This window comes from Caretta caretta, chromosome 1 (assembly GCF_965140235.1).
Source record: "Caretta caretta isolate rCarCar2 chromosome 1, rCarCar1.hap1, whole genome shotgun sequence".
Classification (NCBI taxonomy): domain Eukaryota; kingdom Metazoa; phylum Chordata; order Testudines; family Cheloniidae; genus Caretta; species Caretta caretta.
In genome coordinates, this window is record NC_134206.1 from 338,435,551 (window position 1) to 339,574,652 (window position 1,139,102).

The following is a 1,139,102-nucleotide window of genomic DNA, read 5'->3' on the forward strand; positions in this document are numbered from 1 at the left end:
TTAGGATCTGGTCCTATGTGACTGGACCTGTCTTGTGCTAACAGTCCAACTGAAGCAAATGCAACATAAGTCTTTACAGGATCTGTCCCTATGTCTGCAGTTTGGATGGAATTCACACCTGTGTAGAAGAGCCAGCACAAGGTTTACGCACCACTTAAGTCCCACGTCTGCCACATTTTGAGAACAGCCCCAGGAGTTCGCTGGCTGTGATGGGGAGCAGACAAATGGACAGAGGATATTACAGGGGAATATAATTTTATTTAGGGAGGCAAAACCTCAATTAGAAGTAAATTAATTACATTCTAGTAATAGCTTTTTAATGGATAGAGCACCTTCCATTTGAGGCTATCAACATTTTTGACAAACATTCATGGACTAGAGAATTCGCGAAACTTTTTTTTTAAATTGCTTCACAAATCCTCTGAGAACCTTTTTCTATTTCTATGAATGCACTGATTATTCATTGGCATTTGGATGCATAATTTTCAGCCCATGATTTGTTCAAGTGCTTCTCTCTACAACTATTCAATATTCATGGTCTGTTACATTATTGATTTTGCTCTCTGAGTGGATGACTGACACTTCTGAAAAGGAAAAGAATGAATGTGGACTGATGAATAATGCACTGTGGCTACATGTTCACAAACCATTTAGGATTTATAAACATTTTGATGAGTATCAGGAGTCAGCTGAATATTAGCAAATAATGAATAGTATGAGTCCATGAATAGCAACAAATTGAATGAAAGCTGTCTTCCATGAATATATTCACAAATCATTTTTCAACTATCAGCCAGTTCTGTTGCATCACCTCAATGAAACAGATATTACACCCATTTCATAGATGTGAAAACTGAGACACCCAGGGTCAAATTCTGCTCTTAGTTGCACCAGTGTAGGTCTGGAGTAACTCCTTCAAAATGGATTTACCCCAGTTTAATGGAGAGCAGAATTTGGCCCAGAGATTAAGGACAACATTGTCAAACTTGAATGTCTAAAATTAAGCACCCAAATGAGTGGCCTGATTTTCAGAGATGCACAGTGCTAACCTCTCCCTTCAGTGGGATTTGTGGATGCTCGGCTCCTTGGAAAATTAGACTATTTATTTTGGTGTCTAAATATGGATTTAGATGCCTACCCTTCGGCACACAAGTTGGAAAATGTTGGCCTTCATGAGTTGCCCAAGGTCACAGAGGAAGCCTGTGACAGTCCAAGAATAGGACATACTTTTGATTCCTATTCCTGGTGCCTTAGCTACAAGATCATCCTTCCTCCCAAAACAAGCTATTGAAATATTTCTCCCATTCACCTCTCCCTCTTCATCTATATTATTCATCTGGCTGCTGCCTGGGAAGGTTGTGTGTGGGCTGGAGGTTCCTGACTCTGAACATAAACAAGACCTAAATGAAACCAGATTGTCTCATTGCTGCTTCATCTTTCCGTCAGACTCCCACATGTGTATGAAAGGAACTGCATGGATCTTTTCGCCCATGCCAACCCTCAACTCATTTATCTCCATCAACATTCTTGTTATTGTGAGCTGCACATAGTTGAAATAAGATGTATTCTACAAGCAGAGTAGCAAGCCCTGATCAGAAAGACTTGGGGTCAGATCCTCAGCTGGTATATGTCGGCATAGGACCAGTGACATAAATGGAGCAACACCAGTTTCCACCAGCTGAGGCTCTTGCTCTCGGTTTATAAACCACTAGGTAGCTTGAAGACAGCCATCCTCTTCTCGCTCGAGGATTCTTTGCCCAATCACCATTCTTCCTTCTCTTGCATCTTTCAAGGCAGATCTCCTTGGTAAATGCCCCTGAATGCCCCAATATGATCTTGATTCCTCGATCAAAATTGCACAGTTCCCTCTGTTTTGAACAGGAACAAGTTTTTGATAAACAAGCATATTTCTCAACTCCCACAGATTGTGAGATTTTTGAAAACAGGATCACATGGCTTGCAGCTAATATTCTCTGACAGCTTCCCCTTGAGGCAGTGATGAGAGAGCCTTTCCAATAAAGCCTAAGAGCTTTTTTCAAACCCTCAGTCACTAATACAATACTAAAATAATTCCTGGTGGTAATGAAACTCCTGCCTGCCAATAATGACTAATACCTTCAAAGAGTTCTTGGAAGTCTCACAATCCTCACTTTAAGTGGATTAGAGAGGAGAGTTTGTAAAAAGTTTTATGAAAGGTGCACGTGAAAGCATCTGAAAGCAAGGTATTGTAATCAGAACACTCTAAACCCCTCATTCAGAAACTAGAGACCACAGGAAACTTGCCTGGTTTTGGGTTTCATCACTAAGACAAAACTCAGGCCAGTTTTAATGACAAGTTCATCAAAATGTTAGTCACTCTGAGCATGTTCCTCCTTCTTTCTCAATGTGTGTAGGAGGGGACTGGGATGCTGCTATGTAATCAAACGCTGCATCCCATTATCGCTTAATTTAAGTCTTGTGGGCTCCCCGAAGAGAGAACTTGCAAAAGCTACAGGTTTAGCCTTTTCAGAGCACCAGACCCATCACTGGCCCAAATGTCCTTCTTGCACATTACATATCATTGCCCTGAGTACAGTATGGATTTGATGGTAATGTTATAATCTCTTCAGTTTCTCAATAGAGGCTGTTAGCTGCACTCAGGGGGAGATGGGACAAAATTCGAATCAATGGAGTAAATGCAGAAAAGAAAATGGTACTAATGGAACTGATCTGAATGCGTACCTAAGGAGGAATGCTATGGGTCCCTGCCCAGAAGGTGCACACTTTCCTCAGAAGGAGTTCTTTGTGACCTCACACATTGTGGCTCTGATGTTTTGCACTCTGTAACTTTTTTCATTGATAAAGTAAATGGTATCAATACTCCACATTCTTACTACAAAAAGAAAAGGAGGACTTGCACCTTAGAGACTAACCAATTTATTTGAGCATGAGCTTTTGTGAGCTACAGCTCACTTCATCGGAGCTGTAGCTCACGAAAGCTTATGCTCAAATAAATTGGTTAGTCTCTAAGGTGCCACAAGTACTCCTTTTCTTTTTGCGAATACAGACTAACACGGCTGTTACTCTGAAACCTATTCTTACTACAGTACGTCTGCCTGATGAGAAGCCCATTCATCTTATATAGCCCCCATTACTGTAGTATCTGAGCGACTCACAACCTTAATGTACTTCTTCTCCCTACACCCCAGCTGAGGTAAGGGAGTGTTATTTACAGAGGGGAAATTGAGGGCCAGATCCTCAAAGGTATATGGGTGCCTAACTTCCATTGAAATCACTGAATGCCAAGTGACTTGCCCAAGGTCAGGCAGGAATTCTGTGGCAGAGCAGGGAATTAGACCTGCATCTCTCAGGCTCCCTCTCTCTAGTGCTGTAGCTCTAATAATACTTGCTTTTCTCATACCAGTCAAGAAAAACAGAATCAAAATCCTTATTCTTTTTTTGCTTTCTGCAACCAGGGTTTTCTTCTGTACTACATTGCTTTAATCTTGAAGTGGGAGTTCGGAACCAGAGGAGTTGAGAGAGAAGAGTTCGGTCTATGGAGTGCCAGATTCACAAGGGGATGTTGCACTGTATAACAAGTGAAGAGACATGGGAATTACTCTCCATGTCCCCAGGAGCAGCGGGGTGTGGGGAAATCTACTCGGGGTATTCCAAGGAATCAAGACCTTTTGCTGTGTGCCATTTGGTTTATATCCAGAGGCACAGGAGGTGGGGATTCTGAGTCAGAATTCCTTTGTTTTGTTGGTCTTCAAACTAATAAACGAATCTTCTCTGAGAAAGAGCGGTTGTTTTTGCTTCAGAGAAGTCTCTAGTGATTTGTGGTGGGGGAGAGGAACACAGGACCTTGTCGTGCTCCCTGGAGTTCAAACAACTGGAGCTGGTTGCAAAATAGGGGGGAATTGAAGTGTGGGAGCAGTTGGATGGAAGTTTTCTGAACAGCTGCACAATTGCCTTTGTATAACTTGTCAACTATTAATCATACCGGTAGTGTCAGGGCCAATAGAGGGGCAGTCTGACCTAGATGTCTGAGCCAGGGGCGGAGTTGGGGGTCACAGTTGGAAGTCATGCCAAGGATCAAGCCAGAGTCAGAAACCACGCCCAGGATCAGTAGCAGACCAAGTATTAAGCCAGAATCAGAGTCAGAAGTCCCACCAAGGGTCAGGCTGGAGTCAGTCACTGGTATTAGGGTGAGGAAGCAGGATCAAGGTGTGGTAACAAGAGCAAGGAGTGGGAACAAGGCCAGGAGGCAGGAAGTTGGTCTCAGGGGTCTGATCAGCAGTAGCCTAGCAACTAGTTGCTCAGACAAGGCGTGGGACAGGAACTGGGAGCTTTATGCCCAGCCGAGACAGTGGGTGTCCCCTCTGCCAGTGGGGTGTTAGCTGAAGTTCCCTCAGCTGAGCTTGTAGTGCAGTGGCACAGAAGGTAAGGCTTTTGCTCAGCAACCCCTGGCTTCAAGACCTATAGCACCTGGCAGGTGGACACCATACCTAAAGTCACCAGGCAACACAACAGAAGACTTAACTGGTGGCTCAAAACAGATGTGTAAATGCAATCCACCAATTCATTTTGCAAATTAGTCCTCATACGATAACCACATTGGTACTACCAGCATGAGCTGCCGTTGAACCAGCAGGCTAGGTGAAAGGCTCTGTGGTCTGACCCTGCACCAGTGAAGTTAATGGAATCTCTGCCATTGACTTCAATGGCCATAGCATCAGGCTACTAAATGCTGTCACCTGGGTCTTACAGACCCCATGAAGCTTTGATACCCACAACAAGCATTAGACTGTGCACATGGTGGTTTATTTTGGGTAAAGTGCAGCAGAGGCTATGCCCCTCTTTCTGCAATTAGCAGCAGGGTCCTTTAACTTGGGTCTGATGGTTGATTTGAAAAGCAGCCTTCTGGTGTCAGCCACTTTATATAAACTATAGACTTAGAGGATGTGGGCCTCCACCCTGTCTGTTTAGATGTTTCCGTATTTGTAACTCTTTAATTACATAATGGATGTAATGCAAACTAAAGGGGAACAGTCGCTTAGCTTGCTGCCCTGAAGTAAACCAAACTGGTGGCCTCAGTCTAACTACATTGTGGCCTCCCATCATGACAGGATGGTTATTGTAGCTGTACAATACATTGCCACACCTGCATGTATTCTTGCATTCACACACAAACACACAAAAACACACACACAAACAAACACACAAGCTAAATAAAAGAGTGTTGCAGTAACACAAAACTATTTGTTACATAAGCCACTAAACATTATTCAGACCCAGAGGAAATAAAACAAATATTCCTTGGCTGCAATTTCAGATCAAAATATAAGCAATGGCCTAAAAAGGAAAACAGCCTCCCACCTTTTTTCTGATCTGAGGCAAGTTATTGAGACCAATGTTTTCAAACTTTGATGCCTAAAGGTAGGCACTTTAATCCACATTTAGGCACCTAAATAAACTTGGGCCTGCTTTTCAGGGTTGCTGAGCATCCATTGATCTCTGCTGGAGTTGTGAGTACTTAGCACTTATGAAAATTGGGCCCAATGTATCTAAAGTGTGGCACCTGAAAATAGACACACCAAAAATTAGAGGCCATTATTGTAAGTGTGGGCCTACATATTGTTCTATACAGATATATATAAAAGAATAATACCAGTTTTTCTGGTGGCTTTATGCTAAAAGGCAGATTAACTGATTTGCACCAGTTTTGGAAACCAAACAATAAGTGCAAAGTGACACCATGTGCCAGATTTCAGCTCAATGAGATTTCAAATGGCCACGATACAAAGTCCTGCAAATTGGTATGAATAATGGAAAGACGGAGTGCTCCAAATGAATCATAGAATTACAGAATCAGAGGCACTAGATCAGTAAACAGCTTATGAGGTCATCCCCTTCAACTCCCAGGCAGGACAAGATTGTTCCCTACAGTACATTTCTGAGTGCTTTCTCTAGGCTAGCTGCAAATGTAACACTGTATCTGGGGGTTGGAGTACTGTATCGTACCTTCCAGTAGATGAACTCTTTGAAAGAGGATTAGCCTCTCACAGTTTCTATGGCAACTTCCAACTTATCTGTATGTGTATATATATATATATATTTATATCTTCTTACTATATGTTCTATTCTATGCATCCGATGAAGTGGGCTGAAGCCCACGAAAGCTTATCCTCTAATAAATGTGTTAGTCTCTAAGGTGCCACAAGTACTCCTGTTCTTTTTGCGGATACAGACTAACACGGCTGCTACTCTGAAACTTGAAAGAGGAGTGGAATTCAATCTCTCTTCAAATGCCACCCTGCCTCCTTCTTGTCTTCCAGATCAAACTCAAGCTCCTCATCTTCATAGATTCTAGGATTCCAGTCTGATCTCCTGTGTAATACAGGCCATAGAACTGATTCTTCACCTTTAAGGCCCTGCACATCTTACCCCCTGCCTACCTTTTCCCATCTCTATTTGCTCTGGGTTGCCTCTTCTGCTCATGCTAACAGCAGCACCCCTTCCCCCCCTTTCTCCCACTCTCATTGCTGTGCTGTTCATCTATGTGTTTATAATACTGCATACATCACCATGGTATTTAAGTGCTGACCAAAGTAATCCTAGGTACAAATGGCTAGGTTTCAGGCATCTTCCTCGGTTACTCTCCATCCTCTCCTGGGCATGGGTTAGTTTGCGTGCGTGTTTTTTATTCTCCCTTATCTGCCTCATCATCAGTAGGCTGGAGTTATCGGAAGGGTGACTAATATTGTGAAGGTGGATCTTGCATTTATCCCTGACGCTGGTGATATTTTTGGGTGTTTGCATCTTTTCTGGGAAGGGGTTCTACAGCTGCAGACCTGCTGCCGAGACGGTCCCCATCTCCCCAAAGCCTCCCTCATTCAGTGGACAGTTCCACAGAATGTGTGTGTGTGTGTGTGTGTGTGTGACATTCTGGGGTAAAATCCAGACCAGTGAGGGGCTGCCTACCCTGCAACCTTGGGTGCATCACAATCAGAGGGACCGATGTTTTGATTCCCGGGGAGTGCTCGACCCCTGCTCTGCCCTGGGCCCCACCCCCTCTCCACACCTTCCCCCAAGCCCTCACCCTGCCTCTTCCCACCCCTGTGCCACCCCCTCTCCCACCTCTTCCCAGCCCCGCTCCTCCCCCTCCCTGCAGTGCCTCCTGCACACCGCGGAACAGCTGCTCATGGTGGGTGGGAGGCTCGGGGAGGGAGGGGTAGGTGCTGATTGGCAGGGCTGCTGGAGGGCAGGAGGCACTGGGTGGGAGGGGGAGGTGCTGATCGGGGGGGTTGCCAGTGGATGCTCTGCACCCACCATTTTTTTCCCGTGGGTGCTCCAGCCTTCGAATACCCAAGGAGTCAGCACCTATGCTCACAATGCTTTGCTGTTATAGCTCCCAATCTGGGCCACTCACAAACAGAAAACAGCCTGTACCTTGAGTGTCTGTGTATAGCTACAGTCCTGGTCTAGCAACTCTGACCCCCCAGCAGCCTGTCAGCAACCCACCAGCCACACTCTGGCTTCCAACAGCCTTGGTCACTACCTGCAGGTGACCCCAAAGCACTCCCAGTCCCTATTTCCCCCCCCACCCCCAAACATGTGTTCTGCACTGTCCAGCCCTCTCCTGGGCAGTTCAGATAGTAGAGGTCCATTGCCCCTGTAAGGGCTCAATATTCAACAGTTCCTTTGGCTTCTTAGTTGAAAGAGAGAGAGAGAGAGCGAGCATGGGGTGTCAAATAATGAAGTATTGATTTGTTCTGTTTGTTTTGTTATATTTTTCTCTGTCTTGCAAGTGTTTCACTATTTCATTTCGGAGAGTCATCTGTACTGCAAAAGGCAGACTCAGCATGTTGGCCTTCCTGAAGTTAGCAGCAAATCTACTCAGCTCCTAAACATGGAGCAAGAAGGCTGCATATTCTGAGATCTAAATACACATATGCAGGTTGGATCCCTTTATGGCTGTTTTCAAGAGAATTATTTTGGGTGCTAGACAAAGCAACAACCATATTGGTAGCAACACTGACATTATAAAGAGTTTTGTCTCTCAGTCACACCATATCTGCATACAACTGTAGAAACTGTGCTGTCCTTTCTCCATTTTGCAGGTGGATAAGCTGATATTTGTTGACCAATTCCTGAGTGGTCTTCAAAGGATTGTTTGAAGGTGTATGCTGCACAACGGGGGTGCATATCACTATGGTGGCACTGTTATCTAGTAATTAGAACTGGGAACTGAGAGTCAGAATTCTTAGTATCTATTCCTGTTTTGTCACTGACATACTGTGACTTAACTTCAGTGACTCAGTTTCCCTACCTGTAAAATGGGAATATTATCTAATCACAGGTATATTGTCAGACTTAATGTGAGGTGGATCCTTGGATGGAGGAATCTGTAAATAAGCACAAAGTATTATCTTGAATTTTATTGTCTTATATTAGGTTTTTGAAAATGAAGTCCTTCCATATTCCATGTTTGTGCAGCCACCTATTTATGTTTCAGCCTATGGATCAAAGGATTATTTTAATGGACTATCTTTGTGGCACATCTTCTATTGTGTAACATAGTAAGTGCTATTTATTAAAGAATGCTAGTCACTGAAGGTCAAGTATGCCAATATTTAACATACTGCAGGGAATTAAACATAGCTCATCAATGCCCTTAAATACTATTGTAAAATAAGAGACTTTATGTGGCTTATGCTTAACAGATGGGACCTGTTTATTGGATTTAAAAAAATCAATAAAGCAGGATACTTGCTTAAACAAATGAGGTAGCAAATACATAGGGTGTATGTGCAAAAGTTCCACTAGCACAGATCTCTGTGAGCAAAGAGAAGAGATGGATAACAAATGAATTTGCTTTTTATCTGTGATAATATCCCATGGATTCCTCTGAAGCTCAAGCCAACTCTACAGTAGAAAAGGTTTGGTGGTATAGCTATACAGGGAAACTCGCCTAGTGTTAGATGCAGCTTATACCAGGAAAAAATGGCTTTTGCATGTATAGATTGTACTAGTTTGGTGAATGAAATAAACTATACCAGCAAAATCGCTTTTATAACCATTTAACTGCATCTACACTGTGGCTAGGCCCAGTACAGAAGTGTTGTAAAAAAGAAAAAATCACACCCCTAACCACTGTTTGTTGGCACACAGATACATCAACATCTCAAGACAAGAATTAGTAGAAGACAGTTCGGTTCCTGCCCTGGAGACAGTTTTTGCTCGAAGGATCTTATGTGAGCGTGTGATAGGAATGTAGAGGGAAATTTATATGTGCTTTGTGGATTTTGAGAAGGCATTTGATAAAATCATACATTACAAGATGATACATATTCTTGAAGAAAGAAAAGGAGTACTTGTGGCACCTTAGAGACTAACCAATTTATTTGAGCATAAGCTTTCGTGAGCTACAGCTCACTTCATCGGATGCAAATAAATAAATTGGTTAGTCTTTAAGGTGCCACAAGTACTCCTTTTCTTTTTGCGAATACAGACTAACATGGCTGCTACTCTGAAACCATTCTTGAAGAAAGTAGTATTTGACTGCCAAGATCTACAATGATTTAAAAGTCTATAATTGGGACAGAAAGCCGCAATCTAAACAAACTATGAAATAGCTGCGTATTGCAGCATCAGGAAAGATATACGCCCAGGTTGCATCCTATCTCCACAACTATTAAATATTTATGTCGAAGGTAGAGAGAGGGAAAGTTTAGAAGACACAAACATCGTAAACAGGTCAATGGAATATATATATTGTGACAGGGTCGGACCAGATGGCTATAGGAGAGTAATAGAAAGCAGATATATTAGCCCCAGGCTAAGTAGGTCCCTTTTCCCTGGGTAAGGTAACAGGGAAGGTTCCAGAACAATCAGGAACCTTCTGGAGACAATTAAGACAGGCTGATTAGAACATAATCAAGAAGCTGATAGAATCAATTAAGGCAGGCTAATCAGGGCACCTGGGTTTTAAAAAGGAGCTCATTTCAGTTTGTGGTGTGTGTGTGAGGAGCTGGGAGCAAGAGGTACTAGGAGCTGAGAGTGAGAATGCGGACTGTTGGAGGACTGAGGTGTACAAGCATTATCAGACACCAGGAGGAAGATCCAATGGTGAGGATAAAGAAGGTGTTGGGAGGAGGCCATGGGGAAGTAGCCCAGGGAGTTGTAGCTGTCGTACAGCTATTCCAGGAGGCACTTTAGACAGCTGCATTCCACAGGGCCCTGGGCTGGAACCCGGAGTAGAGGGTTCCTCCCAACTCCTGGTCAGACACAGGAGGAGTCGACCTGGACCGTGAATTCAGAAAAACAGCCAAGCTGAGGGGCTGCCATGAAGCTCCAAGGCGAGCAAATCTGCCAATAAGCGCAAGACCCACCAAGGTAGAGCAGGAACTTTGTCACAATATATATCAACCGAATAAAATATGCCAACAACCTAGTTTGCATTGCTTTGACTAGGAAAGAATTTCAGAACATGGGTTATTGGTGTGAACAATATCGGCAAGAAATATGGAATGACGATCAACGTTAGGAAGACAAAGTATGATAATATGTAAACATAGTAATGTACAAGGTAGGCAACACCTATACCTTGATGGTCAAGTGGTGAAACAAATGATTAGTTTCTTTGTTTAGGGAGCCTAATACCATGAGATGGAAGATGCGATGAAGAAATGAAGAGAGGACACAGTTTGCAAAAAAATACATTCGACAACTTTCAAATACTCTTGTTTTGTGCAGTCCTAAGTTTTTCCCTCAGCACTAGATTGCTGTAGTGCAATATATGGTCAACCCTCCCATATGGACGCAAGAGCTGGATGCTTAAAAAGGACACAGAGAAAACTCAGTGTTTGAGTTTTGGTGTTACAGAAGAATGCTAAAAGTTCGCTAGCTAACCAAAGGTGTTGATGGTGATGAGAAGGATGAATTTATTACCTGAGAGCATAGGGAAAGAATAACATCTTTCTGCAGATGCATTGCTTGCTGATCACACAGCGACTTGCATCCAGCACTCATACTATCAGGCAATATTGAAGACAAACCAGGAAGTTGAAGAAAGAGAGCCAGCCACACTGGAAACATCACCAGCTAGACTGGTATCCAAAGGAGAGTGGAGGTCTTACAACTCTGACGTGACTGCAAAAGATGGAAAGCAGTTGTTGGGTTAAGTGCGTGGGTGCTGGGTGGTGTTGGTGGTTTGTGTCATTCAGGAGGTCAAGCTAGATGATCTGTCGGTCCCTTGTGGCCTTAAACTCTATAACAACGTCTCCATCAGAGATGTCACTTGAAGAAGAAAAGTCAACTTTCCTGTACTGGTAACAGTTTCTAGTGTAGACCTGACTTCAGAAATTACTGCAATAACTAAATGGCCAGACTTCTCAGAAATAACATTCTGGAGACATGCTTCTCCTGTCAGCCAGCAGGACTGCATTAAGACGAAACACATTATGTGGTGAGGAGTGTAAACATTACTATTCTTGGCTTTAACTAATAGTGGGCTGAAAATACACTGACATCTCCTGTAACCTGCATGACCTAAGTGTCCCTAACAATCCTGGCTGTAATACACTTTCACTTTTACTTCCTTCCTGTGGCATGCAGAATAGGCTAGACTGAAGGTTTATCATATTAAAGATAGAGTTGGTGTTACAGAGTAATGAGTCCTGCATAAACAGTTTCTACCTTAGCCAAACTATGGGTCTACTCTGATCAAAAACAAGCCACAAAACAACTTGGCAGATTGGCAGAAGGTGCAAGTAGTGCTGGTCCACAAACTGCAGTAACTGGAAGTGCTCCACTGATCTTAGAAGGGTGGCTCAGAGAGGAAGGATAGTCCTGTTGTTAGGAAACTAACCTAGTACTAGGAAAATGTGACTTCAAGTCCTTACTCTGCCACTGATTTGGGGCAAATTGCTAGATCTTTTTCTCCTTCTCTTCCCTATCCATAAAATGGGGACAGTAGCATTTCCCTACCTCATGGGGGTGTTGTAGGATAAATACATTATAATATCTACTAGAGCAATGGGAACAATCAAAGATGAGATGAGCCATTGTGTCAAAATGCAATTAGCCAAGATTTTAGAAGGAAGTGGTTGACGAAGCTATGTAATCTAGTGATTACAATGGGTTCCAATTCTAATCCAGGTTAGTTGATTTAATCTCAAATGTTACATTAGGGCCATCTGGTCACCATACCTTTTTCCACACAGCCCCATACGCCTGGACTTCTTCCCTTATCCAGTCTGCTTCATCTGCTTCAAGGAAAGCTTCATCCTTTTTTCACTCAAGTCTCTCCTTTAAACACATTTCTTCCAAAAGGCTTATATACCCTGACCTTCCCCTCCAAAAGTCTGAGCAATTAGATAAAATATATAAAGAAAAATGCTGAAAAATGTGGAGATAACCAGTTGCATACTAAACATAAGCAACAAAACCCAGGTACTTTGGCCAGTACTTGCAAAATTGGTCACATAAAGCTGGAAACATAATTCCATATATATGTGCCTAGATAGAAATAGCCTGACTTTCAGATACTGCTCAGCATCTCTGAAAATCAAGCCACTTCTATATAGGTGCCTATAGATCTAGTATCAAGGTCGGATTGTGGGCAACCAGACCTATTGGACAGAGCCAGAGTCCACAGTCAGGAGTCAAGAGGCAGCTAGGTCAGGATACCAAGAGCTCAGAAGCAGGAGACAATCTGGAAACCAGAATCACAACCAGAGTCAGCAGGCTGCCAAGTAGAGGGTTGAAATGTGGCTGCTCCTGTGGACCCACATTTGAGGCCGGAGGGTTATGACATCTAGGAGATTAATTTGGGGCACCCCAGTTTGAAAATATTGGCCTTTGCTGTCTCTTTCATCCCATTTCCTGTCCATTCTAACCCCTGCAGGGCAAACCACCCAGAGCTGCAATCCTGTAAAAACAAGAAACGAACATAGAATCTACAGACCCCACCTGGCCCATACTTTCCTTAGGTACCTGTGCAGTGTGCCCTGTGCAGCTGCAGCCAAGGTGCAGGAAATAAAAAGCCATGAAAGCAGATACAGAGAACAGATCTGCAATGACCCAAGGTGCAATAGACGTAACCACTCCAGGGAAGAGGCATCCTTTGAACTTGCCCTACTGTGTTCGTGCAGCCAATTGACAGGAAGGGAGGATGAAGCTGGAGGAGCCCTGCTTTCCCCAGCACTGCCATTTGTGGGTGGTACCTTGCCCGCCTGCCAAGCCTGATGTCCTCTGGAAAAATGGTTGGATTGACCAATAGCAACACGCCTAACAAAGAGGGCTGCCATTGGTCAGCGGCTGCTGCAGCCCAGCCATTAGGGTGACCTTGGACTTCTGGCCCTGCCCCCAATCCAGTACCAGCTATCATGGCCAGAGCCCTCTCCAGGTGAATGCTGAAGGTAGGTATGTAAAGAGGCAGGAGGCCCATGTGTTACTGAGTAAGGGACATGCTCTTTCCGCATTGAGTGTACATCCTGAGCAGGGCATAGCTTTCTACTACTATCTAGCAAATAGTTCCACATGATAGAATTCCTTTAATCATTTCCCATTAAAATAAATTGTTGTGTATGGTTGTTGCTGTATTTCATCCCAGAGATGGCTGCACTTCAGTGGTGACCAAAGTAATTCTTATCTAGAATAACTTGTACAATCAGTTAGTGAAGTTAGTAACGCACTTTGGGATCCATCTGGATGAAAGGTATCATATGAATATCAGAACTAGAGTTGATAAAAATACCAATTTTTCTTCATGGGGAATTTAAATTTCCATTAACTTTTTTAGTTTTTCAGTGAAAAAAATGTGAACTAAAACTCTAAAGTGTTTCCGTTTTCGGTTTACATTTTTTTTTGGTTTTTTAATAATAATAAAAAAATCTCAGAACTAGAAGACCACACTTGTATAATATGAACATTTGCTTAAAATACTGAGGTTCAATTCCAACATGAACGTTGCAGTTCTCTTTTTATACCTTTCCCGGTTGCATCTTAAAATGTCCAAAACCAGTATCACATCCACACACCTGCAAACTCGTTGAAATACTTAATGATTTATTCTGAAGGGATTCTGCTGAACTTCTGGAAATGATTGGTTCAGCTCTGGTTTTTAATGTATTTTGGACCTCAACCACCCCTGATTTATGGAGCTAGCAAAGAATAATAAGGTAATAAGGGGTGTATGTTTTCAATTGACATACTCGACTCAGAAGTGCATTGGTAGGCTGATCCATGTGGGAGGTACTGAAGGGAGAATGCATAGAATATACATGTTCCTCATATAAATACAGTGTGAAATATTGCACAGAAAGGAATAGCCTCACAATGTCTCTGCACTGGTACTGGAATTTGGCATCATACCATCTCTCTTCTTACCTAAGGGGAATGTGGTGAAAATGTACAATTAGTGTTCTGAGTCTTTTAGGGGATGAGTGTAATCTGATACAGGGAGGGAAAACTTATTCCAGGAGTAAATAAGAGGTGAATTGCTCCACTGAAATAAATCATCCCTCTTTCCCTTTCATCTTTTTTTTTTTTTTTGGTCTTCGTTCTCATTCTCTAGCTACCATGAAATTGAACTGGGTACATGTGGGAGGGGATCCATGAATATAAACAAAACCTATGAAAGCAAAACACATCAACTCATTACTGCTTCACCTTTTGCACCCCCACACGTGTGGCAATTCCAAAGTATAGAGCAAATCTCCTTTCCCTTAGTCTTGCAAACACTCCCCTTTTTTCACTGGCTGGGAGTCCTTTGGGGGAAGGGCTGTCTCCTAGGACCTTTTTACACACAAAATTGTACTTCTTTAACTATGCTGGTATTGTTATAGCTATACAACCCTGCTAGCATGGACACAGTTATACTAGTATAAAGCTGCTTATCACAGCATGGCTATTGACATAAGCAATATCCTTATAAGGCACCTGTGATAAATGAGAGGGGGGATAGCTCCCTTTTGTGGACACCCAGCCAGCCAGTTGGCTGTGGAATCCCTCTTGGTGGTTGTTCTCTACTTGCTTTACCTGTAAAGGGTTAACAAGCCCACAGGTAAAATGAAGGGAGTGGGCACCTGACCAAAAGAGCCAATGGGGAGGCTAGAACTTTTTAAAATTTGGAAAAAACTTCCCTTTGTCTGTGTGTTGTGGTCCCCTAGGAAAGAAGGGAACAGGGAGCAGTTATGCTGTGAGAAGCTTTAAGCCAGGTATGAAAAACCATCAGATCATACCTAAAGATTGCTTATCTGAAACCTCAGAAATGTAAGTAAATTAGGGAATGTATAGGAAGATGCGGTTAGGGTTATTTCTTTTATTTTTTATTGGCTTATGGACTCCTCTGTGCTAACCCCAAATGCTTTTTATTTTGCTTGTAACCTTTAAGCTGGACCTCAAGAAGGTTATTCTTGATGTTTAAATTTTGTAAGTGGGTTTTTTAAATCTGGCGAAAGCCTAAGTTCCAGATGTATTTTCTCTCTTTTTGTTTTTAATAAAATTTACCTTTTTTAAGAACAGGATTTAATAACATTTAAGAACATTTTAATGACCGAAATAGTTAAATAATTACAAAAACTGGGTAGACCATGTCTTACTATGTGTGCTTGGTGCCATGCAGCTCTGATTGCTATTGAGGTCTCTAGGTATTACTGTTAAAGTAACACTGGACCTGGATCTATACCCTGCGTCCAAATCCCTCTGAATCCCCAGGGAATTCAGGTCCAGAGGTGAATTTGACAACTTCAGGCCCATAACTCTTACATGTGTTTGGACATAGACATTTATTCTATTTTTGTTGACCTCTTGAGAAAAGTTCCCTGCTAGGACAGGCAACAGCTTTTGACTAAGGAAGGTCTGCATCCTAGTTTCCAAGACCCTAACAAAGATCTGCATGTATAAAATGCCACAGGGTGTTTGCACAGAGAATTGCCTGCATGTTCCCAGTTGTGTCACCATATCCCATGTCTATGATTCCATTGAGGTGTATTTCAGGGTCCTAGCATGAAATCCTGGCCTCACTGAAGTTAATGGCAAAATCTCCAGGAACTTCAGTGGGGTCAGCCTTTCACCTCTAAGTTCTGTAGGGTATCAAAACAAATTTACTCAAGGAATGCTCATAAGGGGCATCATGAAGTATCTTAAAATCTATTTTTCATCAGACCTTCTCACTTCCTGGCGGATCACTCACAAAGGGCCTGATCTGGCTTCTGTGTCATCTTGGCAATTGGTTTGCTCTGACTGCTACTTATTATCCGTTGCTGCTGTGTATGATCATTTCACTCTTACCTTGTCTTCCTCTGTTTGCTGTGTCTACCTGTTGTGTCTCACCATATTAAAACTGTAAGCTTTACGAGGCATTTTCTTTCTTATATGTATGGATAGTATTTATCCTAGTCACTGATTGGTTCCTCTAGGTGCTACTGCAATATAAATAAGAATATAACTAAATAGGGAACTTTTGCCATTGATATCAGTGGAAGCACTATTAGGTCTGAAGACAGAAATTAAAGGGCAACAAGAAACTAAAAAGAATCTGTTTTGCTGTTTGTGTGCTCACTTGGAGAAGAGTGTAAGGGCCACAAAGCAAAGCAAGAATATCTCTACGGTGATGAAGTACCATTGCTTCTCATTCTTTATTTTTGTAAAGTAAGTATTTTTCAAATACTTCATACTATCCTTTTCAAGGAAACGCCCCATCTATGTAGTTTTTCCACTGTGTGCCTATAACTCATTCTGAAGAGGAGTTTTACCTGCTGAAGAGACACTACTGGCTTGAACATGCTTGGTTGGGTGCCTTATGATATCCACAAACAAGAGATGGGCATGAACTGAAGTCAATGAAGTTATACGTGTGCAATCAGAATCAGGCACCATCTCTCCAAACTCCCACATTCAAACACCCCAGAATATAGGGGTTTGATGTTAAGAACCAAATCTGAACTTTGCTACAGTGTGGGATATTCAGATTCTGAGATACAGAAGGTTCTAGCTGCAAACTTGGATGCAGGGATCTGACGCATGTCCATCTCTACTGAACATAGTGTTGCATCGGTATTGTTATCAGTGAGAGTCTTCTGTGGCTCTAGTACCTTATCCATTTTTAGGGACTGCTCATGCACCCCTGGAGTTTTGCCACTGGTTATGGTGGCCGCCTGATTGAGACTTCAGTTAATAATTAATTGCAGGTCAGGCACGGGTTGCTGAGGGAAAAGTAGCTGATCTGCTGACTTGACTTAATTATATCTTGTGTTTGCTGTGAGTTTAGGTTGTGTAAGGTTACTTATGGAATCTGCTTTATGTGCATACCAAAAGCAGTAAAGCCCACTGTCAGCTCTTCGCTACTAAGAGAGGCTTATTACTGTAACTTCCTCCCTGGCCTCGAAGCATCTCACTTCACCCCCTATGTCTGAAAAGCTGCTGGCAAACATCTCTTTCTCTTCCACCACTCAGACCAAGTCAGTTCTCTCAGGTCTTTAACTGGGACTTCTTCCCCATGCCATCTGCATCAACTGCAAGCCGCTCTTCCTCCTCACACCCAAGGCTTCCTGCCATATTGCCCGACTGCCGTTGCCTGCATTTCAACCCTTATTTACACTGCTGGCCCCTTCTCTTGTGTCTATGCGCCCGTCTAACCACCCAGTTTCTACCCTCCTCTCACTACTATCTTCATACCTTGATCCACAGTATTCTCTATACTTGGAGATCCCGCCACACCTTTGTATCTGAGTTGACTACATTTTCTTCATTCAAATCCTTCCTTCAAATTCACTTCTTCTAGGAGGCCTGATCCTCCAGTTAAGGAGTGAATAACATCAGCACTTGCATCTTTCCTAAGATATTTGCCTCTTTGACAGTGGACCATCACCTGGTGTGTTAAGGGCCCTGTGCCTGAGTTTAGTCTATGACTCCATCACATTTTTCCCGAAGTGTAGTTCAATGCCATTATTTTCCAGTATCAAAAGACACTTACGATTATAGAAAATGAACCCAAGCAACCAAACTGGTGACCTCAGAGTGCTTTTTTATCTTGCAAGTTTGATCGTGACTTGTGCAGGCCGGATTCATGAATTTCCCCTTGCAACGATCAAATATTTTTGGTTCAGCAGGTTTGTGAGCAGCGCAAGAATTTGAATAGTGGGACTCTGAAACAGAAGCAATTTTGGGGAATTTTGACTGTTGGTTCTTTTTCTTTTAACTCTCCAAAAAAGCAGTGCCCCTGAACTTAAGGTTCATGTGATCCCACAAGAGATTGCTAGGTCCAACAGAGAAACAACAGGTGTTTATATGCTGTTATACATTCATGATATTGCCTATCATAGGTATTCTAATAAGACAAATTCCACTCTCAGTTATGCATATGTAGTTCCCTAGAAACTTTCCAGAAGCTGAAGATCTGGGGTTTGATCAAACTTGAAGCATGCAGTGAAGCTTGTGGGAAGGATAATATAGAGCCACATGAATCAAAATGAAATAAAAGGGTAACACGAACACCTGAGAAGTGAAACCACCAAGTTTCCCATGAGTAATAATTAATCAAGATAAGTGTAATGGTCTACATCATATATCGGGGTGTGTGTGTGTTAGGAAGTGTCTCCAGCTGTCTGTTAATCTAGGTTTTCATTAAGTCACCCGTCACCATGATATCTGAATTTGTTCCATCCTGTACATATCCTGCTGTGTCTGGGTCTTGTGGCTCGTGTTGCAAGTAAGTCACGCTGTTCGGAAGGGAATCCCATCTGTCTGTTTTTAACTCTGAATTTTTCTACTCTTGTGAATCTATGTGCACAGGCAATGGAATCTAAAGAGGAAAATATTCTGATCAATGACTCTGTTCTTGCGGGAGAACTGAGTTGCTAGCATTGGCAAGTATGTTAAGATTGCTGTCCGTATGACATGATTTGACATGTGCCCCTGTGAGGGAGATAGAAATCTACCCCAGAAGTGGCTTCAATTTCAGTGGTGGTACATGGATCCTGAAAGGGGATGTAGACATGTAAAAAAGCGAAGTGTTAGCATTTATTACCATACAGTTCATGATTATGCCAGGGAAGTGTCACAGGGTGCGAGGGCCTTTTAAGGGGAGTTTGGCTCTTTCCCACTTGTACCTGGTTACATGCCTTCCAAAATGATGGGGTTGGGTCAGGTGACTAGGCATTGTGTGATGCTATGCCAACTGCAGGGTTTTCTATAAGATGGAATCTGCGGCTGCAGAGGCTGAGGGAGGGAGACCTGGAGCGAGGGAAGGACTCTCTAGAGTGGCCTGACAGAGATCTGGGAAGCTAAAAAAGTTGGGGGCAGATGCCCCGATACAAAGGTAAAGAGGAGAGCCACCAGCAGAGAGGCAACTGTAGGAGATACAAAGGTGATACAGAGATGGAGAGGATGGGGAAAGAAGCTCCCCTTACTAGCTAAGGGGCAGGGCAGGAGCAAAATCCTTGAGAGAGAATGTGGAGACCAGGCGGTGCATAATGGACTGAAGGGGTGGGAGACTTTAATTTAGAGTGAAACTGTCATTATATGTCAATATACTGGAGCCCGAGCGGGGGTGTTATTTTTCTGACATAGGGGCCTGGTGCAGTTCTTGGGAAGCCCAAGTGGCAGCAGCAGTGAGGTCCTATACCAGATGAGATGACACTCCCCTACAGCAAGGAATGTTGGCTTTGTGATTTCCTGAGACTTTAAACAAGTCCCACAGGAAATCTTTGGCAGAGCTGGGTGTTGAGCCCATAACTTGTGAGTTGCCAGCCTGTGTTTTAACAAAGTCCATCCTTCCTCTCCTACAGTGGGTGCAGTCCCAATCTTGAGGCACTTACAACCCAATAGACAAAGATGAAGAATAAAAAAAACTGACCCTGGCAGACCCTGAGTATTCTCTGGTGTAAAAATCCTGGTCCTCTTGGTGAATGTGAGCAATGCATCTTCTGTGTTATGAAGTTAGAGTGAGACATCAGGACTCTCTTAAATGGAGCTCCATATCTGACCTCTCAGTCCTCATCCTCAAAGGAAACCTGCACAACACCTTCAAAAGACGAGCCGGGGAGCTTAAATTCATAACTCTGCTGGACACTAAAAACCATGGACTTCACAGAGACACTGGTTTTATCGGTCATTACAACAATTTGTAACGTGCTAACACTGCCTGCTATCCCTTAATTGCCTTCTTCATTTTAAGTGGTCCCCTACAGCTTGTGTGAACCCTGTATGTTTAATCTGACCCACCTGATATTTAGTTTGGACACACTGTTTACCTTCTCCTGACCAGCTCTGTGAAGCTCAACAGCTTGTCAGAAGTTGGTCCAATAAACGATATTATCTGACCCACCTTGTCCCTCAAAGGTGGTGTGTGTGGTTTTTAAAAAAAAAATTTTTCTAGTGTTTCCACTGAAACTGGAAAACAAAAAAGTTGTTCCCCCCATTTTTTCCTCCTTCTTTCAGTAACAGGGGGCATGTTTCCCAGAAGCTGGGAAAGGGAGACAGGGGATGGATCACTTGATGATTACCTGTACTGTTCATTCCCTCTGGGGCACCTGGCATTGGCCACTGTCAGAAGACAGGATACTGGGCTAGATGGACCTTTGGTCTGACCCAGTATGGCCATTCTTATATTCTTATGGAGGAAAAAAAATCTCAAAACCAAACATTTTCAATGCAAACTTTTATGAAAATTGTTTCTTTTCAAAAACCTGGAGAATGAACATGACTGGTTTTGTCACTTCCCCATCCTCCAATATTTCAACCACCTCTACTTGAAAGGATCTGTGTAAACCAACAAACAAAAACCCAACAAAATCCAGTATGCTGTATTCATTCTGTAAATCCTTTTGCACACGCAGGTTATGGTGGTTCACTGTCTGCTAAATGAGCCTTAATGTCTCGCCCTGTTCTCTTTCTGAAGCGGCTGTCTGTGTTGCTGATCCTCATGTGATTCCAGTCCGTGTGGGCTGGCAGGATGAGGTCATTCGCATTCAGTCATTTCTGGGACCATTGAAATGACAAGCACAGTCAGCAGCCATACAGTTATAACACAAACTGTATTTCTTTGTTCCAGGCTTTCACTGTCCCTCTAACTTACCTTCTTGTCCGGAATGCTGTTCAAAGGATGCAGTCTCCAGCTAGCTTACAGCCCAAGTGGAAACTGAGGGGCTGATCCATCAATGTGTAAAGGAGCCACAGACCAGGTATAAGCCATCCCTAGAGAATACCCGTGGAGCACGTGGCCTGTAGACCAGCTGCAGAGCAGGCTTCCCCAGCTCTGTGCTACCTCTGTTCTGCCCTCTGCACTAGGAAGGGCTACTGTAGAGGCTAGACAGGGGGAGGGTAAATCAGAAAAGGAGGTGGTAAGCTGGAGGCAGGAGTGGATGTGGCGGTGGGTAGCCCCTTTCCAGTGGGACACACGTTGTGGGGGTTGCTAGCCTGTGCTATCAGGCTGCACCGGCATAGTGGAGGTGGAAACCAGCCCTATTCTGACTCTGCCTATGCAGGGATGAATCTAGCCCTTAGTGTTCTTGCTGCAGGGCTCTCACAGTCCTGAAGCCTGGTCTTCACTACAAAGTTAGGTTGATGGATCGACCTAGTTGTGCATGTGTCTATACTCACATTTGTCTTTGGCCAACATAAGCGCTCCATGATGGTCCTGAAGTAACACCACCTCCCTGAATGGCGTTGAGCCATGGTCAACCAACTGAGGCCATCACAGTGCAAGTGTTGACACTGCGTGACCTGTGTTAACCCTAACAGTCCTCCAGCGACTGTCCCACAATGCTCTATAGTCACTGCTCTGGTCACAACTCTGAACGCCACTGCCCAGGGGTCACAGACTGGAAAACCCCTGACCCCCACTCAAAACCCTCATGTATTTTTTTAATTACCTCTTCCTAGGGAGGTGGTAGAATCTCCTTCCTTAGAGGTTTTTAAGGTCAGGCTTGACAAAGCCCTGGCTGGGATGATTTAACTGGGAATTGGTCCTGCTTCGAGCAGGGGGTTGGACTAGATGACCTTCTGGGGTCCCTTCCAACCCTTATATTCTATGATTCTATGATTCTATGATTGCCCAGCTTGGCAGGCACACCTAGCATCTCTCCCTTGTTGTGTGCAACTGCCCAGCTGACCATGGCAGCTCGATGCACTAGCCATGCTCCTGCCTGCAATAGACAGGAGGTATTGGATCTCCTGGGCCTGTAGGGAGAAGAATCTGTGCAGTCCCAGCTGGGGATCAGTCACAGAAATGCAGACATCTACAAAAAGATTGCACAGGGGATGCAGGTGGAGGGGTACATCAGGGATCAGCAGCAATGCCACGTGAAAGCAAAGGAACTGCAGCAGGCAAAAGACAAGGCCAGGCTGGCCGACAATTGATTAAGTGATGAGCTGCAGGCTTGCTGCTTTCACAGCTGAGCTGTCTGCCATACTAGGTTGAGACCCCCACCAGCACCCCACAGACCACTGTGGGTACTTCCAATGAGCCTGAGACACAGACCCCTGCCATGGACGAGGAGGGAGGCCAGGTGGTGGTGGGGGAGTCTAGGTATGCCACAAGCCAGGATCTTTGTGAGGCTTCACCACAGTCTAGCCAGTCCTGCCAGCAGCGCACGGATGAGCCCGATAAAGGGGAAGGAACCTCAGGACAGTGTGTATGTGTGCATTTTTTCCTTACAGTCTTTAAATGTAAAGATGGTGCCTGGCCCATCCCCAAATTAGCAGGACACAGGTGTCAACTTTTCATTGTTTCTCTTGTATGAGAAGAGGGAATGGTACAACAAAGGGAGAGTTATCTGCTTTTCATTCCCCTGCAGGGTTAGGTGGGTGAGGGGCATGCCGAGCAGTTTATTTATGTCCATAGGGCTGTACCTTGTATCCTTCTGAGCGATCTCAATGAAATGGTCCTAGAAATACTCTGCAATCTGCTCTGTAGGTTTCTAGGGGTGGCAGCCTTATCTTTTCCTCTGCAGGAGGGCACTTTCCCATACCACTCCAAGATAACTTTGGCAGGCACCATTGCAGTGAACAGGCTAGCAGCACGCAGGCCCAGGTGCCTTCGGGACTCCAGCAGCAGCTGTCCTCTCTGTGCCAAAGCCAAAGTGTCAACAAGTACGTCTTATATAAGACTTTTATGGGAATAAGGGAAGTGAGTCCTGAAACTTATCTTTCACTTTCTGCTGTGACTGTAAATAAAATGATACATCTGGCTATTATAGCTGTAGCTGCTGCTGCTGGAGCCTTGCAGGGTTCCCCCTCCACCCCCAGGAAATGCCTGACCCTGATGAGGAGGAGAAAGAGGACTAGGGAGGATATATTCAGTGAGATTCTGCAAGCCAGTGCTGTACTGGACCATGACCAAAGGGCCTGGAGGGTTATATGACAGACAGCATGGAGAAGGAAAGAGCAGATAGGAGAGTGGCCCAGGTGACCCAGCAGGACAAGGAGTGGGAAATGCAATAAGGGATAGTAGGGTTTCTCAAGAAGCAAACACAAATGCTGCAGACTCTTGTGGACCTACAGGCCAAATAATCACTGGCTTGTCTCGCTTTGCAGTCACTGGAGAACTCAATTTTATCACCTCCCCTCCCCCAACATTCCCTGTGGCATTTGGGGCCACATTCCTATCCCTACCACGCTATGCAGGGGGACAGTAAGGATAATCACAGCTCCACATGCACTGACCTCCGAGAGCAATGGTTGGTCTATGTGTATGCAAAATGGACAGGATATTTTCTACCTTTCTAATTAAAGTTCTGTTCCATTCATTTCTTGTAGGAGTTTGTATTGTATATGTTTTTCACTGTGCCTTATTTCCAAAAGACTGTGCAAAAAATAAATTCATTTGTATTATTTTACACCCTCTACTGCAGAATGCCTACAGCTGCTCCTAGCACCCATTACTTGTAATTGCACAGGAGCACGGAGCTCATAGGTTCAGTGAAAAACACCATCATAATTATAAATGTACAGCAAGCACTGCATAATTCCTAATGGCCCCCACAACTTCAGGACCAGGTAGAGAACAATCCACCCATGCTGGGGCTGAGCATTAAAGTGCTCTTTTAAGGCCTCTCTGAGCCTCATAGCTCTATGCTGAACTCTTCAAACGTAGCAGACAGCTGATCCACCTCCGCCCTCCACCCCATAAGCAACTTTTCCTCCTGTGCCTCACACTTGTTATGCAGGATGCAACAGGCAGATATGACTATTGGGATATTTTTCTCACTGAGATCCATTCTTGTGAGCACTGCCAGCATCCCTTCAATCTGCCAAAAGCACATTCAACTGTCATTCTGCACCTGATGAGCTAGTAGTTGAATCTTTCCTCAGTGCTGTCAAGGTAGCCAGTGAATGGCTTCATGAGCAGTTCCCCACAGAATTACTTCTGGCTTTTCAACGTCACCAGTGGTAATCTGCCAGTCAGGAAAGAATGTCCCTGTTTGCTGCAGTCCTGTGTTCTTAAAGATGTGAGCATCATGCATCTTCTGTAACCAGCCCGCACTGAAGTCGGTGATGCATCCCTGGTGATCCACCAGTGCTTGCATAACCATAGAAAAGTAGACCCTTCTGTGGCTGTCCTCTGGGGCAAGGAGGGCTGGTGCCAAAATAGGGAGGTTCATGCCATCTATCACCCCACCATAGCTTGGAAACCTCATTTCTGCAATCCATGCACTATGTCCTGGACACAGTTCTGCAGAGCAGGAGATGACTAATTACCCTATGCACTTGCATGACAATATCCTCCCATTGTGGATTTTCCAACTTCAAAATGATTGCCCACAGACCAGTAGCAATCTGGCATTGCAAGCTTCCAGAGTAAGATTGCCACTGGCTTCTCAACTCTCAGTGCAGCTCTCATTCTGGTGTTCATGCACTGGAGGGCGGGGGGTAGCTCGGCATACGGATCCAGAAATGTGGCCGTTTGCATCCGAAAGTTGAGCAGCCCATGCTTGTTGTCTCAAACCCGCATTACGAGGAGATCCCACCAGTCAGTGCTTGTTTTCTGGGCCCCGAAGTGGTGCTCTGCCGTCTGCAACTCACCATGCCCCTGTTGTTGTGGTTCTTCTTGCAGCTCTGCAGATACCAGAGGATTATTCGTCCTGAGTCTGCAACATTCAGGACAACAGTGTAGAGCTCCATGGGCTCCATGATTCTCTCAAAGAGGGTGGACACTGAAAAGGGCCATGCAGGTTTATAGGATTTTTTAGAAAGGTGTAGAAATTATGGGATGGAGAAAGCTGCATGATGGGAACTTGAACTCTTGCTCCCTGTGTGACTCATTTCTGTCCCACTAGGCATTGCCAAAATTTTCCGAAAGGCATTGTGCATAGACAAACACACGTTAGGATACCTATCTATGGTGCACTGCACTGCGCATAGACAAGCGCTCCTGGTAAGTGTGGAGTGTCGCTGTAAATAGCCAAGTATGCACACACACAAGTGAAATACTAATTGCGGTGGCTTTACACCAATGTAACTTGTGTCAACCAAAGTCTATAGTGTAGATGAGAATTTGGAGACTCCTGGTATCCCAGCCAAAAGTCTGCATTGCAAGGCAGAAGCCTCGGACTAGGCAGGTATGTCCATGGCATGGTCCCTCTTTCAGTCCTGTGTATTCAACCTTTTTACCTATGTGTAAAACCAAGCAGCTTCTGCTTTCCAAATCCTGGTTTTGAAGCTCTGAGCAAGATTATACAACTTGGCCATAGCTCTCTGTCATCTGTTCATGTTGCTGTAAAAAGTGTGATTCAATTTTATTTTCACTTTGCCCTACACTGAGTTGACATTTCAGAGCTGGAAAATCTGTTTTCATGACTTTGTTAACTTTCAAAATCCCTACACATGGGAAGTCCTGTTAGATGTACAGAGAGCCAGTAGGAATCTGCTCTCTTTATGTCTACGTGATTTTTTTGTTCGCTCAGAAGGAGGCTAAATTTCATTTTCTAATGATCTCGAATTAGGGCTTTTGGAAACTACTTAATTCCTGAAAGCTGCAAAGCTTTAGCTGTCTGTTAGCTTTCCTGACACGATCAGTTTCCAAATCTCTAATAAATCCCGTTCCACTATTAATATAAATGCTGGCACATAAATTAAGGCAACTTATGAGCTGGGCCTTCCACTAAAGATTACCTCAGTGCTACAAGTATTTGAAGAGTATAAACACCAAGGAGGGAGAGGAATTGTTTAGGGTGGTCTCAAGCATGTATATAACTAAGACAGTGATGTGCTGTGCATAAGTTACCAACAGGCTCCCAACAGAACATTTCCCCTTTAGCCTGTGATAAGCTCAATGTGGCCAAGGTGCATCTGCTTATAAACAAACAGGAGTGAGGGAATGGGGAAATGTATTCATTTAAACAAATATGCCCTTGTAAAATGTGTCATGTTCCTGTCTACTTGCTGGTCCACAGGGAGAGTAGTTGTCTGCTGTTGCCACCCACTAATGGGGGTATGCCTGTAGCTCACGTGATAATGGTTTGGTGATGAAGGTTCCATATTCGAACCCTACTGATGACCTATAGTAGGTCCCCTAACAAGAACCAAGGACCGTTCCTACTTGGCAAATTAGCACATTGAGTGTTCCATGCTGCAAGTGTTTAAACTATATTTCTTGGAGTATGGGAAGAACACAGCATGTAGACTCTAAGGTCAGAAAGGACCATCATGATAATCTAGTCTGACCTCCTGCACATTGCAGGCCACAGAACCTCACCCACCCACCCACTCCTGTAATAGACCCATCACTTCTGGCTGAGTTACTGAAGTACTCAAATCATGATTTAAAGACTTCAAATTACAGAGAATCCACCACTTACACTAGTCTAAACCTGTAAGTGACCCATGCCTCATGCTGCAGAGGAAGGCAACGCCACCCCCACCCAGGGTCTCTGCCAATCAGATCTGGGGGAAAATTCCTTTCTGACCCCGAATATGGTGAGAAGGTAGACCCTGAGCATGTCAGCGAGACCCACCAGCCAGACACCTGGGAAAGAATTCTCTGTAGTAACACAGAGCCCTCCTCATCTAGTGTCCCACAAAGCAATATAGCATCATATTCTGGTTCTGAAACTAGAAGGAGGTGGGCTGAGGATTTGTAGGGAAGTCTGGATGTATCGTGCTCTGGGAAGTTTCAGTGAGAGAGATGGTCCATGTTACATTGAGCCTGTCCCTCTCTTTTGGCTCCTTTCTATCTGTATACAAATGTACTCATGTCTCCACCATCATCAGGGCAGAGGTACCTCACTCATGTCCCTACCTGCCTCTCCAGTTACTGTCCCAACTTTCCTCTTCCCTTTGCCTTGAAACTCCTGCACATACTTCCCCACTGCCAGCTCATGGCTGGATCCATTCCAGTTTGGCTTCAGCCCACTCCTCTGCACTGAAATTGCTCTCTCCAGAGTCTCCCGTGACTATTTCCTGGCCAAAAGTCAAGGCCTCTACTCCATCCTCATTATGCTTGCTTGACCTATTTGCTGCACTTAACACTGTGGATCACTATCTCCTCCTTAGTAGCCCGCCCTTTCTTGGCTTTGATGGTGCTTTTTCCTCCTGAGTCTCTAATCACACAGTTGGGGGAAATGCCCCAGAGTGTTGTAGCTGTTTTACACTGGTGCAAAGTGGCTACAAAGTGTTCCCTGTGTTGCCCCTGGTGCAGGGCAGATGTAGAGAGCACCAGGAATCTCTCCCAAACTAGTGCCCCTGCCTTGATTTTATTGACTTCCCGGTCTACCAACTCCTATAAAAGCCCGCTTTCCCTCCTCTACCCGCCCCACCACTGTAGGTTGCTGTCATAGCCCCAACTTCTTCACAGAAATTGCCACAGGAAACTGAAGACAATGCCTGGTGACTTGCTGACTTCAGTGGGAGTTGGCTCAGTCCTTATCCAATAATTCTTGTGGGTCTTTCACACAAGAGCAGAGAGAAACATTAAAGGAAAATGTGATTGTTACAATCACCAACATTATCGTTACAATCACAAGAGGACTCGGAACAGGTGTAGTGTTTGCAACTACCTTATTTGTAAGCTCTCTTTGACAGAAAGAGAGGAAAGATGGTCTAGTGGTTAGGGACTAGCCTAGGATTTGGGAGAATGGCATTTGAGCCCCTGCTCTGGCAAAGATTTTCTGTGTGGCCTTAGGCACTTTGGGTGGAATGCTCAAAAGCAGTTTGGCTCCTAACTGCCATTGAAATCAATGGTTGTAGCCATGTTAGTCCCAGGATATGAGAAAGACAAGGTAGGTACATCGATGATATTTTCTTCCTCTGGACAGACAACCTAAACTCCCTCATAGATTTCCACCACAACTTCAACAACCACCAATCCATCAAACTCCCTCAAAAACACTCCCACACCAGCATCATAGAATCATAGAATCATAGAATATAAGGGTTGGAAGGGACCCCAGAAGGTCATCTAGTCCAACCCCCTGCTCGAAGCAGGACCAAATCCCAGTTAAATCATCCCAGCCAGGGCTTTGTCAAGCCTGACCTTAAAAACCTCTAAGGAAGGAGATTCTACCACCTCCCTAGGTAACGCATTCCAGTGTTTCACCACCCTCTTAGTGAAAAAGTTTTTCCTAATATCCAATCTAAACCTCCCCCACTGCAACTTGAGACCATTACTCCTCGTTCTGTCATCTGATACCATTGAGAACAGTCTAGAGCCATCCTCTTTGGAACCCCCTTTCAGGTAGTTGAAAGCAGCTATCAAATCCCCCCTCATTCTTCTCTTCTGCAGGCTAAACAATCTCAGCTCCCTCAGCCTCTCCTCATAACTCATGTGTTCCAGACCCCTAATCATTTTTGTTGCCCTTCGCTGGACTCTCTCCAATTTATCCACATCCTTCTTGAAGTGTGGGGCCCAAAACTGGACACAGTACTCCAGATGAGGCCTCACCAATGTCGAATAGAGGGGAACGATCACGTCCCTCGATCTGCTCGCTATGCCCCTACTTATACATCCCAAAATGCCATTGGCCTTCTTGGCAACAAGGGCACACTGCTGACTCATATCCAGCTTCTCGTCCACTGTCACCCCTAGGTCCTTTTCCGCAGAACTGCTGCCTAGCCATTCGGTCCCTAGTCTGTAGCTGTCAACTTCCTGGACAACTTCCTGGACACCACGATCAGCTTCAACAGTAGAAGCCTGCAGACAACTATATACAAGAAATCCATGGATCACCACACCGACCCTTCACCAATCCAATAACCACCCCAAACACACCAGGAAATCTGTTTTCTGCAATCAGGCCCCTCAGGTACCACAGAATTTGCTCTGAAGAGAAGTCCAGATACACATCTAAACAAACTTGAAACTGTTTTCACTAAACAAGGACACGCTACCAGAGAAGTAGATCACATCAGGGAACGGAACACACGGACACCCCAGGATAACCTGCTTCAGTACCAAAAAAGAAAAACACACTGACTGCAACCCCTAGCTGTCACCTACCACCTCACAGTAGAATCCATATTGGATATCATCAAACAGTTACAACCCATACTTGTTGGGGATCACATGCTGAAATAAATCTTTTCAGAACCCTCTCTTTTTGGCCTTCAAACAACCTCCCAACCTCTCCAAGCTCATCATCGGAAGAAAGCTCCCTGTAAATCAGGACACGCCAACTTCCAATGGCCTGTGATGGGATGTTAGATGGGGTGGGATCTGAGTTACTACAGAGAATTCTTTCCTGGGTATCTGGCTGGTGAATCTTGCCCATATGCTCAGGGTTCAGCTGATTGCCATATTTGGGGTTGGGAAGAAATTTTTCTCCAGGGCAGATTGGAAGAGGCCCTGGAGGTTTTTCGCCTTCCTCTGTAGCATGGGGCACAGGTCACTTGATGGAGGATTCTCTGCTCCTTGAAGTCTTTAAACCATGATTTGAGGACTTCAATAGCTCAGACATAGGTGAGAGGTTTAGCGCAGGAGTGGGTGGGTGAGATTCCGTGGCCTGCATTGTGCAGGAGGTCAGACTAGATGATCATAATGGTCCCTTCTGACCTTAATATCTATGAATCTATGAACTCAAAGTGGCACCAGTCCCTTCCAGAAGAACAGATCTAAAACCTGCAAACATATCTCCGCTGCTACAATGATCAAAACCCTCCACAACACCTTTCAAGAGCTAGGAGTCCCACCCGTGCCTATCACAACATATGTTGCATCATATGCCCCAACAACATCTATGTGGGTGAAATCAGACAATCACTATGATCTTGAATGAACTCACACAGAAAAATTATAAAAGACAGAAACACCCTATCAAATGTGGATGAACACTTTTCACAAAGTGATCACAATATAGCCGACCTCCCAGTCCTCGTTCTCAAAGGAAACCTGCACAGCACTTTCAAAAGACTAGTGTGGGAACTTAAATACACAACTCTGCTGGACACTAAAACCATAGACTTAACACAGACTCTGGTTTTATGGCTCATTACAACAACTCCCTACTGCCTGCTAACCCTTAATTGTCCACTTCATTTTAAAGTGGTCTGCTACAGAGTGTGTGAACCCTTTATATTTAACAATCTGTCCCACCTGGTATGTAGCTCGGACACTTGGGTTACCTTCTTCAGACCTAAGGGAGAGCTCTGTGAAGCACAAAAGTTTGTCCCTTCCACCAACAGAAGTTGATCCAATAAAAAATACGCCTATACATACCTTGTCATTGAAATTAATATAAGTTAGGAGCCTAAAGAGAAGTTAGGAGCCTGCCTTCTTTTGAGAATTCAGCCCTTGGTCGCTCTGTACCTCAGTACCCCATCTGTACAATGGGAATAATAGCACTTCCCTACCTCACAGGAGTATTGTGAGGTGCTCTGATACTACGACAATGGTTCCTAGCTATCTTGCTGTTTGCACAGTACATACCACAGTGGGCCCCTGATCTCACTTAGGGTATACGGGGAAGGTACTACTGAGAACGCTTGAAACTCGTTTTTTGAAAGGGACAAGTCTTCAAGTTAATTTGGCCTCTCAGTGCTTGTTTTGCTTGAGTAAGAACTGCAGGACTTGCTTCGCAGAGTTAAAGGCTGTTTGGTGATTCTAACAGTGGTGTTCAATCTGCTGCAGTTTTAATTTGATTTCAGTGTCACTATGTGATCAGAAAAAGCACAGTTCCCCCCCGCCTTGTTGATCCATTTAGTTTAGTTTGTATTTATACCCTCCTCTTCAGCCTAGAAATAAACAAACAATGTATAGACTATCAGACTTAAATGACTGCTTTTGCAACCTGGAAGGGGAAAAATTGCTAATTTTCCTTTATAAAAAGATCTGAGAATGGAATATGATCCTAAGACCAGACATTAGTAGTAAGTGTCTGAGAGGCCTCTCTTCTTGAGGTTGAATTAAAATTTGTTCGTGCATGTCAATATAATCAAAAGGTTTACAAATAGCCAGAGTGAGGCTGATATTTCAATCAGAAAGTGGTTTCTGCTCAAATAAATCATGGGAAAATGCAATACCATTTCTGTGAGGAGACAAGAAAGATGTTTTTCCAGGCAGGAAGTACAAAAACTATTTATATGACAATGCCTCCTCTATTTTAAAAGTTGAGGGGGAAAATATATCTGAAAATAGCTGAACATTATAAACCTATCAGGGCCAGAGGGAGATGAATAATGACAAATTTATCAGGTGAATTTTACCTTTTTCCTGTTCAAGAATTGCATGCAAACAGCTTATGGTAGCCAAATACTCTGAGCAAATGATTCTTGATTTGTGGAGGGTATGTACGCAGTTCATTGCAATTCAAGTTGTGTTGGTTAGTTTTGATTGGACATGTATGTTACATGGTATTGTTTCTGTTCCCTAACTGGAAGTGTGTATCTTTCCTCTCATTCTCTTAGTGTTGTCTACAGTGCCCATTGCCATGGCATCCGAGTGCTTTCTGGGTAAATTAGTCTGCATGGAAATGTCCCTGGTGTTCTTCATGAGTCTTCTGTTTTTCTCCCCTACCTGGTAGAAGAAGCTATGCTTGGGATAACCTTAGCTGTCCCATCAATTTGGTTATAGTGTGAAAACTTTGTCAGAGGAGAGCAATGGTTAGACTTCAGACTAGCCTGACAACTGCTTATCTCTGAACCACTGTGACAGCTGCACTCCTGTGGGACAATGCAGATCAAAAAGCCCAGGATGAAGCATTTGAGAGCCCGGGGATGAAGCATTCTTGGCTGAGAGGATCCAACTATGGAACAAACTTCCAGAAGAGATCCAGAATCTGACCACTTTTACAAAACACTGCAAAAACCTTCCTCTTTGAAAAAGACTTTCTATAATAAGAATGACACTCACAACACTTTTCAGAGTAACAGCCGTGTTAGTACTCCCTTTCTTTTTACTCACAACACTGAAACTCCCTTCTACCACTAAACACCTACCAACAAAAAAGTGGGAGCAAAATAAAACGAAAACTGTACCTCAAGTAGATTTTTCATCCTGAAAAGGGTAGAAATGCCAGACATTCCTCTAGGGACATTGCTGTTGCTATTGATTTTATGTTGAAGATGCTATGGGGATGGGCAACAGTATATAACCTTAGATCTGGAAGCTTGTTCTAGAGCTGAATCCCTTTGATCAAGGACAATTTTTCTCTGGCTACCACGTGATTTGTTTTGGGCTTTGTAAGATGCAATTTCAAAGAGAGATGTGGTCATCTTAGGGTCTTACCTCAAATCTATTGAAATAGATGGGAATCTTTCTATCAACTCCAGTGAGTGTTGGCCCTGGGTAGACAGCAGATGGAGATGCTATCATTGTTGTAGCTATGCTCTGACTTCTCAATGGCCTTGTAGATCAGGACAAAGGCCATGCAAGAGACTGGGAGTCAGATCAGGGTATGATATGTTCATGGCAGCCCATCCCACTGAGCAGGTGACCTGCCAGATTGTTCATGAGCTGGAGTCTCTGCATTGCTGCCAGTCTGGTGGTGTCAAATGTATGGATCAATATGGCCAGATACATGTCTGAGAGTAAAGGGCAAAGTTTCCTAGCAAGCTGGAGATGTACGAAGGCATTTTTCACCACTGATAGTACATGGTTTTCTAGGGTAGGTAAAGAATAAAACTTGACCCTGAAACTTTGCCCTACTTTGAACAGGATGCAGGTATCTTTGATGGAAGGAGATGGGTGAACCAGAGAGTTCTCAAAAGCATTTCCCCAGCATCAGTTTGGTCTTGCCTGAACTCAGTTTTAACTAACTGTTCTTCATTAAGGCACCGATTTCTAATAGGTGTGGTCACACTTTTGTGATGGTATCAGTTGACTCTGTGGAAAAGGAGATATAGAGTTGGTTGTCATCCCCATGCTATTGGTAGCAGTCTTTGGCTCAGCACGTTAGAAAACTGAGCCATTTTTATTTAGGAGCCTATCTCTGCATTTTGAAGACAAACTTTAGACAGTCAAATTTGAACATTTTGGCCTTAGTATTCAATTATCTTCTAGATGCACAAAACTACTTAACTGGAGTAACAGTCTGCTTTTGACAGCATCTATAATCATATTTCAAAACTAGTGCTCAAAGTGACATCTATGTTTAAGAGTCTTTTTTCTCATGGTTCCTACCAGTAGAAGTGTTTGGGTTTTCTCAAATTCCCTTTCAAGACTCAATCTTAGTCTTAACTTTTGATCAGAGTCCAAAGGGTAGTGTATTTGCTATAACTGTCACAGAAGTTAAGGAAAAGTTTTGTTGAGGAGGAGGGAAATTTCTCGACCAAGAACAGTTTACATCAAAAATAGATTAGTTTCCATAAAAGGAATAAATATGCTCAGCAATCATTCCATGTCCCAGAGAACTCGTGAAGGGTACCATGTGTCTTGTGTATGTCACACAATGTCCCTGTTTCTGGATGGACTCAGTTCTGACTCACTCTGTCAATCCAAGTGCTTCATTCAAAATTTGTATCCTCATCCGAGCTGTGATCTGCAAAAATGGTCTGTGGATATAAAGTGGATATCTGCGGATTTGCAGGGCTCTGCAGATCTGTCTGTTTTCTGGGCGCTTTGCACCAATCAGGCCGTGCAAGGAATAATATAACCCCTCAAAAGAGCTCCTGCAGTATAGCCTGTGTGGCTTGTTTGGAGTAGGGTTTCATGATATAATGGTGAACACACCAGCCGTTGGCCTACTCTAGTGCTCTCCCCACCATTGGTAGCACAGCTGTATCTGCACCAGTGCAGACAAACTAATAGTAATTTCCCCAAGCGCAGACATACCTCTGCAGGGAGATGTCACGAAGTACCGCAAGCTGTGCTCCAAACACTGATGGTCTCCTCTGTCCTGTTTAGGGTACCAGAGCTGTTACTGCAGGGTAACAAAGTTTTCAAGTGTAGAAATGGGTTCCAGCTGGAACAGCAGATGCAATTCCCCCAATCTGGTTTCACCAACAAATTCAGATCTGAACTCTGTGGTGGAACTCATAAAGATAAACTGGTAGTTCATTAGTGTGTTGGAACCTGATCTGGCTGGAATTGGCCAACACTCACCTGGGTCAACACTCACCCAAACGGAGTGGTTTTCGCCCAGCCCTCAGGCTCCAGCTCAGCTCTCTGAATCACTCAGCAGAAGCCATAGCCCGCTGGGCATTCTGTGAGTTCAAGTCTCCAGCTTGCTTAGAGGAGGTAAACTCCAGAAGGGAGTGAGCCAAGTGCCATTTTGAAAGAGGTGTGGTTGTGCTTTAAACTAGCGGGCGGCAACGTCAGGCACTGTGAAGAGAGTAGTCGTTGCTGCTGTCTAGCCGAGCCGGGTCTGCGTGCATCAGAGCTGCCGCGGCTGCATCGGGGTGTCTGAGCCCCCCACTGGGAGGGCAGTGCTGCATACGGGGGCCCAGGGTTGCAGCCTCCCTGCCTGGAGCGGGGAAGGAGGTACAGTGGGGATGGGCGGGCAGTGTTGCAGGAGGTCTCTGAGGAGAAGTTGGGGGCAATTGGGGGTCAGGGGCTTGTCACAGCTCTGCCTCACTGCTGCATGGAGACCCGTGGAGCTGTTAGCAGAGCCCTGCACATCTGTCGATATCTGCAGATATTCATGAAAAATGTTTGCGGATCCTGGATCCGATGCAACACAAATTTTTGTATCCATGCAGGGCTCTACAGCTAAGAATTCCACCAGTGTGGGGGAAATGCAGCTTATGCAGGGCTGGTATACATGGCCCCTGTACTGCCCCATCTGCTCAATCCTAAACTAGAGGCCATGTTGGGAGCATGGCTGCTCTGGCTATACCAGCTGTTGTATGGTCCTCTAGGGGTTGTAGCCAGGTGGCATAAGCTAGAGTAGCTCTCAGGCTGCTCCAAACTATGCTGGGACTCAGGGCAGGACAGATCCACAGTGCGAGTTAGGGATCCAAAACCAGCTCCCTGATGGCATCTTCCTGCTGCTGCAAGTGGAAGGTGAGTGAGGTGGATAATCGGTCCTCGGTGTCTGTGACAGGGTAGCCTTCAAGGCGCCTTTGGGGGAACTCTTGTGAGCTGGAAGAACCAGAGGCAGATTTCTTCACTGGAGGAAAAACAACAACTCTGTAAGTCTCTGCAGAGAGTATAGATATTTGGCTGGAGTATAGATATTTTCGAGCCGGCTGCTACTCCCTGGGCATTTTTGATAAAGGACAGTCTAAAGATGCTTGGTAGGATTTATGAGTGGCTGGGTGTGAGTTCCTCTCCAGATTGGCTGGGCCAAGAGAAAAAGCAGCTGTGGTTCCTTGACAAAGCTCGTCAGAGCGGATGGACACTGTTACCCTGATAAGCAGGTAAAAGATAGTAGAGACAGCATGTGTGTGGGTACCCATTGTTCAGGCTGCCAGCATGTTTCCATTCTCAAAGGTCATTTTTGGTAGCGCATAACTTTCTCCGTGCTTCATCTTTTTCAGCTTAGATTTTATCTACTTGTGCTGGGCTGGGGGGGAAACTTTCCCAAGAAGGGTAAATGAAAATGGTGGCGTCATTATCAAGCGCAGAGGGAGTGAATTTAATGCCGTTTTTCTGCTAAGAGAAAAAGATTGTGACCTGTCTTTGAACAGCTGTAGCACCCCAGAGGAAGGTGATGACAGAAACTGGAAATTTGCCCAGGGCCATAGTCTTTAGCTCTTGAATGTGCCTTTCCTTGGTCTGGTGAAAATTCAGTTTGATTGGGCTGAGTTATAAAGGGTTTAAAACTGCATTTGTGCAAGCTTCCTAGAATATGTTAACCAATAAAGCATACTGCCTCCTAGTGTTCCATTGGCAATATGCATAAACATAGTGGCAATTGCCCAAGATGGAGGATGTCTCGGATTCCACTGGACGTGCAGATACTTGCAGAACAAAGTGGAGACCTATTTCGGTTTTCATAGATATGTGACTGTGAAATACGAACTGCGAAGACACACAATAAACCAATGAATGTGTATGAACACAGTTATGAGTTGCCAAGGGCTCCCCGACCACTGGTTCTGCCCAGAATTCCCTTCATGGGATCCCACACTGCTGAGCAGTAAGCTGCTCCATGGGATTTAAGCGGGAGAGTCCTGTAGTGCATGCCTAGCTCGTGGCTTCCTTCCTGCTCACCCTTCTCAACCAGCAGAATGGGATCCTATGTAGTTACGGGGGGAAGGGCTTAAGAGGCAGGCTGTGGAAGCGGCATGGGAGGCATGCTCCCCTTCGTGACTCCTAGCCAGGAGCTACAGGTGAAGAAACTTGCTGATGGGATAGGGAGAATGACTGTGTGATGCAAATGCAGGCTGGTAAAACACAACAACAAAGGACCTGGCATGAGAATGAGAGGAGACCCCCAAAACAGAACAAAGCCCTGATCTGGCTGGATTGCACTAGTGGGGTCTATCTTTTTTGGTGCTTGCCATGCCAAAGTATTATAGAACTGAAAACGCTGTGGAGAAGAAGTGAGGTTTGAAAGAGGAAAAGGTAGCTGTTCCAACTGCAGAAAGGGTGGCGGGGGGAATACACTGAGGTGGGACTGGGAGAAGGAGACCTGGGGAACCATTGGGCAGAGCACAGCCCTATGGGGAGTGAATCTCCCTGGGTTTTCTATGTAAGTTCTGGAAGTCAGTAACACCTCACCTACTGGCAGGATCCTGATTTATAGAGCAATACATCAAACTTCTCCAATGAATTAAGTACAAAAAAATTGGTTGTGAGCGATGCACAGAATAGTTAGGATTCCTACAACTCATCAAGCAGTAAACTTCACCCTGACCGTTCAACTCTCTTGATAAAAGGCTATATATCTCAACTATCCCTGATATAGTCTGTCTGCAGCAACATTAACTCCCCTGTTGCCACCAAAAGGAGCAAAGAAGCCCTGTACAGATAAATTGCTTTCTTGGAAGGAAGTTCAACTGGAGAGTCAATCTAGGGGAGTTGTTTATCTGGATTCTGTAGTAGTGACACCTGCTAAAGTACTGTGAAATACATGCAAGTCAAGGGCTCTTTTCTTCTTTGGAGAGAAATTGTCAGCAGTGTAATTAAAAAAGGGAAACTGGTTGCCAGATAAGAGCATCCCGACCAGCCCTTATACAGGCTTCCCCCACCATTTTGCATTAATATAATTCATTAACAAATCATCAGCTAGTATCACTTTCCCCTGGTGAATAATCAAAGGGACATGCTGCATGCTGATTGGCTATCGAGCCACTTCCTGCTGGGGAGCTTCAATCAAGGAGAGTGAGTCAAAGCTAAAATTCCCCCAAACCTATTGTTTGCTATAATTCTTTAAATATTCTTTTCCCCCTTGCATGTGCTTATCATTTTTGTAGCCACAGGGGGTGGATTCGGCTCAAAGGGGGGTTGCCAAGTCTATACATGATTAAGCTGATGTGTGCACATACAGGCCCAAATCCACTGATCCAGTGCATGCCTCATGTACTAAACTATGCACGGGTTACCATTGCAGGGAGCTGGGGAAGAGCGTGTGTGAAGGATGCTCTGTCTCTGCCCCTCTAAGACTATGAATCAGCTGCAAGTTTTCTTGGCTACTACTCAGATACCACAATGATAGGTGCAGAACAAGAACCTTTACATCATAGAGGTGGGGAGGCAGGAGGCTCCAGGTGGCAGCAGATCCTCTGCCCTTTCTCAAATCTAGCTATGATTGTTTTGCACAATCAAAGTGTGCAGCTGTGGTTTTGCAAGACCCAGACCATCCTTCACGGAGCCAACCTCCTCCTATTAGTTTCATAACTTCCAACAGCTGGAAAGAAAACCTGGTACAATGTAGCTCTTCCCACCCCCCCACCCCCAGACTCTGCTACCTCCACTCTCCTCTCCTGTCTCAGTCACCCCTGAGTTGTTTGCCTGCCTGCACAGTTCGCTCCTTACTCTTGGGAGGCACCTTGCACGCATCATTCTGACACCAGCTTCAGTTTTCTCTCTGGGCTTTGCGTGTTCATTGTCTTCCTCCACCCTGTGGAGCCCAGAAATGGGTACCAGCTGACGCTGCAGTTGGATCTGGTCCCCAGTGTAAAATTCTGGTACTGAATCAGCCAAAGGAGTTCTGTTTGAGGGACATTATTCCTGTAGTTACAAACACATGCACGTACATTAACAACTGCCACATCTCTCCGCATGTTACCTCTGGGAGCTAGAAAGCTCCTTTAATAGAATGCACATACAGATTTACTGGATGAAAATGGAGACTTTTTACAACACCTTCCCAACCCCCAACACCCCACCCCCTCCCGCCTCTCCCAGAGAGAACACTTCAGCTGAGGTCCTCTGAGTGTTCTGCCCTATTAATTCTGCTGTCTCTGTTTGAATAGATGACAGCCAGAATGTATGACCTCTACTAGGAGCAAAATTTACCCTAATGTTGGGGTGTGCTGTATAAACATCACCATTCACAAGAAATAGAATTACAGCAGGTTGAACCAGAAGCCAACACTTTCAAATCCAGGTTCCTCAAAGTGAAACACTTAAATCCGTATTTAGGTGCTAACATAAAAGTTTGCTTGATTTTTCTGAGTAAAGACTTTTATGCATGCTTTGCATTTCTGAAACACAGCCACATTTATTTAGGTGCTTAAAGGTGTAAATTTAGGAGTGTATCTTCAGGTACCCATGTTTGCAGCTTTTGGGCAGTGACCCCTTATTTACACAGGTGTAATCCCATAGACTTTGGTGGGTTTGCACCAGCGTAGATGGGAGGAGAATTTGGTATCTCTGCCCCTTAAAGATCTATGCACTAAGGCAACACAATAAAAACCACTCTGATGTATAAGTGAGGGGTCATTCTGCTTGTGTCTTTTTTGTGCTTGTGTCCTTCACAACTTATCTAACATTTCAATTTTCAAAGGGCTTGGATAAGCTGCTGACAACCCTGGAGAATGAAGTCCTCTGTTTGGGCCTGATCCGCGGTTCACTGGAAAGTCTCCCATTGACTCCAGTGGGCTTTGGATCAGGTGCATTTGTAACACTGACAGACACCAGTTGTCAAAGGGCAGGATCGAACCTGGGACCTCTGGAACTAAATTCATGAGTCCCTACTGCATGAGCTAAAAGCCACCTGGCTGTTAGCTAAGGCTGTAGAGCAGACTCATTAATCTCTCTCTAAGTGGTGTCGGAGCCACTAGATGGGACAGAACACCACACCCAGGAGGTGTGTGGGTTACACTTTGTCCACAGGAGTTACAGGAGTCAGCAGCACAGTGCCTCCACTCAGTCTTGGAGGGACCACTTCTAGGCATGACAGCAGAATTTGTACTTGAGTTTCTCTTGCTTAGTGTCTCTGCTCAGACTTTAAATGAGTTGCAGCTGTGATGCAGACATTCAGAAATGGATTGAGATCACCAGTACATTTCAGATAGACTGCTAAGCAAATCTCATGGGAAGGTGCTACTGACCTGGGCTGACTTTTAAGGTGGCGATCTGAAGAGAGAAAGGCTCCATAACCCATTGCCAGACACTTGATTATTCCGAACTATATGCAATAAATAACACATCAAACAGAAATGACACATTAGGTGGTATAATAAAGATTTTGTTAATATGAGGAGTGCCCCTAAAGATCATTTGAAATGACTATTTCCCAGATAACAAAAACAGGACAATGCTATCATGTCTTTTACCTTTGAATCATATTTGTCATTGGGACCAAATACATACATTTCTAAAGATTATGGGCTAGAAACTTGGCTCATGTAAGTCTGCGTAGCTCCTGTCTGTCCCATAAGGCACATAAGAAGACCTTCTCTTTTATCCCAGAAGTGTTAAAATATGGATGAAGTTATGTTTGCCCAATGCACTGTAAATAACCTAATTGTATCTCATTGTGCTTTCCGTCAAGACATTATTTCATTTGTCTGGCACATCATTAAGCACATAGCCCCATGTCAGTCCACTTCTAAGAGGAGGAGTATTCATGATTCTGGGCCTCTTTAATTTCCGTAACCATTTTATCTGATTAAGTCTTGCACATTATGACAGATGCAAGCACAAAACCACATTGCCAGTGGGAGGAGTGTGGGACTTCAAGGGCTAACACGTACGCTCCTCTTTACATTTGGGAAGGATTGGTTGCCATGCTGTCACTGACAAGCTCTGAAAGATTCACTACATCTGCTTTTGAGCAGGATCAGTTAGCTTTATCTCTTGTGTATTTTCCACTTTCCACAAGAAACAGGGGCTAGAGACAGATGCGCCAGATGCAGATATGTGATGTAAAGAGAACCACCTTCTTCAAAGACAATGGAATGTAACAGAACAAGTGAAAACCGTACATCTCCACATGGAGATATAAACGGTGTCTAAGAAGTTTCCACCTCAAGACTGTCGCTAATAAATTAATAGCTTGAGGCTAGAACCTGAGAGGTGTTAAACATTCAATTTCTCCTGAGAGTTTGAGCACCACCAGCTGCTTCTGAAGACACACAGGAACAGATCTGTCTTTTTGAGGCTAAAGAGACATTTTGCAACACTGACTGGCAAGAGACTATACTAACATACAGCGTCTCTTCTTAGCTGCCTTGCTCATGTGGTGTAATTTGTTTTCATATACAAGCAAATGGAGGGAAAAGTAGTGGTTGAAATCCTTGGCTTCTCTGCTTTTGCCGAAAAAAAAATAATTAAAGACAAACTTCTCCTCTCAGACTCACCCAGTGGATCTTGACTTTGCTATTCTCCTATCCCACTTTGTACCTAATTCCCATTGGCATCACAATCCCAGAAGATGAATAACATATGAAGTAACCATGAAAAATACCAAGAGGAAAAGCATCTTCTATCTGAGCCACATGGCACATCACAACTCTGGGATTCTGTAATTCCCAGTGAACTGAATGGAAAAAAAAGTTACACTGAATCAGGCTGTTGGCTCCCAGAAAGGTTTCAAATGAAGTGGGTTGAATAATGGATTTTCCAGTTCTTTGGCAATTTCCAAATAGAACGATTTTATTTTCAGGCTGAAATATTTTGTTTTTTGAATTTTCACTAACTCCCCACCCTCTAATTTTCCTTGGGGGAAATTTTTTTTTCAACTAGTTCTAATTAAAATCACAACCAATCATGTTGTCATTAGGCAAGTGTTACACCCACATTCTCAGCTTTCAGATGGAAGCCAAATAACTGGTTTGGGACTTTAGTGAAGGTAAACAATGGTAGATAGGCATGAAGCCATTGGAGGGGGATTGGGAGGAGTGTGCAATTTGAGGTACATGGGCTAGCTGCAACACTACATTTGATTTGCAGCTACAGTGGCTACCATCACGACATTTCACATTGGGCCAGATCCTCAGCTGGTGTATGTCAACATCGTTCTATTGAAGTCAATGGCGCTAAGCCAAGTTACACCAGCTGAGGTTCATTCACCATTCAGAACTGCGGATCAAATCCAGAGGATGGGAACTCAGGCAAACAGAAACTCGAGAAAATGTTCCCACAAGCCAGAACTGTTCAGTTTTGCACAGCTGTAGTCATTTCCAAGAGCACATGTATCTCCCCAATGTGTCTCTGTCCTTTGCGCACTTCCTGTCTCTGTCCTCAGTTATCTCTGTCCCCTCGCTTCTTTCTTTTCTCAGTCTCAATACCTCCTCTCCCTACCTCACTCCCCTTCTCCATTGTGTGTCTCTCCCTACATTGTGCTTACAACACAAATTCAGGGCTTTATTCTCAGTTACACTATGGCCACTTGTCACCACTATGGCATCGTAAAGATGCCTTAAAATGCATGAACATGTAAAATGCAAGCCCAAAGTATTGGTTTGCAGAGTTTTTCTCCAAACAATTCTGAACCAACCACATACCTGTAATTGAGTAGTTAGTATTTTTACAGGTTTCCCCTGTAATTACCTCACCCATCCTCAGGGCTGGCCTTACCATGAGGCGAACGGAGGCGGCTGCCTCGGGTGCCAGACTTTGGGGTGGGGGGGCACCCCACTAGGACCCAGAGTGTAGAAAATTGTGTCTGCTGCTGGTGCGTGTGTATTCTCTCTGCTCTAGATGCACAGAGATGGTGGAGTGCTGTGCTGGAGGAGGGAGGGCACAAGAGACATAACAGGCAGGCAGGAGAAAAGGGGAGAGGGAATAACAAAAAGCAGCAGGAGCTGCAGGGAGAGAGAGGAGGAGAAGCCTCTTATGTATCTCTCTAGCACCCCCAGGAGCCTGGACTTCTCAGGGAGCTTCCTGTTTCCTTCTGCTTCCCTGAACCCACTTGAGGAGAACAGGCAGTCAACTGAAGTAGTAGGAGCCAGTTAGGCCCTTAAGACGCTGATATCTTCCTTCACTCAGGCCCTGCTACCAGCCTGCTTATTTGTCTCCTTCAACTGATTGTTGAGAGCCACTATAGCTGGCACAGAACAGCAGTCATGAGTGAAAGAAGAAAATGCCGCTCTGGGGAAGCATTCAGAAAAAGAAAGAAATCAAAGGAAGTTTTTCTATCTAAGCAGGAAGGAGCTCTCCTGAGATACATAGACACAAATGTTCATGGTGAGCCTTCTGGCCCCACTGAGGATGTGAGTGGTGAGGAGATGCCTGAGCTTCCAGTTTAGTCAGAGTGCAGGTGACCTGCAGCTACTGCAGCATCCATATCTCCATCTCAAATGGATGTAACCATGCACATTCCTGAAGAAAAGTGTAGATCAGAGAAGAGTGTGGTGGAGGTGCAAGAAACAGCTGCTGCTGAGTTTAGTTCCTTAAGTCTAGATGATCCAGGACTGTGGACCCACTTGAGCAGTAGCCTGAGGGACTTCCTTGTACTGCATGGGCCACAGCAAGTGAAAAACTTCATGTTTCCCAAAGACAGTGAAAATAAGTTTCCATCCAACACATTACTAGCGTGAAATCCCCAATGGTGACAAAGTGGAGAGGCCATGGCTTATGTACTCAAAAACCCAGAATGCTGCATACTGTTTTTGTTGAAAACTCTTCCAGTCTAATATTCCCGCCACATTGGGTTCTATGGGAACAAAGGACTGGAAAAATCTGGCTAGAAATCTGGCATGTCATGAGAAGGCAGCAAATCACCAGAGAGCATTCCATAGGTGAAAAGAGCTTGAGATGAGACTAAGGTTAAAGGCCACCATAGATGATCAGCATCAAGAGAAGATTGCATCAGTCTCTTTACTGGCAAAATGTTCTGAGAAGGCTCATTGCCATTGTGAGAATGCTTGCTACCCAAAACCTAGCACTGCATGGCACTTCAGATCAGTTGTATGTGCCAAACAATGGAAACTTCCTTAAAATTGTGGAGCTGATGGCTGAGTTTGATGCTGTACTCCAGGAGCATCTAAGAAGAGTCACCACCCAAGAAATGTACACACACCACTACCTTGGAAAAACAATTCAAAATGAGATCATACAGTTACCAGCAACAAGAGTCAAACAGAAGATTGTGGCAGATCTGAAGTCAGCAAGATATTACTCTGTTATTCCGGACTGCACACCTGACATCAGCCATGCGGAACAAATGACTTTAATGGTGCGTTTTGTAACAACATCAGAACCTCTTGAAAATGTCCCTGCAATGGTGACTGTCAGAGACCATTTTCTAGAATTTATTGACATTGATGATACTACAGGAGCTGGTATGACAAATGTGCTTCTTAAAAAGCTGGAAGATACGGGAATTGTGATAGCTGACATGAGAGATCAGGGTTACGATAATGGTGCCAACATGAGAGGAAAGAAAAGAGGCGTGCAGACATGGATCTGAGAGTTAAACCCTCAAGCTTTTTTTGTCCCATGCAGTTCTAATTCATTGAACTTGGTGGTCAGTGATGCAGCATCAGCTTCTAGTGAGGCTGCTGAATTTTTTAATGTAATTCAAAGCATCTATGTATTTTTCTCTGCATCAACTCATCAATGGCAAATTTTGAAGCAACATCTGGGAACATCCTCTCTGACACTGAAACCACATGATGGGAAAGTCAAGTGGGGTCAATAAAGCCTATCAAACACCAGATTGGGAAGACAGATGATGCCATAGTTGCCATTATGGAGGATAATGCTATGACAGGAACTGTTCGTGGGAGAACGGTGGCAGAGGGAAATGGAATCACCGGAAACATACATTACTTCAAATTTCTGTGTGGCTTAGTGTTGTGGCATGACATACTGTTTGAAATAAATGTTGTAAGCAAGAGACTGCAACGTGTTGACCTTGATATATCTGGAGCAATGGAACAACTGGACAAAGCAAAGTCACACCTACAGTCTTACAGGTCAGATGAGGGACTTCAAAATGTTCTGAAGAGTGCACAGAAGTTGGCAGAGGAATTTCACACTGAAGCTATTTTCCCACGCATTCTCGAATACAAGAGTCACCGAAGAAGAAGACATTTTGATTACAAGGTACGGGATAATCCCATAAGAGACCCCAAACAACAATTCAAAGTTGAATTCTTTAACCAGGTGCTAGATCGTGCAATATAGTCAGTTGAAGAACGTTTCATATAGCTCAAGGAACACAGCAGTATATTTGGGATGTTGTATGATATTTCAAAACTCCTCACTATACCTGAAGACCTACAGCAGCAATGCAGGGCACTAGAGACAGTGTTGACACATGATGACATGCGCAATATTGATGCAAGTGATTTAGGTGATGAACTGAAAGCCCTTTCAAGATACATTTCAGCAGGATCAACTCCAAAGGCCGTTCTGGAATATATGTGCACAAATAAGATGACTACCCTCTTTCCAAATGCTTTTGTTGCTCTGCGCGTACTTCTAACACTTCCTGTAACAGTTGCCAGTGGAGAATGCAGCTTCTCCAAGCTGAAGTTAATAAAAACACATCTATGCTCCACAATGACACAGGAGAGGCTGGTCGGCCTTGCAACCATCTCAACAAAGCATGAGCTAGCCCAGACTGTGGACCTTCAGGAAGCAGTTCAAATCTTTGCAACCAAGAAGGCACGGAAAGCACCACTTTGATTATTCAAACAGATACAAATGCCAGTGTTTACTATGCAGACAAGAAAAGTTACATTTGCTGTTCAGGCGTCCGAAAGTTAAGTGTTACTTAAAATTTTTGAACAAGGCATTTTAAGTTTTTAGTTCTCCTTTACTGGGGTAGGTAGCAGAGCAGTACCATGAGAGGAGTAGAACAGGAAGAAGGCAGAATTGAGACCTTTCAAAGTTTTGGCCCAAGTGAGGGAGCATGGGGGCGTCATTTGAGCTCAGGTGCCAAAATGTTGTGGGCCGGCCCTGCCCATCCTCCTCCTCTTTATGGCTATTAGTTTGTAGAAGCACTGTATTTGCTACCTGCAGAACATTTCCTTAATACATTTCATCTTTCTCAGCTTTTTATGGTGAACGGGTCATTCTGAAGGTGAATCTTAAGTGTGTGCCCTCTCCGAATTTTCCTTTTTTTGTTTGAAAACACCAATTTAAAAATTAAATGTGATTTTTCTGGCTTCCAAGCATTCAAGAAAGCTTTGCACTCCGAGAATGGATTATTTCCTTGTTGGGAGAGGAGTGAGTTGGAACAGGTTTACAGTCTACATTTTACAGACAGGGAACCAAGGCACAGAGAGACTAACTGACTTAATCAAAGTCACATAGGAGGTATATAGCAGAGCAGGAAACTGAAGCCAGGTTTCCCCAGGCTAGGTTCCCTAACCACTGGACCATCCTGTGGTTAGCAGAATACTTTGACATAAATATATGAGTGCACTGTGAGAGTCTGTTTGTAGATTCCAAGACCAGAAGGGACGATTGTGATCATCTAGTCTGACCTCCTGTATAACACAGGCCAGACAATTTCCCCCAAATAATTCCTGTTGAACTAGAGCATATCTTTAAAAAGAAATCCAAACTTGATTGAAAAATTGTCAGGGATGAAGAATCCACCACAATCCTTGTTAAATTGTTCCAAGTGGTTAATTATGCTCGCTATTAAAAATTTATGCCTTATGTCCAGGCTGAATTTGTCTAGCTTCAACTTCCAGCCATTATATCACGTTATGCCTTTGTCTGCTAGAACAAAAAGAGCCAGTTATCAAATATTTGTTCCCCATGTAGGTACTTATAGACTGTCATTAGACCTTCTGCTTGTTAAGATAAATAGATTGAGCTCCTTGAGTCTATCACTATAAGGCAGTGGTCCCCAAACTTTTTCAATCATGCCCCCCTTACCTGGTCCGTGCTCCCTGGGATCCAGGTGGGGGGGGGGAGGGGGTTGAGAAGGGCCATGCTCGGGGGGGGAGGATGACTGGGGCAGGGTGGGGGAGGGGGCGCTGTGCTCGGGGCAGGATGGGGGAGCTGCCGGTACCTCTCTCGCCTGAGATGTTTCTGAGTGCTCCATTGCTTCTCCAGACTCCAGCAGCAACTGCTGCTTTTCCCGTCCCCACTCGGTAGCGGAGGCCAGTTGCTGCGGGTAACTGGACATGTAGTGTCTGGTCAGCAGTGCAGACTGGACACTGCCAGGTTCTCTTTCAGACTGAACTTTCTGATTGAAAATCAGGCACCTTGGCAACCCTAAGCCAGGGCTAGGGGCAGGGGGCCGTGGCTGGGGGCTGGAGCTGGGAGAAGAGCCACAGCTGGGGCTGGAACTGGGGGCAGAGCAGGGCTCCCTCCCTACCTCCCAGGGGGCTGGCCTGGGCCCACAGCGCCCCTCTGGACATTCCTCTGTGCCCCCTTAGGTGGGCGTGCCCCACAGTTTGGGGGCCACTGTTTTCTAATCCTTTAATCATTCTTCTGGCTCTTCTCTGAACCCTCTCCAGTGTATCAGCGTGTTTTTTGATGCTGCTTGCTGACAATCTTGCCCGTCGCAGCAGGTTACAGGAAACCACACATGCTCCCCTTCCTGCTTCAGACATCCATTTGCCAGCATTTGGTGGAGCCCAGCGGCATGTACCTAGCACAGAAACCTCACTGCCCTTCCCTTCGGTGAGGGGAAACATGAGTAATGCAGTGGTGCGGCTGCTGGATGTGGTTGTGCGTGTTGTGAGCCCTTTAGAATAACATTTGTTCTTCCAAACTTCCGTTACACAACCCGAAGCTCTCCCGGGTCCACTGCCAACTCGAGGGTCCAGGTTTGTCAGAAATGTCACTCTTTTAAATAGGCAGTGTGGCTGTAGCCGTGATGGTCCCAGGGTATTAGAGAAACTTTTGCTGGTTGGCTTACAGAGATAGGCCTGAAGAAGAGCTCTGTGTTAGCTCGAAAGCGTGTCTCTCTCACCAACAGAAATTGGTCTAATATAAGATATTACCTCACCCACCTTGTCACTCTTTTAAATTAAATTTTTCAAGTTTTTTGTAAGTTTTAAATGACTCGGATGATGGCACTTCCACAGGACACGATCCCAAAGATTAGTAGATTTTGCTGAGAGGATTTTTCTTGTTGTTGCTCACCTGCTTAAATTTTACCTTGCTAATTTCATTACATCTAGTCTTGTCTTCAGTGGTTGGGCCTAAGTACCAAAGCATTCTCTGCCTTTAGTATTTATATGGCACCTCATGGGACAAGTGCCGTCTTTACGAGTTGCCAGCGGGTGGTCAACTCCTGCTCCGCCCCAGGCCTTGCCCCCACTCCACCCCTTCCCCCAAGCCGCCACCTCTGCCCCACCTCTTCCTGCCCCCACTCTGCCCTGCCCTGCCTCTTCCTGCCCCTGCTCTGCCCTGCCCCATTCTGCCCCTTCGCCCAAGCACGCCCTGTCCTCGCTCCTCCCCCTTCCCCTCAATGCCTTCTGCAGACTGCTGAACAGCTGATCCGTGGGAGGGAGGAGGCGCTGGGAGAGAGGGGGAGGGGCTGATCAGCAGGGCCCCCAGCTGGTGGGAGGCGCTGGGGGGAGGAGGAGGAGATGATGGGGGTGCTGAGGACCAACTACTTTTTTTCGTGGGTGCTCTGGCCCCAGAGCACCCATGGAGTTGGCACCGATGCCTCCCGGTCTCTAATGTAGTCCTCCTGTTCAGTAGGGAAATGCTATTAGCCTCTTTTTACAGGGAACGAGGCACAGAGACACTGAGTGAATTCCCCCAAGTTACAAAGGAAGTCTGTGGTAGAGCAGGGACTTGAATCCACATCTGGACTAGGAGTTGGCTAGTGTCTTAACCACTGGACCATCCTTCCTCTCTGCTGCAAAGAGTTTTAATAATACGACTTCCATCCTGTTGAATGTAGCTATGTGTTTATGGATTCCATCTCTCCATCTGTCATTAAGTAAATACCATTTAGTTTATCTAATTACACCTCTTATGAATCCGCTCATAGCCCATATTGAAAGAATGTTAGGAGTCTTTTTCTCAACTAAATGTTGGAAGATGACCACTGTGATCTGGGTCTTGAAAGATTTTGGCCAAATTGAGAAGCCACACAATTGCAAAAGAAAGAGTCTGAGTGTACATTACTTTACTTGCAGAGAAAAATATTGCATTTTATATAAATATTGCATTTTATATTTGATGTTGCTGTCATGTTTAGGTTAACTGAGTTCGTATTTTAATAACTAAAGCTTGAATTAGTTTAGTAATATTGTATTTTTGGTTTTTGACATGAATAAATATACAGAGGCAGTGTATCGAGTGGTTAGCTCATGGGACAGGCAGCCAGGAATCCTGGGTTTTGTTCTTAACTCTGCCATTGACTTACTGTCTGGCTTTTGGCAAGTCATGTAAACGCTATGTTTTTCAATTTCCTGATATGCCATTTGGGGATACTAATGTACTTACCTTTCTGACAGGGAAGTTATGAGGCTTGATTTTAATGTTAGTAATGTATTTTGAGATCCTTTGATGGAAGATGCTTTAGAAGTGCCTTTATTATCATTATTATTAACTATTCCACATCTTTCTAATTAACAGTTTATTTGCATTTTCTCTCTCTTTTCTGCTCTCTTTTGCGGGACGCAACTTAACAGGAACAGCAAGAAGTAGCGGAGTCACAGAAGGATATAGATTTGCCAGTGTTGGACAGCGAGCCGTTATCAGGTAGAATGCATTAGGTGGCACTTGTAGTTTTTTTCCTGACTGCCATGCACTGTACAAAGCATGGCCTGGCTTTTCTAAATCTGCTTTAGACCATCCCCTAAGAAGTGCTGATTTTCAGATCAGCACACATGACAAGTATACCTAAAATAGCAAGTCTAAAAATCTGGTTTCAGAGTAACAGCCGTGTTAGTCTGTATTCGCAAAAAGAAAAGGAGGACTTGTGGCACCTTAGAGACTAACCAATTTATTTGAGCATGAGCTTTCGTGAGCTACAGCTCACTTCATCGGATGCACACCGTGGAAACTGCAGAAGACATTATATACACAGAGACCATGAAACAATACCTCCTCCCACCCCACTCTCCTGCTGGTAATAGCTTATCTAAAGTGATCATCAAGTTGGGCCATTTCCAGCACAAATCCAAGTTTTCTCACCCTCCCCCCCCCCCCCCCCCCCCCACAAACTCACTCTCCTGCTGGTAATAGCGCATCCAAAGTGACCACTCTCTTTAAAATGTGTATGATAATCAAGGTGGGCCATTTCCAGCACAAATCCAGGTTTTCTCACCCCCCCCCCATCCCCCTCCAAAAACCACACATACAAACTCACTCTCCTGCTGGTAATAGCTTATCCAAAGTGAGTTTGTGTGTGTGTGGGGGGGGGGGGGTGAGAAAACCTGGATTTGTGCTGGAAATGGCCCACCTTGATTATCATGCACATTGTAGGGAGAGTGGTCACTTTGGATGAGCTATTACCAGCAGGAGAGTGAGTTTGTGTGTGTATGGGGGTGGGGGTGGGGTGATAAAACCTGTATTTGTGCTGGAAATGGCCCACCTTGATTATCATGCACATTGTAGGGAGAGTGTTCGCTTTGGATAAGCTATTACCAGCAGGAGAGTGAGTTTGTGTGTGTGGTTTTTGGAGGGGAGTGGGGGGTGAGAAAACCTGGATTTGTGCTGGAAATGGCCCACCTTGATTATCATACACATTTTAAAGAGAGTGGTCACTTTGGATGGGCTATTACCAGCAGGAGAGTGAGTTTGTGTGTGGGGGGGCGGAGGGTGAGAAAACCTGGATTTGTGCTGGAAATGGCCCAACTTGATGATCACTTTAGATAAGCTATTACCAGCAGGAGAGTGGGGTGGGAGGAGGTATTGTTTCATGGTCTCTGTGTATATAATGTCTTCTGCAGTTTCCACGGTATGCATCCGATGAAATGAGCTGTAGCTCACGAAAGCTCATGCTCAAATAAATTGGTTAGTCTCCAAGGTGCCATAAGTACGCCTTTTCTTTTTTCTAAAAATCTGAGAACAGGTCTAACTCACCTGTCAGTTCCACCCCAAGTAACTGCATTGGAATTACTCCAGATTTACTCTGATATGAGCAAAAATTGCCCCAAAATTTCCAGGGGGTTTTCCCTGGCTGGTCAAAAAAATCCCATTCACCAAACTTTTTTCATGACGACAACTAGTTTTCATATTGGTTACATTTCAGTCATGTTTAACATATGGGCTAAAGATTTTCTTAACTCCCGTGGTTTACTAGATATGCCACATGAATAACAGACCATTTTATTGCTGTTCAGCTGCCATTGGTAAGAAAGGTCCTCTTTTATACAATCTGACCTCTCTGAGGCTCATTACTGAACCTTTAGGGCTTGTCCAGGGCCCTGGCATCTCTTCAACAGCGTTAACATGGTGGTAGTGTGAGTGCCACAAGAATATATAGTTCCCTTACCCCGTGTATGCAATAAAAAGTATTTTGGATGAATCCATTTTGAAATACAGTAGCCCTGGATATGTCCCAGTGATGTGGGGTAAACATTCTCCTCCCACCAACCTGTAAAGAACCTTGGATACCAGGAACATATGCTTATAGAGGAAGTGAATGGGGAATCTATTCATCTTCCATGTAACCCAAAACTCCTTCTTATAGCTATAGCCAAGGAGAGAGGCAACACTGTGGGGTAGACAAGTTTCTATTAAGGACCCTTCACTGGAAATATTAAACCTTTTGTTTTTGAATTCTATATCTGCAGTGTTGGTGTAGATGTGTGTGTGTGTTTATATTACACCCCCCCATACCCACACCCACACACCCCTTTACCCTGCACTGAAGTAGGAGCCATCATTGTGCATTCCCTACCTATGTTATTATAAGTTAAATTCTATGGCCAATGATATACAGGAGGTCAGATGAGATGATCTAATGATCCTTTCTGGCCTTGGAATCTATGAATCTATAAATACATTCCAGTGTTAAATTGACTAATGATTGAACTTATCTTACGACAACTTGGAAGTCCCCTATCTTTAACATGCATTGAGGTAGGATCTCTCATCATGTATTCCCTATATATAATAACATATGTAGGGAGTACGTATTTTATAAAATACTATATATATATATATATAATATAAAATATGTAGCAAATACACGAGGGGTATGTGTATTTTTTTAAACTTTCCCTTTATTTTTGTAGTAGATTACATTTAACACATTGCTCTGTATTTGCTTTTTTTTTTTGTCTGCTGCTTTTTGTTGTTGTTGTCTCTGCTTTTGTCTCATTTGCATACTTCCAGTTCCAAATGAGGTGTGTGGTTGACTGATCAATTCATAACTCTGGTGTTCGTAACACTGAGGTTCTACTGTAGCAGTTTTCTTTCTAAGACGAAACAAACACGTTTCAATAGTATGCTCTCTCTCCCGCTCCCGCCTCCTATTGTGGTTTGCTGTAAGTGTAGTTAAAATGTACGTATTCTTAGCGGGTCTGTGGTTATGTGTGCAATCAGGGCTGGATTTTGACACAGGCCCACCCAGTGATCCAAGACAAAAACAAAGTGATCCAAGACAAAAAAAAAAAGGCCCCTTGAAAGCCTGTCCATGTATCCATTTTGAATCAATCCAATTTTCTGGGCAACTGTATTACTTGCCTCATAACAACCAGTAATGAAACCTTAGTGAGCTCTAAATTTAACCACAGAGGCTTAGTAAGGGCCACAAAAAGGGGCAATGTCATATTAATAAACCTAAGATTGTTTGACAGAGAGGAGAAATTACTGTGGTACTCATAGGCGCCGACTTCTGCTGGCGCCGGTGGGTGCTCGACCCCCGCTCCGCCCACGGCTCCACCCGACACCATCCCTGTCCTGCCCCCTCCCACCTCTGCCCCGCCCCCATTTCAACCCCTTCCCCAAAGTCCCCACCCCAACTTCGCCCCCTCCCTGCCCCTATTCCAACCCCTTCCCCAAATCCCCGCCCCAGCCCCACTTCCTCCCCTGAGCACGCCACATTCCTGCTCCTCCCCCTTCCCTCCCGAAGCTTGTTATGCCACAAAACAGCTGTTTTGCGGCGGCAAGCACTGGGAAGTAGGCGGAGAAGTGGGGTGTGGCACGCTCAGGGGCAGAGGTGGAGGTGAGATGGGGCGGGTAGGGGAGCTTGGCTGCCGGTGGGTGCAGAACACCCACTAATTTTTCCCCATGGGTGCTCCAGCCCCTGGAGCACCCACTGAGTTGGCGCCTATGTTACTGGTTGGGGCATCATGTAAAACTTCAAGGTATTTTATATTTAGGGGCAGTGGTAGTGGCCCCTGTATTAAGGTTGCCTATCACTTCAGTATAGGACAGACAGGCAAAAGCTGTTGTAAGCAGTGATTTGCCCTGGTGGAGCAGTGGGAAAAATAGTATGTGACCTGTAATTAAAGACTATCATAAATGCCCATACACAAGGGGGTCAAATTAAGGTTGCCCATGCAACCTTAAATTTGGCATTTCCTGTCTTCCAAATGGCTGACATTACAGCCTTAGTAACACCCCTTTAACATAGTTAATACCATATCTATGCCATGTGTCAGAAGAAGCTATGTAGTGAAATGGCAACAGAATTAAGCACTTGGTCCACACGATCAGTTTTACAAACAAGTCTGATTGCACCAATTTGTCTGTCAGTGTCAGTTTCATGAACCCTCTTCACTGTGTAAGACAGACAAACAAGGGGCTTGACTCTTCTTTTCATTTTCCAATAGTCAAATCAATAAGCAGTCGTTCTCAGGGTAATACAGAGTGTCTGCTTCAGTGTGTTGGGATTGCCATAAGGTTTCACAGGCATTTGGCGTTAATGCCCCTTCCAAGAGTTATCCCTTGGTTTGCAATTTATCAGTGTTCCGTTGAAGAAAGAATCTGAACAAGGATTGTGAATAAAGGAGGTGGTTTGGAAAATGGTGGGTACCTTCCATGTACAACTTTGAATGAAACAGAAAAAATGTCATTATTTTTTTCAAAATTGTTCACAGAAATGTGATTTTTTTTATGGAAAACCCACACTTTTTATTTTGGTTTTCAAAACTGATTTTTTTTTCTTTCAGTTTTTGATTTAAAACTTGGAAACTTTCAAAATAAAAGCAAATTTTCCATGATTTTTTTGGTTTTGTTTTGAAAAAAGGCCATTTTTCATCAAAATCTTTTGAACAAGACTTTTTGACCATCTCTGGTTAAGACTGTTTAGATGCAGGCTGGGATGGGAGACAGAGTGTAAAATCCAGAACCTATTGATGTCAATGGGAATTTTGCTTCAATGGGGCTAGGACAGATTTGTCTTTTCCTTTTCTTCCCCTGTTGTTTAACAATGTGGACACTATTTAGATCAGTGGTTCCCAGACTATTTAGACCAGTTGTACCACTCCTAATACCTAACACTTTTGTGACTGGTATTCCAGGCTTGTCTTCCTTATCTTAACGGTAAGCCTCTGTACCAGGACTCTGACATGCTGAAGCTGTGTACCTCTTAGCATGAGTTATGGAGTATTGCAAGCATAGTGCATCAGAGTGCTCACAGCTGACTGGGAGGGGATGGGCACTGGCTGCTGTGACCAAGGGCTTGTCTACCCAAACATTTAGTTCGCAGCAAGCTGGGATGTGAATCTACCCCACACTAGCCTGCTGCCCCTTCTAACTGTCCATGTGGACCCTGCTCACTCACACTACCAGTTCATTAATGCACTTTGATCTAGTTCCATTTTAGAGTGTCCTCACAGGGAATTAGTGTGGCATAGCTAGTGCACTTTAAATTCACACCCTACTGCACCCTAACTTCCCTGTATAGACAAGTCATCTGGTGGTTAGTATACTAGACAAGGAGACCTTGATTCTATTCCTGTCTCTACTGCTGACTCACTGTATGGCCTTGGGCAAGACTTAGCCTCTCTTTATCTCAGTATCTTTCAAATGGGATACCTATGGGAAAAGTGTGAGGCTTTATTAATTGATCTTGGTAACATAGAATCATAGAATATCAGGGTTGGAAGGGACCTCAGGAGGTCATCTAGTCCAACCCCCTGCTCAAAGCAGGACTAATCCCCAATTCTTGCCCCAGATCCCTAAATGGCCCCCTCAAGGATTGAACTCACAACTCTGGGTTTAGCAGGCCAATGCTCAAACCACTGAGCTATCCCTCCCTCCGTGTGATGTGAGCTCTTCAGAAAAATGCAAAGCAGGGTTATTCTGACCACCTGACGGAAGGGCGTTTCCAGGCTTATAAAAGGGAAATGCCTGGATGTATTCTTCAGATTGCATCCATTATTTGAAAATGCTTTTAAGAGGAATGAAGCACACAGTCAGACCTGCTAATGCTTCCTGGAACCCAGTCTAATCTACAGCCCCACCCATGCTGTAGTTCTGGAATATCTGTTTTAGACACTTCAAAGACTGAACGCTTTTACCACAGTTTTAGCCACTTCAAGCCACTCAGGTATATTTTGGTTTCTTTAGACCCTCTCCAGCTTATGTTGTTGAGATGTTTCTGCCATACCCAGCTGTGAAGAAATCAGACTACTCAAGGAAATGGACTCTTGAGCGTAATTTGACTATTCTGGTGCAGTAACGTGCAGTACACATAAGAAAAGTGCAGTTTGTTGTCTGAAGGCCCAGGTTCTGAGCAGCATCTCTCAGGAGGCTCAAGGGGGAGGGATAGCTCAGTGGTTTGAGCATTGGCCTGCTAAACCCAGGGTTGTGAGTTCAATCCTTGAGGGGGCCATTTGGGACAAAAATTGGGGATTGGTCCTGCTTTGAGCAGGGAGTTGGACTGGATGACCTCCTGAGGTCCCTTCCAACCCTGATATTCTGTGATTCTATAAACACATAATGAAACAAAACATATATAAGATACAACCCTGGGAGCAGGAAGGAAGGTAGAGGTGGCTTTGTATTGCCCTTCCATTCCCAAATTCTGGGACGGTATGGAGGCTGGTGTGGCCTATAGCATAAGCAAGAGCAGCTCCAGAGGCTGTTCTAATTTACAGCTACTGCCCCGAGCTGCCCATGGACTATTCCACAGCTCAGAATAGCTGGAATATTGAGGAGTCTGACCGCTTTCCCTCCCAGCCTCCCTGTCCCCAGCTCACCCCTGCATTGGGGGCTATGACGAGGGGACCCCTTTGTGCTGGAAGAATTCCCACCTGGGAGATCTAGCTGCTTTCCAGCCCTTGGTGCCACACAAGTGGCATAAAGGGCTGGAGTGAAGCTGAGAATCTGGACCAAAGCATTCAAGATGGTCTGTGCTGCAACACCAGTTCAGGGTTAAATCCTCCAAAGCGCCAGTGGGATGAGAGCATTAAGCACAAAGGGCCTGATCCAACTCCCACAGAAGTCAGTGGATTTCTTTCAACCAGGGAGAGTTGGACTGAGCCCTGTGTTTGGGCCAGGATGGGGTATAGACGCTATCCTGAGGTTGGCAGAGTATGGCTCATGCAGGTGTGGGCCCTCATTGCAGAGACTGCCAGGGCCTCAGCAAGTTGTGGTGAGGACGGGGGGGAATAGTGCTGGGCTTCCAGCAAGGGTGGTTTAGGTTGTACATTAGGAAAAACTTCTTAACTGTCTGAGTGGTTAAGCACTGGAATAAATTGCCTTGGGAGGTTGTGAAATCTCCATCATTGTAGATTTTTAAGAGCAGGTTGGACAAACACCTGTCAGGGATGGTCTAGATAATACTTAGTCCTGCCATGAGTGCAGGGGACTGGACTAGATGATCTCTCAAGGTCCCTTCCAGTCCTATGATTCTATGACTCAGCTGGGACTAATTGTTCTGTTAGTGAGATCATAAGTGCAGGGAGAGAGGTGGTGTGTTGCTTGCTACTTTGAGTGGGGTTGTAGCTAAAAATCGGATTGACACTGTGAGGAACGCTGTGACTGGGAGAAGTTCATTGTCTTCATATGCTATACTCAGGCTGTAGGAAACTCATTTGTCTTAAATTGTTGAGATAGACTCAGACCTTTAGGATTGTTTCTCCTTCCCCTGATCTTGTGTCACTTGACTTGTCAATGCTACAGTCTCTCTCTGTCTTTCTCTGTATTCTTAAATTCTTATGGAACACCTGAGGCACGGAATAGTGCTAATAGCTCTGGTATAAGCCCAGTGCAGTGCAGACAACACAGTCTGCAACTACATAAGAACATAAGAATGACCATACTGGGTGAGACCAAAGGTCCATCTAGCCCAGTATCCTGTCTTCTGACAGTGGCCAATGCCAGGTGCCCCAGAGGAAATGAACAGAGCAGATAATCATCAAGTGATCCATCCCCTGTCGCCCACTCCCAGCCTCTGGCAAACAGAGGCTAGGGACACCATCCCTGCCCATCTTGGCTAATAGCCATTGATGAACCTATCCTCCATGAATATTTATCTAGTTGTTTTTTTAATCCTGTTATAGTCTTGGCCTTCACCACTTTGCCATCTTTACCCTGACTTGAGCAGTCCAGCATTTCTCTTCCTTATGTAGAGGTCAGCAGTGATGCCAAGCTGCATGGGGTGCATGGTGCCAGAAGAACAAATAATTCCAAGGACAAAGCTAAAATCATCCAACCCACCTGTACGAAACTTGAAAGCAGATCACAAGAACTGAAAAACCAATGGAGTAAGCCAATGTTATTTTCTCTGTGCTAAAGAAAATTCATCGGATGGTTGCCTTGCTGAGATGGTGTGGTTATGCATTACATCAAGAGCAAACCATTCATTACCTGCATAAACCACTCACTGGCTCAGATTGCAGAACACACAAATTTGAAAAAAAGACAGTCCTCAGACTTATTGCAGGTAATTTGCAAAGAGAAAATGGGTCCAAATTCATTGAATAAATTGATCACTGAGAATAGCTTGCTGAGTTCTAGTACCTACCTATTTTGCAGCATGAATTTATTACTTATCACAGTAGCATCAACCAAGATTTGGGCCCATGGTGCTATACAAACTCACAGTACGGGACAGTCCCTGCCCTGAGGAGCTTACAGTCTAAGCAGACAAACAGTGGACGGGAAACAGAAGCATGGAGAGGTGTAGTGACTTAACCAAGGTCACACAGCACATCAATAGTAGAGCCAAGACTAGAATTCAGTCCTCATGATTCCCATTCCAGTGGCCTAGCCACCAAGCTGCTTCTAATGTTAAAGTAAATGTTTACATACCACTTTGTGAAGTATAAAGTTCTACATACCATATGTGCAAAATATTATTATTATTGAAAAAAGAAAAGGAGGACTTGTGGCACCTTAGAGACTAACAAATTTATTTGAGCATAAGCTTTCGTGAGCTACAGCTCACTTCATCAGATGCATTCAGTGGAAAATACAGTGGAGAGATTTATATACATAGAGAACATGAAACAATGGGTGTTACCATACACACTGTAACAAGAGTGATCACTTAAGGTGAGCTATTACCAGCAGGAGACCGAGGGGGAAAAAACCTTTTGTAGTGATAATCAAGATGGGCCATTTCCAGCAGTTTCCAGCTAGCATGGGTATAATCTAATAGCTGCAATTACTCCTTACGTTGCATTGTAGATGTACCCAAATTTGTCTGTTGCAAGAATGGATGAGGATCCAGCTGAAGAACAACGGTTGGAATTGGGGAAAAATTCATCCCTGAGGAGGTCCTCTACAAAGCGCAACATGTATAAAACTGCTTCTTCCTTTCTGCTTTTCACGAAGCCTTGGTTATAGACTATTGTACGCTCCTTGTGAATGCCCAGGGGTGAAGGGATTATATGCCTTAAAGACTGACCAGTGTAGTGTTATTGTTGTAAGATCCATCCTTTGGGAAAAGGGAAAAAGGATGGAAAGCTAGACTTGTGGTAAAAGCATGAGACTGTGACCCTACATCTATCTTTGCTACGAAATATATGTGTAACTTAGGGTAAGGGCTCATGTCTATTTTTAATGTCATGTAAAAATGGAAATACAGAAAATCAGAGGAAGTATGTATTGCCAATGTAAAAAGAGCCAGCTAGGGTCATGTGTTTTCTTTTTAAAGGGAACTTGACAAGGTTTATATTCCCATTAACAAAATGGGTTTTTCTTTTTGTTGACACTGAACTTTAACCTGCTGCTGTGCTTTGCGTAAGAGAGCACAAGGAGCCTTGAGGAAATTCCTCCATCCATTTGTTTGTGATGAAAACAAAACTATTTTAGAAAACATTTTTTTACAGAAGCATCTACCACACTCCTTGCACACTGAGTGCTATTAAAACATTATATGGAACTTATCTGACATACAATTGCTATATAACATTTTTATTTCAAGGTTCTGAGAACATTTTCTTTTCTTTTGCCTGCAGTAGGGCTATCCCAGTGTCTGACCATCCCAAGAGCTAGGGCTCTTACAATAGCTCTTCCAAACGTGAACAGACAGAGAAAGTGGTTTCCCTAGCAACGGAACTATGTAGAAGCACTCACAACCTAACAGCTCCTCCTCACTTGGGGTCTCTTTCCATTGTAGTTATTTGCTGTCCTGGAGAAAGTGGCAAGCATGAATCTATTGGCTTGGCCAGAAGCAAACTGCGTTGTGATGATGTCTGTTTTTGGATAGTGAGTCGGGGGCAAAGCTCCAAAGCTTTAGCATTTCCCTTCAGTTTGAAGGCTAAGCATCAAGAAGTTGGGGACTCTTATTGGTGCCTCATAGAGCTGCCAACCTGGGCTGCAAACCTTGAGAGATTTGTTATTTCCTACTTCTGGTCAGGCTAAAAATCGCACAGGGATGACCTCTATCACGGCATCTTGTCCCTTTTGCTCCCAGTGCTGGCATGCAAACTGAAGGGAAGAGCCACGTGAAAAACAAAGGGTCAAAATGTGCTAACCAACACTTTTCTCATCTCTGTAAAGGGAACAGGATCATTCTGACAGTACAGCCTGGTTATTATTTTATCCATAGGGGTATCTAATTTTAGTCCATGAATCTTTCCCCGCCTCTGACTCCCATTTTGTAAAATGGCCTCGCTGTCATTCTTTCCTTTTAGGGACAAATTCTCTACTGGCATTAACTCCACTGGCTTTAGCGGTGCTATGCCAACAAAGACCATGGCCCAATAAATGGAAATACTAATACCCATGAGACTGATCAGCAAAACTTCTGATACATTTAAACTTCTTTTAAACCTGCAAAGTTGCTTACGAAAAGGCAAATTCAAATACAGTAATCAGATTTAAGCATGAACTTCAGGTAGCTTCCGAACTTTAGCAAAGACCTTTGTTCATCGGACCAACCATACAGAAAGCTTCTCCTGGAAGATGGCCATATTCACTAGCAGTGATGCTCACTAGAGGTGACTGGGAATTTTTTTGACAAAACTTTTTTTGTTGGAAAATGCTGATTTGATAAAACTGAAACTTTTGTGGAAATGTATCAGTTTCGACAAAACTTGTGCCACAAAAGGTGTCTCAGATCTGGGATGGAATTTCTAGTCAGAGAGAGAAAAACCATGAAAGATCTTGATTTGTCCTAATGCAGAACAGGAACATTTTTCTAAATATCAAAAATGTTCACAGGAAGGGAAAACTATTTCCCACTCAGCTCTAATGCTCATTGCCACGGATCATAGAGCATGCCATGCTTTGGACCTCTGCAGCCTCTCCAGTGATAGTCCCTGGGTCTCTACATCACTCACGGGACAGTCCCATGATGCTGCCACTCTTAGACTGGGTCCCTCAGCTTCAGCACCCCTATTTCTTAATGTGACTACTTTAGCCGGGCCAATTTGGCTTGGCTACCTGCAGGAGCTTTGTAACCAGAGATTGTCTGTAGCGACACCATACAGAATTTTCAAAACAAAGTATTATTTATTAGTCAACCATACCACAGTACTCAGAGAAATGGTTAAAATAACAAAGAATTAAATAACCCATTAATCTTACCTAAACCTCATTCTTTTCTTCCAAATTTTGGGTCAGTTCCACTCAGCCCAGATGCCCTGCTCCTGGTCTGGCCTTGCAGCATTCTCTGTGTCTCTGTGTCAGAGATTCTCCTCTAGTTTCTGTCACGTGCTCTTTCCCCTCCCTCTCTAGCTGGGGTCTTTAACAGTTTAGTATGCTTTTGAGCCTGTGCTGAGGCCTGGGAAAAATAAACTCACTATTTTATCTGGAATGAGGCAGGGTGGGTATTTTCCAGTTAATAGCTCCCCCACTGTTCCCTTGAGGACTGTAGGTGTTCTTTCTGGAGGTACCTCACATCTGTCATTGTTTCATGATCTCCTAACAGTCTTCTTTGATTTAACTCCATGTGACCAGACAGAATATCAAGGAGGTAAACTGAGGCACACTCCTACATCCCCTGTTTCATTTGGAGGTGTCAGTTTCCTAGAATGGACAGTGAAGTCTACAACCACCTGGAAAAGTCTCGTTTGAGGATTTTAAAAGATTAAATAAGGGTTGTGGAAGGGATATAAATGATCACGCTTCAGGGCACAAGCCAACATCTAACTACATGGGTGTAGGAAGAAACTTTCCTTGTGGGTAGAGTATTCGAGAACTGGCTACTACATAGGGTTTTGCACCATCTTCTGAAGAATCCAGTACTGGCCAAAGTTGAAGATGGGATACTGAATTATAATTTGGGTCTGGCAATTCCTCACCATAGTGTGTATGTATGTGGACTATATGACCTCTTGACATTCTCTCCAGCCCAAGGTTTCTGTAATTCCTTTGATACTTTCATGGTCCATATACCACAAGCCCTCCAGCTGAACTTTTCATTAAGAGCCCAGTTCACAGCTGGTGCAAATCAACATAGCTCTATCGACTGTAATGGTGATACATTAATTTATAGCTGTTGAGGATCTGGCCTTATCAGCCTCTAAACATATGCTCAGGAAGCAGGATAGCTATGTCCTACAAGACTAAAATGTGTAGCTAGTCACTAAGAGAGGAAAGGTGGTTTATTGGATAGGGCACTGCACTAGAAGTTAGAAGAAAGAGGCTCTGTTCCCAGCTGCATTGCTGTGTTACCTTGTGCAAGTCACTTCATCTCTCTTGTTGTGTTTCCCTTTCTGCTAAGGCTATTTGGACTTTAAGCTCTTCAAGGCAGGGAGTGGTTCTCATGATGTGCGTGTACAGTGCCTAGCACAATGAGGCTTCAGTCTTGGTTGGCGCTTTCAGGTGCTACTGTAATACAAATAAAATAATAATAATAATGAGCTCTGTGCAGGTAGGCAGAGGACAGTACAGTGTATGTTACTGATGTCAGCATAAAGGGCACTGTCTCCAAGAGTTTCAAATACTGCTTTCCAAGAGCAAAGTTGTCACTGTTTATATTATTCAGTGTTTGCTTTATTTCTGAAACTTGAACTGTAAACAGAACAACAGATGTCTTCTCCGAGGGAGGGAGAAGGGAGGAAGACTGAATTTCCTGCAAATGGGAAAGGCAGACAGGTGGTGGCATCTTTGTAGAGAGATTTGTTTTGCCAACTGTAATGAAGCAAGATACTCCTCAACCACCCACCGCTAAGTAAGTCTGCTATTTGTCATTTCAGACAGGAGATTAAAACCCAAAGCTCTTCCGGAGCCATAAGCCCTGTACAGTGGCTCCTTTACTGCCAAAAAAATTAGCAGTAGAGTAGCTCATCCTTCCATTTATCTTCTTATATTCTTCACAAAGGGCATCTTCGTAGGAGGGGATACGCTTTCTCATATTAAGTCTCTGAGGTAAGAGGAGCCAGTAGGAAACGATGAGGGGTTTAAAAGGAATATGGAAAACTAGTAAGAAGCAGAGACCAATGAAACAGAAATGATAGGATTGGATAAGACATGAGGAGTGCTGAGACAGCTAAATGTACATACTATCTGAGTTGTTGCTATACAAACTATCTACATCAGATCTAAGTGCTAAGGACTCCATTGTGCATGGTACATATTCGCTGCAGTCTAGTGCAACAGAAGGGTGTACAGGCCAAATGTGAGTGAATGGTGTAGTGACCTGGCACAGGGGGTTACAGTGCTATTCACATTTGGCCCAAGTGTCTCTCTGCCATGAATGTTTTTGGACCAGGGCAGGGAGAGACTCAGTTTCAGATTTTGTCCTGGGTCCCAAAAAAACTTCTGTGCGGCCCTGATTAAATCCAGTCCCAGTCTAGTGCCATAACCATTGGACCAACTTTCCTCTCATTGAGTTAAGTTCAATCTAGCAGAGAAAGGTATAACATGATCCAGTGGCTGGAAGTTGAAGCTAGATACATTCAGCCTGGATATAAGGTGTACATTTTAACAGTGAGAATAATTAACCATTGGAACAATGTACCAAGAGTTGTGGTGGATTCTCCATAACTAACCATTTTAAAATCTAGATTGGATGTTTTTCTAAAAGATCTGCCCTGGGAATTATTTTGGGGAAGTTCTCTGGCCCGTGCAATACAGGAGGTCAGACTAGATGATCACAATGGTCCCTTCTGGCCTGGGAATCTATGAATCCAATAATCTATAAGTGTGTGGTTACCCTCTCCCATGGGGAGGTCCAGGATGGATTCTGCTTCAGGCAACCAGAAGTCCTTTTGGAGTTCTGAAGTTGGAAGAAGCAAGTTTTACATCCTGCAGAGGCAAACTCCAAACACAAACTGATGGTGTAGGATTTTGCCTGGCAAACTCAAACAGGGCTGGAGCAGGTGGGTGCTTGCTTATTTTTTCCAAACCCCCTACCCAGTCATAGTGAGGATTGTGGAACAGAACAAAAGGTGATGCTGGGAGAAGGCAGCTGTGAGCTGGTGCCTGGGGTAGTTAGAAAAAGGACTCCACTCAGTGCCTGATGGGATTGCCTGAAGCTAACCATAGCACATCCAGGAGTCCTAGAAATCCTAGGCCTTGTCTAGAGTAGGATAAAAGGTCTGTAGACAAGGCAGTGTAATACTTCAACATGGTCAAGTTAAAATCTAGACTCCCTTTTAGGCTTTAAACCAGCTCAGGACTTGTTAGAGGTTGTGGGGCTTTTGCTATGTTGACTTTTCACATATGTTAGTTAGAAAGTGTTAGCAAGTGCATTCTAACAATATGTATTTTATCCTGCTCTAGTTAAGATCTGTGTCCACCCAATAAATTTGGCTAGACTGCCAATCTTGTGAGAGCTATCTAATCCCTTGTGGACTTGAAGTAAGTCCCACACCCGACTCACCCTTACACCCAGAGATAATCAGAAAACACCATTCCACAGAGAGGATACCAGGGTATAAAAACCTAGATAGAGAGGTGGAGGCTATGCAAGGGATCCAAATTCTATTCTGTGGGTGATGTGAGAGATTATCCCTAGAGAGGTAGCTGAGGCTTTGCTGAGACAAATAGGATGAGGCGCTGCTGGGGTATTTACAAAAGGAAGTGGGTTAGTACCTTAGTAAAGTCCTTCAGTGAGAAGCTACAAGTTACAAAGCAAGCGCAAATTGGATCAAGAAGGCCTGCAGAGGCAAAGCACAGAGAAGAAATCCACAGCAATGGGATAACCAGAAGAGTTCTCAATGGGGAATTCAAGGGTGCATTGTGCAGAACCAGCATAATGTGGCCATAAAGAAGCCAGAAGTCACCCCATTGGAGAATTAACCTGCATGGGGAGCCTTTCTAAACAGGGCATGTCAGGAGCTGACTGGGAGCTGGAGGGGATGTGGCCTCATCTCTTCTGCAGTAGAACAATGTTCACGGGGATCTTTGTGGCTAAGATGCAAATCTGAATCATACTCAGGGCTGCTGTGATCTGCATGGGGGGGCAGCCCCAGAATAAGGAGGGCTCCCTTGGTCCATGTACTGGACTCAGCATGAGTGCAGGCCTTGGTGTCTAGGATGAGTCTCTGGAGAAACAAAGTGTGTCTAGAATCCCTTGTCTTCTGCAGAAGAGAAGAATGAGGGGGGATTTGATAGCTGCTTTCAACTACCTGAAAGGGGGTTCCAAAGAGGATGGATTTAGACTGTTCTCAGTGGTACCAGATGACAGAACAAGGAGTAATGGTCTCAAATTGCAGTGGGGGAGGTCTAGGTTGGATATTAGGAAATCACTAGGCTAAGTTAAGGAGGGTGGTGAAGCTCTGGAATGGGTTACCTAGGGAGGTGGTGGAATCTCCTTCCTTAGAGGCTTTTAAGGTCAGGATTGACAAAGCCGTGGCTGGGATGTTTTAGCTGGGGATTGGTCCTGCTTTGAGCAGGGGGTTGGACTAGATGACCTCCTGAGGTCCCTTCCACCCGTGGTATTCTCTGATTCTATGATCCCCAGTCTCTAATTAAAGTGAGATTTCCCAGCTCTATCAGGGTAGGTTTGATTATATTTGGCATCTTTTTTTCCTTAAAGCAAATTACATGCTGGAGCTGTAGAGAGAAAGGATGGTCTGGTGGCTAGGGCACTAGCTGGAGATGTGGGTTCAAGCCCTGGCTCTGCCACAGACTTCCGGTGTGATCTTGGGCGAGTCACTTAATCTCTCTATCCCCCCGTTTCCCATCTGTAAAAACAGGGGTACTAGCACTGCTCCAATGCCTGGAATGTCCACCATTTGGTATCAGGCACAGAGATATAACCCAGGAGATTCCACCAAACAGATTGCAGGGTCCTTGGAGAGCAATCTGTACATACTACAGCTGCCTGTGCACCTCTGAGTCTTGGGTGTCTTACAGGCCCAATCCACTACACTGCCACCTTATATCTTTGCTTCAGGAGCTTTAAATCTTTTAAAAATCATATCTGAAAACCTCGTTGCCTCCTTGGAGCAGATCCTCAAGTGGTGTAAATCGACATTGCTCCATGGAAGCCGATGGAACCATGCTGACTGACAAACGGGGGCTCTGACCTGCTAATGATCCTCCCCTCTGCTCTTAATATTGGGACATAAGGCTGTGGTGTGGAATTTTGTGGAGACAGAACAGGCTGTTGCATTTTGCATAATGAAAAGCTTGCTGATGTTTATGCTTGAAGATGTCTAGTCTTAAGCGGGCTGCAGAACAGGACAGCACACACGTTTTTGTTTCATAAAGAGTGAAAATGAGTTGAATGGAGTCAGGAAGACAACTTATCTGGGCTTCAGGATAAAAGACAAAGGCCAGTGGCCTAAAGGTTGCTGGGGAAAGAGCTTTTGAATGACAAATGTTTATCTTCCTTTGCTCACCGGCACTCTTTTCCATTAGCGGATGGGTAGGGAAGAACAATATGTTTTTACATCCAAAGCTTTAGAAAAAGCAATAAATCCTTGTGTATGAAAACAACCCACAAGCCTTTGACTTTGCACATCCGCATCCAGCAAGGAACATATTACAGAGGAAAGTGCTGGAAAAGAGAATAGACCTATTGGGACAGATCCTCACCTAGTGTAAATTGGCACAGGTACACTGACTTCAGTGATGATTCATGCCAGCTGAGCATCTGGCTCTGAAAGTCCCAAGAGAGCAAACACTCAGCCAGATGCTCAGCTGGTGTAAATCAGTGTACCTCTGCTGAAGTCAAAGGAGCTAGGCTGATTTATACCAGCTAAGGATCTGGCCCCCTTTCTTTATGTCGTTGGGAGTCTAACGGAGAACACATTTCTGAAAGTCATTCTTAACTTAGCCAGGTGACAAACCTTCAGAGACCCTTAAATAGCAAGAACGACTAAAGCATCCTTTTCCTGTAGAGATGATGTCCCGTAGCAGATTTATGAAGTGGAGAGTGCAAGGCAGGCAATAAAGGAACTCTTTGTAGCTGCAATCATGATTTGCAACCTGGGGCGAAAGGACAGTGAGGTCATACCCTTGAAAGAATTGAAGTCTCCATATGATGTGCACAGTAATTGAAATATTCATGTTAAGGAATGGTTTCCATTGACCATAGCTTTCTTTTTTCCCCTTCACGGGATTTTTTTATATATATACCTGATGTGAACATACTCTCAGTTCAGACAACCACTGACATAGCAAGTTTAGTTTGGTTTAATAACGATCCATGTTTCTAAGGCTCAATAGAACTATGAAGAACTCCTTGTCTTATTTTCAGCACCTCTCCCAGGAGGGTCAGTGACTGGTGCATGGAGCAATGCATTTCCTGTTATGTGTGGCTGTAAATAAGGGGAGGAGTTCTTGTGGCACCTTAGAGACTAACAAATTTATTTGAGCATAAACTTTTGTGAGCTTGAAGTGAGCTGTAGCTCATGAAAGCTTATGCTCAAATAAATTGGTTAGTCTCTAAGGTGCCACAAGTCCTCCTTTTCTTTTTGCGAATACAGACTAACACGGCTGCTACTCTGAAACCTGTAAATAAGAGATGAATGAAGGAAACAGATAGGGAAATTTCTCCCTAGCTTGTCACTCAAAAGCAGACTTGGTTTCTTTGTCTTGTGAGTGATCTGTGTCAGCTTCATTTATATTATCTATTTCTTCCAAGGGACAAAGGCTGCTATCCTGATTGTAGCATTATCATGTTGCCATTTGAGCAGGAGTGAATCAGGGGACCGAAGGACAGAGAAAGCAGAGATTTTGATTATTTCGGTTCCAGAACTGCCATCATTCAGGTAAAACCTGAATGTGGTGCCTGACTTGGGGCTCTTAGTCCTGATCAATGGACGTACTGTACCGTTGTGCCATTGATGAAAGTGTCTCTGCTGAATGTGACTACTGTGCATTATTTCCTGGCTTCTTATGATGACTGCTAAAAGGCTACCAGCTAGGCCTAGGCATCTGAAATTAGTGGAAGCAAGTTTTCTATCCGACAGAGGTGAACATTCATTGCAGTCAGTTTCCATTGTCACCGGCTTAGTTCCCTGGAAGGAAATATATTAATAAAGAAACCATTTACAAATGCAGTAACCATGGAAAACCCAAGACTGTAAATCCTTAATCAGTCATTGAAATCAATGGGATTTCCCATGCGTGTAAGGTTTTGCAAGACTGGGCCCATAGAAAGCAGGTTCCCTGAAGAAAGGACTTTGTCTGTGCAACTCTGAGCACAACTCTGCTCAATACATAGCTAATAATTGCTACATCTTATATGTATGCAGCTCCTTTCACCACAATGTGTAGCAAAAGGTAGGGAAAGTAATTCTGTAAAAGCCTGGAATTATTAGAGATACAAGTGCTGTAATATTTGTTTATTGAGCCATTTTGTATTAGGAAGAGAAATCTTATGAGTGTTCTTTTACTGCATTAGCATGTGTCAAACTATACAAAATAAACACTAAGAAAAAACGTAGTGTTTCTATGACTCAGTCATGCTATCTGTGCTAGTAGAATACAATAATAATAATAAATTATTAATTATTATTATTATTATTTTATGGTAATGCAGAGAAGGCCCATCAAGATCAGGGCTTCATTGTAAAAGTACATAATTAAGAGACTAACCTGAAGAGCTAACAGTCTAACCAGATGTAAGAAAGGACGTAGCATTGATCCCATTTTACAGATTAGGAACTCAGACATTAAGGCCAGAAGGGACCATCATGATCATATAGTCTGACCTCCAGCACATTGCAGACCACAGAATCTCACCCACCCACTCCTGTAATAGGCCCATAACCTCTGGCTGAGTTACTGAAGCCCTCAAATCTTGATTTAAAGACTTCAAGTTACAGAGGCAGCGAGAGATTGTGACTTGTCCAAGGTCACAGAAGACCTTGGGGCGCCCAGGGAGTCTGAATGGAACCCTGATCTCTTGAGTCTGAAGCCAATGCTTTGACCACAAGGGCATCTCTCCTCTCCTTGATGTATCCTTTCAGTGGGTAGAACTAGTATCACCAACCAAAACGTCAACTCCAGGGCCAGATGGAGTTAGAATCCACAGGCGTTGCTGTCTGGAATAGGCTGTTGAATCTGATAAATAATTAGAACTGGATGTAAGCTCTGATCTGACTGTTGAAGCCAGTGGGAGTTTTGTCACTGATTCCACAGGAAGCAAGATAGAGCCCTTAATCGGTGTTTCTTTCCTTTTTTTAAAAAAGACCCCAAAGTGCAGCCTTTGTGTAAGGAAAAAATTGTGCTCATAATATATAGTGGTTTTATCAGGCTCATAATTGTTGTTGCCAAGAAAATGTATCCTCTTGGGTCAGGGCTAGTCCAATGAACAAAATACAAACAGCTTGGTTTGTGTCTAAAGACAGACTGAGCCAAATGCATCCCTGGTGTAACTCAGTTGAAATCTGTAGATGAATTTGGTTCATTATCTAGCTAAAATCCTACATTAAAAAAAACCTCTCTCCTTAGCTGTGTTGCTAACAACAACTTAGCTTTTTAAGAGGAAAAGTTTAGAAAATCAAATGTACTTGTCATCCTTTATTGCTGATTGACTGGCCTTTGCTTGGACAAGGATTCAACCGATCTCTTCATGGTCAATTTCTGTTCTCAGATCCTATGTGCTAAGACAATGCTGCAATGCTTGGGTTGCAAACCCTGCAGAGGAAATGTTCTAAATAAATAATACTCCTGATTTTCACTGAATTTTTTAAGGTTTCATGTAATCATTTCTATAAATAAACTGCAGTGGGGATATACAAACCCCACCCTGGGCAACACAGGGTTAATAATCTATTGTGGGCTCAGTCTGCTGGACTCTGCCACAACTGTGAGAGATGTCAGACCTGAAGGGAGGAACTTAAAAGGGGAAAATACTGCTCAGTTCATGGCAGACCAAACCACCAGTCTTCAGCTCCAGGGCTGGATGAAGGCAAGAGCTCCTTGGATGACCACTGCCTGATGACTTCTATTAAGGAGATGAGAATGTAACCCCTTAGGGTTTAGAAAGCATGGCCCCTTTAAATCTTCGTCCAAGTGGAGAGGGGGAGCAGTGAAAGAAAGGAGGGAAACTTGGGGGTGTGGCTCTGGAGCCCCGGGGGAGAGAAGGGCTGCAGCCGGGAGGCCCTGGACAAAAAGGTGAAGGAGAGAGAACCTGCCTGAAGCCTGGGAAGGACAGGGCGGCTGACTGGGGACACCCCAGGACAGGAGCCAGGAGGAGCATTGTGCCAGGGAGGCATTGCTTGAGAAGGACAGGCTGGAGCTGGACTCTGTATCACTGCCGCCCAGAGCTGCATGGGACTGTGAGTACTGGGGCTTGTGACTCTGCACTGGGAATAAGGAGGGAGGCTGCTAGTTAGTTAAGTGGGAAGCTTGTTGCTCTGTGTGGCTTTGCGGAGAGCAGCAGAAGAGGGCACCACGGGGGGTTTGTTGGGGAAAGTTCACTGGCGCCGAAGACCAGGAGCACCCTAGACTCACCACTGAACTGGAACTTTGCTCCAGACTCCTGAACTCTGTGTGCAAACACATTGCTCAGTGTCTGCCCTTTCAGCCTGTGCTACCACTGGGCCCGTGGGGCATTGGTTTGGATGCAGCCCTGTTCTACTGCTCCCCCTATACTTCCCCTTGTTGTTTTTCTCCTCTCGTCCCTCTGTAAATAAATATCTCCCTTTATTATATCCATTGTACTTTTCCTGTGGGTGGGTGTGTTCACTCTGGGGGGTTTGGAACAGGTGCCCCTGGGGTGGAGGGAATTTTTCCTGCTGCATTCCTGTTTTGCGTGCGCCATCTCTTGGCCAGAGCTGCCTGCAGAGCAGACTCCATCTTGGTCACGAAGGCGCTAAAGTTACATGAGGGATCACAGGTCTCAGGCCCCAGGGTCCCCAAGTGGTGTCCAGACCACAGCTGCCTCCTGACAGCTCTTCAGAACCACCAGGGGAGGGGACTAGCAGAACTCTGGACCACCAGAGGCTGCGCCCATGAAGCTCCTGATTGGAGCAGCTGTCTGGCCTCTCTGATTTGGCCCAGATACACTACTTAAGCCAGAAGGAGGCACAGGAAGTTGTCTGAGCAACTGAGTGAACTCCCGATCTGCTGCTGCATTGGACCCTAACTCCTGACTCTGGTTTGACCTGTGTTACTGCTATCCGACTCTGACTTCAGCTTGGCCCTTTGTACGTCTGTCTGACTCCAGTCCTGACCCTTGGCGAGACTCCTGACACTGCTTCTGGCTCAGCCTTTTAGGTGACTCCGAACCCTGACTCCAGCCCTGACCCTTGGCGTGATCCTGACTCCAACTCCAGCTCTGACTCTGGCTTTGGTTCCTGGCTCCCAACCCCAGATCTGACCAACAAACATGACCACCCTTGCTCTGGTCCCTTGCTTGGATCACTATTCTTACAACTGGGCCCAGCTGAGTACAGATCCAGCAAAGTTCCCCTTCCCCCAAAGAATATTGGCGTCGCATGAGAAGGCAGCTTGGCTCCAGGTAGATAACTGAACAACGGAGGTACAGATTGCACAGCTGGCTGCCGAAAATCAGGTCTTTTGGGAGCAAGCCCATCAACTCCATGCAGAGAATACTGCACTCTGTGCCCGACCAGCCGCACTACCACCTGGGCTGGGACTTACTATCCCCCTTCTGGAGTGCTTGAATGGACATTGTTCAAAATTTCAGGGCTTCGTCAACCAGTGCCACCTCTTGTTCCTGCTTCGACCACAGATGCACTCTTCCATCCGGCCAAGATAGACCTGGTAATACGCCTACTTGATTGGGGAGGCATTGGATTGTGCCTTCTCACTGTTGTACACCAGCAGTCCAGTGCTGTCTAACTGGGACTCCTTCCAGAGGGTGATACCAGTCATCTTGGATGACCCCAACCATACCTGCTTTGTTGGGGCTGCCTCCTCCTATGCAGCACACTCTGCTGGCTCATATCAGACACAGAATGGAGTCCTGCTTTTACCGTTCTGATGGGGCTTGTGGGATGAGATCAAGGGTGAACTGACCTGAGCTGAGATCCCAATGGCTGTGGACACCTTCGTTGATTTGGTAATTAGGATCAACAATTGGCTATGTGAGCGACGGGAAGAAAGAAAAGAAATATCACAACTGCACTCCATTCTTTCGGATCCTTAGATTCTGTTCAGCCAGATGAGCTGATGCAGGCAGTCCTGACTCACCGGCAGCTCTCCCCTGAGGAAAGAGCATGCTGATGACGCCTTCACCTGTGATTCAACTGTGGTGAGCTGGGTCACACTATGTCCAGTTGTCCCATGAGGAACCCATCCTGAAGGGATTTGGTAAATGAGCTAGCCAGGCCCAGTGAAGGGGGCTGGCCTGAGTGCTCTGACAAAGTGTTCCCCTGAGTCCCAAGCTGAGGTCCTAAAAGGAACATGAGCTGATTTCCATCAACCAGTACGCCATCTACTAGCACTATTTGAGTTCCCAACCATCCCCTCAGCAGTAGCACTCATTGACTTGGGCACAGTGGATAACTTTATCAGCATGGAGGCAGCCTGATCTCTGCAAATTCCCCTGCAGTCCAAGCCTGTTCTGGACCTAGTAGAGACAATTGATGAGTCCCTCCTGCCCTGTGGGCTGGTGCCCATGGAGACTGTTCCCCTGGAGGTTACCATTCATTCAAGGGCATCAAGACACACTACAGTTCAGTGCCGTCAGTTCCCCACATTTTCCCCTGATGCTAGGTATCTCTTGGCTGGTCCTCCACAATCCTCTTATCCATTGGCACAAACTAACAGTCAGCTTTTCCTCAGAGTTTTGCCAGCAGCACTGCTTGACCCTAGGAAATGGGAAGCATGAAGTCGTTTCTCAGTGGTCACAGGTCAGGATGGCAAGGCCACCAGAGGTGACCACTGACCTCAATTCTCAACTCCCATCCAAATATAGTGACTAAACTGACATCTTGAAAAGAAAAACACAGGTGCCTTGCCCCCATACAGCAGTTACAATTGCCCAACTGAGTTACAAATGGGGTGGACTTTCCATTCTGTTACATTGACATCATGGCTGAGCCTGAACTAACTACTCTGTGCACCTACATGCAGGGCTTTATTTGCAAGTCCACCTCGCCCACTGGGTGCCAGTGCTCTTTGTAAAAAAAAAAAAAAGATGATGTCAGTTTCTGACTTTGCATGGGCTATTGGGCCCTAAAATCAGGTCACCATTAGGTATCAATAACCACTATGCCCAATCCCCAAAATATTGGACCAGGTGAGGACCTCTCAGATCTACACAAAGTTCGATCTCTGAAGGGCATACAACCTAGTCTGTATTAGACTTGGGGAGGGGTGGAAGACTGCTTTCCAAACCCCATTTTTAGTACCCCATGATGCCCTTTGGTTTGATGAAAGCACCTGCCATGTTTCAACATGTTTTATTAATGATATGCTCTGGGACATTCTGGACCAACATAGGGTAGTATACCTGGATGACACACTTATTTTTTCAGAGAATGCTAAGCAGCACATCATGCATGTCCATTTGATCCTGAAGAGGCTATGTCAACATGACCTCTACGCTAAAATGGAAAAATGTGTCTTTGTCCAGTCCTCCACAGAATTCCTAGGGTTCATCTTATCAACTGGTGGTATTGAGATAGATCCTTAGAAGGTGAAGGTGGTTCTCGAGTGGGCAGCATCCCTCAATGTTCACAAATGATAGCACTTCCTGGGGTTTGGAAATTTTTACTGATGGTTTGTCCCGGGGTTCTTGGAGTGTATCACTCTCCCTCAGTGCCCTGCCTCACAGAAACACCACGTGTCTCTGGTCCCTTGAGGCCCAACAGGCCTTTGAGCAATGAAAACTCGCATTCACTACTCCCATACTGGTTCATCCGACACTATGCACGCTTCCAATGTGGCAATCGGAGCTGTGCTTTCTCAGGGTATGTCTACACTACGGAATAAGGTCGAATTTATAGAAGTCGTTTTTTTAGAAATCGGTTTTATAAATTCGAGTGTGTGTGTCCCCACAGAAAATGCTCTAAGTGCATTAAGTGCATTAACTCGGCGGAGTGCTTCCACAGTACCGAGGCAAGCGTTGACTTCCGGAGCGTTGCACTGTGGGTAGCTATCCCACAGTTCCCGCAGTCTCCGCTGCCCATTGGAATTCTGGGTTGAGATCCCAATGCCTGATGGGGCTAAAACATTGTCGCGGGTGGTTCTGGGTACATATCGTCAGCCCCCCGTTCCCTCCCTCCCCCCGTGAAAGCAAGGGCAGACAATCATTTCGCGCCTTTTTTCCTGAGTTACCTGTGCAGACGCCATACCATGGCAAGCATGGAGCCCGCTCAGGTAACCGTCACCCTATGTCTCCTGGGTGCTGGCAGACGCGGTACGGCATTGCTACACAGTAGCAGCAACCCCTTGCCTTGTGGCAGCAGACGGTACAGTACGACTGGTAGCCGTCATCGTCATGTCTGAGGTGCTCCTGGTCGCCTCTGTGAGGTCGATCAGGAGCGCCTGGGCAGACATGGGCACAGGGACTAAATTTGGAGTGACTTGACCAGGTCATTCTCTTTAGTCCTGCAGTCAGTCCTATTGAACCGTCTTATGGTGAGCGGGCAGGCGATACGGACTGCTAGCAGTCGTACTGTACCATCTTCTGCCGAGCAGCCATGAGATGTGGATGGCATGCAGTCCTTCTGCACCGTCTGCTGCCAGCCAAAGATGTAAAAGATAGATGGAGTGGATCAAAACAAGAAATAGACCAGATTTGTTTTGTACTCATTTGCTTCCCCCCCTCCCCTGTCTAGGGGACTCATTCTTCTAGATCACACTGCAGTCACTTACAGAGAAGGTGCAGCGAGGTAAATCTAGCCATGTATCAATCAGAGGCCAGGCTAACCTTCTTGCTCCAATAAGGACAATAACTTAGGTGCGCCATTTCTTATTGGAACCCTCCGTGAAGTCCTGCCTGAAATACTCCTTCATGTAAAGCCACCCCCTTTGTTGATTTTAGCTCCCTGAAGCCAACCCTGTAAGCGCCCCTCCCAGCGTCAGAGCAATGGCAAACAATCGGGCATCTGAGAGTGCTGTCCAGAGCAGTCACAATGGAGCACTCTGATGGGGCTAAAACATTGTCGCGGGTGGTTCTGGGTACGTGTCGTCAGGCCCCCGTTCCCTCCCTCCCTCCGTGAAAGCAAGGGCAGACAATCATTTCGCGCCTTTTTTCCTGAGTTACCTGTGCGGACGCCATACCACGGCAAGCATGGAGCCCGCTCAGGTAACCGTCACCCTATGTCTCCTGGGTGCTGGCAGACGCGGTACGGCTTTGCTGCACAGTAGCAGCAACCCCTTGCCTTCTGGCAGCAGACGGTGCAATACGATTGGTAGTCGTCCTCATCGTGTCCGAGGTTCTCCTGGCCACGTCGGCTGGGAGCGCCTGGGCAGACCTGGGCGCAGGGACTAAATTTGGAGTGACTTGACCAGGTCATTCTCTTTAGTCCTGCAGTCAGTCCTATTGAACCGTCTTATGGTGAGCGGGCAGGTGATACGGACTGCTAGCAGTCGTACTGTACCATCTTCTGCCAGGCAGGCAAGAGATGAGGATTGCTAGCAGTCGTATTGCACCATCTTCTGCCAGGCAGGCAAGAGATGGGGATGGCTAGCAGTCGTACTGTACCATCTTCTGCCGAGCAGCCATGAGATGTGGATGGCATGCAGTCCTTCTGCACCGTCTGCTGCCAGCCAAAGATGTAAAAGATAGATGGAGTGGGTCAAAACAAGAAATAGACCAGATTTGTTTTGTACTCATTTGCCTCCTCCCCTGTCTAGGGGACTCATTCCTCTAGGTCACACTGCAGTCACTCACAGAGAAGGTGCAGCGAGGTAAATCTAGCCATGTATCAATCAGAGGCCAGGCTAACCTCCTTGTTCCAATAACAACGATAACTTAGGTGCACCATTTCTTATTGGAACCCTCCGTGCAGTCCTGCCTGAAATACTCCTTGATGTACAGGCACCCCCTTTGTTGATTTTAGCTCCCTGAAGCCAACCCTGTAAGCCGTGTCGTCAGTTGCCCCTCCCTCCATCAGAGCAACGGCAGACAATCGTTCCGCGCCTTTTTTCTGTGCGGACGCCATACCACGGCAAGCATGGAGCCCGCTCAGCTCACTTTGGCAATTAGGAGCACATTAACCACCACACGCATTATTCAGCAGTATATGCAGCACCAGAACATGGCAACGCGATACCGGGCGAGGAGGCGACGTCAGCGCGGTCCCGTGAGTGATCAGGACATGGACACAGATTTCTCTGAAAGCATGGGCCCTGACAATGCATGCATCATGGTGCTAATGGGGCAGGTTCATGCTGTGGAACGCCGATTCTGGGCTTGGGAAACAAGCACAGACTGGTGGGACCGCATAGTGTTGCAGGTCTGGGACGATTCCCAGTGGCTACGAAACTTTCGCATGCGTAAGGGCACTTTCATGGAACTTTGTGACTTGCTTTCCCCTGCCCTGAAGCGCATGAATACCAAGATGAGAGCAGCCCTCACAGTTGAGAAGCGAGTGGCGATAGCCCTGTGGAAGCTTGCAATGCCAGACAGCTACCGGTCAGTTGGGAATCAATTTGGAGTGGGCAAATCTACTGTGGGGGCTGCTGTGATGCAAGTAGCCCACGCAATCAAAGATCTGCTGATATCAAGGGTAGTGACCCTGGGAAATGTGCAGGTCATAGTGGATGGCTTTGCTGCAATGGGATTCCCTAACTGTGGTGGGGCTATAGACGGAACCCATATCCCTATTTTGGCACCGGAGCACCAAGCCGCTGAGTACATAAACCGCAAGGGGTACTTTTCGATAGTGCTGCAAGCTCTGGTGGATCACAAGGGACGTTTCACCAACATCAACGTGGGATGGCCGGGAAAGGTGCATGATGCTCGCATCTTCAGGAACTCTGGTCTGTTTCAAAAGCTGCAGGAAGGGACTTTATTCCCAGACCAGAAAATAACTGTTGGGGATGTTGAAATGCCTATAGTTATCCTTGGGGACCCAGCCTACCCCTTAATGCCATGGCTCATGAAGCCATACACAGGCAGCCTGGACAGTGGTCAGGAGCTGTTCAACTACAGGCTGAGCAAGTGCAGAATGGTGGTAGAATGTGCATTTGGACGTTTAAAGGCGCGCTGGCGCAGTTTACTGACTCGCTTAGACCTCAGCGAAACCAATATTCCCACTGTTATTACTGCTTGCTGTGTGCTCCACAATATCTGTGAGAGTAAGGGGGAGACGTTTATGGCGGGGTGGGAGGTTGAGGCAAATCGCCTGGCTGCTGGTTACGCGCAGCCAGACACCAGGGCGGTTAGAAGAGCACAGGAGGGCGCGGTACGCATCAGAGAAGCTTTGAAAAACAGTTTCATGACTGGCCAGGCTACGGTGTGAAAGTTCTGTTTGTTTCTCCTTGATGAACCCCCCGCCCCTTGGTTCACTCTACTTCCCTGTAAGCTAACCACCCGCCCCTCCTCCCTTCAATCACCGCTTGCAGAGGCAATAAAGTCATTGTTGCTTCACATTCATGCATTCGTTATTCATTCATCACACAAATAGGGGGATGACTACCAAGGTATCCCAGGAGGGGTGGTGGAGGAGGGAAGGAAAATGCCACACAGCACTTTAAGCACAGCACTTTAAAAGTTTACAACTTTAAAATTTATTGAATGACAGCCTTCTTTTTTTTGGGCAATCCTCTGTGGTGGAGTGGCTGGTTGGCCGGAGGCCCCCCCACCGCGTTCTTGGGCGTCTGGGTGTGGAGGCTATGGAACTTGGGGAGGAGGGCGGTTGGTTACAGAGGGGCTGCAGTGGCAGTCTGTGCTCCAGCTGCCTTTGCTGCAGCTCAACCATACACTGGAGCATACTGGTTTGGTCCTGCAGCAGCCTCAGCATTGAATCCTGCCTCCTCTCATCACGCTGCCGCCACCTTTGAGCTTCAGCCCTGTCTTCAGCCCGCCACTTACTCTCTTCAGCCCGCCACTTACTCTCTTCAGCCCTCCACCTCTCCTCCCGGTCATTTTGTGCTTTCCTGCACTCTGACATTATTTGCCTCCACGCATTCGTCTGTGCTCTGTCAGTGTGGGAGGACAGCATGAGCTCGGAGAACATTTCATCGCGAGTGCGTTTTTTTTTCTTTCTAAGCTTCACTAGCCTCTGGGAAGGAGAAGATCCTGTGATCATTGAAACACATGCAGCTGGTGGAGAAAAAAAAAGGGACAGCGGTATTTAAAAAGACACATTTTATAAAACAGTCGCTACACTCTTTCAGGGTAAACCTTGCTGTTAACATTACATACATAGCACATGTGCTTTCGTTACAAGGTCGCATTTTGCCTCCTCCCACCGCGTGAACGGATTTTGGTTGAATGCCAGCAAACATACACTGCAATGCTTTGTTCTACAGTGATTCCCCAGTACGTGTTGCTGGCCTGGAGTGGTAAAGTGTCCTACCATGAAGGACGAAATAAGGCTGCCCTCCCCAGAAACCTTTTGCAAAGGCAGAACCGCAAATGCCAGGGCAAAGTAATCCTTTCACATGCTTGCTTTTAAACCATGTATAGCATTTTAAAAGGTACACTCACCAGAGGTCCCTTCTCCGCCTGCTGAGTCCAGGAGGCAGCCTTGGGTGGGTTCGGGGGGTACTGGCTCCAGGTCTAGGGTGAGAAACAGTTCCTGGCTGTCGGGAAAACCGGTTTCTCCGCTTGCTTGCTGTGAGCTATCTACAACCTCCTCATCATCATCTTCTTCGTCCCCAAAACCTACTTCCGTATTGCCTCCATCTCCATTGAAGGAGTCAAACAACACGGCTGGGGTAGTGGTGGCTGAACCCCCTAAAATGGCATGCAGCTCATCATAGAAGCGGCATGTTTGGGGCTCTGACCCAGAGCGGCTGTTCGCCTCTCTGGTTTTCTGGTAGGCTTGCCTCAGCTCCTTTAGTTTCACGCGGCACTGCTTCGGGTCCCTGTTATGGCCTCTGTCCTTCATGCCCTGGGAGATTTTCAGAAAGGTTTTGGCATTTTGAAAACTGGAACGGAGTTCTGATAGCACGGATTCCTCTCCCCAAACAGCGATCAGATCCCGTACCTCCCGTTCGGTCCATGCTGGAGCTCTTTTGCGATTCTGGGACTCCATCATGGTCACCTGTGCTGATGAGCTCTGCATGGTCACCTGCAGCTTGCCACGCTGGCCAAACAGGAAATGAGATTCAAAAGTTTGCGGTTCTTTTCCTGTCTACCTGGCCAGTGCATCTGAGTTGAGAGCGCTGTCCAGAGCGGTCAGAATGGAGCACTCTGGGATAGCTCCCGGAGGCTAATACCATCGAATTGTGTCCACAGTACCCCAAATTCGAGCCGGCAACGTCGATTTAAGCGCTAATCCACTTGTCAGGGGTGGAGTAAGGAAATCGATTTTAAGAGCCCTTTAAGTCGAAATAAAGGGCTTCATTGTGTGGACGGGTGCAGGTTTAAATCGATTTAACGCTGCTAAATTCGACCTAAAGTCCTAGTGTAGACCAGGGCTCAGAGACACAGTCTCCGACAGATGTTACATCTGTACACCTTTTATTCCAGGAAATTCACACCCCTGGATCAGAACTGAGAGATTTTGGACAGGAACTCTTGGTGATTAAAATGCCACTATCTAGAAGGGGCCTGGTACCCTGTCCAGATGTATATAGATCATAAGAACTTAGAATATTTGTGTAGGGCCAACCTCAGTGGGCCCTGCTCTTTTCACTTTTCAGTTTCATAATCTCCTATTGCCCAGGAGCCAAAAATAACAATGCCAATGCACTGATCTAGAGGATTCAGACCCTGAAATCTCCTCCACCCTAATGCCTCATAACTTCCTGGATGCAATGTCTCATCAAGACTGGCTTACCTTAATATAAGCAGCCTCAGCCCATGAGGTCCCTCCTGATGAAAAGGAGTCCATAGGAACCACATGATGTCCGAGAAAGGGTAATCTATGTGAAAGCGTGTATATATGTTTCCCCTGGACTTTTGAGAACTATGCAAATATGTCACAACTCTTTGTGGGGTGACATTTAGGCCAGATAAAGACTCAGTGCCTTCTGGTGGCTTCTCTTGTGATCCATGGTACGGGCCTATGTTGACGTGGATGTGTGCACCTTCTCCAAGATGTCACACAAGAAACCCCTCAGATTGCTGCAATCCCTCAAGACCCCTTCGAGCCCCTGGTCAGTCATTGTCCTAAATTTTACAGTAGAATTACCCGCATCCAATTCTTTCACAACCATTTTGATGGTGGTGGATAACCTCACAAAAGTGGCGTACTTCATCCCCTTTACTGGCCTCCCTTCTCCAGGGAGACCACCCAGCTTTGGCTGGATTAAGTCATCCATCTCCATGGCCTCCCAGAGCACATCATCTGTGAGTGTGGAGTGCAATTCTGGCATGAAGTCCTTTGTATGTTGGGCATTTGCTCTTGTCTCTCTTCTGCATATCACCCTCAGACAAATGATCAAGTGGAAAGAACTAACCTGATTCTGAAGCAGTATCTTCACTGTTATATAAACTACCTTCAGAATGATTGATCTTCTCTGCTATCTCATGCAAAGTTCACGTACTGCAACAGGGAATATGCCTCTGTAGGGCAAAGCCCCTTCTTTTTGAACTATGGATTCCACCCTTCGTTCCACTCAGAGCTACCTGCAACTCCCCCTACCCAGCATACCTGGACTGGGCACAACAACTCTGTCAAATCCAAGATGACCTAAAGATTCACTTGGAAGATGCCAAAAGGAGCTACAATATGCAGTATGCAGACCGCCGTCGACAGGACAGGCCCGCCATTTCAGAAGGCCAGATGGTATGGCTCTTGATAAAACACCTACACATGGACAGGCCATCTCATAAACTGGATGACTAGTTCCTCAGTCCCTACCGCGTTTGCTGCCAAATCAGTCCAGTCATCTTTAAACTCCACCTACCTTAATCCCTCTGGATACACCCTTTTTTTCATATATCACTCCTGAAACCCCACGTACAGGATCCATTCCCTCACCACTTCCAACTATCTCCCCCGCCCCTCTAAGCATGTGTTCAAGATCATGATGAGCATATTGTCCATGAGATCCTCAACTCCACAGTAAGATGGGGTAGACTTTGGTATCTCGTAGATTGGGAAAGTTATGGTCCTGAAGAGCACCCTGGGATCCAGCAGAGAATGTCCAGACCCCTGGTCTGGTAAAACCCTTTCAGGAGAGCCACCCTGGAAAAACCTAGCCCACTGATGCACAGAGGGCGCCCTGCGGGGTGATGTGAGGGATCATATGTCTTGAACCTGAGCCCAAGGGCCCCCAAGTGATCCCCAGACAGTTACCGCCACTCAACAGTTCTCCAGAACCACCAGGGGAGGGGCTTTCACAACTCTGGCCCACCAGAAGCTCCACCCATGAAGTCCCTGGTTGGAGCAGACATCCAGACCCACCGATTGGCCCAGACACACTACTTATGCCAGAAGGAGGCACAGAAAGTTGTCTGAGCGACTGAGTGAACTCCCAATCTGCTGCTGCACTGGACACTAACTACTGACTCTGGTTTGACCTTTGCATTGTTCCCTGACTCCAGTTTGATCCTTGGTACCGCTGTCTGACTCTGACTTGACCTCTGGCACTGTTCCTTGATTCCTGGCTTGACCCTTGGAATGGCTGTCTGACTCTGACTCTAGTCCTGACTCTTGGCGTGACTTCTGACACTGGTTCTGGCTCAGCCTTTGGCATGACTCCTGACCTCAGCTCTGTCCCCAGTGCTTGGTGTGATCCGGACTCCAGCTTTGGTTCCTGCTTCTGATCCTAGCTCTGAGCACTAGGCTTGACTCCCCATGCCCGGTCCTTACAGCAGGACCTCAAGCTGACCCATCTTTGTTGTGAGTATTTTTCTGTACTAGCCTGTGAACCTAGTTGGGGCTGCAGCTCAGCAGAAGCCCTGTGAAGAGAGCCTTGTCCCACCCATGGGACACTTTGTTTGTGTTAATTTCTTTTTGTGTTTGCTGGCAATCCTAGAAGGAGCTGATTGTCTGGGACTCACCTGGAGGGCTGAGCCTCTTCCAGCTGGGCATCACAAAGCAGAGGCCTGGATGCGTGCAAGGGCATGGACCAGGCTATACGGGGCACCCTGGACAAGAAACCCAGTGACAAAACTCATGGGCAAACTTCCCTTCATAATAATATTCTAGTAATGACTCCAAGTGTGGTGTTATTATGATATGCTTGTAGTGTTCCTTGTCATCCCTGTAAAATATGGTCGTGTTTTTTTAAAACAAGAATTTAGGTTTAAACAATTTCACAGCATACCCTGTGCATGGAAATCTCAATTTCTGCTCGTCAAGCCCCTATTCTTGCGTGATTAAAACCACTGAGAGCTTGGCCATGGATTTCAGCAAGCATGATTATGCCTGCATAGAACCCGACTGACTTCAGAACTGATTCTCATTGCCATCATATTCAAATACCCGACTACCAAGTACTTGATTTCTACTCCTAATGTTGCCTTCATGTTCGGTTTCTTTGCATTTCATTTCTCACGTTTTTAAAAAAGTGGGAAAATAAATATATCTGCTGCTGCTCACCTTGCAGAGCTCATGGTCTCTGCTAGTTTTGCTAGCAAAGCTTGTAACGTCTTGTTCCTGAGCTATTCAGGCCTTACCAGCTCCTCCTGCTTTGCTAGCAGAGTTTAAAAGTAAAGCTGGGGGGAAATTTTCCTTCCCAATGTTTTTCAGTGGAAAATATCTTTTGCCAAAATGCAAATGTTTACGAAAAGTGTCCACATTCACCATAAAATACAAACGTTTCAGTGTCTGCAAACAAAAACTAAAACTGATTGTTTTAAAACTGAATGGTTTTGGTTTTTGTTGAAAACCCCAAAAATTTTCTGCAAAGAAAACAATCATTTCCGCAGTTAATGGAGCAAGCCCCCGCTACGTTAAATATGAAATTTTGTTTTATGAACCACCGAGACACCTATGGGACAATGCAGATCACAAAGCCCAGCCTGCAGCATGATAGCTGGGGACAAAACATTCTTGGTCGAAGGGATCTGGCTCTGGATGAACTTCCAGAGCAGAGTAGGTGAATCCAGGAATCTGACCAGCTTTAAGAGACACCATGAAATCTTCATCTTCAAAAAGGCCTTTCCACCACAGTAAGTGTGACACTCACAACATTGACACTGTATTTGCCCAAACTCACCTCAGAATATATACTACTATCACGAAAACTAATTTAAAAAAATTTAAAATAAAAATTAGGGCTGTCAATTGCAGTTAACTCAACTCAAAAAAATTAATCACGATTAATCACAGTTCTAATCGCACTGTTAAAAAATAAAATACTAACTGCAGTTTTTAAAATATTTTTGGATGTTTTTCTATTTGGATTATTTCAGTTACAATACAGAATACAAAATTTAAATGCTCACTTTATATTTTTATTACAAATATTTGCATTGTAAAAATGATAAACAAAAGAAATAGTATTTTCCATTCACCTCATATAATACTGTATTGCAATCTCTTTATTGTGAAAGTGCAACTTACAAATGTAGATTTTTTTTGTTACATAACTGCACTCAAAAACAAAACAATGTAAAACTTTAGAGCCTACAAGTCCACTCAGTCCTACTTCTTGTTCAGCCAATCAATAAGACAGAGAAGTTTGTTTACATTTATGGGAGATAATGCTGCCGGCTTTTTATTTACAATGTCACCTGAAAGTGAGAACAGGCGTTCACATGGCGCTTTTGTAGCTGGCACTGCAAGGTGTTCACGTGCCGGATATGCTAAACATTCATATGCCCCTTCCTGCTTCGGCCACCACACCAGAGGACATGCTTCCATGCTGATGATGCTTGTTAAAAAAATGTGTTAATTAAATTTGTGAGTGAACTCTTTGTGGGAGAATAGTAGGTCTCCTGCTCTGTTTTACCCGCATTCTGCTATATATTTCATGTTATAGCAGTCTCGGATGATGACCCAGCATGTTGTTCGTTTTAAGAACACTTTCACTGCAGATTTGACAAAATGCAAAGAAGGTACCAACGTGAGATTTGTAAAGATAGTTAATGCATTCGACCCAAAGTTTAAGAATCTGAAGTGCCTTCAAAAATCTGAGAGGGACGAGGTGTGGAGCATGCTTTCAGAAGTCTGAAAAGAGCAACACTCAGATGTGGAAACTACAGAACCCAAATCACCAAAAAAGAAAATCAACCTTCTACTGGTGGCATCTGACTCTGATGATGAAAGTGAACATGCAGCGGTCTGCACTGCTTTGGATTGTTATTGAGCAGAACCCCTTATTAGCATGGATGCATGTCTTTTGGAATGGTGGTTGAAGCATAAAGGGACATATGAATCTTTAGCGTATCTGGCACATAAATATCTTGTGACACCAGCTACAACAGTGCCATGTGAACACCTGTTCTCACTTTCAGGTGACATTGTAAAGAAGAAGCGGGCATCATTATCTCCTGCAAATATAAACAAACTTGTTTGTCTGAGCGATTGGCTGAACAAGAAGTAGGACTGAGTGGACTTGTAGGCTCTAAAGTTTTACATTGTTTTATTTTTGGATGCAGTTATTTTTTTGTACATCATTCTATATTTGTAAGTTAAACTTTCATGATAAAAAGATTGCACTCCTTGTATTAGGTGAATTGAAAAATACTATTTATTTTGTTTTTTATAGCATAAATATTTGTAATCAAAAATAAATATAAAGTGAGCACTGTACACTTTGTATTCTGTGCTGTAATTGAAATCAATATATTTGAAAATGTAGAAAGCATCCAAAACATTTAAATAAATAGTATTCTATTACTGTTTAACAGTGATTAATCACGTGATTAATTGCAATTATTTTTTTAATTGCTTGACAGCTCTAATAAATGTAACAAGTAAACAAATCAACCAACACAAAAACAAAACAGAGTTGAAACAGAGTTTTGGGATTTTGTTTTGTTTTTTTTACCCTCAAAAGTGAGAATTGAAAAAAACTCCATGAGATCCACTGTGGACTTTGCGATTGCTATTGATTTTATGTGGAAGGTGCTCAGATACTCGTAGATGGGTCCCGCACAGTGTAGGAGCCTGAGCATTGCTAGAATCAATTTTTTTTTTTAGTCTAAAAGCCCCATCTCAGGACACTGACAGAATTCAGATATAACTGAAGGGGGAGAGTGCTACTGAAATCACCTTCAAGGCTGCCTATCACTGAGCTGCATTTTTGCTGGAATGCCTTGTAATCAGTGTTTTTAAGCTACTGTTTAACTATTCCAGTGGTACAAGAACACTGGAAACGTCAGTATTCAAAAGACTTTGCAGTTTGGATCCCAATGAGATATCTTATTTCAGCAATTTTGGTTTTGGTTTCAAGATCCTCTTAAGTTTCACAGATACTGTCATAAAACATTTTAACAAAAACCACAATCAAATTAGATTAGTTATGGGTATATTTAACAAAAGTTCTTGTATTTCTTGTCAGACAAACAGACTCCTTTGCTTATGAATTTGTGTCCTACAGTCCATGTTTAATTTAATTTGCTGCCTGATTTCTATTTATGATGCACAGAATGATATTATTTACCATTAATGTTTTAAACAATGCCAGAAATATGCTGCAATGTGGGCAGTACAGGAAAGAGGAGATGATATTCTGAAAACGAGTTAGCTGACTTAATTTTTGTCTTGTCTGGATACTAACGGAACCACAGCAATGAATTAACAGGGTTCAGTGTTTGCGCTGGAGCCTGATAATTCAAGGTTAATAAGGGGTTGTGGAATAAGGGTTCCATTAATCATCCAGTGAAAGGGAGTGGTCTCCATTCAGAAGGGGACTTGTTTAGCTCTCAACATTCTCAAGGTCCATTCATTGTCCTCAATTCACTGTGTCATGGGGGTACATTCACCGTTAGTAGTGCCTCCTGCTGGCCATCCTGGGAATTAGCTCCACCCAGCTTGCACCCTCCCTCCAGTGGTATCTTCCCCTGTCCTGTCTTGCTCTGCAGCCCCGCTCACTCTCAGATCTGCAGTCTCCTGTTCGTGGCTTGGCCTTCCAGCTAGGTCACTAAGGTCCTCCCCTTCCGGGGAATTCAAAGTCCTTCCAGACCCACTGGCTGGCATCTCTAACAACCAGTGTCACTTCCCAGTGACTGGTAGGGGAACCCAGACCTGCCCTTTACACTGTGTTCCAGCCCAGGGACCCTATCACAAGAAGCCAATGGCTCTGCAGGGTCTGGCCCCTTGCTGCTTTTTCCTTGGGCTTCTCCCCTATCTGGGCTTGTCAGATTCCTGATTCCTAACACTCTTCAGTCAGGGAGTAATTGCAACCTGCCTTCCTGCAGCCCCTTTTGCTGCTGACTGTTCCTGGGTTTTATACTGATCCCACCTGTTCCTACCCAGCTGATCCTACTTCTAATTAGTGGTGTGCTCGCTGGCTCCTCCTCCAGGTGTACTGGGTGGAGTTGATTGGCCTGCCCAGCTGCCTTAATCCCTTTTAACCCTGTGTGGGGCGGACACCTCATCACATAGTGTTTGGTTCAAACAAATCCAGATCACTGTGCATACAACAAGGCCTGCTGGGAGGAGGGAAACAGGATATAAAAAACAGGTCTTGCTTCTGAAGCGTGGAGAGCATAGGGAGTTTCACCCTTGGGAGCCCTGAAGGGGAGCACCAGGAGATGTAAATTCTCTCTAGGCTAGGGTAGAGACTGCCTGGTGCCCCACCACTAGGGATGAACCCCTGCAACACAGTGCAAGGACTGAGGAACCCCCAGGATAAGGGAAATTGGTCACCCTTGTCCTCATGAGTGGGCTGTGGAGGCCTAAGAGACAGTGCATAGAGGCTGGTGAATTAAGCCTGAAGAGAAAGTGTGTATGGGAGCAATTTCCAGATATGTGCTGTGTGCTGAGACTTTATTAAACCAGAGCTCAGGAGGGGAGACTTGTTTTGGAACCTTGGATGTTTGTGTGTGATTACAGCAGGCCAGGAAGGAAAGAGAGTCATGGCTACACCTGAGTGCTTGAAGGGGAAGTAGCCTCCTCACACTAGGCTTTCATAAGTTGTTATTAAAAGATAACCTTGAAAAAAAGAACAGAGTGTAACCAGTTTAGAATGGTCTTCCTGAGTCTGCACAAAGCCTGAAAGAATAACACTAAGAGGTGTGAAGTGCCCCGTTCCTGTCAATGTGCTGTTAATTCTGAAACCTAAGGGTAGCAGTATAAATGTCAACATTAACTATTTCTCTGTTTATCAGGTTAGGAGGAACGTCCAGTGAATGGTTGAAATGTTCAAAGCCAATCAGGGGCTTTAGCCATGCATATCCCCTTGAAACCAGTCCCAAACAGCTTCCCAGGAGATGAAAGTCTCAGCTATTCCCTGCCTAACTGCCAAACCCTCCAGTTTTCCCCTAATAACTTCTGTGATGAAGATATAATGAGTCACAAAAACATGGGACATATTAAAATGTGTCAGAGCACTAAATGAATGGAATTTAGTAGTGTATTGAGTGCATCATTCATTTTCATATTTAAGCACCTCAGTTTTTAAAAAAATTAAATGAAACTGCCATAGAATTTGCATTAGGCTGCACCGGGGCTATGCAGAAAAGCCGTTGGTATAATTTTGGATCAGCCATCTAAGTGACACAAATTATGCTCACATATAATTGAAGTCAAAAAATGCACATGAACAATTATTTGCAGGTACAAAAAAGGAGCTCAGTTTGAAGCGCCGGTAAGAATCAGGATCCAGATTTTCTCTTCATGAGTGGCTGGATCCCGCTCTGCCTTCCACACTGCACAATCCTGTTGGGAGTCAGTTGCATTTTACGGGGTGCAAGTCAGTGCAGAGTTTGGCTGTCTGTCTATACCATTAGATCTGAACTGTAAGACACTACACTGCAATTCAGGCATGAATAGACTTGAAAGGATTTTTATCAGTAAATATTGGTCCATGTCAATTTCACTATATACACAGACACAAACTGATGAAAAAATATTTCCATCAATGATGATGGAAATGTACAGAGAGGCAAAGTAAGCAAAACGCTGCTTGAGAACTTACTAGTATTTGATCTAAGGTTATTTACTTTGTATATTTTGATATATGATGTTGGCCCCCCACGTGATTTCACAGAACTGTGAGTTTAAGTTGATTAAAAACTAAAAAAAAAAAAATGCTTAAAATAAACATCAATATTATCTGTCAAAATTATAAAAAAATAAAAATTGAGTTCGGCCAAGCCTAAGCATGAAACACTTCTCTTCCCCGCACTGCCGCCGCTATTTTTTATTCTGGCACATTGTGTTACAGTTGCATAGCAGGTTTAGTCCCTCATGTCTTCCTGCAGTGTTTGCTCCCAGCAGAGTTTGCCAGAACAGAGCCCTAATTGATACAAGACCTGGGCTGGAGCAGTTAAAGACCTTGTCACAGAGCAGAGGCCAATGGCTGCTGGGCCTGCACGTGTAGTCAGAGTGTAAAAGGACACTCTGGAATGAAATGAGAAGAGGGTGGGGGAAAAGAAGCGCTTTGGTGGTGGTTGGGGAATTGAGGGCGGGGGCATCATTTCCAGGCAGGAAGCGGGAGGAGGAAGGCAAGCGGAGAGAATAAGACGTGTGGGAGCAGCATGCTGACTAATAAACCCATTGTCGTGATCTCTGCTGTTGAAGGGATAGGAGACCACAAGCAGTTCCTACAGCTGATCTTTGATACATACAGTAAATGTATGGCATTTTACAGTCTATATTTTATACTGTATCTGTTGTGTTCATTCAAAATTTCCAGTCCTTTCACACATTAAATTGTTAACCCGTCAAAGGCCAACACCTGTCTGGCTTGCAAAAAAGAGCCAGTATTCTAGTCAACAGGACTACCTGTGTGTGAGGAAGGCATGCAGGATCTGACCCAAAGTGTCTGGATCAAATTCAAAGGTGAGTCTGAGGACAGGTCTACACTACCGCTTAAGTTGACCTAACTTAAGTTGGTCAGAGGTGTAAAAAAGACACCTCCCCAAACAATTCTAGTTACAGCGACCTAAGCACTGTCCACATGGTGCTATATTGGCAGGAGACGCTTTCCTGACAGCATAGCTTCTGCCTCTCATGGAGGTGGAGTAATTATGCCGACGGGAGAGTGCTCTCCCATTGGCATAGAGCGTTTTCACCAGATGTGCTACAGCCAGGAAACCACATCAGTGCAGCTGCTGTGCGCTGCTTCTAGTGTAGACCTGCCCTAAGATAGTGTCATTATACATTCTTCCCTTAACGTTGGCTGCAGCCTCTGGGTGAAATTCACCCCCAGGTACAGGACAAGCACAAGGGCCTATGTACCATTCAATCCCCCTGAAGCCTTGAGGCTCTCAATTCACAATGTGTTGGTTAGATACATAGCTCCTCCAATCACAGATCAGAAACCATACCACACAACTTCTGTATCCAGCCAGCAGCTTGAGAAATTAAGATAATCCCCCTGAAATGTGATGAATGATTTATGGACCAAGAATTATTCTTAGAAGAAATTCAAATAATGAATAAATGTGTACATTTTGCAAACAGGAAAAATGCAAAATTCACAGATTAAATTAATCATTTCAAGTTCTTTACTCAGCTCTGTCTGTAGTGTATTTCCTATTCTTCTTTTAGTTTATTTCTTGGTTCGTTGTGATTTCTTCAGTGTTTCTTGTTATTAGGCACAGCTTTGCCAGAGTCCTGTGAAACGCAGTGGCTAGCCCTAGCCCTAACAAACAGGTCAACTTGCAACTTCATTTTAAAACACTTTTTGAGAAAAGCATTTCTTTGTTTTACGTCGCCTTTCTTCCTCTCCCTCCAACCCCAGTTTGCTAACAAGAGGAGCCTATTTCTGATAGCAAAGGAGGTAGCCATGAAGCCCTTTTGTAACCCTCCAGATCTGCTTGGATTGCTGCTGCAGATGTATGGAATACTTCCGGCTCCACCCTTTCCTTCTTTTCCCCTCTCTTTTCCTCCACTTCAGCACGTTCCCATGATCCCAGGGACCCAAATGAATTCGAAAACCTAAGTGCTGTATCCTGTTTCCTGCAATAGAACAACATCAGTGTGCTTATATTTTCAGTTCTATTTTAGGTGCAGGTTATGATGCTTTAGTCGTGGGACATATGAATGTGCATGCTATGCCATTAGAACCTCTGCCATGTTGTAAAATTCTGTTAAGGAAATTAGCTGGGTATAACTATTGCATCATCCATGGAATATACCGAAAAATATAAAGAAGAAAATATAGGGGGGAAATATGATGAGGTAGAGAAACTGCCTGCCAGCACGGAAGGGGTTAAAGAGAGCCTTTGGGCCTAGCTACCCCTCCCCGTCATACCTGCAGCCAGTGCCAGGCCTGGAGAGGAGAGAAAAGGAGGGAACCTGGTTCAGTTTGGGGCTGACTGGCGAAGAGGCAGGAGCTAGCTGCCTCCCTACCTGGGAGAAGGAGCACTAGCCTGCAAGCCAAGGGAGCCACCAGGAGACAAGCACCATCTCCCGGGCTAAAGGAGAGTGTGTGGAAGAGGCCTAGGAGCACCTGGCCTTAGAGAAACCTGGGTGACCAAAGCATAGAGACCCTGGGGGGTTGTGACCCTGCCAAACCTATGGCTGCCCCACCCAGAGGAAACTGGGGCCTCAACAGGATGCTGTCCAAGGTCCACGAGAGAGCGCAGCTAGAGACAAGCCACCACAGTGACTTGGACTATATGGGCCAGGCCCCAAACTGAAGGGACAGTGGGAGGAAGTAGCCCAGGGCAGTGGATGTAGACTCCCAGCTGGGAGGTCCCATACTCAGAGATTGACTTACACATAACCCTGGACTGGGACCTGGTGGAGAGGGAAGGCCTGGGCCTCAATTCCTTGCCTCCCCCGCAGGGGCGGCTCTACCAATTTTGCCGCCCCAAGCAGTCGCCGCTGAATTGCCACTGCCGCCAGAAGAGCGGGGGAGCTGCCTCCGAATTGCTGCCGCGGGACACGGACTGCTGCCCCTTTCTCAATGCCGCCCCAAGCAGCTGCTTGGAAAGCTGGTCCCTGCTCCCCCACATCTTAAAGGCTGAGGAACCTTGACCAAGCCGGGGGCTGGAAATCAAGCACTCCAACCACTAGGCTACCAGGCCCTCCAAGCCCCCTGTTAGACTGACTGATGTTCTGAAGTTGTGAATCACTTACAAGTCAGGAGCACTAGAATTTAATCTAGAATAGCTCGAATAGCTCAGGATCATTTTAATTGGGTGATGTATTTAGTCTGAATGATCACAAGATGACTCTGAGCTGTGATTAAATAATGGGATTAACGCTGGAGATGGGTTGAAACCAGAACCATTTCTCTAAACTCCCTACAATCCAGGAAAGTAGACAAAATGAGAACTGCAGCCGCACCATCCTCAGTTTGGGTAGTGTGGAACAAAACCCCACCCGATAAGGTTTTTGCAAAACCCAAACACACACACTCACCCGGCTCCCTGTTTTGTGCATTCATGCAGCACGGGGTCAGGATTTGGGTTTGCCTGTCTGTAGGTCTCTCCGTCATGCTGAATTTCTGGCACTTACTCCCAGTTCTCCTCTCAACGTTCTGTCTTACCAAACAGGCACACAGATTTACTGTCCCTTGCCAGCATCCCAGAGGAGCTCCAGGACAAGGCTCAAGCATATCTACCAGCTGGGCCTCTTCCCATTCAATGCTAAGCATACTGTTAGCGTATAGCCTAGTTCCCTTCCCAGATGGAGCTTTCAACTGGCAACTGAAAACAATCTACATCATCTGCCTTGCCATCACTGCTCAAGGCTGTCCTGACGTATTTTCAGGATCCAGTACATCTTTGTCCCCACCTGTAATGGCTCTCACCCAGATTTGCTCACACCACTCCACCCAGGCATCTCTGGCTTGCCTGAAACCTTGCCTCATGCTTTGCCAGTTCATGAAGGTCCATGGCCTCTGGCGACCTCCTTCCCCAAATATGAATTGATAGGCTGAGCCAAAGCACAATTTATAGAGTGAGGGAGGAGGTCAGAGTGGGGATTCACTTCCTTCTGTCTGGCAGGTCACAGACAGGGCTACAGCTGGGGAGCTGAAGATGACACATTGACTGGTGAATCAGGCATGTGTGAGATGTGGGGGATTCCTAGAAGAGCAAGACCGCACATGACTGTATGGCTCACCCACTGTAAACCTTAGGCTGCCCACCTGCCTTCTTGTTGTCACTGTCAGTGACATGAAATCAGTGTTCAGTGTGCAAAGTCTTTGCCAAATGTGCTCCATCTACTTTATTGCTAATACAACATATGACTTTGCTCGGCATGCCACTGGTCAGGCCGATGACATCAATGGAAGTAAGCAATGTTATTTGACTAGATATTATCAAACTTACTTCCTCACCAGCACCAAAATCCCCACCTGCAACTGATATATGTTTATTTTCCATAGTCTCCCTTGCACTAAGGAATAAGGAGGGAAACCCTATAGTTATCTGTTCAGAATTTAGGAAAGGAAATATCCCCTCCTTGCCCCAAACACCAGGACTTCAGATGGTGGTGTAGTCACTGGAGCTGTCCCGGGAGTAGAGTTGCCAGTTTTGGTTGGATGTATTCCTGGAGGTTTTCTCACATGACATAATCTTTAATTAAAGATTAATCTTTAATTCCTGGAGACTCCAAGATAATCCTGGAGGCCTGGCAACCCTACACATGAGTGACAGAATCAGAAGAGCTGGTGGAAAATGGCTTTTTCAACCAAACGGAAATTTTTGTATAAAATGTCCATCTTCGTTGAGAGATTTTGTTGATAAAAGAGAAAAAACAGAAATGTTTGGTTTTAAACTGGAAAAAAATATATCGGATTTTCAGGTTTTCAATGACACTTTTTTGACAGGAAAAAATATCATGTCCCAACCAGCTCTTATAGTAAGACTAGAATTTGGCTTGAGAGTAAATGAAAGAAGAATTTTGTTCCTCTGTAAAGAAGAGCAGAGCAGTTTATAAGAGATACTGACAGAAAATCATCCCATAACCTCATGTATCCAGCCACTTCACCCCTGTTGTTTTCATATGGAAGTCAAGGGGAGTTTTGTCTTAGCAGGTAAGCATTCCCTTCTTCTGCAGGTTGTGGAGGGGAGCAAAGATGTGGAAATGCATTAAGAAGACTATTATTCTGCAAAACTGAGGAGCTAAATATTTCAACCATACCATTGTATTCGTGCTAGGATAATTTTTTGGTGTTTTATAACTGTGTTGTATTTCCTTAGGACACTCCAGGAATTAATTATTTCACTGCTATTCCTCCAGGAAAAGCTAGCAGGAAGCTTTTGTTTCCTTTTTCTCTCTGTGATTACAGGAATTTATTTATTACAATTGAGAGGCAGAGCTCCCTGGTGAGAGTAGAAATGAGGGCCCCCGGGGCTCAATTTCTAGCTCTGCAACTGATTCAACATAATAAAAGAATACAAATGTAAAGATAACTGAATATATATGGTGGGCATGGTGGTGGTGTATGTAACCTAGGAAAAGACTTAGGGTTATATCCAAAAATAATACACATACAATACAATACCTTACTTTTCAGTCTACCTCTGTACTTGTTGTTAGCACAATAAAGAATAGCTGATTTAAAAGATGATATATATGTGAAGTAACTACAGTGAGACCGTCTGGCTTTACATCCAACATTGTAAAGGCCCAGAATTTAGCTAGATGGGAGGTGCACTCATGTCAATGAGGACAAAGCATTTTATTGAAGCTATTTGTTTCTGTAATTGCTCATAGCCAGGGCTGTCCTGATTCACTATTCATTAGCATTTGTCATTCCTTGAGATATCTGTATGAATAAGGTCCAGTTTCCAGGTGAAATGAATATCATGGTGCTTTCTTTTAGACTGAGAAAATATTACAAATCCAAAACAAAGGGGAGAGTAAACCTTGCTTTGAGTAGTCACATTAAGTTTTAGAGTCTCTCTATATATTCAGGATAATCTTATATGGCAGTGAAGAATATGGGCTTGATCCAAAGCCCATTGAAGTCAATGGAAAGGCTCCAGTTAACTTGGATGGGCTTTGTATTAAGCGTTATGGTTTAGCTCCTTCATCATTGAAGTCAACGAGGTTTTTCTTCCATGGCTGTAGGATCAAGATTTCCATGAGGAAATTTGTACTAAGTATTAGTATTTATTTATAAAAGCTCATTTCCTATCAGTAGTTGAAGATCATCTCCTCCTGTGGGAAAACCTGTAGAAGGAGATTATGAGGGAGGAAATCTCGAGGAGGATTTCCTTGTGATCCTGACCTCCCACAGTATCTCATTGGGAGGAAATGCGGGGCAGACAGGATTATGCACAGGAATAAAAAATTGGCCGCTTTCTGTGGCCCTCACAGTCGGAGGAGCTGTCTTCCCCACTGGCCTGTGGCTGGAGGAGCTACCTTTCCCCGCTGTGGCCCTGGGGCCAGTGTAGCTGGCTCTCCCTCCATCCCCCAGTGGCCCCAGCAGCTGGAGGAGCTGGATCTCCCCTCACCACCCCAGGGCCGGAGTTGTCATCTCCCGCCCGGGCTGGGTCAGAGGAGCTCACTCTCACAGCCCTGGCCGCAGAGGAGCTCTGTGCCCCTGCTGATTTGGAGGCGGGGGGGGGGGAGAGCTGTGGTCCTGCTTGTCCCCCATTGCGCATGCCCCTGGGGGCAGGTTTACTTCTTTGCAGTATAGGTGGTGGGGCTGAAGATGAAGTATCCATGGAGACCACAGCCATTGGGCACAGCGGGTCCTACACTATTTCTTTGTCCCCAGTACACTGGTCCACTCCCTAGTGGGGTGGGTCCATTACAACCATGCTATCAGGGTGTCTCTGGCCACAGCTTCCCCTAAGTGATCTGTGGGAAAGAAAATACTGCCTTAGGCTGTGTTTATTTTTTTCTCAGAATCTATGCAGGGTAGGTGGAATTTGGAAGGATGTCCCCTCCAAATCTCAGTCCTCTGATTTCTGTCCCCAGCCTGTCCCGTCTCTGTCCCCTTCCTCAGTGCCAATCCGGACCTACTGAATACCCTGCACAAGGGATGGTGTCATGGAAGCAACTGTGTCTCTACTTCCCTGGGAGATGAAAGAGACCACTCCATATGTGCATCTGGGGGTAGGGGGGTATAATTCGATAGAAGAAGTTCTATGAAAATACATATGTATTTAGGATTGTAATTTATGGGTGGAGTAATTTATATCAATCACACATTGCATTAAACTCCTGTGGAACCCTGATTTGGAAGAGTTCAGTCATGATCTTCATTAATTTGATTGCCAGAAACAACTATCTCTAGTGTAGGATGCAAAAACAAAAAACACACCACCCACCCACCCACACAACCAGGCAAACCCAAAAGCCCTCCTTATATTCTACAATTCTAACTGTACAGATAAAAAAGTTTAATCATGCATAAAAAATACACCATGTACTAGTGCCAAAATATCCATGATTGGTTTGCAATAAAAGACAGCATAAAACTCCACACAGTCATAATTTTAAGGCTGTCTGAAAAAAGAGGTGAGTCTTAATAAAAGCTACAATACAAATGAAGAATCAGGGTTTTACAGTGCTGCTAATGAGTGTGGAAGGCAACGGAAATGAAAATGTTCCATCATATTGTTAGATTTTTTTCAGGGAGTTATAAACTGGACCAATGGATTCTCCTCAGTATTGATACAGTTTGATCTCTTCTTGGATCGGAATGTTCCCTATACATTGCAACGCCTGGGGTGCTATAATGTCAAAGACGCACTTTCTCTTTCCAGTTCCCTTCTGACATTCATTTGTCTCATAAATTAAATGCATTACTTGTAATTTGGACTGAACGTCAGGCTTCTCCCAAGGCTTTATCCTGCCTGTAGTAAAGCAAAGAAGAAACAGACTGACCTTTGGAAGAGAGCAGCCTATCTAGTATTTTTCCCTTGGGTTGCCACTAGGATATTGATTTGTCATACACATAATTCCTAGAAGTGGAAGTATTTGTTTGTGGGCAGCCCTATTGCTAGGCAGAAAGGCATCGAGTTTTTCACTCGCTTTTGTGGTGACGTAGCAGTCAACATGAATGGGACTGGTGATGTGTTATTTAACTGAAAGCTGCACATGACTGTTTGTGACGGAAGCTGGGTTGGAAGTGTTAAACCATACTCCTGAGCATTTGTGTTTACCATACTTAGTAATTTATCTTACTTGTGCTCATTGGGAATGCCACTTCTGAAATTGCACAAAACATGCAGGATTTGATTAGGTTTTATTATGAGGGGAGAACAGCCATGGGGCAGATGCTTGTAGGCAGAGGATATATAATTTACCAGCAACCTCAGCTGTGATATGGTCAGTCAACAGTAAAGCCTCAAAGGACCTAAGAATGGCCACAATGTTGCTCAGCCTGCTGATTTCTTTATAGGGAATGTCAGCTGGTTACTAAAATGGTTGGGGGAGAGATAGAAACATGGCAAACTGGGTATAATGATGATTAATTCCAAGGGAAACCAGGAATACATATTTAAAAACTGTTTAAAAATTTAGAATTTCTCATAGCTTCTACTATTATGGTGGTGCAGAGATCAACTGAGATCAGGGCCCCGTTTTGCTAGGTACTGTGCAAACATAGGGTATGTCTACACTACGAAATTAGGTCGAATTTATAGAAGTCGGTTTTGTAGAAAGCGTTTTTATACAGTTGATTGTGTGTCCCCCCACACAAGTGCTCTAAGTGCATGTATCGGTGGAGTGTGTCCACAGTACCGAGGCAACCGTCGACTTCCGGAGCTTTTCACTGTGGGTGGTTATCCCACAGTTCCCGCAGTCTCCACCGCCCATTTGAATTCTGGGTAGAAATCCCACTACCTGATGGGGCTAAAACATTGTCATGGGTGGTTCTGGGTACATATCGTCAGGCCCCTGTTCCCTCCCTCCCTCCGTGAAAGCAAGGGCAGACAATCGTTTTGCGCCTTTTTTCTTGAGTTAACTATGCAGACGCCATACCACGGCAAGCATGGAGCCTGCTCAGCTAACCGTCATCGTATGTCTCCTGGGTGCTGGCAGACGTGGTACTGCATTGCTACACAGCAGCAGTTAATTGCCTTTTGGCAGCAGACAGTGCAGTATGACTGGTAGCCATCATCGACGTAGTCCTGGGTGCTCTTTTAATCGGGCGCCTGGGCAAACATGGGAGTGACTCAGCCAGGTCATTTCCCTTGTTTCGTCTCATGGCGATTCACTCCTACCGGCAGTGTGCTGTCTTTTAACCTCCAGCCAGCAGAAGATGATGGCTAGTCATCATGCTGCACCGTCTTCTGCCGAGCACCCAGAAGATGATGACGGCTAGCGGTCGTATTGCACAGTCTGCTGCCAGCAAGATGTATAAAGATAGATGAAGTGGCTCAAAACAAGAAATAGACCAGATTTGTTTTGTATTCATTTTCTCCTCCCTCCCTCCTTCCCTCTGTGAAATCAACGGCCTGCTAAACCCAGTTTTGAGTTCTATCCTTGAGGTTTCGAGTTCTATCCTTGAGGGAGCCATTCAGTTTCTCGCAAAGCCACCCCCTTTGTTGATTTTAATTCCCTGTAAGCCAACCCTGTAAGCCATGTCTTCAGTCGCCCCTCCCTCCGTCAGGGCAACAGCAGACAATCGTTCCGCGCCTTTTTTCTGTGCAGACGCCATACCATGGCAAGCATGGAGCCCGCTCAGATCACTTTGGCAATTAGGAGCACATTAAACACCACGCACATTATCCAGCAGTATATGCAGCACCAGAACCTGGCAAAGTGATACCGGGCGAGTAGGCGACATCAGCGAGGTGACGTGAGTGATGAGGACATGGACACAGACTTCTCTCAAAGCAGGGGCCCTGGCAATGTGGGCATCATGGGCCTAATGGGGCAGGTTCATGCGGTGGAAGGCCGATTCTGGGCTTGGGAAACAAGCACAGACTGGTGGGACCGCATAGTGTGGCAGGTCTGGGACGATTCGCAGTGGTTGCGAAACTTTCGCGTGCGTAAGGGCACTTTCATGGAACTTTGTGACTTGCTTTCCCCTGCCATGAGGCACAAGAATACCAAGATGAGAGCAGCCCTCACAGTTGAGAAGCGAGTGGCAATAGCCCTGTGGAAGCTTTCAATGCCAGACAGCTACTGGTGAGTCAGGAATCAATTTGGAGTGGGCAAATCTACTGTGGGGGCTGCTGTGATGCAAGTAGCCCACGCAATCAAAGATCTGCTGATATCAAGGGTAGTGACCCTGGGAAATGTGCAGGTCATAGTGGATGGCTTTGCTGCAATGGGATTCCCTAACTGTGGTGGGGCCATAGACGGAACCCATATTCCTATCTTGGCACTGGGCACCAAGCCGGCAAGTACATAAACCACAAGGGGTACTTTTCAATAGTGCTGCAAGCTCTGGTGGATCACAAGGGACATTTCACCAACATCAACGTGGGATGGCAGGGAAAGGTACATGACGCTCGCATCTTAAGGAACTCTGGTCTGTTTCAAAAGCTGCAGGAAGGGACTTTATTCTCACACCAGAAAATAACCATTGGGGACGTTGAAATGCCTATATGTATCCTTGGGGACCCAGCCTACCCCTTAATGCCATGGCTCATGAAGCCATACACAGGCAGCCTGGACAGTAGTCAGGAGCTGTTCAACTACAGGCTGAGCAAGTGCAGAATGGTGGTAGAATGTGCATTTGGACATTTAAAAGCGCGCTGGCGCAGTTTACTGACTCGGTTAGACCTCAGCGAAACCAATATTCCCACTGTTATTACTGCTTGCTGTGCGCTCCACAATATCTGTGAGAGCAAGAGGGAGACGTTTATGGCAGGGTGGGAGGTTGAGGCAAATCGCCTGGCTGCTGGTTTCACACAGCCAGACACCAGGGCGGTTAGAAGAGCACAGGAAGGCGCGGTGCGCATCAGAGAAGCTTTGAAAACCAGTTTCATGACTGGACAGGCTACGGTGTGAAAGTTCTGTTTGTTTCTCCATGATGAAACCCACCGCCCCTTGGTTCACTCTACTTCCCTGTAAGCTAACCACCTCCTCCCTTCGATCACTGCTTGCAGAGGCAATAAAGTCATTGTTGCTTCACATTCATGCATTCTTTATTCATTCATCACACAAATAGGGGGATAACTACCAAGATAGCCCAGGAGGGGTGGTGGAGGAGAGAAGCACCAGGAGGGCTGGTGGAGGAGGGAAGGACAAGGCTACACAGCACTTTAAAAGTTTAAAACTTTAAAACTTATTGAATGCCAGCCTTCTGTTGCTTGGGCAATCCTCTGGGGTGGAGTGGCCGGGTGGCCGGAGGCCCCCCCACCGCATTCTTGGGCGTCTGGGTGAGGAGGCTATAGAACTTGGGGAGGAGGGCGGTTGGTTACACAGGGGCTGTAGCGGCGGTCTGTGCTCCTGCAGCCTTTCCTGCAGCTCAACCATACGCTGGAGCATATTGGTTTGATCCTCCAGCAGCCTCAGCATTGAATCCTACCTCTTCTCATCACGCTGCCGCCACATTTGAGCTTCAGCCCTCTCTTCAGCCTGCCACTTACTCTCTTCAGCCCGCCACTTACTCTCTTCAGCCCGCCACCTCTCCTCCCGATCATACTGTGCTTTCCTGCTCTCTGACATTGTCTGCCTCCACGCATTCGTCTGTGCTATGTCAGTGTGGGAGGACAGCATGAGCTCAGAGAACATTTCATCACGAGTGCATTTTTTTTGCCTTCTAATCTTCACTAGCCTCTGGGAAGGAGAAGATCCTGTGATTTTGAAACACATGCAGCTGGTGGAAAAAAAAAAGGGACAGTGGTATTTAAAAAGACACATTTTCTAGAACAATGGCTATACTCTTTCACAGTAAACCTTGCTGTTAACATTACATAGACAGCACATGTGCTTTCATTCCAAGGTTGCATTTTGCCTCCCCCCACCACGTGGCTAGCTCCTCCCCCCCCCTTCCCCCCCCATGGCTAACAGCGGGGAACATTTCTGTTCAGCCACAGGCAAACAGCCCAGCAGGAACGGGCACCTCTGCATGTCCCCTTAAGAAAAGCACCCTATTTCAACCAGGTGACCATGAATGGCATCACTCTCCTGAGGATAACACAGAGAGATAAAGAACAGATGTTGTTTGAATGCCAGCAAACATACACTGCAATGAACTTTGTTCTACAGTGATTCCCAAGTACATGCTACTGGCCTGGTGTGGTAAAGTGTCCTACCATGGTGGGTGGAATAAGGTTGCCCTCCCCAGAAACCTTTTGCAAAGGCTTTGGGAGTACATCCAGGAGAGCAGCAAATGCCAGGGCAAATTAATCATTAAACATGCTTGCTTTTAAACCATGTATAGTATTTTAAAAGGTATACTCACCAGAGGTCCCTTCTCCGCCTGGCAGGTCCGGGAGGCAGCCTTGGGTGGGTTCGGGGGGACTGCCTCCAGGTCCTGGGTGAGAAACAGTTCCTGGCTGTCGGGAAAACCGGTTTCTCTGCTTGCTTCCTGTGAGCTATCTACAACTTCATCATCATCATCTTCCTCGTCCCCAAAACCTGCTTCTGTGTTGCCTCCATCTCCATTGAAGGAGTCAAACAACATGGCTGGGGTAGTGGTGGCTGAACCCCCTAAAATGGCATGCAGCTCATCATAGAAGCGGCATGTTTGGGGCTCTGACCCGGAGCGGCCGTTTGCCTCTCTGGTTTTCTGGTAGGCTTGCCCCAGCTCCTTAAGTTTCATGCGGCATTGCTTCAGGTCCCTGTTATGGCCTCTGTCCTTCATGCCCTGGGAGATTTTGACAAAGGTTTTGGCATTTTGAAAACTGGAACGGAGTTCTGATAGCACGGATTCCTCTCCCCATACAGCGATCAGATCCCGTACCTCCCATTCGGTCCATGCTGGAGCTCTTTTGCGATTCTGGGATTCCATCATGGTCACCTCTGCTGATGAGCTCTGGCCAGCGTGGCAAGCTGCAGGTGACCATGCAAACAGGAAATTGAAATTCAAAAGTTTGCGGGCCTTTTCCTGTCTACCTGGCCAGTGCATCTGAGTTGAGAGTGCTGTCCAGAGCTGTTACAATAGAGCACTCTGGGATAGCTCCCGGAGGCCAATACCGTCTAATTGCGTCCACAGTACCCCAAATTCAACCCGGCAAGGCCGATTTAAGCGCTAATCCACTTGTCAGAGGTGTATTAAGGAAATCAATTTTAAGAGCCCTTTAAGTTGAAAAAAAGGGCTTCATCATGTGGACGGGAGCAGGTTTACATCGATTTAACGCTGCTAAATTCGACCTAAACTCCTAGTGTAGACCAGGGCATAGAGTATGAGACAGTCCATGCCAGAAGTATAGTTCATGGATGAAATTCCCACAGAGTTCAGTGGGGCCAGGATTTCATCCCACATGTTCAAGTATATTTCATAGAATCATAGAATCATAGAATCATAGAATATAAGGGTTGGAAGGGACCCCAGAAGGTCATCTAGTCCAACCCCCTGCTCAAAGCAGGACCAATTCCCAGTTAAATCATCCCAGCCAGGGCTTTGTCAAGCCTGACCTTAAAAACCTCTAAGGAAGGAGATTCTACCACCTCCCTAGGTAATGCATTCCAGTGTTTCACCACCCTCATAGTGAAAAAGTTTTTCCTAATATCCAATCTAAACCTCCCCCACTGCAGCTTGAGACCATTACTCCTCGTTCTGTCATCTGCTACCATTGAGAACAGTCTAGAGCCATCCTCTTTGGAACCCCCTTTCAGGTAGTTGAAAACAGCTATCAAATCCCCCCTCATTCTTCTCTTCTGCAGGCTAAACAATCCCAGCTCCCTCAGCCTCTCCTCATAACTCATGTGTTCCAGACCCCTAATCATTTTTGTTGCCCTTCGCTGGACTCTCTCCAATTTATCCACATCCTTCTTGAAGTGTGGGGCCCAAAACTGGACACAGTACTCCAGATGAGGCCTCACCAATGTCGAATAGAGGGGAACGATCACGTCCCTCGATCTGCTCGCTATGCCCCTACTTATACATCCCAAAATGCCATTGGCCTTCTTGGCAACAAGGGCACACTGCTGACTCATATCCAGCTTCTCGTCCACTGTCACCCCTAGGTCCTTTTCCGCAGAACTGCTGCCTAGCCATTCGGTCCCTAGTCTGTAGCTGTGCATTGGGTTCTTCCGTCCTAAGTGCAGGACCCTGCACTTATCCTTATTGAACCTCATCAGATTTCTTTTGGCCCAATCCTCCAATTTGTCTAGGTCCTTCTGTATCCTATCCCTCCCCTCCAGCGTATCTACCACTCCTCCCAGTTTAGTATCATCCGCAAATTTGCTGAGAGTGCAATCCACACCATCCTCCAGATCATTTATGAAGATATTGAACAAAACCGGCCCCAGGACCGACCCTTGGGGCACTCCACTTGATACCGGCTGCCAACTAGACATGGAGCCATTGATCACTACCCGTTGAGCCCGACAATCTAGCCAGCTTTCTACCCACCTTGTAGTGCATTCATCCAGCCCATACTTCCTTAACTTGCTGACAAGAATACTGTGGGAGACCGTGTCAAAAGCTTTGCTAAAGTCAAGAAACAATACATCCACTGCTTTCCCTTCATCCACAGAACCAGTAATCTCATCATAGAAGGCGATTAGATTAGTCAGGCATGACCTTCCCTTGGTGAATCCATGCTGGCTGTTCCTGATCACTTTCCTCTCATGCAAGTGCTTCAGGATTGATTCTTTGAGGACCTGCTCCATGATTTTTCCAGGGACTGAAGTGAGGCTGACTGGCCTGTAGTTCCCAGGATCCTCCTTCTTCCCTTTTTTAAAGATTGGCACTACATTAGCCTTTTTCCAGTCATCCGGGACTTCCCCGGTTCGCCACGAGTTTTCAAAGATAATGGCCAATGGCTCTGCAATCACAGCCGCCAGTTCCTTCAGCACTCTCGGATGCAACTCGTCCGGCCCCATGGACTTGTGCACGTCCAGCTTTTCTAAAAAGTCCCTAACCACCTCTATCTCCACAGAGGGCTGGCCATCTCTTCCCCATTTTGTGATGCCCAGCGTAGCAGTCTGGGAGCTGACCTTATTAGTGAAGACAGAGGCAAAAAAAGCATTGAGTACATTAGCTTTTTCCACATCCTCTGTCACTAGTTTGCCTCCCTCATTCAGTAAGGGGCCCACACATTCCTTGGCTTTCTTCTTGTTGCCAACATACCTGAAGAAACCCTTCTTGTTACTCTTGACATCTCTGGCTAGCTGCAGCTCCAGGTGCGATTTGGCCCTCCTGATAACATTCCTACATGCCCTAGCAATATTTTTATACTCTTCCCTGGTCATATGTCCAACCTTCCACTTCTTGTAAGCTTCTTTTTTATGTTTAAGATCCGCTAAGATTTCACCATTAAGCCAAGCTGGTCGCCTGCCATATTTACTATTCTTTCGACTCATCGGGATGGTTTGTCCCTGTAACCTCAACAGGGATTCCTTGAAATACAGCCAGCTCTCCTGGACTCCTTTCCCCTTCAAGTTAGTCCCCCAGGGGATCCTGGCCATCCGTTCCCTGAGGGAGTCGAAGTCTGCTTTCCTGAAGTCCAGGGTCCGTATCGTGCTGCTTACCTTTCTTCCCTGTGTCAGGATCCTGAACTCAACCAACTCATGGTCACTGCCTCCCAGATTCCCATCCACTTTTGCTTCCCCCACTAATTCTACCCGGTTTGTGAGCAGCAGGTCAAGAAAAGCGCCCCCCCTAGTTGGCTCCTCGAGCACTTGCGCCAGGAAATTGTCCCCTACGCTTTCCAAAAACTTCCTGGATTGTCTATGCACCGCTGTATTGCTCTCCCAGCAGATATCAGGAAAATTAAAGTCACCCATGAGAATCAGGGCATGCGATCCAGTAGCTTCCGTGAGCTGCCGGAAGAAAGCCTCATCTACCTCATCCCCCTGGTCCGGTGGTCTATAGCAGACTCCCACCACTACATCACTCTTGTTGCACACACTTCTAAACTTAATCCAGAGACACTCAGGTTTTTCTGCAGTTTCGTACCGGAGCTCTGAGCAGTCATACTTTCATATTTCATACATACATATTTCACTGAGAACTATGAGGAAAGAAAAATGAAAACACACTGTGAAATATTTGTACATATTATATGTGAGCATAAAGTGAGCGGGGTGTGTGTCTTGTAGTTAGACTATGGAAGGGGTTCTCGAACTGTGGGTCCGGACCCCAAAGTGGGTCGCGACCCCATTTTAATGGGGTTGCCAGGGCTGGTGTTAGACTTGCTGGGGTCTGGGGCTGAAACCCGAGCCCCACTGCCCAGGGCAGAAGCCGAAGCCTGAGCCCCACCATCGAAGGCCGAAGCTGAAGCCAGAGGGCTAAAGCCCTGGGCAGTGGGGGTTCAGGCTTCGGCTTTAACCCTGGGTATCGGGGCTCAGGTTACAGGCCCCCTGTCTAGGGCTGAAGCCCTTGGGCTTCCCCCCCGGAGCGGTGGGGCTTGGGCGGGTTCAGGCTTCAGTCCCCCCTCCTGGGGTCATGTAATAGTTTTAGTTGTCAGAAGGGGGTCATAGTGCAATGAAGTCTGAGAACTGCTGGACTATGGGACTGGGAGTCAGGAGTTCTGCGTTTTATTCTGAGCACTGTCACCAATTTACTGTAGGTAAACCACTTAGGGCCTAATTTCCACATGGACTGAGCTGTACAGCTCCCACTGATTTCAAGTGGCGTTGAGTGTTCAGCCCTTCAAAAATCAGGCCCTTAACCTCAGTTTCCCCATCTGTTAAACTGTTGTTCAGATGCTGTGATGATGGGCACACTGGAAAGAAGTTAGATAGACGTTATATACCTGCTTTGTATGAGTGCTGAGGTTTCACCAAGGTTTGTAAAGTATTTTGAGAGTGTTAGATGAAAGATGCTAAAGAGCCCTAATCCACCAAAGCACTGAAGTGAATGTTTAACTTTAAGCATGTGAATAATCCCATTGAAGTCATGGTAGTGTAATGGTTACACTGAGGAAAGGTGGGGGAAGAGGACTCAAACTGTTTGACAGATGTTACATTTTTTAAAACCGTGTTTTTAGGAGCGTTGTGGAGGGGGATGTTTGATTATTTTCCCCTCCCTGATGGACTGAGCTGTTGATTGTTTTAGTGGGAAATTATGTGAAATTGTCAATTTTAATTGCTGTAAAGGCACCCACAGCACAGACAGTTAATGAAGTAACATTTTTAATAAATAAAATAACCAAGAAAACTAACAAAACCCACACCCACCCACCCACCCACTCCGGCCTGCATTACAGCCCAGATGTGTAATGACTAGATGTACAGATTGGAACTTCTCAGAGGCTATAGTGGAATATTAACATTTATTATTTAACATTTTATATTTTGATAGTACATAAAGGCCAATCAAATGAAAGCCCTATTGTGCTAGGCATTGTACAAACATTTAGTAAATTACAGCCTCAAATTGCAATGCATTGCAATTTACATATTACAGTTCTGGTTATAATGGGCACTCCCTTACCACATATTACAGTTGTTCTGTTGAAGAACTTGATTTCATGATTTTATGAGTGTTCCACAGGACCATATGCTGTACATTTATGGGATGTGCATTGTGTCTAGAGAGAGATCACTCATACATTCAGTACCAAACCCATATATAGTCTCAGAAATATAGACTTTCTTTATAGGAGTGTATCTCCCTCTGTTTGTCATGCACAGTGTTACAATTTATGGTGCTATAACAATTTTGAATAATGACAACAAGAGAAGGCAAACATTAAAATGATTGTGTTAACGGGCAGTAACTAGATATGTACAAGTAACAAATACAAGATAAGAAGGAAGGTGCAGAAAAAAATTCACAGCATAGATGGCATACAGGACCTAATCCTATGAATAATAATACCCATCTCTTATATTGCACTCTTCAGTATTAGATCTCAAACTGCTTTACTCAAGAGGTCAGTATCATTATCCCCATTTTATCCCCCATCTAGTGGGGTCCTGCAGGTGTCTGTCCTGGGTCTATTATTCGTCAATATTTTCATTAATTACTTGGATAGTGGAGTGGAGAGTAAGCTTATAAAATTTACAAACCACACCAAGCTGGGAGGAGTGGCTAGCACTTTGGAGGACAGGATTATGGTTCAAAATGGCCTTGACAAATAGAGGAATTCGTCCAAAATCAACAAGATGAAATTCAATAAAGACAAGTGCAAAGTACTACATTTAGGAAGGAAAAATCAAATGCACAGATACAAAATGGGGAATAACTGTCTAGGCAGTGGTACTGCTGAAAAGGATCCGAGGGTTATAGTAGATCACAAACTGAATAAGTCAACAATGTGATGCAGTTGCCAAAAAGGCTAATCTTATTCTGGGGTGTATTAAGAGGAGTGTTACTTTTAAGATACAAGAGGTAATTATCTCACTCTACTTGGCACTTGTGAGGCCTCATATGAAGTGCTGTGTCCAGCTTTGAGGGCCACATTTTAAGAAAGATGTGAACAAATTGTAGAGAGTCCAAAATAGGGCAACAAAAATGATAATTTTTTTTAGAAAACTTGACTATGAGGAAAGGCAAAAGGTCTGGGCGTGTTTAAATCTTGAGAAAGGAAGACTGAGGGGGGAGTCTGAGGAAGACTGATAACAGTCTTCAAGTATGCTAAGGGCTGTTATAAAGATGATGGTGATCAAGTGTTCTCCACGTCCACTGAAGGTAGGACAAGAAGTAATTTGCTTAATCTGCAGCAAGAGAGCTTGAGGTTAGATATGAGGAAAAACTTTCTAACTATAAGGATAGTTATGAACTGGACTAGGCTTGCAAGGGAGGTTGTGGAATCCCCATTATTAGAGGTTTTTAATAACAGGTTAGACAAACAGGGATGATCTAGGTATAGTTGGTCCTGCCTCTGCATGGGGGATGACTAAATGACCTCTCGAGGTCCCTTCCAGTCCTACATTTCTATGATTCTGTGATTTTACAGATGGGGAAACTGAAGCACAGAAAGTGACTTGCCCAACATCACCCACCAGGCTAATAGCAGTGACAGGAACAGACCCCACGTCTTCTAAGTCCCAGTCGAAGGAGTACCGACCGAGTATCTGTTAAGGTTTTCAGCATAATAGAGCCCAACATGTAGGTAGTGGTCAGAATGATTTCTAAAGCAGTTATCAAATAAAATTCTGCTGTAAATAGAATCCCTCTTTGTCCTGCAGCCTGTGGAACAAACATATTTTGTATCCAGCTGTGTAGCATTAATCACAATATGGATTATTTGAGCTGTAGGTCAACCACAGGGTCCAACTATTAACATCTGGGATGTATCTATTATCCCTCCTACATAAAGATACAGTATAATAGATAATTAAGCTTCTGAATGACTGCATGTGCAGTATTCTGGTTTGTCCAGTTCTCTTTGTGATTTGATCCAGAATCATTTCCTTTCACTGAATGCTTAGAAAAAGAGGAAACCAAGGTGGCATCCCGATCTTAATTTCAAATACACAGGAAAACTCTGAGGAAATCCCTTTTATGCCTCAGGCTTTATGTAAAGAAAAAAACAGAAAACTAAAATTTCATGTTGTTCATATCCTGTATATATGTGTATAGCAGATGTTTGTTCAGATACAAAACTGATGTCTCTGCTAAGTTGTAGCACAGAAAAATGACCATAGAAACCTACAGTCATATTGTTTTAGTTTATGAAAAGTCTAGACAACCATTTTAAAAATAAACAAATTCGAACACAGAGGACTAGATCCTCATCTGATGTAAATCAGTGTTGCTCCTTTGAACTCAATGGAATGACACTGGTTGACACAAGCAGCGTCTGTTGCAAAAACATGGGGAAGATAAAATACATTATGATTATTTAATATCTTATTGCAGTAGCATGTAGACACCCCAACTGAAACCAGGACCCCATTTTTCTGGGCACTATGCAGACATCCATTAAGAAACAGTTCCCGCCCCAAAGAGCTTACAGACTAAATAATGTAATATTGTTTTTTATTGTTTCTTTTTAACAAAATATAAACACAAACAGATAAGAAAAATCAAGATATGTAATAGAAACCATTTGATTTATATGGTAACAAGCATGCCAAGTGATCATGTCACATCATGTTTATAAAATGAAATGACCGTGTACTTTTGGCCATAAATGTTAATAAAAAAGAAGGCATATCTTGTTAAATATTTCCAGTGTATCTTTCAGTCTGAGAGATGCTCTGAAGTGCAGCCAGCTCATTCATGGCTGGGATTCCAATAAACTATTTTTGGTAAAAAATGATATCTTACGTTTGTATAGTGCCTTTTACCCAGAAGGGTCCCTAAGAATTTTGCCAGTGCTGTGTAGAGTTCACTACACCCATTACTTCAAGAGGCAGTGTAATTTACTGGAAAAGGCACCAGACGAGGAGTTAGGACAGTAGGGTTTCATTCCTGACTGCTGCTGATGTGCAACCTTGGGAAGTCATTTCACGCCCCGCGCCTCTCTCACCCTTTGTCTGTCTTGTCTATAGAGACAGTGAGAGCTTCATGGAAGGAACTGGCTCTCACTATGTGTTTGTGCAGGGCGTAGCACAATGCAGACTCAATCTTGGGCCTCTAAGTGCTACTGAATTACTAATAATTATATACGAAAATTATGTGAAAAGGATATTAAGGTTGCAAGTCAAGCACTCAAACGTTAGGAAATGCCACAGTTAGGGTTGCTTGTGCAGCCTTAATTTATTACCCTTGTGCATATGCATAACAAGAGTCTTTAATTACATGATCACATACTATTTTTCCACAGACATCTGCTTCATTCAGTGTGTGGTCCTACGCCAAGTTTACTGCATACTATCTAAACCCTGCACTCAATACAGAATTGTTCATTTCCTCCTAGACATTTCTATGGTGCTCTCTCTGTAGTGTATGAGTGCTCCAGAAACATTAATAAATTTATCTTCACAATGCATTGGTATTATCAGCCCCCTTTTACAGATGGGGAGCTGAGGCATTGAATGACTGAGGCTGAAATTGTCAGAATTGTCCATTAATTTTGGGTACCCAACCTGAGATGCCTGTGGGCAGATTTTTCAGAGGACATAGTATTTTATAGTACTTTGTTCACAGCACAGCTCCAGTGGACTTCAGTTGTAGTTGTGAGCATTCAGCAGATCTGCAAATCTGATCTTTGGTGTCCTAAGTTCAGGGCACCCAGAAAATAAGGAACACACAATTTCATGGCCACCCACAAAAACTGTTGTTTTTGGTGGCTTGCCCAGCATCACAGCCTTTTCTCTGAGTGAAGACATGGCCTCACAGAAAGTGCCAAGCAATCCTTAATAACCACAAGTGGTCATGGCTTCAGCTTTACATCTTACCCTTGAAAAAACAGTACTGAGGTGGCATGGCTGAGTGCCATAAAGATATCCATAAGAACATAAGAATGGCCACACTGGGTCAGACCAAAGGTCCATCCAGCCCAGTATCCTGTCTACTGACAGTGGCCTATGCCAGGTGCCCCAGAGGGAGTGAACCTAACAGGTAACGATCAATCATCATTTGTATGATTCAAAATTCTGCTGTCATTGCAATCATCCTTCACTGCAATCCAAGTCATTTGCTAAAGAAAAGTTTCCTTGTAATAAATATACAGAGTGACTGGGTGAATCCAAATATGTAAAACATGCATTCCAATTAACACTTCATCCAAGAAGGCTCATTTATGATTTGTGCATTCTCAAAGTATCCGTACCATTGTTCCAAATTGTCTTTCACTTCTCCTGCATGTCTTACTTGTACTGAAACAGATTTCCATCCGATCTTTTGCAGTTTCAGATACACTATAATGATCAGTTACACCCTCATGCTTCAGTTGGATCCACATGGACGTATAGGTCTGTCCGCAGGGATCCAATGGCAGGACTGGGGCCTCAACTCGCATGTAGTGATTGGCAGAAATATAAATGGGGGATGGGATGGAGTTGTTATGTTTTTGGATAAAGAAAAGAGAAGAAATAAATGGGTGGGGGAAGGGAAATTAAACCAAAAATACAGTTTGAGATTACCCTCTGACAGAGAAAGGAATGAGTCACTTTCTTGGACGAATGAGGTCACCCAAAGGATTTAATGCCTTGATAACTTTAGAAAATATCTACAATTAAAGCAAGCCATGTTTTCCCCCTGCTCTAAGGTTCAATCCACTACAGTTTGATCTGTTTCCTCTTTTAAGAGAGAAACAACCACAAAATTAAGGAGCCCTAAATCACAGCTCTTAACCGGTGAGTAAAACTGGAAAGCCTGGGAATTATACAATTGACATGAAACCCTTTCTTCCATAGCCGCCTCTTTTCCCACTCTCCTTCCTTACCCTTTTTGTTATGCATTATTTGTATTATGGTACTGCCTAAAGCAGTGGTCCCCAAAATTTTTACCTCATGCCCCCCCTTATCCCTGTCCATGCCCCCTCCCTGAGCTGAGGCCAGGAGTGGGGCTGTGGCTCCTGGAGGGCTGGGGTGGGGGGGGGAGAAGACATGGGCAGGGGTAAGGGATCTGGGAGCCATGGCCAGCAGCCGTAGCCAGGAGCAGAGCTGGGTGATGCTCCCTCTCCGCCCCCCGAGGGGCTGGCCTGGGCCCAGCTGCGCCTCCCCAAACATTCATCCACGCCCCCCGTAGAAGGGCACGCCTCACAATTTGGGGACCTAGAGACTTGGGCTCTATTGTGCTAGGGGACCATAAAAATACATATTAAGAAACAGCCCCTGCCCTGTCTAAATAGACAAGATAGACAAAGGATGGGAGGGAAAAAAATTAATCCCCATGTTACAGATAGAGAAACTGAAGCACAAAGAGATGAAGGGCATGTCTACACTGCCATGGCAGAGCTACAGCTTCAGCAGCATTGCTGTAGCATTGTAGTGGAGATGCTTCTTACGTTGATGGAAGGAGTTTTTCTGTCGCTGTAGTATGCTACGCCTGGCTCATGAGACAGCTCATGGAACACATCACAGGACATTGACAGTACCACGTCGAGTAACCGAGAACGCTGACCAGGGAAATAACCCACTTCCTTCCCTGACGAACCGAGGGACGCACCCCACCCATGTACTTATTCTCTACACCAATACTGACTCAGACTCTTAATACATTCCATGGGTGGCATACCCGAGCCCATTTATCCACTGATGCACTAAAAACTCCCACACCCCAATCTGGATCTATGCTGGCATTGTGATATGTATGTACCTCGTGAACCTTGTAACCGATACTTGCAATCCCCCATAACCCAAGCCAAACCCCAGATGTACAGTACCTTCCCTCTTAACTTGTGTAAATTTGATTTTAAACATTAACTTTCAGAACATTTTTAAATCTGCCTCTCTTAGGGTGGGAGGTAGGTCGGCGGAAGAATTCTTCCGTCAAGCTAGCTAGCTGAGCCTGCAGGGGGGATAGGTAGGTCGACCTAACCATGTTGCACAAGGGTGTGACATTTTTCTAGGTCGATCTAATGCTGAGGCATGGCCCGGGCCTAAGTGATTTCCCCAAGGTCACCAGAGGGTCTGTGGCAGAACCATGCCACGATCCCATATCACCTGAGTCCCAGTCCAAAACTTTAACCATGCACAACAAAGCCCTCTCCTGGCCTACCACCAACACAACACCTCTCCCACCCAGAGGGGCACTGTGGTGTGGGACAGAGGGGCACATAGGGTTTTTCTCTCTCAGAATCATAGAATATCAGGGTTGGAAGGGACCTCAGGAGGTCATCTAGTCCAACCCCCTGCTCAAAGCAGGATCAATCCCCAATTTTTGTCCCAAATGGCCCCCTCCAGGATTGAACTCACTCACAACCCTGGGTTTAGCAAGCCAATGCTCAAACCACTGAGCTATCCCTGTGGGGCTCGGGCTCTTTGTCACAACTCCCTCTCATTCGCCCTTCCTCCCAAACACAACCCTCTCTCACCCCCCACTAGCCCCCTTCTTCGGAAACTCACAGCAGCGAGTGAGCCGCCCCCCGACCCACCCCTCTCTGCAGACCCCTTCCCCCCTCCCCCCGGGGACCGTGACAACAAAGGAGGCGCTGGCTGGCTGGCTAGGTGCAGAGCCACGGCACAGCCAGCGGGGCGGGGAGCCGAGGAGGAGGAGGAGGAGGAGCAGCTGTGACTCAGCAGCCAGCCCCGTGCAGCTCCCCCCGCCCCCGTGCAGGCAGCAGCCAGGGCTTGCCTGTGTGTGCGGGCAGCGCAGCAGCGGCAGCGCGAGCCGGCGGGGCTGCGCGAGCGCGTGGGGCGGGAGCCGCGGCCGGCGCCGCGCGTGGAAGCCCCTCTCCCGGAGCGGCAGGGCGCAGCGCGGGAGGAAGGTGCCTTGTGTGGCAGCTCAGGGGCAGAGCCGCCCAGAGGGGCGAGGTAGGTGTCTGGGGCTGGGGCTCGCGCTCTCCTTTGCATTGCACACAAAGACGCGCTGCTGGGGGCTGGTTGGGGGTGTGTGTGTGCGCATTGGATTGGGGGGGAAATAAAACCCAGGGGTTTTGTTTTCTAAAGGGAGGCTCAGGGCCGGGGGGGAGGGAAGCCCCCTCCCTTCTCCCAAATTGTCCTAACTTAATGAATAGCAAAGACAGATATTTAAACCGCCCCCCCCCCCCGCCGCCGCCGCCTTGTGCTGGAAATCTGCTCGTGTGAGTCAGGGAAGCGGCAGCTCCAGGGCTTTCACTGAGGAAAAGTTCCCTCTGGCAGCCCCATGTGGGGTGCAAATGCCGTAGGGTGCGATCAAGGGAGCTGAGCTGGGGGTGGGGGGCAGAGTGAGTGCCCCTTCTCTGCTCCCAGAGAGAAAACGAAGAGGGTCTCTGTGCCTCGGTTGTAGGGTTTTTCGTAAGTGCGATAAAAAGGGAATTAAAAAACAAAAACCTCACGGAGAGTTAATTGTTCCTGTAAAAGGAAGGATGCATCGTGCTCAGTGAATCATGTGGTTCCCTGGACAGATACTGAGCTAAGTCTGGGTCTGAAATCAGGGTTCTTGGCCATGAGGCATTTTTAATCTGGAGCAGAACAGTTGTGTGTGTTTCCAGATAATGGTAGGTTTCCCCTGCATTTGGCTACCGCGCTTTTTTTGAGCTTGTGGGGTATCTTTGTTCGCCAGCATGTGTCTCCGAAGTAACTTCTTCTGGTGACTATTTCCTGAGTCTCTTTCCAGCGTCTCTTCTCTGTGTTAACAGTTCATTGCTGTGCCATACAGCTCCTGTCTGCTAAAGGAAGGTGTGTGCTGCTTGCATCCTCTTTCCATTATTCACAGACGTCTAACATGTCTAGGAATGTATGTATGTGTCCTTGGATAGACAATCAGAGATACTGTAGGGTGGCAAGACCGATTAGATCATCCTAGCATTGCAGAATTATTCCCTATATTGTCTACCTTTTAAAATGTGAAAATAGTGTTCAGCCTTGAGATTCTGATGGGTAGGAGGATGGGCTGTGAATGTCCTGGGCCAGTCATACCAAACCTATGGTAAAAAATTGTGTAGCAAACCACAGAGATTTGTTCTTTCTTTTTCTCTCTCCTTGGTTCCAACTCTTACAGTTTATGATTTTGTCAAAATTCCCCCTAGTTGCCTTGAGGCTGTAATCTACTAGATTTTCATAGTGCTTTGGGTTAAAACCCTGTACAAAAAGTTAACAGCCCAGATATATTTTTGCTAATAAAATCTGTGTGTTCATTTGATTGAGAGTGTAGGGGGAAGGAGATATATATATATATATATATATATATATATATATATATATATATATATATATATATATATATATATATATATAACTTTACATATAAAGTTTTTACTCCTGTTACATCATTTGATATTGGGTCATCAGATATATGTAGTCTGACTAGTATACAATACATGTGTGCTTGACTGGATTGTTAGGGTTTGTGGGACAAGGCACAGGATCTCAGTTCTGTGTAATGAATCTCATGCCTGAAAGTTTTAGTATACGTGCATGTATGTTTGTAGCAAACTCTCAGGAATGGGACAGGAACACATGAACATTTGGTTTCACTGAGACTTTGTATAGTAAAATTAAAACACAGTAAAGAGAGAGGTATTTCTGAATGACATAGCTAGGGCCCTACCAAATTTGTGGCCATGAAAAACACGTCATGGACCATGAAACCTAGTCTTTTGTGTGCTTTTACCCTATACTATACAGATTTCACGGGGGAGACCAGCGTTTCTCAAATTGGGAGTCCTGACCAAAAGGGAGTTGCAGGAGGGTTGCAAGGTTATTTTGGGGAAGGGGGGGGGTGGGTGTTTCATGGTATTGCCACCCTTACTTCTGCACTGCCTTCAGAGCTGAGCGGTCGGAGAGCGGCAGATACTGGGTGGGCACCCAGCTCTGAAGGCAGTGTCCTGCCCGCAGCAGCGCAGAAGTAAGAGTGGCAATACCGTACCATGCCGCCCTTACTTCTGCACTGCTGCCTTCAGAACTGGGCGGCCGGAGAGTGGCGGCTGCTGACTGAAGGCCCAGCTCTGCAGGCAGCAGCGCAGAAGTAAGGATGAGAATACCATATTATCCTTACTTCTGTGCTGCTGCTGGCAGTGGCTCTGCCTTCAGATCTGGGCTCCTGGCCAGCAGCCACCGCTCTCCAGCCTCCCAGCTCTAAAGGCAGCACTGCCGCCAGCAGAAGTAAGGGTAGCAGTACCGCAACCCCCCCTACAATAACCTTGTGTTCTGCCCCCCCCCCCCACTCAGGTCATTTTGGGGGGCGGTCATTTTTGGGTCATGACTCCTACAATTACAACACCATGAAATTTCAGATTTAAATAGTTGAAATAGCAAAATTTGCTATTTTAAAAACCCCGTGACTGTGAAATTGACCAAAATGGACTGTGATTTTGGTAGGGCACTAGATATAGCTGCTGTATATAGTCAAGGATTGTTCTTTGAGTCACTTTTGGCAGTAGTGCTATTATACTTTTGGGAGGGGGCGGGTATTTTTACAAGCTGATACATGTGATAGCAAAGTCTGTGTACATTTGCTAAGGTGGCAGATTTTTAAAATAAAATTGCCTAATGTAACAGCCAGGCTTAGAACAGTTTGGGTGAGTAAGTCAAAGGTGCAATTCAATGTATTTTTGTATAGCATGATGCATATAAGGTATCGATGCTTCTCAGCGAGGTCAAGGAGCAGTATTGGTTTACAGAGTTGGGTACAGTGTTCTTCAGAAGAACAGAGGCAGAAAAGCGATATACAAAGATGGAGCAGAGGAAGAAACAGTCAACAGATATTTTTGTATGTTAGCTACAAGAAGGGGAAGATGGAAGGATGTAACAGTGTGGCTGAGAATCAGTCCTAAGCTAAATGAAAAAGGGCGGTGTAAAACTGAGTTCAAGCAAGCGTCTCTTCTTTAAGGAAGGCCATTCTAGATAGATGGGACGATTTAAGGGAAAGGGGGACTCTATCTTAGGTACTTTTTTGGCCTCCCCTTAGTAAAGTATGTGAGCAGCTCACAATCTTTTAATTTATTGATCCTCACAACATCCCCGTGGAATAGGAAAGTGCTATTTTTTCCCATGGGGAACTGAAAGGCAAAGAAACTAAATGACTTACCCAATGTCACAGAGGAAATTGGTGGCGGAGCAGGTCTCCCAATTCTTAGGCTGATGTCCTAACCACTGGGCCATCCTTTTCTCTCTCTGCAAACCATGAGGAGTGAAGCAAAGAGACATGGACCAGACTGACTGAGTAGGGGGGCATGAAAACCACTTTTTCACTGGGATTTGGTGCCAGTTAATTGTAGTGTATGTAGTTGTTATCTAAGGTACAAATTTATGTGGGCCTTTGGTAGAGAGGCCATAAAACCAGGAGAGACCTGTAGAGTATGAAATGGGTGTATAGATGGGACTCTTACCCTAGTCTCAACACAGAAACCCAATTCTGTTCAAAATCTTAGGAAAAGAGCCGCTCCACTGCCTGGCACTGTGTGTAGTCACTACATGGGTATAAAACAGGACCATTCTCATTGGGTTTTGCACCTGCTTTGTGTCAGTGTTAACGTGGTAGTGAAGAGCTGAGTCAGTGACTTCCTACATGAGGGAAATAGCTTGAAGATTAACTCAGCTTGACAGCAGAAAGTCCTGACATCTGTGAGAGGGGAAGGACGTGGGTTAACCAGACCAAAACTTCCTCTCTAACTGTAATCTTAAAACCCCTCAGAATCTCCCATCTGGGCTCTTTGCTTGCTTAATGACTAGACATTTTATTAAAGCTAATGTTAAAAAATTATATAATACACAGGTTAAGAAAAGGGTATCTGTACATCTGGGTATAGTGCTTAGATTATCCACAAATTACTAACGTCCAAAACAACATTTTCTTACGACATTGAGATTGGTAGTTGGCAGTTCTGTGGGCAAAATTAATGTAATCCTGGATGTATTGTTTTGCACAACCCTACAATAACAAATCTGTGTGTAAATGCAATGCAGAAAAGACTTTTTGATGAGGGAACAGATTTTTAGTTTCAGGCTTCCAGCTGGTGATTATAAATGAATAATCCAAAAGGGTTTGAGCTGCTGTGTGTGTAGAACCCCCATTGGGCCATATATAAGAACATCTCAAATAGGCTATCAAAAATCCAGAGTAGGGTAAAGAAAGTAGTAAGCATGCCAGTGTTTCTAATGGCCTAGTGGAGTTTACATTCTAATACAGAGCCGAATCTGGCTTGCTTTACATTCAGAATGAGGCCTGTAGTCCATCATAAGCCTAGGCAGATGTGTCCAGAATTGTAGTTTCACAACCAGAGCAAGGACTATAAACAGTTTCCTGTATGTCTCGTTTCTTGGTTTTTCATATATTATTTTCTAACACTTCTGGTTTCATGTTGTTAGAGAATGCATAGGTGTATGCTCTCAATGAAAGGGAGAAACAAGGCAGTCAGGAATTGAGGGTGAAATTCGTTTTACCCACATAGTCCAAGAAACCAGGGTTCGTGCCGTTGAGGAAGAGAAATCCCCCCCCCCCCCCCCCCGCCATGTCTTTATTCCAACCTATAGGAAGCACCTTTGCTTCCATGATGTATTGCAGATTCTGTATTTCCCTTCCCTGGGATATCCTAGCTAGCTACCATTGTTGGCCTTTGGCACAATCCACGTGGGAAACCTCTCTGTGGCATGAAAGGGTGTGGAAGAGGTTCTAACTGTTGGGAGGGTTCAATGGTTTCACCAGTGACTTCTCCCCTATCCCACACTCAGCCTCAAAGTGGGGAGATGGGAATTGTTTTTGTCCTCTGTGCCTGCGTGAATTTTACCCGCAGACAATACAACAAGTTAAGAATCTGAAATCTACAGGACAATTCTGCGGGAGTATCCTCAATGGGTGAGTGTGAAGTGATTGGTCCCTCAGCTTCACGGTCAAAGTATATTTGTTTCAGTGATGTATATTTGATCCTTGAAACAGCTTAATATAATCGTGGGTTTCCCTTTGTGCCCATAACTTTGTTTGTTTGAATATTAAGGGGTTTCCCCATCTGGTGAAGGACACTGACTTCACCACCCCTGTGCCAGCTGGGGCTAGCTAATACATGGAGTCCAGTTTCATCTGCTCCAGAAGGAGGCTGTGCCAGTCAGAGGTAGCTTATAGTGATAACATCCACTAAAGTCTTTTTTGATGAGAGGGAGGGTTCTGGGGAGAGTGTGCTTCTATGAGGGGGAGATAATGGAATGATTCTTTCAGTGCCTTGTGTGTACAATGAATAGGCATTCATGTGACCTCATGTTTATACACTGTCCTTTGTTCTACTGAAAATAATAAATACCCAGGGATGTTAATTCTATTTTAAGAGGACGTGACAAGAAGTGGGTCAAGAATGTTCTGCTGTACATAAATACAACCTAGATCTAGGCTGGCATGTATGTATGATATTTCTATACAAACTTAAATGATTTCTAAGGCGTTAATTTACACTTTTTGATGTGCTGTTTGGACCCCTGCTGAGCAAAGCACTTATGTATGGGGATCAAAATTGTTTAGTTACCTTTTGAATTCAGATTCAAAGTAAAGTGGAAATCTTATTGTCAGGTAGCTTAGGAAGGCAAGGAACCTGTTTTGGACCAAGTGAAATTTTATTACTTACTGGCAGGCCAAGTGGCATGGATCAGCGTTCATGTTGCTCTCCCCATCAGTACCCGGCCTGGGTTGGGGAAGTTAATGATCCAACCAGCAGACCAAATTCGGTGATGAATCCTGGTCACGTGCCACCTTAGGCACGTTCCGCATATGCTAAGAAGATGACTGGTAGGTTAGGTTATGAGCAGCACTTAAAAATAAATCCTGTATACGTTGACTTGCTATTTAATTTGAAAATGGGCGACAGGGGATGGATGACTTAATGATGACCTGTTCTGTTCATTCCCTCTGGGGCACCTGGCATTGGCCACTGTCGGAAGACAGGATACTGGGCTACATGGACCTGTGGTCTGACCCAGTATGGCCGTTCTTATGTAAAAATGTCTTTGCTACCTCAGTTTCCTTGTAAGTGTAAGCGCCAGGGAAATGGACGGTTTACTGAACAGTCCTGTTAACTTGCTAAAGTCCTCTTCTAGGTTTTCTCCCTTAGTTGTGCCCCATAAGGTACTTCAAGAAAGAGTGTATGTGGTTAATCATTTCTGTGCTTTCCCTGAGATGCAGGATGGGATACAGTTGTCTCTTGGAGGTCAGTTCATGAGGTAACTGAGGCAGGAGGCCAATGTTCACTTGCAGCATCAGGATTTTATTTTTTATTTTTTTATTTTGGGTCAGTTTGGATTATGATAATTTTGCATTATATGGTGCCTTTCATTCAGAAGGTTTCCAGTGCAACTTGTCCTTGAAGGAGAGCTGTATTGAATAAAGTACTGAAAACAACTTATATTTTAAAAAAACCCTGCTTGCTACCCTCTCACCCCAACACACACAATTGCCCAGAAAGAACTGCCAGAAATTTGGAATTCAGGTTTTCTTCTGACAGTTTCAAATACAGGAATACAAAAGATGGAGAAAATTGGTTTTGTTTGCACCTTTTGATTTGCTTCTTTATAATGTATAACAGGGATTGGCAACCATTGGCACAGAGCCCACCACGGTAACTTGTTTACCTGCCGCTTCCGCAGGTTCGGCCAATCGCAGCTCCCACTGGCCACGGTTTGCCGCTCCAGGCCAATGGGGGCTGTGGGAAGCTGGGGCCAGCACATCCCTTGGCTCGCGCCACTTCCCGCAGCGCCCACTGGCCTGGAACAGCGAACCGTGGCCAGTGGGAGCTTTGATCAGCCGAACCGGCGGACACGGCAGGTAAACAAACCGGCCCGGCCTGCCAGGGGGCTTATCCTGGCGGGCTGTGTGCCAAAGCTTGCTGATCCCTGATGTATAAGAAGGCCTGAAAGGTATTTTCAAGGGTGTTTTAAAAATGTTCACTTTTAGAAATATCAGTAACATCAAATCTGGTCATCTCCCATCATGCTGGAAGTGTCTGGAGAATCCAGAGATACCCCTTGCAAGCAATTCTTAGGGTCCGATCCTGCATGGTCGTGCATGAGTATCTTTACTAAAATGAGTACTAAATCCAGTGGGACTACATGCATATGAAAAGTTACTTGTTTTTGTGTTTACAAGATTGGGCCCTATGGCCTTAACTGAAGGGGTGAGAGTGACCTTTAACAAAAGTGCTTTTCTTCTAACGGTTTCTCGGGCTGTTGAGTCAAATGGACGTTAACAGGAATGCAAAAATCTCAATAAAAATTACTTCCCTTCTCAATTAACCAGGTTTCACCTTCCTTTGGTGCCTGTGATGTCATAGCCTTACTAGTTCTCCAGTTGTCCCTATATTCTTTCAAGAAAAACAGGCTAGACAAGAGCTAGATTTCTAATGTAAAAGATGACCAATTCTCTCCCCTTCCCCCCCCCCCCACCCAACCCCCAGAATTTCAGGCTGCCTTAATAGTAGCAAAAAAACTACAAATCCATTGTTCCCATTTGAATGTCACTTTTGTAAAGGTTGATTGTTTAAAAAAAAACAAAAAACAAACCAATAGCTTACCTAAAATAGTAGAGTGGTAGTAGTCACTTCACAGATAAAGCTGCAAGTGAAGTTGTCCCGCTGAACACACATGCTTCTTTAAGACCGTTCAGAGAATACTACTCTGTTGCAACTGAGTTGGGGTTGTGGTTTACTTGGGTGTGACTGGCTTTTTGTGGAAGTGCAACCTTAACTCTGAATTTCCTAGGATTCTGTTTTTCTTTCTTAAACTAATATCCTTTAAAAAGTAACATACACCTCAAAAACGGAGGTGCCTGGAGCTGTAGCACCAGATTTTGTGAAGTAAATTATAGTCATTTAATCATTTCTCTGTTGCATGTTACTTATTTATGGCTGTAAACGTATATGGTGCTTTACAAACACAAAGCAAGACATCATGCCTGATCTACCAAGGAGCCTGCAATCTACTGTTAGAGAAGACTAGTAATAATAAGATGATTGTGGCCCTACAAAAGCACTTATTTTCTTACAGTTTAGTTGTGTGTTATTCATGTATAATTTGCCTTTGTTTTCTTCAGTTGAAAATACAGTTAACTCATCTCTAGTAGCTTTGAATTCCTTGATATATGTAGAGCTCAGGGGTCAGATAATCTCAGATTGATATTTGCTCATTTGTAGCTCTGAATGAATGGCGTCCAAGGATAACAAGAATAGGAACATAAGAACTACCATAACAGATCCGACTATCTAGTTCAGTATCCTGTATAATGTTGGTGCAGTACAGTATCATAAAATGTATGCTGGCTGCATAGAATTCCCTAATTCCTATTTAACTGACAGAATAATTTTAATTCTCAGTATTTTTTTCCAGTCTGTTCTTGAGCAATTATACAAGTTGAAACTATACGGTAGGACATACAGTTAGCTTCCCACTATTGTTATAGAGATGAAAATGAAGAAGCCTAGCATATGTTTATTTTGGTTCACCCATTCCATACATGCTTTCCTCTCATTTCCTTGTGGGGATCATTGCCGGTGCACCCTTTCTTTCATTGTAATTATATTTTTCAGCAAATACCTTTTTTTAAAAAAAGTGATTGCTGGAACTAAAGAATCCCCGCTCTCTGAAAAGCAGCAACTTGGTGCCCTATAGATAGGGGAATGTTTCCTTACGCATAGTTGAATTGAAAGGATGTGCAAAGATACTTCTGTAAATTTCCAGCAACTAAAAGCAACACTGTTATTGCTTGTAAAATGAAAGAACTAGCTAGATACCACTAAGCTTCGATTCTGGAGGGAATGTCACTTAAGATTTCATACCAACTTCGTGTGTGTGAGGTTTTTTGAAAAACAGCATAGTTTCCTATCATTCATAATACTTCTGCAGATCTTCATAACAAGGTTTTAGGGATGCCACTAGCTGCATTGTGTTATGAGGAACATCCAGCTGAGAAGTGTTCTGGTAAGGTGTGTGCTTCCTCTCTCTGCAATGCACTTGGTGTGTGTGATCAGTCCCTCCTTGTGAGTGATTGAATGAATGAATGAATGCATGTACAGAATGCCAGTAATCCCCCAATTAAATGTGGGGATTGGTGAGCTGCTGGAACCCTGTAATGATTCTGAAAATGTAATGTTGTAGCTTAGTAACATGCCAAGTATAGAGTACACTTGTATTACACATAATACTTTGGTAAGCTATTTTAATATATTGTCTCGTCTATCTTAAATCTTGCAGTCTATTTTGAAAAACTTGGTAAATGTCCCTGTAAATCATTTTGTGTGGAAGGTTTTGTGAAAGGGCTATTATGCAACAAATCACACATTTGAGATGAGCCTGATCCAACCCCCCCTTCAATTTTGGGAAAGTTAGACCCAAGTCTGCACTCTTCAGCTTGAGTGCATTTCTACTGTCTTACTACATGTGTGGAATTGTGGTTTATCAACAAAAGAGACTTTTGCTGAAAGAAAAGGCAGCCTGTAAGTTCAGGCTGGATGTGTTTTATACTTTCTGTGATACCTTTTTCACTATGGCTGCATAATCCAAAGATTCATACCTCATAAATCCAGGAATTTACTGAGCATTCACTAGACTGTGCTTGCATACTAGAATTGTCAGTATGTCAGAATACGTAATAAAACAGATCTCTCTTGCTTTGAGGAAGGTAAAATCAACGAATGCCTTTAACAAAAAAATTTACACGCCAACTGTTAATAATTATTTGCCTTACAGTAGCGCCTAGAGACTTTACCAGCCATCAGGGCCCGATAGTGTTAGACGCTCTTCAAACACCGATAAGAAACAGTCCCTGTCCCAAAGACTTTACAGTGTAACTACACAAGAGGGACAATGTGTGGAGGGGAATCAGAGGCCCTGAGAGGTGAAGTGACATGCCCATGGTAAAAAAGCAGATAAGTGGCAGAGTCAGACATTGAACCCATGTCTCTTGTATCCTAGGCCAGGTCTATACAGTCTTTGTACTGATTTAACTGTTTTGGCGAGGGCTGTGATCCACCCCACACCCCACCAAAATAGTTAAAGTAGTGCAGCCTCTACTGGGGATGTAGTTACATTGGAATAAAGGTGCCTTGTATCGGTTTAGCTCATTCACTATTCCTCACAGGAATAAGCTATACTTATAGTAAAGCGCCTTTATACCAGTGTTACTATGTTCACACTAGGGAGTTGCATTGTTTGAACTATGCTGGTACCATTTTTTGTGTGCAGACAAGCCCATATTCTAGCACCCGCTCCTCTGAACCATGCTTATCACCTCCTCCCCGTCACATGCAACAGTCTCGTTGTCAACTTTGAAAATCTGGTATGAGATTTTTAATAGAGCCCAGCACCCAGCAACTGCTGTTCCTTTCTTTGGGCACTTCTGGGAGCTGAACTTCTGTGAAAATCTAGCCCCTGTTGTGGATTCTATCCACTTGTGCCAAAGCTTAATGAGTAACGCTGTACAGTCCTCATCAGAACTTTGAGAGTAGTTCAGAGATGCTGGGTCTTCTAGATGAAGTATAATGAAGGTGCTGTTCACTGGTTGTCTTTAAAGAGACAATTGCACTGTATGCAATACTACAGGTATTGGAATCCATATCCTGTGATAGAAGAAGGGTTATGTTCAGTGGTTAGGGCATTGTCCTGGGACTCAGGAGACCTGGGTTCAATTTTACTGCTTCACCACAGACTCCTTGCATGACCTGGGACATGGCACTTAATCTCTCCGTGTCACAGTTCTTCATCTGTGAAATGGAACTAGCAGTATTTCCCTACTCCCAAGGGAAGTTGTGAGGATAACATAGGCCTGGTCTACACTGGGGGGAGGGGGCGGATTGATCTAAGATACGCAACTTCAGCTACGAGAATAGCGTAGCTGAAGTCGACGTATCTTAGATCAACTTAGAATCACTTTCTGCATGTCCTCGCGGTGCGGGATCGACAGTGGCCCCTCCCCCGTCAACTCCGCTTCCGCCTCTCGCCGTGGTGGAGTTCCGGAGTCGGCAGCAGAGCAATTGGGGATCGATTTATCGCGTCTACACTAGACGCGATAAATCGATCCCCGATAGATCACTACCCACCGATCCGGCGGGTAGTGTAGACGTTGGCCATACATTAAAGGATGGTGAGATACCCAGATACTATGGTGAGGGGCCATATAAGTATGTCACAGAGAGAGTCAGAGGGATCCTGGCCAAATTGTAATTCAGGTATTTACATTGTGCCTCTCCAAAATCTGCTGCTTATGATTTCCTATTGCTAAGTTGTTATTCCTTTCCTGAAAGCTGTCCTGGGTGTTGCTGGCATGGAATTGCTTCTGCATTCTACTGCAGAGGTCTTTCATTTTCTGTGGTGTACACATAAAGACCACTTCAGACATTATGCTTCTGGATGGAAAGTGCTAAATAAGTAAGAAAATGCCAAGCTAATGAAGTGCTTCATGTCAGCAATCTGAGAATCCCAATCAGATACGTATTTTACTATTCAGTTGTGGTGGGTGAGGTTTTCTAAGCCGTTTCTCTTGTTGTGCGGAAAACTCTACAATTAAAACTCTTTTGCTGCTGAAGAACAGTTTAACTTATCATGTGTGAATGTCTTTTTTCAGTTCATCCTCCAGGAGTGGAAAGCTTTGTTATGACTTTCCAACAAATTAAGTGTCAAAACTGAATAACACCCACTTGAATGAAGTAGATGCAGATTTAAAGTACTATTCTGTGCATTGAAACAGATTATTGTTAAATCCTTTAAAGAAATATATACTTAAAATAAGTTTATTTTTCCAAATGCTTAGAGAAATTGAACTGATAAGAGTGCTATCAAACAGAACACATAATCTGTGTAACAAACCATGTTTTGTGAAATGATAGTTTTTAAAGGGATGATCCAACTCTCACTGAAATGTAAGTACAGGTCCATCTGTATGCTGGTGCCCCTTTAGATGTACTATTCATGTTTGAAAACACTATAGATTTCAGAGTTCTTCTTGTTTTATTTACAGAATCAGTCATTGATATAGGATTTTTTCTTTTTTAAAGAAAACTGGCTAGCTTTCTGTCAAAATGACAACAAATATGCAACATTTACTTTCTAAACCCAGACACTGAAAAACAACGTTGTTATATCAGGCAAAGATTGCATTTGGGAAGTACCACACTACCAATACTCGTCAAATTCTGTCATGTATGGATAATTAGGCATCACTATAAGAGGAATGAAATAAAGAATTCCCATTCCTATTGCCACAAAAGGGGGACAAAAGTTACATGCTGTCAGGTACAGTGGTTCAGAATATTTTTAAGATTAAACTTCTTTGTAATCAATGCACAGATTTTCTAATGCACCCTCTTTAAGATGTGCAAACCCAATTTAGAACAACATGGTTATTTCAAATGAGAGACTCAGAAATGTAGTGTTGGAAACCACATATACAGAAAGAAAACAAAAAATATTCAAGGTTTACAAACACCAAATAAATTAATTGACAGAAAAGAATGTAGATCAGAGTATTCATTACTTCGTACTTACATAGAGCTTTCCATATGTTGAAAGCTGCACAAATACAAATTAATCCTCTCAACATCCCTCTGAAGTAGAGAAGTATTTGTTTTTATTTTTCAGATGCGGAAAAGAAGGCAGAGAGCTTGTCCAAGGCCATATATAATTGGAGGCAGAGCTAGCTAGAATTTGAACCCTGGACTTCGTGAATTCAGTAGGATTTTTAAAAGGATTAGACTTTTATATGGGAACAGAATGAGATAATATACAAGTAAGATACAGTCTTATGTTTCAGGGCATAAACTAACTGCTAACTGGCAAAAGTGAGGTAGAAACTTACCTAATGGGTAGTTTAGGCAGTTATGTGTTTAGAGATCTATCAGTTAGTGAGTTTTTAATGCATTTAATGTATGCTATTTTGATTTTATGTAGTACTAATTTTTAAAATCAGAATGTCAGGTTAGTAGAACATAACAACCATACTGGGTCAGACCAGTGATCTATCTTGCACCTTATTTTGAAACATCTGATACCGACCAGAGGGTGCTGGACTAGATGGATAACTGGTCTGACACAATTTAGTGATTTCTCTGTCAACTCTCTGCATGTTACTCTAGATCATGTCACCTCTACACTGCTTATTGCTGAGTTGAATGCCCAGAAGGGGAAGTTAGTTTGTGCCATTCCTAAATTGCCTCATTTGCTCCAATCTCAAGATTATGCAGACACAGAAAAACAACCTGGGGGTAATTCCACTTTGTCTTGAAAAATTGTAACAATTGCCTGGTGGCAGCAACAAAAATAAAGTAAAGGAAACCGTCCCGAGTTTCTCCTAGACAGATCCAGTATTTGCGAAAGTTGTCCACGGTGGCTTTACTGAACACTGAAATGCAGCCAACTCAGGGGTGTGATGTGGCATTTTTTCATTAGATGTCACACAAGAGTTTTAGGACAGAAGGTGAAGTGAATTCATTAAGTTAAAATTTTCGCTGTTCATTCAAGTACACAGAGTGTAACTACCTATATTAGAATTTGGAGTGGGTGTAGAGGATAAACATGCCTTACTCTTGTGAAAAGTGCCTTGGGGTCAGTAAAGAACACAAGTATTCAGGATGTTGGTTTTTATGACTCATCCCCATAAGTAACACACTTAACACATAAGTAACACATAATGTCCCTACACTATGCTGGGGGCTCAGAAAATTCGAACTGGAGTCTGCCACCTGCAGAATTACCAACACCACTTTTTATTTGACCCTGTTTAAGCTTGAGAGATCAGATGTGATCACAGCACCAGAGGCCAGTCCTGAGATGTTACTAAGATTGAGGATTGGTGGTTTTAATCACAGAATGTTTTAGTTACATTTTTAACTCTTCTTTGTTCTTGAGCTCCAAAACCTTTTATACAAGCAGTTCTCAAACTTGAGAACCTGGATTTGTGCAGGAAATGGCCCACCTTGATTATCATACACATTGTGAAGAGAGTTGTCACTTTGGATGGGCTATTACTAGCAGGAGAGTGAGTTTGTGTGTGGGGGGGGCGGAGGGTGAGAAAACCTGGATTTGTGCTGGAAATGGCCCAACTTGATGATCACTTTAGATAAGCTATTACCAGCAGGACAGTGGGGTGGGAGGAGGTATTGTTTCATGATCTCTGTGTGTATATAATGTCTGCTGCAGTTTCAACGATATGCATCCGATGAAGTGAGCTGTAGCTCACGAAAGCTCATGCTCAAATAAATTGGTTAGTCTCTAAGGTGCCACAAGTCCTCCTTTTCTTTTTGCGAATACAGACTAACACGGCTGTTACTCTGAAACCTCTCAAACTTCAGCAACCCTGAGGACCTACATTTTGATTTAAAAATATTCATGGACCTCCAAACCCCCTGCTCAGCCCCAAGACCCACCACTGTCCCTCCTCTTCCCGCGCCTGCTCCACCCTGCCCCTCCTCTTCCCCACCTCTTTCCGCCCCCTCCCTCCAGCACGCCCCGTCCCTGCTTCGCCTCCTGATTGCCAGGGAACAGCTTTTCACCGGCGTGCAGGAGGCACAAGGGAGGGGGAGGAGTTGATCAGTGGGGCCCACGGACCCCTTGGAGGAGGTCCATGGACTCCAGTTTGAGAAATACTGCCTTATACAAACGAAGGGTACTTTCTCTTGCTCTAAATCTTAGTGCAAGTTGAGATCTGGCTCTTAGAAATATGCAAACTTCAAAGTGTAACTTACTTGTTACGTGTCAAATAATATAAATAGGAGGGTGAAATCCCAGCCCCTTTGAAGTCAATGGGAACTGCTTGTATTGATTTAAATAGGGTCTGGATTTCACAGTAAGTCACCAGTGCAACTATTCCATTCAAATAATTTGGAGTTCCAAAGTGGTGTGATTGTAACAATCCATTCTGTATTAATTTTGATTAAATCATGAGTCTTGTGGCTTTTGGTACTTAAGAATTTAGCTATAATGTTGTAGTCCTATAATAGGGTTTAGGTTTTTTTCTTTTTTGAAGAAGAAGTTGAAAGGCTTATTCCAGTGGTCTTTTCAGACAGCTTGCTTGAGTAAGATACTAAAATGAATGGAAAGGGAGTTCCATTTCAACATAATTTTTAGAAATTTCAGCACTGCATAATAAAAGCTGCAGATAACGGTAGGGTTCATTGATACTTTTGCATGAATGGTATGGGAAAGTGTTGGGTGACCCTTGAAAGAAAATGACTGTTGGTGCTTATACCTAGATTTATTGATCTGGTGGAAATTCCTCCTCTTATTTTTCTCAATTAATATATTTCTTTTACACTATACACTGCTTAAATAATATTCATAACAAAATAATTTAGATTCCTTTGGCCTGACTCTGCTGGACTCTCTCTGTTGCTTGGGCTTCAGCTTAGTAGATGCTAGTCAACACTTCACTAATGGAAAATCTAAGGTAAAAAGTGGATATATGTTGCATCATGAACTGTAGAGCAGTGGTTTTCAAACCGGCACCGCTGACCAGGCCATTAAGAATCCTGTTGGTGGTGCTGCAGAGCCAAGGTAGGCTGGTCCCTACCTGTTCCAACACCGCGCTGCACCCCGGAAGTGGCCAACAGGTCTGGCTCCTAAACGGACGGGGGAGGGGCAGCATGTGCTGCCCCCACCCTGAGCACTGGCTCCGAACTCCCATTGGCCAGTTTGTGGCCAATGGTAGCTGTGGGGGGCGGCGCCTGAGGGTGAGAGCTGTGCAGAGCTGCTTGCATGTCTCCGCCTAGGAGCCAGACCTGCTGCTGGTCGCTTCTGGGGTGCAGCGCAGTCCATGGTACCAGGACAGGCGGGAAGCCTGCCTCTGCACCCCGGCTGTGCCGCTGACTGGGAGCCATTGGAGATAACCCCACGCCACCATCCCCTGCCCCAGCCATGAGCCCATTCCTGCACCCCTCACCCTAACCCTCTGCCCTAGCCCTGAGCCCCTGCCACACTCCAGACCCCTCATCCGCAGCTCTGTTGGTTTGCGAGCATCAATAATTTTCTTCAACTGGGTTGCCAGAAAAAGTTTGAAAATCACTGCTGTAGAGGACTAAAAGATCCTGCAGTGAAAGTGCGAAACTTTTAAAACATTGCATTAAACCCCTTTGAAGAAATTGTTTTTGTTAGTAGGAAATTGGATAGTTGGAATTTCTTGGCAATAGCACCCAAAAGTTGGAATCATTAAAACTTTGGACATTTATAATTCAACTAGTTTTGAATGTAAGGACTTTGAAGCTTATAATGGAGGGGGCAGAGAGTGGAAGGCAAGTATTTTTGTAAAGTGTATTATTGATCTCAATTTAGTTTTTTATGATGGATTGGTTGATCATGCTTATGAAGGGTTAGAGGATGATCTTGGCATCTAGAGCATTAATACATAGGCCAAGTGTAGTGCAGACAGCTTAACTGATAGGATTTTTGTGCTGTCTACCTTTTGTGCTGGGGTTCGGGTGTTTTTTGTGTGTGTGTGTGTGTGTGTGACACCCATGTGTTTTCAAGTTCTGCTGTGTGGAGGTTTTCGCTTAACTGGGTACTCCGCCTCCCCCCTCCCCCCCCGGAGTAATTTTTTGAAAGCATATCTTTCTTTTTATACTGGGGCAACACTTTCGAAGTTTAAACACAAGTTTAGAAAGTTAAAGGCTCTGGGCCAAAATCTTGGTAGACGTATATATGTTGACACCCACCATAAAAACAAACAAAAATTTGTCTTGCAGCTGTTGCCCCACCCCATTCTGGACTCCATATGTTGATTTGATAGGCAAAGCATAAAGCAAAGTAGCCAAGGGCTGCATGTTATGATGCAAACATGTATGCATCTTCCAGGACCAAGCAATGGTTCATACAAACAGACTCTTCTGCATTCTGATCCTACTGTCGGCATCAAAAGACTAAACAAGGGGGCTAGGAGTAGTGGAAATTGTAAGGTCTTTTGCAATATAGATATGCAGGCTTTTAGGCTTGATTTAAATAGTTCTCTTTTCAGCAATCAGAATTTGATCTCGTACGGTCCAGTGGAAAGTGATTTTTTTTAGATTTATTCACGCACAAATAAAATGTAGAATATATTTCACAGTAATGGTATTGTGTAGCTATGGGTCAAGGTTCAGAAATGTAGAATGATCAAAACCATTCTGGCAAAATCTGAATTAAGTTAATTGATGTAGCATTTAATCAAGGCAGGTAAATATTAACAGATTTTAAACCAAAGTCTCCATAATGGCAATATCTCTCTTCTTTTAAACCGGACTTTTATATTTGAAGCTGGGACACTGAAAATGCTCCAAGAAGCCATAAAAATCACATATAGGAAAAATGTTTTAGGTAGATACAGGAAAGGATATGTTTAAGTAGATACAGGAAAGGATATATTACTACTACTTAGTAAAGAAATGTCAGTTGCTTAAGACTCCCTCTTGTGAGTTCGGAAGGAGCGGGGCATGGTTATAACAGTATGACTGAAATGTGCAAACTTAAAAAAAAAAAAAAAAAAGCTATCTTTGTGGTGTGTCTGTATATAGTGCATTTCCTTTTCCAGCTGATACTTGTACAGGCACGATCTGATAGCCCTGTGAGATGGGTGTGCATGCACGCCCTTCCCACATCAGTTTAATCCCTTTCAAAAGTACACAACTAAAAACGTAGATCCTGTTTACACACTCGCCCATGTGCCACTGGGTGAAATGCTTCTCCAGTCCTGCTCCCCCAAAATAGCAATGAGCTCCTAGGAGTTTTGGCTAACATTTAGCCTCCAAATTGACCATAGTGCAGGGGATGATTTACCTACTTCTGAAGAATCTTGCCCCTGCTTTCTTGTTACACTAGATCATTCCCTCTCAGAGATCGTTTATTGCTGGGTGAAGCTCATAAAAATCTCTAGGTAGAGCAAACCTTTTGCATTTGGAATGCACCAAATCACCAAGTGTCAAATTTCTCAGGCGAGTTTATATTTGGAATCCCCTATGAAGTGTGCACAGGCCCTCCAGCATACTCAACCCTAGCTACTCAAGTTGAATGTGGAGCTATCCTATTAATGTGGTCAGTATATTTCACCAGAAAAAAGTAAAAACAGTTCCAAGGAAGCACACTTAATATATGGTAAATTTGTCTGCCAAGTGGTGTTGCCTTCTCCCATTGGTGCCTACTCCTGCAAGGTGATGAATGCCCTCAGCTCCCATTGGTGTCAGGAGGGCTTTAGAATGCTCAGCACCTTGTAGAGTGGGCAGAATAGGAGAATGTGTCTTGTTTAACTAGAAAAATGAATTCATACATTCTCAGTACCTCCTCTTTCTCTTCTGCAAGCAAATACACTCCCCATATGTGGGGTTTATCCCAGACTAAGGGGAGCAATGTAGGAATCCTTGATTAAAATATTAGCAGCCCATTGTTTAGAAAATGTCCCTTTGTTTAAATGCATGATTATATCAAACCTTGCTTCTTGGTTATGAAATCCTTCTTGTTTGCTCCTTCTCAGTGTTTGCGTGATGCTATATGTTTTATATAGCCTATATTCAGCCACCCAAAGGACTGTCTAATGTGGTTCCGCAATGAACCCTTTAAAGCCCAGTCTGTACTACAACTAGGCAGGTTTAACGAAAATGTGTGCAACTGAACAGTACTCCAGATTCCTTCTCCTCAGTCCCTAAACGCTTTTCAACATGGTTGCTAACTTTAAAAAAAAAAACCAAAAAACAACCTGATTGTGAAAGAAAACCACAATAATTTCCTTAAGACAGTTTAACTGCCACATGGTGGGTATCTGAGATGGGGAAATAACAGCTACACTTTCATTTTAGTTAACTTTCTAACCTGTAAACCACACATAGAGTTCATGAGGCTCAAAGGAAAAAAATGTGTGTACCTCCACTCTCCTCTCACTCATTACTTACCAAGGTACATTGCTCGTTTAACATTGTCCTTTATAAACTTTGTGTTTATCTGCATGTCTTATTCCTGTACTTCATTAACCTCAGATATCAAAGTCCTGAAACTTAGATGTTAGAAAACTTAGAGGGAATGCACATCGTTACACTCTCACACACAGCAGTTTGAAAGTGCACCTCATTTTGGTTCTTTGGCTTTTAAAAACTAACTACTAAACTAATTAGATAGCCAGAGGCTAGCATGATGAAAGTACAGCAGTTTTAGCATAGGGTCTGTCATGGTGTGTGGAATTGGAGTCCTTTTTTAAACTGGAGATATTGATTAAAGAAAACTGCTACAACTTCAGACACAAACAAACGGTTTTCCCCATAGCTTGAGTTCCAGCTTGGGCATCTCTGCTTACCAGGAACAATACCAGAAAGATACCTGGTAGCTGAATAATATATTGCAAGTAAAGATATCATCACAGGATCTGGGTACACTTGGCCGAGATGGAGACAATTGGCATATTCCTATAAAATAGAGGAATCTAACTTTCCCACCCTCCTCATCCCTTTGAGTCTTATATTTTAAGTTGACCCATTTCTTCCCCGCCCCACCCCCCAGTCACCAACTTTAGTCTTTTGGTGACCAGCTCTGAGGTTCTAAGCACCCTCGACTTGTGTTGGTTTCAGTGTAAGCATAAGATGCTTCCCAATTTTCAGGCATAGTCTACACAGGTTTTCTCCTGGTATAACTATGTCGGTTAGCTGTATGACATTTTTATCAGTACAGTACAACTCCTAGTGTGGATGAGGTTATACTTGTAAAAAGATGCGTTATACTGGCATAAGGAAATAAGCTGTAAAAATATTACCATAGTTATACCAGTGTAACGGTGCCCACACTAGGGGTTGTACTGCTTTAACTCTATCAGTCTAGTTAAAATGGCACAATTCTTGTGGGTAGATGAGGTCTCAGAAGGTCCTCATATGCCTGGGCCTTAATCTGACTGATGCTCACGTGTATCTTGCAGGGGTGAAAGTTACATGGATTTATTTATTTATTTATAGTACATCTATAGAGGTCTTAGGGCAATGTTCTCCCAGGAAGAATGGAGCAGTCACGCCACTTAAGACTGTTTCTGATATTGCTTTCAATAAAACTTGATTTAACTAAATGCACTGTCTGGCTCCCTGCCCGTGTGGTAAATAAAAATAGATGTATTTTATTAAGCTGTTATGGCCCATTTTTTTTAAAATAGTGGAATGATAGCTGCTTTCTGAGAGTTAAACACTGGGGTGGGGGACATTATACAACAAGGCAAAGATTGTTAGCGAATATTCTCCATTCAGACAAATCGTGGCAATTCATGTCACATTGGTCCTTATTTTGTTGCTTTTTAAAAAGGGTTCCTCTCTTTCCAAACCCAATGAACATTAAACTTCCCTGTGCCTACAAATGAGAAAACATGCTAGGGTACTTGCATGGAATTCATTTCAGAGGACTTCGGCACTGTGTATTGTATGTGATGCTATCGTCAGAGTCTGAAAGTAACTTTTTTCTCTCCTGGTTTTGGCCTTTTTTACATTTGGCAAACCTTCCTCCTCCTAGTCCTGTGTAGTTAACGTGGCTATTGTTGATGCAAAGTCCTCCTCAACGTTACTGGGGCCCTACTGGATTTAAAATATCTGAGCTGGTATTGGACAGCTGGAATCCCTCTAGCCAGAACAGGCAGACCTCTGTTTACTCCAGACAGAAACATCTCCTTATTCAACATTTCCTGAAGCTCTTCTGTGGGTGTGAGCCGCCTGTTATACACTGAAGTGGTCCGAGGAAACTGCTTCCGCAGGTCAGGCTCAGCCTTCTGTTGTTTGGAGAATCAACTCTAATGCCGTCTGTCAGGTTATTTTTTCTAGAGCACAGAGTGAACATGATGAATTAACAAAAGGGGAAAGTAATAACTCTCACTTCCTTCCCTGATCCCCTTCCACTGCATCTTTGTTCTATCTTATCTTCAAGCTTATCTTCAGGATAATGGTGTAGTCACAGATCCAAGTACTGAACATCTTCCTCGTGACTGTTGCAGAGATCTTGGAGAGATGAAATGGATAGAAGTCCTCAAAGGAAGCGGGTGAGGCTTGTGCCTGGTCTCCGCTTGAAATGGAGCAGCATTTGTTTCGCCCCTGAGTGGTTTCTTTTTTTAGGGAGATTTAAGAATTTTATTAAGATGATAAAATAAAAAGAAAATGGTACAGAATTTAAGCATAGAAGTTTCTGGTTATCAGGGAATAATGTACAGATTATCAAGGGGTACAAAGTTTGGTTTAGGATTGGATGGCATAAGGAGTACATAATCTGCAATATCCCCAATTGGGGGTAAAAGATTAACGGATCAAAGTATAGATATTGAGATATGAGGGTTTGTTGTTCATATAATGGCTATGTTCAGGTGTGGAATATAATGAGTGGATACGATGATGAGGATGGATTTACCTCATTTGGTGAGATTTAATGTTCAGTGAGTTTATTTACTACACTACAATGATGTTGCTGCCTTAGGCCCCCCGACAGCAATTATGGGCCCCAGGGCCATGGCCATCCCTGGGGGGGTGGGGCTCAGATCAGAAGTGATGAATCCACCGCTTCTGGGACCAATTGCAATGCCCCGCGGGGACCCCCAAAGCGCGGGGCCCAGAGCGGTCACATGTGCCTAGGAGCCCTGTGGCTCGCCTGTGCGATTTAAAAGGGCCTGGGGCTGCCGCTGCCATGCCCTTTTAAATTGCCTGGGCCCCAGGGCAATTGCCCCCTTTGCCCCCCCCCCAATCGGTGGGCCTGTGCTGCCTTGATTCAGAATGAACGGTACCAAATCACTCCAGGGGATACTTCAGAATGGCAAAGATGAAGAAAAGATGGCCAAGAATTAGAAGCACGTGAGGTATTTCCCATGTATGTGTAAGGGGCCCCGTTGCCACACAGGTGCACAAGGCTATGGCACAGTGTCCCCCTCTTCTGCCCTAATCTAGATTCTCCCACACAACTCCCTCCATCGCCCCACCCCACCCTTCTGATATTGGATTGGGGCAGGCAGAGCTCCACTCCTGGTTGGGTGCCTGCAGTCACCTATGCCTGGGAACCTGGGGCCGTCTTCTTTTCCTACCATATTTCCCACCTGTAATCCATGAAGGACGGCAGAGTGAACCGAAATGGCTATGGGCCATCGCCTGGGCTCTGCAGAAGTGGGTGTTAGTGCACAGAGTGTCTGTCTTGCAACTCCATCCCCGGAACACACCTGCAAGTGCTGCTGATGATTGCTGGCCTGCAGTTGGAGCCACGGGTTCCTGCTGTGCAAAGTCCAGAGTTCTAGGAACTGCTCAGGTAGTACATGAAGAATGCTACGCTCCCACGAGCATCTAGCTCCCTTCTCTCTGTAGTAACTCACTCCCATCAGCGTGCAGTCATCCTCAGCCTTCGAAGAGGAGCATAATAGGATACAGAATCCCTGCTGGCTTGTCTTCAAAGGAAAAGTCGTGCCTCTAATTCACTAGACTTCTTTGAGCGTGTCAGCAAAGCCATGCATAAAGGAGATCTAGATTATAATTTAATTGGACTTTCAGAGAACCTTTGTCAGAGACCACGTGGCATTTGTGATCTGCAAAATGGCTGTTGTGCAGTGAAATCTATGATGGTTAGACTTAAGAGGCAGGGACAGAAGAAAGGAAACATCACATGGAAGTCCCACTGTACAGTATAGCAATCCTCCACCCAGACCCTGGCAACTGAAATTTAATTGGGACTCTACTTTTAACTTTATCACACTATAGAAAGTGGGAACTTCAGCTGAGCGGTCAGCCCAGGGACAGAGGAAATATCCCTTTTTTTGCTCAAGCTCACTTTTTAATTTCCTGGCTTGCCTCTGAGTTAATTTTTATTTAAATATTGTTTTGATTTGTAGGCTTTAAAATGAGGAAATGTTTTTTTCAAGAGAGGCTGTTTTGAAAAAAAAAAAGTCTGAGATTATTTAAGGAGTGGCCACTATGTCTCCTTTTGTTTTCTCATCCCCTTGACCCACCCTGGTATGAGTAAATTATTGTCTAGTTACAAATTGCCATTCCTTTGCTGCAGTCATTTGCTAATTGTGGCATGGCGAGCAGTGAGCTCATACAGAGTTACTGTGCTCAAATTACTGTTGAACCAGTTTAGACCTCTTTAATGAAAACCTTCCTCCTTCAATCCCTTTTGCAGTTGTCCTACACAAGCAATAAAACTTCTTGCATCTGAGACTTTTTAAAATAAAATCTTCAATGTTAATTTCATTGCAAAATGCTTTTGATCCCTTACCTATTTTATTTAATATTGTTACCTTAGTTCCGGAGGGATAGTTTCTGAGGAGGAAAAAACTTCTACTTTATGAAAAATTAAAATGGTTTAGCTAAGGGAGACTTTATTTATAACTTAACTCATTTTACAATGAGTTAAATGTCCATTTCAGCTTAAGATTTAATGTGGAAGCGTGGATCATTCCAAAAGCCAGCAAAGTTTTCTGGATATAATAGCATATGGATGGGATAATATTTTATAGTGGCTGTGCAATAAAGGGACACATCAGACTGGTTATGGCAAAACTTGCATAATTTATCTAGGGGTGCATAGACTTGATCTCATGACACAGAGCAAACTCCCACAACCACATTTAGCAATGAGTGGTGTGTGAGAACTTTGAGATAAGATGTCAACCAGTTCTCACAAAATCACATGATCAGTGTCACTTCACCACCATCTTTTCAAATGTGACTTTTTTTTCTCCTGAGATTGAGATGTCAGGATCTACTGTAGACTTTGCTAAAGTAAATTGAATCTTTGTTTGGCTTTGCATGATATTGAAAGGTCTATAAACTGTATTTTATTTAGGGAGTGCCTTTGTTGCGTAAGTACTCATATGGGCATTTTTCTGTGCCTCTGTTCATATTGGTTGCCCATTTCTTGGTGACCTTACATTTCTGCTATCTTTTGAGTTGGGGTGACGTCATTCTAGGGCATTGCTGTCAAAAAGAGAGATTTTTTCCCCCTCCTCCCCGCCCACCCTAGGATGACAACACCCAAAACAGTACATTTTGGTGTCATCTGATGTCTCTTCTCTTCAGAACTTCAGTGCAAATCCCAGTGTCATGATAGAAGTAAACATTCTTTCTGGCCGTTTTGGTTGACTTTTCTCATAAGCAACCTTACTGCCTTTATAATAATTTCAGTTCTAAAAAAATCCATTACTCTCTGCACTGCTTAGTAAATTACACTTTAAAAAAAAAAATCAAATACCTGCTTGTTGTCTTGTTGCTTTTTCCACTCTCCCTTTTCAGGTGACTTTATATTCTTGCATTTCCTTGCATTCCTTAGGACAGGTCTGGGAGATGTAGCTATTTAATAAGGGACAGGGCCCAAAGAAACCAGTTTAAGTTTCTCTTAATGTAATAAAGCTGGCAGACTTGTTTAGGCTTTTGTTTGTTGTGCTTATGTAAACTGCTCACTTATGAATTTGCACCTCAAGACGCAGCCAGGCTCCTGTACCTGGCTTATTTGTTTGTTTGTTATGTAAGTGCTCTCTTTGATTACTTCTGCCTTAATTTATTCTAATACACACACATCATCTGTGTGTATGTGGAGAGCCTAGGAAATTGGAATCTTTGAAAAATCCATCCCATAGTTTTGACGACATTGTTGTACTGACAGTTTTGGGGTGAATCTTCCCTGGGAGGCAGCCACAAGAGGGTGTACTTCATATCCCTGTGTCTGTGACAACTTTGATTTTGTCCTTCTAGGTGTGAAATACCCATCCTTAGGTTGGATTGCTCAGTAAGTCAGTCAGTCTCTTCACACTGCCCTACCTACCTCCTGCTTCTAAAGCCCTTCGTAAGGCATTTTATTGAATGTACTCAATGGGTTCGTCTCTAGAATGTAAATTTAATGCCAGCTACAACTCCTGCGGTGTATCAACTTGCTTCCTTTTTAATTGAGATTGAATAATGAGGGTGGGAGGGAATTAAATACCGCCAAATCATTTGCTTGTAAATTTGTAAATTTGATGTAAAACATTGAAACTCACAGAGCTTGGGGAACCTCGATTTACAGAAGTTCCTTCTAGGTCTGTATCTGGATATATGTACACCCAAACGCTGAACTGCTTCTCCTTTCTCCCAAGGAAGAATCACTCAGCCTAAAGTGCAATATGAAAGCTCATTGTGACTCCTTCAGAGGAGCTGAGTGCTTTTGGTCTAATAGATGCTTAGATAAAGGACATCAATTAAGGTTTAAGGTTTAAAACTGTGCTCTGGGTCAAATTTCAGAGGTGACTAAAGAATATTTTAATGCTTTAAAACCTTAGCTCTACTGATGGAGACAAATCCAGCAAGTTATACTGTAATTTATGATTCTGATAGATTTCCTTTCGTTCATGACTTGATTTACAAGTTACAGCATCTGTATTGTTGAAGTATTTTAGGTGCATATGTGGAAGCTTTTTAATAGGTGTACCAATGGCAGGTGAAGGAATAACAGAAGTCAGAGATAGAAATGACCTGACAGGTCATTTCTATCTAGTCTGTCCCTAGTACCAATGCAGGATTGTTTTTGTACCACGCTATATCCTTCAGTTCATTTTTAAGTGACTGTCCAAGATCTATATATGCAATGGTTCTAATGCCTCCTGATCTTGGCCTGTTAGCCTTCTTTCTCCAGTCCCTCTGCGACACAGCTTGGTTACTGTCAGATTGCCATTAACTGAACTCCAAGCCCTCTCGCCTATATCTTTAGTTTGAAAGAGTCCCTCTGAGCTCTCCTACCACTTTATAAGTCTGTCAGCCACGGGTTCCCTGGCTGCTTCTGGGCATTGCAGACCTTTAATCCTCTTTGTCGTTTGTTAGCTCAAGACAGCAGTGCAAAAATTATCATAAACTATGGCTGCCCTGAGAGGAGAGCATGCGGTGTAGAACAGCTGTTTCCTTGACTCCACTGTAGTCCTTGCCACTGCAGCCATGGATGGACGAGAGGTGGATAAACGGGGGAGGAAGCTCTTCTGCTCACATTAGCACAGTGGAGATGAATTTACGCCCTTTGGTGTTTGTTTATTCTCTGGTATAGAACTGTTGGAAATATGTTTCTAGTAGATTCCCCCCCCCTTTGAAATAGTTGAAGGATTTCTCGCCCGCCCGCCCCCCCCCCTTTATATCTATCTAAATATCAGTTTTGAAGTAAAAGTGCGGGGGTTAGGGAAGGGGTTGACAGTGGTTGTATTTAGTGCATTGTACTATTCTTTGTAAATTTGCTTCTCTAGTCACTGCCGGGCAGGGTTCTGAATCCGAGGCGTTTCTACTTCAATAGAAAATCTAACCAGTGAGAGAGAGTGAATGTTGATGAGATAATGGAAAATATTAACAAATGGAAAGGTCTGGCATTGAATGGGGAGGAAGAGGCAGATATGCAAAAACAACAAAAGAAAGGCCTTAGTTTGCATGTTAATTATGGATTAAAAATTTACAATTTAAATTATGAGATTTAATCTGGTAGCTAAATAACAGTTTTATAACCAAAGTGTAGGAAATAGACTTTGGGTGATAATCTATTAAAAACGGAGCCAAGATGATGCAAGGGGGCCTGATTCTAAAAGGCCTCAAGCCTCCAACTCCCATTGCAGAATCAGGCCCATGTTGTTGGATTTCTAGGATAATTCTCCCCCCCCCCCCCCCCCCAAGTATGTAGTCAGAAAGATGATCTGAGAAGGCTGTAATGCAGGTATTGAAAAGTGCTTGATTCAAAAATTGAGGCCTAGATTCCATTGAAATGCCAGTGGAGTGTAAAAATCAGAGGAGGTTGAGGAGAAATGTCCTATTTGTCCATAAGACCTGTTGAATCTGTGTACAGGTAATGAATATGGATTATTGCTTAAAGTTATTCGTAAGAATGTACATTTACTGTCCATTCAAAAAAAAAAATGTACAGCACCAGAAAGAAATAGAGGGCCAGAACCTCAGCTGTTTAGAATTGACATAAACCTATGGAAATTAATGGGAATTAAACATGTACTTAAAGAAAAGTGATATCTTTTGATTATCTTCCTGTTTTTCATGCCTTCTTTATACTGAAAAGCTAAGAGAAATATGAATTAAAACGAGAGGGGGAGTTATGACACAAAGTACTATATATATTGAATTAATTGTCTGGGACAAACCAAGAGGAAAACTGTAAATACTGTATTATGAATCTGCATTTACACTTCAGAAGCACTCGGCTTGTGATAAATGCAGTGAAGGCCTGTGGTCTTGTCTACATGTTATCTGATGAAACTAAGGTGTATGTACTATATTAAATCTACAAGCCAAAATAAATATTGCTATTAGGAAGTCTAAAAGTAACGTACATGGAAATGTACTTTCTTTATTATTCAAATAATAATAAAAATACATATATTTTTGGATACAGAAATAAAAAATGAATATACAAAAGATAAACCTCACATTTTCAGATGCATGTTCTAGAGATAGCAAGTCTCTGGAAATACGTGAGCAGATCAAATATGCTGGTGGCTCTTTTGTAACAAGAGTGGTAAAGTCAGAATGAGAACCTTGGGTTCATATGGACATCTAAAACAAAAACAAGCTTGGACCAAAGATAGTAGTGGGGAATGCATCAGCCAGAGACCTACATTTAATGGAGCCCTCTCAGGCCACGGCACTGAGAATGCTCTCTGGAAACATCGCTTGCGTGATTTGAGAGTCGGCTATCTAAACTAGTGGTTTTTCAACCTGAGGTCCGCAGACTATGTCTAAGGGTCTGCAAAAGGCAGCTATTAAAATAAAGTTTCAGATCCCAGCAAAGGCATTACGTTTTTCTGATCAATCATAAGTATGTGAATACCCCCACTTCCATGTCAAAGCCTGAAAGTGTAGTCATTACTATAAAAGCCCAGTTTAGCACTCTTTCTCATGATGCGTCAGATGTCGTGCTGAACATGTGCAACGTTAATAGTTGAATTCTGTTCAGTCAGTTTTCAGTCTGACTTCTATGGTAGGGGTCGACGGACCACAGGTTGAATTTTCAAAGGGGTCCGCAGATGAAAAACCACTGGCCTAAACTAAGCCACATATAATGCACTCTAATAGAATAATGATATGCTCTATATGGACACAATATAATAAACAAACCTTGCCAACCGCAGACATAACTCATAAGGGAACGGTGCAAACTTGTTACTACTAGTTTTTATTAGATAGAGCACCTAATGTAGTTCCTAAGCACCAGAAGTGTGAGGAGGGGATCTTTCATAGATTCATAGATTCATAGAAGGTTAGGGTTGGAAGGGACCTCAGGAGGTCATCTAGTCCAACCCCCTGCTGCCAATGTTGAATGTGAAATGGCTTGACCAATAAGTCTTCTAGATGGGTATTGAATCAACAGACATGCAAGATGCATGGCTTTCTAATCTCCATAGCCTAGAACCTCCATCAATATCTAGATTTGCACTAGCTTTTCTGCACCTGGTATCCAGAGACCTTCCCTTTAGACTGGCTGTCTCCTCAAGGATCTGTATGACAGCCAGGGGGGTCATTAGAGCAGCCCTACAGAACAACTGTTCGTGGTTATGCTGGATGTTGGAGTTTCTGTTAGTTTCTTCAGTCAGTATAAAGGATTAAATTTGGTTGCCAAGTCTGATTTTTAGACCTGGAATCTTGCAAAAATACATGATCTTTTTAACTTGGAAATATGAATTTATTTCTAGCATGGGATTGCTTCAATACAGCCAGCATTTGGTGTTTGTCTTTACAGTGAGTTAATACAGAAGATAAAGGGTCTGATCCAAAGCCCAAAGAAGTCGGTGGAAAGATGCCTGTTGATTTCAGTGGACTGTAGATTGGACCCATAGGTACACTTGGTGAACAACTCATCCAGGAAATGCTTTTGTTGTCTTTAGAAGTTCCTGGAAGGATGATTAATAATGGGCATGCTTACTCCTTTGAATTATAGGCTCATTGATGCAAAAATAACAATGCTTATCAACTGAGAAACTGCTCTAATCTTGTTTGCAATTAAATTAGCATACTACTCCAGCATCTGTAGTACCCAGCTCCCATTAATGGTCTTTGAAAATAAAAGGACTTTCTGTGGATTAGCTCCTTTTGTTACATGTGATCATAGTTTTTCTGTAGTTTTGGATCTTGTATTCTACATTTAGCTGTAGCCTGTGATGAGTCTCTATCACAAAGGACCTATGCATGCTTCTGTTGTTTCTTGTCCATATATTTATAATCATGCTAGTGTCTCTGTGACTCCAAGTAGTTTTAAGAATCTCTCTTCCTGCCAGGGTTCGTGTGTGAGAAGAGGTGTTTTGGTTTTTTCCATCCTTAAGAGGCTCCTAAGCAGCCAATAGCCTTGGAAATGTTTTTTGCATTTATACACAATTCTCATTTCTTCCATGTATTTCTGATAACTAATCTTGAATAGATTATTGTCTTCTTTTGGAACGCTATATGGATGAGATATGCAGGTGCTCCTCCTGTCACATATGAAGAAGCTCATTCAGTAAAAAAATATTCTTTCCATCTATAGGCAGGTAAAAATTTGAACAGTGAAATAAAATTCTATTAACAATACCAGCTTGACTGTTCACTTTCACCATAAGCACCTTATTGTTTTTTTCCGTCACCTCTTTTACATGGAGTGGAGGGCAAAACTCCCAGTCAAAATCTATAAAGTCGCCATATTATAGTCCTTCCAAGTTCATCTATAAAATTCATCTCTTCTGTAATGACTATAGTAAATGTCATCCGATGAAGGCCACATGAGTTGTGAATTGTGGTTATAGCTACTAACTGTGCAAGAACTGTGCACCCAGCTAGCCTGTGCTAAAACATCCTTTTTTTGTTACCCCGTCCTCTCTTCCAGTCCACCCATCCCACCTGCTTGATTGTTTTATCCTCTTGCAGTTTTATCCTCTTGCAGACTGTCATGTACTGTATGTTTGCATAATGTAGCCCTGACTTGTTGAAGCCTTCTGCTACTACAGGATAAACATTAAATATCTATGTAATAGATTAAGCTTTCCATGCAGTCTTTAAAGTACAGTTTTAATAATAAATTCCATCTTGCATGAACGAAGTAATTTGGAAACCTGGAGACGTATCTCTGTAATAGCATACCTAGTAACAGGACAAATCTTGCTCGTGCAAGTAGCCTCATTAACTGTAAGCCTATGTCTACACTACAGACCTTACAGCGGCACAGCTGTACCGATGCAGCTATGTTGCTCTAAGGTCTCCTGTGTAGCGCTCTGTGCCAATGGGAGAGAGCTCTCCCGTCGGCATAACTAAACCACCCCCAACGAGCAGCAGTAGCTATGTCCGCGGGAGAGCATCTCCCGCTGACATAGCACTGTCCACACCAGCGGTTCTGTCGGTGAAACTTATGTTAGTCGGGGGGGTGTTTTTTTCACACCCCTGACTGACAAAAGTTTTACCGACCAAAGAACTAGTGCAGACATAGCCTAAGGTTTACTAAGGTGAACAAGATTTCGTCTGTCTACAATAATTCCTTGATTTTTGCATGGAATATATAAATCATATTTTTACACTGCTTTTAAACCTGTGTGTACAGATATGGTTGCAGTTGGATTTTTTAAGCTGAAAAGCAACTCTTGCAAACTTACTGTACTCTATGTTCATTCAAAAACAACTACATTGTTTGCAAAAAGCTGCTGCTGGTGTTCATTAAATGCTGTGGGGCCTGCTTCGGAGCCCACTGAAGTCAAGGCAAAGCCTTTCATTGACTGCAATCTCTAAATCTAGAACAGGATCCATATGTTGTCTGTAAAATGTTTCTATGGCCCAGTCCAAACCAACAGAAACCTACGGTGCTCAGCAGCTTGCATGCTGAACCGTTAGTTACTACAATATGATGGAGTACTTGTGGCACCTTAGAGACTAACCAATTTATTTGAGCATAAGCTTTTTCATCGATGAAGTGAGCTGTAGCTCACAAAAGCTTATGCTCAAATAAATTGGTTAGTCTCTAAGGTGCCACAAGTACTCCTTTTCTTTTTGCGAATACAGACTAACACGGCTGTTACTCTGAAACCTACAATATGATGGTCTTTCCACAACATGTGTGGCTAGAATTTTCAGGAAATGGCCATGAAGAAAGAATCACTGATAGCATGACAAAGACAAAAGGGGGTGGGGGATGAGAAAGCGCTGGTTGTCAGAGGAAGGGTAGGTTGCAAAAGTAAGCAATGTGTAACTGTGTGTGAAATAGACGGAGGCAGGAAACACTCAACTCCGTCTGAACTGGTAGCACAAGTAACATTAAAGAATGTTTCTATTGCTATGGATTCTGCTGTCCTAATATGTTCAATGGGAAAAATCAAGGCTAATTTAGAGCAGATTCTTTTATTTTCCCACCATGCCAGCTCACATCTCACTTTGTTATTATCTTGGTGACGGACACAGCTGCAGATGATAATGGGACCACATACTGTACTGGTGTCTTTTGAGACTGTAGTTCACTGACACCATAAAAAGTCACACTTAAGGAAGATCTTCCTAAGAGTACATACGTAGTGCATGTTTTTTTTTATTATTATTTTGTAAAGACTAATCAGTCTGAAACCCATTTCTCTTCCATTAGAATGACAGCAAAGTGTTTTGTTGAAGCTGTATGCTGTAGTTAAGGTTACATCAACATTTCCATTATAAACCCCTCATTTCCTATAACTCTGCTATATAATACTGATACATTACAAAGTTCTTAGTGTAAAATGGTTTTATCGAGACTAAAGATGTCTGCTTTTTTTTTTCTTTTTTTCCAAACCACCCCCTGTCCCTCTGCATCTGATTAACATGGGCTTAAATGTAGCTTAAGGCCCCTTTATGCTGCCAGAGCAGTGTAAAGGGGACATGGTGTAAATGAGAAGCAGGTGCCTTGTGTTACAGTTGGAATGTAGGGATGGCTGAATGTAAACAGAACAATGTTTTCCAGTAATTGGGAGCTGTTGAAGGTTAAGAGTATTAACCTACAGTAGTAGATATTAACATTCACAAGGTTTGCACACTGAGGAGGGAAGCTTCTGGGAGTGAGTGCAGAAGAAACACAGGGGGCTGTTTTCTTGGAGGGTGTAAATTGGCACAGTGCCATGTCTTCGCTGGCACTGCGCCAGTTTATACTAGTGGAGAATTCTGACCCACATCATGGAAGAATCAACGGATAGGATTTGCATGATGAAAATAATAGAACCCAAGTGATATATGACTTGAAATAGACTAGCTGTTCTGCTTTCCAAACCCACAGTGGTAGGTATTGTACGTTTAGGGGAGCTGGGAGGATGGATGGAAAACCATTTACTTCCTTTAGGGCAGAGAAGCAAATAGCTGCTGCTTATTATCCTTAAGTTTGATGGTTTGGAATGTAGACCGTGAGGAAATGTGCAAGCTGCCATTTTTAAAACTGGTGCTGACGCAGATGCATGTTGTTCTGGGTTTTGTTTTATTAACTGCTCCATGGGTCAGTCATCTCTAGCATCCTCTTGTTCGGCAGTTGAACTCTGAGTTTGTACCACCTGCATGTGATCTGTGATAGATTTTCTGTGACCTTGGACCACCTAATTTAGACAGCATCAGAAGAAATTAACAGAATCGATGAACCTGTTCTTTAAAGGTCAAACTTGTATTTTTAAACATAAAGTTTTCAGGACCTCCGAGTATTAATCCCAGTGGCCGTGACTCTTGCATGAAAGTGAAATGTTAACTTTCTTTTTCCAATTTTAAAATATTTGCTTTCCCTGATACACATGTAATTCATTGATGCTGTGGAGTATAGTCTGTGGTTCCTCATTTATTCAGATTTGCATTTATAAAAGTTGTGAACAGCTTTCTATGTGGAGTTTATTGGTTGAGGAAGCCTTTAGGAATCGGGTATGTTATCTTTAGTAAACAGAAACTTAATAGTGTTACATAAAATCTTATAGGGCTGGGCATATGGACTGTGCCATTGAGAACTGCTGAACCGCTAAAAGACCACGCATAGCTGAAAGTGTAGTTAAAAGTTAATTGCTGTCGCGTAAGTTCAGTTCTATGTGTTTTATTACTTTCCAGCTTCATACTTTTTTAACATGAGTGAAATGAATAATTGGGTGAGGACTTATACAAAAATGGAATATTAGACTTCACAGCACATGAGGGAGGAAAAGGTGATCTCATGATGTAAATGTTGAGTTAGGAGTCTCATGGTATTGTAGCAGGTCAACTAATTTTATTCTTAAGTTCTGATCTGAAAAGAATAAATTCACATCTGATATTATTAGGAGGGGTATAATTCTTTTTACAGTAGAGTACTGAAAATCCTAATGAAAGGCAGTCATTGCAGACTGAAGAGAAATGAACTCTTTCAGTTAATAGTCTTAAAAAGTAGTCTTCTGTTCTTCAGGATTTAAGTAGATGCACAATTTACTCACACAGGTTGTCCCAATGACTAGTTGTCATGAGTACAACTGTACTGAATGTGGAAGGAGAGGAAAAATACAGTGATCTAAAATAGTTTTATTGTACATGAAACTGAAAACATAATTAGGGCCTACCAAATTCATGGCCATGAAAAACGTGTCATGGACCGTGAAATCTGATGTCCCCCGGAAATCATAGAATCATAGAATATAAGGGTTGGAAGGGACCCCAGAAGGTCATCTAGTCCAACCCCCTGCTCGAAGCAGGACCAATTCCCAGTTAAATCATCCCAGCCAGGGCTTTGTCAAGCCTGACCTTAAAAACCTCTAAGGAAGAAGATTCTACCACCTCCCTAGGTAACGCATTCCAGTGTTTCACCACCCTCTTAGTGAAAAAGTTTTTCCTAATATCCAATCTAAACCTCCCCCACTGCAACTTGAGACCATTACTCCTCGTTCTGTCATCTGCTACCATTGAGAACAGTCTAGAGCCATCCTCTTTGGAACCCCCTTTCAGGTAGTTGAAAGCAGCTATCAAATCCCCCCTCATTCTTCTCTTCTGCAGGCTAAACAATCCCAGCTCCCTCAGCCTCTCCTCATAAGTCATGTGTTCTAGACCCCTAATCATTTTTGTTGCCCTTCGCTGGACTCTCTCCAATTTATCCACATCCTTCTTGTAGTGTGGGGCCCAAAACTGGACACAGTACTCCAGATGAGGCCTCACCAATGTCGAATAGAGGGGAACGATCACGTCCCTCGATCTGCTCGCTATGCCCCTACTTATACATCCCAAAATGCCATTGGCCTTCTTGGCAACAAGGGCACACTGCTGACTCATATCCAGCTTCTCGTCCACTGTCACCCCTAGGTCCTTTTCCGCAGAACTGCTGCCTAGCCATTCGGTCCCTAGTCTGTAGCTGTGCATTGGATTCTTCCATCCTAAGTGCAGGACCCTGCACTTATCCTTATTGAACCTCATCAGATTTCTTTTGGCCCAATCCTCCAATTTGTCTAGGTCCTTCTGTATCCTATCCCTCCCCTCCAGCGTATCTACCACTCCTCCCAGTTTAGTATCATCCGCAAATTTGCTGAGAGTGCAATCCACACCATCCTCCAGATCATTTATGAAGATATTGAACAAAACCGGCCCCAGGACCGACCCTTGGGGCACTCCACTTGATACCGGCTGCCAACTAGACATGGAGCCATTGATCACTACCCGTTGAGCCCGACAATCTAGCCAGCTTTCTACCCACCTTATAATGCATTCATCCAGCCCATACTTCCTTAACTTGCTGACAAGAATACTGTGGGAGACCGTGTCAAAAGCTTTGCTAAAGTCAAGATACAATACATCCACTGCTTTCCCTTCATCCACAGAACCAGTAATCTCATCATAGAAGGCGATTAGATTAGTGAGGCATGACCTTCCCTTGGTGAATCCATGCTGGCTGTTCCTGATCACTTTCCTCTCATGCAAGTGCTTCAGGATTGATTCTTTGAGGACCTGCTCCATGATTTTTCCGGGGACTGAAGTGAGGCTGACTGGCCTGTAGTTCCCAGGATCCTCCTTCTTCCCTTTTTTAAAGATGGGCACTACATTAGCCTTTTTCCAGTTATCCGGGACTTCCCCCGTTCGCCACGAGTTTTCAAAGATAATGGCCAATGGCTCTGCAATCACAGCCGCCAATTCCTTCAGCACTCTCGGATGCAACTCGTCCGGCCCCATGGACTTGTGCACGTCCAGCTTTTCTAAATAGTCCCTAACCACCTCTATCTCCACAGAGGGCTGGCCATCTCTTCCCCATTTTGTGATGCCCAGCGCAGCAGTCTGGGAGCTGACCTTGTTCGTGAAGACAGAGGGAAAAAAAGCATTGAGTACATTAGCTTTTTCCACATCCTCTGTCACTGGGTTGCCTCCCTCATTCAGTAAGGGGCCCACACTTTCCTTGGCTTTCTTCTTGTTGCCAACATACCTGAAGAAACCCTTCTTGTTACTCTTGACATCTCTTGCTAGCTGCAGCTCCAGATGCGATTTGGCCCTCCTGATATCATTCCTACATTCCCGAGCAATATTTTTATACTCTTCCCTGGTCATATGTCCAACCTTCCACTTCTTGTAAGCTTCTTTTTTATGTTTAAGATCCGCTAGGATTTCACCATTAAGCCAAGCTGGTCGCCTGCCATATTTACTATTCTTTTCGACTCATCGGGATGGTTTGTCCCTGTAACCTCAACAGGGATTCCTTGAAATACAGCCAGCTCTCCTGGACTCCTTTCCCCTTCAAGTTAGTCCGCCAGGGGATCCTGGCCATCCGTTTCCTGAGGGAGTCGAAGTCTGCTTTCCTGAAGTCCAGGGTCCGTATCCTGCTGCTTACCTTTCTTCCCTGCGTCAGGATCCTGAACTCAACCAACTCATGGTCACTGCCTCCCAGATTCCCATCCACTTTTGCTTCCCCCACTAATTCTACCCGGTTTGTGAGCAGCAGGTCAAGAAAAGCACCCCCCCTAGTTGGCTCCTCTAGCACTTGCGCCAGGAAATTGTCCCCTACACTTTCCAAAAACTTCCTGGATTGTCTATGCACCGCTGTATTGCTCTCCCAGCAGATATCAGGAAAATTAAAGTCACCCATGAGAATCAGGGCATGCGATCTAGTAGCTTCCGTGAGCTGCCGGAAGAAAGCCTCATCTACCTCATCCCCCTGGTCCGGTGGTCTATAGCAGACTCCCACCACTACATCACTCTTGTTGCACACACTTCTAAACTTAATCCAGAGACACTCAGGTTTTTCTGCAGTATTGTACCGGAGCTCTGAGCAGTCATACTGCTCCCTTACATACAGTGCTACTCCCCCACCTTTTCTGCCCTGCCTGTCCTTCCTGAACAGTTTATAACCATCCATGACAGTACTCCAGTCATGTGAGTTATCCCACCAAGTCTCTGTTATTCCAATCACGTCATAGTTCTTTAACATCACCAGGACCTCCAGTTCTCCCTGCTTGTTACCAAGGCTTTGTGCATTTGTATATAAGCACTTGAGATAACCTGTTGATCGCCCCTCATTCCCAGTATGAGGCAGGAGCCCTCCCCTCACAGACATTCCTGCCTGTGCTTCCTCCCGGTATCCCACTTTCCCACTTACCTCAGGGCTTTGGTCTCCTTCCCCCGGTGAACCTAATTTAAAGCCCTCCTCACTAGGTTAGCCAGCCTGCTGGCAAAGATGCTCTTCCCTCTCTTCGTAAGATGGAGCCCGTCTCTGCCCAGCACTCCTCCTTCATGGAACACCATCCCATGGTCAAAGAATCCAAAGCCTTCTCTCCGACACCACCTGCGTAGCCATTCATTGACTTCCACGATTCGACGGTCCCTACCCAGGCCTTTTCCTTCCACGGGGAGGATGGACGAGAACACCACTTGCGCCTCCAACTCCTTTATCCTTCTTCCCAGAGCCACGTAGTCCGCAGTGATCAGCTCAAGGTCATTCTTGGCAGTATCATTGGTGCCCACGTGGAGAAGCAGGAAGGGGTAGCGATCCGAGGGCTTGATGAGTCTCGGCAGTCTCTCCGTCACATCGCGAATCTTAGCCCCTGGCAAGCAGCAGACTTCTCGGTTTTCCCGGTCAGGGCGGCAGATAGATGACTCAGTCCCCCGGAGGAGAGAGTCCCCGACCACCACCACCCGCCTTCTCCTCTTGGGAGAGGACTCACCCGTGAAATCTGGCTAGTGTAGGGGAGGGACAGGGCTGGGGCCTCTTACTGCGCGTCAGTCTCCAGATGCTAGTCCCGGCTGGACTAGGGAGGGACGGGACTTCCTCTTCCCTACAGGGGCTGCTCCCAGGGCCGAGTCAGACCCATCTCTGGGAACCTCCCCCAGCTGCAGGTAGCTCCGTGGCTGCTGGCTGGGAGCCCAGCTCTGAAGGCAGCGCCGCTGCCAGCAGCGGCACAGAAATAAGGGGGACAATACTGCAATCCCCCTACCATAGCCTTGTGATCCCCTTACTGCTCCCTTTTGGGTCAGGATCCCCATGGTTACAACGCTGTGAAATTTCAGATTTAAATACCTGAAATTGTGAAATGTATGATTTAAAAAATCCTATGCTCGTGAAATTGACCGAAATGGACCATGAATTTGGTAGGGCCCTAAACATAATTGTCCAAAATATCTAGGCGCTTCAGGACTACAAGCAAATATTGTACATGCCAATTCAAAGCTAGTAATTTTCCTTTTTTCCCCAATAGCCTAAAATACTTGGAAAAAATGCAAGATATTGGACTTAAATCTGTGACAGGTCCAGGATTGGATGTTGCCCACCCTGGGCCTTAGGCCAGTATAATTATTTTAGGCCAGTATAAATTCCATGTTTGGTGGAAAAGAAGGAAATATTTCCCTGGCAGGTTGATTAAAAATTTAACCAAAAGATGGCATGTGTAGCTTTCTCTCAGGCTTGGAATGTTATAAGTCAACTCTGTGGAGATGTGTTGGTGGTCAGGGTGTAGGTGATGTGGTTAAATGCAAGAAGGACGACATTATGGTAGTGGACTCGGGCTTGGGAGATCTGGCTGCAGTTCCTGGCTATGCCACAAATTCTTATGTATCTTTGGGCAAGTAGCTTAATTTCTCTGGCTCTCTCAGTTTCCCAGTCTGTGAAATGGGGATCATACGTCTCAACTTCACAGGAGTGCTATCAAGATAAACTGAGTGTTAATTAAACACTCAGATACTATGGCAATGGGAGTCACACAAGTAACTAGACAGGTGCTGCATTTTTCCTGTGTGATGGTAATATCTATGTGATCTGTCTAATGTAGAATATTTCTACTAAAGTTTTCTGTATTGATAGCAGGTATCATACACATTTTTATTTGAGGAATTTTCCTTTCTAATGTCTTGGCATTTAGATACTGTACTTTAACATTTAAAATTAAATTTGTCATTGTTCCAGTCTTTTGGAAGTGACACATGTCTAAGTCTAGGCAGAACCGTCTAAAGAAGTAAGGGCAATCAAGTTTTATCTGTACTGCAACCTTCAGGTAGGATGTTGTGGGACACTTTATCCTGTAATATGCGGAAGAATGTTGAGCAGCAACTTGGTACTACCAGGAAAAGGTCAAATGCTGACCAGTTGGACAGGTTTTTTTCCTTTCTTTATGGCTACGTGATGGAGTGAATCGATTAATGTAGGCCTGAGAGTCCAGGTATGTTATCTGGCTGCACCTGGAGGGAGTGCCAGGCTTAACTGATCTTGTAGGCCAGTGGGGCAGGAGCAGGCTGGCTAGCATAAAGAGAGGAAGTTTGTCACAAAAGGAGGTTGCAGAGTGTAAGTCTGAATGAAAAATAGCGTACACAATAACTCCTGCCAGAGCAGTGTATAAGAGAGATGTCATCCTTCTAGTGTACAAGACAAGAAAGGTAACTGAGCTTCAACAAAACAGTGAAATTGACTCTGTTCTGAGTTATCAGTGCGCAAAGTAAACAGAAACAATCTATATGTAAATATATAGTCTCTCTAATCTTTCAAAAAGAAAAGGAGTACTTGTGGCACCTTAGAGACTAACCAATTTATTTGAGCATAAGCTTTCGTGAGCTACAGCTCACTTCATTGGATGCCACAAGTCCTCCTTTTCTTTTTGCGAATACAGACTAACATGGCTGCTACTCTGAAATCTAATCTTTCAGTCAGTCATATGGGGGGTTACTTGGAGTAATAGTAGATACAAAATTTTCAGTTGGAATTGTGATTTTCTTTTTTTTCTTCAGGCTAATTGTGCCATTTTCATAGAATCATAGAATCATAGAATATAAGGGTTGGAAGGGACCCCAGAAGGTCATCTAGTCCAACCCCCTGCTCGAAGCAGGACCAATTCCCAGTTAAATCATCCCAGCCAGGGCTTTGTCAAGCCTGACCTTAAAAACCTCTAAGGAAGGAGATTCTACCACCTCCCTAGGTAACGCATTCCAGTGTTTCACCACCCTCTTAGTGAAAAAGTTTTTCCTAATATCCAATCTAAACCTCCCCCACTGCATCTTGAGACCATTACTCCTCGTTCTGTCATCTGATACCATTGAGAACAGTCTAGAGCCATCCTCTTTGGAACCCCCTTTCAGGTAGTTGAAAGCAGCTATCAAATCCCCCCTCATTCTTCTCTTCTGCAGGCTAAACAATCCCAGCTCCCTCAGCCTCTCCTCATAACTCATGTGTTCCAGACCCCTAATCATTTTTGTTGCCCTTCGCTGGACTCTCTCCAATTTATCCACATCCTTCTTGAAGTGTGGGGCCCAAAACTGGACACAGTACTCCAGATGAGGCCTCACCAATGTCGAATAGAGGGGAACGATCACGTCCCTCGATCTGCTCGCTATGCCCCTACTTATACATCCCAAAATGCCATTGGCCTTCTTGGCAACAAGGGCACACTGCTGACTCATATCCAGCTTCTCGTCCACTGTCACCCCTAGGTCCTTTTCCGCAGAACTGCTGCCTAGCCATTCGGTCCCTAGTCTGTAGCTGTGCATTGGGTTCTTCCGTCCTAAGTGCAGGACCCTGCACTTATCCTTATTGAACCTCATCAGATTTCTTTTGGCCCAATCCTCCAATTTGTCTAGGTCCTTCTGTATCCTATCCCTCCCCTCCAGCGTATCTACCATTCCTCCCAGTTTAGTATCATCCGCAAGTTTGCTGAGAGTGCAATCCACACCATCCTCCAGATCATTTATGAAGATATTGAACAAAACCGGCCCCAGGACCGACCCTTGGGGCACTCCACTTGATACCGGCTGCCAACTAGACATGGAGCCATTGATAACTACCCGTTGAGCCCGACAATCTAGCCAGCTTTCTACCCACCTTATAATGCATTCATCCAGCCCATACTTCCTTAACTTGCTGACAAGAATACTGTGGGAGACCGTGTCAAAAGCTTTGCTAAAGTCAAGAAACAATACATCCACTGCTTTCCCTTCATCCACAGAACCAGTAATCTCATCATAGAAGGCGATTAGATTAGTGAGGCATGACCTTCCCTTGGTGAATCCATGCTGGCTGTTCCTGATCACTTTCCTCTCATGCAAGTGCTTCAGGATTGATTCTTTGAGGACCTGCTCCATGATTTTTCCGGGGACTGAAGTGAGGCTGACTGGCCTGTAGTTCCCAGGATCCTCCTTCTTCCCTTTTTTAAAGATGGGCACTACATTAGCCTTTTTCCAGTCATCCGGGACTTCCCCGGTTCGCCACGAGTTTTCAAAGATAATGGCCAATGGCTCTGCAATCACAGCCGCCAGTTCCTTCAGCACTCTCGGATGCAACTCGTCCGGCCCCATGGACTTGTGCACGTCCAGCTTTTCTAAATAGTCCCTAACCACCTCTATCTCCACAGAGGGCTGTCCATCTCTTCCCCATTTTGTGATGCCCAGCGTAGCAGTCTGGGAGCTAACCTTGTTAGTGAAAACAGAGGCAAAAAAAGCATTGAGTACATTAGCTTTTTCCACATCCTCTGTCACTAGTTTGCCTCCCTCATTCAGTAAGGGGCCCACATTTTATCTCCTTTAATTGCACTGTTGGGGCACAGCAGTGATCCAGGTTGACCACAGCTTTTCTGATTGTATCTACTTGGCCTCTCTATAGAGGCCATATATTTTTTAGGTATCTTATCACTTGATTCATGCTAATTTAAAGTGTTCAGTTTTCTGAAGCCGCATGGTGATAGAACATTTTTCATGTTAACACTAGATTCTCTACAATAGTTTCATGACAAAGTATTATGTATGGAAACTATAGAATTTCTTGCACCATCCTCTAAAGCACCTGGTGTTTGAGATAAGATACGGAACAAGATAGAACTCGGGTCTTCTACAGTATGGTAATTTCTGTCTGTCTTCCTATTTTCCTTATTGGATGTTTTGTTCCTATGATGGATTCTGCGAGGAAAAGCTGAGCTTGTCTTTTGTTCTACATAGCATTGATTTCATTTGTGCATTACCTGTAAAAGCACAGATCTGACAAATCATTGTTTTTGAAATAATTTGTAGTTCGTATGTGGTTTTTTTCCCCTTCAAATAAATTGAATTTATCAATTTTTTTGCTCAACTATTTCAGTTGAAATGGGGCATTGTATTGGGACTTTTTCTTTTACATTTCATGGACCAAATGAAATGGTTTAACATAATGTTGAAATATGAGGGGAAATGTCACTATTTGGGGATTAGAGATCTGCTGTTCAATAGTATCCAGCAAGACAACTGGCAGATGTGTGTGCAGCAAACCTGGTATCAGTATAATGCAGGTCATTTGAATTATTAGATATTGTAGTCTGACAGCATGGGCAAGCTTTGCAGAGCGTATCTCCACTATAACATTAACTTGCTGCTATTCTGAAGGCACAGCCTTCTTCATTTGATTGACAGCTGTATTTTGTGCTTCTTTCTAACGAAAATGAAACGTTAGTGGTTAGTCATAAAACATCCTTAAAGTAATAATGCTTTGCTAAATGTAACCTTCATTAAGTCTTGTGCCATTTTGTGCACTCATTTTATATTCCTACAAAACGATAGTTTAAAAATGCGCCTCCACTGAAAATTAGAACAGTAGCTCTTCCTAGTTAAACTACCGACACTGTGGTGCTAGTAATAATACCAAGCAATTACTTTAGAGCCAGCTTTCCTGCTAATTCCCAGTATATTGCGTATGGCAGCTGTTATTGCATTAGAATTTCCTCCTACCTTGCTTTGGATAGCATAATTGTTTGAAATAGTGTTGGTCACTAGTAGACTCTGATGCCTTACTGCTCTATTTTTAAGCCAATGGCACACTATGACCATGTGTTTTTAAGTGTATTCTGTCATTTTTCATTATGCACCTTAGCCTCATTTCTGGAGAAGAACTTAATTATCAAACAGATATTTCATAAACATATGCTGACTTTTTCCTGATGATTTTCATCAGATATTTGGCGACATAAATGCATAACACCAGTGAAAGCAGCTACGCTGACTTAATGCCAGCTGAAGATCTGGCCCACAATTTTCATCTCTCTCTGGATTTTGATTTACTCAGAACGTGGACAATAAGTATCTAAACCAATATGGAAAATTATTTTCACCATGTTAAAAATTTGTATTCACTTCCCTTCATTTTTAACCTTAAGGGGTATATCTAGTTAAATGATTTTTTAACTTTTTCTTTGCAGGGAGGCAATCTGTGCATGATCATTCATTTATTGGGTGGAGGAATTAGAGAAGTGTGGAAAAATAATCACACCCAAGGTGAAACTGGGGGAATTTAAGTAACTTTTGTGGTTGAATACTTTGCTTTCTGGCCTGGAATACCTTGAGGGCCTCAGTCCTGAAGCAAATAACCCAAAGAAAGGCAAGCCCTTTCTTGTTATTTTGCTCACTAGGAAATCTAGGAACTAATAAGATGTCCACAGGCACTTTTTTTCAGCCTGTGGTTCCAACATCAATAGCTGACGAGACTTGGATTTTACAACTCTGTCAGTAAAAGCTTCTGGCTGGAAGGACATGATGTCCGGGTCTGTGATGCTGAGCAATGTGAATGAAGGATGTGTACAATAATTGTACCTGGGTGTACACAGTACAATGTCCCAAATCCCTAGTTTTTCCCCCCAATTACTGTTAGATGTTTTTGTAAATAACTGGTAAAGAAATATAGTTAAAACTAGAAAAGTTGTATACGTGGAACATATCTCAGTCTCTGTTCAGTGATGTACATCCATGGCTGTCCAGGCTACTCCCACTTGAAGAACTTGGCCATATCCATCAGGAATGTGTGTCTGTGGAAATCCATTCTGAAGTAAACACTAACATATGATCTGCTGGCTGAGAGGTGAACTCCAGCAACTGAATTTTCTTACGACTCTGGCCTTATTAGGTTGAATTTATGCTGCCCGTCTTCTCTTGTGATTATAACACTGAAGCTCTGGGTGGGCTGTTGGCACCAAGGATTGAATCTGGGATCTCCTATCTCTAAAAGTGTGGCCTTCTGCCTAAGTTAAAGGGCCCACCCCTCTGAGCTAGGGCTGTGGCAGGCTTATCCTCTGCCCAGCCACCACTTGAGGGGGACGTGTATCACACTGCGTGAGTGTGGGTTACATGCAAGGGTGCCACAACAGGTGGGGTGGAGAGGGTCGAAGCCCCCTATCCCCACCCCCAATTTATTTGGTAAAATTTTGTCCCCTGGCTGGTAGTTCTGCTGCTGTGGCCTCAGAAGCAACGCGATACTGAGCTGGCGGATCTCCTTCCCCTGCCCATGGGGAACGGCAGTGACGGAGGAACTCGGGCTGCTGCTGGCTGGCAGGGTCGGCGCCGCCTATGGGAAGGGAGGATGCCGAGGAGCTGGAGGTGCTGATTCTGGGGAGGGGGCGCTGGTTGCCTGGTGAATGGCGGTGCTGCTGTGAGGTCTCTTATTGTGCAGCCTGTTGTGGCTCCACCCCGCAGCTTGAACTTCCCTGCTGTCTCCTAGTAATGCTTGGGTCAGGGCTGGACTGGCTCAGTCCCAGGCATCGGCCAGAGTGAAGGGCCCAGCCCAACTTCTGGGGGGGGACGCTAGCACAGAAAAGCACCAACCCTACTCAGCAATTCAGCTCCATGGTGAAGGATCACATCTGCTAAGGTCCATCCTCCCTCACCCACCCAATTCTACCCCAATATCCTCCCTCTGCCGCTGTTACTATGGGGTAAATTTTTGTGAAATGTTCAGTAAATTGTTTTTTTTAGGTTTCACCCTCCTCCTGCTTGAGACCTCAGCAAACTAGTAGTTACTCCAGCTCTAAGCCTCAGCTTTCCCATCAGGTCTCACAAAGACAGAGGAACAAGGCGGACACACCTACCTAGCTAACCAGTGATGCATGGAAGAGCTCACCAGTGAAATAACAGCCATGACCCCTTTTTAAGACTTCTCTGACTAACATAAGGACATGCCACCATCACACTCTTTCATCAGTTGGGGAAGAACTGGTTGTCATAGCAGCACTCTTGGGCGCTCTCATTCTGAAAGTGGAAAACTCCCAGTTCACCTCGATTTCATGATCTCAGCTGCCCTGTTAGGCTGGTTGGAGTCAGTGATTCCTTTCTAAAGAGGGGAGGTGATGGCACAGAATGCTCAGCATGCTGCACTAAGGTCAGTGATAAGTGGCGGTGCTCCTCTATCTTGCACAGAATGCCAATGGAGACCAAAAAGCTCATTGACTCATGGGCTAGCAGACGTGAGAACAAATTCTCAGTGAACTTTAACCCTAAACTATCAAGCTGGAAAACTGCCAGTCTATAAACTCTCTCATCATAATCATTTCTGCATCTCTAATATGGTTCACAGAAAGGAACCCCCGTTTATCATGGGAAATATTTTACGTGTCTGTGGTTCATAAAGGAATAGAGTAATTAGGCTACACCACACATTAAGGAGTATTTCTCTCTTACTGGTTACTGGGACATGGTTACTGAGGATTTTTAATACGGAGAACGAAGAGGTTCCCAGAAAACTTTACTTTTTTTTTTTCAAAACAGATATTTTGCATCTCAGAAGTAAACTGTTTTAACTTCCTTAATTAAAAGTAATGATCAGCGCATGCAGACTAATAATAGAAATTAATTCTATTACACTTAATGTGAGAGTTACAATAATGGATTTATATCTTATTAAAATGGTTATTTCTTAGTGTGGTCATTTGCTGTAGCTCAAAATTTTCTTAACAAATGAAATTAATTTTCATACAGTGTTTGGAAAAAGGGCGAGAAACCAGATATGTATTTATAATTGCTACCAGTCAGGAATAAGGCATGTCTGTAATCCAGGATAGATTTATTATGAGATGAAATGGAAATGTCAAAGCACAAAAATAAGCAATAAAGTTGTTGGGGGGAAGAGAAGTTTTTCCATAACTGAAAAAGGGAAAATCCCCCAAAATAACTTTGCCTCAAAAACAGTAAAATCCGATGAAAGCTTCAGTTATCAGAATAAACTGGGACCAATACATGTTGAGTTGTATGATTTGTTTGCATAATTGCATGCAAAGACATATATGGAAAAGTACAAGAAATATGTTATATACCATTTAGAATCTAGAGGATAAGCGTGAATATGTGTTTCACACACTTAATGTGGCCCAGATTGTCTGTTCCACTTATGCAGAGGTGACGAAAACCTATAGGACTGTGAGCTGGTTGATTCACTGGCCTGGGGCTGTGGGAGAGTGCTGCCTTTGCAGCATCATGCCGTGCATCACTAGACCCCATGAGTGCTCCCCCTTCTGGATCTGTGCTTCCTGGAATTTTGGAGGTAGAGCTGGAGGCAGGAAATGATGGAGCAGGGGAACTAGCCACTGTCTGTGGTGTCTTCGTCTTCCGTACCCATGGATTTCTGGTGTGAAATCTGAGTGGGAGTTACTGCGTCTTGAAGTCACATTAATTCCTGCCTGTCTCATCAGTGACTGTGACCGTGCAGTTGCAAGAGGACTCTGGTAAGATCATTTAAAGGCCAGGAAAGAGCCCTACTCTCTGCTGGGAGTCGATTTGACTGGAGTAACAGTGTGGAGGGAATAACCCTGCATGGGAACTGGGTGTCCCCCGATCTCTGCATTCTGGGATGTGGATTTGGAAGAATGCAAATCCTGCTTCCTCTATCAGCTCCCTAACACCTTCCCTTAAAGAGGACGATTTGAGAGGAACTCTGTGAAGAGAAACTTGCAAACTTTCCTGTGGCCTTTGTATTCTCATCTGGGTATACCATAAAAATTTTAAACTTTAAACAGTGTCCACTGAAAATACATATGTCAGGGTTTTTTGGTATCCTGTTTAATTCTAGTTCTCTAAAGAAGAAAGTCCCTTCCCCTCATCTCCTGCAAATTTAGCAATGGCACAGTTCTGGGTTAAGCACTGTTCATGTGCAAGTGTAACCCACACACACTTCTTGGGTGTGGTGCTCTGTCTCATCTAGTGGCATTGAGACCACTCAGAGATTAATGAGTCTGCTCTTTAGCTCATGCAGTAGAGGCTCATGAACTAAGCTCCAGGGGTCTTAGGTTCAATCCTGCCCACTGACGACCGTGGTCTGTTGGTGTTACACAAGGATTCAACATTCAGTAGCTTTTAGTTGTCGTCATTAAAAGCACAATACCTGGCAGTTAGGACAAGGTGGGGTTTTACCACACAGTCTCCTAACCCTGAAAAGGCTGAATAACAATTTTGGGGTTTTCATGTTCATTTTTTTTTTTTTCCTTTTGGATTGAGACCAAGCATGAAACATTTCTACCCTAAACCTTCTGGGGATTGCAGTAGACATTAGTGGTGCAAATTTATCTATAGCAGTCACCATAGGCAATTGCTACAACAGAAATGTTTTTATGACTTTTAAAAAATTCAATAGATGGGTTCATACGGGCAAAGGGGTGGGGGGCTGTGGGTGCATTTCTTTTTTTTTTTAAATAAAGATACACCTGTGCGACATTGTGCTACTCCAGCACCTGCTAACTAGAGTCCCCAGTCCTCCAAGCACTTATGGATGTGCTTATCTTTACATATGTGAGTCCATGGGGAATTACAGTATTAAAAAGTAGAGGTCAGATCTTCAGCTGGGGTAAATTGAGGAAGAGCCTTTAATTTTAATGGTCCTGTGCCAATTTACACTAGCTGAGGATCCCATCCTGTAGTATTTTAAAGTGTGTGCCAGAAATCTTGATCATGTAATCAGTCTGAATTTCACGCTTCTTGAACTTAAGAATATATGTCCAAAAGATCAATGCAACTAGTGATTTTTTATTTTTGAGTGCCTTGCCCAATTGAGCCACATTAAAGGGGCCTGATTTTAAGAAGGCAGTTGCTTGGCACATTCTAAAAGTCAGACTTTTAAAGGGTTTCAGGCTAGGCAACCAGAAATTGAGGTGTCCAAAATCATTAGTTTCTCTTGAAAATCTTTACTATAATGTGATTAAGTGGAATGTTCAAATTTCGCGTCAACAGCTACAATTGGACCTCTGGAAGTATCAGTGAAGACACTGCTATCATTTTTCAGACAGCCACATCTGTGTCAAATTTAGCATGGTAGAAACTAAACATATAGAGAACATTTTTGAGCCAGATTTATCCCTAATGTAACTCCACTGAAGTCAATGGAATTACATCAGTGATGAATTTGGCTCATTGTATTTTATTTATTATCCAGGATGTGTATGTAGCTACAGCACATCCTCGCCCCGGGTCTGGTACACGAGAGGAAAACATGCATGATTCCATCAGTACTTTGTTAATTTAATTATAACAACAGATGCAGCATTTAATCTATTTGACTTCTGTTATTGGGTTACTAAATCGTACTCCGAGAACACTTTCATTTAATTATCCCCATCTATCGCACTGAGTAATAATAAGCCTTACAGCTTTTCAAAATGTTAAGCAGCTTTGTATCTTCCTCTATACTGTACTACATCAATAAGATAATATTTTTGCTGATAGTACTTTGTTTTGAAATAGGAGATGTAAATCTTTCTTCCGCTTAGCAATACCTATTTCCTGCTACAGTGGTTTAAAAAATAGATGTATTTTTCTCTGTGACATTTTTCCCCCCAGGGCCAATGAGCTCAAAGTTTTTAATGAAAAAGTAAGCCCCCTTCAGGACAGCACTTAAGCACTTGCTTAAAGTTAACGTGCTATTTGAGGCAGTGGCCTGAAAATAACAGCAGGGTTTCCACTTGTATTTCCAGTGGTGCAATTTTTATAGCCTTTTTAAAAAGAAATGTGTGCATTCCACTGATCATGATGTGATTAAGTGGGGGTTTCCTACTGAGTGGTTAAGCCCAACTGTTAATGGGGACAGTAATTCCACTCTAGGAATGTCTGCAGTTGATTTAGCGGTTCTTAGGTCTCTGTGTGTCTCAGTTCCATGTGGGTTTTGTCTCCTTTTCTTCTTAGAGCTGTGATATGTGCAATGAGCGTCTTGCCTTCTTGTGATTGCTGACTTGCTCTTTCCATTCCAGTGATACACTTTTGACCACTGTGTCAGATACCTCACAGCTGCACTGGTTACTGGTGCCTCCTAAGTCCATGGACCTGACTGGTAACTGTGTGGGCAGTCAGCTGCAAAGCAGTGTTACTACGGAAAGAGGAATTCTGCATTATTGGAATGAAAAGCACCCCAATTAAGTGGATTTCACTGTATAACATTTACAGCGTACTAATTTAACATAAATAATGCTTTGTCTCGTCATTTGGTTTCAGGTGAACAGTCTTTGCTTTTAAACTTCATGTCCTTTTGCTCTGTTCCTGTTAATTTTGAATACTTCTTCCCTCCAAATATGTAGGCATATTTCTCCCTTCTCCCCGTCCTACACATTGGAACTTCTTCTAATTGTATGAGTGCTTATTTCACCTATTTACATAATGTTTCTGCAATATGTTTCTGCAATATCAGGAAAGGGGCTTTGCAACATATGCCATATTTGGTAGGAAATTCTGGTGCAAGAAAATTGAACTGAGAGGGAACCCCATCTATTTTGACAGTGTTCATAACAGATAACAAGAACATGTAGCTTCTGATTCTTTAGCTGATTACTACAGACCGATGATATGAATGCTACTTACATTCATTTTATTATCTTGTGATTAGTGTAAAACAGGGGCTCTCAATCTTTTCAGACTGCTGTACCCCTTTCGGGAGTCTAATATGTCTTGCGTAGTCCCAGGTTTCATCTCACTTAAAAACTACTTGCTTACAAAATCAGACCTAAAAATACAAAAGTGTCACAGCACACAGTTATTGAACAATTTCTGACTCTAATTATATGCTAAAAATGATAAAATAAATCAATTGGAATATAAATGTTGTACTTACATTTCAGTGTATCATTTATAAAGCAGGATAAACAAGTCATTGTCTGTATGAAATTTTAGTTCGTACTGACTTCGCTAGTGCTTTTTATGTAACCTGTTGTAAAACTAGGCAATATCTAGATGAGTTGATGTACTCCCTGGAAGACCTCTGCATACCCCCAGAGGTATGTGTACCCTTGGTTAAGAGTCACTGATGTAAAAAGTATGGTAGACAGTGTGACGAGTAATACAGGAAATGATTCAAAGGATACTTTCCATGATTTCCTGTTCCCTGGTGTATGACACTGGAAGCAACTGGCACACTGGAAATATTGTTGAAAACATGGGCAGGTTAGACTTATCAGGTGCAAGTAATTTAAGAAACTTGGGGTGAAATCCTGACACTGCTGAAGTGTAGACCCTATTGAAATCCCACAAGGTGCCTATTTCCATCTTTAGGCACCTAAATACCTTTAAACCTTTGGCCCCCTAAGTGCCTACCTCACTTTTGAACTGGGGACCTAGGAACTTCTGAAAATTTTAACCCAAGTCCATGAGTTATTTTTAGTTAGTCAAATGGCAGGTAAATGTATCAAAAAATATACACCCTTATCTAAATTCTGATGATTCTTGAAGGTTTTAACAAGATAATGTAAAGTTATGTGGTGCCTGATACGATTCTTAGCCCTACCTTCTGTAAGTTCATTTTACCTTTTCTCTGCCATCATGAGAACATGTTCCACGTTAAAAGGGCACCCACTGTGTCGCTACAGATGCTCGCAGTCACATAGAGTTCTGAATGGCTGTCAGACAGTGGCTGATTGACTACAGCAGTGGTCTCCATTGAGCCAGTGACCTAGCAGCCCAAAGCTCCGTATCCCATGAGTTCTTTTTTTCTTTTTTTTAAGCAATAATTTAATGTTTAAGACCTAATAATCAAGAGGTGGGATATATCATGAAGAATAACAAAGTGTTCAGAGGAGCCGATTGTCATTAGCTTGGCTTCAGGCTGTTGGTCCCAGCTGCTCTTCGATGCCCAAAGAATCCCTGCCATGCTGTCGTCATTGCTAATATCATGGAAACTTTTTTTTAAAGGTTCTGTGAGAGCTGTTGCATTGTGCACAGTCTAGGATATTACTATTCAGCCCCCCAACCAGTCAGGTCTTTGGGATAATTTTCAATCTTTCAGTGGAAATTATACTGACTAGATAGTGGATTTTTTTTTTAATGAATCAAGAAATCTGGCAAGTGGGGGAAGATATTGAGCATTTCTATTATCTCAACAATTCTCTTTGGCAGAGAGGGGACGGTGGTCAGGAATCTCTTTCTCTCACACACACATACGCACATGTATGGGTGTTATACATTTGTATTTTTCAGTATCCTCAGAAAAATGCTAGTTTTAGTAGTAGAAGTTGTTTCTCCATTAAAACTAATAGGCATGATCCCTCTATTTTCCTATATGCAAAACACTTGCTGGAGTCGCTGGAAATACTGTGTCCACCTTTACTTCCTTATATAGCACCCAAAGTGCACTAAGCAGGATTGCAGAAATAGTAGGTTGTGGTGGTCTACAGCAGTAACTTAGTTCCTTGAAAGGAAACTTCAGATTCAGCAAGTCCAGGTTCACTTCCTAGCTTTGCTACAGACTTGTGTAATGTAGGGCATCACTTAATCTCTGTGTGTTTTGTGTATTTAGATTTAGTTTTTGGGGCAGGGACACTATGCTGACTGTGTGTGTATGCATAGCGCCTAACACAATAGAATCACTATCTCAGCTGGGACACTAGGCACTTTTGTAATACAAAATAATATATCTTACATGGCTTTCATTTGAGTTTTTTGTCTTGTGTATTTCAATCAGCCTGCTATAATTCTTTACTCACAAGTTGTCATAAAAGACAAGCAAAGCAGCAGTTTCCTTCCTAAAGTTTCTTTAGAAGAAATCTTCTCGATTTTTTTCCTTCTGGCACACTCCAATTTTATCCTGAAGTGTTGCCATACATAATTTACTGCAATCTTGTCTGCACTAAAAAGTTGTACCACCTTACACCAGTATGGTTAAAGCGGTACAATCCACACAGTGTGGACACAGTTATACTGGTATAAAGGTACTCTATGCTAGTAAAGCTATTCCCATACAGGAAGGGGAATAAGCTATAATAGTATATGGCACCTTTATACTGGCATAACAATGTCCACATGAGGATTTTTACTGGTCTATCTGTAAAAAATCACAACTCTAACTGACATAGTTTTACTGGTACAAGTTTCAAGTGTAGAACAGGACTTAGTCCGATACCACTAATGCCACCAATGGCACTACCATTGGTGCGGCTGTAATGCTGTAGGTGAAGAGAAGACACAAGGAGTAATAAACACTGAAGGGCTGTCAATGCTGGGAAAATTTTCTGTGTTGCTTCTGGTGGCCTGATCCCTTTTTACTGAATGGTTTTCAAAACCTCAGGTCAGGCTGCCTTAAACCACGTAACACCACATCTTTGCTGTGGTTATATCCAGTTTTTAAATTGCTTTAGCTGGACCACTTTTTAAGAGGGTTAGTAAATGTCCCTTGTGTAGATAGGGTCTTAGATGTAAGAATGGTGCCTAGTGGAATGGCAGGGAGGGCTTAGTCAAGTTGGTATTTGAAATGGTCTCCAGAAAATATACAGTACAAAAAAAACACGAAGGAGAAACTTGTTAATATTTCATATCAAAATTATAGGATTACTGCACATTTTCTTGATGGAATGGTAAATTAGCTGTTCCTAGTAATCCATGCAGTCTGAAAAATCTAATGTGTAAAAACCAAAAGTCACACTGAAACACTGTCTGAAACTGGCGTATTTTCTCCCTTTTGTGCTTTGAGACATTTGAAGGGCCCATGCTGTTTTAGGGGAGGACCGTTTTTGATAAATGATTGTTATTGCTAAGACACTCTTGAGGACAGTGCTATATGCACTAGGAAGGGCTTAAACCCTCAGGCTTTTGGCCTTTTATTGATGGTTTTTTCAATGTGGACCTTAAGCTCTAAGAAGCTGAGTTTTCTTTAAATTTATATATTTATTAGTGCAGCTTGATGGATATCTTTTTTTTATTATGTGTTTGTATTTCTGCGTGAAAAATTGAGGACAAAAATAAAAATCAGAAAAGAATAAGAGTGCTATAATGACTGAAATAAAGAAAATGCATAAAAGTACATGAAAAGCAAAATATCGGCATCCCCAGGCTTTCAAGCCGTAAAACTAAGGTATTTTATTCCTCCAACACTGAAAAGAGGTTTCACAGCCATTATGATGATTCCAATCCATTTTCTTAAATTTCCACTGTTATTTTATTAACCCCTATTTTTTAGCTTGCTTTTCAGTACTACCAATACGATTTCTCTCCAACGTAATATACAAGTGAAAATTATTTACTGGTTTAGTAGAATTTGGGTTTTGCCTTTTGAACAGAACATTTGTTTTTAGAAGCAATAATATTCCTTGTTTAAAAAAACAGATATTCATAATGAAATTGTTCTGTATCTCTTCCAGAAGTTTAGTCAAGGTGCTGCTTATCCTAAAATAAAGTGTAAGATCGTTCTAATGAATTTGTATGCCTTCTGTAGAGGCTTTCATCCTAAGATCTCAAAGCACTTTAATAAAGTAGGCTTCACTGCTCCTATAAGGAAGGGAGTGGTGGTCCCATTTTATAAATAGGGCAATTGAGCTCAAAGAGTTTGAGGCCTGTATTTTCAAAAGTGACCACTATTTTTTGCTATCTCAATTTTAAGGTGCCCAACTTAGTGTCTCATGTTGGGCACCCAAAAATTGAAGCACGCAAAATTAATGGACGCTTTTTGAAAACAGAGCTCAGTGACTTGCCTAGAGTCACAAAGCAAGTCTGTGGTATCGTAGAGTAGAATCTCTCTCTCTCGACTCTTGGCCCTACACTCTAATTACTAGGCCACACGCTAGCCACATGATAGAATTTGTGTGGTTGTATCTACTGGAATGTACAGATCCAATTTTATAAAAGTTACTTAATTCATGGAAAGTGTGCCCTTTCCTCGGCGCTGCAGGCCGTTTACTCTGCAAGTAAATTTTAAAACCTGGTCAAATGAAGTGTCTGAGTCTGACCTAAAAGGGAAGTGTTAAGTTTCTGTTTGGCAATTCATTGTTGCTTGGTGCTGTTACAATACCTTTAAGTAAATGGGTTGGGAAACTGTTGATACTGCGAGTAGAAAGATGACTGGAACTTGAGCAATTTTAGTGGGAATGTTTGCAGGGACTGGGGAGAACTAGTTCCTCTTATTTGGATTAATGGGATTGGTACTAGGCCAGGAATTTGACAAAGAGTAAAGAACTACCCCCGCATACACTCTTTAAAATTACTCTGCTTGCATTTCAGGATCATGGAGCAACTTCAATAGCTGAAGAATGTTTTAGGTCAGGGATTTCACAGGGTGAGCTACATCTGCAGAGAGAAAGGTGTGACTCAGTTCCCTCTTCCATTCACAATTTCATAGTCCACATCCACTCTGTCTTGATTGCAAGGACCAGTTCCCTCTCTTTCAAAATTGTGTAATATCCCTGTGGCATCTACAGCAATTGCTTATGTGAAAAATTAGTAGCCAGGAAGTATTTAGAGTGGGATTTCTAAATCTCTGAGCAATGGCCAATCTCTGATCCCAGTGAAGTCGATGAAAGTTTTACCATTGATTTCAAGGGAAGCAGAGTTGGGCCATCTCTGAAAATCCCTGCCTTAATGTATATGGTTAGTTCTTTTAATGCAGTTTAGCATCTGGAAGGGAGGGGCCGGTATCTTGTGACTATCCACCTAAACAGGGGCTGTCAGCTTAGGCTCCGCAGATCACCAGTGGTCCATGAACAATAGTATGAATACAGTTGTTTTAGGCTCTGAGAGGAAGTCCATAGTGCCTCTGTTTGGTAAAGAAAGAGAGGGCTCCATAAGAAGAGCTTCAGAGGATGAGGAATTTAGATGAGGATTCATTTCAGATGAGATTCATTTCAGGGGGTGAAATGAATTTGTTACAGGATCTTAATTAAATGCGTCAACCCATTCTTTCTGCATTATCATCCCCTTGCTTTTTTAAAAAACAAATGGGCTGTTTTACCATTAAAAGAGTGCAGGCATCAGGTCACAGGCTCTTCCTCTCCCTTTCTTCCTACCTCCTACAAGTAACTGGAAGGTAACACTGCGGTCTCATTCCAGGTGGCCTCAATATGGTAACTCTCCCCATACCTCCTTAGCAGCTGCTTGCTGCCAGGCTGGGGAGCAGGGATATCTGTTGGCTTGCAGGTTTCTCCTTGAGGGTAGCAGAAGCTGGGCCTAACAGACAGCCCACTGAGTTGCCTATTCATCTGGTGAGTAAAGATCAGAGATGACTTCAGAAATGAAGTGGTACAGCTGGCAACTGGCCGTTACTGTTACAAATGAATAGGTATTTATCCTATTAATTAGGCAGCTATTGTCAAAATCTGAGATAGGGACATCTTTTCAGCCTGTCTGCCTTAAAGATAATCTGGGGCACAGAGACAGTGTTTGTAAGGGGACTCTAATGTAAGGTGAATGGAAGTGAAGAAGGGTTTCTTCAGATTCCCCTTCTCTTTTCCTCTGTCCTGAGTGTAGGCTGTAGAAGAGCCGGCTGTAACCTCTTTCAGAGCCATTTGTTGTGTTGGCTGGCCATATTTGAGTGCTTTAGGGCAGTGGTTCTCAACCAGGAATACACAGAAGTTTTCCAGGGGGTACATCAACTCATCTAGATATTTGCCTAGTTTTACAACAGGTTACATAAAAAAATCACTAGTGAAGTCAGTCCAAACTGAAATTTCCTCCAGACAATGACTTGTTTATACTGCTTTATCTATGGTACACTGAAATGTAAGTACAATATTTATATTCCGATTGATTTATTTTATAGTGTTCAGTAATAGTGGGCTGTGACCCTTTTTTTGTGTGTATTTTTATGTCTGATTTTGTAAGCAAGTAGTTTTTAAGTGAGGTGAAACTTGGGGTACTCAAGACAAATCAGACTCCTAAAAGGGGTATGGTAGTCTGGAAAGGTTGAGAACCACTGCTTTAGGGTACCTCCGCACAGCAGCTGGGAGGTGTCATTCCCAGTTTGAGTAGACGTACGCATGCTAGCTGCGTTCAAGCTAGCTCCTAAAACAGCAAAGTATGGCTAGCCACCCCTGTATGTGCCCAGGGGGTCAGGCAGAATGCTCTTGGGCAGCTAGCCTGAGTTGCTGCCTGTGCCCCTGCAGTCACACTGCTATTTTTAGGTGCTAGCTCAAGCAGAGCTAGCATGTGTATGTCTACCCCCACTGGGAATTATACCTCCCAGCTGCTGTGTGACAAACGGCACGCCCTTCTTTGGTAGCTGCGTGTGCTGCTTCCTCCCAGTCTGACGAGCAAAGAACCAGACACTGACCTGGGTGCTGATTTCCTTGCTGCTGCTGCAGTCTGGCTAGTCAGCAGGAGGCTAGGAGCCCAAGACCTCCCACATCCCATTCCTGTCTTTGCCCAGGGCTCGGTGTATGGCCTTGAAGTCACCTAACCTCTCCGTGCCTCAGTATCTTTTTCTATAAGATTGAGAGGACTGTGATGCCTTTTTCCTTGGAGGAAGAGCGTGAAGATTGATTAGGTCATGTTTGTAATGTGCTGAAAGCCCCCCAAGTGCACTGGGGGGGAACTTAAAATCCCAGAATTGGCTGGCCCAGTTGGAGCAGAGGTAGACAAAGAGTAGCTTTTAAGTTCACCTCTTCAGAGCAGAGCTCAAGTGAGCCATCGCTTGAGGGCTCCAGGAAAGGAGGATGGGGGGGGGGGGAGGGTCCTGCCACTTCCAAGGGGGCTGCTGGACACCCCCTGAATGTTTGAGGGTGGACAGTCTCTGGATTACTGCCCTGATCCCTTGGTCTCCAGGGGCTTGACAGCAGAAAAACGGTGTAGGGGAATGATAACTCTAATATTCCCTTACATGCCTTCTCACCCCCAAGCTATCTCAGCTGTCCTCTGGTACACAGATTATAACTAGTCTATAGCAGTGGCCCCTTCATTTTCCCTCCAACTATCTCTAATGAAAAGCAGCTTCCAGTTTTTCACACTACATCCTGAAAGGAGACCAACATTCATGTAGCTTCTAATCTGTGCTCCTGGAGGATACATTTTATCTGTGTGTGCAAAGCTTTCTGCATATGTTTGGTTTTTATTTTAAAATCATGCCATTCTGACTCCTCTGTGAAAGGGAGATGAAAGGTCCAAAGGATGCTCAACTTTGTGAGGAAAAGATCTACAGGTTGTTTGGTCAGAGATGCATTTCTTTAGAAAACGATGCCCCTCTGTCTGGGGGAAGGTGCAGTCTCCGTTGCCTGTATCTCCTGTAGGCTGGCTGCTGCTTAGTCTTGCTCTGGTGTCTTTGCTTCCTGATTTGTGAGGCTGTGATGGGATCTGCTCATTGTAACTATACATAGAGCAGAAAAAGGGCCATATCTGTCAAGGCTGGTAGCTTGGAAACTGATCTATCTTGAGGATACTGTTCTCTGTTAATTTCTGGTTTTGGAGCCATTCCTGCTGCTAGACAAAATTTTAAAAATGTATCTTTTGACTCTCAGGGCTGGTCTACACTACAGGGGGGATCAATCTAAGTTACGCAACTTCAGCTACGTGAATAACGTAGCTGAAGTCGACGTACTTAAATCTACTTACCATGGTGTCTTCACTGCGGTGTGTCGACGGGACATGCTCTCCCATCGATTCCCCTTGCACTTCTCGTTGAGGTGGAGTACCAGAGTCTACGCTAGAGCGATGGGCAGTTGATTTATCGTGTATATACTAGACACGTTAAATCGACCCCTGCTGGATTGATCGCTGCCCATCGATCTGGCCGGTAGTGTAGACAAGCCCTCAGTAAATGCACTAGTGCACGCAGGCATCTCTACTGTATCTTGCCACCTCATATAACTACTGTTTACAAGCTTTGCAGACTTATTCATCTTGACTGTCCTTATTCCCCTAATGGCATAGGCCCTAGCTTTATTAAGATATTTCCCTGAGCCTTGCTGTGACTAGTATCTGTGCTCACCCCACCTGTCAGGGATCCCACTGTTGCAGTTTAAATCTACAGGGCACTGTGCCTTTGCTGTGGTGAGCCCTAGGATCTGCTTGACCCCCTTCTTTCTGTCTCTCGCTCCACTTATAAGACCATGCTGTCACATGATGTCTTATTAGTATAACTATTATTGGTCCCTTATATACTGCCATCTCCCGCAAACCCTCCTCCTCCTCTTTGTATTCAATTCTCTTTTGCTTTATGTACTTAATTTTTTAAAAAGAAAAGGAGTATTTGTGGCACCTTAGAGACTAACAAATTTATTTGAGCATAAGCTTTCGTGAGCTACAGCTCACTTCATCGGATGCATTGAATTCCACTGAATGCATCTGATGAAGTGAGCTGTAGCTCACGAAAGCTTATGCTCAAATAAATTTGTTAGTCTCTAAGGTGCCACAAGTACTCCTGTTCTTTTTGCTAACGCTAACACTGCTGCTACTCTGAAACCTTAATTTTTTAAGAGTGCCATGCCTAACAATATCTCAGAAAACAAAGACTTAATAAAACAGGTTGGGGCAGGAGAGCGAGTCTCTCTGTCTTTGAACACAGCATGGGGATGGATCTTTGATAATGAGGCCAGAGCCAAGACTTGCAGTTTGGGAATGTAAAATTTTAGTTTCTTTTCTGTCTCTAAGGACGAGTGTGTGTCTGGCTGATGGCAGGACTAAACCTTGGTATGTTAAGCCACCATTTCTTTTATTCCATTCCCCCTCCCCCCCTCCAGTTTTGAATAAATCTAGTTTTATGGAATTCTTCTAGTGCAGTGGTGGACAAACTTTTTGGCCTGAGGGCCACATCTGGGTATGGAAATCGTATGGTGGGCCATGAATGCTCACAAAATTGGGGTTGTGGTGTGTGAGGGGGTGAGGGCTCCAGCTGGAGGTGTGGGCTCTGAGGTGGTGCTGAGGGTGAGGGGTTTGGGGTGCAGGAGGGTGCTCTGGGCTGGGACTGAGGGGTTCAGAAGGCAGGAGGGGGATCAGGGCTGGGGCAGGGGGTTGGGGCGCCGGAGGAGAGGACTCTGGGGTGGTGCTGAGGATGAGGGGTTTGGGGTGCAGGAGGAGGATCAGGGCTGGGGTCGAGGGGTTTGGAAGGTGGGAGCGGGATCAGGGCAGGGGCAGGGGGTCAGGGCCCGGGAGGGGGTCAGGGGTGCAGGCTCCAGGCGGTGCTTACCTCAAACAGCTCCTGGAAGCAGCAGCATGTCCCCGCTCCAGCTCCTATGCGGAGGTGCAGCCAGGCAGCTCTGCATGCTTCCCCGTCCGCAGGTGCTGCCGCTGCAGCTCCTATTACCTGCAGTTCCCGGCCAATGGGAGCTGCAGAAGCGGTGCTTATGGTGGGGCAGCGTGCAGAGCTCCCTGGCTGCCCCTACACCTAGGAGCCGGAGAGGGGACATGCCGCTGCTTCCAGGAGCCGGGCGGAGCCACAGCACACGCGGAGCAGGGCAAGCCCCCAACCCCACTTCTGTTTAGGCACCTAAATGAAGTGGTCACGTTTTTAAAAGCTCTCAGTACTTCCCAACTCCATTTGTTCTTAATAAGAACTGCCGAGTGCTAAGCACTCTTACAAAATCTGGTCCTAGTTGTGCATGCTTTTAGCAATGTTGAAAATCTTGCCCTGTATTATAAAATAAAATAATATGGGCCCTATTTAAATAAAGTAGACATTATGAAGTATGTTAAACTGAAGAACCGCTGGGACATGGGTTTTTTTAGTAAAAAAAAAAACCAAACCCCAAACAAACCAGATTTGGGATCATGAGTAAGATTTCCAATGCCATAATTTTTTTAGTTGTAACTATTTTGCATAAAATCCTCTTTGTCAAGGTTTTTTTTCTTCTGCTCCTTTCCAAGGTAATTTCTGCTACTGTCTGTAGGAAGTCCTTTACCACTGGGTGACACTGTTTGACAGTATTCTTGATGTTCACTACAGTAAAGCCTGAAGAAGCTGTCCTTGGATTTTCATACTGAAACGCCTAGAATTTATATTAGGTATGCTGTCTTCATATGTAGTCCCAAAATGTGATTTATCTGGCCCTGCCATAATCTGTCCAGTGTTTGAATTCATTCCTGATGAAACACTGTTGATGTCAATGGAGTTACATGAGGGACAAATCAGGTCTGTTTCTGACCTTTCTTCCCCCCCGGCCTGCCCCGTAATCATATTTTAAAGTAATTTAAGGTTTGAAGAAAATTTACAGTTGCTTTGGGTTGTGTATGGATTAATGATGAACTGCATATTAATGAATTGCTAATTCCTTTTTGGGGGAACAATATTAATGCAAATTATGCTGTCACGTTTATTTCCCAGGAGGCAATAATTTGAATGATCTGATTCTACTAAAAGTCAAATTTGATGCAGTAGGCACAGATTAACATTATAACTCTTCAGTGAGAACCAGATTTCATATACTTGGTTACATATTTTTAGTAAATCTTGCTTAATCCCTGTAAAATGAATTGTGTGTGTATACCCCTAAACAATATTTCTTTTATTACTGCAGAAGCAAATGTGGTTCATCCGTATGCATGCGTTCTTTGGAACAAGCCCAGGGTAGGATCAGATTGTTCCCTTGTCCCCAGCATGTTCTCTTCCCCCCCCCCCCCCCCCCGCCCCCACAAGGCTGTCCCATATATAGGTTTGAACACCGACAAGACCATGGTGTTACCCTTAATATAAAGGACGTAGAGAAATTGATAAACGTATTTCTAAAGAGGCAGAAAATCGAAGCCAAAAGGTGTACCTGAGCCTTTATAGCCTGATTTGATTCTTGTCAGTCTCTATTGAGAGTCAGCATTGGTTAGTGGATTGGGCACTGGACAGGGAATTAGGAGAGCTGGGTTCTGTTCCCAGCTGTGCCATGTATGCGGGGAGACCTTGGGCAAGTCACATACCTTCCCTGTGCCTCAGTTTTCCCATATGTAAAATGGAGCTAATGATACTTATCTTTTCTCAAGTGTTTTGAGGGCTACTGATGAAAAGCTCTATATAATAGGTAGGTGGTATTATCATTGACCGGCTGAGAGGTCATGGGCAAGTCTCTTCACTTTTCTGCGCCTTCCCGCCCCGCCCCCCCCACCTTTTTATCTATTTTGTCAATTTGGACTATTTGCTCTGTGGAGCAGGGCCTGTCTCTTACTATGTGTATGTACCGTGCCTGGCATGCACAATATGACCCCCAGGAGTCTCCAAGTGCTGCTGTAATAAGTATTAATTAATGGTGCTAGTCTCTCTTCTGCACCTTTGATTCCACCTCAGTCTACACTACGGTTTGAACAACTCCTCTAGTATGGAAATCTGGCTCATTACATCCTAGAAGGGATATTCTTCCTTCTTCCCTTCCCTGCCCCCAATTCAACAATGGTATTTGTGACTGCAGCTTTTCACCATTTTAATCTAGCAGCTTCCTTTAACTATAATTCTAAGCAGGAATGTAACTATGTATATCTTATAATTCACCTCTTCACCCTCTGAAGCAGCAATTCTGAGTTTTCCATAGGATCTTGCAGCCACAGTGTGAAACCTTTAGGAGAACTAAATACAGTGTCTGTCCACCAACCCTTCCCAGTGTCTTTGGAAAGTGTAAAAATTCTCAGAGCCATGTGTCTGTTGCTGCCCATTGTTATTCCATGCAGATTACAGAACTGTGGTTCACTCCTCAATGTAACTGCTCTGTTGGGAATTGTTCAGACCCAAGGAGGTTCATTTATCCAGCATATCCCTCAATATATCTGATTGTTTTTCTCTTGGAAGCACTGGGATATAGAATGAGTCTGGTGGTGTTCGAAAAAGAGATGCTAGCTTATAAATATGAAGCGAGAAGCACTAATGTGGTGGCAATTGAAGAAGCAAACACTGCCACGTTTAGTCTGTTCTTCTTCCTTTGGGTGTCCGTAAACCTTCCACTGCAAACATCTTTAAGCAGATATTGCCTATTCTGGCTGCTCCATCTGTGTTCAGTTGATGTTACAGTCACTGTAGTATTTTGAGCGGTTTGGCGAAACAAACTTTAAATATTTAATTGGATTTCCTGGAGGTTTTGAGTGGTTTAACTAGTTTAATACCCACTCAAGTCACAACAGAAGTAGTTGCAGCTAGCAATGCCTGCTGCTTTCTGGATTCCAAATCCCCAACATTATTGCAGTATCTTAGGCTATGTCTACACTACAGCAGGGATTGACCCTCTGAGATCGATCCACCGGTGGTCAATTTAGTGGGTCTAGTGAATCTAGTAGATCTAGCAGATCGCTCTCTAGTTAACCCCTGTACTCTACCCCCAACGAGAAGAGTAAGGTAAGTCGATGGGACCCCCTGTGGTGTAGACCCCGCAGTAACTTGACCTAAGGTACATCAACTCCAGCTACGTTATTCACATAGCTGGAGTTGCGTAGTGTATCTCGACTTACCGCGGTAGTGTAGACATAGCCTTAGGACTGGATCCTGCACCACTTAAATCACTGGTAGCCTTGCTGTTGTCACCAATGGGAAGAGGATCAGGTTTGTAGTCTCTTGGCAGGTAGGTGATTAATGAATCCATTAAATGCTGGTAATAGTACCTTATTTCTTAGGTTTAACACTGGTCTCCAGCTAACCCCATTCAGTACCATTCTAATCAACAAAACATTCCAAGATAATGTTATGGAGTTTGTCTCAGGCATGGCTGGCCTAATTTCACATCACTTACCAGGCTCACAACTTTCAAGTTCATACTTCCTATCTCCCATTATCACATAGCTTGCGATTCCAGGGGGAAAGACTGCAGCTGTCTTAGAGACGAGATTAACAATAATTAACCATAACTATTTGCATTTAAACACAATGTTAAAACAATGGGCTCTTTATTACTGCCTTCTCTCAACACAGTAACCAGGGCTTTCAAATCTATATGCCATGGACGAGGAGTTAGGTGGTTACTCCTAGTCTAAGGGAAGTTTTATGTCGGGCTGTTCTGGGTATGGTAGAGATCCAGATATTCCAGATTTGCTACCTTTGCTGTCCCCTGGCATTGAAAACCACTTACTTTCTGACACTAAATAGTCTTTGGTCTTAATATAGGGGAATCTGGGTGAAAATTAATGGTTTGTGATATACAGGAAGTCAGACGAGATGATGTAACTGTCTCCTTCTGGCTTTAAACTCTATATACCACCCTGCTGGGCTCACCTTGTACCAGTTCCCTCCTTTCCCTGATGTTAGATTCACCATAAACTATCTCTTATTCTAGATCAGAGGTTCTCAAACCGTGGCCCGTGAGCTCCATTCAGGTGCTTCACACACAGTTCCCTCTAAGGTGCGTGCCTGGGTGGCCCCACACGAGAGAATGAAGGGCCACCCACCTAATTAGTGAAGCCGTGAACTAATTAGGTGCCTGGACCCTGGAGAAGACGTTCATGTAAGGTGAGGTGGTGACCTTGGGGAAATAGGGGGTACGTGGGAGGGGGCAGTGGGGGGATTTTGGGATGTGCAGGGCTGCGGCGGCCAGAAAAAGAGACAACTTGCTCCAGCTCCAGGGCTGCAGCTTCCAGGGGGGAGACCCCCCCCTTCCCCCCAAGCCCCAGCTCGGGGGCTGCCATGGAGGGGGAGAGAGGGCACATCCATTGCATTAGAAAGGAAAGACTATTGATATTAAAATATGAGTTGTGTGCTTTTATTTGTAGAATAAAAAAAGTTTTTTATTATGTTTTTCTTTATATAGTGCTTTTATCCAAAGCGCTTTACAATAGTTAGCTAATGGTGCAAACAACATTTGGAAAGATCATTAAGTGGTCTGCCGAGACCCTCAGCAATTTTCAAGTGGTCTGTGGAAAAAAAAGTTTGAGAACCACTGCCCTAGATTATAAACTGGCCACAAATAGAATCATGAATACGCTGAAAGCTGATTATCTTGCCAACTTACGCTTGGTGTGTAAGCGCAAATCTTGGGTGGAATGACTGGGAAGGTAGAACTCCTCCTACCAAGGGCTGTCCACTGCTTGCCAGCTGTTAAATAACCTATGAAGGAGGAGTGTCTGACTCCAACCAAGACTGGGTAAAAAGTTTTCCACAAATTGCTCTGGAGTACAAGCATATAGGGTGATATTGCATTCTGGAAGGAGGACGTTAACAGTCTTAATGACTCAGTGGACTATATAGGTACTGCATGTTCTTTCCCACTCGCTACAAGCGGATTTAGCTTTCCAGAAAAAAATATCCATCCGTATGAAAACTGTTTTTCATTCATGTGTTATAGCATCTTTGACCAGTCTAGTGCTTTACACGGAAACACTCACACACAACCTTGTATAATACATTATACTTGGATTGCTCCTTCCATCAGAGTGTTTTGAAATGCTTTGCAAACAATAGTGAAGTTGAGCTTCCAATGCTCCTGGGAGATAGCTAAATTATCCCCATTTTGCAGATGGAAAAATGGAGACACGCAGAGGTTCTGTGATTTGCTCAAGGTCACCTAGGAAGTCTGTGCTGGAGCCAGGAACAGAAGCCAGGTCTCCAGATTCCTAGACCTGTGCCAAAAGTGTGCCCTTTACCTGGTGTAAATAGCATATGTGGTAGTGTATTACTATGAGAATATTAAAACAATCACTACAATATGTTTATCATTTATGTACTGCCTTAGGTGTATCCCTATGTATGCCTTATGTATTCCTTGTGTATGCCATAGGGACAGGTAATGGCCATAAGGTCCCTGACCCTTGCCTTTTATAATCTAGAGCCAAAATTCTTGCCATCTTTAAATGGCACATGCCTAGAACAAGAGCACGATCGGGCACTGACACATCATTTACCTCTCTCTACCACAGCTCCCAGCCAGCAGCACCAGAACCCGCCTCTTGCCAGCACCACCCGCCCTCCCCTCCCCCAAAACAAATGTCTGATTCTTGCCTTGACCTAAATCCCATAATCCCATGGGACCCCCAAAGGATTCTTGGATTAAGAGTCAGGCTAATAAATCACGGCTGGTTTTGGGATCCCAGGTGGGTAAAGTATGAGAACTCTTTCCCTAGATTAGAAAGAGAACGAACAGTAACTGGAGAGTTAGTTCTTAAAGGGGAGTTAATATGAACATTCCTTATCTGGGATCTCTTGCGTTCCTCATGAACAGATATTTTAAAAAAAAATTATAGTGGTGCTTAGTTGATACACGCGAACAATGTGCACAGTTCGGAAGGGAAGTGGGAAAACTTGTGCAGCATGGATTTAAGCGGCCTTTTCCACCCAAGCATGGCTGTGCAAGGGTGCGCTAGTTATGTAACTTCTGATCAGAGGCATGCTGAAGTATTTTCATTCTAATGCCCCTGGAAAGCAGAAAGTGAGAGTGGAATCATATTTCTCCTAAAAGACTGCTTTAGGGTTACTTGTTACAAACCACAAGTCTATGCAGTAGTTTTAAAGATCTAAAAATGTAAGCCTTTCAAAAATAGTGTTTGATGGGTTATAGTATGCTCAGAACAGATGTTCAAGCTCTTTAAAGAATAAAATTTCACATCCGGAGACATTAAGCGATTGAGTGAACGCTTCTGGGCAAGATTAATTTCAAAGTTTATCTAGGCAAAAACTAAAAATTAAGTGAATAGTCCTAGTTGCTTGCTTCAGTGTAACCCTCTGAGGCCTGGATAAGTTTATTATTTATTGATATATATGTATAGGCCTTGATTTTTTTTTTTTTAAAGGGGCCTCAACTCTGCCTCTGCTTTCACAGCTGGAGATAATTGTGTGCACAATTTGAAATGTGTAAATGCTCCATATGCATACATTTATGGTGTTTTTGTTCTCTCAAGAAAATTTTGAAATTCAAATTCTATATTAGTTCTGTTAGGAAAACACCACATTTAAGGTGTTTTCCACTGTAAAGCAATTAAAGCAAAATATTGAGACTTCCCAAGGGGCTTGTGACCACTAGGGTGTTTTGGCATACATTTCCCATTGTTGCAAGAACCAGTAGGAACACTAGTGTAGTGAAGACTCCTGCAGCTGCCATGTTATAAAGACCTGCCTTGGAGAAGGGTCAGATGACGCTGTTAAAAATGCTAGTGGCGACCTGTAGCCCTTTTTATGCTAATGCTCGCACTGTTGCTAACATCGGTAGACCTAGCCAAAAAATCCTAGTGTAAACACAATAAAATGTGTAATATGAAGAACATTTAAAACCAAAAATGTACACTGGAGTGTATTTATGGATAGACTCTCCACAATTCAGTTTGTAAGTTCTCAGACCATAGTGTTCTATCTGCATGTATAAAATAATAAAGATCAATGGATCACTTCTGATTCTGCTCAATTTATTGGCAAAACTCCCATTGAGTTCAATGGAAACAGGCAGGATCTGGTCCTGACTTCTAATTTACTGAAGTGCTGATAGGATAGCTTTGAATGACTCTGAAAATAGCTTTCATACCTCTGAAAATATAAAATTTGTAGCTGATTGGATCATTTTAGCATATGGCTTTAGTATGAGGTAGACATTTTCCTTGGCTATTTGGATACCCAAATATCCACGCTGCTATGTTTGAAAAGTCAAAACTTTTTGTTTCTGTTTAATATGGCATATTAAATTGATCTAGAGTACACCCATGGTAAATAAGGGGTGCATACAAAATTCATGTGAATCTACTTGTATACATAGACTTGGAAGAATTAGATTTTTATCAGTAAATATCAATAAACATCAATTTCACTGCACACACATACACACACACCAATGAAAAAATATTTCCATTGATGATGATAGAAATTTAGAGATAGGAAAAGTAAGAAAAATGCTGTTTGAGAATTTATTAGAGTTTGATTTAAGGATATTTACTTTGTATATTTTGACATGTCATTGACAATTTGTGCTTTAATGGTTATAAAACTTTAACTTTTTGAATCTCAACATCTGCTGTTATTAAATAACCATTGTCTAATTCCCCCATTGTCTGATGCCCCCATAATTTCCCACTATTGTGAAAACGTCAATAAACATCTAAAAAAAAACCTTAAAAATAAACATTGATATATTTATCTGTCGGAATTATAAAAAAAAAATAAAATTGAATTCTGCCAAACCCCCGTCTGCAGTACTAGACGCAGCAGATAAGTGCTTTTATGTTGCTGCTGGGGCAACTTGTTACAAAATACACTGAGAAAACTAATATGCTACTGCTTTGGCCCAGAGTTTCAAACTCAGCCAAACATGTCCAACATCTGTATAAAAGGTTTCTTAGCCTTGAATTAAGGTACCAATAGTATAGTGAAGTGAACTATGCACCAGCAGTAGATTTAAATACTGCTAACAGAAATTTAGTGGAGCCTCTCAAATGCTTGCAAAACAAAATATTTGTGTTTAATTCTTTGTACCAAAACCCACACAGTACTGCTACAGAACTGAAGCCATGACACCTATCTGGGATATCCAAATACTAGCTTTGTACAAGGACTCTCTTTGCTTCAGAGACTTTTGTATAAAAGACAAAAGGTCTTTAGGACCTAAGCTGCTTTTCTATATCCCTCAAGAACAGGGCTTGGGAAATTTTTAACGTTAGGCCCTAGCTTCTCTATATCCAAACCATCCCTCAAGAAAATACCAACCTAAAATGTTTAACATGATTCTTCGTAAGTTTCACTGCTGCCCATTAGGGTTCTGAATAGCATCAGTGAAAACTGACAGGGCGCTATTCGGTTTTCATTTTGCTGCAGCTTGACAAAGCTATTTGTAGCAGCAGAGGCACCTGTGTGTAGACTCAGGAAGATAATGCTGCATCCTTTTACATTCACTTCACTTATGGAAGGTTTTTTCGCAATCCTGAGGACTAGAAACTGCAATTTATTTTCTTCTTAAATAGGGAATTTTACATATTTTAAAGAAACTGTTGGCACTCACTTGGGAAATAATTGCAACAATATGAAAACTGATCAGTGTCTTGGCAGTTTTTATTGCTGCTGTTTAGAATTCCATGGACAGCTGGGAAACTAACAAGAACAGAGCACTTTCCTCCCTTCACCACATACTGGTGGTAGGCTATGCTTTGTTACCAGGGTATTAATTTTTGGCTAATAAGTTTAGTCCTCTGGCTGTTGTCTGGTAAAATACTCAAGCCCTCTATATGTCTAGGAATTTGCCTTTAGTAATCTGCATATTAGCAAGATTCCATATTCAGTTCTGCTTTTCCACTACTGGTAAATGGCATGTGCAGTCAGTGAGAATTGTATGGCCCCAGACAATGGCTCAGTCTTTTACAAGCTAATGCAGACAAAGACAGTTATGTGTACTTAAACTTTTTAAGGACAAAATGGGGAAGAAACCTAGTGAGAGGAAAAAAACGAAACAAAAAAACCCCTTTCATTGCTTCCAGTGAGATCTAAAGTGTTATATATTGGTGTCATCGAGAAGACCCGCCTGCCCTACAACTAAGAATATTCAAGTAAAACGAACAATATGGGAAAAGTAATTGAAATCTGTTTTTGCTACTTGTTCAGGGGAGAGAGAGTGTATTAGGTTGAAAAGCAGTAGGAAAAGGAAATGATTACTGTATGTAGTACTGGTACATTTCTAAACTGAGCAAGTGTATTTACTGACTAGTTTACATGCTGTAGATAAGCGTTTGGTGAACATTTAAACTAATGTTGTGCAATGGAGGCATTTTTGTTGGGACATTAATTGTGTGCATGTTGTGACTTGAGAAAGGATTTTATCAATGTGGGAGTAGTCTGAATTCATCTGAGCCAGAGTTTGGTTCTACTCCCAGTTCTGCCACTGTGTCGCTGTGTGACATTGGGCAAATTGCTTCTGTGCCTCAGTTTTTCCATCTGTGAAATGGGGATAATACATTGTGAATGTATGAATGGAAATCATGTTAGTTCTGCTCAAATATTGTCACTGATTATTTATTTACTTAGATTGTAACCTCTTTGGCGTAGGGACTGACTTTTTGTTCCATGTTCATACAGCACCTCGCACAACGGGTTCCTAGTCCATGGCTGTGGCTCCTAGGCGCTGTGATAGTACAAATAATTAATATTAATAATCATTGTGTAGGGAAATGCAGGATTGGGCCCACAGTTTGTGATTAAGGCTGGGATTTTGCAAAGGCACCAAAGGGAATGACTTGAATGGGAGTTGGGTGTCTCGCTTCCTTATGTCCAGTTGGAAATCCCAGCTGGAGCTAAGGTCCTTTGTTTTTGGTATTTACTAGTTCTTCTCCAAAAAATGTGTGTGTTTTGAAAAAGTCAGTATTTGGGCTTTACTAGTGTCAGGGTTCCTTCCCCACTCTGAACTCTAGGGTACAGATGTGGGGACGAGGCTTTCTTCCGGCAACTAACGGAAGTTACTAGATCGCAGGCCCTGGTTCTCATGGGAGACTTCAATCACTCTAATATCTGCTGGGAGAGTAATACAGCGGTGCACAGACAATCCAGGAAGTCTTTGGAAAGGGTAGGGACAATTTCCTGGTGCAAGTGCTGGAGGAACCAACTAGGGGCAGAGCTCTTCTTGATCTGCTGCTCACAAACCGGGAAGAATTAGTAGGGGAAGCTAAAGTGGATGGGAACCTGGGAGGCAGTGACCATGAGATGGTCGAGGTCAGGATCCTGACACAGGGAAGAAAGGAGATCAGCAGAATGTGGACCCTGGACTTCAGAAAAGCAGACTTTGACTCCCTCCGGGAACTGATGGGCAGGATCCCCTGGGAGAATAACATGAGGGGGAAAGGAGTCCAGGAGAGCTGGCTGTATTTTAAAGAATCCTCATTGAGGTTACAGGGACAAACCATCCCAACGTGTAGAAAGAATAGCAAATATGGCAGGCGACTAGCTTGGCTTAACAGTGAAATCCTTGCTGATCTTGAACACAAAAAAGCTTACAAGAAGTGGAAGATTGGACAAATGACAAGGGAAGAGTACAAAAATATTGCTCGGGGATGCAGGAGTGAAATCAGGAAGGCCAAATCACACCTGGAGTTGCAGCTAGCAAGAGATGTTAAGAGTAACAAGAAGGGTTTCTTCAGGTATGTTAGCAACAAGAAGAAAGTCAAGGAAAGTGTGGGCCCCTTACTGAATGAGGGAGGCAACCTAGTGACAAAGGATGTGGAAAAAGCTAATGTACTCAATACTTTTTTTGCCTCTCTCTTCACGAACAAGGTCAGCTCCCAGACTACTGCACTGGGCAGCACAGCATGGGGAGGAGGTGACCAGCCCTCTGTGGAGAAAGAAGTGGTTTGGGACTATTTAGAAAAGCTGGACGAGCACAAGTCCATGGGGCCGGATGCGCTGCTATGGAGAGTGCTATAGGAGTTGGCGGCTGTGATTGCAGAGCCATTGGCCATTATCTTTGAAAACTCATGGCGATCCAGGGAAGTCCCGGACGACTGGAAAAAGGCTAATCTAGTGCCCATCTTTAAAAAAGGGAAGGAGGAGGATCCTGGGAACTACAGGCCAGTCAGCCTCACCTCAGCCCCTGGAAAAATCATGGAGCCGGTCCTCCAGGAATCAATTCTGAAGCACTTAGAGGAGAGGAAAGTGATCAGGAACAGTCAGCATGCATTCACCAAGGGCAAGTCATGCCTGACTAATCTAATTGCCTTCTTTGACGAGATAACTGGCTCTGTGGATGAGGGGAAAGCGGTGGATGTGTTCCTTGACTTTAGCAAAGCTTTTGACACGGTCTCCCACAGTATTCTTGCCAGCAAGTTGAAGTATGGGCTGGATGAATGGACTATAAGGTGGATAGAAAGCTGGCTAGATTTCGGGCTCAACGGGTAGTGATCAATGGCTCCATGTCTAGTTGGCAGCTGGTATCAAGTGGAGTGCCCCAGGGGTCGGTCCTGGGGCTGGTTTGTTCAATATCTTCATAAATGATCCGGAGGATGGTGTGGATTGCACCCTCAGCAAGTTTGCAGGTGACACTAAACTGGGAGGAGAGGTAGATACACTGGAGGGTAGGGATAGGATACAGAGGGACCTAGACAAATTGGAGGATTGGGCCAAAAGAAATCTGATGAGGTTCAACAAGGACAAGTGCAGAGTCCTGCACTTAGGACGGAAGAATCCCATGCACCGCTACAGACTAGGGACAGAATGGCTCGGCAGCAGTTTTGCAGAAAAGGACCTAGGGGTTACAGTGGACGAGAAGCTGGATATGAGTCAACAGTGTGCCCTTGTTGCCAAGAAGGCCAATGGCATTTTGGGATGTATAGGTAGGGGCATTGCCAGCAGATCGAGGGACGTAATCGTTCCCCTCTATTCGACATTGGTGAGGCCTCATCTGGAGTACTGTGTCCAGTTCTGGGCCCCACACTACAAGAAGGATGTGGGAAAATTGGAAAGAGTCCAGCGGAGGGCAACAAAAATGATTTGGGGACTGGAACACATGACTTACGAGGAGAAGCTGAAGGAACTGGGATTGTTTAGTCTGCGGAAGAGAAGAATGAGGGGGGATTTGATAGCTGCTTTCAACTACCTGAAAGGGGGTTCCAAAGAGGAGGGATCTAGACTGTTCTCAGTGGTAGCTGATGACAGAAGGAGTAATGGTCTCAAGTTGCAGTGGGGGAGGTTTAGGTTGGATATTAGGAAAAACTTTTTCACTAGGAGGGTGGTAAAACACTGGAATCTGTTACCTAGGGAGGTGGTGGAATCTCCTTCCTTAGATATTTTTAAGGTCAGGCTTGACAAAGCCCTGGCTGGGATGATTTAGTTGGGGATTGATCCTGCTTTGAGCAGGGGGTTGGACTAGATGACCTCCTGAGGTCCCTTCCAACCCTGATATTCTATGATTCTATGAAAGATCCCCCTAAGCTTATTTTTATTAGCTTAAGTTAAAAACTTTCCCAAGGCACAAACTTCGCCTTGTCTTTGAACAGTATGCTGCCACCACCTAGTGATTTAGACAAAGAACAGGGAAAGGACCACTTGGAGTTCCAGTTTCCCCAAAATATCCCCCCAAGCCCTTACACCCCCTTTCCTGGGGAGGCTTGAGAATAAACAAGATGAGCACAGACCAGCCTTGGATTTTTAACACCCAAAAACCCCAATCAGATTCTTAAAAAACAGAACTTTATTAGAAGAACAAAAAAAGATAAGAGAACAACTCTGTAAGATCAGAATGGAAGATAATCTTACAGGCAGTCAGATTCAAAACATAGAGAATCCCTCTAGGCAAAACCTTAAGTTACAAAAAGACACAAAAACGGGAATACACATTTCCTCCAGCACAGCAAATTTCACAAGCCAAAACAAAGAAAACCTAATGTATTTTCTAGCTAGATTACTTACTAACTTTACAGGAGTTGAAGGCCTTGCATCCTTGATCTGTTCCCGGCAAAGGTATCACACAGACAGACAAAAGCCTTTCCCCCCCCCCCCTCCAGATTTGAAAGTATCTTGTCCCCTCACTGGTCATTTTGGGTCAGGTGCCAGCCAGGTTATCTGAGGTTCTTAACCCTTTACAGGTAAAAGGATTTTGCCTCTGGCCAGGAGGGATTTTATAGCACTGTATACAGAAAAGTGGTTACCCTTCCCTTTATATTTATGACAACTGATTTTGTTGTTTTTCTTCTACATGAATATTGGTGAGCTAGGACCTCTATTCCTTCCCCGCCCCCCACCCGCAACAGCAGGGAGCGAAACAGGCAGGGAGCCAGGTCTGGCAGCTGAGACCACCCGACCACCGACAGAGAGCAGGTGGTTTCCTAAGGGCTATGTCGTGTGTACCGGGCACCTCCCCCCTTCTGCTGCCCTTTGTTTGTGATTTTTGTTACATTTTCACTCCTTTGAAAAAAATTTGGAATAAACACTGGTAAGTTCCTGGCAAATTTTAGACAAAACTAAAAACCAAAAGGGCCTTGTGGCCAGATTTTCAGCTCCTGAGCAAGCTGTTATCAACTCAAGTCTGTCACCAGTCGTCCTTTTTACAAAGGGAGACCTCAATTCCTGACACAAATGATCAAGATTACAATGGTGGATAAATCTTTTTTATATGTTTTTAAAAAAGAAATGGAGAACAGTATTTGAGCAATATTTAAAATAAACCGTATGAAATTTCAGACGGATCCTTTCTGATGCCTTCCAAAGTAGACTTATGTTCTGCAAAATGCTTTATCAAACATTCCCAGACAAAGAGACTGATTCATATTCTATTTCCCGGGGCTCTTGTGTTAGAAAAATGATCCCACAGTTGTGGTGTACCTGCTGTAGGTAATTCTGCATTGGCTATCTCTGTGTGAAAGCGGCAATAAGTGTGTTGCTGGTTTATTTTTGTGATCATAAATGCTTTTAAAAATACAATATGTTTACCCTCCACCTATAATAAGCCTGCATTGTACATATTTGATTCTGTTTGAGCTGACAGACCTTGTGTTAACGCTGAGAGAATCTGAATTGTCCTGTCCCTTAAAAACAAACAGGTATAAAGCTGTGTAGCAGAGCCTGTTCAAAGGCTGCAATAAAGAGAATGGACCCTGGCATAAACCAATGGTGGGGTGCACAGTATGGTCCTTCCAGTCAGAAATGTACCTTTTTATTTTGTATGTGGCAACTTGATAATATACTGAGAGACATGCGATAAATTGTTAGTCGCAGCATATGAGAAAATGTTGATAACCCTGTGATGATAAAGATGCATTAAAAAATGGGGAGAAGTGGTGGGTTTTGTTTTGTTTTTTTTTAAACATCTCTGTATTTTTGATGTCGATAAAAGATTTTCATGACATGTCTTGAACCCTGTAATAGCCAAGTCTTGAGCCAAGTCTGATTTTACATTAGCACCCAAAGGTCCTAACCAGGATTGGGGGGCTATTGAGTTCGTCACAGGGCACGTGCCTACAAAAACAAAGTCCCTGCCTTGAAGGGTTAACAGGCTAAGGCCTAGAGTGAACCTCTTACTGTGGAGAACAGGTACTCCCAGGAGTAGTTCCAGTGAAGTCCACAGCTGATGTGTGATGGGTAAGGGAAGAAATTGTATGATTCAGATAAATTATTAAAATGGAGAAGCCAAAGGGCCTGATTTATTTCAGAGGTAGAAATGCAGAGTAATTCCATTGACTCCATTGAAAAAAATATGGCAGTACTCTGGATCTGTGGTCTCCCTCTATACCACACTCACCTCTATGCTTTGGGAATGTTACCGGCATAACAAAAAAACCTGACCTAAAGGTCATTAAAGCCAATGGATTTGGGATTCTTTCCATTGACTCCAGAGGGCTTTGGATTGGGCCTGTAGAACAGATGTGGGACCGAAGCTCTGAGCTCTTTTATATGGGAGTAAGTAAACAGTCCCTGTCTAATGATTAACTGGAGTGAAACTGCTGGGTTTGTACTCCACTGAGTAACAAAGTAAGGGAGATCACAATTCAGATTTGGTTAAAGCGTGGATTCAGTTTTCGCTCTGGAAAAAAACGAAGAGGTCTTTGAGTTTCTCTCAGTAGCTCTATATTAAAAGGTCTGCAATGTTCAGCTGTTCCATCAACCATGAGGATCGAGGTCTGTATTTTTTTATGCAACGTCATATCAGTTTATCTCTGAAACACAGCATGCTGTGAGGCATTTTTTGTCTTTGAAATGAGTTGTTGGTTGTCTCCTGTGAGTGTTTAGTTGCAGTGTGCCACCTTCTACTGGTGGGGCTCCGTGATAGTAAATGAAGGCAGAATTTGGCTCAAAATGTTTAATTTCAGGTGCAGGAGTTCTGTGTGGTATGACTGCTAATAAACGTAATTAATAAATGTAACTAGATATTAAATGCTGCAAACAGATAATTTCAAAACTTATTTGTGGATTAGCTGCTAATAGAAATCTCTCTTTTATTGTGATTTATGTATGATAAGAATACGCTTTTTACAGCTTGACGTAAATGTGAATCCAATGTAGTTTCATTGACTCAAATCACTGGAGCTGTGCCGATTTACACAAGCTAAAAATATGGCCCTTAATTGTTAAAGTTCCCAGGTCAAAGTTTGGATGTTTTATTCAAAATCTAACTGTGATCAAGATGTGAATTCTCATTGTGCATTTTGGGAAATATTTTCCAAATTAAATTATTCTTTTTTCTAAGTAACAACAAACAAAAAAAGAGGGTAAAATGATTTGTTAAAACACATGATTCCGTTGGTTAGTAGTGCTGCATTACAATACTGGACGTACTTAAGAGAGATCGTATTTTCCACTGTCGTTATTAAATGGGGTTACTGGTAGTGGGAAATGAAATCCTAATGGACTCAATGTATTAATTTTCTTTTTTTTCAGAACTACAAGATACTGAGGTTATGCTCTTAGGTCCCAATGAAGCAAAACAGACTTAAACATATGAGAAGTCTCATTAAAGTCAATGGGACAATTCACATGCTTGAGTTTAGGCATGTGCTTAGTTATTTTGCTGAACTTAGTCCTCAGTGTTAAGATTTGATAACTAAGAAGGTCTAGTTTATTGAAGTCCATAGCCTGAAGAATTTTGAGGAGGAAATTGTTCCTCAGTCTCCCATCCACCCAAGAATACTGTGATTTTTAGTAAAAATTAAGAAGCTAAAGTAAACTGCTCTAGAGCCTTATCTGTACTTACTGTCAAATGTATCTATATCTATCTATATATAAAAAGGTAAATGTTACCAACATAACATATTTTAGCTCTGTGGACACAGCCACCAATTCTGTATTCCTTTATGAAAAAAGGTCTTTAAATGTTGTTTTAACGTGATTGTTCCTTGTGTTTTACAGAGAACTTGAGTGAGGACACTGAACTCAAAGATCCATATCTTATTCCAAGAAATATCATGGCTGAACCAGACTACATAGATGAAGAGAACCCTGAACTAATTAGACCTCAGAAACTAATCAATCCTGTGAAATCATCCCGGAATCATCAGGACCTTCACAGAGAGCTCCTTATGAACCAGAAAAGGTGAATTCGACTGAACTTTTACTCCGTAATCAAAGGGCTCGTCTTTATGTACAGCGATACAGCAGCACGGCTGCACCGATGTTGCTGTGCTGCTGTCGTGCTTTGGTGAAGACGCTATTATGCAGATGGGAGAGCTTACCGAGAGGCGGTAGCTTCTCCCATCAACAGCGCTGTCTACAGCAGGGGTGAGCTTGGTATAACTACGTCGTTTGAGGGGGTGGATTTTTCACACCCCATACCAATGTAGTTGTACGGATTTAGGTCTGTAGTGTAGACCTGGCCAAAGTGTCTCACTACCCAAAAACTGACTAATATTTTATGTAGCTTTAAAGATTCAGTGTTGGGAAGACTTAGGGCTTGTCTTCACAGACATTAAATTTGCAGAAAGCTGGGGTGTGAATTGACTCCACACTCGCTTGCTTCCTTGTGTGGACCCTGCTGCTGCACATTAACAGGTCATTAGTTCAGTTTGATGTAGTCACCTTTGAAATGAGACTAGATCAAAGTGAACTAATGACCTGTTAATGCACAGCGGCAGGGTCCACAGGGAACAATGAGTCTGCAGCGGGCTAGTGCAGGGTTCATTCACACCCCAGTTTGCTTCAAACTAAAAGTTTGTGTAGACAAACCCTAAATTACAATTGCTACCCATAGCATTTAATTCTATTTCAGGAGTGTGCTGGATTGAGTTGACTAGTCCTTTTTCCTTGGTAGCTGTATCTTGTGTTCCAGAACCTAATCTTGTGTTTCTTTTTTAAAATATTTATTATTATTATTATTTATTTAATTAATAAATAAATATTGCAGTAGCACCTAAAAACCTCAACCAGGTTGCGTCTTGTTGTGCTAGGTGGTGTGCAAATATGTAGGACAGACTCTGTCCAAAAATATTTCTTAGTCTATGTCTATGCTAGGTACCTTTTTAGTTTGTGCTTACTGCATTCACACTGGGGAGTTACAATGCAGCACACTGGTGTGCGTTGCAATTCACACCCCTGTAGTCTGAACTGTGGGGCCATGTATACAAGCCCTTAGATAATCTTCAGAATCTGAACTGTATATACATTGGGCGGGTCTAGTATAGACCCGCCAAATCGACTGCAGATCGCTCTCCAGTTGACCCCTTTACTCTACCCCCAACAGGAAGAGTAAGGTAAGTTGACAGGAGATTTTCTCCCATCGACCCCCTGCGGTAACTCGACCTAAGGTACCTCGACTCCAGCTACATTATTCACGTAGCTGGAGTTGCGTAGCGTAGGTCGACTTACCATGGTAGACATAGCCATAAACTGATTCACTCTACAAACAGCCTAGAACAATATATTTCTGAGAAAAGTGCAAGCTTGCCCCATTTATCTCAATGGGATGATGACTTGGAACCTAGTGATGGTAATTCATTAGCTGTCTCACGGCTGATCAGAGATCACAGTAAAGAAGAAGCTTGATCATATCATGAAGTGCTGCAAAATCTGCTGTAAATGGCATTTCATTTGGCCTCACAAGTAGGCAGAGTTTGAGTTGTGGGCACGGTTGGAAAAACACTACTGCTGGTTTTTGCCACTTCCAGCCTGACTCTTTATTTATAAAGATACCTTTAGGTCACATTTATTATTGAAGATAAAATTTCTCATCAGTTCTATAGTCTTCTTTACAACTAAGTTAGGTGTATATTTGGCATCTGCTTTCCTGATACATATGTATTACTATACATTATGCAAGTGTTACTTCCTTCATGCTGGTAGATGATACAAAGCATGCTGCTTTGTTTATGTACTGCTTAAGAGCTAAGGACTCAGATCCTGATTCTATTGACATCTGTAGGCCCAGGACTCAGCTCAAAGTTAGCTGGGATTCTGTTTTAAATTAGTCAGCAATGGAGGGGAATAATTTTGAAAAAATTAAAAATAATGCACACAACCAGACTGTAAAATGAGCCAGATTACTTGAAAGAATTGTCAATTTAAATGGTATTAAAGATTTGGCCAATTGGAGATGATATCCCTTTGCCAATACTTTGCTGAGAAACTTGGTATCCTCTTGTGCTGTTCAGTCCATGCTGTGTCAGATTAACTAATGTTTCCAACTTGACTCCCTTCTTTTTCATTGATGTATTAGTAAAATCCCTGGTCTGAGCTTTAACACAGAGATCTGGCAACTGGTATGTTCTTAACGAGGACACTTATTAGCTCTGCAGCCTTGGGCAAATCGCCTTTTATGATGAGATTACTGGTTCTGTGGATGAAGGGAAAGCAGTGGATGTATTGTTTCTTGACTTTAGCAAAGCTTTTGACACGGTCTCCCACAGTATTCTTGTCAGCAAGTTAAGGAAGTATGGGCTGGATGAATGCACTACAAGGTGGGTAGAAAGCTGGCTAGATTGTCGGGCTCAACGGGTAGTTATCAATGGCTCCATGTCTAGTTGGCAGCCGGTATCAAGTGGAGTGCCCCAAGGGTCGGTCCTGGGGCTGGTTTTGTTCAATATCTTCATAAATGATCTGGAGGATGGTGTGGATTGCACTCTCAGCAAATTTGCGGATGATACTAAACTGGGAGGAGTGGTAGATACGCTGGAGGGGAGGGATAGGATACAGAAAGACCTAGACAAATTGGAGGATTGGGCCAAAAGAAATCTGATGAGGTTCAATAAGGATAAGTGCAGGGTCCTGCACTTAGGACGGAAGAACCCAATGCACAGCTACAGACTAGGGACCGAATGGCTAGGCAGCAGTTCTGCGGAAAAGGACCTAGGGGTGACAGTGGACGAGAAGCTGGATATGAGTCAGCAGTGTGCCCTTGTTGCCAAGAAGGCCAATGGCATTTTGGGATGTATAAGTCGGGGCATAGCGAGCAGATCGAGGGACGTGATCGTTCCCCTCTATTCGACATTGGTGAGGCCTCATCTGGAGTACTGTGTCCAGTTTTGGGCCCCACACTTCAAGAAGGATGTGGATAAATTGGAGAGAGTCCAGCGAAGGGCAACAAAAATGATTAGGGGACTGGAACACATGAGTTATGAGGAGAGGCTGAGGGAGCTGGGATTGTTTAGCCTGCAGAAGAGAAGAATGAGGGGGGATTTGATAGCTGCTTTCAACTACCTGAAAGGGGGTTCCAAAGAGGATGGCTCTAGACTGTTCTCAATGGTATCAGATGACAGAACGAGGAGTAATGGTCTCAAGCTGCAGTGGGGGAGGTTTAGATTGGATATTAGGAAAAACTTTTTCACTAAGAGGGTGGTGAAACACTGGAATGCGTTACCTAGGGAGGTGGTAGAATCTCCTTCCTTAGAGGTTTTTAAGGTCAGGCTTGACAAAGCCCTGGCTGGGATGATTTAACTGGGAATTGGTCCTGCTTTGAGCAGGGGGTTGGACTAGATGACCTTCAGGGGTCCCTTCCAACCCTGATATTCTATGATTCTATGAAACCATTTAACCTCAGTTTTCACGTCTGTTAATTGGAAATTATACCTACCGACCTTGCAGGAGTGTTTGTGAAAGTTTCAGTATATTACTCCTGGGGAATTCTTCACCAAAAAATTAAAAATTCTGTGCACAATATTTAAAATTCTACATATTTTATTTGTCAATAAATAAATGTGGATGTTCCAGCATGGCAGTGGGGAGCACAGGCCACTGGCTGCACGGAGGTGGGAGATCACCCTGCAATCTTGCCCCCTTTTCCCCCAACCTCCTCCACCCCGCAACATGGACTTGGCAGTGAGGCTGCATCCGACCCTGATTCAGGGCAAGGGCTGGGCCTGCCCCAGAAATACTCTGAGGCCCTGTCCCTCCATGCCAGACACGCTAAAATAGCAAGCAAGAGGGACAGAGTCTTGGACATATACCCAGCCCGGGCCCCTGATCCAGGTGTGGGGCAGTCAGGCTCAGCCCAGCAAGATCCAAGTGTCGGGTGAGAAGGTTCTGTGTGAGGCAATCTGGATGCGGGCAGCTCAGTGAGGGATCTGGGTATGGAGAGGATCTGTATGCACAGGGGCTCATTGGGGAGTTCCCAGTGCAGGGGGAATGGGACTTTGCAGGGGGGTTCAACTGAAGGTGGTTGGGGCTTGAGAGGGGGTTTGGCGGAGAGGCGTGGGTGTGAGAGGTTCATCATGGGGGTCCAGTTGCTGGGGAAGTGGGGCTTGGTGGGGTCGGGGTCTGAGTGCAGCTGGTTGGGGCTCAGTAGTGTGGGGATCTGTGTGTGGGCGGCTTGTTGGAGTGGTCCAGGTGCAGCGGGGATGGGGGTAGCGAGCTCAACGGGGATGGGTGTCTGGATGCAGGGGTGGGGGCCCAGATGCAAGGGAGGGGGTCCAGGTGCGGGGAGGATGTGGCTCGGCGGGAGTGTCTGGGTGCAGGGGGGCTTTGGTGTGGGGGTTCTCAGTGCAGGGTGAATGAGGCTTGGTTGGGAAGATCTGGGTATGGTGGGATCCGGATGCACAGGAGTTGGACAGTCTGGGACGCAGCTCCCCGTACAGTGACCCCTCCCCCCCTGCAGCTGAGGAGCAATGGGGGCAGAAAGCGGTGGAGGGGATGCGGAGCTTCCTGCAGCTGAGGAAGTTTCTGGGGATAGGTCTGACCCACCACCAGACCCCACCCCAGTCCCAACCACTCCTTCCAGAGAAAAGAAAGTTCTGTTACCCCCTGCTCTGCTTCCCCCGCCCCAGTGATGAATTACCTCTCCGGCAACTTCTCCAGGTGCCTGAAATGACGTGCCTGCATTGCTGGGGAGAAGTGCATGACGGCTTTTGCGGCTTCCCTATGCTTCCATGTCAGAAGTCATTTTTCTGTGGGGAAGCAAAGAAATCTGCAGGGGCCGTGAATTCTGTGCATGCGCAGTTGTGTAGAATTCCCCCAGGAGTAAGTATGTACAAGCAGTTGAAAGGTCATTGCTACTTGGGTCAATAAGAACTACTCGCATGAGTAAAGGTTTGTAGACTTGGACCCCAACTCCTTGAGAGATGAAAAAAGGATTGTTTTTAGTTGTTGTGTCCGAATATACCCCTGCTGTTTCCACAAGCTGTTGTAATAATCTTTGTACATGGTATGCCTTGTGTGGTATCATTTATCATAATTTGCTGATCAAAATTGTCATGGCAAAATGCAGGTAGCAGCGATAGATGTGAAGTTATAAACGTAAGCTGAAATCGTGACTAAAAGAATGTTTTCCAGATCAGTCTGGGGAGTGGCCAAACCACTTCCTTAGAGACCAAGGGTGAGCTGATGCCTCAGCAAGGTGTCGTCAAGGCTAGTGCATCATTACCTGCTAAGTGGCAGTTCACTGGCGGGAAAGGGGACAGGGGCAAAAAAAAAAAAAAAAAAAAAAAGAAGGCTACATCTTAGCAAGAAACAGCATGGAGTTTTTTCTCCACATCTTGCTCCCAGCTGGAAATGTTTTTTCAAGAGGGGAACTGAAACTATAAAAACAGGGGCAAATGCACCAAGACACACACACACCCCGGCCCATTCTCCCTCATTCTCTGCACCTGAAAAGACACAGGAAGCAGCTGTTGGATTCTAGGGGGAGAGGTTCTGAATGCTGAAAGCATGTGGTGAGAAAACTTTGCTTTGAACCTAATATAGTTTGTTAAATTAGGCATCAGTAAGCATTTTATCTTTATTTTTCTTGCAACCATTTTTGACTTTGATGCCTCATTACTTGTACTCACTCAAAAGCTATCTCTTTGTAGTTAATAAACTTGGTTTACTGTTTTATATAATCCAGTGTGTTTAAATTGGAGTGTCTGGGTACTCTATTTAAAATAATAAACAGGTACATTCTTCCCTTTTGGAATAACAGACTTATTATATTTGTACTGTCCAGGAAAGGGCTGGGGAGTACAGGATATTAATTACGGGGAGAAGATCTGGGATGGGGATGGGGTTGGGGTGCGGGGAATCACCCTGCAGCATAACCAAGGCTGGTAAGAGCCACTATGTGGCTGGTTGGCTGCAGTACACATAGACACAGCTGCGAGTGACTTGCATGCAGGAGGCTTTTTGTGAGCAGTCCAGGTTGGAGGCTTCAGGAAACCCCGGTTACAGGGCAGGGCTGACACAGCTACTCATTAGTCAGGATTGTGCCCCAGTATGTCACAGTTATAGATAATCCATGGTCAGGTAAATTGATATGGTTACAGACAGCTAGGATTTTTGTCTGATAATTTGTTCTTCATTCCTGTCTTTGTCAATGACATTCATGGATATGTCAACTCCAGAGGATCTGGAATGGGTTCAAGTAGATTGTTTTAGATTATAGGACTGCTGTGGGTACCATTGCTTGGGGTCTTTGGCCAGTGTTGGCATGACTCTCTGATTATAAAGCTCTTCTACGTTAGAGTATTGTCCAAGTCCCAGCCAAGTTTTGGATTCATATCCTTAGTTTGAGAGTTTTTGAATTCTTTTCTGGGACTGGGAGGAAAGGGGGTAAACACCAAAATCCTTTGGCAGGTTTTAAGCATTCCAATCCCTATATATTTTCCTTTTTGTTTGTAATGAGTAAATATCTCAGTTGGCTTTGCCTGGGAGCATGGATTTTTCTAAAATCAGAAATGTATTCTCACAATTGCAGAAGACTACATGCTTTGGAGTATGGTTTTAAAGTGTGTGTGTGTGTGTATAATATGTATATATACACACACATGCGTGTGTGTGTGTATATAAACACACATACACACACACTTTAAATAATTTTAATGTTAATTACAAAATGTTACATATATACCCACTATATCAATATAAAATTAGTATGACAAAATGACAGTTTTTTTAATGAGCCCACTCTCTTTTATTGTCCTTGCTCCTTTCTGTCTATATCTGTTTATCAAACTTTCTACGTACAATGTTTATGGCACCCATGTCATATTGACTGAGCACATAATAGTATCTCCCTCACCCTGCAGTGTGTTTGCAAATACAAGGCACAGCTGTTGGATGAATGTCTCAGATGTAGCTATTCCTAAGGTAAGAGATGGGCGGGTGACACAGGAAATTGAAGGGGAACAGGGTAGCTCAGAATTAACTTGTGGTTTCAAATACCATGAACAGCCAAACAGTCTTTATTAGACTGACTGAGACATTTCTCCATGTAGGAGAGACAGGAGTGTCATCGCTTTATGACATCCAAACTGCCTAGATTTCCACGTATTAATCTTCCTGCCTAGTTCTGATTGTTCCTCCTTTTGTATTTAGTGTGATAAGATATTGAGGGGGGACATGAAGAGGGAAGGGTCCTTTTGCGTATCTAATGCTGAAATTCTCCCAAATGCCAGGGGTCAGCTATCTAAAGCTAAATGAATCCTGTACACAGTATAATAGCTCTCCAATGAAATGGATACATTGCACAGAGGCCAAGCGGATTAGAGAAAGTTGGCAGTTTGGTGTGTGTGCGTCCTATTTTGTGTTAATGGGATTAAACATCAAAGACTAACTTCTAGCACCAAAACATTTAAAGGCATTGAGAGACACTTGGAGTTTCCTTTCTTACGCTTTTAATCTAAAGCATGTTTAGGCTGCCCTGAATTAAATCTGCTTTTTCCCTTTAAGGTTTATAAAAGCATAAAGCACCTTAATGTAGTCTGGAATTTTTCTTTTCTTGTGTAGAGGAATATCCTATTACACGAAGAGCTGTGCTGCCCGCAATATCCACACTGCTATAATTGTCATTTTGATTAGCAGCAGTATTTAATTTTAGAACCTCATTTGTTTCTAGTGAAGTGAAGTATGCCTGTGGTGCAGAGTTTTACTAAGAGAGAGAGAGATAGGGGCTGCTACATTTTTAATTCTTTTCTGGGATTGGGAGGAAGGGAGTAAACACCAAAATCCTTTGGCAGGTTTTAAGCAATCAGATCCCTATATCTTTTCCAGGAAGTACTGAAGCTTCTTGTTGGGAATTGGCTACTCTGGTCTCTGGCGCGATCGCAATGTTGTTGCGGAGGTCTGCTCTCTTTTAGCTTCCCATGGAGCTCTGGGTTTCACGTGGGAGCTCTCAATGTTTTCAGTGAAAATGGTTCAACTGTTGACCGTCCCAGCCACCCACATGTAAAACTCCCAAATGTTGAGAAAATGGCAGAAACCGCAATTCCCAAGAGTAATGTGACAAAAAGTCCAGATGGGGAAAAACGTTCAGCTCCACTGTCACAGACGCCTCTGGACAGACCGTTCTATGCAGAGCTGACTGGATAAAATCTGTGTGGTCTGTTGGTTAAAACAGGGAGGCAGGAGTCCCAAGTTCCTTTCCTAGCTCTGTCCCTGACTTGACATGTGACCATTGTTACATGATTTCCTCTGGAATGGAGAGAGCTCCGTGAAGATTACCGCTGAGAGTGTGAATTAGTCAAGAGGAAAACTGATATGTATATTAAAAGGAGATGTTTTTAGTGGTAATGCGGCGCTCCTCTCTAACTTTTGTTCATTTGTTAGGTTAATACTGTTGCATATTAATACAGAGATATTCATCTTAACCTGAGGGAGACGTGCATACGTTTCTGTGCGAATATACAATTTATTAAAAGCTCTATCTCTGTTTTTTTCCCCAAAGGGGTCTTGCACCTCAGAATAAACCAGAGTTGCAAAAGGTGATGGAGAAAAGGAAACGAGATCAAGTTATTAAACAACAAAAGGAAGAGGAAGCGCAAAAGAAGAAATCAGACCTGGAAATAGAGTTAATGAAACGACAGCAGAAGCTGGAGCAGGTGAGAAAGGCAATGGCGTTAAGAATAGGCGGAGAAGATCACTGGGCTAGAGATTAGAATGGACTGGGATTGATGGGGGAATTACAGGAGCCTTCTGTCTATGTAAGTATTTGTGTGTTCTCTGTGTGCAACTAAACAATCCTTAATGGATTTTATCCTCGCAACATTCCTGTGAGGTAGGGAAGTATTATCCCCATTGTACAGATAGAGAACTGAGACTCAGGATAGGTTAAGGCCTGCCTACCGTAGGAGGATTCATAGCTGTAGTACAGTATATAGACGCAGAACAGAAGTGATTTTGCTGGTATAGTATATATCAGTAAAACAAGTAAAGTAGGCTATACCAGCATATACACTTTTATGCCAGTTTAACTTCATCTACGCTGCGGGTTTTGCTGGCATAGCTATGCTGCAAAAAAAAAATCCCATCCCAAGCCAATATAGCTATGCCAGCAAAACTTTTAAGTGTACACCAAGCCTAAGCAGCTCGCTTAGGGAAGTGCATGACTGAGCCTGGAACTGAACCCAGAGTCCTGACTCTCAGCCCAGTGTTCTATCCACTAGACCATCCTTCCTACCCCTCCCTTAACAAACGTTTGTTTTAAAGGCATGGAATGTTATCGTGTATTCGCTTTTAACACAGCCAAATGCAAGGTCACACATCTAGGAACAAAGAATGTAGGTCACATTTATAAAATGGAGGAATGTCTCCTGGAAAGCCGTGACTCTGAAAAGGACTTAGGGGTCATGGTAGAAAACTAGTTGAACATGAGCTCCTAATGCAGTGATGTAACTAATGGGATTCTTGGATGTATAAACAAGAGTATCTCAAGTAGGAGTAGGAGTGTGGCATTGCTTGTGTATACATTGTAACATGACCATTACTGGAATCCTGTGTCCAGTTCTGGTGCCCACACTTCAAAATGGAATGTTGAAAAATTGGAAAGGTTTAGAAAATAGCTACAAGCGTGATTTGATATCTGGAAAATACGCCTTAAAGTGAGCTGCTCTCATTCTATTTACAGGTTTCAGAGTAGCAGCCGTTTTAGTCTATATCCACAAAAAGAAAAGGAGACTTGTGGCACTTTAGGGACTAACAAATTTATTTGAGCATAAGCTTTCGTGAGCTACAGCTCACTTCATCGGATGTAGCTCGTGAAAGCTTATGCTCAGATAAATTTGTTAGTCTCTAAGGTGCCACAAGTCATTCTATTTAGTTGATCCAAGAAAAGGTTAAGAGGTGATTTAATCATGGTTTACAAGTACCTATATGAGGAAGAGATTTCTGATAGTAGACGGCTCTTTAACCCAGCAAAAAAAGTCATAATGGATGCCGAAGCTAGACAAATTCAGACTAGCAATAAGGTGCCAGTTTTTAACAATGAGTGTGATTAACCTTTGGAACAACATATCTAGGGATGTAGTGGATTCATCATCCATTGCAGTTTTTAAATCAGGTTTGACTCTCTCTTGGGGTGAAATTTCACTCTGATGCAAAGGGCCAGCCAAAGGTCTGTGTGTTCCTTAACGAGGTTTGTTGTTTGCATTAAGACAATCCAACACACACCAACGTGTCTTCAAACAACGAAATAACTTACTCAAAAGCATTATTTTTTTAATTTAAAAAATCCATTTAAATAAAAAAATCAGTTAAAAATTATCATAATTAAAATACAATTAATCCTGCTAATTGTCTAGCTAAATATTAATTAATTATATTCCAAGCCCCATACAAAAAATTTAGAAATTAGAAATTTTGGGGGGTGAGAGATTCTGTTTTTTAAAATCCTCGCCCCCATGAAGAGCCCAGTCTCAAAACAATCACTACTTGGAAGCTCCCTAAAATGTCCTTGATTGGCTCAAGTTAAATCTGGAAAAATAAATCCTGTTGCAACAGGGAAAACCTGCCCATAGCAAATAGTGTTGCGACTCTGCATGTGTGGCAGGAGTGAAGTGACATCAATTGACAAAATAATTCATTGTGGAATGGAGCCATTCTTTATTATAATCAGATGAGTCCCTTGTCACAGAGCCAGAAAAAGGAGAGCTTGTTTGAGTGGTATGTGGTCCCCATTAATCATCAGGAAGACCCTAATATATTCAAATGAACAATTCCTCTCAGGACTGTATTTACTGTTCGCTTTCCGGAGAGTTGCTTCTTCCTGCCTACTGGCTCATAGGTTTGCACTCAGGACTTCCAGAGTAATTGTTGTTCAAAGCAATTCATAAACAGAGCTTCTTTACTAGCACTATATGACCACACCTCAGGGTGCACAGTAAGCAACTACATGCCCTAATGTTTTTTGACGGCTGCCATGTATGGGCAGGAACGCCACGTGCTTTAAAAATGTTCGTAATTGGACACTCAAAATGTCTGCAACAGATGGGGTTGGGGGAACTGTTGTTTTACTCTTCTTCCGCTCAAGATAAGCAAAGCAATTGGAGATGTCTCCATTAGATACCTAAATCCATATTGAGATCCTACAACCATGCATGTTAATAATTCTGATCTCCTGTATTCTTTCTTTGGGCATGATTGTTCTCCTCCTGCACTGAAAGCCAGAGGAGAGGACTTTATTTTTTTTTAAATTGCAAGGAAATTCTCATGGATATCTCCAAAGACTTAATCCCATTGTCCCATCATGTGAGTATGGTTTGCCCCACATGGCAAAGCTATTTCCAAGCTGGGTGGATCTTCCAGGAGAGACTGCTTAGAGGATATTGTGTCTCGTCTAAATGCCACTTCACCTCTTTTTGTTAAAGTACGTTCTGGTACTTCTAAGTCTTTGAGGCTAAATTTCCTTTTGTATGAAATCATAGCTTTAATTTTGGCCTGTGACTTTTCATTCGCTGATGCAGGTATTTTATCTTTTTATAAACGTGACTCTCATTTCAGCTGGAACTTGAAAAACAGAAGGTCCAGGAGGAGCAGGAAAATGCACCTGAATTTGTTAAAGTCAAAGGCAACTTGAGGAGGACAGCCCAAGAATCGGCAGAAGCTCCAGACTCATAGAGGAAATACCTGCTAAGACTGTCAACATTCCAGCAGTGGCTGCAGAGAAAGGCTTCTGCAAATTGTCTGACCCCTTTGCCCTTGGGAGGGTAGATATATGGCATCCAGGTGGTGTTTACCGAAGATGGGTTTTGAATTCCTGGAACCTGTGTGGATTAAAAGTCTGCAACATAAACAGATCAAACTCGCCAAACACAGTACTGAGACCTGTTTTCAGGTCAGGATTATTGACATGTCTGAAGTGCTTAATGAGAGTCTTATCAGGGACAGTAGAGAAACCCTTTGAGTGCTGCACTGCTTGGTTTCTTCTGATCCCAGTTTAGTGGAGACATCAAGCTTATATTCTGCTTTTAAATAAAATAAAATCTGTGGTCATATTTTATGGAACTTTGCTGTGTGGGGAAGTTCTCACTTTCTGTCCCTTCAGTCTGTGTAAACTCCATTTTGAAAACGTGGATTCCTCAATTTAATTTTCATGGGGGTCAAATGAGTGGTGTGTCCTGGTCATTGCTGGGCATCTGCACTGGCTGTTACCACTGGGCAAATTGGTGCACAGATATAGGAAAGTTTAAAATTCCAGGGCACTGAAAAAGCTAAAAAAGTTTTTAGGACCAAATTCTGTCTTTGGCAGTGCATGTAGAATTTGGCTCTTGGGAGCGCAAAAATTGGAATATTTCCTCTGCTGGGCAAAAATCAAAGGCTGGTTTCCCCTCTCTCCTCAAATGCTTCCCTTGCTCCTCCCCCGCCCCCCCAATAGGGCAATTACACCGTACAGGCCCATGTAGCTCCACTGGTGTACCTTTTTCCTGTCAGCTGTTAGTGGGAAATGATGCATCCTCTAGTTTTTATGTTCTGCTTGGTTTGCTGGCATGGTCTTTCTCCTCTGAGACCTACAGATCTAAACTAAGTGTTAACAGATCAGTAGCATTAAACTCACAGGACTGACTGTGAGCATTTGAACTAGGGGCCTTGCTCAGAGCACCGTGAAGACAATGGGAATGCTGTGCATGGATCAGCTACAGAATCGGGTTTAAATGAGACCAAACTAGTTCTCCAAGGCTACTGATATGAGAAACTTTCCCTAATGTTAGGTAAGCTCTGACTTCTCCCATCTTTTGTCGTCTCATAAGTTGATTCCCTTATTTCATCACTGAGTCTTAGGGCGATATTCTGTCCCCTACACGTAGCCCTGTTGACTTGCCACCGAGTAAGATGGAACTCGGTCTGAGTAAGGGTGACAGAATCTGACCCTTAGTGCTTGTGACTACTACTTTCCCCCTGTCAGGAAAGCCTGGAGTTGGAGAGGAGACTGCTCATGAAGGGTGAGAGCCCCCGCTCGGTTAGGTGTGCACGCTACCAATGCCTTCATGGGAGGGATGTTTATCCACACCCGCTCATCGTTTTTGCCCTAGAGCGCTAAAGAGAAATAAATGCTCCTTTGTAATTACATCTGAGCTAACTGCTTGAGAATATTTTCTCTTAACATCAGGGGTGTGGGGGTGTGTGTGTAACATGCTGTTTTTCTCTCTTGCTTTTCCCAGGGTACTAGAAGTTTCAATACAATTTCAGTATTGGATTTAGGACATAGCGTTCACAATTAACAGGGTTTCTTAGGCATATCCTTCAAGTTGTCGAGATCAAACTTTTTTTTTTTTTTTTTAAATGAGGACACAATTAGATTAGAAGTAAATTAAATATTGGGAAACTTATTACCATTAACTTAGATTGACAGTGCAGTTCACATTTAGAAGATTAAATGTTAGAAGTGGTTTACAGAGCCGTTCAGTCTGTGGTCATACAAAACGCAAAGGCAAAATGTAAGACACCACATTTTGTCAACTCTACCATATTGTATTTTTGGGAAACAGGACTGTAACTGCTGCAGTTTTTTTCCCCCTGTGCCTTTCTTGCTTTGGAAGAAGGTCTTCCTTTCTAGCAGCCAGTCATTCAAACACACGCTCTGACTGGATTTGCCTCCTGTCTTCTGTTCAGACAGCCCTATGCTCCAATTTTCTGTGCTGCATCCCCCAGAACAAGGGCAGTTGAAAATACTCCTTTAGAAATCATACCTTGATGCTTAGCCACTGCTGTTTATCTTTCTCACCCACTCCCTGCCTTGTGAACTCCTTCAGGTCTGCTGGATTCCACTTCCACAGGCAGTCTGAAGTCTTCAGAAATTGAAGAGACAACCTCATTTTGCTTGACCAGTACATTGCTTCAGACAAAGCTCAGCCTCTGCCATTTCACCTCAACGTACGTGGCAACCCTACTACTCAAACTCAAATATAAAAGAAATAGGGCCTAATCCAAAGCGTGCTGAAGTCAGTGGAGAAGGCTTCCCATTGACTTCAGTGGACTTTGGCTCAGGCCTTACTGGGAATACTGGATGGACATTTTCCACTTCCCATTCGTGTTGGTGTAACCAGTTGACTTGTGGTTAAAGGTAGAGTTTCTCTTTCTAAAAGATGGAAGGCCTGAATACTTCTTGCATGTACAGTGTGAAGTAGTTTTAAAAAAAAAAATCCAATTCTGCATTACTAGACTAAATATCAGTAGAATGACGATGTTTTTTGTTTTTTTTTAAATATCTTAGAATTCTGCTGCACTTTTGTCTAGGAACCCAAAAGTCAATTTCATGTGGATTTGGCAGGCAAAACTCTGTTTTATTTAAATCAGGTCCAACATTGGTTGAGATGATGCAGCCCTTAGATAGGTGACCAATTTGTCACACCAGAAATCCTATTAAGTCCAGAGGCTACTTGTGTGAATATCTGCTCACCAATGTGAGGAAAGGGATTTATGATCTGGCCCTTAGTTATGTGAAATTTTAAGCAATCCTCTGTGTTTTCATTGAGCTATCTTCTTGAATTAAAAGTGGCTTGCTTTTACCACTTTCTGACTGTAATAGGGCAAAACTGTTTGTTTGTTTGTTTGTTTTAAAAAAAAAAAACCCTTGCTTTTTGTTAGTAAATTTAGGATTTCTTTCTAGCTCTGAAAGCTGACTTTAACCTTCTGTTAATATCTGTACTTGTTTGAGTGTACATATATAAATATATATAAATATAAAATGGGAGCCTTAATAGGTGTGTTTTCATAATTTAATATTTTTTGTATTTGCTCTTGTATAATTGTTTTTAACTAAAGGTATTACAAAAATGATGGTGGAATACTTAGAACCAAAGTTATGCTTAATAAAATCTACTACATGCTTGGAATATGCAACTGTCTCTGTCCTGACCTACTGAAAACGGAGCTTTGAAGCTCTGCTGAAAGTTATCCAGGTCATTTTAAAATTATATTCTGTCTTTCTTTTTGCAAGCAACGATTTCAAGGCCACACTGACTTGATTCCTGTAACTTGCCTCCATATTTATATGCATGTAACATAATGGGCTAATTAGTTTGGCAGAGGCCGCTAAATCTTGCTGTTTTTTGCATCTTATTTTCACTGAGAATTTTTTAAAGACACTTAAAATCCAGGCAGCATGGAGAAGTGATTTAAGAAAGGAAAGGACTGCTAAGCTATTCAGCTAGTACAAGTGAACAAGGGGGTGGAAAGTATTAGGAAAGTTTTTGATGGGATTAAATAATTCCTGGAAGCTATTGTGTATATAATTTTGCTGACCTTATTAAAGCACATGGGGCAAAATTCATTGCAGAAATCAGCTGATTAACAACCAGGCTACATTTGGCCCATTTAAAAAAAAGTATCGAGGAAAAAGCACTGAGCCTGGCCCTGGGCTCAGTTCTGCAATGTGCTCCTGGTCCAGCAAAGCATTTAAGCATATTGATTCCCATGGGGACTACTTGGGTTTAAAGTAAAGCACATGCTTAAATAATCTGCTGGGTTGGGGGTCAGTGTGCTCAGCACCTTCAAGGATTGAGGCCTCTAAGAGCAAGATAACGATCTGTAAAGGCAGACTGGAAAAATACAGAGGGAAGAAGATAGGCCAGGGGAAAATGTGGGTGTACAATTCACTCCTCCCTGCCTAAGTCCTTAAAGAGAATGAAAATGTCAGCCTGGGTGCTAATGGCAGCGTAGTACAGATGGTGATAGGAGATTCAAAGGCCAATAATGGGGTGGAGGTAGGGGAGGAGAAGAGCCGTGAATTCAGACCAGATGTCAGGAAATGCTTTTTTCCTTCAGAAAATACTCAGCATGTGGAATGGATCCTGGCAATGCTGCTGAAGCAGAAACTGGAGCCACTCCAGGAGCCGTCAGATGTGGGGGAGGTAGGAGGGAATGGAGTTCTTTAAAAAGGGATAAGTTTCTATGGCCCGTTAGAAGCATTGCCACTTCCCATCCCCCCCAACCCCAAACATATAGAAATGTGTTTCAAATTATCTTCTAGATATTTCATTCCATTTTCAGAAAGAAATAAAACAAAGAGCGCGGGATGTTTGATCTGCTTTTGTATCGAGTCCAGCAAAAACAAAAACAAAATTGTCCTCCTTTGTATGTATGTAGATTGCACCATGTTAAATGGCTTTACACTTACATATCGGTTGTAAGCTCACTACAGGGTGAAAGCCCCTTCAGCTTTGCTCCTGCTGTCGTGTGCAAACTGGTGATGGCATGACATACTGTGTGGGGAGACAGCGTGGTCACTGCAAAGGTTGAGCAGACCATAGATTTTCATCCCTGATTAAAAATTACTTCATTAGACTTGATGCCATAAATCCAACTGATGTAATGATTGCTGACCTGGAGTGGGGAGGAAGCAGACTAGGCAGTGCAACTTTCGATGGGTCAAAACCAGTATAATCAAGGTTGGTAATGGGAGGGCGTCAGATTAGGTGCGATTCCCAAGCAGTCTTACTACTGAGGATCCTCAAAGGCAAGATGTGTCCTATTAGTAGAAAGTCAATATGCCCAGATAATGGACAAGATCTGGAAACCTGAAGATTGTTTGCTTTAAGTTCTTTTCACTTTAACAGCCTTTCATCTGAGGAGATCAAGACTTGCCAGCCCCCCCGTGATGCAGGTAGGGGGAATGTGGGGGAACTGTGGCACAGAGAAGGGGAGAGAATTGTCTGAGGTCATGCAAAAGTATGTAGGAGCAATGCTAACAAAACAGGGAACTCATGATCTCCATTACCATGGTCCAGCCACTGGACCATGCTCCCTTCCCCAAATTTTTGCCATTGCTTTAGGCTAAGTTAAAAGCCAGGGGTGTCTTACAGGGATGGGAATGCAAAGAGTAGACAATAAACCACTGGTGAGGTTTGTGATGGGTTCCCCCAGGGGTGCCACTGAGCCCTCTGACCCACCAGCCTGAGCTCACACAGTGCTGCTGTGACAAGCTGCAAAGCCCTCCAGCGTGCACTTTCACCAGCGTTAACACAGGGACACACCCAGCTAAAGTTACACACAGGCTCTTTAACTAGCAGCTTCCCAGCCTAGGACCCCAGAGCAGTACTGTCCTGCCCTGGTCAAATCTGGCCAGTATATGGGTTTAATACCCAGTCTGCCTCTCCTTCAAAGTGAAGAGAACAATGCACACTTGTAACCAAGCAGAGATTTTCCCCAAGCACTCCAGTCAAAGCTCACTGGTTTAGATTAAAACAAAACAAGCTTATTAACTATAAAAAATAGATTAAGTGATAGCAAACAGATCAAAGCAGATTACCTAGCAAATAAACAACAAATGCAAACTAAGCTTAATAAACTAAATAGATTAGATCTGAATAGGCAGATTCTCACCCTGAGAAATGATACAAGCAGATTCTTAAGGGGAAAGCTACACTTGCTTTACAGCTTGGAATCTCCAGGTCTTCCATACACAGGCTAGAAATCCCTTTAGCCTGGGCTCAGCACTTCCCCCCTTTCAGTCTTTGTTCCTCAGGTGTTTCCAGGAGTCTTCTTGTGTGGGGAGTGAAGAATCCCGTATGATGGCACTCCGTGCCCCATAGAGCTTTAGCATATGGTGGAAACCCTTTGTTTCAAAGCTTGGTTCTCAGACCAGTTTGTGGAGAAATACTGGCATCTCAAGGTGGAGTCCAGCGTCATGTGGCCTGGTCACATGTCCTTGTAGTGTCATAGCAGCCATTATTTACAGGCTGTCTGTAGCGTTCTCAGGAAGGCTCACTTCTATGGCCTACTATTTTTCCTAATGGCCCATTACCCTGAATAGGCCCTTCCACACCCACTATCTAGATGGAAAGCATCTTGTCTAGTGGGCATTACCCTGGTGCGACTACATTTAAAGTACAGATACAAAGTCAGCATTTATAACTTTAGATACAAAAATAATACACGCATACCAATAGGATAATCCTATTCAGCAAATCATAATCTTTCCAATGACCCCTTACACAACCCATCTTGCATAAAATGCAACATAATTATTCCATAATCATATCATCATATCACTGCGAAGAATATGGTGTGCAGTGTCACAGGGCTGGCCATGCTTTAGAAACCGTCAGGGATTGAACTCGCATACATTAGTGATGGGTCATTCTAAGAACCTGGGCGTAGGTAGATAGGAAACTATGCTGCCTGTGACACTTGTATGTGAGTGACATGGAGGAGGACTCCCCAAGCCTATAGATGGGCTTCATCTGCTCCATTAAAATCAATAGCAGCAAGATCAAGCCCTTAAAAGCCTTTCAGTATGACATTGCCTCACAGACTGACTAGTTTACAAGCAGCTTTCGGAGCCAGCCTGAGGGGCAGACTATATAGGCCATCTTGGGGGCTGATGTGGTAGGAGAAGCTCCAGCCAGACTAACCCACCACCAGGTGGGACAGCATTAGAGTGGGGAGCCTCTCCACTGCACCGGCTGGCAGCAGCAGCCTGGCACCTCAAACTGTCCAGCACCAGCCTTGCTTTGGCCTTATTAGAGTTGGTTCTGGGAGCGCCAGTCGGGAGCAGTTCTAACCAGAAGCCATGTCAAGTAGATGTGTCACTTTGACATGTGAGTTTAGGGACAGTGGCTTTGTCATAGGGCAGGCATGCCTGGAGCACACTTCTATGGCTGGCAGGGGCACAGCAAGTGGGCCTATCTCTGGTTCCCTCCTTCAGAGTCCTCAGGAATAGTCCGAACAGTCTGAGTACAAATATAGTCCTTGTGGGGTTCATTATAAACATCCCCTGCACATAAACCATAAGAAAACAAGTCCCAGTACCAAGCCCCACAGCCATAACCTATACAGTACATCAAATAAAGCCCTTGCAGGCCTGCCCTGTCTCTCCCAGCTCCCAAGAACCAGCAGGCAGCTCCCCCTGCTCCTCTCTCAGCCTTCAGCCCTCTCTAGCCTTCTCTGGCCCTGGCTTTCTGTCTTAGGAAGGATAGCTAGCTGTCTCCTCCACTGGTTTCCTAGCCGTAAGCCCTTCTTTAGCTTCCTGGTGTTGGCTTTGGCTCTTTCATAGATTCCTAGGCCAGAAGGGACCATTGTGATCAGCTGGTCTGACCTCCTGTATAGAGGGGCCATAGAACTGCCACAGAATAACTCCTAGGGCAGATCTTTCAGAAAAAACATCCGCTTTTGATTTAAAAATAGTCAGTGATAAAGAACCCACCATGACCCCTTGGTAAATTGTTCCAATGGTTAACTGCTCTCACTGTTAAAAATGTACACCCTCTGGAAGCTCAGCAGGCTAGCACCTCCGCTGGCTTCCTGCAAAGTCCCCCTTTCCTTTCCTTTCCTTTCCTTTGCAGATTGTTTTCTGCAGCTTGTCCAAGATGCCTCCCTGTGACAGTCAGCCCTAACTCACTGGGCCTCTCTTCCTCTCAAATTCTCCCTGGACTTTTATAACCCTCCACACCAGGCTGGCCCAACCAAACTGGGAGCTCCTGTTCTGGCACCAGAGGCTGAACCTGCTTCATTGACAGAGGCCAACCACCCAGTGAGAAGCTTCCTTTCAGCCATGAGTCTGCACTCGAGAGAGGTGCTCTGACTACAACCGTAGGAAAAGCAGGGACCCGAACAGAGGTGGCCTAGCATGCAGAAGCTTTGAGCAGGAGTACGTATAGTCCTTTGCTGACATGTTCATTAGTGCTGCTGTTTGGGGGCTGGTTCCTTAGTGTAGGTGAGTGATTGTGAATGTGTTGCCCAGTGTCTCCATGTCGCCTCACAGTTTGTTTGGTCAGAGGGGGTCACTATCTAGGGAGGTTGTGGAATCCCTGTCATTGAAGGTTTTTAAGAACAGGTTGGACAAACACTTGTCAGGGATGGTCTAGGTTTATTTTCTGTGACTCTAATAAAGTAAGTATTGGCAGAACTGGTGGGATTTTTAAATCCTCACTTTTTCATTTAATACAGTGTTCTGAGTGATCAGCTTCTTTATTAATATTAATTTCCTTGCCTTCGAATGGTAAGCTCAAGCACTTTGATAAATACACACAGACACACACAATAATATTAAGTCTTTACCTAGTGCCGTACATCAATGCACATCAAAGCATGAATATTAATGATCACAGAACTGCTCTCAGACACTGTACCATGTATGTATTATGCACATTTCACAGATGGGAGTAGCTAGGCAGAGCAGCTTGCCCCAGGCCACAGAATAGTTTGGTGTCAGAGCCAGGATTAGACTTGCGGTCCTGGCCCCCAGTCCTATGCTTGGATCATTAGGTGTCTAGGTACCTATACAGTGATTGGCACTGTAATCTTTAGAGGAGCCTAAGGGAGTCAGGTGCCTAACTGACTGAAATTCAACTCCTTTGAAAATCCCAGCCTAAATACCTAAGGCAGAAAAGCCTTCATCTGCCTTCCAACCACCATGACTTGGAGTGCAGCGGAGAAGGCCTAGGAAGTGTGTAAACTTTGCTGCTGCAGGCTTCTCTGGTACCATTCCCTTTCAGGAATTCCCTAGAACACTCTGCTGTCTTTGGTGTCCCAGCTGGTACTGCTCGCTCTATCAACAAGGAGGCAGCATGCATGCAAGATTAATTAAAGATGCACCTGACTGGAGAACAAAGGCATGACCGCTACAAGATTCAGGTGCATAGGAAATCTGCAGTTTCCTATTTGCTTACAGGACAAGAGTGTCTACTTGTCATTGAAAAGTCACTCTAGCAGAGCTGTGTTCAGAGCATAGCAGAACATCTCCGTGCTCGGGGTCTGCACATTCACCATTTGAAGGCTTACACACTTTGACAACAAACGGAACATCTGGGTTTTATTTCCCGGCTCTGCTGCTTATTATATGTAATCTTGGGCAAGTCACATAGGCCTAGATCTACAAAGATATTTAGGCTCCTAATATCCATTGATTTAAGTAAGTTAGGAGCCTAAAAGCCTTTGACAATCTAGGCCTTAATCTCTCTCTGTGCTTCAGTTAAACAGGGTTAATAATGCTTCCTGTGTCCCACCTTTGTCTGTCTTGGTCAGGGACTGTCTTGTAGTGGGTGCAGTACTTACTGCAGTGGTGACCTACTCTAAGCTGAGGTCTCTGGATGCTACAATAATACAAATAGTAGTAACTTTTCCTTCTGGGTGCTATTTACTATATAAGCAGAGTGTAATATCCCCAGCTGATGGTCCAAGCACCATAGCTCAAAGATTGAGTGTGGTGTGGAGGAACCCCCAGCATCTGACTCTACAACAACAAGAAATGTATCTCCTGCCAGTTTTCTCTTCTTCACATGTAGAGAGGTGAACGCTTCCTACAACAACTGGAGTTCTGAGCACTTTTCATGGTGCTGGAATATCAAGGAGCGTCCAACAAACCCAAGCCCCTTATGTGGTACAACTGTGACAGCTTAGATCACCTTGTGTAAAGATAAAGATGTTCCAGGTGAATCACAAACCGTAAGTGGGGGTATGTTAGCAAATCAGCCTGCCTGCTCTTGCCCATTTGGAAAAAGGAGGAAGGGCTGGGCAGGGGTGGGTTTGGTACGGTGTGTAACGGTGGTGTCTGTCACAGGGGCCTTGTGTTGAACGGGGCCGCCCCCTTGGCTCAGTGCAGGGTTGGTACGCCCAGTCACACAGCTGCTGGGACTCCCTGTTGGATCAAGCAATTTCAATTAGGAGGACTCAGGGCTCCTGATGGGGCCCAGTAAACACTCCATCCATGCCTCCCAGCTGGGGCAAACAATCATAGCTGGGCTTTGACACTCTGGGCAGGGTAAAACCAATAGTCTTCAGACCCTGGGCAGGGCAAAGCAAATACCCAGTCTCTAGTCTCCTGTGCCTCCTGGCTGGGACACACAATAGCAGTTGGGGGGACTCTGGCCCTCTGGGCAGGGCAGAGCAAACAGTCTGTAGCTGGAGTCCTCAGTAGCCACCCCTAGTGGCAAGTGGGGGGGGGGGGGTTAGGGAACCTGGGCCCAACCCTACTCCACCAAGTTCCTACCCAGGGCCCTCTGAAGCCAAGAAATTCCCCTTTAAGGGTTCAAGAATTGGCTTCTAATACATTCCCTTGGTCACTTCCTACTGCAAAGCTCATCTCGAGTATCTCCTTGGCTGGCAGCGGCTCGGCATCCCGGTCAGTCTCCACAGCCAGCTGGTCATCTGCAGCATAGTCCGGGTCCACGGTTCGCATCACTTGGAGAGTTGCAGGCAGCTCTCTGCAGAAGCCTGCAACATACGTCCTTCTGCCTCCTCAGCCAGCCCAGACTGAGCTGATCTGCCTCCTTTTATCTCTCCCTTCCACCTGGAGCATGCACAGCAGGGACAAGGTAGCGTGGTCTCCTGGGCTCACAGTGTTTGGTCCGGGCCTGTTGGCCCCATGCAGAATTGGTTCACCGTGTTACAGAGTCCACAGAGAGACGTCCTTTGGCGAATGGTATCGGGACAAAAAGATCATTTACTGATGGAAAGTTGAACAGGAATTAGCTTTCTCATTAGTAACAGAGGAGGCAAGAGACTTTCTTTAAACTGCCAGACCCTGAAGTCCTTATTCAGGCTTTCATTGGGGAAAATTTTAATTAAAGTCCATCTCTGTTTTTCCTGATCAGTTACTTCAGGATTTGGTCTGTGATCAACAGGATTTCATTGTTTAAAATCTGTTAATAGATCAGTTTCCCTACATCTGCAGCAGTGGGATTTAGGGTCAAATTTTCAGGACCACCTCAGGCCTGGTCTACATTAAAAAAATATAGGTCAACCCAGCGACATCATTCAGTGACATGAAAAATCCACATCCCTGAGTGGCTTAGCTAAGTGGACCTAATTCCCAGTGTGGATAGTGCTAGGTCAACAGGAGAATTCTTCCTTTACATTGCTGATTTCTCAGGACCAGTTTGTAATGAAGGACACTTACTAGACATGAGCCCTATGGCTCATTTGTAAAATGAGTATTTTGGATTGCAAACTGCCTTGCTATTCATCCTAAAAAGAAACCCCATCTCACTACTTATAGGGAGAGAGGAAAAAGAAAGAAAGAGACTTATACACAGGGAAAAATGTCAATTATAACTGCAAAGAGCCCTACTAGGGACAGAATGGATAGGCAAAGCACCGCACTCAGGAATTCGGAATTCTTTTCCATGCTCTGCTGCAGATATTCTATGTGATCATGCACAAGTCACTCAATCTCTAAGAGCTAGACGAGTTCAGACTGGAAATAAGGTGTACGTTTTTGACATGGAGGTTAATTAACCATTGGAACAAATTACCAAGGTCATGGTGAATTCTTCGTCACTGGAAATTGTTAAAGCAAAATTGGATGTTTTTCTAAAAGATCTGCCCTAGGAATTATTTTGGGGAAGTTCTATGGCCTGTGTTATATACAGGAGATCAGACTAGATGATCCCTTTGAGCAGGGGGTTGGACTAGATGATCTCCTGAGGTCCCTTCCAACCCTGATATTCTATGATTCTATGATCCCAATTTCTGGCCTTAGACTGTACAAATCTATGTGCAAGTCACTCCGTCTCTCTGTGCTGCTGATCCCAAGCTGTACAATGGGAGCAATAATACTTCCTGGCCTGACGGGTGGCATGAGAGTAAATGCATTAAAGACTGTGAGGTGGCCAGAGACTATGAGCACTAAAATACACAAAGAAAATTGATCATATGACAAATTCATGCCTTGCTATTATGTTTCCCTGTTTAAGCTATAAAAGGTGTATTTTCTCCTTTTTATTATCGACATAATATACTTGTAATAGAATCCAGAATAAATGTTTTTGATTAGTAGTGTTTGAAATTAAAAAAAAAATAACATTAATACCTTCCCCTGAGGCTTTGAGTGTCTATGGAGGCTTCTAGCTGGCCTACCCTCAGCTATGCTTGTGGCTGGGTTTTCGTCTTTAAAAATGATAATTCATTTCAACTTGTACATAATGCTGCCATCTAGTGGTTAAAAGCGATACCAAAACAGGCATTTTCCAGCGCGGGTACTTATTTTATTAATACAAGGCCAGGAGCAGAATTTTGGAACAAGGATTTTCATGGGCAATATGTTTTTCCTTAGTATAGAATTTAGGGGCCGATCCTGCCAAGAGCTGGGTGCTCAGCTCCTATTAAATTTAATGGGAATTGAAGGTACTCAGCACCTGTTTGGAAGTGCAGGATTGGGCCCTGGGTACAGTTCTTGTTTATTTAATGTTTACACCTAAAGACCACAACAAGGGTGGGCCCCATTGTGCAAGGCACTGTGCAAACCTATGGAGGCAAGACTAGGATTCAGGAGTTCTTGGCTCTGAGACTCTTGCTCAATCTACTAGACAAGGCTGCTCCTCTCACAATTTCACGTAGCAGTAAATAAAGTGGGGAGAAAATGTTGAAAAATGAGACTTTTGGAGATTTGTTGCTGCTGTGTAATGTAATGTGACTTTTCAGTGCTTGGGGATGTTTCAGTGATGGGCATTAAAGCAAAACCTGTGATAGGACCCCTGCATCCGCTGCTATTCTAACCCAGAGCTTTCCAGGACCAGAAGGTCAATCTCTTCTCTCCCAGCTCGACTGACCAGGGAAACTACCACTTCTGCTATAGATCCGTATCCATTTGTCAACAATTCAGCCTTGATGAATGTTAGGAAAATCACACCTAAGCATCAGAGATCAGCCACTTCCTTATAGGCTGTGGATGTGCTTTCCCCTTTGAGCCTTTGCAATACAAGATTGTGTTTTCCTTTCACACCCCCTTGCGCCTAGGCTGTTTTTGTCTTCCTCTGTTAGAGTTAAAATAGTCAAATTGAGCCTGTCAAGTAGTTTAAACCACAAAATGTAGGGGACATTGTTTTTTATTAATTACAAAAAAAATCTAATAATAGAATCATAGAATATCAGGGTTGGAAGAGCCCTCAGGAGGTCATCTAGTCCAATCCCCCGCTCAAAGCAGGACCAACCCCAACTAAATCATCCCAGCCAGGGCTTTGTCAAGCCTGACCGTAAAAACCTCTAAGGAAGGAACTTCCACCGCTTCCCTAGGTAACCCATTCCAGTGAACAGGAATATTTTCATGTAATAAAAATGAGGGAAAATCTCCATAGAAAACATTTTCTACCTGCAGCATTGGGAACCCAAACTCAACAGCATGGTGCTAAGGCACTGACTGGTGTAGTTTTAGTGTCCAAGCTAACTGAAATTCAGGGAATTAAACAGCATAAAGAGTGGAAAAAGAGATTTAAACCTTGCACTGCAAGCATGGGTTGAGATTTTTAAAAGCCAGATGGGAGCTTTAGCCAGGCAGCTCTGTATTAACATCGTTCAGTGTGCACTACCAGCATGGATATTCCTGTGTTTATACAGCGTGTTATACAATGGACCCCCCAATACTGATTGGGGCTTGTAGCCACTGCTTTAAACAAATAATAAAGGATAATAAGAATTGCACTGTCATTACTCAGGATTCTTGAGTCCCAAGTTAGGAAGATGCAAGCTGCCCCGAATCCTGTCAGATGGGGAGGGAAGGCTTGGAATTGCTGCTTTAGGACCGGCTGCATGGAGGTAATCCTATTTCACCTCTTTACAAAAACCAAAAAAAACCCCTCCCTCTGGACTTTCAACTGAATACAGTAGTCCACGCTTCCTGTCCTAAGCTGCTGTGTGCTGCTGCTGTCCCAAAACAAGTGCTCCCTGAATTGTCTGTTTTTAGGTGGGGGAAGAAGTGATGACTGCAGACACTAGTGTAGTTGGTTTGTGGAACATTTTGAGATGACGGACACTGGGCCAGATTTTCAAAATGGCTCACTGCCCTCCATGCTGAGTTCTTTCAAAAGTCTGTCCCTATTTAGAGTGTATTTTTGGTACACACACACACACACACACACACACACAGTCTGACTGATTGTGGTTTGTGTAACGTTCGTAACTGCCGTATCAATGCTGATTTTCAGCCAGTCATAGGTGGATATTTTTATAAGTAATTAGAAACAAGATCTTTGTTATTCCAATGAAAGCTAATTTATTGGACTGACTAAAATTTCCTATTTTTGACCAGCTTACTGACATTGTTTATTTAAATTAAGACAATATTTCATTAGTGACGAAAAACTGTAAATTTAAAGCTAGAGTAGGTATTCCACTACTGAGTCTGAATATTCTAGGGGGATTTTGTTGGTGTATGTCAGATGTATTTTATTTAGGTTTCATGTTTTGTTGTTGTGATAGCCTGTCCCTTTAAATGGTTGGGCGTTCTGTACGCAGTGCAGAGCCTCACTTCCATTGGTTCCAGTTTGTTGCTGGAACAATAAAGTCACCACAGCAGACAGACACATAGGGGGCTGATTTAAACACAGTTTGTCCAAATATAACCGCTATGCTCTCAGTTAGGCACATTGCTTCAGTGTATTTCAGTTCCATTGTTTAAAACAAAGCCCTGCACCGTCAGTACTAAAATCTATCTAACCTAGCTATCTGATCAATCTGGTGTATTGCAGTATCACTGAGAGGCCCCAGTTGGGGATTACAGCCGCCCCAAAGAGCTTACAATCTACGTATAAGGCAAAATACAGCAGGTGTGGGGGTTTGGGCTGGGGAAAAGGTACACAAAGGAATAGTGAGACAATTATGATAAGTTTTATGTGCTGAGACCACTGCTAACAAACTAACTATTGTTTTGTAGGCATCTATCTACTACCTATGTGATGGACAAATCTTTAAATACAGGCCACCAAACAGCCATCAGGCTGTAAAAGCTTTCATAACCTGAAGGAGAACATTTCAATAATGCTGAGGTGGAAATAATGAAGCCCCTATAGGCAATTTGTTCGCCCCAGCGGTCCTGCTGCAGAAAAAAATCCTGTTCAGTCAGGATTCTATGTGGACTACAGAAGATTGAATGTGATCACAGAAGACAATTCTTAGATGATGTATCAGACTTTCCGGTACAGACAAAAAGAATTAGGACCTTAATCTTGCAGCAACAGCTATCATTTTTCAATTAACAAATATTCTAAACCCACAGGTTTAAAACAAACAAACAAAAAAACCCTCCTAAGATTGTTTTAGCAACTGCAGCCTCTGGGCTTTTTGTTCTCATACCAGCAACCTTCCAAAAGTTGCTAAACTCTTTGCCGACAAGCCAGAACTTCAAATACTGGTTGTTTCATGGACCATGTGCAGGGTGGGAACATGGAGGCCACTTGTGTTATTAAAACTAAACTGGCTTTTTAGTAAAAGAGGTGCTGCAACAACAGCTAACATTCTAGACATGTGCACACAGACTGACTTCCTAGTGCTACCTCCAAACTCTTCCTACCTGCAACCTATGGTCCTCCCTCCAAGTTCCATGCAGGTTGCTGCACTGGTGATATTTCATGGTAATTAAAATATTCCACTTTGAGCTCTATCTTGCTGACCATAAAGAGATTGTGCTGTTATATTTAGGGTGGAGTGGTCGTATTCTCATGCAACACTAGTATTAAAGACCCAACAGAATGGAGATAGAGTCAGATTTTTGCAGCAGATCGAGTGAAATAATCCATAAAGCCAGATCCTCCACTGGTGTAAATGAATCAGTGTAGTACCATCTAAGTCAGTGGAACAAGGCTTATTTGCACCAGCAGAGAATCTGGCCCACAATGTCTTCCCTTAACTCAGCTTGGCTACTGACCACCATGCATTAAGTTTATTCTTCCTACAACTGTGGCACCTAGAACCCAGCGCTCACAAGCAAAGCTGGGTAAAACAGGGTTAGCCCTAGAATGGGAGCCCTCCATAGAACATCTGCTTAAGGCTAATGAGGCAAATTCAATCAGGGTGGCTGTGGCCCATTCCCAACATTTGACAAGAAGGTGGGAGTATCAACAGAGGGAAAATTACTTTTTGTAGTGAGCCATCCACTCCCAGTCTTCATTCAGGCCTAATTTGATGGTGTCCAGTTTGCAAATTAATTCCAGTTCTGCAGTTTCTCACTGAAGTCTGTTTTGAAGATTTTTGTTGAAGAATTGCCACGTTTAAGTCTGTTATTGAGTTGTCTAGGGAGATTGAAGTGTTCTCCTACTGATTTTTGAATGTTACAATTCTTGATGACAGATTTGTGTCCATTTATTCGTTTGCATAGAGACTGTCCAGTTTGGCCAAAGTAATTTTTCCTCTGTTGATATTCACCCCTTCTTGTCAACTGTTAAGAATAGGCCACTTCCACCTTAATTGAATTGGCCTTGTTAGCACTGACCACCCACTTGGTAAGGCAACTCCCATCTTTTCATGTGCTGTAATATATATACACTACTTACTGTATTTTTCACTCCATGCATCTGATGAAGTGGGTTTTAGCCCACGAAAGCTTATGCCCAAATAAATGTGTTAGTCTGTAAGGTGCCATAAGGACTCCTCGTTGTTTTTGCTGATACAGACTAACATGGCTACCACTCTGAAGCTTGGATATTTTTGTTATTTGTTATAGAGATGCCTCATCCACTTTCTCTTCCTGATTAGTGATCTAAAGTAGACCCTGCCATGATGTTACCTCTATTTTTTACCCATCTTATCTTTGTCCACAGACTCTCAACTGGTCTGCTTCCCACCTTGTTCTGGACCTCAGAACAAAAATACATATTATGGATGTAAAATTCAACCCCTCCTCCCAAGCTATCCCACCTGTATTGATATTCCAGTCATGCAACTTAACTCACCAAGTCTCTGTGATTCCAGTTAATGGCATGCTGCCCCCCTCACCCTTCCAAACTGTATTGCAATTATATATTTTGCAATTTTTAGAGCTTAATTTTTGATCTGGGCTTCTGTTCATAAAGCACAAATTTTTGCTTGGAATGAATTGCATTCACAGTTTAGTGCCCAAGAGAAATATTTGCATGTACAGCTTGTAGGAGACAAAATTTATTGTGAGTGCAAAAATGTGCCTACAAAAATGGTAGCCTAGCTGAACCCCCACCCCATATTTCCCCCTAGTTTTATTTACTGCTCTTATGTGCAATCATGGGTGAGGGAGAGAGAGACAGCCTGGCCTTGTGGACTGAATGAGTTTCTAGGAACCCAAAACTCCTGCGTTTTAATTGTGGCTCTAATTCTAACATATTGGCCTAGGCATTTAAGTTTAGTACTATACTCAATATTGGCTTAAAGTCAGATCTGCCTGCAATGAAAAGCCTGAGATTTTCCTGTTCTTCTTCACCTTTTGCAACAGAAAATTGGTTCAAAGGGATTAATGCGGCTAAATCCAGTAAATACAATAACCCCCACTGCAAAAGAACTTGAACAATGTTGAGGTCAAGAATGATCATCTTTGTTGTCTGCAGAAACCGAACCCATCACTCTATTTCTCCTCCTATTGTCAATGTCCCCCCCAAAAAAGAGTAAGTGTCACTGGGTGATTATTGCCCTTTAAGAGGGAGCAGGGACAGCACCTGTGCCTCATCAGTTCAGTCCAATTTGAGATTAAAAGGGGGCACCTGAGTCCTGGAGAGGGCAGAGATGCAGTGAGCGAGGGTTGCTTTAGAGCAGTGGTTCCTGGGAGAAGGCTGAAGAGGAAGTTGACTGCTGTCTGTAAGCCAGAGAGCTGGAGCCAAGGGTTAGAGAGGGCTGAAGGCAGGGAAGTAGAGGAGGGGCTTACCTGCTGACATCTCCACACTGGGCCCAGGGGAACAGTGAGGAGCCAGGGGGAGTGGAGGATACTGCCATGGTAACGATGATCTCCCAGCAGAGAGGGAAGAATGGGGTTGAATTCTAGATGTGCTGGCAGAGAGATGGAAGAGGACCGACAAAGAGCCCACGTGTGGTATGGAAGGGAGTATGGTATGGAAGGGCCCCTAGCAGAGAGGCTGGTAGGGATGCCTGCTGGGAAGAGCGGGGTTTTAAGGACTATGCACACTGGGTGTGGGAAATGGACAATGTTTGGGAATTTTGTACGGGATTCAATGAACTGTGATTTGGGAATAACCATTCCCAAGGAGGGGAATTGTTTAACCAAGAGAGCCTGATGTGGAGTGTCTGGGGACTCTGAAAGGGGAAACTGAGGCAGTGGGGCCTTTTATGTCATGGCCTGCTGCAGGAGGGCACTCCAGGGGTGGTCGCCTTCTTACAGTAAGTGTCAGGGCAAAAGCCTGATGTGAAGCATCACGCATCTCCCTAATGGGACATAGAATTTCCCGCTCTTTAGAATGGGTTTAAGAATTTACCTACCTTTCATGAGTGCTGTGGGGCTTATTTCATTATTTTTCACAGTGCTTTGAAAAGGTTGGATTCAATTCAGCCCTGTGCAGAGGCTCAGGACAAGGCCTGGGCATGAGTTAAGCTGCCATCTTGTTTTGAAAACTTAGATGGTGCATGGTTTCGGAGTAGCAGCTGTGTTAGTCTGTATCCGCAAAAAGAACAGGAGAACTTGTGGCACCTTAGAGACTAACACATTTATTAGAGCATAAGCTTTTGTGGGCTACAGCCCACTTCATCAGATGCAGAGAATGGAACACATAGTAAGAAGATATATGTACACGTACAGATAAGTTGGAAGTTGCCATACAAACTGTGAAAGGCTAATTAATTAAATGAGCTATTATCAGCAGGAGAAAAACACTTTTGTAGTGATAATCAGGATGGCCCATTTAGACAGTTGACAAGAAGGTGTGAGGATACTTAACATGGGGAAATAGATTCAATGTGGTGCGTGTGACTCATGGGGACCTGCAGAGTTAAAAGCAGGAGCTGCTACAGCTTGAGTTAAAGACCGTGTAGCTGCGACAACTCATGCTCTTTGGATTGGCACCGTGGGGAAACTTGTAACACATACTCACCGGTGGGTTACACACAGACCTTGTGCTGGCCCTGCGGGCACAGGTGAACATCCTTCATGAAGCACTGAGCATGACAGAGGAGACTGTGTGACCTCATGGACAGTGCACCAGATTAGGACCTGGAGATCTGGCTTCTATTCCCAGCTGCACCATCGGCCTGCTGGGAGGCCTTGCGCAAGTCACCACATGTCTCTGTGCCTTAGTTTCCCCATCTGTATAATAGGGATAACAATACTGACCTTCTTTTGTAAAGTGCTTTGAGATCTACTGATGAAAAGTGCTAATTAAGAACATTAGAACATAAAAATGGCCCTACTGGGTCAGACCAAAGGTCCATCTAGTCCAGTATCCTGTCTTCTGACAGTGGCCAGTGCCAGGTGCCCCAGAGGGAATGAACAGAACAGGTGATCCATCCCCTGTTGTTCATTCCCAGCTTCTGGCTAGGATAGGTATTATTATTAAGTCCTCTTATATCTTCAAAAGTCTATGATATTTCCTAAACACATGCAAAGAAAGTTGGTTCCCTAAGTAGAAAACTGCAGACTAGCTCCTTCTCTCATGGACCTACTCTCTCAGGATTGTACCTTGCTTAGTATCTTGGATTTAGGCCTAGGCAGAAAACTGAGGCCTCTCAAGGCAACAATTCAAAGTTGTGCATAGGGATTTAGAGACAGAAATCCTATTAAAATTCAACAGGATTTGTGTGCATCTAAACTCTGAGTGCTACTTTGAAAATGTAACTCCTCATGATTACAGTTGACTAGATAAGCTGGTATAAAGCAAATGGTGCTCAATGTTTCTGAGCTCTTATATTTGGGAGGTTGCCTTGATATATTTCCAAGTTTCAGAGAATGCTTTCAGAGAAATATAATTCACACTTTAAAAGGAAGAAGACTGTATAGGTGATGTGGATTATTTATATGCCCTAACCAAGGAAAATCCAATAAATATTCATGTTCTTAATTTTCAGAGTGTAACTGCATTTTATCTATAAAAATGGCACTATAGGGTTCCATGTTCCAGATTCAGTTTGCTTGGTTGATGGATCATTTTTCTAACTTCAAGCCCAGCCAATTTACCCTGGAATCTGAAAGTTGAGCTCAGGTTTTTTTGGCTTATGCATTACCCCAAGTATTACAATCCAGATTCTGCCATTGGAACTCAGTTAATAATTCTGGCCAAGGTTTTCAAAAGTGACTAGCAACTTTGGGAACCTCAGTGTTTGAGTGCCCACCCTGAAATATCATAAAAGGGTCTAATTTTCAGAGTGGATCTACACTCAGAAAAAGAGGCTGTTGAAAGGTGTCCTGGCTCGAGCACCTAAAATCACTAGTCACTTTTTGATACTTTATTATAGAGCTGGCTGGGATAAAAAATTCCCATGGAAAATGTAGATGAAACAATATAGTTTTGTAGAAATTGAGTGGAAAATTTCAACTTTTCATTAAAAAAACTAAAAGCCTAAAGTGGAAATGTTTATGGCTGAAAACAGAAAAGTTTGGGTTTTCTTAGTTTTTTCTATGAAAAATTTAAATTTTGGAGGACAGCAGTCACTTTCCGTGGAAATTTTCATTCAGCTGAAAACCCAATTTACTATTTTAAAAAAAAGGTGGTGGAACATTTTTGACCAGCCCTAGTTTATTACATGTGAGACTGAAGAGAGAGTAACTCTCACTTCCATGCTCTTTACTGTGCCTTCTGATGAGCACACAGCTTAGTGCCCTCAGTAGTTTAGAAGAGGATGTGCCAAAGACTCTGCCCAGTCCTCAAGTGGCATAAATTGGCATGGCTCCATTAATGGAGCTATGCTGATTGTTACCAGTGCAAGGTCTGGCCCACTGTATGGAACTGAAATTGTGAGGCATTTAACTAGACAGAATGTAATTGACCAGGTCAGGAATAACTAACTTACTCTTACAAACAGTGCTAGGAATTTTATATGCCCACTATTTTCTACGACAGGGTATTGGATTTACAGATCATCTGAAAGGTGGCATCTCCAGCCACACCCTGTGGAATGATAAGATGAAGGCGGTGGTCTGTTTCCTATGTGCTTTAAATGAAGAAAGGATTTTGATAATACTAAAGATTCAGCTCCATAGAGACACCAACATATTAGTGCAATAGCGAGTTGACAGAACTGAGGATTCAGCAGGCTCAAACATTTTTATGCTTCTTAAGGCAGCAGCTGGGTAGGGAATCTTTCACCCTGTAGTGTGCAAATGAAAAGGTGTAACAGACACACTGATTGAATGGGTTGTATCAATAATCAAAGACACCATGCTGCACCTGGGTCTTCAAAGGGGCTCTAGTATATTGAAGATTTTCTAAATATGCTCATTAGAGTTTTCATTTTTAAGCTTCCAAAGTTCTGAAGCCCCAGAGGCACTAAAGAAAAGAAATATACAAACAGAATTTTAAATATAGTTCTCTCCAGAAAGAAAAGACTGAAAAATAATGACTTAATTCCAATATGAGAGCAAACTAGCTGAACACAAGAAGTCCTTTGTTCCATTAGAGTCCCTCTCCATATCTACAAGGTCCTACCATTTGCAGTGTCTTTGGCCTTATAACAAAGATATTCGACAACAAAACATCACAAAAAGCAACATGCATCTCTATTAGTCAACTTTATTTCTTGGCTGCATTTACACAATTGGGCTGTATAGATAAGCAGCAATAAGTTTTTCAGGCAATAAAAAGTCCAACAAGTTATTTAAATATTTCTTTTTATGTTTTCCTTAAGAAACATTGTAACTAGAGTTGCATGAAAAATCCATAACCAATAATTAATTGAATGGAATCACTTATGTACTTCTCAGTTTGTAAAGAGTCTACAAACACATCCTGGTTTTCTTGAACTATGTGAAATTATTTGCTAAGGAGCTTTTGGAAACAATTCTTTGCCAGCAGCCTGATTGCAAGCAGTTCCTATGCAAAATTTGCGCTGTTTTGCTTGATCGTATGGAAAGTCGATTCTTGATCGGACGCCTACAATTCTTAGCTTCCAGGCGCGAATACTAATACTTGTCATTACAAACCTGAAATTCACTGTCGGTGAATATTCTGCAATATTTGCTCAATTTTTTTTTTTTTTTTTTACTTCAGTGAACATTCTGGTCTGTAGACTCATTTGCTACAAAAGCTATAGAAAGCAAGACAAAAGAACTGTGAACCTAGGTGAAGTGAAAATTGTTTTAACTATTAAGATAGGGAGTCAACGTCTCTCAGTCTAGCTGGGCAGCACGTTTTTTTAAAAAGCTCTGATAACTTTTCCTCATTCCTCAGGTGCAATTTCTTGACCTGCAATGTGGTGTCTGTGGTGAAAACAGGGATACCTGAAACTAGTTTTTACTCTCCTTCTCTATGGCAGAGAGAACCAGCAGGAATCACTCCGAGTGGGATTTTTGTAAGTGCTCAGTATTGGTGTAACTCATGGTCCCACTGAAATCAAACTCCTGTTTGTACTCCTGACATGCTGAGTGCTTTCAAAAATCCCACCCTATATTTCTCTGCGGTAATGGAGTCAATGGAGTTGCCAGTGACCACCAATGAGTCTCTGTGAGTAGTTGGATAGAGTGAGGTGATGGCTGTCCCACGAGCAACTGGTTGGCAGCCCTATGCCAGATTAGTCAACTTTGACTTCTACTGTACTTTGACAATACTGGACTTAACTGGATAGAATGGTACTTAGGACCTGTCTTTAGTATCCAAGTCTCCTGCCCACACTCTTTGCTCATTGGCAACGTAAGATGGCAACGGCATTTTGTTTAGCTTGCTTCCTACAGACAGATCCTTGAAGGTCCAGTTTTAGGAGACCCAGTCAATGAAAACTTCCTCCAAAAATATACAGTGCGTGATCAATGCTGCTATGTGGACACAGAACTTTGAGAAATTTGGGGTTCACTCCTGCAAACCCCTATGCTCATGAGTAGTCTGCTCCGTTCATGTCAGTGGGATGGCTTACATAAGCAATTGCAGGATTGAGCTCCCAGTTGCTAGAGTGATTTGGGATCTTCAGTATAGGAGGATGCCGAATATACATGTACAAAAGGCTGATCTTTTCTAAAGTCACTTAAAACTTCTGACCTATTTTCTGGTTACTTCTGATGTAAATAAGAAGAGAAGGGAGGACAATACCAGATGAGCCAAGAAAGCCCAGAATGCTTAGCTCTGCTAAATCCTACAGCACCGTAAGCACTAAGACAGGATGTGTTTAGACTCAACATAAACTCCTTGTTGTCATCTTATTACATTTGAAAGAGCTATAGGAAGGCACATGCCCTTGACAGTTAGTGAGCTCCATGGAAAGATGTGTAGCAGATGTAGGTTGTGACCAGCTGTGATGTGTTTGCAGCTCAAGGATTCTAACTGAAGCCTGGTTTAAAACCAAACCAAAGCCCAGAGTCAAAATGGTGTCACAATAAATAAGGCATGTTGCTGTAGAGTACAATTTAAAAAGGACAAGATTCAAACTGCTGTCTGTGGATAATGTTCTGCATCATTGTATGTACATGCAGAAGAAATGCATAGATATGATGGTTACTCCTGGGGCAATTCTATGCCAAAAAAATTAAAAATTCTGTGCACCATATTTTAAAATTCTGCCAAATTTTGCACATTTTATTTGTCAAAATAACACAATATAATCACACCAGTTTCAATTATTTTGGTAATTTATTTCAGAATAGCGGTTAGCAAGTCTATCTGTAACAATACAGACCAAAAAAATCAGGAATTTTTTTTTTAACAAATCGGTTCCTTATGTGACAGGATCCCCAGGGTGCAGTCTGGTTTGATGAACTTTTGCCAAATCATCGGCAAGATTCTGATGGAACCCTGTCTGCCAGGAAACCTGCCTGTCTTCCTGCTAGCTTGCCTGGGAGCCACTCTGGACCCTCAATTTCCATTGTCTGCAGCACCAGGGCAGCCCTGTAATGTGGACTTCCCCGGGAACCAGGGGCTGGTAGGGTCTGTGGCTCTGGGGCATTCAGTGTTTCCTGGATCCCTGCTAGGGAGCTGGGAGACTGGCAGCCCTGGTTCTAGTCAGGTCTTTCAGAGTCTAGGCTCCTGACTTGGTAGCATGGAACCTTGACATCTGGAGAATCCTGGCTTGGAGTGGGCACTGTTGTATGAAATTGACAAGAATGTCAGTTTCAAATTAAAATTTCTGGTTCCTGAGAAATTTCAAAACATTTGGTTTTGGTCCAAACTGGAATGAACCCAAATTCTGAAACATCAAAACTTCTCATCAACTGGAAATCCTGAGTTTCAGTGAGCTCTACTCCAGTTATAATGGCTCCAGCTGCGGAGAGCAAGGAACGCATGGGCCTAAGAATATTCCCCTTGGAAAAGCCTAGTGCTATGATGATCAAGAGGTCATCTGCACCACGAAAGTGACCCATCATTGACATTGACCGTGGCTGTGGACTATCCCCCTCAACAGTCTTCTCAGCTGACTGCTAGTGTAAATGGGATCAGATCACATTCAGCATAATCGCTGAACCTGTGTCTATGCTTGGAAATTGAATTGTGGCTGAAAATGGTTTCCTCCTGACCTGGTCTTGAATATGGCTTCATCCTTAGCCTAGACCAAATGGAAATGTCCTGCAAATTCGCTGCTGGTGATTCTCCTGGAATGGGAGGGAAGTCTCCCGTGGTGATAAAACAGGTTTTTATGCCTCCTTCCCTCATTCCCTGGCACAGGGACCAGGGAAGGGAAGTAGCTGCAGTGCAGTGCACTCCAGATATCCACAGCTGGTCTTTGGTGCCTAGAAAATACTGCCAGATACCGAAAGTTAGAGCAGGCCCAGGAGCCATCCTTTGCTAATTGCTCTACCAGAAATAGGATAGTCAAGTGTCTACCCTTTTCTCAGCACCACCAACTCCAAGTATTCAAAAATCATGATTCAGGCCCCTAGAATAATGAAATTTTTTTAAAATTACTATTGGACTTCTTTTCTTTTCTCTCTGGTGGTTGAGCCTTTAGGGCTCACATTTTTTAAGCTTTTCTTCACAGCCATCTGGGCTAGAAACTTTCTTTTTGCTTTAAAATGAAGGCTGATATTCCCACATAATCATTTGACTCCAGGAGTAGGGGCTTTAAACAAGTCTTACCAAATATTCCAAGATCCATGAGCTGGCAACATTGAACTCTCCCTGAGACTCCCCTAAGCTAGCAGGGGAGAAGGCAATGGAACAACTAATGTTATTCTCTTCTCTCCCCAGCAATTAATTGAGCAGCCAGCAGGGGAGCAGCTGATCAGGGAAAGGACAGCAGTAGTTCAGAGCACTCCGTTGGCTTAAGGCTCATTTGTGTCAGATGCTGTACAGAGAGAGATCTTCCCAAAGAGCATACAGTATTCTATTCTATTCCGTTCCCCACACTGCATCCACTTCAGGGGTATCTGAGCACCTTCCAAGGGGACCTTAAGCAACCTGGCTAGCATCTGTCACATGTGATTATTGCGATGTCACTTCCCTTTTACTGTATTTTGTCGATAGTTCCACTATGAACTTATCTTCAGAGCTTGCTGTGATTGAATAAAATGCTCTTGAAGACTATTTAAAAATCATTCTCCCATTTAAATTCTGTTAGCTGCAGAAATAACACATTGCTTACAAGTAGAGCAGGCATCCCTTCTCTCTCAGCACTTGTATTCCCTCTTCTTTTTGATGGCTCACAAGCTACTGCAGAGCATCAACCAGAGGGACACTGGATCTTGGGGGAGGATAAATTTGGTGCCTAATCCAAAACTCATTGAAGTCAAAAGAAAGACTCCCATTAACTTCAGTGAGCTTTGGATCAGGCCCTTGAAGATCTAATTTACATCTCCAATAACTGTGATCCTTTTCTGTCTTTTTTTTTTTTTTAAATTCCTCCTTGTGGCCCCCGATCTTCAGGAGAGTCCCAATCAGAATAGATCTAAATGCCAAGCTAAACAGCGAATAATGGATTGCTCAGCACAGATACATGGCCCGAGAAGTAAATGTAACCGCTCAGACCCTTCTTTATTACAAATGATGGTTCATTGAGTGACTAACAGTGTAAGGCACTCTGTGCAAATGTGAAATGTTGTTATGAACTGCCTCGTTTGCTGTGTCGCTTGCCGTATCAACCCCAACAAGGCAAATCTTCCCATGTTGTGGTGAACCCTTTCCCAGCTCCTCCTCATTTATTTATGCAATCATTTAAAAAAAAAAGCAAAACTAGGAATAACAAGAACCAGAAGGAGAAATAGAAGGAAAAATCCAAGGTAGCTAAACTTCAAAACTATTTCTTCCTGGCTGGCTGCTATTAAAAGCATTTCATAGTTATGAAATGCCAATGCTTTATTAACTTTATGCCCACTAGCAAAGCATGACCTTCAAGCAATTATTCTGGATGGTAAAAATGCACCTGTATCTCAAAGAAGGGATGATGGGAGATCAAGTCTTACACTGATATCACCACAGGGATCAAATACCAGAAAGGGGATTCTGAGTTAAATCTTGGATGTGTTTTGCATAGTGTTTGTATTCTCTATTTTCCCTGTTGTGCATCATGATACCTGTTAGCAGTGGTTTCATGACATAATCACTGTTTATATAACTGAGCAAGTCTGGTAAAATGCTCTCACTGTGTGCACATTGCTGTGACTAATTTCATTACTTATTCTGAGCGCTCATCCAGTTAGCATGATGCTGAGATTACTCGGCTCCTGTCAGGATCAGGTCTGTGGCTTATGTATTTATGGCGGAAGTGACAAAGTAGACATTGCATTGGTTTGATAATGGTTTTACTAAAGCCCATTGATCTTATTAAAATGGAAGTACTGAGTTACTTCAATGAACATTGCGATCAGTAGCTAAACCGTTTCTTATTGCAAGGTTATGATGGAACACTGATTCATGGAAGAGAATTCCTAAGAAAAACGTAGGGCCAAATTCTCTCTATAGACTTCAAGAGAGGATCCAGTGATTAGGTAGTAGCCAGGGACTTGGGAGCCTGTTAGTTTGGTTTTCAACAGTGGTTTTCAAACTGTGGGTCGTGACCCAGTATTGGGTCGCAGGATGTAAGACACTGGATTGTGGCGACTGCTCAGTACCACTGACAGGCTGTTAAAAGTCCCATCGGCAATGCTGCCCGGCTAAGGCAGGCTTGTCCCTATCTATTCTGACACCGCACTGTGCTCTGGAAGTTGCCAGCAGCAGGTTTGGCTCCTAGGCGGGGGGACCACAGGGCTCCATGTGCTGCCCCTGCCCTGAGCACTGGCTCTACACTCCCATTGGCCAGTTCCTAGACAATGGGAGTTGGGGGGTAGGTGCCTGTGGGCGAGAGCCGCTGAGCTGTGGAGAGGACACACACTAGACTTTATAAACTGAGCTGAGATTTCCTAAGCACTTCAACCAAAACTCACTGTTTTAGGTAAAATATAAAATAGATTTATTCACTAAAGAAAGATAGATTTTAAGTGATTGTAAGTTGCAAGCATAGAGGTCAAAGTTGGTTACCTAAGGAATAAAAGTAAAGTCTCAGTCTGAGTTCTGCAAACTAAATCGGATTTGAATCAAGCAGTCTCTCACCCTGACAGATGGTATAGTTCCTCAGTACACAGGCTGGGACTCTTTTCCAGCCTTGGACTACCCTTCTCAGTTAAAAGTCTTTGTCCTCCCAATGCGTTTGTAGGTGTTGAGTTGTGGGGGTGTAACCCGGGGTTCTTTCAACCCAAAGCTCTTGGTAACTTTTACTCTGTGCAAGGTGGTGTCAGGAAATAAATCAGGGGAGACACGGCCATCCGACCGATAGATGGCTGGCACAAACAGGACAACACGAGTGTTTTCACTTAAAGCTAAACTTTACTTAGTCTCAAGCACTAACACATGTCCGCAAAAGGTTAGTAAAACACCCCTAACCCTTGATAATTACCAAAGCTGAGTGTGGCTCTTGAGTGGCACAGCGGCAGGCTTCCGGTGGCCAAATCTTCCGTCTGCCGGTGGGGACTGCAAGAGGTATCCAGAGGGAGAGTCCAAAAAGAGTCCAACTACCTCAAACTTTTCCCCCTTATTAATACATGAGTAATAGAATGACATGTCCCTTAAAGAAAACTTAAGTAAGCAGTTTCAATAGTCAAGCAAGAGGTTCCTTCTGATTATCGATTAACCAGGTGTGGGTTTTTCCAGAGTTTGCAGCCTTGAGACCCCAATAGACATTCCTGGGGCACATTCTGCTCTTTGAAAATGTATGTATCAGCCACTTCAACACGATTCTAATCAGGAAGGATGGGGGTCAAGCTGCCCTTTCTGTGGCACCCAAAACTCCCCCCCCATGCCTTGGTCAAACTGAGAGTGCTGACTTGGCTAATTTACAGCTTGCTGACTTGGCTGCTTTTAGCAATAAGCCATAGTGGTTTCAGACACTTTACTGGTTTGCCAAAGTCTCCCCGTACAGGGGGAGTGAGACCACATCACTTTTTTATAGTTTCTTTCAGCTTGTTGGAAAGATCTTTTGATATGGGGATCAGGCAGTCCCCATTGGTCAAGCAATCTCCATTGTCCACATGTTCTCTCTGAGAAGACTTCTGGGATGGCTGTTGGGAGTGGACTCCCTTTAATGGGCCATCAGTGCATCTGGCTGGTCCTTTAAAGACTTTTAAAATGATGCCTCACAAGGCATATTTCATACAAAACATATAATAATTATATGACAATGGGGAATATAGGGGTTCCAGGGTGCTACTTTGAGGTACAGAGTGTCACAGAATTACACTGACAAAAAGTTTATTTTAGGTCGGTCCCTCTGGATACAGAAGGCTCATGGGATCTGACTTCAGGGAGCTCCTATTTACATTGTTTTGAAGTGAGATGTTTTCATAGGGGATGCAGGCATTAAGGTCAGTTCTGGGTTGGAGTGACTACTGTTGTAGCTTGCTATGTGGGGGTCCTTATTTGCAGTTGCATCCCTTTAGCATGGCCGCACATTCTCTGAGGTACTGGAGATGATGGAGGATCTTTGTAGTCTGGAGCCACATTCTTCCTGGCTAGTGAATTGTCATTGCCTCCCTGAAGGAAAAGACAAGTAACTAGCAAGTGACACTAACAAACTGGCCAACTATTATCCTGTGTCTGCTATCCCCGGTTTGTTGAGGAGAGACAACACTCACCATATTGAGATGTTCTGGAGTTCCTTGGTCTTTCTCAATCTGGATACCAATCTGTCTATGCAGGAGCTACTGCAGCAGTCATAGCAACTGATGATTTCTTAATAGTGGTGGAAGAAAACCAAGAGTGAAATTCCGGACTCACTGAAGTCAATGGCAAAACCCCCATTGACTTCAGTGGGGTCAGGATTTCACCTAAATATCTGTGCTGATAGGATTAAATCTGCTAGATGCCCTTTATGTTGGTGTGCATGAAGACAAAGAGGGGTTTGATGTGAATGGGGTGCTACTGAGCTTAGTTTTTATCCTGATCCCAGAGGATGGTTTTTATCCTGATCCCAGAGGATGATGTCTCTATGCCAGGACACTTATGTGGAGTTCTACAGAGTTCCGTCTAGTTCACCCCTTTGTTCAATCTGCATGTGAGACTACTGGCTGGATTAGTATGGAAACCTGGATTATGTGTCTTCATTAGTAGAATGACCCCCAGAATTATGTCTTTGTCTCTCCTGATTCAGCTGGCAAAGGTGAGTGCCTTCCCCAGTGCTGGGTGGAGATTGGGGTATGGGTGAAAGCTGGTTGAATGAGCTGGCTGGTGAGCCTCAATTCAGGTGAGACAGATGTTAGTGACTAGGGACAGCAAGTGACTGAAAATTACAGCTGGGATTTTAGCACCCAACTCTCTTAGGCGGCTTTGAAAATCGCATCTGACGTGTTCCTTTAAATGTTCCTAAAGCAAGTACAGTTGCCATTTCCCTGCAGTCTATCTGCATGTGGGAGTGAGGCTACCCTTAATAAATGTGGCTGTCACCTCCCACTGTCTTCAGCTCACAAGCAACATGGCTGCCACTCTATGGTTCAGGGGGCCGGACAGGACACTCGGACTGTGAGGAGCAGCAGACACATTATGAAAAGTGGAGGGGAAGGGGGAGCAAGGCACTGGTGGGAGCTGGAGGCTAGGGGGCTAAGGGGGACCTGAGGGCTGTAGGGGGATGTGGGGACAGGCGAGGTTGATGACGGGGCAGGAGATGGAAGGGATAAAATGGCAGCTCCTCAATCTTGAAGGTGGTGGTGGTGGGTCGGGGTGCTCCATTCTAGCAGCCAAGGGAAGGCAGTGTTGCAGTAATGTCAACTCTCTCAAATCATGGGATTTTGCACCTGCAGGAGGAGCTGTCATGATTCTGCAAGAAGCTCCTCCGATCCCATGATTTTCAGGGCTGGGCACAGCTCTGTGTGAGAGCCTTGGGGCTGAGGACACAGACCAGGGCCCTGAGCCCAGAGAAACAATTCCCTCCTCTTGATGCCTTGGGATCTCTCCAGTTGGGATCTGAGCAAAGGAGAAGCTGCAGGAGGAGTCAGGGAGTTGGTACTGAAAGGTCCAAAGAAAGGGGGAGAATTGCAGGGGGTAGTAAGGCAGTGCACGGGCAGGAATGGCAACCCTCTCCTCACCCCTAAAATAGGGGAAGTGGAATCTTCATCTGAGCAGCCAGGGAGAGGTATGCATTTTTGTGCACTGAAGGTTGATTTTTCAACCTGAAAGGATCACACTTACATAGACAGAGGAATAGAGGGGAGTTAAAAAGTCAAAAGTCAGTCTAAAAAAACATCGATTTTAAAATCTCATGATTTGTGGGGACAATCTCATGACTTCGGGGGATCTGAATCATGATTTTTGAGCTCTTGAGGTTGGCAATGCTGGATATAAGGCCAGATCCTTAGCTGGTCTATGCTGACATAACTTCATTGACGTCAGTGGAACAACATTGATTTACACTAGCTGAGGATCTGACCCACCATATCAAAGTCTAATCTCATTCTGATGGGTGCAAGGGCCTGTTCCTGGGAGATGATGAGAGCCTCCTGGGAGTTGAGGATTCAGAACCTCACAAGCAGTGCTCAGCATGCTGAAGTACAGTATTGGGTTTCTGATCTGGAGTAACTCCACTGAAGTCAATGGAGTTATACTGGGTTACATTCAGAATACCTAAGAGAGGAATTGGGCAAATATTCTTTATAATACAAAATCTGTGTGGATCTGTTATGCTATCTGCCATGACTAAATAAATACATATCAGAGCTTCTCCCGTACCAATCCCCAAATCCTCAGAGTTTATTCTTCAAAACCCTTGATTAGAACAGTGGGGGATTCCACAAAGCACCTTTTTCATCACCTACAAATTATACCTTCTATTCACAATTCCCATGAAAGCAAATGATTAAGTGAGAATTGGCTTCCGGAAAATGTTTAATGAACTCCTGAAAAAATCAGCAAGAAGAGTCCCACAGTTTTCAGAAAAGCACGTTCAGTACTAAGATCCTTGGAATATAATTATGTTGCTCTGCTGACTTATAACCCCTGCTGCTTGTGAAAATTAGAAGCTTTTGGAAAAAGTCATTTATGTAGACAGGAAGTGAACCATGCAGGTTCAGATTTCTTGTTTTCCATGTTAAGTCCTTATGATACTTGAAGATGAAACAAGAGTTTGCTTGGTGTCAAAGGTCTGTTAAATAATTTTTGGGTCCTGATCCCAGCTGAGTTTTACAGTTCAGTTGGTCTACAGCTATCTCTAGTGGGCTGTCAGATCTCTGGAATGCTGCTGGTTACTTAGGAAACCTATTTTCTGGTACAAATATCAGCAATGTGTAAAAGACAATATTACTAGCTCCGTTATTTAAGTGTTTTGCCTCATTAAGAACTGATACAGTATAAGTCTATGTGCCTATCTACCTCTCCTCACTCACACTTGTAGCTCATGTGTTTCATAAAGGCATAGGTGGCAAACTTTGTTATATATTATGCAAAGCACATCTGGCTCCTGCTCCATTGTCAGTGAGAGCTTTTCCATTGACTTAGCAAGCAAGGCTGGGTTCAATATCTAGGGGTCCTTTTCAACAATACAACACAGAACTAGCTCAAGCCCCAACCCCGTAACCTGGGAAAATTACACACCAGTCCCTGGGTGCCTCTGAAGGGGAATACTTCCCCTCTAGCAAGCACAGAGTCTGAGTGTAGAAAAGAAACTTTTAATGAAAGTTAATCACCCAACATTCATTAGAGAAAATGCCACAAGTAGGATTCATAATCATAAAACTGTGAGCAGGACACCCACCCCAGAATGCATGGGGCAGGGTCTTCTGCCTCATGTTCTTGAGTTCTACAACCAAAACTTCATTTTCTGTATTCCTCTCTGCTCCCTCACCATACCCCACTCAAAGTGGTTGTCCTTGGTTAGTGAGGACCCAGGGTTCAGAGATGCAGCTATAGGCGTTCACCTCCCACCCGGGGAAGAAGGCACCTTGCTTGTGCCACCATCTGAGCACGTGTGCTGGCTGGCTGACCCACCATAGAATCATAGAAGATTAGGGTTGAAAGAGACCTCAGGAGGTCATCTAGTCCAACCCCCTGCTCAAAGCAGGAGCAATCCCCAATTAAATCATCCCAGTCAGGGCTTTGTCAAGCCGGGCCTTAAAAACCTCTAAGGATGGAGATTCTACCACCTCCCTAGGTAACCCAGTCCAGTACTTCACCACCCTCCTAATGAAATATGTTTCCTAATATCCAACCTAGACCTCCCCCACTGCAACTTGAGACCATTGCTCCTTGTTCAGTCATCTGTCACCACTGAGAACAGCCGAGCTCCATCCTCTTTGGGACCCCCTTTCAGGTAGTTGAAGGCTGCTATCAAATCCCCCCACACTCTTCTCTTCTGCAGACTAAACAAGCCCAGTTCCTTCAGCCTCTCCTCATAAGTCATGTGCCCCAGCCCCCTAATCATTTTTGTTGCCCTCCGCTGGACTCTCTCCAATTTGTCTACATCCTTTCTGTAGTGGGGGGCCCAAAACTGGACGCAGTACTCCAGATGTGGCCTCACCAGTGCCGAATAGAGGGGAATAATCACTTCCCTCGATCTGCTGGCAATGCTCCTACTAATGCAGTCCAATATGCCATTAGCCTTCTTGGCAACAAGGGCACACTGCTGACTCCTATCCAGCCTCTCATCCACTGTAATCCCCAGGTCCTTTTCTGCAGAACTGCTGCTTAGCCAGTCAGTCCCCAGCCTGTAGCGGTGCATGGGATTCTTCCGTCCTAAGTGCAGGACTCTGCATTTGTCCTTGTTGAACCTCATCAGATTTCTTTTGGCCCAACCCTCCAATTTGTCTAGATCACTCTGGACCTTGTCCCTACCCTCCAGCATATCTATCTCTCCCCCCAGCTTAGTGTCATCTTCAAACTTGCTGAGGGTGCAATCCATCCCATCATCCTGATCATTAATAAAGATGTTGAACAAAACCAGCCCAGGACCGACCCCTGGGGCACTCCACTTGATACCTGCTGCCATCTAGACATGGAGCCATTGATCACTACCCTTTGAGCCCAACAATCTAGCCAGCTTTCTATCCACCTTATAGTTCATTCATCCAATCCATATTTTTTTAACTTGCTGGCAAGAATACTGTGGGAGACCGTATCAAAAGCTTTGCTAAAGTCAAGATATATCACGTCCACTGCTTTCCCTATATCTACAGAGCCAGTTATCTCATCATAGTAGGCAATCAGGTTGGTCAGGTTGTGGGGGGAGGGATAGCTCACTGGTTTGAGCATTGGCCTGCTAAACTCAGGGTTGTGAGTTCAATCCTTGAGGGGGCCATTTAGGGATCTGGGGCAAAAATTGGGGATTGGTCCTGCTTTGAGCAGGGGGTTGGACTAGATGACCTGCTGAGGTTCCTTCCAACCCTGATATTCTATTATTCTATGACTTGTCCTTGGTGAATCAATGTTGACTGTTCCTGATCACCTTGCTCTCCTACAAGTGTTTCAAAATGATTTCCTTCAGGAGCTGCTCCATGATTTTTCCAGGGACTGAGGTGAGGCTGACCAGTCTGTAGTTCCCCGCGTTCTCCTTCTTTCCTTTTTTAAAGATGGGAACTATATTTGCCTTTTTCCAGTCATCCAGGACCTCCCCTGATCGCCATGAGTTTTCAGAAATAATGGCCAATGGCTCTGCAATCACATCAGCCAATTCCCTCAGCACCCTCAGATGCATTAGATCTGGACCCATGGACTTGTGCATGTCCAGCTTTTCTAAATAGTCCTTAATCTGTTCTTTCACCACTGAGGGCTGCTCACCTCCTCCCCATACTGTGTTGCCCAGGACAGCAGTGTGGGAGCTGACCTTGTCTGTGAAGACTGAGGCAAAAAAAGCATTGAGTACTTCAGCTTTTTCCACATCATCTGTCACTAAGTTGCCTCCCAAATTCATTAAGGGTCTCACACTTTCCCTGACATTTTTCTTGATGCTAACATACCTGTAGAAACCGTTCTTGTTACCCTTTACATCCCTTGCTAGCTGTAACTCCAGTTGTGTTTTGGCCTTCCTGATTACACCCCTGCATGCTCAAACAATATTTTTATACTGCTCCCTAGTCATCTGTCCAAGTTTCCACTTCTTGTAAGCTTCCTTTTTGTGTTTAAATTCACCGAAGATTTCACTGTTAAGCCAAGCTGGTCGTCTGCCATATTTGCTATTCTTTCTGCACATCGGGATGGTTTGTTCCTGTGCCCACAATAAGGCTTCTTTAAAATACAGCCAGCTTTCCTGGACTCCTTTTCCCCCTCATATTCACCTCCCAGGGGATCCTGCCCATCAGTTCCCTAAGGGAGTCTAAGTCTGCTTCTCTGAAGTCCAGGGTCCGTATTTTGCTACTCTCCTTTCTTCCTTTTGTGGGGATCCTAAACTCAACCATCTCGTGGTCACTGCTGCCCAGGCTGCCACCCACTTCTACTTCCCCTACCAATTCTTCCCTGTTTGTAAGCAGCAGACCAAGAGGAGAATGGCCCCTGTTGTAACCCAACATCAGCCAAAGTTGATCACTTTGAGCAACACAGCTCCATCTGCTGGATATTTTGGCAGAGTAGGAGTGTTCATGTAAATACAGTTTGCTCCTGAAGTCTCTCCCCCTCCCAGCTAACTGTCAGGGGAGAACTCATAGATTCATAGATTCATAGATATTAAGGTCAGAAGGGACCATTATGATCATCTAGTCCGACCTCCTGCACAATGCAGGCCACAGAATCTCACCCACCCACTCCTGCAATAAACCTCTCACCTATGTCTGAGCTACTGAAGTCCTCAAATCGTGGTTTACTCATTGAGACCCTTCTTATATTTGTAACTTCCATCTATTACTGGACATTGATGGAGTCAGGATACAGGAGTTGATAGACAAACTGGCAGCTCAGGTGTGACAAAATCTGTTCTCCTTTGAACATGAATGAGAGAGGCACGTAGGGCATAAATGCAGAATATGGAGACCTGCACTGCAGGCTGGAGAGGATAATTTTGCTTATAACATAACATCTGCTCTCTGGAGGACCGGCATCCCTTATGTTATGTTGAGGGCAGGCTTGGAATTGTACAAATAGAAAAGACTTGGTCTCTGCTCCAGCAAGTTTACCATATAATTTAGACACCACCAGTTCAAATACAGAATGAAATAGGTATATGCAATGCATCCCTTATGCTACAGCTCAGTGAATAATAGAACTGATAAAGCAACACAGTTCTTTGTGCAAAAAGAAAGAAAGAAAGAGAGAAATTAAACCTCTCCAAGAACTGGTTGTCCATTGTTTGTTTGTTTTTTTAAAAAAAATTGTTTTAGATTTTAAGTGAAAACAACAAAATTAGGTGAAGACAGGAATTTTCTTGTTTCTTCTCTTTTTTGACAAAAAAATTTGCAAGTAACGTTTTATAAATAATTTTAAAATTATGTACAGATTTTCATTTAAAATGAAATTAGTTAAACAATTTAATTGATTTGACTAACTTTGGTGCTTTTTCTGTTTGCTATTTCTGCATGTCATTGAAGGGTTTGTTTTCAATTATTCTACAGAGTTGTTTATGAATTTACTCTACATTCTCCAGTTTGAAATGGATTGCTTGTTTGCCACTGGCCACATAAGTTGCATGGTATTATTCCTCTTCACTGACTGCATTAGTTACTCTAGTCAGCTTTCTTAATTTAAAATAGCTCTTGTGGATATTTGACCTTTGAGAGTAAAGATGAAAACTTGGGAGCATTTGGGTTAGTAAAAACTCAGTTGTGTGAATGTTCATGAAAAGGGGATACATGCAGGTACAGTTAATTTGTTTAAAAATTCTAGCATAGAGTAATATTTATAAAATGTGCCCAATTTATAGAGCAGCTATGAATGCATTATGCTTCACTTTCATTAGCCTAGGAAGCAGAGACTAGAAGTAGCGCAGGGTACCCCAGCCACACCACCAACTGCCCCCAGCACCACAGGTTGGGAACAGAGCCAGGATAAAGGCCTAAGCCAAATTGACATGAATTGGGAAGGTCTCCTGCTCAGGGCCATTCTCATAGATTTATTTCCGCTCACTTTAAGGCCTCTTTACACTGCTGGAATGGCATAAAGGGGCCTTAGTGTAACTAAAAGACTCCGGCCCATTCAGTATTTTGCTAGGGCCAGCCTGTGAAACTGGAAGTGGAAATAGAGGAAGGCCTTGTACTATGTGCAGGGGTATTTTCAAAGCTACCTAACACTAAGAGGAATCTGATGCATTCCTAAGGCAAAAAATAAAAATACAAGCTCCTATTTTCATAAGCCCCAGGGAAAAGTCATCTCTGGTGGGAATGACCAAGCAGCATCTGGGAAAAGGGTGGACTCCTTTAGCATCTGGGACATCACCCCAATCCTCCTACCAAATTAACAGTGGAGTTTTAACAAAGGGCTCCTGTAATCCCCTACAACCCCTCATCTGTACATTGTTGCACCTAAGCTACCTGGCAGCATCCCTTAAGATCCAGCCAAATTTGTCCATGCTGCACTCTCTGATAATAAAAATACTGAAGAGTGGTGGGGGCAGAAAAAAAAGCCCCAATTGATGGGAGTGAAAAAAGTCAATTACAGAGATAAAAGAGGTGTATGTTTCTGAGCTTGAGAGCTGGCAGGTCTGATGATCTAATTATTTTCTAGCAAGCCTCACTTTTCTCCTTTACAAGAGGCTCCAGCTGAATAAATCTCACACCTGCCTCGCTCACCTGAGCCAGTGTTAGCAAAAACAGGCTAGATGCCGTGTAGTGGAAGGTAGCAACATGCATGTGAAATTTTTAGAGGGAAGAAAGATAGCCAAAGAGTGAGAGGCGGGGGAAGGAAGCTTAAAAAAAGAGGCCTAGGTGAATCAGGTAATCGAAACCTCCGCGTTAAGTAAAAGGCCCCACTAATAACTGAGGAAGTGAGACAACACAGAATGCCATGGAGGGAGATCTCATTTGTCTGAGGATTGAAAGGGGCAAGGGTGAGTGAAGCGGGTACAAAGGTTGCAGTTTTCTTCATTCAACATCCACAAGCTTCTTACTCTCGAGAAGTGTTGTCAGATCTGTCTCAGTGTCTGACTGCACACCACTTCTCAGCTTTAGCTAATTCCCCCATGATCCGTCGCTGGGCACTGAGTGGCAGATTTCCCCAAAGGGAGGAGGGTAGGACTCTGTGTGCTGCATCTTTTTAATCTATAACTGATTTATGTGTGTGCCTTGTGCAGAGAACACACACATACTTGATAGATGTATGGAGTATGTGTATGTTTTATACAGCCATACACACAATACGTATGCATGCACCCAATATATCTTACATATAAAAAGCTAGATTAAAAAAACATTATTAAAGTTGCAAAGTCAGCTGTTAGGAAATGCCAGAATTAAGGTTGCCTGTGAAACCTTAATCCATCCCCCTTGTGCATATACATTATGATACAGTCTTTAATTGCATGACCACATACTTATTTTTTCCATATCTCATTCAGTGCACAGAAGAGACGTGCTCTGGAAATGAATCTGGGCTCTGTAGTGAAAGAGGCTGACGGCTCTAGGTCTCCTGCCTCAAGTGCTGCAGAAGTTGGAATGTGTGCAGTGAATGAGGGACGCTGGTGGCTGGAAGAGACTAGGATGACCTCAGGATTAAGGCAGTTGAGTGCTGCCCTAGGGAACTGGCTTCGATCCCTGCCCCTGCCACAGAGTTCTTACGTGATGCTGGGCAAATCACTTACGCCAAACGTGGTCCCCAATTATGGGTGCCTCATTTTCTGTGTGTCCAACCCGAAACCGTGGTCTGATTTGTGGAAGTGCTGAACACTCACAGCTGCAATTGAAGTCAACAGGAGCGGCACTTTGAACATACGAAGTGCTATATAATGTTAAGCACTCTGAAAAGTCAGACCAGAAGGGTTTCAAATTGGGCACCCAGAATTAGTAGACACTTTTGAGCCTAATCTCTCTGTGCTTCAGCTCCCCATCTGTAAAATGAGCATAATACCAGCCCCTTCTCTCATACATTTGTTGAGTATAAATTAAGGTTTGTAAAGCACTCAGGTAACTCTAATGATGAGCATCATAGAAAAGCCCAGGGGGGAATTAATAATTATGTCTTCATAACAGGATTTGACTGGCATGCAGTCAATATAGTCTAGGGACACTTTAAACAGTGAGCATAAAACAAAATATTGAATAGCTGCTCAGTCACTGAACACCAGCCATCATGTACACTGAACGAGACAGGGGTTCTGTGGAAAAAGTGGTTTGTAATCATATAATTAAAGACTATATCATAATTCATGCACACCAGAGAGCCAAATTAAGGTTACACAGGCGATCTTAATTCTGGCATTTCCTAAATTTTGAGTGCTTGACTTTGCAACCTTAGCAGTGTTCTTTTAACATAGCTTTCTGCATGTAATACAAACACTGTCATAAGTATATTAGACCAGGGTGAACTCTGGAAAAGCTTTCTGTGACTATGCCCTCACCATTTACACACAGGGATTGTCAGTGTCCATTTCACGATCGCTTTTTGTGAACAATCATTCAATTGCATGTAAGCTCAGTCCTTCCTGCCTCTGACTTGAGTTTCTTTAGCCAAATGAGCCAGGAAAAGTGAATTGAAATGTAGGGATATCTGTCATCCTCACCTTCTAGTTCTGTTGTACTTGATTTGGCACATGTCCAAATAGTGGCACCAGCAAGAAACAAGAAAATCCAAAGAGACATGAGTGAAATCTCAGAATGAAGATTGGATTTAGTGTCTGCCTTCAAAAAGAATAAACGTACGCTCATGGACGAGCAGCTTAGACCTTTCTCCCATGCTGTGGCCATACCACTGCTGGGTGCGGGTAGGGTTGGCAGAGTAGTTCCCGTTCCCAAGTCCTTGGTTACATGTGTCTAATTAAACCCCAATCCTTTCTGGTGTGGCAGGGGACTAACCCCTAGGCACAGACTGCACACAATCATAGGAGCAATACCGTTCGGTAAGTAGGGGCAAGCCTTTAGTCAGTACCAGGGGTGATCCCCGGCGGAGACTCCAAAGGGAGTTATATATATACTTTCACCAGCAAGAGGGCAGCCTGCCCAGTCCCCAGTGCCTAAATATACAGATTATTGCTCTCCGACCTGATCCAGTGTCCATACAGTCCAATAGCCAGCCTCTCAGTGCTGGAAAAAGGTATGGTTAGTTCCCTTTGTGGTGCTCTCTAGAGGGCACTGTGAGCTCAGAGGGATGAGACCTTGTTCCTGTGTCATAGGCTGACTCTGGCCTCCTTGCTGCTGGCTTGGTCTCTGCTTCTCAGCTGCAGCCTGCTGCTCCCAGCTGTGATGTTCTCTGCTCTCCTGGCTCAACACCTCCACCACTGTATAAGCGGGGAAATGGTCCCGCTATTGTGGGGAATTTTCCTGGCTTCTATACTACCCCGGTGGAATTGGCCAATTAAGGATTCGAGTCCCCGCCCCAATTCCTGTACCCGGATGCCTGCCTGACCTCGAGGGCTCCTATTCCACTTTCCTGTGCAGCAGAGTCCTCATAACCCCAATCAGGCTGGGCCCAGGATCCCCCGGAAGGCTTAATCCCCAGGCTCATCATGGGTCACTCAGGACAGGGGCTAGGGTGTCTCCACTCCAGGGTGCTCTGTCCTCACCCAGGGATTGCTACATTGAGTTTAAACCACATACAATTTATTAAACAGCCATTGTCAACAAATAAGGGAAAAATGGAAAAGATTAAAGGATCCGGGAACCCACACGATGGGCATGGGAACACCGTAACCAGTCGTCTCTGAGACTCAGGAAAATTCAGTCTATTCCTCACACGTCCCAGGGCCTTGCTGCGCTGCGGTGATATCCCAGGTGAGACACCTACTCTGGTGGCAGCAACCCACCCGCAGGCTCTCGGTGGTGGGACCCTTCTTCCCAGTATCAGCCCTCCCGTCAGATTTGCATCCCAACCTCGCGCCCAGTCTGCAAGGCCATCGTCTGGCGATGCCTCCCAGCCCATCTCTGCCCAGGGCCCCACCTTGCTTTCCCCAGCCTCTTGCCACACTCAGCTCCAGTGTTATGTGTGGCATTGCCAGCATCCGCTACCCTGGCTCTGGCTCCCACTGCAGCTCGGCCCTGGCTTCCTGTTGGTGGGGCTCATTTCCACTATTCCAGCTCAGCTCTGCTGCTTGGCTGCTGCTCCGGCAGGTCTGGCTCTGGCTGCTGCTCTCTCCTTGGCTCTCCCTTACTCTGCCCAGGCAGCTCCAGCTCACATGGAGGATGGGCCCTGGGCTCTTGACTCCCTCATTGGCCTGCCTGCCCTGTCTAGCCAGCTGACTTGGAGCTCTGGTCTCTCCCCATTCACCCTGGGGACTGTCAGTTTCAGGATCCTGATTCCTCTACTGCCCTCTCCCTTTCTCCTGCTATTGGGAGAGGGAAAACCAAAACCCCACTAAGTTTCAATATGGGATCAACAGCCCCATTACAGCTGCACTTCTCTCTACTCTCCTTCTCTCTACTCTCCCAGCACATAGTGAAAATGGAGGCAGCCACAGCAGCTTTTTTCCTGCCTCTGAGCCTTGGGCCAATGAGTGGCCCAGCATCAAGGAGGTGACCTATAGCCAACCACTCTTTGCCCTGGTCTACACTAGGACTTTAGGTCGAATTTAGCAGTGTTAAATCGATGTAAACCTGCACCCGTCCACACGAGGAAGCCCTTTATTTTGACTTAAAGGGCTCTTAAAATCGATTTCCTTAATCCACCCCTGACAAGTGGATTAGCGCTTAAATCGGCCTTGCCGGGTCGAATTTGGGGTACTGTGGACACAATTCGACGGTATTGGCCTCCGGGAGCTATCCCAGAGTGCTCCATTGTGACCGCTCTGGACAGCACTCTCAACTCAGATGCACTGGCCAGGTAGACAGGAAAAGAACCACGAACTTTTGAATCTCATTTCCTGTTTGGCCAGCGTGGCAAGCTGCAGGTGACCATGCAGAGCTCATCAGCAGAGGTGACCATGACGGAGTCCCAGAATCGCAAAAGAGCTCCAGCATGAACTGAACAGGAGGTACGGGATCTGATCGCTGTATGGGGAAAGGAATCCGTGCTATCAGAACTCCGTTCCAGTTTTCGAAATGCCAAAACCTTTGTCAAAATCTCCCAGGGCATGAAGGACAGAGGCCATAACAGGGACCCGAAGCAGTGCCGCGTGAAACTTAAGGAGCTGAGACAAACCTACCAGAAAACCAGAGAGGCGAACGGCCGCTCCGGGTCAGAGCCCCAAACATGCCGCTTCTATGATGAGCTGCATGCCATTTTAGGAGGTTGAGCCACCACTACCCCCGCCATGTTGTTTGACTCCTTCAATGGAGATGGAGGCAACACGGAAGCAGGGTTTGGGGACAAAGAACATGATGATGAGGAGGAGGAGGTTGTAGATAGCTCACAGCAAGCAAGCGGAGAAACCAGTTTTCCCGACAGCCAGGAACTGTTTCTCACCCTGGACATGGAGCCAGTACCCCCCAAACCCACCCAAGACTGCCTCCTGGACCCGGCAGGCGGAGAAGGGACCTCCGGTGAGTGTACCTTTTAAAATACTATACATGGTTTAAAAGCAAGCATATGAAAGGATTAATTTGCCCTGGCATTCGCAGCTCTCCTGGATGTACTCCCAAAGTCTTTGCAAAAGGTTTCTGGGGAGGGCAGCCTTATTGCGTCCTTCATGGTAGGACACTTTACCACTCCAGGCCAGTAACACATACTCAGGAATCATTGTACAACAAAGCATTGCAGTGTATGTTTGCTGGCATTCAAACAACATCCGTTCTTTATCTCTCTGTGTTATCCTCAGGAGAGTGAGATATCATTCATGGTCACCTGGTTGAAATAGGGTGCTTTTCTTCAGGGGACACTCAGAGGAGCCCGTTCCTGCTGGGCTGTTTGCCTGTGGCTGAACAGAAATGTTTCCCGCTGTTAGCCACGGGGAGGGGGGAGGGTTGAGGGGGTAGCCATGCGGTGGGGGGAGGCAAAATGCGACCTTGTAACGAAAGCACATGTACTATGTATGTAATGTTAACAGCAAGGTTTACCCTGAAAGAGTGTAGCCACTGTTTTATAAAATGTGTCTTTTTAAATACTGCTGTCCCTTTTTTTTTCTCCACCAGCTGCGTGTGTTTCAATGATCACAGGATCTTCTCCTTCCCAGAGGCTAGTGAAGATTAGAAAGAAAAAAAAATGCACTCATGATGAAATGTTCTCTGAGCTCATGCTGTCCTCCCACACTGACAGAGCACAGACGAATGCGTGGAGGCAAATAATGTCAGAGTGCAGGAAAGCACAAAATGACTGGGAGGAGAGGTGGCGGGCTGAAGACAGTAAGTGGCAGGCTGAAGAGAGTAAGTGGCGGGTTGAAGACAGGGCTGAAGCTCAAATGTGGCAGCAGCGTGATGAGAGGAGGCAGCATTCAATGCTGAGGCTGCTGGAGGACCAAACCAGTATGCTCCAGTGTATGGTTGAGCTGCAGCAAAGGCAGCTGGAGCACAGACTGCCACTACAGTCCCATGTAACCAACCGCCCTCCTCCCCAAGTTCCATAGCCTCCACACCCAGATGCCCAAGAACGCAGTGGGGGGGGGGCACCGGCCAACCAGCCACTCCGTCACAGAGGATTGCCCAAAAAAAAGAAGGCTGGCATTCAATAAATTTTAAAGTTGTAAACTTTTAAAGCACTGTGTGGCATTTTCCTTCCCTCCTCCACCACCCCTCCTGGGCTACCTTGGTAGTCATCCCCCTATTTGTGTGATGAATAAGTAAAGAATGCATGAATGTGAAGCAACAATGACTTTATTGCCTCTGCAAGCGGTGATCGAAGGGAGGAGGGGAGGATGGTTAGCTTACAGGGAAGTAGAGTGAACCAAGGGGCGGGGGGTTTCATCAAGGAGCAACAAAGAGAACTTTCACACCGTAGCCTGGCCAGTCATGAAACTGGTTTTCAAAGGTTCTCTGAAGCCTACCGCTCCCTCCTGTGCTCTTCTAACCGCCCTAGTGTCTGGCTGCGTGTAACCAGCAGCCAGGCTATTTGCCTCAACCTCCCACCCCGCCATAAACGTCTCCCCCTTACTCTCACGGATATTGTGGAGCACACAGCAAGCAGTAATAACAGTGGGAATATTGGTTTCGCTGAGGTCTAAGCGAGTCAGTAAACTGCGCCAGCGCGCCTTTAAATGTCCAAATGCACATTCCACCACCATTCTGCACTTGCTCAGCCTGTAGTTGAACAGCTCCTGACTACTGTCCAGGCTGCCTGTGTACGGCTTCATGAGCCATGGCATTAAGGGGTAGGCTGGGTCCCCAAGGATAACTATAGGCATGTCAACATCCCCAACAGTTATTTTCTGGTCTGGGAATAAAGTCCCTTCCTGCAGCTTTTGAAACAGACCAGAGTTCCTGAAGATGCGAGCGTCATGTACCTTTCCCAGCCATCCCACGTTGATGTTGGTGAAACGTCCCTTGTGATCCACCAGAGCTTGCAGCACTATTGAAAAGTACCCCTTGCGGTTTATGTACTCGCAGGCTTGGTACTCCGGTGCCAAGATAGGGATATGGGTTCCGTCTATGGCCCCACCACAGTTAGGGAATCCCATTGCAGCAAAGCCATCCACTATGACCTGCACATTTCCCAGGGTCACTACCCTTGATATCATCAGATCTTTGATTGTGTGGGCTACTTGCATCACAGCAGCCCCCACAGTAGATTTGCCCACTCCAAATTGATTCCCAACTGACCGGTAGCTGTCTGGCATTGCAAGCTTCCACAGGGCTATCGCCACTCGCTTCTCAACTGTGAGGGCTGCTCTCATCTTGGTATTCATGCGCTTCAGGGCAGGGGAAAGCAAGTCACAAAGTTCCGTGAAAGTGCCCTTACGCATGCGAAAGTTTCGCAGCCACTGGGAATCGTCCCAGACCTGCAACACTATGCGGTCCCACCAGTCTGTGCTTGTTTCCCGAGCCCAGAATCGGCATTCCACAGCATGAACCTGCCCCATTAGCACTATGATGCATGCATTGGCAGGGCCCATACTTTCAGAGAAATCTGTGTCCATGTCCTGATCACTCATGCGACCGCGCTGACGTCACCTACTCGCCCGGTATCACTCTGCCAGGTTCTGGTGCTGCATATACTGCTGGATAATGCGTGTGGTGTTTAATGTGCTCCAAATTGCCAAAGTGAGCTGAGCAGCCTCCATGCTTGCCTTGGTATGGCGTCTGCACAGAAAAAAGGCACGGAACGATTGTTTGCCGTTGCTCTGACGGAGGGAGGGGCGACTGACGACATGGCTTACAGGGATGGCTACAGGGAGCTAAAATCAACAAAGGGGGTGGCTTTACATCAAGGAGTATTTCAGGCAGGACTTCACGGAGGGTTCCAATAAGAAATGGTGCACCTAAGTTATTGTTCTTTTTGGAAGAAGGAGGTTAGTCTGGCCTCTGATTAATACATGGCTAGATTTACCTCACTGCATCTTCTCTGTGAAAGACTGCAGTGTAACCTAGAGGAATGAGTCCCCTAGACGGGGGAGGGGGGGAAGCAAATGAGTACAAAACAAATCTGGTCTATTTCTTGTTTTGATACACTCCATCTATCTTTTACATCTTTGGCTGGCAGCAGACGGTGCAGAAGGACTGCAAGCCATCCACATCTCATGGCTGCTCGGCAGAAGACGGTGCAGTAGGACTGCTAACCATCCTCATCTCTTGTCTGCCTGGTAGAAGATGGTACAGTACGACTGCTAGCAATCCGTATCGCCTGCCTGCTCACCATAAGATGGTTCAATAGGCCTGACTGCAGGACTAAAGAGAATGACCTGGTCAAGTCACTCCAAATTTAGTCCCTGCGCCCATGTCTGCCCAGGCGCTCCTGGCCGATATGGCCGGGAGCACCTCGGACATGACGATGACGGCTACCAGTCTATTGTACTGTCTGCTGCCACAAGGCAATGGGTTGCTGCTACTGTGTAGCAATGCAGTACCACGTCTGCCAGCACCCAAGAGACATACGGTGACGGTTACCTGAGCGGGCTCCATGCTTGCCGTGGTATGGCGTCTGCACAGGTAACTCAGGAAAAAAGGCGCGAAACGATTGTCTGCCCTTGCGTTCATGGAGGGAGGGAGGGAACGGGGGCCTGACGATATGTACCCAGAACCACCCGCGACAATGTTTTAGCCCCATCAGGCATTGGGATCTCAACCCAGAATTCCAATGGGTAGCAGAGACTGCTGGAACTGTGGGATAGCTACCCACAGTGCAACGCTCCAGAAGTTGACTCTAGCCTTGGTACTGTGGAAGCACTCCGCCAAGTTAATGCACTTAATGCACTTAGAGCATTTTCTGTGGGGACACACACACTCGAATATATAAAACCGATTTCTAAAAAACCGACTTCTATAAATTCGACCTAATTTCATAGTGTAGAAATACCCTTTGTTTTGCAAGGACATCCCTTCCCACCAGTGCAAACAATCAATTGCCTGTTTTCGTTATGGAGGGAAACTCCTCCCTCAAATTAAAGTCAGGGGCCTCTTGGCTGATCTCTTGTCCCCAGGTCACCTCCTGCCAGGAGGCAAGAACTGAGAAGGGTGGTGCCCTCCCTGCCCCAGGTCAACAATGGCTTTTGGGGGAAGGGCTCTACACAGCTCCACAACTACAAAACATCGTCACAGCTTGAAAACCCCTTTTGGATGACAACTTATTGTAGCATCCACCACCTCTCATAGGTTAGTGTGTCCTTTATCTGGCTAATTCTCCCTGCTTTCTCTGCATGCAGAATTAGAAAACCCAAAGCCTTGATCCTTCTTCATCTGTGCATCCATATTCCTCAAAAAATGCTTTGCTTCATCTGTAAATCCATTCTATCTGCCTATATTAACTGCATCTCTCTAGGTTTTGATGCTTCACTCATCGCTGAGTACCTAGCAAGCCATTTAAAACATTATATTAATATGATCTCTCTCTCTTTCCTCCACACCTAGGGGGATTTTTTTTAATAAGTACTCCAGTGGGAAAGGTAAGTCAAAGAAATGGGATTTGCATTTTGCCCTGGAGGTAGCAAGATTCATGATATGTCTAATCTTCCCTAGAAACAAGTTCCAGAGTTTTGGCGCAGTTGTTGGGAAAGCCTGGTCCCTAATGATGACATTTCTGTAGTTCCAGAGAAACACAGGGAGAGCCTGAGAGATCATGTCCTGAGAGATCATGGTAATGGCGATTGAGGTGGTCTAGAAAGTAACATGGGCCAGTCCCATGAATGACATTTTAAAAAAAGATGATGTGTTTTTTAGGTCAGGCTCTTGACTTTTGAACTCCTCCTGCCCACCCCCAGAGCATGTGCATGGGACAATTGGTGTTGCCCACTCTCCTGCATGTACTGAATAAGGGGATTTTTTTGGCCCCTGCTGCATGACCTTTTACCCCCTCATTGGCCTATCTCCTGCCCAGCAATTAATCCTGTCCCCCAGTGCCCCATCAGTTCTCTCCCCACCCAACTCCCCTCAATTCAAGTGTGCAGGATCATTAATCGCATCCTGCTATGAAGGACCGTGGCTCTTGGAAATGTGCATGAAATACTGGATGACTTTGAGGCAATGGAATTCCCTAATTGCGGCGGGGTGATAGATGGCACACATATTGCAATTTTGGCCCCGGAACACCTTGCGACAGAGTACCTCAGTAGAAAGGGCTACTTCTCTATGGTATTGCAGGTGCTGGTGGATCACTGGGGTCATTTCACTGATATCAACATGGGGTAGTCAGGGAAAGTGCACAATGCATGCATCTTCAGGACCACTGGTGTGTACAGAAAGCTGAGAACAGAGACTTTCTTTCCAGACCAAAAGATTCCAATGGCGGATGTTAAAATGCCCACAATGATCCAGCCTACCTCTTCCTCCTGTGGCTCATGAACCTTACACTGGAAACATGACAGCAGCAAGGAGCACTTCAACAACAGGCTCAGCAGGTGCAGAATGATTGTTGAATATGCATGTGGCAAAATAAAGGCTTGCTGGTGATGCCTTTTTGGCAGGTTAGACCTCAGTGAGAAAAATATTCCTATGGTCATAGCAGCCTGCTGTGCTCTGCATAACATTTGTGAAGCCAAGATGGAAAAGTTTCCCTGGGGGTGGAGGGTTGAAATAGATTGGCTAGTGGCTGATTTTGAGCAGCCAGATATCAGGGCTATTAAAAGGGCTCAATGGAGGGCTATTCAAATCAGGGAGGTTTTGAAGCACAATGAGCTCCAGTAATGTGTGTTTCTGTAATGCATTCAGCCTGGCTTTGTTTACTTGCTGCCTGAAAGGACCTTTGTAATGATTGCTTCCTGAGCGTAACTTGTAGTCTGAAACAGTGCCAATTGCTACTGTGTATGAATTCCAGCAGCAACTACCATGTCTAGGAGAAAAATAAAGATTTATATTATTTCTGACTACATTTTTATTAAACAGAAATAACCAATACACAGAATTTGATTTCTTTCAAGGGACATGACACTGAGGAGCACGTTCTTAATGGAGGCTCTCAGAGCTCTGTGTAAGTCCAGCTGTCATTAGGGGACCTGTCCAAAGGGATGGAGTGAAAGGGGTACTGCGACGGGCCAGGAATATGCAAGGAATGTGTAGGGAGAGTTTGGGGAGGGCATGGCATGCAGTTCTATATGGGCTGCAAGGGGAGCCAAGCACCCATGTGTTCTGACTGCAGCGCAATCAGGGACTTCAGAATCTCTGTTTGGTCCTCCATCAGTTTTATCATCTACTCCTGGCCCTGATATTTTCAATTTTTCATTATTGTCTCTCCCCATGCCCTGTCATCATGTTCTTTCGCATTAGACAATTGGAGCTCCTCCCTAAACATGTGCTCCTTACTCCTCCTGGTTTGCCTCCTTATCTGATGGAGGCACTCCACTGGTGTGCAGGGGGTTCCCTTCAAGGGCACAGCTGCAGAAGCACAAAAAACAATAAACAGAGGGAGCATTGTGAGTGCACTCACAGCATTGAATAATAGTTAAATACACCTCTTTCTCACTCTCCCTTGGCAAGCAGACAGCTTGGCGAGTTCCCTAAACATGGTGAGTTCAGCATGCGGTGGGGTGGGGGGAAATCCAAGATGGCACAAAGGGTCTAGGTGTTTTTTTAAGGGGATCACTGCAAGCACCTAGGTACACTATTGTAAATTCTGCCACCATTTTCCACCGGAGGGGGTGATTGAAGCGGAGAGCAACCGAAGATTCAAGGGTGCATCTCCTGCATGCATGAGCCTTCAGAGTGGGTCCATATGCTGCTCATCTGTGTGCTGCTTTGGTCTCTGCAGAAGTGATTGCCAATTAGCATGGCAAAGTTTCCTACAGTGGGGGAAGAAACAAAGCAGCTCTGCCAAGAAACTTTTGGCAGAGGATGCCGAGTACCTCCAGGAAAGTTTCCTAGAGATCTCTAGGATCTAGAGATCTCTGTGAAATCTCAGTGCGCATTAACAAACCTTTCCACAGAGCCCCCACTGCATAGCTGCACAGGGGAATGGAAAGCAGATGCAAACACTGCTAGTCTTGTACATTTCTATCCCTTAACCCACTTCTAACATATAATGAAACAAAGGACAGCACTACCTTATGTCACTGAGCTGTAGCAAATCAAAATGAGAGCTCCCCTCTCCTGCATCATGAGCGCCAGAGCTGGGCTGCTGGGACTTAGAATCATAGAATATCAGGGTTGGAAGGGACCTCAGTAGGTCATCTAGTCCAACCCCCTGCTCAAAAGCAGGACCCATCCCCAATTAAATCATCCCAGCCAGGGCTTTGTCAAGCCTGACCTTAAAAACTTCTAAGGAAGGAGATTCCACCACCTCCCTAGCTAACGCATTCCAGTGTTTCACCACCCTCCTAGTGAAAAAGTTTTTCCTAATATCCAACCTAAACCTCCCCCACTGCAACTTGAGACCTTTACTCCTTGTCCTGTCCTCTTCCACCACTGAGAATAGTCTAGAACCATCCTCTCTGGAACCACCTCTCAGGTAGTTGAAAGCAGCTATCAAATCCCCCCTCATTCTTCTCTTCCGCAGACTAAACAATCCCAGTTCCCTCAGCCTCTCCTCATAAGTCATATGTTCCAGTCTCCTAATCATTTTTGTTGCCCTTCACTGGACTCTTTCCAATTTATCCACATCTTTCTTGTAGTGTGGGGCCCAAAACTGGACACAGTACTCCAGATGAGGCCTCACCAATCTCGAATAGAGGGGGACGATCACGTCCCTCGATCTGCTCGCTATGCCCCTACTTATACATCCCAAAATGCCATTGGCCTTCTTGGCAACAAGGGCACACTGCTGACTCATATCCAGCTTCTCGTCCACTGTCACCCCTAGGTCCTTTTCCGCAGAACTGCTGCCTAGCCATTCGGTCCCTAGTCTGTAGCTGTGCATTGGGTTCTTCCGTCCTAAGTGCAGGACCCTGCACTTATCCTTATTGAACCTCATCAGATTTCTTTTGGCCCAATCCTCCAATTTGTCTAGGTCCCTCTGTATCCTATCCCTGCCCTCCAACGTATCTACCACTCCTCCCAGTTTAGTATCATCCGCAAATTTGCTGAGAGTGCAATCCACACCATCCTCCAGATCATTAATGAAGATATTGAACAAAACCGGCCCCAGGACCAACCCCTGGGGCACTCCACTTGACACCGGCTGCCAACTAGACATGGAGCCATTGATCACTACCCATTGAGCCCGACAATCTAGCCAACTTTCTACCCACCTTATAGTGCATTCATCCAGCCCATACTTCTTTAACTTGCTGACAAGAATACTGTGGGAGACCGTGTCAAACGCTTTGCTAAAGTCAAGAAACAATACATCCACTGCTTTCCCTTCATCCACAGAACCAGTAATCTCATCATAGAAGGCGATTAGATTAGTCAGGCATGACCTTCCCTTGGTGAATCCATGCTGACTGTTCCTGATCACTTTCCTCTCATGTAAGTGCTTCAGGATTGATTCTTTGAGGACCTGCTCCATGATTTTTCCGGGGACTTGCTTGAACCCTCCAGAGTTGAGAAGAGGTCCTGGCTTGCCACACTACCAGACCCTGTCGCCTGTCCCACCCCAACCTCCAACTCCACTTCATCATCTGTCACTTCATCCTCAGGGTTGAGTCCACTGGCCACTGTCTTCAGCGCCACCAAAGTATCCCCGAGGCTCTTGGTGGTGGAGATGGGGTCGCTGCTGAGGATGGCATCCAGCTCCTTGTAGAAGTGGCAGGTCTTTGGTGCAGCACCAGAGAGATGGTTGGCCTTCAGCTCCTTGATCTTCGCATGGCACTGAAGCATGTTGCGTTCATGGCCCTTCTCCAACATGCCAGGAGAAATCTGCCCATAGGTATTGAAGTTCCTACATCTGGCACAGAGCTGGGACTGCACAGCTTCCTCTCCCCACAGACCTAGCAGATCCAATAACTCCAGTGTACTCCAAGCAATAGTGTGTTTGCTGCATGGAGCCGGCATGGTCAACTGGGAAGATGTGATGGAGCTCTCCAGCTGAGCAAACAGGAAGTGGCATTTCAAAAATTCCTGGGCCTTTAAAGGGGGAATGAGTGGATGCCTGTACCTGGGTGCAGGGCAGAGGAGTTTGAATTGCTGACCAGAGCGGTCAGAATGAGCATTGTGAGACACCTCCTGGAGGCCATTTACAGCGACATAAGCAAACGCAGTGTCTACACTGACACTGCATCGATCTAACTTTGTCGCAAAAAGACAAGGAGAAATTGCGTCACTGGCGACGAATTGACGAGAGTTGGCATGTCTGCTGCAGGTCACAAATGTGTGGAGCAGTTTCACCAGATCCAAGTCTGAAGAGGCAAGGCACAGTCTCTAAAACAGGTGTGGATGGAAGAGGAAGATTTTCTCTATTGTACACCCTTATCTGCCTAGTACCTTAGGTAGAATCTTAGTGGAGATTATTAGGCCACCGTGACAATTATATTTTAACTGAGCTGCACTGTATGTAAGGGATATTTACAGTAGGCCTGATCCAAAGCCCACTGAAATCAATGGAAAGACTCCCATCAATTTCAATAAGTAAGACTCTGCGTTTCAAGAACTATTCTTACATGGATGTAGATCAGGAGGAACTCAACTGAAGTTAATGAATTTACACAGATTTAGAACAAATACAAGTGGGAGGGGAATCAGGCCCTTCTTCTAATCTACTGCTTTGCTTAATCTATTCCACTGTAATGCTCTGGAGGAATTTACCCTATTGTTTTTTATCATTTGTATTATGGTACCACCTAGAGGCGCCAAGCCAAGACTGGAGCTCTTTTGTGCCAAGCACTGGCTATAAACATCCATGTCTGCCTGAAGAGCTTAACTTCTAAACAGTCAAAGGATGGGAGAAATACAGTGACAGAGAGGTGAAACGACTTGCCCAAGGTTACCAAGTGGATCAACAGCAGAGCTGGGAAGAGAAGGGGTTCTCCTGACTCCTAGAGACAGGTTTCTGCAAGAATTACCCTCTTTTTTTTTCAATTTCTTTCTTTCAAAAACTATTTGATTAATGCAGCAATGAGAGCAGTACACTTTAAACAGCACAACTATTGCATTCTTGCCTTTCCTCTGCAGCTGTCCTGCTCTCACTCCTTCTTGTACAGGGCAACAGAAGAAAGTCCCTTTGTGAATAAAGAGAAAAAACAAAATAAGAAGATCCAGATGTTTGCACTGGAGAATATTAACAACACCCGGCACAAATGATTTCATTCTTCTTTGATAACCATCTCCGGGACAGCTGGTAAAAACAGACACAATTTAGCTTGGTAAAAACATAATGCTTCAGCCTTAGTAACGGACCGTACCTAACCCTGCTGCTTAGGGATGTTATGTCAGAGATTCCTTCTCTTCTGCCCCACAGTCATGACCTTTAGAGCTGTTCCTTCTTGCAGTTTGCTTTTGGGGGAATTGTGAAAAAGTCTCATTCAGAGATTAATTATGTCTTCCCAAGCCATAAAAGCAGCAGCAAAATCAATACACAGAGCAGCACAATAAGCCCACAATCCTGTACTGAGCTCCATACAGGCACAAGGTTGATGCTCACAAGAGCCCCATTGACCCAGAAAGCTCAGTGCAGGATTGAGGCTTAAGATTCCATTCCATTCATTTGTCAGATAGACTATTAAATACAAAAGCTGAAGTTCCCTGGAGAGTCAGGAACCCTTTCTCCAACACTTTCCCGTAGTAATATTATTACAGTAGTGCCTACAGATTGCAACATCAACACCCCACATTGTAAGAGACAGCCCTGTCTCATAACACCTGCAATCTAAATAAACAAAGGGAAGGAGAAAGGCTCCTATGGCCCAGATCCTCAAAGATATTTAGGCCCCTAACTCCCATAAGTGTCTAAGGCCATGGCTACACTTACGTGTTTACAGCGTCACAGCTGTACCAATACAGCTGTGCCACTGTAAGAGCGCTTGTGTAGCCACTGATGTCGCTCAGGGGTGTGTGTTTTTTTCACCGACATAAGTGCTAGTGGAGACATGGCTTAAATATCTTTGAGGAGCTGGACCATTTGGCCAGGTCTCCACTGCAAACTCACATAAATATAACTATGTCGCCCACTGGTGTGAAAAATCGACACCCCGCAAGCAGTGCCGTTATACTGACCTAACCCCCGGTGTGGACAGCGCTATGTTGATGGGAGGGTTTCTCCCACCGACACAGCGACCGCCTCTCGCAGAGGTGGATTAACTATGCTGACTGGAGAAGCTGTCCCATGGCATAGTAGCCTCTTCACTGAAGTGGTCCAGTGGTGCAGTTGCACCACTGCAGTGTTTTAAGTGTAGACCTGCCTCAAAGTGTAGAGCTGGCATGGTCAGCTGGGAAGATGCTGTGTGAATTGTGCATGCCAAGCAAACAGGAAGACGAATTTCAAAAATTCACAGGCTTTTAAATGGAGGTGGGGAACATATGTGTGTACTTGGGTGCAGGGCAGCGGAGTTAGAATCATAGAATCATAGAATATCAGGGTTGGAAGGGATCTCAGTAGGTCATCTAGTCCAATCCACTGCTCAAAGCAGGACCAATCCCCAACTAAATCATTCCAGCCAAGGCTTTGTCAAGCCTGTTCTTAAAAACCTCAAAGAAAGGAGATTCCACCACCTCCCTAGGTAACGCATTCCAGTGCTTCACCACCCTCCTAGTGAAAAAAATTTTCCTAACATCCAACCTACACCTCTCCGCGCTGCAACTTGAGAACATTACTCCTTGTTCTGTCATCTGCTACCACTGAGAACAGTCTAGATCCATATTCTTTGGAACCCCCTTTCAGGTAGTTGAAAGCAGCTATCAAATGCCCCTTCACTCTTCTCTTCCACAGACTAAACAATCCCAGTTCCCTCAGCCTCTCCTCATAACTCATGTGTTCCAGTCTCCTAATCATTTTTGTTGCCCTCCGCTGGATGCTTTCCAATTTTTTCACATCCTTCTTGTAGTGTGGGGCCCAAAACTGGACACAGTACTCCAGATGAGGCCTAACCAATGTTGAATAGAGGGGAACGATCACGTCCCTCGATATGCTGGCAATGCCCCTACATATACATCCCAAAATGCCATTGGCCTTCTTGGCAACAAAGGCACACTGTTTACTCATATCCAGCTTCTCATCCACTGTAACCCCTAGGTCCTTTTCTACAGAACTGCTGCCTAGCCATTTGGTCCCTAGTCTGTAACGGTGCATGGGATTCTAGCCTAAGAGCAGGACTCTGCACTTGTCCTTGTTGAACCTCATCAGATTTCTTTTGGCCCAATCCTCCAATTTGTCTAGGTCCCTCTATATCCTATCCCTACCCTCCAGCATATCTACCTCTCCTCCCAGTTTAGTGTCATCTGCAAACTTGCTGAGAGTGCAATCCACTCCATCCTCCAGATCATTAATGAAGATATTGAACAAAACCGGCCCCAGGACCGACCTTTGGGGCACTCCGCTTGATACTGGCTGCCAACTGGACATGGAGCAATTGATCACTACCCTTTGAGCCCGACAATCTAGCCAGCTTTCTATCCACCTTATAGTCCATTCATCCAGCCCATACTTCAACTTGCTGGCAAGAATACTGTGGGAGACCGTGTCAAAAGCTTTCCTAAGTCAAGGAACAACATGTCCACTGCTTTCCCCTCATCCACAGAGCCAGTTATCTCGTCATAGAAGGCAATTAGATTAGTCAGGCATGACTTGCCCTTGGTGAATCCATGCTGACTGTTCCTGATCACTTTCCTCTCCTCTAAGTGCTTCAGAATTGATTCCTTGAGGACCTGTCCCGACCCCCGAGCATGCTCAAATAAATTGGTTAGTCTCTAAGGTGCCACAAGTACTCCTTTTCTTTTTATGATTTTTCCAGGGACTGAGGTGAGGCTGACTGGCCTGTAGTTCCCCGGATCCTCCTCCTTCCCTTTTTTAAAGATAGCACTACATTAGCCTTTTTCCAGTTGTCTGGGACCTCCCCCGATTGCCATGAGTTTTCAAAGATAATGGCCAATGGCTCTCCAATCACATCCACCAACTCCTTTAGCACTCTCAGATGCAGTGCATCCGGCCCTATGGACTTATGAGGAGAGGCTGAGGGAACTGGGGATGTTTAGTCTACGGAAGAGAAGAATGAGGGGGGATTTGATAGCTGCTTTCAACTACCTGAAAGGGGGTTCCAAAGAGGATGGCTCTAGACTGTTCTCAGTGGTAGCAGATGACAGAACGAGGAGTAATGGTCTCAAGTTGCAGTGGGGGAGATTTAGGTTGGATAGTAGGAAAAACTTTTTACTAGGAGGGTGGTGAAGCACTGGAATGCGTTAGCTAGGAAGGTGGTGGAATCTCCTTCCTTAGAAGTTTTTAAGGTCAGGCTTGACAAAGCCCTAGCTTGGATGATTTAATTGGGGATCGGTCCTGCTTTGAGCAGGGGGTTGGACTAGATGACCTCCTGAGGTCCCTTCCAACCCTGATATTCTATGATTCTATGGACTTGTGCTCGTCCAGCTTTTCTAAATAGTCCCAAACCACTTCTTTTTCCACAGAGGGCTAGTCACCTCCCCCCCATGCTGTGCTGACCAGTGCAGTAGTCTGGGAGCTGAACTTGTTCGTGAAGACAGAGGCAAATAAAAGCATTGAGTACATTAGCTTTTTCCACATCCTCTGTCACTAGGTTGCCTCCCACATTCAGTAAGGGGCCCATGCTTTCCTTGACATTTTTCTTGATGCTAACATACCTGAAGAAACCCTTCTTGTTACTCTTAACATCTCTTGCTAGCTGCAACTCCAAGTGTGATTTGGCCTTCCTGATTTCACTCCTGCATGCCTGAGCAATATTTTTATACTCCTCCCTGGTCATTTGTCCAATCTTCCACTTCTTGTAAGCTTCTTTTTTGTGTTTAAGATCTGCAAGGATTTCACTGTTAAGCCAAGCTGGTCGCCTGTGTAGCCAGACAGCCAGCCCCCCTCCCCCCCCCCCTCAGACCAGCATTGCTGGAAACACAGGAGGAAGCAGGAACAGGGCACTTAACATATATTCCAGCACAGCCTTTGAAGCACAGGTGTGCTGCTACAATGTGCCTCTGGGAACAGATACGACGATTAAGCTCACAGCAGGCAGAGGCCCTGTGACAGACCTGGCTCTTAGCCCCTACTAAGTAGCGTGATGCACACACACCAACATCCTAGGTGGGAAAATATTTACCCTGATAAAAGAAATGTCCAGTAGTCGAAACTTATTGTTTCTCTCCCTTGCAAGTGTAAACTACTCTTGCAAAAGCTGGCGTCACCCCGACAGACCAGCCTCAATTTGGCATAAGAAAGGAGAAAGAGAATAAAGGAGTACAGAGGTATAAGTAGGGGACCTACAGCACCATGATTTTTGAGTGCTTTTCACTATCTATCTGCTGGTCAGATAAGTGACAGCCTCCCAAGGCTTCTGCAGCTAAGAGGGTCCCTACGCCTTGTCCCTTATTCGTCTTTCCGTGGAATTGAGTGACCGATCCTGGCTTGGCACCGCTGGAATCGAGAGATGCAAGGAGGGTAAGAAGCACCCACACCTGATCTCCTATCTTTAGTGTACACATATTTTGAAATAGAGCTCTATACTTTGTTTTCTTTCTTTGGGATTGTGGCTTCAGTTTTGTAACTTGTTTGTGTGTGTGTAACATCTCTACATTTAAATAAGTAGGCACTAGCAATTTTGTAACCACATGATTAGAATCTAGCTTAATAAATTTTGGTAACCATTTATGCATAAGCCTGACTTGTTTTCTCTGGTTTACTGTAAAGCAGCCATCACAATTAAAGAACCTCAGCCGTTTTGGCTCTAAAGCCTGGCCATTAGGTGAGAGTACTAAGAGCCTAGCGTTGAGTTGTGCCGCCTCCACGGGGCAAACTCTTGGGGCACCTGTCAGTCAATCCTGGCTGCCCGCTGCGAAGGAGCTCTGAGCTCTAGCAGTTAAAGTCACGGGTGTGGAGAGGCTCTTAGTGCTGCCATTGGGGCACCTGTCAGTCAGTATTGACTGCCCGCTGCGAAGGAGCTCTGAGCTCTAGCAGTCAAAGTCACAGGTGGTTAGGACCTTGGGGCATCCGTCAGCCTAGCCCGGGCTGCCCGCCGCGAAGGGACAGTGCGTCCTAGCGGTTAAAGTCACGGATGGTATAAACGGGCATAGCTGGCACCTCACCAAACATCCTTGGCCGTCGGCTAACAGCCTGCCATATTTGCTATTCTTTCTACACATTGGGATGGTTTGTCCCTGTAACCGCAATAAGGATTCTTTAAAATTCAGCCAGCTCTCCTGGACTCCTTTCCCCCTCATGTTATTCTCCCAGGGGATCCTGCCCATCAGTTCCCGGAGGGAGTCAAAGTCTGCTTTTCTGAAGTCCAGGGTCCGTATTCTGCTGCTCTCCTTTCTTCCTTGTGTCAGGATCCTGAACTCAACCATCCCACGGTCACTGCCTCCCAGGTTCCCATCCACTTTTGCTTCCCCTACTAATTCTTCCCGGTTTGTGAACAGCAGGTCAAGAAGACCTCTGCCTCTAGTTGGTTCCTCCAGCACTTGCACCAGGAAATTGTCCCCTACACTTTCCAAAATCTTCCTGGATTGTCTGTGCACCGCTGTATTGCTCTCCCAGCAGATATCAGGGTGATTGAAGTCTCCCATGAGAACCAGGGCCTGCAATCTAGTAACTTCCATTAGTTGCCGGAAGAAAGCCTTGTCCACGTCATCCCCCTGGTCCAGTGGTCTATAGCAGACTCCCACCACGACATCACCCTTGTTGCTCACACTTCTAAACTTAATCCAGAGACTCTCAGGTTTTTCTGCAGTTTCATTTTTGAGCTCTGAGCAGTCATACTGCTCTCTTACATACAATGCAACTCCCCCACCTTTTCTGCCCTGCCTGTCCTTCCTGAACAGTTTATATCCATCCATGACAGTACTCCAGTCATGTGAGTTATCCCACCAAGTCTCTGTTATTCCAATCACATCATAATTCCTTGACTGTGCCAGGACTTCCAGTTCTCCTTGCTTGTTTCCCAGACTTCTTTCATTTGTGTATAGGCACTTGAGATAACTCACTGATCGTCCCTCTTTCCCAGTATGAGGCAGGAGCCCTCGCCTCTCCTGCTCTCCTGCTCTCCTGCTCGTGCTTCCTCCCGGTATCACACTTCCCCACTTACCTCAGGGCTTTGGTCTCCTTCCCCCAGTGAACCTAGTTTAAAGCCCTCCTCACTAGGTTATCCAGCCTGCTTGCAAAGATGCTCTTCCCTCTCTTCATTAGGTGGAGCCCATCTCTGCCCAGCACTCCTCCTTCTTGGAACACCATCCCATTGTCAAAGAATCCAAAGCCTTCTCTCTGACACCACCTGTGTAGCCATTCGTTGACTTCCACGATATGACGGTCTCTACCCAGGCCTTTTCCTTCCACAGGGAGGATGGACGAGAACACCACTTGCGCCTCAAACTCCTTTTTCCTTCCCAGAGCCACGTAGTCTGCAGTGATCCGCTCAAGGTCATTCTTGGCAGTATCATTGGTGCCCATGTGGAGAAGCAGGAAGGGGTAGCGATCCGAGGGCTTGATGAGTCTCGGCAGTCTCTCTGTCACATTGTGAATCCTAGCTCCTGGCAAGCAGCAGACTTCTCCGTTTTCCCGGTCAGGGAGGCAGATAGACGACTCAGTCCCCCTGAGGAGAGAGTTGCCAACCACCACCACCCGCCTCCTTCTCTTGGGAGTGGTGGTCATGTAACCCCCATCCCTAGGACAGTGCATCTCATGCCTTCCAATCGGCTGAGTCTCCTTCTGCTCCCTTCCCTCAGATGTATCATCTAGTCCACTCTTCGCATTCGTACCTGTGGGGAGAACATGAAAATGGTTGCTTACCTGTATCTGCATTGCTGGTACATGGACACTCCCCTTTCTTCTTCTGGAGGTCACATGCTGCCAAATTTCTTCACCGTTCTTCTGTCCCCGCTGCACAGCGTGCTCTGAATCTTCAGAATGTTGTGTCCGTAGAAGCATATCCTGAAATCTGTCCAGGAAATCTTCAGTTTCTCTTATGCAATGCAGGGTCGATACTTGTTTCTTCAGATCTTGGACCTTCTCTTCCAATATGGAGACCAGCTTGCACTTTGTACAAGCAAAGTCGCTTCTGTCCTGTGGAAGAAAGACAAACATGGCACATCCTGTGCAGGTCACAACAGCTGAATGCTCACCATCTATATTACCTTCCTTCTATGAGCTTCCTCAGGAGTTGTAGTAACTACTCAGAGAAGCCTGCAAGATGTAAGCCTCAGTGGGCTCTCCCTCGGCAAACTCCCAGGCAAATTCCCTCTGTTAGCCGCTCTGCTGTTCGCCGCTCACTGGCTTTTTATAACAGTCAAGCCCACTCAAGGCTCACCTGGAACAAAGCACTCCCAATTCACACTTTTCAAACAAACGATCAAACACATGGTCAAACCGACAAACTGTCCCCGCAACAGACACTCAGCAATGAATGTAATAACTTCTGTGCGTGTTCCAGGAGAGGGCAGGACACTGCAGGGACACAGCTTTGGGGAAATTCAGGATGGGGGAGAGTGTTGAGGTCACTCTGCAAACATTCACTGGGCGGTGGAAGCGAGGGTTCAAACTGCTGATCAGAATGGTTAGGATGGGCATTATGGGACACCTCCTGGAGGCCAATTAGGGCACCATAAGCAATTGCAGTGATGCTGCATTGCTCTAACTATGTTGCAAAAAGCCCAATGCCGCTCGTTCAGGTGGTTTTATTATGTTGTCATAGCAGGGGAGTTTCATCGGCGGGAAGAGTATTGTAGTGTGTACACCTCCACTGTTTTGTCAACAAAACTATGTAGTGTAGTTAATTTCAAGTGCTGTGCCTTCTCTCCTGCCGACCTCCCTCCTGAGCACTTAGTAAACAGCACTTGGACTTGATGAGGACTAAAGCAAGGATGAGGCTGTACAAGATCTTTTTCCTGACCTGAGCTTAGGATACTGAGTACAGATATCCCCACAGGTAAATGCTGGGCAGTCTTGTAAGATATCAAACTGAAGAGTTCTCTGTTAGAACAGTGTGTGATTGCCAGCTCTATTCACAACAGCTCATGTTACAAAGAAAAAGTACTTTTAATGCAGTATGGGCATTATGAGAAAACCAAACATATTTTAGAGAGCTGGTCAGAAAATGGGAGGAGGGGCAGGGGAAGGTGTGGAGGAGAGAGAGAGTGAGAGTTCCAAGGAAAATTTAAAGTGTTTTCTGAAAAATCAAAAACCTGAAAACTTTCTGTTTTTCTGTTGAAAAGATTTTGGTTTGGGGCCAAAAAGTATTTGTTTTTCACTTTTTTGTCAAAATTCTCCACAAAAAGCAGACAATGTTTGTCTAGATGAAAACCCAATTTTCCACTGAAAAACATTTTTGATGGAAAGTTTTTGAACAGGACATCAAAACATCTAAAGGCCTGGTAAGAAGATTAAATATGTACTTTAGTTTAATAGTAATAAAAAGGCAACAAAGGAAAATACTGGATTTTTTTTTACCATCATTTCTAAAAAAAACAAGGCTGGGATTCCTCTGAGGATAAGAAATAAAACCCTTCAGTCTAAATAGCTAGTGTCAGAAGCTTCTTAGCTCTGATGTGTTTTGATTCCACAGCCAAGTATTTCTAATATGTCAGGCATGCTAAAAAGTTGTTGAAATATGTGTTGACAGAGGGAACAGAAGTTGAATTCAGTTAGAACTCTTCCAAAGTGCCAGTGGATAGAGCTGATCCATCAGAAATGTCCAAAACAGTTTGATGTATTAAAAGGAACAGGATGAAGTCTGTTGCTGCAAGTTGTGTTATTCACACGTCGGTCAGTTTCCTTGTCTTTAACACACACACTCTCTCTTCAAAAACTATAATTTAAAATTAGAGACATTCTCAGCTGTCCCCAGAAAAAGATAATCCAATAATATTATGCATTTCTAGCACCTAGCATCAGAAGCACTCAAGGTACTTTACAAATAGTCTTCCCAGCCTCTGGGTGAAACTGATAAAAATCATTCATCCTTTATTACTGAAGAGGAAAGCGAGGCACAATTTAAGGCCCAAAGACATCCAGGCTCAGATCCTCAAAGGGAGTTAGGTCCCTAACTGCCTTTGAGGATCTGGGCTCCAGTATATCAGTGACAGAACCAACAATAGAACCTAAACTGGGTGACTACTTGGCAGGTGTGGTGGGGCGGTGCCCCACCCCCAGGGCAGATTGGGCTACAGCAGGCCAGAGTGGCTGCGTGGACAGCCAGCCAATCAGAGAGGGCCTGCAGGGAGCCAATCAGGGCTGAGCAAGAGGCAGCAAATCAGGGCCAGGCTAGGCGCTATATAAAGGCTTCCCAGACCTTCAGAGGGTGAAGGTCTGTCTCCTGTGTGAGGAGACTAGCACCAGGGACAGCGCAGTACTGGGCAGGTGGCAGGAGCAGAAGGGAACTCCAGCCCGCTATCTGCCAGGCTGCGGGCCCTGAGAAAAGGACCTAGCCCGTGCAAAGGGGCCAAAGGGGTAACAGCCCAGGGAGAGAGATGGACAAGGGGAGGGAAGGAGGGCAGGAAGGCTGCCGCCAAAGGGTCCCTGGGTCGGGACCCAGAGTAGAGGGCAGGCCTGGGTCCCACCCCCCTTGCACTTACGCCCAGCCATTAGAAGCGGCCATAGCGGACTGCACCTGACCCCTGACAGAAGGGGTTAGACTCTGGGGGTGTGGTTGGCCACGGTGGCTGGGGCAAAGTGGAAGGACTGCTGTTAACCCCACCGCCCTGGAAGGTGGTGAGTGTGGACTAGGGGGCACTGCTGGAGGGCACTGTCCTGAAGAGGATGCTGCGAGAGAAGGGAGCAATGCGGGCCCAGATGCCAACAGAGGGTGAAAGATGGATGGGACACCACCAACGGAGGGTGCGCCACATGGACTGAGCTAATTCCCATATGTGCCAGCAGGAGGCGCTGCGGTGGTGAGTCCCAACCCCTACACAGCAGGGTCGGCTCTAGGTATTTTACCGCCTCAAGTGGAGTGCTGCCAAAGTGCTGAAAAAAAAAGGGGGGGGTGCGGAATGCTGCCCCTTGAAAAATGCCACCCCAAGCACATGCTTGGTTTTTCTGGTGCCTAGAGCTGGCTCTGCTATTGGGGACATCCTATTATCATGAGATGCTGCTTTTTTCTTCCTTGCTAAGAGATTACTACTAGGGAAGTCCTAGCATCAGCTTTGAGGACCATCAAAAGCTCTGAGGATCATCAAATAACAACAGAAAGAGCACCTTCAAGGCCCAGTAATTCTAATTCGCAATAGTTAAAAATGAGTTAAAATAAAAAATAATTGGGGTTCTGCCCTTTTTGCTTCTTTGCAATGTACAAAAGTTGTTGTATGTTTTTTTTTCTTTAAAATACCTGCTTTGTTTTGTTTTTTTATCTTAAGTATATCAGGAATGTATTCCTGGTCGTCTTTGGTTTTGGTGGAGGACTCAAAAGGTGTCGTATGTGGATTATAAACTTTTGCCAGCCTGTATTTGAAAACTTGGGGAGAGGCTGAATGCAAACAAGGACATATTTTCTCCCAAGCCTTTCACAGGTATTTGAGTTATGGACTTTGGATTAACAAGAAATCCTGGCCCCACTGAAGCCAATGACAAAGCTTCCATTGCTTTCAATGGGGTCAGGATTTCACACACAGAGTTTTAAAAAGCCTGAATAAAATCACTTTCCTGTTCATCCAAGCTTCGCTAGCATGGTGCCTCTGATTTCAAAACCCTGTTAACTTCCCACTCACTATAAATCTCTCTTTAAAAATGCAAGACTAATTTTTGGCATAAAAAGTCCCAAATCTTTATTACAAACTCCCTGAGCTTGTTTGCATGTATATATGGTTTGAAAGAGTTTGGTGAATGCCTTTTTAAAAACAAGAGTTAGGATTTCGGTGGTTTTCCCACATGGCAGATGTAATAGGGAGCACAGAAATACCACAATAGTGATTGTTTTTATGCAACCTCTGGCCTAACATGAAGCACGAGGAAGCTTTGTCTTGTAAGAAGCCCGTCCCAGTTTCCAGCCCAAGGAAGTTTCACCAAGCATCTGAACATTGTATTGCCAAACCAAAGCATTTAAAAAAAATCACGAGTCAGGCCCCTCCAAAATCATGAGATTAAAAAAAAAAACATCTTTGGGGGGGCTTTTCCTTTTTCTTCTGGTTTTTGACTCTTAAGTCACACTCAAGTTGCATTTTCAAGCTTTCCTCTGCAACCATGAGGGCTTGAAAATTACTCTTTTTAAAATGAAAACTGAGATTCTCGGCTAATCGCAGGCCTTCCCAGTGCAGTGGCTTTAAGAAAAACAGCAAACATCATAAGACTCGTGAAAGTTGGCACCACTGAACTTTTACAGTTGCTCACCTGCCCCAAACTTTTTGAGAAGCAGGATGCTATATGGTCCATCTTACCTACGTTACTAGTCAGTATTAGTTATGTTTGCTGAGCAAATGAATCTGTGCCTGAACAAAACCATCACATCAGGCTGAAACTGATGTAGCAACAAAGGTAGGTGCAATCCCCTCCCTCCTGACCTTCACTGGCTCCATGTTCACTAAAGAACAGAATTCCAAATCTTGGTCTTAAGTCATTTGTATGCATGAGTTCTTCTGTGGATGGATTATAGCCACAGAGCTTTGCAGGAGAAATGTGTTTTTTTTTAAGGAGGAATTCGAATTGGGAGGGGGAGAATATTCCAAGCCAGGCAAGGAAACAAGAGTGGGAGAGGCAGGGCATTTAGATGAGGCAGTAGGAGATGTTCCCTTGTTGCATCTGGTGCACTCGCTACCCGTGTCATAGTGCAAATTCTATTGTAAACTTTTCAGGGTAGGGATTATTTCTTCCTGGGTGATTGTCCCAGCACAAAGGGACCCCTGATCTTCACAATTGGGCTGTACTCCTGATGGGTACCTCTGGAGCTACTGCAAGGGGAAGCATGAGGGAATTGGAACAGAGTTGGGGGTTGGATGAGTGTGCAGAGCCTTGAAGGTGAGGACAGAAAGCTGCATGGGAACTGCACCTTGGTTATCACTACAAAAGGTTTTTTGTTTTGTTTTTTTTTCTCTCCTACTGGTAATAGCTCACCTTACCTGATCACTCTGGTTACAGTGTGTATGATAACACGCATTGTTTCACATTCTCTGTGTATATAAAATCTCCCCACTGTATTTTCCACTGCATGCATCCGATGAAGCGAGCTGTAGCTCACGAAAATTTATGCTCAAATAAATTGGTTAGTCTCTAAGGTGCCACAAGTCCTCCTTTTCTTTTTGCAGATACAGACTAACACGGCTGCTACTCTGAAACCTGTCATCGTTATGATTGTTATGATTCATTTATATGGAGCTGTAAGTGCAGGTTTCAAATCTGTAAAGAAAGAGTGGAAAGAATCAATATTTTCTTGTTACCTTTACATAGTTTGTCAAAATCCTGTAAATTATAGGCATTTTTGGAATCAGGATGTCACTCACCTGTATTCTGGGCTTCACGTGGAATCCAGCTACTGTGTATGTTCTAATGTATAGCATCAGCACAGTTTATTGTTAGACATAAAAAAAGAGAAACTAACCCTAAAAGGACATTGAGCTCTCTAACTCTGACCAACTCATCTCAGTGAAGGGTATTAGCTAGGGACACATAAATATTGGATGGGAAGCAGCTTGCTTTCTTTCAGCACATTCTACAGGATAATCCACTTGGCTTCGCAATGTCAAAAGCTTTTTTTGTGTATTAACAAGATTTGTTTCGTTGGTCCCCGCTTGCTCTCCCCGGGGCTCATGTTCCCTTTAAAATAGTTGTGCTTCAAGCTCAAGAACCACAGATTGAAAAGTGACATTAAATATACCAAACTGCTCCCGGCCTGTCAGTTATTTAAGGGAACTGTTAAGTGTAGTGTGGTAGGTCTGAAACTACTTCCCAAATTATTTCAGGGTTCGCATTATGCCGGTGCCCGGCAATTAGCCCTCAATGGGCAAACATGATCTTCCAACGCTCTATGCACCGAGATTGCAACGCACTGGAGTATATGTGGAGGCTGAATGGCAGGGACTGATGAGGAGATAAAAGAAAAGCACTAGCGCACAATACTTGGAAGAGCAGCGGGCGATATAAATATGAACCAAATTTTGATGCCTCCTACATAAGGAAAAAATTGCAGCGATAATTTGCAGTTTCATTAGAAGGACTGTCAGACCTTTTTGGGAGGTGGAAGGTTTTAATGGGACAGGGGGGAATATTGCACTACAAATAGCAGGCTTCTTGAAAATGCCACAGGAAAACCTGAATGATTTATCATTTATATAGGCTCACGGGAGAGCCACTGAAAGAGTCATTATTTGCACCCAGAGATTCTGCACATCCAGTCTACACTCCTTCCTGTACTCCTTGCTTTGTTTAACTTTGCTGCAGAATATATAACTGCTAAAGAGAGAAGCAGAAAAGTCTCCAGCAACTTTATGGGCTTTGGTGCTAATATTTGTTTGTTGAATCCTCAAGTCCCTTTCACCCTAACAAGGAAAAGCTCCATTTTGAGGGTCAGCAAATTTCCTTCTTTCAACATGTGGGACGAATCCAAAAGCAAATGTATGAAACAGGGATAGCATACCTCATACAGCATGATGATACAGCATAATGTATGGCCAGGCAATCAATATATGTGCAAACATATGTACAATAGTGGGAGAGAATATACAGCCATGAGATGTGGTATAAAGGTTTTATTGATATGAGTTTTTTCATGAGGCTAATGAAGTCTGAAGTCAGTTATACGGGGTTGCCCACAAAAAACCAAAAACATAATCTTTATACAACAGCGTGCAAGCTGACGTGGTTAGGAGGCAGTGTTATCCAGAGGATAGAGCACCAAACTAAAACTCAGAAGCTCTAAGTTTGGTTTGATTTTTGGCTTTTCTGTTGCTCTGTGGGGCAAATCACTTCTCTGTTTCTCCTCCTAACCTCTGTCTGTTGTATCCGTTTAGATTGTTGGTTCTTTGGATCAGGGATTGTTTCTTCCTGTGTATATGCACAGCACCTATCACAATAGGGCGTCAGTCTCATTGGGAACCTTAACTCAAATACCATAACACAAATAACAATAATCAGTCTCCACCAAAGTTTTATAGAAAAACTATTTGGCAAATGAATAAACCAATATATTGGGGCTATTTTTAGCTTTCATCCAACTGTTAAGCCAGGTGTTGTTAGTTAACATGAATTAAGGAGCTTGAAAGAGGAAAATACACAACGTGTACATTTTAGAACCTATAAAAATCACCTAAACAAGGTTTGCCATGTATAACCATCTGGAAGTGCTGAAGTCTGATTGCTTGAGCAGGGCTAGACACCTTGTATTTTGTGGTAAGTTTGAGATCTCGCCTTATCCGAGGTATAATGCTCCTGTTTCTAGTTCTGAAGGGTTGTAAGTGCTAAGGTACAGATATGACTCCCATTACCCTAGTATGTGAGTACCTCCCAATATTTCACACAGTTCCCAACACCCCTGTGAGGTAGGGAAGTTCTGTTATCCTCATTTCACGCATGGGGAATGGAAGCACTGAGAAATTGAAATTAAGATAATAGAATCATAGAATCTCGGAGTTGGAAGGGACCTCAGGAGGTTGTCTAGTCCAACCCCCTGCTCAAAGCAAAAAAAAAAAAATCCCCAATTTTCGCCCCAGATTCCTAAATGGCCGCCTCTAGGATTGAGCTCACAACCTGGGGTTTAGCAGGCCAATGCTCAAACCACTGAGCTATCCCTCACCACTTTCCTTGCATATGCTGATCTTCAAAGTTCTTGAGGCACCAAATTCCCATTAAAATCAATAGAAGTTAGGAGCCTAAATAGCTCTGAGGATCTGGGCCAAGGTCACACTGAAAGTCTGTATTAGAACAGGGACTTGAACACCGGTTTATCTACACCTAAGACTGGTGCCCCTAACTGCTAGACCAGCCTGCCCCACCCCATGATTGAGCTATTGATGAGTATTGCCTCTCCCTCACTTTTTCAACCCAGTGTTGGGAAATTCATATTTTTGGGGAAACTGACAACAAATAGAGCAATGGCTATTTGTAGCCGCTCAGAGGTTCAGAATGTTAAATGCAGTCACATGGATTTGTGGGCAAAGCGCAAGTGAAGAAGTCAAACTATACATAATTGATCACATGGCTCTGCAATTTATTAGCAGGATCACATATGGCTACTGAGGCCGGTGGTGTGATACCATGGTGATAGCAACCTCCTGACTCTAATTAACTCTGGTACAGAATTGCCCTATGATAGGAACATTTCCCAGCATGCCTTGTTGTGACAGGCACTTTAAATATAGCAAAACTGAAAAGCTGCAGCCCTCAAGAAGCTGTTTTGTAATTGGTAGCTGTGTGGCTTCATCCATTTCTATTCAAGCTGATAAATAACTGGTATGTTTTCCCTTTCTTGTTGCTGAGGAAATTGCATATGCCCAGAAGGGGGAATGTGTTAGTTCCCTCATATATATTTTGCTAATCTGCATTTATCCTATCTGGTATGAGACCTTTCTCAAGTAAAACTGTATTTTTGTCCTGTCGTTTCAAGTGACATTAAGAAAATTCTGTTGGAAACTAGCCTGGAACTTGAGGGCTGGGCACCGCGGTGGGGGATTGGCATTCAGGAGCTCTAGGTTCAAATCATAGCTCTGCCACACAATTTGCATGTGAGTCTAGGCAAGTTACATTGGTCTGGATTTTCAAAGGTATTTAGGCTCTGAAAGGTGCGGATAAGTAGGTGTGCCTGGTGGGTACCTAAATCCCATTGAAATCAATAGGAGTCAAGTATTTAAACTATCCAAAATCCTGATAGGCACCTGTCTGTCTGCACCTTTAAAAATCTGGCCCTTAATTTCTGCCATTCTGTATTTATAAAAATGGGGGAAAATAATCCTTCTGCCCTTTGCCTGGGTTTTTTGAGTCTTAAAAATATATGTCTAAGGAAATCAGACAGCTCAGTGATGTGGTCAAGTCAGTACCTAGATAGAGTGGAAACAAGGAAATAAGCAGGGTCAATGGTGGGCTACTTAGGCAAGCAGAGAACAACAGGTTCCTGCCCCCACCAACAAATAGCTCTGTCAGGGTTCCCTCCCCACTCTGAACTCTAGGGTAGAGATGTGGGGACCTGCATGAAAGACCCCCTAAGCTTATTTCTACCAGCATAGGTTAAAACTTCCTTAAGGCACAAATTCTTTGCCCTTGGAGGGTATGCTGCCACCACCAAGTGATTTAATAAAGTATCAGGAAAAGGACCACTTGGAGTTCCTATTCCCCCCCAAATATACCCCCAAGTCCTTACATCCCCTTTCCTGGGGAGGCTTGAGAATAATATCCTAACCAATTGGTTACAAAGTGATCACAGACCCAAACCCCTGGGTCTTAGGACAATAGAGAAATCAGTCAGGTTCTTAAAAGAAGGATTTTATTTAAAAAAAAGGTAAAAATCACCTCTGTAAAATCAGGATGGAAAATAACTTTACAGGGTAACAAAAGATTCAAAAACACAGCAGAACTTCCTCTAGGCTTAGTTTCAAAGTTACAAAAAAAAAAAAAGGAATAAACCTCTCTTCAGCAAAGGAAAAATTCACAAGCAAAACAAACATGCATTGCCTGGCTTTTATTTACAATTTTTGTAATATGAGAGACTTGTAGGATGGTTTATAGGAGAAGGAGTTTTCTGACTAGAAGCATCAGAAGAGAGCACACACAACAAAGCCTCCCCCACCCCATGATTTGAAAGTATCTTCTTTCCCCATTGGTCCTTTTGGTCAGGTGCCATATAAATTTAGGGCACCATATAAATTTATGTGGAGTGTAAATCCTGCTAGTTAGCCTCATTCAATATACTCTCTCATGCCTGGTAAATTAGTCATGTGTCCACACAATCACTATTCTTTCAGCCACAACAAACATTTCCTAATAATATTATCCCAGGGAATGTGACACACAGAGATTTATTAAACTGAGAAAGGTAACAATGGATAAAACTGATGTTTGCTAAATCATCGCTCAGTTAGAAATGCATATGGCAGGGAAAAGAGTGTGATGGGGGGAAAAAAAACCCATTTTAATCTAAACTAAAGCCTTTTAAAGTCCCAGAGTGTAGGCAGTTCATTTCACTCAATGTTTGTATGAACACAGCATGCAGGTACAAGTGTATTTCTATGCACACATCTGTGGCATAGGCAGCATAACCAAGACTTGCTGACTGAAGGCTGGTAGGCCATCAAAGTGCTCGGATATGTTACAGTGGTGGTGCCAATAGGACTCGGTGTAGATTGATGGAATGACTTTTGATGTGAGCAGTTCAAGTTATTCCTTAGCCCACTTCCTAACGACTTGGGGAAATTTTGCTTCTATGCTGTAAAATACTGTATTAGGATGCAACACTTAGGATTGTTAATTGCGCCAGTTGTTGCCCTGTGCTACACTTGTGCAGCTATGTTGAAATCAGTGGGGCTGGAGAAGGGTGGAATTGAGCCCACAGTGTTTAATCAGTGCGGGGCTGGGGAGACAGACAACATCAAGAGGGGGAAATATGTCTGTTCTTTTGATCAAATACTAGGCTGAACAATCTGAAAAGAGACAGGATATAGGGACAGACCCTTAGAGAGTGTAAATTGTCAGGGCTTCACTGCAGAGGAGCTGCCTGATTTACCCCAGCTAAGGATCTGGCACATTATAAGAAAAAAGAAAATCATGGAGGCCCCTCCTCTGTCCTAGTGCAGCTATAAAAATTAGCACTGACTTTATGCATGGCACTTGCTAAGAGTATAAAACCACACTATTGACCCTTATCACAAGCAATAATCATTTGATGGTTCGACGGCTAGAGTGTTGCCTGGCCACATGGATAGCTGGGTTCCATCACCTCCTGGCAGCATCAGGGAAGATAAGATGCTAACATCTTTTTGGGGGGGTGGGGCAGGGGTGGGAGAGAGGGAAGGTGGAGGGAGGATGAAATCTGCATTGCTCATTACTCTGAGTCAGGATTCAGCTTCCAGTTCAGAGCAGTGTTAAAGGTCTGGGGACAGCTTGCCTGGGGTGGAGAATTTGCCCTATTATTTCCCAAGTACAGTGGAATGTTTTTATAGTGAGTCACTTAATTCACAGAACAGCTTCACACTGGCAGCTTGAGTTGCAACTGCACATTACAATGCATTAGGTGGAGATGTTCATGCTGCATTGTTGCAATTAGAGTTTCGTTGTCTCTGTTTTCAGTGGATATTGATTCTACAATAACAGGCTCAGTGATACCAAAGAGAATCACTCTGTTCAAGGCGGAGCAAAGGATAAATCTGTGCTCAGACACCTTGCGCCAAATTTTCCATGTATTCAGCACCCAAAAGTCAGTGCTATATTTTGAAAGAAGAGCTCAAGTCCTATTTAGGCACCCTAAATAAGATTTTCAATAAAGGTCAGTACTCAATATGTTGAGTTCCTTTGAAAATCTGCCCTCTTGAGTGTATTTCCCCCCTCCCCTGCTATAACTATAACTAAAGTGTGTGTGTGTGTGTGTGTGTATATATATATATATATATATATATATACACACACACCTCCATATGTGGGTCAAGCATGATTATCGGACCATGAGATTTAACAGCTTGGGAATGTATTACAATTAATAATGAAACACTATTACTCTACTTTGTAATCTGTTACAGACAAACACTATCCAGCAGGGTCAGGGTGATTGTAAATACCTAACAGGCTCAAACGCCTCTTCAGCAGCATAGCCCTGAACTTCATTGTGCTTTCAGTTTTTGCTTACAAATGATATTTAGGGCTAAATTCAGACTTGGTGCAAGCACCTTCCAGCAGCTCTGTCTTCTGCCCTTATATTATAAGAATTATGGGCCCGATTCTCCACCTTTCTAGTCATTTGCACCTGTGTAAAGAGGGTGCAAACTGAGTGTAAAATTCCACAGGAATGACAGTGTTTTATACCCTGTTTGCACAGGTATAAATGGCTACCCAAGGGGCAAGGCAACGGAAAGTCAGGCCCTTTATAAGTTGTGTTTTTGTGAGGGTCACCATAATTTTGTATTTTGTGAGGGTCACCATAATTTTGTATTTATAGCATAGGACTAGGCGTTAGGGGACCTGCAATTCTTTCTAGACAAATACTTCATGGGTGACCTTAGCCAAGTCCTTTGGGTTAAAACTTTGGTTCCATGAGTAGGGTGGGTACTTTTATTTAGGTGCCTAAATATAAATTTAAGTGCTGAATTCTGCTTTTCCAAACTTAGCAATTTTGGTCTTAATCAGCTTCAGTGTTTGCATAGTGCTTTGAGATCCATCAGTGGAAGATGCTCACGTAGCCCAAAATGTTGTGTCATAGTGTGTAATGATCCCACGGCACTTAAGGTTAACAAACTGATAATCAGTCTATATAGGGACCATTTAATCCACCACTGAAATACTACCACTTGTGGGGTTAAACATGGCACGTGTTTCTCAGAGCAGACCGCCATTTCACACCAGGTTGGAACAGAAAATGAAATCTACCTTATTCATTTGAAACTGGACGGGGAAGAAGGAAAGAAAGCTATTTATTATCTTTGTAAGCATTTAACAGACATTGGAATTACACCCCTCTTCCACCCATGCCCTCCCAAGCCTCAACTTTCCAAAAAGAGCTACAGGATTTTGAATAACCCACTAGCGATCAGGACTTGGTTTTAGCTTTCCTCCAATGTTCTAGCACCATGCTGGGGTGCTGGTTCAATAGAGACTCAAAGGGGAGAGTGCTGTTTACTGAATCACCAGCACTCTGAGGTATTTGGATTTTCTTTGTGGGTTCCCTAGCCAAGTACTGATCAAGCCCAGCCCTGTTCAGTCCTATGTCATGTCACATTGCACTCTGTGATTTTATGAAAATATGCTAATGAGTGTGAATATAATGTAATTGGAATATGCTTCCTACAAAAGGTCTCTTGTAAGGTATCTTTACAAAGCTTATAATCTACTAAGTGTGGTCATCCTATTTGTATAAATGTATCACTCTTGTGTCTGAAACTAGAAATATGAAATATAACTCTGAGGGCCTATTGTAATTATACAAAGTGAGGGCCATTGATGGTGGTTTGGAATCTTGATGGCTCCCATTAATCAGGACAATTGATTGTAGATGGCTCTGTTTACTTGCAAGTCTTCCTGTATACCTGTGTACCGGCAAGTGGGTAATGAAGTGTTACAGTGATGTGTGATCATGTCACCTGAATTGGGATCCATCTTTAACCCGGTGCTTTTCCATTTAGAAGGAGGGGTGGGAACCCAGAGAGGGACAAAGGATTCCCGCCTTGTGCAAAAGATATATAAGGGGGTGGAACAGAACAAAGGGGGTTGCAGTCATGAGGAATCCCCTAGCTACCACCTGAGCTGGAACAAGGATTGTACCAGGGGAAAGGATTGTGCCCAGACTAGAAAGGTGTCCAGTCTGTGATAGAAGCTTATTGAAACATCTCTGAGGGTGAGACTTTATCTGTATTCCATTTTCTTATTGTACTATGTAGCACTCATGCAAGGTTCATGCACTTGGCAACATTCAGGGCACACCCGGAGTGTTGTGTAGGAGCAGTGCACACACGGCTCCTCTCAAGGGCATGAACCATGGAATCTCGCCAGATGACATGAACCGTGGGAAGCCTCCCAGGACTGGGCTCAAGGCCTGAGAGCAAGGAATGCGGTAGATAGATATTGGTAAATAAGAATATTGAACAAAGCCAGTGTATTCCTTTTATCTGTTGGAGTATGTAATGCGCAGGAGGAGGGAGAGAAATAAAAGAGAGGGTGGAAAGCTGACAGGGGACCAGCCCATCGGCAGACCAGCCTGCTTGCTTGCTTAAAGCCTTGTTCTGTCTTGTATTTGAATGGCAACAGTACTAGGCTTAGACTTGCATGTTTTATTTTATTTTGCTTGGTAATTTACTTTGTTCTGTCTGTTATTACTGGGAACCACTTAAATCCTACTTTTTGTATTTAATAAAATCTCTTTTTACATATTAATTAACCCAGAGTATGTATTAATACCTGGGGCGGCAAACAGCTGTGTATATCTCTCTATCAGTGTTATAGAGGGCAAACAATTTATGAGTTTACCCTGTATAAGCTTTATACAGGGTAAAACGGATTTATTTGGGGTTTGGAACCCATTGGGAACTGGGCATCTGGGTGTTGGAGACAGGAGCACTTCTTAAGCTGTTTTCAGTTAAGCCTGCAGCTTTTGGGGGATGTTGTTCAGACCTGGGTCTGTGTTTGTAGCAGGCTAGCGTGTCTGGCTCAAACCCAGGCAGGGCATTGAAGTCCCAAGCTGCCAGGGAAAATGGGCTCAGAGGTAGTCTCGGCACATCAGGTGGCAGTTCCAAAGGGGGTTTCTGTGATCCAACCCGTCACACCCTAATGCTCCAATTCCACAAAGCATTTAAGCACATGGCGATGTGCACTCAAGTCACAGCAAACAATTTTGGCATATTTCTCCAAAGTCTGGGAGGAAAAAAAAGACATGGAGAGTGAGAATCAACTTCTCAGAACTCACCTGAGGCTACGTCTACACTATAACTTATGCTGGCAAAATGTATGTTGCTCAGGGGTGTGAATATTACACAAACACACACACACACACACATCCAGAATGACATAAGTTACACCAACTTAAGCGTTCATATACACAGCGCTATGTCGGCAGGGAAGCTTCTCCCGCCGACATAGCTTATGCCGCTCGCAGAGGTGGCTTTTGTATGCAGACTGGAGAGCTTACTCCCATCAGCTTCAAGCATCTTCACCACACATGCTGCAGCTGTACATATAGACATGGCCTTAGAGATGGACTTGAGCATATGCTTAATGTTAAGCATACGTTTAATTGCTTTATCAGAGCCTAAATTCTAAGTTGCTCTTTTTGTTACCCCAGAATTTGACATTCCTGCATGTACTGCAGAATTTGATGGTACTGCAGTGAGCAATTTTGTATGTTCAGCCGCTGCCAGCTGAAGACCAAACAATCACATAGCTAGGAAAATCTTAGGCTCTGAGAGGCCAGGCTAAATAACTGCATGTTTGCTATCAGAATGGGAGGATAGGATAAGAAGTGAATGTATTGTGAGAATAAAAGGAATGTTTGGGTGGCTGACCTTGGTCTTGAGCACCTCTGGCACCATTAATATGTAAGTTTAATTATTGTTAAGACTAGAAATGTTTTGATAAGAGATAATGAGTAATTTTGCTGAAATTAGGAGAATTGGTGACTCATTGGGGTTATTATGGTGCCCCACTAAGAGTCACTATAGCTTCTGTGCTTTGTTTGAAGTTAGCTATAAAAGATGAGGTGAAAGAATTTGCTTTAGAGCAGTCCAAGGAAGCTTTCTTTGGGCAAGGAACTGACAGCTAAGGTCCCCAGCAGCTAGACGGAAGGCAGGGCCCCTCTGAAGCCTGCCACTGATCTCTTGAAACCATTTGTTGACTTTAGGTAAATATAAATGTTTTGAAATACTCTAACCCTATTGCGACAGCGTGTGTGTGTGTTTGTGTGTGTGCTTGATAATATAAAAGGAGATTTAGGTGAAAGCACTCTGGTTTGTATCAATTATTTATCAGACGGATGAGCTATGCCCCCACTGATTTATTCCTGACAGCGCCTGGGGAGAAACAGTTAAGTTAGCACTGCTGTGGGTTCTGAAAACCCTGGGTAACACTTGCACAACCCTTTTGTTCCTGACTTTGCAGAAAAAGCTTTGAAGTAACGTGGGCACGGCACATTTTCTTGTCATTGCTTCTGCTTTTGAGGTGAAGTCGTCTCCTATTGGAATTAGGTTAATTCATAGACTTGAGGGACTTGGTCTTCCCTCATTCTATCTGATTAACTGTGAATTTACAACCTGTCCCTAGATCAATAACTGGGTAAAACAGAGTCCCAAGTCTTCAGATCTAGGGGCTGTGGGGCTTGAAATGCTATGGGGCTAAAAATAGCACTGTAGACAATTCTGCTCAGGCTAAGCTTGGGCTCTGCGACCCTCCTCCCTTACCAAGTTTCAGAGCTTGGGCTCTTGCCTGTGCCCAAATGTCTACACGGCTCTTTTTAGCCCTGTAGCACAAGCCCATCCTGGCTAATCACCAGGGATGGCCCTATCCTCCATGATTAAATCTAGTTCTTTTTTAAATCCTGTTATAGTCTTGCCTTCACAACATCCTCTGGCAAAGTGTTCCACAGTTTGACTGTGCGTTGTGTGAAGAAATACTTCCTTTTGTTTGTTTTTAAACCTGCTGCCTATAACTTCATTTGGTGTTTACACTTCCTTGTTTACTTTCTCCACACCAGTCATGATTTTATGGATCTCTATCATATCCTCACTTAGTCATCTCATTTCCAAGCAGAAGAGTCCCAGTCTTATTAATCTCTCCTCAGATGGAAGCTGTTCCATACCCCTACTCATTTTTGTTGCCCTTTTCCAATTCCAATGTATCTTTTTTGAAACTGGCATCACATTAGCTATCCTCCAGTCATCTGGACAGAAATTGATTAAAATGATAGGTTACATACCACAGTTAATAGTTCTGCAGTTTCACATTTGAATTCCTTCAGAACTCTTGGGTGAATTTCATCTGGTCCTGGTGACTTATTACTGTTTAATTTATCAGTTTATTCCAAAACCTCTAATGACACCTCAATCTGGGACAGTTCCTCAGATTTGTCACCTAAAAAGAATGGCTCAGGTTTGGGAATCTCCCTCACATTCTCAGCTATGAAGACTGAGGCAAAGAATACATACCATACAATAGAATAGACCCATTTGTGACACAAGTCTGCTTTATTCTCTGGCCATGCTGCATACTGAATAAAGTAGGACTCCTAAGGAAGAAGCAGTTCTCGTATTGAGAGAGGATTATTATATGATTCAAGTCTGGACTAGGATTCATCAGAGCTGGGTTCAATTCTTACCTCTGTCCCACACTGCCAGTGTGATCTTGGGCCAGTCACTTGAGCTCTCTGTAAAGTGGGGTTATAACTTTATTTTCCCATAGTTTTGTCTTGTATAACTCTTCATGGCAGGAGCTGTCTCTTACTATGTACAGTGCTTCTCACACTGGGGCCCTGACCATGGCTGAGACCTCTGGGGCATTATCATAATAGAATAATATCATCCCGTGTCATACTGCATATGCACAAAGGGTTGGCATGAGTTCCGGCAGCCTCTCCTCCTTCCATATGCAGCCTCACTCACTGAATGAAAGAGACTCTTCCTTCCATACATAAACTCACATATCAGAAAAAGGTACTCGCTGCCAACAAACTTTCTTAAGCTCCATATGCATGGATGGGATCAGCAGAACACTGGCAGACCATTAACTGCAAGTATAACAAAATCCAATGTGCATGTGCAAAGTATATTATTTAAACCCTTATGACTTAAGCAAGTAACAACCAATTTTCACCAGACTCCCAAAAGAGCCAGCTGTGACTTTGGGACCATCTTTCTGCACAATTTCAAATTTGTACCACTGATCTGCCAGAACTGTTTTTTTTCTTAAAATAAACCCACCACCACATTTTTATAATGGGAAAAGTGTATTTTTTTATCTTAGTTCTTGAAAGTAAATGTACTATTTTGACTCAAGCTTTCCAGAAACATTCCTTCCTAAACTGGAAACAAACTTGCCAAATTTCAGCCAGAAAGAAAAAAGACTGCAAAAGTTACAAGCAACTTAAAAAGACCCCTTAGTACAAAAATTCTTGGGCACCCTTAATAACAGGCATTGGTAAATTGTGTCCTTATAATTAATAAATCACTAACGGGAATTAAAATTGTGGTTAGTATTCTGTCTCCACATGCACCCATGTAATCTTGCTGATGTATGTGAAGCAGGGACCGACAACCTTTGGTACACGACCTGTCAGGGAAATCCACTGGTGGGCCGGGAGAGTTTGTTTACCTGCAGCGTCCGCAAGTTCGGCCAATCGCAGCTCCCGCTGGCTGCAGTTTGCCATTCCAGGCCAATGGGGGCTGTGGGAAGCAGCGGCCAGCACATCCCTCAGCCCACACCACTTCCTACAGCCCCTCCATTGGCCTGGAACGGCGAACCACGGCCAGTAGGAGCTGCAATTGGCCAAACCTGCAGACGCTGCAGGTAAACAAACCATCCTGGCCCATCAGCGGATTTCCCTGACAGGCCGTGTACCAAAGGTTGCCGATCCCTGATGTGAAGGAAGAAATTCACTCTTCTGTTTACAATCAAAGACAATTGGGCGCATTCCCTTAGTTCTAAAACTAAGCCCTTTGTGAATATGGTTCATCGCTGCACTACCTTTTTTGGGTGGTGTTTATTTCAATGGAGTTAATTTACAGCCATGTAAAAGTGGATGAAGCAGTTGCGAATAAGGCCCTGTACCTTCAAAGCACTGTCTATACGTCATTAGCACAGTGTTCCGAGGAAGGTTAATTAAAGTGGATCAGATCCTCAGCTTGCTTACATCATCTGAGTTATGCTAATTTTCACCAGCTGAGGATCTCGATTAGTGCATGTATAATGCTACCACCAGTGCAAGCAAGAGGAGAAATCTGCTTTGGTAATGTTTTACACTCTTTGAACTGGTGTAAATGACTACCCCGTGCAATGGAGAATCAGGCCCTTTTTCTCTACAGTTTTCCCATATTATTACTGAAAATCCCCCCACCCAAAATCAAAATTTTGGTGCAGGGACAACAGGAATTTGTCCATTGACAATATTAAGGATCATCTTAAAAATAACAAATAATGTTTCTCTGTGAATAATGACTGCAATGTATACTCTAATAAACAAAAGCCTGCAATGTAGGATCTGTACTTCTTTTTCAGACTTGTAACAAATACATGTATGTCTTTTAAGGCCACTTAAATTAAAACATACCATAAAAGTCATGTGAAAGGCAAATTAGTCTCATGAGAAATTTAATCTAAGGTGAGATTCCACAGTGGGACGAAACATCATGTAGACCGCATAATGAAACGCATATATTTTATGGTGAAAATGCATTCTGTAGTGACACATGCTTTGTGTTACACAATATATTAAAGAAAATTTGATCATTTTATGAGCTACCATATAAATACCATTTAGGATGTACAGTTAAAAACTATGAAGTCAAAGGGTGTGAGTTAAAATTGCAGGGTCATCTGCCATGGAGCTAGTGGGTGGAAATAGTCTGAATGCATAGTACTACTTGATAGATCTCAGTACATCCACAGCTTCCTTGAGCAGAATCCCCTATTTTATAATGTGCAAAACTCCCAATTTCCCATCCCAAGGCAAATATCATCTGGAAAGCGTGAGACAAATTTCCAAGAATACCCCACTTCAGGAATGATCTGACCCAATATAATTTAGAGGCATTCCTGAGTTTTGAAAATATGGGTCCTATTCTGGATTTGCTTTTCAACATCAGAGCCCTATAGTTTGGGGTGTTAAGATTTGGGACTTTGTTTTACCCTGTTACTGATATAGGGACAGATTGTAAATTCAAATGTGTATCTGGGTTTGGTTTCTGAACACGTTCCCCACCTTGAAAATTTGGGATGCAGGCTTTGTGCCCATCTCTATTGCAGAACACTCAGTCTTGGATACCAGACAAAATCTCAGACACTCAATCTCAGAAACCAGAGCAGTCATGATTTCAGTAATGGGACTACTGGAATGCTTAGGGTTAAGAATGTGCATAAGCTCTTTACTGGATCAGGGCCTCAATACATTTCGAAATGGTAGATGGACTTGGAAGTGTTTCAGAGTTTCCTAATGCCAGACAGTGCTGGTGCCTAAGGACTGAGCCAAATGCAGAAACTTGTATACAACCAAAATAACAACCAAATAGAATGTTGGTCAAAAATCTCCAGTAAGTGTATAATGGTGGAGCAGCATGGGTTTTTTTAAATTTTTTTTTCTTAGAAAAAAATGCATTGTTTTGAGGCCCAAAACTTAGGCTGAATGCAACAAATAATTTTGGTTGGAGATAACTGTTTTACAAAAGAATCAAAATGTTTTGTTTAGACTTTCTTGTTTCGAAATATTTTTTTTAGAAACATTTCATTTCCATTTCAAATTTGGCTAATTGTTTTTTTTTTTTAAAAAAGCACACACAAAGGTGAAAAACACCTGGAACAGCTGAAAAAAGTTGTTTCAAGTCAACCAAAAAATTCTAGTTGATTTGAAATGATTTTTTGTTTTTGTTTTGAGTTTTGATTTGACAGAAAAAAAAATTTTTTTTTAAATGTGTTTTGGTTTGAATTGAATTGGATTTTTGGGGATTTTTCAGTTTGGCCCCCAAACAAACAAAAATTATTCACTTAGCTCCAGATAATGGCTGCAGTATGATTGGAACTGGAGAAGAAGGATCAGGTTTCAGGGGGGAACCTCTCCTGTAAGGAGGGGCCCAGCTGCGTGCTCTCACATGGTGGAGCCGCCGCATGTAACACTAGCCACTCAGTGTGCCTAAGGAAGCTCCGTGTTCTACAGTTCTGCTTGTCTGCTGCATCGCTTATTACTAATGAAAACTGGCCTTTAATTACATGGTATTTACTGTGTATGTTTGCTAGTAAAGGATGTGTCTCTGTGGCATGCTGTACGTGATATAATACATGCATTGCTCCCAAATGTGATTTCATCCAGAATACAATTGAAGCTAATGGGAGCTTTATGTTCTGAGACATCGGGATTTGAAAAACAAGGCACAGTCAGGCATCCACTATTCTCAAAGGAATGAATTGGTAGTTCACCGTCTAGCAAAGGTTTATAGGTAATCAAATCACTGGGCCTCATCCCCTCCTTGCTTACATCAGGAATAACCACACTGAATGAGATACACTGGCGTGTGAGGTGAATCAGGGCTGCTGTCTGCCTGACAACAGTAATTAGAAGTGGAATTAGGGCCTTGTCCATGATTCAGACATTCAGCTCTCACTGTCACCAGCCAACATTAGAGAAACAGGGACAGCCTATTAAGGTCATGCAGATGTGTCCTTCTGGAGCCATGAAAAGCTGTTCAGAAAATATTAAAGTTTGAAACAAATGATGTGACTAGGAATGACCAGCACAGAATGATTCAGGCCTTGATCCTTCACTTTGTAGAGTCTAGAGTCTAGAAATGCAAAAAAACCAAAAACTCAGAACTTCCTCCACAAGCCAAGCCAGCCACAACCTGAATCACAAGGCAACTCCGCAACTCTCCCCCTTCAACAGTCACATATAGTACCTAGAAAGAGAACACACATAGATAAGATTGATAACCTCATTTTCTTACCACGGTCGTGTTTCTCCAAGCTGCTTTGTTTGTGTCCGTCTTCACTGAGATTATTTTTTCCCAAACTGCATTGGGTCTACATTTTAACTATATGCTTGAATGTGAACGTTTTGGAATTTTATACCTTAATAACATCCATTGAGTCTGTTTCTTGAATTTGTGTTTGCCTTTTGATTGTGCCTTTTTCAGCAGTTTCTTATTTTTAATGGTAACGTCGTAGCATCTTTAGCTGGACGCAAACTTTTAACATTAGATATCGCAGTGTATTGTGATGATGCTAGTCTTTAGACCCACATGAAAAAAACCCCCAGTAGATTGAATTATTTTTCTGGCAACTGGCAAATCCATTAAAAAAACAGGCAGACCAGTCAAATACCCACTGGGGGTAACCCTAGTGTAATCCTCTGTAAAGTGAGTGTAAAATGCTTCCACCAGGTTCTCCCCATGGCAAGAAGGCGGTGGAGAGGAACTGGGATTGAGCAGATCCTTGGGTAGACATAAACTGCGCACTTTCAAGAGCTCTTTCTCTATACAGCAAAAGGGGAGCATGGAAGGAATTGTGCCTCTGAGTCAAAATTCCTTCCTTGTCGTACTTCTCCTTGGATGGTGCCCGACGTGCTCACCCTTGATTGGGTGTACCTACTACCAGCTCTGTCTAGCACATAGTATTTCACAGCTTTAAACCGTTGTTGGCCGTGTTGTAGCCATGTTGGTCCCAAGATATTAGAGAGACAAGGTGGGTGAGGTAATATCTTTGACTGGACAGCCTTCTGTTACTGGAAGAGAGAAGCTTTCAAGCTACACAGCACTCTTCTTCAGGTCCGGAAGCACCTATTGCAGTAGGTCCAAAAGATGAGAGCTGTGTCGCTTGAAAGCTTGTCTCTCTTACCAACAGATGTTGGTGCAATAGAAGATGTTGGACTCACCTTGTCTCTTTCACAACTTTAAATGCAAGTTCGCAAAAGTCAAGACACAACAAAACGTAAAAGTAGTACCGGTGCAAGAGCTGCTTTTTATTGCGTTTTTTCCACTATTATTTTTTGGGGTGTCTGATAGCATCCAGAAATGAAGGTATTGGAGACTAATATATTATAAAAAATTGTTTGCAGCTGGGTTATCAACCTAAAGTCCCAAAATTATGTGTAGAGCTTTTGGATTTTTCTGCCCAGTGGTATTCAAAGTGTCCTTCCCAGCTGTCATAAATATAAAGGGAAGGGTAACCACCTTTCTGTTTACAGAACTAAAAAATCCCTCCTGGCCAGAGGCAAAACCCTTTCACCTGTAAAGGGCTAAGAAGCTAGGACAAACTCGCTGCACCTGACCAAAATGACCAATGAGGAGACAAGTTACTTTCAAAGCTGGAAGGGGGGGGACAAACGGTCTGTCTGTGTGTGTGATGCTTTTGCTGGGACCAGAGCAGGAATGCAGGTCAGAACTCCTGTAAAGGGCTAATAAGCAATCTAGTTAGATATGCGTTAGATTCTGTTTTGTTTAAATGGCTGATAAAATAAGTTCTGCTGAATGGAATGTATATTCCTGTTTTTGTGTCTTTTTGTAACTTAAGGTTTTGCCTAGAGGGATTCTCTATGTTTTGAATCTGACTACTCTGTAAGGTAGTTACCATTCTGATTTTACAGAGGTTTTTCTTTTACTTTTTCTTTAATTAAAATTCTCTTTTAAGAACCTGATTGCTTTTTCATTGTTCTTAAGATCCAAGGGTTGGGGTCTGTGTTCACCTATGCAAATTGGTGAAGATTTTTATCAAGCCTTCCCCAGGAAAGGGGATGTAGGGCTTGGGGGAATTTTTGGGAGGGAAGACATCTCCAAGTGGGCTCTTTCCCTGTTCTTTGTTTAACATGCTTGGTGGTGGCAGCATAAGGTCCAAGGACAAAAGGTAAAAGTTTGTACCTTGGGGAAGTTTTAACCTAAGCTGGTAAGAATAAGCTTAGGGGGTCTTTTATGCAGGTCCCCACATCTGTACCCTAGAGTTCAGAGCGGGGAAGGAACCTTGACACCAGCTTAATACCTTATGAGGTTACTAAAGAAACTTGATGATAGTTCATGACTAAGGCTGCGAGTTTGTCATGTTAGTAATGGAGTCTGTGACTTCTGCAGTGGCTAGTGTAGCTGGCCCGGAGGCTACCAGAGCAGCTCAGGCAGCCCATGGGCCAGCCACACAGGCCACTACTGGGGCAGTCTCGGGCCACCGCACCCCCCTCCTCCAGCAGCAGCAGGAGTTTGGATGTGGGAGGGGGTTGGGGCGCGGAAAGGGGTGAGAGCTCTGGGCGGCGCTTACCTGGCAGGGGTTCCCTGGAAGCGGCAACATCCCATAGCTTCTAGGTGGAGGCATGGACGGGGGTTTGAGTGCTGCCTCCTCCTGCAGGCACCACCCCCAGAGCTCCCACTGGCCATGGTTCCCAGCCAATGGGAGCTGTGGAGCCAGTGCTCAGGGAGGAGACAGTGTGCAGAACTGCCTGGCCGCGCCTCTGCCTAGGAGCTGAGGGATGTCGCCGCTTCCAGGGAGACACGGAGGCAGGTGCAAGCCCCGCCAACCCTGCCCCCCCCCAACAATAGCAGAGGTCCCAGTCCACAGAACACCGCCTGCCCCCCCGCAAGCACTCGTGGCACCCTGGGGATGCCTCCCAGCACCTGCAGCGCCCCCTGGGCCGCCCCCATTGAACACCCACTGTGCCCCCTGGGATACCTCCCAAGCACCCGGGGCACCCCTGGGCTGCGCCCCACACCAATATTTAATTGGGGTATACAGTACAAGTCATAGACAGGACCCAGGCCTGTCCATGACTTTTACTAAAAATACCCATGAGTAAAATGTAGCCTTATTCATGACTAGATGGAGAGATGCAGAGGAGCAACAATATATACTCAGCAGGCCATCTGAATGTTTTTTAATGCTTTCATCCTGCCATGCAACTCCAAAGAAGCTGCTCCTCACTCACTTCTCAAATCAGTCTACAGATCTACCAGGACTGTAAAATTCATAATTCATTAATGCTCAGTGGTAAGGTTTTTGCAAAAAGCACCCTTAACTTGGTTGTTATGTAGGATCTTCCTTGACATGTCCAGTGCTGGATTATTGGAGAAGTATAATAATATATAAAAATTGCACAGTAACCTTATTATAATGTATATACTATTCATAATAGAAAATTGAAACTAACAAAATAGATCAGCCTTGTCAACATGTGCACACCTGAGTAACTTTGATTTCACTTGGACTGTTTATGGGAATAAAATTAATCATGCATGTAAATGTTTGCAGGATTGGCCGTCTGCTATAATCTACTAATTTAAACACCATGAATAATACAAACATGAAATTAACAAAATACAAATTCTTCTGGCTTAAGGCTAGGAATATAGAATCAAAACATGCACAGATTAATTTGCAAAACATAAAACAAAACCAAAAAATATATAGAGATTTTCAAGATATGGAGCTGAAACAAAATGTTTCTCTTTTACATCTGTCTAAATAGATTGTTCTCCAACTCAGACTCCCTGATGTGAATCAGGAGGTAGGCCTCAAGTGGGGAATTAGGAAACAACCACAGGGAGAGCATCATCTGAGAAGCCATCGATATAAGTGAGCCGGCTGTACTCCACACAGTGGAGTTCGGCCATTTTCCCAGATGGAACAACTTGAAAGTATCGCCCGTGATATTGGTGCTCTCCTGACAGTGCTGTATCATGATTGGCTGGCGCTGGCTACATCCATTCTTAAAGTAACTTGTTTCAGAGTGCAACTGTGAGTAATGCCATGGTGCTGTCCCCTTCCACAGATTTTAGTCAGAGGACTGCCTACGTAGGGGCTTCCCTGCAAGCAGCAAGGAATTGGACAGTAAACATCTCTGCGGGTATTCGGGCACTTTGGGGATTCTCATCGGCATTGCCTGAGCAAATAACCTGTATCTGCAGTATTTCTTGTAGTGCGAGCTATAATGCATGAATATTGCCATTTTGGGCAAAAGAATGAAGGATGTAACTTCTTGGATGCGTTGCTCACCCCCAAGTAACCATCAAAGCTCTGAAGTTTCTTGAAGCTCACCTCTGATTTTGTTATGTATCCTGACTTCAGACAGTTGCATTATATCTAAGCCAAAAAAAGAAAGAAAAAGAAGGCTGTCAGGTGATGGTGTACAGACATACCTATCATATTGCAAAAACAAGCTATCTCTGTATTAATGTCCTTTCCAGCTTGATCAATAGGTGCAAGGTTTATTGAGTTCACATGGCACTCAGCTTGACAATAAAGCAGACTCTACAAACTGTGCAGGAAGGTCATCAGATCCTTCCTTATCTTCTGGATCAGGTGGCCCCTATCCAAATCCCCAGTGTAATTTACCATTTAAGGGTTTACAAATTAAAGGACTGTGTTTTAAGGTTAGAAAAAAAATAAAGCCCATTTTTATTTAAGCTACAGGCAGTGAATGACTAGTCACATTTAAACGTCTTTAAAAAATAGGGTTTGAGAAAGGGACTCATTTGCACTCACACATGTCTGAAGTCCTCTTTTTATCTACAGAATAGGTACAGGATTGTCAGTGACCATGTAAGCTCACCCCAACATGGTGCTGCCAATGTATTTCAACCCTGAACTACTTTCACACCCTTTCACCTGAGAGGTTGTAAAAGTAGTTCAGATTCTCTAAGGTCCTGATTCAGCAAAGCACTTTAGCATGCGCTTAAAATTAAGCATGTGAAAGGTATCCTTTGCCTAGTATGTGATAAAACTATGTGATAAAACAATACTATACATGGTAAGTGTGACAGGATCCCTGGATGCAACCTGGAACTGGGGTACCACTTTGCCCCCTTAACTCTTCAGCCTGGGCTGTCTCTCATATTGCTTTGCTAGTGACAAGTAGCAACCCCCTCCAGGCACGGCTATCACTCAGCACAACCATTTCCAGCTAGATTGCATGAATGCTCCCAAAGCCACTCATGAATCACCCAGAGAAAGGTGTCACCCAATTCCCCCCAGCTCCCCAGCCTTATAACCCAGAGCTGTTCCATTTTGCCCTGGTCAGAAGCCTGACCAGTGTATGTTTATTACCCGGTCCACCCCTCCCTTGATGTGGAGAGGTCATGCACCAGCTTTTGTAAACTGAGCTGAGATTTCCCAAGCACTTCAACCAAAATGCACTGTTTAAGTAAAGTATAAAACAGATTTATTAACTACAGAAAGATAGATTTCAAGTGATTATAAGTGGTAGGCATAAAATATCAGGGATAGTTACCAAAGAAAATGAAAGAGAAACGCACAAATCTAAATCTTATTACACTCAGCAGTATTTAGATCAAGCAATTTTCTCATCCCGCTGGATGTTACAGTTCATAAGACACAGGCTTCCCTCTTAAACCTGGACCAGTCTCCTCAGCTGAAGTTTTTGTCTTCTCAGTGTTCTTACTGCTTCCCGTATAGGTGGGGGAGGAGAAAGGCAAAGGCATGTGGCCACTGTTCCCTATTTTGTATCCTTTGTCCATGTGCCTAGAAGACACTTGCCCAGACATGTCCTGATGGGCTTTGCTGAGTCACTGGGTAGAGCAACCCCTCTGGTGGGTCTTGTGCAACTGAGTCATAGAGTTGGGCAGCCCTTATTGAATTATAAATCCCTTGATTACAACTCCCCTTCTGATTAATGGTTGTTGAACACCTTCCTGGGCAGGGGTCTTTGTATGTCACTAGCAACCATATAGCAAAATCTCATAACTTCATACACACTATTGATATACATATTTGGATAGAACAATGGGTTTCAGCAGATCGTGATCTTTCATATGATATCTTAAATGACATGATTTGTAGGAAATATATCATAATTGTACAACAGGGATGGATATGGGGGTTCCAGGGTGCTGCTTTGAGGTACAGTGTGTCACAGTATGTGATATACCATGTGATAAAACAATACAAAACAACCTCATTACTCTTTCAAAGCTGCCAATCAGCTATAAGAAACTGTTATCAAACAAAACACACTGCTTGCATCAATCTATCAATTTTAGGGATGTGTAGGGAGCACATCATCAGAGCAGCCAAAAGGCTGTCTCATTTTGAACTGACATAAATAGGAGGGAAAAATTCCTATGTTCAGTCCACCACAAGACTTTTGGTGTGATAAGCCCATTGAAGGAACATTTTGATAGATACCAGAGCTCTATCTTGCAAGAGGCTGATCAGTCTGGCCCTGATCTAGAAAAGCACTTAAGCATGTGTTTAACATTAAGCATGTAAGTAGTCCTACTGACATCAATGAGTGTTTGGCAAAAATGGTCTGCTTTGACAGACACCCCTAATGTCCTTTCTTCATACGTTTCCAGAAAACACTTCCAGTGGCTCTGACTGTGGTAAAAATTACAATCACACCACAGCCTTAGTGAGGGACATGCATAGAGCTGACTGCTGGTTACAGGTGCTGGAACACGGCTACGTTGTGTCTCGTATGTTTGCCAAGTTTAAAGGACTCTGACGCTATTCCATTACATGAGAAATGCAGTTGGCCTTTAATATAATAATCTTGTCCTCTTCATTATTTCAGAGCCAAAATTATAGATGTAGAATTGCCACATGACCTTATATCATACTACAGGCTTAGTGAAGGAGGATAAACCCATTTAAAAGAGACTGAAACCTAGTTAACAGGACCTTATACAATAAATTTCCCATTCCATCCTGTCAAATGCCTTGTCTGCTCTCAGAGACATGGTAATAAGTAGGTGAGATGACCCATGAATACCCCATATTAATTTTAATTAAGTCCTCAGATGGTACATTGACTTTTCTCCTCACCAACCCAGATCCTCTGCTCAGCTGGTATAACTTGGTTTCAGTTGAGCTACACCAATCTGGCTCTATCTGTCCAATCCTGACACTAAGACTTTGACCTAGATCTTTACCTCTACATTTAGTTTTGATGTTTTAGTTGGTAGTTTTAGTACCTACACACTAGCACGTCCCTACTTTTCTTGAGCACTTTACTCAGCTTCTAGGAGCTACCACCACCACAATACCAAACCGTCACCATAAGATTTATGTAATGGGTCTGCCATGCTGTCCTCACCTGGAAATGTACCTACTTCTGAGTTTTTTATTACCATTTCTGATCTCTACAGAGGGAAGCAACTTTCCCTGTGGTCTGTTATAGGACCTTGTAATTTTGATAAATTAATCCTTTCATGAAGCAACCAACTTATAGTAAAGGCTGAATCATACTGATTATAGTATTTGTAAAATTTCTTTAGGTACTCTCATTGAGAGATGAATTTGAAAGCTCTATCAGGAAAATATACTTTATATTATTATTTGTGATTACTATCTCTTATTTGGACAGATAAGTTTACTTGCCCTTTTCACCCTGTTAAAACTCGTGAAATTTACAACAGAATATTAAAACTTGCATGAAAGATGTTTTGTTCAGTTACATTTTGCAAGGACTTGTGCGCCCAGAATGTATGTCTACAGTAATCTGCTGAACTTCTTGTACATACATGAGACCTTCTGAATAAGCTACTCATCATGCTTCCTAGAATAGGTCACAGCTGAGAGTGCCCATTTCAGGTCAGAGTGCCAGAATACAGGGCATATACCCCAGGCTGGTGGTGTATTCTATCAAAAGGCTTCACCAAACCAGTAACAGATATGTGCTTCTGAAATACGGTGCTAGTTATTATGGAGCCACAGACAATCCCCTTCAGGCCTTCTAGCCACTCAGGCACCACCCAGACAAACCAGACTTCTCTGATAAATGATTAAAACCAGAAATCATGTATATTAGGTTCTTCCAGCTCCAGAGAGCCAGCCATTTACCCCAGGTCAAAATATACTTCAGGATATCACCCAAAACTCATGCTGGTAGCCAATCCTTTAGTAATCTAAACCTAAGGGTTTATTAACATATAAATAAAGGAAGAGATTTAAATGGTTAAAGTGAATCAGATACATTACAGTTGACTTCAGAGTCTGTAGATCAGAATAATAGCAGTGATATTAAATCTGCTAGCTTCCAGTAAGTCTTTCTCGTTCACCCAAAAGATTGAAAGTCCTCTGTCCATTGTTCAAAGCTCCCCTTGTTAGAAATCACAGCCCAGAGACTTAGGGCAGGAATGAGGCAAGGAGGTGATGTCACAGTCTCCACTTTATACCCCCAGTCCACGTGCATGGAAAAATACTGGCTAAAACATTGAGCTATGCATCACATGTTCTACGTACCCTGCTGAATCATGGGCATCCATAGTCTGTATGCTCTCTGAGGCATCCTTGGGAGGAGCCTACTGGAAGAGTTGATTCTCCTTAAGGACCCATCACCAGATGGCTGGCTTGTCTTGACATAAATCGGTCTTTGGGAGTGTTACCCAAGAACACAGCATGTTTAGTAACAAGCATGCAGTAAAATTTCACAACTTCATACCCAATGGTGATATTGTATATACACATTTCAACAGGATAATAATAATTAGCAGATTATAACTTTTCCAATTATACCTTGCAAGGCATACTTTGTACAAGATTTATTGCAATTGTGCAACAGCGGTGATGATGATGATAATGTAAATATGGTTACCTTCCTTTTAATACAGTATCACACTTCTTCTCACCTGAATTACAAGGACACGCATGTCAAAACCAGAAAAGGTTTGTGTCACCATTTTCATTGGATTAGAAAAATAATCAAAAGAGAAGGCCATGACTCACCTGAAAAAAAAATCATTATTCCATTTTCCCAACTTGCTTTTCACTGGGTTTGGTTAATTCCTAATGGAAATTTCTGCAAACAATTAGTGATTCAAGTTACCAGGGAGAAGCATGTTTTCAAGCTACTTGCCTCCCACTCAGAACAAAGGGACCCTAATCGGATTCAAATACTGTACATTTGGAGCATCACTGCCCATTACACAGACATGACTCTATTATAGAATAATTCTAGAATAATTAAACAGCAATAGTGTTACCATGCAGTTACTATTGTTTTGAGTGAATCCACTGGATAATCATTACATAGTTAGCATAAAATGTATTGTGTATTGTGCTCCATGCTCCCACTGTAGGTTTAATCTATAAATATTTAAGAAAAATTTGCCTGTGCTAGGGCCAAATCTTCTAGTTTTTAGTCACTCTATACTCTTGCAAATTTTCTTGCAGGATTTGGCTCATTATGAATGTGCGTCTAAACCTTATGTATCTCTTATGGTGTAAATAATGGCTCACATTCTTGAATGCAAAGCCTTTTAGAGACTGAGCTAGCAGCTTGATTGTCCTGAGTGCCACGTGTGCTATTAGTATTAACTCAGATTAGTGTTCACATGTGTGATTCAGGGATCATGTCTATTCATAAGTCAGTCTTGTGGGTTCAATCACAGCTCAATTAAAAGTCATGGACATGAATGGAAAGGCTAAGAAAAAAGTTGTAATGGCCCAAGGACCAATTCCTGACCCACATACCCACAGTTCCTCTCCGTTGGAATGAAGAAATCTAGTAGCCTTTAGTTCTCTCCCATCCAGCTTCTTCATCTGTCATAAGATACAGCATGAATGCTCTGCCCGGTAACAGTTGGAAACCTTTTTAATGTTATCTTGTCATTTCAGCCATTAGCCTCAAACCATATCTCAAATCATCAGTCTCCTATCTCAGCATCTTCCTTGTATGCAGAGACCTAGCATTGACTAGGGTGAGAGATTTAAAGAGCTCATGGTTGAGAGAACTGGTAAATATGGGATGCGGCTTATGTTTAGGGGGAAGCACCCCTTAACATTCTATTTGTGGTACAATGTTGTACCCAGTACATAATGATACATACGTTATCACTGTGCATCGTCCTTTCTGGAGCTGATTAAGTAATATTAATTAATTAACAAAATTTACAAATTTTGCAGTTTTTTCAAATGACAATGGGATGGTGTTCCATGAAGGAGGAGTGCTGGGCAGAGACAGGCTCCACCTTATGAAGAGAGGGAAGAGCATCTTTGCGAGCAGGCTGGCTAACCTAGTGAGGAGGGCTTTAAACTAGGTTCACCGGGGGAAGGAGACCAAAGCCCTGAGGTAAGTGGGATACCGGGAGGAAGCACAGGCAGGAATGTCTGTGAGGGGAGGGCTCCTGCCTCATACTGAGAATGAGGGGCGATCAGCAGGTTATCTCAAGTGCTTATATACGAATGCACAAAGCCTTGGAAACAAGCAGGGTGAACTGGAGGTCCTGGTGATGTCAAGGAATTATGACATGATTGGAATAACAGAGACTTGGTGGGATAACTCACATGACTGGAGTACTGTCATGGATGGTTATAAACTGTTCAGGAAGGACAGGCAGGGCAGAAAAGGTGGGGGAGTACCACTGTATGTAAGGGAGCAGTATGACTGCTCAGAGCTCCGGTACGATACTGCAGAAAAACCTGAGTGTCTCTGGATTAAGTTTAGAAGTGTGAGCAACAGGAGTGATGTAGTGGTGGGAGTCTGCTCTAGACCACCGGACCAGGGGGATGAGGTGGATGAGGCTTTCTTCCGGCAGCTCGCAGAAGCTACTAGATCGCACACCCTGGTTTTCATGGGTGACTTTAATTTTCCTGATATCTGCTGGGAGAGCAATACAGTGGTGCATAGACAATCCAGGAAGTTTTTGGAAAGCGTAGGGGACAATTTTCTGGTGCAAGTGCTAGAGGAGCCAACTAGGGGGGGAGCTTTTCTTGACCTGCTGCTCACAAACCGGGAAGAATTAGTGGGGGAAGCAAAAGTGGATGGGAATCTGGGAGGCAGTGACCATGAGTTGGTGGAGTTCAGGATCCTGACACAGGGAAGAAAGGTAAGCAGCAGGATACGGACCCTGGACTTCAGGAAAGCAGACTTCGACTCCCTCAGGGAACAGATGGGTAGGATCTCCTGGGGGACTAACATGAAGGGGAAAGGAGTCCAGGAGATCTGGCTGTATTTCAAGGAATCCCTGTTGAGGTTACAGGGACAAACCATCCCGATGTGTCGAAAGAATAGTAAATATGGCAGGTGACCAGCTTGGCTTAACGGTGAAATCCTAGCGGATCTTAAACATAAAAAAGAAGCTTACAAGAAGTGGAAGGTTGGACATATGATCAGGGAAGAGTATAAAAATATTGCTCGGGCATGTAGGAATGAAATCAGGAGGGCCAAATAGCACCTGGAGCTGCAACCTAGCGAGTGATGTCAAGAGTAACAAGAAGGGTTTCTTCAGGTATGTTGGCAACAAGAAAAAGCCAAGGAAAGTGTGGGCCCCTTAATGAATGAGGGAGGCAACCTAGTGACAGAAGATGTGGAAAAAGCTAATGTACTCAATGCTTTTTTTGCCTCTGTCTTCACGAACAAGGACAGCTCCCAGACTGCTGCGCTGGGCATCACAACATGGGGAATAGATGGCCAGCCCTCTGTGGAGAAAGAGGTGGTTAGGGACTATTTAGAAAAGCTGGACGTGCACAAGTCCATGGGGCCGGACGAGTTGCATCCGAGAGTGCTAAAGGAATTGGCGGCTCTGATTGCAGAGCCATTGGCCATTATCTTTGAAAACTCGCGAACGGGGGAAGTCCCGGATGACTGGAAAAAGGCTAATGTAATGCCAATCTTTAAAAAAGGGAAGAAGGAGGATCCTGGGAACTACAGGCCAGTCAGCCTCACCTCAGTCCCCGGAAAAATCATGGAGCAGGTCCTCAAAGAATCAATCCTGAAGCACTTACATGTGAGGAAAGTGATCAGGAACAGTCAGCATGGATTCACCAAGGGAAGGTCATGCCTGACTAATCTAATCGCCTTCTATGATGAGATTACTGGTTCTGTGGATGAAGGGAAAGCAGTGGATGTATTGTTTCTTGTCTTTAGCAAAGCTTTTGACACGGTCTCCCACAGTATTCTTGTCAGCAAGTTAAAGAAGTGTGGGCTGGATGAATGCACTATAAGGTGGGTAGAAAGTTGGCTAGATTGTCGGGCTCAACGGGTAGTGATCAATGGCTCCATGTCTAGTTGGCAGCCGGTGTCAAGTGGAGTGCCCCAGGGGTCGGTCCTGGGGCCGGTTTTGTTCAATATCTTCATAAATGATCTGGAGGATGGTGTGGATTGCACTCTCAGCAAATTTGCAGATGATACCAAACTGGGAGGAGTGGTAGATACGTTGGAGGGCAGGGATAGGATACAGAGGGACCTAGACAAATTGGAGGATTGGGCCAAAAGAAATCTGATGAGGTTCAATAAGAATAAGTGCAGGGTCCTGCACTTAGGACGGAAGAACCCAATGCACAGCTACAGACTAGGGACCGAATGGCTAGGCAGCAGTTCTGCGGAAAAGGACCTAGGGGTGACAGTGGACGAGAAGCTGGATATGAGTCAGCAGTGTGCCCTTGTTGCCAAGAAGGCCAATGGCATTTTGGGATGTATAAGTAGGGACATAGCCAGCAGATCGAGGGACGTGATCGTCCCCCTCTATTCGACATTGGTGAGGCCTCATCTGGAGTACTGTGTCCAGTTTTGGGCCCCACACTACAAGAAGGATGTGGATAAATTGGAGAGAGTCCAGCGAAGGGCAACAAAAATGATCAGGGGTCTGGAACACATGAGTTATGAGGAGAGGCTGAGGGAACTGGGATTGTTTAGTCTGCAGAAGAGAAGAATGAGGGGGGATTTGATAGCTGCTTTCAACTACCTGAGAGGTGGTTCCAGAGAGGATGGTTCTAGACTATTCTCAGTGGTAGAAGAGGACAGGACAAGGAGTAATGGTCTCAAGTTGCAGTGGGGGAGGTTTAGGTTGGATATTAGGAAAAACTTTTTCACTAGGAGGGTGGTGAAACACTGGAGTGCGTTACCTAGGGAGGTGGTAGAATCTCCTTCCTTAGAAGTTTTTAAGGTGAGGCTTGACAAAGCCCTGGCTGGGATGATTTAATTGGGGATTGGTCCTGCTTTGAGCAGGGGGTTGAACTAGATGACCTCCTGAGGTCCCTTCCAACCCTGATATTCTATGATTCTATGACAGTTGATTTTCATGAACAAACAAACCATTAATGTTCAAGAATGTAAATTAATTTTACAACAATTTTCAAATAACATTTGCCAGTTTTTAAAAAAATTGCCCATCTCCAATCCTTGCAGGATGAATACTGAAACATGGCACGAAAACATTCTCGATGATGACTTGATAAAGAGACAGGTAGTTGCCTTAGTTGAAAGTCATAGTTCTGTTGATCTCATTGTTCTTTATTCAAATTCTTAACAGAACTGTGGTTTCTGCCTCCCACCTTCACTTCTCACTTGTCTTGTTCTAAGTCCGGTGACAATTCCTTCCATGTTTGCAATGTCCACCTCCCACCCCATCACCCACTTCCTCACTTATCAGAGTAGCAGCTCATCTGATGAATGTGATGATGCATCCGATGAAGTGAGCTGTAGCTCACGAAAGCTTATGCTCAAACAAATTGGTTAGTCTCTAAGGTGCCACAAGTCCTCCTTTTCTTTTTACTTCAGTTAGTGACTTTCTACATTTAAGCCACTAGGTGTCGTAATTACTCACAACTAGGTGAGAGGAGCTTTTAGATTTGTCTGTCTGTCTACTATATGTCTATAGAATATATATGTAGAGTTATATCCTTAACTGTAAGGCTGTTAATTTTTGCAGGTGTTAATGTTGTAAATGAATAGATTTTGAAGACTGGAAATAGATGTGTTAATCTGGTAATGAAGGCGATTGATTTTGATTCAGGTGGGGAATTATTACTTAAAAGAAAACCAGTAAGGGAGGAAATATTTTTCTATTTCTCCTTTTTGCCCCCTTTAATAATTAATGTTTGCACAGTGCTGCTAGGAATTTTGTGAGCTGATTCAGTTGTGATTCCTGTGCTCTTTTTCTCTTTATCTTGCAATACTGGCTCCTGGGCACGACTTTCTCAGAAGCACTCAGGTAAAGATCTTAAAGTAAGTTATGTAAAATAAGTTTATTCCTTTATAAAAAAACACAAAACCTCAATTCCCAAATGCCAAAAAAGGATTAATTAATGTGGACTGGGGTGCATGCTGATAAACCCTAATGAATATGAAGGATTCAAGAGAACTCCAGTAAAGGATTTCTGAGACTTTAGTTTCTACGTCAGGCATCGTTCTCGGGGAAGCCCAGCTTGGCAGCGGTAAACCAAGACATGCCACGCAGGAGTGCTTGGAAGAGTGATTTTTTTTTATTTCTTGGCCTCAGTCACATGACATTGGTTAGGGTTCAAAACATTTATTGCCCTGTCACGTGGTAGGGGTCAGTGTCCACTGACTTCAGTCTCTTCTGTTACAGTGCCCATTAAAAGACCTCAAAGGAGTGAAATAGACCCACCCTCCTTTTCAATTTGTCACCCCGGATTTTAGAGAAGCCATTTTAAGACCTCTGGTCCGGAAAGCATAACCCATTGGCGTGTGCTCCAGGTCGTCCCCCAGCCCACCCAGACCCTCAGAGGGTACGAGTCTGTTACAGCCCCAGCTACGGATCATTGGCTCAGTTTGTAGCGGCTCATGTGCTTAATTCTTCCTTGTGTTAGCCAAGATGGCAGCCAGCACTGAAACACATGTATAACATTACGCCAGTGAGTAGTTCAGTAGGACATTTGCACAAGTGTTTGCACGATTGGTCCCTAAACCACGCACATGGCAGATGTGCACTGTGAATATTTGGGAATCAGCCTAGTGAATTTGAAATCATCCAAACATTGATAGTGGGAGCCACCTGTTGGGCAAACATTCCTCTGTCTCTGAGTGAAAGGAATCATTGTTCAAAATGAACAGGGTCAATTAGGCATTTCTCTTACTCTTCCCCTCTCTCTCTTTACTGGTTTCATCCATTATTAGTAGGATTTGGATGAACCAGTTTGAATAAAACCAAGCCTGAACTGAACCTTCTTGGAGGTTTGAATATGGATGGTTAACTTTATTTTGTTGTTTTTTCCCTCCAAGTGTTCTCCTTTCAAGTGTTCCATCACTTTCTGGTCTTATGGGGGGTAGTCTCATTAAAGGTAATTCAGGCTCCAGTGTGTAGACCCCAAGAGATCTGGAGAAACAATCCCAACTTTTGACTGTTTGTCTGAACTGAATTTCCAAACCTTTTGAGCTTCATGCTAATTATAATGGCCAGAGGTTCAGATTTGGTTTGACAAGCTCTTTCTACTAATGCATAAGAGTGTCTTTGCTCTCCCTAGAGATGAATGCTGTGATCATTCTAGCACAGCTGTTTGGGATTAGGGATTTGATCATTAAACTCACTGAACTCAATGGGAGGCTTTCCATTAACTTCACTGGCCTTTGGATCAATGGCTACAAGATGGATCCGATGTCTCCTTGTGGCATCAATGAGATTATTATAGTTAACAGCTGCTTTTACTAAGGTGCCCTTTCTTCAGTGCAACCGTTATGGCAATGTCCGACAGAATTTAATGGGGATGAAACCAGTAGGTCTTGTCCTAAAACTGCCCGTATTTATCAGCGGATATCCTTTCCAGAGAATTTTTAAACCAATGTATGGAATTTAATAGGCAATTCCTATAGCGGTTTGAGTAAAAATGTGTAAAGAGTTTATCCTCCTTAGGACTTTCCCATAAGGGAAGAGAGTGCAGTTATGAAGCTAGCAGCAACTCCAAGAAGAGTGAACAGCTTGTACTGCGTTATTTTATTGCCATCTTTTCACAGACAGGCACAGACACAGCCACCCTCAACAGAACTGCCACCAAACTCAAATTGCTCTTCCTGCTCACAACCATCCTCAAATGCCTGCCACTGGAGGGGTCTTTTCACTCCAAGGAATAACTAAACAAATACCTAGCAATGGATTGTAGTTTAGCAATGGAAACTATTCTTCAGCATGACTGGCTGTCAAACCTAAATATCTCTTACATAGGCTGTGCCCATGTGGGTGGTGGTTATGCAGCTGCTGCTGTTGCAAAAACAAACCATCGATGGGAAGGGCAGAAAAGAAGACTGAAGTGAAGAAAACATGTACAACTACTGAGACCGCATGCTAGGTGGATATATTACATGGAGATCCTGGGTTATGATGGCAGAAGTTGGCATAACTCAGGGCTGTTTCTAACCCATAGTTTGTAAAGAAAATTGGGATCCTTCTGGATGAAAGACATAATAGTAAATATAAAGTGCATCTATATCATTATTATTGCATCTGCTATCATTTTGAAATGACTGGTTCCAGAGACACACTGCTCTTTTTCAGGCTGTGGTGCAGGAGTAGGGAGGGAAGGATGGTGTCCCAAATGGATCATGCAGCAATGCAAAATTGATAGGGCGTGTAGTTGATATCTGGCCTAAATTGTTTTTAGGAATGCATACATAGCTTGACTTCGCAAAAGTTTGTCCAACCTAACGCAGCGCTTGACAGATCTTTTAACTCAGGCAACAGCAAGCCCTTTTATGATGGAAAAATAAATAGAAATGTTTGTCCAAACGGATAGCACTCGTTTGGCCACTGGAAAGGCATCTAAATGCAAAGGGCTTTGTGAGTGTACTCAGTGTGATTCTGGGTAATGAGATTCACTGGTAATCCTCCACTAGACAGCCTTTTAAATATTTCCCTTGATTTGTGTGCTGTTTGGTCCATAATATACATATTTTCAAGTGTCATTTTTAATTTAATGCATGATTGAACATATTACCCCTGGCAGAGCTAACTAGTTAAACAAGAATCCATCAATTTGGCTGAACTGTTGACATGCAGAATAATATTACAGATACATTAATTTTAAATGGAGAATGGAGAGCTGGCTTGGTGGTTTGTCAGTCAGGTGGTACCCCTCTGCTCTGTACAAAGCAGAAGACATTGACTATAAACATGAGAGTCCCTTCTTTGTAATCTCCTAAAGCAGGAAGAGATATCATGTAATGAGAGATGGTCTAACGCCTCAGAATTCAGACCTTCCAAAGTATGGGGTTGTTTGACTCTTGGGTTTTGAATCCGCACATTTATAAAGATAGTATCTGCCACAGTTTCTGGGTAACTGCATGTGTAGTCCCCCTTGGCACTCCACCAATGGTACCCACTTAAAAGTTTCCAGCTCCCAGCCATCTCTCTCTCTGTCTCTCCTCTCCCTCTGCCAACTGGGGGTTTTTAAGAGTGCACAGTTCCCTGCCTTACACTGTAATATTCCCAGGAAACCATTCTGCCTAAACAGGCCAGCATTTGCACTTCACTTTCTCTCCACAGGCTCTGAACAGTGCAATTGCCAATAGTTACAAGTCACCACCCAGACCTTTTTAAGCAAGCACATTTATTCTTAAGGTGGAAGCATTACAGAGAAAATATATTAAAAACAACAAAAGATCCCACACACCTGTTAAAAAGCTTACCAGAGGTCACTCCCCACACCTCCAACCAGGCTGTAGCTTCAACAGGCAGGATTTCTGCATAACGAGAGGTGGGGAATTTGCATTAAACTCACCTTATGTATGCCCCAGGAAATTCACTTCACACTTATTGTCTCAAAATTCCATTCTTGCCTGGCACATTTTCAACATAGTTCTTTGAACTCCCAGGCCTCATATCACCCCCATAGAGAGGATTTGTACAATCCCAGTCCACAATAATACATACATTTAGCATTTAATACAATGGACCCCAAAGATACTTAAACTTAATTCAGTAAGGTATTTCAATGCTATTTCAGGAAACCTGTCACAGTGCCTTGTGCAAATTCCAACACTAGGCTGGGATTTGGCTTTTGAACACCCCAAAATCTGGTGGGTATTTGGAGCTCAGGTTTTGATTTAGTTTTATGTAACTAAGAAGAGCATTCACCTCTCTGGGGATTGATGTGATTTTGAATTATTTCTGATTTATACCTTTATTACCTGAACAGTGAAGATCTGTATTTTTTGCATGAAATTATATCCTGATGTCATGTCGATCATTGTTTGATTAGCATACAAGCAATGCATCTATTTTGGGGCACTGTACCTTTAAATTTCTAGGAGTCAACTGTTGTGTTGGAGGCAGCTGTTGTTTTGAATCCAGGACAGAAGCAGTATGTTATCAAAGATACACACTCTAAGCAGTCTTGTGCAGACTTCACTTTTGCTTCATTTTTATATTGTTGTTCTCTTAATATGAAATTAAAGGCTATTTTGATAGAAAGTACCTGGTAGCTCATGGCTGTATGTGGAAAAACATAGCCATTGCTACTATCATGAAGACCCCACAAACACTCAAAGAAGGAAATTAATGAGCAGGAAAACTGTTTGTTAAAAAGCCAGTGATGCTTCATAGCCAACTTTGATATCCTATCATGAAATGCTTTTCTATGCAATTATATTTGATTAAGATATTTTCTTTATTATGAAAGATAATTGAATGAAGGCAGGATCTGCATAGATTAGGACTTCAGAGGAGGAATTATAATAATACCTAACTGCTGTATAGTTTTTTTCATCAGAAGATGGCAAAGATATTTACAAAAGGAGACTCAGTATCATTGTCCCCATTTTACGGAGGTGAAACTGAGGCATGAAGAGGTGAAATGATGTGCCCAAGGTCACTCAGAATGTCAGTGGCAGATAGAAACCAGGTCTCTTGAGTCCCAGTCTAGTGCTCTATCCAACAGATGAACTTCTGAATAAGACTTTGTTTTCTTTTTAATTTTTTTATGTAAGCAGTGTTTGCCAGCCTGATAGTATGAACCCCTCTGGATATCCACGGAGCAGAAACTACCCCTGCCAATGTGCCGTACCTCTGATCTAGAGACACCACCATTAGGGGTGAAAAGGGTAATTTGTCTGTCTTTATCTGCTCAGACTTGGCATCTGTGCTGGGGCTGCCAATGTGCTCAATGCTTTTTTTGCCTCTGTTTTCACTAACAAGGTTAGCTCCCAGACTGCTACGCTGGGCATCACAAAATGGGGAAGAGATGGACAGCCCTCTGTGGAGATAGAGGTGGTTAGGGACTATTTAGAAAAGCTGGACGTGCACAAGTCCATGGGGCCGGACGAGTTGCATCCGAGAGTGCTGAAGGAACTGGCGGCTGTGATTGCAGAGCCATTGGCCATTATCTTTGAAAACTCGTGGCGAACCGGGGAAGTCCCGGATGACTGGAAAAAGGCTAATGTAGTGCCAATCTTTAAAAAAGGGAAGAAGGAGGATCCTGGGAACTACAGGCCAGTCAGCCTCACTTCAGTCCCTGGAAAAATCATGGAGCAGGTCCTCAAAGAATCAATCCTGAAGCACTTGCATGAGAGGAAAGTGATCAGGAACAGCCAGCATGGATTCACCAAGGGAAGGTCATGCCTGACTAATCTAATCGCCTTCTATGATGAGATTACTGGTTCTGTGGATGAAGGGAAAGCAGTGGATGTATTGTTTCTTGACTTTAGCAAAGCTTTTGACACGGTCTCCCACAGTATTCTTGTCAGCAAGTTAAGGAAGTATGGGCTGGATGAATGCACTACAAGGTGGGTAGAAAGCTGGCTAGATTGTCGGGCTCAACGGGTAGTTATCAATGGCTCCATGTCTAGTTGGCAGCCGGTATCAAGTGGAGTGCCCCAAGGGTCGGTCCTGGGGCCGGTTTTGTTCAATATCTTCATAAATGATCTGGAGGATGGTGTGGATTGCACTCTCAGCAAATTTGCGGATGATACTAAACTGGGAGGAGTGGTAGATACGCTGGAGGGGAGGGATAGGATACAGAAGAACCTAGACAAATTGGAGGATTGGGCCAAAAGAAATCTGATGAGGTTCAATAAGAATAAGTGCAGGGTCCTGCACTTAGGACGGAAGAACCCAATGCACAGCTACAGACTAGGGACCGAATGGCTAGGCAGCAGTTCTGCGGAAAAGGACCTAGGGGTGACAGTGGACGAGAAGCTGGATATGAGTCAGCAGTGTGCCCTTGTTGCCAAGAAGGCCAATGGCATTTTGGGATGCATAAGTAGGGGCATAGCGAGCAGATCGAGGGACGTGATCGTTCCCCTCTATTCGACATTGGTGAGGCCTCATCTGGAGTACTGTGTCCAGTTTTGGGCCCCACACTTCAAGAAGGATGTGGATAAATTGGAGAGAGTCCAGCGAAGGGCAACAAAAATGATTAGGGGTCTGGAACACATGAGTTATGAGGAGAGGCTGAGGGAGCTGGGATTGTTTAGCCTGCAGAAGAGAAGAATGAGGGGGGATTTGATAGCTGCTTTCAACTACCTGAAAGGGGGTTCCAAAGAGGATGGCTCTAGACTGTTCTCAATGGTATCAGATGACAGAACGAGGAGTAATGGTCTCAAGCTGCAGTGGGGGAGGTTTAGATTGGATATTAGGAAAAACTTTTTCACTAAGAGGGTGGTGAAACACTGGAATGCGTTACCTAGGGAGGTGGTAGAATCTCCTTCCTTAGAGGTTTTTAAGGTCAGGCTTGACAAAGCCCTGGCTGGGATGATTTAACTGGGAATTGGTCCTGCTTTGAGCAGGGGGTTGGACTAGATGACCTTCTGGGGTCCCTTCCAACCCTTATATTCTATGATTCTATGATTCTATGAGGTTAGTAGCCCCTGTGGTGGGTTTTTGTTATGTAGATGCTGGTCCACCAGGAGCTGGCAGTACATGGGAAATGGCAGATTCACTCTCCTATGTTCTGGGATTGGAGACAGCCAGTCCTTCTTTCTCCCTCTACTTCATGGAACACACTGCTCCTAGACTGGCCTCTCTTCTTTGCTCCGGGGATATGATTCTGGAATGCACGGCTTCCTGTGACTGGCTGCATGGCAAGTGGTTGGCCTTCTTTTTCAGGAAAACTCCGTCCACCTAAAGTGTGTGGGAAAACATTGTCCCTTTCCTGTTGTATGCAGAAGATGGGTTTTGCTAAGTGGGGAGATTAGGAAGGTGCAAGTCCTGTCATCCAGTGGTCTGAGGACAGGCTGCCTTCTGGGCAGGTGCATAGGATAGAACTGCCCCGTCGTCTTATATTCCAAGAATCAGGTCCTGAAACCCAAGGCTCTGTCTTGCTTGTACTCACAGGATGAGCTAGTTCTATTCTTCCCAAGCTTCAGGGGTAGTTTTTGGGAGTATTAAGATTCTGGCAGGTAACATGGGGAGCTGCTGGCCCTTCTCCCTCATGGTGGGGTGAATTTTTGCAATTCTCCAGGGCTTATTTTATATTCGCTGATATTTTTTGCTTCACCATCATCATTTTATAAAGGTTTTGTTTGTTTACTCCCCAGACTCTCTGAGAGAAAACAGTCCTAGAAGCCGAGCAAAGTTAGGCGGGAACACGAGGGGAAAAAATTACATGGCTTCCCGCATTCTGTTTCTGAGAAGAACCTTCCAATCACCTGCACACCAGATGCATGGGGAAGAATTCCAGTGTCAGTGAGCCTCTTGTTTATTTCATAATTGCATGATATATTTCCTCACCAAGAGCCTCAGAGACTGTGGAGTGGTTATGGAATTCCCGGTCCTCCACAGTCACCAGAGAGGACCAGAATGTGTTGCAGTAGGAAATTCCTGGTGAGGGAGTTCTCTAGTTGCTGCTTAAAACATGGTTGTTTGATTTTCCCCTCACACTACATGGTCTCAGTTTAGCTGGGCTGAGTACGTGCCCGCTGGTTTCAGGGGGGTTTGCACCTGGCACAGATAAACCATCAGGCCTCCTCTCCTGCGACCTATGCTACCACATCTACACCTCTATTTATACCTCCACTAGCTTGATGAGAGCTAGCGTGAGCATGTGTATATGAGCAGCGGGTTCACACCCTTCACTTGTAGTGTAGACACAGCCAAAGAAGGAGGAAAGGAAAGGAAAGAGACCCCCAAATTTCCAGAAGTGGTGAGCATGGAAAGTGGAAAATCGGAGAGCTCCTGTGGAAGCTGCAGCAGGAAGGAGGCACAGCCCTGTCTCTATACAGCAATGGAGCCCATAGCACAAATCCCTCTGTTGGAGAAGTTTGATTTTGGCACTCAGGCAGCAGCCCTTGCTGGATCAGGCACGGGCACCAACTTTCCAAAGTGCCGGGGAGTGCTCAACCCCCGGCTCTGCCCCAGGCCCTGCCCCCACTCCAGCCTTTCCCCCAAGGTCCCACTCACGCCTCACCTCTTCCCGCCCTGCCCCGCCCCGCCTCTTCCCATCCCCACTCCACCCCCACCTCTTCCCACCCAATTCTGCCCCCTCCCCAGAGCACACCGTGTCCTCGCTTCTCCCCCCTCCTTCCCATCCTCCTGCACACCACAGAATGGCTGATTGCGGTGGGTGGGCGGAAGAACTTTCTCCAGGATTTAGCCACAAACATCCAATGTGGTGTTACTAGTCCCACGTAGAATCTTATTTGGTCTTTGCAGATCTCCATCCCAGGATCGATTATATTGACTCTCTCTATATATATATAAATACAAGGACTATGCCTATCAAGTCTGCCTCCAATACAAGGATTGCACCTAATAGAGAAACTAGCAAAAACTAACTATCTAGCAGATGTATCCACATGTCTTCACAGGACTGGGAAAGGGGGAGTACAAAATAAAACTGGTGCCATCAGTAACTCCCTTTGCTTTCACAGCTTCACGCTGCATCCCTATACCCTTGCTAGGGAAAGGCAAAGAAGAATTAAAGAAAATGGAAGATATGGGGGTTATTTCCCAGATATAAAAAAAACCAACGACTGGTGTGTGGGGATAGTTATACCAAAGCCCAACAGCAAAATCCAGATTTATGTGGCCCTTACACAAATTAATAAAAGTGTGTGCAAAGAAAAACATGCTTCCTGCAGTTGACCAGACATTAGCTCAGTTATCAGAAGCCAAAGTCTTAAAATTAGATGCTACAGCAGGCTTCTGGAAAATCCCCCTTGCTAAATAATCTGTACCATTAACTACATTCATCATTCTGTTTGGAAGGTACTGTTTCTATCACCTTCCATTCAACATATCTTCAGCACCAGAACATGTCCCAAAGAGCATCTCTCAGATCATGTTGATTATGCCTAGTGACCTGTGCCATACGTTGGTGACATGTCAGAGATAAAAAATGAACACTATGAGTGAATATGTGCAGTCTTGAGACACTTCCAATGAGCTGACCTGACTCAGAGTAAGAAATGTGAATTTGGCAAGGAGCAGACAAAATGTGTAGGGCACATAATTAGCAAACAGGGAATTCAACTGGATTCAGACAAACTGAAGGCATTACTCGCCTTATCTGAACTCAAAGATGTTTCTGCTGTAAGAAGAGTCCTGAGCATGACACATCATGTTGGGAAATTCTTGCCAAATTTAACTCATCTAACAAACCCTTAAGAGATCTCCTGAATGGTCACAATATGTGGATTTAACAAAAATAAAAGAGCTACTGACATGATCCCACCTGTTTTGGCACAATACTCAATAAAACTACCCAACAACAGTAGCAATGGACACATCTTCATGGGGTTTAGGAGCAGTGCTCACCCAAAAGTCGCCAGAAGGAGACCAGAGAACTGTTACTTTCATATTAAGAAGCCTCACTGAAACTGAACAGCAATATTCTCAAATGGAAAAGAAAGCAATCACTTGAGCCTGTGACTGGCTCAGTGCACATCTGTTTGGCTTGAATTTTAACAGAGAAACAGAACACAAGCCCTTAGTGGCATTATCAGTTTCAAAACCTCTGGATGACCTTCCACTTAGAATTCAAAGATTTTAACTACAGCTGATACAGTTTCCTTTCAATACTGAACACATACCAGGAAAGCACTCATAGTGGCAGACACTCTTTATAGAGCCCCAACTGAGCAGCCACCAATGGAAGACGAAAAGGCCTTAGAGAAAGATATCATTGTCTTCATTGACCTTGTTCTGGCAGCAATTCCAGCATCTGCCAGATGACTTCAGCAAACTGGAGATGAGCCTACTAAAAGATGAGACTTGCCAGAAACTGACTCAGCTCTGTCAAAAAGGGTGGAATCAAAGGAGTCAACTTCCAATAGACCTATTACCATCGTGGCAGAACAAAAATGACCTTCACATGCCCACTGGGCTGATGGCCTGCTTCTGACAAGAAGGCACATTCTTATCCGACAGTACTTCAGAAAGAGATGCTTTTCAAAATCCATTAGGCACACCAAGGTATAAACAAATGTGGGGTATAAGCACAACAATCTGTATGGTCTGAGCAGAGCTTAGTAGAGAGCTACGGGACATGTAACAAGAAAAAAAAATCTCTGCAAAGCTACCTGATGGACCTCGGCAGCAGGAAGTCACAGATTTGTTTTTCTGGAAAGGACACACATACATTATTGTAGTCAGCTACTTCTCCAGATGTATTGACTTGGCTATTCTTACACCTACCTTATTGGCACAAGTTATCCAGAAACTGAAGTGAGTATTTGCAAGACCTGGTGTTCCTGAAGTCCTAATAACAACTGATAATGGACCTCAATTTACTTCTGAACATCCTAGCATTTGCACAGGACTTTGATTTTGAACATTGCCTTATCCCCAGAGCAACGGTGAGGTGGAGAGAGCAGGGCAAACTTTAAACAGACATCTGAAAATGAACCCATATAAAGCATTCCTGGCATATTGGTCAACAATGCTTATGCCTGGACTATCTCCATAAGAACTTCTGATGGGAAGATGAATAAAGGATGCCTTTACCAGAGGCACTAATACAACTTAAACTTAAGGTTTCAGAGTAGCAGCGTGTTAGTCAGTATCCATAAAAAGAAAAGGAGTACTTGTGGCACCTTAGAGACTAACAAATTTATTAGAGCATAAGCTTTCGTGAGCTACGGCTCACTTCATTTATTATGTTCTAATAAATTTGTTAGTCTCTAAGGTGTCACAAGTTCTCCTTTTCTTTTTAACTTAAACCTAAATAGCTCAACCTGAAGGAATTTTGAAAATGGGATGCCGAAATATAAATTTGGCAACAACAAAACTTCAGTGTTCAGCACAGAACTGGCATGGGGTCCACATACCCCATAGTAGCTGAGCAGCCAAAGGGTTAAACAAAGCAACTGCCTGCAGACCTAGCCAAGGCTGATTCTCAGCCTCCCAGCAGCTGAGAGGCAGGAGGGTGAGGTGACAACGAAACAGACTGAGGGATCTTAGCCAGAGCATCCCTCCAGCAGACTAGGGAAGAGTCACCAAAGATAGCAACTCAATGAAGAGGGAAAAGCAGTGTGAAAAGCTGAGGAAGACTCCCAGGTTAGGAAGTAGCTGAGCAAAGAGTGAACAACTCTGGAGGATTGATTTCTGGCTGTTCCCCAGCAAGGGTCCTGAGCTGGAACACAGCAGAGTGAGTGGGCCTCAGTTCCCCAGCCAGCGACTCTCAGAAAAGAAAGGAATTAGGGCCAATTAACCTCTGACAGGTCCAGATCTTTCATTTCCCCATTGCCTCAAAGGGAAACAGACTACTGAGGACTAACCCAGCAGGGCCCAATCCTCGACCAGGACTTAACAAAGCAGAGTCGGGTGTGACAAGACATGGGCAGATGACCTGAATCTGTGTATCTCCCTGCCTCACCACAAGGAGGAGCTGACTGCTAAAGACCCTCCCCTGCCCTCTCTCCATTACAAGAACAAAATCACTTCCTGGACTGAGACCAGGGAGCAAAGTTTGGCTCAAAAGCTCCCAGACATTTGGAACTGGTCAGAATTTGACAGAAACGCCCAGATCCCAACTGGAGGAGACTACAAGAAAGACGTCTCCAGAGGAATCGGGTTCATCTTCAATATTTCCAACACAATGAAGAGTGTATCTGGGACCTGCAGGTACTCTGTCAGGAAGTGAGCCACCTCTCCAGGGATCTCCATGCACAAACTCAACAGAAGTGAGAACATGGTCTGGAAGACTGATCAGGCCCATTGAAAGACTTGATCTTTAGAATACTGCTCAGGACTATTTAAATGCAATTGATAAAGGAACGCAGCAGTGTAAATCGTTTTAAGGAATCTGAAGGTTATTTTGAACTGTTTGTGTATATACATTTGTTTATAATTTAAGTTTTTTACTCTTTTTTTTATTATAAAGAAAGGGAGATATGGAGCAGTTATAGAGTTCCTGAGTTACCAGAGTGGACCAGGATGTGTTGTAGCAGGGTGATTAATAAACGTAGCAACTTCCTGGTTAGGGAGGTCTCTAATTGCTGCTTAAAGCATGGCTCTTTATGTTTATGACCTCACACTACACAGATTTGTCAATAAATTGGGACAACGTTGAGCTTCCTTGGTTTGGTTTGAGCCATGTCATCTAAGCTAGATTTCAAAGGGCTTCTGTTCCCTCTAATAGAAAGTGTGACACAGAAAGAGTTGCTGTACTGTGAAGGAGGTAATTGATGCTGGTTGAAATTGGCAGGTTTGCTAGCAGGCACTGATCATCTAGTTAAGAGAAGACAGATAAATCTGCTCACGGAAACCATCATGTCCTCTTGGTTGTGACTGGAGTGAGCAAGACAGAAGTTATATAGCCATAAAGTTTGTCACCTGGGACTGGAGCTACATTACAATGTGCTGGTGCTTGTATGGGTGTGCAAATGTTTTTGCATCATCACTTCAGTCTAAAAGAGCCCGTCCCCAGCGGGGGCAGGGAGGAAGTATGGAAGCCACATGGAGAAGCAGCATTCTTCCTTACTCCAGAGCTGGGCTCTCAGAACTGTTCTTGTCTAGCTGTTTACTCTGCTTGCACCATCTCCTGGCATCCATGCTCCAGGAATGGGTTTAGAGATCCTGGCTTCTTCTGGGCTTAAAATCTGATGTTTGCAACATGCTGTCTGATGACAGGACCTGCAACGTTTGGGTGGGTTAGTTGGACTCAGTCAAGGACAGCTCAGAATTCCACCTGGTCCTGTCAACCGGTCCCTAGTTTCAGTGTTCTAAACAAACTAAATGAAATTAATGAATGGGTCTCAGTTTAAAGGGTGCTTTAAAGGAACAGTATTTCAGACTGGAAGTGGAATAAGCACCATACAGTGCATCATACTCATTGCAAAGCTTTAGAAGAGAACGAAGTAGGTCCAGAAAAGAGAAGATTTGGAGGGAATGTGATTATAAAGTCTTTGGAGCAGGGACGGTCTTTTTCTTGTTTGTACATCACCTAGCGCAAAAGGGTCCTGGTCCATGACTTGGGCTCCTGGGAGTTAACACAATGCAAACAATACATAATATGATCAGCCCATAGGTAATTTATACCCAAGGTAGATATGTGACTTTTATTGTTGGGAATTATTTAATCTCCAATGATAAGATGTACTTTTTTTTTTATTTCTTAATAACTGGCTGACAAATGTCAACCAAAACTAAAGTTACTCGGGCCCACAGTCAAATAATAGGCAGTGAAAGCCACCATTTCTCACTGAGGCAAAAACGTTAGGGACCAAGAAGCAACTGCCTGAAATTTTAGAAGGGGATGTTTAGGCAACATATTAGAAAACTGTCCTTTATAGTGAGGTAGGGGACAAGGCTCCCAAATGAGGTGGTTGAGCTAACTCATGTGAATAAGCTTTTGCAGGGGAGTGCCTGTCTTTAACAGTTCTTCAGAACTAAGGGAGGTCTGACTTAATGATCACAGTGGTCCACATTTGTTCTGATGTCTAGGAGACTGATCCTGCAGACACTTCCTCACAATCCCATTAACCAAAGTAGGACTATTCACATGATTGAGCATTTGCAGGATTTGGCCGTATGAGTAAAATATTGAACAGGCTTCTGTGCTTCATAACATCCCAGAAAGCCGTTACTATACTTTATATCTTCATGTCTTCTGATTAGTCCTGTTCAGTGGATAAAGAGCCCTGACCTGCCTATAAAAATGTACTTTCCTTTTTCCCATTGCTTAAACAGCTGCACACTTGGTCTTCTCTACATGGTGCATTAATCTGCACCAGAGGGGTGTAAATTCTCGTGCACAGTAGCATGTTGCATGCTAACTGCCCCATGTGGACCTTGCTGGTGCACGCTAAAAATTCCCTAGTGCACATTAGTGTAATATTGTTTGACACAAACGACCTTAATGTGGACTAGGGAATTTTTAGCCTGTACTAGTCAGGATCCCATTGGCCAGTTAATGCATGACACACTATTATTTACACCCCTTTGGTGTGGACTAAAGCACTGCGTAGACAAGCCCTTAGAAAGAAGTTTAAGTGACTTCACTGACACATAAGAAAGGAATGAATCCATTGAACTGTGAAGTCTGTAGTTTTCAAAGCACTGTGTATGGGAGTCAGGTCCACAAATTCCACTGTTCGTTAATGGGATTTGAATGTGTGACTCCCACATGCAGCTTTGAAAATTTACTCCATCTGCTCCATTTTATTAACTTATTTTTTTTAGCACAGGAAATGGTGCCTTCTGTTTTCCTGAGGTAAGCTTTTAAAACTGTAACTTTCCAGTATAAATTATAATTCTATCAAAACAGGTTTTAATACCCATCAGGGTTTTTTCCTATAATGGCAGCATATGTAAATTCGGAAGTAGATCAAGCTGGGTTATAAATGGAACTTGATGCTTAGCCAGTGATGACACTTGCTCACAGACGCAGGCTATAACTGATTGCCACACGTGTGATGGAAAGGGAAGCTCAACAAAAGTATATGGACCAGGCTGAACTTGGTGATTTTTCAGCTTCCCCTGGGGATCACCTGTTAGGGTCATGTAGGTACATCACACATTGCTGATCTCCTACCATCTATTGTTTGCTAAGTGCCCGTATCACAGCATATATAGGTGCATAAACATAAATTATTATAATGCCACTCAAAAGTTGACTACTGTCCACTAAATCTAAAGCAGATTTGTGCCACAATCAATTATAAGTTGAACTGATTGGAAAATGGTGAGAAATTGAAACTTTTGAAGTTGCTTCCATTGTGCAGGGTTCAAAACAACATTTTTTCACTTTTTTCATTAAATTTTTTTAAACATTTCTCTTTTTTAATCCCGCCCCCCTTTTCTCCCACTATCAGCAATAAAATAAATGAAGTTTAGAATGGGGGAATTTTGGGAGAGGGGTTCCACTTCTTCACTTTACTTTTTTTTTCTCATTCTTCTGTTCTTTTATCAGTATTCTGTGCAAGATAAATGTCCAAACCCTGCCAAAGTTGCATACCTATGTCTTTGAATGTCACCCTGAAAAAGCTCTAGCTGGTACAAGATGCATCAGCCCATTGAGTTAGGAACATTGTCACTGTGAACATATCACTGTGGTGTTCTGCTATCTGCACTGGTTCCCCCTTGCATGCAGGCTCCAGTTCAAGTTCTTTGTCCTGATATTCAAAACTGTTCATGGGACTGGCCCTCTCAAGCTCAGAGATTACCTCTTCCTCTGTGACTCCCAATGAGAGCTGCGTCCTACCTGAACAATGAAATGGTTGCCCAATGAGGAGTGGTTTGGGAGTGCAGGAGATGTGAAAATTCACAGGTACTGGTTCTAGACTTTGGGACTGACTCCCAGAAGAGCTAAGAGTGACCATGATCCTCATCACCTTCAAACCAAATGCAAAACTCCTTTATTCAACTTGGCCTTTCCCTCATTAATTATAGCATGTACAGCCCTTCGCCTCCACCACACAAGCATAGCCCAAACTAAACAGCCTCCCCCATTATAAACTAATCAATCTCTGTCATCGGCAGGTGGTGGTTGTCATTTCTATTTTTAAATACTTGGGAGGTGCTTGGTTACTATGGATATGGAGGACATGTTAGTGCCTAGATAGATCTCAGAGGGAGCTCATCACCTCTCAAGATCAGGCAGACTCATTTTGTCCTCACTGTTCATCTTTCATGGGGAACATAAGAAATGCAACTTCAGTGGCTTGGTCAAGTTGGATTTTGATAGACTCATTCCCTGGGTGCAGAGCCCAAGGTGAAGAAGCCATATAGAAATACATAGGGATGAAAGCGTAGCATTTAATTGCAATTACTCTAAAAACCTACAGAATTTAATAGAGAATTGAGATAATTTCTACAGAATTTCTAAGCCAACCAATGAAGTTCTATAGCAGTGACATGATTATCCATTAAATTCTGTAGAAGAATTTCATAGAACTCTGTAGAATTAAATAGACAATTATATGTAATTCTGTAGAAAGGATCTCATTCTCTATTACGCTGGCTAGGATTTTTCTATAAGGGAAACCTATAGGGTCTTCTGCTGTGGAAATTCTTGACCCTCTTGTGAAATGTTAGATTCCTAAACCAAAATTCATGTTAATTAGTAAAGCAATAAAAACACACTGGTTCTGTTCTTTATCTATTCAAAAGTGCAATACATTTATATTTACAGTGTTGCTACCAGGATATTAAAGAGACACAGTGGGTTCGGTAATATCTTTCATTGCAACTTTTCGTTGGTGAGAGAAACAAGCTTCCAAGCTTAAACAGAGCTCTTCTTCAGGGAAAGGTACTCCAGAGTGTCACAGCCAAATACAAGGTGGAAGATATTGTTTAGCATAAGTAGTTAACACACATTCTAAGAGACCATTCAAGGTGAAGTCTTAGGACCATTTCGTCCTATGACTGCAGTGGTGTTAACGGCCCACTTCACTTGTATGGTTTAAGTTGCATGCCTTTACTGCTGATGCAAATCATTGTACTGTAAACCCAGGTGTGCAAAGAACTGTCATGCTGAAAAATGCCAATCTGTAATGGCTAGTTAAAAATCAGAAAAAAATAGGAAAAGAAGAATGACATCAGAACCACCATATTAAATGTCACTGAAGTGTAACTGTGTAGAGCTGTTCAGGTAATATTGTAGAGGAATTTGTATCCAATATCTTCAACTGCAGTGTATACAGATATCTCCTCTCTCTCTGAATCATGCATTTCACAGTCCAGTAATCCTTTTCAGGGGTGAAACAACTCTGTCTTCTGTATTCTGCTGCTATTTCAAAGTCATTCCTATAAACTCCATGGTGAGGTTTGCCATCTGGGACAGATGGGTGCAGACTACAACAGTTCCCAAGATAATATAGACACTGAGTCAGTTCCTCAGCCAGTGTAAATAAGCGTACTGTGATTTAAACCAGGTAAGGGTCTGGCCCACTTAATTTAAATATAATAATAATCACTAGCCGAATTAAAATATTATTGTTTGACCCTGATCCTGCAAACAATTCATCCAGTTGGACCTTATGGTTGGATGGAATCCCATCAGGAGGAAAGATGGTCCAGGGGTTTGGGTGCTAACTAGAGGGATACCAGGGTTTGATTCCCTGTTCTTCCCCAGATTTCCTGTGTGACTCTGAGGAAGTCATTTAATTTCTCTGTGCATCAGTTTCCCAACTATAAAATGAAGCATTGTGAGGATAAATATGTTAGATGAGGAGGTGCTCAGATGCTACAGTGAGACGACCATATGAGCATCTTTAGACATTGAAATTAGTGGGATTTCACATAGATGCCAGGATCAATGTACGTGGGTTGCTTTGCAAGATTGGGGCTTATGGTTTGTAACTTCAGTGGGAGCTGGATAGGGCTCTGACTGGATAACTGCTACTCAAATAACTTGATCTGTATCATCTATAAGCATATTTCAGAATAAATATTAATGAGAATTTAATGACTGGACTTCAGATTCATAAAGAATAATATTCACTATGAAAGTGCATTAGTGTGAAATCACTGTTAAATGTCTAGTACAATTAATATATAAATTATGGTAATTGTCTTGCAAATTACTTGCTGAGAATGCAAAGGCAATTAATCGTAGCATCAGTTTATATTCAGTGAGTTTTATAATGAAATTTGCAAATTACCAGCCACAATATTTAGGCCAATTACCAGTGCAAACCTACACTGAACTGCTGGCTCTCTCATCCTTTTGTGTGAGTTTTCCATAGAACATATTACTAAAATAAAATAGAGGAATTAAAATAGCACATTCATTTTTAAAGTATTTAATATTCACAAATGTTTCCATAACCGTAGATGATGCCTTGCTAACAATGATGTTTTATTACTACTACTTTAAACTATGAATTATTGTTATAAATAGCTATGTGAATTAAATTTTTCCATTTTTAAATAGATTTCTATGTTAAGTATGACACCACTATCCTAAGTATATTTTGAAACCACAATTAAGTGTGAATTTTTTAAAGCTTTGGTAACTTGCTTTGGCAAACCGCGCTATTATCAACATATTCATTGCTATATACATTCTGAATGATTTCACCAGAAATATCTGCACATCTTACCGTTATGGCTATTAATTTCAACAGTGGAACCGCTTTTCCTTTTACACCAGCATTCTCACATCCTTCGGCTTGGCTATGTAGATTTGAAGCTCTTCAAAGCAGGGACTGTCTGGTACAGTGTTTGGAAGTGCCCAGCACAATAGGGACTGTATATCAGTTGGGGTCTTTAGGCATTACTATAGTACAGTTAATAAGGTATTCTAAGGGGAGAGATGAACATAATAATGAACATTGTTCATCCTAACTCCCATGTGTCTTAGGGTATGGTATAGCACTAGTCACTTAAGTACTCCAGACACTTCCCATGTAAACTAAATCTGCATAGTGAGTTCCTTAGTGGATATAGCAGTCTGCTCTTCATTGAACATCTATATAAACATTTAAATATTATTTAAACCACTATTTATTGTTATTTTTTGAAGTTCTGTCTCTTGCTGTGGTGACATTCTTAAAGAGGGAGCTCCTGGTGTATGTAACTTCCTAAGGGACCAGTGGTTAGAGAGCTACTTCCAGAAACTGGAAATCAGTTCCTTGTCCCACCACAGACTTCCTGTGTGACCTCGGACAAGTCACTTTGTTGGATCATATTAAAGAAGTTCTGTAGTAAAATCACAAATTAGTTTGATTCCCCAGAGTTTAAATTCCAGGGTATTACTAATTAAGAGGTCTCTTGGTTTTTGGTACTGTTTCTCTCCCTCTATGTGTGAAACTTGCAAGCTGCTAATTGTGTTAGTACATTCTAAGACAGAGTCTATTCTCAAAGCAATTCACAGAGAGAGAGACTCAAAGCAATACTCTAACAACAGAAACAGCACCCAGAGACTCCCCACCCTTTTGTTGTATTAACAATTGTGATTAAAATAGAGATAGAGGATGTATGTGGATGGATGCTTGGTGTGGATAATAACTGAATGATCAGGGAGGTGCCAGCCTAAGAATCCAGTGTCCATCGGCTGAAGAAGGCGTCAAGTGGAAATAACCAGAGGACCCCCCGGAGGGCAGACTGGAATCCACCCAACAGCCTCAAGAATGGGAGAACCAAAGAACAAGATAACATCTTGGAGCCGTCAGGAATGTGCTATCTGCTGATTGATTCAGCAACAGCATGATGAAGCAATTCCCATAGACTGGCATAGGAAGAAATTCCTATAAAAATAGACTCTAAAAAGTGAGAACTTTGGGGTCTGATTCTGCAAACCAACTTCCAGGAGCATCAGATGAGCATCTGACAAGGCCCTGCTCCCTCCTCATGTCCAGGCCACCTGGCCAGTGGCTTGGCATGAGCAACTCTAAGGCTGGTAACTATGATAACAACCTTGCAGAACCTGTGTGTGTGTGTGTTTGTATGAATGAATGTGTGAATAAATATGAGATTGAATGGAATGTTATAGCTATAACTAACTGCTTACTATGATTCTTTCTGTATTCACAATAAATGTGGTATTTTGCCTTTTTCCCTTTAATAAGATCCTGCTGGTTTTTATTTTATTGGTACAACAACTTAGGACCACATCTTTAGAGGTATTTGGATGCCTAACTGTCATTGATTTCAGTGTCTCTCTGTCTCTTCAGTGCCTATCTGTAAAATGGGCATAACAGTAATTCCCTGCCTCACAGTGGTGTGGCGAGGGTACACTGACTTTTAGTTCTGTGGCTGTACAGTGCTTAGCACAATGGGGTTCAGTCCATGACTGAACAAATAATACATACTAATCAAGATTGTGAGGCACTTAGATAGTATCGTAATGTTAATATAGAGATGTCCCAGAAGTTCTTAAGCTCCATATTAGTTTGAGCAACTCTGGTGATTCATTCTGTAGCCAGAGCCCGTTGTCCATGTGCACTTTGTTCTGGGTGATGGTGGTTGAGGAAGGGGAAGCACTCTGAAGAATTCACCTCATCACTAATTTCACCCCCCACTGAGGGCATCTGCCCTCACATCATCAAGGCAGTCTTCAGCCTCAGTGGTCTCCCAGTCAAATAGTGACAGTAGCAAATAATGTCCTTTTCCCATCTCTGGCTGGTAGACAACTGCATCCCCTTTTACTGAATTCAGACTCAGCCAAGACATAGCTTCACAGGCACGTGAATCCCAGGTCTGATTACTGTAACCCTGAATGTAGGTATGAAATCGCCAACCGTCAGGCTACAGTTGGTTCAGAATACGGCTCAGAGAGTTTGCTCAGAAAGACGTGCTGTGAACACTGCTCCTCAGTGCCCTGCTCTACAGCCGTCTCACTGAATAGCAGGCCATGTGCAAGGTTCCATTCCTCATCTTCCCAGCTCTCCACCAGACTGGCCCAAGTTATCTGAGGGAAGTGCCTCGCCCTGTGTGAGTGTGACCCTGTCCACAACAGCTGTGTTCCACTGGAACAGTGGAACTGTCAGCCTCCAGGAGAAGGCTCCTTTGTAAGACAGACCAAACTCTTGTCCACGACGTGCAAATCTGATCAGCACCACCTCGAACCTCAGCCCTTCAGAGCAAAATGCAAAACCCATTTCCACCTCACCTTCCTAGAGACAGAGATCATCTTTACAATTTCACTTCATAATGATAGGAGGCACCATCCCCCTCCCATGGTGCTGGGTACAACAGAGAAACCCAGATCTCATGTTTAAACCAGTCAAGCTGGTAATTTTGCTCTGATTGACTCCTGCTAGGCCTCAGCTGGAGTGTTGCTTTTGCTTCTGAGCATTGTGTTACAAAGAGATAAAACTGGAAAGAGCTGGTTGGAGAGTAACAGAGATAGGGAAAAGCTTTGGAAATGTACATAAGAGGAAAGGTTAAAGTGACTGGAGAAATTAGGAGAAGGAGTTGAGATAAGTGAGCAGGTGACCTGACAGCTGCTATTTACAAATAGCCAATAGGAAATATTTTAAAAGGAGAGGGATCAAATATTGTGGCTGCTCAGTAAGGACAAAACAAAGGTGTAATGTACATAAACTGCAGCAGAGAAAAGGGCTAAGAAAACTTTGAGTATGATTTAGGTTTGCCATCACTGCAGATGTGCAAGACTAAGAACCAGTCTGAGCCCTTGTCTTACTCACTGAGGTAGGAATCTAAGGGTATGTCTACACTGGCAAGTTTCTGCGCCACCAGTTATACCATTTTTATTAAACAGCTGGAATTAAACCGCTGTTGCATGTCCACTCTGTGCTCCTTGTGACGCTGAAGTGCATCCACATTAGCAGCTCTTGCAATGGCAAAGACAGTGCATTGTGGTAGCTATCCCACTGTGCAACTGGCCGCAGGGTTTGCAATGCCTCATGGGGCAGGCACAGGGTCACATGATGCAGGTTTCCCAATCCCATTGTTCCATGGGCATCCTACTACATTGCCACCTGCTTTTCAACTGAAAGGGGTGGGGGAAGAGTGTGTGATGGGAGTGTGTGTGTGTGTGTACGGGCGGGGGAGAAGAGAGAGACTGTGTGTTTTGGGGAACAGAGAGCGTGTCAGCATGTTATCTTGTAAGTTCAGACAGTGGCAGGAAGCAACCAGTCCTGAGGCAGGGATAGGGGGATACCCCAACATCAGCCCCTGCCTCCCTCTCACACACGCACACACACACCCCTGCCTCTGTGTTCGCCAGCACAAACATTCCACATTAATGGTTTGCTTTATGTCCCGGAGCAGACCAGCACAGCACGCAAGGGCTGTCAGAAACGGTGCTTTGAAAGGGGAGGGGCCATGTCTCCAGGGTAGCCGAGTTCACAACAATGAGCAGAGCGGTCACTTCAGGCATTATTGGACAGCTCTGGAGGGCAATTACAGCGCAGAAAGCAATCAAGTATCTACACTGGCAATAGAGCGCCGGAGCCTCCATGCAAATAGACTCACAACTTTCGTCAAGGTGGTTTTTTTGCAGTGCTGCAACTGAGGAGTTTCTGCACACAAAGTGGCTTGGCAGTGTGTACACGGCTGCAGTTTGAGCGCAAAAAGCTGCTTTACGGCACAGAAACTTGCCAGCGTAGACAAGCCCGAAGACCTTTCGCCCAACCTCTTTGCTCACCATCCCCATATCTTTGGGTCTGGATCTGGTGTAGAGCACAGCCCCTCATCTCCAGATACTCCCCCTTGCTGCAAGATGGCGACAAGGGGCAGGGAGTGGGAGTGGCCTTGGTTCCATTCCCTTGTAAGGTGGCGTGGCCGCCCCGCCGAGTCCGCCTCTGCGGGAGGTCGTGCCTCTTTGCAGTCTGGTCTGCTAGAGTATGCTCACAACCAAGGATAGGGGGAATTAACGGTACTCAGTAGGCCCTGGCCTTCAAGTAGGGCGGGGCAGCAAAGTATCAGGATTCTGGCCTGCAGTCAGGCAGAGCTGCAGCAGTTTATATGCCCAGCCTTCTAGTAGGATGGAGCAGCAAACAGTCAGGGTTCTGGCCTGCAGTCAGGCAGACCTGTAGCACCAAGCACAGGTTGTCCTGTTGTCCTGGCTCTGGTGGGCGACAGACAAACGTAGGGGCTCTTGGCCTACAGAGGGGGAGTACTGCCACCCCAGGGACGAGGTGGCAGGGGGACACGGGCCTACCCAACTCTACTGTGTCCCAGCCCAGGGCCCTAACAGTGGCAGAGTGGTCTGCCACTGGGTCAGCGGGGAATCCCCCCGCAACACTGACTGTGTTTCCGGTGGTATCCCAGCCAGACGGTAGTCTGGTTCCCCTGGACTGCTTCCTACTCTCCCCCTCGGGTGTACCTGCATCCAGGGATCATCCTCAGTCTTCCTGGATACACCACCAAGGGTAGTGGTAGCAGCTCCTCAGGGTCAGGGCTCTCTGGAAGCTTGTGCCGGTCCTCAGGGCAGCAGTGGTTCACCTTGGCATCCTGCTCCAGCAGCGGGGAAGGAGCATTTGTCTCCCTTGGCAGCTCTTTCTCAACTAACCTGCTGGGCTGGCCTTTTATACTTCCTTTTCCTGTCCCACACCTCTGCTTCCAGTCTGTGGGGCACGGCCCTCCTAGTTCTGCCCACCAGGTGGCTTGCGGCATTCCCTTCTAGTCCGCCTCTGAGGGAGGCTATGCTTCCTTGCTACACCCCTCCACTAGCTGACCAGAATAGCCAACCAGTTGTGAGGTGGATGGAAGTAGATTGCACTAATTTCATGTTCACAGACTGAAGAACTTCCTTCCTGTTGCAAGGGTGAGATTTCTGAGACTCTGTCCTTCCTTAGGCTGCTAATGGGATGAAGCAGATATGCCCCTCACTCAGGGCTGGGAGTAAAGTCTCAATCTAGCACTAAAATAGACATCCGACTACTAAGAATGGATTAAAAATTGTGAAACTGATCCTTCCTTAATGCAGAGAGTTGGAAAACAAGGTCCCACTGGAACCAAATGATTCTATGGTGCAAAGTTCCTTGCCTCTACCTTTTACTTTTTCTTAGTAATGCTACTGGAAGTAAAATTCTTGCATGACCCAATATGCAAATCTAACTGTGGGGAAGGCTGGTGGGCATTTAACTTGTATGCAGTTGTGTCTGGAAGAGGAGCTGCTGTTGTTTTTAAAATATTTTTGAGAGCTCTTGGGGATTCCAGGTGCTCTTATGCCTCTGAAAAGTAGGTCAGTCCGCACACATGTAGCCTAACAGGTCACTTAAAATGTTAGTGATTAGGCTTTTCAGGACACTTACATTAAGTTTGTGTAGGTACTGTATTTTAAAGGCCCTCCAAGCCCTATGTGGGGCCTTAATAAATCCAGCCTTTTTTAATTAACACTGAATGAGCCTGTCTGGGTTATTATCTTATAAACCTCATATCAGTACAAACCAGCCATCATATAAAATCTGAGGCTTTTAATTGAGTGACACCGTTATAGACTGTTAATTAATTATCATGTCATCATTAAAACAGTCTTTGTGATTAACTGCTATATAGTATGTTTATTGCCCAGTCATTAACCTCAAATAATAATTAAAATATTTTAGTATTGCATCAACATGCAGTAATTATTCTATTTAATTTAACTGTGCTCTTGAGAACCTTAGCCTGATGACTATCAATAACAAAGGTGTGACACCCACAGGAGTACTAGCGAGAGGCTGGGCTTTATTTCTGACTTCATAGTAAAGGTTACAATAAGTTATTCCTCTGTAGCAACATTGGTGTCAATATCCACTGTGTTTACTGACCTTACATAGTGCCTGATGCAAAGCCTGTTGAAGTCAATGGAGAGACTCCCACTGACTTAACTGGACTTTGAATCAGGCCCTTACACCAGATTAAAACCTTGTCTTCACAGGTATAGGGTAGGCTGTGAATTTAAGCCACTACAGTTACACCAGTATAACTCTGTGTGGCCACTCTTATTCTGGTATAAGAATGAATGCCTTTTCCAGGTTTGCTTATGTCACTTTGGAAGTAGTATAAAATAAGCCCCCCAAAAAAGCCCTAAGAATATCCACATGGAGTATTTAGCCATATCAGTTTAATTATACGGGTACAACTGGAAAAATATCCTATGCAGACAAACCCTTAACCTGAAATAACTTCACTGAAATCAGTGAAGTTACACCAGGGTAAACTTGGTATAAGTGAGTTTAGAATAGGTTTCCTGTGATTTTAGTTACCCAGGGCCGTCTGTCTCTTGGTCCCTTAAGAAGAATTTTTCTCTGGGGACCCCACTCTCCTGGCCAGCCACAGACGTCTTGGTGGTTGTATCCACAGCTTTGGAGTTTGGTGACGAGACGAATGTCAACTGGCTAGATAGCACATGAAGCCGGGTACCCTCATTCAGTCTGGGGAGAACCTTACTTATCTAAAAGAAAAGGAGTACTTGTGGCACCTTAGAGACTAACCAATTTATTTGAGCATAAGCTTTTGTGAGCTACAGCTCACTTCATCGGATGAAAGCTTATGCTCAAATAAATTGGTTAGTCTCTAAGGTGCCACAAGTACTCCTTTTCTTTTTGCAAATACAGACTAACACGGCTGTTACTCTGAAACCTTACTTATCTAATTGTCCCACTGAAGTGAATGGGACTGTGACAGGATCCCCAGGGTGCAGCCTGGGACCATGGGACTGCTGTGCCCCCTTAACTCTCCAGCCTGGGCTGTCTCTCACAAAGCTTTGCTAGTGACAACCAGCAAACCCCTCCAGGAGCTATCATCACTCAGCACAACTGCATGTGGAGCCCCATACCCAGCTAGATTGCATGAATGCTTCCAGAGCCACTCATGAATCACACAGAGAAAGGCACCAGCCAAATGCCCCCTGCTTCCAGCCTTGTACCTCAAGAATATACCATCTTGCACTGCTCAAGATGAGCAGTGAAAATTTATTTTCCATTAATCGATGGAAAGTAGATATACACTAGCCTTTGTAAACCTGAGCAAACACCATTACCAAACACTTCAGGAAAACTCACCGGTAAAGATAAACAATTAAACAAATTTACTGACTACAAAAGATAGATTTTAAGTGATTATAAGTGATAGGCAAAAAGAGTGGTTACCAAAAGAAAATGAAATATAAGCACACAGTCTAAACTCTCAACCCTATTAGACTGGACAACATCTAGATTAAGCAGTTTTCTCACCCCACTGGAAATTGCAGTTCATAGTATGGGTTTCACCCTTGAAACCTGGGCCAGTGTCCTCTGTTGGAGTCTTCAGTCTTCTGAGTGTCCTTGTTGCTTGCAGCATAGGTGGGGGAAGTAGAAAGGCCTAGCATGTGACCACTGTGTTCTGTTTTATACCGTTAGTCCATGTGCTTGGAGAACACAAGTCCAGGCATGTGCGGTGGGTATTGCTGATTCACAAGATGAAGCAATACCCCTGGTGTATCTCCTTTGAGTGAGTCATTGAATTGTAATTCCTCTGCTGAACAATGGCTGGTGATGTCTGTTCAGTACCCACCTGGGCATTGGTTACCTCCCTTGTCATTGTCTCTGGAGAGCTAGTATCTGGGCGTTTCCCAAACTCTCAGCATATTTTAGCGACAGCCATATGAAACAATTCTCATAACTTCATATACCCTAATGATATACATATTTAGATAGAACAATGGCTTTCAGCGGATCATAACCTTTCCCGATACCTCACACGGCCTGCTTTATATGAAATATCACAATTGTATATCAATGATGAATATGGGGGTTACAGGTATAGAATGTCACAGGGACCATTCACCAGATAAGATGTAACTGAAAGTGAGCAAGGGAGAAAAAAAATGGCCCCATAGCAAGTACCCCGCTTCGAATTAGGACCAAGCCATTGGCTTTCTTCACAGCACCCCTTAAATGTGGTTGTCCCGTGTCTAAAATTGGCCCTATATTGAGTTTGGCTGATTTTCTAATGATATTTTTCCATGTTACGTCCTCACATGGGACAACAAATGCTGCCTCTTCAGCTGCCTCCAGTGTTCCAGGCCAACTAGCAGGAAAGAATGATGGAGTAACCACAGACTTCCCTTCTCCCTCAGGGCTCCAGTGTTGTCTCTTCTGTTGACAGCCTACTGGCCCCAGCACCATCCAATTCTCTCTAAATTTGGTAGGAGAATCCTCTGACCCATAACTATATTTGCCAGGGCTTCTGATAAGATTCTGGAAAGAAACAGTTAGGATCTAGTGGGATCTGTTCAGAGGCCATGATTAATGATTTTTGAGCAATTGGGTTTGTGGAGGGGAGTGTAGGAAGGAGAAGACATAATGGGATAAATCTCTTTCTATGGCTTTATTACAGCGGAATGAATAATTCACAAAGGATAAACTATTTGCTAGAGTCATCCTCTTTCCCTGCTTGAGGATATTCTATGAGTAAGTCAAGAAGTCCTCAGATTTGCCTGTTCAAGTTTATGTGATTTTAAATGTATTTCTCTGCAGCTTGGTTATGACTGTCAGAAATTCAAGCGGCATCACTTTGTTGCAATTTGTCAGATTGTCCCATGGAATGATTTCTGTACTCTGACTGGATGAATGCAGATGCACTTCTGGTATGTGTATTGGCACATGCAAATCATAGAATTTGGTTTTTGAGAATGAACGTCCAGTTGAACTCGATCACTTGAATATAGGTAGGAAGAAAACACATACAAGAGTGCAAACATTAGTGAACAGAACGTCATTCTAGCCTGTATCATTGACACTGGAGCTGAGTTTAAATGGCAACAGTCAGATCTGAATTCTGAACACCACAATGATTTGCAGATATTTGGATGTGGGGCTTGGGTTTGGGCCTGTCTTTCAATGCTAAACTAAAAATAATAAGATTATCATTGATTCATGGGGAGTTGGATCAGATCCCAATGGGTGCCTGATCCCATAATCCTTACTCACTTTGAGTAACACTTACTCATTCAATGTAAATAGTACTACACATGTGCATAAGTACTGCTCAACATGGGTAAGGGTTGGACAATACTGCCTTTTAAGAACAGAAGAGCGGCCATACTGGGTCAGACCAAAGGTCCATCTTGCCCAGTATCCTGTCTTCCGAAAGGGGCCAATGGCAGGTGCCCCAGAGGAATGAACAGAACAGGTAATCATAAGGTGATCCATCCCGTCGCCCATTCCCAGCTTCTGGCAAACAATAGCTAGGGACACCATCTCTGCCCATCCTGGCTAATAGCTATTGATGGCCTATCATCCATGGATTTATCTAGTTCTTTTTTGAACCCTGTTATAGTCTTGGCCTTCACAACATCCTCTGGCAAAGAGTTCCACAGGCTGACTGTGCATTTTGTGAAGCAGTACTTCCTTTTGTTTGTTTTAAACCTGCTGCCTATTAATTTCATTTGGTGACCCCTAGTTCTTGTGTTATGAGAAGGAGTAAATAACACTTCCTTATTTACTTTCTCCAAACCAGTCATGATTTTATAGACCTAAATCATATCCCCCCCCTTAGTCGTCTCTTTTCCAGGCTGAAAAGTCCCAATATTTATTAATCTCGTCTCATATGGAAGCCGTTCCATATGCCTAATCATTTTTATCAACCTTTTCTGAACCTTTTCTAATTCCAATATATCTTTTTTGAGATGGGGCAACCACATCTGCATGCAGTAATCAAGATGTGGGAGTTACCATGGATTTATATAGGGGCAAATGATATTTCTATCTTATTATCTATCCCTTTCTTTATGATTTCCAATATTCTGTTTGCATTTTTGACTCCCACTGCACATTGAGTGAATATTTTCAGAGAACTATCCAAAACAACTCTAAGATTTCTTTCTTGAATGGTAACAGCTAATTTAGATCCCATCATTCTATATGAATAGTTGGGATTATGTTTTCCAATGTGCATTATTTTGCATTTATCAACATTGAATTTAATCTACCATTTTGTTGCCCAGTAACCAAGTTTTGAGTGATCCCTTTGTAGCCCTTTGCAGTCTGCTCGGGATTTAACTATCTTGAGAAGCTTTTTATCATCTGCAAACTTTGCCACCTCACTGTTTACCCCCTTTTCCAGATCATTTATGAATCTATTGAATAGCACTGGTCCCAGTACCAACCCCTGGGGGACACCACTATTTACCCTCTCAATTCTGAAAACTGACCATTTATTCCTACCCTTTGTTTCCTACTGCTTTTTAATAATTAAAGTAATAATGATATTATTACTGACTAATATAGGGAATTATCTCCCTACTACCTGAATAATAGCCCCTTAACTACTATATTCATTCCCTGTTCTGCAGGCTCACACACTGCACTATTTCCTATTCAACACTGTTCATACCTCTAAAAGTCATTCTATGATAGACAGGAGAGAAGGTTTCTCACTGCTCTTCTTTGCCCATAAGGGATCATTGTAGCATAGATTTAGGGCTTATCTATACAGTGGGATAGGGTTGCCAGGCATCCAGTTTTTGACCGGAACGCCCGGTCGAACAGGATCCCTGGAGGCTCCAGTTGGTACCGCTGACTGGGCCGTTAAAAGTCCAGTTGGAGGCACAGCAGGGGCCTGGGGCTAAGGCAGGCTCCCTGCCTGCCCTAGCTCTGCATGTCTCCCAGAAGTGGCTGCCAGGTCCCTGCGGCCCCTAGGCACATGAGCAGCCAGGGAGGCTCTGTGCGCTTCCCCTCCCCCAAGTGCCCGCTCCACAGCTCCCATTGGCCAGGAACCACGACCAATGGAAGCTGAAGGGGTGGTGCCTGCAGATCCCGTACCCCACACCGATATCCCAACCCCTTGCCCCAGCCCTGAGCTCCATTCTACACCCCAAGACCCTCATCCACCGTGGCATAACAACCATGTAAAAGAAGCAGTGAGAGATAAAAAGGCATCTTTTAAAAAGTGGAAGTCAAATCCTAGTGAGGTAAATAGAAAGGAGCATAAACACTGCCAAATTAAATGTAAAAATGAAATAAGAAAAACCAAAAAGGAGTTTGAAGAACAGCTAGCCAAAAAGTCAAAAGGTAATAACAAAATGTTTTTAAGTACATCAGAAGGAGGAAGCCTGCTAAACAACCAGTGGGGCCCCTGGACAATCGAGATACAAAAGGAGCTCTTAAAGACGATAAAGTCATTGCGGAGAAACTAAATGAATTCTTTGCTTCAGTCTTCATGGCTGAGGATGTTAGGGAGATTCCCAAATATGAGCCGTCTTTTGTAAGTGACAAATCTGAGGAATTTTCACAGATTGAAGTGTCACTAGAGGAGGTTTTGGAATTAATTGAGAAACTTAACAGTAACAAGTCACCAGGACCAGATGGAATTCACTCAAGAGTTCTGAAAGAACTCAAATATGAAATTGTGGAACTATTAACTATGATTTGTAACCTGTCCTTTAAATCAGCTACTGTACCCTATGACTGGAAGATAGCTAATGTAACGCCAATATTTAAGAAGGGCTTTAGAGCTGATCCTGGCAATTACAGACCGGTAAGTCTAACGTCAGTACCGGGCAAATGAGTTGAGACAATAGTAAAGAATAAAATTGTCAGACACATAGAAGAACATAAATTGTTGCGCAAAAGTCAACATGGTTTCTGTAAAGGGAAAGCGTGTCTTATCAATCTATTAGAGTTCTTTGTGGGGGTCAGCACACATGTGGACAAATTCTATTCAACTTATTCATAAATGATCTGGAGAAAGGGGCAAACAGTGAGGTGGCAAAGTTTGCAGATGATACTAAACTGCTCAAGATAGTTAAGACCAAAGCAGGCTGTGAAGAACTTCAAAAAGATCTCACAAAACTAAGTGATTGGGCAACAAAATGGCAAATGAAATTTAATGTGGATAAATGTAAAGTAATGCACATTGGAAAAAATAACCCCAACTATACATACAATATGGTGGGGGCTAATTTAGGTACAACTAATCAGGAGAAAGATCTTGGAGTCATCGTGGATAGTTCTCTGAAGACATCCACGCAGTGTGCAGCGGCAGTCAAAAAAGCAAACAGGATGTTAGGAATCATTAAAAAAGGGATAGAGAATAAGATGGAGAATATTTTATTGCCCTTATATTAATCCATAGTATGCCCACATCTTGAATACTGTGTACAGATGTGGTCCCCTCATCTCAAAAAAGATCTACTGGCATTAGAAAAGATTCAGAAAAGGTCAACTAAAATGATTAGTAGTTTGGAACAGGTCCCATATGAGGAGAGATTAAAGAGGCTCGGACTTTTCAGCTTGGAAAAGAGGAGACTAAGGGGGGATATGATAGAGGTATATAAAAACATGAGTGGTGTGGAGAAAGTGAATAAGGAAAAGTTATTTACTTGTTCCCATAATATAAGAACTAGGGGCCACCAAATGAAATTAATGGGTAGCAGGTTTAAAACAAATAAAAGGAAGTTCTTCTTCACTCAGCGCACAGTCAACCTGTGGATCTCCTTGCCTGAGGAGATTGTGATGGCTAGGACTATAACGGGGTTTAAAAGAGAACTGGATAAATTCATGGAGATTAAGTCCATTAATGGCTATTAGCCAGGATGGGTAAGGAATGGTGTCCCTAGCCTCTGTTTGTCAGAATGTGGAGATGGATGGCAGAAGAGAGATCACTAGATCATTACCTGTTAGGTTAACTCCCTCTGGGGTACCTGGCATTGGCCACTGTTGGGAGACAGGATACTGGGCTAGATGGACCTTTGGTCTGACCCAGTATGGCCCTTCTTATGTTCTTATGGTCCGTTCCGGCCTTAAAAGCTATGATTTTCTGGCAGCATGGCTTGTGTCCTGCTGAGGTTTCCTTTGATAAAGTTGGATCTGAAATTTGTGTGTTTGTATGTATGGGGGGAAGGTAACTGTTATATTCTCTTTTGTTTTCAGTTCTTGTTAATGTCCTAGAGGATTAAAATTCTGACCATTAGGGGTAAGATTTTCCATATATCAAATACCAGTTAGGTACCTAAATAAGGATCAGGTTTCAAGAAGTGCTCAGTATTCAGCAGCAATAACTGCATGGGTACAAATCCTTCTAAACACAGCCTGGTTTGTGCTCAAGTCGAGGGTTAAACTGTTTGCCTAGTTTCCAGGTAGGAAAACATTTTCCCCTCAGCCCCACGACATACTACCAGTGACTTAGGGATGGTGAATAAAGCTGGGTAGGAAACTATTTCCTCATTCCATTAAAATTTAGGAGTTTTCCTGTTCCACACTGGGAAGAAAGCAAGACTTTTTTAAAAAATTGGGGTGTGGGGAGGGGAAGAGCAAGCCACCCTAGAAAGCCAATAGCCTGGTGGTTAGGGCACTCACATAGAATATGGTAGATGCAGGTTTAAGTCCCTGCTCTGGCTGAGTCTGAACTGGGTCTCCCATTTCCCGTGTATGTGGTTTATCTAGTGCAGGGGTTCTGAAACTGGAGGTTGTGACCCCTCAAGGGGTTGAAAGGTTATTAGGTGGGGGGTCGCGAGCTGTCAGCCTCCACCCCAAACCCTGCTTTGCCTCCAGCATTCATAATGGTGTTAAATATATTAAAAGGGGTTGCACTCAGAGGCTTGCAGTGTGAAAGGGGTCACCAGTACAAAAGTTTGAGAACCATTGATCTAGTGGACTATAGGCTATCCTGGGATCTCTCTCTTTCTCTGTGTAACCAGAAAGTCCATCCTGATCCTAAGAAATTTTTGTTGGAACATTTCCACAAAAAGTTTCAGTTTCGATGAATAGGCATTTTCCAACAAAAAATGTTTCATCAAAAAATGGCAACCAACTCTAGTGGTAGAATCTGTATCTGGAGCATTGCTAATGTATCTGGTTGTACTTTCCGACCATCCCCACAATGGGTCTCACCAGCCCTTCTCTGACATTTATTTATCGGGGGAAGACCACAGTCTCTTCCTTGCCTATGACTTTGTACCCAAGCCATATGTGCCGATGCCGTGGGTGCTCCGGGGCTCAAGCACCCACCAGCCTCAGCTGTTTGGTGGTGCTGCCGATCAGCTGTTTGGTGGCTGGTGGGAGGCACTTGGGGGAGGGAGGAGAGCAGCAAGCCACAGGCACCACAAACCAGAACTAGCTCCCAGTCTTTGGTTAGGAGTTCACCCTACAACTGTACTCTTTATAGAAGCTGGAGATTGAAGAGACCTCTGTGATCAATTTATTATCTTGCCATTGCAGGATTGTTGACTTTACATTGGTCCCACCCATCTCTGGAAAATTATAACGAGTGGCTCCAAAAACCAAACAACCCACCAACCCTAAAGGCACTTGCCTGGGAACTGTGAAAGTATCTCACATTTGTCAGGCAGACTCTAGAGTTGCAGAGCTGGCTGTTTACGCGGCTGTGTTATCCTTGTAATCACACAAATACAGAGCTGTACAGTTCCACATGTGGGTTAGTACAGGGAAAACTTGAACAGCAGTAGCCTGTGGGTATTTGCTGTTGATGTTTAAAATCTTCTGTTACATATTTTATATTTTGATGCCCTTAGACATTTTTTAAAAGGTTGCTTTCATCTCCCCCCCAAATTCCCCTGTCTCGAGTTATTTAAGGAATTTGTCTCTGTCTTCCTTGGAATATTGTCAACCTCCTGCTTCTCCTCAGAGAAGAGTGTTTTGTTTGCTTATTTTTGGTGCAGTCCGGGGGTATAACAACTTGTAACATCCCATGCCGGAAGGAGAGGGAGAATAACCCAGTGGAGAAAGAGACAGTAGCCTGATGGTTAGGGTGAGATCCTTGGGGTGGGGAGATTTTACTTCAATTTCCTGCTCCATCCATAGACTTTCTGTGTGACCATTCTGTGCCTCAGTTTCCCACCTTCTTTAAAAAAAGTGGGAATGATACCTTGAGGTAGGTTGTGAGGATAAAAACATTAAAGAGGAGCTCAGGTACGATGGACTTGGGTGCCTTACGAGTGCCTTAGATAGAGTATTCCATAGGGGAAGTTCTGATAATTACCTTGATATGCTGAAACTTTAAACTGGTGGCCTTCACAATAGAATGCTTTATTTTCTAAAGTTCTGTGAAAACCAATCTCTTTCACTTAAATCCAATATTTAAACAAGTGGCTTCTTCTCAGGCTAATTTGTCTTGTGTCTTAACAGTCTCCCATCCCCGCAATTAGCCTTCGACGTCTGTCTGAGCTATAGACGCTCCACAGGGGATCCTAACATGTAGCCTTATGGAGGGGAGTGCGGGGGGAGAAGATTCCTGGCTCTGCTGTTTGCATGTGGTACAGCCAGTGTGATCAGAGCGCTAACAGAGCAGGCTATGTAATTACATGTCTCTAGTAAGTGTGTTAGCTCCACAGGGAGCTGAGTCCATTTGGAGAGGAGGAGAAATAGATTTTATTTTTTTGGGTAAGGTGAAAAGGGTGAGTGCATAACCCAGTTCTCACTCGAATATGATAAAGGTAATTGTTGCTCTCAAGTGAATGCCTGGCGCTTCCTGGTTCTGCTCCTCTCGTTCATTGCTCATGTCTGTATTATGCAGACGTCTGCTTTCCAAAGAGAGGAGCAGGTTTTTATGAGAAGAGAGAAGAAAATTGCCCATTTTGGAAGCGGTATGTTGTGATATTTATTAGCATTGGTTCTGCATCAGTACTGTGGGGGGAAGGAGCAGAGAGTCTGGGATATTGCTGCTTTATCCACAATAAAGATAATGACAATTAAATCAATTAATCGTATTCAATATGGTGGGTGTGGGGGGGAGGGAGAGGGTTGTATCCTGTATTCTAACCTCTCATGTAGGTGTTTGATATGAGTCTTGTGTTCCTGCAGCTTACTGTAGCTTTGTACATCTAATCTTTAAATATCCTGCAGCTTCCGATATCTCATTCTTCCAGCAGGCTCTCCATTCCATTTCTCTCCTCCCCCTAGTGTAAAATTTGGCCTAGCTTCAGCTTTTTTTCTGGATTGAGAAGGGGTGGTTGTTGTTTGGTGTTTTTTTTCCTACTCCATCTCTAGGAAAATGCTATCTGACCCTGATTCTGGATTTCTATTTTTGTAGTTTGCTGTAGGTGCTGCTGGATGCTTTGCTGTGATACAAGGCCGAAGGCTGACCAAATCTGAGGGAGGATTTGTATGTAGGAAGAGAAGGTTATGGCTGTTCAGCGTGCTCCAGAATCTGCCCTTAGCTTGTTGATGGTAAGTGCTTGCTGAAATGTGGAGCTTATTGAGGGGCTGGTGGGGAGATTGCATGGATCCTGAGCAGAAAATCATTGAGAGACCATGTTGACTACATGCTTTTCTTTAATAGGTCCTGGAGAACTTTGAAAATGAGTTCATTTGGAACATACATAGAAACATTCCTCTGATGGTGGTTTTAAGCATATTGACCACTAATAATGTTCATATTTTGAAATGCCTTTAATATACAGGTATATTTGCATCTTGGTTTATCCCAACCTGTAGAGACTTCCACATAGTTCATCATATGAGAATGTAAAATCTGTCTTTTCTTCCTTCTGCTTTCTCTCATTTTTTCCTTGCTAATTGCAAGACAGCTAAATGCCAAGGAGTCTTTTCCCCCATCAATCCATGTACATATGTCTTTAACAATGAATGGATGCTTAGAGATGATGCTGTTATCATCATTTGGTAAACCAGTGAATAGTCACTTGACTAGCTAATGAGTATGCTGGATGTGATATTGACTACAACCTGTAGATAGAAATGGCTAGTGTTTATATGAGACATTTACTACATGTTGCGCTACTGACCTACTTTTCAAAGTTCTGCAGATTTATAATATTTCAAAGAAGATTATTTAGCATAAAACGTGGCGGCTGAGTCCAGGAAAATAATGGTATCTTGCTGCAATTAAAATAAACCTTTGGTGGCATCAGAGATGGATATTAAGCTTTATTTTTGTTTCAATCTCTCTCTCTCTTTTTTAAAAATCATTTGTGTTGCCATTTTCTATGCTGCAGCATAAGAAGGAATTTTAGTGTAAGATCTCTGCTGGATTTGTTTGTGTCCAAATGTCTCCGTAACATTTCCACAAGAGGCTTTTTACAAGCAAAGAGCAAGTGCAATATATATATATATATATATATTGATCTTTGCTTTCTGACTGAGAAAGGGAATGTCTCCTGGAACATAGCATTTGCAGACATGATGAGTTTATCAAGGGGATGCTGCAGGATAATAGGTCTGTAGCGTCTTGAGTTGTTAACAAAGGTCAAGCTGAGAAGGGCAAATCTTATGTCTGTTGCTTGAAACCCTAAATACGCTATTAAATGTACTGATGATTTGTTTTTATATTTGTTGGAAACTAATGTGCTATACAGGCTGCCCTTTCTTTCTTCCATCTCTCCCAGGCTTTTTAATGGTCTCTTCCTTTTCCCTGCCTCTGACCTTTCACAGGTATACTAAAAGGTCCCCAGCTTCTAAAGCAGTCAGTGCAAATAGTTGTAGGAGGAATTATTTATTTTGTTTTACTTCTGTCTTAATTCTCAGCCTGTATTTTTATCTTTCCAATTTACCCCCCACCTTGTTTTATTTCTTTTAGCCAGTTCTGTATGTTGGGTGAAATTCTGTCACTGTGCAAAGCTGCCTGAAAAATGTGCACCCAAAAATCTGAGTTTCTACAGCTCTGTGCACAACAAGGCATGCCCACATGTATATGTATCCTGTATTCTACCTTGCAGTACTATTTTCTGAAGTTTACTGTGCATCTAATCTCTAAATATCCTGCAGCTTCTGTTATCTCAATTCTCATGCACCTGTATGTAACATAGCGGCAAATTTTGTGGTGTAGATCCCTTTATTGGCTACTTCGCTAGTGCATAACTGCCCAATACTGCTACCAGTTATTGGAGCTACTCCTTTAGCTCAAGTGGTAGGGTTGTGTGCCATGGATCTGAAAGTCTTGGTTTCTAACCCTTCTGACAATCTCTTTAGAGGGTTGATATAGTGCTGGGACAGGGAAATATGCATTGAAACTCAGTAACACATGCCCCAAGCTTCTAGGTTCAAATGTCTCTCTGGGGCTTCTGTGCAAAGGGGTGTTGTTCTGGCGTATTCTGAATGGGATGAAGATTTGTAGCTAAAAAAATTCTACTGCCCTTTTGCCTCTGCTGTTTTGTTTTGTTTTGTTTTCTGGTGTATGACGAGATATAGCCACCAATCAGAATCCCCGCCTTTGCCTCTATTTAAAATGCATGCTTGAGCAGCCTGCCCTTGGGTCAGTAACAACTACTTACATCATCCTGCTGTAATGGAACCTTTTCTCCGAATTCCCCTACACGAAAAGGATTAAACCCTTCACCTTCAGGAAATAGCTCTTAATGCTGTGGTGGGCTATCCACATCAAGGGAACCTTTTCTAAACATTTTCAGTACCACACTTTCCCATCAGTAATGTGTGCTTCAAGGGTTCCATCATCCTTTTTTTTTTTTTCAGGCACAAAAGCAGTGCTGTTGGAGAGGGGTTACTTCTCTGTGCATGGTATAAGACTACTACTACTTAGCCTTTAAATGGTTCTTCCAAGTGGAGATCTCCAGGCATTTACCTAAGGTGGTGATGTTATCTCTATTTTACAGATAGGGAAATCAAGGCAGTTAATGGGCTTGCCCAAACTCATACACACAGTAAGTCAGTGGCAGATATGGGAATGTAGATGACCCAAACACTGGACCATACTGCTTTCCCAAATGCCACTGGCAATTGTCATGGAAAATTATCATTTGTGGTCATGCCGACGGCATGCTAGGCACTTCCCATATGTACCAGCTGAGTATGCCCCAAGGGGCTCACAGATTAAGGAAAGACAGGCAGGCAGGCCTGGTCTGCACAAGGTTTAACTAATGGTGTGATCTAATTAAATCAGTGCAAACCTTGTGTGGACAGTCTTATTTCAGTTTATTATTATTTTTATTTATTTATTTGTGTAGCACTAGTGCCTAGCAGCCCCAGTGATACACCCAGGACTCCCATTGTGCTAGGACCTGTACAAACACAGAACAAAAAGACTGTCCTTGCCCCACAGGGGCTGTCTTTTTGTCTGCTTTTACATCAAAATAATCATGTCCACACAGGCTAGAACTAGCTTAAATAAATTGGTTTAAAAACAGATTCAAGTTCAACTGGTGCAACTTTCCCCTATAGACAGAAGTCAGGGAAGAGGCCCAGTGAAAGGGCTTTTTTACACAAATCCAAATTGGGTTTTTCCTGCTGTAGAGTTGTTACATTTAATAAAATGGGAACGGACTGAAAAGTTTAAATGTGAATCCCTTATTTCTTGGCAATGATCCTTCATTATTAGAAATGACTTGAGCCTGGGCAGTGCCTTGCCTTGCAGAATTCATGTTACCAAGCTGCACAGATTGCAACAGACAAGCAGTGTCACTTCCTCTGGAACCGAGGAAGTAGCCTGCTACAGAGCATCAGCAGTTTTATCTGTAGGATCACCTGATCACTAGCGTCCAGGTTGCATCAGCCTCTGTGTTCCAGGAGGAGTGAGCATTATAAGGGTGTAAGAGCATGTGTATCTTCATCCCAGACAAGCCATTGCATTTTCTGTGTCAGGCTCTTTAGCACTGATGCAACAACAGTACAAATTTTATGTTCATCTGATCAGTCTGCTGCAATGTTTTAAAGCAGCAGACAAGTATTGATCATGGGGGGTTTAATGACATAGTAAGTTATGTTACCTGGTTTCTGTTGAGACAGCATCACAGCATTTCATCCAATTAGTTCTCAGGGATGTGACCTTTTAGAGTACCATAGGTTAAAACACCTTTTAATATGCACTGATTGACTGCAGAGGTTCAGAATGGGAAGGCATCAACCACAGTTGTCCTCAGCAGTTAAGCCAAAATGCTGCTGCACAAAATGATCTCCTCCTGTCATGTCATTCACCTTTCCATTGGCTCTGCTTCCCCTGTATCTCACGATGAAGCTTCTCTTTCTCCTCAGCAAGGGCGTGGTGGGCCCTACTTCCGTTCACATCTGAGCTTTTGTCTCCTGCTTCCCCTCGTGTTGTCTTCACTGCCTCCTATCTAGCTAATGTAGCATCCCTATCTGCCTGGATATCTCTTTTAGCGCCAATCTCCTTACAGGTTTTGATGGACAGACCTGGTTCTTCTGGATCCCACCTCCAGCCCAGCAGGGTGTAACTTCTTTAGTTTCTTCCCATATGAATTTAGTTGGTGGTGCCTCCAACCGCCTCCCTCCTTCCGGGCAGGGTCACCAGGGCAGCTTGGAAGGAAAATTACAATAACACAACCACATACAATATATGCAACACAGTCATTATACTAAACAGGAAGTAAATATAACATAACAGGGTAAACCACTACTCTCACGCTCACTGGTGGCCATGCCAATAATACCCGTGAATTTCCTCTGTCACATGACCTGATATTGCAAACCAAACAATTAGTCTCCTGTTTGTACATGTATTTTGTAGGGGCCCTTGATAACTCGTGACAACAATATCTTCCGTAACAGCAATAAACAACCTAGCTGACTTCATTCAGTACAGCCCAAAAGATTCTCATGTGGGATAAAATGGTAAGTCCTTCCATGGATTTAATAGGCTGCAGGTAATAAAATCCCCAAACCTTCAGCCCCTGGCTTGAGGACACAGATCAGGGAGTCTCCCAGACAATTTCCCTGACCATCTAAAAGATGGTCCATTCACAAGTCCATCAATGATTCTTCAGTTCAGAGATGGATCTTGACTCCTCAGCCACTGCCGACCACTGCTGAATAAGTGATGATCACAGCTGGCAGGGATCCTCTTCATGCAGGAATAAGGCTGCTTCTTGTCCCAAGATTTCCCCTCACCACAAAGGGATGCAGGGGTCAGGTGCAGATACAAAACTCCACTAAACATCCTCACTCCCCTAGAGCTCAGATAAACTCACAGTGGTCAGGCAGCCCTAAGCTAGCTGCCAGAGCAGGAGAGGCTGATTTCACCTAAGGCACAGAAGCACTAACTCAGGGACAGGGGCCCTGCCAGCTTGGGGGAGGATAGCAGGTGTGGCTGGATGGCCACCAGTGCACCTCATCAGGGGAGGGGTAGTGTCTGAAGGAAAGGAGGGGGTAGAGTCAAATGATTGACAAGTAAAAGCTTCAGAGCTAGCCTGACCAATAGGAAGTGAGATGTGCCCTCTGGGAGTCATAGGTGCCGAGTTTCTAATCTGCCAAGGGGTGCTCCCCCCCGGCGCCACCCCTTCCCTCAATGCCCCAACTCCGCCCTGCTTCTTCCCACCCCTGCTCCACCTCTGCCCCGTCTCTTCCTGTCCCACCCTCTCCCCTGAGCATGCTGCACACTCGCTCCTCCCCTCCGCCCTCCCAGTGCCTCCAGACATCGCGAAACAGCTGATCCGTGGCAGGTGATAGGCACTGGGGGCACTGATTGGCAGGGCACACCGGTGGGCAGGAGGCACTGGGGGGAGGCGGAGGTTCTGATGGGGGGCTGCCAGTGGGTGCTAAGCACCCACCATTTTTTCCCATGGGTGCTCCAGTCCTGGAGCACCCTTGGAGTTGGTGCCTATGCTAAGAGCATTGAGAGGGGAAAGCCCAGAAAGGGTAGGACTTACTGTGGGACAGCTCATGAGTCTCAGGGTGCATGCAGGGATCCCCCTGAGAACTGGCCTCTGGGTATCTGGAGGCAACGGCCCTCAGCTTGGTCCTTTCCCTCTTCAAGGTGGCTCCCGGTTTAAAGACCTTTGTTGGGAAAACTCCCCACGCAGGCAGGGCCCCTGTCCCTCGAAATAGTGTCTCACTTACTTGGGTGCCTAGCAGACTCTGAATCTGCCCTTGGCCCCCCTTTCCTCCCCAGGACAGTGCATCCCCCTGAGTTGTTAGCGCACAGAGACCCAGGAACCTAGGTAAGCCCCCTGATGGTTACACTGAGGTGCTTATTTGGCCCCCATTACCATAGTATCTGAGCCCCTCATGGTCACTGTTGGACTTAACCTTCCAAATACCTTCTAGGGCTACGTAAATGATCAATAATAAATGTCAGCCCTCCCTAAATAATGTTCCATTTAGAAATCATGTATATCTTAGTACAATAGTAACGACAATCGCTTGTGTTTATAGAGGCATCTTTGGTCCCAAAGAGCTTTGTAAAGTTTAAAACATCACTAACACTATGAAATAAAAATAACACTGACAACACCTATCTATAATATCCAGTTACATTATAAATGGAGGATGCTGAGGCACAAGGTGGGATTCAGGATACCTGGGTTCCACTCCAGTATCTTTGTGAATTTCCTACTTAAGGTAGGCTATTTCAAAGGAGCTGAATGCAGTCAGGTGCCTGAATTGCACTAAATCAATGGGCGCTCAGTTCCAACTCCTTTCGGTTCCTTTGAAAATCCCAGGGCCTGTTTCTCTGTGCCTCGACTTCTCCCTTTTTAAAAAGGGAATAATACTTCCCTCTCAGAAGTTAGACTTAACTCTTCAGAGTCTCTCAAACACTTCAGAATGTTTGGCCCTGATCTTACTTCTGTTGAAGTGAAAGGCACAAACCTCAAGGGCTGGCCCTTGTGCTGAAAGGCCTTTATACAGGAGTAGTAGTGCTTATTATTGCTACCAAACATATAAAATGCAATGCCTGCTTTTGCTGGCTTTAGAGGTATTGGTCTTGATAACAGCTTTGACTCTTCATAAACATAGGGCACAGAGGGACGGCTAAATTTACATCCACTAAACCCATCCTCGTGAGTGCAAATTGGGTAGTTAGCAGCCTACCCAGCTTCCATGTGCAATGCAAGTTTTGGGCAAGTAGATGCTGGACCACAGAGCCCAAATTTAGATCCCTGAACTGAAGGAAATGTGTTCTATACTATTCAGGCTGTGCCCGTTACATCTATGGCAAGACAGCTTGGTTTGGAGGATCATATTAATGCCTTTGGGAGAAGCAGTGTTACAAAAGAAGGGTGAGCTCATTCACTATCTAACTGTAAGTGTCACTTCTCAGGTTGAAATTATCTCACTGTTTACTACCCTCACTCAGTATATGTAACAAGCACATGACATTTTAACCTTGTGGCTCTGACCTCTACCTACCAATTAAGTGACCTCAGCCCCTCGGATGTAGATCTGAGCTGCCTCATTCCTTTCAAGCAAGCGAAAAGCACACAGCTGTTTCTACACAGGGCTTAATGCAGAAGCACCTGCAGTCCTCATTTGGCTTCAGGGGGTCTTCAGCACCTGTTGGAGGACAACACCGTGTCATCAGTTTGTAAGGAGAACATTCTGTTGCTTAGAAATGGATAGTGCAATATTGCCTAGAATCAGGCCCGCAGCTGCCTTTTCACCCTCTCATGCCACGGTTTCAAATTCAAATCTGAAAGGGTGAAATGAAATCACCAGACCAGGTGATCACATAGTGCTTATTATAATCATAGCACCTAAGAGTCCCAATCATGCACCAGGACCCCTCTTCTTGCAGGTCCTTTTACTAAATATACTAATTTGTGGTTTTACCACAAGCCTTGGGCATGAGCTGATGTGTAGCTGCACAGTTCCAAGATCACCCTCCCTACAGGCCAGCTCTGCTGGTTGATGTGTTGGAGGATGGGGGCGGAGGAGTCAAGTAGCTGCTCGGGGGGGAGAGGGGGAGTGGCCGACGCCCAGCATTTTATATAACACTTTGGTCTAATTTTGGTTGTTGGGTTTAGTGTGCAGGCGCTGGGTTGTGTGGATGGCCTGTGATAAACTGGAAGCCAGATGAGATGATCTGGTAGTCCGTTCTGGCCTTAAACTCTATAATGCTTGCTCCTAATTACCCCTCCAGGCCTGGACTCTGGCCCTCATTTATTTTTGTGTAATTCTGAAATGCTCACCACAATGATATCGAGGCTCCATTCGCAGTGTAAACTGGTGAGAGAAAGAGGCCAGGATGTTAATATTACAAATACAGAAGCCACTTAATTCAACTCAGTCAGGTTGAATCCTTGGATTGCAATTAACCTCTTTGTGATGGGATCTGTTATGTGATACCTGTGCTATTTTAGCTGGAGAATGATGAAATTATTACCATTGTAATTCTGTTACAGCACATGTGACTGATTTCCTTTTCTTTCTTTTTTGCACGCATGGTTTTTAAAGTGTGAATGAGCAGATGGCAATGTTTCCATGCCTGACTTTTCCCCTTTATTACCATGCTCAAATCCAGGCACAAAACAGAATGCTAATTTGATGATGTTTACTAAGGATAAGGTGGTAGTTTTCATTTCAGGAACATTTTTCAACCACTCATTCAGAATGACTGGGAAGATTTTTTTTTAATTATTATTTATTTTTTGTCCAAGACATAGTCATCAATTTTGTATGAGATTATAGAAATTGGATGTTTCTGGGAATGAGTTAGTGGGCATTTGAGTAGGCTTTCAGTATGATTAATGTGAGGTTCTATACAATTAAGAGACAAGTGGTCAATTAGCAGCATGGATGGATCACTTGGTGTATTGACAATGAAAGTTCTCAGAGTATATTTTTTTAAACAAAAATTGATTATTTGTTAATTTGACAGTGTTGATTTATCCCCAAGACATAATTAATAATAAATTATTCTGTAATTATATTATTTCACCCAAAATATTTCAGTTTCACGTGTGTAACAGTCCAGTCGTTACTTACTGTAGTTATTCAATTCCCTGAACTCTGGCTATGCAAGTCTTAGGGCTTGTCTACGCTAAAGGGAAAAGTCGATCTAAGCTACACAATTTGAGTTACGTGAATAGAGTAACTCAAATCGACGTAGCTTAGATCTACTTACCGCGGAGTCCGCACTATGCAACGTCAATGGGAGACGCTCTCCCATCGACTCCCCTTACTGTTCTCGACCAAATGGAGTACAGGAGTCAACAGGAGAGCGATTGGTGGTCGATCTGGCGGGTCTTCTCTAGATCCACTAAATCAACTGCCGATGCATCGATCACCACAGCGTCGATCCTCCGGTAAGTGTAGACAAGCCCTTATTTCCATAGTAACTCTATACTTATTTCTCAATACAATGAAAAGCGTTTATTCCAATTGGCTAATGATATGAACCAGTCACAGTATAGGGAGTTCCAAAATTTCTGTATGGTTACTTCTCAATAAATACAGTGAATGTGCAAGTCTCTGTAATCTGGCAACTATATTTCAGCCACTTATATTAGCTTTAGGGTCAATAAAAATGTATATTTTTTGAAAAAATAAACAGATTTTTAAAATTTAAATCAGATTATTTTGATTTTATTATGTAAATTACAGTATGTTTTTCTTTTTTAAAAATAAAACTAATTAAAATGAAATCTGAATTTAATACAAAATATGTTAAGGCCTAAATTTATTCTAATCTCTTAAAACACCTATATAAAAAAATAACAATGCTGAATCCATGATCCTCCATCAAAATCTTTGAGTTAAAGGCTGCTTTTCTATATAAAAAAAAAATCTAACTTTTGAGGTCAAGCTTTATAAATGTGGCACGATAGATCATGTATTGTATTAAAGACTTGTTTTGTTGAATAAAAATACATTTTATATTCTGTTTTTGTGTGTTTAATTAAATTCCAGTTACCATCCTAACAATCCTAAAGCAACTTGACATAAATTGTGAGCAAAACATTAATTATCTAGTAGATAAGCAATATACCATTCACCATTTTCTAACTTACTAAAATGTACAATTAATTCATTAGAATCTGAAAATATTAAGCTATATAATGGGTTAAATAAACATATATAATTATAGTTGCATCCTCCAGGGTAGAAAAAAATATACTAAATCTGATGTAAAAGGCTCTATTTGGTTGTAAATCAACATGTTGTAATGGTTATATCAACCAATGGGAAAACAGCTGAAGTACAAATGGACAAGTTGATTACAATCAATGAATTAAATTGACTCAGTTCACGAGGTGATTTAAATCACATTGATTTAAATCAATCCACCCCTGAGTTTCATTTTAGAGCAGTTAGCCAGCAACAAAAATGGCTGCCTCAGCTTCGAAGAAGCTTCAAAGTACAAGACAATAAAATAATACCAAAAAAGAAATCATAATAAAAGTTTAAACTTATTTATCTTTTTAAATGATCTTTTTTACTATCCCATAGCATGTTAACAGAGTGACTAAGCTGTATATATTTCCCAGAAGAAGAGTTTTGCACGTTGAAACCTCTTGCTCCATCAAGATTGTAGTGACCCTTGAAACAGACAAATGTGAATAAACAGATCTCAGTATATGGCACAGAACATGCTTTAAAGGGTCATTAAGAAGCACCGGATCAAAGTTATTTGGGGGTTTTTTTAAGAAAGAAGAATGAATTTAAAAATCAGTGCATGGTTTGTTCTTTCAGAATAAGTAAAATGAGATGTTCATACCATTCCCTTGTCACTTGACATTGAGCAGATGCTTCCTGCTCATATTGTGGTGTCAGCATGGCCTTTTGGGGCAAACCAACTGTTAAATAATAGCATGCACTTGTCCTGAGCAATATGGACGGGCATCTCATGCTCCAAGAGGCTCAGATATGAATGCACACAACTAATATTCCTTAAGCACTGCTGAAAGATGTTTGAAGTGTAAGGTATTAAGGTGGGGCATTCAGTAATGAAGCCCAAGAAGCTGATGAGGTTATGAGAACTGGCAATTTGGCTACAGTTCAAAGAAATAAAAGGCAGTGGTGAAAGGACTGTAGATCACTTCCAGTGCCAGTTCCAGTCCTTGGTCCTAATCTTTAAGGCCCTCGAAGAGCTGGGGACAAAGCTTCCTTGAATGATGCCAACAGCCAACCAGAGAAGATAAGATTGAGCCCAAGCTTAATTCTGTTCAGAGTGTGTTACAAAACCCACCTGTTTGCAAAAGCTTTCCTTTGATAACTGAAGACAAAGAATTGCAATGGCCAAGACGGTACAAAGCGGCCAAATGTAGGAAAGGCAAAGAGCGGAATCCACTAAGGACAATTGTACAATTCTTAATTACCTTATCTGGTGCTCAGCTAGAGCTACCAAAACTAAAATACTCTCTCTCTCTCTCTGTCAGTGCAGGATTGTTCCCAACAGTGAGTTCTCCCTTGCTCCCATCCCAACTCATCTAACCAGTTTTAAACCGTTAAATATCTAAAAAGTAACTCCTTTATGGGGTGCTCCAGTAATATAGATATCAAAATCCATTTTGAGCATATTTCTCATCTCTGGGCAGCCTGTGATCCTAAGACTTGAAGCCTCTCCGGTTTAGTTACCAGTAACTTGGGTAACATTAATGGAGAAATGTTGTATAACAAATGTTCAGACTAATATACGTTTGATTTTTGCAACTAATGTATTAAAGTAAAGCCAGAGACACAGCTTTGCAATAAATGTGGTTGAAATGTTTTTCATTCTGAATAATCTGAACATAATTGAAACTTAATGGTCAAAGGACAATGTATTTCCAGGTAATTAATTATTGGCCATGATAGTTGATAACCTAAAATTATACCTTGGGCCATTAACCGTAGGTCAGTAGTAGCCAGGGACATGCCTAGTCAAGGTCATTATTTCTACCATGGTATAGGCTACTGTAATAGGAAAGCATGAAAATTAGCTGTATTAAAACCTTTTTCCCCACTCTCTTCTCTCTTCAGCGATACAGGGCAAATAGTGCCCTCAATTACTCTGGATTTATAATGACTTTAATGGATTTACTCAGCATTTATACAGGTATCAATTTGAGCAGAATTTGGCATGTTGTCTTAAACATTTAAATTAAATAATTGCGTTATTCCATCTGATGCCACTGCCCATTGTAAATAGAAACAAATGTTCTTTGTGTCTGATCTCACTCCAATTCTTAGTGGATAAGTGTCCACAGCCCGAAAACAACTACAACAAGGCATACTCTTGTTAGGCGTTTCAGCAGTAGTCTGAGGAATGAGTGGCTCCTGGAGACTGAACTGTTATCTCATGTCTGTTTCATTAGCAGTAAACACTGCATCCAGCAGACAGTTTTGTAGGAAAGAATTCTTTATTAAGCATTCTGACTGGCCAGTCTTACATGCTGAAAATTTAGTGTGTGTTAGCAGCCTGGCCTCAGCTTGCATTCCTGAGACCCCTTGGTGTCACACAAAACAGGATCCCTCATGAAACCTGACCCTTTCTCCAGTTCCAACTATCATCCTACAATCACTACAAATTTTCCTGCCAGCTCAGAGCTGAGGCACATTAATGCTTTGGGGGATCGTGTCCTACTGTTTCTCATGTTCCACCTGTTTTGAGGATAAAACAGTACCCAGAATTGTCCAGCTGGTTCTCACCAAACCTAAACTCACCGAAAGAAGGATGATAAATAATATCTTGAAAAGAAACCTGAGAGTCACTGAAATAACTAAGACTTCTTTTTTTTAAATTGAAAAGAATTACAGTAAGAACTATCGAGTAAGGATAACATATTACAGTAACATCTTTCTTTTAAAAATGGTGATAGTCATGTTCACTGGTGGCCAAGGTTTTACATATTTGTTACATTAAACACAGCACAATAATGATGGTGTATCTTGTTTGGTTGTGTTCATCAAGTGTCCAGAAGTGTGCTAGGCAACTCCCATTGCATAAGATGGCTTCCTGCTCAAAAGAGCATAGCCCCATGGAAGTTAGGCACCTAAATACCTTTAAAAACCTAGCGCTGAGCTCTTCAGGGTAGAGAGTTGTCTTACTCTAAGGCCCCGCTCTTGCAATGGGACTGCACGGGGGCACTCGTGGATTACAATGATCCCTAAAAAGCCAAAATAGGGACCAGGATGGGGAAAGCAACAGAGCACACAAGCAATGATTGCACTGAAATGTGATGTACAACTTATTAGTGCTAAGATTTTTTCCCCTCTTAAGTTATTTTTTTTTGAGTCAGGTGCTGATCAAGAAAGGCAGCTTAATCAAACAGCATAAGTTGATTTCACGTTGGATGGAGCCAATATCACTTTTTGCATCCGTATCAAAGCAGACTTTGCAAACACCTGTATGCTCACTGATTCAGTGAAGGTAAAGGTCTCTCATCTTTATCTCTCATTTTCTTTGTATATCCAGTAGCTGATGCTTTCTGTTTGCTTTCCCATGCTTTGCGATGGGACATGCATGTAATTTCATTAATTGTGTCTCTGTTTTGGAAGGCCTATGCTTATAGCGTGAACACATTTTTAATAGCTTCTTGTCAGCCTAGATGGATGTACATTCAGCTGTTTCCTGGGAAATAGTTCTCGGTTAGAATAAGAGGCTTCTTGCCTTTGGATGCAGTATTTAAATTCCATTAGGGACCACTCATTATTTAGCACGTTGTGAATCAACGCGGTAGGGAAGATCAGCAAAAGAACGTTAATTAGAGATGGCCCAAAACCAAGCCCCAGATCCTGACATCTCTGAACACTGGGGAAGTTTGGATTTGGATCCACTTCCAAACACTCCAACTTTGGGTTGCCACTCATTACAGCATTTTTGACAGTGGTCCTGTGGTTAAGTTTGAAGAAGCCACTTTCAAATACAAGTTGCAGTTTTGAACTTTCTACACCTGTGTGCTCACATACCTGTGCCCGCACACATACTTTCACATGACATTTTTCATGTATAGCCTCAGGTTTATTTGTAAAAAATGTCTGTGTAGTTAAGCCCTGCCAAGCTGCACACCCATAATGTGCACCCTGGACACTTTTGAGACCTAGTTTGGACATGTGCCAAAGTGTGCCTGACTGAAAACGGGTTTTTTGGAATATAATATAATGGAACTGAAGAATACAATTCAGTCCTAGATGTGTTTGAATTATTGACTCATTGATGGGCAATAATAACTTTATTGCCAAAGTCAATATATGTAAAATACATACTTTCTGTCTTATTTAATGACTAACCTCTTGCTAAGAGGGCAGTCAGGTGGATATTTTCCAAGCAGTGCTCAAATTCTATTATTTGTGAGTAGAATGTATATGTACAGAATTTTGAGAATTTGTTTCTTAGAGACAGTGAGGGAGTCATCTTGCCATCAATGGCCCCATTCCTGCAGCCTTTAATCGACCTGAGCAGTATTTACTTACACAAGTAGTCCCATATCAATTGACCACTCTTTGATTGATGGTTGCAGTGCTAGGCCTGTTGATTTCAATGGAATTTTTGCCATATACTTCAATGGGAACATGCTTGGATCCTAATTCTCTTGGGGATAAATTCTGGTTTTGGCTACATGAGTGTAGATTCAGAGTAACTTCATTTTCCCCGGTAAGGTTAATTCTGATTTAAACTAATATAAAAAAGAGCAAACGTCAGCCCTTCTCTTAGTGCCTAATATAGTTGTCAGAAACTACAACACACAAAGCTCAGTCCAACCCTTCTTCACACTGTAGTCCTATGGTTTCAATCAGTAAAAATTTCTCATATGGATGAGGGTAACAGGACTGTGGGCATGTGCGTTGTTTGACTTTGGGGTTATTATTGGCTTATTGAATATTCCTGTTCAAAAAAGGGTGACTTCTTAGTAGTGATGTGTCATCAAATGTGTACTTTGCGTTGATATTTTTAGGTGCTAAAGCCACCATTTCAATGAAGCTGGGGTGGTGAAAATTGTCCATAACATTTTAGATATATAATTAAAGTACCATCTGCCTCTGAAATGCAGCAGATGTATAATTGATATTCACTGCTGATTTGCCACTTGATTTTTGAAGACATTCAATGCTATAATAGTTTATACAGTGGGATTCTAAATACCCATGTGAGAATTCTCCTCTGCACTTGTTCCCTACCAGAAGTATAACTATCTTTCCTAGCGCTCAGAAGGTAGAAGCAGTAAAAGATAATTTGCAATAAACCAAGCCAAAATGTTACAGCACGAGGATGTAAATAGATAAGAAGCTGCCTGACATTTTAAAAATTTCAAAGAGCGCCGTTCACTCCTGTAAAATCACAATTTTAGGCCGAAATGCTTGTTAGAAAAATTAAAATGTTACTCCCAGAAATAAACAAATCTTCTGCACTAATGAGGATCCATGCCTTATAACTCGGATTAGAAAGAGGGAGAGGTTTTTGCTTTTACGTGGAAATGTAGATCTCCCATTTGAAAATATGAACATTCCAGCAGCAGAAATGTTTAGGTTTTGGGAAATCAGAAGACCAACTGTAAAATGAAAGGCAAGCTTTCTTCAATGGAAGAACTGCACAGATGATAATCGGATTGAAACCCATAGCAGGTTGTTGGGGTATGTAAGGGTTAAGTAAAGACCTGAGTAACTGCTAGATTGGTACTGGGGAGGAAGGCATGGGTTTTTCAGCCTTTACATTCCACTCAAATCACATTTTCAAGCTTGTCTCCATAGCTATAAAGAAGCATATATTTTTTATGTTGTTGATTTGGTTTGTTTTATTTATCTATTTATTTAATTGAAAGCTGAGATTCTCTGGTAATTTCATAACTGGAACTTGGGCCTTAATAAAAGCATCAAATATCATGAGCCTTCAGATAAAACTGCGAGAGGGACTGGAAACATCTCTAATCTGTTTTAATTCTTCCTGAAAATAAAACCCACCTACTGTTTTGTTTTGTTTTGTTTTGTTTTTTAACCAAATTATTGACTGTTTTGCTTTAAAAAGACACCTCCCTCAACTTGAAATCTAGTCAATTTTAAAACAAAGAATTAAAATTTTCAGGTATAGCCTCGAGTTTCAGTACTCGAGTCCTCCTTCTAATTTTGTAGTTTTAAAATCACATTTCCTTATGTTTCTTGTAGATGTTTTTTCTCTTCCCTGTTCCTGCCTGAAAAGATCACTTCTATTTTTTGGGCAACGTTTTGGGGTTTTTTTGGAAAGGTCTCAGTTTTGTCCCAATAAGGAACAAAAACTAATTCTGAAACTTTGACATTTTTCATGAAATGGAAATCTTCTTTTCTGGCCAGTCCTACTGGCAGGACATGGGAAACTGGAGCTGACTAGCTACTAGTGCTGTCAAACATACAAAGTAAACAGAGAAAATGTTTTTTCTTTAATCTCTCTCTTACAGTCATGCTAGATGTTACACGTAACAACAGTAAGGGCTTGTCTAGATGGGCACTTTACAGCACTGCAATTTTCTTGCTCAGGGGGGTGAAAAAACGCCCCCCTGAGCACAGCAAGTTTCAGCGCTGTAAAGCGCCAGGGTAGACAGTGCACCAGCGCTGGGAGCTACGGAGGTGGGTTTTTTAGAGTGCTGGGAGAGCTCTCTCTTAGAGCTCCGGCGTGACTACACAAGCCACATTAAAGCACTGCTGTAGAGCGCTTTAACGTTGCCAGTGTAGACTATCTCTAAGGGTTTGTTTACACTGAATGTGGAGGTGTGGCTGCAGCATGTGTAGACATGTCCGAGCTAGTTTTGATCTATTTATCTAGATCAAAGCCAGCTTGAGTAACAATAGCAGTGAAGCCATGGCTGGATGGGTGGCAGCTGCTTAAGTATATAGCCAGGGTCCAGGTGGGGCTAGTCAGTGAAGACGCCCAAACTGCTGCAGTTGCTATTGTTACTCAAACTAACTTTGATCAAACTAACTACATCAGCTAGCTCGTGTATGTCTAAATATGCTGCAGTCACATATCCTGTTTTCAGTGTAGACACAAGTGTGATTTTTTTTTAAGCTAACCATATAATTTCTCTTTGGAGGGTCCTACTTGGTTTTATAACATTTTTTACAGTGCTTTGACATCTTTGAATGAAAGAGAATCTATACGTGCAAAGTATTCTGTATTTTTTTATTCCTGTCACCCTGGTCATGGACAAGGACCCCATTGTGCTAAGCACTGTACAAACACAGAACAGAAAAAACAGCACGTTCACAAAAGAGCTGGCAATCAAAGACGAGGAAAGGGGCAACAGATGGATACTGACAGATGGGGGAATACAAAGAAACAATGAGACAATATTGGTCATCAGAACAGCCTTTGTCAAATGGTTTGTAGGCTTTGTAGCAAAGGAGAGCTCTAATCTTCTTGGGCCTGTAGCGAGCTTTTGCTTCCCTTTCTAGGGTAAGGAATCATTCTGAAGTCAGCGTACACCAACTCTAACACGCTCAAGCTCCAGGGTGTGGTGTTTTAGCAGCAGAGCTAAGCCAGAAGTGTGTTGGGAGCGGAAGGCATGCGTGGATGAGGAGAGTGGGAGAGTGATGGGGTGCGGAGAGAAATGCAGAGGAGATGGAGACTCGAAATGGGTATGGAAAGAGGATATGGGGAGGGAGTAGACACCAGCACAGACATAGGGAAGGCATGGAGTTGCGATCCCAGGTCTTGGAACTGGGGGTGCTTCGTAGGAGGAAGGAGTAGACCAGATGCTGTCTGCCTATAGGGCACATCAGCTAACTGAATATCACCAGACTCTCTCTGACATTTTCCTTGCTCTTAAATTGGCTGTTAACATAACTTCCCTGTGCTCAGATTTTGAATGCTGCCTTGAGGATTGTGTGCGGCACTCACTTTTTCCATCAGTGTAAATGGATGTATTAGAACATGTAGCTCTTCAGTAATAAACAAATCTCAGCCTTTGAAAATATCAAGAGATTTAAAAAAAAAACTGAAAAAATAACACAGCACGCAGGAAGCAAATGACTTCTTGTGATCATTAGCTATCACTGTCCTTCTAATAACATGATAGTCTGTTAGATTGTGAGCTCTTCCGGGTAGGGGCTGGTCCTCTGTACAGGAGCCAGTACTGTGGGGGCCTGATCATGACTGAGGCCTGTAGGTGCTGCCAAGTTATTGACCAATATTAATTAATTAATTATTGTTAAGGTTCCTTCCCCACTCTGAACTCTAGGGTACAGATGTGGGGACCTGCATGAAAGACCCCCTAAGCTTATTCTTGCCAGCTTAGGTTAAAACTTCCCCAAGGTACAAACTTTTATCTTTTGTCCTTGGACCTTATACTGCCACCACCAAGCATGTTAAACAAAGAACAGGGAAACTGCCCACTTGGAAATGTCTTCCCCCTGAAATATCCCCCCAAGCCCTACACCCCCTTTCCTGGGGAAGGCTTGATAAAAATCCTCACCCATTTGCATAGGTGAACACAGACCCAAACCCTTGGATCTTAAGAACAATGAAAAAGCAATCAGGTTCTTAAAAGAGAATTTTAATTAAAGAAAAAGTAAAAGAAAAACCTCTGTAAAATCAGAATGGTAACTACCTTACAGAGTAGTCAGATTCAAAACATAGAGAATTCCTCTAGGCAAAACCTTAAGTTACAAAAAGACACAAAAATAGGAATATACATTTCATTCAGTACAACTTATTTTATCAGCCATTTAAACAAAACAGAATCTAATGCATATCTAACTAGATTGCTTATTAGCCCTTTACAGGAGTTCTGACCTGCATTCCTGCTCTGGTCCTAGCAAAAGCATCACACACACAGACAGTCCCTTTCTTTCCCTCCCCCCTCCAGCTTTGAAAGTAACTTGTCTCCTCATTGGTCATTTTGGTCAAGTGCCAACGAGGTTATCCTAGCTTCTTAACCCTTTACAGGTGAAAGGATTTTGCCTCTGGTCAGGAGGGATTTTATAGCACTGTATACAGTGCTTTATATTTATGACAATTATATTATCCTGGAGTATTGTTTATTCCAAAATTTTAAGAGCAAGAGATGCACTTTATAATCCCAGCATACACACAGAAAGTTAGAAACAAAACAAACATAAAAATACTTTATTTCCTGGAACCCAGAAATCTAGCACACAACAGCCAATTGCAGAGGAAGAGAGAGCAAACTGCCCCCTACAGCAGAGAGACATATTTCAACTCACGTCGCTCCAAAGTGATGCTCAAGACCTAAGGCTAGTCTACACTACAAAGTTGGGAGAGCTTAACTACATCGCTTAGGGCTGTGAAAAATGTCATGCCCTGTGTGATGTAATTAAGCCAACCTAAGCCCCAATGTAGACACCACTAGGTTGCTGGAAGAATTCTTCTGTGACCTAGTGTTGTAGCAACCAGGCAAGGTACTAACAAAGTTCAACAGCACTTTATTTTTAAAGTGGAAACCTCTTTACCAAGCTGCTGCTGCACCCTCGGTAGCTCTCACTCCGCGTCCTCAACTTCCCCCCCACACACACACTTTCTGTTTCCTGTCCTTTCAGACTCCCAACAGCCAGTGCTCCCAGTTCTAATAATTACAAGCGGCATCTAAACACCACATTCCCTCCTCTCTTAAGAAACGCTCCCACTTAAAATAAACACTGTTGTTCTAATCAAGGAACAAATATGAAACAAGATACTATACTGTTGGCAGAAATATTACAGTGAAAACACTGTGGATACTACATAACATAGTTTCTAGTCCAGACAGGTGGTCGTCTGGGTCTGACAAGCCGTCTCTCAAGCCCCGGTTCCAGTGCAATGTCTTGTTGTGTTGATACTACGGTGAAGTCGTCCAATGCAGACTGGGTGTTGGCATAATCTCCTCGTGGTGCATAGGCAGGTGCAAGATAAGAAGCATTCCATACCCACCCATCAGAAAGTCGATAGGTGTAAGGTCCCTTCTTCTCTATGATTGTAAGAGGAGCTGTGAATTTATGGTCCCCTTTGTGTAAAATTCCAGGTTTTCATATTCTAACGAAGGAACCACACTCAAACTTTGGTTCCTTAGCACCCTGCCACTTGTCTGTGAAAGCCTTAGACTTTGCTTGGTTCTGTTCAACGGTTTTTCTCACATCATCCTTGGTTGGGGCCTCAGGTCATGCCTTTAACAATCCAGCAATGTTCAGTTTAGTATTCATCTGTTTCCCATGCAGTAACTCTGTGGGTGATCTTTGCATTGTGGCATGTTGTGTAGCCTGGTATGTTTGCAAGAAATCAGTAGTGAAGGGTATCCACAATCGCCCTTCCAGTTTAGCCATTTGCAAACTCTCTTTCAAACTTCTGTTAAACCATTCCATTTCCCCATTGGCTTGAGGGTAATATAGGGATGACCTTCTGTGTAAACTGTTCCTCTCTGCTAGAAAAGTTTCAAACTCCAGGAAAGTAAATTGACTACCATTATCTGAAACCAGTTCTTTGGGGTTACCTTCCCTGCTAAAAACTGAAGAGAGGAACTTAATTACTGTAGCAGAAGAGATTTGCCATGTAAACGCTACCTCAGGCCATTTACTGAAATAGTCTATTAAAGTGATGACATAATGGCAGTCACTTGGAGCAGTATCAAAGGGTCCTACAATGTCAATTGCCACTTTTCCCCATGCAGATTCAGGAAGAGGAACAGGCTGTAATGGAGGGGTACATGTCACTGCTGTCTTATCATGCATTTGGCAAGTGACACAGGATTCTGAGTGCTTCAGTTGGAGAGTCCATCCCTGGCCACCAATACAGATCCCATAGTCATTGTTTGGTTCTGACAATTCCTTGATGAGTATCATGTGCCAGGTGTATGAGTTTTGACTGTAATTCTTCTGGAACAAAGTAGCCAGTGTGTACCTCGTAGCACACAGCCATCAAGCAAAGAAAGTTCATCCTGAACTCTAAAATAAGCAGCAAAACTGGGTCCAGGTTTTTAGGGTTACTGGTCCATCTGTCAGAAATTCCCTTAGTTTTTGTTGAATTGGACATGCTGAACAAGCAGCTTGAAATTGTTCTCTTGTAACTGCAGTGAGAGTGCTTGTAATAAGCGCAACTACTACATCCTCATCCTCCAGTGGACCATCTGGTGAAGGCAAAGGCAGGCGAGAAAGGCAATCAGCGACCACATTTTCATTTCCAGGCTTATATTCCAGTTCATAATTGAAAGAGAGTAGTCTTGCAGACCATCGAGCAATACAATGTCCTGCTCTTTCCAGTCCTTTCGTGATGAGCAACGTTGTCAAAGGGCTGTGGTCTGTGCGCAACTTGAACATATGGCCCCACAGGTAAGTTCTCCATTTTTCAGTAGCGCAGACACAAGCAAGTGCTTCTTTTTTGACTGAATATTTCCTCTCAACATTACTTAGTGTCCTTGAAGCAAATGCAACAGTCCTCTCTGTGTTGTTCTCATGCAGTTGTGTGAGGACAGCCCCAAGTCCATAATCAGAAGCATCAGTAGTTACAATTGTGGGCAATGCAGGAGTGAATAGTGCAAGTCCTGGACTATGTACAATCAAGTCTTTTACCGTTTCAAAACTAGCTTGTGCATCCATGGTCCACACTAAGGTTGAACTTCTCCATAGTAATTCTCGTAACGGTTCAATGACAGAAGCATAATTGGGAATGAATTTTGCATACTAGGAGGTAAGACCAAGAAAGAACGTAAGATTTGCAAATCTGTTGGAGGAGGAGCATTTGAAATTGCCAGGATATGATCTGGATCAGATTTTAGTCCAACCTGTGAAATTGTATGCCCCAGAAAAGAGAGTTCAGTTTGTACAAATTGGCATTTGGACCTATTGAACTTTGAAGCCTGCTTTGCTGATACAGTTTAGTACAGACTGCAGGTTATTGTCATGCTCCTCAGAAGTATTTCCAAACATGATAATATCAGCCAGATAGCTCTGAACTTCATGTTGATTCTTCAGAATCAATTGCATCATTTTTTGGAAGGCACTTGAGGCAGATGCGAGACCGTATGGAACACGTTTAAAACGAAATAGTCCCTCATGTAATAAATGCTGTGAGGTCTCTGCTATCTTCATGCAACATAACCTGGTAGTATGCACTCTGCAAAACAAGAGCAGAAAACATCTTTGCTCCACGGAATTCTGCAAATACTTCTTCTATGTGAGGAAGAGGGTGGCTGTCAATCACAATAGCTTTATTTGGCTCCCTTAAGTCCACACAAAGGTGAATGCCTCCACCCTTCTTCTGCATCACTACTATAGGTGAAACCCATTCCGAGGAGTCGATCTCTTCAATAATGTCCTTTTGAACAAGTTTTCTAAGCTTCCCTGACTGAAAATGGTAAGCGCCGTAACGTCTGTCGCACAGGCATCACTTTACTCTGAATTTTAACTTTATGCAGAAACCCATAAGCACAGCTGAGTTTCTCCTCAACCTGGTGTTGAGTCCCAGCTGAAACTGGTGTGTGTACCGAAAGAATGCTTTGCTGAGGAAGATCAAGTAGTCCATTAACTACCCTGCAATTTAAAGCAGCCAATAAATCTCTGCCAAAGATAGGAGTGCCTTTGTGGACAATGTAGAACTCTGCAGTTACACATCAATCACCAAAAATAACTATTGCTGCCTTGCAGTCATGTACTGGAATATGTTTTTTCAAATATCACACCAAGTGAAGTTTGGGTTCAGTAAGAGGTACATCTTTAAAGTAATGCAAATAGATGGAATCAGGTAGTACAGATACTACTGAGCCAGTGTCCAACATTAGCGGAATAGAGTGTGGTTTGCCTGAGGGTATGGTGGAAACGTTTACAGTGCACTTTATTTGTTCTGGAATATGTGCAGTAGTGATTTTGTCCACGCTCAGCACAGTAACCTCTGGTATTGTAACTGCATGCACCTATTGATTGAACTGTCTGCTGGGACATACTTTAGCAAAATGCCCAAACTTTTTGCAATGATTGCACCGAGCTACTTTTGCCGGACATCCTGTGTAGCTTGCAAGGTGTTGTGGGGAGCCACAGCAAAAGCATGCTTTTACTGTAGTTTGAATTTGCTGAGCCGGTGGTTTTCCATTAGTTTTCCTTTTGTAATGATTTGTCTGCAGCGATAGTGAACTTTTCTGCAAAGGAGTCACAGCCTGGACTGTGCCTCCTGTATCCATGCTCATTATTTTGGCTTCAGCTATAGCTGACTCAATCTGAGTAGCAATGGTTATTGCTTTTTCTAGTGTAAGTTGTGGTTCTAGAAGTAAGTGTTCTCTTACATGAAGCATGGTTGTTTTCTCAATGAGCTGGTCTCTAATCATCTCATCTGCCATATTTCCAAAGTCACAAGTTACAATCAGACTCCTCAGGGAAGCAATATACTGCATTATAGTCTCCCGTTTTCTGCTCACGCTGGCGAAATCTGTAGCGATTATCTACTATATTCACTTTTGGCACAAAAAAGTTTTTTAATGCAGCGAGTGCAGTCTCATAATTATCATCTGCAAGGGGAAAAGTGTAAAATATACTCCGCCCTTCTGCTCCAAGGCAGTGGATTAGCAGAGCACGCTTTCTAACTTCAGAAATCTCTGTAGCAGTGATTGCAAGCAGATAAGTCTGAAACCTGTGGATCCAGACAGTAATGGAGGCTCACCTGGGCTTTGCAGAAAGGGTACAGGTGGGTTCAGAGGCAGAAGATCCAACCCTCATTGCCAAAATGTTGTAGCAACCAGGCAAGGTACTAACAAACTTCAACAGGACTTTAGTTTTAAAGTGGAAATCTCTTTACTAAGCTGCTGCACGCTTGGTAGCTCTCACTCTGCCTCCTCAACTTCCCACCCCCTCCTTCATGTTTCCTGTCCTTTCAGACTCCCAACAGCCAGTGCTCCCAGTTCTAATAATTACAAGCAGCATCTAAACACCACACCTAGGTACCAACTCTCGGAGAGGTGCAGATTTCCTGCTGTGACAGAAAAACCCCTTCCATTGCTGTAGTAAGTGTTTTCAATACAGCACTGCAGCAGTAGCATTTCTAGTGAAGATATGCCCTTAGATTGCACACTTCTCTACTTCCCCCGCTAGCAGGCAAGCGGGACTAGGAATGCCCTTTTAATTTACAGTGATAGCTTGTAATTTTAACACAGTTTCCAATTTACCATATGCTTCTTAATTCAGGTTATTCTTATTTCAATTTAAGGAAAACAACAAAGAAAGAAAGAACAAATATAAAGTCTCACTGGAGAGAATGGTTTGCTCCGCAATTCTGTGCCTGTGAAATGAAACAAGAAATGGCAGTTGCCCTACAGCTGAACTTGCAGCAAGCAGGAAATGCCTCAATATTTAAAGGTGCAGTACACAGGTGGTTATATATAGAGCTATGCGAATAGCTGGGTTTTTTTTGGTTCTTTGGCTGTTTTGATAAGCAAAACAAAAAAATTGTCTTTGGTAAGACCAAAAATGATAGTTTTCACAAACGCAAGCCAAGTGAATTTAAAAAAAATTTCATTTCGGGTTGAATGACATATTTTGATTTCATCCATTTTTCAATATTTTTGAATTTTTTTAAAAAAAACAGAGTTAAAGGAAAATTTGAAACCAAAAAGTTGTTTCAAACCAAAAAATTGCAACCTTTAGTTTCAAAAAATTCTAAATGAAATGTTGATTATTAAATTTTTATTGTTTTCAACTTGAATAATTCAGTGCAAGTAGCATGAATCTGCGAAGCAGTTCAGTGTCGGTGAATCTGCATTTTTCACCGAACAACATTTCACCCAGTTCTAGTTATACACTCATCACATTCAGGGAACAGCCATCAAGTAGCTTCTTTTATCTATTTTCAGGCCATGTTAGTCCTCCTTTTCACTTCTCTGTTTGCAGGGCTGCTCACTTTATTTTGTACATTAATGAAGGACAACTTGTGATCCCCATTTGATCTCCAAGAAGATGTGTCCAGAAGAATCCTAATGGCCCAGCACCCTTTTTTTCTCCCTTTCCCCTTGACAGCAGATCAGACAGGCCTCTCTGTTGTAAAAGGTGATTTTTCCTCTCCCCTCTTCGCTTAACTCCGTCTCTCATTCTACTTGAGCTTTGCTAGTTTTAATTCTAGTTCTGCCAGTCTAAATAAGAATAAAATTCCCCCTAGGAAAAGCTTTCAAAGTTTCACATAAAGTGTCTTAATTTTTATTGTGTAGATCCATACGTGGCGGTTATGAGCTGCAGTATTTATGTAGGCACCAGAGTGCAAGAAACCACAGAGTGCACTCCAGAATGGAACATCTGGTACACAAGGCAACCTTGATTAGAAAATGTGTTATGCTATTGCCAGCATTAAAATATATAAAGGGGTCTTATTGGCACGTAAGTTATATCGACTTTTCTGTATCCCATATTGCTGATCTGAGGATTCTGTCATACAAGAGAAGTTAGCAAGAAGGAAAAGACATGTTAAAATTATGAAGTCCACACCCTTATCAAGGTGGGCTTGTTCTCTATGGTAACTTTTATAGTCTAGTCTATCATCTAATACTAAATGAACTGAGATCTGGGGTTCCATTACTTTCCGCTGGGAGATGTTCCACTTCCACAGCCCAATGCAGTGTTTCCCAATGTGCCTCCCCCTGGAAAGGATGAAGGACTTACAGAGGGGTGGAAGATAGTGGACATGTATAGATCTCTTCATTGTTCTCCAAGGTATCAGCTTTCTCTTTGTTTTTTAAGTATGTCTCTAGCTGCTATAAGAAAAGGAGTACTGTGGCACCTTAGAGACTAACAAATTTATTTGAGCATAAGCTTTCGTGAGCTACATCTCACGTCATCGGCTGCATCCTATGGATGTGGGAAGATTTGATTTGTGGGACTGATGTGGATAGGACCTGACCAGTTGACGGATTGCTGCTTTGTTGCCTGTAGAAATTTCTCACATGGCAATTTGATGTTGGGCATTGTTTGTGTATCTATTTCTAGCGCAGTGTGGTCAAGGAGAAGTTAGGCCAGGTCTACACTGTAGAAACTTTTGCTGGTCTAGTAATGTCGGTTAGGGGTGTGATTTTTGTTTTACGCCATTTCTGTACCAGCAAAAGCCCTAGTGTAGCCGCAGTCATACTGGCATAAAAGTGCTTTTGCTGGTATAGTTTATTTTGCTCAGGCAATTGGTATAAGCTTTACCAGCAAAACCATTTTTCTGCGGGCATAAGCCATGTCTCCAATAGGAGGGTTTGCTGGTATAACTATACTGTCTAGAAAAACCAGCAAGCAGTTAGCTTTATTTCACATTCTCATTTAGGCCCCTATTCAGCAAGGTACTTAGGCATATGCCTAATAAGTTTGAAGAACTATTCATGTGCTTAAAGTTAGGCATGTGTTTGTTACCTTGCTGAATCCCTTAAACCCCTCAATCAAATGGTTAAAGCAGAACTAAGCCAATGTCTTAAAGCAGCCAGACCTATCCTTCAAATAGATATAGCCAACACCCCTTGAAAGTTGTATCAGTACAATTATGTCAGTGAGGGGTGTGATTTTTTTGCCAATATAGGTATCCGTACAAACCCCGGTGCAGGCATGGTTATACCAGTATAAATGTGCCATGTACCTTTGTAGCTTTTTTCTCTTAGGCCTGGTCTCCACTATGAGTTTAGGTCGAATTTAGCAGCATTACCTCAATTTAACCCTGCACCTGTCCACACGACGAAGCCTTTTTTTTTTGACTTACAGGGCTCTTAAAATCAATTTCTTTACTCCACCCCCGACTAGGGGATTAGCGCTGAAATCGGCCTTGCCAGGTCAAATTTGGGGTAGTGTGGACACAATTTGACGATATTGGCCTCCGGGAGCTATCCCAGAGTGCTCAGTTGTGACTGCTCTGGACAGCGCTCTCAACTCAGATGCACTGGCCAGGTATACAGGAAAAGGCCCGTGAACTTTTGAATCTCAATTCCTGTTTGGCCAGCGTGACAAGCTCACCTGCACAGGTCACCATGCAGAGCCCATCAGCACAGGAAACCATACAGTCCCAGAATTGCAGAAGAGCTCCAGCATGGACCGAACAGGAGGTACAGGATCTGATCGCTTTATGGGGAGACGAATCCATGCTGGCAGAACTCTGTTCGAAAAAACGAAATGCCAAAACATTTGAAAAAATCTCCAATGGCATGAAGGACAGAGGCTATAACAGGGACCCACAGCAGTGCCATGTGAAAATTAAGGAGCTCAGGCAAGCCTACCAAAAAACCAGAGACGCAAACAGCCGCTCCGGTTCAGAGCCCCAGACATGCCATTTCTATGATGAGCTGCATGCCATTCTAGGGGGTGCAGCCACCACTACCCAACCCTGTGCTTTGACTCCATCCAAGGAGTGGGAGGCAACACGGAAGCGGGTTTTGGGGGCGAGGAAGATGATGAGGAGGAGGTTGTAGATAGCTCACAGCAAGGAAGTGGAGAAACCGGTTTCCCCAACAGCCAGGATCTGTTTATCACCCCGGACCTGGAGCCAGTACCCCTCTGAACCCACCCAAGGCGGGCTCCCGGACCCTTAAGGTGGAGAAGGGACCTCTGGTGAGTGTACCTTTGTAAATATTATACATGGTTTAAAAGCAAGCGTGTTTAATGATTAATTTGTCCTGGCATTCACAGCCAGTACAGCTGCTGGAAAAGTCTGTTCGTGTGTCTGGGGATGGAGCAGATATCATCCAGGGACATCTCCATAAAGCTCTCCTGGATGTACTCCCAAAGCCTTTGCAAAAGGTTTCTGGAGAGGGCAGCCTTATTCTGTTCTCCATGGTAGGACACTTTACCATGCCAGGCCAGTAGCACGTAGTCGGGAATCATTGCAGAACAAAGCATTGCAGCGTACGGTCCCGGTGTTTGCTGGCATTCAAACAACATCCGTTCTTTATTTCTCTGTGTTACCCGCAGGAGAGTGATATCATTCATGGTCACCTGGTTGAAATAGGGTGGTTTTAGTAACCAGACATTCAGAGGTGGCCGTTCCTGCTGGGATGTTTGCCTATGGCTGAACAGAAATCTAGCCACGCGGTGCGGGGAAGGGTGAAGCCATCATCCCAGAGAATTGGGTGGGGGGGGTAGTTGGGTTTCTGCTGCACGTTAATCCGGAAACCGCAGCCCCTCCTTTTAAATTGCCAACCCATTTTAAATGGCCAACCCAACAGCTACTTCGTATGCGAAATGAGGGCGCTTCTGTTTGAAACCATTCCCACATGTTATGAAGGTTAAAGAAGCCAAAAGACTGTGGCTTACCATGGCTGCCTGCAAGCCGAATTCTGCTGCCCGGCCCTGCATGAGTGATCTCTCACACCAAACTGACATACCCTCAATAAGAGGCAAAATGCGACCTTGTAATGAAAGCACATGTGCTACATAATGTTAACAGCAAGGTTTACCGTGAAAGAGTCTACCCATTGTTCTATAAAATGTGTCTTTTTAACTACCACTCTCCCTTTTTTTCCCCCCTCCACCAGCTGCATATGTTTCTCCTTCCCAGAGGCTAGCGAAGATTAGAAGGCGAAAAAAATGCGCTCGCGATGAAATGTTCTCTGACCTCATGCTGTCCTCCCACACTGACAGAGCACAGCAAAATACATGGAGGCAGACAATCTCAGAGTGCAGGAAAGCACAATATGAACGCGAGGAGAGGTGGCAGGCTGAAGATGGTAGGTGGCATCAGCTTGCTGACAGAAGGCAGGAGTCAATGCTCAGGCTGCTGGACGATCAAACTCATATGCTCCAGCATATGGTTGAGCTGCAGGAAAGGCAGCAGGAGCACAGACCGCCGCTACAGCCCCTGTGTAACCAACCGCCCTCCTCCCCAAGTTCCATAGCCTCCTCACCCAGACGCCCAAGAACACGGTGCAGGGCCTCTGGCCACCCAGCCACTCCACCCCAGAGGATTGCCCAAGCAACAGAAGGCTGGCATTCAATAAGTTTTAAAGTTTTAAAGTGCTGTGTGGCCTTGTCCTTCCCTCCTCCACCACCCCACCCAGTGCTTTCCTCCTCCATCACCCCTCCCAGGCTACCTTGGCAGTTATCTCCCTGTTTGTGTGATGAATAAATAAAGAATGCATGAATGTGAAGCAACAATGACTTTATTGCCTCTGCAAGCAGTGATCGAAGGGGGGAGGGGAAGGGAGGGTGCTTAGCTTACAGGAAAGTAGAGTGAACCCGTGGTGCGGGAGGGGGGGTTCCATCAAGGAGAAACAAACAGAACTTTCACACCGTAGCCTGGCCAGTCATGAAACTGGTTTTCAAAGCTTCTCTGATGCGCACTGCACCCTCCTGTGCTCTTCTAACCACCCTGGTGTCTGGCTGCGCGTAATCAGTGGCCAGGCGATTTGCCTCAACCTCCCACCCCGCCATAAACGTCTCCCCCTTACTCTCACAGATATTGTGGAGCGCACAGCAAGCAGTAATAACAGTGGGAATATTGGTTTCGCTGAGGTCTAACCGAGTCAGTAAATTGCACCAGTGCACTTTTAAATGCCCAAATGCACATTCTACCACCATTCTGCACTTGCTCAGCCTGATAGTTGAACAGCTCCTGATGACTGTCCAGGCTGCCTGTGTATGTCTTCATGAGCCATGGCATTAAGGGGTAGGCTGGGTCCCCAAGGATAACTATAGGCATTTCAACATCCCCAATGGTTATTTTCTGGTGTGGGAAGAAAGTCCCTTGCTGAAGCTGTTGAAACAAACCAGAGTTCCTGAAGATGCGAGCGTCAAGTACCTTTCCCGGCCATCCCATGTTGATGTTGGTGAAACGTCCCTTGTGATCCACCAGTGCTTGCAGCACCATTGAAAAGTACCCCTTGTGGTTTACCTATGCGGTTTAGGCTTGGTACTCCGGTGCCAAGATAGGGATATGGGTTCCGTCTATGGCCCCACCACAGTTAGGGAATCCCATTGCAGCAAAGCCATCCACTATGACCTGTACATTTCCCAGAGTCACTACCCTTGATATCAGCAGCTCAGTGATAGTGCTGGCTACTTGCATCACAGCAGCCCCCACAGTAGATTTGCCCACTCCAAATTAATTCCCGACTGACCGGTAGCTGTCTGGCATTGCAAGCTCCCACAGGGCTATCGCTACTCGCTTCTCAACTGTGAGGGCTGCGCTCATCTTGGTATTCTTGCGCCTCAGGGCAGGGGAAAGCAAGTCACAAAGTTCCATGAAAGTGCCCTTATGCATACAAAAGTTTCGCAGCCACTGGGAATCGTCCCAGACCTGCAACACTATGCGGTCCCACCAGTCTGTGCTTGTTTCCTGGGCCCAGAATCAGCCTTCCACCGCATGAACCTGCCCAACTGACACCATGATGTGCACATTGCAGGGGCCCATACTTTGAGAGAAGTCTGTGTCCGTGTCCTCATCACTCTCGTCACCGCGCTGCAGTCGCCTCCTCACCTGGTTTCACTTTTCTTGCAGGTTCTGGTTCTGCATATTCTGCTAGATAGTGCGTGTGGTGTTTATAGTGCTCATAATTGCCACGGTGATCTGAGCGGGCTCCGTGTTCCCAGCGCTGTGGCATCTGGGCTGAAAAAACGGTGCAAAGCGATTGTCTGCCTTTGCTCTGACAGAGGGAGGGGCGACTGACGACATGGCTTACAGGGTTGGCTTACAGGGAATTAAAATCAAGAAAAGGGGTGGCTTTGCATCAAGGAGAAACAGAATGGCCCCCTCAAGGATAGAACTCAAAACCTTGGGTTTAGCAGGCCATTGATTTCATGGAGGGAGGGGGGAGAAAATGAATACAAATGAATACAAAACAAATCTGGTCTATTTCTTGATTTGATCCACTTCATCTATCTTTATACATCTTAGGCTGGCAGCAGACGGTGCAGTACGACTGCTAGCCATCGTCATCTCCTGGGTGCTTGCCAGAAGACGGAGTAGTACGACTGCTGGCCATTGTCATCTCCTGGCTGCTCACCAGAAGACAGTGCAGTAGGACTGCCGGCAGGACTGAATCTCCATGAGACGAAACTTAAAAAGGGAAATGACCTGGCTGAGTCACTCCCATGTCTGCCCAGGCACCCCTGACCGTCTTCACCAAGGTCGGCTAAAAGAGCACCCAGAAGTACGACGACGACAGCTACCAGTCATACTGCACCGTCTGCTGCCAAAAGGCAATAAACTGCTGCTGTGTAGTAATGCAGTACCACGTCTGCCAGCACCCAGGAGACATATGGTGACGGTGAGCTGAGTGGGCTCCATGCTTGCCGTGGTATGGCGTCTGCACAGGTAACTCAGGAAAAAAGGCGCGAAACAATTGCCTGCCGTTGCTTTCATGGAGGAAGGGAGGGAACGGGGGCCTGACGATATGTACCCAGAACCACCCGCGACAATGTTTTTGCCCCATCAGGCATTGGGATTTCAACCAGAATTCAAATGGGCAGCGGAGACTGCGGGAACTGTGGGAAAGCTACCCACAGTGCAACGCTCCAGAAGTTGACGGTTGCCTCAGTACTGTGGACACACTCCGCCGACTACATGCACTTAGAGCACTTGTGTGGGGACACACACAATTGACTGTATAAAAACGCTTTCTAAAAAAACAACTTCTATAAATTCGACCTAATTTCGTAGTGTAGACATACCCTTATACTGGGAATAGCTATTCCAGTAGAAAGCATCTTTTAACGGATAGAACTGCGTCCACATCTGGGGTGGGGGCTGTATCACTTAACTATACCAGCATAGTATCAGAGGGGTAGCTGTGTTAGTCTGGATCTGTAAAAGCAGCAAAGTGTCCTGTGGCAACTTATCGACTAACAGAAGTATTGGAGCATAATGCCAGTCTATAAGGTGCCACAGGACTCTTTGCCGCCTATACCAATATAGTTAAGGAAACAAGGAGGGTGAGGTAATATCTTTTATTGGACAAACTTCTCTTGGTGAGAGACACAAGCTTTTGAGGTCGACAGAGCTCTTCCTCAGGTCAGTATAGTTAAAAGCTACTTTTTAGTGTAGACAAGGCCTAAGATATTAACTACATGTTTCTGAATGGACATTTCAGAGCTAGTGAATTAGGGAGGTGGCTACTCTGAGAGCTAGATAAGAACTAGGATTTAAGAATCAGCCTCGTGTATATTAAATTATGGGTGCGATTGCTCAATATCCTTGGCATGTGCATTTTTGCACCTAACCAGTCAGGGGTCTGTGAGACAGTAATGCAATATAGCCCCAGTATTTTCAAGATGACTTGCAGAGACAAATCATGTGAGAAGATTTAGGATACCCTGACCTTGCTATCCCCTAACAAAAGGTGTCAGCAGGTTAACGTGAGGCAGAATGCATTTACTCCTGTAAAAAAAAAAAAAGATTTTCACCTCTTTATTAGTTTTTCTGAGCTGGGCTAAGGGGTTCAGTTTCATTGCATTGCCTGTTTGAATCCCTCTGAATCAGGGGCAGAAGATTACTATACACAGGAGAGGAGCATGGTAATCATTATAGAGTCAGGGGTCAGCGAGCTATGGATTGCAATATTCGGCAGAGTTATTGCATTTACTTTGAAACCACAATCATGTCCTGATTATTCTATCTGCCTCCAGCCATGTGAGAGGAGAAAGATGACTATTCTGCTTTTGTTTATCTGGTCTTTTTCATTATTCCACGCTAAGCTGTCTATGCGTCTCACTTACTAGGTTCTGTCTGACTGTATTATTGATTGTTTTTAATCAAATGGTTCCAGGTTTTTTCCTCACTTGTCAGTTTTCTTCATGTCACCCTCTGGATTATTGCAACACATTGACATGAAGGGAATAATCATGCGCCTCGTGAAGTTTAGAGCTGAAAGAGAACTGGGGAAACCCGTGTAGGTTAGTAAGCTGGGTTTGTTTGATTTGGTGCCTGAAATTCTCAAAGATTGTGTCTACATAGCACTATTTTTCTTAAAATTTCCCACTGTTGCTACCACCATTTTAATCTGCCTGTAGCAGCAACAATGACTCTGCTAAGAGAGAAGAAGGGTTTTTTAGTAGTTAGGGTGCTAACCTTAGACTTCGGACACCTGGCTTTAAATCCTTGCTCTGCCACAGACTTTCTGTGTAATTTTGGGCAAGTCACTTAGCCTCTCTTTGCCAGATTTCCCTGTCTGTAAAATGGAGGTCATAGCACTGCCCTATCTCATCGGGTTTTTTTGAGAATAAGAATAAGTACATTAAAGATAGTGAGGCACTCAGGGACTACAGTAATGGGGGACCATATAGATACCATAAGTAGCTACACAGATAGTACAAATCAGTTGCTTGGCTTTTTAACCATGTCATCTAACCTTGCTCAGAGCAGGCCTCAGGCAACACAGTGACTAAAATCCCAGTGGCTGCTGGCACTTAGTGTACACTGATATTCCTACCATTGCTACAACCAGTGGAGCGGCAACCTGGTAGCGATGGTGCAAAAGTCTAAAAATAAAGGTCTCATGTAGACAAGGCCAAAATCTGCCAGGCTTATTGATGATGTGCAAATCTTCAAAATTCAGAGCTTTGGGTAGGATGCTTAAAGCTGCTTCTTACTGGAACCTCTTTGTTAGCTAATCTGGCTGGAAAATGAAAGGGCACAGAGAATATTTCATGAATCATATTAAATACCATTATGATGATAAAGGCCTGTGATTTTGGATGGTGCCCCCGTCTAAATGTGTTAGGGCTCAACAACTGGGATAGTTTAGAGAATGACTTTTTTCAGCTATTTGAGACTGTTTTGGTTTTGAAATGAGTTAAAAGTCTATGTAAACTCTCTCTCCTCCCTCTCACACACGGGCCTGTAGGCCTGGACTTCTGCCCCAGACTCCTCTTAAAGATTGTCCCAGACTCCCAATGCAATCAGGTTTGGGTTTTTAAGATTATTCATTGCACCTCTAATGGGAATATTCATGTTTGTAGCAAAAGAACCTCTGCAAAGGATTTGCCTGTGGACTCTTTTAGTGTGAAATACATTATAAGATGTATCCTGCCTGCTGTGACTTATCCTTGTAACATTGCCACTGATGGCCAGATTTTTAAAAGAGCTCAGTTTCCGGCTGCTCCTGTTCTCTGTGAGAATTGTTGGGTGCTCTCCGCTTTTGAAAACCATCCCATTTCATTGAGGTATCTAACTAGGAGCGGGGCTCTTTTGAAAATCTCGCCATTGGTACCAAGGTTCATAGGGAAGCAGGGAACAAAACTAGCTGGCTGACCAAAAATTTGTTGTAAATATCACCTTGGTTCCTTTTTGGTAGAGCATGTGTCCTAGATGCACCAGGGTACTTCTGGGTACGCTGCCTATCCTTTAATGGACAGAAGCACTAGAGAGTAATACTCTTGTATTGGCAAGGGGAATAATCTTATGTTAGCAGCAAGATTACATGACTATAAGACCCACCTCCAATATCTATTCCTAGATTTTAAGACCAGAAGACACCATTATGATCGTCTGACCTCCTGCATAACCCATGCAAAAGAACTTTACCCAATAATTCCTGCTTCATGCCTATTAACTTCTGCTTGAGCAACAGATATCTTCTAGAAATACATCCAATCTTGATTTGATCTATGGTCTTCTGGAAACCTGGCCTATCAAGGTACACATGCCCTTGGATCCAAAGATGATGGTGACCTTGAGTTGAGGGAAAGGGAAGACATTTGAGTAAGATCAATCATGTGAATGATAGAACATGGAGAAATAAAATAGCTTCTGAACGTGTAACACCAGAAGTGAAAGTAAACCGGTCCGGTCCGGTACGGCATGCCAGACCGGACCAGCTTCCCCAGACTGGCGATTTAAAGGGCCTGGGGCTCACTGCAGCGGTCGGAGCCTCCTGAGACCCACTGCTGGAGCCCTGGGGTAGTGGCGGCAGGGGTCCGGTGGCTGCAAGGAGCCCCGGGCCCTTTAAGTCACCGCTGGAGCCCTGCCGCTGCTACCCCGGGGCTCTGGCAGCCGGGTTCGGGTGGTGATTTAAAGGGCCTGGGGCTCCCTGCAGTGGCCATAGCCCTTGGCCCTTTAAATCACTGCCGGAGCCCTGCCGCTGCTACCCCGGGGCTCTAGCAGCGTGGCCACTGCCGGAGCCTCGGGGCCTTTAAATCTTGATGTAACACCTGTGTAACACCTAAGTCTTCTCTGAATGTGCTTGGCAGTGGAAATTCTGATGAGAAGGCAGACTTTAGTGGTTCATCTCAGAGCCTCTTACCCTATTTGTCAAAATTTACACTACCAGACAAAGCAAAAGCTTTGTCCTGTAGTTTCTACTAACCACTTGCTGCAGCTGAAATGAAATGATAGTACTTGAGGCTGTGAGTACTGAAGGTATTCCGTGTGAAATACAACTGTGTCAGTCCTTTGCTATTATATAGAACATTTGGCTGGTAGTTTTGAGCCATTTTGCCCGTCACTATGTAGCTTTTCTCTCTCATAACACTTTCAACCTCTCTTTAACACTTTTTTTTCCCCAAGCAGAGGCCTGAGAACCCCTGCAGTGAATATTAATAAATGCAATCTGGATCAGAGAAGTTGCTGTGGCAAACAGCCAACTAACGGAGGGATTGCTTGCTTTGAATCTTAGACAATGCCACTGAGAAATGTGCCTCTTAAACTTTCTTCTGACCAGAATTAAACAGCAATGTAGGTGACTGTTGAAAGAAAATACCAGAAGGAGAGATTTGATTTGATATTTTTAAACCTATTCTGCCAAATATAGAGAGAACAAATAAATAATACAGAAAATGTAAACAAGGCATTCATAATTGCATTTCTCAGTTGGCTGAAGCAAAATCCCTATTTTAAAAATGCTAAAAGTCTTGCTTCAAAGGCAGCTGTGTTAAGCTTCCAGATTAGTCTATGAGTCACCAAGCTGTCTGTTTAGGCCACAGGAAAGTTCTTGTTGTTGTCATGGCAAATTGCAAATTTCCTGGACCTGGAGAAACCAGTGGTTTAGCGCAATATCCAGACACAACACCTGCTCCAAAATACTGCGGTATGCTGCCATACACCCACACTGTGCATCTTAAATCTTTATTCCATCCTGCTGACTTGTTCAGAGGACCTACACTGGTTCAGAAGTGCCAAAGGGACCTGTGAGCCCGTGGAGCTCAGGATGGTAGCTGCATCTTAGGGCTATGTTGTGGGGTTAGATAAGGGCCAACAGGAACTGCAAGTGAGAATCTGAAATCACAGCATGGCCCCTGATTTGCACTCTTGAACCCTGGAGCACAAAAAGTTCACAGTTCCCTTGAAAGTCCTTTCCACAAGTATGATTTTCTATCTTGCATGCGTAGCTATTATACTAATAGATGCCTTAGAAGCAAATTACATTAGATTTAGTGGTGTTAGGGGAAGCTGTAAGTAACAACTGGAAATACCATGAGAAAAGTTATTCTTCTTGTATCACCGTCATGGCCTAAAAACAAAGGAAGTCTTTAAAAAAAAAAAATCTCACACGAGCCTCTTTTCTGCAGGCATCCAAATGGATTTCTAGACTCCAAAGGCATTTAGGTAAATTAAGATAAGCTTTGAATAAGACTAAAGTATTCACCTTTGGGATGAATAATGAAAAAATTATCCTATGAATCTGCAGCACAATCAAAAAGTCTTTTCTAATATTTCATATCAGGCGATCTTGTCTTTACATTGTCGGTAATTGTGTTCAGCGTCACTGAGCATGCAGAGTCAGTCGATTACAGGGAAAATAACCTAAGAGACATATTACCAAAAGTAGTTGACGAGTAAGAATTCTCTCTGCAATAGAGGCCTGATCCATAGCCTACTGAGGCAATGGCAGTCTTTCAATTGGCTTCAATGGGCTTTGGACCAGGCCTTTACTGAACTGCAGGTGAATTTTTGTTTGTTTATAAATACAAGTTGCATACATATGGTTAAAAAGCAGAAATCATGGCCACTTCAGGAAGGAGTTGAAACCTTATTTGTATTTTACAACAGGTGACATACTTAGTAGGAAAAGTCTAGTTTTGCCAGTGAAAAATCTCTGAAATTAACAAGCATTGTCATGTTGAATATTTGTTTGGAAAGGGAGGTTTGCAGTGGTCACATTAGATGAGTTCTTAACCTCCAGGAGCCCAGGGCAGAGAGAGAGACTGCATACAATGTGAAAAATATTTAATCAATAAGGCATAAAATTTGTCTAAAAATAGACTCCCAAAATCAAAATTAAAACAAACTCTGAAAAAACAGAAATGGTGTGTACTTTATCACTTCTAAATAGCCATATCACTGATCAGATAAGCATCGTGCACATCTGTGTAGAGCTGTACAAATAACAGATTTATTTATTTTATTTTTTTTGGTCTGCTGGGAATTCTGGAAAAAATGAACAATTTTTTGTTTTTAATTTGACCTGAAACACTTTTAGAATCTTTTGGTATATTGAAAAGTAAAAAAAAAAAATCTTTTGGGTTAAACAAAACATTTTGTTTGACCTGAAAGGAAATGTTTCATTTTGATTCTGAGCATTTTTAAACATTTATTTAAAAAAAAAAAGAAATTTTGAAAAAAAAATAGTTTCAAATAGAAACATTTTGTTTCAAAAATGTTGAAATAAAATGTTATGAGGGGGGGGTTAATTTGTTTTTTGTTTTTTGACAAACAATTCCATGAAATTGGCACAAATTTGTTGAATGTTTCACTGTCGCCAACTCTTCATTTTTCACTAAAAATGAGCTTTGGTTGCAAAATTTTGTCTAGCTCTACATCTATGGCTTTGTGTTAATCATAACAGAGGACAAGATTATGTCCTGATCCTATGCAGTCACACTGGATCTGCATCCCAGCTCAGGTGCAGAGGGAGGCAGGAGCTGTATGGTTGCCTGATGTGCCCTCCCATCCCATCACCTTCCTCCAGGGGCAAATGGGCAGGCAGGGATGGGCAGAACTGGCCAGATCTGGAGAAGTCAAGTGTTGTAACTTACATTCAAGAGGGGGAAGCAGTGTAGGTATGGTGACTCTGAGGGTATGTCTATATTGTAATCAGGCAACCATGGCTGGCCCATGCCAGCTGACTAGGGCTTGGGCTAAGGGGCTGTTCAATTGTATTGTAGACGCTTGGGCACAGGCTGGAGCCTGGGTTTTAGGAGCCTGGGTTTTAGGACCCTGTTTAGCGGGAAGTTCCCAGGGCTCAGGCTGCAGCTCAAGCCCGAATGTCTACACTGCACTTAAACAGTTCCTTAGCCTTAGCCCCACAAGCCTGAGTCAGCTGGCACAGGCCAGCTGCGGGTTTTTAATTGCAGTGTAGACATACACTGAGCCACAATTCCCTCTAGGGCTCCTCCTAGAGTAATGTGGCTACATGCCAGTCCACATGCAGAACTGGTCCTAACAGCTCATTCTGTCCCCTGCTAATGAATGCAAATGATCTCCACTGTCATCTCTTTGGCTTAATTAACATAAGATTTGCTTTTTATTAGCTTTGTAAACAAAAATGATTGGTTATTGGAAAAGCCATTAACATGATCTGTAACAACAGAATTTTATACCCTTAAAAAAAGGCGTGTGCTTGGAGTGGGGAAACAGTCATTTTATAGACATTATAATTCTCTCTAGTATATATCTCTATAGCTAGAGAGAGATCAAAGGGCACGAACTGCAAACAGCCCCCCACAACAGCCGGTCTAGCAGGGCACCACTTCACTACAGCTGCTCCAAGACCCGGAATGTATATTATGTTGGGTGTTAGCGATGGATTAAAGTGCTTTGTATCTGGAATCCTATTAGCAGCTACGAGTGACAGTGTAGTAATGTCACTGAAGGAAAGGACATGGCTAATGTGATCCTTCTGCTCTTCAAAGACTTACCAATTTTATAATCAGCAAATGGCTGTGTTCGGGTTTCTGGAAGTACTTTGTAACTGCCCACACATGCCTTTAAACATTGTCTGCAGTCCTAACAACACATCTCCTGCAAAATTCGGTCTATAATTAGTGATGCTTTCATCCTCTGAATCATCTTATAATGGTATCTTGTGTTAGAACGGTAACTGCTTTCTTTAATATTTCAGTAGGGTAATTGCTAATGCAATTTTAAGGCAGTAGAGCTGGCACCAACAGGTCATTAATTTTATGATCGCCACTTACTCAGCCAGGCTACTTCTCGCTCGCCTAGATATGGCTGCTAAGCAAATCAACTTGAATTCGACATCTGGTCAAGTATAGAGTATCAACCAGAAAGTATACTGTGCCTGATTTAGAGAGAATAGATACCTCCAGCAAACGGGACTCAATTTTCACCTCACAAATACCAGTCTGTGTGCACGGAGGGTGAAGTAATATGTTTTATTGGACCAACTTCTGTTGGTGAGAGAGAAGCTTTCAAGCCCCACGAAGCTTTTCTTTTCTTCATTTACAGAGCTTTTCTTCATTTACCAGCATTTACCAGCAAACTCTCTGCTAGGCATGTGAGTGCAAGTGAAATGATGGATTTTCCAAGATCCAAGGTATTGTGCTTCTGCATATGAGGCCTAGAGGCCTAATTTTCATCTCCCACTCATTTAATACCAACTCCATTGCTTTGTAACAGGGCTGCTGCTTCCTGAGCCGTTCCTTATGGCCAGATTTCCCTTTGAGTGGCCTCCCTCTGTTCTCCCTCTTCAGGGCCCCTTATGGCTCGCCATGGACCTATCATCCCTCTGTAAACCATTCCAAACAGTCCCACCAATGAAGTCCATGAGTGCAATCCAAAGGTTTACACTTATCTCTGGCTCTTCTGTCAGCTCTGCAGAGATCTTCTCCTGCCACAGCCTGCTTTTCCCAGTGTCACGTCTCTCTCCCTGGAATTTAGCCTTTTGGCTCTGGCTTCTTTCTCTGGTCAGTGTCTCCCCTGTTCTGAGGGTGAGGACAGTCTATGAGCTTGAGGGTGAGCTTCCAGAGAGCTCCTCACAACTGGCTAGAAGAGAAGGGAACTCTGCCCCACCTTAGTCTACGGGGCTCTGATCCCTGTCCCTTAAAGGAATGATGCCCTTGGGTTTTCCCCTATCCAACTCCTAATTTCCCAGGACCACTTCCTCTCTTCCACTACCAGGCCATTTCCTGCTCCTTTGTTCATTCCAACACCCTGGGAGTCGGTCTTCTGCCCCCTGCCCCTAATCTCAAAGGGCCAGTATACCCCATTACAGACTTAATTAGACTTATTCCTGATTTACACCAATACATCAGGCTCTAGATCTTTGAGATACTTGGTAAGACTGTATCTCTTGCCCATCCCATTTAAACATCTTCCATTTATGAAATACTGTGACAGGGTGTAGGGATCTTTCAATTGCCCTCCAGCTTTCCTGACAACAGCTAGACCTGTTTCTTTGGGTGGCTCAACTCCCAGCAAGGCTTTGGAGCCACCTCAGGGAGGCATTCCCAACTAGGAACTAATTAGATGCAGCTAAATCTAATTAAACTCAGCACCTTAAAGAAAACTCAGGTGACTCCAATTAGGGAGAGTCAGGGGCTTGTTGAATAGAGACCAGGATAGGGAAGTATGGGGAAACTGGAAGGCTGCTCTGTTTTGGTTATGTTGTTGCTTTGACTCTTTGTTGTCTTAGGCATTTACAGAGTGTTGTGCTGCGTGGAAGGCATGTGATCAGGGACCTACCCATTTGTATTATTTTGTTTTCGCCAGAATGGAAAACTCAAGGAAGGACTGGAGCGAGCAGGGGCGGGGGGGAAGGTTTCAAACTGAGCCACTTCTGAACTGTCTCGAGCTACTTAGACCATGGCCCTACCACAGGCAGAATTGCTTATTGGCATCTTTTCTTCCATATGTGGGATGAAGCATGGTAGCTGCTTAGCTGCAGAGCAGAGGTATCCAGCAGGTCAGGATAGGAGGTGAGCAGTAACCTAGCCCACTGAAACTACCAGGGAAGCATAGTGACCATAGGCAGAGCCTTATATGCTCATTGGAATTCTCCCACTCAACCACTGAGCCAGTTTGCCATGATTATGTGTCTGCATTCTTGCAGAGACCAGCCCCTTACCCATTCGGTACCTGGAATTAGAAGTTGGAATTAGGAGTAATCGGTTGGTGGTTGGGGCTGGATCTGCTGTGATGGACAACCAGTCTCCTAATCCTTATCCTGTTTGCAAAGGCCACTGCTAGGTCACAGAATGCATAAGTATGCAGACCATGCCCCCTGATTGCTCACTCGTGCCCTGTTGTACCACCTGCCAGATCTTGGAGTAGCCAGAACTTGGGCCACCAGCTTTTTGCCCCATTCTCCCTTTCAAAAGAATAACAAAAAAATAAAGGGAAAAAATTTCAGAAGTGCCTAAATCCCCTTTTCAAAAGTACTTTAGGCACTTAGGAGCCTAAATCCCATTGACTTTCAACGAGGCTTAAGTTTTTAACGACCTAGGTCACTTTTGACAATGGGACTCAAGTGCCTAAGCAACTCTGAAAGGAACCTTTGAAAATTTTACACCATGAAAAGACTTGAGGCCCGAATCTCCTTTTAATTACCCTGGTGTTAATCAGGAATAGCTCCACTGAAGTCAACAGAGTCACACTGATATATGACGGATGTCAGAGGATTGGGTCAATACAATACATTACTTTTCGTAGACTCATAGATTCCAAAGCCAGAAGGGACCATTGTGATTGTCTAATCTGACGTCCCGTGTAGCACAGGCCACAGAACTTTCCTAAATAATTCCTAAAGCAAATCTTGTAGAAAAACATCCAGTCGTGATTTTAAGATTGTCAGTAATAGAGAATCCACCGTGACCCTTGCTAAAATGTTCCAATGGTTAATTATTCTCACTGTCAAAAATGTATGCCTTATTTCCAGTTGGAATTTGTCTAGCTTCAACTTGCAGCCATGTTATACCTTTCTGTGCTAGACTGAAGAGCCCATTATTAAATATTTTGCTCCCCATGTAGAGTTAAGTCACCCCTTAACCGTCTCTTTGTTAAGCTAAGTAGATTGAGCTCCTTGCGTCTATCACTATAAGACAGGTTTTCTAGGCCTTTAATCATTCTCATGGCCATTCTCTGAAACCTCTCCAATTTTTTCCAACATCCTTCTTGAATTATGGGCACCAGAACTGGACACAGGACTCCAGAAGTGTTTGCACCAGTGGCAAATATAGAAAGAAAATGACCTCTCTATTCCTACTGTTTATGCATCCCAGAATTGCGTTAACCGTTTTGGCCACAGCATTCGCACTCATGAGAGAAAGATTGTAACCTTACCTCTGAGGACACTTGAAGAGGTGTCTGGATACTTTCTGATTTTTTTTCTTCTTTTTCCTCTAGTGGTTTCAAAATAGATTAAAATCAATAATGTTGACAGAAAAATGAGTGCTCTTTGGCTGAGGGATGGAATTAAAAGCACATCTGTAAAAATACCGTGCCCCCTTTCAAATAAGATCATGATCACTTTTACAAGATGTGCTTTATTCATGGCTTTTTATTAGCTTTCTACATCTCTTGTTGTCTTTCACAAAAACTGTATTTGTCAGGAGCGCAAACCAAACAAACCCCTCGGCCTGTCATATTGAGAGCGTGAAAGGCTTTGATGAACTGATCTTAAAGAGAGTGTTCAAGTAACACTTAATGCTGTGCCCTTATCTTTTGTGGGTTTCTATACAGATTTCAGGGTTTTTCCATAGACTGTGCATGTGCATATGAGTTTCCAGGTTACATGTCTTTACGTTGCATGCATCACTCTGATGGGGAGCGCTAATCATGTGGTTAAGGGCTTCTAACTTGAGTCACAGCTGCAAGACTGGGTCTGATCTAATTTCCAGGAATTTGTGGAAAGCAAGCTCGTGGTTATGGCACTAGCCTTTGGCTTGGGAAACCTGTATTCAGTTCCCTTCTCTGCTACAGATTTCTTGTGTGTCCTTTGGCAAGTCTCTTAGGCCCAGATTTGTAAATATATTTAGCTGTTCCTGAACTCAGCATTGCAATTCCTAACTGATTTAGGAGCCTTAAAGGGCTTAGGCACTCAAGCACCTAAATCCTATCGACTTTCAATGGTATTTTGACTCTTAGATAAGTCACATCTTTAAAGGTATTTAGGCACTGCTGCATTGTGTCACAATGCCTAACTGAATTAGGACTCTATTACTGCAGGGGGCTGGACTGGATGATCTCTCGAGGTTCCTTCCAGTCCTACAATTCTATGATTTTATGAGTTTCAAAAGGGGTTTAGGTACTTAGGAGTCTAAATCCCATCAGCAAGCTACATCAGGCATTGCAATGCTGAATGCAGCAATGCCTCAATACCTTTAAAATCTGAGCCTCTGGGCCTCAGTTCCCCATCTGTAATATGAAGATAATAGCATTTCCCTATGTCACAGGGGTTTTGTGATACGTTAAAGAGTATGAAGTGGTCAGATACTATGGTAATAGGGGACATAGGCTCAATGCACTGTTGGTAACTTAGCTAGCCTGAAGACACGAGATGATCCTTCTATAGATTTGCCATTTCTATAGGATGGCACACTGGGTTTTAAAAAGCCACTATTAAGTCCTTGATGGCAATGATGTAACCTATAAATGGTTGTCTCCACAGTGGTCAGGAAAAATTTCCCCCTCCAAGTTCAGTATTACACCATTGCCTAGCTGCATTAGGCGAGAAGTGGTTAGGTTCCTCTGAACAGTTAAAGGTAGTATGTGGGCATTTCTGCACTGATGCTTGGACTTGCATAGTCTTCACTTATGTAGAAGGGATGAATATTTCCCTTCAGTGCAGGAATCACTGGGTGGAATTCTAAGGCCTGTTATATAGATCAGACAAGATGATCATATTGATCCCTTCTGGTTTTAAAATCAGAGTGATGTGGCCCACTAACTCAAATCCATTGTCTAAGGGTTTGTCTACATAAGGACACACAGGAAAATTAATCTGAATTAACTAAAGGTGTGAATTTAAAGTGGATTAGTTCAACAGCATTAAACCTCCACAGAACACTCTTATTCAGAATTAAAGTACCCTTAATCCAGTTTAATTTTTTTAATCTTTAATCCAAATTAAGGCCACTTTAGCTCTGAATAAAAACATTCATACCAGGGTTAAATGTGGTTTAACTAAACCACTTTAAAAATTAATTTGGACTAACTTTCCCGAGCATCCCCATGTAGACAAACCCTCAGTTGTAAATGCAGAACTTTATCTGGCTCCAGTAATGGTGTGTTATAGTAACAGATGGTCCATGGGCATGCGCTGGTGTGAGAAACGGCAAAGCAGTGATATCTAGGCCAAGCAGACAAACAGCAATGTGTGCACAATCTATTTACAAGAAGGTGCAAAGGTCATACTCTAGTAGAGATATGGAGAGCCTACCCCGAGGAGTCTGAACTGGGGTAACAGAGCACATTCCCCTTTGTTTTTCTAAATTATTCAACACTGGAGGATTGATGTGCCACTTTAAAAATCTGTTTAGTGTCCAGTCTAATGGATTTAGCAAGTGTCTGTTGTAAAAAGCCATTAAATACAACTGAATAATTTTGGATGCAATCCTAGTTCCACTTAAGTCAATGGGAGTTTTGCCATTGACTTCAATGGAGCCAGGAATTTGCCTTTTATATAGGGATTTGGGCTAAACTCCCTTGTGGGGGAACTGTTCCTCTTCCACCCTTCACCCCAAGTATTATTTGGAGCAATCTGTTCAATTCTAAAGGCCGGGGGGGGGGGGGGGGAAATTGCTCTTCAGAAGTATCTGTGAGTTAGGGCTAAAAAAGAGATTCCTGGTTCAGCAGTGGCCTGATGCATCTACCTTCACACCTCTGGTGTTCTTCTCCCCCAATTGTTAACATTTGTTAAATGGTCAGTTCTGTTAGTGATTAATGGAAAAAATCACTGTGACCCACTGTGCTCTTATGTTCACCACTTTTACAAGACCGTGGTACATTTTGTACAAAGTATGCCTTGTGGGGCATCATTTGAAAACTCATCATCTACTGAATATTATTGTTCTGGTAAAATGTGTATAGCAACATTGTATGTAAGGTTATAAAGTTCTACTGTACGACATTGCTGGCACATGCTCCAAGTTTAGAAAAGCATCCAAACCAGCTCCTCAGAGACAAAAGGTTAGCCAGCACCTCAGTCGAGTGTTAACATAATCAAGTGGACGATTACCAGGTTAAGCAGCCATTCTTTAGCAGGAAAGAGCAGTGTAAGTGAGAAATATACATCTTGACAGACAGACTTACTGTTACCTGAACCCCAGCTGGAGATGAGCTTCAAAGGGAAAAGAGACCTATAAGAAATGAGAAGAGAAGCCCCAAAACACTTCTCCCCTTCTCTCTGCTCACGGTATCAATGGCACCTGAAGAAACACTGAACTGGAGAAGGGGTTCTGACTGAAGGAGTTCAGCCAGTAAAAGCATGTGGTGGGAAAAACCTTTGTTTTGAATACATTTAGCTAGTTAAGTGAGGTATTAGTTTGTAGTTTTATCTTTTATTTCTTTGCAACCAATTCTGACATTTATGCCTCATTAATTGTAATCACTTAAAATCTATCTTTTTTACTTAATAAACTTGTTTTATTGTTTTATCTAAACCAGTGTGTGTTTGGATTGAAGTATTTGGGAACCTCCATTTGGGATAACAGCATTTGTGCATATAATTTACTATTAATAAAATGACGGACTTTCCATGAGCTTGTACTGCACAGAAGGAAAGAGCTGGACAGTATAAGGTGCACATTTCTGGGAACAAATCTGGGACTGAGAATTTGCTGGTGTCACTCTGCAATGTAATTCAGGAGTGGCTGGCTAGAAGCACTCATATCATTCAGCTGAGAGTGATTTTGCCTGCTAGAGAGGCCAGGAGTAGCTGCTCTCATAGCAAAGCAGTGTAAAAGGCACCCCAGATTGAGAATTGAAGGGACACAGCTGTACAAGAGTCCAGATTGTACCCTGGGGAATGTCAAAATCATAATTTACTGGAGGTTTGAAAATGGTCTGTAGTAATTTAAAGTGAGGTTACCTTAAAGAATCTGAGCATGTTCTCAGAAGGAGTAAATCAACAAAAGTCCATTGACTTGTATGGAGCTATGCTGATTTACATTACCTGATGATCAGGCCCAGTGTGCATAAAATTTAGAGCTGATTAGAAAATATTTTTCCACTAAAATTTTTAATGAATTTTTTGTTTAAAAATCCTTTAAAAAACTAATCAAAATATAATTTGCAGTTTTTGGTTTAGGAGCGTTTAGTTTTTCAACAAAAAGTCAACCTTTTCCAAAGAAAGCATACATTTTGTGAAAAATTTAATTTCGAAAAAACACAATTTTGTATCAAAGTTCTAACAAAAACTGTTCAGCCAGCCCTAGTAAAATCGTTTCATTTGGCTATGATATCTGAACCTACTTATTTGGTTCTCATGTTTAGAGCTCAGTTCTTGTAAAACATACACATTTTGCTTGGGATAAAATATTGAAATTATTACCAATAAAGGATGTGGAAATTTAGAGAGAAATGTCATGGGTTCTTATGCAATTTAGATAAGGAACATAACAAAATTAATGTTCAATATGCTTGGACCACTGCAGAAGTTCCAGAAGCCTAGAAGAAAGCTAATGTGCCAATGTTTAAAAAGGGTAAACCAAATGACCAAAGTAATTATAGGCCTGTATGCAGCGTTATAGCTGTGTTGGTCCTAAGATATTAAAGAGACAAGGTGGGTGATGTAATGTCTTTTATTGAATCAGTCATGAGCCAGACAAGCTTTTCAGAGTACACAGAAGAAGAGCTCAGTGTAAGCTCAAAAGCTTGTCTCTCTCACCAACAGAAGTTGGTCCAATACAAGATATTACCTCACCCACCTTATCCCTCTAATTATAGACCTGTGAGCCTGATATTGTTCCCAAGCAAGATAATGGAGCAGCTGATACAGGACTCAATTAATAAAAACTAAAGGAGGGTAATGTAATTAATGAAATCAACATGGGTTTATGGAGACTAGAGCCTATCAGACTAACTTGGTTTCTTTTTTTATGGTTGATAAAGGTTACAGTGTTGACGTAATATTCGTAGACTTCTATAAGGCATTTAACTTGGGGACATAAGACAGTTTGATTAAAAAATTAGAATGATATAAAATCAACATGGCATACATTAAATGGATTAAAAACTGCCTAACTGATAGCCTCAAAATGTCATTGTAAATGCAGAATTGTCACTGAGGGGGTGTGTTTCCAGTGGGGTCATAAGAATGGCCATACTGGGTCAAACCAATAGTCCATTTTGCTCAGTGTCCTGTGTTCCAACAGTGGCCAGTGCCAGATGCTTCAGAGGGTATGAACAGAACAGGGCAGTTATCAAGTGATCCATCCCCTGTTGTCCAGTTCCAACTTCTGGCAGTCAGAGGTTTAGGGAAATCCAGAACATGGGTTTGCATCCTTGACCATCTTGGCTAATTGGCATTGATGGACCTATCCTCCAGGAACTTATCTAATTCCTTTTTGAACCCAGTTATACTTTGGCTTTCAAAACTGTCACTGCCAATGAGTTCCATAGGTTGACTGTGCATTATGTGAAGAAGTACTTCCTTATGTTTGCTTTAAACCTGCTGCCTATTAATTTCATTGTGTGAGCCCTGGTTCTTGAGTTATGTGTAGGAGTATATAACACTTCCCCATTCATTTTGTAATTCTTCTCAATCTGCTTTGGACTTAACTATCTTGAGTAGTTTTGTATCATGTGCAAACTTTGCCACCTCACTGTTTACCCCTTTTTCCAGATCATTTATAGATATGTTGAACAGTACTGATCCCAGTACCGACCCCTGGGGACACCACTATTTACCTCTCTCCATTCCGAGAATTGGGCATTTATTCCTACCCTTTGTTTCCTATCTTTTAAACAGTTACCAATCCATGAGAAGACCTTTTCTCTTATCCCATGATGGCTTACTTTGCTTAAGAGCCTTTGGTGAGGGATCTAGTCAAAGGCTTTCTGAAAGTCCAAGTACACTATATCCACTGGATCAGCCTTGTCCACATGTTTGTTGACCCCCTCAAAGAATTCTAGTAGATTGATGATGCATGAGTTCCCTTTACAAAAACCCTGTTGACTCTTCCCCAACAAATTGTGTTCATCTGTGTGTCTGATCATTCTTTTCTTTATTATAGTTTCAACCAATTTGCCTTGTACTGAAGTTAGTAGTTCTGCAGTTCCACATTTGAGTTTCTTCAGAACTCTTCGGTGAATACCATCTGGTCCTGGTGACTTATTACTATTTCATTTATCAGTTTGTTCCAAAACCTCCTGTAATAACACCTCAATCTGGAACAGTTCCTCAGATTTGTCACCTAAAAAGAATGACTCAAGTTTGGGAATCTCCCTCACATCCTCAGCTGTGAAGGCCAATGCAAAGAATTCATTTGGTTTCTCTGCAATGGCCTTATCTTCCTTAAGTGCTCCTTTAGCATCTTGATCATCCAGTGGCCCCACTGATTGTTTAGCAGGGTTCCTGCTTCCGATGGACTTAAAAATATTTTGCTGTTACTTTTTGAGTCTTTGACTAGTTGTTCTTCAAATTCTTTTTGGCCTTCCTAATTATATTTTTACACTTCACTTTCCAGAGTTTATGCTCCTTTCTATTTTCCTCATGAGGAATTAACTTCCACTTTTTAAAGGATGCCTTTTTGCCTCTGAATTCTTCTTTTACTCTGTTGTTTAGCCATGGTGGCACTTTTTTGGTCATCTTACTATGTTTTTTAATTTGGGATATACATTTAAATTGAGCCTCTATTATGATGTCTTTAAAAAGTTTCCATGCAGCTTGCAGAGATTTTACTTTTGGCACTGTACCTTTTAATTTCTGTTTAACTAACACCCTCATTTTTGTTTAGTTCCCCTTTCTGAAATTAAATGTTATTGTGGTGGGCTTCTTTGGTGCTCCCCTCCCCCACAGGGATGTTAACTTTTATTATCGGCAAAGAGTCCTATGGCACCTTATAGACTAACAGACATATTGGAGCATAAGCTTTCGTGGGTGAATACCCACTTCATCGGACTACGTGAATCTGACAAAGTGGGTATTCACCCACGAAAGCTTATGCTCCAATACGTCTGTTAGTCTATAAGGTACCACAGGACTCTTTGACGCTTTTACAGATCCAGACTAACATGGCTACCCCTCTGATACTTGAAATTTTATTATGTTATGGTCACTATTACCAAGTGGTTCAGCTATATTCACCTCTTTGACCAGATCCTGTGCTCCACTTAGGAGTAAATCCAGAATTGCCTCTCCTCTTGTGGGTTCCAGGACTAGCTGGAAACTTTATCTCTGCATCTCATTCTGAGGTGACATGTACGCTGTCAATATGGGAATAGTTGCAATCCCCCATTATTATTGAGTTTTTTATTTTTATAGCCTCTCCAATCTCCCTGGGCATTTCAGTGTCGCCATCACACTCCAGGTCAGGTGGTTGGTAGTATGTCCCTACTGCTATATTCTTATTATTCAAGCATGGAATTACTATCCATAGAGATTTCTGTGGTGCAGTTTGGTTCATTTAAGATTTTTAATTCATTTGACTCTACATTTTCTTTCACATAGAGTGCCATTTCCCCACCAGTATGACCTGTTCTGTCCTTCCGATATATTTTGTACCCTGGTATTACTGTGTTCCAGGTATCATCCAGGACATAATACATTATTTGGCTATTCCTGTTTTATACTTATTTCGGATCACCCAGACTGGAAAAGCATTTTCAAGTTACCATGATATTTTCGTTGTTTTGTTTTGTTTCGTTTTTTGAAGGGACATATATGGTGAAGATATATATACTGTTTCTTTAAATCTGGATGAAGATGTCAAACAGGGAGGAGATGTGGGAAGCTGAACAATGAAGGGGAAAAAAGAGAGAAAGCAGACTGAAGTTGATGCTGTTTTCGTAGTCTCACAAAGTTTGTTGGCCCACTGTCACATAGAATCATAGAATCATAGAATACCAGGGTTGGAAGGGACCTCAGGAGGTCATCTAGTCCAACCCCCTGCTCAAAGCAGGACCAATCCCCCCAATTTTTGCCCCAGATCCCAAATGGCCCCCTCAAGGATTGAACTCACAACCCTGGCCAATGCTCAAACCAATGCCCAGGCCAATGCTCAAACCACTGAGCTATCCCTCCCCCCCCCCCCAGCTTTGGACATGACATGACTAACACTTGATCTGCACCCCTGGCTGTTATGAAAGGCGGTTCCAGGTGTAGAAATCGACAACAGCATATAGCAGCTGGGAAGAATTTAAAAAAGCATTTTCATTAACAAAGGGAACTGCTGCACTGCAAATATAGGTTGAACGTGGCCACTGAGTAGGCCTGACATTAGAGGATGGGTTGTCAGGCACAATCAAAGCAGATTTTCACCCTCTGAGCCCTATCCCTTCCTCTCACACCATGGATGGGCATATCCTGCTTGTCTCTGACTATGTTTACACTGCATCTGGGGGTGTAATTTGCAGTTTGTGTAGACAGACACTCACTAGCTCTAATCTAGCCAGCTCACTAATAATAGCAGTGAAGACGAGGCAACATGGGCTTTAGTGTGGGCTAGCAACATGGCCTGTGTGCTCCAGCTGGCCAGTTGGGTTTGTGCAGCCTGCTCTGAAACCCGTGCTACTCTGTCTTCACTGCTCTTTCTAGCAAGCTGGCTAGATTAACACCAGCACAGGTATGCCTACACGAACTGCAGATGACACCCCTTGGTTGCCATGTCTGCAGAGTCTGAGACATTTTAAGTAATGAAGCATCAGTGGGCTGTTTCCCAAAGAGGTGCTTGGGCCCCACACTTTCGATTTTAACACTCCTGAGTCCTGAGGGTCAGGGGTATTTATAACCCAAATCTGGATCCAGATCTGAAATTTGCAGTTGGCCTTTATCCCTCATTGGCCCAGTCCTAAATCCAAGATCTGAAAACAGAGGTTGGGGAGGGGAGAGTGTGAAATCTTGAGCTGAATTTTTGCAGTGTAAATCCACCTCTAACTAAACGGCTGATCTGGGATGTGGAGCTAATGCAGAATGAGGCAGCATGATTATTGGGAAGAGGAAGTTCTACTCCTGCTGCTTCAGTCTACAGCTACTGTCTCGGGGAGTACGGATGAAATTAAAGGTTACTGACAAATGTCAAGTTCACCTTTGAGACAGGCCAATGCTTTCTCGTCTGTAGGAAAATGTATCAAACATTAGCTAGTTCAAACCCTTAAACAAAAAGAGGCTCAGATCCTCCTTCCACATGATCTGAAGCTCTGTCTCTTGGGGCTTCAGCTCCAAGTATTTCATTCTCACTGCTTCTCAGTAACAAGTATCTACGTAGCTATTGGATATCAGAGCAGCGCAAACCTACACGGACGGGGCTAATGGTTTTTGTTTATCAAAGACTTTGTTGCCCATGTAACAGATCACAGGGCACTTCGCACAAAGTGACATTGTTTTTGAAGAGGAAAAGTGATTATCTGGAGTACTATACTTTTGCAAAAACTCTGTAGCATGCTACTCACCATACAACACTGAAGACTCTTTAGGCCTATATTCAGCCCACCTAGCCTCTCTCTCTAATCCTGTCTTTGCTGTCTATTTATTGTGCTATGATCTGCAATATTTTTAAATGAGATCAATGCAAATATGTAGGGTCAAATCCTCAGCATGATGGAGAGATCTGGTCAAATAACATATTCGGACCTGGATAATACCTGGATTTAATCAGATGAGTTGAATCCAAACCTACCCATCCCATGGGCTGCCTAGTGCTTCTGGAAATTTCCTTAACCATTCTGGGAAACGAAGCTGAGTGCATGATGGTGAGGATGTAAGAAGCACTGGACTGCCTATGGGGTGTGGCTATCATTGGTCTCTGCCTCAAGGAGCATCGGCAGAGCTAGATATTCTTTTCCCTCCTCTCAGGAAAGTCTAGGGATGGGATGGTGTAGGGGAAAAACATGGAGGTTCTCCCCCAAAGAGGTGAAGGGCAGGGGATGCTGAAGGAGTGGTTCTTCCTTTCATTCTACTTATGTGGGTGAAGATATGGACAGGAATGCCTGGCTAGCTGATGCATTTCAAATGCAGCAACCAGGCAGAACTCTCATACCCCTCTTTGTGGACTTCTTGCTACTGGCAGCAGCACTGCAGGCTAAAGGGACAATCACTCAAATAGTCGGTCATCCAAATGCAGCCAGCATTACTCAGCTGACAAACATTGTTAATATTCATTCTACTGAGAAAATGTGGTTTTCCTCCCTCCCATCTCTAGCACGGAGATGCTGCATGGCAACCACATATGTGTTGTTTCAGTGAGGGGATGCTTATTTATGGACATTTGCTAACTAAATTTATTCAAACAAGCCTTGCGTCTCCTGAGGAAAGTGCCAAGCAACTCCATGTTGGAGCTGGGTGGGGGAAATAAAGTGGAAGATTGGTTGTTCCTGTCCTATCAAGCATAGAGTAACACAGGGGAAATTCTGCAGAAAGCTAGTAGGCAAAGCCCATATTTCAGCCTTGATCCTCCAAGACTCTGCACAGTGGACAGCACTTCTGGGCTCCTGGCTAGGTTATGCATAGGTACAAGTAAGGCTCAAGCCTATGCATAACCGTTCCCAAGTAGTGAGTTTCATACTTCTTGTGCACCTGCTGCCTTACTCACAAGTGTGGTGGACTTGAGGATGGAGAATGGGCACGCTGAACAGAGACAGATTTGACTGTGGTGATCCTCATGCTAATGAGGTGCTTAGCTATTCCCGCTCTCAGGCTTGAAGCTAGCCACAGGAACTTGGGGGCCATGATATAGCACTTGCTTTAATGCAGAATCCAATTGCCTGCACCCACTGTCTTTGAACCTTGCATTTCTACATGCAACTGTGCTGTGTAGGATCAGGCCCAAAATAGGTAACTACATATCTACAGAGGAAATTACTGGGCCTGCTCCTCATCTTGTGTCAACTGGCATAGCTCCATTGAAGCCAATGCAGCTACGTTGTATGACATGAGCTGAGGAGTGGACTCTTTACTCAGGGTGAGGAGTCTCTTACTCCACAAATAGTCACATTGTCTTCAATGGGACTCTTCATGGGGCAAGATATTACTTAACATGATTTAAGGCAGGTGTAGTCAATAGGCAGACTGTGGGCCAAATCCAGAACACCAGACTCTTTTGAACAGATCTTTTTATTTACTTCTCATTGTCATTATTGTTGGGTTTTTTATTATTTTCTCTGGGGTCTGGACCTTGACTATAGCTTGACCAAGAGAATTGGACCTTGTCAAAAAATAATTGACTGCCCCTGGGCTCATTGTGACATGCTTAGGCCACTAAATGTGAGCACTACCTACTGGGTCTTCAAGTCCTGACCTTGTAGCTTTCTGTGAATGTTCTGTTTGCATTAGTTGTGCTCTGTCTGCATTCATTAGTGACTCCTCCTGGATGTTTTGCCCTGTATTATATATGAGGAGGCTCTACATGATCTAATGGTTCATTCTGGCCTTAAAATCTATGGATGTAGCTAGCCCCTAAAGCATTTAGCTGCCCCCTCTGCATGTGCAAACGTGGGTGCACACAGATTTTGCAGGCAGAGTGGCCATTTCAAAAAATTTTCCCTTGCTATTTGAAAATTAATATGTTTGCTTTATTGTATGAACATGCTTTAAATAATTTTCACCTTCAGAAGAATTTCAGAAAAGGTATTAAATGTGACCATTGCCAAGAAAAATTAAAATTTCATTGCGGGGCCTAAGCTGACTGATCCATACCAGGAAGCACCAAGTTGCCTGCAACTTACTATATTGTTTTAACTCTTCTTAGAACAACAGTTCAGACTGCCTTATTGTGTGTGCACAGCATAACAAATTAATCTATACAAAGCTTTACATTTCCATAGGGAGCGGAAAATGTAAAAAAAAATAAAAAAATGTCCAGACTTACAGCTGTCTCTCCACATATTACTGTTCATTTATTCACTGGAGCCCACAGAGAAGCAGATAGTGCGGGGGGGGGGGGCTACAGCATTGCCATATTTCTTTATGAAGATTAATGAACAAAGAAATGGACAGGAGGGCCGAGCAATCTATTAAATTGGAGCGTTCAGACCTATTTGTGGAAAATAAATAGATCTAGGGCTCAAGTAGTCTAGATGAGGGGCGTTAAGATGTGTTCATTGATTCGACTTCAGAGATCTACAAACAGAAATCGCACCGTGTGATCTGTCATTCATTTTGATTATGGATTACCAGGCAGCAGTGGAAGGAGTCTTTGGAGGGTACTGCAAGGAATGGCCTTTTTTACTGATGATTTGTAGACTGAGCTAAGCTGCTTGTTTCTAAGCACAGAGGAAGTAGATGGGAGGAGTAATTTTCAATTTGAAGCAAACTTTTTGTTTTAAACAGCTTCAGGTTACATGATATCTCTAAACTTTCCTGTTTTATACTTCAAAGCCGACTGAGTACTATAATACCTGCAATAGATAAACCTTGCATTTCTAACTGAAAAGGGAACATACACTTTTAATTATAGCCATTCTAGAGGCTCTGATTGTTACGCTATGCCATTTGCAATACATTACACTATGTGATGCTCTGTCATGGCAACCTACATAACATGTATGGTCATCATTCAGCATTACTCAACATTCCATACTGAAATCCACAGGGGTCACATTGCCGATGAGAACAGATTCATTATTCTTGTGGTGGCATTTAGAGGTTCCAGCTGAGATCTATGCACATCTATGCTATGCACTGACGTATGCATAGTAAGAGACAACCTTTGCCCCAAAGTCCCAGGTCACACAGCAGGTCAGTGGCTGAACCAGGAAAGCGATTCACATCACCTGAACTTGTCCTGTCCCCTGGAGTGTGCTGCCTGTCAGACATGTTACATTTCTGGACCAGCACATGTGACACACAGCATCCATTTTAAGGAAGTGCTGTGGGCATGATCCATCAGAGCAGTTTACTCACCCATTTGTCTCACTGAAGCCTTCATGAGATGAGGGTCTGTATTTGCAGGAGGGGTTGGGTGAGAGGCTCGGGACACTTTATTCTCATGCTGACTTGGTATTATTTACGGCTGATCTGTTACTTTTATGATTGCAAAGACACACAGAGCCCAGGGTAGGTATGTTTATGTGTGTAAGTCTAAGGGCCTGATTCTGCCACACTGAATCACTTGAGTAGCACCTCACTTTGCAAGTAGTCCCATTAAAATCAATGACTCAGTGTGAGTAAAGGTGATGGAACTTGACCCTAAATAAAAATTTTGATCTATTTTAATCTGATCTGAAATTTGTCCTGTCCATGTAGTCCAGTGTTGTTGTTGTTATTTTATTATTTTTTGTGTTACCATAGCAACTAGGAGTCCTAATCATGGGCCAGCATCCTATTGTGGTAGGTGCTGTACAAACACAGAATAAAATCCTGTCTCTGACACAGCCCTGCACATTAGGTCTCATTTTGATCTCTAAATACACCTTTCTTTGCATCATGGTTTGATAGGGCGATTCACATTAACGACTGGTCAGGAATCTGAAGATTGAATGTCCATTTACATCATCTCTTAAATAAAAAATTTGAGGCACCCAACCCTGATATCTGTTTGCATTTGTATCTTCTTTGGCTGGTGAATGGATGTTCCTCATTGGGAGAGTTCCCCAGCAGATCAAACTCTGTCCTTATCCTCCAGTTATGGGGTCAGTGTGAACACAGGTGACATTTTGGGATTCTGTGGGCCAGACTTGGCCCATGTGCTGCTTTAAGGTTCCATGGTTCAGATGTAAATGAATCTTTTCCATTACAAACAAATACACAGGGTTATATTTAAACTAGATCATTTTCCTCCAAATGGCCAGAGGCAAACTCACAGATTTACACTGTTTAATATTTTAAAGGTTAGTTGCTTCTAAAAATCACCTCTGCCGAGACAATGGATTTATATGATAACAGGAAGCATTAATTTCATGATGTGGATGATTCAAATGTTTCTTTATTATATTTTAGTTCAGTGATGCAAATACGTGGACTAATGCATTTCTGTGTGCTCGTGTAGATACTTCTTTCAAAATGAAGCATTTTACTGCCTCCTGTATTAGAGTGATAAGTTAAAGTAATAAAATATGAAATTATTCCTATGTAATTAAATTTTGCGCATGTACGCTATTGTCTCTTCCTGTAGGCAGCAGAAAAAACAGTTAAACTGATGTGTATGTCCATACAATTAATGGGATTTTTCAGATATGAAAATGCGGGTACACCCTCACACATTCCCTTTCACAATCTGTGCAGGAATTGGTGTCTGGGTAAGTGAATATCAACAACTTTTAACCTGATGGCCACTATTTAGTTCAATATTCACTGAAACATGAAGCTTTGATACTGCTCTTGGCTACCCACATGTAACGCCGCTTCATTAAAATGAGGTTTTCTGGTAACTAAAACTGGCCCAGCGCATGTATAGTTACAGACATTGCATGAAATTCACCCCTGTGCGGCCGGCCAAATAGGCTATTCGCCCCTTCGTTCCCAATTAATCCCTGACGTTTTGGGTTGCTTTAGTCCAGCTTCCTGGTTCAGGCTCCTTTGTATTTTTCATTCCTTTGTATTTACTTTTAACAAACCATTTTTATTCTCTTTCCTATGGTAAATAAGAGAGGCTTGGAGGTGTGGGGGAGGAGATTGTGAATGCTGTAGTTATTTGTGGAAGAGATGGAGACACTGCTTACCAGGCCCATGCAGTACAGCAGTCACAGTAAGGTTACAACATAGATGGATGAACCTCATTATTAAACTTCTCATTACAGAGGACCCAGAGTTTTAGGCTGTGTTGAGACTTGCGCTTAAAGTGGGACTACAGTCTCTCTATTTAAGGCTTTAATTATTTGAATTTAGTCTCCAGTTTTAACACATTCTTCGGGAGATATGTAATTTTTCAACAATAATTTTGTGGTCATAGCTTTACTAAGGGCTTGTCCTCCCAGAGAGTTAGTGGGCCGCAAGCTAGGGGGTGAATGTACAGCACTATGGCCTGCTGCCACACGAAGTTCCCATGTGGACCTTGCTAACCAGGTGCTAAAAGTTCCATAGAGTGCTTTAACCTGCTACAGTTTGAAACCAGCTGTGGGAGAAGTTTGAAACAGCAATAGATCAAAGTGCACTATGGAACTTTTAGTGCGCAGTAGCAGGGTCCGCGCAGCCAGCTAGTGCAGGGCAAGCTAGTGTGCTGCAGATTTACACCTGGCTTGCCATGCACTAACTGTAGATAAGCCCTAAATTTTATAGAATATTAAAATATTAGCTTTTAAACACGCGCAGACTTGTTCCCCTTATTCATCATAACCTCTTTTAGATCTACAACAAGATTTGATGGAATTGCCTTATTCCACAAGCTACTTCAGTTCCTTGACTTACCAGCTTGGAAAATGGGCAGCAGGGGGTCACAGGCATGTTACAAAATTGTCCATACTTGGCACCTTTCTCTAAAGCATCTGGCGCTGACCACGTTTGAAGACATGAAACTGGACTAGGTGGATCATTGGGCTAAGCAGGTAGAGCTACAGCATGAATGATCCAGTAGTTTGGGCACTAGCCTGAGACTTGAGATATCTAGGTTCAGTTCCTTATTCTGCCCCAGACTTTCTCTGTGAGCCTACATCACAATGGTGAACTGATTTAGGAGCCTATCTCATTTTCAAAAGGGATTTAGGCATTTAAGGGCTTGCCTATATTACCCGCTGGATAGGCGGGCAGCGATCAATCCAGCTGGGGTCGATTTATCGCTTCTAGTCTAGACATGATAAATCAACCCCCCCCCCCGAGCGCTCTCCCATCGACTCCTGTACTCTACCGGCGCGAGAGGCGCAGGCAGAGTCGACAGGAGAGTGTCTGCCATCAACTCACCGCGGTGAAGACACAGCGGTGAGTAGATCTAAGTACGTCGACTTCAGCTACGTTATTCACGTAGCTGAAATTGCGTAACTTAGATCGATTTCCCCCCCCCCCCCGCCCCATGTAGACCAGGCCCATTTAAGAGTCTAAATCCTGTTGGCTGTCGATGGGACTTAGACTACCAAGTGCCATGATCCCTTATGAAAATGAGATCTAGGCTCCTAAATCAAGTTAGGCGTTGCAATGCCGAGTGCAGGAACATCTAAATACCTTTAAAAATCTAGGCCTTTGCCTCTCTGTGCCTCAGTTCCCCATCTGTAAAAATGGGGATAACAGCACTTTCTTACGCTACAAGGGTGTTGTGAGGATAAATATATTACAGACTATGTGAAGTCCTTTGCGATCTACTGATGAAAAACATTATATAAGAGTTAGGTATTCCTATTATTTCTGATGTGCCTATATTATACTCCTACTTTTGCTGTAGAAAGGACAGTAGTGATTCATATTATGGTACGATAACATACATGTTCATTTCAGTAGTAACTCCCTTGAGAAGTGCTATTAGTTATATGGTGTCTTTTGCTATTGCTACTGAGTCTTCTCCTCAGAGTTGTGTATCATTAACTCAGGAGAAACCTTTGAAATAAAGTTAGTGTTATTTTAGCAATTCTCTTCCTGAGGTTTCCAGTGCCTGCCTGAAGGCCCCCTATGCTGGTGTTGTATGTTCTACAGCTGCACTGGGCTGCTTCCAAATTCTAATCATGTTTGCATTTGCGCTTCTAAGACTCTTCCTCGACCTCTCTCTCTTTAGAAGACAACCCTTTGATACCTCTCTCTGAGTATGCCTAAAGGAGAGTTGGGAATGTTGATTCCACCAGAAAAGAAAAAGAGCTTTAGCTTAGCAGCTGATTTTGTGCCCTAAATAGATTACAGACCCTAATGTGCCATTGTCCATGCTGGGAGAACCTTTTCAGGAAAAATAAGAATACCAAGCATCTCATGATAATGACTCTTGAAGGTCTCCTAGCAATTGGGCACAATGAGCCAGATCCACAAAGGGATTTAGGTGTCTGAAGCCCAGTTTTAGGCATCTAAGTCCCCATTCGAGGCAACGCTCTGATCCATAAACCCCCCTGCTTGGCTACTGTATAAGTAGGGGCATAGCGAGCAGATCGAGGGACGTGATCGTTCCCCTCTATTCGACATTGGTGAGGCCTCATCTGGAGTACTGTGTCCAGTTTTGGGCCCCACACTTCAAGAAGGATGTGGATAAATTGGAGAGAGTCCAGCGAAGGGCAACAAAAATGATTAGGGGTCTGGAACACATGAGTTATGAGGAGAGGCTGAGGGAGCTGGGATTGTTTAGCCTGCAGAAGAGAAGAATGAGGGGGGATTTGATAGCTGCTTTCAACTACCTGAAAGGGGGTTCCAAAGAGGATGGCTCTAGACTGTTCTCAATGGTAGCAGATGACAGAACGAGGAGTAATGGTCTCAAGTTGCAGTGGGGGAGGTTTAGATTGGATATTAGGAAAAACTTTTTCACTAAGAGGGTGGTGAAACACTGGAATGCGTTACCTAGGGAGGTGGTAGAATCTCCTTCCTTAGAGGTTTTTAAGGTCAGGCTTGACAAAGCCCTGGCTGGGATGATTTAACTGGGATTTGGTCCTGCTTCGAGCAGGGGGTTGGACTAGATGACCTTCTGGGGTCCCTTCCAACCCTTATATTCTATGATTCTATGATTCTATCACCTAACCTTATAGGTGCCTAAACTCACTCAGCATCCAAATTTTCACCGTAAAAGCTCATTAGGTTCCTAAGTTTCTGCCTCAAAGCATCCACAATACTGCCTCAGGCAAGCGTCTGGATGCCTGACCTATGGCTGAGCCCCAGTGTGATTCTCACACCAGGTGAGGATAGGCATCCCTTCACCTATTTTCCTTGAGAGGCCAGATCTGGCAGGCATGCTCAAAGAACAGAACTTCACACAGAATGGCTGTAGGGAAGAAGCGGCAGCAGCTTCCCTTATCATCTTTAGCACAGTAGTTAAAGCAGTGGTTCTCAACCCACGGCTGCTTGCTGCCCAATCAGCACACAGTTGCAACCAATGTGACATCCTCAGGGCCATGCAGGTAGTATGTATATTGTGTGGGTGCGGCCCACATAACACACAGAGAGCCGCATATGCGGCCTACCATGGCAAACAGGTTGAGAGCCACTGCTTGAGCACTCTCACCTGAGTTGTGGGAGACCCTGGTTCAATTCCCCCTCCTGCCTGATGAAGAGCAGGGATTTGAAGAGGGGCCCCTCAGGCAAATGCCCCAGCCACTGGGCTAGCAGATATTCTGATGTGGGTCTCTCTGAGTCTCTCTTGTTGAAGCCATTCCATTTTACTTAAATATGAATTGGACCAGTGACCGAATGAGGATTTGGGTCTAAGTCTCTTTGTGGATCCAGGTTTATGCATTGAGCCATTAGTTGAAGCACTTTATTGGAATAACCTTTATTTGGCTGGTGACATTTAAATGGTCATCTTGTTCTTTCTGCTACAGTGCCGCACCAGAAAGGTATCTTAAATCAACAGACCAAGTACATTAGAGAGAGGGGGTGGAAATCCAGGCTCCTCCTAACAGGAGTGAAGTCTGCCTAGGAAACTAGGGCTGCAGGAGGAAGAGAGCTCCAATTTGATTTGCAAATACTAACCTCCATTGCCCTTTCCAGGAATAAAGCCCATATGTCTACCAAGCGATTGCTGTTCAAGGTAAAGCTCCACATCACAGAGGATTTGTTGGCAGAAAACGAAAGAAGCAATGCCACTTGGGTTACTTTTGCCAGCTCTAATAAATCTGCGGATTAATTTCCTGGCTTCCACAACTGAACCGACTCTCAACCATATGGTTCCCCATTTCTTGTGTTTGTTCTGGGGAGAGCTAAGCAATGATAAGAAGGAATCATAAATGTGGAAGAATCATGTGACTTTATTTTTCCCAGTTGCTAGTGCGGTTGGCGGCATGAGATCAGAATTGGGTTTCATTTACCTTTTTGCAATTTCCTTCTGTTTTTACAGTCTGTCCCCTGGTCCCCCTTCTGAATTGAAGTGTGGCATGACAAGATTGTCTGATTCATTTATGTGTAAAGAAGAGTCCCTGGGACTCTTCTGAGCCAGGCTTGGTATAATCTTATTGAGTGTCTTATGAAATTAGTGGTTCACGTAACAATTTGGTACAGAGATATGTTATTAATTCTGTGTCTTCAAGTCTCAAAGATCATTTGATGCATTAAGCACTAATCTCAACAGGTAAATGGCCAAAGGCCTGGTTCCGCAGACCTTACTCATGCAACTAGCTTTTACTGATTGGGACGGTTCTTGGGCACCTTGTTACCCCCTGCTTCCAGCAAGAGGGAGTCTGTCTTGTAGCTGGGTGTAGGCTCCCTAGCCCTCCTCGCCTTTCAGCCACTCACGCACTCTCCTCTAAGCTATGCTGGCCCTGTCTTCACCTTGCCAGTTAACAATAGGCACACCCACTCCCCGAATCCTTGTGAAGCGTTCCCCTATGATATCCAGCTTCTGATGCTGGGCTCACCACAGAAATTCCTGCTCCTCTGCCCCCAAAGATGCTGTGAACCCCAGTTTAACCTTAAGCCACCACGCAGCACCTGAGAGCACTTATACTAAGACACAAAAGAAAAAATTATTTAAGAAAAAATAAGGATTCAACTGGAAACAAATGGTTACAATACAAAACAGAATCATAAAAAGTGAGCATGGGTCCACTCTGATCAAGAGTTACCTTTCCTAGCCCATAAAGTAGATTTTCCCACCAAAGTTTAGACTGTTGCAGAGCTGGCTGGTTTCTCAAGAACTAGGTTCCATATGTTCAATAAAGCATCCCCGCTTCATAATGGGTTTTCCTCAGTGGTTCTCCCTCCTCTGCGTTACACTGAAAACAGCCTTTTGTTCCTATTTACAGACAGAGTGAACCCCTGCCTTGTTGTAAAGTTTCTCTCTCTTTTTTTTAAATCTTTAAATGGTTTTGATTGTTGTTGCCTCTGATGGTTTCCCATTGAAAGTCTTGGGACTGAGCAAGGCTGAACAACTGAGCCTGGCATTGCATTACCAGCCAAACAGGGCAGGGTGACAATTCCCTCTTGCCCGAATGGCTCATCACAGAGATGTATTGCCTCCTGGTGACTAATTTTTACTACAAATCCATAAGCCATGCTTTCAGTATAAATACATTATTCCCTAAATGTTACCCATAAATACGTCTCAAAGGGATTATGAATCTTGACAAGTTATGAGCTTTCTGTAGATGCCTTACATGTTACTCTTCATTATCCCATAACACGTATATGGTGTAGTGCAGTGGTTCTCAACCAGGGGTGCGCATACCCCTGGGGGTACACACAAGTCTTCCCAGGGGTATGTCAACTCATCTAGGTATGTTTCAGAGTAACAGCCGTGTTAGTCTGTCTTTGCAAAAAGAAAAGGAGTACTTGTGGCACCTTAAAGACATCTAGGTATGTATCTAGTTTTACAACAGGCTACATAAAAAGCACTAGGGAAGTCAGTACAAACTAAAATTTTCATACACACAATGACTTGTTTCTACTGCTTTATATCCTGTATTATATGCTAACATAACACACTGTATTAAACATGCATTTTATGTCATTTACTGATGCGTGCAGCACATTAATGAGATTGAAGTTGTCATGGTCTGCATGCGGATGTGATGCAAAAATGGATACATTTTTAAAATGAGGAGCTCGAAGCAGTGGTAGTGGTGACAGTGAAAATTGCAAGAAATTGAAAATGACTGAAAAAAAACCCCATCGTCAGTTCCGCGAGGAATATATTTCTTTTGTATTCACTTCTGCACACAGTGATCCACCTCAAGCTTTGTGTTTCCTTTGTGGAGAAACTATCAAATAACAGTATGAAGCTGGCACATATGCAACAACGTTTGAAGACAAAAAATCCCTGCACATGTGGGTAAGCCAGTAGAATTTTTTCAGAGAAAGCTTTCTGAGTTTCAGACTTGCCAGCTTAAAATGAAAAAAGCTTTTCTAAGCACTATACCATCTACAAGTAGTGCAAATAGTTTTAGAATGAGATGAAACTTTGGGGTACGCAGGACAAATCAGACTTCTGAAAGGGGTACAGTAGTCTGGAAAGGTTGAGAACCACTGATATAGTGAGTTTGTCATGGAGACAGAGTTTGTCAGAGAGATGTTTGCAAGGAAAGGAGACACTTTATCCTGGGGTCTCTGTCACACTTATGCAAGAAGTCACATTGCAGTTACATGAGAAAGGGTTGCAGGATAGGGCCATATGAATAAGATTTTTTAAAAGTGACAAATGATTTTGGATGTTCAACTTCATACACCTGAAAGGGACAGAGCATCCACCCTCTTAAAATCAAACTCTTGAAGGAGTCTGAAGCTGGGCATCTAGAAACTGAGACAGTCAATCACTAGAAACTTCTAAAAAATCATTGCCTTAGGCCTAGAACATAAGAATGGCCATACTGGGTCAGACCAAAGGTCCATCTAGCCCAGTATCCTGTGTTCTGACAGTGGCCAGGTGCATCAGAGGGAATAAACATAACAGGTAATCATCCAGTGATCCATCCCCTGTTGCCCGTTCCCAGCTTTTGGCAAACAGAGGCTAAGGACACCATCACTGCCCATCCTGGCTAATAATTTATTAATTTATCTAGTCCATTAATTTATCTAGTTCTTTTTTGAACTCTGTTATAGTCTTGGCCTTCACAACATCCTCTGGCAAAGAGTTCCACAGGTTGACTGTGCGTTGTGGGAAGAAATACTTCCTTTTGTTTGTTTTAAACCTGTTGCCTATTAATTTCATTTGGTGACCCCTATTTTGTATTAGGAGAGGCCTGGTCTATATAGAGCTTTTGTACCAATATAACGACTTCATTTTAGGAGTATGATACTTTCACCTAAATAGACCAATACAACCTCTAGCATGGACACAACTGTACTGGTGTAAAAGGTGCCTGATACCAGTATGGATTATTCCCCTTCCCATAGGGAAGAGCTGGTCTGGTACAAAGCAGCTGTATACCAATATAACCTCATCCAAACTAGGAGGATTGCACTGCTTGAATTATACTGGTGTAGTTAAAGAGGTACGACTTTTGTGTGTATAGAAAGTGTTCTTTAGAGTTGCAATGCTAGAGTCCATTCAAGCTGCTATATTTCCATCAGCTCATCCTGTGCTGTAGGAGTTGGCACCCTGTAGATTTCCAGCCCTTTTTCTCTCTAGCCCATGGCTTTGTGCTAAGTTCAAGGTCTGACATTCTTTTAAATGTGAGCATATTGTATCATAACAGGTCAAGTAAAATAAGACAAGCTGAGTTAGACGGTCGACCAGGCACTTAACTTTACTCTGCTTAGTTTCTACCCACACAAGGCCCTGCAGTCAACTTCTTAGTTTGGTGTGTAAGACTTCTCTTTGAAATGCAGTAGCTATGGATTTATCCACAGTGTCCAGGTTTAATAATAGCTTCCCCAGGAGGAAAGATGTGTCTACTGTCTGAGATCATCAGAGGAGATTTTTGAGAGTGGTGTAAAGCTTTTGTTATGAAACCAAAGCCATGCAACTCTTGCTTGGTTTGATCTACTGTTGTTAGATAGCAATTTAGGCCTAGGGTCATTGGAAGATTTTCTCAGAGCCAAACACCTGTTCAAACCCACTTGGTGTCAGGTCAAAACCCCAGTAATTGACAGGATTTCAGCTGTTAGCTAAAATCCCTTACATGTTGTCTGACAGTCCTTCCAGGGAGATAAAGGTCTTGTGGCTAAAGCACTAGGCTGGGACTTGGGAGAATTCATTCCCAGCTCTGCCACAGACTACCTGTGACCTTTGGCAACTCACATAATCGCGCTGTACCCCAGTTACTTCCTTTCTCTCTCCTCTTGTCTGTCATTGTCTATGCAGATTGTGAGCTCTTTGGAGAATGGTGTGTGCGTGCGTATGTGTACATACAGTGGAACCTCAAACTCCTCTGGGCATTACCAGAATACAATTAATAAAGTTAATTATTATTGGTTTCAGAGTAGCAGCCATGTTGGTCTGTATTCGCAAAAAGAAAAGGAGTACTTGTGGCACCTTAGAGACTAACCAATTTATTTGAGCATGAGCTTTCGTGAGAAAAGCTTACGCTCAGATAAATTGGTTAGTCTCTAAGGTGCCACAAGTCCTCCTTTTCTTTTTGTAAAATTATTATTGTTTCACTGTGAGTGTTTTGGTCATTTGCACCTGAAACTCCAAGCCCCCATGGATTGAAGCTGAAGTCAAAGTTCTCCTGAAACCCTGAGAAGCAAAACTGCTGAGCTTTGCATGGCTCTAGAAATTACCTTCCTGTCTAAACTGTTTCTGTAGTGGACGAAGACATAGATTCAGTTCCAGAATAGGCAGGATGGAGCCCTAGTTTGCACAGAGCCAGTAGAGAGAGGAAGGATGGACCAGTGGGTAGAATGCAAGCCTAGGACATGAGTCCTGGATTTGATTCTTTGCTACAGGTTTCCTTCGCGGCCTTGGGCAAATCACTTTGTGCATCACTTTGTGCACTCTCTGCATCTGTAAAATGTGGATAATAGTACTTGTCTACTTCCCAGGGGTGTTGTGGGGAAAAAGACATGAAAGACTGCGAAGTGCTGAGACACTGTGGAGATGGGGGCCATATAAGTATGTTAGATCGATAGGGTGAGACAGAAAAGGAGAACAGATGAACGGTGACAGAGACATGAACCAGAGAATGTAGCAATGCTCTGTCAGATTCCCCTCCCAATTTCAGGTGACCCCAACCTCTGCTGCGGCAGCTTTCCTCCCCCTGGCAGGTTTGCCACCTCTGCCAGCCCGTCTCGCAAGGGTCACTTCCTGACTCCACCATCTCTCCCCCGGGGCCTGTGCCTGCTTAATGTCCAAATTGTATACTATGTGGCCACAGCTAATTGCAAGTGCAAAACTGCTCTCACAAAATGGGAGGATGTTTCTGGAAATCAGGCCCATACAATGTATCTCTGTCCCGCTGCTGTAATATGCAGCTGTTTGCTAGTAATTGTATTTTTTTGTATTAAATTCAAACAGCAGAAGTCCCCTCCCTCCCCACCCCGGAAGAGCACTTGAATGATCATTTTTTCAGAGCAAGCCCATGGCTTTTGGGGCAGATAAAACCTTCAAAGCAAAAGCACTGGAATCAACTCCATCCCTGGTGTAATTCCACTGAAGTCAATAGGGGTCCCACGGAGCTTATTCAAATGGAACATCTTTCTTTTCTTTTTTGCTTTCATTTGTGTCGGTACGAATTTTAAACACGTTGCCCTGCTCATGACTTATTTATGCTGGGCCACATATTTAAACTCTCGAGTTTTGTGGGTGTTTTTTAACATTATGCCCCCAAACACTGTTGTTCCTGGAGCAGATGTCCAAATGATTTGCTAGCAGAGGGAAAATGCTGTGGGGCATTATCATATGAGAACTCCCAGCTACGGTTGCCATATTTCAGGTTCCCAAAAAGAGGACACTACTGGGGGGTGGGGCTGGGTACAGTTGGGGGTACTGAAGAGGGTATCTGAGGGGTGCAGGAGGCATGTGTGTGTACTAGGAGGGGAATTTGGAGGCACTGGAGGGGGTACCTGCAGCGGGGGTACTCCCTAAAGGTGGGGGGCAGTGTTGTTCCTTGTCACTGTGGCAAGGCAGCAGCCACAAGCCCAGGATGCAGCACCAGCCATCAGTCAGCGCCTTCCTGTGTGGGCTGGGAGCCGAGGCCTGGGTGGGCAAGATCCAGCAGCTGTGACTGCAGAGGAATGGACTAATCAGCTGTGGAGGGACCAATCGGGAAGCGGACCAGTCGATGCTTTCTGAGCTGCAATGATTGCTCTGCAAAAATCCTGGACATTGCCTGTTTTTGAAAAATCCGCCCAGACAGAAGGCAGAACATCAAAAAAGAGGCAGTGTCTGGGAAAACCCAGATGTAAGGTAACCTCAGCCCTGCCCCCAATCCTGTGGCATGTGATAAAGAGGCTATAGGGTTTGGGTTTCCTTTTTTCCTTACACTATCAAGGAAATATACATTCTTCGATAATAGCCAGGCTCTCGTACAGTAAAGGAAAACAGCATCCTGCAAAGCACTCCTTGGATGTCTCGGCAAATCAGTCCATCCCCACATCATCGAAAAGCTCTGAGCTGACGTTGGAATTTATTCATTGGTGCCAAGGTGGAGTTAGCAGTTAATACAAAAGAGGCAAATCTGGGTTCAAAAACAACCTGAGGACGCCTGTTCCCTCTCAACTGGTAACGGGGGAAACTCTCAGCCTCTGCTTTTGCTCACCCCCTTCCACCACCACTCCGCATGGGTCGTGATTTTGATATCAGTTTCAGGAAATAACGTGTCTGTACTGAGGCAGGCTTTGCTCAACTGACCCAACTGAAGTTGGAAAGGGGAAAAAGAAAGGAAGACATGAGAGTGGAAAGAGAAGCTATTAAGTATAAACAGGTGGTTTACATGTATGGAAGTGCTTTGATCCTTAGGCAAAATCAAAGTACGGGCTGGATCTCCCATAACTTGGCTTGAATGCAATGAATGCAAACCCATGATGTCTCTCCCCTCTGCCTTTCCATCCCAGAAACAAACTACGTCTATTCATTTTATATTACTTTTTTGTGCTGCATTTTATAATGATCAGGTTAGAGCAGTGGTTTCTCTTGAGAAATCCAAGAGAGAAAAAATAACTTTGTGCACTAATCAGCGGTGAATACTGCATGTCCCTGACAGCCATCACAAACACAGCAGCTTTGCTTCTCAGAGTTTCCCATGGACATTTGACTCGGTGAACACCCCAGAGCTAAGCCCCCAAACGAAAGCGAAACTAAACCATTGGGTCTCACATTGAAACTGTGAATTTCAAGTGGCTACGCCGTTCAAGCCCAGGATCTTGAACATTACAATAAACTTAGCCCTAGTTATTATTGGTGTGACGCATAGCACACCTGGGGTGAAAGTTGTCTTCCAGACATCCAATAAAGTCACAGTTTAAGGACAGACAAGTAGGCAAAGATCAAGAAAGAGGAACAAAGAAAAGTGATTTTCTATACAAATCAACAAGAAAAGTGGTGTTTTAAAAGAGGCCTAAGTGGAGAGGGTAAGTGTCTTTCAAATGAATTCAGGGAGGCCGTATCATGCACAGGAGACTACATGGGAGAAGTCACAGAAGCAATTGTTTCAGAAACTGACAGATGAATGGATGAGGGTACAAAATTTGACAGGGTGGAGGGTGACATGAAGTTTGACGAGAAGGATAAGTAAGGAGGAAGGGATTTATATAGACAAAGTCTTTATATTCATAATAAAACTCAGAGCCAAATGATTCTTCATGTCATTTTTATTTTTTTGCTATCGCTTTGCAAATCTTTAATTTGAAGGGTGTGTTCCCTTTGAGACGTCCCTGATCTGTCCTACTCTGATATTGCACAGAAGTTTTCCTTAGCCTATGTAATATTATACCTGGCAACTAAAGAAGAAAACCAAGCTGTGCTGTGTGTATTTACATTTCACTGGGGGTAGAAAAAGTTGGAGGCCAGGGTGGCAAGTATAAAGGCGCACATTGCAAATCTTAGGTACCCATTGTTCTACTCTGCGTGGGGCGTTAAAAATGACCTTAGTTCGTCTATTTGATGTCTTTCTATAAAAGAAGTGGCTTCCTTACTGGCAACAAGATACTTTAACGGGTGTTTAGTATAACTGGTTACCTACTGATTCAATCAATTATGTGAACACGGAGCCAAAGAGAACATTATGTGGCTTTACACTGTTACTGCAGCTGCTCTGCTGCTTGACCTCATGACACGTTCACTGTCTGCTGTAAATATTTGCATCTGTCAGCAAAACCTGGACAGTCTCCTCCTGCTGCCAAATTGCTCTGTTATACAGACTAAAACCCTTCCTTATTAGTTGACTCAGGGCCCCAAATACAACTCGGTTGAGAACTCAGGTTGATGTGACTGTCAGAAGGGAAAGTAGAAGAAATCATTGAAATGAAACTGCCTTACCATCCTGGAAATATTGATGAAATTGCGATCTAGTTGTCCACGTATGGGCCTTATCCAAAGCCTCCCATTGACTCAATTGGGCTTTCAGTAGGGCCCTTTACATGGTGTTCTTTTAAAGAAAAACAAGTGGGTTTTTTACCCACAAAAGCTTATGCCCAAATAAATCTGTTAGTCTTTAAGGTGCCACCGGACTCCTTGTTGTTTTTGTGGATACAGGCTAACACGGCTACCCCCTGATACTTTTAAAGAAAGGGTGTTTTCACTGTTTGACTTCCTATATGCAAAAATAATGGATAATGAAGTTGACAATGATAGCGTATGGAGTAAATTGCAGCTGCAGTTTTTATCGATCAGGAAAATGATTAGCAATTCTGCAATGGCAAGGCTTTGAAAATGAAAATACCTTGCTATGGCCAAGATTCTTTGTTGTAAAGAATAAGCTTAATAGAGCCGTGTGTGATGGCTCTTTATTCAACCAACTGTTATAATTACCCAAATCTCTTTGGCCCCTGAGCTTGTATGTGATAATGTATTTGGTGCACCAATAAAAGGGATCCCTGTATCCCTAAGGCAGGAAGAAAAGAGATATTAAAATCAACTCTTCAGATAGTCCACAATACAAAATACCCACCATGCTGGCGTGTGTTGACCCTCTTTTGGGTAGTCTTTCCACACAACTTAAAGAGCAAATGGGCCATGCAGTGAATGGGCCACGGAAACTGGACTATGCTCTGACAACTGGTGGCCCCTTAGCATAAGCCTGCACAGCAAAAGAAAAAAAAAGACCCAGCAGTGAGTCTTAGTGCCTCAGTAAACTGATTTGGGCTCACGTTATGGAGCTAAAAATAGCAGTGTGGACATTCCCACTGGACAGAAGCCTGGGCTCTGAGATCCACCCCCTCATGGGTCTCAGAGCCTGGGCTCCAGCCCTAGCCCAATCATCTACACTCCTATTTTGAGCCCTGTAGTACATGCTCCATGAGCCGGAGTCAGTTTACCCAGGCTCTGAGACTTGCTGCCATTATAGGGGCTTTTTGCAGAGTACACATGCCCTGAGGATATGTCTACACTGCAGTGTAAGCCTAGGGTTGGAACTCAGGCTCAGGCCTAACCCCCCTCTGTTTACACACAAATCATGCTAACCCAGGGCTCAGTCCCAGGATCCCACAGAGGTGGAAGGTCCAAGCCTGAGACAAGCCAGGACCCAGGGTTCAAGCACTATTGCTTTGCAATGTAGATGCCGTCCTACTGGACTTGTGCTCTGGGAGTCAGCCAAAAGTATCCCACAATCCCAGCGGCTCACTTTCTTTGTCCTCTGAACAGTCAAGTTTGGTGGTTGGTCAAGTTTTCCCACACTGCACCGCAGACAAAGGGCTAGAACATTTTGAGAGGGCGCTAGGAAGTTTGAGATATGGGTGCTTGGACTCATTATAATGCAGTGTAGACCCTGGAGCCCCAGGCTAGGACTCAGGGTTCAACAATTCGTAACCCAGAGTTACAAATGAGTGTAGACACTCAAGTTCTAGGTTAACAAATCCTGGGTCCGCTAACCACAAATTCTCCTAATCCTAGGCTCACACTGCAGTGTAAACATACCTTTAGGTGATGGGAGAAGGTCCCACAGCTCACAGCCCAAGCCTGAATGTCTACACCACAATTTTACATCCCTGCAGCCTGAGTCTTGCAAGCCTGAATCATCTGACACAGGTCAGCCTCAGGTGTTTAATTGCAGTGTAGACATACCCTGAGAGGTCAGGTTTGAAGCACAATGGCAGGGCAGCATGTATAATCTTGAACAACACCACTTCCTGTTCCGAACCTCTTGATTGGAGAAACTAAGGTCTTTAGGGCTATCAATCTGGCACATTTCATATGTTCTAATTTGTTGTGAAAAGTCATAGGTGTTTTTACATTATTTAGTAGTAAATGAATAATTAGGTCTGTTTGAAAGAGAATCAGTACACAGGCAATGCAGCTTTTCTATTGGCTTACCTTTTGCACCTTGAAACACTTACATCCTTAGGTTTCTTGCCCAAAAGTGCTGTCTTAAATGGAGAGTGTATCCTTCCTGCATGAGAAGGTTGCTGGCCGAATTCTACTTTAGGGTACACTGTTGTAAATATGGAGTATTTTGGTTTCATTGTTCCCCTGTGCTCCCCACTCTGTCTGCATCCACCTCTTGTCCTATACTTAGACTGTAAGCTCTTTGGGGTAGGGACTGTCTTTTTATTCTGTGTTTGTACGTAGCACAATGGGGTCATTGTGTCCTAGGCCACACCATAAGGCAAGTTAATAATAATAATAATAATTAATAAATGGAGTGACTGAAGTCTGGAATCATTGTGGATTTTAATGACTACAAATGAGAGCAAAAATGGTTTGTCTGTCTTAAGCAGGGGTGTGTGCAGAAATTTAAATGTGACACCTTTTGGAGGCGTACATTCTGTGCTCCCCCCTCCAGGAGCTCGCTCTGCCCCCTTCCCACTGGGCCCTGGGAGAAGCTCACTGCCCCCACTGCCCCTGCCCCAACAGGAGCTTGCTCTTCCCTACCCTCCCCCCGCCGCAAGAGCTCGCTCTTCTCTGCCTCCGTGGCCCCGGGGCTAGAGAAATGCTGTGCCCCTGATGATTACGGGGGGGCGGGGCTGTGCCCCTACTTGCCCCCAACGTGTGCACGCCCCTGGTCTTAAGCCTTGGTTGTCTTAAACCAAAACAATTATAAGAAGTAAAGGAGCACAAATAATGGGTCTTTTTTACTGTGAGGAGACAATACTGTAGTTGCAGGGATTGGCAACCTCTGGCACGCGGCCCATCAGGGAAATCCGCTGGTGGGCTGGGACGGTTTGTTTACCTGCAGTGTCTGCGGGTTCGACCAATCGCAGCTCCCACTGGCCGCAGTCCGCCATTGCAGGCCAATGGGGGCTGCGGGAAGTGGCGTGGACCATGGGATGTGCTGGCCACTGCTTCCTGCAGCCCCCATTGGCCTGGAATGGTGAACCACAGCTAGTGGGAGCTGCAATCAGCTGAACCTGCGGATGCTGCAGGTACACAAACCATCCCAGCCCGCCAGCGGATTTCCCTAACGGGCCGCGTGTCAAAGGTTGCCAATCCCTGTGTAACAGAGATCAGTATATTGTAGAATGAGTGACTCTAAGAAGGAAGGACGAATGGTGTGGTGTTGAAGGTTGAATAGGAGTGCGACTGACTCCTTGTGAGACCTTAGAGAAGTCACTTGGCATCGCATTTCAAAACGGTGATCTCCTCTTGGTGGGTGCAACTTCACCTACAAAACTTACACCTGAATTTTGCACCTGTAATGCAGCTATAGGAACAAAATGTGAGCACAAGCTGTTCCCCCCAGAAGGAAATCCTGGATTCAGCCCTTTGAAAATATACCCCTTAAATCTCCCTTTGTTTACGTATCTGTATATGTAAAAAATATATGGGGGATAATACTTCTGCCTTTAACAAGGATATTGTGAGGCTGTTTCTATTTTAAGGCATGTTGAGCTCCTGGAATGAAGGGAGCTCTGAAAGTGGATGGTATACTTGTATCACAGTCACTGATGGGCTGGAGAGACATTTAGGTTCTGATCCTTCAATGGCCTCCATAGGAAGTGCAAACTGTTATCAGGGAGGTTAGTTAATCATGGGAACAACTCACCTAGAGATGTGGTAGATGCTTTTTTTACCTGAAGACTTTAAGTCAAGACTGACTGTCTTTCTAAGGCCTGGTCTACACTTGGGGGGCGGGCGGAAATCGATCTAAGTTACGCAACTTCAGCTACATGAATAACGTACTGACACTCCCCCGTCGACTCCACCTGCACCTCTCGCTCCGGTGGAGTACCGGAGTCAACGGGAGAGCGCTCAGAGGTCGATTTATCGTGTCTAGACTAGATGAGATAAATCGACCCCCACTGGATCAATCGCTGCCCATCAATCCTGCAGGTAATGTAGACAAGCCCTAAGAGAGAGGCTCTAGCTCAACCAGCAGTCAGGGGCTTGATGCAGATATCACTGGGTGAAATTCTCTGACCTGTGGGATGCAGGAGGCCAGACTAGATGATCATAACAGTCCCTTCTGGCACTAAAATCCATTAACGTATGTGGACCCTCAGTGAAGTCAATGGTACTCTGTCCCCACAGAGCTCATTGCAGGGCCAGGGCCTCACTTCCTGGCATTTATTGATCTCCTGAGTAGTGGTTTAAAGTTTTTAGAATAAAACCAATTTTAAGATATTCATCTCAATTCTGCCATCAGCAATGGCTGTGCAACCCGGTGACTGCGATGTAATTTCAGTGACATAATATAGGGCAGAGTTTATCCCAGAATACTGGATCCAGATTTGAAACATTCTTTGTAAGTGTAATTACTAGATCTGACTCTTTTTAAACATCGTGGCCTGCTGTGGATATTTTTTCTGTTGCTTTTTAATTGACAGCAATATCCTAGAAAAAGATGAACATGCATTAATGACAGTCGAGTTAGTCTGTTTTTTTATTTCAGGTTTTGTTTTTCTTGATTTGCCAGTATCTAAAATTCTGAATGTAAAACAACCTTGTATTTTAAACAGAGATTTCTTCCAAAGGTCTTCTCAAAAGGAGCTTTGTTTTTTAATGTCCCTATAATAGCTTTATCATAGCCTTGCAGCCATTGTAGGAGGACTTGTGTTATAATAATGAAATAAACAAGTTACAACCTGCCCACAAACAAGGGAACCATTGGCATTTATTTGCCTGTAATACGCTATCTGCCTAATTACCTTGTATACTAGGGGTCCTACATGAGTTACAACAAAAGAACAAAGTGATGGAAGTATAAGCCACGCTCACATAGCTTATGTTTTCCTGCTAATACACATCTTCATCTTCTTCTTCAGTCAGTTTACACAGCTGTGAGTATCTTGCATGGTATCCATTCGTGGTATCCCTTTCATTTAAATCATGATAAAAGCAGCTTCGTTTGCAAAAACCAGGGGACTGGAATATGGGGTTTTGGAACTCAGACTATAAAAGCTAGGAATTGGAAGAGCTTGGGAGAAACACCACCTATGTTGAATAGATTCTTAGAGCAGAAGGGATCATTGTGATCTAGTCTGACCTCCTGCCTAGCACAAGCCATACATTTCACCCAGTGATTCCTACATCTAGTTCAACAATTTGAAGCTGACCTAGAGAATAACTTTTAGAAAGACATCCAGTCTTTATTTAAATACTCCAAGTGACACAATTTACCGCATCCTTTGGTAATCAGTTCCAGCAATTAGATACACTCACTTATTTGCATCTTATTTCCTATTTGAACTGTGGTGGACTTCCACTTCCAGCTATTAGATCTTGTTACAACTTTGTGTGCTGGATAAAAAAATCTTCTACTAGGGTGGCTTGCTTTTTGAAATCAGTTCTTCCAGCTGGTCAAACTGGTGAGCCACACACAACGGGTTTAATTAAAGTCCATCGTACAGAAAACACCACCTAACATATCTAAAAGGTTCTGCCCTCCCTTGAAAAGTCATGAACTAGTTGTGGTGGGTCTGTGTGAAGTAAGCTGGTGGTCTCTATACAGTTCCTAATGGACAATCATCCATGACATGCAAGCCACCACTTCAGTTGGCACTAAATGGAACCCTGGTTATAAGCCTCAACAGAAGGGACCCGTGGAGCCTTGTTGTAGTATGTCTGTGCTTTAATTAAATAACTTCAGGGCTAATTTCTGCACTTCCCCTTACAACCCTCGTCATTTAATCAGGGATGCAAATCACCTTGAATTGCAATAGTGGCTTTTAGTTCTTTTGACAGAAGACCTCAGATGCTTTGATAAGTAATGGACACGGAAAAGAGTTTACAATCTAAACAGACAAGACAGACACAGGATAGAGGACCAGGGTGTCACTGAAGCCACTTGGGGGCTTCTCCACAGCTTCACCATCTAAGAAGTCACTCCACTAAAGTATGATACCCAAGCACATCTCTCAGTGCAGGTGTGGAGATGCTGGATCACAGGCTGAAAGAAAAAAATCTGATCTTTTTGCTGTTTGTGGACAAAGCCTTAAGATCTGGTTGTTCTGGAGAAAGAAGCAAACAAACAAAGTGGTTGTCCCAGTTTTCAGTCTGTGGTTTAAGCCTCCCAAATAAATTAAACTGAAATATTGCTGATTCTCTCTGCTCGGTTTTTGACTATTATGCCAGGGTTTCTCTCTTTATTCTTCTGGTTTTAGTGACTCTCTCCCCCTCCACCTACCCCGCCCCCCTTTCCTTGGTCTTGTGTTTAGTTCTGTCTTTACATTTGGCCTAAGGCTATGAATCAAAAAATCAGACTATATAATCATTTTGTTTCTAATTTAAGTAAAAACTGTAATATCTGGATAAAACTCATCAGGTTTGAAATCCAGATCAGATCATACAAAACAGCACATGCCTGGCGCTGCCTCTGCTGTTGTTGACTTCTCATACTGTCACCGTGTCTAGGAATTAAAGCTAGGCAAATAACTGATTTTTTTGGTTTGCTGGCCGTTCCAAAAAAATAAAAAAATAATAATAATTCTCAGTTCAGGTCAAATCAAATAAAAAAAATTCCAAAAAACTTTTTGGCAATTCAAAAGAATCCATTTTAGGGTCGAACAAAACACATAGTTCAAACCAAAATGTTTTATTCCTGGGCCATTTTTAAAGGACCAGATTCACAAGATGGCTGGAGAATGAAGGATTCCCGCCGCCCCCCCCGCCTGGTTATGCCACAGCTGTGGAAAGAGCCTTTGAGCCTCTGGACCCAGCTTCGACATAATCAAGCTGGTCTTTTTAATGCAAGATCAGAGCAGATGGTGTCCCAGACTGAAATATATTGTGAAGCAGAAGGAAGCTGTGTGAAGATGTGTCCTTTGTGGTCTGGAAGGCTTGAGGTAATGTGGAAGAAGCGAGATCAAATGCATGGCTATTGACCATTTTTCTGTGTTAGCAGAGCATGGTTCTGTTAGTTAGGCTGCACTGCACTCCCAGAAATATGTGTGAATTTCATGTGAACCTGCATTGATTTTCTTACAGATTGCATTAGTTCCAGTCACAAAGAAACTGTATCTCCTATATGACTAATGCAAACCTACAGCAAACGTTTCCCTGCAGACTGGTGTTCCTGTAAAATGCAGACACTCAAATACTTCTGGGAGCACCCTGAGTATTTCACACATACTCCTCTTTTATAGATATCACAGACGCTGCACCAGTCAGCCCTGATGATATTAGTAAATGCCACTGTTACTTCTCTCCCCTCAAACTAACCCAGGAGCCGGCAATTTCAAATCGGGAAATGTAGCAAAACTACATCACTGAAGTCTAACAGAGCCTTCGTTTCATTAGGCAGATTTTTAGTTCCCCAGAAACCTGGAGCTCTGGTGTTTGCTTAAAAAGGCAACGGTCCCCTGTCTAGTCTATAGGTGCAAAGAACTGAGGGACAGATCTTCAGCTGGTGTAAATCAGCATCGCTCCACTGAGGTCGAGGATGCCAGCCGAGGATCTGGTCCTTAATGTCTTCACGGTCTGACCATGCTTTTCAGTGCAACTGTTTCTTTGCAATGTATGGTTTTTTTCAGGTTTTCTAAGTGAGTGAGGTGCTAGTGAAAGGTGCCAGCAGGGGCGTGCAGGGGCTGGGACAAATCAGCCTCTGCCAGCTTGGGGGCCCCACTCTGCATCGGCGGCTGGGCTGGCAGGACAGATCCAGCCTGGTGCTGGGCCATCTGCTACTGCTGGCAGTTGCCAGTGCCTACCGCAGGACTATTGTTGACCATAGCGCCACAGCGGCTCACGGTTCTGGCCAGGGCAGGGGACTCACTGCACCAAAACATGGGCAGCCGAGCTGGGCGCTGTCTCCACTGACTGCCCACATGATGGTGGGCCCTGTGGAAGTGATGGATTCGTCTTCCGGGACTGACTACGCTGGCCAATCACACCGGCCTGCGGGCCCCCCCAAAGTGCAGGGCCTGGAGCAGTTGCCCTGATTTTCCTTTCCCAAGGGATAGTTCTGGGTGCCAGGCTATTTCACCTCTGAAGTCCCACCATAGGAATGACAATGGCAATTCTTGATTTAGTCCTAAGTGGAGCACTGGATCTGGTCCTAGAGGTGAATATAGCTGAACTGCTCAATAATAGCAATGTAAATGTAAACATCCCCGTAGGGATGAAAATACCAAAGAAACCCACCACATTAGCACTTAACTTAAAAAAAGGGAACTACACAAAAAACAAGGAAGCCAGTTAAATGGCAAGTAAAGTAATAGTGGCAAAAGTGAAATGCCTGCAAGCTGCCTGAAAGCTATTTAAAAACACCACCATAGATGCTCAAACTAAATGTATACCCCAAAGCAAAAACAAAAACAAAAAACCAACAGTAAGAGGGCCAAAAAAATAACACCACGGCTAAACATCAAAGTAAAAAAGGTGGTTAGAAGCAAAAAGGTGTCCTTTAAAAACTGGAAGTCAAATCCTACTGAGGAAAATAGAAAGGAACATAAACTCTGGCAGGACAAGTGTAAAAATATAAGTAAGAAGGCCAAAAAAGAATTTGAAGAGCAACTAGCAAAAGACACACAAAGTAACAGAAATTTTTTTAAGTATATCAGAAGCAAAAATCCTGCCAAACAATTGGTGGGATCACTGGATGATCAAGATGTTAAAGGAGCATTCAAAGAAGACAAGGCCATTGTGGAAAAGCTAAATGTATTCTTTGCACTGGTATTCACAGCAAAGGATGTGAGGGAGATTCTCACATGTAAGCCATTCTTTTTCGGTGACACAGCTGAGGAACTGTCCTAGATTGAGGTGTCAATAGAGAAGGTTTTGAAATAAATTGATAAATTAAACAGTAATAAGTCATCAGGACCAGATGGCATTCATCCAAGAGTTCAGAAGGAACTCAAAATATGAAATTGCAGAAGTACTTACTGTTGTATGTAACCTATCACTAACATCAGCCTCTGTATCAAACAACAGGAGGATACTTAATGTAATGCCAATTTTTGAAAAGGCTCCAGAGGCGATCCTAGCAATTACAGGCCAGTAAGCCTAAATTCAGTACTAGGCAAATTGTTTGTTTGATACTATAGTAAGGAGCAGAATGATCAGACGCATAGAGGAAAACAATATGTTGGTGAAGAGTCAACATGGCTTTTGGAAAGGGAAATCTGGCCTGACCAATACATTAGAATTCTTTCAGGGAGTCAACAAGCATGTGGACAAGAGAGAGCCAGTAGATATGGTGTACTTGGACTTTCAGAAAGTCTTTGACAAGATCCCTCACCAAAGGTTCTTAAGCAAGTTGTGCAGTCATGGGATAAGAGGGAAGGTTCTCTCATGGATCAGTAACTGGTTAAAAAGATGGGAAACAAAGGGTGGGACCAAATGGTCAGTTTTCACAATGGAGAGAGGTAAATAGCAGGGTCCCCTAATAATCCATACTGGGACCTGTGCTGTTCAACATCTTCATAAATAATCGGGAAAAGGGGGTAAACAGGGGGATGGCAAAGTTTGCAGACAATACAAAATTACTCAAGATAGTTAAGTCCAAAGCTGACCACAAAGAGTTTCAAAAGGATCTCACTAAGATGCATGGCGGGGCAACAAAGTGGCAGATGAAATTCAATGTTGATAAATGTAATGTAATGCACATTGGAAAACATAATCCCAACTATACATGTAAATTATGGCGGTCTAAATTAGCTGTTACCATGCAGGAAAGAGGTTCTGGAGTCATTGTGGATAGTTCTCTGGAAACATCCACTCAGTGTGCAGCGGCAGTCAAAAAAACTAACAATGTTGGGAACCATTAAGAAAAGGATAGCTAATAAGACAGAAAATATCATAATGCCCCTATATAAACCCAAGGTATGCACACATCTTGAATACTGCGTGCAGTTCTGGTCATCCCATCTCAAAAAAGATATATTAGAATGGGAAAAGGTACAGAGAAGGGCAACACAAATGATTACGGGTATGGAATGGCTTCCGTATGAGTAAAGATTAAAAAGACTGGGACTGTTCAGTTTAGAAAATAGATGACTGAGGGGGATATGAGAGAGGTCTATAAAATCATGAATGGTGTGGAGAAAATGAATAGGAAAGTGTTATTTACCCCTTCACATAACACAAGAACCAGGGATCACCCAATAAAGCAAATAGGCAGCAGATTTAAAACTAACATAAGGAAGTACTTCTTCACACAACGCACAGTCAACCTGTGGAACTTGTTGCCAGGGGATGTTGTGAAGGCCAAAAGTATAAGTGTATTCAAAAAAAGAATTAGGATAATTTCCTGGAGGATAGGTCCATTAATAGCTATGAGCCAAGGTGGTCAGGGACCCTGCCTCTCGGTCTCCCTAAACCTCTGACTGTCATCGGACTGGATGACAGGCTGGATCATTCGATAATGGCTCTGTTCTGTTCATACACTCTCAAGTGTCTGGCATTGGCCACTGATGGAAGACAGGATACTGGGCTAGATGGATCATTGGTCTGACCCAGTATGACCATTCTTATGTTCTTAATGGCCACCCCTCAGGAGAGGGGAGGGGACAAAAAAGACACAGAGGTCAGCTAAGTACAGGGACAACCAAAAGAGAATCGAGGATAGGAGTGAAGTGAGAGGAACAGTGCAAAGGAAAATGAAGCAGAGAACCCACTGCTTCAAGAGCATTTTCAGGGAGTCAATGGATGGTGCCCCAAGGAAGCCTGCCCAGAGGTCTGCTCAAATGAGTGGCAGGAAGAAGACCCCACAATCACAGAGGTCCTCCTCACAGTCAACCTTCTTCATCTGGGACTGATTCACAGCCATTTTTGCCAGTGCCAGGATAAGGTTGATGAGGAGGAGGTCTTTGGACCTAGTGGGGTCTTGGACAGGCTAACCATAAATTAAAATATGAGGGGAAAAGTGCAGCCAGAACCTAAAGAGGTTCTGGAGGAGGTAGGAAAGGGGCTGCATCCCAGTGCACTGTGGACAAGAGTGTGCCAGGGTCTCCCTCTCACAGCAGAGGGGGTATGTGTCAGCCACGTTAGTGAACAATGCCAACACAACGTCCATGAAGAACCTACCAAGTGATGTCCCTGGCGGGTTGTGGAGTGAACGGTGTCAGACTGACACCTCTGGAGACTGAAGCTCTCTTTCCACAGAAGAGGTACAAGAAACCTTTCCCCATTCTCTCCTACCAACATGCCTCAACCAAGTCCCAGAGAGAACTCCTTCAGGTGGTGACAGGGAGGTCCATTCAGTCCTTGGCTCCTGTACCAAGATTGCCACTATGGATGCCAGTTGTGATGGGGTGATAGAGCTAAACTGTTTCATGAACCATACAGTCCAGCATCCATTTTCTCCTTTTATTCTATTTCTCTTCACCTTCCTGTTACAATTCCATTACATTCTTTCCACATTTCTTTGCCTGTTTTTAACTGTTCTGTAAATTGTTCACACTTGAGGACCATATAAATGAGAGCTCAATCCATCACCATTGAAATCAATAGGATTTTTGCCTTTTCCTGCTCCTGTAACATGTAGCAAAAAGTGGTATTTTGCACAGGTTCATATAGAATCTCTACCATAATGGCATCTGATCAGTCAGTGATTTTTGTGATTGGATTATAAAAATATGATATGGCAGAAACTCGATGTTAATTGTTCTTGGATGAGTCCTCTTCCCTTTCCCTGTACTAGACTCTATGGATGCTATGGCATCACTCAGTGGGGTCCAAATGGGTCACTTTTATGACATTAAAGAACTTCCCCACTTCAGTAATGTTGGTAGCAGGTAGCAGGTCCATGGGTATTTTGAGACAGTTGAGGTCATGGAGCAGTTCACAGACATTACATCAACCAATGTATAAAAATCCACAGTCGGCTGTGATGGGAAGCTGGAGAGTGGTGCCACACTGGAGAGTAATGGCGCAGAGCCGGTGATTGTTGACTTGGTGCCGGAGGTGCAGTGCTGGGGAATTGGTGATTGGGAGACCAATGACTGGTGCTGTGATGACAGGGAACATTGCTGGGGAGCCAGCAACCGGTGACACAACAGTGATCGCCGCCAGGTCAAAGACAAATGAGGCAGCCCCACAGAGGGCTTCCCTCTCAAGGGACCACCTTTGATGACTCCACAGGAGTCAAGCATGGGTCTCCAGCAAGGGCAGCAAAAATTTGGAGTTTTCCCAGGATTTCAGTCCCAATCTTATACTCACTCAGCCACGCATACTGAAGAACAGGTCTACTGGAGAGGGTACAGAAAAGAGCCACAAAAATGCCCCAGGGGTTGGAGAAAATGCCTGCCAGTGAGATACTTGAAGAGCACAGTCTGATTAGCTTATCAAGGAATAACAAAAACCAATGACTGGAAGCTGAAATCAGACAAATTTAAATTAGACATAAGGTTCAAACTTTTAACCATGAAGGTGATTAACCATTGGAACAAACTACCAAGAGAGGTGGTGGATTCTCCATCTCTTGATGTCTTCCCATCCAGACTGGATACCTTTCTAGAAAATATGCTTTAACTAAACACAAGTTGTTGGGCTCAATAGCTTGGTATTGTAATGTAATGTAATGGCCTGTGATATGCAAGAGGTCAGATTAGATAATATAGTGGTCCCTAGGGCCTTAAACCATAGAATCATAGAATCATAGAATATCAGGGTTGGAAGGGACCCCAGAAGGTCATCTAGTCCAACCCCCTGCTCGAAGCAGGACCAATTCCCAGTTAAATCATCCCAGCCAGGGCTTTGTCAAGCCTGACCTTAAAAACCTCTAAGGAAGGAGATTCTACCACCTCCCTAGGTAACGCATTCCAGTGTTTCACCACCCTCTTAGTGAAAAAGTTTTTCCTAATATCCAATCTAAACCTCCCCCACTGCAACTTGAGACCATTACTCCTCGTTCTGTCATCTGCTACCATCGAGAACAGTCTAGAGCCATCCTCTTTGGAACCCCCTTTCAGGTAGTTGAAAGCAGCTATCAAATCCCCCCTCATTCTTCTCTTCTGCAGGCTAAACAATCCCAGCTCCCTCAGCCTCTCCTCATAAGTCATGTGTTCTAGACCCCTAATCATTTTTGTTGCCCTTCGCTGGACTCTCTCCAATTTATCCACATCCTTCTTGTAGTGTGGGGCCCAAAACTGGACACAGTACTCCAGATGAGGCCTCACCAATGTCGAACAGAGGGGAACGATCACGTCCCTCGATCTGCTCGCTATGCCCCTACTTATACATCCCAAAATGCCATTGGCCTTCTTGGCAACAAGGGCACACTGCTGACTCATATCCAGCTTCTCATCCACTGTCACCCCTAGGTCCTTTTCCGCAGAACTGCTGCCTAGCCATTCGGTCCCTAGTCTGTAGCGGTGCATTGGATTCTTCCATCCTAAGTGCAGGACCCTGCACTTATCCTTATTGAACCTCATCAGATTTCTTTTGGCCCAATCCTCCAATTTGTCTAGGTCCTTCTGTATCCTATCCCTCCCCTCCAGTGTATCTACCACTCCTCCCAGTTTAGTATCATCTGCAAATTTGCTGAGAGTGCAATCCACACCATCCTCCAGATCATTTATGAAGATATTGAACAAAACCGGCCCCAGGACCGACCCTTGGGGCACTCCACTTGATACCGGCTGCCAACTAGACATGGAGCCCTTGATCACTACCTTATAGTGCATTCATCCAGCCCATACTTCCTTAACTTGCTGACAAGAATACTGTGGGAGACCGTGTCAAAAGCTTTGCTAAAGTCAAGAAACAATACATCCACTGTGTCAAGGTTCCTCCCCCACTCTGAACTCTAGGGTACAGATGTGGGGACCTGCATGAAAAAACCCCCTAAGCTTATCTTTACCAGCTTAGGTCAAAACTTCCCCAAGGTACAAAATATTACACCCGTTATCCTTGGAATGGCCGCTACCACCACCAAACTAATACTGGTTACTGGGGAAGAGCTGTTTGGACGCGTCTTTCCCCCCAAAATACTTCCCAAAACCTTGCACCCCACTTCCTGGACAAGGTTTGGTAAAAAGCCTCACCAATTTGCCTAGGTGACTACAGACCCAGACCCTTGGATCTTAAGAACAATGAACAATCCTCCCAACACTTGCACCCCCCCTTTCCTGGGAAATGTTGGATAAAAAGCCTCACCAATTTGCATAGGTGACCACAGACCCAAACCCTTGGATCTGAGAATAATGAAAAAGCATTCAGTTTTTACAAGAAGACTTTTAATAAAAAATAGAAGTAAATAGAAATAAAGAAATCCCCCCTGTAAAATCAGGATGGTAGATATCTTACAGGGTAATTAGATTCAAAAACATAGAGAACCCCTCTAGGCAAAACCTTAAGTTACAAAAAAGATGCACAGACAGAAATAGTTATTCTATTCAGCACAATGCTTTTCTCAGCCATTTAAAGGAATCATAATCTAACACATACCTAGCTAGATTACTTACTAAAAGTTCTAAGACTCCATTCCTGGTCTATCCCCGGCAAAGACCCAGCACACAGACAGACACAGACCCTTTGTTCCTCTCCCTCCTCCCAGCTTTTGAAAGTATCTTGTCTCCTCATTGGTCATTTTGGTCAGGTGCCAGCGAGGTTACCTTTAGCTTCTTAACCCTTTACAGGTGAGAGGAGCTTTCCCCTGGCCAGGAGGGATTTCAAAGGGGTTTACCCTTCCCTTTATATTTATGACACGCCCCCCAAATCTCAGCTAGGGTGAAACACTGGCTGGGATTTCTTCCTGGAGCTCTAGGAAAACAGAGTTAATAAGACACATGCATCTCTAAATATACTACCAAGTACATAAAGACTAACAATATTTTCCACATCTCAAGGACGATTTTAACCAGTTGATTCTGGGAAACTTTCACGGGAGAGTGCATCAGCCACTTTGTTAGAAGCTCCTGAGATGTGTTGGATGTCGAAATCAAAATCTTGGAGAGCTAAACTCCACCGAAGAAGTTTTTTGTTAGTTTCTTTGACGGTGTGAAGCCACTTTAGTGCAGCATGGTCGGTTTGCAGGTGGAAACGCCGTCCCCAAACATATGGGCGTAGCTTTTCCAGAGCGTAGACAATGGCATAACATTCTTTTTCAGTGACTGACCAGTTGCTTTCCCTCTCAGACAGTTTTTTGCTGAGAAACACTACAGGGTGGAATTCTTGATCAGGTCCTTTCTGCATTAAAACTGCTCCCACACCACGCTCAGATGCATCTGTGGTTACTAGGAACGGTTTGTCAAAGTCTGGGGCCCTTAGTACAGGGTCAGACATGAGTGTCGCTTTAAGCTTGTTAAAGGCCTTCTGACACTTTTCGGTCCACTGAACAGCATTTGGCTGTTTCTTTTTGGTTAGGTCTGTCAGTGGGGCAGCGATTTGGCTGTAGTGCGGTACAAATCGTCTGTAATAACCGGCCAAGCCTAAGAAGGATTGAACCTGTTTCTTTGACTTTGGGACAGGCCACTTTTGGATAGCATCCACTTTGGCCTGTAGGGGGCTGATAGTTCCTTGACCCACCTGGTGTCCAAGGTAAGTCACTCTGTTTAGGCCTATTTGACACTTCTTAGCCTTAACAGTTAGTCCTGCCTCCCTTATGCGCTCAAGGACTTTTTGTAGATGTTCCAGGTGGTCTGCCCAGGAATCCGAAAATATGGCCACATCGTCAAGGTAGGCGACTGCATATTCTCCTAATCCCGCTAGGAGACCATCTACAAGTCTTTGGAAAGTGGCGGGTGCATTTCGCAGCCCGAAAGGGAGTACATTAAATTCATACAGCCCGAGATGTGTGATGAAGGCTGACCTTTCCTTGGCAGATTCATCTAGCGGTACCTGCCAGTACCCCTTGGTTAAGTCCAAGGTAGAGATGAACTGGGCCCGTCCCAGTTTCTCTAATAGTTCATCTGTGCGTGGCATTGGATAGTTGTCTGGGCGAGTTACAGCATTTAGCTTACGGTAGTCCACGCAAAAACGTATTTCCCCATCTGGTTTGGGAACTAGAACCACTGGAGATGCCCATGCACTTTCAGAGGGGCGGATTACACTCATCTGTAACATATCCTGGATCTCCCGTTCTATAGCAGTTTTAGCTTGAGGAGACACCCGGTAAGGTTGAACCCTAATTGGGTGAGCATTACCTGTGTCAATGGAGTGGTATGCCCGTTCAGTCAGTCCTGGGGTGGCTGAGAACGTTGGCGCGTAGCTAGTGCACAGCTCCTGGATCTGCTGTCGCTGCATACGCCCAAGGGTCATGGAGAGGTTCACCTCTTCCACACCACCAGCACATTTCCCTTCATAGTAAACACCTTCAGGCCACTCAGTGTCGTCTCCTCCCTGGGCTGTAAACTGACAAACCTTTAATTCTCTGGAATAAAAGGGCTTTAGAGAATTAATATGGTACACCTTAGGCTTTCGGTTGGAGGTGGGGAATGCTATGAGATAATTAACAGCTCCCAGGCGCTCCTGGACCGTGAATGGCCCTTCCCACGATGCTTCCATTTTATGGGCCTGGAGCGCCTTTAAGACCATGACCTGGTCTCCTACTTTGAAGGAACGCTCTCTGGCATGTTTATCATACCAGGCTTTTTGCTCTTTTTGAGCATCCTGTAAGTTTTCTCTAGCAAGGGCTAAAGAGGTTCGGAGGGTGTTCTGTAGGTTGGTTACAAAGTCCAGAATGTTAGTTCCTGGAGAAGGTGTAAATCCCTCCCATTGCTGCTTCACCAACTGCAATGGCCCCTTAACCTCACGGCCATATACAAGTTCAAATGGGGAAAACCCTAAACTGGGATGTGGTACAGCTCTGTAGGCAAAGAGCAACTGCTGCAACACTAGGTCCCAATCATTGGAGTGCTCATTTACGAATTTACGTATCATGGCCCCCAAAGTTCCATTAAACTTCTCCACCATGCCATTTGTTTGATGATGGTAAGGAGTGGCAACCAAGTGATTTACCCCATGAGCTTCCCAAAGGTTTTTCATAGTTCCTGCCAGGAAATTAGTCCCTGCATCGGTGAGGATGTCGGAGGGCCAACCTACCCTGGCAAAAATGTCTGCTAGTGCCTGGCACACACTTTTAGCCCTGGTGTTGCTTAGAGCTACTGCTTCCGGCCATCGGGTGGCAAAATCCATGAAAGTCAGTATGTACTGCTTTCCTCTGGGTGTCTTTTTCGGAAAAGGACCCAGAATATCCACAGCTACTCGCTGAAATGGAACTTCAATGATGGGGAGTGGCTGGAGAGGGGCTTTGACCTGGTCTTGGGGTTTTCCCACTCTTTGGCACACCTCACAAGACTGGACATAGGTAGAAACATCCTTGCCCATTCCCTCCCAGTGGAATGACCCCCCCAAATGGTCTTTGGTCCTGTTCACCCCAGCATGGCCACTAGGGTGATCATGGGCTAAGCTCAAGAGCTTGGCCCAGTATTTAGTTGGAACTACCAACTGTCTCTGAGGATGCCAGTCTTCCTGGTGTCCACCAGAAAGAGTTTCCTTGTATAAAAGTCCTCTTTCTACAACAAACCTGGATCGATTAGAAGAGCTGAGAGGCGGTGGGTTGCTCCGTGCCGCCGTCCAAGCTCTCTGGAGGCTTTCATCTGCTTCCTGTTCGGTCTGGAACTGTTCCCTTGATGCTGGAGACATCAGTTCCTCATGGGATTGTGGACCTAGGCTTGGTCCCTCTGGAAGCGATATAGGGGATGGAGCTGTTTCTGTTGACTGTGAACCGCTCTCCGCTGGTGCACTATGTTGGGATTCAGGCTCCGGCTGAGCCTCTTGGGTCGGGTTATCGGCTGCTGCCAGTTCAGGTTCGGTGGGGCCCTCTGGTGTTGAGGTTGCAAGTACTGGATTCAGTGCTGACACGGGGTCTGGTGTTGGTTGTTCGGCTGGTTCCGGTTCTGGGACTGGTTCCGTCTGGGTCTCTGGGACTGGATCCACTACTGCTGTTGCAGACATTGGCCTGGGGTCCAGGTCCATCACCTCTGACCGGGTCCTGATAGAAGTTTCCGGAACAGAGCTAGGCCTCACGGCTTGTTTAGCCTGGCTGCGGGTGACCATTCCCACCCTCTTGGCCTGCTTCACATGATTGGCCAAGTCTTCCCCCAACAGCATGGGGATGGGATAATCATCATAGACTGCAAAAGTCCACACTCCTGACCAGCCCTTGTACTGGACAGGCAACTTGGCTGTAGGCAAATTGAAAGAGTTGGACTTGAAGGGTTGAATCGTCACTTGGATCTCTGGGTTGATTAAATTGGGGTCCACTAAGGAAGCATGGATAGCTGACACTTGTGCTCCGGTGTCCCTCCACGCGGTGACCTTCTTCCCGCCCACACTCACAGTTTCCCTCCGCTCCAAGGGTATCTGGGAGGTATCTGGGCCTGTGGACCTCTGGTGTGATTCCGGTGCAATGAACTGTAATCTGTTGGGGTTCTTGGGGCAGTTGGCCTTTACATGCCCCAGCTCGTTACACTTAAAACATCGTCCAGCTGACGGGTCACTGGGGCGAGGAGGGTTGCTGGAGAACGGGGTGGTGGGACGATAAGGGGTCTGGAGGGTTCTTTGGGAGGTAGGTGGGGCTTTGGGCGGCCCCCGGTAATAGGGTGTGGTCTGGGGTGGTCCCTTCTGGTCTCCGCTCCAACTGCGACCAGTTTTCTTCTTCTCTGCCACCTCCACCCATCTGGCTCCAATCTCTCCTGCCTCAATTACAGTTTTGGGTTTCCCATCTAGGATGTATCTTTCTATTCCCTCAGGAACACCCTCTAAGAATTGTTCCATTTGCATTAGGAAGGGCAAATTTACTGGAGATTCAACACTTGCTCCTGATATCCAGGCATCCCAATGTTTCACAATGTGGTAGGCATGTCGGGTAAATGACATGTCTGGTTTCCACCTTAGGGCTCTGAACCTCCGACGAGACTGCTCGGGTGTTATCCCCATTCTGACTCTCGCCTTGGATTTAAACAGTTCATACTTGTTCATGTGTTCTTTAGGCATTTCAGCTGCCACCTCAGCTAAGGGTCCACTGAGCTGCGGCCTCAGCTCTACCATGTATTGGTCAGTAGAGATGTTGTACCCAAGGCAGGCCCTTTCGAAGTTCTCTAAGAAGGCCTCAGTATCATCACCTGCCTTGTAGGTGGGGAACTTTCTGGGATGGGAAGTGGTACCTGGAGAAGGATTGCTAGGGTTTGTTGGTATATTCTGCTGGGCCTTTATCTTCTCCACCTCCTCCACATGCTTCCTCTCTTTTTCCTTCTCCTCCAGTTCTTTGGCCCTTGCTTCCATTTCTTTGTCCCTTGCTTCCATTTCCCTCTTGTGGGCAGCCTCTTGGTGTTGTTCTGCCTCCCTTTCTTGTTCCTTCTTCAGCTGCATGAGTTCTATCTGTCTTTCATGTTCCCTTTGTCTTTCCTCAGCCTGAAATTTGGCTAATTCGAGCTGTAGTCGAGCCGCGGATTTTGCCATTCTAACCTCTCTGTTTTTACTAACTTTACACCCGAGGTTTAGAAATAAACAAACAAAACTTGGCTGTAAAATTTTGCTGTGCTGGAATAGAATACCTATTCTCTGATAGTGATTGTCAGCCTACAGAAAAAGACAATTCCCTTGTCTCTGCTCTGGGCCCAAATTAAAGCAAAAAACCTCCAACTACTTGGAAACCTGCTTACCCAGCCCAAAGAAAAAGCAAATGGGTAGAACACACACCCCCTATTTACTTTTAGGAAGAAAAGAGAAAAAAAAAACCTCTGGGTTGGAAGACTGTGAATTTCCCTGCAGGAGTTAAGTACCCTGCCTCCAGGCAAAGAAAACCTGCAATTCACAAGATAATCCCCTTTTGTCTCTGCTTGGCCACAAAGCAGAGAGAAACCAAGCTGCTTTCAGTTTCAAAGCTGCTTTCTGGACTTTCTTTCCAAAGAAAAAAAAATTTCCTTTTTAAAATCTGTATTTCTAGTTCAAAAAATCTCAACTGGATCACAGATGATTTCAGGTTAATCCCACCACTGTGCCACCATGTCAAGGTTCCTCCCCCACTCTGAACTCTAGGGTACAGATGTGGGGACCTGCATGAAAAAACCCCCTAAGCTTATCTTTACCAGCTTAGGTCAAAACTTCCCCAAGGTACAAAATATTACACCCGTTATCCTTGGAATGGCCGCTACCACCACCAAACTAATACTGGTTACTGGGGAAGAGCTGTTTGGACGCGTCTTTCCCCCCAAAATACTTCCCAAAACCTTGCACCCCACTTCCTGGACAAGGTTTGGTAAAAAGCCTCACCAATTTGCCTAGGTGACTACAGACCCAGACCCTTGGATCTTAAGAACAATGAACAATCCTCCCAACACTTGCACCCCCCCTTTCCTGGGAAATGTTGGATAAAAAGCCTCACCAATTTGCATAGGTGACCACAGACCCAAACCCTTGGATCTGAGAATAATGAAAAAGCATTCAGTTTTTACAAGAAGACTTTTAATAAAAAATAGAAGTAAATAGAAATAAAGAAATCCCCCCTGTAAAATCAGGATGGTAGATATCTTACAGGGTAATTAGATTCAAAAACATAGAGAACCCCTCTAGGCAAAACCTTAAGTTACAAAAAAGATGCACAGACAGAAATAGTTATTCTATTCAGCACAATGCTTTTTTCAGCCATTTAAAGGAATCATAATCTAACACATACCTAGCTAGATTACTTACTAAAAGTTCTAAGACTCCATTCCTGTTCTGTCTCTGGCAAGAGCAGCATACAGACAGACACAGACCCCTTTGTTTCTCTCCCTCCTCCCAGCTTTTGAAAGTATCTTGTCTCCTCATTGGTCATTTTGGTCAGGTGCCAGCGAGGTTACCTTTAGCTTCTTAACCCTTTACAGGTGAGAGGAGCTTTCCCCTGGCCAGGAGGGATTTCAAAGGGGTTTACCCTTCCCTTTATATTTATGACACACTGCTTTCCCTTCATCTACAGAACCAGTAATCTCATCATAAAAGGCGATTAGATTAGTCAGGCATGACCTTCCCTTGGTGAATCCATGCTGGCTGTTCCTGATCACTTTCCTCTCATGCAAGTGCATCAGGATTGATTCTTTGAGGACCTGCTCCATGATTTTTCCAGGGACTGAGGTGAGGCTGACTGGCCTGTAGTTCCCAGGATCCTCCTTCTTCCCTTTTTTAAAGATTGGCACTACATTAGCCTTTTTCCAGTCATCCGGGACTTCCCCGGTTTGCCATGAGTTTTCAAAGATAATGGCCAATGGCTCTGCAATCACAGCCGCCAATTCCTTCAGCATTCTCGGATGCAACTCGTCCGGCCCCATGGACTTGTGCACGTCCAGCTTTTCTAAATAGTCCCTAACCACCTCTATCTCCACAGAGGGCTGGCCATCTCTTCCCCATTTTGTGATGCCCAGCGCAGCAGTCTGGGAGCTGACCTTGTTAGTGAAAACAGAGGCAAAAAAAGCATTGAGTACATTAGCTTTTTCCACATCCTCTGTCACTAGGTTGCCTCCCTCATTCAGTAAGGGGCCCACACTTTCCTTGGCTTTCTTCTTGTTGCCAACATACCTGAAGAAACCCTTCTTGTTACTCTTGACATCTCTTGCTAGCTGCAGCTCCAGGTGCGATTTGGCCCTCCTAATATCATTCCTACATGCCCGAGCAATATTTTTATACTCTTCCCTGGTCATATGTCCAACCTTCCACTTCTTGTAAGCTTCTTTTTTATGTTTAAGATCCGCTAGGATTTCACCATTAAGCCAAGCTGGTCGCCTGCCATATTTACTATTCTTTCGACTCATCGGGATGGTTTGTCCCTGTAACCTCAACAGGGATTCCTTGAAATACAGCCAGCTCTCCTGGACTCCTTTCCCCTTCAATTTAGTCCCCCAGGGGATCCTGGCCATCCGTTCCCCGAGGGAGTCGAAGTCTGCTTTCCTGAAGTCCAGGGTCCGTATCCTGCTGCTTACCTTTCTTCCCTGCGTCAGGATCCTGAACTCAACCAACTCATGGTCACTGCCTCCCAGATTCCCATCCACTTTTGCTTCCCCCACTAATTCTACCCAGTTTGTGAGCAGCAGGTCAAGAAAAGCGCCCCCCCTAGTTGGCTCCTCTAGCACTTGCGCCAGGAAATTGTCCCCTACGCTTTCCAAAAACTTCCTGGATTGTCTATGCACCGCTGTATTGCTCTCCCAGCAGATATCAGGAAAATTAAAGTCGCCCATGAGAATCAGGGCATGCGATCTAGTAGCTTCCGTGAGCTGCCGGAAGAAAGCCTATGAATCAAGGAGAGTATGGGGTTAAACATAGTGATATTATTATTATTTATATTACTATAACTCCTAGATGTCCCAACTGAAACTGAGACTCCATTGTGCTAGTCATTGTACAAATATATACATCAGTAAGAGAATAGTCCCTTCCCGGAAGAGTTTTCAATCTAAATGGACAAGTCAGAGAGAAATGAAGTATTGTCCCCATTTTTGAATGGGCAACATAGGACTATGTTGTGAACATAGACGGTGTTGTGAAGGCCAATACTATAACGGGGTTCAAAAGGGAGCTAGATAGATTCAGGGACGATAGGTCCATCAATGCTATTAGCCAGGAATGGTGTCCCTAGCCTCTGTTTGCCTGAAGCTGGGATTGGGTGACAGGGTATGGATCACTTGATGATAACCTGTCTGTTCATTTCCTTTGGGGCACCTGGCATTGGCCACTGTCAGAGAACAGGATACTGGGCTTGATGGACCTTTGGTCTGACCCAGTATGGCCGTTCTTATGTTGTAATATAAAGTCATTTGCTCAAGGTCACGGAAGAAGACTGTGGAAAAAATGGATCTGAATGCAGATTCTTTGAGGTCCAGTCAAGGGGCCTAACCAGAAGACTATACTTCCTCTCGACTGTAAAGAGCCCAAAGGTTTTGAAGAGGAACTGACGACATTAGGTTCATTGTTCCATTCTGAAAGTTTTACTTCAGAGAGAATAGGGTGGGACCCTCTTTGGCAAACAGTAGCTGTACTCAGAGTACCCTCTTAGCACTCGTGGAAGGGCTCAACCGTAGGATAAACAAGGAAATTCAAATCAAAGTCTGACACACAATCCATAAATCAACTAGCAGTACCAAGGTATTACGGCAAATAATACTTCATCTCATGTACTGTTCTGACAGCCTGGTAATTGCTTACAATGGACTGTCACCCATAACTTTGACATGTCTTGCTCTTGTTGGTTACAATCTTAATAATAACTCAAACACAGAGCTTGGGTTTAACTTTCAGTTTTCACTTCTTTAAAGAGGGGAGTCTTTCACAGGGGACAAATGGGATTCAGATAATATGCTATGCCAGCTAATGAGGTAATTTAAATGCAAATTATATAAAGGTATGTGAAAATTGCTGCTTAAAACATAGAAAGAAAACTTGCAATTTAGCTAAACATATTTTTTAAATGATTCCAGATTAAGCCCACTGATGCCAAGTTTCAGCTCCCACTATGGTGTTTTTTAAGGACAAGATGTCAACCCGCTCTGAACAAGGATTTTCTAGTGGGCAGGCTGATAGCCTTAAGGACAGCAGTGGGAATAGCAACCGTGTAATTGATTTGAGATAAAATATTCATATTCCCCTGTGATCAGGTAGCGTGATGCCTTTCTTAACCCATAGCACAGCTGTCATCATTAAAGCCAGCATTGCTTAATGTGCACTTAGGTTTTGAATGGCACAGGATCATCTGTCACTTTTCTGGTTGGATTTTTCCAGACTGAATTTTTTCTCTAGCTCGAAAGGTTCTTCAGATGGTTTACAGGATCTGGAGAGCTCTGGATCTTAGCACAAGACAGAGTTCTCATTGAAAAAAATGGCATCCGGAGTTAGTTCTCAGAGGATAAATGTGTAACAGCTCCTTCTATGTGAAACACTAAACAATTAGGAGAAGTAATCATTAGGTGATAGTCAGGACCCAGAAATAAAGGAGCATCAAGAGCATGCCTGTAATATACTGATGTGCACATTGTTTTAAAAGTCTGGAAGTGCATTAAAGCTAGGCATCTCAGCAGGAGGCTAGTAAAGGGGTTTCTTTATACCTCTCTACATAGGTCCCCAACTCATTTTAAAGATGATGTTGTGAATGTTAAGTAGCCTGGGGAGAGGGCAAGCTGTCACATTGTTGCAATATCAGTTAATGGCTCTTCAATGCAATAGAAAGAGGTACGTGCATCATCTCCAGGATGGCAGTTTTGATCTTACTAAATTGATAATTATTAATAATTCTAAGCCTTATACATTGTGCAAAGGGTGATTATAACTAATATGGATTTGTGGGGGGAAGGGGCTCTCTATTCTCTAAGGTATAAGCCTCAATTGTAAGCCTGTAGAAGCTTGGTTGCCACTGAATTCGGCGAAAGATGCTGGTGTTGCCCATAACAACCGTTGCTAAGCGACATTTGCTGGCATGCAGAAGGATTGAAATTGCTGCAGATTATGGCACTATTTATCATAGTTGTGTGAATAGTCTTGTTAAGGAAATGCATGACATATAAATTTAGTGTGCACATGATAGAAATGTCATGCATACATTGCGAGAGGAGATTGCATTATAGGAGGAATATTTGTGAATCATAAATAGTTGTCTCAATTTGTACTTAACTGTCACTGCTTTTGTGGTTTCTGGTTAAAACTTCCAGGAGAGTCTATGAATTCTAAGACAGCGATTAACTGCTTAACAAATCTACTTTTCATGGAAGTACCTTTTGGGGGTGGGAGAGAGAAATACTGACGTCAGTGTTACATATTATTATTAGGTAGTAACAAACTACATATGATCTGGGCCTAATTCTACTCTCAGTTACAGTGGTATAAAGAAGGAGTGATTCCTGTTAATTTCAGTGCATTTACTAAGGCTTTACCCTGGTGTAACTGAGAGCAGAATCTAACCTCCTCAAATCTGTCTCTAACTGGCCAAAGAATGAATGACTTCTTTTCATTAGATCACATTATTAGTAAATTACCACAGCCTTTCTGAATAATTCACTTCCTGGGGTGAAAAGAGTTTATGCCAATACTTGTTTTTTGTTTAATGGATTCATTATGCTTTTCATCATAAAATTCATCAATGTTAATTGAACGGATTAGCAAAATGTAATTAGAGAGGGAGGGGAAGTGTACATCTCCGCTTTCTCCTATTGCTCCTTTCCTTTAGCTACTGCTTGAACATTAAATTCTCTCTCCCCATTACCCTTTCCAATTTGGCTAATCAATATAATCTCAGCAGTCATATGGCATTTTAGATCGCAGGTTAATACAAGATCAGAAAAACATTATTGACCATTTGTTTAGTTTTTTATATTTTTTGGGTAAGGAGCCTTCTTGGTTAAAAATGCCTGCTCAATGGAAAAGACAGTGCAACCTAATTAATCTATTAATTCTCTTATGATTGTTGCTAGTGCAGCCATTAAGCACCTCCAACAGTCTTTGGGTTTCAGGGACTGAGTGCCAAGTGATGGGGTTTTTTTCTGGGTTTTTTTGTTTGTTTTTTTTTTTGGAGGGGTGGTGGTGTTCGTGGCCAGTTGTGAGTAAATTAAGTAGTGACTAGGTATCTCAGGGCAATTTTTCCTGTAGCTAAGATAATTAAAGCTACATTAGCTGCTTCAGGGTGAAATGGCATACCTGCCTCACCATTTTCTTCATGGCAAGGATGCATTTGTCACATTTTTGTAAGTTAGCAGGCAGCTATAAAGACGTTCAAGTTGTGTGTTAAATAAAATTAAATTAAAAAGAAAAACCCATAAAGAACTCAATTTCCCAGGATGGGCTCCTTTAAATGTCCGCTATGTTCAGATGAGGGAACTCTTTCAGGCCAAGAGACAGCACTCCTGGGGCTGTGAAACACTCTGATAAGCAGAGAGGAGGCTGAATTGGAGTCTTGCCTTACTGAGCACCAGATCCTTGCTGCGGCTGAAAGTGCTTCGTGGAGGACTTGGAGTAGCTGAGCGAGCTGGGGAAAAGTGGATCGAGTAGCTGTGGAGAGCAGGGACAGGGAAGTTGGTTCTAAACTACTTTTCTGCTCCCCTGATCCAGGAGCCAGTATAACTTAGGTTTGGCGCTCTGGGCCAATGGCTCTGGGTGGAACAGATGTTGTCGTGAAAGGATTTGGGGTGTGGCTGTAGAGGTCACTCCACATTGGAAGGTGCGGCCTTGAAATTTAGGGCAGACCAGGGATCAGCAGTTTCTGACTTCCCTGCTGTTTATAATGTTTGAATAAAAAGAATGCAATTTTTGCACAGAAGGGGTGAAATCCTTGCTCATTGAAGTAAATGGCAAAACTCCTAAGTCACTAGAACAGGAACTTGAGTCTACATCCCAGGGGAGGACCCTAACCACTATAAAGTCATTCTCACTCTCTAACCCAAGGACAATTTAGTTACTTATACGAAGTGGGACAGCTTCAATGGGAGGCAAAAAAAGACCCACCCAAGAACATCCCAAAGCCTCATGGTTAGGGCTCCCCTCCTGAGAAGGGACAGATGTGGCTCCAAATCAGGCAGAGCAGGGATGGAATCTGGGTCTACCACATACTGGGTGAGTACTTTAACTTCTGAGCTAAAGGTTATAAGGGAGGGTAGTCATGCCACCACCACTACTACCATTTTGTGCAGGGCCTGATCCAGTGGACCTGCTCTACGGCAGCCTCTGAGAATGCTACTGGATTGGGTCCCACAGGTGAGACAGGCAGGGAAATGCCTAATTTGGGAATCCCACTGGGGCTTAGCCTGGAGCTAGGGGCCTGAATGAAGGACTTAGGAGGCTACACTCATGCCCACTGGCAATTTTTAGGCACCAAGGGAACTTTATTGGCAGAAACATAGGCACCTAGGGATGGCAGGTGTCCACAGGGTTAGGCAACAGCCAAGCAGGTATTTGAGAAATCTAAATTTTGGAATTAGGCACCTAAAGTAGTTGTCAGGTGCCTAAATCCCTTTGTGGATCAAGCCCTTACCGTTTAAACAGGCAGAGGAAAGGGATATAATGTGCCAGTGGAATGACTGAGGGGAAGTCTGGGGTGCATCTCATTAGTTCCATTATTATTTTTCTCATGACCCCCCCCCCCCCCCCCCAAGGACCTGGTCCAAAGCCCAGTGAAGTCAGCAGGCAGCTTTCCATTGATTACAATGGCTTTTGCTTCTGGTCTACAAGAATGCCCTTTTTCTGTTCCTCTGTTCCCCTTTCCCCTCTCTTCACCGGAGTGTGAGAAGATAGCAATATAAGGGGATTCAGTCATACAGGAACTAGCCAATAAGGACGTGCCTCTCAGACTACATCTACACTTACCATGATGTGCAGAGTACAGACATGGTGCGCCCAGCTAGCAGGGTTATAAATCAGTGTAGATGGTGAGGCGCAGCTTCAGTGAGTAGAGTCCACTACATAAATGAACCACCAGGTGATATACCCCACATGCCTTTCTACACACCCAAGCAGTGCCTTCCACGTCTACCCTGCTGCTTTTAGCAGCATAGCGTCCCTCTGCCTGCCAGAGCCTCTCCCCACTGCTGGAGCCTTTCCCTGCAGCGTGTCACTACTCATGTAGTACCTTTCCTCTCCATGCCGCTGTAAGTGTAGACTTAGCCTAAGAGTTGCAAGAGTCTTGGAGCATAGTGGCTGTGGGGGATCGGCTCCTTATTGCTTCTCTCACCCCTCCTTGGAGTCTCTGGGTACCTCCAGCCTCTCGCTTGGGAGACTAGCGGTGGAAAGGCTCTGCAGGGCCCATTCATAGCCACAGTCTTGGGGAATGATTATGAGATTGGGGGGAGGGATAGCTCAGTGGTTTGCTAAACCCAGGGTTGTGAGTTCAATCCTTGAGGGGGCCATTTAGGGATCTGGGGCAAAAATTGGGGATTGGTCCTGCTTTGAGCAGGGGGTTGGACTAGATGATCTCCTGAGGTCCCTTCCAACCCTGATATTCTATGATTCTATGACATTGTGTCTGCATTTGCCAGAAGTGGGCTAACAAAGCAGAAATGTTTTATCCTCTTCCTTGGCCTCAACAGTCTTCCTGGTGTAATAAATGTTCTGTCTGGCTAGAATCCTATAACCATTTACCAAATAATTTCTCAGTATGTTTTTCTTGTACCATTCATGCTTGTAATGTGTGAATGATAGTTATTGGTTTCGGCAGCAGCACTGAGAAGCGCCCGATTCAGCGGCATCGTCAAGCTGATGATAATGATGTGAGAGCATGATCAGTCTCTATCACACTGGGGCTTTTCATGGGTGGAACGAGGGCACCAGCAATTCAGAACAATAGAGCTGGCTTACTTGGTGAGTCTCCAGTATCCACCTTAGTGTGTGGCACCAGTTAGTACCCAGAAAAGCAAAAGGAAAGCCGCAGCAGAAAGTAGGTGGAAGAAATAGGAGAACAATTTGTAAATCAGGAATGTAATACAAATCAACAGTGGTGCTTCAGCTGCTTAGCCCTGATCTTAGACTGAAATAGACAAGTGGACAGTCTATGCACTTTTAGCCATTGCCAGTAAATTTACTACATCTCCCTTGGGGTTTTTTAGTTACCCCAGCCTCAGATTTTAAAAGTGACTACTGATTTTGGGTGCCCAATCTGTGACATTTTAAAGGGCCCTGAGTTTCAGAGAGTGCTGAGCACTTAAATTGGGCACCCAAAAGTCACTTCTGAAATTTGAGTCCCCTGTGTTTTTTTCCACATCAGGAAACTTGTACAGTCCAGGTCTCCATAGTATACACACCCCTGAAAAGCTGGGAAGCATTATTATCCTTGTAGGGATGTGAGGCACAGAGTGACTTGCCCAGGGTCGCACAGGGAGTTTGTGGCAAAGCTGGCAATTGAACCCAGATCTCCTGAGTCCCATTCTAGTGCCTTACCTGTACTTGTACAGCACCTAACACAATGGGGTCTTCATCTGGAACTGGACCTCCCAGGTAGGGTGACCATACATTCTGTTTTGGCCAGACTGTCTCTGTTTTAAGCCCTGTCCCAGACTTCTTTTTTGTGGGTGTGCAAAACTGGGCATTTGTCCCATTTGCTCTTGCCAACTGATCATCAGTTGGCAAATGGCAAATGAAACAAATGCCCAGTGCTGCCAAAAAAAAAAAGGGAATGTTCAGGGGGGTGAGTGGCTATGAGGCAATGGGTGGTGGGGCTCGGGCTCTCAGCCCTGGGCAACATGGGGCTTGGGTGGTCAGCCCCAGCCCCAGGTGATGCCAGGCAGCTCTGGCGAGTGGCGACGCCAGGTGATTTGGGCGAGCAGTGTCCATTTTTACTTTGGGAAATATGGTCACGTTACTCCTAAGTGCTACGGTAATGTGAATAATGATAATAATTAACTACAAAGGGTAGTTAATTCCCTCCTTTTAATAGTAATTTTCTTTGTAAATTGGCTTTAAGCAGGAACACTGGGGGAAAATTAGAATAATGTAGAACATTTCACACACACACACACACACACACACACACACACACACACACACACACACACAAAATGTTGCTAATCATTTTCTGTCTTCTGCTGCTATTAGTTGAAAAATTGGAGAGGGTTCAGAGAAGATCCATGAGAATGATTAAAGGATTAGAAAACATGTCTGAAAGTGACAGACCCCGAGACCTCAATTTATTTAGCTTAACAAAGAGAAAGTTAAGGAGTGATTTGATTACAGTCTGTAAGTACCTACATGGGGAACAAATATTTGATAATGGGCTCTTCAATCTAGCAGAGAGAGGTATAATACAGTCCAATGGCTGGAAGTTGAAGCTAGACAAATTCAGACTGGAAATAAGGTGTAATTTTTAACAAGTGTAGTTACCCGTTGTAACAATTCACCAAGGATCCATGATGGATTCTCCATCACTGACTATTTTAAAATCAAGATTGGATGTTTTATAAAAGATGTTCTCTAAGAATTACTTTGGGGAAGTTCTATGGTCTTTGTTATACAGAAGATCTGACTGGATGATCACAAAAGTCCCTTCTGGCCTTGGAATCTATGAATCTGTTTAAATTGTTACCCATAAACTTTGTTCTCTTCCCAGAGTTGCCTCTGCTTGATCCTTCAGTGAAAATGAAACTCCAGTTTTAAATAATAATATCTTACACTTGGCTAGCACCTTCCTCAATGTGCTTTGCAAACATTCAGTTAACCTCATCCAGCAGGATGTGAGGTGAGCAAATGTAATTCCTCTCTTTATACTAAAGGGTAGAAGTGAGGCAGGAAGATATTAAGAATAGCATGTGGTCCAAGATCATATGGTGAGTCTACAATAGAGTTAAAATTAGAATCCAGATCTTGGGAAAAGATTTGTGAAAAATTATTAAAAAAATCAGTTTTTGTTTCATTCAAGATTTTCTGTGAACTGTTACTTTGATTAAAAAAACATTTTGGTGAAGGAAAAATGCTTTTTTAAAAAAACTTTTTTTAAAAAAAACCAATGAAATGTTCAGGAAGGGATTTTTAAAAAGTGTTTTGCCCTATTGAAATGAAACAAAGTTGTCCATTTCAAAAAATTTTGTTGAAAAATTTTACTGAAATGAAAACTTTTTGGTGAACGTTTTCATTGTGGTCAAACAGGCATTTTGTGTCAAAAAAGAGTTTTGATGGAGTTGGGTTGTTTTTTTAAAAAAACTAAAACAAATCTCCTCAGTCTGTTGTCATCGAGACATCAGAGTCTAAAAGTCTGTGCACAGGTCTGAGTTTACCTACCCTGAGCTCTAATCCTGACTCTGACAATGATTTGTTGTGTGAACCTGGGCAGATACTTACAGTTTCTGCATCTGTAAAAGGAGAATGACACTCTTTACTTATCTATCTACTCAGGGGTCTTGCAAGAATGAATTGGTGAACAAGGACTACATAAGTGCTAAACATTATTATTATGGGAAAGAAGGAGATGTAACAAATTTAGCTCTTTGAAAATGAACATAGAAGGAAAGAGACTTTGTCTAAACATCAGTGGGTACCATAACTGACCAATGCATCTAAGGAGATCATGATAAAATTTGGACTCTCTTAATACAGGTATTACTAAGCAGATCTAAAGATGATGGGCCATATTCTGCTCTTGTTGCTTACAGTAATACTGGAACACCGATCTGTGTTTGTACAACACCTAGCACGATGAGGTCCTGCCCCTTGACTAGGGTTCCTGGGCACTATGGTAATACAAATAATTTATAATAATAATAATAATTAATAATAAATGTTGATAGGAGATAGCTGGAAGAATTTGACCCCATCCATTTTGCAGTGTTCCTGAGTACATAAGGTTTACATACCTTTCTTTGGAGAGACTCTCAAAAGCAAGTTAAGAATGTATGATTTTTTCCCCTTTTAAAAGTCAAAATCACAATCCAGAAATAGATTGCGGGACACTAAAGTAATGTGTTGATAAAGTCATTACCAGGTCTTTTCCCTGAGGTCCTACAGAATAGAGAAACAAAACATTAGGCCCTTGTCTTCTGAGCCTTGGTCTCTAGAGTCCAAACAACAAAGATACTAATTTCATTCATCCACCTGCCTATTCCAGGACATGATATAATTCATAGCATTCTTCATAGCATGAGGCTTAGACACCTAGAACTGTTGAGCTATGCAGCGAGGCAGAGTGGATGTACTAGCTTAGAGTTTTGTCATGGTGCTTTAACTCTCTTGGACTGTTAGCAGATGGTTGCTGACATCCTCTTTTGCACAGCTGACCTCCTTTTGTATGTGCTTCTGGTACATTTCAATAAAATATTAGTTTTAAAAAATCCTGGGTTAAACACAATGGGCAAGTTGGGGAGGACCCGAGTGCTTTTTCTCCCTATGAATCTGGCCAAAAATATCATTTAACTACCCAGCTGTGTCTGACTTCTTCCAAGAGGAGCTAGCTATTTTAAAAGTGAATTTAACAATTTTTTGCAGTTAAGGCACTGGAATGGGACTCAAGAACTCCAAGTTCAAATCACATGGTCTGCCACAGACTTCCTATATGACCTTGGGCAAGTCACTTAGTCTCTGTGCCTCAATTTCCCCATCGATAAAAAGAGGGTATTATTCCCCTTTCTTTTCACATGGTAAACTCTTCAGCCTGGGACTGTCTTTTACCACATGTTCGCACAATATCTAGTTCAGTGTCGCCCCAATCTCATCCAGATGCTACTGCAAAACAAATAAGTAACTCGTCCTCTGGGGTTTAAAACCAGTTAATTATCCTTTACAAATGCTAAAAGAACATGGCTAATAAAGCATAGTTTCAGCCAAACCTACATGCATTTGTCACGACTTCTATTCTTCTTCCTCCTTTAGTGAAGTAATATTTTCTACAGCAATGGGAGTTTTGTGTAAGGACTGTTCTCTGTCTGGAAATTCCATGACAGTTGCATTGCCAGAAACTGAACTGCTCAGAAAGGTTCAGTTAAAAAAAACTCCAATTTGGATTCGAATGTTCACAGTCGAGCCACTCCTCCACAACTGCAATTTCCAACCAGTTCTAGTCAGGAACTGCCTTCACGGTGGCCATTTCCAACTGACCAGTAAGCAGTAGTAATGTTTATACTGTGCTCTAAGGTGTGCTAGGCACCTTACAGCACAAATACAAAAAGACCGTCTCTGTCCCCAAAGAGTTTACAATCCAAGGCCCAGATCTTGCTATTGACGGTGTGTCTGTGTGCTGTCAGTTGCAGGATTAGGGCCTAATTATAGACACACTGCAAGGAGTAAGGGTAAGAGATAATCAGAGAGAAAAGGAGGGAAGAATACGGTTACAACACAATGTGATTACTAAGCTCTGTGTTCCCTTTTGCTGTGGCATGCAGTAATGTCTGACAGATTCCTAAATATTGGCGCGGTTCCATATCTTTTTGATGGGGCTCCTTGCACTGGGACGTGAGTTTCATTAGGGCTTCCTGTGAGGGGGGCTTATGTGCCCCTGCATGTATAAACCAGAAAGGGGTTAAGCCTATTCACCTATCAGAAGGGAGGAGCTGATCCTTAGAGACTGCCTGAACTGCCAGGCCTGGTGGAAAATGCTGGCAGCTGCAGCCTGCAGCTCATTAAGCTGCTGGAGGTGGATTTGACTGCTCTGCCACCTCATTGAAGGGACACCAAAAAAAGGAAGTGGGGGGAGGCTGGGAAAGCTAGGAAACGAAAGGGAGCTCATAGGAGAGGAGCGGAGCTGCTGTCCTGTTTCCCCTAACCTCAAAAGCTCCTGATCCAAACTCAGGATAGGGGGAAGGAGTAACTGGAGGAATTAACTGCCTGCTCTGAACTAAGGAGGACGGTACTTCTGCCAGAGACTGCAACCAGTGAGACTCTATGCTTTTAATTGTTTGTTTTGGAGCAATTCACACCTGCCAAGTTCTGTGCTGCTCCATGTGTGGCATTTCATGCAGATTATTTAGTGATCTAATTTCAATATCTGCAATTAATTTGCATATACAGGTAAACTTTGAGAACTAGGGTGTGGATTTAGTGTTGGTGAAAGGCAGCCGTGCTGCATAAGGGCCAGAAGGGACCAGTATGGTCGTGTAATCTGACCCTGTGCAGAACACAAGACAATAACTTCTGAATCAATCCCATCACTTCTGTTTGAACTACAGCATTGCTTTTAAAGACTGAATGCTTTTTTTTTTTACCAGTTTCTTTTAAAAAATAAGATGAACTGAAGTAGGTAGGCCATTCATCTGGTTTTAAGCCAGGCAGTCCTCCTTTTCTAAGGTTTGTCCCCTGTCTGGTACTGAGACAAAACCATACGTGATTTTGTCTGGCACTGGATGTGGGGACGTCATTTTGAAGAGCACACTCCTCCACCGTGTCCCCACCAACATGACCTCACTTGCTCTGCCAATGGGGGCAGGGCAGTGCACTCTTCAAAATAGCATTTTCCATGCGATGTGACTTTGCATGCCTGGTGGGTAAGAGCTCACGCCAGTGGAGTTGGGGGGAGGGCTCATGCTATTCACACAGATGGGGGGAGGGCTCATGCTATTTCCAGAAGTGCTGGAATGTCTGATGTTCTGCGAATGCACAAGTGGCCACCCTAAGCTGAAGACTTAACTCTTCTGAATGCTCTGAGGACAGCTTCTTAAGCACTTTCCACATCAGATACAAAGCATACATGATGCTAGACTGCTGCTTTCTATCCTGCTGCTTTTCCCAATTGCTCTAGATCAGTGGTTCTCGAAATCTCATCTACAAAGCACTTGCTGATGGTCAGAGACAGCTGGCCAGGCACGTGATGATGGCCCCTCCTACACATCTGCCCATCTCTTCCTACAGGCATCCAGACCAGACTCTTCATTGCAAAGAAAGGGCTGGATGCCTGAAGAAACGGCTAGAAACAGTAGCAAAGGGGTCATCATGGGGTTAACTGAGTTACCCAGGGTATAAGGGGATGAAACTGTGCTCCACCCCTCCCTACTTCCTGTTTGTCAGTGGGAGTCCCCACTACCACGGGCCCATCAGTTTGTTGTGATGCAATTGAACAAAGCCGCTCTCGGCTGTCGCTAGCTCTCCACCATCCATTTCAGTAACTTTTCAGTATCCATCGCTTCTTTTGGGTTGGGTTGACTATTACACTTGCTGTCCTTTTAACTGCCTGCATTCTCCACCCTGTGTTGGGGGGTTGAAGCCCAAACCAGATAGTGTTACCTAGTGGCAGTGATCCGGGCATAGGGGAACCCAGGCCCTCCCTGCTCCACTGAGTTCCAACTCAGGAGCCTGTGAATAATAGCTTAAATGTGTGGCCCATGGACAGGCACCCTTTCGCCTGCTCCTTGGGCCACTTCCTACCCCGGCTTTGGTTCCTCCGTTGGTGCCACTGGACAGTTTCTGGATTCCCTCTAATCACACTCCGGAGGGTCTTCCTCTTTCCCCCGTGGCCCCTTGTTACTAGCCTCAGTGAGATGAAGGGCCTGTGGCAGCTTGACAGTGGAACCAGGTCTCAGCCACATGAAGCCCCAGGAGCTTCTCTGCAGCACACACCTGCTCTGCTTCTCTGTCCACCTTGACTGAGCTGAGCTGCACCCTTCTGAGCCCAGCCACCAATGTGAGCATCCCGAGCAGGTGCAGCTGGGCAGGGCCTTCTAGGCCCAGAGCTGCTATTTAACCCTTAGTCTACCAGCGAGGGGCTCGTTCACCTCATCATGCAGACTAATAAACCTCCATGTGATTTGTCCAGTGCAGAAGGACGAAGCCCCATTATTAGTGTGGGTTAGACAAGGAGATATGGCCACCATTTCCAAAAGGCAGTGTGATAAGGTGGTTGAGACTTGGGTTGTCACCTAGAGGCCTGGGTTCTATGCACAGCTCTGCCTGGAGCTACCTTGTGCAATCTCTGTTAAAACTGATGAATTTCACCCTAAAGTAGGGGTATGAGGCTTTGGCTAATCAAGGATTGTGAAATACACAGGAATATTAAGACATCTGGAGCAGAGCTGGAATTTAGAACTCATAGGTTCTTTGCTGATAATCCACTGCACCCTTTCCTAGTCTAGGGCACTGTCAGGTAGTCTGTCTTTCTCCCCTCCTCCCAGGAGGTAACACACACTCTCGTTACACTGCCTTAAAGAACAGAGCAGTGTGGGTTGACTCTACAGAACAATTTTACTGAATGCAGCAAACTATCTGGGAAGCAGTGTGACCTAGTGGCCAGACCACTAGCCTGGGACTCAGGCAACCTACTTTCTAGTCCTGGTTCTGCTGCTGGGTGACTTTGGGTAAGTCACATGACCACTCAGTGCCTCAGTTTCCACATTTATAAAATGATACTGACCTCCTCTGTAAAGCGCTTTGAGCTCTACTGATGAAACACTATGTCAAAACTGGGTGTTGTATATGTTTACATTGGGGGCTGTTTATAGGAACTTTTATTTTAATATTTTGTTACTCAGGTTAAATAACAAACTTCATTTTTGAGGCTGTCTTACAGAAATCTATTATTATCTTTAGTAGACCTGATCTGAGATTGAAACCGATGCTTTTTATAGCTTGGTCTGTACATGAATTGGTACTTTAGAATACAAAAATGCTCCGTGCTTATTAAGGTGCTCTCCATTACTGGAAATTGTATCAATGCTTGTCGTATGTGTATTAGCATGCATTTAGATTAGGAATTAGCATGCATTTAGATTGGTTATTCAGCACAGCAGCGTTACATTTGACCAAGCTTCACTTTGTTTCTAGGTCACAATAGGCGCCAGTAGCTGCCATAATAAAAGGATAAGGGAAGAAGAAGGGGGCGGATTCCTATTTTTAACATAAAAATAATTATAATTTAATTTTTTGAGATATGCACAATGGTGCATGGAAGCTTAGATATCTGCCTGGTCCATTGGGGAACAGCTTTGACTTTGAAGTGTAGAACTCTGTTCATATTCAATAATGAGATCTTTTTAAAGTGCGGCTTAACTGAGGTTTGTTGATGATTATTCTGCCTCATTGATAAAGATCCCAAACACACAAGAGTTTCAAATGATTTCACAGCTGATTTATATGCAGAAAGCATAATTAGCATCATGTAATTTTCCTTGCCAGATTGATTCTCATTTGAATATTGAAAAATGTCATTTTAAAAAAAACTTTGCTGGTTGACTGAAATACTGTATTTAAATTATATCCCAAAAAATATGTTAAAAGAATCTCTCACTATTTCTGTTCACTATTCAAACCCTCTTCTGAATACAGAATTATTTATTTCCTCATAGGTATTTTTATTATGCCCACTGCTATGGTAAGCACTAATTTATTTCACAACACCCTTGTGAGAGGGAAGGGTCAGATTTTCCCCATTTTACAGATGAGGAGCTGGAGGCACAAAGAGATTAAGGTCAGAAGTGTCCACTATTTTTGAGTGCTCTATTTGAAACACCAATGGCCTATTTTTTCAGAGTACTTAGCAATATATAGCACTTACGTTTAAAGCACAGATTCTATTGACTTCAATTGCAGATGTGGATGCTTGGCACTTCTGCATATCAGATTCCAGGATCTCAAGTTGGACATCCAGAAAATGAGGAACACTGCAATTAGTAAAAATAACGAGGAGTGCCACAAGGACTCCTCCTTATTTTTGTTGATACAGACTAACACTGCTACCACTCTGAAAACTGCAGTTAGTGACCTCCTGTGAAAAGTTTGGTTCAAATGACTTGTCCAGCATCACATAGGAACCATGAAGCTAAGGCAGCAATAGAAACCAATTCTCCAGGGTGGCATTTAACTAGAGCTGGTAGGGAATTTTCTGACTAAACTTTTTTTTTTTTTTTTTGGTCAGAAAAATTGAAACCAATTTTAGGAAATAGTTGTCTTTGTTTAATCTCCCAATTCGAACATTTTTGTGTTCAATTATCTCATTGTAACATTTTCAAAACAGTTCTGTTTTCTGGTTCAAAATGAATCTTCATTCTTAAATTGTAATTCATTTTTAAACTATACAAAATTGAAACAAAACATTTTGAAATAAAGGAAACATTTCAGCTGACCCGAAGAAGAGCTCTCTGCAGCTTGAAAACTTGTTTCTTTCATCCACAATTTTACCTCCCCACCTTGTCTCTTTAACCTTTTTGCATTATTAGTTTGTGAAGATTTTTGACTTTTCATGCTTGTTCAGGATGGGAATCATTTCAAAATCTCAACTCTCATGGGATAGAAACACCATTTCCCATGCATCTAAGTGCCCTAACTGTGAAACTGGACTTGCTCTTCCTACAGTCCCTTATCTCATGCACTTTAAACCTTCCAACTTGAGCAATAGATGAAGCTTGAGTCCTACGGACAACGGTCTCCTTCATCATGTAGCCCTCCTCCATCCTGTGCACTGAACGAGGCAGGGTTCCTGTGGGGAAAAATAGCATTTCTTCACGTAAGTAAAGACTACACTACACTGCAAACGCGCCAGGGGGGCCAATTTATGGCTGCACAGGCAACATTAATTCTGGCCTTTCCTGACATTTGACTTGGCTTTGCAACCTTACCATTCGTTCAATGTATTTTTGTGTATAACTTGCTTTGTTTAAAACAAACAAACCACTAAAGTTCATTATGTGTTGGGCGTCTGTTTTTCAAGGTTTATTTTTACCAATGTTTGCGGTCTGTGTAGATGTCCAAAAATATGGGGGTTTTAGGGCTTTCGCTTGGTCTATACTGCAATGAGTGTTCTCTTTGTAATGGTCCCTAGTATGCTATAATGTAGTGCTGTTTCAGCACTATGTTAAAGCACACTGGGGAACCTTTAGTGCACACCAGCAGGGTCTGCACGGACCAATTAATGGGCAGCACATTAGAGTGCTGTAGAATTTATACCCCTGTAATCCTCATTTCTTGCGCTGTGTAGATAAGCCCCTAAATACAAGTAAGCATTTATGAATGAACACTTTGTTTGTTTGTAACAGGGGTGTTTGTCTGTTAAAACCTAAAATCAGAAGCCCTAATTATGTGTTATCTTGTTGTTAACGGTTGTTACCTTTAGGTCCATTGCAGTGTCTGGCACTTTAGCTAATGGAGTAGCTGATAGCAGTAGTAGGTTGTCATCCTCTTTTGTGAGCAGCACTAGAGGGGAAGGGACACTTGGCCAGTGGTTTTCAGAGATATTTGCTGACAGCAGAGGAGTGGCAAGACTTGGGATTTTTGGGTCCATTCCAGGCTCTGGAAGGGAGTGTACTCTAGTCGGCACTTCTTTCTCTGTTCCCCTTCATCCTCAAGCCCTGATCACTTCTTCTTCCTCAGTCCCTTCCAGCCTGACCATGTGCTGTATAACTCCCCATCTCACGCCCTTTTGCCCCCCGCCCGGGGCTCTCTCTCTGAGTCCCGGACTTCCCCACCATGCCTCTTCATTCCAGTCTCCTTACCCAGCCAGCCCTAGTTTCCATGTCCAAACTCAGCTCTTCTCTCCCCCATCCCAGCTTCTAGTCTCAATCTCCTCTCTAGACTCTTTGCTCCAATCCAATCCTTTCACTCCCCCTCCACCCAGGTCCAGCTCTTGTCCCCTCTGCATTAGTTTCAGGCAACTTTCTCCTCCATGCTGCCTGGGGACCAATATGAGCACACGAAAGACAGTCTCCCTGCTCTCTGTTCCTGTGCCCAGTGGCCTCTGCACAGTCCAGGAGCTGTGAGTGAATGGAGCATGCCCATTACAGACAGAATCTTCAGCTGCCAGACTCCAGGAAGTCTCTACTGACCACGTTACAACTGAGACTTTTCACAGACTTAGCCAGATTTTCACAGGAACAGCAAAAGGTACAGCCCTGATTCCAGGGCACCCCAGGCTCTGCGAACTTTCAAGCCCTTGCTCCAAAGCATGGAGGTGCTACAGCTTCTCAGCTAAACAGTTATAAGATTTTTTTTAACATAGTAAGACAGCATTTTTTTTCTTAACCTTGTTCTGTGAAATGGCTGAATGTTTTTTGTTGAAGCTTTTTAAAAAAAATTAAACTGAAGCAGACGGCTAGCATTGACAATTTCATCCCAAAGCAAGGGCTTGAAATTTCGCAGAGGGCTTGGGCTGCCCTGGTGTCAGGGCTGTACCTTTCGCTGTTGCTGTGAAAATTTGGCCAAGTTATAAGTCTGTGAAAAGTCTCAGTTTGAACGTGGTCAATAGACTTCTTTGGAGTCTGGCAGCTATAACCAACTGAAAAGAGAGGCTTGTAATGGGAAGTGTTGGGCAACCTTAACGATAGGCCTATAATATATGCAAGGTGCTGTTAAAATTTTTATTCTATTTTTTTCCTTATGCAAAGGGATAATTGGGAAAGGTCTGGGGTGCTTTCATGTCTGAGCCGTGTCTTGTGCATTGGTCAGGCATTGTGTAAGCAGATTTCAATTCATGACCTCTTTTGTGTTTATGAAATGCTATTCTTAACCTGGTGACATCAGCCCCTTTTTAGAGGTGAAATGGAATTAATTTTCCAGTCTGTCTCTGCTGTGGGCTTCCCTCTGGCTAGAGAATTTCTCATGCACTGTAGTGGGTTTTTGTTATGTAGCCTGGTTTACACCTTGGGTCAGATTTCAACCACAGCCTACAAGTGAAATTGAATTTATTCTTTGAACTCCTCCTCTCTTGGCAGATCTTTATTGTGCATTAGTCTTGATGTTACTAAATGGAAGCAAGATTTAACATAGGATGCCCAATATATACACTTCTGTTTAGATATGGATGAAATACAATTTTAAAAAGGGCCTGTTTAATGTGTTACAGAATTGCCAACCCCACACATTCTGATGGGTCGCCCCCACCCCCAAATCATGAGATTGGCTTAAAAATCATGAGGTATTTACAAATGTTTTACTTTTTTATCTTTCTGTCTGGTTTCTCAGCCTTTAGGGTTCACCTTTTCAAACCTTTCTCTCTAACCAAGAAGGCTAGAAACTTTAGGGTTTTTTTTCAATGAAAACTGAGCTTCTCCTATAATCCCATGACTCCAGAAGCTGAGGCTCTAAGAAAAAAAGATAAGCAAGTGCTACAAAAGCTGAAAGTCCTGCTTGAAAAGGTGGTGAGCTCCCCCTGGGCAGGGGGAAGGGTGTGTAACACAACAGCACATGATATCATATTGCAGTACATACAGTGTGGCAGTGAAGGCACTTTGACCCATACACAGATTGAAATGCCACATTCTGTCCTTGCTTTCTGTGGTGTGCCATACAAGGGCATATGGAGCTGGAATATCTGTGTAGGGTGCTCTGATGCAAGCACTGCACTTCTCACCAGTGAGTCCCAGTTCAGTCCCTTAATCAGCAAGCCTGCTTTCCTCTGTGTAATACTAAGTGCTCCCTGGTTGCAAAGTTACTGAGGCCAGTGCTTTCAAAAGTGTCCAGTGCTTCAGTTTTGGGGTGACCAACCTGAGATGTTTAATTGTCTAAAGTTGGCCACCTAAAGCTTAAGGGCATCCAAAATTAGTGTGGAGTCCTTGAGAACTTTGATCTGAATGTTTAGAACCAGGAGTATGGCTCCCATATCTCTGCAGGAACTAAACTGCTGAATACATAGTGCAGTCCATTATATTAGCTCAAGACAGATTACTGGTTTCATAGTACGCAGCCAAAGGATTTGATGCCTTAATGCAGGGAACATAGTGGTTGGATATTGGCAGAGAAGGGTGGTTATATGTCTGTGCACTGAGGAAGATCTGCCTAAATGTGTTCATTTCATTTGGCAGTCCCTCCATTGTTGTGTCACCAAGTTGATTTTAGAGACTGAAATTTTTCTCTGAGCCAGCTGGGGTGTTCATGCATTTGTGTATCCAAGTTGTGTCTCTTCGCATACACACAGGGAGCCTTGTAAATTTCAGTTAGAATGCAATTGTTGAACTGAAGTTTGCAAGGACTATATTTGGAAGAATGTGTAATGGCAGAGAAACAAGAATAGCTGTATAGAGAAATGGGAAGATTGCAGAAGACACACCTGGATTGATTCCTCTGTGGCTCAGTATACTGGTTTCTGCAGGAGTGACAATCACTATGAGTATTTTTTTAGAGAGGGAGACATGTTGTGGGGCATGAGGTTTTCTTTATTTTTGCACTTGTGTCATATGCACCTGGTGGGGCTGGGGGAAGTAAGTGTGTTTATGAACTTGCCCACAAAAACAGTGGTCTGTTTCCAATGCTATTTCTCCTGACCACGCTATAACTGAACCATGAAAGTGCTTTGTCTGCATTCTATTTAAAAATACAAATTTCAAAGGCTGTTGTACAATAATCGTAGCTTGCAGACTAATTCAGACGTTGAATCATAGATCATAGATTTTAAGGTCAGAAGGGACCATTATGATCATCTAGTCTGACCTCCTGCACAACGCAGGCCATAGAATCTCACCCACCAACTCCTGTAACAAACCCTGTTACGAATTACACCTGAGAGGACACGCACACAACTGCTGCGAATTATACCTGGTAGGACACACACACAAATGCTATGAATTACACCTGGTAGGACATGTTATGTCTGAGCTATTGAAGTCCTCAACTCGTGGTTTAAAGACTTCAGGGGGCAGAGAATCCTCCAGCAAGTGACCCATGCTGCAGAGGAAGGCGAAAACCCCCCATGGCCTCTGCCAATCTTCCCTGGAGGAAAATTCCTTCCCGACCCCAAATATGGCGATCAGCTAAACCCTGAGCATGTGGGCAAGACTCACCAGCCAGACACCCAGGAAAGAATTCTCTGTAGTAACTCAGATCCCACCCCATCTAACATCCCATCACAGGCCATTGAGCATATCTACCGCTAGTAGTCGAAGATCAATTAAGTGCCAAAATTAGGCTATCCCATCATATCATCTCCTCCATAAACTTATCAGGCTTAGTCTTGAAGCCAGATATGTCTTTTGCCCCCACTGCTTCCCTTGGAAGGCTGTTCCAGAACTTCACTCCTCTGATGGTTAGAAACCTTTGTCTAATTTCAAGTCTAAACTTCCTGATGGCCAGTTTATATCCATTTGTTCTTGTGTCCACATTGGTACTGAGCTTAAAATAATTCTTCTCCCTCCATGGTATTTATCCCTCTGATATATTTATAGATAGCCTTCTTTTGGTTAGGCTAAACAAACCAAGCTCTTTGAGTCTCCTTTCATAAGACAGGTTTTCCATTACTCGGATCATCCTAGTAGCCCTTCTCTGTACCTGTTCCAGTATGGTGCAAGATAGCAAGCAAAGCTTAGGGTAATGTGAAATAAACATTGAAAAATTCTGCAGTAATTCTCCCTGAGGAAGGGGTCAAGGTCAATCAGAGCTGGATCCTCATCTATGAAAATCATGGCCAAATTCCCACTGAGGAATATGATTAGGGTGACCAGATTGAAAGTGTGAAAAATTGGGACAGGGGGTGGGGGTAATGGGCGCCCATATAAGAAAAAAATCCCAAATATTGGGACTGTCCCTATAAAATTGGGAAATTTGGTCACCCTAAATATGACGTCATTGTATGGGCCCAGTTTTCATGTGTGTAAGGCACTCAGGAGGTGAGAAGCCTAATATAATTGATAAGTATTTTATGAGTGAAGCTAGGCACCTGAGCAGCTAATGGGCACTTAATTTTAGGCCCTGAAATTTACAAACTGGGCCTTTAGACTTCAAGGCAGGTGCTCAACATATCTAGCTCCTAGGCTGTTTAAACTAAGACAGCCGCAAAGGTATAGTCCAGCTACAGTCTTGCCACCTCTGCAGCAAAATTGCTCCAAGCAACATAAATGAGAGCAAGCCAATATACTCCACTTTAGCCCAGTCATCGCTTCTGCAGGAAAAAAAAGACAAAAAAAGAAATGAAATATTGTTGGTCACAATATAAGCTTCAGCTTTGCATGAGCCCTGCCAGAGCGAAACAAAAGAAAAGCTCCATCTTGAGTTGATTTTCTTAAGTTTTACCCAATAGTTGTTTTGTTGTCTGAGGTTCCTGTTGGAGATATATATTTAATCACAAATGATGACTTTCACCACCCATCACAAGTGATCCATGCAGCCCCATAGATTCACAGACCTCACCAGCATGAAGGCTATGGATCATGACCTCCTTAGCCCATATTTACAAAACAATTCCATGGTAGTCTAAATATAATCCAGGGTCAGACTGAACTAGCTTTTGGGTCAGATTGAACTAGCTTTTGGTAACACTCTGTCAGCATTTCTCTGGTGACCTCATCAGTTTCTGAGGAACTTAACCTATTAAAAAAAATGATTTCTGTCCCTTGTGAAGAAAGCCTTCTGAGCATGACTTAATGTTGTGTTACTGCATCTGAAGAAAGAGAAAGGGGGGTGGGCTGAGCCCTTTCAACACAATGGGGTTTTAACTCTGAAGCCTAGTGACACTTTTAACTATAGTGCTGTCAGTCTTTTAGGGGGAAGAATCCAGCAGTTTTGAGGCTGTGGGTTTATTTGGGAGTCTGAGTGGAGCTAGAGACAAGTATTTTCAGCACCTCCTGAAAATCAGGTTCTGGGTGTCTGAAGTTCTGCATCCAAAATTAATGAACTACTCTGACTGCTGTTGGTGATGTGGTTGGTCCCAGTATATTAGAGCAATGAGGGGGAGAGCTCTGTGTCAGCTCATAAGCTCGTCTCTCTCACCAACAGAAGCTGGTCCAGTCAAAGATAGATATTATCTCACCCACCTTACGTGTCCAACATACTGATATGCAGCATTTTCAATAACATTTCAGCCTGAATCCTAGCATAGTGCTGAGTATCATGAAAATATTTCTGTCTGTGTTTATATGTAATGGTTTGGTTTTTTTTAATAAAAAATGGTTCGGTTTCTTTGTTTTGGCTGTTTTAGGGCTTGTCTCGTTTATGGCTGAAGAGCTGGACTTCAGTCAATTGGTTTTTCTTGTATTCTTTGGCATCTTAGCCAGGCTAACAAAACATTGTCTCAAACATTGTTCCTTCTGTATCATTAAAAGGCTTAAATTCTTTCGTTTGACAAAAATCCAAACTCTTTCCACAGAGTCCTAGGCAAGTATTCTAACTCACTGGTATATATTTTAACCTGCCAATTCCAAATGTTCGAAATCATGATACTTTTTAAAAAATAATAATACATTTGGGGGCTTTTTTTGTTTGCCTTCAGGTGTTTGAGTCTTTAGCTGCACATTTCAATGTTTTTTTTCCCCACAGCAATGCGGGCTAGAAACTTTTTTGTTTCACATGAGAATTTTGATTCACATTTAATCAGATGAGTCCAGGAGCTGCTGGATCTTTAAGACAACACCACATGCTACCAGACTCATGATAAAATCATGAGCGTTGGCGACACTGGAGGAACTGATTCTAGTTTCGTTCCGTTCCATCTTCCTTATAATTCATCCTAGTGCACTCTCCGTTTGAGCGAAGCCTGATCTGTGATGAGGATCTGAGCCTTTCCAGCTTTGCATTTGACTCTTTTTTGTTCTCAGTGTTGCAAATGCAAATCAAAACTTAGCTCTAAGTAGACTCTTAGTAGCTCTAAGTAAAAGTAAAAAAGTAAAAAAGTAGCTCTAAGTAAAATCAGTAAATTCAGATTTTTTTAACAGGATTTGTATAAGCAGCCAGATTTCTGGTTGTCTCGCCAAACCAAACCTTCTGAACAATTCGATGTTCATCCATCACTATTTACAACTAGTCACTAGAATATTATAGCAAGTCTGTGGTGTACAGGGGAGTGAGAATTGTCATATGTCATATCTGTTTGTGTTTTCTTTGAAATTTCCCACAAGAAATGGTCGTTAGGTGTTATATTACTGTGTGTTCTGCCTACCTACAGTCATACCTGGGGTTTCAACTGGAAAACCTGTTCTTTATGCCCCTTCTGCATGGTGTTCATTATACAGGTGGCTGCTACCTACTACCCCAGAGCTGGTTGCATTTAACGGGGGGATGAGTGATCCAGAGACAGAGAGAAGGCGAAGTTCTCCCCTCACTTAAAGTTTGGGTACTCCCATTGACGTCAAGCATATATCAGGAGAATCTGACCTGAAGGGCCAGGTCCTTCTGCGGCCTGTCCTGAGGAATAACATGGATCAGCCTCAGGGAGTTGCTGTCAATTCCACCAGCTGCCAATGATCCACAGGCACTATTCTGCCAGCTGGGATGACTGGAGTGCAGGGCCTTTCTGGTCACTCCCCTTTCCCCCAGTCACACCCTCTCTTTTGAGAAGTAGGGCTGGAAGGGCCTCCAGAGGTCTTAAAAACCTCCAATGATGAGGATTCCATAAACTCCCTTGGAAATCCATTTCAGATCTCAGCTACCCTTATAGTTAGGTTTTCCTAATATCTGATTTGAATCTCCCTTGCTGCAGATTAAACCAGTTACTATTTGTCCTGTCTTTTGTGTGTCTGGAGAACAATTGATCACCATCCTCTTCGACATAATTGAAGACTGTTATCAGGTCTCCTGCCAGCAGTCTTTCTCAAGAAAAAATATACCGAGTTCTTTTTAACCTCTCCTTATAGGTCAGGTTTCCTAAAACTTTTATCATTTTTGTTGCTGTCTTCTGAAGTGCCTCCAGTTTGTCCATATCTTTTCTAAAGTGTGGCTTCCAGAATTGGACACAGTACTCCAGCTGGAGGCCTCATCAGTGCCAAATAGAGTGGGGAAAATTGTGCCTTGTGTCTCACATACAACACTCCTAGTAATATGCCATGGAATGATATTAGTCTTTTTTTGCAGCTGCATCGCATTGTTGACTCACATTCAATTTGGGATCCACTATAACCCCGAGATCACCTAGCCAGTTATTTCCATTTTGTAGTTGTGTGTTTGATTTTTCCTTCCTAAGTGAAGTGCTTTGCACTTGTCTTTATGGAATTTCATCTTGTTAAATTCAGACCATTTCTCAAATTTGTCAAGGTCCTTTTGAAGTCTGACCCTGTCCTCCAAAGTACTTGCAACCCCTCCCACCTTGATGTCATCTGCAAATTTTATACGCATACTCTCCACTCCATTATCCAAGTCGTTAATGAAAATATTGAATAGTACCAGACACAGGACTGACCCCGGCGGAATCCCATTAGATACACCCTCCCAGTATGACAAAGAACCATTTATAACTACTCTTTGAGGATGGTCTTCCAACCAGTTGTGCACCCACCTTATAGTAATTTTATCTAGACAACATTTCCCTAATTTTCTTATGAGAATGTCAAGTGAGACTGTGGCAAAAGCCTTACTGAAATCAATTGTTATAGCTGTGTTGGTTCCAGGATATTAGAGAGACAAGGAGGGTGAGGTAATATCTTTTATGGGACCAACTTCTGTTGGTGAGAGAGACAAGCTTACAAGCTTATAGGATCTTACACAGAGATCTTCTTCAGGTCTGGGAAACATAATCGGAGTGTAAATACAAGTGTAATACAGCTAAATACAAGGTGAAACAGATTGTTTAGCATAAGTAGTTAATGGATATTTTAAGGGACCATTCAAAGTGAAGTGGTCTGTTAATACACCTCCAGTCATAGGGAGGAAAGGAAGAGAAGGAAGCATCTGGGAGGAGTTGTTAATGGGTGTCAGATTGTTGTAATAAGCCATAAATCTAGTGTCTCTCTTCAGTCCATGATTTTTAGTGACTAGCAGAGTTATGAATTTAAGCTCACAGGCTCGTCTTATGTTGTGCAGGTTTCTGATGAGGACTGATAGATCATATATAGAGTGATTGCTTTGTGAAAAGTGTTCACCCACAGATGATATGCCGTTTTTGTGTTTTATCATTTTCCTGTGTGAGTTCATTCGAGAGCATAGTGATTGTCTGCATCCATCCACAGAGTTGTTATTGGGGCATTTAGTGCACTAGATGAGGTATACCATGTGTTGTGATAGGCATGTGTAGGACCCATGGATCTTGAAAGATGTGTTGTGGGGGGCTGTTGGTCAGTGTAACAGTGGAAATATGTCTGCAGGTTTTGTATCTGTTCTGGCAGGGTCTGGTGCTGCTTTCATTGGTGTTGAGTTGCTTCTGATGATGAGCTTGGAGGGGTTGAGAGAGGGTTGTCTGAAGGTCAGAAGATGGGGTTCAAGAAAGATTTCTTTCAGGGTGAGGTCCTCATCAAGTATGGTGGGGACCCCACAATTGGACACAGTACTCCAAGTGGGGCCTCACAGTGCCAAGTAGAGCAGAACAATTACCCCCTGTGTCTTACATACAACACTCCTGTTAATACACCCTAGAATCATATTAACCTTTTTTGCAGATGCATCACATTGACGACTCATATTCAGTGTGTCATCCACTATAACCCCCAGATCCTTTTCAATAGTACTACCACCTGAGCAGTTATTGTCTGCTTGAGAAATTGCCAGCTCTCCTGAATAACTTTTTCCCTTAGATTTTCTTCTGACAGTAGGCTTTTGCTGTTCACATTTTTGGGCATGGTTGAATTTACTGACCATGACAGCTTAATGTCTGCAGTCAGCAAACAGGGTATCCTTTCCCTGTATTCTCCTGTTCTTGAAATAGAAGACTTACCAAGAAAAAGAGATCGCCACCCCCACAACCTACTTGAAGACTCCCTTTGATGTCTGCTTAATCAATGTAAAGCTCGCAGGGCACTGAATCTCGACACATCTGTATTTGCCAGTGCAGGCACCAAAGTAGTAGTAACTCATTTGTGATAAAAGTTTGCAGGCTCACTGTTAGGTCCTCTCTAATTACTAATCAGAAAACAATGAATTTCATTTATTACATTACTCACCTTGTTTTCTAAGCTGCCATGAAATGGTACTTTTCTCCCAACACTTGTTTCTTGTTGCCTTTATCCAGAGGGGGATTATTTTATGAAAGAATAATAATAATAATTTTAAAAAACCCAAACACTCCCTCCTCTGCCTGCAGAATTTGCATCATCTAAATGAAAATACTCCTCTGATGTTTCATGCTGAGTGTTGTGTTGCATGCAGTCATAATGATCAAAATCTTTTGAACTCAGTTGTTAAATTGTAATTATAACCATGCACAGTTCAACACAAATAGCATAAGGCAGATATAACTGAACTGTGCACACTGAGGACCAGATCCTTAGCTCTTCTCCGTCATCATAGCTCCATTGAATTCTGTGTGGCTATGCTGATTTACACCTTTTTAGGATCTGGCCATGTGGTCCTAATTTTGATCTCACATGCATGAAATTTACATTGAACCCAATGGTGTTGCCCTTGAGGAGAATCAAACCCTGTCTTTTTCCACAAGAGAGAAATAGTCTCTGGTTTTAAAGGGGTGCATATTGATGGTGTTAATTATTTCATCGCCCTGTTTCTGTCCTCCAGCACTCCTGTGCCAAGTACTATTATATGCATGGTGCCACTGGGATGCACTTACTTTCCTTAGACACATTAATGCCAAGAAGCGCTGATGGTATAAACTGCTATTCTCCACCTTGATTGATTGCCATTATGGGTCAATAAAACAGTCAAACTTAATCCCCTTTATTTACACATCTACTCGATCTCCAGTCTAACCGGCTTAAGTTAGACAGGGTGAGAGGGATAGCTCATGGTTTGAGCATTGGCCTGCTAAACCCAGGGTTGTGAGTTCAATCCTTGAGGGGGCCATTTAGGGATCTGGGGCAAAAATTGGGGATTGGTCCTGCTTTGAGCAGGGGGGTTGGACTAGATGGCCTCCTGAGGTCCCTTCCAATCCTGATAGTCTATGACCCAAACCCATCACATTTGCTATGATCTCGCTGAAATAATTAACTGGAAGTGATTAGGTGAACATGCCTCTCTGGGAACCCAAGTTGCTTTGACTCCAGATTCAGTCTGCGTGTCACAATGCTCAGCTGTACTCCACAAAAATGGGGTGCTTCAGGAATTCTTCATGATCTGGTTTAGATCCCAGAGAGAAATAAATTATAGGCAATGTCAAGGTGAGGGGGTCTCTTTATAATCAGCTGGAGTTAATTATGTCACTGTGCCTCCAAAAGGGTCTTGGTAAGGCAGCAAACCTGGGTGTCTTGTTAGCAACATTGCAGATAATGCTTTTGGGATCACAGGAGATGTCTGTGTGCTTCAGGTTATTGGAGATGTTTTGGGGGTGCAGAGAACCCTTGGCGATGTGCTAGAGTGGGGAGAGGGCTCAGGAACTCTTTTCCTTTTTGACACAGTTTGCACCCACAGGAAGCACAAGGAAGAGGTGGGTTGCTGCTGTTGCAATGCTAACAAGTCTAGAGGGAGATGAACAGAGGCGGGTCGAAGGCCCGCTTCTCACTGCAGACCCACAAGGGTCAGGCTGAGTGATGGCCTGCCAGCCCAGCAAGAGTCACCTCTCACTGCACCTCCCCACTTACCCCGGAGGCAGTGTGACTTTCATAATAAAGTCCTCTTTCCATTGTAGTTTGGACATTGGAGGTGCACCCCTTCGCTGGTGCCCCACTGCACCCAGAGAAATAATCTAGCCCTTCTTCTGCAGAGGTGGATGGCTTAATGTACTGATGGTTTTAGATTAGAGTAAATGATTTGCCATATCAGGACTGTAGATCAATTTCACTATTAATGAAAATGCAGTTTGCTAGGAGCCCTGGGCCATCATCTGAGGCAGTGTACTTCCTATCTGATAAGGAGAGATGACAATCTAGATTAGGCTGCAGCTGTAGCTGACTGCTGCTTCCAACAGAAGATGTGACTGTGGGTGAATAAATCCTAGAGAATTAATACACATTGCACACTATTAGTCATTTTGATATAGTAGACGAGGTAGGCATGGTGTTTCGTGGGCAAGCAAAATGACAAGATCAATGCCCCCAAGGAGAGTGCAATCCAAAAACCAGATTAGTTATATGAGCACATTAGTGGAGCAGGTGCATTCAGTCTGTGATGCCTCAGGAAGCAGTCAAGTCCCTAGCACTCCGTAGGATTTGTGTGGTGGAGAGAACCTCCAGCCCTTTTAGCTAGGTGACCCTAGGTTCTGTGCTGGAGACGGCATGGGTATGAGGGAAGAACAATCTTTTTGTACCTTGTCCTGCCGACCCCAGCCCTTGCGTGGTAGGAGCCACAGCTTTGCCTTAGTGTGTAAATCATTTTCTATGAACTGCAGAAAGTCTGAGTGAACATACTTGACCAAGGACTAGTAAGTTGGCAGAGTGGGAAGGGGGAAAAACAAGGCCACAGGGTGGGAAATTGTAAGGATTTTGAATGGGTTCTGAATGCTTTGCTTTAAAAGGTTGCAAGCAACCAGGAAAATGGCTAAACGTGCAGTTAGTGGCAATTGTGGCATTGTAAATCAAATGGGAAAGGCAGACTGGGTCAATAAAAATAAATAAGAGGCATGGTCTTCTGGGGGAAAGAAAAGGCCGAGCTTCTGTTAGTCTGAAAACAGTCTCTCCTGCCCCTTGGTAATCAAGAGCATTTCACTAATAGTAAAATTCAGACAGAAAGAATGTTGAAGTGATTTATCCCAGGGTTACTTATTGCCCAGTGTACCATAATAACCATGGTGAAGCCAAACTACTGCAACGTGATCAACAAATGGTTCCATAGCAGCTCGCCATGCTTGATGAGATCTCTGCTCATCATATATCTTCCTCTCGGTGTGTCTGAAAGCCAGAGAAGTGTATTTTCCCCACAAAACTCCTGTTAGTGCTAAGTTGGAGGTATGTGCCTTCCCAGGAAGGTTAAAAACTCATCGAACTATTAGCAAAGGCTAGCTCCAGGCACTCTAGTCGCAGCAGTTCTATGGTTAGTTTCCTTAATTACTTTCTTTTCAATCCCAACCTAACACCTCAATCCCATCCCTGGCCTCACCTCCACAAAAATTATGGATCTCTCCTGAGCAGAGACTCCACTGTACTGTACACTCGGTACTGGCTTGTGCATACCAAACTTGTTTCCACTTCTAATTGAAGCAGAATTTGACCTCGAGGTCAAAGGCTATGGTTTTCAACTACTACACCACCTAACCTCCACTTCATTTGAGGTTCCACATAATTGATAAGGTGTGTTGGATGTGGAATTTATCATGCATGTGACAAGTTATATACCATAAAGTGTATAAATAGCACCCTAGTTTTGAGAGCAATAGTGACGAGTAAAGGTTTACAAAGTGTATCGTATTGCACTTTACTGCAGTACAGTGCAACTCACTGCAAAGTCCAGCACATATTTATATATTCCCACAATAATTACAATCCCAATTTAAAATAACGGGAGCCACTAGCTATACATCAAGGGCCAGATCCTCAGCTGATGTAAATTAGTGTAACCCCACTGACATCAGAGTAGCTATATTTTACTTTTCCATCACAGGTGGTTTATACCTACATATTTTTGTGCTGTGCCATATATAATTGCACATCCATAGCACCTTACATTCAAGATTATCAATGCTCTTGTAGGAACCAGAGTCCTATGGCACATTTACCCAACATTTCAGGCAGTAACAGAGATGTACTCATGATTTGGTGTTTCATCCATTTGGTAAAATGTAATGACTGTGCACTGTAAAATATCCATAGGCTATGTATTTCACAGCTGATGATCTGGCTGACTGTTCAGACTCACGCACATAGTTGTAAGCATGGCTATGATGTTAAAGTAGCTGAAATTTTGAGAGGCCACTATATTCTCCACAAGCAGTGGCAGCAGTTAAAGAGTACTGTCCTTTTATTTCCCCAGACTCGTATAGAGGAGCCCTGTATTCCAATACACTTAGATGAAATAACAAAAGCTGGGCTAGGAATAGGAAGGCTGGAATAGCGTGTGAGCTGCAAATAGAACAAAATGGCTGTTGCATATTGCAGGTATTCAGCTGGGTTTTTAATGGCCTCTTTATAGTCAGTGCAAGTCTTGCCATCTGTTTCAATAGGGGCAGCATCAAGCCCTAAAAATATTAATATTATTTACTGTTTATATAGTGCTTTACCCAAACACCAGCTGATCCTCATGTTGACCTGGGAACTAGGTAAGTGTTATCACTCCCATTTGACAGGTGGGGAAACAGAAGTAGAGGGAGAAAGGGGCAGATCTGAAAGTTTCTGAACACCTGTCTTTCTGGCTCTATGTTCAGAGAGTCAGAGTTAGACTCAGGAATAGAGCTCTGGTGTTCCTGGCAAACAGTCTAACATGAAATCACCAGCAGCCAGTCTCAATTTCTGTCTGACTTCAAGAGCTCTCTTTTTCGGTCTTGAAAGTTGATCATTTCACAGTAAGATTCAGGATCTGTCTCTGAAGGGTATGAGCTAACTATGGCAGAAACATCCTTAGGTAAGAGACGATTGCAGAGGTTATGATGTACAGTATTGCATGTCTGGGTGAATGACCAGCAGTAGCTGGCCCAAAAGAGGGTAAGAGACTGTTATAAATATAAAGGGAAGGGTAACCACCTTTATGTATACAGTGCTATAAAATCCCTCCTGGCCAGAAGCAAAATCCTTTCACCTGTAAAGGGTTAAGAAGCTAAGGTAACCTTGCTGGCACCTGACCTAAAATGACCAATGAGGGGACAAGATACTTTAGAATCTGGAGGTGGGGGGAAAGGCTTTTGTCTGTCTGTGTGATACCTTTGCCGGGAACAGATCAAGGATGCAAGCCCTCCAACTCCTGGAAAGTTAGTAAGTAATCTAGCTAGAAAATGTGTTAGGTGTTCTTTGTTTGGCTTGTAAATTCGCTGTGCTGGAGGGATTCCTGTTTTTGTGTCTTTTTGTAACTTAAGGTTTTGCCTAGAGGGATTCTCTATGTTTTGAATCTGACTGCCTGTGAGATTAGCTTCCATTCTAATCTTACAGTGTTTCTTTTATCTTTGTTTTGTTCTTCTAATAAAGTTCTGTTTTTGAAGAATCTGATTAGTGTTTTTGGGTCTTAAAAAGCCAAGGCTGGTTTGTGCTCATCTTGTTTATTATCAAGCCTCCCCAGGAAAGGAGGTGTAAGGGCTTGGGGGAATATTCTGGGGGAAGATGTCTCCAAGTGGTCTCTTCCCAGATTCTTTGTTAAATCGCTTGGTGGTGGCAGTGTACCAGGTTTTAACCTAAACTGGTTCCCAAGGCAAGAAAGAAATCTGTGCGTTGGGGAAGTTTTAACCTAAGCTGGTAAGAATAAGCTCAAGGGGTCTTTCATGCGGGTCCCCACATCTGTACCCTAGAGTTCAGAGTGGGGAAGGAACCTTGACATGGTGGCAGAGAGGTGGGATCATTTTGAACCAGAAATCATTTTGAACAAAAAGCACAGACCTGAAGAGGTTGTTTTTTTTTAAATTGAAAGCAGTTAGAGTTTTTTCTGTCCCTTTGCCTGGAGGCAGAGGTGTTAGTGGTTTTAACAAAAGGATTGTTCTGTAGCCTAGGAACAGCTGTCAGAGACAAAGGTTTCAAGTTATAGCACAGCAAATTTTACAAGCCAGGTTTTTTTTTCTTTCTAACTCTCGGGAATAGCTAGGTTAAACACAGAGAGGCTAGGATGACAGAATGCAATGTCCAACAGAAACTGGAATTAGCCAGATTGGAAGCTGAGGAAAGATAGAAGGAACATGAAAGACGGGTAGAACTCAGACAGATGGAGATTGATGCACAAGCGGCCAAAGAAAAAGCCAGGGTGGAGGCAGAAGAAGCTGCCCACAAGAGAGCTATGGAGGCAAAAGAAAAAGAAATGGAGGAGAGGGAAAAAGAGAGGAAGCATGCACTGGAGATAGAGAAGGCAAGGGCTCAGCAGAATATACTGAATAACCCTAACAATCCTTTCCCAACAATCCACAAATGGGAGCGACTATGTCCACAGTATGATGAATCCAGTGATATTGCTGAATATTTTCTTACCTTTGAGAGCCTGTGCACACTCCATAAAATTCCTGATGCTCACAGGATGACCACATTTGTCGCAAAATTGACTGGAAGAGCTCTGGACATATTCAATAAGATGCCTACAGAGACCTTCTGCTAATGTCAGTTAAGGGAGACATCCTAATGTTCAAAGGGTAGTGTTGTGATATTTAGGCCTACAAATTTACCCTAATTGTAAGCTTAACAGTAAGAAGTGAGTGAAAGTTCATGGAATGTCCCAATAACCTTGGGAGAAAAATTGGCTACTTGAGCGAGCTTCACCATCATGGCTGCCACCCCCACCATCTCCTGGGACCCCAGATCTTCTTCACACTAATTCTGAGAGATGTCCTGACCAGATTGGACCAGAGAGATGAAGCCAGTTGATATCATCACCTCCGCCAGCTCCAACTGAATCCCAAGCACCATGTGGGATGTGAGATTGTCACACACCCCTCCTTAATGTGTCCTTTTCCTTCCCCACCTTATTTCTTCTCTCCCCAATCCCCCTCCTTTTGCCATCTGTCCAATAAGAGCCTGGCTTAGCTGGCCAAGACTGAATATTTTGCAACACTGCTGTGAGCCTGCCACCAGAGAGGCAATTAAAAGCAATGCCCTAAAAAAGCTCAACACCAATACAAGTTTGCAGGTCTCAGAATGACTGATCAGACCATGTGCCGTGCCTGGGTTTTTCCAGCAATAAGGTTGCATGTAAAAGTCAACACCAGAGACAAAAGCTGCATTTTCTGTCTTTGCTACTCTTACCTCCCTCTTGTGCATGTTTGTCTTGTCTTGTCTTCTAGGAAACTGGATCAGACTGAACAACAACAGCAACAATGACAGTTCCAGCCCCTTTATACTATCTTCTTCTCTTTTCCCAAAAAAGGACAATTGTCAAACAAGGTTTTGTCTCCCTAAAAACTCTCTTCAGCTGAAGGGAAGGGAACAAGGAATGCTGTTAAAATGAAAGCCCTATGTAATACTTTACATTTTAAATGCTTTAACTGCCTGCCCTTCTCTTCCTATATTTGTAATAAAAGGTTTAAAGGATTTTTAATGGTGTGTTTGCCATGGTTCTAAGCAGACTGAGGTCTCTGGCTATGTCTACACTGCAATTAAAAAAACCCCACGGTAAGCTCAAAAGCTTGTCACTCTCATCAACAGAAGTTGGTCCAGTAAAAAATATTAATTCACCCACCTTGTTTCTCTGATACCCTAGGACCAACATGGCTACAACAACACTGAAGAGGCAGGGGTGCTGGAACAGTCTTTATAGTGGGGTGCTGAAAGCCATTAAAGCAGACTGTAAACCCTGTATATGATGGAAACTGTTTCAAGCCTGGGTATGCGGCAGTACCCGCAGTGTTACCGGAAGATTTAATTCAATTATACTATACCGGTGATGTTGCCTAAGATGCTGCTTTTAATTTAAAACCTTTATTCTATAATTATCTAAACTGTTAACCAAGGTTGTGGCCCGCCCTAAAGGAATTGCCAGGGAAGCAAGCTAGCCTTGCTGGCCCTTGAAAGGACATGGAGACAGGAACAGGAATCAGGAACAGACAAGTAAGCAGTAAGTCTTCAAAAACAAAAATAATATTTGTTTAGAAATGAGTGGTTATAATACAAGAATAGAGAGAGCGAGATAATAGGGGTTACAGTTAAAAAGGGAATGAAGTGACCCGGCAAATGAAGACACAACGCTGTAATAACAATTTCAGTTGATAATAATATACATAAAGATATATCAATTAAATATTCACTACTCAATACTTAAAGCTGGACATCCAGTAAGCGCTGGCCAGGTGGTTACTAGATGGGTAGGGGAAGATCTCATTCACATCACAGACACCCAACTTTATTTCCAAGCAGAACCCATATGCTCTAGGATAATGAACAGAAGAAGGCTGAACTTACAAGGGTTTTTCTTATAGAATCCCTCTGATCCGTCTCAAAAGGTCCTTCTGCTTGGTCAGTATGTGAGCGATGGCTGTTTGCTGATGGTGGTCTCCAGCAGCTGCTGTGCTGAGCGGCAGGAGCGATGGAAGCCAGCTTGGTAGCTGCTGCTGTGGCCCCCTGCTGGCTGGGTAGCAGAAACGGCCGTCGGCCGGGGCAAGCTTGGAATGGCTGCGGCTGCTGCTGTAGTAACTGCTTTTCAGGCAGCTTCTGCTTTGCAGGGATCCGCCGATGCTATTGCCGCTCTTATTGCATGTCATCTTCTTTCTAGGTGTCCTGCAGCTTCTTCTGTCTTCAAGATCCCACTACAGGGTTTAGCCACCTGGCTGTCATCCTTATATACCATTTGGTCAGCTTATGAACATAATTCTCTCACCGATTCAGCCAATCAGCTTTCAGAGATTAGCATATGCTAATTTATGTCATGTGTACCAACACATGGCACTCAGGCTCAGCCAATCAGCTTCCTGGGATAAGCATATGCTAAGTTCAGATTGGTGTATGCTAATTAAGTCACATGTGCGAACATGTAACTATTAGCTCCTCCTCCTCACTGGAAGTCCCATGTATTCCTATGGGCTATAATGTATTCCTATGGGGGGTTTTCAGCTGACCTGTGGATGACCCCAGCTACTTCCTGTTTGGAAGCCCCATGTATTCCTGTGGGCTATAATATATCTCTACGGCACCTTCCTGAGTCATTCCCCACCAGAAGTGGAATTTGCCATTGCTTTACAGGAAGTGAAATAATTATGTCAGAGGTAATGGACCCTTATGTGCCTTAGAAATGGAATCTTCCACTATATCACCCTATAGCCGCCATTACTGGATTTTCTAATTTAAACTACTATTAATTTCTATCTAATTAATGATTTAGTCTTAAAACTAATTACTAGTCTAAGCACCCCAAAGGCTCCTGACACTATCACCACTCTTTTGATGTCTAATTAAGCAAGTTCTAATTTTCCCGATTTTAACCCCCCTTCAGAGGTTTTTCTGCAAACCTTCAATTTAAGGTAATTCGAACAACTGAGGCAAAATCTTCTGTCACACCAGCACCCCTAGTTCCAGCACTGATGTGTAGATGCCAACATAGGTCCAAATTATGACTTTAACGTCGACCCAAATGCTGCCTTTGGTTGCAGCAGAAATCAGTGGGATAGGTGTGTGCACGTTGGAAGGCAGAATTTAACCCTTCACATTTTCTTTGTGACTGAATCCCTAAAGAAAATAGGGCAAAGTCTCCAGTTAAGGGGTCTGATCCTGTGATTCTTACTTGATCCAACCACCTGTTGACTTTGGTGGGAATTGACAAGCTGATTTCAATGTGAATTGTGCCTAATAGGTCAACTATCACTGCTTCTATTAAAGTGAAGCTCTACTATGAAGGGAAAGGACTGGAAATCTTGCCCTTCTCAAAGGGAAAACTCCTGCTCCATGTCTGTCACGTATCATCTTGCACTAGGATGCATTCCCCAGGCTACCGTAGTGCCCACTGGAAAAGAAGATAACCAAGAGCACTAAACCCCATCAGCCTGTAGGAGGTGCAGTCACATCATCTTGGCTGAGATCTTGCTTGGCCGTATCTCAAGGTGCTTCATTCCCGTTCAGGACCAGCTCCAAAGTCTATTGACATCAATGGAAAGACTCCCGGGAATGTCAAGAGGTTTTGGATCAGACCCGTTATTCCTGAGCCATGGGTTTTGCATCTTACTCTGAAGCTCTAGAGTTAAATAGAATGATTCTCAGCTGAAAATTATAAGCTCAGGAATCTTTAAAATGAGAGAGCCTTGCCACCTCTCATTTCCTAAATGCCACAGTGAGCAGTGCACTAGAAAAACCTACAGTAGCAGAAATGGACCCCCTTGAACAAAAATAAATATTTAAGATTCCTTCCAGGAAATTATTCAGAAAAAAAAAAGTGGGGTGTGGGAAAACTTTCTCACAATCCACTGATTGCTTTCTCTCTGTGTTAGTAAGGATTTGCTTTATGCCTTAGGAGTCAGCCAAAAAGAGGGCAGTCTACCTCTCATGCATATTCAAGCGTTAAAAGGAAAGCTTTCACTTATTTCAGAGAAGGCTCAATTATGTGGATTTTATGTGACTGTTTACTCTCATTTTAATGGCAACACTTATATCATATCCTCTTGGGTTAGATGAGACTGAGGTAAAGTAATAAAGGGCTCAGTTCAGGGCATGCTAGCAAACGGTGGTGGAGCCGAGACTTTTCCTGTTGCATCCTCTGCAGAGGGACTCAAGCTGGCAAGGGTGTATTCCAATAGGGTGATTTGAGGGCCACATAATGCACACATTACTGCCTATCTAAACAGGAGCAGAGTGCACTTGATTGACTGCAGTTGTACACATCAGCTTTCTGTGAAGGTAAACTCCCCTTATTGCTCACCATTGGGAACACAGTACATAGACTTGTCAACTAGACAGCCCTCTCTGCTAGAGTATGATGCATTGAGGACCAACCAGCATGGTTCCTGTAGAGAAAAACCATGTCTCTCCAATCTACAAGAATCCTTTCTGCATCACCAGAAAGAGTGCAGGAGAATGGGTTAACACAGCTTATTTGAACCTTGCAAAAGCCTTGGACAAAATCCCTCGTATGAGGCTGTTAATAAGACCCTAGAGGCGTTTGGTGAGAAGTAAAGTACTGTGTCATGGATTAGAAAGCTGCAGAAATTCTACAAAAAGAAGTAGGAATTGCTGGTCAGTTATTCACATGGAAGGTTAACAGTGGGGTGTCAAAAGGAAATGGTACTAGGCCTCTTTTGCTTAATAGACTTATTCAGAGACAAAGGACTTTGTTAGAAAGAACTAAGATTGTTATTGTTTCTCTGGCATCCGGCTAATATCCAAAAAGTGTTACTTTGTTCTAAAATACTGCACTTTTCTAAAAAAGAGTCAGGTTACTTGGACCTTACTGGAAGTGGTTTTCTTAAACAGGCATGGGATTTTATAACCGGATTTTATCGTGGGATTTTTTTTTACCTATTTTGGGGAGAAAATTTAAGTTTGTATGAGCAGTGTAAGTTGGAGGGGAAGGGGGGCAGAATAGTGTTGGGATGGGATGAGGTGCTTAGATCTTGTAAACATTTACTAGTGTGATTATCATGGCCACAGTGTATAACAAAGGCGATGGAGAAATGGCTAAATCCCTAAGTTCTTCACTTCCCGGCAGCGGCAACCACAGCTGTTCACACACAAAGTGCACCGCATTTGGCAGGGGTGAGAAGGGACAGCATTGGCTACCCTACTGCTCACTCAGGTTTGGCCGTGCTGGCCCTCTGCCATGATAGGCGGGGGGGGAGTGCGCGTGCACCGGGGTTGCAACACCACTCACTCAATTTTGGCCCTCCGGCGGGGCTGTGGGGCCAAACCCGAGTGGACAGTGGGGTGGTCAGCCCTGCTCCTCCTCTCCACTGCCATGGGGCTGGCTCCTGCACTTGGGGAGCCTACCTGGCCTCACCCCACTTCCAGCCACCCATGTCCCTTCTCAGAGATCAGGAGTGACACTGCACCTGGGCAGGCAGGGCTGGAAGATGGGAGCTGAGTGTGGCACAGACTTGGTGGTCAAGGGACTGAGACCAGCAGCTGCAGCAGGGCTAGCTCCACAGGGATTGAACGTGCATACCGGGAGGGGGGGATTTCTGGAGGCTCCCTTGCTTCCAGGCATTTTAGTCTTTGGACCTTCCAGATATTTTTGTAAGGAAAATCTATTGTACTTGAGAGAGAGCTGGATTTCACTGAAACCTTACCTCATAATAAAGCAGTATACTGTGCTCAAGTGGTTGAAGCTTTTTCATGGAAGCTGTTTTTGGATGGAAAACTGGGTATTCAGCTGAACTAATTTATCCCTGGAAAGCATCTGCTTTCTTCAGAAAATGTTGCATTTTCATCGAAAACCACAAGCTTTCAGGCTGAAAACTTTGTTTTCAATTGAATCTTTTTTTTTTTTTAATAAAATACCAGTTTTCCATGAAAGGACCAGCTCTCTGTATTCTGTACAGGTCCTGAATGCTGAACTCTGGTTAGTCAGCAGTACAAAGATATTGGTAACTAATGCATAGTGCTTGAATGGTGCTTTTACATCTAGAGATGTCAAAGCACTTCACAAAGGTAGTGATGTCCCTAGAAATGGGGAAACTGAGACACAGCAGTGAAATGGCTTGTACAAAGTCAATAGCACAGCTGGGAATGGAACCTAGGTTTGCTAATTCTTAATGCAGTGCCCTGTCTGCTGAACCATGGGGTAAATTATTGGAGATTGAAAATCTTGGAGTTGATTGTTTAGAAATGGGGAAAGAGGCAATGAGTGTGCATAATTTGGAATAGCTCATGTATTTTCTAAAGAGAAAAAAATATATAGAGCTGCCCCTTTATTTTCCAATATAATTCAAGACTATATAGCCTGCATGTACATTGTTACTTTCCTTTATCAGCAAGACGGTTTTTGCTGCATGAAGTCTTTATGTTCAATAGATCTGATTTTTTTTTTCCTCCAAGCAGCTGGGTTTTCTTACCCTGTGAAAGCTCTGTACTAATCTCAATTTCTCTGCTTTTCTCAGTGCCATTCCCAGCTGCTCAGAAATGAGCAGAAAGCTTTCATCTTTCTTTTTCTTGTTCTTATTAGGTGTGACAGTTTCTACAATATCAGTATATTAAAAAATGCAGATTTTAATTTGTTAAAAAAAATCTAGTAGAGGAAAATCATGGGGGTGGGGAAGATACTGCCTCTAAATTACAAGGGAAAATAAAACCCTGCTGTGAACACACTAATGATGTATTTTCTTGGAAAGATGACTTTTTCAAACCATTATAAAATGTGATTGTGGTCAAACCTTATTTATTTAGATGAGATCGAAGAGCAGGGAAGAAGTTCAAATATAGAGCAATTCAGATGAGTGGGGGCATTTCAAAGTATTTGGCCCCGGGGGTGGGGGGATGACCTCATTTTGGGCTAATGAGTTTTTCTGATAATAGGGTTTAGCTAAATGAGTTTTGACAGATTAGACTTCTGATTATTCACTTAAGAAAAGTTTTTCTCGGAACATATGAACACTAGAAAATGAGAACATTGTATAAGATGTGTGGCACATCAACATCTGAGATGTGGGCAGACTATGAAACTGAAATCACTGCATTTTCTTCCTCTGAATGTTCCTAGAAAGGGAGCTATCTTTCTAGATATCTAGATACATATATTGCCCCCATTAGGGAAGCATCTGAGCAGCTATCAATCTTTAATGTATTTCAACATCTCTATGAGGTAGGGAAGTCCAACCAATATCTCCATCCACAGATGAGTACCCAAGGCAAAAAGAGTGGTATTTAGACTTCTACCTTTCATTGAAATCAGTGGGAGTTAGGTGCCTAATTGACAAGACCATGTTCGTACAGGAAGCTGCCTGTGGTGCAGCTGGGAATACACCCCCACTTTCCTGAGTACCAGGGACTTAACCACAAATGCCTTCTCTGCATTGCCCATCTAGATTGCAAGCTCTTCAGGACAGGGTTTGACTCTCACTATGGCAATTTTGGAGTCCAGGAGACTTTCAGACCTGGGAGCCTAAAGTCAGGCTCTTAAATCTATAATTAAGCACCTAAATGAAGCAGCCTGACTCTCAGAAGTGCTGAGCAGGCCCAGCTCCCGTTAAAGTAAACGACACCTCTGAAAAACAAGTTGCTTCTTTTTAAATATCTACAGTCTGGATGTAGGAGTCTAGGCACCCAGGTTTGTAAGCATTGATTGTAAAATCTTGTAGGCCTCTTTCTGTGGCAGCATCCATGTGTGTTTTACAAGGTGCAGAGCAAGATAGTGATGCTGTGAAATCTACTTTTACTGTCGCTCCCCAAATCTGTGTGAATCTTGGTACAGGGTTCATGCACCCGTCGTGGTGTGGCGGCAGCTGCTGCTGCTTATTTGTGGTTCCCCACCACCAAAGGAGAAAAGGCCACAGCTGCGCTGGTTCTTTATCTGAGATCTAATCCGGAAAGAGACTGGCTCAAGAGAGTTCATGGAGGCTTTTTCATTCTCCATCACAGCACTTACGGTTTTTGTTTGTTTAGCTCAAACAGTGTATTCCATACCGTACAGCTCACAGACAGCTCCTTTCCCAGATTGCTTATAGGTTGAGTGCTTACATCTACGCTTTTTTTTTTTTTAAAGTGTGTTCTTCACTGAGGCTAGCTAACTCCCATTAAAATAGCAGTGATGATGCTACTTTTAACTCTGGTTACCAGCTTCAGCTAAAGCCTGTGTGGGAGAACCTGGGGTTGAACATGTTCTGCTAAGCTGAGTTAAAAACAGAGTTGCCATGTCTTCACTGCTATTGTAACATGGGTTAGCTACTGTGAGGTAAAAAAAACCATTCTTTTCTTGCTGCGTAGACGTACCCTACAAGCAAATCGCATGAAAGATGAAGCACGCTGGAAAATCGAGGTGAAGAGCATTCTCTTGAACTGTAAATTCACTACTTGTGGGTCTGTCAGACAAAGTGGGGTTTTAAGAGGCACTGACCTAGAGCTGGCAGTGGCTTGGTAAGGGAGGGGGAGGGCACTGCGTGCATGGGGGCCCAGTGGAAAAGTGCACAGATACTGTGGAAGAAGGAAACATGTGGGGTTAACAATACTTTGGTGGAGGAGTCAAGCAAAGATGTGACGAGAGGAAGGCTGGTCTTGTGGCTAAGGCTACGGGCTTCCAGTGGGACCTTGGGCAAGTTACTTAACCTTTTTTGTGTCTTGGTGCCCCATCTGTTATATGTAGATGACGATGCTTGCTCTCTCTGCCCTGTCAATTTAGATTGCAAGCTATGCAGGACAGAGACTGCCTCTCACTATGGCTATGGCCTTGTCTTTACCCCAGAAAAAGAAAAAATGTGTTCACTCGAATAAGCTGACTAAAGATAAGAATGGACATATTTTTGGAGTGAAGCAAAGACCTGTGTCTTCACTGCAAAACAGGTGTGGTTTTTATGTTGTTGCTTCACTTGATGTAAATTCCTAGTGGAAATGAGGCCCAGGTAATTTTTTACTAGTCATGGTGGTATAGGATTGTGGTGGAAAATTAACCATGTGCTGTGTTTGGATCAGAACAAACCTGAGGCTCCTTTATTCAAGCATGCGCATACAGGGGGAGTCAGCCGAAGCTGCTCTGGCGTAAACAGAAATACAGGTGCTTATACTGCTGAAAACCACAATTTGTCAAACCCACTTCCTTCAACAGCATTTTTCTTATTTGGCATATAGTGCCAATAGGCTGAGTGCTTACATCTACACTTCAGCTTCAACAGTAGCTTTGCCTTACTTGGAGTTTAGCAAAACTCCAAGTTATTGACAGGTGTTTTCTTTGCGGTTAATGGTTTTTTCTAACTTCTACCGGTTATGGTTACATTTCTTAAGCTGTGCTGTTGCAATTGTCCCTCAATGGAATTTTCCTCACTCTCTTCTTATGCTTCATATACACAGTTAACTTGACCAAAGTTTTAGGCCTATTAGTTTAGGCCTACTAGATTTTTCCTGCACGGTCCCCCATTTGGTGCCTTTTTGGCACCGCTAATTGGGCCTAAACTTCTATAGCCAGGAGCCTGTTAATTTCCTCCTTTTCGTCCTCCTGTTCTTCTGCCCAAACTGTGACACACATTTCATTTACAATCATTAGTGCCACCTGCTTTCTTGCGCTGAGGTTGGTAGGTCTAGGGCTGGATAGGCAATGCTAAATACATTTCTTACAGCAACAATAACATAACCCTATGCTAAACAGCAGTAAAAGCAACAGCATTTCCATGGTGATAATAGGATGCGGTTGAGATTGTTGTGAATCGGTTGTGAGCTTTAGTCACAAAACACCGTACATTAATCTGGATACACAAAGTAGACATTCTATAGGCAGTATAAAAGGCATTCTTTTCAGCTTGATATATATTTTGGAGCATGTGAATTTGTCCTGAAATTCGGAAATTTTCTGAACCTCTGGCAGGATTGAAAGCAAATTTTGAAATCAGTCAGGTACTAAAGCAGTCCAGTTAAAGGGTATCTGGAACCTAAGGGATAATTGTAGAGTTTTATCTGCAGGCCAGCAAATTATAAGATTGCCTGCGGCTGTGGTGAGATTAAAATGTACGCCATTCAAGGTGGTGGTCTCAACATGCACACAGCTATTATTAGCTTGGAAAAGTAGGCGTCCTGTCAGGGTAGTCCCATGTCCCATACACTCCCAGCAAATGTTGTCATGGACAGTGACAACCTCTCCTGGTTTTAGTTTACGTATACACTGAAGTTGAGGGGGTTCTAATGGCCAGAGTGTCCATTGGCTTCCAATCCCTACCCAAATGTCGGGCTTTACTCCAGGAGCACTGACTACGAATCGGTTGGGCATACCAGGTAGTTTAAGTTTCCAGATGTCTCGGTGAATTATCCAATCCCACATGCATCCTCCCCACAGACCCGGCAGGATTCAGTAGGTGGGAGCCCACACCCCTCCGACCGGCCCATATGCTTGGAAGGAGCACTGTGAACGTCTGCATCTCCATTTAGAAAATCTCCAAGCATGTCGCCATGGCCACAGATTAGATGGAACTTCTAAGGTATTTGTAAGGGCAGTAGGCCATGCCTGATGTTCAAGATCCTTCTGAATGGCTGTAAGCTGGTCATTCAGAAAATCCTGAACCTCTGAACAAGCCTGATCCCATTGCAATACCTTTCCAGTGTTCGTGATACCTAGTACCATCTTTGTTAACAGTTTTTGGGTCATTGAACTAAGGGCGGATATAACATATAATTCACCAACACCAGCCTGAACCTGGGCTAACTGTGCTCCAGTAATAAGGCCCGTGGCTTTTTCCAACTGTCCCAATTTTTCCTCATGTTGCTGACCTTTATGGATATTCCAGATTGCAGCTATGCTATTTGTACCATTCCATAGGTGTCCAGCCAAGTTCCTCTTTTTTCTAGCAGAAACCCAGGTCTGTTGTGCCAACCAAATGGCAGCTCCTTTTGAACAATTAGGATATATAGAGGTAATCTGAAAACTAGATAAGGGTAGTGTAAATTTTACAGTCCCTAGTGTAGCATTAATTACAGTCCATTGAAACTTCAACCCATCTTTCTTTGATGAAGTATTGTACCACATCTGTTGGCTAAACACCTTCACAAAACGGCTGAGAGTCTTCAGCATCAATGGCATAAGAAGGGGTATATTACAATAGGGTACAGGTCAAATAATCAGTTACTGGGATAATTTCAGTACAGGCAAAATTTCCGGTAGCAGAACAAACTTTTTGGGTATACATTTGATTATTTACTAGTGAGGCTACTGATTGGTCAAGATCTAGAAAAATATTACTTTCCCATTCCCACCCTAAGTTTGTTAAGAAGGAGAGGCTGAGTAATATTAAAAGTTTTATCTTCAGGTAATTTCGGCTAGCTTTCGCAAGCTATCCTTCAAGATTTCGTAGTCTTAATTCACTTAGCTGTCCAGTAATGAGGCAGCAAGGTAGGGGTTACTAGCACAATCACCTTGCTTGGTTGGAGGCTTTATTATGTTCTCAGGTGGAGAGGTTGTTCCTTCAAAGGCACGGTGGGTCTGTCAGTGGACAAAGGAGAGGTTACCGACTTTTCACCTTGTTCTTCACTCCTGCTGTCCAGAAGGAGCAACAATACCAGAAGGAAAGATAGACCGATCATCAGTCAGAGAGCCATTACAGTGAGAAACATGGGCAGGTAGTCAATTCTCGGCACTTCACAGCAGTGTTGATAATTAACAGGACTTGATAAGGGTCTTTCAGCATGGGGCCAGGGCAGTTCCTTGCTGATGGACCTCTATGTAGATCCAGTCTCCTGGTTTCAGTGAGTGACAGGGCTGCGGTATATAAAAAGACCTAACGCATTTTGTTAGTGCCTGACAATAATTAAGCATTGTGTTAGCCATTAAAGGACTGTCCATTTGAGCCAGGCCAGTGGGGGCGCAGCCAGTAGTCGCATCAGGTGCCCTGTTAGAATTTCATGAGGGATGAGTCCAGTCTTTCAATTGGGAGTGGCCCTCGTATTCATTAATGCTAATGGGAGGGCATTTGGCCACTTTACATTTGTTTTAGCACAGATCTTGGCCAGTTTATTTTTCAAAATCCCATTTTGACGTTTTACTGTCCCGGCAGACTGCAGGTGGTGGGGGCAGTGGAGATTGTGTTGGATCTGTAAAGCTGCACATAACTTGTTATAATTTGTCCAATAACATTAGGTCCATTATCACTGTTCCTATTCACAGGTATGCCAAAGCATGGTACAAAATCCTTAAACAAAGTTTTACAACAGTTTTGGCATCTGCCTTTTTACAGGGAAAGGCCTTAACCCAGTTGGAAAATACATTAACTAAAACTAACACACTCATAATTACAACATTTAGACACTTAAATAAAATCCATCTGAATATTTACAAAAGGTCCCCAGGAAGGGGGATGTGCTGCCTGCCTAACCTCAACAGCTTTACCAACATTATGTTGCTGGCAACACTGTTGGCAGTATTGCTTAAAATACCTTTGCTGATTGCAGATTGCAGGCAAAACTGAGGAATTACTCCCCATATTTTCCTGTATTTGTTTTATAGGCAGGTCAGGTTTCAATGGCTTCTATCTTTATTATTTAGGTGATTTGCATTAACACAGACATTTTCGGCTTGCTTTTGGATTCAAAGTTATCAGCCGCTTAGAGACTTTGTCTCAAAAGGACACAATTAACTTCTAACTTTTAACTTCTGCTTTTAAACACACATTGATTTGAAAAGGAAAACACAACCCATTTTAGCTCCCCTTTGGCAAAGTGACCATTGATTACACAGAGCCACCTTAAGACTTAGTGTGGGGCATTGACTACAGCTTTTATCTGCTATTTGTTACCAAAACAGATTCAAAATCTTTTCCCATTTTCCTGGATTTGACTGCCCTGCTGCAGCCACAACTTTGGTCTTTATTCAAAAACATTTTAAATATTGTAAAGCATTAAGTCACCTTAAGGATTAAATGCTAAATACCAAAATTAAACAATACTAGTTTCTTTTGTCTGGCAAAAGTATTTTTTGGTTTTACAATTTTAAAACAACACCAATTCATCTTAAACTTATAAAACAAAGATTGTACACACCAGGAGTGTTGTTTTAGCAAATTTGACTAACTTGTTCATAGTTAAATGATTTCACTTAAATAACGTTTTGCCTGGATTATTTACAGAAATTCCTCCAGAGAAATGTGCCCTTTCTCCAAAGAAAACCAAGAAACCAAGAATTTTATTTTTATAACACCTTCTCTTAGCATTTGTACAAAGTTTCACTGCTTAATTTCCTCCAGTAACTACAGAGTTAACCTCTCATTTTATTTCTTTTAACTTCCTCTACTGTGGTTGCCTGCTTGTCTGGGCCCGATTTCCCCCCCCCCTTTTTTTTTTTTCTTTTTCCTTGTTGCATTATTTCTTTCCATAGACACAGGCATTGTTTCACTACCAATTTAGCAAGGAGGGTGGGCTTTTTGACTAACCCCCCTTTTATTTATTTATACACACATTCATTCCTCATCTCTAGATGCATCTTATTTAACAATAACTTTAAACCTTTATGAATGGACTTAGGACAACCTTTCCCTTATTTGCGGCAGTAACAACCCCTCAGCACCGGTGCTTTGCAGGAAAGGATAGTAGCAGGGCTAAGGACAGTGGGAAAGATAGGAAGAACAGCAGTATTAACAGCACGGTAAAATGGGGGAGTTATACTCACTGACCGTAAGAATAATGACTCCTTGCTGAATGTAGGAGGTAAGAACAGGTTGGATTTTCCCTTGGCCTGTTTTGATAGAGAGTACTGCTGCACCTTGGGAAGGGGTCTTGCTGGCATTAGGTGAATCTTAATGGGATGGGCAGACACAGTGCACCCAACCTGGTTGGCATGATCTGCTTACAAGGAAGGAAAGACCTTAGCCAGCAGTTCCTGTTGCAACGAGGAAGGGCTGGGGTCGGTCTTCTCCTGTAAACTGCCAGGACCTTATTGTGAGTGGGATCAGGCACGTCCAGATACACACCATTTGGGATACAGCAGATTATACAATTTAATTTACACAGCAAGACTTTTCCCAAAAGGTTAGCAGGTCAACAAGGGTTTAGGAGGAAAGCATGACGGTCAAACAAAGGACCGATAGAAACGGATTGAGGTGAAGAGACAGGGTGGGGAATAAGAGTATTGCCCACCCCTACTGCTTTTGGATAGACCAGGGCAGTAGGGGCATTTACTGTATCCAATGGCCCATTTGCTTGCAATAGTAATACGCGCCATCACTGGGTCCCTAGGGAAGTTGGACGGTAGGGACCTTGGTTTGGCCTTCCACTTCTCCCCCCACAATGGGCAGCTATTACGGGGTCCCTGTATCTTCTGGAGCTGGAAGGTCATTAACATAGTTTTAATGTGGCAGTGAGAGTAGTTGGGTTTTATTCAAATTCTTATTTTTACTTTGTTTACAGGTGCTAATTTTTGCTCCAGTCAGCTTTCTTTGGGCAGACTGTGAGAATTTTATCTAACAGCTTTTCCCTGATTTTATTTAACTTTTCCTGGTCATGGCCTGGATTTTCCTTGGGCCACTGAGCTTCTTCACAAAGGCGATTCAGTGTTTCCCTCGGCATGACCCCTCACAGAAGCTGGTTTATAACCCTACATGGGCAGATTTAACAGTATATAACAATTTGCAATTCATTTTTGAATTTAACTAGGTCCTCTCTTATTTCTGGAAAATTTTTAAGTAAATTATACAATTCCTTAGGAGACCAAGGTGCATGTGCAGACACTGAGGTCTCATGACCTGAAGCACCAATGCCCGGGAGTTGGCGCAAGGGGAACATTTCCTCAGTACGGGGAGACACTGTCTGAGGGGTGAACGTAAGGTGCTTCTGTTACTTAATATTTCTTGCCGGCTTAGTTGGATTTAAATTCTTCACCAATTTTCTCTTTATCTCTTTTAATTGTGTTGTACGTTTCTCCTTGGAGTCTTTGAGACTCCTTAATTGAGATTCACAGCGCCGTTTTTCTGTTTCCCGACACCAATCGAAATATGCATCAAACTGACTTTGCCCTACCGCCTTGGCCTGAAGTGCGCCTTTGAGGTGCACAATCTTGTCAAGGTTGAAGCTTCCCTCTAAGGGAAACTGTAATTTCAGATCATCCCTGGTATACCAATTCCATTTTTTAAAAAAACTTGCAAGTAAAAGGACTATAATTTGCATATGTGTAGTACGCCGGTGTGCCTTTTGGCAGGACGGTGATCCTTTTTGACTCACCGGCCCCCATTTTTTACCTGGCAAGGCGGGGATCCTCTTGGACCCTCCAGCCCGCAGTACCCTGGGCCTTTTCCTGGCAAGGTGGAGATCCTCTTGGACCCTCCGGCCCCCAGTGCCCGACTCAATTCACTCGTCACACTCACACAGGGAAGGTTTTGTTTAGGGCCTCCACGACTGTCTTACAGTCCCCTTTCAGCAAAGAGCGTCGGCTGGTGCCGCATACTCTGTCACTTCAGACGAGGTGATCAGACCAGTCAGTGGCTTATTAAACCGCATTCAGGGAGGAACCAGAGGTAGGGGAGGAAAGAGCATATGGAAACAGATCGTCCGAGGATGGAAGGGATGGGATCACACACTCCTAGACCCAGACAGGCCCCTCACTGGTCATGAGCCCACGGCTTTGCAGGGCGCTCTGGGCGTCTTCCTGTGACTCACACTCACACCAGTCTACCGACCTTCACTTTCACACTGGCACACAGAACCAGGTCTATCCACGACCTGCCCAGCCACACTCAGTGGCTCTTCCTGGGGAAACCAAACCTGGATGGGACTCTAACCCACCCCAAGGGTGTCAGGAATGTCTGGCAGCAAAAGTCCGGATAGAGTGTACAACTCACCCAAGCCCAGAGCCTACGGGCAGTCCTCCACCAGAAACCCAATTTAGAGATTTCAAAAGGTCTCTTACATTTTCGGATGGGCCCAGGGTCTGGTGGGGAACAGCTCGTGGTCCTCCAGCTCTCGGGGGTCGCTGTCTATCCGAGTCACGGCACCAAGATTGTGGTGGAAAATTAACCACACGTCGTGTTCAGAACAAACCTGAGGCTCCTTTATTCAAGCATGCGCATACAGGGGAAGTCAGCCGGAGCTGCTCTGGTGTAACTAGAAATACAGGAGCTTATATTGCTGAAAACCACAATTTGTCAAACCCACTTCCTTTTCAACAGCATTTTCCTTATTTGGCATATAGTGCAAGCTTCAACAGTAGCTTTGCCTTACTTGGAGTTTAGCAAAACAAGCTTTACCTGTTATTGACAGGTGTTTCCTTTGCGATTAACGGTCTTTTCTAACTTCTAGCGGTTATGGTTACATTTCTTAAGCTGTGCTGTTGCAATTGCCCCTCAATGGAATTTTCCTCACTATCTTCTTATGCTTCATATACACAGTTAGCTTGACCAAAGTTTTAGGCCTATTAGTTTAGGCCTACTAGATTTTTCCTTTACAGCGTTGACCTCGACTAGCTACACTGAGGTAAAAACTATCCGTATCTTGCCTCCACTAGGATTTTGCATTGAGATAGCTAAGCCAATGTAAAATCACACTTTTGGTGGAGACATAGCCTATGTGTATGTACAGTGCCTACCACCATGGGGCCCAGATCTTGGTGAGGACCTGTAAGTGCTGCTGTAGTACAAACAATAAGAAATGAGGTAGGGGCAGTGACATAAAGGGCTTAGAAGGTGTCGAATGTAAAGGGACTCTGATGGGGGGATAATATCTCAATGAAAGATTCTTTGTGCTTTGAAAACTCTCGAGGGGTGAGAACTGAAACTGCATTTTTTTTTAATACTCTGTATCCTAGAGGGATCAAATTGAAGGTACAATGAATTCATATCAAGAAAATATGCCTATTACCTGTGCTGCTCTTGAGGCTGGGGCTGTACCTTAAGGCTGTAAACTGGGTAGGGGGAAAGTCTCAATTACAGGAAACTGCTTAAAAAGGGAAACTAGAAATGCTTGAAAATAATGCTGGATCCACAACTATTCTACGGGGTTTGGGTCTGGAAAGGAACAGACAGCGCTGTGTGTTAGTCTTCAGCATGTTCTGAATGCAGCGAGTCTTGTGGTTTTGCTTGGACCCACGCTTCCAGTGAAGGAAGCATTTCATCCTGACCTTGCTAAAGAAGCTATGTTGAGTTGTTTTCTGAAGAGGGCCAAGCATTTTAAATTATGGTGGGTGAGGTCTATAAAGCTGTAGCTATATATCAATTTTGATCCATGGGCAGCCGGTGACCCGGCCGCAAGGGAAGCTAGCCCTCAGCCCCTCCTCTTGTGCCCAGGCCCCTCCCCTCTCTGTCTGCCCCCCCCAAGACCCTCCTCTTCTGCCCTTCTCCTCCTCAGGGGCCCAGAGCACCCCCACCGTGGCCTCAGCAGCATGGCTGCTGTGCCCCGGTGCACAGGGCGGCGCGGTCCGAGCGCCAGGCTGGCAGAGCGGCCCCAGCACCAGCTGCCCTGAGTCCCTGCAGGAGGCAGGCCGGCCAGCCCCAGCCAGCTTGGCCAGCCAGGGCAGAGTGCTGGAAACTGCAGGAGCCTGATCTGGGAGCGGAGCATGGGCTAGGCTAGGCACAGCCTCCCCCTGCCTATGATACCTGTCACCCATGCCCTGAGCCACAGGGAATCTTGTGCTGATAAAAGCTTGTGCTGTGGGAAGGTGTGCACCAAAATGGGGATATAAAATGGGGGTTTGGGAGAGGGAAGCCTCTGGCCTGTGTTACGCAGGAAGTCAGACTAGACCGTAATTGTCCCTTCTGGTCTTAACATTGATGAATCTGTAGTAGAATATGGTCCCTGTATAGCAACTAAGCTTTTAGTTTGTAAAGCTACTGATGTATTTGATGTAACTCAGTGAGAAAAATGACAGGGGGTGCTCTTGGGACCACCATGATTACTGCCTTCTGTTGAGCAGTTACGTAATTTTGACCACCCAGATGTGGTATTTATGCAAACCAGGTGCCCAGTTTACACCAAAATGAATTGAAAATCTGGATCTTATGATTTGTCTACACCGTGCTTTAGTTCACACCTGAGGGAAGTAAATGCTACCGCAAGCATGTTGTGCACTAACTGCTCCACGTGGACCCTGCTGGCATGCACTAGAAGTTCTTTAGTGCATGTTAATGTAGTGTTGTTTGAAACAGGACTACAGTATGAGCATGAGGGAACTTCTCGTGCATGCCCGCAGGGCTCGTGTGGACCAGTCAGTGCATGATACACTAGTGCACAGTAGCATTTACTCCCCTCTGGTGTGGACTAGAGCAATGTGTGGACAAGCCTTTACTTCCAGCCCGAGGAGCACACTTTATTGTCGCACTTTAGAAGTTGTGAACTGCTCCATTTTTTAGAGTTGTTGTTTTAGGCTGTCAATAAACTCAAGAAGACAAGTCAGCCTCAGGTTGCTCATCAGTTACATTCTGTTCACTTCAGGGAGACTTTTTTTGAAATTAAAAGGGCTAGAAATTCACAATGGTATTTCCCCCGCAACAAAAGTTGAAATCCTGCAGAGTCTTAAAGCTATTCTGGTGGCTGAGCATTCAGCCCCACTGTTTCAGAGGATAAGGTGATACTGAGACTAGCTGTTGTATGTTAAAATGTAGCTTTAAAATGAAGTTCCTCTTCCTATGTGACCTTTGGCAAGTCATTTAATCAGTCTGTGCCACAACTCCCCCTGTGGGAAATGGAGATAGTACTTACAGCACCTTCTTCAGCCGCTGGTTGTCACTGGTGGACAATAAATCCATTAATGTTTGTAAACTACCTTGTAAATGACTTGTAAATTAAGTCCACTTAATTATGAATCCACTGATGTAGAACAAATTCGTTAATGATAGCAAAGTGTTTCTGAGAGTCTCAGATGCAAGCAAAGCATGCGAAATGACACTTCCTTCAAATGTTTTTGGATCTCTTAGGAGAGACCTTGCAGGAGATAAAGAAACCTCCAAGATATAGCATAGTAAGTCACAACTGGTCAAACTCTGATAGACAAATACATCATGATCAAGAGGATGAATGACACTGTGTGATGCATCCAGGCGATGCCTTTGAGCCAAGCTTACGGTGGTTCCTTGTGACCAGATGTGGTGCTCTCTTGGTGCAGGGCAGAATGATTGCTTTGTAAGGATGTAGAAATAGTGAAGGGCATCTCCAGGGAAGCAGGGAGAGAGATTAATCACGCAGAAGAGTCAGGAAAGGGCAGGAATGCAAGCACAGTTCTGGCTCCAATAGTGCAGATCCATTTGAGAATGTGAATATTGAAGTGATTAGTAATAACGATGGGACAGAGCCAAATAGGGAGATGATACTTTAATATAGTAGGTGACCTTCACAGAGATCACCGGTACACAATGCAAAACAATCCCAAACATAATCACATAAGTTTAAATTTAAGCACGACACAAACATCATTCAGTGTGGCTAGTGTAGATTAGGAGGGCTGTTGATAAATTGTTAGCCAACCACAACTCTCTTAGAATTAGAACCAGTGCTAGTGCATTGCTAATTGATCACCATATAGCTTATTTCTGACAGGTTGTTTTTTTGTAATTTATCTGCTCCGGTGACTTTAATTCAAGTGCAGCATGTGGTTTCTCGTAAGACCCTGCTTGTATCCAGTTTTTACACTTGGGCACAAGATCATATATTCTGAGGGTTTTATATTCACACTACCTCTCGGCATCCTGGCTTCGAACTTCCTGGACTGCAATTTTCCTTTGTAGCTTCTTGACTCTCTGACCACAGTTGTATTTCCTTACCCATACAGAATGGAAGTGCTTGTTCTGGTCTCAAACCTGCAATACTTTGTCCATCGAGATCAACTCCGTACTACTTCAATATGACTCTTACTTGGATTGGGACTGCAAGATTGCATTTTAAGTGAGCTGTTCTGCTGTTGTGCCCAGCTCAGTCTTTGTATAATTGGCTACAGGAGCTGTTGGTATTTGTGCCAAACACTTTTTCTTTTTTAAAATGCAATGAGCTGTTTGCTTGACTGATTTTAGTGTGGAGAAAAAGTATCTTTTGGGTCTGGAATGATTTCTCTCTCTAAACAATACTTTATATTTCTGTAACACCTTCCATGTGAGGAGCTCTATTACTTAATCTAGCCTCACAATGTCCCTCTGAGGTATGTAACATCCCCTCTTTCAGAGAGATGGAACTCAGCATAGAAGGATTTGCCATGTGACTTATTCAGGATCACCCAGGAAGTATGTGGTAGATATGGGAATAGAACCTGCACCTTCTGATTGCTACTTCTCAACCACCAGACTGACCTTCCTTTCTTCATAATGCACCTTGATGCATTTAGGGATTGTGAAGAAAGCAAACCTCAACCAGTCCCTCCCTCAGGAAATCATGCCACTGAGCCAGCACGATGTTCAAACTATTCCATGCCCATAAATCAGTAGAGTTGATCAAAGAAAATATAAAGTTCGCTATGGGCTTGGTCACGGTGTGTCTTGATTCTCTATGACTCAAAGTACTGCTTTGAGTGGTATTTGGGTGAACCAGACTGGGATACCAGCGATAAAATGCTCACAAATAAATCCCCTAACCACCTGCATCTGGTTACCTCCTAGTTTTACTCATTGTAGTTTTGGTAACTGTATGGCAACACTGTTATATTAGACCCAGGCTCCTATGAATGCTTTAAAAAAATCCATGTGTGTAACAATCCTCTATCATGGCTCCTCAGTGGAAAGCAAAGCTAGGACTGCCAGTATCAAAGCAGAATCTCTAGTGCTTGTCCTACAGGAGTAGCCCCTCTATACAGCAGCTATTGCAGGCTCTTATTCTCTATGTAACATGCACTAAACTACGGAAAACAGTTGCATAACTCCTTTTAGCACTAGTGGAAGGCAAACCTATAAATCCTCCCTCAATCAATAGGAGAGAAAACTACTTACATGTGTTCTTACTTTGATTCTATTTAATCCCATTTTAGGCTCAGAATTGTGTGTTAGGGGGATGATGATCCACTGCTTTGAAATTGTTTTTAATAAGCTAAGTAAGGGAAAGAGGGATGGACAGTCAAGAAGTAATGAAGAACTTGTACATGTAACTGTAGATTAAAAGCAGGTATGGAAATGCTTCGGGAGATTGGATTCCACCAGTCCCCACATACAGGTGGTACATGGACTTAACACTGTAAAGTGAATTAGCTAATTAACTTATTGAACCACTAGCTATTATCTTTGCAAAATAAAGGACAGCTGAAAAGTTTTCAAAGGACTGAGAGGGGAGGAGAAAAACTGGCATGGTTCCAACTTTCAAAACAGGACAAATACATTTAACAATGATTTTCTTGTTAATTGAACCTTGTCCCAAGTAAAACAGGGAATGGATATTAAGTGAAAGTATCTCGATCAAATACATTTGGAATACACCCCTCTATTCATACCCTGCACACTATTGTCATGATCTTTGCAAAGTGTGCCTTGTAAGGCATAATTTGAAAACTCATCATTTGCTTGTCAGTATTGTCCTGGTAAAATATATATGGCAACACTGTAACTGAAGTTATAAGATTCCCTTGTATGATGATGATAACACATCTTTCAAACCACACAGCCCTGCCCAGGAAGAAGTCAGGTTTGTCCAAAACAAAAGAAGGAATGTGGGCTTGCCTAAATTTGCATTTAAACAGTAAACAGACTCACAAGCAGGGAATGAAAACAAAGGAAGCTGAAACAGGTGGGGAAAAAAGCAGGGAACACCCTTGGATATAGACTCCTTGTCTCCTGGGTCTCAGCTGGAAATGTTTTTCAAGAGGGGGAGTGAAACTATAAAACAGAGGGACAACCCCCCTCCCCCGCCCCTGTCTATTGCATTCATTGCACCTGAAGAGACAGGAAGCAGTTCTTGGACTATAGGGGATGGGTCCTGACTAAACACATTGGTCAGTAAAACTGCTGAAAGCATTGGGTGAGAAAACTGTGCTTTGCATCTAATATAGTTTGTTAGGCACTAGTAAGTATTTTACCTCTATTTTTCTTATGACCATTTCTGATTTTTATGCCTTGTTACTTGTACTCCCTTGAAATCTGTCTCTATGTAGTTAATAGATGTGTTTTATTGTTTTATCTAATCCAGTTGAAGTGTCTGGGTAACTCCATTTGGGGTAACAAGTTGTGTGCATGTTATTCCCTTAAAGAAATAACTGCCTTAATATATTTGTAGTGTCTGGGAGCAGTACAAGATGAAAGTTTCTAAGGGGAAATCCGAGAGTGTGCTGGGGTCACCCTGTGGTAGTCTTTAAGGCTTGTAAATGCCCAAGTATGGCTGGCTGGCTGCTGCACATATACAGATGTAGCTGGGAGTGATTTACATGCTGAAGGCTATTTGTGAGCAGTCCAGGTTGGAGGCTACACTAGGAAGGCATTGTAAAGGGTACCCAAGATTATAGGATAGGGGTGATACAGCTACTCGTTGGTCTGGATTGTACCCTGGTAAATCACAACATTCTCTTATCACCAAGAGGAACAATAACCAGTAATCAGCACACTTCTATGATAACGAATGAAAATCATGGTATACAGCCTTAATCCTTGTGTCCGATAGAATTACAGACTCAGTGAATGCAAGGAATGCAGTAGATGTAAGATAGTGTCTAATCCTGCTCTGTGAGCTTTGCCATTGACTTCAGTGGAAGGAGATCAGGCACTTAAATTTTAACAAAGCATTTGATAATAATTCCTCATGAAATCCTACTTAAAATATTCACTCAAATTCGCTTTGAAGAAAGTAAGGATAGTTGTGTAGACTGAAACCATCTGAGATAGACATGAAGTCTATGAATATAAACATCAATGCATCTAGTTGGGGTGGTGTCTTGTGGGGCATTGGAGGGATCAGTATTTTCCATCTTGATTAATATCCTGGAAGGAATGGGGAGGTTGGTAAACAACCCATTGCACCAATAAAGACAGAAGGGATCTAAGAAGGTCAGAAAGATGTGCAGAAATGCCTTTGTATTAGAGTAGCACAGAGAGGGCTCCTAATGAAATCGGGATGCCACCAGGCTAGGAACTGTACAAACCCATAGTCCCAGACGGTCCCTGTCCCAATAACTTCCGATTTGGATAGTGAAGGGGTGAGACCAGAAACACAGGCATGGAGAGTTGAAATATTCTGCTCGTGTTCATGAAGCAAGTCCGTGGGAGAGCCTGGGATAGAAGCTAGGTCTCTTGAGTCTCCGTCTATTGCCATAGCTGCACTCTCTCTCCCTAAATACAATGAAATTCAAACTACAAAAGTGCAAAAAAAAATCTGGAAAATAATAAACTGGGCTGCAGAGCATCCCTAAAAGGGAATTACTTGGAAAGGTTTGGAGCTCTTGGAGCACAGTAAAGTAGATCTGAATTTGCGGTGCAAGATGGCAATAAAGCAGCAGGAGTGTATAAATAGATGGATCACATCACAGAGTAAGGAATGAAACCATGCTTAGAATACCTTGTATTGTTCTGGGCTCTTTGTTATGAGAAGGAGATCACGAAGGTAGCAGAGGAAATTCAGAGAAGAGCTACAAATGACCAAGGGGCTGGAGAAAAAATTGGAAAAAAACAAAATGTTTTGTTTGACTAACCAGTGCCAGGGTGTGATGGTTCTCAGGGTGCCCAGGACCATGAGTCACCTTATTTATCCCATCTCGCCTCCAGCAACAGGAAGACTTGTTTGTGCTTTACTGCATGTTAGCTCCCTTAAACCTCTAGTCTGTTAGCCACGCAAACAATCTGCTCTGGGCTATGCCAGCTCTTACTTTGCCTTGCAGGTAAACAGTAGGTGCACCCCAGTCCGCAAGCTGCTTTGAGGCATCCCCATGTAGTATTCAGCCTCTTATCCATTGAACACTCACAGGTGAATAGACAACCTTTGTCTGGCAGAAACCTGTTTATCAGCCCTGCCTTGATTCAGACTTTAGGAACAGTGTCACTAGACATACATAACTTTTTTTACATAGCATCTGTATGTACATTTCACAACAATATTAATGAACAGTGTGATCCTGGCTTTCATTTAAGATCTTACATTACAGTCGTTGTTGAGCCAGAATGTATGTACCACGATCCGGCTATCCTTGTAACCCGCTTTCCTAGTTGGCATTGAGCAGTTCTTAGGGTCACACAGGGTGATGCCATGATTCTTCAAGTATTTGAAGGGTGTGGAGGCTGAAAGAGGTGCAGGACTTGTTAAGAGTGACCATCTGGCTGCACAGCAGGGCTCACAGTTGGAGCTGTGATGGAATAAATCCTGGGTTCTCTGTGGCATTGTTAGAGTCACTCTTCCAGGTACAGTCACACTTTAAAAGCTTAGTCTGCTGCTCAGTTCTGATTTGTATTGAGCAGCTGATTCTGTCAGGGCAAATGCGTGAGAGGGAAGTTTAAGAGAAGGGATCTGCTCATAGGTTTTAATCCATTCTACGTGCAGTGCCTCTCTAAAGAACCGTTGAAAGCACCGGAGGGGGGGGGGGCTTTCCTAACAAGCACAAAGTGGAGGTGTTTATGTTGTGTGGGAAGCTTCTTGGTCTTTCTAAAAATCAGGGTGAGGCAGCCAGTGAAAGAAGCTGTTTCCACTGACGACCATGGTGGAAAGGAGTCTACCTGTACAATTGAGCATTTCAGTGAGAGGTTCCTTTCATGCAAATACCTCATATAATACTGATGGTTTCCTCTTTGATGCCTTGCCTGCCTTATATAGAGCTAAGGTTTTCTCTCCTGTCTGAGCATTGTGCATGGGGCAGTGAGAGTATTTATTGTCACTTACAGGATAGGCGGGAAGTCACCTTACATCAGAGACTGTTCTTACAGAGAACATAATAGTCAGAGGTAGCGTTTTCACAGAGCGCATAATAGCTGTGGTTTGCCTGAGATGTAGCTTTAAAAACCGGCATTTAATTTGACCTAAATCTTGACAAGGATGTGGAGTCCTTGACATTGCTATCTGCAAAAACAGTTTCTTTTATCCCATTGTGTTGATTCATTCGCACAATGCAAACACACTTAGTGTCTGTTGCTATATACATAGCACTGAACACTGTGCCCTGTCTGGATGATTACAAAGTGCATGAATGAGTCCTCCATTTTACTGCTGAAAATATATATTCATACAATTTGTATGCTAATAAAAGGCTTCATACATGTCTTGATAACATCCAGGACCACAACTATACTCGTACTTAGAAAAAAGAAAAGGAGTACTTGTGGCACCTTAAAGACTGACAAATTTATTTGAGCATAAGCTTTCATGGGCTAAAACCCACTTCATCAGATGCCTCTGTCTGTAACTGTGTGAGTTTTTTCATGAAGCTGATGGATTTCCACTTCATAAGGCTAAATTCAGTGCCTTGCATGGTGACAGGTTTCAGAGTGGTATCCGTGTTAGTCTGTATCAGCAAAAACAATGAGGAGTCCTTGTGGTACCTTAGAGACTTACCATTTATGATCTACCTTTACTCATATTTACAATGCAACCTTTTCATCAGGAGACAAGGCAGGAAGGTAGCCTTGTGGTTATAGCACCTAGCTGGGAATTAGGGTAACCAGACAGCAATATGAAAAATCGGGATGGGGGGGGGGGAATAGGAGCCTATATAAGAAAGACCCAAAAATCAGGACTGTCCCTATAAAATCAGGACATCTGGTCACCCTACTGGGAATTAGGAGACCTGAGGCCCATCTCCTCTGCTATAGTGAAAATTGACTCTCTTATCTAGCACTTTTCAATTATAGATCTCAAAACACTGGTAAGTCTCATTAGCCCCATCTTACAAAAGAAGCAGCTGAGACAAAGGTTAGGAGACTCACCCAGATCGCAAAGCAGGCCAGTAGCAGAGCTGAAATAGAACCAAAGTGTCCTGATTCCCAGTCAGTGCCCTATCCACTGGGCAATGCTGCTTACCCCTGCTCTAGAATGTGGATGACTCCCACAGTTTATTCTCTGCTCCAGATTGCATGGCCATGGGACAATCTTTTCTGCGTCCGTTTCCCCATCTATTAAATGGGGATGATCATGCTTGCCTACCTCACTGGTGTGTTGGGAGACTAATTTTATCAAACTGCTTTGAGGGCAATAGATAGAAGAGCCAATATGAGAGCAAATAATTCTTATGCTGCCTTTGTGCCAAAAGTTTTAACTACTAAGATGACTTTGGTTTAAGCTACTTTATTTGTTGGCCTGGATCTTTACATCTAATCTAAGATTTTTCCAAAGTCCCTAGTGATTTTTAAGTGCCTAACTTATAGATCTCTTAAAATTAGGGTTACCAACTCTGACTGAAGCTATTCCAGGAGATCCCCCCCCCCCCCCCCCCCGCATGTAATGTCATTTTCTTAAGTATCCTATTAAAATCTCCTGGATTGCTTTCAATAGTCACCAGGAAGACGATGCCGAGTCCAGGAGACTCCGGGCCAATCCTGGAGGGTTGGCAACCCTACTTAAAAAGTCATGCTTGTCAGAAAGTGCTTGGCATCCCAACGTGGGCACCCAAAATGACCTGTCACTTTAAAAAAAAATCTTAGCAGTGACTTTAACAGTCGTAATATTGCTTTGTGGGTGGAGTGGAACAACTCTGAGGAATGGGTCATTTAGATCTTAAGGGTGCAATCAAAAAAAGAGAGTTGTGTTGGTTTTTTATTTTTTGACTGCCATAAAATCAGTGCCATGTGGGACAGGCTGTCCACCCCCACACAAGGCAGGTTAAATTAACCTGATAGGCAGCACCTGGGGAAGAACCAGGGATTCAAAGGCCAATTGGTGAGGAACCCAAGCTGGGGAGGGGCAGGTTGAGCCTGTGAAAGCAGCAAGCTGAGAAGAGACAGGAGCTCCAGAGGAAGTAGTCTACAGTCACTCCCTGGGAGAGGGATGGGGGAGTTTGGGGTGACAGTCTGCCAAGAAGTTACAGGGAAGTAGCCTATAGTTACTCCCTGAAAGGAGAGTGTTTGGACCAGTAAACCCCAAGGGGGCAGAGGATAGAATAAGGAAGTAAGGAGTCCAGGGAAATAGCCACGTGGTCTGGAGCAAGCCGACTGCAGTTCCTAGACATAGGGTCCCTGGACTGGAATCCAGAGTAGTGAGCGAGCCCAGGTGGGTTTTTCACACCCCTCGGCAATGTAGTTATGTCCGTGTAGGTCGGTAGGGTAGACCTGACTTTAGTTTTAAGGCACCCCAGGTTGCATTTGTAGTGCTGGCAGTCTCAAAACAACTAAAGCCACAACCCTGCAAATGACTTGTAAACAAAGCACATTTGACTATATGAAAGTGACAGGCTAGAATAAACACAGACCAAAACACAACATTGTTACAGACTTACCTTTCTGATCAAAAAATCCTTCTTTATGTGTATTAATAGAGGCGTTCAGAAAGGAATCAGCTAGCCACTTGGAGGGTCGGGGGAGGGATTTATAACTTCACCTTAAAATGAATCCTCTGCTGAGACTGGAACTCAAAATATCATCATCTTCTGTATGTCAGTCTAACCTATCTTCAGTAGTTTTGTGGGTAATGCACAGGACTAGAACTTTCTATCCCACCTATTGAAGATAGGGAAACTGAGGCACAGAGATTATGGGTTCGATTGTGACTTTAGGCCCAGTCCTCACCAAGAGGGTAGTACATGAGCTGCATCACCCTAGGAGTATCCCCAGTAGCACTGGACCTCAAAGACCTCTCTCTGCGTTGCAGTGTTCCCCACTGCCCCCCACTACTTCCTTGTTTGATGGGGAGATGGTAGTTTGCTGGCCTATATCAGTAGCACATTCTACCACCCCATGCACAAGGTTGGCTACACTGGCCAGTGAGTATTGGGGTGGAGCCAACATTATCTATGTCCATCTGCTGTCCCCATTATTCAAAAGTATCATGAAAATATAGGAAATTTTCAGGCTTTTGGTTTTGGGTTCTGTACTCTTTCCCGTTTGGCCATTGAAAAAGGGGGGCATGGGAGAAGGGAGTGGGGAGGAAAGAAAATCTGTACATTTTTCATTTTTGTGGTTTTTGTCTGAATTTGTTTCAAAATATTTTTTCATGGCCCTTTTTATAATGAAAAGATGTTGGCCAGCTCTAGTTAGGAGTAAGCAGGTGCACACAGCTCCCACTTACCCTTTCGCAGGCTACCTGGATGTTGGGCCTGTAGGAGTATCTGGGCTGTTCTTACTCTGTTACATGGACTTGTATTCAAAATCACAACTTGGCCCCAAGTAACTTGATTAATGTCATGCAGGAAGTCAGTAGCAGAGCCTGGAATATATTCCAGATCCATGTCTCCTGTTCTGTTAACGTATTCCCAGGACTACGTTGCTCCCTTCTAACGTGGGATTTGTTTTGCTGATACTATGGGTGTAGTGCTTTGGCCTCCATTTGTTAGCGTGTGCTATTTAATAAGAGTCTAACAAAATGCAGGAGAAGCTGAAGAAGCTGTGAAAGAAAAAGCATAATCGCAATGTAATTCATACTCTTTTAAAGGCAAACGTTGCATTTATAGCAAACAAGCCACGAAAAGAAAAGCAAGCAGGAAAGACGCTTACAGCGTTAAATATTCATTAGGGTTCTACAGGCTGCACATTCTAAAAATAAGGTATGTTTCAACATTGCTACAGTAGGTGATTGGGATTTTCCCCCCTCCTCTTACAATGCCATAGCAATTCAGACTGCTGGGAAGTCACCGTGGCAACACCTTGATACTACCTTTTGTTCAGCTGATGATCTGGCTGGTCACATGATCCCCAAGCAGCGCGCACACAAAATGTAACACAGCAGCTGATCTTATTGTCCTGTTTAGTGACATAGTGAATATACAGGTCACCATAAGGAAATTTTACAGGGATTTATTTCAGGCATGACAAGACAGGACAGGATCACTGGTTGCCACTTCTCTGAAACGTTACTGTATTGTGAATAGAAAAGGAGTACTTGTGGCACCTTAGAGACTAACCAATTAATTGGTTAGCCAAGTACTCCTTTTCTTTTTGCGAATACAGACTAACACGGCTGTTCCTCTGAAAACTGTATTGTGAATGACTCTCCTTTTATCACAGTGTACGGGTGTATAAAGACAGCTGGATCACCATACACTTCTTGATTAAACACCCCTAGCAAAGACTGGTGTACCAGAAAGGTATTCTTTGATCATATTAATTCTATGTAAGGGTATGATGGTGATTTAGGACTTTGTCCTGCAACATGCTAAGTATTCCTGTGTAGAGTGCATTTCTATCTTCCACTGACCTCAAAGGGGATTGAGAGCTTTCAGCATATTTCAAGACCAAGCTGTCCTTAAAGACCAAACAATACCACAGAGTTTGGATCCAGATGATCTAAACTTTCCCAGCCTTTGTGGGTGTTTGGAGTTTGAGGATTTGGTTCATCTATTGTCAGGGGTCAACTTCAAAGCTTGGGTCAGTATGTGGATTCACATCCTATCTTTCCCAAAGTTTACGGGTGTTCAGCTTCATTCGGGGGGGCTTCATTCAGGCCCAACTCTGGTAATGGTGAGTAAACCTAAAAAAATTACTGGATATTCAAAGAAGCATCAAAGTTGAGATGCTTCTATGATTGGAAAATAGATCCTGCCAAACTAACCTGATATCTTCTGTTGATGAGATTACAAGTTTGGTTGATAATGGTGGTAGTATTGGCATAATATACTTAGACTCTATAAGGTTTTTGACTGGTACCACATGACACTTTGAAAACTAGAAAAATATAAAATTAACATGGCACACATTAAGTGGATTAAAAACTGGCTAGCTGATAGGTCTCAAAAAGTTGTTGTAATTGGGGGGGGGGAATCATCGAGTGGGTGTGTTTCCAGCGAGTCCTGCAAGGAATGGCTCTTGGCCCTACACCATTTAACACTTTTATCAATAACCTGAAAGAAAACACAAAATCACTGATAAAATTTGCAGAAGATCCCAAAATTGGGGGTGTGATAAATAATGAAGAGGACAGGTCACTGACTCAGCGATCAGGATAGCTTGGTAAACTGGGCACAAGCAAACAATATGCATTTTAATGTGGCTAAATGTAAATGTATACATCTAGGAACAAAGAATGTAGGCCATATTGATGGAATGGGGAACTCTATCCTGGGAAGCAGTGACTCTGAAAAGATTTGAGGGTCGTAGTGTATAAGCAGTTGAACATAAGCTCCCAGTGTGACACTGTGGCCAAAAGAGGTTACTTTACCCTATATTTGGCACTAGTGTGACTGCTGCTGGAATACTGTGTCCCATTCTGGTGTCCACAATTCAGGAAGGATGTTGATATATTGGAGAGGGTTCAGAGAAGAGCCACAAGAATGACTAAAGGGTTAGAAAATATACATTATAGTGGTAGACTCATGGAGCCCAATCTATTTAGCTTAACAAAGAGGAGACTAATGGGTGACTTGATTACAGTCTATATGTACCTATGTGGGGAACAAATATTTAATAATGGGCTCTTCATTCTACCAAAGAGTGCTATAACATGATCCAATGGCTGGAAGTTGAAGCTAGACAAATTCAGACTGGAAATCAGCTGTAAATTTTTAACAATGGGAGTAATTAGTCATTGGAGCAATTTACCAAGGGTCATGGTGAATTCTCATCACTGACCATTTTAAAATCAGGATTGGGTTTTTTTCTCTAAAAGATCTGCTCTAAGAACTATTTTGGGGAAGTTCTATGGTCTGTGTTATACAGGAAGTCAGGTGATCATAATGGTCCCTTTTGGCCTTAGAATCTATAATAAATTTATAAACTGGATTATATGACTAAATTGCCTGTGATAGACACTGGACTTGATGCAGAGGTCCCTTCCCATCCTCTGTTCATAGGACCCTGAAGCATGATCTGGGGTGCTTTTGTCCTGTGACACTGTTGGTGGATTTCTAGTAGGGCTGTTCAGTGCATAGATTGTGTATTACCATGTGTTTGTAGGGGGCTCATTGCAATTAGACCTCCTAGTGCTTCTCTAATATTAGTAAATAGCATGGGTTATGTTTAGTGTCTGCTTTTTTTTTTTTTTTTGTAGTTGCTTCTAGAGGAACTAAGCACTGAAGATCCACACAGAGATTCACTGCCCCAAAGAGCTCATAGCTCGAATACACAAAGAAAATAAGGAGAGAGATGTTTTACAGACAGGGAACGCAGGTACAGAGAGAGAGAGTGATCTGACCGAGGTCGCACAGGAAGCGTGTGTGGCAGAGTCAGGGCTTTCACCCGCATCAGCTGGATCTCAATCCAGCGCCTTAGCCACGAAATCATCCTGCCTTTCCCTAATGAGGACATGATCCCATGGAGTGAGGACAGGGAAACGTCAAGTGCAGCTGGAACTGCTGCTCTCCAATCTTAGAGCACTGGGTTCCTTTCATCCCATCCTCCTTCCTCTGGGTCTTTCATTTACAAGCAGCACCCTGGAGTGAAACAGACAGGGGCGGGTGTATTCAGCATCCTCCGGAGCTGATACTGCACTCAGCTGTTGGGGAACTGCCTGCGGTGGTGAATAGGGTATTTGAGAAGAGCATGTTGCTTAAAGCTCTGGATCTGGAATATGGTGTTTAAATAATAACCCCAGAAAATCTTCTGTTTCGCCACACCTGTAATTGTGACATTTGTCCGTCTTTTTAGCGATTCCAGAGCGTGGTTACTTGTCAGCCACACAAAAGGGGGCGAGAAAATTCAGCTTATTAATAACCCTCCTCATGCTACCACAGGCAATGCAGAGTCCCGGACCCTCCAGGCTTGTCCCGTGTGACCTGATCCCTGGGCTTGGGCTAAGATCACTTGTCCCGTGCTGAACGCATTACGTAAGACCGGGAGCGTTTGTCAGCGACTCCGGTACAAATCTGGCTGCAGGCAGCTTATGCAGAGAGGAGGCTGGCGAGAGGAGAGCGCCACCAGGAACAGTGTCCACGGTGCTGCCGGTTTCAAGTTCGCCAGGTTGGCTGGGCGGCTCATCGGCTGGGAGGGACGCGTCCCTGTTGGTCATGGGGGAATGACCGAGGACGGGAAGAGGAACTAAACGGGAGGACGGATTGGCATGAGGATCCAGCCCCAATGGAAGGGCTCCTGTCTCCGATGAGAACCAAGGTAGGCGCGGGGAGAGGGGCGGAGGCTGGTTAATGCCTTGGGAAGCTGCTGTCACCCTGGCAGGCGCAGGGCTGTCTGGGCGAACAGGAGACTCGCTCCGCTTTTGTCTCCCGGCTCTTGCAAAACTGCCCTTGGGAAGGCGACTCGATGGAGACGCGAGCCGAGCCGCCGCAAAGGGAGATCAGCCCTGGCCCCGTCGCTCTTTCTCGCCGGAGAGGACCTTTGCCCACGAGTTTTCCTTTCGGGGGAGACAGTCCGCTCTTGACTGGAGTTTCCCACCTGAGCCTCTCGCGTACGGGGGGTGTGCGTGTACAGACACCCAGGGCGCTGGTCCATTGAATGACCACCCGCGGGGCGGGGGGGGGGGATGCTGTCGGAGGCCGGGGCGACACTTTCCAGGCGAGGAAAAGCGCCCACCTAGGCAGAGACCGGCGCGTGCTCTTGGCCCGGGTGCGGAACGGACCGGGGCATTTGCCTCCACGCTCTGAAAGAGAAAGTAAAAGTGTTGCGGGTTCCAGGCGCGGTTTGACCGGCGGGTCCCCCGGCTTCTCCGCTCTCCTTAGCGGGGCCGCCTTCCACTCGGGAACTTTGAGCTCCCAAAGGACATTCAGTCGGGGGCGGCAAAGCCCAGTGGGTGGGGTTGGTTCTGCAAAATCTGGTGCGCCAGAAAGGTGTTCTCTGGTCCCTGTTGTGGGATTAAAGGGTACGAGGGGGGACGGAGGACTCTCTCCTGCCACGTGCCAAGTATTCCTGTGGCGAGAGCACTTCTCGCTTCCACGGACCCCGAAGGAGATTGAGGGCTCGCGGCATATTTCAAGACGGGGGTGGTGGATCCCGATCCTACATTACCCAGTCGCTACCGACACAGACGGCTCCAGTCTGCCGTAGCTTAGCATTGAGAGAACTGGTACAGAATGAGAGTTCTCGGCAGCAGCCAGACTGTCTACCGTGCAAACCATTTAAGGGTTTGTGTGGAGCGGGGGAGAGAACGAACTATTCGATTGGGTAGAGATGTAAACCCGCTCCCCCATTTCTGCTACCCGGAGTTCTGCACGGATACTCTTACCTTCATTACTGGGTACTTTTAAACCTCTGTTTCCAAGCTTTTACTATTAAAAACACTGTACTGCCAACAAAGGGCTACATCATAACCCTGTATCCAAGTGATGATTTGTATCACTGTCTCGCTCCTTTTTTGTTTTGCATGGTAACTTGGGAATGGGGAAACCAATCGGGGCATCCCCATTCCTTGTTCGCGTTAGAGTGTATCCCCTCTGCTGGGTGTGATAAAACAATGTTGCTGACGGCATTTGAGAAAACGAAAGATTCACATGGTAATTTAGGGTCAGACATCTGCACTTACTATGATTAAAGGTGGATATGTCCATTTCACTTAGTTCTTCTAACGTGTTTTTTAATCAGACGTATTTGCAACAAGATTTCAAAGACTGACAACCGCATCTTCCTTTGCACAGAGGGAAAGTCGGTAACGTTTGGGGTGATGTTTCCATTGTGTGTTCCTGTATCCACCCTTTTGAAATTCTCGCCTTAGGCAAGGCAGCATGGTATTGGTGCGTTATCAGGCTAAGGTTGGAATTACATTTGGATGTGACTAATATCCACACCTGCAGTATCATTTATGGTAAATGCACACACAGCTATAAAAATGATAGAGTAAAAGAGCTGGAAATTTAATGCCAGTGGGCTGGCCCCATAGCCATATATTCGGCTTGTCAATCTAACTTGCATCATAAATGCAGCTGGAATTTAATAAAAAGAACGAGGAGGACTTGTGGCACCTTGGAGACTAACAAATTTTTAGAGCATGAGCTTTCCTGGGCTACAGCTCACTTCATCGGATGCATAGAATGGAACATAGAGTAGATATATATACTATTCTGAAACCTGGAATTTAATAGTAATACTGTTAATAAGACTTCATTGTGACAATTATGTCTTCAAGGTTATTTATTGCTCCTTCAGAGGAATCTGTGGGAATTTAGACCCAGACCTCTCGGTCCTGTTGTGTTCTGATAGAATACTAAGGGTCAGACTCAGATCTCAATTATCTTGGTGTAAATCCAGAGTAACCCCTTTAAAGACAGATCGCTGTTTTGTTTATATTGGTGCCAGAGTAACTGCACTGAAGGTATAAGGCCAGATTCTGAACTTGGTTAAATTGGAGTAAATTTGGAGTTTCTCCATGGAAGCTCCAAGATGCAATTACTCCAGAGTAACACCATGTAACAAAGGTCAGAGTCTATATTTAGGTTTGTGTGCAAAAGCAATGTAAAAATTACTTCAAGATATATTTTTAATTCACTTATGTTCTCTCCGAAGTCCTTGCCTAATGGAGAATTGAATATAAATACAATAACCTCACAAAATAAAATCTGACAGTAAATGCAGATAACTAGAATTTTTCCATTGCATTATGATGAGGTGCAAATGAACATTTGCTTTAAAAATGTAACTTTCCATTTCCTGAAGTCACGTGCAGATCTATTTCAAATGCTCAAATCTAGAGAGCGCATTTTAAAACAAACCCACACAGAACACTCATTTGTCCACATAGATAATTAAAAGCAATAGGCCTGCTTCTTATGTACACTAAGTCCCTTTTACAGTACTTTGGCAGGGTGAAGGGGCCAAAAAGTGATGTAAACTGCATTCACACCTTTCTTTATGCTGTTAGAAAAGAGTAAAGGGGCCTTACTGTGAATGAGATTCTGTTAATTTGAAGATTAGAAACACTCTTCCAGTGACAGGTTTCAGAGCAGCAGCCGTGTTAGTCTGTATCCGTAAAAGAACAGGAGGACTTGTGGCACCTTAGAGACTAACCAATTTATTTGAGCATAAGCTTTCATGAGCTACAGCTGTAGCTCACGAAAGGTCACGCTCAAATAAATTTGTTAGTCTCTAAGGTGCCACAAGTCCTCCTGTTCTCTTCTAATGCTATGCTCCTACGTGACACTTCAGTCTATTATTTTGCATGGAAGTTATATCTGAGTTTCAGATTCCATAAAATGTTGTTCCATTTGGTCACTGAAGCATGCTAGGTTTCTGTATAGCGTGGTTACTTAATAACTTAGCAACACTTAAAGATATTTGCGGTAATTTGGACATCAAACAGTAATTGCAGTATACCATGTAATAGACTTCACCAGGGTAAATCATGGATGCTTAATGCATTTATACCTTAAAATTTGCCTAAATGGCACATAAATATGAGTAAGGTTAAGGCAAAGTAGAGTAGTGTGATGGTAAATTAAAATTAAGGCAGCTAAGTGGAATGCACCTATGCACCTTGACTGCATTTTTGTGTTTGATGGTTATATTTCACATGACTTAAAATAAGGGAGTGATACACTACCACTCTAGGATAATCAGACTTACTTATGACTTTAAATATTACCAGCACATATCAATTGGATTCTTTGGTCTGCCTAGCATGGTTTGCGTTTCTTAACATATACAATACTATTAATAGAAATCTTAACAAATGAACACATACAATGGTGATGCAACATACCACCTTAAAAGATTAGGAAGTTGATGGAATAAAGCTGGTCTTTAAAAGAAGGAAGAAATGTATAAATATAACTAGACACTCCCTTTTGATTTGTTTTATAATCCTCAAGCACTCAACAGTTCTCCTTAATCCTCAATGCGCTGCCTTCAGTGAATTATACTGGCATAAGAATTTCAGTTTCTCTGCAACTAACACATGCCAATGTATGCTACTGAATTTGCAATGAGCACCTGGCTTGAACCATGCAAAATTGGCTAACTGTATTATTTTTCTCCTGGGGAAGCATGGGTTTGCAAAGGGGGAGGGGGAATTATCAAAACAATATGTTTTCTTTGGACTGACTGAAAGAACTTTTTGAGTGAACTTTTCATCTGTTCACAAATGTATGCAGAGGGTAAATGGAGATTAATTACCATTGAATTGACTAAGCATTGCATCTAGAGATAATGAATTTTTAGTGTTTTGTATACAGAGAATTCAGCTAGGGAACTCAATAAATACTGTGTGCAATGTTTAGATAGAGCTCTCAATGGGGCTGGTCTCTATTATTGAATCTTATTAACTTTATCTGTTTATTATAGGTTCTTGGGATTAGCAAATTCCCATGGTGTTACTGTTTTTTGTTGAACCTTTCTTGGGGCTACATTAAAGACTCTTTATTTTTCAACCACTAGATCACTCCTTCTGAGTGGTTGAATTACCCCTTGTGTATTCTATAGATAAGTTCATTCCTTATGAAGCAATGTTGATAAGCCCTGGAAGATATTGCGCCCATGTTCTGCCTTACTTTGACAGCCATTGGATGGTGGAGTCACTGGGCCATTGAGATTGATGGAGGGAAATGGGAGGGGAACTTCTGGAGTAGAAAATGCCCAACCAGCTCTACTCAGTAGTTAGAGGTCTTGGATGTCTGATTACTGTATTTTTTTTTGTCTCCTCTTGATGTGAGCTGAAAAATGAAGTTTTCAGAAACTATAGAGAAGCTCTGGTGTGCATTTTTTTTTTGTCCTAACAAAAATTTTCTATAAAGCTCCAATCCATCAAATCGCTTGAGTGTGTTCTTAACTTTAACCTCAGTGGGACTGCCCATGTGTTTAAAGTTAAGCATGTGCATAAGTGCCCTGGTGAATCGGGGTTAAGCATTTTTATTCTATCTGTAAGAATTACATGAATGTTGTAATGTTGTAATACAATATATGGGAATCCTTCACGTAACTTTTGCATGACGTATTAACATTGACGGGTCACCATGTGGGCCCAGTTTTCCGACAGAACATGCACATCGCTCCATTGGAAACTCAAATCACATAATAAAGGGACACTTGTACATCTAAATTTGGGTGACCTATTTAGCTATCTACCTATGAAAATTGGGCACTGCTAGTGTACAGAGGGTGGAATTTTCTCAGTCACCTAAGGGATTTGAGTATCTAGCTTCCACTAACTTCTAATGGGCATTGAGCATCCAAAGCTCTAAACTCCTCCCCCTGCCACCAGGTATGTTATCCATGTATAAGATATAGTAGGTGATCTGCAAAGTGTCAGTAATATCTGAGGGTAGTACAATATTCTGTATAACAACTTAGAAGGATGCCTCTGTCTCTCACTGTGGGGTTAATGATGCTGTGTGTGAGATGTGCTGACATGGTAGATAGTAAAGTATAATTCAAAAAAATAATGAAGAGCTAGGTCTGTCTTTATTAATCATAGTGTTACACATGTAGGTGTTGTATGGGTGTTACCAAAAGCAGAATTTAGCTTCATATTTGAATAGATCTTTCCTATAGAAAAGTTAGGGTGCATTTTAAAGTACGAGTAGAATATAAAAAGGGGAGGTGGTGTCTATTTCATAACATTTCTTCAGTCAATATAGTGTTACCTAATTGGCTTTGCTTCACGTTTTAAAAAATGGAAAAAAATCAAATTACAAGGTGGGTTTTTCTTTTCCTTCCCCAATCCTGCTTTGTATCAGAGCAGCATGGTATTGTATCTGAATGTCTGAACTGCGACTGCACTTGGGCACAATGTCAGCAAGCGTGCATTGTTTAGAATATATAGTAAACCATTGCTGCACATCTTGGGTGGGAACTGGGCCGCTGTACTGCTGGTAGAGATGGTTGTTTATATTGAAAAAGATCCCAGTCGTGTGGGGCGGGACAAACCCATGACAAACCAATCCCTTTCTCAAAGAGCTTTCTAGCTAAAAAACAGGGTGAAATCTTGGCCCCTGGAATTTTGACATTGGTTTCTATGGGAACAGATTTCCCCACCGAATCTGATACCGTACTGGCTTTGACTAGCACCTCACTCCACTAATAGTCCTATTGAAGTCACTAGGACTAGATTCAGGTACTGTGAAGCTAAAGCAAGAGTAATCTAATCTAGCCCTAAATAAGAACAAGATGTAATAAGAGGGTATGGAACACAAAAGAGGAAGAGCGACAAGGGTAGGACACATGGTTGCATATCCAGTTAGCTTACTGTACAATGTAGAGGCTTCAAGGCTTTTCAATAAGTGGTGAAGGATCTCGCTGAACGGCTACCTACCCTAGTCATTTCAGTAAGCAGTTTACCATGTTTGCCTGTCTGCGAATAAAGAATTAAACTTCTTTCCACTGTGAGACATGAATCATAAGGTTACATAGGTATCAGTTGTGAATGGTCTTAAAGTCAGTACTGCTGTAAAACGGAAAGCTAAGAGGAAGATTATGCCGGGAAAAATGATGGTCCATTCATGATGATCGTAAAGCACTGATCTATGGAGGAAAACTGACTGCACAGCTCTCTGGGCTGTAAGGTCATGCTGAAGGAAATTCTTGGCAGGTCACAGTGCTGTGTGCTTAAGCCAGTTGTTTGTGAATACTTGGCATGCACTAAAGTACTTGCATAATGCAGGTTTCACAAACACTGGGCCTGATCCTTTGCTAGTGCAAATCAGTTTAGCTCAGGGGTCTCAAACACACGGCCCAGGTACCTCCCCCGAAGCTCCCATTGGCCGCAGTGCCCCATTCCTGGCCAATGGGAGCTGCGGGAGGTGGTGCCTGGAGGCGCAGCCAGGGCAACACACAGACCCCTGTGCCCCCCCTCCTCGCAAGGTCCCAGCCGCTTCCCAGAGTGTTGTGGGGGCAGGGCAGGAAGGTGGGGAGTCTGCCCTGCCCCTCGTACGTGCCAGGCTGGAGCCTGCCCCCTGAACCCCTCCTGCACCTGGACCCCCTGCTGCACCCCTCCTGCACCCCAACCCCCTGCTCTGAGCCCCCTGCTGCACCCTGCACCCCTCCTCCACCCCCTGGGGGCAGAGTTGGGGTGCGGATTTCAGGGAAGGGGTTGGAATGGGGGCTGGGAAGAGGTGGGGCAGGGGCGGGGCCTCATGGAAGGGGTGGAGTGGGGGTGGGGCCAGGGCAGCAGTGGGGAGGAGGTCAGTGGTGCGGCCCTTGTGCCGATGTACTAGTCCTCATGTGGCTTTGTGGTCTTTTGAGTTTGAGACCCCTGGTTTAGCTCCAGGGATTTCAAGGGTACTCAACAGATTTATGCTATCTGAGCATGTGCCTCATAATAGTTTCACTGGCTTTTTGAGTATGTGCGCACACAGACAAACATTGGTCAAGGAAGGTGTAGGTATACTTAATCCTGCTTCAGCATGCAGGCCCGGGGACGGGGACGGGGACACTAGATGACCTCTTGAGGTCTCTAGCAGCCCAACATTTCTAGGATTTTGTGTAGGCTGACCAGATAGCAAGCGTCAAAAATCAGGACAGGAGGTGGGGCTAATAGGTGCCTATGTGAGAAAAAGACCCAAAAATTGGGACTGTCCCTATAAAATCAGGACATCTGGTCACCCTAATTTTGTGTGTTATATAGGCTTTAATCCCAAAGCATGTCTGTGTATATCAGTAAACTTGAACGTCCATTGCATTTATCACAATCTCTAAGCATGTTACAATTTTAAGGCCCACATTTTAACAAACTGCAATTAAAATATCTTCTTAAAAAACCAAACTTCCAAAAGTCTTGCCAGACCCAGCATAATCACCTTCATAGCCCAGGCATAATCACATCATCCAGCTGCCATGAAAGACTACTTCACTTCATAGCTTCCAGCATAATCACCCTCTATTTCTACTGAATCTCCTTCCCCTCAGTCTTCCTGTACAGGAAAAGCATGAGAAAACAGATTGCTTTTGCAGCAGGTCATAAACTAGCAAATCCCAGCTCCAATGAACCAAGGCAAGAAGCCAGATCTTTAGCCATGGTCTTCTCACTGAGAGTGTCCAGATCTCAGCCCCTCTTCTATACCAGGGGCTGTTAGCTCAAGTGTTTGGGAGGATTGCATCTGCCACAGCATTGCACAAAGGTAGAGGCAGTCTCTCAGGTAGATCTTCCCTAATTACATGCTCAATCAATCCCGGTGATTTAAAGCAGTGAGCTAATTAAAAGGGAAAACATTAATGTTTCATCTAAGGCTGGATCTCTGAATTGCTGGGTTTGGAGTAAGATTGTAGAAGTGAGTTTTTTAAAAAAGCAGACTTTATTAAGAAGAGATTAATTCAGGTTGGATAAGGGGAATCCTGTCTGATGCCATAGAAATTCCCTGCCAGTGGTTCCAGTGGGACTACTCAGGTGAGTAAGGGCTCTGCGATCTGATCCACTAGGAATATCTGAGGTATACTCTGCATAAGTAAGGATGGCGCAGTCTTGCCTGTAATGTTTTGTGGTCCTTGGAAATGGATTGGGTGAGATGGAAAGTTAACAAGCACTAGAAGTTCACTGAATTTTATCTATCTCCTTATTACATCACCCTGTGATGGAGCTATATAAACCCCACCTAGACTGAAAAGGTTAATGAATTGTGCTCACTGCAATCAGCCCTGCCTGCTACACCTGTGGGTGGCAGGCCTGTAGGAAGGGGGATGAAAAGGGGAGAGCTGGTGCAGTTGTAGCTGACCAGGAAGGAGAACAGATAAACTGCTCTCCGTTGAGAAGAGAAGCCTGGCTGGAAACCACACCTGAGAAACTGAGGCAGAGTAGCTATGGCAGGGCTCTGTGCTGCAAGGAGGTGCATGGGGCAGAGATGGACCCTAGCACCTTAGTAATAATATTAATCCTCACATGACTATCAAGTACAAAAGCAGTATCTTATCCCCATTTTACAGATGGGGAACTAAAGTATTTGGTTAAGTTTGTAACTGAGCCAGGAATTAAACCTAGGTCTCAAGTCCTAGTCCCATCTTCTATCCACTAGATAATCCTTCCTACACATGGACCTCAACTATAAGTATAAAATTAATACGTTGGGGGTGACCCTCTGTGAGGGGGTGGGGACTCAGCAGCACAGCACCTCCTGCTGTTCACTCTGGGAATTAGCTCAGTTCATGTGGAGTGCCCTCTGCCAGTGGTGTCCCATCCAGCTCTCACCCTAGATTGGCATCTGTACCTGCGTTGCTCCCAGCTTGTAGCATCCTCTTCAGGACACTGCCCTCTGGCAGTGCCCACTGCTCTGGTCTCACCCCCCGGGTTTGGTGTTATCAGTAGTCCTTCTCTTTGCCCCAGCTACAGTAGCCAACTACACCCCAAAGTCTAACCCCTTTTGGCAGGGGTCTGGTGCAGTCCATGATGGCCACTCCTAACAGCCAAGTGGAAGTACAAGGGGGGGAACCCAGGCCCGCCCTCTACTCTGGGTCCTGACCCAGGGACCTTTTGGCAGCAGCCTTCCTGCCTGCCCTCCTTCTCTCCCTTTGTCCATCTCTCTCCCTGGGCCATTTCCCCTTTAGCCCCTTTGCACCGGCTAGTCCTTTTTTCTCAGAGCCCCCAGCCCAGCAGGTACCCAACAAGAGTCCCCATCCCCTGTGCTGTCCCTGGTGCTAGTCTCCTCACACAGGAGACAGATCTTCACCCTCTGAAGGCCTGGGAGAGACTGCCTACTGCTTTCCTGGGCGGCCTTTATATAGGGCCTAGCCTAGCCCTGATTGGCTAGTTGTAATACTGGCCCTGATTGGCTCTCTAACAGACCCTCCCTGATTGGCTGCCGCCTTGCGCAGATGCTCTGGCTTGTTGTAGCCCAATCTGGCATGGGGGTGGGGCACTGCCCCACCACACCCTCCTTTGTGAATGTACAGGTGATTTAAGCACAATACTTTTTCCACTGCTGTTTTTCCTTCTCAGTGGTTGACATGTGTACATCTATTGGGGGGGGGGGGGGGGAAGAGTCTTGGACTATGTGGTTTCCCACAATACAACTGTTTCAAAGCAGAGTTGCACACAATTTATTATCTCTTAGGCCCGACCTTGCTCCCACAGAAGTCAGTGGGAGTTTTGCTATCAACCCCAGTGGCATCAGGATCAGGGCTTTAATTAAGACATCCCATCAGTACAAGAAAATCTGTTAGTACAATTTTGTCCCCTCATGCCTGGTAGGGGAAATAGACTCAAATGGGGAATCAACCTGGTGTTTAGGGTGGAGATTAGAAGTTCCAGAGGAGGCATGAGCTCCCCAAGAGATGTGATAAAGGGATATTTCTCCCCAATGCCCGAATCTCACTCCTTTTCCTGCCAGCTCTGTCCAGTTTTGCATCTTCTCCAGCCAGCTCCAGGCCCCTTAGCAAGTAGAAGTTGGTGGTGGATTGTGGTGATTAGAAAACAGGAAGTGTTCCCCTTGGAAAATTTTCAACCCAAAATGGGAAGCTAGTATGAGATTGTGATTGTAATGAAAGACTGCATCATAATATGTATGCACAAGGGCACCGAATTAAGATTGCACGTGAATGGCCAATGTGAATAACCATGAATAATCATTGGGCCAGGACAAGAGAGAGGACCACCAGGCCATAGAGACAAAGGGCATGCACCTAGGGTGACCAGATGTCCCAATTTTTATAGAGACAGCCCCGATTTTGGGGTCTTTTTCTCACATAGGCACCTCTTACCCCCACCTCCTGTCCCGATTTTTGACACTTGCTGTCTGGTCAGGCTACATGCACCTCAGATGTAGAAGTCCCAAGTTCAAGTTCCACTTTCTATATCTAAATAGCCAGTGGAGCAGGAACAGCTTCAGTAGGAGAGGTTGAATGATAGCCCAGTAGGTAGGGCACTCTCCTGCAACGTAGGAGACCCAGCTCTAAACACCTTCTCCACATCAGATAGAGGCAGGAAGTGAACCCCTGCTCTTGCCTGCCAAGAGAGTACCTTAACCTCTGGGCTACAGGCAAGCTACTCCTCTTCCTGCATTTCACAAATTGTGTCCACCTTCGCTTTTGCCAAAAATGCCCCAGATCAATACAAATGTAAAGTTACAAAATGATTCAAAAAGATTTTTTCAACTTCTTGATTTGCCAGAAATTTAGAAAATCATTCATTTTCTGTTTGACCTGAAATCAAACTTTTTTTTAATTTCGATTTGGAACTGCCAGTAAACCAAAACAGCCATTATTTGCCCAGCTGTATTTGGGAGTACCCCCTACCTGATAGTGATGTGTGAGCAGATGTTAATAGTTTTATCAAGGGAAAAAAATGTCCTAGTTCTTCCAAAGTATAAGTAAATAGTTGTTGTTTTGTTTTTCCTATGGCTGAAGTGATTATGGTGGAGTTTGCATATGTGGCCTTCCATCTTTGAAGTAACTTCTTTGTAAACTATAGTATTCCATACAAAAGCCTATATCTGACTAGTTTCAGAGTAGCAGCTGTGTTAGTCTGTATTCGCAAAAAGAAAAGGAGGACTTGTGGCACCTTAGAGACTAACCAATTTATTTGAGCATAAGCTTTCGTGAGCTACAGCTCACTTCATCGGATGCATTCAGTGGACTAGTTTGTTTACAGTAACTTGGTGGGACAGTAGACAAATCTTTCTAAAACTAACCCGACTTATTTTGTATATTAGTTTTTTAAAAAGACGTTTTAATCTTTGTACAATAGTGGTTATTCTGTCTTTATTGAATCACACACATTTTCTGGTGGTATTCACTACCTTGAGTGCTAGTTTTCTAAGTAGCATGCACAATTTTGCTACCAAGGTAAAATGTCAAGGAGATTAAGCAGAAAATGTGACCTTTATTCATTGTTCTATAATCTATGATGAGCTCTTCTGGCGTTCTAAATATATTTTTTTGCTTGGTCTACAGCTTTATCCCAGAGGAACAGGTTGGGTTTTTTTAAAAGGCATTCTTGACCGGATAGTAACTCTGTTCCGGTGCTTCAGAGACAACCAGCAGAAGCACCACTAATTAACTAAGAATTATTCAAGGTATGGCGGTGTTTCTCATGGATACAAAGGATAAAGGGAAGGAGGACGTGGAGGTAAAAACAACAGAACGTCTGAGATTACACCACATGGGCAGATACTCTGCTGGTTTAACTCCATTAAAGTCAGTGGAGTTATACTAGCAGAAACTTGGCCAGAGACTGGCTGAATCAAAGGAAGGATAGAATTGATTCTGTTGATCATTTGTGGCCTTAAAACACTGTGGTGGAAGCCACAGAAAAGTAGGTAGAATCATAAATGGCCCTTCATTGTCTCTATCTGATGACCAGGTTGCACAGAAAAGCAAATACACATTCATTTGTCTTAGGCAGACTGTGCTTATGTTCTTAATGTATTTGGCAAGCAATGCATAACTCTAGCCCATATCAATAACTTTGTACACATGGTACATACATCATACAAGAATATTAATGATCACTGAGTTTAGTTTGCCAGTGATGTATTACATGCCCCGTGTAGGGTATATACCACGATGACAGTGTTTTAGGTGTAGTGAGTACAACAGGCTGCTGAGTTCCTGACACAGTAGTGAATACCCCAAAGTGCCATGTCTGTGGGTGGGTGGGGGGGTAAAGATTATACATTAAAAACTATAAATCTTAAAAATGTTTGGGGAAAGACTGAGTTACCAGTTAAACCTCCCCAGAAGCAAATCTGAACTCTGGTCATTTACATATGTTGGATGGAATTTATCTGTTCTTCTGCTCCATAAAAGATAAGTTCAGTACTTATCCTCCAACTCCAGAAATGTCTGGCATGTGTGCTGCTTCCCAGAGACAGGCAATACTTAGAGACATATGCAGCTGGAAGGCAGAAGGAAGTGGAGTAGGTGTAGTGCTACCGGGAGGGGGAGCATTATTGTACAAATATCAGACCTCTCACATCTTGCCACTCACCTGAGGGTTCTCTGTCACCCTCACTTCACATTCACATAGGCCGGATTTTTGCCTAATTTGAACAAGATCGTAACTAGTTGTGGGCCTTTCATTTGATTCAGCATTCAACCTGTTATGATGATGGCAACCCTCCTAATGTAACCACTGGTACTGAAGCCCCTACAGCGATCACTGTCTCGCTTTGGCACAAACCCCTCCACTGTTCTAAATGGATGTAGTTCCATGACTCAATGGAGTGACCCTGATTTTTACACCAGTTGAGGATCTGGTCCTCGGGTGAAATTATGCCCCTATTTGGGTGTTTTGTATGGGGGGGAGTGAGAGAGAGCAGGAGGGAGCAAGCTTTCCTTCCGACACCCTGTAGTAAAGTCAGGCAGCGGCTGGAGGCATAACCTGCCTTCCACCTGCACAATGGAGGTGGAAGCCATTAGCATCGCTAGTGTGGGGAGCATCTGGGCAGGGTGTAGGTGGGACGATGTCTGTTTGTTTCTTGCGTGCCACAATGGTGCCTCAGATCTAATAAAGTACACCTTGCCCTGCATCCCCCAGAAGCACCATGGGGATGTAATGCCTCTTCCCACCAGCATTCCCCACCCTATGCCACCACCTCATTCCAGATGCACCTCAGCCTCAACCGAGGCATAGCTGAGCCCTCTGTCATACAGGGAATAATGGTTGACCTCCATGGGGCTACGCTGATTTGCACCAGCTGAGGATCTGCTCCAAAACATGTAGTTACATGGAGGGGAAGAGGAAGAAGAACTTCTGTGACTACTCAGAGCTTCAACCAAGGAACCCCGTACTCCTAGTAGTAGCTTCTAATCATTTAGAAATGCACAAATGCCTGCAGAATATTAAGCAGTAGATCCACAGCTGTTGAAAATTGCCATACTCCCTTTAAGCCCATGAGCAATGGTGACATGCATTAGCTCCTAAAAGTTGACCTTTTGGTCAACACTTGCTTTCATCAGGGTTAAGAAGTTGATGAAGCCCTGCTCTGAATCTTGTCCATGTGCGTAAGTGAGGAATGGTCTTCCTGGTTAAAATAATTCCTTGATGAAATGCTAATGGTCTTCTCACCCGCACACAGAGAACATAGGATTGCAAGGGAAATACTGTGGAAGTAATACACTCCAAAGGATAATGCACTATACACTTCTGCTGAAGTCTCCCACAGCATTTTCTATAAAATGAAAAATTAAAAGCGTTGAGGGCCTTCCCTTAATTATACGGCTCCTGTCCAATATAAGTGCACTGACAAATCAAATGCAATTGCTGGTATATGTGCCGAAAATATTAATCAGGAACTTAGTTGGTATTAGTGTGGATATAACATGTAATTCCATAGGAAAATCCACTGTGATTTGGAATTAACCCTCTGGTACCAGGATTTTCTGGCTTGACATGCTAATGCACAGTGCTAATGATGGGCTCTCCAGACCTGCCTGTTCCAAGGGATTAATTAATAGCACGATGTGAAAGTATTACACAATTTTTGCAGAAAGGAAAAAAGGGGCAAAGGATTGTTTTGCTGAATGGGGATATTGGGGCTTGTGAGAAAGCTGAGGTGGCAGTAGTATAATAAAAATGCTTCTTACCAAAGCACAAACAAATATCCAAGTGTCTAGGATATCTTTAAGAAAATGAATAAAAATCATATACATGAATAAAAGTGTGTGTGTGTGGGGGGGGGGAAATAAAAGTGTCCTTGTCTTTGTGCTCACTGTTTTCATATGGGAATGGTCTGCTTTGTAATAGGTTTGTTGAGGCTCTGGGAGAAACTGTCTGGGGGCCAGGGACATGCTTTCCATAGCTGAAAGCTGATCCTTTTAAAAACTCTGCTTACCATTCAGAATGCACCTGTATGAAAAGGGCACTGCGCTTTGAATTGCACTTGGAACGAGTCACACAGAAAACTCTCTCTAAGGGCTAGCCCAGACTTTATCCTAATGCTGGACAAGACTTGATTGAGTTCAGAAGGGATTTTTCTTTTCCTTTTTAAGCTGGAATTCTAAACTGGCTAAGAGGGTTTTAATGCATTTCTCCAAATATTCTTCTAAAAGGAACACATCTCTGGAAGAAGTATGCCTTAGTCGGGCAGTGCAAATGTCACTCCCTCAATCTCTCACGAGCATGATTCTACCCTGATCTGGAGGGACTCCACCTCTAAGATTGAGAAGGTAGTTCATGGCCAATTCAGTTATTGGCTTCTCTGAGCCTGCCAGTCCCTGCTGCTGTTGTACTGATAGTTTTGTGATGGAAATGCTTTATAGCAATGTGCCCATTAAGAACTGGAGAAAGTCATAAGTTCCAAGGCCAGAAGGGACCATTGTGATCATATAGGCTGACCTCCTGTGTAACACAGGCCATACAGCATCCCCAGAATAATTCCTAGAGCAGAGCTTTTACAAAACATCCACTCTTGGTTTTCAAAACTGTCAGTGGTGGAGACTACACCGTGACCCTTTAACTTGTTCCAATGGCTAATTATTCTCTACTAAAAATGTACGCCTTATTTCCAGTCTGAATTTGTCTACTTTAATATAATCCAGTGGCTGGAAGTTTTCTCACCTAGACTGAAAATCCCATTATTAACTTTTTGTTCCCCATGTAAATACTTATAGATTGTAATCAAATCACCCCTTAACCTTTTCTTTGTTAAGCTACATAGATAGACTTAAGGAACTGAGTCACTATAAGGCATATTTTTTAATTCTTTACTCATTCTCTTGGCTCTTCTCTGAACTCTCTCCAATATTTCACCACCCTTCTTAAATTGTGGGCACCAGAACTGGACACAGTATTCCAACAGAATTGCATCAGTGCCAAATTCAGAAGTAAAATAACCTCTTTACTCCTACTTGAGATTCCAGAGCTTATGCATTCAAGGATCGCATTAGCCCTTTTGGCCGCAACATTGCACTGGGAGCTCAGCTGATTATCCACCACAACCCACAAATCTGTTTCAGAGTCCCTGTTTCCCAAGATAAAAGCCCCCCATCCTGTAAGTATGACCTATGTTCTTTGTTCCCTAGATTATACGTTTACATTTAGCCATATTGAAATGCATATTCTTCGCTTATGGCCAGTTACCAAGCGATCTGGATCGCTGTCAGTGACATTTTAATGATGACCACTGGACATGTGTACAGTATGAGTGGCCAAAGTACAGCCCACAAGCCTACCCCTGGTCTGCAGCCTCCAAAATCCTTAATATGGCTCTGTAGCCCTTGGAGACTACAGGTCCAAACATGCACTGTTCTGCCTTGAACCAAGCAACCTGCATCTTGCTTCAAGATGAAACGTATGCTGGGACCTGTAGTCCCTGCAGGATACACATGGCTAGTAAAGAAGAAGGTGGCTGCAATCTGCTTAGTTACATGTGAATTAAGCGCAGCCCTTTGGCTTTTGTCATGCAGCCATTAGACAATGTTTGACCAAAACTAATGTACAATGTGAATTCAGAAAGTTTGACTATGTATTAACTAACTTGGAATCCTAGATGGAAAAGTTCATTCCTACATTAACCCTACAGACACGCACACGTTCCATTACAGACTACATTGCCACCAATTGTATTTTTAATTGTTGTGTTTAGACTATCTCATCGATCTAATCAAAGCTAAATAAGCCCTATGGTGTTTGGCACAATAACATTTACTGAGGATGTTTCTTCAGTCTGCTGGGCTGCCACCCGTCAAAAGCATAATGCTAGTGAGAGGAGAGAGAACATACCATACTTTAATACATTGGCTATTACTTTGGCCATTCCGAATATTATCACACAGGCAGCAGAGAAGCAGCTGGGTAACATTATCAGTAATTGCTCAATAGTGTCATCACATTTGCTTACAAGAAAAGTAAAGCAACAGACTATCAATCAGCTCACAGAGTATTCATAGTTTGATCCTAGTAAGTGCTTTTGAATGTCATGGCAACCGTCCCATGAGCGACAATTTCGTACTTGATTGCTTCATTCTACATTCCTGATTGTGGCTGTGTTGCTCTATTAATTTAACTGTTTAAAATCTCATTTTTTATAAGTTATGCAAAACATGCAACATCTATTTACTCGTGCATCCTTTCTGAAATTTGATATAAGCCAGCAGAACTGCAGTGTGTACAATACTGCACTGTATGCATAGCTGTTATGTAGCCTGTGAGGATCCTATGAAAGCATGTAGCATTCCTTCCTATATTTTTTGGAATGTGAATTTTGGAATTATGTATGGATGTTTACAATGAGACATTTCTGCTATAGATATTTTGAAGATCACCCACCCCATCAAAAGCAAAGGAATAATCTGTTGTCATGGCTTTCAGACAAGGAGAAGTAATTGATCTTGATGACAATCGTTTAGGCTCTAGTCTAGCAAAATACTAAGTATGTAAATAACTTTAACCACAAATGTCAATAGGATAGTATTGCCAGTTGCCATGAATCAGGCCCTGCAAAATCTGATTACTTTTTAAACCTGTTTCACTTTTTTGCCTCCTGCTTTTGAGGTTCACATTTTTCAAGCTTTCATCCAGAGCCATGAGGGTTAAAAAACTTATGAAACCTCAGATTGACGTGATTTGTAGGGCTCCAGCTGCCAGGACTTGAAAGGGAAACAAATAGATATCACAAGGCCTATGACAAAAAATCACAAAAGTTGGCAACACTCATGGGACCACTCACATGCTTAAAGTTAGGCAAGTGCTTTGTTGAATTAGGACCTACATAGCCCCTTATTATGAAGACGTATGCTGTTGTGGTGAATACCCAGGGCTAGGAATGAGGAAACCTGGGTTTTATTTGTGGCACTGTCAAATCTCAGACAAGTCACTTATGCCAAAATCTAGGCCTTATAGCTTTGACAAAATTGGTGTATCATCTTTCAGTCATGTTAGGTCAGTTGAGTTCATGGATTTTTAAGGTCAAATCACCATTGCGATTACCCAGTCTGTCCTTCTGCTTAACACAAGCCAAAAAATCTCACCCAATAACTTTTGCAGCAAGGCCATAACTTTGGTTTGAGCTATGGCATAGCTTTTGGAAAAAGATGTCGTCTAAGCCAAGGCTAGAAGTGATGGAGAATCTACCACATTCTTAGGTAAAAAGAAAAGGAGGACTTGTGGCACCTTAGAGACTAACCAATTTATCTGAGCATAAGCTTTCATGAGCTACATGAAAGCTTATGCTCAGATAAATTGGTTAGTCTCTAAGGTGCCACAAGTCCTCCTTTTCTTTTTGCGAATACAGACTAACACGGCTGTTACTCTGAAACCATTCTTAGGTAAAGTGTTCGTTTGGCTTTTTTCAATGGTTAATTACCGTTCCTGTTTAAAAATAAGTGCAACTTCTTATTTCTAGTCTGAATTTGTTTAGCTTCAGCTTCCAACCATTAGATCTTATTCTGCCTCTTTCTGCTAGATTACAGAGCTGCCTACTATCAAAAATCTCTTCCTCCATGTATGGGCTTGTGGACCATGATCAAGTCACTTCTTCTTTTTCCCTTCGATAAGCTAAATTAGCTTAGCACAATTGAAAAGACCCATTAAGATGCAAACAAATGTGTTGTGTTGTAGTGCTGGTTTCCACCAGGCTACAACACAGTTGTCTGGCTGCTTCTCCGAGTAAGATCCTAATTGTGGAATGATTGCATTTCACTCATCACTGTTTTCAAGGCCCAGTTCTAGTGTGAGATGGACTTCAGACCAATCCCCCAATCGGAACACCCTGAAATTACGAGTAGTGGGCTAAAGGGGGCGGAGGGGGAATCCAACCTCAGATTCAGATGTGAAATTTGCCAATGGTGCATGTCTTTGTAGCTGAATCAAAATCCCGGATCCACCGCCTTTCCCCAAATTTAGTCATTTTCAGATCCCAGTTTTTCAGTTCAGTCCTCTCTCAATGAAATTCAAACAATTTCTGTAAAATTACAGGGCAAAATGCTGTGTTAAAGCTTTTTTGCTTTCTTGTCTTCCATTTTAAAAAAAGAAAGGCAAGACAGTGCTTGTACTTGTTATGAAAGTGAGGAGCAGGCATTGTGGCCTGCCTCAGATATGCTAAAATGTTTCGTGGAGAAATGTACAAACTAATTCCAGCATGAAACTGGTGTGGTATATAGATGCAGGATGGTGTTGTACTCAAGGCAGAAGACTGGGAGCTGGGAGATCATGGGTGAAATCCTGGTGTGGTATATAGATGTAGGATGGTGTTGTATTCAAGGCAGAGGACTGGGAGCTGGGAGATCATGGGTGAAATCCTGGTTCCATTGAAATCTCTGGAGTTTTGCTATTGACTTCCAATGAAACCCAAATTTTACCCCTCAGTTCTATTCCCAACTCCGTTTAGATCCTTCCTGTATAATCTTACCAAGCCTTTCAATTGTAATTTCCTTGTGCCTCTGTTTCTCCATCTCTGTAATGGAACTAATACACGATAGTGCTTAATTCTAGATCTGGGGGAAAAAAAAATTTGGACACATTCTATTTGACCAAAAAAATGCAGCTTTGGTTGACCTTAAACGATTTGCAAATTTGACACAAATAACTTTAGCCATTTCCAAAACGGTCGGAGGAGGGGATGGTGTTGCTTCAACCCCTTTACCCACTTCCTCCATAATCTTTAGTCGAGTGGCGCGGGCACTCATTTGGGATACAGGGAACCCAGTTTGAATCCATGGTCTGGATCAGAACCAAAGTGGACTCTTTCAATTCACCAAAAATTCAGAAAAATTTCAGATTTCCTTTGACCTGAACAGAAATTTTGTTTTCAGTTTTTCAGCACTGCCATCAAAGTGAAAAATCAATGCTTTACCCAGCTCAGATTCATTCCTTAAAGAATGAAATTCACCCCTGTGCACAAAGCTGGCTGAAGGGCTATTAATCAATTAAGTGGTGCATAAATCTTGTGCTGGCCTTCTGTATAGGGGTGAATTTGGTTCTATCATTTGTAAAGTGCTTTGTTATGCTCTTTGGAAAGGAGAGAGTTAATGACAAGGCTCTTTTGGCTTGGATGGTTGTTGCCCATCACTGCATTAAGTCCACAAGTGGAAATCAAACTGCTTGGCTTCTAAAGGGGTTTTGGAGGTGTCAACCCATATTTTATAGTTATGGAGCAGATGTCCTATTTTGCCCTGGAGATCTCATTACTGCTCAAATATATATATGCAGATTTTTCTACATTAGCAAAGCAGCAGGTCCCTCCTCCCCCACATAGTAACATTATCTGCTGGTGTCTCTAGAAATGTTTGTCCAAAAAATCTTCTGAAAGGGGTGTGTGTGTGTGTGTGTGTGTGTGGTAAGAAAAAAAAAAAAAGGTAAAAAGTATCAGTCTTTAATTACCAGATGATTAATTATTTCATCTGCTCAGATATCTGTATGCACAACGTGGCTTCCTCTCTCATTTATCAGGCTTTCCGCACCATTAATCAATGGAAGTTTTAAATGTGAAGGCAGACAGGTTGATTTAAAGTATTGCATTGTGGTAACCTCTCCTGTATATGCTGACCTGCTCTGGATCCCGGACAATCTATCACTGAGCATATCACTGTCAAAGCGCAAGGTTTGATTTAGAGATGAAACTCCTGGAAGGGAACCACCAGAAATTGCCCATCTTCAAATGAACTATGTGTATTTTGGCCAACTTAGGACCCAATCCTTTGTTCTTTTGCTACACAAAACTCCCATAGTGTGTTACAGAAATGCAGGAATGGGCTACTTCCCTACACACTGTGATAAAGAGAGAAATTCATAAACTGACCATGTTTCAATGTTAAAGTTACTAAGGGCTAGATGGTGACTTGGATTATACCATTCAAGCAAAGGACGAAGAACATCCTTCATATCCCTGTGCAGGCTGCCATAGACCTTGGCTCAGGGGTACAGGCATAAGCAGGGCTATCTGCTTGCTCACTCCCTCCCTGGAGCTGTGGGGTGCAGAAAGGGTGCCACTTTGTCTCAATCCCTTTTTAAATCAGGCCCAAAATCATTTCCCTGCTGTATACTCTCAACTTCCTGCTTAAACTGAACTTGGAAAATCTCAGTATACCAAGCCACGATTGCTAACTTTCATGATTTTTATCACAAGCCCCCTGGTATTTGGTATTTTTACTCAAGCCCCAGCTCCTGGAGTCATGTGACTAATGCTGAATCTCATTTTTTTTAAAGGTAAACCCTAGCCCTTGTGGTTGCAGAGGGTGACCCAAGCATAATCTAAAGTCTCAAGAGCCAGATGGCAAATAAAAAGAACTCACATATTGTTTTGTAAAAACAAGGAGTACTTGTGGCACCTTAGAGATGTACAAATTTAGTTAGTCTCTAAGGTGCCACAAGGACTCCTCGTTTTTACTGATACAGACTAACATGGCTACCACTCCGAAACCATTTTATTTTGTAAATCGCATGGGTTTTTAAAGCCAATTTCATGCCTTTGGAAGGCCTGACTCATCCTAAGGCTTGACAGTGTTGTAAAACTTTAGTAGTCATTCTGCTACAGGCATTCAAAGGGTGGTGAGGCGGAGTGGCACATTTGTTTGGTTCCAGATTATAAAATGTGTAGCTGAATGGCTAGTAAGTTTGGAATAGATATTTTTATTTATTTTATTTTATTTTTAATTTTAGAAGGGGAGATTGTGGCTGATAAGGTTTCAACAAGTTTCCTCTGAGTAGCAATGTGCAGAAGCCTCTAAAGTGGAATTTTTCTTTTGCAAAGGGTTTTAGGATAGAAAAAGACAAAATTCCTCCTCTCCTGTGCCAAAGTAACAGCCTCTTACTGTATGTATACACATCTGTAAGACAAGCTTGACTCTGGTAGCTAAGAAGCTGCTCTCTGATTATCAGTAAAAGCAGAGACGACTTTCAGTTCTTACACAGGTTAGAAATCACACTTTTAATTAGTCCAGCTCCAGATTATTAGGTGTCCTCTGATCAGTAATGATCAAAGAATGGTTGGTTCGTGTCAGGAAATGACACTGATAAACCACAGACTCTTGTAAAATAAATTAGTTCTGTGGCACTTCTACCCTTATCTTTCTCCTCTCTCACAGATTTTTTTTTAAATCATATTTTGACATTTAAGAATGAATAGATGCTAGTCACAGCCTACCTTACTGATGTTTGATTTGTTTCTTCATTGCATCCACGGTGCACCGGGCCCCATCCAGAACATACAGACACATTTCCTACAAATAAGAACAAGAAGGTAAAAGGAAAGGAAACCTTGTAGCTAAGGCACTAGACTCGGATATGTGAGCTCAGTTCCTGGCTATATCTTTCCACAGGCTTCTTAATCTCTCTGTGCCTCGAGTTCCCTGATGAGCATGATGCTCTCACCTCTCTTGTCTGGCTTATCTATTGAAATTTTAAGCTCTTTGGAGCAGGTTCTCTCTCTGCTTGTGTGTGTACAATATCTGGCATAACGGCGCTAGTTCTCAGTTAGTCCCTCAACCTGCTGCAGTGCATCAGTGTATTTTTTGTGGTCCGTGGCTATTTGGTGCCATGCATCTTCCTTTTATGTTTATGCAACATACTTCTGGGTTAATGTTGGGTTTTTTTAAACAAGAAATCTTCTTTTCACAATAAAACTCTAATTACAAGTTGACATTTATTTGATTCCTTGTGACAATACTGGTGAATCTGTAGACCACATTATGGAAAGGGAGTATGACATATAAAAAAAATCATGTTTTGTTCATTTTCCTCTTGAATATATCCTCTCGTGTCTCTACCTACTACTTAAAATGTAGAATGGATTTAAAAAAAAAACCCATCCTTTTTGAATAACACAAGTGTGTAAGAGCCTTCCAGATTCTATAATCTCATGTAGTAATAAGGGGGTAGGAGGGGTGGGGAGACTCTGGCACCAATGAGAATTTTATCTTAATAATAGATGGAGAAAATATAGAGTGCACGCATGTGCAATGCAATGAGGAAGGCTGGATGATTTCACTTCTAAGGTAGATTCATATTTATATTTTGGCCTTAACTTTAAACCAAATTCTCTGCAGATGCAAATCATTCCCTTACAATTGTATCAATTTGCCTCTTCTAAAAGTGTTTCAACACAGGGAGTCAGATCTTGTAAATACCTTTGCATGCAGAATTCCCACTGGAATCAGTCAGGAGTTTTTGTGAATATAGGTGTGGCAGGATCAGGCCCAGAACATTAAGTATCTGATCCAAAGCCCACCGTAATAAATGGAAAGGCTCCCATTGATTTTGAGTTCTTGGATGAGACCTTTACTGAACAGCATTTATCTTGTATTGACATTCTTTGGCTTGAAAGGCCCAATGGAAACTGACAAGCTAATGAATGTGTCCGTTGTAATTGAAAGATCTTGATTTGGGAAAAAAGCTCTTACATGGTGGGGTAATGACATTTGCTCTTATTTATTTACATATATACACCCCTCTCTGTAGATTTGAATCAGAACTTTTGATTGAAGGAAAAAAATGGATGAGAGCAATCTTGGTTCCAGCGGAGAGCAGAGAAATGTACCAGCTTGGAGCTATCATTGTAATAAGCATTTTTCGGAACCTATAATGGGGTCTAGATCAATAGAACAATTGCTGGGAAGCAAGGGCGAAATATGGAATAGTATCACTTAACATTTATAGAATGCCTCTCTTGAAACGATTTCTAAATGCATTCGTTAAGCATTGCAACAATCCCATGAGCAGTATTATCCCATTTTACGTGTGGGGAGTCTAGAGCACAGAGGTCAAATCTGAGGCTACATAATGAGTCATTGGCAGAGCCAGTAATGACAGTCAGAATCTCTACTTCTCACAGATGTGTCCTAGCCATTAGATGAGGCTCCCTTCCGATAAGGTAATGAGTGTTTGTTTGTTTAGTGCCCAAACTTTCTCTTACGTTCTCTGCATGTGGAACTCCCAGTAAAATCAATGAGTGTTCTTTGCACAAAGCATTCACAGCATAACCTTAGACGGTAGTTTGTATTTCATTACATTAAAGAATGGGTGAATTAGGTTGGAAAGCATAAAGATCACCCACTTCCCCCATGTCAAACAAACTGGTTTGTAAGGTTTATTTTTTCTCTGTTACTTGCTGTTTTTGCCTGACTTGTCACTTTTAGGTTTTGTCAGGGTGTAGAAAAATAAAGCAATGGGATATTGGGCGGGGGGGGGAGAGAATTTCCCTTGCTGTGTTTTCAGCCCAGCAGGTAGCCAGAAGTACCACGTATCTGCAAGTGAGCTGTGTTCACGAAATTTCCAGCCCAGCGTTGTTTGTAAACCTGATAGTTCAGTCATTCTTTTGATAAACCCTTAAAACATCTGAATTTAACTCCAATCACTGATTATACACAACGAGATTCACTGTTAAATCAATATTGGAACTACATCAACAATAAGGCTATTCTGATTAAACAACCCTAATACTGACCACATAACCCTTCTGACTACAAACCATGCCTCTTAACAACTGAAATCCCTTTCTGACAGTTTCTATTCAAAGCCACCATATTTAGTCTGTACATTTAATAGGAAAAGATGGCTGGTGATTTAAGGTATAGGATTGCTTTAGAGGTGGGTTCAGTTCCTGGCCCTGCCACAAACCTCCTTTGTGTCCTTGAGGAGCAAGTCATTTCATCTCTGCCCTTCTGTTCCCTATCTGTAAAGTGAGAATATTAATAACGTTCCTTTTCCCCCACCCGTTTCTCTGTCTTGTTTATTTAGATTGTAGGATCTTTGAGGTAGGGACTCTCTTACTTTGTGTTCGTAGAGCGCCTACAACAATGGGGTATTGATCTCAGTAGGATTGCTGTCCTACAAATAGTACATAAGAAGGATTTAGTATGTATGTGATGTAATATGCCAAGCCCACTGAGGTTAGAAGATTTAATTATAGCTTTTTATTCTTATTATTTATTATTTCCTTTTGGCTCTTCTCTGTCTGGTTGGATCTAAAACTTCAGCCTGTTGACGTTAGTGGGCAATGAAAGCTGTGGGGAGAAGCTGCTTTGCATTGATTTTTGTGCATGCAAATGTAGTGCTGATTGAAGGCTCCTGGAATGAGAGCAGGAAATTCATCAAGCAGGGGCAGCATGGACAAAGAGTAGTTCAACATCAATGGCATATTCTATCTCCGGCATCTTTTGTGAGACTAGCAAAGTGATTGCCAACTAATTTGGGTTTATTCAGTCATACCCCCACCTGTGTCTTGGGAGCAGGACTGAGATCTCTTTCTGTCATGTGCTCATCACCCTGGCATCTGGAATGAGCATTCCTTATAACAATCAAGCAATTAGGAGCCAAATTCTGCTGTTGAATCCACATTTGTCTCCCTTTCTTTGTGGGAGACACTCAGAGCTCCAAGGACTGAACTTGGACTTTAGTGCATGAGACCTGAAAAGAGCAATGTCCAGCGTTGCACAGTTCCTACTGTCTATAGGAGGAGTCGGTCAATTTGGCTCAGTTAGTAAAGCTCCTGCCTTTATTGACCCTAAGGATCACTGGTTTGAGTCTAGACTGTGATGACACTCCAAGGCCATGTCTACAGAACCACTTTTGTGGGCAGAACTTGTCACTCAGGAGTGTGAAAAAACACAGCCTTGAGCGACATAAGTTACACCGACAGAAGTGCCGGTGTGGACAGTGTCATGTCAGTGGGAGAACTCCTACCGACATAGCTACCGCCTCTCGCGGAGGTGGGTTTTTTATGCCGATGGGAGAGCTCTCTCCTGGCAGCATAGAGCGTCTTCACCAGACATGCTACAGAGGTGCAGCTGCATCGGTGCAGCTGTGTTGATGATGTGCTTCTAGTGTAGACTAGCCCTTACACTTTTTGCATTTAGCTGTGACACTGGAAGTGAAGACCTGAAGAAGAGCTCTATGTAAGCTTGGAAGCTTGTTTCTCTTGCCAACAGAAAGTTGGTCCAATAAAGGATATTACCTCACCCACCTTGTGAGTGGCTAGGTATTAACCTAGAGAGGCAAGTGGCAGACACACAGCTCCTATTTAAAAGGAGAGGAGGAGGGATTTTTGTCTTGTTTAATATTTTTCATTCAAGCCCTGTTATATTTACAAATCTAATTCAAACTGTACAGAGTATTCCAACGTGCTTTTTGTAAAATGACTTTTTTTTCAAAGCATTTATAAACGTCTCTTAATACAGAGTGCATCTTTTATCTTCAAAAGCCATTTCTGTGGCAGAATTTCAAGCAGGCTTTTTTTTTTCCCCCCCGAGTCCATCTTTGGGTTGGAAAATGTTTTGACACAGAGGAAACTGTTAATGGGTAATGGGCTAATCATTTGTTGTGGTTGCTTCTGAAATTTGTATACATTTGAGACTGCTAATAAAAACAGCCATTTACACCTAATTTAGCTGATTTAGTTCTAACACTCTTGCAGCAGCCTCTAAAGTGCACAGTTACTTAAGGTTATCATTTTGAGAAGGTTTTTAATTTAGATAGAAGCCAGACATGCAGGCTATTCTTATTAGGAGTCATTCTGCACTGTCCTTGTACTGTCTATTATATAATTAGTGCACACTTAACCAGTGCAACTATTTAATAACCCCTTTGTGTGTTTCACATAATGATCATAATTATAGCCAGTGACTGAACACAGAAACAGAGTATATAACAGGATGTCCTTGCGTCTTAGAATGGGACCGATTTTAATAGTTTTGTACTGTAATCTGGGGCTGAAACTGCAAAGAATTCCAGGTATGGGGAGTCATGGTTCTAATTTCAGTCATTTTGTGTTTACACCCAGAGGGAAATCTAATTCTTTATAAAACCTTTCAAATAAAATAGGCCTGATTTTTGTCTCACTGACGCAGGTGTAAATCGGAAGCAACTCCAATAAAGTGAATGCTGCTCTGCCAGTGATAAATCACAATATGTGGGACACAATTAGACCCTAACAACTCAATACTAGAAGGTGCTGAGCAATCTTGTAATCTATTGAGAGCTTTCACCACCTCTGGAAATCAACCAGAGGGGAAATGGAGTCACAGGAGTGCTCAGCACCATGCGACATTGAGCACTGTCTTCACGATCACACCACAGTTTACATGTAAGGAATTAAACCTAGGCTCTGGTGATGGGAAGATTCACATTTACATCAATGGACTCTGCATCAGGCCTATAAGAATAGACTGTATACTGAATTTTCTTCTTTGTACTTGTAGAGGTCAAATTATAATGTCAGTGTTGTAAAAAGAATTTGTTTTAATATGTGGGTTTTTTCTGTTTTTATGAACTGCTCACATATCAGCATATTGTAAATATATTCCGGCACAGAGAACTCCTCAAACAATTATGGATAAGGGTAAAAGTCTAGAGTGCATATATCTCGTGCCTAGAGGCATAAAAAATTAGCCTTCTCTGCCTCCAATTCATTATGGACTTTTCTGCAAGTCTTGCTGCAGGAGATATCTCAGAGGCATTAAAAAAAAAGAGGGCAGCAGAAGTATATAAAAAGATGGTTTTCTCTCAAGAATAGTTTTGTATGTTTAAAAAAAAAACAACTTTGACAAATCAAGTTCACAACTTCCTAGAGCTAGGCAAAGTCCTCATTCCAGGAATGTGCTGGAAAATTTAGTTGCCTTCATTCCCTATTTACAAGCTGTGTGTGGGCTGATCCTGGCTTTCTATTAATGAAGAGTTCTCCAACATGGTGTTGGACAACTTCTTAAAAGAACATTTGTGTACCAGTCCTGTGGCAGCTACAGTAGTTGGTTCCATGGAAAAGTGACATCAAAAAGTATTTAGGATAGGTTTTCAAAAGGGTTGGCCCTAGCTGTGCTCCCGTTGAAGTCCATTGTCAAACTCCATTGACTTCAAGGAGCAGAATGAGGCCAACGCAGAGCACTTCTGAAAATCCCATCCTTATATTTTCAGTTTCTTTTAATGTATCTTAGCAGATGGAAATGAGGAGGAGGAGCCTATCCCATGTGACCAATCGTCTCTTTGTGGAGCACCAGCAAGTTCTCTGTGGATCACTAGTGATCCATGCACCACAGTTTGGGAATCACAATAGCAATGCATTACTTAATGCATAAGTATTCGCCAAATAGTTGAAGCCAACAAACTTTAGTCAAGGGATTCTTCCCAAGTTACACACCTCCGGCCAATTGGAGTTGGCTGGTGTAAACTGGAGTTGGCTACATTGTCACCAATGGAACTATATCAGTTTACACCATTGGAGGATCTGGTCCATTGACTGTACACAATTCATTCTATGTATGTAATTAGCCACCCGAGCCACATAATACTCTTTACTTCTTCCTTTTAAATGGGAGAATAATAAAGACCGATTAACAAATACTGTGGAGCCAGTCACGCTAAAATTCATGAAAATGCTCAAATTTCCTGGACATTCATGAATAGCTGTCAACTATTGAAATGCACTCAGACAATAAGTAATCTGACCCTAGCCAATAACCTGCAGCCTGAATGCCTTGCTTTTAGCCACAAAAACCTGTGCAATCACTTCTTTGTGTTATCCGCTCAGCTCTGCAGCTTACTTTAGGCATAAACATTTTCTCCTAGCCTCCGTCTCTTTCAAGTGCTTCACTGACAACCTTGGATCACCTAATTTCATTAACTTCCTGATGAAGAGAGAAGAGGCTGGTGTTAATATTTTCTCTGATCTTGTTGGAATGATAAATGGGGCTCGAGGTGTTTGTTTTTAATTGAGGGTCCTGAGCTGAAATAAAATAATACCTGTAGGCCTTTGAGTGAGCTGAGTTAGTGTGATACACTGACAAAATGTATCATTCTTTTTCATATGGAATTAGGGCCTCTTGCAATCAATGGGAAGACTCCCCTTGACTTCCCTGAGTATTAAATTGGTGCCCAAGGGCCAGATTTGTAAAGGTGCCTAAAGATGCCTAGGGAGGTGGTGGAATCTCCTTTCTTAGAAGTTTTTAAGGTCAGGCTTGACAAAGCCCTGGCTGGGATGATTTAGTTGGGGATTGGTCCTGCTTTGAGCAGGGGGTTGGACTAGATGACCTCCTGAGGTCCCTTCCAACCGTGAGATTCTATGATGCAGATAGGCACTGAGTGGGATTTTTTTTTCCTGCATCTTTTGGTGCTCTGGCCTTCGGTGCTTGTGAAAGGTGATAGCCACAGGAAATGAACAGTGCTGGCAGCAGCATTATGAGTTTGCCAGAGTGCGTCAGCCCTACACTGGAAGGATCTCCTCTATGGAAGGAAGGACCGATGATGCTCCCTGCCCATTATTATAAAAGTATTTATAGTGCTGTAAAATTATGAAGTGCTGTAGAGACCTAAATAAACCCCCATCCCTTGCCCCATTAGATTAAGTATGACTAGGCCCAGGACAATAAAGGGATATGAGAGGATGTTCTATGAAGAGAAGAAGGGTGGCTTGCATAGATGAGTTCTAGGATGTTTAACAGAGAAGTGCAAGAAGACTGGTCCGTGCATGATAGATGGTACAAATCCATGGGGGAGGATGACTGTCAAGGAGTAAAATATTGAAGACTTTCCCCCCTCGCAGTTGCTAGAAAGCTGAAGAAGGGGTAGGCTCAGAGAACCCTTCAGAGAAGGGAGGGGAGAGATTAGCAGAAACCCACACCCCCCTGTACCAGCCAGGATGCCCTGGAGTGGAGGAGAGACATTGAGAGAAACTGTTCCTTCTCCTTCCCAGCAGCTGGGTAGGATGGCCAACTTTCTACTTGCACAAAACTGAACACCCTTGCCCCACCTCTGCCCTGCCCCTCCTCCGAGGCCACACCCCCTCTGTCACTCGCTCCCCCCACCATCACTCACAGTCTCATTTTCACGGGGCTGGCTCAGGGGGCTGAGGTGTGGGAGGGGGTGAGGGCTCCAGCTGGGGGTGCAGGCTCTGGGGTGGAGCCAGACATGAGAAGTTTAGGGTGCAGGAGGGGGGTCCGGACAGAGGCAGTAGATTGAGATGCGAGAGGGTGTAAGGGCTCCGGCTGGGGGTATGGGCTCTGGGGTGGGGCCAGGGATGAGGGCTTTGGTGTGCAGGAGGGGGCTCCAGGCTGGGGCATGGAGCTGAGGGGATCAGAGTATGGGAGGGGGCTTTGGGCTGAGGCAGGGGGTTGGGGTGTGGGAGTGGATATGGGCTCTGGGCTGGGGGCGTGGGTTCCAGGGTGGGGTCAGAAATGAGGGATTTAGGGTGCAGGATGGGACTGCAGGCTGGGGCAGGGGGTTGAAGTGTGTGTGTTGGGGGGGGGTTCAGACTCTGGGGGGGGGATGAGGGGTTTGGGATGCAGGTGGGTGCTCTGGGCTGGGACTGAGAGGTTCGGAGGGCAGGAGAGGGATCAGGGTTGGGGCGGGGGAGGGGTGCAGGCTCTGGGCGGTGCTTACCTCACGCAGCTCCCAGAAGCAGCAGCATGACTCCTTTTCAGCTCCTATGCGGAGGTGCAGCCATGCAGCTCTGCACGCCGCCCCCTCCACAGGCGCTGGTCCCATTGGCCGTAGTTCCCAGCCAATGGGAGCTGCAGAGGTAGCGCTTGGGGTGGGGGCAGCATGCAAAGCCCCCTGGCTGCCCCTATGTGTAGGAGCTGGAGGGGGGACATGCCACGGCTTCCGGGAGCTGTGCAGAGCCACAGCAGGCAGGGAGCCTGCCTTAGCCCTGCTGCACTGCTTACTGGACTTTTTTCTGCATGCTGTTGGTTTGATCTTTTGTATTCTTTGGCAAGCAGGTTTAGTTCTCTGGCTGCTAGGTGTCTGGAATTGAGAGGATGTGGATGCACATGACTGCAAGGAGTTTGAAGAGAGAAAGGGAAAGATCAATAGGATAAGTTGGAAAAGTAATGGCAGGGGCGGGAAGTCTTCTGAGAAGAAAGGAGACAAAAATAATAGGGAAGAAGAGAACAATGGACCACATTCTCAGCTGGCGGAAATCGACATAGCTTCATTGATTTCAGTGTAGAAAAAGGAGAAGAGAGCTGGTGCAAATCTTTAGTGGCGCCACAATGACTTGCACCTGCTGAAGATTTGGCCCTACATCTTAAATGTATTCAATAGAAAGTTGACTGTCAATGTTACAATTGGTGGGATACACAGTCCATGGTGCACAACTATTTAATTCCATTAAGCTTCAAGGGCATGGTTTAGAGGGACATACCAATAGGCAGGAAGGGGAGGGGGGCAGGCATTTTTCACCCTGGTGATCAGGCTTAGTCCTTGTGTCAAGGTAAATTATTTCCAGTGTTGTCCAGTACCAGTCCCCAGACCCATTAAGCCCCACATAGCATGTCTAGTACTGTACCTAAATATGTTGAGATGATGTGTTTTTGGGCAGCTGAACTGCTGGCTGTCTTTTAACTAGTGTGAAACATCTAGAGGCTAAGGCATTGTGTGTCCTGTATAAATAGCTATGGTGAGATTGTTTTTTTTTTTTAAAGCCTGACTTAAGAGCACACGTTCCATTGCCTTGTGATGGAATTATGCTCCTAAATCAGGTAGGTGTTTTTGAGACTTCCACCATCAATGTTACAAAACACTTATGTCTGTATTTTTGCATCATATGTCTTTATGATATAATTGTGCACATGTATAATCACTAAATGGGATATATGCTTATTGTATCTAGTATAAATGAATCCAACTCATCTTAATATTGAGTTGCACTAAGTTAACATAGCTCAGTCTAACATGATGCAAAGGATAGGGGGCTCTTTTCAAATAGTTTTTGTGACATATTGGATATCCTGGGATGCAGATTTGTTTTGGGGCCTTGCTGTCTTTTAGAGTTTGTGGATCTTTCAATATCTTTAAACTGTGACCTCTCCAAGTCACTCAGAACTTAACTAGCTGAATTTTGCTTTAACAATGAAAATATTTTATGTAAGCACACAACAGAAGGGATCTGTTAAAATGTGTTTTCTGACGGAATAAGGCAAATGTGTTTCATGGTTTGGCATGTTGTCCATAACAAGATATGCATCCGATGAAGTGAGCTGTAGCTCACGAAAACTTATGCTCAAATAAATTTGTTAGTCTCTAAGGTGCCACAAGTCCTCCTGTTCTTTTTGCGGATACAGACTAACACGGCTGCTTCTCTGAAACCTGATAACAAGATATGACATCTCTAACTTCCATTGTTCTTTAGTTTCCTTTTTTATTCTGTTTTCATAAGCTGCATGCTCAGAAATCAGAGGGTAAAGCTACAGACAGAATGCCTAGAATACATTGTTATTGGACTAACGTCTAAGTGTGGATTTTAGGTACCCTTCGGTGTGGTACTTCAGGGCCTGAATTCTCAGTTACATTATTTTATTTACACCAACTTTCATGGCCCTTTGCACTCCCAGAGTGATGTAAATGGGCTCCGGTGTAAATGAGTATCAGACCCTGAATACTATAGTGCCTTCAATTTTCAGATTTTTTTACAAACCTAAAGTAACTTGGTTTCATAACACTGGTATAGGTGAGCCAGTATTATCATCTCCAGTTCATAGAGAAGAGAACAGAGACAGAGAGATTAAGTGATTTGCCAAAGGTCACACAGGAAGTTAGTGGAAGAGACCAGGATTGAATCCACATCCCTTGGCTCCAACTCCTGTGCCTTAACCATAAACACTCCTTCCCTTCATTTTTTATACAACTAGGACTGGATACAAATCAGCATAACTCCACTTAAGTCAAGACAGCTACCCTGATCTACACCTGTTCTAGAACTTAAAATCGTACTTGCTGGGTTAGTGTACTGAGAGTCACATCTCACAAGAGGGTCCCAGGGGAGAGCAGAGATACCGTCTCACTCGGTCATGCTTCAGTAGAATCCAGACAACATAATCCAGGGCACTCACTAGAATTTAGTGGATTATTTGTTTAGATTCCTATTCCATGCCCATCAAATCATCATAGTGTCTGAGCTTTTCACTTTCCACTAACAAGGCTGCTTAAAGAGCAGAATGCTAAAGCCTGTCCATCTATAGAATGATTAATAATTCTTAGGTTTCAGAGTAACAGCCGTGTTAGTCTGTCTTTGCAAAAAGAAAAGGAGTACTTGTGGCACCTTAGAGACTAACCAATTTATTTGAGCATAAGCTTTTGTGAGCTACAGCTCACTTCATCGATCAATAGGATACCGATGAAGTGAGCTGTAGCTCACGAAAGCTCATGCTCAAATAAATTGGTTAGTCTCTAAGGTGCCACAAGTACTCCTTTTCTTTTTAATAATTCTTAGCGTTTCTGTAAGGCTCTTCACATTAAAAGTCCTTTTAGTTTTACAAGCGTCAGTTCACCCAGTGAAGTAGGCAAGTGTGACTGTCCCCATTCTGCAGGTAGACAAGTTGAATGACTCTGCCACTGACTTGGTGTGTGACCTTGGGTAAGCCATAGAGGCCAGAATGTTCAAAACTTGGCACCTGGCCTAAGATTTTCAGAAGTTATTTTGAGAGAGATTAATGGAGCTTGATTTTCAGAGTGTGGATCCTTTTAAGCTGTCCTCCAGAATCACTAGCTGCTTTTGACAATGTTTTTCCATGTTTAGGCTGAATCATGGCTACTCAGAACCTCTGAAAATCAGGCCACTTTTTATTTAAGGGTTTAAACATGGATATAGGACTAATTTTGGCCACTTATGTCTTGAAAATGTTCGTTTTACCCTCTCTGTATCTATCTCCCTGCCTGTAAGAGGAGAGACTTACCTCAGTTTTACCTCAGAGACTTAAATAGATTTTTGAGGCCAGAAAGAACCATTATGATCATCTCATCTGATCTGCATAACACAGGTCCTTGAATTTCATCCCACAATTCCTGCATCAAGCCCTTAACTTCTGGTTGAGCAAGAGCATATTGCTTAGCCCAGGTCTACACTACGAATTTCGGTCGAATTTAGCAGCGTTAGATTGATTTAACCCTGCACCCGTCCACACAACGAAGCCATTTTTGTCTACTTAATGGGCTCTTAAAATCGATTTCTATACCCCTCCCCGATGAGAGGATTAGCGCTTAAATCAACATCGCTGGGTCGAATGTAGGGTAGTGTGGATGCAATTCAACAGTATTGGCCTCCAGGAACTATCCTACAGTGCTCCATTGTGACTGCTCTGGATAGCACTCTCAACTCAGATGCACTGGCCAGGTAGACAGGAAAAGCCCTGCGAACTTTTGAATTTCATTTCCTGTTTGGTCAGCGTGGCAAGCTGATCAGCACAGGTGACCATGCAGATCTCATCAGCAGAGGTGACCATGGAGTCCCAGAATAGCAAAAGAGCTCCAGCATGGACCAAACGGGAGGTACTGGAACTGATCGCTGTATGGGGAGAAGAATCCATGCTATCAGAACTCCATTCCAGAAGACAAAATGCAAAATATTTGAAAAAATCTCCAAGGGCATGAAGGATATAGGGTATAACAGGGACCCGCATTAGTGCTGTGTGAAACTTAAGGAGCTCAGGAAAGCCTACCAAAGAGGCAAACGCCCACTCGGGGTCAGACCCCCCAGACATGCCGCTTCTAGGATGAGCTGCATACAATTCTAGGGGGTGCCCCTACAACTACCCCACCCCGTTTGTGGACTCTTGCAAGGGAGTCTCATGCAACAGGGATGAGGATTTTGGGGACGAGGAAGATAGCGCACACCAGGCAAGCAGAGAAATTGTTCTCCCCACAGCCAGGAACTGTTGATCACCCTGGAGACAGTACCCGCCCAACCCAGGCTCCCGGACCTTGAAGGCAGAGAAAGCACCTCTGGTGAGTGTACCTTTGTAAATATAATACATGGTTTAATTTGCCCAGAAGACTTGGGATGCATATGAGGCCAGTACAGCTACTGGGAAAGTCTGTTAACGTGTCTGGGGTTGGATCAGAAATCCTCCAGGGACATCTCAAGGAAGCTCTCTTGGAGGTACTCCCAAGCCTTTGCAAAAGGTTTCTAGGGAGGACAGCCTTATTGCATCTTCCATGGTAGGACACTTTACCACGCCAGGCCAGTAGCACATAATATGGAATCATTGCATAAGAAACCATGGCAACATATGGTCCTGGTGTTTGCTGGCATTCAAGCAACATCCGTTCTTTATCTCTCTGTGTTATCCTCAGGAGAGTGATCTCATTCATGGTCACCTGGTTGAAATAGGGGAATTTTATTAAGGGGACATTTGGAGGTGGCCGTTCCTGCTGGGCTGTTTGCCTGTGGCTGAAAAGAAATCATTCCCGCTGGTAGCCACACGGTGGGGGGAGGTGTGAAGCGATCATCCCAGAGAATTGGGGGGGAGGGGGTTAGTTGGGTTTGTGCTTCACATTAACCTGAAAACATCAGCCCCTCCTTTTAAATGGCCAATGTTTTCTTTTTAAATAGTACTCTCCCTTTTTTCCTCCCGCAGCTGCAAATGTTTCAACGCTGCCACTATCATCTCTGTCCCAGAGGCTAGTGCAGATAAGAAGGTGAAAAAAACGCAGTCACGATGAAATGTTCTCTGAGCTTATGCAGTACTCCTGCACTGAAAGAGCCCAGCAGAATGCTTGAAGGCAGACAATGTCAGAGGCCAGGAAAGCACAAAATGAAGCAACAGGAGCGGTGGCGGCAGCTTGATGAGGAGGCAGGATGCAATGCTGAGGCTACTGGAGGATCAAACTGATATGCTCCGGCATGTGGTTGAGGTACAGGAAAGGCACAGACTGCCACTGCAGCCTTTGTGTAATCAACCGCCCTCCTCCCCAAGTTCCATAGCCTCCTCACCCAGATGCCCAAGAACACGGCACCCAACCACCCTACCCCAGAGGACTGCCCAAGCAACAGAAGGCTGGCATTCAATAAGTTTTGAAATGCAGTGTGGCCTTGTTCTTCCCTCCTCCCCCACCCCTCCCCGGCTACCTTGGCAGTTATCCACCTATTGTGTGATAGTAGTGATGAATTAATAAAGAATGCATGAATTTGAAACAACAATGACTTTATTGCCTCTGCAAGCAGTGATCGAAGGGTGGGAGGAGGGCGGTTGGCTTACAGGGAAGTAGAGTGAACCAAGGGGGCAAGTTTTCATCAAGGAGAAACAAACAGAACTGTCACACCGTAGCCTGGCCAGCCATGGTTTTAAAAGCTTCTCTGATGCGTACCGCGCCCTGCTGTGCTCTTCTAACCACCCTGGTGTCTGGCTGCACATAATCAGCAGCCAGGCAATTGGCCTCAACTTCCCACCCTGCCATAAACGTCTCCCCCTTACTCTCACAGATATTGTGGAGCACTCAGCAAGCAGTAATAACAGTGGAAATATTGGTTTTGCTGAGGTCTAACAGAGTCAGTAAATTGCACCAGCGCACTTTTAAACTTCCAAATGCACATCCTACCACCATTCTGCACTTGCTCAGCCTGTAGTTGAACAGCTCCTGACTACTGTCCAGGCTGCCTGTGTATGTCTTCATGAGCCATAGCATTAAGGGGTGAGCTGGGTCCCCAAGGATGATTATAGGCATTTCAACATCCCCAACGGTTATTTTCTGGTCTGAAAAGTAAGTCCCTTGCTGCAGCTCTTCAGACAGACCAGAGTTCCTGAAGATGCGAGCGTCATGTACCTTTCCCGGCCATCCCACGTTGATGTTGGTGAAACATCCTTTGTGATCCACCAGTGCTTGCCTCACTATTAAAAAGTACCCCTTTCGGTTTATGTACTGGCTGCCTTGGTGCTCCAGTCCCAAGATAGGGATATGCGTTCCGTCTATTGCCCCACCACAGTTAGGGAATCCCATTGCAGCAAAGCCATCCACTATGACCTGCACATTTCCCAGAGTCACTACCCTTGATAGCAGAAGCTCAGTGATTGCGTTGGCTACTTGGATCACAGCAGCCCCCACAGTAGATTTGCCCACTCCAAATTGATTCCTGACTGACTGGTAGCTGTCTCGTGTTGCAAGCTTCCAGAGGGCTATTGCCACTCGCTTCTGAACTGTGAGGGCTGCTCTCATCTTGGTATTCTTGCGCTTCGAGGCAGGGGAAAGCAAGTCACAAAGTTCCATGAAAGTGCCCTTATGCATCTGAAAGTTTCGCAGGCACTGGGAATCATCCCAAATCCACAACACTATGCGGTCCCACCAGTCTGTGCTTGTTTCCCGGGCCCAGAATCAGTGTTCCATGGCATGAACCTTCCCCATTAACACCATGATGTCCAAATTGCCAGGGCCTGTGCTTTGAGAGAAGTCTGTGTCCATGTCCTCATCACTCTTGTCACCATGCTGCTGTCACTCCTTGCCTGCTTTTGCAGGTTCTGGTTCTGCATTTCCTGCATGATAATGTGTGAGGTGTTTACAATGCTCATAACTGCCGTAGTGATCTGAGCGGGCTGCACGCTTGCCGTGGCATGGCGTCTGCAGGAGAGCAGAGTTGCAGGGGAAGCAGTGGTTGGATGACCAGTTTTGCAGACCTACTGCACCTTCTGCTGCCAGGACACAACAGCTGAGCGGGCTGCAGGCTTGTCGTGGTATGGCAAGAGAAAAGCAGGAGAGCAGAGTGGCAGTGGAAGCGGCGGATGACGATGGTCATATAGAGGACCTGTGAGACGACCAGGAGAGCAGAGCAGAGTGGCAGTGGAAGTGGTCATTCGATGACAATGGTTAGCAGCCCTACTGCACCGTCTGCTGAAAGCTGTATGGCGCCTACACAGAAAAAGGCACAAAACGATTGTCTACCGTTGCTTTCACGGAGGGAGGGGCGACTGACGACATGTACCCAAAACCACCTGTGACAATGTTTTTGCCCCATCAGGCATTGGGAGCTCAACCCAGAATTCCAATGGACAGCGGAGACTGTGGGAACTGTGGGATAGCTACCCACAATGCAACGCTCCAAAAGTCAACGCTAGCCTCGGTACTGTGGACGCACTCCGCCGACTTAATGCACTTCGTGGGGACACACACGATTGTATAAAATCGCTTTCTAAAAAATCGACTTTTATAAATTCAACCTAATTTCGTAGTGTAGACATACCCTTAGAAAGACGTCCTGTCTTGATTTAAAGACTTCAAGTGATGGAGAGTCCACCATATCTCCAGACAAGCTGTTCCAATGGTTAATTGCTCACTGTTAAAAATTAGTGCCTTATTTATAGTCAGAAATTTGCTTAAGTTCAACTTCCAACTGTTAGATCTTGTTATACCTTTATCTGCGAGTTGAAAAGTGCCCTCTACTGTGAAATCTTCTTTCCATATAGGTACTTATAGGCCCTCCTGTAGTCGCCTCTTATCTTAACCTCCAGGTGTTGCTTAACTCATTACTGTTTGTGCACAGCTTTGAAATCTTCAACTGCCAAATGCTGTGTGTGCGAAAAGTCTTGTTGCTGTGTGTTAAAGATTCCCGTTGGGTTTCTGGGGTTTTTAAACTTGCTAGTCATGCTTCATTTCCGAGAATCACTTCACTTTACAGATCACGAAGGAAGAATTTTAGAGTACTTCTAACTGGGAGTTAATCCATGAGTTCCCCAAAGTAACTAAGTGTGTCAAACTCTGGCTGTAGTATAGCATTTTTAATGCGTTCTCTAGGGATCTAATTTTTGTTACTTCAAATGTGAAATGACAGGAAAAAAAAACCCAAGCAGCTTGTTGTACCAGATGCAATTTTTAATTGCTATCGTAAGCCTGTTCATCTGCCGAGTTTGGGATGCAAACAAAAGCTTCAGTGGGACAGGGTGTGGGACCAATGGGAGAGCTGGTCTGCTAGTTCACGAAAGTCTGAACTCTAGTTTCCCAGCCAGAGATGGCAGTTAAGATCAGACAGTCAGCTTTGCAGAAAACAGAGCAGGGCAAGCCCTCCTGGTATAAGGCACAGACTTGGAATCTGTACTGATTATTTGGCATAGGTTATCATTCCTATTTTATTAGACCGTACTGAACACCATGAAGGCCTGAAGACACTTTATACCACTCTGACAGTGTTAATGTAACTCACATGTTGGTACGACAGCAATTTTTTAATATATAAATATGAGGGCTGTCATTCATTGCAGTTAACTCACACAATTAACTCAAAAAAATTAATCGCAATTAAAAAAATTAATCATGATTAATCGCAGTTTCTCACACCGTTAAACAATAGAATACCAATTGAAATTTATTAAATATTTTTGATGTTTTTCTATATTTTCATATATATTGTACTCTGTGTTGTAATTGAAATCAAAGTGTATATTTTTATTACAAATATCTGCACTGTAAAAATTATAAACAAAAAAAGTATTTTTTCAGTTCACCTCATACAAGTACTGTAATGCAATCTTTGTCGTGAAAGTGCAATTTACAAATGTAGATTTTTTTGTTACATGATTGCACTCAAGAACAAAACAATGTAAAACTTCAGCGCCTACAAGTCCACTCAGTTCTGCTTCTTGTTCAGCCAATTGCTAAGACAAACAAGTTTGTTTACATTTACAGAAGATAATGCTGCCCTTTTCTTATTTACAGTGTCACCAGAAAGAGAGAACAGGCATTTGCATGGCACTTACCAAGCAGAACCCATCATCAGCATGGATACATGTCCCTTGGAATGGCGGTTGAAGAATGAAGGGACATATAAATTTTTAGTGCATCTGGCACATAAATATCTTGTGATGCCGGCTACAACAGTGCCATGAAAATGCCTGTTCTCACTTTCAGGTGACACTGTAAACAAGAAGAGGGCAGCATTATCTCCTGCAAATGTAAACAAATGAGCGATTGGCTGAACAAGAAGTAGGACTGAGTGGACTTGCAGGCTGTAAAATTTTACATTGTTTTATTTTTGAATGCAGTTCTTTTTGTACACAATTCTACATTTGTAAGTTCAACTTTCATGATAAAGAGATTGCACTACTTGCAGTCCTTGTATTAGGTGAATTGAAAAATACTATTTCTTTTTTTTTACAGTGCAAATACTGGTAATCAAAAATAAATACAAAGGTAGCACAGTACACATTGTATTCTGGTATTGTAATTGAAATCAATATATTTGAAAATGTAGAAAACATCCAAAAAATATTTAAATAAATGGTATTGTGTTATTGTTTAACAGTGCGATTAATCGAGATTAAATTTTTTAATTGCTTGACAGCCCTAATAAATTATACACCTGCCTAAAAATGGGAAAGAGGCAATGTGTAGGAGACATGGATTTTTGTTGAACACTCTGTGTCTCTGCACATGTGCAGAGAGCAGGGCATGGCATTTAGGCCTGGTCTACACCTAAAAGTTAGGCTGACCTGGCAGTGTGTCTCGGGTGTGAAATGATTCATAGATATTTAGGTCAGAAGGGACCATTATGATCATCTAGTCTGACCTCCTGCACAACGCAGGCCACAGAATTTCACCACCACTCCTACAAAAAAACCTCACACCTATATCTGTGCTATTGAAGTCCTCAAATCGTACTTTAAAGACTTCAAGGAGCAGAGAATCCTCCAGCAAGTGACCCGTGCCCCATGCTACAGAGGAAGGCGAAAAACCTCCAGGGCCTCTTCCAATCTGCCCTGGAGGAAAATTCCTTCCCAACCCTGAAAATTCACACTCCTGAGAGATGTAGTTAAGCTGACCGCAGCCCTAGTATAGACATTATTAGGTTGATGGAAAAATTCTTCCGTCGACTTAGCTACCAGCTCTTGAAGAGGTGGATTAACTACAATGATGGAAAAACCTCCTCTGTCACTATAGCATGTGTCTGCTCTAAGTCGCTACAGAGGCAAAGCTGCAGTGCCATAGCTGTGTTGTTGTAGGGTCTGTAGTGTAGACAAGCCCTGAGTTAGAAGGACCCAGAGGTATCTAGAGGAGGGGAATGCTGTAGGTGCTGAGTATGCTCAGTAGCTGTCTTGGAAGCTGTTCAGGATTCCATTAAGGGCAAGCAGTATAGTACGTTCCACACACCCACCGAGAGCTGAACCATTTGAAGCTCAGCAAAGAGAGGTTATAAATAGGCGGAGTTGAAGACTGCCTTGTGGACTTAATGACTGAGCAATGCAGGACTAAGGTGTCTGCTGGGAGAGCTGCGTCCCAGAGCCTGTGCCACTTTGGCAGACTCCCTTTCACTCCTTATTCCTATCATAGGAGATGCCAGCTGTTGAATCTGGGGCTAGAATTACTACTGGCCATGAGGATCTTCAGATTGTTTTGCTGAGGAGATTGGAAGGGGACTGTGGGTCTCCTGCTCACCTCTGGCTCTGAGGAATGGAAAACCTGTCTTATGAAAGAAGACTCCAGGAGCTTGGCATGTTTAGCCTAACTAAAAGAAGGTTGAGGGGAGATATGATTCTCTCTCTAAATATATCAGAGGGATAAAAACTAGGGAGGGAGAGGAATTATTGAAGCTCAGCACTGTTAGAGGGCTTATTCCTTCACCCACTTACTTCCCTGGTCCTTCTCACATGAACAGAGAGCAACAATACCCGAAGTCCAAAGGTGCAAACAATTCGATGTTTATTGGGGTGAACTTCCAGCAAGCATGATTCCAGTTTCCTTCCTTAGTGTCCTCCTTCCCAGCTCTGACACCACAGAGCCTTAGACCTGTGTCCCTGTTCCCATTCCTACCCTTAGCCAAACATGATTCCAACTTCCTTACTCCCATTCCCTGTTCCCATTTCCCCCTTTAGCAAAACATGATTCCAGTTTTCTTACCCCCATTCCCTGTTCCCATCTCCTTCACCCACGTACCCATGCCCATGCCCACCCCCACCCCACTTCCTCATTGACTACAGATTATATAGTAAAACTTGAGTTCTGCTTAGCTATACCTTAACCAATCATTTTCCTGAAATTTAACTAACCAATCCTAACATATTGTAACATGATTATGTAACCAATTATATCCCACCACCTTAATTAGTTTACACCCAGCAAAATTAATTATACAGCAGACAGGAACAATCACAGAACCAGACAGAGATTATACAGACAAACAATAGCAAAGTGGGAACTATAATGACAAAACAATACAGAAGTGAGGATTTCACATCCCAGCTATTGATAAGTGAGTTCTTGCCAGACAGGATGCTATCAAACTAAGTTTCCTTTTACATTTTCTAGGCACTTCCCTTTCTCTGGAGGTGATAGGCATACAATCCTGTCCTGATAGTGCCTAACAGCCCAATAGCACCTTATTTCAATGTGACTAGTTTGGAATGTGAGGATGTGACTGTTCGCTTCCCAGTTTATGGCTGCCTCTGCTGCTTAGCCAAAGGCCTTAGCCTAAGAACAGGGCCTCAGACTGTCACAGTAAGAGAAGACCCTTACACCAGCAGATAGTGATTTTGATTCTTTCTTTTATACCTCTATCACTAGCCAAGTGATAAGAATACACCTAAATTCTTAGAGTACAGGCCTTTGCAGACAGGCCTGAATATCTATATCCTAACAAGCACCCATGTGGACACAAGAACAAATGGATTCAAACTGGTCATTGGGAAGTTTTAGACTTGAAATTAGATGAGGGTTTCTAACCATCAGAGGAGTGAAGTTTTGGAATAGCCTTCCAAGGGAAGCCGTGGGGGCAAAAGACCTATCTGGCTTTAAGATTAAACTCGATAAGTTTATGGAGGAGATGGTATGATGGGATAACATGATTTTGGCAATTAATTGATCTTCAACTATTCATGGTTAATAGGCCCAATGGTCTGTGATGGGATGCTAGATGGGGTGGGATCTGAGTTACTACAGAGAATTCTTTCCTGGGTATCTGGCTGGTGAATCTTGCCCATATGCTCAGGGTTCAGCTGATCACCATATTTGGGGTTGGGAAGGAATTTTCCTCCAGGGCAGATTGGAAGAGGCCCTGGAGGTTTTTCGCCTTCCTCTGTAGCATGGGGCACGGGCCACTTGCTGGATGATTCTCTGCTCCTTGAAGTCTTTAAACCACGATTTGAGGACTTCAATAGCTCAGACATAGGTGAGACGTTTTTCGCAGGAGTGGGTGGGTGAGATTCTGTGGCCTGCATTGTGCAGGAGGTCAGACTAGATGATCATAATGGTCCCTTCTGACCTTAATATCTGTGAATCTATGAAACACATGAACCTCTTTGAGGCCACACTGCAGAGAATGAGAAATCCTCTCCATGAAGAGTGTGTGTACATTAATGAACGCCTTGCGCCTACGTAACAGCAACAAAACAGGGAAGTGTCTGTGGGAAGATACCAATAGAGTTATTGCATGATAGTTGCTCAAGAAAAGCCAGAACTGACATAAGGGCTGTACACAAGCCTGCTCCCAAAACGTGGCAAAGAGAGAGGGTAGGCCAATGTGAAAGTGGGGTCATAGCCAGAGTGCACTGAGCTCTGGCTATTCTCTGCTCACCAGGGTCCATGGCAAGCAGAGGTGTAAGTTGAGGAGACCTGATGCTACTGTAGCTTACAATGGGGATAGGCAGGCACCCAGTGGAGTGGTAAATAATGAAGAGGACAGATACAGAGCAATCTGGATCACTTGGTAAGATGAGCACAAGGAAGCAGACTCTGTTTTTAATACAGCTAAATGTATTCATCCAGGAACAAAGAATGCAAGCCATACTTACAAGGTGGGGGACTCTATCCTGGGAAGCAGTGACTCTGAAAAGGATTTGGATAACCAGCTGAACACAAGCACTCAGTGTGGTGCTGAGGCCAACAGAGCTAACGTGATCCTTGGATGCATAAATGGGAATCTCAAGTAGGAGTACAGATGTTGTTTTACCTCTGTATTTGACACTGGTGCGACCACTGCTAGAATACTCTGTCCAGTTCTGGTATCACAATTCAGGATGGATGTAGATAAACTGGAGAGGAGAAGAGCCTAAGAATGATTAAAGGATTAGAAAATGAGTTTTACTAGTCATAGACTCAAAGAGCGCAATCTATTTAACCTTCTCTTTGCTAAGCTAAGGGGTGAGTTGATCAGTCTATAAGTACCCACATGGGGAACAAATATTTGATGATGAGATCTTCCAGTCTAGCAGACAAAAGTGTAAGATGATCCAATGGCTGGAAGATGCAGTTAGACAAGTTCAGATTAGAAATAAGGTGTACATTCTTAACAGTGAGGGTAGTTAACAAAGGGTTGTGGTGGATTCTCCATCACTGGCAATTTTAAAACAAGATTGGATTTTTTTTTAAAGATATGCTGTAGTTGAAAAGGAATTACTTTGGGGAAGTTCTGTTGTCTGTGTTACACAGGAGGTCAGATTAGATTATCAGAGTGGCCTTGGAATTTATGAATATAAGAAGTGCTTAAAGGCACTTTTATGTCACCTTTTGCTCCCACAAGCACGGGATCATCGGTACTGAGACTTGGGGCCTTGTTTTGCATGTCAAACCAGTGAAGCCAAGTGAGCTTCATAGTTTTATTACTGAAATTAATTTCTTCCCTCCAATCGCACAGCACTAAGACCCCAACCACACTGATCTAGCAAGACACTTGACACTTCTATGCTGCTCAACCAAGAACAGAATAGTATGGGAGTACTAAATTTTTACAGGCAACCAGAGTATAGAGTGTTGTTTCTGTAACAAGCTTATACAAGTATTGAGGCATACATGTAGAACCAGAAGTAAGGTCTGGAGAGAGACCGTGTAGTGGAACAGAACCAAAGTTCTGAAGGATAAGAACATAAGAATGGAAATACTGGGTCTGACTATTGGTCAGACCAGATACTAGCCCAGTATCCTGTCGTCTAACACTGGCTGATGCTTCAGAGGGAATGAACAGAACAGGGCAATTATCAAGTGATACATCCCCGGTTGTCTAGTTCCAGCTTGTGGCAGTCCGAGGCTTAGGGACACCCAGACTATGAGATTGCATCCCTGACCATCTTGGCTAATAGCCTTTGATGAACCTAACCTCCATGGACTTATCTAATTATTTTTTTGAACCCAATTATACTTTTGAGCTTCATAATATCCCCTGGCAATGAGTTCCACAGGATGACTGTGTGTTGTGTGAAGAAGTATTTCCTTACATTTATGTTAAACCTGATGTCTATTAATTTAATTGGGTGAAGCCTGGTTCTTGTGTTTATATGAAGGGGTAAATAACACTTTCTCCACGCCATTCATGATTTTCAGGATCTGAATGCTAGAGAGACTAGATGTGTGATGACAAGATCAAACAGAAATGCAGACAGATCATAGGACAAAGAAGAAATAGAGGTTTGAGCCATTCAGTACTATTGCTGAACCCACAGGTGAATGATCACAAAAACATTCCATGAAATAGAACAGAGTCACAGAGGATGGCAAGGATGACTGGGAGCAACTCAACCCATGGCCTGTACTGAAGAAGAAAGACTTGCCTGCTGAGATATGCTCCTAACTGCTAGGGATAACCAAGTCTTCAGGGAACTGTACGGTGGGTTGGTTTTTTTTTTCAAGTGATAGAGGAGGTGAGAAAGGGAGTAAAATGTCAGAACGATCCAGCTTTGGGAGGGGTGTGTAAGAGAGACTTCATTCTTCAGCTCCTGCTGTTGAATAATCAAAGTTAAAAAGGATTCTGATGGAGATAGTGTATGAATTTATGTCAAGTAATCTGTAATATATTTTTTGAAGTCTACCACTAGACATCTATGTGAGGGATAGGATTCCAGACAGAAGGTGGCTCCTGGTAAACAAAAGACAAAGCTGGAATGCAAGATGTGGAAACTTATTTATTTATATTTGTACTAATAGTTGTCTTTTTAATAAATGCCTCCTGATTCAAGATGGATTGTGATTCCATATATCACGGCAGCCTTCATGTCCTAGGAAAACATTGTCGTTATTTAAGAATGTGCCTCTTACATATGCATCAGTTAGCATAAAAATAAGTTTTGTGTATAAAGAAAGACACAGGAAATATTTGGTTTCATGACCATAATGTGCATAGATAAATGTTGAGACAGACTAAAGCTATCCACTGTACAGAGCTTGCCAATGATCAATACAAAGTCTTCTGTACAAAGCAGCAGAAAAGAATGTAACTCTTTACAGAGAGGAATCCAGAGGAATTGTTGGTTGCAAGATTCTCATTTAATGGGGTTTAGTTCCCGTGAAAATGTGAATCAATCTTCAAGATAGAGAAATTTAAGCATCTTTCTTCTATTTTGTGTTGCAAATTTGGTGCTACTGGGGTTGTGGGATCTAATCCTGTTACATGTTGGGTACCATCACTCCCATTGACATCAGGGTGAGTTGGTATCGGCAACTTGCAGCAAGTGTTCAGCCCTATATAGGGTCAGACTTAGGATGCATGAATATTGTTTAACAGAAATATTAGCTGTTAGGGAATATAGAGCTGTTCAGTTGTTTTTATGATTAAGTGGATCGTGTTACAGCAGCGGTTCTCAAGCTGTGGGTTGGGACCCCGTTTTAATGGGGTTGACAGGGCTGGGGTTACACCTGCTGGGTCCTGGGGCCCAGGGCCAAAGGCGAAGCCTGAGCTCCACGGCCTGGGGCCAAAGGCAAAGCACAAGGGATTCAGCCCTGGGTGGCAGGGCGTAGGTTACAGGCCCTCCGCCTGGGGCTGAAGCCCTTGGGCTTCGGCTTTGGCTCCCCTGCGCGGGGTGGTCAGGCTCAGTCTTTCCGCCCCAGCCCGGGGTGGCAGGGCTTGGGCAAGCTCAGGCTTCAGTCCTCCCTCCTGGGGTCATGCAGTCAATTTTGTAGTCAGAAGAGGCTCGCAGCGCAGTGAAGTTTGAAAAGCCCTGGGTTATAGCAAAAGGAGAGGGGATAGATTGTTTTAGGGTTGCTCACAAGGCACAAAAACAAGAGTCAATGCAAACTGATTTTTGTCTTTCTTTGGAATGTTCTTGATTGGAAGGCTGAGGGTTTGCTGGCCAAATTTTTTAACGTTAACATAGATGAGGAATCTCCACACAGAATATTGAGCAAGTAAGATGCTGTGGAGGCATGTGCCACAATGCGTGGTGCCATGATCCACCTCACCTTCAGCCCCCTCACCACCAATGGTAACTTCCCCCAGAGCGGTTTCCATTGGCTAAGGATAGAAAGGAAGAATGGCACTGATGACACCCTTCCACACCACCCTGTCCTTCCTCACGGCCAATGGCCAATCTACAAGAATTATGTGGGGTTAGTCCACTGTATCGAAAATGCTTTACTTTTCCAAAGACATGTTTGGAATAATGATGGATTTTCTTCAGGGCTAGACTTAATGCAAGAAGCAAGTGATGAATACAGTGACTGCTTCTTAGGCTTGTCTACATGGGGTGTTGCAAGCCCGGGTGTGAATCCACAGCACAGTACCTTGCTATGTAATGTCCTATGTGGACCCTGCTACAGAGTCTAAAAGTTCCGTAGTGCACTTCAAGGTACTCCCATTTCAAACAGTGGTATGTCAAAGCACATACAGAACATTTAGTGTGCCATGGCATGTCCATGCAGGACGTTACTGCTTGGCAAACTCCTATACTGTAGATTCATGCGCTGGCTTGCCATGCATGAACATCCCATGCAGACAAGCCTTTTGTAAAGTTCTTGAAACATTTATGTTACGTTCCTAGGTGGTGTTGGCTCCATTGGTGTCCTCATCCTTCAATTCATATAATTTTTAATTGATTATCAAGAGATAGTGTTAGGACATTAAAGCTTTATCTTTCATAGTTTTAGAAGGTAAGGCAGTATGGAAAGCTTCTGGAAGAGAGTGCCTGTAGGAAACTTGCAAATTGCTATCTGAGAATAGGAAAGGGAAAGTGATGGGCTCCCTCACTTGAATTCTAGGTGTAATCCTGGCCCCTTTGTAGTCCACAGGAGTCTTGCAATTGACTTCAGTAGGGTTAGGATCTTACCCTTTCTAAAAGTTATACTCCAGTTCAAACACAAGTGACTTGGCTTGATACAGGAATTACTGGGTAGAATTCTATGACCTGTGTTACGCAATAGGCCCAACTAGATGATCAGAATGGCCCATTTTGGACTTAAAAATCTGTGAAAAACATCCTTAAAAGCTAATAAAAAGGATGCAGCCATTCTCTACAATGATTTTCCTGCATTAGTTTTCCCCGGCTCTTTCTCATGATGAAATGCTCCAAATTCCCAATACATCATGATATTTCCATTGTCTTCAATTTAATCTGGTTATCCTTCCCCTCTCTATTGATTGGTGGGGGCATAAAGGCTACTGCAGCTCCCTTTGGTGCTCTTAGTGCTTGCCAAAGGGCAATATCTTAAACCACAGATAGACAGCCTGGTGTAATTAAGGTCTTGAAGCACTGGTTAACATGCTGAAGACTGCATTACATACACTTAATTGTATACCACATTCTGTATGCATGCACATTGAATGGTTTATCTTAATGCAGAATTGGATCATAAATGTTCAGATGGCTACCAAAACAAAGCTCCACAACTGGGAACTACTGCTTGTATCTCTCTTAGGGTTTCTAGTGGCACACAGGACTGTGGTGCCTTGGCAAATGAATAAATAGCACCTCACAGGATCTGAGCATTTCAACATCATGCTAAGCTAGTGCCTGTACTGAGAGCACCTTGCAGAGCAGACTGCCATTGCATACATCTTGTCATTACTGGAGCATGTTGCAAGCTCTTCTCTTGTTGTGTCGACATAAAGACAAATTGCAAAACAATTGGTACAGCAATAAAAATAATTCAAGGCAGTCTACCCTAGTTCTGTTTTTGACACAAGGTTTAGAGGTGTATTGACTTTCCTGTTTGCAGAAGCTCAGCAGCCGAATAAAAAGTTAGTCTGCAATGTCCTCCTTTATATATATGTATTGCCTACTTTGATTTATAAAGCTCCTTTCTTCTATTCGAAGGGCTTTTGGTGTTATTTAAGATAACAGTACAACCAAAACAAACCCAGCAGCAAATCTCCAGAACTCTAGCCCCACCCAAGCCACTAGGCAGGACTTCCCCCACCAAAACTGTCTTCCCCACCCTTTTCAGTTCCCCAGAGGAGCCTTGATATGTGCCTTGAAGCTCACTAATCCTGAACTATTTCAGAGCTGGGAGCTGGTTCTAATCTGAGGGCTTCTCCTGGAGAACCCTCAACCATTTTCCTTATCTCACGCCTCATATCTAGGTATTCCTGGGCTATCGGAATAGTTTGGGCTTGATCCTATGAAGTGCTAAGCGCCTCCTGAAAGATGTCAAATGCCTGGAACTCCTTTTGACCTTACAGAGACAGGCCATAGTGCAGTTGCTGCTATTCAGACTACATGAAGTTTACTTATCCCAGTATTTTCTAATCATGTGTGTACTAAGAGACATGCCAGGTGACCATATTGAGCTCAGTGGAGTTGCTTTGTGAGTCATAAGGGCAGCTTGTATAATATTTATTGAATAATTGGACATATTTCTATATATTTTTTCAGCTAAATTATGCAACAGATATATTTTCTCATCTCTAGAAAGGGTGGAATTTGTCCCTTTCTATGTATACTGCATACCCAAACCAGACAAAGCCAGAGTGCAACTCAAAGGGATTGAACAGCAGGGAGAACAGGACACTCTAGGATTGAATTTCAGAGCTTCATTGACTTCAACAAGAGCTGAAGGCATAATCCTCCGCCTGGAAATCGGATCATAAGTGCCTGCAAATCTCTTATAAGGAGCTAATTGTTCTAATTTGGTATCATGAATAAAACCCACCCAAATATACAATTTTTTTTTTTTAAAAATCTCACTTATAATTAGAACAGGCTGCCGATTAATTAATTTAGAGGAAGTCATCAGGTCCTTGATCCTGCAAATGTAGCTCACTGGTCAGGGTCAGTGTGTATGGTCCTTCTCTGGGCCAGCTCCACAGAGGATAGAGTTCTGTAGCTCTCAATTTGAGACCCTGTCTCTTTAGGTAGGCGGTAGGGACTTTTACTTTCAACTATGGAAATCCCTGGTTCAGTCTCTGATGTTAGCCAAGATAATGGCTGTTGCACAAACACTTGTGCAACCCACTGGTGAGAGTGTGTTTACAGGTTCCCCTTACTGTTGGTCTGCAGAGAATATGAGTTTCTTACAACTCCAGCTAGAGAGCCCTGGCTGTAGCAACTCATGCTTTCAGCTCTGGAGGTCCTGGGTTCAATCCCCAGTGTGCTAGCCAAAATGGTGGCCAACACACTCATGCACCTGCTTAACTTCAGGGATTAAAGCAAAGGGATGAGGAGAGCCCAACTCCCCCATCCTCCCTCTCTTTTGGGAGAATAGGGCTCCCTTCCTCACGTCTTCCCTTGGCTACTATAGTGAGAGCTCCCCCTTCTGGTTTGATTTATAATCATAGCTTTACTTATATGTGTAGTTCCATTGACTTCCATAGGACTAACTACATGAGTTGAGCATGTGCATAAGTGTTTGCAGGATTGGTACCTAGGTTTGCTTTTGGTCTGGAATCTTTGTCTGCTGAGTCATTAAACCCTTCAGAAATGAGATCAGCAAGTACATAACTGCTCCTTCCATAATATCAGTCTCCCCCTGCCTCCATATAAACATTTCCATGAACAGTCATTACTTTAAAATAAAACTCTCATCCTTTTTATCTTGTTTCTGCAATTGTCCTCCCGGGCACGTTCACTAGATGGCAGTGAACAGTAGCCAAATGACTTAAAATCTGAATTTTAAGAAGATGCCTTTAATTTTGGTAGCTTGAGTTGGGTATCTCAGAATGGAAGAGCCACCCAAAGAAAATGGCTACTTCTGAAAAGGCGGGGCTAAAAAGGAGGTTTGGAATTTTATATTCGTATTCAGCCTCAACTGAACTTTTATGAAATCCCTATCTATCATAAGGCGCACGCTCTGTTTTGAAATCTCATCTAAACACCTCTCTTCTGCCTTTCCTATATAGGGATGTAAATGGGAATTTGATGAGGCCATACTTCTTAACTTCTTCTCTATTCCACTGGTTCAAACCCTCAGGCCCTTACTCTCTCTTTTCATCCAGGGCCAGATTCTACCACTCTTGCCAACAATGAGTAGTTCCTTACTCCACAGGTAGCCTCACTGGCTTCAGTGGGAGTAAGGTGCTACTCAACACGTATAAGGGGCTCTGCATCTGCCTACTAGTTCTTAATCCCAAGCTCTCATTGACTTAATAAAAGTGAGTAAGGATGTGAGGGTTTGGCCCTTCACAATCACTTTTGTTTTAGGGTGGTGACTGTGAGCTAAATTCTGGCCTACCCGGCATTCACTTGCAACTCTGTTAACGCCAACAGGGTTCCATCCACGTAGTGGAAGTCTCGTCCCTGCATTATTTAGCTCTGTACATCATTTTGGACTTGTCTGAATACTACATTAAATTAAGTGCCCATGTATCTTAGATTAATAAAACCACTACAAATAGCGTAATGCATTATGACTGCCAGCAGGTGACTTATTGATCTGAAGACAATCAGGGGTTTGTGTACACAGGGTTTGCTGTGTAGACAATCAGGGTTTATCTACACAGCAAGTAGACACCCACTGACTCAAGGTCACGGGGCTCAGGATGTGGGGCTGATTTCACTGCTGTTCAGAATTTCAGGCTCAACTTGGAGCCTGAGCTCTGGGATCCTCCCACCTCATCGGGTCCCAGAGCCTGGGCTCCAAGTTGAGCCCAGAAGTCTACATAGCAATGAAATAGCCCTGCAGCCAGATCCCCATGACCTCAAGTCAGCTGGCATGGGCCAGCCACGGGTGTCTAGCTGCTGTGTTACTCTTAAAGACCTTGTTAATGCCCATGGGAGTGCCAAGCGCTCTCCGGGCTCCACAGAAGGAACAATGAACCCCATGAGGTAGTGAAAACAGCCAGGGGCTGTAGGGGAGCTCACACCCAAGATATTAAGCCACATGGCAGGTCAGGGCTAAGCCAAGTAGGCTGCAGAGTTTTCTTGGTTGCAAATGCAGGGGCTATGGTACACGTTTCAGGTTGTGTATGTTGGGTGCAACAAAAAAGCCGGGGGTGTTATGCACCTGAGAGAAAGCAGAGACCGAACTTCTTGGGCAGAGACTTCACTGATGTGGCAGATTTGAGGGTTTCAGAACAAGGAAACTGCCGGCTGTTTGTCTTTACGGTGTTTCTTTCTTTCTTCTATAAATAAACAAGAGTACGCCAAGATTACTCCTATTTAATATCATCGATCTCTCCTGCTAACAGAAAGTGCCCTGCAAGGCCCTGAACTTCAGGCCAAAGAGACAGTAATAGAACTCGTGTGTCTAGGGCGGTTGGAGGATAATGGATGGAGACATCCTGTTAACCAGGAGCAACCTATGAGATGCAGCCAAGTCTGATAGAGATAGAGACAGAGATCCTGATTCATCAAGTTATTATCACTGCAGAGCTCTCAGCCAGCATCAAGCACCTTGTACTCTACACCAAGCAGGGCTAGAGGATAGAGCACTATGCATTCTACCTGTATTTTAATCCAACCCTGATGGCATGAGGCTGTTGTGATCTGGAAATGCAGGTTTGGTCCCCTGGAGCTGCAAGTTTCACAGCGTTTGTACGCATTCTGCTGGCCAGGGCCTGATCCTATAACCCTCACTCACCCGAATAGACCCATTGGACCAAATTGCATACAGATGAATAGCACAATAAGATCTTCAGTCCTTGTCTAGGCAAACTCGGCCTTACTTCAATGGAACAGCTAACGTGAGGAAGCCTTGCAGGGCTGGGGGCCCTTTTAAAGTATAAATCTTGGTCCCATTGAAGTTGATGGTAAAACTCCTGTTGACTTTCACAGGACAAGCATTGAGAGGTGGAAATGAAAGATGTTTTTCCCCCCTTCACCCACTCAGTGTGAAGTTGCTATAATTCCCAGTAATTCTGTACACACAGCACTTGTTAGACCATGAGACATTGTCCCAAAAGTCCTCTAGCAATCTTTCAATCTCATTGCTGTTAAATCTCATAACATTACCGCAAATAAGCGATGCGAGGCCAGCACTGCAGTTTGTTTAACATAAGAGGTGAAATGAACTTTCAGCAATAACACCGACGCTGATAATATCAGGCTCTCCTGCACTGGGCACGAACAGCCATCTCATGACCACTGCCCAGTGGGGCTCCAGAAATCTGTATTGATTACTTTGAATGCGAAGCTTTTGAAAGCACCGGCTGTGCAATGTTAATTTGCTGCTACAGAGCTTAGCAGGACCAATGTGTTGAAATGCTCGCAACGCTCACGTTATTGATGTAGCTGATCTGGAGCTTTCCAGGCTGGTTTGGGGTGAAGTAATCTACGCTTCGCTAAGGAGATTAAATAAATTAAGGCTAGGTTACTGCAAGCGATGACTCTTGCGTTTTCCTGCAAGACATGCTGCTGTTAATTATCTTGAAGCCACTGGTCTTTGCTGTGAGTAATGTTTCAGCTCTTGATTGCAGTGGTTAGGGAAGCAGAGGTACATGCAGTACATTTTAATGCACCAGTTAAACAAACAAACACTAGCTTTGGTTGCTGGATTTTCTTCCCTGCTGTACTGTGAGCATGTAAAACGTAAAGGGAAATATCCATGCAAAATCAAAACACTACATAGACTTGGATTATCTCAGAAGTTCCATCCCATATGTTGGTGCAGCCCTTACAAGGAACTGTTTTCCAAAGGTTTACAGAGGTAAATGTTCACATTGCTGCGTGGGAGGAAGCATGCATCAGTCCTGTTATTTGTTAATGAGATTACTGGATCTAATGCTCACCAGAGAGACCAAAAATCCCTGCTCTGTGGAGCGTAAAGAATATACAAGGATGATCATTAAAAATCCGCTCTTACCCAGCGAAACCACACAGTGGTACGTGAACTAACGCAGGTCTATCCTATTCTGTGCATAGCGGAATATTGCTAGCTGACTTGTGAATGGTGAACACTCTAGAGTGTAGTATTATTCTGCCCTCGTCCCTTGCATTGACATCATTCTGCGGAATGATTTAGGGTAGCAGATGCCCAATGGGCATTCATCTGTTTTTATATAGTGCAAGCATGTTTTTTTAGATAAACAAGAAACCCCTGCTCCCAAGTCTCTTCAGATAAGTCCCTCTTAAAAAACATCTTCATCAAGGCCTCCGGTCTGACACCAGAATGCTGACTCCTGCAGCTGGAATGATAGCCTGCATGGGCAGCGCAGTGATGGGGGAAAGTTTATAACAGTGAGCAGGAGCGCAGTGAGGCGTGCAGCCCACATCATTTCAGAGCAGTTTCCCTTACGTCGAAAATCACAGTGTTTGTTAGAAAAATCGGAAGAAAAGTAAGGATTGCTTTTGTGATAAATGAAGGGGGGGTAGCTCCCTTTTATGGACCCAGCCAGCCAGTTACCTGTAAAATCCCTCTTGGAAGCTGTTCTCTGCTTGCTTTACCTGTAAAGGGTTAAAAAGCCTCCCTGCTTAGGTTAAGAAAAAGAAAAAAGGGAAGTGGGCACCTGACCAAAAGAGCCAATGGGAGGGCTAGAACTTTTTAAAATTGGGAAAAAACTTCCCTTTGTTGTCTGTTGTTCTCTCTGGACTGCAGGGACACAGAGCAGCAATGCTATAAGCAGGAATGCATCCGATGAAGTGAGCTGTAGCCCACGAAAGCTTATGCTCTAATAAATTTGTTAGTCTCTAAGGTGGCACAAATACTCCTTTTCTTTTTGCGGATACAGACTAACACGGCTGCTACTCTGAAACCTGTAAGGTTTGAACCAGGTATGAAAAATTGTCTTCCATACCTAGAAGGAATCATTTGCACAGGGAATGTTTAGGTAGATGCGATCAGGTTTATTTTTTTATTTTGGCTTGTGGATTCCTTTGTGCTAACCCCAGATGCTTTTGTTTGCTTGTAATCTTTAAGATGAACTCCCACGAAAGCTATTTTGGGTGCTTAATTTTTGGAATTGCTCTTTTAAAATCTAGCAAAAGCCTAAGTTCCAGATGTATTTTCTTCCTTTTTGTTTTTAATAAAATTTACCTTTTTTTAAGAACAGGATTTGGATTTTTGTGTCCTAAGAGGTTTGTGCCTATGCTGTTTGATTAGCTGGTGGCAACAGCTAATTTCCTTTTTCTTTCTCAGCTCTTCCCCAGGGGGAAGCGGGGTAAAAGGGCTTGAGGGTACCCCATAGGGAGGAATTCCCAAGTGCTCCTTCCTGGATCCAAGGGGTTTTTTTTGCATTTGAGTGGTGGCAGCATTTACCAAGCCAAGGTCAGAGAAAAGCTGTAACCTTGGAAGTTTATTACAAGCCTGGAGTGACAAGTATTAATGTTTTTAGAATCCTTGTGGGCCCCCACCTTCTGTACTCGAAGTGCCAGAGTGGGGATTCAGCCTTCACAGTTTTACATTAAAGTTCACTGGTTAAGTATAAGAAAAAAGAAAGGGCACCAATGTCAAGAGGAAGATGGGGTGTAACTTGAATTTAACATGGTGTTTCACTAACAGAATCATTTGTTCTGAGGCATCATAATCCAGTTCCGAAACCTCCGTGTCTGCAGAAATCATGCCATCCCTAAGGCTGACAGAACGTTGTGATTCTTTTGTGGGGGAGAAGGGGCTTCAAAAGTTGTGGCAACCGTTTTGTTAATGGTGTGGTTTTGGTGTGGTCAGTTCCAATACCATAAAACACCCGGCAAACAGAACAACAGAAACGGGTGGTGCACCCACACGTAAGCCCCAGCATATTCTGAGTGAGTGGCATTGCGACTTGGCACACAGGGTCTCAACGCCACTCAGATTTGGGCCAACTGTCAAAAGTTGTGGTGTGTGTTCCAGGTTGCAGGTTCTGAAACAAAATCACAGTCTGTGATCTTCTTACAGCCTTAGCCACTCCTTTTCCTGGCTCGCAAACCAGGAGCTCTTTCATGGTTCATGAAGCCTAGGATGTATTAGAAGTTGGAGCACAGGATGCATCAGTCAAGTCAGACTTCTTGAAGTCAGGTTAGATGATATAATGGTCCCGTCTGGCCTTAAAATCTATGAAAGCTGGAGGCATTGGGCCTCATTTACACTGTTGTAAAGCCACTGTAATTCCATTGGTTTTATGTCTATATGGGACATACTGGGCCAAATGTATCACTTGTGTAACTGTGAGAGGCAATGTGGCCTGATGGATAGTGGGACTCAGTAGAGCAAGGTTCTCTTCCTGGTTCTGCCACTGGCCTACTGGGTGACCTAGGCCAAGTCACTTCACCTCTCTGTGCCTCAGTTTCCCCATCTGTAAAATGCACATGATGATACTGGTCTCCTTTTGTAAAGTACTTTGAGATCACCTGCTGACAAGCTGTGTGTGAGAGCTAAGTATTATCATTTGTCTTTTGGGTCCAGTGAAATTACAACAAGGGTGAATTTGATGCAATGCCTCCAAAAAGGAGCGGAGAGTGGCATTCACTGTGCCATTGGGGATGCCTCCTCCACTGAAATCTTGGGGTCATAATTCAGACTCTACCTCTCCAGAAGCCATAAGTCTTGACTATCCTAGAAAAATAAGCCATGGCTGACGATGGTGTCTGCCAGAGATGCAGCTGAACTGGGGCTGGCCCAGAGCTTCACTGCAACTAGCCAGGGAGAAGACATGTTCAGTTCTATTTCCAAAATCATGGTTCAAAACTGCTCTGAGCAGAATTCTGTGCTTGCTCCACTCCCCTATAAAAAGTTTCCCTTTTTCATTTAGCATCCCTTTATTTTGCCAAAACCAATATGGCAGGCGTGGTTGGTTTTCATTTGACATTTATCCCCACTTTTCAGGTTTCATTAATGTTTGCCCTGTATAATTGTTAGCGTTAACGCGGTGGACATAGATCATTTGTGTCTAGAACTAGTGGAGCTATTGAAAGGTTCCTTGATGTAATTGGCTGCCCTGTTAAGACTAGCAATAATTTGAGCAATTCGTGATACCTCAACCTGGGCTTTAATTTAGGAGTACCTCTGTGGAGCAGCTGCAGACCTATTTATACTCCCCCGTCAAGTCCCAGACTGAAATAGTGCCTCAGGAGAGTAGTGAATAATCAGTCTCTTTGCAATGACTCAAGCAATGCTAAATAAGTCTGGTTTCAATTATATTAATGAAGCTGCAAGGGGCTGGCACATCCAGAAATCACCCACAACCCTCTGGGGAAAGCAACTTCATAGTCTGCATGCAGCAGCTCTTGGATCTTCCTCAGTGATCCCCCAGGAAATACTGTGACAGTCACCTTGCTGCACATGACTGGTTGATTTGGAAACATTCTTCCGTCTCTTTGATCTCAGAAGTGTCTTTTTTCAATTGATGAAGAATCCTTCCAACAAGCTGAGGTTTGGACCACGGGGGACCTCCACCAGCAGACAGAAAAGCAATCTCCTCCCACTTAATCTAACGAGGGATCTCCAATAGCTGTAATTTGTAATAGGCACCAATCATCTCTCCTTGCTCTTGTTCTTCACTAGTAGGTCATATCATATAAACACTTTTGAGGTCCTACGTAAGCAGGACTTTGAATTACGCAGGTAACAGCAGCCCTTCAAGATCTGAGAAATATCTCCTGATCATTATCATGATAGTTCCTGATATCGCCACGCTGTGGTACAGAGGCACTCAGATTCCATGCTGACAGTCCTAGTATAAGACCCTAGCTATTATTAATTATTTTTAATACAATAGTGTCTAGACACCCCAGATCAGGACCCAGTGGTGCCAGGGGCTGTAAGGACACATAGTGAGTCAGTCAGTGCATCAAAGAATTTACAGACTCAACAGATTAGACAAAAGCTGGGAGAAACGGGCATAACAATACAGCCTATTACAGTGGAGAACTGAGAACTGAGAAATTACATGACTTGCCCAGGGTCAGAAAGGGGAAGCCTCATAGAAATGAAGGAGTGGAAGGGACCTGAATAGACCATATAGTCCAGTCCCCTACACTGAGGCAGGACTAAGTATCTAGATCATCCCTGACAGGTGTTTGTCCAACCCATTCTCAAAAACCTCCAGTGACAGAGATTTCAGTGTGGCAGAGCTAGGAATTGATCCTACATATTCTGAGATCCAATCCAGCTCCTTAATCAAGATAACAGTAAGGGCCTGATTCAAATCAACCTTGCATGTCTGCATAACTCTTCTGACTTCACTGAAGATATTCCTGATTTACTAGTGCAAGAGGAGAATCAGGTCACAAGTATCTTCCAGGCAAGAATACTGTGGTACAAAAATTGGTCCATTAGGCTAAGTAATGTATAGCTACATTAAACTCTCCTGGACATTTCATAATAAAAAAGATTTTCAGTATAAAATGTCTGTGCAATGTCATTCTACTGGTTTAACTCTACCATTTCAGTGGCTATTTTTGGATCTCATTAGCACTGATACAATCTGCATATAAAATAAAGTGCCTGCTGTATTATTTTCAATTCAGTTAGAGCTTTGCCATTAATAACAGTAATTAACAAACTTGCTTTTTTCTTCAGTACTATGGCTCTCATGTAGCAAAGCTCTTGGGTAAGTGCTCCTTCATCAATTTTAAGGCCAGAGCAGACCACTATGATCACCTAGGCTGACCCTTCTGTGTAACACAAACCCCAGAACTTCACCCAGTAATTCTTGCATCAACAGATTAAAGAACTCTCTGCTCTCAGAAATCTCTTCCTCATGTAGGCAGCTCTAGAATGTGATCAAGTCTCCTCTTAATTTTCTCTTAGATTGAAGTCTGTCAGTGAAATTGAAGCATGTGCTTGAAGTTAAGCATGTTCTTGTACGGTTAGGTGAATAAGTACATAAGTTAGCATGAAATATTTATTGCACTGGGGCCGGGCCTCTAGGTTGCCTATTCAAAAAACCTTGCTGGAAATAAGGGATGGGCAGGCAAAGAAATACCATCTGCTTTAGTGAGTAATTGGCATCCTAAATTGGGAGTGATTTCATTCTTTTCCAGTGAGTTGCAGTGTAATAGGATCAAACAAGAATCAGCATCTGAAATTAGTGGGCACACAAAAAAGGCCATATATTAAATTGCTGATTTTTATACACTGTAACCTGAGATCAGATGAAGCTTCCCCAAGGAACTGGAGACTGGGAGAAAGTGTTAGAACATGGGCTGCCGGGTTTTCTGTTTTGCACATAATCCCCTGAAAATAGGAAGGCCCAAAGTCTGGGGGTGAAATAAGGAGGGAAAATATGCTGGGATCACATGAGCACTTAGTTGGTGCCCGAGCAAAGAAATAAAAAAAATATGGCACTGGGAGGTCAGCAGCCAGCTAGGGGACAACAGTGTTGGGCGTGGTCAGTTATGGGTTATGCCGACTCTGAACTGAGCATCTCTCTAGATTAAGCAGTGAAAATAATAGAGGTTGGGAGGGCAGGGAGAGAGGTTCCCAGATGATGTGGGCAACTGTAAAAGAATCAGCTTTTCATGGGTTGCCAGGGCATCCATCCATATGATTTAGTAGAAGACTAAGATCTCTCTTTCAACACATGGTGTGGGGGGCGAGGGAAGGGTGTGTGTGTGTGTGTGTGAGAGAGAGACTAGGAAGTGTTTACACTGCCATCATTTTCAGCATGGAGCAAGGGCTAGGCAAGATGTGGCACGCTTGCAGGGCTGGCTCATTGTAATGTTTGTGGGTTTTGTTTATATGCAGAGTTTGAGAAGAGAGAAGTTTTGCCAGTGGAAATGTTTGGTTGGTTAACGCCCTCTTCAGGAGGAAAAGCGGTTGGCTGGTGTAGGTGGGTTAACTCAGAAATGTCATACGTACATCTCAATCTCAGGCTACATCTACACTACAGCTGGGATCGATGCTCTGAGATCGATCCACCGGCGGTCGATTTAGCGGGTCTAGTGAAGACCAGCCAAATCGACAGCAGATCGCTCTCCAGTTGACCCCTGTATTCTACCCCCACGAGAAGAGTAAGGTAAGTCAACAGAAGAGTTTCTCCCATCGACCCTCCGCGGTGTAGACCCCGCAGTAACTCGACCTAAGGTACGTTGACTCCAGCTGTGTTATTCACATAGCTGGAGTTGCGTAGCATAGGTTGACTCACCATGGTAATGTAGACATAGCCTTAAATAAAGGGAAGCTTTAGCCATGTGCAACATTTGTGGCCATGAAGAAGGCTTGGGAGAACCCTGCTCTGTCTTTATTGTACACAGCTGTAACCCCACTTTTTCTCCCCTCCTTTGAATAATGAACATAGGAGTCAGCCCTCTGTGACCTCACAGTGACATACGCTTTCTTCCCCATGATGAGTACCTTGATTCTCTAGTCTACCCAGCTCCCAAACCCTTCCCCTGAATGCATTGAGGAAGTCATGAAGCCCAGATCTTCAAAGATACTTAGGAACCTACCAAGATTATCTTAAGGTACCACCCACATGTATTACTTTGTGCAAAAGCTGGTTCTGGCTCTGGTATATGGTCCAGTTGATGCCAGTCGTTGTCTAGGGAGCCTATAGGATGAGGAATTTCTGTTCCTACATTTATATGAATAACTGTAGTAGTGTCACAGTTCAGGGCAACCACACTTGTATTTCCCCTCAGTGGTCCAGCAAGGGCACCCACTCTCAGGCTTCCATCTCCCCAGCTGTTTCCCCTATGGGAGCAAACCCATGTCTCTCTCTCTTCTGACCAGGGCATTTCTAGGCAGCACTGTTCCCTGCCTTCAGTGTGTTATTCCCAGCATAAACAGGTTGCCCAAGGACACCTGCTTGCTTTCTCTTCAGAGAGAGATAATAGGTGTAAGTGCAAAAGATATAAGGTACCACGCAGCACGTCCTATGCAAGCCTACTTTATTCTTAAGGTAAAAAGCATTACACAGAAAACGTATTAAAAACAATAAAAGAACCTACACACATGCTAATAACCTCACCAGAGTTCATCCTAACATGGATTCTGGCAGTAGAAGTCCTTCAACTCCCCATCCAAGAAGCTTCCTTGTGGTTACAAGGTCAGTCCGTCCAATCCTACCCTAAGGTTTGAGGCTGTCCAGAGACCAGGGGTCCTATTCATTTTCTGGATCAGGAGGAAGGCCCTAAGCCTGTGTAAAGCCAGGCTATTAATCCAAAACCCCTTTCTTTATCTGTTGGTCCCTGGAGAATCCAGTTTGAACTAGTATATGTGCACCTTTCAAGGGAGCGGCTTCAAAGGGCTGACAACAGAGGAACTACGTTAATCCCCCTCCCTGCTAGAGAGGGTAGATGTGATACCACAATAACACATACATAATTACATTTTCATACATTGTACTTCAATAAATTACACTTAACTTTAATTCTATAAGGTTTAAATTTATTGAATTATCTTAATTCCATAAGGTTTGTTCAGGATATTGTAAGTCAGTCACTAGTGACATCCACGGTTACAATGGCTACAATAAAATTACCAGGGTTAACCTCGTACTTCAGGGCAAAAACTAATCACCAGCTGAGGTCAGGAAGAAATCTTATCCCACAGTACAGTCATAGTCATAGAATCATGGGAATGGAAGAGACCTCAAGAGGTCATCAAGTCTAGCCTCTTGTGCTGAGGCAGGATCAAGTAAACCTAGACCATCCCTGACAGATGTTTGTCCAACCTGTTCTTACAAACCTCCAATGATGGGGATTCCACAACCTCCTTGAATGCTTACTTCAGAGCTTAACTACCTTGATAGAAAGTTTTTCCTAATACATCCAACTTAAATTTATCTTTCTGCAGGTTAAGCCCATAATTTCTTGTCCTACCTTCAGTGGTCACGGAGAACAATTAATTATTATCCTCATTGTAACAGCCCTTAACATATTTGAAGACCATTATCAGGCTCACCTTAGTCTTCTTTTTGCAAGACTAAACATGCCCAGATTTTCAATCTTTCCTTGTAGGTCAGGTTTTCTAAGCCTTCTATTGTTGTTGTCCTCTGGACTCTCTCCAATTTATCCATGTCTTTCGTAAAGTGTAGCACCCAGAATTAGATACAGTATGTCAGCTGAGGCCTCAAGTGCCAAATAGAGTGGGACAGCTACCTTCAGTGTCTTACATAGGACACTCCTTTTAATACATCCCAGAATGACATTAGCCATTCTTGTAACTGCATCACATTGTTAGATACCAACTGTATCGCACAGTTCCATTCATATTGAGGTTTTTATGCCTTCCTTTAAGGTGTCCAGCATTGGCCTTCATCAGAATCAGGAAACTAGTCTGGATGGACTGTTGTGTTGGTTCAGCATGGCAAATATGTCTTTAAGGGGACTATGGTCCCCTTCGAATGCCAGACTAGATGATTAACAGTGCTGGGCAAATAGTATGTATGTATAATGAACTCCACTATAAAGCTGTCATCCGCGGTTAGTGTGTGAGCACATTCAGATGGTCCATCCCTGGTGACCAGACAGAAGAGCAGATATGAGTCCCAGAAGTTACATCATTATAGTAAAAAGAAAAGGAGTACTTGTGGCACCTTAGAGACTAACCAATTTATTTGAGCATAAGCTTTCGTGAGCTACAGCTCACTTCATTGGATGCATACTGTGGAAACTGCAGAAGACATTATATACACAGAGACCATGAAACAATACCTCCTCCCATCCCACTCTCCTGCTGGTAATAGCTTATCTAAAGTGATCACTCTCTTTACAATGTGTATGAAAATCAAGGTGGGCCATTTCCAGCACAAATCCGGGTTTTCTCACCCCCCCACCCCCATACACACACAAACTCACTCTCCTGCTGGTAACAGCCCATCCAAAGGGACCACTCTCCCCACAATGTGCACGATAATCAAGGTGGGCCATTTCCAGCACAAATCCAGGTCTTCTCACCGCCCCCCCCCCCCCACACAAACTCACTCTCCTGCTGGTAATAGCTCATCCAAACTGACCACTCTCCTTACAATGTGTATGATAATCAAGGTGGGCCATTTCCAGCATAAATCCAAGTTTAACCAGAACGTCTGAGGGGGCGGGGTAGGAAAAAACAAGGGGAAATAGGCTACCTTGCATAATGACTTAGCCACTCCCAGTCTCTATTTAAGCCTAAATTAATAGTATCCAATTTGCAAATGAATTCCAATTCTGCAGTTTCTCGCTGGAGTCTGGATTTGAAGTTTTTTTGTTGTAAGATAGCGACCTTCATGTCTGTAATTGCGTGACCAGAGAGATTGAAGTGTTCTCCGACTGGTTTATGAATGTTATAATTCTTGACATCTGATTTGTGTCCATTTATTCTTTTACGTAGAGACTGTCCAGTTTGACTAATGTACGTGGCAGAGGGGCATTGCTGGCACATGATGGCATATATCACATTGGTGGATGCGCAGGTGAGCGAGCCTCTGATAGTGTGGCTGATGTTATTAGGCCCTGTGATGGTGTCCCCTGAATAGATATGTGGGCACAGTTGGCAACGGGCTTTGTTGCAAGGATAGGTTCCTGGGTTAGTCAAACAGAGAGAGGACAGAACCAGGGTCCTTCAATGCCCCCAGCCTCCCTACAATCACAGGAGACTGATTACAGCAGACTCCCAGTTGACCTCTGCTCGTGCTTGGTGCTCCAGAGGAAAACGAAAATCTAGTGAAGTCCCTTCCAATGTGCCCTAGAGGGAGATGCTTTCCCAAATTCACATGCAGTGACTGGTTTGAAATCAAGCATGGAAGCCTGGATCACTGGAATTAAGCATCTAAGTGAGAGACTTTGCCTTCTGCAGAGCCTGTTGAATAAAATATTTCCTTCTGGGCACAAGATCCTACTTGTTGGAATACAAAAGCAAAGGAGGTGCAGGAAAGACACTGAAGCAGATCAAAATGCAAATCTACAGGGAGGTTAAAAATATCAGGAGTTTCAAATGCAGGAGGTGGTGCTGTAGATCAAACCTTTGCTTCTTAATGAGTGCTGTGATCAGAGCGTTTTGAATCAAGTGCCGGTTTTCTGTCTCTCTTCCTTAAGAGCTGGATGGAAGCAAAGGTAACACTAGGTTGTGCTGTTTCCTCTAGTTCTTGTGGATGTTGCAATTCAAGGACTGCTCACTCGCCTCTCTCAGACGGTCCGGTCTTACTGTCTGCTGTAGTTTGTGATGGAATGGTTCTGGTGTTCAGAGACACTTAGGGAACTGAATTGCATCTGCTAGTTGGAAAGCATCAAGTATCTGAGGCAGTTCCATGTGTTCCTAACAAGCCAGCCTTCCGATGATCTATTGAGAGATGACATTGTTTGTCATAATTTTATAGAGATGGAATTATGTATAGAGGTTTGTTTTTTTAACTAGACCCCTTGTTTTCCTATCAAGGGTTCAACAGGGAAAAATAATCAAGGACTTTGGAATCTGCCTATGAGATGAACTCAACTGCCTGCTGATGTTAAATATGACAGAATCCATTGGGGAGAGGGGAAGGGGGATTTTTTTTATGTATATTGTATGACCTGAACTGCCGAATACCTCAATCCATTTTACCTGGAGGCTAAGCATTTAGCAGACTGGGACAAAGTAATACAGTCTCTCAGTAGGGGGAAAAAGCTCAGATAAACGGTGTATTGACTTTGTTTCCCTCACACAGTAAAGAAAACTCCCCACTCCCAGAGAGAACGTTCTTTGTATTGCTGCTGCCAAACAGCCACTTTGTGTCTCTTTCGGCTTTCAGATGAACGTATGAAATCAGGTTAGGGGTTGTGAGCTCTGCAAGGCTCCTGGGTGAGTGTCACATCTCTGCATCCCAGAAGCTTTGAGTGTTTGCCTTTAATTTAACAGGACCTCGCTGCTGCTGCTGGGGTGCTTAAAGGACTATTCCCGTCACAAATCTTATGCCTGTTGAGCAAAAGGCACTGGGCTTTGTTAAACCGCTGGGTATGGAGGGCAGTGACTTTGGAAGCAGAGGTCAGAGCAAACTGCTTTTCAGTATAGTTTATAGTTAGATAGTTCAGTATATCACCTTCTGTGTCGCTGTTACCTTAACACTTCTATGTCGATTCATACACAAGGGACCATTCTGATCATCTAGTCTGATCCCCTGCATAACAAAGGTCAAAGAACCTCACCTAATATAGGTTCTTTCTTTCTATGGGGTTTCTGTAGCATGCATTACTGCATTCTCTAACAGCTTGATCCTGCATGGGGCTGAGCCCTCTGGCCTTGATGCTGCAAATGACATAATCGCATGCTGAGTACGCTGACTTAACTTTAATTATCCTGTAGGATTGAGCCCTAAGCCCTCCCCAGGTATCCCCATGGTCGTGATATGGTGCCTAGGTTCTCAGGTACACGTATGTTCTTATAGACATCCTGGGGGACATGATGACTTATGACATCAATAACGGAACAAGAGAGGTTTTCACTGTTTAGGTAGCCGATGTGAACCCTATCCCAGATGGTAGTAACCAAATTCGCCTTTACGATTAGTCCGTTTTTGCCCCACTCCAGCAACATAAAAGAAGCAGCAGACTCTGGTCAGCTAAATGGCTAGAGTGACGTAAAGCAAAGGGAATGCCTCAGTGAATCTGGTCCACGAATCCCTGTCTGTTCAGTGGCCTGCATTAAATGCATTGGTGGACCCAGTCCACCTCCTGTGAAACTGTTAGGCCAGTTCCATGCACAATTGTGTCTGCACCTCTAAAAGCACCAACACACTTGGGCCCCTTGTGGGTAGCCTCAAAAGAGAGAGAGCAAGGACTGAATGGGCCACAGAGACAGATCTTTCATCCTACCTCTACGAGGCTGGGTCAAGATGCATTGGCAAGGCAGCAGATGTGTGATGTGTCACTGCCTGAGTTGTACCTATTTTGTAGCCAAACAGAGGACTTCGCTCCAAATCTGGCAGTTAAGCTCCCTGCAAGAGCACAAAATGAATTAAAAATAGCAGTGTAATCTCAGTCCTTGTGCATTGGTTTTTTTCTTTTTTAGATGTAAAAAGAAAATTGTAGAAGGGATATAAACCCTCGAGCATCAGCCAACCTCTCACTAATGAGGGTTAGGAAGACACTGCCCTTGTGTACAAGCTATCCTATACTTGCTCACTTTAGGGCTTCTTGTACCAGTCTCTCAACCATCTGTTAAAAGCCACTGTCAGACAGGATACTGAACTAGATGAGCCATTGTCTGATCTGGCCATTCCGATGTTCCTGACCTGTGCTTCGGCTACTCCTATCTCAAGGTCAATGCAAATGGGTATATCTCTATGCAAAGTGTGTGAGTATCCTCTGAGAGTACAACATATTCCTGAACATGGCTCCACAAACAGTCATGCAGACTCAGAAATAAGAGTGGCTGAATTGCCTTGCTTTCCCAAGGAGATTAAAACCAGAGAAATGGAAGCAGGCAAGAATTAAGAATACCTGGATATTGTACAAAGAACACCCTGGCCTACACCTCTCCTCCCACCAGTACGTCACCCTTAAAAAAGACATTCAAAAAAGACCTTTCTAAAAGATTGGGGAGTGTTTGGGGGAAGAACAATTATTTCAGCAGAGGATTTTTTGGAATCTCTGTTCTTGTATTTCTGCACTGAGACCTTTTTCACAGGGTGTTTGGAGCGTGAGCATAACGTAGAGTCGTCGAACTTGTCTTTCCAGCTGATAAAGCAGAATTACACCAGGGCCACATTGAAGTGAACCCTGCCTACAGGTCAAGTACATAAAATACACTTGTCCTCTAGCAGGCTGAGGTTACAGATCTGATTTATATTTATAGAGGCATATGATTCTTTTCTGAGTCTGGCATGGTTACACAGGAGGTGTTCGGTCAAGCTTGGCATGCCCCTCTTCTTGACTTTTTCGTGTGGTGAGGTTTGAAAGGTTAGGATGGGGGCAATTTTAAAAATAAGAAATTGATGAAAGTGATGTGTGTGCCATGCAGTCCATTGTGTGTGTTACTGTAGATTCAATTTTCTCTGATCCAGGGAAAGGATATTCATTGCATTCCTTTTGCAAACTGGGACAAATCTATGTGTTCCATAGTCTGTGATACTTGACCCTAAAATCCTCAGTAGTAATAATGGTCACAAAGTGCTTAATAAATATTAGCTTTTGTCCATGAATCTCAAAGCATTTGATAAATGGTAACGAAGCCTCACAACGCTCCTATAAAAGATAAGCGATCACTAGCTGTATCATTAGGCACCTAAATACCTTTGAGAATCAGGCCCCTTGCCCACTATTGAAATGCAGCCACCTCTGAGGTGCAACATAAGATGTTTAAGAGTACATAGCATCAGGCCGTGGCAAATGTTAGGTGTGAAAGGGAAGAGAAGCACCATATACAGTTATCACTGCAGGGGAAATGTGGGCAGGCAGAATATAATTGGCCCAATTTAGAACTTGGCCAGGATGCCCAGGTTAACTCTCCGGCACTTTCAGAAAGTGTCATGAGATTTTTAATGACCACAGGTGGGCATAGCCTCAGTTTTATGTCTCATCTGAAAGTTGGCACCCCATGCAGCACAAAGCCTCTTGGTGTCCTGCGGGTGGACTGGTTCGCTGATGACTCAGAGGGAAGAGTGCCACCTACTAAATCTCCAGCACTATTATTATTATTATTATTATTTATTTGGCAGAGGACATTTAATTGAGGTCCTTTCCAGTTCTTCAGATGATTGTTCAGCTACAATCTCAGGCTCATGTGACATGATTCAAAAGGAGCAGGGGATGCCCCAGGAGTTGGTCCTATCCATCATTCCATTTCTCCTTGTCTCTTTCTCTCAATCACTTGCCCAGGTAATACCTTTGGTGCTTGGTATGTTCTCGTTCTGTCAGAGTTCTCCCACCATGCTGGGAAGATCTTAAGGACACCGTTCCTCTGGAGTCAGGGGCCCGCAGCTGGCTCGCTGGCCCCACCTTCTGCACCTGAGAAAGAGCTGGGACTTCATTAGCTGATCCTTATTAAAGAGGGCAGCTGGAAATGGAGGAGGGCACTTCAACACTTTCCAGAAATCTGGGGGCAGAGGCTGGGTTCCCAGTGGAGCTACTGCACAGAGGAATTGCTCCAGAAACCAAAGTGACAGAAGGGTGGCTGTGTGAAGTCCTCTATTGATGAGGCTCTGAGGTAAGAGCCAGGAAATTTTGGGTTACTGACGTTACTGGTGTGAGGGACAGATTTGGGGAAGGGTCTACTCAGTCTGCACAAATGTTTGAGAGAAGAATTTGCAAGGTGTGTTGAGAAGTCTTACAATAAAACAATTACCCCTGCTGGGAACTGCTTGCCTGGATTCCTTGAGCGTGCTCAGACAGAATTACCCCAGAAGCGAGCGGACTCAGCAAGAGCAAAACCTGCTCTGGAAGGAGGAGGGTGTGATAAGATAGGCCCCAGTCCTGTTACACACATAACTTTAGTGCCCTTGTGGCCAAGATGGAGCCTGCTCTGCAGGCAGCTCTGGCCAAGAGAAGGCACTCGCAGGAACAGCAGGGATAGCCCCTTCCTCCCCAGGGGCACCTGTTCCAACCTCCCCCCTCCCCCCGCCAGAGTGAACACACACAAACTGGAAAAGTACAATGAATATAGGAAAGGGAAACATTTATTTACAGAGGGGTGAAAGGAAAAAAACAGGTGGAAAGATAGGGGGAGTGGTTAAACAGGGTTGCATTCAGCTCAAGGCCCCACAGGCCCAGTGGTAGCACAGTCTGAAAGGGCAGACACCGAGCAATGTGTCTATACACAGAGACCAGGAGTCCTGGGCAAAGTTCCAGTCTGGTGGTGAGTTTTGGGTGCTCCTGGTCATCTTCGGCACCAGTAAACTTCCCCCAACAAACCCCTTCGGTGCCCTCTTCTGCCGCTCTCTGCAAAGCCACACAGAGCGACAACCTCCCCACTTAGCTAGCTAACAGCTTCCCTCCTTATTCCCAATGCAAAGTCATAATCCCCAGTACTCACAGCCCCATGCAGCACTGGGCAGCAGTGATACTGGGTCCAGCTCCAGTCTGTCCTTCTTGGGCAATGCCTCCCTGGCACAGTGCTCCTCCTGGCTCCTGTCCTGGGGTGTCCCCGATTGGCCACTCTAGCCCTTCCAGGCTTCAGGCAGGTTCTTGGCTGCTTCACTCTGTGCAGGCCCTCTTGTCTGGAGCTCCAGACACACACACCCTGTTGCTCTCTCCCCCTCCCACCAATAGCACTTCCGCCCTGAACAATCAGCACTTCCCCCCTCAGGAAAAATATTTAAAGGGGCCATGTTCTCTGAACCCCAAAGGGGCTACACTCTCCCCCCCCAAAAAAAGAAATAATCCTTGATGTCCTCAGTAGAGTGGGCAACTCTAGGCCATGGATCCCCGGCAAGAGACCCAGGGCCTCCAGTGGTCAAGAGTGTCCCCATCATCCAACCCACAGGAGTCCGAGGGGGGAAACAGGTTTCCCATGAGACAACTTGCCCACTGTGGCACCCCAGAGATCTGTAGGTCACTGGGTTCCCCCAAAGGATCATATATGAGCACACACCTGGGCTTCCCTTCCCTGGAGGAACATCTAGGCTGGCTGGCTGGCATCAGCTGGGGTGACACAACTGAACATGGAGGCAAGATGATGGGTCCTTGAGGCATGAAATCGAGGGCATCTGGGTTTAAAGTGGCTATTTGTGGTACAGGGTTCTCTGCCTGCACTGTACCTTCCTCATCAGGCTCTTGGGTGATCACCACAGCTTCGGACAATGGGGCCTCTGGGATGCTCACCGTGGGTTCTTCCCCTTCACCATCTGTTTGTGCAACGACAAGAGGATCATAGAATATCAGGGTTGGAAGGGTCCTCAGGAGGTCATCTAGTCCAACCCCCTGCTCAAAGCAGGACCAATCCCCAATTAAATCATCCCAGCCAGGGCTTTGTCAAGCCTGACCTTAAAAACTTCTAAGGAAGGAGATTCCACCACCTCCCTAGGTGACGCATTCCATGTTTCACCACCCTCATAGTGAAAAAGTTTTTCCTAATATCCAACCTAAACCTCTCCCACTGCAACTTGAGACCATTACTCCTCGTTCTGTCATCTGCTACCACTGAAAACAGTCCAGATCCATGCTCTTTGGAATCCCCTTTCAGGTAGTTGAAAGCAGCTATCAAATCTCCCCTCATTCTTCTCTTCTGCAGACTAAACAATCCCAGTTCCCTCAGCCTCTCCTCGTAAGTCATATGTTCCAGTCCCCTAATCATTTTTATTGCCCTCCTTTCCAATTTTTCCACATCCTTCTTGTAGCGTGGAGCCCAAAAGTGGACACAGTACTCCAGATGAGGCCTCGCCAATGTTGAATAGAGGGCAATGATCACGTCCCTCGATCTGCTGGCAATGCCCCTGCTTATACATCCCAAAATGCCATTTGGCCTTCTTGGCAACAAGGGCACACTGTTGACTCATATCCAGCTTCTCGTCCACTGTAACCCCTAGGTCCTTTTCTGCAGAACTGCTGCCTAGCAATTCAGTCCCTAGTCTGTAACAGTGCATGGGATTCTTCCGTCCTAAGTGCAGGACTCTGCACTTGTCCTTGCTGAACCTCATCAGATTTCTTTTGGCCCAATCCTCTAATTTGTCTAGGGCCCTCTGTATCCTATCCCTACCCTCTAGTGTATCTACCTCTCCTCCCCGTTTAGTGTCATCTGCAAACTTGTTGAGGGTGCAATCCATGTCATCCTCCAGATCATTTATGAAGATATTGAACAAAACCGGCCCGAGGACCGACCCTTGGGGCACTCCACTTGATACCGGCTGCCAACTAGACATGGAGCCATGAATCACTAGCCGTTGAGCCCGACAATCTAGCCAGCTTTCTATCCACCTTACAGTCCATTCATCCAGCCCATACTTCTTTAACTTGCTGGCAAGAATACTGAGGGAGACAGTGTCAAGAGCTTTGCTAAAGTCAAGGAACAACACGTCCACTGCTTTCCCCTCATCCACAGAGCCAGTTATCTCGTCATAGAAGGCAGTTAGATTAGTCAGGCATGACTTGCCCTTGGTGAATCCATGCTGACTGTTCCTGATCACTTTCCTCTCCTCTAAGTGCTTCAGAATTGATTCCTTGAGGACCTGCTCCATGATTTTTCCAGGGACTGAGGTGAGGCTGACTGGCCTGTAGTTCCCAGGATCCTCCTCCTTCCTTTTTTTAAAGACAGCACTACATTAGCCTTTTTCCAGCCGTCCGGGACCTCCCCCGATCGCCATGAGTTTTCAAAGGTAATAGCCAATGGCTCTGCAATCACATCCGCCAACTCCTTTAGCACTCTCAGATGCAGCGCATCAGGCCCCATGGACTTGTGCTTGTCCAGCTTTTCTAAATAGTCCCAAACCACTTCTTTCTCCACTGAGGGCTCATCACCTCCTCCCCATGCTGTGCTGCCCAGTGCAGTAGTCTGGGAGCTGACCTTGTTCGTGAAGACAGAGGCAAAAAAAGCATTGAGTACATTAGCTTTTTCCACATCCTCTGTCACTAGGTTGCCTCCCTCATTCAGTAAGGGGCCCACACTTTCCTTGACTTTCTTCTTGTTGCTAACGTACCTGAAGAAACCCTTCTTGTTATTCTTAACATCTCTTGCTCTTACTAATATAAACAGATCGACTGTGGTCAGAGCCTCCCAAACAGGATGTTTGCCAAACCCCACTTTATCCTCACTCTCCGAGGAGCTGGATGTTCACAGAGGCAGAGTATATCTCCGTTATTGGGACCCGCAGGGATGGGGGGTTCAGAATCTGTGGAAACAGCCTCATGGGGAAACAATACTTGTCCCACAGGTAACAGATGACTCTGGTGAAGAGTTTTGGTGCGGCCATGACTGCCCTCCGGATGTATGCGATATACTGGTAGATCCCCCAGTTTTTCCTTTATAATGTATGGGTCATAGAATATCAGGATTAGAAGGGACCTCAGGAGGTCATCTAGTCCAACCCCCTGCTCAAAGCAGGACCAATCCCCAATTTTTGCCCCAGATCCCTAAATGGCCCCCTCAAGGATTGAACTCACAACCCTGGGTTTAGCAGGCCAATGCTCAAACCACTGAGCTATTCCTCCCCCCTCTGACTCCAACAATCTGCAATTTTGTGCTTTCCCTGTAATCCGAGATTTCAGGCCAAAACTCGATCACCAATCTGAAGCTTCCATTGCCTCATTCATATCAGAATTTATTCTTTTGATTCTGGTGACCAGATGCTTGCGTTGCTACCCGATATGCCTCCTTCAGTTGATCCCTTAGGTGAGTCACATACCCCAAAAACGTTTCCAGTAGTGCCCCATCTGAAGACACTTTGAAACAGAGATCAACCGGCAAGTGGGCTTCTCTACTGAACATTAGCACATATGGTGTGTACCCAGTTGTATCGCGTCGAGTGCAGTTATAGGCATGTACCAAGTGCTCCACATGCTGGCTCCAGTATTTCTTCTGTTGAGGCTCCAGGGTTCCCATCATGTTGAGTAGAGTTGGGTTGAATTGTTCTGGCAGTGGATCCCCTTGTGGTTGATAAGGGGTGGAGTGTGATTTTTTTTTTTATCCCCATGATCTTGCAAAGCTTTTATTAATCAACTTTCAAAATCCCGTCCCTGGTCTCAGTGTAGTCTCGCAGGCAACCCATAGTGAATGAAGAGCTTTTCCCACTCGATCTTAGCAACCGTGGAAGCTTTTTGGTCTTTGGTGGGATAAGCCTGGGTGTAACAAGTAAAATGTTCAGTGACCACCAAGATATTTGCAGTATCCCGGCGGTCAGACTCTAATGACAGAAAGTCCATAAAGACAAGCTCCCTGGGTACTGAACTTGTGATGCTGACAAGAGGCACTGCCTGCTTAAGCAGAGTCTTTCGTCGGATACATCTGGTGCAGGTGTGAACATGGTGGGCGATGTCATTCCCCCCCCCAATCCGGTGCCAATAGAATCTTGCTTTAATGGGGGCCTCCAGTCGCTCTACTCCCAGATGCCCCATTCGATCATGGAAGCTATCCTGTTAGCTGGTGTTCACCTCGCTGGAAAGAGTTAAGTGGGTTGTGCTCGAAGCCCTGATACTTCTCGCTTTGGTGACTCGGTCAGAGTTTTGAGTTTGACTGTATGCAGCAGATGGAGTTTGTTTGTAGAGACGTTGGGAAAGATGTCTGATCACCAACTTCTACTGGACTTTCCCTTCCTTAAGAACATGTAGACCTTTCACTGGTATTTCATTGCTGAAGAAATTCAGGTTCTCTTGGCTTGCACCTGCTGCCTCAGCTGCAATATAAATTGCTGTGGGACTTGCATCTGAACATTGACTATAATACAGAATTATAACCAGTCTGATCTATAGAAAAAGATGTCATAGTGTTCAAGGCCTCTGCTTCCAACTCTTCCAGTAAATGCCTAAAACCTCTCCAAAGAGGCTCATTACCTTTTGCTCTTTGTTACTCCCAGCAACTAGATTTTTCAGAACAGCATAAATGTAGTAGTGAGACATGGGTTCACTTACAGAGGCTTGAAGGTTTTATAACGAAGTGCTTCTTGATGGATCTGTCAAGGCTACCTGGGAGCATAAAATGCCCTGTCACTCTGTACAGGGAACACTGTTTTTATTTCTAGAATCCCTGCAAGCACCTTCCTTTTTTCCTATTGAATTCATAGAGGGAGAGAGAGGAAAGGACAAAGGCTCTTCTTGCATGACTACTTTGCTCTCAAAGAGAACAAAGATGAGGCAAGAAGCAGGGATGCATGCACACAGCATTGGGACAGAAAGCCTGGGCAAATGTATCCGAGCACATGAATATACAGTACCAGATGGCTGAGTATTTTCACATGGGATGCAGGGTGGAAGGGGAGATAGAAAGTAGCTTACAGGCTTGTGACATCCAACCTGTTAAACTCTGAATGACCGGATGAAATGACAAGCCAGGAGGGAGGAATAAAAACTGGGATTTTGTTGTGGTTGCAATTAAGAGGAAACGCATTTATTTAGGGTTGTTATTATTATTTTATTATTATTTGCAAAGCCTAAAAATTGAATTTCATCCTATTACTACTAAGCTTTCTAGTACCGATTAGCCGTGTAGTAGAATCTTCACATAGCCGGCACCCACAAATGCTCTTTGCAATGGAAACTGACCAGTACTACCCACTTGGATTCTCTGCAACTTGCTAAAAAGGTGCTTCTAATTCTGGATTCAATCCTGCAAGGTGCTGAACTCCCTCCACTGCCGTAAATTTCTCATTAGGTACTCACACATCACAGGAATGGGCCCTTCTGTTGTATCAATCTACTTGGCTCAGTGTTTGCAGAAGGATCCTTAATAGGAATGATGGGGCCAAATCCTCTTTAGTCTTCTCAGGTGTGCATTCCCACTATAGTCAAGGGGACTGCTTCCATGTGTTCGGTGAGCAGGACTGGCCCCTCACTTTTTCCACATGTCTTCTAAGGCTTTGCATCTATGTAGGTGTAGCAGGGTGGTTACCCCGCTCTGGTCCTGAAGGGGTTAAAGCAGCCCTAGAGAGGGCTGCAGCGAGGAAGAGGAGTGAACTGGGGCTAGATGGTGACTGGCAGTATAATTGCCACTCATCACAGGCAAGAGGGGTTTGGACCTGCTGCCTTTGCCTACCCATGGGCTGCCCCTGGCAACCCCAGTACCTAGTTGGCCTTACTCTAGGCCTGCAGAGGTTTCCAGGCCGGAGCTCCCCAGCTCCTCTGGCCTTCCCCCAGCCCTGCTCCACCTTCAGTATTCCCTCAGCTTCCAGACAGCCAGGCCCTTTTCCCTCAACAGGGAGAGTCCTCCTCTGGCTTCTGGCCCACTGCCCTCTTATAAGGGCCAGCTGGGCCTTAATTAACCTGGCCACAGCTGAGGCTGCTTGGCCAATCAGCTTTTCCCCAGCAGCAGTCCTCTCCTGGGCTGCTTTTAACCCTTTTTTCCAGGAATGGGGCAATTGCCCCACTACAGTAGGGTTCAGATTGGAAAAGATCAAAATCAGGAACTCCGCAAAACCTTTGTTCTCCCTTTGATCTGTATGAGCTATTCCTAGGGGAAACACCTTCTCTTGCCTTCCTAATGCACAATGACTTTTTGAAAGACCTTACCTTTTTCTGCACAAGCTACTTGCAATTTTCAGAGAAGGATGGCCATTGGTGGTACTTAAAATGCTTTTAAAAAACAAAGTGAAAACCAGTTGTGGGCTGGTCTACCATATGGCTTGTAAAGGGAACGTTTCAAGAACATGTCTGGGGTAAAACCCAAGTCAGAGACAAGTCCTGTGCATCCATGTCCGTGCACCATTTCTTTACACTTTTGCCATATCTTTAAACTTTGAATATCAGTTTTGGTCAGTGAAAATAGTCTGGTCACTTTCATTTTTGTTTCTAGTCCATTTCTTGGTCAATTCATTTTCTGGCTCTGGGATGCTTCACTGTTGCCAACTATCATGAGTTTATCATGGGGCTCACACTACTTGTTGTTTTTCTTAAAACCCCAGTTCCTGGAGCCAGGTGAATATGTGAGACTCTCAGCTTTCATTAAAAGAAAGGGGGGGGGGGGTGGTAAGCATCTAGCTCTCCTGATTAGGGAGAAAACCTTGAAAACTTGACCCAAGAGTAACCTAAAGGTTCAGAGACCAAAAGGCAAAGAAAAACACCCACATTTATTATTTTTTAAAAATCCCATGTTTTTAAGTAAAATTACTGTTTTTTGAGACCTGATTTGTGATATTTTGAATGCTTAGGGTAGGCAATACTGCAATGTCTTTATTCTGGTTTGTTTCAGAGTGGTAGCCATGTTAGTCTGTATCAGCAAAAACAAGGAGGAGTCCTTGTGGCACCTTAGAGACTAACAAATGAATTTGGGCCTAAGCTTTCATGAGCTAGTAAAGTGGGTTCTAGCCCCAGAAAGCTTGTACCCAGATAAATTTGTTAGTCTCTAAGGTGCCACAAAGACTCCTTGTTGGTTGTTCTGGTTTGTGTTCATGCACAGAATGGGAATATATACATCCAAAAATACTGTGGGTTTCTTTTTGCTCTCCTCTTTCTTGTTATTCTTTGTCCTTTCTAACTGATCAGAAGTCCAGTAAAGAATGAATATAATGGAGGGAAGGAAATATAGGAATTGATATTGCAGCATCAGAGGGCAGTCTATTCCTGACTCCAGTCATAGCAGGATTGGGGCCATATATATGTAATGTTATTTCAAATTAAAATTTAAGTAGCTGAGACTAGTTTTTATGAGACTTTTCAAGACTGGCTGGGATGGAATTATACTTATCTAGCCAGGAATTAATAAATGAATATATCTGAATAGCTGCTGTCAACATCTGGTTCCAAATTATAAAAGGAGCTTTATCCTTAGCCAAAATTCTGGGGCATCTAAATAATCTTGGAGACAAAAGACCAGATTCTGCTCTCAGTACTCCAATGTAAACCCTAAGTGACTCCACTGAAATCAATGGAGCAGCTCAGGATTTACAGTGGCATAGGAGTGGAGCAGAATTTGGGCTGTGATTTTTCTAAGCATGCAAATAAAATCCTGTGTCAAAGCCAGACTTCTGAACTACAGTGTGTGAGGAGATTGTCATAAACAAAACCCTTTGAAGAATTTTGGGGGACAGTAAGAGCTCTGTTTTGTTTGGATAAAGCGGAAGTGTTCTGCAGTAGTTTCTCACAGAATTTCAGTGCACACAACCAAGTGAGAGGTTGGAAGAGAGAAGTTCGTCTCTTGAACCTTTATTCTGATCTTTCTTACTCCAGATTAAGCCGGGAATAACTCCACTAAATATAATAGAGCTGATCCAGTGTGAAACTAGAATAAGAGATAGAAAACTCGAGCTTGGTAACTGTTTTCCTCAAAAGTTATTTTATACATAGATTTAAAATCCAACCCATCATGGCAGCCCTTTTGGAAAAGCTAGTAAGCCCCATATGCTAAAAATCCATTGTGTCACTGAGAGAACCAACCAGTACAAACACACAGTCTTATGAGACCAATCGTGGGGGGAAATCTTCCTACCTCAAGAACAGCCTTCACATTAGGGTGATTAGCTTTCAAAGTAAACTAAAACAGAAGGGATAACAAGGGAGGAAGCATGGTCTGGGGGAGGAAGTGATGTCTAGTGGTTAAAGCTCAGAAGTTAGAGTCTGGAGATGAGGCTATGACATTGATTTGCTTTATGGTCTTGAGGAATTAAGCCCCTTCGTCACCTCAGTTTCTCTATCTGTAAATAGGGGTGGTAATTGTGACAGATACGGAAATTTCCTGGGAGATTTTACTGTATTAAGTGTAGGTATCACTGTGGGCCAGGGATTTTATGTCACTCCATAGGGGAGGGTGACCGCAGCTCCTCCAGGAACTAAGAACAGTGGGGGTGATTAGGCAATCTCCCTCAGGTTTCAACACCTCAAGAGAGATACCACCACCTGTAGAGGCTCACTTATACTGGTTCAAACAAACTGGATTCCCCAGAGACCAACAGACAGAGAAAAGACTTTTGGATAAACAGTCTTTAAGTTTAAACTGACTCAGGGCCTGCTTTGTGATCCAGAAAATGGACAGGACCTTCTGTCCAAGGAGGGCCTCCTTCCTGGGAAGGATTGGAAGGGCTTTGGGCTACTGAGGCCCCATAAGACTGACAGGTGCCCTCTGGTCAGCTTTAGCAGGTGTACAGGAACTTCTGTTGGTTTTTTATGTTTTTCTCTGTAATGTTTTCATTTAAGAATAAATGTGCTTGCTCGGAAATGTCTGTGTGGTAACTGAAAGCTGCAAGCAATCACACTGTTCATAGTCTTCAGCGAGAAAGCAAAGCACAGATGCTGGGCTAATTAGACAGTCTGGCTTCCTGGGAATACCACAGTCTAGGCAGAGAACTGTGCAGCCTGGAAAAGCCCCTGGTCAGGAGAGAAAGAGATGCAGGTCTCTACTCAAGAGAGGTGTGGCTGGGGACCTGGGATCCTAGAGTCTGTGTCCTTGGTGGATCGTGGAGAGGTAACACAGGTGCAGATACCCTGACCTGTGACAGTAATATCTCAGTGTTGTACTGGTACACAAATCTCCTCTATAAAATAGCTAGTTAATTAGAAATATTGTATTTTGTTGTTCTACAGAAGTAGGGTGACCAGATGTCCCAATTTTATAGGGACAGTCCCAATATTCATGGTTTTTGTCTTATATAGGCACCTATTAACCCCCACCCCTGTCCTGATTTTTCACACTTGCTATCTGGTCACCCTACACAGAGGAGACTTTGTGTACCACTACAACCCATAGAAACAAAGTTCAGACTGTCCTTCCTACAGAGCTCCAAATTTCCCCACCAAATTCCAGCCCACAAGCCTACTCTGTGCCTCCTATTGATGTTCTCCTCCTGAACAAATTAACATCCCATTAATTTGCACATTGCAGTGGCTTTGTCTTTGCATCACTGCACTGCAGCTTTTCAATGTTTAACTCGACATTATTACACCTGGGAATTTCGCTTGAGCAACACTCAGTTGAAATTATGGACATGATCCACCTGCCACTAATGTCAGTATACTACAGTGGGAGACTGGCATTGGCCACTGTCGGAAGACAGGATGCTGGGCCAGATGGACCTTTGGTCTGACCCAGTATGGTCATTCTTAGGTTCAAAATTGGCAACTCTATCTACACCAAGCCCACATTTGGTAGAGAGTAAAGCTGTGGTTGGTTTCTTGAAAGCCCTACCACCTTCTTTCACTGTTCCTGTGGTGGCTCTGAATTCAGAGTGCAACTGTAAAAGGCAAAAGACAACAGCCTTGTAATCCAGAAATCTGCTGCTCCTGCAACACTCAGTTTAGCCATGAAAGCATCAATGGCTTGATAACACAATCACCACTGCAGCCTCTTGCAATCTTCCATCCTGAACAGCATTTAGTCTTTTAAGGAATTAAGTTTTTAAACCATGATTTGAGGACTTCAGTAACTCAGTCAGAAGTCTACTACAGGAGTGGGTGGATGAGGTTCTGTGGCCTGCAATGTGGAGGAGATCAGACTACTAGACGATCATGATGGTCCCTTCTGGCCTTAAAATCTATGAGTCCATGAGAATATGAAGGGGAGCTTCCCCAGGGATAGGAAGCAAGAAAAAAAGCAAAAGGGAAGCAGAGAGAGAGGGAGGAAAAATAGGGTAGAGGAAAACAAGAAGAAAAAAGAACAGATACAGAAGAGAAGAGAGACAGTAGCACCTATGTTAGAGCATGAGGTGAGGGGACATATGAGTCCAGCCAAAATAAAGTAGAAATTATGGCCACCGCTTTCAAACTTGAGATTGGTACCATTAGGCACCTTAGACCTTACTTAGACACCTCAGGAGAAGTGACTTGGTTTTCAAAGGTTCTGAGCTCCCCCAGCGTCCATCAAAGTCAATCAGAGTTGCCTGTTCCCACAGATGGAGCCGCTGGTATAGTGTCACTAAATATTGCTAGTTACTGTGGGGCATTTTAGTCCTGAAAGGTTGAGCCAACCAAAAGTACCTTGGCAAAGGATGGTGTTGATGAAGTGGATGGGTCAAAATAGCAGATGGTGCCAGTGGAGTGGTGTTTTCATTACTGCTTTTAAAACAGGTTAACCTCTGAGGGCAGCCAGGCTCAGTGACGTACTATATGTGAAATGAACTGGTGGCCTCCCCATCTACACAGACAGCCAGGCCTCCGCCCAGACAGACAGATATCCAGATCTCAAAACAATTACCCTCACAATTAGCACACCCTTTGGCAGTCTTACCAAAGACATGGAGATGGAATGTTCCCCTCAGGCCTAAAGATGGCCTCTCCAAGTCAGTGATGAAACACGCTGGTGGGATGGAGTGCAGTGTCTATGAGAGAGCGGTTTTTTGGGTGTGCACAGGAGCTCAGATTCTCCAGCTCTAAACTCATAAGAGAGAGAAGAGAAATATATATTTCAAGGCTGTAAAAAGCTTGAGTGGCTAAACTTGACAGGGTAACTCCGCTTGGGTCATTGCTTTTCTTTGTTGTAATGCCTCAGGCCTGCCAGTGCTTCTCATTTGGAAAGATTCTTATAAAAACATTTATCTTGTCATGTGGAAGCTGCATTTTTCACTGTTGTGGATTTATGTCAATCCCACTGCTGGCGAGAGGTCAGAAGAGGGACTCCCGTGCTCATTCTTCAATTTACTGTACTGTGAATGGCCATCCCAATCGTGGTGAACCCAAGCAGCATGTGAAATAAGAGTTATGCCATTCTGCAGCAGGAGTGGTGACTGATAACTGTATGGCTTTTTCACTGGGTTTTCTACCGATACAATTCAAATGCAGCACAGACTTCAGGTCCTGTCCAGCACAACACATTGTATCTGCAGCCTTTTTTGTGCCATGTGGGAGGGAGGGTTTTGGCTTCTGCCTATGGGCAGAAGAGCTCATGTAACTAATTTTATCCCCTCCCAAACCTTATCATCACTGTTTCTGTCCCCCCTCTCACCTCTCAGGCCTGTGGTGATGCAGCCAATGGGAGCTAAGGTGACATGCTCCTAGGGTCAGAGCAACTTTCCCTCTGCATGGTCCATCAGGAGGTGTGGGAGACAAATGGGTCTTTCTTCATCTTCTTCTTCTTTCTTGCATTAATCCTATCAAATGGGGTCCATTCCACAAGTCCTCTCCCTCCAAAGCACTCTGTTCAGTGCCATATCCTCTATCACACCACACACTAACATGTCTTTCTTTATAACAGCCCACCACGTCTTGGGCTAGCCCTTCTGGGTATGTCTATACTGCAATGAAAAACCTTGGACTGGCTTATGCCTGCTGATCTGGGCTCGGGCTATGGGGCTGTTTTATCACAGTGTAGATTTCCGGGCTCGGGCTGGAGCCCGGGGCTCTAGGACTCTGCAAGGTGGGAGGGTCCCAGAGCTCAGGCTCCAGCCCAAGCCAGGAAGTCTACACAGCAATGAAACAGCCCTGCAGTCCAAGCCCCGTGAGCCCAAGTTGGCTGGCATGGCCAGCCATGGGTGCCTAGTGGCTGTGTAGACCTACCCTCTGTATTTCTCTTTCAGTCTTGATCCATTGGACTCTCTTACTAGCATAGTTGTTAGGACTACACTTTACATGGCCAATCCATCTGATTCTCCACTCCCTCATTTTTCATGTACGGGTGTTACTTTGAGCATGTCTTGAACATACACGTTTCTTCATGTGATCTTTCTTGTTTACACCAGTCATCCATCTCAACTATTCAGATTTCAGTTAGACCTATTTCTTCTTCATTGCCCAGCATTCAGCACCATACACTAAAACTGGACAGACCACTCTTTTATAGACTTTCCCTTTTAACCTTACTGTCACATACTGATCTCTCTCTATTTGAGTCAAGCATTTCTTATCCTCACTCTAATTTCATCCTGAATTTCCCTATTTTCCTGATTTCTGGAACCCAGATACCTGAAACTTTGCAGTTCTGGTTTTGTCGGCCCATCTAGTTTCAAGGATAATTCTTCGGTGTTCACATAATTAAAATTACATAGCATATGCTCTGCTTTTCCTCTACTTATTTTGAGCCCATGTGTCTCCAGCATCTCTCTCCATTCATCAAGATCCTCTTCTAGGCTATCTTTCTCCTCAACTGCAATCAGCATGCATCAAGGTGCCCCCTGCTATATGTTCCTTGGGAGGGTACACAGGACAAGGATAAACAAAGAGCTCAGTGCTGATCCCTGATGTGTCTTTATTTCTCACCTCCCTAACGCCCATTTTTTTTTTAAATAAACAAATACCCTTCCAGAAGGCCATCCTTTCCAACTCATGGTCTCTAGGCAAGAGTTCCCTATTGGGTTTCTGCTCTTGACTGGTTGACAAAGGTCTTGGAAACTCTATCACTATAGTGCCTAAGTGCCTTTTATGTAAAACTAATAGCAATAGTGTAGTACCTAGTGGACTTCATGGGGTCTCTGGCACTGCTCCCTTTGTCGGGGTCAAACTCTGGCGTGGGTTTTTGTCGTTTGGTGGGGAGGGGTTGAGTGTGGGAGGAGTCGGTAGAGGTTTGAGAATAAATTGGGTGTTTGAATTGTGAATGTCCACTTATGGTGGAAAGGCTTTCTCCGCAAGGAAGGTTTTCAACATAAAGATGGTCAGACAACACTGAATTGACCAGATCTCCTCTGGAAGACTCTTCTGTAGTCAGATCACCTTGCTAGAGAATGCTTTGTCCCCAGCTCTCCTACCCTTGTTCCTGGGCATTCTCACAGGGAATTGCTGCTGTTGTGATGGTTCAAAGATCAACGTTTAATCCATTAATTGCTTTGAAAATTAGGACCGAGGCCTTAGACAGGCATCAGAGGCTGATGGGAGCCAGTGGAGGGACTTGAGAATGGCTTGAGGTGTTCACAGCAGCCTGAGCCACGGATAAGGCAGACAGCTGCATTCCGCACAAGCTGGAACTTTTGTATTCTCTTCACGCTCAGTTTCAAATACAAGTTACAATAATCCAGCCTGGAAGTGATATGTTCAAGGATTACTGTGGCCAGGTCCTTGCCCTTGAGGGAGGTATGAAATTTCTTAGGAAGGTGAAAGAATGTAGTTTTGGAAACTGATACTACCCGTCATCCAAGATTAGTGGGAAGTCAAACAGGACCCAAAGCTTTGCACCACTTCACAGCACTGTGAACTACACCCCAGAGTTGTCATAGTAATATTATTATGATATGATTATGATATCATTGTGATACATCTTGTACAGGATATGTCTTGTGAGGTGTCATTGGAAAAGTTGTGATTTGCTGAACATGATTATCCTATTTGTGTGCATATATCATTTTTGTATCTGAAGTTATGAATATTGACTATGGGTCTGTATTTCAAATAAGCTTACTCCGGAAAACACCCACAGCCAGCCTTTCAGACACAACAATGAAGAAGCCAGACAGTTCTGATGGCTCATCAGCAAAGACAATGGGCTGTGGAATAGCTCAGCCTTCCTCTGGATGTTTTGGCCAGCCTGTAAGAAATGGCTGCTATGACTCTGCAAGGGCATGAGACCAGATCACATGACTCTGGACTCCATTTTGGATGCCTGTATTTTTCCACAAACTGGGCTGGGAACTGTTTTTGAAACAAAGGGTTCCTGCCACATGCTCAAGCTATATAAGTCAGGGAGTAACATCATCTGGTGTTCTTCACTCCCCCACAACTCAACATCGGAGAGAAGCTTCTGAGGAAAAAGAACTTGGAACAGTTGTGAGGATCCCAAGCTGCAAAGCAAATGCAGATTGTCCCTTAAGAATTGGCCAGTCGGAGTGAGAAATTGCTATTCATATCCAATCTTTCTAGTATCTTAGGCTTAGTTTGAGGTTTCATTTATTTACTAGGTAATCTGCTTTGATTTGTTTGCTATCACTTAAAATCTATCTTTTTATAGTTAATAAACTTTGTTTTATGTTTTATCTAAACCAGTGCATTTCGAATGAAGTATCTGGGGAAAAATCCCAACTTGGTCAACACAATCTGTGCATATCCTCTTCGCATTGAGGGAGAGGCGCACTGGGTATTAAACCCATATGCTGGCCAAATTTGACCAGGGCAGGACGGTACAGCTCTGGGGTCCTAGGCTGGGGAGCTGGTGGTTATTTTGGCTGTATCCTCTCTATTGTTGGTTCACATGCAATGGCTGGTCAGAGAGCCTGCATGTAACTGCAGCTGGGTGTGTCCCTACCTGTGTATATGCTGGTGAAAGCATAAGACCAGGAGCGGGGCTGCAGCTTGTCACAGCAGCACAGTATGAGAGGGAGCCCAGGCTGGTGGGTCAAAGGGCTTAGCCGTACCCCAGTTGCAAGCAGCACCCCGGGAGAAACCCGTCACAACCACCACTGTGTTGGAGCACTCCTTTCTCTCTCCGTGGGAAGGCTCCTTCATTTCACCCCACCACCCAAGTAAGCAGACATCTTCACACTGAGCTACAGCCCATTCAGTCAGCCAGGGAAGAACAAGTCACTCACACCATAGTCAAAGACCATAGTAGCCTGACTAACATGCATATCAAATGAGGTGGAGAGATGTTGAGACTCTACTCCTGGGAAGAGGTCACTCTTTGAAGACCAGGGCCAGCTCTTCAAATGTGCTAAGCACCTTCCTCTGAGAGTGACTGAAGACAAGGCTCCTCTCTCTTACCCTGTGGAGAACAGTGGGAGCTGATCTGTGTTCTGTCAGGCTCATAACATCTAAACAGGGATTCATAGACTCCAAGGCCATACAGGACCATTGTGATCACGTAGTTTGATCTCCTGTACAAGACAGGGCATGGAACTTCCCTGAAATAATTCCTATTTGAACTTCCAGTGATGGAAATTCCACAACCTCCCTTGGAAATCTATACCAGAACTCACTTGGTAGTTAGAAAGCTTTTTCTCTGCTATATAACCTAAATCTCCCTTACTGCAGATTAAGCCCATTACTTTCCAGAGCAATTGATCACAGCCTTAACATAGCTGAAGACTGTTACCAGGTCCCCGCTTAGTCTTCTTTTTTCAAGAGTAAACGTGCCCAGAATTTTAATCTTTCCTTCTAGGTCAGGTTTTCTGAACGATGTATAATTTTGTTGCTGTCTTCTGAACTGTCTCCAATTTGTCCACCTCTTTTCTAAAGCGTACCTCCCAGAACTGGACACAATACTCCAGCCGAAGCCTCCCCAGTTTTCTCTGTGTCTTAGATACAACACTCTTGTTAATACGTCCCAGAAGATTAGCCTTTTTCACAACTGCATCACATTGTTGACTCATACTCCGTTTGTGTTCCACTATAACCCCCAGACCCTTTTCAGCAGTACTATGATTAGTCCTCATATTGTAGCTGTGCGTTTGATTTTTTTTTCCTTCCTAAGTGAAGTACTTTGCGCTTGTCTTTACTTAATTTCATCGTGTTGAATTCAGACCATTTCTCCAATTTGTCAAGATCCTTTTGAATTCAAATCCTGTCCTCCAAAGTGCTTGGAACCCGTCCCAGCGTGGTATCATCTTCAAATGTTTATTAGTATACTCCCAACTCCATTATTCAAGTCATTAGTGGAAAATATTCAATAGTACTGAACCCAGGACAGATTCCTTTGAGACCCCATTAGATACACCCTCCCAGTTTGACAGAGACCCATTGATAACTTCTCTTCAGCAAGTTGCGCACTCACCTTATAGTAATTTCCTCTAGATAGCATTTCCCTAGTTTGTTTATGAGACTGTCATGTGAGACTGTGTTAAAAGCCTTACAAAAATCAAGATATATCCCATCTGCTGCTTCTCCCCTGACCCCGAGGCCAGTAATCCTGTCAAAGAAGGAAATTAGGGTGGTTTGGCATAATTTGTTCTTGAAAAAATCCATGCTGGCTATTCCTTTATAACCCTATTATCCTCTAGGTGCTTAAAAATTGATTATTTAATAATTTCTTCCAGTGTCTTTCCAGGAATTGAAGTTAGGCTGACTAGTCTATAATTCCCAGGTCCTATTTGTTCTCCTTTTTAAACATAGGTATGGTATTATGTTTGCTCTTCTCCAGTCTTCTGGGACCTCACCCATTCTTCGTGAGTTCTTAAAGATAATTGCTAACGGTTCTGAGATTGCCTCAGCTAGTTCCTTAAGTACCCTTGGATGAATTTCATCAGACCTTGCCAACTTGAATACATGTAATTTATCTAAATATTCTTTAACCTGTTCTTTCCCTATTTTGGCTTGCATTTCTTCCCCCTTAGTGTTAATATTAATTGTGTTGAGTCATCATTAACCTTTTTACTGAAGCAAAATAGGCATTAAATACCTCATCCTTCTTGATGTCATCAATTATTAGCTCTCCTTCCCCGCTAAGTAGAGGACTGGAATTTTCCTTTATCTTTTTCTTGCTCCTAGTGTATTTAAAAAAACCTTTTCTTATTCCCTTTTATGTCCCTTGTTAGGTGTAATTCACTTTGTGCCTTAGCCTTTCTGATTTTGTCCCTACATACTTGTATTACTCTTTTGTACTCCTTAGCAATTCATCCATTTTTTCCACTTTTGGTAGGACTCCTTTTTGAATTTCAGGTCATTAAAGAGCTGATCGCGCCATATTGGCCTCTTTCTATTCTTTCCATCTTTCCTATGCATCGGGATAATGTGCAGTTGTATCTTTAATATTGCCTCCTTGGGAAACTGCCCGTTGTCCTGAATGCCTGTTTCCCTTAGATTTTCTTCCCGTGGGACCTTACCTATCCCTTCTCTGAGTTTGTTAAAGTCTCCATAATTGTTCTTATTCTGCTGTCTCATTCCTTGCTTTCCTCAGAAGCATGGAATCTGTAATTTCATGATCACTTTGACTCAAATTGCCAAATTCAAGTCTAAAATGGCATTCCCCTTGTTTACTTCCTTCATTTTCTGAAATAAAAAGTTGTCCCCATCACATTCCAAGAACTTACTGAAAATCTTGTGTTTTGCCATATTACATTTCCAACAGATGTCTGGATAGTTAAAGTCCTTCATTATTACTGAGGTCAGTCCAAACCTTCCTAAACTATGGGAATGTTCAGAATCTGAACCTGAAATCAGACACAATTTTTTGCAGAGAAGTTGGCATATTTTTATTGTGGGTGAAACCAGAATGCCAGATCCAGTTATAATGAATATCTATGTATATTTCAGTGTTGTAGCCGTTTTGGTCCCAGGATATGAGAGAGACGGGGAGGGTGAGGAAATATCTTTTATTGGACCAACTTCTGTTGGGGAAAAGGACTAGCTTTGTGAGCTTCTGTATACAACCAGTATATCGGCTATACAACCAGTTACGGGTTAATGCATATTTTTAATTACAAAGGTTATATATAGTATCTCTGAATGTGATAATGGGGCACACAGGCCACAGAAATCAGTCAGCTCACCCTTAAATACCTCCTTGCTGCATAGATGCTGGAACTGGAGGTGCTGATGCACCCCCTGGCTTGAAGTGGGTTCCATTATATCCAGGGTTTACAGTTTGCTTCAATGGCTCTCGGCACCCCCACTATAAACATTGCTCCAGCACCCCTGCCTTGCTCTGACCAGTGGAGCACGTGGCCATGTTAGTGACAGGTGGCTACAGAGGGAGAATCAGAGAAGTCATTATGGGTTCCCATCATCCTTTTTTTCCCCTTATTTGTGCCTGACACTGTCTATCAGTTTTGAAATCTTGAAATTCATCTTTGTGAATAGAAAAAGGAGTCTGTGTTTGTCTTAGTGATTCATCAGATAGGAAATTCATTTTGAGCCCTGAAAGACATCTCTGGTTGTTTAATCTCTCTGGCTGATATTATAATACAGCTATAGGAAGAGTGAAAAGACACTGTTTACATGTTCTATCTAATTTTGCTCTGAACAAAATGCTGTACCAGTGCGTCAAGGCGTCCTATAGAAAAGAACCTATAAATTAGTACTTCTGTATTTAACAGATAGCTATTGTGTGCTAAATATAGAAGAAATCACTTGTTTTACTGCAATGAAAGTTCTTTTTAGCCAGTCTAGTCAGATACTCACATTAGTTTGAAGGTGAACAAACGTATAATTCATTCCTGGTGGCCACTGGTTTCCAGGGACATTACACCAAGGATGACTTTAACCCCACGTCAGTCTAACTGCCATTAATTGGTCAGTGTTTGCAGAAGAGCTTTGAGGGGGGGAAACTGATGAGTAAGACTATAAGGATTGCCGTATTGGACCAAATCAATGTTCATTTTCTGACTTGGTGCTGACTCAGTTCCTCTGTAGGTCCACTGCCCCACAATTATTAGCTCTTGAGTAGTGATGGGTGAGCTGCAAAAGGGTTGGCATTTGCCTTTGATTCAAATGACTATCCAACGAGTTTAGGGCCTGATCTTGCAAGGTGGCAAAGCTGTGAGATGCTGGGCACCTTCAGCTCCCATTGACCTCACCGGGAGTAGAGGGGTCCCAGCAGTTCACAAGATCAGGCCATTAGGACCCAATCCTACAAATACTTTCTACTGAGCATAGTGCTTTTGACTGTGGTCAGACTAACGTGAACATGACTCCTCATGGTAGCAAGCAGTATGCTCATTAGCATTTGTAAGATTGGGCTCTTTGCTTGCAAAATTCAGCTTTTATGAGATTGCTGGTTCTGGCCAGATCTGGGCTGAGTGAGCAGTCTGTACTTTGGATTGTGGTTCCTTGAGTTTTTGCAGTCTTCAGTGCATAACCCTCCAGAGTTTGTTCCTTGCAATTTTTTATTTTTTTTTAAATTGTGCTTATTAAGAAACCTACTCTGTCCAGTTCAGTGAAGTTACATACTTCATCTAAGTTTTAACAAAAGGGTGGCAGGTACATGATGAACAGGCTGTTGAAGGCAGCTGCTGTGCTAAAGATTCTCCCTCCAACACAGAGTCTATTTCTGGAGTGGCTAACCTATTATCTGATTATGGAAGCTTGTGTGTATCAGAGTTTGTCCATCAGGAAAATATATTACACACCCTTCTTTGCTATTGAAACCATCCATCACAGCATGCCCCAAATGGTCTATCATGCTGTTGTCTAGTAAAAGTCTCCCATCGGAGACAGGTCCTGTTCAGATGTCTGTCCCAGATGTCTGCAAATGTGATTTCAGCTATAACTCTGAGAACATTTAGATGGAATTTATGATTTAATGCCCCGCTGAGCTGCATTGACTGACTCCATCTCCCACCTTTATAAATAATATTGAGCCTCCTTTCCTGAATTCTTTGGTCAAGTCCCTTATTTTATTTTTTTATTCTGAAATACATCGTGTGCAAAACCACTCAAAAGATATTAGTGAGTCTGAGTAGATTTAATACAAAAAAGCATTTCGTAGAGTAATACATAGGCTGAGCGTGCTCCCATTGATGCCAATGGGAGACAACATAGTTCAGCAAATAGGACACCGGCTGGGAGTTGAGAGACCTGAGTTCTGTTCCTGGCTCTACCAGTGACCCTGGGCAGGTCATGTCATCTGTGTGTGCCTCAGTTTCCTCATCTGTAAAATAGGGGTAATGTGTCCAATCCGATGCCCCTTGAAATCCCTAGAACTACTCCCATTGGCTTGAATGCACATTGGATCAGGCCCACTGATACTTCCCTTCCTTTGAAGAGCAACGTGAGAGCTACAGGTGAAAAGTGCTACGTGAGACCAACTATGATTATTTCACCACTGACCGAAATGGGAGCAAGAGCAAACTCTCAGAGAAACAGGGAGGTAGCAAGTCATTCAGCTCATGCTCCAGGCTTGGTTCTGTTTTTTAAATAAAATAAAAAATGAGCCTCTGATCTTGGAAAGGGCTCAGTGCCCTGGAATCCTGTCAGGCCCAAGTATTGCAAGACCCTGAGCGCTCAGCTCCCCAATGAAGTCCATGGGACTTGAGGGATTTTGACCGCTACAGAAGGCCCTCAAAACCTGTCAGGATCCAAACTGGCTGCAGAAGGAGTTGAGGGTGGTCAGCATGTTGCAGGCTTGAACCCTGGGAGATCATTTTAGGTTATTCCTGGTCATCCCAACCCTGAACAAGGGCCACGGATTTGCCTCTATTTTGATTCTTTTAGGAGTGGGTAAGGGGATCTAATGATATTCCTAGGAAAAAACTAGTATCCAAAAACTTTCGTTTCCTTGTTTTTTACACATCTGTGCTCCCCTCTGTCCCCAGCTACAGTGAAGAGCTTGATATGCTCTGACAAAGAACTATTGATAGCGTGCTTGTGTGAATTGGCCCGGCGCTGGTCACAGCCAACTTCTGTGAGACCTACTGCCCCCGCTTTACAATACGCTCCAGTGTCCTAAGCCATTTGTGAAAGGTCAGAAATGAACAGAGAAATGGACTGGAGTCAAAACCATGTAGTCCTATAAATATCAGTCATAGTCAAAGGCAGTTTATTCCACTTGCTCCCTGTCTCTTGCTCTGTGGGTGTGGGTGTGTGCGTCTTGCTCGGTTGTGCTCTCCCAGATGCGACACTGTGCTTCTGACTGTGAAGTTCTAAAAGAACAGCGCGTATACTTCGGCTTGGACTTTAGCTTTCCACATATGGAATAACCCTTGGACCCTCTGTCAGCAGCGTGAGAGCCGGTTTTAGGTTTGGCAGCCCTGAGTCTGAGAATTACGCAGGCTCAGATGTTATGTTTTATTTCACTGGTTTTTCTTTACCTGTAAATAACACGTTTGTTACAGTTAAAGAAATAGCTTCAGTGACAGACAATTTGTACTGGGGCTCTTGAGGATTCTTCTGTTTGCTGGACCTGAACTAACATTTGCCTTCACAATGACTTTAGCAGCTAAACTAGAAGACATTGAAGTTACGCTGGAACACCTGCTAATGGATGTGTTTGTAAGTAAACCACAATTTCCTATTCAAAGTGAGATGCTAATAATCCGAAAAGAGACATCAAATTTAATAGTACATTAAAGTGTTTCATTGACCTCTTACCCCTTTAGGTTTCCTGATCAACGGTATGTCCAGCAATATCCCGAATGCTATGGAACAGCAATGTCTTTTGTTCCAAGTGATAATATATAAAACAAGAAAAGTCTGACCCGGAGGCAGGATATATTTTGCACTTGTTTTGTAAAATATGCACAATTGAGAGATGGCTTTGGACTTAATAGCTCTAGGAATATTTTGTACAGTGACAGAGCATTTAGACAATGTACCCCTCAGCATCAAGTGCCATTGTCTTTAGCATTTTGATAACTGTTAAATCATAGACCTTGATCTTGGGTTTTTGTTTTGCTTTTAAAATAGATGAACGAGCCAACAAAGTACGTTATGTTTTCAAGAAAATCATACCTGTGTCTGATCTCTGCTACTGTACACTGGTGTAAATCTGGAGTTTCTCCCTTGCAATCATCAAGGCTCCTATTCTAAAAGTAATGGAGCTACTTTGGATTTACTCTAGGGCAGTGGTTTTCAACCTGTGGTCCACGGACCCTGGGGGTCCGCAGGCTATAGCTAACATTTCCAAAGGGCTCCGTGCCTTCACTTGAAATTTATTAGGGGTCTGCAAATGACAAAAGGTTGAAAACCACTGCACTAGAGCAGCTGACATTAAAATCCCATAATCATTTTAAAGAATTTGTTTTTAAAAATAACAAAACATTTTAAACAAGATTTCTCACGACTTTTCTTGAATAGCAACATATTTTGAGTAATGTGCAAAGTATAACATTTCTGGTTGTTGTGTATTAAGATTGTAAAACACTGTTCAAAGGAGAGGATTCTGCTTTCATCTCTCACGCAAACAGCATTCGGAAGGAATCTCTGTGCACCAGAAGGGGTTGTGGACAAGTCAGTTTTCCTTGGAATGTTGCAGTCACTTTAAATATTTGGGGGCACGATACATTTCAGCATACTCATAATTCTGAATCATTTCATCAGGTTAGTTCTAGTGCTACTGAAAGGTTCTGGATTGACTGACCTAGAGACTGAAGTCCCTGATCAGCAGATTTAATTAAACAATGCAGGGGACTGGACGAGGTGACCTCTCGAGATCCCTTCAAGTCCTGTGATTCTATGGACATTTACTGTACCGAGGTACTTTACATTGTGGTACTTGCAGTATTTCCTGTCATTAGAATGGGAAATACTATGGTCAATTTAACAGTTGCCAAGAATGTCCAGTTTTTAATCCCATGTTTGTCCAGTCACACCTGAGCAACAGTGCAAGTTTCCTACGCCGCCCTGCAACCATGCTTCACCCCGAACTCAACCGATTGCCTCTGGCACTGAGAGCAATCCACTCTCTGTTCCCATTCAGTCCTAATCTTGTGGCTGGGTAGTGACAGCTTTTTCAGTTTGAACCAAGTCCGTTTTTATTTTCTACCCACTTGACCATTCAGTCTCTTTCTGCAGCATTATTATGACAACGTGTGGGGGAAAAGTTAAAATAGTCCAAATAAAATACAGGTCAGATTCTCAGTAAGTGTAAATTGGCATAGCCCCTTACATACACAAAACAAAATCCCCAACTACATTAACAGAATTGGGGATGGAGCTTTTTGGATTGTGCCTAAGTGCCAACTTTCCAAGTTAGGTGCTAAGTATCCTCAGTCCTCTTGAACTCAATGGGAGTCAAGAAAGCTCAGCAACATTTGGCACCTTGCAGGACTGGGCCCTAAGGGCATGCTGGGTCCAAGTCTTTTTATAGTCATTTTCCACTTGTCTTTCAGAATCACTGTAATAGTGGATGCTGCTCTGGGTAAAGATCCCTAGAATGGACAGATGGTCTTAGCCACAAAGTTCAGATCTGGATCTAAATGCCCTTGTGTTCTGATATGGGGGGTTGGTTGGGAACCATTTCCAAATTAGAAATCAAAAGGTTCCTCAGCACCAGTCAGTGCCAGATTATCATCTTTCTAGACATCAGTCTATCGACATTCTCATGTTGACCTCTACTGGCACCTGATAATGTCACTTGTCTTTTGCTGGTGACATCATCTGTCTATCATCTGCCCTGTCAGCAAAAGAGAGGCTCTGATTTGTTTGTTTTTCTTTTTATTGACTAGAAGGAGTAGGAATATTGATGCAAGTAAGGGTAGCACTGGGGGAGAGGTTGGGTGAATAAGTGGTTTTGTATTTAGCTCTGGGTGTGATGAGATTAGTGCTCATTCTTATTCCTTCTGGTGGTAAATTCTATAGTCTTAGTCTGGCCTCTCTGAAGAATCCATATTCCATACCCATGAATCCCCCTCCCCCGCACTGATCAACATTTTCATTCTCCCAGTAGAAGGTAGCTGTCAGATGGAGATGCAAAGAGCTGGTTTGTCAAGTAGATTTAGGACCAATCCTATGTATGTGTAACCCACAACAGCTCAGTATGGTGCTCTCTCTCCCTCTGGTGGTAGATTGGCCCCATATAGAAAATAATGAGCCCAGGCCTGGCTAAGAAAGGTGGATACCCTAACTCAGGCATAAAAGGCTTGTGCTTTAAAATGCTGAGGTCATATAATCATAGAAGATTAGGGTTGGAAGAGACCTCAGGAGGTCATCCAGTCCAACCCCCTACTCAAAGCGGGAGCAACCCCAACTAAATCATCCAGCCGGGCTTTGTCAAGCCAGACCTTAAAAACTCGAAGGATGGAGATTCCACCACCTCCCTAGGTAACTCATTCCATTGCTTCACCACCCTCCTAGTGAAATAGTTTTTCCTAATATCCAACCAAGACCTCCCCATCTGCAACTTGAGACTATTGCTCCTTGTTCTGTCATCTGCAGCCACTGAGAACAGCCTACCTCCATCCTCTTTGGAACCCCCCTTCAGGTAGTTGAAGGCTGCTATCAAATCCCCCCTCACTCTTCTTGTCTGCAGACTAAATAAGCCCAGTTCCCTCAGCCTCTCCTCGTAAGTCACATGCCCCAGCCCCCTAATCATTTTCGTTGTCCTCCGCTGGACTCTCTCTCCAATTTGTCCACATCCCTTCTGTAGTGGGGGGCCTAGGTTCAATCCTTGTGGCTGATGACCTACCCAGTGTAACACATTGCTTTGAAAGTCAGGATGGTGACCCTGACCTAGACTCTGTGCTCAGTGGAGAACCACTGCATAGAATGGCAAATCAGGACAGTGTCATCCCATTAAGCAGCAAAGCTGTTGTGTTCTGAACTAGTTGTAAGCTTCATCTCTAGACATAGCGACTTGCCATAATTAAGCCTAGATGTTACAAATGTGGAGTCATTTTGCCTGATAGGGTCAGGCACAATCTTCTAACCAAACTCCAGTGAAGTGCTACTTGCATCTTGTATGTTGGCTTGCCATGCACTGTGGCTGTGCTTGTCTTCGTTTGCTTTAAATTATCTTTTCATTAGGGCTGATGAAGAGCCTCTGAGACAGGAGACAGAAAAGCTGACGTGAAATTCAAAATGAAGCATGGACAGAACATGAAGCACATCCCGTTGTAATAGATCATTCTAGTGGCCAAGTTGATATAGAGTCATTTGCATATTACCTAGCACTGCCCATACCAGAGTAACTGAAGTGAGCTGTAGGCAGACAGTTCCACCATCAGGTAAAATAAACCACTTGGGAATGATCCGAAAGAACGTTCCAAACCATACATCTTTATTAACATCAGTTTTATAGCTTCAAGCGCGAGGTGTTTTATCCCTGCTGCTGTTTCAATCCTCTTGTGCCCTCCATTGCTCCAAACCAAGAGGTTGCTTACAAGACTGGGTAACTGTAGCGTATGATGCTGGAGTGTTAAAATTCCACCTTCCCTATGTCAAAGGATTGTCCTTGTTTCTTTTTCTTTCCTTTTCTGGAACTTAGTGTCATTTCAACAAAACGTACCTCGTAGGGCAGTAAAACCCCCTCCCAGGCAAGTGGAATTTGAAAGCTCCAGGAATGCATATCTCATCGCACAAATGAGCGCTCATTCCAATTTTATCATAGGGTGGAACAAGGAAACAGCAGACAGAAAATAAGAAGCAGTCTGTGGGGATCTAAACATGAGTCCAGTCCTTGCTCAGGCAAACTCCCCATTGACTGTGATTGACTTCAGCAAAGACTACAGGATTTGGCCCATTGTCACTTACTGGTCCTGGCGGTTCAGCTCAGCCTGAAGCATGTTCTTCTCACTTAAGTACTCTTTATGCTATTAATACTGGCCTATCAGTTAGAGGACACCAGAATAAAAGTCCTGAATAACAGGAATTGGGGTCTTTTGGGTCACCTCAGCGTAAATCTGGAGGAACTCCACATGAGTGGCTTAACGGAGTTTTGCAGGATAGAAGCTAGGGTGGGATTTGGCACAAGTTGTGTTTCGTACTTCCCCCATAAAGCTAATATTCCACTTGAATATGATTTTTGAGAGGCTAAAAATTTGCATCCGCCTCACATTTGCCACAGCTTCCTCCCAGCACATAATGTACTTGTTATGTTGTCATTCTACTATCTCAAAAGCAGCTGTTCCCATATTGACACTTCCTTTCCCTTCTTACTAAAGGGCACTGGAGAGCTTTGTTGGCTTCTGTGGCTTCTGTGAGAGGAGATGAAAGGGAAACATCAGACATGACATTTCCTAATTAGCTGTCAGCACTAGTGGGCTTCCTAGGAGCTACTTGTTGAGAGGAGACTCTGCTGTGTTTGCAAGCCCAAACCAACGATTCACAGACAGGAACGGGCCAAAACTAAGGACACACATCTGAGACTAGGTCATTGGCTATTTCAGAAGGCTTTAATAGATCCAGGAAGTCTGGGGACCAGGGGAGAAGTACTGGTGGTGTGACACAACTTATCCAGGACACACATGCATGTTAAGGGGGTCATCGCTAGGTATCTGGGGGGCTGTGCGTGTTTAAACCTGTTGGTCACCAGTACTGGAGCCATTGCCCCAGAATGTCATCTTCTCCAACAAAACCAGAAGCAAAAAAGGTAAAGAGGGAATAACCCAGATGAAAAAGGGAGTTCAAAAGAGTCAGCAATGCAATGGCCTGAGAAATAAGGCTTTGTACCGAGCCTGGAAGGCAGTGTAGCAGAATTCTGATGGGTATATTCTGAGCAAGGATCCTTGAGCTAAGAATGTTGAATTCCCATCCCAATCCAGATAGAACCTCAGAGTGGATCAAAAAAACACCTGACTGATTCCTGTTGCCTTGTGGGGGACTCAGTCATCAACCAAGCACAAAGCCGAATATCCAATCTATAGTGCATTTCCCTTCCTAACTGCCAACCTTTCCAAAATCACCAGCCCTAATGCTCCCTCCCTGTACACCAAGTATACCAGAAAGACCAGGGTTGAGGTGGGGAATAATGATGACCCCTGTGTCTAGATGCAAGCCAGCCTGTCCCAAGATAAAATGGGACCTTCTGCTGGAAGTGATGGGGCTGCTGGCACGTGCCTAATTCCAGAGTTCCATATACCCAGGTACCAACACAGTTAACATAATAACAAGGAAAAGAAATTTCATGTACTTTATTAATACCAGCATTTATGTAGGGGAAAACAAAGGCTTGGCTACCTGTTATGGCCGAATGGCTACGTTCCTTATTATTCACTCTTCTTCCAGGTAATGTGCAGCAAGTAGAAAAGGGTCTAAGCCAAACTCTCACACCCAATTAGGTCTCCAGTTGCTGTCTTTATAGTAGGCAGGACGCAACCCCCAAATCGGAAGACAGCCGAACATATTGGGGGTTCCATAAATCAACATCTGAAGCCCAAATCTTCAGGGAATGCCGATTTGCTGTTTGGAATCGGTCCATTGCAGAGATACAAACCAAGATCTAGAATTTGAGGTCAGGCCCATTTCGGACCAGTACCTCTGTGGTCCATCAGCAGCAACTGCACCAAGTGAGCCCAAAGGAAGCCTGACTCTGGTTACACTGACAGGAGCTGTGCTGAGCTTTTAGTGTATGTGTGGGGTGGGGGGGAAATCACTCTCTGCTGATTGTTTCTTACAGTCACTATTGCTGATCTGAAACACTTGGAAAATATCCCCCCAGTCCATGCAAGGGCTGCCCACAATTGCAATCCCCCATGAAGGACTGTGGGATCTCCCTCCATCTGCGCTGGGGGATACATACACCAAAGGGTTGTGGGCGGGGGGTAGGATTCCCTATTATACAGTCGCTTGGAGTGAGCTGGATAGTACTGGGGGGAGCAGGCTGCACTGCTCAGGAAAGGACTGTGCCACTCTGACACAATTGTAGACCATGCCTACATGCAGAGGTGCTGGGGGTGCGGCAGCACCTCCTGGCTTAAAGTGGTTTCCATACTATACAGGGTTTGCAGTTTTGTTCAATGGCTCCCAGCACCCTGAATATAAAAATTGTTCCAGCACCATGACCTACATGCTTTGGCCTTTGCAGTCTGAAGTACCAAGACAGAGACAGTGTCTCTTTTGTGTCTTGTACAGCAATGAGCAAGCTTAACGAATTCATATAATAGGCACTTCATTAATAAAATAGAGATGTCAACGCAAGGCAACCATAACACTGATACCTATCTCTTCTACAGTGCTTTTCACTGGCAGATCTCAAAGCGCTTTACAAAGGAGGTCAGTACCACTTTACAGATGGGGAAACTGAGGCACAAAGCGAGGAAGAAATATGCCCCAGGTCACCCAACAGGCCGGTGGCTGAGCCAGGCATAAAACACAAGTCTCCTGAGTCCTACGCCAGTGCTGTATTCGCTAGGCCACTATTCTTGGCCTGGGCATACCCAAAAGCATCCCCAACATGTCACATAGAGCCCGTGTTCCAGCAGCAAAGTGTATCAAGTAGATAGTGTTTGCAATCAATACTATAAATAAGAGTGTTTATTTTCTCATTGTTGGTGCAATTACATGGTTTATATTGTACTCTGCCACTTCATAAACACAGGCAATCAATACCCGTTATCAAAATCCGTACTCGGTGACAGCACACGAAGGGGAAGGCTGCCGGAAGAAGATTGTGATGGAAGTGCCTAGAAAACAAATCCACAAAGCAAACCCCAGGCGTGGTGGGCTCCTTCCCTGCTTTAGTCACGCAAACCTTCTCTTACCTGCTATTAAGCCTCTGTTACCTGGAGATTACATTGCTCTTAATAACAAATGCAATAATAAGGCATTATCAAAATGTAAAGTGATTAACCTAGGTAGCGGCAGTAAATCGCCTGGTTTAGCTGAGCTGCCGGGACTTGCTAATGGAAGAGTGAGCAGCTAGTTTGTACTTTGAGCAGTCACAAATCATGCATAATGTAAGAGAGCAACTGCTAACGTCACCCCCTATAGAATAGCTGATATTCTCATTTCTTTATTTATCAGCGGAATCAGATCTTTGAAGCAGCCCCTAATGAGATTCCCTTTGGCATTAACAGCATCCTCCAGTTCACCCTCAGCATCCACTGCCCGTTTTTTAAGCAACAGAATAAGGACTCATTTAAGGTCTGACCTAGCACCATTGAAGTCAATGGGAGTTTTATCATTGGACAGAATGGGAGCAGAAACAGGCCCTTAGTTGTTGAATTGCTGTGGGAGTTGAGATTGCTCAGCACTTCCGAGCAGCTTGCAGGATTGGGTTCTCAGGGATACTATTAAGTAGATTTGGGGGCGGGGGACAGAGGAGAAAGTATTATTTAAAGGAGCTTTTATAAAACCTGTTATGAATAAAAAATATATATATTTTAAGAGCCAAATAGAAAATGCCAGAAAAGAGCTGGGGAGAAAGGAGTGTGGATTTATTTTATAAATTTCCTACAGTGATGGAAACTCCAAAACAGGGGCCAGTTCTCCAGTGTATTCTTCTCCCCTTCAGCCAGTTTGGATCTGACCATTTAGGGAGTCCCATGTTTGACCAAGCTCAAACTGGGTGTCACTGGGAGAGGTTACGCTATGGGGGGCAGAATTTGACCTACCACTAGCCTTGTGCTACTGCAGGAAAACCAGAAAGTGAAACTGTGCAGTGTCGGATGACTTGTCTGAGCCGAGTGAAAGGCGCAAAGTAGAAAGTGTGACTGTAGCACTGTGAATTAGATTAAAGTATTTAATGATTTAAGGTGTTATTAGTAGCACAAGGAACAGTGAGAGTAATTAACCACTGGAACTTACGAGAGATGTGGTGGATTCTCCAGCACTTGACGTCTACCGGAATGAAGACTGGATCTCATTCCCAAAAGAGATTCTGTAGCTCAAACAGAAGTTATGGGCTTACAAAAATTACTAGGGGAGGTTCTTTGGGCTGTGATGCGGGAGATCAGACTAGATGAGTATGGTGGTCTCTTCTGGCCTTAAAAGCTATGAAGGTTAAAGCATAATTAAATACCCGTCTTCATTTTATTTTGACAGTGTTGACAATGCCCCTCCAAATTTGTACAAATGAAGTTTTTACTTTATTAGGAGAAAGGTACCCATCATCCTCTACTTACAGGCTCCCAACAGTAAAATGCTATCTCATTTAATAGCCTCATTTTTGTGGGGGTGGGAGGGCCCTTTTAAATTCTCCTAAAAACTCTCAGGATGCCTCTATTTCTCTGCTCTCTCAAATGACCTTCTGTCATGGCTGCCTTCCTTCTGACCACGTGGCTTCTCTTGAGCAACGTCACTCCCCTACTTTCCTGCAGTTTAAGATTTTTTTTTAACAAGTGTTACTTTAATTGAAGAAAGAAAGAAACTTACAAAGCATATGAAGGATGAAAGAAAATAAATATTCAGTGTTGTTTGACATAGTCCATATGTCACTTAGCTGTTATACAGTCCTATTTAGAGCCCAAACCTGATAAATTCTGAGTACCTCCTATGGATGCTCAGCATCTCATAGCTCATACTGAAGTCAATGAGAGTTGAGCATTCTCAGCACCATGCAGAATCAACCTCCTAATACCTTTGGACCCAATGCTGAGCACCTGCATCTCTCCTTGGAGTCATGGGTGCTCAGCATCTGGCCACTGACAAAAACTACACTCTGGTAATGTCCCAGGTAATGCATTACTACGCCTGTAAGTGTCGCATCCAGCTTCTGCAGCCTGGCCATGATGTGGGAACGTAGCATTGCTGCCAAATATCTCATCTTTAATCTATGTAAAGGCCAAAGGCCACTCCCTGTTCCCCTGATGCTGTGGCAATGGCATGTCTCCCGGGCACTTGTGTCAGACAACTTCCCTCCCTGATTCATTACTGGCTCTCTGACGTACGTGGGAAAGTTAATAAAACTAAATTATTCTTAACTTTTATTATACAAACCAGGGGTTAAGTATGTACAAGAAAGCTCTAGGGTATTGGGGAACCGAGATTGACCTACAGACTGTAAAACAGAAGGAAAACTACTATATATACACAAGAAAAATTCTTCAGCTAGAACACACACAACAACTAATTCCTATTGCTATCAAGAAGTTTGGCCCATGGCCTCTCACCAAAACACAGCCTCTGGCTAGCTTGTTAGGCACTCTGGGGAATTTCCCTTGCTCACTTCCGTAGGATCTATTCCTGTACCATTGTGAATGCCTCTTGTGGGCACTCACCTCCACTGAAGTCACACCTTGCAGGATTGGGCCAGCAGGAAGGAGAGGTTCAGTTTAGGGCTCCATTTTGGGATTATGCTTTTTTTTACCCTCCCCTTTCTCAGCAAATCAAAGCAACTGAAACCCTGTCAGCCCAGCTGCAAACTCTCAAGCACTCAACTAAAAGATCCTGAAAGTGTCCATCCTTAGTTTGCCTTGCACATGGCACAACAGACCTCTCCTGCTCTATACTGTTGAGCTATCTGACATACTCATACAGGCCCCATCCCCCTAGTACCTGAGCACTTTACAATCTTAAATACATTTATCACCACCACAACCCTGCGGGGGAGGGAGGTGCCGTTATCCCTCATGTTACCGGTGGGAAACTGGGGCACAAAGAGGCCAAGTGACTTGGCAAGGGTCACACAGGAAGCCTGTGACAGAGCAGGGACTTGAACCCAGGTCACCAGCTAGTCCCCTAACCACTGGACCATCCTTTCTCTCTTCCTGCATATGGCAGATAACAGCACAGTCCTGTGGTGTTTTGTGTAAAGAAGAACCTGCTTCCCCTTTCTTCTGTGTCCTAACATTGGTCCTTCCAGTCCTGTGTCCCATCTGGGCCTCTGCTTAATGCTTTAGAGTACAGATGAGCCTGGATGTTCGAGTGTGCAGCACTAGCCTTTGGTTCAATCCAGGGAGTTTCAGGTTTGGATCTGAACTTCCCCAGATTTCAGAGATCCTTGATTTCAGATGGTTGGATTGGGCCCATGTCTACCAGCCTTGCCTATGTGCCAGTGAACTTCAGCCAGTAAAAGTTAATGTTGTGTTGTGCAACATAATGCTTCCATTAGAAATGTAAATCATCAGTAACAGCAATCAGCATGGCCAGTGGATACACTACACAAGCTGTATGGTGAACAGAGTAAAAGCCTTCATTCATGTCCTGTACGGGGCTTCATGGTAACTCTGACCCGCAGCCACTTAACCAGGCTGTTACAGCTGGTGTGTTTGTACACCCTAACTTGCTGTTTAGTTTAATAGCAAAGGATATGGACTGCCCAGGTTAGCCGAGGGAGGGGTGGGGTAAATGGATGGTGAAGGGAGAATTTTCTCTGCATATTAGTACAGGTCAGGCAGGTACGTTGTATTGCACTGCTTTTCCTCTCTGCTTTTCAAGTTGGATGGAAAGGTAAATGGAAAGCGAGCCTTCAAAATTCTCCCGTGCTGAATTTCTTCCCTTAGCATGCAAATCAATGAAGGCTGGTTCCACAGTACTTGTTTGCCTATGGAAAGCTAAAACCAGGCTCCTGGAGCTGAGCCACATAGGCCAGCAGCATCGTGTTTACCCAGAGCAGGAGCAGGCATATCACTGAATGTGCTATGGGGAGTTTATATACCTCCTCACAACACATGCTACGTGCGACATGTTCTCACCAAGATGGGCGGGGCCAGGACACTGACTCCACCCAGCAGTGCCTCCTTCTGGTCATTCAGCACTGCTGGCACAGCCAGAGGCCCCTCCCCTACACTCATGCAATCCCGACAGTCAACTCATGGCTGCCTCCTGTGCAGGAGATTTAAATGGCAAAGGGGGCTCCCTCCCTCCTTTCCCCCCCATTCCCACATTACAGCAACCGTTGTACGTTCCCCTTATAAAAGACTGGCAAAGCTAAGTGCATGGGAGTTACTTTCTTTCCCCCTGCTAAGCCCAAGTTAGAAGTGTGATTTTCCATAAGATCCTTGCTGATTTTGCTCCTGGGCTAAGAGTCCTTGTGATGGGGTGTACTGGCCCCACACTGGAGCGGAAGGGGTTAAAGTGGCGCTCTTAGCAGCAGAAGCCACGCCCCTGGCCCAACCCTGCTGGGCACGCGCCAGCTGCTGCTGCAGTATAAAAGGGAGCAGCCCAGCTCAGTCAGTAGGAAGGGTGCATCTCACCAGCTCCAGCCAAGATTCCAGACTGCAGGAGATACTGAGGCTCAGGCAGGGGCCTATGTACTTGTGGATGCTCCTGGGAGATTGCACTCAACTTCCGAGGAGTCCAGAGACTCCGAAGGCACCCCAACTTCAACTGCAGAACTGAAGTCATGGTAGGAAGTAGCCCAGAGAGGGACTAGCCAGTGCCCCGGCAGCAGTCAGCATGATGCGGGCGGCTTGCCTGGCAACTTAGTGGTGAACCCATTTGCCACTACCAGGGCCCTGGGTTGGGACCTGGTGGAGCATGGAAGGTCTAGGTCCCCCTACCTGGCCGCCCCCTTTGTGGGGGTGGCCCACTGAACCACCTCTCGCTGGCTCTGGCCATTAGGATGCGCTTCCCAGAGCCAAGGGGAGCCCTACTGACTTTGGCCATTAGGTCATGTTTCCCTGCAGCCAGGGGGGCCCCTACTGACCCTGGCCATTGGCCTACATTTCCCGGCAGTTCAGGAGAGTCCTGTTGACTCTGGTGATTAGGCTGCGCTTCCCTGCAGCCAGGAGAGCCCCACTAACTCTGACCATTAGACCATGCTTCCCTGCAGCAAGGGAAGCCCTACTGACTTTGGCCATTGGGCTGCACTTCCCTGCGGTCCAGGGGAGTCCTATTGTCTTTAACCGTGGGCCTATCCCACCCTTTCCCCACCCCCAGGAGGACAGGGTGTACTGGCCCTGCGACAGTCCCCTTTATAATTTCAGGCCCGTATTAAGCCTTTCATAACCCACCTGAGGTAAACACCCCATCACGTGCGTAACACTTCTGAAAATCAGGCCTTTTAATTATTTTACTCGGGATAGTTTTACCAAATGGAGCTGTTACTGACAGTGCACCAACACAGCACATTATGTTTCAATTTATGCCAGTGCCTTTGCTACTGTCCATTTCCTCATCTCCACTGGGCATTTATTGACCTGAAATGTGACTCTCGTGTTTCAGATATAACACACACCCATGCATTTTGCATCAGTAAATTATTTTCTTTCCCCTTTTCATTAAGGACAAAAAGATGTCAAGTCTGATATAGTAATAGATAGGAATGTAATTCTCTGTGATGCGTCATTACCACAAACCACTGTTTCCTGGCAGCGTGCAATTAGCGCTGGAGAGCCTCTGTCTGATTAAACAGTTTCCCCTTTCAGCAGTTAGTAAATACCTCATGTCTCTGTTGTGGGTCTTGTGGTGAGCCAGGTCAAGATGCTCCGTTGGAGCAGAGTTTGGATTTGATTTGATTTGATTGTCCCACTCTGTTTTACCACTCTGTTTCTCTCTAAGTTTTAGGCTAGACATGAAGGAAAAGGTTCTTAACAGTTAGAACAACTTTACCCGTGTGGTAGACGAGGTATCTGACTGACCCGCGGATCTGGGATCAGAGGGAGCTTCTGAATGGGGATCTCCCCTTATGGGGATGTCAGCTGCTGCTAGTCAACCATCCCCCAACCAATGGGGAAGAAGGGGGTGGGTTGAGGAGACAGACATAGTTCCATCTCACCAACTCTACTGAGAGTGCCTTAGCTTGTCAACAGAGTCTCTTATGCAGCACATTACCCGCACACGCTCACAAAACCCCACTGCCAGGGAGGTGGATGGGATGGGACGGGACATGCTGAAGGCACTGCATCTAGGGCAAATTCCCCTAAATCCACAACGTTTAGGCAACAAACCCCCACCCCCTGTGTGGGGAAGGAGCCCATGGAGTTCTCCTCCCACCTGGCCATCTGCTCTGGGCTGTTCTATGGTGGGGGATCTGACCCATGGTAGGAGGGGAACCCATTTTTCCCAATTTCAAAGCCACTTTGCTGTTGTGGGTTCGACGGCGCAACATGAACATGGGGAAGGGAGGGGCGGTGGGGAAAGGAGGAGAGAGAAATTAAGAGAATTAAGGCAGATGGCCAGATTCTCCTCCCATTTAGCGTAACTCCATTGACACCAGTGGAACTACTCCTGATTTGCAGCATTGTAAGTGAGAGAAGAATCAGGCCCATTGTGGTCATTGGGCATACAGGGTGCCTGCTTGTGCCAGCCCTGCAGTAGCTTACAGGGTGGTGGGTGTCGTCTATCACTGCCCCTGACCCCCGCTACCTGCCCCTTGCCATTGTTCCAAGCTCCCTTCCATGGCCTCAGTTCCTGGCCCGCCCCACTCCTTGCCTCCTGACCATGGCGCCCTGGGCGGTTGCCCACCCATACTGCCAGCTCTGAGTGGGACTCTTTGACCCTAGTGGCTAGACCCTATTGAGAGTCTGAGTCTGCTGCTACTGAGTTAATGGAGCTGGTCCTCCAGCTCAGGTCATAAAGACTCTTGCTTGTAGAGTAGCTCTTGGGTCCAGTCACTTGCAATGACTCATCCAGGGATATCGTTACACCCTCGCTGCAGAAATGTGAGAAGAAATTGGGGAAGGCATAATGGAAATGATGTAGGCCGGAACCCTGAGAACCCAGGTCCTTAAATTAGATTACTGGAGAGATCTCTGCTAGCCCTGCTGTACATTTTATGGTCTAATGCCTGAGGTTCTGGCTCAGACATGACTCATCCCTAGTCAGACAAAATTTCCAGTGGGCCAGATTGCCAGTCTTATTACACTGGTGTAAATCCGAAGAAATACTATTGATGTCAGGGGAGTGACTCCCCAGTTTTTGGTGTCAACAAGAACAGCATCTGGCCTTTAATGTTTGGTTCAAACAGGGAGTGGTTAGCATTGGAGAGAGATTTTTAATTGTCATGAAAAAAATACTTAAAAAAAAAAAAATTGAGTCAAAACCTGTAACCCTATCCCTAGTCTCTAGAAAGAATCTTTATCAGTCAGCCATGCTTAAGACATTTCCATCTTTTCCTGTCTCTCTCTCTCTATTTGGCAACACACATATGGAACTAATTAGGAACAAAGGCTGATTGTTTTTAATATTTGGAATTTCCCACATTAAGCTGCTGCTTTTTCTTTTTTTACTGCCTTTTAATGCATGCACATATGCTGGACAGATACATTCTTTTCTCTGTTATAAATGGTGTGCTGAAGGCCACATTCCCAATACCTTCTTTTGGGCTTTTAGACGTGAACCAAAAACACAAACAAAAGAAGTAAGACATTCAATTGAGCACTATCCGTAGGAGAAGAGATTAATCTCCAAAGCTTATCAGAGATCTGGCCAAAACTGGACTGATCTTAAAGAAAGAACAGTGAGCCAAATTCTGCTGTAGTAGACCACGTGAAATAAAAAAACCAGCGTGGAGTTGGTGGAGTGACTCTCAATTTGCACAGGTTAACTCAGAAGCAGATCCATCCCAGTACCTGTAACAGAACGTGAAAATAACAGAATAGACCTTAAAAGCAATTGTTAAATCACATATATTTGCTTTGGGGCATTTCATGGTGTTTGCAGAAATTGAAAGAAATTTGCCAAAGCTCAAATCGCCTCTGTACCAGTAAAATGATGGATATTCTTTCAACATAAGAGTGGCCATACTGGGTCAGAACAAAGGTCCATCTAGCCCAGTATCCTGTCTTCTGACAGTGGCAAATGCCAGGTGCCTCAGAGGGAATGAAAAGAACAGGTAATCCTCAAACCTCTTTTATCTTCTGTAAAAGAAAATGTGATCCTCTTCTACTGTACAGTTGGATTCCAAGAGAAAGCAGAAGTACACACTAAGACTCTGCTTCTGTACAGAATGTGTTACAGTAAAGTCCAGTTAACTTATTGTTTTAGTACTGGTGAAAGTAGCAGACACTTCTAAAAATAGGCATATAACTTTATATGTTTCCACTGGTATATGTGTGCATGTATAGTTATAGAGTGTGTGTATATAAATGTGCACTGTATTCATACACATAATATATACGTGCTAGATATAATATACAGTCGGGAGGTGGGGTATTAACTGAGCAGATTGGAGAATCCTTTAAAGTCCAATTACTCTGTATGTGCTCCCCTATGTCTAGAAGAGAGTAATATCAGAATGTAGGATTTAACGTTAATCTCTGCACCAGATGGTGATACACCAGATATTCTTTTTAAGGTGAACATGTGATCTACTGTACAGCAAACCAGAGGGGTCTGCCATCATGTGATGAAATGTATAAGAAGTCTGATAGAGCTTTGATTAGACAACTGACCTGGTTACCATCTGTAGCTACAAGAAGCGAGGTTGACATTTTTAGAACATTCTCCCCAGAAGCTTAATTCTTCCACCTCTCTGGCACAGCAATCCAGCTGAGCAAACTACACTGAGTGAAACAGAAGAAAGCTAAAGATATGCTGCTTAAAACATGTTAAGGTTGCAGGGATTTTTTTTTCCTTCCTTCAAAACAAGCCACATCTTGACTCACATGGTCTAAAATAAAAACCCACTCAGCTATTTGATATTTGGGAAATCTGCAGGAGACTGTAAGTTATTTCAAAGGAAGCTTCTCTCTGCTCTGAACACACACACACACACTCACTCACTCACTCACTCTCTGAGCTCTGCACTATGGTAGTGCAGACAGCTGTGACTCCCGGTAGGACCCGAAGACTTTTGTTCAAAATACCATATGGATCACTGAGAAGACACGGTGTGGAAAGGGTAAGCTATGATTTCTTTGTACTAAGTAAATGCCCCAGAGAATGGAGATGGTCCCATTGTATTATCTTTTAACTATTAGTAATCAGTACCAGTGGGGGCTGTGTGATAATGTGTAGAAGTCAGTAGTAGTGAGACCTATTTGATGATGTATAGTAATTAGTACAAGTCAGAGACTATATGTTAATGTATGATAGTAATCAGTGCTAGTAGGAGCTATAGGATAATGTGTAGTAATCAATACTAGTCAGACTTCATGGTAATTCATGGTAGTAATCCATGCTAATGGCATCTATAGGATAATTCCTAGTACTCAGTACTGGTCAGAGACTGTGAGAATGCAGGATAGTAATCCGTACTAGTGAGGTCTATAGGATGTCTAGTAATCCATATTAGCTGAAGCTGTATGATGATGTATAGTAGGAATCAATACGAGTAGATGCTATATGATAATGCAGCATAATAACCAGCACTAGCAGTGATGTATAAAAGTTAATTAGCACTCATGGGGGTTATATGATGCACACTAGTAAACTGCATTAGTGTGCACTATACAATGATGGCATTGCAGTAATCGGTACTAGTGATGGCGATGTGATAACACACACATAAACATCCCTGGGTAAATCAGATGGCGAGGGTGGGAAGTTTCCTGTTTCCAATGTGTGGCGGTGAGGAACAGAGGGAGCAGGTCACTGCGAAAGTGTCAGATATGCAAGTGCTTGTTAAGGAAGGCATCCAAAGTTGTTTCTTGAAGCCTCCCTGTGCTCTTAGCTTCAGGAAAGAGGTTTCACTCTGTGACCGTGCACAACAAAGTGACAGAAGATGGAAAAGTGAAGGTGTTTTTAGTGGTTTTAACAGCATGCCTCAATGGTTCTGAAGACACTGGCTATCATTTGATTTTTTTATTACAATAGGGCTAGCATCATAATTGCATTGCTAATTTCCTGAAAGGACAGCTGTGGTGCTTTGAGCCAGGGGAATGAGATCCCCTTAGCTTTGAGGAATGACAGAGATGATAAAATGGCTGTAGTAAAAACAAGCCTCTTGGCTGACTGATAACATCGCACTTGTGGAGACCAAAGAGGACAGATATGTGTGTGAGCTAATGAAAGCTAACGGCTGCCTTTAAATCATGGATTAACCCCACTGTGAACTGTCCAAAACCCAGAAGACTTGGGAGTTCAGATGGAAGTGCTGTATTGCCTGAGGGAGATGGAGACTACTCTTGGTGTGTGCACAATACCTACCCAGGCCAGTACATCTTACAGCACTTAGATCTCCCTCAGTTAACGTACGCAAGCACACTTTGCATACTCGTGGCTTTTTTGTGGCTTGGCTCTTGCAAAGCATGATTAAGACTAGAGGAACATAATTCATAACTGATTAATGAATTGTGACACCTTTATAAGTCTGCCTTGTCTATATGATTGGAAGGTGAAAAGCTCCCCTGATAAGCTGGTCCTGTTTGCTTATAATGTATTCAAAGATGTCACCCTAGTTAAATTTGGGCTTTGACAAATTAAAGTCCTGATGCTGGGAATTGCTGAAAGACCCTCGATTCCTAATGGAGTCAATGGGCCTACGTGTGTGAGTAAGGACTACTCACTTAAGAATTACTGGGTCAGGTCGTCTCGGTCTTTGGGGCAGGGACTGTCTTTTTGTTCTGTGTTTGTACAGCACCTAGCACAGAGAGGTTCTGCACCAGGATTGGGGCTCCTACAAGCCATTGCTATCCTAATACTACTAATAATAGTAATAATTAATAAATACATAATAAAAACCAATAACCTCTTTATATATAGTAGTTACATAGGATAAAATGTAGAGTATTCCTGTCTACATGTGTACACTCATAGAAATAGGCCCTGATTCTGCAATGTGATCCTTGTGCATTCGTCAGCCCCCTTTGGTTTCATTAGGGCTCTGCAAGGTGGTAAGAGTCCACCTACATGGATCATCTTGCAGAAACAGCAGGGAAAGATTCCCAGGGATAAATACCATCTACACAGCAAAGAAACCCAACAACCACAGCAGCAAGTCTTAGAGCCTGGGTCGACAGACTCAGGCTTGTGCTATGAGGCTAAGAGTAGCAGGGTAGACATTCCTGCTTGGGCTCTGAGACCCACCCCCCTCGCTAGTCCCATGGATCGTCTTGACTGCTATTTTGAGCCATGCAAGCCCATGTCTGTAGACACCTGAGATTGCTGCCACAGAGGGTTTTTTTGCAGACCAGACCTATCCTCCAGCTCCTGAGATTTGTAATAAGGGGGGTGTGACTCACAGGAGCATGAACTTTATTTCCTGAACCCAGTCACATGACACATGAAGTGTCTAGTGACTTCATGGTCGGGATTACAAGAATGTGTGCATTGCCTGAAGCCAAAAACTCAGGCACTGCTTTAAAATTCTCTTCCACTTGAAATAATTGCTAATTCTCCCAGCACAGGTGAGCTCTCAGCTGACATACTCAGCCCTGCACCAACTGCCACACTCAGTCCTGGGGCAGGGAGGAGGTGTGGCCAGAGTGTGGTATGCTCCAGCTATGCTCAGGTGGCATATGGGCCCCGCAGCTGCCAAAATTTAGAGCAGCCCCTGGGCTGCTCTCGTGAGCACTGCAGTTCATAGCAGTGCAGGTCTGGGGCTGAGTGCAGGAGAGTATCTGAGCCTGTTTGTTTCATTATCCTTTGGGACTTTTTATTGTGCTGAAGTCTTTATGCTCATAGAGACTTCTGAGCCTAGAGATTTCTCAGCAGAAACCTCTTGCCAGATGGGAGAGTCGCCTGGCTCCTCTCTCCAGCACTATCATCAGCCAGGGCTTCTCCCACTCCACCTCCTCCTTACCTACTCACAGTAGGGAGCATTGAGCACTTACTCTAAAGCACAAGTAGAGTATTGGGCAAGTAGCCATTGCTCTTCTCACTATAGCCTGAGTCACGATCTAAGCAGCCCCAGTGTGGCAGAGAAAGGGCTATGACAGACAAGGCCTTAGGCAAGAAGGTGGAGGGGAGAGGAATACAATAGATATGGACCGTTTATCTACATGCCCGTGCCATTTAAATATATAAACATGGAACCCAGCCTCATTACTTGGCTAATGACTCCTAGGCTTTGTGGCCATGTTGTGTCTTGGGGAAGGATCTGAAGAAGGATATGGCCTTACAGATCAGTGCAGGGACTCTGGGTGGAAGGGCATTGTGGAAGAAGATGCAGAGATGTCTTCATGAGAAGCTGGCAAACAGGTGGACAAGGTCGGCATTGCTGGTCGAGCGGAAGGGTCTGGGAGCAACAAAAGCGGACAAGTAGAGGGGGGCAGAGAGGTGAGGAGCCTTGAAAGTAAGTGTAAGGAGCTTAATAATAGCTAATTACGTGGTAACAACTGGAACATACTATTCACCTTATAGGGTACAGTACACACATGTATGTGTCCATAGTATATCTCGCACATGGGTGTACATACATGACGAGAGAATATACATAATGGTCGGGAGTGAGACATTCTGTAGTGCATAAATCATAACTGTCCACAAGTGAGGCTGAGGGTCATAACTCATCTGCAGCACAGCTCAACGTGACTTATTTAAGCGCCTCTCCTAGCTCACTTTTCACTGTTCTCTGTAGCGACACTAATATGAATGTACGAGGCAACATCAATGCTAATACCGCTTCTTAGGTTGTCTGCTGGCTTCGAGGAGCTCTCTGAAACCACATCATGTATTTATATAAAGGAAGAGTGAGCACCGGTGGTAGTGTGGAATACGACTTCTGATGGCTCTCTTTACGTGTACAAGCTTAGGATCAGCCTCAGCTGTAGGTATTTTCAAATGAATGAAAACGGTTTATTTCGCTCATCCCCACTGTGTAATCCGAGATTGGTTGGTTTGTTTTTTTTTTCAATCAAAGGATGTAGCCGCACCCATAATACAGGTTAGTAATCAGGTAGAGCATAAATAAAATGAATATTCTGAGAAGGAACATGTTTGCAACAGCTCGTACCTCTTCTTTCATCTACTGTCTGCATCTCAAGTCAGCATTGTTGTCTGTGTTACAATAATTCTCAGAGGCCAACAACCAAAATTAAGGCACCATTCTGCTAGGTGTTGCACAGACACATAGGAAGAGATGGATCCTGCCTCAAAGAGTTTACACTCCAAATAGATTAAACAGATTAAGGTTGGGAGAAAGGTGCCCTATTTTACTAATGGGGAGCTGAGACAGAGAGACTAAGCACCTTGCCTAGGGTCATGCAGAAGTCTGTGTCTGAGCTGGGAGATGAGACCAGATCTCCTGAATCAAATCCAGTGCCTTACTCCTTCTCTCTTGGGCATTTTGTTTTCCCCACAAGCCTTATATCTAGTGGTTAACAACATAATATACATAGTTAATGGCAGAGGATACTATTCATATAAGATTATGTACATTGGGCGGGTGCTAGAGGAAGATCTGTGGAGTGTTGTTAATGTCTAAGCAGACATGCCTGTTGCAATGAAGTTTCTGTTTCCATCGTTGCAAGGAGCTGTTTAAGAGCACATGTTGATTCCTCATTTCAAGGCTTCATCAGCTGTTTTCCAGTTGCTGGAATCTTGCTCAACACATGCACAAGCCTTAAGACAGAAAGCCAGCGAAGAAAGCAATGCACGCAACCATAGCAAAGTCTGCCACCTCCTATTCGTTCAGACCTTGAAGGGGTGGCACTACAGAGGCTGTGGGGAAAAAAAGGAAAGGCAGACTCAAGGTTAAATGAAGGGTTTCATCTATGAAATACTTCAAGACTGTAAGAAATGAAGTCAATCAAACAGACATTGCTGGAAAAGTGATTTTAAATGAGATGCGACAGTTTGCATCCATGCTTCTTAACTCCTGGTCCTCAGCTGGTGTAAATCAATGTAGTTCCACAGATTTCAGTGGAAGTCAAGGGTGCTATGCTGAATTATGCCAGTTGAGGATCTAGCCCTATTGGCATTTTATTCTGGTCAGCCTATTATCAGCCTGATTTCTTGACCCTTTCCATTTTGCAGCTGCTGAGAAGGATAAGCTAAGAATTTAGAATGCAGCAAGGTGCCGCTGAGCCACAGGCCAGAACTCTGTTGTTGATAACACAGATGTAAATCAGCAGCAACTCCACTGATGTCCTTCCAGATTTACATCCCTGTAACCAACTGCAGGATTTGGTGCAATGTCTATGATGCTTCCATTCCAAATGTACATCCATGCGTAGTTGTTAAAACATAACCACACAAAGATAAATCCTTAAGTGGATATTTATTACTATTAAAAGCAGACAGCAATGAAAGTGCAGAGACAAGTCAGCATAAGCTCCCACGTTATCACAAACTTCAAATACATTAGAATGCTGGAGGAGGCCTCGTTCCTTCTATAAATAAATTTCTCTTGAGAAGAGAGAGCTCTGGGGGCAGATGAGATTCAGCCTTCGCGTCACAGGCTAACTCCATGACAGGTTTTCCCACGCTATTCCACTAGCTTATTGTGACCTTTGCTTTTGGAGAAAGAATATTGTATTTATTACTCATTTTCCTTTAAGTGATTGCAGCCATACACTCTTGTCCCCAATATATGCTGCTCTTGTACACTCTGCTGGAAATATTACTCTCCTGGTCCACCGACTGGTTCTTTCTTTTTTCTGCTAGACAAAACATAATTCACAACACTTGTTTTGTTATTTAAACGTCTTCCAGCATGGATTCTGGAGCAAAGCAGAAGGTAACCTAGGATGGGTTCTGCTCTACTAACCGCTCAGTGGTGCCTCCTTGTGGCTCATCTGGGGACTTAGCTCTGTTGCCTGGTCCGACACCCCTTCCTGCTGTTACCCAGCCTGTCATTTCCCTCAGTTATTCTGTGGTCTCTCATGCACCGGGAGCTGCAGCTCTTTCCTCTTCATGGCTTAGCCCTCCAGCTAAATAACATTAAAGTTCTCCCCCCTTCCAGGGTACCATCAAAGTCTGCTTCCAGACTGCTTCCAGCTGGCCCAAAATGGCCTATCCCTAGTGTTTCAGAGTAGCAGCCGTGTTAGTCTGTATTCGCAAAAAGAAAAGGAGTATTTGTGGCACAAGTACTCCTTTTCTTTTTCTCCCTAGTGTGTCACTCCAGCAGTGACTTGTAGGGGAACCCGGGCCCACCATCTACACTGGGTTCCGGTCCAGGGACCCTCAGCCCAGCAACTGTGGGCTTTTACTCTCCCAGACCTCAACTGCTCCTTCCCTGGACCGCTTCCTATTCTTCCCCCTTGTATCTGGGAGTATGACTGCAGGTTTCCCCCCTTGCAGCCTACTAACTTCCTCTCTTTATAGATCCCGCCCAGCTGAACTTCATTAGCAGTAAGTCCTAGCACTCCCTGGGTTTCCTCCAGGTGCAGCCTAAGGTTAATTGGCCTGATTTACCCCTTCAGGCCTTGTGTACGGTGGTTACCGCATCACACAAACTTTGGTACCAGGAGCTGCAGTAGGAGCCTACCCAAGTGTAAAAGATGGGATGGTTTTTGTGGAATTCTTGCGGGGCCGTGCTGCTCGGTTGTAAAACTCTTTCATACAGTATAGGTGAGTAATGGTGTCAGCAACTGAGCAGGACCCACCACAAAGCAAATTCCCCTAGAGAGAAGCTGATCCTTCCAGATCATAGCTGAAGTCACTTAAACGCAAATTTTCAAAACATCATGCATCAAGCCCTTTGCGTATTTAGAGGGCTTTGCCTGAGCGTCTCCTGTGAAATGTGTTGAAAATGTGCCTCTTGTGATTTTCACCAGTCCAATAGACTGCCTGGGTGACAGTGATACCTCTTTGCAATAGAGCTGTTCAAATAATGGGGAGAACTAATGATTTTTGGGGTAATTCAGTGGAGGAGCTGCCTGGAACAAGAGAGAGAATCTGGTGGCTATGAACTTCAGTAGTCTTTTCTTGCAAGGTGCTCGGATCTGAAGGTGAGGAGTATGGTGTATATATACCTGGGTAGATGAAAAAATGCAGTATTTTGTGACATGCATTATTTGCAATGAATTATTCACTAGCATTAGGTGACAAATAATTGTGTATCAAAGGAAACTGAGGGGGAGGATTAGCCGATTAAAACTGCCACCAGTATAGTGCTCTGATATGAACACCACTTACGGTTGCTGAAGCATCAGTTGTATCTGTTTAATCTGATGTTTATTTTTTCTGACTTGTGCATGAGAATTTTAGAGCAACTGGTTTAATTCGACCTATGCCTAGATATCCAAATGAGTGGATCACCAATGGTTAGTTGAAAAACATTCTATTTTGTGATACTTCCAAGAGCTGTAACAAATCAAAATAGGCTTCTCTGTGAAAGAGATCAGGAACTGTTCCTGATTTATTCCTCCTAAAAGGTAGGCAAGTTAATAACACAAGAGGTTAGAGAACAGCATCAGCTAAATAAATAGTGATGGGCGAACCGCATAGAGATCAGTTTTGGGGTTCTACTCAGATAGGCCTCCCCACAATGAAGTTTAACTGAATTATCCAAATCTTTCAAGGCTGGAGAACTCATGACAAGAAGCTTTTCTGTGCAATTTCTGGGACTTCAGCATCTCATATTGATCAGAAAATGAAAAGCCTTTCTCATTGCAATTTGGTACTTCTAGTCCAAACCTTGGCTGGAATCCAGAAGTACAAAGACATGTAGCAAAGTAGGGGTTGGGGTGAAAAATTATCTGAATACTTCATGTCCTGAAAAGAGATTTGGTAAAAATTCAATTCTAATAAAGGGCAAAGGCTTGGAGGAAGGAGCCAGGGGATGGCTCTTACTTTTTATGCACTTATTTGCTCATCCCTGCTAATAAGCCTAATTAAAAGGCTCATAGTGCTAGCTATCAATATGATACTACCATGCACGTTCCTTATACATCTCCAATCCCAGCACAAAGCTCTTGCATTACAGTTGGGTAGCATGTTACCTGGCTACCATCAAGTACCACCCTGAGTCCCAGAGACATAAACTAACATGTCAGGGAAGTCACCCAGAGGTCCTCTTTCATATGAAGACCGTACTTCCTGTAGGGATAGTGATTGATTGTGAAGATCAGTACAGAGGTGCTTTGGGTTGTGTATTTAAAAGATTGGACTTACTCACAAGCCTCCAGACTGCTCTATATTTTAGTCCAAATTCAGAACCAGGCCTGGTCCATCTGCGGTGCATGCATTACATAAACCCACAACTGGTTTTGAAAGCCCCCACCTGGATCACTCTAGTTCCCACTGACCTTTGAGTGTTATTAAGTGTGATTATGTATTTTTTCTACTTCTTATTTTCTTAGATACTCCTCCTTCCTTCATGCTGGGATACTGTACAGCCTGTCTTTTTTTAATGAGCATCCAAGGAGGGGCACACAGGTTTGGATAAAATAAGAACTGAATCCAAAACTTCACTCAGCCTTTTTTTTTTTTTGCGGGGGGGGGGGGTATAAAAACATATGACTAATTATTTCCCCCTCCATTATTTTTCATCTTTATGCATCGGTGGCCGAGTGGAGGCACTTCCATTATATTAGTGATGTTTGCACCAACTCCGGTTTTGGCCTCAGAAGCAGAAGCGATGCCTTGAGAGAGGCTATGCTGGCTAGATAGCTCATCAATTTCCATTGGTATCAGAGATTTGGCCTCTTCTTTCATCTGTTTTTTTTGGTTGGTTGGGGTTTTTTTTGTTGTTTTGCTTGTTGGTTTTAAGAAATTCGATGTCTGTGACTGAAATTTACCTTGAAATACATTTAAATAAGCCCCCAAGTGATAAATTTTGGATGTTCAAAAATATAATACCATGCAATCAATGCACCCATCCTGTCATGTGCTATTCTAAACTTCTGTAATGGGCACTGGATCTGACCCTACATGCCTGACCATATAGATAATCACTGAAATGGTGGTGGTCTTTACAGTGCACTGGCAGATGGAAATGTGCAACTTTTGTACCATATTTTGTCTTGCTTGTACCGCCTCTACATGTATCAAACTCTCTAATTTACACAAGGCAAAGAATGCAATTAGTCTCCGCATCCCAAAGATATTGGATGAAAAGCTTTTGAAAAGATAATGGGCTACAAACGATGTTGTTTAGTCACGCGAACGCACTCTGCAACCCAGCTGTACTTTTGGAGTATATTTAGAAGGTGTAATTAGGGTTGTGCACGATTTGAAATAAGTAAGCAAGTCTCTTAAATGAAGTTTAACCTTGTCTAAGTTTCCAACAGCCATTCTGTAAAAGCAAACTCGGGCTTCAGTGGGACCGGAAAAGCTGTATCTATTTTCTCAGCAGATTTTTGCATCGTCGAATATTAGGTAAACTCCTTGTGAAACAATAAATAAGGACAGGGACCCTGCAATTCATGCAGTTATGGTATGGAGGAAGGGTCTGACCTTTTGAGATTTCCATACAACACAAGTACCAGTTATGATCTTCTTTAGAACAGGTGGTTGCTAAGTAAGTACGTTCTTGTCTCTTGTCAGCTCAACCGCAGTGTTTGGGAATGCCCTCCCTGCCTCCAGCCCACTGATGGGGTAGAGAACAAGCTACACTTTTTTGCAAAGAGAAACTCTTCTAGGAAGGGTGTTGTAGTTTACATCCTTGCTAGGTCAGCATTTCCCAAAGCAGTACCTCATATTAACACCTTAGTAGAGGTCCTCCTTTCAGAACCACTCAATCCACATGGCTGCAAAAGGTGACCTTGTAGTGTCGTTTCTTGATTTAACAGCAACAGGGCTTTATTTATTCTCGGACTAAAAATCATTTTAACCAAGGGAGTGAATGCAGCAGTTGTTCAGCTCTCTGACCACCCCTGCTGGGGTCTGTACCCCATCCTGTATAGGTTATAGCTTATCAGGCTAGTAAAATGTAGCATGGCATTGAGAATGTGTGTCTAGTGGTGAGAGCAGGGCGCAAGGGGCCTAATTTTAGATTGCCTCGCACCTTGTCATGGCATTTACATTCAGGACCGGCTCTAGGCACCAGCAGAGCAAGCACATGCTTGGGGTGGCACATTTCCAGGGGCAGCACATTCATAGGCGCCAACTTTACCTGGCACCAGTGGGTGCTCACCCCCTCCCCCGCCGGCCCCAACTCTGCCCCTTCCCCAAATCCCCGGCCCCGCCTCCTCCCCTGGGCGTGCCGCATTTCCACTCCTCCCTCCCAGGCTTGTTTCGCACAGCAAGCCTGGAGGGGGGAGAAGCAGAGTGGCGCTGCGCTCAGGGGAGGAGGCAGAGCAGAGGTGAGCTGTGGGGGAGGGACACGGGAGGCCTGCAGGAAGTAACCCTCGGGGAGGGGGGGCCAGAGGAACCGCTCCCTGCCCCAGCTCACCTCCGTTCCGCCTCCTCCCCTGTGTGCGCTGCTGCTCCGCTTCTTCCCCCTCCCTCCCAGGCTTGTCATGCAAAACAGCTGTTTCGCGGCAAGCCTGGGAGGAAGGAGAAGCGGAGTTGCAGCAGTGTGCTGAGGAGAGGAGGCGGAGCGGAGGTGAGCTGGGGTGGGGGTGCGGGGCAGGGCGGGGAGCTGCCAGTGGGTGCAGAGCACCCACCAATTTTTCCCCAGGGGTGCTCCATCCCCGGAGCACCCACAGAGTGGGCGCCTATGGGCACATTTCCGGAGACGGCACATTTCCAGGGACAGCATTCTGGCCAAAAAGGGGCGCAGCCAAACATTTTTTTGCTTGGGGCAGCAAAAACCCTAGTGCCGGCCCTGTTTGCATTCATGCAAAGTGAATGTCGAAGGCTGCCAGATCAGTGTCGAGTGTATTGCCCTCCTTCTGTACTGATGACAAGAACTGTGCAAGGAATGGAGCAATAGAGAATCAGGCCCTGTGGGTAAGGAACCTGTGTCCTATTTTCCACTATGTGATCTTGGGCCAACGTTTTTATAAAGTGGCCACTACTTTGGGATGCCTGCAGTTTTGGGTGCCTGATTTTTAGAGGTGCTGAGAGCTTGCAGGTCCCATTGATGCCATTGGAGATCTGGGTGCTCAGCCCCTCTGAAAATCAGGACAAGACCAGTCCTGAATTGGGCTCCCCCAATTAGTGGCTGTTGGAGCCGCAACCTCTCTGCATATATTATAGACATAACAATTCCCTACCGCCTCCCACCTCAAATGGATGTTGTGGGATTTGATTCACTGTAAGTGTTTTGAGTGGCTCAGACAAACAACACAAGTTCAGAATGTTCCCTTTGGAGTGATCCCTGAGAAGCTGGCAGATTTGCTTCTCCTTTCTGAGCAAACTCCCCAACATCTTTCATTGGCTGGCCTTCCTTCTGCACATTTCTTAGCCGTGTTGTCTCGACTCTAACCGAGTGGTTGCATGTTGTCCCTGTGAGAGTTGCGGAGGCTCACAGTATTATACACACATGCATTGCGAAGACTTGGGAAGTTAGATGAGAAGAATCACAAGCTGCTTTCTCCCCAGTCTTCCATTAATGGATCTTGATGCATCCCAAGGTGGGGGGGTAAAACAACCCAGATTGATCAGGAGGGCCCATATCATTGTGCATTTGCACCACTTGAAAGTGTAATGCGTTTTTTTTCCATAAGGGAAATCAAGTTGCAAGCATTTCAAAAGCAGCCTCTTCTTACCAGACCTATTGAGCACCCTGGCTCAGAGCAACTCCTGGTGTTAGCAGGCAGGGACTGGAGTGAACAATTTTTGAAAGAAAATCTCTCTTGGCCTAATGATTGACAGGCCATTGCAGGAGGGAGGCTTTTCAATTCTAGGTCACAATTGAAAATGGTTCCTCATAATATATCAAGTTTCCTGCGTTTGAGGCGCTCTGCAGACACTAATCCTCACCGCACTCCTGGGAAGGACAGTCAGGAAATATCATCATTCCCATTTGGCAGGCCGGGGATAGTCCCGTGGAGAGCTGCCCATGGCCACACAGCCTAGGCATGTCAGAGCCAGGATTAAAATTCAGGGCTCCTACCCACAGTGCCTCCCTTTGAATACCTCCCCACCCGGCTCCTGATGGAAACCACACTCGGGATTGGGAGGGTCTCTGTTTTTCAGTATTTCCACCAGAATGGTTGGAAACCTCCCCTTTTCCCAGGGGGCTCTGCTGTAATCCTGTGTCCTCCTGTAAACTTTCCAATGTACCAATGACAGCAGCTTCCTGGGGAAATGATTCACCGCTGTTGCAAGTGGGGGGATCCTTGCCAAGAACAGCAATAAAGACAGAGGATGTTGATTTCTTTTTCACTTATTTCTTTTATTTTTAAAGACCTTAATTTGGATCCAAGGCCCGGTTCCCGTGGTTTCAGTCAATTGTGTTCGAGTGAGCTTTTTAAACTGTCTTGAGCTGGATCCTAAACTGGCGTCGCTCCGTTGAAGTCAATGGAAGGAGAAACTGATTGGCCCGCCAGCAGCAGATCTGACCCTGCCTCCTTAAAAGCATCACAGTGAGATCTGCTGGCCAGGCATTGTGTTGCAGCCAGCACTAACCTCTGAATCCTTTTCATTCCCAAGCATCTTGAACTTCTTTTTTATTATGCTAATAATAATCTAAGACATTTACTGTGGCCTATTTTCTGATGTTTAGTCTGAAGGGAAAGAGCAGAAAAATTAAAACCAGTGATGTAGACAGGCTGTATCCATTTTACCTGTAAAGAAAGAGAGGGGGAGAGAATCTAATGAGCCCTCTGAACTCTCCCTACAGTGCCTATTATTTCTATGCTATCTAAAAAGCGTCCGTTGCAACTGCTTTCCCTCCCCCCCAGAATTCTGTGAGCAAAGTCCAAATCCATAGACATAATTTTGGGTAGCCTGCCTGAGATGCCCCCAGCATACCTTGTTTTGAGAAGGGGGGTGCTCAGCCCTTTCTGAAAAAATCAGGACCTGTTCAGGTGACTCAAGGTGAGCACCCAGAAATAGAGGTATCCCAAATCACTAGTCATAAGAACATAAGGTCCTTACTGGATCAGACCAAAGGTCCAACTAGCCCAGTATCCTGTCTTCTGACAGTGGCCAATGCCAGGTACCCCAGACGAAATTAACGGAACAGGGAATCATCAAGTGATCCATTCCCTGTCACCCATTCCCAGCTTCTGGCAAACAGAGGCTAGGGACACCAACCCTGCCCATCCTGGCTAATAGCCATTGATGGACCTATCCTCCATGAATGTATCTAGTTCTTATTTGAACCTTGTTATAGTCTTGGTCTTCACAACATGTTCTGGAAAGGAGTTCCACAGACTGACTGTGAGTTGTGTGAAGAAATATTTCCTTTTGTTTTAAACCTGCTGCCTATTTATTTCATTTGGTGACCCCTAGTTCTTGTGTTATTAGAAGGAGTAAATAACACTTCCTTATTTACTTTCTCTGCACCAGTCATGATTTTATAGACCTCTATCATATCCCCCTTAGTCATCTCTTTTCCAAGCTGAAAAGCCCCAGTCTTATTAATCTCTCCTCCTATGGAAGTCTTCCATACCCCTAATCATTTTTGTTGCCCTCTTCTGAATCTTTTCCAATTCATCTTTTTTGAGATGGGGCAACCACATTAGGCCACAGGTCCTCAGCCTGCAATCTTTAGTTTGGGTATGTCTAACACTGGAGCTGGAAGATGTCGTTTCCAGTTGGAGAAGACATACCCACGCTAGCTTGCTAAAACGAGATGCACGGCTGTGGTCAGGCTAGGCACTCCAAGTGCAATTCTGCCCAAGACCATAAGTATGTACATAGGCAACTAGGCTGTCCCACCGCTCGCGTCACTGCAGCAAAATGTGTATTTTAAGCGCGCTAGCTCAATCAAAGCCAGCATGAATAAGTCTGTTTGAGCTGGAAATGACACCTTCCAACTCCCGTGTAGACATACGCTTAAACGCTGACCGAGGTCAGTGGGAGTTTTGCCCAATCCGGGACTGCAGGATTAGCCCCGAAGTCATGCTACGCTGGGAAGATCCTTTGTTGCTCTGGTTCCTTACTGACTGTTCATGTAGTGTCTGCTTTTCCTGATTGCTGGCAGGCGAGGCCAAGAAGCCCTAGCATAGAGAGGTCTCTTGTCCTTAACCTCTTGTCCTGGAATGAACTAATCGAGCCTGGTCAGATCAGGACGAAGAGCAAAATGTAATGTACTTGCATTTTTTTCCCATGACACTTTCCCAAGCAGAGCTCAAGTGAACATGAAGTCACTACCGATATATAATAATTTAAAATAATCTCTTCTCTAATCAGAATTTTTTTTGAGAATTCCAGTGTTTTTATTCTGTGTGCATTTTAACCACTGTGCTGACAACCCAAGCATGGAGCCAGTTGTGCAATCAACTGGGTTCCCGGGGGAACTTGCCCATCAGAACAATGTCCCTTGTCCAACTGGATGCCTGTCCTGGATGACATCAGGTTTTCCGTACTCTACATGTAGATCTACTCAACAATGGAAACCATAACGCTGGCTCGCGCCATGCAAAAAAGGGGCAAGATATCCTATAGCCACAGTTAGAAACCCTTTGCGCTGGATTTCAGTTGCCCTACAATCCCTTAGGCCACTTCAGCAGTGTGAAGGACCTGTAAAGTACTCCGTGGAGAGGAGATCTGCTAATCAGCCTAGTCTATGGGCTTTCCTAGATGGCACGGAGCTGGCATGGAGACCAAGCCTATGAGGTTAGGGGTGGCCAGAGTGCCATTGTGCTCCAGCTATTCTTGGCTGATGCAGTGGCCCTTAGGGGAACTGTTACTGCTGTAATTTATGCCCAGAGCCAGGCAAGCTCCCTCACATCCCAGAATACAAGGAGACACAAAGACAGCAGAAAGCCACCTTTGCTCCCATCCCTCCATTCCTGCCTTAAGTGGAACTGGGGCAGGACATTGAATCAGGGACAATGTGATAAATTGCAGCTGTGTCAAAATCTGTGTGGTTTTATTCACGGGGTTGGTACAAACTGATATTCGATTGTAAGCTATTTGGGGCAGAGGGATCACCATCTTGTTCTGTGATTGTACAACACCTAGCATAGTTGGGCCTTGTTCTGGGACTTGAGCTCTGGGCCACTGCCATCCTACAAATAACAAATGTAGTGATCTTGTTTTGGTTCACACCTCTTTGGGTTTCTGGTTTATGAACCCCAAAACATTAGGCAAATTTAACCAACATTACCAAGTTTGCCACCTGAAACCATAAGTCATCCCAGGTTCCCACAAAACAGAGCTCAGGCCAGCAGAGGGTTCATGGTCCCCAGAGAAACTCAGGTTGTGGTGCAGGTTTGTAGTGATTCCTAAAACGAGAGGACCTGCAGGTATGTCCTGCTTTTGTTACAGGAGTTTTACCACTGAGCCAGAATGCCGACAATAGGCATTGACAGCCCATGCAGCCTGTGCATCGCACCCAACCTGCCACACATAGATTATATCCTACCCCAGACACTTGAAATTCAGAGTGTTTTAAGTTCTGCAGATCATATTCTAGAACAGAGCTTATAACAAAGAAGTCTCTGGTAGAAAAGCACTATATCTTTTTGGTGTAGTCAGATGTACAGATAGGAGCCACCCTTGTGCTCAGAGCTCTGCACTAACCTGTGAGAGGCATGAGTTTGACCTACCAATGCAGGTTTTTATTTCCCATGCCAAGAATAGCATGCAGGCTGCATGCCCTCCTGATGGTAGGAGTTGGGAAGGGAGTGCTTTGTGTGGCTCTGCAGTTCACCATTCTGGACAATCTAACAAGAGTGTTGGTGGGTTCCCAGGGAATCCATCTAGCTCTTCTGTGCTTGAAGGTCACTCTGACACAAGGCATTTTGGGACAGAAGTGTTAACTAATGGGATAATGTGGGTAAATCTCTATAGCAGAAGAAAGTCAATTAGTCTTAGCTAATTGGGAGAGCTTGCTCTAGTAACTGAGCATAGGGCTGGGAACCAGGAGACTTCAGTGTAGCCTTAGTCAAGCCAATTAACCTCGGTGCTTCACTTTCCCTGATGGCAGCTTTCCACAGCTCACAAGGTTGTTGAATAGATTCATTTGCTGATGGCAGTGCACTGTTGAACCAGACCCAAACTCTGATCTCTTGAGGTTCTCCCATCACTAGTTAAAACCGCACTTGTTGGGCTGTTCAGCATGATGCCCTCAACCTGTGTGCATGTCCCTTGTTAAGATCAGGGGACCATGCACTGCCAAGATCTGTATGCTGATGTCCAGGGGAGTTCCCTGTGTGTATTGAAGACAGTTGTATGTAATCAAGAGCTGCCTATGGCCCATTGGGAAATGTTTTCATAGTAGAATAGTGACAACGTAAAACTGAGTTACAAGCATGGATCAATGACGTATGTGGCCCAGTGGGAGTTCCATGCTTAGAACGAGGCTGTGCTGTGACCTTACAGGAGTCAGGCATGTGAAGTCAGATAAAGATATGGTTCAATGGGATTTGTGCTCCTGGACTGAAGCAGTATGTGACCTACAGAAGAGGGTAGTGAGGGTAGTGCCATGTATGGCAGATGGGAATTGCATGGATGGAGGTGCAAGGGCAATACTCTTCATGGCGCAGTAGGAATTGCATGGATGGAGTATATGGCCCCGAAGCAACAAATGAGGAAGGTTTTTTATTTCAACTGATTTGTGTTATGCAAAGCTGTTCAATTGGCTAACGGTTAGCCAGCGCGTGATCACTCTTCTTTTCATATTACCCCTGTGTTTGGGCAGAATTGAAACTCTCCAATTTTCCAACATTTGTTTTTCTTCAACTCCTGCAGTACTTTTAAAACACTGCCATATCCTTCAGCTGCAAATGATTTGATCACTCTTGGCTTTGTGTGATCTGAATATTTTCTTGTTCTCTTGTTTCACAGCTGTGACCTACTTAATTGCATGCAGGAAGCGAACCCCAGAATCATTAGACATTCTGCTTGGTTTGAAAAAAGGAAAAGAAAAAAAAGTTGTGTGCTGCTAAATATGAGGATGTCCTTCTTAATAGCAGGAAGTCAGGTTCCAGATAGCAGCAGCAAACATTTGAATTCTTTGTGCATCAAGATAAAAGGAGAGTGAATGGTATGGATGGTGTTGGGGGAAGGGAAATGGCAGCCGTTTTGAGACAACGACCAAAATGGGAATGAGTCATAAATTTCTAAATCATGGGCATAAATCCTGTCTGTTGGCGATGGGTTTTAACCCTCTGAACAGCTTCCATCTGCTGTCTGTGAAGACAATGAAGCGACTGAATCATGGGTTCAGTCTGGCTGCTTTCAATTTGTTTTCCCCTCTTTTCAGAATTTATTAACAGCCAACCTAGAAAATGACTTTGAGTTTCACTGCAGAATCACATTGCAAATCAGCAGGTTCTAAGGCTGAGCACAAGGGAGTTTAGTAACTTCACTCCACCTCCACAATTGATTCTTTGCAGCTATTTATACTACTTCTCGAAACTCAATACATTGTGCAAATATTATGGGATGGAGGGGGAGTCAACAGCAGTGCAGAAGTAAGGGTGGCAATACCATGACCCCCTCTAAAATAGCATTGCAACCTCCCATGACTCGCTTTTGGGTTGGGACCCCCACAGTTACAACACTGTGAAATTTCAGATTTAAATATCCGAATCCATGAAATTTAAGATTTTTTTTTTTAATCCTATGACTGTGAAATTTACCAAAATGGAACATAAATTCTGTAGGGCCCTACGTATACAGTTTGTAAATCAGGCTATGTCTACGCTACCGCGGTAAGTCGACCTACGCTACGCAACTCCAGTGACATGAATAACATAGCTGGAGTCAACATACCTTAGGTCGAGTTACCACGGGGGGTCAACAGGAGAAAATCTCCCATCAATTTACCTTGCTCTTCTCGTCGGGGGTAGAGTACAGGGGTTGACTGGAGAGCAATCTGTTGATTTGGCAGGTCTTTACTAGACCCGCTAAATCGACGACGGTGGATCAAACTCAGAGCGTCAATCCCGGCTGTAGCGTAGACCTGCCCTTAGTTTGGGATCCTTCAATTTAAAGCAGTGTTTTTCAAACTAGGGCCGCCAATTGTTCAAGGAAAGCCCTTGGCGGGCCGGGCCGTTTTGTTTACCTGCCACGTCTGCGGACACGGCAGGTAAACAAACTGGCCCAGCCCGCCAGCGGCTGTCCCTGAACAAGCAGCAGCCCTAGTTTGAGAACCAATGGTTTAAAGAATCTGTGTCAATGTGAGCTATATTTAGTACTGCAGCTGTTTACTGTATAATTGTAGGAGAGCAATTAATGGATTTCAAGGCCAGAAGGGACCATAGTCTAGTCTGACCTGCTGTATAACACGAGCCAGAGAACTTCCCAAAAATAATTCCTAGAGCAGATCTTTAGAAAAGCATTCAATCTTTATTTAAAAATTGTCAGTGATGGAGAACCCACCATGACCCTTGGTAAATTGTTCCACTGGTTAGTTACTCTCACTATTAAAAATATATGCCTTGTGGTCAGTCTGAATTTGTCTAGCTGCAGCTTCCAGCCATTGGATTGTGTTATGCCTTTCTCTGCTAGATTGAAGAGCCTGTTATTAAATACTTTTTCCACATGTAGGTACTTAAAAGCTGTAATAAAGTCACCCCTTAACCTTCTCTTTGTTAAGCCAAATAGATTATGCTCCTTGAGTCTATCACTATAAGGTATGTTTTCTACCTTTCATCATTCTCATGGCTCTTCTCTGACCCGTCTCCAATTTATCAGCATCCTTATTGAATCCAAATGCAGGGGTAAAATAACCTCTCTTCTCCTACTTGAGATTCCTCTGTTTGTACATCTAAGGATCTTGTTAGCCCTTTTGGCCACAGCGTTGCACTGGGAGCTCATGTTCAGCTGATTGTCCACCACAACTCCCAAATCGCTTTCAGAGTTGCTGCTTCCCATGACAGAGTCCCCCATTCTGGAAGTATGGTTGACATTTTTTTTATTCCTAGAGATATGTTTATATTTATCTATATGTTAATATGCATATTGTTTGCTTGCGCCCAATTTACCAAGCAATCCAGATTGGTCTGTAGCAGGATCCTGTCCTCTTCATTATTTACCACTCCAAATTTTGTGTCACCTGCAAACTTTATCTGTGATGACTTTGTTTTCTTCAAAGCCATCAATAACAATGTTAAATAGCATAAGGCCAAGAACCGATCCCTATGGGACCCCTCTAGAAACACACCCATTTAATGCTAATTGCAATTACATTGTAGGCTTTTACCATGATGAGCACTTAATGTATCCTCCATTTAATATCCCCACCACTCTAAAGTCTTTGCATCAAGGATTTCATAGCACTCCACAAACAGTAATGAATTAATCCAGTCAGGTAGGTAAATATCATTATCTGTGTTTTCTAGATGGGAAAATTCAGGCACAGAAACTTTGTGACTTATCCCAAGGTCACTCCAGAAACCTGTGGTACAACTGGGAATAGAACTCGGATCCCATGACTTTCTATCCCATGTCATTACAATAAGTCCCTCCTTCCTTTCTATGACAAAGGGGAAATTTGAGCCACCCCTATCCTTCATTCTTTGCAGTGAAAATGTAAGTCCTGATCGGCACAATGAGGATATTTTTAATGATCGTTTATAAAGAACCTCATAAACATGAAATGTGTCAACTTTGCATAAGTAAGAATGGACTTTCCAACAGGGCTAACAAATGAACAAGATCAAACACATGAGAAATCTGATCAGTTGATTTTCTAAAATATCTTTTCATGTACTGCTCAACCCCCTTCTGGGAACAGAAGGAACTTTGTGTTGGTCCCTGAATGCAATGACTGTTATGAGTGGGTCACATTCTGTCAAAACACTTAAAATAGCTGTAGGATGAGTTACAAGAAATATCTGTACTGAAGCAGGCTCTTCAAGCTGTATGCAAGCTTGTGTTATCTAGACTTCTAGAAAGCTGTTCACTAAATTACCCATCCTGCCATGGGGCAAAAATGTAGACTTTTTTTTTATGAGCTAGCAAATTTGTTTTCCATACCATATGGTAGTGTCAGCTCAAAGATACCTGTATGTAGCGAGGCGGTGGGGTGCCCCACCACCCTGCCAAGGGAAGAACCTCCCCAGACCTGTGGCCTGTGATGGGATGTTAGATGGGGTGGGATCTGAGTTACCCAGGAAAGAATTTTCTGTAGTATCTGGCAGGTGAATCTTGCCCATCTGCTCAGGGTTTAGCTGATGGCCATATTTGGGGTTGGGAAGGAATTTTCCTCCAGGGCAGATTGGAAGAGGCCCTGGAGGTTTTTCGCCTTCCTCTGTAGCATGGGGCATGGGTCACTTGCTGGAGGATTCTCTGCACCTTGAAGTCTTTAAACTACGATTTGAGGACTTCAATAGCTCAGACATAGGTGAGAGGTTTATCGCAGGAGTGGGTGGGTGAAATTCTGTGGCCTGCGTTGTGCAGGAGGTCAGACTAGATGATCATAATGGTCCCTTCTGACCTTAGTATCTATGAAAAGTGGGTGGAGCCAGCAGATCCTGCACCCGCCCCACAGAGGTCAAGGCGCAGGACAGGAAGTATAAAAACCCAACCCCAGAGCTCACTTGGGCAGCAGCCGCCGGAGAGACCAGACGCCTGTGGCCTGGCTCCGGCTTGGGAGACCCCGGCAATCCGTGGCCGACCAGAGGACTGGCCGGACCGGCCAATGCCTGATGCCCACCGTGGCACGGAGGAGCTGCCAAGCCTACCCATTGCCACCTACCCAGAGAATTGCCAAGCCTACCCATCGCTGGTACTGATGGTACTGGAACCCTCCGAGGACACCACCCTGACCCAGGTACCCTACGAGGGGGAGTCCAGAAGTAGCCCGGGGGCAGCCGACCCTAGTCTGGCTGCAATGCTGCCAGAGCAAATGTCAGTGTGTTACGGCCAGGATCCCCACTGACACAGCAGCGGGTCTTCTGCTGCTGCTAGGGCCCCAGGCTGGGACGCAGTGGAGTGGGTGGGCCTGCGTCCCCCCTGCCACCCACCTTGCGGGTGGCAGTCTCCCCCTTTCCCTGGTCACTAAAGCCAGGAGCCTGGGCTTATATTGAATTAGTCGCTCAGCGCCTGCCTGAGGGCCTGAGCTTCACTGTTTGTTTGCTGCCCTGCCCTGACCCAGGGCCCAGGCTTATATTGAACTGCTTGCGGGGCCCTGCCTGAAGGTCTGGGCCATAGACTGGGTATTCCCCAACCCAGCAGAGAGGGTGTAGTGAGGCGGTGTGGTGCCCCACCACCCCACCGAGGGACGAGCCCTGGCGGAGTTCCCTTACACTGCAATATAAATGCAGAATCAATCCTACAACCCTTATTTACGTGAGTAGCTCCACTGATTTTTTTGATGGTTTATGTAAGACACTCTAGTATGGGGATGAGCACAGTATAAATACATAAGTGGGTAGATTTTAGTGGGACGACTTGTAAGCATAAGAACTACATGACTGCCTTCTAAGTCGATAAAGGACTAGGCAGTGACTTTCTATTCCATGTGGAAGCTTTTGCCAAAGTCCGATATGCTCAGCCATCAGGCAGAAGTGTGCCGTTTCAGCCCACCTGCCTGGTGAGGTCCAAACACAGGTTTGTAGCCTAGTGATAACAACGCTGAGTGTGGCCAGAGAGCAGCTACAGGAAGTGGGTGAATATTATGTAGGGAAGATTTTATTGCATTAAGTTTGCCTCTCTTTCTGTTCACAAATAACCTGCGAGCAGATCATGAATTTCTGTTTCATTTGTCATTCAAGATTATTTGCCAGATAATTTCGCAAATTTTTGTGTAGAATGTTCATCTGAGATATTTGAAAAAGTGTTTGTTCTTTGTGTTTGTTTTTTTGTTTGTTTTTTTACTGGACATCCTTGTCACATGACCTTGTTTCCATTCCCGGACTGGATAGGCGTAACTCAACATCAGGTTTCCAAAGTGAATACTTGCAATTAAGAACTCGCCATTCATTTTCCATTAATATTCTCCAATTGACACTTCAGATGTGCTGTTCCAAGCTAGATCCCTGACAGTAGCCACCTTCATTAAAATGTTCACAGGCAAGTAGAGTTTACTGGAAAGTCACCATCAAAACTTTCTTTTTTATACCAAACCTACATAGTGGAAGCACATTCACGTGAACAGTTAGAACAGTTGAACCAATACAGAAATATCTTTTCAGGATTCACCTCGCTTTGCATTCCACCCAGCTTTAAATCATACTAACTTACTAACACAGCTTAATTCAGCAAACAAAATACAGTTTAAGGATATGATGTATTGTCCCAAAGAACAAGACAAATGTCCCTGTAGAAGAGGAAGAGTTATGAGCATTTATAAACCTGCACACAAATAGCTGACGTTCACATAACTATGATAATACAGAGCACTTCTGTAGTATTTTGCATTTTTCAAGGTTGATCAATATAGAGGACACAAATAGTAATACATTTTCACTCAATATTATTGTAATGTGGTATGTCAGGCCATTATGGAATATATTGGGCCATGTTGTGCCATCCATTTTAAAGAACTCCTCCAAGAAATTGACCAGGAATTCTGAGTTAAAATCTATAGCATAATAGTTAAGCGATTATGGGTAGTTTGCATAATGCTGGCAGATCTTTGGGGAAATGTTTCTTGGAATGGTGGTTTTGCCTGTTATTCTGGAGAGATTAATCAGAAGGGTCAGTGCCTGCTTTGTACTTTTTCAGGGTCCCAAAATATTTTTATACACAGTAATACAAGAATATTTCCAAATATTCTGGCTCCACTAAGACAAAAGTAAGGGTTATGAGCCAGATCCTGTGGCCATTATGCCCAGCTAGATTTTGATCTTGCGCTAGTATAATTCTGGAGTAATTCCACTGATGTCAGCAGAGTTACTCTGGATTTACATTGGTGTAATGGAGATCAGAAACTGGCCCTCGGACCTTACTTGATAAAAACTCTCCATGGGCCAAATCCTGAAGAATTTATTTGGGCCTTACTCAGTTCTTGTACTCTGGCAAATTCCTATTAACCTCCATATTGTTCTCCCAAGATCTGCATACACATGGGACCATCCATGTATGTATTATCCCCCTCCAAAACTGAAGGGGAGGTCAGTCACCTTCACATCCGTATTTCTCCCTTCCCAAGACCCATTGGAGGGAGTAGGAGAAGAAGGCAGAATAGGCTGCATTTGGGGGACTGGGTTGTCCTACGCTGGGCAGGAACGGGTATATTCACATAGTCCTCTCCAATGGCCCTGTGCAGAGTCCCCAGGAAAGGTAACGCAGCCTGGAGCACTATTATCTTTCCCTGGGCTATCCCTCTATGATTGACACACACACCCCTTTATGGTGGTCACCTTGGGTAGCTGGGAGGAAGCAAGTCTTTGGTAACCTGGCTCCATTGGAGGTGCACTTCCAGGAGGGAAGAGGTGGTGGGGCAAAAAGCTCTAGCTTCCTGCTGATCCACTGGGGTAACACGTCAACCTTTTGGGGGCTCTATCAGGTTTTGAGACTGGGCCTGCTCACAGAGCAACCCCCTCCCCTGATGACAACTGGGGAGCAACCTATGAGAGGATCCTTCTGGAAACTTCCTCCCACTCTGCCTCATCCAGCAGTTTCTACCACAGGATGAAAGACCCAGCCCTGAGGAAGCTCCCCTCAGGATTTAACGCAATGTTTAAGTTCCAATTTATTTCAATGAACTGAGCAACAACTTTTCATGTTCTGGATCAGATCCAGGCTCCAGGGCACCTTCTGAGGTCTGAGACTGAGTGTGTGTAAAACAGAAAGACAGGTGGGCTGGCTCCTTCTCAAAGCATTTGGTCAGGACACACTTTGCTTGTCCAATATTGTTTCTGTACATTATGCCCCTGGACACTGAAATGGAAACCAGAGGGAGAGATCATCACATTCTGGTACCTGATACTTTCTGGGGGCATTGTGTAGAAAAGATGGTTCATAATGATATATTTTAGAGCCAGAAGGCTCCATTATGATCATCTCGTTTGAATTCCTGCATAAAAGTCTGTAGAACCTCCCATGGTAATTCATGCATCATGTCTGTAACTTCTGTTTGAGCAACTGCACACCTTTTAGAAGGCCAGCCAGTCGTGATTTAAAGATTCCACCACATCCCTGGCAAATGGTTCCAATGGTTAATTACATTCACTGGTCAAAATTTGCATCATACTTCTAGCCTTACGTCTTTTCTATCTATTGGATCCCACTGTGATTCCTTCTCCTAAATTGAAGAGCCATCTTCATAGAGAACCCTCTTCCCCATGTAGGTACATGTAGACTGAGTAAAGGAACTCAGGGCCAGATTCACAAAGGGACTTAGTCTCCTAAATCTGGGCTTTCAATTGCATATATCCCAGTTTTAGGCACCGCTGGGATCCACAAATCCCCCAGTCGGCTGTCACCTGACTTGGTGCCTGAATGTTCTCTGTAAAATTCCACAGGTGCTACACCTACGCTTATGCTTCCTGGCATGCACACTGCTGCCTCACACAGGCATCTGGACACCTGATCCGGAGATCAGTGTTCCTCCACCTATCTTGCCTGTGGACCCTGCTTAACGCTACACAAGATGGCAGAGGAGGCCTCCCTTATAACCGTTAGTCCAGGTTAGCATACTTACCCAGGATGTGGGAGACCCTTCTGCAGGATGAGAAGGGATTTGAACAGGGTTTCCCACTTTACAGGTGAATGCCCTAACCACGGGATGACGGGATATTCTGATGTGGGGCTCTTTCGCTGAAGCCATTCCCCTTTGTATTAAATATGAATTGGGTCGGAGTGTGAGAATCACTCTGTGGTCCAGTGGCGCAGGCATTCACTCGAGAGTTGGTGAGCCTCTGTTCAAATCCCCTCTCCTCAGGCAGAGGGAGGCACTCCCAGAGTCTCCTAGGTGAGTTCCCTGACCACAGAGCCAAAGGTTATAAGGGAGGTCCTCCTCCCCTACCACCCAAGCATTCTGTGTGGAGTTAGGCAGTTTCCTAAGCCAGCCTCCCAAGACATAAGAGAGGGATCCCCAGCTATGGGTTGCCAGCAGAGATAGGTGCCCAGTTCTGTGAGGAGGACACCTCTCTCATTGGCATCTCCCATTGGCTAGCTTGGATAGTTTCCCACCTAGCATGCTGGCTTTTGTGGATCTCATTCTCAGATGTCCATCTCTCCCCATGCATTGTTTAGGGAGCCTAGATGCCTAACCCAGGCTTTGTAGAGTCCTGTGACTTTTTTTCAGGTGGCTTAAAAGTTAGGCATTGCATTGTTGAGTGTTGCAATGCCTACATCTCTTTGTGAATCGAGGCTTCTGCTTTTTGGTGCCACGGATTCCATATTCCATATATGCACAAAAAATGCATCACTGGCCCTTATCAAGAGGGACAAAGAATATACAAATCTGTAGCAACTCCTTGGGAGCACGTTCTTCAAAATCTGTGTCCCCTTCGTAATGTGGTCAGCCTAAAAAAGGAAAGGCTGTTAAAGCAAGTGTGAGTGTTTGTGTGTGTGTGGGGGGGGGGGGGGGAAGATAAGAAAAGTGAATTATCTCGGGCAGTCCTTTCCAAAAGAGCAACGCATGAAGCTACAGCATGAAAGGAACCATTAGATATAAAGATCTAATAACATTCATTCTGTTGACATTATAGAAAAATGAAGATCAAGAAGAGTGAGAGATGTGCAATAAAGTGTAGGTTTTAAACAGATCAGTGGCTTTAAATTGAAAGACCATTGGGACCATATGGAGAGCAGACACAGGATGTCTGGTACATCACAGTAAACTCAAAGGAAATCTGCTACCTTTCACCCAAAATATCTCTCTCTCTCTCTCTCTCTCTCTCTCACACACACACACCCCCACACACACACACCCCCACACACACACACACCCCACCTGAAAACATGAAAAGATGCCCCATCACTTCTAGTTCCTGAATGCAGACAATATCTGCTTACCTTAGCGCAGTTCAGAGCATTGTCAATTCAGCTTTCCCAGCATCGTGCTGAACAGGACTGACTTTTATTGCTGTTTTAGCTCAGGTTTGAAAGCCTGCCCTTCACCTTCAGTGCTCGTTGACATTCAAATGAAGCAAGGGTAGTGGCACAATGGATGGGTTTGTTTTGGTTTCTTTTGTTTGTTTGTTTTTTTTGTGTAGAAAGTGACTGGCTATTTTTATATCCTAGTGACAACCTTTGGCCTGCCCGTAAAATGTGGGAGGCTTTATAGTAAATGTTTTGCCTGCCCTTTTTTCAGAGGTGGCAGGAAATAATCAGCACAATAATTAGAGAGGCTCTTTTGGACAGATCTGTGAATATCGATAGATTTATATACAGTGTGAATGGCCTTGTTTCGTATAGAATTTAATAGGGTTCTTTCAGGAAGAACTATTTTACATTTACTTGCGAAGGGAATCTGTCCTGCTCTACCACTGCAGTCTCCTCTCCTCCTCCAGCTCTCTGCCAGAGCTCAGTCTGCTGGCCTTTTCAGATCTGTAACAACACACTGGGAGGGGTCCTCTGATGGGACTGTCCCCGGTACCTCTGGATCTAAAAGCATGAGTGTCTGCTGCTTGAGCTAAAGGACCAGCTCCATTAGCTCAGAGGGAGTATAAACTTCCAGACAAAGTCTGTCCACTAGAGTGGGACAATGAGCAAATAATCTGTTGGTGTGAGTTATGGGGGTGTGACAATTTGGGAGGGGCGGGGTGTCTGTCCATGTACAACATATGAATTTCTGGTTGACGTTCTGGAATTATTATGAAAGAGTTGTTTCATGGATGGAATGCCACTATGTGGATGTGGAATCCACCACTGCTGACAGGGTTGTAGTATGTCTCTACCAGACCAGGGATAATAGTCCGTCATTAACATTAACAACTGCGCTCTGACCAAACAACGGTTACACTAAGGAGATTGCCTGAGCGAGGAGACTAAGTTCTCTGCAGAGGGCATGTGACTTTGGAGAGTGGGAAATCATCAGCAGCGGAACATAGAAACTCTATAGACACTCAAGAAGCTTTGGGCAGGCTTTCACAGCAAGGGGGTCCAGTTTAACGGTAGGGGAGACCAGCCAAGGTCCGAGAAAGCTCGCTGATCTAAAGCAGCTCCATGATTCTGAAGCGATGCCACATGCTGAAAGGGGAAGGATCCTGCGTACCACAGAGGGCTCTGCCCAACCCCAAAGAACTCTCCAGAGTGGTGAGGAAACTGAGGCAGGGAAATGTGGAGAGGTGCGTTCAGTATTTCATCTCAATCTGTATAGTTCTCACGCTGCCAAGCAAAGGTTTAGAACCCTGTGCCAAGTCTGTCTGCGTGTCTGTTGACTTTCACTATCATGTGGCCCTGAAAAGGCAGACAGTAAACCCAGAACACCTGCAGGGCGTTTATGCTACAGGGGTGGACCCCAAGCACAACAACCTGAGAAGTGGACATCCAGAGTGGGTGGGGTGTGACAGGAAGTTAATACAGCCGCAGGCGGCGCTAACTATTGTACAGGTCTCCTGCAGGACTTGTGTGCTCCCGCCCCATGTAAGGAGTCCGGTGTGAATCCATGAAAAGGGGGTGTGGTACCACAGAAGTGGCTGCCCATGCAGGAAGGGGAAGATCCATGCACAGAAGGACCAGACTCAGAGCTAGGAGAGCATGATCTACTCAAGGGTTCTCTGCCCGAGGCCTCCGGGAGGGCCGCAAGCAGGTTTCAGGGGGTCCGCCAAGCCGGGCCAGCATTAGACTCGCTGGGGCTCAGGGCAGAAAGCCGAAGCCCCCCGACATGGGGCTGAAGCATGGGACCCTGAGCTCTGTCACCCAGGGTGGAAGCCGAAGCCTGAGCAATGTAGCTTTGCGGGGGGCCCTGTGTCTTGGGGCCATGGGCAATTGTCCTGCTTGGTGCCCTCTAATGCTGGCCTGGCTTTTATATGTAGAAAAATATTTGTTGTGACACAGGTGGGCCGTGGGGTTTTTATAGCAAGTTGGGCGGGGCGGCGGGGGGACTCGGAAAGAAAAAGGTGGAGAACCCCTGATCTGCCTTATATTCGCCTGAGCAATGCACATGGTTTGAATTTCATTGTAAGCTGGTTTCCTCTGGTAAATCTGTATTCAGGAAATGTCCCACCCCGACCAAAAATAACATTCTGCGTCTAATTGGCCAGGAAGAGTCCATAGGAGATTGAACAGGTTGTTCTAATTGAGCAGATAAATCTACGAGTTAAAATGCTCGTTACATAGCCAGTAGATTCTAATGCCCACTGCAGAGTCTGTCCCCGTCTATCCGTTAAATAAATACAGAGCTAAACTGTTTTTGGAAAGTCGTATTATGTAATCAATACATGGAAGGGTTCCTTTAGCACCATTCCCATCTATTGTGTAATTATATACTTGGGATGGAACTGTTCAGAGCCATATGGACAGACTCAATGCCCATGTGTAGTAGCTAATTTTAAAAATGGCAGCATATCTGTTTTTCTCTCCCCCATTTTTCAGAATACCAAAGCAGTTAGCTCACGTTATGGAGCAATCGGTTTCTCCAATTCTTTCCTCCTCGTTTTTGTTTAATCAAACACATTTCTTTTTCTTTCTCTTTAGTGCTCCCAGACAGAGATCTTATATGCCAACTGTAGCCCGGAGCAAACGTTTTCTAGTCAAGTTATAAAAACCTCCTCCAAATGGGGCTTTCTAATGGAACTGCTGCTTGTGCTTTCTCTGTATTGCTGGACAGAACAAGGACAGTGTTACCAAGAGAGAGAGAGACCCCGAGACAGGTACATAAGTTGACGTAAGGAGGGATGGGAAGGTTCAGAAATGGGCAGACCGATTCAGAGACAGAGAGGAGGAAAAGACCCACAGAAAGAGAGAGAAAAAATGATGTGCTACTGAATGAACTGCATCTAATAAGTCAGAAGGAAATATTATGATTTTTATGATGCTGCTATAAAACCTGAAGAAGCAATTAGGCTGAGAACATAAATTTTGCAACTGTATTTTCCTAGCATTACACCGAACTAGTGAATGAGCTGATACAGAGCTGGTTGTGGTATTGTTATTATGTGCCAGTTGTATTAGTCTTTCCAGTCCTCAAAGATCAGAGTAACTGTTCTATAAACTGTGGAAGATCAGCGAACAATTAACATTCCCTCCCCACTTTCTCGCTTGCTCTCTTAATACCATCTGAGGTGTCAAGTCTTCTTCTAGAACCTCTGAATACTCAGGTTTCATCGTCTTGTGGGTCAGTCCTGCAAGGTCCCAGTGTCTGATTGTCTCCTATGGGCTCAACTGCCCCTGGGCCTATCAGGTGCTCACCTATCAACACCCTTTAGCTGCAAGATCAGGCCCTGTACATGTTAGTTTGCCTCTGACAGGTTTTCCTTACAGGAAGCAGTGTGGAATGGAAGGGTGAAAGCAGCATGGAGAGAGAGACAGGTGGGCTGAATTCTAATCCTAACTTTGCCCCTGGTTTGCTGTGTAGCCTTGGGCAAATGACTTTAATGCTGCCTTAACATCCCTATCTGTAAAATGTGGATATTAATACTTACCTATCTACCTCCCAGAGGTGTTAGGAGGTTTAGTTAGACAGGTTCTATATTAGGTGCACCAGTAGAATTAACTGGTTTTAGTTAAACCAGTGGAGACTGCTAATGTAAACGTACTTGTCAGTTTCACCCTCGCTTAATTATGTAATACACGGACCCAGGCTAATCCTCTCCCAAACTGGTTAAATGTGTCTACATTAAGGGTTTACACAAGTTTAACTAGACTGATTTTAAAACAATTTGGTTTAACCCATGCCACTTTTCTAATGGAGTCACAAGCCCTCAGCTAATGACAATGCCACTCTGAACGTGAGAAGTGTTATGTAAGTGCTAAGTACCATTATGTGTCCCAAAACCGTAAAGACTCCAGCACTGTAGTAAAAAGACCCTGATGTCAATATTCAGTGGTTATTCAGTGTGTTAAAATAAAGGATAAGATTTTGCATGTTACAAAGCCATCCTCTCGGCTGTTTTTTGTAGCATTTGAAAGAGTTAAGCCTAAAACCGGAATGTCTTGGGAATGTTGGCAGAGAGGAGCCAGAGCTGCTTTTATTTTTTTTCCCCTGGATGGAATCCCAGCACTTTGAAATCTAAGTGATGACTTTGGATCTAAGTATGTTTCTTGGTTCCACTGCAGAGAGCTGGGAAGTGAGATGCAAAGTAACCGAGAAGCCCTTTGCAAGGGATGTCTGATTCCCTGCCTGTCCCAGGACAGATATTTTTACCTTGTCCCTAGTGATTCCTGGGGGCAGCGGAATTTGATTTGAGAAGATACATATGGATCCATGGAAGAAATAATTTCCTTAAGGAGGGGAAAGAAACATCCCAACCGGCTTATTTTGGCTGCAGCTGTTTCTCCTTTGATGGAAATCGTTGTGACACTTGAACCTTGCATTTCATAAGGAGTCTAGGAATTAGCTAACTGCCTTTGATAGGGGGTGCTGGGTCTTTCATGAGACTAGCTGGCATGGCTGCTGTACTCTTTGGCTTGGAGGATCTGCTCTACAGTTGGGACAGCCTGGTGTGGAACTTGACTTCACGGGCTCTGAGGACTTGCCGGTTTGGAAATCTGCGGGTCCTGCAGCTGATGCTGAAGCCATGGTGCATTTCCAGAGCAGTTTACCAGGTAGGGAGCAATGGTTTTAAAACCCTCGGCCAAATCCCAAGGCCTTGACTCAGTCCCTGCTTGGAGTCAGGCAAGACCCAGTCCTGCAAAATGCTGACCACTGTGAGCTCCCCATTAAAGTCAAAGGGAATTGAGGCTACTCAGCACAAATAGGAAGAGATGTGGGGACAGACAAAAACAGTTTGCGATCCAGGGGAGTTGTGCCTGAGTCAAAACTAAGGGCCAGGTTCTGCAAGCTCGAAGATACCCTAGTGTATACATAAGGTAGGCAAATTCTGGCCTGGAGTAGGGATCACAGGACTGCATTCGACTGCATAAATTCTCCTCATGAAACTTTCTCTATTCACCAGGGGCTGGATTCTGCCACCCTTACTCATGCTGAGTAGCACCTTACTCCTTGAGTATTCCCACTGGCTCCACAAGGAGTAGGGTGCCACTCAGTATGAATAAAACTGCTGAATCTAGCCCTGAAGAACTATCATTTGCATGCAGAAAATGATTAAAAGTTGGCTTAAAATGTAACAAAATTAAACAGTGGAAGTCCTATGTACTAATCCAGCCTTGCAAAACTCTACTCACCTGCTGATCTGAAATAATATTGGTTTTAATTGGATTGGTGTGTAAAATACTGTGTGTGGTTTTTTTCTTATCGTTATGGTAAGAGTGGGCAAATAGATTTTTCCTGGCAATTTTGCAAGGTTTTACTCATTAATGAAGGGAAATGCTAACCAACTGAGTCGGGACATTTAGGGTGGTCACAGATTGGACTGTATAACTGAGATAACATCAGACCTTGTATTGATGGATCCACATCTGTGTTTGGAAAAGGCATTTTTCGCTACACTCGTTTGCTTAGTGTGTGCCTTCTCTGCTCATTGGGAGTCACCATGTTCAGCACAGTTGTGCATAATAGACCTACCTGATTCAAAGCCCATTGAAATCACTGGAATTCTTTCCATGGATTTCAGCAACCTTTGGTTCATTCCCACTATGACCAATCTTGAATGCTTTGGTCCCCCTAACTTTATCCACAGATTTGCAGTATTGTTTGGAATTCAGCAGGCACAGGCAGCTGGTTTTTTAAAATACCAGTTTGCCCTGGAAGGTATCAATGAATAGTCATAACAGAATGAATCCCCAGTCCCTCTTTTTTTGCCCCCTGGTAGATGCTGATTGTATTTGTGTCAGAGACTGCTTCTGAAAGCTGCATGGAAGTTAGTGCAATGAACTGATGCATGCTCCATGTGAATAAAGCCAAACACTCTGGCTGTGCTCTGGTCTCCCTTAAACCAGTGTAAATCCCCAGTTCCTGAATGGAGTCTGACACATGCTCTGTGTATGGGGTAGAATGTGGCTGCAGCACCCCAGAGGAACACAAGAAAGGAATTGTGCTTCTGAGAGGCATAGTTCCCTTCTTGCTTACCCCTGGCCCTGGAAGTGGGAGTTACTAGTAATTAGCTGCCGGCCTATACCAGCAGCAAATTATGTTCCCCCTTCATGCTGACTCAGCTATGATAGTTCCTTTATGCCCCTGCGTGGGTCCCTAATCCAAGCCACCAATCTAACCCCAGTGTAACTCCTTTGAAGTCAACGGTTTTACTGCAGGATTTGCCCTGCAGTCAGAGGTGAACCTGGCTCACCCTGTTTAACTAAATTGCTTCTTCTACAATGTGCACAAGCAGTAACTCTGCTGTACAATGATTGCAGGGACCCCATTCATTCATCAGAACAGCCAGAGAAATCACATGGCCAAACATCGGTGCATGCATTCTAAAAACTGACATCCATTAGGAATGACTGCCCAGGGCTGGATAGATTTAGAACCAACCTGGACCTTTGCCCATTCTTCAGATAGAACCTGTGAACCTTTCTGGAGCTTCGATACAATCCACACCTCCTTATTTTGTTGCTGTCGATCACGTCTTACTTTCAAGCTCTTCTGCGCTGCCTGGTTGGAGAAAGGAATGGAAGCATAAGTGCCAAAATGCTGACAGAGAGACTGCAGTGGGGGAAGCTGATTTGGTGAGGTGCTGAGCATCCTCAACTCCACTGACTTCAAGGGGAAGCTTGAGGGAGCTCAGCATTTCACAGAATTGGGCCCTCAAGATTTCTGGAGCTGGTAGTAGCAGAAATCTCGTGAAGTAGTCTGTTCTTGTGGGATTTCTAGCCTAGTTTCACAGCCAAGGGCTCAAGTCAGGTATGGATAAATGTGTGATTTTTAGGAGACAGGCCTCATGGCCAGTCCCAATCCTGGCAATGACACATTCTGTAGCCTTGGGAAAGTCGCTTCACTTTGGGAAAGTCACTGCGCTTTAGTGCCTCAATTTCCCCATCTATAAAATGGCCACAAAACCACTTGATCTTCCCTAAACCTGAGTGTGTAGATTCCAAGAACTTTGCAGAAGGAGTGGGGGGCAAATCTGGTGTGTTTTGGTTGGGGAGAATATTGGAATCTGAGGAAAAGAGGTGCTGAAAGGCACGCATCCATCCTTGGCCAGAGTTAAGGTTGTGGGGTGTTCTCTGTGGTTGTGATGGTGGTAGATAAGCTACCTGGGTGGAGGAGTAGTGGGTACGTAATACTGATTGTCTTGCTTCTTAGGTTTTCTGTTAAGCTATATTACAACAGACTGACCTTTACTGACACACAACACAGTGCTTTTATGTATTCTGTGAATAATTTTCCCCGATATCTGACCATCTCTAAACATTGACATGATATTTTAATAACATTGTGACTAGCCAGAGAGCTTGCCTGCATAATCATTTCCTACTTTGAAACTGAGACTTTTTCAGCTGCTTGTTATTGAGCTGATCTAAATAATGCCTCAATTACCCTAGTTTTGTCTGCCTGGAGCATATTGATTCCCTGATGCTAGTTCATCTTGAAAGCATTCTGCACATCAGCCACAGGACTAAACTGTCCTTAAAAAAGAATTATACAGCTCTGTGCAAATTAGGGACAACATTCTGCCCAGCACTCAAATCTCCCTTCCTTTTGTGCTGTTTCTTAGTGCTTCAGCTTTACTGTTACAAAACAGAGCTAATAACCCAGGGGCACAACTGCATTTGCTGTGGGAGACTTACTGGTTCACCTATCATGAGATTGGCTTGAGGGTGCCAGAGTTTGAAGCATTTCCTGCTTGAGTCATGTCATGTTTTGGAGAGTGGGTGGGAATAGAAGAGGAGAAGGAAAATATATGCGTGATTTCTGGGGGCTGGATTTCAATGTCTAGGGCAGTCGCAGATTGATAGCACCAGGCTAAGCTTAGGTAACTGTTGCGGTTTGGGAGGGTCCCAGAGCAAGCCTGGAATGAAACTACGCGGCAATGAAACTACCCCGCAGCCCAAGCCCCACAAACTCGAGACAGCTGAACCGGGCCAGCCGCAAGTGGTATTTTGTAGTGTAGACATACCCTACGTTTCCAGATATGGCTCTGTCAGTGCACCGTCGTCCCACACAGTCCTGATCTGCAGCTCAGTACATTCAAGTAGCAGCTGTCTGCTGAGTACAGCGTGCCAATGCTGCCGAATTACTGTATGTGGGTGGCTTTGAGATGTACTGGTGGGAAACCACCTAAACTATTTCACTGGTGAGCTGTGCTCTCCGGGCAACCTAGTGACAGAGGATGTGGAAAAAGCTAATGTACTCAATGCTTTTTTTGCCTCTGTCTTCACTAACAAGGTCAGCTCCCAGACTGCTGCGCTGGGCATCACAACATGGGGAATAGATGGCCAGCCCTCTGTGGAGAAAGAGGTGGTTAGGGACTATTTAGAAAAGCTGGATGTGCACAAGTCCATGGGGCCGGACGAGTTGCATCCGAGAGTGCTGAAGGAATTGGCGGCTGTGATTGCAGAGCCATTGGCCATTATCTTTGAAAACTCGTGGCGAACGGGGGAAGTCCCGGATGACTGGAAAAAGGCTAATGTAGTGCCTATCTTTAAAAAAGGGAAGAAGGAGGATCCTGGGAACTACAGGCCAGTCAGCCTCACCTCAGTCCCTGGAAAAATCATGGAGCAGGTCCTCAAAGAATCAATCCTGAAGCACTTACCTGAGAGGAAAGTGATCAGGAATAGTCAGCATGGATTCACCAAGGGAAGGTCATGCCTGACTAATCTAATCGCCTTCTATGATGAGATTACTGGTTCTGTGGATGAAGGGAAAGCAGTGGATGTATTGTTTCTTGACTTTAGCAAAGCTTTTGACATGGTCTCCCACAGTATTCTTGTCAGCAAGTTAAAGAAGTATGGGCTGGATGAATGCACTATAAGGTGGGTAGAAAGTTGGCTAGATTGTCGGGCTCAACGGGTAGTGATCAATGGCTCCATGTCTAGTTGGCAGCCGGTGTCAAGTGGAGTGCCCCAGTGGTCGGTCCTGGGGCCGGTTTTGTTCAATATCTTCATAAATGATCTGGAGGATGGTGTGGATTGCACTCTCAGCAAATTTGCGGATGATACGAAACTGGGAGGAGTGGTAGATACGCTGGAGGGCAGGGATAGGATACAGAGGGACCTAAACAAATTGGAGGATTGGGCCAAAAGAAATCTGATGAGGTTCAATAAGGATAAGTGCAGGGTCCTGCACTTAGGACAGAAGAACCCAATGCACAGCTACAGACTAGGGACTGAATGGCTAGGCAGCAGTTCTGCAGAAGAGGACCTAGGGGTGACAGTGGACAAGAAGCTGTATATGAGTCAGCAGTGTGCCCTTGTTGCCAAGAAGACCAATGGCATTTTGGGATGTATAAGTAGGGGCATAGCGAGCAGATCGAGGGATGTGATTGTCCCCCTCTATTCGAGATTGGTGAGGCCTCATCTGGAGTACTGTGTCCAGTTTTGGGCCCCACACTACAAGAAGGATGTGGATAAATTGGAGAGAGTCCAGCGAAGGGCAACAAAAATGATTAGGGAACTGGAACACATGAGCTATGAGGAGAGGCTGAGGGAACTGGGATTGTTTAGTCTGCGGAAGAGAAGAATGGGGAGGGATTTGATAGCTGCTTTCAACTACCTGAGAGGTGGTTCCAGAGAGGATGGTTCTAGACTATTCTCAGTGGTGGAAGAGGACAGGACAAGGAGTAATGGTCTCAAGTTGCAGTGGGGGAGGTTTAGGTTGGATATTAGGAAAAACTTTTTCACTAGGAGGGTGGTGAAACACTGGAATGCGTTACCTAGGGAAGTGGTGGAATCTCCTTCCTTAGAAGTTTTTAAGGTCAGGCTTGACAAAGCCCTGGCTGGGATGATTTAATTGGGGATTGGTCCTGCTTTGAGCAGGGGGTTGGACTAGATGACCTCCTGAGGTCCCTTCCAACCCTGATATTCTATGATTCTATGATTCTAAGGGCTACTGCCTGCAATCTCTGCACCCATCTAGCGCTTTATGATGGTGATTACAACTGATGTGGCATGTACAGATCATTTATAAAACCATAAAGGACTATCAGGGTGAAATAAGGTTACAGTGGGCTTGGTGTCTCCGGAGTGCTACCACCCAGCTTCGTGAAAGGAATCCGTCTTGTTCCTCCCAGCCACTGGCTGGGCCCAAATGGTGGTTCTCCCTCTGTCCTGACCCAGCAGCAAGAAGCAGCCATCTGTGCGGCATCCTGCTTGCTGCTCCGTGGTTCACAGCTACAGTAGGGCCCCTTCAAACTGCAGGCCCCAGTCCTCAGGTCTATCAGTCCTCATGCTGCAGGGCATAAGGTGAATACCAGCTGAGGTCAGGATGAAATGTATTATTTGAATTATAGCAGTGTGCAGAGTGATTGCACTGTCCAAGCACAGAAGAAAAAGACAGTAAGCTCTGTGGGACAGGGACTATCTATGTCTGAGACAGTGGACCAGGAAGCACAAGGAAACCATGAAGTGATTATGGTGAGCACAACCAGCTGCTACCCACTGTCCAGATTTTTAAAGATATTATGAGAAGGGGAGTTTTAAAGAGGGGTGTGAAAGAAATCGCCCCTCCATGATCTAATATGGCGCAATGAGTGCATTAGGCTGGAGTTCTTACATCTTCCTCCAAAGCATCCAGCATTAGCTGCTGCTGGAGTCAGGATACTGGATTTGAGGGACCGTTCTTCCCTGGCATGACATTCCTTGTGTTCATACGGGGTGCTCAGGAGTGAGGGGAGAGTCCTACATGGGGTTATGTAAGAACATTTCCAAATTGTTATGCCAGAGTGGGGGTAGGCTTAGAAATGCCCCATCTCTGCAGCACATCCAGGGGAATTTGGAAAAAAGCAGAGTTCTTTTCTCCTTATTTCCTTAGGAACATTGGTAGTGCATTATGGGGTTTCAGGCTGCCCCTGCCTCAGCAGAAGCAATGCAGCTCCACTGTGCAAGGTAAGGGGAGTGTAGGGTCTCTGAGAGCGGTGTGTGCAATGCAGACCCCTGCGTGAAATGGAGCTATGGGCTCTGGGCAGCTCTTGCATGGCCGCATGCAGGACTGGGGCAGGCTGTGCATGGAGCTGAAGGATCCATTGCTCTACGGATCTTCCTATCTAGTGTCAGAGCAACAACTCATCTGATGGGGAGGAAAACATTAGGGCAGGGATTTTCTGTTTGTTCAGAGGATGTAGTTCTGTGGGGACTGAATGGCTCAGGGGACTGGCAATAGAGTAGATCTTTCACCTCTAGATCACAGTTGAATCTAACCGTGAGTGAACTGTGTTACCATCTGATTCCTGACGCCAAGGATGAATAAAAATGTGTGTGTCGCAATGCAACAGTCCAACTGGTACTTCTCTGTCTAACTCTTTGCACTGTGCATGCAATAGCCAAATGTTTGGGCAGTCTTGCCTGCAAACACTAATGTGCATTTGCTCTGGTTTTGTTAGGTCAGGGCAAGTTTTTGATTTTTTTTTCTTAGAGGTTACTGTGCCGTTTCCAACACACAAACCCTGAAAACAATTTGTGGGGCTTGGCCAAATAATCTTCAGGTTTGGGTTTTTTTTCTTCTTAAGCCACATCTAAATATTGTCTGCACAGCCACGAAGTGCAACCCCTAGTTCTATTTTCTGCTAAGCCCGGATATGCTGAATTGCAGCTGACACTATGCTGAAGGGCATCGTTCCAAGATTGACGTAAGAACGCTAGCGAAGGCCAGCTTTATGGGTTTGCCCAAAGCAAAGGCACTGCAGGCCTCAATATAATCAATGCATCCTCCTTTTTATTTTCGACAATTGGTATTTTATTTGCTTTCTCAGATCTCACACCATCAGCCTCGTGTTTATAATAACATCAATGAATTAGCCAAGCCCAGATGGAATAGCAGCGTTTCTACAGAGTTATTCTGGGCCCTCTGGACTGAGCTAGGAATTGCATCCTTTCCGTTAGATATTGCAGTTTCTAGCTTTAAAGCTGGAACTAAACTAGCAAGCAAATGTGGCTGGAGTGGTTCAGGCTCTTTGTTACAAGTAATATTTGTTACAAATTTAGGCTGAAATTATTGAAAGTGCCCTCTGATTTTGAGTGTCGAAACTGAACCAGTCATTGGTGGTGCTGAGCACCTGCCGCACCAATTGACTTCAAGTAGCCCATGGGTGTTCATTGGGAAGATAGGCACCTCAAAATGAAATGCTCCCAGATTCAGAGGGCACCCTTGAAATCATAGACCTCAGTCCCTTTTTTCCTCAGGGAATCATTTTGGGAGCCAATTGCTGGAACGTAGTTTACTAAATAGGTTGGACAATAGTTTGCAGGGAACTGGGCTACTAGATGACCTCTCGAGGTCCCTTCCAGTTCTACGAGTCTATGAAATAACTTTTTTGCCCGTGAGTTGTTTGCAAACTGTTCACTTCTACTGTTTTCTATGCTGTGTTCATATCCTGTAGCTGGTCACCTAAATTACATGGTAAGCACCCAGACTGGATGGCAGAAACACATTTAAAAAGGAAAACAGCAAATAATATACTTCTGGAACTTTGAGACAAACATTTGCTTGTGCTAGAATTCATGGAACTGTCGGGATCTGGGGCATTTTCACCAGCGCCCAGAAGCTGTCTGAATACCATGAATAGCTAATGTGACCCCCATGAACCATACTGAAATAAACACAGTGCATTTATTTATGGAACTATTCACAAATCAAGGATCTGGGTGTGGGGGAGAGGGAGGTTGACCAGCAATTAAACGGGATTTTGGTAAATACAGTTCTAAACACTCTAGCATATACATTGACCTCTCAAAGTTCCTTCACTATTTATTCAAGCTCAGAGTCCATAGGCAAATTTTTTTAGTTTCCTCGCCATGTCTGTGCAGTGTCAGAATGTTCAGCAGACAGGGGGATAATGTTAGTAACAGTCGGTTTGGGTTACAGTCTGTTTAAAATCCTACCGACTGTTCTTAGCATGTCTGACGCTGGAGATTGGACAGAGAACACTTTTCTGTGGAGCTGTACTATCAAACCTTGCAGACATTTAATTGCTCACAGACCATATATAGCAGCCGTAGTTAGCATTTACACAGTGCTTTTTGTCCCTAGATCACAAAACACTTTACAAAGGAGATTACCATTGTCTCTATTTTACTGCTGGGGAAACTGAGGCACAAAAAGGTGACGTAACTTGTACAAAGCCACAGAGTGAGTCAGTGGCAGAGCCAGGAATAAAAACAAGGTCTCAGTATTCTGTCTAATACCCTATTTACTGGATCTCACTGTTCCTTAATCCAGCTCTGTCTACGTATGAACACATGGGGAAGGACCCAGGCTATAGCCTGTGAGACTCCAAGGGTCAGAGGCTAACCTTGTGTGAGTGAATTTCAGTTCCCTTTGAAAAGGAAGGAGTTGCCCAGGGCTGAATTTGGCCCTTTGACTCTGTCCAGTTGGCAGGCCAGGAAAGAGGAAACAGGGGGATGAAGGAAATCCAGAGGAGAGGAAGGAGAAGACGACGGGTTGTGAAAACAAAAATCGAGAAAGAGGGGTAAGATGAGGGGAATGGAGTTCAAGGAGGGGGATGAACAAGGAGGAAGAGTTCTCTTGGGAAACTGCAGGAGAAGGATAAAGGCAATGTGAGCTAGGAGGAAGAATTTCTGCAGGCAGGCTTCAATGATTTCTGTAGAGTTCTGTGGTTTTGGTGACTCCAGACCCCAGTTCGGGTCTGATCCTGCTCCCATTAAAGTCAAAGGCAAAACTCCCATTGACACGTGTGGGGCAGGATCGAGCCCTAAGTCTCAGCACACCCTTGTACTTGAAAATGCTTGACATAGCTTGTAAGAAGCTACATTGACTCCTGGATGGCCTTCCCTGATCCAGCCCATAGTCTTCTAGATCCATTTGAAAGGCTTCAAAAATAACATCAGGACTTTTCCTTTATTCCACAGAGCTCTCCGTTGATGAAACCAAGAGCTCAACTCATCACCTAACCATGTTTACTAGCAGAGAAAGTTTCACTCTGGAAACAGTGTTCCCTTTCTGCATGCAGGCTGAAATCTGTCTTGCTGTATGTAGTCTTAGAACAGACTACAGCTGGGTTGAGAGAAAGTGTAGTCCTGTGTTTTGACCACAAGACTGATTCATGGCTTCTGTCTTTCAAAGCTTCCATGAGCCAGGACTCCTGAACAAGTCACTTGACTTTTCTGTGCCTCCGTTAACCACTTGTGAAATGGGTGTAATACTTACGTACCTCATAGGCATGTCCTAACAAGCACGCTGCCTCTGCGTCACTACCGACACCATCTGAATGTGTTCCATTTTGACAAGAGAAAATAAAATCTGCAGCTTCCCTAGATGAATGTGCTCAACTGAGTAACCAAATAATATTCTCTCTGTAACCCTCGTCCTCCTTTACCCCTTTGTGCATGTTGTATCCTCGTTTGTCTGTCAAGTGCAACACTAAAATTGTACGGCCTTTAGGGCAGGAATCTGTCTTCAGTGTGTAGAAAGTAGTTGATTTTTGTTCATATAGGTTAATTCTTACAATGAGTGTCATGGCACTGGCAAAGAGCTTGGAGGCCCTTTCTTGCCACTCCACCTCTCCGTGACCCAGTTACCCCACCTGCAAAGGGAAGGCATGGTGCCCACATATCTGTGTGCTGTGAGAGTCAAGGATTTCTGGGCTTTGGGTGACATTTATCCAGATGTAGAAGCAGGGGTGCTGGAACAATTTGTACAGTGAGGGTGCTGCCGAGAGCCATTGAACCAAACTGTGAACCCTGTATATAATAGAAACAACTTCAAGCCAGGGCGTGTGGCAGCCCCCTCCCTACCCCCCCCCCAGCACCCTGAGTTCCAGCACCTTTGTGAAGAAGGCTCACACAGAGCTCTGCGAGCCACTTAAGCAGGCAAGAGCAAAGCAGCCAGACTCTGTTCACTGAACAATGAGGGGTGACCACTGGGGATGGCCCGTAGGAGGAGATGCTGGGCCCACAAGCCCATCGATCGCATTGGCCCTAACACCCTTCACACGTGGCAGTGGGACTGCAGCCACCGCTGCAGCTTTTGACTTGGAAACCAGCTATGGAAGGCTGTGTCTCCACCCAACTCCCTGTCCTCAGCCTGAGGGAGACAGGGACTTGGCATTCCTACACATGACAGCCAGGCATTCAGGCATTATATGTGGGTAACATGGATTTCACCCCCCAGGAGGCATATGGGAAAGATCCATCCTCATCTTTGTCATTTCTCATTCCAGTCTCTCTGAAAACATTTTATTATGTGTAACCACAACGAGGCGATCTGCCTTTCATGGGCCTACCATACGGCTCTACAAAGCCGAATGAGCCAGGGCGCATGCGGCAGGGAGGAAGGAGAGGGCTGAAATGTTAAACCTATCATTTCAAACTGGTAAAACTTTGGGCTCTTGATTTAAAGTTTCGTAGCTGACTAGATTAATGTGGAATTCAAGCAAGCCAGCTCTTTGCTTTCTTTTCTAGTCTGGCGTATTAGCATTTCACATTAATCTAGTCAGCTCTGAAGCTAGGCGGTCTGAGGAAACAAGGGATTAGGGGTGTGGGAGTGTGGGGTGGGCAAGAAAAGAGCCAGATAAGTTCATCATTTAACTAGCTGAAGAGAGAGCAGGGGCCTAATTTAGATCTCTCAGAGCAGTGTAAATCAGGAGTGACTCCTCTGAAGTCAATGAGCCTAATGCTGCTCTGATGCTCGGTTTTGTGCCTGTTTAACTGCATTGATACTCCTGATTTGCAATGGTGTGAGGGGGGAATCTGTCCACTAATGAGTTTCACTTGTGCAACATTTACTTACTATGTTTATTACAGTAGCGCACAGGGACCAACTGAGAATGGGGCCCCATTGTGTCAAGCACAGCAAAAACACGGAATGAGGGACAGTCCTGGCCCCAGAAGACTTACAGTCTAAACAGACACGCCAGATGCGGTGGGGGGAATGAACAATATGATGGCAGCCAGCATCATGACATTGCTACAGTATTTGTTCCTTTTGTTTTGTGATTTAAATGTTATCTGATTCCGGTGTCAGAGGGATCAGAGTCAGACCCCTAGACTTTGTGCAATGGCTCTATGAACAAACCTATCTTCAGCCAGGGCCCAGTCCTGTAAGGTGCTGACATCGGTGGGAATTGAAGGTGCCCAGGATCAGGCCCTAGAGGAGCTGTCTCCTGTGGTATTGTAAATGGGTCAGGCACTTCAGAGGGAGGCAGCTCATATAACTCCCAGCTTTGAGGCACTCGCGGTGCTTTTTCCCCAGCGCTTTCGCCCAGCAAATCAGCAGACTCTCTACCCGCCCCTGAGACCTTTATTGCTACATATTTAAGCATTTATGAGACTTGAACTGCTTTCCTTAAAACACTAGAATCCCAGAAAGGGATAATTATCCCCACATGTTTCATAAAGTATTCAAGACATTTCTGGTTTTTAAGCTTCACTCCCCCTTCTCGTTAGAGGTGGGAAAGGGAGGGGAGAAAAAGCAAACATGTTACAAATTCATCCTTGCCAGAAAACTAATCTGAGTGGGCAATAAAACCAGTCTGGGAAAGAGCAGTAACTGCACCTGGCTGCCTGTTCACAGCTCAGTTGGAGACAGTACATGAGGTGTTCAATAAGTTCCTGGCCTGAGGTATTTTCACTAGACATTTTAAAAAGAAAGTTCACTCTGTATGATATTCCCTCCTCACAGCCCAGTTTCCCTGATCACTTTCCCTGCCTTTCTAGAGCTGTCAAGGTCGTCAGCAGTTTGGCAAGTCCCCACCACCACCGCAGTCTGCTTCCTCCATAACGCGGCCGCGGAGTGGTACCAGCAGGAAAGAAGCTGAAACTTTAATAACATGAAATATTCAAATAAAGTCAAGTGCTAATCGTCCCGCACAGGATGCCAAATTGGCACGCGCAGTCCACTGTTCCCTCTAAGCTGTGCACATGTGCGTGCGCACACAGATCTTAAACCCCACGCACATGGCGAAACACCGTGCGCACTCCGGCTTCGGCTTTTTTTTTTTTTTTTGGCAGCGGCACAGAAGACATTTTTTGCGCACACGGCCTGTTAAAAATCAGAGGGAACATTGGCACAGACTGCGTCTTGTTGGCCTCCCTTGCCATGCAGCTGAGCCTCTCCATGGGGGAATAGTGACTCTTTCCAGTGAAAAGTAGCACAAGAGAGCTATGGGGAATATTAGGCCGCAACCCAGACCAGCTGGGACTGAACCCTGGGTTCGAGTTTCAATGTGACGAAGTGCCCACAGTTGTTGAAGTTCAGTGAATATGAGCAGAGGTTGTTTGCACAGCTGAGAGAGAAGGGAATCTCCCTACCATCAGATGGCTCCCTCACTGGCCCCAAAACACCATCAACCCCTCTTACCTTCAGGAGGCTTTGGGATGGGAGAAGAGGCTTAGGGGCTTGCCAGTAGTAGGGAGGGGGGAAGTGGAGGAGAATAGACTGCCTTGGGGGACTCCGTTTGGAGGCTCAAGTGAGCCAATAAAGAAACACGTAGGACTGCAGGGCTGCGTTCACTAACTCCTTGCAAACCCAGCCTTGCAGGACTCACACAGTCATGTCACAAATTGTCCAACTCTCATGGAAAACAAAAACAAAAACCACATCGTCCTACCTGTACCATTTTAAGTTCATTTTTAGTGCTGGTGGAAAGGGATCAGATGGCACAGTGTGGAGACTGAGTTCCTTTGCAGGGTTTATCTACAGAAGAAACAAAGCATGGTCTACAGCAGTGGAAGCTTCCCCCACACTGCCCTGTTACAACCTAGATTTGCAGGGACCTCCTCTGTGGGTAAAAGGATCCTTCAGGTCCATTCTTTCCTTGGGAGTAGAGATGGCCAGTACAGACTTTGTGTGAGGAGATAGTCTCTTACATTGTCAACTCCTGACCAGTAGGAAGTCAAGTGAGAACATCAGCTTGGGCCACCAACCAGACAGCAGATACTAATAACTTTCAGTTGACACTGGCCTGGAATGAATTTGGAATAATGACAAAATGTAAAGGTTCTGAATCCCATTGCCCCTCCCCTGGGCTGTCCAACGCCTGCTCTTTGCTTCTGCTCACATGGGACAATCCCAATGAGAAATAAAATCCACCTAAAAAATGACAAACACCCAGGGTTCTGGCCTGTGCATAATAGTCACTCAACCCCAAGGGGAATACTGTTAAACCCCATGATTGGTGGACACCAACGCCAAGCTCCCCCATAGCTAGACTACCTAGGACCAGATCCTGCAATCCATATTCAGACAAAACACCAACTCACTTCAACTGTTCAAATTCACATAACTTGGTCTGTAATAAAAAGATCAGTGGCTTTACCCAGCAGCCCATTCCTGGTAAAGAAACTGTCCCTTTCCCCAGTAGTGTTCTTGTATGAGGCACAGTATTCTGGAAGTTTTTGAACCCAGTGGGAAATTTTGCCTGAGTAAGTATTGTGTGATTTGGCCCTTGGTGGGTTTCCTCTTCACAAGAGAGAAGTGTACACTAATCTATAGGCTAATGCAATGGTTCGAGATGCCTCCAAACTGGGAGTGCACTCATCAGCTTCTTTTGCCTCGTAAAAGACAACGTCCATGGGAAAATGTGCTTTCCTCTCTGTGAAAGAAGCCATCCAATGCTGTACTGCAGCGAAGAGGCACTCCTTGGCGTGGAGCTGATTAGTGTCTTTAGTGAGATCCTTCCCTAATTTTATTTGTGGCTAGATCTGAAATGTTAGGATGAATCATCTGCACTTATGCAGAAGCACTCTTCACTTTCAAAAGATGGCACTCAACTGTTAGGAGAAAAATATCTTGCTCTGGGGTACTGGGCGTGTTTGGGGAAAACAAGCCTGAATTAGACACTTAAAAATCACTGTCTTCTGATAGAGGGAGTGAAAGGAGAGAGTGGGGACTTGGGTTGGGGTGGCAGTCCTGGTAGTTATAACAATAGCCACTACAGTTGAGGAATACTGACCCACTGTCATGTGACAAGGGAGTTAACCCTTTGTAACCCTGACCCATGCAATGTGACTGTGACCAGAAATACAGCTCAGTCCTTTACCGGCACTTCTGTGAGTCCTGCCTACATTTCATTAGTGATTAAAGTTATAGTTTTTGACCTTCGTCTCGTTTTTTAACACATCCACTGGACACTCTGAAATTTCTCATGATGAGATTCAAGGCAGAAAAGTTTATTTTTTCTGAGTTTGAAAATTCTTAGGCAAAAAAAAATTGTTTTTGTCGTAGGATTTTAACATTTGCTTTTGGGTTTTTCAGTGCGGGGGTTAGTTGTTTCTTCTGTTTTGGAGAAGTCTGTTAACTGCATTTTGTCCACTCGTAACTCCAAAACAGCTGGCTGTACATAGTGCAAGCTGGTCTTGGTAACCAGCCCTCAAGGAGAACTGATGCATCAGGCCAATTTCACAATGCTTCATTTCAAATTTGAAAAGTTCTCCAAGGTCAAATTATGTCATGCTGTAAACGCCCATCTGGTACCCCAGTGGGGGATTAACTTCTGGCAGACACCTGGCAAAAGTTACAAGATGTCTGTTTGGTTGCTTAACTTGTAAACTCTGTCACAAACAATAAACGTATAACCCCGCAAAGCTGAGTTTGCAAAGAGTTAGCAAATGCAACCCTGTGGTGGTTATTCCATCAGAGCTGATGACCACTGTGAGTTTCATAGGCCAGGTTGGCAGATCTTGTAAAAGCCTGGGTTGCGGCAAATATACCATCTATTGCAACTATAAGCCAACATTGCTTAACTTGCATGAGGTCTGCTCAGGCCTGTGGAAACGCCTAGTTCAAACCATGTACACCCAAAGGCTTAATATATTTGTATGGTCAGTCCCATGCTAGTACCATGATAGCTGTCTTGTTGGGGTAGGGATTGTTTGCTGGTACTTGGAATTTTTATAAGCGTGTTACTGTACTTGGATTGACGGACTTATTTTTGTAATAGTGATGTAAGTATTCTGAGAGGCTTTCAGGCATCCTTTATAAAACCACAGCTGACATAACAACATAGAGTATAGACAGGACTGGTGGTGAGGTTTGGTTCTGCAAAACCTTAGTCAAGCTGAGGTGTCACAAAACCAAACCAGGGATGCTTTGGGTCCAGGTGCCACTATATCAGATCAGCCATTGCAATTTGGAGATAATAAGGGATTTGGATAAATAGCGCGGCTTGGGCTGGCCTTGAATTCAAGTCAGAAAAGGGTCATTCTGGGAATCTATTCACACTGGAAGAGAGAGGTCTAGAGCAGTTCATCATATTGTCAAGCATTCCTCAGTTGAAAAGTTCCTTAATTGCCACCATTATCTCATTCATAAATATTTCAGTAATTCCTCAATCATATCCTCTTAAAAAGTGATTTTTTTTTTCATGTAAAACCCTTTTTGGAGAAATATTCTCCCTTTGGATTATAGCCCTGTAACTTGACTCAGATATGGAAACTTAAGGGGCTTTAAAAAAACACACAACACTCTGGATGTTGCTTTTCAGCAAATGTTTCAGTAAGTAAGTATGTGATATTTTCAGCATGTTCTGTTTGAGATGATCCGTTCTCAGCAACTGCTTTTCCTCTTATGGTAAAAGCTAAACTGTAAATAAGTGGGAGGTCTTAACTGTCAGAAAACATTTGAGCTCAGCAAGATTAACTGGAGGGTCCCTGACACTATGCCTTAAGCATTTGGCATAACACACAGAATATATTTATACTGTAAACTATCCTTGTCGGTTCTGAACTCCTGGTTCCAATTTTAGAACCATTAGAGTTTCTGGGAGTTGTATTTTCCCATCATTTATGAGAGAGCTGAAATTTTCTCCTCAGAGAAATATACTGGTGAGTCAAAGGGCAAATGACCTAAAAATATCTGCAGTTTATCAGGCTAAATATAGTGCCCAGCCAAAATCTTGAATTCCTGAAAGGGAGCTAATGTAAACAATATTCTATGGAACTGAAGAGGGGGATTTTGCCGCTTGAGATCTTTTATTAATTATTTCTGCTACAGAAGCTCATAGACCCTCAGCTGAGATTGGAGTCCCCCTTGTAATAGGTACTATGCAAACACACTGAGAGAGAAATGGTCCCTGACCCAATGAGCTTGCAATCTAAAGGCTACATTTTAAAATCCTCCCTCCCACTGCTGAGCCATTATTTGCGGGAGTCCTACTGACTGCTGTGTAACTGCTCACCAATGATGGGTTCACCAGCTGGCCCTAAATAGGTAAGGGGGAGGGAAAACAGAGATGAGGTGACTTGCCCAAACTCACACAAGTAAGTCAGTGGCAGAGTTGGGACTAGAGCACAGGTCTTCTGACTCCAGATGCAGCATCTTATTCAGTAGCGCACGCTGCCACCTGGCTGTGGGAAGTGATGTGCTATAGTCAGATCTATCTCCATCTGAATAGAAGAGGTGCCTCTGTTACCTCACCTCCTTGCTTAGAAAACACCACCATTGAATTCCCCCACTGAACTGATTTCCCACGTCACAAAGCCAAGGTCTAATGTGGTGGCAAGAAGAGAGAGTGGGAGAAGGAAGCAAAGTAAAGCTGTCTGTTGTAACAATTAAAGGGCCACCTAAGATGTGATGTTCTCAGTACTGTGCATACAATGGCCAATGGGACCATCCTGGTTCTAGCAATTCTCCTCCCACTTCAAAAGCTGCAAGGTCCCTACTACTTCAGCTAAAGGAGACCCTCCTTAGAGGTTACCAGTTTGGGGGCTAGGACACACTGGTGTAGTTCTGATTCTGTCCACTAGAGGGCAATAGTACACAAACACATTAGCCAGTCCACTATGTGTCCCTGTAAAAATACCTTTGTTAAAATAATTTAGAGCAAGAATCTCTCTCTCAATCAATTGTTAATAGAATCTTGAAGTTAAAATACCATAGGTGGTGATATTTTTGTTTGTTTTATTTAGATTCTTATACCATGCCTATCACCACTGTATGTGAATGCTTTCCTGGCATCTGTCATGTAGGGTGCTCTAATGAATCTTCTTGTCTTCCGAGCAGGAAAAATAGTATAGGGATTTGTTTTAATTGTTATGAAGTGATATGTGTTTCTGTAAGTGATGACTAGGGTGAAGCAATGGAACAGAAAGTGGTGAGATGCTCATGCAGATTATGAAATGTCCTATCCCATTGTAATCCCTTTGGCAAATGTGTTAAGCATTCTCTCTTTGTGGTTGCTCCATAGAGGACCACCAACCGCTCCTTCTTCCAGCTAATGGATCTTTGACCTCATCCAAAACCCAGTAAAGGCACTGCAAGCCTTTCCAGTGACTTCAGTGCACTTTTGGCTCAGTGCCTGGGTCTTTGAGCTCAAGTGGTAGCAGTCTGCACTTTGGTATAGAAGGTCATAGAAGCAAACCTTGCTGAGTGCTTTAATTGAACACTGCATCACCCAATAATGCAGCATAAGTAAATATAACTCACAAAACCTCTCACTAAAAGGAAGTAATAAACCTTGACTTGAAGGATGCCACAGATGAACTGTGCTATCCAAGGAGTAGCATTCTCATTATGGGCTCTACAGAGAAGGCCCTGGCTTCAAATTTTATAACAGTGACAGTAAAACTGATCACTTGTTAAACTCAAAGTACTTAACACAAGCTAACTAATTCATCCCCCCAACATCCAGTGAAGGGGTTTACGTAAGGGTAAAATGTGAAAGAGCTGTTGGGTGAAATCCTGACCCTACTGAAGTCAACGGCAAAACTCCCATTGACTTCAATGGAGCCAAGATTTCAGCCATTGTTTCTTGAGGCCTGATCCTGTTAACCCCTTCAAACACAAGTAGCCTCATTGTCTTCCCTGGGACCTCTCACATGGGTAAGGATTGCTTATATGCACTCAGGATTGCAGGAGCAGCCCATTGCTTGAGGTCCCAGTCTCTCTCCGCTGCCTTCTAAAAGTACTATTGTCTGCTTTCATGCAGCACTGTCTCTTGACCCAACCCAAATCCCACATCTGACCAACGCCAAACTTTGGAGGTTCAAAATTCACATGTGAATTTTGGTGGGTCCCTCTCTACTGCTCTAGGGGCCTGGTCGGAAGCCCACTGAAGTGGACTGAAAGACTCCCATTGACTTTAAAGGGCTTTGGATCGGACTCAGTTAAATCACTTAATGGTGCCATGCCTCCTGTGTTAGCACACCACCCCAATGAAAGTCTAGTGGGTAACTCCTAAAACTTGCTGTACCTCTTTAATCAGCTTGGAGAGACTGGGAGGTAGATGAAACCTGATCATCCAAATGCAGGAGGGAATATGTATGCCACGCTGTTGAAATGAGTTCAGTATTCCCAGAGGGGTATGGAAGCTAATTTTTACCCTACCTGTTAATTGCTGGTTTACGTTACTGCTTTTTATTTCTTAAACCATATTCTCAGTAGAACTAATTACATCAGAAGCAGTTCACGAGACCCCTCCTGTAATAACACTACAAACACCTTGTTGTTCCCTAGAAATTAATTGTCGTCAATATGCGATACACACAGTATTTCTCAATGGAGCATTTGCTTTGGTGTGCTCTGAAAGTTTCCTGCATTCTGTGGAATTTTGTACGTGTTTGTGTGGATGCTTTCTAGAGATTTTTCCCCAAAAGGTTTTCAAAGGAAAGGTTGCCTCAAAAACTGTCTGCTAACGTCAGACCTCTTTTCGCAGGGCATGTTCAACCTGTGTTGGTTTTATTGGGCGAGTGTTCTCCACACCACTGTCTGTCCAGCACTGCCTTTCCAATAGATCGAGTTCTAGCAACACCACAGAACAACTTAGGACAGGAAGTGAAGAATATGACCATATCCAAAGCAAACTGCAGGGGGAAATTGAGGTGGACAGAAAGTGATTAATCACATTGGAACTTGGCCAGGATACCCGTACGAACAACTCAACGCCTGTGCTAGGATACTCTTTTATGAATGGTGCTATTGAAAAAGTGAATAATATTGTACGATTAGGGTCTCTTTCTCTTGCAGATTCAGCATAGCATGTGCAGAAACATTCCTCCCCCACATTTGCTCTTTGTTCTCTTGATTTTCCTGCATTTTGCCTGGGATTCTTCTCTCTCCTTCACAGGCTGTGAATTGCACTCGGCTCCACGCTGTCTTCCGTTCAAAAGCAAATTTCATTTTTAAAGTGCTTGCAGATGATTCCGCTTCTAACTCATCTGAAGCAAAACCCAAACGCTGTTTAGAATTCGGAAGCACAGTGCATGTTCATGCACACAGGGAGTGAATGACTGAGGACTGATTGAGTATTATACTTTGGCAGCTGGGTAGTGGGAAGCCATTTATTTGGAGAAGCCTCCTATCTTAGTCACCACCACAGATTTAACTTTGATTGCCCACCAATCTGTGTCTTTCTCTTTGCATTAAACTGCCTGGGAGCTCTGCATTTAAAAAACCAGAAATGACTTGATTTGCTGTTTGTAAGTTTGAGCAATCCATGGGCCACTGATGGGCTTGACAGTTTTATAATTGTAAAGAAAACATAGTTTTAAAATACTAAGTTGAATAGCAATAGCATATGGTTTGGACATAGTGGGACAAAGATAGACCTCTGAATGGATCACCGATGTCAGCATATTCTATTCTGAAGTTGATGTTCATAGCCTGAACACTTCGTACTATAGCTCAGTGAGATGCTGGGCAAGATATTTCATATTGGTGCTTGTGGGGGGAAATCAACAATACTGGTTTTTGCATAAGAGGAGTAGTGTAGGCCAGAGGGTGGTGCACTGATTGGGGGTTCAGGAGATCCGAGGTCTGTTTCCAGCCTTGCCACTGACCTGCTATGTGACCTAGGGCAAGTCACTTCACCTTTCTCTGCCTCTGTTTCCCCTGCCATTTTTTGTCTATCTAGACTGAAAGCTCTTTTTGAGAGTATTGATTCTTGTCTATGCATTTGAAAAGTGCAACGTGCCTAGCACAATAGGGAGCTGATCTCAGTAAGAGTCTCTAGGTGCTTCTGTAATATATGTACTGAGTAGATTTCTGAATGGGACATTGTGCAGTCCACTAATTTATGCAGAATAATTGCACTGTCTATGTCATAGGCTTTTTATCTTGTGAAGAAAAGTGAAGTTGCTGCAGAGGGGTTAGTTTGTGTGTCTTTGTTAAGTGACTGTGATGCCCAGGTATCAGGCTGGATTATCAGGCTTGAAGACTGACATTTTTCATACATAAAACATGTACAACGTGAGCACTGACAGCAAAAGCTTTCCCCCTGGGTTGAGAGGGTAGCTTAATCTTCATGCTCATTCAATCCTTTGCCTCTGTGCTAAGATGAGGGGTCCATCTGTAATGGTTTTCAGTGGTGCAGACATCTGCATGGTTAGGGATCGATCCTGCAACCTTTGAACTCAATGGCAAAAGTGTCATTGAGCGGGATGGGTACAGGCCAGGCACTGTGACCTGACTAAGGACCTGATCTTGAACCAGAGAAATGGACAGAAGGTTTGGCACTGAGTTCAATGGACATAGCCTCAGGACCTACAATGACCAACGTAAGCCACCAAACAGATCTTGTCCGGTAATAAATTTGATGACAAATGAACTGATCGATTTCATACTAGCTGTCTAGTACAGCCGATCAAAATTACCCAGATGTTGACTTTTGATCAAATTTTGCATCCAACATTTGATTTCTATAACACACACAAACACACACCCCAGAAAACCCTGAAAAGCTTGGAATTTTTTGTAAAAATTTCACAACCCCCTATAGAACTGGTTGAAACTATTTGACGATCTAAAGTTTTTTTCTAAAAAAAAAAAAAAAGGAAAAAAAAATTCCTGTGAAAGTTTTAACCATTTTTTTCTTTACCATCTCTATTGTCTCGCGTCAAAAGACTGCAACCAATTCCCTCAGCTAACCACTATTTCATACTTTTTATATTTTAACATCAGGGATATAAATCAAGCACCAGTGCTCAGCCGCAGTTAGTTGAGAAGGATTTTATGGCCTTGGTTCCTCACATGCTTAAAGTTAGGCATGTGCTTAAGTACCTTGTTGAGCTGGGGGCTATATTCTTTATGTAGAAGTAAAATATCCCACAACAAACGAAATACAGAAATCATTGTGATCAACAAACTCACTTAAGAAGAAGTGAAGGATTAGAATAAAGCAGATTTCCAAGACATGAAGATGTAATACACAGTACCACCTAGTGACAGAGTGCAGCTACAGTAGGGTGGGCAATTCCACCTTAAGAAGTCATTAGTACTCATTAGTGGTGACTGCCTGTGTGATCTACAATGCTAGTTCCCAGCTGTATCGTGTGTAGTACTATATTTGACTAGCGTGTTCGGCAACAGTGTAATCTTACAAGTACTGGCTCTTTCTCTGGCTGTATTTTCTCTTCCGTGCTCAAGTCGAGATACGTAGTTTTATTGTTGAGTCGTGCCAAAGCAGAAGGAACATCTGATGATGGGTGTATTTCTGCAGCATTGTGTTTATTACACTCAGACTGCAGGTTGCTTCCTGCACAAACCACCCACTGAGTCATATGCCTGGAATTTCTCAGTGCATTGTGCAGAAAGGAAAAGGAAAAACACAAAGTCCAGTGAGTAATATACCCTCAGAGGGCATCTTAAGTGAAACGAAATACCATGGGCATGTTCCATTTGTGTGAATAATGCCAAGGAGCATTCTGATGGGGCTCTGTTCAAGTGAAAGCTTGTAACCTTTACCACTAATTCCTTTCCAAAGAACTGCCTGTTGAAAACTAAATTGTGCATTTATATGCGCTGGAAGCTGAGTGTGTGTCTTTGTCCTTTTTATTATTATTTTCACTGTGCCTTTCTTTTTGACTTTTTAAAGAGAGAATGGGTGCCATACAAAGGACACATTTTTGGTTTGGCCAAGTAGCAGTTCGCACTGATGTGGGGGATTCAGGCTGGATTCTAGTCAAACCTCTGGCTGAAGGTGAGGTTAAGTGAAGTGTCTTTAAGCTAAGGTCTGGTCTACACTAAAAAATTAGGTCAGTTTAACTATGTTGGTGAAGGGTACAAAAAATCCACCCCCCTGAGTGGCGTAGTTAAGCCAACCTAAGTCCCTGTATGGACAGCAGTAGGTGGATGGAAGAATTCTCCTGTTGACCTGGCTACTGCCTCTCGGGGAGGTGGATTGCCTACGCCGACAGGAGAACCCCTCCCGTTGGCATAGGCAATGTCAACACTGAAGCGCTAAAACAGCACAGCTGCAGCGGGGCCACGGTAGCGTTCTACGGATAGACAAGCCCTAAGAGTTCAAATGGAAGGAATCTGTATGTGATTTCCACCATATTCCAGCACAACCATTAGCACCCCCTCACACCACACTTCCCAATGTGGGCACTATCTGGGTTTGACTGTTCCTTGCAGTAAGGCTGCTTTATGCTACTCTGGCAAACTCTTGGGTTGGAGTTCAGACGACTCACCTTGTCTGGCTATGGGGGAGAGTGTGTAGAAATAATTCTGCTTCTCTCTGCCGGGCCTGGAACCTGACAACCTTCTAAAGAGACAAGCCAAGCTGAATGTAGTATTCTGCATGGAGTCTCACACAGCCTCATTAATGTTGTGGGGGAGGCAATATCGTTTATTGGGCCAACTTCTGCTAGGGAGAGAGACAAGCTTTCGAGCTACACAGAGCTCTTCGCCTTGTCTCTGTCATATCCTGGGACCAACATGGCGACAACAACACTGCGTACATTATTAATATTGTAGCCCTTAGAGGCCCCAACAGACCAGGGCCCAGTTGTGCTGCACACTGTACAAATGCATAGAAAGAGACAGTTCCTGCCACAGACAGCTTACACCCTAACTAGAGCAAACAGACAAAAGGGGCCAGGGAAACAGAGGCACAGAAAGGTGAAATGATTTGAGCAAGGCCGCACCGTAGGTCAATGGCAAAACCAGGCATAGAACCCAGGTCTCCTAAGACTGTGTCTTATCCAGATTGCCTCCCACAGTTTTCCCTCCCTTCCCACACTGTGTTATCTCAATAGATGCAGCAGAAATCTGCACTGGCCTTTTTTACTGTATCTTGTTATAAATGCCTACTTAACCTATACCTAGGGTGACCAGATGTCCTGATTTTATAGGAACGGTCCCGATTTTGGGGTCTTTTTCTTACATAGGCACCTATTACCCCCCACCCCAGTCCCGATTTTTCATATTTGCTGTCTGGTCACCCTACCTATACCCTATCCAGTGCCTGGTCTCCTTTGCTACAGGATATCTGTGCAATGCTTCCTGTGCGGCTTTAACATCTTTCAAACTGATACCTTGTCATTTATTATTACAAGGTCATATTGGATAGTTGTGGCAATGTTTGTATCCCAGCCACTCTGGAGAGTTTCCCTGCTATTATAAATTGGCTTAGTTCCCCAGACTTCAGTGAAGCTACTCCAATTTATGCCAGCTAGGATCAGGCCCAGATATGATCCATTTACTGCTTTCCCTTCATCCACTCAATTTACTACATCTCTCTCTATTTAAAAAAAAAATGTCGTACTCCTTTCATATTTCCCACAGTCCCTGGTGCTGCATCCTATCTACGCTGTGCACCTGTCCATGAGAAGTTCAGACAGCTGGGTAAACACAGCTTTACTGAATAGGACTCTTGCAATACAGTTACAAGAAAATCTAAACAAGATAAAGGCCAACTATTGAGAATGGACACAATAATATCTTTACCAGGCGTGTCCCTCTCTAGCACTAGAAAAGTACCGCTTGAATGTGGCATAACAAAGGGCCGTTTCATAAAAGGGCACTGAAGAATAGTGTTCCCAATAGACAGGCCTTCAGTCTCCTAGATGGAGCTCAGAAGAATCTCCTCTTACTTTTTTTCTATTATACTGCCACCCCAAAGCTCAAGACTTCACCATAGCAGCTGGTATCTTTCCTGGCAAAGAGGACTGAAGAGGACTCTCTTTGGGAACCATCCACTCTGTTGTTTAATCATCTTGGGAGAGCGCATAGTCTACTGAGAGACATTAAGCATTCCCTTCTCATGATCGTTCAGCATAGGCTGAATGTTCCAGGCTAGTCACTAGTTTGACACCGGTGTTACTCCAGTGACCCACATGTGGAATTGCTCCTGATTTACACTGGAGTGAGAGGACAATCAGGCCAGCCACCTGCACCTTTGTTAGGAGCTTGCAGGAGTTAGACATTGACTGGGGGTGATAAATAGGGATGAGAGAATCTAACTCTCCCTGTGCTTGTGTAACGTATACTCTCCTGACCACTCAACATGAATGTTTGAAGTAGAATGTGATTTACTTTAACTTACACTTTTATACACCCTCCTGCTAGTTGCTCTCCCTGCTACATTCCTCTCTTCTGGACCTTTGGCGTGTGAGTTACACCAGTTTAAACTCCCTTACCCATAGTGGCCCCAACTCATAGTTCCTCCACTTCTGCATTTTTCAGAGGAACAGAACGAACTTTGTGTGCCCTGGATTCTTCCACCCAAGCATTTGAGCGTCAGTCTCTCAGGCAGAGGAAACTCGGGTCAAAGACTGAGAGGTGCTGCAGGGAAAAACACTAGGAAGAGCCAACCTCAATAGAGGCCTGAGGTTTATTTTCTGTTTTTGTTGTTACATTAAAAATGAAAGGAAACCTTGGGAACGTGCTAAGTGTGGACCAGACCCAGTATGTGTATACAGAGCAGTGTGGGGTTGCCAACCTGCTTGCATCCATGCTAGCAGAAAGATAGAAGCAAAGTGAAGTCAGCTCAGAGGAGGGATGCAGGGACTAGCTTGAGGAAAGATCTGAAGACTAAATTCTGCTCTGAGTTATACCAATATGAATCCAGAATGACTCCACTGAGGTAGTAGAGTTAAATGAGAGCAGAATTTGGCCCTGGACATATGTTGCTGAACTGAGAGAGAGAACATTAACTGTCTCTAAATCTTTGAAGGAAGTAAACTCTAAGGAAGGAGGGAAATTATTGAGCATGGTACAAAGAGATATGAAGTCAGCAGCTTCAAAGTGAGAGCAATTAGACTATGGACACCTCAGTCTTTGAGACATTTAAAGTTAGAGCAGACAAATCCTTGGAAACTAGATTACAAATCAGCGGTTCTCAAGCTGTAGGTCGGGACCCCAAAGTGGGGCCGGCATTAGACTTGCTGGGGCCCAGGGCCAAAGTCAAAGCTCAAGCCCCATTGCCTGGGTGATGGGGTTCTGGTTTTGGCTTTGGCCCTTCCTGCCCAGGGCACTGGGGCTCAGATGGGTTCAGGCTTCGCGCCCCACTCCTAGGGTCGTGTAGTCATTTGTGTTGTCAGAAGGTAGTCGTGGTGCAATGAAGTTTGAGGACCCCTGTTATAAATAATAATCCTTCAAAGGTTGTAGGTAATCTGAAAGGTCTTTTCCATCTCTCAGGTCTATGTTTGTGTGAACATGGTGGCTGGACTTGGTCTAGATAGCATGGTCTGTGTCCATGCTTTGCAAAGAATCTGCAGGCTGCTTTCCAAAATAGCAGAGAGCAAGTTCTCTCCAAAACTTCAAGAGATGCATGTAACCCTCGTGACTTCTCCAGCAAATCCACCCCAATGATTGGATCTGAAAATTCTGTTCCCAAGAGGACTTGGATCGTTCACCCTTGGGTTTAGTTCTGATTCGGAATGAAAACCAATATTTTTCCAAACTCTGCGAGAAGGAATGGAGCCCCGGCTGTTAGAACCTGTAAACATGGTTGCCGGTCAATATACCAGTGTAACTAGCTGTAGGATTAGACCCTGTACATATTCAATACGGCTCTTAAGATGTGTGAGTACTCCGAGAAGTGAATCTACAATGAGGGCATATTGGGCTTCCTTCCTTACAGTCTAATGCAAAGCCCCGCTAAGATAGTGGGAGTCTGTCTTTACACTCTCGCTGGCTGTTCTGTGGATAATTATAAATCTGGCAGGCTGCCCCAGAGCTGTGGAGGCTGGCAGTCCTGGGATCACTGACTCTGAGGCAGCGAGCCATGGACTCTAGGAGCCCATGCTGAGGAGCCATGACCCTGACAGATTGGGAGCGGGGACTCCCCAGGGCTTGCCCAGTACGTCTACACTGCTGCTGGGAGCGAGCCTCCCAGCCAAGGTTGATAGACATGCCCTAGCTCCGCTTGACCTAGCACTCTAGCAGTAGCAGGTTTCAGAGTAGCCGCCGTGTTAGTCCGTATTCGCAGAAAGAAAAGGAGGACTAGTGGCACCTTAGAGACTAACCAGTTTATTTGAGCATAAGCTTTCCTTTTCTTTTAGCAGTAGCAGTGTGGACATTGCAGCATGAGTGGCCACAGAGGCTTCGCCACTTGAGCTCGAATGCAGGGGGCCAGGCAGGTATGGACCCAGGCAGCTAGCTTGAGCCACCTCCTGGGCCACAAGGTCCACGCTGCTCTTTTGAGCGGAGCGAGTGCCTGTCTGTGTACCCAGGGTGGGAGGCTGGCTCCCAGCTGCAGTGTAGACACCCCTCCCCCCCCCGACTCAGGCTCCCCGTCAGCACATGTGGGCTGCAAGGAGCCTTGAACTCTGGTCTCCCCAGCAGCGCCCCAGGCAAGCTGTCGAGGAGCTGAGCTGTCAGGAAACCAACCAGAACACTACCTGGAATCCATCGGAACTTTGTCAGGATCGAACTGTTGCTGGGAAATGTTTCTATTCTGAGGAATTGGTCAATTCCAAGGAGAAATGTTTCTTTGGGATTTTTCCAATCAGCTCCACCAGGGCAATTCAACACCAGTGGAACCTTGTTCCCTCCCCCCTCCCCCCCACTCCCCCAAACAAAATGTTCACAAAATCAACCCAGTTTCAGGACGTGTTTTGATTTCAAATGAAGGCATTTTCTGACGGAAAGCTGTTCATCTGGAGATTTTGCAGCTCCAATAATGGCTCCTCACAACAGCTGGCCATATTGACAACCTTAAATATAACTGTTGATCAGGGAGGGGAAAACTTGGGGGTGAATCTTTTACCCCAATGCCGGACGTATTAAATATCCCCATATAAAGAGATTAGATTAGATTTACACAAATGAGTTTCTTCATCTCTGTGTGGGAGCTTGCTCTTTGCGTGGCTGAACGTCTCGTTTTTTTAAAGCGAAAGGCCTGTGGTTTCAAAGCTGTGAGCTAAGGATGGTGTCTCAGTAATAAATCTGAATCCTTCACTCTAATGAGTTTGTGCAAAGAAGGGAAGTAGGCGGAGCCAGGATTCAGGAGACATGGGTTCAATCCTCAGCACTGCCACCCGCTTCCTTTGGAACTTTTGTGTCTCTGTGCTTCAGTTCCCCCACCTTAAAATATGGGCAATAAGGCTTCCCCTACCTCCCAGGATAAAAAAGATTGTGAGTACCACACACTGTGTTGAAGGGACCCTAGCTAGCGAGATGTCAGAGCCTTATTGTGTGACTTGCATGGGAATGCCTCTGCAAACAAGATTATGTAATGTTAATATGGGTGTGAGTATGCTGGCACCTTTGGATGCTCAGTGGGTATTCAGTGTTTCCAGGGGCCTGGATACTGGTGAGCTAACCATCAAAAAGTGCTGAGGGCCTCTCTCCTGGCACACTAGATTCCTGGATGCCTTGCTACTCGTTGCCCATCCCTTCAAAGGAAGGATCCCTTTCCTTGGGGAGCAGTCTTAACCCTGCTTCTGCCATTATTGTCTTCCTGCATTTACACATTGTGCACAGATGATCCACCTCCTCCAAAATAAGGGGGCTGGGAAACACGATCCTCTGCAGCCTACCTCTGAGTCATTAGGGTTACCCTTCCCCTTGCGAGGTTCCCACCGAGTGCAGACAGGATGCCTGTAATTGGTGTGCAGGGTAACCTTCGGGGGAGAGCACAGACAAGGCAGCCTAGTAGAAAGTTTTCCAGACGGCCTGCTAATTATTCCATATGGAAAGTGAACTGATGGAGCAAATTGTGAAACATGAGGTCTGTCAGTGCTGGAGGGGGATTTGCATTAGGCAGTACCTGGTTTTCCTGTAGTTATTTATTTATTTGGCTACAAGCTGTCACTCTGTGAATAATTTGTAGTTTTCCTCTCAGCCGCCTCTCTCCCTAGTCAAGTAAAACGCAGGGCCTGATGGACTGCTCCGGTCGACCTGTGTAATGTTGGTGGGACTCCATTGATTTCAGTAGTTACAGGAACGTAAGTGAATGGACAATGGGACCCAAAGAGTCAGGGGCTGGCATGTAGGACCTGATCCAAATCCTGCTGAGGATAGTATGATAAGGGGTTCGGGGAGGAGGGAGGGGATGGTCAATGAGTCTTGGATCAGGCCTTTAGAGAGAAACCTATAAGCTGGATTCTGGGCCTGATTCACTACTGTGTTACTTCAGTTTTACATCAGTGTGACGGCACTGAAATCAGTGAGGCTCCACTAGTGGAGAGCTGGAATAATGCAGTCCTGAATCGAAGCCTCTGAACTCTGTTACACTGGTGTGCATCTAGCATAACTGATTTAAACAGGGGTTTCTCTATATATACCCCAGCATATCCGAGACCAGAATGCAGTCCAGGGACAAGAATCCACTGGCACTTATTCTGGTGTCAATCAGGAATAACTCGGCTGAATCTAATGGAGTCACACTGGTATAAGAGAGATCAGAGTCTGGCCACCGTCTCTTCTCTCACTATTGTAATTCCATCAAAGCCAGTGGAGTAACTCCAGATTGAAACTGGTGTGAGAGTAGAATCAGGCTCTATGTGGCTTGCTAAATTCTCTTTGGAACTACATTCTGATACTTGGGCTGCTTCATTTCATTTTGATGTAAATGTCCTTAATTACAAATTCCACATGGTACTAGACAGGAACTATTTCTACCCTATTCATTCATGCTTTTCATTATTCTCTTACATATAACTCTGTGGGTGAGGCGAGGGTAGGAAAAACCATGACTTCAAATAAAGGGAAAACAATCTGTGTCAGCTGAATAACTCCAGTTGTTCCATAAGCATCAGCTCCAGTTAAATCGTAATGGAGCGTGATACATCGCAGCTTCAAGATTACCTAAAAAAAGGTACTTCAAAACAACCTCAGTGCACCAGTTCTTGTTGAAATCACATGCACCATTAGAGGAAAATATGTTCCCTAGCCATATGTGCTATTTAAAAAAACCCACAAAACAAAAAAACAAAAAGGTATCTATAAAACGAGGAACTAACTGCCAATCTTCTTGCAGTAGACTTTACTTTTATTTGATATGTCGGGGGGTGGGAGGGTTCAGGGGGGAGAAATGTTGTTATATAGGACATTTGGTTTTGTGCCAAGAAGCAAATTCCCTTTCCTAGTGGAAAAGGTGCCAATTCAAATATTTGAACTAAAGGGGTTGATTTCTCATTCACGGGGATTTATAGTTTGCTGGCACATTGCAACAGAGCCAGGCAAGCAAAGGTCACACAGCCAGTCATCATTAGATTCGGAATTATTACGGATTTTTATTTCATTCAGAAGGGATAGACACAAAATTCCAGGTTTTAAGAGTGAATCAAACAGTTAGAACCTGTAAACATGGTTGCTGGTCAATATACCAGTGTAACTGACTGTAGGATTAGACCCAGTACATATTCAATACGGCTATTAAGATGTGTGAGTACTCCGAGAAGTGAATCTACAATGAGGGCATATTGGGCTTCCTTCCTTACAGTCTGATGCAAAGCCCCGCTAAGATAGTGGGAGTCTGTCTTTACACTCTCGCTGGCTGTTCTGTGGATAATTATAAATCTCTAGTCTCTAGAGTCTGGTGCAGCGGTCAGTGTCAATGTTCCATTAACTGCCACTTCTGCAGTATTATTCTGACTGCATCCCTTATGCCAACCGTGTCCAACAGCAAAAGCTCTGAACACTGTAGTAACAATCCCTCCTATAAGCCGTAATGTTTGGACCATTACTGTTGGCCGCCGGCACATTATTTGATAACAGATGCTTTGAAATAGTTTGATTTAAACGTGACTAACGGGGTAAACAATGCGACGGTATTTTCCCCTCCCGTGAGGCCGATGCATTATGAAGGGAATTGGGTCAGCTCAGTGTATTCTTTGGGTGAGAAACGATGGAGCGTAGTAAACACACCGCAGATTTCAGAGGAGAGGGCTCTTATGCTGATTCTCGCTTTACTCTTCCCAGAGCAGCAGGCTGCTGCTATAAAAACTAGTGACAGAGAGACAGTGAGGTAGGCAGTGTTCTCATTCCCAGCCTGCTGTGGCTGGCTTAGCATGCAAACCCCCAACTGCTGGGCTTTTTTCTTATTTGTATATCCAAGTCAGACAATCCTTCAAGGGGAGGTGGCCTCTCAAAGCAAACTTTGTTAACGACCTTCGTGTGTAGCAAACTGCATGCTGCTCGCAGCTCTTTCAACACCTGACATGTGTTGCCTGATATTGGCCTATCAGATCCCATACTGTGAATTGCTCACAAAGGACACCTCCCCCCCACCAGCTCCACCTCTTGGTCTGTGTTTCATGTACCGCATGCTGGGTAATAGAATGAGGACTCCGTGTGGGTAAAACTAAACTGGCTCTTCATCAAGAGGACAACTTACAGAGATGCTGCAACTGCAGCTAGCATTCCAGCCATGTGCACACAGACCGCCTCCCCAAACGCTTCCATCCTGCAACCTGTGTTCCTTCCTTCCAAGCTCTGTGCAGGTTGAAAGAGTCTATGGGGCAGACAGAGCAGTGGACTGGATGTGTGGGGAGAGGTAAAAAAACAGGGGACACAAACTGAGGGACTCCTGCAGAAGTACTTCCTGTTCTGAGCTGGTTTTCGGCCCCTGCCTTCCATGCAGTGCCCCAGTAGCCTTTGGATGGCTGCCCCATGCTGTGCTCTGTGAGCAGAGAGCTAATGCTGCCTCTGTGGACATCGCCCCCTACGGAACATTCTGTAGTTTTTGGTAGGGAGCACCGCTTAGTGTGGTTTCTTTCCTCCTTCTGGCTCCGCCCACTTTTTCTGCATGGTCCAGGATCCACACAGATTTGCAAGGGAAGAAAGGTGGATAAGTAGAGAGGAGAAGGAGCATCTCAGTGAGCCACATCCCGCGTTCGACTGCAAGGGTTTGAGCCTTTTGTTTTAAAGCTCTGAATGAAGTGGCTGGGGGTTCCTTACAGAGTGCATGGTTTCGGCCCTGCATCTGAACGGTGCTCTGCTGCTGGCTGCTCGCTATAGAGCTCAAGTGGACTTGCCTTTAATATGTGTGTGTGTTGCCTCAGTATTACTCACAGAATCAGAGGCCCGGGGGTTATCCCTACTACCCCTTGCCAGTGCGGGATTCTCTTCAGCCGTTTGTGCTTTGTTAGATGACTCCAACGCTGGGCTATCATTCCACAGTCGAACACACCTCACCGCCAAGCCTTGGTCTGAAATTCTGCTCCAGGGTGAAAGTGTCCAAGGCCCTGCTGCCCAGTGCAAGATGCCCAGGGGTCTGTATTGTCTCAACAGCCACTGAAGCATGCTGGCACTGTGCAGGGCTCCACCAGCAGAGGCTCTCCACAGCGTCAGCAGTCCACTGCACGCCCCTCAGAGTTAGCCAAACGGAGGCAGAGCCCTATGTGGAGAACAGTCATGGGGCAGAGCCATGGGATCTACAATTATGTATGTCCAGGGGCCCTACTGCCTTGTTCAAGTGGAACAGAGCGGCTTGTGGCCACCGTTCCAGCCCACAGGCTGATGTCTTGAAATGCTACTGCTAGGATCAGGGTGCCTTGCTAAGTGTCTGAGCATCAGGGTAAGAGTAAATGAGCCTCAACTTGCAGCCTGAGCGGCTTGCAAGATGCCTTGTATCTCAGGCAAGAGGTAACTTGGAGAAACAGACCCATCTATGTGAATGGCTGCAGAGTGTTTCACGGGGGATGTTTTATATTTGTGGTATTTCGATTGCTTTGGGCTCTTCTGTCTTCAGTAGAGGACGGGAGTTTGCGTTTCCTTGCTTCCCAGCACTGATCTGTAATTAAATATAAATGCCACACTTCACTTGCAGGCAACCAAAGGCCTTTTCAGACTGTACTGCGGGTTAGCCGCGACCTTCAGAAAAACAGCGTGTGTGGAAAAATAGAGACATTCTCTATGCTTTGTCATCATGTTAAGTAATAGCCCTGCCAAGTATGGTAAATACTGTGTTTGAGGCCCAAAATACCATGGAGCGTGTGTTTTAATATTTGCTAGCACAAAATTTGCATCTGATGAGGGTTAGATTCCTTATGGGGACCTCTGGAGTGACTACTCTCGGTTATCATTGTAGTCTGAGTGCATTTTTCATCAGGCCTGCTCATATCTAGGCATGCCATGACCAGTGGAGGACCTGCTCAGCATTAGCCTTATTATTAAATAGCAAATCAATCCTGCTATGCAGAGTGCAATCCATTTATTGCTAGTCATTACTCTAGACTGATGAAGTCAAAAACAAATGAGTGTGCTGGAAGTATTTACATTTCACACCCACTGTACCAAACCAGACCCGTCCCCTCAAACCATGCACTGTTTGTGGATTGAGCCTACTCTCAATCATTGGGGCTTGGTGGTTTTTTAGCCCCAATGCTGCAGGTGTGCCTTTGCAGTCTCTGGGGCTCTGTGCAGGTGCAGACAATAGGGGTAAATGTAGGTTACTTGCTTTCATTTCCAGAGGGACGCAGCATGGGTTAGTGGTCAAAGAATGGCATTCAGGACTTCCCAGTTCTCTTTCTGCTTCTGTTGTTCACTTATTGAACTTACAGCCTGATTTTCAGAAGGGCTGAACACCCACAAATCCATCTGAAGACAGCCAGAGTTGCAGGCATCCAGCACATTTAGGGTTGCCAACTTCGTAATATTTAAAAACTGGACATTCCAGCAGGAGTGCTGGAACCTCCCCCGCCCCCCGTCTTCCCCTCCCCAGGACCTCACCCCCGTTCACTCCTCTCACCATCACTTACTTCTTTTCCCCTCTCCTACCCCCACCGGGAACTCACCTGTGGAGCGGGGACTGGGAGCTGCAGCTGCCTGACACAGGTAGAAGGTGGCCCCAGCTGAGTAGGGGCTGCCGTGGGTGATGACTCGGCACCTGCCCTCCTCCCCTTGCCCACAGTAACTGGACTTTGCCTGTCCAGTCAGTAGATCTGACCAGACACTGTCAGGTCCCCTTTTCAATCAGATTTCCCAGTTGAAAGCCAGACACCTGGCAACCCTAAATTGGAAAGTCAGGCCCTTGCCACGCTTTCTCTGTGTCTGTTCCTTTGTGGGCACAGCGATGCTGACCTCCTAACATAGGGGTGCTGGGAGGTTTAATCTAGCAAAGTTTGCAGCATCTTTCCTGGTGCCCAGCCTTATTCACCTACCGCTATTTCCACCCCAGCTCCTGTTTGTTGATGTTTATTTTTAGAACCTGCTTTTCAATTTGTTTGGATTGCATTGTCAGGAAATAAAGCAGGGCCTGCATCTTATAATATACAGGCACCCAGTTACTCATTACCTCATTAGCACAAGGATGTATGAACAGCCACAAGAGTAAAATGATACTCTGCTGTAATAGAAACAAAGTCACAAGTAAACCAACTCATTGAAAATGTATTCTCCTACAGCTGGCTGGCCGGCTCTCTTTCATTTCTACTTTAAAGAACATTTTGAAACAGGACTGCTCATTAAGATCATTTTTAAATGTCCAGCGGACATTATAATTGTTCTAGGAATAAGTTCTGCGTACACAAATGTATAACGTCTCCCTTAGCATTAGCATGCAAACAGCTGTCACTCTCGGCGTGCACTCCAGCAAGCTGGTTCTCCGGTCCCAACAAAAATAACATACACAGTCAGATCTGTATATGTGGCACTCTGAGCTAATATGATGCTCTTGTAGCAATCAATGGAGGGTTAAATGAATCTTTTGTTAAACACCCTTCTTATTTGCTGCTACTACTAGTAAGTGTGTAAAATGGATATTTAAAACATTTCACCACGATTTATATAACTTTGTGCTGAGTCACTTGGCAGCTCAGAAATGAGTTTTCTTCAGTAGCTTTCTAGAATAACCCATTTTGCACCACTCTCTGTGGAACAGTCACATTTCTGCTTTTTACAAAGTTGATCTTCATCCATCATTTTGTGTAGAAGTGAATAAAAAGTGTCTGGAAATTGGGCCCAACACACTGGGGGATGTTTCACAGGGTTTGAGGTAGAGGGGGGGGCAGAGGGGCGTTGTTGGTTGGTTAGTTTTGTTCATTTTCCTGAAAAATTAGCTACAAAAATGCATCAACCTGAATTCCTAGATGTTCAAATTTCACAGCACAGCCCTAACAAATAGTCTCTTGGAAGCCTGACATTGAAATCTGTTTCCTTGGTACATAGTTTACCCTCCATCATATGGATATAGCAGTTTATTATTTTAGGGCTGTTCATTGCATGCTGGTCAACACTGGATGCTCATCTGAGGCTCATCTGAAATATCTAGAGCTTTCAACCTCCAGCTCTGCAATCCTCTGTTCCTCTGCTCCCCTCTCAAAAACCTAGCTTCCCACCTTGTCTTTTATGGCCTCCAAAGGTGGATCCCAGCAGCCTTCTGTCCCTCTTCTGCATCTCTAGGAAATGAGCGAAAGATGTACTCCCCTTCCAGTGTGGGTTTCTGAGGAGCAGGGGCAGGTGCAGCCAATAGGCCGGGTCCTCTTCCCAAATCACCTGGCTGGCACTGAGTGTGGCCTGGCCTCCAGTGCTTCTGGAGCAGGATCCAGGAAGGCTGCATTGCTGCATGCTGGCCCACTGACGGGATGTACCACGGCACAGTGAATTCTTCGCTGATATCCATTCTACAGTCTATTTGATCCCCAAATAAAAACCCATTGCTGCTCTGCAGAAACTCTTAGGATCTGTCTTTCACTTCACCTGCTTCTGCATTACTAGTGGCATATGCCATATGGATGGCTTAGGGTTAAAGCAGGTGAATGGGGGTCAGGAGAGCTGGATTCTAGTCCAAGCAACCCCATTAACTTCTTGTATGATCTTGGGCAAGTCACTTATCTCTCAGTGCCTCACCTTTCCCCTTTATAAAATAGGGACTTTAATGCTTTACAGCCCCTCAGGGAGTGGGGTAAGGTTTAATTTATCAATGTACAAAGTAGTTTGAGATGGATGGAAACTACCATATACCGGTATGAGCAGTAAGTATGATTCTTAACTGTGCCTTGAGAGTTCAAGTCATAGAGGAAGAGCATCTCTGCCTGATGAATAAAAACAGAAAGGGTCAGATTCTCAGCTGGTGTAAATCAGCATAACTCCATTGACTTAAATGGAGCTCCACTGACTTCCTCCACCGATATACAACTGAGAATCTGGCCCCATTTGCTTTTAGTGGATGTTTTGTTTGTGACATAACTTCCACGGGACACAAACAGGAGTAAGATCTCAGAGGGAGGAAGCGGACAAAGCTTTACAGAACAGCTTGTTGTGCCTGGAATCCCGATGGCTGGGAATAAACATGCACAGACACCATGTACAGTGCTCGCCATTTAAAAAGTAGTCATTAGTCAATAGTTCTCATCCCCGGGCACTGGAGACACTGCAGCTATTCCCTGCTTTAAGTCTAGGGCAACTCTGCGTTTCCCTCATAATAACAATGTGGCATCTTTTGGAAGATGACTTTTTAATGGTGACCACTGTATGCCTGCATTAGATTTACAGTCATGTTAATTAACTCCACTGAATTGGAAATCAATTACCTAGAGCGACAACATGACCCAGAACTGTAGTGTAGACAAACACCGAGTGTGCAATAAGCTATGCTGCCATCTGATGATGAAACTGGGGAAAAACAGCAGTTGTGATTTACAGGAAGAATTGTATGTAAATAGGATGTCCCAAGTTATCGGGGCCTTTAAATTTTGCCTTGTGTTTAAAACACTTTTATTTTAATGCACAAAGTGTTTACTCAGTTCAGTTCACCTCAAAGCTATGTCGCTGTACAGCCAGGTACCCTTAATTCTCTAATCTGAATCATTGCTCTGGGGGAAGAGCTATTGCTGAAGTCCTTCAATCTGGAGCTCCCTGGCTGTGTTACTCTGGGAAATTACCTTTTTTTTATATCTCAGCTTGGGTTGTGTTTATTTTTATGGGTGGCTTGTTCTCTGGACTGGGAGCCTCGATGCTGGTGGGACACAACACATACTTTGTTATCCAGTTCTAATGGCCAGAGAGTGCCAGAATATGAACTGCAAACCGCCGCTGCTCTCATCTTATCCCCCGGCTGATCCCATTAATTTATTGGCGTTGTAATTATATTAGTTGGTGAAGTGCTTTGGGACGCTTGGCATGAATAGTGTAATATGTTGCTGCTGCTGTTCAAAACGCTGCAAAAAGGCACTTACGCTATAAATGTAATCAACAGACAACAGTGCTGTTACTGATCTCAGCCCCTGTGTTGGATCGTTAGCATCGGAGACACATACCTCTCCACTGTCCTTCATTAGGATTGCCCGTCACTTTAGATCCAAATTTGCCTCCATACCACGCGTACCTGCTGCCTTTCCACTTTTTCTCACTGTAATTAATTGACATTAGTACTGCTGATTTGTAAAGCAAAGCTATAGAGAATACACTTCATGTTTCTGCCTAGCCGCCCCTTTGTCTCCTACCACTGGTTTTCATACTTCATTCCATGCCACCCCTTATGTCTGGAACAATCCTCATCTCTTCCTCCTTCAAACCCCCTGCAAAAAACACATATCTTTCTTCTGCAGCATTGCTGCCCCACTTCGAAACTGGACCACCCAGGTCAGCTTCTCAATCTGGAAATAGTTTTTTCTGTGTTTACAAGGCAAAATCTGGAGAGAGAGCATTACTTAACAACTCTTTTCGCTGGCAGAGAAGCAACCACTGTCTCTTTCACCTCATTAACTGCTGACTTTGTCAACCTCCCTTTTGCTTGTTTCCCATTTCTTTCAGTCTCCACTTTAAATAAAGTCAGGCCTCTGAACTTTCTGAACCTACTAGTGCATCATGAAACTATGACTCGTGAAGATCACCTGACCACTGATTGCTATTAGTATAAAATGGTCTTTTGAAAATGCTGAACACTGGCATGGGGCTTTCTAAATTGGATTATTATACACTAGGCAATAAGGTGCTTAAAAAAACAATATGATAAACAACCTTAAAGTATCTGTGACAAAGGAAAACATGCTCCATTTTCATTACAGTGTACAGTAACACTGTTGCAAAAAACAAACATCATTCTGGGATGTATTAGCAGGAGTGTTGTCAGCAAGACACAAGAAGTAATTCTTCTGCTCCACTCTGCGCTGATTAGGCCTCAACTAGCATATTGTGTCCAGTTCTAGGTGCCCCATTACAGGAAAGATGTGGACAATTTGGAGAAAGTCCAGAGAAGAGCAACAAAAATGATTAAAAGTCTAGAAAACATATCCAGTGAGGAAAGATTGGAAAAATTGGGTTTGTTTAGTCTGGAAAAGAGAAGTCTGAGAGGGGACATGATAACAGTCTTCAAGTACATAAAAGGTTGTTACAAGAAGGAGGGAGAAAATTGTTCTCTGAGGACAGGATAAGAAGCAATGGGCTTATGTTGCAGCAAGGGTGGTTTAGGTTGGACATTAGGAAAAGCTTCCTAACTGTCAGGGTAATTAAGCACTGGAATAAATTGCCCAGGGAGGTTGTGGAATCTCCATCATTGGAGATGTTTAAGAGCAGGTTAGACAAACACCTATCAGAGATGGTCTAGATAATACTTAGTTCTGCCATGAGTGCAGGGGACTGGACTAGATGACTTCTCAAAGTCCCTTCCAGTCCTACGATTCTACAATTCCATAAGTCTGCGATTATTGAAAATTCCAGGTGTTCAAAATTATGCAATTGCTTTTAAAAAATAATAGATTTTAGGTTTCTTCTTATTTGCCAGCTGGTGTTTGAGTCTTTAGGTTTCACTTTTTTCAATTTTTTTATCCGCAACCAGGAATGCAAGAAACTTTCTTTTTTAAAATGAAAGTTGAGATTCTCACATTCTGGTATGATTCCAGGAGCTGTGACTTTAAGAAAAACCTAAAATATCCTAAGACTTGCAATAAAATTGTGAGAGTTAGCAACACTGCATTTTCAAAGCACAAGGTCACTGTCGTGGAAGGGAATAAGCGATTGGTATGTTGAGGAAGAGAGGATGTGACTGGCTGGGAATGACCTGCTGTTTTAAAAATTAGGAGCCCCATTTTCAAAAACAGAAGCCTAAACTGCACTCACAAAATAGTGTAATTTCCAGTTTGAATCTTATAGTGGAGCCAATCCAAAGCCCTTGAAATCCATGGGAGTGGCTCAAATGTGCATTCTATATATATATATATATATATATATAAAGGAGAGAGTTGTTGATCCAAATGGCACTGGTTTGTTCGGTTACAATCTGTGTGAGTACAAAAGATAATGTGTGCATGTAATTAGCTGTTTGCATGGGTGCATATGGATTCTGGAGGTGCACCCAGGCAGTTTACATGTTAAAAATTAGGGACCAATTTTTTTCCCACCCTCACTTACTCCCATGCAGCATTCCATTACAAGTTCAGTGAAAAAATCTGTTTTCTGGAAAATGTTCTTCTGACCAACAATATGTGCATTTAGGCCCAATTAATTGCTTTAATAACAAACACCCAAATTACACTTACTCTGAAAACATTTTAAATGTGCTCAGAATCTTATAAATAAACATTGCAACAGTCATAATACTGCTCTGCCAAAGGCCGAACATTACTTGATGTGTGTATAGCTTTAGTTTAATTGCTGTGTATCTTACATCTCCATTAGCATGGGCTGTTATTGCTTGTCTGAATTTAATTTCCATTTTTGTAAATTGATTAGTGGAAAGTGTCAGACTAGCAAGTGGTGATTTGTTTATTTATTGTAACTGAAGTATTTGCTCCCCACTCAAACTTTAATGAATGAAGCTTCACAACACACATGGGAGGTAGCGAAGTACTGTTCTGTCTGTCTCAGTTTCCCCATCTGTAGAACAATGCTCAATTGTATAACTTCCCAAGGCCATACAAGGCATAGTAGCAGAACTGGGGACAGAACTCAGATCTCCAACATCAACCACAGACCCTCTTTCCTCAGGCATGAAAGCTGAAGTCTTCCTATTAATCTGCTGAACGAACAATGCACATTTCCTCTGAAGTGACACGAGGGTGACTCAGGGCAGAATTTAATCCCTAATTTTTAAAATCTGGTGATGAATGTCTGCCCTGTTATCAGACTTTATGAATCCAACTGGGTCAACTTTCTAGTCAATCCACTCAGTGTCAAGAGTTTTATCATTGGTGGGACTGGATGGCTCAGGGACTGGTTATGGGATAATGGAGCATTTCACTCAACGATGACATCTGTGAACGAAGCTCAGGTTGGTAATGGTCACAAGCTATTATTATCGGATGGTGGCTTGGTGATCTGAAAAATGACCTAGTGTCTCAGCCTGCTCTGAGTGAACAACTGTCCGGATCAAAGAAACTACCCCTGTAAGAGCCACTAAGAGTATGTCTATGCTGCAGTTAGACCCATGCCAGCTGACTCAGGCTCACGGGGCTCAGGCTAAGGGGCTGATTAATTGTGGTGCAGATGTTCGGCCTTGGGCTGCAGCCCAAGCTCTGGGACCCTTCCACCTTGCAGTGGCCTACAGCCCAGGATCTAGCCCAAGCGTCTACGCCACAATTAAACACCCCCCAAGCCCAAGACAGCTGATATGGGCCAGACGGAGGTGTGTAATTGCAGTGCAAAGATACCTTAAGTGGCACCCTTGTTGGCAATCCAAGCAGGTTAGGTCTTAGAAAGTAAAATATCCCTTCATTCCTAAAAGGAGGGCTTACATTCAGCTGGAGACCTTCAGTAAATATTTTCAAACCTGCAGGAGCCCCAGCACCTGCCACGGGGCTGAAGCCCCAAGCCCAGGTGCCATGCCCTGCATGGCTAAAACCCCAGTTCACGTACACATCCGCCCATGGGACTAAAGCCCTGAGCCCCTCCCGCCCTGCAGCTGAAGACCTGAGCCCCAGCACACCCACAGGACTGAAGCCCTGAGCCCCGGCTCCTCCCCCATCCAATGGTTAATTATCCTCACTGTCAAAAACGTATGCCTTATGTCCAGTCTGAATTTGTCTAGCTTTAACTTCCAGCCATTAGATTGTGTTATACCTTTCTCTACTAGATTGAAGAGCCCATTATCAAATATTTATTCCCCATGTAGGTACTTATGCACTGTAATCAAGTCACCCCTTAACTTTCTCTTTGTTAAGCTCATAGGATTGAGCTCTTTGAGTTGGTCACTCTAAGGCATGTTTTCTAACCCTTTAATCATTCTCATGGCTCTTTTCTGAACTCTCTCTCCAATTTATCAACATCCTTCTTGAACTATGGACACCAGAACTGGACACACACTATTCCAACAGTGGTCGCACAAGTGCCAAATACAGAAGTAAAATAACCTCACTGCTGCTGTTGCTTGAGATTCCCCTGTTTATGCATCCCAGGATTGCATTAGCCCTTTACAGTGTTGCCCTGGGAGCACATGTTCAGCTGATCACCAACGACCATCACCCAAATCTTTTTTCAGTGTCACTGCTTTGCAGGATCATAGAATCATAGAATATCAGGGTTGGAAGGGACCCCAGAAGGTCATCTAGTCCAACCCCCTGCTCGAAGCAGGACCAATTCCCAGTTAAATCATCCCAGCCAGGGCTTTGTCAAGCCTGACCTTAAAAACCTCTAAGGAAGGAGATTCTACCACCTCCCTAGGTAACGCATTCCAGTGTTTCACCACCCTCTTAGTGAAAAAGTTTTTCCTAATATCCAATCTAAACCTCCCCCACTGCAACTTGAGACCATTACTCCTCGTTCTGTCATCTGCTACCATTGAGAACAGTCTAGAGCCATCCTCTTTGGAACCCCCTTTCAGGTAGTTGAAAGCAGCTATCAAATCCCCCCTCATTCTTCTCTTCTGCAGGCTAAACAATCCCAGCTCCCTCAGCCTCTCCTCATAAGTCATGTGTTCTAGACCCCTAATCATTTTTGTTGCCCTTTGCTGGACTCTCTCCAATTTATCCACATCCTTCTTGTAGTGTGGGGCCCAAAACTGGACACAGTACTCCAGATGAGGCCTCACCAATGTCGAATAGAGGGGAACGATCACGTCCCTCGATCTGCTCGCTATGCCCCTACTTATACATCCCAAAATGCCATTGGCCTTCTTGGCAACAAGGGCACACTGCTGACTCATATCCAGCTTCTCGTCCACTGTCACCCCTAGGTCCTTTTCCGCAGAACTGCTGCCTAGCCATTCGGTCCCTAGTCTGTAGCGGTGCATTGGATTCTTCCATCCTAAGTGCAGGACCCTGCACTTATCCTTATTGAACCTCATCAGATTTCTTTTGGCCCAATCCTCCAATTTGTCTAGGTCCTTCTGTATCCTATCCCTCCCCTCCAGCGTATCTACCACTCCTCCCAGTTTAGTATCATCCACAAATTTGCTGAGAGTGCAATCCACACCATCCTCCAGATCATTTATGAAGATATTGAATAAAACCGGCCCCAGGACCGACCCTTGGGGCACTCCACTTGATACCGGCTGCCAACTAGACATGGAGCCATTGATCACTACCCGTTGAGCCCGACAATCTAGCCAGCTTTCTACCCACCTTATAGTGCATTCATCCAGCCCATACTTCCTTAACTTGCTGATAAGAATACTGTGGGAGAAATACTGTGTCAAAAGCTTTGCTAAAGTCAAGAAACAATACATCCACTCCTTTCCGTTCATCCACAGAACCAGTAATCTCATCATAGAAGGCGATTAGATTAGTCAGGCATGACCTTCCCTTGGTGAATCCATGCTGGCTGTTCCTGATCACTTTCCTCTCATGCAAGTGCTTCAGGATTGATTCTTTGAGGACCTGCTCCATGATTTTTCCAGGGACTGAGGTGAGGCTGACTGGCCTGTAGTTCCCAGGATCCTCCTTCTTCCCTTTTTTAAAGATTGGCACTACATTAGCCTTTTTCCAGTCATCCGGGACTTCCCCGGTTCGCCACGAGTTTTCAAAGATAATGGCCAATGGCTCTGCAATCACAGCCGCCAATTCCTTCAGCACTCTCGGATGCAACTCGTCCGGCCCCATGGACTTGTGCACGTCTAGCTTTTCTAAATAGTCCCTAACCACCTCTATCTCCACAGAGGGCTGGCCATCTCTTCCCCATGTTGTGATGCCCAGCGCAGCAGTCTGGGAGCTGACCTTGTTAGTGAAAACAGAGGCAAAAAAAGCATTGAGTACATTAGCTTTTTCCACATCCTCTGTCACTAGGTTGCCTCCCTCATTCAGTAAGGGGCCCACACTTTCCTTGGCTTTCTTCTTGTTGCCAACATACCTGAAGAAACCCTTCTTGTTACTCTTGACATCTCTGGCTAGCTGCAGCTCCAGGTGCGATTTGGCCCTCCTGATATCATTCCTACATGCCCGAGCAATATTTTTATACTCTTCCCTGGTCATATGTCCAACCTTCCACTTCTTGTAAGCTTCTTTTTTATGTTTAAGATCCGCTAGGATTTCACCATTAAGCCAAGCTGGTCGCCTGCCATATTTACTATTCTTTCGACTCATCGGGATGGTTTGTCCCTGTAACCTCAACAGGGATTCCTTGAAATACAGCCAGCTCTCCTGGACTCCTTTCCCCTTCAAGTTAGTCCCCCAGGGGATCCTGGCCATCCGTTCCCTGAGGGAGTCGAAGTCTGCTTTCCTGAAGTCCAGGGTCCAGGATAGAGTCTCCCTTCCTGAAAATACAGCCTACATTCTTTATTCCTTAGTGTCTACATTTACATTTAGCTATATCAAAACACATAGTAATTGCTTGCAACCAATTTTCCAGGAGATCCAGATTGTGCTGTACTAGTGACCAGGCCTTTTAATTATTTCCCACTCCTCCAGTTTTTGTGTCATCTGCAGACTTCATCAGGGATGATTTTTGTGTTTTCTTCTAGGCCATTGATAAAAATGTTAAATAGCGTAGGGCCAACCACTGATCCCTGCAGGACCCCACTGGAAAAAGATCCACTTGATGATGGTGCCCTGCGTACAGTTACTTTTTAAGATCCATGTTAATGAGCGTTTAACCCATTTAATCTGTGCCATGTTAATTTTCTATCATTTTAGATTTTTAACCAAAATGTTGTGTGGTACCAAGTCAAAGTACATTACATCAACGCTATTATCTTTATCAACCAAACTTGTAATCTAATCAAAAAAAGATATCAAGTTAGTTTGACAGGATCTATTTTTCATAAACTCAGTTTGATTGCCATTAATTATGTTACCCTCTTTTAATTCTTTATTAAACAAATCCTGTATTAGCCGTTCCATTATCTTGCCTGTCAGACCGGCAGGCCTATAATTGCCCATGACATCCCATTCACCCTTTTTAAATATTAGCACAACATTAGCTTTCTATTCTGTCTTCTGGACCTTCCCCAGTGCTCCAAGACTTATTGAAAATTGACATGAACAGTCGAGCGAGCTGCTCAGCCAGCTCTTTTTTTAAACTCTTGGCTACAAGTTATCTGGACCTGCTGATTTTTAAAGACGGACTAACTTTACTAGCTGCTGTTTAACATCCCACAGAGATAGTAGAGGAATGGAAAGAGCATCATCATCGTTGTCATCTGTTTTTCCCCCCCCAAATACATGCTTTATTCATGAAAAGGAAATTGTATTCAGAGCAGCACATGCTCATGGAGATGTAAGACACACAACAATTAAATTCAAGTTATACAACAAATTGAGTAACATTCAGCCCTTGGCTTTGGCAGTGCGGTATTATGATGGTTGCAATGTTTGTTTATAAGATACCAAACCCACTTTAAATGCTTTTGGATTAAGTGTAATTTGGGTGTTTCTTATTAAAGCGATTGACTGGGCCTAAATGCAAACATGATCAGTCAGAAAAGTATCTTCTAGCAAAAGAGATCTTTCCCTTGAACTTTCCATTATGTGAAGGTTTATTTGCTGTTTACTTGCTTTGTGTGCAAGCATTGCCTGGTAAGACTCCAAAAAACAAACCAGATGTGAAATAGAAATTGGAGATTAAACTATCAGAAGTTAAATAGCCTTTGTTAAATACTGATTGATTAATTAGGAGGTAGAATGGTTTTGGAGTTAAAACAAAGGACTAGTAGTCATGAGATATGGGTTCTATTCCCCAATCTGCCTTTGATTTGGTACATGACCTTAGTCAGGTAAATTAATCTTTTTATGCCTCAGTTTTCCCCATCTGTTCAACCTGGATAATAATCTCACCTCACAGAGGTAGTCTGAGTCTTAATTAAAAGGACAACATCAATTTAAAAAACATAAATCTATTTGGCCTGTATCATTGCAGCCAGTTTCCCCTATTGTTTGTGTGTGTTTTTCACACTGCAACAGGGCAGAGAAAAAATATAACAATAGAAAAAACGTGATTGTAAAATAACAGAAATTTGTGAGATGGCTTAGAGAGTACCACAACAGTTGAGCCTGAATATAACTCATTTTTTAAACTGACCAGATTTTAAACTGATTGCACCCGTTTAGTGTTTGTAACCTGTTTTGAGTAGGGTTGGTTGAAAAATAACTTACTTTTGAAAAAATATATGAACTGCTGATGTTGTTTTCATTTCCAAGTGTTTCACACTCACCTGTTGTTTGCTTGCTTGGGGCCATAAAACTTTTTTTAATTTTAAAAGTTGCTTTAAACCTTTGTATTTTGAAACATTGTCTAAAACATTATCAAAATGGCTTTTGAGATATTTTTTTTATTTACCAGAAAAAGTTTCAATTACCATTTCAATATCATTTTATGTTTTCAAGATTTTTTTTAAAATATCAAAAGAAAGGCACAGAGCTGTTTGTGGAAAAAATATGTTTTTAAAATCACACCATTTTTGGCAGGAAAAGCTTTTTGATCAACATTAATTTTGAGATAGAAGGCACTGTTTAAACACAAAATACTGTTGTTCTGTCTGGTTTCTTATAAAATACATAGGGCACTTTGGAAGAAAGAAGCAAAGTAAACAAAAATGACTATTATTATAGTGACGCTAGTCACTGCTGACCTAAGTAATAATGTAGCGGCAAATCCTACAGATTACAGGTACCAGTTTGGTGCCATATGAGTGTCACTTAGGAGGAAGAATACTCTATACCCAAGAGCAGTCAACTAGTTAATTTTATTTCATTCACAACTGTCTTTCCTTAACAGAGAAGACTATTCAGTGGTCTATACTGGGACTGGTTAATTCTAATCCCTGACGTTCTTCATAAAGAGGTCAACAATCTCAGTTGCCTAAAGCTTGTCCTCAGGCCTTTGCTACCTACACAGTTTTTCTGTAGCAAAGGAGACAAGTGCCCAGCCTACCGATGAACTATCAAGAGTCATTTAAAGCCCCCTCCAAAGGCTTTATTCAGCCTTAAGGTGCCCCTCTGCCACGGAGGTAGCTGTATGCTGAATGGGAAGTTCTTCCTTTTGAGTTCTTCCTGGAGTATTGTGTTCTATTCTGGGTACCACACTTTTGGAGAGATGTGGACAAGCTGGAGCAAGCCCAGAGGAGAACAACAAAAACGAGAAAAGGTTTAGAAAAGCTGACCTATGAGGAAAGGCTTAAAAAACTGAGCACTTTAGCCTTGAGAAAAGAAGACCCAGGGGGGACCTGGTACCAGTCTTCAACTATATTAAAGGCTGTTATAAAGAGGATGGCGATTGATTGTTCTCTATGTCCACTGAAGGTAGATCAAGAAGTAATGGGATTAATTTGCAACCAGGGAGATTTAGGTTAGATATTAGGAAAAACTTTCAAACTCTAAGTATAGTTAAACTCTGGACTAGGCCTCCAGGGGGAAGTTGTGGAATCCCCATCAGTGGAGGCTTTGGAGACTAGGTTAGACAAATACATGTCAGGGATAGTCTATGGTTTACTTGGTCCTGCCTCAGCACAGGGGGCTGGAGTAGAAGACCTCTGGAGGTCCCTTCCAGCCCTACTTTACTATGATTCTGTGCCCTTCCCATCCCCCGCAGGGTGGAGTCAGTGATATTGCCCCACCCCTGCCATAGAGGCAATCCAATTCTAAGGGTGGAGGAAGTACACAGAATGCTCCTTGCTTCTCTCAGCATCCTGCCTGGGGGGTGGGTTGGGGGGGCGGGAGGAGAGCGGGGCTGGTGCTACCCTGGCTGACTGGCAAAGGTCTTTAATGGAGCTGTGAGGCCTATGAACAATTCTCCGTGAAGGAGTACTCCTGAGCTTTGCTCAGCATGAAGAAGGGACATTTAGAGGCCAACAAACTCCTTCCACCCCACAGCAATCATGGAGAGTGGAAGCCAGGGCCAAAGCTTGCCATCCGCTGCTCTTTCCCAATGAGATGGAGCAGGTCCAAGCCCTTCACATCAAGTTTCAAAATAAGCAAGCATCCATCCCTTCCCACAGGACTGCTGTGATTCCCACTGCCCTTGTGTCCCAACGGGAGGGTGGGAAGTTTTTTGGCGTGGGCTCCACATCCCCCATGCTGCTCTGTTAGTGCCCCTGTGCCGCAGGGCTGTTTGCTTTTATGTCCCCCTGGATGCCCAGGCACACCTGTAGTAGGTCCTGAGTAGGTCAATCTGGGTCACAGCCAGCCACCATGAGGTCTGGGCACCCCATAGGGCCGCAGCCCAGGGCTAGAGTCTTAAGCCCCAGTGCTGAGCAGCTGGTATTCCAGCTTGTGCCCATATTCCATCTCTTATTACCTCACAGAGAGCTAAGTTATGGACACTACCCCAGCTCGGCTTTATTTGCCTGGATAATCGCTCAGCATCCTGCTGGCATACACTTTTGTAGTCCAATGAACCAAGAGTTTATTACACTGACTCTCTGGAAACATCAAGGTCTGCTTTCTTCCTCCTCTAGCTTCCCAGGATCCGTTCTGTATAGTCTCTGTGAAAACTGATCTGATGCCCTGCAGGCATATTTGTCCAAAGCCAAACTCTCCCTCTTCCCCTCACTTACCTCCTTTGCACTCCCAGGACTTAAGGGATTGCCCTGGAAATTAGTGGAAGAATGGGATGGAAGTAAAGAGGCATAGTTTTCTCAGCAGTTTAACATTTCTGGGTAAGAGTTAACTGGAAACATCTTGTGGGCAATGCAGCCAATTTGGAGATAGTCCCAGCCTGAAATGCACTGCTCTGTGGCACTCAGTATTTTATAGCTTCTAACTCCTGAATCGTTTACAGGCCATCCAGTCCATATCCAGCTCCATGAATGAGGTGCCGTTTATGACGGATTCCATTTCACGTTTCTGAATGAGTCATCTGTGGTTTCTGCGTGGTTGTTTCGGGCTCTCGGTATCTAACAATGTCAGAAAGACAATTCATTCCAGGCTATTACTGAACACAAATGAGATAGGAGAGGACTGGCTTGGTTACAGGGTATGGAACTTTTCACCTCTTGGTCGCTGGCTGAAATCCAGGCCCACGAGAGTAACGGCTGACGGAAGTTCAGACCTGAGAACTCCTTGGTGGCATATGTGTAATGACTGGGTCATCTCAGTCCAGTTCCTAGTTTCCTAGTGTAGAGGTTTGTTTGTCACGTAGCGACAATGACACTTCTGTCATTACTGAACTGAGCGCTGAGGAGCACAGTGAGCCCGGCTGTAACCGTACACAATGTCCATTGACTTCAGTGGGAGCTGCTTCCACTTACAGCAGGGCTGAAAGTGGTCCTTGCTCACCAGGGCTGTCTGTCTGATTCCATTCATTAATGGAAAGCACCAGCATTGTCCAGTGGACACCTGGCAGTGCAGAAACCAGTTCCATTCCTACCTCTGTCACTGGCTCACTCTTGGCCTTGGACAAGTTGCTTAGTGTAACATTTTCAAAAAGCATCAAAATCCAATTTTCAAAAGTGACTTAGAGCCTCAAAGGTATTTAGGTGCCTAACTCATTGATTTCAATGGGAGTTAGGCACTTAAATAGCTGAGAGGATATGGGTCATGGGAGCATAAGTACCATTAACTTTCAATGAGATTTAGGCTCCTAAATGCCTACGTCACTTTTTAAAATGTGACAGACTCCTAAATCACTTAGTTACACTTCACCTCCTTGTGCCTCAGTGTCACCATCTGTCACACAGGGATAATGACATTCTCTTTAGCAAAGTCCTTTAAAGTCTATGGATGCAAAGCACTCTAAGTATTATTTCATTATGTGACATTTTGTCGAACCTCCTTCGTACTAATTAATGAAGTTCTGGCATATGCAATATCTATAAGGCTGGAATTACACTTCTGAAAACACTAGGAATGCTCATATAACGGCTCTCACATTTGGATAGCACCCACAGGCCTAGCACCACATTCCATGTAAAGCATGTTGATGCTTTAATCTTTGCTAACGAGAATGGAGATGATTGTCAACATTTTTTTCTTTCTCATGAGGCCATTGTGTGTTTTTGTAACATTATTATCGGAAAGCAATAACAAGCAACGGGTGTGTTGTTGTTTTTGAGTCTGGGAATCTGCTTCCTAGATGCTTCCCTCTGCATATTTTAAAGTTAAATATTTGGGTTGCTGTTCCCTTTTCAGGTCCTGCCATGATACAAACTGGCTGGAGCAAGAACAAGCTACGGCCTGCTTCTAATCATCCTGGTGACTGTAGCTTAGACGAGTCCAGACTAAACGGTTGTTACGTAGTTTCATTGTTTGGGTATTGACAGCCCCCAGAGACCTTGTGAAGCTATGGAAACTTCTTGAAGAAAAATATTGTGGCTGTTGCTTTTGAATTATACTAGGCCATTTAAAGAGGTTTGAGCATAAGGTGAATAGTCACACTTGGAAGAATTATTGTTGGGTAACTCTGCATTTGAATACATATGTCCATTAGAAGAGGTGGAGACTAGTGGTTTCAGCATTGGGATAAAGCGTCATGAATCCTGGCTTAATTCTTGGCTGTGCTGCTAACTCAGGGGATAATGTTGGGCAAGTTACTAGGCCTTTCTGTGTCTGCCCATAGGAATAACACTTCCCTGCCTCTCAGGGGTATTGCAAAGCACAGTTAATCGATATTGTGCTGATGTTTGGATTAAAGGGACTACATAAATGAAAACTCTTGTTTCTGTTTATGTGGGGGACTCTATATATTATTCTCTACTATCCCTTCTGATTGATTTGTCTGAGACTGGGAAATGGGAAAGAACACTGACCCTCAAAACAAATTATTTCCTTCTGCTTTACTGTTTTCTGTGTGCCCCACCTTTCCCACTTACTGTTGTCCCCGCAACATTGTTCTTCCAGAGAACTGAATCCTTGGTTTCTGGGTTCTATAACACCCCAATATCAAGGCACCCAAAATCAGTGGCCAACAGAATCAGTGAAAACGTTGGTCCTGGTTCTTCCTTGGGAACCTAACTTCTCTCCTGCAGTCTGTGAGGTTACATGTACTGTTTCTTTAAATCTGAAGCGGGAAGCCAGTTGGGACCAGGCTGGGGAAGGTTCTAGGCAGCAGCTCTGCAGTGAAGTAGGGCAAGTTTGGGGATAATGCCTCTCTCCTTAGGCTAAGAGAGTTCCATGTCCATTGTTAGCAGAAAAAGCAACTGGGTCTGTCCCCCTTCCTCTTTGCCACATGGCAGAGGCAATGAATGTTCTTCCTTTGCAGCCGTGCAAGAAGCAGCCTCCATTTCTAGGCCCGAAGTTTGCTCCTTTGTGCACAAGCCTGATGTTATCTCTGCTCTGACTATACAGTTATTTAAAGCACAGATGCTGAATCATGACAGTGAAGATGCAGAAAATGGCTCAGAACTGAGTCCCACATTGCTTAAAGTTTCCTGCATTTGTGTTTCCTATGTCCGTCTTTTTGGTGATTTTCGCGCATATTTGGGCTTCAGCAGATTGTGGGAAGGTGTTATGTCTACGTAAGGGGATGGTGGGCTGAGGCTGTAGCAGCAACATGGCCAGTAGATTCACGTCTACGTGGATGCACTAGCTAGCCGTTGCACTTGCATGGAATGATGCAGGAGTATTTCAGAGAAGAAGGATGGTCCAGTGGTTATGCTGTTAGCCTGGGTTTCAGAAGACCTGGGTTCAATTTCTTGCTCTGCTTCAGACTTCCTTGGACAAGTCACTTGGTCTCTCCATGCCTTAGTTCCGCATCTGTAGAATGGCAGTAATAGCACTGTCCTACCTCAGAGGGGCGGTGTGGGGATCGAGATGTTAATGTCTGGGAGGTGCTCAAGTACTGTGGTGATGGGGGCCATGTAAGTACCTAAGCTAGATAGATGGCCCTGCATTAGCGATAAGCGCTTCTGGTGTGGGCCAGGGGGAAAGCATCCCATCTTAATGCCTGGCCAGTGCCCAGCCCATTTACTTGGGGCCCTGTGCAGAGGGGAGAGGATTTGGGCCATTGTGAGTTGGCCTTTGTAGCCCAGGATAATGAAAATCCCCCATGCTGCACTGAAATGGGCAAATTGCACTTCTGAGAAGACTGAACCTCACCTTCCAGTGAAGCTTTGTTACTGTACATGAACTGAGTCATTTTTCAATTAGAGGCTTCCACTGTCTCTTGCCGTTTCTTTAACATAAAAGCCGTGCTTTCCCACTGTGAACAGAATAATGCACCGCCAGGGTGTGGTTCATTATGTACGTGGAGGGAGGCTATGTCAGGAGAGGATGGCTTTCAGTCAAAGGCTGGTCTGAGATGCAGGGAAATGGGTGAGCAATATTACTTTGGGGCTTTTCTAATTGAAGTAGCTGCCTAACTGAGGGTGAAGTCCATTGGACTGGCACATTCCTGTGCTGGAACAAGCCTGAGCAGACACTTGCATGGTGAGTGATGTCCTGAGACAAATTCATCTTTCTTACCAGTGATTTTTGAGGAGAGATGGACTGGGAATGCTTTGTTCCCATTCTGTGCTCAACTAGATTTAGCATGGCATTCAGATTCAAGGCCAGTGAGGGCTGCGGTTCAGGTCCTGAGCTATTCTGGCAAGATTTCTGGTCAGGGGTGCTGGAACAGTTTGTGTAGTGGGGGTGCTGAGAGCCATTGAACCAAACTGTAAACCCTGCATATGATTGAAACAACTTCAAGCCTGGGGGTGCAGCAGCACCCCTACTTCCAGCACCTGTGTTTCTGTTCCCCGCTGATCACCACAAATGCCAAAAATGTCTTGAGATCAGCTTTCTAGTGAGATTTCAGCCATCTTGGGCTGCAGCCAATGAGAATCCATAAAATAGGACCTTCCCTTTCATCCTACCTGGGTGAAAACTGTGGAAGGATGGGTATGAATCTGACCTGTCCCTGAAATGATGGGTTTAACGTTCTGGCCCAGCTTCAGCTAAATTTGGAGACAATACTATAAAACGGGGAAGATCCATTTCCAAAGCAATTGCACAAAGGACCAAATCAGCTGGCGTTTGTGCTGTTGCCACATAAACAGAAAGCAGGGTTATATGCTGTATCAGTGGTTCTCAAACTCTGGGTCGAGACCCCAAAGTGCATCGCGACCCCATTTTAATGAGGTTGCCAGGGCCGGTATTAGACTCACTGGGACCCACAGCTGAAGCCAAACCTTGAGTGCTTTCGCCTGGGGCAGCGGGGCTCGGGCTCTGCCCATTCTTCCCCCACCCAGGGTCATGTAGTAATTTTTGTTCTTAGAAGTGCAGTGAAGTTTGAGAACTGCTGCGGTGTATTAATCGGCATCACCATTTAGGTCCATCTCGTCTAGCAAGAAAGCATGCTGCCACCAGCAGGTCAGGTGCTGCACTGCTTATAAAACAGGCTGTGACCACTCCTGAAAATGCCGCTCCTCTTGCCCACACGTGGCCAGTGCTGCTGTGGGTGCTCCACCTCGGACTCTGCCTCGTTGGCTCTTTGCACACCAGCATGCATGGTTCCACAAGCACTGCAGCTGCTCCTCTCAGTCCGCTCAACAGCGTGATCGGAGCAGCCTCCTTCGGGACCGCTCCATCTCCCTGAGGAGCTCAGCAACAGCTTCTATTCCCATGGGTGGGCAGGTCCGACACACACGGGTGCACTTGGCTGAGAAGTGTTCAGATAGGACACGCTGAACTGGGAAAGAACTGGCCCCTGCGAGCCTGTCGTCTCCTGCCTCTTGTCGGGGGTGGCTTTCCGCTTTCTTGCAGTGTCCCCCTTTTCCTGTCTCCTGGCTTGGAAGTTTGTGGGGGAGGACGTGGAAAGGAAGAAATGGAAGCCACAGACTCTCTCTCGCACACTGCAGTGTTAAGGGGCCAGGCTGAGCGTGCCTGCCTGATCTGTCTCTGCTACTCTGGGCTCTGCCCTCTGGAGCCATGTCCAAAGCAGGAAGGTTTCAGAGTAACAGCCGTGTTAGTCTGTATTCGCAAAAAGAAAAGGAGTACTTGTGGCACCTTAGAGACTAATCAATTTATTTGAGCATGAGCTTTCGTGAGCTACAGCTCACTTCATCGGATGCATACCGTGGAAACTGCAGCAGACTTTATATATACACAGAGAATATGAAACAATGGAAATGAAAATGGCCCAACCTGATGATCACTTTAGATAAGCTATTACCAGCAGGACAGTGGGGTGGGAGGAGGTATTGTTTCATATTCTCTGTGTATATATAAAGTCTGCTGCAGTTTCCACGGTATGCATCCGATGAAGTGAGCTGTAGCTCACGAAAGCTCATGCTCAAATAAATTGGTTAGTCTCTAAGGTGCCACAAGTACTCCTTTTCTTTTTGCAAAGCAGGAAGGTCAGTCACACGCCCGGCTTTCGGCTCCGCACCCCCACCTCCTCCCCACGTTGGCCCTTAGCGCTCAGAGGGCATAATCATGTTTCTACTTATTTAAACAGTGCCAGCAGCAGCCTGGGGCGGAGAGATTGGGATTTGGAGACCCCAGGGCGAGCATGGTTGCGTCTAGATGTGCTATGCCATTTCACAAAGCCCAGACCACAAAGCCCTGGAAACAGGGACCATTCTGGTCATGCTGAGCTGCACCTTCTGAGCGTGAAAATGGGTTATCTCTGATAATACTAGTACGTAGCTTGTACTTGTAGCCATTGATCTATTGGTGCTTAACGAAGCCAGCACTCTTCTTGCCATTGGACAGATGGGGAAACTGAGGCACAGAGCGGTGAAATGACTTGACCATGGTCACTCAGTAGAGACGGGAATAAAACCGAGTTCTCCTGGCTAGTCCCACTATAGGAATCAAAATGATTCTATAGGAATCAATCTTTGTTCAAACCCAGTCACTATTCAAAGGACCAGGGCTGTCATTGCTGGGGAGGAGACACTATTTTCTCCTACAGAACAAAAATTGAATCTCTACTCTAACTGCAAAACTGAACTCAGCCTGAGCTGCAAGCAGCACCTCTGTAATATAAAATTAATACAGACAATTTCTGTAAAAGCCTGATTCTCATATTTTCCTCACATCAAACCAGTGCTATTTCTGGAAAGCATTTCCCACTAGAGTTTCTGTGAAATCCTCGTCAACAGCTAATGCTCAGCGGTTACCTTGCAGGAGAAACTCCAGTCCTCAAAGGGAAATGGTGAGAAGCAAATGTGGAAGCTCCCTTACTAAGAAAAGGAAAAACACCCTCCAGTGTTTTATAGCAGTCACCCCAAATGCTACAGGTAAACTGTAGTGGTTTGGACCACTTTTCACATGGGCTTAGATTAAGGTAATCAGACATCCCAATACTAGGGGCTTTGTCTTATATAGGACCCTATAGCCCGCTTCCTCCCCCCCCCCCATCCTGATTGTTCATACTTGCTACCTGGTCACCCTAGCTTAGATCTGGTTTGTACAGTGTTTGCACTGATTTAACTGTTTCACTTAGGGGTGTGATTTTATACTGGTATAGTTATACCGGTACAACCCCTAGTGTGGGCACAGTTATACTGGCATAAAGGTGCCTTTTCCCATGATAGTTTAGTCCCCTTCCCATACAAGAATAGCTAGACTGGTCTAAGCACTGTAGCCACACTAGGGGGCTTGTACCTTTTTATACCAGGATAGTTAAAGTGGTACAAAAACTGTGTGTATACAGGATACAGCCCCAGACTGCTGCATCTTTGAATCAGGCTCGTGCTGTTTTTCCAACAGACTCGGGACCTCCTGAGTGAAGGATTTCTTTGGGCTTGTGCTGATTTGTTCCCTCCTCTTCCTTTTCCTTAGGAATATTTTCACCGACTCAGCATAGCTCCTTCCTGCTGCTAGCATAATTCAAGACATAACTTTGCCCTGACTGCATATGCCGGAAAGGAAATTGAAAGATTAACAAGTCCAGGCTGCTTCCCCCACCCCCTCGCCCGCCACTTCTTCTCATGATTACTATTATTATTATTTAAAGGTGGGTGTGTGTGTATTAGGCATTGTAGGGAAATCCACATACACACAAACCCCACCATACTGCCTATCTTTCATCTCCCTTCCCAGGTTTGGCATTAGTCATAAACCCAGATGTTAGAAGGCAGAGCTCAGCAGATCACCAGATGAATATACTTGCACGCTGCTCCAAGGGTTCATATATTTCACATGACCCAGCGGCAGTGGCTGATGCTTGCCCCCACCTCTCTTCCCCCCCACACACACACACAGAGCCAGCCTCCTTTCATTTAAAGTGTGTTTTTGCCTGCACGTGAGCCACTAATAGGAAAAGCTCTCGAAGCAAAGCCTGCAGAAGAGCTATTGGTTTGAAGCTGCTCCCAGGCTTTTCTGGTGGCATGTTCTGCATGTGTGAAATCTTGCAGTGTGGCAAGCAGGTTTTGGTTTGTTGTTGTTTTTTCTCCCCCACTCTCTCTCTCTCTCTCTCTCTCTCTCTCTCGCGCTGAGGATGGAGATTGCTGTGGTTCACTCTGGATCGCCGCCAGTGTCTATCTAAGAGACCGTTAGCTGGGAGATGGGATGTGGTAGCATTGTGGAACTCCTTGCAGACACACACACAGAGGGAGGGGAGAGAAGAGGAGAAAAGGGCTGTGCCTGCCTCCTAGCGAACCACACAGAGGAGGAGGGACAGGGAAATGGATGCTGCTTGTTAGGCCAAAGGCCTGCTTAATCTGGATTTAATGGGATGCTTTTTTCTGTGGACAATCTGGTTGAAATCTGAAGTGCTGCGGCTGCCGCTGAGGTGAAAAAAAGAAAGGTAACGTGTGCCTTTGTTTTCAGATAGGGACTTCGGTGGGGCCATGGCTTGGGCTGCATATTTAAAATGCTGTTGGAAGAACAGCTCAAAATAGATCTTTTATCTCTTATCATGTGCAATTAAAAACAAATCTCTCTACAAAATGCAAGGGTTTCCCCTCCCCCACGGATTTTAAATGAGGAGACAGAAATGTGTGTGGGAGGGATTTTAAAAAATGAATACATGTTGTGTTCAAGAAGCAGAGGTGCTAGCAGTATGAATTCACTGGGAGTGGGGAGCGGGGATTTGGGAGGTGGAGATGTTTGAATTCAGACAAATCTGGATGCATGCTTCCATTGACTGCTAAGATGGACTGTTCTTTCTACATTCCAAATGGCTGCAGCAAGTTAAATGCAGAGCTGGGGATTGAAAAAGCAAAGCCCTGGAAATATTTTCACTTCAGGCGTGCTTCTCTTCCTAGATTGCAGCAGAAAAGTTGTTACATATAAAGTCTAGAAATGGCAAATAAATGGCCCTGTTTCTAACCTCTCTGTGCATATATATCTATACGCACTGCAAATGGGTACACGTAAGATTGTTTTCTCCACTGCATTGTTAGCCTGTTTGCTGCTGGGGGAGAATTAGAAAAGTAGATTTGAGCATCTAATGCAAAATTTCCAGGAGAGACAATTGTTTCTAATAATAGCTCTGGCACTGGTTTAGTAAGGCACATCCAGGCGCGTGAGTGATCCAGCAATACTTGCTCGGAGACAACCCAGGTTGTGGAGAAATGTGAACCACAGCCTTTAAAACATTGTCTTGAGCAAAGTAAAAATAGCTGCACTTAGATTTCTTTTAAATGGAATGGGGGGTACTCTGTGTGTGTGTGTGTGTGTGTTCTGTATGGCACTTAATAGCTCGCCATGGAGCTTACAGTTAAAGTGCACATGCCTTTTTCTAAAGCAACGGTGCCTTATTCAGCATCCCCTTGTGCCAGTTTTATACCAGAGTAACTCCACTGGCTTCAGCTCACTTCTTCTGGATTCACACGACTCGGATTTTGTGAACAGCCCCGAGGAAGTGTGTAGTGCAAGGAATTGGGAGCTCTGTTTGTGTGGCCGTGCCGTTTTCCCTGCTGAAAACTGAATCCCTGGCCCCAGAGAGATCTTGATGGTGCTAAACTAGAAGATTGAGTCTTTTTCACGTTCTGGGGATGGCAGAGGGCCCACAAGGAGGGCTGCTGCATGAATAGATGACTGCACACTGTTTGAACCCATTGCTTGCTGCTGACCCTGGCAATGTTGTTGTGCTTTGGCTCAGGATGGCTGCTCAGAGCTACTTGTTCTAACCTTTCTGGCACAAGTTACCAGAAGCTTAACCTCTGCTGAAAATGTACAGCAAGTAATATTTTAGAAGAGAGACACAATAGGGCCATGCTGATTTATACCAGCTGAGGATCTGGTCCCAATGTGTCAGAACTATTTAGGGTTTGTCCTTTCTCAATAACCTGGAGTCCATTCATAATTTTTTTTAATACCACTAAGGTTCGGTGGCAAATCAAATCTTTGAAGCAGCCTTTAATGGGAGCTTGGTTTGGGATTTAACCTTTAGGAACAGTACAATCAGCCCATCCACAGCAGCGTATGGGGGCCTGCTGCTGTTCCCGTTCAAATCTTCCATGGATTTCACTGGTGCAGGAATAAACCCAAATTGCCTTGTGCTGTAGGAGGAAAAGCCGCTGGTGGTGTAGAGTTTCAGCAGCAGACAAGTCTGATCATTTTCTGCCATGGAACATGGAGTTTATTTAAGCACAAAGCGTGCGGCGGGCACTGTGGCAGAAGTCCGTGGTAGCTAAATACCTGTTGCTTCCTTTAATTAGATACAATATTTTGAAATGCCTGGGAATCAACACCAACCTGAGCTGTGAATGGGAACTGTATTTTCTGCAAAGTGGGGGATCAATCAGGAGGGGAGGAAAATGGTAGAAATTGCTATTAGTAGTTCCGGGGGGCTTGTCTTCATGTACAGTGCTGCAGCAGCACCGCTGTCATGCCTTAGTGAAGACGCTACTGCACCGATGGGAGAACTTCTCCGTCCGCGTAGTTAATCCATCTCCCCACGAGGCGGTAGCTATGTTGACGGGAGAAGCTCTCCTGTCGACCTAGCACTGTTGACACCGGGATTTTTTTTCACACCCTGGAGTGACGTAGTTATACCGATTTATAAGTTTGTAGTGTAGACCTGACCTTAGTCTACAAGTGAGGAGTCAACTCAGCAGGAGTAAGGCTGGCTGGATCTAGCCCTGTGAGAAGGTAAAATAAACCCTTGTGCTCTAGATAAAGTTGTTTTTAAGACACATGCTAGGAATGTGGTACCTGTGCCATTATGAAAATGAAGCTAGGTACAAGAGTGATCACTGGTTTAGTGAGGAAGTATTACCCGCACTTTTGCATGACAGAACAAGGAGTAATGGTCTCAAGTTGCAGTGGGGGAGGTTTAGGTTGGATATTAGGAAAAACTTTTTCACTAGGAGGGTGGTGAAACACTGGAATGCATTACCTAGGGAGGTGGTGGAATCTCCTTCCTTAGAAGTTTTTAAGGTCAGGCTTGACAAAGCCCTGGCTGGGATGATTTAATTGGGGATGGTCCTGCTTTGAGCAGGGGGTTGGACTAGATGACCTCCTGAGGTCCCTTCCAACCCTGATATTCTATGATTCTATGATTCTACCCACTCTTGATCTGATAGCCATCTTCTAGTGCTCTCCTCCCCAGGCACTCTGAATTTATTAATGGAGAGTGAAAATTTTCAGCTACTGCATCCTGTGAGCTGACTGTCAAATCATATAGGGCCTCCACCAACATCCATTGAAATCAGTGAGAGCCTTGCCATTGATTTCAGTGACCATTGGATCAAGCCTTTACGGGTGATATGACACATGACAGCACAACTTTAGATGTACAGCATCTTCCATACAAACAGTACCCCAACATATTTTACAGACCTAAAGACTGCAGCGAGGAGGAGAAATAGGATGATGATTATTGCTGTTGGTTAGTATTTGTATAATACTAGGAGAGTCCTGGGGGCTTAAATAACAGCAGAGGAAGAGTAAAACCACAGGGTATAGACAGGAGAGAAAAGATGGTGAGTCACTGCAGTGGATGCTACAGCTGTGGCAGGAGCTGGAGTGGAGGAGGCTATCGCACCAAGCAAGGTGTGATGTGAAAAGAGGCCAGTGATAGACAGACAGCCATGGAGAGGACAGAGAACAAGGTTGATGAGGAGTGGGGTGATGAGGGAAGAGTCTTGGTTTATATGAAAGGAAAGTAAGAGTTAGACAGGTTCACTGTTCAACAGCGTCTCCTGAAGATGTTGCCTGGTGGCACAGTGATCTTTCACCAGGGCTAAGAAGGGCTGGACTGGATCAAATGTGGATTGCAGTCTACCAGGCAATGCCTTGGTGCTTCAGGAGGCGGTGGTGGGGACTGGGTACCTAACAACCTCTTGGCACATGCATTTTGCAAAGTATGAGCACTAGTTGCTTAGTCCTCCCAAGCCCCCTTCCAAGTGAGGTCCATGAGTATCAATATTACCCACTTTACAGAAGGGAAAAATGGAAGAAGAGAAATGATTCTCTGTGGCCTTATAGTGGAGTCTAGGTGTCCTGGCTTCCTGGTATTGAGATCTGTCCATTAGAGACCACAACTGACTGCCACAGTGCTCTTCTCTCTGATTCAATACTGAATAGAGGCTCCCGTGTGGTGGGTGGGGGGACGCTGTCATGTTGATGAAATACAAACTCAAGGGGTTTGAGTCTCTTTTCCTCTGTTCCAAGCCACCTCTGCGTTCCGGCTCCTTATGGGGCAGCTGGGGGACTGATGACCTACTTCTTTGGCTACAACAGCCCCCTCAGGGCCATCCACCAGACGAGTCACTGGAGCACGGTGTGCTCTGGTCATGATCACTTCCCTGCTACACCCCCTATTCCAGGGCTGGCAGCTCCATGAAGTATCCCTGTACAATGAGTGTATTCCCAGGGGGCTCCTCTTTAAATCCCTGGAGGAATTTAAAACACAAGATAGAACTGAACCCAGGGTCTTGGCCTCTTTCGGTACTTAAAGAGCCCATTGCACTTTCATAAGAGTAGGAATGTTCCAAATTCCATTTCAGGCAACTAGACACTTTCTGCTTTATATTCCCACTGCAGTTTTCAATTGGATATGGCTTGCTTCTTTGCGTCTTTGCTCTTGTGGAATGTTGCCTCATGCTGGTTGCTGCGTTCCATCCCAGAGGTGGCTACCTTTTACGTGCTAGGTGGCTAAGTGACCCTTTTGTCCTTTACCTGCTTCACCAGGGTGTTGTATGATTTAATCAAGCGAAGTTTGTAAAGTTCACTGAAATCACCAAACGAAGAACTTTATATAAAAACGAAGTATTACTATTACAATGCTTCACACCCAGTCTAGAAGGCGAGCTGCAGTATTTGTAAAAATAAAACACGCTGGAAATTATTCAAAGCAATTTCTAACCCATTTCGTCCCATATAAGTCCTTACGCGATGTGATTATTGTAGGAATGTGTGAGTGCTTTTAGACAATGAATGCTGTGCTGGCAAATGTGCAAGGCTTTGATCCTGTGTTTAGAGTTTTCCTTCTTAGAAGTTCAAAATCCCTCAATCAAAATAAATCCACTCTTGTTTTAGTTTCCTAGCCACATGGGTTCCAGTGTGGCTACAGCCATACCACACACACTGAACTATCATCGGTATCTTCTCCTTCTGTGCTGAAAGCACCAGTATAGTCAGGAACAACTCTGCCAATGGCAGAGCAGCAAAACATATGAACCTCATGCTGTTAGACAGCATTTGCATAGGACAAGTCTACTGTGAAAACTGCTGTATCAAGCAAATGACCTTCGGAATCAGCACAATATCCTGTAGTCAAAAATCTTCATAACAGCACTTTCAATTAAGCTTCCTAAATCCCCAAACCAAACAACCACTCCATCCCCTTTATTATCAGCATGTGCCTGCCCTATGCAATGTCACAGAGAATCTCTTCAGTTTTTACCATATTCATTTGTTACTGAAACTTTACTCCCGTCAGCGAGAGACTGTAGATCACACTGTTTTTAGAGGTCTATTTTGCCCTTGATATATACATGAATGGTAACTCTTATTAGCATCGCTGAAACTCTATGTTGGGTTTCTCTAGGGTGCCTGTCACCATGGTACCCAACTGCCACGTATGCTTTTGTATCAAGGGGGAGATTGGACCCCTTCATTTTCAAATGAAATATTTGCTGTAGAGGACGAGGGTGTCTTAGGGGATTTGTAATAAGATATGGTGCCTGGTTTATATACGCACATGCACAGCGCAATGATGAAGCAGGCTGGAGAAAAGCAAATTGCTAAGGCTCTTCCTATAGCCCCTTGTGATGTTAAACTTGTTGGGATTTTTAAAAAAAAACTCTGGAGAGGTTTGGGATGGGAAATTTGCCATGGGAAATTCTATAGCCATTTAGGAAACGGTAACATGGCAACAGAAGGCTTCCACTTGGACTCATGCAGCAAGATGAAATTGGATGGGGGGAGGGGAGATGTATACCTGAGTGAGACCGTGGAGATTTGGAGGCCATCCAGAAGCATCTGGGAAGCATTAGAAAGTTCGGCCTGCATCAAACATGCTGCATGAGAACAGGAGGAAACTCCTTGAAATGGTCTTTCTTTAGTTTTAGAGATTCTGGGGCAGCCCCTTGTGCTGCCTCTCTCCGCTTAGGCACGGAATGGATCAGTGTGGCAGAAGTTAGGCACGAGTCAGTTGCAAACCATGTTTAGTATTTTTCGATTCCTGTCCCAAACTCTGGTGTAGTGTTGCTGTGTGCTGTTATATAGCCGCTGTGGTTCACTCCAGAAGTGGGTGCATGTCACTGGTGGGTAAAGTGATTGCTGTTGCGAGTACAAGATCCTGTCATTGCTGGGGGCAGGAAGCAGGGACTGTAGCGGTACTGGCTGTGTGTCCAGCAAACTGTCTTCCCCTCCCCATCTCTGCTAAAGGGCTGGCCACACTTGCAGCTCCTACCGGGACATAGCCACAGGTGGCCCAGCCAAATCTGAGCAGGGATCTAGTGCTGCCACAGTGCCCTGGAGCGTCACTCAGGCACCTGAACTCCAGGATGGAGCTATGGGCCTGCCCTTCAGCTCTGCCTTGCCATTTTCTGAGCCAGCTCAAGCTCGTGCCCAGCTCGGCAGGTGAAGCCCCGTGTCTGGGAGCACCAGGGCCAGGAGGAGGGTGTGGCATCGGGGTAGAAGCTGGACTAGCAGGTGCTCGGGAGCTGCCCGTTGGCCCGTGGCTCTCTCCACACAACTCATCCCCTGCATGGCGGGAGGCAGCAGCGAGGCCAGTCTCTCTGCAGAGCTCCTAGGAGAGGATGCACTGTGCTGGGCAACTCAATACAGAGTCCGGGCCAAGTTGCGCCCCCTGTTCATGCCCCTGCAGCACAGCTGGAGCCGACCCCGCACAGGGGCCGTACAGCTCACAGAAGACGCGAGTCCCCAGCTGAAGGCGAGCAGCCCATACCCTGCAGTGGGGCAACGGCTCCCTCTCTTCCCCTGCTGCACAGCCGAGGGGACCAGCACTCCCTGCCCCCGCCAGGCTGCACAGCCAGCCGGCATGGCCGGTGGATAGCACAGTCTGTCATTGCCTGGCCACCCGAAAGTCAGAGCCCACCCAAACTTCCACTCCTAGCTTTGCCTGTGGCACCTACGCTTCCCTTAATGCAAAGGCTGCTCAGGACTAGCGCATCTGTGGGAGCTGGGCCTCACAAGGGAGGGTGGGGAGAAGGCAGGACCATACCTCACAGCCTGCACTCCCCAGCCAGGAGCGCTGTGTGTATGCAGAGGGGCAGCACATCCTGAACCGTCCCCTCGGGGAGGTATTGTGCCCATATAAGAGTCATAATGCCTCTCAGGAGCTCCCCCTGGGGCAGGGCAGCTCTGCCGCAATCCCAGCTCTGAGCTGAGCCTGAGCGGCACAGTCCAGCCCACAGGACGGAGACAGGCCCAGACCAAAACTGCATAAAATCATGTAATATAGGGCTGGAAGGGACCTCAGGAGGTCACCTAGTCCAGCCCCCTGTGCTGAGGCAGAATCAAGTGAACCTAGACCAGCCCTGACAGGCGTTTGTCCAACCTATTCTTAAAAACCTCCAGTGACGGGGATTCCACAGCCTCCTTCGGAAGCCTGTTCCAGAGCTTAACTACCTTTGTTGTTTGAAAGTTTTTCCTCATATCTAACCTAAATCTCTCTTGCTGAAGATTAAGTCCATTACTTCTTGTTCTACCTTCAGTGGACCTGGAGAACAATTGAGCACAGTCAGACCTCTATATAACAGCCCCTAACATATTTGAAGACTGTTATCAGGTCCTCCTCCCCGCTCCCCCAGTCTTCTTTTCACAAGACTAAATGTGCCCAGTTTTTTAAACCTTTCCTCATAGGTCAGGTTGTCTAAACATTTTCTCATTTTTGTTGCTCTCCCCTGGACTCTCCAATTTGTCCCCATCTTTCTTACGTAAGAATGGCCTTACAGGGTCAGATCAAAGGTCCATCTAGCCCAGAATCCTGTCTTTCGACAGTGACCAATGCCAGAGAGAATGAACAGAACAGGTAATCATCAAGTTCTTAAAGTGTGATGACCAGAATTGGTCACAGTACTCCAGCTGAGGCCTCAGCAGTGCCGAGTAGAGCGGGAAAATGACCTCCCTGGTCTTCCATAAGACATTCCTGTTAAAATACCCCACAATGATAGTTGCCTTTTTTTGCGACTACATCACATTGTTCACTCATATTCAATTTGTGATCTACTGTAATCTCCAGATCCTTTTCTGCAGTGCAACCACCTAGCCAGTTATTCTCCATTTTGTAGATGTGCATTTGATTTTTCCTTCCTAAGTGTAGTACCTTGCACTTGTCTTTATTGAATTTCAACTTGTTGAATGCAGACTAATTCTCTAGTTTCTCAAAGACATTTTAATTCTAATCCTGTCCTCCAAAATGCTTTCAACCCCTCCCAGTTTGGTGTCATCTGCAAATTTATAAGCATACTCTTCATTCCATTATCCAAGTCATTAATGAAAATATTGAATAGTACTGGACCCAGGATTGATCCCTGCATGACCCTACTAGTTAGACTCTCCCAGTTTGACAGTGAACCATGACTGCTAACTACTCTTTGAGGATGTTCTTTCAACCAGTTGTGCACGCACCTTATAGTAATTTAATCTAGACCACAGCTCCTTAGTTTGCTTATGAGAATGTCAAGTGGGGCTGTGACAAAAACCTTACTAAAATCGAGATAGATCACGTCTACTGCTTCCCCACTATCCACTAGGCCAGTAACCCTGTGTAAGAAGGAAATTAGTTTGGTTTGGCATGATTTATTCTTGATTTTCCTTATAATCCTGTTATCCTCCAAGTGCTTACAAATTGATTGTTTAATCATTTGTTCCAATATCCTTGCAGGTAGAAATTCTAATCTGTAGCCAAAGTTTGCAGGTTGGCCCTGCCTCTAATAAAGCATGCAGGACTTTGGCAGTAAGTCTCCCATCCTTAAGCCCAATACACTCTGTGTGCTTCCCCATCCTCCTTGTAATACAGTTTGACACACAGCTTCAGGGCTATGGTGCATACCATCATCTGGTGTCGATCCATTGACTTCCATGAAGCAGCATCCACTTATGCCAGCTGAAGATCTGGCCCTGTGAATTAAATATATGGTACAGTTACTGAAAGTCTGTGTTGTGCATAACCCCAAACAGCCTACTCAGCTAATAAAAGCAACTACACCCCCTAAATGTGTGAATGTGAAGCAGTACAATAAACACAACAGATGGCACTAAAATGGGTATTTTAAGAATTAAGTCCTGATTTGCCCTTCAAGAATATTTCACACATTCTGTTGCTTCCAGCATCTAGGTCAGTTTGGTCAGTCTCCTAGGAACCCACATTGATTTTTTTTTTCCAGCAGATCACATTAGTTTCAACCACAAAGAAATTGTCCTGTTTTCCTATATAGTTAAGCCAAACTTTCTGCAAATGTTTTCTCATGGCTGGTTTGTTTTCTTGTAAAAATTACCACCCAGTCCACATCCACAAAGGAATTAGACCAGGAGACATTTGTGGAAAACATGATGAGGTAAAAGGCTGGTGACATCAGAAAGATTTGATTTTTTTTTTGATGATTTGTTAAAAAGAATTAAAAGTCAGCCGTAGAAGAGTCAACAGCTACTCAAACACCTTGGGGGGAAATAATTTATTATTAATTATATTACATTAGTATCTAGATGTCCTAAGCAAGGTCAGGGCCCGCTGTCCCAAGCACTGTACAAACTCACAGAGCTTACAATGTAAGTAGACAAGTCAGAAAAAGGGTAGTAAAGGCCATAAAGAAGTGAAGTGACTTGACAACTGGTGTTGTGAGACTACTGCCTATCATGGTGACTCCTTGTGCTTCCCCATCTGTCTGTATCCAGCTGTTGTCTCTTGTCTTATACTTAAACTGTAGCTCTTTGGGGCAGGCACCGCATGTTCTGTTTGTACAGCCCCCAGCACAGTGAGGTCCTGGTCCATAACTAGGGCTTCTATGGTAATACAGATAACAAACTAATCATAACGTCCAAGATCATGCAGCAGATCAGTTGTGAAACAGAGGTTAGAACTCTGGCTCCCAGTCCTGTTCCCTAGACCACACTGTCTCTTGGTCAGTGGGGATTTCCATGCTAAAAATTGGGACTAATATGGGAGTGTGGGAGGGGAAGTGATGTCTGGCCCCAGGTATCAAAACACCGAGAGATATGCTCGAAACTTCCATCAGCCAACCACCCTAATGTTGGATGCTCTGCAAATCTATGCAAAAACATACTCCTTTCTCAGACTCTTCATCCTCCCTCCCAACCAACCCCTCACCTCTTTCTTCTTCCTATTTACTTGTACTGCTGAAGTGTCTAGGAACCCCATTGCTAGGTGCTGTACAAACACAGGAAACAAAGAAGCTTACAATATACGTAAGTGTGTGTTTCTTTCGTCCATCTGTTGTGTCTTGTCATTAACATAAATTGTAAGCTCTTCAGGTCTCTTTTACTACATGTTTGTCCGGTGCCTAGCACAATGGCACCTCACTCCCTCATTACAGTCTCTGGGCGCTACTGTCATACAAATAATAATTCATCATGAAGCCCATACATATGCAGTAAGGACAGTATATCACTGTCAAGTCCATTCATGTCATTTCCATTGGCTAGTAGCTGCTTCCCCCCCCACCTTTTGCAATGCTCGCAGAAAGCAGAGCATTGGTAGCATTTGCTCTTTACATTTCCGTGTTAAGCTGGCACATTGATCAAGTGTCTTCCAAGACACCTAAAGCCACTTCCCAGCGTTCGGTACGCACAGCATATCAACTTCGCAGTCAGGAGTCACAAGCAACTGAGCAGAACATTTCTGAGTGACTTCAGGGTTCCCTCTATTAGCAGCAGTTGCAGTCAGCTCTAGGCAGAAACTGATCTATTAGATCTATTAGCCTGTGCAATAGTCTCCCAAGGGAAGTGATGGAAGCCCCATCACTTGACTCATTTTAACCTAGTCTGGACAAAGCATGAGGAAAATGTAATGCTGGGAACAATCCTGAGCTGGCAGAGGGTGGAGCAGGTGTCCTGACAGGATAGATCATTCATTTATTTATTATTTATTCCATTTCTATAGCTCTTATCATCTTGAGGTGTTTGTAACAATTACATTAAAAGTACAGATGTCAGACAGGAGCAACGAACACTTCCCAGATCCAACCATAAGGAAAGGCTGGATGGCAGCATGGCCCAGATCCAGATAAACACTTAAGCACATGCTTAACTTTGCAAGATGGACTTGAACAGGTGCTTAAAGTTAAGCATGTGCTTAACTGCCTTGCTGAATGGAAGCCTATATGGTAAGGAGCCATGCACGTGGGAAGGAAGAAGCATTTTCAGGGTCCGCACCCAAATGCAGAGTATTTTGCAAACAGAGCAGCATTTGAGAGGTCTGACCCTGTGACCAATGAATCTTTGGCTGTGTCTCAGACTAAGAAAATAGGTCATGATGAAAAACATGCTAGCTGTTCGTGGTCCACCCTAGCCCTGGAACCTAGGCTGAATAACATGCCTTAAAGGGGTTAAACTCTCGCTATACTAGTGTTTGGAAATGGGTGTTGTTAAAATGCGTTAGCCCACACAACCTGTTTTCCTAGGCAGGGTCTGTTTGAACGGTGGGTGGGTGAAATAATTGAAACAGCAAAACATAAATATTGAAAATACCCCGATGCTTTGAAACAATGTCAGGTTTGTGAAAGGAAGAAAGGGGAGTGGAATGTCCAGGTTTCCTTTGTTTTTCAAAAGAATATAGACACATATTATTTTCAGAGAGGAAAGCGATCGGTGACATAAAACAACATAGCAATCATTCTGGTGAGGAAACCGGCATGTCCAGGAAAGAAATTCCTTATCTCAGGATACTGTTGAAAGTAGGCCCTTGAGGCCAGCGTTTCTCAAACATATACCACTGATGAGCCGATTCAGAAGTCTGTTGGGTAGAATGCTGATTGGCTTAAAGTACAGTGTCAGACTAAGAATCCATTCTAACTACAAGGTCAAATACTAAGTAGTTTCAGTTTTAGATGTGGCGTGCTAGGTCTTCACATTTGAGAATCTCGGCTTTGTACTGTAAACGGACATAAGGGTATAAGGAGACAGTCGGAGAATGTTCACTTGGACCTGATTCAGCAAGGCCTATCATAAACAAAAGGGTGTAAGCACATGCTTTGTTGAATCTGGGCCTTTACATCCCTTGGTGTTTGTGGAAGAAACAACCTGTGGAGAAAATGACTTGGGGAAGATTTTCAAAAGTGTGTAAGTGCCTTGGGAGCCGCTGGGTGTCTTTGATCCAACTAGTTGCTAAAAACAGCAGCGTAGCCGCAGCAGCGTGGAGTAACCTCCCGACTCCGTACCCACTGTGCCAGGCAGTATTGTATTTGGGCAGCTAGCTCATCCTGCCACTCGTGCTGCCACGGCTACGGTGCTATTGCCAATGAGCTAGCTCAGTCAAAGCTAGCTTGGGGGTGCCCAGTCACGCCTTGCAGTTGCTGTGGAGACATACCCTGAGTTACATAGGCATGAATGGTACCCTCCCCGCGTTAGGAAGAAAAGGATCCCTCTGTAGGCCAAGAGTTCTTTTGGCAGCTGTCAAGGTAAAATAGTGAACTCAGCAGCTCCTGGGGCAGTATTGCTCAAAACGTAAGGAGAGGCATAGAGCGGAAGTGCTGGGGACAGAGGACACTCGCACCCTCAGGCGAGGGAACATGTTACTCCAGGTATTCAATCTAAATTTGCTCTTTGTTTAATTTCATCCCGTTATTCCTATTTAACTCCACCGATAGCCCATAATAATTTCTCCCCTTGTTGCTGTTCCCATCCTGCAGATAGTTAAGTTATTCCCCTTAGGCTATACATATTTTGTGTTTAATCTTTCCTCCCAAGAAGTCAATCCTCCTAACCACCCACTTACTCATTTTTGTTATAGGTCTCTTAAATTCCATCTTATTTGTTGCTATCTTCTTGGCATTGACAGTCCCAGAAATGTCTGCACTATTCCGCATTCCCGGCCCTTTAAAATACTGTCTGTTGTGCCGAGGATGCCCTGCCCTGCCAGGTGAAGTCCATTGAATAACGCTGAAGGCCTGTTTATAGCCACACCACCGCCATGCCCTTCCTGCAGGAGAGGAGGAATTTTAAAGGGCCAGGACTGTAACTGGCACTGCACCAATGTCATGTCACTCCCCTTGTCTGGAATGTAATGGTCTCAGTGTATGAAACCCACAGTCTCACTGTGGGTTTTTTTCTTACCACTAAGAACTGCTGTAAAACGCAGGGCAAAGGAAGCCGTCTGCATTACACATAAGTTGCAGATAGCCTACAAAACCCAAGAACAATACTACGTATTTTTCAGTGCCACCTGCTGGCACCTTCCCAACTAACTGTTTACCTATATTCAGCTTTAGAGGACACGAGGAACGTTCAACACTGTCGTGTTTTATGAGCTCATATCTAATTTTACGTCTACTATCACCATTAAGGTTGTCATTAACTTTAAAAGGGATGCTGCCTGTTGCTGCCATTGCTTTAAAGGGGTGCCATAGATCCTAGTCAGTTCCACTACAGAAAGACTTTTAGTAGATGGCCAATGCTTGAGGACAGGGCTTAGAGAACAAAGATCAACATCCTTCCTAGGGAAGAACCACCAGGCTTACAATTAACCTCTTCTAGCACAGACTGCTGAATAGCATTCTTGGTAAAGAAGAACAGCATGAATAGCTGTGAATGAAAGAAGATTAATCCACAGAGTGCCCCTGGGTTTAGTGTGTTCTGACTCCAAAATGGCACCGGGACTTCGTAGGACTTGCTGCTAAAATATTATTTAGGTCACTGGTTCCTAAACATCATTAGCCTCTTCTACCAAAGATCCTAGGTATTTTATAATAATAGAACAAATATGAGAACATTTCTGTATTGCTTTCTGTGTTGCATTTCTGTATTGCTTTCTATCTGGGGATCTCAGAGCAGTTTACAAACATCAGAGACACTGTCAACTTGGACCGTAGTCCGTTAAGCCCTAAGTGATAGAAGTATTTCCAATTGTGCCAATTTTTGTAGTTCTACAATCACTTTTTCCTCTTTTGAAAACATTTCTTCTCTCCCCTGGTCCTTCATAAAAGACCCATACAGACAACAGGGGCAAATGCCTGACTAACAGACTGTGCAAAGGAAAGCAGTGAAAATTACTGTGCACAAAGGCCCTGATTCTCAAAAGCATGTAAACACGTGCCTCACTTTATACACATGCGTAAGTGTTTTCCCTAATAGGGATTGTGGGCCAGTGGGCCAACCTACTGGCTGGGGAAGATGAATGACTCTCAGTCCTTTTTCTCGGGGCTTCCTTTTAATAAGTCACAAAACAAAGGATTCCAAAAGTAAACAAGTCACTCAGAACAATAGATCTCAAAGGCCTGGGACTTTTCTGGCTTCTTAGCCAGCTGGGAGGGGAAGGTCGCACTGTTCGCCAAGGTAGTCACTTCCCTTCTACTTTTGTATCCTTACGCCAGTCAGCCAACAAGCGGGGGTCTGGGTTAACCCCTTGTAAGCTGGGGCTTGTGAAGCACCTGTCCATCTTGTCACAGAGGTGCTTTCTTGAATGAGGGCCAAAGTGCTGGTAAAAGCACAAAGTAAACCAAAATATTTTTTCTCTCTCATCTCTTCCAGATTGAGCAATTTAGGAGTTCCTGTACCACAAGTCAGTTAAAAGTTTTCAGACAGGAGCATGATTTTTAAGCCAATAGTATCCCTTTAATCAAGGAATCAATCTCTCCTTCCTCCTGTCCAAACAACAGGCTCCAGTGACACAGGTTTTGTGTATTCAGTACAATAATTACCTCCTGTACATGCAGCAAGCATTTAGGAAATATTCTGCTTCCAATTATAATATTTTATTTGAGTCATGGAAGAATACACTGTATCCTCTTTATTTCTGCAGTCAACTTCTAATGAAATGTGCCAGGGATATTTATAGAACTGCCACTGTAGATAGCATTTGCATTTTGTGCCTTTGAGTTATTTAGTGTGGCAGTTTTCACCTACAGGATTTTTTATTTTTTTTTTTGAAGAGCAGCTGAAAAGGAATCACGTTGCAACTGTTTCTTTTTTTTAAAGAACATTATTTGTGTTGAATCCAACCATTCTGTGAGCAGTGCACACTCATGGTAATTTACTGGCAGGCTGACCTGTGACCAGAATTTAACTGAGTGTTCTGGTGTGTTTCCAGGGTATGTTGGGGACAGTCTGTAGGACTCTCTGAGCCAGTGTTGGGCATTAGAGTCCAGATGAATGGAGAAGAGGTGAGCTGCTGAAATAGTTCACATAACAGTGCAAAACAACTGCCAGCCTCTCTACGTAATACTTTCCTCAGAAACGCACTACGTAAATATTTGGGCAGCCGTCGCCAAATGAGATTTAAAGCTTTATGTTGATGTCAAACAAAGGTAGCTAGAAAATCTTTCCTTAATGCAAAAGGCAAAGATCTAAGAGAGTCAGCAAGTAACTTTTAAGAGGAATTTACTTTCTGCTGTGGTGAAATACTCTGGGATGAACAAATGTGTACGTAGTTCTCACATAGCACTTTTCATCCCTAGATCTCAAAGCACTTGGCAAAGGAGGTCAGTATAGTTATCCGCATTTTACAAATGGAAAAACTGGGGCAGAGAGGTGAGGTAACTTGTCTGTGGTCACCTCGCATGCCAGCAGTAGAGCCAGGAATTGAACCTAGGTATCAGTCTAGTACTTTACCCACTAGACCACACTGCCTCAGAGATTTTTTATACATATATATATATACGCACACACACACATACACACGGAGAGGGAGAGAGAGAGAGAGAGAAAGAGAGACCATCCCTGACAGGTGTATGTCTAACCTTTTCTTAAAAACCTCCAATGATGGAAATTCCACAACCTCCTTAGGTAGTTTGTTCCAGTGCTTAACCACCCTGACAGGAAGATTTTCCTAATGCCCAACCTAAATCTCACTTGCTGCAATTTAAGCCCATTACTTCTCATCCTGTCCTCAGTGAGTAATGAGAATGATTTATCACCCTCCTTTTTCTAACAACCTTTTATGTACTCGAAGACTGTTATCATGTCTCCCCCTCAGTCTTCTCTTCTCCAGACTAAACAAACCCAAGTTTTTCAATTTTCCGTCATAGGTCGTGTTTTCTAGACCTTCAGTCATTTTTGTTGCTCTCCTCTGGTCTTTCTCCAATTTGTCCACATCTTTCCTGAAATGTGGTGCCCAGAATTGGACAATTTTTTAATGGGAGTGTATTGCGGCTGAGGTCTTATCAGTGCTGAGTAGAATGGAAGAATTATTTCTTAGATCTTGCTTACAACACTCCTGCTAATACATAGGCACTAAAAGCTCAGATCCTCAAAGTATTTAGGCTCCCAACACCCACTGGAAGCTAGAAGCCTAAATACCTCAGAGGATCTGAGCCTAAAGCCTTGCCACAAATTAATGAAACCCAGACGGATGCTCTCCCTGGCAAGCAGCAGGTATAACTCTTGAACTGAATGTGAAAGTAATAAACCCTGCAGTATTACAGCGGCACTCCGGTGCATAATTTCCTGCCCAGCTCAGAACAAAGTCCAGCTTTGAAGTATTCATGAACAGGGATCCTAGTTTTTCATTATAAAAAAAAAACCCCAACATTCTCTGATAAAAAAACAGAAGAATCCGTGTTTTTCTGTGATTAAAATGAAATGCTGAACTTTAGTTATCCTAGCCACAATATATATAGGTATCAGTTGGCCATAACATTTTATTGATGTATTTATAGTTTTTAAGCAAGTTCAAAGCCTATTGGTGCCATCAATCATTATAATAAAATAAAATTAATAGAATTGCAATTCAGCTGAAGCCCAAGCCCTGCTGCCCAGGGCTTGGGCTGTCAGCCCCGGTTCGGTTAATCCAGAGAGCTGGATAACGGAAGCTCGGATATATGGGGTTCTACTGTATATGTTTTTATTTTTTCACAAACTTTAAAACTAAAAATGCAAATTCTGTATTTTTCCATGGCAAACGGATTTCTAGGATCCCTGTTCATGAACAATCTCTTATGCTCAAACATGTTTCCCTTCACCATCAAGCATACTTGTCTTCTACCCATAATCCTCCCTTTCTTAATCTTCTCCCCCCCCCCCCCCCCCCCCAGAATACTCCAAATGCTTTTAGTAGCTAAGGGAAAGTAAGTCCCCAGCCTCCCTTTCTGCTTTGAGCTCCCCCTGTGCCCCTCTCATAGTAGCAAGATCTTATTGATGGAGTTTAAAGACCTTGTGCCACTCTTTGCAGGCTCCCCCATCAAACGCCTCTGCCACTGAGCAATTGTTAATGGTTAGTGACCTCCTGCTCCCTGGTTCCATCTGTTGAGCATTGGCATTGATTTCTCTTCTCTTGTTATGTGACAATCCAAAGCTGCTCCTTGGTTCATCTCCTGAGAGACCAATGGAGGTACCGGCCCAGAGGAGCAGACACTGGGGAATTGCAACTTTGCAGAGGGGCAGACGCAGCAGCCTCAGTGCAGCCAGAATGTGCTGGATCAGTTCTCTCTTTCAGCGCCATGAAACACTCCTGCTTCTCACTCCAACACACTAATAGAGCTTGTTTTACTTTGTTGCTGGACAATAGCTTTCAGTGTGAGCAGGTGCCCTTGTGGAATTGGAAACCAGCAGGAATATGGGCATTGCCATAATGTCTTAGCTCATAACTGGTCTGGTAGTCCTGCCTTTTTCACTGGTTAGTACCTGTTGCTTCAGAGGAAAGAAAAAACACATAATACACTTAGCCTGGGGTCCTGATCTTAGGGAAAAGTCTGTAAGAAATCTCTGGGCATGTAGCAGCTTCCCAGCTATCACAGTGCTGCACATCTCAGCCACACTGAATTTGAAGACAACAGCAGGACTAGAACTCAGCTCCTCCTGCTCCAAATTCTCCTTTCGTTATAAGCTCAAGGAAAATCTCCATTTGTGGTCACAGTAAAAGGCCTATGACAGTCAGCTAAAAAGTTCTGGTTCTGCCCAGTAGAGAACAACAGTACCCATGCCCATTAGCCAGTTCATTACATTGTGATTCCAATCTCAGAAACAATATGAAGCATAGGAATCTACTGATACTATAAAACTTGGGCATGAACTGTGAAGGAACCCGCCCTGCTCTTCACATGTATATCAGGGTGGATAAAAATTGAGAATTTTTTTGACAAAATCAAAATAAATCAAATTTTTTATTTAAATCAGATTTTTTTGGTTTTATTTAAATTATATTTTTTCTTTTAATTTTAAACAGGTTTATATTTAAAATCTGAATTTAATACAAAATATGTGAAGGCCTAAACTTATTACAATCCCTTTAAAACATTTCAATGAAATATAAAGATGCTGAATCCAGGAGCCCCTATCAAACATTTTGAGTTAAAATCTGCTTTTTGTATATAAAGAAAGAATCAAGGGGGAAATCATCTAACTTTTGAGGTCAAGCTTTATAAATAGTGCACAGTAGGTCAGCCTGAGTAACTTAGGAGACTGTCTCATTTTCAAGAGATTTCGGCAAATAGGAAGTTAAGCTCCAGCCACTTTCAGTTAGGCATATTTGAAAATTTTCCCAGGCTGACCTGAAATAATCAGTGTAATTCACTGACTACAGTTAATCCCTCTTTTTAATAAATCATTTAGTTGTAATGTGAAACATGTTTTCATAAGAAAAGTTTATATATCCAAAACACTTTAGGTTGTTTTCTTTAATAAAAATAAATTGTATATGCTGTTTTGTGTGTTCAATTAAATTCCAGTTACCACCTTAATGCAGTAGTTTGACACAAAGCAGGAGCAAAAAGTTGATTATCTAGTAAATAAGCAATATACCATTCATCATTTTCTAACATACTAAAAATGGACACTTAATAAGCATCTGAGAATATTAAGCTACATAATTGCTTATATAAATGTATATAGTTATAGTTCCTATGTAGCAAAATTATGTGCCAGATCTAGTGTAAAAGCTCTATTTTGTTGTAAATCAACAAGTTTTAATGATGATATCAACTAATGAGAATGCACCTTTCTTTAGAAAAGAATGGAAGTGCAAAGGGAAAACTTGATTAAAATCAATTCATTAAATCATGGCTTTTCATGAGGTAATTTAAATCATGATTAAAGTTGTGATTTGTATTGCCTTCATTTAAAATCAGTCCACCCTGATATATATACTATGTGATCATACTATATATAAACTATTACATATCCCTTCAAGTCTGCTAGGTAGTTTGCAATTGCCAGTCTAACATGAAAGCCACTCAGATGCTCTGGTGATAAGCAATATTGCAAAAACCAAAGATACATTAACTTTTCCGACAGTTTCTCATCTCTGCAGGTGATCAAAATCTGCACAACACTTCACACCTAATTGAGATTCTGTGTCATGCACGATATCTGTAACTTATTTTTGAATTCCAGGATACCATCTGTTTGCATTGGGAAGTCTTTTACTAACAAAACTTAACTAGGAGGTTACAAAATTAAGGAGCAGGAAGCTATAAAGTTCCAGTTGAAAACTGAGCCTTTTTTGAGCCATGATAGTGCAAAACCAAAAATATCTGCACATTTAAAAAACAAAAAAAACCTCTTATGAAGGCAAATACTATAACCGGATTCAAAAGGGAGCTAGATAGATTCATGGAAGATAGGTCCATCAATGGCTATTAGCCAGGATGGGCAGGAATAGTGTCCCTAGCCTCTGTTTGCCAGAAGCTGGGATTGGGTAACAGGGCATGGATCACTTTATGATAACCTGTCTGTTCATTCCGTTTGGGGCACCTGGCATTAGCCACTGTCAGAACACTGGGCTTGATGGACCTTTGGTCTGACCCAGTATGGCCACTCTTATGTTTATGTTGTTATTTTAAAAAGCGCTGCTGTGATCTAGTGGATTATGCACAGCACTGAGAGTCAGGGGCATTGGATTATATTTTTATCTCTGCCACTGCTTCAAGATGTGGCCCTGAGCAAGTCCCTTACCAGTTTTCTGCCACAATTAATTGAACAGGTAAAACTGGGATATACATGCTTCTCCACCTTTTTTAGGTGTGGTATAGCACCATCTTGTGGACCCTGCAGGTGTCGGACAGGAAATAGGCTAGAGAGAGACATGGAGACAGACTATTTTGAAGTTCTCCAAGTAAGACATTGAATCCAGTCTCCCCCATTCAGTTGCTGATGGAACAGTTAAATGAAAGCCTTTTAGTAAAACCTGAGAGTCCCTGCTTGCTCAGGAATACTACGTAAGGCACTCTGAGATCTATGGGGAAAAAGTGGGGAAACACACTTTTCCTTCTTTTCTGAGGCCTTAGATGGCAAGCCTAGAGCACATCTTTACAGCTGAGTTGAAAACCATTTAAATACCAACAAGGTTTATAGTGCACATCTCACTCACCAAGCAACATAACCAATGTAGAGCAATATTTTGCATGCCATTACTTACCAGAGATATATCTTGTAGCAAGACCGTTTGTAGCCATGGCGGTAACCAATTAACATTTATGAGAAGTCTTGTTTTACAAAGGATTTTCTTTGGGTTGGATGCCAGAGCTCCAATTGTGCCTAAGAAACCGGAATTAGTTAGCATTGTTGGTATTCAAAAGATGTTCTGGTATAACTAGCAACACAGACAAAGCCTGCAGGGTTTTGAGTGATGTTTGTACATGCCCGGGGTGATAAATCTCATGGGTTGGTGGTAACTGAAAAGAAAAGGTGCCTTTGATTAATATTGCCGATTATAAAGCTCACCTTTAGGAGTTTAATGTCGCAGAGTGCTCTGTGAAATTGGAGTAGGGTGTGGTTTTAAACCCATTGAATCCTGATAACTCAGATCTAAAGGCAAAGCTGTCCTTGCTTAACCCATTGGACTCAAGTATCCTGGTTGCTCTGGTTCTCTAAAAGAAGGCCTCTGAACTTAGAGTCAGCTCTGCTATCTCCCATACGTAGAGCTGAGCTAGTCCTGGAGGAAGTGTCTGCTTTCCAGGTATAAGACCCCAGATGCACTGTAAAGAATGCATCCTGGGGAGATTGTAGCTCACTCTGGCAGATATTTGAGGATTCTGTTTCAGCAACACCTACAGAGCTTGTCAGGGCACGAAATGTTATTGAATTGTGTATAGAATCCTCTCAATACACAGAAATCTGCCTTGGCCTTAAGATAAGAATATTCTTAATTCTGCATTACCCTTAAAAAGTCAACTTTGAAAGTGCTGCTATGGGGCTTTCCCTGTATGACTTGCATTGACTTTAAAGGGAGTAACGAAGCTACTGCCTTACTCCCTGAGAGTGTCTGTATAATACAGGACTGGAAGTTTCAAAAGCTCCTACATGACTTAGGCACAAATCCCCCTGACAGCCAATAGGATTATTCACATGTTTAAAGTTATGCATTTATTTCAGTGCTTTGCTGAATCAGATTCTGAATGCCTAACAGTGCATAGAAATCTCACACTTTTGGTCATAGTGACTTGTCCATAGGGGCACTCTGTAAAACTCCCGGCTGGCCATGGAGAAACTTCCCTGACTCCATGGAAGTGCTCTCATGCATTTCAATGCAACCACAGTCTACATGAGTTTGGAAGAGGCGTGGTCTACACTTACGTTTTAAATGGGTCACTACAAAAAGTAAATTTTCCCTCTGCTGATATGCACACCTTCTTGTCAACTGGTGGAAATGGGCGACATCCACCTTGATTGCATTGGCCTCGTTAGCACTACAATAGTAATTTTCCTCCTTTGATATTCACCCCTTCTTGTCAACTGTTGAGAATAGGCCACTTCCCCCTTAATTGAATTAGCCTCGTTAGCACTGACCCCCCCACTTCGTAAGGCAACTTCCATCTTTTCATGTGCTGTAAAATATATACCTGCTTCCTGTATTTTTCCCTCCATGCATCTGATGAAGTGGGTTATAGCCCATGAAAGCTTATGCCCAAATACATTTGTTCATCTCTAAGGTACCACAAGGACTCCTCGTTGTTTTTGCTGATACAGACTAATACGGCTACCACTCTGAAACTTAAATTTTAGTGGTATAATTATGTCTGGGAATAGCTGGAATAGCTGTACTTGTATAAAGCACCTTTAAATCAATATAGCTGTGTCCATGTTGGGCGTGTGGTACCAGTTTAATTATACACCGGTGTAGGTAAACTGGTGCAGCTTTCTAGTGTGGATGAGCGCAGGTGGGAAAGATCCAGGGCCAAATTTATCCCTGATGTAACGCCAGTGAATTCAGTAGAGTTACACCATGGAAGAACTTGACCTGCCAGCCTTTAAACTATTTCAGCTATGGTTGAATCTTTGCTATGATGCATCAACCACTTCCTTGTAACTTGTACAGAAGTTTCCCCTGGCACTGCCTATTGGCCAAGCAAAGCACCGAAGACGGGGGCAGACGTATGAAACGTCTGGGCTGTTTCTCGTAGTCAGTGCAGGACTAGCGGTCTCGTTCACTCCACACCTTGGCCTCATTTTCAACGCTGGAGCGATCCGCTCTCTGTAGCTGAGTCAAAGCCGCGCTGTGCAGTGAAAGTTGGAAGGGTGTTATTTCTTTGTCTCATGCAACCTTTTCTTTTCCTGGTGCCAGGGAAGGGAAAACAAGGAATGAAACCCTTTGCTGGGACAGGGCTTCAAGGGAGCATGCCTGCAGTGCTTTAGCGGCAGCTCTCGATGTTTGCCAAGCCTGTAAATGAAGCACCCTGAAACATAGTTTGCTTCTCTCTTGCAGATGACGGAGGGCCGCCGATGTCAAGTGCACCTCCTCGATGACAGGAAGCTGGAACTTCTTGTGCAGGTAATATCCACTGATGGCAGCATTTGCCACAACTCTGAATTCTGCGCCATATGAAGTAAATCGGGCTTGTAGCAAGCTCTCTGCTATTCAGGTACTTTGTGCTGGGATCCTCTTGGATCTTGCAAGCTAAGCAGCATCAACCTGGGTCAGGACTTTAGAGAATGGGAGACCTCCAGGGTGCTGCAGGAAGTGCTGGCAGTGATTCATTAGCTGGCACTCCTCACTCTGTGTCAGAGCAGGACCGGTGCTCCAAAATGGAGCTGGGGCCACACTGTCAGGGTTGCTTGTGGTCCTTAATAATCCCATGACACCTTCTGAGGCATTAACCATCATGTCCTGGCCAAATTTCAGCTCCAGGAACAACATTCTGCCTACCTAAAATTCTCTCTGCAGTGTCAGTTGCACACACGCTGTTCTTCGATTCTGAAATCATCGCTGGGTGATGTTAAACTGCTGTCGGAGACGGCGGTGCTTCAGTCATGGGTAAAGTGACCCTCACATATGTAGTTTGCATGTCAGTGTAGGTATATAGTACATGCTTCAGGATAAAAGGCAACATATGGAAATGTAAGAGGTGATTTATCTTTGGCGATATTTCAGAATGTACCTAGTAGGATTCATGAATATGCCTTGAACTTGTGTGCAGTCGAACTGTAGCTATTTCATTCTTCTGATTGCTGGGATTTGAACTTACGTCTCCTGGATATGTGTCTGTTTTAAATCTGTGGCTGCTTTTTCTCCTTCCTCTGTACTATTTGTACTGTGGTAGAGTAATCACTCTGAGGTCCCAATCAGGATCAGAGTTTTATTGTACACAGCACCATACGAAGCATCACCCCTGCCCCTCAAAATGTATAATCTGACCCACAAACTAACCCCTGCAGCTTGATGAGAGGTCACTCAGCAGTGGCTTGGAAATCTCTGGGATAGCTTGCCATAACTGCGTAAGACCTGTGAGGGCCCGTGGGAGGTACGTTCTTAGTACAGATACTTCACTCTGTATGCTTGGGGATTCTGAAGGTACATCGTCAGTCAGGATTGAGCTCCTCTTAGAAAAGCAGGAGCTGACGGTCCATGCCACATGTCCTAGGAAAGGGAGCGTTTCCTGCCAGTCACAGTAAGGTCCCAGGTTTGACCTGTCACAGGGTGGCTGGCCCTTCGGGTCAAGGGGAGACTGCTACTGAAGCAGGCTGGCTCCTGCAGGAGGCCCTGGAGCACGGCATGACTCTCAGGCAGACAGCCTGTGGAGTAGAATAGACAGACTGGAATAGACAGACGGACGCCTCTGTAAAAGACCCCAGGCTGGGGGAAGGGATGATTGATGCGCTGTGTTAGTTTGATGTGGAAGAAGTACAGCTGAAATCCTGGGAAAGGGGCCTGACCCAGACCCTGGGCATGGTGTCACTCCTTGCTGGGCTGAGGGGACAGGCCAGCAGCCTCTAGGGTCTAGATCCTAATGCTAATGAAGTGATGTGATGTTACTAACAGACCATGTGTGCACCCACTTGCTGCAGTGATTACTGCGCCTGCTAGGAACTCTCCGGGTCCTTCTCCTCACTGCTCACTGACTAAGGTCCTGGTTCCGCAAGTCCTTGAGCAGGTCACGGGAGGCTGGGTGAGGTGATCGGCCTATAGCAGTCGTGTGAGTGGAGGAGGTGACATGTGGGCACATGGCCTCCACACTGAATGGGAATAAGCTTCCGGCCCCACCCGCTCATACACCTGTCCTCTTACCCAGAGTAATGAAATTGGCCAGGGGTGGGCAGAGAGTGGCAGGAATGTCTGAGGAAATCTGTGCGTACCTTTGATCCTCCTCATGCAATGAATGGCTGAGGTACAGGCCATGCACTCGCTACTCAGCAGGAATAATTTGGTAGCCATTTAGCACAGCTCTCATTAATACAGGGCTGGGTTCCCCTGCTCTTCCTTTCGTGTTTAGCACTATTTTACCTTTCACTTACATGTGTAGTGCTCCCCACCTACACTGGGTAGGATCAGTGCCTAAACGCATCATCTCTTTAAGGTACAGTAGCACACATAACAAATTGATACCCGACAAGATGTTCTTCATCTCCACACTCTTAATATCCAGGCATACAGGTATATGATGTGTAGGCCCTGCTAGGATTTCCCTAATTTACATAGATCCACTAGCTCAGTTTGTAGAATTCATTCATTGACTAGAATGGATTCATTTTAAAATGTAACGTATTTCCACTAATATGCCCATTTCTTGGACACAAAGCTATACCACTCTATAGCTACAGAGAGACAGAAACTGAACCAGACTTTCAAAAATGTTCAACACCCACAGTTAGGGGTAGCTCTTTCAAAAGAATCAAACTGGTAGGAAAAGGCAAGTTATTTTCCACAGGAAATTTTTAAAAACATGATTTCTTTCATCAAAATTTCCCATGAAAATGTTAGTTTCCCATCGAAAAACCAGAAACCAAAAAAAAAGTTTGTTTTTTTTCAAAACCATTTTGGTGGTGGTGTTTTTTTAATAAATGTTTTCTGTTTTTTAATCCCCAAACTGGAAGAGTCTGACAAAAATGTTCCCAATGCAAGCTGCTGGGTGCTAAGTTCTTGTGAAAAATCTGGCTACTTATTTAGCTGCCTAAATCGGGACCTGAGCTTTCTTGAAAATCGGGACCTGATTGCAGCTTCTGAGCCCTCTGGAAATTCTGGCCTGTCCTTGAGCACTCCAGAGCATTAATGATAAGAATTAGAAAAATGACTTTCTTCTTACAAATGCTGCTAGCCTCGTTACAAGTGGCACTAGAAACAGGAAATGAAACTTCCCATAGCACTCAAATTAATGTCCGGCAGCTGACAAGCTTGGGGTGGGCAGGATGAGTGTTTGCTTCGCTATAGCAAACAGGGAGAAGATGAATGGGGACTTTTCAAACCAGTTTGAATCACAGGAAATGCATTTCAGCACTGATTTGTAAGTGACTCTGGACGGTTGTTCAAAAATTGTAGGGAACAAAAAATAAAGGGTAAAATTTTCAAACGCACCTAAGGAGCTTATATCCCATTGTCTTTCGGTGAGCATTAGGCTCCTAAGCAGCTAAGTCACTTGTGAAATTGGGTCTTGGGTTCCTAAATCACTTAGGGGTACATCTACACAGCCTGCGGCAGGCAGCCCATGACAGCAAGTCTCCGAGCCTGCATTGACAGGCGTGGATTTGTGGGCTTGTGCTAGTGGTCTAGAAAGAGCTTTGTAGGCAGCACTTTGACGTTGCAATTCAGGCTTCAGCTCGGGCTCTGAAGCCTAGGGAGGGGGCTGTGGGTGAAGCCCCCTGGGCAGGCTGTGTAGACGTACCCTCAGGTGCTTCTGGAAATTTTACCCTGGGGCCAGTGCCAGTCCTCAAATCCTCCCAGTGGGTCAATAATGTCACCCATGCCACCCAGAATCCACCCCCCAAAACTCCGCCCCCCCCCCAAAATAACTCCACCCCCCCACCTGCCTAAGGCTCTGGGAGGGAGTTTGGGTGGGGGAGGAGGTCTGGAGTAGGAGGTCTGGAGTAGGGGATTGGGGTGCAGGCTCTGGGAGGGAGTTTGGGTGAAGAAGGGGTGAGAGGTAGGGCTTTGGGAGGGCGTTTGGGTGGGGGAGAGGGTCTGGGGGTGCAAGCTTTGGGATGGAGTTTGGGTGCTGGGTGCAGACTCTGGGCTGGGGCAGGGGGTAGGGATGCAGGAGGAGGGGGTGGGGTTGCAGGCTCTGGGAGGGATTTTGTGGGCTGGGGTGTGTGGGAAGGGGGTGCAGGCTCTGTGAGGGAGTTTGGGGGTGGGAGGGGGTGTGGGGGGAGGGGCTGCAGGCTCTGGGAGGGAGTTTGGGAGCAGGAAGGGGGTGGGGGTGCAGGCTCTGGGAGGCGGTCGGGTGGTGGGGCGCTTACCTGGGGCTCCAAGGCGGGGCGGGCCAGGGGGCCTCCACACGCTGCTGCCCCCAGGCACCATCCCCGCAGATTCCCATTGACCGCAGGGGCGCTTGGGGCGGAGGCACAGCCCCGCCCTGCCCCGGGGCTGCAGGGAGGGGCTGGCAGCCACTGGAGCGAGCAGGCAGATGTCGCTCAGCTCTGCTGTGCTGCCGGGGCCCCGGGCCATTTTAAACCACCTGTTGGGGGAGTGCCTGGGGCTGCAGGTGGGGCCAAAGGAGAGACCCGGCCCCAAAACTGCTGGAGCCCTGTGGGCCACATTGGGGAGATTTGCAGGCTGCAGATAGAACAGGGTGAATGATTTGTTAAAAGGAATTTACTGGACAAATGTATCCTCTTTTTATGTCTGTGAATTAGTTGTGATCCGACTTGGAGTCTTATGAATTAGTTGTCCAAAGTCTGTCAACACATGGTTTATGGGCCTATACCTCAGCCCAAGGAGGGAGGGGAGAAATTTGCCACAACTGTTGCTTTGAGTATTTGACCTTGGCTGTGTGTGATAGCTCACCAAAGTCATGTGGTGATGTTTCAGAACCCTGATTGGATTGCCAAAGCCTCAGATAATTCTCAAGCTGGTCCCGCGATCATCTCCAATGGGAGAATGTATGCAGATACAGATTATTATTATTTATTATCTATGTTACCCAGAACACAAAGATCGTGCCTTCCCCAAAGAGAATGTTCGCAACATATTCTGCAAACATTCCTGTGAACTAAAATTGAATCCTGTCAATGTTGGCAGAAAATGAATCAAGAGGTTAAGAACATAAGAAGATAGGAATAGCCAAACTGGGTCAGACCAGTGGTCCATCTAGCCCAGTATTCTGTTTTTCGACAGTGGCCAGTACCAGATGCTTCAGAGGGAGTGAACACAACAGGGCAATTTATCGAGTGATCGATCCTCTGTCATCTAGTTCCAGGTTCTAGCAGTCAGAGGTTTAGGGACACCCAGTACATGGGGTTGCGTCCCTGACCATCTTGACTAATAGCCATTGATGCACCTATCCTCCATGAATTTATCCAATTCTTTTTTGAACCCAGTTATACTTTTGGCCTTCACAACATCCCCTGGCAATGAGTTCCACAGGTGGACTATGTGTTGTGTGAAGAAGGCTCTTCAGCAAAGTAAGGTTGTAAATACCACCATGCCAAATGTGCTGTTTTATTTAAACTAGTGACCCTGAGGTACTTTTGTGTGGTTTTTGCAGTTTTCTCCCAACTTTAATGGCCACAGAGCTTTATTTACAGCAGCACAAAGAAAAAGCAGAAACATGGGTTTTAGGAATAAAGAAACCAAAAAAGTGTTTTGACAGATAAGTAGCAAAATTGAGAAGCTCTAATCATAAACCAGGCAGAGTATCATCGCATGAAAATCTCTTCCTGGGGCTCTGAAATCCAAAGCCTGCTGGATTTGGGATTATGGAAAGGAGTTACATTTGGTATGTCTTTCATTTGATAAACGCCTGTTGATGTTCTGTTGCGTGCGGTGAGTTTACATAAGATTTTTTTTTACCGCGTTTTCTTTCTGAGAAGCAACAGCGCCTGGCTCCTTGCATCTTCCTTACATTTAAATTCTTTCACAGTTCCATTTCTGTTTGAAGTGTGTTGAGGTTTATAATGCAAGTTTTTTAGGAAAATGTTTGGCTTTATCCAGTTAATCCTTTCCAGTGAGTGAATCTTCTTTCTTACTTGTGGATAATGGGTTTATACAAATCATTCCCCTTTCTCGGCCTTGTTTTGCATTAGTTATTTACTATTTCCATTCTGCTGTGTACCCTTTGCCCATTGCACATGAAAAGTTTGCCTCACGAATTTTATTTGCATTCCTTTATTTAAGGTTTTACGTAATTGACATTTTGCTTCTTTTCATGTTGGGTTCATAAATACAGCTTTTTGTATGAGAGTTGAATCACAAGTACTGACTGCTGTTGTCTTCACTTCAGCCATGGATGTCTGTTCCCATTATCTGACTTCAGCTCAAAGAATTGTCATCTTAAAGTGTTAAGGCACTAATTCTTTCTCTTTGGAAGAATAGTTTCCAGATGCAGAGCTCAGCCAGTGTTTACAGCAGACGCAAACTACAGGGACTGGAAGGCTCATAGATTTGATAATGGGATATATGGTGCATTTCATTTCTAAACTCCACCCACAGAAGTGTTAACGACACAGACACACACATGCGCGCACTCTCAAAGTGAACAAAGTGTGTGCAAAACTTCCCACTCAGCACCTTTGCTCTTGTCCATCTGTGCACTGACTTTAGATTTGGAATCCTCTGGCCTGGTGGGCTTGTCTATGAAGTGCCCAGCGTGTTTTGGTGCTAGATAAACAACAGCTACTTTCTAGGTACCCATTCAAAGCCAGCCCAAGTTGTAAAAGGCTAAAAGTTGTGAGCCAATGGATGGGTGTTTGTGCCCTCTGATGTGAGAGGTGGTTAGAGCTTATTTCCATGGGATGAATGTTCACATCACCAAGCTACCTCCACAGTTGGTAGTTCTGGCAGAGAGGGGCCCACAGTCGAGAAGGCGAAACTGAGCTGACTTTTCACTTCACCAGACAGTTCCTCCAGAAGTAGACTCAGCCAGGCGTGTTGGCTGTGCAATACTTTTCTTGCTCTATGGATAAACAGAGGGCTTAAATATCCAGGGCTGTGGGTCTGGCATCTTCTGTGAGCACTAACTTCACTCACAGTGATAAAGAGAGAAAAAAATGTCCAGCAAATGAAACTTCTCCCAAAGGATGTTTGTGTTGCCTGTAATCCTTTCAGCATTGCCTCCTGGCCATGGAGTTCCAATTAAATGGGATTTGCCAGTGTGAGCTCATGATAGACTGTAGCATTGTGTTTAATTTCTCAACAGTTTTATCTGGGTCTGTAGGGGGGAAATTGGCACAGTCTTTAATCAGACTGGTATGAGTTCGGACTGCACAAACCCACTAAGTCCCTGACGATGACACCTGCCTTACTCAGCGCAGAATGTGCCTCACTGTGTATAGAGGCTTTCATGTGAGCACTAAGAGCTTTGCAAACATCAGTTTAGCCTCACAGAGGGGTCAGCTGAGTCACGGAATGGGTTAAGTGACTTGTCCAAAGTCTCACAGATAAAACAGAAGTGGTTCCTAGTCTCCTGGGCCACAGTTCCTCTCTTTAAATTGAGTTTCATGCGTTTGTCCATGCACACCCACTTATTTTCCCATTTTATGGTGTTATTCTACGTTCCGAGTCAAAGTTGTCAGTGGCCCTTTAAAGGAACCGGCTTCGAGGCTGCTACAGCTTCAGCACCCCACTGCCTTGACCGCAAATGGGAAGGATGAATCACAGTAACTGTCCTCACGCAGCGAAGCAGTCTCCACGATTCCCTACAGTGTTCCTAAGCCAGTGATTTAAACGTCCCAGAAGTCGGCTACCCGGGCCCAAGCACGGGGGTGTGAGCTGAGAAATCTGACAGCGCAAATGTGAGTATGGAATGCCCCTCCCCAGCCCATGGCGGCTACTGTCACTGCCCTGATGTTCGCACAGTGCTCTCCTGGAGCAATGATATATAGGGCTAAATTCTGACTCTGTGTTACAGCCAGGTCAGCTGGCTGGTGGGGGCTGAGAGGCAAGGCCTGAGTCTCCTCTCTCTCAAGCCGGTGTAAATCGGGAGTGGCTCCGCTGAAGTGATGAGGGGGTATGGGGAAGGAGAGCAAGGCACATAGTCCCCAAGACGTGGCGCTGTGAGTGGCCTCGCTGGCAAGGGCAGTGGCATGTGAATTGCCGCGGGGACGTGTATTGACAAACCCCCCGGACCAGTAGGGAATCAAGGGTGAACCTGGGTAAACAGCGCTTACCCACTTCTCATTTGGGGAATAGGGTATTTAGGTTACTTTAGTTTCGCCATCTCTTTTTTTTTTTTTTTTTTACCACGACATCACTGCTCTTCACTACTGCCGTAGTGTGTGCTTCTCCTGGGGCCGCTTTTAGGTGGTAGCAGTTGCACAGGGGATGCAACCCGGATTACAGCCCAAACCCTCTGGCCACATCCTCAGGTCCAGGGAGCTCTGCTAGGTCTGCCGCTCCCTCTCACACACATGGCCCAATAGCATCAACATCCTCCTGCACAGCTGCGTTGTGGTAGAAAGAGGCTCCCTGCAATCTGTCTTCCAACCCCCGCCCCAGGACACCTGCACAATGGTGACCAGAATGTGTCCCTAGCTGTTAACGCAGGCACCATGTGTGCAGAAGCTCTAGTTACTCTTTAGCAGTGGTTTATAGGTTATTTGTTTCTATCCCACCCATCTCACAGCAGCAGTGGGGTTGCTGTGCAGGATAAATCACAGTTAAAACAAATTGAGCTCAGTGTCCAGTGTGCAAACAAACTGGACCAAAAAATCTCCCACAAGAGGAAGAGCTGGTGGAAAAACAGAGGGCACGCTGGTCCAAGGTGGACTGACCTGCTTGGAAATCCTTGCACTCAGCAGAAATTACTCAAACTGCCGAATTTGAATTTGGTTCAGGATCTAGACCACCTGAACTTCTGGCCAGGCCCTGCATTGGTACAGTATTCAGCTCTGGAGAAGAAGCCAGAACATGAATGCCAGTTCCCTATGTTGGTTTAATGTGTAAAATCTTCTCAGAAAACCCAAAGGACAGAACAACAATCTGGGGTTTTGCTTTGGCCCATTTTAGAGCTAAAAGGAGCCTGATTCTATGCTCACCTACACCACTTGGATGTGTTGTAGCTCTGCTGATATCAGTAATGAGTCGAGATTCACACCATAAGAACGGCAGTATTGGATCAGACAAGTTGTCCATCTAGCCCAGTATCCTGTCTGCCAACAGTGGCCAATGCCAGATGCTTCAGAGAATGAACAGAACAGGGCAATTATTGGGTGATCCATCCCCTGTCATCCAGTCCCAGCTTCTGGCCGTCACATCAGTGAGACCAGAATCAGGCCCAGTGGACATTTGGAAAATTTGAGCTAGATTGCTGAACACGCACCACATTAAGGGTTGTTGGGGGTCCATCGCTTTGGTTCATTCCAGTCTACTATGAAACCATACATCAGTGTGGAGTCACAGATCTGTGCCGTCACCCTACACTGAGGCTCAGATCTGTAATGAAATGCAAACTGGACGAGTTTCATGTGATTTTGAGTTTCGTTGTGGAATATTTTGCATGACTCTGTTTTGAAACCAAACTGGGGGACAAGATTCTGCTCTGCATCCTTCAAGCTATCTGGAGAGGTGTTCAAAGGGGCTTCTTGGCCACTGGAGCCCTGCTCCCCACCAACTGAGTTATACACAATTCTTCCTGGGAGATCCCAGGGTCCTTGCATCAGAGCAGTATCTACTACCTTTGACGATCTTGCAGAATACTCCTGGCTTTGCACCTAGCCCCATGCCACTGCCCTGCCCCTTCTTTCCTTTCAGACACCTTCATGATGCGGGGGTGCTAGCAGGGACTAATCCCTTTAACGGCATTATTAGCACCAGGGAAGGGTGAGGAATCTTTGCACCCTCTTGCTTCCCTTTTGTACCAGTGCAGGGCCAGTATTCAGTTCAGGAGAAGCAGCAAGAACATCAGTGCTGGTTTCCTAAGATTGTTTAATGTGTAAAATATTTGGAGAAAACCCAAAAGGCAGAAGGACAGCCATGAAATGGCTGAACTTTAGGATCTTGCTGGTATTTTGAAGTCGAGCTTTGAAAATCTAAAGAGAAAGCTCTGGAGGATTTTGAAATGCAGCAGTATGAACAGAAAGAGGGTCAGAGTTATCTTAAAAGGAGAGAAATTAAGCCACATGACAGAATGTTAGAATACAAAAGCTATACAAAGACCGAGACTGCTGAGTGCTGAAATAGGGGCACAGACAGCAGGGGACCCTGCACTGGGTGGCTCGGCATAGAGGGGAGAAGAGTGACTGAAGGGCAAATGAAGTGGAATAATGTGAGGGCAGAATGAAGCTGCAGCTGGAATGGAAGGATTCAAAGGGAAACCAAAGCAATGAGGAAGGCGAAATAGGGCGCCAAGGACTGAAGCAAGGGCAGAAGTGAAAAATGGACCGAGCAATTCAGATGATAAGTGGCTGGGAGGATACAAAGGCAGCTTGAAGTGCGTGTGGCAAGGAGACAGGCAAGCGCAGCCATTCAGAGAGAAATGAAGCGGTTGCAAAGATAAAGCTGACAGGGTGGTCAGGGCGGGGAGGGACTAGAAAAGAGAACCTCTTGGGCGAAATCTCTGACAGGGCTCAGGGACTCTGGGCCACATCCTCAGCTGGTGTGAACTGGACTCATTCCAGTGAAGTCAGTGGAACTAGGCTGACTTTCCTCATCTGAGGATCAGGCCTGGAACTTCTGTAAGAAATTCATAGGGCAGCAAACCTGATCAGGCTTGATCTTCAGAGTGCCGCAGGCCGGACCGCCAGCAGTGGGGCTGCAGGTTGCTTCTCAGGCTCCCATGCTAGCATTTCTGTGGGTAGTGGCTGTTGCTTGTTTGTCTATAGTAGGGCCCTCTGTGGGCGAGGTCTTTTGCAGACACCCCAGAAGGGACCCTCCCTGCCTCAGAGAGCACACACTCTGAGTCCAGAAACAGACAAGTAAACCGAGGTTAGGGGAAGGTGAACAAGATGGGCCTTTTTGTGCCAGCTGTCCGCGTTTGCTGTAAGCAGCACGGCAGAAATGAATAAGAGGGACGTAAATGTGGACAGGCAGATTAGAAAAGGGTGTAAAATGTGAGGCACAGAGCCAGGGCAGTAGATGAGCTGGGGACATAAATGAGTGGCGAGCTATCAAAGAGCCATGCAAACTATCTGTGTGCTTACAAAGGTCATACCAGGCAGGCAGCTGTAGAAAAATGAAACCCACTACGACTAAGAAATGTTAGGCTAGTAATTAATGAAACCCAGCAGGGATAACTTGATTGCTCCAGACTTGTTGCTGAACTGCCGGGGGAGGACATGGGGAGGGGAGGAGAATTAGCAGAAGGAGGAATTACTGGTGGCAGGGGGCAATAACCCTTCGGGGGCCAATTGACCCTGATAAATGAGCCCACTAGTTTATGGCTGACCTTGCAGCAGAGAGAAATGGACAACAAAGACCAGTTTGTGGTCTTAGGACGTTAACTGGAGGGGGTCAGATGTATAGGGTCCAGACTTTCCCTGCATTTCAGTATTATACATTCCCAATTTTCCAAGCTGTAGGCTTTTTTTAACACAGCAGCTACTTAAACCGAGATGGAGAACAAGTCCCTGTGTGCGTCAGCCTTGTCCTGTTTTGACATATATCTGCTATAAGTGAGCACTGCATGCATTTCGGATGACATGATCATAATTCTATAAGGTTTAGGAGCTTTGGAGAGTGGTCCCATATAGATAACCGCTGAGTTTCATAACAATAAATATGTCAGGGGACAACAATCCTTCTGTTCCTTGGGAATAAAATGAAGATGCGGTTTCAAAGGTCCCTCATAATCAATATCCCCATTATTAATTGTCCACAATGAATTGCATTCTAAATAATATAGGCCTTGGAGCTATCTGTGAGCTGTTGGAAGGCAGATAAACTGGAGGCATATTTTTTTATTCATGCCAAATATGTGAGGGATGGGATATGATTTGGAGCTGGTCAAATAATGGAGAAAAAAATTCTGTGGATTTTGTTGTTTATTGTTAGGTTTCAGAGGAACAGCTGTGTTAGTCTGTATTCGCAAAAAGAAAAGGAGTACTTGTGGCACCTTAGAGACTAACCAATTTATTTGAGCATGAGCTTTCGTGAGCTACAGCTCACTTCATCGGATGCATACCGTGGAAACTGCAGCAGACTTTATATACACACAGAGAATATGAAACAATACCTCCTCCCACCCCACTGTCCTGCTGGTAATAGCTTATCTAAAGTGATCAACAGGTGGGCCATTTCCAGCGCAAATCCAGGTTTTCTCACCCTCCACCCCCCCACACAAATTCACTCTCCTGCTGGTGCTAGCCCATCCAAAGTGACAACTCTTTACATAATCAAGTCGGGCTATTTCCTGCATAGATCCAGGTTTTCTCACATCCCCCCCACCCCCATACACACACAAACTCACTCTCCTGCTGGTAATAGCTCATCTAAACTGACCACTCTCCAAGTTTAAATCCAAGTTAAACCAGAACATCTGGAGGGGGGGGGGGGTAGGAAAAAACAAGAGGAAACAGGCTACCTTGCATAATGACTTAGCCACTCCCAGTCTCTATTTAAGCCTAAATTAATAGTATCCAATTTGCAAATGAATTCCAATTCAGCAGTTTCTCGCTGGAGTCTGGATTTGAAGTTTTTTTGTTTTAAGATAGCGACCTTCATGTCTGTGATTGCGTGACCAGAGAGATTGAAGTGTTCTCCGACTGGTTTATGAATGTTATAATTCCTGACCGCTATTCCTACCTGCATGCCTCCAGCTTTCACCCTGACCACACCACACGATCCATCGTCTACAGCCAAGCTCTGCGATACAACCGCATTTGCTCCAACCCCTCAGACAGAGACAAACACCTACAAGATCTCTGTCAAGCTTTCTTACAACTACAGTACCCACCTGCAGAAGTAAAGAAACAGATTGATAGAGCCAGAAGAGTTCCCAGAAGTTACCTACTACAGGACAGGCCTAACAAAGAAAATAACAGAACGCCACTAGCGGTCACCTTCAGCCCCCAACTAAAACCCCTCCAACGCATTATTAAGGATCTACAACCTATCCTAAAGGATGACCCAACACTCTCACAAGTCTTGGGAGACAGGCCAGTCCTTGCCTACAGACAGCCCCCCAACCTGAAGCAAATACTCACCATCAACCACATACCACACAACAGAACCACTAACCCAGGAACTTATCCTTGCAACAAAGCCCGTTGCCAATTGTGCCCACATATCTATTCAGGGGACACCATCACAGGGCCTAATCACATCAGCCACACTATCAGAGGCTCGTTCACCTGCACATCCACCAATGTGATATATGCCATCATGTGCCAGCAATGCCCCTCTGCCATGTACATTGGTCAAACTGGACAGTCTCTACGTAAAAGAATAAATGGACACAAATCAGATGTCAAGAATTATAACATTCATAAACCAGTCGGAGAACACTTCAATCTCTCTGGTCACGCAATCACAGACATGAAGGTCGCTATCTTAAAACAAAAAAACTTCAAATCCAGACTCCAGCGAGAAACTGCTGAATTGGAATTCATTTGCAAATTGGATACTATTAATTTAGGCTTAAATAGAGACTGGGAGTGGCTAAGTCATTATGCAAGGTAGCCTGTTTCCTCTTGTTTTTTCCTACCCCCCCCTCCCAGATGTTCTGGTTTAACTTGGATTTAAACTTGGAGAGTGGTCAGTTTAGATGAGCTATTACCAGCAGGAGAGTGAGTTTGTGTGTGTATGGGGGTGGGGGAATGTGAGAAAACCTGGATCTATGCAGGAAATAGCCCGACTTGATTATGTAAAGAGTTGTCACTTTGGATGGGCTAGCACCAGCAGGAGAGTGAATTTGTGTGGGGGGGGTGGAGGGTGAGAAAACCTGGATTTGTGCTGGAAATGGCCCACCTGTTGATCACTTTAGATAAGCTATTACCAGCAGGACAGTGGGGTGGGAGGAGGTATTGTTTCATATTCTCTGTGTGTATATAAAGTCTGCTGCAGTTTCCACGGTATACATCTGATGAAGTGAGCTGTAGCTCACGAAAGCTCATGCTCAAATAAATTGGTTAGTCTCTAAGGTGCCACAAGTACTCCTTTTCTTTTTGTTTATTGTTGAAATTTTCCAACCAGCCTTACTATTGGGCAAAAATGGAGGGCTCTGGGATTTCCCTAACCTGGTTGTGTTTCTGATTTGCAAAACTAAAAGCATGGGGTGGTTTGGTAATAAGACACCATTTTATCCCAAAGTCACAGCGTTGGTGAGAGGGGAAAGCAGAGGATTTGCTATTCATCTGTTGATGAGTTTAGCTCTCAAAATCATGTTGTGTTTCAGCTAATTAACATACCATGGTCGAGGCACGCCCATATGCACATACAAAGTTGACTTTAATAATTACCTGCCCAACACCTAACGGATGCTGTTACATAGGAGAGAAAACAGCTTGGCTCATGATTGGTTGGAATCACTCATATGATGAGTCAGGAATTTTCTATTGTTGCTCTCCGGCTCAGCTGCAGATGAGCTCATTGAAACTGTTGTTCATGCCTGAGCTAACTTGATAGTATATGACAATGGCTCTTAAATATTTTATTGTTATGGGCTGAATGCTTTTGAAGATACAGGGCACCTGAGGGCCATCTCCACTCCTGACCACAATTCTGACCCTTTTCTGGAGCAACTACAGTGACTAACAGGACAGTACAAAGGGGACAAGATGAAAACAAACTCAGTAAAGTGTGAGGCTGTGGTTGGTTTGGTTATAACCCCTCATTTTGCTCTCTATCTATTTCTACTTCCTGGCTATAGGGCTTTACAGGTCTGAGTACTAGCTCTGCCTGCTTTGCCTTCAGGCCCCAGTACTTGTCTAACTCAGTCACTTTGCAGGTCAGCCTTCTGGAGTGTTTGCTGCCCCTCCAATTGAAAATGGTTTGTAGGTGGGATCACAGTTGAATTTACACAGAAGAAATTCCTGACACAGAAGACACAGTCTGCAGGGAGCAGAGAGATGAAGGATTGTTTCTACTTTAGTTATTCAAAAAAGCTGCTGAAACCCTAAAAGGCTCAAGGAAGATGGTACAATTAGCAGGACTTGTCACTGCCTGAAGACCCAAATGCTTCACAGTTGTGATAGCAGCCCCTTCACAGACTACAGTGTCTGAACTACTGACATGCCAATCCCTGTTCGATTGACTTACCAGAGCTGAATAATAGGTTTTCCTATTATTATTATTATTTGTACAGCCATAGTTCTTAGATTGGGGGTTTTCAACCTGTGGTCCCTGAACCCCTGAGGGTCTGTAGACTATGTCTAAGGTTTTTAAAGGGGTCCGTACCTCCATTTGAAATGTTTTAGGGGTCCGCAAATGAAAAAAGATTGAAAATCACTGGCTTAGAGGCACTACTCGCTAGGTGATAATTCTGCTAGGTGCTTTTATATATAGACTTTTAAAGTATAGACTTTTAATAAAAAGAAACACCAACATTTTCAAAAATGAGTGTCTAAAATTAGGCTCCAAAGTTTGTATTTAGGCCCCCAAATGACTGAAGTTCTAAGCACCCAGCATCTCCCATTGAAGTCAAAATATAAACTTAGGGTAAAATTCTCAAAAGTGACTTAGGAATCTAAAAGTCCCATTTAAACTCTCAAGTGCCTAAAGTCAAGATTTGAAAAGATATTTCAGTGGAGAAAGATGCAGGGAGGTGGATAGTGAGATTTTCAAAAGTTCATGTATACCTAACTTGCACAAATTTTACTTTAAAAAATCCCAGAAATACCTGTCTGTACCTTTAGACACCTAAATACCTTTCAAAATCTGGCTGTTATAGTCACTTTTGAAAATGGGGCTTGCATTCCTAAGTCACTTAGGTGGTTTTGAAAATATTAGCCTTATTGTCTAAGTATGGCCTTAGGAGCCTTAACATTAGGCACTTATTTTTAAAAATCTTTGCCCCCAAATAGCTTCCAATCAAAGTAAGTTTCTAACTTCATCTCCCTTTAGAATGTTGGTTATTACCCTTTAGAAATTTCTAGCTGTAATGGAGAGATTTCCAAGTATTCTGGATGGAGCCATTCAGAAGGTATGTACAATTAAAAACACACAGAGCATATTGACTGCATGTTTTCAGTGAACTTCAGGATTTATCATCTCTCAAGGTAAATACTGAGTGGTGCAATGTTCAATTGTCTGTTCAATAACTCTTCATATTCCCCTCAATAGAAGTCAGGATCTGCTTATTATTTTTAAATAACAATAATGCTTTGTACCTACTCAGTGCTTTTCATCTGAAGATCTTTCATCTTCATCTTGCTGTATTTTACAAAGGGCAAGTCATATCTCTTTTTAAGAAACAGAGAAGCTGAAGCACACAGAGATTAAGTGACTTATCCACAGCCACACAGTCCGTGGCAGACACAGGACTAGACACCGGGTTTCCTGACTCTGTTTCCTGTTGCAACCACTAGGCAATGCTTCCCTGAAGGAAAATCAGATAAAAATATATTTAAAAATAGTGAGGAAATGTAGCACAGGACAACAGCTTGGGAACCTGCCTGCTGGGAGTCAATGAAAGTGGAAATAGCAAATTTTCTGTGGCACGTTCTGTAGGACTGAGTTAAAAAATATTAGCTAGTGTTTTCAATAGATACAGGATAATATAGGAAAGGGCAGCTCTGTAGAAAGGCAGATGAAATTGACATCAACTAGCATGGTAGATTAGGTTTCAATCTAAAGTATAGAAATTGTGCTTCCAATCTGAGTCAGTCTTTCATGTTGGAGAATTTCCTATTACTACGTCCTTCTTTTTGCACAGGTGGAAATAGTAGGTTACGTGTGACTGACAGGTGCCAGACTGACTACATTACCCAGTGTAAAGAAAAAGGTTTTCTGTGCGCGCGCTTGCTCTCCCTCTCTTTTTTAATTCTAGGGAATATGGTTTAGACAAAAGGTGCCAGTTTGACAGCTCTGAGGACTGCAGCTTTCTGTTTGTCCACAGTGCAGAAACAGCACGGGCAGCACCAGCACAGAGAAATTCCCAGAGTAGTCCAACCCTGTCAGTGACGTGGGCAGCCTGCGTAGTTGTGCAGCACCTCCACGGGCAACATACAGAAACAAAATGGCATCCTCCCAGGAGGCGCAACCTCACACCTGTGCTACAAAATGGCATCCTCCACGCGGCATGACTTGGCACGTATAGTGCCTGCATAGACGGAGAATGGGGCAGGTTCTGGATTGCGCTGCATCTGGAATAGTCATTTACGCCCGTGCAATGTGAAAGCCAGATTGTAAACTCTGTGGGGCAGAGACTATCTCTTTGTTCTACCTTTGTACAGTGCCTAGTACAATGGGGACTTGGTCCATGACTAGGACTCCTACGTGCTACCACAATACAAATAATAAATAAAAAAGTGGTTGTCAAACACTGTCAAATAACTTTGTGCCCTTGCTTTATGCTGGTGGAAATGTTTCTACAAGGTTCAGGGCAGTGGAGAATTGGGGCTTATCTACATGTAATGTTGACTGATTTACCTAAAGGTGTGCATTTAAACCAGTTTAGTTAAACCAATGCATACCCCTCCCTGCATGGACATTTATTTCAGTTTAAAAGTGGCTTATCACTGCCTACTTATGGCAACGGGGAACAGGCTAAAGTTAAACTGAAATAAGTATCCTAACAGGAGTTTGCTCCAGTTTAACTAAACCAGGGCAAACAAGGCCCAAAATGTTTTAACCATGAAGTGAAGAGACTTAGGTCCAGAAGGGAAAGGTTATTTCAGTCTCTGGGTCTGCTTCTCCATTGCTTTTCACCTTGTATCATATCTACACCTATGCAGATTGGATGGAAAACGCTTCCAGTCTGAGTTGTTTAGTTTGCTCAGGTGTAAATGATGAGATGAGGGCAAGACAATGGAGAAATGAGGCCCTTTGTGTCTATTTAATGCTAGAACCACTCTTGCATTGAAAAACAAGGATGTCAGTTGTGTGGGGTGGTGGGTTTTTTTCTGGGGATGTGAGCACTAGTACACTATCAACTAACTAATTTTGCACAGACTTAAGAAGAGTAATCCAACTGCAGATCATCACTGAATGTAACTGCATTAGAACCAATAAAGGAAAGGTTCTGTATCTGATCAGCAACCCCTCTACTCCTTCATATTTCCTGCCTCTGAATGATCCCTGTTTTCAATTGGTGGAAAATTACCCTTTGAGTTTACCCAAGAGTGTGTATCAAAGGCTTCTCTCAAGATATGGTGTATTTTATTAGGAAGCGAAGCGAAACACAGTCTCTCTAACAACATAAATATCCATTCCCCGGACCCATGCAATATTTCTAGCCTGCTGCCTGTCCGTTCTTTTGTCTTCATTTTGGGGAATTGCCTGTTCATGACAGTTGACTAGGAGGACTTCAGAAGTTCTGTTGCCTAAATGAATTTGTCTTTCTCTTTTGTGATGTATTTTTCCAGATCTCCCCTTTCCTCCAAGGACATGTTAGCTTGCTGACTGCAGCCATCTCACTGCCTAGAGAACAAGCAGGGCAGACACAGTTTCCAGCCTCATGCTTTCCTGCTAGAAGTACAGAAAAAAACCCTATGGCATTTTTTTCTGTTTGCTATGATGTGGGATGTCATGATGCTTTTATGCCCAAAGATAGCTCTCCTAATTTTCAGGACAGAGGAGCTGACTGTTGGCTCAGAATTGGGTCATCTTTAAAAAAAAAAAGTCTTGCATGACCTCATTCTGAGAAACAGGACATGTGTTCATCCTGCTCTCAAATTCCTTTCCTGACCTCTCCTGTATAAGAGAGTTGTTCAGATGAAAGGCATGCTGGAACCCACGGATGGATCTAATCTCTTTCTCTAATATCTGTATTCAGACTCTGCTTGTCACTCTAATGTCTGTGCACCTGTCAATATCCCTCATGCAATCACCTCTGCCATTAAAGTGGCCATATTTACCCAGAGAGAGGCTCATGGATAAACCCTGAGATGTGCAAGCATTAGGAGGAAGTTTGGATCTTGAGCACAACTTTGCAGCTGGCCACTATCTCTGTAACGGATCAACCCAAGCACTTGTAGGTAGATGCTCCAAAACCATCATCTCCAAGCATCCTTCAATTTTGGGAAAGTTAGAGCCTCGCCCTCATCTAGATCTGAACTTTGCAGTTCAGCCCCATTCTCCTCTCCACTGCAGTCCTTATATACTGCTGTAACATTCTCTTAGCCAGTCAGAGATAGTTCCCCCATCACAGGCACTGTATAGAACAGCCATAGGCAGTGTGGCCTAGGAAACTGGGACTGACGAGATCTGTGTTTTAGTCCCAGCTCTGCTGCTGGCTGAGTTTGGGCAAGTTACTTCTTCTTTGTGCCTTAGTTTCCCCACCTGTAAAATGGGGTGACCACCTTTGTAAAGTGCTTTAGGTCTTTGGCTAGAACTTGCTAAATAAGAGCTAGGTATTATTATTATAGCCATTCTAGCATATTCTCTGTCTGACTCGTGATGCAGCCTAGGAGTGGGGTTGCAAATGATTCTCATGCCTATTTTACTCCTCAGGGAATTCTGTGCTACTGTGGCACAGTAGAAAAATGCTCCCCCCTTCGCAGATTCTCTTTACTTTCCACAGAAAATGGTTTCTGTGGGGAAGCAAAGAGAAGCTACACCAGTGCTCACTCACCCCTCCCCGGCAGCTCAGATGGGTCTGTTTGGGCAGCTGGGGAGAGGTAAATCACTGGTGGGAGGGGGGCACTCAGACCTCCCCGCCCCCAGAACCCCACATTGAGCCCCCCTTCACCCAAACTCCCCCCCCCGAGCTTCACCCTACATTGGGAGCCCCCGCATAGGAGCCCCCTGCACTCTGAACCCCCCACAAGCCTCTGAACCCACACCCCACTGAGCCCCAACCAGCTGCACCCTGACCCCCCACCAAGCCCCATTTCCCCAGCTCTCCCCCCCCCCAGCCCTAACCACCTTCACCTGGACTCCCCTGCAGAGTCTCATTCCCCCTGCATCCAGAACCCCGTACCGAGCCCCTGTGCATCCAGATTCACCCTCACACCCAGATTGCTCCACACAGAACCTGGTACTCTTGAGGGAATTCTGTGCCAAAAAATTACAAATTTTAAAATTCTGCAAATTTTATTTGTCAAAATAACACAGTAACACAATACCAATATAATTACACCATTTTCAATTATTTTGGTAATTTATTTCAAAATACTTGTCAGCAAATTATTGAAAATGGTGTGATTATTGACAAAAGATGCAGAATTTCAAAATATTGTACCCAGAATTTTTAATTTTTTGGCGCAGAATTCCCTCAGGAGTACTATTTGATCTTTGTTAAGGACAACTATTATTTCATCTTCTCTACTCGCTCTTCAGCCATGTGTAAAAGCCAGGCTGTTGTACAGGAATAGATTTTAAAAGGTAGGGCTGTAGAACAGCTGAAGGGACAAAAAATGGAATGCTCTGAAGGTGAGAATGTGGGTCCTCATGGTAACTAGAAAGAATGTTTTCCTCTGTGCTTAGCAAAACCATGTAGCTGTTTCTTGGGCTAATTTATGATGCTTACTTTCAGTGGCTGTTTTGCTACTATGCCTCATGTTAATATCTTTTTGCCTAAACTCTCTCCTTACTTTCTTAGCTGTGGATCCATCCTCATTATTATTCCTGTCCACAGAGCCTAGGGAGCTTATACAATTGAGTCAAATGTGTTCATTACCTTTAAAAATATTATAAGTGTAATTTAGGTCACCATGACGCCTTCCATCTCTCAGTGAGGCTGGGGCCTATATGCCTAGAACAGGGGTCGGCAACCTTTCAGAAGTGGTGTGCCGAGTCTTCATTTATTCACTTTAATTTAAGGTTTCGCGTGCCAGTAATACATTTTAACGTTTTTTAGAAGGTCTCTCTCTATAAGTCTATATATTATATAACTAAACTATTGTCGTATGTAAACTAAACAAGCTTTTCAAAATGTTTAAGAAGCTTCATTTAAAACTAAATTAAAATGCTGATCTTACGCCGCCGGCACACTCAGCCCCGGGGGAGGCTCCGCTTCTCCCCCTCCCGCACAAGGGCCATCAGCTGATCGGTGGCAGGGAGGGAGAGGAGGAGGGGCAGGAACCCCGCATGCTGGGGGAAGAGGCTGGGGAGGGGGGAACTTGTCTGCCCTGCAGCAGCAGCCGGCAGGACCAAGCTTCTTCACCCCGCCACAGGGGGGCGGGCAGGATTTTTAATGGCACTCTGCTGCCTGCCGGGGTCCTGGCCTGGGTTCAGCAGCGGGCTGTGCGGGGCCGGTGGCTGGGACTCGGCAGGCAGCAGCGCGCCATTAAAAATCGGCTCGCGTGCTGTCTTTGACATGTGTGCCATAGGTTGCCGACCCCTGGCCTAGAACCTGGTGTCCTTTTCAGAATTAAAATGTGCAAAGCATAGGTGCTGACTGACTTTCTAATGTGCCGGGGGTGGGGGGGTGCTCTCCCCAGGCCCCACCCCGACCCTGTCTCTTCCCACCCACCTTCCCACCCAGTTCTGCCCCCTCCCCTAAGCATGCTCTGCCCTCGCTCCTTCCCCCTCCCCCCAGGGCCTCCTGCATGCTGCAGAAGAGCTGATCCACAGTGGGGGGAGGCATTGGCGGGGGGAAGTGCGAATCGGTGAGGCCACTGGCCGGCGAGAGGTGCTGGGGGGAGGGGAATGCACTGATAGAGGGGCTGCCGGTGGATGCTCAGCACCTGGAGCACCCACGGAGTCAGCACTTATGGTGCAAAGATGAAGAAGGGGTGCACTTGTGGGGCGAAGGCCTGTGGAGAACCTGCCACTTCATGGGAATGTTGTGAATACAGTTATGGGTAACTCAGCAGTTTTGGTTCCCAGGTCATCATGAATTTGCACTCCCTGAGTGACACCAAAAGTACAAGCGACCAAAGTTCTATCAGAACCAGTGTGTTTCAATGGGTTTTTATGTAAACCACAGGAGTTTTTCCTGGTTTCAGCAGGAAATCATCTATCAGACGAGGTGGTTAATCCAGACCCAGGCTTTGCCAAAGTTCCAGGGTATTCAACTCCATCACTTGTAAGTTTCATGCATCTTTTTCACATTGTTCAGCAGACAAGTTTAAGTTTCAAGTTTGTAATGAAACTCAAAGTCAGGGGAGTTTTCCATTATTCTGATTTTGTTGCAAACATTTTGAACAGGTCCAGCTCTGCTGCTTAATTAATGTTTGTAAAGCAGGGTCAACGCATGAATTATTTATTTTCAGTGTGTGGAGAATTGAGTAGTGACAGATGCTTCAAATAGTATTAAGCAAATAGAAATAATGAAAATTAGGTAATAGATTCTCCAGGAATTTACATTTGGGTTGAGTTACATTTTGCTATTAAACAATATACTGAAAAGACACATTGTGTCTTCAGCAGAAATGGAAGCTGATGTATCAGTTTTAGTTTTTCATTTGATTACTTAAAAATTGAAATAACATACGGTCCTTAAAATGTTTGACTCAAGAGAATGATTTAATAAGTGTTTTTATGTGTCTTGAAAAGACAATATGTAACAGTGAAATTGATAATCAACAAACATTTCCCAAACCAAAAAAGAAAAAAAAAGTCAAAGAAAAAAACTTGACTCAGAATGTAGATAATGGTCCAATCTTGCAGTCATTGCTTAGGCAAAATTCCCATTGATACCCATCAGAGTTTTTACTGTGGACTGCCAGGTTGGGTCCAGTCTAAGTGTCTAAGGCCAACGAGGATTACAAGTAAGTTGCATTCATAGAAGAGAATGTGTGTACCCCTCTTAGGGCTATACCACATGGAGCTCTGTGGGAATTTCAGGTTGATTATCACAATGGCCATACATGTCATGTAACTGATGTGATTAATTCAAGGACAGCTGAGGGAAAGTAAATGTAGGTGCATGCCGTCTGTGCTGTCAGCTGGAAAAATAGTTGAAACAGGACTTGAGTATACATGAAGGAACAGCATATGCTGCCTCCAAATGACACATACATGACACTTATCTCCTGATTCATGCCAAGAGGAAATGAGCTGTGTTTTAAACCACCGGAGGTCTTCCTTTTGGGATTCCTCTTAAGGCATTTTTTTTTAATCTCCTAGTTTTCAAGTTCAACTTCAGCAACTCAGAAATGTGTGACTGCCTTGTCAGCAGAGAGAGGTTTAGGTTCAGCTGAGATTATTGTCTCTCTCTGTTTACTGTAGAATCCAAACCATTTCTTTTTTTTTTTTTTAATCTAACCAGCTGGCTCATTTTTATATTGTCTTAATAAGCCCATTGAAGTCAATGGAAGTCTTTCTGTTGGCTTCAATAAGCTTTAAATCAAGCCCTAAGTCACCTGTCCATTATAATTCACATTACTGGGGCTTCTTGTTCAAAGAATGGGTACGTTCAGTGTAAATAAATTAGGCTCCAATATTAAAGTGTCCATGTCTATTCTTCTATGTATAATAAAATTCTGGCAAATCTGCAAAAGTATTGTGGGCCAAAGCCTCAGCTGGAGTAAATGGGTGCACCCCCATTGATGTCAATGGACGCACAGCCATTTATACTGGTGAGGATCTGGCCCTAGTATACATTACTTTGTTTGTATAGTACTTGTCTATATGTTAACCTGCCTGGAGATAGTCATTCCCAGTCCATCTCAGGCCAGATCTACACTAGAAAGCTTTGCTGCGATAGCAATGTCAGTTATGGGTGCGATATTTAATAACATTTCTACACCAGCAAAAGCCCTACTGTAGATGCAGCTATACCAGTATAAATGTGCTTTTGCTGGTATAGTTTATTTTGCTTGGGGAACATGTGTAAATTATACTGGCAAAAGCCCCCCCCCCCCTTTTTTTTTGCCCGTATAAGCAGTGTCGACAGTGGGAGGGGTTGCTGGTATAGTTATCGCAGTGTAACCATACAGGCACACACCTTCTAGTGGAGACTAGGCCAGAGTCACTGCTACAAGTCCTTGCTGAAAGTCTAGCAGAAAATGTCTTTTCAAGATACTTCCATCAGCCCCTGGTAATCTAGGTCAAGTTCAAGTCTGACCATCCATCCATTCACAGGGGCCTAAATCTGTATCACATCTTAAACTGTTTTCATTTTGAGATATTGTTTTGTGGAGCAGAACATTGAATTTGAGGTTTTCCATTTCAGTTGGTAGCAAAAATCCCACTGACTTCGGTGGGTGCAGGATCGGGCCCTCCATCATGAGAGGACACCCACTGTGGCATGGTGTGCATTGGATCGGTTATACTTGCTTTGCTTGCACTGGGAGGCACAAAACCCAAGGCTGAATAACGCCAATAGCCCAAATGCTTCTTGCCTGAGCAGCAAGCAATGATTTTCTGGGCTCCTCTGAGCCCATCTTTTGGCTCCATTGTGCTGTCTGGGTCTTTTTTTTTTTTTTCTCCTGTAGCCTTAAATCAGAGCAGTAGGGCCTCTGACTTGCCCCCTTTCCGCTGGCTTCCAAAGAGACTGTGGGCATGTGCTAGAGACAGTCGTTTACCTGATTTTTAAAGCTTTCACTTAATCTGCAAGTATTTAAGTTATTTAGGAAAAAAAAGAATCAATAGAAATGCAGTTCCATCCGCTTAAATAATGAACATTTGTCAGGGGCAGATGTCCATTCAATCCAGGCTGTGCTTTAAATGTGAGGGAGGAAAGAAAGACACAGTCAGATTGTGTAGGCGATAAGGAGGCATGAGAGAATTTGAACTACTGGGGGTCACTAATCCTTCAATGGTTAGAATTAACTCCCTATTATAAAGCAATCGTCTATCCCCTGCTCCCTAACTTCACCAAAGGAAAAGGAAAACCCCCAAATCAATGCACCTCAAATTTCACATGCCACATTAATATCATTGTTTTGTTCACCCTGATGTATAAAGTGCAGCCATTTTAAAAATCATAATATTTCTTCATCTGAAAAGTTCTCAGGCAGGCAGTTTTCATTGCTTAGTGAACTTTTCTTGGTTTCCCAGTGTTAGGTAATGAAGCACCAGTTTGGTAGAATGCCAGGAGGTGAGTCCAACACTTGTACAATGTGATCGTCAGCTGGTCATTGGGGGGCATGGACAATGCCCTGAGGGTCCTTGTCAAGATCTCTTCTGGGTCCCTTGATTCTCCCAGATGCTCAGAGGGTTTCATCATCTGTAGGTAGCTCTACAGGGATTCTGATCTCCTACCTGGCTCAGCTTTTCAAATGTTTGCTCTATCAGTCTGGGAAGTGGAACAAGGAAGTTCCTCTCTGTAATTGTACTGCCTTCCATTGCTACCGTAGAGCTCAGTCCTGCTCCCATTAAGGCCAGTGAGAGCTTTCCCAATGAACTTAATTTGCCATGTAGGAGGCAATACAGCCCCTATCCTGTTTTTTTTTTAAGTGCATAACTGAGGCTACCTGGGAGTCAGCAAGGAGAGAGTTAATTCTGTCCCTGAATAGAGGAAAGACCACAACTTCCCTTGAGGGCAGGCAGCTGGGCTGCTTGGTCAGGAAACCTGTCCATGAAGGAACCATAGCAAGACCCAGCTGTGGTGAAGGAGCTCCTTCCCCCAGCTCCGTGTAAGATGGGCAGGCAGTCTCCTAATGCGAAGAGGTGCAGGCTGAAACAGCCTGCTTTTGCTGGGCTCAGCTTTAAGTTGCACAAAGCCATCTTCCCCATCAGTTCCATTTTCTCTCAGGGCTGAAGGAAGCCTTTTGAACGGTTGGAGCTAGGGCCAGTCCCTACACCAGAATGCAGTGCCCATTGATTTAACCTGTATCCGTGGCATGGTCAGCAGAATGTTTCTGTGTATTTGGACTTGGAGTGAACACAAAAAAGGGTACCTGTCCATATGCTCTGGGCACCCTGGACATTTTACAACCAAAAGTTACATCAGTATCAGGCAACTTAACCCAGGACCAGCAAACTGGGAATTCAAAAATGTCCTCCCCAGTTCCAGCTTTACAAGTCCCGCCCCCCCCACCCCCAATGTATTTATAAAACTCCTGGGGTGGAAGATGAGCTTTGCAGGATTTCCCCAAGGTCCCCTTAACTTAAAACCCTTACTGGTGGTGGTGGTACGTTGTCTCTTTTGGCCAGTTCCCAAATGCCTGGTTAGGTCAGCCATTTGCCTTCAGAACCCGCTCCTGTCCTATCACTAGGCTCACTTGACCTATTTCAGAGCTCCTCTGTCAGCATCCAGAATTCCATGTGCCCGTAGTCTTATGGTGGGCACATAATACCTCTTAAAAGAAGTGGCTGACCTTTAGCTGAGAAGCTTGATCAGCTTTGCAAGTCTGTTCCAGACTCAGTGGTTAGAAACACCCAGAGCCAGATACATGATCCCCAGCTCCACCCAACAAAGGAGACAGAAACTGCCCTAATGGGGCAGCCAGAGATTCCCTGGACCTAGAGCAAATGCCTGGGTGATGGAAAGCTGGCAGAACCAAGTAGGTCATCCACACCTGCCCCTGAGCCTAGAGGACATTCCTGGGTGGGTGGTGGGAGGGGGTGGAGCAAAGTGAACACAGCTACTGTGCTCTTTTCTTCAACTCCTGTTGTAATTTTGTCTCCCCAAACCCCAGTCAGGCTTCTCTGGTAGGATAAACCAAGCTGCTCCTGTGGATGTTTTCCTCTTTGTCTTTGAATATTTCTTCTCATATTTGGCTCTGGGCTGAAGTGCTACTTACAGGATGGTGCTTGCCAGGGTCATTCCTCCTCTCTTCTGCAGAAATTGCTCCCCATCCCCCATCCTCAATAAAGTCTTCAAATCTATCTCTCCGTGGCTCATTAAATTCATTGGCTGATTCCTCGATCGCCCTAGCATACAGCCCATCATCCAGATTGGTATGCATTTACGTTTTCCAATTATTTCCTGGCTGGCTGTTTATCACTAACAGTTTTGATGCTGCCTGGATTCCCTCCTAATCGACTAGACTTATTTTCTTCATTTTTCATATGGGAGATAGATTTTTTTTTAAGTCAGCATCTCAGCTGTTTTACAGACGTCATTCATTTCCTCCTCCTCCTCCTTTATTAACAGGCCTACTTTTTCACTGATAGTGCTTTCTCAAATACCAGTGGATATAGGTCTTTCTTATTCCCCTTCATCCGTTTGGGATGGAAGCATGAGTTGGAAGTATTTCTGCTGTTTTTTCTCTGTTTCCCTATGAGCCATGGCTGATTTTCAGTATCTTGTTAGCTTCCATCACGATTTATTGTAACTGTGGGTAACATGTGGGCTAGTAACAGCTAGAGTCTCCCCTCAGGGAGTAAAGCCCAATTGTGCCGTGCACTGGATGGACATGCACTAAAAAGATAGTGTCTGCCCCAAAGAGTTTATAGGCTTGGTTTGGACAAAACAGGTGAAGGCAATAAAGGGGGGAAGAGGAAGTGGTAACAGTGAAATGAACAAGTTTTGCACAGTAAGCCGCACTCACAGCTTGCCACACCATTGTAGTGGACTGTGTCTTGCAGAGAGTTGGTAACAGGGCACACTTGGGAATGGAACCAGCTGGATCCATTTGGGCTGCAGACAGTGGGATCTCTGAGATGCAGCAGTAAAGGAGGTCTATTTGGTTTGAACCCTCCTGGGTTGTGCCTCAGCATTGCCTACCACCATGAGTGGTACCAAACTGGAGACATTACTGCACTGATCAGCATGTAGGTGGCAGCAGGCATCACTGCAGTGGTGAGAATTAAGGATTTGAAGGCTAAGAAGGCAGCTTTGCAGATTTTTTCCCTCCCAAGGAAGTTTTCCCATGCACAAAGGGCAGTTTGGGTGAAAGCCCAAAGGTGCTTGGTGGAGAATCTGAGTGGTGGGGTGGTAAAGGCTGGGAATGTTGCTGCCTGTAGTGAGTCTTGTTGCTATGTACATTAAGTAAAAAGAAACAATATGTATATATCTCATTTCTCCTAAGTTCCATCCATTCATCTGTCTGTCTCTAGTTTGTGCAAGAGATGCTCAAGAGTAGAGACTGTTCCTTAGTGAATTTCTTGAAATTGTCTAGCACATAGTAGGCCCTACCATAAATTAATAACATTTGTATTACTGAAAGCAGTGGTCAACACCACGATGAGTTAACAGAGCATCTGGCTAGGACAGTACTAAGCCGTAAAAGGTCTTAGAGATGTAGACAAGGTACTTGTGTTTATCCATTTCCAGCGTGGAAAGGTTTTTGCTCTCCGATCTTCGAGCAGTTGCTCATAAAGTAACATTGGCCATCTCTGGGGCCTGATCCTGTCTAGGGCGGAGCACCTTCTGTGCGCTGGTGCATGTCCTCCTGTTGAAGGCATAGAGAGTCGAAGGAGTCAGCATGTTGCAGGATCCCAATCCAAAGCCTGCTGAAGACAAGAGAAGTCCTTCCATTGACTTCAGTGGGCTCTGGGCGCAACGCCAGGCTGAGGAAATTTGGGGCCAGATCTTCTGCTAGTGTTTGTGCAGCTGCAGTGATTGACACCCGCTGAGGATCTGGCTCTAAGTAGGTTGTTGGGTCATTATGGGGTTGAGGTTAAAAATCGCTTACTATTCTGTTCCCTATTTGTTGTTATTCCGCCCTCATTACCATAGTATCTAAGCACCTTCCAATAGCGCATAAGCGCTATGACTAACGTCTGTCACCTGTGGTTTTTCCTCATCCCCTCCCCAGAGTGAGAATTGCATGTACAGTGTGTAATGGTGGTTTTGGGTGGTTTTTTTTCCCCAATACCTGTTTGGGGCCAGTAGCTCGAGAATACTGTAGTATATCTTAGCAAATAATTCAACTAATAATTAGTACACATATGAAGCAGTGCATGTTTAGACTGCTTAGACTCTTTGGCACCGGGACTTGCTTTTTGTCCTGTGTTTGTACAGCGCCTAGCACAATGGAGGCCTGGTCCATGACTGGGGCTCCTAGGCACTACCACCATACAAATAATTAATCATAATAAGTAATACATATGGGGTTTTGTGTCTGTTAGGTTTCCGCCGTAGCTGCTGAATCTCAGCACATCAGTCTGTGACTCTAATTATTCAATTTAATTAGTCTCTCTGCACTCGCAAATCGTATCCAAATGGTGAGATATAATGGGAGGATGTAATTCTACACATTAGACTTGATGCTGCTATTGATTTTATTGACTTTTATATTTATTGCCATTAAATGTACTAAAATTTGAACAGGTTTATCTTTGCACATAAACTGGTCATGTAGATACGTTTTTGTAAATGATTTTAATGGGTTTAGGAAACCTACCAGTACATGCTACCAAAATGAATATACCGTTCCTATTTGAGCATATCCAGCAATGAAGAGGTGGCTTTGATTTGAGACAGAAATAAACATCTGTATGCAGGCTACATTGTTAAAAGTAAATATAATAATATAAAAATGGTGCCAGAGTAATATCTCCTGAAAAAATGATTTTTTTGTTTTCCCATCAGCGATAAGAGATCAAGAGCATTTCCAAGTAGTAATTTCTTTAGTCTGGGATGAAGGGAGATGGACATTTCTACAATTGATTTGAAACTGAATGAACTGGAGAGCTTCGGAGGTTCACAGATGAAGAGATAAATGGGTTGTGTGAGCTGTCCGATTCAATTATTTGCCCCAAGCAACCCATTCTTTAATGGCTGGTAGAATTATGATGGAATATTTCAAAATAAAAATGCTGACCTCTTACTGTTGGTGACCTTGTCGGCACAGATTTAATTAAAAAACAAAACAAAACAAAAATCTACTTATGCTGCAAAACTCCAACAGATGCAAGAGAAAGCAAAATTTTTGTGCGCGGCAGTTGGTTACTTGCATCCACCATGCCCTGTTCCGAGAATGTGTGTCAGAATGTATTCCTGCCAAGTGAAGTTGGCTCCGAAACTAACTTGATGCTCAAAGTTTGATTTGCCGTGCATGATTCAGTTGGATGGTTTTAAAAGACAATTGATTTTCTTGAAGCAGTTGACTAACCTGTTGGTAATTATACGTATCTTCAAAAAACCCTGAAGCAAGTAAATGGGAAGACTGTTCTACCCAGAATATTTTAAGCAATCCGTCTGGAATACAAATGACTTTTATAAATTTGTCATGTTTTAAAAGTGTTTTTTAACCTGGATCATTTTAACTACAGACCACAGTATGTTCCAAAGAACTATCGTGTGCTACTATGTTGTTTTTATTTGATTTAGAGAAGAGCCTGCCCCAAAAACTTGAATCCAAAAATTCTGAAATTTGGGACATTTGAAATCCAGATTTGAACTTTACTCCTTGTGCCATTTTTACTTATCTTATTTTACCACTAGGTCCTAGCTGAATAGGAACATTAGCTTTGCTGCACTGTGTAAGTCTATTCTTCCATCTAACCCAGTACCTTGTATCCATTGCTAGCTATGCCAGATGTTCAGAGGAAGGTGAAAAGTCCCATGTGACTCACTCTAGTAATCAGTTCCATGACCTGAAGAAATAGATCTGGTTATTCTCATCAAAATCTTAGTTCGCTTAAATTGATTACAAAATGTTATTAACTGTGTTAAAATTATGTTCCTTAAAAAAAAAATCCAGGCACTGTTTTCTTCTCAGTCTGTTGCAGCAGTGAATTCCACAGGTTGGATATCTTTGAATGTCAGCTCAGCCATAATTAGAGAATTTTACCTGTTTGGCTTTTTAAAGGCGTGGTTTTAAAAAATGGCTGGGGTACATACATAGCACCTGGCACCTAAAAATGTTAATGCATGGGAGCATGCAATCCAAGGGTCTGATCCTTCTTTCACTATGCTGGTGTAAATCAGGTGTAGCTTCATTAAAGTCAATAGAGTTATACCTGTGTGAGAAGTGAATCAAGGCCCTATTCCCCAATGGACTAAACCAGGGTTATATTCATTACTTTTGATACTAGATACACTAGAACCTCAGGGTTACAATACCAGAGTTACAAACTCACCAGTCAACCACACACCTCATTTGGAACCGGACGTACACAACCAGGCAGCAGCAGAGACAAAAAAAAAAAAAAGGCAAATACAGTACAGTACCATGTTAAACGTAAACTAGTCACAAAATAAAGGAAAAGCAGCATTTTTCTTCTGCATGGTAAAGTTTCAAAGGTGTATTAAGTTAATATTCAGTTGTACATTATTGAAAGAACAACCATAATGTTTTGTTCAAAGTTATGAACATTTCAGAGTTACGAACAACCTCCATTCCTGGGGTATTCGTAACTCTGAGGTTCTAGTGAAGTACTACTGCTGTTAGTAAAGGAATGAAGAATAGAAACAAACTAGGTGAAAGAGACAATGGGTCGTAAATAGTCTGTGTTTGTAATGACACCCTGTGACGGGTTGGATCACAGAAAACCCCTTGGGAACTGCCAACTGATGTGCTGAGACTATCCCTGAGCCTGTTTGCCCTGGCAGCTTGGGACTTCAGTGGCGTACCTGGTTTGAGCCAGACACACTTAGCCTGCTGCAGACCCAGACCCAGGTCTGAACCACGTCCCGCAAAAGCTGCAGGCTTAACTGAAAACAGCTTAAGAAGTGTGCCTGTCTTTAACACTCAATGCCCAACTCCCAGTGGGGTCCAAACCCCAAATAAATCCATTTTACCCTGTATAAAGCTTACACAGGGTAAACTCATAAATTGTTCGCCCTCTATAACACTGATAGAGAGATATGCACAGCTGTTTGCCTCCCCAGATATTAATAAGTAAAAAATGATTTTATTAAATACAAAAAGTAGGATTTCAGTGGTTCCAAGTAATAACAGACAGAACAAAGTGAATTACCAAGCAAAATAAAATAAAACATGCAAGTCTAAGCCTAACACAGTAGGAAAACTGAGTATAGATCAAATCTCACCCTTAGAGATGTTTCAATAAGTTTCGTTCACAGACTGGACACCTTCCTAGTCTGGGCACAATCCTTTCCCCTGGTACAGCCCTTGTTCCAGCTCAGGTGGTAGATAGGGGATTCCTCATGATTGCAGCCCCCTTTGTTCTGTTCCACCCCTTTATATATCTTTTGCATAAGGTGGAGATCCTTTGTCCCTCTCTGGGTTCCCACCTCTCCTTCTAAATGGAGAAGCACCAGGTTAAAAATGGATTCCAGGTCAGGCGACATGATAATATGTCACTGTAAGACTTCAAGCCTTCATTTCTCCCAGCCTGACTCACAGGGAGGCCTGCCTGCAAACAGAGCCATCCACGGTCAATTGTCCTGGTTGATGGGAGCCATCAAGATTCCAAGACACCATTAACGGCCCACACTTTGCATAATTACAATAGGCCCTCAGTTATATTTCATATTTCTAGTTTCAGATACAAGAGTGATACATTTATACAAATAGGATGACCACACTCAGTAGATTATAAACTTTGTAATGATACCTTACAAGAGACCTTTTGCATGAAGCATATCCCAGTTACATTATATTTACACTCATTAGCATATTTTCATCAAATCATATAGAGTGCAATGTCACAGACCCTTGGAAGAGTCATCTGTAGGGACTGAACCTCTGATTCTAGCCATGCCAGGCTCTACTGCTTGACCGAAGGGATCCAAGCCATTAGCCTCGAGGCAGAAGTAGACTTGTATACCTCTTTGTGTGGTCTAGCCGCTAGAGGAGAACAGAGACCCACACTCTGCCTGCCAATGTTACAGTCAAGAATGTGTTGTACTGAGGTCACTGCCTGTGGGTTACGCTGTATTTTTAGGGCATAGCCAGGAAGGGCTTCAGTCTCACTCAGGATCTAAACTGTATCATGTACCTGGAGCTGTGGGAAACTTTTGTTACAAAACATGAAACATCCATGATAGGTCACCTGGTTGGGGTTTTGTTTCAAGACTGAAATTCAAGCTATGTTTGTTGAAAACAGACACTGCAAGCTAATTTGGGCCCAGATTCTCTTTCTTTCTTTCTTTATGTATTTTCTGGTTATATAACCTATTATTCTCAAGCAGTCTCCTATCCAAGTACTAACCATGGCCAACTTTGTGTGGCTTCGAAGATCAAATGAGATGGGTAGCTTAAAGGGTAGAATGACTTTGGCTGTATATTATTGCTTTGTAACAAAGCTCCTCTCTCTAACTTACTTGAAGCTGTTATTCTCCAAACTAGGGCAATGTCTATCTGCCCTCCTGTGGATCTTTTCTCAGAACTGCCAGCAAGCTGTATATTCTGCTCTTATTGGCTTGTGCAAATTCTGTAGACGTCACGGAGAGCTCCCTGTGCAGAATGAGGTGGAGGGTATGCAATAGATCTTTAATGTGGCTAGGAGCTCCAGAGTACAGATCTGAAGGGAAAATGTAGCCCAGGACTTTGGAGTTGTTTTTTTTGTTTTGATGGGCCCATGTTCATATGAGACTCGATTGTTTCAGTTCACAAAGGTGGGTGTATCAGTCTTTCTGGGTTCATACCTTCAAGTTCTTTGGAAATTCAAAGCAAAACTCAGCCAAAACTGCCACATGTGGGCTGGTTTATTTTATCAAAGTCATCTGAATCTGCATTACGTGGTGTCTGTCAAAACCACTCATCCCGCCATGGAGGGGAGAGGAGATTTGATGAAAACGTGGCATGGGTTCACTTAAAAGCTTAGCAAAACCAATCAGCAAACCAGGGCTCGGTTTCAAGTCTGCAATGAAAAGAACAGGGTGAGTTTGAGGTGATGCTGGGTTTCACAATGCAAGTTTCTTGCTGTTCTAGATGAGACCTGCTTTTCAAAGGGGAGAGGCTGTGCAAAGAGAAACAATGGGAAGGTGCAAGTTCCCACGCTCCCACTTGCCAAACCTAGCAAGTCGAAATAAAGTCAAATAATAAAGTTGTATGCTCAGGTTGACTCAGGGCAACTTTTAAACCTGCTTCACTGGCATTTACACAGCTGATTAGCTGAGCTAACAGCGACCTTGGCCTCACTGCAAAAGCAATTTTTACATCAGTTGGCATTAGGACTTCCACACTTCCTTTATCAAGTCACCTAAAAAAGAAGGGAGCCATCCCTGTGCTCCTCATAGTCTGTGATAGAGTCTATGGCCAACCAGATCCTTTCTGCCTGCCTGTGCAAGAACAACCCATTATTTTGGAGGCTTTTGAGGATGTGCAGCTGATGCTGCTTGGCTCTGCTGAAGATCCAGATCCAGTGGAAAGGGCTGCAGAAAAGGAGGAAAGGTCTGCAGGAGAACAGAGGATCGGAGCAGGGAGATGTTAGCATGGGGTTCTTTAGAAATATTAGCAATCCAGTGAGTGGTATGAATTCGGAGAGCAGAGGTTGAAATGAGAGAGAGAGCGAGAGGGTGAGAGTGTGTGTGTGTGTGAATTAGAACTTCACTGTCTAAGCCATTACACAAAAAATACCCTGCCCTGAAGCAATGTAAGGGAAAGGGTAGCCCAGTGAATTATCCCAATCCACATAGAGCCTTCTCAGAAGTAGCATCACGCCTATGACTCATGGGGCCCCAAGCAGGAGTAGTAGCCCAGGCTCCTGCGATATGGGAAAGCAGTCTGTGTGTGCTTGGCAAAATGTCCTTTCCTCTTCAGATCTCACTGCCAGAGAGGTGGCCCAGGGTTTGCAGAGTCCCACACAGGATGTGGTGCTCTAAGTCGCCACGTAATTTGCTTCATGCTTAAGGCCTGAGAATAAACGCAGTGCGAAAATGCACCGGTCACAAGAAGCAGCTTCTCCTTCTATCCCAAGCCATCAGCAGTGCTGGGGAAGCCGAACTACTCCAAGAGGTATTTGCAATGCAGCAGCAAGTACCAAGAGGAGAAGTGGGGAGTAGGTGGGCCAGAGAGGAAAAGAGAGGAATTTGAAGGGGAAGTAAAGAGGGAAGGGGGAAAAGTTGTGGATCTGTGGCTTGTATTGCGGATCTGTGTCTTGCATGGAGGAAAGGTTTTTGCATTTCGGGACAGTTATCCCATCCCTGACTGCTGGCGATTAAGCAAACCACACTGGCTTTGCTCTTGTGCTTTATGCGTTACCTGAACCCCTTGCTGTCAACACAGAACTAAGGTGAGCTAGGAAAGCAAGCTCTGACGTGGGAATCAAGCAGTGCTGCGTCTTAATCTTGGCTCCGACACTGATTCGAGGCACAGACTTGATCCTCGGTTTCTCTAGCTAAAATAATACTTACCTCCCTGTCAGTGTTACTGCGAAGAAGAATTAGTTAATGCCTTTAAAGATTTCTGAAGATGTTAAATATTCAGTATTAACATAACTCCATAACTCAGTTACCTGGGGTTTATTTTAAGATGCCTTGTCAGTGTGGTATATCCAATCCTTTCTCCAAAGTTAGCTTTTCTAACTATTAAGCATTCTGTCCCTTTTTTTTCCTGGCATTAATAAATCTTAATGGTTACACACATCCTGCAAAAAGAAAAGGAGTACTTGTGGCACCTTAGAGACTAACCAATTTATTTGAGCATCCGATGAAGTGAGCTGTAGCTCACGAAAGCTCATGCTCAAATAAATTGGTTAGTCTCTAAGGTGCCACAAGTACTCCTTTTCTTTTTGCGAATACAGACTAACGTGGCTGTTACTCTGAAACACATCCTGCAGTTGCTCACTTTTCAAGAAAGAAGGCAATTACACTCCCCCCCTCCCCCCCCCCCCCCACACACCCTCTATTTTTGAGGAGGTTGCTGGAGGCAAATTGTTTCATTTTCCTATGTAAATTGGGGTCAGAGGTTTCAGAGTCAAACACTGACTCACTGAAAGAGGCGCTGAAAGTACCACTGTGAATAATACCCCCATCATTTGTCCACAACCGTGACATAGTTCGACCGTTCCGCGATAAAAAAAATAAGACCTTCCCTCTGCAGACATCTTGCATTTTGATGAATATTTTTTCACACAAATACATCTCAGCCTGTTTTGATTATGCACCCTCCGTATGTTAACACATTAATATGGAATTAAAGAATGGGAAATCTAGCCCATCGGAGGAATTTCGAAGCTCCAAACCCTGAGGCCTCAAATCTTCAGCATGAGTGGATTTGTACAATGTTATTACATTGCACTGAGATGCACAGATAGCTGAAAGGACTGTGATTTTGTATTTACAAAACATTTGTCCTGATCGACTTAATTTTTTTTTTCTTTTAAGTGCACAAAGTGGGTTAAACAATTGGGTGCCTGTGCCTTGGTAGCAGCAATATGACCAGGAAAGAATGGTGAATGACTGACAGCTAAATGGCCCCTCAGTGAAGGATTTCTGTGTTTCATGCACAAGGGCTATGGAAGCAAGAAAAATTATAGTACATAAGCAATCGGAGTGTAATGTACTGACTAATGCATGTGGGTATATGTGTGCACTGCTGATTTTAGTAGATAAAAGCCCTTTCTCTGAATAATGTGTTCCTTTAGCCTATGTGCTGGGAGCACAAAGGTCCTGTGTTCTATTTCCATTTCTATCTATCTAGGCATTTTTAATGCACTCATCACCACGCTACATGGGCATAGTGTTTATGGCTTTGCTGATGATCGCTATGCCTATAATGCCATACAAACAGCCACACCGTTTTTACAGTAGAGAGGCACAGCTCCACTTCGTTAGAGAAATGGAGAGAGGGAGGAGTGGAACTCCCATTTTTCTCATTTCCTTCTATTCTGTAACACTCTCTGTGAGCCTCCCTCCAGCCAAGGAGCCCTGGAAGTTGTTAGCTCATGAGTCTGTCAGTGTTGCTTTGGATACATTATGTATTTTGTATTAATGCAAATTGCTTCCTCTCTTCTGCCTCACCTCCCCAGTATATGAAGGATCAATTGCACAGCACTCCCAGACTGTAAATTTCTTGCATCTCAGATGAACAACTGGAGAGGTATTTTACAAGCAGTGACCCACCTAATACTTGGGAAGTTGAACCCACTCATAGAATAAGACGAGTTCAGCTTTGGGTTAACTTTGAAGTCCTTCCAGCAGTGGCTAAACTTGTTTAGGGAGTCAAAGGGTGATAGAGGGTCCATGCAGTGGTCACTAAGTCCATAATGGATGGGTGAGTCCGACTGTGATATCTGAGCCTTTGCTTTTTGGGAAATATGCACTCATGATGGGGACTTTCATTTAGGACAATCTAAAATCAGTCACCACTAGGATGGTTAGCAGGATTTTGGAGCCTGTTTTTTGGTCCATTTGATCCATCCATTTGGTGTTTTGTGTCTCTTTTGATCATTCTATCAATGTTTGAAACTTGTTTAGAGACAGGCACAGCCGCCGTCACATGGATCTGCTCAGACCCCAGCTTTTGGGAAATTTTAGTCCAGACTCAGAAGCAAACTTTGGACCTGATTCTCTACCCACATACCAATGGAAGAACACCAGCATAAAATTGGTGTAACAAAGTGGAGAATCCAGCCGCTTCTCTGTCATGGGACAAAACACAAATCAGATCTAAACCCCTTTTGTGAAGTCCGGGGAGAGTTCAGATCCTGATCTGAACTATTTGACTCAAGCCCATCTCTGATTTTACCCTACATACTTTTTACTTACAGAATGTGGCACTGTATCCTGGAAAGCAGTGATTCTGCAAAGGATCTAGGGGTCTCATCGTGGACAAACACCACAACATGAGCTTCTAGTGCAATGCTGTGGTAAAAATGGCTAATATGATCTTGGGTGTATAAACAGGAGTAGGAGGAGGGAGGTGATTTTACCTCTGTATATAGCATTCATGAAACCAATATTGGAATACTATGTACACTTCTGATGTCCACGTTTTATAAAGGTTGTTGAAAAACTAGAGAGGGCGCAGAAAAGAGCCACAAACATTATTCAAGGACTGGAGAAATTACACTGAGAAAGGTAAAGAGCTTAATCTCTTTCATTTATCAGAAAGAAGATTGAGAAATGACTTGATTACAGCGTGTAATTGCCAATGGAAAAGTGGTGGGTTCTCCATATCTTGACATCTTCAAGTCAAAAGTGGATGCCTTTCAAGAAGATATTCTTTAGTCAAACACAAGTTATTGGGCTCAATCCAGGAATAACTGGGTGAAACTGAATAGCTTGTAATATACTGGAGGCCAAGGTAGAAGATCTAGTAGTTCCTTCTGGCCTTAATCTCTATGAATCTGGTTTACTGAGTCAGATTCTGAGCTCTCACTCATGTAAATCTGGAGTGACTCCATTGAAGTCAATAGTCCAAATCCCTGGCCCTAGCTAAGGTCCCTTCGCAATGCTCCCATGGCACAAAGGATCCTTTAAACTAGCCTTGGCATGGCTGACTATTCACCACCTTCACACACCTTGAGGCTTGGAGAGGGCATCGAGAGACATGTCAGGAGTGGAAGTGGGCAGAGCCAGAGCGTGATGTAGTCTAGCCAAATGGCCCCTAAGGGACACTGTAGCAACAGTAAGTTAGAACAGCCCTTTGGCTGCTCTAAATTGCAATGAAATCCTGTTTGCCAGGTGGCTTAGAGGATTCATCCCAATGGCTTTACTCTGAAGTTACACTAGTGTACGTGAGATCTGATCTAATTACACGGAACTTAGCATAGCTCTAATATTAGGATGTCCACCTAACAACCAAATCTTTCTGAGCACCTTACAAAACCAGACCAGTGGTGCCAGGAGGAAATCATTTGTCTTAGCTGTCAAGCTGCTTGCAGTGGCTGAAGAGCATGAGTATCAACCTCAGGGTAGATGGCTAAGAACCAGGGCACAAACCCCAAATGGGTTGTGCGGTCTATACTTGGATTTCACCAATCAAGTGTAAAGTCCTCTGGAACTTTAATAGCCTAAACATAACAGACAGTCCCTGTGGGTATTCCAATCTATTTCACCATCCAGGTGAGCATGCCTTTGTAATAGATGGTCCCTTAGACCACAGTTTCTCCATGACCAGTCTGTGGACTGGGGCAGATCCTGGAGATCTCCCTGACACAATTTAGGAAGGCAGCAGGCTGGTCCCTGGTATCAAAAAGGTTGAGAAACATTGCCTTGGCCTACCAACCACAGCAATATTCATGTTACTCCCACTCCAGGACCAGTCACTTACCCCAGGTCAAGTGCACCTTAGACCTCACACCAAAAACAATGCTTGTAGCCAATCCTATAATAAATTATAGGTAGATTTGTTCAAAAGGAAACGAGTTATTTACAAGGCTAAAGCAGGTAAACGTATGTAGACAAATCAGTTACAGTCTTAAGTTTCAACAGGTAATAGAAGCATCTATAGTAAGCAAGCTCTATATATCCTTTAGGGCTAACTCAGGCTAAGCAGCTGGCGTTCTCTTACTTATGCCTAGAAAGCCTTGCCCTCCAGAGTCCAAACAGCCTAGAGATACAATTCCTTCTTGTTAACAGTTATTATTCCCTTTCCACCCACTCTCCCAGCTCCCTTGTGCTCTGAGCTGTGAACTCAGCTAATGGGAGTAATTCACTGGCGTGGCTCCTCATCATGGGGTGTGAGGCCAGGTAGAGCAGAACAACAAAATGTATTGTTCTCTTTAATGTTCCACAATAGTCTGTCTGGTGTGCATGGGCCTTCCTTGTTGGCCAGGACGTTATACTAGTTAATGTCTCTCTCCTGTCTGGTAATTTACAGAGTCCGATAGTCTTACAATACAAATGCTTTAATATTACCTGAGAATATGGGATACGGATGCTATAAGAGAGGTTAATGCAGGCAGCAACCCCCAAGCATTCAATAAAGTTTAAAACACTAAACACATTCTTATAATCCTAATGTTTGCTTTAACAAGACTAACACAGAGATGAGCCAGACCGATACCAGCAATGTATTTGTCAGTGTCCAGCTGAGACTTGGGGACCTTGGCATGAACTGGCACCTGGTCTGCCAGCATCACACCTACGAGTTGCCAACTGTCTAATCATACAAACCCAAACACCCCTGCCCTGCCCCTTCTCCAAGGCCCCGCCCACTCCCTCCCCCCTCCCTCCATTGCTCATTCTCCTCACCCTCACTCACTTTCCCAGGGAAGGGGGTTGGTTGCGGGAGGGGTGCGGACTATGGGCTGGGGTCGAGGGGTTCAGAGTGTGTGAGGGGCTCTGGGATGAGCCTGGGGCAGGGGGTTGGGGTACAGGAGGAGCTCCGGGGTGCAAGCTCTGGGAGGGAGTTTGGGTGCAGGAGGGGGCTCAGGGCTGGGGCATGGGATTGGGGTGTGGGAGGAGGTAAGGGGTGCGAGACTGAGCAGGTAATGATATTGCTCCCTTGCTGTTGGATGAGATTCCTCCAAGTCAGAAGTGAGGCATGTTGCTGGGGTACGGGTAGTTTGCACTGCTCCATTCCGAACAATATCTGTTCTGAGGACAGAGCACTTTGGTCTCCAGGCCTGTTGAACTGCTGCTATCTCTTGTGAGCACCACATTCACTCTTACACACGTGTTACCACTAGAACTGGCTGAAGTTTTATCAGGCAAAGCTCTTTTCTTCCATTCAAAAGTAGCCTTTTAACAAACTGGGAAACTTTCATGAAGGAATTTCCCCCCCACCCCCCAACAATGTCCACATTTCCTACAGAAGTGGAAGATGTAGCTTTTATCAAATATTTATCAAATATCCTCTCCCCCACCCCCTCGCCTTTCAGTGGCAACATGGAAAACGTGTAAAATGGTTCCCCTTTGAAACCTGTGGAACAAAAATGACTTCAGCCTTTGCAGTCCCCTCCCCTTTTTTTAATTGACCTCGAGTTCCCAGGGGTTCAAGTTAGGGCAAGCAGAGAGGGGTATAGATTCCCTTCATCTAGAAGGCATATCCCTTCTCTTCCTTTCCTGGGGAAGGTGTGTGTTCCCCCATCTCCCCTCCTCCTCAACGTGTGCCGGGAGAGCTGCTTCTCCTCTTTCAATCTGCTTTTACTATTTGTCATGTTCCTCCACAGCCAACGTTACATCAGTGAGTTGCCTGCAAGTCCAATTAAAAAGAGACACCTGTAAAATATTATCAGTCCACAGATAAGGGCAGCGCACAGAGGAATGAACAACCTGCTGATGTTAATTTGTCACTTTTGAATGCTCCTTAAAATGGACCTAAGAAAATGTAGATAGCATTTGCCATGCACGAAAGATCTATTCATGCAATTCTCCGGGGCTGTCACAAGCATGTGTCAGCTTCAGCCATGGCATCAGGGATATTATGATGGGTTCTCTGTCAGCCAAATTTGCATTCTTTTCATGTGCTGCAAAGGAAAGTGGTGTGGCCAAGCCAGCTCTGTGAATAGATCCAAGCCTGCACTGACAGTTCTGTGATCAATATACATTGTGTTCACTAGCCCTTCAAAGCACACAGAGGCCTTTCAGAGGTTGGTACAGGCCATCTCAAATTTTGGAGCAATCTGCTCCTGTTTTTAATTAAAAACGGCCTCCTTTGTAATCCTGGGGCCAAATCCTTAGGTCCCTGCTCAATTTTTACTCAGCCCTCAGGGTCTGGCCCAATGGGAATGTTGTCTGAGCAAAGACTTTAGGATTTGGCACACAGACATCAGGAGACTTGCTTTTCAGAAATGCTGAGCACCCATGACTCCAGTTGAGCATATGAAACCTCCGGTGGCTCATCAATCTGCTGCTACCCATCAGTACCAAACTGCTACCAATCAGTGCAAGGAGCTGAGAAAGGCCTGTTAGAAGCGTAGAATATCAGGGTTGGAAGAGACCTCAGGAGGTCATCTAGTCCGACCCCCTGCTCAAAGCAGGACCAACACCAACACTGTTGGATCATCCAGGCCCCCACCACTGCCAGTCTATTGCTTAGTCCTCTTGTAAGCCATGTGTTACGCTCTCTGCCTTCATTCACTAAGTTGGCTCCCAGCAGCTGTTCCACAGGACCCACGCTGGGTAGGGAGCTGATTGCTTCTAGGCTGCAGAAACCAAGCCCCAGCCCTGTGTTGATTTTGTTCCTCGCTATCAAGGCAGAAACGCCGAGCTGCTGCTGTGCATCGAACACCATGTCAGATAAATACCTCTCTGACACTGCCCAGAGCGTGCTGCAGTGTGTTTGGGTTGCTGTATTTGTAAGGAGGCAGCCTCTAACGAATACCCATCTGCTCACCTTCCTTCCCAAGGGGGCAGGAGGAATGCCTCAGTTGTTCAGAGCTGCCAGATCTGGTTTCAATATCCAGACTATTAGCCTATCAAAAGTCACCCACTCAGACAGTCACGTCAATCCATTCCTAACGAGCCCATCACCATTGTGTCTAGGCACCAAAGCTTTGCTTCTTGTATAATTCAGAGGTGATGCTGCCCTGACTGTCACAGGCACAGAGTGCCCGGCCTGCCATGCAGCCCTGGCAGTTCTGCTGTGCAATGTGACCAAGCAGGAATTGAGGAGGCCAGGTGGGAATCCAGCTCTTGAAGGGCTCTCCTCCACACGCTGCCATGCAGCAGGGGCGTGGGGACAGGGCACGTGCCAGCCGAGGAAAGGGCTCCACAACACCAGCACGTGGGTCCACCAACCTTTCCTCCAAGAGAGTGGGAGCCCAGTTGCCAGGGCAAGCTGTTCCATCCCTGAGGCTGCAGCTTAGAGAAAGGATTCCTTCTCCCTTCTCTTTTCCTCCAGCTTGTGCTGTGCAGTAGAACCAGGATCTGGGCTGCAGTGATTTCTGTGCTAGAAATAGAAAGACATTCCATTGCATTATTGTTTCTTAGTTTGCGGTTTTGTAGAGGTGGCCTTTGACGTAGGCTAAATAAGCAGCCAACTAGGGCACCCTGTGGAAGAAAATACTGGAAGAATAGCCCTGGTACCATATCCCTCACCAACAAACCGGCTTTCAGCCCTCACTACTCCAGCTGCGAGTTTCTGATCACCTGCCCTGTCCCAGTTTTGGCCCAGCAGCCTGCTGCTGCTGTGCGTTGGATATTTCTCATAACTCTTTCCTGCCCTTAGAAATGATGCCGCAGCCAGCACAAGAGATTCTGGGCGCTGTTGCGGTCAACTGAGCAGAAATGGAGATGACTGAGGACAGGGCAGAGTGTGGGTTGCAGAGTAGGCTGGATGGGAAGGAAACAGAGACTGGCTGAGGCAGAGGGGTGCCAGATACTGGCCTAGTAGGGCACTAATGCACTTCAGTCTGACCCTGCAATTTTGCACACTTGAGGACATGTTTTGATCGCGTTTACATGATTGTAAATCGGGAGTAACTCCAGTATTCCCCATTTACACCTACAGGAGTGACATCAGGATCCAACCTGCAGACCTTGTCTGGATGATATATTTTAATGCAGAGAAGTCCTAATGTCCCAATAATGCCCAGTCATACCGCAGACCCCTCTGCTCCATTGGGCTAACCTGCTTTTCTTCGTTGTGTCTAAGGTGGAGGTTTTATTAATGCAAAACAAGCATCCTCTGGAAGGTTAAGTCCAGAAATTAATAATGAATTAAAACATGCCATGGACATGGCTAATGAGCTCTTTGTCTATGTAGCTCACACGAAAGGAGGTCATGGCTCATCCGTTCTCATCCTGAACTGCAGTCAGCTTAACTGTTAACTTTCAGCACCCAGGTCTGTCTTGAGATGGGGATCCAGGCTGCGACTTCACTTGTCTCGGCCACAATTTTCCTGCCCTGGGTCCCAGCCAGGTGGGCCGTCCCCTTAGTATCAGTGAGTTCCTGCCACCAAGAATCAGAGTCACTGACACTCATCCCTTCCAGGGCTCTCTGCAGGGAAGGAAGGGGCTCATTCCATTGCACTAAAAAGGCCAATAACCTTGCACAGCTGTGACAAGGCTTAGGATGACTGAGGAAAGTAATCTTGGAGAGGACTAGCAGGGCTTAACTTCAGTCTTAAGCCTCTGCGGGGATGCTGAGCCAGTAACTAACCTGGCTCGGAGCCAAAGCCATCTCTGCATCTATTGTTCTTTCCCTTATCTGCCAAGACAAGGGTTATCCCATCTTATCTGATACAGCAGTTTTTTAAAGAGACTCACCCAATACCTGGAAGCAGTCTCCCCTCTACTTTCCTCTCCCCACCCCTCTATTCCCCCCCCTCCCCGCCTTGCCCCTCCAGACCCACTGCAGCAAAGGGCCAAGAAGGACATTTTGGTTTTGTCAAGGGTGTTGGGTCAGAAGAATACAAGAGCGAGCAACCTGGGAGCAAGCGAGGGAGGCGGAAACCCCAGTGTACCGCTCGCTGGACGACATCATGAGTTGTATCAGTCGGATGCTTCCACTCTGCGGAAATAATGAGCAAACACTTTGCATTTATTCAGATTAGTGGAGCTCCCTGAGGATGACGGGTGAATGGTTGTGCTGCCACACAAAGCAGGAGGCGCTTGGTGCCCCGCAGGACCAGGAATGCCTGTTTCAGGTCATTTATTTAGCACTCCTTTTATTTTCTCTGCCCAGAGAGAGAAATCTGATCTTCCCACTACTTCCCGCCCTAGGGCGTAGGGAGGTGTCATGTCACCACATCTCCAGCTTGGTTCCGCCCTGGCAGGTAGCAGGGCCGCTGAGGCTGACGTCTGGTTTCTCTGCTCGGCCGCATAATGGCTCCTTTATCGAATATCTGCGTGGTAGCAGAGCGGCAGCTGCCAGGCGGTGCCAGGGGCAGAACTCAGGGCTGCAATCTATGCCATTGTGGGGAGCCTGCTTCACCTGGCCTCCATCAATGGCCTTGGCTGCACAGACAGTGCCGTCACCACGCACGTGCTTTGTCAAGTCGTCATTGAATCGGAGGAAAACAGAAAAGCCTTTCTCCTCTTCCGCTGCCGCTGGCTGGCTGCATATGACTCTGAGGACTGCTGCGTGTGCCCCTGTGCAGGGAGGGGGATGGAAAAGGACCCAAGGGAGGTTCCATTTAGGTGAGGCAGGCATGGGGGGAGGGGTTATCGGCATTCAAATTTACATGGAATGACCATTTTTACTACTCTGTCCTGCCACTGATCCTCCTAATCTGAGGTGAGTGTGATGAAGTATTGAGCTGTCTCTGTGTATCTATCTAGGTACTCGTATAGCCCCCAGCACCATAGTGTCCAAGCATCAGACAATAATTAATGGATTTTGTCCTCACAACACCCCTCTGCATTAGGAAAATATCACCCCCATTTTATAGAGGTGGAGCAGAGAGATGAAGTGACTTGGCCAGGATCAGGCATAAGAAGTTCTGAGTCAAGAACTGAAGTCAGGTCCCTGGAGACCCATTCCACTTCCTTATCAACTAGGCCATCCTTCCTGTCCGGTAACTCAGGCCCTCTCTATTCGTGGGGAACAAACTGTTTTAGCTACAGCTGCGTCTGAACATGGCTGCTGCTGTTTCATTATTTCTGTTGTGGTGGGACCTAAAAACCACAGGCAAAGATCAGGGCCCCACTGTGCTAGTCGCTGTACAGATAAGTAATCCCTACTCTAGGTGCCAGGATGTCACGGGTGGACAAAACAGATGAACTGTTGTAGGATGAGGTAACAATTAAATAAACACACCAGCAGATGTCTTAGGCTGCCACTTGCCTCACCAATGCCAGTGAGCTATGGGCTTCGTGGCAGAGGTAAGTTTTAAGGAAGTATTTCAGAGGATAAGGAAATGGCTCTATGAGTGCAGCAATAACTGGACTCTGTTTAGTGTGGGCTGCAGGAGGGTATGGGAGAGGTTCTTGTGAGTAAGGCATAGGACTAGGCATTGGGACACCACGGTTCTCCCAGCTTTGCCACATATTTCCTATACAATCACGGTCAAATCACTCAGTCTCTCCAGGCTCGATTCATCCCTGGTGTAACTCTGTTGACTCCAACACTTAGCTGACTTGAGTTGTGTTAACGAAGCCTGCCAATTGCTGCACTGTAACTGGGTCCTCCAAGACAGTAGGATTTGCAGCGTAGACAGGGCCACAATCCGTATCAACAGTGGTCAGGGAAACTGTGCTAGTAGCCACTGGCCATAACCATGTTTTAATGCTGCTGTCACTAACAGAACTTTGGTCCCACAGGTCTTGTCTACAGTAGTCTTTTTTCCCTAAAATTTCCCAACTATTGTTAACATTGGCATAGCTCCCCCAGTGCTATCAACGGTAGGAGCTTTAGTCTAGGTAAGACCACAGTGACATGGTGGTAAACACTAGTGGCTTCCAGTGCCTTGTCTACACTAGAGCGCCTGCCACCACTGGAGCTGCCATTGTAGGAAATTTTAGGAGGAAAGGACTAATTGTAGACATAAACCGGGCAAATAAAGCATACAATGCAAAAGGGTCTCCTCACATTGCTTCAGGAGTGCTAGGTACACCTCCTTTGGTGAACCTCAGTGGTAAATTTGGATTTGATGCTCCTGTGAAAGATAGTTTGCAAACATGCCTTTGTTTCTGCTCTTTTCTCCCAAGACCCTAAATCCCATGACAATCTCACCTACAAACAATGAGAGGACCTAACAGGCAACCGTTTTGTTCTGTCATCACAACTGATGTGCTTTTCATTTGGTCCCACACATCCGATCTCCTGATGCTACATTTTTTATTAATGTCATAAGCCTAGATAATGTGACAGTGTCAGAAATAAGAGGGGTAGCCAAGTTAGTCTGTATCCACAAAAACAACAAGGAGTCTGGTGGCACCTTAAAGACTAACAGATTTATTTGAGCATACGCTTTCGTGGGTAAAAAACTACTTCTTCAGATGAAGTGTTTTTTTACCCATGAAAGCTTAAGCCCAAATAAATCAGATTGTCAGAAAAGTGCTTTTAAAGGTTACTCAATAAAAAAGCTCTGGAAACTAAGATAAGAAAGCTGAGCATGGTGAGTCTGAAGTAAAGACAACCAATTGAAGGCATGTTATCTGTCTACAAATAAATGAAGAGAAGGTTTAAAGAAGACAGGGACCAACTATTTTCATTAGTCCACAAGGAGAAAATTTTGCTTAAAAGAGCTGCTGCAATTAGAAGACTTCGCTTAAATAATGGGGTGGAACAATCCCATAGGGAGGCTATGGAATCGATATTCTGGTTTAAACTTCACACCTATATAACGGGATAGTTTGGCAGCAGTGATAGATACAGCATCCCTACAATGCTGCTGGATATAGTCAAAGACCCAGCAAGAGATCCTATCCACCCTTACTGATTCTGTAAATGTCTACAAAGAGTTCCTAAGCTTTGCTAGCTCCAGTGTAGAATCATGAGCAGAGGTTGTTAGCAGAGCAGTGCCCACTGAAAACTGGATGTGAGTCACCTGATTTAAGGTTTTGCTACTGACACTCAGACAGAGTTACTCAAAGGTTTGCAAAAGGGGCCCACTTTCAAGTAAACAGAGGATGTTAGTCTTCAGACCCGCCATTGCAGCACTGCATTTGTTCATTGTGTCGCCTTCTCATATACTTAACTTGTCATCTCTTTGGGAGATTTTTGTTATGCATGTGTACGTTGCTTAGTGCAATGAGACTCTGATCTCTGCTTGGGGCCTCTAGTCGCTACTGCAACACAAACAATAATTAATTATTTTTTCTTTAAATGACTACTTGATTTTGACTTCCAGTGCTACAGAGGCATGGTGTGGTGAGTGCTGGCCACTCACAACTCCCACTGACTCTCATTCACTTCATGAGGTCAGCAGAAGTTGAGGGTGCTCAGAATCTTTTGGGAGGTAAATTACCTCATAGAACCCTTTGCAGAAGGATTTTCATTACTGGCTCCAGATATGAGGATCTTGTGTCATGTCTGCCATCTTGGTAGACACACTGGGGATTGAAGCAGGAGCTTCCAGAGCTAAAAGCATGAATGGCTACAGCTAAAGAGCCAACGCTCCCTAGCTATCCCTAGACCAGATTCCTATTCTACGTGGATCAGACACAGAGGAAGACCCGTGACACACTCACCAATGGGTGACACTTGCATTCCATTCCAGCCCCTCTACAGGACTGTCCCTTAGTGAGTCCCTGTGTGAAGGTATAAGAGATTTCATTGCTTGTGCTAGGGAGCATCAAGGGAGTATATCAAACCTAACCTCATGGATCACTTTCTTTCCTTCCTTCCAGCCAAAGCTTTTGGCCAAGGAGCTGCTTGACCTGGTGGCGTCTCATTTCAACCTGAAGGAGAAAGAATACTTTGGAATTGCCTTCACGGATGAAACGTAAGTGCCACAATAGAAATGCCGGGAAGCAACTCTTAAATCATGAGAAAGTTAAATGTCGTCTCTCCACACCATACACAAGGGGCAGCATGAAGGTCTATTTACCACGTAAGCCCTTAGCACAAAGCCTATAGGGCATGGGCCTTAAGAGGTACATAAGCCTCGTACTGCACTGGGCCGGGGGGATAATGTCATTTATTGTGAATCAATCATTGTCTGCGATGCACGGAGACATTAACGATCCCATCCTAGTCAAATGTTAAATGAGCTCTTGTCATTTGGCATTGGCAAAAGGTCAGTTTAAGCAGTCTTGGATTTAAAATCCAGTTGCTTCTTCACAATCTTTATCAGTACAACGGAACTGTATAATTAACATGTTAACAGGATTATGCAGTCAGGCAGGTTCAACAGTAATGATAAATGATTTGAGGGACAGAGAAAAAATCCTTTTAAATCACACTGTCCCAGTCATTTTAGGGCCCACATCAATGTTTGTTAAAAAAGAAAGGGGGAGTAGGTGGAGGAGGAAATGAAGGGGTTGCAAACTTTAATATTAAATAGAGATGTTTTCATGAGTGTTTAAAGTAAAGAATTACAGTGAAAACAGGGCTTTGGAGATTTGAACTCCCTGAGCTATGATGAAACCCAAATACAAACACACCTGTGAACGTGCCAGAGAATCAGAAAACAAAGTTGAAGATCACAGTGTTGTCCTCTCTTGGTGCTTTTCATGAAGCTCAAGCTCCTGGAGGAATGTGATGATATCAGAACTGCAGCTTTCATTTTAAAAAAGGACATCTCTGGCCCTTACGGTTTTAGAAAAAAGCTTGAAAACATGAGCTCTAGCAGCTCAAAAGCAAGAAGGCAAATAAATACTCAGTGGGTAGACAGCTAGTGTGCTGTGGCCACTCTTTAGCATGCTGACTAGTACTGTCTTAGTGTGCTCCCTCTCTGTTTGGTAGCCACCTGTTGGTTCTTGTCTTATACTTAGATTGTAAGGTCCTCAGGGCAGGGTCTATCCTTTTGTTCTATGTTTGCACAGCACCTAGCACTGCAGGACTCTGGTCTATGATTGGGCCCCCTAAGTTTTGTCAGAGTACAAATAATAATTAATAAAAAGGATCCCATAGGTATTATTTTTAAAATGTTGTGATTTTTAAGTCAGTCTCATGGTTTTTGAGCATTTGGGGTTGGGAATGCTGCTATCACTAGTAAATGCAACTAGCCAATCCAATTTCACTTTCCTGGATGAATGGCAAACAGAATAGATGGTGTATGAAATGAGGTAGGGGTCCTGTGGAAAGATAATAATGCACATGCAGCAGGGAGCTATATTAAGGGGGTGTTGTACACTACAGATCTACCGTTGTTATCCTGTTCCCATGCCCAAGTGGCTTATGGAGACTCCATGGAGTACAGGTCTGTAGTCTGCAAAGGAGCCGTGATCCAGCAAAGCCCTAATTCACAGGTGTAGCTTCAGTCATGTGAGTGAGTAGCAATGGGATACTCATGCTCAAAGTTATACACATGCTGGATTGGAGCCTGAATAAGGATCACCTGTTTGTGGGTCCAGAATCCTGCCGCACTCAGGCACTGATTTCACAGCTGGTGAAGATCTTTTCAGCCTTGGGCAGGTTGACAGAGTTTGTGCTTAAAAGAAGAGAAGCAGGAGATGGTGTTCCCTTACTGTTTGCTCCGTGTGTTGTTCTGAGTGGGAATCAATCCCTTTACCAGAGCTGGTGAGCCACTCCATGTGAATTGCCCCAGAGGGAAATAGAGTCAGAGAGGACCAGCTGGTGCCGTTATTCTCAGGATAAAGGTAGAGGCACTATTTAAAAAGGGAAAACACATGGCAAGACAGACAGGGATTGAAAATGTTTAACCAGTCTCATAGGTACTAACTGGTGAAAGTGGGGTCACTGTCTACACCCACTGTGATGTGGGGGTGGGATTCCCCTGGGAGCATGGGCAGATACTAAAGAGGAGGTGGTGTATCAACTAGATATACAGGCAGACATCTCAGACTCACCTGGGAAAACTAGGCTTTAAAAAAGTCCAGTGGGAGTAAAGGTCTAGGTTACAGAAGGGGAAAGTGCAAGAGACTGACAAATGTTGTCAAGCAAAGCGCTCAGAGCTTTGGAGAGCATCTGAGATGGAAACGATGCTGTCTGGATGATCACTGTCTAGACTAGGATTTCAAGGTGGGATGCTAGATCCTGGTTGCTAGCTCAATGGTACTAACACCTTCTAAAAAGCTAGTCAAGATAAAGCAAGATGTACTGTAACAGGTGCTACACTGACCGAGTTAAGGCCTGGGGGCTTTCCTAGATCAAGCGAGCTAACACAATCTAGTGATACACCCTTAAATCCTAGCTTAGCCAAAGCCTGGTCTGCAGACCATCACTGCCCCTCAGTGAGTGCTAACCCATTTCAGCAAGGCTTCTTGCCTACTGGGGAAATAATTACTTTTCTTTTTAACTAGTGTATGCATTGTTTTCCCCCTCAATATTAGTAGACTTTTGCCGATCAGTCACACAGCCAGTGAAATGTAATAATGATTTTATTTGGCCAAACACACCCAAAAAGGTAGTCATGTCATTAAGGCACTGGGCTGAGACTTGGGAGATTTGGGTTTCATTCCTTGCTCTGCCACAGGCTTCCTGTGAGTGACTGTGGGCAAGTCACTTAATCTCCCTGTGCTTCAGTTCCTCCAGCTGTAAAATGGGGATAATTTTTTTAAGATCCCTTCACCCACCCTCTGTCTGTTTAGATTGTAAACGCTTAGGGGAAGAGACAGTCTCTCGCTACACGTTGGGGCAACACCTAGCACAACGGGGCCCTGGTATTGGTCGGGGCTCCTGTTCAGCTACTGTAATACAACCAGAAATCATTTAATTCTGAACATTTCTGCAACATCGATTCCAGGAGCTGTCCCTGGTTTTCCTCCCTGACATATAATTTCTCTGAATCTAGGAGTTCACTTCCTTGTATGAAGTGCACCATGCTTATGGTGGCTGAGGCAAAATAGGTTCTGGTTCATAAATATCCTCTGAGGTTGGCTTAGCTGCAGTTTTAGAAAGGGAAAAAAGCAATGAAATATTACAGCAATTCTTTAATTTAAGAGTATAAAGCTCTACAAGAGTAAGTTATTTAGAAATGATTTGGACTGGGAATATTATGACAACCTGAGAAGAAAATCAATAGGAACAACCTTTGTGCTCGTGACTTAATAGTTTCTTCTGATAATATAGGGTCATTACCGCATTCAGCATGACTGAAATTAGATTGTCAGGCTATTATGGGAGAAAGACGTACGCCTTGTATTTTAACGGTCATAGAAATGCTTTACAGTATTAACCATTAGCTGAAGATCAGCAAGGTCAAAACAATGGCATCTTTATGGCAGGTCAGACACCTGGGGCCAAATACCAACCCTGATATAAAGCCAGTGGAGTTATGATTTGGCTGATTGGATAGGAAGGATAGTCTTGTGCTGAAGGCACTGGACGTGGGGGAAAATGGCATTTTTTTGAACTCCTGAGATTGTGACTCTCCACTAACCCTCTTTCCTTTAACATCAACATTTCCAAAATTCATTAAAGTAAAATCATCTTTGCAATGACCAAAATTCAACTTCTCTCGAGGAACAGTCAAGCCTTAGAGCTGGGTGCAGGTCTGCCAAGCTGCCTGTTCCGCATCAGGGGTTGTTCAGCCCCTACAAAACCGCAGGTTATTCCCCACGGCATGCTGTTCCCTATTTCCTATTGCAGGGCCTGATCCCAAGCCCACTGAAGTCATTGGGTTTTGAAGCAGGCCCCTAACCTCTTACCAGAGTAGGTCCAGCTGAGCAAGGGGAGCAGTGATGAGCTGCCGAAATCTTAACAACCAGTTCCCTCCTCACCCCACGAGGGGGTCGTTGCTCAACCCCGCCCCCTGGGACTCCTGTCCCATCCAACCCCCCAAGTTCCTTGATGACCCCACCCCCGGATCCCTGCCCCATCCACCCCCATCCCCTGTCCCCTGACTGCCCCCAGAACTGGGCAGGAGGGTCTCGTGGGCCACCGTAGTGGGTGCCCACCCCATCCCTATGAGCCAGAAGGACCTGCCAGGGGGCGAGGTGGGGAGCCTGGCAGTGCTTACCTGGGGCAGCTCCCGGGAAGCATCCAGCAGGTCCCTCTGGCTCCTAGGGGCGGGGAAGCGTAGCTGGGGGAGAGCAGGGGAGCAGCCGCTCCCCACACTGATCACATCAAAAGTGGTGCCTTAGGCGCCAACTCCCTGGGTGCTCCGGGGCTGGAGCACCCATGGGGAAAATTTGGTGGGTGCAGAGCACCCACAGGCAGCTCAGCACCCACAGGCAGCTCCCCGCCCCACGTCCAGCCCCAGCTCACCTCATCTCCGCTCTGCCTCCGCCCCTGAATGCACCACCCCGCTCTGCTTCTCCACGCCTCCCACCTCCCCCCGGCTTCCCGCGAATCAGCTGTTCGGCAGGAAGCCGGGGAGGGCTGAGAAGCAGGTGGCAGCTTCCCGCTCAGGCCAAGGGTGGCAGAGGTGAGCTGGGAGGGGAGCGGTTCCCTTGCGCGCCCCCCGGGTTACCTGCTGCGGCGCGGGCAGCCCTCCTCGCTCCCCCCTCGCCCCAGCTTACCTCCACTCCCTGGGCAGGAGTGCAAAGCCGCCACCTGCTTCTCAGCCCGCCCTGGCTTCCCGCGTGAGCAGCTGAATCGTGGGAAGCCGGGGTGGGGGGGAGTGAGGGGGCGCGGCGGAGAAGCAGAGCGGGGCGGTGGCGGAGGTGGAGCGGAGGTGAGCTGAGGCCGGGGGTGGGGCAGGGAGCTGCCTGTGGGTGCTCGGCACCCACTAAATTTTCCCCTTGGGTGCTCCAGGGCTGGAGCACCCATGGAGTCGGCGCCTAAGGTGCCACTTTTGGCCGGTTAAATTTAAAACCGGTTAAATTTAAAGTTGTCCCGCGCGGAACAACCGGTTCTAAAAGGGCTTCTAAATTTAACAACCGGTTCTAGCAAACCGGTGCGAACCGGCTCCAGCCCACCATGCTCAGCCCCATGCTCAGCAGGGTCCAGGTCCTGGCTGCCCGTCCCCGGCGGGGTCCGGGTCCCAGCTTCCTGGCCCCGCTCTGTGGAGAGGTCTCCGGGTGGGGGACGCTGGGCATAGGGGTTTGTGGGGTAGTTTAGCGGGGGACACTGTGGTTCTCAACCTGCAGCCCACGTAACACATTGTGGGCCACATATACAGCCCACAGTGATGAATAGGTTGAGAACAACTGGCCTGGATGAAGAAGAAATTTCCTCTGAAGCATCTGGTACCGACCCCTGTCAGCGCTAGGATTATTATTTGTATTTCAGTAGTGTTGGAGGCTGTGCCAGGCACTGTACAAACACAGTACAAACTGTCCCTGCCTCAAAGAGCTTGAAGTCTAATTAGAGGAGACAGATCAAAGATGGGAGGGGAAACACAGGCACAGAGAGAAAGTGACTTGCTGAAGGTCACGTAGTGAATCAGCAGCTGAGCCCGGAAGAGGCCCCAGGTGTCTTGATACCTCATTCAGTGGCCCAGCCAATAGACCATGCAGCCTTTCTGAAATGGGCTACTAGTCTGAGTCATTATGGCAGTTTCTATGTTACGGACTCCACTGTTGTGCTGAATCTGCACCATGAATCCCGCGCAGTTTCCTAGACCCTCCTTTTCCTTCCCAAGAGTTTTCCATCAAAGACAAGGATATAGCCCTAACTCTGGGAAATCAGGGACTTAATTTTAATAGGGTTCTGCTGTACTAGTTGATGGCAATTGTAATAATAATAATAATAATAATCTGTAGGATTTCTATAGTGCAGTCAGGCCTTAATCCTGCCCCGCTGGAATGAATGGAAGTTTGACTTGAAAGGGAGGTAGGTCAAGCTATTAATCCACAGATCTCAAAGTGCTTTATGCACACTAATAGATGTAGATCCACTTGCTATAAAACTGGACACTAGCCAGTATAACTGAATCCACCTTGAGGCAAAGTGTTCATTAACATGCTGCTTTCCATGGAAAACCCTGATGGGAGAAAATGGAAACTACTCTATGCAATTGCAAGTGCCCAGCCCACATGCCAAAATCTATACTCAGTCCATAAAATAAATGTGCTCCATTTCTGTTTGCTAAATGCAATTACATATTTGTTATTGACACAGCAATTTAACTCCAGCACCTCTATTTGTTGTTGGATCAACAATTTAACTCCAGTGCTTCTGTCATAAATATAAAGGGAAGGGTAACCACCTTTCTGTATACAGTGCTATAAAATCCGTCCTGGCCAGAGACAACATACTGTTACCTGTAAAGGGTTAAGACACTCAGCTAACTTGGCTGGCACCTGAGCCAAAGGACCAATAAGGGAACAAGATACTTTCAAATCTTGGGAGGGGGGGGAAAGGCTTTTGTTTGTGCTCTTTGTTTACCTGGTTGTTCTCTCTTGGGCCTGAGAGAGGCCAGACAGAAATCCATCTTCTCCAACCCATCCTAATCCAAGTCTCCAATATTGCAACCAGTATAGGTAAACCAGGCAAGGCGGATTAGTTTATCTTTTGTTTTATGTGAATTTTCCCTGTGTTAAGAGGGAGGTTTATTCCTGTTTTCTGTAACTTTAAGGTTTTGCCCAGAGGGGGGATCCTCTGTGTTTTGAATCTGAATACCGTGTAAAGTATTTTCCATCCTGATTTTACAGAGGTGATTCTTTTACCTTTTCTTTAATTAAAATTCTTCTTTTAAGAACCTGATTGATTTTTCATTGTTCTTAAGATCCAAGGGTTTGGAGGTTCATCTGTACAAATTGGTGAGGATTATTATCAAGCCTTCCCCAGGAAAGGGGGTATAGGGCTTGGGGGGACATTTTGGGAGAAGATGTCTCCAAATGGGCTCTTTCCCTGTTGTTTGTTTAAAACGCTTGGTGGTAGCAGCATATTGTTCAAGGACAAGGCAAAGTTTGTACCTTGGGGAAGTTTTTAACCTAAGCTGGTAAGAATAAGTTCAAGGGGTCTTTCATGCAGGTCCCCACATCTGTACCCTAGAGTTCAGAGTGGGGAAGGAACCCTGACAGCTTCCATAGACAACAAAAAATGACCTAGGTTTCAGAAAGGATCAACTAAATAATAATATACAAGCCCCTCTGTGACAGGGTAGAGCCTGTGCAGTTTGGACAATTACTGGTGATTCCACTGATGTAAATTCTTAAGTGCAAAAACCAATGCAGATAATAAACAAAAGCTGTCATGTGCCTCTTATTAAATTGTACTGGAGAAGTGTCTCCATGCTGGAGCATATCAGGGGATTCTTTGTGCAAGCTTCCTAGTGGGTACCTAAAAAACATCAAAACTACTAGATATCTAGGCCAGATTCTGATGCCCTTAATTGTGTTGAATAGCATCTTTCTCCAGGAGTACGACAATGAGACCACTTGCGCAGTAAAGTGTTGTGTGGCATATCAGAATCTGGCCCCTTGGTAGCTGGCAGCAGATTCTGGCAGCTGTTTTATACTTGTCAGAGGGTGCATGTGTGTGCTTGAAAAGGCAGAGGGTAAGTGGTGATCTGCTATAAGGCAGTCCTTGCTAAACATTTTAAGTAGTAACCGTGGATATCATTTCCCTTGTGAAAGGAGCAACAGAGTTTTCTTTGCACTCAGGTACAAGGGAAATGAGCATGTTAAAAATAGCTCGATGCATTAGCTTTGTGGCTGGCTTTCCTGCCTCTTCTTCTTGCCACCTCTTTGCTACTTGTGCAATATAGGAAGCAAGACACAGGCAATATTATATACATATATTCTTTTGCACCGATTAACCGAGTTCCTTAGGCTAAAATGCAGATAGAATGATTCTTTCCAAAAGAAGCAACCACCTAAAGTGTATGGCTGTTCTCGGCCCTCAGTATTTTCGACTGTGGTTGGGGATCATTGCACATGTAAGGCAAACTTGGATCTTCCCCTTGAATAAACCCATAGGACTTACACAGCAAGTCCTTCATCAACATATTGACTTCAATGGGAGATTGGCTCCTGGTGTGTAATGCCATCAGCTACTATGACCAACCTAGTAACACAGAGGCAAAAGGAGAGGCTGCGGACAGAGTGGTGGCCTTAGGGTTGCTCTTCCTTGCTTTTGACAGTGTTTTGTACATGGCCCCTAGTTTATTGAATGCTTGCTTTTTAACAGTTGTTTAAGTAGTAATAGATACGCTTGTCCAATTTCAACCTCCTCATATAATGTGGCTTCTAAACTGGGTTCATGTTCCACTTAAGGATACTATAGATAAAAGGAACAGAATTGGGGCGGGGGGAGAAATGTGCATAAAAAAAAAAGGTCCAAAATGTTTAGAAGTGACTCATGATTTTGGGTGCCTCAGGCTTTCAGTACTTAACTTGAGACACCTTAAAGGGGCCTGATTTTTCAGAAGGTGCTGACCCCCCACCATCTGAAAAATCAGACCTCTTTAAGGGCTCTTGAGCTGAGCACACACAATTACTAGTCACTTTTGACAATCTTGGCCATAGTGTTTACACTGTATATAGGGCACCCACTTGTGCTAGGCAGGGGCTGGGTGAGTGTTTCAATCCCTAGCACCCCTCACAAGCTTCCATTAGCTGGAAAAAAAAACATTGAACAAACTTTGGAAAAAAAAAACCACACAGGCTGAAATCACAAGGAGAAAGCTTTGGGTACTCAAACTGGGTTTGTAGGTCAAACCAAAATATTTTGAGAGGGAAGGTTCAGAAAGGTGAACCTCACAGAATTTGGAGAGGTTTCAGAGGAACAGCCGTGTTAGTCTGTATTCGCAATAAGAAAAGGAGGACTTGTGGCACCTTAGAGGCTAACCAATTTATTTGAGCATAAGCTTTCGTGAGCTACAGCTCACTTCATCAGATGCATACCGTGGAAACTGCAGCAGACTTTATATATACACAGAGAATATGAAACAATACCTCCTCCCACCCCACTGTCTTGCTGGTAATAGCTTATCTAATTTGGAGACTGTCCCTAGTTGAGACAGGCAGAGAAAGCAATGGTAGAACTCTAAGGAAATTGGCACAAAAAGATTATAATTGCCTTAGTTCCTCATGGATTGTAACTACTGTGGCAAATTGCCAGCACTACTTTGATGGGTCTCGCACTTTCTCTTCTTGGGGAGGGTTCAGGGCAGTTTCTTGCCCCTGAACTGGGGTATTAACTGCCCCACTAGTGTCCTAGAGGAGGTGAGTGGAGAGGGAGGGACCCAGGCCTGCCCTCTACTCTGGGCCCCAGCCCAGGGGCCCTAGGGATAGCAGTAAACTGCTTAAACTAGCAGTTCCTTCTCCTGGACTACTACCCTCTCCTGCCCGTCAGCTTGCGGGGCTTTCTGCCCTCCCTCTGCACAAACCAGGTGTCCCTTTACCTAGGGTTTTGGTCTTCTTCACCCACCACAGCACTTCTCCAAACTGCTCTAACACCAGTCCACTCTGCCTCAACTCCTTCCCTTGTCTGATTGGAGCAGGGGGGTTTTATCAGGTGACTGGCTTCAGGTGCTCTACTTGGCTTCAGGTGCTTTAATTGGCTTCAGGTGCTTTAATTAATCTATAGCAAACTTTCTTCCCTCTACAGGGAAGAAGGCTCCCTTCTGGCACTCTGCTGCTGCCCTCTGGCCTGGGCTTTCCTTGCTTTTTGCCCCTGCTTTCGGCTTCCCCCACGACCAGGCCAGATGCTCTCCCTCCTTCTCCTTCCCCCCACTTTTTTTTTTTGTTTTTCTGCTGTTGCTTGGGAGCTGGTTGGCTGCCGGCTGGCTGTGGCACCCCCCTCCACCCGCCTGCCCTCGGACGCTGCTGGCCCGCTCCCCGGAGGGGGGCCGTGGAGAGACCCAGCCCCCGGACCCAGCCACTTGCTGTTTGTTTGTGGACCCGTATCTGGCCGAGAGAGACTCTTATCATCTGTTCCGGCATCCCTGGAATGCTACAGCTGCAAAGAAAGCCCGGAAAAGAAAGGGAAAAAGCCGTCTACCAGAGGAACACCGCCCGGGGAATCTACAAATCGCCGTGGAGGGGGCCTTAAGACTGAGTAACTTTCGAACTGTGCTCTCGTGTGGGGGGAGGCCTTGACTGTGTCTTGACTGTGTTTGTAGGGACACAGGGGGTGTGGCACGGAGCTGCCCCCCGATCCATCTGTGTCCTCCCAACCCCCACACTACGATCTTCACCACTGCCCCCCTCCACCGTCTTAGCTGGCTGTTTAACATCTGCCTCTGGACTCAGCTGCTTGCCCTGATTCCACCGTGTGGGCCAGAAGCACCAGCCAACCAAACAGGACTTTCTGTACAAGCATACGGTAGTTCATGTGCCCCCCGAATTATCCACCCCACAGCTTGTCCCTTTTTACCTGCCCCCAACTCCTGTTAACCACCTGCCACCACCCCCGCTGGGGCATCGGCAATGGAGGGCACCGGGGTGACCTCCACTGCTGCCATGCCCCATCGCCTCCCCAGACTCTAGGGGAGCCCCCCAGCCAGCGGGAAAGGCCAGGGCAAGAAGAAGGGGAAGGGCCCCGCTAAAACCACCAGGCCCTCCATGGCAGAGGCCACCCCCACTGCTGCGGCCCCACCACCGACCATGGCGTCCTTCCCCGCTGCCTCCTCCACCAGCTCTGCGGGTGTCCCTCCCTCAGCCCCCAGGATGTATGCCCGGGCAGCGGCGGCCCCCCCGCCTGCCACCTCGTCATCTCTCCCGCCCACCGGCTCTGCCACCATCAATAGCGGCCGGGGCCCCTTTCCCACCATGACAAGGAAGCATGGTGTCCGATGCCTCCTGGTGCCCACCTCGCCCCACGTGGAGACCTACGTGCGGGCATTGGTGAGGGTGGTGGGGCCCTTGGCCATTGTGGCGGCCTCCAAAATGTATGGGAAGGTCATCTTCTTCTTAGCATCGGAGGCTGCTGCCCAGGAAGCGGTGGAGAGGGGCCTGGCGGTGGGGGAGTGTTTGTCCCCCTAGAGCCGCTGGAGGACCTGGGCGTCCTCCTGGTCCTGACCTCTGTCCTTCCTTTTCTCCCCAATGCTGCCCTGTTACCCACCCTTTCCACCCTGGGGAAACCTGTTTCTGTTTTCATCCCTCTCCCGTTGGGCTGCAAGGACCCCACCCTCCGTCACATCTTTTCCTTCCGCCGGCAAGTGCAGCTTCTACTGCCGTCAGCGGCGCATGACAGAGAGGCGCTCGAGGGGTCCTTCCTAGTCTCCCACCAGAGGCCCTGTTACCGGGTGTACTTCTCCACGGGGGAAGCCCGGTGCTACCTCTGCTGGGCGTCGGGGCATGTCCGGAGGGACTGCCCCTTAGCCCGGCAAGGAGGGGCACCTGGGATCCCCGAGACCTGGCAGGACATCGGCTCCGTCATTGCCGACGCCCCTGGCCTCCCGGTACCCGAACCCGCCCCGCCTCCTCTTCGGACCACCACTACTCCCACTCAGACCCAAGGGGCACCTCTCCTACAATGCCCAGATGGGCGGGAGAGCCCTGCCCTCGCTGCTGATAATCTGGCGGGGCCTATGGAGGAGGGTGTGGCAGAGATACCACCAGGCATGGGAGAGAGCCTGCCCCAGGGAGAATCCTCCCTCCCTTATGCTGCCCCACCGTTCCCCCCCCCAAGTCCCTGAGCCATCGCCTCTACCCCCGACACGACCCCTGCTAACGAGCCCCCAGATGATGCCATGGAGGGCCGGACCCTAGTCTAGGGGAAGCGAGGCAAGCAGAAGGCTCGAGCTCTGCCTCATCCACCCGAAGCGGAGGCCCCCCGGAAGACCAGGAAGGGGGGCACCAATGCCGAGCCTTCCGTTTTGCCAATGAGTGCATCCCATCCACTGGTGTCAGCCGGGAAAGACATGGCAGCACCGGAAGGTAGTGTCTCCCCTCCAAGGGAGACCCTCCCCGCCGAGACCCTCGAGGAAGCCCCTTCTGTCCTGACACTACCCAATGCCACCGTGAACCTTGAGGCAACCGTCGTGGCGGGTGCCAGCGGGGAGAACCTCGGGGTGGCGGAAAGTGTCCTCTCCTCCATGTTCGAGGTGATCGAGGCCCTAGATCTGACCCGGTCGCCCAGGGGAAGGACGACTTTTTGCCAGCAAACCTCGATCTGGGCGACCTCACTACACCCCTCTTTTCCCCATGCTCCCTCCCCCTAACTGCTGCTTCTGCTCCCACCTCCGAGGAGCCCCTGGACTCCTCCATCAACCCGGCTGCTGATGGCACCCTGCTGACGACCACCGAGCCTGCTCAGGTGACAGCCAGCGCCACGCGGCCGGGACACAAGTCGCCAGGGGCACCCCCCGTTGGTGTGGAGCAATCAATTTCCTTCCCGGGCGGGGGCCCTACAGAAGATAATCCACCTCCTGATGCTGTGGCCGCTAAATCCACCATAGAGCCCACGCCCGGTATCACTGAGAGGTCCCTCCCCACCCCCTTAACCCTCTAGCCAGATCGGGAGGCGCCACCATCCAGCTGCTTGCCTCCCGAAACCCAGAACCTCACCTTTGCCCCTGCTCCTTCCCCTACCCCTATCCAGTTTACCTCATGCAATGTTATTGCCGCCCCCAGGGCTGTCTCCTTCCCTTTTCCAACTGATGACCCCCAGGGAGCGGCATTTGTGTTCTCCTGCCCCGACCCATTAGGGGCTGCTATTTTCCCTCCACTGCCCCCTATTGCCCCAGCGTTTGAGGCGGGCCTAGAAGCTCCAGCCCATCAGGCACCCCATTGGGGGTCTGCACCCTGCTTGCCCGTTTTAGTGGGCCACGGGGCTGCACCAAGGGCTCCGCCGGGGAACAATTGGGAAACCGTAACCCCATCCCTCCATGAGCTGCGAGGAGCACTGCGGAAGTTTTTAGAATATGTCCGTGGCTCCCGCAGCAAGGTACAGCTTGCTCTCCAGCGATGGGGGGACTTTTCTCAAATCCTCCGGGCCACAAGGGCCCTCATGGGGGAAGGTAAAGGGACGGGGAAGCAGGGTGCTGCGGCCTACTGGCGGATCCGCGTCTTCCGTGAACAATTACTCACCTACGGGATGGATCGAGGATTGTTGCGCGGCGCGCTGGGGGATGCGAGCGTCCCTGCCAGTGAGGATTCCCCCCGGCCCTCCCCATGACACCTCTCACCATCGCAACGTTGAATACCCAGGGTTGTAGGATGGCTCTCCGCAGGTCCCAGGTGCTCTCCTTCCTTTGGGAGGGAGGGTACTCTGTGGTTTTCCTGCAGGAGACCCATACGGATCCGACCGCTGAAGACAGTTGGCGACTGGAGTGGGGGATTTAGCCATTCCACGGTTCGACAGGCTGGAGTGGCGACCCTGTTCTCCCCCGACCTACGGCCCGAGGTGCTAGGGGTCGCCGAGGCCGTGCCGGGTGGCCTGCTGCATCTCTGGGTCCGTATGGAGGGGCTCGTGATTAACCTCGTTAACGTCAATGCCCCGACATTGGACCCAGAGCGGCTGCAATTCTATCAACAGGCGTCCGCCTTCCTTGGCACCTTAGATTCTCACGAGTGCCTGGTCCTGGGAGGGGATTTTAATATCACCCTCGAGGAGCGGGACCACTCGGGGACCGAGCAGAGCCCAGCCGCCACGAACACCCTTCGGGAGATAGTCAAACATCCCTCCCTAGTGGACATCTGGCGTGACCACCACCTGGATGACACTTCCACGTTCACCTTTGTCCGGGTGGAGGCCCATTGGTCGTGCCACTCCCGGTTGGACCGCATTTATTTATCACACTTCCATCTCCCACGAGCCCACTCCTCCAGCATTCAGCTGGCCCCATTTTCTGACTATCACCTAGCCACCGCGACAGCCTCCCTCTGTGCGGAGAGGCTGGGGCCGGGCTATTGGCATTTTAACAACAGCCTGTTGGAGGATGAGGGCTTCGTGACGTCCTTCCGGGAATTCTGGCTGGCCTGGCGAGGGCAGTGGCGTGCCTTTCCCTCGGCGCGGCGATGGTGGGACCTGGGGAAGGTGCACGCCTGGCTTTTCTGCCGCGACTACACCCTGGGCACCAGCCGATGGAGAAATGCGGCGATAGAGCAGTTGGAACAGGAGATCTTAGAGCTGGCGAGGCGTCTGGCCACCAGCCCCGAGGACCCGCTCCTCTGCAATGCGTGCCGGGAGAAGCAGGAGGAGCTCCGGGCCCTCGAGGACCATCTGGCCCGGGGCGTCTTTGTTCGATCCCGCATCCGCCTCCTTCAGGAGATGGATTGCGGCTCCCGCTTCTTCTATGCCCTGGAGAAAATGAGAGGGGCCAAGAAACACGTCACCTGCCTCCTGGGAGAAGACGGCACCCCCCTCAAGAAACCAGATGTGCGGGAGGGCCCGAGCCTTCTACGCAAGTCTTTTCTCCGCGGATCCGACCGACCCTAGCGCTTGCAGAGTTCTCTGGGAGGAGCTCCCTACGGTCAGCGCGAGAGACCGAGACCGGCTAGAGTTGCCTCTCGCTCTGGCCAAGTTCTCAGAAGCCCTCCGTCGTATGCCCACTAATAAGTCTCCAGGCATGGACGGGCTGACCGTGGAATTCTACTGCGTGTTTTGGGACGTCCTCGGCCCAGACCTAGTCATGGTCTGGGCCAAGTCTCTGCAGAGTGGGGTCCTCCCTCTTTCATGCAGGCGCCTTATTGCCGAAGAAGGGGGTCCTCCGCGATTTACGAAATTGGCATCCCGTCTCGCTCCTCAGAACGGACTGCAAAATCATAGCGAAAACAATCTCGCTGCGGCTAGGGTCTGTGCTGGCGGACGTGATCCACCCAGACCAGACCTACACTGTCCCGGACCGCAGTATCTTTGATAACCTATTTCTGGTTTGGGACCTTTTGGAACTCGGGTGTAGAGACGGCCTGTTGTTCACCCTCCTGTCCCTAGATCAGTAGAATGCATTCGATAGGGTGGACCACGGGTACCTCCTGAGCACTCTGCAGGAATTTGGCTTCAGACCCCAGTTTGTGGGTTTTCTTCGGGTGCTGTACGCTTCCGCAGAGTGTCTGGTTAAGCTCAACTGGACCCTGACCGAACCGGTCAGCTTCGGGCAAGGAGTGCGGCAGGGGTGCCCCCTCTCGGGCCAGCTATACGCTCTGGCGATCGAGCACTTCCTCTGTCTCCTCCACAGGAGGTTGACAGGGTTGGTGCTGTGGGAGCCGGAGCTGCGGCTGGTCCTGTCGGCGTACACCGATGACGTGCTCCTCGTGGTCCAGGACCCGGGCGACTTGGCGCGGGTGGAGGCCTGCCAGGCCATCTATTCGGCAGCCTCCTCCGCCCGTGTCAACTGGGTCAAGAGCTCTGGCTAGAGACTGGCGGCAGGCAAGCTCCCTCCCACCCGAGCTTCAGACCATCCGGTGGAGCGCGGGTCCGCTGCTCTACCTCGGCGTTTACCTTTCTGCCACGCATCCCTCTCCGCTGGAGAACTGGGAAAATTTAGAGGGCGGGGTGATAAATGGACGGGACTACTCCGATGTCTCTCCCTCCGAGGGAGAGCGCTGGTGTTTAATCAACTAGTCCTGTCCATGCTCTGGTACCGGCTCTACACCCTGGTCCCGGCCCCGGGTTTCCTGACCAACCTCCGGACATCGATTCTGGGATTCTTTTGATCAGGAATGCACTGGGCCCCTGTAGGGGTTCTTCATCGACCCCTGAAGGAAGGAGGACAGGGCCTAAAGTGTCTGCACACTCAGGTCCGCATCTTCCGCCTCCAGGCCCTGCAGAGGCTCCTCTATGGTGCAGGCAGTTCAGCATGGAGCACACTGGCGCATGTCATCCTGCGCCGTATCCGAGGGCTCCAATATGACCGGCAGCTCTTTTATCTCCGTCCAGGAGTTCTTCCGCGAGACCTCTCCGGGCTGCCGGTCTTCTATCAGGACCTCCTCCAGACTTGGAAACTGTTTTTAATGACCAGGTCCATGGTGGCCACCGAGGGGGTAGATCTCCTCTCGGAGCCCCTGCTACACAACCCCCAGCTCCATGTGCAGGTGGCGGAGTCCCGCTCGGTGCGCCAGAGCTTGATCCTGGCAGAAGTCACGAGAGTCGGAGACCTCCTGGACTACGACCGGGGAGACTGGCTGGATCCCCTGACGCTCGCTCGGCGCATGGGGCTCTCCAGACCTCGCACCCCTCGGCGCGTACTTCAGGAGGTGAAGGCCGCTTTACCGCCCGCTGCTTGAGCTTACCTCGACCGGGTCCTGCTCGAGGGCACGCCCCGCCCACCCTCTACCCCACGCCCGCCAAACCTTTTAATTGGACCCCTGCCCCGTAGTCCCAATCGACCCCCTCACCCCTTTACTGCGAGCCGGCTGCATGAACTGCAGCCGGTATGCTTCCAAACTACGCCAAGGAAACATCTATACACGCTCGTGCTCCACACCCTTCATGCCCTCACCCTTGTGTCCCGCCCCGACACAAAGTGGCGAGACCTTCTGCCACCTTTGGAGGGTGAGCAGCCTCGGTGGGCCAGCCTGTATTCCACCTTGGTTCTGAGGCCCATCGGGGACATCAGTTGGCGGCTCCTTCACGGAGCTGTGAGCACAGGCACGCACTTGGCGCGGCTCACCCTAATCCCAGATACTTGTCCCATTTGCGGTGTGAGGGAAACCCTGGCGCACATATATTTGGAGTGCGCCAGGCTGCAGCCCCTGTTCCTGCTCCTCACAAATCTTCTATTACGTTTTTGGTTGCATTTTTCCCCTCATCTTTTTATTTATGCACTCCCCATCCGTGGCCTCACAAAGTCGCGGGATCTCCTAGTTAACCTCTTCCTGGCCCTGGCTAAAACGGCCATCTATAAAACCAGAGAGAGGAGGTTGGCCGATGGAGTTTCCTGTGACTGTGGAGCCGTTTTCCGATCCTCAGTCCGTTCACGTATCCGGGCGGAGTTCCTCTGGGCGGTGTCCACCGACTCCCTTGATGCTTTTGAGGAGCGGTGGGCGCTGTCCGAGGTTCTCTGCTCGGTGTCCCCGTCTGGTTCCCTTTGTTTGACCCTTTGATTGGGGGAGAGAGTAAGGGGCCCCAGCCATTGCTGCTGCAGACACCACCACCTTAATGGGGTCCTTTCACACGTGGGTGCACGTGCCCCCCCCCGATTGTCCACCCCATAGCCTGCCCCTCTTGTTGGGTGCTTTCAAAGGAGGGAATTGTTGGTGACACTGGGCGTGGCACCAGGTAACTCGAGGGGGTGGCAGACCTTGAGAGTCGATGAAGCCCCCTCGCTCTGGGCCACCAGGTAACTCGGAAGGGTGGAAGACCACGAGAGTTGAGGAAGCCCCCCACCCTGGGCCCAGGCAAGCTTGAACACTTCCCTCCCCTGAAGTTAAAGAGGAAACAATTGTGATTGGTTGCTGTGTTACACATTGCATATGCTGTTGTTTTTGCTTTGTAAGTATGTTATGCAAATAAAAACACCTTTTTTGCTTCAAAAAAAAACCCCTCTCCTGCTGCCCTCTGGCCATGCTGTATCACCCTACCCATTTCTGGACTTTGAAGAGGTAAATCATTGACCTCCATGGATCCTCTTTCATTGCTATAGTCTACAGCAATGATTTTCTATATTTGATACCGAGGAAGGATAGTGCAGTGGACTTCACTAGGAGGTAAGTGCCTAACCTTCTTAGGTGCCTTGTAAATCCAACTGGGTGCTGATCTGTATCTTTAGGTGCCTAAATACTTTTATAAATCTGGCCCTCTGTGTCTGCCTTTCCCATCTGTAAAATGCAAATAGTTTTGTGAAGAATAATTAGCACCAAGAGACCCTGTGGTGCAGTGGCCTGGGATTCAAGAGACCTGGGCTCTATTCCTAGTTCTGTTGATGACTTGGTGTGTGATCTTGGACAAGTCACTGCATCTCTCTTTCTTCTTGTGTGTTTAGACTGTAAGTTCTTCAGGGCAGGGATGCTTTCTCACCACAAGTGAAATCCTATCCCCACTGAAATCAAAAGCAATATTCCTGTAGTTGAAATCAGGGCTCATTGACTTCATTGGGGCCAGCATTTCATCTTATGTGTTTGTGCAGTGCCTAACTTAGTGAGGCCTTGCTCTCATTTGGTGGTACTGTAATATAAATAGGTTTCAGAGTAGCAGCCGTGTTAGTCGGTATCTGCTAAGGTGCCACAAGTACTCCTGTTCTTTTTGTAATATAAATAATGATTTTTCTATAACACTGTACGTGTACATGGCACTTCACAAGGTGTAGAACATGACGAAGAACAGTACTCCAGCCTAGGAAAGCTTGTTACATAAAGGCACAAATGGATGAATTAGAGGTGAAAACAATAGAGGCAGGTACGATCCAGACACAAGCGAGCAGCATGTGGTAATTGGAGCTAGGAGGCTCCATGGAACAGCTGTGTTTTTCAGGAGCTCTTTGAAGGAGGAAAAAGAAGAGCTTGGCAGGCATTATTCAGAGGCTATTCCAAGCGAACGGGGTGGCAAATAAAATGTCTGAGACTTTGTACGGCTGGGTTTAGCCATGAGTGAAATATTACTGGCATTGTACAGACTCTTAGCAATAAGGATTTTTAATGGAAATCCTGACAGACTTTTAATTATGACGCCACACCAGGGGCACTGTAATAAAAGATGAAGTTCTTATCTTTTTGGTCATTTGTGCTTTTGTTCCGTGCTACCAGCTTTCACCCTGACAGATTGAACTTTATGTGTTAAATATTTAGACTGAAATGTTGCCAAGATGATATCACCTCTTTTCTCCGCACATTTTATGTGAGTTTCTCAAATATCGTACAATATAGCTTAAGGCAAATAGCATGCATTATAGTTCTTGTGTGTGTGTGTGTGTGTGTGTGTGTTTTAACACCTCAGCCCTCATTACAGTGAGTAGCAAGCAGTCTCTTGTTGCTAATATAAACTAAGTAAGTACCTCTTTTCTTCTCTTGTCAGGGGACATTTAAACTGGCTTCAGCTGGACCGTAGAGTGCTAGAACATGACTTCCCCAAAAAGTCAGGACCGGTTGTTTTGTACTTCTGTGTCAGGTAAGTGTGTGATTGCCAGCAGGCCCCATGGCACACAATTAAAATGACACATTTCCTAGAAGTCAACAAAGTGGGCCTTTCTGTTCTTGTTTTGCTTTTCATAAGGCTCCGCAAAGATGCATGTAAAAATAACAATAATCGTTTACTGAGGCGCTTTTTTATCTGGGTGTCATTCTTCTTTTGTTCACACCAGTGTCAATTAGGAGTAACCCCACTGTAGTCAGTGGAGTTACACAGAGAGAAATCCCCAGTGTGAGGGGAAATCAGGCCCTATATCTTTTGTAAGTTAAGGGCAAATCAGTCTACACTACAAAATTAAGTCAACCTAAGTTACACCACCATACAGCCACTGCAGTAATTAAATTGGTTTTATACGTCCACACTACACTCCTTGTGTCGGAGGTGCACATCCTCACCAGGAGCGTTTGCACCGATTTACCTGTGTGGGGCGTCGTGGGATGGTTTCTGAAAGGCAGCAGCAGTCGATGTAAGCAATGCAGTGTCTACACTGACACTGCATCAACCTAACTACATCAACTTACGCGCTACGCCTCTTGCTAAGGTGGTGGTGGAGTTATTAAGTTGGTGTAGTGGGCAAGTTACATTAGTGGGAGCTACATTTTAGCTTAGACGCTTACAGAGTTAGGTCAGCATAAGCTGCCTTACATTGACCTAACTCTGTAGCTCAGACCAGGCCTAAAGATTTCTCTGGGTGTTAATTGAGCACAAATGGAAGGTGCTGGATTGGCATCTCTGCAAAGTGAAATCCTCTTGTTATCCATAGATCAGGTACAACGCAAACATTAGCTTCTCCTGCAGTGGCCTAACAGGGCTCAGGCCTGAGTTAGAATGACCAGTGCATTCCTGTTCAGATTGTTGACAAGAGCATCAATTAGTGCCAATTGTCTTGGTCGTTTGTTTTTGTTGTTTGTTTTTCTTAATTTGGACACTTTTGTATTGAAAACTATATCAAGACCACCAGCTTGTCACACCTGAGCCACTAAACAGTCACAGCTTTTGGTCCTTATCCACCCTGGCTGGATTTGAACCAGCCACCTGGAGGAAAAATACCCATTTCCACTTCACTGAGCTATCCATTTGGTCTGTCTAATGGCACTAACTCTGTCAGTAACCAAGTTCATCCCTGATATAACTCCACTGAAGGTTCCCTATACCAGATATTCAATGGCACATCTTTGGTGGTAAATTCTCGGCATATTTTGGCAGCAGATGGGCCAATGAATGTATATAATATTCCAAATACCAAGCATCCCTCCTGTCAGCAGACCAGGGGAGGCACTCAGCTGCCACAGTAATGAGCGGGGTATAAGAACCTATATAGAATTAGGGCGCTCTTAAATTCCACCAGCTTGAACGACTGTACTGGTTCTGGAGAGATTTCCCCATTCTGGGGGATTCTGTGAGAATCGGTAGAGTTTTTCAAACCATTAGAACAGTTGAAGTGCGCCTGCTGTACAGAACTTTTCTGTCTCTGAGGAAGATATTTTTCCACTTACTTTTATAATGGATCCACTCATGTTTATAACTAATATGTGAAATTATAATGTGCTGTGTTCGATGGACTTTCCATTTCAGTATTGCATTAAATCCATCATCCCACTCAAAAATAAAAAATCATTCCACCATGCCCAAGAAAAATGTAACTCCTCCCCGTAAGTTCTCTTTTCAGTGCACTCACTGCCATTCATGAAACTTGGATTATAGGGAAAGAGGAGAGAAGGCAGACTTTGTTCTGTATCTTTGATGTCTGATGTTGTAGGTTCAATGTTAGAACTGTGCTAGGTCCGATAACGGCTACAACTGCCAGTGGTTCAGGGAGCTCTGATGTCTTTTATGTTTGTAGGTTACTTTACATGTGGCAGCTTTGGCTGTTTAGAACTAGAGATGGGCCCAGTTCCATAAACCCCAAGTATGAGCAGAGCCACCTCTGTTTAGAACTAAATCAGTCAGTTAGGCAGTTTCTATAAAGGTGCTCAGCGTAAATGCACAAATGAATTCCTGTAGAAAATCTAATAAAAATACATATGATAGATAGTAATAATGGTCCAACTACAACTTTCAAGAGTATTACTGTAGGCCCAAATTCAGAAGTTCTTACTTGGCAAAAATCCCACTGAAGAAATTGGGAATTTTGCCTCAGCAAACGCTGAATAAGGACGTCAGGATTTTGGACCCATGGTGTATTGGACCCATTACTACAAATAAATAATAATAAGCACCATAGAACTACTGTAGCATTAATTTTGTTGTGAGGGTTAGTTCAAAAAACAACTAGATAAATTCATGGAGGATAGGTCCATCAATGGCTATTAGCCAAGATGGGCAGGGATGTTGTCCCTAGCCTCTGTTTGCCAGAAGCTGGGATTGGGTGGCAGGGGATGGATCACTTGGTGATTGCCTGTTCTCTTCTTTCCCTCTGGGATATCTGGCATTGGCCGCTGTCAGAAGACAGGATACTGGGCTAGATGGACCTTTGATCTGACCAAGAATAGCCGTTCTGATATTAAAAAAACACAAGTGTTACCCTATAGATCTTGTGAAAACCCTCATCTGATGTCATAGGGCAGCATATTGTAACCAAGAGACCATTCCACTGTGGGTGAGGAAAGAAACATCCTTAGAGCTGTGGATCAGTACAGTAGTTCAGCATTAAATGAAGGACCCCAGGTATTTCTGTGACCCCTGGCGAAAAGTCCGTGTTCAGAAGCCAGAGATGTACGCTGAGCAGTGGGCTCCACTATCCCCTGTGGTAATAATGAGTACGTTGTGCTATAACACGAAAGGTAGTGGGATACCAGCAGGCTCAAGAGACAGCAATGGATTACTTACCTTCAGTTTACTATCTAGCTGCATCCCATCGGTGCATCAGAGGTCTATGGCAAGGTGTAAAGGCGCTCTAGCACGCAAAGGTTATCCCATGGCTGATCTCGGCCGAAAGAAAAGGGTGGCTGCTGCAAAGGAAGCAATAGACAGAAGGGTTTGTCCTCTCCCCTGCCAGCCGGTGGAAGCTGGAAAGGCCCCAGGCATTGGTTACCCAGTAATTTGGGTTGGTTTGTTCTCGTTTTGAGCCCTGAAGAAAGGGGTTTGGAGAGTCCTGTAGATGGGGACTTTATTTTTCCTTCCCCATCTAATGAATGCATGTTGGTTTACCTGGCCCTCTACTGCTAGTAGCTAAAGGAGATCCTTCCTTAATCAAGTGGTTGGGATCTGTGTTCTATCCCCTCTGTCACTGACACGTCCCAGTTGGTCATGGGATGCCATACAGAGACAACCATGACGTTTCCCCTAGGTCAGTGATTCTCAAACTTTTGTACTGGTGACCCCTTTCACATAGCAAGCCTCTGAGTGCGACTCTCCCTCCTTTATAAATTAAAAACACTTTTTAATATATTTAACACCATTATAAATGCTGGAGGCAAAGCGGGGTTTGGGGTGGAGGTTTCAGCTCGTGACACACACCCCCCCATGTAATAACCTCGTGACTCCCTGAAGGGTCCCAACCCTCAGGTTGAGAGCCCCTGCCCTAGGTGTCTGCAGCTTTGTTCTTCTTTAGTGTATACGGCACATCACCCACGGTGGTGTTAGTGACGCCGTCATTGAAGAAGGTTGAATGTGCTTGCAAATATGTCTCTTGTATTATCGCTGCTGTATACTTACAATGGACAGAGCCTGGCTTAACATGCGGACCCTAATCCGGGATATCAACGTGACTAATTCAGTGCACCAGATCTTCATTACAGAGAATTCTGTTTACTGGTATTTAAGGATCATGTGTTTATTCCTCTGATATTTTAAATGTGTCATTTGCACAGGTATCCAGTAAAGACCTGGATAAAGAGCGGTTAAATAGTAATTTGCAGGAAGGTGAAACTAAGATAGAACTCTTGTATTTCATGTGAAAATCGTCGGGTTTTTTTATCCTTAAAATGCCTGTAGCAGTTCTGACGGGTCAAGTGCCCACCTGAGACACGTCACTGTCTAAATTGCTCCAAATTTAGATTTTAAAAAAGAAAAGTTTTGGGCGAAGAAGAAAAGATACCCTGCAGACTGAGAGTATGAAAACAGTAACGTCTTTGTCAGGGAGAATTTCTCTACCTTTTAGTTAATCTGAACTCTCTGGAATAATGCCACAGCCCCCACCCTCACTACACAGCACAGCATTTCTCAGTAAAACCTGCCTTGTGTTCTTGCACTTTCATCTGATTACATTACCAATAATCTACTCTGATGTACCTCCCTATGGAAATCAGTGGGGCGGCACAGGAGTTAGTTGTGGTAGTATTTGTTCCCAAGGGCCCAATTTTGTCCTCAGACCCACTTAGGCGATTTCCACTGATGTCAGTGTCTCTCTCTGTCTTAGGTTTTTATACAGTACTTCTTGGTAAGGTTTCGAATGGGAGGTGCCCGGAGAGGGCAGAACTGGTTGGTCAGATGTGAACTGCCCCATGATATTATGTTATGGTGCTGTGTGTTAATATGCATCGTAAGCCCACATGCTTTTTTTGCAAACAGGTAAAACCGTTTCCCAGTCCCAAAGAGCTTACAATGCAAATAAGGCAGTGAAACCGAGATTTAGGACAAAGATCCAGGGAGTGTATGGAGAGGACTGATAAAGAGAGAGAGGCAGGAGGGACTGGTTGCAGAGGTAGATTTTAGGGAGGTATTTGAGAGCCATAGGTGGGCAGATGAGGACAGAGAAACTGTACCGCACACAGAGAGCAGCATGTCAGAAGCCATGAAGCTAAGATTAGGAAAGAGAGAGTGCAACATCAGATGGGAGAGGGCATTAAGAGGCAAGACACAGTGAATCAGCGGAGGGATTCGAAAAGTGTAGGGGGTGATGTTATCTATGCAAAGGGAAAGGAAGATGTAGCAGCACTGTGGTCTCTCTTCGAGATGCAGGAGGAAGAGTTCAGACCTCGGGCCCCCGGAGATGAGTAGGTCACCGTATTCTGGGTGAGAGAGGACCAGGGCCCAGATAAGTGGACCATTAGAAAGTGAATTTTGTCTTGATTTGCAATCTCCAGTCTGAAACAATGGTCTGGATGTCATGGGAGGTTAGTAATTCCTATTCAGGGAATATGTGAGCAGGGAATAGATAGTGTGTGAATGGTTTATCTTTTGGAGATTCATTTCCATTTTATTAATTGACATGAAGAAACAGTCAGTAGAACTCATTCCTTTCTCTAGTGCAATGTCCCTTTGGTGAGGATATCCATCCCAGGGGTCCCTCCACTCGTTGCACTGCAGCCATTAATCCTTCTCTGCAGAAGTAGCTATGCTAAATCAGAGTATTCATCCTGTGGCTGGGGGAGGACCTGGGGTGCTGTGAAGGAATCGGTAACACTCCAGCCCCATGGAAGCCAATAGCTTGTATCTATGGCAGAGCTTTGGTCCCCCAAAGGAATGTCCATTTCAGATTAAGCCTACAATGTAGGTTGGTTGTTACCAGCTGAGTTAATTCATCATGGGACGCGAGGTCAGAAACCCTAAACATAGCAAGTGAGGGTTGCACTCCTGGGCAACCAGAGCTGCTGTAGAACAAAATGGCTTCAAGTGTACTGTAAGATACCTCAATGAAATCAATAGCACAAGGTTCAGATGTGCTGCTGTCTGTAATTTAGCTTTACCTTGTATTCTGTCCGCACTGGAGATTTGCCCTGACTCCAGCCATTGGTGGCTCAGTGTAGCTGTCCCAGTGTGACCCCTAGTGAACGCAGGACAGACCACTACAAGCTGCTGTTTACACTTGTGCTGCTTTCAAGCACAGCTTAGCTCCACCAGTACTAACAGTGGCTTTGCCAGTCAACACTGGGGTCTTGCATGGATGGCTGGCCATGAATGTCTGGCACCAGGGTAAATGTCCAGACCAGACAAGGCCTTCAGCTGCTTTAGTTTTTCAATTTTTGCCAAATCCAGTGTTTAAAACAATATTCCACCATTAGAAAAGGGCTGATATCAAAAAAATCAAAACCATCGGGGCATGGCTGTCACTGTGGGAAGGTGAGAATGAACTGCTAATGAATGCAATGTCCGTGGGGCTAGATAGACCTTTCCTCTTGTTGCCCCATCACTCCCAGGGCCGGCTAGAGGACAAATATGGGACATTGTTCCCTGGAGCTCTGAGTCCTCAACCTTGCTTGAGTCACTTACGCAGCGATCACAACGCATCATTGTTATTTGTGTCATTCACTTCTGTTGGCTTTCTCTTGTCTTTGAGAAATTAGATTGGGGGTGGTGCTGACGGCAGCCTGCTGTGTTGTGAATACAGAGATGTGAATGTAACCGCACTAAATTAACCAAAGCAATGTATTCATCTCGCATGTAATGGGTTCCATTTGTCCATCTACAGTGTTCGCCACCGGAAAGAATTGAATGTAACATTCAGAGGTTTTTCCTTTTTTGAGTGAGGGGAGGGGGATTAGCGATGATGGCCACTGAATACATTTCTGGACCAGGCTGTAAGGCTGGAGAAAGGGAGGCAGGAAACTGATGCTTAGGTGAGAGCGGACGGTTTATAGGGTAATGCCTCATTCCATTGCATTGCCAGAAGTTCCTTCTCCCCTCAGGGCCTGTCTCTCTCTCTTATGCCCACTGAGGTAGGAATAGAAGCAGCATTCACAGAGATCGGAGCCAAAGGACTAATGATGAGATATTAAAACAGGGCAATCAAAATAAGTTTCACAATCCAGGGAGCAGTGCTTTCCCATTGTATTTTAATGGAAACGCAGCAGATACTCTTCACCTGCCGTTGCACCTATGACAGTAGAACCCAGAGGACCCCTTGTGCTAGGCTCTGGCCATATACAGAGGAAGAACCAGTCCCTACTCCAGATTCCCTTTGTCCTGTCTATTTAGACTGTAAGCAATGTTTGACACCAGCAGGCAAGATCTCTAAGGGACCAGCCACCAGACTGGGCACGGGAGGCATTCCCTGTCCCTGTGCTGGAGCTGTGAGGTAACCCCTCTCTGTCCCTATACACCCCAACATCCCATCTGCACCTGGAGCTGTGGGGAGGAAGGTGTTGGAGCTAGTTTAATCAGCTCTGTGCCTATGGGGAATCCATAGCACCAGACCTGTAGCCAGTTTCTGCTCAGGTTGGTGGGGCATGGGGGGAGGGGGCATAGACTCTACCCCCATATCTCATTATGTCTGTACAATACCATGCATGGCTATGATGCTATATAAATAACAGTAACAATAAAACTTTGTTAAATCTGTCTTCATGACCAGGTCCAATCTAGCTGCCAACCCAGGTTCCCCATGATTGGACCTGCCTCTTCCACAGACGCTGGCTAAGCTGTGCCATAAACCAGATTTTCCACAGCTGCATGTAAACAGGGTTCTTTGTACAGTGTGCACCAGGCCTGTCTGTGCTCAGGGAAAAAGCTTGGCACTCACCCGAGTGAATACGTAGCTTGTCTAGCCACCGTGTATAAATACAGTAACTCAGACTTTGTTTGCATCTTGCTGAAAGCAAAAAGACCCTGCAGACAATTTATCACTGCCTTCCCAGGATGGCCCCACGTTTTAGTCACCATGGGGAAGGTGTAATAAATGGCCTGTGGGAAAGCTCCACTCCTCTGAGTCTGTTTTAAGGCTTGAGAAACTTCCGTCCAGAAGATTTACTTGTGTGAGGACTGACCTTTGCTTGAGCAAAGGAACTAATGGAGACTTTGCTACTTAACACACACCTCTGTGTTCTGGACCTAGCCATCCATTAAACACATATCTTAAAAGCAGTTTCACTCTAGAGTCCCATAATGTAATTTCTGCCTTTTGCTTAACTGAGAATACATTTATATAAGTGAGCAGTGTTTAGAGAACAGGATAAGTAGTTTTCACTTTTTCCTTTACAGTGAGTCTTTCAACAAAAAAAAAAAGTAATATAAAAACTCAATCTATAAGCCACATTTTGAAGTTTCAAGTGTTGGCAAGATTGTGTGGCATTTATGAAGCTCTTAGTTAATGTAGTGAGAGGCACTATACAAAAACAATAGATGGGCAAGCTGTCAGTATGAGATTTGTACCTATTGTTTTATCTAATTAATACTTAAGCTAATGCATTAATACAGAGACTTGGTTAAAATCACATTGTCACCACCTCCACTGTCCTTCACCTTGTGCAGTTATGTCTGTACAGAGTGGGTATGCAATGCTACCACCTGTATAAGCAAGTGGGTAGATCTTCTTTGAGAGTGTTTCATTCATGGCATGTTACACGAGATGCCAGGCACTGGAGACACTGATCCCATGAGTCAGTAACAGCTAGGAATAGAAACCAGACATTCTGAGCTCTAAACCAGACGAGCTTCAAATCCCTGTTGAGATAAATGGCAAAGCTGACATTGGCTTCAGTGGGACCAGGATTTCGCCCAGAAGATTTCTGGTCAGTGTGCTCATCTGTAAAATGGATACATGAATTACATCAAAGGGATGTTCTGAAGCTTAAGTGATTAAACTTCTAAAATGCTTTGAGATCTTCGAATGAAAGGTGCTCCATAGGTGTAAAGCAGTAGTGTTATGAAGTACAGGGCACCCTCTCAGGTTCCTCTGTGGTTGGGAAGTGACTGTTGGTGGAAAAACTAAGACCACCTGACTTGGAAGGCGAACAATGGGCCATGGAGTTTAAGACACAGCATGGGAAATTCCCATTCAGACCCTCCTTTTCCACTTGGATTCTGCTGCAAATTGGCTGTTGGAGAGGAGATGGGGGAGGTGATCGTTTGCACTAGCGCTGCCTTCTAGTTCTCAGTACCTGCTCAGCCAATCGCTCCCTCCACCAACGTGTCTGTGCCTGTGGGGACTCCCCAGCACCAGAGTCAGGTGCAGAGTCAGGGCTCCAGGATGCCTTTCAGGGACAACCCCCTCTGGCCAGAACACACCTCGCTACGTTGTGCTGCTCCGTTGTTTTCCATCAGGTGATTCTGGCAGGTCTATGCTCAGCACAGCTGGGGGACTCACTAAGCACCCGCGCACAGGCTGCTTGATGTCCCACCTAAACATTGTAGTGGAATGAGCACCTGCCTGAAACACCTCCCAAGTCCTCCCTTCTTGCCTGCCCATGGAACGTGCAGCTTTTACAATGGTACATTTATCTAGAACTTCTCGTCATCTCTGCCCTGCTCCTTTAAGGGGGGGTTCCCCAACTGGGAGGAGGCTCCATTGGGGAAATATGCAGCCAGAGGCTCTATCTAACTTTCCTCTCCTCTCACCACTGGGTGCTGGAAGCAACAATGTACGTGCCCCCATACAGGTACTCGGTCCACTTGTTCTTTCCTCCCAGACCATCCCCTCCCATTGTGGTTTCTGGGCCAAAAGAACCCCTTCCCCAGGTCCGATGGAAGGCTATGCTCCTGAGGTGGCTGGCCACCCCACCCTCCCCACACACACACTTCCATAGGGTGAGGGGAAAATGTGGATATGGCTCACTGAAGCAATGGGGGTCTTTCAGTTGGCTTCAGTGGCTTTTGGATCAGGACTATGTAGGTCCCCCTCAACATGCAGTTCAGAAGGGTATCTGGCCCTAAGTAATCAGACCTCACGCTGCCCCTGTGAAGTAGGCCCCTGCCTGTCAGTTTGTATTAATCTACCCATTTTAGACAGTTAAACTGTGGCACAGAAAGATTAAGAGATCTTCCCAAGCCACCCCGCATGTCAGGAACAAACCTGAGACCCAAGGCTCCCAGTTCCCAGCATGGTCTGCCCCAGCCGCTCGATGGATTTTTTGTCAGTGCTCCAGAGATGGTGTAAGGATGGAAAATGTGCAGTGGCTTGATAGCATGTGATGCAGGAAGAGGATAGGGAGGGGAAAAACACGTTGGCTCTGGTCAAATAATAGCCCTGGCTTTCTAGGCTCAAAGCCCTCTCTTAGTAGGATTGCATTCACCTTCCGAGTAAAACTAAATGTTGCAGCCACCATGTGACCAAATGAAAGCAGACAACGCTCCCTCTTCCCAGGCCCCATCTCCCATGTACTAAATTGCCTGTCATTAGCTTTGATCGCTGGTATCTGGTATGGAAAGAGAACAGCACCAAGTGAGGGGGTGGAACCCCACTTTCCCAGTCTTCAAAGGAGGGAGGCGTTCAGTGCTAAAATGGATGTGAGGGTTCCACCGGAGAGGGGAGATGGAAGGGGCTGTCACTGCTTTGGATTTTCATATTTGTTTCTATCTGATTACTTAGCAGATAGCAGCAGGGTCATTTTTCCCTCCCAAGGAACATTGCGTGCTTTAAATGTCAACGCTTAAAGTGTGCATCCATGAACATTAACACATGGGGTTTGAACATAAAAGCAGCCCAGCCCTTCGAGCTGTCTAAGATAATCATTTGCCACAGGATGCTAGGTGTAACAGCATCTCCATCTGATGTGCTCATACATATAATTTATTTTTGCAGAGAGCAAATCATCCCATTCGCTCCATATTATCCACTGAGGTTTTAAATGACATGGCAGGGAAACTACAGGCCGGATCCAAAGCACTGCAGACGGATAGCTCTCCCCATTCAGGGAAGTGGACACTGAATCCAGTTTTACCCATTACTTTGTTGATAAACCTGAGCGTCTCTGCTTCTTTGAGAGCTTTGCACTGCATCCCACTGAGAAGAGAAATGTTCATAGATTTTTCAGGCAGCAGGGCATGTTTTGCCCTTGTCCTGTGCCTTCTATCCTAGGAGCTGAATGTACTGCACAATAGAGCTGATGGGGAAAAAGGAAAATATATAGGTTAGAAAGAAACAAAAACAATGTTCTTTTGTTTGGAACTTTTCACAGGATTTTTTTTTTTCAGTTTTACTAATTTTTTGTTTGTTTGCTTCAGTGGGGATGAGAATGCACTCTCTCTCCAACTGTATTTCTCCCTCCACCTCTGATTAAAGAATATAAAAAGGGAGGAAAGAAGTAAAAAAACTAAGTGGGTTATTTTTCCCCACCAAAGCGAACAGAGTACTTTTGAAAGTGTTTGAAAACTATTCAATCATTTTCCAAAAAAATTATTTTCAAATTTTCTTGCAAATGAAAAATGTTGACTAAAAAAGGAAAAAGCTGTACCAGTTTTGTCCAAAAAGCCAAGTTTCATTCCATAAACCCTTTTTGACCACCTCTGTACATAAGCATGAATTAAGCTTCACAACAACCAGGAGACGTAGAGAAGTGTTATTATTAAACACATGCTACCTTTGGGAAAACTGAGACACACATATATTAAATAATAATCAGGGGCAATGGAGACTAGGGACGAGGGGCTCTCTCAGAATCAGGCACCTTAATGATGAGATAATGGAACAGGGGGCAGATTTTCAAAGGTCCAAATGACAGTTAGGCACCTAACTCCTCTTGAAAGTCAATGGGAGTTAGGCACCTAATTGCCATTCATGCCTTTGACTGTCTTCTCCCCTCTCCCACTCCCACCCTCCCATCCTCAGCTCTTATAAATCTGCATAACTCCGGTGAAGCCCATGCAGCTATGCCAGTGTCCATCAGCTGAAGATCTGGGATTTCTACAGTTGCTTGTAATAAACACTATAGCAGCAATATGTTTTGGCTGGTTGAGATACGAATTGCCATTGATCACTGCATGGCATGTCTGAGGCTTTGCTGTTTAAGAGTGAGTTGCTAATATTTAACATGAGCATGGTCTGATCCGAGCCAGACGTGCACTCCCAATTAATAGATTTTAGTGCTGTTGAAATTTTAAATGGTTCAGATGTAGTGGATTCAGAAATCCTCCAACATCTATTACATTACTCACTATAATCTTCCTGCCACTGAAAGGTAGCAGTCAAGACAAGCTCTTTGTGTTCATTACACAGTGCAATATTCAGTGGTCCATTTAATTAATGCTTAGAAAATGTATTTGGTGATGTGACAAGGGGATGGGGACAGGGAGAATCAGGTTTGTAATTAACGTGATCTTTTTAATGTAGATTGTGAAGTCAAAACCCTCCCCAAAAGCCCTTTGGAGATTTCATGCCTCCTGGTCTGAGAGTGGGGAACGACGCTGTCCTTGAAACACTTACTGGCTAATGGAAACACGGGAATTAGCTGTCTATGTAGTATTATTTATTGTTTGTATTACAGTAGCATGTATATCCCCAACTGAGATGTGGGCCCGATTGTGCTAGGCATTGTCCAAAAAGATATGCCTTTCTAAAAGCTATGCTCAAGGTCAGCCAGAAGTTATGGGCTTGATACTGGGGTTATACTGGGTGATATGCTTGGCCTGTGTGATGCAGGAAGTCCGACTAGATGATCTGAATGGTCCCTTCTGATTTAAAATGGATGAATATATGAACACATTGTAAAAGTCCCTGCCCAGAAGAGATTACAATCTAAATAGACAAGGGGTGTGGGAAAGAAGTAATATAATCCTGTTCTAAAGCCTGGGACTAGCAGCACAGAGCGAAAGAGAGTTGCTCAGGGTCATACAGAAAGCCTGTGGCAGAGTCAGGAATTGAATCCAGATCACCTGAGTTTTAGTTCAGTGCTTTAACCACAGGGCCATTTTTCCTCCCTGCTTCATCAGAGGGATTTGGTCATTGTGAAGTGTATTCTCCTTCCATGTATTTGGAAATATGGATGGTGGAGGAAGGGTTTATAACCAGTGTGCACAAAAAAATAAAAGTGCCTTCTCCCACCCCCCTACCTGTTCCAGTGCTGGCTGTGAATTCAAGGGACTGAGCTGCAGTTCTGGTATTCTGAGCACAAGAGTTCTCTGCACAGACCGATTTTCTTTTAAATAAAAACAGCAGTTTCCCTGTGTACATGTACTGTATTCTCGAGGGGTGCATCTGCTCCAGCGCCTTCCCAGAATACATTACACCAGGCAGGTCACTTGAGAACTGGGTTTTCTTTGTGCATCTGAAGTATCGTGTGTGAGCTCTCAGTTATGCTGGGACTCACTTTTACACAGCAAAGGGGTTTGTATGTGCCCACTTCAAGAAATGCAACTTCAAGAAATGCAACACTGCCCCCTAGCGTTGAGCAGGAGGTTATTGTTTTTTGAGCTAACGCTAACAAAGATCTCTGGCAGTGCTGCAAACTCCACTTGGGATCTGAAAATCAAACCCTTCTCTCTCCTTACCTCAGCACCAGTAAGAAAGATCACACAGCCAGCATTTAGCTGCGATGTGTGGGGTAGAATTTAGGTCTCCATTCCAGTGCGGTATGGGCTCTCGGGCGCCAGCAACAGTAATAATTTTGTCAGAGATTTCAGCAGCTGAGGCTTCAGATGCATGCAGAGAGCAGACATACCGAGAAGGTGCCTGTTTTACACAGTTCCTTTTCAGGACATAACTGAACGTGTAAAACAGTTTGGATAATATGGCAAGAGAGAAGCAGTTTTGAAGGGTCTTCAGGGGAGACTCAGGATTGGGGATTACAGTTATTCAGTGTGCATATTGCAGTCGTACCCATCACCCTAGTCAAGGTCAGAGCTCCACTGTACCAAGGTCCCACTCAGGATAAGAGTGGCACTGTATAAGCACATGCAAAGAACTTACAAATTAAGGCCTCCAATCCTGCTAACTACTTAATATGGGCAGACCCTGTGTGTAGCCCCCTGGACTTCAGCGGGGCTCCTCACGGGCATAGATCAGCTGGGAGGGTCAGAGTTTAAGACTTCACTGAAGCTGGACCAGCTTAAACCAGCACTGAATTTAAGCCTGCATTTTTAAAGGGTCTTTCTTTTTCTGATGGATCCTGATTATACAGACAGCACTTCCCTGGCACTTTCCCACTTGTAATTGCCTCTGGTGCAGTTTGTAGTGTAGTTTAGATGGGGGCTGTATCTGCCATTGTACTGCAACTTAAAAATCAGCATGAACCAGAGTGGACAGAAGTATGATTTGATTTTTTCCCTTTCAATGAAAATACAGAATGTGCTTTAATCATTATTTGAATCCAGAGTATATATTTTTCTCTCCCTATAGTAATGTTAGAAGCACATATGGTACAAGAATAATTATACAAAAATAGCTTTGGGTTTTAACTGCATCTTGCATTTATTTCACACAACTTATTAAGGGCCAGATCCTGTGCCCATTGAAACCAATGGAAAAGCTCCTGTGGATTTCAGTAGTACAGAATTCAGGCACCAAAACAATAAAGAGAAGAGAATTCCATTTATGGCAAGTAAACAGAGCCCCGCGCGGATACAAAATTTGTATCCGCATCCAATTTGCGATCCACAAACATGGTCCGTGGATATAAAGCGAATACCTATGGATTTGCAGGTCTCTACAAATAAAATCTGTTTGAGTGTGTTTTGAGTGGGTTTTTGGCGATAAGGATTTGGCTAAACAAATTTCTTCTATATATTCAGGAATCATTTCACCCATTACTAAACTGCAACCTCTTCTGGGTTAGAATGAAGCCATTTCTTAACAGCGCCCAGCAATGCTACCCAGTGTCTTAGGGCAGGGAGTGAAAAAGATGTACCAACCAAGACTGCAGAGAAAGTTTAGATAGGTATAAATATAGATAGGTATAAATCCAACACAGAAATAAAATAATCCACTTGGCAATCCTTTTCCTTTCAGCACGGTCAGGATTTATACATACAGTTAAGATGAATGATCGGGTCTTAAAGGAGACACAAATCTCTCACCAAACCACAGAATCCTCATTATAAACAAAGGAACTTCCTTAGTCCTCATGTCTTTATTGATCACATTTTTCATGTAATCAAAGTCTAGTGGTAAGTTTCCTGTGTAGCTCATCTCTCTGTCCCTTTCCTTTTCAGGTTCTACATTGAGAGCATATCTTATTTAAAGGATAATGCCACCATTGAGTTGTTTTTCTTGAATGCAAAGTCCTGTATTTACAAGGTAAGGACTCCTTTGAATTAAGGAATGGACTGGGGGATTCAAAAAAATGGGGTACTTATCTGGACATGGGGTTTTCCATTTGCCCATAAGTAGGGATACTGCTATAGATAATCCGCTTCCACTACCGGTGATTCTGGTTGTAATGAAATAAAATGCCCACAGCACTTCTAAAGAAATAAGAGAGTTCATGTGAATAAGAGAGGCTGGACCGGGGTGACCTTGCATTACTAGCCTTCCAACAGTCTCCTGGTCTATTTACTCTCCCTTCTATGGATTGTCTCACCCTGCTTCTGCCGTATCCCAGCTCTTTTCAGAGCACCCTCATATGTGATCTTTTGTCTATGATATGCCATTTGTTTTATCTGTTTTGTGTACTGCATGCTGGGTAATAACAAGAGAGGACTCCATGCTTGTAAAACTAAACTGGCACTTTATTCAGGGAACTATTACAGAGGCGCTGCAGCAGCCGTTAGCATTCCAGCCCTGTGCACACAGACTGACTTCCATTCCTGGTGCCTCCTCCAAACTCTTCCCTCTTACAACCTGTGCTCCTTGCTCCATGTTCCATACAGGTTGCTACAGTATCTGTCGTAAACTGAAGGATTGATTGTATGTATGATTCTTACAGGGCAGAAAATAAGTAACTTCCTTGAATGGAGTTACACCAGTGTGAAAGCTAAATCAAGCCCCGTGTCCCTGGGGAACAAAAGAGCCCTTTAAAAGAGTAACCCTAGCACAAATTGAATGGTGCAGATATATCATGTACACAGCTGTGCAGGTGCATCATGCTGCAGGTACATCATGCACAAAGCTCACATTTCTGTTGTGAGCTCCGTACAGCCAGTGGGGTGATGGTGCACATAGGCTATCTGTCCTGCACACTCCTGTCCTGGCCCCCCATCTCCCCTCCTGCAATCTTTTCTAGCCTTTGGAGTTCTCTATGTGTTCCTGAGGCAGAGGCGGCTGACTAGCCTGGCCCATGAAGAAGACACCTTCAATACTGAACCTAGAGCTCACCATCAGGCTCTCTGTACTTCACAGTCAGTATGTGTTACATATCACCCTCTGTGCCCAATCCACAGAGGTGATGGGTGTATTACAGCTCTTGGCTTGAAGAGCCTGGATCTTTAGTTCAAACTTTGGAGGCTGATGCTTTTAGCTCTCCAAGGTCCCTGGCGTTGGAACAAATAGTGACTGCCCCATTTGTGCAGCAGCTTTCATGTGAGGTTGTCAAGGTGCTTTATAACTATTAATTATCTCAGAAGTAGATTATCATCTTCAATTTACGAGTGGGGAACCGAGGCACAGAGAGATAGAGTAACTTGCCCAGGGTCACATAGGAAGTGTGTGGCAGACTAGATGCACTGAGCACAAGCCATACGAGACAGATGAGGGCTTGAACAGATGATTGGATGCCAAGAATTCCTCTTGAGTTGTAATCACCGCTCTGACAATGACTGTGTCTGTAGCCATGGACAAGTCACCTTGCCCCTCTGCCGCCTTCTTGACAGCTATAAAATAGGGGTAATACTTGATCAGACCTACCTACATCTAATCTAGATAGTGCTAGTTCTTGCAGCCCATCCATTCCTTTTATATCTGTCCGAGTGCCTCTCACAAGAGTGCTGGGATGCTAAATAATTCTGTTTGTAAAGTGCTTTGAAGATGCTGCTGTTTCACTTTCGCAGACAATGTGGAAGTGTTTGCATCCAAACAAAAACGTCTTGGACTGAAAACGAAAAATTGTAAAACATTTCCACTGTGACATTTAATTTCCACCTCAATCCCCAACCTATCACTTCAGTCTTCCGTCCCCGCCATGCCCCCTGCCTTTCTTTTTCTCAGCATACCTACATTTTTATGGCCTAGCCAACTTGACATTTTCCCTTCCACAGAATCTGTTAGAGGTAAAAAAGAACCCTGAAAATAAATTGAATCACATTGTGCCAGAGGTAGATGTGAGCTTGAAACTGAAAGTATATAACCCAGCCAGTGTTTTTAAAAAAAAGTTCTGCTTTTGCATAAAGAATAGAAACAAGTGATTGTTGCAGGTTACCCCAGCAGTGGTAGTGAGAGGAATCCACCAGAAGAGGGTGCCCTTGTAGCTAATGTAAATGTCAGGATCCGGAATGGCTTCCCCTACCCATTTGCGGGGAGGGAGGAGAGGAGTGAAACCAGTACATGGTGAAATGTTTTTGTGCCAAAAATAATCTGGCCTTGTGAGCTGTTGAAAAAACACCAGCCTGTTGTCACTAGTTACTGAAAACAAAACTAGCCCTTGCGCAGAATTGAGTGTGAGATAGATAAGGAGCTTCCTGGCTCAGAACTCAAATGTGTTGAGATTAGTTAAGCGCTGCCCAGAGGCAATGGGCCACACAGTTGCTTTCTCCTATGTGGCCAAGAAAGTTGTCTTGTGAAAAAGAAAAGGGGGCAGCTGTGAGTCATCTGATTACCCTGAAAGTCCTGGTGTAATACGTGCTTGGAGTGGCTGGGGGCTGGACCTGCTGGTTCCCAGGGATCTATGCAGATCTTGGGGGATCAGGGCCATCTGTGCAGAGACCTTGTTTCTCCACACAGCTCCTGGAGCTCCATCACACACCCTTCACCCCCATTGCATCTGTGCTGCCTTGGCAGCTCGAGCTGAACCTAGAGAGCCCTGCTTGGAAGCTGGTTGTTCTAGGAGGCTGTGAGGGGGGCCCTGGTGGGTGTCTCTAGTCTGGGAATCGCTGGGAAGCTGGGCCCTTGTCCGGAACTATTCCCTGTCCACCTTACCTCTTCGCTGGCAGAAACCATCCCTAATGACTCATCTGCCAGTGAGGGAGCAGCAGCTGGAGAAAGTTGAGAGGGATTAAGAGAAGAATGAGGAGGGATTTGATAGCTGCTTTCAACTACCTGAGAGGTGGTTCCAGAGAGGATGGTTCTAGACTATTCTCAGTGGTAGAAGAGGACAGGACAAGGAGTAATGGTCTCAAGTTGCAGTGGGGGAGGTTTAGGTTGGATATTAGGAAAAACTTTTTCACTAGGAAGGTGGTGAAACACTGGAATGCGTTACCTAGGGAGGTGGTAGAATCTCCTTCCTTAGAAGTTTTTAAGGTCAGGCTTGACAAAGCCCTAGCTGGGATGATTTAATTGGGGATTGGTCCTGCTTTGAGCAGGGGGTTGGACTAGATGACCTCCTGAGGTCCCTTCCAACCCTGATATTCTGTGATTCTATGATCTGAGAACAAGGGTATTATACTTGTCCCAGCGCTCCAAGCAGGGAAGGGACTTGCTCAGTAAGAAACGTTACACAGGCTTTTGGCTCCAGTTGACATCAGTGTACCCCACAGTGCCATGTCCTAATCCTCACTAGCAGCAGTCCCTTTGACTTCAATAGGATCACAATTGGTCGCTCAGATTTTGTGTGTGCAGAGCAGGTGCTTAGCTGCCAACTCCCTGACTCTAGGCACACCTGCACATTTACGTGCTCAACTGCGCAAATGTAGAAGCAAAGCTGAGTAATATCATTGAGAGAGGGTTGTTTTGTGGTGAAGGCACTAGCCTGGGAGTCTGGAGATCTGGGTTCAAATCCTGCCTTTGTCACAGCTTCCAGTGTGACCATGTCTGTGCCTCAGTCCTTCCCCCTGTGAACTGGGGAGAGTAACCATCCTTCTTCCCACCCTTTGTCTGCCTTGTCAGTTAGGGTGTAAGCTCTTTCCAGCTGGAGCTGCCTCTTGCTTGCGGCACGTGGCACAATGAGATCCCGATGTTGGCTGGGGCCTCTAGGTGGGACCGCAATACAAGTAATGCAACCTTCCATCGAAGCTGGATGCTCTGGGGTCACAAAGCACAGCCCAGCTGCCATTCCCCAAAGGCAGATGGAATCCAGGGGGCCGATAGACAATGCCAACCAAAATGCCCTTCGTTTGTATCATTGCTTTCACTTAGGTGTGGGAAATCCTGGCTCCTGACTCCAAATCCTGGCTGCTTTTGAAACCCCCCAACAACTAACGCTCTCAAAGCCCGTTAGAGACAAGGCCCATGGGGTTTGGGGATGTTGCCCGTGGGGTTTTTGGACAGCCGCGTGGTCCCTTGGCTGAAATTTGAATCCATCTAGCACCATCTCAAAAGCTTCCGGCTGTGTTATTTTTTAATTAAAAAAGCGAAACAACCTGCCGCATGCTAACATGTGTCTTCAGGATTTCCTAGATCCCAGGCAGGAATGAGGATGAGGGTTCCTGGTGGGAAGGTCTGGGTTCCCCACACCCCAACCCCACAGGAACCTTCGCACACAAAGAATACAGTGTCTGTCAGGGTTGCTAACTGATGGCCCCATCCTGCTGCCCCGGCAAAGGTCTCACTGACATCAGTGGGAGCGGGATTGGGCCCTGGGCCGACAGACCATTATCTGCATCTGTGATGCGATGGCGGGGACTCTGCAGGGATGGCAGCGGGGCAGGGTCCCATGAACCTAGCCCAGCAGTAACTTTGCAGAGCTCCGCTTTTCAAAGAAGCCACGGTTCGAAATGCTTACTCAGCCCACTGGCGGCTCCAGCCGCCACCGGCTCTGTACGCAATGCACTTTGTTGCCCAGGGACCGTCCTTTGGGAATATTGCCAGGAAAAGCTTATGCTGCTGTTCTTATTCTGGAGGAGGCTTAATAACAGAAAGCGGAGGGGGTGGGGGGAGTCTAGAAATCTGGGTCGATCTATTTCCGTCTGACCTCTCCTGAAACCATTACTTTGCACATTCAAACCTACTGTCATCCGAATACAAAAATAGCCCTCTCTGACGGCAAGATTCCCTCCCGGGGCCTTCCCAGTCTGACTTCCTGCCTCGCTCGGGTCTTGGTTTGTTTTACAACATGTGTTTGAATTTTAGTGCCTGTGAAAGATGCTGGGGAAAAGCGAGTTGCTCTTCTCAGTCGGAGGCCAGGCCGGGGCGATGCTGTGGAGGGACCGGCCAGGCAACCAGAAGGGAGTTCAGTCTCCGTGCGTAGACAGTGCTTGGCCACACTGCAGTGCGATGGTGGATGGGAACTGGGCAGAGGCCACCAAACAGCCATGGAACTGCGCTAAGGAGGGCCCCTCTGTCACTCAGTCCATGCATGGAATTCCTAGGGGCCTTCTGGGTACTGAGGAACGGGGTTGTACTCCCACTGGCCTCTGGGGCTTAGCTATACTGAGGGCTTTCTATAGAGCGTAGCGGGTTTAGTTAGTAAGTGCCTGCTTAGAAGGTGAGCTCCCTGGGGATTTGGTACGTGTCTGGGCATGTCAATCCTATACCAATTGTCCAGAATAATAGGCAATAATCATTCCCATTGGCTTGAGGTCCTTCCTTACACTGCAGGGCTTCTACTGCTCACCTAGCCATCACCACGGATGGCTCCTGGAAAACTGGGGTGAGGAAATATGTTCATTTGGGGCCAGGTCATGCCTGGCACCGGCCATGGCTATGCAGAGAGGGAGCAAGCATGAGGCGCCGTCCCCCATCTGCATGGTCCTTATGGCTGGGTCAGGCAGAATCAGAATCTCTGCACTCAGTGGAGTGCCAGGACAGTGCCATTTCTGCGTTCCCTGGGGCCGCGCAGTGCCCCAAAAGGAGGGGGAGACACGGGTAGAGCTGGCTGGCTGCAGAGCAGGGCATAAGCTGTACCCTGAAAGGGGTGTAGGAGAGAATGTATTGCCTCTGGGAGGCCTTTTGGCTCCTGATGCTGTGTGTCTCCCTCTGCTTCTCTTGGGGTATGTCTGCACTGCAGCTGGGAACGTGCCTCCCAGCCTGGATAGACACCCACTCGCTGGAGCAGACTAGCGGGTGTCTGTCTGCCCGGGCCAGGAGACATGCTGTCAGATGCAGCGCAGACACGCTCTTGGGATTCTGCAGCCCCACACCACCCCTTATCATGGGCTGTGCCTAACTGGGCCCTGCCTTTGTGCTGATGTAACTTGCACCCCCCACCGCGTTCCCTTGGTGCATACTCATCATTCGTGAAATCACCCCAAGTTCATCAAACACTGAAGCAGCAGCAGAATCCGGGGGAAGCAAGAGGAACCTCTTCACTCAAACTACAGAGCCTTTCTTTGCTCCCACCTCAATGCAACCCCCAGTGGATCATCAGAGAGGCGGTGAGGTAAGCTGCTTTTCTAGAAAGCTGGCTCTGCTGAACCACAATGCTTACACAAGAGTACCTCTGTTTGCCAGGGACAGAGCCAGCACAGCTCTTATGGCAGTGGTCCCCAAACTTTGTATCTCGCACCCCCCCTTACCTCTGTCTGCGTCCCCCCTCCTGGAGCTGCAGCCCCAGCGCCAGGGGGCTGAGGGAGTGCGGACAGGAGTAAGGGGGCTGAGGCTGGGGCCACAACTAGGGGCAGGCATGGAGCCCCGGGCGCAGGGCTGGCAGCCAGGATCCCTGGAGTGGGGCCAGGAGCGGAGCCCTAAGCACAGGGCCGGCTTGGGTGGCGCTCCCTCCCCGACCTCTCTAGGGGCTGGCCCAAGCCCCAGCCACGCCCCCCTGAACATTCCTTGGTGCCTCAGTAGGGGGGCACACCCCTCAGATTGGGGACCTTTGTTTTACAACTTGTGAAATGAGCTGTGTCCATTACCTGCATGGAGTGTATCGTCTAAATTTAGATCTCAGGTCCCGGATGCACCTTTCTTTCCAGAGACAGTAAAGCAATTCAAACATGAACTTAAATTCCGAGAGCCCTGCAGGAACCTCCAGAGTTGGAATCCGCCGTAAGGCGATTTGGACAAAGTAAGGCTCTGACCCAGGTGCCCCAGCAGAGCCCTATTGACCTCAGTGGAGTTGTGCGTGAGTTAAGGGCACTGCCCATGCAGATGCAATTGCTAGATCAGGGCCTACATCATGTGGCAGCAGAAAGAAGCACAGTTTATATGACTTCCCCAAAAGCTGAGGGAGACAAGGTGGGTGAGGCGATATCCTTTATTGGACAACTTCCGTTGGTGAGAGAGAGAAGCTTTCAAGCTTTACGGAGCTCTTCTTCGGGTTTGGGAAAGGTAATCAGAGTGCCACGGCTAACTACAAGGTGGAAGAGATTGTTAGAGATGCTGGTTTGACGTGTCATTACAACCTGTAACCTGCTCACTCTCCTTTCTCCTATGCTTGCAGAGCGTGTTAATTGCCCACTTCGTTTTGAATATTTCTTGCAACATGTGTTAACTCCTTACATCTGTTTCCTGAGACCTGTTGCTTGGGGAGTCCAGATATGTGTGTTGTGGGGAGGGGAAGTTGAACTTGTGGCTGAAGCCAAAATCGCAGTTTCCCTTTGCTGCTTTTCTTGGTGCCTGGATCCCACAGTGATGAGCATTGTAAGGAAGTGCTTAGAACAGATCACATTTGACTACCATGCAATGTCAGGAATACGATTTCAGTGCAAAACCGTAAATCAGTCCAGGCAGTTGTGTGAGAGAGACGGTTGTAATCAGCCCACTGGGTCTAAAACCTTCCTCCGGGAGCTCAGATTGGAATCCAGCATTAGCATGGGCTCAGCATAGCACTGGCTGGGAAACCTGAGGCCCGGTCAGTTTTGTGGGGCTCTGGATTTTATTGCAAACATAGCACACTGGGGGGGAAAAGCTATGTTCCCATGAAGCCTGAGTGGTATTTTGGGACTAGAAAAATATTACATACTACCTTCTCCTAAAAGCACATGGGAAAGAATGATTTCTCCTCCTCCCGCGCCCCCTCCCCTGCATCTCCTCCAATCCTCAACCCTGGTTGAGCTCTGATGTCACGCTTCATTTACCAGAACAGAGTTCTGTGTATTTTGCTTTCTCCACATCGCTGTGAGCAGGTCCAGTTGGTCCCTGGGAGTAATGGGAACCCTTTGAAGCCAAGCCAGAGGAGAAGGCACATTTCACTGTGCAGGAACGAGCAAGTTCGTCTTGGGGGAGCTGAAATTTAGTGAACTCTGCTTTTTTTCCCTTCTCTTTTCTTCCTAGGAACTCATTGAGGTTGACAGCGAGGTGGTGTTTGAATTGGCTGCGTACATCTTGCAGGTAGGGGTAGCAGCTGTCTCTTGTTCCTTCTGTATCTGCGATGCTTAAATCTGTTGTTGGGGGTTCAGAAATCACAGACCCTCAGAGGGGGTTACACCAAGCGTACAGGAATAGAGAAGATAGGGTGTATTTTGCCAAGCTAGGGGGGAAAAGCCGGAACGCTTTAGTGCTGGATTGTAACCCTGCTGTCCCAGCCGAGCGAGGGGCATTGATTTGCTGCGCTGCCCCAGGAGCAGGACGGGAACCAGCTGGAAGTGGATGTGGAAGTGAGCTACCCGGCACAGATTACTTCCCCATCCACTTCAGCTCCAGTGTGCTGGCTGGCACGCTGGGGCTGGAGCCATGGTTCTACTCACTCCCACCCCTGCCTATCCACTCCTTGCACACCTGTGTGAGGAGGGGAATAGCAGCCCAGCAGCATATGCTGTCCTCCTCCTTGGAGATTCCAGCGACGTGTGCCATCCACACAGGGATGTAAGGGGGTTCATTGCACCCCATCATTCCCCTGTACTGAAGAGTACAGTGAACCTAATTTGCATCCATATCTAGTGATACTTTGCACGTCTATAGCACCGTTCATCTGAGGATCTCAAAGGGCTTTGCGCACATTCGTCATGAATTAACCCTCACCACATCAGCAGGTAAGAACCCAGAATACAAGCCAGATCTCCTGATGCCCCAGACAGGGCTGTGCTCAGCCGTTAGACCATGATTCTTTCCTTTCATATAGGGTGACCAGATGTTCCGATTTTATAGGGACAGTCCCAATATTCAGGGCTTTTTCTTATATAGGCGCCTATTACCCTCCTCCCCCCGTCCCGATTTTTCACATTTGCTATCTGGTCACCCTACTTTCATATGAGACATAAGTTTCCAAATTCGCTGACTACCCTGTGTCAGAGCCAACCCAGTATCTAAAGGAAACCTAAGGTGAAAACATTAAATCCAGTTTTGAAAAGCAAGGCCAGGTTCTGCTCTGTCACCAATTCTACAGTGGTGTAACTGCACTAAATTAGTGGAGTTGCTCCTGGTGGACACTGGTGTGGGAGGAGAATCAGGCCCACGGTTGTGCCTGATTTTGAGATGTGTTGAGGACCCACAACTCCACTTGAAGTCAGTGGGAGCTGCAAGTATCAGCACCTCTGAAAATGAAGCCTTAAATTTCCACCTTAGGATTTGGCTTCAGAAAAGATTTGTCAGGTCTTATTTTATCCAAATTAAAAGACTGGCCCAAACTAAAACCCTGGAAAATTTGGATCTGGAACCAGATCTGAACTTCGTAATTCAAGTCAATCTCCAGTTCAAAATGAATCACTTATTCCTGGGCACTTCAACAAGCTGGAAAGGGGATGGGAAGTTACATGGCATGGCGGGATTCCCTTGTCCACACAAAAAGAAAAGCAGTTGAGAGGCAGCTTTATACAGCCCAACAGGAAACACAAAATTCTCCCAAGGCTTCCAGTTCAACTGGGGATGAGGATTTAATATGTCTATAAGTATGTCTTCACTGCAGTTAGCTCGAGTTAGCTATGTTCAAGTTACTCCTCTCAAGTTAGCAGCGTTCTTATGAAAACAGCTGCGTCCACACTGGTGCTATACTTGCTCATGTATGGCACAACCCATGGTTTTTCGCGCTCTCTTTTAACTCAGGTTTACTCTGCAATTAAGACAAGCCCTAATCCTTCAGCAGATGAGCAGCAAAGTTGTCTCAAACAGCACTGATTCCCTATCTGCCCTGTACCATTTGCACCTATGCAGAATGTTACCAAATCAGAATCCTCCATTCCCTCACACAGATGTAAATGGCCAGCATTTTGCACTGACTGCCCAAATGTAGATGACTGGCAAGGTGCAAGACTCTGGAATGTAACCTACAACCTAGAGATCAGGGTAAACTGAAGTGGGCCAAATCCAGACCTGTTGAGTGCAACTCCACTGGCTTCAGTGAAGTTACACCTGCTTACACCAAGATTGAAGTTGGGCCTATGATTTTACTGAGACCACCTCTTTATTCATGAAGAAGGGGGGGATGTTGCACCAATTATCAAGAGTGTTTAGTAGTGTTTGTAGTTCAGTACAAGTGACCTGGCAGGAATAATTCATAAAGGCAGAGGGTGGGGGGTTTTGGGGCATGTCATTCTTTATGGGCGGTAATTATCATGGGAGAAGATCAGAGATAATAGTCAGCAGATTTCTTCTTTTTCTCCTCTTCTCAGAGCAGTTTTTAGTCTCTTTCCAGTCAACCATGAGACTCTGATCCTAAAGGATCCGTGTGGAACAGCCAAGCCATCTCATCAGCATACGTTAATAAATAGTAATCATTGCACTGTGTTACAGAAGCAATTAGTGCTGGGGAGTTTCATTCTTCATTAAGATCAATTTTAGAGTAATATAGCAAAAATGAGAGAGAGAGAGAGAGAGAGAGAGAGAGAGAGAGGGAAACAATTAAAAGCACATTATAGCAATTGCGTATTGGCCTGCTGGGTGAATACACATCTCAGACTGCAAGCTCATTGTGAGAATTAGTGCTAGGGATAGGAATCTATTGTTTGTCCCTGCATCCTAATGGATAACTTGAGCAATTAGCAACTATAGATGTAAGCCCCAGCCAGTATGCCACTGTATGCCTGACTGCTGTGATCTGAAGTATTTACCATCACAAACAAACACAGGATATTACACACATTGCGGTTGTAGTTTGAAGTCAGACTTAATGAAATTAAGCAACATAACTGTACTTTTATATGTGACCAAGTTGTAATTATTACAACCTTTGTGTGTGATACGCTCCAGTAGAGAACAAGGTGGATCGTTCAGCTATCTGTTTTGATTCAGTACCTGCAATGTAGAGTCAGCTCGGGTTAGCCATGCTGCAAAGTCAAACCCAAGTTACTGTGTCCTCACTGATTCTGCACTCACCCTTGTGTGTCGCTAGGACTTCTGGGGGCATATCCCAGGCTTCTTTGTACTGCAGTAGCCTGAGCAACTCTATGATTCATTCTTAGTGAATTTTGAGAGAATTTGTGTGTCCTGTGCACACAAGGGGACGTGTGGGAAGGCATTGGAGGACTGTCAGCGCTCAAGTGGTTCAGCTTGTGTCCTCCCTGCAATGTAAGTGGGATACCCAAATGAAAGCAGCAGCTGAGGTCTAGCCTGCACACCCAGCCAGGCTAACTAGCCCTGGTTTAAAGCACCACTAAACTTGTGTGAGAGGATTTTGTGCATGGACCGGAGGGGAATTACAGGCAACACCCAAGTAAGAGTTCAGGTTAGCTCTACAGTGAAGACATGCCCATTGTGGAGGCTCCATTACTGGCCAGTTGCAAACTAAATGATTACAATGCTCTGTCTACACTATAAATTTAATCATGTTAAAGCAAAGTGTGTAACTCTTGGTAAATGTTGACTTTCTAATGGCAGCCACTGTGTATATTGGGAATGTGACACAACCAATTTTGGGGATGCTTCAGATATCAAAATATGGCTACAAGACTCGAGCAGATACCAAATTCTGGTACTGATGCCATCACTGGAGTGGAGTGCCACACACCAGTATAGGATTGGACTCTGATGTTGATTGATAGATCACAATGCTTTCATGGACAAAACATAAAATATATACTCAGTGTTTCCCTAAGTACTTAATTAGGTAGGAAGGACAGCAGTTTAAGAAAAACACTGTGTCCAACAAAAAGCAGAATGGGAAATTTAGATATGCAGAATGTAATTACTCAGACTGGAAACTGATCCAAGCAATGGGGCTAATACTTGCAAAAGGTCTCATGGGGTTTTCAGTGACCACAAGTCACTTGGGCTTTGGAGATCTTGTAGCAATGCACTTCCCCTTAACCACACAGAAGTAATGGTTTAGTACTAAGAACACACTTACTAATTCACCAGCTCTACTTCCTACAGCACTTAGCATAGGTATCCACTAACAGTGTAAAAAGAAAAGGAGTACTTGTGGCACCTTAGAGACTAACCAATTTATTTGAGCATGAGCTTTCGTGAGCCACAGCTCACTTCTTCAGATGTGATCTGATGAAGTGAGCTGTGGCTCACGAAAGCTCATGCTCAAATAAATTGGTTAGTCTCTAAGGTGCCACAAGTACTCCTTTTCTTTTTGCGAATACAGACTAACACGGCTGTTCCTCTGAAACCTGTCACTAACAGTGTAGAGTCATCAGCCCTAGTACTTGCTATGCCTAACCCTATTTGATTTGTAAGATCTGTCCAGATTGCAGCCCAAAGTGGTATGGCAAGCCCGCTTAGTTTAAAGGGTTGATACTGACATTACCACTGAAATTTGTTAAGTAAGGAAACTATTGTTGACTGATGTTTGTAAGTGACAAATCTAGAAATGTATCTTTTCTTAATTAAATGTTGCTATTTTAGTGACAACTATTGGGTTTTTTCCATCTTTTTACAGGAGGCGAAAGGAGATTTTGCAAGGTAAGTTTGTTGAAAGTTCTCTCAGTGCCATTATTTGTTCTGACAGTGAAATTGATTACATCTGCTGGAGGACTGATGTGACAGTTTATAACTGTATTGCAATGGGGAACTCTTCACACTGTTAGCCTAGACATTATATTTCCTGTAATAACTTAGGTCCAAAATGCTGCCCTGGCCCAGACCACATATTGAAAACAGCATTGTTTGTGATTACATTGTTTATGAATTTCTTGATGTGTTTGTGAAGTTCAGGAAACAGAGTAGCCTGCAGAAGGAAATTACTGAGGAAATGACTCCCCCACAGTCCGTGTTGTAATATCACATGTCCAGCGGGACTTGATGTTAAAAGTCTCTCACTAACTGGTATTAGGAGGCCTCTGCATGGGGGGACCTCTTAGTTTGAGCCTGATTTTCAGAAATGCTGAAAAATTTCCCCTGTGGCTGGGGTTAGATGACTCGGGGGATTGTTAATGAAACGTACAGCATCTGAGTTACCAGCACAGATCAGGTCCAGGTCAGTAGTGACCGAAAGTCATTATCATCTGATGGCTGTTCAGTGCCCTGTGTAAAATCCGTGGATGCTCTCACTCTGATACTGAGCAGACCTAGGTCCATGTTACAAAAACAAACCCCACCATAGATTACGCTGTACTGCTCTCAAACTGAGTGCACCTGGAGTCACCATCAATCATCCTTGCGGCTGATCTCAGAAGGAAAGCCAGCAAATGGTTGAGCAGGGAGGCATCCCCTAGAGAAGGTCCCTCCAGTCAAGGCTGAGATGCATTGGCAGAATGCTCACAGTGCTACTGGGATGAACAGAAGATTGTGACTAAACAGAGGACCAGATAAAACGAGACTTCATTCTCTGGCTCTGGCAGGCTAGGATCTTTAAGCAGCACTAACATAAACTTAATTTTTTTTAAAAACTGGAAAGATGGAACGTGCATTACAAATACTGTAACCTCACCCTGCAACAACCAGGAATGTGAGATGACACTCAACAAAAAGGAACTTTGGTTCTGCCCTATCATTTTTCAGAGTCCCAGTCAGCTTGCGAAATCCTGACATGTTTGTGACAAGGAGACACAAGCCTGATCTTGCTTTATTTCTCAATTCCAACCATTTCAGAGCAGCGTGATTATCAGCAATGCCATTTAGTTAGGTAGCTAGGAGAGACATTCAGCTATTTTATCATGCAGGCTGATTTAAAACACATTGTCAAGTGAGGGATGCTTTCCCAGTTCAATCAAACCCCATGATAACCACGTCCTCCATAGCACACACAGGGTTATGAACAGCAGAGTGTCCTGTACATAAAAAAACATGCACAGGCTGGACTTGAATAAGGTTGAGGACTGAGCAGTTTGGGTGAGGTGGTTCAGAGGATTGGGTGTAGAACCTTTCACTTTTAGGTGTCCGAGTCCAATCCAGTGCAGAGCTGGAAGTAGCAGTGGAAAGTTTTCACCAACTGAAGGCTGTTCATTGCTCTGTGTCAAATGAATTGGTCAGGTTTCAACATCACAGAAAACCTCACCCTAGGTGGGGCTAAATGGTCCTCCATGTGAGGGTGAAGGTAGTACCTAGTTTTTACATGGTGCTCTTCATCTGTAGATCTCAAAGCATTTTAAAAAGGGTCTCAGTATCCCCATTTTACAGATGGGAAAACTGAGGCACAGAGTGTGGCAATGACTTGCCCAAGGTTACCCAGTAGGCCACAGCCAGGAGTAGAACCCAGGTCTCCTGAGCCTACTTCTGATGCACAATCCAGTAGGCCACACTGCTGCAAGGTATGCTCCCTGTGTAGCCAACTAATTTTGATAGTGAATGAAAGTCTTCATTGTGTCGTGATCTCTGTGAGTCTGATGGTCTCGGTGTAATGTCTGCTTTCCAAACCCCACCATTATAACTGGCACCCTGTTGGCGGTCTCATGATACAGAGGCCAAGATATGAATGGGCCTTGGAGACTGACCTCCATGCCTGTAGGCTGGGTTTGAGGCATGTTGTAGGAGCAACATAGGAGAAGCTTGCACTGCTTTATGCCCTTTCTCCAGGGACATCCATCCAGCACCTTTCATGAGCACTTCAAATTCACTAGAGAGGGTTTACTTATTGGGTGAAATCCTGACCCTACTGCAGTCAATGAGAGTTTTGCCTTTGACTTCATTGGGGCCAGGATTTCACCCACTGAGATCTGTGCTTATGGGTTTCACCAACACAGCAATGTATGAACTTGAAGTCTTAGGGATAAATTCAGCCAGATGCAAGCAGGGGTAATTTTGTTTATAGACAATAGGAGTTGTACATATGTATGCGAGGGCTGAAGGTGGCTCCTGTTGTTACATATCTGTGTTTGAGGTAAATCATTGTTGAAATGTTGTTACTAATAGAATTTGCTATTGTCTGATATGGAGAAGCTTTGCAGTTACAGAGAGTCTTTGTTACTGAGATTTAAAGATTATATCTTGTAAATGACAGCATAAATTTCATGAAGGCTGCACTATTGAACTCTGCTTTCTGCAGAAACAAAGCTATCTAAGAGATGCATGTTTAGAATGAAAGTGGAAAATTTCAACAAACTTACTGCCTGAAAGCAGTGTCAGATTTACCGCTCAGGAGACTAATGGTCTCTCTTTGGCCCCAATCCAGCAAAGCACTTAAGCGGGTGCTTAACTTTAAGGAAGGGAGAATTCCCACGAAAGCACTTGTTGCAAAATTCCTCCCTGTGGGGACTAGCGTGGTTTGATATCTAACCCTATGGTGCTGTGATCTTTACATCACAGTTTGGCATCAGCACAGTGCGATATAGGCATGATGACATCAAAACATCATCACCCTGCGAGGTGACGTCTCATGGTGATGAGGGTTCGTGCATTCTGAAAGTGATTTGGGAATGTACAAACCCTCATGGAAATCAGAGGCGACCTCACAGAATCCAGGTGGCAACTTTCTGCCATTCTTACCTGATCAGTTGTCACCTGTTACGTGACGGCTGCTCCTGCTGCAGGTCTTGGGGAAGATGAGTTGTCCAGTGCTGGGGCATGCTAGCCATCCTTTATTGGACTCTCCCTGCCTGTCCCAAAAGGGGATCATGTACCATTTCAGACACACAGCACCACAGTAAGCTCTCTGCTGTAGCTGCTCTAAGCCCATGGGAGAGAGCTCTCCCGTTGACTTAATTAATCCACCCCCAATGAGCGGCAGTAGCTATGTTTAAAAACAACAAGGAGTCCAGTGGCACCTTAAAGACTAACAGATTTATTTGAGCATAAGCTTTCGTGAGTAAAAAACCCAACTCTTCAGGTGCTATGTTGGTGGAAGTAGCTCTCCCTCTGGCATAGCACTGTCCACACTGGCGCTTAAGTCAGTGTAACTTATGTCGATCAAGGGGGTGGCTTATTCAGATCCCGGGGCCATAGGCACCGACTCCATGGGTGCTCTGGGGCTGGATCGCTCACAGGGAAAAAATAGTGGGTGCTTAGCATCCACCAGCCGATCAGCTGTTTGGCAGGCCCTGCTGATCAGCTGTTTTGCAGCAGGTGGAAGGCACTGCGGGGAAGGGGTGGAGCAGGGGTGGGAAGACGTGGAGCGAGGGCAGGGTATGCTCATGGGAGGGGGCGGAGCAAGGGCGGGGCCTCAGAGCGGGGGTGGGAAGGGCTGGAGTGGGGGTGGGGCCTCGGGCAGCGCAGCCTCACCCACCCGGAGAAAGGCGAGTCAGCACCTGTGCCCGGAGTGACATAAGTTATACTGACATAAGTGGTAGAATAGACACAGCCTTCGATTCAGGCGGCAGCAGCCGTGTGTGACTGAGATGCATTCTGAATGAGTTACAGGTGATGTGCGACCATCACCATTCAAAGCAAAGCAGATGGCTACGTGAGTCTGGAACCAATTGAAACCTTGGGTGGAAATTGGTTCCAGGGGCAGAGATGCACTCTGCTTTGTCCTTTGATGGGCAGGCCAGATAGCCGGTGTCTACAATGGGTAAGAGTTCCTTCACTGAAGAAAATGTTGGTACTATAGTGAGTTTGCTGACAGACAGCCTTTGTGACCTAACTGTTAAGAATTTCAAAGGACAGGAAGCTCTGCCCCTTTGCCAGCCTACATGTCTGTGTGGCTTGGGGGCAAGGGCTTGCTCAGTGGCTATTCAGTAGCAGAATATCATACACCAAAAGCTGCCATTCAGCGGAAGTCTGTCTGCTAGCACCAGGGCTATACAAAAGACAGCAGCCACGCTGCAGCACCACCCCTCAGCGCATTCCCTTGGACTCTGGCTTCCCCGACTCTCCTTCTGAACTTTCCCCTGACTATAAATGTAGAACAGAAAAGGTTATCACCAAATGTGCCTATTTTCCCACATTAGAAACACACTAGGACGCTTGTGTGCCGTGCTGTGAGCTCTCCAGTGTAGCCATAGCGAAAACACAGTGCATCAGCAACCCTGGGATGGAAACCCCTGGTGTGGGAGAGACAGAAAAAATAAGCCATATAAGGCCCAGTGTTTGTTATCATCAGTCCTCTCCAATTCTTTAGATTCCAAGCAGAGTTCTACAGTAATTATCAAGGGCTCTGGAGTCAACAGAAGCATGATTGGGTCATTTTCCTGACTATCTCTTCAGATGGAGTTTTTCCGGCTACTGCCGACTGGGTTTCAAGAATTTCCCAACAAGTTCACATGGCTTGAGAGGCAAAACGGCAGAGGATGTACTACTCAGCTGGGTTTTTAAAGACAAGTTAAAGCCCTTCGTATGTTAAGGGAAATGGACTTGTCACCTTTGTTTTGGAGGAGTTACCAAAGGATATGGTTGTTTAGACTGAAAAATTACATATTCAGGCTCAGATTTCTAAAGGAGCCTATGGGAATGAGGTGCTCAAATCCTATTGACTTTCAATAAGAGATGGACACTTAGCTCTTGATTCTGTACTTTTTGAATTCAGTGGCAAAATTCCTATTGACTTCAGGCCTTGAATTCTCTTAGACTCATCGGCACTGACTCCAGGGGTGCTCCGGGGCTGGAGCATCCATGGGGAAAAAATGGTGGGTGTTCAGCCCCCCATCAGAACCTCCCCTTCCAGCGCCTCCCACCCACCAGCAGGCCCCGCCAATCAGTGCCTTTCCCTCCCTATCAGAACCTACCACCTGCCCTGGATCACCTGTTTTGCAGCATCAGGAGGCACTGGGGGGATGAGGGGGAGGAGTGAGCGCACAGCATACTCGGGGGAGGGGAGGGAACACGGTGGGGAAGGGGCTGAGTGGGGGTGGGAAGAAGCGACGTGGGGCCTTGTTGAAGGGGTGGAGTGGGGGCGGGGCCTGGGCAGAGCCAGGGGGAGCACCCCCCAACAGATTAGAAACTCGGCACCTATGCTTAGACTCCTTTGATACACCCAGTCCTAAATCTCACAGACTGCCTCCCTCCTGGCGCCTCTAGGTAAGACACTGGGAAATGCTGGGGTAGTTCCAGAAGACTGGAAGAAAGTTAATGCTGTGCCAATATTTTAAAAGGGTAAATGATGTGACCTGAGTAATTATAACCCTGACATTGATTCCAGGCAAAATACTGGTGCAGATGGTATTGGACTTGATTAATAAAGAATTAAAGGAAGGTAATATAATTAATGCCAATCAACATGAGTTTATGAAAAATTAATCTTGTCAAACTAGTCTGATATCTTTTTTCATGAGATTACAAATTTGGTTGATAAAGGAAAAGTGTTGAAGTAATAGACTTCTGTAGGGTGTTTGACTTGGTATGCATGACATTTTGATTAAAAAACTAGAATATTATGACAGTAACATGAGACATATTAAATGCATTAAAATATGGCTAAGCAGTCTCAAAATATAACTGTAAACGAGGAATCATCATCAGGCAGGTGTGTTTCCAGTGGTGTTCCACAAGGATCAGTTCTCGGCGCTACGCTATTTTGACAACCTGGAAGAAAACAAGAAATCATCACTGATAATATTTGCAGATGATCCAAAAATTGGGGGAGTGGTAAATAATGAAGAAGATAGGTCAATGATACAAGAGTGATGTGGCTCGGTTGGTAAGCTGGGTGCAGGCAAACAACATGCATTTTAATACGGCTAAATGTAAATGTATTCATCTGGGAACAAAGAACATAGGCCATATTTACAGGATGGGAGACTCTATCCTGGGAAAAAGTGACTCTGAAAAAGATATGAGGGCCGTGGTGGATAAACTCCCAGTCTGACATTGGGGCAAAAGGGCTAATGCAATCCTGGAATGTATAAACGGGGGAATCTCAAATAGGAGTGGAGATGTTATTTTACCTCTATATTTGGCACTAATGCAAAGTCTGCTGGAATAATGTATGGACTATAAGGTGGATAGAAAGCTGGCTAGGTTGTCAGGCTCAACGGGTAGTGATCCATGGCTCCATGTCTAGTTGGCAGCCGTATCAAGTGGAGTGCCCCAAGGGTCGGTCCTGTGGCCGGTTTTGTTCAATATCTTCATAAATGATCTGGAGGATGGTGTGGATTGCACCCTCAGCAAGTTTGCAGATGACACTAAACTGGGAGAAGAGGTAGATACGCTGGAGGGTAGGGATAGGATACAGAGGGACCTAGACAAATTGGAGGATTGGGCCAAAAGAAATCTGATGAGGTTCAACAAGGACAAGTGCAGAGTCCTGCACTTAGGATGGAAGAATCCAATGCACCGCTACAGACTAGGGACCGAATGGCTCGGCAGCAGTTCTGCAGAAAAGGACCTAGGGGTTACAGTGGACGAGAAGCTGGATATGAGTCAACAGTGTGCCCTTGTTGCCAAGAAGGCCAATGGCATTTTGGAATGTATAAGTAGGGCCATTGCTAGCAGATCGAGGGACATGATTGTTCCCCTTGACAAAGCCCTGGCTGGGATGATTTAATTTTGGATGGTCCTGCTTTGAGCAGGGGGTTGGACTAGATGACCTCCTGAGGTCCCTTCCAACCCTGATATTCTATGATTCTGATGGCCACAATTTACGAAGGATGTTGATAAACTGGAGAAGATTCAGAGAACACCCATGGAAATGATTAAAGGATTAGAAAACGTGTCTTACAGTGGTAGACTCAAGGAACTCAATCTATTTAATTTAACAAAGAGAAGATTAAGGAATGACTTGGTCACAGTCTGTAAATACCAACATGGGGAACAAATATTTGATAATGGGCTCTTCAATCTAGCGGAGAAAGGTGTAACATGATCCAATGACTGAAAGTTGAAACTAGACAAATTCAGGCTGGAATTAAAGGGTACACTGAGGATAATTGACCACTGGAACAGTTTACCAAGGGTCGTCATGGGTTTTCCATCATTGGACATTTTAAAATCAAAATGTGGATATTTTTCTAAAGGATCTGCTCTCTGAATTATTCTGGGGAAGTTCTATGACCTGTCGTCCCTTCTGGACTTGGAATCTATGAAAGTTTTGAATACTTCATCTGAAACATATTGCACTGCTATGGAGCCCTTGCCCTGGCAGAGCAAAGCATATTGCTAGTGTTTGAACTTTCCCCCCCAATTTAATCCTCCCTGATTTCGGGGCCTGATCCAGCACCTGTTGAAGTCAGTGGGAAAGCTCATGTTGCCTTTGGTTTAATGGAGGGTTAGGATTTTAGATCTTAAACAACAATGCCAAGAAAGCTAGCCACCCGTCACATAGAGTACTTGTCCCCCAGCTTGATTTAAAATAAGTAAATAAATAAATAAATAAACCACTCTTTTTAAATAGCTCCCCAAACAGTCCATCTTTGTTAGTCCTTTTGAGTCAGGAATCACGATGCATTGGGAGAAAGCTACGCGAGTATCCCCTCACAAAATGTTGAATAGTGACAACAGCCAGGGAAGGAAGGCAGAGGGCTAATTTGCAACTAAATGACATTTTAAAATAATATACATGTTGGTGCCTGTTGTAATCTCAAAAACAATTATATGCTTAGTTTTAATCCCGTGTAATAAAACAGCATTTATGCAATTAGGGTTTAAGAATTACAGGAGCCAACATGCAGCCATTCATATTGCACCATAACAATAGTGATCATAAAACCTTGCTCCTGCAACGGCACCTTTTCTGCCAGGGTCTCAGAGCACATTCCTCCCCTTTTATTCAATGGAGATAATTATTAGACTGATAAGAATAGGGAGAGTTAGCCTACAGTTTCTTCTGTAATTGATGGTTGATATTACATGTAGCAGAAAGTTTCTGAATTTGCTGAGAGCAGATGGCACAAGTAACCTAGCTTAAAATTACTTGCAGGAATAGCAGTATGTAACATGTTTCATTTGCTGAGCAACTTGTAAACGTCTAATTTTTGCAAAGCCACCCTGAGGTAGATAGATACTGTTATTTTAATGTACCAGTGGGGAGGTTGAGGGGTTAATTGACTTGCCTAAGGAGGGAGTCAGTATCGGAACCAAGATTAGAGCTGCGGAGTTCCGGGCTCCAAGCCTGTGCTTAGATCAGTCAGCCATACCATATTCTCTTTCTCTTACCCCCTCCCCTTTAAAATGGCTTAACTGACCTATAGATGGATTTTTTTATAATCTATGTTCATATTGTTATTCAATCTTTTCCTTAATATAGTATAATTATCATTAATCATCATAACTAGCAAAAAGAAAAGGAGTACTTGTGGCACCTTAGAGACTAACCAATTTATTTGAGCATAAGCTTTCGTGAGCTACAGCTCACTTCATCGGATGCTCAAATAAATTGGTTAGTCTCTAAGGTGGCACAAGTACTCCTTTTCTTTTTGCAAATACAAATTAACACGGCTGTTACTCTGAAACCTGTCATCATATCTAGGTGACCAAATTGCTTGAGAGACTTGGTAATTATATATAAGGCAGCCTTGCACCTATAGATCACCAGTTCAAATCCACCCAAAGTCAGGTATTGGTCGTGATGGCTGTTTGGGATTCTCAGTTTATTTCTCGTGAGACCAGGGTCCTCACAATAAAAAGTAGTATCATGGCAGACTCAGCAGAAACCTAGAGATTGAATGGGCCATGGAATCTAAACTGCTGTCTCAGCCCGGGAGGTGATCCTCTGAGCTATACTTGGCAGGGTGGTATGAGCTTGAACTATCTCCGCTGGTGATGGACCCATTCTGTGGAACAGGAACACTCTGCCACCCAAAGTAACATTTACATTTAAAACATTTAAAGGCTGGATATTAGGAAAACCTTTTTCACTAGGAGGGTGGTGAGGCACTGGAATGGGTTACCTAGGGAGGCAGTGGAATCTCCATCCTTAGAGGTTTTTAAGGTCAGGCTTGACAAAGCCCTGGCTGGGATGATTTAGTTGGGGATTGGTCCTGTTATGAGCAGGGGGTTGGACTAGATGACCTCCTGAGGTCCCTTCCAACCCTGATATTCTATGATTCTGTGATTCACACTGTGTTGATGCTGTCCATGAAGGCCACACCATCCAATCCCACTATTAATGACTTTTACTTTTCCTCTGATCCTTAGAAGACTTTTTGCCATGGTTCAATTATATCCCTCACCAAGGGAAGCATCAGAGTTCACAGGATTAGTTCATCCTTTCACAGGCTGTCAATACCAGTTCTGGGATTTCTCCAGCCGCTCAAGGGCAGTTCATCATCATTAGACTAGTCATCTGTTTGACAACTTTCTGGTTTGGGGCTTGGAACAGCCCATTTTGGAAATCACTTCCCTTTGTTTCCCAGATGTGTTTTGGAAACTTCTCAGACTTCCCTTTGTTGTTGGCAGATGAGACGGGTTGGATCACAGAAACCCCCTTGGGACTGCCACCTGATGTGCTGAGCCTACATCTAAGTCCGTTTTCCCTGGCAGCTTGGGACTTCACTGTCCTGCCTGGTTGTGCCAGACACACTAGCCTGCTACAAACACAGACCCAGGTCTGAACCACATCCCCCAAAAGCTGCAGGCTTAATTGAAAACAGCTTAAGAAGTGTTCCTGTCTTTAACACTCAGATACCCAGTTCCTAATGGGATCCAAACCCCAAATAAATCCGCTTTACTCTGTCTAAAGCTTATACAGGGTAAACTCATAAATTGTTCGCCCTCTATAACACTGATAGAGAGATATGCACAACTGTTTGCTCCCCCCAGGTATTAATACTTGCTCTGGGTTAATTAATAAGTAAAAAGTGATTTTATTAAATATAAAAAGTAGGATTTAAGTGGTTCCAAATAATAACAGACAGAACAAAGTAAATTACCAAGCAAAATAAAATAAAACACACAAGTCTAAGCCTAATACAGTAAGAAACTGAATGCAGGTAAATCTCACCCTCAGAGATGTTCCAATAAGCTTCTTTTACAGACTAGACTTCCTCCTAGTCTGGGTCCAGCGATTACTCAGTTACCCTGTAGTTGCTGTCCTTTGTTCCAGTTTCTTTCAGGCATCTCTTTGGGGTGGAGAGGCTATCTCTTGAGCCAGCTGAAGACAAAATAGAGGGGTTTCCAGGGGTTTATATAGTCTCTCTCTTGTGGGTGGAAACCCCTCTCTCCCCCTGTGTAGAATCACAGCTACAAGATGGCGTTTTGGAGTCACATGGGCAAGTCACATGTCCATGCATGTCTCAGTTCTCTACAGGCCAACACCGTTGCCCACCTGTTAGCCTGAACGTTCCCAGGAAAGCTCAGATGTGGATTGGCATCTCCCAAGGTCAGTTGTTAGCTAAGTACTCCCAATTACTTGAATAACCCTTTCACACCATGTTGGCCAAATCTGCCTTAGGTGCTTCCTACAGCAAACACTTTAAATACAAGCATAGAGCCAACGCTCATAACTTCAGATATAAAAATGATACATGCATACGAATAGGATGAATACATTCAGTCGAACATAACCTTTGCAAAGATATGTTACATGGCACATCTAGCATAAAATATATTTCAGTTATGTCATATTTACACTCATAAGCATATTTCTATAAAGCATTATGGGGTGCAACGTCACAGTAGAATTCAGACAAATTTCTTATATGGAACCTGCCTGAGCAGAGGTACAATGTGGGTGCTGGCTGCTTCTTGGAGAATTGACTTTTTCAAGCCTTTCGCAATGTTAAAAAAGTTGGCAAGGGTCGCGTGCACAGTTGCTGTAGAGGAGACTGACCTGTCTGAGCAAGTACAATGAATTATGTACATGGTAAGGTGGTATTATCTGGGTTGACTCTTCTGTCCGCCACAGAGCATAGAGGTCAGATCAGCGGATAATGCTGAATAGAGCAACATCTCAAACTTGTGCAGATATGTGTGTCCTGCAGAAGTAAAACACCAGAATGATTTTTGAACATTTGTTCTTAAGAAGGATTGACAACTGAATGATAGGGTAGAAGACAATGGTAGCCCGTAAAAGGTCTGCATTTGCCAAAAGTCATCTGACATTGGTATCTGAGATTAACATGAGTTAAAACATGACCACAAACTATAGTCTGGACATATCCATCTAGGTTCTTAAGCAGTGTCTATCATTGTGGTATGTGAGTGGAGAAATGCTGTGGCAAAATGCTTGCATCCGATGCATCCGATGAAGTGAGCTGTAACTCACAAAAGCTTATGCTCAATTTGAGTTTGTTAGTCTCTAAGGTGCCACAAGTCCTCCTTTTCTTTTTGCGGATACAGACTAACACAGCTGCTACTCTGAAACATGTCTAAAGTGGTGTCAGTTGCATCACAATCTCTTCTTTCACCAGAGATAGTTCATTAGCAAATCACTTCACCTGTGATGGTCACCAGGCTCCAGAGTGAAGTTTCTTACCTGTTCTGAATGGCTTCTAAATACCACCATCATTTTTCCTTACTAACTAATCACAAATTATTACTGTATATTAACTTAGCACCTTTCTTCTAGCCAATTCTGATCTCATTTACACTGGTTTTACACCAGTGTAACTCTATTGACTTAAATAGACTCCAGACTTACACCAGCGTGACGAAGGGTAAGATCCCTAGTTATTACTCAAGGGGAGGTTTCTTGCTATCTTACCATCGATTAGTGTCCTAGTGTTTGTTCTTTTTTCCCCCTTCTGTGTCATGGATGTGAGCCCAGCCCATCTTCATAGGGACTGAAAGTCCTCAACAAATGGCTATGATTTAGCCTGTGTGAAATGAGCTTCAGTGAAATGTGGTTTCAGTCCATATCTCAATGGAGAAGCATCCACATAACTCAGCAATGAGGCCGAAGACTGAATGGGCCACAGGGAGTGAATGACATTGGCTGTGCTATTGTTGCCTACTCTGTACCTGTTTTGCAGGGGGGTAGAGGGTTTCGGTCTCCAAGGCTGTCGGCCCGACACCTTTCAACAGCACGCCAATTAACTTCAAAGAAAAGTGTTTGTGTCTGTGCATTAGAGGCTTCTATGAGTATCAAGAACCCACAACAGAAGGAGGAGCAACTTTAAATAATCATACAGAAAATGATATTTGGGGAGGAGAGGGTATGGCAAACTCGCATTTTATTGAGGAAGGAAAAATTGCTGTTAAGAGGGAAGTCGGTGAGTGTTTTAACTCTGGCGTTTCACATCACGCAGACTGTCTTATATTGCCCCTGTTACCATTGTATCTGAGTGGCTTTTACATATAAAAATAGAAATCAAAATAACAAGTGTTTGCGCTCTCGCTCTCTGTTTTTCCTTCCCAGCCTGTAGGAGAAGCGGAAGCAGCCTGATTGGTTTATAGAATATTTTTAACATGCTTATTTATTTGGGGGGAGGGATTGCTGTGATTCTATAAAAGTAAGTTCCACAGCTGAGCTCCAGTTCTTGCAATCCCTTCATCACCCGTGCTCACCCGCTTCCCCCTATTGGTCTGCAGTTTCATTGTTTCCGTGGGACACAGCCACCAGAGGAGGTCGTGGAGGGGGAGCCACTCTCTCAGGTGGCTGGGTCCAATCCCAAGGAGGGTTTTGAATAATAGGACATAGGCCGCAAATGGGCCCCTGATCAGTGAGGAACCAGTGCAAAGAGTGGATCACCGTGGTGATGTGCTAACAAGCAACCTGTGTTGCTATGACAACAAAATGCGACATTTTGCACCAGACGGGAATTGTTTTAACTAAGGTGCCTTGTGCAGCCATTTCTCCCCCCTGCTCCTCTTTCCATATGCATTTACCCACAGGGCTGCTCAGTGAAATTGTACCATTGGGGGGGTATTTATATTTTGAGGCGATTATATGAGATGAACAAATGTAGCCAGCTGGGACAGCTCTGCTCCGAGTGTGGTACTGGAGGAAAAAATTACTACTCTGCCTTTGAAGGAAAGAAAGGGAAGAAAGGAGAGCCCAGTGCATTTCGTTAAGGAGGAACAGATGCAGAGCCATAGCAGCCAGCCAGCTGGGTTGGGTCATATCAGATATTGTGGTGGTTTCTTGTAGTCTGATCCCCCTTTTCAACTCTCTCTCTTTCAGCAATGAAATTGTAAAGACCGACTTGAAGAAGCTTCCAGCCCTTCCAACGCAAGCCCTGAAGGAGCACCCTTCCCTTGCTTACTGGTAACCTATCTATCCATGTAATTGTCTCACCCATTGTGAGTCAGCCCCGGCTAGCTACCAGCGAACAGATCTGAAATCCAGGACCTCCTGAGCTCTAGTCCTGGCTCTGCCATTAACTTACAGTGTGATCTTGGGCAAGTCACTTTAACCGCTCTGTGCCTCAGTTTCCGCATCTGTCAGATAGGTACAATACTACTCCCCAGCCTGAAGGGAGAGATTTGAGACCCAAATGCTGCTTGCTTTACTCATGCAAATCATGCAGTGCCTTACCACTGAAGTCAGTAGGCCTGATTCTCCACATGTACCTTATGCAGCTATTTGCACCTGTGCAACGTGGCTGTAGAGTGCTCCAGTTTGGTACGGTAGCATCTTATACCCACCTTACGCTCTTTTTGCACAAGTGTAAATGGCTACACAGGGTGCAAAGCAGTGGAGAGTGGGGCCCTGGGGGACTGCTGGTGTGGGGAAGGTGAGCAGGATTGAACCCAGAAGCAAGAAGGAATCATTGGGCCTGATTCTGCAAATCCTGTTTGCATGGACTAACCAACTCCAAAGGGTCTGATTCTCCTCCTGTATAGGCAGGGGCTGTCCATTTGTAGAAGGCTGCATTCAGATCCAGCGCTCGGAACATATTAAGCACTATGTAGGTGCTAAGTGCTGCATTACGTTTTCCTCCTCCTGTTATTGCATTGAAAACAAAATCTGTTGGCGTGGGGCGAGCGGTAGACACAGCACCCCATCTACCGCTCACCCCACCACCACCAAAGCTTCTTTGTCTGCCTCTCCCAGCCTTTTCAGCAGTGCAGATAGGGATTAGTTTGAGGAAAGGCCGTTTGAGCATGGGGCGATGGATTGATTTACTTTTCTGTTTGTGATTCTTTCATGTTTGTCCTTAAAGAATCGGGCTCCCCAAGCCTGGCGGTGGGAGGATAGTTCTCTTATCTGCTACTCCTTTAGTTTCTGCAGCCTGGTCATTTGATGATGGAAGGGAATTCGGATTTCGTTTTCTGATCTATGATCCCCGGGAGATCCTATCCATTTCTCTTAGTGGGGCTACATCACCGGAATTAGCTGCAACTGGTGCACAGCTGAACAAGAGCTAATCTGCAAAGCTGCTAAGCACTTTCTGAGCTCTTCGGAAGAGGTTGGAAGAGTCCCAGGCTGTAATTCAGAAACGTAGGCTGGGGCACTGGCAGATTGCCAGTACTTCTGTGTCTGACCCAGCACACTGAACCTTTTTGAAAACCTGAAACATGTAGCCGAAGATGCCCACCACCCACTGCTTCTTTCACGGGCTGGCTGGGCTCATGTGTGAAGCGTGGGGGAGGGAACAGCTGAGGAGCCTACTGTTTCCTTTGGCCAAGAGTTTGGTCTCCTCTTCAGGGTGAGACCTGACCTACCCTCCAATACACCCACACATTCTGCCTCTTGGTCGGGTCTCTTTCCTTTCCCAGAGGAAACTGGACAGCTTATTCACCACTCCAGAGTCCATTGCCCATCCTCGCCAAGCCTGATCATCATCGTCCCTCAATCCACCAGCTCAGAGCCCTGGGTCCCAGCTTTCCCCAGTCCATTGGATTTTGGTCCAGCCATGGATTTTGCTTTTTCCCCTGTACACACACAGTCAGTCACTGAGCTCTCTTCTCTCCCCCACCCCGCACCCAGATCTTGCCAAACTCCTGGCTCAGTGCAAGAGCAGAGACTTTAACAACAAAGGCCTGGTAACCTATTTCCTCCTATGCACACTCCCTTGGTCTGGAATTTAGATTGAGTCACGCTGGTCAAGCCAGATAATCTGTTTAAAATACTGTGATTTACAGCAATTAGCAAAAGACAAATCCTTCCTCACAGTCAAATGTAAGTTAATGGGAGTCCTCGCACAAGTAAGTTAAAGTCATAGGAATAAGGGATACAAGAACAGGCTCCAGGTTAAAGGGATGTAGGAACAGGTTCCAGGTTTAAAAAGTTCATTTTTTTCGATAGGGTAATAAACCAAGTGATTTTAGCCATTAGAATCCCTTGTGATCCTGGTTTCACTTCACTGACCAAGTACTTACACAACTTTATCACATGTACTGTTCATTATTTTTAATGACAGTTTTTTGTCCTCCAAATGTTCACCCACCTACTGTAACCTCTGACGGGAAATCAGGCCCACAGTCACTTCTCTGAAATATTGGTCAAACGGCAGATGATCTAAACAGAAAGAATTTTTAACTCCAATTTACTTTTTGACATTTCTGCTGTGCCCCTGCTTTTGGTTTCTGACTGAGATTTTACGGAGAAAGTAGATTTCACACTTCTCTTTGCCATTTGCAATCAGTTTCATGCTTGGGTTCTCCTGCGTTAGCACAGGGCTATGCTGTGTGCGTTTCCAGCATTACAAGGCAATGTTGAAAGTGCTCTTTCAATTGCTTTTGTTGACTTATTTTTCATGTCCTAAAAACGAACTAAAATTATTATAAAGTTATAACCGCATTGGTAAGACTCAAAAGAGCTATGTTGGTTGTATGTGTATATTCACCCACTGCAGATTTTTATATGACCACTTCTAGCTTCACCCGTATATAATAATGCAGCTACATGTGAACTCAGTATGAACAGAAACTAAAAGTTTGGCACCTTTACATAGCTGCCACTACTTTAGTAATTGTGCCCATGTATATTCTTCCTCTGGGCCAAACCTTGAGAAGTGCCGATCACCTTGGGTGTGTTTGCACTGTATTTCGGAGGTGTGATTCCCAGCACAGGTAGATAGAATTGCACTAAGTCAGCTTGAGCTAGCGCACTGCAAATAGTAGTGTGGGTGTTGTGGCATTGGCTGGGGCTAACCCCCCGAGCTCAGACCCAGGGAGTCAAGTGGGCTTGGGTGGGTAGCCCGAGCCATCAGCTGTGCCTCAACATCCATGTTGCTATTTTTAGCTGAGCTAAGGTGAATTTGTCTGCCAGCACTGGGTGTCACACCTCTCAGCTGTAGTGGCAGCAAACCCCCTACAGCTCTCACTGAATTTAAATTGGAATAGGTATAGAGACACAAGTGTGACAAGTGCTGGACATTTAAGTGTAGGCAGGACTGAATTAAGTTAGTCTGGGATCTTAGGCATAATCTACACAGACTTTCATGGCACTGTCCCCATGCTGTTGCCCTGCCCCCACACCATGGCCCCACCCCTCCTTGTGGTGGCAGCAGACTTCAGAGTAAAGATGAATGGGGCAATTCACATCTCTTGGAGCTGTTGTTTCAGGCTCTCTGCAGACTCAGGCAGGCATCAGTTGTGGGTTACATTTGCAAGCTTTTCTTTGCATTCATGAGGGCTAGCGCGATGATTTTTTAAAATGAATGTGGAGATTCTGGTCTCACCATGCAACCACAGAAGCTGGAGCCCTAAACATGGGTTTATAGTTCCTCCACCTTAATCCATCCCTGAATGTAGGTATTCAGCAGGATATAGAGTTGAAATCTATAAAGCACTGATAGCAATGGAAGAACTATGGGCCAGATTTTCAGTGAGGCACCAGAAAGAAGCGATCAGCTATTAAGAACAGCTCAGCATGATGGGAGCTGAATACTTTTGAAAGTCTGGCCCTGATTTTGGGAGCTTAGCACTTGGAAATCTGGCCCCGAGCTCTTTTGGAATTCTGGCCCGATGCTTGCTTACAAGTTGCCTACTTTCTATTTCTATAAGCTGCGAGGGCCAAGGGAATTCTTGATCTTCATGCTTATAAGATCTTTCCTGCAGGATATCATTCACATAAATGGTTCTTCTGTAGCATTCATAGGAGATGTTTAGTAGCTGACAAGCAGACTTCAGCTTCATGTTATTTCATCAATACCAAAGCATTAGTCACTTTGTTAAGTGGCTGCTTGTCACTGTCATGTGCTATGTCTGAGCTTATATGTCACTGACATGGCGACAATCTGGAGTCAGTGTTGTAACCGTGATACCAGCAGGTGTTCCCAGCCAATGCCCCAGCACTTGCCTAGCTGTCAGTAACAGTTAGCTAAAAGATGAGCAGCTGAAAGGATAGATGAGAATTTGTGTTAACCCTGCTAAGGCTTGTCCTGTTGAGTGAATGACTTTGTTTGTTTTCACTGGCACATGTTGAGGTGACCCCCTTGTAGCAAAACTGGAGACAGAAATTAGCCCCTGTGTCTGATTATATCTTGCATGTGGCAGTGGTAATGAAAAAGAAGATGCAAAAAATACGTTATGTGAAAGAGGAGTCTGTAAGGCAGTATACTTTCATGGCATCAGTGTAATCCAGGTTTTATTATCTGGTGCAAAAGAGAGAGAACTGAAGGAAGGAGGAATAATACTCTTATATATCACATTTCTTCTGTAGATCGCCAAGCATTTTACTGCTGGGGAAACTGAGGCACGGGGCGATGACGTGATTTGGCAGAGTTCAACCAGCAGGCTGAGTCAGAGCCAGGAATAGAATGCAGGCCTTCTGACTCCTACTCTAGTGCCTCAGCCAGGGACCATACTGCCTTTTGAGGAGGCTCTCTAAAGACAGGGCTTTGCTTTTCAGGAAAATGTGCCATTGATTAGCTTCCACGCCCAGGGGGAAATGATGTAAGAAACATTCCGTTATTTTATGTATTTTAATAATTTGTAACAAAAGCAAACAAAACTCAGAGGCATTGCACAGGGCAATACACAGATAGGAGGATATGTCCAGCCGTGGGAGTGAAGTGAATGAAGTTAACATCAGGGATGGATTTGAACTACAAAGAACAAAAACCAAAGCAAAGCAGCACGCAGCAGGCTGGTTCTGCTCTCATGCGACACACTGGGGTAACTCCATTGATTTCTGTGTAGTCACTCCTGATCTATCTGAAGCAGAGGCAAATCAGGCCCCTAAGTAATACCGGGCTTACAAGGACATTTCAAAGGACTATAAGTCCTCTTTGTTCTTCTTTATCAGCGGGAATGATGTAGCCTGGAGACCGTCCAGCATTTGTGTAGTCATGTAACTCAATGATTGTTCCAGACGTTAATCTTGTCTGTGACTATTACATGGTAAGGGCCAGATTCTGCCTTCAGATGACACACATGATTTCAGTGGGAGCCACCTGCACGAATGCAAGGCCAGAATTTGGCTCTTAGGCTATTGAAGCTAAGGCTATCACTTTCTGTATGTGACATTTACTCTCCGACATTTGTCAGGAGAGCGAACGCACTCCTTTCCCTGCCCAAACAGCAGCACCCTTTGCAGGCGACCTCACTGCAGTGCACGTTGGGTATGTCTACACTGCAATAAAAAAACCCGCAGCACCAAGTCTCAGGACCCAGGTCTGCTGACTTGGGCTAGCAGGGGCTGGGGCTGCGGGGCTAAAAGTAGCATTGTAGAGGTTTGGGATGGGGAAGGAGCCCGGGCTCTGAGACCCACCCCCCTCGTGCCCATTGCTGACTGATGTTTACAGGCTTTTTTTATTTACCTGTTATTTCGGCAGGATTAGAGGGGGAATCACACCTAAGGCTACATCGACACAGCGCCCCTTACAACAGCACAGCTGTGCCACTGCAGACACACCATTGTCAGGTGCGCTCTGCGGCTGCTCTTCATCGCCGGGAGAGAGCTTTCCCAGCCCCAAAATAAGACCACCCCCAACGCGGGACGGTAGCTTCATCAACCGGAGCGCGGCTCCTGCCGACAAAGTCCACACTGGCGCTTTTCATCACTAAAACGTTTGCTGTTCAGGAGGGTGTTTTTTCACACTTCTGAGCGACAAATTTAGCGACAAAAGTGCCTATGTAGACATAGCCTGAGGGAATAAATGAGGAAAGTAAGTCACTTGCACACAAACCAATGGCAGGGATGTTAAAGAGCAGCGGACTTGAAAAATCTTCTCCTTAGAAATGATCCTACCCCTTTTCCCCCATTGTCTGCTTGTTTGTCTTTGTTTTTCCGCCTTCCCTTTTGTTATTTTTTGAAATGTTCTGTGACGGCAAAGTGCCAGTAACATGCTCCCATATTACATCAGCCATCCAGATTACTGGTTCGGGAGCCTGCCTAAGGATTCTGGGCTTGCTGGCTGGGGGAGCCCTCCTTGGGTGACCAAATTAGGGATGATTTATATGAAAACAGGGTCTTCACCTCCTTCGTTCAAGCTTCTGATTCCCCACCTGTTTAAGGTGTCACAGTGATCTGTCCTCTGCATGGCAGCTAATTGAATCATTGAATCAGGGTTGGAAGGGACCTCAGAAGGTCATCTAGTCCAACCCCCTGCTCAAAGCAGGATCGATCCCCAATTAAATCATCCCAGCCAGGGCTTTGTCAAGCCTGACCTTAAAAACTTCTAAGGAAGGAGATTCCACCACCTCCCTAGGTAACGCATTCCAGTGTTTCACCACCCTCCTAGTGAAAAAGTTTTACCTAATATCCAACCTAAATCTCCCCCACTGCAACTTGAGACCATTACTCCTTGTTCTGTCATCTGCTACCACTGAGAACAGTCTAGAGCCATCCTCTTTGGAACCCCCTTTCAGGTAGTTGAAAGCAGCTATCAAATCCCCCCTTATTCTCCTCTTCCATAGACTAAACATCCCCAGTTCCCTCAGCCTCTCCTCATAACTCATGTGTTCCAGTCCCGTAATCATTTTTGTTGCCCTCCGCTGGACTCTTTCCAATTTTTCCACATCCTTCTTGTAGTGTGGGGCCCAAAACTGGACACAGTACTCCAGATGAGGCCTCACCAATGTCGAATAGAAGGGAACAATCACGTCCCTCGATCTGCTGGCAATGCCCCTACTTATACATTCCAAAATGTCATTGGCCTTCTTGGTAACAAGGGCACACTGTTAACTCATATCCAGCTTCTCGTCCACTGTAACCCCTAGGTCCTTTTCTGCAGAACTGCTGCCTAGCCATTCGGTCCCTAGTCTGTAGCGGTGCATGGGATTCTTCTGTCCTAAGTGCAGGACTCTGCACTTGTCCTTGTTGAACCTCATCAGATTTCTTTTGGCCCAATCCTCCAATTTGTCTAGGTCCCTCTGTATCCTATCCCTACCCTCCAGCATATCTACCTCTCCTCCCCGTTTAGTGTCATCTGCAAACTTGCTGAGGGTGCAATCCACACCATCCTCCCGATCATTTATGAAGATATTGAACAAAACCGGCCCCAGGACCGACCCTTGGGCACTCCACTTGATACTGGCTGCCAACTAGACATGGATTGTATTTACGATCACTAGCCGTTGAGCCCGACGATCTAGCCAGCTTTCTATCCACCTTATAGTCCATTCATCCAGCCCATACTTCTTTAACTTGCTGGCAAGAATACTGTGGGAAACCGTGTCAAAAGCTTTGCTAAAGTCAAGGAACAACACGTCCACTGCTTTCCCTTCATCCACAGAGCCAGTTATCTCGTCATAGATGGCAATTAGATTAGTCAGGCATGACTTGCCATTGGTGAATCCATGCTGACTGTTCCTGATCACTTTCCTCTCCTCTAAGTGCTTCAGAATTGATTCCTTGAGGACCTGCTCCATGATTTTTCCAGGGACTGAGGTGAGGCTGACTGGCCTAAAGTTCCCAGGATCCTCCTTCTTCTCTTTTTTAAAGATGGGCACTACATTAGCCTTTTTCCAGTCGTCCGGGACCTCCCCCGATCGCCATGAGTTTTCAAAGATAATGGCCAGTGGCTCTGCAATCACATCCGCCAACTCCTTTAGCACTCTCAGATGCAGCGCATCCGGCCCCATGGACTTGTGCACGTCCAGCTTTTCTAAATAGTCCCGAACCACTTCTTTCTTTACAGAGGGCTGGTCACCTCCTCCCCATGCTGTGCTGCCCAGTGCAGTAGTCTGGGAGCTGACCTTGTTCGTGAAGACAGAGGCAAAAAAAGCATTGAGTACATTAGCTTTTTCCACATCCTCTGTCACGAGGTTGCCTCCCTCATTCAGTAAGGGGCCCACACTTTCCTTGACTTTCTTCTTATTGCCAACATACCTGAAGAAACCCTTCTTGTTACTCTTAACATCTCTTACTAGCTGCAACTCCAGGTGTGATTTGGCCTTCCTGATTTCACTCCTGCATGCCCGAGCAATATTTTTATACTCATCCCTGGTCATTTGACCAATCTTCTACTTCCTGTAAGCTTCTTTTTTGTATTTAAGATCAGCAAGGATTTCACTATTAAGCCAAGCCAGTCGCCTGCCATATTTACTATTCTTTCTACACATCGGGATGGTTTGTCTCTGTAACCTCAATAAGGATTCTTTAAAATACAGCCAGCTCTCCTGGACTCCTTTCCCCCTCATGTTATTCTCCCAGGTGATCTTGCCCATCAGCTCCCTGAGGGAGTCACAGTCTGCTTTTCTGAAGTCCAGGGTCCGTATTCTGCTGCTCTCCTTTCTTCCCTGTGTCAGGATCCTGAACTTGACCATCTCATGGTCACTGCCGTTGTGATGTCACAGACAGGGGGTTATGGTTTCAGCTGAGCTCTGCACTGCAGGGGTAGGTGAGCGCCTTTCCAACAAAGATCCTGTCTCCACGTGCATGGTTCTGGTGCAATAATAAACACAAGGGGAAAGAAATACAGAGAGGAGAAGACACTGTTATGCAAGCAGAACTGTTGCTAAGTGAAATGTTTTGCAAAGATTTCCACAAAGCCTCCAGGGCCGGGGTCTCTAAGCACTTGGGGTGAGTTCATCACCCACCCCACTTCACCCCAACCTGGCTGTTTACACCACATAAAAGGACAGGAGAAGCATAAAGGGGCTTCAGAAGATTCAGTTCCTGCTGGGGGGAGGATTCCCTCAGGGCAGGCACTGTGGGGTTGCCACCTATCCAGGTTTTACCCAGACAGTCTGGTTTTTGGCTTCTGTGTCCGGGTGCCGTTTAAGGTTGCTAGGTGCCAGGTTTTTGACCGGAAAGTCTAGTCAAAAAGGGGACCCGGCAACCCTAAATGGGAACTGAACCAAAAGTCCAGTTACCGCAGGGAAGGGGGAGGCACTGCCATTGGGTCATTAACCTAAGCCAGCCCCTGCTCAGCTGAGGCTGCCTCCAACTTGCAGCGAGCAATGTGGGAGAGGGGGGGAGAGAAGCGAGCAATAGGGACAGCGTTTGGGGGGAAGGCAGTCAGGGGTGGGGCCTGGAGCCAGGCCTTGGGGGAAGAGGCGGGTCCTTGGGGGCAGGGCCATGGGGGGTCCGGTTACCAGCAATTAGAAAGGTGGCAACCCTACTCACTGGTGCACAGCCATAGGGCTGCATACTGATAACTCTATTGCAAACTCTGAATAGGGGTGTGTGCTGGGGACAGGGCCGCAGCATGCAGCTCTGCAGAATTTCCAGACAGTGCTGTGGCTTGCAGGGAGGCTGCCATAACTTAAGACAGGCCTCCAAGGCTGGCTGAGTTATGCCAGAGGCTTATGTAGCCCCTAGAGCAGCCCAGGACTGGGAGGGCACAAAGTTGGCTGAAAGACACGTTAGCCTCCTCCTGGGCTATGAGTTCTGTGCTGTGCGTCTGAGGGTATGTCTACATTGCAATTGAAACCCCACCTCTGGCCCGTGCCAGCTGACTCTGGCTTGCAGGGCTGTTTAATTGTGGTATAGCCATTCAGGCTCAGGTGGAGCGCGGGCTCTGGGACCCTGCGAGGTGGATCTGCAGCCCACAGCTGTGGGTGTCTAACTGCAGTGTAGACATACCAAAAGCACAGCAGAGAATCTTCCCCTCAGTGAAAAGGCACAAAGGCCAGGAGGTTCCAATTTACACCTGAGGACCTGATTCTCCTCTCAGACCGGTTTACACTGGTGTAATTCAAGTGACTTCTTTGACATTATTCCTGATTTACACTGATGCAGGTGAGAGAATCAGGCTGGCCCACTGGAGCTACACCAATATAAAACCAGTTTGAGAGGGTAATCGGGCTGGGCTGTTCTGTTACATGGGTGTAAATCAGGAGTGACTTTTCATTGAAATCAAAGGAGACCCATGTCACTGAGATCCAAATGTGGTCTATAATTTGCCCTTGAGAGTGCCGCTCATACTCATACTAAAGCTCACATCACCCTGGTTCTATGACCTTCTGTGATCCATATCCGCTTCACTAGTGGGGGACAATACAGGCAGTTAAGGATGGAGTTACAAGTCTGGCTTACTCTGTAGCTCTGTGGATGCTAAGAGATTGGCCCTGAGTAATAACAAGCCTCAAGTCTGCTCTCTGTAGTGAAGCTGACTCCCATACATGGTTTTGTCCTCTGTACGGTAGCAATGAGGACTGAGGTGTGCTCCTGAAGGCTCGGGACCCAGCCTGCTGTGAGTGTCAGTAGCTCAGCTGGCCAAGAGGCTCCTTCAGGCCTGCAAGGGGAACACAGGGCCACAGTTTGTCTCGAGACAAAACTTGCATTCTTGTAAACAAAACAAAACCCAACGAGGAGGAGACTGAGGCACAGAGAAGAAAGTCTGTGGGAGTCGATCCCATGTCCCTTAACAAAACTAGCACCATCCAGAAACTTTTCTCTTTGCAATCCCATCTTGTATTCTACATTGGCTTCCTTTTCTCTGGGGCTGAATACAGTCCCATTCTGGGTAGTCTCTGTTACACACCCTCTTAGTTTCCCAGGCTGGTAGCCGTAGGTAACAGAAATGCCTGTTCCCCTATTGAAATCTTTTCTGTTTATTGAGCTGAGATAAAAATAACAAGATTCTATGTCTCCCTTTGCAGCGAGGACAGAGTCATCGAGCATTACAAGAAACTGAGTGGTCAGACAAGAGGCCAAGCAATTGTAAAGTAAGTTGGAAGGACAATGCTGGGGAGCGACCTTTGTTTGCTAGGAGATAGTCTACACTGGGCTGTAAATTCTGCACATAACTATGTCTCCTGTCTAGTAACTTCTTTTTTTTAAGCAGATGCTTTTTCGGGAGAACCCCACTCCTCAGTCTTGTTATTCTTCTTATGTTTCATTCTGCAGTTACATGAGCATTGTAGAATCCCTCCCAACGTATGGAGTCCATTATTATGCAGTAAAGGTATGTGCCACCGACAAAGGGCATTTACTGAATTAAACTGATGATGGTGACAAAAATTCTGGCCTCTGTTTACACTGCACTTTCCTGAAAGTACTGTTTCACTTCCTTTGTTAAGATAAACTTTGTTTCAACTATTCAGTGACTGTTTGGTAAATACAGTTCAGTAGAGGAAAATCCTGTTCTTCAAGATAAAATTCCAGCATCCCCTCCACTAGGGCTGGAGCAATTGACTCCAGCTTGCAGTCTTCTGACTGGATTTCATGCTGGGATTCTCCCTCATTAAATTCCTCTTCCAGGCTCACCCCATTTGTTTAGCAATCCGCCACCAAGGTGGACTCATGATCTCGCCTCTACCACTTCCAGGCCTGCCCAGCAGTGGAGGTTTTTAACAAGTGATATCAATAAACATAAAAAAGGAAGCTACGTTTGCTGTCCCCGGAGCATTTCCCCCTGTTCAGCACCCACGGAGTTTTGAAGGCTCGCATCATTATCTGTACTGACCTACCTGGTTTTAGGTACAAGGACATTACTTTCTTGTACATCTACAAAGTCTCTTGCACACTTATGATATAATAGATACAGTTTGACAATAAATACCCTAAATATGATCTCCCTGGCCCGTCCACCTTCCCACACCCTGTATTCAGAGAAGGGCAGCCACAAGTCAGATAGTAGGACTCTGTTGGCTACATCTTGCTGACCTGAAATGGTTTGCCCATCCCTTGTCACAGGGCAGGGTCTCCTGCACACCCAGCTTCCATTGACTTCAGTGGGTGGAAGTTGCAGGGAATGATTTGGGTTTTGGTGCCCAAACCTGCAAATGCTTGCTGCTATGCACAGTGCGTACTACTGAGGGTTGTTCCAGTGAACTCCTCTCGATTGGTGAGTGTGTGTCAGTTGTCAGCTAGCAACTATTACACTGGGTGGCCTGTGAATCAGACCTAGGGTACGGCTCCACTGCAGTTAGGAGGCGTGATTCCCTTGTTGCTGCTTAGTATAGTCATTTTCCACCTTGCCGCATAATTTGTTTTTTGTTTTTGCTATCTTTTCCCCCTGCCCTTCTTCAGCATCTTGGCAAATTGGAATCGTTTCACTGAGGGTTGCAGTTCACTAAATCTAAACAGAGCTTGTATCAAATATCACTCATTACTCCATAAAATAGTTTTCTGGCACACTCAGATGGAAAGCATTTGAGTCCAAGTCTGTCAGACCTTATCGCTTGGTAGCCATCGGATCCCATTAGCGCTGCATTTTATCGACTGATGTCAGGGTTCCCACACATAATCCAAGTCAGCTGGGCTATTGGGTTTCACCCCCTCCAATCTCCAAGGCCAGACAGAGCAGTGTTCAGACTGAGACATTTGCAGGAAGGGGGGCAGCAGAGAGGATGAATCATTGCAAGGGGGACCCAAGGAGATCCTTCCATGGGGATGTTTTTTTAGTAATTAGATGCGATTTGGTGCATTCCATAAACTATTATATGCCCAAGATAAAAGTGCCAGGGATCTTCTCCATGTTCATGGGCTTTTTGTGACCCACGGATCCTCTGGCATGGTACCGGATGATCCCTTTCACACACAGAGGAATCCTTCCCTTGAATATTGGGCCAGGGAGCAGGGGCACCTGAACAGAGGGGACCGGGGGCCACAGCCCCCCCACCTTTTACCAGCTGTAAGGGCAAGCAACGGGAGAGAGGGAGCAGAGAGGAGCGAGCAGGGGTGGGGTCTTGAAGGGAAGAGGTGAGTGGGGACGGGGTCTTGTGGGGGAAGAGGTGGCATGGGGTTGGAGCCTTGGGGGAAGAGGCAGCGTTGGGGCGGAGTCTTAGGGGAAGGGGCAGTACAAGGGTGGGGACCTGGGGAGAAGGGACGACATGGAGGTGGGGCCTGTGAGGAAGGGGCGGTGCGGGGGTGGGGCCAGGGTTTGGGCCCCAGTGCCCCCCCCACACACACTTTGAGGTAGCTTCTGCAGCTCCTGCCAGGGAGTGTCCGGAGCATCCCCCTCCCATACAATGTCATTCCCTCTATTTTATCTCCTAGGACAAGCAGGGAATTCCTTGGTGGTTAGGACTTAGCTACAAGGGCATTTTTCAGTACGACTACCATGACAAAGTGAAACCAAGAAAGGTAAGTGTCTTCTTTCCCAGGCTGCTAAGAGATGTGCTCACCTCTCATGTTACGGATTGAGGGGCAGCATAAAAGGTGCTGAACACTGGCACTGAATCATATCACTGATGTATAAGGATGGTGGGGGAGGATATAAGGAGTTTCTCCCAACACTGCCTGAGTGTCTACAGAAAGTTGACATGCAGAACTCGCCCCTACTTTGTTGAAGTGCTATAGTGCTGGGAAAAATTGAGCACTGTTAAATACTGCAGCTTAAGATATTGTATTCATCTTGGCTTGGCCCAGTTCCTCCAAAAGCATCGTAAGTGGGAACGTATGGCCTGATCCTGCAAGATGCTGAGCACCTTCAACCCCATTGGCTTCAGTTGGAGTTGAGGATGCTCAGTAGTTCACAGGAGTCATCCCTAAGGCCTGATCTGGTGGCACTTTGGCTCAGGCCATAAATGATCAGAGAAGTAAAGAGAGCTGGAGACATATAAATAAGGGTGAGAGTGGAAGGGGTTGGTAGAGTTTTGGGTTTTCTTTCTCCCCCTCAGGACAAAAAGCATCATGTTTCAGGGAGCAAAATGGCAAATTTAAGGGAGCCAGATTAACTTTGATGAGTGGATATTTTAATGGTTAAGGGCCCGTATCAATCAAACAATGGTAAAAATGCTTCGTCACACACCTGAAGAAAGGGAAGGAAAGCATTCCCACTTGCGCTGTAACTTGTTAGGGAACTCTGCTGTGAAAAACCCCGCAAGTCAAGGCATTACCTGCAGGCAGCTTTATTCTAAAGCACAAGCTTGGCCTACATTTTCAAAAGTGACGAGCCAAGCTGGGCACCTCCTCTTTGAGTGCCCAACTTGAAGACACCTTAGAGGGGACTGGTTTGGAGGGAAGAGGTGCTCAGCGCTTTCTGAAAATCAGGCCCCACTGAGGTGTCTCAAATTGGACACCCAAAGCTGGGGGCACCCAAAATGACTAGTCACATTGATAATTTAGGCAAAGAAATTTTAATAAAATCAGCTTAAACATCCTGGAACTTCTTCGGAAGGAATGTTTGGGTCACCTGAGCTCATTCTCCAATATAGACTCCCATTTTCTGGTGTTATGCCCCCAGCCTTTATTCCTTAGCAGTGCAACCTAATGCAGAAAGGAACACCTTTCAGCACTGCTCTGCAGACTGGCCTGCAACATCAGCTAACAATATTCCTCCGACCTGGGAACCAGTGAGCTATCAGAAAGGGGCAGATTCTAGCCTGGCTTCCAGGGGGCAATGCACAGCTGAGCTCCCAGAACACTGAATAGCACATTAGCAGATGTAAATGCTTCCACTAAATTAAGAGCTCTGCATTTCTTACTGCGTTGTTTCTGTGCCAGATAGCTATTTCTCAGTCCCCATTTGTCCATGCACTCTGCTTCAGCAGAATCAACCTTCCTCCTCTTCGTGCAAATTAGTTTGTAGGTGATGATCACAAGTAGTTCTTTAGTTATGATAAACTGAAATGTTGTCCACGGTAGGAAAACAGAACTCATGCTGCGGAGATCAGAATATATATTAGTTAACCAAGCCCTTGTCTCAGTTGGGGGGGTTTTACACAAGGAGTGACCACGCCACCAAAGATGCACCTATGAACTCCTAGTGCAGATGCATTGCACTGGGGTAAATCGTTACGTGCAGAGTAAGCCACATTCATGCAAGTGATGGTTTACAGTGCGTCTACATTAGGGGGTTTGCACTCACACAGCTACATCGGTGCCAAACCCCCAATAGAGACATGTCCTTAGAATCTGCTTCCAAAGGTCAAGGTCAGCCGCAGAAACTGCTCCTCCAGGGCACCTCCCTGCCACAGCCTGCTTCCTATGATAGGATTGAAGCAAAAGCAAGGATGATAGAGAGGGAGAATCAACCTGAGGAATCCAAGAGAAAGGAGACTACACCCTGGCACCTTGAGGCAACAGTGCTGTTCTCTTTGGTTTCAGAGTAGCAGCCATGTTAGTCTGTATTCGCAAAAAGAAAAGGAGGACTTGTGGCACTAGTTTGTTAATTTGTTAGTCTCTAAGGTGCCACAAGTACTTCTTTTCTTTTTGTTCTCTTTGGGAGAGTCAGGCCTTCGTTCTCTCATGTTTTGTCTTCCCTTCTCTCCCTGCTGCGGCTCTGAGTGGTCTTGTCTGCCGCTCAGCCCCAAAGTAGGCTAGCGCTGGCTACAGCCACGGCCCTCACCCTTCTTGCCTCCTGTCCTCTCGTCCCTACGGCAGCAAGCTGGGTCGCATGTACCTCCCAGCCTTTCCTCGGAGCAGTGGCAGTAAGCAAGGAAAACTGGCTGAGAGTTTGGAGTTCGCATTGCTTTTGCTGAGATTGTTGTTTTTACTTTGGCAAATGGGCAGTTTTGTGTGTTGTGTGAAAGCCATGATGACCATGACAGTAATACCGCCTGACTTAGAAACATGAGGGAGAAGTTCTGTGGCTTAGTGGGAGGGATCACAAATCTTGGGGTCTGGAATGGGCAAGCTAGATGATTCCTCGGTGGAGTCTGTCAGACGTAACCCAGAGTTCGGGTGACCAGAGAGCAAGCGTGAAAAATCGGGATGGGGGTGCAGGGTAATAGGCACCTATATAAGACAAAGCCCCAAATATCGAGACTGTCCCTATAAAATCGGGACATCTGGTCACCCTCCTCAGTGCTGTTGAGGTGCAAAGTGCTTGCAAACCCCATCCACTGGGGGGAATGCAGACAGCTAGTGTTGCCCCTAATATGAGCAGCGTGGCAGGAGGAAGGCATGAGTTAGGTGGGCCAAGGATGCACTGTGGATCCCCAAATGCTATTTAAAGCTCTCTTTCCCTGGCACAGTAAAAAGCCCAAGCCAGAAAACCTCTCTGGTTAGAGCGATCCCTGTTGATTCAATGAGGCACAACTTTTGTTCTGCCTAGTTAGGTTTTTCACATTGCACCCACCACCATGGCACCTGGGAGTCTCTTGTGGTATCTGATTCACCTCTCCATGCGAGCAGAAGTTGTCTCAAGCTTTCCAAGTGCAGGAGGAGTGGGGGAAACACTTTGTAGGACTTTTTGCAGAGAAGCTGTAAATGTAAAGCAAAGTATGTAGGGAGGAAAGGCTGCAGCTTTATGGCTTTTTTGATCTTTCTCATTCAGTTTCTCTGTGATGCCAAGACCAAGAACAAATTGAAAAATTGCAATGGGGAAAAAAAATCTCTCCGGAAAATGCACAGGCAGCAAATTGTGGCGAGGAACCAGCTGAAACCAAGAAATGTGTATTAAATGCATATAAAAACCTCGCTCGTCATATAAGAGAGACTGTAATGGTTTCCTATTATGTCACCTGCGAGAGTTTTCCATGCTTATTGTGTGTGCAAGTGGAACTGTAATCCACACTCGCTAGCCGATCTCACGTGAGTCCATTAGCATTCAGTCAAAACCAGCTTTCTAGTGAATGGCTGGGGTACATCGGCGAGATGTCTGTGGAATCCTAACTAGGTTTGTCAGCAGGTCTGATGATGTCAGAGAGGCAAATTCATGCAGAGGATGATATCATTTGCACAATTTTAAATCTGGAATAACTCCATTGACATCACTGGGGTTGCAACAGAGCTCAGTCTCTGGCCCAGAGAATCAAATGGATTAGGGTGCGGGGTGGGGACGGGGTGCAGGGATGTTAAATAGGAATGCAGCTCTTAGTGCACTATGGAACTGTATATGACTATATGGCTGTGCTTTTAAACCCGTCCTGTTTATGCTTTGAATCACTGGAAATGCCAAAGTGCAGTTACACTAGCATTCACTCTGAATCTTCTTCTTCCTCCCACCCCACTCTGTTTTTCTGACTGACATTTGGAGTAAGTAGTTGGCTTGGAGGGTTGGCAATGGGCAGTGCTTCATTTGTAATGAAATAAGTGCTGGGGCTCAAGCCATGTTTTTACTTTCATAACTGACGTGGCAACCCCAGAGGTGCCGGGGCTCTGAACTGCCAAGCCCAGAGGTGCCGGGGCTCTGAACTGCCAAGCCCAGAGGTGCCGGGGCTCAGCCTTGGCAAGCCCTGGCACAAATTAAGCACCGGCAATGTCCAGGAGCTCCAGAACAAGTATGGGTGAGCGATGGGGTGAGGCCTCAGGGGGGTGGGGCCTCAGGGGAAGAGGTGGTGCTGGGGCAGCGTCTTTGGGGAAGGGGCGGTGCAAGGGAGGGGCCTTGGGGAGAAGGGGCAGTGCAAGGCCGGGGCCTCGGGGGGGAATGTACGGCATGAGGGTGGGGTGGGGCCTTGGGGGTGGCATGGCATGGGGACGGGGCCACAATTCGGCTGCCTGTGGTCCCCCCGCTTTTAGGGCACTGCCACCACTCCTGGCAATGCTCCAGTTCCCATGCTCTTCCCAATTACATGCTCAAATGCAGATCTGGTCTGCAAGGACTGAAAATCGTTACCTGATGACTGTTGAGTGATCTGCATGAAGTGAATGTCATGATCTCAGACAGTTCCTGATTGACACGTGTTTACATCACAACCGCCCTCACTGCTATTCTCCCTAATTGGTACCCTTGTTTGCATTTCCAGCAGAGAGGGCAAGGGCACAATAGACATGGAAATTTCACGCCCTTGTCACACCTTAAGGTTGTTCTTCCAGCTCTGGACAAGCTTCCACTTCCAAAACCAATGCTGTACCTGTTCCACGTGTAAACAGAAGACTTCAGTCTCTAGCGTTGCATGCACCCCGTCCCTGCTGGTTCATTTCCTGTCACCCATTTTAGGTCCTTTGGCTCCTCCCTCTTCTGAGGGGGCTGGTCTTTCATTGCTTTGATGGGCCTCGCCCACCATCCCAGGATTTAAATAGGCTGGGCACTTTTCCCTGGCATTGAATTCATGATAGAACTAAGAAAAGATTTTGAGCCCGTTCTTCAGCTGGTATAAATTAGCCTAGTTGTGTTGGAGTCCGTGGAGCTACAGTGACTTATACCAGTTATGAGGAAGGGGTTCTTCGTTTTATGCATTTTTCTGAAGTTGAATAGCAGTTGGAATATGAAGAGCATGGTAACCACAGCGCCACTTGGAAACCGTCGTGTCTGTGAGTGGCATTTGTTCAGTTTAGTCAGCTGTATCTCCAGTGTGTTCTAAGAACTCCCAACGGCATTTGATCAAGCAGAAGTGCGTAGCCTGTGGCTGTATGATAATGAATGGTGCATGCTGGAGTGACTGTAGTAGCAATAGGCATCTCTCTGTGGTTCTGGTGAGATGCTCCCACTGTTTTAAGAGTCCAAAGGCGTCCTTCAGTACATACATTTTAATAGTTTTAGCAAACAATTAACTCAGAAAAGGCTTGGGAGTGAATGATTAACAAAGTCAGCCAAAGTGTTTCCATATGGCCCAATAACAGCCACTGCTAGCTGGAAACAGAATGGCCTTGAAGGAATGACATGTACTTTGTGTAGCTTTGCTGTAGCTAAATGGGAGACAGCACTATTCTGGATTAGCTCGATAGTCTCTGGCAACAAAACATTGGATGTGTCCACTTCCCCGTGCTCCAAAATCTTTCTTCAGCCAGAGGGAATGTAGTTGCGAAACAGGCTTTGAAGGACGCTGAGGACAGAATAAAAGGTAGAGATGTGGAGTATCGCAAAGGAAACTCTCCAAGCCCCAGCTGAGTTTGTAGTGGCACAAAGCTTCTCCTTGTGACAGCCAGAAAAGTGTTTCCAGTTGTGTCCGTTCTCTGAAGTCGAGCAATAAGATATTTTGCCAAAATATTGCCATTTCCTGGCATATGGTATCCACAAAGCTCTCTGTATTTTACTGGATTTTTCCCCACACTGGGTCGAATTCTGATACCAGTAGCACCAGTGCAAATCCAGAGTAACTGCAACAGACTTATTCTACATTTACACAAGTGTAACTGAGAACAGAATTTGATCCCTAGTGCCTAACAGCATATAGCAAATGTGAAATCAGTAGTTCTGAATGTCACAAAATAGTCAAGTCTGGCCAGTATCCTAAGAGAGAAATAGCCTGTGTACTGAGAGTATGATCCTAGTAATCAATAAATAGACTTTGTTTAGAAGGAGCAACCTTGCTGTGTGATCTCACTTGGCCTTATCTGAACAGCAAGGAGCAGAGTGAACTTCCCTAGATCCAGATAGAAAATGGGGTATTAACAGGCGTGGAACAACAGCCTAATTAAGAGCTCTTTTACTGCAGAACAAATAGAGATCCTCTTTGCTTTAGGGCATAAAGAGGCATTGTCAAGTTGGTAGGTTCATTGACTAAGTGGTAAAACTTGAGTTTCCTGTGGTGATGGAATGACAGCCCCTCAGAATAAACAAACACAAAGTGTAAAATACTGCTAAAAGTATACAAAATACTGAATGGTATGCGAAGGCAGATCAGGAGCTTCTGTTCACTCTGTCTCAAAATACAAGAACTAGGAGACAGTCAATGGAACTGAAAGGTGGCAAATTCTAAATAGATACAATAAAACACTATAGAGACTAACCAATTTATTTGAGCATAAGCTTTCGTGAGCTACAGCTCACTTCATCGGATGCATTTCCACTGAATGCCACAAGTGCCACAAGTACTCCTAAGGTGCCACAAGTCCTCCTTTTCTTTTTGCGAATACAGACTAACACGGCTGCTACTCTGAAACAATAAAACACTGTTTCACTCAATGTCTGGTTAGACTGTGGAACTTATTGCCACATGATACAGAATCATAGAAATATAGGGCGGGAAGGGTCATCTCATCTATGTCACTGAGGCCAAGAACTAAGCAAGATTGAATAAAGAATTAAACATTTATATGGATTAAAGAACATCCATATTTACTATAGTGAATATTGAAAGAATAAACGAGTTTGGGAAGGGATGTAAACTGTCATGCTTCAACCTCTAGCTCTTGAAGGTCAGGAGGAAATTTCTCTGGAGACAGGCTATATTATACCTTCAGGGGTATGGGATATGCAAAATTCTCCACTGTATAGGAGCAGGTCTAGACTACGGGGCTAAGTCGACCTAAGTTACACAACTCCAGCTACGTGAATAATGTAGCTGGAGTTGACGTATCTTAGGTCAACTTACTGTGGTGTCTGCACCATGCAGGGTGGATGGGAGAAACTCTCCCATTGACTTACCTTATACTTCTCGTTTGGGTGGAGTACCGGAGTCGACAGGAGAGCGATCAGCGGTCGATTTAGCGGGTCTTCACTAGACCCACTAAATTGACCCCTGGTGGATCGATCGCCACGTGTCGATCCCCCAGTAAGTGGAGACAAGCCCTAACATTGCACAGTTAGGTACTTTTCCTCCAAAGCATCCAACACTGGCTGCATCTCAGAGAGACAGGATACTGGCCTCAGTGGGTAATTGGTCTGTTCTTGGAATAGCAGTGTTTGCTGAGATCATTGCAAACATCTTTATATTACAAGAAGGAATTAAAATTTTCCAGTATACAAGTGATGGAGGAGTGGGAGGGAACATTTTCAGGAAATATGGCTTTGAAAGGCTAGCAAAGTCTCAGTGGCATTACTCTAGTAAATTATTCATTGTTCTTAACTCTCTATTAAGGGCTACCTGCTGACTTCTTGTGCTTAGATGTGCTTATTTCTTTTCCCATTGCTGAACCTTTATGCTTTTTGGATGATGGGCTTGGCGATAGCATGGTCTGATTTTCAAGCTATAGCAGGTTTTGCCTAGTAAAGTGCACCCGATTTTTCACTGCTTGTTTTAATTCTGAAAACATTCAGTGTTGGAGAGAGGAGATAGACCAGGCGTAAAGCCAGGTTTTCCTGGCAATGTCATTCTTTTTATCCTTTTGGCGTATCCCAGACCCACCCTCTTCAACACATTAAACCTCTCACACACACACACCAAAATGTAGGTGGAAGATCCCTCTAGGTTATTAAAAAAAAGAAAAAAACAAAGAGTACTTGTGGCACCTTAGAGACTAACAAATTTATTTGGGCATAAGCTTTCATGGGCTAAAATCCATTTCATCAGATGCATGCAGTGGAAAATACAGTAGGAAGATATATATACACAGAGAACATGAAAAAATGGGTGTTACCATACCAACTGTAATGAGACCAATTAATTAAGGTGGGCTATTGTCAGCAGGAGAAAAAAAACCTTTTGTAGTGATAATCAGGATGGCAGCCACAGTGTCATTGGCTGACCTTGTTTAGTTCAGTTATGAGCAGCCAGGTCAGAATAATTCCTGTCATGACCTCTTCAATTTAGGCTGGGAATCCCCTGAGAATGGGTTTTTGTCTGGAGAGACCCAGGACTTTCTCCTTCTGATCTGGCCAGAAATTCCATGAGAACAGCTGTTCAAAAAGCAAAGCCAACCTTTCAGCGAACTGTGACAAGGTTCCGATCACGTTTAGTTTGAGTAGTAGGTAGAGCTTGGCCCCTCTTTTAGGGTTTGTCTGGATTAGGAAAAGAAGTTGAGTATAGGTCAGGATTAGTTAATGTGTTAATGGATTGGTCACCCCAGTCCTTCACCTTGATTAGCTAAAAAAAATTAACCCTAGGCTCCTCCCACCAGCTAAATCAAGGTGAAATGTGTTAATATGTGTCTAGCCTAGGGAAAAGGTCTCTAAAATGTGTTCGCTAACCCCAGCCTAACCAGAGCCACTTGTCCTAGCCTCGACAAATGCACAGCCAGATCATCCAGAACATGAGTAGATCCTAAAGCTGCTCAGAATCTGGGGCGTATTGCTGGAACACTGGGGAAGCTGGCATTGCCAGCCAGCTGTGCTGTGCCCCTGATCTGTGCATAAAGGGTTTCCAGGGATTCAGTCTCCAGAGCTGTTAATATAACATCCTCCAGGAGCTCAGCAGTCACACAGAGCAGAGCATTGCTGTCCTATGATGCACTGAACCAGTGAAGCACGTAACCACATGGTTAACTTTAAGCACATGAGCAACCCCATTGAAGTAAAGAGGAATACTCACATGCTTATGTGCTTTGCTGGATCCAGGTCTTAAAGGGTAGCCATATATACAAATGGAATAACCACGTCGTAAAGGATTCTGTGGTGCATAGTATCAACCTCAGTAAGATACAGATGAAAAGCACTTTGACAAGAAATGGGGCATCAGAGCTGTCAAAAATATAAAGGGAAGGGTAACCACCTTTCTGTGTACAGAACTATAAAATCCCTCCTGGCCAGAGGCAAAACCCTTTCACCTGTAAAGGGTTAAGAAGCTAAGATAACCTCACTGGCACCTGACCAAAATGACCAATGAGGAGACAAGATACTTTCAAAGCTGGAGGGGGGGAAACAAAGGGTATGTCTGTCTGTGTGATGCTTTTGCCGGGACCAGGTCAGGAATGTTCTTCAGAACTTCTGTTACGTTAGTAAGTAATCTAGCTAGAAATGCGTTAGATTTCCTTTTGTTTAAATGGCTGGTAAATAAGCTGTGCTGAATGGAATGTATATTCCTGTTTTTGTGTCTTTTTTAACTTAAGGTTTTGCCTAGAGGAATTCTCTATGTTTTGAATCTGATTACCCTGTAAGGTATTTACCATCCTGATTTTACAGAGGTGATTCTTTTACTTTTTCTTTAATTAAAATTCTTCTTTTAAGATCCTGATTGATTTTTCGTTGTTCTTAAGCTCCAAGGGTTTGGGTCTGTGTTCACCTATGCAAATTGGTGAGGATTTTTATCAAGCCTTCCCCTGGAAAGGGGGTGTAGGGCTTGGGGGGATATTTTGGGGGGAAGACGTTTCCAAGTGGGCTCTTTCCCTGTTCTTTGTTTAACACACTTGGTGGTGGCAGCATAGGGTTCAAGGACAAGGCAAAGTTTGTACCTTGAGGAATTTTTTAACCTAAGCTGGGTAAGAATAAGCTTAGCGGGTCTTTCATGCAGGTCCCCACCTCTGTACCCTAGAGTTCAGAGTGGGGAAGGAACCTTGACAAGAGCCTTGGAGTTCGGGTGGAGACATGGGGTAGGATTTCCTCCACAGGCATTTGTGGTTTGGCACTAAAGCCGAGTGGATTCCCTGTGAGCCACTCCTCTACCCAAAACACAGACCTACAACTCCCCGTGGCCTGATTTTCAGAGCTACAGCCTCTAGTATTCCCAAGAGAGGGCTCCCCGCCAACTACTAACCAGGCCTGACCCTGCTTAGCCTTTGAAATCAGAGGTGATCAGGCACGTTCAGGGTGGCATGGCCATAGAGCATGCTTTGAAGCCAGTGGGAGTTGTGTGTGCATAGCAGCTCTGAAAAGGAGACCCCTAATGTATGGTCATGTCAGGGTTTGGGGAAGGGAGTTCAAGTGGCAAGGAGAGAATTTCTGTGCAGAAATAAGCTGCTTCTGGTTTCAGAGGTTTAAAAGAAGAGGAAAAATAGAGATATAAGGATCAGGGAAAAGAGTGATCTCTCTATTCATTCCCGTCTATCCAGGACCATCACTGTCACATCAAGAGACTTATTATTGATTGGTGTCTTGGTAGGATGTAGAGCCTTCCTTTGGGAGCAGAGCCCCATTTGCTAGATACTGTGGCCCAGATCCTCACAAGTATTTAGGTGCCAAACTCCCATTGACTTCACTGGAGCCGGGATTTCACCCATTAATTTTTAAGGCCAGAAGTGACCATATTGATAACCTCTGCTCTGGCCTCCTTCACAACATAGGCCATAAAATTTCACCCCGGGACGAATTACACTTCTGCATCACGGTTTTTAAAAGGTCTTTAGAAGACATTGAAGCTTTCAGCTAGACTCAACTGAGTGGGTCAGAAGTACGTGGAGTGGATCCCTGTCATTAGGCAGTCAGTTATGGCAGTCGGTGTATTTGGGGGCATTATCGCTCCCCGCAAGTGCTGTGATTTCAGACAGTGACTTTAACTGCCTGAGAATGAAGTGGGGTTTCCCAGCCGTGGGAAGTTCTAGCCATGTGTTTACTGGGTATGACAGCAGTGCCATCCAAACTCTGCTGTGTCTTGACACCGCAGTTAATAGACGCTACCGCAAGGTAATTAATACTGTGAGAGCACAGTGTCTTCCATCAAAGGATCACAACACGCTTTACAAATGTCAAGTCCAGATTCTCTGCTGTGCCCAGGGCTAAGGGGCTGTCAGGGAACTCCTGATTCACCATCTAGTCTTGGGCTCAAGGGGAAGCAATCTGGGGACTGCTCTAAACTGCATCAGCTGACTGTTTCCCTCAGGACCATAATCTGCCTGGGGGTTGCCAGAGTGCATGGGGCTCCACATACTAGTCCTGCCACCACCAACACACACCCTCTACTGGGGTCTGCAGGGAGGGAGGCATAGGAGCCAGATGATGTCTCTACACCTGCTGGGGACCTCCCCTTGCAGGGACACAGGGGAGTCCCCAGCTGGGGACTTGCAGGAGGTTTCCTCTCCCATTCTGTGCGGCACAAAGGAAGCCGAGCCGGGCAAGCATTCAGCCCTAACTAATTCAGCCTCATGACAGTCCTGGGAAGGAGGCATTCTCCCCAGGATGCAGATGATGAATCAGAAGCACAAAGAGCCAGATTTTCAGAACACCGGATGCACAGTTGCATGCACAGCAACTATAACTGTGTGTCTGTGTGTAATTATGCTGCATGCACCGTCATGATGGATTGTGGGAACATGTTCAGCAGACTCACACGCTGTCTGTCACACCATGTGGGCCCAAACTCCTGAAAGCTTGGCTTTTAGTGTATCACTCAAGGCCACACAGAGAGTGTGTGGAAGAGCCAGGAGTGGAACCCCTGTCTTTTCGCACAGTCCTGTGCGTTAGCTGCAAAAACCATCCTTCCTTCCGTATCATGAGCGTCCAGCATTCTTTTCATTCTGTAAAGCCAGCCTGCCGCTCCTGAGTCATTCAAAACTCCCTTTGATTCGCCCAGGATCGGGCCCCTAGTCAAGTGATTTGCTCAGACTCAGATTGCTGAAAGGGATGCAGATCGCCCAGCCTCTTCTCCACCAGGCTCAACTTAATTAGGGAGTAGCCCTAGCCACAAATGTTCTCACAAAAGGGGCTGGAGACTGAAAGGCTCTGACTGCAGCTCTTTGTTGCGACTCACAAACATCTGGTGCCTGGCTAGTTAGACTGCTCCTTGAAACAATTTCCAATGAGAAAATCTCCTAGCTTGCACCTGAACTCTCCGTGGCGTGCTGTGCGACCGTTGAAATCCCTCTCCCAGCTCCTTTTCCAAGCTGCCAACTTTTGCAGAAAAGCATTGTACCATTTCCGACCCCAGCTTCTTACCAGAATCACCACCCCCACCCCCGAGCATGGACCAGTTAATAAGGCACTAACCAGTTTAAACTGCACATGCTGCCTGAAGTGAATTTATTATTGCCATGCAAATGCTTCTTCTTAAAGGGTAAACACATTTACACACAATCTTGCAAATTCGGCTGATTGCTTTGTTTCAGCTTGTCTTGGAGCAATGAGCCAGAGGTCCCAATGTGTGTCAGAGGTTACTAGGATAAATACGGGGGTGGAGGGGTGTGTGTGTTTTGGTTGGGATTTTGGGGGGGAGGTTATTGTTTTCTTTTGTTTTCGGGGGGGGTGGGTGTTTTTTAGTAGCCACTTTTCTTTCTGTTTCTTTTAACCACGTAATTGAAGCTGTGCTGAAAAGCCAGACTTGGTGAGCCTCCTTCCGTATCCATTGGAAGACTAGATGATCTCATTACATTCAGTGCTCACCAAAAATTGTTCCCATCTGAAAGTAGCTGAGTGCTGTGCTAGGTGGAACAGGCTGGTGACCTCCACATAGTTCCCAATGGACATGTTTCCATATCAGAGAAATCACTGCCACAATAACCACTAATTGGCACCCTTGCAGGCGGTCTCAAGAGTGTTCCCCGTGGTTAAATGGGCATTGAAATTGATCTGTCCTCTCACGTTTCAGAATGACCCTCCTGCTGAGCTATATTGGTGCGGTGTTGCGGCCTGGATACCAGCAGTACCTAGTTTATGGATAGATGCAGGTTTTCAGTCTCCAGGGCTGTCAGTTTCACAAGCCTACTGTATACTGTGGGCCCAATCCAACTTCCACAGATGTCAATGGGAGTCTTTTCATTGACTTCAATGAATATTGGATCTGACCCTATAAATAACCTAGTTAAAGGATGAACCAAATTCTGTCACAGTGTAAAACCAGGCAAACACATAAGTGAAGTCAGTGCACCCATTTATGCTTGTCCCAAAAATCATATCGAGAAAAATAAATAGTCCTGGCTGTTATGACTGGATTTCTGCATGATTATGTTAAGCACATGGTCAGTTTCTTACTGTTTCCCCTTCCCCTGTGAAGATTTAAACAGCAGCATGATAAATGGCTCTTGAGGGGTTAAAGCTATGCCCTCTATTAAAAGGTCAGGCTAATGACACCCTGTGCATATGTCACTGAATAACCAATATCGATTTGAAACAATAATAAACTGGGGAACAAGTGAAGGAAACATCTTGGTTACATTACATTGGGTCCAGCTGAAGAAAGAAATTAGACATAGTTTCTCCTGCTGGGGATGTGATCAGCCAACAGGAAAGTTCTGAGGATTAAGGTTTTTGCATATTGCATTCCCTATCAGAAGGGTGAAACCTCTCAGATCATCACTGAGCCCTAAGTGGGAGGCAACTGAATAGCATCTAGGAATTTAAAGGAGCGCAGAGTCATAGCAACGGAAAAATATGTACAAGTTCAGGAAACGAGCATTTTACACAAAGAAAAGACCCTAAAAATCAGAATGTAGCATCACTTTCATCCTCTTCCTCCTAAGCACCCGGACTTGTCTCTTTCTGTGCACAGCCAAAAGGAAGTAGAGAAAATAGAAACACAGTGCAATGATTCAGCATGGTACAGGTTAGACTTAATCACATGAGAGATATAGTGCAATTCAACTATAGCAAATGGACTTGTGCCCCCTTGCTTGAGCAGTTCAATAATGGACTGGAGAAAGCATCAAGGGAATAGGTGGTAGGGAACAGTTCAGCACTGGTCAAGGAAAATGGCCTGGATGATTTAATCGGACGCACGTTTCTGTCTCTAGCCAGTTTGGTTCTGTGACTGTATATGAACACACTTAGGGAGCAGTTGCTGCCAGACACTCAGATGAGGCTTTAAAGTCCCATTTGCACTGAGGGAAGGATCTGTTGTTTATCCACATAAGTCAACAGTGGGAGAAACGCTGGAAAGCTGTGATCTTCTGCTTATCCAGGTATTGATGTGTCCCGCTGTGAGCGCCTCCCAAACATTTACAAACATCTCCCCTGCCCTGTGAGAATGGGTACTTGGGTAGGGTTACTGTATCCCCATGTTACAGATAGACAACTGGAAGCACAAAGAGACTGAGGGAAATTTTCCAAGGCACAAATGGCTAGCTACCATTGGTGATCTTGGAAATCCGCCTCTTATGTGACTTGACCGAGGTCACACAGGAAGCCCTTGGCAGAGTGGGGAATTGAACTCGGATCACGTGACTCCCAGTGCTTTCACCACAAGGCCATCTTTCCCCTCTGCATAAGGTCATGGATGCTTCCATGCGCCCTTGTTATTTGTGGGTTATTTTAATGAGAGGAAAATGTCTCAGAAGTGGCTAGTTCATTTCTGTGTAGTACTTAATTTTTCCACCTGGGAAACAAATTAGCTCCATAATGATAATGTTGCACTTCTGGGTTTTGTTTGGGGTTTTTATTATTATTATTATTTATTACTATTTTGCCAGCCTCAGCTCGATCACAGGGACAACTGCAGAACGCAGTGTAACTGAGCAGCTTTTGCTGCACTGAAAGTGAGACAAGTCCCCAGCAGCTATTCCGGGCATCTGGAGTTTTATCGGCAGAGCATGATTGTGTGCCAAGGGGTCACAAGGTGCTGGCGTGTGTTCTCCACCCTCCACCTCCTTCTCTACACCCACCATATTAAAAAAACATCTCTTGGTTGGAAACTTTCACAACACAAACATCTGGCGGGTTTTGAATTCCAGTGCCACTGCAGTAGTGACAGGGGAGAATACTTGTATCTATGCTAAGGGATCTGAGGAAGTGAGCTGTAGCTCACGAAAGCTCATGCTCAAATAAATTGGTTAGTCTCTAAGGTGCCACAAGTCCTCCTTTTCTTTTTGCGTATACAGACTAACAGGGCTGCTACTCTGAAACCTGTATCTATGCTGTAGATAGCTTTAGTTTTTAGATCTCCACCCTCCTCCTCCCCCATGGCTGATCAATCAATGAAGATCAAAGCACATTTTCTGTTTAACTGACTTATCTTTGTAACTTCGATATTGAGGGGTGGGTGGTTTTGGTTTATCTCAAAGTAACAAGCTACTGCTTCTTCCTTACGATAGGAATTCAACTGGAGCTGCTTTTATTATGAGCGTTTGCTTAGACAGGGTGGGATCTGGTGCTTCTGTTCAGCAGCAGATACATAACCATTGCAGGGCTTGCAGCCTTGCAATTTGTCCATGATTAATCTGGGGCAGAGATGAAGGAATCCAAGATATCCATTCATGCTGCGGGTGATTGCTGCCTTTTCTCAATCAAAGGGGAGAAAGAGTGTTGTTTAGTGGCTGAAACAAGTAGCCTGAGTGTCCGGAACTCGGTTTTATTCTTGGCGCTGTCACAGACTCAGAATGTGACCTGGGGCAAGTCAATGAACCTCTCTGTAGGATGGTTGTAATAATCATAATCAGAGGATGCCTCGGAAACATCATGACATTTGCAGCCATTGTGGTGTTCTTTCTGCTGTATGTTCTGTCCTTCTCTTCTGTCTTTGCTCTGTCTTGTGCATGTAGATTATAAGCTCTTTAGGGGTCCAGCCTCTGTCATTCTGTGTTTGTACAGTGCCTAGCACAATGGGGACTACCCTATAGGGTGACCAGAGGTCCTGATTTTATAGGGACAGTTCCGATATTTGGGGCTTTGTCTTATATAGGCATCAATTATCCCCCACCCGGTCCTGATTTTTCACACGTGCTCTCTGGCCACCCTACCACCATAATAAACAGAAACAATACATTGCGAGGGTTAGTTCATGTTTGTAAAAGCTGGCAGTTAATCACAGATGAAAGCTCATCTCTAAATACGAGCTCACCTGTCAATCCTCAGCAGAGGCAATTTACATTAGCTGGGGATCTGGCCCACAAAATATCTCCTGGGCTCCTCTAAATCTCTTCTTCCCTAGGAAAGCGTGTCAAGCTGGAGTGCTACATGGTTTGCTACCAGGCATGCCAAGCGCGCATTCTTTGCAGATAAAAGGGAAGGCCTCCTGCTTGTCTTTTGGTGGCTTTATATCTTATTAAGCCCTGTTCAAAAAAGAGAGCGAGCTGGGAATTCTGTAGCTGCGGAAGGAATTGAGCTCCTCCACCAAGATTCCCCCTTTGCTTCCCCCCTTGCGGCTTTCCCCTTCAGAGCCGAAAGACCCTCCCGGGCCCTGCCCAAGCCGTGCCGGACTCGAATCGTAGCCGAACGCAACCGGGCCCGCGGGGAGGGGGGGATGAAACGGCGTGGCGGGAGCCAGGCGAGGTGCTCGGGCGCCCAGACCCCGGCCTTTCCCTCCCGCCCAGCATGTGGCTGAAACTTTGTCTGCATGTGTCAAGGGATGGCCTTGCCTGCGAGCCCAGCCGAGGCTGCTCGCTCCGTGGCATTCGGGTCACCCCGCCGCCCGCGCCCCGGGCAGACGGGCGGCTCCAAGGCCCGAGTCCGGGGCTGCCGCGCGTTCGCGGGCAGGAAGGGCCGGCGCTCAACCCCCCGGTTTCAGCACCGGGCGCGGGAGGAAGCTCAGTTCAGCACCAGTGGTAGCTGGCGGCTGCTTACTCCCGAGGCGGGGCGGGGCGGGGGTGGGGGGTGTTGTGCAAAGCGAACAAAGGGCTGGCGGCGGGGGGCTGGTTTGTTTCTTGTTGGGGAGGGGGAGGGCAGGGAAATCCGCACCCACGCAGCGCCCTGCCTGGCTAAAGAGATTTCTGCTTTGCGCCTCTTGGAGCGAGGAGGGAGCCGAGGAAGCCGCGCGGGGGGAGGTACCGCGCCGCGGCAATGAGCTCTGCATTTCACCCGAGGCTTTTCCCCGGCAGATCTTCCAATGGAGGCAGCTAGAGAACCTGTACTTCCGAGAGAAGAAGTTTTCCGTGGAAGTTCACGACCCACGCAGGTAAGCCGGCCGCCGACAGCCAGCCTGCCTGAGGCGGGTTTCCACGCGCGCGGGGTTGTAATCCGGATTCGTGCCCGTTCGCACGGGAGGGAGGGGAGCGGCTCGTTCCATGTGTGTGATGGACAGCAACTGTTCTAGGGGGACACTGAGGGAATTGAATGAAATCTGCGCCTGGGCTCTGTACGGGGTCGGTTGCGGCGGTGAATGTAAGTGGATGCGATTTTTATGGCCGGTGATTGCTGTCAGTTTCCAGCATGTGCTTCACATTTAGCGCGATCGTTTAGCCGTACGGTCTGGTTTGGTTTTGTTTTGTTTTCCCCCTTTTCTTTTCTTCTAACCTGCTGGGAACTAACGCCCTCTTGCAAATTGCTCGCAAAAACTAGCTATCTGCAGATCTCATTTATGCCTTTGAGAATCTTCCTGGCAGTCCATGTGCTAATGTGAAGCTCTTAGCTAGAGGATCTCAGTGTACTTACAACTTCAGAGACTGAGGGGCATATTCAGAACTGGAGTACCCCCGTGTGACTCCGGAGTAATTCACTGAAGGGAATGCAGGTAGAAGTGAGAGCTGGATCTAAGCCTGGTTTCCTGAATGAGATACGTTTCTTTGTTGCTAACAGGGCTGTTACTCTGAAACGTTTCTTTGTTGCTTACTCTAATTTGGGAGACGGCTTGCAAGTTAAGATGTCTGTAACACTTTTAATCACTTTGGGTCAGAGTCTTGCCCATATTAAGCCTGATCCAAAGCCCATTGAAATGAGCAGAAAGGTTCCCATTGTGTGTAGTACATGACTCCACAAGTAGTCCCTGTTAAAATCAACTTGCAAAGCAAGGTATTACTCAGCAAGAGCCAGGGTAGAAGAAGCTGGTCCTGTCTTTCCAGCTCAGATTTAATTTAGGTGCTGCCCTGTGACATGTTTTGCAGCTCCTTAGCCTGCAATCCTAGTTCATGTTACAACAAAGATCACTGTCTGTTGTGCCATTTATGTGGTTTGGCGGGGGTCACAGTTAAGGGCAACTGTACCTGTATTCCACCTCCATGGTCCACCAAGGGCACCCACTTTCAGGCTCCCAGCCATGACCTCTCTTGGGCAGAGACCCATGTCTCTCTGCGTCCTGACCAGGGGGTTTTCCAGGCTGCACAGTTCCTACACTGTGGTATTCCCGGCAAGCCAGCCCAGTGTCTGTGCTTCGCTTTCTCTTTGAATGCTGTGAACAGCATGATTGTTACCACTCAGCCCTTCCTAAGCAAGCCCATTGATTCTTAAGATGAAAGTATTACAAAGAAAACAAAAACCAACAGAAGTTCCTGAATGCATGCCTGCTAAACACTGACCAGAGGTCACCCGGCAGTCTTACGGGGCCTCAGTAGGCCAAAACTTTCCAACCCTTCCCAGGATTGGGGCTCCCCCCTTGGACAGAAGGTCCTGTCCATTTGCTGGATCACACCATGGGCCCTGAGTCAGTTTAAACTCAGGTTGTTGATCCAAAAGTCTTTTCTTTGGCTGTTGTTCACAACCTCTGTGAAATTGCCTAATCAACCCCCAGACTGTTATCAATTCCATGAGGAGCTATGGTCACCCTCCCCCATGGAGTGACATACAAGCCCTGGCCCACAATGCTACATAAACAGTACAGTGAGATCTCCCAAAGATTTTGCAGGAAAGTGCCGGGTCTGTCACCTGCGGTAATAATGGTTCCAGATCAGAGGCAACAGGCTCTGAGCCAGGGGTGTGGGCAGTACAGCCATGGCAGCTCTGGTGTATTTCTCTTAGGGCTAGTCTACATACAGTTTTTGTGCCTCAGCATATCTGTACAACCACCCACCCTTCTAAAGGGACTTATATCAGTATGGCTTCTTTCCGTACATTTGTGAAAGCAGTACAAAAACGGTGTGTAAACCAGGCCATCCGGTCCCATTGGTCCTGTTCCTGGCCCCAGTTCAGCTAGATACTTAAGCACATGCCTAACTTTAGGAACATGGGTAGTCCCATTGAAGCCAACAGAGCTATGAATGTGTTTAAAGTTAGGCACATGCTTAGGTACCCTGCTGAATCAGGAGTCCTACATTCCCTTACCCAGTCAGACCCTTGGTCCGCAGTCAGTCCTGCAGAAGCCCATACCACAAACAAACCAGAGACCCACAGACACTCTCGACCCTAAGGCAGAATGTGTCATTTAAGTTGGGACTAATCAGAGTTACTAAAAGAGCACTCCAGAAAGGAAGGCAAGTAGTTATGAGATGTGAAGACAATATTAAATTTGCAACTCAATAGCACGTGAGAAAATATGGTCACCCATTATATCTGTGCACAGTTGAACCGCTCCTATCCCAAACTGCTTGCAATCTGAATTTAGGTGGTTTGGATCCCTGACATGGAAAACCTCCCCATTCCTTTCCCTGTAACCTTTACTGAGTTGCATAAATGCCATATCCTGTATTCCCTGTGGACTAGGCACTATATTGTGCAAATGATTTTTACTCTGTTAATTTTTCACTGTGTAGAATAGAAGCGTGTTGAATGTAAAAGCCAGACAGCACATGTTTAATTCTAATGCCTTGTAATGCCAGACTGCCGCTTCTAGTGTAAAACAGTAGCCCACGCTGCACTATCAGCTGGGAGTCTTGAAGGAACATATTTCAGATTCTAGTCTCCTGGCCGGGGAGGGTGGGGGTGGAGGGGCGTGGACTTTTTCATGCTAAATTGCGTAGTCTGTGGGGTGGGGACACGGTCTCAGCATTTCTTTTGAGTCAGCCCAAATCAGAGTCTGAGTCAGCTTCCCCACGCTCACAAGCAGAATAGTAAGGAAGGAGGGGTGTGGGTGAGTGGTTACTGCACAAGGCTGGAAGTCAGAAGGCATGAGTTATAGTCCTTGCGCTGCAAATGACCTCCTCCTTTGGGCAAGTCATTTAACTGTGTCTTAGGCTATGTCTACACTACCACAGTAAGTCGACCTCAGTTACTCCACTCCAGCTATGTGAATAATGTAGCTGGAGTTGATGTAGCTTAGGTCGATTTACTGCAGTGTCTACATCATGCTGGGTCAATGGGAGACACTCTCTCGTCAACTTACCTTACTTTTCTCATTCGGGGTCGAGTACCGGGATCAACCGGAGAGCGATCTGTAGGTCTTCAGTAGACCCGCTAAGTCGACCCCTGGTGCATCGATCGCCGGAGCGTAGATCCAGTGGTAGTGTAGTCATAGCCTCAGTTTCCTCATCTGTTGATTGGGGATAATACCTATTGGGGAAGAAGAGCAGCATTGAAAGGATTAATTCATTCATAATTGTAGAGTGCTTTGAGATCCTTGGGTGGAAGTCACTACAGAAATGTAAACTGTTACTCTCTACAGTAAGAGGAGGAAGACATTAGGAGAATCATCTGAGGAAGACATTTCCAAGAGGTCAAAGCAAGTAATTAAATCTGACCTCAGTAGAACTACTCAGTGCTTAGAGTTAGGCACATGCTTAAGTACCTTGCTGAACTGTGCCTTTGGCCCTGGATATATAAGGAGCTCAATTCACCAGTACGTTGTGGCTGCTTTGCATTACTAGACCAGCACAAAGCCTCCGGAGTGTGCCAGTGTGTCTGGGCCAAGGTGCTTAAATATAAAGCTCCTAACAATAGAGGAGGGGCTCTCAACTCTGGATGTTTCAACTCCCAGGGAATCGAGAACTGGTGGGAGAGGTTTGTGACCATAGTGCTCAGTGGGAGGGCATTTCCAGTGAACTCCCGGCTCTTTGCAGGGGGGAGGGGTAAGCAGTGGCAGTATGGAAAAGGCCGAGAGCACTGGACGATAGGATAACACCGAAACATGATACCAACAGTGACAGCCTTTCACCTGGCTCCTGGATCATGCTGTTTCTCAGCACTCTGAGTCTTCCAGCCCTCGCCCCCCATTACCGCTCGCTGGATTCTGAGCAGTGACCATCTGCCTGTTCATCTGCACATTCAGCTGGAAAACTTTTAACCCTACATTGTTTAGTGCTTCCGATTTGGTTCTGTGATAAAAATGTGCCATTGAAATGGCCCCAGACACAACAGTGGCCATGGTCTGCAAAGCCAAGCCTGGGCTGGCAGTTTCAGTTCTGGATCCGCAGGGTTTGGGATTTGGGGTTTGTTTGTTTTTTCTGTAGTTGTTCTTAGCTTAGTTTCAGTTTTCCTCTGCAATTTGGCTTTTTTTTTTTTTCCTGCGTCGATTTCTCAAGCTCCCACTTCCACAAAAAGAAATTAAATCAGGAGCACGCGAACACCTACAGATGTAGCATGGAATTGGAAGTGAAAGTTAGGATGCTGACGAGCCAGTTAAAGCTGTAGCCAAGAGATGGTGGGGGGGGGTCAGAGTGTGTGTGTGGGGGAATCTGGGCTTCAGCAGGGAATCTTATCACCTCTGGGCATCGGAGAAAGATTCCCTTGCTCACCCTCGTCCATTGCACAGCTGCACCCCCTAACTATCCCTGCACACCACTGATGCACCCCCTCACCATCACAGCGATACCACCTCACTACTCCCCGCACTGTGCAAAGACACCCCCCACCACTGCACCACCTGACTACCACCCTGTGTTGCGTGGCCACACCCCACAGACAAAAATCCATGACAATTGGTATCAGGTTTCTGTGTTATCCTATATTGCAGTGTTCTCAGCCTTTTCCATACTGGCCTCCTCCGCTACGCCCAGCCAGGGTCACATAAAGAGGCCCCTTTACCTGACCAAGTCGGGTTTTTTTGTCAGGGAGAGTGCTGGACTTCATAGTCTAGTGGCTTGATCCCAATCCCATGTCCAGGGAAGCTGGAGATGCATACTTTTAGCAGTTTTGGACTCCGTGACTTCTCAAGGACGCGCAGGGCATCAGAAGCACAGCTGGGAAGAGAACCCAGGAGTCCTGACTCCAATCCAAACTCTGTCCACTAGACCATATTACCCCGAGATATTGTTGCAATCACTGTGAGTGCTTTTCAGGTTCGGCAGCTTGCACGTCAACATGCAATGTAAAATAAAGGCTCAATTGGTGTAGGTGGCCGCCGTTTCCCTTCTGTGATTTTTCCCTTAGCCCAGAACAATAAGGGGAGCAGCTTTTTCGGCACGGTCCTTGGTTTTATTCTGCAGGCCAACCTGCTGTTTGATCATTTTTTTCGTTCTCTGTTTAGAGTCAGAGGAAACCCTGGCACAAACACAGCTCATTCTATCCTCCTGTCTAGGGCGTCTGTGACCAGGAGAACGTTTGGGCACAGTGGCATTGCCGTGCATACATGGTACGCCTGTCCTGCATTGATCAAGTCCATCTGGGCTATGGCCATTAGCCAGCACCAGTTCTACCTGGACAGAAAGCAGAGTAAGGTAAGACGCTCATTGGAAGGGGAGCGCGCTGTAGATGGCTCCCGCTCACTCACCACATCTCCGAGCTGCTGGTTCCAGTCCACAGCGTGGTTCCTGGGCTGCCTCATTTTATGCTTCTAACGAAATGAGGGTGGAATGGCTTAAAATATTGTCAGTTTTGTGCCAGAACAAGGGAGTTTGATTTCCCCAGAGGCCTGGGGCGGGGGGGGGGTCTGAGGGCTTAGGTGGAACAAACCAGAATAGCCAAACGTGATTGCGTTCCTCTCCGTATTGTTTCGGCATATTCTCCAGTTCTCAAAGAGATACCACTGTGAAGTCAGATCCGTTTCAAATAAATCCGTTAAAAGTACTTTCAGGTTCTACATCTGCCTCTGAGTCTCGTGTCCATCCGTCCCGTTCCGTCCCCCCTGCACCATTCTGTGGTGTTATAATCACACTTCCCTAGGGGAATAGTTTTTCTCCCCCTTTTTGTGGTGTGAAGGACAAGCTGACTAACTGACCATACAACTGAAATATTTAGGTCTTTTCTACACTACACAGTTTTTGTCGACAAAACAGTGGAAGTGTACACACTGAAATGCTCCTCCTGCTGATAAAAACCGACAAGCAGTCCGGTGGCACCTTAAAGACTAACAGATTTATTTGGGCATAAGCTTTCGAGGGTTTACCCGCCTCTCTTCAGTTGGTGAGGACATCAGCCACTGCAGTAATTAATGCAGTGGCTGTAAGTTGACCTAACATGGGTCGACTTATCTTTATAGTGTAGACATAGCATTAATCTGGTTATATACAAAGTGCTGTCGAATGCACAATGGAAACAACCTCAAAAAATAGAGAGGAATGTATTTTTCCCCTCTCTCTAATCCTGTTCAGTTATAATTTTAGGTGTACCCACCCTGGAAGAGCAGCAGGGAGATAATTTTCAGACAGACGTATGATTTTGAAACAGGTGATGTCCCTTTAAATATGAACATTGCTGGTGTAACAAAGCTTAGAGGCACTGTAGGAATTGTCTAGTGGGGCCACCAGATTCTTGAACCCTCATCTGCTCTCCCCTTGTTCCTCAGGAAGTTCCAAATATTCATACCCTTTGCGCCCCACTAGACATCATGGGCAGCTGCACTTTCCTCGCCTCCCTACGCAGCTGTGAATAGGAGAAATCTGTATGTAGCCTGGAACATTAGAGCCTGTGGGGACTTTCAAAGTGCCTAGCTCTTTTTCAAAATCAGAAGCTACCAACAAACAAAAGCAGATTCCCCTCCTCTTGGTGGGAGGGTGGGTTTTGAGTGTCCGGAACTTCTCATGGCTAGCTTCTTTTGTTGCCAGCAGATTGTGTTTCAGATTGTGAGTGCGCATCTGATCTCTCTCTCACACCCACAGGCAACACCACCCACCAGCCATCATCAGTCAATCAGTCATGTTTGTGACCCTGTCAGAATGCTTTGTCGCAATAATCCCACTGTCATGCTATTGCTTTGATGTTAATACACACAAATATTTTTGTCCCTTTCTCTGAAAGGGTTGGGATTTTAGTCTGTTGTCCCCATCTTTAAGGGACATTGCCAAGACTGATGGATAAACGTCTCAGCTGGGCTCATTTAAGGGTACGTCTACACTGGAAACTTCAAAGCGCTGCCGCGGGAATGCTCCCAGGGCAGTGCTTTGAAGTGTGAGTGTGGTCAGGGGAGTGATTTTTCCCACCCCTGAGCCAGAAAATTAGAGCACTATGAAATGTAAGTAAGTTTAATAGCTCAGCAGGGCTAATCAAGCAGATCAAAGTGTTGTTCCTAGATGTGTTTGTTTTATAAAACCAGCAATGGACACTCCAAAGTGAAGCTGTGAGATACTTGATGGCTTCAGTTCTTAGGGGTTTGTGCAAATATTTTTTCAGTTCACTTGGGTTTGCACCCCTTTAAAATTTCACTCTGAGGGCTTGTCTACACCATGCAGATTTTAGCGACAAAGCTCTTTTTCAGTACTTTGTCAGCCCTTTTGCCAACAAAATACTTCTAGCCCCGCGAGCGGCGTTAGGAGGAGCGCCGCGTCCACACTGCCACTTGCATCGGCAAAACATTTTGTCTTTCGCGGGGGACCTTTTTAAAGTACCCGTGAAAGAAAAGTTTTGTCGACAACTTCGCAGTGGAGACAAGCCCTCAGTTGCACCTTTAGATTAATCCCAACTTGAAAGCAAAACATACAGGATTCCCAAAACATACAGGATTCCCTGGTTTTGCAACAAAACTTGTCATTTCACATGGTTTTGACAAAAGACAATAAACCTGCTGAAACTTGCTCAAAACTGGGCCCAGATTGGTTCTAGCAATTGAGATGAGATTAGATGCAGCACTGTATGACACAATACATTCTGACAAACGGGGCTTGAATTCTGAGTTCATAACAAAACCTGAAACCAAGCAAGTCCTGCATCTTTTCAGATGTTGCTGTGACATTTGGCACAGCTCTGCTTGCAAAGCCAATCTACTGGATTTAAAAAACAAAATAAATAATATGCATTGGTTTTGACCCGCTTGCAGCAAAACCGATCCACAGCTTTTGTTCACAATCGTATGCACAATTGAGCATTTTGCCAGACCCTGGAGACCCTGAACTCTTACTGCTACTGTTTCTATCTGCTCTGTTCTGGAATTCAAGCAGAATGTGGAAATTTACAAGACTTCCAGCTCTCTGAATGAACTCTTCATGGTGCAAAATTCTTGTCAGTTCCCCTTTTTTCTGCACAGAGCAGACAAAGTCAGCAAGGCAAAGAGCCATGTCTATGCATTGGTGACTACACCAAGTCAGTCAAACGTTTGCCATATTGGTCTCAAGAGACTTGTTTTTGTGGGACTTTCTGATAACACAGATGCTCTTGAATGCAGCAGGACTCTCCAGCTGCACGGAGCTTAAATGAGTTAAATTGTCAGAAAAGATGAGGGAGAGTCTAAATGTCCCGCTGAAACACACACAGCACAAAATCCTTCAGCACAAGTGAAAAGGCCAAACTGATCCATGGTCTCAATCCATCCCTTGTGCGACTGCAGGTTCCGTAGACCATCTGACCTCATTGGAATGGCACCACTGATCTTAAAAACTGCTTTGAAATTAATCCCAAATGAGCAAGTTTCCCTCCAAATAAATGAGACTTACCAGGTCTGTGCAATGATTCATTCAAAATTTTCAGAATTGGGGGACTGAATGGCCCAGGGGAGCGGTAATGGGATATAGTCTAGCCTTTAACTGCTGAGCTGCCTATACAAATCCAGCCCAGGCCGCATAACTAGCTGTTCAGTGGCCTCTGTGAAATGAGTTAATTGATATGAGTCCTGTTCCCTCCAACGTAAAAAAAAACCCATAAGTTAATCATCATCATTGTAAGGCAACCGAGAGGACAAGGGTAGAAGCAGTGTAGAAACTAAACCCTTCTCCTTTATAGAAGTATTCCCTCTATGTACGTTAGTGAGACTGTGGACCTGAGTCCTATCCAAAGCCTGTTAAAGTTAAGAGGAGTCTTTCCTCTGACTTCAGTGGGTTTTGGGTCAGGCTTTTACTGGGGAAGCTTGCACTGCCTGTTCTTAGTTGTACTTCTCCTTGCTTTTGTGTGAATGAGTAGCGGACTTCAGGCTCCAGGAACTTCTGGCCAGGATCTTTATCAGCACTAACTTTACACACGCACACACAAAGGAGGGCATGTTTCCAGCAATTAGCAGGGTCTGCATGCCAGTAAGGGACTGTAGTAATACCATCTAGTATTACTACCTCTGCTCAGCATTGTTCTATAAGGACGTTAGCCAATGCGCAGTGTGATAGATGGGCCCAATTTCTGCTCCGATTTACACCCTGGAGATCAGTGGGGTTGAACCACAGGGCGTCTCCCTGAAGTTGTAATACAAATACATGCAGCACATGCTGCATGAGGATAAGAAATCACTAATGTGTGAATAGCTCAAAGACTTGTCACCCCTGAAAATCAGACTAGCCAAGTAGATAGATAGTAGATGGCCAAATATCAAGCAGGTCATGCGCAGGCTCCTGGTCAGCAAGTGGGGGAGGGACAGCTCAGTGGTTTGAGCATTGGCCTGCTAAACCCAGGGTTGTGAGTTCAGTCCTTGAGGGAGCCATCTGGGGCAAAAATTGGGGATTGGTCCTGCTTTGGACTAGATGATCTCCTGAGGTCCCTTCTAACCTATGATTCTATGGATAGTCAGTTCAGGCAAAATATGAAGCAACCTGACCCACCAGCTAGAACTGAGATTGAACCTTCAAAAGTTGTGAAGGGAATGTCTTTTAAAAATATTGTTCCGTTCACGTGCCTCAGCACTTCTCAGTTTTGACCAGAAACAGCAAGGCCAAGAGGCTGAAAGACTGTTCCTCCAATGTTTCTGACCTGAGGTGATGCAGGTACTATTGGAGAGGCAGGCTGAATGGCTAGGAGGCTTGGCATGCAGCCCTTAATCTCTGTGCCTCAGGTCCCCATCTGTAAAATGGGGTTAATAACAGTTCCCTATCTCACAGGGGTGTTGTGGGGATAAATACGTTAAAAATTGTGAGGTGCTCAGATATTACAGTAATGAATGTCACATAATTATCTAAGATAAATAGAGGATGTGTGATTAGTAATACTTCTCTAGCACCTTCCATCTGAGGATCTCAAAGCACTATGTTTACATATAGTCACAAATTAAGCCTAAAACCCCCTGTGAAGTAGGGATCCATTTTATCCCCTTTATTATTCCACAGATGTGGAAACTGAGGCAGAGAGGTTAAGTGACTTGCCCAAGATCACATGGCAAATTAGTAAGAGCCAAGAATGGAGCATAGAACTCTCCTTTCCCAGTGCTAGACCATTCTGCCTTCCTTAACCTATCTAAACTATCTGAACTTTTTCAGAGCACAAAGTAAGGCTGGATATCTCCTAGAACCAGGTTTTCTTGCAAGATTTCTAGGATTCCCTGTTTTCATTCCAATGGGCATAAGCAGCCTAGTTTTTGGGTGCCTGTCCAAATCAGACTTCCAAACATTGTGAACATTTGCCACTTGAAAACATTAAGGCTATAGTACCTCTCCTAGCCTGGGGGAGGAATTACTTACCCAAGTAGTCCTACTGCATCAAATGGGACTGCTAATGTAAATGCCCACCAATGGAGAGATGGGTTCCACAACTGGGCCCAAAAATTAAACATGAAATGAAGATTTGCAGGCCACTGGCAAATCCCGGATCGTTCGGCACAGTGTGACACCAGTTCTCTGAGTTAATAGAAACTCCAGGTTAACCAAAGGTCAGCATATCCTTAGGGTTGCATTAATTGAAGCTCCACACAGCAGTGGAGGTTCAGGTTCTTATGAGCTGGGCCTGGGCACCCAGCTGTCTGAATCCAGGATTTTACAAAGTGTTCAGATGGGAAGCCTTCCCTGAGACCTCTATAAAACTGGGGGTTTTAGTTGTTAAAAGCATTTTAGGTTCAAAACTAGCCTGAAAGAAAAACCAATTTCCATAGCAGAGGCTGAATGACAGTCAGCTCTCAGATCCATGTCCAGCATGCTCAAATCACATCCAATTGGGTTCTTTTTGGTGGAGGAATTTCTGTTTGCTTAGCCTGGCTTTTTAGTTTATTTAGTGGATTTAATAACCAATGTACAGAATAGGGTTTACAATGTACAGGATACTGGGTTTACAATGGTACTGTGCCCACACTCATAAGGAGCCCTGGCGCCCAGACGATGGCCTTGCACCCCGCACCCTGCCCACGAGACCCCGCCCCTGCTCAGCCTCTTCCCCCCGAGGCCCCACTCACTCCTCTCCACCCCCTTCTTCCCCCAGCCTCCTGCTCACTCTACTCCGCCCCCTCCTTCCCATGTGAGTGGCAAGCGGGACCTTGCGGGGGGGGAAGAGCTAAGCAGGGACAGGGCCTCAGGATGGAGCGTGGGGCAGGGCCACTCTCCAGGCACCAGGGCCCACAAAAGATTAATCTGGCCTTGTATAAGCCAGTTCTTAATTAATTGAAGGGGGGGGAAGAAACTTTCCACATGGGCTGATTCTTCCATAACTGCCTAGTACAGGGTTTCTTGCACATTTCTCTAAAGCAGAGGTTCTCAAACGGGGGTCACAGACCCCTGGGGGATCCACAAGGGTACTCCAGGGAGTCCGCGAGTTATGTCCAGGGCCACCAGCCCTGCTGATCAACTCCTCCCTCTCCCACCCAGCACCTCCTGCACGCCGCGGAACAGCCGTTCTGCGGCATGCAGGAGGTGCTGGGAAGGAGGGGGAGGAGCGGGGACAGGGTGTGCTAATATCTAGGGCTTGTTTTCACAGCAGCATCGCTCATGGAATACTTCAAGTGTTGGCCCCAACCCAGCTCCTGTCCACATGCAGATATCTCTAGCTTGAGCTAAGTGGTGCTTTCAACTCGAGCTAGCTGGCCCATCCGGGATGTGGGTGGGTCGAAGTCTAGCGCTGCTGACCCTAGAGCTAGTAATGCAGTGGGGATGCAGCTACCGGCTGCAACTCAAGGTACCACAACTCACTGGCCGCTGATCCAGTGAGTCTGCTGATCCAGTCCCACTGTGCTGCTCATCAGAGCCCTGCGTGTGGCTAGCGTGCTGTTTCACAGTGTGGCCACTCTCAGTGGAAGTGGGCCTAGTGGAGGAACTCAAGCTAGCCACTGCAGTGAAGACAAGCCTGTAGTCTGCACAGCCATAGTAAAGGACTGAAGCCTTGCATTGCTTTCTGTTGTAGGGCTTTATACAGCCCTGCAGAGTGAAGTCCTCTGCTCTTAACAGATACATCATGGGCGCCACATTTTCCTACCAGGGTTCCCAGCCCTTATTATGAAGGGACCGTGTGGGGGCCTAAGTAAATCTTTGTGCTCATTCAGGCCCAGATACAAAGCTGACTGTAGCCAATGGAAAGAGTCCTGTTGACTTTAGTGGGCACTGGATGGCTTCTGCACGGAGGCTACCCAGCGAGAAGGGTGCTAATTATGTTGGCATTTTTGGTGGTTTCTTACTGTAGCTCTTAACATTCAGATTTTCTGGATGTGGTTCTCTGATTTAAGGGCAGGGAAGAGGGGAAAGGAGTCCCTGGCAAATGAGAGATATTAACGAACAAAGAAGCAATGGCAGAATTGCCCCCAGATTCTAAACACAACAAGGGCAGTAGACAACGTGGACATTCGAGTGCCAGTTTCCTTCCATTCTTGGGAAAGTGAGTTGGCTGAGTTGGCTTTTGAGGGCCTGTTTCCTGCCACGGTGAAATGATTCTTTGCTTCTGTGACTCTTAAAGCAACGCCAGAGTGTAAAACACAGCTCTGTGTCTATTCCCAGTCCAAGATTCATGCTGCGAGAAGCCTAAGTGAAATCGCTATTGATCTGACTGAAACTGGAACGCTGAAGACTTCAAAACTAGCCAACATGGGAAGCAAAGGCAAAATTATCAGCGGAAGCAGTGGCAGTCTTTTGTCATCCGGTAAGTCCTTTACCTTGTAACTGCATGGGAAATATGGGTTCCTGCCCCTCGGCTGGAGAAAAGAGGAAGATGTAGCTTTGTATTATGCAAGAGCTGCCAGGTGAGGTGAAAGATGGGCCCTTCAGAAATGAATCTGACAGTAACAAGATTCTTCCTTTCAGCTTCGGTCTCTCTCGGTATGTGATATCTGTCTCTCATCTCCTCCTCCTCCCTCACCCAAAACCCCCACACCCAACAAGAGATCCAGGCTCCAATGTGACCCCGTTCCTATCCTCACTGCTAGTTTCCTCTTTCTCCCCAGGATGTCATCTCCAGTCTTCTCAGCTCCCTGCTGCTACCTGACCTATCCCCACACCCTGCTCCTCCAAATCCCTCACGCACTCATCTCCCTGCTGCTACCCAGCCTGTCTCTCACGACCTCTGGCCTATGCAGCCATCTCCTCCCCATGACTGGGTTGGTGGCCATCAGTCGTTGTGGCTCATTTGGGAAGCACATGCTGGGGGATTGAAGAGGGCGCCTGGTAGTAGAAAGACAGAATCTCCTCTAGAGATTCTGCACTGATCTGCCTTGTCTCTTAGCTGCTGAAATTCATTCTTCATCTTCCAGCTAGTGCCCCCTGCTCATCTGGCCTCTCAGCTCCCCAACGAGCCAGTTTCCAGGTACCGTTCACCTAGAAACTGCCTAGAGCCCCAAGTTTTATAAGGTTTTTTCCTGTGGAAAATGCTTAGATGCTTCTGTCAAGATGTTCAGTGTGTTCTAAGGGGAGCTGGAAGCTGTCATTTCCAGCTCAAGTAGACATACCTGTGCTAGCTCTGATCGAGCTAGCAGGCTCAAAATAGGAGTGTAGCAGCATGAGTGGCAGGAGGGATTAGACACCCCTTAGTTTGGCTTCTTTATAGAGTGGAATCATCAGTAGTTATGGAAGAAGCCAAACAGGGATCCCTGTCAAAGGGATTCCACCACTGAGGACTGGGAGTCAGGAGCCCGAGGTCTATTCATAGGTGACTGGTGAAAATATTCTTTGCAGGCAGCAGAGTCCACCCTGCAGTCTCCCCGCAGCTCCCTGCTCCGGCCCATTGGCCCTCGCTGCTTGGCAATTCAGAGGAGCTCACCACAGTGTCATCTGAGGCATGTATCCACCGTCAGGCAAAATCCTCCACCTGTGATGCCCCATTCTGCCCCCTTCCTGGCCCTGCCACACAGACAAAGGGCCTCAAGATCTCTACCGTCCCCCGGGACTTCCCTTCTACCCTCCATCATCTCAGGGTCTGCCCCCTATCCTTGGGCTCCCCTTCTCCTCCCCATAACCACAGATCTCACCCTTTCTCTGGGACTCCCCTTCTCACCCTCCCCCCTCCCCCCACACACACACACATCACCTCATGGTCTCTCCTTCTCCCACACCAGCAACTCAAGGTCTGCCCCCTATCCTGGGACTCCCCCTCTCCTCATCCCCTCAGTATCTCCCCCTTGTCCCTGGGGACTCTGCATCCCCTCCCCATCCCTTGAGGATCTCCCCCCTCCTCAGGATTCTCCTTTTAGCACATCCCCATAGGATCTCCCCCTTCTTCCTGAGACACTCCTTTCCCCCATTCCCGTCAGGATTTCCCCCCTTCTCCTGGGACACTCCTTCCCCCCGCCCCATTCCCTTTAGGATCTCCTCCCTTCTCCTGGGACACTCCTTTCCCCCCCATTTCCCTCAGGATCTCCCCCTTCTCCTGGGACCAGAGGTGCTGAAACTAGGGGTACGGCTGCACCCCTGGCTACAAGTAGTAACAACAACCAAATACATGGTTTCCGCCTTCAGCACCCCCACTATAAAAATTGCTCCAGCGCCACTGCCTGGGATGCCTCTTTCCCCCCATCCCTTCAGGGCCTTCCCCCCAACCCCATCTCCTGGAATTCCCCTTCCCCATCCTCATCTCCTCAGTATCCCTCTCCTTTGGTCTGGGACTCTCCCCACCAGTCACCTCAGGATCCCTTCCCCATGCCTGGGACTCTCGCCCCGTCTCATCAAACCTTCCTGGGAGGCACCAGTCAGGAGCCAGCACCCCCTGGGGACTGAGGAATCTAGTTCCACCTTCCAGGAATCCAGCGAGCGGCCAGGACCCACACCCCATGACATCCTACCCTGCCTCTGGCCCCACTAGACATGGGGCTTCCCCAGCTGATCTGGGCATGCACATGGGCAGCAGGGTGGCTCAAAAATAGATTTTGGAGGGTTGAGCCCGCTCTAGTCTTAACCGCCTATGGGTCTATTCCTGGTTCCAACACTTCCTGCCTGCGAGATGGCTTCTTCCATAACTGGGTAAATCTCTTAACCACGCTGTGCCTCAACTTTACCATCTGTACAACAGTGATCACGTATCTCCTAGGATCAGTGTGAGGACTCATGGTTTGTGAAGGGCTGCAAACTCCTCGGGTGAAAAGCCACCGGAAGTGTAAAGCATTATTATCACAATGATGGGTCATTTAAGTGAAGTGTAGAAGACATCACTTAGACTCATTAAAATCCACAAGAATGGAAACGTGACATGGGAGAAGGATCTTTTCATAATTACAGAGAGAAATGTACCCTCTGAGAACCACTGGCTACAAAACCAAATCCATACTGACTCTGTACATCAACTGTGCTGCAGAACGTCCTTTGTGGCTAACTTGAAATTCCTCAAAAACAGGCAATAAGAGTTACGTTTTAAGCTGGCTGCAGTCGAGAGCAAGTTGTTTTGGAATTCTCTTCCTAGCCCGTGAACAGAGACACCTTTCTGTTTCTCCTGTCCCTCAGGACGCAGCGCACAATCCACTGTTTGTGCCAAATATCTGTTCAGGGAATTGCAGTGGTGGTGCAGTTTCTGGTGTGGTGTTGGGTTGTTGGCGTTCTTTGTGAGTTTGGCTCTCCCACTGCTGAAAGCAAATAACATCAAGAGCCTCTCCAGAGATCCCAGCCTTGCTGGCAGCATTCCCATCCTCAAAAGCTATTTGCCGCCAATGCGGCATCTGTGTTAGTACGTTGACTTTCAACCCCCTGCATACCAAGGAATTCAGAGTGCCGGATTCTGTGCTCACACCAGTCTGACTCTGTTGACTTCACTGGGTTAGCCCTGATGGTCACAGGCGGAAGTCAGGAGAAAATCCGGCTCCTAAACGTCTTTAGGTCAAATCCTGATCTCGATTACACCAGTGTAACCCAGAGCAACCCCACTGACAGCAGATCTTTGCCCGTTATTTTTTGCTCCCTGCTTAAAACCCAGCCAACCTGGATAAGTTCAGAGTGCTGGGTTTACATGTCCAGCAGGCTTGCCACATTGACGGAGAGCATGTGGAGTTAACTGACCTGGAGCTGGGCAGGTGGTTCAGATGGATCCAGCTGCAGTTGTGTCTGCACACCTAAAACCCAGGAGTATGTGAAATTGCTCTGGTTTATGCTGTGCTCCTGGTGTGACAAGGTGGAACGTCAGCTTCCAGCTGCACTGTTAGAGACCCATACTCAGAGCCAGATTTTGGGGCCCACCAAACCTATGGTCAAGGACATTTGCAGGACAGTCTCAGATTTAACAGAGGGCTCTGGAGCTTGCTACTGTCTGGTGGCTGCAGCTGTGATGTCTTAGCTAATGAAGGAGGGGACACACAAAGGGGATCTGTAGGAAGGAGGAGCACTTTAGAGGAACTTGGGTCCCTGTAGCGAAGCGACGACTCACCGGTGTGGCGCCTCCTACTGGTCATCTTGGGAATTAGCTCTTTTTCAGCTCCGGAGCACCTCCTTCTGGCTGGTGTCTCACCTGCCTTAGGTCCCATGTCCCTCATGGACCCCGGTGCCCCTTTACCTCAGGGTTCTGCCCAAGCAGTATCCCCACACTCTGGGTCTCCCCTTCCAGGGGAACCCCCAACCCTCTAAGCCCACCTTGCCTCCGTGGCTACTGCCAGTCGTCATCTAGCCCCTGCTCACTGGGGCAAACAGCAGTCTGTAATGGCCACTCATAATTGGCAAGGGGTAGGACCTGCTGCCTTTGCCTATCCCTGGGCTGCCTCTCTGCAGCCCCAGTACCTTTTGTAGGCCTTCACCAAGGCCTGCAGCCTGGGGGTTTACCAGGCGGGAGTTCCCTAGCTCCCTTTGCCCTTCCCCACCACTGCTCTGCTTCAGGTACCTTGCTCCCAGACAGCTAGCCCTTCCCACTCCAGAGCTAGAAAGGGATTCTGACAGCTCCTGGCCCCCTGCCCTCTTATCAGGGCCAGCTGGGCCCTAAGTGAGATGGCCACACCTGCGGTCAGCCACTCCCTCAGCTGCTTTTCACTCCTTTTCTCCAGGGCAGCTTTTAACCCCTGTTCTGCAGGAGTAGGGCAGCCACCCCGCTACAGTCCCCAAGAGTGATCTAGCCCAGGGTTCCTAAGAACGCAACACTTATCCCATGTGCACGCTGGGAAGCTATAACTGCCGCCTGAGGAGGAGGAGCAGGTTGGCTGCTTATGGCTGACCCATGAGAATTATTTGTATTACTGTAGCACCTAGTCATGGGCTCTGGCCCCATTGTGCTAGGTCCTGTACAAGCACAAAGCACCCCATGCTGCAGGAGCTCATTCTTCTCTGCAGGGAAGAGGAGGCAGCTTGAGGCTGCATCCAAAACCCAATGTAGTGAGTGGAAGACACCACTGACCTCAGCAGGCTCTGGATCAGACCCCTGGTTGCTTCCTTCTTGCCCACAAGAACCCTGTGACCGGAGAGCCAATTCATTAACGAGAGCTGAAGTTTGGGTTTACTCAACTTTCTGATAAACACAGAAACTTTGCTGGGTTCATCTCTCCTTAGAGTCAAACTGATCAAGCCCCTAAACGTTGCTTAATGTGAGCAGACCAGAAGTGGAGAGTGTAACGGTCATGGATGCGCCGCATTCCAGATCCTGGTGAACAGCTAGCACATTCCCCAGGCTCCCTCCAAACGTTTGCATTTCCTCCCTTTGTGCTGACGATTATTAATACATGATCATAACAATGGTGTGTTATTGTTTGTAGCAGAGGGCTACCATTTATGGATCTCGAGAGAATGAGAGTTGAGTGATTAAGAGGCCACTGTAAATTTCCAGACTATAAATACATGGAGTTATCATGAATCACCACGGGAAAATAGAAAATGTTTCCCTTTTTCACTGCTGGGCCCTCTTTCCCACTCCCTGTTTTTCTCTCCTCTTTTTCGTGGAGTTTCTTCATGTCTTCCCCTAAAGGAACAAACCAAAAACCACGGTGAGGAGCTCAGATTGAAACTGCCAAGTGTCCCCTTGTTTTGTGTAGATGACACATGAAAACCACAAATTATTATTATTTATTATAGCAACACGTAAAAGTCCCAACTGAGATGGGGCACCATTGTGCTAGGTGCCATCTAAAGACGTTGTGAGAGACGTTCCCTGCCCTGAAGAGCTGACAGTCACAATAAACAGGACAGACAAAGGATGAGTGGCAAAACAGAGGGCAAGTCAGCAGCAGAGCCAGGAATAGAACCCAGGTCTCCTGGCTCCCTAGCCAGTGCCCCATCCACTACATCATGCTACCTCTCTCCTTATGTGTCTTTGCTGCAAACTGTAATGCACCTTTAGAATCTCTCCCATGAACCTTGGCCCGTCTTTTGAGCAGAGAAAGGCCTCAACCAAAATCCTGGACCAACCAGTGAGCAGAGCCGAGTTCAGGGCTCGAACCTCTCTCTTCAGAGCGTTGTGCTGAATCAGAATACCCTAAAGTTTGGGCTAGGGTCTGACCTGGATTTGGAACCTAACGTTTAGGGCTGTTTGGATATGAAGTGTTAGTTTTGTCGATGGTAGAGATGTGAGGTCTGGTTCTGATCTCATTGTGGTTTAAAGCAGGAGTAAATGCACTGAAGTATTGAAGTCAACAGAGATACAGCCATGTAAATGAGATCAGACAAGTCCCCTGACTTTCAAATCAAGCATTTTGATTTGGGCCTATCACTGGTTTAACTCAACGGTTTGCAATTTAACACAAACCCAGCTGAGCGTGGAATGATTCTGGGGTTTCTAGTGAAGGTTTGCACTGCTCTGACCATGTCTCCCTGTCAGTGGGCTACCATGCATCTGTGTGGGCCTTATTCTGCAGTCCCCTCTGCCTGTAGAAGTCCCATTCATTTCAACAGGAGGTTGGTGAGCAGAGGAGAGCTTGTAGGATTTCTTTGTAGAGAAGAGCCATACTTTTGCTTTATCTCTGCACATGTAAGTGTTAAAATAATCCATCCCCTTCCCCCACGGCATGGCATAGACACAGTCACTTCTGCAACTGTAGGTTTCCTGTAAATATGCCTGCTTATATTTCAAAAATGTCTTAGTCCTGCAGATAGATTTTTCCTTCCCAGCATGGCAATTCACCCCTCACTTCCACTACATCCGTAGAGGTGAATTTCCTACTACTCTACACTGAGTGTTTTCGTTGGTAAACAGCAACTAGGCCAGTCTATGGAATGGCAGATGAGCAAAGTGACTAATGAAGAGCAGTCGCTCTGCAGGATATCTGTGTGCATCCTGTTCTGAATAATTCCAGATGGACACTGAAAAGCCAGGAGCGGGTCTCTGGCCATCGCTAAGGAGGATATCCTATTTGTTAGTCAGAGCTGGGAGATAGTGGCTGTTTGTGGTCACTTTCAATCATTCCCCAACATCCTGCAGCCATGAATCATACCGTGGTGTGGCGTGAGGAGTGTACTGTGCAATGTCAGTCCCAGCTCCACGTGGACTTGGATGAAATGCCTGCTTTAGGCCAGGAGACTAGAGATGGCAGCCAGGCCACAGGATACAGCATGAATCATTGCCGTGTTTACATTGTGTTTTGCTTGTGAAAAGCAAGAAAAAAATGCATCAAAGAGCCATCCAGAATCACACATCTGGACCACAGGTGATGTCACTGGCCCATGAAAATGTGGCTTTTTACTCTGGATTTTCTTCCCTCTCTGCTCCAGCCCTATCGCTGACAGTCACTAAACCAGTCTCACTCCTCTTGCTCTCTGTGATCCTCTCCTTCCTTCTCTCTTTCCCCTCAATGTCCCTCTCACTTCCTTTGTCTTTCCTTTCAGCTTATCCCTTCCTGCCTTCCCTCCTGTCCCCACTCCTCGCCTAGAAGATATTTAATGCAGAGAATGAATAAATAAAAATAAACGAACCCCCTAGCCGTCCTCAGAAAAATCATAGAAATAACATGACATTTATAAACCATCACTTTGGTTTATATTAAACTCCTTTCTTCCCCCACCTTTGACTGTGATGTCTGTCCTGACTGTAAGTTCCTCAGGCCAGGGATAGTCTCTGGCTCAGTGAGGCACTGATCGTGGTTGGGCCCTCTAGAAGCTACTGGAATACAAATAATAATAATAATTAATAATATATTGAAAGCAGTAAACATACCTATTCAAACTACCAAAACGTACCCTGTCTTAGAGGCAGCAGGGTCTACGCTCGAGGCACATGCACAGGGCTGGGAACTAGGAGCTCCCGAATTCTGATGACAAATCATCCTCTGACTCATTGTGTTGCGTTGATCAGATTCCAAGGCCAGAAGGGACCATTGTGATAATCTAGTCTGACCTCCTGTACCACACAGACCAGAGAACTTCCCCAAAATAATACCCAGAGTAGATCTTTTAGAAGAAATTCCGCTTGATATAAAAATTGCCAGTAATGGAGACTCCACCACGACCCTTGGTCAATTCACTTGGGGTCTGACAGTCCCAGCTCTCACAATGGTTTTATACTTGTGTGACGCCATTGGAGTTACTCCTGATTTGCCCCAGCCTAAGCAAGAACTGAATCAGGCCATTAATCGCTACAGGAAACGTTCAGCAGTGATGTAAGCGGTTGTGTAATTTACACATTGGGTGTAAATTGTTCAGAAAGGACCAAACTCTCCTCCCAGCTTCACAGCTGTAATTCCCGTTGATGTCCGTGAGACAAGAAGTAATCAGGTCACTGAGAGCAGAAATTTGACCCAAAGTTGGATGTAAGAGACATAACATGAACCAATCTGGCATTCCTTGTGTGTCTAAATGGCATGACTTATACCTGTCACCATATAATTGGGAGAAGAGGCATGTAGGATTCAATAGGAATTAAACCATAGGTCTGTATATAAATGGAGGTCCCATTCTGCAAAGGATTTAATCATATCAATGGAGCTATTCCCATGCTGAATATTAGATGATTACATCTCTTGCAGAATCAGGGCCTTAACAGGATTCTAAAGGAATTACTGTAGAAACCTTATAGAATTTGGTGAGTCCTAACCTTCAAAAGGTCTTTTGAACCATTCTGTATAATTTTCCAATAAATTCCATAGGACGGTCCAAAAACCATACAGAAAATGTATGGTTTTCTATTGAATTTCAATATGACTGTTCCATAAAGGTATAGCTCCTCGTGGCAGGTAAGATCAATAGAAAGCAGCTTCTCATGGTTTGTATGGTGGAAATCAGTGATCTTTTCTCGGCTAATAGTGCTGTTTGGAAGGCCTTGATGGGCCTGAATTCAATGGCATTAAGTAAGGCTGATGTATTTATTTTGTGTAGCATGTAGTTGGTTGGTTTGGTTTAGTGTTTGTTTGTTTTATGGTCTCTTGCTTTGTTCTGATTTTTGGTTCTTCATTTGCGTTTGGTCTGACATTTGGGGCTGTGGTCACAGGTCTGCTAGTGTCAGTAATTTTCTCAGTATATACAGAGCTTCTCATGGGCACTCGAGGCGCACAAAAATACAGAGCTGAGTTCTCTCCCTGGCAGCCATCTCACGCTAGTGTGACTCAATTGGCTTTGATGGAGTTTGCTCTTGGTTTACACCAGTGCAAGTGAGGTGAGAATCAGGCCCACAAAATCCTAGGAAATGCAAAAATAATCCAAACGTTCATTAAGAAAAAAGGGGGGTTTATGAAAGAGAACTCAAACAGAAAGCCCAGCTCATCCTATCTCTTCAGAAAAGGGCTGTGGTAACAGATAGATCTTGCAAAATGCCTCCATGGTTAACAGACGGACTCTGTCAGACCAAGCAAAGTCTAGCATTGAGGGCCCTGAACTGAGAAGTTCCTGTCCTCAGTCATACGAGTCTTGTCTACACTGCACAACTTTATCATTTGAAGATCCAGTTGGAGTAGATTAGTCTAATAACCCACTACATTCTGAACTGGTTTAATGCCAATGTGAATGTGCACAAGCTGAAATAATTCCGCTAGTCCTCCCCCTACTTATCCAACAGTGTATTGGTGGCCTTTTGAAATCTCCCAGAATCCATTGCTTCTAGGAACTGTACCAGGAACTGTGAGATGGGTACCCAGAAAGCATTGCAACTGAAAGGCCTTGAACAAGGCTAGTATGGCTCTTAAACTGACACAGCACAGCTGACACAGCTAGATGCAATGCACTGTGCTTAAATCAGTTCAGCACAACCAGTTCAACTACACAAACTGTTTAATTCTCTAGTGTAGACATGCCCATAATTAGAGGTGTCAAGTCAAGCATCCAACTGCCGGGTGTGGTGCATATAATTTATGTGTTTTTAAATGTTGCAACAGAAGCATCCGTCTAGATGCTGTGGTGATAGGTGGTTTTATATATATATAAAATTTAAAAATAAATTACATTCGGGTGGGGAGAAGAGAGGAAGGAGAAAGGAAAACAGAGAAAGGAAAAAGCGCTCCAGCCAGTTACTCTAAAAGAAAAAGAAAGGAGCGAAACATCTGCAGGAATCATGAGCAGCTTGTTGTTGGAGGTCAGCAATTCATCAGCAGTTGCGTAGAAGAGTTCAGCAGTTCACCCGCTGCCAGTGAGTGCTCACTGCCGTTATTATTAGGGAGGTGCAAGAGAGGATTTACCCGGCCAGCTTGAATGCAAAATGGAAATTCCTTTAGGAAAATCCCATTGCACTCTTGCAGTGCTGAGCATTCCCTGGCTTGAACTTGTGTTACTCTGGGCCTTACTTGTGGTTAAGGCTATAAAAAGACCCGAATGAAATCCATTTGATGCTCTTAATTTTATGTCTGGATAAATGTGCTCCGCGTTCCCATAGAGTTGTCTTGATTTTTGCTGGTGACGCATTGTAAAATAGCACCCGTCCTGTCCTAGAGTCCAGCCGATCTCTAGAGAACTCCAGTCTGGTTTTGCACTTCCAACACATCCCAGTAAACACTGTAGACACACGCATGTTGCACAGGAGAGGGTCATTGTGCAGAACAAGCGCAAGTTGTTTTGTGGTGTGCAGGTCACAGAAAGTAGCGCTGGAGAAACTCCATTAGCTCTAGTCCATCCCCTTTGGGCTGGTGTGAGGTGTTTCCCTCCAGTATATTTCGTAGTCCCTTTTCCCACTTTCCGTGTCTGAGAGGAGAGTAGGAGCAAAGAAACTCAAAGCAAAATGTAGCTGAAAACACGAGTTTCATCAGGTTTTGATGCAAAGCCATAAATTTGCCCCTAGGGTCACTCCAAAGGTTTGCAGAACCTCAGCAAAGCTTTCGACAAACTCGGACTGAGAATACTGACTGCACGCTTCAGCGTCAGTCCTGAAAGTGCACCTGTAGGTCCTTATACTCACAGGCGTGCTAAGCTTCATCCTGATGTTCACAGGCATGCAAGCTGAGGCTTGGTTAAGGCCTCTTGGAAAATCTGACTAAGGTAGACAATAAGAGCCTGATTCTGCACTCCATTGCTTTGCAGAGGCCGAGGCAGCATCAGGAAACTGGTGAAGGAGAATGGCAGATAAGTCCCATAGTGTATACAGGACTAGATTGGAAAGTGGGGCTCAACTTGAGACACCTTAAAGGGCCAGGATTTTCAGAGGCTGGATGCTCAGCACTTTCTGAAAAGCAAGCCCCCTTTAAGATGCCTCAAGTTGGGCACCCGAAAATGGATGCAACCAAAATCACAACTCACTTGAGCAGGGAGCCCCTGAACAAAGATGTGTGCCCCATTCAGTGGTGAAATTAAATAAGGAGATCAATCAATACCTCTTTTTAAAAGAAACGAAGTACAAAGATTAACACAAAATCTCAAGGCCAGATTCTGATGTCAGTTAATTCTGGATTTACAACAATGTAACATCACTGACTTCAGTGGTTCTTGTCACTTGAAAATCAGGCCCCTTATTTAGGCATCTAAATATGGATTTATGCATCCAGCTCTGAACATCGTGGCATATAAATCCATGGGAAACAACAACTGCCATGAAAAGACCTTCTGTTAGCTATTGCGGGTTTTTAACTTTGTTTCTATTTTGCAAAAATCTAGCTTCAATTACTACATTTCTTCTGCGTAGTTAGAATTAACCACAAGTAAGTGGGCTAGATGCAGCAATCATTGGGTGAAATTCTATACAGGAGGTCAGACTAGATGATTGTGATGGTCTCTTCTGGCCTTTAAGCGATGAACATGTGTTTCCGATGCGTTGTAAATTCCGTTTGCTGTTGGGAGCTTTCGTAAGAACTGTATGTAGTATTTTCAAGAGGAGCTTAAAAAAATTACCTGATTGTTTTTATTTACAGAGAAGAGAATTACAAATCTCTTTATGCTCAGATGTCTGACCCCATTCTGTTAGTTTAAGAATGAAGAACTTGTCATAAACAAACATGACTGTGTAACACCCTGCTTCATTTCATAGTCTGATTCTTTTTTGGAAAGCTCTCGTCCAAAGGGTAGGCTTTGGTGAAATTCATTAATGCTCCAGATGTGTGTCCTGCTGTCAGCTGGCCTAGTGAAATCATTGTTTATTGACAGGTTCCCAAGAGTCGGATAGTTCTCAGTCTGCCAAGAAAGACATGCTGGCTGCATTGAAATCCAGGCAGGAAGCTCTGGAAGAGACACTGCGCCAGCGACTGGAGGAACTAAAGAAACTGTGTATCCGAGAAGCGGTAGGCAATAGAAATTTTATAACCCCGGAAAACATTGTGGCTTGTATTTTTATATGTTCACAGCCTCGTTTGAAAATGGATGGAGGCTGGAAGGAGAAGTAAAGCCTTCCTAAATCCTATCTCACAAAGTGTGTGGTGCCTAAGGACTGAGTGATCCCAAGGCATTTCATGTCTAGTGTGGCACAAGGCCTTCTTTACACTAGAGAAGCTGGACTCACACCAAACCAGTTGTGCACCCGTAAGGCCTGATCCAGCAAGGTGCTGAGCATCTGCAGCTCCTATTGAAGTCATCATGAGTGGTGGATGCTTAGTAGATACTTAGCGTCCTTCAACAGGGCTCCTAATGGGCAGTTTGCCATTGCCTTCAATGGGAATAGGCTAGTGCCTGTAGATGGCACATCTTGTCTAGCCATTGTGTGGTCACCTGGCCTGGTATATGCCCCTTGGTCCTCATCTTCAGTAGGAGAAAGGTGTGTTTGTAACATGTGAGCTAACTCACCTCTTTTCCTAGAGTAGACATGGCCTCAGGTGCACTCTTTCTATGTTCATTTCCCAGCATGCTCTTCCAACTCTCAGCTATTTCACAGCACAGTCCCTTTGCCTGGTATGGGGGTTAAATCACCACTGTTTGGGGCCCCCCCAAATACAAATAGCACAATTTGGGGTGAACTTGTGTGCAGCATGGTGGGGTCTTCCCTTCACTGAGCTGTATGTAACATGACAAATGCTGAGGAGGTCCCTTGGCTACATCATCGGTATCACTAGTAGAAGAGAATGTTAGGTAACATTGTCAAGAGAAAATCACCTTTCTGCCTTAAATATCACCATGGGACAAATGGGGTGCCATATGATGAGGTCATATTGTACTTGGCATGTGTCTGTTTAATTACCGTTGGGGTTGATTTAAACTGGTTTGTTTTAAAGCAGGTCATCGTGAACATCAAACCATTTCAAATGCTGGAGAAGTTAGGATCCTTGCTGCGTTTGTGCCTGGAAACATAATAAATATTAGCAGCAGCTTATATGAAGTTTACACTTCGATCACACATGCATACATAACTCCTGTTTCCCAGGCCTGGAAAAATCCAGATTTAACAAAGATCACTGCCAGGAATAGAGAATGGGAGAGTTGGCTCTGGGCAGCGGTACTGAGATCTTTAAGTTGCTGTTTATATTTAAAGTGCGTATCACTTTAAAAAACAAACAGAAAAAAGACCATTGCCCATTTTTTAAAAATCTCATTGTGCTTTGTTTAGACTTGGCTCTGACTTGAACACCAGCTGGGATAAGCGGGAGGAAAACAGCTTTTCAACACAGAATGTCAGAGGAAATATGTGCAGGCCTCATCCCACAACTCTTCCTTGCATGAGCAGTCCTGATGTATGAAGTCTCAATTGGCTTCGACAGGCCTACTCTCTTGCGTAAGGTTTGCAGGATCAGGTCAGACCAAGTGTCCATAAACCATTTAGCTTGGATCAGCTGCAGAAAGTGGTCAAAAGTTTCACTAGCTCTTTTATTTTAAACGTTTCCTCTCGGGCGGTCCTGAATCGGTTTGTTTGCTGTGGGACTTGCTGAGTTAAAATGAGGCAGAGAGAAGGAGAAGAAAAAAGGGTTCACGCCTGGGCTTAATCAAACTAGCATGGCCCAAACCATTCACAACAGTGGCATCATGTTGATTCACTTATTAATTCAGATTAATTTCAGGTCCCTGCCTGTAAATCCATTCCAGTTTATGGCACCAGCACAGTAGCCCGCGTTGCTTTTGTTCTTACAAAACCTTGGGCGTTCTGGAGTCTTGGCAAAGGAGCCATTAAAGATGTAACTCGTTCCCCACACCTGCACTTCATGTTAAGATTGGGGTTATAAAGGATCCTGGTGATGCTCAGTAGAAAGACCCAGAATCTGTATCTTGATGCACTATTTGTAGCCAGCCATTTTGTGCAACAGGATAAACATGTTACAGAAAAGGATCTAAAACAGCCACTCTGGAGAGGGAAGCATTTAAACAACCTTGAAAAAGGGCATTGTACACTTCACTGCAGTGCTGGGTTAGGAATTCATTGTGTTGGGAACTACTTAAGCTAGGGGCTGAAATGGCCAGGGCCTCATTTCCCAGTGACCTGAAAACAGCAGAAAGAAAGCCCCCATTAGGGAGTGGGTCGTGGGGGCATGAGGGAGGCAGAGAGCCGAGCTACACGCTGCACATTAAGGTCAGCCACTGTTATATGGGATTCAGATGATTTAGGGTTTTCTGCCAGCTGGATCCTCTCAAGGCTGGTGATGCAGAACACAAAAGCCTTTTGTCCTCAGTGCAGAGACTGTTCAGCTCAAGAAGCTGGGTTGTTTCTTGTAGCAATACTCTCGCCTTTCTCTGCAGGCATTTGAATGTCTTTAATTCAGATCAGTGTAGATGTATTGTACGTACCAGAAAAAACACAGAGTTAGCATCAATCCTGGCACTTGCTTCCTTTGCCTGCTTCAAATCTATTCCAGTGTACATCCCCTGGCTGTGAAAGTTTGCAGGGTCTGCTGCTTCACACTTGAAACTAATCTTTGCAAATGACCCTTTCAGTCTGATATTGCTCCAAAACTGCTCGTGACATAGCTTGGAGTTTGGCAAGGATTTCAATTCATAAAACATTATCATATCGGTACCAGGCACTGCTTTAAATCACCATTTTCACTGCAGCTGTCTCAGACAGGTCATGAATTAGATTGTAGTATTTTAACATGCAGTTGCGATCAGAAAAATGATTGTAAAAGTGGCACTCGACAGCTCTGCTCCCTGAGTGAATTCAGAGTCAGCTCTGCTGGCTTCTCCATCAAAAATAACTGGTTTCCTTACTGTTTTCTCTATAGAGACAACACTGCTGAAGGAATGTGAGCTGGCATCTGTCCTGGCTCATGCATCATGCGCTGACATCCTGCTGATGAGCAGCACCTAAGACCCTAGACGGACAGATCATGTTAATTTTTCTTCTAGTTGTGGAATATATATTCCTGTTGATGATGCACAAGCCAAAAAAGAACTCAGCTTGACTTTCAGAGCACAGGCTGAGCTCACAGGCCTGGAAGTTAGAAAAACCTTCTGTATATTTATCAACTGATCATATTTGATATGAAAGATGATAAACAATGGAACCCTGGCAGTGCCATTTTTACAATCATTTTTCAGAGTGTTGCTGCACTTTAAAAATATACACGGGATGGGTTTGCTTTTGCATATTCCCCTCCTCACTAATAGCATCTTATGTTTTCAGGAGCTCACAGGAAAGCTGCCCAGGGAATACCCCCTAGATCCAGGGGAGGAGCCACCTATTGTAAGGAGAAGAATAGGGACTGCCTTTAAACTGGATGAACAGAAAATACTGCCTAAAGGAGAGGTGAGGACTTGCCTTCCAGTCCAGTCCTATCTATCTATCTTATGCCTAGGACATCTCTCAGCATATTACTCGGAAACCACAATTTTTAATTTAACTTATTTATCTTTTTATTCGTTTACTCATCTTTGCTTGTATTTGGGGCAAGGAAAAGGTGAGAGAACATGCTGGTCTGAGCATAGGACTGGGAGCCAGGAACTCCTGAATTCCAGGCCCAGCTCTGACACAGGCAAAGAGAAGTAGCTTTGGGTGAGTCACTTATGGCTCTGATCCTGTTAACTATGCAAGCTGCCCAGTAGCTGAATGACATTGCTGGTGCAGGTCTAGATTATTCATGTGACTATGGGTAGCAGGATTGGGTTCTGAGTTGCTCTGGTCTTTCAAACCACTTCTGGTATCATTCTGAGTGTTTCAAGCTGTTCTCCCTCCCTTCCTGCAATAGTCCTTACTCAGTACTAAAATTGGTACTGTTTCCGCCAAAGTCCTTTAATAAAGTGTCGGATCAATTCTTCCGCACTGGTCCTGTGATTGCAAGACAAACGCACTTTACCTCCTACTGCTAAACAAAGGAGCCATCCTCCCTGCCTCTGGGCAGCTTGACTTGTGTTTGTGTAAGTTTGCCTGGGAGTGTTTGTTCTGTGCTCTCTCTCTCACAATTGGCTGGGTCAGTGCCCTGAATCATGGCTGTGAAAACAGCCCTGGAGCAGCTGTAAGGCGGGACCGGAATTCACAGAAAAGCCATTGTCTGTGGAGCTTGGTCTCAAGACACTTGTGGATATTCTAGTTTTGAGTTTCCTTTTATTTTTATAATAGAAGAGAATGAATCTGTGGTTTAAGGTCGGAGTCAACTGGAGAATTAACCCTTTATTGTTAGCATTTTCTTTCTGCTTAAAACATGAACAACCAAAGCTCTTAGGGTTTGTGTTTGATGGAGCCAGTGAGAGGAATTCCACTGAAGTAAAATACTCATGAGCTTGCACATTTTGTTTAGCTTTTACAAGGAAAGCCCTGACTCCTAAAAGCTTTGCACTCTGTTTGCTGCAGTGTTATAAACTGATCTTCAAATTCCCATGTCTCGTCCTGGGGTGCGTCTACAATGCACACCTTTTTCGGCGGCGTATAGTGTACATATGCATGTAGGCCCCCCTCCCAGCACAGGTATATGGCAGTGTAGACTGAGCGAAAGACTCTGACAGCAAGGAGTTGATGAAGCCTTTCTCACTGTCTCCTCTTGCCAAAGCTTTTCCCTAACACGTGTAGCTACACACTGCAGTGTGGACACAGCCTGCCTCTCAGTGCAGCATGTAACTACACGTATGCTACACGCCGCTGCCAGTGTAAACCTAGCCTTAGTGTTAAGAGATGGCTTCCAGGCCAGGGACGCTGGATGGAGTCTGTTTTCCTCTCGATCCTTCAATTAATAGTGATGCGTGGTCCGTGCGTGCAAGAGAATGATTCTCCTCTATAGGGAAAGAGTGGCTTTATCACTCTCCACCTTTGCAGGTGATGTACATTTCAGTAAAACAGGATTGCCAACCTCAAGCGTTCAAAAATGCTGACTCTGGCCCCCCCAAAATCATGAGATTGTCTTAAATATCATGAGCTTTTTAAAAAAAGGTAAATGTTGGGATCTGTTTATTTGTCTTCTGATTTTTGAGCCTTTAGGGTTCATGTTTTCAAGCTTTGATCTGCAACCATGAGGGCTACAAACTTTGGGGTTTTTTTTAAATGAAAGTTGAGATTCTCTCAGGATCACATGATTCTAGGAGCTGGGGCTTTAAGTAAAACATCAAATGTCATGAGAGTTGGCAACAAGGCAGGGTTCCATCTGAAGGCAAATGACCGCCCTGGTGCTCCAAGGCAGTATCCATAAAGGCATCCATCAAAAAAAGAGATTAAGGGAGGAGAGGCAAATGAAGACAGCTGTTTACGATGTTAAGGTTGATTTAGAAAAAAACCGTTAAGGTCAGAAGCTGCAATTGAAGCCAAGCTCTCAGTATCTTCACTGGGAGTGTTGTCTGAGTAAGTACTGGAGGCCTGAGCCCTAGCTGGATTTATTTTTAATCCACCCTTGCTTACTTTCAGTGGGCGTTTTGCCAGAATAAGGCAGATCGGGCTCTCCGTCTTAAACCTCCATTGTGTCGAATGCACTGTTAATAAGTTTAGTGTTGACAGAGCTTATAAAATCTTCAAAGTAAAACTCACTGTACAAAACAAAACCAGGCCTTCAGCTGGCAGTAATGTGAGAGAAGCTATAATTATAGATTTAAAGCAATGTTGACTCACCACTGACAGTAGAGGGATTTTGAAGCTAAGATGCCCAAACTGAAAACTTCACAGAGCCATTCTGGTCTGAGAAGGGGTTATTCCTATAGCGTCGACCGCTCTGTGTATGCCTGTTAGTAAATGGAGAGGTTCTGAATATGGCTAACGATAGGGTTTCACTGAATATGTGACTAAAAGTGCTGCAATCTGAGCACTGAGCATTTAGCAAAGCTAATGTTTTAATTTGCAGCTCAAATCCCACTGGAAGTTAACAGGACTTGGGTGCGTAAGAGAGCCAGACCCCTTTGAAAATTCCAACCCATGTGCTCATCTTCACAGGCTACAAGCAAAGAGTCAGATTCTCTGCTGGTGTAAACTGCCATAGCTCCACCGGCTTAATGTCAAAGTATCACTGCCAATTACACCAGCTGAGAACTTGGCCCTAACTGTGTTAACCCTGCTTAAGCACATTTTAACTCCGCCATGGCCAAACAGGATGTATCTTTTTGGCTCTCTGGCATGGCCAAAGCCTTCTATTAAAACCATTACACATCCCTAGCTTGTGCATGGCCTCGTTATATCACACCTCTGTAATGTCTCATGCTAACATTCTGTCACAGTGCATTTATGGATCACCTCACGTTAATGACGTTTGGCAGGATTGGACTGTAACCGGGATGAATTTGACACATTAGTTCAACGGGTGATCAGCACTACACAAGTGCTAACCAGTAACATTATGTGGAAATGCCATGACTTTGCATTGGGACTTAGTGTGACATCCTGACGTTTCATTTTCATACAGCACTCGGTCACCATGGTGACAGACACCTTAGAAATAATCGTGGGAGAGAGGTTGGGATTCAAACACCCCCCACATAGGGATACATGAGTTTGTTCTGCAAGACAGATAGCAGACACAGCCATATTGGGCCAGCAGCCGGAATCAATTGAGTTTAGTATTGACGATCCTCACAAAATAAGGGTTAGTTCAGTGGTTCTCAACCTATTTACAGTTGTGGGCTGCGTATGCCCTGAGGATGTCACATGGGCCGCAGCTCTGTGCTGATTGGGACACACGCGGCCCGCGGGCTGCAGGTTGAGAACCACTGGGCTAGATTGTGCAACCTTGTGCAGCCCTTTGAAGTCATGAGTTCTCTCATGTGAGCAAGTGCTCACAAACTTGAGGAGCAGTTGCACAGGCTGGCCCTAACAATGCACTTGTGGTTGAGCTAGGGGCAGGTTGGTAGATGGATTCGTCTCTTGTTAAATGCCATTTAGGGCCAGATCCTCAGCCGGTATAAAGCAACATAGACCTATTGAAGTCAGGGGAGCTTTGCCATGCAGCTACACCAGCTGAGGATCTGGCCACGACAGCTTGCAGCCAGAACAGCCAGAATCTCTTCCCAATTTGACAGGAAGCCGAGCTGGAGCGCCTGGAGAGGGAATTTGCAATTCAGTCACAGATCACTGAGGCTGCTCGGCGCCTGGCCAGTGACCCCAATGTCAGCAAAAAGCTGAAGAAACAAAGGAAAACCTCCTACCTTAATGCCCTAAAGAAACTGCAGGAGATCGAAAACGCCATCAACGAGTACCGCATCAAATCTGGAAAGAAGCCAACGCAGAGAGCCTCCCTAATCATAGACGGTAAGTGCGGTTCAGGGCCTGGGGTATATCTTTAAGGGCTGAAGTGGGCCTTGAGTGGTGTATAGGCCTCAAATAGAGGCCTTGGCACAGGGTGTGAATTTCACTCACACTGAGCCAGAGCTAGGAACTGAACCCAGGAGCCCTGGTGCCCAAAGCCCTGCTCTAACTTGTAGCCCAGTAGTGCCCCTCTTCCTCTAATGGACTCTGAGTCTTTGTTTCTCTGTGAATTGTTCTATCTCTTCCTTGTCGTGGTTGGAGAGCTGACATGGGGGTCGAGTGGTGCCGAGATGATGTGCTGGCTCAGAAAACATGGGTAAATTTCAGGCTATTTGAGCTTAAGCAAGGCACTTAACCTGTCTGTGAGTCAGTGTACCCAGCTGTAAAATGGGTATAGTAATACTTCCTTCAGAGGAATGTTGCTTAATTAATATTAGTAAACCTTGGGTGAGAGGCATCATATAAAATCCAAGTATCATCATCATCACAATTGTTTACAAAAGCATAATCCTCAGGATACTTTTTATGGTTTACACTGTTTTTTTAAAGTCATTTCTATCGACCTCCTTCAAAGCTTGAAAATAACAGCTTTTTCTTGCTGATTTTGTCCCTTTCCACATGACAAGCAGATATTTTGCTCTTCCTGTTTATAAACAGAGCTGAAATTATCACCGCTTCTCTTGCTTCCTTATTTGTAACCTAGCTGTGTTCTGCTGCCCTTAAAGCATTTTGAGTTCCTTTCCGCTTAGTAACACTGCATATGTCAGAGCAACAAACACAAACGCCAGGGAGATATGTACGCCAGAACACTTCTGGCAAAAGGACTGGGGTGCTATTCCTTTTGTTGCTTCGGAGGGCACTCGGAAGCATTGTTGAAAGTCCTACAGTCATAGCATCTTGTGTTTGTTTTTAATTGGCAATGGAATGGTAACTTCATAAGGGTAGGGGCGGGTCAAATCCTGAGCTCTGTAGGGCCTGATCCTCAGCTGGTATAAATTGGTGTAGCTCCATTACACCCTCTGTGGATCTGGGCTCTCAGTTTTGACTCAGTCCTAATGCCGACTGAAACGAGTGGGAGTTGAAGGCACTCAGCAACTCCCAGGAGGGAGCTCAGCATGTCAAGGGAGCTGGCCTGGAGTTTTTACTCAGGCTTTGCCCTGCGTTCTGCCTGAGTAAGGACTGAGTAAGCTGGCCTATATTAATAGAAATCGTACTGCTTCTTGGTAGTGTGGAGAACAAGGGACAACTGTGCTTTATGAATGGGGGAAGATTCTGTTGCGATTCAATGTTAAATCACAGTGATATTAATGGCCCTTTGATTATTTTTTTTCTTCTCCTCAGAAGGAAACATCGCCAGTGAAGATAGCTCCCTCTCAGATGCCCTTGTTCTTGAGGACGGTATGTTGTCCATCTCAGACCCTAGAAATCGAGCACAGTAAAGGGAAGGATGACTGCATCCTCCTGAAAATGGAGGAAATCCCCTGTATGCCAGTGTCATTTCACAGAGACAAGGTGGGAGATATATTTTATTGGACCAACTTCTGTTGGCGAGGGAGACAAGCTTTCCTGCTTACCCAGAGCTCTTCTACATACACTCGGAGGCTTGTCTCTCTCACCACCAGAAGATGGTCCAGTGAAAGATATTGCCTCACCCACCATGTTTGTCTAATATCCTGGGACCAACATGGCTACAACAACACTGTCCTTGCCATTTGAGAGCAGATAATTTCAAACAGCCACCTTCCATCAAACCCCCCTGAAGGTTTTATCAATTATGTGTAAAAAGTACAAAGTACAGAAGTAGAAATGTATTCTGTAGGAAAAGGCTCATACATAGTGTAACAAATCCACAACCCCTTAAGACCTCCTACTTGGTGGAATAGGGCATATGACTCACACTAAAGGCCTGATTTTCAGGGGCTTTGAGCATCCATAGCTCCCCCAGAAGGGGGACCATTCGGATGCTTGAGTTTGACCTCGTACATAACACGGGCTGGAGAAGATCACCCAGTGATTCCTATATCAAGTCCAATAACTTGTGTTTGAACTAAAGGAATGTAGCTCATCCTTTCCAGGTTAGTGATCCCTAAGTCAAGTCCAAAACTATTTGCACCCCCTCTTACATTTTTTACTCTTTTACAGTAAATGTGTTCATGAGAACAGTGCTAAGCCTATTTAATTGGGGTATGTTTTTCAAGAGGTTGACAGTGAATACTTGACCTTGAAGGGGAAAGGTGTGTGCAGAGAGGGGGGAAGGGAGAATCGGAGATGGTTGCCGGCACAAACATGAAAGCAGCAGAACTATGGTGCACACAGGTCTAGAAGTGTTTTATTTTCTGTGCTTTAGATTGAAAAGTTTATTATCCCCCCGATTGCCTTTCATGACCACCACCCTTCCACGATCAGTTGAGAAACACTGAACTAGAGCATCAACTGGAACACTTCTTAAAATCAGGCCCTTCGTTCATTACCATATAATTCATGCTCGGAAGAAGCATCTCTGTCTGCGGCACTGTATCCAAGTGGTAATCTCGGGCATGCTGGGTGAAAGCCACACTGCAGCCTAGTGTCCTTCAAAAGCATCAGCTGCTCTCCTCGTTTCTCTTTGCAGAGGATTCTCAGGTTACCAGCACAATATCCCCCTTACAGTCACCTCACAAAGGACTCCCTCCCCGACCGCCCCTACATAACCGACCGCCTCCTCCACAGTCATTGGAAGGACTCAGACAAATGCACTACCACCGGAATGATTATGACAAGTCCCCTATCAAGCCCAAGATGTGGAGCGAGTCATCCCTGGATGAACCCTACGAGAAGGTCAAGAAACGCTCCTCACACAGTCATTCCAGGTGAGTCAGACAGTCGGAGATTGCCCACTACGTAAACATGCTCCTTTTCGTAGATACCCATTTGGTATGGTAATGACGGGTGTTTTCTGGTAACGTCGTGTGAGAGAGAGAGAGAGAGAGAGACTGTCTTTGAACTGAGCCTATATAATGAAAGCTCTTCCCAAATCTCATGGCAGAAACATCACTCACTTGAATGATATTTAACTGTTTTGGTAAATAATCATGCCCTAGAAGATCGTAACAGCTATAATCACACAAAGTGCTGGTCAGTATCTGATCGTTATTTTAAAAGGCAGTTGGAGAGGACAGACGACAGCCTCTCACTCAAACTTCTGCTGAATCTTTGTAACAGCTTGTGCTTGAACTTTTCTTACTGTAAAAAACAATTCAGATCAGTTACGTGTCTGGAACTCCATTCGCTTCAGCAGGATGTGTGTCACTGAGAACTGAATTTGGCCCCTTGACTCAAGGTCCTAGCTGTAGAGTGTTTCTGTCTGAAGTTTGAAATGCAGCGTTTGCTTTGCAGCAGTCATAAGCGGTTCCCCAGCACAGGAAGCTGTGCAGAGCCTGGAGGGAGCAGCTCTCTGCAAAATAGCCCCATCAGGAGCCTCCCACATTGGAATTCCCAGTCCAGCATGCCATCCACACCAGATCTACGGGTACGCAGTCCGCATTCTGTCCATTCCACGAGGTAAGTTCTGCCGCTCCCAAAACAATTCGCCTCCCTTCATTTATGCAAAAGTATTTTTTGTTTTCACACTTTGAAGACAAGAGGCCTCAATTCAGGAAGGAAGTGGTGTCCTCGGTGGGGATTTATTCCTGAATCAGGGCTTGAATCCTCAACTTACTTCAAATAAATAAAAACTAAAATGGACCAAGTGAGATCTTAACCGACGGTTCTGACTCTTCATGGGCATTGCAACCTCCAAGCCACTCTTTGAAAGTGACAAGGTGTTAATATCAATGCTCAAATTAAGGTTAGGTAATTACCCTTTCCTTTTGGACACGAAAGGTTGGGTAATGTTAAACCACTGCTACAGTGAACGGGGCATACCGAAAAGCCTGTCTAAAGTGACCATCCGAGGAACCAAGTAAAGGTGGGTCTGATTGGTCACATGGTATCATTTCTGTTCCTTGAGTGACTGATTGAAACTTTATAAACAGGGGATGAGCCCATGCAGCATGAATAAAGACCACTCAGATTTGGATGTGAATCAACACCTTTCTACACATGCAAATCTGGGCGTTCGCATGAAAGACAGTCACACTGTGACTGTCTTGAGACCTAAAGCCACTCAAGAGACCAGCAAAACATAGCTGCTTAATAGAGGCGGCTCTTCTGAGAGGGGAGGAGAAAAACATTCATTCCCTGTGGGATGGTGCTGCATGAACTGGCCTTGACTACCCCGTTTCACTGTAAACGTGAGGAAAGGCCTGCAAAGCTTTCACAAGCTACCTGACAGCAAAGGAAGTGCACCTTACCCTGGGGCTGCGCTTTGTGTGTCATTGGACCCTCACATTGCAAAGCAGCCGGGAGGGGGCATGGAATCCCAAGAACAGAAACCAAAGGAAAGGTTTGCACAGATCCACAGCACTCTGTGTTCCCTGCCACTGTACTGGTGAAACTCCCCCTGGGGCAGTGCCCTCTGCACCACTTGTGCCCAGGGAGGTGGCTAGTGGGGTAACCATGCTGGGAGGCTTCTGTGCTCCCCTAGTGGCCCCAAATCCCCACACAGGGAATGGGGAGGTGGAGTTGGCTCCTTTTTCAACCCACAGCAATCAGAGGGACTGAAGCCCCACAAGCTGCCTCTGGAGTCCAATCCCATAACTCTGCTTAGTTCCCCTTCACAAAGCCCCCTTGCTCTTGCTTTGGGCAGGGAGGTGGGAAGTTCACCTCAGATGGGTACATCTACTTCAATTCCTGCATTATCATGCCCGCGTGGTATGCCCCGTGTTCTGCCAGGGGCTGATGGAGGTGGGGGGAGTTGTGAGCACTCAGCACCTCTCAGGCTTAGCTCCGTGTATTCGCGCTGATTGGCATTAAATGCTAGAAAAAGACCCCGCATGTTTTGTTAAACAAGCCGACTCAAAACCTGTCTTCCTGACACCTGCAGGTCAGTAGACATCAGCCCGACCAGACTGCACAGCTTAGCTCAGCACTTTAGACACAGAAGCTCCAGCTTAGAGTCACAAGGCAAGCTCCTTGGGTCAGAGAACGAGACGGGGAGCCCCGATTTCTACACCCCAAGGACTCGTAGCAGTAATGGCTCTGACCCCATGGACGACTGCTCTTCCTGCACCAGCCATTCCAGCTCTGAGCACTACTACCCTGCTCAGATGAACCCCAACTACTCCACTCTGGCCGAGGATTCCCCCTCAAAAGCCAGAGAGCGGCAGAGGCAAAGGCACAAATCTGCGGGAAACCTGGTCTCTTCTAATTCAGGGAGCATGCCCAACCTGGCGGCAAGGAACGGAACCGGGCACCCCGGAGTCTATCTGCACAGCCAGAGCCAGCCTTCCTCTCAGTACAGGATCAAAGAGTACCCCCTGTACATCGAAGGCAGCTCCACACCCGTGGTGGTGCGCAGCCTGGAGAACGACCAGGAGGGACACTACAGCGTGAAAGCACAATTTAAAACCTCCAACTCCTACACGGCAGGGGGGATGTTTAAAGAGAACTGGCATGGGGACGAAGTGGACTCAGTAAGACTGACCCCCTCCCGTTCTCAGATCATAAGGACTCCGTCTCTGGGCAGAGAAGGCCATGAGAAGGGCTCGGGCAGGACTGCAGTATCAGACGAACTCCGACTGTGGTACCAGCGGTCCACAGCCTCCCACAAGGAGCACAGCCGCCTGTCGCACACGAGCTCCACCTCCTCGGACAGCAGCTCCCAATACAGCACATCTTCTCAAAGCACCTTTGTGGCACACAGCAGGGTAACGAGGATGCCTCAAATGTGTAAAGCAACATCAGGTGAGAGCCGGCCCCAGGGGAAGCAGATCCAAGTTTGCTCTTGGCTGTCTAATGCCTGCATTGCGCTTTGGTAATTTATGAATGAAACCAGACCAGCCTGCATCCCCTGTCCTTTTGTGAACATAGCACAATGCGAAGCACAGGCATGTGGGATGGGTGGATTAGCAGTGAGTGAACTTTATCAGAGAGCGTCATTGGCTGCAGGTTTTCCCCTGGAGCTCATCCGTCATGAATGACTTCTTCGGAGGGCGAGGAGAGCCTGAGCCAAAGCCTCTGGAAGTCTATGGGAATGTTTCCATTGACTTCAGTAGGCTTTGGACAGGCCTTTAGAGTAGTAGCAGAGAAAAAGCCCATTAGTGGGGGGTTGATCCTGAGCATCACGTTAGGTTTATCGCTGTGGGCAGGGTCCACTGAAGTGAGCAGTGAGGAAAAACATAGCAAAACTCAAGATTTTCCCCAATAAATACATAGAGGAGTAAGGCATTTAAACAGTGTTACATTAGGAACATAAGACTATCTCGTATGGCAAAAAAAAGCAGTGTTACTTATAATAAAGAGCAAGCGACCCCACTAAAAAAGACTTCGGTGAGCGGTTGAAGGCTGAGACCCTCGATTCATACAGTACCTTCAGCACAACTACGAGAGGTGCTTGCTTACCCCCGGGGGAATCTTGTAAGCTCTATAAAATAGGGCCATATCATACCTAACATGGTGGAGCCCCATCCTGTTTGGGCCTCTGGCCGCTCCTCTAATATTCGTATTAAATAATAGCAGGACCTTGCAGCAGTTCGTACATTGCAGAGATTGTGCTACATTTCCCTGACATGAGATGAACTAGTTTAAGATTCGATACCTGTTTGCCATCAGTCTCTGTTTCGAATAAGGCTGGGCAATCCAGGGTGCATGCAATACGGACTAACCTGAGGCTTTGCCAAAAAACTTGAATCTAACCCAACTCGGTGAGAGCGAGGGAGTGAAGGTTGATGCATTGACGGCTTCTATTGACAGAACTGGTACAGCCTGGGCAGCATCTTGGCAAGCTTCTCTCATTTCACTCCTACCCATGTGCCTCAACCTTGCCCTGAGGACACCACCTCTAAAGGTCCCATTTCCTAGGCCTGCTCAGCCCTGGGAGCCTCTGTTGAGATTGCCAGCCAGGATGCCAATTAATAGTGGTGACGCTTGTAAAATGTTGCTATTTGCCTATTGAGAGCTGAACAGAGCCTATCCCAGAGACCACTGAACAGCCGTCAGCTGGGAATGTTCATTCACTAGAGACCCTAGGCTGGATTTATCTGAGCCGAAGATTTAATGGTGAAAGGCTTTACAATCCATTACCATTCACCTGAGCCACCCCAGCCCTCTTTGCTCTGCAAACATTCTTTTATCCCTTTTTTGACAGGAAGTTCAGGGACGTTTTGGCATTTCTGCCCCAAACAGAAGCAGGAAGTACCTAAAATTTAATTAACCCGCTTATCCTCCTGAGCTGTAGAGACCCATTTTGGGAATCCTATAGTTTCAGGTAGTTGGGGCATCTAAGAAGGAAAATGCTAGTAGTGAAAACAAAAATTGTTGTCTCATTTGTTAGTTGCCCCAGCTGTAAATCGCTTTCACTGACCATGCCAATATGGACCTAGTCATGTTCTAAAAGCCAGTCCCCATTGTGATAATAGTGGCCAATGGGGCCTTCACTTGTAAGGAACAGATTAGACTTTGCCTCTGTCTTCTTTTTGAGTGTTATTTAACTGCAGGTAAAGAATTTAACAGCTTGTGGGAGAGTGTTAGTTAGAATCATTTGACGGATCAGCCATGGCTCTAAAATGTCTACCAGACCCCACAGTGTCCTTCAAAGACGACTACGCTCCTGAGCTTGTCTGATTTGGAGAGGTCACTGTTTCAGTGATCTGAGCATTGGGACAGAACGACCAAAAGAGGGGTTTCTTGACTAGATCCTTAAAGCAGAAATGCCTTGAAAAAAACCAGTACTGCTACATTACAGTATTTGTCTAGAGTTTGTAGCTGCTGTCATTAACATAAAATTAAACAAAGATCAGCCCACTTTTGGCTCATGCTAGTAAGTTCACTGTAGCCCCATGAATCTTACTACTAGTGCATGGTCAAAAACATCTTTGGTCTTTGAAATCTATGGAGCTGGTTTTTGTACAGCAAGTGGTGTATATGCCTGGAAGCTCCCAGCTAGCAGCCCAACAGCTACCAGCACAGAACTCCTCCCATGGTCCCCGAGCTGCCTGTGAAGCCTCTGAAATGAGACCACCAAGGTGCAAGGCTGGCTTTGCGCCTTCATTTCAGATCATGTGGAAGGACAGGTGCCCAGCCACTGCTATGGCACAAGGGTGCTGTGGGTTCAAATAGCAATAAAACATTGATTTGTTTTCATGTTTTGAGGGACTGGGTATTTCCCACTCTGGATTGCAGTAAGTTTGGAAGATGGGGAAGGATCTTCAGCCCATATGATCACATGCAGTCAGAGGCTGGGTTGGGACAAGATTTTCCCCATGCATCTGAACGCAGAGCCAGGCACATGTGCATGCAGCAGAGGGAGTCAGGAGTATGCTGACTGGCCATTCTCGCAGCGGCTGTGCTGCTCAGGGAGTACATGCCGAGATCCATTTGTAAATGGGATGTTCCAACTCCTGGACTGTGTTTAGTCACAACTTGTTGTGTTTCTTCTGCTCCGATGAGTTGACCGTGCTGGAATTCCTTAACCCTGTTGTCCTTGTCTAACTGGTTATTTTTTTCGCTCACTTTTAGCTGCCTTACCTCACAGCCAGAGGAGTTCAACACCATCTAGTGAACTAGCAGCTACACCACCAAGCAGTCCCCACCACATCGTAGCATGGCAGACTGGGTGAGTCTCGGGAGGCAGGGTTAGAGGATTAGCATTCCTTGGTCTTCCACAGTTTTCTCTAGCCACTCCAAAACCACCATCCTGGGTGCTGAAGCAGGTTCCAGGCTTTGGCATGCTGGAGTTGCCTTAAAATATGGAATGTAGATTTGATTTAATCTTTAGGTAGATGATCACAATAGTTCAGGCACTTGAGGCAGAAAACAAGTTCTAGTACAGTGCTTTGCTATACAGTGCAAGGAGAGGACACTGGCGAAAGAGGATCGGTCTGGGCACAGGAACACTCTCAGGTATTCAGTGGCCTAATCTACGCAGAACATTTTTAGATATTCGCTCACCAGTGGTCTAGCATTAGTGCAGTTCTAGCAATGGGGAAACTCCTAATTTAGCCTGGTTCAGGCATTTGCATCCGTCTGTCGTCCGCATACAATCTGCTACCAGTGCTAGCATCAGTGTCAGAACAATGGTGGGAGAACGTCTGTAAAAGCTGCGTAGACACCACGCATGCTGTATGGAGCACTGACGCTGAATTTTCTTCATGAATGCCATTGCGGTTGTCCAAGTTCTCAGACGTCAATGGAATCTTACGGTATAAATGCGAGACGCTTGTCTATGGTAATTCTTGCACACATCCGGAAGGTTGCTCAGAGGCGCATGGTTCAAGGATCAGAAAGGAAGCTTCCCCAAGGGCACTGGTTCTCCAGAATTTTCATTCTGCTGCCTACGTTGTAAGCTAGGTAAAACAAGGGCCCTTTCCTGGATCTACGCAGTGCCCCATATCCCAGTGTTTGATTCTCAGAATGTTGTGTTCTGTGAACCCACCAAGAGAGTCTTCAGGGAACACAGTTTGAGAACTGCCGCCCTAGGGTTGCAGAGACCTTGAGCCATTTGTAATGGTCCTCTAGGAGCAGTGAACTAAGATGTGGTGGTCATTCCAGGGGACACACACTGGTGGGTCTTGAAGTTCTTACTCTAGTCTACTTCTGTGTCACTCTGTTGTACCCAAATACTTGATTTTACAAGAGAAAAAAAATTTTTTTTTTAAATCAACAGTCACTACACTTGTAGATGCTCCAGTATAAACAGACGTCCACACGTGCCATTTGGTTTTATTGCAACAATAACCCAGAAGACATTAAGAGAAAATTGAGCTTTAAAACAAAGATGGGGGATAAAAACAGAACCTCAAATCCCTAAACAAGTTCATCTGCATTTCAGCATGCTCAAATTCAAATTCTTGGCCCCCAGACCCATACTAACAGTTGTGGGTTTGGGTCAGGTCCAACACTGGAGTGGGTATTTTTATTGGTTCCAGTTCAGAGGCAGCCAAAGTATTGTAAGACTCCAAAATGGCAGAAATCTTGGGTGAACAGCTGAGATTTGCCCCCTTCAAGGTATGGATCCGAGTCCAAGCCGTAGCCTTGATTCTGCCTCAGCCCCCATTGTAATCATCTTCCTCAGCACATCCCTACCATGGATACAAGCAATATGATCTGAAACCAGCTGAGAAGTCTCCTAGTTGAAGGTAGCAAAAAACTTAAGAACTCTGATTATTCTCTCCATTTTCCATGCACCAGAATGCCTCCTCCAGGCTTCACGCAACAAAAAAACCAGGCCAGATCCTCAGCTGGTAGAAATGGAGCTATGTAGATTTACATCATCTGAGGATCTGGACCAACATCCTGTGCAAAAAGGAATCAAATAGATGAATCCATTATTGGTTTCATGCCTGGGTAAAATGACAAAACCATTAGGGAAACAAATTTTAAACAGAAGCAAGTACAATTTGTTACCAGGTGCAGAATACAGACTTGGCCATCACAGCAACACATTTTGTTATTTCCCCAACATGAATCAAAGGCTTGAAATTCTGCCTGACATGTCTTCTTATGTCACTAACTCTTTTGTCTTAAGGCGACTCATCAACTTGTTTTCCCACTGTATTAATAAGCTCTTAACAATGTGTGTCACTTCTTTTCTTTAACATTTCCTCTTTACTGTTTCCTCCCTGGGCGCTCTCCTTTGTTCAGAGAAGCAACAGACAACTCACCCACTATGGATGAGTCTCAGTCTCCAACTCACCAAAGTACTGATGAATAGAGGTATAGTAAGGGAATGTTTTGTTCTTTCATCCTTGTTCCCTGTAACGTGTGCTCTGCAAATGATTTTTGACATCCCAGTATCCATAAGGAGCAGACGTTTGGGTTGTGTGGGCGTTTGGATAGTGACAGCAAGACTTTGCTCAGCTCCTGGAAGAGCAAGTTGGAAGCATTTGTAAACCTCGTTGGCATATGTGGGTGGCCCTTTCAGCAAGTCTGTAGCTCTTAGTTTTCCCTATGAAGGCAGGCTTCACGCCAGTTGGGGTGGGAATGCAAGTGGATAAGCATGGCTAGCCAAGGGTAGCAAGGGAAGCCCCTTTGCTTGAGACATTTCAAAGCAGTCTGGACAAAGTGCTGGGGAATGTTTCTATTGAGATGAAGGGTGGCTTAAGTCTCCGGAGACGTGGGTTCAATTCCCAACTCAGCCACAGGCTTCCAATGCAGTCTTAGGGAAGTCGTAATCTGCCCTGTGCCTCCATTCCTCATACGTAAAATGGGGATAATTCTTTCCTAGCTCACAGGAGTGCTGTGAAGATAAAATCTAAAAGGTTTTGGAACAAATTGATAAACTAAACAGTAATAAGTCATGAGGACCAGATGGTATTCACCCCAGAGTTCTGAAGGAACTCAAATGTGAAATTGCAGAACTACTAACTGTGGGATGTAACCTATAATTTAAATCAGACTCTGTACCAGATGATTGGAGGATAGTTAATTGACATCAATTTTTAAAAAAAGGCTCCAGAGGTGATCCCAGCAATTACAGGCCAGTAAGCCTAACTTCAGTACCAGGCAAACTGGTTGAAACTATAGTAAAGAACCAAATTATCAGACACATAGGCTAACATGATTTGTTGGAGAAGAGTCACCATGGTTTTTGTAAAGGGAAATCTTACATCAGCAATCTACTAGAATTCTTTGAGGGGGTCAACAGGCATGTGGACAAGAGGGATCCAGTGGATACAGTGTACTTAGATTTTCAGAAAGCCTTTGACAAGGTCCCTCACCAAAGGCTCTTAAGCAAAGTAAGTTGTCATAGGATAAGCTCTCATGGACTGGTTAACCTTTAAAAGATAGGAAACAAAGCATAGGCATAAATGGTCAGTTTTCAGAATGGAGAGAAATAAATAGCGGTGTCCCCCAAGGGTCTGTAGTGGGACCAGTACTGTTCAACATATTCATAAATTATCTGGAAAAGGGGATAAACAATGAGGTGGCAAAATTTGCAGATGATACAAAACTACTCAAGATAGTTAAGTCCAAAGCAGACTGCAAAGAGTTACAAAGGGATCTCACAAAACTGGGTGACTAGGCAACAAAATGACAGATGAAATTCAATGTTGATAAATTCAAAGTAATGCACATTGGAAAACATCATCCCAACTATAAATATAAAATCATGTGGTCTAAGTTAGCTGTTACCACTCAAGAAAGAGATCTCGGAGTCACTGTGGATAGTTCTCTGAAAACATCCACTAATGTGCAGCAGCAGTCAAAAAAGCGAACAGAGTGTTGGGAATCATTAAGAAAGGGATAGATAATAAGACAGAAAATATCATATTGCCTCTGTATAAATCCATGGTTTGCCCACATCTTGAATACTGCATGCAGATGTGGTTATCCGATCTCAAAAAAATATATATATATATTGGAATTGGAAAAGGTTCAGAAAAGGGCAACAAAAATGTTTAGGGGTACGGAACAGCCTCCATATGAGGAGAGATTAATAAAACTGGGACTTTTCAGCTTGGAAAAGAGACAACTAAGGGGGGATCTGATAGAGGTCTATAAAATCACGACTGGTTTGGAGAAAGTAAATAAGGAAGTGTTATTTACTCCTTTTCATAACACAAGAACTAGGGGTTACCAAATGAAATTAATAGGCAGCAGGTTTAAAACAAAGAAAAGGAAGTATTTCTTCACACAATGCACAGTCAACCTGTGGAACTCCTTGCCAGAGGATGTTGTGAAGGCCAAGACTATAACAGAGTTCAAAGAAGAGCTAGATAAATTCATGGAGGATAGGTCCATCCATGGCTATTAGCCTCTGTTTGCCAAAAGCTGGGAATGGGCAACAGGGGACTTAGCAAAGCAATGAACTAGTCATGCCGTCAGTACACCAGCAACAGTTTCCTTGTCTGGTGTAGAGGTGCCCCAAATATAAGACATTCGCTAACTGAGCAGAAACACGCTATGAAGCTTTTGAAAGTCTGTCTGATGAGGCAATCCCTGTGTGTCACCATGAGACCTTTATATTGTGAGGCGGTGGTGGCATTATGTCAGCATGTTGCGATGCATCGTCCATCACTGTGTAACACCACAACACCAAGATGCCACAGCACCATGCTCCATCAGAACCTCCTCTGGTCACCAAAAGTCACTGTCGTCACACAACAACGTTAATGTCTTTAATCCTATATGATAGCGTGAGCCTCTTGTTTATGAAGTCACTGATGGAAAAAAGCCATCCGGAGGTCTGGCCACTAGTTTCCTGGCCTATCCTGTACAAATGATTTCCAAGGTCCACTCGTCCTAGTCAGAGATTCAGCCCTGACAAAGGTTTTCACATGTTGGCAGCTATGTGTGAGAGGTGCTGCAGAGAAGCACTGAGATGACAGCACAAGTCCTTCCACTCCCCTTTAAGTCAGTCAATAAAAGAAGCAAGGTTTTATTCCCCCATCTCAATGACCAAGCGCACAATCCTCCAACCCTGGCCCCTAGGCAGAGGAGAGAAGAGCACCCTACAGAGAATCACTCCAGGGAAAAAACCTCCTACTTATGAGGGATGAGACATCAGTGGCTGCTGCTAGAATGTGAGAGAGAACCAGTGCACATATCAAGTTGCATGCATATATACAGATGAGCAAATATACCCACACTTTATGCTCTGGTAGAGAGGGTTCTTCCTCTAGCTACTCAGCCACCATCTCATTTAGGGACAAATGCATGTAGAAGCAAGTAATGGTGCATGTACTTTTGCACTAGACATGACCCCTGTCTTTTCACCCATCAGTCGTATCAAAAGCGCCCATGAGAACAGGTGCTACCTGCTAGAGGCTTCTCTTGACCTCTAAATGGCAAAAATAAGACAGATACACAATTCTGTGCATTCCTTTGTGAGGAGGGGCCGTGAAATGTCATTTGAACTCGGTTTTGTCTAGAGAAATTAGCTTAACCCAAACTGGCATGGAGAGATCCGAGCGAGAACTGTTCACCCAGCACTGCTTCTGCTAAGGTGAGCTGTTCTGGAGAGGACTCCCGGGTGGCCCCTCCTCGCTGAATCCGCCCCAGTTGCCTGCTCCATGGTTGCCTGCAGAACCAGCACCAACCCAAAGTGCCAATGAGCATGCTGCATTGTCTTTCCTTTCCCACTCTTGCCACATGGCGGAGTGCCTATGGTTGAATTTTTGCATGACCTCTTGCCATAGCATTCGTTCTAATGGCAGTCTCCTTTCCTCTGTAGGAACTACACCGATAGCTGTTTCCTGGATTCTCCCCTCTATCCAGAACTAGCAGATGTCCAGTGGTATGGACAGGAAAAAGCCAAGCCTGGGACTCTAGTGTGAACCCCTGACCTCAATCGGATCACATCAATGCCATTCTGAGATCACCTCACTGCCTCTCATTTGCCTTACCCAGATGCACTGTCGCCCGGCACCAGCTTCAGTGCTAAGCACTTTTCCCGAAATGCGATTCAAGACGCCATTACCGATACTGGCCCCCAGGATGCTTCCGCAGCCACCAACGGATAGCAGTGTTTCAAAGCAGATTGCCATGGACTGAGATACAACTCCGCTAGCTCAAAGGGCCGGGGGGTGGGGACAACATATATGAATAACTATGTTAGCAGCCAGATGGCAGGGTTTTTTTTCTTTAAAATACTGAAAGCCTTTCAAGGTATAAATACAATCTTATTGGTCTATGGCATGGGAAAATAGTAAGATTTCTACAGCTTGCAGTCTGAAGCCAACAGAACATTAGTTAAGAGGGCGAGAAACAGTGGTTGTGAAATATATTCCTTACTCCTGAAGTATTTATTTGAAGTAAAGAAAAGCTCCTCTTGCTTCAGAGATGTGTCAGAATATCGCAATCAGTTCAGTGCTGCCAAGATCACAGAATTCCTACGAGACAAGAGCATGGGCAGCGTCTCTGTAATGACAGCCTACAATTTGGAAACTGTTTTTACTTCCTTCCTCACTTCAAGCCCTTCCAAAAAATAAAACAATAACAACCACCACCCACTGGGATGAAGACACACCAGAACTCTGGGCTGGGAGCGTAAAATCAGTCTTGAAAAGCTACTGTTTAAGCTGGACAGACACAAAGGTTTACAAAGGTATTATCTAAAGCAGAGGCATGTACGGCTACTCTTAGCATCTCTGGCTAACCACCACCACAGAGAGTTTTGGTTTGGGTTTTTTTTGTAACACTTATGATAAATTAAGGTGAAAATTGCCAAGAGCCGTTCTGTGAATAGAAATAACCAATAAAGGATATCCTATTTATGCACAAAGTGTTTCACATGAAATCAAAGGAAAGCACATTACAAGCTAATCGACATGGTAAAGCCACATTAGCCTAATAGTTCTGATTATTACGCTCTTGGTAGCGCCAGTGTAGCAAAGGGCTCCTCACCAAAGTATTGCTGTCCAAGGGACCCCACTATGTCATACAGCGGAAGGGTTCCGTCTTGTTGTCTACTAACCAGCAGACCAGGCAAATTTTCAGATTGCAAGAAGGGACCATAATAAATCAAAGCTAATTAATTGGTAACCTTGATGCACTCGACGCAGACTCTAGTTGTCCACGGCTACCAAAAGGAAACATCGGAGAGAGTCGCGGCAGGTTTACATGCACTTTGGAGCAACGCTTTACACACGTGGAGCCATCCAGCGGCCTCAAAGACACTTTTGTAGTGAGCTAGCACGCAAGCTAGGTGGGGGGTTGAAGCTGGCGCGTCTCGTCTCCGCTACGGCGTTTTATTGCCGCTAGATGGGGCGGGGTTCTCGCCCCATTTGTGCATGCGGATGACGATTTCCTATGGGAAAGGCAATTAAAGAAATGGCTGGAGGGGGTTACTTTGTGAAAAGCAGAAACTGATGTTAGCTTTAGTTTGAAGAAATAAAGTCTGCTTGCGTGCGTGTGTTGGAAGAATAATGCTAGTCTACCAGACAAGGAGGGCAGGAAATTTAAAACCAAACTTGCGGGCTGCCACACCTTTTTCTTGTAATAGTATCGCTGGAAAACTGTTTTACCAGAAGCTTGCAAGAGCACAGATTCCCAATAACTAGGCTTAGAAAGATTAGGGGTAGGGAGAGTGTTTAAAAATGAATGTTAGCAGTTACTACGAGTGCTTGTTTCTACACGTATTGACTTATTTTAATACTCTGCACTTATCTGCTACCTTGCAGTCTCCCAATATTCCTGGGAGGCACTGTAGGAGCTGTGGCTGGGGGCAAGTGAGGCACGGGGCGGTTATCTGACTTGCCCAAGAGCACGTAGGAAGAAATAGAACTCAGATCTAACTTCTGTGCCGTTAGCTATAAAAATTACCTTTCCATAGAGCTGACAAATTTTTGCACTGGCAGGAAATTTAAATTTAAAACACTAAAGCCTCTGTTTGCCAAAAGCTGGGAATGGGTGACGGGATGGATCACTTGGTGATGACCTGTTCTGTTCGTTCCCTTTGGAGCATCTGGCATTGGCCACTGTTGGAAGACAGGACACTGGGCTAGATGGACCTTTGGTCTGACCCAGTATGGCCGTTCTTATGTACTAATCATTCCAAACCTAATGTCTGCGGAAGTCAAGAATCATTAGATATTTAGAAATAAAAAACATAGTTGACAATAATAATCAATCTTGCTAACCCGGCACTAGGCGGATCTGACAACCAGGAGAGTGCACCTGTTCATCTAAAAGTGCAAGTATACCAAATGTGTTTAAATTTTCCCTCTCTCTAAATATGAATTGTTAACGAGCGGCTTGTTCTTATAGGCCCTCTTCTGTTTTTGGATGGAGAGAAGACATCATTGATTAATATACGTTGCTGATTAAACTCTAATCCTTCCAAGTCTAACTACAAACAGAGGGCCCAAGTTAATCACCAGGCAGGAATTAGCCCAAGAAGTTCACGAGCTTTGAGCAACTGTTTATATTTTCATTTCCCTGGTAAATAATTTTTCTGTGTAGCCTTTTTTATTTAAAAGGATTCACGCCCAGCAGCACAACAGGGCCTCTGGACGCTACTGCAATACAAATTACTAATCAAAATTAATTGCTCCAGAATCCGAGCAGGCCTGCAGTTTTTCACAAGGGCAAAGAGGTGGCAGCCCTGAAGTGCATGATGTTGTAAGTCACACTGCAAACAATTTGGTCAGCCTGCATTGCCAACAGGCTTGAGGTGAGAAAAATCTTTTGAGAAACGGATTGGGTTTTGCGTTGTGGTCTGCTTTTCTGGTTTGCAATCAAGGCACATGTGAGCCAGTCTGGTAGTAAAGACAGATTAAGTAAAACAGGTTTTACTGTTTAGCTCAATTCAATTCTACACAAATGTACATACAGTGTTAATCAAATTAGATTAACATGGTTAAGTATAACATGGAGAGGTAAAACAGAACTGTTATATACAAGCACTTGACTACCAACTTACCAGCCTCTCTCTCTCTTTTTTTTTTTTTTTTTTTTTAAATAAAGGCCCTTTTTGGATATAAAGCCACTCTTACCGTCTTAGTCTCTACATATGAAACTCCCTTGGTTTAGCCAGAAGCATGGTGTATGCATACACCAGGCCATATTGTGAGGCAGGGTTTATTTTTAAATGATACTATATGCAGTCGAGTGTTGAAAAGGTCACATTTGTTTTCCCTCTGTATTAGTTTTAGTTTTGGACATAGCAAACCCCATTCAGGTGCTATCAGATGACCAGTTACTGCTTAGTTAACTAGATGTAAAGTTTTACATATATATTAATGTCAATAGTTTTATTACAAGTTGTGTAAAATGGACTCTCTAGTTTAAAAAAGGAAAAAATTAGGTCTCTCTCTGAAACTGACTTTAGAGCATGTAAAATGATTTTACTGGATTCTGTTCACCTGTAATCAAGGGACAAATATGTATGGTGTAGAAAAAGTTGCAGAATTTAAAAAAAAAAATCTGCTTTTAATTTATTCTTTTTGTATTAAGAATTTGTATAGTTACCTTTACATTTTGCAGAACAGTGTTGTCAACACTTCCTTATTAAAGCATTTTCAAAATGAAACGTTGCAGCGGCTCTTTGAGATATTAAACGAGGCTGAACAACGCTCTCCTCTCTGGGTACGTTCATTGTCTGGCTACAGCCATAGCAGAAGCCTGTAGACACTGCAGCCGAGAGATTCGAAAGTAACCTGTGATTTTATGTGCCTACCTCGAGACCTTTAGTGGGAAAGTGCTTGGAAAACTCAGTTTGTAGTTTTGCCCAATATCTGCAACCTGTTGTCGTAAAAGGAAGGACAACGTAAGTGTCGCTCTGGGGCTATCTTGGGTGGTGGGAAATTACGTTGCTCATTTTAAGGACAGTACCTAGGACCTGGTGGCAACAATATTCCATTCTTAATACATAAAAATAATCAAACCAATGGGGCTTCTAACATGGTGCAAGGGCATTATCTGGTTCCCAGAGAAGAAGGGGTTAACTTCAGCTGTTTCCCTCCCTTCAGGTACTCGTGGGGAGGACTATGAATTGGGTGCTTGGGAGTCAGAGGAGACGGCCTGGGGGAGGCTCCTCTCCCAAGGTCAGAGGGTCTGGACTGAATGCCAGCTTGGAAGAGTTTTCTGTTACTCTTTTATGCCCATGTTAACATACGCTGATTTGAGATTAAACGCATTGTTCCTGAAAGAAACGTCCCCCCACTGCCTACGCCTGGGGGTGGATGGGAGTTCTACTGAGTCACTGCAACTTAGAACCTTTCACAGGCAGATGTCCCCCTTGATGGGGGGATGGGACACTCTTTGCAGAGGGGCTTAGGCCCAGTTTAGGGGTTGTCCGGCTCTGCGCTGTGTGGGAAATTGGCAAGCAACCACTACAAGTACCAGAAATTTTCACCAGCTCCCAGACAAGATCTAACATGATTGCAAAATCCTCTAGGCAGAGATCTCGTCTCTGTGCATTTCTGTGAAGTGCCCCTCAGACCCATGGCCCTGTATAAATATTAAATAAAACATCCAGAAGTAGCAGTACCTGTCTCAGATTTATGGGTGTTCTCTGGGCCAGGACCTTGCAGCTGGTCTCCTTATGGAAATCGTATGGCCACCCAAACCACCCCTGCAAACACCTGCTACACCGGGAACAACGTCACGCGTGCCATTAAGGCGCCAATAAAGAACCCTTACTACTAGCACCTAGTGCCTCCCACCGCAACGTGGGAAAGAACCACCAGGAGCGCTGCGGAAGAGTCTGCCACATTTACAATCATTAGGTGTTTCTGTGATGCGGAAAACACAGCTCTGCTCACAGCCTGAAAGTCCAGACCAGCACTTAGGATAGGGCTGGCTTAAAGAAAGCTGCCCACTAACACCCTGGAGGCCAAATACAACGACACATCAGTAGCCATTACAACCTCCCACTCTGCCTTCCTCTAGTACCTAGACTCCCCCTCTCTGAGCTCCGATAAGGGCGTCTTCCCTAATGGTTCCTTTTGTCTTCTTCACCCACTCCAAGAATTTATTCACACCTCTCCGTACACCAGAAATAGCCTCCCGGGCAATAGGTGCCATGTCCCCAACAGACACTCCTAGAAAGCCCAGGTGCTGTTTACACAGCCTGTACACCATGGGGTTTTAGTCCAAAGTGACACTGTGTCTTGTAGCCACGCTGACTACAGAGTGCAAGCTCTTGGGTCAGGGACCAGTTTCTTGTTTGCCACAGCTCAGCCACTGGCCAGCAGAAACTGTAGCCAGTGCCAGCTACGTGGAACAGCACTATGCTGGCCCTACTGAGTAGTAAGCTGTATGACTTTACCCTTCACCCAGAGGGCTGGGTCAGAAGGCTTTTTATAGCCAGATTTGAAATAAGCATCTTTGTAGCCATACTACTTAGCACCAATAACAGCTTTCAGCCAGGGTAGGAAAGTTTTATTAGCCCAGTTTGCAGATAGGAAAACTGAGCCAGCGGTCAAGTCATTTGCGTTAAACTAGCTCAGCACATGCCAGGGTTCCTTCCCCGCTCTGAACTCTAGGGTACAGATGTGGGGACCTGCATGAAAGACCCCCCTAAGCTTACTCTTACCAGCTTAGGGTAACAACTTCTCCGAGGTACAAACTTTGCCTTGTCCTTGAACAGTATGCTGCTGCCACCACCAAGCGTTTTAAACAAACAGGGAAAGAGCCCACTTGGAGACATCTTTCCCCAAAATATCCCCCGAAACCCTACACCCCCTTTCCTGGGGAGGCTTGAGAATAATATCCTAACCAATTGGTTACAAAATCATCAAAGATCCAAACCCTTGGATCTTGGAACAATGGAAAAATCAGTTAGGTTCTTAAAAGAAGGATTTTATTAAAAAAAAAAGAAAGGTAAAAATTATTTCTGTAAAATCAGGATGGAAAATACTTTACAGGGGATTCAGATTCATAGAATCATAGAATATCAGGGCTGGAAGGGACCCCTGAAGGTCATCTAGTCCAACCCCCTGCTCGAAGCAGGACCAATTCCCAGTTAAATCATCCCAGCCAGGGCTTTGTCAAGCCTGACCTTAAAAACCTCTAAGGAAGGAGATTCTACCACCTCCCTAGGTAATGCATTCCAGTGTTTCACCACCCTCTTAGTGAAAAAGTTTTTCCTAATATCCAATCTAAACCTCCCCCACTGCAACTTGAGACCATTACTCCTCGTTCTGTCATCTGCTACCATTGAGAACAGTCTAGAGCCATCCTCTTTGGAACCCCCTTTCAGGTAGTTGAAAGCAGCTATCAAATCCCCCCTCATTCTTCTCTTCTGCAGGCTAAACAATCCCAGCTCCCTCAGCCTCTCCTCATAAGTCATGTGTTCTAGACCCCTAATCATTTTTGTTGCCCTTCGCTGGACTCTCTCCAATTTATCCACATCCTTCTTGTAGTGTGGGGCCCAAAACTGGACACAGTACTCCAGATGAGGCCTCACCAATGTCGAATAGAGGGGAACGATCACGTCCCTCGATCTGCTCGCTATGCCCCTACTTATACATCCCAAAATGCCATTGGCCTTCTTGGCAACAAGGGCACACTGCTGACTCATATCCAGCTTCTCATCCACTGTCACCCCTAGGTCCTTTTCCGCAGAACTGCTGCCTAGCCATTCGGTCCCTAGTCTGTAGCGGTGCATTGGATTCTTCCATCCTAAGTGCAGGACCCTGCACTTATCCTTATTGAACCTCATCAGATTTCTTTTGGCCCAATCCTCCAATTTGTCTAGGTCCTTCTGTATCCTATCCCTCCCCTCCAGCGTATCTACCACTCCTCCCAGTTTAGTATCATCCGCAAATTTGCTGAGAGTGCAATCCACACCATCCTCCAGATCATTTATGAAGATATTGAACAAAACCGGCCCCAGAACCGACCCTTGGGGCACTCCACTTGATACCGGCTGCCAACTAGACATGGAGCCATTGATCACTACCCGTTGAGCCCGACAATCTAGCCAGCTTTCTACCCACCTTATAGTGCATTCATCCAGCCCATACTTCCTTAACTTGCTGACAAGAATACTGTGGGAGACCGTGTCAAAAGCTTTGCTAAAGTCAAGAAACAATACATCCACTGCTTTCCCTTCATCCACAGAACCAGTAATCTCATCATAAAAGGCGATTAGATTAGTCAGGCATGACCTTCCCTTGGTGAATCCATGCTGGCTGTTCCTGATCACCTTCCTCTCATGCAAGTGCTTCAGGATTGATTCTTTGAGGACCTGCTCCATGATTTTTCCAGGGACTGAGGTGAGGCTGACTGGCCTGTAGTTCCCAGGATCCTCCTTCTTCCCTTTTTTAAAGATTGGCACTACATTAGCCTTTTTCCAGTCATCCGGGACTTCCCCGGTTCGCCACGAGTTTTCAAAGATAATGGCCAATGGCTCTGCAATCACAGCCGCCAATTCCTTCAGCACTTTCGGATGCAACTCGTCCGGCCCCATGGACTTGTGCACATCCAGCTTTTCTAAATAGTCCCTAACCACCTCTATCTCCACAGAGGGCTGGCCATCTCTTCCCCATTTTCCCCATTCAAAACACAGAGGATCCCCCTCTGAGCAAAACCTTAAAGTTACAGAAAACAGGAATAAACCTCCCTCTTAACACAGGGAAAATTCACATAAAACAAAAGATAAACTAATCCGCTTTGCCTGGCTTACCTATATTGGTTGCAATATTGGAGACTTGGATTAGGATGGGTTGGAGAAGATGGATTTCTGTCTGGCCTCACTCAGGCCCAAGAGAGAACAACCAGGTAAACAAAGAGCACAAACAAAAGCCTCCCTCCCCCCCCTCCAAGATTTGAAAGTATCTTGTCCCCTTATTGGTCCTTTGGGTCAGGTGCCAGCCAGGTTAGCTGAGCTTCTTAACCCTTTACAGGTAACAGGATGTTGTCTCTGGCCAGGAGGGATTTCATAGCACTGTATACAGAAAGGTGGTTACCCTTCCCTTTATATTTGACAGCACACAAGCTGGCTCCGACTGCAGATACTGGTGAGGTGCTCCTTACTGGGCAGAGGCTACGGCAACAAGAGCCCTAAGTTAGGGGTTGGCCAAACTGCATGTGGCAAAGTCTTCTGCTACCCCCCCTCCCAGGCAGTGGGTTTTCTGGGAGTGCAGCTCTAGCCCTCCAAGAGCCTGAAATTGGTGTGCTCTTTGGCGTATTACTTTACCCTCTTAAACATCCGTCTAGCAGCGTAGGTCTAAAATTGGAATAACTTTAAATCGGTTTTTCAATAGCATTAAAAACAAAGCACCTCATTTCTTCACACTCCAAGGCCCTCAGGAGGGTGACCGGCCTACCTTTGTGTTTGTACAATAGCAATGGGCACAATGGGATTTCCTCTGCTAGCCAGGGCCTCTGGATGCTACTTCAATGCCTTTAGGCTAAGAGTGTTCGTTAAAAGCTGCCCTTTTGGTGTGGCACACAAAAACACCAAGGTTAGCCAGTCGTGCAGCAACACCCTCAAGTAGGCCTGGATTACAGCACTAGCCTTGGTGCTAGGACACCTGGGTTTAAGTCCCTGCTCCATGACAACGTTCCTGTGTGACCTCAGGCGAGTCCCTTCGTCTCACTGGGCCTCAGCTCCCCATCTGTACACCATTTCCCTGCTCCGCAGGTTGGGAGCGTGAGCACGGTGCGAGCTAAATGCACCAAACCCAGTGTCACTCAGCCTCATGTCTACACTGCATTTTAAAAACCCACAACAGCAGCTTGGAGACCAGGTCTACACAGTCTCTGGAGCTGGGGTTGCACGACGGTGCTAAGAATAGTTGCGGAGCCTTTTGGGCTCAGGCACTGAAGCCTGGCGAGTGGGGTGGGATTCAGTGCCTGTGCGTCTACACACCTGGTTTTAGCACCAATAGCGTGAGCCTCGCAAGCCCAAGGCTGCAGGGTTTAAAACACAGTGAAGCGGGACCCTCAGATATCGTGGCAATGGGCACCACATAAAGTACCTTATAGCACAAGTCAGCCACGTGTCTAGTGTTGTCCATGGCAATTGTTGTCAGTAGCTACCGGCGAGGTGCTCCGCTCTGGTTCGATGATGATAACAGTCAGCTGCGTGCGTGTTCCCTCTGTGTGCTGCCCCAGCTCTGCGCAGATAGCTAACACAGCAGACCCCGAGAGAACCCCCCAAAACCACAGACTCTAGTAAGGTACGAAGGAACCCGAGCCAGGTTTATTGTCAAACGAAGCACAGTAATAGTTCCCTATAGACTACACAGGGCATACAACGAATTTGCGCTCTTTGGCAATGGACACAGCTTAGTCAGTGGCAGGACACTCCACTGCCCCCCTGGCTGGACAAAGATGTGTGCTCCCGGACCTGCTTTTATACCGTTGCAGGACAGATTACTCATCATAGTTCAAACGAATCTATCCATCATGTTCTCCTTTTGACCCTGTCTTTAAGATGCACCTGCCTGTTCCTTCTTTAGTCTGTGGAGTGTCTTGCTGCCGTCTTGGCGCAAGTTCCCCTCATTAGCACATATGTGTGTGTGCGCGTGTGCTTCTAACAACCTTTTCTTGCCACTGTCTGAGAGTGGGACCTGCCTCTGGCTCACAGCCCAGATTTACTTAACACTGCCTGGAAGTGCTTTGGTTCAGGCTTTACTTTGGTTCAGGCTTCAGGCCTCAGACTAGGCCTCTGATACAAGAATTAATGTTTCAGGGCCTCCTCTTACTACAGCAATCGTCTCACTACAGTCAAAAACCGATAGTGCCCATGCACCCTGAAAATAAACCTGCCTAGCTTGTCCTTCAACTTCCAGCCTCCGACTGTAGCCAGAGGAACAGTAACTTGAGAGAGGGAGGGGAAGAGCCCACCATGATCACCCTCAATAAAGGCAGCAGATTAGGCTCAGGAAGCCACTCCTTAGCTATGTAAACAAACGGGGGGAGGGGGATTCTGGTGGTGGCATAAAATGCTCCATTTACCCTCCATCAATTCATTGCCAATTTACAGCCTGCTTGCTTTGGGGGCTGCAGTAAAATGACATTTTGGTTTATTTTTCCTACATAATTGATGCACACGCCCTTGTTATATAATACATTTATATCAGTAAATGTCATACCTTGTTGAGGACAAAAGGGACCGTATGATCATTCTTGCATAACATATGTCATAGACATGAAGGAGCACAATTACTGTGCATTACTAAATAGGAGAGAGTCTATGCCAGGGATGGGCAAACTTTTTGGCCCAAGGTACACATCTGGGTGCAGAAATTGTTTGCAGGGCCATCACTGTAGGACTGGGGCAGGGGGTTGAGGTGCAGAGAGCAGGAGGGGGGTCAGGGCAGAGGGTTAGGGGACTCAGGGAAGGGGGTTGGGTGCAGGGCGCAGGAGCGGTTCGGGATTCGGGCTCCAGCTCAGTGCCACTTACCTGAAGCGGCGCCAGGGTGGCAGCAGTGCGCAGCGGGTCTAAGGCAGGCTCCCTGCCTGTCCTGGCCCCGTGCTGCTCCTGGAAGTGGCCAGCATGTCTGGCAGTGGCTCCTGGGAGTGGAGTGGGGTGGGGTGGGGCAGGCGGCTCTGCCTTGTGCTGCCCTTGCCTGCGGGTACTACCCCCGAAGCTCCCATTGGCTATGGTTCCCTGCTCCTGGCCAATGGGAGCTGCGGCGGGCGGTCCCTGTAGGTAAGGGCAGTGCACAGAGCCCTTTCCCCTGCCCTGCCCCCACACGGACTGCAGGGACGTGGTGCCGGCCGCTTCCGGGAGCAGCACGGGTCCAGGGCAGGCAAGGAGCCTGCCTTACCTCCGCTGCACCATGGGGCTGGATTGAAAGCCCTGATGGGCTGGATGCGGCCCGTAGGCCGTAGTTTTCCCTCCCCTGGTCTATGCACACAAGGTTGAATTATATTAGGTCATGTTCTTGGAGCAGGAAGACTGATTCCAAAGTGGTGCTTAGTCTTAACAGGACGTAGGAAGAGTTAAACAGAGCAAACTTTTCCCAACTTACTTTAGACAGTAGCTAAAGTATGAAAAAGTGAGACGCACACTGAAGTATTGCCAGCTCTCACCATTTTTATCACACTATTTGGTATTTTTTCTTGAGCTCCAGCTCCTGGTGGTAAGTGACTATGTGAGCTGCTCAGCGTTTGTTTAAAAAAAAGTTTTTAGTCCTCATGGCTGCAGGGAAAAGCTTGAAAATCTGAATCCTTAAGACTCAAAAGAATGTAAAAGACCCACAATTTATTATTTTTGAAAATCTCATTATTTTTTGGAGCCTAGCTCACAATATTTGAACACTTGGGGTTGGCAGGACTGCATTCTGTTGGTTTTAGTAAACTACCCTTAGATTTGGACTGATTAGATTTTCATCTCTGAATATCAATTAACCATTCATGTATAGTTTGTATTCTGGTAGCAGGAAGAGGTCCCATTCAGAACTGGGGGCTGTAACAGGATGTGCTCTGGTCCTTTAAGGGACGCTTGGCTCCAGTCCAGGTTCAGGCATTCTCTGGGATGTGGCCCTGTGAGCTGATGGAAGGTATAATCTGAACCATGTGACTGGAGGCTGGGACGATATAAGGCTAGAATCTCACTAAGCCTAGCGAGACTAAGGACAAGGCAAGATTCAGAGAGGGGTTCTGCCCCAGAGAGCAGGGGAAGCAAGCCAGGAGGGGCTATGAAAAAGAGCCTGTAAAGAGGCAGGAAAGCTTCAGGGAAGGGAAAGGTGCTCAAGGCCATTGAGAATAAGGGGTTGGGGAGGAGGTTTAGAGACAGCCAAGACAGACAAGGACCTGAGAAGGAAGCCGCTCAGAGGTGACAGCTGTAGCCAGGATGGGATGAAGGATTAATACGCAATTCTATGTCAGAAAGACTACTAAGGCCAGGAAGGGTTGAAGGACAGTTCTGCACTTGGACTCGGAGAGTCAAGCTACCAGTAGGAAAACAGAGGCCTGAATTACCCAACTGGCACGAGGCCTCTTCAGAGCTGAGTGAAAACTGAGGCAGAGATGCATGACCTGCTGCTGTGCTGGTGGCTGTCCAAACCCAGGAACAGATGCCCCTGCCCCTAAGCCCTTACGGTTATTTTTCTTACCACCCAAAAGCACTGCCTACATCTCTGTCCGCAGAGAGAAACCAATGGAGAGGGAAAGTCACCTATGGCCTGGTGGAGGTTTGCTGTTGGTGTTATGAATCTTGACTCATCATTAGTCCTCCTGCTCCTAGAGACCACAGTCATTGGTACGAAAATACCCTGGCTACATTAAAGGCCCCATCCTGCAACCCTCACTCCCATGATTAACAGGTTGTCTTAAGTGGGAGCAATCATACCCAGGTTTCTTGTGTATGAGTAAGGGCTACACTTTATATACATTATGGTAGTGCCTGGAAGCCTCAAACAAAATGAGAACCCCAGTGTGCTAGGCACTGGACAAACACAGTGAGAGTGTCACTGCCATTCCTAAAATCAAGAGGCAGGACTGACCAACAGTAGAGGAGGAACTGAGGCACAGAGATTAAGTGATCTGCCCAAAGTCACACAAGACGCCTGGTAGCAGAGTCAGGATTTGAACCCAGATCTGAGCTCCAGTCTAGAGCTTTTGCTACAAGACCATCTTTCTACTCTAAGGCTACAGGATCAAGGCCTCCTCTGAGTAAGACAGTTTCCTGCTAATGCAAAAACGGTCAAAAAGATCTTAAAAATATACAGGCATCTGGTGAAATCCAGAGGAAAACCCCAGACCTCTAACTCTGAACATACTGTGTCCTTCCAACCTGTAGAACAGCTTAACAGCTGCTGATTCTTGTTGGCTACATCCACCCTCTCAAACTATTTACCCTGGATTTTTCAGAGAGATACCATTAACTATTTCAACACAGTCTGGAAGCTGTGATTTGGGCCAGTCCAGATGCGAGGAGCCTCAAATCTGTGATAAAAGCTGTTGCCATAACAGCGTTCCCATAGTGATACTCCAGGGACTGAAGCTGGCTCACACACTCGGGACAGCTGGAAGCTCTTACATAAAAATGCCTTGAGAAAGTATTTTTCAGTGTCTAGGCTCTCAATACGGTGCCATTCCATAAACTGCAAGGGACTCAAGTTATTCTGTCTTGGGATCCGTTTGACTGGGAGGGCCATATTTTTGGGGCTGTCAGCAAGGAGACATTGCTTAAATTACATTCCTGCTGAAATCTGATTAGATTAAAGGAACATTCACATACAAAACCCAGGTCCCTCCAGGAGGAACATCCCCATTTAAACTATTAGCCACTGCAACATTAAAACAATCCTGGTTGTTCCTGAATGGAACAGGAGAGTTAGCTAATGGTGTTATAAATCTCCAAGGGAATCTGGTTCCCACTAATGCAAATATCATCATTCTGCCTTAAATCATTCCAGGGCTATTTACTTACTGTACCTTTCCAGGCAAAGTACAGTTCTTTTCAATCAGGGCCTGTAATGTGCCTAAATTATTTAGAGGGTTCAAAACTAAGGTCAAGCTAAAGAGGTAGGAACAGATCAACAAACCATCTGGGAGGATAAAGTTGTGGTGTTATAAATATTTCCTGTTGCACTAAACCCTCTCCAGGGGCGGTGTGTGTGTGTACAAAACCCATCAGGCTCGGTTATTAACCAGGCTTCCTAGTGTGCTCTCTTGACAACTGCCCAACTCCTCCCCACAAAAACCAGTCTGTTCTCTAAAGCCCTTTCCCTAAGCTCTTTTCACTGGCTCTTGCTTTTATTGCTTCTAAACCCAGGAAGCTCTCTGTAAAAAGAAAAGGAGTACTTGTGGCACTTTAGAGACCAGCTCTCTGTGTTTTCTCTTGGGTTCCCATACTTCAGACTGAACAATTACTCTGACCAAAGATGCACTTAAAACTCCAGAGACTCCAGCAGGGCCAGGAGATTCCTCTAGAGACTCTGCTAAGTTTTCCAAAAGCAGAACTAGACACAAAGGATCAGCGCCCCACAGCACAATGAATTAGGAGGAAACAACTGTCTTCTAATAACACATTTCCCTTGCCCCCTTCACAGTTAGGATCAGGACTCAAATAAGCACCAACCTGCTAAATGAAACTTGGTGGTACTTCAAGGGTTTGTAAGGGATGGATTGTGAATGATTCAGATTATCACTATGGAGTCTGAGCACACACAAGTCCACATCATAAAAGTGTCACTGTTCAGAAGATCTGATGACTGATGGGACTGGTATTGGGAGAGAAAGCCTCTCTCATTGCTAACAACAGTTTGAACCCAGCCCAGGTCAGCTGCGACTAAAAGTTGTCATCATGTCAGGGCCTTCTGGTGGCCTGTGTTGTGTGTGAGTGATCTAACTCCAGTTCCTACTGGGACAATGTCCATTACCACAAAAACCACTCCCATCACTGGCAGTAATTAGCATCCTCTGCAGAGAGGTCAAAGATTTAAATAAGCAAGAAAAGTGAGCGACCCTCCAAACCCTGGAAATGTCTCTCCAGGACAGGCCAAGGCATATTGGAAGAACAGCCTGGCTGCTGAGCACACAGGAATCACTACTGCTACGACTTCAACAACCATTCAATATTCCACTGTTTCTGTAGTACACGTAACTGAGGGAGCATCATTCCCACTCCTCCCTAATCAGGGTGCATGATAGCAAAGGTCAGTGCCCACTTGAAATACTATACCTGGCCATGGGAGGTCTTGCTTCCACCACTAATTATTCTAACTGCAATGCCCAGCAGGCTGCAATCTTCTCCAGATGTGTAAACTAGAACTCAAACCTAAAGAGCCCAAAGATTCCTTACTCCAAGCTCACAAGGTTCATATTAAAAGCTCCACTAAAAAAAAAAAAAACAACAGATCCATTCAAGATCAAAAACTTTTACCAGTTTGGCTGTACTTTTCAGCTGAGAAATATGTGAGTCTTTTTTCTGATAAATACCACATGAAAGATTAGACACTGAAATGTTCATATTTACAGAAATAATTAGAATTCAGTTTCAACTGTTTCCTTCTAATCATCTGCCCATGCCAACCTCAATGGGAAAGAGTCCAATAAAAGCAACAGATGACCGCGATCTAAGCTTCTGAGCTGTGGGAAAAGAAATAATGTTCGGTCCCTATGATTTCCAGAATAATTAAAATAAAGACACACCCTCCCCCCAAAATCCCAAATGGGTTCAGGATCAGTTGAGTGTAATGTACACAGAGCTTAAAAGAAACATAAATAGAGGTGGTTTGTAGAAATCAAGCTCTAGACAAAGCCCTTGGCTTTATGCTATTGCTCCAGACACACCCCAAGTTTTTAGTCGATTTCAAGCAAAGTCTGGGCTGTTCTCTCCTCTCTCTCTGGGTCTTGGAGAGCAGAAAATGATTTACGCCTTGGGCAGCTGAGAGACTCACAAGGCATTGTACTCCACGCATTTGGATGGGTCTGTTGGGAAGTGTTTCTGGCAAATGGTCATGAGCCTCTTCAACCCCTAGAAAGTCAAGAAAACAAGGAGAGGTCTGTAATAAACCAGCAGCAATCAAACCAACTTAACTATTTCCTGGTCAACTTTGAGTTTCGGGCACAGAAGCGACCCACCCCAGTGTAACCAGGTTTTTCAAAAAGTTAGGCACCTTCCAGAAGACACACGTCTCTTGGACAGGGTAATCGCAAGGAAAGGATTTGCTGAATGCTCCAAACAGCAGAGGGAATAGTGGGGCATAATCTATTAATTTAGTCCGTCGTTCAAACAGATTCATGGGACAACACGTATCAGTAACTGTCACTAGCTGTTTAGACCTTAGGAAACTGGTTACCTCCTCCGGGAGAGGAAACTGGCACTATCAGGTTAACTGTGATAAATACTTTCACTATTTGTACTTTTTGCTTCTTATACTATACTCAGGTTTAAAATTAATTACCTCACCCACCTTGTCTCTCTCTTATCCTGGGTACACTACTACTGCCTAAGCTATCTGACAATATCATTTGGACTCTCTAAAAAAAAAAAAAAAAAAAAAATGACACGTAAACAGCACACAGAGTGAAGAATAAAGTGACCCCAGCTTCGGCTGTGGTGTGCTAGGCTGCAATGGCAAGGTACCACTAGCTGGCAGGTGTGACACATGCTTGCCATGAATTCTGCAACCCCTGCGGCTTTAGATTTAGGTTTTCAGGGTTCATTAATTTGTGGGGGGGGGGGGGGGGAAGGGGGACTAGTGCAGCGGATCTCTACCTTTTTCTTTCTGAGGCCTCCCCAACATGCTATAAAAACTCCACGGCCCACCTGTGTCACAGTAACTGGGTTTCTGCATATAAAAGGCAGGGTAGCAAGCAGGGCAATTGCCTGGGGCTCCTGGCCACAAGGCCCCCCCATGAAGCTACACTGCTCAGGCTTCAGGGTGGCAGGGCTCAGGGCCCTGGGCTTCAGCCCCATGCCAGGGGGGCTGCGGCTTTCTACTGTGGGCTCCAGTGAGTCTAACACTGGCCCTGCTTAGTGGCCCCCTGAAACCTACTCATGGACCCCCAAGGGGCCCTGGACTGCTGGTTGAGAACCACTGCACTTTAATGTAGTACAGTTTCAAACAGCACTAGGTTAAAGCGCACTAGGAAACCTTTACTGAGCACCAGCAGGGTCTGCATGGTCCAATTAACGTGTAATATGTTAAAGCGCTTTAAAAGCCATGCCCCCGTAGGACACATTGCTGCTCCACATAGACAAGGGCTTAGAGACAAGTAACCATTTCTGGTGTTTTCTCAGTGCTTATGGTTAAACACCATTTATTTTATTCTATTTTAAAGCAGGGGCATTTTACTGGTGTTTATCGGTTAAAACCAAAAATCAGAAGCCCTAAATGATCACCCTTTGCTTTGGATGCTGTAACCGTGGACTTCTAGCAAACAAATCAAAGTGCACCTGACACTGTTGGGCTGAGCAGCAAAGATCCTGCATAACCCAAATACAAACAGTATCTACTAAAGACTATTATGTGTGTTTGTAGTGAAGACAAAGCACACACATGCGTAAACGTTAACCCTGCATATGATTGTACAATTAGCCTTGTGGTTGAGCAGCATAGACCTGAAAATTTTTCCCACAGTGAAGGAGGATTGGGACGGATTTGTACAGAAATCTGCACAGTTGGGAGATGAACACAAGGATCCCCTGGACAGGCAAATTTAGCCCGTATTAGAGATAATGGGAAGAGAAACCTCTGCAGGACAGTCAAATACACTGCAACTTGAGAAGGCTACTCGAAGAAGATATCACATAGCCCTCTGGGGTAAGGATTATCCCCATGTTAGAGAAGAAGGAACATAAATGGAGGGACTTCCCAAGGCTACAGATGAAATTTATATTAAAGCCCCCATAGAGCTCAGTTTTTAGCCCCCAGAGCTGAAACCCTCCTCTGACTTAAGTGCCTAAAGGCCCCTAAGTACAGTATTTTCAGAGAGAACGGCATGAAGATGCTGAAACTTAACTTGAGGTATTTCAGAAAATACACAGCTTCAAACATGTCTCAGTCAGGGGCCCCAAAAGCAATCTGAGTGACACTTCCTTTTCCTCTAAGTGACTTCTGTGAATGTCCGAAACGGGGGGCAATGTGAGGAAGACATTTCCTCAGATGATCAGCAAAATAAAAGATACTCTCCTTTTCCCCTACGGTAATGTGACAGCAGAGATGGCATCATGGTTCATAGCAGGAGCTGGAAGCCATGGGAGTCTTGGTATTGCAGCAGGAAGGACCGCTCAAAAGGGCCTGGGGTAGAGGCCACTGGCTAGTAGGGAAGTTCCTTGCCCCATGGAACTATTTCTGCAGGTCCCATAGAGAAGGTAGGAGGGCTTTACTTGAGAGCTGCTGCTGCTACAGCCAAACATGTATTTATATGGGATAAGGAGAGGGGTAATCCTCTCAGACCCACCTGCTCCCCTCTGCTGAGGGACCCTACCGTACATCATCAGAAAAGCTTGTACACCAATTCTTAAAGGAATCATTTTTTTCAGTTCAGGATGTAATTTAACAGGGGGCTCTATCTGAACCTGGAATGTTGTACCCATTTTGAGTTGGTGTCCCTTTAAGGAGAGTTACACTAAGAGAACCACCATGTCTGTCTGGCTGCAGAAATACAAGACCAAGTTGGAAACTTGTTTCATTGTTCAGTCAATTCAACAACAGTATCATAAACTCCAGACAATATGTGATGTTAATGCTAGAGGTTAGAAAATGATGGAGCCCAGGAGACTGAAGCATGAGTTTATAGCTATTTCAGCCGTAATGCAGAATCATGATAGGTGATGGAAAAAGACTTATTAGACTCCATCCCTAAACCACAGCAGGAGAGCCCCAACGGGTCCAGGATGCCTTGGTTATTAAACGGATACTGCATTCAGTCAGAGCCAAAAGGCAACAGCCCGTACCTACCACCTTTTATTTTTGCCATATCATTTGTGCTTATAAAATTTGCACTATTCAAAGGTCTTCCTAACTTTTAATGTGTAGCCTCTGGAATCCCGAGTCTAACACTCCTTAAGCCCTTACCTGAATATATTTCCTCTGAGTCTCATCGTTCAAAACATGGGCCACATGCTTAGAGAAAATCTTTTCCCGGCCAGTTCGGGCATGGATGCCAACCATAGTGACACCAATAGGCCAGGGAGCATTTCCAATGGCCATTTGAAGGTAGGCATCATTAGCCTGAAAAAAAAGTTTATAAATACTTAGAAAAGCAGAGAGAGACACAGACAGGCTAAAAGCTCAGGGTCTAGAATCCATACAGCACTGGCCTGCAGAACCTGGAAATCTACATTCCCCAGCAGTCAGCAACTAGCTGTGAAACCCCCTGGCAAAGTTTGAGTCTTATCCCCGGCTCTAGTGACTGGTCCAGAGGATAGCAGCCTACTACTGCTACCAGTTACTCAATTAGCAGAGTAACAGAGGTCTGCGTTGTAGATCAAAAGATCTATATCCAGCTCATGCTGGGAGGGTCAGTATGGTTCGACATAATGAAATTTGTTTTTTGAGGGCTTTTTTTAAATTAGGAAATAGTCTACAAAATGTTCAAAAGAATGCTTAATTTTGCAATTGTAACAATCAAAAGTTGGGAAATGCCAGAATTACATGATCGCATACTATATTTTCCACAGGACTCCTGCCTCATGCAGTGTACAGGCTAGCATGAGTCAGGGTTGTGTAGTGAAGGATGCTGTTTGTAGGAGGAAGCTGGAAGATGTGCAGCAAATGAGGCAGGGGATTGTAGGAAGAGAAAGGATGGCTTCCTGGTTAAGGAAGTTGAATGCCACTCTGGAGAACTGGCATCTGTTCCTGCTTTGACACAGCGTGGTATGTGATGCAGAGGTTAATGGTTTGCCTTAATTCTGGCATTTCCCTATTTTCAAGTGCTTGATTTTGCTACCTTTTAATATATTTGGATGTAATTAAATACATAGCATGCATAGTGTACACCATTCTGTACAAACCAAAGAGTATCCAAGACAGCAGACTGTGACAAAGGACAACTCTTGCTAAGAATTGAGATGGGGAAATAAAGAAGGAGACAATGTGTTTTTAAAAGTTCCAAGCCTCACAAAAGCTTCCATGTGTGAACTCAAAGTGCCCAGTTCAGTCGACTTAATGAGTATAAAATCAAGCACCTGTGAAACAGATAGGCACAGCTGATCCACCAACATAATATACTATAGCCCTATTGCTCTCCTTGCAAAGAGCTGGAAGGGGATCTTTTAGACTACACAAAGCATAACTGAAAAATACACTTTGGCCTTAAAGTGACTTGAATTAAACTTGTCCTAGGCCAGCAAATTTTAAGAAAAGTCAGAAACAAAATCAGGCTTGGTTATTAGGCAGATTACCCCAAATCCTCACAAGTCTTATCATACTGCTGGGAAAGTGAGGGGAATTACAAGGCTCCATTTCTCCTGCCACCCACACAAGCTACCATAGAACTACCATTGGCATTCCAGTTTCATTTCTGGAGGTGGCTACAGAACGCTCAAAGTAAAATGTAACACTTTGATTGTTCTTGTATGCCAAACCTCTCACTCCTCCTTTAATCACACTGTGTTCACTAAACTTTTTAATAATTTACCCTCAACATCACCCCCTCTTTAAGCTTGTACAGGACTATTGATGTGGGTACGTCCAATACAGGATGTAGGGAGGGACAAGGTCTTATGTGTGTTTGATATTTTACATACAGCAGTCAAACACATAATGTGGTATTAATTGAGAGATAATGTTGAAATTTCCATTCAAGTTTCCTCTGCAAGTTAATATAATCATTTACAGCAAGATTCTGCCTGGACTTGCAACTGCACTGACTTCAACAGTCTCTCAGGTTGTAAATCAAGCAGGGTTTGACCATAAAGCAGGAGATGTATCCAAGACACTTCCAAGCTGCCCTCTTTTCCTGAGAATTAAATACCATACCAGAACCTGGAAACTTGTCATTCAGTTCCAGGAACTATACAATCAGTGAATTCCCCACATCCCTTTACCTGGTGCCTAACCAGCAGAGGCTGATGTCAGTTTTGTTTGAACATGTGTTCTCTCTAACGACATGCCTCTGAGAAGCCAAAATGAAACATTCACAGTATATCATCCAATTAATACTACATGGCTTGAACACTTTAGAAGCTTATAAGTAAGCATACCTTCACGTATTCCCTTTGCAACATGAATTTAATAATATCTGTTATTGATTCTTTGATGTCTGCAGGGAGAGTCTGAAAGAGGAAAAAACATTAGTTTTACTTCTGAGAAATACATAGCTTTTGAAAGCGATAGTATTTTGCACTTACACAGAGCTTTGCGGCCACAAATCTCAAGCACTTTAAAGAGGATAAATATCTCCATTGTATAAATCAGGGGTTTTCAAAGTGGGGTAAGCGAGTTCTCGTCAGGGGGCACGCAAGGAAAATCCTGTATTGGCGGACAACGCACTTTGTTTAGTAACACTTGGCAATCTAATCGTAGGTATATAGTGACCCTATCTCAGACAGGGATATGCGACATGCATTATTTGGAAATGGGTACGCAGCCTAAAATGTTTGAAAACCACTGGTACAAATGAAGTAACTGAGGCACACACAGGTTATGTAACTTGTGCCAGAGTTGTGAATAAAACATAAGCAACCCATTGGATCACTGATACACATTATGACATTTGGGAAGGCATCTATTTTAGGCAGGCACTAGGATTCAGTGGTTAAACAGGAGTGCGAGTCAGAGACTGGGTTTCTGTTCCCAACTGCGTCACTGAATGACCTTGAGCAAGTCACTTAGCCTCTCTGACTCCACTTCCCCATCTGTACAATGGAGACAATCAATAAGAAGCACTACGCAGTTAGGAAGCAGAGGTGAAGAGAAGTCCGGCTGGACCCTGTCATTTTGAAGATCCCTCACCCTTTTCCGCAGTTTTCTGAAGAGAGGTCTCAGATAGGATTCTGTCTGCTTTTGTGTGGCACTGTTCAGTTTCCCCTGCACACCGCGTTTCACGTAATCCTCTCTGGCATTCAACTCCTTCGCCCAGACACCCAGAAGAAACTGGAAAAGGAAGGAGTAAATTTATGCCACGGTGCCACCTAGTGGCTACACCAGTAAAATGTCTGCATAAAAGTGCAGCATAAATGTCAAAACTAAAAAAAGCAGGGTTTCAGGAGGGACTTGAATGAAAAGAGGCAAGGAACCGGACATGCCATAAGAGGTGGCAGGTATGAAGGTACAAAGAGGAGAGGAAGAAGGAAACTAGGGAGATGCTGAGGTGGACATCAGTGATGGAGGCAAGTTGGACTATAAAATGAAAGCAGAGATGTAGGTGCGAGATGCCAACAGCCTCAGGCTCACTTAGAATGGACATGCGCCCAGCACTCCCTTCAGACCACGGCCCACAAAATGTCTAACACATTGTATGTGAAGCCAAATACATGACTAGGGGCACCACACTTCATAGCTTGTGCAGGTCAAACTCACTGACACACCAGGGGCCCCCTGCATCTGCCTATTTCCCTCAACACACACACACACACACACACCTCCCTATGTGCCCCCCTTTTATCCGCCTCTATTTCTGGGACTCCTCGAAATCTCCTCCAATGCCAGAAGCTGTGTGCCACCCTTTCCTCTCCCCATCACCAGGGGTTCTGTGTGCCCTCATCCCAGTTCCACCCTTTCTCCCCATGGTAGGAGCTCTGTATGCCCTCATTTCCCCTTACACCTGCAAACAGCATTCCCTGAAATTTTAAAGATGATCAGATGCAGCATTAATGCATACCAGACAAACATAAAAACACCATCAAATTGAACGTAGGGCCTCAAAAGCTCAGCCAACACATCCAACTTGCCCTCACTTTAATACCTGAACTGTCGGAGAGAGCCAGGCTTATCTTAAAATTCTTACGTCTGGATACCATCAAAAAACACTCAATATACCAACTCACATGACTAGTTACAGCTCAAAGGTCATGGGACTTTTGATACTCTAATTAGTTACCTGAGGACCAAGATATATGACTGAATCACCAGGTGGGTTTCTAGCCAGGAAAACAGTTTACTTTACCCTAGTTGCCTAAACATGAGTTTCTTCAGTGAAGCCATAGGTGGAGGCCAGTGGAATTCTCTTTAATTCCCTTACTAAATCTGGTGAAAACAGATGGAATTTCATTTTCTCCAATATGCACTGCTTTTCTTTTTAAAAAATGGAGTTTTTTGTATGCACCATATTAGTACATAGTGACCATAATCCTGCTTAATCTCTCTAAATTTAAGAACAATTGCTACTGAATTCATTGTCACAGAACAAGGCATAACCAAAACCATGTTAATGAAGACTGGAAAATAAGGACCTATTCTTCAGAAGTGCTAAGCACCACCAGCTCCTGCTGGAAATAATGAGAGCTCCCAGGCACTGAGCACTTTTGAGAATCCCACCCTAAGTGTGGAAATAAAAACTGACATGCAGAATAACCACAACTGGCATTTCTATCCTGAGTATATTCAGCCACATTTGAATCTTTGCTACGGCTCAAATATAACTAATTAACCAAGTTAAAGTTCTTTACCTTCAAAAATTTGGTTATGATGTCCATGTCTTTGTGATCATCACCTTGTCCTAAGGATTCTCCCAAAGCCTGAAAGAGGGGGGGGAAAAGCCAAAGCAATTCCTCATCCTTCTGTGATACATATTTGTCAAAAAAGGAAAGTTGTCAGGTGCATCACCAATGTTTAGAAATGCAATTTTTACAGCCAGTAGTCTCAAACATTTTGGGAACAGAGTGACAATAATCCAGCACATGTCATCAACATCCATGAAACTATGAATGATATCGAGTGATGAAGAACCAGTTTTACATTTCAGAAACCTAAATCATGATTTTTAATCTAAAAGCATCCCTTGACTATTAATAATTGGCCTGATTTGCAAAGATGTTCAGCACCCATAGCTCAAATGGATTTCAATGGGAATTTACAATCACCCTGAAGTTATTCCACTGTTTATACAATTTAGCGTCTGTTTACTTTACATTTCTCTTAACAGGGTCAGTTTTTCATTTTGTTTTTTATTTTAATGGTCAACTTCACTTTCACAGAAATTCTTAAAATGACCCTTTCCCGGTTATATATTTTTAATTTCATGAATTTAATTTTCATCAATTTCCTAAAATTTTTAAAACAAAACCCAAATTTAGAACCTAACCTGTCATGTCCCTTTAAACAACATTTTATTGTTCAACCTCAACTCAGTTTAAAGGCATAAAACTGTGGATGTGTGTTCAGATACCGCTAAAATGGCCAAACAAATATAAAAACTTTCCAAAAATATTCACTTCTTAGCCCAGACCAAGCTGGTACAAATACAGACCCAAAAGGTCATATTTGACAAAGTTAAACAATTAAGGTTTTACAACATTAGCCCCATCTCTTCTATCACAATTAGTGATTATTAGAACTCCTATTGGAAAGAGAAAAAACTAGTTACACGAGTGTTTAGGCCAGTAACTGTACGCCTTGCAAAATTATCTTAACAGAACATTTGGAAAACATGCCTCAAGAAGCTCAAGCTATTTCGCCTAACAAAGGGAAGGTTAACGGGTGACTTGCTCACAGTCTTTAAGTATCTACACGGGGAACAAATATTTAATAATGGACTTTTCAATCTAGCAGAGAAAGGTGTACCGTGATCTAATGGCTGTAAACTGAAGTTAGCCAAATTCAGACTGGAAATCAGGCGTACATTTTTAACAGTGAAAGTAATTAACCATTGGAACAACTTATTATGGGTTGTGGTGGATTCTCCTCCACAATTTTTAAATCAAGATTGGATACTTTTCTAAAGATTTGCTCTAGGAATCATTCTGGGGAAGTTCTCTGACCTGTGTTATACAGGAGGTCACAATGGCCCCTTCTGGCCTTGCAATCGATGAATGAGCTCCAAGTTATAAATCAGGGTATTTCTCTTTAATAGACCTTTCAAGGGATGTTAAAAGGATTAACTTCTGAAAACAGTTTGACAATTAAGGGAATAAGTCTACACTATCGGCCAGATCGACAGGCAGCGATTGATCCAGCAGGGGTTGATTTATCATGTCTAGTATAGACGCGATAAATCAACCACCGATCACTCTAGCGTCAACTCCGGTACTTCACCTCAAGGAGAAATGCAAGGGGAATCGACCTGAGAGCACCGCAATGAAGACACCAAAGTAAGTAGATCTAAGTACGTCAACTTCAGCTACGTTATTCACGTAGCTGAAGTTGCGTAACTTAGATCGATTCCCTCCTGTAGCACAGACCAGCCCTTAGGCTATGGCTACACTCAATTGAATGACAAATACATAGCTGGAGTCAGTCTGGCTCACCTGTGTGCTAGTTTTGTTAAAATAGGTATTACGATTATAAGTATGTGTACAGACTTTATTGAATGCTTGTGAGTTGCTTGCTGCCTGCACTAATCTCACTTGTAACATCTATATCCCATATTGTAAGGCAATATTTGAGCATTTGTATTGTAAGCCTCTGACTGTGTAAGGGACAGGAGAGAGTCATTCACCTACGTGAAGTGCTGGTCTCCAATAAAAGTTATGTCCTGACCCAGAGGGAAGGTCCATCAACACCAGACTATCATGGAACATTAAAGAGACCAAAAAATGTTTGTTGTTTTGCCCTTCACCAGCCTGTGAAGATGAGCCAACCAAGTGAATTCCTCCTGTCAGCTGAGTTTCCAGTGAGGAAGGGGCTTTATACCCCTAACAAGAAGGAACTGTATCTCTATGCTGTTTGGACTCAGAGGCACGGTTTTCTAAGCATAAGCAAGGGATCTCCAGCTTGCTTATTACAGAAGCGTCTATTACCTTTTGAAATTTAAGATTGTAACTCATTTGTGTATATATGTTTATCTGCTTTAATCTTGTAGATAACTCATTTTTTTTTCCTATTTAATAAATCTTTAGATAGTTTATGATAGGATTGGCTAAAAATATGGTCTTTTTTGTGAGATCCAATGTGCAACTGACTGGGGTAGGTGACTGGTCCTTTGGTACAAGGAGGAATCTGAGTATTAATGTGATTCTTGGTGGAAGAGAAAGGTACCCTTATCACAAAGGTACCCTTTGGTGTTGGTGCCCTAGGGAAGCACCTGTGTTTAAAACCAGCCCTTAAATTTCTCTATAACAGTACAAGGACATAGAACTGTATTGAAAAACAGAGTTAAAACCCCCTCACTGCATACCTCCAATTCTTCAATAGTAGTATTTTCTTCATGGACTTTCAGATCATTCTGGGTGTCTTCTTCTCCTGGTTCCTGACCACCTACAATTTCATTCAGATACTGCTGGTCAATCTTATCCAAAGCTGCTTTCAGGTCATTTCTCAAGCCCTAGGAAAGGGAGAAGAAATAGTTACTAGATAATCACGATCTTATTTTATTTTTGATAATCAAAGGAAGCTTACCACATTTGTTCATTAAGGGCCAAATCCTGCGGAGACAAATATAGGCTTGGCAGAATTCAATTGTTATTTTTTTCTAATTTTGGTTATTTTAATTGTTTATTTTAAGATCTTTTTCTATTATTAACCATTTTTACATTTACAGTTGTGGGGGGTAGGACTGGGATTGAGGTTAGGGCAGTGCTGAGAACAGTGCTGCCGGGAGCTCCAAGACACCAGGGTGCGAGGGAAGCAGAGGTTGTCCCAGGCCAGTGGAGCAGAGATCCCTGGCCAGAACTGTAAAGAGAATGATGACCCCCAGCTGCAGGAGAAGTCACACTGCTGCTGAAGAGCTCCTGCCTGCGGATGGCTCCCAGACTCCTGGCTGGTGACTAAGCGAACAGGGTTGTGACAGCAGAGCTGCAGAGGGTTCCCTTCATGGCCAAACGGCTGATGGCACCAGATCCCTGCAGACATGCCAGCTGTTACTGATGGATATTTTTTTCCCCTATCGATTTCAGTGTCAGCTGAAATCAACATTTACTGACAGTTCTCAATTAAAATCAAATTATGCCAAGCCGACTTATTAAACGGCTTAACTTTAAGCACATGAATAGTTCCACTGGATGCACTCAGTGGGATCACTTGCATGTTTAAAATTAACCATCTAGATAAGTCTCCACAGGATCACAGACTAAGAAAAAAACCAACCAGCGGACACGGATATTTTCAGGAGAACAAGGAGAACTGACTCAGCTTTCAGGGTTATCAGTATGGTACCTTTCATGAGCAATAAACTCACAAACACAAAAAATACATCAGTGAGGCCTCATCCAGCCGTCTGCTCTGCCCTGAACAAACACTGACATTTATTTACAATGACTCCGAACATCTGTGCACCGTCCCCCTAAATAACACAGGTCTTTAACTAATACAATAGGCTATAGAGTAACAGCCGTGTTAGTCTGTATTCGCAAAAAGAAAAGGAGTACTTGTGGCACCTTAGAGACTAACCAATTTATCTGAGCATAAGCTTTCGTGAGCTACAGCTCACTTCATCGGATGCATACTGTGGAAACTGCAGAAGACATTATATACACAGAGAATATGAAACAATACCTCCTCCCACCCCACTCTCCTGCTGGTAATAGCTTATCTAAAGTGATCACTCTCCTTACAATGTGTATGATAATCAAGTTGGGCCATTTCCAGCACAAATCCAGGTTCTCTCACCCTCCGCCCCCACACACACAAACTCACTCTCCTGCTGGTAATAGCTCATCCAAAGTGACCACTCTCCTTACAATAAGAAAAGGAGTACTTGTGGCACCTTAGAGACTAACCAATTTATTTGAGCATGAGCTTTCGAAAGCTCATGCTCAAATAAACTGGTTAGTCTCTAAGGTGCCACAAGTACTCCTTTTCTTTTTGCGAATACAGACTAACACGGCTGTTACTCTGAAACCTCTCCTTACAATGTGTATGATAATCAAGGTGGGCCATTTCCAGCACAAATCCAGGTTTTCTCACCCCCCGCCCCCTTTTTCCAAAAACCACACACACAAACTCACTCTCCTGCTGGTAATAGCCCATCCAAAGTGACCACTCTCTTTACAATGTGTATGATGATCAAGTTGGGCCATTTCCAGCACAAATCCAGGTTTTCTCACCCCCCACCCCCATACACACACAAACTCACTCTCCTGCTAGTAATAGTTCATCCGTGCAGAACACAATGCCATCCACAGCCTCAGAAACAACTCTGACATCATAATCAAAAAGGCTGACAAAGGAGGTGCTGTTGTCATCATGAATAGGTCGGAATATGAACAAGAGGCTGCTCGGCAGCTCTCCAACACCACTTTCTACAAGCCATGACCCTATGATCCCACTGAGAGTTACCAAAAGCAACTACAGCATTTGCTCAAGAAACTTCCTGAAAAAGCACAAGATCAAATCCGCACAGACACACCCCTGGAACCCCGACCTGGGATATTCTATCTACTACCTAAGGTCCATAAACCTGGAAATCCTGGGCACCCCATCATCTCAGGCATTGGCACCCTGACAGCAGGAATGTGTGGCTATGTAGACTCCCTCCTCAGGTCCTACGCTACCAGCACTCCCAGCTACCTTCGAGACACCACTGACTTCCTGAGGAAACTACAATCCATCGGTGATCTTCCTGATAACACCATCCTGGCCACTATGGATGTAGAAGCCCTCTACACCAACATTCCACACAAAGATGGACTACAAGCCGTCAAGAACACTATCCCCGATAATGTCACAGCTAACCTGGTGGCTGAACTTTGTGACTTTGTCCTTACCCATGACTATTTTACATTTGGGGACAATGTATACCTTCAGATCAGCGGCACTGCTATGGGTACCCGCATGGCCCCACAGTATGCCAACATTTTTATGGCTGATTTAGAACAACGCTTCCTCAGCTCTCGTCCCCTAAAGCCCCTTCTCTACTTGCGCTATATTGATGACATCTTCATCATCTGGACCCATAGAAAAGAAGCCCTTGAGGAATTCCACCATGATTTCAACAATTTCCATCCCACCATCAACCTCAGCCTGGCCCAGTCCACACAAGACATCCACTTCCTGGACACTACAGTGCTAATAAACAATGGTCACATAAACACCACCCTATACCGGAAACCTACTGACCGCTATTCCTACCTACATGCCTCCAGCTTTCACCCTGACCACACCACACGATCCATTGTCTACACCCAAGCTCTGCGATACAACTGTATTTGCTCCAACCCCTCAGACAGAGACAAACACCTGCAAGATCTCTATCACGCATTCTTACAACTACAATACCCACCTGCAGAAGTGAAGAAACAGATTGATAGAGCCAGAAGAGTTCCCAGAAGTCACCTACTACAGGACAGGCCTAACAAAGAAAATAACAGAACGCCACTAGCCGTCACCTTCAGCCCCCAACTAAAACCCCTCCAACGCATTATTAAGGATCTACAACCTATCCTGAAGGATGACCCAACACTCTCACAAATCTTGGGAGACAGGCCAGTCCTTGCCTACAGACAGCCCCCCAACCTGAAGCAAATACTCACCAACAACCACATACCACACAACAGAACCACTAGCCCAGGAACCTATCCTTGCAACAAAGCCCGTTGCCAACTGTGCCCACATATCTATTCAGGGAACACCATCACATGGCCTAATAACATCAGCCACACTATCAGAGGCTCGTTCACCTGCACATCCACTAATGTGATATATGCCATCATGTGCCAGCAATGCCCCTCTGCCATATACATTGGTCAAACTGGACAGTCTCTACGTAAAAGAATAAATGGACACAAATCAGATGTCAAGAATTATAACATTCATAAACCAGTCGGAGAACACTTCAATCTCTCTGGTCACGCAATTACAGACATGAAGGTCGCTATCTTACAACAAAAAAACTTCAAATCCAGACTCCAGCAAGAAACTGCTGAATTGGAATTCATTTGCAAATTGGATACTATTAATTTAGGCTTAAATAGAGACTGGGAGTGGCTAAGTCATTATGCAAGGTAGCCTATTTCCCCTTGTTTTTTCCTACACCCCACCCCCAGACGTTCTGGTTAAACTTGGATTTATGCTGGAAATGGCCCAACTTGATTATCATACACATTGTAAGGAGAGTGGTCAGTTTGGATGAGCTATTACCAGCAGGAGAGTGAGTTTGTGTGTGTGGGGGCGGAGGGTGAGAAAACCTGGATTTGTGCTGGAAATGGCCCAACTTGATTATCATACACATTGTAAGGAGAGTGATCACTTTAGATAAGCTATTACCAGCAGGAGAGTGGGGTGAGGGGAGGTATTTTTTCATGCTTTGTGTGTATAAAAAGATCTTCTACACTTTCCACAGTATGCATCCGATGAAGTGAGCTGTAGCTCACGAAAGCTTACGCTCAAATAAATTGGTTAGTCTCTAAGGTGCCACAAGTACTCCTTTTCTTTTTGCGAATACAGACTAACACGGCTGTTACTCTGAAATTTATCATGAAAGTTGAATTTACAAATGTAGAATTATGTACAAAAAAACCTGCATTCAAAAATAAAAATGTAAAACTTTAGAGCCTACAAGTCCAATCAGTCCTACTTTTTGTTCAGCCAATCGCTCAGACAAACAAGTTTGTTTACATTTGCAGAGGATAATGCTGTCTACTTCTTATTTACAGTGTCACCTGAAAGTGAGAACAGGCATTCGCGTGGCACTGTTGTAGCCAGTATTGCAAGTTACTTACATGCCAGAGGCACTGAAGATTCATATGTCCCTAGATGCTTCATCTACCATTCCAGAGGACATGCGTCCATGCTTCTGACGGGTTCTGCTCGATAACGATCCAAAGCAGTCTGGACCAACGCATGTTCATTTTCATCATCTGAGTCAGATGCCACCAGCAGAAGGTTGATTTTCTTTTTTGGTGGTTTGGGTTCTGTAGTTTCTGCATCAGCGTGTTGCTCTTTTAAGACTTCTGAAAGTATACTCCACACCTCGTCCCTCTCAGATTTTGGAAGGCACTTCAGATTCTTAAATCTTGGGTTGAGTGCTGTAGCTATCTCGAGAAATTTCACACTGTTATCTTCTTTCCATTTTGTCAAATTTGCAATGAAAGTGTTCTTAAAATGAACAACATGTGCTGGGTCATCCTCCTGAGACTTCAATAACATGAAATATATGGCAGAATGCGGGTAAAGCAGCAGGGGACATACAATTCTCCCCCAAGGAGTTCAGTCACAAATTTAATTAACGCATTCTTTTTTTAACGAGTGTCATCAGCATGGAAGCATGTCCTCTGGAACAATGGTCGAAGTATGAAGAGGCATATGAATCTTTAGCGCATCTGGCATGTAAATATCTTGTGACACTAGCTACAACAGTGCCATGTGAATGCCTGTTCTCACTTTCAGGTGACATTGTAATTAAGAAGCGGGCAGCATTTGTAATGTAAACAAACTTGTTTCTCTTAGGGATTGGCTGAACAAGAAGTAGGACTAAGTGGACTTGTAGGTTCTTAAAGTTTTACATTGTATTACTTTTGAGTGCAGTTATGTAACAAAAAAACCCAACATTTGTAAGTTGCACTTTCATGATAAAAGAAAAGGAGTACTTGTGGCACCTCAGAGACTAACCAATTTAGTCTCCAAGGTGCCACAAGTACTCCTTTTCTTTTTGCGAATACAGACTAACACAGCTGTTACTCTGAAACTTTCATGATAGAGATTGCACTACAGAATTTGTATGAGATGAATTGAAAAATACTATTTCTTTTGTTTATCATTTTTACAGTGCAAATATTTGTAATCAAAATATATAAAGTGAGCACCGTGCACTTGGTATTCTGTGTTGTAATTAAAATCAATATATTGAAAATGTAGAAAAACATCCAAAAATATTTAATACATTTCAATTGGCATTCTATTGTTTAACAGTGCGATTAATCGCGATTCATTTTTTTGAGTTAATCACATGAGTTAACTGTGATTAATCATCAGCCTACTTTTAACCCTATTGAAGTGGAGCTAAACAACTACACGGGCTTGAAACATGTTCAAAAATTCCTGAAGGAATTTTATTTACTGTCTTATAGCCAGTCCTGCTTCCATTAATGGCAATGGCAGCGTTGTCATTGACTTCAATGGGATGAGACCTTTGTCAGCAAGACTTCTTTCAAACATTTGTCTTGTTTATCCTGCTTCAAGCCTTTAGAAAGGAAAAGACAGACATGGGTACTGCACAAAACCAACGGGTTCCAGAGTGACTGGGCAGACCCCTGTTTAGCAGCCTGATGGAGACCTGAGACAGGCTTGAGAGGGTTTTCAAACCAGTGACACCTAACTAAACAATGCTGATGATGAATGAGAGAGAACAGAATCCAGCTCACTCTTTCTAGTTGTGTTGCAGATACCAACAGGGTACACTGGGAAATATTCAGGGCTTGTCTACACGGTGAGTTAGTGTGCTGCAAGCTGGGATGTGAATCTATAGTGCACAAACCTGCCACACACTAACTCAATGTGTGCACCTTGCTATCATGCACTAAAAGTTCTGCAGTGTACATTGACACACTCCCAAGTAGACAGGCTCTAAAACACATCTCCTTCCTTGAAAGATCATGTCTGATTAAGGCTATGTATGCACTTACAGCAACATACAGAATACAGGCACTGCACATGTAGCTACACGCCAGAGTAAAAGGCAGGCTGCATCCATACGTGTCACTGTGGTAGATAGTTACACACGGCAGTGAAAGGCACTGGCAGGGGGAGAGAATGGGGAAAGCTCCGGCAGCAGGGTGCTGCTGGATTTTCCTGCGGCCTCCCCACTGCCAGAGCCTTTCCCCTGCTGCTGGAGCTTTTCACCGCAGTAGGGAAAGACTGTGGCAGGGAACTTCGCGCTACTACAAATAGCGCCGTAGAGGTGGGAAGCACTGCTTGGGCATGTAGAGAGCCCATGTAGGGAATATACCCTGGAGCTTTGGGCATATAAGGCACTCTGCTCTGCTCAACCTGCCTAAGACATGTCTCGCCATCTACACGGACATTTATACTAGAGCTAGCTGGGCGTGCATTATCTGTACTTTGCATGCCACCGTACGTGTAGACCAGGGATCGGCAACCTTTGGCACGCAGCCCGTCAGGGAAATCCGGTGGCGAGCCGGGACGGTTTGTCTACCTGCACAGTCTGCAGGTTCGGCCGATCACCATTCCAGGCCAATGGGGGCTGCGGGAAGCGATAGCCAGCACATCCCTCAGTCCACGCTGCTTCCCGCAGCCCCCATTGGCCTGGAGCGGCGAACCACGGCCAGTGGGAGCTGCTATCGGCCGAACCTGCAGATGCTGAAGGTAAACAAACCGGCCCAGCCCACCAGCGGATTTCCCTGACAGCCCATGTGCCAAAGGTTGCCGATCCCTGGTGTAGACCTACCCTAACACAGAAGGAACATATCTGTTAATTAAGATGCTATCGTAAGTCACTTTTCAGAGCTGAACTGTACTTTACATTGGAAAAAAGTTTCGATTTTTAAATCTAGAAGTAAGGAATTTGAAAAAACTATAACTGCATACCAGAAACAGTGCATCCCTCCTGTTAATAATCTGTTGCTGCTCAGAGGCAAGCTATTCAAAATACTCTTCTCCAAACAGGGATGCCTATAATAGGCTAAAGTTTCAGAGCAAAAGACTACACTGCTTCCCCACCCCGCCCCCGGCCCCATAGTTGCAATGCAACCAACAGTGCAGCTTCTGACGTCACTGCCTTCCAGAGATCTCTTTTCCAACTCAAAGCCCTGAAAACTTTCTTCAAATTAACATGCCCAGTTTGACCATTTTAATAGGGCAAGAGAAAGTAAATCATATTTAAATTATCCTCCCAGAGACTTTATAGGTGGGAACTGAAGGTAATTTTCATTGTTCTATGATTTTTCATCCCTATGAAACGCCTCAGGTGCAGTAAGTGCTCAGAGAAAGCTAGTTACACATACAGCTGTTACTTATCTGGTCTTACCTTGTTAACTTCAGGTGCAAGAATTTCTATCTTCCTCAAACGCTGAAATGCATCATAATCTGTTTCTCCAAACAATCTGATTGGTTCACCTCTCTCTCGTAACCTCCTAATCACCTGCAAAGAGTCAACAAAGTATTCCCTTATGCAAAATTGGAGAGAGAGAAAAATAAAAATCACTTCATTTACTTAGCATAAAATAGCAACCTAAGCCAGGAGGGAAGGGAAACACTATATTCTAAGCAGCAGCAGCAAAATGTTCCACTTTGTGGTTTAAATATAAAATTCCCACAGCATTTCAGTTAAAGGTCATTTCAATTCAAATATTACTGATCTAAATTCTGTTTAGAATCTCAAACAGACTCCTGGAGTTTCTTACTGACTTATTTTGAACTAATATGCAAGAATATAAACCTTTGATTGGAGAGCGGGATTTTTAAAAGCGCCCAAGCGACTTAAGAGCCCAAATCTCATTGGCTGTTCATGGTACTTGTGCATCTAAATCATTTTGGTGCTTGAGAAAATTCCATCCAGTTTTTTAAACTTTGCAAAATTCTACTCAGCCATTTGACTGTGGAAAGAAAAACCTTTTTTATCAACATGCGTGTGGGTGAGTAGATTTGGTGCTTGGGCTGTTAAGATGTCATGATGTGTTGGCAAGGCTGACTTACATGAAGCCTTTCCATCCATGGATCTCAGAGCACTTGACAAACATTAATATACTAAGTCTCAATATTCTGATGTGGTACTTACATATCCTCATTTTAAAGGAGGGTATACCGAGGCACAGAAATTAACTTACCCAAGCTCACATACCAAGTGACAGGTAGTGTCAAGACTACAATCCCAGGTCCATGCACTACCTGCTAAATCACACAGCCTCCCTCATCACGTTCACGTTCAGGCCCATTGGTAGCGTACATTTAATATAGGCAAAGCAGCACTCTCACTCATTGACAGGACATGCGACATTTGGCAGTGCCATCACTTTAGGATAGCAACGGACTGTCTGGAAAAGCAGCAGTCTGAAGAGTTTGAGATATTCATTCTGTAACACAGTTCTTTGCACAGACTCCTGTATTCGGACAGGCACTGAACTTTCAGTACATATTGCAAAATCAGGCCCTGTGGTTCCACGTGGCATACAGCTAGTCAAACATTAGTGGTTACAGAGCTGGCATGTGGACACTCAAACTCCTCTCAGATGAAGTTACAGTTCTTACGAGGGGAGCTCTGATGCATGGTGATGGGACACCACATTTCATACCAGACTGCATGGATGAAACCAAACATGAGACCAACGGCCTACGATGCACATTTTTGATACTTCACTACAGAAAGAGAAGACAGGTGTCTGGCAATGCTAAGAGGGCACAGCAAAGATGCTCTGGGTATCTTAACTGTGAATTTCCACACTTCCACATGGTTAAGTTTATTGTAAATTTAACTTAATTCTGAATTTCCCAACTGTTTTTTGGGGAGGGGTTTTGTTTTACTAACGATGATCTTGTAAGACTTTTACTCTCAAAAAGATGAAAGAGCATATCAGTAACTTTAGCTTAACTTTTTGGGGAGGATGTAGAAACATTTTTTAAAACCTAGTTTGTGTCTTGATTTGGATTTGGACTCACAAGTCACAGACGCACAAGCTGGAAAAACAGAACTTGAAAAAATTCAGCCTGCAGCCTTCAATCCTCTAATCCCATATTCATCAGATAGTTCAAAAGGTCATCTGGAAGGGTAGTAGAAGCAAGAATTCATGCAGTGATTTGGGGGAAAAGAGAGGCTCTCCACCAAACAACATCCCTGTGCATTTACCTGCTACTGCTTTCTCTCATTAGTGTTTTGCGCAATGACAAAAGAAGGCCCTTGTATGAGAACTAAATAGAACCACTGTAATAAGCACTGAGATTACAATTATTTAATTAAAAACTATTATTCTGTAGCAGGACAGATACAACCTGAAATAGAGCGCTACAGATCATTAGGAAATGTAGCCCTAATGGGGAAATTTAGATCCATTTGCTGTAGTCTCCGGTTAGTTTGTGATATTTGATTTTACCTCTTGTCTGGAAAGTGTCATGGGTAACTTCTCTTCTGCCAGTTCTAGCTCCAACCCTGGATTTGATGAAGTCATTGGTTTCTCCTCCTCCTCCTCCTGCTGTACCTACATAATAATAATAAAAATAATATCTATTATAACAAATCCAGGGAAGTAAACCTATAGTGTCAAAGGTATACATAGTTAGACTGTAAACTCTCTGGAACAGGGGCTGCTTCTTACTATGCAATTGTATAGCACAATGGATCCTGATTGTGATCAGGCTTCTAGGCATACCCACAACACTAGTAAAATGATACAGATAGAATCCTAGGTCAGTATACATTTCTATGGAAGCATGGTTAAGCTTATGACAAATATCAGTGTTTCCCTAAGTGCACTTCTAAGGGATGGGGAAGGAGACCTCTTTAAGGCAATACAAAGACACAGTGGATTTTGAATACAAACAGCAAAATGACTTCTTGTTTTTTGGAAACGCTTCTTTCAGAAGAACCTGTCAAATGAACATAGTTCATTGCAAAAACATAAAAACACGCCATGCCTTCGTCATAGCTGTAGCATTGTATCGGCAGTTCCCCTCCATCAGAAAAGGAGGTTCTTGAATTAAGTGGAACCACCTCTTATTTGTAAGACTTGGTGTTTTCATAGTGCTGTAAACTTTTATGATTAAAGATATTTAAAGACAGACAGCACTCATGTCAATGCAGAGTCCTTTAAAAGCCCATAAGTTACACCTGTGAAGCTGCTGAAAATAAATGAAAATCAGATGGGCAGATTGATGCTGGTAATTTTCTGGAACAAAGGGAAAAAAATCAGAGGATGCGGGTGAGCAGTGTAGAAACTTTCTAGATGCTTTCTTAGGTTTTAAAAAGGTACTTTTATTTTCCATTTCATTCGACAGTATATTACATTTTGTTGGCATCTCTGCATCTTGACTGTATGTTAAGCCAGTTCCAGTTTCTAGTTTTCTCTAAAACAATTATTTGATGGATGTCCTAGACAGACTAGAAATGAAGCTTTTATATTGTTGCTGGCCAAGACCCCTGCAATGAGAAATTAGAAGGACCATAAGGGTCTACCTATTTGGACCTACACGACCAGGGCACAAATCTGTATTTAGTGCTACACTAGCAAATCCAGGGACCAATCTTGCATTACTGATTCACCCAAAATACCCACTGATATCAATGGGAGTTTTGGGTCAGCAAGCAATGGAGAATCAAGCCAATGGTTAGCATCTAAAAGGCAGATGGGGGACAGTATACTTACTGAAAATAAAACTCATCACTGCAAGGGGGGGAAATAGAAACTAGTTGAAGCACATAAAGAGAAATACACCTCAATGTCAGAAAAATTTCTACACTCTCTACAATCATTTATTTTTTGTTTATAACAAACAGTTAGCAGCACATGAGGGAAGATTTAAGCCATTCGGTCAGCTGGACTCAAAGTTACAAGCAATAACTTTGCTGCAATTATTTTTGCTTTAGTGCTTTCTCTTTATAAGTGAATCAAATGCTTACATGTTACTAATGCAGTATAAGCAAAGCAAAGCACCCGCTTAAAAAAAGAATCAGTCTGCTTTCTACCCCTTAGTAATAAATTTTAAAAGTTCAAATGCAGAAATCTGGGAGGCTCTAGAAAAGCACTAAGTTAACCAGAAAGCTCATTTAAAACCTCTCTATAGATCACGTTTTAATTCAAGAAGATTCCTGTAGCTAAATAGATATTCCAACTCCAGTCCTGGGTAACTTAACTTTTGTTTGTGTCTCCTATCAGCCACATCCTGCATTTAAACAACAAATCTGAAACATGCAGGACTGGATTCAAATGACACATGCGTGCTGGAAACACCTGCAGTTTAAGGAGTTAATAAAACCTTTACAGGTTACCTAAAAATCTGCAAGCCCCCCCCCCCCCCCCCTTTCACATACATGGGGCCTTCTTATCCCGAGGGACTGAAATTATGCTACAACCAATCAATGGCTCCATGTCTAGTTGGCAGCTGGTGTCAAGTGGAGTGCCCCAGGGGTCGGTCCTGGGGCCGGTTTTGTTCATATATCTTCATAAATGATCTGGAGGATGGTGTGGATTGCACTCTCAGCAAATTTGTGGATGATACTAAACTAGCAGGAGTGGTAGATACGCTGGAGGGCAGGGATAGGATACAGAGGGACCTAGACAAATTGGAGGATTGGGCCAAAAGAAATCTGATGAGGTTCAACAAGGATAAGTGCAGGGTCCTGCACTTAGGACGGAAGATCCCAATGCACCGCTACAGACTAGGGACCGAATGGCTAGGCAGCAGTTCTGCGGAAAAGGACCTGGGGTGACAGTGGACGAGAAGCTGGATGAGTCAGCAGTGTGTCCTTGTTGCCAAGAAGGCCAATGGCATTTTGGGATGTATAAGTAGGGGCATAGCCAGCAGATCGAGCGACGTGATCGTTCCCCTCTGTTCGACATTGGTGAGGCCTCATCTGGAGTACTGTGTCCAGTTTTGGGCCCCACACTACAAGAAGGATGTGGATAAATTGGAGAGAGTCCAGCGAAGGGCAACAAAAATGGTTAGGGGTCTGGAACACATGACTTATGAGGAGAGGCTGAGGGAACTGGGATTGTTAGTCTGCAGAAGAGAAGAATGAGGGGGGATTTGATAGCTGCTTTCAACTACCTGAGAGGTGGTTCCAGAGAGGATGGTTCTAGACTATTCTCAGTGGTAGAAGAGGACAGGACAAGGAGTAATGGTCTCAAGTTGCAGTGGGGGAGGTTTAGGTTGGATATTAGGAAAAACTTTTTCACTAGGAGGGTGGTGAAACACTGGAATGCGTCGCCTAGGGAGGTGGTGGAATCTCCTTCCTTAGAAGTTTTTAAGGTCAGGCTTGACAAAGCCCTGTCTGGGATGATTTAATTGGGGATTGGTCCTGCTTTGAGCAGGGGGTTGGACTAGATGACCTCCTGAGGTCCCTTCCAACCCTGATATTCTGTGAGTCTATGAACCACTAGCCCTAGCACAATTTTTACTTATGGTTCTTCAAACAACTAATACAAAGCGTAACTCTCTTCCGAGCTGTACAGTAACTAGATTCTCAGAACCGTTTCTGATGCACATATAGTGGTCACAACTGTATGTCTATATCTATTAAGGCCAAACATTATATCTGAGCAGGGTGTTGGACTGACTGACCAACTGGGTAAAGCTCTACTAAAAACAAGGCTTTTTATTTCTGACTAGCAAACATTAAACAAGAGTATATTAAAGCATCCAACTTTAGAGTGAAGTGAGCACCTCCCTATCTATTCATACACACACACCTGAAATAAACCACCATGCTGTCAATTCCAGCAAACTAGCTAAACCGATGCCGTTAAAGAGGAAATAAACAAAGCCTTCCAGATCACTCATTTGTTTCAAAATGCACCCTAAGTTTAAGATTGCTTTCTAGTATTTTTGCCTGAAAGAAAGTAAGTGCTGTGTTGAACTCTTTCAAGCACTGGATCGTTTGGGCCAAGAAGAATATATGATTCGCATACGAAACAAGTTGGCTGCGTTTTTCCAAAGCACCCACTCAATGTTATCTCTGCTGATCTCTCTGGGATATTTCAACAGGAAGACCTTAAACTTGTTCTTAGTTTACAAGCTGGCCTTTTTTTTTTTTTTTTAAAACGGAAGGTGGCTATACCAGATTCAGCGTTCATGCCTAAAACACAATTTAAAAAGAAAAAGGCAAGCTTTGATCCCAAGCCATTTCATGCTTTCCACAAGAAAAAAAGCCAAACCATAACACAAACTTAAATAGCTATATATCATGCATTTTTTTCCTGCATTAAAAATGTTTTAGGAAACTCATACCTCTCCAGGTGGCTTCTCATTTACAGGCTAATGTATAACATTGACAAATTGAACAAAGAACAACAATTATCATCAACAATATTTGGAACGTTGATATTAAATATAGACAAAGTGAGCACACGAACCACTGAAGGAGTAATTACAGTACCTTGTAGCCACATCTTTCAAAGTACGCTGCCTCTTCTTTCTTGGCTAGTTCACTGCGCTTGAAATATTTTCTGTTTCCCTAGAGAGGAGGAAAACAATGTTTTACAGTTTTATACAACTTGATTTCAATCTCCGTTCACTAATGCCTCAAAGATTTGACCAGTCCAACTAGATTTCCTTACAGAGGGGAAAATATTCTCAAAGGCACTCCCAATTTACTTTCCTTTCATGCCAGTGACTACATCAGAGTAATATTAATAAGAATCATACCATCTGGTTGGCTGGTAAGTTCAATGGATACTACAATCTCTCCAAAACACCCAGTGGTTTGAACAAGCTGATCTATCTATTATTGCTTTTATATTATCAGGACTTGAAACTGGTTTATATAACTTCTCTCCCCCCCGCCCCCACACACACACTTTACTGTACATGATGAGGCCATAGCTATACTACAAAACTGAATGTGTAAGAAACCATTTTAATCAGTTTCAACTAGTGTAGCTGGGTCACTACTGAGGAGAAGGCCTAACTTTTTAAAAGTTTCTGAAACCATTTGAGACAGTGAGCGTATCTACGTTAAACAAGGACATTGTTCAGGGATATCATTTGTCTGTAATAGCTAGCTGTTGTATTTCTTCCTAAAAACAGTTTAGTGCATCCACAAAGAAACACTGTTTTTTGACAGGACCATGTAGACATGTCCAAATACAGCTCAGCTTGCAACCGTGATTGTACAAGTGCTTTCTAGGATGCCTGGAATACCCACTGCATAGAACCCAGCTCAAAAGTCTCTCTCCCTGCCTACAAAAAGGCAGTAAATCCTCTGAAGTAAGCTATGTCCTATCCGTGATGGCAACTGATATTATGGTGTACTTATCTCAATACTTAAAATAAAGTATCCTCAGCTACTATATAATCTCAGCTCTTCTAACAACAACAACATGAAAGTCTGGATTTTTCAGCATAAAAGCTTATCATCTAAAGAACTAAATAAATCAGATGGCCTGCAAAGTTGGGGTGTTGTGGTTCATGCAACAGCTAAATAAAATTCCCAGATCAGGGTGGAAGTGATGTAACCACGCATTTGCGTGGGTATGTGAGACAGAACAAGTTTGATTAAAAGTTCCTGATCTTGCTGTCCTCACTCTGGCCAGACTCCACACTGACTTTAAGGAGGATTTTTGCCAGTCTCAGGTCTACATGATCACTCCTCAGAGACTTTAGTTTATAGCTTCATGCAGAGTTCACCAAAACAACTTCCCTCGAGACCATTTGCAATAAACTGAGCAGCAAACTTTAGCTTCTTTTCCAGGTTTGTTACATCAGCTACTGTAAAAAAAAAAAAAAACCCACAGAGCTTTGTTGTTTTCTAGTCACCCATATACTGATGAACACGGAAGTGGGTTTAACTCCCTAATGTAAACGCAAAAGCCTGGGGAGGCAAAGAGAAAAGAACCTGGAGCGATTCTCTTCGTCTCCATTTCTTGGGAAGCAACCCCAAACTTTACACGGCTGCCAGATCCCCCCGGTAACATTGTCAGCACCGGGTCATACAGTGTGTTGGGAAATCATTTTGGGTCAACTGCAAGTGTTGCCACTTCACTGCTCCCCCTGCCCGGATGCAGAATATATCAGACAGCTTGAGGATGGGGGGGGGGGGCGAGGTTTTGTGCCCCTCACTGAAGAGGACACGGATTTTCCTGCAGTCCAAGGTGCATCGAGCGGGGGGTGGGGAGGGGGGATAAATATGATGGGAACAAGGGATCTCGTGTGTCTCTATCATGGGAAGGTCTGTCGGGGTATCGCTAGAGGAAGAGACGAGGGGCGGGTCACTGGCAGGAGCTGGCCCTGCGCCCTGACCTGGCAACGGCTAAAGGAACTAAATCCACCCCCACGGTCCCGCAAGAACCAGGGTCCATCGCACACTCCCGGGCCCCCACCGCGACCCAACCCCTCCACCTGCCAACGATCCCCGGCCCCGGCCCCGATCCCGGGCCCCCTCCGCGCTGCCGGCGCCGGCCCGCACCCCCACTAGCTCCTTCTCCTCCAGCAGCTGCCGCTTCCTGCTGATCTCCGCCTTGAGAATGTCCATGTCCCGCGCCGAGCTCCGCAGCCGGGCCCCCACTCCAGCGCCGCCGCCGGAAGCGCCGCCGCAACACGGCTGACGTCAGTTCCGGGCACGCTGGGCGCTAGGCGGAAGTGGGGCCAAGGGAGAGAGCGCCTGGGGCCGAGGGCCTGCAGCGCCCCCTGCCGAGCCCCACCAAGCGGGGGAGGGGGGAGCGTGGGCCCTGTGCTTGGTCGGAGCAGTGATTGTGTGAGCCGGTGGATGTGTGTGCCTGGGTGTGAGTGCGTGTGCCAGGCGTGCGTCAGGCCGTGCGTGCGTGCGCCAATTCAGTGTAGTAGCAAAAGTAGTCCACCAGCCTCACGACTTAGAGCCACCCCGTCAGGGTAGCTACTTTTCAAAACCAGTAGTCACGGTTGCAGTCATGGCAAGGCAACAGGCAAGGATCCCCGAGCATCTGTTTTTCCCATTTTTTCTATTCTTTTTGACTCTCGTGGAAAAAAAGAGTATAATGAAGACGTTCAATTTATGGCTTTTTAAAATGTCTTGTGAAGGTTCTGCGGCTCGTCCTAATGCTGATTGAGGAGATCGTAGAACCACAGAATCCTAGAACTGGAGGGGACCTTCATAGGTCTTCCAGTCCGGGCTCCTGCGCTCATAGCGGGACTAAGTATTATCTAGACCAGCGTTTCTCAAACTGGGGTCCGTGAGGATACTCTAGGGGATCCCCGGGCCCCACTGATCAACTCCTCCCCCTCCCTCCCGCTTCCCTGGCATGCAGGAGGGGTAGGAGCGGGGACAGGGTGCACTCTGGAGCAGGGGTGGGAAGAGGTGAGGTGGGGGCGGGGCCTTGGGGGAGGAATTGGGAGTGGGGCCTGGGGCTGAGTGGTTGGGGCTTGAGGGGCCGTGACATTTTTTTAAATCAAAACGGGGGTTCTCGGGTTCCTAAAATTTGAGAACCGCTGACCTAGACCATCCCTGACAGGTGTTTGTCTAACCTGCTCTTAAAAATCTTTGATGACAGAGATTCCACAACCTGCTAGGCAATTTACTGCAGTGCTTAACTACCCTGACAGGAAGTTTTTTCTGATGGCCAACCTAAACCCCCCTTGCTGCAATTTAAGCCCATTGCTTCTTCTTCTATCCTCAGAGAATAAGGAGAATAATTTTGCTGCCTCCTCCTTGTAACAACTTTTTAGGTACTTGAAAACTGTTATCATATCCCTCCTTAGTGGGGTGACCAGACAGCAAATGTGAAAAATCGGGACAGGGGGTGAGGGGCAATAGGAGCCTATATAAGAAAGAGACCCAAAAATCAAGACTGTCCCTATAAAATCGGGACATTTGGTCACCCTACTCCTTAGTCATCTTTTCTCCAGACTAAACAAACCCAATTATTTCAATCTTTCCTCATAGCTCATGTTTTTTTGGCCTTCAACTATTTTGGTTGCTGTCCTCTGGACTTTTTCCAATATGTCCACATCTTTCCTGAAATGTGGTGCCCAGAACTGGACACAATATTCTAGTTGAGGCCTAATCAGCACAGAGTAGAGTAGAAGAATTACTTCCTGTGCTTACAACACTCCCGCTAATACATCCCAGAATTATGTTTACTTTTTTTACAACAGTGTTACACTGTTGACTCATATTTAGCTTGTGATCCACTATGATCCCTATATCCCTTTCCGCCATACTCCTTCCTAGGCAGTCATTCCCATTTTGTATGCATGCAACTGATTATTCCTTCCTTAGCACAGTATTTTGCATTATCTTTATTGAATTTCACCCTCTTTATTTCAGACCATTTCTCCAGTTTGTCCAGATCATTTTGAATTTTAATCCTATCCTCCAAAGCACCCGCAACCCTTTCCAGCTTGGTATTGTCTGCAAACTTCATAAGTGTTCTCTCTCTGCCATTAGCTAACTCATTGATGAAGGTACTGAACAGAACCCAGAACCAGGACTGATCCCTGTGGAACCCCACTCGATATCCCCTTCCAGCTTGACTATGAACCTCTGATAACTACTCTCTAGGAACAGTTTTCCAACCAGTTACGCACCCACCTTATAGTAGCTCCATCTAGGTTGCATTTTCCTAGTTTGTGTGAAAAAAGATCATGTGGGACAGTATCAAAAGCCTCACTAAAGTTAAGATATACCACATCTACTGCTTCCCCCCATCCACAAGCCTTGTTACCCTGTCAAAGAAAGCCATTAGATTGGTTTGACATGATTTGTTCTTGACAAATCCGTGCTACTGTTACTTATCTACTTATTATCTTCTAGGTGTTTGCAAATTGATTGATTAATTATTTGCTCCATTATCTTTCCGGGCACTGAAGTTAAGATGGCCTCTGCAGTGTGTATAGGAGAGATTAGGGTTACACTTTTCTGAGTACTCCACCATGTCTTCCAGAGAAGTTTGTAGCTCCATCAAATGCACAAGCAGCCATCTGTTTGGGGTCCAATTTACAAGCATTTAACTTTTCTAAGATGTGAGTTGTCACAGATGCATCCAATGTATCTCCTATAACTTGAACATCTAGAAATGCATATACTGGCCTATCACTGACATGACATGATAACATATACAATGACTTAAACTTGACACCCATTTGCATCCGTGCATTCATCAGCCAGGTATGAAAATTTTTTGAATGTGATGAGACAGTTCTTCACTTTTTCAACTGCTGTGTAAAAAAATATTGGGATATTAATGAGGTGTTTGAGATTCACATCCTTCAGCTGAATCCAGGAGGCTTCTAATTTGCCACTGTCACTTTAGCATATCTTTGACTTGTGCTGGAGGATCTGGCAGTCACCTCTGCTGTCACACTCTTGAACACTATCCCACCCTTGTCACAATCAACCACATCCATGCACACTCACCATCAGATACACTAACTAACCCCCTGCACACTCACACATACTTATACTCCGACACACTAAGGCACCCCCTGGAACACGCACACACACTCATCCTCAGACATACTGATGCATAATCACATGCACTCACATTCAGACACACTGACACACACCCTGGCACACACACATGAAGATACACTAACACACACACCCTGGCACAATAACATGCATTCACACTTAGACAAACTAACACAATCTCTGGCAAGAAACCTTTTGGGTCATAAAACAATGCCATCCAGGCATCTGCTGCAACAGTAGTAGATCTTACTTCAGCAATAGACGCTACACTTGGATCAATCAGAGAGATGTCCATTGAAAATGTACTGGAAGAAGCAAAGATTGTATTTCAGAAGTTGACTAATGAAGGCACTAATATTGAATCCTTAAGTGAAGAAGACAAGAAGTGTTTGTTAAGCCAGCTGAAAAAGTACACAGACTTGATTCTTACAAATGTACAACAGTGACTTCTGGATTCTACTCAACTCTATGTAGCTTTTATAGAGGCCTGTCTTATAAAACACTGACAGTTGAGTGGAGTGAGGCACTACCAGCAAAGGGGCTGCCATGTGATCAGGACAGAATAGAGAATTTGAACAATGAGTGGAGAGTCATATGACAAATGAATGAAGATTTGACTTCAACTTCTTTATCATCACTAATGGTTCAGCCCAATCTTGGTGCTATGTTTCCTAGCATGAAAGAAGTAGGAATTCATCCCTTGCTACTCCCAGTCACAACAGCTACAGTTGCATGTTCTTTTTCGTCATTGAATAGAATTTTGTGCTCGAAAAGATGTTGTCTCCTCCCTAATCATGTGTATGAACTAATGAGTATATCAGTTGAAAGACTAGAAGTATAGAATCATAGAACTCGAAGGACCTCAAGAGGTCATCTAGTCCAGTCCCCTGCACTCATGGCAGGACTAAGTATTATCTAGACCATCCCTGACAGGTGTTTGTCAAACCTGCTCTTAAAAATCTCCAATGATGGAGATTCCACCATCTCCCTAGGCAATTTATTCCAGTGCCTAACCACCCTGACAGTTAGGAAGTTTTTCCTAATGTCCAGCCTAAACCTCCCTTGCTGCAATTTAAGCCCATTGCTTCTTGTCCTATCCTCAGAGGTTAAAAAGAACATTTTTTCTCCCTCCTCCTTGTAACAACCTTTTATGTACTTGAAAACTGTTGTCATGTCCCCGCTCAGTCTTCTCTTCTCCAGACTAAACAAACCCAATTTTTTCAATCTTCATTCGTAGGTCGTGTTTTCTAGACCTTTAATCATTTTTGTTGCTCTTCTCTGGACTTTCTCCAATTTGTCCACATCTTTCCTGAAATGCGGTGCCCAGAACTGGAGACAATACTCCAGCTGAGGCCTAATCAGCGCGCACTAGAGCGAAAGAATGACTTCTCATGTCTTGCTTACAACACTCCTGCTAATATATCCCAGAATGATGTTCACTTTTTTTACAACAGTGTTACACTGTTGACTCATATTTAGCTGATGGTCCACTATGACCCCCAGATTCCTTTCCACAGTACTCCTTCCTAGGCAGTCATTTCCCATTTTGTATATGTGCAACTGATTGTTCCTTCCTAAGTGGAATACTTTGTATTTGTCCTTATTGAATTTCATCCTCTTTACTTCAGACCATTTCTCCAGTTTGTCCAGCTCATCTTGAATTTTAATGCTATCCTCCAAAGCACTTACAACCCCTCCCAGCTTGGTATTGTACGCAAACTTTATAAGTGTACTCTCTATACCATTATCTAAATCATTGATGAAGATATTGAATAGAACCGGACCCAGAACCGATCCCTGCAGGACCCCTCTTGTTATGTGTCAAGGTTCCTTCCCCACTCTGAACTCTAGGGTACAGATGTGGGGACCTGCATGAAAAACCCCCTAAGCTTATTTTTACCAGTTTAGATTAAAACTTCCCCAAGGTACAAAGTATTTTACCTTTTGCCCCTTGACTTTATTGCTGCCACCACCAAGCGTCTAACAAAATATAACTGGGAAAGAGCCGACTTGGAAACGTCTTTCCCGCCCAAAATCCTCCCAAGCCCTACACCCCCTTTCCTGGGGAAGGCTTGATAAAAATCCTCACCAATGTGCATAGGTGAACACAGACCCAAACCCTTGGATCTTAAGAACAATGAAAAAGCAATCAGGTTCTTAAAAGAAGAAGTTTATTAAAGAAAAAGTAAAAGAATCACCTCTGTAAAATCAGGATGGTAAATACCTTACAGGGTAATCAGATTCAAAACATAGAGAATCCCTCTAGGCTAAACCTTAAGTTACAAAAAGACACAAAAACAGGAATATACATTCCATCCAGCACAACTTATTTTATCAGCCATTTAAACAAAACAGAATCTAACGCATATCTAACAAGATTGCTTATTAACCCTTTACAGAAGTTCTGACCTGCATTCCTGCTCTGGTCCCGACAAAAGCAACATACACAGAGAGAACCACTCTCCCCCCCCCCCCCCAGCTTTGAAAGTATCTTGTCTCCTCATTGGTCATTTTGGTCAGATGCCAGCGAGGTTATCTTTAGCTTCTTAACCCTTTACAGGTGAAAGGGTTTTTCCTCTGGTCAGGAGGGATTTAAAGGTGGTTAGCCTTCCCTTTATATTCATGACACGCCCCCCAAATCACAGATAGGATGAAACACTGGCTGTGATTTCTTCCTGGAGCTCTCGGAGAACACAGTGTTAATTAGATACATGCACCTCTAAATATACTACCAAGTATATAAAGACTAACAATATTTTCCATATCTCAAGGACGATTTTAACCAGTTGAGTCTGGGAAACTTTCACAGGAGAGTGCATCAGCCACTTTGTTAGAAGCTCCTGAGATGTGTTGTATATCGAAATCAAAATCTTGGAGAGCTAAACTTCACCGAATAAGTTTTTTGCAATTTCCCATGGCGGTATGAAGCCACTGTATCGCAGCATGGTCAGTTTGCAGGTAGAAACGCTGTTCTCAAACATATGGGCGTAGCTTTTCTAGAGTGTAGACAATGGCGTAACATTCTTTTTCACTGACTGACCAGTTGCTTTCCCTCTCCAACAGCTTCTTGCTGAGAAACACTACAGGCTGGAATTCTTGCTCCCACACCACGCTCGGACGCATCTGTGGTTACTAGGAATGGTTTGTCAAAGTCTGGGGCCCTTAGCACAGGGTCAGAGATGAGTGTCGCTTTAAGCTGGTTAAAGGCCTTCTGACACTCTTTGGTCCACTGAACGGCATTTGGCTGTTTCTTTGTGGTTAGGTCTGTCAGTGGGGCAGCGATTTGGCTGTATTGCTGTACGAATCGCCTGTAATATCCGGCCAAGCCTAAGAAGGATTGGACCTGTTTCTTTGACTTTGGGACAGGCCACTGTTGGGTAGCATCCACTTTGGCCTGTAGGGGGTTGATAGTTCCTTGACCCACCTGGTATCCAAGGTAAGTCACTCTGTTGAGGCCTATTTGACACTTCTTAGCCTTAACTGTTAGTCCTGCCTCCCTTATGCACTCGAAGACTTTTTGTAGATGTTCCAGGTGTTCTGCCCAGGAATCCGAAAATATGGCCACAACGTCAAGGTAGGCGACTGCATAGTCTCCTAATCCCGCTAGGAGACCATCTACAAGTCTTTGGAAGGTGGCGGGTGCATTCCGCAGTCCGAAAGGGAGTACATTAAATTCATACAGCCCAACATGTGTGATAAAGGCTGACCTTTCCTTGGCGGATTCATCTAGTGTTACCTGCCAGTACCCCTTGGTTAAGTCCAAGGTAGAGATGAAATGGGCCCGTCCCAGTTTCTCTAATAGTTCATCTGTGCGTGGCATTGGATAGTTGTCTGGGCGAGTCACAGTATTTAGCGTAGGGTAGTCCATGCAAAAACATATCTCCCCATCTGGTTTGGGAACTAGAACCACTGGAGATGCCCATGCACTGCCAGGGGGCAGATTACCCCCATTTGTAGCATATCCTGGATCTCCCGTTCTATAGCAGTTTTAGCTTGAGGAGACACCCAGAAAGGTTGGACTTTAATTGGGTGAGCATTTTCTGTGTCAATGGAGTGGTATGCCAGTTCAGTCAGTCCTGGAGTGGCTGAGAACGTCGGCGCGTAGCTAGTGCACAGCTCCTGGATCTGCTGTCGCTGCATACGCCCAAGGGTCATGGAGAGGTTCACCTCTTCCATGCCACCATCTCTTTTCCCTTCGTAGTAGACACCTTCAGGCCACTCAGCGTCGTCCCCTCCCTGGGCTGTAAACTGACAAACCTTTAATTCTCTGGAATAAAAGGGCTTTAGAGAATTAATATGGTATACCTTAGGCTTTCGGTTGGAGGTGGCAATGCTATGAGATAATTAACAGCTCCCAGGCGCTCCTGGACCGTGAATGGCCCTTCCCACAACGCTTCCATTTTATGGGCCTGGAGCGCCTTTCAGACCATGACCTGGTCCCCTACTTTGAAGGAACACTCTCTGGCATGTTTATCATACCAGGCTTTTTGCTCTTTTTGAGCATCCTTTAGGTTTTCGTTAGCAAGGGCTAAAGAGGTTCAGAGGGTGTTTTGTAGGTTGGTTACAAAGTCCAGAATGTTAGTTCCTGGGGAAGGTGTAAACCCCTCCCATTGCTGCTTCACCAACTGTAATGGCCCCTTAACCTCGCGACCATATACAAGTTCAAATGGTGAAAACCCTAAACTGGGATGTGGTACAGCTCTGTAGGTAAACAGCAACTGCTGCAACACTAGGTCCCAATCATTGGAGTGCTCATTTACGTATTTACATATCATGGCCCCCAAAGTCCCATTAAATTTTCCACCAGCCATTTGTTTGATGATGGTAAGGGGTGGCAATCACGTGATTTACCCCATGAGCTTCCCAAAGGCTTTCCATAATTCCTGCCAGGAAATTAGTTCCTGCATCTGTGAGGATGTCGGAGGACCATCCTACCCTGGCAAAAATGTCTGCTAGTGCCTGGCACACACTTTTAGCCCTGGTGTTGCTTAGAGCTACTTCTTCCGACCATCAGGTGGCAAAATCCGTGAAAGTCAGTATGTACTGCTTTCCTCTGGGTGTCTTTTTCGGAAAAGGATCCAGAATATCTACAGCTACTCGCTGAAATGGAACTTCAATGATGGGGCGTGGCTGGAGAGGGGCTTTGACCCGGTCTTGGGGTTTTCCCACTCTTTGGCATACCTCACAAGACCGGACATAAGTAGAAACATCCTTGCCCATTCCCTCCCAGTGGAATGACCTCCCCAAACGGTCTTTGGTCCTGTTCACCCCAGCATGGCCACTAGGATGATCGTGGGCTAAGCTCAAGAGCTTTACCCGGTACTTAGTTGGAACTACCAACTGTCTCTGAGGATGCCAGTCTTCCTAGTGTCCTCCAGAAAGAGTTTCCTTGTATAAAAGTTCTCTTTCTACAACAAATCTGGATTAGATCGATTAGAAGACCTGAGAGGCGGTGGGTTGCTCCGTGCTGCCGTCCAAGCTCTCTGGAGGCATTCATCTGCTTCCTGTTCAGTCTGGACTGTTCCCTTGATGCTGGAGACATCAGTTCCTCATTGGAGTGTGGACCTAGGTGTGGCCCTCTGGAAGCGATATAGGGGGTGGGGCTGTTTCTGTTGACTGTGAACTACTCTCCGCTGGTGCAATATGTTGGGTTTCAGGCTCCGGCTGAGTCTCTTGTGTAGGGTTATCAGCTGCTACCAGTTCAGGTTCGGTGGGGCCCTCTCGGGTTGGGGTTGCAAGTACTGGATTCAGTGCTGGCAATGGGTCTGGTGCTGGTTGTTCTGCCGGTTCCGGTTCTGGGACTAGCTCTGTCTGGGTCTCTGGGACTGGATTCACTACTGCTGTTGCTGACGTTGGCATGGGGTCTGGTTCCATCACCTCTGACCGTGTCCTGGTAGAAGTTTCTGGAACAGAGCTAGGCATGATGGCTTGCTTAGCCTGGCTGCGGGTGACCATTCCCATCCTCTTGGCTAGCTTCACATGATTGGCCAAGTCTTCCCCCAACAGCATGGGCATGGGATAATCATCATAGACTGCAAAAGTCCACGTTCCTGACCAGCCCTTGTACTGGACAGGCAACTTGGCTGTAGGCAAATTGAAAGGGTTGGACTTGAAGGGTTGAATTGTCACTTGGATCTCTGGGTTGATTAAATTGGGGTCTGCTAAGGAAGCATGGATAGCCAACACTTGTGCTCTGGTGTCCCTCCACGCGGTGACCTTCTTCCCCGCCCACACTCGCATTTTCCCTGCGCTCCAAGGGTATCTGGGAGGTATCTGGGCCTGAGGACCTCTGGTGTGATTCCAATGCAATGAACTGTAATCTGTTGGGGTTCTTGGGGCAGTTGGCCTTCACATGCCCCGGCTCGTTACATTTAAAACATCGTCCAGCTGACAGGTCACTGGGGCGAGGTGGGTTGCTGGAGAACGGTGTGGCAGGACGATAAGGTGTCTGGAGTATTCCTTGGTGTGTAGTTGGGGCCTTGGGCTGCCCCTGGTAGTAGGGTGTGGTCTGAGGATGTCCCTTCAGGTAACCACTCCAACTGCGACCAGGGTTGTTCCTCTCTCCTCCCTCCACCCGTTTTGTTCTGGCTTGCCCTGCCTCTCTGGCAGTCTGGGACTGCTCGTATCCATCAGCATAAGAAGCAAGACTTTCTGCTGAGTCCATTTCCTTATCCCGTAAGTATAATACTGTTTTATTTCCTCCTTGGACATATTCAGGAATTGCTCCTGAGCTATCAAATCACACATGCCATTAAAGCTAGTGACACCCCTTCCTTGGACCCATTTATCTAACAGATCCTTCATCTGGTTTAGATAAGCCACATTACTTAGTCCAGGCCCTCTCTTAAGGGTTTGAAATTTTACTCTGTACATTTCAGGTGTAATTTGAAATTGCTTTAAAACCAAATCCTTGAACTTATTATACCCAGAAGCCTCCTCAATAGGCATCTTATTGAATATGTCCAGAGCTCTTCCAGTCAATTTTGTGACTAATGTGGTCATCTTGTGAGCTTCAGGAATTTTATGGAGAGTGCACAGTCTCTCAAAGGTGAGAAAATATTCATCATACTGTGGATTCATCATACTGTGAATCCCATTTGTGGATTGTTGGGGAAGGATGGTTAGGGTTATCCAGTAGATTCCGCTCAGCCCTTACCTTCTCCATCTCCAGTGGTTGGCTTCCTCTCTTTTTCCTTCTCTTCTAGTTCTTTTTCCCTTGCCTCCATAGCTCTCCTGTGGGCAGCCTATAGGGCTTTTTCTGCCTCTTTCACTGCCTCCAGTCTGGTTAACTCCAATTTGTGTTGTGCCTTGGTTTCTGTCATATTAGCCTCTCTGTTTTTAACTAACTTTACACCCAAGAGTTAGAAATAAAACAAAACAAACAAACAAAAACTTGACTTGTCAAAAATATATATATATAGGTTGTGCTGTAACCGGATACCTATGTTCTCTGATAGTGATTGTCAGCCTACAGAAAAATCCTTAAAAAAAAACTTGTCTCCAGGCAAATAGACAGAAAACCCCTCTAGTTGCTCTTAGGTAAAAAAAACAACCTCTTCAGGTCTGTGAAGACTTGTGAATTTCTCTGCAGGAGGTTAACTACCCTGCCTTTAGGTAGAGAAAACTCCAGCTCACAAAAGACAATTCCCTTTTGTCTCTGCTGTGGCCCCCAAGCAGAGACAAAAAAACTCTAACTGCTTTCAGCTTAAAACCTGCTTTCCAGCAGCCCAAAGGAAAAAAATTCCTTTTTAAAATCTGTGCTTCTGGTTCAAAACATCTCAAATTGATCTCAAAATGATTTCAAGTTAATCCCACCGCTCTGCCACCATGTCAAGGTTTTTTCCCAACTCTGAACTCTAGGGTACAGATGTGGGGACTTGCATGAAAAACCCCCTAAGCTTATTTTTACCAGCTTAGGTTAAAACTTCCCCAAGGTACAAAGTATTTTACCTTTTGCCCCTTGACTTTATTGCTGCCACCACCAAGCGTCTAACAAAACGTCTTTCCCCACAAAATCCCCCCAAGCCCTACACCCCCTTTCCTGGGGAAGGCTTGATAAAAATCCTCACCAATTTGCATAGGTGAACACAGACCCAAACCCTTGGATCTTAAGAACAATGAAAAAGCAATCAGGTTCTTAAAAGAAGAAGTTTAATTAAAGAAAAAGTAAAAGAATCACCTCTGTAAAATCAGGATGGTAAATACCTTACAGGGTAATCAGATTCAAAACATAGAGAATCCCTCTAGGCTAAACCTTAAGTTACAAAAAGACACAAAAACAGGAATATACATTCCATCCAGCAGAACTTATTTTATCAGCCATTTAAACAAAACAGAATCTAACGCATATCTAACTAGATTGCTTATTAACCCTTTGCAGGAGTTCTGACCTGCATTCCTGCTCTGGTCCCTGCAAAAGCAACACACACAGAGAGAACCATTTCCCCCCTCCAGCTTTGAAAGTATCTTGTCTCCTCATTGGTCATTTTGGTCAAGTGCCAGCGAGGTTATCTTTAGCTTCTTAACCCTTTACAGGTGAAAGGGTTTTTCCTCTGGCCAGGAGGGATTTAAAGGTGGTTAGCCTTCCCTTTATATTTATGACAATGCCCTTCTGGCATATCGGACACATGAGAAGCTACCAAAGATGAGCACACTGCATTTGAGAAGTTCATTAACAGAATTGTGCAAAATTACAACAAGAAACCAAGAAGGATGTAGATTTAGTGCTTCACAGAAGGCTTGAATAGCCAACTTTAATTTGTGTGATAATTTTAAAACATGAGTTAAATCTAATAAAATGGTGGTGAAACATGTTTTAGTTTTTACTGTGGTGCCATACAGCCCACCTTCACCCTCATGGTCTCACCCTCACCCCTCACCTCCCTATACATTTGAACCACTCCCCCACCCCCATTCCAATTTCTAGGGAAAATACTGACCCTCACCTCTCCCTGGGAAGAGACCGGGGATAGACCCCACTAAGCTAATGCATTTTTTCAACTGACTAATCTGCTGTCTGCCTTCCTTCCCATCTCTCTTACTTTAAGGTAACTTATACCTTGATCCTGCAGTGAGGATCCATGTGGGCACAGGGGTTTCTTTAATTCTACTCCGGGTGGAATCTTTTTTGTTGTCTATATTGTTACAGGCATACTTCCTGACTGGTATTTTGAAATAAATTATCAATATAATTGAAACTGGCATGATTATTTTGTATTTATTTTGACAAATACAATTTGCAGAATTTTAAAATATTGTGTGCAGAATTTTTAATTTTTTTCCAAAGAATTCTCCCAGGTGTAAATGGTTACTACATCATGAAGGTATGGAACATTTGATGGGTCCTGTAGCGACAACTGCAGATGGACTCAGAAACTGAACTCCAAAATGAGGTGTGTCCAATACACCTTGTAAATAAGGATCCACTCACTATGTTAGCTTGATTCATTTTTGTGATTTTATTTTCTTATTGTCTTGATTCAGTTAAAGTTTCATAAATGAAAAAGGCATGATTGGCTTATATGGAGTTGCAGATGTAACATTGTTCATAGACAGTTTCAGAGTCTCCCCACCCGTATTAAGCCTGATGCTGCAAGCTGTTCTGCACAAGCACAGGGCTCCCATCCTGTGGGCAGGTTCTGGGATCAGGGCCTGAGCTAGTCAGTTTCTCCTAACTGTATGGGTCTTTCACACAGCAGCAGGGGGAGAAAACATAGGAAACTGAAATTGTAAAATGTCACACCCACAACATACTGACTGCTGGACAAACAAAAAAGAAAATGTGGATGGTACCTTCCCCAAAGATCTCCCAATGTAAAAAAAAAGGGCAAACAAATAGACAAGGCTAGGGGAAAAAGGTATAACAAACATGGAAAGTGGGCGAGGTGACTATGCCTTAGTAAAACAGTTTTGACTAGATTTGAAGCTAATGGTGTCCCTTTTTAAGAATATTCTTGTTTTGAAAATCCATCTAAGATGAGGAACTCTTCCTGCAATTGATGAGATTAGGCACTCATACTCCACTCCTCCCAGCACTTTCAGGACAATACCAGTTTCCCCAGGACAGTCTCGCATCCGCAATTCTGATTTCACTTTTGTGATGTCAAGAAACGTTAACACATGGCAATGCTGTGTTATGCCACCAAAATGTCATGATGCCTGACTTTGTCTCAAAAATCTCAACCCCTAAAATCCCAAAGTGCTTTGCAAACTATGGTCCCAATCCTGCAGTCTCCAACCCCGTCTGTTAGCTGCCAGTAACCTGGATCCCTCTCAGTCAGGCTTCGGGCTAGGGCACATTAAAAAGCACTCATTGCTCTGATGGATAGCCCACAAACATTGGCGTACATCCATACTCAGCCTGTTGAACCTCTTTGCCCTAAACTGGCTCAGGTCCTTCTGCTCAGACTGAACCCAGAAGGTTGTTCCTTTACCTCCAAAGCCCTCACTTGATGATCCCTCAAACTCATTCCCCCCCCCCCACAGTAATATTCATGCCTATAAAGAGAACAGAAAATGACAGCAATGCACAGATGACATTCACAGCCTCATCACATGTAACAGCATACATCCTATGTAATCGCTCCTTTTCCCAGCTTTCTCAATATCTGTCAGAAAGCTGCACCCAGATGAAGAGCAGTTGGTTAGAGCTGACCCTAGCTGCAAGATTCAATCAGATGCTGATAGATATAATCATAATAATTAGCTCTTCTATCAGGGCTTAGAAGAACTCTCTTTCTCCATAATAATCTCATCCATCAAAGATATCTATAATTTGAAGTTCAGCGGAGTAGAAGTGAGCGCTGGGTTCCAATGAAAAGCCTGGAATCTCCTATTTCCAATGGGATAAACCTCTCATTCAAGTTCAGCGGGGCCATGATGAAGGCATAACATTTTTATGTACAGAAACACTATAATTGGCTAATGACTGAATTTTGTCTACCCTATGATAATGAATTGGATGAGATTTCGCATCTTCGGGAGAAGGAAGAAACATTTCTATAGCAGGTTTCTGTGACACTGCACCCCATGTTCTTCGCGGTGATCTGATGATATGATGATGACATAATTATAACATATTTTATGCAAGAAAAGTCATGTGAGGTGTCATCGGAAAAGTTATGATTTGCTTAATAGGATTATCCTATTTCTCTGCATGTATCATTTGTGTATCTAAAGTTATGAATATTGACTATGTGTCTGTATTTCAAATGTAGTTACACCGGGGTAACGCTGACTAGACAAGATGCTTTCAGTAGAGATAGTGAGTGGGGAACGTATTTAGGGCAATGGGTCATTAGGAAAAAAAATAGGCCTTAGGAGAAGCTTATTTCCTACCTGGGAAGCCTTCCTGAGAACACTAGAACTCTGAGTAATGGCTGCTATGACTCTACAAGGACATGTGATCAGACCATATGATGCTGGACTCCATCTTGGGATGCCAGTATTTTTCCACAGACTGGTCTGGGAACCAAGCTTTGAAACAAAGGGTTCCTGCCATATACAAAAGCTATATATCATCTGGTGTTCTTCACTCCCCACCCAAGAAGACTCCTGGAAACATCTGTGGAAAAAAGACTGAACTGGGGGAAGTTCTGGACCCAGGCTAAAAGCATTTCTAGCCAGTGAATGAAACAGCTGGGGATTCCAAGCTGTAAAGCAAGTGCAGCTTTCCCCTTAAGAATCTGCAGCCTGCTTGTATCATCTCTTAGGATGAGAGTCTGCTATTCATATCCAATCTATGCAGTATATTAAGCTTAGTTTGCGTTTTTAGTTTATTTGCTAGGTAATCTGCTTTGATCTGTTTGCTATCACTTAAAATCTATCTTTTGTAGTTAATAAACTTGCTTTTGCTTTATCTAAACCAGTGAGTTGGAGTGAAGTGTGTGGGAATAATAACTCAGGGGCAAAGACTGTTGCATATTCCTCTCCACATTGGGAGGGGGGGGTGAATTTTATGAGCTTACACTGTACAGTTCGCTGTGCAGCGCAAGACAGTATAATTTTGGGTTCATAGTCCAGTGAGTCTGGAAAGCTGTCTGCTGCATGTATTCGAGTGGCTTGGGTGAAGCTACTCTCTCAGACAGCTCAGTTTGGGTGTGTTGCGCCACCTGCTGTCATGTTGGGTGATAACAGGGCCTGGGTAAGACTGGCTGTGCTCCCGAGCATTGTGAGCAGGGCCAACACAACTGAGTGGTTAGAGGACCCCAGCAGTTCCCACAGCTCCCAGACTGCACCGCAGGAGTGACAGCCTGTCGCAATTTCTTTCCTTTTAATTTTTTTAAATGGTATCTGTTTGAAACTAATCAGGGAGATGGCAGGTGTGTCTTCATTTATTAGAGGTGGTGCTGTTAGTGGTGCCTGTAGTTAGGGTGCCCCAGCACTTCCTGTTACAAGATCCTATTTTCACTTGCATATAACTTTGCCAGATTAACAATTTAGGCTGAAATTTCCTATGCTGTGTCTGCTTTGGGCTGAATTTTTTAAAATTTCAGCTAAAGCAGTTCAGTTGTTTCTGAAAATAAGATTAGGGGAAAATACATTGTTCTGCCCACGTTAAAATTTTTTTGCATGCTTGGGAGCAATGAGTTTAAATTTGGTGGGGTGGGGGGAGATGGAGGAGACACTCTGGTGTCAGGGATGTGCTTTTTACTGTCCCCATGAAAAATCTGTTTCATATGCTCATTAGAGACTTGTTACAGTTTGATAGCTAAATTATCTAATATTCCATCTGCACTGAGCATGCTCCATCCCCTCCTAGCACCTTTATGTGACTGGACTGAACATGTCTGATCTGCACAGAGTGAATGAGCATGCTCCATCCCAGGGCTGCAGGGGCTGAGTGGGACTTTCCCTGGAATCGCTCCACCTGGCTGCCAGGAGGGCACCATAAATGAGAACAAGGGGGCTGTCTCTCTTGTGCCCTCAAGGTTCCCCTGCTGGCAGCCAGGCAGTGAGGAGGAGAAAGAAGAAGCAACGTGCCTGGAATGCAGAGGGTGAGAAATGATGATGGGGATACAGGAAGAGGAATTGTAGAAGCCAGAGAGTGGGAGGATGCTGAAGTAGGAGGACAGAAGCCCAGGGTCCAGTAGGAGAGAGGGGAAGGAGCTGGGTAGATGAGGAGTTGGATGGGAGCAGAGTGATAGGGGGCAGAAGCCTGGGTGGGAGAGTGTTGATAGAGCAGAAGGGGCACAAAAATAAAGGTGCAGGGGACAATAACCACTAGAGCACAATTCTATGCAGAACCTGGAATTGAACCAGGAGTCCTCTACATTCCTCTATTATCAGCAAATAGCTGAGAAACCCACTGGCACTCAGCTGAGAAACCCACTGGCACTCAGCTGAGAAACCCACTGTGTGTCTCATCCCCCTTCCACTCTCTGGTCCCCCTAGAGGATAACAGCCTACTACTGTTACTATTTATTCATAAATGTTAAGGCCAGATGGGACCATTAGAATGAATCATCTAGTCTGACCTCCCGTATAACCAGACCACAAAATTTCACCCAGTTACCCATGGATTGATCCCAATAATTTGTTTGACTAAAGCCTATTCTCTAGAAAGGGATCCACTTCCCTTGGTAGTTTGTTCTAATGCTTAGCCAGTCACCCTCACTGTTTAAAAAACTGTGACTTATTTACTCTACTAGTTCCAGGAGTAGACATCTGTGCTGTGTATCTAAAGCCCTGCTGGCAACCCAAGTCTGGGGTCACTATGTACTCAAAGACTGTTATCATGTCCTCCATCAGTCTTCTCTTTTCCAGACTAAACAAACCCAATTTTTTCAATCTTTCCTCATAAGACCTGTTTTCTAGACCTTTAATCATTTATGTTGCTCTCCTCTGGACTTTCTCCAGTTTGTCCACATCTTTACTAAAGTGTGGTGCCCATAACTGGACACAGTACTCCAGCTGAGACCTTATCAATGCTGAGTAGAGTAGAAGAATTACTTCTCGTGTCTTGCTTCCAACTCTCTTGCTAATACATCCCAGAATGATATTTGCATTTTTTGCAACAGTGTAACATTGTTGACATTTAGTTTGGGATCCCACAGATCCTTTTCTGCAGTATTCCTTCCTAGCCAGTCATTTCCCATTTTGTATTTGTGCAATTCATTATTCCTTCCTAAGTGCAGAACTTTGTATTTGTCCTTATTGAAGTTCATCCTATTTATTTCAGACCATTTCTCCAGTTTGTCAAGATCATTTTGAATTCTAATCCCGCCCTCTAAAGCAGTGGTTCTCAAAGCCGGTCCGCCGCTTGTTCAGGGAAAGCCCCTGGCGGGCTGGACCAGTTTGTTTACCTGCCGCGTTCACAGGTTTGGCCGATTGTGGCTCCCACTGGCCGCGGTTTGTCACTCCAGGCCAATGGGGGCTGCAGAAAGGGTGGCCAGCATGTCCCTTGGCCTGCGCTGCTTCCCGCAGTCCCCATCCCCAGTGTCGGTCCGGCCCCCCAAATGCCAGCCCCCTTGGGCACAACCACCGGCCCCAGTGCCCGGCCAAGCCTCCTCACTCCCCCACTCATCGCTGACTCTCTGCGTCCCTCCTCACACCCCCGTCCCCAAGGAGGAGGGATGCTGTGAGCAGTGGGGACCTCCAGAGGGTGGATGGAGTGGAGGAGACATGGCAGGCAGGCAGCAGCAGCAGGTGGTGGGGGGCCTCGAGGAAGGGACGGGGCAGGGCCACCATGGTCCAGGTGTCCGGCGGCGGATGGGTGGCAGTGCCAGGCCAGACTAAGCCTTCCCTGGTCTATTATACCCACCGTCCATGACTAGGATGCATTTCATCAGGCTTTGCTGACTTGAATACATCTATCTTGCCAAAGTAGTTAAAGCTGTTGTCTGTAAGACCCCTCACTTGTTACAGAACTTGGAAGGTGTATGGTGAGTGAAGCAGCATTGGACTGAAGGAGGGATCCTGACTGAAGGTGATTCAGCCAGTAAGACTGCTAAAACATGTCGTGAGAGAGACTTTGCCTTGAATTCACTTAGCTTGTTAAATTAGGCATTAGTTGCATGTAACTTTTATTTTCTAGTAACCAATTCTGACTTAAAATCTGTAGTTAATAAACTGGTTTTACTGATTTATCTAAACCAATGTGTTTGGACTGCAGTGTGTTTGAAACTCCATTTGGGATAAGAGGATTTGTGCATATCATTTTCTATTAACAAAATGACAGACTTTATATGAGCTTGTATTGTACAGGAGAGAGCTGGGCAGTACAAGACGTAAATTTCTGGGGGAAAGTCTGGGACTGGGTATTTGCTGGTGTTGCTCTGCAGTTCGATCGAAGAGTGACTAGCCATAGCACTCATATGCTATAACTGGGAGGAACTGGAAGCTGTGTGAGGAGACCAGGAGTGGTAACTCCAACAATAAAGCAGTGTAAAAGGCACCCCAGGTGGGACAACTGAGGGGACACAGATGTTCATTGGTCCAGAAAAACCATATGCTGGGTAACGTCACAGAGCTGTAACACCTACCAAACTTACAGGAGTGTTGTGAGGACTCATTAATGTCTATAAAGTGCTCTAAATATATGAAGTGCTAAGTATTACTGTTACTTAGAAACAATCAGGAGTCCGGTGGCACCTTAAAGACTTAGAGATTTATTTGGGCATAAGCTTTCATGAGTAAAAAACCCTACTTCTTCAGATGAATGTTACTTAGGAGGGACAGAAGATCTCTAAGTAAAACCTGCTTGCTTTAGGAAATGGTATTGGTGATTCAATTCGTGGAACTCTTGTCATCTGAGTCCCTATTGAATCAGTACTCCACAGCTTATAAATAATCGAATACATTTAACTAAAAACAAAGAGCTGAAATTGAATTGCTAACCCACTAACTAGTCACCTATGCAACTCCGGATGCTCTCACTGGCCTCTTCAACTGTCTCTTGGTCTTTCATTTCACAGTGAACTTTTCCCATCTCCAAGAAAAGTAATATTAATATTGCAACTGACAGCCACTTCTGCTTGCACAAACCTGGCAGATTCCTTTATACATGTGAATGTAATACTTTGAACTGAGTCTGGAGATTTGTAAGTCAAGGCTTTTTTTAACATACAATTTTCAAACTAAATGGCCGAGGGAACATAGTGCTCCTGTACCATCACTCTCCTTTCCTCCTGTCTGCCCTGAGCTATCCTGCCTTCATAATAATTGTTTGCACACAGCGACATATTTTAAATAGCTGAACGTTCCCGTTTTTAGGATAAGCCTTAGAGCAAAGAAGCACTGACTGTCTAGAACATCCTGATGTAGAAAGCATTATTATTTAGTACTGGAGTAATAATACCTAGCTTTTATACAGCATTTTTGATCAGTTGACCTCAAAGTCCTTTACAAAAGAGACCCGTATCATTATCCCTATTTACAGGAGTGAGTGAGAGAGAGAGAGTGTGTGAGTGTGTCAGACCCGGAAGGATGAGTATTGATTCGGGAAGTTGGTTTTGAAGTCAGAGTAACTCAGAACATAGTAAGTAGGAAGGAGAGAGACTGGGTCAGGGATAGAACAGATCAATGTCAGCACTGATCCTGCCTCCATATGGAGCTTATTGTGAGATATGGCCTTGGCTTTATTTTAATGTAATGACTTTTTTAAAAAAACAAATTATTTAATGAATATTTTAACTGAGCAAATAATGTTGACTGTTTGTGAATATATACAAATTTCAAGTGTTATTTTGAAATAAAACATTCCCAAATAAACCTTGACTAGAACTGGATAAATAATACTCCCACGTTTCCACCAAAGAGGAACGATATTTTCTTAAAATGTAATATTCATGCAGCCCTAAGATTTAAATTGAATTAAAAGGTGAAATTAAAAGCTTTCTACCCCTTCGATCCAGTTCCCTTTATTACAGTCACTTGCCCACCATGGAAGAGCAAGGGTATGTAGGGTAGAACATGGCAGCCATGGTAACAGAATAAAGAAGACTTTTATCTGTGGGTCTCTAGTTAGAATAATCTGATAGCGGCCTGTGACAAATGAGCTGATTGTCTGAGTCCAGTTCTAACTATGTGCCATAACTAGGCCAGCAACAGAAAGGGTTTTTCCATCACCGTAGGTAAAACCGCCTCCCTGAATGATAGTAGCTAGGTCAACAGAAGCATTCTTCCGTCGAGCTAGCTCTGTCTACACTGGGGTTAGGATGGCATAGCTACAGTGCTCTGGGGTGTGGATTTTTCACAACCCTGTGCGCCATAGCTATTTCAACATAAATTCTAAGTGTAGATGAGGCCTAGTTGTCCAGAGCATAAAAATACCAACCCAGTCCCAACCCATAGACCCAGGAATGAAGGTACATGGAGACCAAACCACCCTGTGATCTCTCAAGGAGGTCCCATCAGGTCATGGTTGAGGCACATTGTCAGTGTACCAGAGTAACAGCCGTGTTAGTCTGTATTCGCAAAAAGAAAAGGAGTACTTGTGGCATCTTAGAGACTAACCAATTTATTTGAGCATGAGCTTTCGTGAGCTACAGCTCACTTCATCGGATGCATACCGTGGAAACTGCAGCAGACTTTATATACACACAGAGAATATGAAACAATACCTCCTCCCACCCCACTGTCCTGCTGGTAATAGCTTATCTAAAGTGATCATCAAGTTGGGCCATTTCCAGCACAAATCCAGGTTTTCTCACCCTCCACCCCCCCACACAAATTCACTTTGGTCACTTTGGATGAGCTATTACCAGCAGGAGAGTGAGTTTGTGTGTGTATGGGGGTGGGGGGGTGAGAAAACCTGAATTTGTGCTGGAAATGGCCCACCTTGATTATCATGCACATTGTAGGGAGAATGGTCACTTTGGATGAGCTATTACCAGCAGGATAGTGAGTTTGTGTGTGTGGTTTTTGGGAGGGGGGTGAGGGGGTGAGAGAACCTGGATTTGTGCAGGAAATGGCCCAACTTGATTATCTTGCACATTGTGTAGAGAGTTGTCACTTTGGATGGGCTATCACAAGCAGGAGAGTGAATTTGTGTGGGGGGTGGAGGGTGAGAAAACCTGGATTTGTGCTGGAAATGGCCCAACTTGATGATCACTTTAGATAAGCTATTACCAGCAGGACAGTGGGGTGGGAGGAGGTATTGTTTCATATTCTCTGTGTGTATATAAAGTCTGCTGCAGTTTCCATGGTATGCATCCGATGAAGTGAGCTGTAGCTCACGAAAGCTCATGCTCAAATAAATTGGTTAGTCTCTAAGGTGCCACAAGTACTCCTTTTCTTATTGTCAGTGTAGTAAGGACAAGTGCTCAGCAGCTACCCATGTCATATCTGTTCTATGAATAACTAAAGGACTCTGATCTAAAGGGCTGTCCAATTTTCTAGATTTAATTCATTTCCATGCAGCACAGATTGCAGAATCAGGGCCTAAGTGTATGAGTACATGAGTAAATTGATGTGTGTGGTGTTTATGTTTGCACGATCAGGCTCTGACTATACAGGGGAAAGAGTGAAACTGACTGTACCCTAAGTTCTGTCATATGCACAAAGGCAACAAACTACGACTGCCAACCCTCTAGGATTGGCCTAGAGCAGGGGTAGCCAACCTGTGGCTCTGGAGCCACATGCAGCTCTTCAGAAGTTAGTATGCGGCTCCTTGTATAGGCGCCAGCTCCGGGGCTGGAGCTATAGGTGCCAACTTTCCAATGTGCTGGGGGGCGCTCACTGCTCAACGCCTGGCTCTGCCACAGGCCCTGCCCCCACTTCACCCCTTTCTCCAAGGCCCTGTCTCTTCCCGCCCCCTCCCCTGAGCCTTTCATGCCCTTCCTCCTCCCACTCCCACTCAGAGCCTCCTGCACACTGTGGGAGGCACGGGGAGTGAGGGGGAGGTGCTGATCAGTGGGGCTGCCGGCAGGCGCTGCGGGGAGCTGATGCGGGCTGCTAATGTGGTATTTTCCACTGCATGCATCCGATGAAGTGAGCTGTAGCTCACAAAAGCTTATGCTCAAATAAATTTGTTAGTCTGTAAGGTGCCACAAGTACTCCTTTTCTTTTAACGTATTACTGTGGCTCTTTGGCAATGTACATTGGTAAATTCTGGCTCCTTCTCTGGCGCAGGTTGGCCACCCCTGGCCTAGAGTCTCCCGGAATCAGCATCAATCTCCTGGTGACTATTGAAAGCAATCCAGAAGATTTTAATAGGATATTTTAAGAAAGTGACATTACGTCACGTTGGGGGAAAAAAATCTCCCAGAATAGTTTCAGTCAGAGTTGGCAACCCTACAACAAACTGAAAAATGAAATCAGTTTATAATAACTTTCTGTGACAATAGCCTTAGGTGTTACTTGTAACTAGTGTGTACGCAATTTTCAGACAGAAAATTTCAAATTGACAGTTTCCTTTCAAGGAAAAAATATAACAAAGGGAAAGAACAAAAAAGGAAGACAACAGCCAATATAACTTTATCTTGCGTATCTCTTTCACAAATTGTATCCCCAAATGCTTCACAGAAATGAAAAACACAAGACATAGAACCACAGAAATACTAGAAAAGATCTCTTTGGTCTGTGCCACATCCCCTGGGCCACTGCAGGATCCTACCATGTGATTAGAATAGCAGTGAATGAGGGACTTATGCTTCATAAAATTCCTCTGTTGTCCTCATTAATGATGAGTGCTAATCATAGCAGTCCCAAATGTTTTAAATCTTTTGTCAGGTTAGCAGAATAGAATCAGCAGTAGTTATTAAACAGTTAACCTGATTTTTGCAAACAAAATTAAGGTACAGCACTGCAGAGTTTGAGACCTGACTTCAGTGAAGTTACAGTGGGTATTACTTTGGCCCATTTAATTTAGCTCGCAGTTTACAACATCAACCTACCACCATTGCTTCAGCATCCACACCTGAAATATGATGTAGGACTTAAGATGGTATGTAAGTTCAACTTTCTCTGACAAAGTCTAGCACTGAAGTTTAGAAAATTCCCCAAAGTAGCATACTGATTGCCTTTTGGAATTGTCCCCATAGCAATGTAATATGAAATGACAACCCTGCCCAAGCTATGAGGTTTCCATCACTTCCCTTAGGAGTCTAATATTCTAGATTTAAAGCTCACCATTAGGCATATTTCCTGATATTGTGATTTGAGCCTGGCACTGTCTTTTACTTTGTGTTTGTACATCGCCTAGCACAACAGGAACCTGATTGGAGTCTCTGGGCACAACTGTAATAAAAAATAATAATGGTAATATTCAGGCTGTTTTTCTTTTTTTCATTTCACATCATAACTCTTAAATATGGGTTTGATCTGTACCACTGAAATCAACAGGAATTTTCCTATGGACTTTGATGGGAGCAAAGAACGTATTTCTTCAAATACCTGTAGATAGGGTTGCCACTCGTCCGGCTTTTACCCAGACAGTCCATTTTTTGGCTTCTGTGTCTGGGTACCATTTAGGTTTGCCAGGTGCCCAGTTTTCAACCGGAAAGTCCAGTCGGAAATGGGACATGGCAGTGTCTGGTCACATGTACTGACCAGATACCAAAAGCCCAGTTACTGCAGGGCAGTGGGAGGTGCTGAGTCATTAACCCATGCCAGCCCCAGCTCAGCTGTGGCCACCTCCTACCTGTAGGAAGCCTCCTTGTCAGGCTGCAGCAGCTCCCATCCCAGCCCCAGAGCAGGGGAGGTGGAGGTGGAGGTGGAGGCAAGTAATGGGGGAGAGGAGCAAGCAACAGGGCCAGGGCCTTGGGGAAAGAGACGGGGCAGGGCCTTGAGGGTCTGGTTACCAGCAATTAGAAAGGTGGCAACCCTACTTGTAGGCAAGTTATTGTGTGCCCTTTTGTTGTTATTTCACCAAGTGACTGAGAGTGGGTCTGACCCACAAGATTCTGATCTGCCCTTCCCCAAAATTTGGGAGTTTTTGGGTCCAGGATTGTATGTCCAGGCTGTTCTCTGCAGACAATACACTTATGCTAAATGCACCCCTAACATATCAACTGCAAAGAAGTTACACCAGGGAACAGTTTAGCCCTTCTACTTTAGCAGACAGCATGCGATGTAAAATACCAATGTGTGAAGGTGTCAATTGGTGAATAAATTAAAGCATTAATTTCAACTGTCGGTTATGTAAACATTAAACTGGGCCTTCTGTAATTCATTACACAAATTGCCAGCTATGCCAAGACATGTTCCTTCACTGGAGGAGACTCTTTCTCTTACTTTGGGTATTCACGTTAAACTAAGCTGCATGAAATTTGTCAGCCTTAATTCACAAAGGCTTGTGCAAAACTTTTTTTGATCTTGGTTTGCATCCCCCCAAAATTTGATATTATTCTGATGGGTAATTTAAATATGCACATTGTAAAAATATAAAATAAACATTTAGCTTTTAGTTTTAAGTTTCAGCAAACCCAGAAATGGAGTTTGTCTACACACAGAAGTTGTACTACTTTAACATATACCTACATAGTTAAATGCAGTGTTGTAGCCATGTTGGTCCTAGAATATTAGAGAGACAAAGTAGGTGAGATAGTATCTTTTATTGGACCAACTTCTGTTGGCGAGAGGCAAGTTTCGAACGTAAGAAGAGAGCTGTAGCGCTTAGTGAACACATTACTTATGCCGATAGGACAGTTTCTCCCATCAGTGTAGGTACTCCACCTCCTCGATAGGCAGTACCTATGTCAAAGGGAGAAGCCCTCCCATCAACATAATGCTGTCTGCACCTGGAGTTAGGTTGCTATAACTACGTTGCTCAAGGATGTGCATTTTCCACACTGCTGAACGATATAATTATACCAACATAAATTTGTAGTGTAGACTAGGGCAGAGCTTCTCTTCTGAAGAAAAGCTCTGTGTAAGCTCAAAAACTTGTCTCTCTCCATCAGAGGTTGGTCCAATCAAAGATACTACCTCACCAACCTTGTCTCTGTAAGGTCATGTCTATACTCCAAAATTATGTTGACCTAACTTATGTTGGCATACAGCCACTGCAGATACTAAATCACTTGTGTGTGCGCATACTTGGCTCCTTGTGTCAGCAATGCGTGTCCTCACCAAGAATGTATGTATCGATTGTACAGTCAGTGTGGGGCATTGTGGGGCAGCTCCTGAAAGCCAGTAACAGTTATCATAAGCAACGTGTTGACATAATTACATCATGTGACAAAGTGAGGATTTTCCCTTGTTTTGCATGAATGCTGTGTGTGACTTTTGCAGAGGCTGCTTTAGCTGCCTGCATGGATGCTATGGCTGCCCCTTTGTAACCTGAGATCCAGGAGTGAAATGCGACCAGGTGATTCTGGCCCGGGAAGCAAGACAAACATCAGAGAAGGAGCAACGGGTAGGGCAGGGGCCAGGCAGCTGGAAGCGAGGCAGTCTTGGCTGGCTTAGGGCACAGGAGGAGGGCCAGAGCCCTGGCTCTGGGCTCCCCTCCCCCCAGGATGGACTTGGCTGAAAGTCACTGACTTCTGTGCTAACAAGTTCTTCCCTGTGCTGTGTTCCTGTTGACTAATAAACCTCCTGTTTTACCGGCCGGCTCAGAGTCACTGCTGACTGTGGAGTTGGGGGGCAGGGCCCTCTAGCTTCCCCAGGAGCCCCGCCCAGGTGGACTCGCTGCAGGAAGCGCATGGTGTGGAAGGAGATGCTGAATGCTCCGAGGTCAGACCCAGGAAGGTCGAAGCTGTATAAGCTTCTTGCCCTGGAGACAGTCTGCTCAGAGAAAGGAGGCATGCTCCCCCAGAGTCCTGACTGGCTTTGTAGGGAGTAGTTCCAGAGCATCATTCCGGTGACTCAGTGACACATTACTTTACTCATGAAAGCGTATGCCCAAATAAATTTCTTAGTCTTTAAGGTGCCACCAGACTCCTCGTTGTTAGAGAGGCATTTACATCAGCAGAAGCCAAATTCAAGTGAAGAACACTAGTTTGACACAAGGCAGCTTACATCAACCTAACCCTGTAGTGTAGACCAGGTCTCATGCACTTAAAAGTGGTTTAACCCCCAGTGTGGATCCAGCTATGTCATCATAAGGCACCTCTATACTGGCATAGTTGTATCCACACTAGGACTGGTAGCAGTATAACTATTCTGGTTAAATAAAGATGCCCATGAAAGCTTATGTCCAAATAAATTTCTTGGTCTTTAAGATGCCACAAGTACTCCTCGTTCTTTATTCTGGTTAAAAATCCCACCCCTAACCGAAATAGTTGTCCTGGTACAAACACTGCATGCCGACCAGGCCTAAATGAAAATCAGGCAGAATTATCCACCTTTTTTCCTTGCTTTTAATTAAAGCCTGGTGTCAAGGTGTATGCCGCTAGTCTTAAAGGTGATGCCTTTTTCTGATCCAGGGCCTGACCTTTGCTTACATGACAAATCCTTCCTTGAGCAGAGCTGTGGCCATGGGGAGAGAGAGGCAGGATCCGACCCCCATGGAGGCTGCTTGAGGGCAGAGTCTGCCTCTTCCTCTCTGGGCCCAACCCCCTTTGCGTTGCTCCCCAGGGAAGCTCCACTGCAGGCCATTGCTCGCCCTCTCCCGAGCAAAGTTTGCGGGGCAGGAGGGTGGGATTTGGCCCCGGGTGTGCCCAGCAAGCAGCGCGCCAGGCCGTGCAGAGAAGCGGGCTCCAGGCCCGGCGGGGGGAATGCAGCCCCGGGGGGCGATGCCACCTGCCTGCCTTGATGTCACCCCATTCGGGATCAACAGAGGCGCTGGCTCGCCCCCGAGCGCCCTGCGGGGCCCCCCGCCCCTGCCTCCCTCGGGGCGCAGCCCGCGGCTCTAGGCGGCAGTAGCGGGAGCCAGCCCCGTGCGCGTGAGGGGAACTGCACCGGGGACCGGGGCACAAAATGGCGCCGCCCCTGCGTTCCCCTCCCCCTCCGACAACCAGACCCCGATCCGTTCCCCCCCGCCCCCGGGCCGGCAGGGGAGGGGGAGGCGCAGAATCACCTCGCCGCCCTCTCCCTTCACTAGCATGAGGCTGAAACCACTGCCCCCCGCTCCCTTGGGGCCCGCCGCCGCCGCCGCCTCGGCGTGGCGTGGGGCTGCGGGCCGGCCTCGGGGTGGCGGCCTGCGGGCCAGGCTCCCTCAGCCACCACGGGGCGCGCTGTGGTGCGCGCAGGCTTCCCCCAGCAGGTGGCAGCGGGGGTCCCAGGCGCCGCCGAGGTAGCGACACACGCCAGCCGCGGAGCGCTTCCCTCGGCGGCGGCGGCGGCGGCGGCTTCCCGGAGGCGGCCCGGCCGGCTCCCCGCACACAGCGAGGGCTTCCCCCGCGCCGGGCGAGCAGCCCCCCGCAAAGTTTGGGGTTGGATCCGCGGGGCAAGGAGGGAGCCCAGAGCCAACTTGTCCCGGCTCGCCGCCGACCCGCAGTTGGAACTGAAATCTCCCAGCCCCGGTTTATTTTTGCTGATTAAAGGGACGGACCTTGGTCCTGCGGCTGGGTGGCTGTTCAGCCTCCAACTCGCTCTGTGCCATCCCCTTTCTCCTTCCTTTCTTCCTCCTCCTCCCTTCTGCCCACACCATGGAGTTTACTGAGAGGAAGAGGAGCAGGAAATCCCAAAGCTTTAAACTGATCAACCAAGGTAAAGTGGCGCTGGTGGGGGGCGGCTGGGTGCGTGACTTTTTGTTTATTTGTCCCTCAAAGGGACTTTCGGCTCAACGTGTCTCAAAGGAGAAGAGCAGGGTGTTATGAAATGTGGGCTTCTCCCTTCCCTCTGTCTCCTTCAGCGTCTTTCTGCCTTCTGCTATTTATTATTTAACTCCTTGGATCTGTTTTAAAAACCCTCTCCCCAGTGAGGGCATGGTTTTCAAAGCAGATGCGATCCAAAATAAAGTTGAATCGCAATTTCCTTGTAAGCCCAGTCAAACAAACAAACAAACAAACAAACAAAAAAGCGAGTCAGGAAATTATCAAAATAATGGGTACTTGGGGAACAGAGAACCCTTTCGGTATTCAAGTCCTCTGGGTTGTTTTTTTTCCCCCTCCTGTTGATTGCGTACATACACGTATGTCAAAGAAAAGCCTAATAGAGGTTGCCTTTCAAATAAAATAAACGCAGCTAATTAATTGTGCATGGGTAAGGAAGAATTCCTGGCATGTAACTTGTTCGCTCGGTGTGTGTTTGCTTTACGAAAAGAAGAGGATGTTTTAAAAGGGATGGTGAAGAAAATGCTTGGATTTTTGTCGGAAAAAAACCAGACAGCTCAATTTCGATCTTTTAAAAAATAAGACAGAGTCGCTGGTGGTCATTTTAACAGGTGGACTTTGCAGCCTTAGCGTTTTATTTTGGTAGGGGTATGTACTGCTACTCCAGCCGATTAGATCTTTTACTCTCATTGATTTGACTTCCGTGTTTTAAAGTATTGAGCTGAAATATCTCCATGGAATGCTGTGTGTGTCCTGCATGCTAAGTTCAAGGCAAGTGACTTCTTTGGTGTAATGTCACACTTTTTTTTTTATGTGACGGTTCTGCACTTAGTGTATTTAGGCATCCCTTTTCAGTCAACGTTAGATGAAAACAAACGGGAAGCAAAGGAATTAAACAATGAAAATAACCTCACTTTGAGGAAATATTGAACAATTAAATATTTTCATTTTACCATTGCAGTAGAATCTTGAGCATTGCACATAACATTTTTTAATCTAAAGGAATACTGTCAGGCCAAAATTGGCCAAAAAATTACTGTAGGTTTTGTAAAAACAAGCAGTTCCAAACATGTTGCCAGTAAAAATGTATCTGGGGTTTAACGTTCCAAAAGAAACAGGTTTGGTTTTTTTTACAATTATATATTCTCTTGCATTGCTTATAATATAAGCCTTGCTGAATTGTGCTAGTATGAGGATCTGAAAATGAAACTGATTAGTTGTTCCTATTTCCAAGTTGAGAAAACTGTAAGATGTGAAGAATAACACAAATAGTCAAAAGTAAATTAATATTTTACAAACATTCAGTCTTAAGATGTCATTTGTAATGTAGATTAATAATTTTTTGAATAATATTTTTAACTTTAATTCAGAGAGAACTAATTTTCACTAGTGAATTCTTAGCTATTTTTGGTTTGTCTGAGAACCCCCCTGGTTATAGAAATTTAAAGAGAACAACCACAATAAACACGATTTCTGAAAAAGTTGTATTTTGATTCTGGGAGAATGGAGAAGATAAAAATTGTATTTTAACAAAGTAAGATTCAGCTTTCATGTACCCCCCTCCACCCCCTTCCCCATTTCCTATGCAAGTTGATTACCAAGATAATTTTGTATAAATAGGTGTCTCTGCTACTCAGCTGGTGCTTCCTGCTTAAGTCATTCAGTAATGTCATAGTTTAGTGTTTACTGTGAGGAAATTGATAGGGATTTCATAGGCCCTGGTCTACGACATCGCAGGCAGAAGAAAGGACTAAGGGAGACACCCACTGTTATATTGACTTATATTATGTAAACTATTGTCATGTTTACTGTATACTGTAGCCTCTCTCATCCCAAGAAATCTCAAAGCACTTTATCATCATAACAAACTAATTCAGACTACTGTGTACATAAAATTGTGTATACCTCCAATGCAGCCACCTCTAGGTGAAATGCAGAAACTGTCATTCAACAAATTTATTTGCTACTCTGAAACCTGTCATACAACAGTTAAGGAACAGTGAAGGGTACCATATCTAACTGAAGACATAGGGAAAATTTTAGAGAGATAGCATGCAATCTGTTTCTCTGAGCATTATGAATCTGCACCTCTCTATAGTTCTTAAGCGCTATTACAGCCAGATTTTGACAATCTTCATCAGGAGGTATAAAAATATAGGAAAAAATGAATAATGTATCAGATTCTGGTAAATCCTCTTTTTTTTTATAATTCTCACAAAAGAGACTCTAGCTTTTCCCACCTGTGTACCTGGAACTTTATCTGTGGTTCCATGTGCTGTGCAACTTAATTCGCCTTCGTCCATCTGCCTGCCCCCATCCAAAAAAACCAAAACTAAACCCCATTTCTTCTGACTTACCTATCATCACTCACTTCTTCACCTTTCCTTCCTTACATTCATAGTCCTCATCCTTCCCTTATAGCCCTTCTGTCTGTCATGTTGCTGTATTATGTGTGATTTTGGTTTGCTGCAGGAGAGAGTCTTTTTTTATTATTATTTTTTTGAGGTAGTCACACTAATAGTGCTTTACAAATAATAAGTAACAATAGAGTTCGTATGTTAGGGGATCTTTGAATTCTGGACCTGATTATTTTGTCAGAGAGGCAGGTGCCTTTCTCATAAAAAGAGTGAACATAATACTCCTAGCTTCTGTTGTGCCATTTTTCTGAATATCTCAAAGCACTTTCCCACACATTGATTAAGGAAGCCTCACAACACCTTTATGAAGCAAGTGAATGTTATAAAAAACACTTTACAAAGGGAGAAACTGAGACATCTGGAATTAAAGAACCCAGTCTTGGTGAGGTGCTGAGTATGCTCAAGTCTCATTAAAGTCAGTAGGAACTGAGTGTGCACAACATCTCACAAGAGCTACTTAGTTCCTTATTATTCAGTCCAAAGTGATTTTCGCAGGTCATACAGTCACAAGGTCACGGTCACTGTCAGGTTTGTCAGTAGCAGAGTTAGAAATAGAATCCTGGCTTGCTGTCTCCAGTATTCCCTGTTGTAAATGCTACTCTCTTCTTGTGTGCATGTAAAGAGTGTAGTTGTTTTTACTAAATGCACACTTGTGGTCAGAGCTCAGACTGTTTATCCAAGTTGCATTTCATTTGAAATAGAAAATCAGTGTTTTTATGATAGCTGTGGAAATCAATTGCCATCAGTCAATATCCATATATAGTGCCCAAATCTGGTCCCATAGGAATTCAATGGCCAAATGACATCAGCAGCACAGGATCAGGCCACAGAACTAAAAATTTATCCCATAATATATATCACTAATTTTGTTTTGAGATAAAGTGTGAAAGTTTCCCTTGGCCTATAAGAGGGTAAAGTTTTCATTTACATTATACATTTGCTTTCCATCTGTAAGGCAAGAATCCAGATAATAGGCATCTGGTGAAATAATTTACTGTGAAAATGAACATAGTAATATAAGCCAGGCGTAGCTTGTCCCTAAAATGTGTGAAATATTTCAGTTCTCTTCAGTTTGAGCAAAGTTTTTTAGAGAGTGCTGATACAGAGCACATTTTCTGTGGTTAATTTGATGGAATAAACTGCAGATATATTGATAAATGATTAATAAAGCTGTAGCAATGTGTTCAGTGTTCATTTTTTCCAGATCACTTGAGTTCTAATTTTTTTTATACTTTTTCATTCCAGATTATCATCATGAGGTATATAAGATCTCTGACTACAGCAATGATGTTAATGGGGAGACCAAAGAAACACAGTCGGTTTTTTTAGGTATGTTCTTGTGTCGATTAATTTATGAGCAACACAGCGTAGCCATTTTCAATTAGGGGGCAGTGTAAAGACAGGAGTTGTATGCCATTGTTTAATATGGACATTCTCTTCAAGACGTTTTTATTTTACAGATTGCCAATATATCCTTTATTAACATTGCTAAAAGTTGTAGTTTCAGACATAAATGTTTATTAGAGTCTACACAGAGTGCTAATTATCATTCACTCTCAGGGCCAGATGCTGACTGGGCAGTTTTGCAGCTCTCTGTTCACCCCATTTACATTGTATATTCACTGGCATGCTTCACTGGCAATAGTTTGTGTGATTGGGGTATTACATCTTTGACATCTGGATAACAGAAATTCAATTTCCAGGAAGCTGCTATTTGTTTGGTGTTGCTTCTGCTGTGGGTGGGACAGAGGATTAATGTAATGTCTTAATGTAATGTCCTTTCACCTCTGTAGCCTGGCTGCTAACACTGCCATCGCAAAATTGAATTAAATCAACAGTCAAAAATGTGTAAAGAAAACAGAGATGTAATATATAGTCTTCCTTAACTACAGCTTGATAGAACTGGTTATCACTGAACTGCTCATCATTTTTGTGGCTGTGTACTCTTCCTTTTACATTTCCACTCCTGTCTTATCTAGAGCCTGATCTTGAGAGGTTCTGAGCCTCTGCAGCAAAGAGCTAAGTGTCTTAACCAATGGACTTCAGCAGGACTTGAAGATACTCAAGACATCACCTCATTAAAGGCCTGATCCACCTCCCAGTGAAGTCAATATGAGTCTTTCAGTTGACATCAATGAGAGGTGGATTTGAAAGCAAATCCAATATCTCTGATCATGAATAGTCCCATTAAATTCATATAAGTGAAGGTTGTCAGGCTCAGGCTCTGGGTCTGATGTTTGAATCAGTAAAGCCCCATAACTGTCTGGCAGATACTGACAGCATGTCTGTTTTAGCACAAAAATGTTAGCTCAGAGATGAGCACGCAAGTCCTTGAGAGGATTGTACTACTGTATCATGCAGACAGTACTGTTACATATAGACACAATGGCTTTTAAAAAGTTGATTGCATACATAATTTCCTTTCTTCAGTCTTTGTATTTTATTATCTTCACAAAAATGTTAAAGTATAATGTAAGGTACCTCCTATCTGAGTTTTTTTACAGTGCTTTTGACTTGAAATTCATGCTCTAGTTTGAAAGGTTAATGTGGAAAACTAATTATTATCCTGGTAGCCAAATGTGTGATGAGACATTTGTCTGTGTAATTAACAGTGAAGAACTTTTATAGTTTCATAAAATCGAATGCCACATACAGTATGCTGTGTGCATTTGTTTTGAAGAGGTGTCCAAAACAGAGATGTTTATGGCTGATATAAAGTGGAACTGAAATGTACTGTAATGCAGGTGTCTGTGCATTTTACAGCATTTCACATTGTTAAAATGGAAGTCAGCAGATTAATAACTTTATTTTGTCATGATAAAATAAATAATGTGTGCTTGGAACGGTGGAACAGTGCATAAATTACTCAGTAATTCCAAGAATATATTCTGTTCCAGGAATAATATCTTCCACAATTTATTCATACAGAAAAAGTTGACTTTACATAAGTCTATGAAGTTATTTGTTAGTTTTAATAGAATTATATCCAAGTATGATTTTTTGTCAGCAGCTATTACTGTATAGTTAAACTTGAAAAAGGGTTTCTTTTATATAGCTGTGTTTTCAAATAAGAACATAAGAATGACCATACTGGGTCAGACCAGAGGTCCACCTAGCCCAGTATCCTGTCTTCTGACAGTGGCCAATGCCAGGTGCCCCAGAGGGAGTGAACAGAACAGGTAATCATCAAGTCATCCATTCCCTGACACCAGTTCCCAGCTTGTGGCAAACAGAGGCTAGGGACACCATCGCTGCCCATCCTGGCTAATAGCCATTGATGGACCTATCCCCTATGAATTTACCTAGTTCTTTTTTGAACTGTTATCGTCTTGGCCTTCACAACATCCTCTGGCAAAGAGTTCCATAGACTGAATGTGCGGTGTGTGGGGAAAAAATACTTCCTTTTGTTTGTTTTAAACCTGCTGCCTATTTATTTCATTTGGTGACCCCCTAGTTCTTGTGCTATAATAACATGTCCTTATTTACTTTCTCCACACCAGTCATGATTTTATACACCTCAATCATATTCCTCCTTAGTCATCTCTTTTTCTAAGATGAAAGTCCCAGTCTTATTAATCTCTCTTCATACGGAAGCTGTTCCATACCCCTAATCATTTTTGTTGCCCTTTTCTGAACCTTTTCCAATTCCAATATATCTTTTTTTGAGATGAGGCGACCATATCTTCACGCAGTATTCAAGGTGTGGATGTACCATGGATTTATATAGAGGAAATATTATATTTGCTGTCTTATTATCTATCCTTGTCTTAATCGTTCCTAGCATTCCTAGTGGGGGGTGGATTTGAAGTACACTTTTTCATTTTAAAAAATTCATTGTAATGTAGCATGAAAGTACAGTAGCCCTGCTCCAGAGGAAAATGTTTTTGATCTGACTGATTATAATCTTTTGGAAATCTTACACGAAGCACACACAGTAAAGGGTGCTTTTTTCCCCCTTTGCTAAGCTCATCCAGGGCTAACTCCTGCTCCTGTTGAAGTCAATAGCAAAACTCCCACTGATGGAGGATCTGACCCTAAGAACCTGATCCTGTAAATTGCTCTGCTGAGCTGCATGTCTGCACCCATGTGGACCTTTGTTAACTTCACTGGGGTTCCACCTGGGCTGAGGGGTTGGCCCATGTCCTTGCAGGACTGGGGCCAAAGAGTACAAGGAAGGAATGTTGTTATACCAGATGTGCATAATTTAGCTATAAAGTGAAATTGCTAATTCGAGATAGCTACAAAACAGCCAGGACAACTTTTCAGTTATTTTGGAAAACCTATGATGTGATAAAAAGGGTCCCCCTCCTACCTCTGCTTTCTCAGCCAAAATACTTCCTTAATCTAGGGAAATGTGCACACATCAGGGAGGCATGAGGTTGGCAGTCCTATTCCCACTTTTTCTACTTACTGGCCTTCATAATTGCCTGTACTTCAAAACCCTAATTTGGTGATGTCTGAAGAGGATTACAGCAGAAACAGCTGGAGTTTGAAAGTTATGTTTTGGTATGGAAATAGTCCTTGCAGAGGAGGGTTGCATGTTTTTGTGCCAGGAGAAATTCACTTTCTTTTGACCAAGTGTTTGTAAACCATATAGCCTGAGTATGAGAGTTTTGGCTGGTTCATTACCGTTGAATGTAAGAGAGGATGCACTGCGCATGCACGTGTGTGTAGTTGTGTGCTTTAAACCCCCTGGTCCCCTGAAGTGCTTTGAATTGGTCCGTGTAAATGCTTCAAATACGGCAGCTGAGTTTTGCTGGCCTTTGTCCAGGAAGGCAGCATTCTGGTGATGTTCTGAATGGAAGAACTTAAATGCTGTCGTGCAATTATTTGTAATTCAGCAAAACTTTGAAGCTGTGTAAAGTAAAAGGTAAAACTGACTATATTTTTAAAATATTTCCTACTTTTTATTTAAAATAAAAAATGGGAAGTTAAATTTAAAAAGCTGTGCTAAGAGAACATTAAGTTTATTTGTTTAATTTATGCACTTTGTCAGGAAATGCCAAAGCAAAGGATGAACGTGTAATCTCAGTAGAGATTTTCATTTCATGATAACATACCATTTCTTAGCTACTACAGTATAGTCATATAATTTTTTTTCACAATGTGGGGTAGCAAAATTACATAGTTCTATGTAACACTGTGATAAAGACAGCCCATGAAATTAATCTATATGAAAAGTACACAGTGACCTGCATTTAGATAACATACTACATACAGGTAAAGTATAACAATAAAGAAAAATAGTGAAAACATACTGGTGAAGTAGGGGTTTAGGCATTACGTTACAACATTACCAGTGGTGTTTCATTAATCCAAGTTGCTATAAATACACTGTTGTTACTTAATACAGTTAAATATTTAGCACCTGGAAGCACACATGCATTTGTCAGTGGGAGAATTCAGTTTGTACCTGTTTTAATTTGAAGTATTTTGATGATTCTCAAAGCAGTATTGTAAATTCTGTACACAAATTCTCACTCATTAAAGACACAGTTCAACATTATTTTAAAGAGAGCACATCTGTTCCTCAGAATAAGTAGTATCTGAACTTTATTAAGACAGCTTGAAGTTAGGCCACTTGAAAATTACAAATTAGTTACACTTTGGCATAAAAGAGTTATGGTTGAACTAGAAATAAGTATATTTTGTCATACACCTTGGTTATGAGCATTTCTCTTGAAAAATGCTTGTGATATATTAAAATAGGGCTAGATTTTGCCACTTTTACTCACAGCTCTGCAGTGGAGCAGAGCCAGCCATAGCAATGTTGAAGCCAGGTCAGATGGGAGATGCATTGATTCTCTGGAGATAGATTTTGCAGCTGTCCTCCCATGTTTATTCCCCACTCAAGACCAGAGCTCTCCTTCAACATAGCTGGCCCCATGGGCACACTGGGGTTGCAGGATGCACAATTACAGACCCATAGTGTGTATTAGTTTAAAAAAAAAGGCTCCAGTTCAGCAAGGTACCGAAGCGCACAGCTGCTATTATTTGTATTTTTGTATCACCCAGGAGCCCCAGTCATGGAGCAGGACCCCACTGCGCTGAGTATTGTTACTCCTGGGGGCAATCTGTGCCAAAAAATTAAAGTTTCTGCACCAAAAATTTAAAAGTTCTGCACACAATATTTTAAAATTCTGCACATTTTATTTGTCAAAATAACACTACATAATCGTGCCAGTGTCAATTATTTTGGTAATTTATTTCAGAATACCTATCAACAATACAGACACACACAAAAATTCCCCCGGGAGTAGAGAGTTAAAGAAACCCCATGTGACAACCCAGTTCCTGTTTCTCTGCCACATTCCCATCTGTCCCTCCGAGCCCACCCAGGGGGCCAGACACCCACAACCCCTCCCTTCCAGAGCCCACCTGTTGCTGCCCCCCCCCGCCAGCCAATACACCCGAACCCCCTCCTCCCCAGAGCCCAGCTCCGGCGCCCCCCTTACCCAGACACCCGTCCCCCTCCCCTCCACAGAGCCCCGGATCCAAGAGGGAGAAACAGCCTGATGCTCAGTCCCAGGCTTGCACAGAGTTTCCTGCATGCCACCCTCTCCTTCCCTCAGGATACGCTGGAAACTACAGCTGCTAGGAACCCTTCAGCTCCCTCTCCCTCCCCCCAGCAGTGTCTTCTATGTGCAAGCTGGGCTACTCGAGTCCAGTAGCCTCTAGTAGCGGCTAGCAGCACTGCATCCCATTTCTGTGGGGGAAAGGAAATTCTGCATGCACAACGTTAATTTCTGCAAAATTCTGCATTGTGCAGTGGCGCAGAATTCGCCCCAGAATATGTTGTGTAGAAACAACAAAAAGACAGTCCCTACCCCCAGAGATCTTTCAGTCTATAAGACAAGAGACAGCAAATGGATACAGACATACAGATGCGGGAGTACAAGGAAACAATGAGACCATGTTGGTCAACATGAAGTGCTGTGTTCTCAACTGTCTAACTGTTATCAAGTTATTTTAGGCATCACAACAGCCGAATTTTCATGGATAGTCTCATTGAAGTTGATGAGACTGGCTATTTACATTCCTGAAGTTGTGCATGTGTTTAAGGACCTTGCTGAAGTGGAGCCATTACACATTTTTTTCTCAAAATCTGTTTTGTATAGCTATTTTTCCTGAAAATGTTTTAGTTTGGGGGTGGTATGTAAGAATGGAAATTGAAATCTTTTCTAAAGAACAGATGATGCCAAGTAGCACCGTCTTAAATGTATTCTAAGAGGAGGATTGATTTGATCAGTTCCTTGATCTTCGTTATTCCTCTTGCTTATGCTGTTTGATTTTTTTTCCTATTACCAGTAAAAAATAGAAGCTTCATATTTCAGTAGTTATGAATATTTCCTTATTACTAATGAAATGTAATGCCTACTTTAATGAGCAAAATAGCTACTATCTGCCCCAAACATATATATTCATTGTGCAATCAGTAGTTTCATACATAAAATTAATACTTAAGCGGTGCTGAGAGCATTAAAGTATGTAATTGTTATTATTTAAATGTGCTGAATTTATTTGAAACAGTTACATTTTTCTTGTACATATTTTCTTTTTTCTCATATAATCTGCATTTTAAGGCGTCCAGAAGTTTGGCTATATAAGGTTGTATAGATATTAGCTGTTTTTTCATTTATTTCTATGTATCCCATTATTACGAAATTCTGCGGACCAGGGGACTGATCCTTTTCCCATTAAAGTCAATGGCAGCTATGTTGTTGATGTCAACGGGAGATGGGTCTATCCCCTAATAGGTATCTGGCTTCTCTCTTTACAGTCTGATCCTGCACCCTTCAACTCAGATGAAACTCCCATTGAGGTCAATGTCTGAATAGGATTAGGCTCATAAAAGTATTTGAAACAGCTATACCCATTGTTGTTTCCTTCAGCAGAAAACAGCAAACCAAATACCATTGTATGGTATACGTAAGAGCTTTAAAAACCATGGTATGGTATATGTAAGCGCTTTAAAAACAGTATTAGGAAAGCCAAGATGAGAGGGTTTTTTAACCATGGATATCCCAACTACTGTTTTAATACTGCTGTGTATTAAAGCATGGCACAATACATAACTACCACTCGAGTATGTCTTTTATTTTTATTTATTTGTTGCTTTGTAGTCCAGCAGCTAGAAACTCTTATTGGCACCTAAATCACTAATCTCTATCCATTACCATTTTTGCTAATTTACACTGATAACTGTGGCTCTGTTTTCATTAGGAGATGAAAGCCGGGAAATTAAAAAACAAATTACAGGGATGAGAAGATTACTGAATGACAGCACTGGAAGAATCTATCAGCGAGTTGGCAAAGAAGGAGAAAAACTGAAGGAAGAACCCCAGGATTTAGATATAGCATGGGCCCAGCGCCTGACTGCCCTGGCAGACTCCCAGGCGAGCCTCCATCCTTCTCAGAATGGTGCATGGAATGAAGTGTCACCTCAAACTAGCCATTTTTCAGGGCAATATGGGACTCGGTCTAAAAGCTTCCAAAATGAAACAAGAACTGTAGGATCCAATGGTATGATCTAGATTAGATATTCCAAATACCATTTTTACTATACTAAATATCTACCTATGTTCAGATAATTATAGTATGTATAAATAAATTATAAATGATACTTCATAATTAACAACATTAAATACAGTTATCACTTTGAAAGACTGCGGGTGTGGACCTGGTGCATGCTGCTCCCATAGGTCTTAAGTTTTAAAGTGGATTCCTAGTGGTAGGGCATAATATTAATATTTTATTCTATAAACTTTATTTCTGTACTTATTAAAACCATTGTTACTGAATTCATAGCTCCCTAAGGGCCAGATTCTGTCACTCATACTCACACTGAGTAGCACAATGAAGTCAGTAGCACAATGAGATCAGAGGACTGCTTGTGGAGCAAAATCCAACTCTGTGTGAGTAAGGGTGGCAGAATCGGTCTTAAATTACTTTTTACCTCCAGATATGAAATACCATTGTAGCCATGATCTAAAATGCCAATTTTTTCAACACAGGGCACATGCACATGTAGGCTTTTGTTCTTATGGGACCGTTAGGGATAAATTGTGCTGGAATCTGGAGCATGTTGTCCATCCCGCTTCCAATGTAGGCTTGTTCTCTGAGGTGGATGTTCCAGTGCTTTTAAATGTATTTTTTCTTAGTGCTGTAAATGTCACAAATGAGCTTTCTCTACTCCCTTGGGAGATTCTTCCGTAATCTGCTAGATCTTTCTTTCTGTCCAAGAAATTTCCCTGACATTCAACCTAAATTCCGAATTTCTAATATAAAACCTGCCTCAATTCTGATATCTTGTTTATCAAAATTTTAAATGGCAATTGTGAGCTTCTATCCAAAAACATTGTCAACTAAATTGTAGTTGTCCCCAGAGATATTAATAATTGCATAGAACTATATCTGTTGTGTGTCTTATAAGGACACACATGTATTCGTCATTTGTAGCGGATGCAAAAATGATGGCTGCTGTTATTCCCTATGCTGTACAAGAGAAAGTACTATCCATGTACTCAGAAGCTTAGGTTTCAGTCCTCCTGGATTGACTATATCCCTGTATAGACAATGATTGGTCTCACATGTATTGGCAAAAAGAAAAGGAGGACTTGTGGCACCTTAGAGACTAACAAATGTATTTGAGCATAAGCTTTCGTGAGCTACAGCTCACTTCATCGGATGCATGCAGTGGAAAATACAGTGGGGAGATTTTATATACACAGAGAACATGAAACAGTGGGTGTTACCGTACACACTGTAAAGAGAGTGATCAGGTAAAGTGAACTATTACCAGCAGGAGAGGGGAAAAAAAAAACTGCACACCTTTTGTAGTGATAATCAAGGTGGGCCATTTCCAGCAGTTGACAAGAACGTGTGAGGAACAGTGAGGGGGGAAGGGGGGAAATAAACATGGGGAAATAGTTTTACTTTGTGTAATGACACATCCACTTCCAGTCTTTATTCAAGCCTAATTTAATGGTGTCCAGTTTGCAAATTCATTCCAATTCAGCAGTCTCTCGTTGGAGTCTGTTTTTGAAGTTCTTTTTGTTACAGAATTGCGACTTTTAGGTCTGTAATCGAGTGACGAGAGAGATTGAAGCTGTAGCTCACGAAAGCTTATGTTCAAATAAATTTGTTAGTCTCTAAGGTGCCACAAGTCCTCCTTTTCTTTTTGTGGATACAGACTAACACGGCTGCCACTCTGAAACATATATTGGGAAATCCAGAGGATGGTGTTACAGTAACTCAGGTTTTGTGGATTTTTGTTTTAGTGTGACAGTATATTTTAGAGCTACAGTAATTTAGGTTTCAGAGTAGCAGCTGTGTTAGTCTGTATCAGCAGGGTTTATGTATCAGCCGTGTTAGTCTGTTTTTAGGGTTTATGGGCCTCACAGGGTTTTGTTTATTAAGGAGAGATTTGAATGAATGGAGGATGAGTGCCCTGCTCAAGGGGATAGGGTGGGAGTTCCAAGTGTAGAAGACAACAGAGACGAGTGGAAGAAGAAGATGAAGGGGGAGCAGGGATTATTGTAACCAAAGGAAAGAAATAACAAGCATAATTACAAAGCAAGGGCCTGATCCTGCACCACTGAAGGCAGTGGGTGCTTTGATTAGGTCAGGCCTTAAGGCACTAATCCTACAAGCTGACCAGGATGGGCAGATTCCTTTGCTCATTTAATGCCCACCGATTTTAGTGGAGGTCTGTCTGGCACAGGGATCTGGCTTAACATCCCAATCCTGCAAACGCTCATGTATGTAAGTGAAGTATTTATAGAATCTGGGCCAAAATTATTTTTTTAGATTTTTTTTTATTTTATTTCTCTGATTCTTTAGAGGATCTGGCGGCAATATGCCATCTTAATTGCTTTTTGGTTACACTCAGATTGTTTTTGATGAATTGTACTAAGTGCTTTTCAAGAATAAATATGTTAATGTAGTAATGTTGTTACACCAACATGATTTACTCTCAGTGGATCCATTTGTAGAGAACCATTCTGGGGTACTTGCTGATTATGCAGAGAGAACCACCAAGCAATGTATTTGTGTCTCTTCTGTCATATAAGTCAGTCATCAAATTCAAATAAGTCATCAAATTCACATGCTGGCTTGCCTGCAGAATGGAGGGAGATGGGTCTTTAAAGACTCCTCCATAAAAATAAAAAGTCTGCTCTCTTTTTAAAATTAAAAATTGATTTATAACCAGTAAAGAAGAGTTGCTTTTGTCCTCTAAAAATGATAAAGGTAGTGCTTGGAACAATGATTGAGACCATTCTACAAGATGTTTCTTACTCCACTATTGTAACTGATTGGAAGAGAGATGATGGAAGAAAAATAAAAACTCTTCATGAATATGTATGAAGTTGGCAAAAGTCTGCTTTGATTTGAAATACTGGTGGTCTCTCTTCCCATTTACAATACATATGGTAGATTTACATGGGTAATTTCTATCAATGCTAATGGGAATTATAATGTAAATCCCACATGCCTCAATGGGAAAACAGACCCTTTGGTTTTCAGTCAAGGCTTCTGTACCTTCATTAGGAATGTATTACATTTGTACCAGGAAAGAAGAACAGGTATTTACTGGCAGTATTTGTTTAGTCAAAGTATCTATGTTCCAGAGACAAATATGCAAAATCTGAAAATATCTACTTTCAAATATTATTTATTTTATTTGCTAAGCCCCTGCAATATGCTGGATGCCATACAAGCGAGAAAGTAAGACTGGGCCTGTCCCAAGGAGCTTATTGTTCAAAGAAGATAGAGTAGATAGGATGACCTCGAGAAGCCCAGATATGAGGTGACTGGGATTTTTTTTGTTATTGTTGATCATATAACTGACTCACTTTTTTTGGACACCTAGTATAGCTGTTTACCTTACTAGAGGCGACAGGGCGTGGTGGTGGTGTTGCTGAATTTTTATACCAAGCGCGTACACATTTGGAAGCTGCCTTGAACCTAATCTTCTACTGACCTTAAGGCTTTGTCCACACTACACAGCTTCTAGCGACATGGCTGTGTCGCTAAATCTCAGGCAGTGTAAACGCTGTTTGTCGGCACTTTTACAGACAAAATAATTCCACCCCCTCTGAGTGGGGTTTGTGTTCTCAACAGGAGAGCACTCCTGCCGACAATGAGCTGTTTACACTGCCTCTTGCCGTGGCAAAACTTTTGTCTCGGGGGGGGGGGGGGGGAGCTTTTTTAAGTACCTATGAATGACAAAAGTTTTGTCGTTTGATTGGGTGTTGGTGGAAGTCTCTTCAGGGACTTGGAGGGCTGGTCTGCACTGGGAACTTATGTAGGCGTAGGTAAGTCTCAGGGATGAGAAAAATGGACACCCCCGAGAGACATAGCTACATCAACCTAGCCCCGATGTAAGCCATTCTAGGTCGACAGAAGAATTCTTCCATCTGCCTAGCTAATGCCTCTCAGGGAGGTGGATTACCTATGCTGACAGGGATCCCCTCCTTTTGGTATAGGCAGTGTCTACACAGAAGCTCAGCTGCAGCGGTTCAGCTGTGCTGCTATAGCATTTCAGGTGTAGACAAGCCCTGAAGCACTAAGGTTGCTGTGTGCCACTCTAGCTATTTAAGTGTAGGCATACCCGGAGCGATCTGCCACAAGACTAAAAATAAAAATTTTCCTCATGTGGTGTTTGTGTAGCTCTAACACTGTCCTGAGCATTTTGTGAACAATTGGGAAGACAAAGTCCCATTCCTCCCTTTAAAGAACCTTAAGGCCATGTCTACATCACAAAATTATATCGACCTAACTTATGTCAGTATACAGCCACCGCAGTTATTAAATTGCTTGTGAGTGCACAGTTGGCTCCTTGTGTCGGTGGTATGCTTCCTCATTAGGAGCACTTGTGTCAATTGTATTGTCAGTGTGGGGCATTGTGGACAGCTCCTGAAAGCCAGTAACAGTCGACATAAGCAACACAGTGTCTACACTGACTTTGCATTGACCTAATTACATCAACTTTGACACTGCCACTCAGGAAGGTGGTGTTATTTTTTTATTTGAAAAAAGCAAAAACAAGTTGCTACCTTTTAAGATTGCAAACAAAACCATAAAACATGACTCAAGTTAACTGGTGCAGTTGTGTTTGCTAAATTCACAGAGAGCCTGAAACAGCAGTTCTCGGAAGTGTGAGGTTCCCCATTCATCGCAATGTGGTGTTAACAGTAAATTCCCAGGGAGAGAATTTTAAATGGTGGCATTCTTAATTACTTTGCCGATGGCAATCAAAATATGTAAGAAAGGAGAGGAAGGGTCATATTGTGAAGTTCTGTGCAAGCTACTGTGAATGACATTTCACTTTGGTACCACAATCAGGAGGCTCTTGGGAGAATTACCACTGCTTATTTCCCTCCCCAGTCTGATCTATGGGGATGTCACACAAAGCAGTGTGATTGAATAATTAAATTTTCCATTAATCTTTGATTCCCAGTCTTTGTTTTGATTTTTTTGGTGGGATGGTGGGAGATTCAGTTGTTTAGTTTTGCCAGTACTTCTCTCTGAGAAGGACTAGTGCTTACAGGACTTTTGGAAGAAGACACTCTTAGGAGAGATGTGAAGGAAGAGAGGGGTAAAACATGGTGGGCCACATCAGGCATGATTTTCCAGGGGTTGGGTGAATTGTGGAAGATGCTCATTCACTATAAATAAGGTGACTCCATTGAAGCCAGTGGAGCTGTGCCAGTTTACACTTGCTGAGGATCTGATCCAGAAGGTACGAGCTGAAACTAGAAAGTTATTAACAAATAGGAGGGAGTTCTGAGAAGAGCAACAAAAGTAATTGAGGCTGGAGGGACTTCTGAGAGAAGATTAAATGAGTTAATTACTTGTCTGTACTTCCACTTGGCAAAACTTGTTGCTCAGGGGCGTGAAGAAAAGACATTCCCCTGAGCAACATAAGTTACGCTGACATAAGTGCCAGTGTGGACAGCGGTATGTCAGCAGGGGAGCTTCTCTCGCTGACATAGCTACTGCCGCTCCTTGCGGGTGGTTTAATTATGTCAACAGGAGAGGTTTCTCCCGTCGGTGTAGAGCAGCTACACGAGAGGTCTTACAGTGCCACAGGTGCGTCAGTACAGCTGTGCCACTGTAAGCTCTCTAGTGTAGACATCCTTAGAGTTTGCTAAATGAGAACTAAAGGGCACATGATAACTCTACTAGTCAGGTTAGAGAAAAAATAAACAATGGTACTCTCCCAGTGTCCGCGCACCTGTGATACAAAAATGAAATGACTTGTATTAGGTTGTTCAGATCTTCATAAGATGATCATCCTTCTTCTTTTGTGCTTTGCAAAACAGTAAAATAGTTACCAATTTAAATAATCATCGTTAGTCTTCAGTATTAATGGTCATTGAAATGAATAGGGGCAGTTCATGTCTGGTTGCAGGTTCAGACAGATGTCTTTGCAGCTGTTGACATTCTATTTGTATTTTGAAGGTTTTCTTTGCACCTTGAAAGGCTAGAAACTTAATTCTTTTTTAACAAAAACTTTAGATTCTCCAGCACAAGATACAGCTAGCAGAGGAAAGTACCAGCTCTCTGAGCTTTTGGGAGCCACCCCATTTCAAGACCTGCAAGTATGTGAAAATAGTCTGGAGACTGAGGCAGTGTTAAGGGTTTTACAGGGCGGGGTAGAACTAGAAGTGAAGGAATGAAATTAAGAAAAGGAAAATGAGGCTGAAATATCTGTAAGAAATTCTGGACAAAGCAATCTATTGGATTGTTGAATAATCTCCCAAGGGGAGTTGTGAGAACACAATCTCCTGGGACACAGCATGAGAGAACGTGCTGTAGGAAACAAACCAGTACTGGCAGAAGGATGGAGCAGATTATGTAGGTTTTCTTGCCGATGGTTCTTTCCCATCAGTAATTTCTGTGATTCTGTGACCAGAGGATGTGATTTTCATTCTCTGCTCTTCATGTTATAAAGCAACATGTGTAGGTAGCATCCAAGAAATTTTAGAATTGGTAGGCCCTATTTAATTCTTAATATAAACCTTTATTACACAGACGCTACCCATTCTTTGTAGGGCTGTTCTAGGAGATGGGGTTTTTTTGTCCATGATAAAGTGAGTATGTTTATAATGAGATTTGGAGCTATTGTTATCTGAGATGAACTAGCCTGACAATAGAGAGCTCTGCTGTGAGAGTGCATTGTGTTCACAGTTTTGTGCAGTTCTCATCAACCCCTGTAATACCATGTCCCCCTGAATATGTAAGCTCATATACTGGTAACTGGATAAAACCCAATGGCCCCCTTCTCCCAAAAATGAATGTTTTGGTAATTATTGGCTGTGCTTTCCTTGGGTCCAGTTTCACAATAGTGTACATTGTTAGCTTCAAAATCCTGTCTAGCTCTTTTGATTGTATCCTTATTTTATTTCACTTCTTCTTCAGGAGAACTTCCAGGGGTCAGTTCATCAGTTGGACCAAACTGTTGTACCTGTAATTGCCAGTCAACTTTGCAGGCCATTCTCCAAGAGCTGAAGACAATGAGAAAGTTAATGCAGATTCAAGCAGGTACCATGATCTCTCTCTCTCTCTCTCTCCTTTAATCTGTGTCTGATATCTTTAGTCAGGATATTTCTAAAGTGTTTTCACTATGAAGAATAGTCAGGGTTAGAGAATCTAGCTTAGTAGACCAGGGTTCAAGTCCCTGCTTCTTGGGGATCAATTTTTCAAAAGTGCCTAGGTGCCATAGGAGTCCACTCAGCCCATTAAGGCCTTTATGACCCCAAGGTTTGGATCCACAAAGAGACTTAAGTGTTGCTATGCTAAGCATCACAATGCCTAACTTTTAGATGCCTGGAAAATCACTTGAACAACAGTGTGATCCACAAAGCCTGAGTTAGGCACCTAGGCTCTCTGTACAACAAATGGGGAGAGATAGGTACCTTAGACTGCAGTTCACAGAAGCCAGCATGCTAAGTGGGGAGATGACAACCAGCTGCTTGTGTCTTAAACCCTGCCTCTCTCATGGAGAGATGCTCCTAAATCTGGGCTGCAGAAAGGCCTCTCTCTGCTTGTGGTCCACTAATGGGAACCCCTCTTAGGCACCCCGAGTTATTTCTTATAGGAATAAATTAGGCAGCTACCTAACTCCAGATAACATGGCCTGGGAGCAAGGGGAGAAGGAGGAGGAGTCGTAGCTCCTTTGTAACTTTTAGCTCAGTGGTTGGGATATTCACCTGGGATGTGGGAGACCCTGGTTCAGTTCCCCACTCTGCCTCATGGGGAGAAGGGATTTAAATGGGTTCCCCACCTCTGACGAGTTATGCTGTTCATAGTCTCTGAGGAGAAGGCAAAACAGGCCTGTTTAGGCCATCTATCATGCTGGAGAATTCATAATGTAGGCAGGGAACTGTGCAGCCTGGAAATACCCCAGTCAGGAGGATGAGAAATGCAGGTCTCAGTCCAAGAGAGGTGACAGCTGGGAAGCCAGAAGTCTGAAAGTGGGTGCCCTTGGTGAACTATGAGGGGGAAACACTGGAGCAGTCATCTGAAATATGACAGCCCTCAGTTAGAATTTGGAGGGGAGGGGAATTCTTTTAATTGAAATGTGGTGGAAGTTGAAAGGACAAAGAAGGTGATTGTATGCATACAGTATCATACTTGAAATAATGTTACTATGAACTAAGGATAGATGAGATGAGTATTGAAATGTCAGCTATCGCGAGTAAAGGTGTTCGGGTTTCAAAGAAGTGTGAGGGTCCTCAGCCTTTACACAAGTAGTTACATTGACTTCAGGGGGATTATGTGCATCAGTAAGGATGACTTGTGGATAAAAAATGCAGGACTAGACCTTCTTCAATAAAAACTGGAATCCAGGATAGTAGGAGTGTTTTTCTTTCCATGCTGTGTATCTGTAATGTAAATAAGTTGGTAAGTTAATGGACCTCTTGATGAAAAGCTTTGGGAAATAGTTTATAGTTTGTGGTATGTAGACACTTGTTTGGCACTCTTGTTATTAAAAAAAAGAATTAACACCTAAAATACAAACGTGTACATAAAAGTATAATGATTTATTCTGATAGTTAAGCACCTTCCTATTTAAATGACGAAGTACAAATTGCAGCCCTTGTAATCGTTGCCAGAAACCTCTCCAAAATCCATTAAGTAAATACCACTGTCAATGGGGTTCCTATTAAGAAACCTTTGCAGAGGATGGCAGTTTGCTGTTCACTGGAAGCTGTAGCATTTTCAATGGGGCTTTCAATTGCCCATGGATAAAAATAAGGCCTGTTCTACATTAAAAAGTTACATTGACCCAGCTACAGTCACTCTGGAGTGTGAAAAATCCACACCCTTGAGTGATGTAGTTAAACTAATCTAACCCCCAGTGTAGACAGTGCTAGATCAATGAAAGAATTCTTCTGTCAACCTAGCTACCACCTCTCAGGGAGGTGGATTACCTATGCTGACAGGAGATATGATTGATCTCTATAAAGACATCAGAGGGGTAAACACCAGGGAGGGTGAGGAGTTGTTTCCTTAAAGGGCCAATGTTGGCCCAAGAACAAATGGATATAAACTGGTCATCAACATGTTTAGGCTTGAAATTAGACTATGGTTTCTAACCATCAGAGGAGTGAAGTTCTGGGACAGTCTTCCAAGGGAAGCAGTGGGGGCAAAAAACCTGACTGAACTTTCCAGACTGAGCTTGATAAGTCTATGGAGGGGATGGTGATATGAGATTGCCTACAATGGCATGTGGCCCATCTGCAGCTGCTAGTAGTAAGTATCTTCAGTGATTGGAGATGGGACACTAGATGGGGAGGGCTCTGGATTACTATAGAGAATTCTTTCCCAGGTGTCCAGCTGGTGGGTCTCACCGACGTGCTTGGGGTCTAACTGATCACTATATTTGGGGTTGGGAAGGATTTTCCCCCCAGGTCAGATTGGCAGAGACTCTGGGGGGTTTTCACCTTCCTTTGCAGCGTGCGGCAGGGGTCACTTGTTCATAGAGTAAATGGTGAATTATCTGTAACTTGAAGTCTTTAAATCATGATTTGAAGTCTTCAGAAAGTCAGCCAGAGGTTTGGGTTTATTATAGGAGAGAGTGGGTGAGGTTCTGTGCCCTGTGATGTGCAGGAAGTCAGCCTAGATGATCACAATGGTCCCTTCTGGCCTTAAAGTCTATGAGATGGGAGAACCCCTCCCATTGGAATAGGTAGTGTATACACTGAGGTGCTGCTGCAGCTGTGCTGCTATAGTGTTTCAAGTGTAGACAAGCCCTGAGCTGCTTGATACTGATTATTTAGCCCTGATTCTGCAATCTGATCCACGTGGCTGGACCTTTACATCTGCACAAAGTCAATCCAGACAGATCCGATTGCAGGAGTAGGGCTTTAATTTGTAAGGCACGTATGTGTCCTTGAAAAATGCTGTATAAATATAAAATATTAATACATGTCAGAAAGAAGAACCGTTAGGCTTCAAAAAAAGCCAACTGGTATGAAGTCCAGGTAACTGTTTCCCAGAATGTAGAAATTAAACTGTTAAATATTTTTTACTAATTCTTGATAAAATAGTTTTTTAAATGTTCTTTTTGAGCCAATTTTCTTTAGAAAAGAGCGTGATTACTAATGCATCTAGAGTTTTCTTATTTATGTCAGTAAAAAATGTTGAAAGACCATAAGATCTTTGATAATGCCAGAGGATATACAATTTCACACAACTGTAATCATTGTTCAAGTACTTTTTTCAATATTAAGGGTTAATTATGCAAACCTGAGAAAATAGAAATGCTTCATATGCACAAACTGTATTGTAAACAGTGCTGCTTAGTCACAGGATGAATACAGCAAGTCAATAACTTGGTTTAACCTGCAGTGGTGTATGTGTTTCTATAAATATATTCACAGCTGTTTTCCCTTCAGTTGGCACCCAAAACAGACAGCAGCCTCCGATTCCCCTGATCTGTGCACAGAAGTCAACAATATCAAGAAAGAGAAATAAAAAGAAAAAATTGCCCCAAAAGACTCTTGAGCCCATTACTATGAATAAGAAGCCCAGCACTGTGGAGAAGGAAAAGAAGCTGTCAGCAAACTCTGAAAGATCCAGCTTGCAAGCAGCTGAACATACTCTAAAGCCAGAGACCCATGTTTCAGGATTTGGTATCATTCTTGAATCATCTTCCTCAGATGTAAGTTGATATTTCAGTTGCATAAAATGCCAGAGAACTTTACAGCACTATCACTTAGGGATCAATGATGAAGTCTACTTGAGGCTATATTGTTCCCTCTACCTCAAAAAAAGTGAGGATTTGGATTTGGAGTCATGAAAGGGGAGTGTGCTTCCAAAGCCTTGTATTCTCTTTCCCTGACCCCATAGAAACCACGCTGTAGGTGCTCTGTAGGGATCAGGAGCTCTGTTTGCCCCTGCAAGATAAACTTGCTGTCCCCATCTGCCATGCTACCCAGGGCCAAAGTAAGTCCAGGAGCCCCTGCAAGGAGCAGTGTAAGGAATTCACAACCCTAGCCTTTCTTGACTAATGTAATTATTCCACACCTAAGCTTTGCTCCTGAAAAAACATATTTATTTACTTAATTTTACACACTTGAGTAATTCTATTGGTTTCAGAGGGACTGCTCACATGAATAAAGTTTAAGTATGTGTTTGCAAGATTCGGGTATTTAACTTTTATCTGTGTTGTATCCAAGTAAAGGCCTTGATCCTGCTGTTGAAGTCAGTGGGGCTCTGTATGAGTGCAAGAGGCTGCCCAGGCAGATCCAGTTGCAGGATTAGAATTAGCAGCTATTAGAGTATATGACTTGGTCATTGGAAGGTTGCAGGTGGCATTGACTCCTTACTTCAGTTAATATGTATATTTTGATTAATGAAGTGTCTATCTGGTGACCATAGGGGTGTCTGATTGGCTTTGTTTAATGAGCAGATGGGTGATGTCTGAAAAGTTCACTGATGAATAAGCTGATCATTAATTTCTTTAATATATTTTTAATTTTGAGAAGGCAGTTTCCAATTTCCTAAGTACAGTGAGCTAGAAGAACATAATTAAATTTTGTATCAATGAGCGTAAATGAAAAGAATCCTGTAGATAATGTTGTACCTTTCTAGAAGTGCAAACTAATAATAAAAAAGAGCAGTCATGATAATTCAGTTATATAGATGCAAGCTACACCACTAATTAGATTACAGTGTCATGCAAGAGAGTCTGTGTAACGATATATAGCAACTACAGTAGTTTAATGCTTTTCAAAGGTTCTTTTGTTGCAGTATTGTGATTAGAAATGTTTGAAGCGACAGTAGATCGTAGACTCTGAAACAGTAGATATTGGGTAACTTCTGACTCAAATATGCAATTTACATTTATAAGACTTCTGTGCTTGTGGCTTGATTTTTAGGTTGGATCTCCAGTTTTTCAGGAAGCTTTGTGTGTGCAATGGAATTTTATCCACAGTTTCATGGGTTCGTTTCATTCACACTAGTTCTGTGGTGATTCAATCTGGCCGCAGTTCCTTGTAGATGGCAGTTTTGCACCCTGAAAATGGAAGCTTGGCTTAAAAATTGGGCCTCATCTTGCTTCCGTTGTTTGGAACGACCAAACGCTATCTGCCACGCTTGTTGGTTCAGTATGTTTCCAGCATCTGAACCTTCCCCACCACCAAAGCAGCTTCGGACAGTTCTGAAAATAAGCAAGATTTTTTTATTATTATTTAAACCATATGGGTTTTATTTTCAAAAGAAGAAAGCTGAGGTTTGGGGGTGGATATATTTACCAGTGGAAATAAAATGAAATCTCTAAAAATTTTGAATGGATTAAATAATATCACTTTTTAAAAAGAATGAATAAGGACATTGTTTTATCTTTTCCTTCTATTTATTTATAGGCATTTCTATTGCACTCATGGCCATCGTGTCTGAGCGCCTATGAAAACCGAAAGGCAGTTTTGAAGTACAGTATATAAATACTCTCACTGGAAAATTGTACAAATTGCGCCTTGTATGTACTGATTAATACAATTACTAACCAATGCCAATATTATTTTCACTACATCTTTGCCTAGAAAGCGATCCCCATTCGACTTCAGTAAATCAAGGATAACTTCACTGAAACCAATGTTAAGGTTTCAGTTGAGGTACCCTGGAGTCACATCAGTGGATCAGAGCTCAGAATCTGGCCCATGAACCAGATTAGCCCTTTTTAAATGTAATGATCACTTACTTATAGTTAAACTTTCTTGTCTTTGCTTTACTGTTAATGCAGATAATTTATATTACACTGTACATGAATAGTTACCCACCAGTTCTTTATACCCTGATTATTATCTGCTAACAAGAGCTATTCCATTTGATAAATCACGTTCAAAATTGTCCATGAAATCTCAATTAAGTACTGATTGCCTTTGATTGAAGAATAATTTGCTACTAAAGGAATGCAGTGATAAATCAGCATTTTACCTTCAATTTATGTGTCTGAGGTACAAATTGATTAATTTATTTTAAAAAGCCTAAATTAACATTACATTGACTCTGTTCTCTCCCTTCCCCCTCCTCCGATGCACAGGTGTTTTTCACAGGTAATTCACAGCAGTATTAATTAGATTTGTTTATGGCATTTCCTCCTTGCATCACTGGGATCTTGTTAGACCATATCTACACGAGCACTTACGTTGGCAAAACTTTTGTCGCTCATGGGTTTGAAAAAAATCACCCCCCTCAGCGACATAAGTTTTGCTGGCCTAAGCGATTGTATGCACAGTGCTATAGCTACTGCTGGTTGATGAGCTGCTTTTATTATGTCGACAGGAGAGCTCTGACACATCGGCATAACACGGCATAACATATGCCGCTGTAAGCTTGTACGTGTAGACATGGCCTTAGATTTCTAAGGCTATGTCTACACTAGAAAGCTTACAGTGGCATAGCTGTACTGATGCACTTGCGCTGCTGTCAGATCTCTTCTGTAGCCCTCTACGCTGATGAGAGAGAGCTCTCTCGTCAACATAATTAAACCACCCACAACAAGCAGCAGTAGCTATGTGGGTGAGAGAAGCTCTTCTGCAGCATAGCGCCGTACATACTACCACTTATGCCTATGCATGCATCTTTGAAAACATATCCATAGTATTTGCAGGTGGACGTTTGCATTAATAAAACAAAATGTTGCTTGAGCAAACCTGCCCAAAATGTGTAATTGCACAAAAATACACATTGTTCATGCCCAATGTGTATTGTGAGGTGGGGATCCTCTCCGAGACCTTTGGGAAATGTTAGACCTAAAAGTGCTTAATAAGAGAGTCTAGCTGTGCAGGAAATACAAGGCAGTGATATTTTCCTCCTTTTCTTCTGGCGGTGTCATTTAGCTGTATGATTTACCACAATTTCTTTTTGCTATAATAAGATGTTAATTTAATGTCGTCATATTCTAAGGATGCACTCAGGCTACATGCTAACAAGAAGGAGAGTGATTCGCAAGCCAACACAGGATTTGGGAGCAATCATTTACTCAGTTTCTGCCGTCTTTCACACACATGAGTTGTCCTTGCCCTGCGAGGTCCTACTGACTTGACTTCCTGTGGAGCTTTGAATAGAACTTAAAGCCAGTACCCTACTGGAAGATGGTTGCCGTACAACCACATGTCCTCCCTGGGAACATATCCCTTCTGTGGTGCCCCATGAGTGAACTGCTCCATTAGTGCAGAAAGATGCAGATTGTACTCCCTGTGCTCAGGGGAGTGAATCAGATCCACTAAAAGGTCATATAAACCCTATTTTAAAAGGCTATTTGGCCTTTTCCAAATGACATTGTTCTGGTGGTGACCTTCTGGGCCCTACCATATTGCAAGGTATCCTTGCCCTTTGGGTTTTTGTTTGGTTTAGTTTTTTGCTGTGTACAAAGAAGTAGCATAGTAAGTGTTGAGTAGCTGCAATGGCACATAAAGATGACAATCTGTATAATTATTTGACTTGCCTTTTAATGTGGTCATTCACTGGTTACTTTTATTTCAGTAAAATAAACTGTTCTTAGAGTGATTGCTTGTATAGATTCCAATTAGGTGTGTCCACGCCACGTGCACAGTCGTCGGAATGTTTTTTCCCGTAGCAGCACCCATCGGGTTGGCTGTGGAGCCCCCGGGCATGATGTCTTCATGGCGCTCAATATACGACCCTGTCGACCCGGTGCCTCCTCAGTTCCTTCTTACCGCCAGTGATGGTCGTTAGAACTGTGGCATCTTGCTTTGCAAGCTCTCCATGTTTCCCTAGCTTCTCTTTCAGACTGTATTGTGTAGTAGTTCAGTTCTTAGTTTGTTCTTAGCTATTGTAGTTCTAGTTAGTAGTTAGTTAGCTGTTGGGCTGGAGGGTTTACCCTTCACCCTGACTGTGTTCTCTTTGTGGGACTTACATGCCTAAGTCCCAGGGGTTCAAGCCCTGCAAGTCCTGTAACAAGCCCATGCCAATGGGCGACCCTCATGACGCTTGTTTAAAGTGTCTGGGGAAGCACATCAGTCAGAAGAGTGCAGGATTTGTAAGGGCTTTTGTCCCCGAACCAAGAAGGAGTGGGACTTTAGTTTGAAACAGCTCCTTATGAAGGCAGCACTTAGACCACAACCCACATCGGCGCGGCAGGACCCAGTCCCCCCCCCCCCCCCCCCCCATCCCTCTTCAGGGACCCATCTCATGAGCATCTCCTTATCCAGGAGATGCAGGCGCTCCTTGCCATAGGAGTGGTGGAGGAGGTTCCTCACTGGCAAGGAATTCTATTCCTGCTATTTCCTAATCCCCAAAGCCAAAGGGGGTCTCAGACTCATTCTAGCCTGCAAGGACTCAACAAGTTCATGGTAAAGTTGAAATTCTGCATAGTTTCCCTCAATATAATTATCCCTTCTCTGGATCCAGGAGACTGATTCTCCACCCTCAACATGAAAGATGCATACTTTCACATAGTGATTCTCCCTGCTCACAGACATTTTTTCAGGTTTCTGATTGACCAAAAACATTATCAGTTCACGGTCCTTCCCTTCGGCCCATTAACAGCCCCACAAGTGTTCACCAAGTGCATGTCAGTGGTAGCAACCTTCTTCTGAAGGAGGCAGATGCAGGTATACCCTTACTTTGAAGATTGGGTGCTCAGGGAGCATACCAGAGAACAGGTGGAGTCACAGGTCTGTCTGGCCATATCCACGTTCGAGAGACTGGGTTTCCTCCTCAACATGAACAAGTCCACCTTGTCTCCGACCCAGAGGATAGAGTTTGTCGGAGCCCCAATTCCAAGCCATGGCAAGCATCATTCCATGCATGAGAGAATACCTGACCGCTACAGCAAGGAATTGCCTCAGTCTCCTTGGTCACATGGCGGCCTGCACACACGTGGTCCAACATGCCAGGCTGAGACTCAGATCTCTGCAGACGTGGCTCACTTCGACATATCGCCCAGGGTGCGACAGCCTGGGACTAGTGGTCACAGTGACATAGCAGGTGCTAGAGTCACTCCAGTGGTGGCTTGATGCTCAAATAGTCTGTAAAGGAGTCCCCTTCAGCAGCCCTCAGCTGTCCTTGTCTCTAGTTAAGGATGCATCAGCAATAGGTTGGGGTGCACATCTGGGATATCTGCGAATGCAGGGCCTCTGGTCACAGGATGAGCTTTTTATCCATATCAATATCAAGGAGCTCAGAGCGGTGTGATTCACATGCCAGGCCTTTCAGTCTTGTCTGCAAGTCCAGCCACATGGCCGTCATGACCGACAATACCACTGCAATGTTTTAAATCAACAAGCATGGTGGAACCTGGTCCTCGCCCTCTGTCAGGAGGCTCTCAGTCTGTGGGAATTCTGTATAGCCCACTCCATTCACCTGGAAGCATCATATCTGCCAGGAGCCCAGAACTTACTGGCAGACCACCTCAGCAAGTCCTTCCACAGCCAGTCTATCTGGCTAGACTTTACTCCATCTTCCAGAGGTGCGGGTTTCCCCAGGTCGACCTTTTCACCACTCAGAGCAACAGGAAGTGCCCAGTTTTTTTCCTTCCAGAAAAGCAGCCCGGGCTCAATCGCAGACACATTCCTGCTACCCTGGGGAGGCCGTCTGCGCTACGCCTTTCCCCCAATCACTCTTGTGCACAAGGTCCTGCTCAAGGTCTGCAGAAACGGGGCAAAGATCATAGAATCATAGAATATCAGGGTTGAAAGGGACCTCAGGAGGTCATCTAGTCCAAGCCCCTGTTCAAAGCAGGACCAATCCCCAATTAAATCATCCCAGACAGGGCTTTGTCAAGCCTGACCTTAAAAACTTCTAAGGAAGGAGATTTTACCACCTCCCTAGGTAATGCATTCCAGTGTTTCACCACCCTCCTGGTGAAAAAGTTTTTCCTAATATCCAACCTAAACCTCCCCCACTGCAACTTGAGACCATTACACTTTGTCCTGTCCTCTTCTACCACTGAGAATAGTCTAGAACCATCCTCTTTGGAACCACCTCTAAGGTAGTTGAAAGCAACTATCAAATCCCCCCTCATTCTTCTCTTCTGCAGACTAAACAATCCCAGTTCCCTCAGCCTCTCCTCATAAGTCATGTGTTCCAGACCCCTAATCATTTTTGTTGCCCTCCGCTGGACTCTTTCCAATTTTTCCACATCCTTCTTGTAGTGTGGGGCCCAAAACTGGACACAGTACTCCAGATGAGGCCTCACCAATGTTGAATAGAAGGGAACAATCACGTCCCTCGATCTGCTGGCTATGCCCCTACTTATACATCCCAAAATGCCATTGGCCTTCTTGGCAACAAGGGCACATTGTTGACTCATATCCAGCTTCTCGTCCACTGTCACCCCTAGGTCCTTTCCTGCAGAACTGCTGCCGAGCCATTCGGTCCCTAGTCTGTAGCGGTGCATTGGATTCTTCCGTCCTAAGTGCAGGACCCTGCACTTATCTTTGTTGAACCTCATCAGATTTCTTTTGGCCCAATCCTCCAATTTGTCTAGGTCCCTCTGTATCCTGACCCTACCTGCCACCGTATCTACCACTCCTCCTAGTTTAGTATCATCCGCAAATTTGCTGAGAGTGCAATCCACACCATCCTCCAGATCATTTATGAAGATATATGAACAAAACCGGCCCCAGGACCGACCCTTGGGGCACTCCACTTGATACCGGCTGCCATCCAGACATGGAGCCATTGATCACTACCCGTTGAGCCCGACAATCTAGCCAACTTTCTACCCACCTTATAGTGGTAGTAGTATCCAGCCCATACTTCTTTAACTTGCTGACAAGAATACTGTGGGAGAAATACTGTGTCAAAAGCTTTGCTAAAGTCAAAAAACAATATATCCACTGCTTTCCCTTCATCCACAGAACCAGTAATCTCATCATAGAAGGCGATTAGATTAGTCAGGCATGACCTTCCCTTGGTGAATCCATGCTGACTGTTCCTGATCACTTTCCTCTCATGTAAGTGCTTCAGGATTGATTCCTTGAGGACCTGCTCCATAATTTTTCCGGGGACTGAGGTGAGGGTGACTGGCCTGTAGTTCCCAGGATCCTCCTTCTTCCCTTTTTTAAAGATGGGCACTAGATTAGGCTTTTTCCAGTCATCCGGGACTTCCCCCTATCGCCATGAGTTTTCAAAGATAATGGCCAATGGCTCTGCAATCACAGCTGCCAACTCCTTTAGCACTCTCGGATGCAACGCATCCGGCCCCATGGACTTGTGCACGTCCAGCTTTTCTAAATAGTCCCGAACCACTTCTTTCTCCACAGAGGGCTGGCCACGTACTCCCCATGCTGTGTTGCCCAGCGCAGTAGTCTGGGAGCTGACCTTGTTCGTGAAGACAGAGGCAAAAAAAGCATTGAGTACATTAGCTTTTTCCACATCCTCTGTCACTAGGTTGCCTCCCTCATTCATTAAGGGGCCCACACTTTCCTTGGCTTTCTTCTTGTTGCCAACATACCTGAAGAAACCTTTCTTGTTACTCTTAACATCTCTTGCTAGCTGCAGCTCCAGGTGCGATTTGGCCCTCCTGATTTCATTCCTACATGCCTGAGCAACATTTTTATACTCTTCGCTGGTCATTTGTCCAATCTTCCACATCTTGTAAGCTTCTTTTTTATGTTTAAGATCCGCAAGGATTTCACTGTTAAGCCAAGCTGGTCGCCTGCCATATTTACTATTCTTTCGACACATCGGGATGGTTTGTCCCTATAACCTCAATAGGGATTCTTTGAAATACAGCCAGCTCTCCTGGACTCCTTTCCCCCTCATGTTATTCCCCCAGGGGATCCTACGCATCAGTTCCCTGAGGGAGTCAAAGTCTGCTTTCCTGAAGTCCAGGGTCCGTATTCTGCTGCTTACCTTTCTTCCCTGTGTCAGGATCCTGAACTCGACCAACTCATGGTCACTGCCTCCCAGATTCCCATCCACTTTTGCTTCCCCTTACTAATTCTTCCCCGTTTGTGAGCAGCAGGTCAAGAAAAGCTCTCCCCCTAGTTGGTTCCTCCAGCACTTGCACCAGGAAATTGTCCCCTACATTTTCCAAAAACTTCCTGGATTGTCTGTGCACCGCTGTAGTGCTCTCCCAGCAGATATCAGGGTGATTGAAGTCGCCCATGAGAACCAGGGCGTGGTGGCACCAGCATGGCACCAGTATAGCCTCAACAACACTGGCACACCACGCTTCTGGATCTGTCGGTCGACACTCCGATCACGTTGCCGCTCCTCCCCGACTTGATCACTCAGGACCACGGTCGTCTTCGTCACCCAGACCTCCGGTCCCTCCTCCTTGTGGCCTGGAAGCTTCATGGCTGAATCCTATGGAGCTCCTGTGCTCGGAGCAGGTAAGGGAGGTCTTACTCTGCAGCAGAAAGCCCTCCACGAGGACCACATATCAGGCGAAGTGGAAGAGGTTCACTTGCTGGTGTGACCAGCGTCATATGCCCCCACTTCAGACACCATTACCTCTTATTCTGGAGTACATTCTGCATCTGAAATAGCAAGGCCTCGGAGTGTCATCCATAAAGATATACCTAGTGGCTTTCTCGGCTTTCCACCCCAGAGCCTGTGGACGCTCCGTCTTCGCCAACCCCATGGTTGGATGGTTCCTCAAGGGTCTGGACCAGCTACATCCCCAGATTAGACAGCCTGTTCCTGCGTGGGACCTTAATTTGGTCCTCTCCGTTGGTGACTTGCTCCCTTCTCTACCTATCGTAGAAGGTGGCCTTCCTAATTGCCATCACATCAGCAAAAAGTGTGTCTGAGTTAAAGGCCCTTACCTCCAACCTACCTTACACAGTTTTCCACAAGAACATGGTGCAGCTCAGCCCTCACCCGGCCCTCTCTGCCTAAAACGGCATCACATTTCCATACTAGCCAAGACCTATTCCTGCGTGTTCTTTTGTCCAAAGCCTCATACCAGGAGCCATGAGCAGAGGCTGCACTCCTTGGATGTTTGACAAGCATTAGCCTTCTATATTGAATGCACCAAGCCATTCAGGAAATTGAACCAGTTGTTCATAGCAGTGGCTGACCGCATGAAAGGCCTACCAGTCTCATCACAAAGAATATCTTCCTGGATCACGTCCTGCATCCACACATGCTACAAGCTGGCCAAGACACCAGCCCAGGCACTTACTGCACACTCCACAAGGGCATAGGCCTCATTGGTGGCATTCCTGGCCCAGGTCCCAATCCAAGAAATCTGCAGGGCAGCAACTTGATCCTCCGTTCATACGGTACCTCTCATTACGCCATTGTCCAGCATGCCAGAGATGATGCAGCTTTTGTCAGAGCGGTGCTCCAATCTGCGATTCCATAACTCTGACCCCACCGCCTAGGTAAGGCTTGGGAGTCACCTGATTGGAATCGATATGAGCAATCACTCGAAGAAGAAAAAACGGTTACTCACCTTCTCGTAACTGTTGTTCTTCAAGATGTGCTGCTCATATCCATCCCAAACCCACCCGCCTTCCCCTCTGTCAGAGTAACCAGCAAGAAGAAACTGAGGAGGTGCCGGGTCAGCAGGGTCATATATTGAGTGCCATGAAGGCGCCACTCTAGGGGGTTCCACGGCCAACCCAACGGGTGCTGCTAGGGGGAAAACTTTCCTACGACTGTGCGCGCGGCACACACACACACCTGATGGGAAGGGATATGAGCAGCACATCTCGAAGAACAACAGTTACGAGAAGGTGAGTAACCGTTTTTTATCATGACTCCTGGATAAGCTTCATGGATGTGATCGCAAAGTGACAATGAAGCTTGCTGGATGTGCATGTACAGCAACATGTGTGAACACTATTTTAATTAAAATATTTGTTTCCCTTTGGTAGCCAGAAGTGCAACTTGCTGAAGGCTTTGATGTCTTTATGCCCAAATCTCAGCTGGACTCTATATTGTCAAACTATACTCGCTCAGGAAGCCTGCTGTTTAGGAAGCTGGTGTGTGCATTTTTTGATGACAAGACCTTGGCTAACTCTTTACCCAATGGCAAGAGGAAAAGAGGACTCAATGACAACCGAAAAGGACTAGACCAAAATATTGTGGGTGCAATAAAAGGTATATTTCTGCTTTGTTTCCTGTATATACATATCTCCATCCTTAGCTGAGAATATGCTGTAGTCATTGAGTAATGCCAGGACCTTAGAATCCTTGGCATTTGGGTCAGAAAAATGTGCATTCTTCTTTTTATAATTTTTCCATAATTTCTGATTAAGCTAGAGGCTCATGCCTAGGTCCCGAGCCCCTGAAGACATGTGATGAGATAAGAATCTCAATTTAAAATTTTTTTTTCTGGCCTTCATGGATGTAAAGAAAAACACTTGATATCCATTTTGAGTCAGAAGACAGCCTGAAACAATTGCTCCAACTAGAGAAATGCACTGCTCATTCGTTAGATTGAAGCCTGCTGCCACTACATGGAGATGTGGGGTCATGGGAGAACTCTCCTGAGTTTTACCTTGGGTCCCTGATTGCCATAATTCTGCCTTGGTCCTTCCAGATCAGGGTAGAGGCACATTGGCAGGGTAGAATCGAAAAGCTTGCTGTGCACCTGACAGTGTCATATCTGGTCTATGAATAACTGGATTAGTAGTTTGTGGCTGGCAGTGAGGTGGGAAAGATCTTATTGAGGAAAATCTAGTAAAGGAAATGAGTTTTGTATCTAATTCTGATGTCAGTGAGGTTGTGGTCCCGCTTGTCTTGTGAGAGTGAGTTCCATAGTCTAGGTCAAGCTACTGTGAATGTTCTGTCCACCTCTGAGTTGTCTTCCCCCATTGACAATCAGTAGAATATAGCTGCAAGAGGAAATTATGGTCCAGGGCTTTGAGTATTAGGACAGAGACTCTGTATTCAACTTAATCAGGGATCTAGTGCAGAAAGGGGTGATCTGTGGTAAGTGGACAGGCTGCTACATTTTGTACCATCTGGAGCTTTTAAAGTACATGTGATTCATTCCTAGTTATGAGTGGCTATTAGCTAATCTGGAAGTTAAGAATATATGGACTATGGAGACCTGGGAGAAGGGTCAGAATCTGGGCCATTATAGCAGGGACAAGGGAGAGACAAGAGGAAACATAGAGGGGAAATCAAATCAGCGTCTTAGATATCTATATACTAATGCAAGAAGGATGGGGAATAAAAAGAAGAACTAGAAATGCTAGTGAATAAACACGACTATGACAGTTGCATCACAGAGACTTGGTGGGATAATACACATGACAGGAATATTGGTATAGAAAGGTACAGTTTGCTCAGGAAGGACAGGCAGGGGAAAAGGGAGGAGGTGTTGCCTTGTATATCAAAGATATATGCATTTGAACTGAGGCGGAGATGGAAGTAGGAGACAGACTTGTGGAAAGTTTCTGGGTAAGGATAAAAGGGGTAAAAACCAAGGGTGATGTCATGGTAGAGATCTACTACAGACCGCCTAACCAGGAAGAAGAAGCTGGATGAAGCTTTTTTTAAACAATTAACAAAATCATCCAAAGCACAGGACTTGGTGGTGATGGGGGACTTCAGCTACCCAGACATCTGTTGGGAACAGTAGGGCACAGATTATTCAACAAGTTCTTGGAATGCATTGCAGACAATTTTTTATTTCAGAAGGTGGAGAAAGCAGCTATGGGAAAGCCTGTTCCAGATTTGATTTTGGAACTGGTTGAGAATTTGAAAGTGGAAGGCAGCCTGGATGAAAGTGATCATGAAATGATAGAGTTCATGATTCCAAGGCATGGTAGGAGGAAAAACAGCACAATAAACACAATGGATTTCAAAAAGGCAGACTTGAGCAAACTCAGAGATTTGGTAGGTAAGTTTCCATGGGAAGCAAGTCTAAGGGGAAAAATAGTTTGAGAGAGCTGGCAGTTTTTCAAAGAGATATTATTAAGGGCACATGAGCAAACTATCTTACTGTGTAGGAAAGATAGGAAGTCTGGAGAGAGACCACCCTGGATTAGCCAGGAGAGCTTCAATGATCTGAAACTCAAAAAAGAGTCCTACAAAAAGTGGCAACTAGGTCAAATTACAAAGGATGAATATAAACAAATAACACAAGTATGTAGGGACAAAATTAGACAGGTCAGGGCAAAAAACTAGATTAAACCAGCTGTAGACCTAATGGGTAACAAGAAAATATTCTACAAATACATTAGAAACAAGAGGAAGACCAAGGACAGGGTAGGTCCATTACTCAGTGAGGGGGAACAGACAATAACAGAAAATGTAAATAGGGCAGAAGTGTTAAATTACTTTTTTTTGTTTCAGTTTTCACCAAAAAGTATAGGAGTGATTGGCAGTCAAACATAGTGAATGCGAGGGAAAATGAGGTAGGATCTGAGGGCTAAAATAAGGAAAGAACAAGTTAAAAATTACTTAGACAAGTTAGATGTTGTCATTTCACCAGGGCCTGATGAAATACATCCTAGAATACTCAAGGAGCTGACTAAGGAGATATCTGAGCCATTAGCGATTTATCTTCGAAAACTCATGGAAGACAGGAGAGACTCCAGAGGACTGGAAGAGGGCATATATAGTGCCAAATCTATAAAAAGAGGAATACGGACAACCGGGGGAATTACAGACCAGTCATCTTAACTTCAGTACCCAGAAAGATAATGGAGCAAGTAATTTAAGTAATCAATTTGCAAACATCTAGAAGATAATAAGGTGCTAAGTAACAGTCAACATGGATTTGTGAAGAAAAAACATGTCAAACCAACCTAATAGCTTTCTTAGGGTAACAAGCTTTGTGGATGGGGGAAGCAGTAGAAGTAGATGTTATATCTTGACTTTAGTAAGACTTTTGATACTGTCTCGCATGACCTTCTCATAAATAAACTAGGGAAATGCAGCCTAGGTGGAGATACTATAAGGTGGGTGCATAAACGGTTGGCAAACCATTTCCAGAATGTAAATCAGCGGTTCACAGTAAAGCTTGAAGGGCATATCGAGTGGGGTCCTACAGGGATCGGTCCTTGGTCCGGTTCTGGTCAATATCTTCATCATTGATTTAAATAATGGCATAGAGACTACACTTATAAAATTTGCAAACAGTAGCAAGCTGGGAGGGGTTGCAAGTGCTTTGGAGGATAGGATTAAGATTAAAAATGATCTGGACAAACTGGAGAAATGGTCTGAAATAAATAGGATGAACTTCAATAAGAAGAAACGCAAAGTACTCTACTTAAGAAGGAACAATCAATTGCACATACAAAATAGGAAATGACCACCTAAGAAGAAGTACTGCAAAAGGGCTCTGGAGGTTATAGAGAATCGCAAGCTAAATATGAGTCAACAGTGTAACACTGTTGCAAAAAAAGCAAATATCATTCTGGGATGTATTAGCAGGAGTGTTGTAAGCAAGACACGAGAAGTCATTCTTCCACTCTACTCTGCGCTGATAAGGCCTCTACTGGAGTATTGTGTCCAGTTCTGGGTGCCACATTTCAGGAAAGACGTGGACATACTGGAGAAAGTCCAGAGGAAAGCAACAAAAGTAATTGAAGGTCTAAAAAGACATGAGCTATGAGGAAAGATTGAAAGAATTGGGTTCGTTTAGTCTGGAGAAGTGAAGACTAAGGAGGGACATAACAGTTTTCAAGTACATAAAAAGTTGTTAAAAGGAGGAGGCAGACAAAGTATCCTCTGTGCTCTCTGAGGATAGGACCAGAATCAATGCGCTTAAATTGCAGCAAGGGCGGTTTAGGTTGGACATTAGGAAAAACTTCCTAACTGTCAGGGTAGCTGGAACGAATTGATAGTTGGAAGCACTGGAACGAATTGCCTTCGGAGGTTGTGGAATCTCCGTCATTGGAGGTTTTTAATAACACATTAGACAAACACCTGTCAGGAATGGTCTAGTTATTACATAGTCCTGCCTTCAGTGCAGGGGACTGGACTAGAGGACCACTTGAGGTCTCTTCCAGTCCTACCCTTCTCTGATTCTGATTGTGACCATGTCTAAGTCCTGACTTATATTTCTGATGGAATCTCTGGTATTGACTCTGAACCTGGTTGTGGTTTTACTAGGTTTCTATTAGAAGGTTGATTTTAGATTGCCTAACTCAGGGGAAAAAATTGGTTATTTCATAATTTGTCCAGTGAGGGTTTTCTTACACACTCTCCTCTGAAGAATCTGGTACTGGCCCCTCTGCAAGAGACAGAATACTGGACTAGATGGACCACTGATCTGATCTGTAATGGCAGTTTCTATATAATGTTCATTGACTCAGTGCCTCCATTCACATCTTATTGATTCTTTTGTCCCAATGCATTGACAATATATTAGCTTTGAAAGGTCCCGTAGAGAATACTGTATTGCTGATAAACATTGGCATACAAGGAAAACTTATTTTTTTACATGGTATCCTTCATACAAGTCCCAAAAAGCTTTACAGGGCAAGTTGGTCATAAACTCGAGAGAACAGTAAGGTTTGAATATGAATTTTAAAATCTGCTGACATGGAGGAAAGGGAGCAGGGGACAGATATTTCCAGTAGGTGGGGCAGCACCATTGAAATAGCAAAACTCGCCCCACTGTAGAAAGCAGCGGTCACAAGCAGTTAAACAAAAATGACCACATTTCAGTTGAAAAGCCTGTGTTATAAACCCCTCAAAAATAGAATTTGTAATGGAAATAGAAATGTGTCTGTGGTGGTACTACTAGGCACTGGTATAATAAGAGGATTGCATTCACTGCATTTAGAGTATCAACCAAATGATAGTGCATGACCTTTGTCATGTTTCATTAGGGGAGTTCTTTCCTAGGGGCTAATACAGCGAGTTGCCAAGGGTTGACACAGCGTGGAACTTTACTCAGCCTGGCTCCAATAGCACTGGTTTCCCCGGAGGAGCTATGCTCTAAGACACTGTGGTTTCATTTATTCCAAGTAACGACTGAGCCAGTATGAAATCTCCACAAGAACAACATCACGTTGTTTGCATTATCATTGAGACATTACTCTACCAAACTCACAGATACTGTTTAGTGATGAGTTTTGTCCTTTTCCATGACATAGATACAGAAATGGAGAAAAAGCTACATTCATTGGAGAAATTAGCTGAGAACTTAAGGGCACACTGTCAACTTGAAAATCATCCTTCTGTCTGAAAACATTTTACCTACCATCATTACAAGTTATATATAAGATTTCTATACCTGAAAATGATTAGAGGAGAAATTCTCTCTTTCTACTTTGTCCACAGTTCGTGTAGCGACAATTTCACTGTTTTCCCTGTGTAGTCATTTCCTCCTGTTGTTTGTGTGTGTGTATCTTTGTCTTTCACACAACATAGAGAAATCTTGTTTAAAAATAAGCAAACGTGATCGTAAAATCACAAAAATTGGCAGAGGAGTAGAAGCTGAAACTACTATCAACTTTTTTTAAATTTACCAGAATTCAAGTTGATGCCCGTTTCAAAGGACAGTGTAATCTTTCACCTCATAGACTCTCTGATATTATAATCAGTTGATTATTATTACTTGTATTATTTGTATTATGGTAGCACCCAGGGATCCACAGGCATGGACCACGACCCCATTGTTCTAGGCACTGTACAAACACAGAACAAAAAGACAGTCCCTGATCCAAAAAGCTTTCAATTCATGCAAAGCTGACCACCGCATCTATGTGAGACCCTGTTGACATCTGTGGATTCCAGTTGGGCTACCCCATGCCCACATTGATCAGACTGCAGGATTGGGGCCATAGATTGTAAACAAACAGCTGTATATTGTGAATAGTGCCTTACATTATTAAAACTGAAATAATTTTAAAAATACATTATTTTTTGACTCTTTATACTTATTTATTAATATTTTGAAGAGTGTGTGTGTGTGTGTGTGTATTTTATTTATATATATATATATATATATATATATATATATAAAATCCTTCATATATCACTTATCCTCTTGGATTGTAAGCACTGTGAGCCAGAGACCATGTCTTCCTGTGTATTGCCCTAACATATTGATGCTCCAGATTTTGAGAGATCTGGCCACTACTGCAATAGTATTGTTAATCATAGTAATACTTTGACTATTTATGTTCTGATTTACTTTTGTCTCAGATGGACAATGAAAACAATTTGTCAGTTTCACCTTTGTTGATACTCAGTTTCATTTCTTGCTTTCAATGTTCAATGTGTTAGGGTTTGCAGACACAGCAGGGGAATGTTTTATCTGTTTGTCATTGGAATTACAACAATTTTTGAAAATATATCTAGTATTTTAGGCTCTGTAAAAGCTTGGTTTTTTACAAAATCTAAGTTTTGGACCTGATCGACATTGTCCCCTTTAAAGCAGTTTGTTTTTATATATGTTTATAAAAGTTCAGGGTCCTCTTCTATTTTGCCAATATGATAAATGCCCACTGAAGGTTTAGGACTTCTTCATATCTCCTGTTTGCTAGCAGCCTGACAGACAAGATCATGAGACCAGAAGGCCCAGGAGGAGACCTGCAGTTCTCCACTAATGCCAAAATGAATATGGTGAACCGGCAGTTATAAATATCTACCACTCATGAGGCTTAGTTCAAAGTTCACCATTTATTGTACTACAGATTTTCTGTATGTGACATAAATGAGATGTAGACATTCTCTCTCTTTCTCAGGTTTTTTTAGGCAGTTCATCAATATAGTATCTAGGCAAAAAATAATATTTTTAAAGATAAACACACAGAACATTGAATTGACCTCTGGCCTTGCCCTCCCAGTTTTGGCCACTTTAACTTCAGTTTTTTGTTGTTGTTGTTTTCATTCTCCTCCTCCTCTTCCCCCCTCCTTCTCAATTTTGATAAGACACTTTAAAAAAATGGTACCTTTTATTTTAGTCTTCACAGAAAAATATTGCACTGCTAACCACGTGGATAAACTTCCTGGCCCCAGAGACTGGGTGCAGATTCTACAGGATCAAATTAAACTGGCAAGAAGACGGTTAAAAAGAGGCTCAGGTGAGCATGACAATGTCCGAAATAGCAACTTAGCATAAGACTAAAGTCATAGAGCCTGATGTTTTTCAGAGGTCAGCTGAGCACCCACTGCTCCCCTTGACTTTAATTGTCGTTGTGAGGGCTCAGTACCTCTGAAAATGAAGCCTGTACGCTTTTGGCATGTTACCGCTAGAATGCAAGATGTGGTGTTTTGAATGGTAATAGTCTTAAAGTATGTCTTCACTCTAGAGTTAAGTCAGACTCTTTCTCAGGTGTTGCCTCTAAGCCCTTCCTGTCCACCATACACACAGCCATCTCACCTGAGTTTAGTGGTGCTTTAAGCTAGCTTCCCAGCTGGGGCTATAGACTACTAGAGGTTAGGGGCTGCTTTCACTCGTGCTGGTAACCTGCCCACTTCTCAGTGAGGACACAGGCTAAATTTCTCAAATGCTGAGAGTCCTCCAGTACCTTTCCACAATTCTCCCCCATGCGCCCAAAGGGACAGACAAGTTCTCCCACAATTCACTGAGAGAATCATAGAGCTCAGTTTACTGCGGCCCAAAGAATCATAGGATCAGAGGTGGATTACTGTTTTATGGGGCCCTGGGCCAGGGCAAGTGGGGACCCCTTCTCACCCCTTCCACTTGCAGTCCCCCCTCCCACTGGCACTCCTGCTGGGGAAATGGGTGTGGGGTTTGCCCCACCCAGCACGGGGATTGGGGCACGGGGGCTTGCCCCGCTCCGCCCGCCTGGTGCTCCTGCCGGGGAGCGGGGTCGGAGGGCGCAAGCTTCCCCCACTCCCTGGCAGGAGGTCCGGGTGGGCGGAGCGGTGCAAGACTCCATGCCACATACCCGCTCGCTGGCAGAAGCGCCTGGCGGAGGGGGTTGGGACACGGGGGTGCCCAATTGGCCTGGGCATGGGCCTCATTGGCTTAGTGGCTAATCCGCCACTGCATAGGATATGTCCCCAGAAGTCTTAGCACCTGACCCCCATTGTGTGAGGCACATCATTTGCATCACACCAATAACCCTTCCTTACAGCCACCTTTCTTAGGGCATGGCTACACTGGAAACTTCAAAGTGCTGTCACAGGAGCACTCCCACGGCAGCGCTTTGAAGTGCGAGTGTGGTCGCGCGCGAGTGCCGGGAGAGAGCTCTCCCAGAGCTCCTGGTAATCCACCTCCACCAGGGGATTAGCTCCGAGCGCTGGGAGCGCGGCTCCCTGCGCTCGGAGCCTGTTTACACTAGCGCTTTAAAGCTCTCTGACTTGCTGCGCTCAGGGGGGTGATTTTTCACACCCCTGAGCCAGCAAGTTAGAGCGCTATAAAACGTATGTGTAGCCAAGCCCTTAGTTTGCTTTCTTTTTTTCTCTCTTCCTGCTCCTCGCTGCAAATAAGTGCATTGTTTCTGCTGGTTTAAGGAACAAGGAACAAGGAACTAGATGAGGCACCGAACCCAAGTGTCCGATATGGCAATATAAAGCTCTAGGCTTCTGGGCCAACTGGAGTTATTCTAACCTGTTGAAATTGTGTGTGTTTATGTATTACCCTTTTTTTTAAAAAATTCCATAGTGAATTCTAAAGGTTGAATATTCAGCTGGCCAAAGAGTATGAGATAGATCATGGCAGATGAATGAACTGTTGCCGTTTGCTGGATCCATGCACCAAAGAGCCAACATTTTCAGTCCTGAGATTTGTCTGTAGCATTCGGTTAGGCAAGTATCTGAGGTAACTGTGCAAAAGCTGAGGCATTCTTTTATCACACAGTTCTGTCAATACCATGGGAAGTACACAGAAAAGTGTAAGGGTGTAAAAGAAAGGAGGAGGTGAAATAGAAACAAAAAGGAGGAAAGAAGTGCAGATCATTTGCTAGCATAAAATAATGCCCCTCTTCAAAAAAGGTGAGTTTACCAAATCCCCTAGACTATCAAGCCGACTCTCTGCCCTTGAACATGAGGTTATGAGGTGAGCTTGCTAGTGAGAATCATCAGATTGCTTGTTGTTGCACAGCAGCATCCTTTCCTACCATTGATGGAGGCTTCAGAAGGCTACCTATTCCTCCTCAACTGGAAGAAATATACTATGGTGCAGTTCTTCAGTGACATGAAGATTCATAGATTCATATGTGCAGTGAAGGAGGCAGGCAGGGAGAGAGACTGGGGGCCCTTGGGGTGTCTGCAGAGATGCAGAACTTTGTGAATAACTCCATTGACCTAATTTGATTTAGTTTGTTTTGAATATATTTTCAACATTCTTGTTTGCTTTTTTTCGTGTGCCTCTCCAGGATGTTAGCTAGGGCTGCAGCTCTACCGTGGGAGTTAGCAGTGACTGTACAGGTTTTCTTTTAAAGAGGGGCCACCAGGAACCGCCCCCACCTATGCTCTTTCCCCAGTATTGGGGAGCCTAAGTGGAGAATGCTGCATCTCAGCCTTAGCGGTAATAGGCTTCCTATGAAAAGATGAGTGAAACTGAGGCCAGTATACTAAACTAAGTGGGATACTAACTATGCCTGCCGAGAGATGAGAACCAATCAACCCAGTGTGTGGCTGGACAATGAAAAGAAATACAGTAACCCATTAGTCCCATTTTCCAGTTACTATACGGAAGCTGAATTGTTGTAAAGGCTCTTTATTTTACATTGTTTCTTATATTCTACTGTATTTTTTTTCTACTGGCCCTTCACCTACATCCCAATCTCTCTGGGTCTGGTTGTCCTCTCGCTTAGGCCTTGTCTATACACAGGTTGTACCAGTATAGTTAAAGTGGCGCTATCTGCCCAGAGTGGATGCAGTTATATTGGTATAACGATGCTTTATACAAGTTTTTTGCTATTCCCATATGGAAAGGGGAATAATATATACTGGTATAACTTCATCCCTACTAGGAGTTGTGCTGGTAAAACAATTTTTTAAAAAAAAAATTACACCCTTAATTGACATACACTGGCACTAAAACTAAAAACTGTCTGTAGATCTCTAAACTTGTAAATCGGGAGTAATTCCACTGAAGTCAATGGAATAGAAGTAGAGTAAGTGAGAGGAGAGCTAGGCCGGGAGGTGAAATTCTGGCCTTTTCAAGTTAATGACAAAACTTCCATTGACTTCAGTGAGGCCAGGATTTCATCTTCCATATGTGGTTGCTTTTTTTTCTTCCTTGTTTACTTCATCCTCAGTTCTGACATCATCACAGAACTATGTAATAATCTTCCTAGCACAACATGCTAACAAAAGAGTTCTCAGAGCAGAGCTGTAGCACCTTGGGGCTAATTTCTTTCTTGCTTCCAAAATGCTGCTTCATGTTTTAAAACCAGATCTCTTTATTCTCGCTTTAAAACTTTGCATAATGAACGTAGTGCCTGGGAAAAGTGCTGGTCTATTTGGCGGTCCCCGAGACTGACATACATTATTAGGGAGCACAGATATGCAGCTGGTGTTGGCCGTGCAAGCTTCCCCCACACTCCACCTGCCGTGGAGAGACCAAGGTTAGCAGTCTGTACTCTCCAGGAGTGAGAGTATAGGCTGCTAACCTAGTACCAAAGGCAATGCTTTGTGATGGGGATGCTTTGCCATTAGAACACAAACTGGAGTTTGGTCTGAATTCTCAGGCCCATATCCACAAAGGTATTTAGGTGATTCATTCCCATTGACTTCACTGTGCCTCAGTTGCACCAGTTTACTTAAATGTGTGATTTTTAAATGTACAGTGTTGTTGTAGCCATGTTGGCCCCAGGATAGTAGAATGACAAAGTGAACGAGGTAACATCTTTTATTGGACCAACTTCAGTTGGTGAAAGAGACACGCTTTCGAGCTCCGCAGAGCTATTCTTCAGTACTGGGAAAGGTAATCAGTGTGTCACAGTTCAATATAAGGTGGAACAGATGTTAAGCATAAGGAGTTTACACAAGTTGCAAGAAACTGTTCAAAATGAAGTTGGCAATTAAGATCTTTGTGGCATAGGACAAAGGAGAGAGAGTGGGTTACAAACTGTTGTCATGAGACAGTGTCTCTATTGAGTCCATGATTTTTGGTGTCTAGCAGAGTTATGAATTTAAGCTCCCAGGCTTGTGTTTTGAAGGTGTTATGCAGCTTTCCTTTGAGGACAAGGACTGAGAGATCAGATGTAGAGTGATCATTTTCTACAAAGTGTTCGCCCGGGGGCGGGATAGGGTGTTTTTGTCTTTTATCATTTTTCTCTGTGAGTTCATTCAAGAGTGTAGTGATTGTCTAGATTCACCCACATAGTTGTTGTTCTTGCATTTGATGCACTGGCTGAAGTACACCACCTTGTGATAGTCATGTGTAGGACCATGGATCGTGAAAGGCATGTTGTGGGAAGTATTGATCATCACAGCAGTGGAGATATGGCTGCAGGTTTTGCATCTATTGCTCTGGCAGGCTTGACTTTGAATTGGTGTGTCCTGGTCTTGTGGGTAGCTTACTTCTGATGGTAAGCTTAGTGAGGCTGCGGGTGTTGTTTGAAGGCCAGAAATGGGAGTTCAGGAAACCCTGGTTTCTTGCAACGTGTGTTCTTTCACCAACAGAAATTGGTCCAATAAAAGATATTACCTCACCCACCTGATTTTTAAGTTGATTTATGCAACTTCTAGTGCAGACACTCTTAAATCAGTTTAAGCTCTGGTCTACACAGTTTTTGTAGTGCTTTAACTATACTGGTATAGAAACAGATTTAGTTACACTAGTACAACCCTATAGTTATAGCTGTATACATGTGTAGGAATAAACTGTAAGACACCTTTTTTATTGGTATAACTGTGTCCACCGATGTAACTGTTTCCATACAAAATCACACCCCCTACTGAAATAGTTGGATCAGTCCATAAACAGTGTAGTCCAAATCAGAGGGGTTGTCTACATAGAAAAATTTATTCAAATTGAGGTAGTGTGTGTAATTAATTAAAGAACGACTATTCCTGATTAACTCTATGTGTGGGTGCTCTGATTCTGGAATAACTCCCCATGTATAACTCCCCAGACGTATCCTAAGGGCATGGCTACACTTGCAGATGTAGAGCGCTGGGAGTTAAACTAGCCTTCCAAGACCGCAGCAGCGAAAGTGCTGCCCTGTATTTACACTGTCAGCTGGAAGCGCACTGGCATGGCCACATCAGCAGCTCTTGCAACGCCACAGAGAGCAGTGCATTGTGGTAGCTATCCCAGCATTCAAATGGCTGCAATGTGCTTTTCAAATGGGGGGGAGGTGGTGGAGTGTGACAGGGAGTGTGTTGTGTGTATGTGGGGGGAGAGAGAGTTGGTTTTTGGGGTGCTGAGTGTGTCAGCATGCTGTCTTGTAAGTTCAGAGAGCAGCAGACCCCCGTCCCCCTTGCCCCTCTCTCTCTCTCTCTCTCTCACACACTCACAGCAAGCAGCATTCCACAGTAATGGTTGCTTTGTCCTGGAGCAGATGAGCAGCCGGCTGTCAGAAACAGAGCTTTGAAAGGGGATAGCCTCATTCCTATAGCCGAATTCAAAACAATGACAAGAGTGGCCACTTGACTTAAGGGGATTATGGGATGTTTCCGGAGGCAGATCAGAGCGCAGTAATGCAACACCTCGTTCACACTGACTCCCAGGCCTTTCAGCCAAGGTGCAGCAAACATGCTTCTCATGGAGGTGGATTACCAGGAGCTCTCCAGCTGCAGAGTCCAGGTGCTCTACATGCCTTGCCAGTGTGGACGGGTTGGGAGTTAGGGCGCCTGGGGCTGCTTTAATGTGCTCTAACTTGCAAGTGTAGCCAAGCCCTAAGTTCCAAGGTGCCTAAAGATCTTATTTGCAATTGAGTTAAGCTAAACTGGTTTAAGATTTTGTTAAACTGATATAAGAGTGTCCACATTGGTGGGTTGCACCAATTTAACTAATTCAATTTCTAGCTAAGCTGGTGCACAAACTGTGTGTGGACAGGCTTGAGACCACTGTTTTTTTTTCACAAATGCCACCAAAAGCCATTTGGCCCCTTCTGAGTTGGGCTGAATTTGAACTGCTGACTTGAAAGGGAAAGGCTCTCTATTCCATTACCAATCCTCTGATGCATTCAGTCCACCCTCTGACTGGGTTTTCTATTTAGGCCAAGTAGCTATTTGCATGTCCAAATGATGACAAATTATGTTCATGTGTAATCTTCCATGCTCAATCCTGTGGTTTAATAATTTGATAAGATAATGATGTAAACACCAGTGTATTCCCCTAGCTGTCTGTGGCAGTAATACCTTGAGAACTCCAGCAAATGGATGGGGAGGATCTGCTTTAGTGCTGCTTTCTTTAGTATTTACCCTCTTGAGTATTTTCAAATTAAATGATATTCTGATCACAGGATCATAGATGTTGTCCAGCTTCAACCTTATTTATCATATTTGGCTCATTTCCTAGAATTAGGTACAGAATAGTCTCTGCCTGGGAAGGCTAATCAACAAACTGTTTTTTAAAAACCCCTGTTCTCTCTCTAGAAAAAACTTCTCCTGGGTAGGTTTTGAAAGGTTGTTATCCTAATACAAATAGAAATTAATTTAAGGTTAGCATCCGCTATAACATTTTTTCATAACTGGAAGTAGTCTTATTTTGCTTTGGATTTTTCTCAGTCCCATTAGATTATTGCCTTAGATCTGAGACTTGGGTTTTTTCTTTTAATTTGCTAGATCTGAGAATAAAGCTGTCATTGCCATTAAATTTTTATTGGCCTTGTTCAGTCTTTTCAAATTTCACAAGTTGGCTGTCACAAGGGAGGAAAAAAGACTTTGAGGTTAATGTTACAAATAGAAGTTATAATTAAAATAAAATAGCATGATAATATTCTTCACCTTTGACTATTGGTCCCACTTCATACAATTGGCATGGCCAAAAAAAATCCACATGTTTGTATGCATTCTGGGGCACTGGATCATATTGCCAGTTTTATCCCCTCCACAACATCTAGGCTCAGCTCTCTGCAGCTGCTGGAGAAGAAGGGCGTATGGCCAGGGAAAGAGGGACATGAAGTTGAGGGAAAATCAAATGTATACATTTCCCTTTTTAGAACAGGATAAATTACAATGCAAATTGCATTGTGATTTACAGCTGCCCTGACCAGCAGTAGCTCCCATCGTGTAGTCTTGCCATGCTACAAAAGGGGAATATGGCTAGGTGGTTAGTGGACCTGCCAGCGACAACACAGCCAGAGACGCAGCTGTTGGCGCAGAGATTTAAGGAGGGCCATGAATGGGCTAGTCTCAGCAGGAAACAGCCCTGCTGTTCTCATCATCTCTGCGTCGAAACCTTCTGGCTATTCCACTCTATCTCCAATAATAAAAAAAATGGGGCATGAGCCACACATCTCTTGTGATAAGTCCTCTCTCCCTTTTCATGCCTTGAAAAGGATCTGAGCCATTATTTAATGGCAGTATGTTGCTAAAAGCCTCCATATAGACAGGAATGCTGGTACAGTATGACTAAATGCTCCTAAAGCACAGCGTGAGTAAGAGCTCTTCATGCAATATGATTTTACTGATTAACTCAAAAACCTTTAAATACTGTACATAATAAAGGAAAATGAAGCGGCACTATGAAATCTGCTCAAACTTTTCAGGTGTGATTGGTGTGAAGTAGTCACCTGACATGATGGTAGTAGTTGCATCATTGTACTATTGTTTATTTTAAACATTGCCTGATTACAATGGAAAATGCTGGGGGCGAGAGGAGAAATTTTTTTAACAATATTAAATCCATGCTGGACTGTGCTGTCTCTCCCACCCATGTGTTGAGACCTCCACTCCATCATTACCGCATCTTCCTATGTCTCATGTGGTATTCTTCTCCCCTTCTGTTTGTGTCTTTGCCCCTCCTCTCAGTCCTCTGCTTTCTCTGGTCCTCTCTTCATGATATAATTAATGCACAAGGCATCTGTGTCTTGTGAGATAGCAGATCCTTGCTAGTGCTGATTTATGTTTAGCAGCAGACACAAGGGCAGATAGTATGTTGGATGGGAATCACAGGAGTAACATTATGCATTCCCGGCCAGTATTTTATCTAGATTAAGTAGAATAAAGACAGCAGAACTAATAAGGGCAACCTCTCTATTAACCTCTTCATTCCTGCACATACATGCTTCTGTGCAAGCAGCAAAATAGCAGGTGCACATTTACCAGACAGGTACATTCCGCAGTAGCAAAGTGATTTTGGAAAAAGGTCTGAAGGACATGGCTACAGGAGTGTTTACAGCAGTTACCAAACTATTTCTAAACAAAGAATATAAGAGAGTTTCAAAATTCCAATGAGAGGGTCTAATCCTGCTTGCCTTGTCATGCAGGTAGGCTCATTGAAGTCAAGACAAGTATGATTTGGCTCATGGCCAATGGATGTGGTGTTTGAAGGCAAACCACATCTTCCTGTTTAGAATGGAATGTGGAAGGGTGATCTGCCTCAGCATTTGTAGGGTCAAGGTGTTCATTACTAATTTGTGAACTTGAACTTAGCTTGACATGCTTCCCCGATAGTCATCTGAAACATCTTCTGTTGGGAGCCAAGGGAGCTCACTGGATGAGGGCTCTGAAATAGGCTGTTTAATGTTGGCTCTGAGCAAGTCATAGTGCTTTAATACCTTCAGCTATTTAAAAAGTAAACTAATTCTTGTTTTCAGTGAGTTTGGTGCTGTTTGACAACACTGTTAAGTAGGGTGACCAGATGTCCCATTTTTATAGGGACAGTCCCGGTTTTTGGGACTTTTTCTTATATAGGCACCTATTACCCTCCACCCCGTCCCATTTTTTCACAGTTGCTATCTGATCAACCTACTGTTAAGGGTAATCAGCACAAATGACCCAGTTAAGGACATGCACTGAATTTGGTTGTTCAATATATCTGTATTACTTTGGCCAGTTTTTGATATCTGCGAAGTCGGGGGCACACTACAGTGGGAATGTACCCATTGCTTTATGACCATGATCCTCTTGGGGAAAAAAAATATAAATATCAATATATAAGGAGTGGTACATGAAATAATAGTACAGAGATGGTGTATTGGAGCTCCTGCTTACTCTTCTTGCCACTAGAGATTAAAATCTTAGCAGTGTTCAAAAAAGATGTAGAAATTTGTGTGTGTAATGAGAACATCTGAAGTTACATTAGATGGGGTGTAGAGCCTGATCCAAAGCCCACTGCAGTCACTGACAAGACTCTCTTTGGCTTCAGTGGGCTTTTGATCAGTCTTGTAAATTCTCATGCTTCAGGACATAAGCCAGCAACTAAGGGCCAGATTTACAAAGGGATTTAGGTGCCTAAAGATGCTGATAAAACCTACTGGGTTTTACAAAAGTGCCCAAGTGAATTTGACACCTAACTCCCATTGACTTTCAGTGGGAATTAGGGGCCTAATCTACCCAAGTAGGTTCCAGTCTGCATCTTTAGGTGCCTAAATCTTTTTGTAAATCTGGCCCAAACTGATTAGGGTTAGGAAAAAAAATCACTTTGGGCAGGCTATTACATAGTGGTCACATTCGGGGATTCTTGCACCTTCCTGTGAAGCATCTGATACTGGCCACCACTGGAGACTGAATACCAGGGTCAGTATTACCACTGGTCTGATCTGGGATGGCAATTGTTACGTTAAATTTACAAAATTATTGTAAGGTTCCTATATCAGCAGGAGTTTGAGTTCTTCAAGGGGGCAGTGTATTACTCCCATCCAATGGCCAGCACAACTGCAAATTAATACCCAGACTACCTTTCCTAAGTTTGCATTTTTATTATATGACATTTTCGCACAAGCAGTGACTGTTTAACTGGATGCTAGCAAATTGCACATGAGAAGTGTAGATAGAAAATGCAAAAGCACTCTATGTAGCTTTTTAATCATATTCCTTTATTCAGTAAAAGTAATGAGATTTCTTGTTTATATTTGTAATCAGCAGAGACGACTGACTGCGATGAGAAACTGGACATTTCTCTACTGCAAACAGGTAAAATGCATTAAGTTTTTTATCAGGTTCCACTTCTTTATTTATTTATTTTGCATAAAGCAGTTTTCAATATTCTAGGTATGGCATATACAGTCTGGGTAATCTGCATACAAGGCCCAGATGTCTAAGATTTGAATGCCTAGTGGTTGAAAAAAAAAAAAAGAGAGAGAGTGAGAACATGCACCAGAATTTCACTATTTTTCCCTTGATTTCCTATTCATAAAACCTCCAGTTTGACAGTAACGGCTAAGTGACACAAACCTGTAAGTGATCTTCATGACTCCAGATGGCCACTTGTGCTCATTCATGATATTTCTGGGTACTTTCAAAATTCTTGACACAACATTACTTCCAAGGACTGGCAAAGTAATTTGTATCATAGTGTATTTCAGTTCTGCATTGGTGTACTACTAGCAATAATATCTTGTGTTTACAAAGGGATTGCAAAGCTCTTTATCTGATATGGAAGGATCACTTTTAACCCCACCCCATTCCCTCAAAATGCACCCACCCCTTGAGTCAAACATGACAGTTGTTTAACAGCAAACAGCAGTACTATGCAACAGTCTAGGGCAGGAACTGATGAAGATTTCCATGTGCAATTGAAACTTCTGGTTGGAATTTAAGTAGGTAGGCCAAGATTTTTTTTGGTGATTTTTTTTGAGTGCTGCACTTGAGATACCCTACCAGGACCTGACTGTTAGAAAGTGCTGAGCACATATCCTCCGAAAATCAGGTGTTCCAAGTTGGGCATTCAGAATAACTAATCATTTTTGAAAATCTTGACTATATAGATGGTAATTACCTGTGTTTTAAAATTTCACCAAGATGCAGCTTAATACCGCTAGACCCGAGAAAAATGTGGTAAAAGTCTTGAATGATCAGGACCTTGGGTTTACAGTTTCTCCCTCAGATTAATACAATATAGTGAATACTAATGAAAAAGACTCCTTGGAAATTAGTCACGCAATGTCTGTAAAGAATAAGTGTAGACTGTTTACTGCTAGCAATTGCTATATACAGGGCAGTACTTTAACAGCAGCTCCCCACAGTGCTGTAATGTACCCTACAAACACTCTGTGGTGGTCATGAGAGCAGTATTGCGACACTTGACCCAGCCCACTATCTTCCCAGTAACTCTACATAAGGCTTGTGATGGGTCTTCAGACATCCTCAGTGCTGAGGTGCTATGGGTTGGAGCATGAACTGCTAGCAGTGAGGCACTGGTGGTTGAAATCCTGTTGTCAGACCATGTGGAGTTATTCAGGAGCAGGACCAGGACCAAGGGGACCAGGACCAAGCAGCTATAGTCTTGTTCATGGGGGGCTGGGAGCACATGCTACCTGATTGGAGCTGCAGTGCTGCTTTCTTAGCTACCCACTGAGCATTTCATGGTACTAGTTTGATAACAGATGCAGGAAGCTCTGGTTTTAAAGGTCTCTTCCAAGTGACATCCTGTTTGTTTCTGTTATCAGGGATGGAAGCAATTCTAGTAAAGGAGAACCCTAATAAATGTTATGTTATTATGCAGTGTTATCTTTTCATTGCTCTGGTAAATTTATTCAGTACCAGAATTATTTTATTGGAGCCTAATGTGGTTTCTACAGTATTTCACATCTTACATTATTGGTGAAAATGAATGTGATGCATTGAGACAGCCACATTAGTAAAGAGAGAAGATTTCCATCCTGGGGATCTTATTCTCTTTTCTGCAAGATTTCCAGTGTGTATTTTTGAATGTGTGCAGACTGCATGCCCATATACCTTTGAATATGCATGTGTGCACAATTCTAAGGCTTAATATTTGTCTTGCAGTATATATATCTCCCTGGGATCTGTGGGAGGATGCCTAAATTGACAGTGGAATAGTCATTTTCTTTTTCAGATTGTGTGTGTGGAAGGAAAAAAGGTGAACTCCAAAGGCTTTCAGCCAAGCATTTGAATTTCACACATTATTATATATGTACAAGTGACTTTTATAGAATGACAGGTTTCAGAGTAGCAGCCGTGTTAGTCTGTATCTGCAAAAAGAACAGGAGTACTTGTGGCACATTAGAGACTAACAAATTTATTAGAGCATAAGCTTTCATGAGCTACAGCCTAGTTCGTCGGATGCATAGAATGGAACATATAGTAAGATATAGATTTTTTTCTCCTGCTGATAATAGCTCATCTTAACTAATTAGCCTCTCACAGTTTGTATGATAACTTCGAACGTATCTTTATGTCAGGTTTCAGAGTAACAGCCATGTTAGTCTGTATTCGCAAAAAGAAAAGGGAGTACTTGTGGCACCTTAGAGACTAACCAATTTATTTGAGCATAAGCTTTCGTGAGCTACAGCTCACTTCATCGGATGCATACTGTGGAAAATACAGAAGATGTTTTTATACACACAAACCATGAAAAAATGGGTGTTTATCACTACAAAAGGTTTTCTCTCCCCCCACCCCACTCTCCTGCTGGTAATAGCTTATCTAAAGTGATCACTCTCCTTACAATGTGTATGATAATCAAGGTGGGCCATTTCCAGCACAAATCCAGGTTTTCGATTAAGTGAGCTGTAGCTCACGAAAGCTTATGCTCAAATAAATTGGTTAGTCTCTAAGGTGCCACAATAACTCCTTTTCTTTTATCTGTATGTGTGTGTGTGTGTGTGTATATATATATATATATATATATAGTCTTACTATATGTTCCATTCTGTGCATCTGATGAAGTGGGCTGTAGCCCAAGAAAGCTTATGCTCTAATAAATTCGTTAGTCTCTAAGGTGCCACAAGTACTCCTGTTCTTTATATAATGTATCAGTAGTTAATATTATACCATTCTTGGGACTAAATCAGTTTAAGTGATATACAGCCAATATAATTATGGTAGTTATAATAAAGGTTACTGAAGTAGGGAGCCAAAATAGATGCCTTCCATCGAGGAGGCTGGTAAAGAAGGTCGATATAACCTTTATAGCGATCCTCACCTGTAGATTAGATTCCCTTGTACAATAGCTGGTTTTCAGCAGAGATGTCACTGGCGGATCATTTAAGGAGAGTCTCGGATGTGATCTTTTCAGCTGGCTTGTGTGTTTAAATTGCAAGCTGTCTGGGGAAGAGGCGCTCTCGTACTGTGTGTTTGTTCAGTGCCCTGCACAATGGGGCCTTGATCTCTGGAGGGGCCTCAAGGCAGTAGAATCATAGAATCATAGAATCATAGAATATAAGGGTTGGAAGGGACCCCAGAAGGTCATCTAGTCCAACCCCCTGCTCAAAGCAGGACCAATTCCCAGTTAAATCCCAGTACCATAAGACAAATAATAAATCAATAATGGTCAAGGGCAAACTGATTATGTTAGTCTTCCATGATGTAGAGAAAACCTTTGACACAGAGTTTGAATAGGATTACTTGAAGGGAGTGCTGCAGGAAGTGGGACTGGGAGCAAGAATGGGATGCTGAATCTATTTATGGTGTGTATATTTAAAACGTTTATTACCTGGGTATCCAAGAACTGGACAAAATTGGGACACAAGAGAGTCCAGAGCAAGTGAATTGAATAAGGTTTGGATAAACATGGACAAATCAGATGTCTTTAAGCTGCATAGAGGGATGACTCAGAGGTGCCCATTCACCCCTTTCTTTGTCCCTGCGGAAAAAATTAAAAAAATCTGAACATGGGGGATACAGGCTGAGGAATCCCAGTATACAGAGGGGTTTAGATCCCTTAGCCTTTGTGCGTACAGTTAGGGAAATCCTGGACATACGATTTCCTGTGTTAAGATAATATGACATCCAAAGGTTTCATTATTTTTCATTATTTTTAAATCCTAAAACCAAGGAAGGATTTTTTGCCTAGCCATATTTCTGTGTTTAGGAGCACAAATCGTGTTGTGGTTAAAAAGTATCTTTGATGCTAATTATTCCCTTCTGCTTAAAGGATTTAATGAACTGGGAGACCTTGAAAGTGAACCAGAAGAATTATGGCTGTTAAATTTTAACTTATCAAAAACTTGGGTTTTGTTTCAAACTTTGTGATTAGGGTCCCCTAGAAAATATTGGTAGAGTTACATATTTGCTTCAGCATAGGCAAAGACAGCCTAGGACCTGCCAAAATCCAAACTGTAGGGACCTGTATTGAGGGAGACCAGGCAGCCAGTGACCCTGATTGGTATCTTGGTGGTGTGGAGACCATGACAGATGTTGGATAAACATTGAGCAGAGTGAATATAGGGCACCCCATTAGGATCTTTAACTTTCCTACTTAAGGAATAGTGGCTATGACAAAAGAGTTTTGATCCTGTCATATGATTTACACTGCATATTTGGAATTAGTGAGGATTAACACCAGTCTGACTCACTTTCCTAAAATATCAAACGGGAACAAATCTAAGCCAACCTCAGCACTGGTGGTTATATATCTTTAGCCAAAACATTACACACTAAGGATGTGTATGTCCAGGGATGCTACAAGGTCCTCTTTAAGCCCCAGCACTCTGCACTGGAGTGAATTTCAAGCTGTGAAAGAATTTGAGACCACTAATAGGAGTACAAATCCCAGTCTTTGGGTCCCAGGGAGATACAGCTTTGTGAAAAGATGGGAACAATCTCTTGCTAAAGAAACAGATAAGAAAATAACTATGAGCCAATCCTGTATGGGCTGCCTCCTTTTCTCTTGGAATACAATGTGAAGAAAATGCTTAGAAACCTCTTCAAACCCTTAAATATAAATCCCTTTATTGTAATATAATTCTTTATCCTTTCAGTGCATGATTCTACAAGTCCTCCCTTTTCATCTTGTTGTATTTGCCTCTTACACTGATTGATGTCTGTCTCGTATACACGCTGTGTTCTTACTTCTATAGTTGTAATTCTTCTGTCCATCTTCCATTGTTCTGTTTAAAAATATACTTTAATGTGGTTTAAAAAAAGATGTGATATAATCATGCAACTTATCTCTGGTTTTTATTCTACCATATGCATTTACAGTATCATGATTTTTCAAGTTTTCCAAAGAACAACCCAGAGTACATACTGTAGGCTTAAAATTCATGTGGTGCTTTGTTCACCTCTTTAGAGCCATATAACTTCAAAGATCTAAGCACTGTAGTGCAGTTTGTACGATATTCTAACACTTTACACCTCACTTCATGTGTTCTGCATTTTGCTAGCAAAACCTCTATTCACAAATTCAATATATAATAGGATCTTTTTTTAGACAACTAAACTGATACCCAACAATGGCCATCTAAACACACAGATAATTCAGCAACCTCACAAGTTCTATATTTGAGTCTCTGACTACTTAACTCATGTAGGTTAATTTGGAACACAATTTTAGGAAATAACTGAATTGGTATAATTTTTTCTAATTTATTTAAATCCTCTCTTTCTTCAGGTAGCATTCTTGAGATCACAACAGATAAGCTGGTCGACTCAAAACCAGATTTTTCTGCTTAAATTTTACTTTCTGCCTCAATGTTTCATTAGCAGATATAAACATCCTTCAGTTTGAATGGCATTCCTGCAAGATCCGTGTAGGCATTTCAGCATACTTCAAGGTGTGAGATGTTCCGTGCAGTTTTCCCTTCAAGTTTGCGTTTTCACCTATTTTTAATGAAACATGGGATAATAAAGCCACCAAATTGTTTCAAGATTTTCCATCATAATTAGAAATGATTTTTTTTCAATATCCAGTACATTGTCTAATTAGTGTGGTATCCACTGCAACTGAATAAATTCCCTTGCCTTTGTTTTTCTTCATGATTGTATTTTCCCACATGATTGTATGCATGCTAACTGTATTTCATCTTCAATTATACAGAAGTAAAATAAAACAGTTCAGGGAGCTGTGATGGAATCTCCCCCCTTCATGGGTCCAGGAAGCTAATAAGAATGTTTGGTTAGGGGGATTGGTTAGTCCCCTATTGTTCGGAAGACCCACTTTTCCTTTTTGCTCACCATTTGACTATGTTTGAAGAGAGATGGTACAAACTGCCTGTCCTACACTGTCTAAATAACAATGCTCACACTGTATTTGACCACAGGGAGACTAGAGCAGGGTACATGCTGATAATGTCCGTTTTAGTGGATAGTATACAGAATGTGTTTGTGAAAGGAGTTGGAGTTCCCAGCCAGTTTCTGGTGCAGTGGTTCTCCAGCATTTTCACTTCATAAAATCTTCCTGCCCCACCTCCTCTCCAGCCTCTCCGAATCCCCCACTGCCTGGTTCTCAAAACATTTTATTTTGTAGACCACCAGGAAAAGGGTTCATGGAGTCTACTCATCCACAGACCACGGTTTGAAAACCTGTACAAACCACCGCCATTTACTGGCACTCTATTGTCAGTCTCAGCAGTTAGGATGAGTGAATTGACCAAGTGATTGAACTACCCTCTCACCCTATAAGCGGCCCCTTTAGGTCAGGACTGAGGCTTACTGATGTGGCAGGGTGGGGAAAATTGCACTGCTGCTCCTTATGCAACATCTCCTGCTGCCCTCTGCACCTTTAACTCTGCACCTTCACCAGCACTAAATTCACTTTAAAAAAAAAATAGAGAGAAAAAATATAGAACTTATCTTATCCCACAGATAGATTGATCACCAGCCAGTTAACTAATAGCGTGCGTTTTCCTGGAACGCTACAGAGTGCAGTAGCCTTTGCCTTCGTGTTTCGTTTTCCTTTGTATATTTTCAGCCCATCATGATGCTTGCTCCTTGAAACTATTTGGTCTTTTTTATCGAGTGTGTTAACAGAAGTGCTATTACAGAGAGTGGGACTGTTTTCAAAATATTTAAAGTTTTTTGCTGCTTTTCGCAAAGAAATACTTGTCATGATCATTAGCTAGCATAAAGACAGGCAGCCTGATTGTCACAACTGCTGAATGCCTGCAAATAACACTGAAGCCAACAGGAGCTACTGATTCTCAGCACCATTGAAAACCAGGCTTTTGATCTTTCCCCTCCCATTTAAAAAAATGTACGATTAAAGGTGATGATGTTCTCTTTAAAACTGTGGACTATATCGAATGTGCACTGCAGACCTTAAAGAGCATTTCCTTCAAAGGCTGATGTGACTGCTTCCCTCCTGGCCTGGATTTCTGAGCAGGGCTGTGGCAATCTACAGCCTGGGCAGCAAATCTGCCAGGTACATGTCACAACCCTTAGCTGATGGAATCAACATTTTGTAAATTTTAAAAAATTGCATTTTGTGTTTACTTACTGTGACTACTGTTCAGACTTTCTTCAGCAATCTTTTTATGGGGTTTATTAGAAAAATCATTCCATGTTTAGGTAAAGCATCTCAATCTTCTGTATATATGTTTTATTAATATGTAAATATTTAGATATTTTTAAATTACTATGTTCTTAATAAAACAACAAGGGGCTAGTTGTGAAATGGTGTATAATGTTGTGTTGTGTTACCAATCTCTGGGAAAACCCTCTTTGTCAGTTCAGAAAAGAAAAACCCACAATAAATTACTTTAATTGAACATGTGTCTTCTGTGTTATGTACTAGATGTCCGTATTTCAGAAGGGGGTACCTGTTAATTCAAAGATCTTTATTAATATTTTAACAGCCTTGTACAAAAAAATGGCATTTGCAGGGAAGCTTATGGAAAAACCCATAGCAATAAGATTTTCCCAACTACCTGAATTTTGAACTATTTCGCCTGCCAATCAGAAAAATGGCTATATGAAATCTCATAAGTATTAAGTGCTGATATGCTTGAAGTCTAATTTTAATTGAATTAGTCGCCTTTATAATCTTCACTTAAAAGGTTAAGCTCCGCTTCTATGGAAACAACACATAGGAAAGACAAACCAGTATTCGTAATGCAAAAGTAGCGGCTACAACATATGTCTTCATAACTTATTACAGTAGAACACCAGAGTTATGAACTGACCGGTCAACCACACACCTCATTTGGAACTGAAAGTATGCAATCAGGCAGCCAAGACCCCACCCCCACCCAAAAAAAAAGCAAGTACTGTGTTAAATGTCAACTTCTAAAAAATAAAGGGAAAGTTTAAAAAAAAATGTGACAAGGTAAGGAAACAGTTTCTGTCTTGTTTCATTTAAATTAAGATGGTTAAAAGCAGCATTTTTCTTCTGCATAGACGTTTCAAAGCTGCATTAAGTCAATGTTCAGTTGTAAACTTTTGAAAGAACAACCCTAACATTTTGTTCAGAGTTACGAACAACCTCCATTCCCGAGGTGTTTGTAACTCTGAGGTTCTACTGTATCACACCTCATCAAACATTGTTTAGCCATAGAAAATATTTCCTGTGAAAACATGTTCATTAGTAATAATCAATCAATTACAATGGCCTATTGAAATGAATGTGCAGCCAGCCACACCTTGTCTATTTTATATAGTAGCACCTGTGAGGAATTGTATAGTAAAACGTCTCATGGTCATTCCATTATAGATCTCAGAGGTTGCATTGAGCTTCTGAAATCTTGCATGCCTGTACAGAGCTTGAATCCGTTAAATGACTTTTAATTGTAGAATATCTTTTTAAAAATTGTTTAGCTGTGTTCACTTCGGTCTTCCAGGTAATTAAATTGGTTTCCGATCCAAATGTATTTCATAACTCCTACCATGAATGCTCATCGAGCTTGATGGAACAAATCACAAACACATTAGTAACTTTGCTGAACTGCCCTGTGCTGTACTACTTAGGTTGTCTCAGTGTGATTTGAGTTTGTTTTAATTTTGTCATCCTTTGTTTTTAAATGTATCTAAATATGAAATGTAAACTTCTAAAAATATTTTTACAAAACCTAAATTGGAGCTTAAGCTACATGACCAGTGTTGTCATTATACCATCAAAAGCCAATGCATGGTCAATCTTGCTATTTACTATACAAATAAATATCAAATGTTATTGTAGGGCTGCCATTTCACACAGTTGAGACGGCTATGTAAGTGCTAGCAAACAAGCTAGCCACCGGTGCTTCAATTAAAACGTCAGCGACCAGTGCCTTGTCATTTGACTAATATGTTCATCTAAGCTATTTACAGGACACTAGAGATTATTACTTTGGGGGAAAATCCTTGTGCAGTTTAACAGGAAAAGGATATCCTCTCTGTAACATAAAAGGAAACTCGAGCCTGAGCTTTATAAAAAATGTATTAATTGCAAGACCAGAAGAAAACCATCTGAAGTGTAAATGCCTTTGGCGTGTTGGTTCAGAGGAAAAGGCTGTCTGAGCCTTTGGGATATTAGAAAAACTGTATGAAGATAAACTTTCACACTCTTCGGATCTACTCCACAGCACCTGAGAACAATTCAAGAGCTGGACAAAGAAACACATCAGTCGTAAATTTCATAGAATTAATTTGTGTGGGGGGCAGGAGGGTTCAAAACTTCCCACCAGCTCTACCAGAATCTGATGATTTCATATTGGAAAAGGAATTTCTTCTTAGCTGGGAAAAGGAGGTGATGAGGTCCAGGGGATAAAGCACTGCACTGGAATTCAGGAGATCTGGGTGTCATAGATTAGGTCATCTGCACCTGCATTTTCTCTCCATGGTCCAGCAAGGGCACCCACTGTAGGCTTCAGACTCCCCAGCTATCACCTCTCTTGGGTGAAACCTGTTTCTCTCTCCCTCCTGACTGGAGTATTTTCCAGGCTGCAGTTCTCTGCCTACAGTGTGATATTCCCACCAAGCCAGACTGCTGGAGAGGCCAGCGTCTGTGCTTTGCTTTCTCTCGGAAGGCTCTGAACAGTGTAATTGCCAACAGTCACAGGTTATCTCACAGCTCTTTCTAAGCAAGCATATTTATTCCTAAGGTGAAAGCATTGCAGAGAAAATATATCAAAACAAAAGAACCTAAAAGTATGCTAATGAGATCACCCCATCTCCAACAAGGGCTCTGATAGGAGTCAGTCCTTCAAACCCCACAAAGGGGTTTCTCTGTGGTCAGTTCATGCCAGCTTTAGCTCAGAACTAGCACCTCAATGAATAGCTCAGTTTTTCCTTTATACAGGTTGGCGTCTGATATTGAGCCTTTGGGAACAAGTAATCATCAGACTATGGTCCTCTTCTCCAGGCCTAGCTCCGAAAGGGGCTGGGTTTGCTTAACAGGAGGTGGGGAATTTGCATTCACCTCCCTCTAGAGGTTCCCCAGGCAAATCACTTGACAGTGTCCCAAAACTCCATTCCTGTCTGGCCCATTGTTCAGGACAGTCCTTTGAGGTTCATAACACTTCCCTGTGTTCACATCACCTCTCCTCCCTAAAGAGACACATAATCCTGGCCCACAATAATAGATAACCTTTGCATTAAATACAACGGACCCCTAAAATGTTTCAACTTAACTCAATAAGGGTTTTTCAAGGATATTGCAGGAAATTGCCACATCTGGCACAATGGGTTCAAGTTCCAGCTCTGCCACTGCTTTGCTGGCAACATTGGGCAAGTTATTTTCTGCTCTGTGCCTCAGTTCCCCATTTGTTAAAAAAAAAAAAAAAAACTGGGGATAATGATACTGACTTCTTTTGTAAAATGCTTTGAGATCTACCGAAGAAGTGCACTAGCTAGAACAGCCTGGTGTCATCATAATTATCTTCCTTTTGCAGACTGCTGTGAGATCTCCAGTTGGAAAGCACTAAACAGGAACATTAAGTGGTGGTGATGTTGCTGTTATTATAAGAACTAGTGATTATTGCCATAGAACCAGACCTGACGGTGAGGAGATTCCTTCACTCACTGGAACAAAGGCAGAGCTGTCAGTCAGTAGGGTGGCCATTGGAGAGACCCCCTTTCATGAAACACTCCAGAGCAAGCCAATTCCAAAGCTGTAGCAATGATGAACTCCTGCTCTGTCAGCCCCGACCCTGTGCAAAGCCTTAGCTATTCGAGGAAATCGATGGTTTTGTCGCAGCTGAGACTGGGTGCGCAAACAAAGTCTGGCCACACAGATGCTCACCAAAACCCAGACAAATGGCGGTTCACGCTCTGGGGAACATGTCTGCAAAGAATGGGGGCTTGCGTTTGGCCTGGTGCTCCTTTTTACATGCCACCCAGGGAATCTTTCACAGCCTGGCTAGCAGAGGCAATACATGGGGGGGAGGTGCATGCGAAGTCACGTGCCCCACCCCCACCCCCCGCAGTTGCTGCTTGGCTTGTACTGAGCATGCTCACATCAACTGAGCATGCTCAGTAACAAATGCTGAAGCTGCTGCCCTTGTTCTGCTCCCCAGCTACCTGCAGGTACGGGCAGGGCCAGCCCTGGACTAAATGGCACCCCAGGGGAGGAGCGTCTTTGGCACCCTCCCCCCCCCCCCCCGAATTCATTAAACTTTTGAATTGCTTATTTTTAACTGCATTTGTAGCTCATTTCACAACTTTGATGCCCGATTCGCATGCATGATTTATCCCTGTCGTATAAGAGGATAAATTTGGACGCTAGGATCTGTACATCTGTATTTTATTCATGCCATGTATAAGCAAATAAAAAAAAATGTTTCCTCTAAGCTTATAGAAACTTTTTAATTTTAAGAATAACTGAAATGTACTAACATCAAGATATTGGACTGTGTCCCGACATTGGGTGGACCAATATTAAATAGTGCTACAGTAGGTGACGCCGTTAATATGTTAACCCTAGTCCTTAAATTCAAAAGGTCATTTTTCTCACCTTTGCCTTGACAAACTGAAGCACAGCATCCGAGAGATCCAAAGACTGGCCAATGGCATTTTCATGTGATAAAATAGCGAGTGACGTCAGTCCCTTGTTGGCCATCGTAGATCGAAGATGTGTTTTAATGAGCCTGAGTATGAGCAAAAAGAAAAGGAGGACTTGTGGCACTTTAGAGACTAACAAATTTATTTGAGCATAAGCTTTCGTGAGCTACAGCTCACTTCATCGGATAATAAAATGCATCCGATGAAGTGAGCTGTAGTTCACAGAAGCTTATGCTCAGCACCCGGCCCATCAGCATAATCCACTGGCGGGCTGCGGGACATTTTGTTTACATTGACCCTCCACAGGCACAGCTAACTGCAGCTCCCAGGGGTTGTGGTTAGCCGTTCCCGACCAATGGGAGCTGTGGGAAACCACGGGCCACAGGGATGTGCTGCCTGCCGCTTCCCACAGATCAGGTTGGCTGGGAATGGCAAACCACAGCCACCTGGAGCTGAAGGGGTCTGTGCCTGCGGATGGTCAACGTTAACAAAACATCTCATGACCCACCAGCAGATTACCCTGATGGGTTGTGTGCCAAAGGTTGCCGACCCCTGTTCTAGACCATTCCTGACAGGTGTTTGTCTACCCTGCTCTTAAAAATCTCCAATAATGGAGATTCCATAACCTCCCTAGGCAATTTATTCCAGGGCTTCACCACCCTGACAGTTAGGAAGTTTTTCCTAATGTCCAGCCCCAACCTCCTTTGCTGCAATTTAAGCCCATTGCTGCTTGTCCTATCCTCAGAGGTTAAGAAGAACAATTCTTCTCTCTCCTCCTTGTAACAACCTTTTATATACTTAAAAACTGTTATCATGTCCCTGCTGTCTTCTCTTTTCCAGACTAAATAAACCCAGTTTTTTCAGTCTCCCCTCATAGGTCATGTTTTCTAGACCTTTAATCATTTTTGTTGCTCTTCTCTGGACTTTCTTCGATTTGTCTATATCTTTCCTGAAATGTGGTGCCCAGAACTGGACGCAATACTCCAGTTGAGGCCTAATCAGCATGGAGTAGAGTAGAAGAATTCCTTCTCATGTCTTGCTTACAACACTGCTGCTAATACATCCCAGAATGATGTTGGCTTTTTTTGCAACGGTGTTACACTGTTGACTCTTATTCAGCTTGTGGTCCACTATGACCCCCAGATCCCTTTCTGCAGTACTCCTTCCTAGGCAGTCATTTCCCATTTTCTATGTATACAGTTAATTGTTCCTTCCTAAATGAATTACTTTGCATTTGTCCTCATTGATTTTCATCCTATTTACTTCAGACCATTTCTCCACTTTGTCCAGTTTATTTTGAATTTTAATCGTATCCTCCAAAGCACTTGCAACCCCTCCCAGGTTGGTATCGTCTGCAAACTTTATAAGTGTACTCTCTATGCCAATATCTAAATCATTGATGAAGATATTGAACAGAACCAGACCCAGAACTGATCCCTGCAGGACCCCACTCGTTATGCCCTTCCAGCATGACTGTGAACCACTGATAACTACTCTCTGGGAATGGTTTTCAAACCAGTTTTGCACCCACCTTATAGTAGCTCCATCTAGGTTGCATTTCCCTAGTTTCTTTATGAGAAGGTCATGTGAGACAGTATCAAAAGCCTTACTAAAGTCAAGATATACCACGTCTACCGCTTCCCCCCTATCCACAAGGATGGTTAACCTGTTCAAGAAAGTTACCAGGTTGGTTTGACATGATTTGTTCTTGACAAATCCATGCCGACTGTTACTTATCACTTTATTATCTTCTAGATGTTTGCAAATTGCTTAATTATTTGCTCCATTATCTTTCCGGGTACAGAAGTTAAGCTGACTGGTCTGTAATTCCCCAGGGTCTCCTTATTTCCCTTTTTATAGTTTGGCACTATATTTGACTTTTTCTCGTCTTCTGGAATCTCCCCCATCTTCCATGACTTTTCAAAGATAATCACTAAGGACTCATATCTCCTCAGTCAGCTCCTTGAGTATTCGAGGATGCATTTCATCAGGCCCTGGTGACTTGAAGACATCTAATTTGTCTAAATAATTTTTAACTTGTTTTTTTCCTATTTTAGCCTCTGATCCTGCCTCATTTTCACTGGCGTTCACTACGTTAGACATACAGTCACCACCAACCTTCTTGGTGAAAACTGAAACAAAGATATCAAGCACCTTTGCCATTTCCACATTTTCTGTTGTTGTTCTCCTCCCCCCCCCTTCCATTGAGTAACGGGCCTACTCTGTGTTTGGTCTTCCTATTGCTTCTAATGTATTTGTAGAATGTTTTCTTGTTTATATCTCTAGCTAGTTTGATTTTCATTTTGTGCCTTGGCCTTTCTAATTTTTATCCCTATATACTTGTGTTGTTCGTTTATATTCATCCTTCATGATTTGACCTAGTTTCCACTTTTTGTAGGACTCTTTCTATTTTTAGATCATTGAAGATCTCCTGATTAAGCCATAGTGGTCTCTTGCCAGACTTTCTGTCTTTCCTACACAGTGGGATAGTTTACTCTTGTGCCCTTAATAGTGTCTCTTTGAAAAACTGCCAGCTATCTTCTATTGTTTTCCCCCATGGGATCTTACCTACCAACTACCTGAGTTTGCTAAAGTCTGCCTTCTTGAAATCCATTGTCTTTATTTTGCTGTTCTCCTTCCTACCATTCCTTAGAATCATGAACTCTACCATTTCATGATCATTTTCACCCAAGTTGCCTTCCACTTTCAAATTCTCAACCAGTTCCTCCCTATTTGTCAAAATCAAATCTAGAATAGCCTCTCCCCTAGTAGTTGTCTCCACCTTCTGAAATAAAAAATGGTCTCCAATACATTCCAAGAACTTGTTGGATAATCTGTGCCCTGCTATGTTATTTTCCGAACAGACGTCTGAATAATTGAAGTCCCCCATCACCACCAAGTCCTGTGCTTTGGATGATTTTTTTAGTTGTTTAAAGAAAGTCTCATCCACCTCTTCTTCCTGGTTAGGTGGTCGGTAGTAGATCCCTACAATGACATCACCCTTGTTTTTTACCCCTTTTATCCTTACACAGAGACTTTCAACAAGTCTGTCTCCTATTTCCATCTCAATCTCAGTCTAAGTGTATACCTTTTTAATATACAAGGCAACACCTCCTCCCTTTTTTTCCCTGCATGTCCTTCCTGAGCAAGCTGTACCCTTCTATACCAATATTCCAATCATACATATTATCCCACCAAGTCTCTGTGATACCAACTATGTCTTATTTGTGTTTATTTACTAGCATTTCGAGTTCTTCCTGCTTATTCCCCATACTTCTCACATTAGTATACAGACATCTAAGATACTGATTTGATTTCTCCTCCACCCTCTCTGCCCAGTTCTGTCTTGTCTCTCCTTTATCCCTGCTATAACAGCCCATGCTCCCCCCACATTAAGACCCTTCTCCCAGGTCTCCATGTTTTTGACTTACCCATGGGCTTTGGTCACCTGCCACCTTCAAACCTAGTTTAAAACCCTCCTCACTAGTTTAACCAGTCTGTATGCAAATATGCTCTTCCTCTTCCTCGATAGATGGACCCCATCTCTGCTTAGCAGTCCTTCTTCCTAGAACAGCATCCCGTAGTCAAGAAAGCCAAAGCCCTCCTGGTGACACCATCTTCGCAGCCAGGCATTCACCTCCAGGATGCATCTGTCTCTGCCTGGGCTCCTACCCTTGACCGGAACCATCGAAGAGAACACTACCTGCACTCCGAACTCGTTCACCCGTACTCCCAGAGCCCTGTAGTCACTTCTGATCTGCTGAGGGTCATACCTTGCAGTATCATTAGTGTCCACATGGATGAGTAGCATGGGGTAGTAGTCAGAGGGCCAAATGATCCTCAACAATCCCTCCATAACATCTCGGATACGGGCCCCTGGGAGGCAGCATACATCCTGGGATGCTATGTCATGGTGACAGATGGGTGCCTCCGTCCCCCTCAGAAGAGAGTCACCAACCACCACTCCCCTACGTTTCCTCCTGGGAGTGGTGGCTGTGATCCTCCTAGCCTTGGAGGTAACATGGCTTCTCCTCCTCCTCCTTTGGGGGTGTTTCCTCATCGCTCGTTGCCAGGGCAGCATATTGGTTTTCTATCACCATGATGGGTACATTGGGAGTAGGGGTGGAGCACTGCCTGCAGCACCAGCAGCCAGTATCCTCCTTGTGACAGAGCCATGTCCTATTCCCCTGGTGAAGTGACAGCAATCCTCTGTAGCTGGATAGCTTCCTCAGCCTTGGATGTCTCCATATGAATACTCTTGAGGAATTCCTCGTGGGCACGGATGCTCCTCAGCTTAGCCACTTCCTCCCGTAGCTCCCCACCTGCTTCCTGAGAGATTCCACCAGCAGGCACCTTTCGCACTGGATGGTCCCCCCCACCACAACCACCACCCTGCCCCCCAGCTTGGCTTTCTGTGAGTGGGAAATGCAGGCCACAGTCTCTGCAAATCCACACCAAGATCTGGGTAGAGGCATCATGGTCAGGTTGTCTGTCTGGATAAAGGCACAAGTGGAGGAGACAGGAGCAGCCTTGGCACTAGCGATGTGGCCTTTCCTAACCATAACAACTGTATTACATCTCCCTCTCAAACTCCCCTGTTTGTGGTCTCCTGTTTACTAGGCACAATGGCAACCACAAGGCACAGAGAAAGCTCTTGGATTCGGTGCAAGAATCCTTGCCTGGATGCCACTTTTTCTTCCCTTCGTGTTCACGCCGTTGTCGTAGCCTTGGCCGCTGCAGTCGTGAAGCTTTATTTTATTCTCATTCAAAATGTTCATAAACAATCTGTTAGGCCTTTTCCAGTAGATTACTTGGATACAACCATCCTCATCGTCAACAAATCTTACTGTAAACAACATCTTTTTCACTGTGATCAATGTCGGGAGTGCAGTCCATTATTAAGGAGTAGTACTTCATTTTTCTGAGCCACATCAATGTGTTATCAAGCACGTTCCTTACCATAAGGACAGTACATTTGTTTTTAATTGTTTTGGTGCAGTAACGGTCCATAGCTTCTTTATGAATTTAATGTAGGTGCTCACGCATGGCATCCTCGTATTTCCCAAGGAGCTCTACCAAACTGAGGAAATTACCGTTCTGCTCAGTGAACAATTTATGCAACGCGTCCCAGAAAACCAAATTATTCTTTGCGAGGAAGAGGGTGATTGAGATCAGACACTTGAGCACGTTCTTCCAGTGCTAGGTTTCTACATTAATAATGCACTGGTTTTCTGCATCTATGCATTTATTCAGCTTGAGCATGGACTCAACCTCCATCCATTTGGAGTAGGTCATAAAATGGCCAAGTGACTTTTCATATTGCTTCAGAGCATCAGCTAGAATTATGCCAGTAATTGTACCCAGACAGCGCAAGCAACGATTTGGCATTCTTGTCAAATATTTTGCTACAAAAACAGAACACTTTGTCAGTTGATTTCAATAAACTAGTCTTTGCCAATTCAGTTTCTCACTATTTTCAATGACTCTTTTGCAGTGTGACTTTGAGAAGTGTCTCTTCAGCTCATTTACTGGAAACGTCATATCCTCGATTTTTCCCAACCCATTCAAAATTACACAATCAATATCGGCAGACTTTAGGATTACTGGCCATAAAACAGGATCTGGTGTATCGATTTGTGGTGTGCAATTTTTCTCACTGCTGTTTCTGTCATCATGCGAGTCTCATTCTTCTTCATCATTTCTCTCCTTTTCATGTAAGCCAGATTTTTCTTTATCATCACTCCCCTTTACACCACCAGGAAAACTGGACAATTCTCCATCACTTTCCTTGCATTTCCATTCCTTATCTTCAGGTAAATCAGCTAATTCCTTAGTAATAGGACTTCCATCATTTACACTTTTCTCCTCAATTTCTTCTGCACTGGGACAATCGCTACTGCCTAAAGCCTGGTCTAAGTTGTTCTGTTTCAGATATTTTCCCATCAAATTTGCCTCTTGCTGCAAAGTAGATTGAATTTGAGCTTTTCGCGTCCTATACTGAGCTCCTGAAGGCTTCTTCAGGAGTATCTTTTATTTTCTGCGGGGGAAAATAGACAGTATGTGGAACGTAGACTTTTGCTCTCCCTAAGTCTTAGAAAGTCACATATTACATGTTAAGCATGGCAGAAGATGTGACAGTATTTCTTTTATATTGTTGCGTAGATAGGGGTTCAATAGATATATCTGGCATTTCATTAATATATGTCCTTTATTAGTCACTACTTACACCTTCAAGTCTAAAACACAAGTACATTTTCACAATGGCACAATAAAACAAGGTTCACAGCATTGCAGCTGGGCTGTCCTCTCACTTCACTTCAGTTCATTCTTATATCTCACTGACTAACTGTCGACACCCCACCCCTTATATACCCACAAGGGCATGACTGACAACATCCTAGGAGGTTCGCGGAAAATGTCGTTTTCAGAAAGTCTAGAAGGTTCCACGAGATTCTACAAAGGTCCAGAACATTCTAGGAGGTTAGTGAAAAATGAATCCACATACAGAATACCTGAAACTTGTTACTTCAAACATTCTATTTTCCCTTTTGTCACTAACAACAAAAACAGCCCCTCAAGCCCAGAGCCCCCCACGCCTGGCACCCCAGGTGATTGCCTGGGTCGCCTGCCCCTAAATCTAGCCTTGGGTATGGGTTGTCTCTCGTGGCTAGAGAATGAAGGTTCATCACTAGCCCCTTCCCTGTGTATCCTATCTTTGTAGAGAGAGACTAGATCATTTTTCATAAATAGGTCAGGTCTGATTTCTCATACACTGAATGTTAATAAATGCCACTGATGTGAAACCTATAACATTATAGGTATAAATAATTTAGCTAAACTGTGTAAACATTGATTCTGTGCTTTAAGAAAAGAAATAATTTCACTGCCTTTCTCTCTGTGGAGGTGTTATTGTGTGCCAGTGCAAACAGGGACTGTTTATAAAAATGGTCAGCTCTAAGGAAGCCTGAGAAACCTCGGCAACAAGCCTGTTGTGTTTCTATTCTAGTTCCTTTCTTTGTGGAGGCCTTAGCGGCTTTGTCAGTCTGAAACCCACACGGCGGCCCAGGTGCTTTGTGTGTTTCCAAGAGCTGTAGAAACAGCTTGATTTGTAATTGCCTGACTTCTACCTATTTCTCTCAGCATCTGGCCTTGTTGGATCTGAGGTGCATGGTTAGTTAGAAGAAACTAGCGGGAACTTCTTTGGGGGGATAGTCCCTGCTTACTTCTAGTGTTTTCATGAGTTCATTGGGAGTTTTCCATTGATGTCAGTAGAAGCAGAGTTAGCCAGTGCTGAGTGCTTTTGAAAGTACCATGATCAATGTTTGGGGAGGGAGATGGCTGCTGCAGATAAGGCCACTACCTCAGCCCATGGAGCTAGTTGGTGTAACAAATAGGGTCTCTCATCTACATGTGGGAGTTATCACTGTACTGTAACCTACCGGGGTCCTGTAGGAGACATTCTGCTGGACAAGCTCCATTCGCAACATGGCCCTTCCTCGCCTCAGCTGGGGGGGCAGAGCCTTGCACTGAAATTGTGAGCTCCATGAGGGCGCTGTACATGGCAGAGCCTGCTGTCGGCATCCAGTGAAGCCAAAAGTGGGGCATTGAGAGACTTAACTGCATGCGTGTAGAGATGCCATGGCAATCCAAAGGGGCAGGATGGCGTAATGATCACAGCCCTAGGTGCCAAGGCAAAGCAAAGAAGAAAATGCAAACTCGAAATAATCAAATAGAAAAACAACAAAGTGAACATCAAGTTAGCCTGCTCTTTGTTGCATCACTGAATGGTCATTTTGCCCTTCCCTCTGCCTCGTCCTATTGTAACTTTGTCTTAAAGGGTTTACGTACTAGCAGTCCCCTTGTATAGCTAACGTCCTGCATCATTTTCATGACAGATGCAGGATAAGTCTGTGAGATTTGTCTTCCATGCCCTTGGCCCAGCACTTGCAGATGCATTTACTGCACCAAGGGATGGGATTTCCCAGCGTCCTGTGCCCCAGCCTGTGTCTGTGACAGATTAACTCTTTCTGCAGCCCTGAATGGAGACTGTTAAACAGTCTCGTTCTCCACAGTGCTGTGCAGGAGCCCTAGGATGAGGTCCCACCGCTGGGCTTTGAGCCAGTGGGAGCTGGGATTCTTCAGAGGAACCATGCTACCTCAGCCCCTCAGGATAGGGAGCGTCTCATGTCATTCAGCAAAAGTGTCCAGTGCTCCTAGGCCTGGAGACTGATGCTCTCCGGAGCTCAGGCTGCACTCCTCGTCGCAGACCGTGCATGGCCAAGATGAGTGCCCGAGTCTGTCTGGGGTTTAAAGATAATGTAATACCAGTGAGAGGAGCCAGCTTGACAGCCCTGGAGGCTGCAGCCCTGTATTTCTCCACAGGCTCGATTCAGTGTGGGCAGCTTTGGCCTGGCCAGGAGCTGCCCCCAGCATCCTGTGGCATGGGGAACGGTCACAACAGAGTCACGTATTGATGTTATCTAATCACTGACACTGTGCTAAATAGACAATTCATACCCTAGCGAGTTTAACAGCACTTGCCCACCTCACAGCGGTGTTGTGAGGGTAAATGCACTGAAAGACTCTCAAGTGGTTGTAGGGCCCAGGGGGTCTCAGACCCAGGCTTGTAGAGCTGCTAAGCAGCAAATACCTCCAGGCTGCCACTCAGCAGCACCTGCAACCCGCTTGCACTCCGCTACCCATGACACACTGTAGACACAGACCAGGGGAAGTCCTGTCCCAAGGAGTCTAACAGGCAGCAGCCTCATGGCTGTTGATTGGCTCCTTGCCCTCTATAATCCCAAGGGCTGTTCCAGGAAGCGTCCAGGCAAAAACATGTGTCTCCTGTAGCTGCTCTGACCAATCCTGCACTTCACCCCCTGGCTTCAACCTTGGCTTGATTTGAATCTCACCTTCTGACCCAGACCTTAAAATTTGACTTGGACTCTGATCCTTGATATCCACCCCAGCCTGGAACTTGACTACAAACTTCTCTGCTACTCTCAGTCTCAGGTTTGACCCTGCTCCAGCCCTTGGTCCTGACTGCCCTTTTCAGACTGTTGGATAGATTGATACATTCATCTTTTTTGGTGCTCTGGCCTGGGACTAAAAATGTTGCCCCTGGTCCCACTTCATCGAAGAGTAGAAATTAACATTTTCCCCAATCCCCATAGGCTGTCTAAGGGACTAGAGCCAAAGGCAGCAGGCAGACAAAACTTCCCACACAAGTGAAAGTGCATTGGATGCATTCGCCACTAGATCCCACAGATACGATTGTTTTTCTTCTCACAAATAAGAAGCTTAGCGTACTCCCATTCCTTGCACAGTTTTTGGGAATAGAGCTCAGGCAAGGTGCCTGATAGGAGAGGGACAGGCATCTCAGTTTCATAATGAGTCACTGGCAAAGAACTGATATCACAGGAGGTTTTCAAAAGCACAAAGGGCAAGGCAATCAGTGTGAAAATCAATGGGAATTAGGCAACCACCTGCCTCATTCGAGAGTTTTGGAGGGAAGGCACTCTCTGCCCATCTATTGGTGAACCAGAGTAAGAGACAGAATGAGCAGGCCTTATTTGCATGTTGGTTACTTACCATCCTGGTCATTTTGTTTAAAAGTGATTAAAGTTTTGGCTGTGGGGTAATGAAATATTGTTGTTCTGATTATGTGACACAAGGGGAATAGAGCTGTAATTAATATGTCCTGAGTGGGGAGACACCATAACTAAATTCTTGGTCTTGCATGGCTGGCTATTGGAGTTTGGCTAGGCAAGGAAGATATTCCAGTTTTGTAGAAAGGACTCTGCTTTGAGGTTGTATATGTTGCTGTACTCTGGTAATGATATTAAACTGATAAGAACAGGTATAACTTAAGAGATAATGTTTGTACTTCACAGTCCAAGAGACACAGACGAGGTTTTCATCTTGGGGCCAAAAGACCAAAAACATCAAGACACTTGATCACTGCCTTTGATAGGCCGAGAGACTACTTACACTTGATCTAAGCTCTGAGGAGCCGAGAAGTGAATTCACGATAGCTATATCAAGTGAAAGAGCCTGAGGACCCAGGCTTGGCGTTGTGATAAGACATAGTAGTGTGATGAGAGATGGTGTGGAGGCTACATTGCAGTGAGGGGTAGCAGCATGGCAAGAGATGATGCAGAGAGTGGTAAGGCATCTCCAACCCAGTACCACTAGAGCTGTTACCTCTCTACCTGGGTTAGGAGGTGGAGCCATTGGGCTGAATTGTTGCAGAGATGGTATTGCAGCTAGAGGTAGCAGCCAAGCACCCCACAGAAGCGAAGTAGCACTTCTTCCTAGGAGCTGGAGCCGGACCTGCCTGAGTGCACTTTTGGACTTTGCTAACCACTCACAATATCCCATCAGTGGGATGCAGCTGAGGGGGAAAAGGGAAAATGGTACATTAAAAGCACATCTATTCATCAGATGGTTACCGCATCATATGGGGAAACTGAGGTGGGTGTTTTACTCATTATTCATATAAACATGTTGATTTATTGTTGCTGTGGTTGTCCCAAATTAATGCTCTGTCCCCTTAATACAATTTTCCAGTGGTACATTGTTAATTTTAAGAGGAACCCCTATATCAGTGGTGGGCAAACTCTTTGGCCCGAGGGCCACATCGGGGTTGCGAAACTATGTGGAGGGCTGGGTAGGGAAGGCTGTGCCTCCCCAAACAGCCTGGCTCCCGCCCCTTGATTGCCCCCCCTCAGAACCCTCAACCCATCCAACCCACCCTGTTCCTTGTCCCCTAACTGCCCCCTTCCGGGACCCCCCCCGCCCCTAACTGCCCCCTTGAAGCCCCAGCCCCTATCCAACCCCTCTGTCCCCTGACCACCACCCCCAATCCAACCGCCCCTGCTCCCCGTCTCTTCATTGCCACCCCCCATCCAACAGCCCCCTGCCTGCAGCCCGGGACCCCCTGCACCTTATCCAACCCCCGCCCCCTTACCATGCCGTTCAGAGCGGCAGGAGCTCACAGCTGCGCTGCCCATCCAGAGTCAGCCGCGCTGCCCACGTGCCGCCGTGAGGTGAGGCTGTGGGGGAGGGGGAACAGCAGGGGAAGGGAGGGGGCTAGCCTCTTTGGCCGGGAGCTCAGGGGCCGGGCAGGGCAGTGCCACGGGCCATAGTTTGCCCACCTCTGCCCTAGATATTGAACCCCACCGTTTTTGCTACTGGGAACCCGGTAGAAGAGTTACACTAAGAAATAAAAGTGGCAAAGAGTCCTGTGGCACTTTATAGACTAACAGACATATTGGAGCATCCATGCATCCGACGAAGTGGGTATTCACCCACGAAAGCTTATGCTCCAATACGTCTGTTAGTCTATAAGGTGCCACAGGACTCTTCACTGCTTTTCCAGATCCAGACTAACACAGCTACCCCTCTGATACTAATAAATAATGTTTCATTTCTTTCATTGCCTAGACATACTAAAAAGGGGGCAGAGATACATGTTCTCAGCCCCCAAGACTTAACTGAAAAAATAGAAGGGCAGCAATTGAAGAGAATTCACCCCACATGCCCCTCAAATGATTCCTTATGTCAACTCTTACAATCCCCACTTTCAAATAGCAGTAATAACATGACTTGGAAATCTCGGCTAGAAACAATAATGTTAAATGGTCTGTTCCTCTGCCTGTGCTCCTGAGAGTATGTCTATACTGCCATGAAAAACCCACGGCTGGCCCGTGCCAGCTGACGCTGGGGCTCAAGCCTAGGGGCTGGTTAACTGAGGTGTAAGTGTTCGGGCTCGAGCTGGAGCCCGGGCTCTAGGACCTTGCAAGGGCTGAGTCTGCCTGACCCCGGGAGAGCATCAGAAGGCCGCGGTGACACCATTTTATGTGGGTGCAGCTCCCTGGTAGTAACAAAGAAGTTCTGCTAGTTGGAGCAGGAATCTGGGGAATAGGTACTCAATGTTTAAATGAAAAACCACATGCATTGGCTACAGTGTCCAAATGATCCCATGGACCTTAGTGAAATAACTTCTCCAGTGGACTCGACACAGAGAAATTTTTTATTATTATTCATTTGTATTACCATACCACACAGGAGCCCCAAGCATGGACCACAGCCCTATTGTGCTAGGCAATATACATCCCCACATCAAAAAGAAGCCCCTGTTTCAAAGAACTTGCATTGTTGTGTCTCTTTTAATGCTGAGATATTGTTCCGTGTTTCCCTGGTGCATGTGACTGCTCTCCCCCCCTGTTTGTCAGGCATTTGGTTAAAATGATCATAAATAATGATTTTTATGTTTGTCTGAACACATCAATGCTGTTCAATCAAGTACAAAATCATCAGCTTGTAATAAAAGTACCTTGGAAGAATGTGAACTGATCCCATATATGGATATTTCTAATAGCAAAGGAATAGAAAAAGAGATTGATTTAATACTTGTGAAACTGAGCCCAAGAGAGTTTTAGGACTTGATTCTCCACTCTCATTTATCTCATGTCTTCATGTGTAGCTGTGCAGAGTGAGCATAAACTGCCCATGTTTTTACCTGTATTTCCATTCCATTCTCTCTTCCATGTTACACAAATATAAATTATGATTTATTTACAGACAGGCTGCTGGACTAGAGAGACCTTGGCTCTGATCCAGAAGGGTACCTCCTGTAACACTAGGTGGTGGAGAATCAGGCATTTAACATGAGGCCATATTTTCAGCTGGTGCCTGGAGTGTGGCTCCGTTGATGTTGCTGGAGCTATGTCAATTTACCATTTACAACTGCCTCGGATCTGACTCTTAATTTCCAGCACAGTCCTGCGAAAGCAGTTTACACCGCCGTGCACCGCGCTTCCCAGCTCCGTTGTAAAGATCCAATGAGTGGCAATGGACTGCCACACTCTGAGTGTCAACAGCCAAAGTTGGAAAGGACCAGATCAACGTTTTTTGCAAGATTAAAGAAAACAGAAGCAGTGATGATCACGTGTATAGACAGCAGAGTTATCAGTAGTGGAGTTAGGAAGGATGTTAAATCCAAGCAATTGAGGGGAAAACTTTGCATTCACCTGGAGATGCGAAACAGTCGTGTTAAAAACAGCAGCATAAAGGATGTTGAAGAGAAAACAGAATCTAGAGTAAAACAGTAGCAGAATGTCACCAAAATGGTACAGAGGCACAATTAAAGGTTCCTAATAGGATGAGAAATGATTTGGCATATGTGTTGTCTGTTTATTCACACACACACAACGGGGGTGGTGTTTGCGGCTCTGTGTGTGTGTGTACACACAAAGACCAGCAACTAGATTATTATCAGGCCTGCACAATATTTGCCATCCTCGGCCCAGATCCTGCAGCTCCTTATGCACATGTTTAGCTTTACTCACATGAGTAAGGGCTTTTGCAGGATGTGTGATTCTCAAACTTTTCGGTCAGCTCGAGCACTGTACCACAATAAGATCTCAGCTGTCCCAGCTATTCCCTGCCATATTCTAATCTGTTGTCCTTGTTCAAACACACTTTGTAGTGTAGATCCCAAAATGGGTTTAGAGCAGCCTCTAGCTTCATAGTTGGTAAGAACAGGCATGTTTGAATGGCAGGCAGACCGCAGTGATGCCCAGAGACAGCAAAGAGGCTTATTACTAAAGCAAGGAGCTGAGATCACCAGACACAGAGCCTGAACCAGTACTGATGCCTGTGTCTGTGGTGGGATTTACTGATTTACCCTACAACAAGATAGGATGCAGCAAGGGATGCAAGACAGGATGAATTTTCTTCTGTAAGGAAAAGGAATGGGAAAAGAACACCCTCAGGCAAAGAAGGAAATGAACAAGCTTTCAAGCATGAGAAGACCATCTCTGGCCTATGATTTACATTCTGCCTTTAACACCAGCACTGGAAAGAGTTTTTCTTTTTTTTCAGAACTGCCTTTCTTGAGATTTTCATAGTTGACAACGTACAGTGACAGGAATACTGGAACAATCTTTATAGTGGGGATGCTGAGAGCCATTGAACCACACTGTATACCTTGAACATGATGGAAACCACTTCAAGCTACAGGGTGTAGCAGCACCCCTAGTTCCAGCACCTATGCGCAGCAGCACCCCCAGCACTGTTACCAGGTTTGCCCATTACTTTGGGGTATGCTCATTTATTAGGAAAAAGAACCGATGCATCCAATGAAGTGAGCTGTAACTCACGAAAGCTTATGCTCAAATAAATTGGTTAGTCTCTAAGGTGCCACAAGTACTCCTTTTCTTTTTGCGAATACAGACTAACACGGCTGCTGCTCTGAAACCTGTCATTTATTAGGGTTACTCTTCTAGGGAGGGGGGTTCTGTAATTCTATCAACGTGCTGCTTGTGTCACTTGTGTTCTCATACGGAGCTCTACTTCTCCTTGCTGAAAGTTCCCTCCCAGTGGAGCGATCCTGCAGGACCTAGGTTCCCCAGGGCTGCGTTCTTCCAGCCCCAGGATCGAACAAACACACACACACACACACACCCCGCATCGGAGAGGACCAGGTTAATCAGCAATCCCAAGCTGACCCTTTATATGACCCTGGGCTCAGCAGGCTGGGTCGAACAGCACCTCCAAGCTGTCACCCTCGTATGCCGTGGGCACCGCACTGGAATAGAGTATGTCTGAGCAGGCTGGATCAAGCAGCACTTTCAGTCTGCCACCCTCATATACCCCTAGACTCAGCATGTCCCTACCCCACTTTCACGTTACAGTTGTTCTGGTAGTAACCCACTTCGTTAGCAAACCCCACAGGATTTTTTGGTTCTGCAGGGATCTTTAGCTTAAATACGAGGAGCATTGCTGCAGAGCGAATAGGGAAGCCAAAAAACACCCACCGGAGGAGGCGGGAGAGAGAGAGAGAAGCAACCAGCTTAACCATGAAAGTTATTTATTGCCAGGTAATAACCATACAAGGGGAGCCAAACAAACAAAACAGTGATAATATTAAATCTAACTTAAATTTGATTATAAAAGTCAGGTTTAGAAAACTATAACTGATCACACAAGTCAGGGTCAGAAGGCTATACCGAGAGCGAGAGAGAGAGAGAGAGAACTGGGTTCTCACCACTCCTTGAAGCTTGAATCGATTGGGGATCCCAGATGGTCGTGGTGGCTGTGGGTCCGGAGTGCTGGAGACAGGCAGAGCCCCCAGCATGATCAGGCAGGAGAAGATGAAGTCCTAATGGAACTGATACAGATTTTGGACCCAGGCATCACAACACTTACTTGAGCATGGGTAGGGGTTTTTGTAGAGAAACAACAATGGTTCAAGGGAGAACACTAGATTTGTTTATGGGTAAACTGATGGCTCAAGGGAGTATACCAAAGTTGTTTTGTTCAGGCTAGACATATAGGAACTGATCATTCCTGGCTATGGGCCGTGTTCCTTGGAGGGAGCTCACAATGCAATTAGGGAGCTTCAGTATTTTGGATACCAACAAAGGATTTATTACTAGAATTGGTCTGATAACTACTGTGCAGGCATGGATTCGTTTACATCTGGAGCAGAGATTCCCCATCATGCAGTGCTTTCCTGCTTTTCTGGTCCCAGAGTTCCATGCGGTTCTTGCCTTGGAATCTCTGTTCTCCATTCTGTATGTTAATGAGGCAATGGATGCAAATGAGGTTAGGGAAGTTTCCTTAATGCTGTCACCCTTGTCTGGAGGGGTTTAGGTGTGTCTCTCCCTGCCTTTTCATTGCTTTTTGTCTTTCTACTGATTGGCTTTGGTTCAAGCAGAGGCTGAGGGGGGAAGGTCTTTCGTGAATCAGACAGGCTGGGTACTGCACCCTGGTTCCCCAAGAACACAAAACTGATAGGTAACAGCACTTCTAGTTCCAGCACCTATGTACAATGAGACAACAGCAGCAATCATGAGGGGAGGTCAACTCTGAAATACATGAAATAAAGTACATCAAAGTAGGGTTTGATCAGTCTTCTTCTAGAAAGCAGAATTGGGCCTTAGCCATCATTAGCAAGAGAACATTGGCTGAGAGAAGCAAACAAGATGGTCCAAATTTATCCTTGGTGACACCCCATGGACTTTCCTAGAGTCACACTGGAGGTGAACTTGGCCTACTGAACTGAGCAAGCATATTGAACTTATGGACAGGATCAGCCTATGTGCTGAGAGAGAAGCATACAAGTATAGCCCATGTTCTCTTGCCTTAAATAAAGAGAAGGCAAATCAAATGTCAAATTATGTGTCAGTAAAAAACAAAGCAAACCTTTAGTGCCATTGCCTGTGTTCGATCCCGGCTGTGGACAAGGCAATGATGATTTGCATGTATTTTTTTCTGGTTAATCTTTATTTCTCTTTAAATAAGAGGTTGAACTTTTATTTTCAGGGCCAGGTTGTGCACCCCTTGTTTGTGCTGGGGAGCACTAACTCATACGACTACTCCCATTTACGTCAATGGGTTTATCTGGGTCAGTAAGTGCTCACCAGAGCTGCACCATAGGGCCATAGGGAAATTGTGAAGAGGGCGGTTTCCCTGATGGAAGTTGATAGCCTCTTCTAGCTTTGGGAGAGTGTGTGTATGTGATATAATTAATACACACGGACAGTATGATGTCACAGTAAGTACTACTCAAGTTTTGTCAGAGAGTAAACTGGATCTTCAGCAGCCTCTTTACTAACATTTCTCATGGCATTTGCAAGAGCTCCCATTTGAAGCACAGTGTGTATTCTAATACTACTGCAAGAAGGGACCACCACTCTAGGTATGCAGCCATTCTGAACGGCGTGTCCCGCTGTGTTTCATTAGGACCTCCCATCACTAGCACTGCACATTCTCCCTGCCAAGGATCACACCTGGCTTACAGAAGACAAAAAAAGGGCTCACATTTAATGCAAGACCTCTAGGTTTGATGTAAGGAGCGGGATTGGCTAAAGGCGCTTATAATATTCCACCCACCCAAGGCAATGGTGTTGAGGATGCAATTTGAAAACTGCTGGGGTTGCACATGTGTAACATTGTGGCCATAATTTGGCCTGCAGAACATTTAGTGCTGGCATGGCTGCATGAGAAAGAAAGAACCTAGCCTGCCTCTCAGCTTAGCTTGACACAAATGTAGCCTTTATTCAATGGGTTTAAAACTGTAACTAATAGATCACAGAAGTGATTGTACATAAGGAATCATCATTTTGGGGGGGGGGGGGGAGGGTTACTGCCCAGATTTCTTCTTGGCCCTCTGCTATTCAATGTCTTTATCAATAATCTTTAAGAAAATAGAAAGTTATGGGTAAAACTTGTAGCTGGCACAAAACCAGGTAGAATGGTAAATAATAATGGGGACAGGTCAGTTATGCAGGCTGAGCTAGATTAGTTGGTAAGGTCAGCTCATTTAAGCAATATGCATTTTAACACAGCCAAAGGCAGGGTCAAGAACAAAGAATGTGGGCCACACTTAGAAGATGGGAGGGACCATATCCTGAGAAGCAGTGACTCTGGAAAGGACTTGGGGGTCATGGTATATCATGAGATGAACAGGAGCTCCCCTGCTGTAGCTAAGTGGGTGAATGAGATCCATGGATGTTTAAACAGAGGACTATGAAGCAGGAATAGGGAGTGGTATTACCGTTATATACAACATTAGTATGACCATTGCTGGAATGCTGTATCCAGTTGTGGTGTTCACACTTCAAAAACGATGTTGACAAATTGGAAAGGGTCCAGAAAAAAGTGACAGTAATGATGCAAGGTGTAGAATATGGTCTGTGTGTATATAAATCTCCTCACTGTATTTTCCATTTTATGCATCCGATGAAGTGAGCAGTAGCTCACGAAAGCTTACGCTCAAATAAATTGGTTAGTGTCTAAGGTGCCACAAGTACTCCTTTTCTTTTTGCGAATACAGACTAACACGGCTGCTACTCTGAAACCGGTGTAGAGTGTCTATACTAGAAATGCTACAACTGCATCACTGGAGCATAAATCACTTACTATCGTGACCGAAGGGGTTCTTCAGCCACTGTAGTTAATCCACCACTCAGAAGGCTGTAGCGAGGTTGACTGAAGAATTCTTCTGTTGCCCTAGCAGTGTGAACACCAGGGCTTAGATCAGCTTGACTATGTTGCACAAATTCAGACTAGAAATAAGGAGTACATTTTTACAGTGAGGGTAATAAGCCATAGGAACTAGTTATCCAGGGATGTGGTGGATTCTCCATCGCTTTGAAATCTTTAAATCAAGACGGGATGACTTTCTAAGTGAGAGAGAGGCTAATGCTCAGATAGACGTGATAGGCTTGATGCCGAGTTTCCTGGACAAGGTACAGTTTGCAGGGTTGGCAGTTAGAAAAAGTGAGCTGGATCCTCAGCTATTGTAAATCAGGGTAGCTTCATTGAGCTCAACTGAGCTATGCTGATTTACCCCATCAGAGAATCTGGCTCAGTGTCTTTTGCATGTAAAATAAAAGTTGCTTGAGATGGAAATCCCTGAGACATGATGGAGGAAGAACAGGTTTCAGAGTAGCAGGCGTGTTAGTCTGTATCCGCAAAAAGAACAGGAGGACCTGTGGCACCTTAGAGACGAACAAATTTATTAGAGCATGAGCTTTTGTAGGCTACAGCCCACTTCATCAGATGCATAGAATGGAATATATAGTAAGAAGATATATATAGACACACATACAGATAAGTTGGAAGTTACCATACAAACTGTGAGAGGCTAATTAATTAAGATGATTATCAGCAGGAGAAAAAAAAAACTTTTGTAGTGATAATCAAGATGGCCCATTTAGACAGTTGACAAGAAGTTGTGAGGATACTTAACTTAAGGAAATAAATTCAATATGTGTAATGACCTAGCCACTCCTAGTCTCTGTTCAAACCCAAGTTAATGGTATCTAGTTTGCATATTAATTCAAGCTCAGCAGTTTCTCATTGGAGTCTGTTTTTGAAGCTTTTCTGTTGCAAAATTGCCACCCTTAAATCTTTTACTGAGTGGCCAGAGAGGTTGAAGTGTTCTCCTACTGGTTTTTGAATGTTATGATTCCTGATGTCAGATTTGTGTCCATTTATTCTTTTGTGTAGAGACGGTCTGGTTTGGCTAATGTACATGGCAGAGGGGCATTGCTGGCACATGGCATATATCACATTGGTGGATGTGCAGGTGAACAAGCCCCTGATGGCATGGCTAATGTGATTAGGTCCTATGATGGTGTCACTTGAATAAATATGTGGACAGAGTTGGTATCGGGCTTTGTTGCAAGGATAGGTTCCTGGGTTAGTGTTTTTGTTGTGTGGTGTGTGGTTGCTGGAGAGTATTTGCTTCAGGTTGGGGGGCTGTCTGTAAGCGAGGACTGGTCTGTCTCCCAAGATATGTGAGAGTGAGAGATCATTTTTCAGGATAGGTTGTAGATCTTCGATGATGCGCTGGAGAGGTTTTAGTTGGGGGCTGAAGGTGACAGATAGTGGCGTTCTGTTATTTTCTTTGTTGGGCCTGTCCTGTAGTTGGCGACTTCTGGGTACTCTTCTGGCTCTGTCAATCTGTTTCTTCCTTTCAGCAGGTGGGTATTGTAGTTGTAAGAATGCTTGATAGAGATCTTGCAGGTGTTTGTCTCTGTCTGAGGGGTTGGAGCAAATGCGGTTGTATTTTAGAGCTTGGCTGTAGACAATGGATCATGTGGTATGTCCTGGATGGAAGCTGGAGGCATGTAGGTAAGTATAGCAGTCAGTAGGTTTCCGGTATAGGGCGGTGTTTATGTGACCATCGCTTATTAGCAGAGTAGTGTCCAGGAAATAGACTGCTTGTGTGGATTGGTCTAGGCTGAGGTTGATGGTGGGATGGAAATTGTTGAAATCATGGTGGAATTCCTCAAGGGCTTCTTTTCTATGGATCCAGATGATGAAGATGTCATCAGTGTAGCACAAGTAGAATAGGGGCATTAGGGGATGAGAGCTGAGGCATTGTTCTAAGTCAGCCATAAAAATTTTGGCATACTGTGGGGCCATGCGGGTACCCATAGCAGTGCCGCTGACTTGAAGGTATACATTGTCCCCAAATGTGAAATAGTTGTGGGTGAGGACAAAGTCACAAAAGTCAGCCACCGGGTTTGCCGTGACATTATCGGAGATACTGTTCCTGATAGCTTGTAGTCCATCTTTGTGTGGAATGTTGGTGTAGAGGGCTTCTACATCCATAGTGGCCAGGAGGGTGTTTTCTGGAAGATCACTGATGGATTGTAGTTTCCTCGGGAAGTCAGTGGTGTCCCGAAAGTAGCTGGGAGTGCTGGTAGCACAGGGCCTGAGGAGGGAGTCCACATAGCCAGACAATCCTGCTGACAGGGTGCCAATGCCTGAGATGATGGGGCGTCCAGGATTTCCAGGTTTATGGCTCTTGGGAAGCAGAATACCCCTGATCAGGGCTCTAGGCATGTGTCTGCATAGATCTGTTCCTGTGGTTTTTCAGGGAGTTTCTTGAGTAGATGGATGAAGTGAGCTGTAGCTCACAAAAGCTTATGCTCTAATAAATTTGTTCATCTCTAAGGTGCCACAAGTACTCCTTTTCTTTTGGTAACCCTCAATGGGATCAGAGGATAATGGCCTGTAGAATGTGGAGTTAGAGAGCTGCCTAGCAGCCTCTTGTTCATATTCTGACCTATTCATGATGACGACAGCACCTCCTTTGTCAGCCTTTTTGATTATGATGTCAGAACACTTGTTTCTCAAAATGCAACACTATGATTCTCTCAGTTACAGTAACTCACCTGCACTGCACAGGCAAATCTCTGAAGATACGCAGTAACAGCCTAACTAATCAGCACATTAACTTACCTAAACTACATACAATAATGTAACCATGAGAATATTTTCATTTCCTGGCTTGTGTGTGTTTAAAGTCATTGCCTTCCTGACAGCATAACCTCAATAGCATCAACTGTGCCTAACCCTAGTGCGCGAACTGATTTTGCATCGAACATTTATTGCAGTACTATGCTCACTGTCAGCCCTTTACTGAAGGCGATCAATAGCAGTGTACCTTTCAGTTAACTTCTCCAGAGTCCCCCGGGGAAGTTGTCTTGTCTAGCAGCTAGAGCACAGGGCAGCCTCAGGATTCCTGACTCAACCCCTGCTTCAGCTGCGCCACCCGTAACAATAGCAGGTGGACTCAGTGAGTCCCTGGGCCGTAGGTGGCAGGGGCATTAACCTTTGAAGCCCTGACCCAAACCACGCAGTGGGGGCCAAAGAATGAATCAGTTTCTCCTATGTGCTTGTCTGCCAACACCTCTTTCCTCTCCCCTTTGGCTTTTTATTTCTGCCACTTAATCTCTTTCTTCCCATTATACGTTTTGCTCCCACCTCCCGTCCCTCCAGCTCGGCAGGTTACATGCAGCTGAGCATGAGAGTGGGGGACATGGGCTGGTGCCACTTATGGCTGAGTTGAGCACTGTGCAAGCAGAGAAGCTGCAGCAAGGTACATTTGAGCCAGTCCTGTGGCTGGCTGCATTAAAGGCTATGGCGGGAGCAGGTAGCTGGGTAGCTTGCAAGGAACTACTCACAGCCGTGGAAGCAGAGCTCCGTGGTTGCAGCTGAGAGAGGATGGATTGGGTCCTGAAGCTTTCCCTGTCCCCACTTCTCTTCTTTTCTCAGCTTCCCCCTTTCCTGGACTGGTCTGGTACTCCCTAAGGAGACCAGACTGCCCATCAATGGGATTATCCATGTGACTAAGACTCACCATTGTGAGTAAGGGCTGCACAGTCAGGCCCCTAGTGAATTGTTCCTAGCTGGGCAGCACTCTTCTGAGGCTTCCCATAACTTTTGCCTGTAAGTTTTCAGGCAAAAAATTTAGTATTTACCAGCTCACTGTTTCCTGTCAAGCCACTGTGTCAGTAATTCAATGAGTCAGACTACAAAAGGCCAGAGCCCAGCAATGACAACTCCAGGGCACTAGCTAGGAAATAATTTTGCTATTATAATGTATAAACCAGTGGTTTTCAAACTGTGGGTCGCGACCAAGTACTGGGTCACGGAATGGAAGGCATTGGGTCACAGTGGCTCTGATCACCACCACCGGCCGGGCCATTAAAAGTCCCATCAGTGGTGCTGCCCGGCTAAGGCAGGCTAGTCCCCTACCTGTTCTGACACCGCGCTGTGCCCCAGAAGAGTCCAGCAGCAGGTCTGGCTCCTAGGCTGGGGGGGCCACAGGGCCCCATGCGCTGCCCCTGCCCCGAGCACCAGCTTTGCACTCCCATTGGACGGTTCCTGGCCAATGGAAGCTGGGGGGGAAGGTACCTGCGGGCAAGAGCCACTTGCACACCTCCGGCTAGGAGCTGGACCTGCTTCTGGCCACTTCCGAGGCACAGTGCAGTTTGCGGTGCCAGGACAGGCAGGAAGCCTGCCTCTGCACCCCCGCATCACCACTGACCGGGAGCTGCCAGAGGTAAGCCCACGCCCCAACCCCATGCCCCAATTCCCTGCCCCAGCCCTGAGATGCCCCCCAAACCTGGAGCCCCCTCCTGCACCCCAAACCCCTCATCCCCGCAGTCCTTACCCCCTCACCCCAACCCTCTGCCCCAGTCCTGAGCCTCTCCCACATGCCATACCCCTCCTTTCCAGCTCTGTTGGGTCATGGGCATCAACCGTTTTCTTCAACTGAGTCACCAGAAAAAAAGTTTGAAAACCACTGGTATAAACCTAACTTTTATAGGACACTTACCTTCCATAGATCCCAGAGCACTTTACAAAGGGAGTCCGTGTCAATAGCCCCAGTTTAGAGATCAGGAACGTGAGCCACTGGGGAGGAAGCAACCTGCCCAAGGGCACACAGCAGGGCAGTGTCAGAGCCAGGAACGGCACACAGGTCTCCCGAGGCCCAGAGCACTGCTCAATCCACTCTGCCATTTTGTTTACTAAACAGTAAATTGCCTTTAATCAAGCTGGAGGAATTCGGGATTCTCCTCCCTTAGATATGAAATAGATACCTCAGCCATGTGTTTTGTTCCAGGCCCAGCTTTTGTGCCAAAGAGTTGCATGCTTGGGATGTTTCATGGTTGTATGTGAAACAGTAATATTTCAGTAAAAAAATCAACAAATGAATAAGTAAAATAGCTAGTGATCTGGTGCACATGGCACTTTAAAGTGCTTTTATACTAAGGGCCCATCTACACCACAAACACAGCTAGGTCCAGGGACCCTCAGCTACAACATGATTGCAACTTTTAGGCTGCTCAGGACCTAACACTGATTTAGCCATGTCCTATAACCAGGCTTTAGCCCATATCCAGTACAGGACTGACCTCCCTACAAATTGTAAGTGTTATATTAGATTCCCATGCCCTCTCTCCAGAAATAGCTCCCCCTCCCCCAACTCCTTTCGTCTCCACGCTTAACACACGCTATTATGTGGCCCTCAAAAGCCAGAAGGATCCAAACCTGGGTCACTTAAATGCAATGCCTAATTTGTAATGAAAGAGGTGCTGGGCCCATAGGCACCGACTTCCTCTCTACCCAGGAGGTTCGACCCCCCCCTCTGCCCCAGGCCCTGCCCCTGCCCCTATCTACCCCTTTCCCCAAGCCTCTGCCCCACCTCTTCCTGCCCCCGCTCCACCCCCACACCACCCTTTCCCCCAAATTCCCATCCCCGCTCTGCCTCTTCCTGCCCCCAGCCCTGCCCCCGTTCCACCCCTTCGCCCAAGGCCCTACCCCCACCTCACCTCTTCCCCCCCAAGTTCTGCCCCCTACCCGGAGCACAGCCTGTCCCCACTCCCTCCCAGCGCCTCCTGCACACCGCGGAACAGGGATGGGGAGGAGTTGATCAACAGGGCCCGCGGCAGGCAAGAGGCACTGGAGGGGTGAGGGGAGACCTTGGCTGAGGGTGGGTGCTAAGCACCTGCTAATTTTTTTCTGTGGGTGCTCCAGCCCTGGAGCATCCATGGAGTCAGCCCCTATGGTTGGGGCTCAAGCAATTTTTTTTACATTCATAACTGATGCAGCTATGCAACTATGAAGTGACAAGCCCTGGCACCAGGGCCATCCTTAGGTATACAAGGCTACATAGGGCACCCGGACATTTGGGGCACCCCTGGGTCTTAGTGTTCACTCTGCCGCCTCTTCCTATCCCTGTTCTGACCCTTCCTGCAGGCTCCCACCACAGCTGGCTGTTGTAACCTGGTGAGTCTTCCTCCAGAGCAGATCTAGTACTTAAAAGTGAAAAAGCCTTGCAACCTGCCAGACCTATTAGCACAACATTGAAACTGTTAACGAGCCATTCAAGTGGTAATGAAGTCATTTAACAAGTATTTGCCAACCCCCAGTATACACTGTCAGTTTCCGAATTTACTGACAAAAACAGCTGTGCATGACTGTAATATTTACTCAGAACATGTTAGTCTACAGGACCTTAGTTGAAAATTTGCTTTAAAAGTATTTCATTAATATGTTGCTGAAGATTATAAAATCACATCTATGCAAGGATTTTTTTAGAGATTTTTAGATGAACAATCTGAGTATTCATCTTTAGCCTTAAATGCTTGGATCAATAAATCCTTCAAAAGACCACTGTTATCTAAAATACACATGCGAGCCCAGGTTGCCATGGGGCATAGGGGCACCAGTTTAATAATAAAAGGAGGACTTGTGGCACCTTAGAGACTAACCAATTTATTTGAGCATAAGCATCCGATGAAGTGAGCTGTAGCTCACGAAAGCTTATGCTCAAATAAATTGGTTAGTCTCTAAGGTGCCACAAGTCCTCCTTTTCTTTTTGCGAATACAGACTAACACGGCTGTTACTCTGAAACCAGTTTCATAATACTGCATAGGGCCCCATAAATGCTAAGGATGGCCCTGCCTGGCCAGATTAAGCACTGCTTAAATGTGAATGCTGATGTAACGGTGTGTCAGGTTCAAAGGCCATGCACAGAGATGCAGAATCCTTCTGTTGCCTTCCTCCGATGTCAATATAGGCCCCTGCACAGCAAGATACAGCTCTTCCGAGTGACACACCCTCACAGCCAGACCAAGTGAGTGTTGTTAGGAGCACACGTGAGGTTACAGCCAGATAATCTGCAGGGAAAGCCAAAACGTACATTGTTTCTTAAATTAGGCCTAAACTAGGAAAATTAGGACCCACAATTTACCCCTTGGGTAACTGCATTGATGGTAGCTGTAGTGGGCTGTGCTTATCTGAATGTTACTCGCTCTTGTCCCAAAATTACCAGCCCTCCGCACAGATTTGGCAGCATGGTCTGTTGGATAAAACACAAGGAGAGGAGATGTGACTTCCATTCCTAGCTCTGCTAATGATCTTGGGTAACTCACTTACCTGCACTGTGCCTCTGTTTCTCCATCAGCAGTGGGAAAAAGAATGAGACTCACCTTGTAGAAATTGCTTTCAGGTTTTCAGAGGACAAAATGTGATGTTAGTGCTAAGGTTAATGCATGAGACCTTTACAGTGTGGTGCCCTTCTAAATAAGGCACAAGTTTGCTGGGGAATCCAGATCACTTCTTACTGAAACAAATTGCTCTTCAACTATTGCCATCTTGTGGCATCTGTGACCTGTTACTCATTCCTTTATCTGCTAATGGTGTTAGTGAGAATCGGAAATGTACACAGGCAATTTTAAAATGAAATGTAAATGAATTAGAAATGCCAACAGAAGAGCCATTAGCATAAATCCAATCAAAGGGCTTGCTTTGTTTAGCTTGTTAAAAATGACTAAATATTTAGCAACTGTGGGCGGATGAGGTGGTTTTGCTTACATTCTGTAAGTCTGAGACTCAAAACTACCTCTGATATCATAAATGACAGAACCTATCAGCAATTTTCTATCCTGATCTTTGCTGCCTTTGACCTATAATACACTATCGCACCATTGCATGCACAAGGGAACAGCCTCTAAAATATTATTGCTTCTAATAATAGTCAAATCACATAGCAATGAAAGCCTGGAAGTTCAGACTTCACAGGAAAATGTAACACACCCTGGATATTGCAGGCGGATTCTAAGCAGTGGGTGAGCATGCAAACCATGGACCAAATCCTACTTACCTTACTCATCGGAATAATCTTGTCAGCTCCACATCATTAGCTGGAGTAAATTAGGGTAGTTCCATTGACATCAATAAACTCTGCTGATTTACACTACCTGGGAATCTAGCCCATTGTCTTTAATGGAATTAATTCCTAAGTAAGTGCTACTCGGCAGGGAAAGATGGTCCATTTGTTAGGGTGCTAGCCTGGGACCCAGCAGACCTAGGTTCTTTGCTCAGCCACAGACTCCTGTGACTTAGGCAAGTCACTTAGACCGTGTCTAAGCACAAAAGCTGTATTGCTTTAACTGTACCATATGGGAAGGAGATAAAGTCACAAGGAACACTTACACTGGTATAGTTATATTAGTTAAAAAAAACCCCACACCCCTAGCTGACATAGTTACACCTGTACAAAAACTGTGTGTCAACCATATCTAAGCCTCGGTGCCCAAGTTCCTCATCTGTAAAATGGGGACAACAGCACTGCCCAATCTCACAGTGGTGATGTGAGAATAAATCCATTAATAAGGTTGGGAGGTGTTTAGATACTTCGGTAGTGGAGCCATACAAGTATATCTAAAGATCTAGATAATGAGATAAACAAGATTTGGCCCCAACAGCTGTAATATATAAACCTGTAAGCAGGGTCTGAATGAGCTCTCCCGTGACACCTAGTGGTGAAAAGTGGGAAAAGACTTCAGAAGCTGATCTTGTTTGCATGGACACACCCACCCTGCCTAGGTGCTCAGCATGATGGGGTTGCTTGGCCAAATGATCACTTGTGGCTGGTATTAGATCCCCAGTCTCCTTGTTATTGGGGAAGGAGTAATAAAGGGTTGTTAGCCTTGTTGTGTGAACCGACGGCAGCAGAACTGTACCTGGCCTACCCCAATGGAGGGACTCACCCTCAACTGAATGGCACTCTCTAGGCAGGGGACATGGGTTCCAAAGAGTTGAGAGAGGGCAGGGTTAGTTATGTGTGCTGGGTGGTTCAAGTCCTATTTAAGGGTTTTAGGTACTATCTGACCCTTTTTTCCCCCTCTATGGTATAATGAAAGAGCTAATTTAAATTTAATTGAAAGTCTTGTTATATGCTGTAGACTTGAAATCACTGATACCTAGGGCTAGGTATTAGGCCTACTTTAGCGTCTTTATTGTAGAAGACTGCCTAGTGTGTACCAGCAGTGAGGCTCCCCTACTAATAGCTGAAATCTCTGAGAGCTGTGTTAAGTGTGGGGGCCCTGAAGATATCTTGGTGAGTGGACTGCTGGTAAAGAGGTGTAGCAAGCAGGTAGTTGGCAGAGAGGGCCAGAGCAGAGCCCTGCAGAAAGTGTGCTAATTGGTCATTTGGGGTGAGGAGTGAGTGCCTGAGCAGTGGACTGTATAAAGTGCCTCCTTATCCCCCTCCCTCCACACAGGGTGGGAGGTGAACTCTGTGGAGGAACCTCTGAACTCTGGGGCTGCACTGACCAAGGACAGCAACTGTGAGTAGAATACAGAAAAGGGACAGGCACGTTAAAGGGACTTTTGGGTTGCTGGACTTAAGAACCCGAGGGGAAAAGGACACTGCCCAACCTACTTGGGGGTGGGTCTTTTCCTCATGGTTTGTGTTTATGAACCCTAGTTGCGGTGTTTTCCCAAATCAATGCTGAGTTAATTTTCCCTCCTTTTATTAAACGTTTTTGCTACACTCAGACTCTGTGCTGGCGAGAGGGGAAGCATTGCCTCTTAGAGGTGCCCGCGGTGTATGTGTGTAATTGTCCCAGGTCACTGGGTGGGGGCTCGAGCTGGTTCTGTGTTGTGTTGTTGAAAAGGAACCCCTACATACTCAACCCGGCCCTTGTTGCTGCTGGCTCCACCTGGCAGAAGGGTTACAAACCAAACAGAGTGGGCTGAAGATACAGGGCCAGAGTCTGACATCAGTTGCACCAGTGTTGCATCCCTATGATTCTATTGACTTTACTCTTGCTTCACACCACTACAAGTGAGAAGAGAATCAGGCTTAGGCCAGTAGTTTTTGTTTGAAATGACATTACTGTCCTCAGAGCACTAGCGTTGTTTTAATGTTGAATTTTCACTCAATATTTTCTTTGGGAGGGGTTGGAGGGGTGTCAAGGTTCCTCCCCCACTCTGAACTCTAGGGTACAGATGTGGGGACCTGCATGAAAAACCTCCTAAGCTTATCTTTACCAGCTTAGGTCAAAACTTCCCCAAGGTACAAAATATTACACCCGTTATCCTTGGAATGGCCGCTACCACCACCAAACTAATACTGGTTACTGGGGAAGAGCTGTTTGGACGCGTCTTTCCCCCCAAAATACTTCCCAAAACCTTGCACCCCACTTCCTGGACAAGGTTTGGTAAAAAGCCTCACCAATTTGCCTAGGTGACTACAGACCCAGACCCTTGGATCTTAAGAACAATGAACAATCCTCCCAACACTTGCACCCCCCCTTTCCTGGGAAATGTTGGATAAAAAGCCTCACCAATTTGCATAGGTGACCACAGACCCAAACCCTTGGATCTGAGAACAATGAAAAAGCATTCAGTTTTTTACAAGAAGACTTTTAATAAAAAATAGCAGTAAATAGAAATAAAGAAATCCCCCCTGTAAAATCAGGATGGTAGATATCTTACAGGGTAATTAGATTCAAAAACATAGAGAACCCCTCTAGGCAAAACCTTAAGTTACAAAAAAGATGCACAGACAGAAATAGTTATTCTATTCAGCACAATGCTTTTCTCAGCCATTTAAAGGAATCATAATCTAACACATACCTAGCTAGATTACTTACTAAAAGTTCTAAGACTCCATTCCTGTTCTGTCTCTGGCCAAGACGACTACAGACAGACACAAACCCTTTGTTTGTCTCCCTCCTCCCAGCTTTTGAAAGTATCTTGTCTCCTCATTGGTCATTTTGGTCAGGTGCCAGCGAGGTTACCTTTAGCTTCTTAACCCTTTACAGGTGAGAGGAGCTTTCCCCTGGCCAGGAGGGATTTCAAAGGGGTTTACCCTTCCCTTTATATTTATGACACGCCCCCCAAATCTCAGCTAGGGTGAAACACTGGCTGGGATTTCTTCCTGGAGCTCTAGGAAAACAGAGTTAATAAGACACATGCATCTCTAAATATACTACCAAGTACATAAAGACTAACAATATTTTCCACATCTCAAGGACGATTTTAACCAGTTGATTCTGGGAAACTTTCACGGGAGAGTGCATCAGCCACTTTGTTAGAAGCTCCTGAGATGTGTTGGATGTCAAAATCTTGGAGAGCTAAACTCCACCGAAGAAGTTTTTTGTTAGTTTCTTTGACGGTGTGAAGCCACTTTAGTGCAGCATGGTCGGTTTGCAGGTGGAAACGCCGTCCCCAAACATATGGGCGTAGCTTTTCCAGAGCGTAGACAATGGCATAACATTCTTTTTCAGTGACTGACCAGTTGCTTTCCCTCTCAGACAGTTTTTTGCTGAGAAACACTACAGGGTGGAATTCTTGATCAGGTCCTTTCTGCATTAAAACTGCTCCCACACCACGCTCGGATGCATCTGTGGTTACTAGGAACGGTTTGTCAAAGTCTGGGGCCCTTAGTACAGGGTCAGACATGAGTGTCGCTTTAAGCTTGTTAAAGGCCTTCTGACACTTTCCGGTCCACTGAACAGCATTTGGCTGTTTCTTTTTGGTTAGGTCTGTCAGTGGGGCAGCGATTTGGCTGTAGTGCGGTACAAATCGTCTGTAATAACCGGCCAAGCCTAAGAAGGATTGAACCTGTTTCTTTGACTTTGGGACAGGCCACTTTTGGATAGCATCCACTTTGGCCTGTAGGGGGCTGATAGTTCCTTGACCCACCTGGTGTCCAAGGTAAGTCACTCTGTTTAGGCCTATTTGACACTTCTTAGCCTTAACAGTTAGTCCTGCCTCCCTTATGCGCTCAAGGACTTTTTGTAGATGTTCCAGGTGGTCTGCCCAGGAATCCGAAAATATGGCCACATCGTCAAGGTAGGCGACTGCATATTCTCCTAATCCCGCTAGGAGACCATCTACAAGTCTTTGGAAAGTGGCGGGTGCATTTCGCAGCCCGAAAGGGAGTACATTAAATTCATACAGCCCGAGATGTGTGATGAAGGCTGACCTTTCCTTGGCAGATTCATCTAGCGGTACCTGCCAGTACCCCTTGGTTAAGTCCAAGGTAGAGATGAACTGGGCCCGTCCCAGTTTCTCTAATAGTTCATCTGTGCGTGGCATTGGATAGTTGTCTGGGCGAGTTACAGCATTTAGCTTACGGTAGTCCACGCAAAAACGTATTTCCCCATCTGGTTTGGGAACTAGAACCACTGGAGATGCCCATGCACTTTCAGAGGGGCGGATTACACCCATCTGTAACATATCCTGGATCTCCCGTTCTATAGCAATTTTAGCTTGAGGAGACACCCGGTAAGGTTGGACCCTAATTGGGTGAGCATTACCTGTGTCAATGGAGTGGTATGCCCGTTCAGTCAGTCCTGGGGTGGCTGAGAACGTTGGCGCGTAGCTAGTGCACAGCTCCTGGATCTGCTGTCACTGCATACGCCCAAGGGTCATGGAGAGGTTCACCTCTTCCACACCACCAGCACATTTCCCTTCGTAGTAAACACCTTCAGGCCACTCAGCGTCGTCTCCTCCCTGGGCTGTAAACTGACAAACCTTTAATTCTCTGGAATAAAAGGGCTTTAGAGAATTAATATGGTACACCTTAGGCTTTCGGTTGGAGGTGGGGAATGCTATGAGATAATTAACAGCTCCCAGGCGCTCCTGGACCGTGAATGGCCCTTCCCACGATGCTTCCATTTTATGGGCCTGGAGCGCCTTTAAGACCATGACCTGGTCTCCTACTTTGAAGGAACGCTCTCTGGCATGTTTATCATACCAGGCTTTTTGCTCTTTTTGAGCATCCTGTAAGTTTTCTCTAGCAAGGGCTAAAGAGGTTCGGAGGGTGTTTTGTAGGTTGGTTACAAAGTCCAGAATGTTAGTTCCTGGAGAAGGTGTAAATCCTTCCCATTGCTGCTTCACCAACTGCAATGGCCCCTTAACCTCACGGCCATATACAAGTTCAAATGGGGAAAACCCTAAACTGGGATGTGGTACAGCTCTGTAGGCAAAGAGCAACTGCTGCAACACTAGGTCCCAATCATTGGAGTGCTCATTTACAAATTTACGTATCATGGCCCCCAAAGTTCCATTAAACTTCTCCACCATGCCATTTGTTTGATGATGGTAAGGAGTGGCAACCAAGTGATTTACCCCATGAGCTTCCCAAAGGTTTTTCATAGTTCCTGCCAGGAAATTAGTCCCTGCATCGGTGAGGATGTCGGAGGGCCAACCTACCCTGGCAAAAATGTCTGCTAGTGCCTGGCACACACTTTTAGCCCTGGTGTTGCTTAGAGCTACTGCTTCCGGCCATCGGGTGGCAAAATCCATGAAAGTCAGTATGTACTGCTTTCCTCTGGGTGTCTTTTTCGGAAAAGGACCCAGAATATCCACAGCTACTCGCTGAAATGGAACTTCAATGATGGGGAGTGGCTGGAGAGGGGCTTTGACCTGGTCTTGGGGTTTTCCCACTCTTTGGCACACCTCACAAGACTGGACATAGGTAGAAACATCCTTGCCCATTCCCTCCCAGTGGAATGATCCCCCCAAACGGTCTTTGGTCCTGTTCACCCCAGCATGGCCACTAGGGTGATCGTGGGCTAAGCTCAAGAGCTTGGCCCGGTATTTAGTTGGAACTACCAACTGTTTCTGAGGATGCCAGTCTTCCTGGTGTCCACCAGAAAGAGTTTCCTTGTATAAAAGTCCTCTTTCTATAACAAACCTGGATCGATTAGAAGAGCTGAGAGGCGGTGGGTTGCTCCGTGCCGCCGTCCAAGCTCTCTGGAGGCTTTCATCTGCTTCCTGTTCGGTCTGGAACTGTTCCCTTGATGCTGGAGACATCAGTTCCTCATGGGATTGTGGACCTAGGCTTGGTCCCTCTGGAAGCGATATAGGGGATGGAGCTGTTTCTGTTGACTGTGAACCGCTCTCCGCTGGTGCACTATGTTGGGATTCAGGCTCCGGCTGAGCCTCTTGGGTCGGGTTATCGGCTGCTGCCAGTTCAGGTTCGGTGGGGCCCTCTGGTGTTGAGGTTGCAAGTACTGGATTCAGTGCTGACACGGGGTCTGGTGTTGGTTGTTCGGCTGGTTCCGGTTCTGGGACTGGTTCCGTCTGGGTCTCTGGGACTGGATCCACTACTGCTGTTGCAGACATTGGCCTGGGGTCCAGGTCCATCACCTCTGACTGGGTCCTGATAGAAGTTTCCGGAACAGAGCTAGGCCTCACGGCTTGTTTAGCCTGGCTGCGGGTGACCATTCCCACCCTCTTGGCCTGCTTCACATGATTGGCCAAGTCTTCCCCCAACAGCATGGGGATGGGATAATCATCATAGACTGCAAAAGTCCACATTCCTGACCAGCCCTTGTACTGGACAGGCAACTTGGCTGTAGGCAAATTGAAAGAGTTGGACTTGAAGGGTTGAATCGTCACTTGGATCTCTGGGTTGATTAAATTGGGGTCCACTAAGGAAGCATGGATAGCTGACACTTGTGCTCCGGTGTCCCTCCACGCGGTGACCTTCTTCCCGCCCACACTCACAGTTTCCCTCCGCTCCAAGGGTATCTGGGAGGTATCTGGGCCTGTGGACCTCTGGTGTGATTCCGGTGCAATGAACTGTAATCTGTTGGGGTTCTTGGGGCAGTTGGCCTTTACATGCCCCAGCTCGTTACATTTAAAACATCGTCCAGCTGACGGGTCACTGGGGCGAGGAGGGCTGCTGGAGAACGGGGTGGTGGGACGATAAGGGGTCTGGAGGGCTCTTTGGGAGGTAGGTGGGGCTTTGGGCGGCCCCCGGTAATAGGGTGTGGTCTGGGGTGGTCCCTTCTGGTCTCCGCTCCAACTGCGACCAGTTTTCTTCTTCTCTGCCACCTCCACCCATCTGGCTCCAATCTCTCCTGCCTCAATTACAGTTTTGGGTTTCCCATCTAGGATGTATCTTTCTATTTCCTCAGGAACACCCTCTAAGAATTGTTCCATTTGCATTAGGAAGGGCAAATTTACTGGAGATTCAACACTTGCTTCTGATATCCAGGCATCCCAATGTTTCACAATGTGGTAGGCATGTCGGGTAAATGACATGTCTGGTTTCCACCTTAGGGCTCTGAACCTCCGACGAGACTGCTCGGGTGTTATCCCCATTCTGACTCTCGCCTTGGATTTAAACAGTTCATACTTGTTCATGTGTTCTTTAGGCATTTCAGCTGCCACCTCAGCTAAGGGTCCACTGAGCTGCGGCCTCAGCTCTACCATGTATTGGTCAGTAGAGATGTTGTACCCAAGGCAGGCCCTTTCGAAGTTTTCTAAGAAGGCCTCAGTATCATCACCTGCCTTGTAGGTGGGGAACTTTCTGGGATGGGAAGTGGTACCTGGAGAAGGATTGCTAGGGTTTGTTGGTATATTCTGCTGGGCCTTTATCCTCTCCATCTCCTCCACATGCTTCCTCTCTTTTTCCCTCTCCTCCTCCACATGCTTCCTTGCCTCCATTTCCCTCTTGTGGGCAGCCTCTTGGTGTTGTTCTGCCTCCCTTTCTTGTTCCTTCTTCAGCTGCATGAGTTCTATCTGTCTTTCATGTTCCCTTTGTCTTTCCTCAGCCTGAAATTTGGCTAATTCCAGCTGTAGTCGAGCTGCGGATTTGGTCATTCTAACCTCTCTGTTTTTAACTAACTTTACACCCGAGGTTTAGAAATAAACAAACAAAACTTGGCTGTAAAATTTTGCTGTGCTGGAATAGAATACCTATTCTCTGATAGTGATTGTCAGCCTACAGAAAAAGACAATTCCCTTGTCTCTGCTCTGGGCCCAAATCAAAGCAAAAAACCTCCAATTACTTGGAAACCTGCTTACCCAGCCCAAAGAAAAAGCAAATGGGTAGAACACACACCCCCTATTTACTTTTAGGAAGAAAAGAAAAAAAAAAACACCTCTGGGTTGGAAGACTGTGAAGTTCCCTGCAGGAGTTAAGTACCCTGCCTCCAGGCAAAGAAAACCTGCAATTCACAAGATAATCCCCTTTTGTCTCTGCTTGGCCACAAAGCAGAGAGAAACCAAGCTGCTTTCAGTTTCAAAGCTGCTTTCTGGACTTTCTTTCCAAAGAAAAAAAAATTTCCTTTTTAAAATCTGTATTTCTAGTTCAAAAAATCTCAACTGGATCTCAAATGATTTCAGGTTAATCCCACCACTGTGCCACCATGTCAAGGTTCCTCCCCCACTCTGAACTCTAGGGTACAGATGTGGGGACCTGCATGAAAAACCTCCTAAGCTTATCTTTACCAGCTTAGGTCAAAACTTCCCCAAGGTACAAAATATTACACCCGTTATCCTTGGAATGGCCGCTACCACCACCAAACTAATACTGGTTACTGGGGAAGAGCTGTTTGGACGCATCTTTCCCCCCAAAATACTTCCCAAAACCTTGCACCCCACTTCCTGGACAAGGTTTGGTAAAAAGCCTCACCAATTTGCCTAGGTGACTACAGACCCAGACCCTTGGATCTTAAGAACAATGAACAATCCTCCCAACACTTGCACCCCCCCTTTCCTGGGAAATGTTGGATAAAAAGCCTCACCAATTTGCATAGGTGACCACAGACCCAAACCCTTGGATCTGAGAACAATGAAAAAGCATTCAGTTTTTTACAAGAAGACTTTTAATAAAAAATAGCAGTAAATAGAAATAAAGAAATCCCCCCTGTAAAATCAGGATGGTAGATATCTTACAGGGTAATTAGATTCAAAAACATAGAGAACCCCTCTAGGCAAAACCTTAAGTTACAAAAAAGATGCACAGACAGAAATAGTTATTCTATTCAGCACAATGCTTTTCTCAGCCATTTAAAGAAATCATAATCTAACACATACCTAGCTAGATTACTTACTAAAAGTTCTAAGACTCCATTCCTGTTCTGTCTCTGGCCAAGACGACTACAGACAGACACAAACCCTTTGTTTGTCTCCCTCCTCCCAGCTTTTGAAAGTATCTTGTCTCCTCATTGGTCATTTTGGTCAGGTGCCAGCGAGGTTACCTTTAGCTTCTTAACCCTTTACAGGTGAGAGGAGCTTTCCCCTGGCCAGGAGGGATTTCAAAGGGGTTTACCCTTCCCTTTATATTTATGACAAGGGGGGTGTAATTATGTTTCTGGAAATCTGAGTGGCCGGACTCATGGTGAGTGCTATGCAAATAATGAAATTTTTGTTTGTCTGGACATTTTGAAAAATTGGGGAGGGGTGTCAACCTGAAAACTTTTTTGAAAATTTCAGCAAGACAAAAAGTTAAAAAAATTGTTTTGTATCAAATGAAACACTGAGTTGTTGTTTTTTAAGAAATAACATTTTAAATTGAAGTAAATTGAAAAAAATCAAAATGATTTATTTAAAAGAGGCCAAAACAAAACATTTAGGGTTGGTGTTTCCCCCAGAATTGTTCTAGGTTTTTTCTACCAAAATAATTTGGTGAAATCAACATGAATTCTTGAAATGTTCTGGTCAATCCAAATCTGAAAAAAAAATTTTTTTTGCGTGGGGGGGAGGGAAGGAGTGAGTGTCAGACAAAAAACTTGGCATTGCTCCACTAGCAGTGACTGCAGTAATGAAGGCTGTACAAAAGTTTCTATTCAAACCTCCTGTCTTTACGCATTATCAGCTCCCCACAACATTCACCTTTGCTCCTTGGTCTCTGGTCTGCTAGATGGTGACTTTCTGTCTTTTGTTAGCTTAAGTTAGAGGAAATACTTTCATTTGCATGAACCTCCGCCATGTTTTCCATTCAAAAATCAACAGCATTCTGGCCATCTTATATTCCTGTAGTGTTAGCTCATTCATGGCTTCAGAGCTGCAAACATGGGATTAAATTCTATACCCAGTAGGGCTGCTCTAGCAACAGGGCAAATTAGCCTTGCAGCTAGCTTAGATGCCCATTTTGAAGTCCTCAATATAGAGCAGGGTTGTGCATGTGGCCAGGAGAATGGAATTCTGACTAGAAGTGGGTGAAATTTGTTGTGCAAATAGGTTGATAGCCAAAAGACACAGATTCGAGGGGACCCAAAACTATTTGCAAATTCAGGTCAAATTTGGCAAATAATTTTGGGGTGGGGGGAAGAATTTCAGAAATTTTAGAATATTTGTTTCAGAAATGCAGAAACAAGATGCTTCAACTTTTCATTTTGGAAAGATATTTTTCTCTTTCAGAATTTACCTACATTTTATTTAAAAAGAAAATTAAACACATGTTTAAAGCCCCAAAATGAAAAGGAAAGATTTTGTTTCAGGTTGATCCTAAGTGATTTTTTTCAGGCTTTTGGTTGGATCACCAAACTGAAAAAAAATAAATCAGTTATTTGCCCAGCCTTAGTTGTGACCAGGGAGCAGCTACCTTCAGCCAATTCCTACCTGCCAGCATGGCCCATGGGCAGCTGGACATAAGACAGAGCAGCCTTGAGACTGTATTTTATGCAAGGGACTGGACTGAGGTCTGAGGTCCCTTCCAACCCTGATATTCTATGATTCTATGACTGGCACCCAGTGAACTTGAAATCAGGAGAATGCAGTGTCTCCTGCAGGTGGCACGCCATGGTCATTCCCTAGGGCAAGTCTACACTTAAAACGCTGCATTGGCCCAGTTGCAGTGACAGATTAGCCACTGAACCAATGGGGCCTGTGCCCGGGGGGTGCAGGGGCAGGGCAAGGGGGAATGTTGTCACTCAAAAAACGAGTCATGAAGATTTGAACATGTGGGAATGAACATGCCCAGTAGAAACTTGACTTCCAAGAGGAAAATTAAGCTATTAGCTGCACACATGGGACCAAGTTTTTTAGCCTATGTAGCTGGGCTCCTCGGTAGCCAGAGGGAGGTGTCCTTAGCCAGTGCCTGCCAAGCCATCCCACGAGATCACTAATGCTGAAGTAACCCAGCATGCCCCCATTGCAGAGCAGAGAGCCAGAGGATGTGTGTAGCAGCCCAGGAGCCAAGCCAGTGGAGGCTGCTGAATCAGCACTTCCTCTAGCTGAGCTGGCCATGGCCCCTTCCTGGCCAGCAATGTCTGCACAATGTCTAGGAGGCTGCGGCCATTTTCTGCAGCTGCAGCCTTCTCCCCTTTCCCACCCCAGTGGCCTCCACTCTGGAAAATGGCTCTATCAGCATAACACTGTGGAGTCCCATAGTTATAATCTGAGTCTAGACCAGCTGCACCCAGCTGTCAACTCAAGAGACGCTTTTTCTAACTCAGTGGTTCCCAAACTCGTTCCGCTGCTTGTGCAGGGAAAGCCCCTAGGGGCTGGGCCAATTTGTGGGCCGGGCCGGTTTGTTTACCTGCCGCGTCCGCACGGGAAGCGGCACGGGCCGAGGGACGTACTGGCCGCCGCTTCCAGCAGCTTCCATTGGCCTGGAGCGGCGAACCGTGGCCAGCGGGAGCCACGATCGGTCAAACCTGCGGACGCGGCCCGCCAGGGGCTTTCCCGGCACAAGCGGCGGAACAAGTTTGGGAACCACTGGTCCAGCTAATAGCCCGGAGAGCTCACCTGGGACCAGAAGATCAGGCTGTGCTCATTGTGCCTGGGACCCTGCCTCCAGTTCGAGACACAAAAAATGCTACACCAGGGCCAGACCAGTGATCAGTCTAGTTGTCAGTGGCCAGCACTAGGTGCTGCAAAGGAAGGTGTAGATTCCCCATAGCAGGCAATTATGCAGTCACAGGCCTAGGTTCCAGCATAAGGAAATACTCAGAACTTGATAATGAAAGCAGAAGGGGTTCCAGATGTGGGCGAAGTGCAGGAAGAAAGAAACTGAGCCCAGCGATGGGAGAGAGTAGAAAAGAGATAATGGGGGTACACTGCGCTTTTCTGTTTTTCATGTGATTGTTAGTGCTGGTGAAAGGTGGCCTTGAAGACTGAGGTCCACACCACATCTACAGAACAAGTTGCCCAATGCAGCCTCTCTGTGTTGGCCTATCTGTATCCTTCTAGCTTTTCCTGAATGAAGGCCAACTTTAGGGATGGAGGGTGGTTCATACCTGGCAATGGTATCCATAATATTGGCCTGAGTTCAGTTCCAAGTAGCTAAGTACCAATGGCTTGTGTGACACGAATTTGGTTCACTACTATCCAATAGTAATAGCTTTTGCTACAGCCTGCGTATCAGAGAGAATCCAATGAAGTCCACATGAATGGCCATACTGAGTCAGACCAATGGTGCATCTAGCTCAGTATCCTGTCTCTGACAGTGTGCAGTACTAGAGCTTCAGGTGAGTGTATAGGTCAGTTGGAACAATCCATCCCTGTCTTCCCTGCCTGCTTCTGGCAGTCAGAAGTTTAAGTTTGCCCAGAGCATGGGGTTGCATCCATGACCATCTTGCCTAATAGCCATTGATGGGCCTATCCTCCACGAACTTATCTAGGTTTTTTTTTTTTTTTTTTTTGGACCCTCTTATCCTTTTGGCCACCCCAACATCCCTGGCAATGAGTTCCACAGGTTAATTATGCATTGTGCGAAAAAGTACTGCCTCTTGTTTGTACTAAACCTGTTGTCTATTAATGTCATTGGGTGACCCTTGCTTTTTTTATTATTGGAATGGGTAAATAACTCTTCTTTGTTCATTTTTTCCCCATACCATTCATGATTTTATAGATCTATCATATCCCCCCTTAACCATCTCTTTTCTAAGTTGACCAGCTCTAAACGTTTTAGTCTCACCTCATAGTAAGCGTTTCATACACTTGATCATCTTCGTTTTTCTCCTTTGAACCTTTACCAGTTCACTATATCCTTTTTGAGATGGGGCAACCAGAACTGGACGCAGTTTTCAAGGTGTAGCCCCGCTCCCAACCTCGGCTCTGGCTGTGGGGCAGGCAGGAGTGGGGGGGGGGCACAGCCCTCAAAATTTTGGGGACTACTGATCACAGGGATAGGAGGGGCACAACCTTCGAAAGTTTGGGGACCACTGAGCTAGATGGAGTATTGCATGCTGGGACCTATCCTCTCCATGGGTCACATGTCTCCATTAAACAATGTTTGCAGTCCACTCCATTTTATGCAAATCAGGGGCTCCTGGAAAATTACTAATGTTGTCCTCAGTTTAGCAATGTTTGTCTCTCCTAGAACTAGATGGACTGACAGATAGGAAATGGGAATTTTTGTGTTCATAGAGACCACGCTGCAGCAAATTACTATGGCAACAGTTTGGCAGCGACTTAGTCCCTACAATGAAAGGAAAAATGCGCCTGTACTTAATAGCAGTACACATGGAAATAATTGCATTTAATAACTAAGGCCACTTGACTACACTCTTCATCTTCAGATCTCAAAGCATGGTGCAGAGGGGAGTTGTATCCTTATGCCCATTTCCCAGATAAGGTAGTGGATCTACAGAGGTGAAGGGCCAAATTTTCCCAAGTGGCCTCTAATTTTGGATGCCCAACTTGACACCTAGAATCGGAGTTTCTTAGAGGTTCCAAGCACCTGCAGCTCCCACTGACTTCAGTAACACCGCACCACTGAACAGCAAGCCTCTTTAAGCTGTCTCAAGTCAGGCACCCAAAATTAGAGGCCACTTCTGACGACTTAGGCTTAAGTGACTTCTTGCCCAAGCCCGTACAGCAAGGCAGTGGCAGAGGTGGGAGCAGAACCCAGCTCTCCTGATTTGTAAGCCTATGCTCTGAAGATAAAAGATCTACAGGTGAACTTTGCCCCTGTGCAGCAAGCCAGTATGAGTCCTCTCTGTGTCACACAAGTCCTATTTGAGGGTTAAAAGGGATTTAAGTGGTGCATAGGCCTGGTGCTGGGCCCCTGCACAGTAATCACCCTATGTGCATAGCTAAACTTAAGGGCAGAGGTTGCTAAAATCAGGAGCTACTGCTGTGGGTTTGGCGCGCGCGCACACAAAATCCTGGACTGAGAGTTACTAAAAAGACTACATGCCAAAAAAATTAAATGAAGCAGGTGGTTCCAACTTGCAGGAACTCAGTTTATAGTCTCAAATGACTCACTAGAAGCTGTGCACAATGCAGGCCGGGCAGATGTTTTAGTGACTGCCAGCTGCTGGAATACGATACCTAGCTCAGTCCCACTGCAGAGATGGTAATTCAGGAAGTTAGGGTTTAGTGTGCATCCCAAGAGAGTTAAGCCCACGTATTGGGTATCTCCAGATCTGGCTACAATGATTACGCACCCCTTTTTCGAAACAAAGGGGGGTGGTGGTGGTGCAGTAATGCTGGTAGGTGAGGCTTTTAGACTATTCAGATTCCAGATGTAGAGAGAATGGTGATACAGAAAAATAGAGAGTATGCTAGCTGAATTAAATGAAAAATGAGACTGACATCAGTGGGGCAACTAATTAAAAACATACAGATCAAAGCTTCCTTCCTATGCTGGAATCTGTTTGCAAAGCAGCAATCAACGCCATTTAGGAAATAAAGGTCAAATCTACAGTACAAACTCTTGTCTGCATACCTGTGTTGGTCAGGGATGAGAGGCGGTGTGATCCCTGACCGACAGAGCCAGCAAAAGCCCCTCGCGTAGTTGCAGTTATACTGGCAAGACGGCACTTTCGCAAGCATAAGTTGCATTCACACTAGGAGTGGGGTGTTGGTAGAGCATGCTAGTGGTCCCAGTGCAGACCTGGCCAAAGTCTTTTGGCTTGGAATCTATGTTCTGGGTACTACGTCGTTTCAAAAAGAGAGCCAATGAAAGAGTAACAATGGTTAATATTCAGTATCACAAAAATGCTCTTGAGTCACCTGTAAAGGGAAAGGGACAGCATACCTGGTAGATAAAGAGTATAAGTGAGAGCAGTCCCCCAGATCTGAGATGGAAGCTAAATCCTTGTTTAACTTATACCAGCAGAACTATGTCAGTTAGGGGTATGCTTTTTTTAAAAAACTGACATAATTATGCTGGTATAAGCCCTAGTGTGGATGCTAGTTTTGAAAACTGGTATAAACTATACTGGCAAAATAACCTTTTCCAGCATAAAGTGTGTCTATACTAGGAGGATTTGCCAGTATAGCTGCACTAGCTATTTTAGACAAGGTATAAGGCTTGAAACTCATGGTGATGGTAGTTCTTTTGGGAGCATTGTAGTTGACTTTTGGTTTAAAAAGGAATTGTCTCTTTTTTACATGCCCCAGAGACTGTGGTAATGAGAACATTGCATATATCAAATAAAGTCCATGGGATGTTCTGAAAATCAGGAAGAACATCTTAGCTTGAATTCAGAGACAGGTAGAAAACCAATGAAAATGGTAGGGGGGAGGGGCATGGACTCACCTCCTGAAGTGAGAATAGCCTAGTCACACCAAAAAAGTAATCTGAGCACTGGATTTACTGCTGTCCTTAGAACTGAAATGTTAAGCACATGTTTAAGTACTTTGATGATTTGGGACTTAAACAGGTAATACAATTTTTCCACGATCTTCTTCAAAATGTGACTTGCAATTTTTTTTTTAGAAATTGCGTAAGGAATAAATCGAAAATATTTTTTCTAAGGTTTGGGTTTTTTATTCTATTTTAAAAAAAACACTAAGGAAACTTCTAGATAAAACCCTCTTGAAGTCAGTCTTGTAAATAAGATATTCATAAGTTTCAAACATAACCAGAACGCTGTGGTTATGATTGAAACCTGGAAACTAGGATATCTAAACGCCGGAAGCTGTAGAAATACTCATGTAAATTGCTTTTTAAACTCCAACTTCCAATTTTATTTAAAAGTTAAACTTTTTAAAATAAACGTCACTCCGTTTTAATGAAAAATGACCCCTTTGCCAAAATTTGGGGTCTTGTGAGTTGTGTCCTTAGGGGGGAGAAATTGGTGATCTAGTCAGGTATTTTTGATGACATCTTGTTTATTTACAAAGAATGTGCAAAGTCCTGTTTCCCTGAACACAGACCGAGACAGTTTGTTCACAATTCCACAGTGGCATAACTACAACGGTGCAAGTGGTACAGTTGTACCAGGGTCCACGAGCTATGGGAGCCCAACCACTGAGGTTGCCATTGCCGGGGACAGTGGAACCTGCTGGTCCCCCATGGCAGGGGGCAGCTGGAATGATGGGCCACTCCAAGGCTTTGGGTATAAGCAGCCAGTAAGCATGTGTGGAGAAGGCGGGATAATCATGATTCATGGGGATGTTTGGGGGTTCAAGAGGGGTGTCTGAAGGTAGGAGATGTGACCAACCTAGAGATGGCGTGCAAGGTAAAAGCAGCAGCCTCTTTGCATGGGGCAGGGAGTAGAGAGAACTGGGTGAAGCTGGAGGGCTGGCTTGGAGCTGTTAAGTTGGGGGGTGTTGGAGTGGAGCTCAGGGGGCTCTGGATCAGAGCTGGGGGCATGGAGGGGTGGAAAGGTTGGAGAGGAGCTGGGGGAGGGCTTGTGGGGCAGATGAAGAAAGTGGGGGTAACAGGAAGGGAACTAAGTGCCTAGAGGGGTGATTCGACTGGGGCTGAAGGAGCTTGGGGCTGGACTGAAGGAGGCTGCAGGGGGGTGGCAGGAGAGTGAGGAGGACTGGAAGGGAGTGAGGTTGGCTGGGGGAAGCTGGAATGGGGAGGGGCCAGCAGATGCTGCTCTATCTAGCTATAAGCAAGCTAGGCAGCTGCTCAGGGCAGCAGATTTCTAGGCAACTGCCCCTTTGTCCTGGCACTGTGACCCCATGCACCAGGTTGCAATGCCACTCATTCAGATTGATCCAGTCACTCCCTCTTTCAGTCACGATGGAGGGGTACGCAGGCCAAATTTGAGTAGCATGGGGGATGGCACACTGAAGTGTTGCCGAGGCTGGCAGATTGCCTTTAGCTGGCTCTGGGACTGGATAGGGGCTGTGGAGGAGCTGATTTCAAACTCAGGAAGGGAACCCCTTACCTTTTCTTGCATCAGGGTCTGCTTGGGCCTTGTTACACCGCTGCAATTTCAAGCCCCCTTCTGGCCAGCACTTAATCCAAAAGTGCTCTGTTTTTCAGGGTCATTCTACTAGTGGTGCTGTGTCCGTCTAATGCTTTCTTGCGTGGGTTTGCAGTGGTTCTGGCTGCATCTTCACACACACAGCTCCCTCAAACAATGCCAGAAAACCCTTTCTACCAACCTCGCTGAATTTCTGACTGGCCCTATATGGCCTGTGTTCCAGGCCGTGGCTCCGATCATTTCAGCTGTCTGTTCCACAAAGAAGCTTGATTGTTTCTTATATTATCCTGAATGAAGGGTTACAATTACATCCACCAGCTTCAACAAAGCTTAACCCAGCTCCCAGAATAACAAAAGTTGTGTGTGTTGGGGGTGGATGTCACCTGGGAATTGTAAGATATTGGATCAGTAGGGTCAGGATTTCACCCACTGTTTTTTATAATCTTGCAATCGCATCTTTGCAGTCCGAGCCTCCAAAGAGCCCCCACTAGAGTCAATGGGATCTGTGCTGGTTCAGAGGCCAGCCCATTTGGATGCAGTTGCAGGATTGGGGTCAAAATATGCGTTTACTACAGACTTTCCCAATATTGTGTGTGTCTCTAGGAGAGGAAGTAGGGAAGTGAACGAGCACAGCAGCATTACCCAACTGGTTAGGGCAGGAAATTGGGAGGAGAGCGAGAAATACCAGACCAAACAGAAATTTCAGAGAGAATTTGATGTGATGTGGGCAGACTATAATTACCCTAACAAGAATTTAACCAGAACACCAGGATTAACAGCTGCACCCTCTTGCAAACAGGACCATGCAAGAACAATTGCACATGTGAGAATGATCACAAGTGAAGGAACTCTCATCTAGGGGCTGGAACTTCAAAGCTCACTCCACCATCCTGGAGGAATTGTGGGAAGAGCCCCACCTACTGAATTACCCACACCAGATCCTGTGGCATGCTGGGTTTTCTCTGGCACTCCCTCATTCAAGCCCTGACTCTGGCCAACTTTCTTGTGAGATCCAACAGGATCCATGCAAAGTTGTGTGGCCGCAAGCCATTATTAAACCAATGGGATGAGTGGGGAAATAAATACATAAAAGCAAAGAAGTGAATAGTCTATAGTTGTTTTCAGGCTACCCAAACACAGGACAAAAGACCTAAAGCGAGGCACGCAGCAGGACTAGCAAAGCAGAAAGACAGAAGTTATGTGGGATACATTCACATGTAATGGTGAAATGCCATAATTTCAGTTTCTTGGTTTGGCATTTATCTAGTAATGCACTAGCACCTGGAGGCATCATCCAATTGGCATTTGCTCCAACCCCTCAGACAGAGACAAACACCTACAAGATCTCTATCAAGCATTCTTACAACTACAATACCCACCTGCTGAAGTGAAGAAACAGATTGACAGAGCCAGAAGAGTACCCAGAAGTCACCTACTACAGGACAGGCCCAACAAAGAAAATAACAGAACGCCACTAGCCATCACCTTCAGCTCCCAACTAAAACCTCTCCAGCGCATCATCAAGGATCTACAACCTATCCTGAAGGACGCCCCATCACTCTCACAGATCTTGGGAGACAGGCCAGTCCTTGCTTACAGACAGCCCCCAACCTGAAGCAAATACTCACCAGCAACCACACACCACAACCACTAACCCAGGAACCTATCCTTGCAACAAAGCCCGTTGCCAACTGTGTCCACATATCTATTCAGGGGACACCATCACAGGGCCTAATCACATCAGCAACACTATCAGAGGCTCGTTCACCTGCACATCTACCAATGTGGTATATGCCATCATGTGCCAGCAATGCCCCTCTGCCATGTACATTGGTCAAACTGGACAGTCTCTACATAAAAGAATAAATGGACACAAATCAGACATCAAGAATTAAAACATTCAAAAACCAGTCGGAGAACACTTCAATCTCTTTGGTCACTCGATTACAGACCTAAAAGTTGCAATTCTTCAACAAAAAAACCTTCAAAAACAGACTCCAATGAAAGACTGCTGAATTGGAATTAATTTGCAACTGGTTACAATTAACTTAGGCTTGAATAAAGACTGGGAGTGGATGGGTCATTACACAAAGTAAAATTATTTCCCCATGTTTATTCCCCCCTGCACCCCCCTCTGTTCCTCAGACATTCTTGTCAACTGCTGGAAATGGCCCACCTTGATTATCTCTACAAAAGGTTTCCCCCCCCCCCCTCTCCTGCTGGTAATAGCTCACCTTAAGTGATCACTATCATTACAGTGTGTATGGTAACACCCATTGTTTCATGTTCTCTATGTATGTAAATCTCCCCACTGTATTTTCCACTGAACGCATCCGATGAAGTGAGCTGTAGCTCATGAAAGCTTATGCTCAAATAAATTTGTTAATCTCTAAGGTGCCACAAGTACTCCTTTTCTTTTTACAGAATAAGAGACGAGCCTTGTGCTGAGGACTTCACAATCTAAACACACAAGAAGTGAGATGGAATATTATTGTTCCTATTTATAGATGGGGAACTAAGGGACAGAGAGAAGTGACTTACCAGCAAGTCAGTGCCCAAGCCAGGAATAGAACCTAAATCCCTGTCCTGTCTACTGGCCCTTATACCATTAAGGGATTAAACACTCCCATGTTGATGGATCTCATTTGAAGAACTTCGGAGAATGTTGAGGCACAGGAATAACAGCAGTAACCAGTAACAAAGGGGTTAAAATCATGTACAGTTAGTTTTGGTGAGAGGAGGGGGAGAAAGGAAAGATAGTCCAGCATTTAGAGTTCCAACCTGGGACTTGAGACACACGTTCAGTTCCCTCTCTGCTACACACTTCCTGTGAGACCATGGGTCAATCACTTAATCTCTGTGTCTCAATTTACCATCTGTACAATAGGGATAGTAGCACTTCCCTACCTCAGAGGGGTGCTGTGAGGATAAATGCATTAAAAATTGATAGGTGCTCAGATACTACAGTAATGATGGTCACATAAATGCCCGAATCAGAGAGAGATCTATGTGGAATGGAAGTACATCCAGCTGCAAAATTAGGATAGTTGCAAGATATGCACTTTGCCTTCCCATCATTGTGTGTGTAAGGGGAGAGGGGCGAAACGGGGTAGTAGCACATGTGGATAAGTAAGCACAACTTCCGTAAGGGAAAATTGCACTCTGTACACTGTTACAATAATCTGGGGAAAACATAATAAAACTGTGTGGATAACAGTGAGCTGGGTGAACATAGGTTACTTGGATTTTCATAGGCCTTTGATAAAGTCCCTCATAAAGAAACTATTAAGTAAAGTAATTTATCACGGAGTAAGGGCAAAGTCCTTAATGAGTGACAGAAAACAAAATCATAACAAACATCTGCTTGTCTGAGTAAAGAGAAGTAAATATTGAGGCGTATCAGAGGTCAGTACTGGAATCATGGTTATTTAATACTATGTATTAATGATTTGCAGGAGGAAGTGGAAAGTGAGTTAGCGAAAGCGGACAATAACGTTTATTAGCAAGAACTAGGGAAGAGTGGGAGAAACCCCAGGGGCCATTTAAATTTAGCATGCAGTTCAAAATGTCAATCAGATTCAAAAATCACACATTTTGAAAACTCTTTACTAACATATGAGACTAATTAACATATAAGGCCCCAATCCTGCAAAGACTTGTGCTTAGAGTTTATGCATATGTATGTTCATTTAAGTCAGTGGAACTACTCTGATTGTAAAGCTAAGCACATGAAGGTGTCTTTGCAGGATTGGGGCCTAATATATACTTCTTTATCACTTATCACCGTTTGCCACCCCTACACAACTTGAACTAGGACACAACCATAATTGCTTTCATGGTTTACTGTTATGATTCTAATCAGTTCTATTTTCTAGTTCTCCCGTGTTAGCAGCCTGTTACAATGTATTAGTTACAAACCCTGCAAGAGGATGCTTATTTGTTTTGTTAAAGAAAAATAATGGAAATATTTCTATTGATAAACAGAGTTACATAACCTAAATTTGGCAGCTAAACTGACCAAGCAACATTGCTTTAATGTAACTTTGCTTTTGCCAAAGAGTATACATAGCCATCTAACTGCGAATAATACTGAATCATCAGAGAAAGAGACCCAAGAAACTCAGTTTTTGCGGATGTTTTAACATGTAGCAAGACTGAGGAGTGCTGCTGCATGCTTAATAAGATACACAGGAGACAGCTCTGATTTGATGCGACTTAGAAGCCATGTAGGTCTTAATGGTTGCAGTGAAGAGACATAGACCAGATCAGTGGCATCTGGCCAAGCAGTTCCAGATCATGGAATTTATACGTGCTATGGCCAGGGTTTTTTTTTTTTGCAAGCTAGACAGTTCTGAAGTCCTCAAGAAAGAAATCCTCTAAAACACCATAGGCAATGCCACACAAAAAAATATGTATTTCTAAGATTATACTTAAGAACTCTATGATAATGCAGGAAGCAGTTAAATTACATATGCAACCTTAATGCTGGCATTTCCTGACTGCCGGGTGTTTAAGCCTGCAGTCTTAGCGTTCTCTTAACACATTTTGTGTGGATTATTAGTGCCATGGGGTTTACTCACCACTGGGTGCACCTCCTCATGCAGTGGCACTGGAGCACTTTTAATAGTGGGGGGGCTGAAAGCCAGCCCCCTTACCCCTGTCCATGCCCCCCTCAAGCAGGATCATGTCTGTGTGTGTGGGAGGGAACAGACCTGGACAGGTATAAGGGGGCCAAGGCTGGGGCCACAGCTGGGGGCTGGCACAGGGCCAGGAGTGGAGTTCTGGGTGCAGGGCAAGCAGCAGAGCCCCGGTCGTGGTGCTGGCAGCCGGGACCCCGTGTGGAAGGGCCAGAAGTGCAGCCCCGGGTGAAAGGCTGGGACCCTGTGTGAGGAGCCAGGAGCAGAGCCCGGGTGTGGGGCCAGCAGCCCTGACCCCGTGTTCAGGCCAGGAGCGGAGCCCCACGTAAAACCTGGGGGTGGTGCAGCATCCCCCCAGGCCCCTAGTTCCGGTGCCTATGTCCTCATAGCTGCATCTGGGGATTAGTTCTGTCCAGACTGATGCCCCCTTCCTTGGACCACAGTCCATCTTGCTCTCTAGGAGACACAGTGGCTCCTCTTCATGGCTTGGCCCTCTATCCAGATCACCAGACAGTCTTCCCCTTCCAGGGGAACAAAGGCTTACTAGATCCACTGGCTGGGTGCCATTCCAGGTAGTCTTCCTAATGAGGTGGTGGGTATGGGAAACTAGGCCCACCCACTACTCCAGGTTCCAGTCCAGGGATCCTACAATCAGCAGCTACGTTCGGCACTATCTCAATCCTTGTTACCATACCCCTCAGCTTCTCCCTATTTCACCCTCTACAGCTAAGCTAATATAGAGAAGCCACACAAGTAAATATGGCAGGCGACCAGCTTGGCTTAACGGTGAAATCCTAGCGGATCTTAAGCATAAAAAAGAAGCTTACAAGAAGTGGAAGGTTGGACATATGACCAGGGAAGAGTATAAAAATATTGCTCGGGCATGTAGGAATGAAATTAGGAGGGCCAAATCGCACCTGGAGCTGCAGCTAGCGAGAGATGTTAAGAGTAACAAGAAGGGTTTCTTCAGGTATGTTGGCAACAAGAAGAAAGCCAAGGAAAGTGTGGGCCCCTTAATGAATGAGGGAGGCAACCTAGTGACAGAGGATGTGGAAAAAGCTAATGTACTCAATGCTTTTTTTGCTTCTGTCTTCACGAACAAGGTTAGCTCCCAAACTGCTGTGCTGGGCATCACAACATGGGGAATAGAAGGCCAGCCCTCTGTGGAGAAAGAGGTGGTTAGGGACTATTTAGAAAAGCTGGACGTGCACAAGTCCATGGGGCCGGACGAGTTGCATCCGAGAGTGCTAAAGGAATTGGTGGCTGTGATTGCAGAGCCATTGGCCATTATCTTTGAAAACTCGTGGCGAACGGGGGAAGTCCCGGATGACTGGAAAAAGGCTAATGTAGTGCCAATCTTTAAAAAAGGGAAGAAGGAGGATCCTGGGAACTACAGGCCAGTCAGCCTCACCTCAGTCCCCGGAAAAATCATGGAGCAGGTCTTCAAAGAATCAATCCTGAAGCACTTAAATGAGAGGAAAGTGATCAGGAACAGTCAGCATGGATTCACCAAGGGAAGGTCATGCCTGACTAATCTAATCGCCTTCTATGATGAGATTACTGGTTCTGTGGATGAAGGGAAAGCAGTGGATGTATTGTATCTTGACTTTAGCAAAGCTTTTGACACGGTCTCCCACAGTATTCTTGTTAGCAAGTTAAAGAAGTATGGGCTGGATGAATGCACTATAAGGTGGGTAGAAAGTTGGCTAGATCGTCGGGCTCAACGGGTAGTGATCAATGGCTCCATGTCTAGTTGGCAGCCGGTGTCAAATGGAGTGCCCTAGGGGTCGGTCCTGGGGCCGGTTTTGTTCAATATCTTCATAAATGATCTGGAGGATGGTGTGGATTGCACTCTCAGCAAATTTGCGGATGATACTAAACTGGGAGGAGTGGTAGATACGCTGGAGGGCAGGGATAGGATACAGAGGGACCTAGACAAATTGGAGGATTGGGCCAAAAGAAATCTGATGAGGTTCAATAAGGGTAAGTGCAGGGTCCTGCACTTAGGACGGAAGAACCCAATGCACAGCTACAGACTAGGGACCGAATGGCTAGGCAGCAGTTCTGCGGAAAAGGACCTAGGGGTGACAGTGGACGAGAAGCTGGATATGAGTCAGCAGTGTGCCCTTGTTGCCAAGAAGGACAATGGCATTTTGGGATGTATAAGTAGGGGCATAGCCAGCATATCGAGGGACGTGATCGTCCCCCTCTATTCGACATTGGTGAGGCCTCATCTGGAGTACTGTGTCCAGTTTTGGGCCCCACACTACAAGAAGGATGTGGATAAATTGGAGAGAGTCCAGCGAAGGGCAACAAAAATGATTAGGGGTCTGGAACACATGAGTTATGAGGAGAGGCTGAGGGAACTGGGATTGTTTAGTCTGCGGAAGAGAAGAATGAGGGGGGATTTGATAGCTGCTTTCAACTACCTGAGAGGTGGTTCCAGAGAGGATGGTTCTAGACTATTCTCAGTGGTGGAAGAGGACAGGACAAGGAGTAATGGTCTCAAGTTGCAGTGGGGGAGGTTTAGGTTGGATATTAGGAAAAACTTTTTCACTAGGAGGGTGGTGAAACACTGGAATGCGCTGCCTAGGGAGGTGGTGGAATCTCCTTCCTTAGAAGTTTTTAAGGTCAGGCTTGACAAAGCCCTGTCTGGGATGATTTAATTGGGGATGGGTCCTGCTTTTGAGCAGGGGGTTGACTAGATGACCTCCTGAGGTCCCTTCCAACCCTGATATTCTATGATTCTAAGAGGTTCTAGCAAACCAAACCTTTAACTTGGTCGGAAACCCCTCTGACTGCACCAACCAGTTGCATTTCCTGGTGTGTGCTCCTATAAGAGGCCAGTCCTCTACACTCAGTCCTTGCAAACCTGCTGAGAACGTAGTGGGAGAAAAACATTAGCCTGAACAACTATGTAGAGAATCTGAAAGAAATCCCATGCACTGATGTGCTTTTCAAGGTTGTAAATAAAGCCATAACACAATAGTTTCAGGCCTCACCAGCCACACTACAGACCCGGTTGTTAGAGAGAGCCTGAACTGACTGAATCACTGTGCTGACTAGCAGCCTAAGTGTACCGTATTGCTATGCTGTCATCCCCAGAAGAGGAAGGAGCCCAGGGAGCAGTATAGCAGCACTGGACCCCATGCAGCTGTTCCTGCCCTCTGCCGTTACCTCGAGATCTATGACTTTTAGGAGGGGGAGATTTTACAAATTCATCCCTGGTGGGAAAATTGGGGGAAATTGCAAGTGGAAACTCCTCCAAGAGAAAACCTGTATAGAGAGCATGCATCTCATCTAATTGTGATGGGGTGTTCACCCCATGCCACCCCTGAAGAGGTTCAGGTGGCTCAGAAGGGGTTAATTCCCCAGGTGCAGTGTACTGGGGTGAGACTTAGGCTTGATTGTTGTCATAAATATAAAGGGAAGGGTAAACCCCTTTGAAATCCTTCCTGGCCAGGGGAAAGCTCCTCTCACCTGTAAAGGGTTAAGAAGCTAAAGGTAACCTCGCTGGCACCTGACCAAAATGACCAATGAGGAGACAAGATACTTTCAAAAGCTGGGAGGAGGGAGAGAAACAAAGGGTCTGTGTGTCTGTCTATATGCTGGTCTTTACCGGGGATAGACCAGGAATGGAGTCTTTGAACTTTTAGTAAGTAATCTAGCTAGGTATGTGTTAGATTATGATTTCTTTAAATGGCTGAGAAAAGAATTGTGCTGAATAGAATAACTATTTCTGTCTGTGTATCTATTTTGTAACTTAAAGTTTTGCCTAGAGGGGTTCTCTATGTTTTTGAATCTAATTACCCTGTAAGATATCTACCATCCTGATTTTACAGGGGGGATTTCTTTATTTCTATTTACTTCTATTTTTATTAAAAGTCTTCTTGTAAGAAAACTGAATGCTTTTTCACTGTTCTCAGATCCAAGGGTTTGGGTCGGTGGTCACCTATGCAATTTGGTGAGGCTTTTTATCCAACATTTCCCAGGAAAGGGGGGGTGCAAGTGTTGGGAGGATTGTTCATTGTTCTTAAGATCCAAGGGTCTGGGTCTGTAGTCACCTAGGCAAATTGGTGAGGCTTTTTACCAAACCTTGTCCAGGAAGTGGGGTGCAAGGTTTTGGGAAGTATTTTGGGGGGAAGGACGCGTCCAAACAGCTCTTCCCCAGTAACCAGTATTAGTTTGGTGGTGGTAGCGGCCAGTCCAAGGACAACGGGTGGAATATTTTGTACCTTGGGGAAGTTTTGACCTAAGCTGGTAAAGATAAGCTTAGGAGGTTTTTCATGCAGGTCCCCACATCTGTACCCTAGAGTTCAGAGTGGGGGAGGAACCTTGACAATTGTCAAGCACTAATTGAAGATCAAGCCCATCTGGGCAGGAGTAGTTGGGGGGCTTGTATAAAGCCAGGAAGTGAAAGCAGAAGAAGGCTGTTGTGTGGTGGTCTGCCGTTGCTTTCTGGGGCAAGTGACGAGAGGAGGAAACCTGGTGGGGAGAAAGCAAAGTGGGAACCCTAGGATCCTGATCCTGTGGGAAGGGTAAACCCAGAGGAGAGGTGGAAAAGGAAGGAAGTTTATCACAACTCTTGCAATACTTGGTGTTTGGCTTAAAGCCCAGCTCCCAGAGTCGTGAGTAAAGGGTCTAGGACAGGGACAGGCAAACTTTTTGGCCTGAGGGCTGCATCGGGTTTCTGAAATTATATGGAAGGCCGGTTAGGAGAGGCTGTGCCTCCCCAAACAGCCAGGCATGGCCTTGCCCCCGCCCCCTATCTGACGCCCCCCCTGCTTCTCGCCCCCTGACGGCCCCCCCAGGACTCCTGCCCCATCCAACCCCTCCTGTTCCTTGACAGCCCCCTGGCGACCCCTGCCCCATCCACCACCCCTACTCTCGGTCCCCTGACCGCCCCCAGACCTCCTGCCCATAACTGCCCCCCGCCGCCCCATCCAATGGCAATAGTGTGATGGCCAAAAGTTTGAGAACCGCTGGTTAAGAGAACTAGCTTGTCACCTAGGGAGACACTTATGATTTTTTTAGACTTAATTAAAATTGCTGTCAAAACCTTTTGGCACATGTACATATCTTATCAAAACAGATACAACCACACTGACTCAATTTGCACAAAACATCACCTGATCTCCAACTGCCCCTTGCCATAGACCAACCCACCTTCTAAAAATGTCAGTCAGAAGTGAGTATGAGGTTGCTCGTTCTAGTCCCCATTTGTCCACATCATAAAAACCTTCATGCAAATAGACAATCTCCATTCAGGAGAGGCTTAGGACTGGACTAGTTGAAGAACTTGAAGTACATTAACAGATCTATATAGGGAAGCTTGCAAAGCAGCTATATGTTATTAGTCCTGGCCTTTCATGGAGGCTCATCCTATAAGTTGTTGAGCACCTCCGACTCACAACGACTCAGCATCTTGTAGGATTGGGCCCAGGAGCATTACATTCTCTCACAAATTAAAGATCAATTAAAAACAGAAAAGAAAAGCAACAATTTATTTTCCTCTGTTTCTATTTATTTTTAGACAGGACTTTTTCTAAGACAGTTCCACAAAAAGAGACTCTTTGAATTAGGAGGCAATTACTTAATTAGGTACTTAATTGCACATTACAATATACTAACAGCCTTTCCAATCTATTCTGTAATTACAAAATTGGGTCCTATGCTATCCATAAAATCAAAATATCCACATTTGTGAAGAAAATTTACCAGGCATGTGCAGCCAAACAAGTTTTAAGCTAAAGTGTCTTGGCTTTTTTTGTTGTTGTTAATGTGGTTTCCTTTTCTTGGAAATGAAATCAATTTTAAAAAAATCCAAACCATTTCTGAGTTATACAATCAAATGAAAAAGACTGAAATCTGGGCCCTTGTTATTATTTTAGATTCCAAGAGGTCAGATTCATTTTTGAAAACATGTTAACAGCACATGCCCTGGAATGAGACTCTGCATTTGTAATGTTTCAGCTTGGTGCATGTTTTAATTTATTGAGTTTGAGCAGTTGCAATTCCCCCTACCCTCCATTCTCCTTAGCTATTACTATACTTGGTATGCTTCATTCCCTTCTCGCTTACATCAGCGTAACCCTACTGGAGTTACATCTGATTTTACACTCATATGAGAGGAGAATCAGGCCTATTATCTTAATAAAACACGATGTGTCTGAAACATATCAAGAGAACATACAACGTGGGCCAGATTCTGCTGTCTGTTACAACTGCACAACCCTACTGATTTCTTTGGGGCATCCAGCAACTTGAGGCTGCAATGACATTAGATTTAGACTCCCTGAACAGTTATTGGGTGAAATACATTTCAGTCCAGAGGGCCATAACAAAACTTACATCCCATGTAGGTGCTGTATTAAGTGGGACATAAGGGGCACAGAGAGGTTTGTGTAAGCTCCCTGAACTAGACTGAATGTCATCTATGTTCCTTATGGCTCTTTAGTTTTTTTAATAGATTTTATCCGAAATTTTCAAATTTAAACATAAGAGCTCTTTTAAAAAGAGAGATGGCAGCAACACTGCCTTAAAAGTAGCAGCAAGAACCCCTGGGTCTTGCACTGACTCACTTTTTGGCTTAGGGCAAGTACATTGGAGATGTTGTCAAGGAGTGGGAGCTCTCAAACTTTGATTTTGTTAATTAAAATAGCCGATGGTAGGTGATTGGTGGGAGGCGCTCTTATAAATGATGACAGAGTTTTATACTGCAACCAAGGGGGAAAAGCCAGTAACAGAAGAAATGTTCTGAACAGAAGAAATGTTTGATTTGTAATAACCCAGCAAAGAAATCTTTAAAAGTATGCACCATGATATTCTATTCGATCTAGGTTCTTATACCAGGGTGATCACCACAGCATCTGAGCACCTTATGGTCACATCATGCATTTGAAATGAAATTAAGAGCCCAATCCTACACTTGGGCTAAAACATACCCTGTAATCACACAACTATTGCTGAAGCAAGAAGTTCCACTGAATACTAGTTCAGGGGGCATGTCTACATCAGGTATAAAGAGTGTATTTTCAAAACACATTCAACAGGGCAAGTTATATTTTAACATGCGTTAGCTGGTCAAAGTGAACCATAGGGTCAGGGGAAGCGTAGGCTACAACATGTTAATGTGTTAAAATACTACCTATTATCAAAACATTTTGTTCTGACTAGATTGTTTAAACTTTTACATTGTATTATTGAATATAATATAAAAATCAAAATGATAAAGTTGGAACATTTTGACCAAATCAAAACAAACATTTTCCTAAAGCTGAAATATTTCAGAATATTTTGTTTCATGACAAATTTCAAGATTTCTACTCTCTGTCTCAGTCTGGGATGAAACAAAATGTTGAAATACTGAACTTTCCCATGGGACAGAATTCCGTTTTCAACCAGCCCTACATGTTATCTAATACATTCTAAAACAGCACCTCTTATCATACTGTTGGCAAACCCAGTAAGGTTTGTAGGTTCAGACCCTAAAGCATCATCTAAATTTCCTAGTGTAGACACAGCCAAAAAAGGCAATCAAACACTTGGGGATTAACGTACTCAGAGGCTAGGTGGGCTGGTGCCAGAATTAGAATATGCGTCCCACCTATCGCCCCTCCGCAGTTAGGGAAACCCATTTGTGCAAAGCCAGCCACAATGTCATGCACATTACCCAGAGTCATGGTTCTTTTGAGCAGGATGCGATTTATGGCCCTGCAAACTTGCATCAATGATTCCAACGGTTGACTTTCATACTCCAGACTGGTTAGCAACCAATCGGCAGCTGTCTGGAGTTTCCAGCTTCCAGATTGCAATAGCCATCTGCTTCTCCACCGGCAGGGCAGCTCTCAATCTTGTGTCCTTGCGCTGCAAGGTGGGGGCAAGCTCATCACAGAGTCCCATGAAAGTGGCTTTTCTCATCCAAAAGTTCTGCAACCACTGCTCATCATCCCAGACTTGCATGACGATGTGATCCCACCACTCAGTGCTTGTTTCCCGAGCCCAAAAGTGGCGTTCCACTGCGGTAAGCATGTCCGTGAATGCCACAAGCAATCTTGTGTCGTATGTATTATGCAACCGACATCATCATCGGACTCCTCACTGTCAGTTTGTAGCTTAAGGAGTAACTCAACTGCCATTCATGATGTGCTGGCGAGTCCCATCAGCATATTCCTCAGCACTTTGGGATCCATTCCTGCAGACTGAAAGGGAAGACAGCGCGCGCAGTACAAAAAACATTGAAAGATGGTGCCAAATGTGGACGGAAGCACAGGGATTGCTGGGATGCAAAGCGATGCATCACGGGGCATTGGGACAGGACCCAGAATGTCCTGCCCCCTTCCCACAAGCCACAGTGCCAGAATGGGAAGAGGTGCTCTGTGGGATAGCTGCCCATAATGCACCACTCCCAATGCTGCTGCAAGTACCACAAATGTGGCACGCCAGCAGGGCCACCCAGAGGATTCAGGGGGTCTGGGGTCTTTGGTAGCGGGGGTCCCTCCGCTCTGGGTCTCCGACACACTTCACTGAAGAAATGGAGCGGAAGGACCCCTGCTGCCAAATTGCTGCCGAAGACCCGGAGCGGAAGAAGCAGTGGCGGGTCTTTGGTGGCAGGTCCTTCACTCCGGGTGTGTTCAGCGGTCCTGAAGGACCTGCCGCAAAAGTGCTGCTGAAAACTCTTGTGGGGGGTCCTGAAAACTCTCGAGGGGACCCCTGCGGGGCCCGGGGCAAATTGCCCCACTTGCCCCCCCCACCCCGGGCGGCCCTGCACGCCAGTGCGCTTGCAGCTGACAGTGTGAACCCACTGCAGCGCTTTCCCTACTGCGCCCTCCAAGGGCTGCTTTAACTCACACTGCTCTACATCTGCAAGTGTAGCCATGCCCTCAGTTTTTCTGAGTGCTCCCTGAAACTAACCTCTCAAGCCTTGCCTTTGCTAAAAATAGATTTAAAAGATTTTTTAAATATATTATAATCCTAGGGTAGACAAGCAAATTATAATTTTAGTATGTTATCAGGATGAGGTAAACTTTAGGCTCCTTCCTGAGGTTTACCTCTGCTACTTAATGTACTAAAACCCCAACTTACATTGTCTACATTAGGATTTTAACATGTTAAAAATACAACCTTTTCCCCCAATGCAGACATGTTCAAAGGTGGTATTAAAGTACCTATTGAGACACCAAACACCATTTTTATTTTTCAGATTTGGACTTAAACACTCCCTTACAGTATTTGCAATCGAAACACTGCCGCATAGGAGCAGCCCACGCAAACCACATGAAAGCAAAAAAAGTTACTGTAAACACCTGAAACTGACTCTAGTCTAGTCTCTAGTCTGCAAAATGTGAACAAATGTAAATGGTTGAAAGTCATATTTTTAAATTTTCTCTTGATGTTAATAACGTAAAGTATAATTTGTAGAAGAGGTAATGACTTATTTTTCAGCATAGATTTTTAACCCAAATATCCCTATATTTTCCCTATATATAGGGCTTGAAAAAATGTTCCTGATACCTATTAGGTCAAGAATTAAGCCTTATCATCAGGCTGAAATACAACCATTCAGAGCCATGCACCTCCCAAGCTACACTCCCTTATCCTCTGTCTACTGATGGTCAGTCCACTGCTTGGGCCTCAAGACCCTGGGCTTCCAATTACTGCTGCTCACCACCCCCCATACCAAATAAGTTACCACCTGGAGAGTCCTCCAATCAATTTGTGTTAGCCCCCAAATACAGAGTCCTCTTCTGGGGTGAGAAGTAGGAGCTGATGTTTCTCTTCTCCTGGACTGACCCCCATCCTGTCCTAAAACAGGAAGAAGCTGCTGAAGAGCAGTGAAGCCACATCCATCCTGAAGACCAGCGGTAACAGGTCCCCTGCCAACATTACCCCACCAAACAGCGGGCTCTTGGGTGGTCAGATCTCCTACCAGGCCAGCAGAGAAGGTTCCATATAGGGAGTTCACACTCATATCTTGCAAAACTCTCTGCTGGAGTGGTGTTAGGGTTGCCAACCCTCCAGGATTGTCCTGGAGGCTCCAGAAATTAAAGATTTATCTTTAACTAAAGATTATGTCAAGTGATGAAATCTCCAGAAATACATCCAACCAAAATTGGCAACCCTAAGTGGTGTTAGGACCGGCCTCCACTCTAGCCGAAATCCCCTGCTGGGTGGCAGCAGGAGCCAACCCCCACTAATGGAATACGACCATCAACTGCCTCCCCCTCAGCATGCAGAGACCTCTTTTGGGGTAGTAGGGTTCATGCTCCAGCTAGTGACACACCTCCCAAAGGCTCTCTGCTCAAATGGGTGCACAGCACATCCAAGACACCCTGCTCCTAACTGTACCACTAGAGCTGTCTCCCTGCAGATTTGTTGCACTGTAATTGGTATAAACTACAACTGGAACAGGTACTGGAAAAGCATGCCCACACAGGGAGTAAAAGTGGTGTCATTATGTTGGTAGGTTTCCCTGTGTAGACGTTAAGCCCTTAGGAAGACAGCACCACATTAGTGATTCTCCATACAGGGTTATTTGGGCAAAGTAAGGGCTAGTTGTGTGGTGTTTGTTTTTCAAATGAAAGCTTAAATTCTGTAGACGTTAATGGCATTTTCCAAGGAAAATCCTACTTGGATATTTTTCAACACCTCTGTCTTAATATGAACTAAAGATTTTTTTTTACAAAGCGATTGATGCCCTAAAGGTGAATGATACTTCTCTCCCAAAAGAGAAGAGCATGCTTTGAAACTGAAGTAGTCCAGACAGAGACTGATCTCAAAACTGTCTGTGCTACAACTCTTTCAAACGATTCACTAATGAGCATAGTGCAGTTTGCATACTCAGCGGCGCTGCATGCTTAGGATTCCCCACTCTCCCGGCTTCGCACAGGAGGCCCACAGAAGTTTGCATTTCAATCCCCCGCCGCGTGCATGGCTGGAGTTAGCGAGTGTGGAACACTCCACTCCCCACAACTATACGTGAGCAAACCAGTGGAGTTCACAATTTTCCCCACCGCAGGCGTTACATTCACCCGTTCTCCGCCAGCGTGGCAGGGCCGGGGATCCCCCGGGGGGTTTCACCCCCATTCCCCTAGGGACTTGCAGGGCCGGGGATCCCCGGGGGTTTCACCCCCATTCCCCTAGGGAGTTGCAGGGCCGGGGATCCCCGGGGGTTCACCCCCATTCCCCTCGGGGGTAGCAGGGCCAGGGGTCACAGGGGGTTCACCCCCATTCCCTTAGGGAGTAGCAAGGCCGGGGATCACAGGGGGCTCACCCCCAGTCCCCTCGGGGGTAGCAGGCCAGGGATCACAGGGGGTTCATCCCCATTCCCCTAGGAAATTGCAGGGCCAGGGATCACAGGGGGTTCACTCCCATTCCCCTCGGGAGTAGCAAGGCCGGGGATCACAGGGGGTTCACCCCCATTCCCCTAGGAAATTGCAGGGCCAGGGATCACAGGGGGTTCATCCCCATTCCCCTAGGAAATTGCAGGGCCAGGGATCACAGGGGGTTCATCCCCATTCCCCTAGGGAGTAGCAAGGCCGGGGATCACAGGGGGTTCACCCCCATTCCCCTAGGAAATTGCAGGGCCAGGGATCACAGGGGGTTCATCCCCATTCCCCTAGGAAATTGCAGGGCCAGGGATCACAGGGGGTTCATCCCCATTCCCCTAGGAAATTGCAGGGCCAGGGATCACAGGGGGTTCACCCCCATTCCCCTAGGGAGTAGCAAGGCCGGGGATCACAGGGGGTTCACCCCCATTCCCCTAGGGAGTAGCAAGGCCGGGGATCACAGGGGGTTCACCCCCATTCCCCTCGGGGGTAGCAGGGCCAGGGGTCACAGGGGGTTCACCCCCATTCCCCTCGGGGGTAGCAGGGCCAGGGGTCACAGGGGGCTCACCCCCATTCCCCTCGGGGGTTAGAGGCCTCCCTCGTCCCGGGCTCTCTCCCTCACTCTCCCGCTCTGGCGCCCTGAGTCTCGGCTCCTCTCTGCTCTTCCCTCCCCTTAAAGGGAGGTAGCTGCAGTTAAAGGCCTCTGGCCCCAGTGGGACGCGGAGCCCGGGGAGGGGGGGGATGTAGGGCCCGATAGGGGGCGGTGTGGGGGAGGGGGTTAACCCGCGTGCGGCGCGGAGCAGTGCGTGGGGGAGGGGGGTTAACCCCGCGACTCGTGCCGCGCGGGGCCCGTGGGGGGGGGCAGGGCCCGGCGGGAGGTACTGCATGTGTGAGGAGGGGCTAACCCCCCCTGCCCGTGAGGCGCGGGGCCCGTGGGGGGGGGGGCAGGGCCCGGCGGGAGGTACTGCATGTGTGAGGAGGGGCTAACCCCCCCTGCCCGTGAGGCGCGGGGCCCGTGGGGGGGGGGGCAGGGCCCGGCGGGAGGTACTGCATGTGTGAGGAGGGGCTAACCCCCCCTGCCCGTGAGGCGCGGAGCCCGTGGGGGGGGGCAGGGCCCGGTGTGTGCGCACGCGGGCGCGGAGGGGTTTAACCCCCGGTGCATGGGGCGCGGAGCCAGGAGAGGGATCGTGGTGGGGGGGGCGGGTGTCATCCCCCGCGCCCGGCGGCGGCGGCGGCGACATTTTCATTCAGGCGGCGCTGAGGGAGCCCGGCGCGCCCGGTGCATTGTGGGACTGGGTTGGGAGTCCCGTTCGCGGGAGGAGGCGGAGGGAGGGCGAGGAGCGAGCCGGTAAGAGGGAGACCTGGGGAGGGGGGGGCAAGCGGGGAGATTTAAAGGGGAATCCGCCTCCGCCGTTAAACACCCGGCCCTGCACTGGGAGCGGGCTCCCCGCGCTGCGCTGGCCGGCCGGGGCGCACGGGGCATGCCTGGCCCCAGCCCCTGAGCCCGGCCGCGGGGGGGGCGGGGGAAGGGGATGCGAGGCGCCGCCGGGGCCGCTTTAAAAAAGTCTCGGCGCCGAGGCCGGCAGGCGATGGGTTAAATTTTTCACCCGCCGACATTTTTGCTGCCGCTGGGGCCCCGCGCCGTGGAGTCCCCTGGCCGGGGAGCCTGGCGCGCGCCGCGCCCGGGGAACGTTCCATCCCCTCCGCGCCCTCCCCGGGGCTGCGGCGGCAATGGGGGGCGGCTGCGCCTCTTCGCCTTTAAACGCTGCCCCTGCAGTTCTGCTTCCAGCGAAGGGTTAACTCTGCTTCTGCTGACATTTTACCTGCCTCCCCCCTTCTCCCCGCACTTTTGCTGCTAATAATTTTTCGTGTGTAAGAGAGATCGTTCTCTCCCCCCACCCCTTGCAACGCTCTGTTAGTAGGAGCCTCCTTTGGGGGGATAGAAGGGGATTTCTGTGTGCACGGTTCTTTCCTGTGCACAGCCAGCTAAGGCTCCCACACGGCTGCACAAAGAGCAGCAGTAGAGGCCCTTGCTTGCCTTTAAAGGCAGCAGCTTGAAATTTAAGGTGTCCCAGAGCCATGTCTCTCCACAGCCCTCTGCGCTACACTCCATGGAGAAATGCTTGTTGCAGTTCTTCGCCTTGTAGATGCCCCTCACTTGTGTTCCTATTCCCTGTCCTTGGGTTTATTTTGGGTAGGTATCTGGTCCTGTTCTGCCGTCATTTTTTTCCTTGCACCCTCCAACGTACATTTTTATTTAAGGTCAGGGTTGTAGAGTGGCAAGGGTTAAACTCTATCTTTTAATATTTGTCATTGTTTTAAAGTAACAAACATCTGGAGTATGGGGGGGATTTGTTCTAATGGGGAGGGTTGTTTATTTTACAAATACACTGAATGCTAGAAATGCATGTTTGTGCAGGGTGCCAAAAGTCACATGAAATTGGATCTTGTAAGGTTGCTTCCATGGCAGTGTACGAAATTATTGCACGCAGAACATTCAGATCTTCATCAAAGTCTTTTGTGCTCCTTTCCATATTGAGGTTTTTAACTAAATAACTTTGTCACTTGTCTAGTCCAACGTTTATTTTTAAAATCAGGGAATATATATCAGTGCGTGTATTCGTGCTCAAGACTATGCAAAAAGTTCTGCTTGTTGCCTTTGGCCTCTAAATCCTTTCCTATAGAAGTGGATAGGGGGTGCTAAGAATACACCAGTGTTCTGGTAAGTGAAGGGAAATGTTTCCCCACTTGGAAAACGTTATTTTTTTACAATTTTTCTGGAAAATATAAAATAATATTTTTCCATTAAAAGCCAGTTTTTTCTCCTACTTCTCTCGACAGGTTGTTTTCTAGTTAGTATCCTCTCTGATTGCTAGTCCTTGTTGTCTTGCATTGAAGACAAAAGTTACAACCCAAATGCATTGCTCATCCAAGACACGTTCTTGTAATGAGAGCTTGGATTATTGCCCAAGCTTGGGTTTTTGAAGATTTGTTTTAAATAAGTGACACGCCTCCCAGGGAAGGAGGGAAAACACTGTAAAGAGGAGTTCAGTTCCTAATCAGAAATTTTCAGGGACTTTAAAACTTGAATTGCCATTCTATACCATAGTCAATAAAATAACCTCCCTGAGAGTTTGTAGAACTTTTTGTATACTGGGGGACCCAGTTGCATAAGGCTGTAGATGATTTTTTTTTTTTTTTGAATGGTACCAAACGAACTGAATAGAGGCCAGTAGTGGTGTTGAACTTTTCAGCTGAACCCAGTAACAACATGATCAGCAGTCAGTCAGTACTGCCTGTTGAACCCTTTCGATAGGCATGACATTTGCTTTCTAAGACACTACTGTATGTAGGTCACTTTAAATAATTCCAGGAAAGGTTTTTCTCCAAGAAAGATAAATGGCATCATATCCCCACCATTCTGATGTAAAAGTTAAACGCTTCAGTTTGGCCTCTTATTAGTTTTGGAGTGTGTTGTATGTCTGACTCAGAGTGGAAAAAGAGTTCTAAAATTAGATGTGCATTGTTAAGAATTTTATTAAATGAATTTCATCAGTCTCTTTTTACATTAACTTTCTAATGGGCGGTTTACTCTGATTACGTATGTTCAGTTCCAAAAAAAGTCCTGAGAGGCATGAACTCTGTTTCTATTGAACAGCTTTCGGGTATGAACATCATAAAATATGCTTTTAGAGGAAATATCCTGATTAAATGTTTTCCCTTCGTAATGCTTTATATTACGAGCACATAGGTCTTCTAGGGAAAATATACTGCTGGTGTGAACAGGTGTATTTCTGCTGACTCTAAATGAGTTGTGCCCTCTTATACCAGAACTGAGCTTGAAATAAAGAGGCTATTGCCTAAGGTTCTGATCTTGCAATGAGCTTAAGCTTTGTCTACACTACACACCTTTTGTAGCTGCTGTTTGTCGGCAGGAGAGAGCTCTTCTCCCAACAAGCGGCGGTAGCTTTATCCTGTCGACAAAGCAGTGTTCACACTGGCGCTTTTCGTCTGTAAAACTTTTGTCGTTTGGGCTTTGTTCGTTTTTTGTTTTTTTAACACCCCAAACGACAAAAATTTTGCTGACAAAGTTCCATTGTATACAAAGCCTTAGTGTACAAAGACCCCTATGCCTGAGCATGTTGCAGGATCAGGGCCTAAGGCTCCTCTTAGGGATTGTTCCCAGTAACTAAAACTGTAACGCTTATTTCTCTCTCTCTCTCTCTCTCTCTCTCTCTCTCTCTGTTAAATGGGGTCTGTAGACTTTTTTTTTTTTTTTTTTTTTAATTAAACACTGGTGTGGCATAACTGTAGGGGAAAAGTCATATAATTCCTCTGACTGGCCTGACAATGTTACAGTTTAAATGTCAGAAGATGGAAGAGGAACCATTCCCTTGTAGCCTCAGGAAGCTTATCTGTGGGATATACCCTCCTATTGTAACAGATGATGTCTGCTTGATGTTTTGCTTTGCCTTTTTTTTTTTTTTTTAAATAAGTAAAGTGGAGGGGGGGGAACAACAAAAAGATCCCTCCCAAAAACCTCTACATTAATATTTTGATATTATTTACAGTACATACACTAACTTGTTGTCTTGTAGGTTCTAAGAATTTTCTAATGTTCTCAATTTTTCTAACTAGGTTGATCAGCAGAGAAACCAACAAATACGCTTGCTCAAGGTGGGGGGGGAGGTAGCATTCAGAACCATGTCTGTTCGGGAGTCCTTTAATCCAGAAACTTATGAACTGGACAAGAGCTTCCGTCTGACTCGATTCACTGAACTTAAAGGCACAGGCTGTAAAGTGCCTCAGGATGTTTTACAGAAACTGCTTGAGTCCCTACAAGAAAACCATTTTCAAGAAGATGAACAGTTTCTGGGAGCAGTTATGCCCAGGTTGGGTGAGTATTTGTTTCTCTAGTAACAAGCGATACTGCTATTTCCCTGTTTCATAAACAGTAGATCAAGTTAGCTGTTAGCCTATTAGTTTATTTTAATTTAAAATTAAGGTGTTGTCCGATGCATATACATTAACAAGATAGAGATTGTGTCCAGAAATGCGAGGGATAAACCTGCAGTTGTCATCTTGCTGTACAAGAAAAATAATTTTGTACTGCAATTATTCATATCCTTTCTGCAAAGCACTTAACTATGAAGGGGAAAAAAGGAGCAATGAAATGACTCTAAAAGTAGAGAGAGCTTATAATATGAGAAGAACAATAGTCTTTTTCACTAATAGATTCTGTACATGAATTATGTGGAAGTTCAGTAACCAAAATAGTAACAATTGATTTCTAAAAACAACTGTATCCATTTTAGTAAATTTCCTTGGTGAATGCAAAATAGATAATTCTGAAACAGTACTATGACTATAGTTGTGGATTTTCCCCCTAAAATATTGAACAGTTTATTTTCTGACTCAAAGTGAAACTGAGAATTGATTGTAAATAATTATCCAGTTCCCAAATTTAGCCTGCCTTCATTTCTAAATTGAATCCACTGTTGTGAGCCAAAAGGGGGAGGGCAGTTGGGGGGGGGGGGGGGGGAATCAGTCTTTCAGTCCTCTCATTGTGTCATGTTCTTTATAACTTTTCTGTTCTCCCTGTAGAGGTTTCATGGGAAAGGCTGTCTCTACAAGACCTATATGGCTCTTGCCAGATTTGCTTTCTCTTTGGTATTTGCATAGTGATGCAAGGAGAACAGAAAAGTAACCTGCAGAAGCAACCTTCACAGGGAACAGGGTGCGTGTGGGAATTTTGATACCAGCTACAGTACCTAATATTGATACAGATAAATTAGTTAAGACAAAATGTTTAATCACAGGTTTTTAATTCCGTTCATCTGTTTGTTTAGCACTGTGTATTTAACGTCGTCTCCACAGTGCAAATTTTAGAAATTCTTCCACTTCAGGCTTATCAACTTAGTTGTTTGTTTTTTTTAAAAATATTTTACTATTATTTAATCTGGCATACAGTGAGCTCACTTTAAACAATTTTAATGTAACTAGATAACCCTTATTAGACTAACAGGTCACAACATGGTTTTCCCAAAGAGGGCAGAATCTGTGAAAATCAGTAGAAAGCCAATGTTCCCACTTAAACAAGGGCAATCTTTGTATGAAATATATCTATGAAGTAATTGTGTTTGAGGCTCAGTGGCAATATAATTTAAGAGGACCCATGATAAGAGACGCTCTGATCTCATTTTGGCCCAAAATTTAATTTTTGTGTGGCACCTTTTTTTAAATAATAGAAATGTTTTCATGAGTTTTTTTTTTTAAAAAAAAGGGTGCTTGTTTAATTGGATTTAATTAGTCCTCTGCAGTTTTTCAACCAACTGTTGTTTCATGAGGGCTAGAAAGCAAAACTGGCTGTAAACAACACTGAAATTGCTAGTTTAGTTTTTATTGTTCAGCCTTATGAATGGGCAACAATAAATGGGGGGAGGGAAAATAAGTTAAAAGCTGGAAGGAATTTTCAAAACTTAGTTTTCTCACCTGTGTTATTAATAGACTTGCTAAGTCTTTTTAAAATGTGCTTTAAGATGAATATCCCTTTAACAAATGCATCAAGAAATGCATTTGGCAGTATTTCATTTGATCTTTTGTGCTTTAAAAGAAGGCCAGTGACTTCCTTATCCGTGTGTATGGATGGTACTTCTAAGATGCTGTTAGGGAGGAATAGGATTTGCAGAATTGGGCCCTACTCCCACAAGTAGTTATGACTCACTCAGAGTAGTCCCAAATGCAGTCAGGAATACTTGCATGAGTAGGAGATTGCAGATTTGGCCCTAATCCTCTGAGCTGTTATGTATGGCAGAATGTTTTGCCCCTGTGAAACCGCACTGAGATCAGTAGAGCTTCACACAATTACAGAGGGTCCACGTGCATGAATCAGCTTGCCGAATGAGGACCTAAGAGGTGGACTGTAGCACATTTAGCATTTTTTTTCAAAGTGGGGAAAGTATATATTGAGGCTATATAGCCAACCACTTCTGTCAGAGTAGTTCAGTTTCAGCATTTTTCTTGGTATGGGTTTATTAGGATGGAAGACCAATGGATTACAAAGCTTGTTTACCAAGGAATGCTGCTATGCAGTCAGTGATCTCGTGGGTACCAAAAGCTTTGTGCTTGATCTGCAAGGAGGCTACGTGCCTTTGTGGTTTGCCGTGATGATTGTGGTAAATTATTACTGAAGATTAAAACTACTGTTATAATGTTTTGGCAAGGTGGTCCGAGAACAGCCACCTAGCAAACTTGAAGAACACCTGCCAGGTTTCCCCCCAGAATGATATAATACAGGGCAAACATCCTCAAAAAAGAAGAAACCCCCATCATAATTAAACTTGCCATACATTATTAAATTGCATTAGATTGTAACTCATGGATGTTTAGCTCTTACATATATAGCTTTCCCACTTCAGTTTCTTGTCCCATTCTCAAGTTTTTCTTCATCTTAGTTTGTTTCATTTGTTTACAATATACCTCCTGAGGAACAAAATCGTGGTGGTTGCTCCTTTGGCCGTGGCTTGTGTTTCATAGGCCTGTTTTACAAATTCCCTTTTATTGAGAATTTCAGTCATCTAAGGGATAAATAAATTATTCAGTTGATTGATGGTTTCCTGTCCTTGCAGGAATTGGGATGGACACTTGTGTCATTCCTTTAAGACATGGTGGTTTGTCTTTGGTCCAGACAACAGATTACATTTATCCCATTGTGGATGACCCTTATATGATGGTAAGTTGCCTGAATTTGCAATTACATGTATCGCTGGCTTTGATTTGTGCTTTCATTAATCTGAGTTGTCTACGCTGGTGAGAACTTGCTGTCTTGTACAATCAGCCATTGCACTGGTTGGTTTGTCATGCTCTGTGTCTCTCAGAGATATGTATGAGACAAAGAAACTCTTTCATATTTCCGCTCCCGTGTCATTCCCATATTTGCCAATGCAGTTGCAGCAATGCTTTCTAAAGGTGGGAATGTCTGGAGAATAGCTAAGATTAAAAACAAAGTTGCCCCCTACTGCTATTCAGTGAGTCACTTTGGTTGGAAAAGTGCTGTCAAGGGAAATGGGGTTCTCTGTGAGGCACTGGGCAAACTGGTTCAGATTAAGTAGAAAGCCCTCTTATCCTCTGACCTACTCAGGGAACCAAATTCCAATTAGGATGTTTTCTGGGCTTCTGAAATGATTAGATAAAATTGCAGGACTGGAAGAGCCTAAATAATCATACTTGGCAATTATATTGCACTCTTCAACTTCAGAGCTCTTTGCAAAATCACTAGTCTCCCCAACACTTCTTTTTATTGTCTCCACCTTGCAGATGGAGAAATTGAGGTTGAGAGAGATTATGGCCCAGATCCTCACAGGTACTTAGGCACATTAGGTGCCTAAATAGCTTTGAGGATTTGGGCCTACATGACTTGTCCAAGGTTATGTAGCAAGTCAGTGGCAGAGTGAGGATTAAAGTCCAGGAACAGTAACTGGATTAGGATTCGCGGCTGGTTTCCGGTTCTGTACTCGGATTATATTACTGCTTCTCTGACAAAAGAGATGCATGTGTTTTTATAGTGCTGTTTGCGCTGGTGGTGATCCGTATTATACACCAAAAAATTTTTTTAAAGACCATTATTAAGGTTGCAAAGTCAAGCACTCAAAAGTTAGGAAATGCCTGAATTAAGGTTGCCTGTGCAACCTTAATACATCTCTCTTGAGCATATGCATTATGCTACAGTCTTTAATAACACGATCGCATACAGTAACTCCTCACTTAACGTTGTCCTGGTTATGGTTGTTTCATTGTTAAATCACTGATCAATTAGAGAACATGCTCATTTAAAGTTGCACAATGCTCCTTTATAACATGGTTTGGCAGCCGCCTGCTTTGTCCACTGCTTGCAGGAAGAGCAGCCTGTTGGATCTAGCTGGGAGGGATTGGAACCAAGGTGGGCCAGCAGCCCCCCCAACAGCTCCTCTAAGTTCCCTGTGTGGCAGCTGCCCAGCAGGCTATCAATTTCAGTCAGTTCAGGTGTTCCTCCCCTCACTGCCCTGTGCTGCTCCTGGTAGCCTCCTGCTTGCTGTCCGGGAGAGGGAGGGAAGAGGGGTGCTGATGTCAGGGTGTCCCTGTCCCCCCGCTCCTGTACCCCATCTCCACAGAGCAGGGTGGGGACACAACAGGGCTCAGGACCGAGGGAGCTTGCTGGCAGCAGCTGCTATCTCAACTTGTTGATCTACTTAAAAAGGCAATGTACTTAGAGTGGGGTCAGCGTACTTAAAGACACTCATTGCCCCTTTACTAGTGTTCTTTAAACAAAGTTTGTGTGTGATTTTCTAGGTTTTTAAAAAATATATAATGAAAAAGGAAATTCCATCATGTGGCATCATAATGACACCCTTGCAGTTTATCAGCAGAGTTGGAACCTTTGGATCCACCATGCAGATCTCTGCCGCTTGAACTAATGGAGTAACTGATATAATAGTAGGTTGTCAAAGCTCTGTGTGGACCAGCACTAGAGGGGCATGAGACACACTTTGTCAGTGGATTTCCTAGGTATTTGCTGACAGCAGAAGAACAGTGAGACTCCGGAATCTTGGGTTCCATTCCAGGCCCTGGAGAGGGGGGTCTTGTGTGGGCGCTGACTCTTCCGACCATTTCCCCCAAGTTTGACCCCTTTCTGTCTCATCCTTTCCAACCTGTCCCAGTTCTATCTCTTCTCAACTCCTAATTCCTTGTTCCAGTCCAAGTCTCTGCTCCTCAGACATCTCACCCCAGTCTCCTTGTTCAGCCCATCCTAGCCTCCCCCTATGGGCACCCTCAGAGTTCCAGTTTCCCCCTGACTCCCGGTCTTTCCCCTTTCCCACACCCAGTCCCAGTATCCTTGTCCAGCAAGTCCCAGTTTTCCCACTGCTGGCTCCTCATCCGTCTGTTTCTCCTCCCATCCCCTCCATGTCTCCTTGTCCCAGTCTCTTTGCCTGGCTATTCCCAGTTTTCCATCTGAACCCCAGCTCCTTGTAAGATGTGTATCTCCTCTCCCACCACACGCACTGGTTTCGAGTCTGTCTTCTTGTCCAGGTAGCCCCAGTCTCCCTCCACCCAGCTCCCCCTCCAATCTCAAAGTTCTCTCTGCCTCCAAGCCACCTGGCTCAAAGTCTCACCTCCCTCCTCTCCCTACCCTACAGTTCCAGTCTTACCATATTCCTTGTCTGAATTTGCTCCTTTCCCTCCTATCTGAATCAGATGGCTTACTCCTCCATGACTCCTTGGGGGCACTGAAAGGAGAAATAGGTGCCGTAGTGTTAGCTCCGGTGATTGGCCTCACCCCAGCCTGGAGCAACCATTACAGGGAAAAGCCTCATGAGTCCACGTAGCCCTGAGTTGAATCACGGGCAGTTGCTCTGTGAGGATAACACATGATGTGCAATCTGAGTAATATTAGGAACTGTGAGGGGATAGAGGACAGAATCTTTGGACATTTTAATTGATAAGCTTCAGGAATACTCTACGCAGCATGTGCAAGCAGTTATATATATATTTTTCTTCCAAGGGCTTATAACGGGGACAAATTCGGGTGGATTTTTGGTTAGCATATGGTTAGCAAAAGGCTCATCTCTGACACAAAGGCCACCCCCTGCTGCCAAATTTCAAGTCCTTGCTTCAAAGCATGGGGATGCTAGATCATTTCGAAGTAAGAGTTGCAATAATTTTTTAACGTGGACAAAACAACATTTTTGTAGCCTTATTTTTGGAAATGGCTGAACCATATTGGCTAAAATTTTCCAACATTCAGCCTGAGGCAGATACAAGGCATGCAGAGTTTCAGTCCAAATGGTTATAGTTTGACAAAGTTATAAGCCAGAGGTGGGCAAACTACAGCCCGTGGGCCATATCCGGCCCGCGGGACCGTCCTGCCTGGCTCCTGAGCTCCCAGCCGGGGAGGCTAGCCCCCGGCCCCTCCCTCACTTCCCCCTCCCCGCAGCCATGCCACTGCGCAAGCAGAGCTGCTTGCGCCTGCCCACCTCCCAGGCTTTCCAATAAGCCTGTCCTGCTGCTCTACGTGGCATGGTAAGGGGGTGGGGGGAGTTGGATAAGGGGCAGGAGGTCCTGGGGGGCAGTCAGGGGGCAGTTGGATTGGGTGAAAGTTTGGGAGGGGATGCGGTCAGGAGACAGGGAGCGGGAGTGGCAGGGTCCTGGGGGGGGGGCAGGGAGCAGGGCGGGTTGGATGGGGGTGGGGTCTTGGGCGGGCAGTTAGGGATGGGGGTCTTGGGAGGGAGCGGTCAGGGGACAAGGGGTCGGGGTTGGCTGGGTCAGGGGTCCCGGGGGGCCTGTCGGGGCAGGGGTGTGGATAGGGGTTGGAGCCGGGGGGGTTGGATAGGGGGTTGGGTTCGGAGGGGGGGCGGTTAGGGGCGGGGTCCCGGGAAGGGGTGGTCAGGGACAATGAGCAGGGGGGGTTGGATGGGTCGGAGGTTCTGAGGGGGGCGGGAAGTGGGAGGGGGCCAGGCTGTTTGGGGAGGCACAGCCTTCCCTACCCGGCCCTCCGTACAGTTTTGCAACCCTGATGTGGCCCTCAGCCCAAAAATTTTTCCCACCCCTATTATAAGCAATTGAAAACAGCTCTTCTAATGGGAAGTGTTGGGAGGAGCCTAAATAATAGGCGGAGTCTTTTACAAGCCCCTCATGCAATATGAGAGAGGCATGTTTTAAGTACAGGAGCAGAAGAGAGCTTTGTTTTCATGAGTTGTCCTTACTCCTAAAAGTAGATCATTTGTTTCAGTGGGACTAATCATATGGCTAAAGGTTTGCAGGGTGAAGCCCCAGATAAACATCCAAGAGCTTGGACACTTGTACCCAGGCTAACCACAATTATGAACCTTCTGGTGTTTGCCAATACTGGAGGCAAAGTACGTGTGTTGCCAAGTTTTTCTCCACCTCAGTTTTCTCAGACTTGAGATCTGCAATTCCTGAGTGTGTCTCCCTGGGGATTTTACCTATTGGCAGGGTATTGCATTGACCTCCTACCATTAGACCAGAGAACTGTTGTCATTGTGGTTTTGAAAACCTTATCTCTTGTTCTTAAGAGAGCATAAACTAGCAGCTTGCTTGGTAAACACTGAAGATAATGCTTAATAGTTTGATAATCCCAGTACAGAAAGGAAAATGACATGTTCGAGCCTCCTTACAAAAGCTTATGCCCAAATATATTTGTTAGTCTCTAAGGTGCCACAAGGACTCTTACAAGTTCTAGTTCTTACAAAACTAGCAGTGGGTCTCCTTGGAGCCATTTAGTGTGCATAGTGAGCAAGCCTTTTAAATAATTTAAAATACTCAATTATATTCCAGTTTCAGATATATGCAGAGAGCCCCGCTAACCTCAGTGGGGAGCTCTGTGTGTGTAGCTGAAGTGGGATGATGGTCCATTGTGGTCAGATTGTATGGTGTAAAACAGTATGCTCAAAAGATGAGCTGGGCACCTTCTAGCAAAGTGAGTGTCATGGTCTTTGCTCTAAAGAGCTTGCATTCTAATATAACTCTTACAGTGAAGATTTGCACTTTAGTTTAAATATTTTTTTTTCTCTGCTTTCTATCTAGGATTTTTTTTCCTTTGGCCCAAACTGTTGTGTTTAAATATGTGGAGCAGTTATTTTTATCATATTAAGGTTTTGGGGAAATTGCAGAAAAATGGATATTAAAAATATAGGGTCAGATTCTGTTCCATCTCTATAGTTGTAAATCCAGATTAATTTTATTACTCCTGAGGAAATTCTGCGCCAAAAAAATTAAAATTCTGTGCCAAAAATTAAAAATTATATGCACAATATTTCTCTTTGCTTGCCTGCCATTTTCTGCAGGAATTCTGCGGGGAGGGAGCTGTTTTTGCGGGTGCGCAGTCACGCAGAATCCCCCCAGGAGTACTTTATTAAAGCCTGTGGAGTTACCCCAGACCTACACCAATGTAATTGAGAACAGAATTTGGCTGATGATGTAGGCTTGTTTTGTTTTGACATCCCTTCCTACTGGGCATGTTCTTCATCAGAGAGCTCAGTGTCTTCAGCTCTGTTTCCTCATCAAGGAGTTTTTGCTATCTCCTCTCTGCTCTCTACATTCTTACAAAAACTGTTTTGTAGGCTAAATAGGCCTTCGGTTACGTCTGCATAACTGCATTATGTCCTGAGTGATATCTCTGCATTTCCATCTGTAGTTTTGCACAGGTATAACTGATGGGAACTTAGTAAACAATTCTGAGATAATGCAAAATAAGGATTAGAATCCAACTCACTGCCTCATAGCTATGCTGGTTCTGGAGGGCTAACAGAATCAGAAAGCAATATAAACTTATGGGGCTAGATCCTCAGCTGATGTAAATTGGCATATTATTGCTCCATTGACTTCAGTGGAGGTATGGAGGAACTGGGCACATTGTTATTAAAGAGAGAAGCTCTGATTTAGAGCGGAGGCAGGGGGCAGGTCTGTGGAGTGAGAACATGCCAGTTTTACAATCTCAGAGTATAACCATGTGTTAAAGACTAGAACTGTCCTGTTCATGTGAAGCGTTATCTAAACATACGGAAATACTGATCTGGATTTTTTTGTCTTTGTTTCTTTGCAGGGACGTATAGCCTGTGCCAATGTCCTAAGTGACCTTTATGCTATGGGGGTCACAGAATGTGACAACATGTTGATGCTCCTTGGGATCAGTAATAAAATGACAGATAGGGTAAGGTCCATGATGATTACTGTGAAACAAATGAACCCAAATAACTACACCTCCCACAGTGTGTTACCCTAAATGATCATTTAGCTTTGCAGTATACATGTTAATGCTTTTTTCCTCAAAGTTTTGGGCCTTTTTAAAAGGGGGCTCGGTGCGTGGTTTCATAGAATGCTACTCCTAAGAATCAGTTACTTGCATATTGATAGGACTTCTGTGTCTGCTTGCCAACAGGCTGGTCCTGAACAGCTCTTCTCTGGCTGCACATTTTCTGCCAGTACTTCAGTTGTCTTCTCCCAAACAGTGTCCCTGTTCCTGCTCAGCCCTGTACGGTAGGGGCCTGAGACAACTCTTGAATACCATGTTGATAGGTGTGGTATAAGAACTTGTATAGGTACTCTCTGGGGTCTTTTGGGCCAGCTGTTGTGATGCTTCCTTTGAAGCACTACTGATCTGGTGCCAAAGAAAGTGAGGTGGATTTTTGGAAACTACCAGCACCTGTGGCAGATGGCAGGGCAGAACAAGAGCTGCCCTCTTGGAGGAAGAAATGACCTGGGACCCTGTGGTTGCTCAGCTGGGTGGGACAGTGGGAAGCAAAGAATAGAGAGCAATCTTTTTCAGGGACCAGCGGCCAAATTCCTCTTTCCCCTATGGCACTAGCATGCTGTGGGCTGCACCAGATTAAACAGAAGGATGATCTGAATTTGCAGAACTTTTTTCAGTCCATAAGGAGCAGAGACTTGGATCTATGTGATCCTTGGTTCATGTCCCAGCTTTTTAGCTCCTGTGTGACCTTTTGGGGATGTTCCTTCAACATTTTACAAGGAACTGTGAATCCATGACAGTACTGTGTGGAATGTCAGTTGCTGGAGACTAACGTTTTTTTTAGGGCTCGATCCAGCTTCTGCTGAATGAGAATCTTGCTGTGGACTTCAGTGGGAGCTGGATTGAGTTCCTAACGCCCTGATCCTGTTGTGAAATGAGTAGACACTGCTAAAATGAAACTCTGACCTCTGTACTTTGATCTATAGGAAAGGGACAAAGTGATGCCTCTAATTATCCAGGGTTTCAAAGATGCAGCGGAAGAGGCAGGAACATCTGTGACTGGTGGCCAAACAGTGTTAAATCCTTGGATTGTTTTAGGAGGAGTGGCCACTACAGTCTGTCAGCCTAATGAATTTATAATGTAAGTTAAATCACTGAACAAAATTGCATGGTGCCATATCAAAGGGTTAAATAAAAGTGTATCTTCCTTTTTAATACCATATCATGTTCTTTATTTTAATTTTTCCTGATGAATAAAGATGTATTTTCTCAGTACTTGGGTACTCTTGTGATGGATACCTTAGAGATATCTAAGATTGCTGCCAACATCTTTCTTGCACTGGTTTGCTTTTTCAAAAAGAGTGTTTCATTTCTGATATGTTGTGTTCATATATGCTCCTTCAAGAGGAAAATTTAAACTTTGGAATCTTTATATCTGAATGATAGTTGGAGATGGATAGCCTGGCTTTTAAAAACTGGTCAGGATGCTGATGTGTGTTGTTTTTTTTTTTTTAAATGGTATCTGAAGTAAAGAACACAAATGTCACACCAGTGCTGTGCTTACAGTTTTCAGGCTATCTATTACCTTGTGTCCAACATTGGCCAATGTTGAATGCTATGGAGGAAGGTATAATACTCCTTCCCTGTGTGGAGTATTATACCATAAGAAGGAATTTCCCCCTGCCCCCAGCTGGTGATTCACGTATGCCTTGAATTATGAGGACTGATAACATGTCCTTTGTTTCTTCTGTCCTAATGTACCCAACAACTTAATAGGAAAAAATGCATGATCGTATGCAACTGCAGGCACTATCCTTTATATGACGATATAATCTCCTTTTAAATATATTCATAAGCTCTCTGCCTCAATAATATTCTGTGACAGCAAAACCCACAGGGTAATTAGATGGGGGTTTTTTAAGTTGTATATGTCTTCTAAAAATATCAATTTTAAGTGCAATGGAATGTATGGTACTGTGAAAATATAATTTCCAACCTAATACTCCTATTCAAGTGTAAACTTCACTTTGTAATTAATATGTGAACACTTTGTTTGCAGGCCAGACAATGCAGTGCCAGGAGATGTGCTTGTGTTGACTAAACCCTTGGGAACGCAAGTGGCTGTAGCTGTCCACCAATGGCTAGATATTGTGAGTAAACTGCTTAGAATGGGATGAAGTGTCAGTGATATTGCATGAAGGGCCACAACATTTTTAAATTGGAACACTCTCTAGTTTAAGTAGTATTTAAGGGGATTGCTGTCTTATCGCTTTCCCCACACCCTGTGTCTGCCTTTTGGGTTTAGATTACAAGTTCTTCCAGGCAGGGATTGTCTGCTACTCTGTTTGTACAGTGCCTAGCACAATGGGGTCCATTTTTGGTTGGTCCTTAGGCACTACTGTACATGATTAATAACATGATTAATAACAAAAAAAAAAACTGGATCTGCATGCCTGTCGATGAACAAAGCAATGACTTGACATCCTGGGTGAATTACTGGCCACGTTGACTTCAGTAGGGCCAGGATTTCACCCAATGTTCATGGATTTTCTGTATGTGGGTACATGGAAATATCTCTACAGTCCATATATTACACTTTGAGTTTAAGAAAATATCGATAGTTGCACTATGTACGTGGAAATATTTCCATATGTACTTAAGGCAAACGTAGCTACTGAACTGAAAAGTGATTGTAAAATGAGCATCTGTTTGTGATTTGGCTCTCATTGTATGTCTTCAGAATTACCACTGCTTAGTTTGCATTTTAAAAAGATGCATTTTTACTATTATGGGGACTGCAGAGCCAATAGACTGGCAGAAAAGTGAGCCGATATCTAATTTGCCTGGGGTGTCAGCCACTAAATTGCCAGATGTATTCTAATTCCAGAATCTCTTTTCAGCAAAGGGAGTGTGGGGCGGGAAACTAGCTTGATTCCTCCCCCTTCCCCCCATAGAGCCTAGATTGAGTCTGAAGAATGGGCAGCTAGAAAAAACACTTATTTTCTCTCTTAAATTTGTAAAAGAAGATCTAAGGTCTGATCTTACAATCTGTGTAGCTGCAGCATCCCACCCATGCCAATCCAATCTCAGGATGGGGAGCCTCAGAGAAAATACCTAATGTAAAAGTCATTGGTGGGAAATAAACATGAAACAGCAAGATGACCTTTTTATGGTCTCTTTTCTGACCATAATCTCACTTATTGACCTGTTTCACTGAGGTACAGACTCACAAATGAAGGCTATTCTGAAGTGCCACATACTTCAAGTACTTTTAATTTTCCTTGACTGTCAACCAAAGCACTTTCTGCTGTGAAAAACAGAGGGAGAAAGGAAATCCGTGTATATCTTTAAGCAAAAGAAAAATTCTGTTGAGATTGCACCAGCTTTTTTGTTCTCTTTTTTAAAAAGAAGAGAAAACAGAGATTACCCATCATATTTATCTATATATAAAGCTTCTAAAGGATTATTACTTATATAAATAGATTCTTTAGTACCAGAAAATGCTTTGAAGAGAGACTGTATGGTACAGCAACTTTTGTACAGGAAAGAAAGGAAAGCTTGAATATGGAGATTGATTACAGAGTAAAAAGTGAGCGAAAACATTAAATGTGGTAAAGAAGTAGTGAAAGGTTCTTGCAGAGTATAGCTACAGGGATAATGAAATGGAAGGATGCTGTATTAGGAAATATGAGTGGGCTTTGTGTCATTCGTAGGCAAAAATGAAAAGGAAGATTTTTAGAGTGAGAGTTGAAGATAGGAAATGATGCAGGGAAGATTGCAGCCCACATCTTCTTCCTCAGTTGTGTAGTCGCAGGGAGTGGAGCAAAGATTGAAGAGCATGGAGTGGGATTGCTCTGACTTGCAGATATCTAAGATGGGTCAGTCCTTGATTGGGAGAACTTTCAAATGAAACTGTGTGCTACAGGAAGTGGTGGTGGTAATGATATTGGTAGGTGGAATTCTCTTGAGTCATTACCAAACCAGTGCTCTGAAAAGTACTCTCCTTCAGATATTGGTTACTACCAGTGTCCACTAGTGGTTATTAATGATTGTGTAGATCTTCTTATAAGAGTGTTAATCGCAATGTCCTGACCAGATTCCAGCTTGGAAAATTATATTTTCATCTATTCCAATTCTCTCCCCTGGTTTTTCATTACATATGCTTTTCACTTCCAGTCTTAATCCTGTTTTGTTTCAAACAGTTCAGAGCAACACTACAAAGGGATAAATACTAGAGAGGGAGAGGAATTATTTAAGCTCAGTACCAATGTGGACACAAGAACAAATGGATATAAACTGGCCACTAGGAAATTTAGACTAGAAATTGGACGAAGGTTTTAAACCATCAGAGGAGTGAAGTTTTGGAATAGCCTTCCAAGGGAAGCAGTGAGGGCAAAAGATCTATCTGGCTTTAAGATTAAACTCGATAAGTTTATGGAGGAGATGGTATGATGGGATAACATGGTTTTGGTAATTAAATATTCATGGGAAATAGGCCCAATGGCCTGTGATGGGCTATTAGATGGGGTGAGATCTGAGTTACCGAGGAAAGAATTTTCTGTAGTATCTGGCTGATGAATCTTGCCCATATGCTCAGGGTTTAGCTGATCGCCATATTTGGGGTTGGGAAGGAATTTTCCTCCAGGGCAGATTGGAAGAGGCCCTGGAGGTTTTTCGCCTTCCTCTGTAGCATGGGGCACAGGTCACTTGCTGGAGGATTCTCTGCTCCTTGAAGTCTTTAAACTACGATTTGAGGACTTCAATAGCACAGATATAGGTGTGAGGTGTTTTTTTTTGTAGGAGTGGTGGGTGAAATTCTGTGGCCTGCGTTGTGCAGGAGGTCAGACTAGATGATCATAATGGTCTCTTCTGATCTAAATCAACTGTTAATGTAGATGTGGCATTATTTCCAGTAATGAATTAAGTTCTCTGTTTATTGAGTATCCGTTCGTGAAGTGTTTTGGGATTGTTTGGGATGAAAGGCACTATATAAATACAAGTTGTTGTTAACACATGATGTTAGAAAAGGATGGAATGTGGAATAAATCTATGAAAATGTTTGGAAAAAGGAAGGTAACTTTAAAATGGAGGTGAACCTTACAGGATAATATGATCCCAGCTTGCTACAATGAGAGCATGCTCTCCCCTACAGTGCTCAGAACTGAGGAAACAATGAAAAATCATTTGAAACTCTTGCTGTCAGTCCTGAGGGTTGACCTCTTGGGTACTGGTGGCCCAGCCTTCTTGGTGGAGAGTTGCCAGCTGTGGAATTATTCCCTTTTTGTCCAAAAGTGCCTTGGTTTGCTAGATGTTTGGGCACATAATGGTCCCTTCTGACCTTAGTATCTATGAATCTATGAATCTATGTTGTAAGGTGCATCTCTTTTAATCCTGCATTAGTTCTCTCAGAGGGAGGTATTTAGAGGATAGATTACCCGACTGCATCTGCCCACAGAGGGCAGTGTAAAATGTGTACAGCACTTAAATGTTGTGTCTAATAAATCTTTAAATACAATGCCCTATGAACTGCAATATCTAGGCACAACAGGGTAACCAAATATAAATGGAGAAACTTGTTTTATATTTCTGCAAACGTAAAGACATTAGTAAAATATCATTGACTTTAGTTTAGTTTAATTTTTAAAGGGCTAACGTTTTAAACATTCAAGAAGTGGAAGTACATCCTGGATTAAGGTTGCATAAATTTGAATGCATTTTAAAACACACATCCACAAAACTAAGAAAATAAACTAAATCATGCCTCTCCTTCCACCAATAGCCAGAAAAATGGAATAAAATAAAGCTAGTGGTAACTCAAGAAGATGTGGAGCTAGCATACCAGGAGGCAATGATGAACATGGCAAGGCTCAACAGAACAGGTATGAAGAATGAGAATGCCCTAGAGGTCTAGGTTGTTTTGGTTTGGGTTTGGGTTTGCTTTCCACATTTAATTTCAGCTGTCTGCTGTGGGGAAATAAGCTACATCAGCTCAGCCTCTCATCTTTAATCTGTTCAATGTTCATGAAGCAAGATTAAAAAGACCCTGGTTAATTATATAGCAAAGGCACAAATGGTGCTTGAGATGAACATTTTCCTGGTGAGTGAAGTAAATAACATGAGTTAGAGCAGCGTTTCTCAGTTGGGGTTCTGTGGTCCCATGGGAGCTGGGAGCTGTTTCAGGGGGTCCATGGGGCCCATGGCTGAAGCCTGGAGCCCCAAGCGTCAGCACTTCCTGCAGGGCTAAAGCCCAGAGGTGCAGGGCTGAATCCTGGAGTCCTGGTGCCCCCACCAGGGCTGAAGCCCCAAGCCCATGGGCGAAGTTGCGGGGAGCATGGTGGGGGAGGGGATTGCTCCCACAAATTGCAGTGCCTTAAGCAGAGTGGGGCAATCCTGGGGTCAGCTCCCCCTCCTCCTCCCTGTCCCCCAGCACCCCCAAGGCCCCATCCCCCGGCCAGAGTGGAGGCTGGAGCCGAGCAGGGCAGGGCAGGTGCTGCTCTGTCTGGTGCCATGGAGTGGGCAGCTGCAGCGTTCTCCCATCTCCTGCTGCTGGGGTCCAGGGTTGCGGCTGCTCCTCAGCTCCCAGCCCTGTTTGACTGCTCATGCAGACAGTAAGAGCCACCCAGGTGAGGGTACCTGGCTCCGGGGCTGGCAGAGCCCTTGGGGAGCAGCAAATGTAGGGGGGGCCCCTCCTGACACACAGACCCTAACTACCCCTCTCCCTCCACCCTCAGCTACCCACTTGCCTATATACAGCCCCTAGCTACCAACAGCCCTCGTTGCACATGGCCCCTAGCTACCCCTTGCCTGCACCCTGAGCAGTTTTCAAACTTTTTGAGCTAGCCTTCTCCCCTCTGAGTTTATAATTTTTGATTGTGTCCCATTCCCGTCCCCCCAGCCCAGACAGGCTAGGTGGCCTGCTGAGGTGAGTCAGGGGGTGGAGGTGGCACACTCTTCCCCAGGCTCTGCCAAACACAGCTGGCCCAAGCCCCGCCAGGCCCTGCCCCCACAATATGGAAGTCAAACTACACTTCTACCCAAGGCACCCTCCACCCCCCTCCACATCGGCTGGGCCCTGGAATTTTTATAGAATATTGGGGTGGCCTCAGGGGAAAAAAGGTTGAGAACCCCTGAGTTAAAATATTCTCTTAAGGGAAATTGGGGTCTGTGCTGCTGCTTTGCTTTTTTTTTATTTTGCGTTTCTCTGATGCCCTGACAGTAGGGGTGGTCAAAACTTTAAATTTTAATTTTCACAAAAACTTTTCAAATAAATGATGTTTTTCATCTGTTTTGAATTCAAAATTTTGTTTCAGGATCTTTTCCCCTTGCGCCACTTCTCCCGCCTCCCCCCATCTCATTTTCTTGCTTCCCCGCCCCCTCCCGCTCCTTTTTTCCTGCTGGGAAAAGTGGTATGTCAATTCTTTCCTTTAGTGTTTGGGGCTTTTTAAAAAAAAATTGTTACCATAGAAATAGCAAGCAGTGTGGCCCTATTTTTTGTTGGACATCTTTCTGGAGGGGGATAAAACTGAATATGGGAGTTTTTTAAGCTTTAATTGAGGGTGCTGGGATGCTTAAAAATCTCTTCTCCTCTCACTTTCTCAGATTTTACTTCCCTGGTACTTGCCCTCCTGTTCCAGGAAAAAATAGACTATATGACCTGATTTCTAATGTAAAAAACCCCTCTCAAATCTTGTTCATACATCAGAAAGTTCTTAGAGGGCAAAACATTTTTCTCGCTCCCCTTTGTAGGTCACCTTCAACAGCATTTAAACCGCTCTTAACTAAAGCTATTGTCCTGCACATGGAAGTTTCTTTCTACTGGCCAGGAGCTTGGCAATTACAAATGCCCAAGGATTCCGTGAATGCCTAGATTGGGAGGCTGGAACATTATGGAGTTGGCTCTGCTTGTCTGTCTGTACTGCCTGACCTGTACATGTTCTCTTCTCTAAGCCCTCGAAATGCAACACGCAGGTCTCATGTTAAAAGTTCTGAAGTAAATTTTGAAACCAACAAACCAATTCAGTCTGAATCTGAACTTTACAGCTAATGGGCCAAGCCAAAACCTGGGGCACTCAACACCTCATCCCCAAATGCTGGGGGAAACTTGGATCTGGCACCATTAGCACTTTTTATATAACATGCTCATAAATATAATTCAATTTAAAATGATCTTTTGCTGTATTTAATTACACTGAAAAACCAACAGTCAAATCAAATCTTTAAAGTGAATCTGCTCAGTACCTGTGAATTTCTGTTGTCCCTATGTTTTAACTGCCTCTTCTACTGAAAGATTTGAAGCTGGATGGTTTTTATTAGAGCAGGGAGGCTAGATATTTATTTTTAAAGGTCTGTAACACCATTTTAATTGTCTGTCATACTGTATAAATGTTACTTTCCCTGTTTGTTTTTTCTTGTCAAGCTGCTGGACTCATGCACACTTTCAATGCACATGCAGCTACAGATATCACAGGATTTGGAATCCTGGGGCATGCACAGAATCTAGCCAAACAACAACGAAATGAGGTGTCCTTCGTTATCCATAACCTTCCTGTCCTAGCCAAGATGGCTGCAGTTAGCAAAGCATGTGGCAATATGTTTGGCCTCATGCATGGGACTTGTCCTGAGACGTCAGGTGAGTGACTTATTTTTTCCCTTCAGAATTTCACATTATTCCAGATGTGTAGCTACAAACACCATGTGTTGAGTTCTGAATGGTGTTACCAGGCTGATAAGAGTGTTAGCCATACAGCTGCTCACAATTAACTTTTTCAGCCTGTGAACAAACCACCAAACTATTTTGAATGTGCCTCTCTTCTCCCTTATGAAATACTGTATTTTAAAAACCTCTTGTGGGGAATATCTGAAACATTTAGCATTTACAGTTAGTGATGGTTCTGAATTTCTTTAAAATTTTATTTCTTTTAAAATTACAGATCAGTGAATATTTGAATTTGTTCATAGCCAGCACTGCATTTTCTCAAAAGTAACACTGCCTACAGTGCTACTGCCAATCAAATAAGTATTCTGTATTTTTCTTTTATAAATCTGTATATGAATTTTAGTGCTGGATTGCCAACCCCAGAGACTAAAGCTGTCACTCTATCCATACATAGCACAAGCATCAACAGTGCAGGTTTATTCTCCCACTGCCCTGTGAATGTGTCACAAACCTGACCTGGAGATACTATCGTTAGTAGTGAGAAAGGAATTCAATCTCTAAGAGCCATTCAATACTTGGTCTCTCTAGAGTCTGTCAAGTAAGATGCAGATTGTAGTGATGATTTTGTCCTATTTGCATTCATCTATTAGAAATTAGGCTGATAAAACCAAATTCATTTCACATAAACCTCTAAACAGCCATCAGGTGGCACCAACTGTTGGTCACTACCTCCTAGAGGTGCATTTGAACTGGAGACCAGGAGGTAAACAACTCTGTATCTTGTTAATTCCCTGGCCATATAGCCTCTCAGAATAAGAGCTCTTTTCTTCTCCTTGACGTTTCTCTACGTCATTTTTCCTCTTGGTCTCCCGTTCTGTTTCTTTACACACACGCGCGCGCGCACGCTCTCGCCCTCCCTCCCTCCAAAAGTATTATTCAAGTTCTCTGCAGAAAGAGGGCCCCTGAAAGAAAAACTTAGTCTGAAGATCTGGAAAGAGGTATCCCAATGAGAGCTATAAACTGCCTAGTGAATATGCAACTTACTGTAATATGTTCAATTGTTCTTTAGCCATAAGTGTTTAAAGAGAAGCTCTGTCCTGGGAAGACTTTGTGGTTCAGATGTTTAAAATATGGAATATGATCCCTTTCAAGAGTTCAAAACCAGACCCAGTCAGTACAGATGAAAAATATCATGTGGTGGCTGTCTGGGGATCTACATGAATGTGTTTGCTAGTCTGAGTCCCTTTCTTGGTGGACAGATATCTGCATAACAAACACCACCTCAAATGGGACTGATTGCCACCTTAGTTAGCAGTTACAGAGAGACCAAACACGGAATGGAGACTGAATTGAACTACCTTACTCTTTGATGCGCTTCCCTCATGAGTGAGAGGCTGTGGAATACTGGCCCCTGCGCTATCCCTGCTCTGTGAATAGAGCACTTCTGTCTCAGGGCCATCCATCCCACACCTTGGGCCAGCACTGTCTTTTCCTGGAAAAAATGAAACCCTGGAAAACAAATTAGATGAGTCATAAGGAAGGTAGGAGTACTAGTAGCACCTTAGAGACTAACCAATTTATTTGAGCATAAGCTGTCTCTTAAACTCTGTCGTGAATTCCTTTCAAATGGCTTCTCCACAATTATTTACATTCAGTGTAGATGTGGATGGATGTTGCTTGAATACCTCTTGCCAGTTTTCCACGTATTTATGGACTTGGATTTGACAGGTGTTACAGAACATGTGAATTGGACTTCATGGATATTTGTAGCATTTCCTGTATTTACTAGCAGGATAATTGGAGCAGTTACCCGTTGTTTTCTTAAATTTCCTGAAATATTACCTCTGTAGCTTCATATTTTGTAAACAGATTTTTGTAGCAGAGTACAGCAAATGATGGAAAGCACTCATAACTGATGTTTCTTGAGTATCCACCAACACCAGTGTTAGGGTGGCATGACTTTAATAACACATAGGCGTTGGTGACGTATACTTGGCCAGCACATTATGGGGGGTGTTCAGATGAGAACTGTTTTCAGTGGAAACTTGCAAATAGCCTCAACTTATGACATTTCTATTTCTAAAGATCATAAGGTAGATTTATCATTGGCATACGATAGCAGGATAGGCAACTAACAGGAGGGGCTGAGGGGGAAAATTGATGAGTGCAGGTTACTTCCTTATACCTTTATTGATCATTTGTCCTGCTGTACTTCCCACCACTCCTCCCTTTTGTTCAATTGGTACGCAAGTTGTTCACTGAATGCCAAATGCAAGTTATGTTGTTTTATTATTTAAACTTATTCTTTGACCCATTTGCATGACCAATGAAGTAACTGAATTTGAACCAGAGACTTCTATGGGAATAGCACTTGCTTCCCCCAGGGGTTAATTTGGCCCATTATGTTTGGAGTAGTTTAAACATCATGGTGTTTTTTGCCTTTCTGCTTGTTTAAAAGATAGGCACAGAAGAGTGAATATCTTCAAATGCCTGGGAGATGTAGGTGTTTTCATGTGTAGCAGACATAGTGAGTCCACATTGCACCTAGAAATAATGTTTACATATATTATTTTTTAATTACCACTACTATTGAAAAGCTGCTTCTTCTGCAGCCTTAAATTAAAGATGGTTTCTGTTTCATGTAATTTCTTTCCCTTTGTGCATATATCGGAAGAGCATCTTGTACATGAAGATATTCAGTATGCACAAAAAAAAAAAATCTAAAGTCCATGGCATGCTATTAGCCTGCAGCTGTACCCCTACAAGCTGTGATCCATAAGATCACACAAGATAAGTAGGATTGGCGCACTTTTAAAAGAGCTCAAAGAAACTCCTGTGTACTGCTGGAATGTTTGTGGGTGATTCAGTAGATGGTGCTCTTCTCCCAGGGTCTCTTCTAAATCAGTGACCTGCTATGATGATAGTGGGCATTGTGCTGCTGGATGTGCCATCCTAGATTAGACATGAGACCCAAAGTCTTTACTATTTCTGGTCACTTAAGATACTGTTTCAGAGTAGCAGCCGTGTTAGTCTGTATTCGCAAAAAGAAAAGGAGGACTTGTGGCACCTTAGAGACCAACAAATTTATTTGAGCATAAGCTTCCGTGAGCTACAGCTCACATCATCGGATGCATCCGATGCAGTGAGCTGTAGCTCACAGAAGCTTATGCTCAAATAAATTTGTTGGTCTCTAAGGTGCCACAAGTCCTCCTTTTCTTTTTAAGATACTGTGGCACTTTTCATAAGAGTAGGAGTGCCCTGGCTAAAGTCTTCAGGGACTATCCATTTTCTGTACCAGAGGGTTGTGTGAGATTGCTATGTACTGAATGCGGTAGTTGTTTTAATAACATATCAATTCTTATATGTCTCTTTCCTATCATCAAGTGCTGTGAGGTTTGATTAGTAAAATCAACTTATTTACAGATCTTTTTATGGCACTTATTGCCATAAAATCTGATCACTTCACATACACTATTAGATTTGTCTTCACAACAGCACGATGAGGTGGGAAGTATTTTCAGCTTTTTACACATAAGAAACTGAGGTGCAGAGAGATTAATTACCATGCCCAAGGTCTCACAGGAAGAACCCAGATCTCCAAAAATCCATTCCAGTACCTTTCAATGCACTGAAAAAGGATGGTCTTGCAAGTAATAGTTGGAAGAAAGGTGTTGAAGTACCACGGTTTTCCTATTTTTACTAAGTGAATGTTAAATATGCTGCTTTCATTAGCAAACAATATTATTTTCAATCAATAATGAGCGTGTGGGAGAGGGTTTTGTGGAGAAGACTGTATATTTGAAAACGCTATTCACATAAGCAACCCTACGAAAATCAGAGAGACTGAGCAAGACTTGTAGGGTCATACGTGGACATAACTTTGGGTCACATTCTGACACCTTTACTCACCTTGAACGGCACCTTACTCCGTGAGAGGTTCCAGTGAACTCAGTGGAATTATTTGAGGATTAAGGTGCTATGCACATGGGAGTCAGGGTGTCAGAATAGGGCCCATTATTCATAATGATTATATGTGAATTTTTAGTAGGGGTGAGTTGCAATATTTGTTGTTGTTTTGTAATGCCTTTGTGTTTCAATATATCTTTTGTTGTCCTTAGCATGTTGCTAACTTTTGCAGTGCATATTTGGTTACACTTACATTATTTATAACCATAAATTTAACAGTAAATTTCATGTTTTACAGTGACAGCAGAAAGACCTCCACCAAATCATCTTCTGCTGTCCTTATTCTGCCAGAGAACCTATGAAGTCAATAAGAGTTTGCCTGAATAGGGGCTGCAGGGTCAGGTTCTAAATGTTTTGATGTTGAAATGCAACCAAAAGTTAATATGCTGATCCTTTTTCTTTGCAGGAGGTCTCCTTATCTGTCTACCACGTGAACAGGCAGCACGTTTCTGCGCCGAGATCAAATCTCCGAAATACGGCGAGGGTCACCAAGCATGGATTATTGGGATTGTAGAGAAGGGCAATCGTACTGCCAGAATAATAGATAAACCACGAATCATTGAAGTTGCACCACAAGTGGCCACTCAAAACGTGAACCCGACACCTGGTGCCACTTCTTAATCTAGATAAAATAGCTATTTGTTTTGTTTTTAAATAGATCTATTCCTTTATCATCCTACAATTTAAAGAACTGTAAAAAAAAAAAAAAAAAAACACTTCAATGTGTCTGCACATCTGATGGCCTTAGATCAGTTTGAGTGGATACAATTAATAAAATAAAATCCATTGCCTTTTTTTCCTGTTACATTAACTGAAGATGCACCTAATCTTGAGGCAGCTTCTGAGTTGAGAATTATATTGTTATCCAATACTGTTGATTCATTTTGAATCTTTAGACACTTATCTCTTGCCGCATAGGCTCTTTTTAAAGGTGCTTTCACGTAGCACAGACATTACCAGTAGTAGTGTCAAATAGCAGTGTGTGTCCTTTCATTATATGTATATTTATCATTGTCTAATTTTGGATGCCTTGAATGATATTCTGGAAAGGCAGTAAATTGATAGGTGACACAGTGGGTATACTCAAGTAGTAAGAGGGTTGCATGATTCCATTCAGTCTTTGATTTGTAAAGTTTAGTTTTACTCGACAGCATCTACAACCCTGGACGTTGCTTGGTAGCGCACACTGTTAAACAATCAAGTGCTAACTTTGCATGGAAAGCACTTCACAGTTGAAGGAGAAATTTTAATTTCATTATTTGTAGACCTGACAATATTTACTGTATTATCAATAATTGTTTTCTTTATTGATAGTAAGGAAAAAACAATAATTGCTCAGTTTTGCAACGTGATTGGATATGCTATAGTGCAACAAAGGAATTGCAGACCAAAAGGACTTTTCTGTATAATATTCATTTACAATTCACTATATAATTAACTACACAAATAATTTTTAAATATAATCACTTTAAAAACAAACCTCTGTTCTGTGGATGGTAGTGTTTAATACATTTTACATTTTGTATAGTGATTACAAGCCTTTTTTTTGTTTAAAATCAGCAGCTGTTTAGTATATTTTTAGTATTTTTGTTCTTTGCTCAAATACCTTTTGTGAACGCTTCTGTGATCTGTGTTTAAAATCTACATTGCCAACTTTGCAGCTTGAACTTAAGCTTGTTATTCAAATAAATATTTAATTTTTTTTATTGCTCTTGTACAAGTGCATGACGTTTTTTGATTTGTACTTAAATTACAGGAATGGAAAAATCCTACCTGCATTTTTTTTAAAAGTGGAATTATTAAAACTTGTTCTTGCCCTAATAGGTAGGTTGTGAAAGTTGTTCCATCCAGCTTGACATCTCTTGTGATATCAAAGTAGTGGGATGAGTTGATTATCTAAAAGTGTCTAATGCTTTTTATTAAGAAGCATAAACTCTGGGATGATTTTTAATCCTTTTATCCATAAATCATCAATTAACTAGTGCTGTAAAACACCCAAATGAGATTCCATTTAAGAGTGGAAGGAATGCATCATGCTCTTTACCTAAAAGCTTACCTGCCTTCCCCAACAATGGGTTAAGCTGTGTAATTGTACCCTAGGGTAAGGAAGGAACGCTACTAACAACCATACCAGGAGGAAGAGCCCTGCATATGCTTAGTTTAGCTGTGCTCGATCACCTTCCAAAAAGAAAAGGAGTACTTGTGACACCTTAGAGACTAAAGAGTGAGACTTGCACCCTATGCAGCTCGCTTGCTGAATAGAATTCAGTGTATTTTGCTGAACCAGTTGCTTTAAATGTGTTTGCCAGATTGTTGTCTGGAGTGTTGTAGCCATGTTGGTCACAGGATATTAGAGACAGAAGGTGGGTGAGGTAATTTTTTTTTTATTGGACCAAAAGGTACTGCCTCACCCACTGGGTCTCATTAACGGATTGAAGTTCAGACTGGGAAGGAAGAAAATCTTTGTTACTGCAAGAAATGTGTCCAGGAGCCACCCTCAAGAATAACAAGGGTTGTAAATTAAGAATTTTAAATAAGAGTTACCATAATCATTAGAAATGAACCTGGCTTGTTCATCCAGCAGATGCTTAAAGGTCTGGTCTTGTTTCCATTGAAATCTTTAGCAAAAATCCCATTGATTTCAATGGTAGCAGGATCAGGCCTTTAGTGGCTACTCTAGAAAATGTTGGTCTTGTTCCCCCCACTGCCCCAACCTCTGAAGATTAGCATAACTTCCGTTGAGGTAAATGGGAGCTGTGGGAGCTCAGCATTTGTGGAATCAGACCCGAGGCACCCAAAATCAGATTCCAGTGCAGAGCACCCACAACTTCAGCTGAAATCAAAGGTAGCTGCAGGTGCTCATTTGTTCTGAGGCTAAGGGTCTGAAGTGGGGCACCCAAACCAGTTGTCATTGCAAAAAAAAAAAAAAAAATTGGATCTAAATCTCTTTGGCCATTCTGTATGTCCTGTGGTCTACACTAGGGGACTGAGACTCAGAACTCAGGGTCTGGCTTTCATTAACTTGCTTTTTGATTTTGGAGAAGACCCTTCACTTTTGTGAGCCAATGGGGGTGAGGTAATATCTTTTATTGCACCAACTTCTGTTGGTGAGAGAGACAAGCTCTCAAGCCAGCAGAAGTTGGTCCAAGAAAAGATGTTACCTCACCCACCTTGTCTCTCTAATATCCTGGGAATGATACTGCTACAACTACACCTTCATATTTTACTTTTGTATCAGTTTTAACCAATTGTAAATTAATTGTCTCAGGAATCTCATTTAGGCTAAATAAATATTTATAAATCACTTTGCATTCCTCAGATGCTAGAAGTGTAAAACTTGTTATAAAGAGCTGTCACATTTCAGACCAGTGATTGACGTGAGACTGGCCTTGAGCAGAAGAATGCACTGTTTTGTGGATCTATCTTGTTACACTGGTTAGTTGACCAGTCATCTGAAGGGAACATTTCACATTTACTGAAGATAGCTTGAATGGTATAAGAGATCAACATCTTAGATAAGGACGTGTAAGGGTAGAATATTTAAAAACAAAAGACCACGTGTGAATGAAAATCTGCAACAATCAAGCAGTCACATAAACTTTTCTCATTGAGAACCTTTTTTTACTGACCTTTCAGAGAAGCAACTTTCTCCTACTAGTTTCAGAGGAACAGCCGTGTTAGTCTGTATTCGCAAAAAGAAAAGGAGTACTTGTGGCACCTTAGAGACTAACCAATTTATTTGAGCATGAGCTTTCGTGAGCTACAGCTCACTTCATCAGATGTATACCGTGGAAACTGCAGCAGACTTTATATACACACAGAGAATATGAAACAATACCTCCTCCCACCCCACTGTCCTGCTGGTAATAGCTTATCTAAAGTGATCAACAGGTGGGCCATTTCCAGCACAAATCCAGGTTTTCTCACCCTCCACCCCCCCACACAAATTCACTCTCCTGCTGGTGCTAGCCCATCCAAAGTGACAACTCTTTACATAGTCAAGTCGGGCTATTTCCTGCATAGATCCAGGTTTTCTCACATCCCCCCCACCCCCATACACACACAAACTCACTCTCCTGCTGCTAATAGCTCATCTAAACTGACCACTCTCCAAGTTTAAATCCAAGTTAAACCAGAACATCTGGGGGGGGGGGTAGGAAAAAACAAGAGGAAACAGGCTACCTTGCATAATGACTTAGCCACTCCCAGTCTCTATTTAAGCCTAAATTAATAGTATCCAATTTGCAAATGAATTCCAATTCAGCAGTTTCTCGCTGGAGTCTGGATTTGAAGTTTTTTTGTTTTAAGATAGCGACCTTCATGTCTGTGATTGCGTGACCAGAGAGATTGAAGTGTTCTCCGACTGGTTTATGAATGTTATAATTCTTGACATCTGATTTGTGTCCATTTATTCTTTTACGTAGAGACTGTCCAGTTTGACCAATGTACATGGCAGAGGGGCATTGCTGGCACATGATGGCATATATCACATTGGTGGATTTGCAGGTGAACGAGCCTCTGATAGTGTGGCTGATGTTATTAGGCCCTGTGATGGTGTCCCCTGAATAGATATGTGGGCACAATTGGCAACGGGCTTTGTTGCAAGGATAAGTTCCTGGGTTAGTGGTTCTGTTGTGTGGTATGTGGTTGTTGGTGAGTATTTGCTTCAGATTGCGGGGCTGTCTGTAGGCAAGGACTGGCCTGTCTCCCAAGACTTGTGAGAGTGTTGGGTCATCCTTTAGGATAGGTTGTAGATCCTTAATAATGCGTTGGAGGGGTTTTAGTTGGGGGCTGAAGGTGACCGCTAGTGGCGTTCTGTTATTTTCTTTGTTAGGCCTGTCCTGTAGTAGGTAACTTCTGGGAACTCTTCTGGCTCTATCAATCTGTTTCTTTACTTCTGCAGGTGGGTATTGTAGTTGTAAGAAAGCTTGACAGAGATCTTGTAGGTGTTTGTCTCTGTCTGAGGGGTTGGAGCAAATGCGGTTGTATCGCAGAGCTTGGCTGTAGACGATGGATTGTGTGGTGTGGTCAGGGTGAAAGCTGGAGGCATGCAGGTAGGAATAGCGGTCAGTAGGTTTCCGGTATAGGGTGGTGTTTATGTGGCCATTGTTTATTAGCACTGACAGCAGGATTGTCTGGCTATGTAGACTCCCTCCTCAGGCCCTACGCTACCAGCACTCCCAGCTACCTTCGAGACACCACTGACTTCCTGAGGAAACTTCAATCCATCGGTGATCTTCCTGATAACACCATCCTGGCTACTATGGATGTAGAAGCCCTCTACACCAACATTCCACACGAAGATGGACTACAAGCCGTCAAGAACACTATCCCCGATAATGTCACGGCTAACCTGGTGGCTGAACTTTGTGACTTTGTCCTTACCCATAACTATTTCACATTTGGGGACAATGTATACCTTCAGATCAGCGGCACTGCTATGGGTACCCGCATGGCCCCACAGTATGCCAACATTTTTATGGCTGATTTAGAACAACGCTTCCTCAGCTCTCGTCCCCTAAAGCCCCTACTCTACTTGCGCTATATTGATGACATCTTCATCATCTGGACCCATGGAAAAGAAGCCCTTGAGGAATTCCACCATGATTTCAACAATTTCCATCCCACCACCAACCTCAGCCTGGTCCAGTCCACACAAGAGATCCACTTCCTGGACACTACAGTGCTAATAAACAATGACAGGCCAGTCCTTGCCTACAGACAGCCCCGCAATCTGAAGCAAATACTCACCAACAACCACATACCACACAACAGAACCACTAACCCAGGAACTTATCCTTGCAACAAAGCCCGTTGCCAATTGTGCCCACATATCTATTCAGGGGACACCATCACAGGGCCTAATAACATCAGCCACACTATCAGAGGCTCGTTCACCTGCAAATCCACCAATGTGATATATGCCATCATGTGCCAGCAATGCCCCTCTGCCATGTACATTGGTCAAACTGGACAGTCTCTACGTAAAAGAATAAATGGACACAAATCAGATGTCAAGAATTATAACATTCATAAACCAGTCGGAGAACACTTCAATCTCTCTGGTCACGCAATCACAGACATGAAGGTCGCTATCTTAAAACAAAAAAACTTCAAATCCAGACTCCAGCGAGAAACTGCTGAATTGGAATTCATTTGCAAATTGGATACTATTAATTTAGGCTTAAATAGAGACTGGGAGTGGCTAAGTCATTATGCAAGGTAGCCTGTTTCCTCTTGTTTTTTCCTACCCCCCCCCCCCAGATGTTCTGGTTTAACTTGGATTTAAACTTGGAGAGTGGTCAGTTTAGATGAGCTATTAGCAGCAGGAGAGTGAGTTTGTGTGTGTATGGGGGTGGGGGGGATGTGAGAAAACCTGGATCTATGCAGGAAATAGCCCGACTTGACTATGTAAAGAGTTGTCACTTTGGATGGGCTAGCACCAGCAGGAGAGTGAATTTGTGTGGGGGGGTGGAGGGTGAGAAAACCTGGATTTGTGCTGGAAATGGCCCACCTGTTGATCACTTTAGATAAGCTATTACCAGCAGGACAGTGGGGTGGGAGGAGGTATTGTTTCATATTCTCTGTGTGTATATAAAGTCTGCTGCAGTTTCCACGGTATACATCTGATGAAGTGAGCTGTAGCTCACGAAAGCTCATGCTCAAATAAATTGGTTAGTCTCTAAGGTGCCACAAGTACTCCTTTTCTTTCTCCTACTAGTGCCTTGTCTTCTAAACCTTCTCTCATTTTGCAGTGCCTGACAAAGCAATCAAGTTGTTTTAACTGTCTGAATTTACATTCTGAAGTGCAAGTGCAGTGTTATCCGTAGTCAGAATTGATATGGATATTATTTCTAATTGAACCATTCTAAACTCCAAATGGGTGATTATTTAGGTGACAATAATAGAGCACTTTACAACTAATCTCGCTAGAAACATGTAATTTGTATGTCACAGGTTTTTTTGTTTTGTCTTGGTAAATGCAGATTGTAACTCAAACAAAGCAAGAAGGCTGTAGACATTTAAAAAAACAAAAAAACTGAGAGCATGCTCTAGTGTTGTGCCTAGGACAAAGAGCCGGCAACTCCTGAGTTCTAATCATTGCTCTGGCACTAACTTCCTATGCGTTTTTTATCAAGTTGCTTCAGGCCAAATTTTTCAGATGTGGGTGCCAAAGATAATGAATGATCATGCATTATTTTGAAAGCCAGATTCCATCAGCCAAGTACACAACGCTATTTGTACATGATGTACATAAGCAGAGAGAAATGCATTCAGTTTTAAATGTTCAAACTTCAAACAAATATAATCAAGGGGGGAAAACTTCTAGGCAATAAAAAGGGAATTCACAAGCCAAAGCAATTAAGTTGGAAGGCAAAGTGTATTACATTTTTTAAAAAAACCTAGCATTTTAAACTTATTTTCAATGTCTCCAGAGCGTTTTGCTGCAGAGAGAACCCCAAATGGGAGGGGAGTTTTTTCTTTCTTTATGATGTATAAAGAAGTTGAAAGGTTTTGTCAATATAATTTTTCTGCTTTGTTGCTGCTGTTTGCTAGAGATTCAGGTCTTGTTACCCTATTCTTCCTGGAAGAATTGAAAACTATCAGGATCATGACATGAGCCCCAAGGAAGTGAAACCTGGGTAACTGCAAAGAGAAGGGATGTTTAGGCAGATCATTGAATACTTTATTTTGTTTTGTTGCTTTTTAACTCTCATCTAGCAAACAGCTGGGAAGAATGACCTCTTTGTTAAATTTCCACCAAGTGTGTGTGGGGAAAATGCTTCCATCCTAGTTCTTTGGTCCTTCAAAGAGACCAAAACAGGGAAACGAAGAATGTATTTAATATTTCTAAAGTAATAAAAAACCCATACCACTTCCAGTCTTTATCCTTCTATCAGTCCTTCTCTACTCATCTAGAGTTCTCTACCTATGGCCCCATCACCATTATCTGAGCAGCTACATCATAAAAAAGCAAAAAAGGCCAGCCATTTTCACTCTGTCCAAGTTACTGATAAAATAGGCAAATAAATTGAAACCGCTGGTGTTGAGGACAAACCTTCATATGCTTAGTTTAGTGTGGATCTATCACCATAGAGCAAGGGTGTTTTGTATTATTATTTTTTTAATTAATTTTGCCAAGTTGCAGCAGCAGCTTCCTCTCCACTATAGTAAATGAAGCTTTCAGGAGACCACATCTTCTGTATTCCAGTTCTGATCTTAATGTAGATTTTAATAGTCAATCAAGATGCTTGCTAAATTATAGTACTGTACATTAGGTCTATTCCTGCATTGCTGTAGAAATCTTGATCATTTGGTTTTTATTACTTTTTTGATTTAATGAACAGAAAACATTAAAGCTAAATGCAAAACAGCTATATAAAAATGTTCAGAAATCCAGAAAAATGACAGACATAGCTGTGGAAAATACTTACCAAAGCCATTGTCCCTGGTAAATGCCATTAACTTTGATCGAATGCTTCTGGTGGCCTTCATTTTCCCCCCCCCCTCTCCTACATTCCTTTTTCTATGTTCAGAATGTTCAAACTGTATATCAGTATCTCTTGTCACATGGCTATAAAAATAACTCACTCCAGCCTGTCTTGTTTATTAGGCCACGATTCAAAAGTCAGAAATGATTAATCACCCAACCTTCTATCATATAAATATAGCTGCTATAAAATGAAAAAAATTCCCCTATAGTTAAAGAATCTGACTAGACCACTGGCTGCAAGAATCTATCAAAAGTGCTAGTTATCCTACAGAAATGGTGTAGAGCACTACAAGTTACTGCAGTGTTTGGAATCAATACCATATTTTTGGTACTGACAGATGAATGTGTATAAAGTTCATTGGCTACGAAATGCACTAGGACATCACCCATTTTTTCATTAGTGATGAAAATGGAGCCAAAAATGAATGTGAGCAGGAGTAAATGTTGCGAAGTCAACAGTGAAAACAGCTTTTAACCCAAACTGGACAGTGGATTTTCTTTTTATTATGCCACCTCATTTAAATGCAAATCCTTTGTGTTTAATATGCAAAATCACTCTCTCTGTCTGTAAGGTCATCAACATGAGGTGCCACTTTGAATCAAAGTGCAGTAACTTCAACGGGGCCTATCCTCCTGGCAGTGTTGCAAGACGTGACAAAATTGAAAATCTGAAGTCTTCATATCACATTTCAAATGTCATTCTTACAACATCAGCGACTGTACAGGGAAAAGCAACAGCCACTTCTCTTTGGATAATGTTGGTACTAGCTAAAAAGAAAAGGCCTTTCCTGGTTGCCACGCTTGTGAAGGAGTGCCTGTTGGAAATGCTAGAAGAGCTTTTTGCTGGAGATGAAAACAAATATGACATTGTGAACTGTGTGAAGGCAAGTTCCCCTGTCTGATTCCACGGCACTGTGAAGATTGGAGGTAATTTACAAGGATTGTTTCACTGCTTTCCGATTTAAAAAACAAAAAAAAAACCAACCCGCCAAATATGTGTCTCTTGCAGTGGTGAATCAAACAATATAAGTGACACTGCACAGCTATCACTGTTTGTTAGAGTTTATGATTTTATGCTGTCTGAAACAAAAACTCCACAACATGAAGGAAAAAGAAGCAAAACTTAACCGTGACATCTACTTGCTGAGCAAATGCAAGAAACAAAGTATAATCCCCAGAGGTCTCACCATCTATAACTCTCTAACCACTATATACAGATTCAAATAAGCGGAACAAAAGGACTTCAGAAAAACTCAGGCACCATCTCCTGCACCTCACATGGTCCAGAAGGGACCACCTCAAACAAGAAATCATCACACACTCCCACACACTGGAAAGAAAAAAAAAATGATCAGGAAACCTTCCTGGACATCATGCAAGAAATGCAAAATAAATATCAGAAAAACCCGATGAGACACATCCCACACAAAAACGAGTGGAACAACTCCTCCACAGCACAACAACTCCTCCACAATACACAGAACTTCACCTCCAGGATAAACCAGGGCCCACCACACGGGCACTATACAGGATCTCAGCATCATCCATTTGTCAAAAGTACCTCTAACCGGCACAGAACAATCTGTACTCTCCAAGGAAGTAAACTTCTGCACCACCACAGAACCTGATGATACCATACTAACATATGGAGAATTAGAAGAATTCTTTTGCCGGCTCTGCCTCAAATAATTATTTTACAACAACGACACCACTCAAAACTACGGTGTCCCACTGGCAGTCATAAGTAAAAAAGAATCTTCTGTTTGGACACCCCACAGTGGATGAAACCACACACGAGATCATTATGTCGATTGCTTCAGGAAAAAAAAAAAGAACTATGAAATCCTTAAGAAACATCCCATCCACCAGAGACAATGCATGGGTGGGAAGGCACGTGGAGTCACGTCCCCCCACCCCTGAGTTGCTGCTTGGCTTGTACTGAGTATGCTCATATGCACGGAGTATGCTCAGTAACATCTGCTAAAGCTACTGCCCTCACTCTGCCCCCCCCCCCGCCCAATCGGTAGGTACGAGTCATCTCTGCCATCCACCACAACCTCTCCACCTCTGAGAGGACAGCTGTACAATCCATGAAATCCAACCACCAGATAGTGACCAAACTAGCGGACAAAGGAGGTACCATCATAATTCTCAACCATGATGCCTACATCGGTGAGCCAACCGCCAACCCTCTGACACCACCTACTATAAAGAACTCAAAGAAGACTCCTCACCACAAGTCACCCAGGAATTTAAGGATATAATCAAATACTTCCCCAAACAACTCCAAGAGAAACTCTACAACCTCACCACCCATAAACCCACTGCTGGGATCTTCTACATGCTTCCTAAGATACACAAACAAGGGAACCCAGGTAGTCTACTCCTGAGGGAATTGTGTGCAAATAAAATAAAAATTCTGTGACAAAAATTAAAATTCTGCGCACAATATTTTAAAATTCTGCAAATTTTATTTGTCAAATACATGTGGAGGCTCCAACATGGCATTGGGGAGCACGTGCTACTGGCTGCCCAGAGGTGGGAGATCACTGTGCAGCTCCCCGCACTTGGACACGGACTCAGCGATGAGGCTGCACCCAACCCTGACACAGCACAAGGACAGGGCCTGCCCCAGAAACACTCAAGGGCCCTGCCCTCCATGCCAGGTGCACCAGGTGTGGGCAGGCAGGCTCAGCAAGGCAGGATCCAAGTGTAGAGGGGCTTAGTGTGGGGGGATACAGGTGTGGGTTGAGAGGGTTCTGTGTGGGGCAATCGGGGTGCAGACAGCTAAGTGAGAGATCTGGGTGCAGGGGGGGATCTTGATGCACAGGGGCTTGTTGGGGGGTTCTGAGTGCAATAGTAATGTGACTCTGCAGGGGGGTCCAGGTGAAGGTGGTCGGGGCTCAGTGGGGGGTGTCTGGGTGTGAGGGGGAATAGAGCTCGGTGGGGGGTCTTGGTATGGGGGGTCAGATACTGTGGGAGTGAGGCTCAGTAAGGTGGGAATCCAGGTGCAGGTGACTCATTGGGGTGGTCCAGATGCAGGGGGATTGGGGCTCATCAAGGGGGGGTTCTGAGTGCAAAGGGGTGAGGCTCAGAGGGAGGGTCTGAGTATGAGGGGGTCTGGATGCAAAGGGGTTGGGTGGATGGGGGAGCAGCTCCCTGTACAGCAATCCCTTCCCCTGAAGCTGAGGAGCAAAGGTGTGCAGGAAGTGTGTGTACTGGGGGGGGAAGAGTTTGCAGAGCTTCCTACAGCCAGGGGAGAAATCTGGGGGTGAGTCTGACATAGCCCCAGATGCCATGCAGGGGGAAAGGAAGTCCCGTCCTCCCCAGCGCAGCTGGGACTAACAGATGAGCCCGGTGCAGGGTAGGAGCCACCAGCTAGGTCTTCCCCAGTCCCATCCCCTGCCCCACAGAGATTTACCTCTCTGCTGGCTGACCTGGGCACCCAAAACATACTGCTAGGGCGGGTTGCATGCTGCTCTTGTGGCTTCCCCATCAGGATGTCATTTTTCTGCGAGGAAACAAAGAAATCTGCTGGGGACAATTTCTGCACATGCGCAGTGGCACAGAATTCCCCCAAAGGTAGTAGACCCATCATAGCTGGTGACAGTGCTTTTACTGAAGGAATACCAGGATTCATAGAAACCATCCTCCAACCACTCCCCACACAAAGGGCAAGCTTCCTCCAGGACACAACCGCCTTCCTCCAGAAGCCCTGCAACATTAACAACCTCCCTCAGAACACCATCTTTGCCACCATGGATGTCCCCTCCCTGTACAGCAACATCCCTCACAATGACGGCATCGCTGTCTGCCTCAAATATCTACAAGATAATGGACAACACTCAGATACCCACCCCAGACCCATCTATTTCATCCTCAGCCATAACAATTTTACATTCAACAACAAACACTTGGTTCAAGTCACGGGAACAGCCATGTTTATTAGGATGGCTCCCCAATACGCCAGCCTCTTCACAGGCCACCTTGAGGATGAATTTCTGGACAACTGCACCATGAAACACATGAGATACATGGATGACATTGTCATTCTCTGCACAGATGACCTAAACTCCCTCCTAGATTTCCACCACACTTTCAACAACCCCACTCATCCATCAAACTCCCTCTAGAACACCTCCGCAACAGCATCAGTTTCCTGGCCACTATGATCAGTGTGAGCGGGGTCCCAGGAAGGGCCAGACTGAGATTGCTCAATCAGGGCAAACGGCAACAAATGGGGCAGACAATCCCCAAAACTGGTGGTTATTCTAATAATTAGATTCACTAAGCCAGCAACAAAACAGCTTTTACAATACCTTACTGGTTACCCAGAAGCCAAAAACACAGTTCCCTTAAAGCAATCCAGTTTTAGGCTCCAACCCAGACAGCCAGGTCAAATATGAGGAGGATTACAGAAAATCTTGTTAATCATATATAAAGTTCTGCTTACCCACTAGGTCAATGAATATTTCAGATCTTACTCAAATACAGCCAATTCTTATTAACTAAACTGAGATTTATTAGAAAGAAAAGAGAGAGAATATTGGTTAAAATATTTTAAATATAGATATGAATAAAATTCTTAGGTCCGCTTCATAGTAGAGGTGATGAGCTTTAGAGCTGCAAAGAGTTCTTTGAGAATTAGTTCCATAGGTTAAATTCCAATGTCCAATATCAGGGTGATCCGGAATGGAGCTGGAGACCTCAGTCTTGCTACTCAAACTTGCCCTGAGGAAGCTTAGGCAGATCTGAGATAACAGGATCAGGGCCCTAAAGTTCTTCTATAGATCTCTGGAAGGCTATTGACAGCCTCTTGACAGTAAGTGAATAATAGGTGATCATCATGGCTTTGAAGACCTCCTATTTCCTAAGTACCACCAGTAATTAGCTGCATGGATTAGCATAAGGCAACTGCCCATCTCCTGCCTTTTACAGGTAGTTTACTACAAACTTCAAAGAGAAATAAAGACAACGGTATAAAAATATTATTAAAGCTAATGTTAAAAAAAATTATATAGTACATAGGTTGGGAAAAGAGTGTCTGTACATCTGGTTATAGTGCTTAGATCATCCACAAATACAAAATTAGTTTTTTAAAAGTCATATGATACATAGAGTACATAATCGGCAATAAACCAAATTTAGGCGAATAGATTTAACAATAGAGTTTAGCAATTAGAATCCGAATACTCGGGTACATCACTCATGAAAAGTTGTACAGAGATTTGGTTGTGGAAAGCAAAATATATCAATGAATGGTGATTGTCCCTCAGTAATTGAGAATTAGGTTGGTTGCCCATCTAGAAAATACTTTCCTAACTCAGCTTCTCATCGGCACTCCAGCTCATCCCTCCTGATATTGCAGATGTCCAGTGATGTGTTCTATGTAGATATCTCTCGATCACCTGTTGGTGTCCGACACCATGAGTTGCCACATCAGCCAAAAGAAAAGGAGGACTTGTGGCACCTTAGAGACTAACCAATTTATTTGAGCGTAAGCTTTCGTGAGCTACAGCTCACTTCATCGGATGCATTCAGTGGAAAGTACAGTGAGGAGATTCATATACACACAGAACATGAAAAAATGGGTGTTATCATACGCACTGTAAGGAGAGTGATGACTTAAGATGAGCTATTACCAGCAGGAGAGTGGGGGTGGGGGAGAAAACCTTTTGTAGTGATAATCAAGGTGCGCCATTTCCAGCAGTTAACAGGAACTTCCGAGGAGCAGTGGCGGGGCGGGGGGGGGGGGGGGGGGAAATAATCATGGGGAAATAGCTCATCTTAAGTGATCACTCTCCTTACAGTGTGTATAACACCCATTTTTTCATGCTCTGGGTGTATATAAATCTCCTCACTGTATTTTCCACTGAATGCATCCGATGAAGTGAGCTATAGCTCACAAAAGCTTACGCTCAAATAAATTGGTTAGTCTCTAAGGTGCCACTAGTACTCCTTTTCTATCTGCGAATACAGACTAACACGGCTGCTACTCTGAAACACATCAGCCAAGCGTAGCATTGACCGATTCCGCATTCTCTCAGTACTGGGGTCCCATGTGCCTAAGGCTCCGATGATCAGTATGTGTGTCTGGACCTGGTAACCCTTAGTTCTCAAGGTTTCGGCCAGAGGGGCATATTTCTCTACTTGCGAGCTTGGGCATCTCCTTTTGATATTTGAATCAATAGAATGGGGTTCTCAAACTGGGGGTCGGGACCCCTCAGGGGATTGCGAGGTTATTACATGGAGGGTCGTGAGCTGTCAGCCTCCAGCATTTATAATGGTGTTAAGTATATAAAAAGGTGTTTTTAATTTATAAGGGGGGTTGCACTCAGAGGCTTGCTATGTGAAAAGGGTCACCTGTACAAAAGTTTGAGAACCACTGCAATAGAACATAGCGACAGACAGGAATTCTCTGGTTACATTGTTAACCTCTAACAAGATATAGTTAAACAGACACAAAAACAATCACTATCTTCTTCTAATTCTCTAACAATGCAAGTCTACATTTCAAAGCTCTAATTTATCTAACATGGAATGGCCCTAATTACCCATTTACATACTTTTTAATATGTCTCTAAAGGTTGAATTTGGGTGATGAAGCCTGCTAGGTGCTTAACCCTTTCTGGCTCAGTGAGACAATCAGCTTGAACAATGGAACCCTACAGATAACTATATACAAGAAACCTGTGGGATCACCATACCTACCTTCACAGATCCAGTAGCCACCCTGTGATGATGTGTTCACCCCACACCAGTCCTGAAGGGACTAAGCTGGCATAGTCAGGGCCAATTAACCTTACAGGCCACACCTGGTCAAGAATCTGGCTTGACTGAAAATGACTAATGGCTGATCAAACCCAGCTGGAGGAGAAACTGGCTAAGGTATAAAGCCAGGAAGTTGGGGGCAGAAAGGGGTTGAAGTGTGAAAGCTGGTTGTCACTCTCTAGGTTTAGAGAAGCAAAAGGAGGAAACCCTAGGGACAGAGAGATGTCCTGGGATCCTGGCCCTGAGGGAAGGATTTACTCAGAAGTTGTGGAGAAGAAACCCTGTGGGAGATGAAGTAGGAAGGAGCTCAGTGAAAAAGCAACAAGATTAGAGGTTGTGCAGACCTTGGCTGCTGATTGTAGGGTCGCTCAGCTGAAACCCAGAGTAGCAATCAGGTGGGGTTCTACTACCATCCACTGGGAAGTGGCACAGGATTGCGGGGGACATCAACTGGACTTGTCCAGAGGCACTTTGACAGCCCCCAAAAAGGGGATTATATAGTGACCTAGCTGGAGAGCTGAGCCATGGAGAGAGAGAGAGGCCACAGGGTGAATGTGAAGTTCTAGGGTGCAATTTAGACTAATGAAGAATTGTCACCTTTTACCCTGTACCCCTTAATGCCTTATTATGCCTTGCTACTGTAGGGTTTTCTGCCTGGAACACCCACAGACAGCAACAAGTATGAACTTAGTCTCTATGTATTATACAGCCCTAGTTAAATGCTTTAGATTTCAGGAGCCTGCCTGCCTCACCATGGACTTCCAATGGTCTTCACCAGCCTTGGTTAACCACTGGTAAAATAGCTCCACACTCTCCCCAGACTCAATTTTCCCCAAAAACCTGGGTTCTGCACTGTCCAGCCCTCTCCGGGCAGCTGAGATTTTAAAGGTCCTGTTGCCCCTGTAAAGGATCGATATTCAGCAGTCTGCTACTTTAGCTAGAGTTTCTAAACAGTTCAGTTTAAACACAGCACTGAATTAGTTTAGATTAAAAATAAAATAAGCTTATTTAACTACAAAGAGAGAGATTTTAAGTGAGTACAAGTATCAAGTATTTAAAGTCAGAATGGTTATAAGAGAAATAAAGGTAAAATGCTTTCTAGAAGATAAAATTTAACAAGCTAGACTTGGTTCAAGATAAAATCCTTACTACATGTTCCCAGCAACATGGCTGACCAAATTCAGGGCTGGTTCCTTTGTCTTCTTGGGCGAAAGAGAGATGAATCAGGGTGTTTTTGCCCCTCACTTTTATAACCCAGTCACCCTTTGAAATGCATTTTCCTGAAGGTTATCCCTAAATAAAGTTCATTCCAGTTGTGAGGAAGGAGATATGGAATCTCATGGTGAAAGAGGTTCTAGGCTGTTGTTTGCTAAAATGTAGATCAAACTGTTTCTGCGCCCCTTTGTTGCCAAAGAATGGCTACTTGACAGGTGATTGCCAATCAACTTTGATGACACCTGGCTAGAGGCACCAACTTGTCCTTTGTCTTTGATAAACCAGTTTACCCACTCCAGATTTGTCTGGTAAACCCATTGTAGTCATAATTTCAGTTTATATTCATCTTAATATGCATTTCATACATACATTACAAAAGAATATTAATGATCAGTGTGTTATTAGTTTTAAAGGATATCTCAGTTTTATTAGTTTTATAGGATATTTTGCACAAAGATTATTACAATAATATGTAGGGTGTGAATACAGGGGTGCTTTTTGTCATAGTGAGCGAATGATAGAAGGGGGCGCCAAACTGGATGAGAGCTGATTCCCTAGACACAGCCATTAGGAGGTGCCCCAGTGGTGAGTGAACCCCGTTACACATCCCAAATATACCAAGAAATTTGTTATCTACAGCCAGGTCCTCAGACACCACAGAATATGCTGCGAGGAGAAAATCTGGGATATACATCTTAAAACTGCCTTCACCAAACAAGGACACTCTGCAGAGAAGCAGATCGGCTCATGGAACAGGCTACCTGAGTACTCTGAGAGAACCTGCTTCAATACATAAAAAAAACAACCCTCTGATCACACACCCCTAGTTGTCAACTACCACCCCACACTGAAACCCATACAGGGTATCATTAAACAATTACAACCCATATTTGATGGGGACCACGTCATGAAAGAAATCTTTCCTGAAACCCCTGTTCTGGCCTTAAAACAACCTCCCAGTCTTACAGAGCTCATCATCAGAAGCAAACTTCCCGTAGACCAGGATCCACCAACTCAAAGTGGCACCAGACCCTGCCAGAATAACCGACACAAAACCTCCAGATTTATCCCCAGTGCTGCAATGATCAATACCCCCCAAAACACACCTTTCAAAATCCATGGTCCTTCACATGTCTGTCACCTGTGGTGTACTTCATCCAGTTCACTAAATGCCCCAATAACAGTTATGGGTGGGTGAAACCAAACAATCACTACACTCTTGAATGAACTCACACAGAAAAATGATAGACAAACACATAACACCTGTCGAAGAACGCTTGTTACAAAACAAGCACGGCATATCTTATCTCTCAGTCCTTATCCTCAAAGGAAACCTGCACAACACCTTCAAAAGATGAGCCTGGGAGCTGAAATTCATAACTTTGCTAGGCACTAAAAATCACGGTCTGAATAAAGATTCTGAATTTATAGTTTATTACTACAATCTGTAATCCATGAACCCCCCTATTTTGATCTATGACTGAAGGGATGAACGGGCCACTTCAGTTTGAATGGTCCCTTAGAATATGTGTTAATTACTTTTGCTAAACTACCTGTTCCACCTCCTAGTTAGCTGACACTCTGAGTACCTTTTCCCTGACTGGAAGAAACTCTGTGTAAGCTTGAAAGCTTGTCTCTCTCTCAGCAACAGAAGTTGGTCCAATAAAAGTTATTGCCTCACCCATCTTGTCCTTCTAATATCCTGGGACCAACACGGCTACAACAACACTGCAAAGATAAATGATAGTATTCTAAGGACAATGAGTCATAAAAATACCATTTTTAAATAAATGGAGTGAAACTACATTTGCCATGGCTTACAGGAAATGGAGTACCATTCAGGCAATCAGAACGGCAGATAAGACAAATTTGCAAGCTGCTGTGAGGCTATAGGCAGACCTCTTACTAGGGTGACCAGATGTCCCGATTTTATAGGGACATTCCTGATTTTTGGGCCTTTTTCTTATCTATGCTCCTATTACCTCCCACCCCCTGTCCCAGGGGGTGGAGGGTAATACATTTCACATTTGCTGTCTGGTCACCCTACATGTTACGCCTATGTAAACTGACAAGGAATTACTTTAACACCAAAACCATGTGTGATATTTATGAACCGTTCCAGGGTGGTGGGTGTGAAACATCATTTCCGACCCAGCGAAGCAGCTGTCGATGGGCATTCGTGGGCTACAGCCTGCTTTAAGAACAGCCTCGTGGAAGGGGTGCTGAGCTGTTTCAACCACCCCGCTGTCTCCGCACCCTATATGGCCACCCCTGCAGCTGGCTCACCCAAGGGTGATAATTTTGATCCTGCTGCCGCTGTCTGGCAGCTCATCTCCCCCATCCCTAACCCCAGCCTCCTCCATCCTCACCCTGATTCTGCCTATCTGCCCCTGCCCTCACCTGTCTGGACTCCTCCCCCCCACACAACCTGGCCTCTGCATAAGCTCCGCCCACCCTTCCTCCCCCAGAGCAAGGAGGCAAGTAAGGGCGGGCAGGCAGACTGAGGGCAGCGGCTTCAGTAGACCTTAGTGAGCATGGGCTGATCGCGCACGCATGCGCAGGAGCAGCCATCGGCCCCGCCGGGCTCGGACAGTAAGTAACGCTACCCTTGAGGGAAGAGCTGGTGTGTGAGGCTCGGGCTGGGCCACGCCCCTCTGTGGGCGGGGCCCGGATCCGCCCCGCCCCGCCCCGCCCCGCCCCGCGCGGAGGAGCGCTCCGGGAGTTGGCTTGTGTGCCGGTCGGCTCCTGTCCGCGTCCCCGCTCCGGCCGCCGGCGTCATGCAGGAGGCCGCGTCCGCAGCCCGGCTGGGCACCATCCTACGGCACCTCTGCCCCCGGACCGGCGCAGCCGCCCTCGTATCCTTCCCGAGCCGGGCTGCGGGGTGGGGAGCCGCGGGGGGCAGCGGCAGAGCCCGGGCTGCCTCCTCCTTCCCTTCCCCCTATCCCCTCTTCCGTCCCCCCCTCCATCGGGCTGCCTCCCCCCTTCCCTTCCCCCCCCAACCCCTCTTCAGCGCGGGCTGCCTCCCCCCTTCCCTTCCCCCCCCAACCCCTCTTCAGCGCGGGCTGCCTCCCCCCTTCCCTTCCCTGCCCCCCCCACCCCCTCTTCAGCCCGGGCTGCCTCCTCCTTCCCTTCCCTTCCCCCCCCACCCCCTCTTCACCCCGGGCTGCCTCCTCCTTCCCTATCCCCTCTTCCCGTCCCCCCCATCCGGGCTGCCTCCCCCCCTTCCCTTCCCTTCCCCCCACCCCCTCTTCAGCGCGGGCTGCCTCCCCCCTTCCCTTCCCTTCCCCCCCCCCAACCCCTCTTCAGCGCGGGCTGCCTCCCCCCTTCCCTTCCCTTCCCCCCCCAACCCCTCTTCACCCCGGGCTGCCTCCTCCTTCCCTATCCCCTCTTCCCGTCCCCCCCATCCGGGCTGCCTCCCCCCCTTCCCTTCCCCCCACCCCCACCCCCTCTTCAGCGCGGGCTGCCTCCCCCGTTCCCTTCCCTGCCCCCCCCACCCCCTCTTCACCCCGGGCTGCCTCCTCCTTCCCTTCCCCCTATCCCCTCTTCCCGTCCCCCCCATCCGGGCTGCCTCCCCCCCTTCCCTTCCCTGCCCCCCACCCCCTCTTCAGCGCGGGCTGCCTCCCCCCTTCCCTTCCCTTCCCCCCCCAACCCCTCTTCAGCGCGGGCTGCCTCCCCCCTTCCCTTCCCTTCCCCCCCAACCCCTCTTCAGCGCGGGCTGCCTCCCCCCTTCCCTTCCCTTCCCTGCCCCCCCCACCCCCTCTTCAGCCCGGGCTGCCTCCTCCTTCCCTTCCCCCTATCCCCTCTTCCCGTCCCCCCCCATCCGGGCTGCCTCCCCCCCTTCCCTTCCCTTCCCCCCCCCACCTCCCACCCCCTCTTCAGCCCGGGCTGCCTCCTCCTTCCCTTCCCCCTATCCCCTCTTCCCGTCCCCCCCCCCCATCCGGGCTGCCTCCCCCCCTTCCCTTCCCTCCCCCCCTTCAGCGCGGGCTGCCTCCCCCCTTCCCTTCCCTGCCCCCCCACCCCCTCTTCAGCCCGGGCTGCCTCCTCCTTCGCTTCCCCCTATCCCCTCTTCCCGTCCCCCCCCATCCGGGCTGCCTCCCCCCCTTCCCTTCCCTTCCCTCCCCCACCCCCTCTTCAGCCCGGGCTGCCTCCCCCCTTCCCTTCCCTGCCCCCCACCCCCTCTTCAGCCCGGGCTGCCTCCTCCTTCCCTTCCCCCTATCTCCTCTTCCCGTCCCCCCCCATCCGGGCTGCCTCCCCCCCTTCCCTTCCCTTCCCTCCCCCCCCCTTCAGCCCGGGCTGCCTCCCCCCTTCCCTTCCCTCCCCCCCCCTTCAGCCCGGGCTGCCTCCCCCCTTCCCTGCCCCCCCCCACCCCCTCTTCAGCCCGGGCTGCCTCCTCCTTCCCTTCCCCCTATCCCCTCTTCCCGTCCCCCCCATCCGGGCTGCCTCCTCCTTCCCTTCCCCCTATCCCCTCTTCCCGTCCCCCCCCATCCGGGCTGCCTCCCCCCCGTTCCCTTCCCTTCCCTCCCCCACCCCCTCTTCAGCCCGGGCTGCCTCCCCCCTTCCCTTCCCTGCTCCCCACCCCCTCTTCAGCCCGGGCTGCCTCCTCCTTCCCTTCCCCCTATCCCCTCTTCCCGTCCCCCCCCATCCGGGCTGCCTCCCCCCCTTCCCCTCCCCCCCCTTCAGCCCGGGCTGCCTCCCCCCTTCCCTTCCCTGCCCGCCCCCACCCCCTCTTCAGCCCGGGCTGCCTCCTCCTTCGCTTCCCCCATCCCCTCTTCCCGTCCCCCCCCATCCGGGCTGCCTCCCCCCCTTCCCTTCCCTTCCCTCCCCCACCCCCTCTTCAGCCCGGGCTGCCTCCCCCCTTCCCTTCCCTGCCCCCCACCCCCTCTTCAGCCCGGGCTGCCTCCTCCTTCCCTTCCCCCTATCCCCTCTTCCCGTCCCCCCCCATCCGGGCTGCCTCCCCCCCTTCCCTTCCCTTCCCCACCCCCTCTTCAGCCCGGGCTGCCTCCTCCTTCCCTTCCCCCTATCCCCTCTTCCCGTCCCCCCCCATCCGGGCTGCCTCCCCCCTTCCCTTCCCTGCCCCCCCCACCCCCTCTTCAGCCCGGGCTGCCTCCCCCCTTCCCTTCCCTGCCCCCCCCCTTCAGCCCGGGCTGCCTCCCCCCTTCCCTTCCCTGCCCCCCCTCACCCTCTCTTCAGCCCGGGCTGCCTTCCCGATTGTGTCTCCCCCCCCACCCTTCTGCCCGAGTTGACTCCCCCTTGTGTGTGTGTCCCTACAGACACTGTCACTGTTTTGCCCTGTGATTGTATTAGACTGCTGGGTGCTGATCATTTCTCTTTCTGTGTACAGTGCTGAGCATGCTGAGGAGCTGGGTAAATAGCAGTGATTCTGCCACCCACTGCAGGCTGGTACCTTTGCCCTTACCCCTTGCAATCATCTCTCAGCAGTTGCTTGTTGCTTCAGAGAGTATTTTACAGGGAGGGGGGTGCTCGTTACCTTCCTCGTACACTCCCTTCCCTGTGCTTTCTTCCTGAAACTCCAGTCCTGTAGCTGCTGTTGGCCTTTGTTCCTGTTATGCTTTCCTAAGGGGCACACTGCAGCCTTACTGTTCCTTGGTGTGTTCCCCCGTTTGAAATGGGTTTGAAATTGAATTGGAATTGTTTTTTAAATGTTAGACATGAAAGGTCAGATTTTCAAAGGTGCTTTGCACCTATTTGTGCACAAAAATTGGATAGCCATGCAAAGGAGTTCCTGTTTTTGTGTACAGCTACCTGATTTGCTCACATATATGCTAGTTTATGCACACAAGTCTGGGGAAGAAAGAGGCTTGTACATGTTAGGTTTCAGAGTAACAGCCGTGTTAGTCTGTATTCGCAAAAAGAAAAGGAGTACTTGTAGCACCTTAGAGACTAACCAATTTATTTGAGCATGAGCTTTCGTGAGCTACAGCTCACTTCATCAGATGTATACCGTGGAAACTGCAGTTTCCACGGTATACATCTGATGAAGTGAGCTGTAGCTCACGAAAGCTCATGCTCAAATAAATTGGTTAGTCTCTAAGGTGCTACAAGTACTCCTTTTCTTTTTGTACATGTTAAGCTTTCTCCTATATTTCCAAGAGTTTGTGGGGGGCTAAATTCTGTGGTATTCAAATTTCATGGTGAATCTTAGACCATGCTGAGATATATGAGCTCAGCATGTGGAAACAAACACAAAAAGCTTATAGGTTATGTATGTTCTATACTTCTGAAAACTTCCTTTAAAAACATTTTAAAAGTTCACAGGAGGTGAATGGGACACTTAGAAGGTTGAAAAACACAAGGTATAGAGCAGAAATGGGATGAGAGAGAGCTTTTATAGTGGGTTTTTTTTTTTGTATGTACTACCTTTCAACTTACTGTCTCAAAGGACTGCATGAAGGCTATTAAGTAGTCTCCATTTTACAAGTATGGAAATTGAGGTACAGAAGAGTCATGTAACTCAGCGATTGTCAAATACTTTGTTTTTGCTGTAGTTTGGCTATAATGTGCAGTTAAATTCACAGCAAAAGTTGGGAGGTCAGAAGCATACTTTTGAGTAATAATCTGGTGAAAAGATAGTGATAGAGAAGGTCAGAAGTCTACAAATATCTGAAGGTTCTAAATACCAAGGGTAGATAGTAATTACTTAGGATGGCATATGAAAAATTTGATTAAATTAAGAATGGGAAATTTAAGCTGCATATCAGAAGAAACTTTCTGAGAGTGAGAAAGGAACAAATTCCTGATGAAAGGTCTAAAACTAGACATGCAAACATACTGTAGGGAAAGTTTTGCATCTGCTGAGTATAGATGGGGTGACCTAATGCTGTAGGTATTTTCCATTATTATTTTTATTATATTTTACATATTTTAGTGTCACCTAGAGGACTCAATCAGGTTTGAATACTATTGTGCTGGGCATTGTACAGAAATATAACAAATGGCAGTCTGCCCCAGAGAGTTTAAAATCTAAAAGATATGACCCAGCAGGTGAATTAGATAGATGAACAGGTGGGGGAAGTTGAGGCTAATGAAAATAAATAGGATGGGAGTGGCTGTGTGTGCAATTCTTTTCCATCTTAAACTTCTGTGGAGGATTTGAACATGGTTAAAAGGTTGCTTCTTGTTGTAGAAAATGGCATTCTCTTTTTTCAGAGTGATAGCAGTGTTAGTCTGTATCAGCAAAAATAAGGAGGAGTCCTTGTGTTAGAAACTAACAAATTTATTTGGGCATAAGCTTTCTTGTAGGTTAGAACCCATTTCATCAGATGCATGGAATGAAAACACAGGAGCAGGTATAAATACATGAAAGGATGGGGGTTGCTTTACCAAGTGTGAGGTCAGTCTAATGAGAGAAATCAATTAACAGCAGGATACCAAGGGAGGAAAAATCTCTTTTGAAGTGGTAAGAGAGAGGGCCATTACAGACAGTTGACCTGAAGGTGTGAGTAACAGTAGGGGGAAATTAAGTTTAGGTTTTGTAATGACCCAACCACTCCCAGTCTCTATTCAGGCCGAATGTGATGGTATCCAGTTTGCAAATTACACTTGCTAAAGCAACCCCCATCCTTTCATTTATTTATACCTGCTCCTGTGTTTTCATTCCATGCATCTGATGAAGTGGGTTCTAACCCACAAAAGCTTATGCTCAAATAAATTGGTTAGTCTCTAAGGTGCCACATGGACTCTTCCTTATTTTTTTTATTCCCTTCAAGATGGCAAAGCCTCTCTATAGTGACATCATACATCTCCAGGGTTATGAAAGATTCAGATAGCCCTGAGACCATCTAACCTAATTCTGAGCTGGTATTGGTGGACATGCAAATGTATACATGTCTTTTTTTGTGTAATAATCCTTTAGTTTGTACTCCTGGTGCCAAAGCACTTCAGGCTCTGGTCTTGCCAAATTTTATAAGTTAAGCAAGGCTGGTCTTTGTCAGCACTTGGATCAGAGACAACTATGAAAAATGCAGGTGCTGCATAAAGTGGTGTTAGTGATTTAGAAGGTGACACTTTTCCATCTGAGCTTTTTCTGAGTAAATGCTGCAGGAGGTGCTGTCTCTTCCCCCCTCTCCTCCCCCCACCCCCCAAAAAAAGGGTGTGAAACTCAGGTCCTGTCCAGGTGTGTTTGTTTAAAATTAATCCCACTTCATTTTTTTCTCATCGTAGAGAGGCAAACTCCTGGATAAATTCCCACTGAATGTTGCATTCTATGTGCCTAAATGGTTTTATATAGCACAGTGGTTCTCAAACTGTGATCCTTGAACTTTCCCTGGTGGTGTCCAGAGTGAGGTTTTCAAGGATAGAGACGATCCATGAGAAGAGTTCTCATGGGCACCTGAATTAAGAAGCTGGAGTACAATATTGTATACAAAAAATTTTATTTAGGAAATGCCCACTTACTACTGCCCTTGCAACTTTAATTCTGTCTGCTTGTGTGTCCAACCTTTGCACTGACTGAGGCAGGGGTTCTATGGAAAAATGTGAATCATATAATTCACTGCATCATAATGATACTACATAAGGGAGCAGAAGTAAGGTTGCATGGGGAAGCCTAAATTTGCCTTTTCTAACTTGAGTGCTTATCTCTGCAACCCAGATAACATTCTTCAAATGCAGGCTTTTTTTGTCTAATTTCATTGGTGTTTTTTTATTAAAGGAAAAAAGTAAAAAGAAATTTGTGTGTCCAACTGGAACTCTTGTGCCACTGTGCCCCGTGCCTCCCCCCAAACCCATCATGCATTATTAGCAGGGTTTGAGGCCTGAACTGTCAGCGCTGTGGCATAACCAATTTATTTGAGCATAAGCTTTCGTGAGCTACAGCTCACTTCATCGGATGCATCCAAAAGCTTATGCTCAAATAAATTGGTTAGTCTCTAAGGTGCCACAAGTACTCCTTTTCTTTTTGCAAATACAGACTAACACGGCTGTTACTCTGAAACCTGTCGCTGTGGCATAGAAATCTACCACTTGTTAGTCCTGTAGCTCTAGAAACAGGACAAGACCATTGCAGTCCATCTTCCCTTTAAGGTAGACGTACTTGTTCTGACTCTTTCTCCTCATCTGACTTCCCATCCCAGGAGGTGGGGGGCTCCTGCCTCATCTGGTGCCTTCAGAGGTAGGGATGGGCTGCTGGGGCCATATCCAGCATTTGAGATGGTTACTAGGGGTAGCCCAGCCGTGTACCCACTTGCTAGGTTGAACTGCCCCATGAGGTGATCGTGAAGGGAAGGATCAGATGCTTATGCCTTGTGCTTGGTCTGGAGAGTGTGATTGTGGGGGAGGGACAGCCTGGCCCATGTCATCCCCTGCTGCAACAGCTACTCCAGGTAAGGCATGTGCTGCTCTTTTGGTGATAGTGTGGTGTGGGCCCAGGGCTGTAGACTGTTTGTGTTCAGTTATTATTTTGACCTGCTGCCAGCATTTTCCTGAATCCCTTCCACAAGAAAAGGGGAAATGATGATTTTTAACAGTTCATAATTTTGCTTAATCTGAATGGAATTTCAGAAGAGGTGCTTCTCTTGCTTTTCCCCTGGCAGATTTCTAAATCCCGCTTCACACAATGGAGGTGTTAAAGCTTCCAAAACAAAGCTCCAAGGATTTTTTAAAACAATGGGAAGTGTTAGGCAACCTAAAGGAAGTTGCTCTCAGTGAAGAGCACTTGGGGAAACTAGGAATGAGAAGGTTTTATGAAGGTATCAATTATCAGAGATTCAAACAAAAAATATTGAAGTCTATAGTGTTAGATATTTGTTTATTCAGTTTAACATATGCATTTTCCATGAATAAAATATTCCTGAAGGGAAGTGGGGAGAAAAAGGTATTATGTACCTGGTCCTGTTGTTCAAATTAAAGATGAACATACCGTTTGTAGCTTCTTTGTTCTGTTCCATTTGATTTTGTATTTGAGAAGTTTATGTGCAGGGTCTAGAATTGGTATGGTTTGGGGGTTATTTGCATTAGTCTTTTACGGGATTGTCAAAGCCACACATAAGGTTGAAATTACCTAAGATTTGTTCTTCTCTTGGTATTTCAGTTCATAGATAGTTGCACCATCATGATAAATAATTTTGAGCACATAAATGGCTCCCTGAGGCATTAAAATACCTAACCAAGGTACAGCAGAACTTCCCAAATCCATACTTCACTATATGCACAAAAATATAATGATTTGTCTCTCAGCAGTGGTCCGATAAGCAGAAATGAAGCTGTAGTATCTCATTCAGTAGTATGTGAGGCTTGTTTTACAGGTTAAACTATACATCACAAAGTATTATCTTAACTAATTAAAGCTAAACTTGTTAAAATATCACAAATTTACTTCACCGTAATTAATCTTCATTGGATGCTCATAGAGGGCCCTATCGTGTGGAGTGCTAAGACCCCCTCATCTCATTTAAGTCATTGGGAGCTGAGGATGTTGAGCACCTCAGGATGGGGCTCTAAGATGCTGATCTGGCTCCTGTTGGGAGTTTTGCATTTACTTTAGCATATGCAGGATCAGGCCCTTGGTAATCTCTATTTTGAGTAGACAGTCTTGCAGCAAAGTACAGAAGGGGGAGTGGATTCTAGGGAAAAAATGGACAACAATCCAAAGCAAAATACATTTTTAATGATTGAACCTGGATTACAACAAAGTATGAGAGTCTGGAATTCCAAACCAACTTTTTTCCACTGAATGCATCCGATGAAGTGAGCTGTAGCTCACGAAAGCTTATGCTCAAATAAATTGGTTAGCCTCTAAGGTGCCACAAGTACTCCTTTTCTTTTTGCGAATACAGACTAACACGGCTGCTACTCTGAAACTTTAGATCTGATACTCAAGTTACTGTACTTTATTATTTGCCTTAATTTATACTGTAGACAGCATTTCCTACTTCAGCACAAATTGCTTCTGTTAAACACCCAGTGGAGTTTCAGTAAGTGACATTTTACCATCTTCTATTAAATTTGAAGATTTTTTCATCTGTATATAATCTTCATTCTTATTTCCATGTTTTCTAAAATTCACATGTTGATTAGAAGTCCTCATATAGTTTCAAATCTTGCAAGGACACTTTCTGAGCTGTTTCATTTGGCTTAATAAAGTAACTTAGAGCTTGATCTTGAAAATGTGAATAGTTTGACTTCAAGGGTCTGTTTACATAAGTACTGGTTCTATGAGTAAGAATATTGAAGATCAGACACTACCTTTTCACTCCCTCCTTTTGACAAGGTATAATTTTTGCCTCAAAATATGTTACATTTACAAATAGGAAAAACAATTGTGCTGAAGAATCATATAATGCATTGGATGTACTCAACAGGATTACAGTACAGGTGTATCTTGTGAAAGAGCTTATTTCCTCTACACATCTCCTTCTGGCATATTGTGTGCATCTTACCCTACAGCTCATTATGTTGTTCCACCCAAAACTGCAAATTTCTGAGGGCTGGGCCATTTCTATGTATTCAATATAAATTGTCATGGACATCTCTGGAGTTGTATACAAATATTAACTCATAGTAAAAATTACAGTAGGAATTATTTTTTCTACTGGAGATAAAAACTTCATGTTGAGAGAATAATTCTCTCCATTTTAATTATTTTTTCTGACTATTTGATGTTCACAGAGCAGATTGTAAGACCAATGTGTGTGGGGTGTTTGTTTTTTTTTGTTTGTTTTGTTTTTTTTGAGGCTTGTTCTAATCTACATTAACTACTGAGAGTCTGCAGATAATTGTTGACAGAAGAAAATTAAATAAATTCTGTTAACTTCGTACTCTTCCTTTCAGGTCACTGCTGAGAAAATTCTCATCAGATTGCTTTTTGTTTAGTCTTCTGTTTCTCCCCCGCCACGCAATGTGTACTTGTATAATTTCTCTTGTTTATCTTTGTAGTTACACCCTGGACAATAACATTTTAACTCCAGAGCAGAGGCACTTTTATGATGAAAATGGTTACCTGCTCATTAAAAACCTGGTTTCTGGTGAAGACATTGAGCGTTTCAGGTACAGAACAGCTGTTTGGCTAGACGCAATCATATTGATATTTAGTAATGCTGTGAGGCTTTTTGAAACAGTATGAACTTGGGTTCTCCTAAAATGGAAGCATTTTATTAACAAATAACTTATTGCTTCATTTAAACAAAATGTTTTGGTATAGTAAAATGGTAGAATGTGTTTTGAAATGGTTTTTAACTGTGTTTTCTAGAAATCAGTTTGCAAAGATCTGTAAAAAGGAGGTACAGGTGCCTGGTTTAATCATAATGAGGGATGTGGCCATTGCTAAATCGGAGTTTGTTCTGGATCAAAAAGCAGTTACTAAAGTACAGGATTTTCAGGAAGATGAAGAGCTCTTCAGATATTGTACCATGCCTCAGGTAAAAAGGGAAAACCCTGGTGTATGTTTTAAGTAATTGCCCATGAAAACTAAATGAAATCACTTCCTATAATTTTTCTTAAAACAACAAGAGGAATCTGTGTGAGTTCTCGGAATAACCAAATGAATTTTCATGTTTAGATATTTAGATGCAGCTTAATTTAAGGCATTGTACAGTTTAGAAAGCTTATGTTGATGTTCAAATAGCTTGAAGGAATTCTTGTGAATGTTTTTTGCTGTTCCTCACATTCCTCTCACGTGTATGTCCGTGGCAATGGATGATGGAGTATGGAAGTAATTTTTGGAAAATAAATTAGTCTGCTTGAAGTACAGTTGCTATATAAATAAATCCTCTCTTTGTAATCAGATTGTATTGCACATAGCAACCTAAAACCAGAAAATGTTGCTTCTGAAGGACGTTTATCTTGCTGACTAATTTGGAAAAGAACAGATAAATGCGCAGAATGTTATAGTTCTTCTGTCATTGCTCTAGTCAGGTATATGTGAGTTCACTTTTTCTTAGCCACTCCCATAGCAGCAGACACTGCAGCTAGGTCTACACTAGGAATGCTTTGCTGGTATAGCTATACTGGTATGCCAGACTCAGCAAAGTGTTCCTAGTGTAGATGCAATTTTATAGTGGCAAAACTCTTTTACATATTATTCCAACACTCTTCTCTCTTTCTCAGCTATGTCGATCATAAAGCACACCTCATCATATTCCTGACCAACATAGTTATGCAGGAAAAAGTTTGTAGTGTATACTTGGCCTGCATGATATGGTGATCAGTTTTGGTTTGACTGTAATATATATTGCAGCATAAACATCTAACTTTTTTTCTAATATATATTCTTCACCTTAGATCCTAAAATACGTTGAGTGCTTCACAGGGCCAAACATCATGGCCATGCACACGATGTTGATAAATAAACCTCCAGATTCTGGTAAGGGGCACTTGTGTGAGGAAGAATAAGGAATATGATTTTGTATAAAGGGGACATGGTCTAGTTTAAAAAACAAAGAAACCTCACAGAACAAACAATTTCTAAGACATTAAAAATGTTGCCCTATTTTGAAAATTGAATAAAATTCATTTTGACAAAGAAAATAAAGTAGGCTGTTTCGTTTTCTGGCTGTTAGGCTCCAATTCAGCAATGTACACATGCCTAACTTTAAGCATGTCAGTAGTCTCATGTGGTGAATGCATGGCTATTTGTAGGATCGAGCCCTTAGAAGCCGGGCTTTCAACAGCACTGAGTACTCAGCAGCTCTCATTGACCTCAATAGAACAGAATAGAGGAAGAGTGTCCTTCATCTATACGACATACTCTCTTTGGACTGAGAGTTTAGATATGTCAAATTTAGTTTGGACATGTAGATACTCGCCTCAGTGGAAGCTGTTGGGTGCTCTGAACTTTTTAATCTGGACATTTATTTAAGTGCCAAAATATGGATTTAGAAGTCCAACTTTTGGCTCCTGTTTTTGAAAATCTTGGCATTAAAACGTATGAGATAGTGAGGTTTGTAATACTTTAGATGAAGTAACGGTTTCTAAAGATACTTTTATTCTGGATACATTGATGGTTTCATAATATTCAGCTATATGCTACTTTTATTATTCACAATGATCTTGCTTTGTATTTTCAGCAGACATTGATTTATGTCAAAAGATTAAAATACTTAGTTCATGCATACCATCAACCCTCGCACCCCAGTTAAAAAATACAGAAGAGCTACAAAATGAGTTTAGAAACATAGTAGGAGATAGCCTTGGTCCATGTGGAATATTATTTAAACAGCACAAACTACAATTTAAAAGAAGTTAATAAAATTAATAAGCAGCAAAGGCAGAATACCCTGTTGGAAATGCAATGGATTTCAGTGTTTGTTCTGATGCCCCCTAAATACAGCTGTTCTTTTGTTCAAATGCAGAGCAAGACTAATTCTTGCAGCATGCCCTGACCCCTCAGTGAAATTGAACAGTGTTCAGTTTAAAATCTGAATCTCTGTTTAGTTTAAAAACATTTAATTTTTTTTTTCTGATTCAGACTCTTCTCTTTTTATTCCAGGCAAGAAGAGCTCTCGCCATCCCATGCATCAGGATTTGCACTACTTTCCATTCCGGCCTGCAGATCACATTGTGTGTGCCTGGACTGCCATGGAGCGGATAGATCGCAGCAATGGCTGCTTGGTTGTTTTGCCAGGAACACACAAGGGTTCCCTGAAGCAACACGATTACCCTGATTGGGAGGTAGATCTGCATGTGGGATTAATGCAGTATGCATTTTGGAGTTGGGGGAGGCGAGGGGATTTGTTTTTTGGCTCACAACAGAGTTGGTGAAAGTTAGTCAAGTTTTACAAGGCAATTATGAATATTCTTTTTCTTGGTCCGAGACATGAAAAGGTTTTGAAGTTTTTCCACGTCTAACCTCATGACAGTGTATGCTTACTCGGGCAGGGACTGACTTCCTCTGTATCTGGAAAGTGCTAGCTTGTTGTGGGTGCTTCTGCAATCAAAGTAGTAATGATTGTAATATGTGTGCTTCACATGAACCGTATGCAGCTGCACAAGCCAGCTGTTCACTAGGCTGACCTATCCAAGGTCAGTTCAGCAAACAGTAGAGCAATGGAAGGAGCCTACCCATATGCAAGTATTGAGAAGTCATTGTGATTGCTTAGTGACTCCCTGATGATGTTTCATGGTATTTAGGTGTTAGTGTCAGAGATTCTGTCCCTGGGGATAGAGAGGAGTTTGGCCACATATGAGCTATGCAGCTACATCTGGAGGGTTGAGGATATTCTCCCCAGCACTCCATTGTCACAATGTCTGGACAGACCATTAACCTCTGTCAAGCTGTGTCAAGGTTCCTTCCCCACTCTGAACTCTAGGGTACAGATGTGGGGACCTGCATGAAAGACCCCCTGAGCTTATTTGTACCAGCTTAGGTTAAAAACTTCTTCCCCAAGGTACAAACTTTGCCTTGGCCTTGAACCATATGCTGCCAAGCGTTTTAAACAAAGAACAGGGAAAGAGCCCACTTGGAGATGTCTTCCCCCAAGCCCTACACCCCCTTTCCTGGGGAAGGCTCGATAAGAATCCTCACCAGTTGGTACAGGTGAACACAGACCTGAACCCTTGGATCTTAAGAACAATGAAAAATCAATCAGGTTGTTAAAAGAAGAATTTTAATTAAAGAAAAAGTAAAAGAATCACCTCTGTAAAATCAGGATGGTAAATACCTTACAGGGTAATCAGATTAAAAACATAGAGAATCCCTCTAGGCAAAACCTTATGCTACAAAAAGACACAGTTTATTTTACTAACCATTAAACAAAAGAAAATTTTAATGCATGTTCTAGCTAGATTACTTACTAACTTTACAGGAGTTGTAAGGCTGCATTCCTGATCTGTTCCTGTCAAAAGCATCAAACAGACACACACCCCTTTGTTCCCCCCCCCTCCAGATATGAAAGTATCTTGTCCCCTTATTGGTCATTTTGGGTCAGGTGCCAGTGAGGTTATCTTAGCATAACCCTTTACAGGTGAAAGGGTTTTGCCTCTGGCCAGGAGGGATTTTATAGCACTGTATACAGACAAGTAGTTACCCTTCCCTTTATATTTATGACACGCTGTTTAGCAGATATGGATGCAGTGTTTGCTCCCAGGATATTAGAGAGAGAAGGTGGGTGAGGTAATATACTTTATTGGATCAACTTCTGCTGGTGGAAGAGACAAGCTTTCGAGCTTACACAGAGCAGTGTAAGCTCAAAAGCTTGTTTCTCTCACCAACAGAAGTTGATCCAATAAAGTATATTACCTCACCCACCTTGTCTAGCATATACAAAAGAATCTAGGGCCTAAAAGGCTCTGTAAGTACATGTTTATCTTCCTCAGGCAATTGGGACCTGTCAAGGTTCCTCCCCCACTCTGAACTCTAGGGTACAGATGTGGGGACCTGCATGAAAAACCTCCTAAGCTTATCTTTACCAGCTTAGGTCAAAACTTCCCCAAGGTACAAAATATTCCACCCTTTGTCCTTGCCGCTACCACCACCAAACTAATACTGGTTACTGGGGAAGAGCTGTTTGGACGCGTCTTTCCCCCCAAAATACTTCCCAAAACCTTGCACCCCACTTCCTGGACAAGGTTTGGTAAAAAGCCTCACCAATTTGCCTAGGTGACTACAGACCCAGACCCTTGGATCTGAGAACAATGAACAATCCTCCCAACACTTGCACCCCCCCTTTCCTGGGAAATGTTGGATAAAAAGCCTCACCAATTTGCATAGGTGACCACAGACCCAAACCCTTGGATCTGAGAACAATGAAAAAGCATTGTTTTCTTACAAGAAGACTTTTAATAAAAATAGAAGTAAATAGAAATAAAGAAATCCCCCCTGTAAAATCAGGATGGTAGATATCTTACAGGGTAATTAGATTCAAAAACATAGAGAACCCCTCTAGGCAAAACCTTAAGTTACAAAAAAGATACACAGACAGAAATAGTTATTCTATTCAGCACAATTCTTTTCTCAGCCATTTAAAGAAATCATAATCTAACCCATACCTAGCTAGATTACTTACTAAAAGTTCTAAGACTCCATTCCTGGTCTATCCCCGGCAGAAAACAGCATATAGACAGACACACGGACCCTTTGTTTGTCTCCCTCCTCCCAGCTTTTGAAAGTATCTTGTCTCTTCATTGGTCATTTTGGTCAGGTGCCAGCGAGGTTACCTTTAGCTTCTTAACCCTTTACAGGTGAGAGGAGCTTTCCCCTGGCCAGGAGGGATTTCAAAGGGGTTTACCCTTCCCTTTATATTTATGACAGGACCACACATCTATTTCATATGCATGTACTATTTTTGTATCTTAGCAGTGTGCATCTCTCATTAGGGTGATGTACAAGCTGAAGTTTGAAAATTAAGCTTTTTTTCTTATCTGAGTAATGTTCTTGAATAGAACATTTTCTCAAAGCAAAAAGTTGTTTTCTCATTTAGTATAAATAAAAAGAGACCAAATGAACTTTAGCAGACTTTTCCTGTTGTGCGCACACGCTATCCTTTGGCTGGAATTTTTCATGGCTTCTATTCAAACCAAAGTCATAGCCTTTGAAATCTGGGAGAGTGCTCCCTTAACAACAGTGTCCTTACCTTAGTATAAGACTCTAGTACTGGACATCATTCATTTCTGGATCAATGCCCTTTTTGGAAACTTGAACACAAATCCACCAGAGTTCTCTGTGGTGGGTCAGGAACTCTGAATTACATGGTGCATTGCTACATTTCAGACACACATTGTGCGCGTGTGCATGTACGAGCCTTTTCCATCACACTGACCGCTCATTCCAATCTGTTCTTTTAAAACAGAAAACAAACAATATGGAATCAAATATAGTTGTATGAAGTGAACATTTCAGAGGGACTAGTAAGCTGCTTATAGCTCAAAAGAAAGCAAATTAAGAAAGTGCAAAGTGAGTGTCATGTAAGACTAGAATCTTTTGTTTTTTTTCAAGGAATTCAGATTCAGATATTGGAATCTGAAAAGCAGCAGGTACATTCTGACTCATCGGCTATGTCTACATTGCAATTAAAAAGCCATGGCTGTTTAATTGTGGTGTAGATGTTCTGACTTGGGCTGGGACTCTCCCACCTTGCAGGGTCTTAGAGCCTGGCCTCCAGCCCAAGCTCAAATGTCTACACCACAGTTAAGCAGCCCGTTAGGCCGAGCCTCTGGGGCCCAAGTCAGCTGGCATGGGCCAGCAATCGGTTTTTAAATGCAGTGCAGACATACCCTTAGCAGCTGAGCTAGATTTGGGCTTTTAGGGGTGAGAAGACTCAAAGGCGAATAGGCAGACTCTTAGGCAGGCATATTGCATACTTTGGATTGTTAGCTGAAAGAAAGCTGAACAGTGCAGATTTTTGTCTACATTAAGACAGTAGTTTTAATAATTATCCCATGATGTAAATTCTGTGTTTTTAGGGTGGTGTTAACAAGATGTACCATGGGGTGCGTGATTACAACAAAAACCTTCCCAGGGTTCACCTTGTTATGGAGAAGGGAGACACAGTATTTTTCCATCCCTTGTTGATTCATGGCTCTGGAATGAACAGAACTCAAGGCTTCCGGAAGGTAGGAAACCATTTCAAGTTACAGCCATTGAACATGTTTTAAAACAGATTGCATAACACTTAAGACTCCCTCCAAATTTATGGAGACTTTATAGTCTCTTGCATATGAAATAGATTTTTGTAATCTTATTTTTTGTTTTGGTTTTATAGATTTCTGATGTAATTTTGATGTAATGATACTTGATCTTGGATAATTAGTTTTGGAAAAATTATATAACCCTGAGTTAGATTTCTTGGTAGGTGTATGTTGCAGCTCTGACTCAAGGAAGTGTTTAAGCATGCGCATTCCTTAATCGGACCTTAAACATGTTGGTGGACAGTTTTGGATTCTTGTTTTTTGCTTCTGCACAAGGTCTCTTCCTCTGTTCTGACTAGCTGTGAATGAAATTTGTCATTCTCTTTTCTGAGCACCAGAGGCCACTGTAATCTGATTATTAACAACATAATTTAATTATGAATTACCTGTATACATGGCATAGCACTTTACAGAAAAAGTAAATGGAGTTCACCACTCCACTCTAAGGGCATGTCGATGCTTACCAGGGATCAATGCACCGGGGGTTGATTTAGTGGGTCTAGTGAAGACCCGCTAAATCAACAACAGAGCGCTCTCTTGTCGACTCACCTTACTCTCCTCATTCCAGTGGAGTACCGAAGTCGATGGGAGAGCGTCTCCTGTAGACCCAGTGCGGTGTAGACGCTGCAGTAAGTCGACCTGACCTACGTCAACTCCCAGCTACCTTAAGCTGAGGTCGACTTACCCCTGTAGTGTAGACAAGGCCTAACTGAGAGTAGAATCAGACAAAGAACTTACAAAGAAGGGCCTGATCGTGCATCTCTCACTGCTGGACTTGGTGGTAGTAGTCTCCTTGTACTAGATTCTCGTCTTGTGTACATCAGCATAGCTATACTAAAGACAGTGGGATTGTGCTGATGTACACTAGCTGAGAATCAGGCCCATTGACTTCCATTTTAGTAAAATGGAGCAATAGTTATAAATTGTTTTGTTTTTATAAAAACCTAGTGTTATGAGGATTCTTGTTTAACACCTTCCAGTAGCCTCCTACAGGGCTAAATAAGAAGGAAGAGTAATATGCAATGTTATAGCTGTGTTGATCCCATAATAATAAAGAGATGGTGAGTGAAGCAGTATCTTTTATTGAACCAACTTCTGTTGGGGTGAGAGAGAAAAGTTTGAACTTACACAGAGCATAAAACTATCACTACTCCAATTCCATCAGCAGCATAGAAACTTGGGTTTTCCTTGGAGGTCTCTTATCCAAATACCCATCCAACACAATTCTGTGTAAGTTTATGAGATCTGATGAGATCAACACACAAGATTGCGTAACTATATGGAAAAAAGCAGTTCACTTTGCCAGTGCGCTTTGTGTTTTCCTTGTTTCTTCCCCCCCCCCCCAGTCCAGCTTTCCTTCTACTTAAACTTTCAGAGAAATCATAGTCCTGTCTTTATCATGTGCGATATCATAAAATGGGTGCTTTGATCTCACCATATGAGCGAGGAGAAGATGGAGAAAGTGATTCATTAAGCTTACGTTATTGTGCAAGTTTTCTGTGTGAATCTGTGGCAAAATTTTTTCCAAGTGAACATTTCCAAAAGCATGAGAAACAGAAAATATTCAAATTTGGTTACAATGGTGATATTTGCATTTAAGATAGTGGCGTGTTAATACATGTCACTGATCAACAATTCTTGACTTAACAGCTATATTGTGATTTATTCCTGACTTTCTTCATGCAGGCGATATCTTGTCACTATGCTAGTGCAGGTTGCCACTATATTGATGTCAAGGGCACTAGTCAAGAAAACATTGAGAAAGAAGTTGTAGAAATTGCACAAAGAAAATATGGTGGGAGCACGCCTATCACGCTGAAGGTAAGCTTAAGTGTCCTGCAACAGTATATTTCACACTAACCCTATTTACACAGCAAAAGGTTAGTTACATTTTACTTTTATAAGTATCTCTTTACTGCTGCTTGTGAGAGTTTGTGCTTTTTATAATTAAATTCATAAGCAATTTTAATTGCATCAACCCATCCGATCATATATAACACTGTGGGTTTATGTAGGACTGATCCTGGGTCTAAGCAGATACTTATCTGAGGGGAAAAAAAATCTTGATTTTCTTTGGAAGACAGTTGTTATGGTGGCTGGCAGATTTAGTTGTTCTTCATCACGCCTTTCATTAAAGCACCTCTCTTTAACTGGTTTAACTGTTTTGTGTGGAATGGCAGAGCTACCTTGGGAGATGATAGGGATAGTGCTAATGAGATGACCCAGTATATGGCAGTGTGGATACAGGTTTCATATTGCTAGCCACACTCTTCCTTCTAAGATTAATGGTGTGGGTGAATATCTAAAAATAAACTTAAAAGTTTTTCTCAGTTACATGTGGACTGCACAGAATGGACATTAGCAGCTGGAAGGTACTTGCCCTCCTAATTTGCAGATGCAATTTTTTTGTACTCGTTAGCAATAGGCTGAATGCTACTATGTTCAGAACAATAAGATTAGGGCATGATTATAGGATTAGGGCAAAATTCTGTCTTTAGATAATGGGTGCGACTCCTGTTTGAAATCAGTACCTATACCCATATATCTGATGGTAAATGTTAGGGAGCTTATTCCTTCACCCACTTACTTCCCTGGTCCTTCTCGCATGAACAGAGAGCAACAATACCCGAAGTCCAAAGGTGCAAACAATTCGATGTTTATTGGGGTGAACTTCCAGCAAGCATGATTCCAGTTTCCTTAGTGTCCTCCTTCCCAGCTCTGACACCACAGAGCCTTAGACCTGTGTCCCTGTTCCCATTCCTACCCTTAGCCAAACATGCTTCCAACTTCCTTACTCCCATTCCCTGTTCCCATTTCCCCCTTTAGCAAAACATGATTCCAATTTTCTTACCCCCATTCCCTGCTCCCATTTCCCTCACCCACATGCCCATGCCCACCCACACCCAGTCACTTCCTCATTGACTACAGATTATATAGTAAAACTTGAGTTCTGCTTAGCTATACCTTAACCAATCATTTTCCTGAAATTTAACTAACCAATCCTAACATATTGTAACATGATTATGTAACCAATTATATCCCACCACCTTAATTAGTTTACACCCAGCAAAATTAATTATACAGCAGACAGGAACAATCACAGAACCAGACAGAGATTATACAGACAAACAACAGTAAAGTGGGAACTATAATGACAAAACAATACAGAAGTGAGGATTTCACATCCCAGCTATTGATAAGTGAGTTCTTGCCAGACAGGATGCTATCAAACTAAGTTTCCTTTTACATTTTCTAGGCACTTCCCTTTCTCTGGAGGTGATAGGAACTATCAGGACAGGATTGTATTCCTAACAGCCGAATAGCACCTTATTTCAGTGTGACTAGTTTGGAATGTGAGGATGTGACTGTTTGCTTCCCAGCTTATGGCTGCCTCTGCTGCTTAGCCAAAGGCCTTAGCCTAAGAACAGGGCCTCAGACTGTCACAGTAAGAGAAGGCTCTTACACCAGCAGACAGTGATTTTGATTCTTTCTTTTATACCTCTATCACTAGCCAAGTGATAAGAATACACCTAAATTCTTAGAGTATAGGCCTTTACAGACAGGCCTGAATATCTATATCCTAACAGTAAACATTGACTCATTTTAATATAATCCAGTAGTAATCACTTAAACTTGTGGCGTTTTGAGGGAGTGGATGCATGGGAGGTGTTCCTTTTGTGCTCTGATCCATTCCAAAAATAATGAATGCAGCAAGTTCTTCTCAAATCCGCAGCATAAAAATCTGGTTTCTACAGTGGGGTGACAACTGGAGGGGGTTAAATCCAACTATCACTTGGGTTTTGGTGCCACCTAATCTTCCAAACTCAGATCTACTGCATTTTTCAACCACCAATCAATATAGTATCTGGAGGTTAGATTTAAAATAAATATGTTTAGGCACCTAGTGGACTTTTCAAAAGCTGCTAACTCCTATTAGAAATCAATGGGACTTAGACAGAAAGGTGCTTTTAAAAATCTCACTAGGTGCCTTTCTGCATCTTGAGGCCCCTAAGTATCTAAGGACAGATTTTTAAATATATTTATCAGCAAAACATAAGTCTGCTTTGCCTATGACTCCTGCATTGCTAGTTATACACTAATATTTTGAGTGTTAATGTAAGCAATGTTGCTTGTTTAAATGAGCATTTTCTACAGTTTGCTTGCTTACACTGATAACACTTTACTTCTAAATTAGCTCTGTGCATTTCACCGTTACTCCTGGGGGAATTCTGCACCACTGCGCAGGCACAGAATTCATATGATCCGCAGATTTCTTTGCTTCCTCACAGAAAAATGGGGAAGCAACAAAATCTGCAGGTGACATGTGCCCCTTCCCTGGCAAACCAGGCGCATCTGTTTGAGCGCCTGGAGCAGCCGGCAAAGGTGTAATGGCAGGGCGTGGGGATGTGTGTGCGCTGGGCGTGTGTGGGAAAACATTAATCAGTGCCGGGGGTGGGGTTGTGTGTGCAAGTGAGACGGACTCTGTCCCTCTCACGCATCCGGCATGGAGGAATAGGGCTTTTGGGCTTGAGGCAGGCTCTGTCCCCTGAGAGAGAGCAGAAATGTAGCAGCCTGCCTACGTAGGTGTTAATGATCCTATTGTTAGTTAATTGTTCCCATTCTTACTCAATTCCCCCAGGAGCATAAAACACATGTAAACGTTTTAAGGCTCCTTTACATTGCCAGAGTGGTGTAAAGGAGCCTTATTGTAAACATCGTCAGGGAATCCTCAGCTAGGAAGATCTATGTTTAGGTTGGATATTAGGAAAAACTTTTTCACTAAGAGGGTGGTGAAACACTGGAATGCGTTACCTAGGGAGGTGGTAGAATCTCCTTCCTTAGAGGTTTTTAAGGTCAGGCTTGACAGAGCCCTGGCTGGGATGATTTAGTTGGGGATTGGTCCTGCTTTGAGCAGGGGGTTTGACTCGATGACCTCCTGAGGTCCCTTCCCACCCTGATATTCTATGACTCTGTGATTCTGTGTGCTTTCTTGCTTTTTTTCCTGTGCCAGTGTCACCCTGGTTGCAACTCAGGATCAATTTTACTTACCCATTTTAAAAAAAAAAGAAAAAAGACTGAGGGCAAATAACATTTATCAGGCAGTCAGTAACATGTCAGGACAATCAGCACTTCCCAAAGTAGCCAGTCAGGATTATAACTGGAATGCAGGGTATGGGTTACCAAGTATTTGTAAATTAACTTTCATGTGTTTAGGAAATACTGGGTGGTTATTGTGACTATTTCCTGTATTGTAGTTTTAAATAAATTACCAAAATAATTGAAACTGGTGTGATTATACTGCATTATTTTGACAAATTAAATATAAAAATTCTGCAATTTTTTGGCACAGAATTCCCCCAGGAGTACATCATACTTTGTCTGTTTTAATCAGATTTTAAACTTTCTCTGAAGAATGCTTAGCACTTATTTTTAATCTTCAAAGCATTTACAGGCATGAACTAACTAATCCACGCAGCACCCTCCATTCCCATACAGAAGCTGAGGTAGAGAGGTTGCGTGACTCGCCCAGGGCAAGAGCGAGTTGCTATCAGAACTGCAGTTGAAGCTGACTTAATAGCTCAGTTCTGTGCTCAGCCTCAGCCCATTGCTCATCCCCCATGCTATCTTGTCAGTTGGCACCACTGTGACTCTTCGCTATCACAAAGCGATCACGATAAACAATGAAAAGTGTGCAAGTTCCTATTTGTGGTTGATATTGGTCCACTGAATTCTGTTTTAAATCTGTTCCCTCCCTGCTTTCTGTGTGGTGCATAAATAGTAGCATTGCATGCCTACATAATGTTCTTTGCCAGCTGTAGATGGACTCTGAGAAATCCAGTGTGCTTCTTGAATTGTAGAGAAGATAGGAGCAATTGAAAATGCATTAAGGAGGCATAATATAATGTGTACAAGACAATGAGAAGGAATGTTTATTTTTCCCTGTCATCTGGCTTGCTCTGTTTGCAATATAAGGATGATGCTAGCCAGGCACACTATTTTTAAATGACAGCTTTTTGGTTTTGGTTCAGTAATTTCAGTGTAGTGCTGTTTATGTATCTTTTCCTGTTGCTGCCTTTCTTGATTGCCTTTTATGCATCATGCAATTCATATAAATCTTACAAATGAATTCATCTTTTTGGTGATCTTCAATATTTTTCTTTGACTTTACCATTTGTTGCATTATAATGTATTAACATGTTCAGAGCCTATGGATTTGAAGGGAAGATCAATAATTCTGTTGATACTGTACTTTGGTGTTTTTTAAAATATGTAAGTAAGAGAAAATAACTTCTGCTTTATTCAGAAGTAAACATTGTGCCTTGGTTTATTTAATAAGCTCTTCTTTCTTTGCTCTTTTTTTTTTAGGATACTTGGATGGTACGAGGGCGGCTTGTAAAAGGAGAAAGAACTAATCTTTAGAACAGTTTTTGAATGGCAGAGTTAGAAAAATGTGTACCTGAGTATTGTGTTCCCTGATCAGAAACCATGGTCCTCACAAATTTGCATTGCATTTGTTAGAATTTATCCAAATATTGCACCGAACGTTCATTTACAACAAATTAGTCATACAAAATATTGTAATATGAATGTACTGAAGTTTAACAAATTTAGCTAATATATACTTGGCATATTTTTAACCTGTTAACTACAGTAAAGACTTCTATTTTTGTAATTTTAAAAATCATTTGTTTTAAAATCCACTGCTTATGAAATGGATGAGAAATCCCATCAAATCAGCTCTTTAAATACTCAACACTGTTACTTAAGAACCAATTTGGATTCAGATAGGTCTATCCTGGTGTAATTTTTGGCTGCTATTAAAGTAACTCTTTTATGCTAACTCATGGCTATAGTGAGTCTAACTCTGGGTGGAAAAGACCAGTTGCATCATCTAGCCCTTTACCTTAGCTGGAGCATGACTGTGTATTTTCTAGTCCTTTGTCCAGTTTATTAAATGTCTGAAGCGATTGTGCTTTTACCAGTTCCTTTGGGAGGCTATTGTGGAATCTAATAGATCTCACTGCCAAGAAGTCTTTCCTAATATTTAACCTATATTCCCCCTCTTTAATTTTCTATAATTACTCCCTGTCTTCCTAAATAATTCTTCTCTCCTTTTTACTTATGCTTCAAATAATAAGTGTGTGTGTGTAAAATTCACAGTAACTATCATGTACTGTATTGAAATGAACACAATTTGGAGAAAAATGTCCTCTACCTCTTAAAGACATGTAATATTCTGATCAGAAGCAAAGTAATTTTAACTGTGGTGTGGTAGTCACTGTGACAGTGGTTATCTCTGTGGACAGTGAATTCATTTGAAACTAGTTGTGTGGGATTGAGTAATTTATCTTTAACCTTACTTGCATCCTTTCCCATTTTTAAACAGAGGAGGGGTTTCCTCTTTTTACTCTGGCATCTGTAGGGGTAGACTTGGTAGTTGACTCCAGTGCAGGAAAATTATACAGAATGAAAGAAAATAAATATATTAAATAAAAATGGGAAGAATGGGGATGCTCATTATAATTATCATGGGGCATAATATCTGGTGTTTTGAAATGCAGTTTTTTAAATCATTGTTTTGTTTCAAAAATAAAAATGTTTTTGAAATACAGATTAAACTAGAGCAAAAACCAAGTATGGGCGCATTGTATTTTTACATATTAGTCTGGTGACAGATGTTATAGAAAACCCTTATGACAGAAAGATTGTGGGTTGTGGTGATTGATGATCCTGTCAATTTCATGATCCTTTTAACAGGTAGCCTTAAAACTATTCCATAAATAGTTAAAATATGCTTAACCTGAAAACCTGGAGATCATTTTTCTGTGGCATCTTTGTGCCTGATGGAAAGCCCACTGAATTTCTCTCGCGGAGCCCTCTTCAATTAATTGAAGTCTTTCTGGTGACTTCTGTAGGCTTTGGATCAGGCCTTTTCTAACTACCTTCATGGGATCTTTGTGATGACATCTGACAGGAACACCTTAAAGACAAGATTCACTAGCATACTTGATTCTTTAGGGCTTTGTGCATGTAACTTAGCTGACAGCAGAGGGAGCTGTGGCCATGGAAGAGCTGCAGATTTTCTCAAATTCCCAGCCAGCAAACCTTTTTTAAAGATGGAGTTAAGTTTGAGTTAAATTTATCACTTCAGGAAAAACCCCTTAAGCGAATGTTACAGGATTCTGTAAAAATCGTTTTGGCTGCAAATTCAAAATTACATTTTCACGTTCCTTAAAGAGTATGGAAAGACACAGTTAAGATCACCTGTATAACCTAAACTCAGCCTTTCTACTACCTGTGAACCACCAGAGTTAGAAACAATGACAAAATGTTCATTGACTTCAGTGGGAGCTGGATTGGGCCCAGCGAGAGCCTTGAATTGTGTGTGCACGCACACATGGTATTATAGGATGCAACAATAAACACATTTCATTAAGCTAATTTAGCCTTCATCAGGGATAACACGCAGTTATATCATCTAAACCATACCTGTGCCATGCAAGTATCCATTCTGTGAATCTCACCCTCAGGTGCTTATTTCTCCCCATTCATTGTGCAGGGAGCTAAGGCACCTAACTCAGACTTTGTGAATCCCAGTGATTTTTCTAGTTGCCCAAAAGTTAGATGGTGCCATGTTTCCTTGTGACTCCCATCTGATGTAGATCATAGGTCATCCAAATAGCAAATGAGACATAGTCATTCCCTGTGTACACAATACCAGAATGAAGCCAGTGGGAAAATGCTTTTTCGCAAATAGTGTTGGAGTGCTGCCATGGATTATGCAAAGCAAGTTGTTGAGCTGTTCGTTGGTCTTATGGGAGCCAACCAGAATCATCCCCTGGAAAAAGGCCTCTCCCTCATTGCTCTGGTACAGTTCCCTTCAC

At 44.4% G+C, this 1,139,102-nt stretch overlaps 6 protein-coding genes and 2 long non-coding RNA genes across 35 annotated transcripts; 6 read left to right on the forward strand and 2 right to left on the reverse strand.

The window, feature by feature from the left end:
- The first annotated feature begins 111,554 nt into the window (after window positions 1-111,554).
- Window positions 111,555-201,843, forward strand: FAM107B (family with sequence similarity 107 member B). Of its 5 annotated transcripts, none has more exons than XM_048836544.2 (5): window positions 111,584-111,711; window positions 170,919-171,056; window positions 186,742-186,925; window positions 195,455-195,608; window positions 198,505-201,843. In XM_048836544.2, the coding sequence occupies exons 3-5, from the start codon at window positions 186,798-186,800 to the stop codon at window positions 198,619-198,621; spliced, it is 399 nt and encodes a 132-aa protein (XP_048692501.1). In that variant the 5' UTR covers window positions 111,584-111,711; window positions 170,919-171,056; window positions 186,742-186,797; the 3' UTR covers window positions 198,622-201,843. The 5 variants fall into 5 exon arrangements, with proteins under 5 accessions (XP_048692504.1, XP_048692501.1, XP_048692502.1 ...); XM_048836545.2 differs by lacking the exon at window positions 170,919-171,056 and adding an exon at window positions 174,290-174,462 and having other exon boundaries at window positions 111,607-111,711; XM_048836547.2 differs by lacking the exon at window positions 170,919-171,056 and having other exon boundaries at window positions 111,555-111,711.
- Window positions 201,844-326,760: 124,917 nt separating this feature from the next.
- Window positions 326,761-883,898, forward strand: FRMD4A (FERM domain containing 4A). 13 transcript variants are annotated; one of them, XM_048836550.2, is made up of 24 exons: window positions 326,761-327,092; window positions 327,539-327,675; window positions 696,294-696,359; window positions 743,806-743,900; window positions 762,809-762,901; window positions 777,665-777,749; window positions 785,691-785,747; window positions 790,177-790,199; window positions 803,605-803,688; window positions 814,362-814,427; window positions 814,609-814,666; window positions 816,703-816,789; window positions 833,806-833,882; window positions 839,037-839,226; window positions 846,547-846,688; window positions 858,427-858,560; window positions 861,821-861,943; window positions 865,624-865,852; window positions 867,191-867,247; window positions 868,461-868,698; window positions 869,225-869,389; window positions 870,813-871,672; window positions 874,445-874,541; window positions 880,101-883,898. In XM_048836550.2, the coding sequence occupies exons 2-24, from the start codon at window positions 327,631-327,633 to the stop codon at window positions 880,201-880,203; spliced, it is 3,174 nt and encodes a 1,057-aa protein (XP_048692507.2). In that variant the 5' UTR covers window positions 326,761-327,092; window positions 327,539-327,630; the 3' UTR covers window positions 880,204-883,898. The 13 variants fall into 13 exon arrangements, with proteins under 13 accessions (XP_048692507.2, XP_048692510.2, XP_048692505.2 ...); XM_075124532.1 differs by lacking the exons at window positions 326,761-327,092; window positions 327,539-327,675 and adding exons at window positions 587,661-587,843; window positions 876,569-876,640 and having other exon boundaries at window positions 839,088-839,226; XM_075124531.1 differs by lacking the exons at window positions 326,761-327,092; window positions 327,539-327,675 and adding exons at window positions 616,375-616,485; window positions 876,569-876,640 and having other exon boundaries at window positions 839,088-839,226.
- Window positions 348,105-356,102, forward strand: LOC142070656 (uncharacterized). Its single transcript, XR_012666597.1, has 3 exons — window positions 348,105-348,357; window positions 351,221-354,573; window positions 355,497-356,102. It is a non-coding gene; the product is annotated as an uncharacterized LOC142070656 (long non-coding RNA).
- A 5,600-nt stretch (window positions 883,899-889,498) lies between the features above and the next one.
- PRPF18 (pre-mRNA processing factor 18) lies at window positions 889,499-921,981 on the reverse strand. Of its 4 annotated transcripts, none has more exons than XM_048836561.2 (11): window positions 921,830-921,981; window positions 919,802-919,879; window positions 919,654-919,680; window positions 915,804-915,908; window positions 913,745-913,858; window positions 906,002-906,148; window positions 903,336-903,404; window positions 901,681-901,821; window positions 900,930-901,001; window positions 898,801-898,956; window positions 889,499-895,751 (listed from the first exon to the last, which is right to left on the reverse strand). In XM_048836561.2, the coding sequence occupies exons 1-11, from the start codon at window positions 921,893-921,895 to the stop codon at window positions 895,671-895,673; spliced, it is 1,056 nt and encodes a 351-aa protein (XP_048692518.1). In that variant the 5' UTR covers window positions 921,896-921,981; the 3' UTR covers window positions 889,499-895,670. The 4 variants fall into 4 exon arrangements, with proteins under 4 accessions (XP_048692518.1, XP_048692516.1, XP_048692517.1 ...); XM_048836559.2 differs by having other exon boundaries at window positions 903,336-903,446; XM_048836560.2 differs by lacking the exon at window positions 919,654-919,680 and having other exon boundaries at window positions 903,336-903,446.
- A 26,791-nt stretch (window positions 921,982-948,772) lies between these two features.
- On the forward strand, window positions 948,773-1,022,476 carry BEND7 (BEN domain containing 7). 6 transcript variants are annotated; one of them, XM_075124538.1, is made up of 9 exons: window positions 948,777-949,339; window positions 953,067-953,150; window positions 960,045-960,344; window positions 967,248-967,370; window positions 970,715-970,995; window positions 981,134-981,359; window positions 988,133-988,252; window positions 998,127-998,174; window positions 1,003,558-1,005,652. In XM_075124538.1, the coding sequence occupies exons 1-9, from the start codon at window positions 949,279-949,281 to the stop codon at window positions 1,003,617-1,003,619; spliced, it is 1,305 nt and encodes a 434-aa protein (XP_074980639.1). In that variant the 5' UTR covers window positions 948,777-949,278; the 3' UTR covers window positions 1,003,620-1,005,652. The 6 variants fall into 6 exon arrangements, with proteins under 6 accessions (XP_074980641.1, XP_074980639.1, XP_074980640.1 ...); XM_075124539.1 differs by lacking the exon at window positions 1,003,558-1,005,652 and adding an exon at window positions 1,022,445-1,022,476 and having other exon boundaries at window positions 948,778-949,339; window positions 998,124-998,174; XM_075124537.1 differs by having other exon boundaries at window positions 948,780-949,339; window positions 998,124-998,174.
- Window positions 1,022,477-1,062,967: 40,491 nt separating this feature from the next.
- LOC125630509 (uncharacterized) lies at window positions 1,062,968-1,069,905 on the reverse strand. The gene is made up of 2 exons (XR_007354688.2): window positions 1,069,361-1,069,905; window positions 1,062,968-1,067,269 (listed from the first exon to the last, which is right to left on the reverse strand). It is a non-coding gene; the product is annotated as an uncharacterized LOC125630509 (long non-coding RNA).
- A 153-nt stretch (window positions 1,069,906-1,070,058) lies between these two features.
- Window positions 1,070,059-1,096,864, forward strand: SEPHS1 (selenophosphate synthetase 1). 3 transcript variants are annotated; one of them, XM_048836571.2, is made up of 9 exons: window positions 1,070,059-1,070,140; window positions 1,073,431-1,073,689; window positions 1,076,421-1,076,524; window positions 1,082,390-1,082,497; window positions 1,083,523-1,083,677; window positions 1,084,596-1,084,686; window positions 1,088,316-1,088,415; window positions 1,090,953-1,091,165; window positions 1,095,565-1,096,864. In XM_048836571.2, exons 2-9 carry the CDS (start codon window positions 1,073,497-1,073,499, stop codon window positions 1,095,777-1,095,779), a joined length of 1,179 nt encoding a protein of 392 aa, XP_048692528.1. In that variant the 5' UTR covers window positions 1,070,059-1,070,140; window positions 1,073,431-1,073,496; the 3' UTR covers window positions 1,095,780-1,096,864. The 3 variants fall into 3 exon arrangements, with proteins under 3 accessions (XP_048692528.1, XP_074980637.1, XP_048692525.2); XM_075124536.1 differs by lacking the exon at window positions 1,070,059-1,070,140 and adding an exon at window positions 1,070,343-1,070,986 and having other exon boundaries at window positions 1,090,989-1,091,165; XM_048836568.2 differs by lacking the exon at window positions 1,070,059-1,070,140 and adding an exon at window positions 1,070,347-1,070,986.
- A 17,351-nt stretch (window positions 1,096,865-1,114,215) lies between these two features.
- Window positions 1,114,216-1,137,852, forward strand: PHYH (phytanoyl-CoA 2-hydroxylase). Of its 2 annotated transcripts, XM_048836572.2 has the most exons (9): window positions 1,114,226-1,114,493; window positions 1,122,514-1,122,569; window positions 1,123,531-1,123,641; window positions 1,123,844-1,124,012; window positions 1,124,875-1,124,956; window positions 1,126,082-1,126,263; window positions 1,129,993-1,130,142; window positions 1,131,904-1,132,038; window positions 1,136,584-1,137,852. In XM_048836572.2, exons 1-9 carry the CDS (start codon window positions 1,114,416-1,114,418, stop codon window positions 1,136,635-1,136,637), a joined length of 1,017 nt encoding a protein of 338 aa, XP_048692529.2. In that variant the 5' UTR covers window positions 1,114,226-1,114,415; the 3' UTR covers window positions 1,136,638-1,137,852. The 2 variants fall into 2 exon arrangements, with proteins under 2 accessions (XP_074980642.1, XP_048692529.2); XM_075124541.1 differs by lacking the exon at window positions 1,129,993-1,130,142 and having other exon boundaries at window positions 1,114,216-1,114,493.
- The last annotated feature ends 1,250 nt before the right edge of the window (window positions 1,137,853-1,139,102 follow it).

What these genes read in the sequence shown, in the direction of transcription:
- PRPF18 (XM_048836559.2), bottom strand. Translation starts at nt 921,895, where the DNA reads ATGGACATTCTCAAGGCGGAGATCAGCAGGAAGCGGCAGCTGCTGGAG. An exon ending in AGGAGAAGGAGCTAGTGGGG is followed by an intron (nt 919,880 to 921,829) that starts GTGCGGGCCGGC and finishes CCTCCTCTCTAG; the next exon opens with GGAAACAGAAAATATTTCAA. An exon ending in TCATAACCAAATTTTTGAAG is followed by an intron (nt 901,822 to 903,335) that starts GTAAAGAACTTT and finishes TTCCTTTTCCAG; the next exon opens with TTTCTTCTGGGTGTCTGGGC.
- FAM107B (XM_048836542.2), top strand. Translation starts at nt 185,481, where the DNA reads ATGTTCAGCTGTTCCATCAACCATGAGGATCGAG. An exon ending in CTCCTTATGAACCAGAAAAG is followed by an intron (nt 186,926 to 195,454) that starts GTGAATTCGACT and finishes TTTTCCCCAAAG; the next exon opens with GGGTCTTGCACCTCAGAATA. An exon ending in GACAGCAGAAGCTGGAGCAG is followed by an intron (nt 195,609 to 198,504) that starts GTGAGAAAGGCA and finishes CTCTCATTTCAG; the next exon opens with CTGGAACTTGAAAAACAGAA.
- BEND7 (XM_075124537.1), top strand. Translation starts at nt 949,279, where the DNA reads ATGGAGTTTACTGAGAGGAAGAGGAGCAGGAAATCCCAAAGCTTTAAA. An exon ending in AACACAGTCGGTTTTTTTAG is followed by an intron (nt 953,151 to 960,044) that starts GTATGTTCTTGT and finishes TGTTTTCATTAG; the next exon opens with GAGATGAAAGCCGGGAAATT. An exon ending in TATTGTGGGTGCAATAAAAG is followed by an intron (nt 981,360 to 988,132) that starts GTATATTTCTGC and finishes CTTTTATTTTAG; the next exon opens with TCTTCACAGAAAAATATTGC.
- PHYH (XM_048836572.2), top strand. Translation starts at nt 1,114,416, where the DNA reads ATGCAGGAGGCCGCGTCCGCAGCCCGGCTGGGCACCATCCTACGGCAC. An exon ending in GGACCGGCGCAGCCGCCCTC is followed by an intron (nt 1,114,494 to 1,122,513) that starts GTATCCTTCCCG and finishes TTTATACTGTAG; the next exon opens with ACAGCATTTCCTACTTCAGC. An exon ending in GCACGCCTATCACGCTGAAG is followed by an intron (nt 1,132,039 to 1,136,583) that starts GTAAGCTTAAGT and finishes TTTTTTTTTTAG; the next exon opens with GATACTTGGATGGTACGAGG.
- SEPHS1 (XM_048836568.2), top strand. Translation starts at nt 1,070,912, where the DNA reads ATGCTTGTTGCAGTTCTTCGCCTTGTAGATGCCCCTCACTTGTGTTCC. An exon ending in TGTCCTTGGGTTTATTTTGG is followed by an intron (nt 1,070,987 to 1,073,430) that starts GTAGGTATCTGG and finishes TTTTCTAACTAG; the next exon opens with GTTGATCAGCAGAGAAACCA. An exon ending in TGGATGACCCTTATATGATG is followed by an intron (nt 1,076,525 to 1,082,389) that starts GTAAGTTGCCTG and finishes GTTTCTTTGCAG; the next exon opens with GGACGTATAGCCTGTGCCAA.
- FRMD4A (XM_075124528.1), top strand. Translation starts at nt 587,751, where the DNA reads ATGGTAGTGCAGACAGCTGTGACTCCCGGTAGGACCCGAAGACTTTTG. An exon ending in CACCCTTCCCTTGCTTACTG is followed by an intron (nt 803,689 to 814,361) that starts GTAACCTATCTA and finishes CTCCCTTTGCAG; the next exon opens with CGAGGACAGAGTCATCGAGC. An exon ending in GAAGTTCACGACCCACGCAG is followed by an intron (nt 833,883 to 839,036) that starts GTAAGCCGGCCG and finishes TTCTCTGTTTAG; the next exon opens with AGTCAGAGGAAACCCTGGCA.